Source organism: Nyctereutes procyonoides, unplaced genomic scaffold, assembly GCF_905146905.1.
Source record: "Nyctereutes procyonoides isolate TBG_1078 unplaced genomic scaffold, NYPRO_anot_genome, whole genome shotgun sequence".
NCBI lineage: Eukaryota > Metazoa > Chordata > Mammalia > Carnivora > Canidae > Nyctereutes > Nyctereutes procyonoides.
Genome location: NW_026575047.1, coordinates 41,489,644 through 42,643,076, shown reverse-complemented (window position 1 = coordinate 42,643,076; position 1,153,433 = coordinate 41,489,644). Strand labels below are relative to the sequence as shown.

The window sequence follows — 1,153,433 nt, the reverse complement described above, 5'->3', positions numbered from 1 at the left end:
CTATAATCTAATCGATAGTCTTTATTCAAAGACACAAGACCCACTTGTGTCTTCCATATCATAAGGAAAGTATTTTCACAGTTCAGGAGCCAGTCAGGGATCACACATTGCATTTAGTTGTCATGTGTATTTGTCTCTTTAAAGATTTATTTAAGTTGTCTTTTATTTGATAGTGGCCTTTGATTTTACTTAGTTTTTCCTTTTCTTGCTATTGTGAGTCAGCGGCTTGCAGTTGAAAGGTTTTCTACTCCTGAGAATCATAGTTATTTCTTAAATGGCTAGTGGGTCTGGTGATGGAAAATATATAAATTCACACAAACCCAAATCTGCCAGTTTCTAGTTGTGTGACCTGGGGAACATGAAAATGTTGATTAGGGGCAGCCTGGGTGGCTCAGTGGTTTAGCACCGCCTTCAGCCCAGGGTGTGATCCGACAGACCAGGGATCGAGTCCCATGTTGGGCTCCCTGCATGGAGCCTGCTCCTCCCTCTGCCTGTGTCTCTGCCTCTCTCTGTCTCTCTCATGAATAAACAAATAAAATCTTTAAAAAAAATGTTGATCAGAATCTGAGTCTTGGAAAGTCAAGACGAAGATTAGTGAGATAATGTTCAATAAATCCACCACAAGGTCTAACAAACAAAACTCTATATGTAATTTCCCTTATCCACAGAGGGAATTTTTTTATATTAAGAATATCCAGAGTATTCAAAATACTGGAGATGTCTTCTCATTTTCTTAGATTTGAACCCCAAAGTGGTTTAATGAAATAAACTTTTAAAGACAGTTCATTATATCAACTTTTTCAAACATTGTGAACACCCAAAAGATCCTTAGAGTTTTCTTCTAACTAAAGGTGTAATTTTTTAAAAAGATTTTATTTATTTATGAGAGAGAGCATGAGCAGGGGGAGGGGCAGAGGGAGAGGGAGAAGCAGACTGCCTCCTGAGCAGGGAGCACGATTCAGGGCTCCATCCCAGGACCCCGGGATCATGACTTGAGCCGAAAACTGATGCTTAACGGACTGAGCCACCCAGGAGGCCCCTAAAGGTTTAAGTTTGATCTAGTTGTAGATTCACATCAATTATGTCATAATATAGAGAGACCTCATGTACCCTTTATCCACACTCCCCCATTAGTAACATCTTGTAATTCTAGTACAACATCATGGCTAGGTTTTTGACATTGACACAGTTGAGACACAGAATATTTCTGTCAAAGGTCCTTCCTGTTCTTTTATAACCACACCACTTTCTTCCCATCCTCATCCATTCCTTAACCTCTGCCAACCATGAATCTGTTCTCCATTTCTAGAATTTTGTCGTCTCAAAATGTCATATAAATAGAACCACACAATGTGTAACCTTTGGAATTCCTTTTCTCATGCAGCATAATTCCCCAGAGATTCGTGATGCATGCATCAATAGCTTGTTCCTTGTTGATTGCTGAGTAATATTCTATGGAACAGCTATACTACATTACAGAAATCATTCCTTATTTGAGTATAGTTAACACACAATTACATTAGTCTCAGGTGTACAGTGTAGTGATTCAACATTTCTTTGCATTATGCTATGCTCACCACAAGTGTAGCATATACTCTGTTACCCTACAAAATAATATATAATATCATTGATTATATTCCCTATGCTGTTCCTTCTACTCCTGTGACTTTATGTCCTACTCCCCTTCACTACCTATTTTGTCCATCCCTCTAACCCCTTCCCTCTGGCAAATATCAGTTTGTTCTCTATATATATGGGTCTGATTCTGCTTTTTCTTTGTTCTATTTATTTGTTTTGCCTTTTAGATTCCACAGATGAGTGAAATCATATGGTATTCCTCTTTTTAAGTCTGACTTATTTCACTTAGCATAATATCCTCTAGATCCATTCATATTCTTACAAAAGGCAAAATCCCATCCTTTTTTATGGCTGCATAATATTCTGGGGTGTGTATATACCATGTCTTCTTTATCCATTCATCTATTGATAGATGCTTAGGTTGCTTCTGATATACCACTCTCATTAGCTTTCTTGTTAGAGCTTAGCTTACTTGAGTTTTATTTAGTTGGCACACATTAAGACAACACATTTTGGGGCACCTGCGTGGCTCAGTGGTTGAGCATCTGCCTTTACTCAGGGCATGACCCCACGGTCCCGAGATTGAGTCCTACATCAGGCTCCCCGCAGGGAGCCTGCTTCTCCCTCTGCCCGTGTCTCTGCCTCTCTCTGTCTCTCATAAATACATAAAAAAAGTCTTCAAAAAAAGAAAAAGACAACAAATTTCTTCAGCCCAGAACATAGTTATATAGATCTGTGTTTCCACCACAAGTGCCACACTTGAGAGCAGAAATTCTTTTTTTAAAAAAATATTTTATTTGTAAGTAATCTCTATACCCAATGCAGTGCTCAAACCCACAACTCTGTGACCAAGATTTGTACGCTCCAGTGACTGAGCAAGCCAGGTGCCGCCACAAAAAATTCTTTTTAAAAACCTTCTTCACAGTAAAGATCAGAAGTTCTACAGTTTTATTATTTTCAAGTAATGAGATAATTAAAAATAAAAGCAATTCTCAAGAAATAATATTGTTGAAATGTTAAAAACTTCAACAGCTGTTGAGATAGTATTCTGGAGTAGCATGTCTAACAATAGGAAATGTTGTGCATACTTTTTTTTTCAAAATTCCTGATTCTGTAAAATTAAGAAAAACAAAACCAGGAATAATCAACTGGCAAATTCCATAAATCTATCTTAGGTTTTGCATTTATTTGCACTTATATGTTGGACTTCCCTCAGATAGAATGTCAAGATTTAAGAAAGGCACCAACAACCGCAAGTATAAGTGGCTATAAAGGAAGCTGTGATTGGCAGATGAATGTGGGACCGTGAATGAAATATGGCCCAGTTTTAGACTTATTATAATAATACATGATGTAAAAAAGTTATGCCACTGTAAAATATTTAGCACTGAAGTGAATAAATGAAATATTTATAAGTAGACATTTGACTCTTCCTTCCACATTCCTAGAAAGTTTGCATATTCAAATTGACCCCCCAACTTTTTAAAATAATATATTCTCATTAGGAAAATAAGAGATCTCTCTATTTAGCTGACAGGGAAGGCTTCTCTCCTCTGCTTTGGGAAGGAATTTACATACTTCCTCTATGGCCATTTAACTTCCAATACAGCAGAGGCAGTGTGTAACAGAAATGAATGTAGAAACAAGGCAGCAAGCAGGTTGGGAGCAGTTTTGTATTAGAACTTCCCTGAACAGAAATACAAATCAAAACCACAATGAGATACCACCTCACACCGGTGAGAATGGGGAAAATTAACAAGTCAGGAAACCACAAACGTTGGAGAGGATGTGGAGAAAGGGGAACCCTCCTGCACTGTTGGTGGGAATGTGAACTGGTGCAGCCACTCTGGAAAACTGTGTGGAGGTTCCTCAAAGAGTTAAAAATAGACCTGGCCTACGACCCAGCAATTGCACTGCTGGGGATTTACCCCAAAGATACAGATGCACTGAAACGCCGGGACACCTGCACCCCGATATTTATAGCAGCAACGTCCACAATAGCCAAACTGTGGAAGGAGCCTCGGTGTCCATCGAAAGATGAATGGATAAAGAAGCTGTGGTCTATGTATACAATGGAATATTACTCAGCCATTAGAAACGACAAATACCCACCATTTGCTTCAACGTGGATGGAACTGGAGGGTATTATGCTGAATGAAGTAAGTCAATGGGCGAGGGACAAACATTATATGGTCTCATTCATTTGGGGAATATAAAAAATAGTGAAAGGGAATAAAGGGGAAAGGAGAAAAAATGAGTGGGAAATATCAGAAAGGGAGACAGAACATGAGAGACTGCTAACTCTGGGAAACGAGCTAGGGGTGATGGAAGGGGAGGTGGGCGGGGGGTGGGGGTGACTGGGTGACGGGTACTGAGGGGGGTACTTGATGGGATGAGCACTGGGTGTTATTCTATATGTTGGCAAATTGAACACCAATAAAAAATAAATTTATAAAAAAAAAGAACTTCCCTGAACACCTTGAGCTTGCAATTTTTAAAGGATATCCTGAGTTGATTTGCATGAAGGTAATTTGACTTTAGTTTGCTATGCATTCAAACCTCAGGCATAGGTAAGCTATGTTTTTTTTTTCCTCATTAGGATTCTAATGATGGAATTTATTTTCTTTATTAGTGTTTATTTCTGAATGTTAGTTCCGATGCTGCTTGCACCCAGGAAATACTGGAGCCACTGACAGCATGGGCTTTGGCTTTGCCACTAATTAAATCAGTGGCCCTGGGTAACTGACAGTCTTTCTGATCATCAAATTTTCTCATTTGTAAGAGTGAAGGTAACAGGATCCTCCTCTGGTGGATACATGGCAGGTGTGTCCTAGGCTTCGGCAGACGGAGTTGGCAGGGATTATTCACCTGCCCTCTGCCTGCTGACCTCTGGGCTCCACCCTGTGCTCCTGTCCAGCCATCCTTCCTGCTGAAGCCTGCTCACTGGCAGGTGGAGAAAGGCCTTGCATTTCTCACTATCAGTTCTTTCCCAGAGTTCCCGGCAGTGTGTGTGTGTGTGTGTGTGTGTGTGTGTGTGTGTGTGTACACGCATGCGTGCTTCTAGTGGCCAAGTTCTTTCCTGAGAGCCCAGCCTTCTTCACCGAGGGTGCAGGTGGGGGCAGTGAGGCTTTGGCCAGCCTCTCGCTGTTCCTGACCTGTCCACTCCAGCTTTCTGGCCGTGCTCTCAGCCACACATCTGGTGCACGTGGGCTGATTTTTCCTTTGAACCTCAAGGTCAAACCTCACCAAGGGGGATTCCCAGCCTAGCAGATGATCTGTATATATCTGAACCCCTAAAATGTGAGACAGGCTCAAATATTTTTTCACAGGGGGCCAGAATTCCAAGTTTATCGAGGTCGATGGCTGCACAGTGGCTGGGTGTCCAATATTCAGTGACTGTTCTCAGCTGGCCTCTCGGGGGCAGTATTGCCTGCCTCCTCCTTTCGACCCAGGTCCCGGGTGCTGATTGCACTGGCCAAGCACATGGCCTTCAAGCACCTGCAGTTGCTACAGGATGACCACCCTGCTCACGCAGGTGAGAGCTGCTGTGATGAACTGTTTTCCTTCTTTCGCCTGCATGGCAACCACAGATGGGCCATGCCTTCCTCCGACGGAGCCGGCGAGCCTGTCCCTCAGAGAACGTCTCAGCGGTTAGCGTCTTTGGCCTTAGGCATTTTCAGCCTTTTGTTGTGTTTTTTGTGTTTGGTATAAGTTATCCCTACATTTAGCTTTACGTTGCTGGAGAGAAGGGATGCATTTTTATCCTTCTTTGATTCATCACCATCTCTGCTAGCCAACAGCTCCCCCAGCCCCAAACACTAGGTCTGGAACAGGGTCTCAGTGTGTGTTTGCTGATGATGGGGTGACGGTAGCAAAAGCAGTGATGTAGAAACAGGAAGTGAGACCCAGGGGCTCTGTGCCTGGTGACTCCTGGGTGTGCCATGCCTCTTCCTCGCCCTGCAGCAGGGCCTTCTGTCCCGACCTATTCCCCAACTTTATTCCTTATCCTTCTCTCAAATGGAGATGGCACTAACTCTCTTTATCTCACTGCCCACAGTTTGAGAAGGACACACTTTCCCTACAACCTCCTGAGGGGCTGATGGCTTAAAAGAACAGGCAAACATAGCACTTAGGGTTTGAAGACCCAAGAGGCGACGTGGCATCCCTTTGGAAACCCTTCTGCTTCAGGGGTAACCATGCTTATGGGAGGCATGGGACTTCTCTGGATCACTAACGGTGCCTGATGCCCCTCGGGATCCACACAGCTGCTAATGATAATGGGTCTCAGTACACTGCCCTAAACCTGGAGCTTTTGGTCATGGTCCTTTTTTTAAAAGGTTTTATTTTATTTTTTAAAGATTTATTTATTTATTTATTTATTTATTTATTTATTTATTTGAGAGACAGAGAGAGAGAGAGAGGGAGAAAGAGAGAGAGAGAGAGAGAATACAAACATGAGTGGAAGGGAGCAGAAGGAGAGAGAGAGGAAATCTCCAGTAGATTCCCCACTGAGCTCGGAGCCTGACGCAGGGCTTGATCCAATGACCTTGAGATCACGATCTGAGCTGAAATCAAGAGTCGGATGTCTAACCAACTGAGCCATCCAGGTGCTTTCTAAAGATTTTATTTCTTAAGTAATCTCTACATGCAACGTGGGGCTTGAACTCACAATCCTGAGATCAAGAGTCGTGTGTTCCACTGACTGAGCCAGGTAGGCACCCCAAGGTCATGGTTCTTTGACCTTGCATTTACGTACTCCTTTGTGATTTTGAGAATGCTCTCAGATCTCTTCTTCTCTTAGATGTTATATGGGCTGCTGTGGCAGCTGGGGCATTTGACCCAGAGATTTGCCTGGAGTCATGGAGCTGGCTAATGGAGGAAGCAGGGTGAGAATGAGTGCCTTCTTCTGTGCTCCTTCTTCTCAATTTCACTGCCTTCTCAGAAATGTACACTTGGGGCAGGAGGACAGAATGAGTGCCTTGGTCATCCTAGTGGTGCCTTGTCTTGCCCCTGTCACCTACAGGAGTGACACTTTATCATTCTGTGCCTTCTAAGCTGACTTCTGTTACACAAGTGGTCCACAGACCAGCATCAGCAGCACCCCCTGCAGTGTGCTAGAGATGCAGAATCTTGGCCCCATCACATGTCTACATCAGACTCCAGTGCCCTGGCCCTCATTGTGCTCACTCTTCTCAGAGTGCTGTCATTCTGTCATAAGAATTGTGTGGTCAGAGCTGGCCTGTGGAGTGAACAGTCATCCTGGTGTGCCTGTCAATGCATCGAGGAGCTCCCCCTTCTCAGGCACTCAGTGATCAATGTGGGGATGCCTAGGTGGGCAGCCCCATGCTTTGAGCTCAGGGGTTAGATCCCCTGCATGATAAACCTCAGAAGGGCCTCATTAGGACCTAAGGGCACCATGCCAGACACTCAGCTGAAAGCCTAGTCATTCCCCCTAATGCAAGAGAAAGAAGCCCACTTTATTAATAGCATAAATCCAAGAGCAGTCTCATCTTCAGATTTAACTCCCAAGCACCAAAAGCCTGAGTATTCATAAAAACACTCTCAAGATGTGCCAGGAGGGATGCCTGGGTGGCTGAGCAGTTAAGCACCTGCCTTCGGCTTAGGGTGTGATCCTGAGGTCCCGGGATGGAGTCCTTTGTCAAACTCCCTGCATGGAGCCTGCTTCTCCCTCTGCCTGTGTTTCTGCCTCTCTCTCTCTCTCTCTCTGTCTGTCTCTCTCTCTCTCTCTGTCCCTCATGAATAAATAAATAAAATCTTAAAAAAAAAAGATGTTCCAGGAGCCCCTGGACCCTTGGGGACACCTCCTGTAAGCACATATGAGCCCATGAGTGGAGAGCATTGTCTTAGAGGGAATGATGCTAGCTTGAACCTAATGGAATTCAGCATAATGTAAAATTCATGCCAAGGGATGGCAAATGAAAGACAGCCTATTAGTCCAGCTTATTCAAGGCAGCTAGAACTTCTAAGGAGACTGGGGTAGCCTGTGAATATTCTTCATGCCGATTGGAACTGTTTTCAGGGCTCTGCTGGACAGGGGCAGGACCAGATGGAAAGTTCAAAATTCCCTTTGGAGTCACAAGAGTTGTGCCTGGCCAGGGGCTACAGGCTTATGTGTTGGCCACCTCCTGGCTGGGGCGGTGGGTTGGGGTGTGCCCAGCCTAGTGAGGTGTGCCCTTACCCTTGTCCCCTGTCTGGACAACTGGATAGTAGCCCTTCAGGAAATGCACCAGTGAGTCTGTCCTCAGTGATCTTCCCAACAGCTGGTTGAGGAAGCACTCTGCTCACAAATGGGCAGAAGCAGGATCTATGCAGACAAGTATCTATATATGTATATTCTATCACGCTTTCTTTATCCATTCATCTGTTGTGTGACACTTAGGTTGTTTCCATACCTTGGCTATTGTGAATAAAGCTGCAAAGAGCATGGGAATACAGATATCTCTTTGAGATCCTGATTTCATTCCCTTTGGATAAATACCCAGAAGTAGGATTGCTGGATCATAGGATAGTTCTAACTCTTTGAATTTTTAATTCTTCACAAGGCTGTTCTAAGGACTATGTGAATTAGTGTGTGCAGTGTTCCTAGACGGGTGTCAGGAGAGTAGTCAAAACATGGTGGCTGTGACAGGCACCAATGATCCCTACCCCTTAGCATTCACACCCGTGTAAAATTCCCTCTCCTTGAGTATGACCTAGGCTTTAAAAATCTTTTAAAGAGATTTTTTAAGAGCAGTTTTAAGTTCACAGCAAAATTAAGGGGAAGCTACAGAGATTTCCATAGATTCTCTGTCCTTAGACATGCATGGAACTCCCCCCTATCAATAGCCTCCACCAAAGTAGTACATTTATTACAACAGATAAACTTACAGTGATACATCATAATCACCCTGAATCTGTAGTTCATAGTAGGGTTGACTCTTGGGTGTTGGGCATTCTATGGATTTGAATAAATGTGTAATGATATTTATCAACTATTATAGTATCATACAAGGTGTTTTCACTGTCTTAAAAATCCCATGTGCTCCACCTATTCATCCCTCCTTCTCCCCTAACCCTTGGCCACCAGTGGTCTTTTTAATGTCTCCATAGTTCTGCCTTTTTCCAGAATGTCATGTAATTAGAATCTACAGTATGTAGCCTTTCAGATCGACTGTTTTCACTTAGTAAGAGGCACTTGAATTTTCTCCATGTCTTTGCATGGCTTGATAGTCCATTTCTTTTAGTGCTAAATAATATTCCCATTGTTTGGGTGTATCATAGTCTTTTTTTCTAAACCAATTCACCTCCTGAAGGACATCTTGGTTGCTTTCAAGCTTTGGCGATTGTGAATAAAGCTGCTGTAAACATCGATGTGCAGGTTTTTGTGTAGACAAACATTTTGGACTCCTTTGGGTAAATACCGAAAAGCGTGATCGTAGGGTAGGAGTATATTTAGTTTTGTAAGAAACCATCAAATTGTCTTCTACTGTGGAGGTACCGTTATACATTCCCATCAGTAATGAATGAGAGTTCCTGCCACTTCACATCCTGGCCAGCACTGGTATTGTCAGCATGCTGGATGTTGGCTGTTTTAACAGGTATATAGTGGTATCTCTTGTTTTCGTGACTTCCTTTTAATAAACAGATTACTACACAAGTGATGGGATGCCTTTTCTGTGACTAGGTTACAAAAGACTGGGACTTCTATCTTGTTAGCATTTTCTCTCAGGCTCACTCTGATGAAGCCAGCAGCCACATTGTGAGTGGTCCAGAGAGGTCCACCTGGCAAGGAACAGAAGAGGGTCTCCAGGCAACCACCAGTGAAGAACTGAGGACCTCAGTCCAACAGTGTGAGAACAATGAATCCTGCCAACAATCACTTGAGTGAGCTTGGACCTAGGTCCACCCTATAGCCAAGCCCAGATATCTTCACTGCAGCCTGGGAGAGACCCAGACTCCGAGGATCCAGCTAAGTCACACTTGGATTCCTGACCCACAGGAACTGTAAGGTAACATTTTTTTTTTAAAGACTGGAATAGGGACACCTGGGTGGCCCAGTTGGTTAAGTATCCTCTTGCTTTAGGCTCAGGTCGTGATCTCAGGGTCCGGGGATCGAGCCTTGTGCTGGGCTCCATGGTCAGCACAGAGTTTCTCTCCCTCTCCTGCTGCTCCTTCTGCTTGGGCTCTCTCTTTCTTTGGAACAAACAAATAAATAAATCATAAAAAAAAAAGAAATTAAGCAGGTAACTTTGAATAAAAATGCTGAGTTCTGGGCTTCAGTGAAGAAGATTCTGATTCAGTTGATTAAAGGTCAGGTCAGGAACCCGGATTTAAAAAAACTGCCTATAATATTTCTGACAATCCTCCTGGGGTGGGAACTACTGGTTTAGGTGATGTTTATACTATTTAGCGAACATGCACATTTCCTGAGGTGTTTGCCTAACATTAAACCCATCATTTTTATTCCTGGCTGCTCATTATGATCACCAAGGGAGATTTAAAAAAAAATACTGTTACCTGAACCCCCCATCCCCAGAACAATTAAGTCAGAATCTCCGCGGTGGGATGGGCTCTGGCACTAATATTTTTAAGAGCTCCCCAGTTGAATCTAATGTGCAGCTAAGGTTGAGAACCTTTATGTTAAATCTTTAAAGAACAAATAGAATTTTCTCATGACCTGCATTTGGAGGCTGTGTTTGATTACTGTCTGTGTTTCAGTCTTTCATAGAGCGAATTTGTTAAAAATGTAAGTTTTCCAATATAGTCTGATCAATGCAAACCTATTGGATCTATATCTTCCTTTGTTTCATTTTTTAAAAAGATTTTATTTTTTTATTCATGAGAGACACACAGAGAGAGGCAGAGACACAGGCAGAGGGAGGAGCAGGCTCCATACAGGAAGCTTGATGTGGGACTTGATCCTTAGACTCCAGGATCACGCCCTGAGCCAAAGACAGACACTCAACCGCTGAGCCACCCAGGCATCCCTGTATCTTCCTTTGATCTGAGTGGTAGACTTCTGTATGTGGTTGAAGGTAGCTCTAGCTTAAAAAAAATTTTTTTTTGGCAGCTTCATTAATCTGTTTTTCCATTTGGTTTTGAAAGAATTCAATCTCTAGGTCTTCACCTTAATTGCTGCCGAAATGGTTTCCTCCATCAGGTATTTTTGCTGGTGATCATGTTAGTGCCTGTGGTCAGGGATAGAGCAGGCCTGGTCCCTGGAGAGGTGGTGGGGTGACCTTTCAGGGCAGGTGAATAACAAAGGGTTTGATCCATTGGCCTGAAATCTCAGCTAGATTTCAGCCCCACTCATCCCTCAGCCACATGGCCCTGTTTGGGGCGTTAATTGTACAGCCCCAAGTAACAAGGGTGAGGCCCATGGGAACCACATGGACTGGAAGAGTAGAGAGTCGTTCCCCAAAGGAAAATTAAGGTGGCATTACCCAAAGATGGAACATGGATGTTGGGTGGCAAAACCAGTGCTACTCTTAGACCTGGACAATAGGAGCCCCTCCTCCAGGTCTCAGCTTTAGAAAGCCCTCCTCAGGGGCACCTATGTGGCTCAGTGAGTTGGGTGTCTGCCTTTGGCTTGAGTGGTGATTCTGGGGTCCTAGGATCAAGCCTGCATCTCCCTCTTCCTCTGCTCTTTCTCTCTTATGCTGTCTCAAATAAATAAATAAAATCTTAAAAAAAAAAAAAAAGGGACAGCCCTGATGGCTCAGCAGTTTGGCGCTGCCTTTGGCCCGGGGTATGATCCTGGCGACCCAGGATCAAGTCCCACATCGGGCTCCTTGCATAGAGCCTGCTTCTCCTTTTGCCTGCATCTCTGCCTCTCTCTCTCTCTCTGGGTGTCTGTCATGAATAAATAAATAAATAAAAAATCTAAAAAAAAAAAAAAAAAAAAAAAAGGAAGGCCCTTCTCAGGTCCTGCTGCAGGGTTGGGGCTAAGAGACGGTGCCCATCCATGCCAGTGCCGCACTACTCTGTGCCTGATATCGCCTATCTGGTGGCTTGAGGCCACTTTCAGGGCCCATGTACGCCTCTTCCCTGGGCCCAACTCATGAGGGTAGACTGTACTTCCAGTGTGCATACCGTAGGCTTTGTGGGATTGTCTAGGGGTGACATGTGGTAGATGGTATAGATGGAACTTGGACATGTGGGCTGAGGTATCCACATGCATTACCTGTATGTAAGGCCCTTGGAGGTATTGGGGCAGAGCTGGGCTGTTAAGAGCAGGACCGGGCTGGATACTGAGTGCCAAGGGACTGAGGTGCAGGAGTTCTCCCCAGGCTGCCATATTCCAGGAAAGAATCCTAATGAGTCTAAGGATTTGAAAGTCAAACCAGGCCTTGCAGGTCAATGTGAAGAGCTATTTGTCAAGCCAGGAGACTAGAACACATCGTTTGATGGTTTGTTAGCTTGATTTCTAGCTTTTATATATATATATATATATATATATATATATATATATATATATATGGTAGGTAGGCCCTCATTTGGACTCTTGACTCAGGTACCACACACATGAGGGATGAGCTTAGGCAAAACCTACAAATGGATCCCAAAGATGTCCATGCAGAAGGAACCCAAGGGAAGGTATCTTGAGTGTGAGGTTAAGGTGAAGAATAGGACTCATGTAGATGATGGGTAGGTTCTTGGATAATTCAAGGCCCTCTATCTAATAAAATCTCCTGGAAGGACCCTTGGCAACCGATCCTGCCAGAACCCTACAGTTTCATAGGAGTGTTGCTGACTGGGCTCCGAAGGACCACAGAGATGGCCAAATGTTTCTATCCTTGCCATAAGGCAGTATCATTCCTATCTTCACTTTTGTCTTCACATGGCTGTCTTCCCTTGGTGTGTCTCTCTGTGAGTCCCTTTCTCTCTTGAGGACACTCTCACTGGATTTGGGACTTAGTTTAACTCAGTATTATCTCATCTTGATCCTCACCTGCACTGCATCAGCGAGGACTCTATACCTAAACAAGGTCACTTTCCAAGATTCCATGTGGATGACCATTTTTGGGGGGCACTGATCTACCCATTATGGACTGTGAAGTGCCTTTAGGAAAACTTCCCTGCATGTTCTTAGAGATAGCCTCAGCCTTGGAAATGCTTGTGTCAACTCTAAGGTTGGTGTAGGGGGTGTGTAGGATGGAGTAGGGGGAAATGTCAGGTAGACATTTTACTGACTGTCAGCGACGTGCTAGGTGCTTGCCAGATGTTTGTGGTGTTTAATTCTTAAAACAATGGTTCTCAAAGTAGGACCAAGACCAGCTGTATCAGCATTACGTGGGAACTTGTTAGAAATTTGAACTGCATATTCCCAGACCACCTGAGACCCAGAGAGTAAAAAATCTGTGGGGATGGGGTCCAGCATTCTGTGTTTTAACCCCCAGGTCTTCTGGTGGTTGCTCACATTTGAGAAGTACCACCTGAAAATATCCTTAATCCTTAAAACAACTCTTTGTGATATTATTACCATGTTGGTGAAGAACCCTCAGGAAAGTGACATGTCCAAGCTGCCCTAAGCAATAAGTGGCCCTGCAAACCCAAAATGCTCACCCAAGTAAGCCCATCCTCAAAGTTCTCAGAGCTTGTGCCACATCTATCCTGCATGCAAAGAAAATCCAGAATCTATTTTTATTTCCAGCTGCTTCTAACATTCTCTTTATTCTGGCAAGCAGTCTACCCCCTTCTGATAGCCTCTCAATCAGGGGGAAGCTTCCCAGACCTGCTTTTAAGTTTTGTCTGTGAATTAGAGAGTTTTGAAAAGGCAGTACCAAAGTGTCCAGTCTCATTTTCGGTAGTCTTCGTGAATAAGAAAACAATGCCAACAAGTCAATATTGCGTGCAAATGGCAGTAAAATTCCCCTAAATGGCTCCCTGGCTCCAGTTGTGTAGAATAAAATCAATAGAAAGTTCTGTTAGGTTTAGTAATTTTAAAGGCAAAAGATGCTGTGCATCCAGGCGACCCCCCCCCTGGAGGATAGAGGCTATGCTTCTCTGTTACTCACTGTGGAGGGAAGTTAACAAAAGCGCTTAAACCTTTAACCTCCAGTGTGTTAACCATCAGGCAGTGGAGGGCAGCTCATTAGCATCTGGTGACCTTGAATGTGTATCTTCCACCCTCACTGAGACTCAGGGATCCACGAGATGGCAGTAGCCACTAGAGCATTGCACCCATAGTCCCTGCTGCATCTGGAGTTTCAAAAAAAAAAAAAATCTGCAATCTGAGACCATGAAGGATCATTCATCCTGGTCCTGTCCTTGTCCTTCTAGAACTGTGCATGTCAGAATCAATGTGAGCCAGCTGCTCATAAAGCTGTTAGGGAAAGGAGCTCCCCAAATCCCGTGCGTTTAATCAATGGATTAATCACATTATTTACTTATTTCCCATCCTCCCAGATTTTTTTCTGAAAAATTCAAGCCTAAAGGCAAGCTGGAAGATGAATTCACCTGCTTACCCTTCCCTCTGACCCATTGGTTGTTAACATTAAACCATGTTTACTTTATTTCTCTTTCTCCCTTTTTTGGGAGGAAATGTGTGAAAATGAGTTGCAGACGTCCTGACACTTCACCCCCCAGTCATTCAACATTACTGAGAAGACCTTTTTCTACATAAGTGCAACATCATTATCACATTCCCAAAGCTTAGCACTGATGCATTAATATTATGTGACATGCAATCCTTACCGAAATTGCCGCAGTAGTCCCAGTGATGTTCTTTATAGGGATTTCCAATCCGTCCTCCAGAGTCCATTTGAGAACCATAAACTGCATCTAGTGGTTTTTTCTCTTCAGTCACTTTTCCTTTTTCCCCTCCTTCCCCTCCCCAGCCACCTTCTCCTTCTTCTAGAGCTGCCCTTCTTTTTGGGGAGGATTTTCTTTCGGAACTTGACATTTCTTTTCTTTCTTTCTTTCTTTTTTTTTTTTTTTAAGATTTTATTTGTTTATTTGACAGGGAGAGAGAGAGAGAGAGAGCGCACAGCCTGATGTGGGGCTCAATCTTAGGACCCCAGAACCTGAGCCGAAGGCAGATGCTTAACTGACTGAGCTACGCAGGTGCCCCTAGGACTTGACATTTCTTAACAGCGCAGTTCACTTGTTTTGTGGAATGCCCAGCACTCTGGATTAGTCTTATTGTTTCTGTATGATTCCACCAAAGTTAACTATCTGGGCAAGAATTTTGCCTTGCCTGGGTGGTCTGGTGTCCATCCTGCTGTGGCAGCTCAGGTGGCACATGGTGTCATGCGGTCACGGTACTGGTGGTGCTAAGTTGGCACACCTGGCTAAAGTACAGAACCTTATGCAGACCACTCATTCTGAGACTTGGGCCATCTTGGACTGTGGACTGACTTTCCCTAGGCCCTTCTCTCCCCACCACAGTCAGGGGGTGTTCTGACAGTGTCAATCACATCAGGACATTCCATTGCCTGAAGTCCACCTGTTGCTTCCCATCATGTCCAGGGTCAATTCCAGATGCCCTGCCATGGCCTTCATGTCCTGTACCATCTGGCCTGTGTTTCCCCTTCTGACCTTGTTTTGGGCCGGTCTCCCTTGCCCACTGTGCTCCAGCTACCTGGACCTCTTTCTGTGTTTTCCAAACACCAAACTATGCACTTCTGGTTCCCTCTGCCCTCCATGCTCTGGCATGGCTGGCTCCTTCTAATCATTTAGGTATCTGTTCGAACGTCATGTTTCCACTCCTGTCTCCACCCCACCCCGTTTCTTGTTCTCTTTGTCTATGAAGCTGTGGTCACCATCTGAAATGAAGTTTACTATTCTTTCACTTCTAGGTTATTGTTTGCCCCATCCCACAGGCCACATGCCTGCGTTGTTTGGTTCACCATTGCATCAGTCAGCACGCCAGAATAAAACCTGGTGCATACTAAGTGCTCAGTAAATGTTTGCAAGTGAAGGAGAGAATCAATGGAGTCAACTCAATGCCATACTGGGACATGGTTTTAGATTCTTAGATGGAAAAATAGCCTGCCCACAGGTGGCTCCTGGTTTGGCAGGGACGACTTACATATATGAAGACAGCTGGACTCTAATATGGATGCTCTGGGCATACAGAGGAGAGGGGGGCTGACTACCCTCTGAGGAAGGGGAGGTTTTCCACCAGGGGTAACCGTAGAACTCTCTCATTCATATGCTGTGGCACAGATTTTCCTTAAAATGATGTGGTGGTGCTGTTGGATCATGTCCCGGGAGGCAGAAGACCCAACTTCTGGGTCGGAGCTGTGTGACCTCAGAGCAGACACTTAACCCCTCTGGGTCTCATTTCTCTCATTTGTAAATGTAAATGAGACTAAGTTGTACTCTTTGTGAGCACGTGACATTAGACAAACCTCTTCCCTTTGTGCCTCACTCACCTCATCTGTAAAATGGGAGTAATGACACCCGTCTCACGCAGTTGCTATAAGGAGCCATGTGATGGTAAAGTGACCAAACTCAGCCAACCGTACAACATACTCTTCCAACATTAAGGGGTTGTTCTTCTTGAGGGACAGTTCTTTTTTTTTTTTTTAATTTCTTTTTATTGGAGTTCAATTTGCCAACATATATAGCATAACACCCAGTGCTCATCCCATCAAGCGCCCCCCTCAGTGCCCGTCACCCAGTCACCTCAACCCCCTGCCTACTTCCCTTTCCACCACCCCTTCTTCATTTCCCAGAGTTAGGAGTCTCTCATGTTCTGTCACCCTCTCTGATATTTCCCACTCATTTTCTCTCCTTTCCTTGAGGGGCAGTTCTTCGGGAGCATGGACATGCCAGATTGTCTGGCTCTTCAGAACTTTCTTTCTGCAGCTGCCCCAGCAAGAAAAACTAGTCTTTTTGTCCAAAATCCTTTCCTGGAAGTCTTGGCACTTTGAGCTGAAGGGTCATTAAAAGACCAGATGGCAAAAAAACATTTTAGGTTACTGTTTCCAGAAGCTCTGTGGTTCAGTTAGAAGCCCTGGGGCCCTGGGAGTGCCCGGCAGAAATGAAGATCAATAATGCCACTGGCAATCAATGCATCTGGTGCTCTTCACCTCTGCAGTCCCTGCTGCTTCCTGGCACAGCTGCCCACCTGCTGCTCCGGAGGCGAGGAGCAGAAGCAAGGCTTGGACCTATCACACGGTACCACGACAACTGCTGTGCGTGTGTCCCCTGGCTATCCACCAACCAGTTGTGGGGCAGGGGGGTGCCAGGGGCCCATGGAGGGGCCAAGGGGGATGGCAGGGGGGCCTGCGCAGGTGTGGGAGGGCCTGGGAGGGGAACAGAGTGGCAGCTTCCCCTTCCATCCTCTCTCCCTCCTTCCTTCCCTCTTCTCTTTTTATGGAGACATAACTCACATTGGATAAAATCCACCCTTTAAAAGTGTACAGTTCAATGGTTTTTAGTAATTCACAGGTGGTGCGACCATCACCGCTATTTAATGTCACAAATGGAAACCCTGTTTCCGGGGATCCCTGGATGGCTCAGCGGTTTAGCACCTGCCTTCGGCCCCGGGGTGTGGTCCGGGAGTCCCGAGATTGAGTCCCCCGTCGGGCTCCCTGCATGGAGCCTGCTGCTCCCTCTGCCTGTGTCTCTGCCTCTCTCTTTCTCTGTGTCTCTCATGAATAAATAAATAAAATCTTAAAAAAAAAAAAAAGGAAACCCTGTTTCCATTTGGCAGCTACTCTCCATTCCCAACCACCCCTCCATGGGTTTGCCTATCCTGGACATTTCATCTAAGTGGAATCGTGTGATGTTTGCCCTTTGCACCTGGCTTCTTTCACTCCGCATGATGTTCTGAGACTCATCTCTATATATGGTAGCAGGTGCTAGAGTTTCCTTCCTTTTCCAGGCTGGATGCTAATCCGTGACATGGATGCACCACCTTCTGTTGATACACTCACTGGCTGAGGGACGTTTGTGTCGCCTCCCCTCCTGGCTGTTGTGGATAGTGCTGCTATGAGCACTCGTGCGAATTTTAGTGAAAACACGTGCCTTCATTTCTCTTGGGGTTACACCCAGGAGTGGAACCGCTGGCTTCTCTTCTGCCACCCCCAGGGTTCTCCTGTAGCGGTGTAAAGGCGTGTGAGGGGTAAGGGGGCATTGGGACCCTCTGACTCATGAGTTCTGCAGGCAAAGGCGAGGTAGATATTCAACAGACACCTTTCCTGTTCTGCTTTGGCACACAGCTGTGTTTTCCCGCCTCTCTGAACTTGGGTCCAGCCACGGGGCTTTGTTCCAGCTGGTCACAAACCCCATTTTTAGGCGCTCTTTGCCCCTCTCCTCCTGAGTCTGCCTGAGGACCCAGAGGATGATTCAGCCTTAAGGGGGGCCAAGCTACCCCACTGACGGGCCCGTGTGTCTGTGCAACTGGGCCCCTCTGCCAGCCCACATTTCTTTGCCATACAAGCAACCAACACACAAACAGTAGTAGTACCCCAAGACACTGAACTTTGGGGGCTATTTTTGACTCCAGGTCTGTCCTGCCTAGGTTCCCTATGTAAGAACGAACCTTCTGCTCATTCCACGGGGGTAGTTTCTGCCCAGGGCTTCCCCTTGGATTTGGTGTCATCCACTTAGGTGACCCGCTGTCCTGTTTATACCTGAGACTGAGGGGTTTCCTGGGATTTGGGACTTTTGGTTTTGAAACTGGGATGCTCCCAGGCAAACCTGGGCTCTAGCCCGTCTCAGATCTGGGACACAGGCTGGACCCCACTGCCTTTGGCATATCAGGAAGGAATGCCACGTCTGGCACAGGTAAAGTTCGGGGAAGCTGAGGCATACCCATGAGGTATTTGCCCTCCCTGGACGAGAGCTGGGATTCCGTCTACACTCTCCTGGTGCTGGGAGAAAGGGGAGGTGCCCTTGGAACCTCCGCCAGGGTGCTCATGGTGGGGGCATTGCTGTTCTATGGTGACCCTTTCGATGTGCTAAGTGAGGTTTGCTGTGAGGAGCAAGGAGGCCAATCAATGTTTGGCAAATGAATTAAATCCAGGATGGGGAATGATAGAGTGGCTGGCACGTCAGGCTGGAGAGCTCGAGAGAAGGAGAGAAGACAGAGATGGAGGCAGGATGGGAAACAGGTGGACAGGAAAGGAGCAAGTTCAGATCTGTGTCTGTGAACATGTCCCACCTGTCTGGGTGTTGCTCTTGTGTGCTGCGTGGCATACCCGTGGGCCAGGGGTTGTGCTCTCATTCGTGCTGTGCATGCAGTTTGAGACTTCTGCTGTGTTCCTAGGTTGGCTTTTGTTTCTAGTGCTTGAGGTTTTCCAGTGACCACTTGCCTGCAAGACCCAGAGGACACCTGTGCTGGTGCTTTAAGCACATGGATTTCTACCTGTCACTGGGTGGTTAGAGCTCCATGGGGATGCACAGCAATGACAGGCATGATTCCTGTATGCATGGTGCACACCGCTGCATCCCAGACCTCAGCTTCCACTCCAAACTCAGGGAGCCTTCTCATTGGTCCCTGGTGACAGGAAAACCTGGAGAGCGGAATGGATCTGTACCGTCCAGCAGCACCATTGGAAAACAACCTCAGGCTTCTCTGTTTGTAAGCCAATGGCACTGTCTTTGGAAATGAAAGATAGCTTCTCATTTGGCTCTATTGTAAGCTAGAAAATAAGCAAATTAAAGCACTCATTAAGGTCCTCCAGTGATAGAGACAGGCTGTCCCACTGGTCATTCACCATTACGAATGAATAAGTCTATCAATAGGGTTGGATATTAGGCTTGGGTTTCTTTCTCTAAGTGCAAAAGGTTCCCCTCCCATCCTCCACCGGATCATGAAATATAAATGCCCATTTCTTTCCAATCCAGTCAGCATAAGAGACCTCCAGGGGAGAGACTCACTGCTCTCATGATGGAGGATTTTCTGCAGCTGAATCTTTTCAAAGTTGTTTCCACATAGCTGGCAGGGAGAGACACTGCAGCTTGTGACACAGAGCTGGGGTTCTGCTGGGAGACAGGGCTCCTCAGTGGCGTGGGCTGGTGGGGGCAGGGACCAGCCCTGCCCGGGGTCTGGGGTACAAGGAGACAAAGGTAATGCTGATTACTACCGGGTATGTGCCAGCAACTGTGCCAAACACTTCAAATGCCTTATTTCATTTGAGTTCTTCTGGCAGCCCTGTGGGGGCAATTTACAAACACAGAAACTGAGACTCAGAAAATGAAGTATCTTGCCCCAAAATACAGATGTGAGATTCAAACCCAGTTCTATCTGGTCCCAAATCCCAGCTTTGGAACTCTTGACTGCTATCCCAGTCTCCCTCCCAGCTGTGGGGTGCTGGATGCCTGGAAGGGATGCTTTCTAGAAGCAGACCAGTGAGGAAGCATAAAGCTGGGATTGGTTTGGGAAGGGGATAAAGATAAAGAAGAGCAGCCCAGAGAGTGGGGCCAGACACAGGGCCAGACACAGATGACCTAGGGAGCAGGGCTCTGTTTTGAGTGTTTATTGTTTGGGAGCCCCGGTGAATGACAGGGTGCAAGAAACAGTGGAGAACACTGTGTGGGTGAGGCAAAGTGTTCAAGCACCAGCTGACAGTGGGGACTGGGAACTCTGGCCAGGAAACCAGGGCAGAAGCTTGCTTGAATGGACTTCTCAACAGGACAGGGCTTATTAAAGCTGAGAACCAAGGCTCCGTGAGATGCCAGGGCTTCACCTCTCCCAGACACTGGGTTTGTGACTGTGTTCCAGGTAATATCCAATTATCCTCACTCCCCTGATAAGGCAAGGCAGGGCTAAGTGACTGAAAACAGTGTTGGTTTTCTTTCCAGTGTATAGAGAGCCAGGATTTCTGACCTTTGGCAAGCTCTGCAGCTCTTTGCCATAATGATGTTCTCCTTTATTCTTCTGTGTGGAGCGCATGGCCACATTGTGAGCTTGGATCCATAAACGTGATTGGAGACTGAGCTGATAATGCACATCAATTGTATGACCTTGAGTAAGTCACTCTCCCATAAGGTGTAGTTATAGAAATTGATAAGATGATTCTAAAATGTATACAAAAAAGCAAAAGACTGGAATGATCAAAACAATTTTGAAAAAAAAAACCCAACCCAACAACAACACAAAAACAAAGTTGGAGAACTCTCACTAACTGATTCTGAGGCATACTATAAAGCCACAATATTTAGACCATATGGTATTGGAAAAAGGATAGACACATAGATCAATGGGATAGAATAGAGTCCAGAAATAGACTGCACATGTATGGTCAATTGATTTCAACAAAGATGTCAGTGCTGTTTGATGGAGAAAGGATGATCTTTTCAACAAATGATGCTGGAATGATTGGCTATCTCTATGCATAAAAAATTAAAATAAAAACATTGGACCATACTTTGCACCTTATGCAAAACTTAACTCAAAATGGATCATAGGCTAATATTATAAAACGTCTAGAAGAAAACTTGAGAGAACATGTTTGTGAGAGACTTCTTTTAGAGGACACAAAAAGCACGAGCTATGAAAGGAGAAAAATGATAAATTGGACTTCATCAAGTGAATAGCTTATGGTCTTCAAAAGGTACTGTATAAGGAAATGAAAATGCAAGACAGTCTTGGAGAAAATATTTGCAAAACACATATCTGATAAAGGACTAAGATCCTGATATTAGATATTAGCTTTCTGAATAAAGAACCGGAATAAAGAAACTTTGCAATTCAATAATAAGGAAGCAAATAAACCAATTAAAAAATAGGCAAATAACTTGAGCAGACACTTCATCAAGGAGGATATATGGATAGACAGTAAGCACATGAAAAGATACTCATTAACAGGGTAATTATTAACAGGGTAATATTAACAGAGGTAATATAACTCTCACTAATATATACCACCCCATACTTAGGAAAGGGGCTACCCATCCTCAGCCCCTGCCCATCTGGCAATACCCATGTTGGCAGCAACATGGAGCTGGACTTTTCAAATGCTGCTGTTAGGAATGCAAAGTGCAACAATCACTCTGGAAAATAGTCTGGCAGTTTTTTTAATAAAGTTAAATACATTTATTTTACAACCCAGTGATCCCACCTGGAGGCATTTACCCAAGGGAAATGAAAATATTCACCCACACAAAAACCTGTATGCAAGTGTTTGGAGTGCCTTTATTAATTATCATCCCCAAAAGGAAACAACCTAATTATCTATCCACTGGAATGGGTAAAACAACAACAACCCTAACAAGAAAAACATAGCGAATCCATACCGTGGGATTCTGCTCATCAATAAATAGGAACATACTACTAGTACACGCAACAACATGGATGAATCTCAAAGGTGTGATGCTAGATGAAAGAAGCCAGACTCAAAAGGCTGCCTATTGTGACTCCATCCCTATGGCATCCTAGAGAAGGCAAATCTACAGGGATCGTTGCGAGGCGCTGGGTGTAGGGGATGGGAATTGACTACAAAACAAACCTGAGGAAACTTTTGGGGATTGTGGCAATGTTCTGTGAATTGATTGTGGTGGTGGTGACATGACAGAGCATCCACCAAAATTTATAGAACTATATAGGTATACATTAAAAAGCCTGGATTTTACTGTGTAGGATAAGCCTGACTCAAAAAATTAATAATTTTCATGAAATTGCAGTTTTTGTAGGTCAAAAAGCAATCAACTTCATGTGGTCTAACATATAATGTGATGAGTCCCACTAGGGTGGTCCCACTAGCGGGAAGGTTCACAGGAGCTCACGTAGATGAGAGTGCTTTGCAGCCCGTAGTCTAAGGATGACTCTGGAGCTATCCAGCTGGAAGGGAGGGAGTTCCCTGTTCATCAGAGTCAGAGGGAAATGCTGCTCAGGGCTTTGACTTCCCCAGAACCGGGTCTGGTCATGGAAACACATCTTCTAGTCCTTTCTCCTAAATCAGGTCCCTCTGCTGGAGGAGACCGGCTCACACTGGAGCTGAGGCGTGACTGAATCCTAGATAACACCGTTCCCTTGGGACTCCAAGCTTCACATCCTGGTATCCTTTTGTCTGCTGGCCGCCTTGGCTGCCAGTGGCATCACATAGACGTTTTCTCTGAGCTGACAAGTAAAAAGCCAATAATTCTCTGTCAGGCTGAGGCTCCTCTCATAGCAGATCATTGAACGGTCATTTCAAAAGGGTAAAGAATAGAAACCATCCTTAAAGCTCCCCTGACAGGAGAGATTTAAGAATACAGAAGGGTATTATTGGACTGTACCATTATTGGATGAACATTCAGTGACAGGCATTACACGGCTGGTGATAAAATCACTAATATCGTCATGCTTTACCTCCTCGTGGATTTGATTCTTCCATTGCAGACAAAATCCCCATCGAGAACTGTTTCCTTTCAGGAGAGAAGGCAGCTGCAGAGAGTACACTTTTGTCTTCACAAAACTAGGTCCACTTTTGAACTACCTGCTTCAACACTGATAAAGAGAGAAGTTGTTTTATTTCCCTTGAAGGCCTTCTGCTTCAAGCTCAAGTTAGCTAGATTTGCAGCATTCTCTGACCCCCCACTGAAACCAGGCTAGCCGCTGACACCTCCAGCAGAAACCTCATATAAGGCCAAGAACAGGCCTAGCCCTCGAAACTCTCCCCATCTTGTTTTTAAAATTTTATTTATTTATTTTTAGTATATGTGCTGCCAAAGCGAGCACTCCCCATCTTTAAGGAATCTTTCTTTCCAGTCTCATGAGAGTATCTGAGGGATGTGGTCTCAGGAAATAGAAGAGACATCTCTGTTTGTGGAGAGCATCTGTTTAATCATATTTTAGGGAAAAATTGAGGAAAAGAGGGCATTTGCTCATTGCTTTTCCTTTCTACAGCTTCCATCAATTTTCTGTGAGGGATCTAGGACGTGAACTGATACATTATAGTTCTTATTCCACCGACCTGAAGATTTCTCAAGGGTCTTATTTATCTCTGCATGTCCAGCATGTATCACAGTCCTTGGGATGTAGGAGGGAGAGGGTAGGAAATTAGTATTTATTGGACACCTACTATATACGCAGTCCCGTGGGAGATACTTTATGCATGCAGGTGTGTAAATATACATCTATCGGTTGGCTGTTTCCCCAGTGATGCTGTATAAGAAGCCATTCCAAAATTCAGTAGCTTAAAAGGCCTCAACCATTTAAAATTGCTCATATTGCGTAGGGTTTCGCTGATCTAAGCTGAGCAGAGCTGGGTTTGGTTGGGTGGTTTTTCTTCTCAGTGTAGGTCTGCAAGTTTGCCAGGGCTCCAGTCATTGGGGCAGCTCTGCTTCATGTGTCCCACCCTCCTGAAACCAGCCATTTAACCAAGGCATGCTCTTCTCTTGCCTAGGGCAGAAGTACAAGAGAACAAGTGGAAAAACGCAAGAGAACAAGTGGAAAAACGCAAGAGAACAAGTGGAAAAACGCAAGGCCTCTCGTGGCTCATGCTTGGAACTGGTACAGTGTCATGCCTACCTCATCCAGTCAGTCAACGCAAATGACGTGGCGAAACCCAAAGTCAAGGGGTGGGAAAGAGGTGGTGGACAGGGAGGCGCAGCTCCAAAGTCACAGGGCACAGTGTGAGGGAGAGGTGAAGACCAGCAATGCAATCTACACAATATGTTTAATCCGGACAGCAAAGCTATGTGCTAGATCTTGTGTTATTCCCATTTTCCTGATGAGGAGATGGAGGTGAAGGGAGACCAGACCCAGCTTTGGAAGCTAGTTTCCTTTCTGGCATACTATGTTCTCTCTGCCTAGTATTTCCTGGCACTCAAGGAATACATGGGTTAATGAATGAAAAATCCACAAGTCCAGCTGAAAGCGAAAACAACCAAGGATCTTTTATACCTAAGTAAATTCTAGTTTGTCTGCAGTCATCCTCATGTGGTTATCCTGGTTCTGTGTAATTCCCATGTCCTGGTGTTGTTCAGACTTGAACCGGCTAAGCTGTATTAGGTCCGTGGCCACGCCCTGCTCTGTCTGGAGCAATCAGACAAGAAGGCACACAGTGATCAGGGACCTCTGATGCAGGAGGGAACTTTCATACATGCTCTTTTTGCCAGAATGACTGTTTGCTGGAGGATCCTGGTATGGCAATTTCAAGCCTTCCCTGGATGAATTTCTTAATCAAAATTAATTATGTCCAACGTAAAGAAATGTTTCCTTCTAGGTTAGTTGCCAAGTTCTCCCATCACTTTCACTGACCCGGACTGTCATGTAGTTGTGTCTGTCAGTGCTGACTCATTTTGTGTATAGGTGGCAAAGTGTGAAGGAAGAAAGTCGAAACATCTCCTGGTGGCCTCTGGTTGTGTTCTCACTGAAGAAGAGCTGTCAAGATCTGAGGAGGAGACTTTGAAGAGAAACAGAGCCAGCTGGCCAGAGCAGTGTTGGCGATTCAGGAGTGACATTCTCTCTGAGTCATTGGGAGCTCCTTGAGGCACCCTGTGGGAGTCTGTGTTTGCCAGATGCAGACATTGTGCTTTCTTTTCAGCAAAGTTGTTTCTCTGCCTTCATGGGGGCCACCAGAAGGCTGTTCTCAGTGTAGGTGCCACAGGACAGCCAGCTGAGCCTCACGGTCACATGGCAGCTCTTAAAACTCCAATAGAAGCACCTGGAAGGCAGAGGATGGAGGTTCCTCATGGAGGGCCCTGTTTGGTGACTTCCAGGGTGTCCCACTACAGCCACTGCCAAATTTTTCAATGACCTTCTGACATCTCCACCAGATCCCAAGCAAATCATTGTGTCCTCTCTTCTGTGCTTGTCCAAATTCCTGTGAATTTAGTGGCCTGCAGTATTTCTGAGGTCCTTAAGTGGATGCTTTGTTTCTTATGAAGGGACGATGGTGGGACCAACATTTAGCAGATGAACAAGATGCTTGTTTGGGGGTGAGAGATGAAATGTGGTTTTGGAAAAATTCCTGAGCATCTTTGAAAATGTTGTTGGGGACACCTGGGTATCTCAGTTGGCTAAGCATCTGCCTTTGGCTCAGATCATGATCTTGGGGTCCTGGGATCAAGCTCCTTGTAGGGGGGTGGTCCAGGCTCAGCAGGGTGTCTGCTTCATCCTCTCTCTCTGCCCCACCCCCACCATTTGTGCTCTCTCTCTCTCTCTCAAAGAAATAAAAATGAGATCTTAAAATAAAAAGAAAATGTTGTTGGATGAACATCAAGCGTCTTTATATGTTTATACTCCACTGCTGCTTGTAATAATCCCTCAGAAACTGCAGGTGACATTGGCCTTCTAGTGATATCTTTTCACCCCAGATATAGTTCCTATAGGATTATTTGCATGTACTGACATCTTTGTCGGAGTTTGTGGGTGACATCTTTCTGGAGGTGGACAAACATGGTTTTATTTCATTTCTAGAGCTGGCTTACTGGCATGAAGGAGGGGGATGAGGAAGGCAGGAGGGAAGGGTAAAAGGAAGCAGGGCCTTCTGAGCACAGATCAGATGTTTGACACCTTTATGTCTATTATCCTATTTTATTCTCCTAATAAATCTTTGGACTAGATTGCTTTGATCCCATTTTGCAGATATAGAAACTGAGCCATCGACTGAGCTAGCCAATCATCTGGTGAGAACAAGAGTGAGGATTCCAATCCTAGTCTTTCTGAATTCAAACCCAGTTGATGTTTGCTCCGCCCTGTGGAGCACCTTTGCTCCTGGAACGTTTTTCTCCATTTCATCATGGAAACATCCGCAGCCCCGCCGCCTCTCCTTTGGGCCAAATGGCTGTGGCTTTCTTTCCACCTCATCTATGCTTTTCAGTATTCCATTCCTTATCTGAGCATTTCCCCCGGAGTTAGCTTTGGCCTTTGAATACAGGAAAATTGTGATTTTTCACTGCAGGTGGCCAGGGGATGTTCTTAACTAGCATCTTCCCAGCCCCTGAAATGGTTCCCCTGGCTGCTCCCAGCCCTCTATTAGCAAAATTAAAATGATACTGTATAGCTCATGGGCTGTAATGGGGCCATGCATGGTGATTTAATCCATGCTGAGGAGCTCTGGCCTTCCAGAGCTTTCTATCTGAGGCAGCATGGATCCTGAAGCACAGGCCACAAGTACATGACTAATCAAAAGACTGAACAAAAACACTCGATAAATAAAACCTTTCTGCCATATTCAGGAGAAGGAACTGAATGGAGTTTATTCTGGAAATAAGATCCCAATGCTGGCATTCACACAGCCCTTTATTTCGGGGGGAGGATAACATGACAAAACAAAAATTTTTCTTAGAGAGCATGTATTTAGTTCCTTTTGCAAGCCAGCTTTTTCCATAGTAATTGCATCCATAAGAGTCCCTAAGCCAGCTTTCAGCGAGGGACAAGGTGGCCTCAGCCTTCTCTCACCCTTCTGCCATGGGTTAGCTTTATGGCTTACACTATGCGTCCACCTGTTTTGAGTAGACACCACCTCTGTCCCTTCCTCCCTCTATCTTCCTTCCACTATGCCTTTCTTACCTTAGTGGGAAAATGCGCTGGGGGGAGGTTGATGTTGTTCTGTAAGTGAGTGGGAGCCATCAAAGATTTGTGGGCATGAGACTGACTCTATCACTAAGAAACCAGAGGACCTGGGGGTGGTGGGTTGGGGTGGCAGACAGCAAGGGGCTGAATGGGGGGGGGGACATGGCTCATGGCTCTATTGTGACAGTTGAGGGAAGGAGAGTGAGTGTCCTATGCTGGGGCACTGGGAGTGGAAAGTAGATCAGAGTTACAGAGCTCCTCTCCTTCTGGGATCCCTAGGCCCCCAGCTAGTGGAAGGGAAGCCAGCCTTTACAGTAAGGACAGCTAGAATTCAGCTTCCATATAAAGCTGTCAGCTGCCTTGGAAAGGCCCCACAGATGAGAGGTGTATAATTCTGAGACAACACAGAAGTCTCAGGAAGGAGGTTTTGGTCTCAGACTCAGAAAGGTGAGAAAATAACCCAAAGTTTTATAAATGAAAGAAGAGATCTCAGAGTTAGATTAAGAAAATGGGACAAGGAGGCATGCTTAAGTTTCTTCAAAGGATGGTGTGGACAGGAGGAGGGCTGTGTGCTCCAGTGGATCAGAACTCCATCCCATTTCTCTGTCTTTCTGTTTTAGTTGACACTGGAGTTACCAGGAAGAAAGAAAATATTTTACTTAGAAAAATATCCTGCTTGGTATAGAAGATGAGATGTCGAGGGCAGACCTTACACTGAGTTAAGAAACAAGCTTCTCTGCATTATAAAGAAGCAGGTAGGTGAGGAGGCAGGGCAGAAGGAAGCCAGGGAGGGAGGTGAGAAGGGGGAGCATCTCAGGGCACTATGGTAGGTTCTGGGGCTTTTAAGAAGGGGGGTAATATTACTCAATTCAAAATGATTTACATTTCTGTGGTATAGTCCCTTTCCTCCAAAACCTTTGGAAAGTTTGCTACCTCCAAAATCCAATGGCAAGTTTTCTTTTTTTCTCTTCTTTTTTTCTTTTCTCTCTCCTCTCCTTTCCTCTTCATTTCTTTTCTTTTCTTTTTAACATGAAACCACCAAGTGTGCTGGATCCTTCACCCAGATTGATGTTATGGGGCAGGGGGACTCAACATACAACATACAAGGGTGAGTGAGGTTATCCTTCTGTTGATCTGATTCTCCTATAGGAACCTGAACCTAGAAGAAATCCTGAGATGGTAAAAGTTCGTCGGAACACCCAGAAATCTTGGGGGAGGATTCTGGGATTTTCACAGATCAGAGAATGAAATTCTAGCTGGTCAGGCCTGCTCCTGGATGAGGGCAGAGAGACCCCAGCTACTGGATGAATTATATATCTCGGCTTGTCTCTTTTTGTCTGCGGCCTAGCTTACTTGAATAGGGTACACTAATTTGAAGTAGTCATTTATGAAATGCACTGACCTCTGATCAGCTCAGATTCCTAAACTTGGGAATCCCAGGGCTGGGATTCTGGAACTGGTTGCTGTGGGCACCTACCTAGGTTGGTTGGTTGGAACAGCAACAAGTACTGCTGGATAGAGCCAACCTTCTGGGTCCTCCTTCCAAGCTGTAATCGGAACGCCTTTTCTGAGATCCTTCCAAACTCCCTCCTTCTAAAATGCACAAGCTGTACCTCAATCAATGTTGCTCAGATTTCACTATGCTTCAGAATCACTTGGATGCCTCTTTAAAACCCTTTGCCAAGACCCATCCTCAGAGGTCCAGGACTGGACCTTTGCCAGTTTGCATTTCTAACAAATTCTCAGGGGAGGCTGCTGCTGCTGGTATGGGAACAACACTTTGGGAATTGTTATCCTAGATGAGCTTTTCTCAAAGTTTAATGTGCATGAAGTTATCTGGGGATCTTGTTAAAATGCAGATTCTGATTCGGGAGGGGGGGTGTCTGGGGCAGAGCCTAAGAATTGCATTTTAGAGGATGCTGATGCTTCCTATGAGGACTACCGTTTGGCTAGCATTGCCCTACACCATGCTGCTTTTAGCCTTTGACTGGTTGGAGGTTCAGTGCTTTCTGACCCGCTGGGAATAAGTACTGCCATCCCAGGCTGCTACTCTTAACTGCTTTGTAGGGGTCTGGTTGTCTCCTCTTCCTTGAGCCTCTGCAGTTTGCTGCTCAGTCTGCCTCACCCTGTGTCCCCACTAGTTGCTGAGTTGCCTAGTCAGCTGTGGGAACACCTGTTCATCCCAATTGCAGTGCTGTAGGGACAGTTAAGCCTTGTCAGGCTCCGGCTCTCATTGGTGGCTGGGGATGAGGGCCTGCTTTGCCCTCACCATGCTGGCAGTGGCCTTCTGAAGGGCCAGCTGTTCCTTTGCCCTTGAGACCAGCTTCACTTGGCTCTCTCCTGGCTTCCCCACTGTCCCTGGATGCTCCTGAATGACTCCATAGTCTGACACGGACCCGCCACAATCTGCATAGGTGGTGGCTCTGGAGAAAGGGCAGGAGGATTTGGGAGGTTGTTCAAGATGAGGAGGCATTGAAAAGATGGATGTACTGGGGAGAAAGAAAGAGAGATGGGAGTTCATATCTGCAGGATTGCAATTAAAAAAACCACATCAGCTTAATCTGCAGCATGATGGATTTAGGGCAAGTTTCTTGTAGGATGGGATAGTCAGAAGGAAAATGGTCTGGGATTCAGGAGACCCAGAGTTCTAGTACTTATTCTTTTTTTTTTTCTTCTAGTACTTATTCTGATGCTAGTCAGGAACCACCCTACCACTGGCCCTAGACCTCAGTGTTCTCATTTATAAAAAGAGAGGGTTGGATTAAACTCCCTTTGAGGTACCATGTGTCTCAAAGAGTCACTTATTATTAGATTGATTATAAGGGAGCCTGGGGAAAGCCTTAGGCTTTGGAACTGGAAAGCCCTGACTTTAATTCCTTGCTTCTTCTCCTCGACAGCTGGGAGGCATTGGACACATCTCAGCCACTTTGGGTTATTTCTTCATCAGTGAGGATTACATGATACAACAAATTTAAAAAAACCCTGAGGGGGATCCCTGGGTGGCGCAGCGGTTTAGCGCCTGCCTTTGGCCCAGGGCGCGATCCTGGAGATCGAATCCCACGTCGGGCTCCCGGTGCATGGAGCCTGCTTCTCCCTCTGCCTATGTCTCTGCCTCTCTCTCTCTCTCTCTGTCTGACTATCATAAATAAATAAAAATTAAAAAAAATAACAACAACAACAACAAAAAAAACCCTGATGAAAGGAGAAAAAATGAGTGGGAAATATCAGAAAGGGAGACAGAACATGGAAGACTCCTAACTCTGGGAAACGAACTAGGGGTGGTGGAACGGGAGGTGGGCGGGGGGTGGTGGTGACTGGGTGATGGCCACTGAGGTGGGCATTTGACGGAATGAGCACTGGGTGTTATTCTATATGTTGGCAAATTGAACACCAAAAAAAAATTATAAAAAAAACCAAACAACCCTGAAATAGTTGCATGTTCATAGTGAGCAGGCACTCAGGAAACAGATGCTACTATTATGATAATCATTAAAAACCAGGACCACTATACTCTATTTATTTGGGCTAGACATAAATGCTCAAAAGTGTATTACCTTTTCTTTTTTAAAGTAGAAATCATTTCAATTCTGCGCTTCCCACACCAGCTCCTGATGTAGTCTGTGCCCACTGCACTCAGCCTCCAAAACCCTGGAACAAGAGGGCAACAACAATCAAAACAGCATGTTGCCATACTTAGTAGTTTTAGAGAATTATTTAATACTAAATTGCAACAAAACGGACCAAAACATAACCTGCGCCAACAGCCCCCATGGGCCCTATAAACCCAAGGAAATGTTTGAGAGCAGGGTAGACGCATGGGACAAAATGATTTTCTGTTCTCTTTCTTTGAAGATGGGTGTCCTGGGATGCTGTACTGATGGGTGCTCCCCTTATGGTCCTTGATTTAAAGAAGGATGTTCTAGAGGCTTACTATTCCAACCCCCTGAAGACGGTAGGACATCCTGAATGTGACTGGTATGTCTGTTGATAGCCTGGTGGTTTGTTTACATTATTCTTCTTTAGGGCCTCTAGGAGTCAGGGTGTCTGGTTGCAAGCAACAGAAACAGAATCTAGCTCATTGGGATGGCTATCTGGAGCTTACAGGTGCAAGTAGAAGGCTGGAGGTCAGAGCTAGCAGGCAAGGGGAATCCAGGTGCTTCTGCATGGATGAATCAGTTTGGAGGAGCCCACATGCTTCAGATTTCTTATCTCTTAAGGAAACAAGCCTGGAACTTCCAGAGTTGTGCTCTCAGGCCCAGATCCCAAATATAACATCCTCCTCCTCTCCTTCCCACCTCCCCCACTGCTGGCAGCTGGTCAGCAGCTGGCAAGAGGTATAGTGACACATCTGAGGGAAGGTCAGCCCCTCTAGGACCCCCATGCCCAGCAGTTACTTTATGTAGTAGATAGAAGAATATCCATGTGGCTCCAATGTTCAATATCCAGCCCAATGGACGATGTTGCCTTCAATATCAATCTCCAGGGATTGGGTAGTCAAACCGCTGAGCCACTAGAGCTGCCAGGATTGGGTAGTTAATTTCCTATTACACCTGGTGTTACTGTTCAGTCATTCCCTGCTCAGTATATTTGGTTTTTATGAATACATGCTTGTTATCACAGTGTGTCTACAAATAATCACCTCTATGCTATATGATAAGCTGTGGATCTGCATTAGCCAAACAACTGCATCTACTTCCAAATCACTTCCATGGTGTGCTACATATTTCTGAATCTAACCAGGGAAAGACAGCCCTGCTCTCTCCTGTGCCTTCTTTCCCAATTATATGCTGAAACGGGCATAACAGTATCTACATGGTGAGTTTGCCACATTAGGTTGTATTATATATACATAGCTCCTGACACATAGGAATAGTATAAAAGGCAAGGATTATAACTAATTTTTCTTGCATGTCTTTTCTCCACCCCCAATATGGTAATCAGTGACTAAGCCTTTGTTGGCTCATATCAAAAGTTTTTTTTTAAAGATTTTATTTATTTATTCATGAGAGACACACAGAGAGAGAGGAACAGACACAGGCAGAGGAAGAAGCAGGCTCCATGCAGAGAGCCAGACGTGGGACTCAACCCTGGGTCTCCAGGATCACACCCTGGGCCGAAGGTGGCACTAAACCGCTGAGCCACCCAGGCTGCCCCATATCAAAAGTTTTAAGGCAGGAGGAGGAGAAGGGAAGGGCGGCTGTGTGGCTCTGCCCTTAGATCTCCCCATAGTAAAGAGCTAAATTATAGTAAGCACCCCCCATCCCCTCCCTCCACTGTTTGTCCACATACTCCTAATTCTGACTCAGGAGTGATGTGGAATTATTATTTTTTTAATGATTATGCATTATTTGATGTGAAAATGATAAAGTAGATGTTATTTATAACAAAGCTCTAATAATTTCTTTCTTTCCATGTATCACTGCTCAAGACACAAGACACAAAGTCCCAGAAGAGAGTGGGAAGGGAACAGAGAGAGAGAGAGAGAAAGAGAGAGAGTTTAATTTGTCTGGGTTTGATGATATGCCTAACCCTTCAGCTAGGGGAGAGAATGTCGCTCTGGTTTACAGTTGTACCAAGCAAATTAGGGCAAGTTGATTTTCATAAAAGGAAATTGGGTCGCAGTTGCCAGAACTACAGAGTAGATGCAGTGGGGGTGGTGCAAAGCCCTGATCTCCATTCCAAGGTTCTGAGCAACTACTTCTGTAAAAAAATAAAGCCCAGTAAACAAACTACTTCATAGCAGCAGCTACAATTTGAACGAAAAAGGTATGAAATAGTATAATTTAATCATTTTGTCTCTCTTTCACACATACACACACACGCACGCACAGAGACATATAACTAGGTGTAGAGTATTTTATATGGACATGGTTCATTAAAGTTACCCATTATTGACAGACATCCATCTCTTGATATACTTTGAGGCTTCCACACTCCTGCCTCCTCCCTCCTACTCACAGTCTGAGTCACCCAAGTTTGTCCATCTTCTACTGTATCAAGAGATAGGTTCTATGCTATGTTCTGACACCAACAAGGACTCCAGGGATAAGTCTGAGTGGCCCTTGTCCTCAGGGAATCCCAAATCTAAGAAGAGAGACCAACATGTGAGTGGGTAAATTTCAGATGGCCTGTGGCCTTGAGGATGCCAGGCTTTGGATTTGCAGGTGTAGCCTGTGCCAGAACTCCAGGGGCTCTGGCTCCAGGGTGTGTGCCTGTGGCACTTACTGTACTCAGTTCTACGGGATTCCTGGGGCTTTTCTCATGCCCTGTATTCATGGCCTCCCTTTGGAATCCTGTGTTTTATTTGCATGAACCCAGTGTCAATGGGCTGGGCCCAATTCAGTGCCTTGAGGCTGCTCTGGGCAGTGGCAAAGTGCCGCTCAGCTCCCTGGGTACCTGTCCGCTGGTCAGCTCCTTCCCAACATGCAGTTGGGTTTGGCAGGAGGAAGGCAGTGCATTCCTTAACCCATTCCCTCTTTCCTCCTCCAAGTCCCTTTTGCAATAGGACTCTAGAAGTCCAGCTTCCTATCCCAGCTTCTCAGGAAAGTGTTCCCTTTCCTTGGGAGTGGGCATTTTCTTTGGTCACTGAGCACTTCTTGGTGCCCATCAGTTGATCTGAGACCCATATAGGAAGCTCCAAAGGGCATCTTGATCACCATTCAGTGTTAAAAGGCACACATTAGCCATGACCACCTCTTTCCATCTACCCTTTTTGGAGAGAGGCCAGCCAGAGGAATGTGAGAGAGATTTTATTTAATTTCATTTATATTCATCCTCAAGCCTCCCAGGCAGTGGAATTGACTCCTCTACTCTTAGATTGGGTGCAGGAAGATGATACAAGTTTGAAAAATTTGGGGAAGTATCTTCTAGAGCTCTGTTTTGATCTTGTCCTCTTAGTCAATAGCCTTTACACTTTTTCTCTGCCCTAGGGGATAAACCTTCCTCCAGCGTTCCAGGCCCTATGTGGGAAGTGGGACATCTATCCAGTCACACCTCCTGCTGTCCAGTCCCCTCCCATCCTCTGTTTTAGCCATACTGGGCTACCCTCTGTTCCCCCAGACACTTCTGGTTTGCCCATGTTGTGCTCTCTCTCAGAATGCCTTGCTCCTTTGTTTTCACCTCTTCAGATCCTCATTTCTGGCATCACTTCTGTCAGGAAGCCTTCCCAGTTTCCGAGTTGGGAGTGAATCGCTCCTTTGTCCTCTCTCAGAGCACTTATGTGTGGTTTGCTCTTGCTCTTTCCACTCTAACTTTCATTCTGAATAATTTGCACATTTCCTCACTACATCCCATTTCTTCTTTCAGTTATCAGTCACTCAAGACAAAAAAAAAAAAGTCTAGGGGGCACTCAGAACTCCCCTCTGCATAACTGCATGTCTCTCATCAATCAGCAATTCTCTCTTTTTTTTTTTTTTAGTTTTTATTTTTTTATTCATGAGAGACACACACACACAGAGAGGCAGAGACACAGGCAGAGGGAGAAGCAGGCTTCCTGCAGGGAGCCTGACGTGGGACTCGATCCCGGAACTCCAGGATCACGCCCTGGGCCTAAGGCAGGCGCTCAACCACTGAACCACCCAGGGATCCCCTCAATCAGCAGTTCTGCTGATTTTACCTGCTAAATATTTCTTGCACCCATCCCTTCTTCTTTCTTGTAGTTATCAGCTCAGTGGTTGGGCCTCTATCACTGCTCACAGAGGTCATACAACAGCCCTCCCACGGGGTTCCTTGCTGGGGTCTGCTGGGCAAAAATCCATCCTCCTCACGGGGCTGGTGGGTTTGTTTCTCTCCCTTTTAGTCCAACAACTCCTCAGTAGAAATCATATCATTTTTACTAGGAAATGGTGCATAATAGATGCTTAAAAAACACGGAGGGAATGAGGGATGAATAAGTAATGTCGCTGGGGGAGGCACCAAATCACCTTGGTTGGGAGGATGTTACATAATCATGGGTCCTTGACTCGAATAAGATTCCATCTTCTCTCTCCAAACACACTTTATTCATCTTAAAATGACAGTGATGCATTTATTTCTAAGATCCAATCAACCCAACTTCCCTGCCAATTCACTTACATTTGTCTCATAATTAAGCAAACACCTCAAATTGTAGTGATTAGGGGGCACTTTGCAAGAGATGTCTTCCCTTATTAAAAAAATACTTTTCTGTTTATTTCAGCTTGCTCCCAGGCCAGCCAAACATTCATTTTCTTTCAAAGCAGACGTGGGCTATTGCCAAGTAGGAAGAATGCCACCAGAAAACTTTCTAATCTGGTGTGTGGTTCTGTCCTCCTTCATCACCTGCTCGGGTCTTTCGGACTTCGTGATTCAGAATCAAGTTAAAGATTGTCTGGAAAAATCTGCTTTGACATAAAAATTAATAAAAGAAAAGGAAGCTACAAATTATCTAATTCAAGGGGTGAGTGCACATGGCTTCCTCCTTTAAAGACTATGGAAAGTGGAAATCTAAAGTGTTAATTCAATGAAATTACAATAATGATTATGCCAGGAAATTTCTGCCTGTGTAATGGTTGGGAAAATGTGCTCAGACAACAGATGAAGTAGCCATCAACTGCTCCTCCTCCCAAACTCTTCCTGAATTCGAATATTCTCTTACTCCCAGAATTATATTCATGCTGGTCAATTCAATCAGGATAACATGATCAGTGCATCATCAACAAGTCTCATTGAGCTTTGGTAAGTTTATACCAGGTTCCTTTGCCTATCAGAATTAAGTAAATATATATATTTTTAAAGATTTTATTTATTCATGAAAGACACACACACACACACACACACACACACACAGAGAGAGAGAGAGAGAGAGAGAGAGAGAGAGAGGAGAGAGGCAGAGACACAGGCAGAGGGAGAAGCAGGCTCCATGTAGGGAGCCTGATGTGGGACTTGATTCTGGGACCCCAGGATCACACCCTGGGCTGAAGGCAGGTGCTCAACCGCTGAGCCACCTGGGCTGCCCAAGTAAATATAATATTAATAATGGCAGGGACTTCTTAAATTCCTCCTGCTTGTGTATTTCCAATTTCCTTATGGAAAATCTCTACTTCAAGGCCATCAAATTCCAAGTCCTAATGTCATAATTTTCCTGGAAAACAGAACCTCTTACATGGGATCCCATTTCATTCTGTGGTACTTCTTAGTGAGGTAGGACCCAGCCGGGGGTAAGCAGCACTGCGGTGAGTGGATTGGCCTGTTGATTAGGGTAAAGCCTTGGGAACGTAATTGAGGGGCATTTGGACAAAGGGAGTTGAGCTATGTGAACTGAACTGTGTGAGCAGAGCTGTGTGGGACAGAATAACATGGTGGACCAGGGGCCAGATGATAAGTTATTACTGGGAAATGCATGAATATGATATGTGGGGATGACCCTTGAGAAGGTGAAATATCTACGTGTGTATTCTTTTGTAAGCACTAGTGTTTACCTTCTGTCCCCTTAGCCATAGTAGCTCTAGCTTCTGTGTCTTTCACCATCTTAAGGATGAGTATGTCATGGTAGATATTGGGAAATCAATATGACCCCATCAATATGACCCCATCCCAGGTGGAATGTGTGGAGCAATGGAGGACCAGTTAGGTCAAATGAGATGATTGAAGAAACCAGTGATTTTGACCAGGAAGGTGGAACCATGGAGCCAGAATGTTGGAGGTGGGGAAGCCGGAGGACAGTGTCAGGGATCTGTTTTTCAAGAGGGTTGAAGTCTGAAAGAAACTGAGGTCAGGGTGATGTCCAGGTTTGGAAAATGCCTGAGCATGTGGTTTCTGGTGGTCAGGAGGTAAGAGTGTGGCCAGGGAGCTAAGGTTTCCTACAAGAATAGGCGGGGTTGCCTATCCAGAGATGCCGTGTTTTGGAGTGGGTTTCACCAGCATTTCCTTATAACAATGGTGAAAGAATCAATGCTGATAAGTTCCTCAATAAATTGGAGTAGATTCAAGATGATTTCTTTACAAAAACGTATTGACTTACATTTTGGTGTACTTTCTTGAGTAGAAGAAAAATGATCAGGGGTACAGACAGCACACCAGGAGCCGCCAGGCCTATCCCACATATGCTACTACCCACAAGGAAAAACCTTCTGTTAATACTTTCAAAATAAAATATTTTGCAGCAGTTTACTTCCACAAAAAAAACATTTTTATGGGTGTTCATCAAGAATCGAGGAGCATGCTATATTTGTAAATAACAAGTGTCAGGTGTATTGCTGAAGGGAAAAGGTTGATAACTGCCAATTTCATGTCTTGAGCTGTGGCATGGGGGAGGCAGATCGGGAGGGCGTGGGGAGCAGGTGCTTCTTGCTGCTTTTGGGTTTCATGATCTTGGAGTTCAGCAGTGGCAGATATCTGGCTCATGGACCAGTTGGGAATGTCAACTGCTGCGCCATTGTCTTCTCTTCCAGAGCATAAATCTCTCGTGCTTTAACTCTTCTCTTCAGTACCATCTAAAATGGTCTCTGCTGCTCCTTAGCTTCTCAGTATCCTGGTCAGGGTGACGTTTGGAGCCTGGCCAGCCCCTCTGTGGTAGTGTCTCTCCCGGAAGTTGCTCCACAGGTCACTCCACCTATCTTCCTCAACTGTCCCTGGCATCCCAGTGCTTCCTATGCTGGAAAATTTGAGTAGAACACAGGAAAGGAGAACCTTCACCAGGCGTATATCTGATTTCCCACCCCTTTTGCTCCATCTGCCTGGGTCCCTGAGCAAGTGGCTTACTATTTGATGTCTCTATTTCTTCTTCAATGACAGGAAGTGACACAATTAACAGAATGTCAGGAACTCTGATTCCTCTGCTACAAAGCTCTCCCACTATGCCCCACCTACAATTCTAATAAAATACTGATAACTATTTATTACACACATGTATGTGTTCATTGGAGAAATTTTAGAAATGCAGAGGAGCACAGGGAATAAAATGGAAAGCCACTGCACGTAGCATCTGTTTGTGTATCTCTCATTGTTTCTACATTTAACTCTTGGCTTAGCCTGACTTCTGTCCTCTTTGGCCTATCTCCCTCTGTGCCCTGGAGGCTGGTGACACCATGGAAGGCTGAGTAGTAATCATGCTGGGGGTTGGAAAAACTGGCATTAGAATCAGACCAGCTGATGCGCAATTTCAAGGTGGCCTACCTGAGCCTTGACGACAGGATGTTTCTTTTCTTCTTTTTTTCTTTTCTTTTCTTTTCTTTTCTTTTCTTTTCTTTTCTTTTCTTTCTTTTCTTTTCTTTTCTTTTCTCTTTTCTTTTCTTTCTTTTCTTTTATTTCTCTTCTTTTCTTTTTCCTTTCCTTTTCTTTTTTCTTTCTTTCTTTCTTTCTTTTTCTTTTTCTCTTTCTTTTTTTTTTTTTTTTAGGATTTTGTTTATTTATTTGAGAGAGAGCACACAGGTGGAGGGAGAAACAGACTCCTCACTGAGCAGGGAGCCCGATGTGGGACTCAATCCCAGGACCCTGAGATCATGACCTGAGCCAAAGGCAGACACTTAACTGACTGAGCCACCTAGATGCTCTGAGGTTGACGTTTTTAAGTGTCTTTTACTCATTTGTAAAATGGATACGAGAGACCTTCCTTGAAGCCTGTTGAGGAGTTTACTGTATGGCCTGCTACACAGTAATAACCAAATAGATGTTTGCTCTGAATAAGGTCTGACTCAAGCTTTCTCTTCCTCAGGTACCTTTTTCTAATCTGGTCCACACTGACCACCCAATGACCTTACAGAATTATTGTGTGGTTTATATTTGGTTTCTCACCTAGTCCTGCATCCTTTATCCTGGCCTGTCCAAGGAAACTCCCTCAGCTATGGACCCTGCCTCTATTTCTTTTGTTTTCTCCAGGACAACCACACAAAATGCTTTCCAACAATATTTTTGGAACAATAAAACATTAACACTGATTAGATGTTATGGAACTTGTCCTAGAGCTCACCAAAATGTGGTGACATTGTCCTTCGCAGGCCACACCTCTGTGCTGGCCACCATACAGACACTTTAGGACACCCAGGGACTCTTGAGGTTTGGGATTGGCTGCCTGCACTGTCCCAATCACCCAGGGCTCTCTCCCTCCCAGCCAGTTGGTGTCTGCATCCTTTTGACTCGTGGTGAATTTGAGAATGGCTATCCAGAGGCTCAGGAGTGGAGATGCTGCCCTCAGAGAGGCCTGGAAGAGAAGTGACTTTGGAGTGAAGTCTGTGAGTTTGTTTGCTATCTGTCACTCCCCATGGCTGTGGAAGGGAACGACAGTGGGTACTTTCAATCACTGTTCCCAGTGCTGTGATAATAGCGGTACTGGAGGATGGGGGGAATCTTTCCCCATGAGCTCTTATCTTTGGAGAATCACTCCAAATACATGTAAGGAGAGAAAGTTCTATTTATTATCCCTGCCATAATAAAAAAATTCTAACTACCATTTGTATAGAGAGTGTCTCTTTTGGGGCTGATGCAGGAAAACCACACCCTCTTGACCCTCCTGGGGTGTGGGGGGAACAGGGAAGAGGCTCCAGCAGGAGTAACTACAAAGCTCCTTTGTCATGAATTCTGCCAGCCATCCTTCTCATCACAAAGTGAGGCAGGCAAGGTGTCTGGGCTGGCATGTGAGGGGAGGCTTTGCACCTGCATTCTGCAGCCCTGGTCTGTGCTCCACATTTACTTCGCATCAGATAAACCTCCCATTAACCACCTGCTTAAGGATCAAAATCTCACTGTGGACTCCCTCCATGTGGTGTGTTGTTGGGTGTCTAGGCAGAATGTGACCCTAGGCTCTTCCAAGCAGCAGGCTGCCTGTTCTGTTCCGATCTTGTTCTCTGACAGCCTGGTTCTGTCCCACTCTCCCCAGAAGGCCAGGGTGTGCCATCCAATTGCTGGCATCTCGTTCTAGCTCATCAGATTGGCTCTGTCTGCAGGTCTGTCTATCACCCTCTGTTGCCGTGTGGAACCTGGAGTTCTCCAAATGCCTGCAGTGCAGCTGTCACCAAAGTATTTTCAACCCTGCTCAGTGTGTACCCAAAATCCAGGGAGGGAAGCTTCACAGAAACATTTGAAGGAACCAGAATGCAAATGGAATTATTGACATTTGAGGTGGGGGTGGCAATATCTTTGCTCAGGATCTGAGCAGAACAGAACCCTAGGACACAAATGGATTATGGGTAATTTGGTTGTGCAGAGGCCCCTCCAGTTTTGTGACATTATAAGTCAAATTCAGAATGAGAACGGGAAGGGGCAGGCCAAGTGGGTAGGAATTTGCTGTTTATTAGAAGGAAATTCAGAGTCATGGAAGTGAAAGGAGTGTTCTCAGATCACAGTGGCCTCGCTCCCTCAGATGTGACGGGGAAGGGGATGGTGAAGCTGGAAGGCTGTGAAGGGCCAGGGGATGGGCAGGCCAGAGAGGACTCAAGACTTGGTGTTATGAATAGAAGTGGGCTCTAAGGCCCTGACACTAATTCTAGGTCCATCCACTGGAGGGTGTGAGGCCACCTGCTTACATATGTACTGGTAGGGCTTGACTCAGAAAGCTGTGTTTTCTGGGTCCATTATTAGAGGTGGCTCCTGGCCACTATATTAGCTCAAGGCTATGAGACAGGTGCCAGTCATCTTTGTACAATGTTCTATTTATACTTAACAACACTTCAGCTCTCCTTGGTGCCCCTTTCAAGGTTTTAATGATCCCATTAGATAAGACATTCATTTCTTTTTCCCCTCACTTTCATCTGAATCGCTGGGTTTCCTTGTCCATGGAGAATGGTTATGGTGTGAATGTTTGTGTCTTTTGCTGGAATGCACTGCTATTGGATACTTGGTGAGGGATGTGAGGGGTGGATTCTGTTCCCTCAATATATTTTTTTTTAATAAATTAATTTTTATTGGTGTTCAATTTACCAACATACAGAATAACACCCAGTGCTCATCCCGTCAAGTGTCCCCCTCCGTGCCCGTCACCCATTCACCCCCACCCCCCGCCCTCCTCCCCTTCCACCACCCCTAGTTCGTTTCCCAGAGTTAGAAGTCTTTATGTTCTGTCTCCCTTTCTGATATCTCCCACACATTTCTTCTCCCTTCCCTTATATTCCCCTTCACTATTATTCATATTCCCCAAATGAGTGAGAACATACACTGTTTGTCCTTCTCCGATTGACTTACTTCACTCAGCATAATACGTGGATGGAACTGGAGGGTATTATGTTCCCTCAATATTTTGCAAGAGCTGTGTTAGTGTTAACAGAGCAAAGGAAGTCCTGGAGAAGTGCTTTCAAGGGGCGCTTATATAAAGACACCCCGAGGATTCTGACGTGTCCTGCTGAGCAAGGCGGTCTCCTCACTGAATTACAGAGCGGCAGTGAGCCACTGTCACTGGTGGATGAGCAGAAGAACACAGCTGGGAACTATTGTTAGCCACCTCAAGGTTAATGGGGGTTAAAGGTCATCCACGCATCACTCCAGGTGCCTCCAGAACATCCTGCCCTTGTATCCACCCCTCACTGTGTTTTTAGAGGTTAAAGAGTGAATGGGCTCTAGTGACCCACATGAACATGAAGGCCCAGGTGAGGATCTGTCAGGACATACTTTTGCTTTGAGAACAGTAGCAAGTCTTTGACTGAGGTCACAGGTGTCTTGAGGTGTCAGTTCCTCCCTCTCCAGTAATTAAACATTATTTTCCACATGTCTTGTACATTTTTGCATAATCCCTATAACGTAGGGGCAGGCATAATTTTGTATATTCTCTATAAAATGTGTGGAGATACAATTAATCTTACTTTCTCTATAGTGAGGCGGAGACTCAGAGCAGGAGAGTCACCTCTTTCAAGTTACACATTTCATTGCCGGTGGAGTCTGGGGCATTAGTTCCCATTTCCTGATTCCAAGTTACACGCTGTTTTTTGCTAGACTCGAAGTATTAAAGAATCCAGACTCTTTGGAAGTAATGAGGGATTCCATAAATAGCCTTAGCGGTGCTTAATGATTTGAAAGACCAAAGGAACTGAAGCCAAGGAAGATTGAGAGAGGTGAACTATTTCACTGTATAAATTTCCATTAACTTGGTTAATAATAATTGATGCCACATTTGTACATTTCTATATATTAATTAAAAACACTTGAGATTTGATACAGGGTCAGAAATGACACATTGAATTGTCTCTCCGATTGTACTAATCCCAAATGAGAATCCCATTGTGACCATGATTTTGTAGAATTGATTAGATGAAAAGAAATGCACTCAAGTGTCAAAGGCTATGTTAGGAAGGGTTGCTAATGAGCTAGACCCCTCAGAGCTGCCTGACTGCGTGCACAGTAGGTGCTCAATGAGTGCTGATGGTTGGCTGAATTGATCAAGTTTTCAGTTAGCCTTCCATCCCAGGGAGTGTGGTGCTTTAATGTGTCAGCTAAAATGACATTCCAAACATATATCAGCTTATAAACCTAAAGATGCGTTTGGAAAATTTTCTTTTTTTTTTTAAAATATTTTATTTTTTTATTTATTTTTTTTATAAATTAATTTTTATTGGTGTTCAATTTACCAACATACAGAATAACACCCAGTGCTCATCCCGTCAAGTGTCCCCCTCCGTGCCCGTCACCCATTCACACAGAACATAAAGACTTCTAACTCTGGGAAATGAACTAGGGGTGGTGGAAGGGGAGGAGGGCGGGGGGTGGGGGTGGAAAATTTTCAAACCTACAAAAGGTAAAGAGACGAGTATAGTAAACTCCAAGGTATTGTTTTCCAGATTCAATGCTTATCGATATTCTGCTATCTTTGTTTATTGATTACACACACACACAGACACACACACACACAGATGGGAGGAAAGAGAGAGAGAGAGAAAGAGAGGGAGAGAGTTTCTTTCTGGCTGGGGTACTATAAAAGAAACTCCAAACATCATATCATTCATCTGTGAATACATCCGTATTTATCTCCAATAGACAATGATTTTTAGAAAATATATAGCCACAATATCATCATCAGAGCAAAGTCACAATCTTCCTTAATATTATAGAATACCTCTTTCATGCTTAATGTTCCATGATTGTCTCAAAATGCTGTTCTTTTCATTAGATTCTTCAAATTAGATTTCTAGTGATGTCCACACTGCATTGAGTTGATCCAGCTTTTTTAAATATCTCTTTCAATCTATGATAGTTTCCCCTTCCCTCTCAAGGAAAAGAGGGGACGCCTGGGTGGCTCATCATGGATTGAGTGTCTGCTTTGGCTCAGGGCGTGATCCCGGGTCCAGGGATTGAGTCCTTCATTGGGGTCCCTGCAGGAAGCCTGCTTCTCCCTCTCCCTGTGTCTCTGCCTTTCTCTCTGTGTCTCTCATGAATAAATAAATAAAATCTTTAAAAAAATAATAAAGGAAAAGAGACTGATCAGATTCAAGTACTTTTTTCTTCTTTTTGAAAAACACTTCATAGATAAAATTATGCACTTTCCTTAGCTCACAATATTTGGACAGAATTCTATATTTCTTAAGGATGCAGTTATTCCAGGTCCTGATCCTTGAACAAAGGATAACATGAACAATGTTTGGGGAGAATGACATGGAGCTGTGGTCCTTTACCACACATCAGGAGTCAGACTCCTGCAAATCACAGCCATCCAGGACACCACCGCTGCGTAATGAACACAGGCTTCCGAATGCTGGACCTAACTGTCATCAACTCCCTCAGGAAGGATTTTAAAGCAGAGCAAGGCTCCAATTCAGGGCCCATTTTCTCTTGCTTTACACACAACTCTAAGAAGCTTCATTTTATTTTGGCAACCCACAGGAAATACGAAACAAAATTGGAAGGAGCAGGTGGTCTGGAAATATGAAAAGGGATGGATGACAGCAGCATGATCCAGAAGAAAAAAGAAGAAAAATGAAAAGCAAAAGCAATGAGAGAAGGCACAGTATCCAGGATAAACTAATAGAGAAGCCAAGAAACTTCCTCTTCCTCTTAGGGATACATCATGTTTGCCTATTTACTAGCACTGTCTAATTTATTATCACATAAACCATAGGACAGAGGTAGTATCATGTTTTTTTTTCTTAAGGTTATTTATTTATTTATTTATTTATTTATTTATTTATTTATTTATTTATTTATTTATTTATTTATGAGAGAAAGCATGTGAGCAGAGGAGGGGCAGAGGGAGAGGGAGAGAGAATGAGAGAGGATCCTCGAGCAGACTTCCTCCTGAGATTGGAGCCAATTTCAGGGCTCTATCCCAGGACCCATGAGATCATGATGTGAGCCAAAACCAAGAGTCAGACACTCAACCGACTGAGCCACCCAGGCAGCCAGGTTCATGTTCTGTATTTTAGAGATTAAAAAAAAAAAAAACATTAAGAAATGTTCCTGAAGTCACCCAGTTGGGAAGGAAATCCCCAGGAACATTGTCTCATTGCCCCACGATCTAGTACTGGTTATGCCTAGGCGTGGGTGTGACCCAGGGTGAAGGATAAGCAGGACCCTGCAACTCTTGGTTAAATAGCCAAGAAACCACACAGCACATTTTGGAAATTGACTGACTTCCACACAAAATAGGAAAAATAAAAAGTTTGTAATCTCAGCCTCAAATTTCTAGAAAATTTATATACATTGAAGTACAGGTATACATGTTTGGAACTCCAAGAAATTTTACAAACCAGAAACACAGAGATGTTACAGCAGTAGTTAAATTAATGGATTGATTTATCTTGAAGTGTTATAGGGTAACTTCATGATAATATTGATGTTGCTTATTCTCTCCATCAGTCTAGATTTTTTTCCTGTGGTTTCCCAGAATTTTCAGTGAGGCATTTGACTGCCAGAGTGAGCGAGCTCTACTCAAGAATCTAATTTTCTTTCCTTTCTCCTCCGTAACTCAAGATCGGATCAGCTAGGACTCGGTTTCCCCATCCTATCCTACAGATGACAGTAACTAGTAAAGAAATGATGTGTGCATTTGTCTCTTCCTGAAAAAAAAAAAAAAAGAACCTGATGGCAGCCCTTAGAGTGGATAAATTCTACATGATGAATGTCTTACCCAATTCTCCCTGAGCATTAGGGATTTGGGGAAGGTAAATGCTTCATCATCAGAAATGATATTTGGAAGTCACCCCATATTACCTAAGACTTAGTCTTCTGGAAGCCACCTGAAAGTCAGGAAATAGAGCATTCAAGTTAAAAGTCACCATCAGGTGCAGCCAGTACAATCTGGGGCAGTTTCTTGAGGGACAAATTACCTTGCACAATTCATTAAGTCCTTAGGACTTTGGTAAATAATTTTTTTTTTGAGAGAGAGGGAGAGAGAGAGAGAGAGAGAGAGAGAGAGAGAGAGAGAGCAAGCCAGCGAGCAGGGAGGAGGGGCAGAGGGAGAGGGAGAGGGAGACTCTAAGGTAGGCTCCATGCTTAGTGCAGAGCTCGACTCAGGGCTTGATCTCAAGACCCTGAGATCACGACCTGAGCTGAATCCAAAATTCAGATGCTCTACTGACTGAGCCACCCAGGCATCCTGGTAAATAACTTTTGGTGCTTATAGTGCTGACTCTGAATAAGCAAGCAATGTTAAATATGGATACAGTTAATATAAAAAACTTTTGCTACTTAAAGAAATTATCTTCAGCTCTCCAGAAAACTTAACTACCCAGCAATGATTCATATCCTGACCATTCCAACTAACCCAAGTTTTATTCTACTGCACTTTTGGAAGAAAGCATCTTTTGTTCCACTGGCAGAGAGAAGTCTGGACCACATGAACTAGTCTCACCTGGCATGACATTTCTTCTGTGCTCTCAACAATTTCACAGCATATTGATTCTTTCATTTCAATCTCAGACACATCAGTTAATTAGCTAATCTGGGTTTTGATTCACACGTACTAAACACCATCTTTTTTGAGCATACAGAAACCCCCTTGTGTGAAGTAAATGGCATTATATCCAAAAGAATGGTGTTAGATTGTCTTTTACTTTGGAAGAAAAGGAGGTAATTAGTTTGATATATATTTTTTTCATTGGTGAATGTTAATGCCATTTTCACTGCTGAAGGAAAGGTGAATGGCTGTGCCCAGTCACTGCTTCTGGTTTTTGTGGCTCTGACATTATATGAAAGGAGTTTGGGGAAATGAAATGGAATAGAAGGGCCTCAGTTGAATATGTGGATAAGTAGCGTTCTTAATACTTCAACAAAATCTCAAAGACTTTGCAATTCATATAGCTTTTCTGAAAGGCTGCCAAGAGGGATATTTTCAATAGATTGGTGGAATGAGGAATTAAATGTAGATTATTCTGGAAAAGATTGGAATTTAATATAACATTTGAACAGGTTAAATTTATATCAATAAAATACTAGGCGGAGAATGGGACTGTTTAATTTCCAGCACACAGAAGACGCGTAACATTTCTAGAAAGGATGAACACAGCGGAGGCTTCTGTTGAAGGCTTCTCTGTTCATTTTCAAAAGCAGCCTGGGAAATTGCTGCCATTCTTTGGGATTCAAGACACTGGCAATGCTGTGGTCAGATGTGATGGATTACGCAGCCAATTTGCTTGAAGTTTGTGGTTCATTAATCCAGCTCTTTGAAATTCAAAGAACTGAGGTGATGTCATTTGGAATGAACATCACAGAAAATTAATGGGGTTCCTTGGTCAGAAGTGAGAATGAAGATAATGTGACAGGGGGAGAGGGGGAAGGGATTGGTATTAACTAATGGCTGAGAAGTGGGAAGCCTGGCTTCCAAAGGGAAAGCCTGTTTAGCCATTCAGAGGGCCTCCCAGCCCCACCATGTAGGCTCTGAGAGGACCCCTCTTTATGGGGCAGCCTTGCCAGGAATAAGAATACACAAAGTGTTGCATATACAAGTGGTTCCCCAGACTTCAGTAACAGTAGAAGCAGTTAAAAGTTTTAGTCACCCTAATTCAAATCAGCAGATCTGATTGGTTCCCCCTGTCTCCAACCCCTCAGGGCCACCATTCCATCCGGGTCTCGATGGCAGGGCTGGGTTGGACTGGATTGAGACCAGTGGAAGTCCTGCTCATCAGGGTGGCATGCTGACACTGGATACTTCCCTGATGGACCAGGCCTGAGACCTAGTGGCAGAAGGGAGACTGAATCACTGCCAAAGAGGCGGGCTGGGAAAGTGGGCTAAGAGGAGGTCTCTGGAAAGATCCAATGAAATAAGTCATTGGGAGAAGAATGGCCCTTTAAGGAGCTTTCTTTCTGCCAAGCTGGGTGCTAGGCGCTGTCAGAGTTCATTGGATCATTACAGCAGCTGTCTGTGCTAACAGTAGAAATACAGCCCTGGGGCAAAGTGATTGCTCAATAATTTTTTTTTTTTAATAAAAGCAAAAAAAAAAAAATCCCAAATCTGCAACATCCCCCACCAAAAAACCCACAACCCCCAAAACAAAAACAAAAAACCTCAAATCCAAACCCAAACCAAAAAAAAAAAAAAAAAAAAAAACCCAAACAAAAAACCCCAAACTGTTCAGCTGGATGATCATAATTGTCCTTTTTCAAGTGAGGACAAGATTCAGAGACTTATTTGGATAGCAAGAAAGTTCTGTTCTTTGTAAACTGCAAAAATGCTCTTCAAATGTTAACTTTCTTTAGTGTATAATGGAATAAGCCCATTTCCTTAAAGTCTTTGCTTCTGGAAGTGCCTGGGACATTGTAGCAATTCAATACTTATTTGTTGATTGAATGACTCATTGACCATCGGGCAAGAGGGCTGATGGTACCTTAATAGGACTGCTCTCTCACAGAAAGGGAGATGAGGATTTACACACATAGACACAACCCACTGTGCAGGAAAACTGAAGTTAGTTATTTATTAAAAGAGGCAATATGAAAGTTTTCAGAATTATTTTCCCCTTGGAAATCTTAACTTTGGCTTAGACCCCTCAAAAACTCCATTAGGACCCAAAATGTACTAGTATTTTTATTGGGTAACAATATAATCTGAAACAGTGAAATATTTTCTGTTTGACAGGGCAGATGGTCGTTCTATTTCATATTAATAGTCAAATCTAATGTGGATAGTAGTTTTTGTTGCCTATGTGTTTATTAACATTTGAGTGCGATTTGAACTTGATAGCATGTTTTATTGCTTCCTCGAACGGTAACTGCTCTTTCACTTTAAATACATTTCTGATATTACACATATATTTCAAGACATAATAAAAGTAAATTTATATAAAAAAATCCAAACAGCTTTATGCATTCTTATTTCTAGCCCTTACTTCCACTTAGAGTCTGAGAGACTCTGACGTAGCCACTAAATGTTGGTCGATGAATTGCAGCTTTTAGAATCCAGGAAGAGTGAGCTTTAAAAGAGACTTCAGGACTCTGGGCTGTTTGTTCTCTCCTGGCACTATCTTTCTCCAGGTGGAGAAAACCCATTGTTTTTTCTGACCGTGTTGGGCTTCCAGTTACTGACTGGAGCAGGGATAGGATAGAATTTAACTCTAGGTAAGAAGGCTCTGTGTGTTTTCCACAGGCTAAAAACCAACAAGCCAACAAACCAATCTTTATCATGGAAAGTTTTGCCCAATACAAAATGTAGAGAGAATAGAATTATGGACTTCCCCCTTCATAGTGGATCGTGTCTATGTGTGGGATCTGACAATTATCATAGTTTTGCTCATCTTTTTACCTCTTTCTCCCATTTATTTATTTTGCAATCCCATATCATTTCACCTGCAAATAGTTCAGTATCAATCACCTTTAAGGACTTTTTAAAAACCACCTTGCTCAATTATCACACCCAAAACAATGAACAGTGATTCCCTTAATATCATCTACTATGCTGTTCATATTAAAATTTTCATGATTATTTTAAAGGTGTTCTTTGTGGTTAGTTTGTTTAAATCAGGATCCAATTACTGAATGTTTTTTCCTTAAGCGTAGCTACCTCCTGGGGCTCCCTCAGGTGTCTTTAGAACTAAGATATTAAGGCAAACTTGGCCTCTAAGACAGTAGGGCTCAATTTATTAGGGCTGAGGGGATGGAGAGTTAGCAAGGCAGGACTAACCTGGCCTCTTAGGCTGGATTGGGTGGGAGAGGGCAACCACATGGATCAGCTACAATTCTAAAGGGGCAGAGAAGTCTCATTCCTAATTCTAGAAGTGGTCTGTGCCAGGTCATTTTATCCTGTAGCCACAAAGACAGCAGTGGAGTTTTTTGGAGCCTGGTGGGAAATATCAGCCATGCCAGGAGATTGAGCTTAAGAAGGCAGCAAAACATCAGGTCTTGTGGGTTGGGGAGGGTGGTCCCAGCACCCCAGCCATTTAGTATTTGTGGGAGGTAGGGTAGAAGACAGGGAATGAAACAGAAGGAAATGGAATGGAGACAGTGGATTTATTACTCATGTCAGAAAGAATAAAGAAAATGACTGGTTCAACAGCTCTTCTAGGACACTAGGTATCAAGTATGTTTGGAAAACAAGATTATTTGGCTCACATGGTAGGAGACCAACGGTGGGATCTGGCCATTAGATCCCAGTTCTGGAAACATAACTTTCTTTCAAGTCCTGCTGAGTGAGAGAAGTAGGAAGGAAGTAATCTATGCATACCCCTGAGATTGACCTGGAACCATGTGCAAACTTCAGGGGATGGGGTTCTGATTGACCAGCTTGGTAGAAGAGAGCACTCAGATGGAGTGGACTTCAGGTGTTATTTGGTACACAAATACATATCTCAAACGATATATTCCTAATCTGAAAGAATTAGATCTTGTCTCAGATTCATCGACATTCTTTGTCCATATTACTGATGGTATAAATAATACAACTGAACTTAGAAATAATGAAAACCATATTTGGATAGTATTTCATAGATCTCAACATATTTTAACAAACATTATTCCATTATTTCTTCCATCTTCATAAAAGCATTGTCCATTCAAAATTGCTCATTATTTACTGAGCTCTTACTATACGTCGGAATCTGTGCTGGGTGCTTTTTTTTTTTTTTTTTTAAAGACTAGGTTATCTCTATACCCAACATGGCGCTTGAACCCACCATTCCAATATCACAAGCCATATGCTCTACTGATTGAGCCAGCCAGGTACCCCTGTGCTGTGTGCTTTTGTATCTTGTGTGGTCCTCTCTACCTATCCCGTCCTTAACAAATTTTGTCTCTAAAATCCCTTACTTGTTCCATTGAACAGGGTTTACCTAAGAATCAGAATAAATATATAATTTATTTTCTACTGGGAATTGGCTTGCATTTTGGGCCCAGGCTAAACATCCGCCCCATGCCATTTAGTCTAATGCTAGAGCTTGAAGCCCCAGGCAGGTGGTCAGAAAGGAAAGAACACAAGTTGGCTGGACCCACTGTGCATAAGCTGGAATCCCATAAAGACAAACTGAATCCCTTGTCTATTCTTGTTGTTACTAACCTTGAGGATGAGGGTATCCTGCAGGATCCAGAGTACTTCTTCGTATGGAGCCTAAAACACACATACCTGGCCCAGCAATCAGAGAAATGGAAGAAAAATTCAGGGGGAGAAGAGAGCAATTGCCAGGTCAAAGGGGCAAGTCAGCAAATCAGCAACAAGGTTAAATGCTACAATTTCAAGGGCTACAAAATCCCACCTCCAGAGAGAATCTCTCTTGGAGACCATGCTAATAAGAAACACACAGGTGAAGGGAATTCTGGGAAATATAGTTCAACCTAACCAAGTGGGCATGGAGCAGTCACACCTGTTCTGCACAAGATGGTTGGGTGTGTGAGGGCAGGGAGTGGGGTTTGACCTGCAAGGAGGGTTGATTTGCAGCATACAGAGAGAAGATGAGGTAAACAGACCTTAGTGACCACACTAAATCTGCTACTACAGTAGGGGCTTCATGTTGTAGGCTCACTTTCCTGATATATTCTGCTAAATTTTGAATGAAATGGGATAGCATGTCCTAGACTTGAATGATTAGTGGGAAAACATGGAGTACTGGCCTACTTAAGCTGAAGGGTCATTTATTCATTCAGCTGTGTGGAGTGACTCTGTTGTTCTGCATCTCAAGGGACCATCTAGCTTACATGGAGGAACAACTGAATCCTTTGGCATCCCAGTTGTAAGCGGCTAATTTTCATACACCCCTTATCCCAGCAGACCTGTACCTGGCAGACTGTTTGCCTCAGCCAGGTGGGCATCCTGCCTGTCAGGACATGCAGAAAATGTCTTCCTTAACAAACGTGGTCTCAGGCAAAACATAACTAGGCCAGCTTAGCTCTTACATATTTAGAATCAAACCCCAACAACTTGGACCTCGGGCGATATGCGTTTTGGGAATCTATCACTATGCACCCTGCAGAGGGAGGAGTAGGAACTGTCTTGGCTGGTCCAAAAGTATGTGGCATTAACAGTTACTGACAGTCCCTCATCTGTGCGAGTTGGCATAGGCTACATGGAGCCACCTCTGCAATTAAGAACAAAGACTAAATGTCCTGGTGGGTGACAAATCCTGAGGACACGTGCAGGGATGTTTGAATCAGCTGAACCTATTACTTGGTCCGGGAAGCAAATCCACTGTGCTGTACCTTTAGGCCAATGGCAGCTCTGAGCACCTGGAACAAGATTATAGGCCTGTCAAATCGCCTGTGCCTGGAACTCTGATATCAGTGCAATCCCTGGGAATTTCTTGCCATTAATAATCTCTGTTCTTTGATCTTTGCTTAATGGAAAAGAAAGCTTTATGTATTCACTGGAGAGGCCACAATCCCAGGCTATGAAGTGGAGCTCAGGCAGGCAGACTCCAAGGACAGCACCAAACCTATCTAGGGCTGCTAATTAGTATATTCCTCTCTGCTAGCAGGCTTTCAACTCCAGCAAAGGGCAGGTGACCAGTTTCTAGGCTTTTCCCAAAAATCAACCTAGATAACTTTATCTAATGTCTCTCTGTCTCAGTCACAGAGGAAGGCAGGGGTGACTTTTAGAAGTTAAGATTTGTGGTTCAGCCCCTGAAAAATAGGCTGAGTTCTGGTGCTCAGGAGGGGGAAGCTCCAGAAACCTATGTGGTTCTGGGGAGAGCCAAGATTTTATCTTTTAAAAAAATGGATTTCCTTTCCTGAGAGAATTTAGTGAGTTCTTCTATGCATGATCTCTGAACTAATCAGCTATGGCCCTGGGCTCCTAGAATTGCATTGAGGTGTGGGGATGTCTGAGACAATGAGTTGTTTTTGGATCATTTGGGTAGCGGAGCTCTTCCAGTTCCCTGAAGTCAGCTTCTGTGAAGTCAGAGACAGATGACCCAGCTTGAGGATTTCCTGATCTTTTAGACACTTTACTGCTGAGAAATCCCACCTCCCCACCGCTCAAAGATATCCCAAACCATCATGACCCAATGAGTCAGATCTACTCTAAAAAAGTGTGTATGTATGTGATAATCTGAACTTTCCTTTCCCCTTTCCCTCGTGAGCAGGGAAGTTAGGACCTGAGTGTGTGGCATGGTGATTTTAAGACCTATAGAGCATGTTCAAAAAGGAACACAATGGAATGTGTTCAGAGTAATGCATTTGGGTGCATTTCTTTGCCTTTTCATCTTGCCAGACCTGGAAATTCTATATGGAATACGCTTTCAAAATGTGTTTTTTTAAGCCCACCCAGCAGAGGGCTTTCGCAGAGGAACCCTTGACTGTAGATCAGAAATGCACTCCTCTCCTATTCCTTAATAACAGACGGTGTGTCTTTCACTCTATCTTTCTCTGTGGTCCAGACTTGATCTGCTCTTTCTGATGTCTGTCCTGTGCATTTCTCCCACTTATGGATTTGCTACTCCTGTCTCTACCCTGATGATTCTGAGTCCTGCCATTTTCCTTTGAGACCAAGATAGAACAGTGGCTCTTATTTTGGGGGAAACCCATTTCTTCCCTCCCTCCATCTACTTCCTTCCTTCCTTCCTTCCTTCCTTCCTTCCTTCCTTCCTTCCTTCCTTCCATCCACCTCTTCTGAATGCTAAGATCTGTGCCAACTATGGGGATTCAAAGTCAGATATGACATGGTCTGTACTTTGAGGATCTCATAATGTTTTAGGGTTGATATTTATATTTTGTTTAACAGCTTGCTATATGCATCTAGTCATGTGATTCTCTACTTACTTTGTATATTTAAACTACATCACTAAATACTAAATCCCCATGAGCAGAGACTATAATTTTGCATGCTCACAGTGCCTGCCTCAGTGGTACAGGTGAGCTTCTGCATCTATAAAATGGAGATAAAACAATCTACTTACTGGTCCTGTGGTGAACTTTAAGGAGCATGATGTCTCTAAGTGTGCAGCCTAGTGCCTGGCCCAGAGTAGGTCTCAAAATGGTAGTAGCTATTATGGTCTGTGATTAGAGCAGCTCAGTAAATACTTTTGTAACTCATTTGAAATGTGTTGGCTTGACAGATGGGCAGAGACAGGAGGTGAAATTCAAGCCCATTGACTTGTTAGCAGAGCAGATCCAAAATAGGGTAACAGACAGAACAGAGATATCCTAATGCTGCCTTTGTTATGCTACAAGTTGGAGCACTTATGCAAAATTGACTTCTCAGGAGAGCATGGAGAACTATGACATTTACTGCCTGTCGACAGCAGGCTCACCCTGAAGCCAGGTTTACTGAGATGATCATACACATTCTGATGCATGCAAGACTTGCATTGTTGTCAGCAATAGTAGTGCTGGAGGAACCCATACACAGGTAGATCTTTCTTACTCACAGCCTGCATTAGTTTCCCAGGGCTACCAGAACAAGGGGCCATGGATGAGGTGGCTTCAACAGTAGAGATGTGTTATCCCACAGTACTGGAGGTTGCAAATCCAAAACCAAGGTGTCATCAGGATTGGTTACCTCTGAACCTGTGGCAGAAGGATCTGTTCCAGGACTCTCTCCTTGGCTTGTCAATGGCTGTGTTCTCCTACTTTTTCTTCGTGTTGTCTTCCTTGTAGGTCTCCCTGTCCAAATTTCCCCTTGTTATAAGGACGCCAGTCAAACTGGGCCCTCATGACCTCATATTAACATGATTACCTTGCTCAAATTCCTATGTCCAAATAAGGACATATTTTGAGATACCAAAGGTGAGGATTTCAACAAATGAATTTTGGAGGTGGTAGAGGGGGGAGACACAATTCAGCCATGTTACAGACCATGATGAGCTGTAATTTCCCATCTTATAGAGAAAGGGAAGAGGGGCCCAGATTGCCTTGGGGTGAGGCGGAAGATCAGGACTAGGAACAGACTTCAATTCCTACTATACTTGTAGGTCAGTGGGCTCCAGCAAAATGGAGGTATGTGAAGAAGCTCTGAGGGCTCAGAGTTAGTGTCTCCAAAATGGACTCGGAGTTGTTAGTATTTATTCTGCCCAGGTGGTGTGCTTGATTCTCAGGTAACATCTCAAGTGGACATGTTATTCAATTTCAATCTGAACAACCCTTTTAGGGTGGTGATAAAGCTTATGGTCATGGTTACAACCACCACCATCACCACCACCTACATCTGGCTGGTGATTTGTAATTCTCCCAACCTGTTCATGTGCATTATTACCACTTTTCATCCTTACAGCAACCCTGTAAGTGTTCAGGTTTATAAACTTTCATCAAAGCCCTTGGGGCCAGATGTATCCCAGAATTGAGAGCTCTGCAGACTTGAGAAGAACAACCACAGTGCTGTCCTGTGTGCAACAGAACAGTCCTTGTGGGATCTGGGACAGCATTTGAAATCAAACAGCAGAACATAGAAATATTCACACCAAATTGGGTTAATAAAGATCACTAAGAGTCTCTTATCCATTTGGGTCAGATTCTGTGGTTGACAAGTTTTGAAAGACTCAGTTTTCAGAGCTTCATGAATTTCAGTGAGTTTCTGGGTATCACAGACCTGTTGCTATTATGGTCTTTCCAGTTGAACAAGTGGAGTTCTACCCTGCAGAGATGAGCCAGGCTGGAGCTTGAGGAAGAAGCCCAAAGATCTCTGGCAGAGCTCTGTGGGAAGGATGGTTGTGATGGCTGTGATGTCTGCTGCGTGTGTAGTGAGAATGGAACCAGCCGAGGAGGTGGCAGGGCCGGGAGGATTGGGCTGGGCTTTGTGGGACTTGAAGCTTGTAAGATTTTGAAGGTGCTCTTGTAAAGGAGAGTACAGAATGACAGATGTAAAATTAGGTACAAAATGAATTTTTCTTTTTTTCTCTTCCTTTTCTTTGAGAGAGAGAGAGAGAGAGAAAGAGAGAGAGCGCACACACTTGAGTCGAGGTGGGAGGCAGAGGCAGAAGGAGAGAGAAAATCTTAAGCAGTCTCCACACCCAGCTCAGAGCCTGACAGGAAGCTCAATCCTGGGACCCTGAGATGATGATCTGAGCTGAAATCAAGAGTAGGATGCTTAACCAACTAAACCACCCAACCCCCCCCCCCCAATGAGTTTTTCTTTAGGATGAGGAATCACAACAGATTATAAACTTTAAAAAGCTACCAAATCAATTGGAGGTGGGAGTGTGTGTGAGGGGGTTTATGGGAAATTTGTGTGCTCTCTGTTCAATTTTTCTGTGGACCTAAAATTGGAAAAAAATAGTCTATTAATAAAAAAAGCTGCTGAATAGCTTAGACATCACACAATCTAGAAAGGGAACATGATTTTTTTTTTAGTAATTACCTACACACACACGTCTGTAATGTTTCTCTTCCTACCAGTCTTGGCCTTGTATACTTTGTTTTCCTCTTCATATGACAATGATTTTGGAATATTTTTATAGAGAGGCCATAAAATGATATAGAAAGATGATTCAGTCTTCCCTGCAGCAAGGCTGATCCAACTAGCTTTTCATTATTGAGAGCTTAGAAACACATTCTTTTCAACTTTGTAATTCTTTGTTGATAATATCATGCCAATTTTTAATATTGTTGACAAGTTTGAGATCCTTTGCCAAGCTTCTTCCAAATATGTTCCTTTTTTTTAGCCACAGGGACAATCTAACTGGGGAGAGAAGATCTGGTGAGCCCACTGCAAGTGAGATTTCCAAGGGGCCTAATGTGTGCTGGACAGAGGAGCTACTTATACCTTGTCTGCTTCTCACCGTAATGGTGATGTAGTGTGTCACCCCACTCTAGGACCAGCACTGCCATGGCTCCCACACCAATCCTGAGGTAGGAAGAGTTTTTTTAGCCCTGCCTTCCTGGTTCTCATTTGGTTTCTAGACCTATAGTTTGGCCATCTGGGCCTCGGTTTGACTCAGAAACTGTGCCTAGCATTTCAGCTCTTAGAAGGCAGACCCTGGCTGGCTCCTAAGCCTTCCGCTCTCCCTGGCTCCCTCCTGGATGACCTTTTTGTAGAGGGTACTCTGAGCTGCCTGTTTGAATTTCTGAGCATTTCTGAATTTCTGCCTCTTAATGTGAGCTCCTTGATGGCAGAGGCATGTATTTTGTGACCCTATGTTTGTAATGCCAGCAACCAGAATAGTATCTGGCATAGAATTGGTACTTGGAAAATTTAGGGGGTATGAAGGCAGGAATGAGACACAGAGAGCTGGGCTGGCTTGATTGCCAAAGGGCATCTGGGATCTCTCTGAGCAATAGGTCTAGATGTTTCTGAATGTGGCAGAGGGTAGGGTGTGTGGGGCATCTCTGTATTATCCTGCTAGGGCTGCCATAAGGAAGTGCTACAAACTGGGCAGCTTACATAGTAGAAAATTACTGTTTCAATGTTCTGGAGGCTAGAGGTCAGAAATCAAGGTATCAGCAAGGCCATGCTCCCTCTGAAACCTACAGGGAACCCTTCTTTGCCTCTTCCTACTTCCGGTAGTTTTCTGATAGTTAAATGAGTCACGCCAATCCTCTGTCTTCAAATGGTACTCTCCCTGTGCCTCTTGATATTATCTTCCCTCTGTGTGTGTCTGTGTCCAAATTTCCTCTTCTTGAAAGAAAGTCTGTCACAGTGTCTTAGGAACAACTTTAAGTACCTCATCTTAACTTGCCTAAATCAGCAAAGGACCTGTCTCCAAATTAGGTCATATCCTGAGTTTCTGAGGGTTAAGATTTCAATGTGCCTTTTTTTTTTCAACCCATAACACCCCCCCATCCCCTCAAACTTTTCCTGGATGCTTTGGACACTTCCATGGCATTCATAGGATGGAGTGGAGATGGGATGTTCTCCTGGGCAGGAGAGCAAGAACTCTGGGAGGAGTTTCTCAGCATCAGCTGGGACGTGGGTTAGTCCCTGTTCAATGAAGGGAAAAGAGAAAGAAAAGAAGAGAGAGAGAGAGAATGCATGAATGAACACATTCTGCAGCACGCCATCCTGTGGACATATCTATGTGGCTTCATCATGGACAAGCAGTCTGAGGAATTTGCCTGGACAGATTGTTTCTGGATGCTTTGGATATGTTGCTGGCAGACCAAACTCTCCTAATGCATACAACTGGGAGCCAGACAGACCTGGCTCCACTATTTTCTCATTATGGAATGTAGGTCAAGTTGCTCAATCTCCAAGAACCTCAGATTTCCCATGTTGGAATGAGAATAGTAATAACAATTGTAGAGAATTGTTAAGCATAAATACGGTAATGTGCATGATGCATGCAGCTCTGGGCAAGCAGTACGTCAATGCCCAATAATGATGAGCAGTTTGTTGTCATCACCTGGGCTTTGTCTCTTCCATGGCTTCCCTACCCTTGCTTGTTACTCTGGTTCTGGTTCCTTCCACACTCTCCCTTCCTTCCATCTGTAGTTTATCAGGCTGTGCCAGCCACTCCCAGAAATAGGGTAACAGGTCCACAGCCCAAGTTAGGCAGGAAGCCTTGCTTCTGGGCCTGATCTTCAAGTGGCTCTGTGGACTAAAGCATGCATCTTCCTTTTCCCCTTAGTGTCCTCATTTGTGAAGTGTAAAGGTTGTTAGTCTAGTCAGGACATATATTTTGTGTCTCTATGAATACAGATGGTATGAGTTATTATTAATACTTTATTATTAATACATTATTATTAATAATGAGTATTATTCTAGTGTAGGACAGTATTTTTATTTTTTGTCATACTGTGCTGACATCGTATGAAGACCCATAGAATGAAGAGCAATACAAGAAATCAAGGATTATAATTCAGATGGCATTCTCATCAGTCAAAATTGGAAAGTTTTAAGTCATATTAAAAAATTTTAAAAAAGAAATCATGGATTATAGCATGCCCCAGAGGAAAAGGAACAAAGTGCCTGAGACTCTGCTTATGTTTCATGCACTTTGCTGTATGCTTCATGTACAATATCCTATCACATACACCCCAGACCCTCAAAAGGAAGGAGCTAAGACTCCCATTTTACAGGAAAGGAAACTGAGGTCTCCAGAAATTACATTAACTCACTGGAGGTCTCAACATTATATAGTTTCATTCATTTGAGGAATATAAAAAATAGTGAAAGGGAATAAAGGGGAAAGGAGAGAAAATGAGTGGGAAATATCAGTGAGGGAGACAGAACATGGGAGACTCCTAACTCTGGGAAATGAGCAAGGGGCGGTGGAAAGGGAGGTGGGCGGGGGGTGGGGGTAACTGGGTGACAGACACTGAGGGGGGCACTTGACGGGATGAGCAATGGGTATTATGCTATATGTTGGCAAATTGAGCTCCAATAAAAAAATATACAAAAAAAACCTCACTGGGGGTCTCAGTGCTGGTGAGTGGGAAAGCCCTCTCATCTCAGAAAGCCCTCTCAGAAAGCCCTCAAATTCAAAAAAATTTGAATGTAGGGGTGACTGACATTCAGTTCCCTCGGAAAGGAAGCTGGACTCCAGAAGGACAGTACCAGTCTCGTGCTCACCACAGGCAGAGGTGGGAGCTGTCTTGGGCTTGAGCAGTGGTCTGCGGGGAATAAGTTCTTAGGAAAGCAACAGACCAAGAGTAGGGATGCGCAGACCCTCTGGCCTGCCAAGCTCCTCTGCATGAGAAAACAAGCTTTTAAGAGGATAATGAACTCAGCCTCTAAGGGAAGTTAGCAGGCAGCTGTTGGAAAATGTTCCCGTGCAGATTTAGTGTCAGCTTCAGCGCCCCTCACAGCCTGTTTCTGCTGGCGAGGGAATGGCCTCACACTAAGGAAGGCATATTTGTCTCCCCTCAGCCCTGAACCCTGGGAGTAATCATGGCCATCCTGTGAGCTTCCCAGGCTCATTTTCCTTCAAGTATTTATACGAAACAGGTGCTTTTTACTTATGAACTCTTTCTCTCAAAAGGATATTAAAATGGAACCTGGCACCTCAATTGGCGTTCCAAGGCAACCAAGGCCAACTCTTCAAATATTGCAAAGTCAGATGCTACAAGACTTATGAAAGAGATGGTTGAAAACTGGTTTTGGAACCTTAAGTCCTTACTCACTGGGGGGTCTGAAAAAGGGGTATAAAGACAGGATATAAAAAGTTGGAAAAGAAGAGAGAGGTGATCAGAATTTCTTTGGAGAGAGCTTTGCACTGATTTTTTTTACTCTTGATGGCAGAGGACCAGGGGATACTTTCTTTCTGATCCCAAACCTATTGAGAAGGATGTTAATGGGAATTCTCAAAGATCTTGGCAAGCATCCCCTAGTGCTTGAAAGCCACAGTGGTCTGATATCTATCTCAAATTGGGGAATCTACAGAGCAAAAGTGTGTGGCTGAAGCTGTCTGCAGGTGACTCGTTGAACAGAAGGATGCCTTTGGAAAGTCATTGCATCCCTACTGACTAAGGTCAAATGGGAGTATTTCCTGTGGGTTGGAGAAAGAGAAAAAGCCAATAAGGGGTTGTTACCCCAAGTAGGGGAGATGATAGCTCAGAAGAAAAAGGCTGAAGCTGTACCATGGCATGCCCACAAGTCATCAGAGAAATTATAAGGAATCAGCCAAAGAGATGCATTTGCTCACATCAAGGGCACTGAAGCAACTGTAGACAAGACCTTTATAATAATTCAGACTTGGGTAGAGCTTATCAAGGGCTGAATGTTCAAGCACTCATTTAACTCTGAACAACTTTATGAAACAGAATTATCATCTCCGTTTTACAGATGAAGAAACGAAGGCACAGAGAAGTCAAGTGACTTGCCCAAGGTTGCACAGGTAGAAAGTGGCTGAGCTCAGATTCAAATCCAGGCAATCTGGCTCAGGTGTTCACCCTTGTAATCAATGCACCGAATGATCAATGCAATCTTCCAGTAGTAATGAAATTGTCACACAGTTCTATGTGTGTGTGTGTGGGTGGGGTGCGAATGTTCAGTTCCTCACCCTAGAACCCTATGAAGAAGGGTGGGATCCTGGGTAAACTGATCCTGGTCCCACTTGTCTCTCAGAAGCAGTGCATGGAGCCCCTAACTTGCCTCCACTTGCCAACACCTCCTATATTGTCTGTACGTTTTCCTCAAGATGTGCTCCAGGGACATTATCACCCCTTCTCCAGGCCAACTCTAAGCTCAGGTGTCTGCAGAAGCTGGCACAAGTCTCAGACACTCCTCATAGGCCCCTCCACCCACCGGATAAAGGAGCATCTCTGCAAGTCTAGTATCAGAGAGAGCCTCCGGGAATTCTGTAGTTTCCTAAGGGAGAAGCTACAGGTTTAAATGTAATGCTTTTTGTTTCCAAAGTCAGCTGGGTAGGCTCTTAGGATTTTTAAATAAATCCTTTCTCCTCCTCTACTGGCTTTGAGCGCTCTGTAGCCTGAGATAGGAGACAGCTCTGGAAGAGGCGGAATGCTGTACCTGGACTGGGATGATCTAGGGGCATCCTGAGCTCTGGACCTGGGAGACTAAGCTGCTCAAGTACAGGCAGAAATGTCCCCTGATCCCCTCCCCACCATGTGATGTCTGCTAGAGGCCCTTTGACAAAGGAAGTCCTAATAAAAACATTTTTTAAAAAAGATTTCATTTATTTATTCATGAGAGACACACAGAGAGGTCTATCTATCTATCTATCTATCTATCTATCTATCTATCTATCATCTATTTATCATCTATCTACCTTAGACTTTGCAAGATGCCCAGCAGAGAAAGAGAGAATTTAAAGTCACCAGTGACCCTTGAGGTTGTAATCCAACCACCTGATTAATAAGGTAGAAAACTGAGGCCCAGAGGTGTCAAGTGATTTGTCCAACATCACACAGCCAGGCAGCGTCACTGGGGATGGTCCAGTCTCCTGCCTCCTTAAAGTGCACTGTTCCTCCCCACTCGCCTCAGATTCTGTTTCTGCATATGTGTTTGGGGGAGGTTCTAGGCACTTCTGTGTTGCTTCCATCAGCCTCTGTTCTAAGAGTAGGAGACTGTAGGGCAGAATGGTTAAGGGACCTGGGCATACAATGGGAACTTAACAGGTCTTTCTAACTCCAGAGTCAGAGCTCTTCACGGGACACACAAGCTTCCACCTGGCGTGCCAGCTCCGATTGCCTGGTAGCATCTGCCTGGAGTGCTTGGTGTCTCGGCTGACTTGAAGGGGGACTTCAGTCTCTGTGACCCTGTTTGCCCAACTCCTAGCAGGAAGCCCTTTAGGGTTCTCAATGGAGAGTCCATACCGTTTTCTGGAGCCTTAGCTGCTTGGTGGGTTCTGGATTCCAACTTTATTCCTTTGAAGTTCTTTTTTTTTTTTTTTTAAAGATTTTATTTATTTATTCATGAGAATACACAGAGAGGAGAGAGAAAGAGAGAGGCAGAGACACAGGCAGAGAGAGAAGCAGGCTCCATGCTGGGAGCCTGACATGGGACTCAATCCCGAGTCTCCAGGATCAGGCCCTGGGCTAAAGGCAGCGCTAAACTGCTGAGCCACCTGGGCTGCCCTCCTTTGAAGTTCTTAAGACATCTAAATTTTGTTCAGCTTTTTGGCCACTGGTGATTGTATTGGAAATGGCAAATGTCACCAGGGGAGAATCAGTGTCAAATGATGACTCACCCTTGTTTCCTCTTCACTCTGCACTCTTGTATCAAGTCCTTGCTTCCTTGGCAGTTCTCTGATGCCTTCAAACAGATATTTTAAGTATCTTTTATTTTTCTAGTTGCTTCAGCAGGAGGGGCAGTCCGCCACAAGCGAATCCACCCTTACCAGAAGAACACCCCATTCCCTACATTAGGATGTAAAGAAACTGAACCTGGAAGTTCAATGCTGATTGAGTTATTTGAGAAATTGGCCTCCCCCCACCAGAAGCTCCTCCCTGAACCAGGCTATACCTCTGAAGCTTCTCCACCCTTCAGCTGGGTCACACTGGCAGTTCGGTGATGGAGGTTGAGATAGCCAGTGTCTTTACCGAAGGACGATAGGCACCTCTAGTGTTGGGCCCTCTAGCCCAGCAAAGTTGGGTGACTTTTGCAAAGCAGCCTCCAGGCAGAGCTGGCTGTCTAAAAGAGAAATCGCATCTCCTATCATGACGCTGTAGATCCCTGGCTCATAGCAAGGGCTCGATGGCCACAGGGAGGCTCAAATAAAACCCCTTAGGTGGCACTTCGACAGTTTGATCAGGAGGGCTGGACTCTGAGCAGATCTGAGGATGATAAATATCTGCCCCCATCTTTCCTCCATCACCCTGCCAAGTCTTTGAAGAATAATCTAAGAAGGGCTATGGCTAGCTGTGGGCCGTGCTTCTTCTCAAACAGTTTAATCTAAATGGTCGGAATAGGTAATGATGTATAAAAGGAATGAAATGCTGACAAAAATGGACCTGTTTGCAAAGTGCTTATACAGTATTTATGACCTAGATACATCATTTAGCACTGTATTTGGAAATTGATGGATGCTTTAGCCATACCCAGTGCTCCCCCCATTAGGAGCTGGTGACAGGTACAGAAGGCCCAGGCTTCACTTGGGCCACTTCTCTGAGACTGGCCAAGGGCAAAAGCCTGCCAGCTTGTAGCCCTCACTTGTCCTTCTTATGACCTTGTCTTTGTAATTCTGCATCTTCTCCTCCTTCCCTTTCAGCTCATGAGGCATTCATGGTGCATCCACTATAGGAAAACATCGGAGGAAGGCAAGCTGTTAAGGTATTATGTGGGCATAGCAAAGTGTGCCAGGGTACAGATCACAGCCAGGCAATGGGCAGCAGGAGGAAGGCCATGGTCATTGTAGAAGTCAGACCACCCTGGGGGGAAGCCCAGCTCTGTGAATCTCCTGTCCTTGGCCTGTCGTGTAACCTCTGAGTCTCTTCATCATCCGTTAAAAGAGGACCATTATGCCTATGCAGCAACTTTGCTTTGAGAAGGAAGTAAGACAGGGCCCATGAAGGGTAATACATCCACATCCTGGCTACTCTGTTTCTCCACCTTTTCATCATTAAAGACCTTGCCCAAGATCACACAGCTGGTATGTGTGACTGTACTGGGAGGCAAACCAGGCAGCCAGTTCCTCCTTGGCATGGCTGTTTTTGCCTGGGGCCTGGCTTAGCCCCACCATTTACCTGTGAGACTACCACCATCATGCATAATAAACTCCATCCCAAGGTATAGCACAGGGCATTTGTTTTTTAAAGATTTATTTATTCATGAGAGACTCAGAGAGAGAGAGAGAGGCAGAGACACTGGCAGAGGGAGAAGCAGGCTCCCTGTAGGGAGCCCGAAGCACGGGACATTTTGACCTTGAAGGCATCCCACTCCCAACATGGCTCCTTTGCAGGAAATCTTAGGCTACTTCCCGGCAAAAACCTGTCTTCTGTGTTCTCTCACTGTATGGTCTCTTGCTACGACCCTTACCTCAGGCCTCTGGTTTTATAGCCTTCTCTTCTCACTCCCACCAACAATTCAGGGTCCCGCAGTCCTGTGACACAGGTGAGATCTTCCTGTCATCTCCATGAGGCTAGGAGAGTTTAATTTACTTGCTCACACCTAGTTAATGAGAAGTAGAACAAGGTTTTAATCCCAGAACTTCTGCTCAAAATACTCCATTCCGTGTTGTCGTTTCATGGTCATTTCTGCCTGGATTCTGCAGCACCAAGGTCCAGTAGGCTTCCTTAAGTGTGATGCTGCCAGAATTTAGCAGCATTTTTGGATCTCTGTGTTGAGAAGGGCTCTGAGGCTGCCTTTAGACCCAAATGGAGTGAGCATACTGATTGATTAGGGATGTATGCTAAGTGGGGAGGAGGAGCATGCATTGGCTGTTTCTGAATTTCTAAATCATCTGTTAGGTAACATAATGTGCAAGCATCTAGTACAGGGCCTGAGATGTAGTAGAAGCTCAGAAAATGTTTGTGAAATATTAGTAGATACAGAGGATTTTTTTTTTCCTGTGGGAAAAGAGTAGTGAAATGTACCGACTTAAATGTTCCTTTAAAATACCCACCTCCTCTTTTGGATTAGATGGAGTTCGGAGCTGATTTTGGAGATGGAAATACCGGACTTAGGCAGAGGGTAGGGGTCCAACATTGTGGGTGAGGTGGTGTCATGCAAAGAATTGAGACTTTGAAGCCAGCATCTCTGGGTTTGAAATGCCTCTCTGTCATGTGGTAGCTGTGTGACCTGAAGCAAATCGCTCAATGGTTATAAACCTCAATTTTGGCATCTGTAAGGTGGAGATAGTAATGGTACTTATCAAATAGATTTGTTGAGTAGATTAAATGATATAATGTATATAAAAGTGACATAGAGGAAGTGTTTCATAGATATATTGTCATTAAGAAAGCATTCCTTTTTTTTTTTGAAAGAAAGCATTCCTGACATACAGAACATGTTCCATTGAAGTCAACTATTAATAGCACAACACATAAAACTCCCAGAAGGTATTCAAAATTTTTTCCTTTCCTCCTACTGCGAGGAACCAGGCAAGACATTTCCCTCTTCTGCCCCAGATCCTCCATCTACAAAGTGGAATCTGCTGGCATCATTTTTGGGTCTGTGGGAGGGGAATGCCATGGAGACATTTGTAAAGCTTACAGTTACCCGGAAGACAAGGGCAAGGAAAAGATCTCTTCTCTTCTCATGTCACGATCCTCTTCTTCCAGTGAAAAAGCACTTAGAGATGGCACCCATTATAGGGGGAGCGAGAGGGTGTGCCCCTGCCCTGGGGTTTGTCTGAAACAGTGGCAGAAGTGCCACCAATGTCTATAGCTAAGACCTCTTGGTCTAGCCTAGCATTCTCATCTTCTGCTGATCAACTTGTAGTCTGTACAGGATTGTGCTGTGGGCAGAACAGAAAGTCTAGGAGAGGTGGATGGGGCATTAAGAAAGGTGACTTGATTTACTGGATTCAGAGTCTTTCAGGAAATGTCTGGAGAGTTTGAAAAATTTTAAAGACTAATGGACTAAAAAAATACCCAGAAGACTGGAGAACATTGTCTTGTTAACCTTCTCTGCTTGAAGGGGCTCATAATTATTTTATTTCCCTGCGACTCTGGCTTTTTTTTTTTTAGTTCTTATCTGGAATTGGATTTGTTTTGAGAAGCATGGGGTTGGTGTTGGAAAACATAAGTCTAATTAGCCATCTAGCTGTGGGTTCAAATCGTAATGCTCTCACTCTCTTGGTCCAATTAGTTATGCCTTCTCTGGTCTAATCTGTAAAGTGGGACAGTGATCCTTCCCTTAGAGCTTATTAGTGAGAAGAAAACAAAAGATTGACTGGAAAGCATGTATCACAGAGTGCAGTCCAGGGCAGGAGAGGGGGCTGTGATTGACATTACTGCCTAATCAGAGTTTCCAGGCAGAGAGGGAAGAGGTCTCGTTTAGGACTCAGAAGATAGGATCTCAGGCTGGAGGAGCTCAGAAGTCACCAACCTCCTGATGCCTTGTTTCCTATGAAGGTAATAATACCACTTTGCCAAGTTGTTGTGAAATCAACAAAGTAATAGATGAAAAAAATGCATGGTTAACTATAAAGCATTATCTCAGAAGATGATTTTTTTTTAGGGGGTCAGGTGTATTAAGGAATAATTCACATGTGATAAAATTCACCTTTTTTTTTTTTAAAGTGTATGCCTGGATAAGTTTTGATAAATACCTGTAGTGGTATAACCATGACCATGGTCAAGATATAAAACAGTTCCATCCATTGCTCCAAAAAAAAATTCCCTTATGCACCTAAGGTATAAGGTGGTTGGTGGGTAGTAAGGTGGGTAGTAAATCCCACCGCCTCCGCTTAGCCCTTGCCACCTACTGATTGGCTCTCTGGCCGTATTGTTTTGCATTTTGTAGTATGTTGTATAAATGGGATCATGAAATAGTCTTGTGTCTGGTTTAACACTATGCTTTTAAGCTTCACCCACAGGGTTGTATGTATCAATATCTTGTTTCTTTTTATTTATCGAGTGGTTTCCCACTGTGTCCTGCAGGAAATGGAATCATGTCCCCCCCCCCACAACTGGCTGTAAGCCCCAGTATGATAGTATATGGGGATGGAGTCGTTGGAAGATAATCAGGTTCACATGAGGTCTCAAGGGGGGGGGGCTCTCTTTATGGGATTAGTGCTCTTATCAGAAGGGACCCCAGAGAGTGCTCTCTCTCTGCCTCGGCCATGTGTAGACTTAGTGAGAAGGCAGCTATCTGTAATGCAGGAAGAGAGCTCTCATTAGAACCCGAGCATGCTGGGACCCTGATCTTGGATTTCCAGCCCCCAGAACTGTGAAAAAATAAATTTCTGTTGTTTAAGCCATCCAGTCTGTGGTATTTTGCTACAGCAGCCTGAGCTAAGACATATGGATAGACATTTTTAAAAAAATAAATTATGGTATATTTCAAATATTTACATTTCTCATTAATTCCTTTAACACATACCAAAATATTTTATTATAAATGTGCTGTTCACAAGATAATCACAACATTTAAAAACAAGAATTTGGAGCTCTGCATTGCAAGATGTAGCATTTCAAGTGCTGCTGCTGCCTAGACATCTGGGAGACTTACAGGGCCCCCAAACCCTCACCAGATATGGCCTTCATACAGCTGGGAACGGGTCCTGCCCAGTCACTACCCCGACCACCTGGTCAGGTGCTTCCTGCAGCATCCTCAGCTCGATGGTTTCATGTCCCTGCCAACTCAAGGAGTTGTTCAAACAAACCATTCATATTCTCCCGTAAGAACCAATGGTCACCTCACCCTCTTGACCCTGCAAAGCCTGCCAGTCATAGCTCATGGTCATTCACTCTGCTCCTGAGTGCCACACCCATATGGCCCTGAATGGTGCTGTTGTCCTCCTCATCTGAATTGTGAGTATGTGTGACTCAGAAGCTGCTGCGAATCTCCAGTGTCGGGTGTTGAGTGTTTGATCATCTTGTATTATGTAGTGCTGGGGATCCTTCTTTATACCAGTAAAGTCATAAGAGTGCATTGCAGATTTGGTGATTTAGTGACAGGATTGTAAAGTTAACATCTTCCCTGTCACCTTTCTTCCATATTTTGCTGTGGCTCTGTTATGCTGTATGTGGTCCCACTTGCAGGGAAGGTTAAAAAAGGATTATATTGTGGGCTTCTTGAATAAGGTACCCATAGAAATGATCCCAGGAAGTGGTTGTTTTGAACTATTTTATATCCCTTCCTTTTCCTGAGATCTATAAAACCCCTGGCTCAGGATTAGCCAGAGGCTGGGACAATCTCTCCTGAAGGAGGAGGAGAAAGGTCTTCATGATGAAAGAATATTACGGATGGAGAGAAACTTGTCCATTCTCCACTCAATACTAGGATATGATTCCAACCTGGCTTTGCTTTTTCCAGCCCAGTGGTCTTCTTAGCAAATCAAGGTCCTTGTTAATCCAGAGAGTGCATCCCATGAGCAAGGAAGTGTTTACTCGAAACACCTGCTTGAAATTCTCCTCATTTATCTGTTCCTCACTTCCAGCTCTGGATTGGCCTCCACGAGCATCTTAGTTCCTGTATTAGTCAGGGTTCTCCAGAGAAATACAGTCAATAGCAGGTATATAGATACAGAGAGAGAAAGAGAGAAAGAGAGAGAGGAGAGGGAGAGAGGAGAGAAAGAGAGGGGGGAGGGAAGAGAGAGAGAGAGATTTTAAGGAACTGGTTTCCATGATTATGGAGGCTGTCAACTCCGAAATCTACAGACTATGCCATGGCGCTGGAGATCTGTGGAAGAGCCAGTGTTGCAGCTCAATCCAAAGTCTATCTGCTACAGAATTCCTTCTTGTTCAGAAGACATCAGGCTTTGTTCTGTTCTGGCCTTCAACTGATTGGATCAGGCCCACCTATGTTATGGAGGACAATCTGCTATACTTAAAGGCCATTGATTCAAATGTTAATGTCATTAAAAAAAAAACCCTCATAGAAACATCCAGAATAATAGTTGACCATATTATGGTCATATGGTACCATAGTCTAGCCAGGGTAATTCATATGATTAACTATCATAGTCCTCACAGTGAGTGCTGGACATGGCCAGAGGAGGTCACACCACAGGGCTGTCCAGATTCACTTTATTTTATTAATTAACTACTTAACTTATTTATTATGGATTCACACCAAATACAAAATCGTCAAATGGACCCCCCATGTCTCGAGAGGGATAGAGACTTTCCTTGGGCTGTCTGTGCTCCCTCCTCCACTGCTACTCTTCCCTGATGTGCCCACTTTGCATGTCCCTGAGGACACACACAGGCTCAGATATGAACTGTGCCCACCTAAGTGCTCACTTGTATTTGGACCAACCCTCACTCCTTCTGTCAGCCCCTCTGTCTCCTCCATCATGAACCCCTCTTTGCACACTATTCTTTCCCGAGGATTTCCCATCTTACAGTAGCCTCACTAGACACTCATCCTCTAGCTGTGCTGCATTTCTCTGCTCTCAGCATAACCAAACTTCTTGAGAAGTTTCTCCACTCATGCAGTCCTCACTCATCAACAGATTCACGCTGGTTTCTGCCTTTGCCCTACCACTCCCCACCCAGACTTCCCCTGACAGAGTCTCTGGCCGCCCCATTTCCATAGGAAGTGCCCTCCCCTTAGCATCCTGCTTGCTCATACTCATTCTCCCCTCCTTGATTCTCGTTCTCCTAGATTTTGAAATATTTTTTTTCCTACATCACTGGCTGCTTCTCCTGTCACCCTTACTGTCTTTCCTGCCTGACCTCCAAAGTTTGGGGCTTTCTTGAGGCTGGAGGCCACACCTCCTCTTCCCTCCCTTAACTCTTTCTTAGGGAGTATCATCTCTCTCTCCAGACTTAAACATCACCATTCAAACCAAGATTCTCAAAAGTGTATTTCCAGACAGGCCTCTGTCCTGAGCTCCTGACCCACATCTCAAACTGACCTCTTGCTATTTTTCACTCACAGTTCCTGTATCTCATACCACAGACCTGCTATGTCCACATCATATTTCTGTAAAGCCCATCCCCATGCTCTCTGGCCCTAACTCTGTCAATGGCATGACCACCTGTGCAGTAATCTGAGTCACAGATATATAGGATGCTGTGATTTGTCATGTTTCCTCATTACAGCCCACCCTCAAGTTTGTCACATGGCTCAATTCCATCCATTTCACCCTGATTTCTGTATCCCACTGATCTAGTCCAAGAAAATCTTCTCTGGAGGAGTTCTGCAAAGCCACTGCTCTGCTCACTTCCACTCCTACCTACCCTCCTACAATCCATGTCTAACACAGCAAGAATATGGTTTTGGATATGTATATATGATCATGTCATTCTTCTGCCAAGACATTTCAGTGGCTTCCTATTGCATTTATAATGAAATTCAAATCACTGAACGCAGCCTGCCTGCTGGTCCTAATCTACTCCTCCTTGTCCTCCTGGCCTTTTCTCCCTATGCTCCAACCACACTGGCCTTGGTTTTAGCTTGGGAACACAACACCCAAACCCTTTCCTAGCTCAGATTTTCTTTTCTTTCCTTTTTAAAGATTCTATTTATTTATTCATGAGAGACACACAGAGAGAGGTACAGACATAGAGGGAGAAGCAGACTCCCCGTGGGGAGCCTGATGTGGGACTCAATCCCAGGACCCTGGGATCATGCCCTGAGCCAAAGGCAGATGCTCAACCACTGACAGCTCAGATTTTCTCATGATCCCCCTTATCCTCTCTTTCTTCTGGAAGATTCCATCTTCCATTCTTCAAATGGGTGACTCCTCATACTGTAAGTCTCAGCTTAATTTTCATCTCTGCCCGTGTCTATCCAAAAAAGGACCTACCTCTCATGTTCCTCCCTCTAAACCCCTACATTATTTCTATCACAATTTTGTAATTCTTTATATACTTCCTTGGATCCAAGTCCTCCACTGTAACAGAGCTGAGAGAGGAGGGCTCAGCTTATGCTGCTTCTCTGTGTACTCCTAACATCCAGCACAGTTGGTTGCTCACATGTCCTGTCCGCAAGAAGTGTGCCATCCAGGGTAGCACTGGGACAAGGGAGGATTTGGTGGGAAGTTTTTTATTTTTTTTTCTGGGCTCTGTCCTGATGGCTGTGTGATCTTGGACAAACCACTCCTCTTTCTCAGCCTCAACTTCCAAGTGTATGGCAGACACATACCTAATATTCTGCAGAACTGAGCAAATCATGGCAGAGACAAATTGTTGAAGTGGAGAGAGGCCTGTTTTTAATCTCATTGACCCTCCTAGAATAATAGCATCTGCAAAGATGATGCACTCCCTGCCCAGATGCTACAGATAATCTCAGACACTGTATGGCTGTATCCCCAGCACTCCCCACTGTGTACACAGAGAACCCTCTCTTACTATTGTTGTAAATTACCAAGATGATCTTTGGGATCTTCTGGGGCTGGTGGACACACAAAGACTAGTGGTAGTCTACATTATCCCTGGGGGGAATCAGTAGGTTGCCCTTGCCAGGATTCTGGGCCTTATATTCAAATGGGCCAGGCTGCTCATATTTGTTACAACACCTCTCTTAAATCATCATTAATCACAAAGCACATAAAGCCCATGGAAAGTTTTAGGGGCAAGAGACAGGAAAAGCTGGAAGGACAGAAAATTATACCGTTGCTTAGAGAAATGGAAGGATACTCTTCAGAAGTCTCTGTGAGCGAGAATTAAGAATCAGGGAGAAAAGAATTTTGAATGTGAGAGCAGATGATTTTAATTGAACCCCTTTCTTTAGATATTCTTATTTCTGCTAGAGCTTATCATGCTCAAACAAGATGTTAAGCACGTTCTTTAAAGTTCATATAAGAGCTAAGCTTCCTTTTCCATTTTTTTTGGGGGGTGCCATTCAGAATGAATGGGGTTAAGGAGAGAAGGGATTGAAAGAGTGGGAAAGTGAAGTGTGCTTGCTGGAAAAAAAGTGGGATCATGGATTAGCCACAAACATTTTCCCAGAGAAACCCAGCCTGAATTTAAAAATGGGGGCATAACTATGTTATATAACAGGATTCCTCTAAATCTGCCTTCCTCTGCTAAATGGGAGATTCTGTCCTCAAATTCTGGTCAAGGGGTCATAGGAGTACTGGGGTGTACACATGTGCCTGGGGAAGTTGTTTGCTTGATTCGTTCCCTGCGCATGCACTCTAGAGGGAGGCACCTTGTCACTTCTCTCACCAAAAGAGGTCTCTCTGCTGCAGATTCTCACAGAGGAGGAAAAGAAATCACCCCCTTGCTGTTCTCACCCCGTTATGGCAGTCCTTGAGCGCTGTGACTGGGCCTCTGTGAGGGGCTGGGCCCCAGGACCTCGGGAGTGGCCACGTCCAGGGAATGTTTCCCATCTTTTCTCTTTCTTTGCCCCTTTTTCAGCCCTTATGCCAGCTGACTCTCCTTCCTAAGAGGTCCTCCAGCCCTTGAGGCAGGTCTGGAGATGCTTCCTTCATTGCTGCGGGGACCTGCCAGCTTCTTTTGGAAGCTGAGGCAAACATGGCTTCAGGTCAAGCTATGCCACCTCTCCCAGTGACACTTGTTTTTCTATCGCATCCATTCTAAGCCTCTCAAGCTTTACTGAGCAAAGAGCAACCATGCAGGTGTCCAGCAGGGCAGCCGTCGCTGTGGTTACCATAGCCAGAGCTTCTGTGCTCACAGGCTGGCTGTGAAGCAAGTCTGGAGGGCAAAGGTTGCCAGGACCTGGAAGAGCACCTTTCCCTTCCTCTCCAGGGATGCTCATGGGCTGGGTGAACCTCAAAGAAGAGGAAGGACATGGGAAGAAGGAAAGAAAAGTTTTCACATAACATTGAAAAGACTGGCAAGCACTTCAAGGTCACCCCTTGCTTTCTGGATGCCCACGGCCGAGTAGCACCGACTTTCCAAATCCATCTGTTCTCTAGGTCAGGCCCACAGGGAACCCTGGGAGAGTGGAGACAGGGCCTTTCATGTCATAGGGGTGTTGCTGAGCTGGGTGACTGTCCTCCAGGAGAAAAGCGGGATGTTTTCCCTTGTGCACACTGCCCTACAAGGTCTCCCCACAGTCAGTGTCCCTCTCCTGCCTGTGGGTTATCATAACTACTTCCCAGCCTGGCCTGCAGATCTGCAGTATTTGGCTCACCTCACCTCTCCAGGGTTCTTCTCTGGACACTCACTGCACACATGGTATCTGCAAAGCTGTCCTGCTCATCCCCACCTCGGTTCCCTTTATAATTACCCTGTTGCTCTTCCCTCATAGAATGCATCCCTTTCTCCTACCCCCATCAAAATCCTACTCATTCAGCAGGCTCTCCAACTTAAGAGCTGCCATCTAAGCATGCCTCTGCACAGCCAAAAGTAGCATCTTTTGTGTCTGTGTCTTCCCATAGCAACCTGTCCTCTTGCCAGGGAAAACCTGTTTCCCATATGTCATACTTATTAGTTAATGTCTCATCTTATATTTTCATTGTAAAGCCCTCAGAAGTGAGTACTGATCTTACTCATATTTTTGCAGAATACCTTTTACATTGTGCTGCTCATAGTGTGCACTTAAAACATGCCTATTTGGTTGAAATGTTTGCCCCAGGCTGTGAAGCTACAGTGAATAATGAACTGGCAGGCTGGACCATGGAGTGTACCTGAAAGAGCATCAGCCTGAGTGGTGGCCAATTGGGGTGGAGACTTCCATTCTGGGAGCAATTCAGACAGTGTCACGCAATGAATCTGTTTTGTCAAAGTCACACGGTGTTAAGCTTTGATCCAATCCATAAAAACAAATGAACAAACAAACAAACAAACAAACAAAACAGAACACAGAGAGGGAGGTAAAAGAAACATTTGAGAAATGCTTCAATCATTGATAAGAGTGTTTGGGTTGTGAACATTGAAGTCCCCAATAGGATTGAATGCTCATCATTCATTCGTCCATAAGTATGCGCTGGACTAATGTTTGATGAGCACCTACTATGTGCTGTGCCCTCCACATGACGTATGTGGGGGTGAGTGCGGTAGGCATAGATCCTGATCTCATAGGGTACACACAGTAGCATTTAGGTTGTCCTAGGTAGTTGTTGCCTTTGGGCACAGAGAGACGGTTGCAAGTTCCAGCCCCCTTGGGCCCTCATTGACTGGAGGCTGCAGGAGAAGGGAGAGATGAGTTAACCTATGATTTCACCAGTGTGGTAAGATCTGGGAGAAAAGCAAGACCAATTCAAGGAAGGGTGCCAGGGAGCAGAAGTGTGCCCAGACTGTAAAGGGTCAGGGAGATGCTCCTAGAACTTGAAGGATTGGGGGGCATGCCTGGGGCTTGACATCAAGGGAGCCTGCAGCCCGAGGAGTGGGGAAAGGAAACACAGATGTGGCTTGCCAGTCAGAGAGGCCTGGGTCCAGATCTGAGCTCTGTGAATACTGTTAGCCATGATTATTATTTTGATCAACCATAGTGTGCTAGAGAGCAGGAGCCAGCAGGGCACATCTGGGGGGATTCAGCTCAGTGTGGTCAGGGTGAAGAGTCTAAAGGGTTGGAACTTGAAGTGTTCCTGGAGAAATTTAGAGCAGCCAGTGTAATATCCTGCTTTTCTAACATTTCATGGCATTGGCATCAGTGTTCTTGGCCACATTGCTTTCTGTAGCATTAGCAGCAATGCTGGGCAAGGGTCGCAAGGGCTAAGGACCTAGACCTGAGAACCCCTGGAGTCCCTGAGCTCCCAGTAGCTGTGACCTCCCAGGCCTTGGTGGAGGCATCTGTGAAAACACACCTCACATCCTCCCCCTTTATTCTGGGTCATGAGGGAGCAGAAGTGATCTTCCCTTGGTATGCCATTATTACTTTTCAGAGCCTGGTTCTAAAGGCCATACTTGGCGGTAACCCTGAAAACACGGCATTGCTCTTCTGCTGTTTTGTCTTAGCTGTCTCCTGGCTTTTATTCCAAATTAATTTTGAGGGGGTCTGGGCCAGTATAGCCAACCCACAGCTCCTCTTTTCTGCATGTCTGAAATCTCTTTGGGCCATTTGTTCACTGGGGAGAGGCATGGTGGTATTGGGGTGTCATTGTCAGTAAACCCCAAATGAAGGAGATGAGACATTTGAGAGTTCAGGGAGGGGTCAGGGATGGAAGTTCCTCATGGAGTTCGTGAGGAAATGGGGGCTATTTGGTCCTAGTAATGTCACAAAGTGTTACACATTTAGACTTTCCATAGCTGTCCAAAGGAGGCTGGGCTCATGATGATTTCTTTGTGGTTAAAGCATAGTGAATGTGTTGGCCTAGTGTTTATTTTTTTTGTAGGCTTTCTCTGTCCCTTCTTTCCTCTGAATGGAAGCAGCCCAAATCTCCTCAACCAGTGCCTGGTTCCTTCAGGCTCACAGGTCTACCTGCTGGGTCCACCTGAGCATAGCCAGGTGAATCATCACATCAGCACACAGGTGAATCACCTGGAGGAACCTCAAGTCAGGGTTGAAAATTTATTGAAGAGCAATGAGGTTGGATGAAAAATGAGGATGAAATTGCTCAGGCCATTTTTTTCTGCTTGTTTTTGCCTGAAGATGCCCAGGCCATCCATCATGGCTGTCTGCCTCTGGTTATTTCTGAAGGGTGATTCTTGGGGGTAGTTGGTCTCAGAAGGAGTCCTGCTCAAGCCTAACAGAGCATTTAGCCATTCATTAGATGTGGGGAGTGGAAATCAATGCATCTCCTGACCTTGCACATCGCCGTGGCTCAGTCTTGACCATTTATATTTAAAGCTAAGTATTTGAAATGGGTACAAGGGTAACCCCTCAACCAGTACCAGAGAGAAAAAGCAGGCTTGTCTTACTTTAATGAACCCAGCATGCAAGTCACTGTTTTTAAAGCTATCAATCTTGGTACCCAGAAAGGTAAGGGACATTTTGGCCTCCTCACTCACCTATTTGTGGTGGCCACAGCTGGGAATGAGGACTGAGGAGCCCAGTTTCTGGTAAGAGGCCTCTCACAGTTGGCCAGGACCAATGCCCAGCTGAGGGAGGGGCAGAATGAGTAGCTGTCCCAGTTTGCGTGGGTCTGAGGGGGTTGGTGGTAGATGAGACTCTCAGGGATAAAACCAGGGATGTCTCAGGCAAACTGGGTTAACGTGGTCACCCCAAGGGACTTGTATTTCCTCATCAGCTCCAGGGTGATGGGACACATTGCTTGGCCAAACTGGGAGGCCTCCCTTTGAGGGTGTGGGGAGTGCTTTGCCATGGAGTATGGTTAGACTCAACCCAGTTTTCCCCAGCAAGTTGTTTATTTCTCATCATTAAAATATTTTGGTTTGTTTATGGCATCGATGTTTTGGAATGCTTCTATGGGCATCCTTTTTGATTTCTTCATCTGTTTGTATGGTTTCTGTTGATGAGATGTACCCCTGGCTGCTTCTAAATACGATTCCTCATTGTTTTCCCCATTTGAACAGATGGTGGACCTCTGTGCCCTGTTCACCATAAGTCAGGCTATTTCTCACTTTATCTCCACTGACCTCCAGGCCTCCACCGAGAAGAACATCTATTTAAGTCTTAAAGATAAAAAGATTTCCTTAATTAATTTTCCTTGCCTTCCAGAGGGAAAGGGGGTATAGAGAGAAAAGCAACTGGGGGAGGGGATGAGGAAGAAAAATGAGACCAAGGTCTTCTGAGGAGTGTGCACAGGGCACCCGGCAGCGGGTGGGAAGCACATACATGGGAGCTTTTGGGAGACAGAGCCCCAATTCATGTCATAAGGCTGTTTGGACAGCCTTTCTTTGCTCCAATTCCCTTCCTCCCTCCCTCCCTCCCTTCCTTCCTTCCTTCCTTCCTTCCTTCCTTCCTTCCTTCCTTCCTTCTCCCTCCCTTCCTTCCTTCTCCCTCCCTTCCTTTCTTCTTTGAAAAGCTTTTAACTTCGACATACTTCCTCTGTCTTCCTTTCCTTCCGTTTGTCAGTTGTGAGTATTTTGGTTCGACTCAAGGGAAACAGACAGCTGGTGCAGCCTTCATTGCTTCAGTAACACCAGGGTGTTTATGCTCACACTTTCCATGTGATGAGTGGAGTGGGTGTGAAGGAAAGCAGCTCAGTGCTTTGAGCCTTCGCGGGTGAGTGGGGAATGGGCCATGTGGGAATGGCCAAGTTCAACTTCAAGGTCATATTGGTGAGCCCTAGGGAGGTGTGAGTGGTGAACAGTGTGTTAAGGGAAGGGAGGGCATGGGAATCATTTTACATCTGGCATTATGCCAGATGGCTAGTTTGTAGGGAGCCTGGCCACCATGATTTTGTAGGTGGTAATGGGTTAAAAAGGACAGTAATGATTTTTGGGGGAACTTCCAAAAATGATGAAGTAAATTATGAAATTCACTCACCTCAGCAGCAAATTGAGACCTGGCCTCTCCCTCTAACTATTCTGAGGACTTCTTATGACCCCAGAGCAGTATTTTCAACCTTGGCTACACACTGGAATTGCTTGGGAGCTCAAACAACTCCTGATATACAGAGCCTACCCCTGGAGATTTTTATATATTTGGCAGAGGCTGAGGCCCATGCACTGGGATATTTAAAAGCTCTCCAGGTGACTGCAATGTGCAGCAAAATTGAAGAACTACTGTCTCAAAGCATGGCTGGGGAGCCACAGCAGTTAGCATCACCTGGAAACTTGTTAGAAATGCAGATCACAAACCCCACCCCAGACAAATCAGAATCTATGTTTTTTTTTAATAATAAATTTATTTTTTATTGGTGTTCAACTTACCAACATACAGAATAACACCCAGTGCTCATCCCGTCAAGTGCCCCGCTCAGTGCCCATCACCCATTCACCCCCACCCCCCGTCCTCCTCCCCTTCCATCACCTCCAGTTCGTTTCCCAGAGTTAGGGAGTCTTTATGTTCTGTCTCCCTTTCTGATATTTCCCACACATTTCTTCTCCCTCAGAATCTATGTTTTATTAAGATCCCCAGGTGGTTCATGAGCACAGTAAAGACTGAGAAGCTTGTGTCAGATACTGTGTCCCTAGGCAGGTGAGACTGGCCAGCAGCTTTGCTGCGCTATTACACTAGTTATACAATAGCTTTGCTGTTATATTAGTTAAAAGCTATGGAGTGGTTAAAAGCATGTTTTTTTAAGGCTAGCTGTACCTGAATTCAAACCTTTGCTCTTCTGTTTATTAGTTGTGAGGTACTGGGCAAGACAGTAACCTCTTGGTACTTTGGTCTTCTTATCTGTAAAATGGGGACAAAATATATAGCTGTCTCACAGGGTGGCTATGAAGTGCTCTCTACGGGGCCTGGTACATAGCAAGGACTGTGTGTTAGCTACCACCAATACTGTGAAGATGTGATGATTTCATTGTTAAGACTGAAGGTTGTTTTTTTTTTTGTTTTGTTTTGTTTTAATTAAATTTAAGTTCCCTATACAGTGAGGTGGATGGGAGAGGAGGTCAATTTTGGTTTAACAATAACAAAATTTTGTTTTGGTTTTCTTTGTTTTTTGAAAGACTTTATTTATTTATTCATGAGAGACACAGAGACACAGGCAGAGGGAGAAGCAAGCTCCATGCAGAGAGCCCGATGTGGGGCTCAATCCCAGGATCCCAGGATCCCAGGATCATGCCCTGGGCTGAAGGCAGGTGCTAAACTGCTGAGTCACCCAGGGATTCCCTTGTTTTGGTTTTCTGATCAACCCTCCTAAGGAATTTCTAGCAAGGATTATCCAAGATAAAAATGCAACTCTTTCTTCTTCCTGATGGTTTCAGAGAGGGATTCTGGGAACTGAGTATTGGAATATCAGAGACAAATAACCTCCTTTGAGCTGTCCAGGTTATAGCCCCTTGTTGAACCCATTACCCCATCCCCAGGGCCAGCCGGTCTGCTTCTGGGAAGCTGCAGACATGCTTCTACTATATGGGAGCAGGCCCGGAGCCAGTTCTTGGCCCAATAAAAAAATGCAATCCTCAGCAGAGGCTGGCCTCAATGACTCACTGCTCTAAAGAGTATAATTCATGTATCTAGATGAGAGGCTCGTATATTTGCTGGACACTATTGCAATGGTGGAGTGTTACTGACAGCCAATCAGGACCATTAGTCAAAAGTATGACCTCAATTCCACCCAATCAGACTATTCCCAGAAGAGCTAAACCTTCCACAGATTTCCTGTTATTTGTAACTCACTCAGAAGACGTGGGTCAGGGACTCAGAACAACCTGCTGGGGACTCTAGTTTCCTTTGCTTTATAAACAGGGACATAAATGTTGGGAAAAGGGTTTTTGCAATGTGGGGTCAGGAGATACTACTTGAAAAAAAAAAAGATTTTGTGGTTGCATAAGTTGAGGGCTGCTGCTTATGACATCCTTCTCATGAAGACCAAGCATGCAATTAGCATATTATAGACTTGAAGGCATCATGCTATTATGAAAACTCTGCTGCTTTGTCTTACTCAAATTTTTATAAGGATGCGTGCTATGGATTCATAGTTTTGAATAATGTCTATTGAACATCTGGCTAAACTAGTGTTTCACAGGACAAATTTTGGGACCTGCATAGAGAATTCTGATTCTGCAGCAGTAATGCTTTCTGCTCTTTATCTTGCGTTCAATCAACCAATCAATCATTTGATTTAACTCTGGGTTCTGGGGCCACTTTGCAGGGCATCATTAAGAAAGGCTTTTCTGAGGAGGTTGCATTTAAGTGAAACTTGAAGGGTGAGAAGAAGCCAGCCTTCTGAAGAGCCATGGAGGGAGCACTGTAGCTGGAGGGAGTGAGTGAGAAAGACAATGGCATATACATAGAATTAGAATATGCAGGGCCTTCTGGGCTGTAGTAAAATGCTTGGCTTTCCTCCCCTCCCCACCCGGTGTGCTGAAAATCCACTGAAGCATTTCCAGCAAGAGTGCAACATAACCTGATTAATTTTAGAAATATATAACCTTCCCTACTGAATAGAAAATGGTCAATAAAGCAACAAACTAAAAAGGAGTGGGACAGATTATATTCTCCATATATGGCTGCAAACAATAACTCCCTTCCCCCATGTTCTTTTAGAACCTTCAAAGATTCTATCAAGAGAAGAAGTCTGAAGAAAAAGAAAAGAGAAATCTGATTGCAGTCTTCTGGACCCTGAGCAGGTTGTGACTTGCTCATAATTAATACAATGCAGTGGAAGAAGTCTGACTCCCTTTCCCCCAAGGCTGCCATGCTGTGGGGGGAGCCAAAACACATGGAGAGGCTCTTCTTAGATGATTCTAGCTTCTAGCCATCAAGATACCCTCAGCCTTAGCATGGACCCAGTTGAGCCCCAGTCCTCAGGGAACAGAGACAGGTGCTGTGCCCTTTCCAAATTCCTGATTGACAGAATTATGAGCAAGTTAAAGTGGTTGGTCTCAGCAACTGAGTGTTGGGATAATTTGTTATGCAGTGGAATAGGGAACAAAGGCAGGAGGCTGTTGTGGTTTGGGCAAGAGAAGGTAATGTCTTAAATTTAGAATTGTCAGATCCCATCAGCTGTGGATCACACAAGGAACACAGCTGTATTACCAAAAAAGTTAGATTTATTACTTGCTGCAGCAAGGGAGCCTGTATACCATGGGAAACCATAATGCACTCAGAAGTACTCCATAGGGAAGCGATACTTAGAAAGTTAATCATAGATGCCCTTAACAGAAATTGACCAGAATTTTATTTGGGAAGCTGCTGTCACAGTGAGAAAACTTACCTTTTGAAAAAAAATTTAAAAATTTTTTTAATTTAATTTTTTTAAAAAGTAAACTACACACAACATAGCACTTGAACTCAAGACCCCAAGATCAAGAGTCACATGCTGTACTGACTGAGCCAGCCAGGTGCCCTAAGAGATCTTATATTTAGAACTCATGAGTCTGTTTGCAGGTTAGTCTGTCTCCAAGATCAGTATGCCTGATCTTACCTGTAAGATATGAGTCTGAAGAAACTAGTGCTAAAAGGGGTTGTGCTTTACATATTCTAGGACACACGACCGTGGCTTGGTGTAGTACAGAGTATCTGTTGGTGAATCAGGGTATATTTTGCAAGTTGTGACTTCTGTTTTAATTCTAAATTCTCCTCAACAGCTTTGCTGCCAGCTGTTCATTTGAAAAGTGAGATTGTGATTATGTTTTTTTTTTTTTTTAAAAAAGACTCCTGATCTTTAAGAGATCCAAACGGAAATATTGACAGTACAAATCAGCAGTTTTTCAAATGTTTTGGTCTCAGAACATGTATCTACTTAAAAATTATTGAAGACCCCAAAGGACATTTTTAATGCGAGTTTAGCCATTGATGTTTACTATGATGGAAATTAAACCTTCAAAAAATGGGGAATCCCTGGGTGGCTCGGTGGTTTAACACCTGTCTTCAGCCCAGGGCATGATCCTGGAGTCCCGGGATCAAGTCCCACGTCAGGTTCCCTGTATGGAGCCTGCTTCTCCCTCTGCCTGTGTCTCTGCCCGCCCCCGCCCCCGCTCTGTCTCTCATGAATAAATAAATAAAATCTTAAAAAAAAATAAACCTTCAAAAATGTAAAATATTTAATTAATAGCATTTGTTTATATGTATTTATTTGTAACACAAGTGTCATTTTTGTGAAAAATAACTATTGCAAAAGTTAGCAAGAGGAATGCCATTGTTTTACATTTTTGCAAATCTCTTTGATATTCTGGCTTAACTAAAGAAGATGGTTGGGTTTCTCATTTCTGCTTCCGAATTTAGTCTGTTGCAATGTGTTGATTTGGTTGGAGCATATGAAAAAAATTTGACCTCAAACAAGTACATAGTTGGTAAAGGCAAGGGTATTTTAAGATAGCTAGATAGATTTATTTATTTATTTATTTATTTATTTATTTATTTATTTAAAAGAGAGATTGAGAGAGAGAAAGAGAGAAATGCAATGGGAAGGGGCAGAAGGAGAGAATCTTTAAGCAGACTCCTCACTGAGCATGGAGTAGACACGGGGCTTGATCTCACGACCCTGAGATCCCAACCTGAGATCATGACCTGGGCTGAAACCAAGAATCAGTCGCATAACCAACTGTGTCATCGAGGTGCCCCAAGGCAGGACTATTTTAATAGACTTCAGATTGTTGTGGGTATTCTTTGACATTATATCAAAAGTGTTAGCTTTTATTTGTAATCATCTCAATGAACTTTTTGTATTCTATTACAATCCACTTGTCTGTCTTGTACTTTAAAATAGGTCTTTGCCCATGTGCGATTTTATATTATTATTGTTCACTGGTCATTTGTAAATACCAGTTTACTGGATGTGCAGGTCTTCTAAATGTTGGCACATTTCATTATATAATATTTTAAAAATCCCATATATTAATATGTTGGTCTACTGATCTGAAAGTTGTCAGACTCATGGTGGCAGATACAATTTTTCCAAAGTCCTAATTTTTGTTTTAAAAGTTGAATGTTATCATTGACAACAAGTGCTGTCAGTTGTTTTTCTTGAAATGACAAATTTACCTTATTCACATCTGAGAAAAATTGTGTTAAATACCTGAGTCTATATAACCAGAGTTTGTCCATCAGTCCAAATTTTGAGTAGAAATGGTGTTCTATTTAAAAAAGTGGCTAGTTTAGCTGGTCATGGGAACATTTGTGCAACTGCTTTTCTTGAGGCAACTATTACACTTTGGTGTATAGAATAAGGACTTCATGAGTATATACTTCTATGTTGTAGCACACCATATAAAACAGATGTAAACTCAAAAGTTGAGGTTTAGGGCAGCCCCCGTGGCCCAGCGGTTTGGCGCCACCTTCAGCCCACGGTTTGATCCTGGAGACCTGGGATCGAGTCCCACCTCAGGCTCCCTGCATGGAGACTGCTTCTCTCCCTCTCTCCCTCTCCCTCTGCCTGTGTCTCTCTGCCTCTCTCTCTCTCTGTCTCTCTCTCTCTCTCTCTGTCATGAATAAATAAATAAAAGCTTTAATTTTTTTTTAAAAGTTGAGGTTTAATAAAATTATTACTACTTCTTCAAGGACCTCTTAAACACAACTGGTGTTTATTTTAATGTGAGTGAGTGGCAGTCAAGAAAGCAATGCTGCCATGATTCATGTTAGGGCACCAGCAGTTTGCTTACTTAAACCTTCTGCACCATTAAGTAAATAATGTCTTAGCATGATAATAAAAATAGATTTTGTGGGACCCAAGGAATTTAACAAAAATCCCCTACCCCTGGACAAGCAGAGTAGGACTAACTCCATTTTGTGCTACACTCACCATCTCCTATATAACCCCCACATGACCTGCTTATTGTTTAAGGCACTCCCCCACCCTAGTCAAGCTGCTGAGCACACCTTACCAGAAACTGGCTCATATAGGAATGTGAAACCCCTAACCGCCTAAGAATGTAAACGCCGCCTTTCTTTAATTTTTTTAAAATTTATTTATGATAGTCACAAAGACAGAGAGAGGCAGAGGGAGAAGCAGGCTCCATGCACCGGAAGCCCGATGTGGGATTCGATCCCGGGTCTCCAGGATCGCACCCTGGGCCAAAGGCAGGCGCCAAACCGCTGCGCCACCCAGGGATCCCCTAAACGCCGCCTTTCGCCTGCCAAACCTGCACGCCAATTCTGACCAGAGTGATAGGCTAGTTCAAACGGTCACTATAGGGTAAATTGTAATTCAATTGGCCACCTGTGTGTGGACTGACATGACTATGCAACTTTCTGTGTGTGTTACAATCTCATTGGCCACTGGCCCCTATAAAACTGCTGCCTCTTAACCTCAGGGTCCAAGTCCCTGCTCTGCAGTGTTGGGTATACTTGGATCCAAGCCCAAGCTTGCAAATAAACCCTTGTGCACTTGCATCGGTGTCAGCTCCTTGGTGGTTTCTCGGATACGCAATCTTGGGCACAACAATTTGATGTTGAAGTTTCTCTAAAATGGTCTTAGAGACTCCCAGGAGTCCATGGACCACACTTTGAGAGGGAGGAAGGGGATGGCACAATAGAGGAAATGAGTGGCCATGAGTTGAAAATTTTGAAGTTGGGTCATAGGTACAAGGGGGTTCACTATACTATTCTGTTCACTTTTGTACATTTTTGAACTTTTTCATAATAAGATGTTGAAATTGAAAGATTGAATCCTAGGACTCTAGTTTTAGTATCTGGATGAACAGGAGTGTTGCTACTGATGGGGAAGGCTAGGAGAGCAGGGGCAGGTTTGGATGGGGGAATTCCATAATTCTGTTGAGGACGTATTACATTTGAGGCACCAGTGGTGGAATATCCACTTCAGATATGTGTGTCTGGAGCCCAGACTCTCTAGCATGTAGCCAGTATTTTAAGCCATGAGACCAGCTCTTAGGGTGAGAGTGAGGAGAGAAGGGAAGGCCCAGTTGGGCAACCTCCTTCATGCTTTGACTTTGCCCATTGGGCTTTGGCTGATTGTCTCCAACTCTGAGAGACACATAGGCCTTCCTTAGCTCTGAGGACTTGGCACTGCCCCTTGGAATTCAACCTCATCCTCTGATGTTCTGATAATCTCTGGGATTAGAGAGCATTAGGAGAGTAGGGGAGGAACAGGCAGCTTTTGGATTTCCTTGGAAAGCTTCAAGCAGATCTTATCCCCTCCCTTTCTGTTATGATGGGAGTTAGCAGGAGGGGTGAGATCCCAAGAGAGTCAATTCACAGAGACTCTTTCAATCTAATTTGGACTAGTGTCTGTAAACTCTGCCTTTTAAGATATTAGCTGGAGCTGTTAAGAGTTTAGACATTGTCATGTTTGAGCCTATTTTGGTGGTGAAGAATTTAACCTCTGGAATTCAATCAACCTGGATTCAAGTCCCTGCTGCTCCCCCTTACTGATCACGTGACCTGGGGCGAATTGCTAAAGTCCTCCAAGTCCTAATTCCCTCAAGTCTACAATGAGGAGTGAAGAAAGGACCTCTTCATTGGGTTGGAGGGAGGAATAATGAGACAATGCATTCAAAAGTTTTCTCACTCAGCAAGTATTCCACTAACCTTGGTTTGTTTTCCCACATTTATCCTTGCTCCTCCCTTGGGTGGACTTGATGTCAAGCCACTGCTTCCATCTTGATGTAAGAGGGAATAAGGAGGGGAAACAGTGACTCATGCAGGTGACCAGTTGGCTTTAGGAGTGGCTGTTTTTATTGGTCTTGGATCTTCCTTACCACTCTTTCAGCCAGGAGTTCCCAGATCCAGCTCTAAATTACTTATCAAAGATGAAAACCAGATCCTTCTGGAACCAACTGAGGATCTTCTATCTAGAGCATTTAGGAAGACCTAGTGCCCTGAAGAGCCTCACTGCTGTCCAGGGACAGGATGAATGAGGTGAGGCAGTGTTTGCTGCTCCCTACCTTGTCCAATTTTGCAGAGCTGTCATGCTGATCACAGCCCTGCAATGTCCCAGCTCCTGCATAATGTTGGAACCGACTTTACAGGGACTACCTCATGCTCCACCCGTATTCCTCATTGTTTGGTCACTACCATTAAAAATTTGCACTTGAGGATAACTGGATATTTGTCTGATAGGTACTGGAGAGACCTGTACCAATCGGTACCACAGTGGTCTCTTGTCCTAGCATCTTGGGATCACTTGCTGTGTATTGTGGGTTTTGTCTGATGCAAAATCTGTTACTTCACATCTGCTGATTGCTGCCCATCAACAGGGATATCCTTAAGGCTTATTTTCCAGGCATAAGTTTTGGGGCTGGCCTGATCCCAGGCAGCACAGCAGGGAGTGGCCAGATAATCCAGGAAGGAATCAAAGAAATAGCTGTTTTGGTAGCTGTATTTGGTCAGACAGGGAAGATGTAAAGATAACTGCTGTTCAAGCTCTCCTGGGGTGACTTTCTCCTAACTGAACGTCTCCAAGTTACCCTTTTAATTTATTTGATTTCATCAACACTTAGTATATATCTCCCCATGTCTATTTGTATTTGCTAAGAAACTATGACAGGCGCTGACATAAATACCGAGAATACGGTATTTTTATCTTAAAAAAAAAAGATTTTATTTATTTATTTGAGAGAGAGAGAGAGAGAGAGACACCATGACAGGGGGAGGGGCAGAGCGAGAGGGAGAGGCAGACTCCCTGCTGAGTGGGGGGCCTGGCATGGGGCTCCATCCCAGGGCCCTAAGATCATGACCTGTGCTGAAGGCAGACGTTTAACTGACTGAACCACCCAGGTGCCCCTGAAGAGGCATTCCTTAGAGATGGGGTCTGCATGGCTGAGAGAGCAGTAACAAAACCATAAAAATGCAAGTTGGCCCTGCTTCCCATAGCCCTTTAAATACTGAGGCCGGAGTGGTGGAACAGCTCCAAGTAGTGAAACCAAGTAGTATGTGAAGAGCAGGAATGCTGGTGGGCATGGCTCCAGCTGGCTGCCCTGAGGGAACTATATTTACACCAGTACTCACAAGGCGAGCTCTGCAGCATCATGGGACAGGATGACTGCAGAGCCTGTGGGGAGTGACTGAGGTCGCCGGTCCTTGGCTGGGTTTGCATAGAGGAGCATTTGTGCACTGCTCTGTCCAGCCACCAGCCATCTGCAGGAAAGGTGGACTCGGAGTGTATGCTCAGCCTCTAGGTCCAAGGATGGAAGTGAGTGCAGTCACCAGTATTCTGTGTCTAGGAAGACTGATGAAGCTGCTGGAATCTTCCCGAATACCATGCTGTGTTAATTTCAGACTGCCTGTGGCTTAGAATTGCACAGCCCAGGGATGAGAGAGGTGATTAAACGTGTCTCCTCTCACTGCCTACACGCAGGCATAGAGGATGGGGTAGAGGCTATCCGTGTCCTCCTGAAATCCATGGGTGCAGTCAGGCTGGAGGGGGGAATGCTAGGGATGGCTCCTCTGGCCAGCAGGGATGGTGAAGATGATCCATTCAGCAGCTGAAGGATTGGTTCAACACCAGCCAGCAGGCAAGACCCTGGCATTACAACCTATGGGAGCCTAATCCCAGAGGCTCAATTACTCCCAGCCCTGTCTGCCTCAGTGCAGAAAACCATCTGCAAGCTCTTTCTCATTCCTATGGTGCTGAGCACGGTATTTGATACATAGTGAATATGCAACATTAAAAAAAATAAACAATATTTAGTGCTCACCGTGCACCAGGACCTGTGGTTGGCACATGGTATCCTTAGTCTCTTTTAAAGACACAGCCATCCTGGCAAGTAAGTATTATTACCCTATTCTACAGAGGAGGAAGCAGAGGCTTCCAGAGATTAAATATGTTTTCATAATCGTGACACTGTTGAATTTTACCGGAGCCATGTGATCCTGAAAAATAGTGAAGATTCAAGAAATCCCCCTTGCCTTATTGTCTCTAATTTACTGTCAGATCCAGTTACCTCTTCCTGTTCTTCCTGTTTCCCCAGGTCTGGTTTTTCCTAGCCTGGTTCATTCCATTTTTTTTTAAGATTTTATTTATTCATTTGAGAGAGAGAGAGAGAGAGAAAGTAAGCAGGAGCAGGGGGCAGGGGCAGAGGGAGAAGGAGAAGCAGATTCCCCACTGAGTGGGGAGACTAACAAGGGGCTAGATCCCAGGAACCTGAGATCATGACCTGAGCAGAAGGCAGATGCTTAACCAACTGAGCCACCCAGGTGCCCCTCATTCTATCTGGTAAAAGAAAAGCTCCTTTCTCCCCTACCCTTGAAATACTTGTAGATCTCTTGGTTGGAATGTTCTCTCAATTGCAATAGTCTCTTTTCTGCTTTAAAATAATCCTTTCAAATAAAGGCTCACCTTATCTAAATCCAGGGTTGTTTTTCATTTGGTGATAGCTAACATTTATTGAGTACTATTTTAGAATCATTCATGTCCTAAACACTTAATGGTCCTACCTCATTTAAATCTTAAAGCTATGTGCTAGTCTCCTACTGTCACTGAACATTAGAGATGAAGGCTAGAGCCCACAGTGCTTCATCAGGGATTTTAGAGCCAAAGCCAGTCTGGCTTTTCTATTTTACTCATCGTGTCTGATGATCACCCACAGTGCATTCTTGGTCTGAAGATCAAATGATGGCAAAGATCTTAACTTGGTGATTTTGGTAATTATATTATTGCTCTGTGGGAGAATATCCTTTTGTATAAGAAAATGCAACACAAAAAAATTTAGAGGTGATGGGGTTTCCAATCAAATGGTTCAGGAAAAAACTCTGCTTATAACTTTTCCATAAGTTTGTGGTTGTTTCCAAATAAAAAAATTATTTTTTGAGATTTTATTTTTTTATTTGAGAGAGAGCGAGAGAGAGAGAGTGAGCAAGAAAGAGCAAGAAAGAGCATGAGTGGTGGGGGAGAGGAAGAAACAGACTCCCCAGTGAGCAGGGATCCCGACCTCAGGCCTCCATCCCAGAGATCATGACCTGAGCTGAAGGCAGATGCTTAACCAACTGACCCACTCAGGTGCCTCCCAAATTAAAAATTATTTAAGAAACACGAAATCCTTTATGTAGGGTATCTGGCACAGGACTGGGAGTGAAAAAGAGGACTCCTTTAGCTTTTACCTTCATTTATATCTTGCACATAGAGCTCTTCTTCATGCATGGTGTTCATCGTTTCCCCTCTTTGCTTAGACTTCCACCATGGCTCACTCGAACTAAGCTCAAACTCCTCAGGCTACTTTTGAAAGCTGCTCCATAACCATTCCTCAATCTGTCCCACTAGTGTTTTCTCAACCTATGTGCCTTAGATATCCTTGGTCATCTCCATGTTGCTACTGCTGCTTCTTTCAATCTTAATGTACCCTGGTGGTTTAGTGGTTAGGATTCAGCACTCTTAATTTGCCTTCCTGGAAAGCCCTCTCCATTCAGCCTCTTTGGTCAGAAGTTTCTGCCCTCTAAGACTGTTCCACTTCCACCCTCTTCTGGAAGTCTTCTATGCTTGGGTGACTGCATCATGGTTGGGTGCTAATGTTTTACTGCCAGAACCTTTGGGCAGACATTTAATCATTTACTCTGGTCTCTGGGCATTTTATCCTTCATATGAATTGTTACCCTTTCCGGGACCTGATCTACAAGACTACTGAACCTAGGACCCAGAGCTACTAGAGTATAAACTCTATAAAGGCTTGGAGTTTTGTTTGTCTTCTCACTGATGAAACTCAGAGCCTAGAATACTGGCACTAACTAGATGTTCAATGAATGTATATGAATTTTGCATGATTGTCATATGCCTCATTATGTACCAACAGTATGGAGCATAGTGATCTGTTCAGGAAATGCATGTTGAACAAGTCAATGGATGGATTGGATTGGCAAGCATGAGCATCACCAGCTATCATAGATGGTTTACTGTCTCTGATGTAGGAAAGCGGGATGAATGATCAGTAACCACATTTGTTTGGTAGCACTGGAATATTGACTGTGAAGTTCTTGCAGGAAGGGCAGTAGAGTCTGTGGCTGAGGATGACAGCCCTCTCTGCAGTATTTATGGGTCTCTCACATCCCCGCCCTGGCAAAGCTCTTTCCAAGTCATTTGTACATGATTAATTTCCTCTCCTTGGATAAGGTGTTATCTGGCCTTAGTGGTGGCCTGCCTGATGAGATATCTATTTGACACGGCTATGGGAGGTGAAAGGATATGCAGACAAACCTTGCAGGTCTATCAGTTTTCCCCAGGGCCAAGGTCAAGACAAAATGACTTTAATACTAGAATCTGACAGGGAGCCCTGACAAATTGTCAAAAAGGCATCTTTGTGGAGAATGGCAGACTGATTAAGTGCAGGTGGACTGAAGGGATAGGAATTTGTATTTTTGAGCATCTACTAGATCAAGTGCTATGATACACCCTTCACATACATTCTGTTGTAAATGTTATGAGCTAACAATGAGTTTTGGGTCATGTGTCCCTTGAGGCGAGGCATTAGGTCCATGCTCACTGTCCCCACCTCCCCACCTCCCAGTATCTTGTCTCTTCACTCCAATCAGACTTTGTCCCCAACACTCCCTTAAGTAGTTTTGATCTAACTTGGCAAGGTGAATCTCCTTCCACATGTGACTCTTTTTCTCAGTGGCATTGGACCAGCTGACAACTTCCTCCTTGAAACCCTTTTTTCCTATGCTTCTGTGACTGTCATGTGCTTCTCTCCCTACCTCACCTGGCATTCCTTCTCAGTCTGTGTAGAATCTTCCTTTTCTTTCCACCTAAAGGATAAATGTGGGAATTCCCTTGGGCCCTACATTCTCTCCTCAGGGGACCTTACCAAGTCCCATTTGTTTATTGATGACTCCCAAATTTACCCCTTCTACCCAGATGTATGCCTTGGGTACTGGACTTACATGTCAATTGTCTACCGGACATTTCTACTTGGGTGTTAAATTGCCATCTAACACTCAACTTGGCCAAAATGGAAGTATCGATTTCTACCTTATATCTGATACCCCACTAATTGAGAGTTAAAAGTGGGTTCAATCAGCTTTTACCCACTTCTCTTCTTCCCTTCTTTTCACTCAGTTCAGTGGAATGCATGATACACTTCAGAATCCTGAAATCAGAAGTGGTTTGGAGATTCACTACTCAAACACCTTCGGAGAGCTGGACAAGGTCAACGATGGGGTCAAGGTCTTACAGTTAATTAACTGCAGAACCGAGACTGGGTTTTCTGACTGGTTTTCATTGTACTAAGGCTTTTCATTTTCTCCTTTGAGCATCTGAATTTGAGGAAAACAATGCCCGTGGCTGTTTACTTTGTTCATTGGCCTTCCAGACTTATGCACTGGTTTCTCGCTGGCCCTGACAATGGCTAAACCCGGCCTTATTCTGTAGAATCCCATAGTCTAGATTACAGATGGTAAATACAAACACGTGTGCAGCCACTCCTGAGCTAGTGCCCTTGGCAGACATCGTTAATCGATTATGATACTTTATCCTGCTGAGCCCTAATGTGACCTCAGATCTTCACAACAGAGTGCTCCAGGCAGCTATGATCAATTGATCAGAGATAACGTTCAGGATAAGTCTTACTTGTTACTGATTGCCTGAATCTTTTCCTCTGTGCAATTTCAAATTCTATCCATTCCTGTCTGGTCTCATTCCACGCCCCACCCCACCCCCACCCTCCACTCTGAATCTGTCTTTGGAGGCTAGGTAATTTGATCCAGGATGTCAGAGAGTGCTAGTGAGATATTATACTTTAGCAGTAACACCTGGAAATGATGCTGATCCAAAGACATAACATTCTAACGGTAAAAACACGAGGGCCTGGGGTAAGCAATCTGTATCTCTCCAGTTACGCCAGGAGAACAAATGGCTTTTGAGTCCGAGTTCAATTCCAAGCAATTTACCAGCAGTGTGACTTTGGATGAGTTGCTTAATCTCTCTGAGCCTTACTTTCTTTCTCTACTGAATGTAATAGCTGACATAAACTATCATGGTTGCTCTGCATAATTAAGGCTTAGATCCCAAAACAATTTATCCTAGGGAAGTCATTATCTTCCCCAAATTCTTCCTAAGTTGTCAGGGAGGTTTGAGGCTGTATGTGGCCGAGACATTATGATGCCTTAGAAAGAGCACAGCTTTGGAACAGGACAGACCTGTGTTTGGTCTTGCATCTGCCACTGACCGCTTGTATAATGACCTTGGGTAAATGACTCAGTCTCTCTGAGGTTCCATCAGATCTAAGTGTCCTTAAAAGTTTTTAGTGCATAGTGGCTGGCAGGTAGTAGATGCACACCAATGAATGAATGAATGGATGAATGAATAAAAATAAATAATAAATCCAACGAATATTACTGAGCGTCTCCTATGTGTCAGGGATGGTGTTGGTGACAGGGCAATAAATGCAGCAGGTAGAGAGAGATCCTGTCTTCAGGGAATAATGATAATGCTGATAATGATGATTTTGTGACTCTTTCTCCCAGGCTGACACAGAACTCTTGCCGTACTCTGGACTCCAAGCTTTCCCTTTGAGCTACATCCCTGGGTAGGTACCACACCAGGACAAAAAGAGTGTGATTTCTGCCACTTTGCTGCAGAATGGTTTTGGAGAAATTTGCCCCGATGTCCTAGTGCTGGACTGGAGTCGGGCTGCAGAGGTCCTGCCCTGGTCTGACAAAAGACATCTACAGGGGAGGCTATGTTATATCTGTGCCCAGCTTTGGCCGTACCCTGGCTCCCACAGAGGCACATGGCAATGAGACTTTCTGCCAACTTGAAAACCATCCAAGCAAAAAAGCAGAACTTCCCAGGAATGGCTGTAATTTCTTGATGGGGAGTTTAATTCTGTGGCGACAGTGTAAGCTTCTGTGGAACAAATATCATGTCAATGCTATTTAATAATATGGTAACCACTGACCATTTAATTACACGGTAATTGTCACTTAGTGGCTGGATAATTGCATAGTAAGTACCATCTAATTTCAGGGTAAAGGGTAAATACATGATTATTTCAGGCTCCTTAGGCACAGTATAGGTCACTCAGGAATTAAGTTTGGATTGACTAAGTATAAATTACCTAGAAATCTGTTTTCGGGTGATTACTCCTGTCATCTTTCCCCGACAAAGTCCCTAACGATTACCATACAATTAAAGAGAGATTTCAAGGTTTGGGGCCTCAGGAACTTTAAAGGGACACTGCTTCATTTATCATCAATCATTGCCTGCTATGAAAGAGACATTGCTTGGTTTGGGAGACATGGAGAGAGGGGCTTACTGTTCTCTTCTTTTTCAACTGTCAGCAGATTTTTCTTCATGCGATGTAGGCAACTCAACACTTGGTGCTAACACTTGGGACAAGTGATGCCACAAGATGTGACTCTAATATCTGTCTGCATTGTTGCTTGTCTTGAGCCCGGGGTGGGAGGAGGGCTGTCTCAACTGTGGGCTAAACGGTTAACTGCCTCCAAAGATATGCACACATCTTAATTCCCTGAATGTGGCCTTAGTTGGACAAAGGGTCTTGTAGATGTAATTAAATTAAGGGCCCAATGTCAAGATTGTCTTGGATTATCTAGGTGGAGCTTAAATCCAATGACAAGTGTCCTTCGAAGAGACATACAGAGGAGATTAAGACGAGGGCAGGCAGAGGCAGACGTCAGAGTGATGTGACACCAGTGCCACCAGGGGCTGGAAGATGCAAAGAATGGAACGTCCCCTGCAGCCTCTGGAGGGAGCAGGGCCCTGCTGACGCCTTGATTTCAGAAAGGATCGATTTCTGTTATTTTAAGCCACCCAGCTTGTATTAATTTCTTATGGCAGGAAATGAATACGGTCTCCAAGGGGCTGTGGGGCAGCAGGAGCTCCTGGCCTTGTTTCTCTCTGGTGCTAGTCTGGCTGGAGCTGGCAAACAGCCTGAGAGTGATGAAAAGACATTTGAACAACCCCAGTCTCATCTCTTGTGGTGAACAAGCAACCCTCCTCATGAAGATCACAGAGTGGGGATGCTTCAGCTCTCAGCCCATGGCCCCAGGCAGGAACCAGGGCCTGCCACAAGGTCTGTAAGAGGCCTCCTGTAACCTGGGATGTCCGTGGGAAGGGACTTTACAAAATGCCCAAATGCCCTGAGTTCAGATGTAATCACAGTGATCTATTTCCTTCTTTCTGTTTGTGTTGGTCATTGCTGGCTATTCCATCCTGTGGCAAAAATTAAAACTTGGGCTTTGGAATCAGATACATAGGGCTTTAAACCCTGGTTCTATACTTAGTCATTGGACCAGTGACTTAGCTTCTCTGATTCTCAGTTTCTCCACCTTCCAGTCTGGAATAATAATAAAACTTAGGCTGTAGGGTGTTGGTTTAATGAGATAATATATATAAAATAAGGAGTGGGGAGTTTGTGCTCAAGTGGAGCTCTGAGATGTGAAATAAGCATTTCTCATGTTATTGTGAGTTCTCCTCGGACATTTGTAAATGGCTGCATCACACACACCATCAGATAGATGTGGCAGAGACAAAAGTGATGTTGGCAGTCACATTGCCTCCCCAGAGACCCTTAATGAGTTTCCTGCTAATTGCCCTGCCTGCCACCCCACCTCTGAGCCTCCCCGGCTGCCCCTCCTCTCTACCTGGGCTACCTTCTCTCTCCCCCACCCCCACAATGAGCTCCTAGGTTTGGGGACACATAGAAATCAGCTATCCCAGCATATACACTTTAGGTACCTTGGGCACTCAGGTTTAGACAAACAAGTGCTTGGAGGTGGAGAAGAAAGCCCCAAAATGGCCCCTCTGAGATTGCACCTAGCTTTATGATCCTATAAGATGGAGCTATCCAGCCAATAGGAGGATTAACCAATAAAGGATTTAAAAGACCCTCACTAAATAAAAATAACACAAACCATTCTCCAGAAGGCCTCCTGAGTCCTCATTGAGTTTAAGTGCTGCAAGCGAAGTTGGGTTTATTTTTATAGATTTTGAGTCATTTGCTCCGGTATCTGTCCTCATTCTTGTAAGACTATGCTCTGCTCAGTTACACCTGGCATTTTGCATACTTGCCTCCATCTCTCCTGTGGGCCGTGAGAAAGACATCATTACCAAGGGCTGGTGGTAGCTAGGGGGGTGTCCACTGTGACCCAGCAGTTTACCTTACAGTCAGGGAGGGTGCCTTGGGGTATAGTCAGAGAAAAAGAGTATTTCCTAAAAGAAAATTAAACAACAAAAGTTTCCTTAATTGGGTTTTTCTACCACACATGCACCTTGCTAAGATTTTCTCGTATACTGTCTTATTTAATGATTACAACATATTCATGCCACTGCTCTTGTCCACATTTTTCTAGGCCATGTGAAGCCCAGAGAGGTCCCTTGACCCAGCTAAGGGCCACATGGATAATAAATGGAGGGACTGGGATTGAGGCCCACTGGGCAAGTGGAGGGGTAGGTGAGGAGTCACTCCAGCCCCAGGATGCAGCTCTTTTGGAGTGACGCATTAAATGGTTATCTACATTAGTGCACTGAGAAACCCAAAATTGTCCTGAGGGGTGGGCAGTGTCTCACCTTCACTTCTCTTTTGTCCAAGAGTTATCAGAATCTTGATGGAGGGAAATATGGTTCTATATCAGGAGGCTTGCCCGAGGTTATGCACTTGATCATCCTTCAGATCACTAGACTGGGCACCATAATTGTCCAATGAATCAGATTCCCCCAGGGCAGGGCCCAGACACCTGTATCTTTTTAAAGGTGATCCCTAGGTGATCCTGATGCATCTAGTATGTGGACTAGCATTTAGGAATCACAGCCTAAAATATTATAGGTTTTGTCTCTGGATTAAGCCTCATCATTAGAGAGCTATAAACCAGTTGGCATCCTTTTTGAAAATCACAGCTTTTGCCAGGCTGCATGGTCATTGGCTAAAAATGAAGGATATTATAAGATATAGCCCTACATGAGTCAGAACTAAACAGTGTGTTTATGGGATGAAGGATATTGCTGAGGATATAATTCAGTAATCAGACAAGTCTCTTAATTAACTTTCTCTTAAGCTTCAGTACCAGAAATAGCTTTGCTTCTCCTGATAACTGTTCTTCCTCCATGTGGAAATTGTGTTAGGTAACTGATTTGGTCTTTCTTTCTCTTTCCCTTCCTTCCTTCCTCTCTTCCTTCCTTCCTTCCTTCCTTCCTTCCTTCCTTCCTTCCTTCCTTCCTTCCTTCCTTCCTTCCTTCCCTCCCTCCCTCCCTCCCTTCTTTCCTTCTTTCCTCCCTCCCTCCCTCCCTTCCTCCCTCCCTCCCTCCCTTCCTTCCTCTCTTTCCTTCATTCCTTCCCTTCCCTTCCCCTCCCCTTCCCCTCCCCTTCCCTCCCCTCCCCTCCCCTCCCCTCCCCTTCCTTTCCTTTCCTTTCCTTTCCTTTCCTTTCCTTTCCTTTCCTTTCCTTTCCTTTCCTTTCCTTTCCTTTCCTTTCCTTTCCTTTCCTTTCCTTTCCTTTCCTTCCCTTCCCTTCCCTTCCCTTCCCTTCCCTTCCCTTCCCTTCCCTTCCCTCCCCTCCCCTCCCCTCCCCTCCCCTCCCCTCCCTTTCCTTTCCTTTCCTTTCCTTTCCTTTCCTTTCCTTTCCTTTCCTTTCCTTTCCTTTCCTTTCCTTTCCTTTCCTTCCCTTCCCTTCCCTTCCCTTCCCTTCCCTTCCTGAAAGGCAGACTGCCACATCCAGTGCCTCATTTGGATGTATGTGGAGTCTTGGAAGCTTGACCAACCTACGTTTTTCTACAAATGGACCCTGAGAGCTTGTTTGGAGGTTCCAGCAGGGGAGTGCAGCTACCCTTGATCAGAAACAGTTCTTTATTGGGGAAGGTTGTCCTCTTCTCCCAAGTGGACAGCTGCAGGAAGGTCACACATAGGGTGGTGAAGGAGATAGGAGACTCCTGCCTAGCCAGCCAGATCAGCCACATCAACCCTGGTGATCAATGGGGTGACAGATATTGCAGCCAAATGGCCCTAGAGCCTTCGTTTCTTTCTTTAAATTTGTCACTAGGAAGCCCAGAACAAAATTTATATCCCTGTAGCAAACTATGAAGAATCTTAGATGTTTTGTTCCTAACTTTACTTCTGGATTTTTAAAATTCTATCTTTCCTTCTGTTTTTAACATTCCCACAGTTGCCTTATCAAACATACCATTAAAAAATCTGTATGATGTTGTTATTGAGTCATAAGATAGAGATTTCTTTCACACTTTCATTTTTCAGAAATGGAAATAAGACCTACAATTAATGTATGCATTGCATGTGATAGTATGATAGTTTCCCAGGGCTACCACGAAAAAGGACCCCAAACTGGGTGGCTTAAAACAACAGAAATTTGTTGTCTCATAGTTTTGGAGCCTACAAGCCTGAAATCGAGGTGTTGGTAGGACCATTTTCTCTCTGACCGCTCTGAGGAGAACCTTCCTTGTCTCTAGCATGTGGCCATTTGTTGGACATCCTTTGTATTTCTTGCCTTGCAGATAGATGCATCTCTCCAGTCACATGGCTGTCTTCTCCCTGTGTCTTCACATTGTCTTCCCTCTGTATGTATCTGTCTTTGAGTTTAAATGTCCCTTTTTTTTGAGAAGCACACCAGTCATATTGGATTAGGACTCACCCTGATGACCTCAATTTGATTACTGCTGTAAAGACCCTTCCCCCCCCCCCCCCCCCCGATAAGGTACTGGAGAATAGGACTTCAGCATGTCTTCTTTGAAGGGACACAATTTAACCCATAACAGTATTGCTTTTCCTCTTCATTTTCCCTCTTGATCTTTTCTTGAGGATTTTCCTAATGGTCATTTGGTAGGAAGACACTGTTGAGTGTTGATATATATATTTTTCAAATGTGTCTAATTGCCCTGATGTTTCCTGGTCCCAATAGCCTGAATAATTAGTTAATAATTGACTGTACATAATACTCTTTTTAACTCTGCCATTAATATCAGATCAATTCATGAACATTAGCATCCTCTAAGGGCAAGAAACATCCCTTTCTTGTCTCCCTTTTATCTATAGGGGTCATTTTTCTTTCCAGAGGAGGAGGTTGAATCATTACAGTAGGACTTTGTTTCTGTGTGATCTCTGTTCCATATTTTCCCCATAAACCTATGCCCCTTCCACACTGCCCTAGAGCAATGAATACTATAGCAAGAAAACTTGTTTGAAGGAGCAAGTTCCCACCACCCAGTGTCTCAAGGGTCTTAGAGTAATGGGGGAAGAGCTTCCAGGTAATAATAGTACTCAAGACTTCTATTTCCCACTAACATCAGGGAAGTCTGAACTACCCACCCACAGCTAGAAATGGTACCTGTAGGACTCTTTCATAGGGTTTTCTCTAGGTTGTTGGCAAGAGCCTCCATCTTTGGTTGCTTCAGCATTTGCATGGGACAAGACAGAGCAAAGCCCTACTGTTACTTAGATGTTAGGAGCAATATAGAAACAGAACCGTCAGTAAATGCTGCTCTGGCTCTGGTATGAGCAAGTGGCTGGTCCATCACAGATTGTCATAGTTCAATAATGATCTTGGACTGGCATGGGCATAGAAATGGAGTAGGAATGATGAAGCCAAGAGACTAAAAAGCAGTAGTAAAGTCAGACCAGAGGGCCAGCACAGAAGAGCTCCTTAAGCTACTGCTGGTGGAATTTCATCAATACCTCAGAGAGGGGGAGGGGCATTTAATGCCAAACCCACACCCATAAGGTAATGATCATTTTTACGTCAATCACTGTAAGAGTTACCAGTTTAATAAATGGTATACTACTAATACTATTAATCCTAAAAAGATGAGCAACATAGCACGAGAAGCATCCTTTTGAATACTGCTAAGAGGAGGTACTTAAAGTGAGGGATCTTCCTTATGTAATCATAGCCTTGGTCTTTGAGGTGTGCATAGCAGGGGAGCATCCACCCTGCATACTGCTAGCTCTGCATTCCACTGAACACTTCTGAGGCTTCCACATCTGTCACTCCACCAAAACAGTTATCACAGAGGTCACCTGAGTGTCCCTGGTGTTGGAAATCATCCTTTCAACCTTCTCTGTGGTCTTCCTCTTTTGTTACCTCCTAGCAGCAATGAATGTCCTTGAAATTTTCTCTTCCTTTACCTCCCGTGACACTCTTGTGTCTCCTCCATGTCTGTTGCAGGCTCATCCTTACTTTACTGGGTTGTTAAATGTTGGGATAATTCAAAAACCAGGCACTATTTTCTGCAGCTGCTATTTATGTGCCAGTCATCATGTGGTGAGTTGCTGGGTACACTGTATTTAAAGAGCTGGGGATGGGGCAGCCTGAGATATTTCTGAGTTTTCAGAGGAAGTGATCAGTGACTGCTGATATTGCTCTGATTCTGGGATGCCCTCCTGAGACTTAAACTCTTGTCAACTACCATCTTGCCTATTCTTGGAGGAAGAAGTGTCCCGAGATCGATGTTGAACCCAAAAGCAATAGCACAAGGAGAGGCAGTGCATCCATATCAGAGGTTGGAAAGAAATCAAATGGGTTAAATGCTTGGAGATCATCCAGAAAGGAAGATGCAACAAAATCACCAATTATTCTTGCTGTTCTTCTAGTTATTATCTGTGTTAGTCTGCTTGAGCTGATAGATCAAAATACCAAAAACCGAGCAGCTTCAATATTTATCTTCTCACAGCCCTGGAGGCTGGGACATCCAAGGTCAAGGTGTTAGCAGATTCAGGTCCAGAGAGGGCTTGTTGACAGCCACCTTCTTACTGTGTGCTTCCATGGCCTTTCCCTGGTGTGTATGTATGGAGAGAGAAATCTCTCTTTCCCTTCTTATTAGGAACTAATCCCATCATGAGGGGCCCCTCCTCATGACCTCATCTGATCCTAATCACCTCCCAAAGGCCCCACTTCCAAATACCATAATTTAGGAGGTTAGGGCTTCAACATAAGAATTTTGGTGTGTGTGGTGGGGGGAACAAACACTCATTCCATAACATTATGCTTCCAATGTTGTTTGCTTGGTGACATCTTTAGATCATCACTGTAAAGCACCAATTATTACTCAGGACCATTTTTACAACGAATGGGCAGGTCCTTTGGTTTTTAACTAGGCTGAAGAGCCAGACAAGAAATTGAGTTGCTTGAAATTTCAAGCTCCCCACCCTGCATGTTTTATGATGCTAAATAAAAGTTGCCTTCATTGCTTGCTGCAGTATATAAACAAGTGTCAGCCATCTTAGCGAAGAGGCGTCATTTGATTTAATTGCAAATTAAAAAACATAAACCACCTTAAACGTGGAGCTAATGCTGCATCAAATCAATACAATAATTGCACCAGGGCAATTGAGAGGCACAAGGAGTTTGCACACCTTGCATACTAAAAGAAGCCAGCCATTAGGGGAGTTGGCAAGTTCTAGTGAATGGTGAGTGATCATGGTGAGGTGCACTGACTGGCTTTTTCTTTGAGGGTGGACCAGACAGGCTGATTTCTTCATTGTGTGTGGCAACACAAAGGAGGGGCTTTGTCCTTGAAAAATAATTAATAGTTCTTTTAGTGGGTTGGGTTGGACAAGTTCTCGCAGTTTCATAGTTCGGGGAAGAAAGGAATGTTCTCGGGTGTGGAGTGTTGATTGTCTCGGGATCCAGCAATTATTTCTTTATAGACCTGACATATTGTGGCAGCTAAATTATGCCAGTGGAATATGTCTGATTGACAGACCCCACGTCAGTTGTGCTTTGTGAGCCATTCAGGTAACACTGGCACTTTCTTTAGCTCTGGAACAGACAACAGGCACTGGCAGTCTCCACTCCAAGGGGGCTTTTGTTCCTTTAAAGTGGTCTTCAGCCTTATTCCAGGGATGACCTGGGATTAAAGGTGGGTGGATCGGGTCATCCTCCTTTGTCATGGGGCTTGAAGGATACAGAGAAGGCCTCCTGTCCCAAATAGCTCTCTTCTATCATCCTGCCACACTCTTGAAATAACTTCCATAGACACACATTCCTCTGAGTGTCTGAAGTGCCAGTTAAAATGCAATTGCCCCTGGGAAGGATGAACAAATTAAACAATTGACAGCTATTAATTCTGCAATGTCAAGTTGATTCAAGAGGAAACATCCTCTGTGCTCCCATGAGATATTCATGAAATAATGCCTGATAATGTGTCTCGATAAGTTTACCAAATTAACCAGTCACCCAGCAAGAAGTTGAGGGAATGAGACATAGCATGAGTACATACTGCATGGTTTTTTAGTTGTCTACTCCCTGGCTCTCTGATCTTCCTTGCCTGGGGGGGGGGGGGGGGAATGTGCTCTCTCTACAGCCTTGCCCTCTCCAGCAGGTGCTAAGGTGTGTGTGCTTGTGGAGCCTGGCTGGGTCTCCATTCCCCAGAGCCTTAAGCATCTTCCTTAGGTCCCCCCCCCCCCACTCCCATGTAACCCACAAGCAAGGTAGGCCTGTGGCACTATACGTCATTCCTCTTCCTTCTTGGAGCCTTACTTCTGCTCTCAGCACACATGGAAATACCAACAATTGTCTAACTAACTTTTATCATTCTCTCTCTTTGAAGGCCAGCCCCTGTTCTTGTATTCCCAGCTGTGATTAGCATCTGAACCCCAAATGAAGAGATCTCTGCCTGGCTGCACACCATCAGCTTCTGACATGCTTCTCTCCCCACACCAGATGGGAACCTTCTATTGAGTTCCTCGTTAGTCTAGGTGGAGCCAAACTGGTCAGAAGCCTTTGAAACCTATTATTATTATTATTAACATTTTGATTTTTTTTGTAATTTGTTTATATGGTATGTAATTCAAAAGGCACAGAGAGATAAACAGTGAAAAGTATGTCTCTTTTTGTCTTCTGTCCCAGTTGCCCAGTTTCTATTTTAGAGGCAACTACCATTATAACTTTTTAATATATCCTTTTGGAAATATTACACATATATATGTGTGTATGTATGTGCATACAAACATATATTTGTATATATGTAGTTTCTCTTTCCCACCATGAGAGTTATAAAAGAATATTATTCTGATCTTGCTTTTTCTGGAGTCATTTATTTATTCATTTATTCATTTTTAAATAGACTTTATGTTTTAGAGTAGTTTTACTTTCATGACAAAAATTGAGAGAAGGGTACAGAGATTTCCATTTATATTTCCCTGCACCTACCACCCACACATAGACAGCCTCTCCCATGATCAAAACCTCCCATCAGACAAAAAAAAGTTTTTAAAAAAGATTTTATTTATTTAATTATTTGAGAGAGGGAGGAGGGGCAGAGGGGGAGGGAGAAGAAGAGGGAAAGAATCCCTAGCAGACTCTGTGCTGAGTGGAAAACTGGACATGGGGCTTAATCCCACAACCCTGAGATCATGACCTGAGCCAAAACCAAGAGTTGGATGTGTAACTGACTGAGCCACTCAGCACCCCAGGGGGCATGTTTGCTATGATTGATGAGCCTACAATGACATGTCATCACACGCAAAGTCTGTAGTTCACATGGTTCACTCTTGGTATTGTACATTCTATGGGTTCAGACAAATGTGTGATAACATGGATCCATTGTTATAGGATCACACCGAGTATTTTCATTGCCCTGAAAATCCTCTGTGCCCCACTTGCTCATTCTTCCTTTTCTGACTGCTGTTTTTTCCTTATAATTGTATCTTGGAGATCATTCCATATCAGCATACAAAGAGCTGCCTCATTATTTTTAATGACTGCGTAATATTTCATTACATGGATGTACCATAAAGCATAGGCTGTTTTCAATCTGTTGTTTTAGTAAACAATCCTGGAATGAATATCCCTTTCATGCTTCATTTGGCACATAGAACAGATGTTTAGCATAAATATCTAGAAGTAGAATTACCATCCAAAGAGCATAGACATTTTTAACTTTTAATTGAAATGTTACCAAATTGTCCTCTGAATCTTATGGCTTTTAATGCTGTGTACATCAAGCCCATTCATTTCCAGGCCAGATTCACATCCAGGTCATTTCTCAGACCCATTCCCTGCCTTTTTTCCATTTGGGCTCTGATTGCAGTATACTTGTGGCTAGATCTGTGGTTCAGCAGGCAGACAATTTGTATCTGATTCAGGGACAAAATTTTCCCCAAAGTAGGAAAGAGATCAAGAGGGAAGGTGGGAAGGCATAGGGGGAGAAGAAAGAGGTAACTAACGTGCACTGAACATCTACCAGGAGATTTCTCTGTGGATCTTGCCTGAGCCATGTGAAGTAGGTCACTGCCCTGTTTTCCTTCAGTCAAAGAAGCTGAGGTTCAGAGAGGTTGGTTAAGTTTGCCAACGTAACTCAACTACTATTATAGTTTGAACTGTGTCTCCTCGAAAACATCTACTGAAGCTCTAACCTTCCTCTCTCCAATGTTTCAGAATGTGACCCTCTTTAAAAATAGGGTTGCTGTAGATATAATTAGTTAAGGTGAGGTCATACTGGAGTGAAGTAGGCCATAAATCCAGTAGGAAGGATGCCCCTTTGAGAAGAGACAGACTTGGACAGAGACACAGACACAGAGGGAAGGCAGCCACATGAAGTGAAGAGATTGGAGTTAGGCTGCCCCCCTACCAAGGGGCTCCTGAGGCTACCAGCAGCATGGAGAAGGCATGGGAGGATCCTTCCCTCGAGTCTCTGGAGGAAGCACAGCCCTGCCAACACCTTGATTTCAGCACTCCAGCCTCCAGAACTGGGAGAGAATGAATATCTGTCATTTAAGCTACCTAGTCCATCGCATTTTGTTAGGGTAGGCCCAGCAAACAAATACAACTAGCAACTGGCAAAGCCAGAAATCCAACCCAAGACTGGTTGAATGTAAATCCCAAGCTCACTCAACTCTGTCACTGGATGATTCCTGCCCACGAAGTTTCACTGGGCTCTGAGGTCAAGGCCTTCCTTACAATCGTGCCCATCCTTCCTCCATGACTCATGTGTGGAAGAAGAGATTGGAAACCAAGGTCCCATTCTGGCCATTTGGTGGCTCCTCGGCCTCATGGCCGGCATACTTCATGTGGGCTCTGGAATAGTGGGAAGCTACTCTTTCAAATTCCCCTGTGGTCAGGACAGGGCTCCCAATAAACAAATCCACCTGCTATGGGATGGCGTCAGGATTATCAAACTTAATCCAGGCATTGCTAATATGATATGAGAGGAACGAATGGGCCCCCATTCCTACCGCCTGTCCATCAAGGGGAGGCTGTGCCCTTTATAGACTGGCCTTGGTACTGGCAAGGCTGTTTTGTTACTGTTTACAGCGTTGCCAGTGGAAGAAAACAATCCCTGACTTCCATGTTTCCGCGGCAACGGGAGGATGTAGTCTGATTTCTGCCAGCATGCCTCTGTCCCCTGGCCTCAGGAACAGTGTGGGACCTTTGCGGGGCAGAGGTGGAACTTAGCTGAAGAGGGGGCCTCACAGAGGGGAAGGGCAGGACCAGACAGAGAAGGACAGAGAAACCGACTTCCGAAGTCCCAGCTCCTGATTTCCACTGGCATAGTTTATTGGCATATCAGAGATCTCCCCCAGCTTTTGAAGGAAGAGAATATGGCAAGTCTCAGAAAGCAGGATCTGGGTTGGAGGCACCTGGAGCAGTGTTTGCAAGGCTTTCCATAGGAGCGCAAGAAGAAAATAATAGAACGTTGAATTAGAGTTTTATCTTATCTCTTTAAAATTTTTACTTTTCGTATTTGCTTTACAAAGTTTGTAACATGTTAATAAATTCAGACATGCAGAAAATAAACAAAGAAATGATACATTGGGGTGGCATACTCAAATTTTGAAAGCTGAGAAAGGTATATGAGCAGAGAAATTTGGAGACATCGTTTTAGAAGATCACGTCAGGGCCCTTCCCCCCTCTGCCACCAGTCCAATTCTCTGTCCACTGACCCTGAAACTTAGCTTTTGGGTTTTGATTCATGGGCTGTCCATCTGGCCTCAGTGCTGTACACATATGTGTGTAACAGAAGGCCTGGCTTTGGTGGCAGAGATTTAAAAGCGCACATCTTGCCTCAGCTGCATGCTAGCTGTGGGACTTACAGAAAGTTCCCTATTCATTTCTCTGAGCCTCAGTTTTCTCCTCTGAAAAATAGGAGTAACAATTTTTCCCTTTGTAATGTTGGTTGGAGGCTTAACAAACACAAAGTGTTTATAGTGCTTGGTGTTGTCAAGTAGGGGCTCAAAAAGTATTATGATTATTATTATTCTTAGCATTATGGTTATTTATCTGATCATTTAATGGTGCAAATTCTACTTGATCCTTAAAGACACTTGACGGATCTTCAAGGATACTCTGAGATATTCTCCTGACTTGTGTTCTCTCTGTTCTAAAGATTTTATTTTATTTTTTTATTTATTCATGAGAGAGACAGAGAGACAGAGAATCTTGTGCCTGGTCTAGGGGATTGTTGATGGTTCTCAGGTGCAGAGGCTTGAGTTAATCCTATTCCCCAGTTAGCAGCCCATTATTACCTTTGACCCTTCCAATGCCCTTTGCTTATATTCCTTTACTTTCTCCCCCTTACCCCTTTTCCCAACTATCATCTCCCATAGGTGCTCACGTTTATGTGTTTGAAATATGCTTAAACATGCATTAGTGGTACTTGTTAATTTACATAATTTTGTTAATATTGCTGATTCACATAAAACAGTATTATGCTAAAATGTCTAATTTTCTTTCTTACATTTTGTCCTCATAAAACACTGTTTGTAAACTCTATCCACACTGCTATATATATACATCTAATTGGGTGTTTCTAAATGCTATAGGCAACTTCTTAATACACATTTGCTATATTTCCTGTATTGAATGCCCTGGTGATAGACACAGACTTTGCTTCTAGCTCCTTGCTTCTGCAGTGCCATGAGGAGCTTCTTTGTCCTGACGGACAAAGATCTGTGAGAATCGTAAAGATGGGATATGTCCCTTAGGGTCTGTGTGATTCTTTCTCTGAGATATAGACCCAGGAATGGGATTACTGGGTTATAGGGTAGGGACATACTCAGCAGAGCTGGGAACAGGGTGTGTTGCCCAAGGACACACAGTTTAAGGTGGCATTTAGTCTGTGGGTCATGCTTGTTCAGAGATGTAGGAAAGTCTCCTTGTCTGTTTTCCAGAATGGCTGATCTCATCATCTGTGCATGAGGCTCACTCAGTCACCACATCTTTGCCAGCACTAGGTGTTATCCACCTTTCTAATTTTTGCCAGTAGGATGGGAATACAGTGGCATTTCATCATTGTTTCATCTCCTGATTTTTATTCTTTTATAAAGGGTCTCTGCTGGTCTGGGCAGACTGTGGGCACCTGTTAAATGAGTGTAGGATGGCTTTGATGGAATATTCAGGGTGATTCTAACAGATCTATGATGCAATTATAGCCAACACAAGGTAGAACTGTATGTTTCCATTCGCACTGATGATTTTATCATTGATATACTTTCTGAACTGCACAGAAATGTATATTTCAGAATGTCAGTTCATCATCGTGGTGATTAAAGCCTTCATGTATTTGCTTTCAAATAGTAGTAGTGATGACAACAACAAAACCAAAACCACCAGCCAACCCTTCCATAGCACTTTTTTTTTTTAATGAGAAAGGCTCTGTACTAAGCCTTAAAAATACTTTAGCTTTTTAATTTTTTTTGGATTTAAAATTTTTTTTTTATTTATTTAAGAGTTTATATATTTATTCATGGGAGACATACATAGAGAGGCAGAGACATAGGCAGAGGGAGAAGCAGGTTCCTTGCAGAGAGCCTGATGCAGGGCTCAATCCTAGGACCCCGGGATCCTGCCCTGAGCCAAAGGGAGATGCTCAACCACCGAGCCACCCAGGTGCCCCTACTTTAGCTTTTTCAATGCTTGTGACAATTTTATAGAGATATGACAGTGAAACTAAGACACAGAGAATTTAAAACTTCTTTAAGATCATACAGCTTATAAATGGTAGAGTAAGGAAAAATTCAGTCACTTGTCTGGGTGCTCAGATAATTATCTGGATTGGAACACGTTGGAATTTCAACTTTATGAACATAGGCGTAGGGAGCGATTATCTTGATCTGTGAAGACCATAAGTAATTCTTTTGTAGCAGAGTGAGAGCCAATCAAAGTGTAGCAGATACAACCCAATAGCACTTTCTCATACTATATAAGGCTGACTTACCTAGTAGCCTTACCAAATTCCAAATATTTTTGGAATATTTGTCCCAAATATTCTGACTTACCTAGTAGCCTTACCAAATTCCAAATATTTTTGACTGAGAAAGCAACATGTGTATTTTGGGATCAAAAGTTATCATAGCAATCATCTGACATGGAGGTATGTGAGACATCAGAAACAGGGATCATACCTGATACTGCTCCAATGTTTCTCCTTCCCATTAGCTCAAAATGGCCTTTCCTCTTGAGAGTGTTCCTATCTTTGCAGCAGTGACCAGGGTCTTTAATGATGAATTTAAGACCTCAGTGTTCTCTAAAATCATTCTCCAGTTGAACTTTTTGATGATGGTGACATAAAAAAGTTTGATGCTAAACAGATGGGTCAGAGGTAAAGTCTGACCTTAGATTTATTTTGTTTGGCTTGAATAGTGTTTTGTATGCTAGGAATTTCCCACTAAGATCTGGATTTCCAGCTTCCTTTGAAAAATTAAAAGGGCTGGCAATTTGGGTTTATATCCCTCTGTCTGAAGATAAATGGAAACAATTTTGTTAGGTGGCTTCTACTTTCTTAAGTCCCCACCAAACCCCTTTATTGTTACTTTTACTTTTTTATAGAGAGAGGGGACAGGGAAAGGGGGAGAGACAGAGGAGAGCGTGAGAGAGAACCTTAAGTATGTTCCATGTCCAGTGGGGAGCCTGATGCAGTTTGATCTCATGAGTCTGAGATCATGACCTGAGCTGAAACCAAGAGTTGAATGCTTAACTGACTAAGCCACCCAGGCGCCCTACATTTGTATTTCTAACCTTTGTTTTAAGGGATATTTTGAGGATAGGAATTAGGAACTTCTTTGGAAGTTAGTGAGCCCCTCATCCCTCAAATAGGTTGGATATGGACAGCAGGGCTATCTTTGTCAGCTTGGGCTGCTATAACAAAAATAGGATAGACTGGGGGGCTTATAAACAGCAGGAATTTATTTCTCATGGTTCTGGAGGCTGGAAGTTTAAGACCAGGATGCCAGCATGGTTGGGTTCTGGTGAAGGCTCTCTTCTGAATTGTAGACTGCTGACTCCCTGTTATACCTTTACATGACAGAGAGCAGAACTGGGAAGCAGGTGCTCTCGTGACTCTTAGAAGGGCACTAATTCTGTTCAGGGGGCTCCACATTCATGACTTTATTCCAAAGACCCTACCTCCTCATACCATCATGCTGAGGATAAGGGTTTCAGTATAAGAATTTTGGGGTGACACAATGGGGAGCATGGGAACGTCATGAGGATGTGGGGTAGTTGAAGCATGACCTGGATGAAGTGAGGAAAAGGTGGAGGATTCTTCCCAGTGAAGCTTCTTGAAACTTATCCTGCATTAGATCAAGGAGGGGGATTTTGCATGAAGTTGTCTTCTGATGAGAGTGGTGAAGGAGAAGGCTGACCCTGAGGGAAAGTTTGAACTCAGGGCTAGAGGTGGGAAGGGGAGTCTCGTTAGGAGGAGATAATGTGGTTTCCCGGTTTGGAGGGAAACAAGATTCTGCTCTTTGATGTTGCAAAGGGCCCAGTGTATGACTCCTCCACCATGCCCCTCCCAGCACTCAGTGTCACGTCTCTTTAGTAAGTTGAAAGAGAGGAGTTGCCTCCTCTGACTGGCCTCCTTAGAGCCATGAGCAGTTTACTCTCGGGCACACTTGAATAAGTAATATTCCTGGCTGTGGTGTTCACGGAGGTTCTTCTCTAAGTTTTATTGTGCTGTGTTAGACTCTCAAAAATGATTATGTACTGAGAGCCCCAAGACGTTTTCTTTGGAGATGCCACAGTTCCACTCAGGACTTTCCTGTGACCAGCAAGTCACAGCAATGCATGCACATCAAGAGCCATATTTATTACTGTAGCTGGTGACTCCTTCATGATCCTCACAGGGCTCCACCTTAGAAGCCAGTGGGCTATCTTAGTTTAGAGACTAGACAAAATCTTTTCAGATGAAATTTTGCCAGTAGAAAATTATATCTTGGCTCAGGCCAATGGTCCTTTTGGAACCTGACCGAATCAGGTACAACCCAGCTTTACATCGCATCTCCTTATTAGTACATTTTCATGATTCCTTACCAAAGAAACTTTGTGTTTTGATGGCATTTTGTAATTTGTGGGTGAAGTAGTGGTTTCTGGTATCATATTGCAGCTGCAAGGTCTTTTGTTTAAATCCACTGGACTGGGACATTCATTACCCTGAAACACATAAGGGAGGACTTTTACCATCCAGCTCTGTGTCTCTGGGCAAGCAACGTCATTCACTCTGCCTACAATTTCCTCCTCTGCTCTACATCAGGGTGTCTTCTATTTGTCCTTCAAAAGTCAGCCTTGGTGTCTTATGGTCTATAAAACTTCCTGACCCTCTAGTGCTCCCCACCTCCACTCCTGTGTTCCTTTAGAACCAAGTGCTTTTCTCTAATTTTGCATTTATTAAGTTAATTGTCTAAGTGCCTCCCCAATCCACCTGTAAGCCCCTGAGGGTGGGACTCTGGTCCTTTCACTAAGGATTTTCTTGACCAGGTCCCCTCCCACCTCTACCTCCCCCTGCCTAGGTCAGATGCTTCTTCTCCATCTTCCTTAAGTGATCAGAATAATCTATTTGTCTCCATTCAGATGCACCTCTTTTGTTTCTTTGTATCTGAGCACCTCATGGACGTCCTAATGCTTGACACATTGAAGGTAGGTGACAGGCTCATCCTAGTTTGCCTGAGACTTTCTGGGTTTTATTTTTTTATTTTATTTTATTTATTATTTATTATTTATTTATTTATTTATTTATTTATTTATTTTACTTTCTGGGTTTTAAAATGGAAAGTGTCACAATTGCATTCCTGAATATATACCTAAAAAACCCAAAATCTTATACTTAAACAAATACATGTACACCTATGTTAGTAGTGGCATTATTCACAACAGTCAAAAATCAAAAACAGATCAAATGCTCATCAACTAATGGATGGCTAAACAAAATGTGGTATAACCTCACACCAGTGAGAATGGGGAAAATTAACAAGGCAGGAAACAACAAATGTTGGAGAGGATGCGGAGAAAAGGGAACACTCTTACACTGTTGGTGGAATGTGAACTGGTGCAGCCACTCTGGAAAACTGTGTGGAGGTTCCTCAAAGAGTTAAAAATAGACCTGCCCTACGACCCAGCAATTGCACTGTTGGAGATTTACCCCAAAGATTCAGATGCAATGAAATGCCGGGACACCTGCACCCCAATGTTTCTAGCAGCCATGTCCACAATAGCCAAACTGTGGAAGGAGCCTCGGTGTCCATCGAAAGATGAATGGATAAAGAAGATGTGGTTTATGTATACAATGGAATATTACTCAGCCATTAGAAACGACAAATACCCACCATTTGCTTCAACGTGGATGGAACTGGAGGGTGTTATGCTGAGTGAAGTAAGTCAATCGGAGAAGGACAAACAGTGTATGTTCTCATTCATTTGGGGAATATGAATAATAGTGAAAGGGAATATAAGGGAAGGGAGAAGAAATGTCTGGGAAATATCAGAAAGGGAGACAGAACATAAAGACTCCTAACTCTGGGAAATGAACTAGGGGTGGTGGAAGGGGAGGAGGGCGGGGGGTGGGGGTGAATGGGTGACGGGCACTGAGGGGGACACTTGACAGGATGAGCACTGGGTGTTATTCTGTATGTTGGCAAATTGAACACCAATAAAAATTAATTTATTAAAAAAATGTGGTATAGCCGATGGACTATTATTCAGCCATAAAAGGAACAAAGTTCTAATAATTGCTACAATGTAGACAAAACTCAAAAAACATAATACAAAAAAAAAACATTATGCTAAGTCAAAGAGGCCATACATAAAATGTCACATTTTGTATGATTCCATTTATGTGAAATGTCTAGAACTGGCAAATCCAGAGTCAGAACACAGGTCGATAGTTGTGGGGGGCTGGGAGGAAGGGGAGAACCAGCTTAATGGGTACATACAGGGTTTCCTTTTGAGGTGATGAGAATATTTTGGAACTGGATGGAAGTGGTGGTTGCACAACATTGTGAATACACTAGAGGCCCTTGAAATGTTCACTTTAAAATGGTTAATTTTATGTTATGTGAACCTCATCTCAGAAAACAAGAGGTCTTATGAACTGGGATGGTTCTATGCTTATTTCTTGAAAAAGAGATGGAGAGAGCAAGGGAATGCTGCTTCCAGTTGAAGAAGTCAAACCCAAGACTTTTCAAAGGTTTTTAAAGTAGAATCTTTAGCAGGGGTGGACAGCCATGCTGCCCTGGGTTCCCCAAAGGAAAGCTGTAACCTACTTCCTGGCACTTCCTGGATCCCGAGATGCCTCAAATCTCCTTTCACTCATGGCCCTAGTATGGAGAAAGCTCCGTTTGGTTTCCCACAGCCCATTCTAGTAGCTTAGATCTTGAAAGATGGACTTTAGAGAATTATAAAGGGGGAATATAAATCAGGAGAACTAGAGGGCTTTATAGGGCATAGACTGCTGATCTTTTCATAGTCACCTTCCTGGGGCAGGTGTGAAGGCTTATGTTGGCTCCATGTTTTCCCAGATAAACATGAATATGCCCCAGAAATTTCTTTTTTTAGAAGATTTTATTTATTTGTGTGTGTGTGAGAGAGAGAGCAAGCAAACAAGCAGACAAACAGTGGGGAGGGGCAGAGGGAGAAGCAGACACCTTGCTGAGCAAGGAGCCTTATGCAGAACTCCATCCCAAGGACCTGAGTCGAAGGCAGACTTTTTTTTTTTTTTAAAGATTTTATTTATTGATGAAAAAGAGAGAGAGAGAGAGAGAGAGAGAGAGAGAGAGAGAGAGAGAGAGGCAGAGACACAGGCAGAAGGAGAAGCAGGCTCCATGCAGGGACCCCGATGCAGGACTCAATCCCGGGTCTCCAGGATCACAACCCAGGCCGAAGGTGGTGCTAAACCGCTGGGCCACCGAGGCTGCCCTGAAGGCAGACTCTTAACCAACTGAGCCACCCAGGTGCCTCACCCCAGAAATTTCTAACACTTAATCCTATAAAATCAGAATAAGTGCATTAGAAAAGTTTCTTTTTTCTTCTTTCAGGCTGGATTTCCCCCACCTGTAGGAAGCATGACTCTGATGAAGACCTCCAAGGGATGTGTGGGGAGATGGATGGGGATGGATGGCTCTTCTGACCTCTTTGAGACACCCCTCCTCCACACCCAGGAAGTTCTGGGGGAGGAACTCCAGGCTCTCTTGAGGAGGTTTTTCTTTATAGCATTTTTTTTTTCCCTTGGTAGATTGACTGGGAATGACAGGTGAGGACCCTGGAGTGAAAAACACGTGAGTGTGGTGATTTTGGAGGGAAGCTGGTCTGCAGAGTCTGGGGCCTTGGGAATTGGGATGACTCCTGCCTGTGTGGGGGACTGTCTGGGTTTCCCGCTCATGGTAAAGTCACAGGAATTGAGGCTTCTCTGCCCTTGAGGCTGAGTGAGTGCTGGCCTCTGTCTGCCTTGTTAGATACCTGCCTGCCCAGCTGTGCACATCAGAGGGTGGGCCATGTCTTCATCACTCTCAGGGTACTATGGCAGCTCTGAGTCAGCCCCTGTGAGCAGAGTAGGGGAAGACAAAAGTGTGTGCCAAGATGGAATTTGTAAAACATCCAGAACTGAAATACACAGGCTGGAAAAAATGTCAGCAAACCTTACGAACATGTGTATTAGTTTTCAGTGGCCGAAGTAACAAATCACCAAAAAGTTGGTGGCTTAAAACAACAGAAATTTATTCTCTCATAGTTCTGGAGGCCAGAGGTTCAAAAGCAAGATGCCAGCAGGGCCATGCTCTCCCTGAAGAATCTAGCGGAGAATCCATTTCTGTGTCTTCAGCTTCTGGTGGCTCCTGGCACTCTCTGGTGTTTCTTGGCTTGTGGATGTGTAATTCCAGTATCTTCCTTCATTGCCACAGGGCTGGCTTTCTTCTCTATGTGTCCTTCCTTCCTTCCTTCCTTTTTTTTTTTTAAATGAGGACAGCAATCCTTGGATTAGGGCCCGTCCTAATCCAGTATGACCTCATCTAAATTAATTATATCTGCAAAGACTCTATTTTCAAACCAGGTCACATTCCAAGGTTCTGGGTGGCCATAAATTCTGGAGAGATGCTACTCAACCAACTATTCTATGAAAAGAGATTTAGTAGGTATAAGAGAAAAATACTTTCTGGTACCAAAAAAGTATAATTTGCCAGCTAAGAAATTCAATAGATAAATGGAACAGGAAGATGTCGACCTGAATTAGTGGCCAGGGAGACAAAGAGGAAGAAATAAGTGGAACAGAGCAAAAATTCAAAGAAGGAATTCTCATGGGATGAGATAAGCATCTAGAAGGATGGATCTAGGAGTCCAATGTCAGTTTCACAAAGCGAAAGAGGAACAGGAGGAGGCGAATTAGCAATGAAACAAATAACAGAAAGAGAAAACATTTCTTAAGTGGAAGCAAATTCTTTGAATCTTCAAATTGGGAGATTATGCCGAGCTCCAGACGAGATTTTGTGGAATTGAGACAGACTCATGCATAATCTGGGAAAATCCTGCTAAACTTCAAGGATAAAGAAAATCTTACTGGCTAAGAGACAGAAGAATTCAGCCTGAGGACTATTTTCTCATACATTTTCAATTTCTCTATTGATTGGTTTGCTAAGCCATTTGTTGTTATTTGACTTTCCATGTTTCCCTGACATGTTTGCAAGTTCTTGATAGTCAGGATGATGTTTTATTCATATTTCTATCTGTCTTAACATCTGGCCATCTAAAAAATTGATGCATAAGACCAGAGAACTAGGACAGCCTAAAATTCAATTTACAATAGTCCAAGACGCACATGGGCAGCATTGCACAACCACCTGTACTACAGATGGGGCTGGTGGCTCCATACTTCTGCAATGCCCTCAGGGGAGACTCAGTTTTGGTTCAAGAAGGTCTGAGGCTTGTGTGAATCTTAGGGTCGGGATGGTGACAGAAGGGAAGAAAGTCCTGTAGAGCTGAGTGGGGCCAGGGAAACCGACCTATCATCCCCCAGTCTGCTGAAGACTGACTCAGAGATGAATATCACTGCGAGATACAGTGTCATCCTCAGGCTTTACTCCTAAAGTCAAGGCCCAAGAACAGGGTCCAGCCTCAGGAAGAGGGATTTTCAAGGGCTAGGCAGGAATGATCAGTTTTCAAGCCTCCAAGGTATGACCCAGCTGTTGATTTATGGAGAAGCTAGTCAGGAAATGGGAACAAGCCCAGGCACAGGGATGGGGTAGAAAGGGTAAAAAGGCAGGGATGGAAAAGACTAGTTGGGCTGGCAGAGTAGGTGCCAAAGTTCATGCCAGTTTGGGGCAGGGCTTTGGGAGTCAGACAGACCTCTGTTTGACCCCCAGCTGCTCTACTCATCGGCTGTACATTATTGGACAAGTGCTGACACTCTCCAAGAATTGTGGTAAGGATAAAAATCTTGAATAAATAAAATACAAAAATAAATCAAAGTGTTGGTACAGTTATAAGTATATAGCAAGGACTTAGTACACGGTATTGGCTTATTATTAGTGTTTGTTTCTTTTTCTTAAAAAAAGATTTTGTTTGTTTATTTATTTATTTATTTATTTATTTATTTATTTATTTATGAGAGCACAAGAGGGAGAGGAGGAGCAGAGGTAGAGGGAGAGAGAGGGAAAAGAATCTCAAGGAGACTCAGCAATGAGCATGGAGCCCAATGCTGGGCTTGATCTTATGACCTTGAGATCATGACCTGAGCCAAAATCAAAAGTTGAATGTTTATCTGACTGAGCCATCCAGGCACCCCTCCTTTTTTTTTTTTTTTTTTTTTGATAATGACAAGGCCATTTCTAGATCGCATATCTGGTGGGCTGAGAGGGCTTCTGTATCCTCTGTCCCAGCTGGGCTGACTCAGGATGGTCTGGGGTTTAGTGATTTCTGCTGTTTGGGAGGGAATGGGGTTTTGGCAGAGTCTGACAACTGCACGCTGCTCTGAAGATGCCCTCGTTGGGCCACACCTCAGAGTAGATATGAAAGCTGGAATCCCCGCTCTTCTTTTTGGCTGTTTATTTTGAAATCATGACACTGGTCATCATCATCTCCTAAGCTTGTTCCCTGAAGGGCTTTGCAAACTGTCCTTTCATCATCTTTCCTTTTGAAGAAAATAACCTCCAAGCTCACAAGGGATGTGTCAATGTGCATGTTTCTTTTCCCCTATGCAAACATGAAGAATGCCAGGTACCACTGTTAGCTTCCTTCCTCCCTTTCTCCCACCCTCCCTTCTTTCCTTCCTTCTCTTAATTCCATATATTCATTTAATAAATGCTGAATTTTTGCCTAGTGAAGTACACTGAAATTTTTGTATGAGACTCTGAGATGAGTAATATGTGATCTTTACTCTCAAGGTAGTCACTGATTACTAGGGGAAGATTAAAAACATGCAGAAAGAAAGTGATGATTGATGATGATGATGATAGATGGATAAATAAGTAGAAAGACTATGAGATGTATGAGATGTTGCTGAGAGATGCCAGAGGCAGGAGCAATCCTTTGTCTCTAATTAGAATCCAGGAGCTCTGACTATAATGATACCTGAAATATGCTTGTTGGTCTAGAGATCAGGCTCTTACTCTTATACACTGTACAAGGTCCTAAATTCAAGGCCTTGTGAGATCAAGTACTTGCCCAAGAAAACATCACTTGCAAGGAGCTGAAGTGGGATTCTCACCCAGGGTCATGTCACTTCTCTCCTAAAAACTTTTTAATGATGTTGCTTCACACTCCAAATAGAAGTGAAATTCTTCTCCCTTGCCTGCAAGGTCCTATCTGGCTGGGTCCCTCTCAAATCTCATGTGCTCCCAGATACCCTCACCTCCCTACAGTTTCTCAGACCCCTGAACTTGTCTGTATCTTAAGCCTTTGTACCCTGTGTTCCCTTCCCTTGCTTTTCCTTCTTGTAGGTCTCAGCTTAAAGCTCCTTTTCAGAGAGGCCTTTGTGGGATACCTGAGTTTCTTTGTTACACTCTTCTGTTTAGACCCTATTTTATTTTCATTCTGTCTCCTCTATCATCTCTGGATATTTTCTCTCACTACCTCCTGGTAGAATGGCAGCCTCACATACACCATAGGTAGGATAGTCCTAGCTCATGGGATTCTCAATGATGAGATGTCAGTTGAGGGAAAAAAATAAATTTCAGGTCCTAGAATTGGATATGAAGGGCATTTAAGAATGGACAAAGACAGAGAGACAGAGACCGAGACACAGGGAAAAAGAATTCATCAGGAAGATCCAATCTGACCAGACTATACGATGGATATGCTAGTGGCAGAGATTGAAAGGTACATCTGGAATAAGGGGCCACCTCTACTTCTCTGTGAGCCTGAGCCTCAAATGTCAGGTTAAAGAGTTTACACTTGATTTGCTAAAGTGCAGTTTTGGCAGGGGAATTAAGCTTGTGAGAATGAGCTTTATGTAATTTTGGCATGGGGGTAATTGCTACCAGTGGTTTAAAAATATCTTATGAATCTTGAATGGAAGGGCCATTTTCCCTTTTTTAGACATTTTCATGGGCCATGCACAATTCCCTTCTCTTGATGGAAGAGGCAGGGCAAAGGGAAGGCCAAGCCTGTATGGTCCTACACGACAGAACATGTGTGATGGGACAATATACTGCTCCTCCATGGTGCCCTGGCCAGAATTTAAGTATGGAAAACCATCCTTCAGAGAGGGCACCCAAGTTTGACCTGGTTGTCCAAACCAGGAGGGAAGGGATCTAGAGTTTAATTAATGGGAATTAAAGTCAAGATCTGCCATGAGGAAGAGACCAAGATTACTCCTGGGGGACATGGCACAACAGGGAATTATATTGACTCTGGGGTACCTGCCAGTTTTGATAAAGAAGGAACCATAATTCATGGGGAGGGGCAAGAGGGCTTTCCTAGGAGTGAGGCTGGCATTACCTCTAGAAAGAGTCTTTCTTCCCACTCTGATGTGTCTATAATTCTTCCAGGCTGCAGCAGAAAGATGGTGGCTCTGGCTTTGGAATGAATTTCCCCTAAATCAGTGTTTCTCAGACATTCCCATCAAAGGTGCCACCACCTTGGATGAACCCAATGGAGTTCGCCGCAAGCATGAAATTTCTGTGAGCATTTTTATGTTTTTTATTTATTTTTAAAATTGTTATGTTTTATTTGAACACTGTGTGAGTTTGCATTTATATTCATATCTAACATCAAATAATACTTTATCATCAGGTAAAAAACATATAATTTTTTTGTTGTTGTTTAAAGATTTATTTCTTCATTTTGGGGGGGAAGGGCAAAGGAAGAAGAAGAATCTCAAACAGACTCCCCACTGAGTGCAGAGCCTGACACAGGGCTGGATCTCGTAACCCTAGGATCATGACCTAAGCTGAAACCAAGAGTGGGATGCTTAACTAATGGAGCCACCCAGAAGCCCCAGAAGATGTCTTTTTTTCCTAACCAAATCATTGAATAAAATGGATTTTCCCAGAAAATATGCTCTGCATTACGTGGAGGCTTTGTACAAGTCCACGTTCCACGGGGAGAGGTGATGTGAGCAGCAAGATCCCTCCAAGCAGCTGTTAGCTACAGAGGTCCACAGAGCTGGGGGATTTCATGTTGCTAGGACTTGGCCATTGTGTCCACTAACCGACCGGAACTCTTCCCAGATGGAGACGGCTCATTTCCTGGGAGTGGAGAGTGTGAAATGGCAGTGGGAGAAACTGTGGACTAGGTTGGCTCTTGTCAGCATCTTTGTTTATGAGCCTAGTTGGGGCTGGCAGATGCCTCACATTAGCATTATTCAGACATTAGGAGATTCTAATTGGAGACTAACATGTGTCCTCATCACAGTTGACCTTATTCACGGCGTAGCTGACATCCGAATGTCAAATTTGCATCAGTGAATTCTCTCCTCTAATAACCACTTTAATATGTAAATAAGTGCTTTGCAGCAGAGAAAAATATACGTGATATTCAGATGATTGCTTGAAAGACACAACTTCCTTCTTTACGCAGAGGTGGAAGGACTGGTAGGTTCTTCCCTGTGATTGTGAGATGTTGGCCAAAGGACTGAGCCAGAAAGAAACACACTTTATCCTAAATCAGCAGATAGGTAGAGAGTTCTCACTTTGGCAACGTACTTGGCAATGTGCTGAGGGGGACCAAGATGAGGAAGACAGGTTCTGTCCCCAGAACACCTGAAGCTGTTACAAAGTGGGATATGAAAGTGCACAAATCAGTACCTTTCATATCCTTATGATAGGATAAATCACAAGGGAGAAACACAAGTGACAATACTTTGCCACTTTCTCATTTGGAGTCAGGGTGGGGGGCATCTGAAAAGGTGTTGTGTTATTAGGGGTGTGGTTAGCTCCCAAACCCAGCAAGCCCCATGGCTGTGACTAAAATGGACAACCTGGAATCATCTTATGCCATGAGAAGTCTTGGGTAGGTAGTCTAGGGCAGGTGCAGTGACTCAGCAGGGCCTCAAGGTCTTTCTAGTTTTTCCATTTCACCAGCCTTAGTGTGAAAGCCTTAGTATTATGCTGGCTGCCTAATGGGTACAAAATGGCTGCTTCATCTTCAAGGCATCAAGTCTGCTTCCTAGGCAGTAAGAAGGAAGTGGGAAGAGCAAAGGGGTTAAAAGACCTTCTTTTCAAGAAGCTTTTCTCCTCCTCCTCCTTCTTTCTTTTTAAACCCGGAAAAGAAGCCTTTCTCAGCACACTTACCACTATATCCAAAATGGCCAGCTGCAGTTCAAAGGCACACAAGGAGGAGAGAATTATGGACAAGAGTTCAGACAAACAGTGGTGTCCACCGCAGGTACATTGGAGAAGAAAATCATGGCATCATTTTCTTTGGTACAGGTAGAGATTTTGACAGATATGTATGTATGTGTAGGGGGAGGGATTAGTATGAGGGAGGATGGAACAACACAATGGATAATTAATAAAGAATCTGGGAGAGCTAGGGGTGGAACAGATATCACAGCATAAGCCAGTGACTTTGCAGTGTCTTTGGGGAAGAGAAGGAAGCAGGATTGTTCTCCACTGTGTGTTGGTGAGGGGAGAGGAGATGTGTGCAGATGGGCTGTGGAGCTGGTTCAGAGCACCCTGATACAGCCTGACCTGATGGCACCACAAGCAGGGCTGAGGATCTAGAATCCCCTTGTTTGGAGATATGGATGGGGCTTGTCTAGTCTGTGTGCACAGTAACCGGGTTCCCACAGGACTGCTACACTGAGTAGAGAAACAAAAGTCCCACCAATATCCATCTTGTATATCTGCATTACTAATGAAATGGGGCAGAGATGAACAAACAGCATTAAGATAATTACTCATACAGATAATGTTGTTGATTAGGGCAAGTTGACTGCTAGCGTGTTCAGTTATTTGTTTAGCATTGCTTCCTGAGTGCCTACCAAATGACTGGCACTGGGCTTGGTGCTAAATTAGTGCTACCTGAGGCAGGTCTCTGCCTGCCAACGGCTGTCATTCTGGAAGGGAAGACAATACAGAATTAGTGAGCACTCTGGGCAGCATAGGAAGATATCCCCAAATGGGTGGTTCAGACACATTCTGAACATGGCAGTTCAGAAAATTGGGTCACTGTGTCGGTTGGCACAGTAAGGAAGGCCTCATGGAGGAGGTGATATTTAATCTGTGGATCTTGAAAAGATGGTAGAATATGGATGGAAAGTGAGGAGAAAGGGAGCATTCTGGGGCTGGGAAGAGGCAGGGAAGGAGGTGATGTAGGGCAGGGCCATTACCCCATGTAAGAGAGTGAGAGGGACTGGTCTAGCCTATGCTGGGGAGGGCTGGATGAGATAATGTGGGCGTGGAACATGGAGTCAGCTCTTGAAGGAAAGAGGAACATGCTGAAACGATGGCCCTGGCTTGAACACTGGCCCTACTAACCACCAACCACTAGTGTGCCCTTGACAAGATAGCTCAGAAGCATCAGTAAAATGGAAGCAATAAGACTGATGTAGGGGGTAGAGAGGCACGGTCAATTGTGGCAGTGTTTTAAAATAAGAGCTGGTGTTCTGGGGTCAAAGAGATCAAGTTTTAATCCTGGTAAGTACGTGACCTTGGGCAAATAATCCAATTCCTCTGAGCCTTTGTGTCCTCGTTTATAAAATGGGGATATTAATGCATGTTTATACATTGCAATAGTTTCACTTGTCAGGGTTCTGAAAGGTTTTGAAAATCACAGGAATGTATTCTAGGGCATTAAGCCTAAGAGGAGTTTGGTAAAGAATATTCAGTAGTGCCTGGATTTCTCAGGAGGACCAGAGAGTCAGGGTTGGAAGGCATGTAGGCTGCAGTGGGGGTTGCCTTACTCTGCTGGCTTGCTCCAGAGCAGACACCCCTGAGACTGCTGCTGGGCTGGACACTGCAGCTCACCCTGCCAGTTTGGCCCTGGATACCATCACCAGCATCGCTGTCCCTGGATAGGGATGTCCCCTTTGCCACTCTTGCCACATAGGTTTTCATATTGTACTTGCTGTCTTGGGCTGCTGACTTCCCAAAGGAAATCTTGTGGATGTCTCTGACTGGCAGAGATTGGGTCACATGCCTGTGATCTAGTTGTACTAGAGGCTGGAAAGCTGAGTTCTGCTCCTCCAGCTTGGGGAGGAGAGTTCTCAAAAGGTGGGGAAGTCCCTGAACATAGAAAAGAAAGGTACTTGAAGGTACCTTGTGCCCTCCAAGGTAGCTCACTAGGGTCCGATGAGTATGAAATGATTCAGTGCACATCAAGCACTTAGCATGGTGCCTGCACAGTAAGCAAGCAGTAAGTGCTATAGCTGCTAGTATTACTGATTATTAATAGCAAGTGTGGAGTTGCTGAGGAGAAGCATGCAGGACATGTGGCTTTAAGAGCAGAGGCTGGAGGAACCTGGGTAGCTCAGCCGGTTAAGTGTTTGCCTTTGGCTCAGGGCATGATCCTGGAGTTCTGGGATCCAGCCACGCATAGGGCTCCCTGCTCAGTGGTTAGTCTGCTTCTCCCTTTGCCTCTGACCCTCCCCTCTGCTTGGGCTTTCTCTATCTCTCTGTCTCTCTCTCAAATTAATAAATAAAATATCTTTTAAAAAAAGAAGGAGCAGAGGCTGAGCGGTCAACCAAGGAGCCATGGATCCAGCATAGCCCATGTATAGAAGCTTTTTAGTCTGATGTAGTTCCACTTGAATATTTTTGCTTTCACTACTAATGCTTTTGGAGTCTGATTAAAAAAAAACATGGCCAAGACCTATGCCAAAGAACTTAACACTTATCTTGTTTTATGGTTTTAGGTCTTATGTTCAACTTTTTAATTAATTTTGAGTTAATCTTTGTATATGATGTAAGATACTTGTCAAGAGACTTGTCCATGGCTCAGCAGCACATGGGAACCAAACTTGTCTTGGGAGTACCCCACCCCCCCATTTAGTAATTTTAATTTATTAAATTATAGTGAGAAATGTGACTACTTTGTTTGTCTCTCTCTTGATGGACCAGATCATTACACGGACCTGTCCCTTTGGGCAAAGTCCACTGAAACTGTCTGAATCAGAAGTTTGTGTGAGGAGCAAGAACTCAAGAGCCTGCAGTGTGGGCATGGCCCATTAAATCAGACAGTGGGGATTCAGGGGTATCCTGAGCTGGACCTGTTTCATACCTGACCAACAAAACCCCTGGACCAGCGATGTACTGGTAGATGATTCGGAAAGGAAGACCTGATTTGTGACATTTGCCAATTTCCATAGTGTAAATACTGCCACCACGGCTAATTTCAAGCTACCAACTTGAAGTGATATCATTGAACACAGTTGGGTAAAGCACCCAGTATGCTTTCCTGAGCCAGCAGAAGCTGGTTCTAGCATATGACTCACCTGGGTAGATCTGGGGTTGACTTTGCCGAAGGTGGCTTCCTGAAATTTCACTTTTTCTTCTTTTTAAGTTACACTTTTCTCCCCCTCTAATTGCAAAATGCCTTTTATAATACATTGGAATTAAGAGAGACAAAAAAAGAGAAAGAAAAGAAAACTCGATAGAGTAAACCACGACTTACAATTTAAATTTTTTCTTTTGCAGTATTTTTTTTCTCTTTTGACTCGCATCATATAAAATTGATGACATTCAACCGTTTTGACCTATAAAAGAAGGAAATTTTATATATGATTCAACATAATGCATTTCACATTGTATATAAAGTTTTATGGCCTACTCTGCGTATACTGTTAGATCATAAACATTTCTCCATGTCATTAAATTTTCTTTGAAGGCATGGTTTTTAACGGTTGTCTTCTAGTAAATTGGATGTATGACCATAATTTATTTAACCATTTATATCATTGGAGAATATTTAAATTTTTTTTCCTCCTCTCTTTTTTTCTCTTCCCTTCCCCCACCTCTTTTTTTGCTATTATAAGTAATGCTGATATAAACATTCTTGTAACACGAATTTTTGTGTTTATCTCTAATTATATCCTTAGGATACAAACTTAGAAGAGGAATTATTTAGAAGAGGGTCAAAGGGTTTGAGCAATTATAAAAATCTTGATACATTAATGCCCACTTTCCCCCAAATGTATTAATTTATCATCTAAGTAGCCATACATGAAAGTGCAGGTTTCATTGCAAAGTTGTGGCCAATGAATATTGCCTTTTATTTTATTTTTATCTTTCCCAAGTGCATTGGAGAAAAGTGGTAGCTAGAGTAAGTTTATTTCACAACGGAAAGATTTGCAGCAATGAAGAGAGAGAAGAAATAAAGGGAGGTTTTTGTCTGAACCTCTGTTCTGACCATCTGCCTTCAACTTCTATGATTATTTCAAAAAGATGGGACAGAGGCCAAGTCATAGACCGGTGGCCTAAAGCCATTTAGTGCCATCTCTCCACCCACAACCCTCTCTTTACCCACCCACCTTCCATGACCTTTACTGCCAACAGTATGTCAGCGGGTGGCTCTAATAGGTGAGTAAGCCTGTGGCCAGATGGCTGCTCATTTTTTATTTTTGTCATGATTGAGCTGAATTACTATCATTTGGTGTAGGTGACTCAGATATGCAATCATAACACATTGTCAGGAGCAGAAAGAACTGGTGTGGGTGGCTTGTCAAGCCTTGGGCATAGGGCCCTGTCATGTTGCTGCAGCTTGCTTGTTTTCATTTATTTCCAACTTCGATACATGACTTCTAGCATTGCCAGACCTGGCTTTTAACTTCCCCCGGTGTGTCAGTGGGGAGGGTGAGGAGGGGCGGGAGGAAAGGCAGGCCGAACAGGAGGAATGGAACAGGAATGTCATTATGGGTTGGCAGGAAGAGAGTGAGAATATGGTTGGGGGTGGAGGGAGGAATAGCAATGAGATACTAATTCCTCCAGTTTGATGCCACTTGTCGAAGCTGGAAAGTCCAAGTGAATACATGGGAGCATGGTATTGTCTTTATTCTCCTACCAATGAGGAATACCAACAGCTGACTGTGCATTTAAGCCCTACAGGGGTAGGACTCTGAGCTGTTAGGATGAAAGGGGTCATCCAAACCAGATTTTCCAACTACTGACTGAGTGGTCCATGGACCCACAAGAGGAATTTTTCTTGTTTTGCAATGGCCACCCTAGCTTGTGTCTTCTGTTCTCCAGTCTCTGGTAGAGAACAGCGGGTGCTTACTGCTTCATGTCATAATCTGGGTGGGGAGCATCTGGCTAGACCTTGCTGTGGTGAGATGTCTGAGATTTGCACTGGTTGGCAGTCAATCATACTGGGCAATACGAGATGCACTGGCTGGGTAGGGTTAGGGAGTGTCTCCATAAACTGAGCATCATAGTCACCTTATATGGTTTCTGTGAGGATTAAGGTAGCATACTTCTTTAAAATCTTTTGGAAATAAGACCTGAATACATATGCGTTTCATGTGATTTTTTTTATTGTGGAGATAACATAAAACTTACCATCTTAATAATTTTTAAGCATGTAGCTTAGTGGCATTAAGCACATTCATATTGATGTGCAGCCATCACCACCATCCATCTCCAGAACTTTCTCATCTTCCCAAACTGAAACTCTGTCCCCAAGAAACACTGATTCCCCACTGCTCCCTAGCCCCTGGTAAACTCTTTTTTTACCTTCTATCTCTACAAATTTGGCCATTCGCGGCAGTTCATATAAATGGGATCATATAATGTTTGTCCTTTTGTGCCTGGTTTATTTCATTTAGTGGAACGTTTTCAAGATCATCCACATTGAGTAGGTATCAGCATTTCTTTCCTTTTTAAGGGTTGAATAGTCCACTGTGTGTGTGTGTGTGTGTGTGTGTATTCAACCCTTAAAGAGTTCTGTTTTCTGTTGATCTATCCATCCATCCATGAACATTTGGATTGTTTCCATCTTTTAATTGTGGTGAATAATGCTTGTATGAACATGGATGTACAAATAACTATTTTAGTTTCTACTTTCAAATCTATTGTATATACCTAGAAGTCGAATTGCTGAATCATATGGCAATTACATGTTTATAAATACATATGTTTTGAAAATGAGATTATAGGGCAGTGTCTTTGTTCAAGCTGCTCTAACAAAAATTCCATAGATTGGGTGGCTTTCCAACAACGAAGTTCATTTCTCACAGTTCTAGAAGCCGGGAAGCCCAAGATCAGGGCACCAGCAGATTCAGTGTCTGGTAAAAGCCCACTTCCTGGTTTATATATGGCTGTCTTTTTGCTGTATGCTCACATGGTGACAGGGAAAGGAGGCTTTCTGGGGTCTCTTTTGTAAAGATACTAATTCCATTCATAAAGGCTCCACTCTTATGACATAATCACCTCCCAAAGGCCTAATCTCCAAATACTGTTACATTGGGGATTAGCTTTCAATGTATGAATTGGGCAGGGGGCATAAACATTCCGTTTATGGTAGGAAGTGAAACTATTCTGTATGATGCTATGATGGAGGATACATGACATTAAACCTTTGTTCAGACTCACGGAATAGACAACTAAAGAGTGAGCTCTAATGTAAACTGTGGACTTTAGTTATTAATAATGTTTATTTGGTAAGATCCAGACAATGTCACTGCTCATTGACCTATGAGTTGGATCGAGGCAATCATCCTCAAAGGATCCTCACCGCCTACCTGTCCTTGGAATGTGCATTTTACTTGCCTCCCCACTCCAGAAACTGCCCCAAGAATGTAGCCTTGAGTGGAGGATGTGGTGCTGAGCTCATCTGGATGGTATATGTAACTGAACACAGTTAAGACCTTCTTATAAACTTTTTAAGATTTGGTGAGTGGGTGCAGAGATGGTGTCTTGATGCTGCCCAAGACAAGCCATGTGTGTAAGTCCCCTTGCTTATTAAACCCGCCACCTTCCAATCTGGAGTGGTTGCTTTTTTTCTTCAATCTCTCCCTGATTTTTAAGTATGGGGATCTGTTTCAGATTTCACCTGGAAACTTGCAAACCAACAATATCTTAGTATTGGCTCCTTAATTGTGACAATTGTGACAAACCAAAGCAAGATATTGACATTAGAGGAGATTGTGAAAGGGGGTGGGGTGGGAGCTGGAGTATATGGAAATTTTTTGTACTTCGGGCTCAACTCTTCTGTAAACCTAAAACCGCTGTAAAAATAAAGTTTACCAATTAGAGAGAGAGAGAGAACATGGAAGAGTGAGTACATCACGGAACACTTCACTGAGTAATTCCTACATAAATGCTCCTCCTCTTCCTTCACTTTCTTTGGCAATCACTACTTTGGCCACTACACATTATGGACATTGCCCTCTTGGAAAGGCACACCAGGGACAAGATAGTTCTCTCACTCACCATTCCCTTGGGATCCACTCTCTGGTACCCAATGCTTTGTCTTTGTACATTGCTCCAAGAATCCAATCTTCCTCCTTATTTCTGAAGACTTCTGTGAACTCTCTTACTCTTGTTCATGTCACACAGAAGAAGAGCTTTGCTCATTAGGGATAATGACATGGAGCTCTAGAAAACTCTGGTGACCAGAGCACACTCAGGACTGGTTGCTGTCTCCAGAGCACCTGGTGGGTGTCTGTTTTGCAGGAGACATTTTCCAGCGAGCAGCATTGTTACTGAGAGAGATCACTGTGGAACCTCCTAGGTCTCCTGCTTTCATCAGGAAGAAATCAAAATGATTTATTATGGTTTCTTTTTTTTGTGTGTTCAAGATTTTACTTATTAATTCATGAGAGACACAGAGAGGGAGGCAGAGACATAGGCAGAGGGAGAAGCAGACTCCCAATGGGGAGCCTGTTGTGGGACTTGTTCCCAGGACCCTGAGATCATGACCAGAGCCAAAGGAAGATGCTCAGCCACTGAGCCACCCAGGTGCCCTGATTTGTTATGCTTTTAAAAAAATATTTTATTTATTTATTCATGAGAGACACACATAGAGAGAGGCAAAGACACAGAGAGAGGGAGAAGCAGGCTCCATGCAGGGAGCCTGACATGGGACTCGATCCTGGGTCTCCAGGATCAGGCCCCAGCTGCCCTTTATTATGCTTTCTAAGTCTCCATTTGGGACTTCTAGATACATGGTGCCAGTTTGTCTGCTACAAGACACAGATAGTCTGTATAAAACAAAACAAAATAAAAATAAAGAAAGAGAAGGGAAGCCCCCTGGTGTCATAAAGGGTAAAGGGGTTGGAGTCAGAATGGTAGAGATCTTACTGCTGGTGGCTCCTGGGGTTTTTGACTGGATAGAGGCTTTGTGTCCTCAAGACTGAGATTCTGCTATCTATGCAGTCATAACAGACCTGGCTGAGGGCAAGTAAAAGCAGGAAGGAAATAGCTAGCAGCCACCTACCTTTCATAAAGCCCAGAGCCTCAAAGAGCTGATGAGTCTCAGGGAATAGAAAACTCTTCCCACCTGAGCAAAGGTTCTTGAAGGAAAATTAAAACTTCAGATCTGCATCCAAACTGTGTGTGGGGTCCAAATTCACTGAAGGGCAAGGGATTTATATAAAAGTGGTCCAGACTGTTGAAGGTCCAGGAGCCTAACAAAAGCAAACCCCAAGCTACTCTGTAATGATGTTTTACAACCCAGAGCACACCAAAATCCTATAGCATATACAATACTTGCTGAAAACAAGCTAATACAACCATAATAAAACAAAACAAAATAGAAGCAAACTAACAACCAAGAGGAACAGTCTGCTGAAACAACAAACAAAAATTAGTACGTCAAGACATGAAAATGATAGAATAAGCTGAAAAAAAAATCCCCAACTCTGTAAAATAGGTATGTTTGAAAAAATAAGCAGGAAAAAATAAGGAGCAACAGGGAGAAGAGAATCATAGTAAAATAGCAGGACTATCTACCTATTTTCCGCACAGATTGAACACTTTGAGACAAGGGATCATCTTATTTCATTCACTCTGTGCTCCCAGAGCCTGAGACCCAGTAAGACTCAATGGATGTTGGCTGAAGAAATGGCTTTCTCATCTCTGCCTTTGGAGGAGAGAGGCTGAGCACAGCTGACATGTGTGTGCAGCCTGTGCCTTTCTATTCTCTGTGTGCCAAGGTAGAAGTAGCAAGTGGTCTGTAGGGAATAATTCCAGAGTCTCCTATCTTTTCCTTCAGTGCTTTAAGGGTATTAGCCACTGAATCCAGCAAAAGCCCATTTTGTAAGCTGGCACAAGGGTGAAACAAAGTAAAAGTAACTTTCCATTCAGAATGACCATTGGTACCAGAAAGTTTGATTTTTTTCCCCCAAAAGGCTATGAAAAAGAACTGTGTAGAACACCATGCCCATATGTGCACAGAGTTTCCTGCTGTTCAGATAATCCTGTGGGCAGCCTGGTGAGGTGGGGAAGACCTTGAACTTATACCAGAAACCTTGAGTTCAAGTTATGTCCCAACTATTGTTAGCCTAGTCTTTGTGGTACTCTTGAAACTTTTCTGAGCTTCAGCTTATATCTTTGAATGGGATGGATAAGACATGGCCCCTTGACCCATCAGGACTGCTGGGAAGCTGAAATAATGGAGTGAGAATATTTTATAAAAGTTGAAGGGCAATGTAATATAAGGGAGGCTGATCCCTGACATAGAGGAAAATGCTTCATGCGGTAGCATGAAGATGGGAGGTGAGAGTGCTATGGTTTGTAGGGAGGAGGTAACATGTGGCAGGATTAGAAGGAAAACAAAGTGGGGAAGGGGGAGAAAAAACATTATTGGCAGAGGGAAAAGCACAAACAAAGGTGTAGAGAAAAAAGCTCATGGCCACTTCGGAAAGAAGACCAGTGGGGTTGGACAATATTCTGTTCATCCTGGCTGCCTCCCTGAAGTCTGTGCCATGGAACTTTCTAGGTTTTGTCCCTATAAGCTGTTGATGAATGACAGTACCTCACCTATCCCCACCCCACCGTCTGCTCCATACTCTGTGCCCCTGCCCACTCAGCCTTTTTGGTACTAAGCTCTCTTTGACCTCACATCAATCCTTGCTCTGTCATCTTCTGCCATTAAATTCAGATATCTCCAGCACTGGGGCTATGTATCTCTCCTTTCAACATTATCTCCTCTCTCCCAGGGGTCCCCAAGCCTTCTATATCTAGCTCTTTTTATGATCCTCTTCCCCATTCATTCTCTTTTTCTCAGCTACCATTTTATTTTAAATGAGAGGCGAACTGATATTAAACAAGGTTAATTTCATAGCCAATCAGCAGAACACATGTGACAAGTATCTGTGAAAACAAGCATCTCAGGAAAGTGAAATCAGGCTCAGCAAAGGATTTCCTAATGTCAGGCTTGGAAGCATTAAATCTGGAAGGAGACAGATAATGGAATCAAACTAACACAAGAACAAGGTCCTAAATGAGTCAGCCATTCAACATGTTTTCTTACTCATCAGGCATACTGTTGGAGGTAGAGGGACACACTGAAATGTCTAAGATATGGTCCTTGCCAGAAAAATGTTCTAATTTATTTTAGAGAGATAAGAGGAAATTAGAAACGAAATAGAAAGAGCAAACAGCCAACACTAGACAGTTTATTAACTTCCCTTTCACATGCTTGACTCTGAGCTAAAGAGAGATTATTTTCTTCAACCTTGCTGTTGAGCTTTGTTCAGGGATGGAGTGGTGAATATGTTGTGGGTTGTGTTGAAAGCATGGAGTCAACTGATGACATTCCATATGGTGCTCAGAATGTCTGGACAAAGAGGGGGACTGGGTTTGCCATGACTGGAGGATTTGGCTTCTTTGGAATTTGGAGGGTAGATTCTTACCAACATCTGTGGGGACATACTTACAGTGATGGAACTTGGAACTTCAAGAGCCTATGAAAATATCTGGTATATCCTCCCACTTAAGGATGGAATCCCTTCCATGGTAAGCCTCTCAGGAAAACAGAACAGCTCAGGAGATGAAACATGGGGTTTTTTGAGTCACATGGATCTGGTCCAGTTCTAGTTCTTTTACTTATTAGCTGTGACTATGGTTGGTTTGCTAAAATTTTCTAAGCCGGGATTCTTGAGTTGATCAAAAGGATTGTTTGCAAGTAACAGAAAATCCCACTGGAATGGGTTTGCATGGTATTTTTGTCTGACATTAAATGTGTGGCTTTCTTCTATACCAATAAACAATTCTCCAATCTCTGACACCAGCTGGGTGTCCAACAATTCAGGTCAACTCTAACACTATGGGGAATTTGTACAGACACCACAGGTTAGGGTTCCACAAGACCATCCTACTTCATTTGCCTGTTGCAAGTCCTGGAGGTGATCTGTGCTTCTGACTGACCAGCTATAAATCCAAAGGTTCCCACAGTTTCCCTTCACAGGTTCAATAATTTGCTAGAATGATTCACAGAATTCAGGAAAGCACTTTACTTACTACTACCAGTTCATTACAAAGGATACAGCTCAGGAACGCCATGTGGAAGAGCTGCAGTGTGCATGACTGCGTGTGCATGGATGTGTGCCCGTGTGTGTATGTGTGTGTGCATGTGCATGATTTCCACACCCTCTCCAGGTGGGTCACCCTCTCAACAATTCAACGTGTTCACTAACTTGGAGCTCTCTAAATCTAGTTATTCAAGAGTTTTTATAGAACTTGTTCTCCAGCCACGTTCTCCTCCCCAGGAAGTCTTTCTGGTGAGCAGCTCCATCCTGAGGCTATCCAGGTGCTCCACCCTAAATCATCCATTAGCAAAAACTCTGGTGTGACCCAAAGGGGCTGGTATAAATAGCAAAAGACACTCCTACCACTCTAGAAATGCCAAGGATTTTGGGGACTCTGTGCCAGGAACCAGAGACAAAGACCAAATATATGTATTTTTATTATACCACAGGGTTTCGTTATGATCAGAGGTTTCAGGAATTTTTGTCTTGTGTAATGGAAATACTCAGTGTTCCTTCTACCTGTAGACATGGCTGGTTTGGGAGTTCACTTCCCTCCATCGCTTAGGCTCATCCTCCCTTTGTGGTGGCTACATTCTCTTGTAAGCTCTCTACAAGAGAAAGAAACCAGGTGGCTGGCAGCCTGAGACTTTTCTTTTAGAGCTTAGCAACCTCTACATCGGAAAACATCTCTTTCCCATAATTTCGGCAAAAGAGTCTCAGAGTTCCTCTTTTTTTCTGGACAGGCCACACGTTCATCCCTGAGCTAACCATGCGGCCAGATGGGCTCTCCCCACAAAATACAAGAAACAAGAGTGGGGGATGAGTGGTTCCTTGAAAGAAAGAGGAGCTTCTGTCACCAGAAGGAAGGGACAGGGTGGCTGGCAGGAGTTAGTTATCCAGTTCTTTGCCTTATCTTCCAATCACCTCTTCCCATGGATCATCAGTTTGCTCCAATGTCTCTTCTGCCATAATCTGCACCCCAAGGCCTTCTCCAGCATGCAGGGCATGTGCTCTCTTGAGTCTTTGTCCAGCTGTGTGTGCTAGAACCTTCAGCAGTTCCCTCAGGGAGAGGAAACCAGAGTTTAATCAAGGTTCCCATTGGACAAAGTTTCTCCACCTTTCCCCCCCCTAGACGTAAAGTATCCATTCCTCATCCTGGTTCTACCCTGAGAATTTACAGAATGCAATATTCCTCCCTAGCCCATATTATCTCACTACTTCATGTGTTTTTTATTCGAGCCCGTATTTCATTTGAAAATGTCAAAACACTGCCCACACACGGCCAGCGCCCAGCCAAGAAGATAGAGTCACTTGATAAGGCCTGCCAAATGGGGTTCAGTGCTTATCTGATCATGAATCACGAAAGCTTTTTGGACAGATGGTGTAATCATATCTGAGAATAATGACCTTTCAAGAGCGATGCTAATTGGATCACATGGCATGAGAGTTTCACATCTGTCACATGAGTGCTCACACATGGCAGAAACTAAGTTTCCTTAAACTTTGGTTTGTTTCTATTTCCAGGAGTGGTTATAGCTTACTTTGCTGTGTTCAGTAAATACTTGCAGCATGCTAACTACATCGATTCACTCCCTCCCTCGCTCATTCATTCATTCATTCACCCCTCCTGCACATATCTTCTTACTTCCTCCTATGCGCCAGACAGTGTTCAACATGTTTTCACTCTGTGAAGCTTTCTTTCCAGTTAGGGGAAGATGAGTAACAATTAAGTAGACCAATAAATAAATAAATTGAATGCAAGAACGAGAAATACTATGAAGATGACCAATGGGGGAATCATGAGTGAGTGTGTGTGTGTGCACGTGCGTGTCTGTACACGTGTGTGTACAGGAGATGGACTTGGGAAAGCTAATGGGGACTCAGTGGTGACATTTCTGCTCATGTATGAATGATGAGAGGGACCATGTGGTGACTTGGCGACAAGGGTGCCTGGAAGAGAGAACAGAGGACAGTAAATGCAACAAGTCCTGAGCTCTGAGTGACCTTGGTTTGTTTAAATATCAAGAAGGGCAGTGTGGCTATTACCTAGGGAGGGGGGGCCAGAGAAAGTGGTCAGACATATAGTATAGGACCCTAGTAAGGAGATTGGGTTTTATTTTCTTAAAACCTGATATAGGCTGATGCTATTCCACTTAATGTGTAGTAACTCATGTAACCTTCTTGAAAATTAGATGAGATGGGTACAATTATTAACCTCATTTACAGAGCAGGAAATTGAAGCAGAGGGCAGGAAGTTTAGACTTGAACTGAGATCCAAATCCAGCCCTTGGATCTGGAGCTGTGCTCTCGGCCACATCAGTAGAATGGAAGCCACTATGTGGTTTAAAGCCAGGATGACATATCCACCTTACGTTTTGCAAAGGTCTCTCTGGCTGCGTTGGATTACAGAGGAACAAGAATAAAGCAAGAACCAGAGTGAGGAGGCTGCTATACTGATGCAGGAGACAACTGGCTTTGTTGAGGGCTATAGCCCTAGAGAAAGAAGTGGAGAGATTTGGGGTGTGTTTTTGGCGTCATGACTTCAGATGGATTGGTTGTGTCTTGTGACAGAGAAATTAAGTATGACTCAGATTCCAGAGAATGCAGTTCAGTCTCTATATTCACAGTTACTGTCGAACAGTCCAGAAAAATGCATGTTTGTTATTTATTTTGAGGGACTAATTTGGTGGCGGTCTTGGCTTATTCATCCATGCAATCATGGGAATGAATTTATGCCACAGAGAGAGGGGTACGTCGTCATCAGGGAGGGCTTGGGGTAGAAACACGCATGTTTATTTTCCTTGATCCTTCCCCCTAGGATTCTGGATTTACAAATATAGAGTGAGGTCATGTTTTATTTCCTCTTCCTCCACTCTGACCCAGGGAAAGTGCTTGAGGCTCCATTAGAGTCTTAGCCACAGCCCAAGCTGGCAGAAGCCTGATGGCTTTATTCTCTGGATGTCCTGAGCTCACAGTCTCCTGAACATGCCAGGCTGCTCGCCCTTCCAGCCCTCCTGCCCATGTGTTTCCTTTTACCTAAGTTCTCCCTCCTCTGCTGTCCGCTCTCCTCCTCACCCTTCAGATTTCCACTGAGCCCCTGACCCTGTGAGGGGCCTTCCCTGACACTTCCCAGCAAAATAGCCCCAAGTTCTGCTCCCATCCTATTTTTCCACTTTACTTTAGATGTTACTCTATGCTAGCAATTATCATGGTGAATGCTAACATCCCACTAGACTGCAAACTTCTCAAGAGTTGGACATGTGTGTGTGATTGTGTTTGTGTGTGCACACATGCCTGTGTGTGTGGATTTGTGTGCATGTTTGTGTGGCTGTTTTTATATGTGTGTCTATGTGAGTATATATGTGTGTGAGCATATATGCTCGTGTCTGTGTGACTGTACATATGTGTTTGTGAGTGTGTCTGTATGAATGTGTGTGTCTGTGCTAGTGTATATGTGTGTGTCTGTGTGAGGGTATAAGTGTGTTTGCGTCTATGTACGTGTGTGTGAGTGTGCGTTGTGCCAGTGCACGTGCATAGGTGTATTTCATCTGGGTATCCCCGCGAGTGGCAGAGTATCTGTCATACACGAGCAGCGACTGCAAAAGGAGGTTTTAACTTTTAAGCAAAGAAGTCAAGGAAGAGTCGTGAAGAAAGAGAGAAGGAGCCTGGGCCATCCAAGTGGTGCCTCAGTCCCTGTAACGGGAGTGAGGACCATTCCCCGCGCCCTTGGCTCCCAGGTAGGGAGGCGTGTGGGAAATCAGAGCAAAGACAGTAACTCGGATGGATCTGGCTCTTCCTCACCAAAATCCCTTGGCACACTGGCAGGTCAGGCTGTGTGGACCTTGCTTCCATCACGGCTCGTGGTGAACAGGCTTTCCAGTTGAAATGTTCAATCATTTTTCTTCTGTTATTTTTCCTCCCGTGGGCAAATTTACCTTCACACAATAATTACCTTATTCAGATTCTTTGAAAATGTCATTGAGTTTGATAGCTTCTCCAGTTGGATTTGCCCTCGTAGGCAGACGGGAAGGCTATGACAGTATTTACATTTCATTATGCAGAGTGGCCAGCACAGAGGAAAATGGGGAAAAAGACGTAGGCTTGGAGAGATGGTTACTTGGTTACTTGGAAAAAAAAGCAATAGTTTTGAAGAACAGAAAAAATAAGAGAGCCATCAGTTACATCATGAAATAGATAATTTTGTGTTTTCAAATGCATTCTTCTTTTTAGCCATCTTTAGTTCACTCATTCATTCATCATTTTCCTCACCAGATTTTCATGATGTGTAGCCCACATGCTGCAGGAAAAAGGACCTACGAGACTGTACCATGTATAAGGTCTGCACTGCTGAGAAGAAGGGGGAGTGTGCCCACTGGCAGCTCCCTCACACATTAAAAGGTCAAGGCTTTCTTTTACACCTTCCAGGGTTTGGCCTATAATTCCTGGGGAAGAGGAGTCCATGACCCTCAGCCAGAGAAGATGGAGCCTGAGACCCAGAGGAGAAGGAAGGAGGACCTTGGGGTCAGGAGTCAAACTTCATGCGGGACATCTGGAAGGGTAACCAATGACATGCATCTGTAAGAGGCCACCGCATTTATCCCACAAAATATTCAGGATCATAGGAGGTCATGATATTTATACAGGGCAGTAAAACGAACAGTATCTACCTAGGAGTCACAGTGTCTGTCCAAGGGAATAGAATATATAACATTCAGATTCTATTTACTGGGTGAGATACTTTTCACTTCTAGAATAGGTGATGTGAAGGAGGCTGGCACCCCAGCTTCCTGTCTCCTCATTTAGGAGGGACTGGGAGCCTGGAGCTGGATGTTCTGAAGTTACAGAGGAACTGATTTCCTTGCCAAGATGCTCCCCCACTGTAGGGGTGTCAAAGGTAACTTAAAAAGTGTGATCTCAGGCAGCCTGGGTAGCTCAGCGGTTTAGTGCCACCTTCAGCCCCGGGCGTGATCCTGGAGACCTGGGATCAAGTCCCACATCGGGCTCCCTGCATGGAGCCTGCTTCTCCCTCTGCCTGTGTCTCTGCCTCTCTCTCTCTCTCTTTGTCGCTCATGAATGAATAAATAAAATCTTTAAAAAAAAGTGTGGTCTCTGCCTCTGGGTGTTCCTTGTCTGGTGGGGAGGCCTACTAGCAAATGGATTATTTCTATGAAGACTGGGAAAGTGTGGTAGCAGGGACAGAAATCACCCCATGATGGGAGGGTTCAGGAGAAATAATTTGCTTTGGCTGAGGGTATTGGGGTGTTTGCATGGGGGAGGTGACACTGAGCTGTGTTCTGTGGATGAGTAAGTTTTTCCCGTGCAACAGGAAGGCTTACTGAAGGGAAAAGGCACTCCTGAGGGAACAATAGCATGTGGCTGGGCAGAGCATCATCTCTGGGGTTGACATGCAGAGGACCCACAAGATGTTGGAGTGAGGGATCTATGAAAAGCAGTGGGAGATGAGGCTGAAAGAGGCAGGGAGGACTCTGGAGGTCACGCTGGGGGGTTGGGATTTATCCCCCAATCACACTAGTGAAACTGAACATCCCTTTGGCTTCTCCGTCTCCTTCCCACTTTAGTGTCAGGTAACTGTGGGGCATAACGCCCGAGGCTGTAGCCTTCTGTAGCAGTTTTCTGGGACCAGTACCACAAACTTGGTGGCTTTCTTACTGTCTCATGGTCCGGAAACCAGAAGCTTGGGATGTGGTTGGGAATCTGTTCTATACTTTTCTCTTAGCTTCTAGCAGTTTTCTGGCAATCTTTGGCATTCCTTGGCTTGTAGAAGCATTACCTCAATCTCTGCCTTCATGTTCAAGGGCCATTCTTTCTGTGGGTGCCCCCTTTTTATAAGGATAGCAGTGACATTGGATCAGCACTTGCCCTAATGACCTCATCTTAATTAGTTATATTTGTAATGACCCCCCATTCTGAGATACTGGGGTTATGACAACAGCACGAGGAGTTTTGGGGGACATAATTCAGCCCACAACACCTTCTTAGCATGAAGGGCTCAGGGAGGAGGACAAGGAAGGTGGAGACAATAAAGTTGAATGTGGTGTGTGAGTGTCCAGCTGGCCATACTGAGAGTTTTCAAAGATGTTCTACAAAAAGTTTTCAGCTCTTCTTTTTTTTTTAATTTTTATTTATTTATGATAGTCACACACACACACACACACACACAGAGAGAGAGAGAGAGAGAGAGAGAGAGAGGCAGAGACATAGGCAGAGGGAGAACCAGGCTCCATGCACCGGGAGCCTGACGTGGGATTCGATCCCGGGTCTCCAGGATCACGCCCTGGGCCAAAGGCAGGCGCCAAACCACTGTGCCACCCAGGGATCCCGTTTTCAGATCTTCTTAAGCCTGTCCTCCAACCAGGTCCAAGGCTCCGTGTCGCTACGAGAAATCACTAGATTGCTTCTATATCTACTTTCAAGGTGTCATCTCAGAGTAACTAGTTACCTTAAGATTTTTTGCCAGATCTCTTGAAGAAAAAGACCAAGGGGTGTTTTTTCAGTGACTCTAGGGCTCCCCCAAAGTAGAATATCTAGCTAGGAAATACTGTATCATTTATTCTCTGCTGTATTCTCACCCCTGTCTTCCAGAGGTAGACCTTCTGACATGGTGGGAAAGATGATGCTGAGGATTCGAGCTGGATATGCTGGCCAGACAGAGCATAGGAGACAGCCTTGACTTGAGAGTGACAGTGTTTGTGTCTCTTAGCCTAGGTTACTTCTGGTAAGAAATGGGGAGAAATTTAAAAGCGGGCCCCAAAGCATTTCAATTCTCCAAGTACCCCAATTGTACAAATCTCCTTCTGAGCACCTATCACAAGCTCAACAACCAGAGGGACAAGGAATCACATGGGAGATGGGCATGGAGGCCCAACAGAGCCTCTCACCTGCAGTGTCCCAGAATCCAAGTGTAGATTTCAGAGCTCCATTCAAGCCCGCTCGCAGCTCGGATGCTGACTCATGGGATTTCAGCGCTAACGTGAGCGTGGTCAGGAAGATAGGACTGATTATTGGTGGCCGCTGTGCTGTCTGGATTTCAGAGGCTGGAGGGCCAAGTTCCTGACTCAGAGGTGGTCTGGATGTTCATGACATGGAGGGCAGGCAATGGCATTAGGTTTTTGGCATTTCACTGGACTCAGCCCTCAGTGATCATGATAGAGGCTGTTTTCACATCAGGCTGGAACTGCAGCTTATATTCTGAGTTTTACTTCTTGACACTTAGCTTCTGGTCTGTTTATTTCTGTGTGAGCTAACTGATGTCCTTCAATAATTCCCTTTTCTGCTCAAACTGGCTCAAGTGTGCTCTATTGATGACTAAAAACCATGACAGGGCCACTGTGTATTTAAGAGATGTTTGTGCTAAAAATATGTTCAAAAGGGAGGACAAAGGGAGGGAGAGAGGAAAGAGACTAACTAATGGATTGAGAATCTGGAGGCTCTGGTGGTAGAACTGAACAGTGACTCTGGACAAGTTGTTTCTCATTTCTCATCGCTAGAGAATCCATTGTATTATGGTTAGGGGCTTTAAAAATTATTATTATTTCATTATTTGAGCACATTTTAAAAAGGTCTTTTCTGGTTTCAACAACCTTTGAACTATCAAAATTTGATAGTTCAATTTTTTGCATGACATTTACGTTTTTAGTCTATTTTTGCCATCAAAATAGTTGAATAAAGGAAGATTTAGATGGGACCACTGTCACTGATTTGAATCAATCTAAGAAAAAAAAAAAAGACCAATATGCTTTCTTCTTTCTCCAGGACATTAGAGGCAGCTTCCCCTGTCCCCACCACAGACCCGAGGCTCAGGGAAGCCGGCAGCGCTACAGTAGGCAGCTTTGCCCGAGCTCCCCATCCCTGGAGAAGGCTTCTCTTCAGCTAGCAAGCTCCGCACCACGAAGCAGCACATTCCTGTCTTTCACTGTGTGATATAAAAGTCCATGAAATGAAAATATAAAGGAGACATTTATCAAAATCCTCAGTATGGTTAAATCGGTGAACTGTACACCAGCACATTTATTCTTATTAAGCATTACAATGGCAGACACCAATGATTGTTGCTGTATCAGCCCGGCGGGCCCAGCTCCATTAAGGTGGGGAGACACCTAAACAAAGTTTCCCCAGAGAAGATAACACAGCCTGACCCCCTTGGTGGCGCAGGGTGTGAATCAAGATGGTGGGCTCTCAGCTTACTTTCTCTCTGTCTGAATGGAGGTACTGTCTTCCAGGCTGTGGATGCAAAACCCTGTTTCAGGCACAGAGGAGGCCAGGGGCGTTGGCAGCCTTGTCTGTCATGAGAAACTTTTCCACATTTCCAAATTCTTCTCCCAACCAGAAAAGAAAGCAGTGGTAAGGCTACAGCTGGGATTCCAGCTGTCATGGTTGGTTTTCTGTGTCAGCTTGGCTAATGCTTCCCAGTTGTTTGGTCAGACGCAAGTGTGATGTTGCTGTGAGGGTATTTTTAAGATATGAGTGACATTTAAATCGGTAGACTTTGAATAAGACAGATTATCCTTCCTGATGTGGTGGGGCCTCATCCAATCACTTGGAGGCCGGAAGAGCAAAGACTGAAGTTTCCCAAATAGGCAGGAACTCTCAAAACTGCAACATAGAAACCTGGCCTAAGTTTCCAGCCGGTTGCCCCGTGGAAATACAGACTCAAGATGGCAACATAAACTCTTCCTTGAATTTCCAGCCTGCCCTACAGATTTCAGACTTGCCAGCCCCCAGTCTCCTGAGCTGGTTCCTTAAAATCTCTTTCTCTCTCTCTCTCTCTCTCTCTCTCTCTCTCTCTCTCGCCAATCTGTGTCTATCTATGCTTGATCTATATTTACCTAGCTCCTGTTGGTTCTGTTTCTTCAGAAAACCCTTCTAATGAATATATCAGTCCTGTGTAACTCCCCCCGCCCTGGCCCCCTGCACTCATGGTGTTTTCTCTGTATTGTCCGTTTCTTCACCTATAAAATGAGGATGAGGTAATGTCCCATTAAGCCCACTAAGAGTTTTTGAAAGTCTGCTTCCATCACCTTCTGTGTTAGGATCTCTTCCCAGGCTGCAGTCTTCCAGTAATGCAAATGCCTGGGCCCCTTCTCAGAGTCTAGGTCAGCAGACTCACGGTGGGCATTGGGCATTCAATATTTAAAATGTGAGGAAAGTAGAAGACCAGTTTGGTAAATAACATTAGATTTCCTTCCCATCCCAGAACAGTGTTATAAACTGTTAACCTTCACCATGTCACACACCAGTGTAGACACATGGAACCTTCACACCTTCCTCTGCATCTTGCCTGCAGAGAGGCAGTGCTTTGCTGGGTCTATGGGACCCTGCCTAGATGTCTCATGTCTCCATTTTGGTGTCCATCGCCTCTAACGTTACCATCTAACTGCTCTTCTCTGTTTGGCTGAAAACTTTTTCAAAGTTGAGCATCACATCTTTGTGTCCCTCATGACCCAGCATGGTGCCAGACACATACAATTCAATAAATTTTTTGCTGAATTTAAATTGCAAAGCAAGCCTCCCTGTTGCACAGTTTCCACTCTCACCGAGCAACCTTTTGATAATTTTACTTCCCCGGTTGCTGCCATGGATGGAGCAAAATGCATGTTCCGACAGATGTGAATGTCTGCGCCACATGACAGCACATTCATTTTTAGTGGTGAATTAATAAATTGGAGTCTTGGTTTACACATACAAAGTTTGTTGAATAAATGGCTTGCTTGTGGTCATAGCTCAATTATCCAAATACAGATGATCCTCCCAGCCTATTATTTGCAGACCCGATTTTTATTTATTTTCTTGAATTGGCTCTTTTTCATCCCTGACTAATTTCCTCTCTCCTCCCTTCCATGGGTAATTGAAAGCTGGCACTGTATGTGGCCTCGTCAGAAAGGTAATTTTCTATAGCACTGATGTGGTGTCATTATTAAGGTCCCTGATGGTTTGGGCTCAAATCTAGGGTGGAATCTACCAGATGTTGGTATGCTGGGTCCCAGCCCCATCCCTGATCTACCTAGGTTGCTGTGGCAAAATCTAGCTTGGGATAGTGTCTGTGTGAGTGCAGTCAGGAAGGTAGGGCCCTCACTTCTTGATTGGAAGATGGGTGATGAAGACAGAGTCACGCTGGCTTATATAAATAGACACTGATCTTTCTTACATTTATGTTTGAGACAGATGGCCATCTCATGTATTTTGCTCTTTGGAGCAGCTCTGACCATGGACATTTGCATTCTAGCCCAGTTGTATAAAGCAGGCCCTCTTTGGTAGCTGTTGAAGGCCACAGGCCCCTGTGCAGAGGACTTTTCCATGGAAGAACCCTGGCAGCAATTCAGGATAGCCTGAGCTCCCCTCAGCTAGGGATCAGTGGGTGCGGGTCCCAGCTCTACCTTCATTGCTATGTGCCCAGAGAAACAGGCAATCTCTGCCTCTTGTTGATGACTTTGCTCTGGAGCTGGGATTTGCCACATGGTCTCTGTGGGCTGAAATTTAAGGATGGGGCATCTGTTGAAGGGAAAAGTGAGACCGGATTGGCTGAATAGACTGTTGTGGGCCTCTAAACCTACCTTCCACCGAACTATCACCTCATTTGGAAACCTCTTTCCTTGTCCCTGATTCTATCCTCCACAGAGTCCTGCAACAGTCATGAGATTCTGTAGAAGACTGGAGTTCTCTTCTTGCCCTTCCTGCTCCACATCATCATGTAATGCTAGAGAGCTTTCTCCTGGGTCCAGGCTATGACCCTTCTATGGCCATTAGGGTGGATCCCTGCACCACCTGCTTCTGTCGCTGTGCCTCCCCCTGCCATGTTTCTACCACCTGCAGACACACTGCGGGGGTGGGGGGCTGCAGTGGTAATGAGCCCGCCTCCCAGCCTACCTCCCTGTGCCTCAGGTTTTCACACGGCTCCCACCCTGAGGAGTTATTGATCTTGTGCTGAAGAGGGAAGGGTAACTGGAACTACAGCAGCCAGCTTCGATGGCTTGTTTAAGACCACGTGATGAATTGATAGCACAGCTGCACTGCAGACAGAGCAACCCCTCTAATCCTCTGTGTTTTCTTTCTGAACGTCTGATATGGGGAGGTGGGATGGGGGTCCTGAGGCCTGGAGCAGCCCAGGGCGGGTCCCTTCAGCAGCTGACAGGGGGCTCTGTGTCCTGTGGGAGTCTGAGAAGGCAGCAGGGCCAAGAGGAATCAAGAAGAGCAGATACAAATTGAAACCCAGAGGCGGGAGCAGGGGCGTGGATGTGGGCTGAGGCTGGCCTGGAGCATGGATGTACCCCGAGCTGGGTGGTGACAGGGACCAGTTCCGGGACATAGGAGGGTGAGTGGAACAGAAGAGGGCCTGCTAGGAAGCCACCTGTACACTGGGCTGGGTAGTGACTGTGCCAATCCACTATGAAGATTACAGGTGGCTCTTCCGGGCCCTCATCTCTCAGACCCTAGCCAGGTCACCTCTTCCAAGAAGCTCTCTGTCTCTTCCTGGCCCCATGGCAATGGAAGAGAAATAACCACAAGAAACATTGGATCACTGATCCTCCATCAGGGTGCTTTATAATATACAGATATCTGGGCCCGGTCCACATGTCTTGAATTATGCTTTTCAGAGGATGGGCCCAGGGATACATATTTTTTAAAAAGCTTCCGAGGGAATGCTCATCTATCTCTTCAAAGGGGCTTAACTATTATGCATCATAGTACTTTTACAGCTTACCTAAAAGTCCACAGACACACTCTCACCTGTTCTGGGGTTACTTTGGTTTGGCAGACAACCAGTATCAGTCCCTTACTTACTTTTTATCGCTCATAGTACTCTTTCACAAACAGTACTAGGGGAAGAGCAAGAACTCTGGAGATATTTAATAATGTGCACAATGTTGGGGAATTGAAGGCCACAGTAAATACACATGAGCACACAGATGTTTGCATGTGATTCATTACACAGGAAAGAAGCATGTGCTGCAGGAAAATGACTAAGTGCCAAAGAGAATGAAAAAGAAACCAGAACCTACCTACATCCACTCTCTACCTACATTCACCCTCAGAGGCTGCCAGTTCCAGGTGTGTGCACAAGTCTAAAAGTGGCTTTAGATCCATATGGGGTCATGCTATGTATGCTCTTTTATAATCACTGTGTTTTGAAATTTAACAACAGATCAGAAGCAGATTAGGTTCTCTTAAAAATATTTACATAGCATTAGGTCCTAAGCAGGGATTTCATTAGAAAATCATTATCAAAAATATCTCAAAGATGAGATGTGCAAATCTAAGATTAGAAATTTGGGGTGCCCCCAGTATATATATGACAGGTATATACATCAACACACATCCTCAAAACATACCGTTACAAATTAAGTATTTAATTTGGACACAGAGATCATATGTGCTTTACTATTTTCACTGTATCACTTTTCTGCTCAACTCTTTTTTATAATTTGGTGATTTGTTAATAATCATAACAAACCTCTCTCAAAGATGGTGCCTTAAAATGACGATTCATCATTTCTCATGGTTCTTTGGATCAGCAACTGCCAGACGGTTCTTCCACTGAACTCACCTGTAGGAGTCTCAGATTTAGCAAGTAAAAGAATACAGGATATCCAGTTAAATGTGAACCTCAGATGAACAGCAATTAATTTTTAGTGTAAGCACATCCACATGATATTTGAGAGATAATAATGCTAAAAGTTATTCCTTTCACTATTGTTTTGTGTTTCAGCTGGCTCCCCACTCACCTGACATCACTCATTCTGTGGCTGGAGGGACCTGGTCCCCCTCCAGGTGGCTGCTCACTCTCCTCTAAGCTGGATGGGACTTCTTTAGATGGTAGGCTCAGGGCAACATTTCAAAAGGGCAAAGGTGGAAGCATTGGAGGTCATATAAGGTCACTTTGTTTTCATTCTAGTGGTCAAACAAGTCACAGGCCAGCCTGTGTTCAACAGATGGGAATGAGGCTCTAACTTCTATTTGGAGGAATAGCAAGGTGACATTGCAAAGAGCCCTGGATCTGGTGTGGGAGGAATTCTTGCAACCCTTTGTGCAAACAGAGAATCAATATCCTTCTCATTGAAAGGATAGCATTGAAAACATGGCCTTTTTATTCTACTGTGCCATGATTGTTTGCCACAGTCCACATTTGATATTTAGATTTGTTGCCAAGAACAGGAATTTTTGTGTATTTCTCCAATTTTCTTGCATACCTTTTTTTCCATTTAAGAGTTAGAAATCACTGCCTTGGTTCAGAGCCCAGCTTCAGGACTTACTAGCTGTGTGTCTGGGGGAAAATCATTTGGCATCTTTGAGGCTCAGTTTTCTCATCTGCAGAATGCAGACACAACTATGACTCACCTCCTGTCTTACTGGAATGATTAAATTGATACTGAATGTAAAACAACCAATAACTATTTGTCATGATTAAAGTAAATTCCTAGAAGTGGAATTTCTAGGTTAAGAGGTGAGGAGATAGTTCACACTTTTGCTATCTATAAATAAGTGAAAGGAATCATGTTTTGGATTAAGGAAAACAAGTCCAAACTATAGACTAGTAGATGAGAATAAGATTTTAGACCGCGAGGAGTCAGTCGAATACTACGATGACTTATTTGTTTTGTTTTGTTTTAAAGTAGGCTCTAGGCTCAGCATGGAGCCTAGTGCAGGGATCAAACTCAGGACCTTGAGATCAAGACCTGAGCTGAAATCAAGAGTCCAATGCATAACTGACTGAGCCACTCAGGCTCCCCTGCCTTGTTTTTTAAAAATACTATTTCCCTGGAACACAGCTATGCCCTTCAACTAACGCATCATCTACCAGTTCTTTTGTACTACAAAGGCAGAGTTGAGTAGCTGCTGCAGAGACCTACTGCCCCACAGAGCTGAAAATATTTACCATCTCACCCTTTACAGTCAGTTCTCCCACCTCTGGTTTGGAGTAGGAGAAGCCTGGGCATAAACCTGCACGCTGCCATGTACCCTCTGTGTGGTGGCAGGCTTGCATGTGTGTGCACATGTGTGTATAATCAGAGGGGGGAGGGTGTCATCCTACCTGAGTATACTCTTAATAGTACTATTGACATGACGTGCTGAGTGATGCTGAAAAATGCCAGAGGAAGCTGTGTGGAAGCCTGGCTGTGGGAAATATGTAAAATATGTTGCCACAGGTGGGAGCTTTCCCAATGTGCCCGCTCACCCAATAACCAGACATACTGGCCCTGTTTGTGTGGCCTGATTTCTCCCAGCAGACAGCCCTGGCCCTTCCCACTCCTGATGCTGGAACTTTCTTTGCTCCTCACACCTCTGTGAAATTGGGTTTGTGTTCTGCATTCTTTTGACCAGAGTACCATCATGTGCTCTTCAGGCCATGGACCCTGGCAAGAGTACCCGTTAGGTCTCAAGCACTACACCCTAGGCTGGACATTGATTACCTCAGGAGCTCTGTTTTCATCCTTACACCAATGCGCTGAGGTAGGTCTTGTTTCCTTGACTTTATAGACTCAGAAACTTAGGCTCAGAAAGGTCGTATACCTTTCTCAAAGCCACACAACAATTAAGGACTTGAGCTGGGGTTGATCTATGTGACTCCAAAAACTTGTTCTTTCTATTGCACTCAAGAACTGATAGTCTAGTAGAAAAGACACCATGGTACAAACACTGTAATTAAAGTCCTGATGAGATATATTCCATATAAAAGGTAGATAAATGCTAGAAGAGTCCAGAAGAATAAAGGGGAATCTTATTAGATCAAAACATTTGATTTTGATTGGAATTCCATATGCCTAAGATAAGAAAATATGTTTTCTTCCAAATCTGTCTGGTGTGGGGTCTTGGGTAAAATTTATATATATATGGATGGAACCAGGTATATTGGGTCAACATTTGGGAGGTAAATGATAATATTCACTGAAGAAAACAAGTTGACTTTGGGTGATGTAATAAGGAGGCCCTGCTCTCAGAGGACCCTCTGTTGAAGGGGGTGATTTAAGGGAGAGGTCCAGCATGGGCCCCAGAAAATGTTTAAGGCAGACACATCATCATCTCTGTCCTGCTCTGTCTCTTGGTTCCCATCACCTGGTTTCCACTGCATTTGCTGATGATGCAGCCAGTTGAGGTGTCAGAATTAGGGTACACTGTCTCTGCCAGTCCAATCCTCTGCACGGTCCATTTAAGGGAATAATTGTCATTCTTCACTCTCTCCACTGAGGTCTTGAGAAGCAGGGAAGAGTAAGTCAACAGTGTGGATAGATGTTAACCATGTGTCTGTGGACAGTATTTCCCAACCTCCACACCTGCCAGCTGAGACCTCCAGGAATCACGTCTCTAATCAGATGAGAACCACTGAGATGTTTCTCACAGAAGCATCATGATGGAGCAAGGAAACACACATGTTCATGCACCAGCCCAGGATGTGTTATATCGAACAGCTTAGGAAGAGCCCATGGAGCAAAGGAAAGAATGCGCACACCAACTGAATGTCTCCATGAATTGCTGAGCCCACTTTATGCATTTCATTTTCAAAATATGGTCCTCTGCTTGGATGTTTAAGCTTGAACTAAATGAGATCAAAGACCATTGAATTCAGCCTCAGATAGTCTGACTTCATTGGTCAGGGAAGGAACCTGGCAATGGTGTTCTTAAAATGTACTGCTGGTGCTTCTGACATACTAGTGGGACTGGGAATCACTGGGATGTAATCCAATCTGAGTTCCTTACTTTGCAGGTGAAGAAACTGAGGGCTGGAGAAAGGCTATCATTGGGAATCCACCTGCATTAAAAAAAATGCAGAAAATCTGCTCAGCTACCTCTGGTGGCTTCTTTCATTGTGGGTTCCTTGCTCCTCCTTCCTCCACATGTGCAGGGAGAGAGAAGTTGAACGTGAAACCATAGTCAAGACCAAACATCAACCCCTTCCCTGGACTCCTGTGACCCTGTGACTCCCTCTTCCTCACTTTCTGTTTCCCAAGTGACTTGGGTCCCACTTTTGTTTTAATTGATAAAATGTCCCTTCTGGAATGTCATGTCTGTTTTTCCTGCTCATTCTCCTGGAAGCAAATGGGAAAGATTTATGGCTCCTTGTAAAACCCCAGCCTTGTTTAGAAATTGCTTGTGATTGATTAAGTAATAAAAATGCTTTTAAGACAGGGAGGTAAATCTCCCTGCTAATTGCCCTGTGCTTTACATTAGAACCTTGTTACTCTGCCTGACGCTCTCCCAGGCTGGACAACTTTGTAATTTCCATCACCCTGAAAAGTCACATTGGAATCATTGTCTGCAGCTTTTTTCCAGGACTGAGACTGTTAAAAGATACAGACAGATAATTAATGGGCCAATAAACACAAGCAGCAAAGCATTTGAAACAAGAGAGCAAATCCCTTCTTCCTTCTGAGTGTGAGTTCTGGTGTTCATCTGTATGTGCAGATGGGAGCCAAGCCCTCATGGAAGAAGGGTGGTCCAGATGGGAGATGGAAAGAGTTTCTCAGCCTCCACCTGCCCTTCCCATCTTTATAGCACAACAGCCTGGGTACCCTAAAATATGGAAGGATGATGAGTCAGACTCACTGGCTTCTAGCCAGGAGGGGATGAAACTTGCATCCTAGGGGAAGAACACATTCCCTGACAGGGGGACAGACAGACAGGACACAGGGAGTGTCTGGTGTGGGGTCTAGTGAGCCTGGATTAGATGGTTGGGCATCTGGGATCTGAAGGAATACAACAATGCAGCCATCACCAAATTCAGCCTCAGTCTCCATCAACAGAGTCGTTGTACTCTTAGACAGCCCTCTACAGTTTTCAAAACTTTTGAAGCCCACAAGAATGGCATGTGATACTTAAACAGCTGATCATGTCCCTCTTCTGATAGTTGTCTCTGTCCCCCATGGACACGAGCAGTTTCCAATCAGTCTGGGAGGCCAGGGAAAAGTTTCATAGTGGAAGCAAGAAACAGGCTCCCAGGGAAGGTATGGTATAATAAGAAAGATATTAGCTCTTTGTCCCTAGTTTCTAGCATCAAGCTCCTAAATCCTTGGAAGGTTTTGAGTGATGAGGGTGATGTGATGGGTTCCTAGACAGCTTCAGGATGGGGGCTGGTAGTCAGAAATAGTAAGCTTTGATTAAGAGTTTGGAACTTTTAGCTCTACCTCCCAACTTCCTAGAAGGGTAAAGGGGCTGGAGATTAAGCTCATCAACAATAGCCAATAATTTACTCAATCATGCCTATGTAATGAAACCTTAATAAAACCTTCTAAACAGTAGGTTCAGAGAGCTTCTGAGTTGGAGAACAAATCCATGTGCTGGGAGAGTAGCATACCCTAACTCCAGGAAGACAGAGTTTCCTGTACTTGGGACCCTTCCAGACCTTGTTCTATATACTTCTTCATCTGGCTGTTAATTCATATGCTTTATAACAAACAGATAATATTAAGTAAGTGCTTTCCAGAGTTTTGTGAACTACTCAAGGAAACTCTCCAACCTGAAAAGGGAGGTTGTGGGAACCCCCAGATTTTGTAACCAAGTCAGAAAGAAGTGTGGGTAGCCTGGGGATCTGATATTTGTGGCTGGCATCTGATGTAGATGTACGCTTGTGGGACTGAGCCCTCAGACCTGTAGAGTCTGCATTAACTACAGGTAGTTATGTCCAAATTGAGGATACCAACCAATTCTGGCTGGTGTGAGAGAAAAATCTCCACACATTTGGTGTCAGAAGTGTGAGTATAAACACCTGACAAGGGTTTCTGAATGTGAAGGAAGAATTATTCAAGAGACATTTTTGACTACCTCTACCTACCACCTTTTAGTAGTAGCAGGTTTGGCAGGTATATTTGTGTCAGGGGAGATCTGATTATCCAGCATATTCTGCATGGCACAGGTATGAATGATAGCAAGTGACTGAAAAAATAAGGCAAATTTGTGATTCATCCACCAATGAACTCAGGAGATCCCTGAGTGCTCAAAAATGATTTAGAAAATGATGTGTGGTTTTAAGTATTTTTCTAGAGAAGGTATACTTCTTTCAACAAAGTTTGAAGGAATTAGTAATTCAAATATAATTAAAAGAAAAATCCTTAAGTTGTGTTAGAACTATTAGAAAGGTGGAAGGAGAATTAGTTCTGACTCAGGGAGTCTTGATGGGCTTCCCTGAGGAAATGACATTTGAACTTGGCCTTGGAGGGAGCATGAGTTGTCCAGGACTCAAAGAAGGGGATTGTAGGTAAAGGTATCTTATGTGCCAAGTTCAGAGTTCTGGAAAATTATTACTTAACTGCAGACCAGAGAGAAAGGATATTGGGACAGAGAGCACCAATGAGAATGCACCTGGAAAAGTAGGCTTGGGTCTCATCACTAGGGGATGGAGTTTAGGCCTGACCCATAAGTCCCCGGACACTAACTGTCCCTTGTGTCCAGTGCATCAGTGTTCTGTTTGGAGCAATGTCATGACCAGCTCAGAGAGGTGAAGAGTGGCATCAGTTGAGTTCAGTTGTCACTGAGCTCAGGGGGCAAATCTGTTTAGTGGACAATGATAACCAGAGGACTGAGCATGATAAAAAGAATACCCTACCTCAAATACACAGGTTAGCCAGCTATTCTTAAAGTTACTTAGGACTTCCCTAGGACTTTCTGTCACTCTGAGTACCAGATTTTCTGGACTGGCTTCAGTGGAAAGTCTCTCGGCTCTAACAAGTTACTGTGGAAAAACTGTTTCCTGGGGGAGAGTTTCAGATTTTGGCCTTGGCCATTTGGAAACTTTTCACCTGTCTTAAAGATAATATGTGGGGCAAATGACAGGGACAGATCGTGAATATGAATATGTCATTATGCTTTGGTCACAGCATTGTTGAACTATTCATTTTTTTTATGCGTTGGAGGCACCCAAGCTTTAAATTACTAAAGAGAGATGTTAGCTTTGAAGAGATGACTTCATTCAACTCTTGGCTTCCTCAGCATCCCCGAGAAGAGGAGATAAAAAAGCCATAGGTCCTAAAGCCCTCCACATGGTAACAGGACAGCGAAGAGAATACTCTTTGAAGGCAGGGTCCTAGTTTTACAACTGCTGCTTCTTGGGTTATGCCTCAGGTCCTGTCATGAAGCAACTCTGCTCAGAGTCAGTCTCAGGATGAGTGAAAGCCTTCAAGCTCATGTGATAGTAGCAAATAGATGATAGGAAGCTCCCTATTGCCTCTGGCTACTGCTGATAGGCCAGATCTGCTGATCTGGCTCTCCTGAAGTCTTAGACAGGGTTTTCAGTTCTCTCCTGGCAGCAGGCCAACTCATCACCACTCTGTATCCTGTGGAAGGGAGAAACTGGGGAGACCCACATAGATAGAAGGTCCCTGCCCTTCAAGGCCTAGCCGTCTATATTACCAAGTCCCACAGAGTGACAAATTCTGGTCTAATAAAAGAAGTAGCTAACCATTACTGAGCATAGTCCAGGAATTACTGTGCTGAATGTCTGATTATTAGTGGGATTATCTCATTGAATCTTCCCAACTGCCTTGTGGACTAGCACTATAGGTACCCCTATTTTATTGACAAGAAAATTGAAGATTAGAGAGGAGGAGAATCAACTGCCCAAAATTCCACAGCCAGTTAATAGTGGACTCCCGATCCAAACCCAAGCCACCTGGCTTCAGAGGCATACTCTTAGCCACTGTGTGGTACGGCTGCCAAGGTCCATGGTTAGCTGACCTCAGTCCTGTAGGCATCCTTGTACACATGGCAGGGTGGGTGAAAAGACTCCCAGATGGCTCTTGTTCTAAAAATAAACTGGATATAGAATAGGTACATCTGAGAGGTCTGAGTTGATGCAAGCATACTGGAAGTATATCACAACTCATGGAAGGATGTTCTAAACAGCAACCAGGTAAGGTGCCAGGCTCCTATCCAGATGGCCTGAGACACGGAGGCTGCTCAGCAGGTTATTTCCAGATCTTGCTCCTGGTTGGAGAGAAAGCAGTCAATTGGTTGACCCTAAAAAAAAAAAAAATTGGTTGACCCTTCTGGGGTGGATAGCACTATAGATAGCCAAATGAGTCTGGGAGCAACATAGCTTGTCTTTGTTGAGGTTGTTCTCATGTGGAGGGCAGTTACTTCCTCTCTTTGTTCATCTTTCCAGAATGCCAAGTAGAAGCAAAGATTACTATATGCCTCACTAGACACATATACCAGTAACAACAACCATTATCATATCAAGGAACTTACAGAAGTCTCCTTTGTTGGCCTGAGTGGGCTTGTAGGAGCTCCTCCTTCCTCCAGATGGGGTCTGGCAGCAGAGCTGTGGCATTGAGTAAAGGTGGTCCAATGGAATGTAAACTAATAGAAGAACCTTTGTAACTCAGCATGTCCTCTGAGGATCCACTTACTCAAACTACCTTTGGGGCTGGCCCAAACGTTAGCCTTTCCCACGGCTCCGGAGTCTTCCCTGGGAAAGACCTCATACTTCTTCCTTCTGAGTTATGTCTTATGGTATTCAGTTGTTAATTAGGAAGTAAATACACTTCTCAAAAGTGTTGACTTATAAAAGTTGAAAAGAAACATCATTTCTAATGGAAAGTGAAATAGGTCAACTACTTTCTATTCCTCTTACAATGTGCAAAAGATTAGTCTAGAAAAGTGTTTATGCAGGTTGAATAATTTACAGCAAATATTTTAATCATTTCTTTTGGTAAATGGTGATCTCTTGAAGGTGTTTAAGTAGGGAAATAATATAATCATATTTGTGAATTCTTGTTCAACAACTGAGGGTTATAATTAATGCTCTCTGCTTGGTTGTGATATTCTTAAGGATAAGGAACAAAGCCCTGTTTTTGTATCCCTAGCACCTGGCAAGCAAGTGCCCCATACTTATTGCTATTCAGCAAATCTTGAATGAATGAAAGAGTGTGCAGGAAAGTCTGGAAGTGCAGGCAGGAATGAGGTTGGAGTTGAAGGTTGTGAATTGAAAGCTGGAAGGGACTAGAGCCAGGGGAAGAAGCCAAAGGAACTCAAACATAAGCAGGGGGTGGGTATGAATTATACAAGTGGGTTTTGGAAAGGGGAAAAGAATGAGTGGATGTAGGACATATCATGCAAGCAAGGTGGGCACTTATTTCTATGCTTTTGAGGGGGCCTATGATGTAGAGCAGTGCTATCCAATAGAACTTTCTATAATGATGGAAATGCTCTATATTTACATTGTCCAATATGGTAGCCATTAGCCATATGTGGCTATTCAGCACTTGAAATGTGGTAAACGTGACTGAGGAACTGAATTTTTAGTTTGGGAAATTTGTAATTAAATTTAAATAGCCACACGAGGCTAGTAGCTACCATATTGGTATACTCTATTATCTCCAAATCACAGAAATGGTTTTGTGGGTCCAGGAAAAAGATGGGAGAGAAATTGAAGACAAGTATAGCAGCAAGAAATTTTACAGTGAAATCTCAGGTTTGGGCTGTTTATTGTAGGGGCAAAGTTGGTGGGAAACAAATAAAATTACAGAATCCCAAAGATTGTCTCTCTCATATCCTTGACATATTAGCTGACTTGCAGCTGGAGTCATTTAGCCATTAGTTTTATGGTAAAAAAATGCAATAAAGTGTCTCTATGTTTCTTTGGCATCCCTCCTGGTCCAGGTGAAGATGCTATCTGTTTCCTTTTTCTATCCTTCATGCAGAGGTATGTGGATGAGGTATTACTAGGAGGGATAATCTAATTCCAGCTAAATCTAGCTGGGCTTTTCATGAACACTTACAGAAAATTAACCCGAATTTGCTCTGGCGGGTGGGAGGTTTTTAGTTTGCTGGCATCATGTGCTTGTAATAAAAGTGCTCTTTTTAATAAAAATCAATGGCAACTCTAAATATACAGTAAATGTTGTAACATTAATAAAACATACTATGCATTAAATCCAACTTTACTATACAACGTGCTCTATTTACAGCTTTCATTTCAGGCCTGATCATGCTTCCAGTGGTGAGTGAAATGGCCTCAAACAGCTGTGAGATGGTGTGGAATGAACACAGACATAGGGTAAATAAAACTCACATGAAACCTGAAGGTTCTTTTTCAGCAGTGAGAACAGCCCTGGGTGACTAAGGGTGGATGTATGGTCTGCAGCCATTTGCACTGTGTCATACAGCCTTCCTCCCTCCCTCTCTCTGCCTCTCTTCCTCCCTGCTCTCTCTTTTTCATTCTTATGTACAGAACTTGAGCAACACAAAAGAGATTAAAAGCATCTCCTGCTATCTAAGGGGCTTACCAGATGATTATGGAGATAAAAATGAACTATATACATGACAAAGTTCTTCACTGATTCCCTGATATTTAAAGGAGATAGATTTCTGATTCATCATATGTGCTATTTCTTCCAAATGAATGCTCCCCCTTTCCTTCTCCACCTAGAAGGCTCTTACTCATCCTTCAAAACCCAAATCAATTGTCATCTCCTCTGTGAAGACTTCCTTGAGCCCCCAGGCAGAGTCCATGACTACATTGTTTGTGCTCTCATCATACTATTTTTTTTCTATTTCCCAATTATAGTGATTATCACACACACACACACACACTGTAGTGAAATTCCTTGTCATCATTTTTGTGACTCCCACTGTGAGACCTCCCAGGGAAGGGACTTTGATATGCAGATTTCTGCATCTTCAGTGTCTTTCACTTTGCCTAGCTTGTGGAAAGTTGCATGACAAACATTTCTTTCAAGTGAATTTGGTGGCATATGTAAGGCTATGTTAATACAGCTGCCCTAAGAGCTGCAGAATTCGAAAGGGTGTGGGTCATTCTGTCTGCTTAGATAACTAAGGACTTGTAAATGTCTTCACCACTCAGAGAGGTAGGTCTCTGTCAGCCAAGCTCCTTCTGTCTTATGGCTTCATCGTCTTTAACATCTGGCTTCCAAGGTCACTAGGCTTGACTTTCTCCAGCTGGCAGAGGGAAAGAACCTGGAGGGTGCAAGGTGGTGATGGGGGAAGGCAGATGGAAGAGAGACGTGCGTACCCACCTGTCTACAACTCAGGCATGGGACCACACCTAATTGCAAGAAAGGCTGGGAAACAGTTGAGTGAGGTGCCCAGAGGAAGAAGTCTGGCACTCACATAGCCAGTTTGAAGAGATAGGCGGGGCCTCAAATCTCTCCCCCTCATTTATGATGCCCAGACACATTGACTTGCCTGATTTCCTTTGTGACAAGCAAATTCCCTCTTTATGTGAGCTGTTCCCTCTGCCCAGAATCTTCTTTCCCTGGTGTCCTTGATCAATCTGGAGCAGTTTACACTGCTCTCTCACCACTTCCCCTCTTGGATGTTTTGTAGCACTCAGTACTCACTGCAGTTATATTGTCACTTACCTCCTATAGTTTACAAGTTCTGTGAAAGCACCGCCCCTTCTTGCAATAGACCAATGGCTGCTTCTGGTTGCATCCTGAGGGCCAACCCCTGGGACCAGAGCTCATCAGGTTCCTCTGGCCACCAACATGATAATCCCATTCTCCTTCACATTGATGAATCCCAAAGAAGATTCTTCCATATTTTCTACCAGTTTTAAAAACAATTGGCATGGAAGGCACCTGGGTGGCTGAGTTGGTTGAGCATCTGACTTTTGATTTTGGCTCATGTCATGATCTCAGGGTCAAGAGACAGAGCCCTAGGTGGGACTCCAGGCTCAGTGGGGAGCTTGAGGATTCTCTCTCTCCTTCTGCCCTTCTCCCTGCTCACACTCTCTCTCTAAAAACAAAACAAACCCCAAACCAACAAAAAAACCCAATTGGCATAGTTGTGGATAAGGCAGTTATGATGTCTTAGGATCAGCCCCACCTTATATACTAACTCAAGACATGATACGTTCTAAAAAGTGAACTCTAGTAAGCTCTGTCCCCCAAAAGTCAAAATGAAATTTAGGAAGATGACTCTGGAGCCCAGTTACTTTCTGGTGTATGTGACCTTGGGAAACTACTTTCGTGGAGTCTGTTTTCTATAAAATGGGTCTGACAGCACAGAGCAGAGCACATATGGAAAGCAGAGGGACCAAGCCTGACATAGAGTAGGAACTCAGTGTGTACCCCCTCTCATGTCTCTTCCACTTTATTCTTTCTTTTCCTTTTTTTTCCTCTCTTGTGCTTTTTTTTTTTTAATAGTGAGGGTCTTGCATGAAGATCTAGCAATCTGTCTTCATCTGCCTCTCTCTCCCTGTCAGAGTTCGCAGCCCTCTTTCCACCTATAAGACTTTTCCAGGGCTTGTTGACCTCCGTTGTTTACTGAATTTCCAGGACAGACTGACTTTCCTGAGTGACCATGTGACGGCAAATTTCTAGTACATGTAGTTAATAGGTTAATCAATGTCAGGGGACCCAGCTTGGCCCATATTCGGAATATAATAATGACTTGTGCTTTAATTGGTTTTCCCTCACTTGGGGGCCATGGGAATACAATTTCCTCAAATTCTCAGTAGGAGCTATGGTTAGAGTAACCACTGAAGTCTGCTTCTGTCAGACTGTATGTGAAAAGGTCCTTCTAGGACAAAACACAGATCTCTGTTCTTTCCCACAAATGGGAGCACCAAGGAAGCTGCCCACCTGTCTGCTAAGGTACCAAATCCAGCCCCTAGAGAGAATCTTTCAACTGAATCATTAATAGCCAAGTCTGATCCGTGAGTTAGGCAGCTATGACAATGTGGCTCTTTTGGAAATGCAAATATGGTATGGACAGGAGGACAAAAAAAATAGTCTAAAAAATCTAATTAGCTTGCTTTCAGTGAGTAGTATAAAAGGCGCTCATCTACAGCACTCTGGGGAATGACATGAAGGTTTCAACACTCTCTGGGTTCCATCAAGTGATTGAAAGGGACAGAAACGTGAGTACAGTTTCTTGGGTGAGCACCTTGAGGTGATGTCTTTGTTTGCCTTTATGTCCCAGGCAATGTCTCATAAGAGATGCCTCACAGACATTTAATGAAATAAAATAAAAAATTCCTAGGACTTTTAACTAAGATCAGAATATAGTTGGGTAGCCTATTAACTACATGCTTCTCTCCACCCTATGGCTTGGTTTGTGCTGAAATCTCTTCTTTTTCTGTATTGATTGTACCTATATTTATATTATCTGAGAGAGACAGAGAGGGAGAAAGAGAGAGGGTGGAGAGAACTCACGCTTTCTTTTCATCTTGTTTTGTTTTTAAGTATGTACTAGAAGGATCCCACCTGACCAGGCACTTTTACTAACACTGCTCTTTTTATTCTCATTTAAGATGTGAAAAACTGGGCCTAGAGAGGTTGAGATATATGTCAAGTTCACACAGCCCCGCCTGTATTGAAACCATGTCTACCTCCTCTAAAATTGATGCTTCTCCCCTACCCCCCAACTAAGTCCATAATAGGTCCAGGTGAGGTCAGCAGGAAATGAGGGATGAAATAGGGCACCAAGGGGGATCCCTGGGTGGCTCAGCGGTTAAGCATCTGCCTTCAGCCCAGGGTGTGATCGTGGGGACCTGGCATAGAGTCCCACGTCAGGCTCCCTGCATGGAGCCTGCTTCTCCCTCTGCCTGTGTCTCTGCTTCTGTCTCTCTCTGTGTGTGTCTCTCATGAATAAATAAATAAAAATCTTAAAAAAAAAAAGAAATAGGACACCAAAAGCATGGATATTGCATGCCTGCTGGCCTGAGGAGTTATGGAAACTCTCCTGGGGCTGTCCCGCTCAAGCTGTTATCTCTCTATTCTCTGCTTTCCTCTGGCAGCCTCAGTGACTCATAGTAGAGGTTATGTGATGGGAGGTGCAGGAGGACTTTGAAATCCCCACGTAGGAAAGGATGGACCTGATGATCGTTTCCCTCACACTTAGAGACCCAGGTCTTGGGAGGCAAATGTTTTTCTCAATCCCAGAGAGAATGTAATTCTATTGTGATGAGGGAGGTCAGAGGTTTAGATTCCTCTCTCTTGGGCGATTGCTCAGAAGTGGTGATGATAGCAATACATAGAAGACAAATTGTAGATTTTTACTGCCTCTGGCCATGGTATCCCTGGGCAGCTGGAGAAGAGAGAGCCCCCTTCTGCTATCGTGAGTTCCTCCAAACCTCTCCACCAGACGTCTGACAGTCCTTGGCCATTGTACCTCATGCCACCTGCAAGGATCATTTTTGCTACTCCCTCAACTTTCTTGGGGCCATTAAAGCAGCATCAGACCTGCACCATCTTTGGCTTTCTGGGCCTGAAATGTGATATTTTTAGAACAACGGATCTTGTGGAGGACCCAGTGTGTCTCACAATGGACTGGAGTCAGGTGAGCCTGGGTTGGAATCCAATCTGGGGCATGTTTTATGATGATCTGAGATTTCTGGGCATTAGCATCCTCATCTGGGAAATGGGGAGAATGAGTCCCACCCAGCAGAGTTGTGCCATCAGATATCTTCCATGTAAAACTTATATGAACATGCTATGCCCTTGGGCAATATGATTGTTTCCAAAAAATGAAAAGTGCAGGCTCTGAGGTCTGACAGAGTGGTGTCAGATTCTGAATCTGTTACTGACCAGTGTGCAAGCTTGAGTGAGAGTTTCAACCTTTCTGATTCTGTAATTTGGTAATAACTAGTGATCCATCCATTATGACACCTTCTAGGGTCTGTGTGAATATTAAACAAAATAATATATCAGAGGAGGGGTTAGCATAGAACTTAGTATAACAAAGGAGTTAATAAATGTTAATTTATTATACTGTTAAATATTGATATTGTTACTGTTGCATATGTTAAGTACTACTGTAATGGTTCTGTGCTGTGCTGCCCAGACTCTGCCAGGATCCAGGCTCCTCACTCTACACCTTCCCTAGGCGATGTCTGGTCATGCCGGCCTGCCTTCTGCAAGAGTCCTATTAGGTTGGTATAGCCAGAATGCCCCTCAGCCCTCATGCTTCCTCTGAGCAATTTCCTCCAATGTGCTGCTTGGCAATAAGTTCCTACTTTTCCTTGTTGAGTAAGGAGCTGGGATCTCTTTCTCTCCCCCTGCTACAAAACCCCGAATGGAGCGTCCCCTCTCCCCTTACATAAAATCTGTCTGTGGTTAGTTAGTTAACAAGTGTCATGAATAATTTTTTTCTTTAGGAGTGCTGTTCTCTAGAGCACTTGCAATAGGCCTCCTGATGAAAATCTCAGCATCTCAGTCTTTGTTTTTCTACGACTTATTCCATTCAATATTTGAATCTTCCCTCATGAAACTGGGAGCTCTCTCCATCTTCTCCAAGCCCCAAACTACTTTGCAGACAGTTCTAATAATTAGAAAGTTTCTAAAAATAATATCCAACAATTATGTAGCTTTTTATTCTTACAAAGTATTACTATATATCTTATTACTCCTGAGCCCTACAAAACCTTGGGAAGGCAAATCTTATTAATATCCCCATTTTACAGAAGAACAACTCCAGAAAAATCAAAGAAATTAACTAAATTGCTCAAGATTACTTAAGGGATTACAATTAGAAACATATACAATCAAATGATCAAATTGGCTTCCTAAATTTTTTGCTAATACATGTTTTAAAAAACAGTTGGAAGAGATTCTAGTCTTCTTGCCACTGCTGCCACCATTCCTAATTCTTTCAAGTGGATCACTGCACATTTTTAAGTCATCTCTTTGGCCTTACGAGATAATGTGAATGTAGGGAATCTTACTTAGAAATGGAGGAAACAGGATTCAACCTCTGGCTGAACCCCTTAACTTTGGAGATATTGGGCACTTATATCATGCCATCTGTTTTTTTAATTTCCGCACATGTCCTATATTGGGGGTCATACCATAAGCAGAAAATCCACCTGGCATGTGACAATTCTTTAGTGAATTCAAGATCCCCTGTGCCTTCTTTTCTCCATGTTGAGCTCCCCAGGCCTCTCCACTGTTCTTCATGAGCTATGTGTGATATTGTGATTGATAATAATAGCAACAACAAAAATATATATCTTCACCTCTATTTCTGACACAGAGCTCCTAAAATCCTTGGAATTTCCAGGTCATGAGAGTCATAAAGGTATCTTCTATTTTATTAATGAGGTGACTTTTGGACTGCACCTGAGGCTGGGGCCTGTTTCCCAGGAGAACCCATCATGTGATTGAGGGTTGGAAATGTCAATCTCACCCCATGACTTCCAGGGAGGGAAGGAAGGCTGGAGATGGAATCAACAGCCAATAGCCAATGATTTAATCAACCATTCCCATGGAATGCAGTCTCTATAAAAACCCAAAAGGACAAGGTTTAGAAAACTTCTGGGTTGATGAATATTTGGGGATTCAGGAAGAGGGGCATGTTTAAAGACTATGGAAGCACAATTTTATTTCCTTATACCTCATGAAAGTTATATCCTCTCATAATAAACTGATGATCTAGTAAGTACAATGTTTGTCTGAGTTTTGTGAGCCACTCTAGCAAATAAATCAAACCCAAGGAGGTGGTCTTTGGGTTTGATTCTAAACTCCAAACATTTCTAAACTCCAAACAATTATGAACCCCCCTCCACTAAAGTCCCAAAATAAATATGAACAGTTTGGTCAGATGCACAGGTAACAACCAGACTTACAATTGGCATCTGATGACGGGGACAGTCTTGTGGGATTGAGTCCCTAATCTGTGGGATCTGACGCTCTCTCCAGGTAGATAGTGACTTGAATTGTGGGACACACAGTTGGTGTTTGGGATTTCTCTACTGGTGCAGGGACCTCGCTCCCACCCTACGTTGGAATTGGAATCAGAATCATACTGTGGTTATGTGTTCACATATTATACTGGGTCCACTTAACCAGATGGGCTCCTGTTTGTTAATAATGCTCTTAAAAATGGCCCTAGAATTTAAGATAGTCCAGATGTGACCTGACCAGTGTGGAGCAGTTTAACTGAAGCTCAGTGACCTCCAAATCACCACAATCCAGGTTTAATGTCTGGTCACATAACTTCATAGGTCTCTTAAGTGTTTAAGCATTCCACTCAACCAGGAGAAACAAGGCTTATGCAAGAGTGTGTCTCTTCTTTATTATCTCTCTTAAAGTTTATGCGTTCAAATATGGTCTGGTTATGAGTTAACAACACAAGAACAATCAATACCAGACTCTGAAAAGGAGAACTCACAACATGTCTATAAAAGTGAAATTAGCATCATAAAACAATTATGGATTCAAGTTTTGTTTTTGTTTTTGTTTTGTTTTGTTTTGTTTTGTTTTTGCCTTGGCAAAGGGTATGATTATCTTTGTGCTCCTAAATTAAAATTGCAATGCTTTCAAAATCGATGTTACCTTTTTGGAGGGGCGTGTGCAAAATTCTACCATTATTTGGATCCAGCTGCACTAGTTGGTTCCATGTGTGAGAAGACGATAACAAGAGCAAACAAGTGTTCAGGACTTACCATGTGCCAACAATTGTGCAGAGCATGTGACAAGATATTTTCTTATTTTATTCTCACAACAACCCAGAGGAGGAAGGTACAGTTACTGAGTAGATTGCCCCAGATCACACAGCTTTTAGGAGGGAATGCAAGGATGTGAGACCCAACAGCAAACTTTCTCAATAATAAGATGGGTGCTTGCTCTTTCCCTGACTATTGGCTGAGCCTGTGACCTTTGATCCAGTTGGTTGTGAACTTGAGCAGTGAACAAAGACATTCTAAATTTTTAGTTCCCTAAAACTTACACTCTCAGCAGAAAAGCCTGGAGGAGAATCCTGGCTCAGGGACTTAATTTGGTCCTCCCCACAATTTCCCCATACCTTTCTACTTCCTGTCTGAGATACATTCTAAACTCCAAACAATTATGAACTCTCTTCCACTAATGTCTCAAAATAAACATTATTAGAGGTTTTAAAAAATTATAAGAAGAGAAGAGGGAGGCAAACTGAGGAAAATGCAATCTAACTTTATAAGAGTAATTTAGCACTTCATTTAAAAATTTTCTTTCGAGGCACAAGTTCAAAAAATCTAGTTGGAGGTTCAATCTTTTGTAAGGGAAAATGTCAGGGCTATCGGTTTTTAATATCCTATATATTACCTAAATAAGGTAAGAATAAGACCAGTTCTGTAAGCTGCTTTTAGGGATGTGGCCGGGCAGACTGTGAGTGAGATATGAAGTGATTCTTTGTGAAGTACATTTTCAAACATCTTTTATAAACGCCTGTCATGGCTTCAATGGGCTTGTCAATTGTAAGTGTTTCCAATGTCATCCTTGTGGGAGATGCCTTTTTACTATCCTGTGGCACTAATGGAGAACCATTTTGAGGGTGTCTTTCCCACACATTGACAACTTGGCTTAAGGAGGAAAGGCCAGAAACCATTTAAAGTTGTTGACATAGTTCTTTTTATGGAAGCAATAATACTTGCTCTTGAAATGTCATTGCATATGGTTCCCTATATGCAATAATTATACATTTAGTACCTGCATAGTTGAGGGCTTCTAGAGTGAAAGTCTCTACAGCACCTCCTTCTCTTGGCTTTGGCTTACTTCTGTTTTCTGAATGTTCAGGTAGCTATCTTCCTCCTTGTTGGCCACTTTTCTGTGAAGTGTGAGTAGGTGAGTGAGAGTTCACCTTTTCAAGGCAGAAAAGCATGTTATCCTTTTGGGTTATTGAGGTCCCCTGTTCCCTGTGATTATTGGTGTCTCCTTGTGAGAAAGCAGAATATGTCCTTATTTCCAAAGGAGATTTGAGATGAAGTGAGGTAAGATTTGAGTGAGGTGAAGGCAGAGGGCACAGAATAAATTTCAGAGGGTGGAGAGAACTGGAAACTTGTTCCTAAAATTCTGGTGGGTCTCAGTATGACTGCGAAAAATGGTGACACCCTGTCTCCACCAAGAGACTGATTTTTCCCACTCCATCTGCTTATTTCTGTGATGACAATGACTGGGAACATATGGCCCTCTGGTCCCCTCTGCAGCCATGTGGATGGCATGTAAGTACTTGATGTCCTACCCTAAACTTACTGTGTGTGGACTGTGGATCATGACTATCTGGATTCAAACACCATCCTCTAGTTCCTTGTTGTGTTATTTCAGGACAGTTAACTTCTTTGTGCCTTAACTTGCTCATTTGCAGACTAATAATGATGAGGATGACAGGTTTCATGTTAGGAAGTCCTAAGCAAGCAGTATAGTGATGTCAAACAGACCAGAATTTGAATTTTATCTTTGCCAATTACCAATTTTGTGATCTTGGACATATTTGACCTGTAAAATGGGTGTGTTAACAATAATAATAAGTATCTGATCCACAGGACATGGGGTGACAATTGATAAAGGTGGTTAATATATATGCTCTATACTTAGGAGAGTACCTGGCATAGAAATACTCAATATATGCCAGTTTTATTTAACAATGAATATAATTGTTGTTTTAGTTAAAATTTTTTTAAAAAAATCTAAGAGCATGTCAGTGGCATGCAATTTGACACCAGGAAATTTTTTCAAGACTCTGGGAACTCAGTGATGGCCCCACTAAGCTCAGGTGAACATGAGAGCAACTGCAGGTCCAGGTCCATAGGCAATGACCTGGAAAGCAGGAAGGGGAGGGCAGGCTATTGTTAAGGACAAGAGCAATCTTTGCTCAAGGGTGCAGCCTGCCTGCAAATAGGCCACCTTGTGTGCACCACATGTAGGCTGCTGAAAACCCTAGGCATCCCTGCCCTCCCCCTCACAGTTCCATGTTGAAACAGGCCACGTGGATCCCAAGGGGCATGCTCACAAGTCCCACTGGCTCCCTGTAGGGGCTTGAGGCCTGAGTCAACACACAGATTTGACACAAACAGGAGGTAAAGAAAGGGAGCTTCAGCTCCCCTCCCAGGGCTGCAGTTGGCGCTAAAGAGCCTTACCAGGGTCTAGGGAGAGAGAGAGAGTGTGGGTGAGAGTGACATCACCTTGTCTTACATTTATAATATGGCACTATCTTTCCAGGAGGAATGGATTAATAATTTACATAAGGCATTTAATTAAAAATGTGTCATCACCTCATTAATGTCTTCTCTGAGGATGCATCATTATTCTCTTTTGTTAATAGATTTGAATGTGAGTGTGTGCCCCGGCTTGCTGGCCTGCCTGCCCACAGTGGCAGGTGCCGAAGGAGGGTTGTGGGAGGTGGGGGGCTGCCTTCATGGTGGCCTTACAGATTCTGCTTCAAGGTGTCAAGGAAGACAACCTTTCCCTCCACTGTCCCTCTTGTTTTTTCCGGGGACGCTGCCCTCTGCGGGGGGAGGGGGGGTTGACCCTGCCCGGTGGTGGGGAGCCAGGGTCTAGCCACCCCCAGAAGGTTGTGGTCCTCTGGGGCAGCTCCTCTCTCCGAGGAGATCACGGGAGGATGTGACGTTTCCTTTAAATGTAAGTTACAAGGAAGCAGAAAGGAACACAGAGGGGCCCCAGAAGAAGGACAATGAATTATTCATCTCCTAGTCTGGCTGGGGGGGGGGGGGGTGTTTCACAGCGCCTTCCCTTCCCGTCCTGAAAGGCAGCCAATGAGAAAGGCACCTTATTCACTGGTTGAATTACCGCATCTGAATGGCTGGAGGATCCATTTCAAAGCGGCACTTAGAATTGGCCTATTAAAAAGGCAGCCCGGATTTGTTTCAGAAGCTACACTGGAAATGAATGAGGGCTCTTCCATCTCTGCTGCCTATTAAAAAAAGCTTCACTTCTCAGAGAGCAACTATTTTAATTAAATCAATAATTATGTTTTATTGAATTCAATGCTCTTCAGCAAAAACCAGCACAGAGCCTCTCCGCCTTTTGAAAACTTAATTTAGGCCAACAGCGGGCTGGGGGAAGGAGGGTAGGAAGGTAGGGGGAGAAAATTGCAGAGGGAATTGGGTATTTAATGACACCTGTTAGACTGTCCTCCCGCCCCCTTCCCAGCCTTGAGAGAGTCACCAGTGGGAGTCCAGCTTCAGTTGGAAACAGGTACATTTTTCTTTGGGGTGGGGTGCAGTGGAGAGATGCTATTAAACCCAGGCTTTCCGTGTCCATTTTTATTCTGGTTCCATCACACCTTCATTGCCCCCAGGCAACTGGCAGAGATGTCCTTCTGTTGGTCGTTTCTGACTGCCTCCAGCTGGCTGCTCCTCAGATGATAGTGGATAGAGCCTTTGGTCCTTCTTTTTATAAGCCACATGCTTAGATTAGATTATGAGTGATTGCCGTGACTTCCTAATTGGTGTTCTGGCTCTGCTCTGGGGTCTCCCTCAATTTCAGAGTCTCAAATTGAAACTGTCTGGTCCAGTCACTTTCCTCCTTGGGTAGCTACCTCTTGCTCATGTGCATAATTCTGGCCAGACAGGTAACATGAGTGAATGGATGAGTGAGTGAGTAAGCTGGAGGTGGTGGGGACTGTGATAAACTGGTGGCTGGTATTCCTTGACCTCAAATCTGTGGCTAGAGCTTGGCTCCAACCAATTGCTGGCACATAGAAACAGAGCCTCTCATCTCCAGGTATTTTGACTTTTTGTCTCAATAAAACTTGGCAGTCCTGCCTTTGCTGTGCCATCTGTCAAGTTTTAAATATTGGCTACAGTGGTAAATAAAATAATTTGTTCAAAATACTTATTATGCCCTTTTACTAGGCCCAGCTTGCAGAAGAAATTATCTTAACCAGCCCTTTGGGACCCAAGGCTTTGTTATATGGCACGTTTTGGCCAATGAAATAGAGGTGGGATTGATGTGTACCACCGCTGAACAGAAGCTTTAAGAGCCATGGCATGGTTCTGCTATCATTCTTTTCCCTCTGCTCCAAGAATGCACATCCCAGACAGGGTTGCCCCCTCAGCCTCTGTGTCAGCATAAATAGACCCTGTGAGGCAGAGCTGGGATCACCCCTCAACTGACCCAAATGTAACCAAGAAAGAAAGTGCTATTTGTTTTTTGTTTTGTTTTGCTTTTTTTTTTTTTAAAGATTTTATTCATTTATTCATGAGAGACACACAGAGAAAGGCAGAGATATAGGTGTGGAGGCCGAGAAAATTAAGGCCATTCCATTTTAAGTTCAGCATTAGCACAAGTACCGCCATCCCAGGCCCCTGTGAATAAGAACTGAAATTTACATTACTTCAGTTACAGGAAAAAAAAAAAAAAAAACACAGCTTACAGCTTAACGCCCTAGAAAGCCCATATTAGAATGAGAACAGAGCCCAAGCCAGGGGCAGGAAGCCCCATATCAGAATGAGAACAGAGCTCAATGCCCTTGAAAGCCCCATATTAGAATGTAAACAGAACTTGAGGAATTCCTCCACCCCTTCTGGAGGTCCCCTAGACCTGCGCATAAAACTAAGCTGAAACCCACCTCGGGGTCCAAGTCCCTGCTCCGCTGTGTCGGGTAGACTTGGACCCAAGCTCGAGCTTGTAAATAAACCCTCCTGTGTTTGCATCGGTGTCGGCTCCTTGGTGTCGGCTCCTTGGTGGTTTCTCCGATATGTAATCTTGGGCACAACAATAGGCAGAGAGAGAAGCAGACTCCCTGTGGGGAGCCCAGTGTGGGACTCTCCCTAGACTTGGGGTCATGTCCTGAGCTGAAGGCAGACACTCTACTGCTGAGCCACCCAGGCATCATGAAACTGCAATTTGTTGAAAGCCCCTAAGATTATGGGTTATCCAATGCTGTATCGAAGCTGATACATTTACCAATTAAAATATTATTTTGGAAACATCATGGAAACCATAAATCTATGGGTTGTCACTTTTAAACTTGTGTTCTGCAGAACAATCTAATTTTCTTTTCCCAACATGTGAGGACCCTTCCTAGCTGTACAGGCTCACCTGCCTTGACCAGGGCTCTGCACTAGTCATATCACACTCCTATAAGTCACCATGCACAGGGGATGCTTTGCATATGGCTGTACATTTTGTATTTCTGTCTGGAATGTCCACCTTCTCCTCTTCAACTAAATCCTTGCCCTTAAGGTGCAGCTTGAGATCCACCCTCTTTGAATCAACTTCCTTGCCCTTATACCTCCCTACCTCTGGCAGGATTAGTTTCCCTTTCCACATACGTTCAGATTTTGCTCTTTTATAATCCTTATGACCCTTTATTGTAACTATTGGTTTATTTGTCTGTCTTCCCCCACTGGAACTGTGAGTTCCTTGATGGTAGGGTCTGTGCTAGTCTTGTTTACTGCTGTCACTCAAATCAATGTTAAGTGAATGAATGAAAGTTTTCTTAAGAAGCAGAAAATGGACCAGTGTACCTTTCAGGGCTCTAACCATAATTGTATAATTTCTGAATATGATAGTACAAAATCCTCAAAAGAAATCTGAGATGTTCATAAGCATTCCAAGAATAAAACTTTATGTCAACTTCAGACACAATTTAGGAAGGAGAACAACATTTAACTGAAATGTGATGTGGAAGTACACTAAGAGTTTGAAATACACAGGTCAAGATAACATGACCCTATGCCCTTTCAGAGGTTCACATAAAGAATCATGACGAATAAGGGTACCTGGGTGGCTCAATTGGTTAAGTGTCTGACTCTTGGTTTCTGCTCAGGTCAGGATCTCAGCATCCTAGGATCAAGCCCCACAGTAGGCTTCATGCTTACCACATTGTCTGCTTGGGGTTTCTCAATCTCTCTCTCTCTCTCTCTCTCTCTCTCTCTCCCTTCCCCTGCTCACTCACACATGCTCTCATCCTTCTCTCAAATAAATCTTAAAAAAATTGTGATGAATAGATCTCACAGGTGGGAAATATCTTAACTCCATAAATTACTTTTCAGAAGAAAAATAAGGTTAGCTAGCAACTAGTGAGGCAGAAAGAAAAATAAAAATAAAAAAATAATTTAAGTTTAAGAGCACATAAGTTTAAGCCACTTCCCAAATTAGTTGGCTCTTCTTGGCTTCCAAGCTCAACTCCCAAGTAGCTCTCTTTAGGCAGGTGGAATCATTCATGGCCTGATAAAGTCTACCACTTCCAATATCTTCAGTAAGTAGAGCTGGTTCTGGAGAGAGATGGGCAGATGTGTGTAGGAACCATGCATTCCCTAGGGAGTAAAGGGAATACTATATATGACTCTTCTCTTTGGAGGTTCTATAATACTAAAATGTCTTAAGATTTTTTTTTTAAATTTTTATTTATTTATGATAGTCACACACAGAGAGAGAGAGAGAGAGGGGCAGAGACACAGGCAGAGGGAGAAGCAGGCTCCATGCACCGGGAGCCCGACATGGGATTCGATCCGAGGTCTCCAGGATCACGCCCTGGGCCAAAGGCAGGCGCTAAACCGCTGCGCCACCCAGGGATCCCGTCTTAAGATATTTTGACTTAAGAAAGTTTCTATAGACATTATTGGAAGAAAAAGACACAGAGTCCTCTTAGTTCATCTTCTCATGAAGGGATAGGGTTCTGGGCTGGTGGTTCTTGTTGGGCTGGCAAGACTGGGGACCTCAAAACGACCCATAGTGCTACTTTCCTGACTTGAGCCTCTCGGAGTCATAGAACCTCCCCCGGGAGTGCTCCCCATTAAAGCACTCTCGAACCTACCACCTGGCTCTGCTGTCTTTAATTTTCTCCGAGGATCATTAAAAGAAAACCTAACAGTTCTCAATACCAGGGCCTAGACACTTATTCTAGAAGGATAGGTCACTTAAGGGTGACCACTGGTGATATCTGGATCTAGCCACTGTGATGGAGTGATATTCTGAGCTCAATGGCTGAAACATAATTTAAAAAGCTGTGAATTAAAAAAGCTGTAATCTTGGACATACAAGTCTGAGACTATTATGGTCTCTGGAAGGACCCAAGGACATCATTGCAAAGGTGGATAAGAGCTCATCTTCCGGAGATCCCTGGGTGGCTCAGTGGTTTAGCTCTTACCTTTGGCCCAGGGCGTGATCCTGGTGTCCCAGGATCGAGTCCCACGGCGGGTTCCCGACATGGAGCCTGCTTCTCCCTCCTCCTGTGTCTCTGCCTCTCTCTATATATATATGTCTCTCATAAATAAATAAGTTTTAAAAAAAATGAGCTCATCTTCCTGGAAGGAACAGTTTTCAAAAGTAGCACTGTTCAGAAACTGTAGAAAAAATGAACATCCAAAGTGATGCCACCCAATCCACCTTCTAGTGGATTGATCATTGACTACATCTTCCCTCCACCTGGCATTTGGAATGAGGACTGAGTAAACTCTCTGTACTGACAAAACTGCCTAGTTTCTTAGATGTTTCTTTTTTTTTTTTAAAAAAAGATTTTATTTATTTATTCATGAGAGACACATAGAGAGAGAGAGAGAGAGAGGCAGAGACAGAGGCAGAGGGAAAAGCAGGGAGCCCGATGTGGGACTCGATCCCAGGACTCCAGGATCACGACCTGAGGTAAAGGCAGATGCTCAACTGCTGAGCCACCCAGGCATCCCTAGTCTCTTAGATGTTTCATATTTCATAGACAGTAGCATGGTGTGTCTTAAGAGATTGCTTTTCTTGTTAATATTATTTGCCAGACATGATTCCAGATACTTTATATGTCATCCTTATCACAGTCCTTTAAGGGAGGTGCCCTCATCACTCGTATTTAACAGATGAGGAACTGGAAGTACAGAGAGGTTAAGTGACTTGCCCAAGTCACATAGCTGGTAAGTTTTTTGCATCAGCCTTCAAATCTATAACAGATTGGAGTTAGACATTAAAACATTAACTGGGAAAATAGAAGCTACCACATCTGTCCCTGAAACTGATGAAAAGGGTTTTGTGGTTTGCATTAGGTGTGAAATGCAATTTCATAATTCATTTTGATTCAATGCAATTCAACAAGCAAACTTGTACTGAGCAACATCTCTTTTTCAGTTGTTCTGCTAACTGGGGGGGATTCAAAGAACAAACTTCATCTTTCCCCAAGGAGTTTTTGGCTAAAAGCCATTCTGTGCTCTGTCTCTGTTCAGACAGCAACCTAAAACTGGTAGGGAAACTGCACTTTTTAAAGGAAAATTGTACCAACCAAACCAAACCAACCAACCAACCAACCAACCAACCAAACAAACAAACAAAAAAACACCCAAACAAAAAAGCACCTCCTATTGTGCGTAGGAAGACAAATCTCAAGTCTGCTGCTCCAGGGCACCTGCATGAAAGGAAACATCTGACAAGGTGGCACCAGCCACCCCTGCAAGGAAGCACTCCACAGGGATGTGTTTAAAAGCTCCTTTCATTAAGGTGTTTTCAAACTGTGACCACTGGTGAGAGCTCTCCTATGGCTCAGAAGCCTCCCTTGATGCTAAGTGGGTGCTTAGGAAAATCTAACTGATTTGCTGTCTTTATAGAGTATTGTGCATGTGGGTGTCATCGTCCCTTTGGGTTGCTATACAGAATACCAGAGACTGGATGGCTCATAAAAAACAGAAATGCATTTCTCACACTTCTGGAGACTGGGAAGCCCAAGATTGAGGCAACCAGCCCATTAAGTGTCTGTGAAGACCCTTCCTCATTTATAGATGGATGTCTTCTTGCTATGTGTCCCTACCTGATTGGAGAGGGTAAGGGAGCTCTCTCTTATACGGGCACTAATCCCAGTTATGAGAGCTCTACTCTCATAACCTATTCACCTCCCAAAGACCCCACCTCCTAATACTATCACTTTGGGGATTAGGTCTCAACATATGAATTCTCTGGGGGATATGAACATGCAGTCTATAGCATGTGGGTATATACCCCATATACATGTGGGTATATGTATGAGAGAGATTGAGACAGAGACCTATCTTCCCCAGGCAGCACCCTCTCATGGGCAGCCAGAGGAAACCATAGAACTTAGTTTCCTTGAGTAGTGCCTGTTTGGGGAGGGAGAGTTCAATTTAATAGAGCAGAGGTTTGCAAGTTTTTCATTAAAGGACCAGAGAGCGAAAATTTTAGGCTTTGCAGGCCTTATAGCCTCTGTTGCAACTACTGAGCTCTGCCTTCATAGTATGAAAGCAGCCATAGACAATATGTAAATGAGTGAGCATGACTGTGTTCCAATAAAACTTTAATCTGTGGGCCAGATTTTGCCCTTAAGCCATGGTTTGCTGACTACTTTAGATCCTTCAGCTCCAGACCTATCAGGACTAGGGGAAAGGAAGGAAGGATCTAAAACTTGATGTGGTGCTGACTCACAGAGAGTGACAGTGGGAAGGTCCCTATGATGTAGAGGGCCAGGGTAGATTTCTTGAATGCCTGGAATTCACCAGATTCAGGAAAGTGAAGGTATCATTTGCTTTGGTGCATGGGCTTTGGACTGAGTTAGTGCAGGTATGGTTATATAAACAACTTTTTACTTTGGAATAATTTTAGATTCACAGAGAGGTTGCAAAGACAATAGAGTTCCCATATACCTCTCACCCATTTTCCCTTAATGTTAATATCTTTTTTTACATTTTATTTTTTATTTGATAAATTTGACAGGTTACATTTTATAAATTTAAGGTATACAGGATATTACTTTGGTATATTTATATACTGTAATATGATTGCATTGAAGCAATAATTATCACATCACATCATTATACAACAATATTATTGTCTACGTTCATTATGCTGTGCATTAGATCTCTCACGCTGATTTAGTACTCATTTGTACCCTTAAACACGATCAGTCCCACATCCCCCCATCTTTTAATAACCACTAATTTTACTGTTTTTTTTCTTTCAGGTTTGACTTTTTCAGATTCCACAGGTAAGTGTTATAGTACTTGTCTTTCTCTGTTTGACTTACTTCCATTAAAATAATGGGTTTAAAGTCCATTCGTGTTGCAAATGGCAGGATATTCTCCTAAGAGTGAATAATGCTCCATTGTTTATATGTATCACATCTCAAAAAATTTTTTTTAGTATGCTGTGCTCACCACAAATGGGACATCTGTCGCCACACAACGCTATTACAAGATCATTGACTATGTTCCCTATGCTGTATCTTTTATTCCCATGACTTATTTATTCCATACCCAAAAGCCTATATCTCCTACCCCCCCCTTCACTCATTTTACTCAGCCCTCACACCTCTTCCCTCTAGCAACTGTTTGTTCTCTATATTTGTAGGTCTAATTTTGCTTTTTGTTGGTTTATTCCTTTGTTTTTTAGATATCATATATGAAATCGTATGGTATTTGTGTTTCTCAGTCTGACCTATTTCTCTTAGCATAATACCCTATAGGTCCATTCATGTCATCGTAAATGGCACAATCTCATTTTTTTAGGGCTAGCTAATAGTCCATTATATGTGTATCCCCCACATCTTCCTCACCTACTCATCTATCAATGACCATTTAAGCTGCTTTCATATCTTGGCTGTTGTAAACAATTCTGCATTAAACTTAGAGGTGCATATGTCTTTTGTAATTAGTGTTTCTGTTTTCTTTGGTGTACCTTATCTTTTTTACCCATTCATCCATTGACGGGCATTGGGTTGTTTCCATATTTTGGCTATTGTGAATAATGCTGCAATACACATAGGAGTGCAGATATCTCATCAAAATCCTAGTATTTCCTTCGGGTATATACCCAGAGGTGGAATTACTTACCATATGGTAATTCTATTTTTTTATCTTTAGGAAGTTCCATATTGTTTTCTATAGTGGTTGGACTGACATTCCCACCAACAGTTTAAATGGATCCCCCTTTTACCATATCCTTGCCAGCATCTTCTGTCTCTTGTCTTGTTGATGATAGCCATTCTAACAGGTGCATGTGGTGATATCTCATTGTGTTTTTGATTTGCATTTCCTTCATGATGAGTTATATTGAGTACTTTTTCATGTGTCTGTTGGACATTTGGATGTCCTCTTTGGGAAAATGTCTATTTAGTTCATTTGCCTATATTTTAAATCAGAAATTTTTACTGGCATTATTAAGTTGTATTAGTTCATTATGTATTTTGGATATTAACTCTTTATGTGATATATGGTTTGCAAAACTTTTCTTCCATTCTGTAGGCTGTTGTTTCATTTTGTTACCTGCTTTTTTGTTGTGCAGAGGCTTTTGAGTTTAATGTTGTCAGTTTGTTGATTTTTGCTTTTGTTGTTGGCACTTTTGGTGTCATGTTAAAAAAATCATTGCCAAGACAATTTTTTTTTTTTTGGTTTGTTTGAAAGAGAATGTGAGTGCAAAGAGGGGCAGAGGGAGAAGGAGAGAAAGAATCTCAAGCAGATTCCACATTCAGCATGGAGCCTGATAGGATGCTTGATCCCACAACTCTGAGATCATGACCTGAGCTGAAATCAAGAGTCAGGTGCTCAATCTACTGAACCAACCAGGCTCCCCACGTTGCCAAGGTAAATACTGATGAGCTTCTTCCCTGTGTTTTCTTATAGGAATTTTAAGGTTTCTGGTATTATCGTTAAGTCTTTGATCCATGTCAAGTTAATTTTTGTAAGTGATGTAGATAGGGGTCCAATTTCATTGTTCTGTCTGTGTTTCTTTGTTTTTTTCTTAATGTTAGTATTTTACATTATCTTGGTATATTTGTTAAATCTAAGAAACCTATATTTGTGATACACTATGATATAATACAAGAATATATGTTTGGTTTTCATCTTTAGTTTCTGGCACACAGCTGCTAAGACCCTTAGAATTTCTTGTGTGATAGGAATTTTTTTTGTAGTTCATAACAAATCCCCTTATGACCACACCAGAGTTAATGCTAATGAGGTGGTTCTTGGTAGTAGTGATCTGGGCTTGATAGCTTTAATATGGGGCCTGGTTGCCAGAGAAACCAAGCATGTGATTAGAGCATTAGTGTTTTCAGCCCCTCCCAACTTCTGTGGAAGGAAGGGCTAGAGATTGAGTTTAATCACCAATGGTCAATGACTTAATCATGCCTATGTTACATAGCTTTGATAAAAACTCCTGAACAAGGTTAGGAGAGCTTCTGGATTGGTAAAAAAAACATCAGTGTGCTGGGAGAGCAGTTCACTTGAAGAGGGCATGGAAGCTTTGTGCCACACTCTCTCCCCTTCTCCAATACCTTGCCCTGTGCATCTCTTCCATTTGGTTGTGCCTGAGTTGTATCCTTTATAATAAATTGGTAATTATAAGTAAAGTGATTTCCTAACTTCTGTTAGTCATTCTGTTGAATTATCAAACTTGAGGAGGGTGTCGTGGAAACCTCAAATTTGTAGCAAGTTGGCAGGATCTTAAGAGGCTGTCAGTGTGGGTAGGCTGGGCTCCTCCTTTAGACATCTGACATCTTGCAGCTGACATTTGAAGTGGGAGCAGTCTTTTAGGACTGAGTCTTGAACCTGTGAGGTCTGTCCTAACTCTGGGCAGTATCAGAATTGAATTAAATCAATGACACCCGTTTGGTATTGGGGAATTCGCTGTATTTAGAGAAAGCAAACACAATTACTATTAACAAAATTACAGACTTTATTTAGATTTCACTTGGGACTGCATTTTCCAGAATGATTTGCAGCCAGGTCTAGTCATGTCAGAGCCAATGGTGAGGGGCAGACATGAAGTGTGTATACCCTCCATTGGGAAGCTCTCTTGTCTTTTCTCACCTGCAGACTGGCTGTAGAGGACTCTAAAGCCCTACGGGCTAGTAGCACTTGGGCTTCTAAATCATACATCAAGGAGAGACACCTGTCAATTGGGAACTACTGCACTGGATTATTACATTGAGCAAGAAATAAACTTCTACTGTGTTAAGCCCATCTCATTTGTAGCAGCTGCTAGGAATCCTTTAATGAATAATTCCTCTAGCAGTGACTGGGGGAATCTTGACAACCAAAAGGGTGGTGCTGGTGTAGAAGGGTAGTTGGGAGAAACCAGTGGTGTTCAAACACATCCTCATTACAGTTCATTGATCACTTATGATGCTTAGAGCATTGTACCATGTATTAAAAAGCAAAACAAAATCTAACAAGATAACAAGCAACTCCCTATATGGTTACTTGTGTAGCCTTCTCCTGTTTACAGAATGCTTTCTTAGTCATCATTCTCATCTGACCTTGAAAAAATCTTTTGAGGCTGCCAGAGTCAGGAAGGCTCATCTTTAATGATGCAGCATTTGGAAGACCAATTGAATGGGCTGATATAAAATAACACATAATTTGGCCCTTTTATTTTAACTCAGAGCACATGAATATACACTCACCAACATTTTGCTGTGGTCTTTTATGTGAGTGTGGATCTACTAATTGGGGATGTACATTGTTTTCCATACACAAGCTTCATGCATAATGCATCAGCTACAATGTCTAGGGTTAGTTTCTTCAAAGTGAAATCAAAATGTAAAATACTTTCAAGGCATCAGAAGCTTAGAATTCTTCTAGAAGTTATAATCTACCCCAATCATTTATGATTGTTTCATTCCAACCTAATTAGATGACAATGAAAAAAACTCCACTTTATTGAGATATGATTGACATGGGAAAAGCTGTGCATATTTAATGTATACAACTCAGTAAGTTTGGGAATGAGTATACATCTGTGAAATCATCACCATGATCTAGGCCATAACACACCTGTCATCTCCCTAAGTTTCCCTTGCCATCATTATTATTATTACTTTTTTGTGTGTGTCAAGGACACTTAATATAAGACCTACCTTATTAATAAATTTTAAGTATACAATACAGTGTTATTAGCTATAGGCATAATGCTGTATAGTAGATCTCTAGATATTATTTATCTTGCATCACTGAAGTTTTATACCTTCAATCAGAACCTCCCTCTCTCCAGACATTGGCAATGACTATTTTTTTCTCTGCTCCCATGACTTTGACTATTTTAGATTCCACATGTATGTGAGATTATAAAATATATTTATGTGTCTGGCTTATTTCACTTACATCATGTCTTCAAGAATCATTCATATTGTTGCAAATGTCACAATTTCTTTTTAAAGGCTGAGTAATATTCTATTGTGTATATATAGAGCATTTTTTTTTCTTTGTATATTTTTTATTGGAGTTCGATTTGCCAAAATATAGTATAACACCCAGTACTTATCCCACCAAGTGTCCCCCTCAGTGCCTATCACCCAGTCACCCCAACCCCTGCCTACCTCCCCTTGTACTACCCCTTGTTCATTTCCCAGATTTAAGAGTCTCTCATGTTCTGTCATTCTCTCTGATTTTTCCCACTCATTTTCTCTCCTTTCCCCTCTAATCCCTTTCCTTATTTTTTATGTTCCCCATATGAATGAACCATACAACGTTTGTCCTTCTCCAACTGAACTTCACTCGGCATAATACCCTCCAGTTCCATCCACGTTGAAGCAAATGATGGGTATTCATAATTTCTAATGGCTGAGTAATATTCCATTGTATATATAGATGCTTAGTCTTGATCCATAAATCTCTCAATGGACTCCGAGGCTCCTTCCACAGTTTGGCTATTGTGGACATTGCTGCTATAAACATTAGGGTGCGGGTGTCCTGCCATTTCACTGCATCTGTATCTTTGGGGTAAATCCCCAGCTGTGCAATTGCTGGGTCATAGGGCAGGTCTATTTTTAACTCTTTGAGGAACCTCCACACAGTTTTCCAGAGTGGCTGCACCAGTTCACAGTCCCACCAACAGTGCAAGAAGGTTCCCCTTTCTCCACATCCTCTCCAACATTTGTTGTTTCCTGTCTTGTTAATTTTCCCCATTCTCACTGGTGTGAGGTGGTATCTCATTGTGGTTTTGATTTGTATTTCCCTGATGGCAAGTGATGCAGAGCATTTTCTCATGTGCATGTTAGCCATGTCTATGTCTTCCTCTGTGAGATTTCTCTTCATGTCTTTTGCCCATTTCATGATTGGATTGTTTGTTTCTTTGCTGTTGAGTTTAATAAGTTCTTTATATATCTTGGATACTAGCCCTTTATCTGATACGTCATTTGCAAATATCTTCTCCCATTCTGTAGGTTGTCTTTTAGTTTTTTTGACTGTTTATTTTGCTGTGCAGAAGCTTTTTATCTTAAGTCCCAATAGTTCATTTTTGCTTTTTTTCCCTTGCCTTCGCTGATGTATCTTGCAAGAAGTTGCTGTGGCCAAGTTCAAAAACGGTGTTGCCTATGTTCTCCTCTAGGATTTTGATGGAATCTTGTCTCACATTTAGATCTTTCATCCATTTTGAGTTTATCTTTGTGTATGGTGTAAGAAAGTAAGTGATCCAGTTTCATTCTTCTGCTCGTGGCTGTCCAATTTTCCCAGCACCATTTATTGAAGATACTGTCCTTTTTCCAATGGATAGTATTTTCTGCTTTGTTGAATATTAGTTGACCATAGAGTTGAGGGCCCATTTCTGGGTCCTCTATTCTGTTTCATTAATCTATATGTCTGTTTTTGTGCCAGCACCACACTGTCTTGATGATCACAGCTTTGTAGTATAGCCTGAAATCTGGCATTGTGATGCCCCCAGCTCTTGTTTTCTTTTTTAATATTCCCCTGGCTATTCAGGGTCTTTTCTGATTCCACACAAACCTTACTTAAGATTATTTGTTCTAACTTTATGAAGAAATTCCATGGTATTTTGATAGGGATTGCATTGAATGTGCAAATTGCCCTGGGTAGCATAGACATTTTCACAATATTAATTCTTCCAATCCATGAGCATGGGGTATTTTTCCATCTCTTTGTGTCTTCCTCACTTTCTTTCAGAAGTGTTCTGTAGTCTTTAAGGTATAGACCCTTTACCTCTTTGGTTAGGTTTATTTTTATTCTATTTTTATTTCTATTCTATATTTCTATTCTATCTAAGTATCTTATGCTTTTGGGTGCAATTGTAAATGGGATTGACTCCTTAATTTCTCTTTCTCCAATCTCATTGTTAGTGTATAGAAATGCCACTGATTCCTGAGCATTGATTTTGTATCCTGCCACACTGCCAAATTGCTGTATGAGTTCTAGCAATCTTGGGTGGAGTCTTTTGGGCTTTCTATGTAAAATATCATGTCATCTGTGAAGAGGGAGAGATTTACTTTTTCTTTCCCAATTTGAATACATTTTATTTCCTTTTGTTGTCTTATTGCTGAGGCTAGGACTTCTTGTACTATGTTGAATAGCAGTGGTGAGAGTGGACATCCCTGTCATGTTCCTGATCTTAGGGGAAAGGCTGTCAGTGTTTCCCCCATTGAGAATGGTGTTTGTGGGCTTTTCGTGGATGGCTTTTAAGATACTGAGGAATGTTCCCTCTATCCCTACACTCTGAAGAGTTTTGATCAGGAATGGATGCTATATTTTGTCAAATGCTTTCTCTGCATCTATTGAGAGGTTCATATGGTTCTTGTTTTTTCTCTTGTTGATGTGATCTATCACGTTGATTGATTTACGAGTGTTGGACCAACCTTGCATCACTGAGATAAATCCCACTTGGTCATGGTGAATAATCTTCTTAATGTACTGTTGGATCCTATTGGCTAGTATTGAGAATTTTTGCATCTGTGTTCATCAGGGATATTGGTCTATAATTCTCCTTTTTGGTGGGGTCTTTGGTTTTGGAAGTAAGGTGATGTTGACCTCATAGAATGACTATGGAAGTATTCCATCCCTTTCTATTCTTCAGAACAGCTTTAGTAGAATAGGTATTATTTCTTCTTTAAATGTTTGATAGAATTCCTCTGGGAAGCCATCTGGCCTTGGACTTTTATGTCTTGGGAGGTTTTTGATGACTGCTTCAGTTTCCTCCCTGGTTATTGTCCTGTTCAGGTTTTCTATTTCTCCCTGTTCCAGTTTTGGTAATTTGTGGTTTTCCAGAAATGCATCCATTTCTTCTAGATTGCCTAATTTATTGGCGTATAGCCATTCATAATATGTTTTTTTATAATAAATTTCTTTTTTATTGGTGTTCAATTTGCCAACATACAGAATAACACCCAGTGCTCATCCCGTCAAGTGCCCCCCTCAGTGCCCGTAACCCATTCACCCCCACCCCCCGCCCTCCTCCCCTTCCACCACCCCTAGTTCGTTTCCCAGAGTTAGGAGTCTTTATGTTCTGTCTCCCTTTCTGATATTTCCCACACATTTCTTCTCCCTTCCCTTCTATTCCCTTTCACTATTATTTATATTCCCCAAATGAATGAGAACATATAATGTTTGTCTTTCTCCGATTGACTTACTTCACTCAGCGTAATACCCTCCAGTTCCATCCACGTTGAAGCAAATGGCGGGTATTTGTCATTTCTAATGGCTGAGTAATATTCCATTGTATACATAAACCGCATCTTCTTTGTCCATTCATCTTTTGATGGACACCGAGGCTCCTTCATAATATGTTTTTAAAATATTGGTTGTGACCTCTCCTCTTTCATTCACTATTTTATTAATTAGAGTCTTTTCTCTTTTCTTTTTAATAAGGCTGGCTAATGGTTTATCTATCTTATTAATTCTTTCAAAGAACCAACTCCTGGTTTTGTTTATCTGTTCCACAGTTCTTCTGGTCTCTATTTCATTGGGTTCTGCTCGAATCTTTATTAATTATCTTCTTCTGCTGGGTGTAGGTTTTATTTGCTGTTCTTTCTCCAGCTCCTTTAGGTGCAAGGTTAGCTTTTGTATTTGAAATTTTTTTCCAATTTTTTGAGGGATGCTTGTATTGTGATGTATTTATTTCCCTCTTGGGACTGCTTTTGCTGTATCCCAAAGATTTTGAACTGTCGTATCTTCATTTTCATTAGTTTCCATGAATCTTTTTTAATTCTTCTCTAATTTCCTGGTTGACCCATTCATCTTTTACTAGGATGCTCTTTAACCTCCATGTATTTGAGTTTCTTCCAAATTTCTTCTTGTGATTGAGTTCTAGTTTCAAAGCATTGTGGTCTGAAAATATGCAGGGTATGATCGCAATCTTTTGGTATTGGTTAAGACCTGATTTGTGACCCAGTATGTGGTCTATTCTGGAGAAAGTCCCATGTGTACTTGTATTCAGTTGCATTCAGATGCAAAGTTCTGTATATATCTGTGAAATCCATCTGGTCCAGTATTTTATTTAAAGCTCTTGTTTCTTTGGAGATGTGCTTAGAATATCTGTCATTTGCAGAAAGTGCCATGTTGAAGTCTCCTACTATTAGTGTGTTGCTATCTAAGTATGTCTTTACTTTGATTATTAATTGATTGACATACCTGGTAGCTCCCACATTAGGGGTATAAATATTCATGATTGTTAGGTCTTCTTGTTGGATAGACCCTTTAAGTATGATATAGTGTCCCTCTTCATCTCTTATTATAGTCTTCGGGATAAGCTTTAATTTATCTCATATGAGGATTGCTACCCCAGCTTTCTTTTGAGGACCATTTGAATTGTAAATGGTTCCCCAACTTTTCATTTTCAGGCTGTAGGTGTCCTTAGGTCTAAAATGAATCTCTTGTAGACAGCAAATAGATAGGTCTTGCTTTTTTATCCATTCCAAAACCCTGTGTCTTTTGATGATATCACTTAGCCCATTCACATTCAGAGTAACTATTGAAAGATGTGAATATAGCGTCATAGTAATACCTATTCAGTCCCTGTTTTTGTGGATTATTTCTTTGGGCTTCCTCTTCCTTTTACGGGGTCCCCCTTAATATTTCTTGCACAGCTGGTTTGGTGGTCACATATTCTTTCAGTCACTGCCTACCTTGGAAGCTCTTTATCTCTCCTTCTATTCTGAATGAGAGCCCTGCTGGATACAGTATTCTTGGCTGCATGTTCTTCTCATTTAGGACCCTGAATATATCCTGCCAGGCCTTTCTGGCCTGCCAGGTCTCTGTGAAGAGGTCTGCTGTTAATCTAATATTTCTCCCCATATAAATTAAGAATCTGTTTTCTCTCACTGCTTTAAGGATTTTCTTTTTATCTTTGGGATTTGCAAGCTTCACTATTAAATGTTGAGGTGTTGAACGGTTTTTATTGATTTTGGGGGAGGGGACCTCTCTATCTCCTGGATCTGAATGCCTGTTTCCCTCCCCAAATTAGGGTAGTTCTCAGCTATGATTTGTTCAAATACGCTTTCTGGCCCTCTGTCCCTCTCAGCAGTGCTTTCTGGAACCCCAATTATATGTAGATTCTTCCTTCTGAGGCTATCATTTATTTCCCTTAACCTTTCTTCATGGTCTTTTAATTTTCTTTTTTCCTCAGCTTCCTTCCTTGCCATCAACTTGTCTTCTATGTTACTCACTCTTTCTTCCACCTCATTAATCCTCATCATTAGGACCTCCAGTTTGGATTGCATCTCATTTAATTGATTTTTAATTTCGGCCTGATTAGATCTAAATTCTGCAGTCATGAAGTCTCTTGAATCCTTTATGCCTTTTTCCAGAGCCATCAGTAGCTTTATAATTGTGCGTCTGAATTGGCTTTCTGACGTTGAATTGTAATCCATATTCTGTAACTCTGTGGAAGAGAGTACTTTTTCTGATTCTTTCTTTTGTGGTGAGTTCTTCCTTCTAGTCATTTTGTTCAGTACAGAGTGGCTGTATGACTCAAGAATATCAACCACAACCTAAGTAAATTTCACCTTGGATGATCTGATGAGGTCAGAAACCAGAAAATGAAAACAAAGATCAGAACAAAATAAAGGAAAAAGACCCCTTAAGTGAAAAACAAATTTTAATACAAAGTAGTAAGAAATAAAAGGCCAAGAATCCCAAAGAAGAAGAAAAAAAAAAGAAAAAAGAGAGAAGAAAACAAAAGTAAAGAGGAAAAAAAAAAGAAAAAAGAGAAGAAAAAAGAGGGGGACTGGAGATGGTGGTAGTGACAAAGTTGTAGTGGAGGGAGAATGTAGTCTACCTGAGGGGTCCTAGGGGGTGATCCACTTGGTTCTGAGTATATTAAGTTCTGTATGTTAGAAGATGCTCTGTCCCAAATTTATATAAACCAGCAATACTTGTAGAAAGCCCCACCATTAACCACCAAAACATAAATGAGATAAAAGAGGGCAGCAGAATGGGAATGAAGAGAGAATATAATCTCACAGAATGAACCAGCATGGTGTACCACTTGGTTCTGGGTGCATGCTGGTCCTGTTTTAGAAGGATTAACTTCCACCATTGTAGAACAAAATGAGGCAGAGAAAACAAAAAACAAGACAACAACAAAAAACATATCTTGTATATCTCCCAAAATTAAATTGAGTATGTTGAAGGGAATCTAGAAGTGGAAAAATATATCTAAGACATGTAATTGTAGAAATATGAAAGTCAAAAAGGAAGAAACTTAAAAATGAAGAGGTGGTAAAATATTGTAGTTAGGGTGGGAAAAGAGAAAAAAATATCGGAAATTTTTAGTCTGATATAAAAACGAGTTGTACTGGAAAAAGGGAGAAAAAAAGGAAAGGACGGGTACCCTCTAGTTCTATATACTATAATCTCTCAACTTCCCCTGGAGCTTTCCAGCACTGCTTGGTCAAGAACTTGCTCTTCCCCTGTCCTTCCAGCTGGTCTTCTGGGGGAGGGGTCTGCTGTGCTGATTCTCAGGTGTGTGCACCTGGGGGAGCTGCCCCGCCCCCTGCCAGTTTGGGCTCAGTGGAAGCTGTTTACCCCCTGAGACCTCTGTCCCCTGGCGGCCCCGCCTCCCTCAGGCAGGAGGTGAAATGAGGAACAACAACACTGATGGTGGCCAGGTCTCCAGCTCTGGAGTCAGCTCCCGCAGTAATTAATGCAGTCTCCCAGTCTGCACTGGCCTGGATGCTCCTGGGGCAGGGAGCACTGATGCACAGCTTGGGGGTAACCCTCGACAGGAGAGTCCTCACTGTCCTGGGCCCTCCCCGCCTCCGCCTGTCCCGGGGGTAGTGCAGGATCTGGGCTGTGTTCCCCGGCACCCTGGGATACGGAGCCTGTGCTGCTGGAATTGCGCTCCCTGGGCTGCAGCTCCCGAAGGCAGCAAGGGGAAGATACCTCCTTCCAGGGGCACCCCCCCCCCCCCCGATCCACCGGCTTCTCCCAGATGCCCCGCCGCATCCGAGTTCCAGCCCTTTACCGAGATGGGCCCACAGTCTGTGGTGCGCTCTCCCCTGGGTGCATCTCCTCTATTAGTGACTCTGGGAGACTGGAGGCTTCACTGCCCCTACTGTGGTTCTGCCCGAGTTCCCGGCTAAGCGCTTTCCCCTAGACCATATATTTTTTTTTAGACCATATTTTTAAAATATATTTATCCATCAATGGACATTTAGGTTGCTTCCATATTTTGGCTATTGTAGATAATGCTGTAATGAACATGGGAGTGTGGGTTTGTTGTTTCTTTTCTTTTTTGTTTTTTTGAGATCTTGATTTCTATTTCTTTGGATAAATACTCAGAAGTAGGATTGCTGGATCACAAGATATTTCCATTTTTAATCTTTTGAGAAACATCCATACTGTTTTCCATGATGGCTATACCATTTTATGTTCTGAACAGCAATTTTTAAGGTACATTGCCTTTGCCCTGATTTTCATAAATATTCAACTTACTTTCCACAGAAATAAAATCTTTTTGCACTTATATTTCATTAGCTTAGATAATATTTAATAAAATTACATAGTTGGCAATAATCGGCCAACCAGGTTTATGAACAAATGTGGCTGGCATTTGGTGAAAACAACAGTGTGAGGACATATTGTCTGTGTGATTCAGTGGGACGGTGAGCTCAGTCTGGATGTTTCACAGAAGAAATAGAGAACATCAGCTAGTTTAATAAGTGATTATTAGACCTTCCAGCCTTAGCAGTGGCTAACCCTTAAGATGCCTTTTTCTTGGCCATACTGCACCCTACCATGTGCAAGTCTTGATGAATGAGTCCCAGGTAGGATTTCAGCCCCCATACCCTCCATCAGTTAAAAAAAATCCTTATGTAGAACAGAATCTGAACATTCTTTTGTGGTGGTCCAGTCTATTTTACCAGTAAAATTTAGATATTGCCCTGGATGACAACACCTGAAGTGACTATCCCAAATTACTAAGTTATCAATTGGGGAAACTGGGACTTAGTCCTAAGCCTTCAGCATCTAATCCAGAGTGGGCTGAACACCTGGTCCAGGTATATGGAAAGACATCTTGTCTTGTTTTGATTATAAGACAAGAGCCTTTCCAGTCTTATTCTAGCATTTAATATACCTGGTCAAGCCATGCACATGGCTGCTCCTAAGACTTCACCCACATGGTGTTCTCACCGAATAGGACCTCAACCTCTGTACTTGTTCTTCAAAGACCTGCTCTATCCCTCCTACGCACTAAACTCCCTTTCTTTTCAGGTATCTTATTGCTGCAGTGGTTTTCAACTATACTTTTGTGTTGAAATTTTAAAAATTCCCATGTGGGGTGCCTGTGGCTCAGTTGGTTAAAGCGTCTGCCTTCAGCTCAGCTCATGATATCAGGGTCCTGGGATAAAGCCCTGTGTCTGGCTCTGTACTCAGCAGGGAGTCTGTTTCTCACTCTGTCTCTGCCCCTCCTCCCACTCCTACTCTCTGCTCTCTCAAATAATAAAATCTTAAAAAAAATCCCCATGCCACAGTTTCATGCACAACCAACCTAATCAGAATTTCTATATATGAGACCCCAGCATCATCCAGGTGATTCAAATGTGCAGCCAAGTTTGAAGACGACTGAATTAGAAGGGTCTGAATTACACAATCCACCTCCTGATTGTGTCCTCTTATGAATAGGTAATTAACTATTCCATCTTTGTATACTTTATCATGCCAACAAGATAACTCAGAGACTGTAACCAGGTGTTTACTTTTCCTGCTCATGAGAGATTCTTAATTTCTATTTGTTGGATGATGTTTAATTGGATTTGGGGAGAGCCTCTGTTCCCAGGAGGAACTCTGTTGCATACTCTCTAATGACAGAGGCACTGGCACAGCCAAGAGATGGCATGGTGAATCTGGTAAGTGGAGTTCAGCTCTCTGGCTCCAAACTATATCAATGTACAGCTTTGAAATATGGTTGTAGGAGTCTGTGAGTAGATAGCTCATTTAGAGAAGAGTGACCAAACACTCCATCATTATCCACTCCTTTGACTGCAATGGCAGCTTGTGGTCTACAGAATGAGGTTCAGACTTATTCCTCTGGCCTTTGTGATCTGTGTTCCAGCCTTCCTTACCCAAAGTATCACCTTACACCCTAGGCTAGTGTTATTTTTTCCCTTAAGATTTATCTATTTATTCATGAGAGGGAGAGAGAGAGAGAGGCAGAGACAGGTAGAGTGAGAAGCAGGCTCCCCTCACGGAGCCTGATGTGGTACTCGATCCTGGATCCTGGGATCACGACCCAAGCCGAAGGCAGGTGCCCAACTGCTGAGCCATCCAGGTGTCCTTGGCTAGTGTTATAAATACATAATGGTTCTCTTTCTCCAGACCCCTTCCTCTGCACTTTCTATAATTCCCTGGTTTCTTTAGCATTCTGTTAATCTCTTCTATTGAATTATTTGTCAAATCCTTTATGTGTTACTTCTATGCCAGGGAGCCTTCCTATTTTCTCCCTGCCACACTCTCTACCCAAAGAATCTGTACACAGCATGATTTTGTTCCCAACAAATGTATGGCTACTTGCACCAAAAATGTTATTGTGGTTAATGAACATTTTTTAACATTGTGGTTAATATGATTTGCTCCTTTGAGAGAGACAAAGTTGAGGAGCAAAAGGTGGTGTATAGACAAAAGAAGCAACTGTCTTGGTTCCTGATAGCTTTCAAATTTTCAGTTCTAGCATCCACCCAGCCATCTACCCATGTACCCCTTGAACAAACATGGACTGAGTATTTACTCTAGACCAGGCTCTGTTGAAGGCATTGGTAAGATAACAAATGCAAGTGATGGATTTTTGTCTTCATGATGATCTTACATTCTAATGGGGCAGGCTGTCAATAAATGAAGTTGTCAGGTGTTGGTAAGTACTATGGAGAAGATTTGAGCTAAGTAAGGGTGATTATGAGTCTTGGAACAGGCGCTGTTTTTTAGAGGGTGGCCAGGGGAGGCCTCTCTAGCAGGATATTTGAACAGAGACCTGAATAAAATAAGGAAGCAAATGATGAGGATTTCTGGGCAGAGGCAGGGGCAGTGTTCCAGGCAGCTGGAACAGCAAGAACAGCAAGTGCAAAAGCCCAAAGGTGGGATGGTTGGTGGTGTTTTCACAGAATGCCAAGAGGACATTTGGGGCTAGAGCAGAGTGGGCAGCTAGGAAGTGATGGAATTGATGACAGACAGGTGAGCAGGGGGTGGCTTGGAGGCTATTTCAAGGGCTTTGGCTTTTACTCAGAGTAAAATGGGGAGCCACTGAAAGGACATCATCTGATTTTGGCTTAAAAGGATCACTTGAACTGTTGTGTGGAGGATAAATTGTAGGTGGAGAGGAGCAGGAGCAGGGTGGCCATGGCCATTGTGCAAGCTCGAGGCAATTGTGACTGCAGTGGGGGGCCAAGGTGGTAGCAGTAGAGGGGGAGAGAGAGAGTTAGGTTCTTTGTCTTTTGAGATGGTGAAGACAGATCTGCCAGTTGTTTGAATTAAAAGTCTTTGGAGAGGACTCTGGAGAGCTGAGGCTTCGGGGTGAGAATCAGGAGACTTGCTTCATCCAAATAAGTGGGCAATGCCTGTTTGAGATCTAAGGGCAAGAGATTTGAAGGGAGTCGGACCAGCTGGGTATGTGAGTCTGGAGCATCCCTGGCTCTTCCCTTTCTCTCATGTGCACCTCTAATTCACAGGAAATCTGCTTTAGCCCTTCCAGTGGGGTTTCACTTCCCTCAGAGTAAAAGTCAAAGTCCATGGGGGCCTTCCATGCTTTGGCCTCCCTGCCTCTGACCTCCTCCCCTGGACCCTCCCCTTGCTCACTGCTCTGCATCATGCTGGTCTGCCCTGCCGCTGGCCTCTGCTTCTGCCAGTCCACTGCCTGGAATGCTCCTTCCCTGAATCAGTAAGGCTTACTCTCTCTTCCAAGACCTTGTTGAAATAAGACCTTCTGGGTGAGGCTTTCCAGCACCATTGTGTGTAACATCACCACACTGCTGTCCTTGTTCCTCTCATTCTTCCTTCCCTGATGCTTGGTCTCCTTCCTCCTTCTCTCCTCCTAGGCATTTTGTTTATTATCTGTTTCCTCCCATAAGAATATAAGCTCCGAGAGGTCAGGAATTTTGTCTCTATAGCTCACTGCTGTATCTCCAATGCCTGACATACTGTAGATCCCGAATAAAAATTCATTGAATGAATAAATGCCCACTTACACTTCTCACCTTTGGTGCTTGCAACATACTTCCATATTTTCATAACAAATTCCTCTTTACCTAGACTAAGTGGGTTTTTGTTTCTTGCAACAGAATGACGTCCGTCTTACAAAGAGTCCTTCTTTCTCCTTGGGTGCATCCAAAGCACTCCTAGCTCTGCTAGAGCACCTGGTACATTCTGTATCAGAACAGGCTTGTCCTTTACCTGTCTCCCTACAAGACTGCAAATGCATCAACCTTGAGGACTCCATGTAAGCCCAGCATAGTGCCTATGCCATACCGTGAGCAGCAATAATTGATAGAATGAAATAATTTGTAAAATTTTTTTAAAGATTTTATTTATTTATTTATTTATTTATTTATTTATTTATTTATTTATTTAGAGCATGAGCAGGGATGATGGGTGGAGGCAGAGGGAGAAGCAGACTCCCTGCTGAGTGGAGAGCTCCATGCAGGGCTCAATCCCAGGACCCTGAGATTATGACCTGAGCCACGCAGCTGCCCCTAAAACAATTGTAAACAAAATATATCTCCCTTTCCTGCTGAAAGGTGAGACAAATCATTAAAGAAAAATATCTACCAAAAATATTCATCAAAGCTAGATCACGTAGTTGTATCTTAGGACATATTTGCTTGGCAGATAGAAAGCTGAATTTGTCCTTAATGGGTACACCTCACAGGAGGGGTGCGCAGCTACTGGGGGGGAATATTTTGCTAAAATGGAACAAAAGAGAAGCAATCATACTTACATGTAAGGAACCATTCTAAAGGCTTTAAATAATCCTCACAACCCTAGGGGGTGGGTATTAATGTCATGGCAGTTCTATAGATGAGAAAACCAAGTCTCAGAGAAGGAAAGTAAGTGGCTCCAGGCTATACAGCTAGTTAGGCCAGTAAGCAGAGAACCAGGACTGAACTAAGATAGTCTGGCTCCAGGGCCTACTCTCTAAGGAAACCAGCAAATCTGGGGTGTGGGGGTGGGGGCAGTGCACCATCAGACTAATATTCCATGAGGGCAGGAGTCCCACAGTTGGTAGAATGGAGAAAGGAAGAAAACAACCTTGATCCCTCATGGCATTGTTCTCCCTCATACAGAAGTGACCTCTGACACCCCCTGCTTCCTCCCACCCCCCACACTCCTGGCAGAACTTGCCACCTGTAGCAAGGATGGCCTGGCAGGTGGGCCATGTTTTCAGAGTTAACTGTTGAACCAATTTTTAACTGTGTTACACAGATCTGGAGGTGCCTTCAGTTGTTGTGCTTCAAATTCCCCATTCTTGCTGCTCCATAAACCTTCTATGCCCTTTTACATCACTTCTTGGGTATCTGTGGGCCTGTCCCCACATCCCATGGGTCTGTATGCCAGGCATAGCACTCACACCCAGAAACCTGGGTATGTACTTTCCCTGTGGGGCCTAGCTTGGTTTCTTTTCTGGGCAGATACTGGGAGGGCTAACTGGATTTTTTTTTCTCTTCTGCATGCTTGTTCTTCTGCCCTGCAAGGTGGTGGTGGGGTACCACTGAGGCAAGACCTTCCTGAAAGCAACTAATTCATCTATAGGTGTTTTCGGAGCACCAAATGCTTCTTCATCACTCTGTGACGTGCTACAGGGAGGAAGTCAGGAATATCAGACTCACATCTCTCTTTTAAGCAGTCACACATTTCCTAGGAAGAGGCTGCTGTATGGAAAACAATTATTGGGTAAGGTGACTGTGTGTAATGAATTACTAAATTGCACAGCAATGCTATACAGTGGTGGAGGTCAGAAAGTGAACAAATCAGAATGGCTTGGAGAAAATCACAGAATGACATAGTTGGAGGAGGCTTGGAATAGCATCTTTGTTGTCCCAAGGGGAAAAAAGAAGTGCAGAGAACCCAAGCCACTCACTGGAGACAAAACAGCAAAGGGCTAGTAGAGCTGGTATGGGGTGCTGGTGCTCCAAGGCTTGGGCTGAATGCTCTTCTCACATGACCTAGCTCTGTTTCTCAGGGAGACCATGGGCAAGTGAGGAAGTTGAAGAGAGCTGCTGGCTGCAAGGAGTTGATAATCAGGGGATGTTTGCAGGGGAGAGGACACGGTCAAGGAAGGACTAGCAAGAACAAAGATGAAGAGGAGAGGAAAGGAAAATGCATTCAGGAGGAAGGTAGGAGCCTAGCAACCCATTCTTGGTTGAGTCCTGATGCTTAGAGGCTGTGATGGTGGGTCCTGCCTGGCCATTAAAGTATTGTCACTAACCAAGCAAGCATTTTAACACCTCAGAGTGTCCTTATGGGCAGTAAAGCTACTGAGGTGTGAAGACACGTACATCAGAGACATTGGATGAATAATTTCACAAGGAAGGCAATGAAAGTCCCGTTATGGGCATCATTTAATCCCTCCATCTGGAGAGCAGGTTTTGACAGGCTTAATAGAAGCTCTCCCAAGAGTTCTTGCTCCTCCAGGGGATGTGAGGAGCATCTGGGAGTCCACAGAGCTGACTGCCTCCTTAGTGTGGTTCCTAAGCATATTTATGCACCTGTAGCTGATCTGGGGAGACAAAATGTGCTGACCTTGTTTCCTGAATATCGTGCTCTGCTTCTTACTGATTTGATTTGATAGGATAATATCACACATTGTTATGGATCTTCGGAGAGGCTGGGGGAGATGCTAAAAGTGTTGGGATGGGAATTGGGAGAAAGGGTTTTTGGCCCTACCATAGACCAGCTGGGTGACCTGTGGCCAATGATTTAACCTCTTTGGGCCTCAGGAAGTCCAGATGAGATTATCTCTAAGGTGTCTTTTGATTCTAATAGTCGACAAACCTAAGAAGACAATAGTATAAAAGAAAAAGAGTATACACACCAGTCAGATGGGCTGGGTTCACAATTAGAGCTCTGAGCCTAATTAGCTGTGTGCCCTTGGGAATGTTACTTAACTGCTCTGAGCCTCAGCTTTTCATATATAAAATAAAGTGTTTAGAATAATGCCAGACACATATATGCATTTAATAAAGGGTGGTCCCTCCTATATCTAGCAATGTAAGGAAGCCAGCTAACCTTCACTTAAAAGTTAAGTCTTCCCACCTCACTCAATTTCTACCTTTCTTCTATATGCATTTCCCGAGCATCTCTCTTCCAGTTCCTGAGTTAGGTACTGGAGATGTACAAGTGAAGGAGCTTTTTATCTTGATGAAGTCCCAATAGTTCATTTTTGGTTTTGTTTCCCTTGCCTTCATTGATGTATCTTGCAAGAAGTTGCTGTGGCCAAGTTCAAAAAGGGTGTTGCCTGTGTTCTCCTCTAGGATTTTGATGAATTCTTGTCTCACATTTAGATCTTTCATCCATTTTGAGTTTATCTTTGTGTATGGTGTAAGAGAGTGGTCCAGTTTCATTCTTCTGCACGTGGCTGTCTCCAGCACCATTTATTGAAGAGACTGTCCTTTTTCCAGTGGATAGTCTTTCCTGCTTGTCGAATATTAGTTGACCATAGAGTTGAGGGATCATTTCTGGGTTCTCTATTCTGTTCCATTGATCTATGTGTCTGTTTTTGTGCCAGTACCACACTGTCTTGATGACCACAGCTTTGTAGTAGAACTTTGTACTACTAGTGCTACTTTGTAGTACAACCTGAAATCCAGCACTGTGATGCTCCCAGCTCTGGTTTTCTTTTTCAATATTCTCCTGGCTATTCGGGGTCTTTTCTGATTCCACACAAATCTTAAGATTATTTGTTCCAACTCTCTGAAGAAATTCCATGATATTTTGATAGGGATTGCAAGATAAAAAGCTTCTGCACAGCAAAAGAAACAGTCAACAAAACTCAAAGACAACCTACAGAATGGGAGAAGATATTTGCAAATGACATATCAGATAAAGAGCTAGTATCCAAGATATATAAAGAACTTATTAAACTCAACAGCAAAGAAACAAACAATCCAATCATGAAATGGGCAAAAGACATGAAGATAAATCTCACAGAGGAAGACATAGACATGGCCAACATGCACATGAGAAAATGCTCTGCATCACTTGCCATCAGGGAAATACAAATCAAAACCACAATGAGATACCACCTCACACCAGTGAGAATGGTGAAAATTAACAAGACAGGAAACAACAAATGTTGGAGAGGATGTGGAAAAAGGGGAACCCTCTTACACTATTGGTGGGAATGTGAACTGGTGCAGCCACTCTGGAAAACTGTGTGGAGGTTCCTCAAAGAGTTAAAAATAGACCTGCCCTACGACCCAGCAATTGCACTGCTGGGGATTTATCCCAAAGATACAGATGCAGTGAAATGCTGGAACACCTGCACCCCAAAGTTTATAGCAGCAATGTCTACGATAGACAAATTGTGGAAGGAGCCTCGATGTCTATCGAAAGATGAATAGAAAAGAAGATGTGGTCTATGTATTCAATGGATATTCCTCAGCCATCAGAAATGACAAATACCCACCATTTGCTTTGATGTGGATGGAACTGGAGGGTATTATGCTGAGTGAAGTAAGTCAATCAGAGGACAAACATTATATGGTCTTATTCATTTGGGGAATATAAAAAATAGTGAAAGGGAAAGGAGAGAAAGTGAGTGAAAATATCAGTGAGGGTGACAGAACATGAGAGACTCCTAACTCTGGGAAATGAACAAAGGGTAGTGGAAAAGGAGGTGGGCAGGGGATTGGGGTGACTGGGTGATGGGCACTGAGGGGGGCACTTGACGGGATGAGCACTGGGTTTTATGCTATATGTTGGCAAATCAAACTCCAATAAAAAATATACAAAAAAACAAAAGATATACAGGTGAGTGTGATCTGGTCCGGGAAGCTAAGTGTGATGTATTCTGGTATGGAAGAGTGTGGCAAATTGCAGGCATACCTCACAGATATTGTGAGTTCAGTTCCACAGTTCCATACCACAATAAAGCAAGTCAAATGAATTTTTTGGTTTCTCAGTGCATATAAAAGTTACGGTTGAACTATATTGCAGCTTATTAAGTGTGCAATAGTATTAGGTCTAAAAACACCAATGTACATACCTTAATTAAAAAATACTTTATTGCTAAAAAATGCTAATGATCATCTGAGCTTTCAGCTAGTTGTAATCACTGGTCAAAGATCATCATAAAAAATATAATAACAAAGAAAAAGTTTGACATATTGCAAGAAGTACCAAAAAGTGACACAGAGACACAGTGAACAAATACTGTTGGAGAAATGATGTCGACAGACTTGCTTAATGCAGGGTTGCCACGTACCTTCAATTTATATAAAAAAAATTACATAATATATGTGAAGCACAATAAAACAAAGCACAATAAGACAACATCCGCTGTGTATAATGGAGGCAAGGCAGACTTCCAAACCTGCGTAAGGGAGACAGAGATCCTTTCCCAAAGGAGGCCTTGGAGGATTCTTTTTTTTTTAAGGTTTTATTTATTTATTCATGAGAGACACAGAGAGAGAGATAGAGACACAGGCAGAGGGAGAAGCAGGCTCCATGCAGGGAGCCCGATGTGGGACTTGATCCCAGGACCCCAGGATCACGACCACCTGAGCCCAAGTCAGATGCTTAGCCACGGAGACACCCAGGTGCCCCGCCTCTGGGGATTCTTTATGCAGGAGTCAGATTTGTGGCTGGTTCCTGGATGGAACTTTGTAGAAGCAGGAGTGGGAGCAAGTGGGGGCACTTGTGATGTGGCTTGGGGCAAGGGGCTGGGGAGTGAGCACAGGCATGCTTTACTGAGCTAGAGTCTTTGCAGGGAGAGCTTGACAAGGGCAGGCTGTGGTTAGGACCGTTACCTTCATAAGGCTCCATTAAATTGAGCTTATTTCCCAGGGAGGACAACAGGGCTGCATGGGTATTGATTAAATGATCAGCCTGGGCAGCCCAGGTGGGGCTACACGGGTCCCTGGAATGCTGAGCCTGCCCCTGGCAGCGGAGTCCGATCTGGTTTCGAAAATACCTGCCATTCCCCACAGGACATTTTAGGGCCTTGCAGAACTAGTCTGTTTGGCCCTGGCCGCCCTGCAGCGCCTTGAGCTCTTGGAGAGGTGAACTGATGGGTGTGTGTCCTGACCAAAGGTCAGCGGGCATTGTAACAAACTGGTAACCCTACCCAGGCCAAAGTGACAGAACCTGAGCCGAGGGCTGAGCCAGCCCTTTCCCTTTGGTGTGACATTTGAGCCACTGACTCCCTGTTAAGTAGTAGTAACCTAAGAAACCAGAAGGGGCCACCTGGTCCAAGCTCCAGAGTGTTTACTTTCCACTGGTGGCAGCCTGGACCTTCGTTGACAGTCTGCCCTGCGTCAGGGTTGTGTCCTGGGAGCTGCTTTTTTCCTTCTGTTTAAGTCCTTTCTCAGTGACTTACGCTGGGGTGGGGCAGTCCCAGTGTTTTGGGGGAGGCATTCATCGGGAGGGTTAATGGGCTGGGATTTTCCCTTTACAAATACGCTTGGTCACCTACTTGGATACAAAATGGTAGATGAAAGGGAGGTGAAGTCATTGCCTTAAAGCAGACCCCATTCTGCTCATTTGCCTCCAAGTGATTGCCATTTTAAACCAGGAAAATAATTTTATTTGATCTATGGGAAGCACTCCGTCTCCTCCTCCTCTTCCTTTTTATTTATTTATTTTTCATGAAAAGAGGTGAGTTTCCTCCAGGATGGAATGTATTTGCTTCATCTGTGCTTAGGGGTGGCAGTTTTCATGTTCCCGTGTTCCAGAGTAGAAGGTCACTGGGAGGGGCTGGGAGGATGCCGTACCTGGAGCTGGAAGCCACGCGGACTAAAAGGTCCCCTTCTTGGCGGTGGGGATTTGCACTCTGAAGGGGGACTGTGGATCTCTCCCAGGGCAGCGGTTCTTATTTTCCTCTGAAAATTCATGCTGCAGGAATTGATCGTTTCTCACAGCTTTCCTGACAGGTAAAATTGTCGCCAGAAAGAGAATAAAGAGACAATGCAAAATAGCTCCTCTAAGTTGCCTTTAATTGGCTCTTAAAGTCATTTTCCTGAGATGGATTAATCACATCAAGACACAGTGTGCTAGCACAGCTCATAAAACCTGTTTTTCCCGATCATTTTCCAAGGTGAGGTGATATTCTGTGCATCTCTTGGTCCTCATGTAAGGTCCTGTTATTAGATTTTATAAGGGCCAGCTGATGGGACACACCCACACAGGTTTTCCCTCTCAATGCCCAGTGGACAGGTGTGGCCCGAATCCCAGAGGCAGCTTTTCTTTCCGTCTTAAGGTGCATATTAAATTCTTTCTGCTAGACTCCCAAGCCACTGTTCTAGCAGCCCTGGCAGGGGGTTAGAGATATTATGCAAAGTCTTATTCTGGGTTCAGCAGAGCTAACCGTTACAATTCTATTTCTTATTCGAAGAAGCTTCTATGTGGGTATTGATCCCTGCACTGGCTTCCATTTTGCCATTGAGGGAGTATCCCAAGTGTAACTGATCCCACCCCCTTCTCCAAAGTTAGTGAATTTGAAGAAATCCATTGGACGTGGCAGGTCTTTTAATTTTTGTTTTAAAGCTCTGTTACTTGGGAGAGAACACCATGGAGGCTCAGCTTCCATGAAGAATTTAAGGCTGAAATCAAATAAAAACTTGCACAAGTTAATCTTAAACACTTAATGGTATGCAAATTTGAGTTCCTATTCATGTAAATCACTGTAATGAGAATTGGTTTCAACCAGCCAGATCAGATTTTGCAGTTTTTCTCTTCTTGTTTCCTTATTTTTCGGTGTAAGTGATGTGCAGGCATGTGAGCAGTTTCCGTGGGATTTCTGTGTGTGTGGGGGATACTGAGAGAGGGAAGGGAAACAAGTAGGGCAGACAGAAGGCCAGCTGGGCTGGGTGGTCTTTTCATGGCCTTGGCTTCCTCCACAAGGCTTTAGTTTAATCCTCTTCAGGGAGTCAACATAATGGCGAGGAGTGCTGGGGCTGGAGTCAGTCAGGCTGTGGCTGTGTGACATGGGGCTGTGGCTTCTTGCTGGCTGTCTCATGGAGGCTGTCCATCATTTTTTGCCACGTGGGCTTTTTCAACGTGCCACTTACTTTATCACGCCAACATGGGGAGCCTCTACAACCAGTCTGCTAGCAAAGTGGAGTCGTAGAGTGTAATGCAATCACAAGAGTGACATCTTATTACTTTTGTCATTTTTTTAAAATTGGTTGGAAGCAGGTCCTAGGTCCAGCTCACACTCAAGGGGAGGAGATTCCACAAAGGTGTGAATGCCAGGAGATAGGGATTGTTGGTGGTCATGGTGGTGGTGGGGGGGACACCTTAGAGATTATCCATCATGCCATTCCTTATGAACACACTACGAAGTGTCCTAAAAATGGTTAAATAATGTCACCCTTCAAGTCACCTTGGAAGGAGATCAAGAGTAATTCCCAGGTTAAGAGGGGTTGGTCCTCCTTACCTTTCAAATATTCCTGCCTGTTTCAGGCATTTCAAACTGCTCTAAAATGAGCTGATATCTTCTGTTACTACAAGTTGATAGGAGAGGGATGTCTTAAATTTCAAATGCTTCTCAGAGTCTAGTCATGATTGAATTTAGTTATCCCAACTGGGTCGCCACAGTCATCATGGCAAACTTCAGACCATTGGTTGTTTGCATGGAAAAGAAGATCAGTTAGGAAAAAGAAAAAAATCCCACAGGATGAGGGATTGGGTAAAAACTAAGAAGGGAAACAAGGGGCTTTGTCATTTCCATGGATCTTGCTCCCTAAAGTGTTTCAGCTCTAAACTATTGCATGTACAGATGGCTCAGCAAAAGCATTGGTCATAATGTCTCAGAAGGAAAATCCAGAGTCTTCTGTATGTTTATGAAGTACTGCATATTCCAAAATAGTTCCATCAGAAGTTGTTAATCAGTTGTTTAATTGATAAAGAGGGCCTCCTATTGTGATGAACTTCTTAGACCCTGACCCTGAAAGATGAGAGAAGGGATAGGGAGAGGTCTTCTGGATCTCAAAAGACTTCCTTCATCCCCTGGATGATGTCTCAGATTTCAGTTGTCTCTTAGTAAACTGTAAATTCTCCTGGTGGAGCATTATATCATGTTTTGTGAGTCATTCATGGTCTAGTATGAATGAGGGAAATGGGAAATGAATTCGCCATATCCTTCACTGCATGTAGAGTGATAGAAGAAATCTAAACATGAAATGAACTTCACTTATATTCCTCCTCTGCTTACAATATTTCAGTGGGCTCCCATTCCACATTATGGAAAATAAAACTATTTTATTTGGCCTGAGTTAACTCAATAGCTTCATTGTGGATGCTCTATTACTTGTACATTAACCTCTTGTCATATAAAATACCCCAATCTCTCTTACATAGGTTTGCTTTTCACTCTTCTGCCTAGAATGCCTCTCTGTTGTCTTCAGCTTGGACACCTGCTGAGGTCTAGTGCCAGGATCATATTCTGGGGGAACTTTCCCCAACTTCTCTGGGCAATAGAAGTTGCTTTCTTCTGAGGGCCCTCATACTACAGCTGCCATGGTCTTTTCACATCAGAAAGGATTATACACAAATCAATCTCTTCCACTACCTTAAGAGCATTTTGAGGGCAGGAACAGTATGTTTTTCACCTTAATCTCTGTGATACTATCCTGGGGCTGACAATAATAATTACTAACATCTATTAAACATTTATTATGTATCAGACAGTAGGCTACACATTTTAAATGCATTATTCATTCAAGTGAAAATAACCCTTTGTGTTATTATCCCTGTTTTAGTGAAGGGGAGACTGAGGTATAGAGAATTTATAACTTGTTAAAAATCCTGCGACCTTAACTGGCAGATCCTAGATATGAATCTAAGTTGTCCAATTCCAGAGATTTTGCTCTTAGCTATGTATGGTATTATGCATTCTACCCAGTATAGGGCTAGGATTAATACATGTTTGTGAAATGAATGACTGAATGAATGTGTCACAAGTTGGAGCATGGCCTTGGCCTCATAGCCCCTCCCCAGTGAAGCCATGCCCCTGTCCAGTTTGGCATTTGGTTCTTGTAGTCCTGGCTTGCAGTCTACCCAGCCTTCATTGAAGCAAAGGGAAGCATCTGGACTGGTGGCCTTGATGGCTGATATCTCTATTTCTCCCCTGCCCCACTCTGGGCAGCCTGACCTTAGGAGCCCTTGGTTCCAGCTTGTTTGTGACCTGATACTTCAGCTTTGGGGCCCAGGAGCCATGAGCCTCTGGGCTGGCTCAGCCTCAAGGGCCTGATGTACATTCCACACCTGTCAGCACTCCAGGTCTGGCCACTGATGGGACCAGGCTGGGCGGGAGGGTGCAGATTATCTTGGCTCTTCCTGAAGAACTTTACCAGGTGTCCATGGTAACAAAGTCTCAAGTAGATGCTGAGCAGAAAGTTGGCCCTCTGCCTCATGGGGCCAAGGATACAGTGACCTTTGAGCAGCCACTCGCTGACAAGGCTGGGAATACCAGCATGGAGCTAGCCCAAAGATGAGCATTCCCCTTTCACTGGAGGCTACTGGAACTCAATATTTTCTGCCAACTACTGTATGCCTGGCATTGTTTTGGGTGTTATAAACATAGAGGGCTCCCTTGGTCCTTGAAAGACATTGAAACTAATGACAACGGTGTCCACATAAATGAATTACTGTAACATATTATTATCAGTACTATGTTATATATACAGGTACTTTGGAGAGATTGAAAAAGGAGTTTTTAATTCTGCCAGCCAACAGAGAGGTGTTAGGGTATGCTGCCAAAAGAAGACATGGTTATGGGTAAAATAAAGTGAGTACAACTCCTACAGAGTGGCAGGCACACAATAGTGTAAGCACAGTGCCAATGATATCAGATAGTATTATCAATAGCAACAGCAATAGAATTCTTAGATCTAGAAGAATGGGTAAGTCATCTAAAGGCATAGAGATCAAAAAAGGGCTGAAGAAGAGAAAATGTTATTCTCTAGGAATCAATTTAGAAAAAAGATTTTAAAAAGCAGCTAAGCTTTCAATTTGAGAAATTGGGAAGTCACTTTTAGCTCAGGAGATTTGGTTGTAGTGTCAGTTGGATACGACAATCTGTGTGCATTGGCATACCTTTCTCCCCATTTTTATAATTAGTAAATGCAGAAAAATGGACTGTGTTATACAGGTATCCTTCTAATAGCAGAATCCACAATATTCACAATATCTCGATCCCAGTGTCTTGCAATCAATAAAACACTACTAGACATGTATTGAAAAGGAAAAAAAATCTATTTCATAGACAAGAGAAAAAAACCAATAGAAAATAACTCTGAGATATGGGAATGAACAGATTAAGACTTTAAAACATCTATTTTAAATGCACTTGAGAACTTAAAGACAAATATGATCACAATGAATAAACAGATGGGCAATACTAATAGAGACATGTAAAGTACAAAAAAGGATCCAATAGGTATTGTATAATTAAATATTAAAAATGAAACTACTCAAAGTTAAAAAATAAAGGCAGGCAAGTGAACTTGGGAAATTAATAAGAACTATCTATTCTGAAGAACAGATTTAAAAAGCCTTGAAAAAACCCCAACAGAACTTCAGGAATCAGTGTTTCCATATCAAGTGATCTAACATATATGCAGTTGTAGCCCAAGAAGGAGAGAGTAGAAAGATTGGGGAAGAAACAATATTTGAAAATATTGGAAGTACTAATGATGTCCAAAATTTGGTGGAAAGCACAAACTTAACAGATCCAAGGAACTCACTGAACTCAAGCAGGATACACACAACAAGCCAATATGTAGGTATTACATAGTAAATCTGCTAAAAGTCAAAGAAAGAAAAAAATCTTCGAAGCAGCCAAAAAAAAAAAAAAAGACACAATATATACTGAGAACATTTATACATATGGTCACTAACTTCTCTGTAAAAAGAGTGGAAGCAAGGAGATGGCAGAAAATATCTTTTAAAAAAGCTGTCAACCCAGAATCCCAGAATTCTGTATCCTTCAGAAATGATGGCAAATGAGTAATTTCCAAATAAACAAATATTGAGGAAATTTGTTGCCAGGAGGTCACAATTTGAAAAATGCTGAAGAATTTTTTTTTCAAGCAGAAGGAAAGTGATTCCTGATAGAATATCATATCTACAGGAAGAAATTACAAGCTCTGGGAATGGTCAGTGGGTAAATATAAAAGATTATATAATTTTCTTCTCATAATTTTTAAAATGCATATATGACTGTATTAAGCAAAATCAATATTGTGTGGGTTTATAACAAACATTGAATAAAGTACTATATATTACAACAATATCAAAAAATTGGCAGAGGAAGGCAACTGGAACTATTCTGTTGCTTGGTTATTTTTTAAAAAGATTTTATTTATTTATTCATGAGAGACACAGAGAGAAAGAGAGAAAGGCAGAGATATAGGCAGAGGGAGAAGCAGGATCCATGCAGGGAGTCCAATGTGGGACTCAATCTCAGGATCCTGGGATCATGATCTGAGCTGAAGGCAGATGCTCAACCACTGACCCACCCAGGTGCCCCTGTTGCTTGGTTATTGTATTTTACATGAGGTGGTGCTATGTACACTCCTAGACTGAAAAGTCAAGGAAACATAATGTAATATTTGAAGCACATGCTAAAATATAATGCATAAAGGTACAGCTGAAAAGCCAATAGCAGATGTGAAATGGGATAATAAAAAAATTGATTAATTCAAAAGAAGGCAGAAAGGGAGGAAGAGAGGAACTAAAAACAAATGAGAAAAATAGAAAAATAATGAGAAAATGAAAGACCTAAAACCAATCATATTAATACTTACATTTAATGTAAATAAACTGAACACTCCAATTAAAACGTAGAGATCATCAGACTGGATACAAAAGCAAGACTCCACTATTCTTTGTACAAAAAATGACTTCAGTGTAAAGTAAAGATGCTTTGAAAGTAAAGGATGAGAAAACATACACCATTCTTTATTAGGCAGACTACTTCTCTCCACTTTATTGAAGTCTTTTTTCTGAGGTTTTCGCCTTGTTCTTTTGTTTGGAACATATTTCCTTGCTTCCTCATTTTGCCTGAGTCTCTGTGTTTGTTTCTATGCATTAGGCAAAACAACTACCTTATCCCAATGTTGAAGGAGTGGCCTTGCGTAGGTGGTGAACCTCATTGTTCAACCTTTTTTTTTAAATTTTTATTTATTTATGATAGTCACACACACACACACACACACACAGACAGAGAGAGAGAGAGAGAGAGAGAGGCAGAGGGAGAAGCAAGCTCCATGCACCAGGAGCCCGACGTGGGATTCGATCCTGGGTCTCCAGGATCACGCCCTGGGCCAAAGGCAGGCGCTAAACCGCTGCGCCACCCAGGGATCCCTTATTGTTCAACCTTGTACTTGGTTGTCTATTGAACCTTTTTGATTGTCTAAGCAGCCTGATTTATTCTTGACAGGTCCCCATGCCAAGACCTGTCAGTGTTCCAAGGGAAGGAATATCAGTCAGCACCTAGTTTCAGGTTGATTAGCAGCCAGGCCCTCAGGTAGCCGCTTTCAAAGTATGCAAATATATACAATCCTGTGGGGTTGCAATCGTAAACCCTGCTGGCCTCCAGACCAGGAGAGTTGAAGGTATCCCCTGAGTAACAGTTGCAAAGATCATGGCTCCAGATGGGTGTCTAAGCTGTTTTTCAAGGGAGAGGGGGCAGCAAATTGGAGCAAGGCCAGGGGAGAGTGCAAGGAGGGTGTCTCCCTGCCTACATTTCCTGAAAACCCTTCTGTACAACTCTAGATATGTGGCCAGCCTGACACCTATCCTTTGGACTGGGGCTCCAGGACAAGTAAATAGGCCTTTTTCACAGCAAGACTGAGGACGTGTTTCAGTCTACTGTCTGTGCAGTGCTCTGGTTGTGCAGCCTACCAACAATTGTCCTTTCTATTGTTCTAGCCCCACGGAGTCTAGGAATGCCAGCCTCCCAGGCCACCAGGGCCAGGAAATCAAGGAGGGTTTCCTGTGTGGACTATGAGTGTCTTCTTGTGTTAGCGATGCGTTGGGAGAGCATGGTGGGCATGGCATGTCCACTGGCTTTAGCAAGGCAGCAGGAGAATGCCTTGACTGTGCATGCCCACTGACTTCAGTGATGCAGTGAGAGAATGCTATGTCTGTACGTGCCCACCAGCTCCAGCAAGATGGGGAGAATGCTATGATTGCTCCTACTCTCTGGACCTACCTAGCAAGGCAGCAGGAGTGTGTGGTTGAACCACACAAGCCTGCTTGCTTCAGCAAAGCATTGAGAGAGTGCTGTGTCTACACATGCCTGCCTGTGCTAGCAGGGTAAAGAGAGAATGCAAAGAGGGTGCTTGACAGCGTTTCTGTCTCTGGATACAGTCTCAGTTGTCCTTTTCCTCTCTAGCAGATGCTTTAATATGAATGAATCTCCATCACATATGCTCTTGGTGCATTCCAAACTGCTGCTTTTGCATCGGGCTCCAGGGGTGAGTGAGACCACACGAGTCCTTTAGGAGTATGTCAGTACCCTATGGCCCTTTGGGTCCCTTGGATCTCAGTCTTGTTGGTTTTGTAAGCCAGACATTTTGGGGGCTTGTCTCTCCAGTGAAAGTTGCAATGGTTAGGGTGCCTGGTGGGGAGGCATGAACTCCTTACTCCTCAGGAGAAAGTCTAGAATGGTGAGATCCCTCCCCTATTGTGTCACCACACCAGGAGAGGTGTTTTGGGAAGACCATGTCTCTGCCTCTCTAGCCCATCTCCATGTGGTCCTTTTATCCTTTGTTGTGGTGGAACAGTTCAATTAGTTTCTAATTCTTTTTCAGAGGGAATTGTTACATGTGTAGCCTCATATTTGGTGTGTCTGTGAGAGAGGGTGAGTTCAGGATCGTCCTGTGACTGACCTAGGGACAGTCTTGATTTTGGTGTTGCCTGAAGATGTTCTCTCTGCCCCATTCTATTGTGTCCTGTGTTGCTCTTGTCGCTGGGTCTGGTGGTGGCTGAGATGGCTATGCTGTTTCAGACCCCTTGCCTTTTTTTTTTTTTAAGATTTTATTTTATTTTATTTTTGAGAGAGAGAGAGAGAGAGAGAGAGAGAGAGAGAGAGAGAGAGAGAGAACCAGAGTGGGGAGGGGCAGGGATAGGAAGAGGGAGAAGCAGACTCCTTACTGAGCCTGGAGCCCTATGAGGGACTTGATCCCAGGACTCTGGATCATGACCTGAGCTGAAGGCAGGCTCTTAACCAAGTGTCTGAGTCAGGCAGATGCCCCCAAACTCCTCCCCTTTAAGCACGAAGTTAGTCCCTGTTCAAAGGGCAAAACACCAGTGTTCCATGGCCACATTTCCTGCAGGTTTGGCTCACAGTGGGGCCCTATCCATGGCAGGTGGGGCTATGGCTCCTTGTCCCTGCAACCAGAATGACATCGCCCTTTACTCTGTCTGGTATCTCAGGCAGCTGTGGCGGCAGTAGAGTTGGTGCCTTGTGGTTAAGGGAGTTCATTTCAGAGACACTTTGGATTGATGATAACTCACAACAGTTTTCCTCACTGGGCAGAAATAGGGCTGTCAAGTTGCTTCCTCTACCCAGAACCCTTTAATTTATAGCAAGGGGCCAGGGCATCATTGCTCAGTAATTTCCCATCTGTGCCTCACCTCACATCAGTCACTTCCACATATAATTGCTCATTTAATCCTCCCACCAGTTATTTGAGGCAGGTTATTACTGAATCTGTAACAACAGTAATACTAATCACAGGGGCATCAATACCAACTGCATATGTTGAGTGCCTCCGGGGTGGGTCACTGTGCTAAGAACATTGTGTTACTCCAGTTAATTCTCCCAGCAGCCCTACAAGGTGGCATTCTCATCCCCCTGTGAACAGATGAGAAATCTGAGGCACAGAGAGTGTAGGTAACTTTCCCAAAGTCATATAGCTAATAAGGAAGGGGACAAAAGTTTGGGCCCAGGTGGTTGATGTTGAAAGAGAAAAGAGGCTTGTCAGAAGAACTGGTCCCAGGTACTGTGGAAGAGGAAGTCTCTGTTATCACACCTCCTTTTCTACTGGAGGCACCTGCATTCATGGGCATCTGTCACCGTATCACTTCCAGGCCAGTTAAGGCTTCTGGAGGCTGCTTTCCCGTCCTCACTGTAGGGAATGCAGGGACCTGCATTCCTGCTCCCTGCACCCTTCTCTGTTTCCAGGGAAGAGTCTGCATTTCTCACAAGTGAATATAAATCCATTGAGAATCCTTCCAGAGGTTTGGTGCCTTCAGCCTCTCTTCTCCTTGGACAGTACAGGCCAAGGGGGTCGATGGATCCAGGAGTAAATCCCTTTGCAACTTCCTTATGTAATATAATCCTAGTTTTCTCATCTGGAAATAGAAATGATGTCTGCCTCAGAGAGCTAATACAAGGATTAAATTGGGTAATGTCCCCCAAATAGCAGCTCCTGTCCCCAGATTTCCTTCTACTCTTCTGCTTCCCTCTTCCCTTAGGAATCTCATACATTAGGAGAAGTGAAAGAAATCTTTGGAGAGACAAGAGGGGTAGTTTACCAACTCTGATATTGTGTTATCAAGGCAGTCTTCTTCTGATTGGCAGAAGGCCATGGAGCACGTGTGCATCTGTGTGTGCATGGGCCAGTGTGTATGCACTTTTGTGTGCTGGAGATGGGACAGAGAAGAAAACCCCAGGAAAGAAAAAAATGAGGAAAACCAGGACAGAAAATGGGAACCTTGAGGACAGTAAAATTATATGCAAGTCACCATTGTGGATAGACTGGTCACATGTGTGTACTTGGGTAAATCTTTATACTAATCAGCTTAAAACATATCTGAGGAAAGGGGGAACTAGCTATTATTTGAGTGAGATTTGGTCTCACTATCAGATTAGGAAGAAGATTATCTGAGCTAAGTATTAAGAATCATGGAGAAATGTGATCCTTCCATACTTCTGGCTATTAACCCCCATCCCTCCAGATTTTTGCCATATCTGGATGCCATGCATACTATTCAACACTGACTCATTTTTAAAGTTTAAATTTCATCATGAGGGTTAATTCCTGAGAAAACATAGTTTTATTATGTTAATTCGGTTTTTTTTTGTAATGTAGGTTGAAATATAAATTGTCTATTAAAATTTAAACTATCTAAGTTCCACCAATATTATCCCATGTTCCACCAGTGAGAGTAGGACACATTCCAGAGAGCCTGTGACCTGGGGCTGGTGAGCCCCTATCTTTTGCCTCATCTCAGCAAATTTGCTGAATGTACAGTCTGTCAAAGACACTCCAGTCCTGGAATTCCCCTCTGCAACCTTTAGACCAACTGTTCTTTCAATCCCTGTTGGGTACCCCCAGGGTTGTGAATAGCCCCATGTGGCAGCCATAGAGGCTCAGGACAGTTCTGTGCCTGTCCCAGATTGGACTCCTTGAAGCTCTGCTCCTTGCTCCTGCTTCTCACTTTTAGAATCTATTCCTCCTTACATCCTTTCCAGATTTAGGGACAGCTGTCACGTGCCTCTAGAGGCTGAGCAGCAATGAGCAGGATGGGCTCTCTTCTGTTGTGGTTATGACACTTTTATTAGTGATGTCTGTAAAAATAATACATTGCTTTCATTGATGGACACTTCTCTGAGCAAGGAGTTGTGCTGAGCCCTGCATAGGTGGGACCTCTGTTCAGCCTTATGGCCATCCTGGTTACTGATGCAGTTTGTTCCCACTTTAAGGGCAATGACGTTAGATTGAAAAAATACTTCAGGATACAGGCCATGCTAAAAATTCATACTGGTCTTATCTCTGTCTAAACCTCTAAACCCCCAAGTTTTTTCTCTATCAACACTGTTTAGCCAAGTCTACACACCTTATTTTTGCACAGTTGGTGTTGGGGGCTCAGGGGAAGGAGCTTCCATTTGGTTCTGTTATATTTCACTCTGTAGGATCTGCTCCATCACATGAGACTGCTGAAATCTTTTTGGATCCCAGCTATATCATATGACATGTTTCTATCTTTCTCAACTAAGTGTCATCAGAAAATTTGATGAGCATACAGCCTTTATTTTCATCCTAGTCATTGATAAAAATGTTGAATAGGAAAGAGCTAGGGGACTGAATTCTCTGGATGATGTTATACATCAGTGTCAGTTTATTACCACTCTTTGCGTAGTGGCATTATGGTAGCTATTAAGTCATCCTAATTGTCCAGGTCTGCACATATTTCTCCATCTTATCAATGAGATACTATGAGAATTTTGAGGATGAGAGGGAAGATGTGCAACAGTTAGCCTTGCCCAAAGAAAGGCCTGGCTCTTGCCCAGCTCCTGAATGGTAATCTCTAAGACCTTGGAATGTCCTGGCTTGATAAGAGTGTTTTTGTTTACCTGGAGGCCTTGGGTCATGCTAGATAGTCTATATCAACAATATGATTTAGGTGGGGACCTTGGACCACATGGTATTAGCTTGACTTCTGGAGGAGCTAAGATCAGCCATGTCTACATGACCAACCCCAGTAAAAACCCTGGACTGCAAGGCTTGGGTGAGCTTTCCTGGTTGACCATGCTCTGGGCATGTTGTAATGTAGTTGGTAGGACAAACAGGCAGCATCTGTGTGATTCCTCTGGGGGAGGACAACCGGAAGCTCATGCCTGGTCTTTCCTGAACCCTGCCCTATGTACTTCTTCCCTTTGCTGATTTTAGTCTGCATCCCTCCATGATAATAAACATGTAATGGAGTACAATGCTCTTCTAAGTTCTAGAAGTCCTTTTAGGGAATCATTGAACCTGAGGGTAATCTGGAGGACCCCTGAATTGCAACCAGAATCTCTAGACCGTATGAATGTGTTTTTCTTTGAAGCCAGAGGATTGAGTTCTAGCTAGGCTGCTGCTTGGGTCTGCTTGTAGGTTCCCTAAATGCCTCCTTCAAAACATAAAAAGAGAAGTTAGTAGGAGGCCTTTCACTTCTGCACAGAGCAGCCTCCTCCCTGGCCAACCCCCGGGCCTGAGCTTCCCCTGTTGGTTGCCCCATGTGGATTAATGGGCACTCATTTCAAACTACTGTAGGTGAGATGTTTATTATATTATCCAAGCTTGGGTCTCAGCTTGTGTCTTTTAGAAAATTCTTTGCTGGGCAGCCCGGGTGGCTCAGCGGTTTAGCACCACGTTCAGCCTAGGGCCTGATCCTGGAGACCCGGATCGAGTCCCATTGTCGGGCTCCCTGCGTGGAGCCTGCTTCTCCCTCTGCCTGTGTCTCTGCCTCTCTCTCTCTCTGTGTGTGTGTCTCATGAATAAATAAATAAAATCTTAAAAAAAGAGAATTCTTTGCTAAAATTCAAATGTTAATGGGAAATCATACACTAAGCTATTATTACCCATTCAAATTCAGATTAAATTAATCAGTTCACATATAGAACTGGACTCTCCTTAAGATGGATTCCAGAAAATGGAAGTTTGATACAGGCACTGCTGGGGCTTTTCCATCCAGTTTGAGAGTGAAGTTTTTGCTGAGGGGAGGATGGTGGAAGCCAGGTTGATGAAGTCCCCACAGGGGAAGTGTGAGTGTTGGGAGACCAAAGGAGGAGTGTGTTGAAGCAGACTGATGGAAAGCAGAAAGCAAGCTAGGGGCAAGCCTTAATTTAGTTAGAAAATCAAAGGACACAAACCAGAACTTTATTCCTAGTTTGGCATCCATAAGGGCAAGTGGATGATGATTTTTTAGAGGGTGGACCTTTGTCAGGGGTGATGGGGAAGTGGACCCAAGCTGGGCATGTGGCACAGGTATGACTCCAGAGAAAGAGGGGGTGATCATGGGGGTGATTCCTTTCTATATAGGGTTTTTACCTCAGTCTGTGCTACACAATTCCAGCGAGCTGAACCAAGACACCCTTTCAAATGGGGACAATTTTTGGGGTATCTGTGTGGCTCAGCAGTTGAGTGTCTGTCTTTGGCTCAGGTCATGATCCTGGGGTCCTGGGATCAAGTCCTGCATTGGGCTCCCTGCAGGGAGCCTGCTTCTCCCTCTGGCTATGTCTCTGCCTCTCTGTGTCTCTCATGAATAAATAAATAAAATATTTGAAAAAAACAAATGGGGACAATTTTACGCGAATGCTAACTAACGTAAGAGAGTATGACTACCCTCAGTTATATCATCAGAAGTCATTTTTATAAAATCTTACCATGAGGCTAGTTTTTATTTAAACTTTTCAAGATATATATTGGGAAGTTTTATTCCCCCCACCTCTCCCTTTTCTTTATCCTGTAGTCAAGGAGCATTGAGTAATCTACTCTTAAGATAATTAAATGGAACCCAGGAGGATCATAGATCATGTGCCCTGAAAAGCTCCACCCCTCATAGAAGGTGGAAATCCTTAGGAGTCTTCTTTCCTTCCCTTCTATCATTGAAGTGGTAAGAAGTGTAAGGAGACAAGAGGGGATCAATCACCACCACAGCCTAAGTAAACGTGAGATGTTATAATCAGTTCCTGGCATGAAGTCTTCACATTTAAAGCCATTAAGAGTGGAAGTTTCTGGAGGGCAGAAACCACACAAATTTGTCCTTGAACTTGAGGGCTCGGCCAGGCCTGGCATTGAGGAGGGAGTGACTAAGATGCTGCCTGACTCTTGTCTCAGGCCTTTGGGACATTGAGGCCAAGGGTGGGATCAAGAAATGCAAACTCTCTTTCCTCCCTCACCACAACGTGCTTGGGCAGCTGCCAGTTGGATGACTTGACACTCATGAAGGCTCCCCCAACTCTGCATGGGGTGTTGGCTGGGAGCCGAGGCCTTTCTGTCTAGCTGTGCTCTCAAACAGTCATGAAACTCAGTGAGCTCACTCTCCAATTTCACACACTTAAGTTGTGCTGGGAATCTGCTGGGCCCAGTTGTGGAGTTAAAAATTGTCAGACATCACACACACAGGCTGCTCCTGGCAATGTAATCAATATGGTCCAAATCAATACAGTCAATCCCCAGCTGGGAATCCTCTGGGGATCTTGCAACAATGCAGATTCTGATTCAGGAGCTCTGGGGTGGGGTCCAGCAAGCTCCCTGGTGATGCCCCCAACCATGCTCTGAGAAGCTGGCACCTAACGGACACTTAGGGGTTGACATAGGGAGGAGGACTAGGTGACCATGTCGCCACTAGAATCCTTCTCACAAGCTCAAGTGGAAGGCACAGAAAGATAATGGATCCTATATCAGTCTAGAGGAGACTCAGCCAGGGCAGGTTCATGGAGCTCCATTACCTGGATCACCGTGTTTCCAGCAGCAAGAGGCAGAGTGGTGTCACAGTTAGTGCCTGTGCTTTGGTGCCAGCTTGCCTCTTTGAGAGCTGTTCTTATGGCTTCACATCTCCATGTCTCAGTTTTGTCATTTGTAAAACAAAGATGGAGTGAAAATAGGGTGAAAGTTAACAGGTTACATAAGGGACGCTGCTTGTAGAAGATGTCCCATGAAGTTATTTTCCCTCTTACTCGGAGCTCCAGTCCCTGAGCCTGGGACCTCAGGGGGCCCTGGGCTTCTGTGCCCTGCCCGCACGGTTGTGCAAGCACTCTCGGGTCTCCTGTTACCCGGGAGCCGGCAACAGACCAAAATAAATGGAGGGGACAGGCGGGGAGGGCCGAGTGAGCCTCTGCAGGGAGTCTGACCAGGTCAGCTGGGAATGCCTGTCAGCCATCCAGGGTGGCTCCTGCGTGGGCCTGGAGGTGGGTGAGTGACTCATGCTGGTGCCCTCTCCACCCCCGCGCCCAAATGCTCAGCCTTCCCTGGGCTGGGGCTCACCTAATCCCCACAGTGGGAGTCGGGGGGCCTTTGCGCCTGAGCTGAGGTCTAGGGTTGCACCACGGTGACTTCACACGCAGCAGCATGTGTGGCTGAGCCTCCGTGCAGCAGCCTCCTGCGAGGTGGGCAGCGAGGTCAGCCTGGCAGCCGTTGCCTCTCTCTAGCCCCGATCTGGCCGCAGGCAGCTGGTTCCCTGGGACCCGAGGAGGGGATGGCGGAACAAGAAGCCAGTGGGCTGCAGGTCCTGCTGCGCACGCTTCAGGTAGGAAGAGGTGGAGGGGATTGGGGCCTGGCAGGCTCAGGCTTGCTGGCCAGCCTGCTCGGGACTGTGCTCCCGCGGTCCCCTCTGGCACCAGTAGCTGGTTTGCCAACCAGCGGGAGCACAGGAGCCAGCAGCAGCTCTCACCTTGAGGCTGACCTAAGTGATGCTATGGTCTTTAAATATTAACTACAACGATGTCGATGAGTGTGCTCTGCTTAAATTATTGAACCTGGTGAGATTAGAGGCCTGGGCTGAAAGATCCGGGTTTGCTAGAGATGGGAAAGATGGAAAAAAATGTCTGTGTGGCAGATGAACACTTGGCAGGAGACCTGCTGGGAGTGCCTAGAACAGCCTGGGAGGAAAAGAGTACTAGCAGGGGAGAGGACTCCTCTGGGTTTCTCCTGCTACATGGCTATTGCAGGGTGCCCAGAGAGGGGTCCGCATCAGGACTGCCTAAGGATGTGTGCTAAGTATGCATCTTTCCAGGTGGAATGTGTCCAGAATGGTTGGGAATCACCAGGGTCAGCAGCCTGGTAATCTGCCTCTTCCTGGGGGATCCTGTTCATTACTGACTTTGAGAATTCTTATCCTAGAATGGTAGTCTGCAAAGTAGTCTACACCCTAGAATCACCTGCAGAGTGTTAAAAAAAATGGTGGCACCTAGGATCTATTCACCAAAATTTGGATTCAACTGGTCTGGGGAGCAGCCTGAGCATTGAAGTTTGAAAACTTCTTGGGTGGGCTCAGTGCACAGTTAGGGCCTGGAACCACCAGTCTAAGGTTTGGGTAGATGCTTGCACTTAATCCGATTGTAGGAATGCCAGGCTCACGGAGGTGGAAGAGGTCTTTTGCTACAGGTTTCTAGACCTGAACGGGTCTCACGAGAGGATGGGCTTCAGGGATCCTGTGACTCCACCCTCTGATTTAAAATGTAGATGTTTTGTACTGACGGTTCATCTTACCCTGCTATGAAAAGCTGACTTAGTTTTCCTCTAACTCTTTTTTTTTTTTTTTTTTAATTTTTTATTTTTTATAAATTAATTTTTATTGGTGTTCAATTTACCAACATACAGAATAACACCCAGTGCTCATCCCGTCAAGTGTCCCCCTCCGTGCCCGTCACCCATTCACCCCCACCCCCCGCCCTCCTCCCCTTCCACCACCCCTAGTTCATTTCCCAGAGTTAGAAGTCTTTATGTTCTGTGTCCCTTTCTGATATCTCCCACACATTTCTTCTCCCTTCCCTTATATTCCCCTTCACTATTATTCATATTCCCCAAATGAGTGAGAACATACACTGTTTGTCCTTCTCCGATTGACTTACTTCACTCAGCATAATACCCTCCAGTTCCATCCACGTTGAAGCAAATGGTGGGTATTTGTTGTTTCTAATGGCTGAGTAATATTCCATTGTATACATAAACCACATCTTCTTTATCCATTCATCTTTCGATGGGCACCGAGGCTCCTTCCACAGTTTGGCTATTGTGGACATGGCTGCTAGAAACATCGGGGTGCAGGTGCCCCGGCGTTTCATTGCATCTGAATCTTCGGGGTAAATCCCTAACAGTGCAATTGCTGGGTCGTAGGGCAGGTCTATTTTTAATTCTTTGAGGAACCTCCACACAGTTTTCCAGAGTGGCTGCACCAGTTCACATTCCCACCAACAGTGTAAGAGGGTTCCCTTTTCTCCGCATCCTCTCCAACATTTGTTGTTTCCTGCCTTATTAATTTTCCCCATTCTCACTGGTGTGAGGTGGTATCTCATTGTGGTTTTGATTTGTATTTCCCTGATGGCAAGTGATGCAGAGCATTTTCTCATGTGCATGTTGGCCATGTCTATGTCTTCCTCTGTGAGATTTCTCTTCATGTCTTTTGCCCATTTCATGATTGGATTGTTTGTTTCTTTGGTGTTGAGTTTAATAAGTTCTTTATAGATTTTGGAAACTAGCCCTTTATCTGATATGTTATTTGCAAATATCTTCTCCCATTCTGTAGGTTGTCTTTGAGTTTTGTTGACTGTATCCTTTGCTGTGCAAAAGCTTCTTATCTTGATGAAGTCCCAATAGTTCATTTTTGCTTTTGTTTCTTTTGTTTTCGTGGATGTATCTTGCAAGAAGTTACTGTGGCCAAGTTCAAAAAGGGTGTTGCCTGTGTTCTCCTCTAGGATTTTGATGGAGTCTTGTCTCACATTTAAATCTTTCATCCATTTTGAGTTTATCTTTGTGTATGGTGCAAGAGAGTGGTCTAGTTTCATTCTTCTGCATGTGGATGACCAATTTTCCCAGCACCATTTATTGAAGAGACTGTCTTTCTTCCAGTGGATCGTCTTTCCTCCTTTGTCGAATATTAGTTGACCATAAAGTTCAGGGTCCATTTCTGGATTCTCTATTCTGTTCCATTGGTCTATGTGTCTGTTTTTGTGCCAGTACCACACTGTCTTGATGACCACAGCTTTGTAGTACAACCTGAAATCTGGCATTGTGATGCCCCCAGCTATGGTTTTCTTTTTTAAAATTCCCCTGGCTATTCGGGGTCTTTTCTGATTCCACACAAATCTTAAAATAATTTGTTCTAAGTCTCTGAAAAAAGTCCATGGTATTTTGATAGGGATTGCATTGAACGTGTAAATTGCCCTGGGTAGCATTGACATTTTCACAATATTAATTCTGCCAATCCATGAGCATGGAATATTTTTCCATCTCTTTGTGTCTTCCTCAATTTCTTTCAGAAGTGTTCTATAGTTTTTAGGGTATAGATCCTTTACCTCTTTGGTTAGGTTTATTCCTAGGTATCTTATGCTTTTGGGTGCAATTGTAAATGGGATTGACTCCTTAATTTCTCTTTCTTCAGTCTCATTGTTAGTGTATAGGAATGCCATTGATTTCTGGGCATTGATTTTGTATCCTGCCACGCTACCAAATTGCTGTATGAGTTCTAGCAATCTTGGGGTGGAGGCTTTTGGGTTTTCTATGTAGAGTATCATGTCATCAGCGAAGAGGGAGAGTTTGACTTCTTCTTTGCCAATTTGAATGCCTTTAATGTCTTTTTGTTGTCTGATTGCTGAGGCTAGGACTTCCAATACTATGTTGAATAGCAGTGGTGAGAGTGGACATCCCTGTCTGGTTCCTGATCTTAGGGGAAAGGCTCCCAGTGCTTCCCCATTGAGAATGATATTTGCTGTGGGCTTTTCGTAGATGGCTTTTAAGATATCGAGGAAAGTTCCCTCTATCCCTACACTCTGAAGGGTTTTGATCAGGAATGGATGCTGTATTTTGTCAAATGCTTTCTCTGCATCTAATGAGAGGATCATATGGTTCTTGGTTTTTCTCTTGCTGATATGATGAATCACATTGATTGTTTTACGAGTGTTGAACCAGCCTTGCATCCCGGGGATAAATCCTACTTGGTCATGGTGAATAATTTTCTTAATGTGTTGTTGGATCCTATTGGCTAGTATCTTGTTGAGAATTTTTGCATCCATGTTCATCAGGGATATTGGTCTGTAATTCTCCTTTTTGGTGGGGTCTTTGTCTGGTTTTGGAATTAAGGTGATGCTGGCCTCATAGAATGAGTTTGGAAGTACTCCATCTCTTTCTATCTTTCCAAACAGCTTTAGTAGAATAGGTATGATTTCTTCTTTAAACGTTTGATAGAATTCCCCTGGGAAGCCATCTGGCCCTGGACTCTTGTGTCTTGGGAGGTTTTTGATGACTGCTTCAATTTCCTCCCTGGTTATTGGCCTGTTCAGGTTTTCTATTTCTTCCTGCTCCAGTTTTGGTAGTTTGTGGCTTTCCAGGAATGCGTCCATTTCTTCTAGATTGCCTAATTTATTGGCGTAGAGCTGTTCATAATATGTTTTTAAAATCGTTTGTATTTCCTTGGTGTTGGTAGTGATCTCTCCTTTCTCATTCATGATTTTATTAATTTGAGTCTTCTCTCTCTTCTTTTTAATAAGGTTGGCTAATGGTTTATCTATCTTATTAATTCTTTCAAAGAACCAACTCCTGGTTCTATTGATCTGTTCCACAGTTCTTCTGGTCTCAATTTCATTGAGTTCTGCTCGAATTTTAATTAACTCTCTTCTTCTGCTGGGCGTCGGGTCGATTTGCTGCTTCTTCTCTAGCTCCTTTATGTGTAAGGTTAGCTTTTGTATTTGAGTTCTTTCCAGTTTTTGAATGGATGCTTGTATTGCGATGTATTTCCCCCTCAGGACTGCTTTTGCTGCATCCCAAAGATTTTGAACAGTTGTATCTTCATTCTCATTAGTTTCCATGAATCTTTTTAATTCTTCCTTAATTTCCTGGTTGACCCTTTTATCTTTTAGCAGGATGGTCCTTAACCTCCATGTGTTTGAGGTCCTTCCAAACTTCTTCTTGTGATTGAGTTCTAATTTCAAGGCGTTATGGTCTGAGAATATGCAGGGGACGATCCCAATCTTTTGGTATCGGTTCAGACCCGATTTGTGACCCAGTATGTGGTCTATTCTGGAAAAAGTTCCATGTGCACTTGAGAAGAATGTGTATTCAGTTGAGTTTGGATGTAAAGTTCTGTAGATATCTGTGAAATCTATCTGGTCCAGTGTATCATTTAAAGCTCTCGTTTCTTTGGAGATGTTGTGTTTAGAAGACCTATCAAGGGTAGAGAGAGCTAGATTGAAGTCACCAAGTATAAGTGTATTATTATCTAAGTATTTCTTTACTTTGGTTAATAATTCGTTTAAGTATTTGGCAGCTCCCACATTCGGGGCATATATATTGAGGATTGTTAAGTCCTCTTGTTGGATAGATCCTTTAAGTATGATATAGTGTCCCTCTTCGTCTCTCACTACTGTCTTCGGAGTGAATTTTAGTTTATCTGATACAAGGATGGCTACCCCTGCTTTCTTTTGAGAACCATTTGAATGGTAAATGGTTCTCCAACCTTTTATTTTCAGGTTGTAGGTGTCCTTCTGTCTAAAATGAGTCTCTTGTAGACAGCAAATAGATGGGTCCTGCTTTTTTATCCAGTCTGAAACCCTGCGCCTTTTGATGGGGTCATTAAGCCCGTTCACGTTCAGAGTTACTATTGACAGATATGAGTTTAGTGTCATCATGATATCTATTTAGTCCTTGTTTTTGTGGATTGTTCCACTGAACTTCTTCTTAAAGGGGAATTTTAAGAGTCCCCCTTAAAATTTCTTGCAGAGCTGGTTTGGAGGTCACATATTCTTTCAGTTCCTGCCTGTCTTGGAAGCTCTTTATCTCTCCTTCCATTTTGAATGAGAGCCTTGCTGGATAAAGTATTCTTGGTTGCATGTTCTTCTCATTTAGGACCCTGAATATATCCTGCCAGCCCTTTCTGGCCTGCCAGGTCTCTGTGGAGAGGTCTGCTGTTACCCTAATATTCCTCCCCATGAAAGTCAGGGACTTCTTGTCTCTTGCTGCTTTAAGGATCTTCTCTTTATCTTTGGAATTTGCAAGCTTCACTATTAGATGTCGAGGTGTTGAACGGTTTTTATTGATTTTAGGGGGGATCTCTCTATTTCCTGGATCTGAATGCCTGTTTCCCTTCCCAGATTGGGAAAGTTTTCAGCTAGGATTTGTTCAAATACATATTCTGGCCCTCTGTCCCTTTCGGCGCCCTCGGGAACCCCAATTAAACGTAGATTTTTCTTCCTTAGAGTGTCATTTATTTCCCTTAATCTGTCTTCATGGTTCTTTAATTGTTTATCTCTTTTTTCCTCAGTTTCCCTCTTTGCCATTAACTTGTCTTCTATGTCACTCACTCGTTCTTCCACCTCGTTAACCCTCGTCGTTAGGACTTCTAGTTTGGATTGCATCTCATTCAGTTGATTTTTAATTTCTGCCTGATTGGATCTAAATTCTGCAGTCATGAAGTCTCGTGAGTCCTTAATGCTTTTTTCTAGAGCCACCAGTAGCTGTATAATAGTGCTTCTGAATTGGCTTTCTGACATTGAATTGTAATCCAGATTTTGTAGCTCTGTGGGAGAGAGGGCTGTTTCTGATTCTTTCTTTTGAGGTGAGGTTTTCCTTCTAGTCATTTTGCTCAGTGCGGAGTGGCCAAAAACAAGTTGTATTGGGAAAATGAGAGAAAAGAGAGAGAAGGAAAGAAAAGAGAAAAAGAAAAAAGAAAAAGAAAAGAAAAAGGAAAGAAGAGAAGAAAAAGGGAAAGAAAAAGAAAGAAAGGTGAAAAAAAAAAGGGGGGTGGGGGAAGCAATCAGAAATCAAAAAGAAAAGAAAAAAGAAAAGAAAAAAAAAAACACGGGGGAGTATTTCTGTAGAGTTTAAGTCCCTTGACTTCCCCTGGAACTGGTCCGTCCAGCTGGTCTTCTGGGGGAGGGGCCTGCTGTGCTGATTTTCAGGTGTTAGCACTTGGGGGAGCTGCTCTGCCCCGGCCTGCTGCAGGGCTCAGCGGGGGTTGTTTACCCCGTGAGGTCTCAGGAGGATCAGCCGCAGTTGCTATGGCAACTCTGGAAGCCTGGATTCAGCCTCCGCAGGAACTACGGGGCTCGGGGCTCTCGGCAGGGCCTGGAGGCTCCGGGGCGGGGCCGCTGATCTGCTCAGCTCGGGGCAGGAGCGTCCTTGCTGTCCTGGGCCCTCCCGGCCTCTGCCTGTCCCGGGGGGAGGCCGGATCCTGGGCTGTGTCCCGGCGCCCTGTGCTCCCGGGCCTGTGTTGTTGGATTTGCGCTCCCGCCCCGCAGCTCCCTCCCTGGAGCCGCTCCCGCTCCCGAGCTCCTCCGAACTGCTCCGGTGCGCGCTGCAGCCCTTAGGGAGCTCGGCGCACTCTCCTGCGCTCGCAGGTGTCTGTTAGTGTCCCCGGGAGCCCGAGGGCATCCCTGCCCTCCTGGGTCCTGCTCCAACTCCCTGCGAGCCCCTTGCCGCCCGCCCGGGAAGGTTGGTGCAGCTCCTGCTCCTCCGGGACGGGGCTCTCCTGTCCTGGGGACACTCGCCCCGGCCTCAGCCCGGCTCCTCGCGGGGCCCCTCCCCCTCGGAGGCCTTTTGTTTCTTTATTTCTTTTTCCCCGTCTTCCTACCTTGATAGAAGCGTGAACTCCTCTCACTGTAGCATTCCAGCTGGTCTCTCTTTAAATCTCAGGCCGAATTCGTAGATTTTCAGGATGGTTTGAAGGTTATCTAGGTAATTTGTTGGGGACAGGTGATTTGGGGACCCTACTCCTCCGCCATCTTGCCCCTCCTCCCCAGTTTTCCTCTAATTCTTAAGGAAATCTGTATCCCTTAAAAATTTAAGAACCAATAATTCCAGCCTTCCAGTGGACAAAGAAACTGAGTCTCTAAAGTGAAATCGCTTCCCCAAGGTCAAGAAACTACTTGGTAGAGAAACTGGGATGCACACCAAAAAACTTCTAAATCTGGTTGACTTAGTGTCTTTTGACTCATTCTACCTGATGCATAAAAGGAAAGAATGCATCTGGGTTGGAAGTGTTGGGGGTGGGAGTGGACTTCAAGATAAATTTGCAGTTGGGCTGGAAGTCGCTGCAGGTTCAGCTCAGTCTCCTGTATTCCCACCAGTGGGGATTTATAATTGATATTTAGAATGATCGCTCCAGGGCAATGCAAGATTCTCAATCATCAAAGTAAGATTTAATTATGTTCAATATACTCTGCTTTAGTCCCCAATTAACCAGAACATTAAAATAACCGGAACATGCTTCCCTTGTGCGCTTCAGTGATCAGAATCTAGTTGTAGAATTGAATTGGGTTCCTGGCCCAGCCCTCTCCAAGTGCCTCCATGAGCCCTGTTCCAGTCTTGGCAGTGGACATCAGAACTCTGACATACTTTTAAAAAAAAGACAACTCAGAGAAGATATTCTGTGGAATGATGTTTTATTATAATAAAACCCTTGAGAGCTGCTGAGTTTCTGGGAAAAATTTTGCTGAAATTCTTTTGATTAGGGTATCCCAAAGTTCTTACTAATTCAAGTCAATCCCTCCTTCCTTCCGTACAAAGCTGATAGAAGGCTTTGTATTGCTTCTCAAACCTCTGAGGAAGGCAGTGGTTATGTGTGAGCAGGATGTGAGCTAAGTAGGAGTTCCTTGTCTTTCAGGAGCACCCCAGAACATTGATAAGGGAAGGGAGAGAGAAGGAAAACAGACAAACAGACAAAGCAAGCACAAGGATGACAGATGTCTCCATGACATATAATAGTAGAAATTCTCATCCCAGAACATCACCACTTCTGCCTCTTTGGGGCACAATATCAAAACAGGTCAGGTCATGAAGAAAGAATCCGTTTCTGCACACCACCTTTTGTTGTACAAATGGAAGCAGAGGAAGTGATTTTTTCTACCTCAGTTTAAACATAGCTTACTTCTGTCCTGAAAGTATGAGACTCAGATTTTTACCCAGACATTGTCCAAGTCCCTGACTCACAGCTTGGGTTTGAGACAGAAAATCAGACTGAGTCTCGGGGGCCTGGGTGAGGGAAAGGCAGCCCACAGCGCAGGTGTGTGTGTGAGAGAGAACTGGATCCTGTCCCCATTTCTGGCACTTACAGCTGTATGTCCTTAGGCAAGTCCTTCAACCTCTCTGGGCCTTCATTTCTATATCTGTAAAAGGGGGACAATAATACGTTCCTTAGTGCCTTGTGCTAGGATTAAGAGAATCCATTTGACAAGCATTTGTAAACTATAAATAACTGTTCAAACAAGTGTATTTTTTCTGATTTCCCTCGTTGAGTACACAGTGGAAAAGCTAGGAACACTTGGCTACACTGTTCATCAACCTGCCCTGCTTTGTTTCCTGGGTGGACTCCAATATACTTGGAAAAAAGGAAGGGGTCTCATTCTGTCCCGCTCTCATCTCTCCATGTGGTTTGAGCTAATGGGGAAGATGGGGAGCTGCCAGGATAGCAGGATGTGGGCTCCAGGCCAGCTCTGATGCCGTGAGTCCTCACCCAGCGGCGTCCCACAACATGCCAATTAAGTCCCTTATCAACACATGAAAAATGTATCATTATTCGGTCAGCTCTGGCACACTGTGAGCCTTGATGGGGGCATAGCTTTGCTGTTTGCATTTATCCTTTATTATTTTATGTTCTAGATGCTCACACTGAATCCTAGGTCTGCGTCTTTGCCAAAATGTGCGTAGTGAACTCCTTTTCTCAACCTGGGCTCCAGGAACATTATCTATTATGGATTGTGAATCAGGCTGCAGGATGTGAAGCTTCCTGCCTCGAGTTAGCATTAAGCTTAGATAACAGAAAACCCAAAAGGGACAACTTCACCTTTTCCCTTGGCCTTCTTTCTCCAAGGATTATTTCCAAGAAAACAACAGGTGATTTTAGCCCCTGGGCTGCAAGGAGGGGTTGGGTAAAAAAATGGTGATTGATATGTTTCATTCACAATGCTTGGGAGTTTTATTTCCAAAACATCTGCTTGAAAATTTCCTTTCTAGAATTCTCCATGGAGGACATGGGACTATCCATCTATTGAACATCCATAGGGCCAGGTGGAGCGGAAACTGAGTCTTCCCCCTGGATATAAACAGAAAAGTTTGGACAAATCAAGAGGAGAATTTTCCTTTTAGGTAGCAAGTACTGTGTAGACTTTCTAGAGATCACAGAAATTCTCGCTTTTGGGGAGTTTGAGACTGAGGGATTTGCAGAGCCCTACTTCAGCTGCAACATGAACGTGAAAACAAACTCATGTCTGTTTTAATTTCAAGCATCAGCAGAAGCAAAGAAAAAGAAAAATCCCATAAGGACAAGCGCCAAGTGAGAAAGGGACAAAGTTGGCAAGAATTAGCATCTGTCAGTGTCTGAGGAATGATTTGGTGCCAGTCAAACCGAAGAATGAAGGGGATGGTGGCATATAGGCATATGCTGAGCTAGAAGTGGGGAGAAGCCTTTATCTGGTGTTGTTTTTCAAGAACCTCTTGCTTTTACACTCCTTAAGTTCTTTGGAATTGGAGATTGGAAAGAATGAACATTTATGAAGGGTCTACTCTATGCCAAGTTTTCACATTCATTTCTTATTACTTATTACTCATTCTTTATTATTTCGAGGGCACTACCTTGGCCTGATGGAACCCAGGTTGGGGGGTATGGATTCTCTCTGAAAGAGGATGGCTTATGTAGAACTAAACTCTTCCATATCTTCTTGGTTATTTGGATAAATAACTATTGATAAAGGAAGATATACTTTTGATTTGGGTCACTTGGATATTTTCAATATCCATCCCTCTGTGCATCTCTCCCACCTTCACTCCCTCTCTTTCTCCATCCATCCATCCATCCATCATCCATCCATCCAAAGCTTTCTATGTGCTAGAGAAGATCCAGAGAAGACTGTTTGGTAAGATGGTGTTTTAAGAAGAGAGGGTCTTTGGATTTTGTCTCAGTCACTCAAAACTGTGGTGACCTGGGACAAACTATTCAACTTTTCTTTACTGAATTTTTTTCATCTGTAAAGTGAGAATTATAGTACTGACTCATGGGCTTATTATATGTTTAGAGAAAAATGCATGTAAAAAGGAAGCACGGTGGTATGTGCCTGATAAATAGCAATTACTGTAATTAAACACAGTCCTTGCTGTCATGAAAATGCAATGTTCAAGTGAAAAGATAGGATAAAAAGATTTGTAGAGCAAGTTTACATGTGATGAATGCCATGGTAAAGGTAAACATCAAAAGAAAATTCTATGGAAGTTGGGAGAAGAAACTCCTCCTGGCTGGAAGTGCAGGGAAAGCCTCAGAAAATGGGTCTATTTTCAGGAGGGGATGGTGTGGTTCTCAGAAAAGGGAGAGTGCCCAGTGATCTTCCCCACGTGGAAGAGAATTCAGGACTTGCCATGGTACTGAGTTTGATTAAAAATGAAAGTTCATGAAGGGGAATAAAAGAGATAGAAATAGGAGTTTGCCTAAATGCTAAAAATCTTGAGTGCAAGCTTCAGATCCAACTATGTCCTTGGGAATGAGTGCCTATCCCTAAATGTGGGTGTTGGGGACCACAGGACAGTCAGCCAAGGCAACTGGGGGGTCTTTTGACATGATCACATCACTGCTTTTTCTTGTCAAGTAATGTGACATGTTCCTCCCAACCTCCTCGTCTCTGACTTGCCTTCTGTTCCTGGTTTTCTTCCTACCCCTGCCTCCAGCCTCCACAACCAACCTGCAGACCTTTCCTGTCACTTTTCTCAACCCTGTATGTCACCCCAAACTGAGTATCTCCCTATTCCTAATCCCACCCCAGGGGGAAATCCTGGGATGAACTGAGGCTCAGGGATAGGGGGTGGAAAACTGTTTTAAACAATTTCTCAATTTCTCTCCCTCCCCGTCCCCTGTTTTTTTTTTTTTTTTTTTTGATTTGGAAGAACTTTATTTGAGTGTTCAAATGCTCTTATGTGAAAGCAGCTCTGATAAGATGGCTATATTCAACAACCAGTGTTGAGTTGAAAAGTCCTATCCTCTATAAAAATACTGATTTGAAAGGGCATGTGCACCCTGATGTTTATAGCGGCATTATCAACAATAGCCAAATTATGGCAAGAGCCCAAATATCCATTAACAGATGAATGATAAAGAAGATCCAGTATATACATATTTACAATGAAATATTACCCGGCCATAAAAAAGAATGAAGTCCTGCCATTACAATGACATGGATGGAGCTAGCGTGTATTATACTAAGTGAAAGAAGTTAGAGTAAGATAAATACCATATGATTTTACTCATATGTGGAATTTTTAAAAAAGATTTAAAAAATTTATTCATGAGAGACAGAGAGAGAGAGAGGCAGAGACATAGGCAGAGGGAGAAGCAGGCTCCCTGCGGGGAACCTGATGCAGGACTCAATCCCGGGACCATAGGGTCACGACCTGAACCAAAGGAAGATGCTCAGCCACTAAGCCACCCAGGTGCCCTCATATATGGAATTTAAGAAACAAAACAGATGAACATAGGGGAAGGAAAAAAAAAAGAGAGAGGGAGAGAGGCATACCATAAGAGATTCTTAACTATAGAGAACAAACTGAGGTTTGATGAAGGAGGTAGGTGGGGAATGGGCTAGATGGATGATGGGCATTAAGGAGGACACTTAATGTAATGAGCCCTGGGTGTTGTATGTGAGTGATGAATCACTAAATTCTACTCCTGAAACCAATATCATACTATATGTTAACTAACTAGAATTTAAATAAAAACTCAAAACTAACAAAATAAATGGGACAGTTTAAAATCAAGTCACACAGAAATAAATGTGTCAGGGTAGCCTGGGTGGCTCAGCGGCTTAGCGCCGCCTTCAGTCCAGGGCGTGATCCTGGAGTCCTGGGATTGAGTCCCACGTCAGGCTCCCTGCATGGAGCCTGCTTCTCCCTCTGCCTGTGTCTCTGCCTCTCTCTCTCTCTCTCTCTCTCTGTCTCTCATGAATAAATAAATAAAACCTTAAAAAAAAAGAAAGAAAATGTGTCTTTTTTTATTCATGAGAGACACACACACAGAGAGAGAGAGGCAGAGACACAGGCAGAGGGAGAAGAAGGCTCCTCGCAGGGAGCCTGATGTGGGACTTGATCCCAGATCCTGGGATCACACTCTGAGCTGAAAGGCAGATGCTCAACCACTGAGCCACCCAGGCGTCCCTAAAATGTTTCTGATTTAAAAGAAAGAAAGAAAGAAAGAAAGAAAGAAAGAAAGAAAGAAAGAAAGAAAGAAAGAAAGAAAGAAAAGAAAGAAAGAAAGAAAGAAAGAAGAAAGAAAAGTCCAATCTTCACTTGGGAATTTTTTTTTTTATAAATTAATTTTTATTGGTGTTCAATTTACCAACATACAGAATAACACCCAGTGCTTGGGAATTGAGAGTAGTTGGCATTTCCATCCCCTGAGCCCAGATTCTGTACCTGACTGCCTCCTTGAACACCTATGTCAATAGGGCAGGAGATGACGGACAGAGGACAGCATTGCCTTGAGGTGTAATTGGAAATCTGGCATTACTGGTGACGTGTTGAAGTAAATGGCCAACAGAGAGACCTACGCCCACAGTAGGAATCCGTAACCTGGAAACATTTACTCCATAATCTACTCAGTTACTAAAACTAGAACTTTTTTTTTTATTGTGGTAAAATACACTTAACATGAAATTTACCATTTTAGTCATTTCTAAGTGTTGAGATCAGTGGCATTAAGCACTTTCACATTGTTGTATAACCATCACCACCATCCATCTCCATCCATTTCAAGTCCCCAAACTGAAACTTGGTACCCATTAAACACTAATTTCCCCCAGCCCCTGGCCATTACCATTTTATTTTTCTTTCTCTGTGAATTTGACTATTCCAGGTTCTTCATTTGAATGGAATCACATAGTACTTGTCCTTTTGTGTATGGCTTATTTCACCTAGTATGATGTTTTCAAATGAAACCACTCTTATGAAAGCTGAACAGTCTCAATCTGAGCCCTGGGAGTTGGGGAAGTATGTAACCAAGGAGGGGAAGTTGGTCTGCCTTACCAATTACTTTATCTGTAAGAGAAGAGTAGGCAGCTATGACTCAGGCAGGCTGGTGGCTTCTTCATTTTTCAGAAACGGGCACATGGAAATGCATCTTCTCGGGTATGACCTCCAGATCCTTTGGCTAAACCCAAAATGAAGGAAGTTGAGGATTTGTGGGATCTGTACGTTTTCACGGAGTGAGTATCACTTCAAAGTGATAGATCTCCATATCAGGCTCTCATTAGAGAAAAGGGTGTGTAGGATGAAGGAGAGATTAATAGCAGAGATTCTGGGAATGAAAGAATAAAGGGAACTTAGGACATGGAAGCAAACAGAACGCTGCAGAGTTTGTGCTCAATACGTATTTTTTCTTTCTCTCTTTGTCCCCTCACTCCTTGTCCCCCTCCCTTCTATCTTCTTTCCTCCTTTCTCTCCCTCCTTTTTTTACTCCCTGCTTTCTTTCCTTTTTTATTTTTATTGATTTATTTTTCTTTCCTTTTAAAATAAATGTTTGTAAATTGAATCCATTCACATAACTAGAACCCAGATGAAATAATGGTGAACTCTCAGCATCCCAGAATATGTCTCCTCCTCTTCAGTCACTGCTCCCCAGGGAGCCCTCCCCTCTCTTCCTGTGCTCGAGCTCATGCATTCTCTCTCTCTCTCTCTCTCTCTCTCTCGCAAATAAAATAAATAATTCCTTTTTAAAAAAGCTTTAAAATTCAACGTTTATTAAAAAAACAAAGGCCATAGTGTGACTGAACACACAAGCTAGCTGCTAGCCTGGTTTCTAACACCACAGATTAGTCCTGCATGCTCTGTACTTCATAAAAATAGAACCCTGCAGCCAATCCTCCTTTGTGTCTGGCTCCTTTGACAGCCCTGTGAGCTTCCTCCACATTGCAGATTGCTCACATTCTTATTGCTATAGAGTATTAATTACATTGTGTAAATATATCACGATTTATTTGTCCTTTATAGAGTTGATGGTGTTTGGGGTAGCTTCCTTATTTGGGTTCTAACAAACATTGCTGCTGCGAACATTCCAGTACATGTTTTTGTGAGACTAGGTATGCACGTCTTTTGGGTATACATCCAGGAGCAGAATTGGGGCGTCACAGGGCACACATGTGGTCATTTTAGTAGGTAATGACACTTTTCAAAAATGGGAGTCCCCCAAAAAACACCTATCAGGCACAAAAATCCAATTAGTTTGCAAGAGTTCTGGACCTCCACACCCTTGCTCAAACGTGCTCAATCCATATTTGTAGCTGGAGGTGGCTTGAGATGCTTTGGATGGAGGAACTTTGTCAGATTCATGGTCTATGTATTTGGTTCTTCCCATGTGGTCCCTCTCATAGTAATAGTTAAAATAATAACTAACATTTATTGAGCAGTTGGGAGATAGGTAGTAACCTATCTTCTTAGGGTTTTAAAGCTCTAAAGCAGAAGATTGGAGATGTTGACAAGTTTTCCACTGTCACAAAGAGAGGGAGTGGCATCGCTGGGATTTGAGCTGTGGGACTCTGGCATAGGTGGTATTGACTGGTGTCAATTGCCAGGTGTATGGACTCTCTGAAGAAAAAGAAGGGCATCCAGAAGATTCTGAACAGTTTATCCCAGGTGACAAATATCTGCTGGGAAAATGAAGACACCTCCCATCCACATGGCATATCCAGGGTGGATGGCAACTGTTCTCCATAGGCTGGCAGGACTGGCCAGAGGCCAAAGAATAAGTGCCTAGAGCAGGGGTCAGCAAACTCTGTCAAGGGCCTGATAGCATTTTGTTTTTAGGTTTTGTGGACCATAGGATCTCTGTCACAACTACTCAATCCTGCTGCTGTAGTTGTAGATGATATGCATGGCTATGTGCCAGTCAATCCTTATATATGAAAACAGGCAAAGGGTTGGATTTGGCCAGTGGGCAGTGGTTTGCAAACCCCTGATCTGGAAGCCTTTCAGCACAAGCCTGGTATGAGAGTGGGAGGTAGGGTGGAGAGAGAGGATGGTGCAGTAGGGGCCTATTGCAGCCGCAAAATACCACGGGGGAGTTCCCCTCCTCTTCCATGAGTGTCCTGCTTGACAGCCCGGCTGCCCTTCTTGCCAAGGCAAAAGATTGAATGATGCTCTGGATGTTAGAGTTCTCCTGGGGGCATATCTTACAGAACCTGAAATGCACAGTTCAGAAGCTATGTCTCGAGTCATTTCTGCTGCTGTTGCCTTCACTTCCGTAGGTATCAGTGGAGACTATGATTGTGTCTATCAGTGCTCTGGGAGTGGGCTTTCAAGGTCATTTCAGCAGCATTAATCAGTGTAACAGGTGGCTGTTCTGTCATTGTGGCTTGCATCCAACAGTACTACTGACATAAGATATGGTCTAACTAACACTTCTCAAACCAGGTTCTATAGGACACCAGTTTCCCTGGGATGCCAATAGGTGTTCCACTTGCAGAGGGTCTTAGTGGTAGATGGATTTGAACTGTCACGATAAATTTACTAGAGTTCTTTATGGAAAGGTCATTAATCTTTTAAAATCTTTTCAAATGTTTATGCTGTTCAGCTCTCAGTTTAAAATGTCTTTTACTCATAGAGCCACCTCTATGAGTCACAAGTTCCCTCTCTCTAATTTGCCTCTGCCTAGAACTTATATTCCCTGATACTTCTTTGTGTCCTCCTTCTTCCATCAGGGTAGGAATCTCATTTTTCTTGTTCACTCTTTATCTCCTAAAGCGCTATCTAAATCACAGTAGGTGCCCAATAAATGTTTGTTAATTGAATAATAAAAGGTCCATGGTATATTAAGTTGGGGATATGGTATAGAGCATTTCCAAGCCATCTTGGGGATGGGATAATTTTTATGGCAAAACCCTGTTAGTATCTCACTGGATATTAGGGAGCCATGGAACATATTTGGGAAATGACAGTTATAGGACATTGCTACCCTAATCATTGCTGGTCCATGAAGGTTGAATTTCTCCTGATCTGGAAACTGACCTCTGGCATGTTGGAACTATTCTGATCTGCGTGGTTGAAGGTTAGTTCTATTGGAGACCTAGGGCCATTCCTCTGTTTAGTGAATTCCATTAGCTGATGACTTTGCCACCTGTCTACAGGTCTTGAGTAGATATGAATTCTGGTCCTTGATTGGAAGAGAGAATATAAGCAACAGATGTGGAGGTTTAGAAAAAGTTTCTTCCTAGAGGTCAAGAGAGCTATTCTGCTTCCTACCAGGATGCCATGTGGCGATAAAGATGGCATTAGCCTCAGGTTTCACATGAAAGACAAGGTCAGATTTCACAGTTGTGGTATCAGATGAAACTTTCCCTAGGGAACTTGGGGAGAAGGGAGCATCTCCAATAAATGTCAGTAATGAATTCTCTCTCCACTGTTCCAAAAAAAAAAAAAACAAAAACAAAAAAAAAAAAAAAACAAAACCCACCAAACCTAAGTGGTATTAACATCTCTAATCTTTGGATTCCACCAATCAGTGCAATTCAAAGCCCTGCATCTCTGAATCCTAATCATCCTTATCCTATCCCTCTAAAGACTTGAATTAATCTAAGCTCCTATGACAATGCACATATCTTTCACTTTTCATAGTAGGAAGAGGCTATAAGCAAATCCCCTTTTCTCCTTGACTTTCATTATTAAATCATAAAGCACATATTATGCATCCTCATATATACTGACATATATCATATATATAAAAATATATTCTAAGGGCGCCTGCGTGGCTTAATCAGTTAAGTGTCTGCATTTGGCTCTGGTCATGATCCTGGGGTCTTGGGATCCAGCCCTGCATTGATTGGGCTTGCTGCTCGAGTGGGGAGTCTGCTTCTCCTTCTCCTCCCTCCTTGTGCTCTCTCTTGCTCTGTTGCTCTCTCTCTCAAATAAATAAACAAAATCTTTAAATAAAATATATTCTAAAAGAAGAAGATTCCCCAAATGATAGCTAAAATTTTGGCTAAGATGATGATATGAAGGAAAATTGATATTGAAATTGAAGGAGTGTTTTGGTTGTGAGCCACTGACATTTTTTGAGCTCTTCCTACATGCCAGGAATTATTCTTTTTTTTTTTTTTTTTGCCAGGAATTATTCTAAGCATTTTTCGTGTATTTTTTTCATGTAGCCTCACAACACTTCTATATGGTCACTACAATTATTATCCTCATTTTACAGATGAAGAAAATAAGGCACTTTCTTCCTATAAGTAGTAGAATTAGGATTCAAACCCAGGCACAGCCTGGCTCTAGATTGCTATTACTCATCACTGTTGCTCATCAAGCTACAGCATCTCTTTTCCTTTTATCTGTCCTGTTACCACTAAACAATTTTTCCTGATTTAAAGAAGTAATACAATGAGGGGGCTGGCGGAATGAATGATGTAATTGAAGGCGATTAAGATGTATAAACTCCCAGTTATAAAATAAATGAGTCCTGTAGATGAAAGGTACAGCATAGGAAATAAAGTCAATGATAGTGTAATACTGTTGTATGGTGACAGGTGATCACTACACTTAATGTCATGAGCATTGAGTAATGTATAGAATAGCTGAATCACTATGTTTTATACCTGAAACTAATGTAACATTGTATGTCAACTATACTTTAATAATAAAAAATGAAAAAATAATGCAAGCTTATTATTATAAAAATGTAATTAATATACAGATATAAATTATAGGGAGTAATCCTGCTCCCAAAGATAACCACACAAGGATCTTCTATTTTTTTAGATGGTTGCATACATGTAGCAGTATGTATAGTTCTATAAGTATGTACCTAGGTCTTTACCATTTTAACACACTATTGTTTAACTTGCTTTTCCAATAATCAGTGTGATCAGATATCTTTCAAGCCAGCACATAAAGACTTAGCTCAATATTTTGTGGTAATTATAGAGTAGTTTATTTAGTATGTGGATGTACCATAATTTAAATAAATATAAGTTCATTTTCTTTCAGGGTTTCACTTGAATTTGACTTTATGATTTTTATTTTTTGATGTTAGAAATGTTACATTTCAATAGTCAACTTTACCAAACTTTTCTTTCATGGATTATTATTATTAGTATTTTTGCATACAGTGTTATATTAGTTTCAGGTGTACGATATAGTAACTCAACACATCACTTGGTGCTCATCACAAGTGCACTCTTTAATTTTCATGGATTCTTTTTGACCATAAGACCTTTTTTTCCCCATGATCTCACTCTTATACTTTATGATGTTTAAATTTAACTCTGTACCCTTCTCTTTTTCTTAAGTCTTGCTGCTTTCATAGAGCTCCTCTGCAATACCACACTTTACCAGTATGTGGCAAAACAGTTAAATTTATAGTCTTCACATTTCTTTCCTGGAAGATCCCAGTTCTGTAGCGTCCAATAGAGCTCTGCTTGATAATATTTGGAAGCTTTACATGTGACATAAAAGTTTATTTAAAATGAACTTAAAAAGGTTTCTTGGCTGCATTTCAGGAGGCCAGGGTTGATTTTGGATGCTGCCACTGATTTGCTGTTTGACTTGAATCCCCTGGGCCAGCATCCTCTATATTTTGATAGTTTTCAGACTTCAGTGCTAGGAGATTTTCCCAGCAATATCATCTGCTTCCTTCGTATATTATGACTCTCTTGTTATGGTTCATTCATTTATTGAACAACTCTCTTGTGCCAGAGGCTATACTAGGTAATAGGTGGCAAGGTTCTCAGAATATTATCAACCAGGCACTATCCTATTGAAAGTCTTCCAAATGCTAATGGCTGATGTCAGGAAGAATGAGATCCAGAATTCTGTGGTCACACCTGTCCTCCTCTGCTCCATGGACCATTATATTCTGTGGTGACTGGCCGAGAACTCATTATTATCATTACTCTGAGTCTCTGGGGGGAGATCAGAAGACTCAGCAGCTGTAACATGTTCAGCTATACCTATACACCTTTGCTAATTCATACATGGTCTTTTTTTTTTTAAATTAAAGGGCAATGATTCTCCATCTTTCAATTCTCTTAAATTATCTGTTCTCTGCTTTATTATAAATATAGATGTTCTTTATCTATTCAACAAACATGGGCCCTGGGAATCCCAAAATTAATATGACATGGGCCTTGTCCTCCCAGAATTCACTGTGTGAAGAGGAATCAGATATACATCTGAGAATCTCCTGAAAGTTGCAGACTCTTTCCCTAGATAAGCATGTGCATACACTTAAACCAAGCATTTAAATCTTAGGGGATTCGCCTCCACTTTGAATAAGAATCTATGCCATGTGATTGCTTGGATTGACATATGAACAAATTATTATAATGCAATATTTTAACTGAAGAGATAACAACATATCCAGTATATTTTTGGAAAAAGGGGAATCTCAAACAAACTCTAACCTTTGGTGAACTTTTGCTCCTGAGTAATAGATTAGATAATTCAGAACAACTCTTGCACTGGACCCAATTTAAAAGTGTGGATAAAATAGGAATACTTTTTCTAAAGAACACTAATATTCTAATAAGATAATGAACATTTAATAGACTGAGGTCAGGAGAGATGGAAAACCCAGACAGATGAGCAAAACTCTGGCTCTTCCATCTTGGGAGACATTTATTGTTTTGGAAGGTGTGTTTGGAAAGATTATTTATATGTATGTTCTGTGGCTTTGCACATCTAGAAGAACAAGAGTTAAGATGTAGGACTTGCCCAGAATGGGGACCCAGGCAAACTATTCCCTGCTTTTGAGCTGATACCTGAAGGTCTGTTTTATAAAAGTAAAGGTGAACTACATATAAGCTAATCTTCACACTGAGCCATTCTTTACCTTATCTTGGGGGCTTAGAAATATCTTCAGAATTGGACAGGTGGTCTCAGATCTCTAGAGCCCCCTAGGTGCCTGAAAGTACAAATTAAGATCTCATTAGTGGAAGAAAGTGTCATATGAGTCCTTACATAAATTCTACCAATAATTTGAAAACTAGGAACAAAAGGAAATAAATAAGTATAAGTAAATACCAGCAGAAATAACACGGCAGAATTAGACCTTTCATTGCTCCAGAGACTGAAATTACCAGACCCAGAATGTAAGGGAGCTCTGGTTACTATGTTCAAAGAGATTAAGGTCAAGTGTAAAAAATTTGGCAGTGGAACTATAAGCCATGGAAGTGATATGGAAGATTTGAAGAGGAACCAAATAGAAGTTCTTGAACTGAAAAATAATATAAAACCAAAATTAAGAACTCAATTAAACCTGGATTGAGTTTAACTGAAGATTAGACTTGGCTGAAGAAAGAAGTGAAAATCAGGTCATTAGAAATGATCCAGAAAGACAAAAGGTCAAAAGGATTGAACGTACAGAAGGGCAGATAAGAGCCATAGAGGATAGAATGGGAAGGTCTAACTTAAATCTAGTTGAAGTTATGGTAGGGCAAGATAGAATGAGGCAGCAATATTTAAAGGGAGCATGATAGAGTCCCCAACCTCCTTGAAAACAGACACAGGAGGAGGGGCAAGACGGCGGAAGAGCAGGGTCCCCAAATCGCCTCTCCCCACCAAATTACCTAGATAACCTTCAAATCATCCTGAAAATCTACGAATTCGGCCTGAGATGTAAAGAGAGACCAGCTGGAACGCTACAGTGAGAAGAGTCCGCGCTTCTATCAAGGTAGGAAGACGGGGAAAAAGAGATAAAGGAACAAAAGGCCTCCGAGGGGGAGGGGCCCCGCGAGGAGCCGGGCTGAGGCCGGGGCGAGGGTCCCCAGGACAGGAGAGCCCCGTCCCGGAGGAGCAGGAGCTGCACCAACCTTCCCGGGGGAAAGGGGCTCGCAGGGAGTTGGAGCAGGACCCAGGAGGGCGGGGATGCCCTCGGGCTCCCGGGGACACTAACAGGCACCTGCGCGCAGGAGAGTGCTCCGAGCTCCCTAAGGGCTGCAGCGCGCACGGCGGGGCCGGAGCAGGTCGGAGGGGCTCGGGCGGCGGCTCCAGGGAGGGGGCTGCGGGGCGGGAGCGCGAATCCACCAGCGCAGGCCCCGGAGCACAGGGCGCCGGGACACAGCCCAGGATCCCGCCTCCCCCGGGACAGGCAGAGGCCGGGAGGGCCCAGGACAGCGAGGACGCTCCTGCCCCGAGCTGAGCAGATCAGCGGCCCCGCCCCGGAGCCTCCAGGCCCTGCGGACGGAGAGCCCCGTAGTTCCTGCGGGGGCTGAATCCAGGCTTCCAGAGTTGCCATAACCACTGCGGCTGTTCATCCTGGGGCCCCACGGGGTAAACAACCCCCGCTGAGCCCTGCACCAGGCAGGGGCAGAGCAGCTCCCCCAAGTGCTAACACCTGAAAATCAGCACAGCAGGCCCCTCCCCCAGAAGACCAGCTGGACGGACCAGTGATACTCCCCCGTGTTCCAATACAACTTGTTTCTGGCCACTCTGCACTGAGCAAAATGACTAGAAGGAAAACCTCACCTCAAAAGAAAGAATCAGAAACAGCCCTCTCTCCCACAGAGTTACAAAATCTGGATTACACTTCAATGTCAGAAAGCCAATTCAGAAGCACTATTCTACAGCTACTGGTGGCTCTAGAAAAAAGCATTAAGGACTCACGAGACTTCATGACTGCAGAATTTAGATCCAATCAGGCAGAAATTAAAAATCAATTGCATGAGATGCAATCCAAACTAGAAGTCCTAACGACGAGGGTTAACGAGGTGGAAGAACGAGTGAGTGACATAGAAGACAAGTTAATGGCAAAGAGGGAAACTGAGGAAAAAAGAGACAATCAATTAAGGGACCATGAAGACAGATTAAGGCAAATAAATGACAGTCTGAGGAAGAAAAACCTACGTTTAATTGGGGTTCCCGAGGGCGCCGAAAGGGACAGAGGGCCAGAATATGTATTTGAACAAATCCTAGCTGAAAACTTTCCCAATCTGGGAAGGGAAACAGGCATTCAGATCCAGGAAATAGAGAGATCCCCCCCTAAAATCAATAAAAACCGTTCAACACCTCGACATCTAATAGTGAAGCTTGCAAATTCCAAAGATAAAGAGAAGATCCTTAAAGCAGCAAGAGACAAGAAGTCCCTGACTTTCATGGGGAGGAATATTAGGGTAACAGCAGACCTCTCCACAGAGACGTGGCAGGCCAGAAAGGGCTGGCAGGATATATTCAGGGTCCTAAATGAGAAGAACATGCAACCAAGAATACTTTATCCAGCAAGGCTCTCATTCAAAATGGAAGGAGAGATAAAGAGCTTCCAAGACAGGCAGGAACTGAAAGAATATGTGACCTCCAAACCAGCTCTGCAAGAAATTTTAAGGGGTACTCTTAAAACTCCCCTTTAAGAAGAAGTTCAAGTAACTCTGAACGTGAATGGACTTAATGACCCCATCAAAAGGCGCAGAGTTTCAGACTGGATAAAAAAACAGGACCCATCTATTTGCTGTCTACAAGAGACTCATTTTAGACAGAAGGACACCTACAACCTGAAAATAAAAGGTTGGAGAACCATTTACCATTCAAATGGTTCTCAAAATATACCCTAAAAACTACAGAACACTTCTGAAAGAAATTGAGGAAGACACAAAGAGATGGAAAAATATTCCATGCTCATGGATTGGCAGAATTAATATTGTGAAAATGTCAATGTTACCCAGGGCAATTTACACGTATAATGCAATCCCTATCAAAATACCATGGGCTTTCTTCAGAGACTTAGAACAAGTTATTTTAAGATTTGTGTGGAATCAGAAAAGACCCCGAACAGCCAGGGGAATTTTAAAAAAGAAAACCATATCTGGGGGCATCACAATGCCAGATTTCAGGTTGTACTACAAAGCTGTGGTCATCAAGACAGTGTGGTACTGGCACAAAAACAGACACATAGATCAATGGAACAGAACAGAGAACCCAGAAGTGGACCCTGAACTTTATGGTCAACTAATATACGATAAAGGAGGAAAGACGATCCACTGGAAGAAAGACAGTCTCTTCAATAAATGGTGCTGGGAAAATTGGACATCCACATGCAGAAGAATGAAACTGGACCACTCTCTTGCACCATACACAAAGATAAACTCAAAATAGATGAAAGATCTAAATGTGAGACAAGATTCCATCAAAATCCCAGAGGAGAACTCAGGCAACACCCTTTTTGAACTTGGCCACAGTAACCGGAGAAAGACAAACAGTGTATGTTCTCATTCATTTGGGGAATATGAATAATAGTGAAAGGGAATATAAGGGAAGGGAGAAGAAATGTGTGAGAAATATCAGAAAGGGAGACAGAACATAAAGACTTCTAACTCTGGGAAATGAACTAGGGGTGGTGGAGGGGGAGGAGGGCGGGGGGTGGGGGTGAATGGGTGACGGGCACTGAGGGGGACACTTGACAGGATGAGCACTGGGTGTTATTCTGTATGTTGGTAAATTGAACACCAATAAAAATTAATTTATAAAAAAAAAAAAAAGAAAACAGACACAGTAGCTTACGCAAGTCTGTGTTCCCTGAAATACTTAGCAGTACTTGATTGTTGAATTTGTCCGGTTTCCTCACCTGTCAGGTTTCCTCCTCTATTTCATTTTATATTTTTGGACTCATGTCAGAAGTTCTGTTACAATAGTATATCTTTAAAATAATATTAGGAACATATTGTCTAATGTAGATATACATTCAAATATCCAAATCTCTGTGTTTGCATTTGCCACTTGAAAATGTAGAACTTAATCTACAACTGACATTGTGGATGTAGTTTAAACTCTTGTTTGCAATCAGATGATTCATTTCTGACCAAAAAAAATCTCCTCAAACTCATATATGTTACTTATTATCACACTTCACTTGGTTTCTTGCTGTTGAAGCTTTTTAGCATATTTTGGCAATGAACTATAAAATTCTAATCTGGTCAACTAAAATATTCTATTTACTTGCTTTGGCTCTGGTCTCTTTAATGATATGATATTCTGATAAGTAACTTTATGTTTTCCTTTAAAAATAGGAAACAAAAAAAAATAGGAAACACGATGTTTTATAAACTCCCTGGGAAATAGATTTGAAGACAGAGATTTGCATGCAAGAAAGTTTCCTGGGGAGTGCCTAAGGTCCACACACAGAGGAATGAAGGAAGCAGGATTGGACAGAGGGACAAGCTGAACCTGCAATGTCGTCACAGTAAACTGATCCCACAGGGAGTTCTGGAACTCGGAAAGTCCTTTAGTAATTGCCCTGTTCTTCAGAGGGTAGGTGAGCCTTTAAGTCTCTTCCCCTACACCAGGGACCAGTTGTTGGACAAAGGCTGCTTCCATATATGGGACATGTCCTTAGAGACTCTCTTTACCTGACAGCAATTCCCAGAGGAGGATGCAGGTAATAGGTCCCAGTGAGTAAGTTTCCTTCTAGCAGGGGGGAGATGTGCCTCAGTCCTAAAGGGGAGACCTAGGAAGCACACTGGCAGCATTCACAATACATGATGACCCATGAGACTGGGCATCAGGAGACCTGAAATTGAATCCTGCCTCTGCTGCTGATTGACTATATGATCTGGACAAGGCATAGAACCCTTTAGGTCACAGTTTCTCATCTTTAAAACAAGGAGTGGGAAATAAAATCTTTAAAAAAAAGAAGGAATGAGAATGAGGTCAGTTTTTTCTCAACTTTAGTCATTTGTGTGCCACTTTCATACTTCTTTTTTCATACTTTTAGGTCAGCCATACTATGATTCAGTACTATCGTTTATGTAACATGATTTCTTTCCAGTAAATTTATTCATTTTAACTTAATTTCACTGAAGGTGGCTTTTTACATGCAGCCATAAATATAACAACAGCACTTAGCACAAATAGGAAATAGCCACAAAAATAATTTTAATATAAATATCACAATGCTGTTAAAGTCAGGTAGGCACTGTTGCCCATGGAGTCTCTGAGCCTGGAGCCTGTCTTTTCTAAAAAGATAAGCAACTATTGGAGAGAGATTGGAAATACATTAATAGCTAAGACTTTAGCAGATATTTCTCAAAATAAGAGTATACACTTTACCAAGGAGAAACATTTTTCTCTATGTGATTCAGTGATATTTAATGCTATGTTTCCTGTGGCACCAAATCTAGGTCATATATTCTCAGTAGGAAGTTTCTGACCTTTCAAGAAAATCCTGGATTAGATAGTCTATAGGGTAAAAGTATGTGATTCCATGATTTTCTCCTTGCACAAGAGTAGTGTTGGGGAGAAGACACATATGAGTTATACTTTTTTAAGGTCATACATTTATTATACTGAGTACCAGCCAGAAGATGGAGGGATTAAATTTCTTGGTTAGGGTTCCTAATATTATGCACACACCGTATCTGAAATGTAGCTGAGGTGATAAGTAGTGAGAATCTAGCACTTCAATTCTTCCAGTCCCAAAAGAGCATTTTGTAGAAGGTGGACACCCTCTCCTTGAGTAACCTAGCACAGTCCTACCTGGTGCCCCTGCTTCCCCTTCTCAAGAGTGGCTGATCCAAAGTAGCAGCTATATGATGCTCTTATCCTAAAAGCATGAGTTTCTCATTCAGATGTCTTTTCCCTGCTGAACAAGGATTAGCCAATTTATCCTGGGACATTTAGGCTTTCTTAGGAGGAACCTAGAAAATTCTCCTTCTTGTGATCTTTCTGGAAGATATCAGATGCTGCACTGAGCTGCCCCAACCTGCTGTCCTGCTTTCAGTCTTCTCTCACTTCTTCACATACTGGTCATACTCGAGTGCAGCCTTGAGTCTTCTCTAGAATTTCAGCTGTAGGGGTGCCTGGGTGGCTCAGTTGGTTAAGCATCTGCCTTTGGCTCAGGTCATGATCCTGGGGTCCTAGAACTGAGCCCCAAGCTGGGCTCCCTGCTCAATGGGGAGTCTGCTTTTCCCTTCTTCTCTGCCCTTCTCCTTTCTCATGCTCACTGTCTCTCTCTCAAATAAACAAATAAAATCTAGAATTTCAGCTGTATTCTAAGTTTCATTAGGGTCGCTGTTCCTGATTCTTTGTTTAGCTATTGGTAACAGATGCTTTATCCCAGTCTTGGCATGCCCTACTGAATTTACCTAAACTAGCCCACCATGGGTGACTAGAATTTGATGTCAGTATCAAGTTACACCCATAAGAAAATTAGGAAAATTATCATCCTTGAGGCTAGTAAAGGTACACCCCTCATTCAGGTAAATCTACTTTCTGAAAATCCCTAAGGAATTGAGACCATGAGGCCTCTTTGCTTCTATCATAGAACCAATTTTTGTCATTGTATAAATAATGATGATAATGGCGACTATCAACCTAATAGTAGAGGACGAAGAAAGTGAGAATGAGGAGAAGAAGGTACAGGAAGAGGAAACCAGGAGAGAAAGAGAAGGGGGAGAGCTTTATTGAGCACCCCTGACTGTCTTTGAATACAGACACCTCTGTGTGATGAATTGATCCCTCGAGTTTTAGAACTCAGGTGCAATTGAGCAAAAATAAGTGTCTCTTATTCCCTTCTAGACCAATCCAATTTAAGTAATTTTTATGGCTTTCTCTCTGTCTCTTGGAATATAGTCAGTCCTCAGGCCTGATTAAACAAATTTGTGAATGTGAGTTAGTTTTATATGTATGGTTTTATTGGGTGTGACTTACAAGTCACATGGAATATGTGAAGTTACTCTGGTCCTTACAGAATGACCTGCCAACTCAGCCCTCCGTTTCTTCAAATCTCATCTGAGAATCACTTTTCTCTTTACCTCCAAATGTCATGCTCCCCATGTTCTTATTTAATTCTGAAAATGGCACAGAGACAAAATTTATATGGATTATAATGTGCAAATAAATGTGTGTTCAGTCTGATGTGTGGGTGACTTCTCTGGTGTATTGTAACCTAGTGTTCTGTTTTATTTTTCTGGTGCTTGGATATACAGAGAACAAGATGGTTCAATATTCATGAATGTGGTGCTTACATTACATGTACTTGATCTTTGTAAGATTTGGTTCATTGAATTGTTTTTAGGAAAGGTACATTCCCCATTGCTCAGGACAAAAATGCATTGGAAGCACTCAAAGTACTCAAAGTAATTTTCATGCATGGTATGCTGGGGGTCATGAAGATGGAAGGCTGATATGATGCAGAAGATCTTTTGACCTATCTAGAGCCCTAATCAAAGCCAGGAAGCCTCAATTTGGGATAATACATGTCTTTTCACTCAGTCCCACTGGTTGCCAATCAGGATAGTTTAGCCCCCGCGGGGACAATGGCAATGTCTGGGGACAACTTTAGTTGTCATAATTGTTAGGATGCTGCTGGCTAAACATCCTATAATGCTTAGTATCCTTATGCTACTAAATGTTGTGTCCTACAATGCACAGAATCCTGCCCCCTGCCGCCCCAATAAAGAATTACTCAGCTTAAAATGTCAATTGCACCGAGATTAAAGTCATGCTCTCTATTCAATCAACCCTTTATTTTTTTTTTTTACTAATCTAGGCTGAAATTTAACATGGCATAACACCAGAGAGCACAGTGTAATTTTGTTTAAATAATACTTTCTCCGAGAAAGATGGTGATGTTGTACTTGCTAATTCTTGGAGTTGCTCATAGAAGAATCAGGCCAGTGAATCTCAGGATACTTTGTCTCCAGAGCCATCTCCTCCTCACTCCCCTCTGGCAATGTACTGTTGATCCCTGAGAACCAATTGGCAGTAATCAATGTGATATGCTTTGATGCATTCCGGAGGCTGGAAGAATTGTTGAACCTTTGAATGACACATGCCTGGAGGCAAAGAGTAATATAATTCACAAAGGAAAGAAGGAGGCCAATTAGAGTTGATTAGAAATAGAACACTCTGTGGGAAATATTCGAAGCCCAAAATCATTCAAAGATAGGGGCTTGCCAAAAAGCAAAGATGGACATGGTGCCCTATGGTTTACAAGTGCCCACGACAGCACGGGACACTGTGAAATAGGAGAATTTTATAAACACTGGTCCTCCGTGATTTCTCTCCTGTTCTTTTGTCTTCTGCAGCATGATGAAAAATGGAAGAGTTTAATTTTGATCTGTAGTGACCAAACAGTGGAATTAACTTCAGAAAGAGCTGAATTTCAATCTTAGTTCCATACATACAAACTATGGGCTGTTAGGCACATGACCTAACTTCTTTAAATCTTGGCTTTCTCACCTCCCAGATGGGGAACATGATACGTACCTGTTGTGAAGAAGAAAGGAGAGTGTGCATGCTAGTGCAGTCTTGGCACACACTAGATGCTTGTTGATAGTCACCTGCTTCTTTTTCCCTGCAGCTAGAACAGTGCCAACTCTTGCCATCCTACCAAAATGTTGAGCTTCTCAGAAGTGCTTTCTTGGAAGTCTTTTGGATGTGCATCAGAGTGCAAGCCATGCTCTTGAATTTTCAGTTGGGGCAGGAGGATGGCTTACTACACTTGCTTTATCACTCACCCTTAACCAGCATTTTCTCCACTATCATTGGTAGCAGGGCAAGTAGGGGGGAGATGGAAGGAGGGAGGATGGCAAACACTTGCTTCCAGTCTCTTCCCTGGGCTAGAAAACAGAAACCTCTAGAACAGGCCAGCATCTGTTTTGTCCTCTCAAGCATTTCTCAAAACTTTAGGCATTCACAGAGGTTCCAATTCCAGTGGCTTGTATAGGAGCATCCCACTTTTTGTAACTTGGTTCTCTGGAAGTTCAGTTCTCTTGAAACATAACTGAGAACCAAGACCAGTTAATGCATAGAAGAACCCAAAGTAGTATCATGCTATAAAGCTCAAACATGGTATTAGGAGAACCCCATGCTACCATAATCAGAGCTGCCTTATTCTTATTTTACATGCAATTAAACAGCTTTTCAGACTTTCAAGCCAATTCTCTCACTGGGACCAATGGGTTAAAGGTTAAAAGGAAAGACACTAAAGGTAACTCTTTTGACAAAAGCAAAAAAGTGGCAACTCTGTGTCCCAGCAGATACTTAACTTCACACATTGACAATAGTAATAATTAATTTTCATTACTATAAGCATATACCCTTATCAAGAAAGCTGAAATGATTTTGAGTGTCTCTTGCTTAGAAGGGAATGGGACATTTCAAAATGTTGTTCATATATATCTGTGTGTCAATATAGCTACATATATTTCTCTATATATGCCTCTAATACACATGATGAAATAAAATAAAATAGGGATGAAAAAAAGTGAAAAGGGATTATATATCCACTACAAGTCCTTGCTGTACTTAGTAGGTCCTTGTTAAATGTTTCTATTAATATAAAACATCGTGATACGATAATAAGGGGCAGACCCAGGTTTTGTAGGGCCTGAAGCTTATACATCTGTTGGATCACTCTTTAAGAAAAAGAATATGAAATTACAAATATAAAATTAAATATGAATGGGAATATTTATTTAGAATAGTAAGCCTTTACAAAGTAATGCTTTATAAAAAGCTGCCAAATACCATAAGCATCATAAAATCCAGCAAAATAACATATTTTTAAAAATTGACTTCCTGGCATTTATTTATAATTCTTTTATCAAAAGTTTTTTGGCTGAATATTCTTTGATTGCCCTAGTCACATGGCATTTTACAATTCTGTTTCCTAAAGGGAATAAGGGTAATTTAACTTGTTCTCTAGCATGGTTGATCAAAATTTATTTTTTACTATTGATAATTAAAGAAAATTTTCCTTCAGCTTCACAGTTTGTTTTTGGGTCATGCTAGGTAAAACTTTTAGGATTATTGTCAAGTTTGAGAAAACCTCTGACATGTTACTTTTACTTGTAAGTTTTTTTCCTTTTTTCAAGGATTTATTTTTTTATTTTAGAGAGAGAGAGAGAGAGAGCACAAGTGCAAAGGGCAGAGGAAGAGGGAGAGAGAATCCCAAGTAGACTGACACTTGATTTCAGTGTCAAGCCCCACACTGGGGCTTGATTTCATGACTCTAAAATCAGGGCCTGAGCCGAAACCATGAGTCAGACACTTAACCAACAGCACCACCCAGGCACCCCAAAGAGCTATAAGTTTTGAAAGAATATTCTGTAGACCATAATCTGGCTCTGTACAATTGCACGCCTTGTTTCTTCTACAGTCCCACATCTGGGCTGGATGCTGTAAGAAATGTTCTCATGATGATAGGACCTTCATGTCATGATGCTGGTGAATGTGCATAGGTAGGAACACTCCCAGAAGGCATTGCTGTGCCCGGATGGCTAGCAGTAATTTAACTAGAAACAAAGGTTGCTACTGTAAATCATAGAAGTAAATCTGGCTGAACTTTGGCTAACTGGTCCTTAAGTCCAATGGCACTCAATATGTGGACCAAGTTACTTGTAGGAAGTCAAAGAGGAAAGAAACAGGGGTCTTAATTGTGGTTAAAATAGCTTCCTCTGCAAATTATACAAAAACATAAGACCGTGTAAATACATAGCCAGGTCCCCTCTCAGGTCTTGAAAGGGTCCCATGCACACGGAGGCTTTGGAGCTCAAACTCCATATGATTCATGGTTCTCCCATCTACACTGATGATAGAAAATAGCACCAAGAAGAGAGGAGAATTTGTGGATACAGCCACCAGTTTGCTAGGGAACTAGCTGTGTGACCTTGGATAAAATCACTTCACCTTGGACCTTGATTTCCCATTACCAAAGTGACAAGTGTGAATGCAGTGATGTACAAGGTTCCAGATAGCCATAGGACTGAGTGCCCCAAGAATGGTTTCTGAGCAAGTCCAGCAGAGTCAGGGAGACTGGGGTTGAGCAAGAAGAAAGAGTTACTGCCTTAAGGACTATCCCTCCTTCCCTCTCTCCCCTAGCAGAGGTTTGCTCAGCAAACAAGCCCCACGTTTTCCCAGCACAACAGAACTATGAAAACTCTGCACCACTGAGTATTGCTACAATTACTGACTGTGACAGGCCTATCTTTTATTTTCCTGGGAGCAAAATGGAAGGAGTGAGCTGTCTGAGTTACTTACCCGGGTGTTCCTCTCTGAAAACCATCAGGGCCAGAGAATTGTCTTAGAAACAGTAAGGCTCGGGCCAATTTCCCTGGCTGGTCCCAAGCAACTCTTGTTTGTGAGTTGCCTAGAAGTCAGGTCAGACTAATTTTGAGGAGGATTCCAGTGCCTCCTCTCTTCACCTCTTGGCTTTTCATTTCTCTCCTTTGATGGGTGGACTGGGAGTGGGAGAAAGGTGGGTGGCGGCTAGTCTTGCCTGGGCATTAATTACTTTGTACATTTGATATGAGAACTCATTTTTTAAAAACTGAAACTCATTCCAATTTTATCCAGCTTGACCATAAACAAAACTCCTCTCCCAAGATTATTTTTTAACAAACCTTCTATGAATTTTTTTTATATCCATTCAATTTTTGTCCTTTTCTCATTCTGGAACAACCAGTCATTTTACTTTCCTAACCTACTTTTCTTATCTTACATAGGTGTTTCCTTTCACCCTCATGATTTCTAAGGAGTTTTAATTACATATATTGATTAGAATCCTTAATCCCTTATTCCCAGTGAAATCTATGAAGTTAGGTTGTGGACTGTCTGGTATGCTAGCATCCTGGGGATTGCCAAACATGGAACTATGTCTTATTATTTCTAGAACTATATTCTTCCTTGTAGTAAATTTTTCAGTGTGGCACCAAACATGTTTACTGATAGACCCAAATATGCATAGTTCCTCTGTAAAAGGAAGCCCATAGTAGACAATCCTGTGCTCGGTAATTAATGCTTCAATGTTTTATCTTATTTGGAAATGATCTAGATATTCAATGAATATCCATTATTTAACTCATCTCACCAAAACTTGGTTTCCAGTGACCAAAAAGAATTTGGAAAGTGTTTTTTAAGCAGATGTACCATAAAACATAATCATTGTTGAAAAGATCATTTATAAAGTTTTTATCTTATATCTATTTGATTTACTAGTTCTTCCCAGTTATGTTTAGATCCTTCATAAAAGTTCCATGAGATATTAAACAGCGAACCATCATCTTGTTATCTTTTTTTTAAAGTCTATTTTTTTTAACCTCTACACCCAAAGTAGGGCAGGAACTCACAACTCCAAGATCAAGAATCAAATGCTCCTCTGAGCCAGCCAGACACTTCTTAAGTTAACTGTCTTGCTGAAACATTCTGTAAGAGAGAAAACATCTTTTTGGAGTTTTTTTAAAAAAATATTTATTTATTTATTTATTTGAGAAAGAGAGAGAGCACATGAGACAGAGCCCAAGCAAGGGTGGTGTATGTGTGTGTGGGGGGGGGAGGCATAGGGGGGAGCAGGGAGCCGATGTGTGACTTATCCTAGGGCCCTTAGATCAGGACCTGAGCTGAAGGCAGATGCTTAATCAACTGAGCCAACCAGTCACCTCTTTTTTTGACTTTTAGTAAACCTAGGTAGAATAAAAATATTATGTTTCATTCTGATAACCCCAAAGACATGCCTCTTTTAATGAAACCAACAAACTTAAGCTAGCTTTTATTTACCAAAGATTTTCCTAGATCACATGAATTTATAAAACATTGAGGTTAGTTTCTACATTTCTGGCAGTATACTTGATTTGTATAATGCTTGTTTGTCTTTAAGCCAATTAAATTGATCTCTTTACAAATTAATTTTGGCAATACCATCCGAAGGTAGAAAAAGAACCACACATCTATAACATACGTAAAAGACAGATGCAGAGATCTTAGAGTTTTCATTAAAAAATTTTAGCCATGAGACAGGTAGAATAATGCACAACCCACCAGTTTATAAAAGAACAGTTGGACCAGATTGTGTTTTTGGCAGATGGTATAAATTAAGGTTATCTGCTCAGATGGGTAAAGTTTTTACCGATATTTGTAAAAGAGATTTTTAAGATTTTTCATAGACCATCTTTTCAAAATAGTCTTTCCTTTTTTTCCCCTTCCCTTCTTCTGATCAGAATTACCTTGGCTCCCAGAAAAGACCAGGTAGGATATACTTACATCACAAAAGGCACAGAGAAAGAAGGCAAGCTCCATCAGAGGGGACTTTTGTTCACTAAATCCAGATTTTTTGTAATATCTGCAAGCCTTTTGAAGTGAATAGTAAGGTTTTGAGATTGCTAAAAAGGGTAGGTGGGCTTTGTATTGTTTCTAGAGCCTCATTGCTGTTCTTGTAACCTCCCCCCCCCCCCCCGCCCCAAACTGGTAAAACAAATATGGTTGTTTTTAATTCTACCAAGAACTGGTTTGCAATTTGAATGATATCAGGAAGCTGACCCAGCCATCCAATTGTATTTTCTGTATTTTATATCAGGGAGAAGATCTTCAACTAGGATGGAGATTGAAAGATTCCTATGTTCTAGATCTAGAATTGTCTATTTTTGGAATGTTTAGTAACTCTTCCACAAAGGCTTCAGAATATTTTTCTTTCCCTTTGAATACATAGCTTCATCTTAGCTTAGGGGAGAAGCCTAAAAATAAGTTCCTGTCTGACTCTGAATATCAGCTTCCAATATGGCCAACCTCTGACCCTAGAGCTACCTAAAACAAAACAAAACAAAGCAAAACAAACAACCCACAAATCTTTTTGAATGTCTTATCAGGTTTCAGCTGGGACAAATAGTAAATATTCCTGGCAGTACTGAACACCTCTTTGGGTGCAAGGGGCATCCATAAAGAGGATGCAAAAGATACTACCCTCCCAAGCCTAGAAGGATTCCCAAAGATAACCAAAAGAAAAACAGATTTAAACAATTCTCCTGAGAGTGAGGAACAGTTCGTAGGACCCTAGCCCCCTACCTGGTGCAACCCACATTTCTGTGCAGCCATATTTTGGGGGCCCCCAACCTAAAGTTTCCCAAGTCCAGTTCTGAGGACACAAAAGGAGATGAACAGAAGGCTCTATCCCTGGGAGACAATGGATCAACAATCAGTAGGTCCCCAAAAGCAAATCCACAGCCACAATTAAAGATCTAAATGTTACAAATGTTTTTTGCATGCCAATTTATATTTGAGTGAGGAAGGGGCAACATGAAATTTTATCTTCCTCTTTCAACTAGATACCACAGACAGAGATACCTGGACAGCAGGTGTCCTAGCAGGTCTCATCCTGGTCACCAGAGACTGTAGAAGAGGGAAAAGAATTTTCCCTCTGTCCTTTATGGTGCATGCTCAGCTGAGACCACATTTTTTTTTTTCCAGGACACTTTATAAATGAATATGCTTATCTAGGTTAAAAGTTCTCCTCTGAGGCCAATGTAATTCAACATTATCTTTGGTAAGCGTAACTTGCTTGTTAAGCCATAAGACAAAATTGTATTCAGCTGAGGCCTTACGCTCAGGCTAGTATAGCCTAAGTCAGACCTGGCCCTTCCCCAGACCCAGTCTGTTTTCTTGATTGGACTTGGTCCAATTTTTCGGTCGCACCCAGTCTGACTATAGCCAGTTTCTGGACCCAGTCCAGAAAAAGAAATGCTCCAATAAAGTCTGAAAGCACATAATGCAAAAGCTGCAGAACTAAAGTCGGCTAGGGACCCACTGACCACCAGGGACAGCAAGAAAGCAGTGAGCTCAAGGCGCTCAGGAGGTACCTTCCTCTGGTTTCTCATTGCTCCTGGGGGTCATCAGGGGCCTCCTTCAGTTCCCTTTTCTGACAGACAGAACTGTGAAAAGATTACTGAGGGATATGAAACATTTTAAGAGTTCATTTGAGCAAGAATTGATTAAATCCAACCGTCTCCAAGTTGGCAGGCAGAAAGGAGTCCTGAAGAGCTAGACAAAATGGAAGACTTTTTTTTCCTTAAGATTTTATTTATTTATTTGAGGGAGAGAGAGAGAACGCAGGAGGAGGGGCAGAGGGAGAGGGAAAAGCAGACTCCCTGTTGAGCAGGCAGCCTGACATGGGGGCTCCATTCCAGGACCCTGAGATCATGATCTGAGCCAAAAGCAGACTTTTAACTGACTGAGCTACCCAGGTGCCCCTCAGTCTGATTTATTTCACTTAGCATGATACCCTTTAAGTTCATCCATGTTATTGAGAATAGCAAGATTTCATTCTTCTTTATGGCTGAGTCATATCCCATTGTGTATATATACCACATCTTTATCTATTGATGCACACTCGGGTTGCTTCCATAGTTTGGCTATCGTAAATAATGCTGCAATACACATAGGGGTGCTATTGTTTTGTTTTTAAGAAGTTACATTTTGAAGACTGTGGAAGAGTTTCTTAGAAAATCAAGTAGAAGACACTTGTAGAAGAGCAAAAGGCATGTGTTGAATTGTCCCAGGCAGAGACTGCCAATGTATAGAAAGGCTGTGGACAATGCATGGGTGTTTGTATCATTCCAGATTTTGTTCTATGCATTTTCCCATATGAATGCATGTTTAAGCAAAACAAGTCAGACACACTATAAATGCATTTTGTACATTTAATAACATGAATATATTTTTGCATTAATAAAAGTGTTCTACAACAATATTGTTATTGATGATTAAATATCATTCCATTGTATTATGGCAGTTTATTTAATGTTAGACGTTTACAGTGTTTTCAGTTTCTAACTAAATGTTTGTCTCCATCTCTTGGGAATAATTGCAATGGAATTGTTGGGTCAAAGGGTCTATAAATTTTAAAGGCTTTTGATTAAGTATTTCTAAATTGCCCATCCAGAAAAGTTGTAGCAATTGAAGCTCTCTTCAGCAGTGTAGAAGAATGCCCATTTCCTCTCACCCTCACTCGGGCTAGATTTTATCATACTTTTAAATCTTTGCCCATTTGAGAGGGGAAGATGATAATTTGTTTTAATTTGCATTTTTTGATTACTAATGTGATTGAGCATTTTTATAAGCCTATTAGCCATTTGCATTTCTGCTTTTGTAAACTGCCACTTTATTTCTTTCAAGCAAGAGAATCTTTTGCTTCAGGAAACTCTCCCCTTGATAGTAAGATCAGATTTATAAAATGCTATCTTTTGTTTTCACACTTACACACCTCCTACTGGAAACATGAGAAGACAGTCTAATAGGAGGACATGGTGTGCCTTTAGCAACTGGTGAGTTCATCAGCTATGGGGCAGAATTTAGGCTTTTTGCCTTAACTGTTAGCTCTAGTCTCAGAGTTGCCTCTGATGACCACTGTTCATGACTATATAGGAACTTTACATCTCTTTATAGGGGTAACTGAAAGCTACTTTATAGTCTAGATATTTGAGTATCTATGTCAAGTAGATGTAGTATAGCTTATAATATGTAGTTTATATTATGCAGTTTCTGTTATGTTATATTACAAAGTTATACTATCAAATTGATAACAGGGCATTACCCTGCCCTGGTTTTAAGCTTCTGAAAGGTTAGAAAGGTTTCTTCTTTACCTTTTAATGTCCTGCCACACCTAACACAGTGGCTTGTCCATTGCAGGTGCTCTCTAATACAGGGCGAATGAATGGATAATGACACTTCCTAATAGTGCCATTTTTTTATTAGTCATTTTATTTTTTTATAAGCTGTTTTTTTGAATATGGTCAGCCATAAAGTAAAATTGATTCGCTAAAGTCTGAACCCTACTCTACATCTGTAATAACAAGGTTTTTAGAGATTGAAACCCAGACATAGCCCAGCAGTACCATTTTAATTCTAGCAGATCTTGAGTTTTCTAGTCCTTCTTCAACTTGCCAGGTGGTCTTAGAAAAATGGCTCAATTTCATGGTGCTTCTCTTTCTCCATGCCCAAAAGGAAAAATGGTAATATTTGTTTATAAGGTCCTGTGTGTTATATTGGTTCTTTGAAAATGCTGAAAATTACTATATTGCTAAAAAAAAACACCCCACAATAATTAAGAGTATTCTATACAGAGGTCATTAACTACATTCGAAATAAAATGTGTGAGTTACCACTGACATTTCAAGGACTATATTGTCTAATAACTGAGCCTTGACAAATTGAAATTATTTATAAACTTGGCTGAAATGGGAATCCAATACTGTTTTTAGTTTTGTTGAACAATTCAATTAAGGAACTCTTTATATATAACATTTATGCCATTTTTCCACTTGAAATATTACAATGATGTTACATCTGAAATCTGAAACGGGTTATTTTGACAATGGTTTTATGTGTTCAGCCTTGGACTTAGTGGGGAAGAGGTGGGAAGTAAGTGCACACTCTGCTATAGTGGAGGTCCAGAAAAAAGAGTTTGGAGGTGCCATTTCCAATGGAGCTTGTGGGAAGTGGCCTCAGTTCTCTACCATAGTCTGCTTGTGTGGGCTCACTTTGCAGGAGTCTTTTTCTCTAGATGATCCAGTGGGATTCCTGGAGTTCTACTTTTGTAAAAAGCAGTAGGAACTTAGCTCCTTATGGCTTGAATGTTGATTTGACCCCTGATATGACGATATATCTTACTTTCACAATGAGAGTTCTTTCCATCAGCTTGACCTCTAAAACAAAGAGAAGGTTGGGGTGCTTTTCTTTTCATTGATGTTGTGTTTAGTTTTATGTATCTAAATGTTGTCTAAGCTGCAGACCTTGTGGCTTAGGGATTCCATCTACTGGTGTATAGCCAGTAAGGTAACTCTGTGCTAGCAGAGCTGGGTGCAAATGACAACTCATCTCTTACTTGCCCACTTCAGAATTGTTTGTGTGCTAATTTATTCGGTCACCCATGAATATCAATGCTGGGGTCCTTCGAGGGGTCCCTTTCTCACTTGGAAACCAGTTAGAGTGGCCTGAGTTTTCAATGAATTTGGGTCATTGATTGAGCTCCATGATACTCTAATGTGAAAGGACAAATTGCTGCAGCTTTTTTTCCTCACTGTTTACCATTGGGTTATGGGTAAATACCTGCTGGGAACATGGAATGAGGGGAATGAGGAGGATCTGAGCTAATGTCTTGGCTACTGCTACCTCAAAATGACAAATGAAGCTACTTTTGTTTTCCTGAAAATATCTTTCTTGAATGATGCTGAAGGCATTCTCTAGCTGGTTTGGACATCCATCTTACTGCTTATCCCATGATCCAGATGAGTATGTTGAGGTCATAGTGGCGGACTGAGTCTGTGAAGGTGTAATTTTAACAGTGGCATCCCCTCCATCCTACTGTAGATGTGCCTATTAAACACACTGCCACTAGGTTGTGCTAGAGTATAAACAGAGTGCTGTTGTGCATTTGCTGGTAAATCCTCACTCTATTGGCTATTTCCTTCATTCTTTCACACATACATGAAATTTCTTCTCTTCTCTGTGGCTTGGAAGAATATATGAGAAACATCATTGTGATCATTGTTCTTTGAGATGAAGGACATTTGGGCGACTCTTTTGTGATTTTGTAAAGACCTGAGGTAGTATATGCTCAGAATTATTTACCCTTATGCCTGGATACCACTCAGTTGTGTCCCAACATCTGGTGCCTCGGGGTGAGGATGTCTGCTTCTCCTCAACTTTCTTACTAGATCCTCATTTTCTGCTTATTTTATAACATGGGAAAGCTCAAGACTCTCTTGGGTTCTTCTATCATTTTTTGGTCTCAGTATCACCTCCCTAGATCATCTTAATCACATACTATCTTTATGTCATTGCTGTCCCCCACAATATCTCTAGCCTTGACCTTTTCCAGAAAAATCCAGACTCAATCTAGGATGATCAAACTCCCAGCTTCTGGGACAGTCCCAAATTGTACTCATTATCCCATTATAATTATTAGTAACACCCCATTTCTCTCTCAATATGTCCTGGTTATGTCATTCTACACATAGGTCTCTGCCAATTTGGCGTCTTCACTTGAATATATCCTAGACATCCCAATTACTGGGTCTGAAACTAAGTCCTTAATTCTTTAATCCAATTCCTTTATTTCTTCCAAGTTAATGACATCCACATCCACCAGTGGCTTAAGCCAGTTATCTAGTACTTTTCCTTGATTATTTGATTTCTCTGATCCAATCAATCAATAAACTCTACAGGCTCTGCATTCAAAATATATCTCAGATCCATTCAATTCTATCTCCTCCACTATAATTCTAGTCCAAGACACAATCCTCTCCTACATGGATAGATCTTAAAATCCATTCTCCATATAATAATTAGGTTAGCATTTAAATCAGATCATGTCACTTTCTTGCCTGAAATCCTCTTACAAGAAAGAAGGTAAATAAATACTTGGGAAAATAATAGAACTTATTATGCCACTAAAACAAGCAAGGAACCTAGAATTATTGAGCGTCATTGTGCTAAGTTGTTTGCATTTGTTCTCTCATTTAATTTAAGCTTCATCTTATCTCTGTTTCGTACGTATCATTCCAGTTTATTCCAGCTAAGGTGAAGCAAAACAAAACACTAACCAACAAACAAGAAAAATTTGTTTCAGAAAGAATGAAAATGTCACACAGCTAGTATGTGTTAAAACTGGATTTGAATCTTAGTTCTCTTAAGGACTAAAGCTCAAAGGTCATCTGTTTTTTCCAATCACTTTGTTAGCTACCAGTCACCTTTCTTCATTTGGCCCCAGGAATACTTGCACTGAGGTTTTTGTGTTACTTGTTTGGGCCTTTTGCCTAATGATTTATCAACTGTCATCACCAAAATGTTGTTGAAGGTTTTTCCTGGGGGACTGTATTGATTAAGATTAGAATTGACTATGGATAATGAAAAGGTAAAAAAATAAAAATAAAAATCACTGCTTTATTTTTATTCTTTCTCATGTAAAGACATCTGAAGATGAGTAGTCCTGAGCTGTTATGGGGCCCCATGCTCATGGTTCTGGCTTTTTTTCTGCTTTAACAGTACAATGCATAGTTGCCTTCCTTAAGGTCACCCTATGTTCCAAGATGGCAGCTGGAAAGTTCTACTAAAATTGATACTGGTTCAAAGGAAGATAGGGAGAAATGAGTAGTTTGGTGACTGACTTCTGACTTAGTTTTCTTTAATTTCTCATTATTTGAGGGTTTTTTTTTTCTTCCCAGTGAGAGTATGAATGTATAAAGAATATTCTCTCTCTCATCAATCAATCAATCAATCAATCAATCAATCAATCTTTTTAAAAAAGCACATGCTACTCCTTGTTTCAGCTCAGATTGTGATCTCAGTGTCATGAGATTGAGTGCTGTGTTAGGCTCTGTGCTCAGCAGCATGTCTGCTTGAGATTCTCTTTCTCTCCTTCTCCCTCTAACCCTTCCCCCACTCAAATGTACTCTCTCTTTCTCTTCTTGATGGGTGGCTCCATCAATTAAGGGTCCAACTCTTGATTTCAACTCAGGTCCTGATATCAGAGTTGTTAGATCAAAACTTGAGTTGGTCTCTGTGCTCTGTGTGGAGTCTACCTGAGATTCTCTCTCTACTTTTCCCTCTGCCCCTTCCCCCACTCGCATGTATGCACATGCATCCACTCTCTCTCTAATTAATAAATAAAATATTTTTATTAAGAATAAAGTATGGATTAAGGTTGATTTGCCATCTGATTGACCTGTCTATAATTACCAGTTTTCTCAGTGACTAACTGTGATGTTCGGCCCGTTGTGTAACTCTTATAAGTGAGATACTTTACATAGTCATCTTATTTAACTCTCACTGAAGCTCCCAGAATGGATATAACCAAGGTTCAGAATGTGTTAGTGAATGTCAAATAATGTACAATATGCAGTGATTAGGAGTTCATGTAGCATATGGGATGTTTAAAACTCTTATTTAGGGCAGCCCCAGTGGCCTAGCAGTTTAGCGCTGTGTTCAGCCTGGGGTGTGATCCTGAAGACCCAGGATCGAGTCCTGCATCGGGCTCCCTTCATGGAGCCTGCTTCTCCCTCTGCCTGTGTCTCTGCCTCTCTCTCTCTCTCGGTGTCTGTCATGAATAAATAAATAAAATCTGTAAAAAATAAAACTCTTATTTACCTTATTTTAATCCAAAGTTTTCCTCCTGACAATCAAATAGGGCCTTTCATCCTTCATTATTTTCTTTATTGAGGTCTTTGCAGGAAAAAACACAAAACAAGCTTAATGTTATCAGAGATGATAAGAGAATATCATAGGGCTTTAAAAATATATATGTTTGAAGTGTAACCCTATGGACTTCTGATTTTGGAGGTCTGGATGTGTTTGAAAATCTGTAGACTAAAGAATTGATGTAACATCATGAGTGGGACTCTGGCGCAAAAATAATAGCTTTTTCCATAAATGCTCTGCTAGTCTTAATTTGGTACCTTTTTAAAAAAGATTTTATTTATTTATTCATGAGAGACACACACAGAGAGAGGCAGAGATATAGACAGAGGGAGAAGCAGGCTCCCTGTGGGGAGCCTGATGTGGTACTCGATCCCTGAACCCGGGATCACTCCCTGAACTGAAGGCAGATGCTCAACCACTGAGCCACCCAGGCATCCCAATTTGGTATCTTCTTCTTGGGTAGAAAAGTCTGCCTCTTCCAGGGTTTGTGCTATCATATTAAACAGCCATCTCTGAAGTTCTTCTCTCACTGACACTGTTCCCACTCTCCTGGGGAGTGTAAATATAGTTTTTCTTCTCAGATCCTTCTTCAGAAATTCACTCTTTTAGGAGACAGTTCTCACCTTTCCTGGGTGGGCTTGGTTTCATTTATATAGGTACTGCATAGGCTCTGGAAGAGTAGTTCTCATTCAAGATCCTGGGGACCACTGGTTCACTTTGCTCTTTTTTGCCTTTGCTTTTCTCCAGGGCTAAGGCTGGCAGGGGAGAATGAGAAGGAAAGTATCAAGACTCCAAATTGGCCGACTGGATTTCAAAGAACAAAAATAATATTCAAGGCATCTCTCTCCTCTTTGTTGACAAAAGGCTATCTTTGCAGGAACTCTATGGTACCATGTACACTGTTGGCCCTATGCAAATTAGCACCAAAGACAACATTATAATTATGCTTCTAAACAAGGGAAGCAAGAAGATGCATCTTAAATACCCTTTATTTGGTTGCTCTAGGGGCACCTTTGTAAGTTCAGTGTTGGTGAGCAGGTGCAGAGGTTAAAAATACACTCAACAAAATCGAGAACCTGGTACCTTGCTGTCTGTCCCATCTGTCATGAGAGTGAATGCCTTCCTGGAAGCATGGACATTAAGGGAGATGATGTGGGCAGGACATAGAATTCCTCTTCTCCTGGATTCTGTTCCCAGTATAGTAAAGCAAGGATAAGGACTGTCTAAAGCTGGGGAACAGGAGAAACTAGAAAGCAGATTTGTACTAATAACCAATAATGAGCCTCTCAATTTCTTATATGCTTAAAGTGTTAAGCATTTGTGTTAGGGAAGGTGTACTCACAATACTAGTGACTACCATTTTAGCATCTACTATTTACTATGCAGACTACCAGGTACTTTGTAGTCATGATTTCTAGTTTTCACAACAAAATTGTGGGGGAAAGTGTTGTAAAACTATGGGTATCTCTGAGAGGGCATACAAAGGAGCATAAAGTATTAAGTGGGAAAACCAAGATCCAAACCCATAGGGTCTGAAATCTTTGCTGCTTTCTCTAGGTGGTACTTCACTGTTGGCTTCATTAGGGCTCATTTGGTTGCAGGTAATTTAAGTCCACTTTTGGATCCCATCAAACCTTGCTTAAAACACACTTTGAGTTTAATAAAATCCACTTAAATTCAACTCCAGTTTACACATAAGAGGGAATTAAGTGTAGAGATACAGAGGTTTCTCACCAAACCCTCAAGTGAGTCTGCCTCTCCTGAATGAACTAGAACCAGCACTTAGTTCCAGGCAGTACTTAGAAAGTTCCCTGTTTTTGCTTTTCTGTACACTTCAGCTCACTCTTCTTTCTCACTGTCGATGGGCTTCTCCTGGCTCTTTCTCCATATACTTCAACATACTGTCAACAGTTCTGGAGTTTAATGTTATATGGTCAGGGCCCCAGAGTGAGATACCATCTTCTACAGTCTTGAAAATAGATTAATTGACCAAGTTTGAGGGAGCCACCTACCCCTGGACCAATAATTTGAGGCCAGTTGGGATGTTAAAGCTGTAAAAGTAGGATTTGTACCCACAGTTGCCAGGAATGAAAAAGAAAGAGCAATTATCAGAAAAGTTTGGAGTCTATGTGTATATGTGTGCACATTTGCATATGTATCTGCATGTCAAAAGCAGGCAGACAAAACTTGTTCAGGACATCTGTGCAGATTCAGGTGTCTCCTGATTGTGATGATTCTGGTGAGTGCATAGTTTACCAATATCATGTTGAATTTTGTTCCTAATGATGGCTTGCCACGGGGAAAGGTGGAGGGAGCTGGGTGGTGGCTAAAGGAAGGCCAGAAAAGAGAAGAATTTGCCTAACATGTTCTCAGCGTCAATTCTAGACATCTGTGAACTATAAATAAGCCAATTAGTTGGCATTCATTAATTTACTCATTCATTCATTCATTCATTCATTCATTCCATAACTCATTTTCCATTCGACATACTGAGCAGGAGAAACAGCCTTAAATACAAACGCTACCTCTTGTCTATAGGATAAAAATCTAAACACTTCATCAAGGCCTACTTTTGTGGATCATATTTCACTTTTCCTTATGCATACTTGCAGGCCTAGTACAAGTTGCAATGCCTTTTCACCTTGCTTATTTGATAAATGAGCATCAGTTGGCTTTAAGGCAAAGTTCCTAACTCTCTTCCTAACTTCTCTGAAACACTCCCCTCCATCCCCCAAAGGTAAGTGATGTTCCACCCACAGTATTCTTCAGGTCTGTCTTCAGTACTTCACCAACCTGTGGGGTATCTGCATGCCAGTAAGGAGGAGGTATCCCCTCCTGGAGATACTTTATTGTTAGATGCTGGAAGGTTGTTGCAGCAAGTATGCAAAGCTGAGCTGACCATGACAGTAGACATGCCCCTTCTGGAGCCACGAAACTGAGTACAAACTGCATGACAGGATACAGTGGCCATAAACCACTTTCACTATGCAATAGGCTGTATCAATCTGTTTGCATGTCTGTCTCCACCATTGCGTCATGGGCACAATTTATATCTTGCTAATTGTGTATGCCTTGTGCCTAGCAGAACTGTTGGCACATTGTGGGTTCTCAATACATTTGTTGAGTTGATGCAAAAATGAGTAAAACATAGGCATGACTGGCTATAAGTCAAGAGTATTAAATGCTGTAGAGACAGCTCCTCAGTAGAGGTATAGGCCCTGCCCCCCAAGGGTATTGGAAGTTTTTGGCTCATGTATTTCTTACCACACATTTCATTGGCTTAGATCCTATTTTACTTTTGGCATTTTTTTTTAATTACAGAAGAGATCTATGGCTATTTCAGAAAAATTAGGAAATTGGATAAGCAAAAATAATTTGTAATCCCTCCTCCTCAGGAATAACAACTGTTCACATCTGTTTCCCCAGATATTTTTCTATGCAAAACATATACATTGGTGCAGGTGATTTTTAAAACCGATTTAATCATTCCCCTTTAATAGAGATTAGGCAAATATGTAAATTTGTAAATTACAAAGAAATAGTCTCGTCTAACCATAACCTTCCTTGTAATTAGAGTTTCAAACAGTGGGATAAAGCTGCTTGGGGAGATGCTGGAATCCCTGGATATATTTCTTAAAAAAATGAGAAAATTCCTCCTTTGCATATTGTAGGGATGATTCATGCCTCTGATGATAGCTGGATTAGAGAATTTCTAGAGTCTGAGATTCTGATCGATTAGGAGAATTCTCTTGGATTCCAAGGGGAACACATTTTTATAAAAGTGCCTGCTGTGTTGAGAGCTGGGATGTGTAGCATTCTGCAGCCTGTCTTAACCAGCCAAAAGCCCAAAGGCAGCCCCTCAGAGGTTAGTCTTTGAACACTTAGGCTTACTTACACTTTTTCAGGTCGACAGAGCAGTTTTGGTTCTTCAATGTGTCCAATGATGCCTAATGTATTCATTGTGTAATTAGCATTAAATTAGTTATAGGATAAGATGAAACAAATTTGGCATTTTGAAAAGGGGGACTTTCATACCAGGCCAAACTTGAGGGAAAGAAAGCCAAAGAACATTTCAACTCAAAAAGCAATTTACTTTGCAAAAGGAAGTTGGAAAATTATAGCCCATCATACCTAATTACTGCACACATTTGCGTTTGAATGCAAGCTCTCCCTCCAAGGAGCTGTCTCCACAATCCTTCCACTTCACCTCTCAGCAGCCAGAATTCACTGCTGATGGCAAAACAGTCATCGAAGCAACATGATATTGTCCATTTCCTGACAGGGTCGCAGGAGGTACTGACAGATTGAGTGTTGTAGAAAGTCCTGTTCCAAGCAAAGTAATGGGCATGTGATTACGAAAAAGAGGATGGAGGAGAATATAGATATTCCCATGAAAGCTAAATGAACTGAATGTGTTTCTACTTCAAATGTTGAGGATTTAAAGAATATAGGTAGATACTCTTTCCTCCATGAGATGGAGCTTAATTACACTCCTGCTCCAGTGTAGGCTACCCTTTGTGATTTGCTGCCAAAAAACAGAATATGAAAAGGAAGCAATAGTAACTTCACACTGGGGGGAAACTAGCAAATGCCACTTTACCCAAGTGAACCAAGTGATGACCTCATCAGTGATGTTATCATCCGTGATATCATCTGGGTATCATGCACTTTGATAGAGAGATAGGAAGGGTACTCTTTTTCTGAAGACCCATAACCCTTAGTCTAACAGCTAAATGCAATATAGTATCTGGGATGATAACTTGGAACAGAATGAAGATATTAGTGGGAAAACTGGTGAAATCCAAGAAAGTGTAGAGTTTAGTTAATAATAACGTACCAACGTCAATGTCTTAGTTTTGACAAATGTGCCATGCTACTGTAAGTTGTTAACAATGGGAAACTAGGGTGACAAGTATCTTTGCAACTTTTCTGTCAATCTAAAATTACTCTAAATTTAAAAGTTTCCTTAAAAATCTCAAGGATTTGCTTTTTCTCTGTGAACATTTCTCTGCCATCCCATTAGTGGACTTGGTTTATGCTTCTGATTCTGACCTGTCAGATGGTTTTAAAGAAATCAGTATGTTCCTCATGAAGATTACCTATGCTCCCAATTATATGACTCAAACGCCTGACTTTTGAGTTGTGTTTCTGAAAAGTAAAAGTTTAGAGGGAGCATTCATCATTAGCTGCTTGACAATCAACCATATAGAGACTCCGAAAACCAGAAGAGGCTCATAATGCTGTACCTAATTGTATATAAAGTCATTTACAACAGCCTGTGTAGTGGCATGACATAATTGTAATCAACCTAGGTAAAACAGGCGCAAACATGGTTGATGTTAAAATGGTAGACTCTATTTTGTACAGGAATGAGTAAAAAGGGTTTAGAACTAATTTGGCCAAATACCCTTCCCAAGTGCAACAATGCCTCTGCAGCATCTCTGACAATTGAAGGCTCTCTGCTTTTGTATATCCAGCCAACTCACATCTGCCTGAAGAAAGAGAACTTTGATTTTCAATTATGGTGAACCTAGTACTTTATTCATGTGATTGGTTGACCTCCTTCAAGAAGTGGGAGCCAAAACTTGACAGAGTCAGTCGTGGGGTGCCTGGGTGGCCCAGTCAGTTAAGTGGTTAACTCTTGATTTCAGCTCAGATCATGATCTCAAGGTTGTGAGATCGAGCCCTGGGTCAGGGAATCGTGGTGGGGTATTAGCAAGGAAGGTGGATGAGTAGGTAGAGCGAAAGCTGGACAAAACACACTTCCACCCGAGCGAGGAAGAGAGATTCTTTTATTTGTTTTGTGCTGTTTGTAAAAAAGACATTGTCATAGCACATTTACTTTCTATTAGGTTTGTTGTTGAGGTTTCACACAATGATTTGCTGGAGTGTGAATGGGAGTTCACATTTGTTATTTGGGAATACGAGGGGTTTTGTTTAGGAACGGAGGAAGATGAATTACGGGAGTGGACGAGTTGGTTAGGGTGGGACATTTTGTTTGCGGAGGCTCAATTGAGTGTGCGGGACAGATGAAGAGCGGTACGTCGCTGCTGATTCTCTCCCTTTCTTTTCTCTCATGACCAATGTTATTCGTGTTGACTTGTTCGTAGTTTTTAGGGGCTTGTTGGGGGGGGGAAGGGGAGGGGAGGGGGGGGGGGTTGGAGGCGTGTTAAGTTAATGTAGGGGGGAATTAGGGGGGGTTGATAAAGAAGAATTGGGAGGTTGGGTGGTAGGTGGTGCACACTTTGCTTAGGGTTGTTTATTTTGTTGGATGTGGGCCTGGTTGTGGTTTGGTTTGTGTGTTGGTCATGGGGAGGGAGGGATAGAGGTGTGTGGATGGATTTTAAGCTACCTATGACTGTAATTCTTGATGATTTTCAACCAGTAATTTTCAGTTCCCCCTCTTCAAATGATTCACTCACTACTGGATCTCTGTGTTGGTGTCTCAACCCAAACAATCATGTTTCTCAGATTCATCAAAAGGATAACAATCCAAAGCAACTTTCATCACTATGACATTTGCTTGGTGATTTAACATAAATCTGAATTCCAGAAAGGAAATTGAAACAAATTAGCACCCCTTAAGTGGGAGCATTGAATGAAGAGTTTGTAGAGTATCTCTTTAGTTTTTGGATTCTGCTCTATAGTTAGAGAAGAGTCACCTATGTCCTCTTTGTGGGTTATGTGATCCTACACAGCTGCAGGCACTTTTTTGGCTATTAAAATTGTGACTTAACTGGCTAATTGCCAAACATTCAGGACTTGGTTGCTGAATCTTTAAATAGACTATTTCCCCCCCACTGTCCCACTATTATCTCTGGCCCTTGAAGACTTGATCCATAGTGGAACTACCACCTCCATCCTGTGAAGCTTTTTTTTTTTTTAATTACCTTGCCCATTTATATAACCTCTCAACCCTCATTGATTTTATAACAGCCTGCTGACATTGATATTCTGGAATCTTCTGGGGTTTTTTGGGCATGTACTATGAAAAAGACAAAATACTATCTATTTGTGTTCAGTGTGATCTTCATCTAAAAACTGTTTACTCTCTTTTGCTCTCCCTGTGCTTCATGAAATATAGTCTGGGTGCTTGAAGAACCTGGTAGGAAGTCATCAACAAGAAGAATTCACTTCAAAGCAGGCACAGCGTCCTTGGTGGGGTTTTGAGGTGACATTTGTTAAGTCTTTATGACTTCGGTATTGGATGCTTACATTCTAAAGAGGCATCCAGGATATTCATAAATAGATGGTAGAGTCTGTGTTAATTTGAGGATGAATTAGACAGAAGTTCCTCATTGGTGAGGGATGAACCTTCTCTGAAAAATTGTTTTGCAAAATACTGTTACATGCTACCTAATGATGATTAATTTTTGAACACTTTCATCTACTAAAGAAGAGATCAACAGAACCTGTAATAGAGATACAGATAAAAGATATATTATTAACCAAGGGTCTTTGGTCTTTGAATGATCTGGTTTTGAAGTTATAGGACATTTGGAAAGATGAATAAGATGACTAATTTGTTTCCAAACTGCTTTCTGTTTAGCACTTGTATTGTGATTATAATTAATATAATAAATCTTGCAACAAATTCTTGTTGTGGCTGGCCACATAGCATTGAAGTTCTTGGATATATTTGGTTGGAAATATTTTGCTTTGAAGATAAGAATTACTGGAATGGCAATCATGATTGAGTTTCCTCAGAGGTGCTTAGTATGGACCAGCTGGTTCAGCAGTGTCATGACAGGGTTCTAAATGCTTCTGATTTGTACCTCGTGAGATGAAGCATGCTATCCAAAGGTGATGAGTAATTTCTTTTCATAGCAACTTAAAGCTGAGTATTTACAAGTGTTCTTCTGAGATGCTTACCAGCAATTTGGCTTTCAAACAAGGGAATTACTATAAGAATTCTTAGACCTTAACTATAGCTGTAGGTGTTGATGACTACGTTTATATAAGTCACTCAGAAGCAGAAAGGCTTTGTGTTTTCAACCTTGGCCATAGATTGTATGATATACTCACTACCTTTTGTTACTGTTTGAATTTTTTCATATATAATATTGTGCTTATCATTGAAGTTAAAGGCTTGGTTCCTCCTAAAAGGTTTAATAGCTGCCAGAGTAAATCTTTCATGGATGGGGTGGGTTCTCATACAGAAAAAAAGAATTTGGAAAATTGTCTTAGATAGCAGGCTAGTAAATCCAGTGTCCCCTGATCTTATTTACTTTGGCCTATAGTTTGATGACTCCAGACATAATTTAGGGTAACCCCAGGTAGCAAGGGAAAGATGGTATCCACTAGAAGGAAATTTACCAAAGGCAGGTGGGAAATAATACCTCTTGGGAAACCCTTAGTGGAAGAAAAGGAAATTATTCAATGTTAGAACCAAACTAGCTGTCTACCAAACCTATTTTCTTTTCTTATAGCACAACAGATGGGGTCATGGGTAAATTTTATGTCCTGGTTATATAATTTACTATTTAATTAGCTTGGGAGGGAAAGTGAATCCCCAGGAGCAGACAATCATTCTCTGATCTACAGCAGCCTTTCTCCAGAATGTGATCTCTCAACTTCTGCCCCTAACCCAATCTTAAGATATTTGGGCTTTATTTTATTAATGGAAGCAAGAAGTTTCTATATAGTTTATGCTAACTCATCCATATGACTTTTCCTTATTTCTTTCTTTTTAAACCAAAAGAGCTCATTTACTAGATCTAGGGAAGCAATTTATACTTACGTAGCAGAATAAAGGGAACGGGGGCATACAACAATTAGGTTTAATAATCTTACCATAACCAAACATTAGTCAAGAAAATAGTGCTTAGACTGAGATATCTGTGAGAACTACGACCTTGCTGACTTGTTTACAATTCCATCCCTACTCCCTGCCATGGACTACCCACTGAGTAATACTATCCAGTTATATTAACTCAGTGCTTTCAATAACTGAGTCTTTCATGGACAGATCATGGAGACTATTGGAAATAAAATAAAGAAGAATCTAGTCTGTACCTTCTAGAATGTGTTGGGTATTCTCCTTTGGTAAAACAGAACCGGCCATCACAGAGGAAGGATGAACTAATAATCCTCCAAAAGTAGATGTAATGTCTCATGCCAGACCAAAGCCACACCCTTAATTTAATTATTGGTTGTTGATTTTTTTTCAAGCAGTTGAGTAGGTGGTAGAGATAACTATAGAATGAAATATGCTACATTCAATGAATTATTACTTAATTCTGTGTGTTGGTATATGTGTGTGTATCTGGTTGATCATATCTAAAAATCTACTGCTAGTTATGAGTGAAAGTAGAAAGTATGAAATTGTCTGAAAGAAGTAGTTTGTGGGATGACCAAAAGGATTCAGGCCCAAGAATATCTCCTTGACTTGGCTTTCATGGATCCCTGAAACAAAGAGTACTTTATTTTTTAATTTATGTCATTATCCTCATCAGATATCTTGGGAGGTTTACCATTTAACATAGGTATTAGTCATTAATGTATTAGTATAGTGGTTCTCATCCAGTGCCAGTAATGTCTATAGTCATTCTTGATTGTCACAAGTTGGGGTAGATGGGTTATACACTGGCATCCGTTGGGTAGAAATCAGGGATACTGCTAAACATCTTATAATGCATGAGATAGCACCCCCACTCCAACTACACAAATAATTATCTGGCCCTGAATATCAACAGTACTGAGGTACAGATGTTGGTCAGTAGCCTGAGTATAAACTAAGTCATTGACAGATTCTCTTCAGAAGAGAGCCGAGTGGAGGTTTTATGAGAGAGTGGGCAAAATAGACAGAAAGGCATTGATAGGAAATTGGGAGGTTGGAAGCTGAATGCTGGAATAGTTTCATGCCTCAGAGGCTACTGGCCAACATCTGTGAACTGAAAGAAAAATAATTACTCCTTCCTGGGAAATATGCTGAATGTAGGCTGTCATTTTAGAATGGCATAGTGTTACTTTAATTTAATAAACGTCAGAATAGGTCACTTGGGGGTAAGAAGAAGGTTCACTGACCTGAAGGCAATACTGGCCTCTTTTACATATCTCTCATTCTATTCTGGATCCCAGGGGAGACTTTAAGGGGAGCTTCATGCCCTACCTTAGATCTCTGAGGGTATACCTCAGAGACTCAAGTTTCAAGCAGATGAACACACACCACCATTCTCTCTCTCATTCCTCTTTTCAGAGTCTGACCCACTAAACAGCCACCACTGAACCTACAATACCAAAAGTAGAAATTTGGTCCCTTAGCATGAGGACGTTCTACTGACCCCAGTCTGACGTCATTGAATGCCACAGGGTCATGGAACTAGAAGAGGCTGGAGAAGTTATTGCTTTTGATTCTCTTAGTTAAATCATGAGGAAGCAAGTAGGGGGAAGAGAGGGAAGTTATATGTATAAAATCATAAAGGAAAGATTGGGTTTGAACCAGATTCACTGAGTCCAAGTCTCATGTTTTTGTTTTTTTTTTTTTACTTGATCATGTTGTCTTTAGCAAAAAAGCATTAAGAGAGAAGCTGAGTCAAAGCTTTGTGATACTTTGCAGTTTAAATGGTTGGTCTAGATCCTTGTTTTTGTTTTTTGCTGTTATGCATTTCAAATTCAATTTTTAAAAATAAAATTTTCAGTGCTTTTTGTTGATAGTTTTTAAAAAGATTTATTATTTTAGAGATGGAGAGAGAGAGAGAAAGAGAGAGAGAGTAAGAATATGAGCCAGGGGTATGGAGGCAGAAGGAGAGGGAGAGAGAATCTCCAGCAGACTCTGTTGAGTGCAGAGGGTCAATCTGGGTCAAACTCATGACTTTGAGATCATGACCTGAGTCAAAACCAAGAGTTGGATGCTAAATTAACTGTGCCACCCAGGTGGCCCCATTAGTAGGTTTTTGAGATTGGCTTGCATTTCACTTACTATTTCTGTATAAAAAATTACCCTAATCTCAGTGGCTCAAAACAATCATTTTCTTTTTCTCACAGTTTGGAAAGAACTTAGCAGGGCAGCTCTTACTTGGTGTCTCTTGTATGATGACATTGGAATTTGGCTGGGGCTGCAATTATCTGAAGGTTCAACCAGTCTGGACATCCAAGATTGTTCATTCTCATGGTTCACAGCTGATTCCAAGTGATCCCGTGTTTTGTTGAGAGCTTAATTGGGGCTGTCCACCACTACACCATATGGGTCTTTCCATACTGGCTGGGCTTCCTTACAGCATGGCTGCCTTAGAGTAGTCAGTGCTCTCACATGAGAGCTCAGGGGTGGCTCAGGGGTCCAGATGTCACTATGCCAGTGGCCTGGGCATGAACTGGGTTGGTTTTTATGACTCCACATAGGTAATTAGATCTACAGTCTACATTCTATTTAGTAAGAAGAGGGTCAAGGATATGATTCCATCTCTTGGTGGTGGGTGTGACAAAGCATTTGCAGACATGTTTGAAAATTGTCAGTTTGCTTTCTAGAATCAAAGAGTTTTCACTAAAGAAATATTACTTTATTTACTTTAGCATGTCTTTTTTTTTTCTTTTTGGCAAACTTACTAGCTTTCAAAACTCAATTCAGAAAAAATGAGAAAAAGTTACTCTTGTACAAATTGTTCAACCTTAGTCTTTCCCTCAGTGTAGTAGGGAGAATATTACCTAAATTGTAAGATGGTTTTGAAGATTAAGCAGCAAATGGTATTTGAAACAAAGTGGACACTCAACAGTTATAGTATTGTTGGCTCTATGGGTTGCCAGTTTGTACCCTGATGCCTATGTCTTGACTCTCAAACTGTATAGAATATCTCTGAAAACCTGCTCTTCCAGAGTGGGCTGGGGAAGGCTATTACCTGCTAGATTAGGAAATACCCACATGGTGGAACAAGGCCATGAGGTAACAAGGCTTCCTGAAAATGGGAGATACCATAAGCAGAGTCAAAATTTTCTTGCTTCATAATTGTGCTTTAGACCAGCTTGCTTGGAAAAGGACATCTTCTTGGTGTTTTTGGAAACTGACTGATCTGGTGTCTGTGCAGAGGCAGGGCTGAGCCTCCCTGTCTTTGGATGTTCTTAATCTTTTATGTATGTTTTGGAGTTTGATGGGGTCAGAGATTAAGGAAGTAAGTGGCAGCTGCTAGTTGAACAGGAAAGCAGCCACTCACTTCCTCAATGTTGGTGCTGAACCTTGGGTTGCAGGCACCTGCAAGTATTATTTTCTTGCTGTGTTTAGATCCATTCAGAAAAACTGAACACTATTTGGCACTTCTTTTCAGTAATCTTGAATTATAACCTGCAAGTTTCATGCTGTAATTTGTCAACTGTGCTTTGGAGTGACTTCACAGCCTTCCTAGACATAGAGATGGAGTCTGCTTTCCAATGAGTGTCATTTAAAAGGAATCAGAGAACTTTTCAGGGCTGTGATGCTGTTGATTGCTGTCATTATTATTATGACTCAAAGTCTTAACCATTTACCGGATGGTAACAAATGTAACAGGATTCCAAACAATTTTTGCCCAGAGGACACACCCTTAGCCTCTTCATGTTTTGTTTTTCACTCCTCACCCCCTGCCAGTTATGAGTATTCTGCTCATTTGGAACCGTTGTGAAGAGGGTGAGAAATTGATCAAGGAAGATGCATCTCAATGGTTCTTTGGATCTAATTTTATTCATTCACCTTTTGTTGGGCATGATCATGGTGCATATTTATTTACCAGTGGTTTATTGAGCAATTTGTTGTGACCAATGGAAAGGGCTAAGCATTTCCTATACATTATGGTACTTCTAACCCAATTGTACCCATGAGCTAGGTACAAGGATTAGTTCAAAAGTGTGGGCAAGAAAATTAAGTCTTACAGAGGCTATGGTAATGTAAGTTTATCTGAATTAAAAATATAATGCTTTGGGGGCACCTGGGTGGCTCAGTTGGTTAAGCATCTGCCTTCGGCTTAGGTCATGATCTCAGTCAGGGTTCTGGGATTGAGTTCTGCATCAGGCTGCCTGCTCAGCCAGGAGTCTGCTTCTCCCTCTCCCTCTGCTCTTTCCCCTGCTTGTGCTCTCTCTCTCTTTCAAATAAATAAATAAGTGAACCTTTTAAAAAAGTATAATGCTTTTATAACTGGTATGAAGTCTGTCCAACTGGTGCTGATAGAGGAAGGGAAAAGACTTCTAGGACTCTGGCCACCCATGGGAATACAGTGTGCAAGCATGTGTGAATGTGTGTAGGAAGGAGCTAGGGGTAAGAGATGAAGGCTGAAACAGGCGTATTTGGTAAATATACTTATTCTAAGGTGATAAAAAAAAGTACATCCTTCTAAACTCCCCTCCCCTTTCCTTACCCTAACCTCATTGCCCTTCGTTATGTCCCTTACTTTTGCCATGCTTCTGCCAGCCAGAAGACTCTGTACACTACTCTTTTTTTTTTTTTTGCTTTATTTCAACCCAAGCCTTCTTTCCTCTCATCTTTGCCTAGTTAACTCTTGCTTATTCTCCAGTTCTTGGTCTTAGTGTGACTTCTTAAGGGAATCTTTTTGTGACTCATGTGAAATAAGCCTATTTTATGGTCACATGCAGTATAAAACCTGGACACTTATCCTGGTTGCAACCTTACATCCCTCTGAGTGACTATTTAGATAATACCTGCTGCTCTTACTAGCCTGGGGGCTCCACGAGGACAGGGATTGTGCATATTTGTGCTACCCATTGTGTTTCTGGAGCCTAACACAGTGCCTGATGCACAGTAAATATCAGCAATGTCTGCCACATGAGTGAAAAATGGACCACATTCTATACTACCTCACGCTGGATTGTGGATACCCTCTTACCTAAGAGGAAGATCAAAAATTTTCTTAAAGATTAATTGTATAAGACTCAATATATGACTGGGACATTTGTCAAATTCTGGGGTCTGAGAACTATGAGAAAAGATCCCAGTGAGACTCTTCATTCTCAAGGTTCTATTTAAGACACTCTAGCCAGGAAACATTACCCACCATTTTGTTTTATTGTGTTTTACTTTATCTTGTAACATTGTGTTATAAAACCATGTCACCCATCCTCCAGCTTCCTTAATTATAGCAAACTTCTTTTTTATATGCCCCACTATTTCCACCCTAGTCTCCATAATACTGAAACAAATCTCATTTCATTTCATTCATAGACATTTTGGTTTGGACTTCTAAAACCCCTCTCTCTTTTGAGCCCATTTCAGAGCCAACAGGAAGTTTTACCTTCTACCTAAATATATTTCTAATAATGATGCACCTTCTTCCTATTTCCCCTTGTGTGTAGACAGAGAACTGCCTGTCACCACTTTTGGTGTTATAACCGCTTTTTGGTAATTGCAGTTTGTGATTAGCACTCGGTCATTCAGTACCAACTCCAAATTTAATAATACCTTTAGTTAATCAATGGACCATCACTAGTGAGTGTTCACACTGCATGACTGGAAGAACAAATTTATTTTTGGCAATATGGTTTTCTTGGGCTATGAGCTGTGTCCTGTGCTCCTGGCTCATGAGTTTGGAAGAGATTTTGTCTTATTCTTTAGAGATCAAGAATTAGAATTTCACAGCCTTGTTCTTTCAATCTGTGGGAAGATAATAGCAGAATAGTTAGTACTCTGTTTCTGTGATATCAGGAGTGCTATGCAAAATGGGGTGAGGTTGGACAGTTTTTCCCCTGTCACTTCATCCCATCACAAAGGCATTTGATCACCTGACATCATCACAAAAGGAAGGGTAAGTATGGAACAATAAGAGGTTTTGTCTGTGTGAGAGAGAGAGACCATGGCCATATAAGTTCTATTATAGTATATTGTTATAATTATTCTATTTTATTGTTAGTTATTGTTGTTAACCTCTTATGGTGCTAATTTATAAATTAAACTCAATCAGAAGTATAGAAAGGCACATAGCATATACAGGATTCGCATACATAGGATTCATACTATCCCTGGTTTCAGGTACCCTCTGGAGATCTTGTAACGTATCTTCTGCTGATAAGGGGCAACTACTAAGTTTGCTTGTTCAGTTGCAGATAAAAAAATTGAGCTGTGTACCTTGTTAACTTCTGTAACGATGTTCTCACTGGAAGATACTTTGAGGTGAATCCAGCCATCAAAGAGAAAAGGACAGTGAGACTTGGAAGATTGCACAGTAAGTTTCCATTCTATAGTTGTCTGAGAGTCTACTCTGGGCAAGGTCCCACACTAGGATCTGAGGGTACCAAGGGAAACAGGACAAAATGCTTGCTCTGGAGGAGCCCATGGACTACAGGGAGTGTGGACGATTAAAAAATGGTTATAACTTCTTTACTACTCCTCCAATTCAGAAGTGGAGCCTAATTCTATCCACTCGAATCTGGGCTAGGAACACTGACTCAACAGACCAGCAGAATGCAATAGAGGTGATGGTTGTACATTTGAGGCTTCCTCCAGTCCTCTTGGAATCCTTGTTCGGGGGGAAGCCAGTTGCCATGTAAAAAGTCCAAGTACCTTATGACCATCACGCTGGAAAGAATACATGTAGATGCTCTGGTCAACAGTCGATGGTAAGCCTAGTTCTCCAGCCTGCCAAAGTGACACCATCCCTGCCAAGGTGTCAGACATGCAAGTGACACCATCAGAGAACTTTCAGACTAGCCAGCCCATCTACCAGCTGAGTGTCACCAGTGACTTTAGTTGGCACCGTGGACAGTAGAAGAATCTCCTAGGCAAGTTCTGCCCGAATTCCCTACCCACAAGATCCAGAGATATAATAAAAAGGCTGTTGTTTTAAGCCATTAAATTTTGGCACAGTTTGTTACCCCACACTAGACAATCAGAACAGGGAGATAAGAAAATAACCAGGATCTAGTAAGAATTCTCAGAAAGTTATATACAAAGTGGGTTGTGGGAAAACAAATGTGAACAATTTTCAGAGAGGCCAGGCACCACACTGTACTATGTTGAGATGCACCAATCACATTGTAATCTTTGTGAATGGCACCCCCTGGAGTTGTGCAGTGCCCAGTGTGAGCAGACATGTGGCGGTTTTGGATAATGAGTGCTGGGAAGGCAGCTTAGCTGGGACTATCATATAGAAAGGGTATTTGAGGTTGGAATTGAAATAAAAGCAGGTTTCATGGGCTAAGCCAGAGTGGGGAGAACTTGTCCTCCAGCAGTGGCAGCAATGTGGGAAAATTTTGAAGTCACAGGTACCCATGATGGACTTGGGGCATGGTCACTGGTCTTGTATTGTTGGGAGGCTTCATGCTAGCATGAACGGTGTGGCTGCAGGTAAGCCTCCAAGGGCTGTGTGATGTGAAGGGTCTTAATTACATACTATCATGAGGAGTCAGGAGGAGGAAAGCAACTGGGAGCCACAGGTGACTTCAAAGCAAGAGAGCAACAAATGAGTAAGAGTATTTGAGAAGATTGCTGTTCAAAACCCCACGGACTGTGAAAGACACTGTTTGTTCTTCCAACTGCCTGCCTCTCCCTAAAAGCTCCCTCCAGTTTTTATAGGAAAGTCTTAAACAACAGGGGATTACTCAATGATTCATTTAAAGGAATCATTAAAAGAAAATTGAGGCACATCACATCCTGCTTTCTTTAATTGCTCATTTATTATTACAGTGGGTGAGATAATAGCTTTGTGTTATTCTTCTAAATAGTGTAAAATATTTGTTGGTAAATATAGCAGTGCATAAATTAATGCCAGCTGAGATTTGGTATAGCACTATTTTCTCCACTGATAGCCATAATTTTTATTTAAAGAAAAACAGCATTGTGCTGATTCATTCTGGCTCAGGGCTGAGTGAGAGCATTATGAATGCAACTTCTGTATGATGATACTGTCTCTTAGTTTCTGTAGTTTCCACTGGCCTTATAGTGGTTTGCAAAATTAATTTCTTTCCTGTTTATTAAGGCCATAATGCTTGCAAAGAGGGCACGTAGAGGTGTGAAATTTTCTTCTTTTCTCCATCACATCAGATTTCAGTAACAAGCTACCTAAATAACAGTGGCTTTTATAAGTGAGGCTATTTATTATTTCACTTATCTGAAAGTCCACAGGTAGGTGGTTCCATATAGTTGATTCAGTGGCTTCACAGTGTCAACAATGACCCAGGATCATGTCCTTATACAACAGCATCAAAAACAGGAAAGAATTTTTTTTTGCCTTGTTTTGTTTTTAATGTTTTCTCTCTTTTTTTAAATCATGGGAAAAAATCTTTTTTTTTTTTTTAAATCTCAGCAGATGTTTATTTAGGTTTTCTTATCCAGATCTGGGCTTAGACCTCTAAATCAATCACATGAAATGGAGAAAAGCTCAGAGGAGATGCACCAAGCCCCCTTGCCTGGGCAGGGGAGAGTATGGTATGCATACTTCATCAGCACACTGCTACAAATGGGGTTTTCTTGGAAGCAATTACAGAGGGATGTCTCATGCATGTGCAGCCAAGTGTGTTGGCCACAGGTCAAACCAATTTAGGGGTGGTGATTTAATGCATTCTGTATGCCCAGCTCTCTATCCCTGCTGGCAGATACAATAGAAGCATATAGAACAATGCTTGTTCTTAGGGAGTTTTAGTGGGCATTGTAATAAAGCAGGCAATTCTTAAGCTTGAGATATTAATTCAACACAATATATGGATGATCTATTATACCTTTGGAGATGGGATTCAGAAATGAAAAAGACCTAGTTCTTGCCCACAGGAATTCACAATTCCCTTCACCATCTGCTTCATTCAATCTGGTCATATGGAAGCAGTTTCATCCCCCAATGTCACCACTCTCTGTCATGCTTTCCTTTGAGCACACGGGGCTGCAACATAGCTGGAAACCTCCTCTCCCACCCCTTTCTCCCTCGTTTCTCAGAGTAGTCACTCATGGACCTGTCTAGGTTAGTGCTCCTTCCCTGAATCCTTGTAGCATCTTACCTGTGTCATGATCCTTACCATCCTAGATCCTGATTATGTGCCAGGCCTGGAGCCCTGTGAAGGCAGATTGTGTTTTGATCAATTTGCATCCTTAGCCTGGTGCCTGGAACATAGATGGTTTTCAGTGAACGTTTGTGGGATGAGTGCATGAATAATTGAATGAAAGGAAATTAAATCTGGATCTTTTATTCCTCTTCAATAAGTTTCTACTGTATTAGTGTTTCTCTTTTCCTCTTTTTTTTTTCATGTCCCCATTTCCTCTCTTATGTTCCTTTCCTTAGCTCCTCATTCATAATGAATCCAGCATTTCACAAGTTATACAATATTGTACAACCCGGCTTTTACCTTTTATACCTCTCCCTCTTCTCAGAAAGAAGACCAATTTGGGGTTTTGGAGGTGGATCCAGAACTATTAGTGCTGATCAGGAACATCATTCCCAGGGACTCTGTTCCTTACCCTGAGCCACCTTTGGGTCCACTTTCAAAGGGCTGCAGTCCCGCTGTGATATTGTGATTTATAATAAGAAATACATATATACATTTTTAAGATTTTGTTTTTAAGTAATCTCTACACCCAACATGGGGCTTGAACTCACAACCCCAAGATCAAGAGTCTCATGATGAACCAACTGAGCCAGCCAGGTGCCCTCCTAGTTTTTAAAAAATTCATACAAGTCAACCTCAAAAAGGACAGTATTCAGAGAATTTCTAGCTTAGTGATATAAAAATTAATAAAAGTAAACCTTGTTTAGAATGCAGTGGAGGGGCCAGCATGGGGAGCTCTCATGCCCCACCACTTGTCAGTTGCAGACCCAGGAGAAAGAGACTTGCTTCCAAAGTAGATAGACATTACCACTTTACTATTCCAGCAGGAGGAAGAAAATTTCCCTTCTTGCCTTAACAGCCCAGCTATTGGGAGACTGTCACAACTTAGCCAATGAAAAGTCACTATAGTTTGAACTCCCAGTTTACTCCAGTGGACTTTTTGTTTATGGCAGCCCTGTCCAACTACCCTCTTCTTCGTTCTTGGGACATCCCTGTAGTTCTGTAGCAAGGTAGTTGTTCCGGGTTGCAGTTCTCTCCTATTCCCAAACAAACCCAGTTTTGCTGGTAAAATAACTGGCAGTTTTATTTTTAAAGTTAACAGTGAACATGTGGAGATGCTCTGGGAGAGCTTGGAAGCTCCCAGCCTTTTCTCCATACCTAGCCCGGCGCATCTCTTCCATCTGGCTCTTCCTGAGTTAGAACATATATATATATATATATATATATTTTAACAAACTGGTAACCTAGTAAGTAAAATGTTTCTCTGAGTTCTGTGAGCTGCTCTAGTAAGTTAGCGGCACCTGAGGAGAGAATCTTTAATTTATAGCTAGTTTAAGTACATTTGACCCTGAATTAATGTGGCACTCAGTCAAAAATCCTTGTATAACTTTTGTCTCCCCCTGAACTTAACTAATAAATAGCCTATGGTTGACTGGAAGCCTTACTGATAACATAAATAGTCGATTAATGCTTATTTTGTGTGTTGCATATATTTATGTGCTGTATTCTTAAAGTGAGGTAGAGGAAAGAATGCTATTAAAATCATAAGGAAGAGAAAATGGGACAAATGGGAAAAAATTCCACATGTAAGTGCATCTGTACGGCTCAGACTTGTGTTGTTCTAAGGCCGGCTGTATAACTGACAGCCTGGACTTTGAGGCTAGAGTCTGAAGCATGGGACAGTGTTGTAGGTCTGAATCCTTAGCCCCTGCAATCTGATGCTGTCTCTGAGTAGGTAGTATCTGAATTGAGTTTAATCGTAGGACACACAGCTGGCATCCAGAGCATGGTCTTTTGACATAAGGACTCCCCACCTCACCCCTGCCCAGTTCTCAACCAAACACACATTGGAATTTGTGCCAGAATCAAAGACCAGCAAACTCCCCAGAATGATGGCTGAGTTGGTGCACTGCTTCCTGGTTTGTGTTCACAGATCTGGGGAGACTAAGAAGAGGCAAGGAGCCCTGACATTGTGCACATGTATGGATGACATTTGCTGGAGGGTGGCACTCACCTGGTGGGAGACATCAGCGAGTGCCTTTTGAACTGCCCTCCTTAGAGCAGAGTGGCCAGTGGCGATGTCAGAGCAGAGCCAAGTCTTTTTCCTGGGGAGGTGTAGATACCAGGTCCCTAAGGATCCCCAAGTGTCTCATCACACCTGGAATAGGAGTTAAAGAGCTAAATTTTGCTATTTTGCTCATTATGGCTTAAAAAATATTTTATTTATTTATTTGAGAGAGAGAGAGAAGGAGGGAGTGCTCGAGCAGTGGGGGAGAGTTAGAGGGAGAAGCAGGCTCCGCACTGAGCAGGGAGCCCGACATGGGGCTCGATCCCTGGACCCTGGGATCTTGACCTGAGCTGAAGGCAGATGCTTCACCAACTGAGCCACCCAGGTGCCCCTTACTCATTATGTATATTTTTTACATTGATTTTGATTTTCAATGCTATATAATAGCATTGAAATATTATTTGTCTTGATAACTGCATTTTAAAATTAAAATTTTGTGCCCAAGCTAGTGCCTCACTTGCCTCGCCCTAGTCCTGGTCTTGGCTGGGGTTTTGAAGTGTGAGTTACTAGAAGATATTAAGCTCAGGTTTGGAGAAAGTGTAAGCACCACTCTGCCTTGGGGTATGATACTGGACTTCAAGGCTCCTTTCTGGTTCAGTTTGGTTGCATTCTGAAAAACACTACACACTTTCCTTGGAACAGCCCCTGTCCCAGGTGCTGGGAATACAGATAAACACATATCTTGGTCCTTCCTCTAAAGATTAATATCTAGTGGGAGTAGGGTGGGAAGCATGCCAGTACCATGTGGTGGGTGTGCTGCCAGAGGTAGCTCAAGTGACGTGGAAAATAAAGAGATCCCAAACCCAGCTTTCAGGTGTCTGAGGGGGGGTCACAATCCTACAGGAATTCACTGGTACACTTGAAGGATGAGCTGGTATTGAGCAGGCCTCAGGAAGAGGGAACAGTGTGATCAGATACAGAGGCAAGAACTTACATGGTAGAGCAGGAAATGATAAGTAGTTCCACATTGCTGAAGGATATACTTTGGGCAGAGGTGTAGTCATGAATAATAAAGCTGGAGAGGTAAGTGGGATAAGACCATGAGGAGCTTTGGAAACCCTATTAAGGAGCTTTGACTTTATCTTACATGTAAGGGGGGAGTTATTGAGGTCTTTGAAGCAGATGGGGAACAGGAGATCTACTAATATGAAGATTAAAGCTTTGCCTTAAATAACCTACCTGAAAAAATAGCATATAGGGTTTCCTTTTCTCTATATCCTTGCCAACATTTGTTCTTTCTGGGCTTTTTGATAAAAGCCATTGTTATAGGTGTGAAGTGATCTCTCCTTGTGTTTTGATTTGTATTTCCCTGATGATGAGTGATGTTGAGCATCTTTTCATGTACATATCAACCATCTGTATGTCTTCTTTGGAAAAATATCTATTCAGGTCTTTTGTCCATTTTAATATTGGATTATTTGTTTTTCTGCTATTAAGTTGTATTAATTTTTTACATATATTTTGGATATCAGTCACCTATCAGATATTTGCTTTGTGAATATCTTCTCTCATGCTGCCTTTTCAATTTATTGATTTTTTGCTGTGCAGAAGCTCTTTACTGTACTGTCAGTTGTTTATTTTAGGTTTTGTTGCCTGTGCTGCTTCTGGTGTCTTACCCAACAAATTGTTGCCAAAACTCATGTCAGGGATTTTTTTTTTCATGCATGTTTTTCTTTTCTAGGGGTTTATAGGTTCAGGTCTTACATTTAAATCTTTGTTTCAAGTTCATTTTCTTGAGTTGTATAATATAGCACTTCTAGGTATATATACAACAGAATTGAAATCAGAATCTTGGAGAGATATTTGCATACCCATGTTCACTGTAGCATGCTTGACAATAGTCATGAAAACAAACAAAACTCCATCAACAGAGGAATGGATAAAGAACACACACACACACACACACACAGAGGAATATTACTCAGCTATGACAAAGAAGGGAATCCTGCTATTTGCAACAACATAGATGGATCTTGAGAGCATCATGCTACCTGAGATAAGTCAAGCAGAGGAAGACATATACTGTAGGATTATCGCTTATGTGTGGAATATGAAAAAGCTGAATTTGTAAAGCAGAGAGTAGAATGGTGGTTAACAGGCCTGGGAATTGGGAAGATGGTATTTAAGTGTACAAACTTTCAACAAGCAGATAAATAAATTATTGAGATTGAAAAGAAAAGGAAAAGAAAAAAAAGTGCAAAGAGTTTTAGTAACCTGGCCTGGGCTATACATTGGGTCATGTCAGGGGTCTTGAACCAGTTCTCCCTTTGGAACCTCAGTGTTGTCTTCTCTATAACAGAGGGGAGAGTATCAAGCATTGCAAGCATCCCCTAGAACATCTACCTGATGACATTTGGTGCTACCTCAGGTTTCTCTTGAGAAAATAAGAATTCATCCTTACTACTCAGGGAAGTCTTTCCCTCAGAACACTGAAGCAGATTTCTGTTTCTGCTCTCTGCCCCGTGTTTCAAACAAATCTCAGCCTGCTGGCATAAATGACAAAGCCGGCAAAGCTCCTTCTCACTTGGTGCCTCTGCGTAAAGTATAGCATAGCATGCTTCTTTTTTTATTCTTTTTAATTCTTTATTCTTTTTGTCTTCTGTTTAAGAAACACATTTTTCTTTTTTTTGAAATTTTAATCGCAGTATAGTTAACATATGGTGTTATATTAGTTTCAGGTATGTGCCATAGGGATTCAACACTTCTGTTACTCATTGCTCATCATGATAAGTATGCTCTTCATCCGCATCACCTGTTTCCCCCCTCCTCCCATCTCTCTGCCCTCTGGTGACCGGTTTGTTCTCTAGAGGTGAAAGTCTGCTTTTTGGTTGGTCTCTCTCTTTTTTCCCCTCTGTTTGTTCTGTTTCTTAAATTCCACATAGGAGTGATGTTCGTTGCTTATTCTTTCATCCTCATGCTGTTACTACAAAATGGGTCCCCCAAAAGGGGTCCTGGAGGCTAAATATAGAGACAGAGCCCTTGGGACCCTTATTTCTGTGTCTCCTCCATTAAAAGAATACCCTTTCAAACATTTCTCAGTGCCAGAAGTCTTTCTCAAGGGAAGGGAGCACAGCTCTGCTGTGTCCACAGGCGTCCCTGATCACACCACTTCTCTCCTTTTGCATTCCTTCGTAAAGATGGCTGTCTGTGTTTTCATTGCAGAGCTCCTCTGACAAGCAGTCCATCCTGACCATACTCCAGGTTCTTGGAGATCTGCTTTCAGTCGGTGAGTAAGAGGAGGCGGGGGCATGTGGCTGTGGTGTGTCCCAGAAACTGTATGGCCTCATGGTGGGGGTTGGGTTGCTCCAGCTCCAGCTTTCTGTCAGAGACAGACTCACCAGCCCATATTTCTCATTGAGGTTAATAAGACCCAGAGTAAAGTGAGCTGTTTGTACTTCAGGTTTAGTCAAGGTTCTTCAGGCTTGTCACCCACTCTATAGTGACCCAAACTTAGGAGGAAATTTGGCTATGGCTGGTTATTCTATGCTATTTCTACCTGCATCTTCACATGGTATCCTACTCATCTATGGTGATCCCAAAATCCTCCAGTGGCTGTCGTCGGAGAGAGATAGCTCTCATGACCCTATCCCTTCCCCTTCCTCTATTCCCCCTCCATTGGCCCATTTAGAGAGCCAGGTATTGGCAACTTCCTAACATGTCTAGTGCAGATGGGAATATGAGGCAGGAACTGGTCTTGGCAGTGTGGTGAGCTATTACGTTTGCAGAGAAAAGATGACAGTTCGCTACACTGGAATCAGCTAGTTAATTGAGGCATGCCTCTGCTAGCTCACTTCAGTGTGAGGGTCCTGGAAATATACCTCCTTGGACATTTGAACATTTGCTCATTTCTGCATATGGCAGCCACATCGCATTAGGAATAAATATGAACACCAAACAGATAATACCAAAGTGAATGTTCCTCCTAAGCCACCGGGCCTCTGGTTATAGTTACCAGGAGAAAGGGTCCTGGCATACTGAGGTTCTCCCACAGGCTCTGCCGCCCTCAAATGTCAGGATGGCTTCTCTGCAGCCTTCTGAGTGCAGTACCCTCTGTAGGTGAAGCCACTTGTCTTCTGGGATGGTGCCTCCTTCAATTTGTCTAGAGATGCCTGGAACTTGTAATGAAACCTTGGAATTCTCCCTCTGATATAGGTGCTGATTACTACTCCTTTACTAGAGGATGTTCTTGTTCATTGGGATGAAAAAACCAGAGGGTCTTTTTTGCTGATAATGTCCCACCCTGTTGGCCACCTTGTTAGATCAACTGTGGCAGTGTGTGGAGAATCACTGGGGTCTCCTTCCTTTTTTTTTTATATGATTTTTAAAAATCTTTTATTTATTTATGATAGGCACACAGTGAGAGAGAGAGAGGCAGAGACACAGGCAGAGGGAGAAGCAGGCTCCATGCACCGGGAGCCCAATGTGGGATTCGATCCTGGGTCTCCAGGATCGCGCCCTGGGCCAAAGGCAGGCACCAAACCGCTGCGCCACCCAGGGATCTGGGGTCTCCTTCCAAGTTGAAATGAAATCATTGCTTTTGAGCTTGTCCTGGGGCAAGGTGGGGGAGGTCCCTGCTTGCCACTATTCTTGGGTGGGAAGATCAATATACCTTATTGTAGCTCCAGGCCCTTTTCAAAACTCCTGACATGGATGATTGGATGTCTGTTTCTTAAAGAAGCACTCTAGCCAGTTCCATAAAATTGCTATACCATCAATCAGTTATTCTAGATAAACTATCATCCCAATTCTGGTTACAGAGGATTCAAGCCTATACCAGAGGGGTACTGATATTCCCTCTTCCATTAAGGATATGATTCTAGGTAAGCCTCCATGCATATTTATATACCCACATACACAAGTACACATACGTGCACTGAGACTCAACAGGTTCTCAGGAAAAGTGGATTCTGTTCATTTCAGCTGTTGCAGATGAACACACCTGGGCTCTTAAAGATGCCGTTATTTTTCCATTTTGTAATCCTTTAACCTAAAAGCACAGATTTACACAAGCTGCTTCAGAAACCACACAATTTTGGTTTCTGAGGCCAATAAACTTGCTCTGTCTCTGTCTGTGAAGTCTGCTTTCTGCTCTAGGAAATGAGGATGATTATTTGGGGTCTTGCTCTCCTCTGCTCTCTCTCTCAGGCACAGACCGAAGGATTCGCTACATGGTCAGTAAGGGTGGCAGTGAGGCCCTTCTGCAGACTCTGGTGGACACAGCGAGGACAGCTTCTCCAGACTATGACATCCTCCTACCCCTCTTCCGACTGCTGGCCAAAGTTGGCCTACGAGGTACCCACACCCCTTAGACCTGAAGATGGCTGAAAAGGCACTTGTGGGGTTATTATCATGAGAGCCATTTGGGAGATTCTTTTGGGGAAGTGCAGGGAGGTCCTAGATGCTTTGGTGCTGGTGTCAAGACCAGCCCCATAGGAAAGATCATTTTATTGTCCTGGATGTCAGCAAATCCCAGGTACAGTGCTAGGGCAGGGCCCTGAGTGGGCATGGGCTACATGGGGCATGGAGCATATGGAAGACCAAGGGGAGATACTCCCAGGCAGTTCTGAATCCCTTCAACAACAAACAGAATATTTCTACAAGAAGCATCTTGTGTGGAAGTTTGTTATATAAGTGCCTGAGTTTCCTGGGGCTGCCATAATGAATGATCACAAACTGGGTGGCTCAAAACAGCAGAAGTTTATTCTCTCACAGTTCTGGAGGCCGGAAAGTCTGAAATGAGGGTGTTGGCAGGGTTGGTTCCTTCTGGAGGCTGTGAAGGAGAATCTGTTCCTTGCCCCTCTGCTAGCTTCTGTGTTTCCAGCCAACCTTGGGTGTTTCTTGGCTTGTACACATACTGCTTCAATTTCTACCTGCATCTTCACATGGTATCCTACTCTGTGTCCTCTCCTTCTTACAAGGACACTGGTCCCTGGATTTAGGGCCCATGCAAATCTATGTGACCTCATCTCAACCAGTTAAATCTGCAAAGACCCTACTTCCAAATAAGATAATATTCTGAGGTTCCAGGTGGACATGAATATTGGGGGGTGAATTTTCAGCCTATTACTATAAGTCACATGGAAGCAGAGCTTCCCTAGTAAAAGGGAAGATGGGGACCTAGACTGTTTCCACTTATGCTTCATAACTATTCTTTTTCCTCAGAGAAGACCTAGAAACACCTTCCTAAAACCATAGAACTTCCTGGGGTGGTTGGTTGGCTCTGTCGATTAAGTGGTCATGATCCCAGGGTCCTGGGATCAGGCCCTACGTTGGGCTCCCTGCTCAGTGGGGAGCCTGCTTCTGTTTTTCCCTCTGCAGCTCCCTGTGCTTGTGCTCTCTCCCTCTCTCAAATAAATAAATACAATCTTAAAAAAAAACCTTAGAACTTCTTGGCATGCAGTTTAAAAAGTCTGAGCACTCAGGATTCATGTAACCCTTGCAAACTCATCATAACAGTTAAGCTCCAATTGTGCACAGTCTCATCTAAGTCATAGTGGAGGAGCTCAGGTGCTGTGAAGTGTGGACCTGTCTTCTTCCATGCAGGCAGTAGCATCTAAGGGTGCAAGGGCTCAGGGACACTCTGACCTTGCATTGTCTGGATCTCTGCTTTGAGTCCATTTAACACTCCACAAATAATGACTAAGACCCCAGCATTAACACACCTGTGTGGCGCATTCTAGACCAAACCAATACAACTCATTCATTGAATATTCAGGAGGTGTTTACTACATGCCTCCTGGGGTTGGGCACTGTGCTAGGCCTTGGAAACATTTGTGACCAACAAGGATTAGGGGCCCACTCTCATGGAATTTACATTCAAGTGGGGAAGGGCAGAAAGTGAATAATTCACTAGGTAATAGCAGAGGATGATAATTAGCTAGTAGCTGTGAAGAATAAAAAAAGGGTGATGTTCCTCCAAGATGGTGTGGCCAAGGAGAAGGTGAGATTTGAACCAACACTTGAAGGATGAAAAGAAGTCAGCAAAGCAAAGAGTGGCCAAGTGAACTTTAGAAAAAATCAAAAGACACCATGTCTACCCTGGTAGTAGACAGTATAGACTGAGAAAGCCAAATCCAAGCTTCTGCTCCGGCCCTGACACTAATGAGCTGTGTGCCCTTGGGCAACTTACTTACCTTTTCTGAACCCTTGGTCCTTCATATACAAAACAGAGTTATCAGTACTTAATTGTAGGGTTGCTGTAAGGATTAAGTGAGGTGGTATGTCACCTGTTTAGTATGTGGGGCCAGAGGCCTGACAAACAAGAGTCATGAAGTTTCTTTCATAGGAGAGAGGGAGAGATGAGGGGTGTACCAGGACCCTGATTTCCAAGCTATGGACCTGGATATCACTAGTGGCATTATTATATCACCACAGCCTCTGCCATCACCAGATTGTAGCCCTCACTATTGCCATGCAGGCTGTGGGGGCTGACTCAAACAGAACAGAAATGAAGTTGGCTGCTCAGGAATGGAGCCTGATAAATGCTTCTGTTCTGGTGAAGGGGATGGGTCATATTCGTTCGGTCACCATCTCTTTCCTGGTGTCTTTTGGTCTAGAGGTGGATAGTGGTAAACCAGGTTTAGGATATTGTCTCTGTTTTACTCATTTCTACCTGCAATGAGCCTGATAGTGATTAAGGGAATTACAGATAGAATTTTGCTCTTACATATGTTCGAATGTATATCTTTGAAAAGAGACATTTTCCTATATCACCCCCATACCACTATTACAAATCTAAGAAAATTAACAATGCATGTATAATTTATACTCATTTCAGTTTCTCCGAATGTTTCCCAATGGAGCAATACCAGATGTGTTCAAAGAAGGATCCAATCAAGTTCCACACATTGCATTTGAATGTTATGTACCTTAAGTATCTTATATTCCAGAACTGCTTTAAAGGGAGAAATTTATACCCTACTAAACTGTAGTTCATGTTTGAGAACAACCAGAAACATGCTTCCATACAGGGTGTATGAGTCATACAACCCAGAAGGCCTTGTGTAAATATTACTTGAGGAATGAATAGGCCCTATATATACCCTGCCTTAGCTCTTCTGAGCCATGTGGTTCCAATGGGGACATACTTAGTAGCATTTTCTGCTAGATACAAAAAATTGCATTGGTTATGATCATTCTCTTGCCTCTACCATCTTTGCTTTCCCATTCCTCATGTATTGTGCAGCCTTCAGAATTAATGTGAAATGCAGCTAAGATGGATTGACTTGTGTTCCTAGATAAAAAGTTTGGACAGAAGGCACTGGAATTGGAAGCACTTGATGTGACATTGATTCTGGCCAGGAAAAACCTGTCCCATAGCCAGAACCTCCTTCACTGTCTCTGGGCCCTGCGTGTGTTCGCTGCTAGTGGTAAGTGACTCGAACTGTGGCTCTCTGGGTAGCTTCCAGACTTGGGCTGGGACACCTAGAAACCATTTAGGGTGTGGAGTTGGAAGGAAGGTATAGGTGGAGGATATATATTGTTCCAATAATATAAATAAGCCATGAGGGGTCTCATGTTCTAGAAGCTATAGAGGTAAGAAGTTCTTTCTTTGTCTTTTCCTCAGCCAGGTTGAACTCTCGAGCTCATTCCTCTAGTGAGATGTTGGAATTGTTTACCCTTCGGAACCACACATTATGGTATTCTGGCCTCCTCTATTAATTACTACTACAGGTTGAAAAAGACCTATGGCAGGAGAGAACTTTGGGCTTTATTCAGGCCATATCATATTCAAGGCATAGAGCAATGTCAAGAATGATCTTCACATCACAGATCTCCCCACAATGTCCCTAAAGTTTCCTGTTGATCACAGCATCCTTTACCAAAACATCCTTTACCTTGTTTGATCTCCCAGTGCTTCTCAACACAGTCCTTCAAGTAACTAGATGCCTCATAGTATACAGGTTCATACATATTTGCTGTCTCCTGATTTAGATTAATTCAGATTATCATAACAATCCTTTATTCAGATTTACCATTTTATAGCCAAGAAGAGGAAAATGAAGCTTGGAAGAGAGAAGTAATTGCTTGAGTTTATACAGACAAGTTTGGGGCTGAGTTTCTAACTCCAAAACTCATGTTTACTCTCCATATGGGGACACTTCCTATGAACAGATTAGATTCTGTATCTCCCATCTCACGTAGAATGAGCACAGACTTTATTTCTCTTTTCGGAGCCCCTTTCCTGCACAATGAAAGTGATGTAATGTTCTCTAGAGGAAAGAACATGGCTTAGAACCAGGAAGACCTGGCTTTGAACTTGATTTCATTTCTTGGGAGTCCTGTGGCATGGGCACATAGTGTGTTTACCTCAGTTTCTAACTTTGTAAAATTATACTGGTAATATGAGCTCCTAGACTTAGATGAGATAAGTGAGATGATGTTCATGGATGTTTGTCACATGGTAGCTGCTCAATTAGTCCTTTGAAATAATAGGAATAGCACTCATAAGAGGAATGAGGAGGTGACTTTTCCCCCTAACTATCCTCAGAACTACTAAGATAGTTAGCGGGGTCATATTTCATTGGTTATTTCCATTAATAATAATGGAGGACCCATAAAGAGAAAGTATGTTCAAGAAAGCATGAGATAGGTCCTTGACTCCATGTTCAGAACCTCTCCCCACACTCATATATGTTGACCAGAAAACCCGAGAAATTTTGGGAGAGGCTGACAAGGTCTGTATAAACCCATCTTTAATTAAGGAAAACCCAAGTGAGGAGCTGTGGCTTTATGTAAAGGACAACTCTCATTAACAAGCAGCCAGAGGGTGTGCCACCCCCATCCAGGGCTTGTCAGCAGTGTAAGATTTGAAGTATCTCATTTTAGTTTCCTAAAGAATAATTAGGCTGAATAATTTACCTTTCTTATTATATATATATAATATATATATATATATATATATATATATATATATATATATATATATATATTGGTTATAAAGATCTGGAATTCCTTTTAGCAAGGATCTCTAAAAAATGTTGGGATTTGCCTGCAGATATGAGGAGGTGGCCATTTGTCTCATATTCTAAGGCTACATTTATTGTATCAATGAATTATTTCATAAGATATTTTAAAAATTGTGCTACCACTCTCTATACATTGACTTCACTGATGAGAGGCAAACAGAGTTCATGAAGCCTGTGGATTGATTGCTATCTCTTTGGTGAATTGTTAGCCAGTATTGAATGTTCCAGAAAGCTTTCTAAACAGCCTCTATCTGTGGAAGGAGTTGGCTGGAGCCATAATGGGTCTGCCACAGCCAATGAACCCTTCGGCAGCTCTCTCCTGGCCAGTGGGGATGTTGATGGAGCTGCCAGAGGTCTGACCCTGGGCAGGAAGCCAGCAAGGAAGAACTCAGGTTGGGGAGGGTTTCTTATTGTTTCAGTCTTTCAGTTCCAAGTCTAAAGTCTTCCATGTTACAATCTGTGTTTCTAAAACTATATCCTCCCTAACTCTACTTAATACTAGAATTTTGCTGAATGATTTGCCAAGAGAGTGCTCCAGCATGTTTTCCCAGTTTAGAAATAAAGGACTGAGTTAGTAGCCATGAGAGTGGAAGATTGATGGGCAGGAGTAGGATGCCAAATCTCTGAATTTTGATTCAGACAGTTACTGCCTGTACCAACCTCAGGAGGGACATATGCACAGAGGATGTTCCAGGAACACACAGTCTCTGTAATCACTAAGACATCAGCCTCCTGTCTCTCTCTGGTGGACTGTATTGGGATGAACTATATTCGAGCCCTCAGATTTCCACATATCCTTCTTTCCTGAGGCTTGGAGCAAGCCAGGATAAGCCTTCCTTGTGTCTCTCTCTTTTTTGCCCCCATGAACCCCTTGTTACCACTCATATTTCCTAGAACAAGGCTGGCCCAAAGCACAAGGTACTCCTAGGGCTCAGTTTCAGCACCCCATTGTGGTGGAGGAAAGAGATAAGAGAGTCACATGATAGAAAATCTTGTCTTTCCTTCTTTCACTGAAATTTCTGCCCCCTCCCAAACTAATTTCATTTTGTCTCTGTAGCTTCTCTTATTTTTTGACATGATCAGAACTCTTCCTAAAGTAAGCTGATGGAGTGGGGGAACTGGGGATGCTGCAGAGGGGCCAAGGCATCATTGGAGATGAGTGTGATACCCAGAGTTTTTGGGTCCAAAATACAGATTGGAAGCCCCTGGCTGACCAGATATCCTTGTCTATTATTTTCCATCATTCAGATCTATGGCTCTTTTTTAAAAAAATAACCATCCAGTTAGGCAAAAAAGGCAAAAATTTCCCAGGCTAGTGATCTCTGATGAGGAAGAATTGATTCTTCCCTTGACATGCTAATAGATGGGGGCACAGTTAAGTCTTAGACTCAGTCATTGGAGATCCAGCTACAAAAGTTGTAGGGGAACTTGGAACCAGGGTACAAAAGAAAGGGGGTTGCCTTCTTTATTAGCTTGCCCCTTACAGTTTAAAGGAGTCAGCCCAAGTTGGACTGAACCTTAACCCATCCACCTATGACTTTTCTCCATTGTGAAGTCTCTCCCAATAGCAGAATGTGTCTAAGGAAGTATTTCATAGGATACTGGCAGTGTATATATGTGGGTATGCTCCTATGTGTACATGAGTGTATGTGTGCATGAGTGTATGTATCATGTGGGAAGTTGATAGTGAGTGAAACCACTTGAATTGATACCCAAAGACCTCCTTTCAGAAAAATCTTCTGCTTGGCACTTGCCTTAACTATTCTGAGTAAGAATACAATGGAGAAGTACGTTGAGCCATCAGGAATGAAACACATAATTTCATGGCTTGGGTCCCCTTTGAGAAGATAGTTTGAAAAGATAATGGATGCTTTGCACATGATCTTTGATTCCAAGCCAAGGATGAAAAACCCATAAAGTTTCTCTGCTTTTAAGTGGCCTGTGGCAAGGAAGATGGTGGAACTCCCCTATCTTTCTGGCCTACTCTGTAATGCTGAAAATAATTCTGATTCAGATGACTCAATGACTATTGTGATTTTATCTTTCTCAGTTACCACGGGAGCCATGCTGGGAATAAATGGAGCAATGGAACTGCTTTTCAAGGTTATCACCCCTTATACGCAGAAGCACACACGAATAATCAGGTACAGGGCACTTCTGTAGTGCTTTTCCCCTCTTTCTAATAGATGCAGAGATGGAGAAAGCCTCATGTATGTTCTCCTGATGCTTCCAGTTGAGTTGAGTGATGACTCTCCCTTGGAGATATGGTAAAATAACTATCCTATTTCAATGAGCATCTCCCCTGTCCCAGGCATCATTTCCCCTAATCCTCATGGTGACCCTGAAGGGGAATATTATTACCCTCATTTCAGATGAGGAAACCATGAGGAGAGAGCCTTATCCAAGGTCACAATCCTAAGAAATGGCAGAGCTGGGATTTGAACTCAGATTTTCCTGACTTAAAAGCCCATCTTTTTTTTTTTTTCCCAAAGTCTTCAGGTAATTCAGCCCTTTTACTCATAGCAATTCTACATAGTTCTCGTGGCCCTTAAAAGATAGTCTAGAGATGACAGGCTGAGGTGACGCTCCTCAGGGCATCTCTAGAAGCCAGCCAGTTAAATTTCTGGTATGAGATCCAGGCCTCAGCGTAGTCCATCATGGCTGCATGCTGCCTTTGAGATGTACTTTTATGATTGGAAAATGAAACTCAGCCACTCTCTCTAGCCCTGCTTGCTGCAATGGTGTGAATCACAAACTTAAACAGAGAGAAATGGTTAGACATGAGGAGATATTGGGAACCATTAAGATCCATCATTTATGGGAGTGACTCAGCGAGGACCTTGAAAGAATATTAGAAAGAATTCAGCCAATTTCTGAGATATATGGGGTCATTTGGCAAAGTAGCATTTCCATGCCCAGCCATGAGATTTTTCTGCATCTCAGCATCCATCTTAGACTCTTGTTCCAGCTGACTATTTTCTCTTGGGTCACCACTGTAATGTCATTATCATCCATCCTTACCTGTGGCTCTCCATGCCAGCAATTCCTAGAGTGAAATACATTCTATTTCAGTTAAAAAATTTCCTCTTCAAATATATTGAGAAGTACCGGATTCAACAAAGTTATGCAGATTGCTTTACGGTGAGACTTCTCTGAGCCATTGTACAGCCTGAACATGTCCAGGATATCCAGGATGGGTCTATAGTACACCGTGTTCCAAACCTGATTTGGTCAGGGAACTGGTCTTATATGAAGACTATCTTTTTTGGGGGGAGTCAGTATTCTATGTTCCTCACTTTAGAAACCTCTGGAGAGCAAGTGTACTGCAGGTGGGAGTCAATCTAATTCTACCAAGGCATTCTCAGCTAATAATACAGGACTTCAGAGTCACCAACTCAGTGACAAAAAAAAAAAAAAAAAAAAAAAGATGAGCACTGTATTGTGCTTTAATTCCTCTTAAACTTCCATTTGTGTCCATTCAGATATGTATGATTCAGATTTGCATGATGTTTATTGGTGTGGGTGGGTGGACCTTCGTTGCGGATACCTGCAGTCTCAACACGTCCTTTGGTCATCAGCCCATGAACTTGTATCTTTCTACTCAAGTGACAAGACCTCCTCTAATCTGGCAGTGTTTCCATTTGTCTGTTTGGCAGCTCGGGAGTATGTGGTTGCCTCCCTGTCACTAAGTGAAAATCTGTGTGTTGTCTGCTGGGCCCATCCATATAGAAGTCTCACCCAGTTATCCCTTCTTGCCTTGTGGGTGCCATGCTCTTTGGAAGGCTGCCTAGAGAAGGCTCTAGGAAGTCTTCCCAGCCAAACTTGGTACTAGACTATTCCCTTCTGGGGCACTGATAGCTTTCATTATCTTCCTGTCTCAGGCTGAGCTGGGGCACAGTAAGCAGCAGTGCATAAAAGTCCCTTTCTTAGAGACTTATGTCAAGTTGCTCTGTCTCTTGCTCTTCTGCTGCAAAGCAAGTTGAATTCGGGCACAGATCTGATCAAGGTACCATGGGAAAAACCAGGGGTCCATGGGGGTTTGCAATGACAAAAAGAACCTTTCAGGGATCTCAGGCTGATTTCTGCATTTCTGGTCTGTTTGATAAATTTTGAGCATGATGATTTTCCCTTCTTGAGCCAAATGCCCAATTCAAACCAATCCTCCACAGAGAAGTTATCTTCACCAACTACTACCATATGGATAGCATGGTCATGGCATTCTTTATGTGCCCTGCTCTGAGCTCTTAGCAGGTGTTTATGCCATCTGATTCTTTCTTCTTCTCTGTGAGGTAGGTGCTATTACTGTTCCCAATTTTACAGGGAAAAAAATGGAAGCTGAAAGAAGTTAAGTGATTTGCTGGGATTTAAGTGGAAGAGCTGGGATTTAAACCCTGTCTGATACATGAGCTTTAGCTCTTAAAGCACCACTGGAGTGTCTTACACAGTTTATTTCCAGCACTTTATTTCGAAACCACCATATGTAAGACGACCATAAGCACTTAAAGTTTGTTTAAATTTTTGTTGCCGTCTAAATGGCTCATACTCGTGGAACAATTTGCTTAATGATAGGGGAGTCTTTCTCCTCCGTACAATGGCTATTTTCTCTCAAAGGCTAAATAAATGTCTGCTCCTTGCATGTTTGGATTCTTTCCCACAGCTGCCTTGTTTTCTACCTTACTCCTAGCCCCCCTCCCATCATCCAGGTAAGGACAAAGGCACTGAAATCTGAAGAGCAGCATTGTAGCCCTCTTTCTAGTGGATTCCCTGGCAACTCATTTAACCTTTCTTCACTGAGCTTTCACATTCCTCAAAGTGTGAATGTCAAGTCCTACCTCCTGGGTTTGTTGTGGGCATTAAGAAATAATGTGTAAAAATCTCGTGAGCTTTGATGTGCCATAATACTGTTAGCTGTTATTAATACAAATACTACTGGCTGCTTGTCTGGCTGCTTCAGATCCAGCAGCAGAGCCAGAGGAGAGAATGCTGATGAGACATTTCTGCCATTCTCACCTTCTCCCTTGAACTCCATCCCCACAAATAGTAACTAAGATGTACCCAAATGAGTTGTTTCAACTCCACCTGGATGCCAGAACCTGTGATTTGAAGGGGTCTCCCAGGAAGGGGATGCAGTACCCATATCAGAGGACGTGAATAGCCCTCTGAATATCATCCTCCAAACACTAGCAAGCTGTGGAAGGGTGGTTCTCAGATGCCTTTGTGGGAGCAGATGCCCAGTGCCATCACTTTGACTCCTCCCTGCCCTGGAGATTAAACCTGCTCTACTTCTCCAGCACAAACCTAAAATTAGTTGTGCAGCTGTCCTCCAGTGAAGCCCCGTCTCCATATAGTACTCAGGGTGAGATTTATGACAGAAGCACTAACCGCAGGCCTTCTAGAGAGAAGGGCCATGCAGAGCAGTGCCACTAACCCTCTGTGGTCCTCTGCCAGTTTTCACTCCCAGGATGGTGGTGCTTCCTGGCCTTCCTCACTTCCTAAATGCCCACCATGCTGGCATAGTTTTCCTGCCATGTATTTGGCTTGTACCTGTTCTCTCATGACCATCACCCCAGCTGGAGCAATGTTCACTCCTACAGCCCTCTACCTGGTTTTCCCTGACTTCAGAGCAATGAAGAACCTGTCCCAGCCTCCACTCTATCCTTTGGTTCCTTCTCTCATCCTTCTTTCCAGCCTACCGCTCTTTCCCCACTTGTGGCATGCCCCAAAGGCTGCCGGAGCTCCCTCCTCAGCACCTCCCTTGTCCTGGAATGGCACTGCTGCCTCACTGAAGGATAAAGCTTCACCCCATCACGGTGGCAGAGGTGATGGAGTGATCGACCTAGGCCTCTCTTCAGCCCAGGCTGCTTTTTCAACCGTTCATCAGCATTCAAACCCCAATTAAACCCCAGTTCACAGAGCCGTCTGGCGGATGTGGGTCCTGAAGCCCAGATGCGGGCGGCCCTGCAAGGGGCTGGCCTCATGGCCTGCCTTCCTCTCTCTTGCTGCAGGAACACCAAGGCCCTCCCCACTGCCACTGACCCCCCTGGTGCTGCAGGGAGGGTCGCCCGGCTGCTTACCCGCCTGCTCATCTGTTAAGTGGCTTTGGGATGGTGGTTGCCCCTCTGTGATGTTTGCTGAGCGTACCTGCAATGTTTTAGGCTGGACAAAAGCAGGACTGACTTAGATGCATCTGCAGGGTAGATGAGCAGACACAGAGGTGCCATAGGGAGGCTCCCGCCCTGCCCCTCACATAGTCCTTCCCTCTGCTCCACCCAAAGACAAGGCCCCCAAGTCTGTATAGGGCCTGGGGAGGACTTCCAGAAGGGGTCAGGCTCTTAGACGCCCTCCTTAAGAACTCTCGAACTCTGCACTGAGGTGTGGGGAACAGTTTTCGGTGGGCGTAGAGATGTTGGTGTCATTTGATGTGCTGGTCCTCTGTTCTGATATCACAGTAGAAGAAAAAAAAATCCCACTTTATGGCATCTGGTCCAGCTTACCAGACAGAAGGCATTTTCTCCCTCAATGCTTCTCTAGTATTTTGTTCATACTTTTCATAACATTTACCGGATTTAACTCTGTACTACGTTGGCCTGTGTGCCTTCTCTCTAAATTCTAAACTTCCTAAAGGTAGAAATCAAATTACTTTATCTTGCTGTTCTCCATGGGGCCCATCCAAGTGCCTGGACTATGAGAGGCTCTTAGTTCAATTTAAAAAAATTTCTTCAACTAAAGAAATGTTTTTGTGAATCACCTATCTAATGATGATTAAAAGCCAACATTTAGTGAGTGTACATTATAGCAGACACTTTATATTTATGAGCTCATTCTTCCTTGATCCCATGCTGGCTCCACATCATGGTTCCATCATGTCTAAACATGCCTGGAACATGACGTGGCAGGCCTCTGAGAACACCATCATGTGAGGGTCTAAGGTGCCTTCCGGGAAATTACTCCTTCTAGGAGAGAGAGTGAGAGGCAGAGGCCATGTGCTTGAAAGAGCACAATATCATTCACAACAGGGAAGGAAACACTTGTGAGTCTTCTCTCTCTTCCTTACAGCTGTCTGGGGAACTGACCTAGCCTGGCAGAAGGGAAAGAGCTGAGTTTGGGTGTCTGCAAAGGGCAGCATTCACTTTAAAACTTTGCTTAGTTTTTGAGTAGGCTTCCAGGATTTGGTCTGATGATTGATTCAGCTGAGGATTTAGAATTTATGGGGGAGCTTTTTATAGCAATGGGAGGGTAGAAATGACACCGGGCCAGGGTGAGCTGTGGACAAGTTTGTTTATCTGTACCAAAGCTGTCTTTGCACTGTTCACATTCACTAAGTAGGAAAATTTATTGAGGTGAAGAAGGATTGCTTGTCTGTGACTGAATCATCTTGTGACCTTAAGAAGGGTATGTCTGTTCCTGAAGCAGACACCTTCTGCTAGGAGCTGTGCCTCCTGTGTTCCTTCATTTCCAGAAAGGACTTGAGGGTTTTTCTAATAATAATGGCCATTTCCACTGCTCATCCACTTGACCATTTCCAAAGCATGGTCACATCCCCTCTGATCCTATTGGATTGTCACACCATAATATTTAACCCAAGCTTTAAACCCGAGTTACCAGCTGCTATCATCAGTATACCACCCAGGTCTTTAAACTCTACCACCTTGTCTTCCCACAAAGACATCAGCTTCAATCAGAAATGAGTTGAGTCTTCTTAAACTTCGTTGTAGTCCCTGATCATTGAACCACAGTTTGGAAAAGGAGACTCAGGACTCTCCACAGGCTGGTTGGTTCCTTCATTCCTTACCTTCAGTTTTTCGGAGCTTTCCCAAGAACACGGGAGGTCAGGAAGTGTCTCATTTGGGACCATGCTGGTCTCACTCTCACAGAGGACAGAATCTCCAATATTCCTACCCCTCTGAGTGTCCTCTCAGATTTTCACTCAGGGTTCTCATGCTATGATTTATACGCTTTAGACTCAGGGGTTCCTGGGCACCTGGGTTGCCATGGGGCTCAAGGGGTTTGAAGGCTGTTTGTACTACCTGTGCTCAGACGCCTTGCTGACAGAAGGAGATGGACGTATGGGTCTTTGACAAGCCTCATAAGCAAATTCTTCTGCTTATCCTCCTGTTGTCCATCCCACTAGCTCCCTCAGCTCAGAATACTTTTGGGTGATCTTTTCCCATCAAAGGCCCGATCTCAAGGCATCTCTGGCATTTGAGCTTTGCCTAAGTGCAGGATTACTGGGCGTTGCTTCATTGGCAGTCCTTTATGGTGATTTCATCTTCAATTTATGAGCTATAAAAAATGTCCTGCTCCTCTTTTTCCTCCCCTGCAAATCACTGTGTTTTCCCAGTGCCAGGCCTTCTGGGCTTTCTCCAACCATCACACCATTCCACTTTATCTGACAGATGAGTGGGGACTCAACCAAAGCTAATGGGTTCCCTGAGATTATGAGCGATTGGGTGACTCAGCTACTTTGTCACCAAGACAAAGAAGCAAATTTCCCTGTTTCTCAAAATAGCTTCTGAATTTCTCCCTGGGTGTTCATTTCCTCCTACCTCCCCATTAATGGCTTTGTGACTTTTGCTACTCTCCACTCAATATAATTAGGCTCCATGGTCTCCAGGGCATGGGCTCACATTAGGGGTTCAGAAGCTGTATGCTCCAGATCACTTGGACTCAAATACCTTGGAACAGGAACAAAAAAAGTTCCACCCAGGTCTCACAAGTGCTGATATTGGGAGTGTGCAACATGGTCTCAACTTACTGACAGAGTGATTAGTACATTTGCCACCTGACTCCAAGCCTGTAGCCAATGGTGGATGAATAGTTTCCTACATGTATTAAGCCTTGGCAACTAGGTTTGTTGGTTTAAATCCCCTTCAGCTTCATGGGAAGCCAACGATTACTCCCTGATTAGAGCCCGTCATAGATATTCAAGTCATAGGATCTAAAGTTGGAAGGTCTTTAAGGGTCTTCTGGTTCAACTCCTTCATTTTAAGAGAGGTCACTGAAACCCAGAGAGTTTGAACTAAGCCTTCTGTCCTAGTTTCAGGATGCTATTCACTTCTCTAAAATGCTCTACTACCCAATGCAAATTAAACATGCCCTAAACTAGGACTTTTAACATTTATTCAACAAGATTCTATGGTCTGTCTTGGTGCTGGGCTGGGGTTTTGAAAACAACGGAAGGTGGACCCTGTTCTCAAGTCTTTGATAGTAGAGCAACAATAACAATGCAGTCTGGTAGCAACATTCTGATCCAGTTCTGGGCTTATAAAATGGGTCAGCTTCCTGTTGTGTGGAAATGTTCTTATAATGTCTTTATCCAGAAATTCCCTTAGAGCTAATCCCTGTGCCTCAGGAGGCCCTGCATGTTGGAGGGCCTTCCTTGAAATAAATAAAGTACTGCCCTGGTGCTTGAGATGGGCTTGGGTTGGCAGTGGCATCCAGACAGGCCTCTTAGTCTCTGTTCTCTGCTCTCTGACGCTGCTACCTGAGTGAGGTGGACCACATACCTTGAGGAGGAGGACCTCTGAAACAGAGATATAAGGGGTTGTCCCGAGATTCCATGGCCAGTCCTTCATTAAAGTAGGATGGCTTGGTAAGCAGATGACTCCTGATATCTGGTATGGTATTTCTTCCTTAGCATGGCATGAGACAGAAAGTTATTGACTTGCTGACTTTGGGTGCATCCGATCATATAGAAAGAGGTTCAGGAAAAAACAAAATAAAAATTATTGGACCCTACCTATCCTGGGATGACACTATATATGCCACTTCACCCTGGTGAAGCTCTCTGTAGAAACTCCATTTCTATCTTTATCTATCTGTACTGTCTGTACCTCTCCATTGATTTGCTTCCATTATTTCTCTGGAGACTAAAGGCAGCCTCTTAGGAACTTTTGCTTTCCATAAAGTTGATCTTTCAGCCCAGCCTGACTCAGCAAGGAGCTTTTTCAAAGAAGTTTGTATATTCCTATAAATCATACCCTCCCCAAAATATTGCAACTGCCTACAAATATGTGGGAGAGGAGATTTGAGGAACTGGAGGGAGGTATGAAAAGACCCTACCAAGAGAGACTTGTGACCTTCATCCTTCACTTTGAAGAAAGTGATATTTCTAATAGGCCATTACCAAATTCTTTAGGGATTGATTCCACACTCAGACATCACAAATGATAAAACACACAGGGGAAGGAAACACACTCTAATTTTCCTGTGGGGCTGTGAGTGGGTGCCGTGCCTGAAGATGTGCTTCCTTAGCAGTGACAAGCCAACTCAATTAGCTGGAAAAAAAGGGGTCAAACAGCAAGCCATTATGCAGACGCACAGTCATCTAAAGCTAGCTGCTTTTAAGGATTTAGACAGAGGTTGCGGGATGGGAACAGATCAGAGGCTTTCTAAGTTCATTTGTAGTGTTATTTTAATATTTGAGCATGTAATCATTAATAACATTCAACATAGCCAATGAGAGAAATGGCTAGAAAACAATAGACTACTATTTAAAAGAAGTGAATTATTATAAGGTGGGTTTATTTTTATTTTTTATTTTTTCATGCTGTAGAATCTGTAATTAAGTATAAAGACTTCCAATCATGTCACCTAGGGTCCATTTTACCCACTGCTCTGTTTGGCTGCCAGTCTCTTGTCTCTTTCCTCAGCAATGGTGAGGCGGATACCCTTTCCACAGGGAAGAGAAATCCATGGCTTGTTGCCTCTGCGAATAATAAAAATGTTGGAGAGTCAGGTGGCAAAGCTGTTGCCATTGGCATCTTTCACATGAACTACATCAAAAGAACCAGGGTGTCTCTCTTGGTTGGTGATCACACCAATTCTTCCCAGATTGGCACCTCCTGTCACCATACACAGATTACCAGTATCAAACTTGATGAAACCCATAATATTTCCAGTCTCCAAATCAATCTGAATGGTGTCATTCACCTTGATGAGGGGATCAGGATAGCAGATGGTGCAAGCATCATGAGTCACCAGATGAGGGATTCCTTTTGTTCCCACAAAGATCTTTCTCACTTTGCACAACTTATACTTGGCCTCCTCAGGTGTAATCCGATGAACAGCAAAGTGACCCTTGGTGTCATAAATTAGACAGAAATTCTCCCCAGTCTTGTCAATGCTGATGACATCCATAAAACCAGCAGGGTAGGTGATATCAGTTTGGACCTTGCCATCAATCTTAATAAAACGCTGCATACAGATCTTCTTTACTTCATCCTCTGTTAGGGCATACTTAAGTCTGTTCCTTAGGAAAATGATGAGAGGAAGACATTCTCTCAGCTTATGGGGGCCAGTAGATGGGCGAGGAACAAACACACCAATCAGTTTATCCAGAATCCAGTGCTTTGGAGCTGCTACATGCTTCAGATGCTTTTTGGGACCACAAGCCATGGCTGCGCTAGGCACAAAAAGAGCATAAGGTAGGTTTAAATTTCCCTCAGTTGGTACACATAAGTATTTAATAAATGCCAGCTAAATGAATGAACACTGTTATTTTAGTTTGTCTGAGTTGCCCTCTTTTAACCATTTATTCATTCAGTATGTGTTTTGGGGCATTTATTAACAGCAAAGGGGTATGAGTTTTGAGATTAAAATAAATAATCCTTGACCTCAAGTAGCTTACAGAAACATGCACACATGAGTTTGTGAACCAATATGACAAACCAACGGCAGAATCTTTGAAGAAGGAAGATCTTAGTCTACCCAGGACTGGCAAGGAGAAATTCACTGAGAAGGCAGCTTTTGATTTGAAAGAGGGAAGGAATTGCCAGGATGTTAAAATTATCAGAGGGGAGCCTTCCAGATAGAGGCAGAAGCAAGTGCAAAGACCAAAAAAAGAAAAAAAAGAAGAAGAAAGAAAAACCCATGAAGAGAATGGTAGGTCCATATAAGGCTGGAGTATTTGGCAAAAAAGTAAGGTCAGGGAGCTCACCCAAATGGATTTGGAACACTCTAATATCTTGCTAGACAATAAAAGTATGGGGATATATAATTCACAAAGAGGAAATAGAAAAACTAATAAACTCATAAAAATATTCAACTTGCCAATAATCAGAAAACACAATTTAGATCAAGACATCAATTTCACAAATCAAAGTAGCAAATATTTTGAGAAATGATAGTGGTGAGGATTCAATAAAATGGGCACTAATATATGCTGCTAGGAATGTAGGTTGAGAAAACCTTCATGAGAATGATGGGGGTGATGTATTCAATAAGTTTTTTAAAGTTTCTATTCCTTAACTCAATTTTTTAAGTTCTTGAAATCTATCCAAAAGAATCTTTGGAAAAGGTAGATGAGACTTGTGCCCAAAAATATCAATCATAGTATTACTTATAATTGGAAATACAACCAGAGAAAGTCTGATAACAGGGAATGATGTACAGTAAAAGTGATATAGTTATACATCATAATATTATGCATTATGGCAACATAAAAATAGATTAGGAATGATTTATGCCAATGGTAATAGCTTATGATAAAATATTGACTAGAAAAAGTGAGGTTCAAAATTCAGTATGATCCCAGTTACACACACAACTTCTGCTTTAGGCAAATATGGAAGAACCGGGGACAGATTTATCTTCCCACATGAAAAAAATAGCCACAGTAAAATATATAAAACAGTGTTTAAAAGATACTAGACATCAGGAAATGAAGGACAGTGATCCCTGAAAGATAAACTCTTAAATTACCATGGTTAATGACTTAAAAAGTTTCCAGGTTGCAGTACAGAGCTGGAGACCCCAGATACAGCCTATCGATGGCCTGAAATTGATGGGACAGAGTTGAGGAGAGGGCTGAGATTCTGGAGACATCAAGGTGCCCAGAATTCACAGAATAGGGTTCTGGAAGGAGGAAAGCTTCACGGAGAGAAAGGGAACTCTGAAGAACTTCAGAGGTTCTCCTTTAAGAATTCATCTGGTTGAATTGAACAGTATGTACTTATGGGGCAAATACCCAAAGCTAGGGAAAGACCACCTGAAAGGAATAGAGGGAGCAATGCCTGGTGTTTACAGAGGACTGAATATGATGTTTGGTTCTACAAATAAGACTGGAAAAAACCTCATGATTTGTAGGGTATTGGGTAGAACACACAGAAGAGTCTTGCGTCAGTAGTGGGGGGTAGTAACCTCTAAACTGAACACTGCTCTGGGCCTATTACACTTTAAAAGCAAGAAATGAAAAGATAAAACTGTGTCTAAAAAAACTTCATCTCAGGATAAATCTTCAGAATATTTATAGGGGCACAAAACTAATTAGCCCTTAGCAAAGTGCAAGTCACCATGTCTAGAACCCAATGAAAATGATCAGACATTAAAAAGTTATTCTAAATATATTCCATATGTTCAAAGTTTAAAGATGTGGAAGGTTATTTAAAAAGACACAAATTGAACTTCTAGAGAGACGAAAGCTACAGGTGCAAGGGATAAATACACTGGATTGAATTAAGTCAAATTAGATCTGGGAGAAGAAAAGATGAGTGAATTTGAAGACATAGAAACAGAAAATATCCAAAATGAAACACAGAGAAAAAAAAATTAAAAAAAAAAAACACAAAAAGAGAGCACCAATGAATCATAGGACAATTTCAAACAGCCTAATATATGTATAATTGGAGTTTCTGGAAAGAGAAGAGTAAAATGGAGATAGAAAAAAATATTTGAAGAAATAATGGTTTATATTTCCTAAATTTGATGAAAGTTATAAAGTCAGAGATCCAAGAAGCTTAATATACCAAAAGCACGAGAAACATGACTACTCTAAGACAAATCATAATCAAATTGCTCAAAAGTGATGATAAAGAAAAAAGTCTTAAAAGCAGCTAGAAATAAAAAGATACATGTTATGCACATAGGAAGAAAGCTAAGAATCAACAAATTTCCCTTTGGAAACAGTACAAGTGAAAAAATAGTGGAGCTTCATCTTTAAAGGATGGAATTGCATATGCCATTAAAATATCTTTGAAAAATGCAAATGGAATAAAAACTTTTCAAACCTACAAAAGGAAAAAGAATTAATTGGTAGTTGACAGGAAATTTCTCCATTTCAGGAATTGTGAAAAGAAAGCCTCATTCATAAAGTAAATGGTACTGGGTAAAAAGACATATTTACTCAATGGACTGAAATACTGGAAATTGTAATATATGAGTAGACAGATTTGATTTTTAGTTTATTATTTTAATCTCTTTAAAAGATAGTTAGGGGTGCCTGGGTTACTCAGTCAGTTAAACGTCTGACTCTTGGTTTTGGTTCAGGTCATGATCTCAGGATCATGGGATCAAGCCTCATGTCAGGCTCCACACTCAGCAAGGCATCTTCTTGAGATTCTCTCTCCATCTCCCCTGCCTTGCACCACTGCTCACACCACTTGCTCTCTCACTCTCTCTGAAATAAGTAAATACAATCCTAAAAAAAGATAGTAACTGTTTCAGTAAAAAGAATCACAATATAGTCTGCAGTTTACATTCCATGTAAAGTTTAAATGTGTAACTCCAAGAGCACAAGGTCAGGATGAGAGAAGTGCAAGTATTTTATTGCAATGGTCTTATATGTGAATTGGTATAATAACACTCAAAGGTAGACTGTGATCAGTAAAAAATGAATGCTAAAGCAAACACTAAAATAATAAAGGGTTATAGCTAAGACAGCAAAGATGATAATATGGAGTAAAAATATTCAATTTAATCCAAAAGAAAGATGGAAGAAGAAAAGATGATCAAGGAACAAGTGTTACATACAATGAATAGCAATATCACACATCAATAAGGTGTAAATGGTTTAAATATCCCAGTTGAAGAATAAAGGCAGTCATACTGATAAGTAAGCAAGACTCATCTGTATGCTGCATACAAGAAACACACTTTAATATGAAGACACAAGTAAGTTAAAAGTAAAGGGATGTTAAAGATATACCAAGTTAATACTAAACAAAATAAAGTTAAAGTACCTTTACTAATAATCAGATTAAGTGAATTTCAGAACAAAAAATACTGCCAGGAATAAAGTAATTTCATGATGATAAAGGGTCAATTTATCAAGAGGACTTGAAAACGTTAAACATTTATGCACCTAATAATAGCACCTCAATATAAAGGAAGTAAGCACTGATACAACTGAGGGGAGAAATACATACATCCATAATTACAGTTGGAAAGTTTAATAACTCTCTCAATAATTGACAGAATGAGTAGAGGGAAACTCACTAAGGATAGGAAAATCTGAATAACACTATCAACCAATGTGACATAACTGATATTCATAGAATACCTATCAACAGCAGAATATAGATTCTTTTCAAGTGCTCACGGAACTTTTACAAAGATAGACAATATTATGGGCCATAATACCAGTCACAATGTTTCTAAGAATTCAAGTGATATAAGGTGTGTTTCTGACCATGATGCAATTAAATTAGAAATCAATGAGAAAGGTCTTTTGAGGAGTGCCCAAATATTGGAAATTAACACATTTCTAACAAAACCAATGAGTTAAAGAAAAATCAAAAGAGAAAGTAGAAAATGTTTTGAACCAAATGAAATACAGAATTTTAAAATCTTTGGGATGCCACATGTTTGGTAGAAATTTATATAATCACAGACACATGTTAGAAAAGAAGAAAGGCCATCTAATCAATGCCCTGAGATTCCACCTTTAGAAACCTTTAGGAAAATGTCAATATCTGAAGTAAGTAAAAAGAAAAAAGGAAATAAGAAAGATAAGAATAGGAATCAGTGAAATGCTAAAAGAAAAATAAAGAGAAAAAGTAATTTAATCAAAAGCTGATTCTTTGAGATAATACAGTTGCTAAAATCCCTATTCCAACTGCTCAGGAAAAAAGTGAGAGAAGACACAAATCACCATTACTGGGCATGAGAGAGGAGATTGCTACAAGTTATATAGTAATGAAAAGAATAATAAGGGAATATTACAGATGACTTCATGCCAATAAACTTGACAAGTTGCATTAAATGAAATGCAAAATTTCCTTGACAAACTACCAAAGTGCACTCAAGAAGAAACAGATGACCTAAATAGCCCTGTATTCATTAGAAGAATTGAATGCATGGTTAAAATCACCCCCACAATGAAAATTCCAGGTTCAGATGGCTTCGCTAGTGAAGCTTACCAACATTTAAAGAATAAATATTAGCAATTCCATATAAACTGTTCCAGAAAATTAAAGAGGGAATATTTTCCAACTTATTCTGTGAGGCTAGCATTACCCTGATGCCAAAAGCAGGCAAAGGTATTACAAGGAAGGAAAACTACTAACCAGTATCTCTTATGAATAGAGATGCAAATACCCTCAATACAAGTTTATAAAATTGATATCAACAGTGTATAAAAAGATTAAGACCAATTGAGATTTATTCCAGGAATGCAAGATTGATTTAACATGAAGGAATCATTGCATATAATTTACTATATAAGAAACTAAAAAACCAGCAACATATGGTTATCTCGATAGACATAGAAAAAAGCATTTGACAAAATTCAACACCATTTCCTCATAAGAATTCAACAAAATTAGAAGTAGAAAGGAACTATCTCAATAAATTACACCTGTGAAAATCATTAGGCAACATCATACTTAAATGATGAAAGACAATACTTTCCTCCTAGTATCAGAAGCAAGACCAGAATGTCCACTTTCTCCACTTCTGTTTTACATTGTTTTGGAGATTCTAGTTAGGGCAATGAGACAAGAAAAAAAATAGGGACATCCAGATGGGTAAGGAGAAAGTATAATTCTTTATTAGCAGATAATGTGATTGTCTATATAGAAATTCTGATGGAATCTACACACATACACAAAATACCAGAACTATTAATTGAGTTTACCAAAGTTTCTAGATGCAAAAATCAATACACAAAAAATAAATTTTATTTCTGTATAGTGAAACAAAGCATTGCAAACTAAAATTTTTGAAATACAGTTTACAATAGCTTCAAAAATATGAAATACTTAGGAATAAATCTTACAAAAGATGTTAAAGATCTATACACTGCAAACTAAAAAACATTCCTGAATCAAATTTATTAAGACCTAAATAAGTAGAGTTAATGGGTTGGAAGACTCAATATTGTTAAAGATATCAATTTTTCTTAAATTTATTTATAGATTGATTGCATTCCCAGTCAAAATTGTGAGGAATTTTTTGTTTGTAGAAACTGATAAATTGATTCCAGAATTCACATGGAAATGCAATGGACCTAGATAGCCAGCACAATTTAGAAAACTTGGAGGACTAACCACAATATATTTCAAGATTTATTATAAAGCTACAGTAATCAAGGCAGTGTACTATTGATATAAAGACTTACAAATAGATTAATAAAACAATAGTTCAGAAGTAAACCTGCACATATAGGGAAAATTGATTTTTGTCATAGACAAATTCCATAGAGAAACAATGGTCTATTCAATGTATAGGCCTTGAAAAACTTGATGTCCATATGCAAATATGAATTTCAGCTTATACTTTACACTATAAGATAAAAAGGATAATAGCTCTAATCTTGCAACCTACAGCTATAAAATTTCTAGAAGATATCAGGGGGAAACGTTGTGACCTTTTGGCTAGGCAGAAATTCTTTAGATGCAACATGAAAAGCACAATCTGTAAAGTAACAAATGGGCAAACTGGACTTCATCAACATTAAAAACTTCTACACTCTAGAAGTACTATTAAGGAGCTCCTGGGTGGCTCAGTAGGTTGTGTCTGTGCCTTTGGCTCAGGTCATGATCCCAGGGTCCTGAGATTAAGCCTTGAGTCGGACTCCCTGCTCACAGGGGAGTCTGTTTCTCCCCTCCCTCTGTCCCTTCACTGCCCTTACCCTGCTTGTGCAGTCTCTCTCTCTCAAATAAATAAGATCTTTTTAAAAAAATGTACATTAAGAGAATGAAGAAAGAGGCCCTAGACTAGGAGACAATATTTGTCAGTCATAAATACCACAAAGGAGTTTTATCTTGTATATATAAAGAAAGCCCAAAATTCAATAATAAAATGAACAATCTAATTTAAAAACAGTGAAAAGATTTGAACAGATATGCATCAAAAAAATCATCACCATGATCAAGTGGGATTTATTGCTGGAGCACAAGGATGATTCAGTATTTGCAAATCAATCAACATGATATTTCACATCAATAACAGAAAGGTTAAGCATATGATCATTTCAAAATACCAAGAGCGGAAAAAGCATTTGACAAAGTACAACATTCATTCATAATAAAAACCCTCTGATGGGCACTGAGGGAGGCACTTGACAGGATGAGCACTGGGTGTTATACTATATGTTGGCAAATCAAAGTCCAATAAAAAATATACAAAAATAATAAAAACCCTCAACAATGTGGGTTTAGAGGGAACATACCTCAACATAATAAAGACTCTTTATGAAAAACCCATAGCTGACATCATACTCAGTAGGGAAAAATTGAGAGCTTTTCCCTTAAGATTAGGAGCAAGACAAAGATGTCCACTCTCACCACTTTTATTCAGCGTAGTACTGGAAGTCCTAGCCATAGCAATCAAACAACACAAAGAAATAAAAGGCATACAAATTGATAAGGAAGAAGTAAAACTCACTATTTGCAGATGACATGATAATATATATATAAAAAATGAAAGATTCCATCATAAAACTGCTGGAACTGATAAAAAAATTCAGTAAAGTCACAGGATACAAAATCAATGTAAAGAAATACAGAAATCTGTTGCATTTCTATACATCAAAAATGAAGCAGCAGAAAGGGAAATTAAGAAAACAATCCCAGTTACAATCGCATCATAAGTAATTAGATACCTAGGAATAAACCTAACCAAAGAGGTGAAAGACCTGTACTCTGAAAACCATAAAACACTGGTGAAAAAAATTGAAGATGACACAAAGAAATGGAAAGGCATGTTATGCTTATGGATTGGAATACTACCCAAAGCAATTTACACATTTAACACAGTGCCTGTCAAAATACCATCAGCCTTTAGAACAAACAATCCTAAAATTTATATCGAACTACAAAAGACCCTGAATACTCAAAACAGTTTTGTAAAAGAAAAGGAAGGTTGGAGGCATCATAGTTCTGGACTTCAGCTTATATTGCAAAGCTGTAGTAATCAAAACAGTGTATTACTGGCACAAAAATAGACATAGATCAATGGAACAAAACAGAATAGAAAGCCCAGAAATAAACCCACAAATTTATGGTAAATTAATCTTCAACAAAGTAGGAAAGAATGTTCAATGGGAAAAAGTATATTCAACAAATGGTGTTGGGAAAACTAGATAACAACATGCAAAAGAATGAAACTGGACCTCTTTCTTACACCATACACAAAAATAATTTCAGAATGTATTAAAGACCTAAATGTGAGACCTGAAAGCATAAAAATCCTAGAGGAGAATGCAGGCAATAATTTCTTTCACATAGGCCATAGCAACTTCTTTCTAGTTATGATTCCTGAGGCAAGGGAAACAAAAGCAAAAATAAATTATTGGGACCTCATCAAAATAAAAGGCTTCTGCACAGCAAAGGAATCAACAAAATTAAAAGGCAACTCACTGGATGGGAAAAGATATTTGCACAGGACACATCTGATAAAGGGTTAGTATCTAGAATATATAAAGAACTGATACAACTCAACACCCCCCAAATGAATAATCCAATTAAAAATGGGCAGAAGACATGAATAGATATTTCTCCAAAGAAGACATGCAGATGGCCAACAGACACATGGGAAGATGCTCATTATTATTTGCTATCAGGGAAATGCAAATCAAAAATAAACTACAATGAGATTTCACCTCATGCCTGTCAGAATGGCTAGTCAACAACCCAAGAAACACATGTTGGTAAGGATGCAGAGAAATGGGAACCCTCTTGCACCGTTGGTGGGAATGCAAACTTGGGCAGCCACTGTGGAAGACAGTATGGAGGTTCCTCAAAAAGTTAATAAAAAGACTACCTTATGATCCAGCAATCACACTCCTGGGATATTTATCCAAAGAATACCAAAACACTAATTCAAAGGGATACATGCACCTCTATGCTTATTGCAGCATTATTTATAATAGCCAAATTATGGAGGCAGTCCAGGTGTTTATTGATGGATGAGTAAAGAAGATGTGTGTGTGTGTATATATATATATACAAAAAAAGGATATATACACAGAAAGGATAAGAAATATATATATGTGTGTGTGTGTATATATATATATATCCTGCTATATATATATATATATATATATATATATATATATATATACACACACACACACACACACACTGGAATATTATTCAGTCATAAGAAAGAATGAAATCTTGCCATTTGCAATGACAGATGGAACCAGAGAACATAATGCTAAGTGAAATAAGTCAGAGAAAGAAAATGCCATATGATTTCAATTATATGAGGAATTTAAGAAAAACAAATGAGCAAAGGGAAACAGAGAGAGAGAGAAAGAGAAAGAGAGAGAGAGAGAGAGAAAGAGACAAATTAAGAAACAGACTCTTAACTCTAGATAATAAACTGATGGTGACCAGAGGGGAGGGGGTGAGGGGATGGGAGAACTAGGTGATGGGGATTAAGGAGTGATCTTGTCCTGAGGAGCACCAGTTGTTGTATGCAAATGTTGAATCACTATATCGTACTTCTGAAACTAATGTCACACTGTATGTTAAGTAACTGGAATTAAAATAAAACCTTAAAAAAATTTGAACAGATATGTCACCAAAGAAGATATACAGGCGAATATGCACATATAAACATAAAATATGAGCAACATTAAAATTCACTAGGGAAATGCATATTAAACCCACTATATGATATCATTATACACCCATTTATAATGATTAAAATAAAAAAGATTGACCATCACAAAGGTAGGTAAAGGTGTGAAAGAATAGAATTCAGACATTATACTGATGGAAGTGCAAAAATGGTATAATCACTTTGGAAAACAGTTTCCAGTTTCTTAAAAATTGAACATAACATCTAAAAATATGTCTATTCTTTTTCTGGATATTTACCCAATAGAAATGATAGTATATATCTTTACAAAGTATAGTAACCCAAACCCAGAAACAATAATAATTTCCACCAGCTGGTGAGTAGATAAAATGTGATATCTTAGTCATGGAAGATTACTCAGCAATAAAATGAATGAATTAATTAATAGATTTTATTAATTTATTTGAGAGAGAGAGAGAGAACAGAGGGAGAGAAAGAGATGCAGACTTCCTGATGAGCAGGGAGCATGATGTGGGGCTCAATTCCAGGACCCTGAGACCATGACCTGAGCCAAAGGCAGATGCTCAACAGACTGAGCCACCCAGGCACCCCAACTCTTTTTTTAAGAAAAGATAGATTTATCTATCTATCTATCTATCTATCTATCTATCTATCTATCTATCTATCTATCAATCTATCATCTATCGTCAGTGAGCGCAGTAGAGGGGGCACAGGGAGAGGGAAAGAGAATCTCAAGTAGATTCCATGCTCGGCATGGAGCCTGATGTGGGGGCCCCACATCAGCCCCACACAGGGCTCCATCTCACAACCCTGAGATCATGACCTGGGCCGAAACCAAGGGTTGGGTAATTGACTGAACCACACAGGCACTCCAAGGAACAAACTCTTGATATATGCTATAACATGAAAAGATCTCAAAGTAATTGTATTGATTGAAAGAAGCCAGATAAAAAAAAAATGTGTGCTACATGATTCCATTTATATAAAATTCTAGCAAATGCAAAATAAACTACACTGATAGAAAGCAGATGAGTGGCTATAGAGAGACAGGGGTTGGAAGTAAAGGAAAGATGAGAGGGAGGGATTACCCAGAAGTATGAGGAAACTTTTGGGGGTTTGACCTTGTTCATTATTTTAATGGTGGTGATACTTCAAAAGTATATACATATGTAAAATCTTATCAAATTGTACCCTTTATGTGTGTATAGTTTATTGTATGCCAATTATATCTCCATACATCAGTCAAAAAATCCCCCCCCCAATGTTCTTTTTACATGGAAAATATATGCAGTAAAATATTTAAAGAACACCAATAACTAGTTGCTATCTTGGGACTGTAAATTAACTTTAAAAGCTTTAAGGTATTAAGGTATTACCTTTATAATTATGAAATTAAAGCTAAATAAAAATAGTTGTGGTGATGTCTAGTCCACCAAATATTTTATTTGATTATCTGGCTATAGATACTTGCATTGAAACTAAAAACACCATCATTGGTCTTTGGATTGGTCACTTATTCATTCTTTCGCAAAGGAATTGAAAAGGAGTTTTGACCTAGGAGGAGGACTTAGCCTACCTGTGTCAGGTTTGGAGGATGGAGGGAACAAAACAGAGGTTGGCTTTCTGGGCACAGAGAAAAACATTAGGGAATTCACAGAAGCACAAAACAGACTGGTGGGTGGGTGAACAAGTAGTTGGATATTAATATAGGTAAAGTTTGAGATGAATGGTAATAGGAGAGAAAGGTGAACCAATCTGGGATCTTTTTTCTACATCTTCTCTTTCACTCTGGCTTCCTCTTCCCTCCTCCTTCCTTTCACCCCTTAGTTTTTTGTTTTGTTTTTGTTTGGTTTTTTGTTTTTGCATTCTGGGGAAATTCTTTGTTTTCAATTTTTTAATTCAAATTCTTTGTTTTCAACTTTTTTTAATTCAAGTTTTTGCTGTCTGCAGTCTGGTATTCCCTGCTTCCAAGAAAGTTTCAAATGTATTTATTTATTTTAAAAGATTTTATGTAGTCATTTGACAGAGAGAGACAAAGCACAAGCAGAGGGAGTGGCAGGCAAAGGGAGAGAGAGAGAAGCAGACTCTCTGCTGAGCTCGGAGCCCCATGCAGGGCTTAATCCCAGGATCCTGGGGTCATGACCAGAGCTGAAAGGAGATGCTTAACTGACTGAGCCACCCAGGTGCCCCAAGTTTCAAATTTATAATCATGTATTTCACATATATATTCAGTTCTTTATATTTTTAGACTTATGGCTTCATGGCAGTTTGCTCTAGGGTTATAGGCACAGATGCCATCGAGGATATTCTTAAGAACAGACATCAGGTATTTTAGAATTCATTTCACTTTTCTGACTATATTTACTGTGTATCACAGAGGGGAAACCCTCGAATATTAAGAAAACTGATTATCTTCTCCTTTTGAAGTGAAGAATAGTTTTCTTTGTTAGTTTTCAGCTTTACAGAGACACTTGTGTTCCCTCCCGCATTAGTTTGTAATCAATAACAGTTGAACTGGATTATGTTGGAGTTTGGTATAGGTTTCTTCTTTCTTTCTTTCTTTCTTTTCTTTCTTTCTTTCTTTCTTTCTTTCTTTCTTTCTTTCTTTCTTTCTTTCTTTCTTTCTTCTTTCTCTTTCTTTCTTTCTTTCTTTCTCTCTCTTTCTTTCTTTTCTTTTCTTTTCTTTTCTTTTCTTTTCTTTTCTTTTCTTTTCTTTTCTTTCTTTTCTTTTCTTTTCTTTTCTTTTCTTTTCTTTTCTTTTCTTTTCTTTTCTTTTCTTTTCTTTTCTTTTCTTTTCTTTTCTTTTCTTTTCTTTTCTTTTCTTTTCTTTCATCTGACCCTGAAGATCCTGCTATGGAATATTTCCCTGAAGATCCTGCTATGGAATATTTCACCTATATTCCATAGCAGGATCTTCAGGGTCAGATGAAAGAAAGAAAGAAAGAAAGAAAGAAAGAAAGAAAGAAAGAAAGAAAGAAAGAAAGAAAGAAAGAAAGAAACCCTAGTAGTTACTATTTTGCCAGTTTCAAAACCTGGCAATCTAAAGAAACCATGTAATGGAACAGGCACATAGCCATAGCAACAGATTTTGCTTTTTTATTTCAGTATTGCTGAGATGGTATGTTCCATCCCTGCTCACTCATCAGTGTGACATCAAGAGTTGTTGACCTTGGGGGCTTCTCAAATGTAGGTGTGCTAAGAGGAAGATGACCACGCTTGGGCTTGTCTGAAAGATTTGCATGTTGCTTTCATAGTGAGTGCTCATTTCTCTGGGATGAAGGTGTTGCTCCAAGAGTTTACTAATGTCCATGTCCATTGTCTTCTGGTGCCCTTTGGGATGGTCTCATTCCTGTTTTTAGGACTGCTACCATTTTTTGCAGTTTAAATATTTCTAAAATACTTTTAAAAGAGTGAAACAATTTTAGGCTATAGCAATAAGTTTTAAATTTCTATAGAATCTTTAAATGTTTTGTGCAGAAGGGAAAGTAGAGAGTACTTATTCCCATACCCTCACTTGATAAATATGCTGAGTCAAAAATAGGTGATTTCCTATAATTTACACAGGTAATGGGTAGAAGAGGTCAGGTACGATTTCAGTTCTCCTGGTGTGAATATCCAAGTCTACTTTCACCACATGGTGCTGCCATGCAATGACTGCCTTTTCCTCAATATTTAAAAGCAGAAATGATTAAGTAACTAGAATAAATAAATAAAACGTGTAGGGGACAGTTTTACTAGGGCTGGAGGGCTCTTAAAAGAAAAGAGGCAGCCTCATGTCTTGGTTTCTTGGAGGTGGAAATGATTTGTTTTTGAAAATGGCCCACCCTCATCATGGAAATCATCATCACATATAATAAAATCCCATTTTATGTGACATGCTTCAGGCCAAATAAATCCCCCCAACATGCTTCTCAGTTAATATCAAGGCCTGCCAATTATATGATTCTGTTATGGAGTTAAATAATACAGTGGCAGAGTTATAATAATAATGGGTAAGAAGGAAAGTGGGGAATGATCAAGCAGTAGCCATGGAGGAAAGAAATGTTTCTGAAACAAGATCAAGAATCCAGGACACCAAGATCTGAAAGGCAGTTCCAGGTGGCAGAGACCCACTAATCCTGAGTACATGGGTAGCCCGCTGCCATCTCTTGGTAGCCATAGGTATTACAGCTCCAAATCACCTCATCTACGAGCGGGCATACATTTCTTAAGATTTTGGAAATATATAAAGTGTTATATATAATGAGAAGAATTCATTTTTATACAGATGTTGTTTCCAAGACACTCAGAGGATATATATTTAAAAGAAACTCATATTTTATTTTTCTTATGTTGTTTGGAGAACCCACAGATTGCCTTTCTGGATTTTGTTTGTGATAGGGATAAAGATTCACCCCAAGTAATATCCTCGTAGTACGCTTTTCTGATCGGAGTTGCTGGCAAAGGCTGAAATGAGTTCATTAAACCGTTTAAGTCAATATGATTCCCTTGTTCAAAGCAGAAGTTTAACAGTATATTTCAGAAGCCAATTCTTGAATGGCTTTTGATTTTCCTTGGAATTCTATACATATTCTATTTTTGTATTTTAAAAGGGTAAACAACTCAAAAAAGAAGTTATAAAATAATTTCTGATTTCTTAAAGGAGGGTTTCTAGAATACAAAAAAATACTTTTCTCTCAGGTTCAGCTTTTGTCCCTGAAAATTACCTTTAAGGAGTGCCTAGTTGGTGGGACTTTGTGACTACCATTGGTTTATGGGAGTCCAGGCCTTAGATCACTGAATTTACTCAGAAACTGGTATGGTTGACATGCCTTAGGATGGGTTGGAAAATATCATGCATTGCAGCATAAATCTCAATTTCACATCATGATCAGTAAAAGGAAAAATGGGGGAAATTAATGATAGTGTAAAGATTGCTCTATTTTGCAAGGGGCTCCAGAACTTGCAGCCCACCACATTGAGTGTGGGGCTCCATTTGACAAATGTTTGCTTGTCAAAATGTTTCCTGTGGGAGTGGCATTATAACCTGAAAAGCCAGTCTGACGTGGAACCCTGTGGCCTCCATAGGGGTCTCTCTCTCCCAAGTAAATCCCACAGAGGGTACCATTACCATAGGCTTTGAAGAATTTGATTCATCTACATTAATAAAAAATGGAACACTAACTGGGAACCTAATATGTTCCCAGGCATTTTGATGTACATTATCTTTATTTAAGTTCCATGGATTCACTGTGAAGTTGGCTTTTATGTCCCTAATCGACAAAAGAGGAAACAGAGTCTCAGAGCTGTTTGGTAAACATGTCATACTGGAATGAAGATTCAAGTCATAGTATGTGACTCTAAATTCCAATTTTTTTTTTCATCAGACAGTACATACTGGTTTTAAATTCATTTAACACCCCAAGGCTATGCTTATTTCCATCTATAAATTTGAGGATCCCCAGCCTATTACTGATACTAATACATCTAATAGAGCTAAAGAACTTCATCTGCATCTACCTTTTGGGTTGTAAGCAAAACCATTCAAATTTCTGTACACTTGCCTATCCCTATGAAAACCAACATACACTGACATCCACAGATCAGTTAACAAAGTCTTAGATAAGATTATTAATAAGAAAGGATATGGCAGAAGGAAATACATTGCTTTCCATTTACAAAATCTGACTTCTTTACAAAGTATTTATTTATTATTTTATTTTTTTAAATATTTATTTATTTATTTATGATAGACATATATAGAGAGAGGCAGAGAGAACACAGGAGGAGGGAGAAGCAGGCTCCATGCCGGGAGCATGACTCAGGACTCCATCCCGGGACTCCAGGATCACACCCTGGGCCAAAGGCAGGCGCCAAACCGCTGAGCCACCCAGGGATCCCCAGCATTTCTTTTTTTAAGACGGAAGTTCTCCATTCCCTTCTCCAAATAAATTCTTACATGGGGCTTCACAACACAACCCAGATAGGAGCAGCCCCATAGGAAGTGACTGCAGATCTAGGGTTTTGCCTTCACTTGGCACCCTAAAATTTTCTTCCCCATTACATGCTCCAGGGCTCCAGTACTTGAGAGAACATATATCCTAATAGCCCCCGAAACTGTTGAAAATAACTTTGGGTCGATAGTCATGGATTTGGATTCAAGAGTTGGCTCTTCTTCTTTCTATGCCTTTAAGCAAGTTGCATGACTTTGTTGAGTCTAAGTTTGTAAACTTTAAGAATGGGTATGATAGTACTTTATTCCATGCAGCCGTTGAGAGATTTAAATGGGATAAGGTACATAAGAGACATTGGGTAGAGCATAATGAGCTTCAATAAAGAATGGTACCTGTCACTGTCCATTCTTAGTCTCTCCCAAGTCCTACTCTAAAACTACCAGGTTAGAGGCAGGACACGTGACTAAACCTGTTCAAGTGTATTACCCTCAAGGTGTATCCAGCCCTATCCTTTGGTTTACAGTGCAGCTGTCTGCATTGCCATTTGGATTCACCACCTCCCATAAGCATTGGTTCAAAGAGATACTATGTTTCAGATTGCTTCCTTACTCTGTCACTTCAAGCATTCATTCCTTCCTTTAAAAAGGAGATATTCGTGATGCTGTGTTTTTTTTTTTTTTTTTTTTTTTGGCGAGACAGCAATTGGAACAGGATGTCTAACTCTGCTGCTCCAGAATCATTATTAAGATGATAAAGAAATAGACAATTAAGAGAAAATGTTGCATCAGGATTGCAAATGAAGGAAGGGTGTCTTCCACATGCTAGGAAGCTTCAAGGTGTTTCCACTAGATCTAGTACAGAAGGGTCCAGGCTGAGGAAAAAAGATGGGGCCCCCTTACCATCCCCATTCTCAGCAAAACTACCTTCATCCACTAATGGAGCAGAGCTGCCAAAATGAAAGCAGACAAGTGAAGATAAAAAATTAATGGTGGAATTTTAAAATCATACAATACAGAAATAGAGAAGTAGAATGGATTGGTAGTATGTAAATTTATGTTAATTTACTCATTTTTTTATAGTGGGGGGGTCAGTGATTACTTTTTAAGTCTCTTAAAAGTTTCCAATTTTCTTTCAAAAAGCAAGATTTAATAAATATATCCTGTAATTTTACTCTCCAGAGATAACTTCTTTGAACAATTCCATGTAAATCCTTTTGAATCTTTTTACACATACATTAATCTGCATACATTTGTAATATATATCATACTTTTTATTTTACAAAAATATGGTTATCCTGAAACAATTGCTCTTCTGTTGCACTTTTTATTTAATGATACATCATGAATGCTTTCTGAATTAAGTCATAAACATCTCTTGCCATCTTTTTTCTTTTTTTTAATTGAGGTAAAATTCATAGAATGTAAAAGTAATCATTTTAAAGTTTATGATTCCTGGGAATTTAGTCATTCACAATGTTTTGTAACCACCACTTCTGGGTAGTTGTAAAACATTTTCATCACCCTGAAAGGAAACCCTGTACCCCTTAAGCAATTACTGTCCCTTTGTCCTAACCTGCTCCCCACCCCAGCCCCTTGCCACCACTAATCTCCTTTCTGTAATTAAGGATTTACCTATTCTGAGTGTTTCATATAAATAGAATCATATAATATGTGACCTTTGGTGTCTATCTTTTTTACTAAGGAAAAAAATATATTTTAAAGATTTCATCTTTTCATGAGAGACAGAGGCAGAGACATAGGCAGCGGGAGAAGAAGGCTCCCTGTGAAGAGCCTGATGCAGGACTCGATCCCAGGACCCTGGGATCATGCCCTAAGCCAAAGGCAGACATTCAACCACTGAGCCACCCAGGCATCCCATTAAGCAAAATATTTTTAAGACTCATTGATAGTGTAGGATGTATCACTATTTAGTTCCTTTTTTTGGACAAATAATATTCCATTTTATGAATATAGAACATTCTGTGTATCCTTTCATCAGTTGATGGACATTTGGGTTGTTTTTACCTTTTGCATATTGTGAATAGTGCTGCTATGAACACGTATATATGTATTTGAGTATCTGTCTTCACTTCTTTTGAGATCTACCTAGCAATGGTATTGCTAGATTGTAAAATCATTCTATGTTTAACTTTTTAAGGAACCACTAAATGTTCCCACAGCAACATTTTTTATTCCCACAAGTAATGTATTGAAGATTCCCAAACTTCACTTTTGAAAGTCGTTATTATACCCATCTTCTATATGAAGTGGTATGTCTTTGAGATTTTTATTTGCATTTCCTTAATGACAAATGACATGAGTATCTTTTGATTTGCTTATTGACTATTTATAATCTTCTTTGGAGAAAGGTCTACTCAAGTCCTTTACATATTCTTTAATTGGGTTGTTTGTCCTTTTGTTGCCTATTTTGCCAGTCTTCTCAAATATATGCATAATATTCAGTGATGGACTCCACCCAACTTTTGTTCCAGGGTAAAATCAAGGCATTGTTGCCATAAAAAGGCGTAGACATTGGGCAGAAAAATCAACAATTGCTCACCATATTAAGGAGATACATAAGGCAAGATTCTTTGAGGACCCCTAGGGGAAGTTTCCTGTAATCTTGAAGAGCATTAACTCTATATCCCAAACTCATCAGTTTTACCAAATAGTTTTCTTTCCTGGCCAGGAAGTCATTGTAAATTACTTCTAGGTAGAAGTAGATGGAGTGAGGAAACTAAATTCCTAGAGTTTATCAACCAAAGGATGATTAGAAGCTCAAAATTCTTGCCATGTGTTACTATATACTCTTGCCCATGTGAAATGAACTGTCAGATTTTTTTTAAAAATTATTTATTTATTTTAGAGAGCAAATTAGCAGGAGGAAGGAAAGGGGAAGGCACAGAGAGAGAATCCCAAGCAGACTCTGTGCTGAGCATGGAGCCCACTGTGGGACTCAATCCCATGATCCTGAAATCATGATCCCAACCAAAACTAAGAGTCAGACATCCAACTGACTGAGTCACTCAGGTGTCCCTGTCACCAGATTTCTAGCAAATTCCAAAAAAAAGAGTGACCAACCATCCTAGTGTGACTGTGGCAGTCTCAGTTTTTGCATTGAATACCTTGTGTTCTGGAAAACTCCTCCATGAGATGTGAAAGCTTCTGATGAGAGATCTGGAAAGTTGAAGAGAAAGTGCAAAACTCAAATGGCACACCCAAAATAGGGGCTGAAAGTAATAGTATCATTAATGTCAAGTGGATATGGCATAGATGGATAAATGGATACATTCTGTGGTCATCATTGTTGCTTCTGACTATTGCTGCTAATGCCAGCATGACCCAGGTATTATTGAAAATGAAAGCTAGGGGCACTTGGGTGGCTCAGTTGGTTAAATGTCCAACTCTTGATTTCATCTCAAGGCATGATCTCATTGTCCTGAAATCAAGTCTCAGGTTGAGCTCTGCACTGGGCATGGAGCCTGCTTGAGATTCTCTCCTGCTCCCTCTGCCCCTCTTCCCTGCCTCTCTTAAAAATAGGAAAGGAAAGGAAAGGAAAAAGGAAAGGAAAGGAAAGGAAAGGAAAGGAAAAGAAAGGAAAGGAAAGGAAAGGAAAGGAAAGAAAAGAAAAGCAAAGAAAGCTAAAAGACTGTGTAAATTTAATGGCAGACAGAAGGACACATACAACTAGATTAGGGAGGTAAATAACCAAAGCCAAGCATACTGCACAATATGCAGAAAAGAATTTGAGATTGTGCATGCTGGAGAAGGAGATGAGAAATCACATATGGACAATGAATCTTGTAAGTCTGGAATGAGACAGATACTTCTAAGTCAACTTAAAGGTTTTTCATCTCCCAAAAGACACTAATGCTTAGATGCAAATAGTGCCCTCTGAATTGGCTTGAGCATACTGTTTGAATAAATACACATTATTCTATTATTTTCTTGAATGTTCTGTGAAACTGGGTAAAGTTGCATTTTCTGATTTTGATGTTGCAGTTAAAATATTCTGTGGTTGAACAAAAGGGGAGTTTGGTATTGATATGTTGGCCTTCCCATTCAAAAAGTACAGAAACAATAAACATTTTGAATTTATAGAGATGAACATTCTATATGATGGCAAATCTTGACACATGGTTGCTGGCTATGAGAAAGGGTTTAAAATGTCAGCCAGCTATAAAATATTTTCAAATGTGAGATAAGAAGACTCTCTTTCTCTAATTTGGAAATACCTTCAGGATGAAAATGGAGAAAAGGATTACTTTAAAACAGATTTATATGCTGTTTCTCCAAAGCTGTTTGGTGATCTTGGAAGAGATATAAGGAGCTTAGAAAAGGATGAATTGACTGCACTTGAATTGTTTTAGGTTGTGACAAATACTTATGAAAAAAAAATAGAGACACATTTCTTTTAGAAATAAGACTGCTTCAGAATTTTAAAAAATGTCAATATAAAGGGCAGCCAAATTAAATAGGACTTTCTCAATTTCTTTAGAAAAATTGTAACTTACTTGGAATCCACCTTTGATTTCACAACTTCAAAATACTTCTGTGCTTTAAAACAATTTTCCCTGAGAGAGGTTTAATTTTGAAGTATTTCAAAACTATGGACAATTTATTTTTTATTTTTTAAAGATTTTATTTATTTATTTGAGAGAGAGAGATTGAGAGAGAAAGAGATGATGAGCAGGAGGGAAGGGGAGAAGGAGAAGCAGACTCCCTGCTGAGCAGGGTGTGCAACGTGGGGCTCAATTCTAGGTAGGACCCTGGGATCATGACTTCAGCCAAAGGCAGATGCTTAACTGACTGAGCTGAGCTACCCAAGCACCCAAAACAATGGACATTTTAGATTGGAAATCTATTCAATGAATTTAAAGATGCAAAGACCTGATGGAGAGACAACTGGTCTACCACAATAAGCCAGTAGATATGATGTGGATGGACATTTTTTAAAGAAGTTTTATGTACTTATTTTAGAGAAAGAGAGAAAGAGCAAGTGAGCTTACATACATGGGTGAACTTGCAAGTGGGGGTAGGGACAAAGGGAATCTTCAAGCAGACTCTCCACTGCGTGCAAAGCCTGAGATAGGGTTTGATCTCAGGACTTATGAGGTCATGACCTGAGCCAAAACCAAGAATTGAGCACTTAACTGACTGAGTCATCCAGGTGACCCATGGATGGACATTTTTATAGAATGGGAAACAAATCCCTATAAGTGTAAAATACTGGTGTTGCCAATGAATAAAGTCTTAAGTATTCCATGCTCACATACCTTTGTGGAGATGATATTTAGCTTGACGTCATCAAAACCAGAAACAGTGTAATGTGGATTTGATGACAGAGCTGCAAGACAAAATGAATTGTATATTGGGTTGTATTCAGTTTCACTACTACCAAAAGAAAGGAAGGATGTCCTAAAGATTGCAGGCAGTTCAGAGAAATAATATTAGAGAAGGATTTAGAAGGATTACAGCTATTCTATTGTATCATGAGGTCAAAAGAAATAGGTTATTATTACTTTTTATTGAATATGGATAATATGTTTAATTAGTCCTATTATATATGTTTGCTCTTTAAAAATATTATATTCGTATATCTAAAGAATACATATTAACATAGCATAATATATATATATAGCATAACTGTAACATACAATAGAGTTTTAAAGGATTTAAAGAATTGCTCTATTAGAAGGCAGAAAGAAATATTATGAAAATATTATTATACTTTACACACTGTTTAGACCTATTAATTACTGCTAATTACCACTTTCTTATTTTTATTTAAATATTTGCATTTATGTAAAATTCTTATAATTTCAAATGAACTTCTACTCTATATTTCTATATTATTAAAGTAATAACACATGTGTATGATTATTGTGTATTATATTATTATGATTTTGTTAGTTTGGTATGGGTTTGGTTTTCTAAAAAGTTGGTGATTCTACGTAGATAAATGCCTTATAATCAGCTCCAGCCCCACCTGGATGCCCTCCCCCTCTTCCCACAGGATGCATGAAAGCAGATATAACTTATTCAGGCCTATAAACACTGATCTAACTTACAATACTCAGTCTTCCAACTAAAAATTTGAAGGGGAGCTAATCAGATATCAAATAATGTGGGAATGGACTAATGGGTAATTCAACTACCTCTAAATGGAGCAAATATACAAAAGGACTGTTCTAGTTAATGTGGAAAGTAATAGCATGGAGGAATACCATCTAAAAGAAGCAAGAAGTCAGGCATAAAAAGAAAATCCAGAAGAATCTAAGGTCAAGAAAAAATGACCTAAGCAAATGAAAATTTCTTCTTTTTCTCTTAATTTTTATTTAAATTAAATTAGCCAACATAAAGTAATCATTAGTTTCAGATGCAGTGTTCAGTATTTACCAGTTGCATATAACACCCAGTGCTCATCAAATGAAAATTTCTAACAGCTGCTTTGTGTAGAATTATTTATTTGATTTTTTTTAATTTTAAAAGATTTTATCTATTTATTCATGAGAGACACACACACACACACAGAGGCAGAGACATAGATAATGGGAGAAGCAGGCCCCCCATGGGAAGCCCCATATGGGACTCCATCCCAGGACCCTAGGATCAGGCCCCTGAGTGGAAGGCAGATGCTCAGCCACTGAGCCACCTAGGGTCCCAATGAAGAACAATTTAAAGAGAACATGAATTCAAGGACTCAAGGGCTCAAAGTTCCTTAAACAACAGAATGAGCTGAGAAGGAATATTGCAGAAGAAGAAAAAAAAATGAGTATAAATTCTTTTTTAAATGAAATGAGCAGAATAGGAATGAAAAAGAAACAGCAGAAAAGTGAATTCATGACTTAGAGCAAAGACTTGAAATGATAACCCTGGATACAGATAAAATATCAAAAAAATTAATGTAATTAGAATGACAATAGATAAAGGTAAGAAGTGATTTTTTTAAAATAAAGATTTAATTCATCTATTCATGAGAGACACAGAGACACAGGCAGAGGGAGAAGCAGGCTCCATGCAGGGAGCCAGATGTGGGACTTGATCCTGGAACTCCAGGATCACACCCTGAGCTGAAGGCAGACACTTAACCACTGGGATACCCAGGCATCCCAAGAGGTGATGTTTTTAACTAAGAGTCGTTGGTGTTCCTGAAGTGCAGAGTAAAAAGAACACAATAGTTGTAAATGACAGAAAACCCTACCATTTTTCAATTTTATCTGAATGTATAACCATGCACTTGTATTTCTATCATTTATAAATGCAAATACCTTGAGGAAAGTACAGAAAAAAGGGAAATAGAAAAAGTCATTAGGTGACTTCTCTGTTCAACTTCCTGTCCCTCCCCCCAACAAAATCAGAAGTACACATACAAACAGAAAATTTAAAAAAATGTTTTCATAAGTAAAACTCTAAATACATTGTTAAGATCTAATGATGTATATAAAGTACAAGATAACTTCTTGAAAAATATAAAAACAACAGATTAACTTTTAAAGCAGTAGAGAAAAAAAATGAAGCAAAGAAATTTTTGTTGATCAAATAAAAGGTATGAAAATTAAAAAGAATAAAGGAGAAAGAATGCACTGTAAATGAAAAACACAAAATAAGATGGCAGAAGGCCAAACTTAAACACAGCACAGCACATATGAATAAATTCACCAATTGCAACAGAGATTAAAAGTCAGCTATTTGATATTTATAGGAGACATTCTGAAAGCAGAATGACACCAGAAACCTGAAAATAAAGACATGAAAACAGATAATCAAGAAAATTCTACTTATGAGTACAGCAGTCGTGGTATCAACAACCAGGGCAAACAAATAAAAAATGAAAAAGAAAAAAAATGAAGATGAAGAACTTGTTGGCCATTTTTATGTCTTCTTTGAGAATTGCTGATTCAGGTCCTTTGCCCACTTTTTAATTAGATGGCTTATTGTGGTTATTGTTGTTCTTTTTGTTTTGCTGTTGAGTTATAGGAATTCCTTTATATTTTGCTTATTAATCCCCTTATCAGGCATATGGTTTGCAAATATCTTCTCCCATTCCATAGATTTGTCTTTTCACTTTGTTGATGCTTTCCTTTGCTATTCAGAAGCTTTTTAGTTTGATGCAATCTCATTTGTCTATTTTTGCTTTTGTTGTCTGTGCTTTTGGTATCATGACTAAAAGGTCATTGCCAAGACAAATGTCAAGAGTTTTCTCTAGGTTTTCTTCTAGTAGTTTCATATTTTTAGGTCTTACATTTAAGTCTTAAATCCATTTTAAGTTGACTTTGTATATGGTGTGAGATAAGAGTCCAATTTCATTCTTCTGGATGTTGATATCCAGTCTTTCCAACACCACTTATTTTTTAAAATTAAAAAAAATTAAGATTTTATTTATTACACACACACACACACACACACGCACATACACCAAGCACAAGCAGAGGAGTGGCAGAGGGAGAGGGAGAAGCAGGCTCCCAACCTAGCAGAGAGACCAATGTGGGGCTGGATCCCAGGATCCTGAGATCCTGACCTAAGCAGAAGGCAGATCCTTAGCAGACTGAGCCACCCGGACATCCCCCACAACACCACTTATCGAAGAGACTTCCCTCTCCCATTATGTGTTCTTGGCACCCTGGTAGAAGATCAGTTGACTATAAGTGGTGAATGGGTTTGTGAAAAGGTGCTCAATATCACTAATCATTGGAGAAATGCAAAGCAAAACCACAATGAGATATAAATTTGGTGATGTTTTGAGGAATAAGATGAGTAACTCGAATATTGATTGCTTTACCACTTACCAAAAAATAACCAGTTAGAAAGTAATATTGGAGAAAGAGATTTAATTCTAAAGTGTAATTTAGTAAACCCTCAGATCTGCTGTAGCCATCTACAGTCATCATCAGCAATGACGATATGCCTATTGTGGGACAGAATGAGCCTCATTCTGGGTTCAGGATATTGTTGCACAGCATTTCCAGGAGAGTTTTCCCAACATCTCTGCCTTCAGTGCTCCTTCTTCTTTAATACAGTGGCTCAGTCTTTTTTTCTGGATTTGTTAATACATTCGATCTATTTACAGTCAAATATTGCTGGACTAAACTCTTGTCTCAGCTCTGAACTTTTCTGTGTTACATTTAAAGTTTATTTATCTATGTTGGGAAATCTTACCTGTACCTAATATTGGGAGGTAATCTTTTAAATTTATAATAAAATATAAGTATTGTTAATTTATAGTTTTAAAATACCCAATAAAATATTTTACTCTATAATTTATAAATATATAATAAGGCATTTTGTTATATACTTATCCACATATAAAATATATTACATACATTTATCTATTCTAAATAAATCATGTGTAAAATACATAATAAAATAAATTGTATAAATTTAATTTTAAAATTGGAGCAATAATGATATGTGCACTTACTGATATGTAAGCACATACATATGCCTTTTATCTATTCATTGTAAAAAAATGACAATATGAGTTTTGGTGAGGATGTGGTCAAACAGGTCTCTTCATATACAGCAACTGTCAGTGTGAATTAAAAGCTATAAAAGAGTTTAATTCCTTTAACTTAGATATTCCATTTTCAGAATTCTTAAAAGAATGATCAGAGATTTGGGGCACCTGGGTGGCTCAGTTGCTTAAGCATCTGACTTCAGCTCAGGTCATAGTCTCAGGGTCCTGGAATTGAGCCCGCATCAGGCTCCCTCTTCAGCAGGGAGTCTAGTTCTCCCTTTGCCCTTCTCTGCTTGTGCTCTCTCTCTCTCTCTCTCTCTCTCTCTCTCACATGCTCTCTCTCTCTCTCAAATAAATAAATAAATAAATAAAATCTTCAACAAAATTTAAAAAAAAGAACTATCAGAGATTTATTGATATTGAAACAACATTGTTTCTAATAATAAAAGGTTAGAAATGACTTAAAAATTGAACTGTAAAGTATTGATGAGGGGATAATGGCATATACATAACATCAAATATTATGTGGCCATTAAAAATCACATTTCAGGAAAATGCTGAAAGTACACTATCAGGTGAAAATGTGATATGGGTTATAAAATAGTGCATTTAGTGTGATCAATAGTACATATACATCTGGTTTAGCAGTCTGTTAGTTCACCTATCCATTCCATCTTATTTATTTATTTATTTGTTTGTTTGTTTGTTTATTTATTTATTTATGGTGAAAAAATTTAGCTTTAGAATCAGTCAGCTGGACTCATTTTAGATGATCTCCATTTTGTTGGCAACATCTAAAGCATCATAGTTAGAAGCCTGATCAGGGTGTTAACCTTGGCCCTGTCAATGTCCTACAGCTTCTTCAGAGCCTCTTTGATCTGATGTGTACCAGCCTTAACATCCACAATGGATGCAAGTGTGTTATTGTCTTCTGTGTTCTTCACAGCTGACTTAGTGGTTGGGGGACTTGATGGTAGCATGGTGGTCAGACTTGCTTCTCCTAGGGGCACTCTTCCAAGGATATTTGGGCTGCCCTCAGAGCTGTAGTGACTTGGACTGTTAGAAGGCATGTGACCTGCAGATCTTTTTTTCTCTGGCTGTGGATGCTTTTTTGCACCACTTGCTTTGGCCTTGGCTTTGAGAAGGGCAGGGTTTCCCTTCTTTGTTTTCAGTGCTACCTTTGTAAAAAGCACACTTCTCTATTGAGAACAGACATGAAAAATATCAAAAATAGATTTATTTTATACTTGTTTCACATTTTCTTTTGCTAAAAATATTTAAAGATTAGAAAAAAACCTAATTTGTTTTTTTGAAAGATAATGTGCTTAATTATGAGCACATACATAGTATCACCTTGATTTATTTGTAAATTTGATCACACCAGCTACTGTGATGGTTGTCCAAGAAACCTTTGGGAACCCCTTTCACCCCAGATGGGACTACATTCCCTGGCTCTATTTAGAGATGTCATTGAGAGGCAGATGAACTGTCCCTTACTGTTGCCCAGTTTCCCCAAAGCATTCCTTTTCCAACAGAGGAGATGACCAGATGTACTAGTAGATTTGGTAGAGTGTAAGCACAGAAACAGGTGCCAAGGAATACCATCATAGGAAGAGGACAGTGATCCATTAAATGAAGATTGCTTCATTCCACTGGAGTTCAGCACGTTTCAAAAGAGCCCTCTAACCATTTGTTTTAAATTAGAAGGTGGCAGATGGAAGGTGTCATTCTGGCTCCTCATGGCTCTTTCTGATCTTGACTCTATAGTTCACTTGAGATGGAACCACCTCTTTATTCTGAGTAATTTTCCCTTAATAATGGTAAACAAGAGGTGCTCAGGACTTGCATGCAGGCACAGAGCAGGTAGCTGGCTCTGCAAGTCTCATTTGGGGCTTGAAAACCTTGACAACATAGAGAAGTAGTTGGATATCAGAACAAGGCGCCGTGCTTCTTCAGATGGTGGAGAAATCCAACATGTGAGGAACAGTGCCTGAAATTTCCTCTCAGGGTAAGTAAAAATTTTAGCCAGAATTTGAAGCTTGTTGAAGACCTATTAATGTAGGAGTATTTTCTGTATTTATTCCAAACATCCCCCCATCATAAACACATAGCTCGTTGCACTAAACAGTCACACTAATTGGAAATGACAGAACCCTTCTGGCTAGCCCATCAGGCAAAGGGGGGGACATTATAGAGAGAAACTGGGGTCTGTTTGCAGTCCTCTATCTGGAGAGGAGATGGCCTTGGGGGAAGATCTTTACAGGGTAACACATTCTCCTGTAAGGACTTTAGTCCTGACACTGGGTCTTGACATTCCCATTTTTTATTCCTTCCTTTCACTCCTACTCACATCCTGTTGGAACAGGTCCTTTGGTTCCTAACCTGCTCTGGGGTTTGCTTTTAAGTGCAAAGCAGAAGTACATCTGCACTTTCTCAGCAAACTCATCATTTGGGTTGCTTCATAATTAGATTTTTCAAAAACCTCTCTCCTCATATATCAATTATTCCACTCCCTTAATCATCTTTCTCAGTTTTCTCCATGATCCTACTCATTTGTCAAACTGTCTGAGTCTGCGCTGCCGCATTAAAAAAAAGAGTGATGCATACTAATAGTGTGCAATGTGCAATGTCTACTTGGCTGTCGTCTTGGGATTTTTCTCCCACGTTTTTCCTTCTGCTCCCCACGTGCCTTGCCAGATTACAGCATTGTTTCAGTATCTGAAGAAGTAGGTTGTTCAGTTTAATGTACTTTTAGATTTCTGTGATGGTGGTTTTAGAAGTAAAGTGTTCCGGAAATCAATGCTCTCTGTGTCTATGTCCCTGTATATATAGATCTAACTTTCTGAAACATCAACCAGTTTTACAATTAATTAACCCATGATAACCTTGATGATAACTCAAGAGACAAGATGAATTATGGAATGAATTCCTGATCTCACGGTGAATAGTTAGTATAAGAGGAAGATCTACCAGTTCTGGGCACAGAGCAACTAACCCTCCATTGCAAAGGGAGTGCCAGAGGGCCCTCCCCCCAAGTTCTGCTATGTGATTTAATCATGGTCCCAACCCCATCAAAATATCCACAAAAGAAAAAAGTACCATGTTTTAGGCAACAAACACATATAAGGAAAGATAATATATTTCCATAATTTGTCATGTTGGGCTTTCTGCAGAACCTGATACAAATATACTGTCTTTGACATGTTCTCTCCTACTTGTAGACATTATTTTATGATGAGCATATATTTATTCTTTATTACAGTCACTAAACATGAGTGATTCACTTCTTCAATTGATCTATAAGAGTTTTTAAATGCCTTATTCACTGATAGATTCATTCTTTTATTCCACAGTTATTAAGAGTTTACTACAAGCTGGGTACTATCTAGGCACTGGGGACAGGATGGTAAGTAGAAATAGATATGGTCTCTGTCCTGATGGGTCTTATAAATTAATAGGGAAGACATATTAATCATAACATCCCACAAATACTAGTAAAATCACAGTAATGATAACTGGTGTCTGCAAAGTACCGTGGTGAATGGCTTGTGACTAGGATGTTTTGGATTTCTGATTTGGATTGGCTAGGATGTTGTGAATTTGCTTGTGGTGATCCTGGACCAAACAAGACACCATGCATAGAAATGCTTTCCTCTGTGACAGATCTGAAGGTGAGGTCATGTTGCATTGCCTATTTTTCATAGGGTTTGGTAGTTCTAATTTGTATTTACTACATACTTAACATTGTTTCATTCATCAGACTCATCAGATAATGAGTCCTAAATGTAATGTCTCCACTAGAATGATGCCTAGAAATTTTAAATATATATATTAATAATTAGATATATACCAAATATATATTCAATATACATATAGTATTTATATATAGTATTACATAGACAGATCCTGGAAAATCTGAAAATCATCTGGCTTGCTGGGATTCCATGTCCTTTGGATCAAAGTGAAATTTGACTCCAAACCTGGTAGGAAATTAGGTATGTTTTTCCTCCCAGCATTCACCAACAAATGTCTGCATGGTACGTTTTCCTGAAGACTTGGGACCGAAGAGAATTGTGATGATGATTAAACCCCAGGGAAGCATAGCCAAAAAGCTACAAAAAAAACCAAAAAACCAAAACCAAAAAAGAAAAAACATGGACATTCCAGGTTTAAAAAGTCCCTCAAGCATTTCCTTTCTTCCTTAGGGATTTTTTGCTGCTCACCTCTTCAGTTCAGTTTCTTTCATTTTCCCACATTGCTCAGTTCAACCCTGCTATGCCCTGGGAGTGTCTTTCAACAATTCTTTTCTTTTGTTGAAGATAATAGGATTTACTGAAGAAAACATAAAAGGATCCCATTAGCAAATAAATGTGGGGAACTCTGGTTCAAATAATAGGATTTTTTAAACAGAGTTTTCAGTCTTTAGTGCACAAATATATGTTGTAAATTTATAAGAAAGTGTTTTTTTTTAAGAAAGTGTTTTTTAAAAATCTTTAAAAAGAGCCATTTTAAGTATTTCTTAGAAATCGTATCAATTATGGTGACTTTGGCTATGCAAAGCACAAACTCTGACTTATAGTGATCTGAGCAACAAGGAATTTTGTTGTTTTATGTGACCGGAAGTTCAGCTATAGGATAGTCTATCCTGTGGCTCAGTGACAACATGAAGGGGTGAGGTTTTTCCCTTCTTTGCCTCTGCCACATTCATTTTTTAAAAAGATTTTATTTATTTATTTGAGACAGAGAGAGAGAGAGAGAGTGAGAAAGCATGAGCAAGGGGAGAGGCAGAGGCAGAGGGAGAAGCAGACTCCCTGCTGAGCAGGGATCCCAATGTGTGCCTTGATCCTGGGACCTGGGATTATGACCTGAGCCAAAGGCAGACCCTTAACCAACTGAGCCACCTGGGCACCCCGCCTCTGCCATATTCAGTGTTGAGTTTATACTCAGATCGGTAGCAGGATGGCTGAAGCAGGTACAGGTCTCAAATTTAGGATTGCAGTATCCTTAAGAAGAGGACTGACCATTTTTTCCTAGGGCTTTTTCTTAGGAGATAAGAGACTTGTTTCAGAATCCCCCAGTAGACTATCTCTCACATGTCTTTGGCTAGAATTGGGTCTTAGCATTATTGCTAAGCTAATCCATAGCAAGTAGGATGGATGAGCCCTCCCTTAAGCACCTGGCTACATAAGGGATAAGTAGATACCTGCACAAAATTGAGGTTCCACTTGGAAGGAAATAAATGCTGGGCAGGCTGCTAATAATGTACATTAAAGATACATTGACTGAATTGTTCACCTCCTGAAATTTATATGTCGAAGCAGTAACCCTAATGCAACTGACTGTATTTGGGGATAGGGTCTCTAGGAAGTAATTAAGGTTAAGTGAGGTCATTAGGGTAGGGCTCTAATAGATAAGAATAGTAGCTTTATAAGAAGGGAAGAGAGAAATAGAGAAAGGGAGTGAATATACCTGATAAAAGCCAGCTGAAGGCAATGTAAGAAGGCAGCCATCTGCAAGCCAGGAATAACCCTCTCACCAGAAACCAGCCCTACTGGACCTTGGTCTCAGACTTCTAGTCTCCAGACCTGATAGAAAATAAATTTCTGTTCTTTAAACCATCCAGTCTATGGCATTTTGTTATGGCAGCCCTAGCTGACTAATACACACATGAGTATAATAGGAAATTAAATTAGTACAATTTCTAGAAAAATTATAAAATGCTCCTTTTTCAATACTAGTGCCATTCCCTAGAGATTGCTGCTAAATACAGTTTATAGTATACTTTCTTAGTCTTTTTAATCCTTACTAAATGTCCCCATATGTTCACATGTACATACATGCATATATCATTGTACACACATGCTTTTTTCTTGTTTATTTTTTTAACATTGACATTCTACTTATTGTTCTGCAAATTGTTTATTTTCACTCAGTAAAAATATATAACCCTACCTTGTTCCTTATAAGAGTTGTATATATATGTAGATGTATTATAATTTCTTCAGCTATCTCAGTATGGAAGGACATTGTATCAAGGGACTCCCCCACTTACTTGAACATGGAACATCTGCTGGAATTTGTATTCAGCACAATAGCCTTTTGGACCTGCTGATTGTAGCATTACAGGTTCCTTCTCTGTCTGTTCCTAAAAGAAGACTTACCTTCTTTGAGGCTCTCATGACATTTGACCATGGCAGAATGTAGTTGGCTGATAGTACCCAAAGGGCAAAATGATGCAGAGCATGAATGAATGACCATGTGCTGGATAGTCATCATCTGATTCCATGAAAAGTTCTAGTTTCCCATTACTTTAGGGGACCAAGCACTTTGTTCTTTCATGTCTGATACTGTACTGTTATGGACATTATTCCTTAGCAGCTGACTTATTTTCTCTTGGATGAACTTTTCTATATGCTGCATGGCTCGAATAGCATAAATCTGACTAATGAATTTATAGGCAGGGTTTGGGCAACATAAAAGATTCTGCCCCCCCTAAAAATGGCTTAAACATTTTCCTGTTGTTTGCAAGGAAAATTATTTCTCATGATTTATGTTGCTTGAACCTCATTTTATTTCTCAACAAACATTCGGCAAATGTAGGAAATCCACCCTAGAAAGGCATTTGATCTTTAAACCCATTTAGTCCCATCAATTGGGGTGATTAAAATAAACATGGGTGATTATAACATGCCTGAGAGTTGACACAACCTCCTGGTTTGCAAAAGCCAAGATATTGTTGAATTTATCATAGACAAAGATGACCTTCATTTGGGAATTAGATTGGTTTCCAACAGAAAGATTATTCTGTAAATCCAGTTCCCATATGAATGCTGTTCATTGTTTTACACACATCTCTGTTTGTTGACTCCATTGTGGGAAGGTCCAGATAGAGCATTTTGGAAGGTTTGTCTAACAATTTAGGTTTTCATTTCTTCATTTTTAAAACCTCATTTGGCTTGGGCTTATTTTAAGTGTTGGCACATAGAAATCAGAGCAAAGAAAAAGAAACTGAGTCCTTAAATTGATGGATCAGAGATTAAAAAAAAATTTTTTTTTAAATGAACTTTCTCTCAGGATACCTGGATGGCACAGTTGAATAAGTGTTTGACTCTTGGTTTCTGCACTGGTCATGATCTCAGGGTCCTAAGACTGAGCACCGAGTTGGGCTCTGAGGTCTGCAGAGGTGGTTTGGGATTCTCTCTCCCTCTCTCCCTCTGTCCTTCCCCACGACCTCTCTCTCAAATAAATAAATCTTTTTTAAAAAATGAAACTTCTCTCTTGATTTCAAAAAATTAGACAAAAAATGTCTTTCCCAAGTCCACTCAATCCTTTGTACCTCATTTTTCATCTATGGTGACTTTCTAGGCAAGGGTGATTTACAAATTGCCCAGACAGCAGACCCTAGAGGGGGAGATACTCCCCAGACTTCATTGTTTAAAGATGTTAATTTTATAACACTTTTTAGTTCTATCATATTCTTCTGCTAGACTAATAGCCACCAATATTTCCATTCATTTTCATCATGGTGTTGCCACAAAGAATCAGGAATTCTTTTTTAAAAATTTTTCTATCATTTTTATTTTTTAAAATTTAAATTAAATTTGCCAACATATAGTATAACACCCAGTGCTCATCACATCACATGTCCTTCTTAATGCCCATCATCCAGTTACCCCCTCCCCTCACCCACCTCCCTTTCTTTAAATTGGAAAAGAATATAGTCTTATTTACATTCCCATCCAAACACTTTCATGTATTACAAGTGCATGGCATATAATAATGGTGGAAAAAGTATAATTATATAGCTACTAGTGTACTAATACTCAAAAATATATCATGTATATATTCAATTGTATAGCCTGTGTGAATACCAAATATAGTAAAATGTGTATCTATTATTATCATCACACGTAGCTAATGCAATTTTATTTATTTATTTTATTATTTTTTAAAGATTTTATTTATTTATTTGAGAGACAGAATGTGTGGGAGGAGGGGCATTAGGAAAGCAGACTCCCTGCTGAGCATGGAGCCAGACGAGGGGCTCAATCCCAGGACCCTGAGATCACGACCTGAGCTGAAGTCAGATGAGCCACCCTGGTGCCCCTTGGCTGATGGGTTTTTTTTTTTTTTTTGGCTGATGGGGTTTTAATAATACATAGGAATAGTCCAGTCTACAGGTGTCCTAGAACTACTATAGACTTGCCTATGGGTCAACCAAGATCTAGGAAAAGTTAAGGAATTCTGTACAGGATACTATATTTTCCAAACCTTTTCCTCTCTTCTCCAGAGACAAGGGTCACCCAGAAAATATTACCCTTAAGTAGAGGGAGAGTTTCTTGTGTTCTCATATTCAGGAAGGCTACCGTGGGCAGGATGTTGATTAAAGATGTTATTTGACTCTCATTATTCTAGTCTTTAATCTGGATGTAACTAATAAGCACATACATTCGCCTACCGCCCATATCTGAGATGTTTGATCATCGAGTAGGAGCTGCTTTAATAGAACATAACTTTAAGAAATCTTTCAGTTCACAAAGATGAATCTATCACATAACTCTGTGCCTCAGGGGATGATAGACCATGTTCTTCTCAACATGCAGAAAATGCTTGTTGTTAAGCTTCATTAAGAAAGTACTGTCCAGGGATCAGGTGATGGCATCTAGTCTTCATCTCCACTCTCTTGGTGTACATCCGGCACCACCAAAGATACCTCATGGCTGGGGGGTGGGGAAGGGAGAGCACTGGAGAGATGCAGTGTTACAGATTGTTAGAGAATATCAAGATTCCTATCTGCAAATGCAGAATGTGTCCAGCTTTCAGGACACCTTGGTAATTTTGGGCGTCTTTTTCATTGCTGAAATGCATTTATGTGGTTCTTCCTTCTTTCCTTTCTTATTCTTTAAGTGGCTCTATGCCCAGTGTGGAGCCCAGCATGTGTGTTGAACTCATGATTTTGAGATCAAGACCTGAGCTGAGATCCAGAATCTGACACCTAACCGACTGAGCCACACAGACGTCCCTCTGCTTTTGTTTCTTTTTCTTTTTTAAAGATTTTATTTATTTATTCATGAGAGACACAGAGAGAAGGCAGAAGACACAGGAGAAGTGGGCTGCATGCCTGATATGGGACTCCATCCTGGAACTCCGGGATCACACCCTGAGCCAAAGGCAGACGCTGAACCACTGAGCCACCCAGGTGTCCCCTTCTGCTTTTGTTTCTTAATCAATTTTTTAGAAGAAAGTCATTGTGCTGTAGAACCAGCAACATACTTGGAATCAGAAGACCTGGTTTTCAATATCTGCTATGAGAAAGTTTGTTAATCTCTCCAATTTCAGTTTCTTCTTAGTAAAATGGTACAATCGCAGATCTGTTGTAAAAGATTTGAAGTGAGTAAGTAAGGGCTTGGCATGGGGCCTCCCACACTGAATACTCAGTGGATCCCAGTAACTACCAATCCACTTTCAAAACAGGGAAGAACCATCTGTTATGTTGAGGGTAACATTTTAATATTCTTAACATAGCAAAGATTCAAAGTTTTTATTCCTTACCATATTTTTGAGAACCCAAGTAAAGAGACTGACCCATTGTACTGGAAAAATTGTTCTCTACCCCACATATTTGGAAGCTGTGGGGAACTTTCATTCAGATAACATCCATGGAGACCTACCACATGCAAAGCATTGGTGCTAAGTGCTGCAAGAGTTACCAGGGCACATCCTTTCCCTACAGAGGATTAAGATTATGTAAGCATCTTAGGCAAGGGCATAAATGACTGTTTAACAATCACTTCAAAAGGATCCAAGAGGCTGAGGGGAATATGAAAAGTGGGGAAATGTTTTGTGATACAGATCTGTGTTTGCCAATCCAGACACAACACATTCTCAAGAGTCTGAGAGGTTCACACAGTAAAAAAAAAAAAAGTGCTTATACTTGAAAGTCACAGTGTACCACTCACCTGAGATATATACAATACTTATCTTTTAAGAGATAGCTTAGTGTTGAAAATATTTTCATAAGACTAGTTTCTTCAGATATTGATTTCAGAACTGGCAATCTGAATTTTGTTCCCCCTTATAAGGTTTTTGTGTATTACTCGGGAATAAGAAACTGTTGTTGGGGCTCTTGGGTGGCACAGTCAGCTAAATGTCTGACTCTTGGTTTTGGTTCTCAGGATCCTGAGATGGAGTCCCTGTGCTCAGCAGGGAGTCTGCTTACAATTCTTTTTCCCTCTCCCTCTGCCCCTACCCCCTCTCTCACACACTCTCTTTCCCCCTAAAAATAAATAAATAATTCCTAAAAAAAAAAAAAAAAAAGGAAGAAAAAGAAAGAAACTTGTTTCAGATGAGAGTGGATGGTTGGATTGAATTTTGACCTGTGGCTTTTCTGGCTTTCTGATTGAGAGATGGACCCCACGTGGTGCTTCAGTCTCCTCTGCTGTAGCTTCCTTTTCTGTTTCATGTGTCAGTAGACTTTCTATTTCTTGTCTTCCAAAATTTATTAAAACCTTTGGTTGGCTGATGACTTGCCCCTCCTATCACCTCCATTGCTATGGAATTATTTTTGTTTCTATTTCCACAATGAAGTCAGTGGAGTTCGGGGAGGAGGGAGAGTGAATTCATGTTATCAGTTTACTTTGAATGAAAAGCCCATATCTCTTGTGCTACCTTTCCATTCATCCCTCTGTCCATCTACCCACCCATCCATCCTATTAGCAAAGACTTGTTTATGGTACAGTAGATGTGAATAATTCAATAATTCCAAATGAAATAGAAACAAAACTATAAACAGAACAAAAATTTCTTCACCTTGCAATCTTGATGAAGATTGAAGGCTGAGGCTATGGCAGATGAGGGGTCTGAGAAAATATCCAAGCTCTCTAGAGGGAGTCTGAAACAAAGCAGGTGGGCTCCACTGGTAGATCTGGCAGCTTTACTATGGGCTTTATGAAAAGCTTGTTGACTTACCTGGAGGAATCCTGGTGCCATACCCCCCTTCTCCAGAGCTGAGCAACCTGCCCAGGACCACCCCCACCTTACCCCTTGCCCTCCTCCCACCATTCCAACTCACTTCTAGCATTCTTTTTTTTTTTTTAAAAAAAAAACTCTCTTTGTAAGACTTACTTTATGTGGTTTCTAGAGATAATGTGGGGTGCATTTAAGTTGAGCAGAAGACTTTTTCAACCTCTTCACTTATTATTTACACACCAAACCTGTATTTAAAAATTACTATGGAGCTAGCACTATGACAAGTGTTCGGACTTTAAAGATCATAATACAGTTTCTGTCCTCCAAGAGCTTCTAGCCAAATGTAGAGTTAAATATACAAATAGATGATGTTCATGTTACTGTAAAAATGCTGTAGTAAGAGAAAGTGTGATGGGAACTCAGAGAAAGAGCTTTATGGAGGCTGGAACTTGATCTGGATGTTGGGAGATGGGTAGGAGTTTGCTAGATAGGAGAAGACAAAGGGATAGAATGGGAGGGTTGCGTGTTCAAACCTGTGGAAAAATGCTAGACCATGAAATATGGAGAGGAATTTCAAGTAGCATTACAAGTCTTGAGTTCTCTGGGGTATTATTACTCATGTTGGATTTGTTGGCAATAAACCCAGTCCTTTAAAGAAGTAGAATTGCCCCTATCACTTGAGTTTAATTTTTAAATTTTTATTTCTTAAAGATTTATTTGAGAGAGAGAGAGCCAGTATGGGGGGGGAGGGCAGAGGGAGACACAGAGAGAATCTCGAGCAGACTCCCTGCTGACCACAGAGCCCAAAGTGGGGCTCGACCCTATGACTTTGTGATCATGACCTGAGCTGAAATCAAGAGCCAGCCACCCAACCAACTGAACCACTCAGGCACCCCTATCATCTGAGTTTTAATGAAGACCCTGATTTATAGAAGAGAAATACTCCAAGGATGTTGAGAATCATAGGCATCAATCCTGTCAGTCAAGAAATGAGCACCAAGTCACAGTGAGTCTTTGACAGACATAAATGAATAAGGACCTCTGCTATCTGAACCTCAGACTCTAGTTTAGAAAACAGTCTCTGAGAACTCATGGATCTCCTTTTACTTTTTAAATTTTATTTTAATTTTTTTAAAAAAGGTTTTCATTTTTATTGATTTGAGAGAGAGAGTAAGCGTGTACAGTGTGGGGTGGGGCAGAGGCAGGAGAGAGAGAAGCAGACTCCTCGCTGAGTAGGGAGGCCAACATGGGGCTTGAACCCAGGACCCCAAGATCACGATCTGAGCCAAAAGCAAATACTTCACTGACTGAGCCACCCAGGTGCCACTCATAGATCTCCTTTTAGGTGATAGTCCTTAACTTTAATGCAGAGAGAAGGATGTTTATGAGATCTTTGTTTGGAGGTCCAGCGATTGTGGTATGAGTAGGAGGCATCACCGAGAGTTCTGAACATTTGGCCTGAAAGAAAGATGGCCCAGGAGTACTCCCCTCAGCCAAGTCTACTAAGTGCCCACTGCTAGGGTCTGTGTTGTGCAAGTGTGATAGGGAGACCAGCAGCATCGGCAGCACCTGAGAAGTTGTTACAAGTGTACTTTCTAAGTCCTCAGCCTGGACCTCCTTAGTCAGAAATTCTGGGGGTGTGGCCCAATGCCCTGTTTGAACAAGCCCTTCAGAGGATTTCGATGCTCACTCCGGTTGGGGAATCACTGGCTGGGTGATGGGGGAACTTTACTGGTGCTATTCCTATGTCCTGCCAAGGAGGGAGCACTTTGCAGGCCTTTGCTTACTCTCTACCCCTTCTTTCCTAAAAGACTTAAGTGGTTTTTTGAAGAGAGATGACTCATCATCAGATCCAATGACAACTTTTTTTTTGTAGTAAAATGCACATAACATATAATTTACCATTTTAACCACTTTTGAGTGTACAATTCAGTGGCCTTAATTATATTCCCAATGTCGTGCAACCATTACCACTGCCTGTTGCTAAAAGTTTCTCATTATCCTAAAGAAAACTAATCATTAAGGAATAGCTCCCATTCCCCTCCCTCCACCCTAAGATTGCTTTGAATCTGCTTATGAGTTTTCCCATAATAGGTAGCTCATATAAATGGAAAGAATCATATATTTGACTTTTTGTGAATGACCACCTTTTGACGTGCTGGTTGTATTGATGCTGGGGGTGCTAAATCTTGGTACCAAGCCTGGCCCCTGCCCCCATTATATCTCAACAAACGGGCCATAATGGTCAGACTTGTCTTTGTTCTGTCCTTTATTTTTTATTTATTTTTAAACATTTTATCTATTTAATCATGAAACACACAGAGAAAAGTGTGTCTGTATATAGGCAGAAGGAGAAGTAGGCTCCCTGCAGGGAGCCCAATGCAGGACTGTATCCCAGGGTCCTAGGATCATGACCTGAGCCAAAGGCAGACACTCAACCACTGAACCAGCTAGGTGTCCCTGTTCTGTCCTTTAGATCAGATACATTTTATGCATTCATGAAGTCAGGGACTATCTCTTGGGTACCTGCTCTGTGCTCTGAAGTGAGAGGGATCTCATCTTTCCTTTTGTGCATCCAGATATTTCTAGAGTGGATAGTGTTGCATGAACTTGAATTAATATGTGGCATCGCAACTATTCTACTATGGCAATATAGCAAATATTCTGTAACATTTTATTTTGCATATATGTGCATAATTATATACTGTACTCATTATACATTTATGTATGTATTACAGTATAGGATTATAGTCACACATCCATGTATATTTTACTTTATGAATAATTTAAGAAAGCTCAAGGGTAATATTTGCTTTAAGTGTTAACTTGACAGTTATACACCCATGTAGAGAAAGATTCCCCTGTGTGTGAGAGCTTATTGGAATCCCCATCCTTCCCCTTACCCCTCAGACATTAGTCTTCTTCGTCTTGGCCTTGGGGAGTCTCAAAAGCTTTTGTCTGAGTCCTTGATCCTGATTCTCTTGCTCCTGGATTTGGAAGTACTTCAAAACCATTTCTGCTTTGCAGAACTGCTGCTTCAGACAGATCAGGGGAGGTGGGGTCCTCGCAGCACTGATTGCAGTGCTATGCTCCTGACTCCCTGGTGCAAGCAGTAGCCAACCCTCTGTCACATTCCCTGTTGTACGTTACTAACCAAACTGGTCTGAGGTCTGGGTTTCAATTTCTCTTATATAAAAATTTTCCATTATGGATAATGGCTCCCACAAGCTGTCTTTGGCAGCATCTGGATAGAGATAGGGGGTGGGGCTTGTTTTTCTTCTTTTTTTTAATCCCCCTGCAGAGAAAGAGGGACAGGTTCCACGCTGGGCATAGGATGGGCTCAACTTTTGTACTATGTGTTCCTGGTTTTTCTTTTCTTTCATGATGCAGAGGCCATCTTGTTTTGCATTTCTATTTTGTCATCTCTCCCTTGAAAATGGTGATTAGCAAGATCCATTTGCCAGCCATTTTCCTTGGTAACCCGGCGTGTGTGTGTGTGTGTGTGTGTGTGTGTGTGTGTGTGTGTGCACGCGCATGCGTGCTTTTATCCATCTGCTATTCCCTCTCAAGCCAGGCAGGTGGCCGAGACTGTACCAGATGGCGTTCTGGGCGCCTGTGCTCTGCAAGCAACATATTCTCTCCCTTATAAATGTCCTCCTGCTTTATCCACGTGTTATTAACTAACTCCCCTGCCCCCCCACCACTCTCTATTTCTGCTGCTACACCCCCTTATCCCATGTGACCGGCTCTAAAGAGGCTTTAGCGTTAAATTATTAGGCCTGCGTCCTCCTTTCTTTCTGACCAGTTTCTTCCATCTTTTTGAACGCTTGCCAGGCCCAGTGTTGGGGTTAAGTGCCCAGATGTTGGGGTCGGACCGACTCAAGGCTAAATTCCAGCATTGTTGCTTTCTAACATTACTTCAGACAGGTTAATGTGCCTTGATTAGTTCCTTCATCTTTAAAATAAGGATCGTTATGAGGAATAACAGCTGTTACTTCTCATGTAAGTTGTCAAGAGATCCTGTTAGCTCTAAATTCAAAATATATCCATGCTCCTCTTGAGAAGGTCACTCTGGTTGTATGCTGAAGGACAATTTGAAGGAGACCTAGAGTGTATATGGATGCCCTGGTTTTGGGTTTAGAGCAGTACTTAAGTGACAGCAGAAATTTAAGTAAATTTTATTTATTTAAATCTTTTTTTTTTAATTTTTTTTATTATTTATTTATGATAGTCACAGAGAGAGAGAGTCACAGGCAGAGGGAGAAGCAGGCTCCATGCACCGGGAGCCTGATGTGGGATTCGATCCCGGGTCTCCGGGATCGCGCCCTGGGCCAAAGGCAGGCGCCAAACCGCTGCGCCACCCAGGGATCCCTTTATTTAAATCTTTAAAAAAGTTTTTCAACGATGTTTTTTACTTTTCAGCATAAAACCTTTGTTCTCTTTTGTTAAATTTTTTACTGAGAATTTTATCCTTTTTGCTGCCATTGTAAGTGACATTGCTTTTTTAAAATTTTCTTTTCTGAACTACTCATTGCTAGTATACAAAATACAATTGAATTTTTAAAAAATTATTTAAATTCAACTTAGTTAACCTATAGTGTATTATTAGTTTCAAGGGTAGAGTTTAGGTTTTCATCAGTTGCATCCAATAGCCAGTGCTCATCACATCACGTGTCCTCCTTCGCGCCCATACCCAGTTACCCCATCCTCCAACCCCTTCCCTCCAGTAACCCTCAGTTTGTTTCCTAGAGTTTAGAGTCTCTTATAGTTTGACTCCCTCTCTGTTTCTATCTTATTTTATTTTCCCTCCCATTCCCCTATCTTCATGTCTATTGTTTCTTAGGTTCCACATGAGTGAAATCATATGGTATTTGTCTTCCTCTGACTGACTTAATTTACTTAGCATAATACCCTTTAGGTCCATCCACATCATTGCAAATGGCAAGATTTCATTATTTTTGATGTCTGAGTAATATTCCATGCTATTTACTTTTGTACATTGATTTTTTTAATAAATTTATTTTTTATTGGTGTTCAATTTGCCAACATATAGAATAACACCCAGTGCTCATCCTGTCAAGTGCCCACCTCAGTGCCTGTCACCCAGTCATAGATTTTTTATCATAGTCACATTGCAGAACTTGTTCTAATAGATCTTTGGTGGATTCCTTAAAACTGTGTATACATACATACACACACACACAAACTGTGTATACAAAACCAAGCCATCTGTAAATAGATATAGTTCTACTTCCTCTTTTCCAGTCTGTATGCCAGTCATTCATTCATTCCTAAATGCCCTGGCTAGAACCTCCAGTATGATGTTGAACAGAGATAGGGAATGAGGATGGCCACCCTAATCTTGCTTCTGATCGTAGGTGGAAAAACATTCAATCTTTATATGTATATCATGTTAGCTGTGAGTTTTAAGCAGATCCCTTTATTAGGTGTGGAAAGTTCTTGTTTATCTCTAGTGTGGTAAGTGTTTTCATCATGAAAACATGATGGATTTTATCAAAAGCTTTTTCTATGTCTGTTGAGACAATAATGTGGTTTTTATCCTTTATTCTGTTATGGTGGATTATTACATTGATTGATTTTCAGATGTTAAAGCAATCCTGCATTCCTGGGATAAATCCCACTTGACCATGGTATGCAATCCTCTTTGTTGCTGTATTTGGTTTGCATCATGTAGCTTTCTACTGGTTGCTCTTATGGTCTGTCTCTGGTTTCTACTCTTGCTTCCCTAGAGTCCTTTTTCATTTACTTTTAAAAAATAGAGTGGCCAGAGAAACTCTAAAACATGTTCGATCATTTGCTCAGAATCCTTAGGGAATGATTTGCTTGGAGGAAAAAACCTTTGCTGTGCTTTCCAGGCCTTGCGTGAATGGTCTCTATTCCTCACCTTGGCTCCAGCTCCTCTCTCTCACCCTCTCTGGCTCCAGCAGCTGCATCCAACTTGCCCTTTCTTGAACAAATCAGCCTGTTGTCATTCAGAGCATCTGCACAGGCTGCCATCTGCTATTTGTATGGCAACTCCTTTTCCTCCTTTCATGTCTTTGTTCAGAGATGTTGCCTTTTCCAGGAGGCCTATGTTAGAGAATCTCTTTGCTTTTACCTATTCTGGCATATCTGATCTCTTTACCCTGTTTTTACCTTTTTTGTTCTTCTCTTAGCATTTATCACATTTTAGAATATGAATTTAATGGGTTATTAAAAAATATTTTTGTCTTTCAACTTTTTTTTCATGCTAACTCAATCCTTTCAAGTGCATAAAATCTTTACTTTATCAATTTATCCCAGTACATAATAGGTGCTCAATAAATATCTGTTGGATGAATGAATACAGTATATAAAGCTCCAAGGCCAGAGCCTAATTTTGGAAAAAGTTCAATGAACATTTGATGGTGTTCTGTATTCAAATACTATTAAATGGTGGGGGTAGAATAATGCAAAAGGAAAGTTTCCTGGTTTTTTTGGAGTTTGCAGACTGGAAGAGAGACAGACATTAATAAAATAATCATATAACAGAGCAAATAACCATGAATTGAATTGTTCAATGAGAAAAGGGGGTGAAAAAGGATAAACACACCAGTAAAGGACCTGGGCTTAGACTGTCAGTCCAGGAAGACTTTCCTGAGGAGGTGATAGCTAGATTAGGATTTGAAGGATGAAGTATGAGCTACAGGTGAAGGATGAAGGATGGTCTAGGGAATTTTAGGCTGTGGCATTAGCAAGGACAAAGGATAAGCAATAGGATTGTGTTCCAAGGCTTTGCAAAGAGCGAAAGGGGCAGAAATATGGATAGTAAGAGAAGGTGATGTGAGACAAGGGTGGGTAGAGGGGTGGCAGCAGCCAGACTTGGTAGATCCTCCTGGACCATGTTTCAGATTTGGATTTTTAGCCAAGAGCAAGATTGGGTGTGGGGTAGCAATGTGAGGGTGCCCTAACCAGATATTCTTGAGAAGATCACTCTGGTTGCAGCTTGAAGAACAATTTGAAAGGAGCCTAGAACAGATATGGTTAGATTTGTTCTGGGGCTATGGCAGTAGTAGGGGAGGGATATTCAGGTGATTTTCATTTACTCCATTTTTTATGCTTAACTATATTTTCTAATATGTCTAAAATGATCATGTAGCTCATTTGCATTTATTATGCAGGAAATTAAACTGTAAATTTCAACCAAGGGCTAATAACTCTAGAAACTTTAGAAATTACACTTTTCAGTGAGGTCCCAGACCTCCATGCACTTGCACTAGGGTGGAAACAGCAGAGATCAGAAGGAATGGACAAGAGTATTCTAGACATTCAAATGGGGGAGTCTGAGAGTGTGCCCAGATGTACGTGATAAGGACAGACTAGGTGAGGAGGATGCCATGTTTGGTTTCTCAGAAACCATTCTTTAGAAAGGGGAGGACTGGGGAAGGTCATATCTTGATAAGGAGAATATTAGGATCCTGGTATCTGAATGCTAAAAATTGCAAGAAGTTTTGTGTGGTGTGTAGAACTGAAGATACTCTCCACCCCATGATCCCCACCTCCTGGTATTTAAGCTTTTGTATATTCTGATCCCATTGAGTGTAAGTGAGACCTGGGACTTGCTTCTAATCAATTGAATATGACAAAGTGAGGGCATGTTTGTCCTATGATTATGTTATATTATATAAGACTCTGTCTTGTTTACATACTCACTGTGGTAACTTTCCCTTTTGATGAAGAAAGTAGTCATGTTGGGGAAGCCCACATTGCAAGGAGCAGTGAGCAGCCTCTAGGAATTGCAGGTAGCCTCAAGAAACTGATAATCATCTTCAGCCAACAGACAGCAAGATACCAGGGCCTTAGTGCTACTGCAACAATGAAATGGTACTGTCAATAGCTTGTCTGAGTGGGGAAGCAGACCCTTCCCCACCAGCACCTTTAGCTGCAGACTCAGCCCTGGCTGAGTTTCCATCTGACTGCATAAACAGAGACCTTAGCTAAGCCATGGATTTTTGTTCCATGGAAACTGTAAGATAATAGATGAGTGCTATTTGAAGCTGCTAAGTTTGTGGTAATTTATTATACAACAATGTAGATAAACAATGGCAGGGGGCAGTTTCTAGATCTAGGTCATCTGAATCATAGAATATTTTACTTTCAAGAGATAATTTGGTCATTTTGTTTCTCCATGTACTGGAGATGGGGACTCATTTTTCTCCAGTGACCTCTCCTGACTGGCAGATGACAACCCAGCAGGCTAACCATCTGCAAACATATAAGAGATGAACCTTTGCTTCCACAGTTCTTTCAGTGATGCCATTCAAGTTCACATTATGTTTCAGGAACCATGGCAGATTTTAATTTAATTTTACTTAATTTAATCTCTGCTTTTTCATTTATTCTTGGAGTAGAAGTAACTGAGTATTATTATCTTACTCATTTAGACTTTGGGTGCTTAAAGTTTTGCTTTTTTTTTTTTTTTTGTATGTATAGACAAAGCAGTTAACCTCATTTGTGATAGGTTTCACAATCTTAGTTCCACCAGGAGAGCAGGAGAGAAGCATAGAGACATGCTCATTCCGTGGACCAGAACTCCAGACATTTGCCCACCAAACAGACCAAAAATAGAGACACTGTGTGACGTTCACATGAGCGACTTGGTGCCTGGATCCTGGCACCCTGTGGGAGATCAAATACTTTATATTTGTCCATCAGTTCATTAGTTGACTCCAGGCATTTGTTCTTGTTCAGATGATACTATACATTAGACAACATTTTTATAAGCTTTTTTTTAAGGGAAAACATTTATATTGCATTCTCAATATACACGCATGTGTGTATGTGCATTGAAAGAAAAGTTTTTCCAATCACAGCTGACCTTCGCTATAGGAAACAACTCTGATATAGTCTATTCCTGCTGATACAGTTTCATTAACAAGTTAGGCAAAACCTATTAAATTGATTTTACTATCAACTACTAGGTCACAACTTGAAGTCTGAGAAATACTTGTGCCTAGAAAATCTAGAGAACTTTTGACTCCAAACAGAACCCCCTCATCTGCTCCCCTCCTCCCTCCTTGACTTCATATTCTCTGAGACTTTTCGTGGAGATGCTTTGGGGGCTACCTTTATTCACTTCTTGATTGCATTTCCTCACAGATATTACCTGTTCCTGTGGCTTCAGTGATCATTATTACTATAGTGACTCATGAATATATATCTCCAAGTCCAGATTTCTCTAGAATTCTGTATCTATGCTTGTAGCATCACTCTGAAAAGTTCTGTGTAGCTCTATCCCCATCAGCCTGAGCTCATCATGTCCCAAATCAAAATGATTATCTTCTCTAAACACCTCAGTTTCTCTCCTTAGTTGATTAATGGCTTTCTTGTTCTCCCATTTACCCTGACTAAACATTTCAGGCCACCACCAACTGTGCCCTTTACTCTGACTTTTACAACTAGCCTATCACCAAATCTTGTGAATTCTTTGCTTACAACCTTCATCTCACTTTTCCATTCTTGTCACCATACCTCTTTATATATATAAAAAAGTGCCTTATTACCTATGGACTTGAATCTGATCTCTTTAGAATATTGGGTTATGGTCTCAAACCTTATGTTTATCATTGTCCTAATCATACCCCACACTACACTATGTGGTGATCCCCAATTAGAAGCTGAAAAGAAAGAAATATTTTCTCATTACTTAAGAATAAGCCTCATCTCTTTGACTCCTACTACGCTTACCATGTGTTTCTTGCCATTTAATGTGACTGTTTGGATTCATAGTTATTTGCTATGTTATCACACTATTAGGTATTTTCTAGAGGGTTTGGATCTGGGAATTGCATTGAATCTTCTTTATGACATTAAAGAGTAACCAAGCCATACCAATGCCACCTCTAAGCCAATTATTCTCCAACATCCACATGCATATGAGTGATCTGTTGGCATAAAAGTTCAGATTCAGCAGGACAGGAAGGGGGCTTAAGAGTTGACATTTCTGCTTGGCTCCATTTGAAGCTGCTGGTGGGAGCCCCATGCTATGAGTAGCAAGGCTCCAAGTTTCCATTAAACCCATCTTTCTCCATTCCCCTCCACACTACCCTTTTGTCTGGAGCCCTTGTTACCTCAAATCCTCCTGACTGGTCTGCCTGCCCCTCCCCACCTCTAGTGTGTCCCTCGTAAAACTATTATTTAATGGAACATTAGCTCTGTGACAAACTCCCCAAAACAAACCTGCCGTGCAAATCAAAAATGCAAGGTCACCTGATAGACCTGGATCAAGGACGAGCCTGGGTACTTTGCTTGGAATACCCTCATTCTTTCTTTTCATGCTTCCTTCTCTACTAACCCTCTTAATGTGGCTATTCTATTTCCCCTCATGCCCCCAGGACTGATTTTCCTTTTGCACCAGCCCAGGCCCTATGCACTGTGGCTCCTAGATTTGGCACACTGTCTTGGGGTTTCCAGTAACACCTTCGATGTGTTTTTTCTTGAATCCATGGTTGCCAGATTAGGTGGGGTTATGAAAGAGAGGGGCTGAAGAAGCCAAAAGGTGATTCAAAGCAAACATGATTGGGAAGGATAAATGAAATGGTGACAGTTAGCTTCACCTTTTTGATGACTGCCCTGTGGTTGTGCTAGTCTCTATGAGAGGGGTTATCCTGGCTGTGGGTTTGCACTAGGGCTTATGAGTTCCAGGCTGCTCCTTCTGCAAGTCTCCTCTGTTGGTTGTGGGAAGCCATAGATCTCAAGTGCTAGATTTTTATTTAATTTTAGTTTAACTTAACTTCTTATTTTTATTTTTATTGCTGGCTCTATCGCCTAATGTTAGATAATATATTGCAAAGAAAAGTGTCTTTCATCAACCAGGGAGAGGCCAGGGCAGGGCCAGTGAGGGAGCCTCAGAAGAATAACAGGTGTACAGAAGGCAGAGGTGGGAAGTGAGGTTCCTGGGTGGGGGTCCCACTCTGTTTACACGTCTGTAATCTTGGAAGGGTGACCCAGCCTCTTTGACTTGTTCTCTTTGACCTTGGGGGGGTGACCCAACCTTTTTGACCTTGAGGATTGGGGGCGTATGTTGGAGAACAAATCACTCTCTAACAGGCCTTGAGGATAAACTACTAGGACCATGTAGAATACTCCTTTTCTTAAAACAAAAACAGAAACAGAGATAAACAGGATCACACCATCATGTCCTTCATGATACCTTGAAGTTCTCCTCCATCCAGTAAGTGGGTCTTTGCATGACATTCAATGGCTCAAGGCCTAGGCTGAAGGGTCGCTAAGACATGGGTCAAAGGCATTTTCATCCTTATCTGTCTCCCATTGCTGCAAAGGTCGTGAAATTCTTCCATGGAAGAAAACAATGAATTTGGAAGAAAAATCATGACATAACCATTCTCTACCTCCCTAAGGAACCAGCATGGCTTTCCAATGTGTGAATGTTTTCCTGTGTATCCCCAGGGGCATGAAGGTTTTAAGGAGTTTACACTGCAATGCTGCATTCACTCAGCCTCCATGTCCCACCCCCTCCCAGCCCATCCTCCAGAGTTCCCAGGATTCTCAATTATAAACCAAGAGATGGACAAGAGCTCTGGCAGGGATGAGTAACAGAAATATAAGGAGCATAGTATAAGGAAGGTAGTGGAAGGTGGGAGGCAAGATGGGGAGGGGGGAGATAATTTCAGCAACAGTGGGACTCCTGTGACCCATTTTCAAGACAGACACTTTGCTTGGAGCAATTCTGCATTTATGCCTCTTTAATAGTCAGTGGTGCAATCAATAGAATGCCTGCTCTCTGATTAATAATGGGGCTGTTAGGTGGCAGCAATGAGCCTGCTGGCTTTGGGATCCATGGGCTGACAAAAAGACCATTGAATATTGACTTTTACTTTTCTTTCTCTTTCCCCAGGGCAGCCACTGAAGTTCTGGCAGCATTGCTGAAATCCAGTAAGCACCTCTTTTGAAAAGTGGTTATTTCTTTCCCCTATGAGTTCAGTGAAAGATGTTCTCTGTAGCTCCATGTCTCATTTTCAACCTGGAAGGCAATAAAGCCATTCCTGGGTCTTTGCAGGTGAAGTGGAGAATGTTATGGATGTTCCACGCCCAAGGCTGCAAAGACAGAGTTGATGTCTGTCCATGAGGCCATGCCTATACATAATGCCATCAGAACAGTCTTCTGCAGACCTGAGGAACTCTCCAGTTCCTTCTAACAAAGACCAGTGGGCCATTAAGCATTGTTGGAATAAAGTCCCATTTCCAGTAAGATTGTCTTATAGAAGAAAAGGTGATGGCACCAGGCAGGTGGGAAGTAGGACTCTTACCTTTGGTTCTGACACCAGTTCATGAATCTGTGTTCTCAGGCAGGTGGGGTGTTGGAAATCATTTGGACAGTGTAGATTCTAATAACAAATTTATATTAAAAAGTTGGCTCTCTTCTCAGTTTCTTGAGTGATTGCAAAAGAATAGCTCTGGGGGTCTGAATAATTTGAGGATTTTTTTTTTTTTTTTTTTTTGCCTAGTAGCTCTGGTCTAATTACATTGGAAGTCAATTTCGTGTGTGCAATATAATAGAAAACACCATGTGCTTAAGAACGAAGAAGTCTTTGCGTAATGTTTTTATTTTTTTCCCTCCTTACCTCTTCATCTATTTTAATTTGGCACCTTGGAAACCACTTCCTTCGATTGTGATATTTGTTTCTCTATAGGGAGCCTGAGGCCTGTGGGTAATAGGTGAACTTTAATAAAACTTACAAATAAATAAAAATAAAAACACCCTTTCCCCCCAACCGTGTATCTCTGTCAACTATAAGCACAGAAAAAGAGCTATATCACTGTAGCACTTTCCTGTTGTAGGCTGAAGAAAAAAAAGAAATGAAATCTCAACTTCATTTGTTCAACTGGAACTTGCTACAATACACAGGACCTGTCCTGCAGGTGGAATGAAGATATTTAGCACAGGTTGGAAGACTGAAGAATGAGAGGTCATAGCCCTTGAGATAGGCATAAGGGGAAGTATTACCTGCAGGTTATGGACAGGTTAAGACAGAACTCACCTCAGGTTTGGCATCTTGGTTCTTGCTATTTACCTGCCCACCCTGACACTCCTGGTGATAAGACCAGGTGTTTGGTGCCCGAAGAATTCTGGGATGCAGGAAGTAAGGGAATTGAGAGGGGCTGGGTGAGCCAGTCTGTGAATACAGTGCCTTGGGAAAGTGGCTTTCTCCTGTGTCCCCTAGCCCAGTCTAGGTGGTAGAGGCCTTTATGTCTCTCGGATAGAGAAGAGAGCCCTTAAAGTGGAAAAAGACTGATCTCCTTTTCTACACACGCGCGCGCGCACACACACACACACACGCACACATACACCTCAGCCTGTAGGCTTAGAGTCAAGTGTCCAAGTGTTCTGATACACAATGGACCTACCATGTGTAGAAATTTGAAAGCAGGGGTACCCTAGGTGGCTGTCGGTGAAGTGTCTGCCTTTGGCTCAGGTCATGATCCCAGGGTCCTGGGATTGAGCTCTGCATCAGGCTCTCTGCTCAGTGGGGAGCCTGCTTCTCCCTCTCCCTCTGCCTGCCACTCTCCCTGCTTGTTCTCTCTCTCTGTCAAATAAACAAATAAAAATATTCAAAAAAAAAAAAAAAACCAACCAAAGAAATCTGAAAGCAGGCACATGCCCATTATCAACTATTTCCATATGAAGCACCAGGCATGGACCTAGGGAAAACCAAAAAGCAGTGAAAGTACTAATTCAGGCTCAGGTTTTCAACACACTGGCTGTCCTTAGCAAACTGAGCATGCTGTGGGAGAGGATCAACTTTGATAGTTTCTCACTTCTACTTTGCCTTCAGAGCTCAATTCAGACCTTTCCTCTGAAAAAACTTTCCCTGGGGCACCTGGGTGGCTCAGTCAGTTATGAGGCTGACTCTGGATTTCAGCTCAAGTCATGATCTCAGGGTCCTAAGACTGAGCCCCAGGTTGGGGTATCTGCTCAAAAGATTATCTGCTTGATTATCTATCTCCCTCTCACTGTGCCCCTCCCACTGCCCGCACTTTCTTTCTCTCTAAAATAAGTAAATAAATCTTAAAAAAAAAAAAAAAAAAGAAAAAGAACACCAACTTTCCCTGCCTTCCAAGACTGGGTTGGAGGACTTCCTCTAAGTTCCCAGAGGCTCTCCCATCTCAGCATCATGTCCACTGTGGTGGAATCACTCATGTCCATCTCTGCCAGGTGATGGCAAACTTTTGCAGGCATGGGTCACCTTTTAGATTAATTATTTGCATCAGTACAATGAAAAGCTTGATATAAATTTGTGGACTAAACATTAAAATGAATGGATGATTTCTAAATGAATATATATGAATGAATAAAACAAATGAAAGATACTTTCATGTATAAAAATGGCAGTACTGCCTTCTACTACCTAAACCCAACAACACACACATAAAACAAACGATCTTAACATTTGTGGTTTTGATCTCTATTTAACTATACTAATAGACAGTTAGGGAACTGAAAACTTGCTGTCCTCCACATATAAAACAGGTTTTATTGTCATATTAAAAGGGTGCGTGGTGTTATATATTAATCCTGCTTAGTTGTCCATAAACTTTTGTCTGGATCTTAGGTTCTTTATAACATCAGAGAGTTGGATGAGAGCTTCCCCAATGTTCTCTCTACCACTGAATACTCCATGTTAATTATATCAGGGTTTCCAAAATTTGGCATTCTTACAATGTTGGACTGGATATTTCTTAGTTGTTGAGGACTGTTCTGTGCATTTCAAAATGTTTAGCAGCATCTCTCACCTTGACTCACCAGATGTCAGTAGCACTCCCAGTTATAATGAACAAAATTGTCTCTAGACAGCACCAAATGTGCCCTGGGAGGTCAAAATGGCCTCCCATTGAAAATCACTGATGTAGATTTGACCAAATACATGAGTTGAAGACCTTTCCAGGTTTCAGATGACCTCTCTCCAAATAGCTGATTGGTATGTCATAGAAATAGTCTTCTTTCATAACTGATCTTAAATTCCCCAGTTTTTGTGTCATTCCTGTGGATTTAAAAGAAGGAAAAATACCGATGGCAGAAAGTCACTTCTAGATATGCAGAAATTACTTGGGAGGTAACAGGTTTTTTTCTTTTTCTTTTATTTATTCATGAGAGGCAGAGACATAGGCAGAGGCAGAAGCAGGCTCCTCGCAGGGAGACGAGATGTGGGACTTGATCCCAAGGACCCCAAGATCATGCCCTGAGCCAAAGGCAGACACTCAACCACCTGGTCAACTACCCAGGTGTCCCATGAGGGAACAGGCTCGAAAGATCTAGAGGATCTTAGAACAAGGAGGGCAAATAGGTTCCATTACAAGTGCCAACTCCCATGTGTGGATGGAAGGATTCTGAGATCATATTTGAGCTCAGCAGGAAAGGTATTTAAATAACAAAGTTTGTCATGACTTTGGGGAGGAGTAGTAACAGAACACCAGGTAGTCACCATCTTTGTTCCACCAGCCTAACCAAAGTATCCCATGGCATGGAGGGTCTGGCTAAGGATGGTACGGCTCCATTTGGGCTGGGGTTGCTATGGGGCAGGTGAGTGTCACAGAATACTCTAGTTGCTTTGTATGGTCATTATGCATAGTTAAGACCTGACATGGAATGCCTGTCAATTTGGATCCCAAGTGAGTTTGTTTTCAGCTGAATCTAAATTCAAGAAGTTCGTTTCTGCCTAAAATTCAAACCCTTACTGTCTGGCACGGGTATCTGGGAATGTTTGTGTGAACATCATGTGAACCTTGTTCTTAGAGGCATAATCTTTTTGGCCAGTGATTAGTGTGGTCTTGATGCTTGTTGGTCATATATAAGTAGGCATGGTAATATATCTCTGAATTGCTTCACAAAGGAAGAGCGCTCTTCAGTCAAAATAAAGCTGGGAGGACTTATCTACTACCTTGGGGGTAGTCAGTGCTTCTGTGGTGATAAACTTGGGTGAGCTTGGGAATTTGAGGCTGATAAGATCCTCTCTGTACCTAATGGGTACAGAGACTGGCTGGAGGCAATGCCTACCAGTATCAGGGAAAGCAGGACCAAGGACCTGGGAGCCTGCCCACCTTAGCAACAAAAAGAGAGGGAAGGAGCATCTGGGTTGCAGAGGACAATTTTATGTCACTCAGCTCTCTGCTCTCTGTTCCATCCAGTAGCTACTACATGAGAAGCCAGTGTAGGATAGGTGGATGGCAGGAGATGGAAATGCACTGGAAGACATCTCTTGTCTCTGTCCATTCCTGAGTGACAGTAGGCAAAATAAGCTTGGACATCCTAGACTTGTATTACAATTTAGGATGCCAAAAATGAAAAAAAAAAAAAAAAGCATTGCCCATTCAAGGGTCCTTTGTATAGGTGCAGGGGCTAGGACTGACTAATCCAAATCCCATTCCTTTCATGGCATCTGTTACCCTGCTCTGCTCACACGTGCACAAACCCTACTTCAATTTCCCCGTACTGAAAATGTTGCCCTTGTATGTGTTCGCCTACACAAAACCACTTAGCTTTTCATTACCAAAACTTAATAAAGCTTTGATTAAGAAATAGTGCTTCTATTACAGGCAATTTTTTCCCCCTAATAAACCCAAGCAACATATTGTCCTTTGTCTCTCTCCATCTTGTGCGTTGCCTACAGTCTGTCTTTCCCTCTGCCGGGACCTCTACCTATCCCTGTAACTCTGTCTGTGTTTCTTTTTTCCTCACCCTCTTCTTTTCTGTCTGCTCCCCTCCTCCCCCTACCCCCCCACCCCACCTCTCCCTCTTTCTTTTCATTTCTTAACACCTCTTCCATGAGCATTAGGTATCAATGCAGGTTTGAAAAATTGCGGCCCTGGAAGTAGCACTTGAATGAGCGTGTGGCAACGGCATCCAGCCTGATTTGTACTGGCTCCAGTGATGAATCTTCAAATAATGTCTTGGTATTAACCTTGCTGCCCAGATTTAAAGGTCACATAACTACAACAAGGAATCACCTGCAACACCTTCTGGTTTAGGCCCTAAATCTTAATAAGAAGTTGTTGGTTTTACTTCAGACTACTCTCCAACTTAAGAATTAACATTTAGAGGAGTCTAGAAGTTTGCAGAAGGACGGACCTGGGGAAGGTGCTGATCATAGGGAAGTAAGTTAATAAAGGAAGAGGGGAGACAAGATAGAGGGAGGTAGAGATGCAAGCAAGCTAATGGGAGGTTTGGCAGGAAGATGAGACTTGTCACTGGTCTTCCTTATTAATGCTTTGGCTGGCTGGCTCCTGGAGTGGGTCATCATCCTGTTGTTTTGGGTGTGTAGGAGGGCCTTCTTGTGCCCAAAGCCTCGATCCTGTAGAGACACCCTCATGTTCTCAGCGATGTCTACTGTGTCCTGGCTGTCAGGAAAGCAGTGATGGGAGGGCATGATAGCCAGACAGTTGCTTTCCTGCAAGATGTCAAAGAATGAACCATTTTGGGGATGTACCCACCTGAAGCTTTTGTAGGACTTGTAGGAGCTCTGAAAAGGTCTCAGAATGACAATCTATGTTTTAGGATGGTTGGTATTGTGATTCCTGTGATCTTATGATGATACACAAGTAGCAGTGAGTCAGGGCAGCCTTCGTGTATAATCTGTGTTTCCGTAGGGCCTGTCCTCCTGGCTTCGGGGGCTCCGACCTGCCTTGACAGTATTTTGCCCACATGGTATAGCTTCCTCTTCTGTTGCCAGGTGAGGGCCATGGAGTCAGACAATCAGAGCTGGAAAAAACCTTTGAGGTTGCTTAGTGCAATGATATTCAATTTTTATTTTATTTTTTATTTTTAGTAGAGAACTCTGAGCTCTGTCTGTCCACCTCTGACTGATTTCCTCCCAAGATGGCCTCACAGACTCATTCACAAAAATATAGGGCCCCTAAGAACCTAGAAATTATTGATCTTTAAAAAAATTGAAATACACTTGACATATAACATTGTATAAATGTAATGCATGATGATTTGAAACATTTATGTATTATAATTGTCATTATAGCAATAATTTGCACCTCTATCATGCTGCATAATTATCAATTCTTTTTAGTGGTTGAAATGATTAAAATCAAATCTAACAAGTTTGGTGATTATAATACAATGTTGTTGTCTATACCCCAGGAAACTATTGGTATTACCCAACCCCTTCATCTCCTCATTTTCACACGGGAAAACCGACCACCAGAGAGAGAGAACGACCCTACCCAGATCTCTGAGACTTTGAAAGTTTCCTGTCCAGATGACACTGGCTCTTTCTTCAGGTCTCAGCACAAATACCTCTGTCTGGGATTCTTCTGAATATTACCCAGCCCCTCCTCTGCCCAGCATTATATTCCCTACTAAACCTTTTATAAAGCCTTATATTTATACTTGTAAGAACTAACCATACTATAATCAGTGATTCCTGTATCTTTGCAGATGTGTATGTGCATATGTATTTTTTCCTACTGGGTATATACAGCTCCTTGAGAGCTGGGGTCCCTACCATATTCCCCATACTTTGAAGTGGGTTGTGCCCAGAGCTGCTGCTAACCCATGAATGTTGATAAGGGAAGAATTCCAATTTCTTGCTTTAAGTCTCATACATTTATTTTCAACATACCTTAATGAAGAGGTCAGCCCAATTTCTGTCCCTGGAAAGAACCAAATTGTGGTGTGATTATAGACTCAATGGCTCTTCTTCCACCATATCTTTTGGAGAGGCATGCGGTATATTTCTGTGATGAACCAAAAATCTGCTTCAAGTAATATTGATAGATTTTTGCATTTGTCACACTGGGATGGACTGCTGCAATCGACTTTGTATGAATGCAGAATAACAAGCTACATCCATCACACTGCTGGATTGAAATGACAACACGGAGAGCTCCAGTTTATTGAGTTCTCAGTGTGTCAACCACTGTATATACATTTAGCCTATCAAGGAGATGTTATAATCCCCATTTTACAGGTGTTAAGAACTGAAGTTGGGAAAGCTTACACAATGCACACCGTTTGTGAGCTGCAGAGCTTACTGCCAGTTTCTAGATGCCTGGGATCTGAGCCCTGTGCATTCCAAGAAGAGAATAATGAGGATGGGCTAATTTAGCTCAAGGAAGATAAGACCAAAAGATGAAAGGAAGTCATATAAATACTTATAAGTATCCAAAGGATTTTTTTGGGGGGGGGGGAGATTTTTTTTTTTTTTCAGGAGATCTGCCTTGTCATTGAGAAAAGAGCAGTACGTGGTCCATCCCATATAAGCATCAGCATGGGACCTGGTAAGAGGTGCCCAGCACAACAGCATGGCTGTGAAGGGGCCAGAGTCTCTGCTGTGAGGCTGAGCATCAAGGCAAATCTAATGAATGATGGGGTGAGGGAGAGGAAGGGAACTGAGACAGGAAGAATCAGACTCCCATTACGTCATGCTATGTTCATCTTGAACATTACCCCACCCCCCCTTGGCTCAAAGTTCAGATATACCTGCAAAATATTTTTGTCTTTTGCACAAGTACAGAAATATTTTTAAGGTTTAAGCTGGAAGGATATTACCTGTCCCTCTAGCTCCCCTTCCCTGCCCCTTGGTCAGACTCCTCTGGAGCTGGGTGGGCAGACAGGGCCTGGCCCCTTGGCGGCATGTGTAATGTGTAGTTCCTCTTTCTGCCATGTGGTGGTGCTCTTCTTTTAGTTATCGTGGTCGCAGCGATGGAATATTTATTTTCAGTGAGTAATTTGTTTATCAGGAGGTTATTTTAATCTAATTTTGGCCATATTTGCTATTCCACACTATCTGTACTTCCCAGCGTTAGCAGCTTGCATGTCTTGAAGGAAATTAGCTGAAGATGGTCTCAGAGGCATTTGCTCAGCCATTATTTAAGGGAGTTGGGAGGAGGCAGGGTGAGTGGAGCCCTGGGTTGGAAAAGCCTCTGGAATTTGTTGCATCCCCAGTGATGTGAGCATGATTGAACAGGACTTATGGAGGGCGGGGAGCATCCCCAGCAGCTTTTTTGAGGGCTGCCTCTGGTGAGCAGCAGCAAATCTTGCAGTTATATTTCCCCATCTCCTTCACGCCCTCTGACAACCTGGATCTTGCTTTTGCCGCCAAGGCCAAAGGCACCACTTGAGGGAAATGCCTGTCTGTCTTCCCAAGGTCCACAGGCATCCCCCATCCAGTTAATAATATGTTTCTTGAACTGTTTACCGCCGCCCCTCTAGGACATAGGAAGCAGGGTGGGGTATGGGAAGAGAATTACTGTTTATTAGAATACCTTCAAGGAATAGTGATCAGACTATTGAATACAGAGCGCTGACACTTGCCAGGCACATTACATGTCCATTTTACGTACAAGGAAGGTAGAGTGAGGGAGGTTCATTAATTTTCCTAAGGTCCCAAAAAAGGTAAGTAGAGGGCTACGCTTTGAATTAAGTTATGACTGCCTCCAAAGCAGAAAATCTTCCTTTCAAAATCTTCCTTCCACCCTTCACACAAAGCTGGGGAAACCCGGACTCTGCTTGCTGATGGCCTGTGTGCTCTTAAATTACTTCTTCATCGTTGCATTTGACTTTAGGTTGGCTTTGCAAAAATGGGAGGCCTCCATAAGATGTGTCGTTTGGGAACTCCTTAGTAGAAGACCGCTTTAAAAAAATAATAATAAAATAAGGAAATGATGCATCTAAAGCAGATAAAATGAAAGCAGAAGTGGGAAATCCCATTGAAGGATGACCTGGTCTCTCCCTTGCTCCTCCTCTTTCCCTGGTTTGCTTTATTTTTTTACTTCTATGTTTATTATTGAAGTATAGCTGACCTACACCGTTATCTTGGTTTCAGGTATACAACATAGTGATTCTAGAGTTCTGCCCGTCATGCAATGCTCACCACGATAAGGGCAGGCACCGTCTGTCACCATACAAAGTTATTATAGTACTATTGATGATATTCCTCACACTCTACTTTTTATCCCCATAACTTATTGTATAAGTCCCTTCAGGGGCTCTTGATTGACTCTGAGAAACTTCCATGGAAGTTCTTTGGGGCTTAATGGAATCAAATTTGAAACATCTGAAATAAATATTCACAGGACACTCTCAGAGCTCAGTCTGTTGTCTGAGATTGTGGATTAAAGATGTGTGGACACGTCCTTCGGGGGTCTGAAAAGTGTGTTCGTTTTTATTATGCGGTGGTTATAAGGAAGGGCTAGTGAAGTGTGACTCAGGGAAAGATCCAAAATGTTGTGTATTCATTATTGAGCCCTGGTTGAGGAACTTTAAGGTCTCTTGGGACTAAGAGACTTAATTAAACAATTGAACCAAGTCTAATTAAATGGGGAGTTTCAGCATCCAGTGGAGATTATGATGGTTGGTAGTATGGGCAGGATGGTGAACCATCCTCTCAAGATGGCCAGCATCTTTAAAAGGGACCCACACTTCTCTAACAGAGCTGTGGATGGTGGTGTTGAGTTTTTCCTGCTCTACACAAAAGTTCTGGCTACATAAAATATTGTTATGATAAAATTGTAACCAGTCCTGATTCTTAAGTCCGTGGATGATACTGTCTTTTAACCAGGTGGTCCTGTACTTTGGTAGTAACGTAAGACTAGTTCTATATCCAGGGCTTTGCCTCTGACTTGATTATCTGCCTGTAGGTTGGGCCATGGTGTTCCTTTGCCAACGGTGTGAATACCCCTTGAGGGATGCTCAGGGTCATGTATGCAGGGTGTGTGTTTACTAAAAGCTCAAACCTCTTACTGTCTGCAAGGATAAGACATGGTGGAGAATAGTGTTTGCTTAGTGGTCTCAAAGTTGACTCTTACGAGATTGCGGGTTCCAATCAGAGCCTCTCTAGATGTATTCCTCAGTGACCATGCTGGAACCACTTCACCTGTAAAGCAGGAAACATGAAACCCTCCAAGGAGAACCGGTAAGATTTAAACAAGGTGACATATGTGTAGTGGGAGTATAATGCTAGATCTTAGTAAATCTCTATAAAGATCATCTCTCACTTTCCTATCACCACCATTTGGAAAACCCTGGGAGTTTCAGGACTGGTCAGATAAGGGCATAAAGCTTGTTGCAATGTAAATTCATCTCCTTAGATCTCCCTGAGTGTTGAATGATACCCATTTGTTTTTAGCCTCCGTGTTCCCTCTAGAGGAGTAAGTACATTGTTGAATGCAGCAGATCTGGCCCATTCAGTTGACCCATATACCCTCATTTTGTTTCCATTCTAGGGAATCAGGGGTTAATATCTAGGATTGCTGAGCTCTAACTTAGTTTTGAGAACGTGTATCATCCTGGCGTAATGAATGACTGGCTATGGACTGACATAGATAAAGTATTGCAGAGATTTAAAGAGATAGACAAAAAGATAAACATTTCCCCACCCTGTGGATGCACAGGAGCTTCTTCATCACATTCAAGATTGACTATACAATTATTTGTTTATGTCGAGGTGTGAGTCAGGTGTTTCTTACAGAAGTCTGATATTAGCAGTTTACCAAGCACCTTTTCAAGTATGATCCCATTAAACTTCACAGTAGTCTGGCAAGACAGGTAAATATTTAACTGTTGTGGTGCAGTGGTTCTCAACCAGAGTGGTATTGTCCCAGAGGGGACATTGTGCAAGGTCCAAAGGCAGTTTTGGTGGCCACACCTGGGGAGTGAGGGTGCTCCTGGCACCTAGTGGGCTGAGGCTAGGGTGCTGCTGAACATTGTACAGTACACAGGATAGTGATCCTCTCCCCAGGAAATAATAATATCCAGCCCCTGAAAACATTCCGGCCCAACGTAGTTGATGCACTTGCTCAAGATGGTGTGACAGGTACTTGATATATTGGGACTAAAATCCGTACTTTCACTACCAGAGGGTTTCAATCCCGCCCCCCCCCTTCTAAAAAGAAATATAAGTTTGCCTAAACAAAATCCTTTGCAGAGCCATTGCATGTGCACAGATGACAGTGAGGCTGCTCTGGCAGCAGCTGGGGATAGTTAGAGACACTGGTTAGCCTCTCTCCTAGCCCCTGCCCCAATCTCAGGGGCCCACAGATGGCAGCCACTGCTCCCCACACAGTGTGACCCAGAGAACACCAGGGCCCTCCTGCATCCCCAGCCTTCCAGATTTCCCTGCAGCCATTGCTGTTTTGGGGGTGGGGGTGGGAGAGGTGTTGGAACCAGGGAGCACAACGCTCTGGTCCTGTGATTTTATTGTAATGTACTGCTGTATGCCCTATAGCCAGAGGGCAGCCAGCCAGGAGCAAGGAGGCACATGCTCCCCACCTTTCTCCAGTGCCCCTCCAGGCCCAGAGGCATACTGCAGCATGAACCAGTTGGCATATGATATTTGCAGCACTTAGTAGGTGTGTTTCCTGCAGTCTGTGCTGCTTGTCTGTCCTGGGTCAGAAGCGGGGGACACGACTGACAGACTAGTATCATACAGATCAATTGATAGAAAAAGGCAGTAGGGGAAGGTCTTGGCTTTCTCCTTAGCAGGTATAAATCCTGCCTCTCTTCTTCAAATGTCATCATCTGATCAGTTGATAGTGGAAAGACAGTGAAGCAGGAAGGTTTTCTCCAGGGACCCAGAAAGGACAGTAGCTTGTCTTGGGGCTTTAGCAATTACTTCTTTCCCCACTGAAGTCTAGACTCAACATAAAACTTTGGATGGGTAGGAAAACTGGAAAAATTTAGGTCTGGGCAAAGATGATCATCCCTCAGGACTTTCTTGCAGAGATACCACAAATAAGTAACCAAAAGGAGAGTGAGGGAAAAATCTCTGTGCATATCCCTCCACTTTTGCAAAACCTGCCATGATGGATGTCAGTGTGGGGGGAGGTCATGCATTCTGACCCCTGCCTTCCTTTTCGATAATCTCCTCCTGCTCTCAACTTTTTCACCTGGCTTTAGCTGAAGACTTTTTGTACTTACCAACTTTGGGCTTTTCCCCTTGGTTGTGCTCTCAAGATTTCTAGAATTTTCTACCACCAGATCTCTGTTTCCCGATTCTTTCCTATGATTTAAGTTTAGTACTAATATTTTCTCCTCAAAGGGTCTTCCCTGAGCACTCAGTCTAAAATAGTTGCCCCCCTACTCACTGTATCATTGCTATTTGAAGAATTTTTTAAAGATTTATTTATTTATTCTAGAGAGAGAGACAGGGAGTGAGTGAAGTGTGCATATATAAGCCAGGGGATGGACAAAGGGAAAGAGGAGAGAGAGAGAGAGAGAAAGAAAGAGAGAGGGAGTCTCAAGCAGACTTCCCACTGAGTGAGGAGTCCCACATGGAACTCGAACTCATGAGTTTGAGATCATGACCTGAGCTGAAACCAAGAGTCAGATGCCTAAAAGACTGAGCCTCGCAGGCACCCCCTCTACCACTGCTGCTTTATTAGCACTGTAGCACTTGTCACTATCTGAAATTTTCTATTTTTTTTCTCTGTGTGTGTGCCTACTTGGATCTGTGGCTCTCCAGCTCTGGCATGGGCAATAAGCCCCTTAACAGCAGAGACATGGTCCATTTCATCTCCCGCTGTAGTACCCCAGTGCCTACAAAAGTGCCTGGCACATCCTGGCACGTGGGGTAGTTGCTAAGAGTTTGTTGAATGAATTCATGGTGGTGCCTTGGGTTTTGGGTGAATGAGCGTGGATTTAGTTGGCAGTTTACTGCATACCTCACCACCACAGGATCTGGCTTTCAGGACAAAGTGCCTCTGCATATTTGTGTATGCACAGCAAACCTCTCAAGTGATAAGCCCTAGCTGGGAACGAACTCATTTCAGAGAATTTTCAAGCTAACAATATTGAAAAATTAATCATATTTCCTCAACTTTAACATGTCATTGACTGCAAGATGCGCCACTTTGTATGTGCCATGGAGTGAAAAAACGCTGCCAGTTATAATTGAAACACTGTCATTGGTTAAGAAGCACTTAATTTTGGAAATACATATGAAAGAATGTATGCCATAGCATTGATAAAGTTTGATATGCGATTGATCTGTCATGTGGGATGCCAAGTACTGAAGTGGAGGAGCTTGTCAGTGGTGGTGATCCCTCCTCCTCTAGTGTTGCAGCCTGATGCCCTGCCTGAGCTCTGGTTCCCACCATGGGCTCACAGGAGAGGCAGATGTGGCATCTCAGGATTTCCTTGGAGTGGAAGAGTGCTTATGGTTTGAGAATAGCTCTGTGGAGAGGTATTAAAAGGAACTGGTGATTGGAAAAAAAAAAGAAATAGAAGACTATAGATTTAAAATGGCTATGAAGACATTCTCTAGTGCTTCCCAGCCACTATTTCTGGGGCTCAGGAAAAGCATCCTTCATGGTTTTGAGGGTGATCCATGGGAAAACAAGCTTTGCTTGAGACTGAAATGTGCTTGACAGTCAAGTTTCCTGAAATGCATCTATTCTACAAGGAGAAAAAAATATACCTGTAATTCAATATCATTATTCTTATTTGGGCTAATGATAATAGAGTATAATTTCCATGATCCGTGACATTAAAATTAGTTATGTCTCAGTACATGCATTGCGGCTCCTCCTTTGTGAGGAAACCACATGCTGCAGCTGCCAGGGGAGGAGCTGGGGTGGGGGTACAGCTGACTGACCGCGCTCATGTCTGGGCCTAACTTCTGGGCTGGGCTCCCGGAGTCACTGGCTGAGTGACAGGAAGACTCTCAAACGCCTCCTCTTGTGACCTGAAGACCTATGGGCCACTTCCTGGGGCCTTTAAATCTTGTCAAGTCTCCTATTAAAAATCAACTCTCTCCATAATGTCAGGGCCTGGGAGGGAACAGAGGAGATGGAGAGACAGTTTGGGTGGAGGGGCTGAGCTGTGGTTAAATCAGCTGAAAGCCATTCTCCTCAAGCACTCAGGGTTCAGGTGTTCACTGGCTTTATCTCCAGTAGCTTTTCAGAAACTTTCCTCAAGAATTTGGCTATTCTGGTGATAGGTAAAAGGTTTCTTCTGGGTGTGAAAAGTGTAAACTATCACCACTTCATCATCAAAAGCTTTGGGAGTAATGGTATGGGACATCGGCTTTGGAGGCAGATGGAGAGTCCCATCAGAATCACGGACAGGCCATTTGTGAGCATCTAAGGGCATCAATAAGTTGTCTGACTTCTCTCAGCCTTCTGTGCCTTCATCTGCAACAAGAAAATAATGCTTATCTCAAAGCATTTCCATGAGATTAATGAGATAATCATTTAAAGTGATTAGCCCAGTACTGAGCACATAGGAAACATTCAGTAAATAAATACTCTGTAACTGGTGTTTTAATGGCAAAGTAGACAGCTCGTTGTTCATATGATATGATTTATAAGTCTTGGTAAAAGGCTGCTTTGTCCAGAAGTATCTTCTAAATTGACTCCCTGAAAAGACCACTAAAGTAATCTGCTGCAAAGGCAAGTGTATAATTGTTTAGTGTGGTTGATGTCACCAGTACCTCGATGTAATAATATCTCCCAAGGCAGACTTCTCAGGTGGTTATTATAGAATGGGTATGTTTGTGTCCAAAGTGGGTCTTTCAGTGTAGAGTCCTGATTGAGATCAGGCAATATTTGTGATGTCATTACTCAGGGTTGGGGCACACAGTACAGAGAGGATTTGGAATCAAAACTTGAAGAGTAAATGGGAGTTTGATCAGCCCAGTTGAGTTGTCTTCTGCTCTGAGAAGGAGCCACTGCCCTGAAAAGGACTAGCTGAATTGTCAATAGTTTGTATGAATGGATTTTCATTAAGTTCTTGAAACGAATGATAAGGCTGTTTAATTTCCCTGGGCAAGAATTTATTGATATGGTAATGTCATAGTATGTTGTGTGGCTGAAGACGATTTCTGGTCTCAAGAGTGATGGGAGCATGGAATCCCTGTGCTCATTCTTCCTCATATGTGCCTTATCCAAAGCAAGGGTGAAATATTAACCACTTGAACATTATCAATCAAGAGGATCTTAGAATGCTAACCAGTCCTCTAGAAAAGCTTAAGTATCAGGGGACCCAGCTGAGGTAACTTTTGCCTGAGAGAGGAACAATAAGGGTCTACACTATGGACTTTTCCATATGGACCTCTGGGATAAAGTGAGGTGTGATCCTCAGTGTGTCTATATCGGGATGCCTAAGGACAGATGGGCAGCAATGTAAAACCGGTGGATATTTTGAGATGAGAAGTCAGTCACATTACTTGGAAATTGAAGAAACTTGATAAATTTTATTTATTCAGAAGGTTTTCCTTGGGCAATTGCCACTGGTAAAAGAAAGATATGTAAAGTTTGATGTCATCCTTATGGAGAAGGGAATTGTCATTTACTGAGCACATGCTTTATGCCAGGTGCTATGCTATGCATTCATTCCCTATAATAGACTTGTAAGGCTAATGTTGTAATTAATCTTTTTTCATCTTGCCTTAGTGTTTGCAGAAGATGGAAATATAGTTCAGGCTGGCTAATCAGCTTAAAGAAGGTTATACAGCTAGCAACTGGTAGAGCCGAAATTCAAACCAACAGCTCTGTGATCCTGGAATTCCTGCTCTTGAATGAGGCTGCCAAAAAGACTATGTTCCTATCCTGAGGCTTTAGCACTTTGTTGTCCATAACAATAGAGGGCAAGTTGGGATAATAAATAGATTTTGCTTATCATGTTGATAATGAGTCATGAAAGGCTATCAAATGCTAATTATGAGCCAGGGATCAAGCTATCAACTTTATGTGTATTATCTCATTTAATTTTCTCGACAACTCCCAAGGAAGGGATGTTATTAGTTTTGTCATTCAGATAAAGACTTAGTGATAGAACAGTGAGCTGACATGTTCAAGGCCATGCAGTTAGAACAGTGGAGTTCCTGACCAGGTACAAGGAGTCCCAAAAGGCAGCTGACAGCAGGCCCAGTGAGGCCATGCAGGATGCATACACAACCACAGGAAAGATGTGTTTAAGAGTCTACACTAATTTGTCCGTCTCATTTGAGAGCCGTGGCTGTTAAGTTGTTTGGCTCATTGCTCTGCTGCAGGTTTCCATATGGCCTCTATGAAGTCATCACTTCACCCTAAATGGGCTGATGAAATCTCCAGATATGGAAAATAAAGAGCAGAGATGAAATTTCCTTTGGTTTTGCCAAAGGGCAGTGGCAGAGGAGTGGGCTGCTAGTAGGGATAATAATCTGGTTCAGGGAGCATTTCTTCACCAGCCTGTCATGAGGCTGAATATTTCCCAGGAGAAATTCCATCTTTGAGTCTTGAAGGTGTGTAGACTTTCCTCTTTAAAAGACAAACATCTTAGGGGGTGCAGTCAGTTAAGCATCTGCCTTCAGGTCAGGTCATGATTTCAGAGTCCTGGGTTGGAGCCCCATGTTGGGGGCTCCCTGCTGAGCTGGGAGCCTGCTTCTCCCTCTTCCTCTGCTGCTCCCACTGCTTGTGTTTTTTCTCTGTTAAATAAATAAATAAAATCTTAAAAAAAAAGACAAACATCTTTATAGAGGTGGTCAGGACCTCAAGTGCCTTCAGGGGGTAGGCAGGTAATTCACTTTTGAAGGGGAGGGGAGAAGACAGAAAAAAGGTGAGTTGGTTGCTATGGCAACCTGGGGACTATTGGCCCTGCCCACAGGCATTTACGACCTGACACAATCAACAGTCTATGGACCTCCAGCCTGAAGGTAACATTTTTTACCCCTCCTGATTATCAGAGCTCATTGTAGCGTATCTGGGGAATATGAACTACAGAAAAGCCTAAGTCAAATGTAAAAAGTCTAAAGCAAATCGAATCCTCACTCTCCTCCCCCTCCATAAGTACTAGTGGTATCTTGGCCTATTCCCTTCTACTTATTTATTATTTTTTTTCTTTTTACCTGAGTGTAAAAATCTGCTGCATAATATTATAGGATATTACTTGGTCACATTTCAGACTGATCATTAGCTACAAAGGAGACCTCACTCTGGAGGATATAATCTGGAGAGGCAGAGGCAGTAGAATATAAGAGGATGAATGGTGGGAAGGTCAAAGTTGAGTTCATGAATTTGCCAAAGGAAAGCTGACCAGAGAACACATTGGGCAAGATGGAGATTGGGCACTGAGAGTGCCATTGAGATGGGGTGGGAGTATGGGGTGAGATGTTTGTTGTGCCCAAGATTGCAAATCTGAGAAGCCACCGAGGAGCAGACACCGATGCAAACGAGGGTTTATTTACAAGCTCGAGCTTGGGTCCAAGTATACCCGACACAGTGGAGCAGGGACTTGGACCCAGAGGTGGGTTTCAGCTTAGTTTTAAGGACTGGTCTAGGGGACCTCCAGAAGGGGTGGAGGAATTCCTCAAGTTCTGTTTACATTTTGATATGGGGTCTTCAAGGGCATTGAGCTCTGTTCTTATTCTAATAGGGGCTTCTCGCCACTGGCTTGGGCTCTGTTCTCATTCTAATAGGGGCTTCCTGCCCTTGGCTTGGGCTCTGTTTTTATTCTAATATGGGGCTTTCTAGGACGATAAACTGTAAGCTGTTTTCTTCCTGTAACTGAAGTAAGGTAGAGTTCAGCTCTTATTCACAGGAGCCTGGGATGGCTGTACTTGTGATAATGCTGAACTTAAAGTGAATGGCCTTAATTTTCTCGGCCTCCACAATGTTGAGCTCAGAGCTCCTCTCTGTCCACCCTGGCTCCATCCTTCTACTGGTTAAGATGAACCAATCTACTTGGGGAAAAGTTAAAAAAAATTAAGGAGCAGGAATTTTTTCCAAGAAAATCTTAGGAGGAATCCCTTTATATATAAACAGACTTAAGTGCCGCTGATTTGTTTTGAAGAGGGGAAGAGGGCTGGGGAACCTGGAGTCCTCTCCTGCCCCAAATCCTGAGCTCACCCAGGAGAAACATTTTCTCCTAGATATTTGGCCAGGTGCTGATCCCTCTCAAATCTTCTAGAACTCCTGCACATCACTGATCTCGGTGACCCTCATTTCATTCTTTGGCTCTCCTCCACATTTGCTCTTCCTCAGTTTGCTGAATCTCCTTTTGTCCGGTTTTAGAGGCATATTGACTTTTGCAAAACTGCAAGCCAGTCTCAGGGAAAGATTGACTGGTGTAGAGTTGGCGGGGAAGGAGGTATAGCGATTTTTAGATGTTAGTAAACATGGCAGCTTGTTGAGGATTAACAGGAAATCATGAATAAAATCATTAGGATTTGATAAAAGATTTTTCTCTGAGACAATTAAAGATTTTTTTTTCCCTTTATGCCCCCCTCCCCCAAGAAGAGTAGGGGATGAAGGTCATTAAGATAATACGTTATTAGTCTCCTACCCTTAAAATAGATAAAAGACCTGAAGTCCTTAACCTCTCCCTGCCCATGGGGCCTCTGTGTACTGTTTTTGCCATTCTGGAATCTTTCCAGGAGGCAATACTCTAATACCTCCTACTTAATCCCCATTTTCTTTTAAAAATCAGATATTGGATAGGCTGGAACCTCATTTAGGCAGTAAAGAACTCTGGTGCTTTGTAGCTGAGACCAACCAAGGAGAGAAATATTTTTGATGCAAAAGAATAATTCAGTAAAGGAGGTAATGAAGGAGATTTAAACCTTCCACAAACACATCAGTGGGCAAATAAAGCTCATCACTCTCAGTTCAGGATCATGGCTGAATGAAATGTTGTAAAAGTGAAAACAAAACAGAACTGTACAAATGGGTCAAAAATCTCAGTGGGGCTCAGCCAAGCCTGACAATTTAGAATTTGACAAACTCGCAGAAAAAAAAAAAAAAATTCCTTTAATATGAGAAAACCCCTCCGGAATAAAGTGCCGAATTTTTATGTTATTTTTTTCACTTATGTGCACTTACATGGTCTTAGGGAAAAATCTGACTTTGAGCTGAAATTTTGCTTCTCCAATTACAGCTCAGGGGATCTCTCTCACACACACACTCGGCCAGGGGCCTATATTGTCTCATAAGCCAGTGTGAATGGTTTGGATAATGGAGAAATGCAGCAGTGAGTGCAGAGCTGCAAGATTTGGGCATTCGTACTAAGAGTCAGCCGGTTATGGTAATGCAGTGCACTTTGCTCGTAGGAGCAGGGGTGACCAACCACCTGCTGGATAGATCTGGGCTGGGACACATTTGTCCATGACACTGGTAGCCCAAGGAGGTTAAGCTGGAAAGGGCATATGCTAACTGTTAAGAGAAGTATTTTGGACTATTCTTCCCTCTGTGTTTCCTCAATGAGAATTTAAAGCATACCCTGGAAGAATCAGGACATCGTGCCCTTATTCTATAGGGTGTGTCTCATGGGAGGTCTCCACCAGGATCCTCTCAGTTTTGAAAGAAAAATTGTGGAACTGAAGTTGTGAAGGGAAAAATAAAAGCCCTCTCTTATGTTTCCACATCAGATGGAAGAAAGCTCCAGACCACATGCCTGCTGGCTGGTCTTCCACCATCTGAACATTGTGCCTGGTTACTCCTACCACAGAGAGTCCATCCTCTTGTTGGATAGCCTTGACTATGAGGAATTCCTTTCTTGGGCTGAGTCAGACCTTGATTATCCATAAGCTGCTTCCGTGCTCCCTAGGATAAACACGCGAAAAATCTGTGTTTTGGCTATCATGTCCCATTCAGTGTCTTCTTTCCAAACTAAGTCTTGTAATTTACTCAACGCAGTGATGATACCCTAAGTCTGCTAAGATTTAGGGAAGAGGAATGGAAATCTGGTGGAAATGTCTCTCTCTGTCTCTGTCTCTCTCTCTCTCTTCATTCTTTCACCCTCCCCCATGTTATTATATTTTTTTTCTGAACTTTTTAAGAATATATTACAGACATTCACATTCTCCAGTTGTGAGTTTCCTAAACAAAGGATTTTCTCTTACATAAGCGCAAGTTACCACAATTTAATATATGTCGATGTAATACTGTTAATTTATAGACCTTGTTCAAATTTTACTGACTGCCTCACTAATGCCCTGTAGTAGCAAAGGACAAAAATTGTTTTCTGGCTCAGGATCTAAGTTATAATCCTGTATTGTACTTACATGTTATATAAATTCTTTAGCTCTCTCTTCTCCCCTCCCCTCCCTTCTTTTTTTTTTTTTTTTTTTTTGCCTTTCATGACCTTGACATTTTTGAAGAGTATTGATCAGGTGATTGGTAACATGCCCCTCATTTGGGGTTTGCTGATTTTCCTCATGGTTAAATTCAGGCTATGCATTTTGGGCAGGAATGCCATAGAAGTGATGCTGTGTTTTTCTCAGTGCAACACACACAGTGATGTTCACTTTGATCACTTGATTAAGGTGACATCTGCCAGTTTTCCCCAATGGAAAGTTATTCTTAGTCCCTTTAGAATGAGTATCTTGAGGGAGGTACACTGGGGCATCCTCAGGCAGGTGTGGCCAGGAGAGCCTGTGACTGACATCACCGTCTTCCATTGGTTTCAGAGTCTAACAGCCGCAGGGCTGTGAACAGAGGCTACGTCACCAGCTTGCTCAAACTGCATCAGGACTGGCATCGCCATGACGCTGCCAACGCCTATGTGCTGATCCGCCGGGCACTCCTGCTCTGCCTCAAGCATATTGCCAACCTCCGGTCTGGCAGGGAGGCTTTCCTGGCAGCCCAGGGCATGGAGATCCTCTTCAGCACCACAGAGGTAATTAACCCTGGGATTACCTCTGCAGTTGGATGACACCTGGGTGGTTCCTGATGAACAGAGCTGCATAAACCTCAATACCTTTCATGCTGCCTGCTATAGGCAGAGGTTCTGGATTCAAAGCCTCATTCATTTGTTCACTCATGCACTGATGGAGTTATTTAGTCAATATGTGTTTATTGGTTACACACTGTGTGGTGCAGTGGTTAAGAGTGTTCAAATCCCAGCTCTGGCACTTGTAGTTGTGAAACTTTAGAGAAGTCACCTGAACCCTCTGGGCCTCAAGTTTCTTCTTTTTTTTTCTTTCAAGAGGAAAATAAATAAAATCTAGTTTGCTGCATGGCCTAAATACGTTGATGTATAAATGTCTTGTATTTAATGGAGTGCTTGTGATGACTTGGCTGCCTTATGAGTGTGGGCAGTTACTAGAATAATTAGCACTGTGGAATCTAGAGGTGAATATGACAGGCAAGACCCCTGATCTTATGGGGCAAACATTCTAGTGGGAGAGTCAGACACCAAGGAAGCAAAGAATTCAATGAGAAAGATAATTTCATATTGCTCTGTGACATCAATCAAATCAGGCCATCCATGGTGATTCCCATAGGTGGAGGGAGAACGTGTTCTGCTGGAGAGGTCAAGTCTTCTCTGAGCAGGTGACACCTAAGCTGAGACCTGAATTATTGAAAAAGCTGGTCACGCCAAGTTCAGGAGGAACAGCATCCCAGGCAAGGGCTGTTACTTCTCTCCACCCCAATGGAATATGTCATCTATGGTTTCCCAGATTTCAACCCTAGCAACAAATTCCTTAGTTGCATTTGATTAGCACTAATTTAAACATGATAGTGTGAGGCTATGTACACCCTCTCTACAGAGGATGTGAACGCTTCCCAAATATCCATCAGCTACTCATTCCCTTCTCCTGGGGGGCCGCGGCAACCATGCTTCACGTGCATCATGCTCCCCACTGTCTTCACATTAGCTCATCTCTACACCCCCTTCCTCATTCTCCTTGCTCTTCTCTGGACACCCTACACTTTTTCTCTACCTGTGTACATCCAAGGCAATGAAACAGCCAATGAAAGTGCTGTTTTCCAACCGTGGTATCTGTAGACTTTTCCTATTAAAAAACCCAGCATTTCCCCAAACCTTCTTCTCATCTGAAAAGTGACATAGCACTGGGTTGCACACCAACATCTAATTTTATGTCTGCTCTCACCTGTGGGTTTCTCTCCATCACTACAGCTTTCAGAGCCTCTCAGTCATGAAAGAGCTGTGCTAAACATTCTGCTTCTCTGGATGAAGCAGTGCTTTGCATTTTTCCAAGCTTTACCATACTTTGTAACTTGTATCCCCCCAGATCTCTAGTGAGACACCCCCTCAACTGCTGATGCCTGCTCATGCCCCCGACGCTGGCTCGTGCACTCCAGCCAGTTCCTCCACCCTCTATCCTCTTTGCTGTTTCTCTGCTCTATGTTAGGAGGAATTAAAAGGGCAAAAAAGGAAAAAGACAGTGATTCCAGAAGTACATATCTGTGAGAGGGAGAAGGTGGAGAAAGTAGAAGTGAAGCATAGGCATGAAATGGCCTATGAGCCTAGAAGCAGAATATATATAAAATCTATCTATCTATCTATCTATCTATCTATCTATCTATCTATCTCTCTCATGTTTGGTGTTTCTCCTGGTCCCGTAGACTAATGTCTGTGTCCCCTAAATCCATATGCTGAAACATACTGCCCAAAGTGATGATATGGGGAAGTAGGGCCTTTGGGAGGAGATTAGCTTATGAGGGTGCAGCCCCCATGAATGGGATGTGTGCCTTTACAAAGAGAGGCCCCAGAGAACTCCCTGGTCATTGCTCCATGAGAGGATATGGTGAGAATATGGTTATCTGTGAACCAGGAAGCAGGTTCTCACCAGACAGGGAACCTGTTGGTACCTTGAACCTGGACCTCCAGCCTCCAGAACTGTGAGAAACAAATGTGTGTTGTTTATTAGCCACTTATTGATCTTTGGTTGATCTTAATCTGTAATGTTAGTCCTCATAAACCATAACTACAACTACTACAGTTTGAGTGAGTTCTCAGTCTTCCTAGGGAATTGTCACAGCCCAGAGGGGTGTGAGGAACCTCCCCATATGAGTCTCCTGAGGCTGCCATAACAAAGCACCACAAACTGAAGAGATTTATTCACTCTCAGTCCTGGAGGTGAGAAGTCCAAAATCAAGGTGGTGGCAGGGCTGGTTCCCTTGAGGCCATGAGGGAGAACCTGCTCCAGGCTCTCTCATGGATTCTGCTGGTCACAGCAGGCTGGTGACCTCTGGCCTATCGAAACATCCCCTCATGTCTGCCTCCATATTCACAGGCTGTTCTCTCTGTGTGCATGTCTGTATCCAAATGTCCCTTTTTTATAAGGACACCAGTCATGTGGCACTAGGGTCCACTCTAATGGCCTCATTTTATTTTTTTCCTTTTATCTTTAAAAAAAAGTTTTTATTGAAATTCCAGTGAGTTAATAACATACAGTGTAATATTAATTTCAGGTGTGCAATATAGGGATTCAGAACTTCTGTACAATACCCAGTGTTCATCACAAGTGCCCTCCCTCATCCCCATCACCTATCCCCCCACCCACCACTCACTTCCCCTCTGGTGACCCTGCAGGGTGATCTCTGCAGTTAGGAGTCTGGTTCTGCAAGGAGGATTTTATTTTATTTTATTTTATTTATTTTATTTTATCTTATTTTATTAATTACTTTATTTAGAGAGAGAGAGAATGTGAGCAGGGGGAGGGTCAGAGAGAGAGAGGGAGAGAGCAAATCTCAAGCAGACTCCATGCTCAGTGTGGAGTCCAACATAGGGCTTGATCCTACAACCCTGAGATCATGACCTGAACTGAAATCAAGATTTGGATGCTTAACCGTCTGAGCCACACAGGTGCCCCTGCAGGCAGGATTCTAAAAGCAGTTTCTCAGTAGGTCAGTGGAAACCTCAACTATTCAGTAAACAAATTTACACCAAGCTCCCAACCTCTGGTTCCTGCTAAAAGTGGACACAGGATATGAGCAGAGGCCGGACTTGCACTGTGTGTCAGCTGTTCTAGCCTATGGAGCCTCCAGCATTTGGGCTGGATGATGTGAGCACAGCACCACAGCACCTGGACTGGTTTGAGCTGCCCATCAGTCAGACTGGTCCCTCTTCTGACAGAGAAGGCACTGGAGTCCTTGGATGACCAACTAGGGAACCTTGGATCCAGTGATGTCATTTTGGTGCTATTTGCAAATTTTAATGATGACGATGCTGATGATGCCAAAATTAGTGAAAGATGAGGGGAAATAAAAGAATCAGGAGGAAGAGGAGAGAGGAGAGGCGAGAGGAGGAGGAGGAGGAGAGGGAGGATAAAGATGAGGAAAAAGAGGAGGGAAGAACTTTCTAGACCATGAAGAGAAATGCAGATTTTATTTCTATCAGGTTTGGAGCAGAAGAATGACCTGATATAATTTATGCTTTTTTAAAATTGTGATAAAATTTGTGCAACATAAAGTTGGCCATCTTTGCCATTTTAAAGTGTACAGTTTGATAGTATTAAGTACATCCACCCTGTTGCATAACCAATCTCTAGACCTCTTTTCATCTTGCAAAACTGAAACTCTATACCCATTAAACTGACTTATGACCTTAAAGGACCATTCTGGCTGCCATTTGGGCAGGAGAGTATCTGAGGGCAAAGGAGGGAGGAGAGAAGGGTTGGAGGGCAAGGTGGGGGTTAGCCCGCGGGCGCTTGGGCAGAGACGCTGAGTTGGGAGAACTGGAAGTTAAGCCTGGGATTCCTGGACTTTCCCATTAAAGTGTCTTATTTTCTTATTGTAATGGTCATTACCTGGGCTCTGTACTGAGTAGCAGTGGCCTTCTAGGATCTCCTTTTGGATTCTTAGGTGATTTTAGGAGCTTAGTGATGCCTGCTGACATCTTGCTAGCAAACACTTACTGAGTGCTTAGTATTGGGCATGCATTTTGCCTATTTTAACTCTAATTCACACATATCCTTATGAGAGAGGTTCTGTTAATATCTCTGTTGTATAGATGAGGAAACCACAGCACAGAGAGGTGTAGCAACTTGCCAGGGTTATACTGTTAGTGATCATCAGCCTAAGACTTGAAATCAGGTGATCTTGCTCCAGGATCTGAGAAGTGTGCTATACAGTAGTCTCCTCTCTCCAGGGCAGTACATTCCAAGACCCACAGGAGATATCTGAGACTGCAGATAGTACTAAACCCATATACACTATGTTTTTTTTATTATGCATTAATGCCTATGATAAAGTTTAATTTATAAATTAGGCACAGCAAGATTACCAACAACAACAATATAAAATAGAACAATTACAACAATATCATATTATAAAAATTATGTGAATGTGGGCCCTCCATCTTGAAATATCTTATTATGCTAAACTCACCCTTTTTTTTGTGATGATATGAGATAATAAAATGCCTACGTGATGAGATGAAGTGAGGCACCAAGATGTAGCATTAGGTGATAGACCTTCTGGTGATACTTCAGAAGGAGGATCATCAGCTTCCAAACTGTGGTTGACCTTGGGTAACTGAAATCTGGGAAAAGCAAAACCGCCAATAAAGAGGAGTTACTTTCTTCTCACTTGCCAATGTATCATGGAAGTAGTGTATTTGTTATTTCAAAGCTAATTCAAAGATGTTAACTGTGAATTGCATATGTTAAGCACTGTCATATTTCATTATCTTTTCCAAGTAGCAGGTGTATTAATGGAAGTGATGGGAAAAGTGAGCCAAAAATTTTCACCTTTGCCCCCAATTCTGAGACATGTGTTCACAGGGATCCTATTTCTTTGGGTCTTGTCATCTTTGGTACACAGAACAAGTGCCAACTCTGCAATAGCAAGAGGCTGAGAGTGAGCACCCCCTTATATTTTTGTATCCTGAGTGCTTCCCTTGTGTCACCTTCGTCCTGGCCTTGCCATAGTATCTATCTGTTAACACTAGGGAAATGTTGCCAGATGGGTCTAGGCATTTCTATTATTTGGAAGCAAAGATCATTTTAAAGTTCCTAAGTGTTTTCCACAGACTGTGTCTACTACAGTGTTTACTACCAACTTAATTTAGGTAGTAATTCACTATAACCCTAGTGCCTTGGTTTCTGTTGATTTTAATATCCCCTCTATCCTTCCAATTCATAGTGTGGCCCAACCTATCAGGACAGGTGCACTTGCCTCCATCCTTCCTCACACTTTGCCCCTGTACCATCTTAAGCAGAGTGAAACACATTATTGTCACATTCATCAGTAATGATACTGGTGGCAATCACAGACATAATTGGCTTCTAAAATGCTGGTAATTTTGACTGAGTTCCCTGGCTTGTCCTTGGCTCTGTACCTCCTAAGAATGAGCTCAGAACATGACCCATGATGAGACATCTATTTCCCTTCTCCTCCTCCCCCATGCTCAGGTATCACTTTTTCCAATACTAATACTTTTCCCTAAGCACTATAAATCACTGGGCCAGTCCCAGAGGTGAAGGACTGATTCATTTCCCATGGAGAATGTTTCCTGCTGTTGGTCAGGACACCTCCTGGGTAACATTTGAGCACACATAGGGAAAATAACATTTTTTTAAATAATTTTTTTAAAGATTTTATTTATTTATACAGACAGAGACAGAGGCAGAGACATAGGCAGAGGGAGAAGCAGGTTCCATGCAGAGAGCCCGATGTGGGACTTGATCCTGGGACTCCAGGATCATGCCCTGAGCGGAAGGGCTACCCATGCATCCCAGCATTCTTGATTATGTTAAAACATTCCTGATTTGAATGTTGGGCTTACTTTAAAACAATATGTTTTGAAATCATTTGGATATTTGAATTCATGGCTAAAAGTTTATTTAATTTTTTCTCCTTTGTGTGTGTGTGTGTGTGTGTGTGTGTGTGTATAGCTGCTTGCATATAATGACCTGGAGATACCATAGCAAGGCATCATCACAGACAGTCACCCTCTCCTGTGGCAGGTGCTGAACATCCTCTATATCTACTACTATGTCTTGTGGCCTTAGAGGTCACTTGGAACCCCTTAGGAACATCAAATTGGAAGCTTACACTTGTCAACTTTCTGTACGAAGTCAGTAGACAAAGCATTTGCTAGGAGTCTGAAGAAAATGACTTAGTTTTTGCCAAGGAGTTACTGAACTACTCCCAACGCTCCCTCTCAATTTAGTAAACTTGTTTTTGCATTTTTCAAAGTGTCTGAAAAGAAGGGTCTTGTCAGGTTCCATCAGTATCAAAATGTTACATCTGCAAACCCAATTTTCCTTTGCTTTGGGTAGGTACCAAGAGGGATCAACACTGTGGACTCTGAGAAGAGGCATGTTATTTAATTTAGGTACTTGGGATTCACTTTGTCTTTTTTTCTGATTTCATATTTTATCTTTCCTTTTTGGTTTTCTATTCAGATAATAGCTGAAAGGAAAAAGTAAGACTTCCATCAATTCGGCTACTCATTCTCTAATTTAAGCGATAATTCACAATGACACTTGGATGACTGAAGGAAGATGCTCACCTCCTCTTCCCCTGGACAATGTCTTGCCTTAGCCACAGAATCCTCTGGAAAACTTTTAAATTTCCTTTCAGACTAAATTCCTTCCAATCACCTATGAGCTGTGAAAAAGAGAAAAAAATGCAGATTATACACCGGGCCAAAGAAGATTCTATATTAGACAAAAGGGATGTTCCAATTAGACATTCTACGTTAAGGATCTTTACCATCCATGTGTGTAATTCATTACCTGAAACACTGATCTAACAAGGGGACCCTGTGTAAGGTGTCAGTGTCTGATACGGTCTTTTCTTTGTTCAGAACTGCTTGGATGACAATGACTTGGAGCCTGTCGTCTCCATCATAATTCAGATCTTGAGGCAGTGCTACCCAAAGAGTACACTTCCCTTGGTTACAGCTACCAGTGCTTATACCTTCTCTGTCCCTGGGAGCATCCCTTCTGAAACTCCATGTGTTCTAACCGAAGGTAAATTCAGTGGGTAACTATGAGCTTTATGATGAGTTTTGCATGTTGGCAATATTTCAGAGTGATGTGGATGAAAGTAGAAAACAATGCTTTTACAGGCTAACCGTAAATGTCCAATAAGCTAATTAGAGAAATGTATGAAAAAGCAAGCTTTTCATATAAAGAATGAACAAATACTAAGCTCACATATTTTGTTCTTAATTATTAACTGTTGCCATTTACCTGGTGGCTATTGAATGCCTGTATAGTCATCTCAACTAATTTTTAAAAATGTATTCACAGTCCCATGATTGAGGCTCTCTACTGTACTGACTGGTTCTGGAATTAATTTGCCTTAAGGATGAACTTGAAATAAAACTTTTGCTATTTACAACCCCATGCTAGTCATATTAAATGCTTGAAAGTATGGTTATTCAATCTCTGTGAAGATTTTGGTGTCAAAAGAAAGATTCTAATGCTTTTCAACTCTGCCCTCCTTTCACAGAACAGATTTTCCACAGGCATTGTCTTGCCACATGGCACTGGATGCTTTCTATGGTGTCTTGTTGTAAATAAGCCCTGTCTTATCAAAATTAGAGAGTCAGTCAAGGTGCTAAATTATAGTGAATTTTGCCTGTGATTTCTAGACTTTGACAATGTTTGCATAGATAGTCATAAATTGGGTGGGGCAATCCAGAATGGTATTCATGTGCTGTTTTATTCTGTATTCGATGTGGGGAAATTTAGACTTCATGATATAGTGCTCCCCATACCTATATGTATATGATTTGCATGTACCAGTAAGTATTAAAGCATGTTGGGAGATTGTGCACTTCATAATGAGCCCCTATTTATGACAAAAAAGGAGTGTTAGCCACTGTATGGTGAGAATCCAAATCCAAGGCATGGAGGAAACCTCATCCATTTTATTCCTTTTTCTGCACCCAGAGGATTTTGAAGATGATGCTGATGAAGAAGTGGATAAAGATTCAGACTCTGAAGATGTAAAAGAGCAGGTAGGTACACCAGCCCTCACTTCCAGTGATCTCCACATTCACATCTTCTGGAGGGAAATGTGGTTCTCTATGCCTAGTGAGAGCAGTGTAAATTGTAAGGACACACTTGTACTTCCAATCCAGTGCCTGGTAGACAGTGGTGTTCAACCATTGTTGATTTGCATCCTGGTAGGTCCAGAACAATGTCTTGTAGAGTCAGAGGCCATCCATTACCAAGGCACTAATATTCTGTCAGGATGAGCTTTCTAGAGACCCTTGGTAGTTCAGATTGCTATGTATAATTAGTGCGAATGACATTTGGGCAAAGACACCATGAAAACCTTTCCTGGGAAGGTTTTCTGGTAGATCTCACCTATTTTCACAAGTCACTCTCCTTGTCTACCCACTCTTCTCAGGAGCCTGTGTTGTATGCTTCTATTTACCTCCAAATCTATGTGAATCGTGCTCACTTGAGGTGCATAATGTATACCCTGGCTAGCAGGAGAGTGGTGCCCTTTGGTCTCTATCCCAAAATACCCATGATATATAGAGTGGAGGTTAGCAAAATTTCTGTAAAAGATCAGACTGTAATTAGTTTAGGATTTATGGACCTAGTCTCTGTCACAATTACTCAACTTTGTTGTTACAGCATAGAAGCAACTATGGGTAATAAGTAAATGGTAGGGCATGGCTATGTGTTGGTAAAACTCTCATTGACAAGAAACAGGCAATGGGACATAGTTTACTGACTGCATTTCTAGAAAAGGAAGTCTAAATCTGAGTACTCTTGTCATTTTGACTGGATAATTCTTTGCTGGGGGGGGGATATCCTATGCATCGTGGGGTATTTAGCAGCATCCCCTGGCTTCTACTCACTAGATGCCAGTAGCACCTTCCTCTTGGTTCCCACCATCTACCCAGGTCATGAACCCAAAATGTCTCCAGGAATTGCCAAATGTCCTTGGGTGGGGTGGGGGGGGGCAATATATTACTGCTCTAGAATAATGATAATGTATCTATGAGTTCTATTTCTGTTTCTGTTAGTGGACATGGACATGGACCAGCCCCTTCAAATTATAGTCCCTTATTTTTGTCATCTGTAAAATAAGACTGAGAAGTAAATGCTACTTTTTATAACCTTCTTGGATATAAAACCTGAATTAAAAAAAAATCTATCATCTATTTTTTTTTACCTATCATCATCTATCCATCCATCTATCCACCCATCCATCCACCTGCCTCCCCTTTTCCTTCCCTCCCTTCTATTTTTCTTCCCTGCCCTCCTCCCTACCTACCTATCTAAAGAGAAAGAGACTTCCTGAGTTCTCCCTCATAAGATGGTGGCAGCAGACTCATAGAGGCTATTGCTCAGCCCTCTCAGTCTCTAGGTTAAGACTGCTATTGACCCTCCAGTGTTCTCAGGATTTGTTGATAAATGGAATCATTTCTGAAGTCATCAGTAGCAAATTGGATCTTTGCTGTGGCTTGGCAGCACAGGCCGATTGAGTACTCACTGAATTATTTGAATAATACTGTGCTGTGGTGATCGTTCATCAATGCCACTTTCCCCTACCCTCTTACTTGCTCTTTGATAACTGAATGTCTGATGCAAGAGTGTCAATCACCTCCTATATCTGATGTTCAAGGACAAGCTGCATGCCAGTGCCTGACTTCATGCAGCATGGGATGGAGAGCATTCACACAGTCTCCTTTTTCCCTGTGCTGCAGATGATGGTGGGTTGGGGTGGAGTGAAACCAAAACAAATAAACAAATCCAGCTGGGAAAGAAGCACAAGACAAATTGTTCAGGGCCTGGAAATTATTCGTCAAAGCCTTCAAGCCAAGAAGAAGATGAGAAGTCAGTGTATGAGCATGAGTTATAGAGAAATGGGGCACATCAGAATCACGGCTTGATTCTGGGGTATTGCAAAAGAGCAAGGGAACCAGCACTCCAGCAAACTGATTTTTCCTTTGTGAACCCAGAAGCATTTGCTGTAAGAAATGTGGGCAAGAAGCCAGGAATATTTGTTTCTGGTTATAGATCTGATCCAGGCCGTTAACTGATGGCCTTTTCATTTGAAAAATCTTAGTTAATAATTGGGATCAGCTGTTTAGAAAGAAGGATGAAAAGGAACTTTTTGTCTGTAAAGGGTCTTAAGAATGGAAAGTTGGGCGCCTTTCTTTGAAAACTCAGTGTCAACATAAGAGAGAAACTTACAAGAAGTACAGATCAGATGTTGGCCATGGCTATATATATACAAAATTTATATTATATATATATTATTACATATATTTATTTATTTATTCTTCATGAACACAACCATTAGATATGGACAAACTCTGAAGAAGAGGATAACAGAATGAATTCAAGTTCTCCTTTCCTTTGTTCCCTCTTTTTCTTCCTTTTTAGTTTTTTGTTTCTTTCAGGTACTTTCTTGGCCATGATACATGTGGGAGGCAGCAGGCTAAATTCCTGGGGATGGTGATATGATGCAAAAGCAAACAAAACACAGATTTTTATCTTCAAAGGATTTTCAGTCTAATGAACTTGGCGATTGTCCCTACCAGAGTTCAAATCACCATCTTCCAAAGGGTGGTGAGCTTAAGTGTAAGACTGGAGAGAGTCAACAACATCTAAAGGGTCTTACTATAGGAAGAAGGGCCAGAAATCATGATCTGGATTAGATGGGTACCAGAATCCTAAATGACGAAGCCTATGTGGGTTGCTGTGAGGATGCAGAAGCAGGCACATCCCTGAATAAGTATAAATGGTATTTATAAGCAATACAGAAAGAGGGAAGAACCCACCTTAGTGCCTAGAGATTCAGAGACCAAGATACAGAACTTTGGGGACCAGAAATGGTCTCTGTTACAACTACTCCACTTTGCTGTCATACTGAGAAACCGATCACAGACAATACATAAAGGAATGGGTGTGGTTGTGTTCCAATAAAACTTTATTTGCAAAAACAAAAGTAGGTTATAGTTAGTCAACTCTTGCTGTAAAGCTAAGTAGGTTACCTAGCCACATGTAGAATGCATTAGGCTGCAGCTCATGGGCTAGCTGATGCTCCTCACTCCAGACACACCAACCTTACTTGCTGGTGGGGAGACTCTTCTCAGTAGCCTGACTGTGTTTTCATTGGTACCACTCTGGGGCATAGCTCAGGCTGCAGCCAAGAGGGTGGGAGCAAGCAGGAACTGATAGATAGAACTGCAAAGGACAAGACCGATGGGATCTCTAGAACCAGGTGAAGGAGTTTAGATCTGGTGTGCACTGTATCTGAAAATACCATGAAATCAACCTTATGAAGTCTATTTCTCTTTTAATTTAAAGTTTGGAGGAAAATTCCAGAAGATGAACAAAATGTTGCATTTTCTTTCCTCCTCATACCCTGGTTGATAATACAAACATTTATTGTCCATATTTATTGGACTTAAAGAAGACTAATCCAGGCCTTCAGAATCACCAGGTTTTTCCTTAACTAAGCAAATATTCTCCTAATACACAAGTAGGTTTTTCTCTCCTACTTCATTAGGGAAACTGGGTCCAAGAGAGACATGGAAAGATGAGAAGACTGGACTGGTTGATTCCTGGTGTTCTTTCTTTGAAGACTTTATAATCTCTGGAAAATAAGAGGTGTTGGGAGGAGAATCACCCTCACCATTAAACTGTCATGAAATGATGATCTAGAAACAAAAATAAAGGCTCTGTGATTATTCAGCCCAATGAAGAAAAGACCCATAGTGACAGGGTGAATGTAAATGTACAAAGAGGTAAAGGACAGCAAGAAGTGACAAACCCCTCCCCAGGTCTGGGAGGCTCTGCCTAAGTCCTCCTTCTTGGATGTTGACTCCTGTGATCATCCTCCTATTCTCTGAGCTGCAGCTATTTTCTTACTGGAAGCCAACATCTACTGCTCTTCCCCACTGTTCTGGTTAAAATGTCACCTCCTCAGCAAGGTGGTCTCAGGTCACCCAATCTAAACAACTTCCACACTGCCTCCCCATCTCATTGACAATCCCACTGCCCCCCTCAGTATTTCTATGGCATTTTCACCACTGGAAAAGACTTTCTTCATTTGTTTTCTGTCTTCCTTCTCTCACTAGAAGACAGATCCCATGGGAACATCTACCTTTGTCTGTTCCATTATTACTAACTCTTCAATACCCAAAATGGCAGGTGCTTGTTAAGTGTTTTTGAGAATACTGAGGGGCCGATATGGGAAGGGGGATAGAAGAATAGATACAGTGATTACAATTATGTTGATGGTGGTGGTGGCAAGATAGAGAATTCTTTCATGTTGCGTTTTACTAATTTTATATAAATTAGTTATTTACAGCGAGGGCTGATAAATCCTGAGATGGATGCTGAGAAAAGTTGTATACCTTCTTTCTTTTCATTCACAAAATACAACCCAACCTCTTAAATTCTCCTTTGCAAAGGCTAGCAGTATAATTTGGAGTCAAGGAAACCATGTCCCATGATTCTGAAAAATCACATATGTAGCTTATATATATATATTTGGATATCCCATTGTAGGATGATGACTTGGAAACAGACGTGAACAAGCTGACGTCCAAACCTGGTCTTGACCGACCCGAAGAGGAACTGATGCAGTATGAGGCAATGTGTGTTGAGCTCTCCTGCAACTTCGAGGTATGGCATATGCCGTGGTTCTGCTCCATGGTGATGCATGATGGGTTCTTTGCAGAACTGGAGAGGCCAAGCAGGAGGTCTCCAGATGGAGAGCATTGCTCATCATTAGCAATCTGCTTCTGGGGTCTTTCTGAGAGAGAGAAGCAGAAGGCTAAGCAAAATGTGAAAAAGGTGGCTGGACTGGATGCTTGCAAGGCTCCTATAGTTGGACACCTGGCCCCTAGATGGAAGCAGGATAATGGTACACATCACCACCTATTGACAAAGTGTCTTGCCCTCACATCCTGAAAAAGCAATGAAAATTCTTGTTCCCCTGTTTCACTATTCAGTGAAAATCAAATTCTTGTTCCCATGAACAGTGGCTTTCTGAGAGTGGCTAGTCCAATTTCTGGGATTTTGTTAGTAGAAACAAATGAGAACCTTACACCTGGTGATATAGTGGCTAGTTGCTGCTCCTACTACTATTGCTGTTGTCAGGATTTTAGACCTGACTTTGGATATCTATTATTTTCTTAGGATTCTTAATATATCATGAATTTGCCCACATTTAAGGGTACCAGCTAAATCCCATGTAGAAGGGAGGCAATATATTCTATTTTACTTCAAAAGGCCGAAGGGGACCAGAAGGTAAAAATTTCAGGGAAGGAAATTTCAGTTCAGTGTAAGGAAGCCTTTAAAAAACAAATCAAAAACAAAAACATTCAGAATGATCTTCAAATGAAAGACATTGCCTTGGGGTGTAATGAAAACCCTGTAAATGAGTTTGTTCAAGCAGGCTGTAACTTTTTGGGGTGTTCCAGAGGGCATTTGTGTGCTATATAGAATAGTACTAGACCCACCCAATGCACCTTCCACACGTGAGTTTCTATGATTCTACCATTTATTTGATTCTTGAAACTTTGCCTTTTCTTGTCTGACCTTAGAAAAAGCTTCCTAATTCACAGGATTTATGCATAACTCTGTGCCCAGAAAGTGAGGTCAGGGGTCAAGTTGTATTTTCTACCAGGGAGGCAACACTGACATATTCTTTTCCATTTTAAACCTGAAGGAACTTGAGTCTAAACCTGGAGATGATTTGCACTTTGAAGAGACTCAGGATGTCAAGCACTCCCACATTCCGACTGTGACCTCTCCAAAGCAGCATTGTTTGAATAAGGACCAAAGTTCCTGGAGGCAGGAAAGCCAAGACATGGTCCAGACTTCCCTTCTGAGCATGGTGAAGATGGGGAGGTCCACCATGCATCCAGCCTCCAAAAAAGGCCCTGGGATGAACGCATACCAAAACATGCAATCAAGTGGTCTTGGGATAGATTCTTCTGGCAAAAAAATTCCTGACATTCAAGTTTCCCTCAAACAGGATGCTTGGGATATAGACATGATTTCCTGCCCATCGATAAGTGCCTCCTTTTCCAATTCTGCTAGGCCTACAGAAACTGCTGAAGTAGTAGATAAACTTCTGCAGACACATCCCAAGCACCTCCCCTTCCATGACCCCCATCTTTATATGGCCAAATCCAGAAGAACCAGATCTGTGGCTAACTTCAAGATGATGGCATTTCCAGACTTCTGGGGTCACTGTCCACCTCCCTCTGCCCAGTCAATGCTGGAACGCAAACGTGGAGTCCAAAGGTGATTTGGAAGCCATATTTTTTCTCTTCTTCAATATTTTTATAGGTGAAATGGTTTGTACATAGAGTTCTGCTATCTCAGGAAAGTGAGAATCCATCAGGAACATGTTAAAATCCTTTGGGAAACTTTTGCCAAATGCAGAAGCTTGCCTCCTTACACCTGACATGTCAGAACCAAATGTGGGATAGTGGTAGGTGTGTGTTGCCAGAAGAAGAACCCCTTTATGATTCTAATGCAACCCTGTATCCCATAACACATTACAGATCATAACAGGGAAAGATAACCTGGTTTCTCCAAATATTGGAATCATTTCTCAAAGGAAGGTTCTCAGCAAAAATAAGTGTGGATTATTTGGGATTGCTCTTTTTTTTTTTTTTCAATTCATAGTGAATTGGTATCTGGTTTCTTGCTAATGAATGGAGGTGGTGGACCCCTATCTCACAGTCCCAACATTATAAAATCTGACTTGGTTGCTTTACCACTGAAGATTTTAAGGAAAATATACATTCTCCAGGATAGAAACTTTGGGTGATGGGTTATTCCCAGAATGATGGAAAGAAAGCTTTGCCTTGGGATCAACATAGTGAGATTCAAATAAAAATTGCTAAAGCCAAGGAAGAATGAATTCCCCTGGAAAACAAACAAACAAAGCATTGAGTATGCATGCACTAATTCAGTGGAGCAAAGTGTGCATACCAGAAAGTTTCATTAACTTATTTTCCATTTAATCAGTAAATTGAGAGTGGATCCCAAGAGCTGCTCCCCTTGGGCTTCTGCTGACATCTCTGACCTTACAAGTTCCTGAGAGACATGGCCCAGAGGCTGGCCCAGCCATACTTCCCCACATTAACAGAACATTTTCCCCTTGAGTCCAGGCCTCATGTCTACCTCCCTTCCCTTCTCCCACTCTACCCAAAACACATGGGTTGGAAATTCAAGGAGGGACTCTGAAAGATCCCTTGGGGCTTCCTTCTGACCTTTTACTTATATCTCCTGAATATGGGTGCTTCTCAGACAGAGGATTGACCTTAGTTTTCTGGAGATGACACAACCCAAGGCATATAAATGACCCAGGAGTTCAGAGGCTTCCTGAATCCTACCAGGCCTTGAGGATGATAACAGTCAGCAATCCTAGTCTCCCTCAAAACTGTCTCAGTGCAAAGGATCCCTTACTCTCACTTCCAGAAACCTTTGGAGTCCATTAGTCCAAATGCTCTTGAAACAAATTCTCCTTCAAGTCAGAATTCCTCCAACTAAAACCTGGCCTCACTCTTCCTACATTCCTACTGCTCAGTGTAGTTTCATTTTTTGATAAAGGAAAAAAAAAAGGAGGGAGAGCCAGTACCTTTTCCACTTTTTATTCCCCAGGTTGGGGCATTTTTTATTTTTTCTCTCATCATTCTCTGATGACTCCCAAAGCCCTTCCCAGATCACCATAGGATGAATGGGGTAAGGAGTTAGGGTCAACTGTTAACATGTTTCCAATTTTCCTTTCCAGGATCAAGATATTTGAGGATGTCCAAAGGCTTATCCAGCCATGTGATGTTATAAATAAAGTTGTCTTCAGTTTAGATGAGCCTTGGTAGGTGGTCTTGAGCATCAGTGGAATGTGGAAGATGGGGGTGGAGTATGGAATATCCTCTTAATGACATAAGAATAAGAATGTTTTATGTTAGTAATCCAACCCTTCTCTCAAAAACATGATGAGAATTCATGTTGAAGATCTGTAAGAAAAAGCTTATCTCAAAGAAATGTCAGGCTATGCCCAAGAATAGCAGTAATGCATGTGTTCACATGTTTCCCATTTCATTACAGGTCTTTGCAAGACACTGCTTCCGACTGTTTGCAGTTTTCCTCCGAGTTTGAGTCAGGAAATCTTCGCAAAGCCATCCAAGTGCGTGAGTAAGTAAGGAAGGCACAAAGGTAGCTCCTGGCAGCTTAGGAGAGCTCAGCTCCTCCTCCTGTGCCCCTCTCCTCTCTATTCTCTGTACAGCAGTCTCACATTGGTCATTTGAAATCAGGCATGGTGGGAGTGTTTATACCCTGAGAACTGGCAAACACTACAAATGAAGGTTTTCTTCTCTGAGTCCGTTGTTAAACATTTACCAGCACACCACTAGGGGACCACTAGCTGATGCCACGGCAAGGTGGCAACTAGAGGTTAATGTTGTGGGTGCACCTATATTCCAAATAATGGCTCCATACTTGGGTGTGGGAGTCCTTTGACTGGGACGTTTGTACTTATGTTGATGTCAGGGCTGGTTCTGTTGATGCAGCAGGGTATATGAGGTCCCCTGGTCCTGTACCTTTTCATGTCTGTTGCTCCCATAGCTGTGTATGGAGTCAGCAAGAACACTGGGCTCCCCCTGGAGAGATGTGTTATTCTTCATTCAAGGGCATGTACAGTGCCATGCCTCTCTGCCAGAATCTCTCAATGACCTCTTGTTAATAAAAAAGTATTTCACAGGAAAGGAAAGTCTTAGGCTGTACAAACTAAAAAAGGAGAGGAAAAACAAAAATTTCTAGTGCAGAAGAGACTGCTATGTTATAATTCTTTCCTTTTACCAGTGTGGACTATATTTCTCATATGCCAAAAATCAGGATTTGTAATCCATCTTATACATGTGAACTCCTGAAGACAGTGATCCAGAACAATTAATGGTGTGGTGGCCACAGACTCTGGAAGCAGAATGCCAGGGTAACCTCATCCCATTCCCACCAAAAGACTTTGAGAAATCACCTGACTATACTCCAGACCTTTTTTTCCTTACCCAGATAATGGATACAGTGATAGCACCTATATCATAGTTTTTTTGTTTTTTTTGTTTTGTTTTTTTAAGGAGAGTTAGCTAAAAACATATCATGCTCTTAGAATAGTACCTGACACATGGTAAGCACTCAGTCGACATTAACTTGTCTTCAGGGATGCATATTCTCCATAACTAGAGCACAGAACTTCATAGGTCAGCCTGTTTTATATCTATCTGAGGAGTCATTTTTGAATTTTTCTTTTCTTGGGTGGGGGGTGTACACGAGCAGTGATCCTTTTTCATTTTTAAAAAAATTTATTTCAGTGTGCCAACATATAGTACATCATTCATTTCAGATGTAGTGTTCAATAATTTATCAGTTGCATGTGATACCCAGTGCTTATCACATCATGTGCCCTCCTTCATGCCCATCACCCAGTTACCCCATCCTCTCACTTCCTTCCCCTCCATCAGTTTGTTTCTTATAGTTAAGAGTCTCTCATATTTTTTCTCCCTCTCTGATGATGTCATTTATTTGTTTTGTACATGAAATATTTCAAGGAAGCCTGACATATAAAACAAATACAAGTTGAACCACATGGGCTGAAGATGGGAAAGGCAGTTACATTAAGATTCTTTCTCAGCCGCCTTCTTTTTCTGTTGCCAGATCAGCTTCTACTTCTTGCCATGGCGACTGCTCTTATTACTCTTTCTTTCCTCTATATCATGTTTAAGGGATCCGGGAGAGAAAACCTAATCAGGAGTCTCCTTGGAGGACAGTGGTTTGCCCAAGATGTGCCTGCACCACTGGTCTTGCTCTGGTCTCTCTCTCCACATATCTACTTTTGGCCAGAGTGTAGAATCCTAAACCCATTAGTTAAAGTCAGGGTAACAGAGTCAGATGACAGAAAACAAACCTAATTTTAAGTAAGGAGTTTTTATAGCCAGTTTTTGGAGAGGATGGTGGGCATAGCAGACAGTGTGATGGCCATAGTCTTTCTGGATTTGTCCTTATGAGCATCATTCAGTGGATTATGCTTCATTTATTGTATGTTGGGCTCAATGTTTCAAATGGAATGCTTAGAGTAACAGTGTGAGCAGTGGGCCTCCATCAGGTAGCTCTACTCTGCTCTGACATGCCTTCTGCAAAGCTCCACTCTTCCACAAATCTCACTGGAGGGGTCCAGCGTGGCAGAGTGTGAACAGATCAGGGCAAAAACATGACCCTTTTAGAGGAGGAACTCAAAGACATGCCAAGGGGATGGAGCAATAATATTTTTGAAAATTTAATATACTGATAATAATGTTGAAATCCAAACTGCATTGTTAATTTTGTTGCTACAGCTCAAAAAAACTGATTAGCTTTGCAGATAGTAACTGAGAGCAGTCCCACCAAGAGTCTCCTGGGGCAGTGGAAATGTCCTGTACCTTGATCTGGATCAAACAGGAGTATCCAGATGAATTTATTTAAATTCACTGAGCTGTCCACTTAAAATGCATGAAAATTAAATCAATTAAAAAGTTACAGAATGAACACACAACTCTAGCATTGCCAGCCTAGTTCATATTTGTTGTTTTGCTGGGGGTTTACATATACTATACCACTTAATTTTTACAAATAGCACTGCAAGTTTAGACTCTATTTCCATTTTCCATATGAGGAGACTGATTCTCAAAAGTAATGTGTGCATTAAATAGTAATGGCCTACCCAACCAGATGTGATTGAATTTTCTCTGGAAACACTCACATCTGCACACTCACATTTTTCTCTCTGGAGAGAGAATTCATCACAGTTTAATAAAAACATATACTGTGTTTGTGTAACTGATTCTCCTAACACCAAGAACCTGCTTCCATCTCCCCAAATTTCTATAGCTTGTGTGTCCAATATTGTGAGATGAGCACAATCACTGTAATTTACCAGCCAACTGACATGCTAGGTCTTAGATCTGTCATCCGGAACCTGAGAGGTATAGATTCTCAGTTTTGGAACCTGCCTGAAAGACTTGTGGCCCTCCAATTTTGCTTCTGACATTGCAGGAGGGAATATGACTTGCTGGTCAACACTGATGTGAATAGCAGCCAGCACCAGCAGTGGTTCTACTTCAAGGTGAGCGGCATGAGAGCTGCCGTCCCTTACCGCTTCAACATCATCAACTGTGAGAAGCCCAACAGCCAGTTTAATTACGGTATGAGCTCTTGGGCTAACACCCAAGATCTTCTAGATCTTTTAGAAGTTCTAGAAGTTAGATCTTCTAGCTAACACCAGGAATGGTGCTCCTCTGTGATTGCTTGGCTTATTACCCAAAGTCCTGTTTGAGTGTGAAGTTGGACTGAATGCTTTGGTTGCCATGTGTGGCAAGATGGTGGCCAACCTGTGGCAAACTGCCACCACTGAAGGCAAGCTGGAAGTCCTCCCTCTGTTGCAGAATGTTAATATCATGCATGCCATAGCATTACTTCCTGCTTCCTGATTACCCTGCCCTACCTTGAACTTTTTGAGGTCCATGAGAACCTCTCATTCAGTCTTTCTCTTCATCTCCTAAATCCTACAGTAGCAAGGATATTGATCTATTTGTCCCAGAAAGGAAAAAAAAAAAACAAAACCAATTGGATGACATTGATTTACACTCTAAGAAAATATGGGGAAAGTTAAAATTCTCCTGAATCCCTGTGGCCATTTTGGAAGAGAATTTTGAGGGACAAATGGACTGGCAGCTACATTTATTTTGAATATTTCCAAGAATGGAAAATTCTGCATGTTATTGCTGAACTGTATACTAATTTATTGAGTGGCTTTGAGTAAGGAATGAATATTCCCATATCTCTAGGTCTGAGCACAGGGTACTGACTCTATTTTACACTGACTAAATAGACACTTACTAATGTAGAAAGAGAAAATATGAACCGTGACTCTTGCATTTGTTCCGTGTGGCTGTTGTAACAAATTGTCACAAAGTTGGTGGCTTAAAACAAGACAGATGTACTCTCTTAAAGTTCTAGAGTCTACAAGTCCAAAATCAGTTTCACTGGGCTACAGCCAAAGTGCTGGAAGGGCTATGCTCCCTCTGGAATATCTAGGGGATTTTCTCTTTGGTTTTTGTTTTCCAGCATTGAGAGCTTTGGTCCTTGCATCTCTTGGTTCATAGTCCCTTCCTCTGTCTTCAAAGCTGGCAGTGTAGTATCTCCCAATCTCCCTCTGCTTCAGTCACATTGCTTTTCCCTCTGCCTCTCTCTTATAAGAAGGTATGTGATTGCATTTAGGGGCCCACCAGGATAATCTCTCCATCTCAAAATCCTTAATCATATCAATGAAATCCTTTTGCCATCTAAGGCACCATTCACAGGTTCCAGGGATTAGGACCTGGATACTTGGAGGGCTATGATTCAGCTCATGAAAGCTCTCTTTCCCTTTTCTCTTTCCCCAGAAATTAATACTTTTTTTTTTTAAGGTGTGGAGTATAGGGGCACAGAGAGAGGGAAAAAGAATCTCGGGCAGACCCCCACTGAGTGTGAAGCTCAGTGCAGGGCCCAATCTCATCTCACGACCCTGAGATCATGACTGGAGCCAAAATCAAGAGTCCTGACGCTTTACTGACTGAGCCACCCAGATGTCCCCCCCTCCCCCCAGTGATTAATCCTGCCTTTGTTCTGTGCAGGGATGCAGCCAACTCTGTATTCTGTGAAGGAGGCTCTTCTTGGCAGACCCACCTGGATACGGATGGGCTATGAAATCTGTTATTACAAGTAAGTTAGAGTGTTGCTTGCTTCCTTTTCTCTGATCTTTCATTCTTTCTCAATTTCCTACTCTTCTATGTTGGTCTTAAAAACCTCAGCCATCTGTCCCTGTCCCAGTGACAAATGCTCTGTCCTTCAGAAGTGCAAGCATGTTAAATGGCACCTACAGTAGAACCCAAGAAATTTTTCAATTTTTGGAGAAGTGACCTATCCTCATGTAAACACATCAAAACCCTTAGACCTTGTTGTTGGATATTAGAGCTTGTACAGATGCAACCGGTGATTAATTCATCAGGCCTCCATTTTTACCTCTTTCTATGTATCTCAGGAAACAAAAAATCTGAGATGTTCTGGTCTATTCTTACTCATCCTGTGCTTCAGTTTTCCAAAGTAGATGGGAGTGGATATGTGACAGGTACACTTAAGCAACTGTTCCTCCACAGCAAAATGAGGTTTTGGAAAAAATAAAATAGGGAGCCTTTCTAGAATTCACGTTCAATCCTTGATCAGTAGCCAGTTTCATCAATTTATTCTGTGAAGTTGTAATGAAATTTAAATTATCCATATCTTTTGATAAAAAAAATGGATTCTCAACCCACGAATTGTTCATTTGTATATTTTCTTTTGATGTAAAATAAAATACAAATTCATAAGAAAGAAAAAGGATTGGAATTGTTAGGACAAGCAGGAAATATGTAATTAATTATTAGCTCATTGCTAGTTTTCTATCAAAACTGATAGGCTAGCACTTGTTTTATTGGATAAAGCAAGTTGTATCACCTTCTGATATTACAAGAGGGCCCTAAAAAAGTATTATCATACATTCTAGAGTTTATAATTGTTATTATGATTAAAAAGAGAGAGAATATAGTCTCTCATGCCTTTTGGCTTTTGAGACTGAGTACAGGAGCACTGATAGAGCAACACAATTCCTGACCTTTCCTATCTATCAGACACAAAGGCAAAAACCACCATAGAGATAAGTATGGTCTAAAAACAGATCTGGGCTGACTTATAGTTTGTAATAAAAGAGATGGCAGTCTTCAGTCCTTGATGTATTAGGATATGGACCTGAGTGGTATTTTCATTATATTCTTTAGAACAATAGCAAAGTATAATTTTGTTGGTTTCCCATTCACTTTTATGGCAATTACTCTCTGGCCTCCATATCTAGAAACTCTCAGAATCTTTTCACATTCTAAAGAGATTTAGACTAAAAATCATCTCAAAGTGGTAGAAGCCAACAACTGCATGGAAAAATAATGAAAGCCTAAATTTGAACCTTGGTATGTCCTGTGAACATAGTCACCCTAAAAAAACGTGAAAGACCTGGCTTGCTGCCTGCTTGGATCTGGAGTTTAGTAAGAAATTGGACAAACACAACACTCAGTATTTTCTCCCAGGGGAGTACAACTCTCCCTGGAGGCTGTTCATCTGGGAGGTAGGGAGTAAGGATCAGCCTTGAGGAGAAGAAACATCTGCCAAAAAGGGAGGGAAGAAAGAAGCCCCTCATCCAAAAACAGAGCCTTGGCCTGAGGAAAGCCAAAGTTAATGTTAATAGCTGTTAGACTCATTAACAAGACAATTGTTTTGTGATTAAAGAGCAACAGAGGGGTAACATGAAAACCATGAATGTGTAATGTAATTCATTTTTCATATTGCAGTCATGAATACAACAGAGATGAATGGATAAGATTGCTACATTGTAACGTAGTTTGTTTTACAATTACTCACCACATTGTGTTAACATATTTCCAATAATGTGATTTAACAACAGGATAGATGTGTGTCTCTATTAAACTATAGCTCAGGACATTTCTCCCTACTATAGAATGCCTTAGATTATATAACATATTTTTCCCCATTTACCCATTACAGTCTTTGAGTTGATCTATTCTAGAAGATGTGTTTGCTTCATCCCTGCCTTTATTCTCTCCAGCATATTAATTTGAGAGAACTTTATCTCCCCATTTCTCTGTCTCCAGCATGTCATCAGAAACTCAGAAGTTGTATTTCTATTGTGCTATTAACTTCCCAGATTTAGTGCCATGTTCTAAAGGGGGTGCCAGGGTGCTCATTGTGCCTGAGTACGTATACATACACAGAAGGGAAGATGAGGAAAAACACTCAGAGAAATGGGATATCCATTTCCTTCAATGAGACAACAGTAGTGATTGGTTATGGATATGGGTTGACAGCCTTGTGAGTCTGATCGTCATCAGTTAGAAAGTGGTCTCCTTCCTGTTTTAATAAAATATACTCATGCATGTAATTCTAATATAGATTTGTTCATAAATTGTTTTAATCATTACATATGCATTATTATACTAATATATACGTTGGATGACATGCAAAAAGTTAAAATTATACATGCTGAAAAAAGATGGAACAAATAATGATTGTAAATACCTACCCAGTGGTTATGTCTTTATTCTATTGATAACTCAGGACATTCTGTATCCTTAGGGTCTCCCATGAAAAATACAGTTGTTGATAGCCTTTTGTGTAATTCTGAAAGATTTTGGTTAGTCTACCAGATCTTGTTAGTCTACCAGATATTGTTTTTATACAATAAGAGTCTTTGAGAAAGAGGAAGTGTGAAAAGTAGAAGATAGGCCACGTCCCTTCTTCCATTTTTGGGGGTCCTTGGTGCTTGAAATTTGATGTTATCATCAATCTATGGCTTCTAAGCAGAATTAAAAAACAACAGCCAATAGTCTATATTGTGAAGTTTAGTTTAATTTAGGAAATATAATCTGTAAATCCACTAAAGTAGGCTTCTGCAAACTTAACTACCTTGCCAGAAGTTAAAAGCAAAAGAATGAGGGAGGTGTGGATCTCTTCCCATACAGCAATCGATATTCAACTTCCTGACACATGAAAACCAGAGATGTAAAATGTAATGTGTTGTTCATATTCCAGCTCTGGAAAATAGCAGAGAAGAATGGTTAAGATTGCTCTACTGCACTTTCCTTTATAGTTATGTATCACATCAGGTTGACTTGGATGGCATGACACAGTGGTGTCAATCCTCCTATTAAACCTTAAGACCACTGAATTTCTTTCTTAGTACTTAGATCATAATATGCTCAAGGAAAAATTCTAGTATTTTCACCTTTGAACAGTTGTTCCAGTTGTCCATCTTGCCCCTCCCCCAGAACCCCCTCTCTTCCTCCATCCCATCCCCCTTTCCCACCCACCTGTGGACCAGTAGGCCAGAAGGCAAAAGAGATCTTTGGAAGGGAAGCACATAAACGAGTAGACTCATTTTTCCATGCCTCTCATAAGAGTAAGCAAGGGCAGTTTCTGTTTCTGCTTTATTTACTTCCCTGCGGCCTGCGTCTCCCTCTAACGTACACAGCCTCACACCTTTTCAAATCCTTTCCCAGCTCTGGCCCAAAGTAATTTTGCTGCTGAAGGGCAGAGGGAGGGAAGCTGCACGCTCAGAGTGGCCATGTAATACACAACGGCTGATCTCTTCTGACATTTATCTCCGCTCGTGAGAGGAGATGGAACAGCTCACTCATGAAGATGAATGTCATACACGAGCTCTGCCATCATGCATCCTTCCGAGGGATCTCAGGAGGGAGATTTGGCGTTGTATAGAATATTAGTAACGCTGCAGACACAGGGAAGCCCGGTGGCGTGGCTGCTCTGCCTTATTAGACCCTGTTAAGTGAAATGATGCACCCTTGTTAAACAGAGCCGGGTCATTATAATATTATCTACTTCACTCTCTATCTTGGCATTTGCTTATTTCATGCACCCACAGGAAAAAAAAAATTTCCTAGCATATTTTTAAGTGCAAATGGAAATAGATTGAGTTCATAACTATGCATTTGTGTACTTAGCTACTTGCTTAATTGAAGGCTTTATGATTATAAAAGTACAGATCATTCCTAAGACAAATGATTCAGGGAATGGAAAAGTGAAGGGGAGGGAGCCTTTTAACTGGAAGCGCTGCCCCTATCCAACCCTGGGTCATCTTTGACCCAACATGACCTGTCCAGGATCCAGCAAATCTGAGAATGCACTTGATCTTCACCAGGCTCTTTATCCATTTAGAAGAGCAGATCAAGAAGAGAAAGTTCTTAGAATCAAATATCTACCACTCATCAGTGGTGTGGCCTTGGGCAGATTATTCCAATCTCGACCTCTGATTTCCTCATCTGTAAAATGAAGACAATAATGGAATAATGAAATAAGGAAAAGCAGGTATAAAATGGAGTGCAGTGTCTAGTACATAGTAGATGTTCAGTGAATGTCAGCAATTATCCATAACCAGTAGAAACTTCTTAGTGGCACAAATGATGTAAAGAATCAGTGAAATGTTTCATTTTCACGAGCTGTCATCTATTTCATGTTATATTCCTTCTGTTACTTTAAACTTTAAATTTATAAGCAGCCCTGATTTATGGAGACCAAAACTTTGCATTTGTACTTGCTGCATTGGGCCAAAAGACTTCTCATCTTCTTATGGATTTCCAAGAGACAGGTGAGACAGTAAAAGAAATCTTGGTTTTGGAGTAAGCCCTTTTGTGAGGTTGAGTCCTGCTTGCTATGCTTTCTTTGTAGAATTGCTCAAGATGCTTCATGTCTATGATCCTCAATTTCCCCATCTGTGGAGTGTGTACAGTAATACCTAACCTTAAAAAGATATCAGTAGGATTAGAGGTGGAATTCTTTAGATGTTCTAATTACTATTCCTGTAGTCTTATAGGTCCATTTATTCTACGACTTTAACTGAACAGCTGCTAAGTCCAGCTACTGTACCAAGCATGAATACACATAGAAAAATAAGCATAATCCTTGTCGTAAAAGGGTTAGCAGTGAGGTAGGGACAGAGTGTAGTAACAACTATGCCAAAGAACAAATATCAGAGAAGGCTTCCTGGAAGAGGAAACTTTTGGGTTGAGGCTTGAAGGAAGAAGGAACTGTCTGAATGGAGGAAAAGGAAAAAGTTTTCAGTACAAAGGAGGAACATGAGAACCACTTAAAATATAAAGAGATGAATGTTACCGCCTTGCAAACATCCCTCAGAATTCTCACATCATAATTAGGGAAACAAAATAACTTGTTATTATAATATAACTTTATTGTGGACAAATTGAATTGTTGCAAGTCAAGGGTTTTACTTTAAGGATTTATTGAACTTTCCATTTTGAAGAAGGTGATCTTGGCAAAGTGTCCCTGAAGAGGAAGGTTTTGGCTATTGGTAGAGTCATCTGGATTTTCCTGCATGGCCCCCAGGAGACTCCATTGGGGAAGCTTAATGTTTGCTTTAGGCTTAGCTGGAGTTTTGGCCTCAGACTAGGATTGTAATGAAATCTTCTTTAGCAGAAACTCATCATAAATGAGGTGATATTCATTTTTTTTTCTCAAATCCCAGCAGTCCACAACCATCCTGGGGAGGGCTAGCTAATCAGTGAGCAGCTTTTAGTCTTTCCCACAAGATTCTTGCCTACAAAGCTATAGTGTGTGTGTGTGTGTGTGTGTGTGTGTGTGTGTGTGTGTGTATTGGGGTTGTGAGAAGGTGGACTTCATACAGCCAAAACCGCCATTCAAATTCTTAACATTTCCCTTAAATCACTAGAACGTGGATCCATAGAAGTTCAAAAGCTAAGAATCCTCTTATTTTACTTCTCTTTCCATTTCCCTGTAGCTGATTCTTCCCTGGAGTCCAGGTTTGATCTGAATGGTAGAAAGAGCATCAGGATGGGGATTTCACATTCTTGCTTTCTCTTCATTTCTCACTCATTCTGATGGCTGGTGGGGTAAGGCTGAATTTGCTGATGGGAAATGTCCCCATAATGTTACTTTGGTGTACTTAATGGTATAGTGGGAAGTGTCAAAGGAGAGCACCCCCACAGGCCCCCAGGGAAATCTTTTATACCTGAGGAAAGATGAGGACTCTGTGTCCACTCTGTGGGTGAAGAACTTGGTGATGCAGAGGCACTAGGTATATGTTTCCACCTGCCTTTACCTTCATGACTATGCATACATGGGATGTGCACATGTGTGTGCTCCCACGTGTATGTTTACAGGTGAAGTGCTCTTGCACACTTTGATTGGTTCTCAACGTCTTGACCATTTTGACTGGCTCATTTTATTTCACTTGAGTCATCATTGTAGAGTAGTATAATTGCCCAGTACCTGTTGAGGTAGGTGTAAACTGGATGAGCATTTGTAATGGAGCCTTTTATGAGTGAAATCAGAAATAGAATAAAAGGTAGAGCAGATGTGGCTTGCATGCTTTCTGAGCTGCCATCTGTTTCTTTACATACTGTCTAATAACCAGAGCCTTAGCTCTAAAGAAAGTATGGAACTTTGGGGAAATATGGAGAAAGTAGACCCAATTAGGTATCAAAAGCCAGATGGCACTATGGGTGAAGATGCCTTTTTGAAGTTTCTAGCACTGGAGTCACAAAGGAAATGGGTCCTATTAATGTGATCTAAAAAGTGACAGGGAGAATCACTTGGGGCTTACATTGTTAGGGGGTATCCCTCTCTCCCTAGAATGACCAGGTCCCCACGGTGCTGTGTTGGCAGTAGCTGAGGCAGGGGAAATGTGTCAGACCATAGTTTGTAGGACTGCCATTCCTAGCTTTATTAATATTGAAAAACCACAAAACCACAAGAAACAAGACAGTTTTTTTCTGTTTCTTCCTTTGTTGCTTGCCTGATTTTTTTGTTTGTTTGTTTGTTTGGTTGGTTGGTTTTTGCTTTGGTGGGGGGGTGGCATGTACCAGGTCGCAAAAGGCAGAAAAGAATAATCTGTATTTTTTACATTTTGTAAGAACAGAGATTCATTACCTGCTATTTCTTCCCTCTCCCCCAGCCTTTCCCCCCAATAAAACCCCAAAACACCACAAACAAGTAAGCTAGCATTGTAAATGTTCAAAGGTGGAATTACATCTTTTGGTGTCCGCGTGTATTTTGCATCATAATGCAGTCTTGATGATAACATTTTTCAGGAAAGCCTGCACAGCTGCCACGGCATTGACAGGCAAGGCACGGGCATAACTGGCAGCGTGTGGGGAAAATATTGCTCGGAATGTACTTCTGGGTGCAATTTACTTTGATACTGTTCTCTGAAGTATCAAAATTGGTTCTTCATCTTTGACAAAGGAAAATGTGCACTCTGAAGCTATAAGAAGCTGAACCACATTTGGGGTGACAAATGTATTCCTTTGAGAAGCAAGTATTGTATAGTGGAAAGAACAAAGGCTTTGCAGAATGACAGGTCTGGGTTCGAGTCCCATACTGGCCATGTTTTTTAGCCTTATAACCTTTGACAAATTAATTTTTCTGAGTTTTTGTTCCTTTACCCACACAATGGGTTGTTGCAATGATAACATAAGGTGACATGGGTTAAGTGTCAACTTGGAAATCAATATGCAGTAGTAGTGATTACTAACAAAGCCACTTGACAGGCAGAAGGGAAAGGAAGATTTCACGGTGTCTGGGGAGAGGCAGGGGCTGGGGGAAGCTACATTTGGGTAATAAAGTATATGTCTGCAATTGCATCTTAGGTTACACAGAATTATTCACGTGTCTGACTGGTTTCTAGCTCAGTGACTCTGTAGGCTTCATGCACAGACACAGCAAAGAGAGGCTCATAGTATGTACGCCACAGTTAGGAGACAGGTGGACCTGGGGCACCTGGGTGGCTCAGTCACTTGAACATTTGACTCTTGAGTTCAGTTCGTGATCTCAGGGTCATGGAATTGAGCTCTGCATCAGAGCCTAGCATGGAGCCTGCTTGAGATTCTCTCTCTCCCTCTTCCCCTTCCCCCTGCTTGCATGTGCTCTCTTTCTCTCTCTCTCTCTCTCTCTCTCTCTCTCTCTCTCTCTCTCTCACACACACACACACACACACACACACACACGGAGACAGATGGACCTGCCTAAATGTTACTAGTTTGGCTCATGACCTGACAGTTTCCCTGTTTTCTAAATTTCACCCACATAGAGTTTCAGATGAAGGTCATTTTGCTGGTGTATATAACATGGCGGGTTTAGAGCATATGGGACCTCTCTCTCATTCTCCATTCTCCTTTCTCTTTTAGAAATCATTATCGCCAGAGTGCAGCCATTGCAGGGGGAGCATCCGAGAAGTGTTTTTACACCCTCACCTTTGTGGTCACCTTTCCGCACAGTGAGGATGCCTGCTACCTGGCCTACCACTATCCATACACCTACACAGCCCTCATGGTAATGTCCTCTGGACAGTGTCATCACCCTGGCCAGGCTGAATGGGCTCTTCGGGGCTTCCCTGGAAACAGCCAGGAGACCCTGACATCCTGGTGGGGAACTGTGGCCTTCCTAAGGGAGCCAGGCTTTGCTATTACCAATGTGGTAGCTTTCTGTGGGTGCGAGCTGCTTCTGTGGACAGAGCAGGGTCATGACCAGGGGTGTTCTGAAGGCCCAAGTGGCATGCAGTGCTCTGCATTGGCAGGTTAAGTGGAGGAGAAGGTGGAACCATTTTGTAGGGGCTCCGTCTTTAAGTAGCAGGGCATGACCAGGGGTGTTCTGAAGGCCCAAGTGGCATGCAGTGCTCTGCATTGGCAGGTTAAGTGGAGGAGAAGGTGGAACCATTTTGTAGGGGCTCTGTCTTTAAGTAGCCCTCAAGCTTAAACATGAAGTCATGAGATTGGAGTGAGATTCTGTAGTTGAAATGGCGGTAAAAATCGAAGGTCAGCCAAGAGGCAGATTTGAAGTGCATTGCCCCATTGAGGGAGTGAATCAGAAGCCCATGAGCAGGCATCCACTTCAGCTTTTCTCAGCATTGTTTCTCATGGCCTCAGATGGAAGGTGCTAGAAGGATCCAGGGTGTGCTAGAGGAGTGGAATAAGTAAACACTGAACCACTGCAAACAAGGGCCTCAGTCTATTCTGGAGAAGGGTATGGAGTCAGCCAGTCCAAGCCTGAAGTTAGCATTCTGGTGTTCTCTCAGGCTCTGCAAATGCCTCACTGGATGAATTTGAGCAAACTGATTACACCGTGCAGTTCCCTGTCATTTGGAAAAGTTGGCAAACTATCCCTTTCCTCCTAGCTATTTCATGACTATCCTGAGGATGAATGAGCTAGAAGTATCTTCTGTAAAGCACTGTCATCCTCTGTGTTAATGCAAAATGTTATTAGCATATTTATAATAATATGCGCTATATGTGTGAGTGTCTCTCTCACTTAGCCCAAAGGATGAACATCTTCATTGTAAGTCTGTGATAAGGAGTGGGAAAAGGTAATAACCAAGAATGTCCCTTGCCTTCAAAAGGAATATTCAGGTATAAATGAAAGTTTTTCTCCATTGAGAAGGCATATCTGAAACCACTTGGCTAACTGCTTCAGGAAAGTACATCTGCCCCACTCCCCATATGCTGTCTTGCCTAAAGAGAGGTGTTTTTTTTTTTTTAACTTCTTTCCAGATTGCAAAAGATACACAACTAGTATTATTTGTGTATCACAGTTAGAAATCTCAAAAAGTTAATCCAACAAATGTGCATCATGAGCTATGCCATAAAACATGCTTTTTGCCTCTAGGGACCTAGAGCAGGCAAGATTCATGATCCCCTTCAACAGCTGCCTTTATTGTCTTGCTCGAGAAGCACCACATGTGGAAAGTCAACTGGGGAAGGGAAACTCCTCTTTGTGTGTGTATTTTGCCTTTCCACTGGGGGAAGGATCCATGGGTCCAGGACTCTGTTCTTTTCACTTGTTGGAATATCTTAGACACTGATGTGATTCTCAGTGGTAGTAAGTATAAAACTTTAGAGCTCAGAGGGGTTAGGGAAACTGATTTACCCTCATCATTTACAGATGCAAACACTGGGGACTAGAACCTTGCATCTAGCTAGTGGCCAAGCAGGGAACAGAGCACCAGCCTTTGAAGTACCACCCTTTCTACTCTTCTGTAGAAAAAAATTCAGAAGAAGTTCTGCTCTGGGATCAGAGCAGTGTTCTTGCCTGCTGTGATATACAGTAGCTACTATAGCTGCAGTCTACTCTTATAGGTACCTGTAGCATCAAGTTACATGATTGTATAATGTCTGATTAGGTTGGGTTCAAGTCATCAACCCATGGTTTTTATCTGTAACACTGAGTGCCATGGATGTGGTTCAGCAGGATAGTGTTGTTCTCCAAACACAGTCCCATTCTTATCCTGGGATGCTTTGCCAGGTTCTTGTGAAGTGCCTACAAGCAGTTTCAAAGTCTGAAACTTAAAGAAAGAAGCCAGATGAAGTCAAGCCCTGGCTGAAAAAGTTTCAGACTTTGAAACAACTTGCAGGCACCCTGCAAGAATCAATCAGTGCATCCAGAGGTATGAATGGGATTGTGTTTGGCTCCCTCTCTGTGCTTATCTTATTTTTTTTCCATTCCCCTGTGCTCATCTGTTCTGTTTCTTAAATTCCAGCTATGAGTGAAATCTTACAGTATTTGTCTTTCTCTGACTGACTTATTTCACTTAGCATCATATCCTCTAGCTCCATTCACATTGTTGCAAATGGCAAGATTTCATTCTTTTTGATGGCCAAGTAATATTCCACTGTATATTCTTAACTCTAGGAAACAAACTGACAGTGGCTGGATGGGAGGTGGGTCTGGGGAAGGGTAAATAGGTGATGGGCATTAAGGAGGCTATGTGATGTAATGAGGACTAGGTGTTACATGCAACTGATGAATCACTAAATTTACCCCTGAAACTAATAATATACTATAGGTTAAATTTAATTTAGATAAACAATTAAAGCAAAGAAAAGAATGAGGTTGTCTTTGGGGAACACTATCCAGCTGAACCATCCATATCTGTGGCACTCAGTATTACGGATAAACACCACAGGTGGATGACTTCAGCCAACTATCAGAGATTATACAACCACAGAGCTTGGTGGCTGACTGCATGTGCCTCTAAAATAGTGGGCCAAAGTTGTCATAGCTACTGTCTATCACAGCTTATGCCTCTGGGATCCACTTACCTTTTGTGCTCTTGTCAGACCACAGCGTCTGAAATTTCCAATCAACAAAGAACTTGGGAGTCAGTAGAGTCAGTGTGTGGGTGGATAATTTTGCCTTGAGGAGGGACAAAAAATATGAGAAAAGAGGTGTCTCCTCCCCTCTGAGTTCCCTGGTATCCACAAGAGGGAGGGAGAGATCTGGTGAATCAATGCTTATTGCCTCTTTACTTAGTTTGTTGAGTAGGAATCTCTTCCCACCAAGGAAATTCGAGTTAATGAAAAAGAGACAAAGGACAAGGAATATGTTTTTGTTTCTCCTAAATGAGCAGAACAGACATTTGTTACTTGAAAATGAAAGATGTATATAGTCCGTTTTGGATTTTACGTTTCCAGTGATGCATAGTCTTTGTTCTTTCTATGTTTAAGACTATAATTGCCTCTATGACTTCTCTTAAAAATCTCTTCCATCCTGGATGCAATGAGTACATTCCATTGTACACACTACTTCTTTTTATTTTTGGACATGTCCTAAGGAGAAGCAGTTTTTCTTCCAACAGATCAGTGATAAAATAAATGTGAATGATACCCCAAGGGCAGAATTAACTGCATGTTACTTGGAGGGTGATGTTGAGGGGTGGAAAATACATTTCTATGTGGAATTCACAATTTGTAAATCTCCTATAATATGGATTATGTTTAATAATTACAGACACTTTTATAGTGGAGGACATGTGGATTGGATGTTTTTCAATGTGAATACAATTTTGCAACTTAAAAATTTTATTATTCTCTTATAATCAGAGAATTAGCATTTAGTTCTTTCAAATTGATATCTTCCAGATGCTTGCCAGGAACTCTGTTGGATAATTGTCCAAATTATAGTATTGAAATAAAGCAAAAAGAAAGAAATATAATATTATTATAATTATGAAGCAAGCAAATGGAATTCTATTTTAACCATCCATATCAAACTGTCAATAATTGCAATGATGGTTCAAGTGTTAGCAATATTTGTTTAAAGTCTTTGGATTATATTGTGGATTGTCCCTACATGGCCAGTAGTAAAGGTTGAAAAAGGGGCCCCAAGAAAGTTTCTAATGGACATTTTAGAGGGCAAGGAAGTAGGGTCTTGCTGGGAACTTATAATTGTATGAGTTGGCAAGAGATAAGAAAAGTGGTCATAAGTAGGGTCCATATGTTAGTGGAACATAAAGCTCTGAAAGTTGGAGCAGGATTTCTCAGCAGACATACATACGTATGGTGGCAGGTACACCCACCATTATCTTCAGAGATGAAATGGAGTGTAGTGTAGGGAAAGAAAAAAGGGATGGGAGAAGGAAAGAAAAGAGAAAATTAGAATGTCATTTGTGTGGTCTTTTAGAAGGGCTCAGCATACATATAAAAATGTTCACTATATGGGTTGTTATGAAAAGTAAATTACATGATACATGGAAAGTGTTAGCCAAGTGTATTCATGTAGTGATTGATACTAGATGGTAAGCATCAGAGAATTTATTCTCTCTTTTTTTTTTAAAAGATTTATTTATTTTTGAGAGAGAGAGAGAGGCAGAGACACAGGCAGAGAGAGAAGCAGGGTCCTCGCAGGGAGCCCGATGTGGGACTCGATCCCCAGACCCGGGGTCACGACCTGAGCTGAAGACAGACACCCAACCGCTGAGCCACCTAGGCGTCCCTATTCTCTTTTTTATAATGATGTGCGATCATTTTCTCCATTGAGCTGATGGGAACATATTCATTCTGTAACTTATAATAAAATTAAAATCATGTAAAAAGTCTGAATAAAGGACTGAAAGAAATAAATACAAGGGCTACTGACGGTTGTCTTAGGGTGGCTGATGAAAATAATTTTTTTACTCTCTTTTCCAAGTTGTCAGTGATATAACTTCATTTATTTTTAATGTAAAAAGGATAGTAACATCATCTTTTCTTTCTAATCAGCAAATCGAAGAGCAGATACCTGGAGATGAATAATTTCTCACCCTTCTTAAAGTTAAGTCTGTTTAATATAGGGAGAGTGAGACTAGCAGACTGGGGTAGTTTGAGAGAGCCCATTAGAACATGCTGGCAGCATGCTCCATGGCTTTTATTTAGCTGATAGGTGCCATTTGTTCTTCTCTTGTGATGAGAAGGCTTCCAGTCTCCGATGAGTGTATTCAAGTGACAGCTGAGGAATAGAAATAAAATAGGCCATCTCCTTAGGGGTGAGCTTTCTTCTGAATTAAGGTGACAGAGAATATAGCAGCTTAGGATATAACAGTGATAAACAAATGATTTTAAGTGCAGGTGCTTCTCACTTTATCAATAGCCATTGGTGGGGTAACCTGCTGAGTTCAAGTGAAATCTTTTCTGGAAGTTTTAAGGTAGTAGTTGATAGAGGAGAAAGGGGGCAGCAGGCTCCTGTGGAGAAGTGCTCATAGGCTGCAGCCTCCTTATCAGCCTGGCATCTTTCCTGGAGAGGTAGGATTTTCTTTTAAGAAGACAGTCTCCTTTCCCTTCTATTCCCTTTCACTATTATTTTTATTCCGCAAATGAATGAGACCATATCATGTTTGTCCTTCTCCAATTGACTTATTTCACTCAGCATAATACCCTCCAGTTCCATCCACATCGAAGCAAATGGTGGGTATTTGTCATTTCCAATGGCTGAGTAATATTCCATTGTATACATAAACCACATCTTCTTTATCCATTCGTCTTTCGATGGACACCGAGGCTCCTTCCACAGTTTGGCTATAGTGGACATTGCTGCTATAAACATCGGGGTGCAGGTGTCCCGGCGTTTCATTGCATCTGCATCTTTGAGGTAAATCCCCAGCAGTGCATTTGCTGGGTCGTAGGGCAGGTCTATTTTTAACTCTTTGAGGAACCTCCACACAGTTTTCCAGAGTGGCTGCACCAGAAAGGGAGACAGAACATGAAGACTCCTAACTCTGGGAAACGAACTAGGGGTGATGGAAGGGGAGGAGGGCAGGGGGGGTGGGGGTGAATGAGTGATGGGCACTGAGGGGGGCACTTGACGGGATGAGCACTGGGTATTATTCTGTATGTTGGCAAATTGAACACCAATAAAAAATAAATTTATTATTAAAAAATAAAATTAAAATAGATTAATGTCAAAAAAAAAAGAAGAAGAACAAGAAGAAGAAGACAGTCTCCCTGGGGTTCCCATAATGCCTTGAACTCATTCCCATTTTTATGGTAAAAATCCTGCCCCTGTGGCTTCTATGGAGCTGTGGTTATACTTGGTTATTGGCATGTGCATTCAGAAGCCTGCTCCTCTTGTCATTTATCCCAGCAATGCCCAATTACACGTGGCCTTGCTAGACCCGAGATGGAGATGGAGCATTCACCTCAAAACTGTTTTCCAGAGGACAACAAAGATTCATTTCTGCAAAAAAGGAAATCCCACAGAAGTTTATCATTGGTTTACTTCTGGAAGTCTTCTGTATGTCTGGAGCCAGGATAATGCCCTAAGGATGGAGGTGTTGCATATTTGGTAGCAGGTGGAGCAGGGCAGTGATTTTGTTGAAGAGTGTAGGGAGGTAGTTGGCATGAACAAGTGCAGTTTACAGAAATGAAATGAATATGATAGGCATTTATTGGGTTGTAATATTATTAATCATAAAAATATATTAATTGAAAATTTTAACAGAGAATTCATAGTAGAAGAAAACTTTGAAACTTTGCTTCCTCCCACATTTGCTGCTGGGGGGCATGTTTTCTTGTTTAGTTGAGTAGAGTTGATGCACAATGTTACATTCGTTTCAGGTGTGTGACACAGTGATTGGACATCTCTGCATGTTATGAGGTGCACACCACTAATGTAGCTGCCATCTGTAAGGTAGTGCTGTTTGAAGGACAATGTTCATGGCCACGATGAGGCTTTTGTTTTCTTTCTTTTGACTTTTTTCTCTTGTACTTAATTATGTTTGATGACTTATGCAGTAGACTGAATCTGCTTTCTACATATGATTTATAAAAGCTAGGTTTTATTTTTTATTTTTTTGATTTGCCATCAGACACCAAAGAGTTATGGCCTATTTGTAACCTTGTGACATCACAAAATGATGGCCAGTGCTTCTGTTAAGAAGGCTCGCACAGCTCCCACCCATCCCATAAGGGACCTTGTAGCCATAAAGAAATGTCAAATGAATGATTCTGATGGCAAAAAAAAAAAAAAAAAAAGAAAAAATCCCCATAGAAACAATTCAGCAAAGATTGCATTTTCCAAAGCATATTCTATAGCATTCCAGTATCCTGAGATCTTTAAAGAAAAGGAGTGTAACGGTCGTATAAATTCATGAAGCACTGTGTGCTAGTTTTTCTTCTAGGCTCATGGTGCATATTGGCGAATTGAAGAATCTGAAAAGCTCTGTAGCCATGAAAGCAGTTTCATTTTCTTTAACTCACCATGTTCCCAGTGCTGTGGCTGTGAATTTCCCGCCCCTTCACCTCCCTGTCCACACCCCAGCACTTAGTAACGTCCTACAGAATATATTTAGGGAAGATGCTGTGGAAGAGAATCGTGTTTTCCCAGTTTGGGCGCCTGGAATCTTGAGAATATCATGAAGCAAGGGTCACTCAGTCTGGATTTCAGTAATAAGTAATATAGGGAGCATCTTTCACCCAGAAACTTAGGAAAGTGATTAAAATAATTTGTTTACAATCACAGAGTCCTACCTAAATTCATGACTGTTTTTGTTCCTTTAACTAAGGTTCTGAAATTCCCCTTTTACCAGGGATGGCAGCGACATAGCTGACAGCCTGAAAGGGACATTTCCATACTTATCCTTGGCCATCTTTCCCAGGAGACCAGATGTATACTCCTTCTACCAGGACTTTAATTACACTGATTTAATATTGACTTTTTCTTTTCATACATGAATTTCTTCCATGAGCTTCCCTCAGGAGGATATTTTTCTGTTCTGTAATGTTTTGATTTTTGCTGTATTTCAAATCATTTTTACATATGCTTAATTTCATTTAATTGTTGCCAGATAATGTAGTTTATACAATTTTTACTTCTTGGGGGAAAACTTAGGAGATTTTTAAAAAGCCTTGTATATGATTAATTTTTGTTACAGTTTCATGGATATCTGAGAAAAAATGTTTTCTGTAAAGATAAAGTTTGACATTTATCTATAAAAGCAATATTGTTCAAACATTCTATATCATTGTTTTTGTGCAGCTGATTTATTCAACACTTTATTAGAGTCTCCCACTCTTTGTACCATTCCCCCCCTTTTGCCGTTTCTATGTTGTATATTTCAATCTATGTTATTTGATTCTTAAGATTTATGGGTTTTATATATTCATTGTGAATTGTGCCCTTTATCAAAATAAGATTTTTAAATCCTATTTAATGTACTTGGTCTTAAATATGACTTTGTCATATATTACGATTGCTATGCCTACTTTAATTTATGTTTGCTTATCCTTTAAGTTTCAATATTTCTGTCCTAAAATATTTTAGTGGAGGCAAACAAAATAGATAATTTAGGAGTGCTTTTCATACACATTATATTTCCTTTCTCTCAAAGTACTTCTTATATACAATATGCAATGTGATTTAAAAAAACGAATCTGAATGTTTTCATCATTTAATAAGATTGTTTAATATATTTATACTTATAACAATTTTTTATGTTACTTCTGTCATTTTGATTTTATGCTATTTTCCATGCTTCTTTTCTTTTCTTTCTGTCTCCCTTCCTCCTTCCCTCCCTTCCTTACTTCCTCCCTCCCTCCCTTACTCCCTCCCTCACTTCCTTCCTTCCTCTCTCGCTTCCTTTCTTCCTCCTTCACTTCTTTCCTCCCTCCCTCTGTTCCTTCCTCCCTTCCTTTGTTCCTTCCTTTGTTCCGTCTTCCTTCCTTCCTTCCTTCCTTCCTTCCTTCCTTCCTTCCTTCCTTCCTTCCTTCCTTCCTTCCTCTCTTTCTTATGCAACATGGACCAACCACATTTTCTTTGATTTTTTTCCCCTTCGTGTTTATAAGTCTACTTGCATTTCCCTTTTTATTCTTAAAAAAAAAAAAAGTATTTGAGCCTATATTTCTCTATCAGTAATATCACCTAACATTGAGTGTTTCCTATATGATAGGCACTTTTCACACACAGTATATGGCTAAATTATAGCAAGCACTGAATTGGGTGAGTATTTTTATATCCCTTTGAAAGATAAGAAAACTGAATCACAAAGAGGCTAAGTACAGAATTTACATACCTTTTCTAGAATCCACAGCCCAAATTTGAATCAAGGCAGTTTGACGCAAGAGCCTACCCTCTTAGTCATCTTGATATATTGCCTTTCTGTTCTCAAAGATTATATAATATCACTATGTCTATATAAATTTAAAAAGTTCTTGTTTTGTTTTACTTTATTCTTCTCCTACACATCTCTTTTTAAAAAGATTTATTTATTTATTTAAGAGAGGGAGGGGGAGAAATTGAGAGAGAGAGAGAGAGAGAGAGAGAGAGAGAGAGAGAATATGAATGTGCTCAGGGTGGGGCAGAGGGAAAAGGAGGGAGAAACTCAAGCGGACTCTGTGTTGAGCTCAGAGATCGATGCAGGGCTCCATCCTGTGACTGTAAGATCAGAACCTAAGCAGAAACCAAGAGTCAGATCCCTAACAGATACTGTGCCACCCAGGTATCCCTGCATCTCTCTCTCCTTTTAAAACTTTTAAAATTTAAATTCGATTTAATTAATGTACAGTGTATAATTAGTTTTAGAGGTAGAATTCATTGATTTATCAGTGCTCATTACATCACATGGCCTCCCTAATGCCCATCACCCAATTATCCCATCCTCCCCTCTCTCTCCCCTCCAACAATGCTGTGTGTTTCCTATAGTTAAGAGTCTCCTATGATTTGGCTCCCTCTGTTTTCATCTTATTTTATTTTTCCTTCCCTTCCCCCATGTTAATCTGTTTTGTTTCTTAGATTCCACATATCAGTGAAATCATACAGTATTTGTCTTTCTCTTGCTTACTTTTATTTAGTACAATACCCTCAAGTTCTATCCATGCCATTGCAAATGGCAGGGTTTCTTTTTATTGGCTGAGTAATATTCCAGTGTGTGTGTGTGTGTGTGTGTGTGTGTGTGTGTGTGTACTACATCTTCTCTATCCATTTATCTATTGATAGACATCTGGGCTCTTTCCATAGTTTGGCTATTGTGGATGTTGCTGCTATAAACATTAGGGTGCAGGTGCCCCTTCAAATCACTGTATTTGTATCCTTTGGACAAATACCTAGTAGTGTAATTGCTGAGTTGTAGGGTAGCTCTATTTTTAACTTTTTAGGAACCTCCATACTGTTTTTCAGAATAGCTGCACCAGTTTGCATTCCCACCAGCAGTGTAAGAGGGTTCCCCTTTTCCTGCATTCTCACCATCTGTTGTCTTCTTTGTTGTTAATTTTAGACATTCTGACCGGTAACTGCACATTTCTTTTTAATTTCATTTTAGAACTGGATGACGATATTATGATTTGATAATCTTTATTTTTCTCCCTACATAAGTATTTTTTATAGTGGCACTATTATATTTCTATATTATATTTTTGTTATGTTCATATTATATTTAAATTTGCTTTATATACTATATTATTATTTTATATTTGTATATTTGTATTTTATGTTTGTATTATGTAGTAACCATGTTTTCAATAGTCATGTTGACTCAAACCTTGTTTAACTGGACTATCCAATTATATTGTTTCTTAGTTTGATTTTGGGGTAGCTGAAGTATGTCTTCAAGTTATTATTTTCAGTAAAAATAAGGTCATGTGTTTTCTGAGCTCTTGCCCATCTGAGCATGTATGCCACATGTGTTTGTGAGCAAGTACTTGGCTAGTTCCAGGTTAACCAGTGAATCAAGGCAGTGAGAGCAATCTTTTCTACTTTCAAACACTAAGCATACTCCTTTTTCTCTGGCATCTAGTATTGCAGAAGGAAGTATGACTCACATATGACTTTTTTGTGTGTACATATATGTATATGTGTAGGTTTATCTACACACACAAACACATATACTTACTTTTTAAAAATAATCCTAATTGTACAGTACAACCCCCTATTATGCTCAATAAGGACAGTGGTGCTGATTTTAGTTAGATTGGCAAACACACACTAGACTTTCCCAGGGAAAAATTTACTCATCCCCAAGAAAGGATATAGGGCAAGAAATCAGCAAAGGGCTTAGTGAAGATCTCTGGGCTCCCAGGCATGGATCCTTTTGCCCCAGTCACACTTGACTAAGGAAGTGTGTGATCATGAGAGATGAACCTAACCCTAGCCTAGGAATGCCATCAGCCCTGGGTTTTCTTCTACTTTCATACCTAGCTGGTTACATAGGCCTTTTTCTTTCTTTCTTTTTTTAAAGATTTTATTTATTTATTCGTGAGAGACACAGAGAGAGACAGAGAGAGGCAGAGAGAGGCAGAGACACAGACAGAGGGAGAAGCAGGGTCCATGCAGGGAACCTGACATGGGACTTGATCCCACGTTTCCAGGATCACGCCTTGGCTGAAGGTGGCACTAAACTTCTGAGCCACCCAGGCTGCCCTACATAGGCCTTAAATTAAGTGTGTTTGTGCATATATACTTAGTTAGTCACCTTATCTTCTCAGAGGTGTGAGACTACCTTCCAATCTCCCATGCAGTGAATCTCAATGATATCTGATACTCACTGCTCAATGAACAATCACAAGAATGAAGTACAAAGGTTTGGTTTGGTACATGGGTATCAGTTGAATTCTCCTCTTAAATCCGGGATAGACACAGTCCTTCTAATTCTGTTACCTAGTATTGTGTCAAATGCTGATTCAGAAATATCACCAGAGCAACCTGTTTCTAAGACAGATGTTAATTTTTTTGCTTACCTTGGTGTGTTGGGCAGAACAATGTCCCTCCCCCCCACACCAATGATGTTCATATCTTAATCCCTGGAACTTGTGAAGATATTCCTTTACATGGTACAAGAGATTTTGCAGATGTGATCAAGTTAAGGGTCTTGAGATGGAGAGTTTCTCCTGTTTGGAAATCACAAGATCCTTAAACAAGAAAGAATAAGACAGAAGAGTCAGGATCAGAGGAGGAGATGTAACTGTGGAAGCAGAGGTGGGATTGATGGGATTGCTGGCATTGGGGATGGAGGAAGGCACCATGAGGCAAGGAATGCAAGTGACTTCTAGGTGCTGGTAAAGGCAAGGGAATAAATTATCCTCTGGAGCCCCAAGAGGGAGTGCAGCTTTTCTAACACCTGGACTTTTGCCCAGTAAGGCCCATTTTGGACTTTGGACCTCCAGAAACATAAAACAATTAATCTGTGTTGCCTCTGTCCACTAAATTTGTGGTAATTTGTTATAACAGTGAAAGTAAACTAATATACCTGCAAGGAAGAATGTGACAGAGACTTGATACTACCTCAAAGAGGGAAGGGAGAAGGTAAGATATTTATTAAATCTTTAAAGTCTTGTTTAAGAGAATGTATTTTTTAATGTGGGGGCTTGATTAGCATTGGGTAAAGATGATGATACAGTGGTTTAAGATTGAGGGATACTGTAAGACAAAAATCTTGAGGAGAGGAGCTCTAAAGGTCTTGGATCAAAGAGTCAGTTGTAGCTTTCTGTTGAAGAGTTGATGAGATGTTCTTGGAACTAACAATAAATTTATTTGTGATTTATATTTTTCTAGGCAAGAGTTACCTAGACTAGTATAGTTATGTTGAGACACAGAATAATAAAGTCAGTAGGCCATGTGGGGGTAGATGATTTGGGGTTTCAATTGTAAAGAGTATATAACTCAGGGTCAAATTTTCAGATATCCCTGAGGCTAGAAGAAAGTTTACAGAGAATGATCTGGTAATATTTTCTTTCCTTGGGATTTTTTTTCTTTCTCCTTGCAACTCAGATATTTTAATAGAGTACAAGTAGGTTTTAGTCTACTTTTACCCAATTGCTAGGATTTTTACTTAGTTTAGAAAATTCTTTTTCTTGTTTACTTGTATATTACTTTTCTGTTACTGCTGGAACAAATTATCACAAACTTAATGGCTCAAACAATAATCTTTTGTTTTGTTTTGTTTTATAGCTCTTTAAGTTAGAAGTTCGACATGGGTCATACTGGGACAAATTCAAGGTATTGGGGCCACATTCCTTCTGGAGACTATTGGAGAAGAATCCATTTTCTTGCCTTTTCCAGTTTTTAGAGGAAACCATGTTCCTTGACTTTTGACCTGCTTCCTTTGTCTTCAAAGCCAACAATGGCAGCCTGAGTCCTTCTCATGCTACCATCTCTTGTTCTCTGCAGATGGGACAAGTTCCCTGATTTTAAGCACTTGTGATTAGATTGGCCCCAGCTGAATAATGTGGTATAACTTCCCCATCTCAAGCTGACCTTAATCCTAAATATATCCACAAAGCCACTTTTGCCATGGAAGGTAACATATTTATGAGTTTGGAAGATTAGGGCATGGATCTTTGGGGGAGCCCTTAGTCTGCTGACCACTTTCATAGTAAGTCCTTTCTGCATGTAAGCACATCCTTTATTTTTTGAAGGCACTGCTCCCTTTTCAATGATATGTCTTATGAATATTTTATATATATTTTCATAGGATTCATGTTTATTTTATTTATCTAGGAGGCATGTTATTTGTCAAAAAAACAAGGTGGGCAGTTTCTCCTTGGCCATAATACCTTCTTGATTATGGTGAAAACTTTAGCTCCTCAGCAGGAAGGATAAGTTTTGTACACTAATGTTCTTGTGCTGGAGGGGGAAGCTTCTCTCTCTGGTTACTGAGGTGACTATGTCACTGTTGTCAGGGTATGCAGTATGGGTGGGAGGAACTCTCTTAATCTCTTTTTCTGATCAATCCCACTGCTCAAACTAGAGAAAATATAGTTGGAGGTCTTAAAGATTGTTGAGTCTTAGTTTCAATGACTATCCCATTTCTGTATCTTTCTGTGCTTTAAATGAGTGAATGGGAAGGTAGGGTAGAGAAAATAATCACTACTAGTTCACTGTTCTCTTCACCTAGCATCCCACCTGGATCAGTGCTTTGTATTATCCTTTAATGTGCTTACAACACTCTTTATATTGCTTGGTTCTAAAGTGATATGGGCTGCTGAAGCTCTCTGTCTCATGTTCCCAAGTGTCCTGGTTGTGCTCTCTCTTCATGGCCACATCCTTTATATCCCTCTGTGATGGGAAACATGCTGTACGCCCTGCCTTCTTTGTTTCAGTGCCACTCGAAAACAGATATTCTATTGTGAAGATGTGCAAAAATTGTGTTTCCTGTTCAGCCTCCCTGAACTTCTCCTAGCAAATAGGAATAGCCCTGTGGTTAATCACTTAATGCCCAATATCAGGTACACTAGGTGAACAAAAGTATGCCTAACCTATAAGGAGATAAATGAAGATAAGCTCTGTTGCTATTTTCTATTGTTATTGTCAAAAGATTTCATGAATAATAATCACTTCTGTTTCATCTCTGCTCCAGACTCACCTTGACATCCTGGAAAAAAGTGTGAACCCCAAGCAAATCTACTTCCGCCAGGAGGTTCTCTGCCAGACGTTGGGAGGGAATTCGTGTCCATTGGTGACCATCACAGCCATGCCTGAGTCCAGTAGCTCTGACCATCTAGAGCAGTTCCGTGAGTAAAAAATGACAATGCTCTTTAAAGATCTGGTGGTCATGGGGGGTCCTCACAGCCTTGGATGATCCCTGTCCTGTTGAGGTCAGAAGCTTCACAAAAGGTTGGGGAGTGGTCTGTCGTTTTAGAAATGTACTTCCCACTCTTGGTACAATGCAAAGGGTAAATATTAACATTGCCCTTTTGGTAAAGGGAGAAAAAATAAATTGCAAACTGTCAGGGAGAGGAAGACTTTTTGTAAATGAGAACAGTATACTAGCGGCAGTCACTTCCTCTCCTAAAACAGAACCAAGACTGGAGTCACATTTTTCAGTCAGGGCCTCTTCTGCCATGCTCATTGCTGTTATACTGCTCCCAAGGTCAGACAAGGGCTGGAAAGGAAGAAAGTTGAATTTTGGAGCCCTGGATGAAGAATCTGCTTGAGATTGAATACCATTTGGATTTGAAGGGCTGACAATGTGGAGGAGGCTCTAGCCAAGAACTGTCAAACCAAACCAACACACACACACACACACACACACACGTACCCCTGAAATGTTAGAGCCCTGAACATTAGTGTGACTTACCTGTAACCAATTAGCCTTTAAAGTTGGCTTTTGACATATTTTAGGCAAAACTAAACAGAATGAAGGCTGTTTTGCAATACAGAAAAGTTTGTGAGATGAAAAAAAAGACTGGGGAGTAAAAATCTGGCTAATTTATCCCCAGAAGATGCAGCCATATCTGCTGAAGTGCTAACCACTTTCAGGTGACTCTTTGGTGGATAGGAAATGTAATTTCTCATACCCCATCAGCATCTGACAATGGATGCTTAACAACCTGGCTAATCAACAACTGATTATCCCATCTGAATTAATGAGGCCCTAAAATACTTTAATGAATAATAAGGGATTTTCCAAAAATTCTCTTACGTGTTTCATGAATTTAAGAGCAATTTCTTTAACAGTCACGGAGTCCTCTGCTTGCACATGAGCAGTTCTTGGAAGTTAGAGACGGCAATCCTTCCAGCACGACCTTCACTGGATGATTATTTATGTAAGAAAGTAGATCGGTGTAAGCCTGTGGTCTGAAGCTTTAGTTTCTAAATAGGAACTAGGAAAGAACCCAACATATAATTATGGGATGGAGCTGCCTCTGCTTTCACATTTTTGGGTACGCTGACACTGGTGCTTTTGTTGGTGTCATAACTAGAAAGATCATTCCTACTTTAAGGAGAGGACTTAAAACATGGTAAAGATCCTTAAATAATTTGGCACTCTGAAATAGTTCAGTTAATAAAAAAAGAAATCTTAGCATACCCTTATGTGAATCACAGGAGTCTGGTTTCTGTCTACTAACATAAGATTAGTAATCATAAATGTGTGCTCTTATGAGTTTTCTCTCTTAAACGTGTGCTGAGGGGGGCTTGGGTGGCTCAGCTGGTTGAACAGCTGGCTCTTGGTTTGGGTTCAGGTCATGATCTCAGGGTGCTGGGATGGAGCCCTGCATTGCGCTCCATGCTCAGCAGGGAGTCTGCTTGGGGATTCTCAATCTCCTTCTCCCTCTGCCCCTCCCCCTTCTCTTTCTCCTCTTTCTCTCTCTCTCTCAAATTAGTAGATAAATATTTTTCTAAAAGTACTGATATGTCAGCTGTTGTTTATCTCAAGAAGTGTTCTGGGTTGCCTAGGTGGTTCAGTTGTTAAGCCTCTGCTTTTTGCTTAAGTCATGATCCCAGCATTCTGGGATGTAGCACTGTATTGGGCTGCCAGCTCAGCAGGAAATATGCTTCTCCCTCTCCCCTCCCCTTGCTGTGTTTTCTCTCTCTCTCTCTCTCTCTCTCTCTCTCACTCGCTCCCTCTCTCTCTCTCTCTCTCAAATAAATAAATATAATATTTTTTTTTAAAAAGGAGGAATATCCTGGAAAGATGTGGGGAGGACCCAGATGATGGTGTCATGAATGCTGTTCATTCTCCTTGAGGCACAGTAGACTTGCAAGTGACAATCTTTGAGCTGGACCCAGAGGAAATTGGAGCTCTGTGCCACAAAAGAGGATGAATGAGAGCCCTTCTACATAGGTGTGCCAAATACACAATGGTACACGTCCCATGCTTAGAAGGGCCGTGCACTTTGCTTCAATTCTTAAAAACTTTTTCCACAAGAAGCCCTACATTTTCATTTTGCAAAGGGCCCTGCAAGTTGTGTAATTGGAATTAATCTGAGGTCACACAGGTAAATATGACAAAGGCTGGTGCCCTGACTGCACTACCCTCCTCCTCTGCCAAGTCATGCTAGAGGAGTGGCAACTTACCTTGCTAGAACACTGAAAGTCTTATTTGTATGCACCGTGCAGCTGCTCCGTATTGGTATCTTTCTTTGTAATGGTGATTGAAGTCATCCATTTTACAGTTGAGGTAAGTGGATGTTCAGAGAATTAACTACCCTCCCTAGTTCGTGGTGGCTCCTGGTTGGTGTCTGATTTTGTTATTCTGATTTGAGAGTCCATACACACAAAGGATGTCCTAACACAGTCATTTGAACAGGTGTTCATATTCCGCTCAGAACCAGAACTTTCCTTCCTCCCTACTTCATGTCCTGACATTATTAGAAGCTAGCTTCGTTGTTAATGTTGTTGAAGCAGTTCACACTAAGTTGACTACAAATAAACATATTATCCTCTTCCTGCTCACAGTGAATTTTATTTTTCCTTTCCTAACCCAGTGGAAACCTTTTCATGGAGGCTGTTTCTGATATTGTGACAGGAAGACAGAGGGGAAGAGAAGATTCAGACCCCACACGTCCCAGTACAGAGCTGAGATTGAGGAGCTGGGCTGTAGGGCTGGGGACATAATCTCAGACTATAGGCTCTAGATACTGGGCTACAGAATAAACAAGTTCCTCAGCAAGGTAAGATACATATATCTAAACTTTTAGGATGGAAAAAAGTAGCAAATGAGCCAGGAGCTCAAGACTCTCCTGCAGGCAGGCCTCTTTCCAGGTGAGCTCCAATTGTCTCCCCGGCTTCCTCCCTCCCAGGACCAGGCCCATGTCATTCTACAGTGTGTTTTGCTGTGATTTGGGTAGTTTCTGGTGCAGCTGCCACTCAGACTTCATACAGAGCTATTTGTGCACCAAAGACTTTCTTTCCATGGTGTAGGATTATCACTTCTTTCTGATTTTAGAAACCCAAGAAATAACAGCGTGGCTCTGGGGCCCAGGGAGAAGACCTTGCTCAAGGCTGGTTCCCGTAGAGGTTGGACTGAAAATCCCAGACCTAGAGGTTACTGAGGATAATTTATTGATTACTTTTATTCCTTCCTGGGACCTGGGCTCCAGAGAGTCTCCAAGAAGGATTAATTTGGCTTGCTTTATTTTTCAAAAGCATTTTTTTTAAACAGATATTTTCCTGGAAACATTTAGCTTTATTTTCTTGATAAATATATTTTCAGCTCAGTGGTAGCCCAGTTTCCCTGGTGCATCTTTTACGGCTGTCTGGAGAAATGAGGACCAGTGCCTCCTCTGGGTGCTCCCAGGGGAAAATACTCACTTCACACCTCAGAGCCAAAATGCTGGCAGAGCTCCAAGAGCAAAGTCACTCTCTGCCCTTTTCAGCGGGACAGTGAACAGGGAAGTTGTCTGAGAAATTGTCCCTGAGATCATTACGGAGGAGACAGGCTTGAAGTGAAATGGATGATAAAAGGAACCGTTACAAAAGGACAAACAGCTTATTCTAGCTTCAGGATCTTAGTGGATGAGGCCCTGGAGAATTAGCAGGTCAAGGCCTGCTACCTGGTAGGATTCCAGATGTCAGAGGAGCCCTGGACATTTGGGATTTGTAGAGCAGAATGTTGAGTGAGGAGTGAACAGCATCCAAAAGAATACTGCAGAGGCTCCACCAGGTTGGAGCAGAGGGTATCACCTGAGCAGGTCTGGGGACAGGTTTGGCAGGTGAGATGGATCCAGGAAGTTGTTTTAAATGCTTTCTGAGACTAGGCTCCCTCTGCTAATGGTGTTCCGGCATAATTACACTTATCATGGTTAGATCCTTCATACATTGTATATTAATAGGTACTTTGATTAACAGATGCTTTGAATATGCAACTTCAAAATAGAGAGTAGAGAAGTCATATTTTCTAAAGTTTATGTACTTTTCATGGATCGTATGTGTGTGTGTAGTCTTCTTTTGGGATTTGCACTGAAGGTCATTACTTACTCAAATCCTAGTGGAAGTGAGTGAGAAACCCAGAGAGGAGAATGGTCCTGTGTCTCTGAGGCTCGGCCATTTCCCCAACCAGGCTGGCTTTCTGCTTCTTGCAGAAGGGCTGCCTCTATTGTCACAGACCTTCCTATGTTCATCATAATCTCTATTTTGCAAATGGCTGAGTCAAAGCTTGCTTTAGGTGAATAAGCTGCCGGAGGCCACCAGGGTGGTAAGTGGTGGCTCAGGGAGGAGACCCCAGGCCACTAGCCCACAGTTCCAAGGTGGCCCTGTCCTTCAGAATCTGCCCTCGGGTCGCCTGGGTGCCTTTGGCTCAGGTCAGGATCCCAGAGTCCTGGGACTGAGTCCTGCATCGGGCTCCTTGCAGGGAGCCTGCTTTTCCCTCTGCCTATGTCTCTGCCCCTCTCTCAGTGAATTATTATTCTCATGAATAATTAAAAGTGCAATCTTAAAAAAAAAATAATCCGCCGTACCTTGGAGATTCCTCAGAAAGGTGCACAAACAGGACACACTGATTCTTAAAGACTGCTATCATTTTGTTTACTTTTCCATTTTTTCCACATTTCCCCCATGACCTCATTTTCTAAATTACCATTTCAACCCAGAGAAAGTTGGGTCCCTTTTTAATTTGTGGAGCTGTGTCTCTAGTTGGGGAGCTATGTCTCTGTGATGGATGCTTCATCTTTTTTCAGGAGCTTTATTGCCAAATTCCTCCCTCTTTTGGACATTGATGTATTCAGATTCTCTAACAATATTGTCTTGGGGCACCTGGATGGCTCAGTTAGTTGAGTGTCTGATTCTTGCTTTAGTCTCAGGTCTTGATCTCGGGCTTGTGGGACTGAGCCTGGTGTTGGGCTCCAAGCTCAGCAGGAAGTCTGCTTGAGATTCCTTCTCCCTCCCCTGGCCCTCCTTCCCCCTGCCCTCCCCCTCTTCCTTTCAAATCTCTCATCATCTCCCTCTGCCCCTACTTCTCTTATGCTCTCTCTCTAAAAAAAAAAAAAAAAAAAAAAAAAAATCAAATAAAAAAAAATAAGATTGTCTCGACTGTTCTCACAAGTTAGCTGAGAAGAATTTTCTGTGGGGAAAAATGGCATTCTCTTGTTAGAAACTCTCATTCTTGAAGCAACTCGTCACTGACTGACTCACTGACTCCTGAGAAGTCAGGAAACAACAAAGGTGGATGGGAGGGGGTGGACCTGCTATTTTTGCAACTGGAGACACCTCCACCCTACAGTTATAACCAAAAAGAGCAGAGCGTAACCTTTGTAGTCTCTGGAGGTGAGATCATCTCCCTCCACCGCCGCGGCCTCCTCTGGCTCACACACTGTTCTTTCCGGGGGGCCTGAAGTAGGGGAGGCCAGAAGCTGCATTTGTAGTCCTTAAAGAATACCTTTCTCTTTTTCTTTTTCTTAAAAATATTCTCACAAAAGCAATGTTCTATTCAGCCTGCCATTATGCTAAAAGCTTTTCCTTGGAAGACAATAGCTGTTCACAGAAAAAAGATTTACACGGGGTCCCGAGGGTATAATGAGCTACCACATGGCACCTGCCTCGGGTTGGGAATTGTCACTTGTAAGTGGTTTTAAATTAGAACAGAGTGGAAAAATACACAGTTACAGAATTCCCCTTTTGGCTTCTTTGCAAATCATTTTGCATCCTCTCTGGCCTTTGTCTCTTTCCGAGACACCTAATCAGGTATGAAGAACAGAGCTTTCTGCTGAGGAGAGCAAGAAGGGACAGAAGTGGTCCAAGGAAACAGAAACTCAAGTGAAATGAAAACCTCTCCCTCCCAGAATTTTGTTTTTTTTGTCCCATGCCCCCTAACTCCTACAAAGACATGTGGGGCCAAGTATTACTAAGAGATCATTGAATTTTAGACCTTAAAAATCCATAAAGACCATTGAGTCTAGATTTCTCATTTGCTAGTGAGGGACTGAAGCTCAGGACTTGGCCTGATCTATCTAAGGAAACTCGCTGGCTGATGACAGCAGACATGGCCTTAGGCCTTAGACTTCTCATCTCCTGGTGAAATCCTCTTCTCCTTTTCTGTAAAGCGTTGCTTCTGGCAAATAGTAGAACTAACAAATGAACTACAAGAACATAAAGACTTCTCTGTGGATATCTTTTAAAAAAAGGAGTTAGAAGAGAAAAAGTGAACTGGACCCTTCCCTTGTCTTGGGATTTCCATCTCTTCAGGCAACCAGGACTAAGAACGATGGAAGATGTTAGGAATATGAAGGTAAATATTATTTAATCCTTGTCATTGAGACTCTTATGATCTATGTTTGAGGTAGGGAAGGTGTGTGTGTATGGTGTTGTGTAACTCATGTTAATGGGATGTTGTGATATACAGCAAGTTACACCAGAAGAGGGGGATGAACATGGTTCATTGCAAGCAGACAAATTCTACCTGCATGGTGGAATCACAGAGGGACTTACACCCACAAGAGTGGGCTGTATAAATCCCATGTGTATGGTGGTCTTATATTGACACCGCTATCAAAGAAACATCAGTCAGAAACCCCAAAACCATTTGAAAAACTATTTGTATCTCTCTTGAGAAGACATGATAGGGGAAATATTTAAAACATAGTCAAACCACCTTAAATTTTTCATCATCTTTCTTACAGATATCAAGCTGTACATCCAAAAATATCTCAGTAACCCCCCCCTTTTCAATTCAAACCCTCAAAATTGTAGGACATTTTGACTGATTGAATATCTCCTTTCTGCTTCCCATTTTTATCTTGACAGTCCAAGGAAAGGAAGGCTACAAATCCTTTCTCCTTCCAAGGCTGGTTGGAAGGAGTAGGAAAGAGTGTAAAACCTTACAGTTGAATAGCTTTGCTTATGCCCTACCACATGTAAGTACTTTGGTCTTACAAAGTTTTTACATATTATTTGGCCCTGATGGTTTCCTTGTAAGATGAGGAAAAGAATAATTATTATGTCCATTGTATAATGATAAAGCTGAGGTTCAGTGTCATTTGGTCTGTATCTTGAAGTCAGATTGCCATGGGCAGAGAAATGAGGGAGTTTCTTATTTATTTATTTATCTATCTATCTATCTATCTATCTATCTATCATCTATCTATCTATCTATGAAAATGTGTGTAGGGAGGAGGGGCAGAGAGAGTCTCAAAAAGACTCCACACTGAGCACAGAGCTCAACATGGGGTTAGATCTCATGACCCTGAGATCAGGACCTGAACCGAAACCAAGAGTCAGAACTTAACCAACTGCACTACCTAGGACCCGGGTGGAGTGTCTTTTCAAGTAGAAAAAAATAGCATTCTCAGAGGCAGGGAGGCTGGGACATGATGCTGTGAAAATCTCAGGACACCAGGTCTACAGGACAATGGATTGATTATGGGATCAGATGATAGGTGAGAAAGGTAGTTAGGGCTGAGCGGTAAAGGCCCTTAATTTTCATGTTAGGAAGTGTGTCTGGAAGGCAATGATGGGCTAATAGGATATTACTAAAAGCAGAGAAATGACAAAATCAGATTCATTTTAGATGATAATTTTGTGGCAGTAATGTGGAGGGAAGTCAGAGTGAGGTGACATGGAACCTGGCATTCAGACTCCCTGGGGATAGGGGGGAGTTGGGCGGGTCTAATGTGGGCTCTGCTGTTTATTAGCTTTATGGCCTTGAAAAGGGTGCTCAAACACTCTATGCCTTGGTTTTCCCATTTATAAATTATGAGTAATTAACAGTACTTTCTTCATGGGGCAATCTGAAGATTATAAAGGGTTTAGAACAGTGCCTGGCACATAGTGCATACTCCAGAAATAATAGCAGTTGTTAGTCCCCCAGATAGGTGATGAGGTTTCCAAGGAAGATAAGTCTAGAGAAATGGGAGGGAAGGGCCTAAATTTATAAGATATGCCTAAGTTAGAAGTGAGAGGTCTTGGTGATTTGTTGGGAGTAGGGATAAAGGGCACAGAGTTGAACTATTTCTACTCTGGGTATGGGTGCACAGTTTATTGCCAACAAAGGCACATGAGAGCAAGGCTGCCATGGAGGGATAATGAGTTAAGTTTTAGAAATTTTCACTTTCAGAGGCCTGCAAATTATGTAAGAACTTGGCTTAGAGGCACCTGGGTGCCTCAGTGGTTGAGTGTCTGCCTTTGGCTTGGATTGTGGTCCTGGGGTCTTGGGATCGAGTCCCACATCAGGCTCCCTAGAGAGAGCCTACTTCTCCCTCTGCCTATGTCTCTGCCTCTCTCTCTGTGTGTCTCATGAATAAATAAATTAAATATAAAAAAAAAGGAACTTGGCTAAACATAATTTTAAAGCCAATATGCTGTAAAATATAATCTGTTTCAGAGGAACTAAAACAAATTTTGTATTACCTAAATAATTTTATCAATTAGTAGGGATACTGAAAGTTGACTCTATGTGGTTACTATAGCAGAAACATGTAATACATCCCATCAAAATCCATCACAGAATATTCTATTCTATAAGTATACTCACGAGATAGAATTTATCTCTTTCAAGGGAATTAACTCTTTATGGAGTATTTACATATGACTAATTGTTCCATATAACAGCTCTGCGAGGTAAAGAAAACAAAGGATTGTATTCGTTATGCTCATTTTCGGATGATAAAATTGAGGGCCTAGAAAGTCATATGATGAGTGATAGAGCTCTGATTTATCCCCAAACTGTGTGAATCTTAATCCCTGTATTCTGCTACTTTCAGTTGTGTGATAATGGGAGAAAATCCTTTACTTTCAAGATAAAAGTTCTGATATGTAATAGTAATTGTTTGTATTACAACTCATATGGTTTAGGGGTTTCCAAATGTATGAGTACATATGTCGTCATATGAACATTAAGAACCCTTCTGGTTTGAGTAAAATCTCAATTTTGCTGCCTCTGCAAGACTCTTTCTCATTCATATCTTGCCCCTCAGTCACTCAAAATCCTTCAACTACACTAATCTTTCTATTCCTTGAACACGGCAACCTAACAGCCTCCCCTGGGCCTTTGTGTATGCTGTTCCCATTGAATAGAACATGTTCTCTCTATAGCTTGACATCTTTGATTTCCTCTTGGTATGTATTATTTATGTATTATCTACCTTGCTGGATCACCATATTGAAAGTTACTCCTCCATCTAGAGCCCTTTTATCATGTGACCCAATCTGTTCTCTTCATGGCACTGTTGGCTCCATGAAAATACAGAACGTATGCTGTATTTTGTCACCATGGTTTCTCTAGGAACTTAGAGACCCTGCACAAAAGAGTTGCATACTAAATATTTATTGAACAAATCAATAAAATCCTGGCATTGTTACCACCCACAATGTAGGGTCTTTGAACTCTCTTGAGAAGTTACCTCTTTGCTAGCTGTTTCTTGGAGATACACAAGGGTAGTCTCAAATTTGCTTATAAAACAGCCATTGGCTACAGTTGATCCTTATGGGTTAATTCATTCTCCGTGATGCTTGGGCTTCTCTTGGCTTCCCATTATTCTTGCTGCCATGAAGGGACCCTTGCAATGTCATGGCTGGGTTTCCAGAGAGTTGGATTCAGACCTCTGTGCCTCAACATTGCTTGGCACAAAGTCTTCCCAAGTTTCCTGTGATATCTCCTTCTTCACTGGCTGGTCAGGGACCAGATAGCAACCACATCCTATTATCCAGATACTTTTCTCTCTCTCTTGTGCTTAAGGCACAAAAACTAATCTAAACTTCTCTTTTGGGATCCCTGGGTGGCGCAGCGGTTTAGCGCCTGCCTGTGGCCCAGGGCGCGATCCTGGAGACCCGGGATCGAATCCCACATCAGGCTCCCGGTGCATGGAGCCTGCTTCTCCCTCTGCCTATGTCTCTGCCTCTCTCTCTCTCTCTCTCTCTGACTATCATAAATAAATAAAAATAAAAAAAAAATAAACTTCTCCTTTGTCCTTCAGACCTAAATGCAAAGGTTTTCATATCTATCAACACATGCTCTGAAAGGTGGCTTATCACTAACCCACCAGCTCCAAAAATAGTCAAACTCAGACTGCCAGACTATGCTAACCAGATGATACTCTGGTACATATATTTTATGGAAACCTTACAACAAGAGCATGAATGTGTTATTAAAATTCTCATTAAAATATATGGTTTTTAATATAACAAAAACAGTGAAATTTATTTTATGGATATTTATATATGATAAAAAGTATAAAATCATTATGAAAAAGGATACCAGATTCAAGACAGTGATACTGTCTAAAGATGGAGTAAGCAGAAGGAGAAAGGGAAATGGTTTTTAAATCTATTTGGGAAGTTTGTATTTTTCTTGGGAGGGGGAGTCTATATTTCTTTTTCATTTTTAAAGATTTATTTTTTTATTTTTTAAAAGATGTTATTTATTTTAGAGAGAGAGAGAGTATGAGCAGGGAGAGAGGCAGAGGGAGAGGGAGAGACTCTGAAGCAGACTCTGTGCTGAGTATGGAGCCCAATGTGGGATCCATCTCATGACCCTTAGATCATGCCCTGAGCAGAAACAAAGGGTCAGTTGCTTAACCAACTGAGCTGCTCAAGTGCCCTGGAAATTTGTATTTCTTAAAGAAAAACAGTTGTAAGGAAAATCTGCCAAACTGTCACTTTCAAACCTGTATGGGTGTCTGTCATATAATTTTTTTAGCATCTCCAACTATATTTATATTTTCTTTTTAAAATTTAAAAGTTAAATTAAAAAGTGCCAACATGTCATTCTTGTTGAGTAAGTTTGGTAAATTAGAGTAAAATGTGAAAATAACCTCATATTTCTCTTGTTACTTCTCTTGAAGCAATTGCTGCTGACAGTCTTATGTTTATTTTTCACTACACACACACACACACACACACAGAGGAATTCATAAATACTGAGTCTTGAAATTTAGATAAAATGGACTTACCTTAATTAGCTTTCTGACAATTCTGTGCTGTGGAAGTCCAAAACTCTTCCCCAAGAATTCTGAAATTGACAACCTCACCAAATTCTATGCCATCACTTTCAACTCCCACAAAAAATACAGCAGGTTATTTTCCTCCATAGCTCCATCGGCAATGGATTTATCAATCTTCTGCATTTTCCTATTAAAAACAACAACAGGGATCCCTGGGTGGCGCAGCGGTTTAGCGCCTGCCTTTGGCCCAGGGCGCGATCCTGGAGATCGAATCCCACGTCGGGCTCCCGGTGCATGGAGCCTGCTTCTCCCTCCGCCTGTGTCTCTGCCTCTCTCTCTCTCTCTCTCTCTCGTTCTCTCTCTCTCTGTGTGACTATCATAAATAAATAAAAATTAAAAAAAAATTAAAAAAAAAAAACAACAAAAATCCTTCCCTCCACATACCATTTCAAAGTTATTTCAGTTTGAATTTCTTTGAGCGTAACTCAAGTAGTCCATACTTCTAAGCGTTTGTCATTTATATCTATTTAAATTTTTTAATTGAGTGTAATTGGCACACATTAGTTTTAGGTGTACAACATACAGATCTGACAAGTTTTTTTTCTGTTATATTATTATATAGTTTGTCTTTTTCTGAATTTTGTATTTAGGGCTGTTTGCATATTAGGTATATTCTTTTTTGTTGAATAGTAATTCATTCATTTAGTAAATATTACTGAGTATTGACCTTGTTCTAAGCATTGAGGATAGAGTATTTGGTAGATATGTTCTTTTAGTCTGTCACTTCTTTTTAAATTAGCTTTTGTGCTTAGTTTTCACGGAGTCTACTATAACAATATTTTTCTTTATATTTGTGAGCACAATGTGTTTGGGAAAATCTTCCCATTTTAAAGAGGGTTGGAAATAAGACCCAGTGCATTAAAGTGACTTGTGCATGGTTGCATAGCTAACCAATACAGAGCCAGAAATTGGAATCTGTCTTCTATAATGAGACAAAGTGCTTTATTTTTGATGTAATACTTTTGATGTAAAGTGTAAAAAGAATTCATATAACATACGGGTCTACATTAAAGAATAATAATAAGGTATAGTATTGAACACCCATGTATATACCATTCAGTTTAAGAAACATAATGTCCATAATTTTACTCTCCTGTAACTCCTTCTCCAATGGCTCCCCACCATTTCTGCCTTAGAGTAACTACTATTCTGAACTGTGCATTAAATGGTCTCTTGTTTCTCCTTGTATTTTTAAATCACATTTTTGCATCTCCCTAAATAGTGTAGTGTTGAGTTTTCCTACATAGAACTTTACCAATACAACATATACTGTGGTTGACTTATTGTGTTAAACATACTTGAGTTTGAACCACATTGGTATGTTTGAGTTGGTACAGAGTCATTCATTTCTAGTAGCTATATAATACTCCTATATAAGAATTTAGGATCAATCTATCCGTTTTACTGTTTGTGGCTAATTGGAATGTTCCCAGGTTGTGTTTTTCTATTACAGAGCTGCTATGAGTATATTACAATGTGCATGGCTCCTAATGCAGGGGTAATTGTTTTCTATGATATACATAATTATAATGACAGGATCATAGGGTATCCTTTTGTTCAACTTGGTAATGCCAGTGTTCTCTAGAATGGTTGCACCAGTTTGTACTCCCACTATCAGTGTTTGAACATGCTTATAGTGTCAGATCTTCCTCCAAACTTTGTATTGTCTAACTTTAATTTTATCAATCTACTCATGTTAAACAGTATCACATTGTGATTTTAATAAGCATTTCCTTCGTAACTGATGACATTAAGCATCTTTTTTTTTATATTTAGGGGCCATTTTTATTTTATTTTCTTAAAACCTATTTTATCTCAATTCTGTGAAATGACACTTTTTCTACTAGCCCCTGGCAACGAACTCCATATAGGTGGACTAGTGGTGTTTTGGCCTGTCTTTTTTTGCTTAACATAATGCTCATGAGATTAATTCATATTGTTTGCACATATCAGTAGCTCATTCCTTTTTTTTTTTCCTGAGTATTATTTTGTTGAATGGATGTGCTATGGTTTGTCTATTCATCCACCTGTAGGTGGACAGGTGGGTTGTTTCCACCCTGGTTATTACAGATAAAGCTGATCTTAGCACATGCAAGTCTTTCTGTGGACATATATTTTTATTTATATCAGGTATAAAAATTCAGTGCACATTTAAATTTCTAAGAAATTTCCCAATTTTTACAAAGTGGCTTTTCTTCCAATATGTGGCATTCCTATTAGCATTGTATGAGAGTCCCAGTTGCTTAATATCCTTGCCAGTACTTTGTATTTTTATTTCCAAAATTTTGCCATTCTGGAAGGTATGAAATAGCATTTCAGTGTAGTTGACTTTGTATTTCCTTAGCAATTAATTATTTTTTTTAGAGTATATGTTAAAAATTTTGCACATTTTCTTAGAGGATTGTTTGATTGTTTGCCTTATTATTGAGTTAGAATTCTTTATTCTGGATACAGACTCTTCATCAGATATCTATTTTGCAAATATTTTTTCCCAACCTTTGACTTGATTTTAATTTTCTTATGAGTGTCTCCTAAAGAATGAGAATTAAAAAATTTGATGACATTCAACTGCCATTTTTTTTTTAAAGTTTAGGGTTAGTGCTTTATATATTCTAGATAAATATTTACTTGACCCAGTGGTTCTTGACTGGGGATATTTTTGCCCTTCAGGAGAAAATTGGTCTTGTCTGTAGACATTTTTGATTGTCACAACTGGGGAGATTTCTATTGTCATCTAGAGTGTAGAGGTCAGAGATGCTAGTGAACATCCTATCATGCACAGAACAGTCCCTCACAACCTACCCCAAAAGGTTAATAGTGCTGAACTTAAGAAAAAATTGCCTAAACCAAGGTCACAACATTTTTATTCTAAAGTTTTAAAGTAGGGGCATCTGGGTGGCTCAATGGTTGAGCATCTTCCTTCAGCTCAGGTCATGATTGCAGGATCCTGGTACTGAGTCCCAGATCAGGCTCCCCATGGGGAGCCTGTTTCTCCCTCTGCCTATGTCTCTGCCTCTTTCTCTGTATCTCTCATGAATAAAAAAATAAAATCTTTAAAAATATATAGTTTTAAAGTAGTTTTAAGTTTGACATTTAAGTATATATCAAGATGATTTTAGCATATACTATGAGACATAGATCGAGAATTGAGGTTCTTCCTCTTTAAGAAAGCTTACTGAAAATTTTGGAATTTGAGAGGAATTGAAATCTTAACAATATTATGTTTTCCTATCCGTTAACTTGGTGTATCTCTGCATTTACTTAGGCCTTCTTTAATTTCTTTCTTTAATGTTAATGTGGTATTTAGTATAAGCTTATCACATATATTTTTTTAGGTTTCCTTTTATTGAAATATCTTTTTTTTTTTTTTAAAAAAAAAGATTTATTTATTTGTTTGAGAGAGAGAGAGAGAAGCAGAGGGAACAGGAGGGGGAAACTTAAACAGACTCTGTGCTGAGTGTGGTGCTTGATGCTGGGGGGTCAATCTCACAACCTGAGCTGAAACCAAGAGTCAGACCATTAACCAAATGCACCACCTGGGTACCCCTTCTTAACAATATCTTTATATGGTTTTGGTATCAGGGTAATACCAGCTTCAGAAAGTTAGTTGGGAGGTGTTTTTATATTGCGGTAGTCTGGATAAGACCTTTCCTCTCCCCAAGATATTCATATCCTAATCCCTGGAACCTGTGAATGATACCTTATATGGCAAAGACTTTGCAGATAGGATTAAATTAAGGGTCTCTAGATGAGGAAACTATACTGGATTATCTGGGTGAGGTCTAAAAGCCATCACAATCATGTTTGTAAGTGAGGGACAGAAGAAGGTTGCAGATAGAGAGATCATGGGGGAGAAGGAGAGGCACAAAAAAAGATGTTCTAATACTATTTTTGAAGACAGAGGAAAGGGTCAGGATTTCAGGAATAAAAGGGATGAAGCTCTAGCTGCTAGTAAAGACAAAAAAATGGATTCTTTCTGAGAGCCTCCTGGAGGAGCATCATCCTGGTAATGCCTTGATTTTGGCTTACTGAAAACATTTCATACTTTTGAACTTTGAAACTCCATAAGAAAATTAATTTGTGTTGTTTTAAGCCACCAAATTTGTGGTCTTTTGATATAGCAGTCATAAGAAATGAATGCATATTATCTCTCTTATTTTTGCCCTTTTGGGTCTATTTTGTTTCTTTATTTTAGATCCAGTTGTCATCTGCAATTTTTCCTTCTTTCTGAAGAACTTTAATATTTCTTGTATTATTGGCAGATCTGCAGGCAATAACTTTTGAGCTTTTATTTTTACAAAAGAAGGTTTTATGTTTCCTTTTATTTTGAAAGGTTTCTTTCCCTCCCTGAGTTTGGAATTCTAGGTTGACAGTCCCCCCCCCACCCCGCCCCTTTCAGCATGTTAAAAATGTTGCTTTAATGTCTTCTGGCTCCATAGTTGCTGGCAAGTACTATGCTATAATTCTTATCTTTGCTTCTCTCTTTACAGCGCTTTATTTTTTCTCTGGATGTCCTCAAGATTTTCTCATTATCTTTGATTCTCATCAGGTTGGCTATGACCTAAATAGGTATAATGTATATAGGTATGTGTCTATCATATATGTCACTTCAAAGTTCTTTGAGCTACTTATATCTGTGATTTCATTAACTCTTGAAAAATTCCAGCCTGTATCTCTTCGGATATGTATTCTGCTTCATTCTCTCTTCCCATGCTGGGACTCTGATTATGCATATGTTAGACCCAACTGTATTGTGTCCCACAGTTCTTGAATGCTTTGTTCTGTTTTTTTTTTTTTTTCTCTTTCATTCTTTCCCCCACTGCTTGTTTAGTTTTGCACAATTTTATTGACCTTTCTTTAAATTCACTGATTATTTCATTATCTATCCAGGCTTCAATATGCCCACCACGAGCATTAATATCTGACATAATTTTTAAAAATTTATGGAATTTCCACTTGACTCTTTTCTTTAAAAAATGTATTTATTTATTTTTGAGAAACAGAGAGAACACACATGTAAGCTGAACCTGGGTAAGGGCAGAAGGAGGGAGAAAGAGACGGAGAGAGAGAGAAAAAAAATCTTCAAGCAGCCTCCCTGCGAGGCTTGAACTCCAACCCTGAGATCATGACCTGAGCTAACACCAAGAGTCGGATGCTTAACTGGCTGAGCCACCGAGGTGTCACTTGACTCTTTTATGTTTTCTTTATAGTTTGCTTTTCCCTGCTAAAATTACCCTTCTGGTCATTTATATGAGATCCTTTAACATATTAATCATATTTCTTTGAAAGTCCCCATTTAATAATTTCAGCATTGAAATCTTCCCTGAGCCTCTTGCTGCTTTTTTTCTTGATAGTATTTTTTTTAATTGAATGGCATTCAGTAGGTATGGAAGAAGAGTAGAGAATGAGACTGATACTATTTATACTCAGTAATGGATCTGCCTCTTTCTGTAAATATGGAGTGCCGTGGGTCTGGTCAGGAGTGGGTTTTATTCTTCTCATTACTGTTAAGTATGCTCCAGGCTTCCATTCCTCCCATGGTGGTTGCTATCGTCATGTAAGTAGCATAGAGCCTACTAGGGTGGGGGCAGTGGCAGTATTCAGTGTTACTGCCCTACCCAGAGCCTTCACCAGCTTGTCTGCATTACAGAGGACCTAAGGCTTCACACTCTGTCTCCTCCCTAAGGGACAGAAAACTGTTGCATCTCCCCCTATCTCAGAAACACGAGGTACTAGGCTGGCTCCTAAAGGAGAGAGGGGCTGCTCCTCTCATAGCAATTTAAGATTTTGCTTTATAGGAGAGGATCCAAAGAAGCAGGTGGTATTTTTCCTGTCCATCAGCAGCAGCTGACCTTCTGCTTGCCTGTGCCACTCTCAGTGTGTTGGGGGCTCTTCTTATTTTCCTGCTCTACTACTGATCCAAAGAGAAGAGTTTGTAAGTAAGTGTGAATTCCCCTTGTATAGGATTGATTCTAGTGGATACACTATCCCATATATGGCTTTCAGGAATTTCTCAAGATTTTTCTTTCTAATTAAGCAGCTCCCTTCTTTCTTCTGTGCTCCAATAAAGGTGAAAAGTTTGTGTGTCTATCCTTGTAGGACTTACCACCATGGCATTCAGTTCACTTGTATGCTCTATTACTTTAACTTCTGATAGGCTCACAGAAAGTTATAACGAATGGATTATTTAGCCTTTTTTTTTAATATATATATATATATCAGTAGGATAGAAGCAGCATTCTCCAGTGGCTTTTTACGTGTTTTCTTGAGAAGGTTGTTTAAAGTAGTCTTTTATTCTTCTATTAGTGGGTCTCCTCATCCTTGGGCTCTCCACTGAACATCTTCCTCTATATTAACTATTTACTTTCAATTATTAGATTTTTCACTTCTAGAAATTTATCTCTACATCAGTGTTTCTGCTTTTATAGCCTTATTCCTTGCTCATATCTCAAATTTATTTTATTTCCTGAAATGTTCAGCGTAGTTGTTTATGTAGTTTCCATAAATTTAGTATCTCAAATGTCCATTATTCTCACTCTCCTTTCCCTTGCCTCTCACTCATAGGGCTTTGTTTCCTAGTTTGTTCTGTGATTTTTGACAGTAAGCCACTCAACATTAGTTAGAATTTTATCTGTGGAAAATCTTCAAGGCTTGAATTGAGGCTGTTTAATTTAAGAAAGCATTCATACTGGCTTCTGCTAGTCATCTGAGGAGGCTAGCAAACTGATAAGACTGCATTACTTGCATCAGATTTTAGGGGGGCACATATAGATGTAGATCATGCATTCAAATATATGTGAAAATTTGCTTATAGGTGTATACCCATAGGGAAAACTTGAGATAACACGCTGTTCTTATTCTCCCCTTCTGTGAATTGAGAGTGAAGACCTTTGGGGTCCCAGCATTATGTAAGAATCTCCTCTTGGATACCCCACCATGAATGAGCTCTATACTTCACTTTCCCTAGTCTCCTGCAGCCTTCAAAAGCAGAACGTCAAGGTCTCCAAGGCTTGGTAGAAACCCTCCAGGAGAAAGCATGCTTTGATGTTTCCTTACTTTACAAGGTTTTCTTTTCTTTTCTCCTCCTCCTCCTCCTCTTCTTCTTCTTCTTCTTCTTCTTCTTCTTCTTCTTCTTCTTCTTCTTTCTTCTTTTCTTCTTCTTCTTCTTTCTTCTTCTTTCTTCTTCTTTTCTTCTTTCTTCTTTCTTCTTTTTCTGTCTCACTTTGTTCTTGGCATCTACAGATTTTTACTTTCCAGAATGGATCAGCAATGCATTAAAAGTTACTTTTGAAACAAATATTTTATTTTAGCATTTTGGTTGTTTTGTTCAAAGGATTGATCAGAATATTTAGTCTATTATCTGCTAGAAATGGAGATTCTCACTCCTTGATCTTTCCACTTTACATACTACTTATTTCTATTAGAAAAGAAAATGAGAGTCTATTTTTTGTTTACTATAATGCATAATATGAATTTGAAAGTCTGTGAATCTGAAATAGCATATCTGCTCTTCTATATTTAGAATTGACATTACTCCTGTTGAAAGAATATTCTTCCATTCTGACTCTTGGAACACTTTTTTTTTTCTAGCAAAAAGTAAGAATTTTAGTGAAGTATTTTGGAAATTCTGAATTTAGAATGCAATGAAGGGATCAGGTTTTCTCCAGTGCTTTTTATTTTCTTTGATATTCTGACTATCATTAGAAAAGTGTTTGTTTTGTTTTGTTGCCTTTAAGATGACTGATTTACCTACAGGCACCTCTTCTGTCTGAATTTAGCCATCCATACCCAACATCAACACCAGAAACCTCAAAATGATGTGTTATTTAATCTCTTCCTGTTGTTTTGCTCTGTGAGGATTGCTTGAGGGAACTCTAGCAGTGGGAGGGACTTTTTGTTCCCTTGCAGCTGGTAGAGAGTCTTCTGGTTCCCCAAAGTGAGGTATCTAAATTGTAACTTGCAGGGCAGGTGTACTTACTATGATTGGGACAGTGAATGATTCTCAGCATTGCTGATCAATGCTCCCCATGCTCTCAAAAAGCCAGGAGAGAGAAAGAGGGAATAGAACCTGGAGATGGATTCTAACTGTTCTTCGGTAATTAATGTTTAGGAACCTATTTGGATCCTTTATTCCACTCTGGCAGAAGCCAATGATGAGTATTATGTCAGCAGGAACTCCCTGTCACTCCAGAACAAAACATGCGCAGTCACCCTGCAAGCCTGATTTACAGAATGCTGAGAGTATAATATTCTCCCTTTCTTCTTAGAAAACAGAGTCTGAATTTAGGTGGAGGAAAACTGATGCCATTGATACATTTTCCAATTTGTTCATCATGGCTTTCTATATATCCAAACAAAGTTGTAAAAAAGGAAGTAGTTTGGCCAGACAGGCTTGTATAAGCATAAGCCTCTTGAGGCCATAGCTGAGAGATCACTCCGCTATTTCCAGTCACAGGAGACATTCAGGAGCATGGCTGAGTCACCGGGCATATTAACTGCCCCAAATGTGATAATTAAAATGTATGCCCATAGCCACCTTAGTAATGATCTTGTGATAGAGTTCTCCCCTCAAGCTGGTGTGTGCAGTGTTGCCTTTCCCCGGCAACAGATGAGTGCATTAAGAGCTCTCACGCCACAACTCAGAGGGAATCAGCAATGCCCCCATGTTCTACGTGTACCTTCCCTGCAGCTGATTTTCTGTGGCTCATTGAACGTTGAGGCCAGGTGGCAGCTGTGGATTCTGACATTCCAGATTTTTACAGGGCAAGGGCATCCTCAACGCATAGTGATGTGCATCTGGGTTGGAAGTGGCTATTCACAAAACTGACAGGGTAAAGCCCTAATTAGAAAGACCAGCAGGGCTCCCTGTATCCCGGATGCTTCAACAGAGCTGTCACTGTCTCCCCTCAGGCAGGATCACTGGGGTGGAACACTGAGCAAAAAACATTTTGTTCAATGTTCAACATAAATAACTCCCATCATTAGCAAAGTGACAAGTGAAAGGAGGACCTGCATGTCAAAAGACAAGGATGTATGCATTGTGTTTGTGATGAGTGATTCTGAAAACTTTCAGCTGCTGGGGAAGCAGCTTTCAGCTTCTGGAAGATGTTTAGTGGAAACTCTTGCAGTAGAATGTGTAGGCCCCCTATGGTTTTCAGTTGATTGAAGCTTAGTTTGAGCTTTTGAAACCACTAGAATAGGAAAGGGGTGGGGGTGGGGCAAATGAATTCAAATCACATTTCATCTCAATATTTTTCAGGGGTTTTTCATTTTTTAGAAGTTCAGTGTTTTGGTCTTTAAAATGGAGCATTGTAAGCAACTGCCTTTGTTTAGGTATGTAATCTAGCCTTCTTTATTAAGATTCTGAACTCTTTGGGAAAAAACAAGAATTCATATATACCAAATTGTGCTCTCAGCACATTTGTGCAAACAGCATTTATTTTTATAATCCAAAAGAAATGTAGCCAGATCAGATGTTTGTTTCTTAGGTTGTTATGAAAACCAAGAATCTTTATTTTAAATTTCTTTTCAATCAATAACAATTCCTAATTCACAAGGAAGGAAAGTGGAATAGAAACTGTCCATTATTTGAAGGAAGCTGTGATGTAATGATTCGGTGGGCAACTTACATAGTTTAATTAAGCATTCTGATTAAATCAATATGTATCTAAAAGTTCGCCTGGCAATCAGCTTAATCTCATTAAATGTTGTTCAGGCCCCAATAATTGATTAATAATACATTATCGTTTATGAATTATTGACTTCAAGTTATTATAATTATGCCTGCTTTGTTCACAACACCTGCTGCCACATGTTAATTATGAAATGCTCTAGCACTTTTCTTGGAATAACTTTAGAGATAAAGCTGATAGGGTTTTTAATGAAGTAAGATTATCTTTAGTTCAGAGCTGGTCAGAATGAGCAAAGCTTTCTCAACTCTGTATTATTTAATAAAAGGGAACAGGCATTTGACTTTTAAGACTCAAGGCTGTAAGAATTAAAATACAGAGCTGGAGGGCACTATGCCAGAGTTGGATGTTGAGCGTTACTAAATGAGGCAGGTGACATAAGAACCATAAGCTGGTGGATTCTGCTTACTGAGCAAGACAGCGCCAAACCAATTCGGAGTAGAGTGTCCCCTGAAAGAGATGTGTGCTACCATTGTCACTTTCCCTCACTGGGGGAAAAGGTAGGTCCTCAGAGAGGGAAATAAAATAGGCAACATGCAAGATGATCTTTATGCCCGGGGCGGGGGGGTCATCTTGCACAACTCTTCGGAACTTCTAACATCAAAGAAACATACTAGTCAGTCACCACTGGGTTTGACATTGGAGACAACCTTCTTTTTCCACTGAGATCATACCAAAAAGTTAGTCTAAGAGATGACACCTGTTTTGTGCCACTAACTGAATCAGACAATGGATATATAGATATCTTTCCTGTCTCTCTGGAGTTTAGTGCATCTGTCTTTGAGGTTTATGTGCCCAAAGGTATTTGGGGATCCTGGTGAAAAAATTGGACCTCTGTTGGTTAGGGATGAGAATCATTGGGGATATTTAGGAAAATGACTTTTAGAGGCTCAGGAAGAGGAGTTATTCCATCTAAAACAGATAAGTTTTTTACATGTTATTTCCCATTCTCACTCCATTTGGTTACTTTTTTTTCTATTTGGTTATTCTTGCCAGTTAGTAAAATCTTGCTTCAGAGACCATGCCTGATGTCAGCTGCACCAGATAAGTCAAGATAAGAGTAGTTGGGAATGAGTCCATACTTGAGGTCAAGCATAAAAAGGAGGGGATAGTGACCCCAAGGCCAACCTGGTTATGGCAGCACAGTGGATTCACATTTCATGCTGAAGGGGAGAGTGAAATTTGGGGGTCAAGAGCCAGTTTGGAGAAGTTCCCTTGTCCCTTCCTACATTGTGAGTCTCCTTCCAAAGCCCTTGGACTGGATTTTGTTGGAGACACCCTGGGAGGTATCATCATCACCACCTCTGGTTCTTCACAGTGAGGGAGCTTTTCACTCCAAGAAGAATAAGATCTCCTGCTAGAAAAGCCACTGGCTTCCCTGAGAGATTGCATCTTCAGTGGGACAACATTTTGATCTCCAACAACTGGCCCAGAAACCATCAGAGTAAGAAATAAGATATAATCTTTAAGCTCCATCTTTGTGTGTGTGTGTGTGAATTCCATAAAAACTGCATGTTTTCAAGGATAGAAGACATTTTTGACAGAGTTAGAGATAAAGCTTGGTTTGTCATCAGACTTGGGTTAGAATCCTGGATTCTCTTCATGGATTTTGAAGAGTGGCTTAAACTCTCTCTGAGCTTCAGCTTCCTCTGTAAAGTGGGAGTATCATCATCCTCATAAGACTGTGCTGAGGATTGGTGTGATACGGTCGATTTTCCTAACAGGATGTCTAAAAGAGGGTCCTCATTAAATGTTCACATAAACATTCTCTTTCTGTCCACCTTGTCTTTTATAAACTGGTGCAATTGTTTGTTTTATTTGGTGCCATTTTCACACCCCAGTTAATCCACAACCTTCTGAATTGAGGAATGCAGGGTGAGAAGCAGGATGCCCAAAGGTAACGTCAAGAGCTACAGCTCACACGTGGGTGTTAGAGTCATTCTGATCTGCACACAAATTTGGGCTTTCCCTCATGGTGACTAGGTAGGCTGCTGTAAAAACAATGATCACTGGGCAACCTCTGGACTAAACCAGTCTCAGCTTCTTCATCTGTGAAGTGACGTCAGGAATATTTTTCTCCCGTGTCTTTGGCAAAGTTTAAAAAATTTGGTGCATATAAAGCACCATGCAAGGTACATAGTAGGTGCTCTGTAAAAATTAGTACTCTACCCCTCTCTTACTCATTTTGTATGGGCACCCAACAGCTAGTACTTGTCTCCAAAGTGACATTGGTCAAAGAGGAGAACATAACATTTCCTGTTTGTAAGCTCAGATAGTACCTGTGGGCAGGATGTAGCAAGAATTCCAAAACATCCTGTCTCAAATAGCCTAAAGCTCCCAAGGAGGGATGGGGAAGGGGAGTGGGGGGATGGAGGGGTGGGGGAAGACTATTTTCGATACACCAAGTTAAGGGATACCTTAGGTCAGAGACTAAAGCATTGTCTTATTCATGTTGTCCAAATGAACACAAATGTATCCAATTTTAGCACAAACAATGAATTTCCTTGTATCCTTTACCCCTTTCCTTATACCTGGCTTATCTGCCATGGGTCCACCCATGGTGCTTGAAAGGGTTTCATTATATTAGTGGAGAGAGTTTAGGCAAAACTATAGGGAGATGTGTCCTAATGATGCTAAGATTGTGTGAAAACAATCTCTCAGTAGAGTCAACTGATGTTTCTGAGCTAAAATAAATTTCGATTCACCATTGAAGTGAAGAGATCCTTCAGAGACCTCACACACTTGGTTCTCTCCTTCTCTCTGTCTCTGTCTCTGTCTCTCTCTCACACACACACACACACACACACACACACACACACACACACACTGTTATGCTAAATTAGTGCATGCATCCATGCTGTGGGTGTATAGGCACTGACAGTAAACATAGGGATGAAGAGAGGCTCTGAAACCTGACTGCCCTGGTTCTCTTGTTAGGCTGGCCACTTTGATTGGAGTGTCTGTTAGAGTTTGGCCTTAGAGGAGGTGATCCTGCTTTGGAGGCTTTGGGAATTGGTGGGTCCCTTGACTTTCTGCAGGCTGATATGCTCTTCCTATCTGACTGAATTGTATCTATAAGTTGAGAGCCTATTCCTGGAAAAGAGGTAATGGGTGAGAAGATATGGAAATGACATCATCACATTTTCCATCTCATCCTGATTCCCCGATTTGTATCTTTCTTTACTGTGTTGGTAGATCCAGTCTGAGCTCTACCTTGTAAGACTCAATTTAGTCAAGTCATTGTGTGTCTCCATTTGCGATCTTAGTTGAAAATGAGTCCCGATCTCTACCTTCCCATTCTTTCCTCCAAGGGATGAAGATCCTTGCCAGAACAAAGCAGTCTTGAGAGAAGGTCTCTCAGGTAGGATGATGGTAGAAACTTGCAATGGGACTTTCAGGTCTGTGAGCTGTCCTGTAGACAAAGAGAAGACCTCAGTCTCCCCCACAGCCAACCTGCAAACTTCGCTGTTGCCATATTCAATCACAACACATATAAACATGCACTTTGGTACTTCCTGCCTCTCATCTCTTTCCCATGTCCCTTCATCTCAAGTCTTTCTTTCCAAGAGATGTACATGAATTCAGGCTCTCAGTACTTGGCTTAAAGGAAGTCTCCACAAAGGCTTTTGGAAAAAAAGAAAAGGAAAACAATATCCTTTCCACACAGACTTCCTTGGTAATAAAGAGCAAGGGAGGAATAAATAAAGAAGCAATGAGAAAGAAAAATCATTTCCAAACCACGTCGGAGAAATTAGGGGTGGAAATTAGCAATCCTTGTGAGTAGTATTTGTTTCCTTCCAGGCATTATTAGTGATGAATCTGCACACTCTCTCAGGATGATGAACTATGAGCAAGATGAGGAAATTAAAACTCCCAGTGGTTGAGGAACTTGGCAGGTCCATGGAGCACAATATGGGCTAGCTTTGAGAGAAAGACTGAGTTAGTATTCATAATGAAATAGGGCAGAGACTGACATACTCTCTCTATAAAGGATCAGATAGTAAAGACTTTAGGCTTTGTGGGCCAGATGGTCTTTGCCTCAACTATCCAGCTTTGACTTTGTGAAGCAAAAGCAGCTATAGCCAATACATACACTAATGGCCACAGTTGTATTCCAATAAAATTTTATTAAAACATGAGGTGGACTGGATTCGTTTCAAGAAATTCTTTTTTTGGGATCCCTGGGTGGCCCAGCGGTTTGGCGCCTGCCTTTGGCCCAGGGCGCGATTCTGGAGACCCCAGATCGAATCCAAGGTCGGGCTCCCGGTGCATGGAGCCTGCTTCTCCATCTGCCTATGTCTCTGCCTCTCTCTCTCTCTCTGTGACTATCATAAATAAAAAAATAAATAAATAAATAAAAATTAAAAAAAATTTTATTTATTTATTCATGAGAGACACAGAAAGAGAGAGGCAGAGACACCGGCAGAGGGAGAAGCAGGCTCCATGCAGGAAGCCTGATGTGGGACTTGATCCTGGGACTCCAGGATCATGCCCTGCGCCGAAGGCAGGCGCTAAACCACTGAGCCACCCGGGCTACCCCTTCTTTGATTTTTTAATTAATGGAGTCATGCTGTAGTGCTCTCTTTTGACATTCATCTTTTACTTAAGTGTTTTGTGATTCATTCACATCGATGTGTGTAGTTTTTGATTAAACCTGGGGCCCAAAGACTACTGGGGCCAGACCTATAGTCACATAGTGCTAGATAGAGAAACTTGCTGCAGCAGGAGAGAATGGAGAATCATTTTGAAAGGGAAGTTGTAGGAGGGTATTTATAGAGTTTGGAGGCTGGAGTTGGTCATAGATTATGTTGGCAGGGTTTGGTCAGAATCGGTAAACCATGATACTGGAGTAGTCAGAGATTGTAGCTTTAGAACATGAGTTCACATAAAGATTCTGTTAGATCACTTTGTATATGGTTTTTCCTTGGAATATCTGGACCCAGATAAACTGGTAGGAAAAGATTTTGAGCTAATATGATCAATAACACACATCATGGCTCAGCTGGCCTCAGCTTATCTTTCTTGTGAGTGAGGGTGCCTTCTGCAAGTTGTGGTTCCTTTGTTTCTTTTTTTTTTCTTGGTCAAGTTATAATTTATTTATTTCCGTGCCTTAGCTTTTATTTCTCATGTTTTTAATACATTAGCTTAGATTTTCAGAACAATCTTTGGTAGAAATGGTGACGGTGAGTATTTTTGTATTATTCTGGATCTTAAAAAAAATGCTTTCAACATTTCATCATTAAGTATGACATTTACTGAAGCAGTGTGTGTGTGTGTGTGTGTGTGTGTGAATGTGTGTATTTCATTTATGAGGTTAAGAAAGTGCCTTTCTGTTCCTCATTTGCCAAAAGATTTTTAATAGGAATAGATGTTGAGTTGTATTAGATGCTTCATTCCACATCTATTGTGATTATCAGAAAATTTTTCCCTTTTAATCTGTTATTGAGATAAATCACATTAATTGATTTTCTAATATTAAACTAAACCTGCAATCCTGGGATAAACCCATTTGTCATAACATATTATCTTTTTTATATATTGCTTGATTAAATTTGCTCTTATTTTGTTTAGAATTTCCATATACGTCCATGGCTACAAGAGGCTTGTAATTTTCCTCTCCTTTGTTGTCCTTGTTTTTGGTATCTAGGCTATGCTTGTCCCTTAAAGTGAGATGAGGGCATATTGTTATTTTTTGTTTCTTTTTGTTTTTTCCTGTTCTCTGGAAGATTTCATGTAACATTAAAATGATATCATTCCCACACATCTGGGGAGAATAATCCTCTAGATTTCCTCTATATTATGATGCTTTCTTTCTTTTTTTTTTTTTTAATTTTTTTATTTATTTATGATAGTCACACAGACAGAGAGAGAGAGAGGCAGAGACACAGGCAGAGGGAGAAGCAGGCTCCATGCACCGGGAGCCCGACATGGGATTCGATCCTGGGTCTCCAGGATCGCGCCCTGGGCCAAAGACAGGCGCTAAACCGCTGCGCCACCCAGGGATCCCTATTATGATGCTTTCTTATGAGAAATTTGTAACCAATGATTCAGTTCCTTTATTAATTCAATAATTTGTTTTGGCTTCCTTATTTCTTCTTGATACAAGCTGGGTAAGTTGTCTTTTCTTTCCCTGTATCTATTTAATCTAAATTTTAAAAATTGCTGGCATAACTGTGATCATATGGTCTTTTATTTAATCTGTTTAAAAGTTTCCATTTGTGTAGTTATGTCTTTATTTTTATTGTTAACATCGTTTATATCATATTCTTTATGCTTTTATAAATACCAAATGCTTTTACAAGCATTTAAGGCAATCTATTTCCTTTTAAAGACCACTTAAACTCTATACTACTGGCCTTTCTATGTGTTTTTTTTTTCCTTTTCTATTAGTGCTAAACTTTTTCTAATATCCATTATTATTCATTTTTTGACTCATGAATTGCTTGTTTCGCATTTTCATATATAGGGAGTTTATTTATTTATTTGATACAGATATTAAATTAACTTTATTATGAATAGAGGATGCCATCTACCTGTAACTCTATCTTTAACAATTCTTGGGACTGTCTTTATGGCCTGGTATATTGAGTGAGTTTTATAAATATCTGCATGAAAGTAATGTGTATACTTCAACATTATACTATATGAAGTATAATGTATATACTTCAACTATATATAATATGCACTATTATATATATGTATGTGTGTATATATATCAAACATATATTTATGTATTTGAATCTCCTATATCTTGAATAACTTCTCTTTTGATTGACCTATAAAATTTAAGAGAATTGTGCTAAGATTTCCCATTGCAGTGATTGAGTTGTTAATTTTCCCTTGTTTAGGGAAATTTTAACAAATGAAGCAAAATTTCTTAAAATATTGCTTTACCTATTTTTGAGGCTATGTTGTTAGTTGCATATAAATTTTTAATTGTATCTTCCTTTGAAGTATCAGCTTTGTTGCAGTGGTGTCCTATTAATTTCCACACCTTGGCCAGACATTGAATTCTTCTATCTCCTGGGCCATGTGTAGTTGTAAAAAATTCAGGTTCTTTAAGTGTTGGCAGGAAACTCTTAGGGTCAGAAATGGCTTCAACACTCACTTATTCCCCCAGTTTTCTGGTGTCACTTCACTTTGTAGCACAGCATATTTCCTTTCTCAGTCCAGTGTGGTGATGTTTTGCATTTTATCCACCATTTCTCTTGCTTCTGTGGAGAGGTTTAATGAAGCTGTCCTATCTACCACATTGCCAGAAATGGAAGCCTGACAAATATTTGTCATGTTTTCTTATCAGAGTGATTGTGGGAATCAATAAAGTAATGTGTGCCAGATAGCTTTAGGAGTGATCAAGTATTTGAGTTTTCCATAGTGATATAAACACCTGGATAACATTAGTAATTGATGTAAAACATGTCAAGTAGACTTCATGCTTGGAAAAAAACATCAGCTCAATTACTATATTGTAAACTGACTGTATGAGCCTTAATATTGCCTATCATTATGTTAAAAAGTCATCTGGTAAAGCTCCATCCACTGTTAGGAAAGGGGATCATTTGGTTGGCAGGTGAGGCTAAGAGTACTTGACCAGAGACAAGGTCATTAGAAGTTAAATAACTGTAAGTGCAAAGCCCTGCAGAGACCTTTGTGCTAAATATGTTTGGGTGTCCAGGTTTAATAGTGATGCCCTTCATCCAGGTGTAAAAAATTAATCTCCAAAAGGTGAATGCCTCTGACTCTACCTTGCTTGGCAGCCTCTGTGTTCAACACTGCCAGTGTGACCTCTGAAACTATTCCTTTTATTTGACTGAGGTCATGGACTGTTGGTGTTCAGTTTTACATAGAACTTTGCAAACTTAATGGACTTACCATTGACCTCTCTTCATGGTGTTTCTCCTTTTCTCTTTGTAGCCTGACATGTCTTGCTTTTGGAAGGGGTATAATTTATCAGGTATTAACCAATATGTTGCACTGTTGTACACCTTAGCACCCCAAGTAATGGATGGTGGGCGATGTGTACAGAGAAGATTGTCTAATAATTTCTACAGGGAGATGTTTCAAGTGTTATTAAAAAAATGGAATCACAGCATGTCTCATTCAGTCATTCATTTGCTAATTGAAAAATCATTATAAAATTCATATTTAATTTTCAGGACTGGGCTAGGTATTATGGATACAGTGATGATAAAGACATAGTCCTTGTCCTTAAGCAATAATGTTTTTGTAAGAGGAAACACACAAACAAATAGTATGCTTAAGTGTTGTAAGCATTACCATATAAGCTTATAGCAAATTAAAGGCATTATATAATGGGAGGAGTTGAAAGCGGTACTTGGGAAGGAAGGGAGAAAATCAGGTGAGATTTGGGAGAGGTAATGATGCTAGCACTAAGGTGTGGAATGGGTTTAGGCATTCTCCAGTATAGTGGAGTGGACAAAGGGCCTTCTGTAGGCTGAGTGACAATAATGAGCCAAAGTCCAGTGGTGTGAGGCAGCCATGAACGTCTTACAGCCTGCATTCATTCATTCATTTATTCATTCAATTTAACCAATTTATATTGGGCATCTGTTAGATGCCAGGGACTGTACTGAGTATTAAATATATGGATATGGTCTCTGACCTCTTGGAGCTTTCAGACTGGGGGAGGGGGCAGTTAATAAGCCAGTAAACAAATAAGTAAATAGTCACAGGATAATAGCCCTGAAGAAAATAAGTAGGTTGAAGTGATAAAAAGTAAGGTGGTAGTGGTAATTCCATTAGACAAGGATGCCTCTTTGAAGAGACAACATTTAGGCCAATGCCATAACAGCAAAGATGTGCTATATGAGAAGGGAGAAGGTGTGATGGAGTGTGGGGAGAAGGTTAGAGGTTATAGGCAGAGGGAATGGTCTGTGAGAAGCTGGGTAGCAGGAATGAATTCAGTGTGTTCCAGGAATGAAAAGGAAGCAAGGGTGAATGGAGCCAAGTGGGCAAGGGGAAAGGTGGCTATACATGACATTGGCAGGTGGGCAGGTGACAGACCTTGGAGGCACAGTAGACCAGGTTAAGCGGTAGTTTGGATGCTATTCTGCAGTCAGTCTGGAGGCTTTAAAGAGTTTTGATTTTTTTAAAAATGTTGTTGACAACTAGAATTTTAGAAATGTTACTCTGCCATCAGTAGGTAGAGATTTATCATCAGGATAAATGGAAAGACTAGACCAGAGAGAGAGAGAGACAGGGAGTGGTTTTTGTAAGCACATGAATAGGAAATAACTAGTATAAATGGGAAGTAGAGAGGAAGAAACACATGAGAAATGTTTAGGTACAGAAAGAGGAGGGATTGCAGATGACATCCATGGATGGATAGATGGTGGTACCATTTTTTCAAACCTCAAAATTGAGCAGGAGTTAGTTTTCAGGGAAGGGCAACTGAATTACTATCATATGGGTAACCTTTGAAGTCCTGAGAGTAAGAGGGAGGAGAATAGCATTCAGTAGAACTGCAGATCTATTTGAAACTTATTAGAGCAGTCAGGGCTTGAATTAGGGACGAACACGAGGTTTGGCGGGGCCCCTTCTCTTCTGTGATTTGATAACCTACCTGGTGGTGAATCAAACCCCACACCTGAGGAGTCATCATCTTTGCTGACAGCTTGGCATTGTTGTGCCATGGAGTTGGTCAGCCCACTAGGCCCATCTCAACCTGCGCAGCCATTTCTCAACCCCCCTGGGCAAGAGGAGCACACATCAGTTAATGACTCTTTTCTTAGTATCTCATGGTTTGTTTTATCAGGCAAAACACTGGACTAAGTGGAAATGTAGGGTGATCTTTTTCTGTTTTTTTTTTTTTTTTTTTTTTTACAGATCTCACAGAGTGGGGTAGTGTGAGGGATGGAAGGGGTGGGGATGTTAGTGTTTTATCTGGTTTAGTTGCTCCCTTGTATCTAGATGGAAACACCTTATAGACATTGAAAAGATGGTGTCTCATAGGAATGATCCTTTACTTCAAATATTACTTCTTAATTACTTTCAGTTTTCTCCTGAATCTGCTATAGTCAGGCTCTCAAAGGCAGTACTCCACTTGTTCCCTGAGAAAATTCTAGCCCTTTCCTCATAAAAAGGAAGTTCCATTCCCTTGCATTCTCCTGAACCTTCCAAATTTAGGCTTCAGATAGGTGCTAATGAGCTTTCCTTAGGTCTCAGTGAGAAAAGCTCAGCTCTGGTTGCATGAGTGAAGATGGTTGGATGCTCTGATTTTTACTAGTTATCTTTTTCAATAAAAGCTATAGTTAATTTCCTTTTATTTTGCCAGGACAATATAGATCATTCTCATATAAGCAATGGATACTCTTTCACTTAAGAAAATATTTTCCTGCCTCCTTGTGAAATAAGAAATGCACAATTGTCAAGCTATACTAGCTATGAGTATCTCTTTCTTAGCTATCTTGGGTGAGTCAAAAACAGCTCCATTGAATTCTTTTTTATTTACATGTTTTCTTCCAAGTAGAAGGGAGAGGGATATAGAGAATGGCTTTTGGCTTATTTTCCAATGTAAATAAAGTTGTCAAATACTACAGTGAGGCCAAGAAACTTGAGGATGCAAAAGAAGAGGAGATTCATTTCCTTTTTTAAAAATATTTTATTTATTTATTCATGAGAGACACGGAGATAGAGAGAGGCAGAGACACAGACAGAAGGAGAAGCAGGCTCCATGCAGGAAGCCCAATGTGGGACTTGATCCTGGGACTCCGGGATCATGCCCTGAGCCAAAGGCAGACAGAAGCTCAACAGCTGAGCCACTCAGGTGTCCCAGTAGATTTATTTCCATACTTTGGGAAGGTTGGTTGGTGGGAAAAAGACAGTAGATATAATCTTCTTTTGAGAAACTTGATTGTAAAGAGGAGAACATTAGGGCAGTAATTAGAGAAGATTTAGGATTGAGAGAGATATATATTGGTCTTTGCTGTTGATTTTTTTTTTTTTTGCTTGTTTTATGGAGACATATGGGAAAGCTTCTAAAACTTTAGGCCAGAACAGAAGCCAGTTTTGAAATAAAAGAGATTGAATACACAGCCCAAACTGGGAATGACTGATGATGAAATATTCCAAAGAAGCTAGGAGAAAATTAGATTAGGTTAATCATGAACAATTCATGAACAATTGAATAGGAACCTCTTGCCTTGAGACTGAAGAGAAGAAGGTGGGTTTTAGATACAAAGACAAGTTTATGGATATGGGAATAAGCAAGTCATACAAGGTCACTCCTGACAATCTTGACTTTCTCATGGTGTATCATGAGGTCATTCAATGATGGTGGGTAGGGTGGGAGAATAATTTGAGGGTTAAAGTAGAAAATGTCATTGAAGGGAATAGGAGAAATAACTGACCAGTGACAGAGATGGGTGATGGAGAGGGGCTTAAGGACCAGTGATAAGGGAGACCATGGATTTATGTGGTTCCAATCTATGTGGATGGAGGCTTTTCCCCAGCAGTGCCCAGCAGGACTGGTGAAGGTGAGAAAGTCAATGGATGGACTGACCCAATATTGAAGGTGTGTAGGACAAGGAAATGGAAAGACTGGGGATTAAAATAAGACTTCATTCATAAACTTTTGTTTTATGGAGTTAGAGTCAACTAAGATAAATTTGTGATACTCCATACACTAGATAACAGTTTTCTCTGAATGTGTGATAGCTACACATGTTGTCCTTTTACTAAGGAAGCTGAAGGTCACGACACCTCTGACTCACTTTCTGATAATAAATTTTATTCTTTGGATGCAGATATTCTGGTCCTAATGCAAATGCCACCGGAAATTAGTTTAGTTTTGCTTATTCATTTCGAGGAGGGATGGAAGCTACAGAGGAGAAGATAAATCTTAGGCATATATGCCAGCAGAAGTGTTTGTATACTTAGTGTTTGCTTATGTTTTTCCTTTAGGCATCAGCTGCTTTTTCTGTACATGTACCTTTGTGAGCATATGGCATTTTGAGGTGAGTCATAGAAAAAATTCAGCTGAGTCTGTTAATTGCCAAAAGAGACAGGTATAAAACCCAGAAAGCAGCCAGTATGTATCTACAAATGAACCTGAGGCAGGTGTGACTTGCCTAATTACTTGCTGATGGAAAAAGCACACCTATTCTAATTTATTTATACTCTAGTCATGATATGAGGAGTCTCAGCAACTGTCAGATGGGGCGTGCTGTGGTCTGTCCCCTGAGTAGCTTCAAGCAGTGTGTTTTAAAGGAAAGAGAGATATGGCTAAGAATCCTGGCTTTAAAGTTCTGTGGACTTCATATTTACATGAACTTAAGCTAGTCTTTGTTTTAAAGCCCTAGTTTTTCTGTTTCTTAAAAATGAGACCTATAATCTTCCTCACTTCCTCCTATAGTTCCTATAGTACTTCTAGCACCTAAATATGGGAGATTGAGTTGATGTTTATCATTCTCCCACAAGAAGAACAAAGCAATGGGGTTGAAATATCACAATTTAACAATCATAAGTACGTAGAAAGAGAGGGAAAGATAAAACAAGTATGGTTATGTATTAGGGCTTGGGGGAATCTAGGTGACGTACACAAGAATCCTTTGAACTATTTTTGCAACTCTTCTGTAAATCCGACAGTATTTCAAAGTAAAACTTAAAAAAAAAAAAAGTAATCACAATTTAAAAAGAAAACACACCAGCCTAAAAGAAGGGAAAAATGCCTGTGTGCTGGAGGTAAAGAAGAAACATTCAACTTGTCTGGTGGTCTTGAGGGAGATGTATGGATGTGAGACTAGAACCACGTTACAGATGGAGACTCATGACGATAGGCAATGTGCCGTGCGTTTGTGCCCCGTATACACAGGATGTGAGGCTGGCTGGAATGTCCCCTCATTGATGGTTTAAGTAAAAGGACCCCTCCTCCTGCCAGCTTAGAGAAGTGAAAAGAAAGATTCTGTCTGCCCAGAGCTCAGATCAGGAAGAAAAATGTCTTGTGAAAGACAACAAATCTCAGATATCTGCCACAAATGTATAACAGCAACTTGGCATGAAGGAAATGAATAAATTAAAGACAGGTCCTGCTGGAACTCATTTTGTACCCAGAAAATAGGTACTGCAGAACCAGTCTCTGGCAATACTTTCATAGCACACCTGACCTCTATTGCTGCAGGCACACTGATGATAAAAATGTATATAGCCCATACCAGGAAATGATACACCATGAAGGAAAAGTGAAAGACACAATAATCAGGAATATTAGCCCCTAAAGAACTTCAGGGGATAGAATAATCTGAAAGAGGCTTCAAATTATTCACATTTAAAATGATGGGTAAAATGGAAGAGGAAGGAGCAATCATAAAGGTAGACCAGGAAGTTATGAAAATCAAAAGGTATATCTAAGAAAATAAAGCAAATTCACCTTTTAGAAATATGAAAGATCATATCCATTGAAATTAAAACCACAATAGACAAATGAAACAGCAGTTTAGACATAGTAAAAGAATTGAAGAAAACCAAAACATAATTTGAACTCATAACCTGGGATACATGACCTCAAGCCTCAGCCTAGGTTGCATGATGTCGAGGAAGAGGTGGACACCAAGAAAGAGGCTGAGACCCCTGAGTGATGTGAGGGGGAGGGTCTAAGTAGATACAGAAAGTGAATGGAAGGTGTGAAGAGGCAATGTTCTATTAGACATTGGTGGATAATCTTCTAGAATTATGAAAGAACGAAATCCTTAAGTAGAGGATAAAGAATAATTTTGCAGTTGGACACACTAAAGTGAAATGGCAGGGCACTCAATATCAAGGGGAATTCTTAAAAGCAACCAAAGGGAAGAATACCCAAAATGATACAGCACTTGATAATTGTTTTTCAAATTTCAAAAATAAGATGACGTGTTACTGTAAGAAATTTAGAGAAAACTACAGAGGGAAAGGGCAAGAAAAAAAAGAAGAGAGAGAGAGAGAGAAGCAAATGTAAGAAAAGAAAAGGGCATCTAAGTGGCTCAGTCAGGTGAGTGTCTGGCTCTTGATTTCAGCTCAGGTCATGATCTTGGGGTCATGAAATCAAGACCTGAGTTGGACTCTGCACTAGGCACAGAGTCTGCTTGTCTTTCTCCCTCTACTCTTCCCATTATTCTCTCTCTCTTTTTCATAAATAAATACATAAATGAATGAATGAATGAGTGAATAAATAAATAAAATATTTTTAAAAAGGAAATAAAAGAAACGAATAGTAGTAGGGGTACTAATTAGAGGAAGAGCCACAGAACTTAGATCCCGGGAGCCTGTCTACCCTGAGTCTGTCACTGTGGGAATTTAACAAAGTTCCTTAACTTCTCTGATTAAGAACATGTGAAGGAGGGGCACCTGGATGGCTCAGTCGATTAAGTGCTAGACTCTTGATTTTGGCTCAGGTCATGATCTCAGGGCTGTGAGATGGAGTCCCAAGTAGGCCCTATGCTGGGGACGGAGCATGCTTAAGATTCTCGTTCTCCCTCTGCCCCACCCCTCACTCTCTCCCCCTCTAAAACATGTGCACAGGATATTTCTGTGCAGAATTGTCTTTGTTTTGACAAGCCTCAACCCTAAGCCATCAACTCATCCTACATAGTGCTTGTTCTTTTCCCCCACAGAACCAAGTGTGTTTGAGTTGTGATATTGTTGAGGTAGGAAAGCATGCAATCAGCCTGCCGAGTGGTGGGGAGAAAGGGTGGTGGAGAAATCCAGTAGTCTAGGAAGGGGCCAGAAGCAGCCTCCACCCTCTGCTTCTGAGCACTCCAGGGTTAGGGTCCTACTGAGCTTTGACATCAGCAGAAAGACTTGCACAGAGCAAAGCGGCCCAGCTGATCTCCCAAACTTAAGACTCTTGCTCCATCTATCCCAGGATCTTTCCTCAGAGCTGTATTTTGCCCTGTTGAGGTTGGGTTCTACCTCTGGAAGTCTCAGACATGCTGCTAATCATTAGTCTCTGTAACTACAAGAGATGCCCCTGAGGTTTTGCCAACTCAAGTAGAACAGAATATAAACTTATTATGGAGCATAAAACATGAGAGAATCAAACTGAAACAAGTTCAGAAAATAAATTGCATTTAGAGCTAAATGAATAATCTTCTCCCCTTCTTGGGCTGGCTAGAAGAAGGCATTTGTCTGGAATAACAACTGTTGCATGCGAGGGGACGTCTAAATATGCTGTTAGCACTCAGTGGTCTGGCATCAGCATGAAGAGAAGCGGGGTGTGTAATTAGTGCAGGGTTGCTGGATTGGCTAGATGCTTTCTAGTTCTGATTTATATCAAGATGGTGACAGAAGGCAAGATTCTACTCTGCCCATTGACAGGACCCTTGCAGATGGATGAAAACCTGTCCTTCTAAAGCCCCTTGGGGCAGAGACTTAATGGGGGCTTTTCAGGGTGAACAACAGATAGGCTACTGCCCTAAGAAAGTGAACAACAGATAGGCTACTGCCCTAAGAGAAAGACAGATGAAAGAGACCTAAGGCAGGCTCCTATTTTTAACTCATAATCTTCGAAAGCCCTTAACCTAAGCAAGAGTCACCCTGCCACTTGCCTCTCCAGTATGAATAGTCTTGGAGTGCAGGGAAAGGGCCTACATACAGGGGCCATATACTCAGTGACTAGGATGTTGGGAGGCACTCTCAAGGGCTGACTGTCAGGGAAGGGGGATAAGAATTATCATTATTATCATTACTCTCAATAGTGAAGCATTTTATAGAGATATTAAATAATTAATTTAGAAATCCTGGGAGTTCTTGTGTTTCTGATGACTCTGTGTTCCTTTTCTCTGCTCGTTTCTATAGTAACTTGTACAGATTTACACTAGTGAAACTTTCATAAGCTGGGTTGCTGTCTGCCTCTCCTGTGGTATTTTGTGTACATGCCTGGATGTTTGCAAAAAATACACAGACCTATTCACCTATGTTTTGCAAGAATCTAGTGTGCTGCCTTGCACTCTCAGGAGATATTTGTATGTTTGTTTAAGGAAGGAAAGAAAAAGTCTTCCCCTGCCGCCTAGGTTTCTTTCTTCTTGCTTTTAAGATTATTTTTTTCCTTCAGTTTTTAGAAGTTTGACTATGAAGTGTCTTGCTGTGGAGTTTTTTTTTTTTTTTTTTTTTTGGTTTATCCTGTTTGGAGTTAGCTGAAATTTGTAGGTTACTCTTTATTGTCAAAATTAGGAAGTTTCAACCATTATTGTGTCTAATTTTTTTCAGTTGTATATTCTTTTTCCTCTAACTCTGGGATTCCAATTATAGGATTATTAGGTCTTTTATTATTGTCCCAAAGTATTTGAGGATCTGTCCATTTTTTTCCAGTGTATTTTCTCTAGGCTGATCAAATTTGGGCAATTTCTGCTGTTCTTTGACCCAGTTCACTGAGTTCTCCCTGTGTCCCCTCCATTCTGCTGTTTAGCCCGTCCATTAATTATTTTTATTTTGCTGATCATAATTTTTGCAGTTTCAGGTCTAAAATTTCTATTTGATTCTTCTCTATATATTCCTGTTTGCTGATGCCTTTGTTGTTGTTGTTCACGTTTGTTCATAATTGCTCACTAAAGCCCTTGTATGATGGCTGCTTTAACCGTCTTTGCATAAAATCCTCCTATCTCTGTTTTTTTTGGTGATTGCATCTATCGATTGACCTCTTTTTAGACAGTCTTTCTGTTTTTTTTTTTTGTATGATGAGTGATTTTTAACTGAAACCCAGACATTTTGAGATATAAGACTGTGGATCTTATTTAAACCTTTGTTTTAGTGGGTGTAATGGGTTGAATAATGAGTCTACCTGGAATACTCATGTCTACTTGGAACCTCAAGTTGTGACCTGATTTGAGAATAAGGTCTTTGCAGATATAATTATTTAACAGCCTTGAGATAAAATCATAGTGGATTTGGGGTAGGCCCTAAATCCGATAACTGGTGTCCTTATCAATAGAGGAGAAGTTACACAGAAAAAAAGCCATGGGAAGACAGAACTGGGCATTAGAATCATGTTGTCATAAGCCATGAACACCTGGAGCCACCAGAAGCTGGAAGAGGCGAAGAAGGGTTATCTCCTAGAGCCTTCATAGTGAATATGGCCCTGCTGGTAACTTGGTTTGACATTTTTTTAAAAGTTCTATTTTTTTAAAAAATTAACTCAGTATAGTTAACATACAGTTTTATAATATTTTCAGGTGTACAATAGAGTGATTCAACACTTCCATACAATGCTCAGTGCTCATCACAAGTGCCCTCCTTTGTCCCCATCAGCTGTTTCCCCCACCCCCCACCCACTTCCTTGGTGGTCACTATCTGTTTGTTCTCTATAATTAGGAGATTGTTTCTTGGTTTCTCTCTCTCTCTTTTTGATTTCTTTGCTCATTTATTTTGTTTCCTAAATTCCACATAGGAGTGAGATCATATGGTATTTGTCTTTCTCTGACTTATTTTGCTTAGCATAATACTCTCTAGATCCATCCATGGTGCTGCAAATGGCAAGATTTCATTCTTTTTATGGCTGAGTAATATTCCATGGCTTCACATTTCCAGCGAAAAAAATTTGCTTTTTTTTTAAAGATTTTATTTATTTATTCATGAGAGACAGAGAGAGAGAGAGAGAGAGAGAGAGAGAGAGAGAGAGGCACAAACACAAGCAGAGGGAGAAGCAGGCTCCATGCAGGGAGCCTGATGTGGGACTCGATCCCGGGTCTCCAGGATCACACCCCGGGCTGAAGGTGGCACTAAACCACTGAGCCACCCGGGCTGCCCTGTTTTTCTCTCTTTCTTTTTTTTTTTTTTTTAGATTTATTTATTTTTTGAGAGAGAAGAAAAATAAGTGGGAGGGGCAGAGAGAGAGAGGACCTTAGGGCAGAGCTTGGTCTCACGACCCTGAGATCAAGACCTGAGCCAAAACCAATACGCTTGGATGCTTAACTGACTGTGCCACCCAGGCACTCCAAATTCCTGTTTTTTTTTAAGCCATCAAAATTGTGGCAATTTTTTATGGTCGTTTTAGGAAACAAGGTAAAAAGCCTTCCTCTGGCACTACTCTGGCAGGGGGAGGGGTGAGATGCCACTTTGTAACTGCCAGATGAGTGTAGAAGTCCTGGGTTTCTGCTTCCTTTTTTGGCCTCCAAGGGGAGAAGCCCTCTGCATTATTACAGATTGGGGGTAGGAATTCTGATTCTATACTAGGTTTCCACTGATACCATCTGGCAGGTGGGGGGTCCAGGGTGCCTCTTTACTGCTCCCCACATGACCTCTTCTGATAGCATGCAGAAGGTAGCCTCATTACTACTGGGCAGTGGTAAGAGTCCTGAGTTTATCAGGTATCTTCTGACACCATCCTGGCAGGGCAGGAGCAGGTGCCTCATTGCTGCTGGGGTGGGAGGGGAAGTCAGATTCCTGTGGGATCTCCCCAACATCATGGGTTCCCTATCTCACCTTGTCTGACACACCACTGCAGGCAGAAGAGGCATAGAGTTGGGGTGTATCCTTGGAGTCTATCCAGGACATTTGCTGGTGTGGATGGGGTCTCAGTTTTTTTCCTGTGGTATTTGGCTGGAGTAGAGTGATTATTATCTAAAAATTTTCTGGTTCACTGGACTGCCCTTTTCCTGACCCCGTGACTAGACAAAGCAGGCTTTTGTTAGTCTATTTTGTTCATGCCTGGTGAGACTCTGGGTTGCTGATTTGTTTGGCTCCAGGTTTGGGAAGCGTAAGGCAAAGGAAAACCCAGGGACCTTCTCCCTATGTCATTCCTTGGGTCCTGGGGTCCCTAGATAGTATGCTTTCTTGTCTCCTTTTGTCAGTCACTGCCTTCTGTTTGTTTCATCCATCACTACTAGAGATTTTAGTTGCACTTAGTATAAGAAATAGGGAAAGACAGATCTACTGTATATCCCCCAAAGTCAAAGTCCTTCAGTGCCTTTTTAATATTCTTCATACCTTTATTCTTGCTAGGTTGTAGAATTTACATTCTATGCCCTTTCTTGGTGAGTATCATCCTCGGCCCTACAGAGATCTAGGGAATCCTGTGAGATCAGCCCTTTAATTATGAGCCCATAGACTAATCAAGTCCCCAGATTTAGAAGGGCCATGAACCTTAATGTAATTTTGGTCAGAAATTTTCTTCGTCCTTTGCCTTTACTTGTGAATTAGCCACTTGAGTCATTGCTTTAAGAAGGAAGGAAAATGGATAGTAATTCACTTTTTTAATAAAGAGAGCCTTCATTTTATAATTTTCTGAACCATAGAGTTCTCAAAAAAGCTAGTCCTTTCAGTGTGAATAAAATTCTATTCAGCTTACATGAATATTTTCATGAACACAGATTTAACAATCAACAATTACTTATTGAAACCTGGTTTGTGAAAGGCAGTGGGCCTGGACCCTTCTCCTCCACACTTTTCTCCTATTAAGAAAAGCTACTACCTTAAGATATCTCCTTTCCCAATTTTTTGCTCATCTTGTTATCTAATATACTTGCTTTACTGCCCCTTTTCTGTCTGCCAAACACCCACTGTGTTCTTGAGTATGATTTAAGCTTTCCTAGGATGAGCAGCATTGGGGAAATACCTGAATTCTGGTCATTCTTTATACCCTATACATAGCTGTTGAATTAGGAATTCAGTTATGTTCCTTGACTTGTATACATTGCTTTTCTCACAAATATTATATACTATGTTAGACTCAGGACCATGTTTCTTATTTCTTTCCTAACTTTGGGAATGATTTAAAAAAAATTTCAGTCCCAATAATTAGTGGTGAAATGAATTAATGAATGACATCAAGAGAATCTGGCATAGGGAATGGTAATGCAGACTAAATGAGAATTATGGTTTTATTCCATTAGACTGTGTCTGCTTATCCACCCAATGAACAGATAGAGGCCTGCTCTGTGTTAGGTCTCTTACTAACCATGGTAGAGATTTCAAAAATAAATAAGAGACAGAGTGATATGGTGGTTAGGAACTTGAATTTCAGAGTCAGAAAGAGTTGAGTTTAGATCTCTGATCTGTCTCATGCTAGCCATGTCACTTTGTGAAATTTAGTTTACCTGAGCTTTGATTTTTTTTCATCTATATGTGTGTTATGATGAGTAAATGACATAACAAATATACAGAATACCTGGCATAAGGAGGTACTTAATTTATGTTGGTTATTAACAAATCATTCTTCCTGTCTCAAAGGAGTTTTTATTATGGTAGAGAAGAAAATATTCTTCTTTTCAAAGTAATTAGAACATTTTTAGAATTTACCCCAAGAACCACATTTTGTGAATTCAGAGAATGCTTACTTCAAACTGACAGTGGGCTGTGTGGCTTAGATTTAGTGTACTGCTGCACACCAGTCTGATTGGGGGGCACAGAAAAATGGTCTTCACTAAATTGGAAGGGGAAATGGGGGTCAAGAATAAAGGTGGGCTTTAAGAATTTTCTTGGTGTGCTGGACATTTTTAAATTACCCCCTCTCCAGCACCCTAGATTTAGTCTCTAGCCCTGGAGAGTAACTTTATGAATTGACAGGCTGATCTTTATGATTTATGCCAATGAGGTCATTATCTGGAATGGCTTTGCTTTGATTGGGCCAATGGAAGATAACACAAGAGATTGGAGAAGGGAAGAGTGAGAGCAAAATATTTGTGCTCTCAGCTTCTTCCTTGGCTGCATGTCTCCTCTGAAGGTAGCAACTCCTGCCAGACACCCATGGTCATACTACTATCCTTTCTACGTGTCAGTAATGGCTCCTTCCCTTGCATGTCCAGGCCTGCTGCTGGTCACAGGATCCTGTACCATCCTTTACTAATTCCCTCAGTTTCTTGTGCTGTTTCATGCCAACGCCCTAAGTGATGTCCTGATCTTGAAATTATTCTCCCTTTTGCATCTCCCACAGGATGGCTGCCTCATGGTGGATTAATCTAAACACTATTGAAGTCATTTTTGAGCTTAGAAAACATGGATTAAAAGGGCCTTGATGGATTTTCATGGAAGAACGAAAGATGAGAAGAGGAAGGGAAAGTTGGAGAACTTTTTTGTCTTCAAATACATTCACCAGGGAAATTTGTACCAACTTTTTCAGTGCCAATGGGTTCTTAACCTTCTTCTCTTACAGAGAAATACATCTCTTTCTCTAGAATGTGACCAGCAGGGCCTGCAGTTGCTGCTGCTTGCAGAGCTTTTAATCACCTGTGTGAACGTCTGATAGGGCTGTGAAATATGGCCCCTGAAGGCCTCTGAACTGCCTTTTTCCTTCCTCAAATGGTGAATAATCATTGAACCGCTCCACAGTTTCTGATATGAAGCTCAAATCAAGCCATGAAAAAACCCATATTTCATAAGGTAGCATATTTTTGGTTCCTGGCAGTAAATTTTCCTCACTCTCACCGTGCTGTGGGACACATTTGGAAAGGTCAGTTTGGCACTGTGTAAATTAACCAGAGGACCACTGGAGTTGAATGAAATCTATTGTAAATGTGTATTGATGGGCAGAGCAATGGGGCGAGGGGCCTGGCTTCTGTGCCAGGGTGATTTGGACAAAAAAGCAGAATTGTACCTCGAGACTTAGAATCACTGTTATTGTCATGCTGAGTAATCACTGGAGTGGCATGATGAGACAGTGGCAGGAAGACTTTTTTCCAAAGCTTCCTTTGGGAGGTGAGTATTGTACTTCTGCCAAGGATTGAACTGGTAGCTTGGTGTCATGTGGCCATATCACCCCAAGTGTGAGCTTTGCTGCCATGTTGCACAAATCCAGAGGGCACCATTCCTGTTATCATCCATTTGAAGGGATCCCCCTGGTTTTGTGCAGCCTATAGGCTATACATCCACTGTAGGGTGGACCTGAGTTTGTAACACTGTGGGTCCAGAAGGGGCATCATAGTCCAGTGGCTAAGAGTGAGGGCTCTGAGGTCCAACAGACCTGGATGGAAACCAGATCTTTAACTTGGGAGCTATATGGTCTAGAGCATGTCTTTTACATTTTCTGAACTTCAAGGTCTTCACTTTAGGACTAGTGATAACAACACCTCTATGTGTGGTCTTGATGAAATCAGATAATGCAAGAAAGGCACTTTGCTCAGCATGATAAACCATTCCATAATGTTAGCTATTATTGCTCTCATTATTTGAGATGTAGGCCCCTCCTGGAGCCCCTTACCCAAAGATGGCTGGAAGTGACAGTGATTAACAGATGAACACAGAAGGGAACCCTGTTCTGAATCCTTAGTCCGTGCTTGACTCCTTTTCCTTCCTCAGTCATGAAACATCATTGGTGAGCACAGAGGAGCATATATTTTCTACAATTAATAACTTAACTAGCCCATTCATCCATTTCTTCAAAGAATAGTAATTGAGTACTTCCTCTTTCTCAACATCCTCTTAGGTTCTAGAGAGCAGCAGTGAACAGAGAAGACCATAAACACATCATGTCCAGAGCTCTTTACGCAGCCTCTGCTGTGTGCTTGAGCAGTGTATTCACTGTCTTCCACATCTCTGCTTTCATTTGGCCTGCAGAGAACCAGCTGATGAGGGGGGAGAGGGGGACGAGGAAGGAGAAAAGAAGGAGGGAGGGTGAGGGGAGCACTTATTGAAGCCTTGTCCTGGGTAGTAAACTAGAACTGTTATTCAAGGCCTTAATTGCTCCATGGAGAGACAGCTGCCCATAAGTGACCCCATTAGTAGTTACCTCCTCAATTTGTGACACTAACAGTTGATCAATTAGCAAAAATTTATTGCATACCTACTAGGTACCAGGCAGTGTGCTAGGCAGAGGGAATACTGTGGTGAATACATCAGAAATGTAGTTTAATGCATACAGACATTGAAGAGGATGTGAAAGTAACTTCTTTAGTGATAGGAAATGTGCCAAGCAGTAGAGAATACCAGGGGACTTATACTAGGGAGGAGCAGTCAAAGGAGGCTCTTCTAAGGAAGTGCTATGGAACCTGAGACTTGAAGATGCCTAGGAGTACAGGTGAAGGGCAGAGAAGGTGAAGGGCAGGTGAAGGGAGAGAAACTTCTGAAATCTCTAACCATTCCTGAAAGAATAAAGATAGAGGGCTATTTTTCAAAGCCACCCTTTCCCATTCAAGGTCTGGCATGGATCCTGATGATTGGTTGGCTCAACAAATATTTGTCAAATGACAGAATGAATGGATGGAAAAATTATTGAGTGAATGAATGCACAAATGAAAAAAATCCTATAGGAGAAAAAAACCTAGAAGATTCTCGGGATTAGGGTAATTGGGATCTCAAGACATTGAGGGGAGGAAATTATTCACTATCTTTACTCCTTGGTCCTCTTCTTGATGCTTTTTGCCTACTATCATATCTCTCTTCAATGCTTCCTCTCCTTATCACTGGATATGAATATCTCCTTTTAAAAGGCACTCAACTGGGGCAGGTTGTGATCTCATTCTCTATGATCCAATGAAAAGCAGCATCTCTGACTTGACATTCTTGCATATTGAAGAGGAGGAAGCAGAAACTTCTGAAAAATGGACTTCCTTAAATTAGTCATGGATCACCAGCCCACAGCCCAAGCTTCTTGTGTAAATGACACCACTATTGGAATCCTTGAGAATCAATGTTAGTGATGTGTCATATAGTGAGAGTCTGCCTCTGGGTCCAAGTACTGGCTGGCTTGTGTTGCTTTATTAATTGTAGGCCAAGTTGGAAGGCAATGAAAAATTACCCTACTTGGTACCTCGTTTACACAATATGGATCCTGGTGGAGCTTTGAGGGCCTTATTAATAATAGTATCTGATGCTTTATTGGACATGTGGTGCCCAATTACAGGATTTGACAGTAGAAGGTATATATTAATGACTTATTAGGGTAGACCTGGCTGGCAATTGATCACTAATGAGGCAGACTTGCTTGCATCTAGGCAAAATAAGATTTTGAACTCTTTTAGCTAGCCCTACATGAATACCTTAGGAGAAGTGATCTACTAAATGTGTGGTAAATATTTAATGGAGAACATTTTACAGCACCCATTTGCCTTTTTTTTTTTTTTTTTTTTTTTTTAGGATAACTAGGTGGTTCCTGGAAAGTGTCAGTTGGCAGTTGCTTTTGGTGTTCAAAATTCTTGATGTGCAGGATTGCCACACATTAATTTCAGTCATTTCTAGCTTTATCCTGCTATCCATGGCAACAGAAGTAGGTCCTAGTAACAGAGTATTTTCCTGGGACAAGTGAGTGACTGGCAAGCCTTGTATTGGGTTCACAGAGACAAAGCATAGTTTATTCATTTTTCTCAAGTGTCACAAAAAATGAACTATTTCAAACTATGACTGTGATTGCCACTGATGTGTCAGTGAAAGATTTTCCTTCCTTTTAGACCCTAAATTAAATAAATGTGGGCTTTACTAAAGATGTTGCATGTAGGTTTTCTAGAAAAATTCTCTGAATCTCTGAATCTGTTTTACAAATTTTGAATTTCCATCTGGCCCTTTTCCTTTTTATATTAATGAATTTCACCTAATTGAGTCAGATGTCACAGATGACACGTGTTCATTCTGAATTTGAACTTCAGGTCCCCAAGAAGGCATTTTCTCAGTAACACTTAGCAAAATGGTATCTATCAAATCGCTAGTGCAGTTAGAATTAAATCGCTCTATCAGCTGCCATTGTCACGCAACTTAACTTTAAAAAAAGTAATTCTCCTCAAGACTTCATAATGCCTTTTACACTCTTTTTCTACTGAATGAATTTCACAAACTCTTGAAAGAGAAAAGATGAAAAAAAAGAAAGAGAAAAGATGAGGTGAGAGCCATTCTTCACAAAGTGACAGAGGAAGTGAACCCATTATGTACCCCTTCCTTTCCAATCCACCCCTGCCTGCCTTTCACCTGCCAGCTGGGATTGGATGCGTTCCACAGCACCTTTCCTGCTGATGCTAGCCTGCAGAGCTTTAAGAGAGTAAGGTACTGACAGGAAAATGGGAGAAGAAGGGAGGAAGGAGAAAGAAAGGTACTGTCAGGAAGTGGGAGAAAGGGAGGAAAAGGGAGAAAAAGAGAGGCAGAGAAGATAAAATAAGAGGAGGAAAAAAGTAGAGGAAAGACATAGCAATGAAGGTGGAAGAGAAATCAAAAGTGAGGAACAACTGAGAGACGCTAGAGAATCCAAGGTCTTGACCACCACCTACTTTGTTAAAGCCTTGACTGAATAGTGAACTTGCATTGATTTTTCCCTTTTCTGATTTCTGTTGAGCAGTGGTCCTCAATGACAGGTGATGATTTCTACCACCTAGAGGACATTTGGCAAAACCTGGAGATATTTCCAATTGCCAATTGTGTGTGTGTGTGTGTGTGTGTGTATGTGTGTGTATGTGTGTGTTGGGGAGTGTTATAGTGGTAGAGCATGGGTGTGCTGGGTTAATAGTGTTTGATAAAATTCATGTCATGCCCACTCAGAACCTGTGAATATGACCTTATTGGAAATAAGGCCTTTTCAGATGTAACTGACTTACAGTGAGCTCATACTTTCTTAGAGTGGGCCCTAATTCAATAACTGGTATCCTTATAAAAAGAGGGAAATTTGGGTACAGACACAGACACAGACACAGAGGAGAGGAAAGCCACATGAAGACAGATACGTAAACTGAAGATAGGCTACCATGAGCCAGGCAACACAGATTGCTGGGAACCGCCAAGTGCTGGAAGACGCAAGGAAGAACTCTGCCCTAGAAACTTTGGAGGGAGCATGGCCTGCTGACACCTTGATTTCAGACTCTAGCATCCAGACTAAATTCCTATTGCTTTAGGCCACCTAGTCTGTGGCACTTAGTGATAGCAGCCATAGGGATGCAGCTGGATACCCTACAGCGTACACGCTAGCCCACAACAACAATGAATTATATGACCCCAATTGTTAATGATGTTCAGAGAAACTGCTGGAGAGCTTAGGGTTGTAGCTCTCATTTAACACTTTATTACATATGTTTTGAGGCAGCCTCTATGTTTGCCAGGTTTTTTTTTTTTTTTTTTTTTTTTACCTGATTCCTGTGTGTTAATTTAACTTTTTGCATTTTGTGTGTCCACATAGCAACTAAATTGCTAACTCTTAGATGGCAGGCAGCACATATTTGCTTTCTTGTTTCCTTTACAGCTAATTGATATGCATTTAGTAGGAGCTTGATAAATGCTTCTTGGACAAATGAACACAAATTGTCAGCACATGATCTACTTACAGTGGCAACTTTCCCTGTTTATGTCAATAGAACACATTCTGAGGATTGAGGTTGTACTTTCCCAAGTTGTGATCGATGTTCCTAAAGCTGGAGAATCCAAATGGACCTGTCAGCTCAGCAAGGAAGGCCTAATGTGGATAAGAGGTAGAGGAGGCATGGTCTAATGGAAGGAGATCTGGAGTAGAAGGCAGGAGAAGGGCTGAATTTCTAACTCTTTGGGAATCTTATGTTCTCTCTGAGCATAAATTTTCCCATCCAGAAAATAAGGATAGATATACTTAGTATATAGAGTTGTTAGGGTCAAGCAGGCTACAAGATAAAGAGTGTGGCAAAGGTACTAAGTAAATATTTTATTTTTTATCCATGGAAAAGCTGGGACAAGCATCTTTTCCTGTTTTAGGAAAGCGTCACAGCCAGGAGGTATAAATAGATGCATGGTGAAGCTGTGAATTTTGCCTGGAAAGACGGAAAAAATGGAAGAGGAAGTAATACATAGCATTGAGTACTTCCTATGTGCCAGGCATGTTTTCTATTTTCTCGTTTAATTGTTAGGACAACCCACTGAGGTAGTTATTGCTATTCTTACTTTGGAACAAGGGATCTAAAGATCACAAAATAGTGACAGACTTGGGTTTGATTTTTATGCCCATGATGTTTCAACTGTGCATGCTGCCTGTCAAGCTTCTGTGAAAGGTTCTGAGTGGTTGTTCAGTGAGTTAAAGAAAAGTGATGGGCCCATAGAGTGCTGAAACAAAGATAGCATATGGAAATAATATCGCACGAGCCTGTGCTTATAAGCTGTTGTCTGTTTGTGCAGACAACATTTCTAGCCTACTCTTGCCAGACCATATTTCTGGGCTTTTTTTTTTTTTTCTAATAGTAGAAGTAAGTTAGTGCTGCCCACCACTTGGTCTCCAGCATGTAAGGTCATACCAGCAGTATGTTAGGCGTAGGTTAAGAGTATTGTTAATGGCCATGGGAGAGAGCGAATGATGGGCCATGATCTCAGGAGTTCCAGAGGGCTTTTCCATGGAAAAAATGGCTCTCAGAGTCAAGGCATGACAAGGATAAGATCTGGGGAAAAAATATAGGGTATTAAGTGGCAATCCAGAAGATCCCAAACTGTCTAGTTATGCTCATATTATTTATATGCTCATTTATACCCTTGCAGCTTCTCTGAAAATGTCCATGTCCTGGTGCACCATGTCCTGAAAGAAAAAACTATGTGGATCCATGAGCAAGTTTTTAGCAGAATATTTCATAGAGTAAAAATAAACAAGTGCATTTAAGTGATATCCAAGTGAATAATTTTTGTTTATTTTATTAGTTGACTTGCACTGCCACAACAAAATACCAACAATTGAGTGGCTTAAACAACAGATATTTATTTTCTCACTATTCTGAAGGCTAGAAGTTCTTGATCTAGGTGCTCATAAACTCACTTTCTGATGAGGGCACTCTGCCTCCTGGCTTGTAGGATGACCACCCTTTCCTATGTCCACACATGGCCTTTCCTCTGTGCTCCTGCTGTCTCTTCCTCTTCTTACAAGGACACCAGTACTATTGTATTAGAGCCCTACCCTAATGGCCTCATTTAAACCTTAATTATCTTCCTAAATGCCCTTTCTCCAAATACGGTCAAATTGATGATTAGGGCTCCAACATATGAATGGTAGGGGTGGGGGGGCAATTTAGTTTGTAACAGCCATGTTGACTCACAGCCTTCTATGAATGGATAGAACATGTCTTTCAGGGTGTGGGTATCTACAGACAAGATACAAAAGGAAACTGGATGTCCAAATAGCCAACGAAAGGTAAGAGTGGGAGATAATTTGTCTCACCATCTCCCTTCTATCCCCTATTTCCAGTCCATGAGAGTTTACCTCACAAGGTAGTAAATGCTCCTCCAGATCCTGGTCACTCTGGTGACTCTGAGATGTCACTACCTACACCTTCATTGAGGGGCTTCATCCCAGTTCAGAAGTGGTTGGAAAAATCAGAAACCCTAGGTTTGTTGCCATCTGAGGCCGTTAGAGGCCATCTGAGAAGGAGGGCCTTCCAGGGCAAGTGACTGAAACTTCTAACATGAGTGGAAGACTCAAAGAATACCCTTCATGTGTGTTTGGTCAAACTAGAGAGAAAGATAGTATAAATATCTTTCTGATGTCACCATTCATGCAGAAGTAAGTGGTCTCAGATGAAACAAAGGGGTGGTGAAGAATCTCTAAGCTATTTTTCCCAAGTGGAAATGTGCATAGAGATATATGTTTTGCATTTGGCACTTTTGGATATAAACTTTTTGATTACAAGGTCACAGTAAGTTGACCTTTTTTCCTCTAGGGATCAAATGTCTGCTCCTATAGAAACTTTGGGAAAGGAATTCACTTTTTCTCCCCCAAAGATTTATTTCTTTTCTTGAGAGACAGAGAGAGAGAGAGAGAGAGAATGGGGAAGGGGGAGAAGGGGCAAAGGGAGAGAGAGAAGCAGACTCCCTGCTGAGCATGGCCCTGATGTGGGACCAGATTTCCCAACCTGGAGATCATGACCTGAGCCAAAATTCAGTCAGATGCTAAACCAACTGAGCCACCCAGGGACCCCAAAAGGAAATCACTTTTAAAAATCTTCAATGATGGTCATTATAAGATGAGCTGATCCTCACCAGCCCTTTAAGAAGTATGCAAATGTAAGGCTCAATATTCACACATGATCAGATTGACAGATGTCACCTGAACTTAGTAATAAAAGCTGGGGCCTTAAAGGCAATGTTTAGAGCATCATGTATGTCAGGAGTGACTTTCCACCTTCAGTGCTACCATTGGTGCTACTGGTACTCTATCTATGGTCAACGAAGACCATGCTTCCTCTGCACATGGGCTACCAACATAAAATTTCTGGGTACCAGATCTGGTGTAACTAAGAAGAATATACTCAAGTCAGTTATGTGAATATAATAATGATTTTACCTTTCCTTAATTCTGTTCTCATATACCAAAATTATCCACTTGGATCATTTGAATACACTTGCTTATTTTTTCTATGAAATGTTCTGCAGAAAACGTGCCCATGCATCCATATATTTTTCCCATTAGGACATGGCCCACCATGCCATGGACATTTTCACAGAGCAATATTCTCATTGCTTCATATATTTTTCTTGTCTTAAACACTTTTATTCTTACCTACCACTCTATTTTCTTGACTTCAGGGTAAGACAAACCTCTTAAGTTCTAAAGAAAATGACCTAGTAGTCATAAGAGATCATGCATTGGGCTGTGTTCTATAAATATGGCAGAAAACATGCAAAGTTGTTGTTTTAATGATTAAAAAAAGAAATGTTAACAATCTTCTCTTAGGGAATATGTCATCTTTTTATGAAGCATCTGTTGTAGTGGATGCCAGTTGAGAGAAATTCAGTGAGGAGAAAAGAGTTGCCCACAAAGGGTCAGATGAGATTTTCAATTATGCTGAACTAACAGTATATTTTCTATTGTAGCTCTTACATCGTGCTTTGCAGAATAGCTGAGTGGGGGGAAGTCAGTTGGTTTGGCAGCGGGCTATTTGAAAATATTAAGGCTGCTGCCAGGAAGAGAGTTAAGATAGAGTTTCATGAAGCTCTATTTGTGAAATTAAATTGGCCAGGATCAGGACAGTCTTGCAGCTTCAATCTGGTTGCATGCCTGTAAACAATGGCCATCAGTACAAAGTGATGTTTTTAACTGTGGGGACGTATCTAATGGGCTGCCATTGAGGCCAGCTCCAGGTCAAGCTTCATTTACTAATGAAAGAATAGTGGACTGGGGAGAACATTAATGAAATCCATCATGATTACAAAGTGGAAGACCCTGCCTTGCAGGAGAACAAAATAAATGTCATTCTTCTTTCTTCACATTTAGAAAGCTTTGCCAAAAATTTTGCAATGCATGTGATTTTATGATAAAATAATTTGAAGGATAAGAGAATTAATGAATGTGCCAGAGAAATGCAGGTATAAGAGAGGTTTATTTTGGAAACTACAAGACATATCTTTTGGATGAGAGCCACTGGAATTCAATTTTGAGTGGGAGGGAGAAATGCATATATATAGCCACAGAGGAAAGATTTGATAGCAAAAATATCCAATCCAGATTTTTAGGGCACTATGGAAATAAAATTAGGAAAAAAGGACCAGATGCCCCAACAAACACCTGACAGATGAGAGTCATATGAGAACCAGGCCACAGAGTTTTTTGGGCAATGAAAAACTTACTGCAGTGTTAGTTGTTATGACAAAATTGATTTGATGTACCCTAGACAAAGCAGCTGCTTTTTTCCTTCATGCATGTGTCAAGACAGAGTGTACTGACTATATCACAGGATGATACTTTAATTCCAGAGATTGTGGCTCCATGGAGGACATTAATGAAGCTGATGATCTGCACTTAACCTCTGTAAGGAGGCAGACGCTGCATGGCATGACTACCATGACTTCCGCATGCTAGAGCAGGGGGTATGCCCAGACCTGGCATATGGAGCAACAGAATTTGTTTCTTATTCCAGAAGCTGGTCCCTGAGGGACATTCAAGTAGATGGAGAATAATGTAATTACTCTAAGATGTAGGTTAGGTAGACAAAAGTAAGAAGGAGTTTCATTTGATGAATTGGAAAAATATGGGGGGAGCCCGGGGAGGGCTATATAGTCATCCAAGTGACAACATGATGATGCTGAGGCATTATACAGTTTGAGATTGTATCCCTGATAGTAGATGAAATGCAAAGACAAGTTTTTCACCTCTGTATGAGAGGGACCAGTGGTCACAGTGCACTCATGGTTGTGGCATAGTCCTTTGGTCTTTGCCATGTGTGAAATGGTTCAGAAACTGAATGGGGTGGAGGAAAAGTCATCAGTGGATAACCAATGGCTAAAAAAAGTTAAGTGGATTTACAAATGCAAAAGATGATAACAAAGAGGAGAGACATATTAAAGTGATGTGCATAGTTCTGGATAACCAGCTAATATTCCTGAAATGTCAGTTGGCAGTTTAGTATAAAAAGGAATTTAGATGATATATTCATGGTGGTAGGCCAGATAACAGATCCTCGAAGATGTCCTTGCCTTAATCCCTTGATCCTGAGAATAGGTTACTTTACATGTCAAAGGAATCCTGCAGATATAATTAAAGTTATGGACCTTAATATAGGGAGGTTGCCGTGGTTTAGTAAAGTGGGCCCAATCTATTCACACAAGCCCTTAAAAACAGAGAACTTTCTGTGGCTGCAATCAGAAGCAGTAGAAAAGGATGCAGAAGTCATGTGATAGAAGAGGAAGCCAAGAAGACTGGAAGCATGGAAAGAAACCTGATGTACTGTTGCTAATTCTGAAGATGGAGGGAGGAACATAATGGGGCTCAAGATAACAGCTAGCAAGGGGATAGGGCCCTTAGCCCGAAAACAACAAGGGACAGACTTCTGCCAGCAGCTTGGATGAGCTTAGAAGTGGATTCTCCCCCCAAGCCTCCAAATAAGAGCTCTGGATAGGTGACACCTTGATTTCTCTCTGGTGATGACTTTGTTGAGTTTCTAGCCTATGGAACTGTGTGAAAGATATTGCTTTTGTTTTAGGCCTCTAAGCTTGTGGTAACTTTTTTACAGCAATAGAGAAATAATACATTCTCATATCTATGTTTATACAGATATATGCATCATTTAAAAAAATATGTGTGCATACACAGTATCTCAGAAAAAGTGCCATGCACTACATAACAAGCTGGAATAAATAGAGCACATGGGTGTATATAGCCTTACAGTAAGGTGCTTCTGGAATTCCTATTGAGGTTGGACTGGGAGCATGATGCACTTTGACCTTCTTAATGGTCTTCAATGATTAATTAAGGAGAAATCCTCCATGCGTGAGATTCTCATAGCATCTACTTTTGAGAGCTGATGGCTCACAAAAATTTTCAGAAATTCAAACCCAGCTTCAGCCTTCACTCACAACTTTGTGAAATTTGATAAACCTTCCAGCCAGTATGTATGTGTATATAGTGTTTATGTATGCAGGTATATAACTCTCTTTCCAAAATAGTTTCTAATGCATTAAAAATAGAACTGGAAATTAGCCTTTTAGAAACAGTGAGATCTTCATTTCCTGTGGATTGGGGCATAGCAGGTGAAGGAGGGATTTGGTTTCTATCACCATTGAGCCTGTTCTTTCCCATGGTGACATCTCTTGCAGGTTTTCCTTATTTGTGATTCCCTGTGTTTTGAAAGTTCACCCATGAGTTTATGCAGAGAAACAGCTCCTGCTTATTTCTTCTCAAATATTCTGATCATAAGAATTTAATGAAATGTTCATGGGAGTGACTCATCTGCTTGCGTGTTTCCTCTTCAGCACCAGCCTGGATGGACAGCCCCCCTAGGTGGCAGGGCAGCTTGTGTGGACTCCTTCTGTCATCAGCAGAGCTGTCTTTTGTGTTATAAATCCAAGGGTGGCTACTGAAAAATGCTAATTTATGATAAGGGAGAGCTAGATTGACAGGAAGCACAACAGCAGAGGGAGAGGTTGTTTGGTGAGGCTGGGAAGGGGAAAAAGAGAATGGAAGTGAGAAATACAGACACTAATTGGGAATAAAACCAAAGAGGTTAAAATAGAAATTTTTTGGAGTTAACCCAGAAAGAGGCTTGGGTAGAAAAATCTTGGGAAAAAAAACATGTAGAGTTATATCTCAGAAAAAAGAAAAAGCATGTTTCTCTTAATCAGATAATAGAGAAATGGGGGGGGGGGAATAGGTAGTTCAGGGAGTCCAATACTTTTCAGGAAGATCATTAATGTCCAAATCTTGGCATGACCCTTGTTTTTCTGAAGATGCGGGATAATAAGAAGCCAGCCTGCTGGCTCTAATTTATAATAGAGGTAGAACTAGAAGCTGAGTCCAAATTACTCTTAGGGTGAACCAGATGGACTCAGCATAGGTCCTATGCTGTGTCTCATATTTTGATGATTTGCAGGCTACAGCTTCCATAAATGAAGGCTTTTTTTTTTTTTTTTTTTTTTTAAGCAAGAGTTAGGGCTTTACCCAAAGGCAGATGAGGAAATGTTCCTTGGGCATTATCTCTGGCATTTTGTTTTGCAGCCTTTTCCGTGGAGCATGATAGAGAAGTAAGGTGGTATAGATTCTCACTTTACATTTGAGGTAGCCAAGTCCCAGATGAGTACTATGAATGTCCAGCATCACACAGCGATATCCATACCAGCTGATCCAACATTCTCCATTTGTTTGAGTCCTAAAATCTAATTCTGTGCTCATACTTCCTAAAGATAACCATGTTTCCTATTTTTCTGTGAACAAACATTGAGACCATCAATGAGCTTTTTCATAGGTAAGGGAACATTGAGGACTCTTCAGGTAGCTTCTCTTTTCTTTCTTTTTTTCCCCCTCAACAGTGAAACTTTATTCTTTAATTTTTTATTTCAAGTTTTTATTTAAATTATAGTTAGTTAACATATAGTGTGATATTGGTTTCAGAGTAGAATTTAGTGGTTCATCACTTACATATAACATCCAGTACTCATCATGGTGCCCTCATTAGTACTCATTATCCATTTAGCCCATCCTCCCAACCCACCTCCCCTCCAGCAGCCCTCACTTTCTTCTCTATAGTTAAGTCTCTTATGATTTGCCTCCATTTCCTTTTTTCTTTCTTCGCCCATGTTCATCTGTTCTGTTTCTTAAATTCCACAAATGAGTGAAATCATATACGGTATTTGTCTTTCTATATTTTGCTTAAGCATAATATACTCTGGCTCCATCCATGTCATTGCAAATGGCAAATGGCAAGATTTCATTCTTTTTGATGGCTGAGAATATCACATCTTCTCCATCCATTCATCAGTCACGGACATTTGGGCTTTTGCCATATTTTAAGTATTGTTGATAATACTGCTATAAACATTGGAATGCATGTACAAAGACTCAGGGAGTATTTTAGCTGCAACCAGGCAACTAAGCTGGGACATGATTGTTATCTTGAAATATTTGTTAGGAAGCCATGTAAAAGATGGCTTTCCCTGTGTTTTGAAAGTTCACCCATGAGTTTATGCAGAGAAACAGCTCCTGCTTATTTCTAAATTCCTGCAGTTCCAGCAGGTAGATGCAGGATTGAGGTGTAATAGCTACTGAAAAGCAGATTTCAGCCTAGGATAAAGAACTTCCTTGATTTGAACAGTCCAGAAATGAAATTCTCTAATTTATGTGTTAATAAATTTTTGTCTCCTGAAGTAATTAAGTCAACGATGACTGATTGTTTGCTAGGGATTCTGTACAGAGAATTCTAGAACTGGCATGAGAGTGGAGTGGTGCTTGATAACTCAGATCTTGAAATTCATTATTTCCCTCAAAATTAAAACTATTCCACCTGAACTTCCTTCCATTTTCTTTTTTTCCTTTTTTTTCTTCTTCAAATTTACTCTTGATTTCTATTCTCCATCTAAGCTTCTGTTCTTATATAGGGTGAAAAAGGATCTTTTGGTTAACAAAGTCCATCTTACCTTTCTGGGCTCAGTTCTCTCTTTTCCCATTTTCTTTTTGATGTGATCATTGATTTATGTCATTTTCTTCAATTTTCTGCCTTCTTCTCCAGTGACACCTTTTTTTTTGTGTTAACATCCATGACTTCTTTACCCTAAAAAATGATATTCCTGTAGTTGTGCCATCTCTCACATTTCCATTCTGAACCTTTCCATGAAGCAATAATATGCTTACATTTGGTGCCTCTACTTCACAACTCAGGTTCACCCCTTAAACTCATGCTGTATGCCTCTTATCTAGTCATTCTGCTCAGTGGTGTGTATGTATGTATATTGTTCCAATATACCTTTTCAACTTTATGGGCTTTTAAAAATTTATCAAAATAATTAAAAAGTTTCTTTGTCCTAATTGCCAAACCCAGCAGCATCTTCTCAATCTTTGTCCTCTTAATATTCTTCACAATCCCTTGGTACAAGTGATGCATTCTTTCACCTTCTGGAAGCCCTCTCTGCCCTTGAAGTCTATGACAGAATTATGCTGATTCTTTTTCTATTCCCTCCTCCCATTTTCTAATTGCAGACTCCCCAGAGAAAGTTTTCACTCATATTGTCTCTCTGTTTTTTACCTCTCAGCTCTCAGCTTTGTTATATGTTAACTCAGGTTCAACCGTAGACCTATATGCAAATGGCTCTAAAATTCATTAACTTAAGCCCTGACCTCTCTTCCAAATTACTGACTCATATTTCTAAATGCCTGCTGGAGTGTTCTCTTTGGTTCCCGTAAGTATCTCAGAGCCAGCATGGTGAAACCAAATTTATACCACTTCCTCCACCCCCTAATTAGCTCTTTATGCTCATTCTTTAATTGCTGTCTGTGAAGCCACCATAAATTCAAGCTATCAGTTCCCAGACTTTGCAATCAGAGGTGAGTCCTTCTACTTCTCACTCCATAATCCATGCCCTGACCTATCTATCCTACCTATGATTCCTTTCAAGTGAGTGTCTTCCTTTTGCATTCCCACCACCTCTGCTTTAGTGTGGACCTGGTTATCTATCTATCTGTCACCCAAACCTTTGCAGTATCTTCACCCATAATCTCCACACCTTCAGTCTCTGTCCTTTCCAATCATAACCTACATCCTTCAGAATTATCATGTTCCTCTTCAAACACCAGCATTGACTTTTTCTCACTGGCAAAATTCACTGCAGTCTGAAATTCCAAGTTATCCACAATGTAGGACCCTATTTCATGTTTCTTAACCATGGCTACTAATAGCTATTTATAATAGCTAACATATAAGAGTGCTTACTCTGGGCTAAGCATTGTGTCAAGTGATTGTAATAACTCTATGGAGTAGTACTATGATTATAATTTAAGTAACTTGCCATTGGTCACAGAGCTTTTGTAAGCATTTGATCCTAGGTGAGGTAATTCCAGAACTTTCAGCTGTTCTGATGTCCTTTGGGTTATTGCCTACTTGTATCACATGCAACTTTAAATTTTAATGCATCTGCCATTGATTCTGTCTCACCTCCTTCTGATTGAAATATTTTTCTATGGATTTTGTATTAGAAAATATCTTTTCACCTAAGGACTCTTTACTCATTCCTGCCCCCTATTGGAAATTCCACATTATTTACTTTGTACTTTTGTATACAAAAAGTATAAAAGTATAAATTTTTTAAAAAATTTTATAGTAATATGTTTCCCTCAGCTTCTTAACTATGATATTTATTATCTCTGTAAAGGCAGGGACTGTTTGTCAGTCACCATTTTTTGATTCTTTAGGACAAAGTAGAATTTTCATTTAAATTGAATTGATGTGGTGCATTAACTAGATATCAGATCAAATCTTGTCCTAATTCAGTGCACTGCCCCTTTCATGCTTTTATGATTACTACATTTAGCACTAGTGTTTAGACAACCTGAATTAGGCTCATTAATTTATATGTCATATATATATATATATATATATATATATATATTTGATTTCTTTACATATACAACAATAACATACATATACATATCATATGTTTATATATATATATATATTCATATATATAGTGTTTTTGTACACTTCAAGAACTGCCCTCCCAAGTGAGGGCAGATGAGTGATAATACTTGAAACATGGGTCACACTGATGTCCAAATGGCAGGAAACATTTTTAAAAAACCAGACTAAATAAATAAACAAACAAACAAACAAACAAGACAAATGATAATACTTGAAACACGGGTCACATTTATGTCCAAATGGATGGAAACATTTTTTTAAAAGATATAATTAATCTAATTTTGATCTCCTATATCAGACATCTAAGCTGGAGATTGATCAAAACTACTTAAGTTGGCACATATAGGTCTGAACTTTTTGACAGAGGAGCTCATTTTGAAGAGCTAATATTGAGTCCTTTGAATCCTTCTGACCCCAAAAGTTTGAGTGGGGAAAGGTAGCAACGTCAATGTGATAAGCACTTGGCTTCTTGCTGTAGATCTGTGTCTCAGTTGCCCAAGATGGAGGGATGTGATGATCTCAGCAACTGTTTGCAAGAATGAATTGAAATTGACCACTTGGCAGCCCTGTTTCAGAGAACAGGTAATGGAATTTTGCCTCTCATATGTGAAACTCACGCTTGCAATCTCTCTCTACACCCATTTTCCTCTTTGCTGAGCTGTCTGAGATTATTCATATTTCATATTTTTTTCTTTATTCCTTTTTCTCACTCATCCCTTTGATTTTCTCTCAATCACACCTGTTATTTGTCAGTTCTGCTTTCTAAGAGACTTTAAGTTTGTTTGGTGTGTGATGAATAAGTTTTTTTTTAATGTTTTGTGACAGAACATTTCTGGAGTAAAGAAGTGATAAATATCAAATCAAGTGGAGGCCAGAAATTTAATTTTCCCTATCAGGACCAATCTGTGCTTCGTTTTATCCTGACAAAAATTGATATTTTATCCCTGTGATAATGGAAGACTCTGATTGCAGTGCCTTTTCATAATTTTTTTTTTAAAAAGAAGAAGAAGAAAACACCTTTTTCTTTCCCCAGAGAAGTTCAAATCAAAGCCAAGCACATTCCATGCACAATTGTGAAGAAAGTCACCTTATATTCCTTCAGCCCTTTGTGTCCCATAGCCTGGCAGCAAGTATTTCCATAAAGTTGCTCAGGTTCTTGATTTAATGTGTTGCTTTCAGGTTTTATCTCTGGTTTTCTTCCAGAAATTTATCTAGCCATGGCAGAGACACAGCCTCCCTCACTTTCTCCATCCAGCTCCATTTCATAAATTAAGGAGGACTTGAGAAGTCCAAGATTATGTCTCAGGACTGGCCTTTTCAGTTAACTCATTAGAACTTGGGTAAGAATGGAGTGCAACAAATCGGTGCTTATTCAATACACACTCACATGCCTCAGTCAGACATCATTCCAAGGGCTCTTTAAATATTAACTCATTTAAAGATCATAACAATGCTATGATATCCATCCCATTTTTTTAAAAAGATTTATTTATTTATTTTAGAGAGAAAGAGGAACAGAACCAGTTGAGAGGGGCAGAAGGAGAGGGAGAGAGAGAGAGGGTCTCCAGCAAACTCCTTGCTGAGCATGGAGCCCAATGCAGGGCTCAATCCCAGAAGCCTAAGATGATTACCTGAGCCAAAACCAAGAGTTAGATGCTTAAACAACTGTGCCACCCAGGCACCCTTGTCCATCCCATTTTTATAACCATTGTCAGAGGAGGAAACTGAGGCACATAAAAGGTAATTAACATGACTAAAGTTGCCAGCAGGTAGTGAAGCCAGGGTTCAGATGTGGCAGGGTGCCAGGATCCATGCTTAATCACTGGTCTGTATTGCCTCCACATTAAATTGTTCTACTGGCTTTGCCTGTACGTTAGTATCATCTGCTTTTCACAGATGCTTTTCTGGCTCTTCCTTGTTGAATCTCTGGACTACAGTAGAAGAATGTTGAAAATCACATTCCTTCACAATGTCCAAACTAGTTATGCCAGAAGCATTCAGGAAATGTTCAGATTCCCAAATCCTAGAATGACTTCTGCCTGAGAGATGCAATCTCAGCTCTGTCAGAAAGTAGCTGCATGGTTTTGGGGAAAACAGCTACTCAATTGTCTTATTCACCGGTGACGCTGGGTTAAGAAATTGCTTCTCTTCTCATAGTAAGGTATTAGAATCCCAAACTTGGTTTACTGTGTATTCTTTGGGACACCCAGGCTGTGTGGACAATGCTTAGAAATCTATCTCAGATGCCGAACCTATCTTCTTGGTGGACTGGAATTAGATTAAAAAGTGTTCCCAAGTCTGCTTTGTAGAACTTGCTAGTAGTCTGACTGCTCTAGTTCAGTAGTATATTAGGGTATTCTTTATGTCCTTTTGACAGCCTCTTTTATGATGTAAAGATATATGTGATAAAATATTCCATGAGGAAAAAGAGATGAAGGCCTTATGCAATCATTTGAGACTAAATTAGTGGGAGGCTCAGAAGTCCTTTGGGGGAAGCCATTAATAAGTTGGCTTTTAATTTACTAATTTGGACAAAATGCACAATATGAAGCATGGACCTGAAACAGAGCACCTTGAATGGGTACTTGTCATAGTGCTTCTTGTGTGATAATCACACAGGTCTGAGACTTATAGCCTATAGCTGATGCTATGCCCCCAGTAGCATTTTTCAAGGACTCCCACCCAGATAAATCATGTATTGATAGGTTTGATCATCTTGAGTAGGATCTATTAAGAGAAAATGTGTTCTTAAGTCTAAATGCTTCTCATTTCTGATTATTGTGTCATATTCTTGTAGATCTAAGTGTCATTGTGCTGGAAATTATAGACCAATGTGGCCTATGGATGGGTTCATTCATATTTGAGTGCATTTAAATTATATTCATTTAATGTGTATATATATGTGAATATGTGCCTTTTAAATTTCACATCATTCTATGAAAATCTGAGCATTAGTTAAGAATGTATTTGGAACCAAATAAGAAAACCCAATTCAAACTGGCTTTAGCAAAATGAAAATGTATGGGCTCATGTAATTCACAAGTTCAAGAAACAGGAATCTTTAGGCATGGTTTTATCCAAGGACTGAACAATACCATGAGGACTTGGCCTTTTGCCTTAGTCCCTCAGCCATGTTCCTCTCTTTATGGGATTCATTTTAGGCAGGCCATTTCTACTAAGTAAACTTCCTTCAGCCCCTGATTTACATGCTGATAATTAGCAATTCCAGTGTCAAAGGAAAACATCTTTCTGAGTGGATCAAGTACAAATCCTAGAATTACTTTTTGGTGGACTGATTTAGATGCTAGTTTTTATCCCATCACTCTGGAGATGCAGGGTGATGATATAAAATGTGCAAGTGTCTATGTCTGCAACCCAGGGGAGAAATCATACTCACCTGAACTATGTGGACTGAAAGTGAGTAAGCAATAGTTCACCAAAGAAAATCAAGTTTCTATTCCATTAACAGAAGAAAAAAAATGGATGAGGAGGGGCAGGCAAAACCAATATGTGTCATCCAGAGGATGTGATGTCAAGCCCCTTCCTTCCATATTCACAAGCAATATTGAAGAAAAAGGCATTTGGTATACTTTTCTCCTGCTCTAAATATATGGCATTGATTAAAATATAAAAATGAAAAAGAAAAGAATATAGGCTCAAAAATAAGTGTGGACCACAAATGGATCAGAAATTCAAACACTGAGCAGACCTTAAGTCAGTGGCTGTTTGGGCTCTGAGGACAGAAGGAGATAGTAGGCTATTTCTGCTAAAGTTGCTCCATGTGCATTGAGGACCTAGAGTCAGGCTCTCACTTGATGTCAGAGGCTGAAGCTGGGCTCTACCCACCTCCCACAAAGGAAAACACACCAAAAAGAAAATGTCTACTGACCTAGTGTTTGGGGATTTGGCTTTTCAGGATTCTGTTGGTCTAGGGAACCAGGATAGATATGCCAACAGAAATAGCACTGAGGTGTAATGGTTCTAATGTCACATTGGGTGAAGAATCCTCAAATGCTTCTGGGCTGGGGATCTCAAGGTCTTAGGGAAGGGGAGGGAAATAGAACCACTAGACAGGTGGTATCTAGTGAGAAGAGAGGGAGGAAGAAAGAGAAAAAACATAAACAAGAGAAACAAAGCACTCTCAAAGTGAACTTAGGAGTCAAAATCCCAAAATATGTGGTAAGAAAGATAGCCAATAAAATCAAGAATAACACTACAAATTCACTTCAAGTGATATAAAATATATGAAAATTTCATATTGACTTTAAAGGTACTACATTTAGGTTGCACAGAGTGATAAACAGAGAAATAAGGCCAATTAAGGATAGAATACACAAAACAAAAATAAGCAGAAATGAAACCAGAAAAGGCAGGTGTGAGAGATAACTAGTTAGAAAACTTACAAATGAAAAAAAAAACATATATAGCTCATTAAAAAAAGGTCAGTGGGATCAATTCAATTCTAGACACAGGTGAAGAGAGAATTAATGAATTGGAAGAAATTTACTCAGATAGTAGCACAAAGAGAGAAGGAGATAAAGTATGTCTTGGAAAGAACAGAGGCATAGAGGATATGTTGAGGGGCCCCAACATACGTCTAATAGGACATTGAGAAAAGAATGAGAGAGTGATGGGGAAATAATATTTGAAGAAATAATAGCTTAGAATAATGTAGAAGGATCTGGGTCTTTCAAAAGTGCATTTACATACCAAACAGGAGAAATAGAGATAAACCCACACCAGAAATATCATGTTTAAACAGGAGAACAACAAGAGAGGAAAACATTTTAAAAAACTGTCCAAGGGAAAAAAGACAGATGGCTTTCAAAGCAAGTAGACTGAAAGAAACTGATTGGCAACAAGATGCAATGTTTTAAAAGAGAATGAAGTGAAAGACAAATACCATATGATCTCACTCATATATAGAATTTAAAAAAGAAAACCGATGAACATATGGAGGGGGAAAAGAAAAAAAAGAGAGAGGGAAATAACCCACAAGAGACTATAAATGATAGAGAACAAACTGAGGATTGCTGGAGGCAGGTGGGATGGGGATGGGCTGGAGGGATGATGGGTGTTAAGGAGGGCACTTGTGATGAGCCCTGGGAGCTGAATATAAGTGATGAATCACTGAATTCTATTCCTGAGACCAATATTGCACTGTATGTTAACTAACAAAATTTAGATAAAGAAAACAAACAAAAAATAAAACACAAAATAAAAAAGTAAAAGAATGAAGTAAATAAAAATTTTTAATCATGAAAGATGAAGAGAATTTAGCACAGGACCCTCAATGAGAGGTACTCTAAATGTACCTTAGAAAAAATAGTGAACAAAAGACAGAAGATGTAGTACATGAGAAAATATGGTGTTTGTAGACATTGATATATTTTATAAGAAAACTACAGTAAGGATTGGCTATAAAAACTACTTTATTGTTTATTATGATAAAGCAAACTCTAGACAGTAATAACGAGATGGAAGACAGTATTTTATGGGTACTTAAGATATGTTAAAATTCCTGTCATGCTTGGGGGGAGGGAATACATTGTGAATAACTTTAAATTTTGTCCCAAAGACTTATAGTATGATATAGTATAAATATAATCACTAAAAACACAGATATAAAAACCCATAATTTTGAAACTACTACAGAAAGAAAAGAGAGTAGAATAGTTAAACTCCATTAAGCTAAGCCTCGCCTGGAAAGTAGAGGCTTTTTTTAAAAAAGATGTAAACACAAAATAAGTGGGTTGAAATGAGTTTGTAAGTGTATCAATCATACCAATAAGTACAATTGGATTAAAGTTAGCTAATTTTGACTGCAGTTATCAGATTGATAAAAATGAAATTTATTTTCATCTTGCTAACAAGAGGCCTCCTTAAGATGAACCTCAGAGGAAGTTTGAAAAAATAAACCAAAAGCAAGCTTGCAGAGTAACTTTAGTATCAGACGGGAGAGAATTTAGGAAAAAAATATGAATAGGAATAAAAGGGGCTAATATATAAGAATATAACACAATAAATACTATGTTCCTACCAACAAAGCAAAACCAGTTAGCATTACAAAGAGACATGGATCAGTCTATGCAGTGGATAATTTCAACAAATATGTCTCATTGATATACATTTAATTCTGCCCCCAACAAGTAGATTTACAAATCTAATCATATTCTAGGTCACAAAAATAGAATTCTCAGGCAGTTGCAAGGAACCTATAACAAACAGACCAGGTTTCATGAGCAGAAGGGAATTTAACTCCCTATCAATCATAAAAATATTTAGAAACTTAATCCATCAAGAAGATGACCTTGGAACTTGAAAATGTCTTGAACTGAAGAATAGTGAAAGTACTACATATCAAAATGTGTGAGGTATAGCTAAAATGATAATTAGAATAATTGTTCTGACCATTAAACTGCTATCGGACACCCTGAGTGATATTCCCCTGTGGCCTGGGGAGGAGATTTACTCTGTAGCTCCCAGTAGGCCTCATGAATCTGGTACATTCCATTTCTCAGACTTCTTTTCAACTTTCCACTATTTCTATTCTTTAAGGGTACATGCCAACTACCCAGAATATGCCTTGAGGTCCCCAACCTGAATTGATTTATGCTCCTTTGTGTCTAGCTCCTACTCTCATGGCACATCTCAGCCTGCCTTAGTGTAAATGATCAGTGACCTTGCCTGATACAACTCTCCTCTTCTCACCAGCTATAAGGTCAATGTGAGAAGAGATTATGTCACTTCCACCCATGCCTGTATCAGCAGCCTGCACTCAGTGGGTGGACCCACAGTAATGTTCACAGACTTAGGCTGAGCACCAGATTGATCGTGGAAGGAACCTCTATATGTAATCGTCCCTCTATATGTATGCATCGTCCCTCTATATGTAAAGGCTGTTGAGTCTGTTGGTCTGAAATTCAGAGTAGAGGTCAAGGCTGGAGACATGGCCTTGAGAGTCACTAGCATTCAGATGGTATTTAATGCCTAGGAATTGGATAACATTGTGTTAGCACTGACTTTATAGGCAGAGAAGAAAGCCTGAGGAATGGCAGTGTGGTGCAGTGGGGATTAGGAGGGCGGCAAGAAAGGCTGATGGGATCCACTGAAAAGGGGGCAGGAAAATGAGGAGCATGGGTGTCTATAAACCTAGAGAAGATTGTGTTTTAAGAATTGGAGATTTGTGCCAGATGTAGTTGAGGGTAAGGAACAATGAGACCTAAGGGAAGTCCACTAGAATAAAAATAGTGTCACTGTGGTCCTTAGCGAGATCAGTTTCAAGGAAGTGGTATGGTAAGACACTAAATTGGAGTGAGCTGTCTGCATGACCTTGTGCATGAAGTCCACTCAACCTGGAGTGTCTTGTCCTCCACCCTTGAGATCTGGCTCTCAGTAGCTCATTCCCTAAGTGTACTTTATTTATATTAGATACTTGTATTTTATATATGTATGTGTGTGTATATATATATATTTGTGTACATATATATGTATAGTCTTTATTACATTACATATATGTGATATATATCTGATACATACAACATGAAATTTTGAAACTGGTCCCATATCCCTTTCAAATGGCACACAGCCTAAAGGATCATTTTCTTTATGAATATATCCCCTCAACTCCCATCGGTTTAACTCCTTGTGGTTTAGTCCTTGCATCCCGGGGAAAAACCTTGTTGTTACTCTGCTTGAAATTCTCTAGGTTGAATTTTTGCATGCAATGTGCTTTGGCAGTGTGTGCCTCTTTAAATGTGATTGATTACTTCTCCCAAATAGGCCTCAGCACCCTTCCAACATTTGGGAGTTCTGCTCCCATGGGCAGAGAAAATAACCTTGACATGCTGGCACGTGAGCAGTGACAAATCAGAAATGGTCCAGAATGAGGCGGGGGTGGGCTTGATCTGGAAGGTGAGGACCAGTGGTTTGTCTGTATGAATGGTGTCAGGAAACCCTCTATGTCAGAGATGAGATACAGGACTTAGCAGAAGGAGAAGGGCTGCAGACAGGCAAGTAGACAGGAAGGAGCCCAGGGATTGCAATCTGTAGAACCCAAGTTCAGGCTAGAAGACCAGGCACAAAAACTCCAGACCCAGATGGAGATCCTGAGTATCACATGGTCAGGAGCCTTTTGTAAATGATGTTTGTTAATCAAGGAAAAGTCATAGGCAAGGAACAGCCTGACATGGGAAGATCAGAAGCTGCTAGGTGTCATAGGGGTGACATGGGTTTAAGGTCTCTCATGCTGTTTACCAGAAGTCTGTCCATGAGCATAGTTAACATCTGTCAGCACTTTATTTTACATCAAGTGGAGCCAGTCAAATCCCTTTGTTTTATTATGGTGAGAATTAAGTGGAATTTGGTGTGCAAAGTGCTTACTAATGGGCTTTCTGCATAGAAACTCTGAGTATCTGTTAGTTACCTCCCTCCTGCCCTGGGCACAGTGCTCTGGCTGGAGCTGCAGGAATGGAATTTGACTCGTCATCAGAAGTTTCCATGGGAGTTCCTATGGGTCTCCTTTCGGAGCCTGACTTGCTTTCAGGTTTGGACAGAAACTAAAACCCAGGGTGGTTACTTAACTTGGTGAAGGTCCTAGTAGTTGTTAGAAGCAAAGCCAGAAATATCACTGAGATTTCTCTAAATTCTAACCCGTAGGCATCTCCAGTTAAGCATGTAAATAGTTACTGATATCAATTGGAATTTGGGGTGAAATAAGATTTGTATCTTGGTGAGGAGACTTCTGGTGATTTATTACAGAACCTAGGAAGATAAGTATAATTTTATGTTTCATGGATACATTTTAATGGATGCCCTAGGGGCCTGCATATTTGACTTTAATGCTTGTGTTTATCTAAATATCATAAAAGTAATAGTAAGAACATATGAGAAGATGATGTGATCCAAGCGGCATCTTCTTTAGGGCATGCAATTCATTTTGCTCACATACTGGTGGTGATCAATTGTTGTGATTTATCCATTTTTCCATCCTGGTCCCTATGGCAATGACAACAATGATTCAGCTATAGAATGGAGTGAGCCAGGCTTTTTGTCTTAAACCTGTAAGATGGTATCTCCATTCACAGCCATGCTTCACTCATCTGTCCAATCAGAGGAGACCTTCAGAGTCCTTGCCTTTCCTTCCAGTTCCTGCCTAGCTCCTCTGTCAGGATGCCACCAGTTATGGTATTGGTTTGCCAGTCACCTCCCTTCCCCAGAGGGCAAGGAAAGATGGAAGGAAAAAGCAGACCATTCTGGATTAGTAGGTGGTAATTTTAATAAGCAAGAGACCTTACTTATAAGGTTTGTCTTGGGCAGCTGCAAGATGAGTCCATCTCCATATCTGCCTGCCAGAACCTTAAAAGTCTATACTATAGAGGCGGTAATGGAGTTCAGTCATGTATACCATCTAGATGATTTTAACAACCATCTCTTAAGACTCAACCCTTAAAAGAGTTCCCACTGTGGGAATGGTGGGTGAAACATACATTCCAAGGAAAGGGGAGGGAGGGAGGAACTTTGGATTATCCCAGTGCAGCTTGAGGATCAATTGGTGGTCCTGTCCTCTTGATTTCCTCCTCCAACTCCTGAGTATACTTCCTATGGCACTATCCATTTGAAACATAGCAGAACTTAGCTAAGAATATAGGCTTGGGAGCAAGACTGCCTGAGTTGGAATCCAGCCTCTATCACTTGCTTTCATCTGACCTTGGGCTAGTCATATAATAACTGAGTCTCAGTTTTCCAATCTGTGAAATGCTGATCACAAAAGCACCCTCATGATGAACTGTTTTGAGGATACTGTGTGTTTAAACAAATGCTTAGTCAAGGTTGGACACATAGTAAATTCTCCTTAATCTGTTATTATTATCTGGTCCTAAAGCTACTGATTCTTGGCTTCTCTTCATGGACTCTGCCACACACACATCCCCACACTCTATTCAACCATTTGGAATTCAACCCTTGATCTTGCCTTTTGGCGAAATCCAAGGCAGCTTGTCTAAGTTGTGGGAAGATCACAGCTGGGCATGAGTTTTTCTTGGGAGTTGCAAGACTTATGATAATGATTTATAGTATGATCTTGAGCTCCTTGGACTCCACTGTTCCTTAGGCCATGTTGCTCTCTCACAAATACATCTGTAGTGCCTTGCATAGTGCCTGATGCACAGAGAACACCTATAGTAAGTATGTGCCAGCCACAAGAATGAGTACATATGTGTCGTTGTTCAGGGAAGAACTACATTCTCTTATGTAGCCTTGAGCTGGCCCTAACACAGGGTACTTACCATTCTGGTTTCTTCTGTGTGTTGCTTTCCTACTTTATAGTTTACTATGTGACAGGAAAGGGTAGAAGCCCTAAGAAGATGGGCCGTGGATGAAGGGGAAGTGGAAGCATATCATAATCAACAAGAGAATGTGCTAATTTTGGCCCAGGTCAATGGCAAGGTGAGGCACGTGTTGGAAAACAAGAGGGGATTCCTATCTGACTTATGCATATTCCCAGAGTCTGAGGAAGACAGGTAGTTGTACTATTTGGAGCAAGGTGGTGGGTCCTGCATTAGGTTGAATCTGAGCAGGTGTTTACCAAAGGTGGCCTGTGGCTATGCGTGTAGATGAGAACAGAATTTTGCTAGAGAGGTACCAACATCTTAGCTGGGGATATGGGATGTGTTTTAAGCATGAGTGCTGAGCTAGGGACTCAAGGAGACAAAGGAGAAGGAGGGCTGGTGCCAGAATCAGGGAGGATTATAAGCAGGATGAAAAGTGGGTCAGTACTAGATGAAAGTTGCTGCCTAGGGTTAGAGAAACATTTAAGTCTAAGGCAACAAGCCTCACAAATCTGTCCTCACTTCTGATACCACCTGCAAGTTTGGGGACTTTCCAAAACCACCCTCAGTTTGGATAATTTGTTGGAGGACTCAAAGAACTCGCTGAAAGTCACTTACTTTTAGTTATAGTTTATCACAAGGAAGGAATACAGGTTGGAACCAGCCAAAGGAAGAGACATAGGGATCAGGGTCCAGGAAAGGTCCAAATGCAGGGACCCTGCTTGTCTTCTCCCTGTAGAGTCATGGACAGTACTTCCTCCCTGCCATGATGTGTCACAGCACACATGAAGTATTGCCAACCAGAGAGGCTTCCCAGAGCTGTTGGCGTCCAGAGTTTTTAATGGGGCTTGATCACACACTGCGCATGTGGCTGACCTATAATATCCAGTTCCCCTGGAGGTCAGAAGTGATACAGCCTGGCCCAAAGCCCCTTCATAAATCACACTGTTAAACCATCAGGTGGGAAAAGTCCTCAGACCAACAAAGACACTCCCAGCAGGAAGGACATTCCAGAAGCTTAGGGATCACCTCCACATGGCCCAGGGAAAAGATTAGATTTTGCTTTGGGTACAATTAATTCTTCATGGCTATTAAGTGTTGGGTTGTCCTTCTCTGAAATTACCCTGTGGATAGTGACACAGGAGGAGAAGCAGATCATAAGGGCTATACAGCCTAGACCATATTACTTGTGACCTGCTTTTTGTGGGAAAACAGACAGTGTGGCTTGGTCCTTATGATTAAGAGCTATGCTGGCTGAGCCTCATAGGGCAGAACCCACTAAAATCCAGCTGTAACCTTTGCTTTGCTATCTAAGAAACTTGATTATATCTATTTATCTGGGCAGATTGGATTACATGGACCACAGTCACAGGGAACAGGTTTTAAAAACCACAATCACATGTACTAATTTGTAATTAAGTACACACTCTCACATACGTGTGAATACCTTTACTAAGAACTAGAGGAGATCATCCCCACATGGGGCCCCAGTGCTAGTGATTCATCCACTCAGGAAACCCATTCATTCCCTGGGAGGTGCTTGGTCAGCACAGAATTGGAGCAAAGGGAGCTGGGTATTAGATAGTGGTCTCCACAGTCAGATGGACTGGCATTGCCCGCCTAGCAGCATTTTTGGTCTAAATAACTGTACCAGACTCCTAAGATGAGAGCACAATTTCTCCTGGTCAGTGCTGACAAGTCCTGATTTTCCAACTGTCCGTTTTCATTATTTCTTACCAGGTCCCAAAGGCTTCTCTCATTACATTATTTTATATTACAATTTACAAGCTTATTTTATATAAGTGACATTTCAGAGTAACTGGTTCCCGGCATGTTAATCTCCCTGATGAGCCAGCTCTAAATCACCACATGGAGTGGGTTAATACTGCTTTCATCCAGCGGGGGGCTGCCATGCTCACCAGTTCCAGGGAGCCAGACTGCCCCCAGATTCCAGGACATGGTGGGTGGGGATCTGGAGGCCAACTTTGAGCCCTCTGTTCTCACCCTCCACGAGTGCTTTGTATAATTGCCTGGGGAGAATAGTCACGTTCAGGAGATGCATCCTCCGCTAAACTCTTTCCCCACGGTAGAATAGAGACCATGAAAAAGTAATGGTAGGACAAAAATAGATGGTTATTTCTCGGTGGGAAATTTAAATTTTCATGTAATATACAGGCATTACATACCTAGGCTTTATGCTTCACTTTGCCTATAAGCAGACTTTGCTTCTACATAGGGCTCACACCATAGTGTGTACATATGTATGTATAATATAAATCCATAATGCTCTACATAATACAGCAAAGAAACAGTGGGGCAAATTTTAGAGTTTAAAATACAACATCATCATCTTTTTAGAGCCAGAGTCATTTTAATGTGCTGTCTGCCTCACTCAGGCAAACTTTAAAATAATATCATATTTCACAAAACCCTATTAAACTGTCACATAAATTCTCCTTATTTCCTTTTCCCGTCAATGCTGATTACCATGGAAGATATTTCTGTGTCAGTGGAAATTCTTTCCTTTCCCATCAGCCTCCCTCTCATGCCTTTGGCTTTTGGGGGGTCTGTCTCCAGGGAAGAGTCTCCTAGGGAATCTCTTTGTGTCTCTGGAACAGAGGGAAATGCAGCCGGTCTGCCTAGCCCATTGACCAGTGCTGGTTTTCAAGTAAGCTCTGAGCAGCTTAAGCTTCCAGCTTTAATTGTCACAACACAATGAGGTGAGATTATTATTATTATTTTCATTTGACAACCAGAGAAATTGAGGCTGGCTATAAATAGTTTACACAGGCTCAAGGCACTGTGAAGTGGCAGTTGCAGGACTAGGGGGTAGGGTGACCAATTGTCCTGGTTTGCCTAGGCCCAAGGAAGGTTCCACTGGACATGGGACTTTCAGTGATGAAACTGGGACAGTCCTGGCTGTCACGATAGATGGTCACCTGAGTTTAGATCATAGTCCATTTGACTGGTTGAAACCCCTTGATCTTAACCATTATGGACACAGCCTCACCTTCACAAAGCAAAATATTATATAATATATTACAAATTCATACAGCAATACTCTCTATTCCCATCTGTCTATATTGGGTTTTCAACAAAAATTTTTAAAATCAAATTTGAATGGTTTTCATTCAAACTAGATGTCACTCTAATAATTTATTCACTCATTCATTCAATTTACTATAGTCTGAATAATAACAATTCTCCTTAATTGATAATTATAAAAATTAATTAATTACATTATTGAATAATTAATTTATACCTTATACTTAGCAAAATGCACTGTCATGCTTAATTTGGACAATAATCCCAAGAGATGGGTACTATTTTTTTCCAACTTCATTGGGATACAATTGACATCTAACATTGTGTGAAGTTTAAGGCATATAATGTGGTGATTTGTTACACATACATATCTTGAGAAATGATCACCACAAAAAGGTCCATGAATGCAACCGTCGTACCATACTACTTTTTTTGCCAGTTTTGCAAGTAAGGCCTTGAAGCTCAGAAAATTTAAGTGATTCACCATGAAGAGCATGCAGAATGGGGATTCTAACCCACTGGATTGCGGGCCAATTCAGGGCATCCTGGGGCACCACTTAGCTGCTTGACTGCGCAGAACTTCAGAGCTGTCTTCAAGTACAGTTTTCCTTGTGTCCCTGTGTCTCTCTTCAAAATATAATTGCAGGAATTCTAACTTTTTAAAAAGATTCATAGCAAGAGGCTTCAAACTTGAGAGCTCTCAAAATAAGTTTAAATGATGACTTGATATTTAAAATATCCATTTACATGTAATCTGCAAGACCCACCTCTGATGCAGTCTCATGGCATGGTTTAGGGGATTATTTTAAACCAAGGCACTAGTGGGATGTCATTTGGCTTGTATTAAATGGCTTTCTGGGCACCTTTAAATCTATATACTGTGCAGGAAAAACTGATGACCAAAGATTCTCATCTGATAGAATCGTTACACTTTGAGCCCACAGTCCCTTCTTCCCATCCATCTATATGTGTCTCTTTCTGTTTCTTTGAGCATTTGTCCTTCTCTCTCTCTAAGCCCCAAAAGAGGGATGCCTGGGTGGCTCAGCGGTTGAGCATCTGCCTTTGGCTCAGGGTATAATCCTGGAGTCCCAGGATCCAGTCCCACATTGGGATTCCTGCATGGAGCCTGCTTCTCCCTCTGCGTGTGTCTCTGCCTCTCTCTCTCTCTCTCTCTCTCTGTGTCTCTCATGAGTGAATAAATAAAATCTTAAGAAAAAAAAAAGAAGAAAAGAAGCATTTCTTTACCTTCCTCTTAATGTATACATCCATCCACACATGTGCATGATTTAGACATCTTTTTTTATTAAGCTCCAGCTTTCCAGCTATGTTCTTGTAAAGCCACTCATCCCCATATGGATCTGCTTCAGAGCCATCATTCAGTGGCTACACAGTGGAACTTTCCAAAGTGTTGCTTTTAGTGCCTGCCTGATACTCAGACGGGGTGATATTCCTCTCATTTGTCTTTTATTTTTTCTAATCCATATATTTTTTATTTTATTTTTCCCCTTTTCCTTCCTTTACTTTTTATTTTTTTAAATAATAAATTTATTTTTTATTGGTGTTCAATTTGCCAACATACAGAATAATACCCAGTGCTCATCCCATCAAGTGCCCCCCTCATTTTTAATGAAATTTGTGTATATAAGCATGCATGTGTGTATTTTTGTATGTGTGTATGTGTGTGTGTGTGTGTGTGTGTGTGCAGGTGGCATGTGTATACCAGTCACACAGCTAATTCTTCATTCCTGGGAAAATAAAGTTAAATATATATATATATATATATATATATATATATATATATATATATATATACTCAGAGCCATCTTTTTGGGACCAAGGCATGTTTAAGAGTTGGAGGCCCCATCATATGTCACACTGAACACAATAAAATGTGCTCACATCCCACATCAAGTATTTTTTTTTTTTTACTGAATTTGAAACAATTTCCCTTGATTTTATAACTATTTGGCTATGGCTGATAATTTGTAATTGGCCATGATTCCTTAGCCAACACAGTATGTAATCAGGAATTCCTGGGAGGTACAAAAATCTTACCTAGAAATTATTTTCAAAGATGTTAAAATTTTTATGAATACTGAATCTCACAATTAATGAAGTTGAAATAATATTCTATGGTTTGGACAATTAAACATTTATTTCAATTTATTAGTTTCATTTTATATTTAGGGGCCAGTATACACATTTTTTCAGATCCCAGATGCTTTTCTGAATTTTACAAAGCTCCAGGCACTGTGGGCCACCTTGAGGTATGTTCCAGCTAGAGGCAGATAACCAAAGTGAGAAGCATAGGCATGATGGTCTCAAAGCACTCAGGTTGGGGTAAAAATATGTGCCAGCTGGCATAAGAGCACAGGTTCAGGAGTATTTAATTCAGACTCCGAAGGAGGTAAAAGGGAGCTTACTCTGAAATGAGTGACATTTGACCTGAACTTGAAGTCCAATGGAGCTGTCTGGCAGAGACAGCACAAGAGGGCAGGCATTACAGCAGCAGGGAGAGCCCATGCAAAGATACGCAGCAGAGTAGGGCGCATGGAAACAGATGGGGGCTGACTGTCCTCATGTGTGTAGGGGGAGTGCCGTGCAATGGGGACTAGGGCTGAGCATCCCTGCACTGGTAAAGCACATCATGAAGGGCCTTGTGCCCCAATAACTATGCCCTTAATTTTATCCTAAGGGCAGTTGGCGGTGGTGGTGGGGGGGGTGTCACTGAATACTTTGAATCAACAGAGATGGAGATGGAAATATCTGAAAAAGTATTTGGGTGGGAGAAATGAGAGGCTTGGTAATTCTCTGCGTGTGGAGTCTGGTGAGATCTTCCTATTTCCAGCAGAGTTGACTAGATGGTTCACCATCACTACCTCGGGCTGCACAGGGCAGCGGCGAGACCCAGAGACAGTTGGGTTCAATGCCAAGTGCAGGGGCTGTGTGCCGGCTGCTGCCCATGCCATAAGGAGGGTTTCCAAAAGGCAGAAGGAAACCTGAAGTTGGGGACCAGAAATAAGTCTTTAATGTTGATGGGAGCCCAGTTTGGAAGTAGCAAAAGACTTTGTATGCTGATCTCAATTTCTCATTTTCTGGCCTAAATGTGTCACTAATATCCTCTGTCAGGCTCTCTGACCAGACCAACTCTGCACACACTCTGTTGATTCCACACATCCTAAGAGCTCTTGGCCTGCCAGCGGCTCTTTCTTCTTGCCCAGTCATCTGTGAATATACCTAATTCAGAAGGTGAATACATTTAAATGGCTTAAACATAAAAGGCAGGTTGCCAAGCGACTGGGAATCTGGAATAGCCTTGTCAGGCTACGTAAGGAAGAACTGGCAGGTCACCACTATCGGCATTTGGATTGGAACAGCAGCGACGATAACCCTTTTTCTCTTTCTTTCTTATTTCTTCCCTCGCTCCCTCCATCTGCCTCTTACAGGAAACGAGCAGCTCAGCCTTAATTTTAAAATTAATTTCAAAATGTCATAATTCCATTGCATTCCATGTACCCATAACAGTTCATGGTTCTGTATGCAGAGTAACTAGGCAGCAAGGTTATTTGCCTACTCCGGCGTCCCCCCCACCTTCCCTAAACACCGGCAGCCTCCCCACACAACCTGGGCCACACCTTTACTCGATTGCAAAAGTAAAAATTTCCATGGCGCAAAGCACATTACACAACTATTGAAATTTCCTGGCACGGTTGCAGGTTTAAACAGTTCTGCTCCATTGTCAGGTGGTGACATATGTTTTGGGCTTAAGACTCTTAAATTTTCTCCTCCTACCTTATTGGTCCTTATGACTCAGGCCCGTAATTTATTCGTTGTGTGGTTTTTGCTTGGTGGTTTATCTGCTGTCTTAAATAGCTGGAGCTGGAAAGAGTGTGGGGGAAGCCAAGATTCCTGAAAGACACTGTGCTGATGAGGGCAGGCTCTCAAGTTTATTAATTTATAATTTAAAGAGAATTGTGCTATTTGGCTATTTAAAGATGTCCAATCACATGAGAGAGCATGTTTCCCCTGCACAAGGCTTGCTTATCTGTTCCTTCCCTTCTTCATGGGTGTGTGTTAACATCCTGCCCCGGCAGCCCACGGTAACCCCACAGGGGCAGAAACTTTGCTTCTGGAGGAAACTCCGTCTGTCTTTGGAACCTAGAGCCTGCTCCCTCAGGTACTTTGGATTCTTCTCCCGTTCAAATATGTTCAGGCGAATAGTGGGAAAGAACAAAGCAAGAGACCCGTTGTATGTGACCTGGGCGCAGAGTGATTCATTAGAATATTTCAAAGTTTTCTGAGCAAAGCCTATAACTCTTTCATTTCTTTCTTGAAGATTCATAGGTTTCGGTGACTTATATTATTCCTAAACCAAGTAATACAGCTAAATGTAATAGAGCTAGTATAACAAGGTGGGATGTGTCGGCTGAGTCTTCATGGAGCATGAAAGGGTCTCCTTCCCTCTCATGCTGGTTATTTATATTTCTCAAGCATACTGTGATGTATGCTCTGCTGAGATCGTGGCCAGGCCCGGAGTTCTGGCCAGAGATTGCTATGTCTTTTCAAAACCTCCATTTAGAAATAACTGGTTGTGATTTGGCCCCACGCTGAGTGGTCTGTAGGTGACAGAGTCCTCCTGGGACCTCCTGAGCTTGAGGGAGTTAGTTAATGCCCTCCTCTGGGCAGCATTCATTTGACTAGGGAGTTCGGGGGCAGAGGAGCCAGTGCCCAGGATCCCACAGATCCCAGGCAGAATTGCAAACATCCCTAACTCAGATCAGCTGATGCATTGGGGTGGGGTGGGGAGGGGGGGGAGAGTGCAGCAGCATCTGTCTGCAATTTTCCTGATGCGATTACACACTTCTCCCAAGTGACTGTCATTTCTGTGTGTAGTAAATTCCTCAAACCCAATCCAAATACTCTATTATCATACTGTATATATTATGTATCATTATGGCACAGATGTATTATTTTTTATTTCCAGCATATTATAATATAACAAAATCTCCTGAAAAATCTGTACGGTTTGACGCAGATGAGGAAATGCAGATGAATTTTCTCACATTTATTCAGAGTCTAAAATTATTATCTCAGCCTCGATTATACCACTTCCTCTTGGTTATCTGAAAATTGCCCAGGAATAGATTTCTTGATTTTCTCTTCATTTATACCCATTATCCAAACCTACTTTTTTTTAAAATATATATATATATATATATATGAGTTCGGAGACAGAAGGGTACCAAGTAAGACGGCAAGATTGCCCTTTGCAAAGAAATATGAGTTTATAATATATCAAAATTGATTTGTTTCATGAGAAAGGAGGCAATGGAGCAGAATGTTTTGTTTGGGGAGAAAAAGCCTTATTCTTTTATTCATTTCCTCGCTACCTCAACGATATTCCTTTGGAGTTTAATATACTTCTACCATTAGGTATGGTGAAGGGTTTCCGTTGAGAGAGTCAATAGAAGATCTAGGGCTGTCTTATTTAGGTTAGTAGTCATGAGCCACATGAGGCTGTTGAGCAGTTATATGTGATTAGTCCGAATTGATACGTGCTGAAATTGTAAAATACATCCCAGACTTCTGATGACTTAATATCCCAAAATGTAAAATATCCCACTAACCATTTTTGTATTGATTATACACCAAAATGGTGATATTTTGGATCTATTGGATTAAATACAATTTATTATTAAAATTAATTTCATATTTTTATTTTATAAAAATGTAGCTAATATAATACATGGAATTTCACACAGCATTTCTGTGGCTTGTGTTATGTTTCTGTTGGACAGGGAGAACTTTGCTGCTCTGAGTGTGGTCTTTGGACCAGCCATGTTGGCACCCTCCCAGGAGCTTAGTGGAAATGCAAGATCTCAGTCCCCATTCCACAGTTACTGAAACAGAATCTGTTTTTTCACAAGATTTCTGAAGGATTTACAGGCACCATCCAGTTGGAGATACATTGCCCTAGATGAGAGAAGTTTCCAGAAGGCCAAAATTCTTTCACTCTCAATAAATAACGATTTCCCTTGGGAAATTGGGAGTTCTTTGAGGATAGATTCTCAGTCTAGAATCCCTTGGTATACCCAGTGTTTGATACTATGTTTGGGACACAAAGAATACTCAATAAATGTTGAATAAAAGAATGGGTGCATCATCCTGCCTATTACTTCATGGATGGAAACTTTCACAATGGTCACAGGAAGTGAAAGAATCGATGGGTGATCCCTATTGAAGGCTAATAATTTAAAGTAATGTCTTTTTACGGCATCCTTTTGGTATCTGAAACCCAGAGCAAGGTGTCATTGTTAGATGTAAAGAACCCAACTGGCCTCCCTGTCTGGACTTTGGAAACCTCATTCTGACTGTGGTATGGAAAAGTATCTTCACTGGAGCAAAAGTATAAATTAGATCCTGATACTGCCCTACTCAAGGCCTCCATGATTTTCCATCACAAGTAAACAGTCTTTCTGTGTAAGATATGCATAATCTGGCTCTTGTCCAGATCACACACTCTGTTTCAGCCCCGATTAACTGTGTGTCTTGAGCTGGCTGAGTTTCTTCCACCCAAGGGGGTCATACTTAGTCATACTTAGGTGTCCGCTCTTTAGAGAGCCCTTTCTTGATCATCCTTTCTAAAATGATAACTCCATCCCTCCTCTGGATTTTCTATTCTTTCCCCTCTGCTTGATTTATTTTTTTCATAGTACTTATGTGGTGTTATTTTTTGCTTTCCCCACTAGAAGGCAAGCTGCTGACAGCTAGGACTTTGACTCTCACTGGTGTAGTGCCAAGTCCCCATTATAATGCCCAGTGTTTTTTAAGAGCACAATAAAACTTATTGAATGAATGAATGAATTTGGGGGGAAAAAACCCAAATGAATTAATATGTTGTGACATAATTGGGAATGGAGGGGCTAATGACAGGAGCTTATTACAGTGGATTACACCCATCTACTCAGCAAACATCTTCTGAAATGTACACAGCTTTAGAAAGAGAGAAAAAAAAGGTTTGGGAACTAGAAGGAATAGCTCAGGCAACAATGCAGAGCCAAGAGAGGGAAAGGACATACTGTTTTGGGAAATAGCATGAAGCAGAGGGAAGAATACTTGGTTCAGGAGTGATGGGAAACAAGACCAGACAGGCTGACTGAGGCCTGCTGGTGGGGGCTCTCAGTGAGGATCCTGTGAGGAGCGGAGACTCCAGTACAGTTTATGATTGTGGAAGGTGATGCAGTCAGATTTGAAGTTTCTATTTGTTTTTAGCTCACTGGGGTTGCTGTGTGGCTAGAACAGTTGGTGAGGAGGAGGTGCCTGCCTGCCGTGAAGAAGCAGGAGGGATGGATGATGGAGCAAGGACAAATGAGGGAGGGTAGGGCTTGGGAGGTCCTGGGCATGAGTGGGGAACTCGTACTTTAAAGTTTCCCTCCTGCTGAGTGTGGGATTTGGAATTTGTGAAGAAGTTTAAGGAAGTTCAGGAAAAGATTCATGGGCTGCTAATGGCAAGATTGTGACCCTCCAATCAATTTCTATAGGTCATCAAGCGTGAAGAGCCTGTGATCTGCCTTTGCTCCATGGCTTCCTCCTTACTGTTCCAAGATTCCTCAGTGGGGCATACAGGCCATGAGCATCTTCTCTCCCCTCTCTGTCAGCACACACGCCGCTTCTTCTTGGTGAAAACTAAGAAATCTTTTCACAGAAAGAAGTCACAGCTGCTCAAGCTGTGTGTCATTCATTTGGGGGTATGGAGGTCACACCTCAGGCTTTGAGAGGAAGGCAGGGAGCAAAACTGGAAGGGGCAAGATCTTATCCACTTCTTGCCACTGGAGGAATCTGCAGTCTGGTCAATTTCTTATTCTGATGGCAAATGGCCAGGAAGACTGTAGCTCAAGAGTTTGCTAAGGAGGTCACATGAGCAGATAGACCCTGCTCCTCTGGGAAGGATCATGTCCCATTCCCAGGGGCAGCAAGAGAGATCCAGCCCAACTTGGCTGTTCTGAAGCCAGTTATTAGCAGTGATTACCTGCACTCTTTTTTTGCACTGCCTTCTGACTTCTAACCACTTCACCGCTTATTAGTACTTGCATCTGAATACTGGAAGAAGTGAAAAAAGAGATGAAGCTTCACGTAATTTTGCTTCTTGTTAGGAGCTCTATTAAAATAATACAGGAGGATATAATAGAACCAGAGGGGATTGAATCCATTGGCTAAAATGTTTTATTTTTATCTACCATATTTCATTTGCCGGTGATAATCACTGAATTTAGTGCTGCAAAGACCTAAGAAAGCCTTATTTTATAGGTCAGGAACCGAGATTTCAAAAGAGTTTAATTTTCCCAAATCCATTTAATCAGTACAAGACAGAATCCAGTTGCCTGGTTCATAATTTGTGTGATACTTGATTGCTCCTCAGTGTATCATCATGTATTGTCTCAATAGGATTCATTTCAGCCTTCCTCTGAAGTACACACACAGAACAATGCATGGTCAAATGAAAAGAACATTGGATTTTGATTCAGAGCACCCCAGTTTTTTTTTCTTGCTTTCTCTCTTTCCTAGCCTTATAAACAACAAGAGAATAATGCCTCTCCTCCTACTTCACAGATTTACTGTGAGGACCAAAGAAATAATGGAGGTGAAGATACCTTCTCAGCTGCAGGGTTCTCTCCCAATGCCATCCTTGTGTTTCCATATGATCCCACACTTTTAAAAAGCCCCAATTCTTTATTCATCTGTCAGAGATCCAGCTGTTATGATAACATTGAATAGAATTAAAAGGTTCTTTTAGTTCATATTGTTGAGGAAATTCTAAGAAATTAGAAATGTATGAGGAATAAGTGATGCAACCTTTGAAGAAAAGGAAATGCTTCATTATTTGCAGAGGTTAGGATTGTCTACTGCTAATTTCAACATGATCAATGTTTCAAAAAAAAGATTATAATAAGTTTTAAGAACTTGAAAATTCCTATGAAAACATTCTCCCTTCTGTTGGAAACCATGTAAAGAGAATGTGTGTAGCAGAAAACAAAAGCATGCATTCCTGCTTCTGCAAAATGAGGAGACAAACTTCTCAGTACTTGTTAGGGCTGTTAAAGGAGCCAAAGTCTTGCAGAATCCTGGTGGAAGGAACATGGAAAGAAATGGAAAACAGAGTTTAGCATCAGGAGTGTCATGTTCCTGTACTCAGCAGATATACTTTTGAGAACTGAAGATGAGATGAATTCATTTTCAGACAAATGGAGGAACCTCAGAAAGTAAGAGTACGCAATTCTAGCAGACCCATGCTAGAAGCAATACTAACAGGTGATTTTTCAGGCAGAGGGAAAATGAAACAAAGATGCTGGAAGGGGAGAAGCATAATTAAAAAGGGCAAATATACAATTTAATTGATATTAACACCATGTAAGTGTTTTGTGAATTTTAAGATGTATAATGGGATTTAAAGTAGATTATATCATATGATGATAAAGCAGAGGTGCGTATTATAATCCCTAAGGTAACTAATTAAAGAATAAAAGACATGTAAGTATCACATTAGTGGTAAAGAAAAAAGGGACAATGTGAAAAAAACATGCAATCAATTCAAATGAAGACAAGATAGGACAGGAAATAGATCATATAATAGTTAAGGTGAACAGAAAACAAATAATAAAATGACAGTGTTAGTATATCATTAATTTCATCAAGTGTAAATAGACTAAATATTAACAATTAAAATAAAATAATGCTAGATCAAATAAAACACAATATCCAACTACATGGTACTTCCAAGAAATAAACACCTAACTAAAAATTATAGAAAGTTTGAAGGTAAAGGGATGAGAAAAGATACATGTTGTAAAAACTAACCAGAAGACATCCAGTCTATATGAATACAGACAAATGAGAAGCTAAGGCAAAATGCTTTAAGAGAAATAGAGAGATACCTTATAACAATAAAAAAATTCAGTTAGGACAATGAGATGACTCTAAACCTAGTTTCAGCTAATAGAAGAGCTTTAAAACAATTAACAACATTCTAAGGAGAAACGGATAAATCTGAAATCAATCTTTAGAAACTTGTGACATACCTGTTTAGTAACTCATAGTATAAGGACACATAATACCAAGCAAGAATATAGAAAATATGAATAACATGACTAACAAATCTGATATAATTGGTGTATATGGAACATAGCACCCAACAACATTCTTTTAAACACCTGGGTGATGTTTTTAAAATTTTATCACATGCTAAGCTAATGATCTAAATATCATTTCAGGTTCTTTTTAAAAGAACAAAAATATGAAAGGCAAAGAAAGTGGAAGGAAGGATAAATAAAAATTATAAGCAGAAATTAATGAAAGAGAAATGATTTTACATTTTTGGAAAAAATTAAAATGTTATACCCTTTTTGAGAATTATTAAGGAAAAAAATCTCTCTGTATCAGAAATAAAAATAAGAGACCATTATACATAACTGATAAATTATGGAACACTACATCTGAAACTAATATAATTGCTAATTGAATTTTTTTAAAGAGATCATTACTAGATATTCTTAGATATAATGAGGGATTTATACCAATAAATTTGAAAGTATAGTTTTCAATGCAAAATTACAGAAAAGTATAGCTACCAAATGGACATAAGAGGGAATAGAAAGTCTCAACAGTTGGGTTTTTATTACACAATTTGAATATGTTTTAAAATAATTTGAGGGCGCCTAGGTGACTCAATCTTTGAGCATCGGACTCTTGATTTCAGCTCAGGCCATGATCTCAAGGTCCTGGGATTGAGCCCCACCCTGGGCTCTGTGCTGAACAGAGAGTCTGCTTCTTTCCCTCTCCCTCTACCCCTCCTCACCACTCACATGCACACACTCTCTTTCTAAAATAAATAAGTCTTTAAAAATAAAATAAAATAATTTGGATTTGTTACTATATAAATTAGATTGTTATTCAAGTCTTCTGAGAAGGAAAATTCTAGGTTCAGATAGCATCTCCAGGAAATTTTACCATAAATTTAAGGAAGAAATATTTCCAAGTTTCAAAAATCTTACACAGAAAAGAAAAAGAGATAATGGTTTCTGACTCATTCTAACCTTGATAACTAAGCCTGACCATGACATTATAAGAAAAAAATTCCTTACAGGTCCATCTGTCCCATGGGACATAGATACAAAAATTCTAAAGAAATACTGAAGGGACACTGGGTGGCTCAGTGGTTAAGGTCTGCCTTCAGCCCAGAGCATGATCCTGGAGTCCCGGGATCGAGTCCCACATCGGTCTCCCTGCATGGAGCCTGCTTCTCCCTCTGCCATTCTCTCTCTCTCATGAATAAATAAAACTTTTTAAAAAGAGAAATAGTGAAAGGGAATAAAAGGGAAAGGAGAAAAATGAGTGGTAAATATCAGAAAGGGAGACAGAACATGAGAGACTCCTAACTCTGGGAAACAAACTAGGGGGTGGTGGAAGGGGAGGTGGGCAGGGGGTGGGGGTGACTGGGTGACAGGGACTGAGTGGGGGGTACTTGATGGGATGAGCACTGGGTGTTATTTTATATGTTGGCAAATTGAACACCAATAAAAAATAAATTTATAAAAAAATAAATAAAAAAGAAATAACTGAATCCAGAATTATATTAAAGGATAATATAATCAAATTGATTATATTTTGAGAATGTCAGGTTGAAAATACCACCCAGTTGAAAAAAAAATGCCTTCAGGTTTGGAGAGGAAAAATAAAATTGTTGTTTTTTTTTCAGAGGATAAGATTGAATATGTAGAAAATGCTAAAGGATATTATGGTAGGGAAAATGTGATTCTCAACCTTTACATCATATCATAATCCAAAATTAACTTGAAACACCTTATGTAAACATATCTGAATGTTAAACTTAGACTAACTCTTGCAGAAGAAAATTATTGTCACAATGAGTCAGGCAAAGATTTTTTAGTAAATCACAAAATATCCAAATTACAAAAGAAAAAAGTGCATACATTTGGTTTTACTAAATAAGAAACTTGTACTTCAAAATACATGGTCCAGAAAATGAAAAGGTAATCCAAATACTTGAAGAAGAATATACTGAACGTGCATCTGCCAGAGGATAACATTTAGAAGATAACAAGAACCCTTCACACTCAATAATAAGACAATCTGATTTTAAAATGGGCAAAAGATTCAACCAAGTACTTCACTTAAGAAGGTATGGAAGTAGTTAAAAAACAACGCACAGTCCTCAACATCATTAGTCTTCAGGGAAATGCATATTGAAACAACAATTAGGCACTACATCCCCATTAAAAATTAATGGCTAAAATTAAAAAGCCTGACAATGTTAAGGGTTGATCAGGCAGAATGGTATAGACTCTGGGAAACAGTTTGGCAGCCCCTTGTAATAACCTACTATAATATTAACCTTATCATAATATGCACAAATTCTATAGGTAGGTATTCACTCCAAAGAAGAGCATGTATGCAAATTATTAAAATAGCTTTATTCATAGTAGACTTATTAAACTAGAAATAGCTCAAATGCTTAAACCAATGTTTGATTGAATTGAGTTGATAAAACAATGGCGGCATATCCATTGCTTTGTGGCACACTGGAATATAAATCCATGGCCAAAAGGAACAGATTATTGATACATACATACAACAATGTGGATGACTCCCAAAAGCATTATGCTAAGCAAAAGAAGGCAGACAGGAAAGTTGTATGCTGTATGAATCAATTCTTATGAAATTCCAGAGCAGACAACACTACTGAGATGAAAAGCAGATCACTGGTTACCATAGGCTAGGGATGGGTAAGGGAGTTGTCTGCAAAACAGAATGAGGGGGATTTTTGTGATGGTAATAATGCTCTATATTATGATCACAGTGGTTTTACAGTACTGAATACATTTGTCAAAATTCACTGAATTGTAAAATTAAAATTGGTGAAATTTATTGAATGTAAATTATGCTATAAATAAAGCTAATTAAAAAAGTGATGGAACACACAGTGCAGAAAATGTACATAGTATATTACCTTTGGTGGGAAACAGTATATTTTAAAATGTGTAAAGATTTTTCACCACACCTGTTTTCAGATTTTCTCTTTTTTTCAGAATCTACTTTCATTGACAATTTATCCCATGTCTGTTTCCTCGCCTCCTTCCTTACCCATCAATCAAGTTATTTTTTTTTTTTAAGATTTTATTTGTTTATTTGAGACAGAAAGAGTGTGAGTGAGCAGGAGTGGGGGTGTGGGGGGGAGGAGCAGGCCCCTCCTGCCCCATCTGAGCGCAGCCCGTCCCCCACCCCTGACGTGGGGCTTGGGGCTCGGGGCTCCATCCCAGGACCCTGAAATCAGGATCTGAGCTGAAGTCAGATACTTAACCAACTGAGCCACCTAGAGACCCCAATCAAGTTGTTTTTATCTACATTCTTCCAGAGTAAAGGGCAAGGTAACCTTCCTGGACTTTGGAAATCAGACTGCTCTTTTGGCCATTTCTCCCACCTCTTAAGCCCAGTATCTGAGTCTTCAGCTCCAGTGAGAATTGCTCTCTGATCACACCCCTGCATAAGGATTTTCCATGGGACTTTCACAACTTGCAAGATGGTTTTCAATCTCCTTAACAATGGTTCTAAAGGTCTACAGATATAGGTGCAAACCACATTATGGCTTCACTCCATTTTACCTTCCGTGTAACTTAGAGCTTCAGCCACATCAAAGCACTTTACTCTTCTTCAGGTGTTATGTGCTCTATGACCTCATTATTTTGCAAAGTGCTTTTACTTACCCTTTTACTGTCATCTCCTTCCTTTCTTTTCTTCATCTGGTGAACTCTCACTAGACAAACCAGATCCAATGTTACCTCTTCTGTGAAAATCCATTTCTTTCCTCTTTCTCCTCTGTGGTTTACTATTTGAAAATATTTTGCCTTTGGGAGAGTTGGCATATGATCATTATATTCTGAAGAGGAGAACATTCTAGATAGGGATATAGTGGATGTAAAAATTGCCAAGCTGACCTCCACCCAGAGATGTGTCCTATGTATAGATAGATACTTTAAATGAATGTTACAACTACACACAAATGGGATCCACTGTAATGCAGCTCTCTTGCCTGTGTTTTGTCACCCATCGTTGTGTCACAGATATCTTCTAGTGTCAACAGAAAGATCTAGGTGCCATTTTAGTGCTTGCAAAGTATTCTGTTTATGAATCCTTTTCTTAACTAGTTTCTATGGGTGCACATTTAAGTCATTTCCAGTCGATCTCATCATTATAAATAATGCTGTAATGAGCATTCCACTATGCTTTGAAAATGTCTTGACAAATGACCCTGATCACACTGGATCATAATTATCTGTGTGCCTGTCTTTCCCACTAGACTATTATTAGTTCCCTGAAGGCAAAAACCACTATTTCTCTTAGAATCTCCAGAACCTTGCAGAGTGCCAGTAGGAGTTTAATAAATGTTGTTGAAAGAAAAAAAAAAAAAGAATAACTGGATGGCTGTTTATATAGTTGGGTACACACGAGTATCATCACACATGTCTTCAGTTCTTACTTAGTTTTTCGTTGGCTGTGAGCCTGATATCTCTTAGGCATTATATAATCCCCTACTTGTTTCTAACTTCTTTTTACAGATGTTATTACCACTGACATAAATTCAATACTGAGCTTTAAGAATCAGCATATTGCCAAACCATGACTCCCCTATAGAGTTTGGTGACCTCCGGAATAGATTTTATAAATTACAGAGAAAAAAAGTACAGATACCTGATACTCTTTGCCCTACCCTAAGCAGAAATGAGTTTTTAAAACTGAAATTGTCAATAGCAAGAAAAAAACACATGGTATGTGTGTCACATACTATTTACAGCTGTTGTCTATTATGGGTTCTCTGGAGCACCATTTGCTGCTGCAACTGAATGGTCTCATAAGTTTAACTCACCAATACAACTGTAAAATTGTCTTAAATCACAGAGGGAACAGAGAAAAATCAACTAGAAATGGCTAACATGCTGCTTATGTCTTCATGGGAACCCACAGTTTTCCCGGTTTGCTTCATCAGGATGTTTAGAACAGCCTGTTAGGTCTTGTGGTGTATTACAATTTAGCAGATTATCAACCTGACCCTCAAGAAAAGGAACATTGTGCACATCTCTTTGCAAGGCTGCATTTGCTTTATTGATTAACGCACTGAATTGCACTGGGTAGCAGGCAATGGGAGCCAACGGGCCCAGACAATGAGGGTGTTCAGTTGGTATTGGAAATTTACAAGAGCTTAAGCTATTTTTTATTTCTTCTTGCTGGGCTGGGAGTACTTACTATTGTTGTTCCATATGCTGTAAACGCACTTAGTTCAAAGATCACAAAGAGAGTGGTATGGAATTATAGAACTGAAAATAGTCTGCTGATTGGGTATGAATTCATCAAGCCTCTTTCTCCGCAAGCTTTTTATTGGAGTGCCAATACAACTTGCTTTGGAAAGAGTGAGATGTGATTGTGAGCAAATGATAGAGTGGGCAAGTTGGCCTTCAGTTAGGTTCAGCTCTGCTCAGCTAGCTGACTGAATATCACTTTTCCTCCTCAATATGCCTATTTAGTAAGTTCCAGTTAGCAAATCATTAGTCTTACACTGCAGGACACCCAATCCAGTACTCAGTTTCATCAGAAACTTCCATAACTCATTTTATAGAAAATGGTGGGACTGGAATGTGAACTCTGGAAATATGGCTTCAAAAGTTGTTCTTTATTCAATAGGCCATATTATCTCTGATTCAGCAAATGTATGATCTACAATAATGTCAAAATGATTTTATAAAGCACAGACTTTGGAATGCCTTTCTTCCACTGAAAAATCATCATGGATTCTCTACCTTTTTTAAAAAAACTTTTATTTATTTTATTTGAGAGAGAGAACACTCTTGAGAGCACATGTGTGAATTGAGGGAGGGGCACAGGAAGAGGGAGAGAATCTCAAGTAAACTCTGTGCTGAGAGCATATCCTTTCTCCTCCAGAATTGGGTCTGGTACTCAGAAAGAAAGGGAGAAGGTCTAGTGGGCAGACAGCCAGCAGTTTGTGCCATATGTGTATGTATAGTATATGCATACATATATATTATGTATGTGATGTCATAAGCAAACATTTATGCTTTTATTGGTAACCAATGATTCTTTAATAGGCCCCATCACAGCATATCAGTGAGACACTGACTCCATGATTGAGAACTTCTGATCTATGGAATAAAGTCCAAAACCCTAAACAAAATATATTAGGAAGAATTTACTAGTTTGACACCAGCCTTCTCTTCTAAATCCACATTCCATAATCCTCAGTCCTTTGTTTCAGCCTTGTGGCTTCCTTTGGTCTTCAAAGTTCCAATTTTTACTCCTCTGTCATAGAAGATGCTTTTTCACCTTCTCCCCTGTAGAATTCTATTCATTCTGCCAGACTCAGATCCAATAGCATCACAGCTCTGGAAACATCCTTACCTCTCTCAGATCTGTCTTTGGCACTTTATATACACTTCCATTAACTCCCTTGTCATTATTTGCTTGTGCATTTGTCACTACCAGCAAAGGCTATGGCCTCTTACAGAACAAGGACTATAATTTATTTGACTTTTTATATCCTATGGCTCCTGCAGGTCCTGGAATATGCTCAAGGCACCTGTTTAGGGAAAACCAACCAAATATTATCTCCAATATATAAATGAGCTACGAGGGGCTGACATGACATTTCTCTCACCATAATAAAAATGTACCCATCTCTGCTCCTTGAATTGAGATCTTGGTGGTTGCCAACAGACAGCGGGGTTTTTTTTTTTTTTTTTGTCTTAGTGGATGATAATAGTAATACAATTCACCATTACCTGTTCTTTAGCTCTGTTACTAAGAGTTATTCAATTGTATATTTCTTTGCACAGTTTGTTTCCTCAAAAAGTCTACTGTTTAAGGGAAGAAAAGCCATATTTAACTCATAGTGATTTGAATGAGATGGAAAGAAAGGACTAGTTTAGCTTTTAGGCTGCTTGGTGGCTGGGGTATTTATACTTGGCAAATGTTTAGTTCTTGTCATTCAGGTGGGTTTAGAAGCCATAAGGAATTGGGTGAGGATACAAAAGGAAAAGAGAGTCAGATAACACATACACACACACACACACACACATATAATTGGACATGAGGTTAGAGGACATGTGGTGAACTTCTGATATGATGCCCCATCTTCCTCCCTCCTTCCCCAAATGTACAGAGGAGAGACACCATTAATCAATCCAAACACACTTTTCACCTGAGCCAAGATGTGGTCTTAGAATACATCTCAACATTACGATGGTCCAGATGTTTTCTATCAACAAAGGAAGGAAGACAAGCCCATCTTTCTGTCATCAATGCATTCTCCATAAGGTCTCTTCAGATCGATATTCTCCCTGTGATTGGGCAGAGTGTTCTCCTGATTCTTTTTGCAAGACTGAGATTCCAGGTGCTTCACTCTGGTCAAATCTTTCTTAGTGTTTGAGTTAAGTGTCCTACAGACATAAAGTTCTCAGCCCAAGTTCTGCCCTTGAATCCCATTTCTGATGAGGAATGAGAGGGACCATCCTACCTACAGACATCACAATAAAGATGGGAGAAACTAAAAAGTAGTGAATGGCAAGCCATATACCAAGTGCCTTATTTATATCTTTCTATTTTTATAAAATCCACACAAGATAAGTATCATTGTCCCCATTTTACAGATGAGAAATTAGCCTTGCAGAAATTAAATTATTCACCTAAGATCTTACAACTGATAAGTAGGAAGATAAGGTTCTGTTTCAGATTTATGGCACACAGCATCATGCCATCAGATTCTGGAAAGTTAATTGTTCCATTGGTGGTCTTGATAAAATCTACTTCTTGGCTTCTTTTCATGCTGCTAAATACTTATGCTTTTGGTAACAGTCTTGAGATTTCCTTTTATACTTTCTTGAGTCTTGCAGACTATGGAGGCATATGGAAGAATGGATAAGTGTAGATCAGGTGTGTAAAGGAAACAATCAACCTATTTTGGACTTTATGCCAGTCAGGTATAAGTCTGACTCCTGGAAGATTATCTTGTTGGAAATGGAAAGTGTATTTAGGTTTAATTTCTTGTGTTCTTTTTTCGGCAGGTCAGCGTCCATACCAAGTGATCACTGCTCGAGTGCACCCAGGAGAGAGCAACTCTAGCTGGGTGATGAAGGGGGCCTTGGAGTTCCTGGTCAGCAGTGACCCTGTGGCTAGGCTCCTAAGGGAAAACTTCATTTTCAAGATCATCCCCATGCTCAATCCAGACGGTGTCATCAATGGCAAGTATGTCAGGCACCCAGCTCCATTGGGTCCTCATTTACATCACCATTGTAACACTTTTTGTTGCTCAGTGGGTATGGTTGGAGAGGCTTTGGTTCTCCAGGAGGAGTAAATTCTCTTGGGCTTCTGTTAATTGGTACAATAACAACATACTCTACATACACATGATGTTATGTCAGTTTTTTTTATTTTGTTTTGTTTTGAATAGAAAGGCATAAACTCATAGGCAATTAATTCCAGAAGGATCCTTAGAAATAATCTGGTGTAACAGTCTTTTTTTTGTTTTTTTAAAGGGGAAAATTAGTGTCTATGATAATCAAGTGATTTGCCTAGGTCACATGGTAGGTGAGTGGCAAAGTCAGAACTCAAATTCTGATATCTCTGCAGTGAAGATCAGTACTTTTATTTAGTTACTAATACTTACTGCAGAGAAATATTTATTCTGAGTTGTATTTTACTGAGGTCTACAATATACAGCTCCAATCAGGGTATCATCTCATCTGAATGGGATGGCTGGCATTGTTGAAAATGGCTGTGAAATGGCTGGAGCATCATAGTTGGATGAAGGAGAGATGGGACGGGTTGTGCCTCTCCTCACTGGGTTCCTGCATGTTTTCAGAACACATAATGGGAACAAGGAAGTCCAGTGTCTGATGACATTTGTTGGAAGGAATCAGCATTTTTAGACTTTGTGAACTGAAGCCTAGATACCAGAGCAGGTCCCCAAGGTGACATGGCTGGTGGATGGAGGTGGTAGATTAATGATTACAAATTCTCAAGCCTTGTGGAAAGAAACTAAAGGCTCTCCCTGTGGTCATCGAGGATTCTTCTCACTATAGGCGTGGGCATTTGGTATCCTATGGGAAAAATAGAACAGAAGATAAATTTAAAAATTGAAAGAAAAATAATTTCAGAGGCTATAAATGGAAAAGAACTTACAATTTAAAATGTTGGTATTAAAGAAACAAAGCTACAAGTTAGAAAACTGAGAAAATAGAGCAATATCAAAAGGTAAAATGAGATAAAAATGAGAATTATTAAAAAACATTAAAAAAAGAAAACAAAAGTGTCAAAGAGATAAAATTTAAAATGTCTTCAACTAAATAAGAGACTGTTTTAAGAAAGATAAAATAGCAATTAATTTCTTTAAGAAAAAAATGAAAAACATGTTAAACAGCTGAGAATAGACTAGCTTCAAAGGATAAGCACAAAAAGGAATTTTGATAAGTTAAAAAAGTTAGAAATATAAAGACGATAAAATATAAAAAGAGGATCAGAATACATTCCAAATGATAAAATATATTAAACTATGCCAAAATGCAAGTCAAAGTTATAAACTTTAAAAATAAAGTTTCAATAAATACCAAAAAAAAAAAAAAAAAAAAAAGGCAAACAAGTAAGGAATTCATGTGTTCCTAGCAAGTTTCCTGGTTTTGTAGCTCCCAGATACCCTTGTTTTTGGTAGAGATTTTTGATGGGCAGAGAGCAGGACCCTTCATCTTTGCCTGTGGTGACTGGTTGGTCTTCAAGCATGTGCAAGGAATAGGAGGCCAAGTCTCTCAGTTGGAAGCATTAATTAGGCCTCTGGCAGCAATTAGCCTTCTTAGATCCCAATCTGGACAAAGCTCTAGAGCAGTGTTGCCTCCCGGGCCAGCAGAACTCAACGGGCTCCTGCCATGTGCTATATTGGCTTGTGAGAATAGGTCTAGGACATTAATGAGTGACTCCTCCCTACCTGAGGCTCCCAGGATTTCACTAGCAAGATCAGCCTAAATGGATGGAAAACAGCTCTGCAAGCCATCTTGAGGGACATGATCCTGTTTCAGCATGTTCTAATCCAAGTTGGCTCTTTTCTGAAGTTTCTCTTGCCATTGAATTGTCGAGGGACTGGTTGAGAATGGAAAGAGTACTAGGTTTAGAGTTATAACTCTAGTTTGGAATCTGGCTCTTCCCCTGACCTACTCAGTTTTCCCTTCTGTTGGAAGAGTAAGGGAATATGCTCCCTATTGACCTGTCTGGGAAAATGTCTCCTAAGTCCAAGGCAATATTCAAGCTCTGAGATAAGTATTGTAGTTTCTTCCATGACAGCTGCTCACACCTCCAAATCAGGGGCTTGATCCAGGTCTTTGGTTGAAAGGTTAATGTGGTCTCAGTCACGGAGCATCCTCCTGGCCTGGACACAGTCATTTTCAGCTCACAGCTGGTTGTTTTGGACTCCCTAATGGCAGGCCAGCTTCTTGTCAGTGACACTGCCATTCATCATCATTACTATTATTTATTATGACTCAAATTACTCCTTTTTTTATATAGCATCTTTCATCATGGAGCTCAAGGCACATCATAGGTCACTTGGATCAGTCAAACAATATTGGCTGAAAGAGACCTGGAAACCATAGTGTTATTTTGCTGATAGGAATTCCACAGGTTGTAGCACATCGTTTTCAAAAGACTCCAGACTACAACAGATGCATAGCAACTCACAGTAAAAGCCCCTAAAAGTCTCAGCTCATGAACCCTTCATAGAACCTACCAGACATATAGTTCATCTAACTTCTGCTTGAACTTTTCCTGTGATTGACATTCCATTTCACGGCATTACCATTCTGTTGTGCATAACTAGGTGGATTTGTGTTTTTCTGTGCTTTGATTTTTGTCCTGTGAACGTCAAACATTTTATGCAATCTTACCTTGGGATACCCCAGGGATAAAATTGAATTCCCATTTTACATGCCTTAACTTCCCCATCTGAAGTCCTCTCTGAGTTTAATGTAGTTCCCCTAAACATTGCTTATGTGATATTGTTTCGGATGTCCTGATCTTCATCGATTTTCTCTGGGCACATTTTTACTAAAAGATTTCTTAAAGGTATGACATACTCTCTGTGTGGTCTGAACCACAAAGAAGCAGTCTTTGCATAAAGACTGGAGAGTGTAAACCTGACTTTGGCACTTAACTTACTAGACTGTACTTTCAGAAATAATCATGGGCCCCTGTGGAGTTTGCAAGAATGTGTAAAAGTAGAGTAGTTTCCTTTTGTGGTGATGGTAATGGAGCCTCTGAGGATGGCTGAGAGGTTTTGATAATGATGGTCAGAGAAAAAGCCAGGATTTTCTATATAATGGGTCTTGCCAAGCCAAAGACCTCTTAGCAACACAGGTCTGTAACAGGAAAACAAACTACAAAGATGATTTCCAAAAGAAACAGTCTACCATCTTGCCAGCCTGGTTATTTATATAGAATTGGGCTGAGTTCTAAGGAATCCAGGAGGCTCATTGACTCATCACTCTTTGCTACCTGGGGTAAAGACCAGGGGTCAACAAGTTGGGTCAGGGCAGAAGTGACAATGGTGAGTTGTTCAGAGTGTGAAGTGGGGAGAAGCAGGTAATCGCAGAACATGCAAAATGTTGGCATGGTGTGTAAGTGAGGGGGATGAAGAGATCTAGCATGGTTTCCAATTTTTGGACTTTTGTTGTTGGGTAGAATGTAGTGACAAAATAATTTTTATGAAGTCAACACACAGCCCAACATCTTATTCACAGGAGAATCAGAGTATATTGATTCTTAGTATATATACAACTCTACAAACTTGATTTTCTTTTTCCAAGGCCATTGTGGAACAGAAATAAACAACAATAAAGAGCAGAGGGCATACTATAAGTAAACACACAAAGGTATTAAGAAGTAATAGCTGAATGCTCTAGGGGAAACAAATGAAACTATAAAAATCAGATAAAAAATCTTGACAATTTAAAGTATCTGGAACCATTTAAAGTTAGTGCCAATATTCCTTTACTCCACTGTGGGTTGTAAAGGCTTTATTTTACAACAATAAGAGAACTCACAGATTTTATATATAAAAAAATCATTCTGCACCTTTTATGGGCTAAGAAAGAACCTTTTTTAAATACAGATTTTCTTATGTAATTATAACTATGGCCCCCTAAATGCAGGTCTTCTATTTAATTTCTAGATGTAAAAACTTGAATATGCAGGGGTGAAATCTTGGGTCCAGTTTAAGAAGCTGGTATTACAGAGAGGCAGGACCAAGACTTCTGTCTGTGCTATTCCACTTTTCTCTAGGGATTTAAGGGCATTAGAATAAAAGTTAAAAATGTTCTAGTTAGGAGGATTCATGTATGTATTTAGTCCTGGTCCTTCAAATGTTAAGGAAACTGAAACCAAAGAGGCAAAAATGAGTTATTCCGGATCAGAAAGTTAGATAAAGGCAGAAATGGCATGAGAAATGGTCTAGATAATTGAAACACATGCACATAAACAAACCTGTGCCCAAAGTTATATGGCTTGTTTGTGACAGAGCTGGGATTTGAACCCACTCTGTCTATCTCCAAAGCCCATGCTCATTTTGGTCTACCAGCCCTTCCCAAACTTGGATGGGGATGTGAATAGAGCCTCAGCCCACTGACTGCAATCATCAGGTGGTCTCTGAAATTAATCTTGTTGGCTTGGATCTTCATACCTAGTGTGCCTGGGACAAACCAAGACACAGCCTCACAGCCTTCTGTGATTGGGGCTCAGGATGAACGGATTGATTCACCCTCAGTCTTCCTTCGAGGGATCCAAATTTCCAGCTTGGCTTTGGCCTTGACACTGACTTGTCCTGCCAACCTTCTCCATTGGAGAATATGTCCTTTCTTGTCACTGCCAGCTTTTGGCTATCGGCAACATCCAGTTAATTTTCAATATTTTTTTGTCATGGAGCTTCCATTCCCTTGCCCATTCAGTAGCAGGCTATTCAGGATCACAGAGGGCTGATGATTATCCTCATTGGGCTGATTTCAGGTTCGGCAGGGCCATGTCTCTTTCTGTTTTGATATGCTCAGAGCTTCCCTCTGATATGACTGCAACTCTAACCTTTTAATTTATTTCAAGTCTCTTCAATATAATAACACATAGGGCAGTGGTTGGTTCTCAGACTTTTGGATCTCATGGATCAGTTACATTTGAATAAAAATAGGCCATCATAAGTATGTAACTTTATTATTATTGTTTTTTGTTTTTTTCAATTTGCACAAGGAAGAATGGAAGATACTCTCTGAGCTCCCAGATAACAGACTGGTGAGGAATTCCACATTGGATGTTGCTTGGGCTGCCTCCCAACCTGCACACAATCATACAATTAACCCGGAGGTTTGTGTGCTGCATTGTTAGATCATGGCAGATCAAGACATACTTGCTATTTGTATTATGATACATGGTGCAACTGTCCATGAAAGTTCCCTGTCAGTAAGAACAGTATAGTCACTGACCGGATAAGTGATTCCTATTGTCAAGCATCCTGAAAAGAAGCAGGTCCTGGAACCAGAGAGATGCCTGAAAAAAATGGGCCTTTAAGAAAGAGAGATAACTCAACTGGGCTTGAAATTGTAGAGACTCTGGTCTAATCAGAGGTCATAGAGGAAAGATGGCATGTACCATTTGGAGGAATCCAGAAGAAGCAATCGACCCCTTAAGTGGCTCCTTGAGAATGAGAACAGCTATACCTATAATTAGTTCCAAATTTTCTGTGATTAGTTATGTTCTATCATTTATGCTTTAGTAAAGTGTTAACAAGTCTTTCCATCTTGTCTCAGCTATGCTATTGAGACTTAAAGAAAATGTCTATGTCCAAGACTGGTGAAGGGGATAAGTGGCCATCATACTTAAACAACTTCCTAGGAGGACAGTAAATAAGAAATACAATAGCTATGTTTTCAGAGTTATACTCAGCAAAATTGGGACATCAGAAAAATAGCTTTATTGTTTTGTAATTATAAAATTGATCCATAATACACCAAGATATTAGATGTTTCTAAAGATGAGATTTGGTTCTCACAGGTTCACACAAATTTTTAAATTTAAAAATTTAAAAAGGTATGCAAAAGAAGCCAAGAGATTAATAATTTCAGAGGCATGTCCCACCTACAAGGGTGAGGCAAGGAGGAGGAAGCTGTGGAGTCACCAGAACCCAGGGGCTGGTGTGTGTGTGGGGGGAGTGGTTTGGTTGCTCTACATAGAGATTGGTATTGGAACTCTAGAGAAGGGAGTCTGACCTGGCCAGGGTTTCAGTGGCCCAGGGGGCACAGCTGAGAGGGTGGAAGAGTGTAGAAAGACCTATGTCTGAATGCCAAAGGGACGTATCTGCCCACCCACATCACTTGTGAGGGGGCAATGATACTGGTACCTTGCAGCCTAGGAGGCGGGGCTTGACCCAGTTGTCTGCTGCTGCTCTATTCTTATTAACTGGAATGGAAACGCAGAGAGGGTGTCCTGTTCTTTCTCCCCCTACCTTTCTCTCTCCCTCAAGTGCCTCCTGTTGGCAGAGCCTAACAGGAGGCCAACTGGCAAGAGAGTGTGAGCTTTGTTAGCTACAGTGTGACAGGGCAGAGAGCTCAGAGGCGATTGGTGAGGAAGCAAGCACAAAGCCTCCATTAACTGAGCTCTGGACATGAACTAGCATCGGGTTGATTACTGTATACAGGTGACTTCTTTGTTTAAAAAAAAATAAAATGGTTTCCAATGGCGGCAAACAAACAAAAATCATCATGGCAGAAAATACCAGTGTAGAGAAGAAGCTGAGGGAAGAAATTAAAAAGCACCCAAATTCAAAGCTACTGCAGTACATGACCCCAAGGGACATTGTTCATATTATAATCTATGGTAATTACGTAGTCCTTCTAGAATTTGGTAACATGGAGGCCCTTCCTGAATCCAGCTGCCCAGACATAAATACTATTGTCAAGTTGGAAAAGATTTATTAGCCATTTGTTTTTAACCTGACAGCCAGGTCAATTATTTCTTTAAATTATCTATCTATCTATCTATCTATCTATCTATCTATCATCTATCTATCTATCTATCTATCTATCATCTATTTTAAGATTATACATTTTGTGGTATAGTTTATAAACTAACAACATCTTCCTATGGCAAAGAATACAAATAGCATTATACGTTTTTAAAGTCTCTATGTCATAGTATTCATTGGCCTGTAATTAATCTAAACAATTCTCTGTTATAAACAGCAGACAGGAATATTCTTGTTATTCTCTTAGTGAATTTCTCTGGCTGTTTCCTTAAGATAAATTCTTAAAGAAGTCTGTTGAGTTGATATTATGCATATTTTATATCTGATATGTATTATTGCCAGATTATTTAGAAAATGTGCAAATATAGATTCCTACCATCAATGGGTGAAAGTACTTGATCCCCATACCTTTGTCAACACTGCACTGTATGAATCTTTTAATTTTTTTGGTCAATATGATTTTAATTTTTTATACTTATGAGAAAAATTTTACTCCCATTTTGAAGATAAAAAGAACACTGGGGCAAAAGATTGGATAAAATACACAAGGTCAGCCACACAGCTGATGTCAAAGTCAGAGATGAAACTCAGGTTGGTCCAGTTGCAAAGCTCATGGACTTCCCACTTGGCTGTGAGCTCCACTCATGTCCAAGCTCCCAGGTAGTCATCTTAGCAACTTGCCTCTTGAAATTTTTAGCGTAGAGTCTGAGAGGTGATAAGTGCTTCATAGATGTTTATTAAGTCTAATTCTGGGTGCACCTGGCATTTCTAAAGGTTTTTAAGGTGTGGAACTCCACATAAATCATTCAAGAGCAGAGCAAGGGCTCTAAGAGGCTTTGAACCACTTCTATTAGGAACGAACTGTTGAATATATATTTAGTTAAACTGGAGTACTTAAGTATCAGTGTACTACCCATAATGTTTTATTATAGGTTATATTGCAAGGGGGAATTTGTATCCTACCCATTTGTAGGGTAGTTCCTGTTGAGCCTGTGGGCCCCATAATTACTTGGCCTTCTCCTTTTCTTCTCATTGTCTTTCTTATCATTCATTGTCTTAAACAAAGGACTGAAGACACATTGGGGAGGCTGGTTTATTGTCCAGGCAGTCTCCAAAAGACTAGAGTTTAATAAGTATGGAGCCTCTGGATCCTCCCAAGCTGGGAGGGTTTATGCCCTTAGATCTCCTGTTGGGTCACAATTCACTCCCTTATGGACCCGCTGTCCATATTTGGCTTCCAAAGCATTGATTTTCAGTGTGCCTATGGGTGTGAGTGCTGCAGTGTTTCCTGAAAAGCAAGGGAAATAGAGCAGAGATTCTCTATCCAGGAGAGGAGGGGCAGGGAAAAGCAGGGGGACCAGTAAAAGCAGAGAGAGACTCGCTATCACATGGGCACCCCCCCCCCAGTTGGTCTGTCTGTCTGCTTCAGCAAGGCACTGTGTCCCTGTCTCTGAAGGCTTAGATGACCACAAGCTGAAGAAGCTTTCTGGAGGACGTTTTCCAAGCTGTGTGGCCTTGGGAAAGCTGAGTTATGGAGTCCACCATTTGTATAGTCTGTACAAATGATGCTGATGGTCATGATGACATACCATGATGTGATGTGAGAGAAATACTCCCCTTTAAACTCTCATTCCAGAGTTTCAGCTCCAAATTCTCCCTCCAATGAGGCCAGGGGAATCTGAAGTTGCTGCTGTGGAATCTCCATGTGTAATGTTTGCTGGCCAGAGATCATATTTCTTAGCAAGTAAAGTTTGTTCTGTACTAATCATCCACCTCTCACTGTGGAGCTGGCAAAGGAAGGTAAACTTGCTATCATGTACTTTTAAAATTTAGACCATTTTTGCAAGTTTGTACTGCTTGGGACAGAGCAGAATTATCAGTGGTTGGCTATTTTTGTTCTATTTGTTTTAAGGAAAATGAAAATGTCTTGGACATGGATCAAAGGTTGGCTATTTGGATGGAAATGTCAATCTGGGTCTGCTTCTACCCTATTTGTGCAGCTCTGTATTAAGGATCCCTGGGGAGAGGTGGGCAAAGGGTGTTTAATCTTTTTCTCTTTGCTTTGCTTTCCTTATATTTGAAAATAGGGGAAAATGTTATTCTGATCCAGAGGGATTATCTGGTCTGAGGAACTTTGATTTTCTCCGTTAACTTCCTGCCTTCACCAGAAAAAAAGGAGGTCTAAGTCCATTTTTTCTCTAAGTCCATTTTGGATGCTGAGATATCCTCCTAGATACAGAAAGGGAACATTTATAGGAGTATTCTAATCTCACAGATTTTTTTTTACAACTTTATAAAATGAAAGGCAGTTACACATTAAATTTTTTTTAAAGATGTAGAAGTAACTTTTTGATTTGAGTTCTTTCCTTGCAAATGTCTGTAATTTTGAAATCATGCTCTACAGGGATTTTCTGGTCATCCAAGATTCTCCCTCTAGGATATGGAAGGAGGTAGAGAGATCCATGAAGAACATGGCATTTGACACAGTTGTCCAAACCTCTGAGCATACACCACAGAGCAGCATGGGTTACAAGACCACACTGAGGGTCCTGGTTCTGGACGGACATGTGGCACACTGAATCTTGCAGATGAACTTGTTCACAGAGATAAAAATGAAAATTACTTGCTCTGGGAACTCTTAAGGTCTTACTGCTAAGTCATTTGCATAGTTGGAAATGATGCATCATCCTAGGGGCAGGGAGTTGTGGGAGAGCCTTCCTAGGGGCTTCCTTGCATGCACCCATTCCTATGTACAGAGAGGGAGTCAGGAAGCTTGAGTACTCCATTTGCCTTCCTCAGATATTGCAGTTCTGAGCAAATATTACTATTTATTATTCCTAAATTTAGGGTTATTAATTATATCAGCATAAACCTAATTTATGCGATCATAAACAGCAATAATAAATGCTGCCAAATGCTAATACCCAGCTCTTGCCAACTCTGCCTGTAGTTGATGGGTTTCCACCCCCACCCCTCACTTCCCAGAAGCATTAAATAAAATGATTCAATGTTGTAGAAGCATTGATCAAGTTGGGGCTGAGACTCTTGGGGAAATGTGCTTGTTTGTTAAATGCTTTGCTCCCTTATTGGCCGGGCAACTTCTGATCCCTGTCTGGCTCCGGTGTTTCTTCAATCCTTCCCTGGAGGAAGAAACAGGGGCATGATACAGGCAGGAAGGGAGGTAGATGAACATCTATTCTTCTTTTTCAACTTCCCCTTTAGACTTCTCTCTTCTTGGCGTCCCCTGCCTAACACTTTCTTTCAACATACACTTAGAAGTCTTTATAAAGCAAACCCTTGGGTATAATATAGATGTGTTATTTCTCAATTCCCATCACATCTACCATGTACTTAGTGATGTATGTTGCATGGCTCCCTGAAATACATGAGAGTCTGTATCTGGAGAATAGGAAGCACAACCCTAACCACCCCCACCAATAGTGATGTTGCTTCTCCTTTTGCCATTTATTATTGGGGTGCTCTGCTTTTGCAAAGGAAATGGAGAGTCAGTGCCCTTGTTATCAGAGTCATAAATAAGATCTCATTGCCTTTCTCAAAGGAAACAATTTGTGCTTTTCCTTCTTTTGCTGAATCTTTCTTTCCTTCTTTTTTTTAAAATAAATTTATTTTTTATTCGCGTTCAATTTGCCAACATACAGCATAACACCCAGTGCTCATCCCGTCAAGTGCCCACCTCAGTGCCCGCCATCCATTTTTTTTTTTCCTTCATCTGGGGTCATTGTGATCATGATTCAGTACAAGGAATTCCTACTGGACAATCAGAAGGCACAGGCTTGGGATGCCTGGGTGGCTCAGTGGTTGAGCATCTGCCGTTGGCTCAGGACATGATCCTGGAATCCCAGGATCGAGTCCCACATCAGGCTTCAAGCATGGAGCCCTCTTCTCCCTGTGTCTCTGTCTCTGCTTCTCTCTTTCTGTGTCTCTCATGAATAAGTAAATAAAATCTAAAAAAAAAAAAAAAGAAGGCCCAGGCTTTGGTCAGAATTAGCTTCTTTCCAGCCATGTGGCTTTGGACAAATCACTTAACCTCTCCACTCCTGTTTCTTCAACTTATTAAGAGGTTGATAAGCCCAAGTCCTAACCACAACATCTCACTTGATTAGAATCGTGATCAAATACTGTAGTACTTTGAAACTGTTAAGCACTGTCTGAAAGTACAAGTAAAGGTTCCTCTGATTGCATTCCTCTGATTGATGCCTGAATTTCAACTGTGGGCCATGTAAAGCTCTTCTCAATAGCTGAAACAAGCAGGCTTAATGATCTTCCTGCTTCCATCTCTCAGTTTCTCAAAGAGATCCAAGATAAGGTATGGCAATGGGATAGAAATTCTGCAGAAGGAGGGACAACATCAAAGATGAAAAAGGTGAAAAAGACTCCTTTATTTTATATATAATATATGTAATTTTATATATCATAATATATAGTATATAGAATATTTATCTTACCTTATATAATATATACATATATTTTAAATGTATATATAATTATATATTTCACTAAAGGCTTGCTTGTCCTTGTGATTTGAAAATTATGGAGAAGGTGTAGACCTGAATAAATTTTATAAAATATATAGCAGTAGAGAAAACTTGGAATTGGAGGAATTCAGCCAATGCCTTTTTCCGTCCGCATGCTTACTCTTTTTTATTTTATTTTTTTATTTTTTAAGATTTATTTATTCTACAGAGAGGGAAAGGGTGGGCATGAGTTGGGGGAGGGATAGAGAGAGCAAATCCTTAAACAGTCTCCCCAACTGATCTCAGAGCCCTGTGTGGCTAGAAAGAGGGTTTGGGGGGGGTGGTGGCAGGGCTCAGACTCACAACCCATGAGATCATGATCTGATCAGAAACCAAGAGTTAGATGCTTAACAGACTGAGCTACCCAGGCACCCCTCATCATGCTTGCTCTTAAAATAGATTTAACTGTCCCATTGGAATGGACAAAAACCTGGCTTCTTGCCTTTCAGAAGTCAGCCTGCAATCCGCTTCGGGCCATCTCCCATAGCGTTTCAGGGTGTCTGTCATGAGCAGTGTCTGTGGTTGGTGGAACCTGTCTTCTTCTCAGCCTGGGGACGGTCTCCTGAGTGTACCCAGCCTGAGCATCACAGCCTTGTGGCCCCACCAATCTATCCCTGGGAGCCCTGGTTCCTAGGAAAGTGCGCCCCATCAGTAACCAGAGGGAACTGCACCTGTCAGGCTGCCCTGGGAAATTGCCTGGGGCCTCCTGCTCTCTAGCTCTGGGTCCTTCAGCCAGCAGGCCAGCATTTATAAACAGGAAAGTCAAAGGCAGCACATAAGCCTCAGTAATGTGGAGCCACCCTCCCTGGCCTGACTTCCAGGGTGTCTTTTCCTCGGTTATTTATCTCTCTGAGCCACCTAGCCCTTTTGAATTATTAGCCTTATTCCTACATTGCCCTGCTTCCTTCTTGCAAATATGCTCCTATACATCTTCACTCCGTAGGAAACACTTTCTTTTCTATTTACAGCTTCTCTCTGCTCCCTCCTCCTCCCCCTGGCCCAGTAACAGCCAGGAGATAAATAAGAAACATAACTCTTTTTGGCTAATATTTTTTCTTACTCTGCACAGTAATATATATAATAACAAGAAAACAAATCTTATTACTAAAGTGATTACAATAAATAAAAAATAACTGAGAGTGGAGCCTAAGGAAGGGGGCATGTCAGGGGAGTGATTGCCAACCGGATTTTAAAAATTTAATTTACTAGTGCCAGTCTCACCACTCTGTTGATGCCTCCCTTAGGAGATTGTGTCTAATTAGAGAGGGTTGTTATTGCTCTTTGAATACACCCACCCCTAGTTGACTTATACTTGAGCCTTTAAAGGGGAATTCTGGCCCGAGGAATCCCTTGAGCAATTTCCTTGTCAGTGGCCCCATGCTGGGAACAGCACCATTTAGCATGTTACATTGTATCATCATCAAAGCTTGGGAATTGCAAAGAATTACTTGGCATGCTTCCCTCTAACTGTAAATAACCCTTTCCCTAACCATTGTGATTCTGAATAGAGGTGGAGATGCATTCCCCCAGTCAAACATGCTGGTGCTGACCAGTTCTTAGAGTTAAAATGTTTCTCCTTGTAGCCAGTCTGATTTCATCTGAAAGCAATTTATGTCCACTTGTTCTTACATGGTCCACAGTAGAAATGGGAACAGTTATTTTTCTTCATTAAGTCTGATTATCATCCTATTTATGAGAGCCATCTTTCCAAGTCCTTTTGAGAAGCTCCTTATTGGAGTTCACTTCTCCTCTTTAACCTAAATCATGTATGGTCCACAGTTAGTTTCCACACGTGGTATTTTTTGACTATAATTGTCGCTGTGTGGTTTCCAAGTGAGGCTTGAGTGTGGAAGGCAGATTGGGCATGGGTGTGACAGCGTAGCCATGCTTCTTGGCATCATGTCAGCATCATCCCAACCCCAGATACACTTATTAATTCATTATGTGGGCATGTGCTCTACTAGCTTATTCTGGCTGATTGGTCTTAGTCATCTACACATTTGAAATCTAGGACAAATGCACTGTTTAAACAGATGTCACTCCTCCTCTTCCAACCATCACCATCACCACCATCTCCACGATCACAACCAACATCAATGACAAGAACATGGCCAGTATTACTTGAACACTTAACATGTGCTTGAAAAGGTTGAAGATTTTACACACATTACCTCTTTTAGTTCTCATGATAACTCTCTGTTATACATACCAATATGACTATTCAGGAGGAAACTAATATTTTCAGGGCAAAATAAATGTCTAAGGGCATACAGATAGTAACTGGGTAAAGAGGATATTGAATTGCTGTGTGGTGTGTGTGTATGTGTGTGTGTGCATGATTTTAGAATCCGCCAACTCAACCATTATGTTATACAGGAAATCAGAGGTTAGTAGAATCCTATAATATTAACATTGGAAGGGCTCTTGCAGTTCAAAAATCCAGACCCAGCCCCTCTCTATAGAAAAGAAAAAAAAAATGCCCAGTAATCTTCAGTAGGTTTTTTAAATTCTTTTTTTAATGGATTTTATTAATTTATTCATGAGAGACAGAGAGAGAGAGAGAGAGAGAGAGAGACAGAAACACAGGCAGAGGGAGAAACAGGCTTCATGCAGGGAGCCCGGTGTGGGACTCGATCCCAGGATCCCAGGATCACACTCTGAGCTGAAGGCAGACGCTCAACCACTGAGCCACCCAGGTGTCCCGGTTTTTAAATTTTTACAATGTTAGAGCTGAATTGAGAAGCCAGCCCTAAAAATCCCCTTCTCCCTCACTGAATGGCCATTGAATGGAAAGATAACATATCTGCAAACTATGCAGGTGTTACAAATAAACTTCTGCATGAAGGCAAAGGTAAGTGCTTTCTTGAGATGGAGAGTGTGAAGTCCTGCACCAATAAAAGGAGTGAATACAAAGTAGTTAGGAACACTTCAGCCCAGTCTGTCTGAGATGGCTTCTCAGAAGCAATCAGACATCAAAGAGTTTAAAAAGGGGAGGCAGAAGGCTGTTGGAAGGATGATGAAGATCTTTCTAGGCTAGCGTTTCCCAAACTAATTCTGAGGGACACTAGCAGATTGGTACTAATAGATGTTTCATTAAAAAAAAAAGAAGAAGAAGAAGAAAAGAGAAAGAAAGAAAGAAAGAAAGAAAGAAAGAAAGAAAGAAAGAAAAAGAAAGAGAAAGAAAAGAAAAAATGCTGTTATTGGAAACCACATTTCAGATTTCGTATAAATAGATTTCTTTATTGCATGACTTACCAGTTGTGTTGAAATATTAACATGCCTGGAGACTGTCTCATAGGGGATGGAATTTGTGACATTTATTGAATTTACTTGAACAGAGTCACATTTGTTGACGCATACCTAGGATATCTAGAGGATTATTAGTGATCCTTCAACTTGGGAAATATTCCTCCAGGCTATTAACTGAGATGCAGACATAAAATGAAGCCTACTTACAAAGAAGCACATTAGCATTGTGGCTAAGAGCATGAATTCTGGAGCTGGATTGCCTGGATTTACCACTGATTAGCTGTGTGACCTTGGACAGGCACCTGGCGTGGCTTGGGTTATCTGGGAAACCAACTCTGAAATGGAGATTTGCTGCAGAAGGCTTATTGTAGCGTGTCCTTGGGAATGAGGGAAGCTGGATCAGGCATAGCGAAGAGTTGAATTGTGACACAGTTATTACAGAGGCCTCCAATGACCAGTGAGGAATTTTGCAGCTGGGATGGCCTTCAGTGACCTAGATTAAAGCAAGTAGCCTGAGCCTGTCCTTTGTGTGTCCCACTAGTGAGCAATCACCAAATGTGTGCCATCTCCAGAGAAGGGGTGCAAATTTATGCAAGAAAGTCCCTTCATCTGAGGACAATTTTTTTTTAAGATTTTATTTATTTGAGAGAGAAAGAGCACAAGTAAAGGGAGAAAGGGGAAAAGGGAGAGGGAAAAGTAGACTCTCTATTGATCAGGGAGCCTGATTCAGGGCTCAATCCCAGGACCCCAGGATTATGATGTGAGTTGAAGGCAGTCACTTAACCGACTAAACCACCCAGATGCTCCTGAGGACAATTCTTAAGGGAGGTACTCAGCTGTGAGCCTCAGCAGCCAACAGCAGCTGAGGAATGAGTTATTTGCCTTATTTTCCTCATTTGTAAAATGGGAATAGCAATAGTATCTTAATAAGGTCATTGTGAATGAAAGAATTATTATACAGTGTGCCTGATATTTACTAATGCCTTATAAGTATTACAAAAAGATTGTATTTTTTTTAAAGATTTTATTTATTTATTCATGAGAGACATAGAGAGGCAGAAACACAGGCAGAGGGAGAAGCAGGCTCCATGCAGGGAGCCTGATGCAGGACTCGGTCCCCGGTCTCCAGGATCATGCCCTGAGCCAAAGGCAGGACTAAACCGCTGACCCACCCGGGCTGCCCTACAAAAAGATTTTTAAAAATCAGATAACTACTTAAGATAAATACTAGCTGTTTACCATGGACCTCACAATTATATTTAGCCAGTAAAAACTGAAAGAACAAAGAGAATATATTTTTTTTACTTCTAGTGAATTAAAAACAATTTTAGTGCCTGTATGCAACCATAGACTCACACCAATGGGCCCCTTCATAGCTTCCTTAGGCTGGGACAAGGGGGCTTCTACTGCATCCTTTGGTGTGTGCTTTCCGCAATAATGTAATTACCTGATGAGAGCAGACCACTCCTTCAGAAGGCAGTCCCTCAGATAGCCTATATATTTGGTTAAAAAAAAATCCAAACCGGGCCAAGATGTGAATTGAATAGAGATTGCTAAATATTGATCAGTGCCTACAAAGTTGATTGTGATGTCGCCCCTATCTAAAAGGAACTGTATGCATGGAAGAAATGGCCCCTCCTACAATTATGTCAGGAGATTTGATGTTAGATGAACTGAGATCTTTTTTAAGTGCAGTGGTAAGTGAAAATGTCCAGATCCTGGGCTATATTTTCCATTGTCAGGGCAAAGAATTCTAGTGTTTGTGAATCCTGATTGGGCTGGGCCTCTCTCCAGAGGGAGACTGCAGCATATCAATGCCCATCATTTGTAGTAGTAATTCTGGAAATTCAGACAGCAAGACTCCCTTCAACAGTAATCAAGGACATAGAAGTCCATCTGATCTAATATGGGGAAGAACTTTTTTTTAAATCTAATTCAACATCTAGCTATTAATCTAGTCATCTTGACACTGAATTACTGGATGTTCTAACTCAGTGGATTTGGCCACTGAGAGATTTAGTTTATAATGCATGTAATGCAATGGATACCCTCTGAAAAACAACTTCTTCTCCTAGGGTAGGTCATTAAAGGCATTACATAGTATAAAATAGATTACATATCTAGAAGAGTATTCAGAATCATTTGATTCAGCCCAATATTTCATTGCATAGAAAAAGAAATAGGCTTGGAGTTTCAATGCTCCTTATAAAAGTTTACCCAGTATCCTAGCATAGATGACATCAAGGCAAAAGACAATTGAATTTCCAATCTACTGATATTTCCATGAATGTAATTTCTTTGGGAGGGACATTTAAAAAAAAAAAACGATTTACTTATTTATTCATGAGAGACACAGACTGAGAGAGGCAGAGGGAGAAGCAGGCTCTCCACAGAAAGCCCAGTGCGGGACTCGATCCCAGATCCCGGGATCATGACCTGACTGAAGGCAGGCACCCAACCACTGAGCCACCCAGGCATCCCTGGGATGGATTTTTTATCCTTAATGGGTTATTCCACAGAGGAAGATAGTGTGAGTTATTGATGAATGTATTTCTGTGACGTGGTCATAAAACCATGGAATCTTAGGGAATCTTAGCACTTAGTTCAACTTCCCATCCTGTGCTTGAATCCCTTATGGCATTTCTGCCATATATCCAGACAGTCCGTGCTATAATGTGTCTATAGTGTGTGACCTTATTTTCTCTTGGGAGAACTTATTCCATCATTGATAGTCCTATTGGGAAGTCATTTCTTGAACTATGCTAAAATGGCTCTCCTTGGAACTTCTACCCTTGATGCCATATAGAATAAGTTGAAACATTCCTCCTTGGACCTTTGCATAATTGAAGACTGCCTTTACATTACTCCCGTGAGTCTTCCTTTCTTCCAGGTAAATATCTAGTTTCTTGTACTTCTTTTGTGATGTGTTTCTGGACTCTCCCACTGCCTTGATTACTCTCTGAACTAACTTCCTTATTAATTCAATAAAAGTTCATTGGACATCTGGTAAGAGACGTTTGTAAACCTGTGGATATAATGATGAACACAGCAAGCTATTCAGTGTAGAGGTAGAAATAGTTTAAAAACAGTACACTATAGTCTTAGAAGTGATCTGATGGCCGTTAACTATACAGATGCCCAGAGGAAGGGTGCCTCACTTAACCCCGGCATCTGCATTGAGAGCTGAAGGAAGAGTTAGCCAGGAGCAAAGCATACGTGAGACAGTAGAGGTAAGGAGGTGTGAGAGCTTTCTACACAAGAAACTAGCATCCAGGTGTCTGGGAAGATGAGATTCCCAGATGATCACCATTATCATTCTGAAAATCCAGCTGCTATTCATGAAGCCTGCAGCATGAAGCATGAAGCTCTTTTGATGGCCTAATCATATTGCTAACTCATTTTCCATTTGGTGGCCAGTAACATCCCCAAGTCCTTTTTTATAATAATTGCCTTCGAATGAATGTTTCCGGCTGCTTCACTGTGTAGTTGACCTGGTAGGACCAAGTGCTTGAACTACACTTATCCCAATTTTATCTGATTGGATTTCATCCTTATGAGACCACTTTGGATCTTGACTCTGCCATCCATTTCATTTGGCTACCTCCTCATGTAATGCAGCCTTCAGTGCTGACAAGAATTTCTACAATCTTTTTCCCATGTCATTGATACATTTGTTGAACTTGAGTGAACCAAGGACAATATGCTAGAATACATATCACCAAAGACATAGATGCATTTAATTATGATCATTCAGCCACTTTCTAATCTGTTTTACTACTGCCTTTGAACCTATATTTCTTTATATAACATGCAAGGATATCTTGGGAGATTCTTGCAAATTCCTCACTGAAGGCCTGTTAAACTTTGTCTCCTTATCTAATAACCTGTCAAAGTGTGAAATGAAGTTGGGCTGGCACAGCTGGAAGGATTCACGACATTCTTGGTGATAAGTGCTGGTTTCTATGATTCTGCTTCCTTTTCCAGGAGGCCCCAAATTCCACCCCCTTCGTAGTTCCAGAATTTTGCTAAAGATCAGTGTCAAGTTCATGATTTCACTGCCTTTTCTCTTTTTCAAAAATGGAGAGGTATTTGCCCATCTCCAGTCTTGTTATTCAGAATTCTCTGTAGATCACTGACCTTGCCTCTGGCTAAAGGTGGGCTTAGCCAGAGCCCTTGAAAAGTGAAGAGAGGGCCTGAGTTCCTGATTTGGGGTGACTCAGACTTCCTAGGGGCACCTCTCATACTTGGGAGTTTGCAATTCTGAGTCTTCCCTGTCTTCAGAACAGACCGTTCACCACGGTTGTCAGGGTGATTTAGTCTGGAGACATGAGAACTGCAACTCTCTTGCCCTTAGCTCGAGGAACTGATGTGATACATAATGGCTCAAAATCATTGTGGCTTCAGGTAGTTTAATCTAGAAAATTCCTATTTTACTTCCGTTGACTCAATGCTCTTTTGTACCAACAGAGTTCCCTCCTGGATATGATTAGATCATAGATTAATAAAGATTGTCTGAGTAACTTTTGATACTATGATATATTATGAAAAATATGTCCTGTGTATTTTAGGCACTTCCTAACGTGAAAATGTTTTCCACATGTGGTAAGCTTGAAGGAATAAATAACAAGATTCCTATTAATATAACTTGGGAAGCAACTTAGAGTTAATGATTCTTGCACAGTGTGAAAGACTTTTTCCACAAAAGTGTTTCCATCTTCAACTAAAATTCTGGTAATTTATTTCTGATTTTCAAATACAGTTGATCATCAGAATGTAATGAGGAACTTTCTAAAAGCATAGAATCCAAGGTCTGATTTCTGATTCAGGAGGGAGAGATGGGGCCTATGAGTTTGTATTTTTAACATACCAGATAATTCTGAAAATAGGCCAATTGTATGCTATTTGTCTGTGGAATTTTTCTGACTGTCATGCTGTCAGGGGATTATAGAGAAAGGTTGTAAGCACGGGCATGTGTATGTGTGTGCATGTGTGTTTGTGTGTGAGAGAGAGAAAGGTAATAATACACATGAAGAGAACTCACCAAGAGAAGCAGGAAGAAGCCATCTCTATGTGAGAGGCAGTGAACTCTTTTTTCAAGCTTCTTAGAAATGGGTTTCTCCACATTTCTGTTCTGCGCTAGAACATATGTAGCAGAACACATGTAGTAAAAAAAAAAAAAAAAAGGAACCAACATAGAAATAAAACTAGGTAAGACTCTGTACTTGGAGTTTGAACAGTGAGGCTTTGTAAACAGAAGGACCAAGAATTCTCTGAGACTGATGGATTGATGTCAGAGCCCTCCTATAAGGGGATATCCATTTTGCCACAGGCAGAGGCAGGGCAAAATCAGCATGGGGTATAGAAAAGCTTAGTAGACAGCCTAAAACCAACTTCAGGTTCACCAAAAAGGGGATTCCAACAGATCCAGGGCAAAGAAAGTCTTGGCCAGATTTCACATGTTCCTTTGTAAAGCAGTATGGAAGGTCATCCTAATTAGAGAATTATATCATTGTTTATAGTGTAAACTTAAATGGATGGTATGTAAAATATATCATATATATCACCCATTTGCCTAAGTGAACCCAAAAGTCAACGGCATGTGGTTCCATAGTGTGAATTCACTCACCTATGCAAAACATTGTCTACATTCCTTTGGTCCTAATTAAAAGTGTTCCTTCAGGTAATATCCACCTCAGCCAGCTAGAACAAGTTGACAACTGGAGCCTTCAATGTAGTGACCAGAGTGAACAGTGGAAATGAGCTATGCATCCACTAAATACAGCCAAAGGGGGGCTGCTCTGCTCTTGAAAATGCAATACGGTATAAAAGCACACATTGGTTGAAATCCTTGTAGAGCCTGTACTAAAGTTGTCCGAGTGGGTCTTCTCAACTCCTTCTTTGATTCTGTGTTGCTGTATACTTTGTATTTATTTTATTGAGTTTGGATCAAGTGGTGATCATTTAAAGAAAGAAATTAATTCATGTTTTCTTTGTCACTGAATTACTCTGTTTCTGACCCAATGGACAAGTCATTACGAGGAGAGACACTGCATAGAAATATTTTTCATGGGAGGAAGGAAGAAGAGGAACATTTCATGGAATGAAATTATAAAAGCTTCATTTTGTAAGGGCGATGACAAATGTGCTAGACCTTTTTGTAACATCCATAACCAAGAAACAGAAATTGCATAGGGATGAATATTAGTGTCTTTCATAAGATATTTTAGTACATACTGGATGCCATTAATTAGGCAATATTTCTGTGAGTTTGAAACTAGGACATCTCCAGAGTCCTAAATGACATTTCCAACTTTATGCTGCCATTCAGTGTCTTTTATGTTGTTTTATTTTTTTAGTCTGTTGTGTTTAGACCTATAATTTATCATACAGTAGTCTAATTTGATACTCAGTTTAAGAAAAACACCCATTAGCATTTAGCAAGAGTGACCATTCCTATGGTTTTGATAATTTATACCAGTTTTCACAGGGCAGTTTATATCTGGTTTCCCAGTATAATTAGTCAGTATATATCCTTTTATTCTCAAAAGTATGGATGATATGTTATGTGGTCATATTAAAAGGAGTTAACAGAGACTCAGCTTATGAGAATTTAACTGCAGCATTAGCAGTTTCTTTGTTTGTTCAGACTTATTCTTTGAGAAGGTGTGTCTTCTCCAAGAATTGAAACTCCTAGGGATCCTGGGTGGCTCAGTAGTTGAGTGTCTGCCTTTGGCTCAGGTTGTGATCCTGGAGTCCTGGGGTCAAGTCCTGCATTGGGCCCCAAAGGGACCCTGCTTCTCCCTCTGCCTGTTTCTCTGCCTCTCTCTCTCTCTCTCTCTCTCTCTCTCTCTCTCTGTCTTTCATGAATAAGTAAATAAAATTTAAAATAAAAAAAATAGAATTGAAACTCTTGCTCCAGAACTTCTCTCAGGACCCAAACATGGTAAACGTATCATAGCAATAGTTGGCAAAGTGTGGAGATTAACACCTTCTCCATTTTCCTTTCTTATTCTTGACCTTATAGAGAGATGTAACACAAAATAGAGGCAGGGGGGCTACCTGAAATCCTTTCTTGCCTCGTGATTAAATAGCTCTGCCCTTTGAGGGGCTCACATTCTCAGCTATCATTGAAAGAGAAAAATACACTGAGAGACTCATCTTCCAGGAGTTCTTGATTGCTCAGTGTGTTCCAGAGGAGATGGTCTCTTTGAGAACAATGTGGTGGACTGAGCAGACATAGGAGGGAAAGTAGAGCTGCTGACTTCAGAGAGGGTTATGGAAACAAGCAATGTTCTTTCTCTTCCAAAGGCATTGCAAAGGGTACCCGTTCCCTGGGTGGCTAGATCTCGAGAGCCTTAGGTCTGGAAGAGAAAACAAGGTGGTTTCTCTGTTGAGAGGTTCCTCTCTTACTCTGGGACCCTGGGAATACAGATAGGCAGCTGCACCTCCCAAGTAGTGGCTTAAAACTTGTCAAATGTAGGAGCTTTGCCTTTGCCTTCCTCCAGGGAAGGCCTTGTGGCCAAGCTATGTGGGATAGGTCATTCTACCCCATCAGAATTTTAAAAAGAAAGAAAGAAAAACACCAACCTCTAAAACTCCACCTTTGCAACCTATGTATGATGAATAGAAAAGAATAGGAAAGATTTTTCTTTGAAAGTTAAAGTTTAAAAAAAATGTATTGAGCATAATAGACTGTCAACCACACTATCAAACTTAAAATTATAGCAGGCACAGCAGACTCACGATGTAAATTTGACAGATAGGGCAACAGCCAAGTGTTGCACAAATGCTGTTTGGGATCATACCTTCAATTCATCTCTAAAGATCAACATGAAAGGTCTACTCTCCCGGATACTCATGGCCCTATAATTTCAGGCTCTGTTCTCACCATGTGGGTGAATACAACCTTGAACCATGTCAACATTTTTCATTTTATTTCAAGCAAATGAATTCCTCACAGGACATGTTGTGTGTGCAATCAGGCATCCTTCTTATCATGGCCTTTGAGCTTTGTTGCTTATAATACCAAGATAGCCAGAGACATAAATAAAAAGGAACAAAAGAAAACCCGTGTTGCAACAAACAGGAATAATATATTTGATGAATATTCTTTACTCTTGCCCACATACTGGCCTGGGGTTCAGTTAGTACGTTAGATTTCGATAACCAGAGTTGGGGCTGTTCTTCTGGGAGATCCTTACAACGGAATCTGGTTTATTTCAATTCTAGCATTTTGTGCTTGGAAATAGAGTGTTGGCTTTGACTTATCCAATCTTTGAGTTCCGAAGCACTGCAAACTAAAGCATACTGTTATTGTTATTGTATATTGTATATTGTGAGAGTACTTACAAAATGCAAGTCATTATTTCAGTGTATACGTTTCAGCTGTGATATATAGGATTTTCGTGACACAGGATTTTCTCAGCACCCCAAAGCAGAATTCAGTGATTGAAGTTATATATCTATGTATGTGTGTGTATATCTATATATCTTTTTTTTTTTCCCGCCAAGTGCTAGACACTGCTCTAGGTGTCAGGGAAGCAGAAACATAATCTTGTCTTAAAAACCACATGGTCAAGCTGGAGAGGCAGACCCAGAAGGGCTAATTATCACATGCCATAATACAGGTTTTAATGGATGCATCAATAAATTGTGGAAGCAAAGAAGAGGCACATAGATTACTAATTTTGCTTTGGAGGAACACCAGACTATCACTGTTTATAGGTGGTAATTAGGGTTTTAAGCTGGACTTTCAAAGAATAAGGACTTCATAAGATTTGTGAGGAAGATTGGATTATAGTTTAACTCTGTATTACATATTTTTAAAAAAAGGATTCTTAATGTGGGTGTTTGCTATGTGACAAGAACAGTGTCAGGTGCTTAATATTACAAAAGCCTATTTAGTTCTCATGACAACTCTATCTATGGGAGAGGTGATATTAAAATCCCTTATGCAGGTGAGGAAACTGACACTCAGAGAGGTTAAGTAACTTACTCAAGGTCACACAGCTCCCAAGTGGTGGAGCTGGGAATTGAATCTGGTCTGTCTGACTGCAGAGTTCTAGTGCAAAATGACAGTTCTGCCATGAAGTCAGAGATGTTTCAACTCAACATGCACACATTATCAGCATTTTATCAGGACGTTTTTGCTTATAAACAGTGGTCTTATTAATTACCTAACAATGTTTGAAACCCCACTAGAGGGCAGCCCCAGTGGCTCAGTGGTTTAGCACTGCCTTCAGCCTGGGGTGTGATCCTGGAGACCCAGGATTGAGTCCCGCATCGGGCTCCCTGCATGGAGCCTGCTTCTCCTTCTGCCTCTCTCTCTCTCTCTCTCTCTCTCTCTCTCTCTCTCTCTCTCTCTATCTCTCATGAATAAATAAATAAAATCTTAAAAAAAAAAAAAGAAACCCCACTAGGAAACTGCTTTCCAGAACTGAGGCTGACACCATGTCAGGGGAGCATAGTACCTGACTTGCTGGGGCTCTCCATTTCTGGGTCAGTTTTGCTACTAGAGTGATCTTGGAAAAGTTGTCTACAGTCAGATGGCCCTGTCTCCTCATCTGTAAAATGACTGTAAGGATAAAATATTTAGCAAGGTTAAAGGAATGGATGTATAAGGATGGCTTAGCACAGTGCCTGGCCCATGATGAGGGATTCATGAAGGCATTGATTATTATATAGCTTTCTAAATAATTTGCAATCTACCAGTTCCCAGGATCCCAACCTTTGCAGTAAAGCCATCCTCAAAGTTTGCTTTGGCCTCAGTACTAGAAAGTACAAGAACTACATGTGAAACCTCTCCATAACTCAGACTGACCTTCATCCTAATTAGTCTTAGTTAATATGATTCTCTTTCACTTTATTACTAATTCTGGGTGTTTATGCAGTGTCTGACAAGCCATAGGACTCCACATTCATTTTAAAATGTTAATGCTTACCTAATAGACAGAATCAGCTTGGGGGCTAAACTGTGATAATTATATTAGAACCCTGCTATGGTGCTGGCAAGGGTGACCTCCCTCTTCATCTTCCTGGGACCTACCTTCCATGACATCTTCAGCTGAGACTCCTGGTTGCCCTGACTTGAGTCGGGCAGTTTTGTTTTGTTTTTGTTTTTCTGTTTGTTTTGTTTTGTTTTTGCTTTTCTGTTTTGTTATTATTTGTTTATTTATTTATTTATTTATTTATTTATTTATTTATTTATTTATCTATTTATTTATTTTAGAGAGAGGGCAAGTGAGTGGGAGAGGGGCAGAGGGAAAGAATCTCAAGTAGACTCCCCGCTGAGGGTGGAGCCCTACACCGGGTTTGATCTCACCACCCTGAGATCATGACCTGAGCTGAAATCAAGAGCTGATACTGAACAGACTGAACCCCCCAGACATCCTGAGGCAGTTTTAAATAACCTCAAATGCTTCCTGTCTCTCCAGAAGATCTGAAGATGCCAGGGTGTCAGGGCTGATCCAGGAGAGTTCTGAATTTCCCATCCCACCAGCCAACGTGGAACCTTAGGAGTCACCTCTTATCCTCCCCTCCGTCCCCTAAGTTGGGGTCCTCAGTGCTTCTTGGCTCTCAAGTTTACAGAATGACTTTTTAGCTTTGTGCTTTAGGATTTTGTTTGTCCAGGACCCAATTCAGGGGCTTGCCCACACATTCAACTTTCCAACAAATGACTAGGGAAATGCCAAATTGCATTTACTATAAACCAATGTTAATATGTTATTAGCTAAAGTCCACACTTTATTCAGACATCCTTAGCTTTTACCTAATACTTTTATTTTATTTTATTTTATTTTATTTATTTTATTTTTATTTATTTTTTTTTTTGTCCTAGGACCCCATCCCTGACACCACATGGCTTTTAGTTCTCATGCTGCCTTAGACTCTACTTGGCTGTCAGTTTCTTGGGCTTCCTTTGGAGTACTGTTCCCTATTTCATAGAATGCCTTTTAACTGGGATTTGCCTGATGTCTCTCTCATGATTAGACTAGGGCTTTGGGTTTTAGGGAAGAAGATCACAGAGGTACAGAGCCATTTGCATCACACTGTATAAAATACATGCAGTCAATGTGCCCTATCACTAGTGCCATGGACCTGGCCGAGTGGGTATTTGTCAAGTTTCTCCTCTGTATAGTTACTGCCCCCCTGCCCTTCCTGTTTCTATACTGTACTCTTTTTGACCAGCCTTTTTCACTTAAATACCATCAAGTAACCACAAAGGATGGCAGAGATAAAGAGGAGCTTTAGATGAAAGCCTGGAGGGGTTGGGAGATGAAAAGCCTGAGGCTATTTGGTTTTGGGTTTAATTTTCTTCTGGATCCAATGGCAGGAAAAATGGACATAATTTTAATTTGAGAATAGTGAGGAGAGGGCCCCAGGTGTGGAGGCCGAGAAAAATTAAGGCCATCCCATCTAAAGTTTAGCATTAGCACAAGTACAGCCATCTTAGGCCTCTGTGAATAAGAGCTGAACTTAATGGGAAAAACTGCAGAATGTCCTCAATGTCCTCGGCAGGTAATCCCATATCAGAAAGACAACAGAGCTCAGAATTGCCCTGGGCAGAGAATCCCATATCAGAAGGACAACAGAGCCCACCCAGTGGTAGAAAGTCCCATATTAGAATGAGAACAGAGCTCAATGCCCTTAAGCCCCATATCAGAATATAAACAGAACTTGAGAAATTCCTCCACCCGTTCTGAAAATCCCCTAGACCAGCCTATAAAAAACCCAGCTGTAACCCACTTCAGGGTCCAAGTCCCTGCTCCGCTGTGTCGGGTAGACTTGGACCCAAGCTCGAGCTTGTAAATAAAATCCTCCTGTGTTTGCATCGGTGTCGGCTCCTTGGTGGTTTCTCGGATTCGCAATCTTGGGCACAACACCAGGCAGGGGATTGCAGGCTGGTATGTTGGCACAGGGATATGATAGGCCACACTCATTGGAATGATCCCTGTCTCCCTACTTCTTCTGCTGCATACCGGACAGCTGCTAGGGTCCATGCTAGAGGATAGTCCTGCTGATCACATCGGAGCCAGCTTTGCCCTTGACTAGGTGCTAGGAACACAGTGGCCAGGGGTGGCCCTGCTGTGGATTAAGCCAGGGGAAGGCTGGCAGGCACCAGCTAAAGCTAATGGTCAGTACCCTGGTAGGATGGGGAGGAGTGACCTGGCTGGCCTTGGAGAGATGAGGATTCTTTTTTTTTTTTTTTAATTTTTTTTTTTATTGGAGTTCAATTTGCCAACATATAGCATAACACCCAGTGCTCATCCCACCAAGTGCCCCCTCATTGCCCATCACCCAGTCACCCCAACCCCTGCCCACTTCCCCTTCCACTACCCCTTGTTCATTTCCCAGAGTTAGGTGTCTCTCATGTTTTGTCACCCTCACTGATAAGGGATGAGGATTCTGAGTGAATTCCTTAAGTCAGTGTATATAGCAAGAGTGAATTTCAGGGAAACACTGAGTGGAATACGGCCAGTAAAGAAGCCAGTCGCTACAAAATCCTCCCTTGATGCCCAGTGATGCCCAGATCAGCAACTCTGAGTGTGATTGGAGAGAGAAGTTTCATTATTGGAACATCTATGTTTTTGGCTGGGTAAGGGTATGTCCTGGGAGAACTCTGGTCATTGGCAGAGTGCCCAGGGAGGGCACCCCTCAGCATAAGCTGCCAGCGACAACACCCATGCAGACTCCAAGTGTCAGCCTTTCTCTATTAGGTATGATGAATCCATTAATGTCTACACTAGGACCATCCAGAAATTGATATTGAGTAAAGGAGGAGGCAGTGGGGATATACACAGTATCTTTCTTGGGCCACTCTCTTCCTTCTTCTTTTTCTGCCATCTAGAATTTATCCCTGCAGTCCCTTTCCCCTAGGAGCAATGGTTTACCAAAACATTAACTATAGGACCCAGTTTGTAAGGTTTTCCTGACTGTATCCTAGCATCTGAAGAGGGGCAGGTGCAAGGAATTCTGATTGATGCAGATAGTGGAGCGATCCACAGGCATCTTGAGACCAGTATCTCAAACCCAACCAATCTACCTGAAATATTTGATCACCCACTTCCCTAGCCATTTTAGCTTTTAAACATAATGGAATCCAGGTAGTTACTTGACCAAATTAACCTTTCTGATGACTGTGCTGACCATCTGGGGGTAATCACCACCATGTAACCAGTTGTTCACATAAGCAGAGTTTTATGAGTCTCACTTCCTTTGACCTTTATTCTAACTGCCCAGTTACCTGACAACATGTGTCTAAAAAGGGAAAAAGTCCACTTGCTTTGCACTGAATTCAATAATATCTGACCTTGCTCCTTGGCTATAGAGTATATTGTTTAGATCATGAAATTGATGAGGTGAAGAGAAGGGATGCTGGGAGGAAAATAGAATGAGCAGGAGCAGAGGAAAGGCCTCTCTGTGCAGTTTGCTTACATTTGAATTAACTGATGCTAATTTATTTACTTATTATATTTATGGGATGCGCCCATTGCTTATTAGCCCCTGGGTACATTTTAAGAGGATCGTAAAAAGAGACACTCCTTGTCATTATGGCTAATTAACATTCAAATTGACTAACTAACTAACATTTAAGCGCTAAGAATAAAATCGGTCATGGGCCAGTCAACATTTTCATCAAATGTCCTTAAATAGAATCCATGAGTTGGATACCCCTACCCACCCCCACCCCCACCCCGCACCCCCGCCTCATCTACTTTTCTACCTGCTGCCAAAAGATTCAGCACCGGAGAGTGTATGAATCAGTCAGGCGAGCTGTGTTGTTACTCGTGTGACATTTGATACCCGGTGTGTTTCTGGGCTCACACCAGGTAGTGGGCACAGCCTGATTGACTGGACACAGCCTCCTTCTCAGAGTGGTTTATAGTCCAGCTGTAACTGATACAGAAGAAACACACAGATAACATTCAGAGTTTATATGTCCTATTGTTTGGGATTCGTTTTGCTCACAGCCACAGCAATTACTGAAGCTTATAAATTAGGAGGTGCATCCAATAGTAAGTTTTCTTGATTGCATATATATGCGGAAAGATCCTTGAGCTCCTGTAAATCCATTCAGTTGAAACCTATGCAGGATGGGGAGAAAAACAGGCCACCTCAGATGGTTCTTCTCATCATTTCTAGGAGGAGGGGAAGAGACAAGACAGGAAACGCATTTTGTAGTCATTTACCTACCCACATAAATCTGTCCGTAAACACAGAGGAGTTCCACGTGACAAATATGTCCATATTAAATGTTTTTATCCCTTGTCCCATTTATGTTCTTGATTTTTTTCCTCCTCTACTTTAGCTCTGAGTTGAGATTATGTTTAATATGCTGAAGGAAACTGGGGAAGTCTGAGACCAGGCAGGGGGATGATAAACTGTGAGAGTTGGAGGTTTTCCAGTAAGTATGATGGGGAGGCTTATTCTTGCCAGGGAAGGCCTGGGCTGGATTTGGACCTCAGTTTCCCCATCTGTATGACAGGACATCTGGCTCAGCTGATTCTGAGAGCTCATTCCACTGCACTCCAGTGAGCTTTGAATTCCTTAGTGAACTTTTTTCTGAACATCCTGCAGATGTGGCTCCGGCTGGCAGTTGAAAGAAACCGTTGAGTCTGTGTGAGGATGCAGATGTGTGGTGAAAATACTCGAAGACTGAGGGTCTAACCAGCTGAAACAACCTGAAGCAGTATTTTCTTTCTTTCTCTTTCTTTCTTCTTCTTTCTTTCTTTCTTCTTCTTTCTTCCTTCCTTCCTTCCTTTCTTTCTTTCTTTCTTTCTTTCTTTCGAAGCAGTATTTTCACTTTAATCAGACTTTGGATAAATTTCTCATTTCTAATGAATCCGAAGTTTTAAGCCATGAAAGGTGCCCCATTGAGGCTAATTTTTCAAGAATCGTTTCCATGTAAATTAGCTCAGACCACAGGACAGAGTTATGGCACTGTGTCATTTTGCTAAGATGCAGTGCACTTTTATAGAGTTTGGAACATTTGTGGTTAATTTTCAGGCTGGTCATGAACCTAGTGCACTAGTGGTCAACAAAGTAGACTCTGGAACCAAAACTCTGAAATTCCCAGACTGGCTGGTAACCAGGGACATGTTAGTTAACTCTCTGAGGGTCACATTCCTTACCAGTGGAATAGGTAATAAAGCCTATTGGGTAAATGAGATAACCAGATAAAGTGCTTAACCCCCTGCCTGGCATATAATAAGTGCTCAGTAAACTGTACATTATTAGTATTAGAGTTAATGTCAATATTCCAACAGTACAATAATAATTATTAATGACTGTATTGGCTTCTTATTGGCTTCTTATTTTAGCTAAAATTTATTCTTACCATGAGTCATCAGAGTCTCAGAAGGCATTTATTTTTTATTTTTATTTTAATATTTATTTATTTGTTTGTTTGTTTGTTTATTTATGAGAGAGAATGAGAGAATGCACAAAGGGGCAAGAAGGAGGGAGAGGGACAAACAGACTCTGTACTGAGCATGAGCCCAACCTAAGGCTCTATGTCAGGACCCTGAGATCATGACCTGAGCTGAGATTATGATCTGAATCAAAATCAAGGGTCAGAAGCTCAACCAACTGAGCCTCCCAGGAGTGCCTCAGGAGACACTGCAATTTGGTTTCTTCCCCTTTCAGTACTTTGAGTGTCCTCTTACGTTGACTATAATGTAAACTTCTTGGCTTTTTCTTCTTTCTCTTTCCCTTTTGCTGGTCCATCTTTTACTAAACTCCCTAATTCCGAGCCTTGCATGCATAGAGAGAATTGCTGACTTACTCCTCTATGTGGTGGTAGGGAGAGTGTGTGTGTGAGGGTCTAGTGGTATCCTACTGAGTCTAAGATAGTGGAGGTTCCATCTCTTGCTACGAGCTATGCATCTCTAGTGGCAGATAGGATGGAGGAGAAAGGGGAAGGCTGCAACAGGTGATAAACCAAAGAAGAGATTCAAAATAAGTAGCTAAAAATGGATAAATATGGGGAAAAGTAAAGTCAAGATAAGGGACGAAATAGATGTTAAATGGGACAAGTGTGTCTATTGGGTGTGGGGGAGCAAGTTTGTTGCTGACAGGGATGGCCTTGTCTGGGATGAGCTGCATGTGCAAGGAGAGTTTGGAGGCCAGGAAATCCTAGCTCAGTTCCATCCATTCAGTGGACAGTTGCAATGTTCCCACAATGTGACCAGCATTGTGCTAAGCATTGTATAAGAGTGACAAATACCAGAGGCATGACCTTTGCTGTAATGATAGATACACTATCAAGTCAATGGGAAGCATTATATTAGTAATAATATAATAATAATATAGTTGACAACTGTGATCTCAAAATTATTATTTTACAACAAAGCAGAACATCAGCTGTTACTAAGGAGTAGGTATCCAAAGTTAATGACTTCCAGTGACTCGGTTAAGGAGAGATTGAGGAAGGAATGTACGAACAGTGTTCAGAGAGAGTGCCTGAGGACCTACTTATGGTTCTGGAACATAACTGTAGGGGAATAAAGAATAAGCGCTGAAGTGAGCACTTCTAATCTTTTTGAGGCTCCACCAAAGTAAAACAAATCTGCCTCGTCGAATCTGGAAATAACGTCATCTAACACAGTGGTCTGAACAAGGTTTTTGTGTGTCTAGCAAATGAGTCTGAACTTCTCAGAATGTTTCTTCTGAAACCATCTTTATGACCAGCCTTCCCTCTCAAATGTTCAATATAGCTAAGTTACTGTCACTAGAGAAGGTGCCTCTCAACACATCCTCGTTTTCATAATTTTATAAATTAGCTCAATATGACGACACTAAGGGTATGTATTAAGGTATGTTCAGAAAGGTTAAATGAGAAACATTGATAATAAATACTGTTATTGAGTAAAGAATTCTAAGGATCTTGATGCTTTGACCTAAACTCTCCTCCTCAAGCCCTGGTATTTATAGAAATAATATTGGCTTTTTTTGGAGCACTAGGCCAGTGATCTGCTACTGCCTTTCCCCAGCACAGACAGGAAAGAGGGCTGTAAATCAGATACAGCCAGCACAGCTCCTGCTCCAGGGCTTCATTGTGTTATCATTATGAGACATTTATTGAGCACCATAATTTCAAGACAGAGTGAGATGCAGTCCCTTCTCCACAGTCCAGTGCCTTCATAGAACCACCTTATCTTGTCCTTTCAAATTCTTTTTCTTCCACTGTTCACATAATTGTCCTAACTGAACTGGGTCCTGCTGCTTATCTGGTACAATCTCACCTGATCCTAATCCTGCCAGGTGACTAATGTGACTGCCCATTTTACAAGATAGTCAACAACTCCATTTAGTACTGATTAAACACTTTCAGGTGGATGTTAGGGGTCAGATGATAAAAAGTTGAAAAAAGGGCAAATTTTACTTCTAAGGACTCCCAACGTCTTCATTTCCTTCCTCCTATCTTCCCGTTCTTGTCATGAGCAGCTGTGCAGAGTGAAGGGTAAAAGCATGAGCTTGAGCCATCTGAGGTCAAATCCCTCCCAATTGCCAACCAGGTTATCACCGGACATGATCCAGCCGGGTCTCAGCAAAATGCTCAATATAGCTAAGTTTTTATTTTTCTTATCTCATCTCCCAGTACTCTCTAACCAGGAAGTTGTTTTGTCCTTCTCTCTACTTTTTAAATACCATTCACTTTGTTAAGAATGACCTCCTTGTTACCTCCCTTGTCTCAAAATCATCCAGGGTGACCAGATTTAGCTAGTAAAAAATACAGGGCACCCAGTTAAATTTGAAAATTTTAATTTTATATTTTTTAAAGATTTATTTGAGAGAGAGAGAGAGAGAGAGAGAGCATGTGCATGTTGGGGGAGGGGCAGAGAGAAGAAAAGAGAGATTCTTAAGCAGACTCTCTGCTGAGCTTAGAGACGTGGGGCTTGATCTCACAACGCCATGATGAGGGGCTTGATGTAGGGCTTGATCTCACAACCCCATGATCATGACCTTAGGTGAAATCAAGAGTCCAGTAGATAACTGATTAACCCACCCAGGTACCCCAAATTTGAATTTTAAATAAACAACAGGTAGTGTTTTTTAAGGATCAATATGTCCAATGAAATATTTATGGGATATGCTACTTCTAAAATTTATCTGATTATCGAATTTAAAATACACATTTATCTGAGAGTCCGTATTTTATCCAGTAACTCCCTCTCTCACTCCCTTTTGCCTACCAAACATTATGTATTACAGAAAGCCTCGTGTGGAAGTGGCAAACTCAAATGTCTGTCGTGGCTAGGACGATGATGCAAACAAAGGGTTTGAAAAGATGCTGGGGAGGCTAACGTAACCCAGAAGTGCACACGATACAGCAACATCTCACCTCCAGTTGGTTGTTTCTACATGCGAATGGATGTGGGACTCATGGTGCTAATTTTTAAGCGTATTTGGAAATTTAAAAAAATAAATGTTGTGCCATCTGCCACTATTTAAGTGTTAGTAACTAGTGTAGTGTTTAAAAAAGTATTTGTAGGTCACTAATGCAAAAACTCTGGCTGGGTAAATTTTTTTTCCCATGCAGACTTTCTGACAGCTCATACTGGAGATGGTGTCTCTTTCAGCTGACCTCCATGAGTAGCCCCATTCTGATGGCCCAGTATTTATGGCCCTGGATAGTAGATCTTGCTGTTTTCCAAGAAGACTATCAATATCAAGATACTGGGGATGCTGTTCATCTCTAATTTCTAGGGCTTCACGTGTAATGCATTATGGGTTGAAAGGATGAATGAATGAGTCATGACATCAATGAATAAATAAATTCTAGCTGAGCTGGGTTCAACTAAGATTATCAACAAAGCCAAGAATAAAAGTAAGAAAAGGGCAACATTGAGCAAGGCTCAGAAAGCTACAGGTTTGTAAATTATAACCAGGCACAGACAACTTGATTCCATTATGATGTGGCTCTGTGTCATCTACATTCTTTAGGCATTGTGAAATGAATGAATGCCTCCTCTCTGCAACAGCTGCATTCCATAGACCTCATTCACTCAAACAGTCCATGACAGAGAGGTTGTATAAACAGAAGCATACCCAATTTACTTTGGGAGGGTCTTAATGTCCCTGCACATGGTTCAAGTGAAAACGCCACTGAGGCACTGAAGAGGCCTCTAGCAGGTGTCCTAGCTAGCTTTATCTGTGGAGTTTCAGCAGTAAATCTTGCTCTGGAAAGAAATTAATTTTAAGTTCCTCAATATTAATAGAAGCATTAAGGACTGGTATAATAAAAGTTTATTGACTAATTTTCCACTGTAATTTGTCTGTGATTCCTGTGCAGCCATATTATATTTTTATGAAATGGAAACACTGTGGCTCATAGGCTGCATAATAATGACAGTAAAAGAGCTAAAGATACTTTGAAAATCATTCATTGGTATCTGAGGCATTTTGGGTGAGAAAACTTAATACTATTTTCATGGGGGATGCATAGAGTAATTTACAAAAAAAAAAAAAAAAAAAAATCATGAGGGAATCTACCCAACCAGGGAAATGCTAAAAAGCCCATAATACACTCATGATTGGTTCATCTATTATTTGGTTATAGTCAAATGTAGACATCTTTGTAAAAGTTTCTAGTTCATCAAAAAAGGAGAAGTTGAGAGTTTGATCAAGAATGTGTCATTATGGGATCCCTGGGTGGTGCAGCGGTTTAGCGCCTGCCTTTGGCCCAGGGCGCGATCCTGGAGACCCAGGATCGAATCCCACGTCGGGCTCCCGGTGCATGGAGCCTGCTTCTCCCTCTGCCTGTGTCTCTGCCTCTCTCTCTCTCTCTCTCTCTCTCTCTCTCTCTGTGACTATCATAAAGAAATAAAAATTAAAAAAAAAAAAGAATCTGTCATTATGGGGGTAGGGGGTGAGTGGCTCAGTTGGTTAAGCATCTGACTCTTAATTTCGGCTCAGGTCGTGATCTCAGGGTCATGAGATGGAGCTATGTCAGCTCTACATTCAGCGGGGAGTCTGCTTCTCTCTCTCTCTCCCTCTCTCTCTCTCTTCTCCCTCTGGCCCTCTCCCTGCTCATACACATACTCTTTCTCTCAAAAAAAATTTTTTTAAAGAATCTGTCATCATGGCCTATATTGACATGTGTGATTGTTTCACCTTGCCATGTGATGGAGATAATACTACTAATAATGATACCAGGACCCATAATAGTGAATGAAAGTTAACCACTTATTTTATTTTAGTCACTGTGTGTAGTATTTTATAGATACTATCTCATTTATTCCTGACAACCAACCTCTAAATTCAATTTTCTTATTAGACAAGGAAGCAGGTCCAGTATTTGGCTCCAGCATGCACAAGGTGGTGAATGACCTCATTGATACTCTAACTCAGGATGAAGTGCTTACTCTCCATGAGCTTAATATGACCACCTACTCAAACTCCATAAAGTGAACACAATGGGTATGGGGCCAGGGAGCAGCAATCACACCCCAAAACACTCTCATAAGGAAGTGGAACCGAGGATGACTGTCAGAGTAAAGTACTTTTCTTGAGGACACGAGATGCCAAGAGTTAAGTAGAATACCCATTAGAGTCAGAAACAACATGGAGAAGCATCATAGTCAAACACAGTGGTGAACATAGTCAGTAGAGTCAGAGTCTTACATTAGTGTGGGAGTCTGATATAGATGAAGTAAAGCCCTAACCTATATAGTTAGAAACATAGTTGATGAGCAAGGCCAGAAACCATCTGACCACAAGGCCTCAAGGAAGATGGCCTGCTTAAATCGAGCAGATGAAGGCTTACCAGCACAGACCTGTTTTGTAAAGGGCTGTGTGGTCACTGTGCTGTGTGATTGGTGATCTCATTAAGTAGTTCTAAGAGTGATGGCTGCTCATATAACAAATTGGATGGCTGGATATGATTGCCATTGATCACTGAAGACTCCTTTAAACTGGTGAAGTCCAAATTTGACTTTTTAAATTTCATATTGACTCAGTATTTTGCTTTGGAGCTCCAACCTTCAATATCTCATGCCATGGAAAGGAAAAAAAAAATCCAACAGCTCTCTCTGATTCCTGCTCAAATAAGTTTTATGGCCTTTTGAGGAGAGATGAGCACATAGAGTGGACTGCTTCTAATGGCCAGTTCCTTTTTTTTTTTTTTTTTTAAGATTTTATTTATTTAGTTGAGAGTGAGAAAGAGAGAGCACAAGTGGGTGGAGTAGCAGAGGGAGAAGGAGAAACAGACTGCCTGCTGAACAGGGAGACTGACGTGGAGCTGAATCCTAGGACCCTGGTAGCATTACCTGAGCCGAAGGCAGATATACTTCACTGAATGAGCCACCTGGGCTCCCCTCTAATGGCCAGTTCTGTTTAACAAATGACCTTGAGAACTGTAGAAGATGAAATGACAGTGGGTATGCCAATACTATAGCTATGTTTCTAGAAGACTGCCCAGGTATTTATGCCAACAGGCCCATGTCAGGGCACTACCATACCCCATAAAAGGTCTAAATGACTGAATGACAGTGTTCATTCACACTTGTATTATAGGGACATTGTGTCTGTGTCACTGGTTGAAGTTAAGCAGTTTCCCTTCCCCAGAACCTACCCGTGGCAATTGTTCAATCAAAAGATAAGTTTACTGGATTGAATGTAATCATGGTAGAATCGGTGAGGGGAGCTAAGCCAGCTTCTTCCACCTGTGGTGATGGCAGTGAGCCAGTAGAGAGATAAGCCCAGCAGGACCAATCCAGCAGCCCAGTGTCCAGTTGAGTGCTCAGGGATGGGGGTGGGATCAGTCTTTGGAGAAGGCAGGATCAGAAGAGATTAAGGATAGGATCAGGTCATGCTCTGAAGAGCTCTAAATATCGAAAGGAGTCAAAAGGAAAACAGTCCCCTAGGAGCAGGGAAGATAGTAACACAACAGAGTAGGACAGTAGGAGCCTAGTAGTCTCATGAACTGAGAAGGGAACAAAACCTGATTTAAGACAACTATTTGCATGGATCCAGAAGGCTGTGCTTGGTCTTCACTGGGTATCAGCCATGTGGTGGGTAGTGCTCATCTGGACTTAAAATAAGCATGTAGTTAGGCCATAAAACACACACTCTCTCTTTGAATATGTAGGAGCAGATTGAGAGTGGAATAGATGATATTCCCCACCCCTAAATATACCTAGGGCCCCATTGTCATATAAAGAGCTATTGGGATATAATGTAATGGAATGAGCTTGACTTTCAGAATCAGTGCTGCTATCAAATGCTAGTTTCATTCCTTGCTACCTGTATCAACTTATATATCCTGATTAGACCCCACTTCCTCATTTGTAAAAGGAATCTAATCCTAACTACTTCATAGTGGTTTTCTAAAAAAATAATTGATAACTTCAAGCACAGACCCTGACCCAAAGTATATTTTCAACATTGCTACTAATAATAATAATGACAGAGGATAATTTTAGATCTTTCCTTGTTGGTAGCCACTTTCTCTTCTTTCATCCAGTCCACTATTATGGCTGTAGAAAATGGGCCCCACTGAATGTCACTTTGGGAAGGAAAAGGATGTAACAGAGAGAAAACCAATTATAGAAAAGAAACAAAGTAAGAAGCCCATCTCTTATAACTCTGGTAGGTTACAGGAAGGAAAAGAGAGGCGGACAAGAAAGCAAGTGGTTAGACATAACCAGTGGAAGCATCCTGGCTTCCACTCTCAGGGCTTAAGATTTTTTGGGGGGAAATGTGTTAGAGAGGGGTGAAGAGGAAGCAGGAGAGATTGACTTCTCTGTTCAGAAATCTAGATGACAAAGCAGAGTTGTGAGATGGCTGTGTAGGCAGATCCCCCAGCAAAGCGAGGTAGCTACAGAAAAGTAAAAGTGGTGGGCTAGCGTAGGGAGTGCATTACCACCCTCTCTGGATACCCCTACCCCACAAAGGTATCCTCTCTGGATACCCTGGCCTGTGCACCTCTCCCCAGATGCTGAGTTGGCTATAACAAGAAACGTTGTTTCTTTCTCCTGAAAGTTGCCCTCAGGCAGACAGATCCCCAAGCCAGGGAGGCTTAGTAAATCGTCTCTCCATTCCTCCTCTGTGGCCCTTGGCTAATGACTACTGTGCAAGGTGTGCAGGCTTCCAGCTGGGATTCATGACCATCAGTGGTGCAATCTGTGGACTCCAGCTCCCCTGTGAGGTCACATGAATCTAAGTGTCCAGATGAGACCACATTTTAGCTAGCTCTTTATTTTGCTCTCTCTGACTTCCCTTCCCCCTATTTTCCAAAGACTTCCCCACCCCAGTAAGTCAGTTGGATAAGAATCCTTGCCTCAGGCTCTGCTTTTAGAAAACCGTAGCAAAGATAAGCAGTGGTTAGTGAGAGAGAGAATAGGATTAGTCTTCCCTTATCTCCCTGAGTTTCTGTGAGGTAGGGTAGGAAAAGATCTGGAAATTTCCACATGATTCTCAAGGAATGGAAAGTTCTGGGATATCTAACTGGAGAGCTTGCTGGAAGGATCAATTACAATAAGGGTAAACAGAACTTGGTGCAAAAGTCTACCTGGGGACAGGCTATATGGCTCAATGCCTGAATGGGAGTCCCAAGCACAGAGAACCAAGGTGACAATTAGGATCTTTGAGAACATTGTGCAGCGAAAGAGAGCGCAAGAGGATCACCTGGAAAGTCAAGCATTAGGAAAGAGAAGGGTGCCTAGGCTAGCACCATGCTTTATAGATGCCATCAGCCCACGCCTATGGGTCAACCTAGTCCTATGTAGCCCATGAACTAGATCAAGGCCAGAGGGTCCTTTCTCCCTGTGCCTTCATGGTCCCCCTATAACCAGATGCCTTCTTGGGAAAATGAAAGGGGATGAAGAGAGCTGTAATAGAGAATTAAATTCTGAACTGGCTGTCCGTCCCCCCTCCCTACCCCCCCCCCCGCCCAACAGAGTTGTTCTAAACGTAAAATGACAATTTAAATCAGAAGAAAACTGAGATACCCCAATTTGCAAACATAAGATTTTTCTTATTTCGTGGGACAGGAAGATGTCTTCTTAGGAGAAAAGAAAGCTACATGTCTGAGCTGGAGTGTTAGCACATTTGTGGTTCTACTCCCTGGGTGTCATTACTGCTATGGGCATCATCCTATCTGCTTCCCATGGGAGTGAATATGCATTGCCTCAAAAGCCTGGGAGGTCAAGAACAATCATATTGCTACTCTGCTTGACTCGAAGCCCCTCCCTCTGGGGAGACATGACCTCCTGGCAAGCTGACAGGAGTAGCCAAGTTCGCCATGGGGATCTAGAGAGAAAAGCAACCACAAAGTGTGTGCAGTTGTGATAGCCTTTGGTGCTTACAAAGATGTGACTTGTTACCATGGTGATACTTTTGGGACAAGTGGGTTATAAGAGGAAATATCTCAGAACTCTTTTGCTTTAGCCAAAGCAGGAACAACCCTCAATGAAGCCTCAGTCAGGGGAACTTCCTTTCTGGCTGATGCAGTAACTCCCTCCTTCAGGGACACAGCAGGGCACTCCCGTGTCAATTTGGATTTATAGATCTTCACTACTGAACTCTCCTCATTGTCAAGCATGGCAGACACCGTACTCCATAGAAAATGAGAAGAGCCTGCCAGGGAGTGCAGTAATATACTGCAGCCTGCATTTACTGCGCCCTCTCTAGACCTACCTTCCCTTTGTCTTCTAACCTGGAGGACGATTGATTCTGGGGTCGATTTTCCCCCTTACCTGGGCTCAGATGAGTTTGCTCATTCATTTCTCAGGAAGAGGAGCCCACTGAAACAAATAAATAAGGTGGAAAGGGAAGAAAACTCAGCATCCCAAACCCCTCCATTGAGCTGTGACTCAGGAATTACAGCACATTGTATTAAACCATTTCTTCTTGATGCATTGGGGCTGCGGAAAAGCCGACAGTGACATATGGGGAAGGCCCTGTTAGCAGGATTGGGGCTGTCATGTGATAAATGACACAATATGTCAAAGAACATCTGTTATCCATCATGCCTCTTTCCTTGGAACACTTGGAATGAAGAGAGAAAGAGAGAGAGAGAGAGAGAGAGAGAGAGAACACAAAGTGATGGGGGACGGGAGGCGGGGTGCAAATTAAGAGAAAGAAAGACAAGAAGATGGGAAAAGAACTTTCTGATCCTCAAAGAGCACAAGTGATTCCAGAAGACGAGTTAGCCCCAGAGAGTCCCTCTGGCAAACTGCCACTCTCCCTGTCCCCTTCATCTCTCTCCCTTTATTTTATTTTTTAAAAATTTAACTGGTTGGGATTGAGTGTATGAAACTGTCACACCAGCAGATGAGAGATTGGGCTGGGTGGCACAGTTGTGCTGGTCCTTTCCTTCTCTAGACACACCACTCTGGAACTGCATTGGATCTCTCCAGAGCCGGATAGACTCAATTAAGCATTCTGCAACTTCATTGGCACAACGGGCTAGATTAGAATTGTCTGATTGAATGCTGAGAAGCCAATGTTTGACAGCAGGTTTTGGGCCAGGAGGGAACTTCCATTTTGGGTTTCCTAGCATTTCACCTCTCTAACATTCCTATCATGGTAATGCAAATGGCCTATCTTCCCTAGCCAGATGAAAGTTTCTGATAATATTGTGGCATCAGAAGAAACTTCCATTTGTTTTGGATTTTTCCTTTGTGAAATTATCTATGAAACTTTTCAATGATGGGGCTGGGGCACCAAGGAAGATAAATGGATTTTATACTCCCTTCAAAGATGCAACTGCTCATCATATTATCTGAGAGAATAAATCTGTATTAGTGAGTCCAGTAGATGAGAACTAGACATCCCTGGAGCTCCTGTGCTTTTATTTTAGATGAAATTGTCGGCAGAAATGCTTATTGAAAATAATTACACTTTCATATTTACAGAGTCACTTTCCTTGGCACTCATATTTCTTTCTAAGTATTACTTTATATCTTTTTAATATATATTTGAATTACTTTACTGTGTTATAGACGGCAAGAAAGGCACAGGCAGTATGTAGTGAGATGCTTTGATGCCCTCACCTGGGATCATCTGGGGACTTTCTATAAAATGCAGGTCCCAGACTGCAGAACAAGATTCTGATTTGGAAATTTTGAAAGAAGGCCCATAAATCTGAATTTTTAAAGGTTTATCTAGTTAATACTGATGATCACTATAGTGAACATATTGGTTGTATCCTGAACATCAATTTTTCCCTTCTCGTGCTACTAGTACCCAAATTTCCCTCTCTGTATTTAGCCTGGCCACTTCTCCACAGTGTAGTTAGTTTGTGAGTTAGACCCACTCTCATTCCACTCAGGCCAATGTGAAAGAATGCATCCTAAGTCCTGGAGCTACTACCAAAGACTCTTCTCTGAAGGCAGTAGGTAGAGATGTGAACCTGAAATTGCAATGGACATTTTATTTGTTATTGCTGGGGAAAGCCTTGTGCTACTGGGGGCTACTGTGTATAGCCCAGGGATGAAGCCAACACTGTGGAAAGCAGGGTGGAGACAAAGAGAGAAACTTGAGTCGATTGAGCTTTTGATCAGGTTTGTCTGACTTGAAACCTGTCTAGATGTTTCAGTAACGTTGGCCAAAATGTTTAAGCCAGTATGAGTTGGATTTTAAATCACTCAAAACCAAAAGAGTACTACCTAACACAAATTGCCAAATGTAGCAAACTCTGCTCTAACAGGTAGAGAATCCAAAATAACATCAACTACATACTTGACTCTAGTGATACCCATTAAGTACTTGCTGGGGCCAAGCACTGTTTAGGGACCAGGGTGGAATCTCAAGAGTTGTGAACCCCAACTCTTATCTTCAAGGAGCTAAGGAAAGAGAAGAGCATATGCCTTAGAAGAGAGCTAATGATATAAGACAACACAAAGCTGTCGAAAGAGAGGTACAATCCCTGAGTACAAGGATATTGGAGGAAGATCTCTCTAGGAGCCAGTGAGATCAAAGCTACATTTGACCTTGTTTCTCTTGGCTGACTCCCAGAGACCATCCAGCAGTCCTTATTTACTAAAACATGTGCCTGTCTCCTTTCTTGGACTATTCTTGGGTGACTACTATTACCAAAGAGAAACATTCTATAAGACGTGATCCCTGAAATGTTTCTGGCCTCACCTCCTCATACTTTCCCTGACCCTCCCATTCTGCTTCTGCTAGGCTGGACTCCTTGCTCTTTTTTGGGACACAATATGTACAGCCCAGACTCATCGCCTTTGCACTGGCTGTTCCTTCTGGCCGGAATGCTCTTCACACTAATATCTACATGCTCTGCTCAGCTCAGCTGTCACCTTACTAGTGAGGCTTTCCCAAATCAACTGATACCACAAAGCACTGCCTCACACAGAACTTTCTATCTGCTTCGTTGCTTCCATAGCACTCAGCACCATCTGACATTAGATGTTCCTTAGTGTACGTATTATGAGTTCTCCCTCTCTCTATGGTAGATATTTCCATGAAGGTAAGGACTTTGTCTTGTCCACTGCTCTATCTCCAGCTTCTAGAATGGTGGCTAGCACAGTGCCCAGGTACTCAGTTACTATTTGTTAATTGAATGAATACGTGTTAAAGGCATGGGAAGATGTAAGAGTACACAAAGCATACAAAGTGACTGTGTTGAGTATTCTGTTCATACCAGCCATCCACACTTCCCTTTCTACATAAGCAGACAGACACCTAAGTTAAATAGAGATGCACGTTCCTGAATCTTCAAATCCAATACAGGCATAATGGTATTAATAATACAAAATGCAATATGTCTGGCATCACCTGGTGAAAGACATTGGGAATGGAGAGGAGAAGGCCTAAGGATTTCTCCCCACAGCAATCTCAAACCCTTCTTAATAATATTTTGGTAGCTCGATAGAGACATTTTATCCCAGAAAGCATCCAACATTTATCCAGGATTGCTTGAATTTACTACTGCAGTTACCAGCAAAAAGCTGTCGGGTTTTAGACTTTTCTCATCCATAAGAAGCTGGTCAATTTATTTTATTAGAATCTTTTCCAGTGCCTGACCCTAAAATAACTGATTTCATTGTTTACATTCTTAGTGACAAGCTAATCAAGAGGTCTCATCAGCTAGTTTGAAGCTTCTATATGTCTGAGCAAAGCCTAGTACCAGCAATCACAACCTCCCAGCCCAACCCATTGAAAAAAGAATTTTTGTCTAGTATCTTTGAACATCTTACGGGGGCACCTGGGTGGCTCAGTGGTTGAGCATCTGCCTTTGGCTCACGTTGTGATCCTGGAGTCCTAGGATCCAGTCCCACATCAGGTTCCCCACAGGGAGCCTGTTTCTCCCTCTGCCTATGTCTCTGTTTCTCTCTCTGTGTCTCTCATGAATAAATAAATAAAATCTTAAAAAAAATCTTATTGGTCTTGTGAAACAAAATTAATTACATTGTTAAATTAATTGGGAAACAATTAATTAAAATAATTCTATACATTTTGTAGAGCTTCTATTTCTACCCTCTGCTCCATGTTGTTAGTTGATGGGTGCAACTTGTCTGTTTTAGGATAGTTTATTTTTTTATTTTTTACTCTGTTATTTTCCTCAGTTTCTCTCACCCATCTAGGTGTTCTTTTTTTTTTTTTTTTTTTTTTTTTTGCTGGCTTTCTTTACTCAGTGCTAAAGGCTTTTTGTGATCTCCAAGTCTATGGGGGAAAACCGTAGACAGTTCCCTTACAGGTGCTCACAAAGAAAGGATTGTGAAGGCTTCTGAGAGTTCTATGTCTGCCTGCATCAGAAATATTTCAGCCTTGTCACTGACAGTTCTACCCATTAAAATATCAATCGGAGTGTTGGTAAGAATGCAGAGCAATGGGAATCCTCCTGCCCTGCTGGTGGGAGTGTAATAAGGTACAGCCAGCTTGGAAAACCTTTTTTGATGTTTCTTTAAATTAAAAAAAAAATACACTTATCACATATTTTAGTAATCCCCATTCTAGGTATTTACCCAAGAGAAATGAAAACATATGTCCACATGATTGTTTATAGCAGCTCTATTCATAATCACCCCAAACTGGAAACAACTCAAATGCTTATCAGCAGATGAATGGATAATCAACTGAGGCATAGGCATACAATAGAATAGTATTTAGGAACCATGTGCTGATACATGCTGTAACGTGAATGAACCTCAAAAAGATACTTAGTGAGGGAAGTCAGGCACAAAGGACTACATACTGTGTGGTTCTATATTATGAAATTATTGAAAAGGCAAAGCTAATTGAAAGCAAAAGAAAGTGGATTGATGGTTGCCTGGGGGCAGGGGTTGGGACTGGGGACTACTAAATACAAAAGAGAATGAAGAAACCTTTTGAGGCATTGGAAATGCTCCATATCTGATTGTGGTGGTGATTGCATGGATGTATACACTTGGAAAAGCACACCAAATTGTACCCTTCAAATGGCTGCATGTTAGTGTATGGAAATCAAACCTCAATAGCATTAGTTTAAAATAAAAACAAACAAAATTAAAACAAAATGAATGTATGTTTAAGCATTAAGAACTCATCCAAGTTCTTCACCTGCTAAGCCCTTTGTCCAAAAAAGGACTCCTGTCTCTTCAAAACTCTAATGACTCTAATGACCATTTACCCATCAAGAGAGTCTTGAAACATTTTATTAAATTATTATAAGGAAGCAAGCTCTGAATTTGAGATCTGGGTGTGCTGGCTTCTCCCTGTGGGATCTCAGGAATAGTAACTAATGATGAAGGCAATGAAAATGATGGTTATTTATGGATTGCTTGAAATGCCTCACATTTGTATTGCTTTCCTTCATTGCATCAAGTACGTAGCATAGTGCCTGGTGCATAACAGACCCACCATAAGTATTTAGTGAATAAAAGGACAAGTCTTCTAATAATGTTATAAATTTCTCATCATTTTATAGATAAGGAAACTGAGGTCAGAGAGGTTAAGTGACTTTTCTAAAATCTCTGAGCTAATAGTTGACAAAGCCAGGTGCAAGTCCAGGCCTCTTGCATTTGGTTTTCCATTAATTTAAAATTTGATTTAATACAAGGCATACTACTTCCAAATTGGTTGCTCTTGTGTAAAATTGTTATTATATCTAAGTCATATTCCTTTGTTGATGTTCAAACAATTTAAAATATATGAACAATCTTTGTAAGCCCTAAAGCTTTGTTGAAATATAAGAAATAAGCAATATGGTTAAGTGTAGAATTTTGCATTCTTTTTAACTATCATAGTGCTAACATTTGTTGAGTGCTTACAATTATAGCACAGACTGTTTCAAGTGCTGTATAGCATATACAGCCACTCAGTTCATATGAGTCAGGTGGCATCATCATTATCTTTATTTTATAGGTGAGAAAACCAAGGTTCATGTAGGTTTTTCCCAACCAGAGAAGTAGTAAGTGACAGAGCCGGAATTTGAATCTGAATAGTCTGTATTCAGATATGATCATTACTGTATACTTGGCCATCCATCCATCAATGCTCTGTCCATCTACCCACCCATTTATCCATCCATCCTGTCTGCCCATTTATCCATACACCCATCCATCTATCACTCTAGCCATCTGTCCAGCATCTGTCCACTTATCCATCCGTTTTCCCATTCATTCCCATTTCCAGAATAACAGTTTTCAGCATTTTTCTTTTATATGTATTTGGTAGACAATGTTCATTCAGTGATACTGTCCCATTATTGTTACTCATACTGGTTGACTGTATAGACTAACAGGCTACAAGTTATGCAGATTTCTGGTTATCAGTTGAAATGTCATCCTTTTTCTTATTCAGAATGGAAACTGATGCTCTAGGTTAGATCAACAACAAAAACAAATGAACAAACAAAATGATGGCCCAGCTTAACTTTTATTATTGCCAGCCTGGTGGGGTAAATTTAACATTAGTAATTCACCTCACTTTATCTAGATAATGCCTTCTTAAATAGAAGAAAGACAAAGATCTAACTCCTGTGGAAAACCATCCTGCCTAGTCCTTCCACGATGATTTTTTTCTCCTTCTATTTAAAATCCATCTATTGGCCAAATCTATTATGGAATAGCCACATTTTGATTCTTCAGTTGAATGGCTAAAGGGCTCATGCACAGCAGTTCATTACATTCTTCCTGAGGACCATTCTTTCAGCTGGGCACAGCAGGTGATGATGCTTTTCAGAGAAACTGAGGAGAACCTTTAACCTCAGAAGGGAAGACCTCAAAGGGCCCGAGTAGTTTATTCTTCAGATAGGCACCCATGTCTGAAGGCTGGATCTCACACTTGGGATAAGAATCCCAGATGAGAATAAGTTTTTGGAAGAGGTCTGGTCAAAGCCACAGCATGATTAGGATGTTTCAGTAAGGAAACTGCGGTTAAGGATGCCTCCAGAGTAAATAAAATTTAATATATTTCATGACAGTTTTGATGCTTCAACCTAAGAAAGGAATAGTTGCATTTTTTATGCATTGTCAGCATTACCTGATTGGTTATATAAGACACCATATCTACTAGTGCCTTCCCGTTCAATCTTTATTACTTGTGCTGTTGTGGTGAGTGAGGTGGAATAGCCAACATTTGAACATCTCAGAAAAAAGAGCTCTGCAGATGGATATATTTATTAGCTATTCATTCAAAAAATAAATATATACAGAGAGGGGGAAAGTACAATATGTTTTGTCTAGTTAGTAAACTAAATGGGGGAAAAATCCCTTTCATCATAGAGCCTAGCCAAAGTTAATTTTCCCCCTTGGAAAACTATGCAAAGATGCAGAATAAAATCTCTCTCTTTCTCTATCTCTATTATCTCTATTATTATTTTTCAATTTATTTTTACCTAAGTAAGTAGGTAAAAATAAATAGGCAAAAGTAACTCCTTCCTCAAAGGCTAACCACCAAAATAATTACTTGTTCTGCTAGATGTGCAATAAACTTTGATCTTTTGTGGATATGCACAGAGGTCTCTTTATTTGTAGCTGGACTATAGGGGTGACACGTTAAAATTTTTGACCCGATCATGTGAAGGGGAGGGTTATTCAACAGGTTCATGGCAGTCTCCTTAAGATCCCACTGAGGAAAATTCTAATAACTGAAAACTCTGCTTTCCCGAAGAGGGCAGGGGACCCAAGGAAGACTCAACATGAGGTGGACCATTATAAAATGTTGTCTTACCTTATTCAGGAGAATTCTAGATTCAGGAAAGTATGATGAGAGTATCTTATGTCTAAGGGCAGGTGTCCCTAATATGCTTCAAATTTCATATCTTGTAGGAAGATTTAAGATCCATCTTGAAGCCAAACAAGATTAGCAGCATTCCAGGGAATAGTTGCAGGATGTGTCTGCCTAATAGTTATATTATGCAGGATTATGCAGGTTTGTTGGCTTAAAGGGTGTCAAGGGATGATATAAATTACCCACTTTTGAAAAATTCAAAATAAAGGTTTACTTTCTGCCAGTAGAAGAAAGGATGTTAGATATACATATTACAGCCATCAATTCTCCTAATTCCTGTGAGGGCCTGTGATAAGGGAGGATCCTAGATTCTTCCCTGTGAGATGCTCTGCCTCTTTGCTCTATCAATGCCTTCAGTCATAGAAGTACAGTAATCTCTTCTTATCTATGGTTTTACTTTTGGTATCAGTGACCCATGGCCACCTGCAACCTGGAAGCAGATGAACCTCCTGACCTATTGTCAGAAAGTTGGTAGTAGCCTAACACTGCGTCCTTCACTCATGTCATTCACCTCACTTCGTCTCCTCACACAGGTATTTTTTCATCTTACATCCTCACAAGAAGGGTGAGTACAGAACAGTAAAATATTTTGAGAGAGATATACCACATTCACATTACTTTTATTATAGTATGTTGTTATAATTGTTCTATTTTATTATTAGTAATGTTGTTAATCTCTTACCATGCTTAGTTTATAAATTAAACTTTATCATAAGTATATATGTAAAGGAAAAAGTGGATACATAGGGTTTGTACTATCTGTGGTTTCAGGCATGCAATGGGGATTTTGGAATGTATCCCTACAGATAAAGGGAACTGCTATCGTCTGGTATAAGGGAAACATTGGTGGAATAAAAGTGGCAAGAATGAGGGGTACCTAGGTGGCTCAGTCAGTTGAGTGGCAGGCTTTGGATTTTGACTCAATCATGATCTCAGGGCCCTGGGATCAAGCCCTGTGTCAGGCTCCATACTCAGCCTAAGGATTCTCTTTCTCCCTTTGCCCCTACCCTCAGTCATGTTTTCTCTCTCCCTCTCTTTAGAAATAAATCAATATTTTTTAAAAAGTGACAAGAATGAGAATTGAATAAGGAGAAAAGATCATCCTGCTTTCCTTGTGGGAAGGGAAATTGACTACCCCCTTGTAATACCACTTTTAAAAATGACTTAAACCCAATAACCAAGCTCAGAGACTGGATGAAATGAAGCCAACTAATGTAATCAGTTAGTAATCCAAAGAAATGTGAAAGATAAACCCAGTTTTCCCCAACATTCAGAGGGTGGATTTCTCTAAAGGAAAAAATGATGACTTTGAGAAGTGAACTACAAAATAAAAATCATAGGCATAATTAACTCCATTCATTGAAACATAATATTGTAATTAACATAGTCCATATTATGTGAATTATATTATGCTGTATTATAATGATTTGCATACATGTATCAGAAACTGAGCTCTCCATTTGCACCAGTTTCCTAATTTATATTTCTCCCAATAACTATATGTGAGTGATCGTCTTATTGTCCAAATTATGAGATGAGAACATTGAGACAGAGAGAGGTTATATAGCTTACCCAAGAGTGCACCACCACTATGTGCCTGGTGTGGGTTGATTATCTTAGATTGCTGGTTGTTTGGAGAATTTTTAGGTTTATTATAGACTATCATTTGTTTCAGTATTATGAGAAGGAACATGAAATTGGAAAGCAAACAGATGGGAAATGGCAGCTGATTTGTAGTAGAGTCAAATAGATATATCAACGTCCCACTGAGCACCACTCAGACAAAGCCTTTATGAATTCATTATGTTTTACACAATTAATCATGAACTTATAACTGTTCTCACCTTTTTAGCCTTAAAAGCTTAGTAAAATTTCATCCATATCTTCAAGTGAACTACTGCTCCTCAGTATGCTTGTTCACAAATTATCATTTGACTTGAGAAAATTGGGATTTTCTGCTTCTCTCTGGCTTATACAGTAGTCACCCCTTGTTTATCTGCAGTTTTGCTTTCCATGGTTTCAATTACCCATGGTCAACTGCGTCTCAAAAATATTAAATGGAAGATTCCAGAAAGAAGGATGCCTGGGTAGCTCAGGGGTTGAGTGTCTGCCTTTGGCTCAGGCATGATCCTTGGGTCCTGGGATCGAGTCCCACATCCGGCTTCCTGCAGGGAGCTTGCTTATTCCTCTACCTATGTCTCTGCCTCTCTCTTTGTGTCTCTCATGAATAAATAAATAAAATATTTAAAAAAAGAAAATTCCAGAAAGAAACATTTCCTAAGTTTCAAATTAGGTGCCATTCTGAATAGCATGATGAAATCTTGGACTGTCCTACCTTGTCCTGCCTGAGACATGACTCATCCATTTGTCCAGCATATCCACACTGTGTACACTACCAGCCCACTAGTTACATATCATAGGTACGTATGTCTAGGAGAAAACATAATATAAATAAAGTTCAGTACTATCTACAGTTCAGGCATCAGTGGGGGTCTTGGAATGTATTCCCTGCAGATAAGGGAAGAAGATAATGACATCTAATAAAACTAAAATAATACAAAAATATAATGAATCCTACTGAATAAAATGTAATTAATACTACTGTATTTATTTATTTTGGCATGTAGCTTTTGCCTTTTTAACCTATAGATATATAATAATAATGGGCTCTCTCTGTATAATAGACACCCTCTAATTGTGTCCACCTCAAGGACATAGTCTCAAGAATAGATGTATTGTTATTTTCACAGAAGGTTCACATTTTTGAGCTTGCTGCCAATTTGGTAAGATGAATAAGAATTGCACCATTCTTGCTCTTCTGAGATTTCTCTGGCCTCATTTCGCTTTGACCAAGGAGCACACACTCAAATACACGAGGGAAACAGAAGGTATGGTCAGTGCAAGTGTTCATTTGTCCCCAAGATGTATTCTCCATAGTCTAACTTGCCTAAAAATATGTAGCAATAAAAATCTTCATTCACTATTTTTATGTCAAACACCACAAATAAATTTTTCAATTCTCACTGTCATACTTAGTTAAGGTAAGAAGAAAGATGTGGGAATATAAATTTGAGACTTTATGAAATTTTGCCTAATTTAAGCCCTTATTCTTTTATATAATTTTACTTCCTTAGGAAACAATCCTTATATTAGAATCAGCTTACATAGCTGCAGTGCCTAGTGACTTGCTACCTGTTGGAAACCCTAGAGCATTTCAGAATGAGGAGACAATTTTGTGTCAAGGTTTGAGCATAGATTGATGACAAAAGCTTCCTGCTCCTGTGGAAGGTACAGAGTTCAAAAGTTGTACGATTTATGAATCAAGGCTGGATAGACTCAGAAATAGAGCAGATTTACCAGACACTCAGTTCAATTTGGTCTCCTGATCTTGGGTGTCACTTTTCTTTTTGTTGGGTGTCACTTGTAGCTGTGTAGACATGAAGAGGCCAATTATATATTAAAAACCATAAATAGGTGTTTGTTGAACATAGAGCTTCCCAGAGGCCTCCTCATGGAGACTGGAATCCAAAGGGTCTGGGATGTCATTATTAGCCTGTTTAACAAATACCCTAAGACATCCTTATCAACTGAGAATTTTGAGATATTCTGCTGAGGGAAGGAAAATGTGGCCCAGCAGAATTAATTGGACATTCATGCAACTTTCCCTTGCAACTTCTTCCGAATTTCCTGAGTCTTTACTGCTTTTTTGTAACATTGACGTTTCAACTCAGCCTGTCTTTCCTAGGCTCCCAGAATCTTCTTGAGCTTTTTGCCTGTTTACCACTCTGTCTCTTGATCACAGCCACTTGCTATTTCTACTCCTAACCTTGAATTTATTTTTGTCGTTTTGACCCACATGAGAGATTTGGTAGTTTATTGCCAAACCATTTCTAGCCCAAGAGGTTAAAGAATGGTATGATCCTTTTTTCTTGTTTGTTTGTATTTGGATAAATACACAAAGCAAATGTATTTTGGGTTAGAGGACCTCAACCTTGAGTGGGCTCTTCTGGGGAGCTTTATTAATCATACCCTCTTTCCCACCATGATTCTGATGTGGGGTGTGGCCTGAGTGTCACAGTTGTTAAAGGCTGCAGGTGCCTCTAATGTGTCTCCTGATTGAGACCCACTGCTCTAAGATGTCCTGCAACCACTGAACTTGTCCATAGGGAAGTGGAACTGGATTTGTAACAAACTGCTTCAACAGCAGAAAATGCTGAGCCATCTTTGAAGGGCTCAACCAAAGGAGCATATTGCTACCCAAACTCTCTTTTCTAGAAGAGAAGAAATTCCAATGAACCCCTTTTATGCCCAGCCACTATTTTCCCCAAACCCCTATCTGAGAGGAACATGTTAAAATATCTGGTATTTACATAGCACTTGTCTCTCTGGAGTGCACATACCATGTAGATTTTTTTAAGATCTCATTAATCTTCACAGATTTTTTTATTTAAGATTTCACGGGAGTATCACACCAATATATAAATGTTGAAAACACTATTTTAAAAATATATATAAGCGCCATGATTTTCTAACTTAATATTTACATCCTATAGCTGTTCATATATATACATACATATATACATATATGTATATAGAAAACACATAAAATTATATGACATACATAAAACACAAATGCCCCAATTGTGCTTGCATTTGTCAGTAGTTCTTTTCTAAGCCTTTTTTTTACTCTTAGTAAAAAACAGTGCCCTGTTTTTCCTTTCTCTTTCCCTTTGCAAAAATGTTCATCTCTCTTTATTGCTGGAATTCCCATGGCTACACTTTTAGTGAGTTCATTCATGGTGTTTGCTGATTTCTCCTACGCTCATGTTGGGAGTTGAGCCCACAGTCAGACTGTGGGAGGGTCCGTTGCTTGAGATCTTCCCATACAGTGCCTCCCACCCTACTCAGTCCATACAAATCTTTGCTGTCTGGTATTGGTTTTCTGTAGTCAATTTCCTATAAACTCTGAGTTGCTCCCTCAGCTGAGCAATAAATAATGGTAGCTCTAATTGCCAGCATCTGTTTCATTTTTTCCCGAGATTTATTTTATCTATCTATTATCTATCTATCATCTATCATCTATCTATCTATCTATCTATCTATCTATCTATCTATCTATCAATCTATCATCTATCTATCTAATGAAGCATGAGCAGAGGAAGGGGCAAAGGGAAAGAGAGAGAGAGAATCTTAAACAGACTCCACACAGGGCATGGAGCCCAATGAGGAGCCACCCAAGTGCTCCTAAAGTGATGTTCTTATTGACACTGCCAAACCTCCATGTTTCAGCCCCAGCTTTAACTCTTTCTTAAGATCATTTCTGACTCTTGTGGAGATATTCCATGACTTGTTTCCCTGTTTTCTCATTTCCACTATTTATACCCCCTTTACAGACATTCCTTTATTTCCTTTGCTAGCATTTTTCTCTCCCCTGGACTATAAACTCTTGAGGGAAGGAATGTGACTTAAATCATTGTATTCCTATTGCCAGATACACAAAATGCCATTAAAGCATGGGGCCAGGCAGGGAACTTGCTACCTACGTATACTTGGATGATTCACACTGAACCCTTGACTGGAAACTTCATGTGAGTTTCTTCACTTGCTATATTGTAAGAAAGCACTAGATAAGGCATACAGGGCCTTTTGACCTCTTCCTAACTGCTCTTAAAGTGGACCTTTACATAAACATTGCAAGGTCTGATTTTCAGAAGGGAAATGTGGAAACACTGTTCATTGCAAAGTTTTGGCATGCTGAGGCTCAGATCACTGAGTTTGTCTAGAGAATAAGCAGCTGAGTGTGTAGTTTCTCAGACTCCACCACCAGAATCTGCACCTCAGATGCGTGGCTCCCTGACTTTGGTTCAGGTGAATTCCAGGGACAGGTCACATTCCCCACAGAGGGTCTTTAAATCATCTGTGATGGGCATCACTACAGGTTTGCTTGTTGTTACTCCTCTGGGGAGAGAATCATTACATGGGTCTGGTAAAGAGTCCTAAGTGATCTTACCATCTGCCCTCACTGGGCCTTTAGGAGCAGAGTGTCCATTCTGAAGGGATCTGAATTAGGCTGAATCTGTCATTAGTAAGATTCCTCTCCCTGTTTCTTCCAAATTGCATGCTCGTGTTTATGGCAGCTCCCTTCATCACCAAAGAATAGTGAGCAAGGCTTGTGAATTCTTTAGCTAATAATTAAGTGATCATGGCATTAAAAAGAGTGCTGTGCACAGTAGGTATAAGAGGACCATGGAGGATTTAGGAGAAACAAATGATCAGTCTTGAAACTGAATGGGAACAGGGCAGAATATGGAGGAAATATATCAAGGGTGATATAATGCATTGGAAAATGACCCCCAACCCCCTGCCAAGAGATATATGTGTATCTGTGATTGTGAAGCTGTGGTTGTGATCTTGTTTGGAAAGAGGGTCTTTGCAGATATAATTAAATTCATGATTTCAAGATGACATATCATCCTTGATTATCTGAGTGGGCCCTAAATCCAATGACAAGGGTCCTTATAAGAAACAGAAGAGAAGATGCACAAAAATGAAGGCCATGGGAAGATGGAGGCAGAGATTGCAGGGAGGAGCCACAGGCCAATGTCTAGAGTTTCCAGAAGCCAGAAGAGTCAAGGAGTCTCCCCTAGGGCCTCCCTTAGAGCATGCCACTCTGCCCACCTTGATATCAGACTTGTGGCCTCCAGAACTGTGACAGAATAAATTTCCATTGTTTTAAGTCACTAGGTTTGTGATGATTTGTTCTGATGGCTACAGGAAATGAGTATAAGTAACTAGAATATATATTGAGGAGGCAGGGTGGCAAGGTTCATGGGTTTTCGTGAATAAAAACCTTGGTTGAAATGTAGTTTCTCATACTACTTATTAGTTTACATAGTCTTTGGCAAAAATATTCTCTCTGATATCTGATTGAATAGTCCATTGATAGATTCATTCATTAATTTATCATTTACTCAGTAATTTATTCAATACATACATAATGACTTCCTTCTATGCTCTAGCCACTGTGTAAGGCATTGTGGGAAGTAGATGCATTTCGTGACATTAAACACTTTTACATTTAGTGAAAAGAGACCAGCTATTATAGTGTTTGTTGCATTCTCTTATATCTGATTATAAATATCCTAATTGAGAAAATGCTAATTGGAGAACATTTAGAAAATATAGACAGGCAAAAATAAAGTAAAAACAGCCTATTATTCTAACCCCATGGGATTAATCACAGTAAACATTTTAATAGATTTCCTTCCACCCATATTTGTTAAAAGCTTTTATTTATTTCAGAGGGAGAGAAAGAGCACACACATAAGTGGGGGGAGGGGCAGGGAGAGAAGCAGACTCCCCACTGAGCAGAGAGCCCAAGTGGGGCTCAATCTCAGGACTCTGGGCTCATGACCTGAGCCGAAGGCAGACAATTAACCAACTGAGCCACCCATGCACCCGTCTTCCACCCTTTTTATATACAATTGTCTTTAATGCACATTTGAGTAGCCTATCCTACTTTAATATAACATTGGGTATCTCTCCATAAGGTGAAATATTACTTTAAAATATCATTACAATGGCTTTACAAAGTCTTTTCTAGAGAATACTGTTCTCTGATTGAATAGCATCTAGATTTCACCTAAATTTCTTATGTGCACAAATATACATTTGTGCTCTGGGAGTTTTTCTCTAGGAGCCCAAAGAAGCGGTATCTGACCCAGCTTGGGAGGCATCCAGGAAAAACTGAATGTGATAATGAGAGTGAAGTCCACCTCACAAGGCCATTCCAAGTATCCAGTGAAGTAATCTAGACAAAAACTTCTTGTTTGGTGCTTAGGAGGATTTCTCTCTCTCCCAATTCCCCCCATTGCACGTGCTCTTTCCCCCGTCTCTATCATCTGCTTTGATTTTCAATAAATAAAAATTAAAGTTATAAAAACACAAAAACCAAAATTGCTTGTAGTTTCACTTCTGTGAGATAAGCACAGTTAATATTTTGATGGATAAATTTTCATAATTTTGCATATGTATAGTTTTGCTTGCTACTTTTTCCTTTTTTACTAAAAAAAATAATGTAACTCTACTTTATGTTAATATGCTTTTCCCTCATATCAAAAGCTCTTCTGAGATGCCATTTTAAATGACTGCATCATAAGTATTTTGTTACAAGGATGGAAAATAATTTATCTGCCACTATGCTATCAATAGAGTTTTAGTTACTTCTGTGAATGCAGTTGTTATCAATCTTTGCCCACACTGTTGATTACAACCTCAGAATTAATTCCCATAATGGAATTGCTGGGTTGATTCTCTTAACATTTTTCTTGCTTTTAATAATTTGTACCAAATTGCCCTTGGAGAATTGTCCTGACTTGCACCTCTGCTTAAAGTATGTAAGAATGCTCATGTTCAGAATGTCTTTTCTAAAGGCCATAAGGAAAATATTAAGGCAGGAATAGTTATGTGATGGTGAGTAGTCTAGTTGAGTTGAAGCCTAGAAAGAATATGAAGGACTTTGAGCAATGTGCTAAGAATTTTGACCCTTATTCTAATGGCAAAAGTATGACTTGGGTGTTTTTGTTTTATTTCTGCCATTAAATTCTGATGACTATTTTCAGTGGGTAGGATTTATCAGTCCAAAGGGAGGCAGTATTATAAAAAAGAAGAGGAAGAAAAAAAAAGAGTGAAATATTTTCAGGGAAATGGAAATTGAACATAACAGATGAAGGTCAGAGAAAGAGCAAAGAAAAAGTCATTCTCCTTTCTTAGTCTTTTGACATTCAGAATTTCTTTTAAAAAATATTTTATTTATTTATTTGAGAAAGAGAGAGAGTACATGAGTGGGGAGGTGGAGGGAGAGGGTGGAGCAGACTCCCCCCTGAGAAGGGAGCCCAACAGGGGGCTTGATCCTAAGACCCTGAGATCATAACCTTGAGCCTAAGGCAAATGCTTAAGCTACTGAGCCACCTGGATGCCCCTAACATACGAGACTTCTTGATGTTTTGTGACAATAATGATAACCACCATATATTGAGTATTATATGCTAGGTGCTTTGTGAATCTTTTATTGAATGTCCATAACAATTTGGGTTGATGTTTTAAGCCACGTTTTATGGATAAGGAAGCCAAAGACTAGTCAGGTTATGTACCTTGTTCAAGATCATGCAATTTGTAAATTATAGGGCTGGGAATAAAACTTACATCAGTTGCTTCCAGATCCCATGTTCTACTACTGCCCTACACTGGACATACAGGACTTCATGAGCAGGACTTTTTTGGTTTCATCATTAACTTTTATCTGTGAGACCAAGGGCGTAGTGGGCTTGGGTTGACATATGCCATGGATGCCCAGCAGAGTTACCTGCCTCGCACATTATTTTCTGCAAATTCTGTCAGACCAACGTCTTAAAACTAGAAGAACTTCAGTGGTCATCTTGTTCAGCGTCTGCTCTACTGAAGGCCTCATTCACATCTAAGATCAGTATTTTCTGCTTCAAAACCTATACTGTATTACACTTGAAAGACTCACTTAAGTTGTGTTTGCTTCTAGAGAGGTTAACCACTGAGTAGAAAAAGTGATGTATAGATAGTGCTAGAGAGAAGTCCAAGAGTCGGCTGTGTTGTTTTCAGCTTTATCCATCTTTCACAGCTTAGGAACTCTCGTGCTAAGGAGAAAGAAGAAATGTATTCCTGACCCATAACTGTGATGAGTTAACCTACTTTGGTAATATATTTATAATCCCTTTGAGCTCCTTGGAGGAAAGATGCAATATGAATATAAAATAATAACAGAGCCAACCTTCAAGCATTTTCTGAATGCCCAGGTGTGGTTTGAGGCTTAATGAATTTGTGTTAGTAAAATATTCTGAGATCCCAGTTGAAGGGAGCTAGAGAACACAAATGGTTATTAATTATTATTATTGTCGATTGCTGCCCAGAGTCATGGAGATTGATGGTCTCTGCCATTTTTTATCCCCAGGAGTGTAGCTACAGGTGCCAGTCCAGTGTGTAATAAATGTCTAATCCCTTAGAAGGATTAACTCTACAGTGGTTTAAAAAATACAAATTGTCCATAATCTATTCTGAATAAACTGCTCTGTCACCCTCCTATTCCATCTAGTGACTCTTGGTATCTCTAATGAAAATAAACTGCACTAAAATCCTGCCTGGACTCTTTGTGTTTTACGTGGGGTAGCACTGCAAAGAAACTTCACTGATTTGTATATATATGTATTATCAGAAGAGGAAAAAGTGGAAGTGGTTTTACTTTATCTGTGGCATATTTTGCCTACACTGTGTCATACTGGCTAGCCCTTGCCACCAAGAACAGGTATACTACAGTCATCCTCTACCAGGCTTTTTATCAATTACTGTATTTTAAATGGTCTTAAGTATTCCAACAGCAGCTTCAGAAGCCAAGCCAAAATATGCTCTCTCGGTTTCACGCTTGTCCCAAGGAGGCAGGAGGGAAAGTTGGTGGCTGTTTAACTCTGCCCCCAATCACTGTCTATTGTCATTGGATGAGAAACACAATGGAGAGATTTGGGCAGATGGAATGGTTCAACTACATCTCAAAAGTGATTACAGAAAAGTTTCATTGGTTTTTCAGATACAAACATTTAGCTGTTAAAATAAACAAACTTCTGCATCCCTACAATTATTGCTTGCCAATGCAGATGTAGCTCAAATGAATCCCCGCTCATCTTGAATGCAGTGTTGATGTCTCCAAATGAAGCTTTTTGCTATTTTAGCCAGAGAGGGAGCCGCTGGTATTCAGCTGAATGATCTTGTGACAACGTCCTCCCTGTTTTCCAATGAAGTTTGAAGGACATTTCCAATCAGGTTAATGAGGACCTGCTGATTCCGGGCTGAAATGGTTTGTTTACAACCCTCCACTTGTCTATCCCTGAAAAGCCATTCTCTTTTATCTGCCAGCCAATCACAGCCTGCCAGTGTAACATCTGGCTTGAGCAGCTGCCAAGAGAGGAAGCACACTTTCTGTCCCCTCCAGCTAGTAGCAAGTGTGTGTAATTGAGAACCTGTAATTGCAAGAATGCACAGACCTATGCAGAAATTGTGAGGAGGAGCTGAGACAGGAGACAAGGAAGCGGGGTGGGGGCAGCTTTTGTAGGACTTTCAAAGTTGTAAGAACCACACAGTGTAGGGCAGTGATTCAATTTCATCTGTGTGTCTGTAGAGAAATTCTTGTAACGCGTGCCTGACAACGCCCATGCCACTTTTTAATTAGATAAAAGTAACACGAAAGAAACAAGACAGAAAGGAAAGAAAGGAAACAAACAACAAAACTTAATATTTTTTCATTCTGAAAATGTGAGGGATCGTTTATGAATCTGAGAAGTATTGTTTCAATTTTATGACTAAGTCTGTCCTGAGTCCAAATTTATTCTTTACGGAGGCACATGGCAGGTTAGGACAGAACTTGGTTTGTTGCTTCCACCTTTCCATGCGAGCTCACTTCCCCTGGCACCCTGAAATGTTATTACTCGAGAAGAAAATTCATTTAAAAATGACAGTCTAGGGGCAATGACAGTCGGTTAAGCATCTGCCTTTGGCTCAGTTCATGATCTCAGGGTCCTGGGATAGAGCCCTGCATCAGGCTCTCTGCTTAGCGGGGAGCCTGCTTCTCCCTCTCCCTCTGTCTGCCTCTCTGCCTACTTGTGCTCTCTCTCTGTCAAATTAAAAAAATACATTTTAAAAAAATAAAGAGGACAATCTATTAGTGATTTATTCCTTATCTTCTCAAGAAATTCCCAAGCTTTTCTCCCCTCTCTTGGGATCTGTTTCCTCTCTATGACTGTGCTTCTCAACCAGGGTAGTTGCTATAAAGTTGTTCCGAGAACATTTTCAAAGCCATGGGTGAAGGTAGGTAAGGAGCACTGAAGGTAACTGAAAAAGTCTGAGAAGTTTCCTAGAGTTTTCCAGTTTGCCTTACTTTCTCTGTGTCCCCACCTCACTTAGGACCTCTGTCTTTGTGAATTTCCACCTGCTATTGGCTTGTAAAGTGGTAAAGCAACCAATTTTGAAGCGTGATCTCTCTCCCAAAGAGAAGAGCAGGATACATGGGAAGCTGAGTGCAAAGCAATGGGCAAAATGGACTGTGCCAAGTGTTCTGAACAAAACATCTTGAGCAAGGTGTTGGCTGATGATCCTGTCAAACTGTTGATTGGACCTGATAACAGCATGCTCAGTACAAGCACAAGAAAATAAAATTATTCTATAAAATTGAAATTATAGTTAGCATTTCATAATGCATTGTTTTTAATACAGCTGTTACAGGGAGTGTTAGGTCTGGTTATCCAACAAAGATTTACTGAATGCCAGGGACTTGGATCAAGGATATAATGTGAGCAAGACAGACATAGTTTCCATGCAAACTTAAGTAAGTGTTCTGAGTCAACAGTGATGATTTCTGATGGAGAATAACTTATCTCCCGACATGAACTGACATGAGAAGGATGACAGGGAAGCAGTGATGGTATGTACAGGGGCAGTCCAGTCTGATGGAATAGCATGTTCAAAGACCCTGTGATGGGAAGAGAATGTGGTATGTTTGAAAGACTACAGAAGGCAAGAATGGTCCCCAAGAAGCAGGTGCCTTAGGTTGAGTTCCCTGGTGTAGCAGCATCTGAGAGAGAAATCTGTGGGCGGGAAGTTTACTGCTGAATGTGCTCAGGATCGACACCCAAAGAATGGGCAGAGGGCAGAACGGGCTACAAGGCAGTAGCAACAGAAGCCTCATTTGGTTCCTTAGATTGTTGTGCAGCTGAAGCTCTTAAGAGCTCCGAGGCTAGGGGGCAAAATCTGTCCATTCCCACACAGAAGATCTTGTAGGTCACCCCCAGGGAGGGGATGTGACCAAGGCTACCCTCCCCCCAAGACACACATAGATTTGGGGGCTGAAAGAAGTAATTCTCAGAGAAAAACTCAGCTTAGAGCTGTACAGGCTTTTTTGGGAAAGGTTTACTTGTTGTGAATTCTGGATAAAGGCACCTCTCTGCAATCCTCAATCTACATCTTTGATGCTCTTGTAAAACTACCTGGAGTGGTTATTGAATTCTCTATGATAAACGCAGAAGATGAATTAATTTTGAATGGATGAATCTGCACCTGGAATGAAAATTAAATACACTTTAATATGTATCAAGAACTGGCAAATGGTGGCCCACGGGCTAAATCTGACCCACTCCCTGTATCTGCAAGTCACTCTTTTTGTAAAATCTTTCCTAACTCACCCCACTTCCTCTGTCCCCCACTGAGGTAAAAGTCATTTTTCCGTACTTGCGCCTTTTAATCACATCAACATACTTGCTGTCACATTTTATTATGATCATGTATAACTTTGCCTCGTTGGCAAGGTGGTGAGATATGCAGATATGGTCTCTGTCCATTCAGCTCTGGAACCCGAGTACCCAGCACAGTCCATTTCCCACAGAAGACATTAGAGACAGTGGTTTGAGAGATAAATGTAGCAAATATACTTGTTTCGAGGAAAGAACCTGAGGATGGCTGTGAGAATACCATTTAACGTTATTCAGAATCTTTTATTATAACTGTTTCCTCAAGGTTATCCCTATCAGTAAGACAATTAATTAATTAAGTCAACACAATTAATATCCATGTGTCTTTTGGATTCAAAGTCTCTTTCTCCCTCCTTATGCCTCTCTGCTTATAGAGACCTCAGTCTCAGCTATGCCTGTCTCTATTTACCCTACTCTTACCAATGCTTTTATTCCCCTTGGATCTCTGCCTGCTGGTTCCTGGTGACCTTTGACAATATCTTTACCTAGTGGCCCAGTTCCCAGCTGGAGTCGTAAATGCCAATTCTTCCTATATAGCTTTCCATATTCTTCTCTTTGCATAGCCTGCTAGAGGTTTATCTTCATGTCATATTAGTCCATAGGACTGTTCACCCCTTTCATGGAATGGGCCAGGATCAGTAGTCATGCAGCGCTCTGTGGTTTAAACACTCTGCTAGCCCTTGGGCCTGCCAGCTCTGCCTTGCTCTGATCTGCAGTCTTCTCTGACCTTCCAGACCTGGCACCAGAAGGCATTTTGTAATCAGAAGTGAAGGAGAGGAGAGGTCACATCGCTAGGGGATGGCTACGTGGTGCAGTATTTTTCGACACAAATTCAGTCCACCTGAAATTGTCTCCCTTCCTATTCCAGCTCTTTGCTTGAAAACAGAGTTTCCTTCCTCCAAAGACAAGCCCCATGACAGAAGAAGGGAAGCCCCAACCCTGGGGTGCTGCCAGCGCAGTTGACTTTACTGCTAGTAAGCAGCATGATGGTGGAAATAATAATTAAAAGTGATGTGGCATTATAGGCTCATCACGAACATTTTGTACTATGTTGGATAAATGCAGAATATGCATCTCCTAGAGATACTTTTTAGAAATCCAGATGTCTTGGTGATAAAATGAGCTCAGAATTTGTAAAGAAAAGGCTCCCCGTTTTTAAAAAATGGCTTCAATCCAAGGAGAGCTGAAGGCTCAGTTGGCAAGGAGACATAGTGTCAGATAGCAAGGCTAATGCATTTGGGGTAGCCCCTCAATCTCATCTATAAAGGACCCAACTGCAGGATTAATATTATTTTTCCTACAGTTGTCCAAGGACTTATCCAACAACACTACTCCCAAAGCTGAATGTTGTGTTTATTCCTTCTCTAAGCAGCCAAACTTACTTATTTGAAATTAAGTCTCTGAATTGGTGACCCCTGGGAAGTGGCGAAAACCAGAAGCCAGCCCAATGGCATGGCATGTGTTGGCCTGAATAATCGAGAACACTGGTTTGCAGCATGCATCTGTTTCATATAAAGAGTTCTCAAAAGTGTCTGGATGAGTTTCAAGTCCCCTCCTTTGCCTTCTTGTACATGAGTGGGTTTCACCTGGTTGAAGCAAAGAATGACAACACTAAACATCTTTAATCCTGAACTTTTTTGTTCACTCCTCAATTTGGTTTCCGGTCATATTGGCCCACAATTTTAGTTGTGGTGTTTCAGCTAAACAACAGCTGGGAATTGACAGCCAGCCAGCTGCAGGCTGCTAGAGCAAACACTTGAGCTCCTAAATGTATAAAAATGATAAAATGACTAGACATATAGGTTTCTAATTGCAGCCAGGATTCTGCAGCTGGGAAGTCACCAGAAGATATATATTCTGTGTGTAATCCAGCAATCATGTGCTCCACCCCAACTGAAAAGCACTTCCCTTTCCGCCATCCCCAAGATTGCTGCCAAACTCTGAAGTCCATTCCCAGCCTTCAAATGATGTTCACTTCTTATTAAAGAGCTGACCCAGCTCTAGACTTGTAAATCCAGCCAAAGATTGAGCTAGGGAGATAGATCAGTTGAAGTTTGAGAGGGACATGATGATAAGGTAGGTAATGTCAGAAATAAGACTCAGGTGTGGGCCTCAGATGAGATATGTGGGGGTCACAAAGGCAGCCCCCCAATCCAGCATCACCTGAACAATATCCGCAAGATGCAGAGCCTCTTGCTTCCTCTCCTTAACCTTCCAGCACTCCTCCGCCCTCCCCTCCTTCCCTCCTCTCTTTTCCTCTGTTTCTCTTATCTCACGATGCATGTCCTCCTTCCTTCATACAACTCTACAACTCATCATCCTTCTCTGCTGGGCCTGTTCCAACAATAGGGGTGTCGGGGGATGTTCATCTGACTTGAACGTCTCTCCCAAGCACTGGGAGGGCTTTCTTCTTCCTTTGTAGCAGAAATTTCCCTAACATCAAATATTCATCCTTTGTTTCTCTTATATAGTTAATCTTCTAAGCATTTGTTCTTGATTTGGGGGGAAAGACATACCCAAACTTTTGTAGTTAGTTTTCTTCTGTTTGAAATTTGGCTTGCAAGACAGTCATTTCACAGTGGATTTAAAAAGCTGAGCACTTTCTTTGTTCTCTCATTCCCTGGAGCACTGATCTTCAGCCTGTTGGACTAACTAGTCTTAATAGCCTACGGGCTGGCAGGGCAGGGGGAGGAGACTGTGTGACAAAGGAGACCTAGAAAGAACAGTACCTCTGGGACAGTGGAAAGCATTATCTGGCTATGTCATTGGGCCCATGGCACTACACTGCCCTGGCTTTTTGCTCTTTTGTGCTAGAACAAAAAATCCTTAATGAGAGGGGCCTTTTTTTTTTTTTTCTCCCAGGGTCAAGCCCAGAATCTGACATCTGACATACATGTAAAAATAATGCTTATCAATGAACAGTGAATGAATGAACTCTACTCAAATCTGGCTGGATCTGTTTGTGCTAATAGTAATGCCCTACATTTTTAAGATTTTCCAAAACATTTCCACATATATCATTTTACTTGATGTGACTATTAGTGAGTTGTCATTTTTTTCTACACTTTCATGAATGAGCCAGAAAGCATAAAATTAAGCAAGTATTTTGAAGCAGAGAATTTGACCAGAAGGAGCAATGGCACAGGTGATCCAGATATATCACATACTGCATGTGGTTTAGGTCAGAGTCAGCAAATCATAGCCTGTGGGCCAAATCTAGTCTGCAGGTCATCTTTATAAATAAGTTTTATCAGAACACAGCCATGCTCATTCATTCCATAATGTCTGTGGTTGTTTTCTCTCTACAATGGCAGAGTTGAATAATTCTAAGTGACGGTCAGCACCAAAAGGCCAAAATATTTACTATTAGGTCCTTGACAGAAAAGATGTGTTGACCTTTAGTCTAGATTTTACTAACAACAGGTGCATGGGTCATCATAGAATTTAGGCTAGGTAAAGAAACATAAGTATATTCACAATTAACACTTGGTTGCATTTCCTTCTATCTTTCTTCCTGCACAGGTTAAATTGGGTTTTTAAAAAATATTAACAGTTAGGGGCACCTCGGTGGCTCAGTCAGTTAAGCATCTGTCTTCATTCGGCTCAGGTCATGGTCTCAGGATCCTGGGATCCAGTCCTGCACTGGGCTCCCTACTCAGCGGGGAGTCTGCTTCTCCCTATCCTTCTCCACCCTACTCACTCTCTCTTGCTCTCTCTCTCTCAAATAAATAATTAAAAAAAAAAAAGAATGTAGGGAAATCCTATCCACCTTTGGAGCTCCTCTTGATTGTTGGGTGGTATTTTCTGATCAATGATCTTTGTAATACACTTAAAAAAAAAAAAGTTTAGAGAGGAAGCATGGGGAAAGTAAATAAAAAAACACCATGAAAAGAACCCCTTCAGTCAACATATGGGTGAAGGCACACTGGAGTACTTAGGGTTTTTTACTCCAGTTAGTTGTGATATCTTAAAAAGCTTAACAAGAGGTACTCCTGAGGGCCCATTGTTCTATAAGGCATCTGTGACATGGGGCTGAGACATGCTGGCCTCCCTCCTTATCTCATACTTTCTGTTATCTTTACACTTGAGAAGGCCCTCCAGATGCAGTAATTAGGTCTGGGTGCTTTTCATCATCTGTGGAGTGGGTGCAGACTGCCTTTGCTCTGAGAACTTAATTTTTTTCCCCAAAGGATTCCTGAGTAAAGTGAACATATGGGACCTTTCACACCTGTAGGAATTTTAGCAGTTTCCTCTGATGAATCCATTTGTAACCCTCTGCTCAGTTATACCAAAGGGTTCCTTTTCTTCTTCTTCTTTTTCAATATTTTTTTTTTTTCAATCTCTGAAAAGCTTTTGCCTTTCACAGGGCCAGGATGTCATAAGATATCATGAGATATCTGGTTAGCTGCAGGGACATTTTTGCATTTGGATGATTTTTAATTTTGATAAGTTGGGAGGGATTTTTCTACAGGCTGATCCTTTTAATTTATCTGCATGATAATACCAGTGTTCTAGAAGAAGTCCAATTCCAGGATTTGCTGTTTGCCTCTTTATCTTGCTGACTGTCATTTAGCCTTATGGTTTTATCAGTGAGTTATAGATAAGGCAACTGATAGCAAACTGGTTAAATGACTTCAAGATTAGATTGAAATCCTGCAGGTAAAAAGAGTATTGAAATATCCTGTTTTCATGGAGGCATCTGCTGTGCTATGGTACCATAGACTTTGGGACTAGAAGATCAGGGTTTGAGCCACATCTCTATCACTTGGAAGGTCCAGGACTGTGGTTAATTTGCTCTGTAACTTCCCTGAGCCTCAGTTTCCTCTTCTGTGAGATCTGAATGATCACAATATCATCACCCTCACTGAATTCAACTCTATTCTATTCATGTTGACAGAATTCTCCTGAGCATATACTTTTTCTAGGCTCTTTGTCTAACACTGTGCTTATAAAAAATATATATTTTTTTCTCCTTCAAAGTTTACACTGTACTGAGGGGTTAGATACAGAGAAAGATGGGTTTCATTATGATTTGGTACAGATTCTGTGGAATAAGATGTGGGTTGTATAGGGATATAGGGGTCTGGTTGTCCAGGGAAACCTCTTTCGAGACATGATACCTGAACAGTGATGGGATTAGTGTCATTAAGCTAAGAAGAGGAGTATTTGGGGGAGGAAAGAGCTTGAGGGAAGGACATTGAGAGGTGTTTAGAAGATAGACTGATAGAATGTGAGTGACAAGAGTGAGAAACCCAGGATGACTTGAACATGCCAAAAGACAATGGCATCACTTATAGGGCAGAATGAGCTTTTGTCAGGGGGAGTCTCATGGCCCCTCAAGAGCCAGAAAAAGAGTGCCTTGAGCCCACCTTCCTTACTTGTGGAAGTTTTAAAGTCTTTTGCTATTTCCAAGATTTCATGAGGCTTAAGTTCTCAGGATCTCCTGAGTCTGTACACAGTCTTCTGTAATGCTGTGGGTTTCTACAAAATATTTATCCATGTGTGAAATGGTTCCCTTCACTTATTCCTGAAAATCACTTAGAGAAACATTCCTGAACATTGTAGACTTGACACAAGGGCTTGTGGACAGATGGTGGTCATGATGGGTACCAAGAAACAAAGCTTTCCAGATTATTTCCTTTACAGGCCTGTGCTCTAAACCCTTTGGTCTTTGTCCTCTCTTGCATTTGGCCTAAGAGGAATCATTGACTCCTCTCTTCACTCTTTCGTTCATACTCTGTTGTTGTCTCCTCCTCTTCCCTCTTTCTCTGGAGCCACAAATCACTCACCAAATCTCCTCACTTTCAGAGTGCTTGTTCCTTATTCTCTGAACCCTCTGGATCTTGTCACCTTGAGACAGGAGGTAAGTGGGGGAAGCATCACCTTTATTCTGTTTATCGAGTATTTCCTTCTGAGGATAGTTCAGGTTCTGGGATAGTACATGTCTCTGGGACATCAAGTTTACTCTATGGTTTTACTCCTCTTAGGAGATACTTCATAGAAACAGTAATTTTGTAGGTCATCCTATCCTTTCTTTATGTTCATATTTAAAGAAAGATGATTGTTGAGTATTAATTTCCCTTTCACTGGCTGTTCCCATGTTGATTTTATAGGTTCTATAGGATAATGTCTTAGTTTTGGTCTGAGGAGCTCAGTTATCCTACTGGGCTGTCCTAGTGAGGTTGAGACTGGGTCTAATACTCAGGCTAGGTAGTCACACAATGAAAAAAAATCCCAGTTCCATTGCTACAGACTGTACCTTCATTCTACTAGCTGCCTCAAAGGTCTATGCCATTGCTCACAAAGTTAAACAGGTATGAATGACCCTGAAAAATCTATCACCACCATGGGAATGTCAGCCTACTCATATATCAGTACATTCATTGGCCATGAAAATCTTTCTTTAGCTAGCACTAGGGTTTTTGCCTGATTTTTATGACTGGGATAAAAGGGCCAGGACTCTTTTAGTTGTAACAAAAACTCAGGAAAACTAGCTTAAGTGAAAAAGAGAATCAGTGCTCATTTATCAGAAAAATACAAGGGGACGATGGACTTCTTCTCTTCTCTATATTCCTCACTCTAAACCTATCCTTTCTCTCTTGCCTGGTTAGGCTTCCCAGATGATAAGAAAGATGATCACCAGAAGCCTCAACTATTCATAACCTTTCAGTACTCACGGTTTCTGGATAGGGTTCCTCTTCCATGCCAATTTTAGCAGCAGTCCTGGGGAAGGCTTTGATTGGCACAGTTTGAGTCATGTGCAGATCCAAGAACCATTGAGTGGGAGTAAAGGAATGTGGCATTCTGATTGGCCAGATCTGGCTCATGTGTTCAGCCTTGGAGCTAAACATGAAAGAGCCTCTCCTAAAGCATCTTTACTGTCCTCATCAGTTAATACTTTTATTTAAAACTATCCTTCCTTCCTTACACACAGTCTTTTACTTGGGAACACTAATCTTTGAAAAATGAATCTTAAAAATCCCCATTTTATACAGGTATATCAGGAGCCATTATAAATCATGTGTTGTTTTGTTTATAAAATAATTCACACATACTGTAATACACAGAGAATAATCTGAGAACACACTTAAAACTAATGTTAATACTTGACAAATTGTAACACTTTTACATATTTGCTTCAGGGTTTTATTTTTAAACAAAGAAAATATTGGAGATAAGGTTTGAAGCCTCCTTGAATCCATTCAAAATCCAATTTCCATCCTTTCCTCTCAAAGATTACAACTGTACTGACCTGGTGTCAGTCATTCATATCTTTCTCTCTATCTATCCATCTTTCTATCTGCTTCTGCTTTTGAATTTTCTCTTTCCTTTTTTATGTCAATTTTCTATGCCCATATATGACTTAGAATGTTTTTATGGAAAATGTTCTCCATTAATTAAATTCTCCATTAATTAAAGATAAACACACATAAACTCACCACCACCACCACCACCACCCAGAAAAATACTCTAAAATTTAAAAAACAAACAAACCCTTAAATGCGACTTTTTCCTAGGTTGATCTATCAGCTTTTGTGAGATATTTGTTAAAAACAAAAACAAAAAAAAAACAAAACAAAAGACTCCCACAATGATTGTGATCTTGTTGGTTTCTGATTGTAATTATTTTTGCTTTTGTGTTTTGAAGTGATGTTGCTAGAGGTATACATATTCATGGTTTTTGAGAGTTTTTTAGTGCATTGTTCCTTTGAGGGTTATATTTTGTCTCTATTCTCATTAATGATTTTGCTGTGAATAATTTTTTCATGTAGTAGTAATTGTTAGAGGTTTATTACTCATTTTTATCTTATACTGTATTTGCTGATCCTCTCTCTTTTCCTATTTTATTATTTTTTATTCTTTTTTTATGTGTGTATTCTGTTTGTCTTCTTTCTTTGGACTTACTCCTTTTTTTCCTTTTCGATCCTTGATTTGAAGAAATTCATTTTATGATATTTATCATTTACCATATAAATTTGATAAGCATTACTTCTTATATTTCTACCTATTTTATAATTTCCAACATTATTTCTTTAAATCCATGGACTGATTAGATTCTTCTTTTAAGTGTCGGTGGTAGTCTCTGCTGGGGGTAGAGGTGGTTATTATTATTAAAATAATTGTTTTTATAAACTTTGAGGTAGTGCTTAATTTCTATTCTATTGTGATCAGGGAACCTGGACTATACAGGAATAGTTCTTTAACATTTATTTAATCTTTATGAAACATATGGTACCTGACAAATTTTTACAAGTGTTTACTATATGGTATAAACATGGACATATTCTCTGTTGGGGCAGAATTATTTAAATTTTTATCTTGTTTTATCTTTTATGTTTTTTTCTATCTGACTTGTCAGTTTCTAAAGGGAGTTTATTAAAAAATATCCCAATATTATTTGTTCTTGGTAATATTTTATCTTGTCTCATGTTTTTATCTTAAATTCAATTCCCTTCAATACTAGTATAACTAAGTCAGATAGGCTAGAGTAAAATAGGAAGTCTGGGGCAGGCTGAGGGCCACTCTGTAGAGTAGACAAGCTGGTTGACTTAGTTCTGAATGTGGAGCAAAAGGAGGCAGACAGCCCTGACTGCCTGCAGGGCTTTCAGGGGACTTGATTGGTGGGTGGGAGCACAGGCTCCAGAGTGGGCACCTTGCTCATAAAGATTGCATCATGAACCCTTCAGGGTAGAACCCTCACCCAAAGTATCAGACCCTGTAGCTAAGCCCTATAATCCTACCCTTTCCTTTCGTCAGATGGTAGAGAACACAGATGAGACACATAGCATTAATAATGGGGCCCCTTAGGACTTCTGTTTCCACATCCTCAAGCTGACCACACCCACTCAAACCACTGGTCTCACCCACCACGTGCAGCGTCACTGCCTGCCTCCATTTTCTGGTCAACTCAGTGCTAGCTTCCTCAAGCCGGCAGTCAGGTTGGTGCCCTTCCTGTGTCTCCACCTCTCCACACTTGGCGTTGCTTCTCTGACCAGCCATGGAAGCCAGCAGTATGGGGCCTTCACTGTACCTGAACTCACCTGGCTGGTCTATGATGCCAAGAACATGATGTCTGGTAGTTCATGTTCATGTCCTGGCACAAGGCCTTCCTCATCTGTTGCACAGATAAGGACATGGACCAGATGGAGTTCACTGAAGCTGAGAGTGGTAAGAATGATCTTGTCTCCTAGTACTGGTGGTACCAGGATGCCACTACAGAAGAAGGGGTCTAAGGCAGAGCACCATTACCTCAGGCTTCTCAGCTCCTCAGCCTTCTTCCTCAATTGCCTCTTTCCTGTCCCTCAGAATTTTCATTTTCCGCCTCTTTTTTTGTTTTTGTTTATTTCCTTTTTTGAGTGGGGGAGGTCATCCTAGGAAAGTGCCTGACATATAGTAGGCATTCAATAAATATTTGTTGTTTGTTAAATGTCTCCTCTCTTTCATCCTGGGAAACCTAGATTTCTGCACTTCTGGGTGATCCTCTATTTCCTTTTGGTATCCACTTCTGCAATTTGTCCATTTGATATTTCCCTTTGTTCTTAAGAGAATTCTCTGGGAAGCCAGATGTCAACAGATCCCATTTAGAACCATGTGGTGAAAATCTAGTAGATGGCCACCACCCTAAGCCCATGTGGTAGCCCAGGGAAAAGGAAACCAAGCTACCTCATAGCACATAGAAGTATCTATAAGAGATCACTAGGCTTTTCCATTCTAGAGCAGTTTTGGAGAGGGGGATTCAAGCTAATGAAGTCGTAATTTCCAGGTATTTCTCTGCTCTTCTCTCAGCTTCAGCAATCATATTAACAGTATTATCTCCGTTTTTAGTCTCCTTATAAGCTCTGTTCCAAGCTGTTTCCTTTGCAAAGGTCTGCCTCTCTCTGCCTAGTGAGATCCTTCCCTCTCCTACTTTATCTCCTTCACATATTGGGTTCGTTCCTTTTCCCCTGGCCAGAGAAGGAGACCAAGAGGGAGAAGAGAGACTAGTCTGGAAAGTCCCATCCCCACCTTTTCTTAACGAAAACCCAGACCTGCTGGCATATATGGAAAGGTGTGTACTGCCATCTAAATATTTGAGTCATTTCTCCAGAGAGGGGACTAGGAGACCCTTTGTCTTTTGGCAACGTTTTTTCTCTTCTCTTCCTTTTGCTATTCCCTTTCCCCTTCCACCCATGGTTTTATCCCGTCCTACACTTCAAACTTACGTTTTGTGTTGAACTAGCTTTTTTTCCCCTTCATATTGAAATTGTGACATTGCACCAAGGGCCAAAAATAAGAGAATTGAAAAAAAATAAAGTTAATTAAGTTCTGTAAAATAGCTAAAGTTATTCAGTATCTCTGCACTTTCCCACATGAGCTGAGGACTTGAAAAAACCTACCCATTAAACACTGTTTCTCACCTTCTTTAATGTTGTTTTTAACTTTAATTTCACTTACTTGAAGCAAAGAAAGTCAGTAATTTTATATTCTGCAGTTACATAAATTTACCCACTTGCATCTCACTGCCACTCTGAGTGCTGTTTTTGGTCCTTCCTAAGGTACATCCTGTAGTAGTTTTTTCAGCACTGCTTTATGAGAAGGAAACTCTAAACTTCATTGCATGTCTGAAAATATCTTTATTTCATCTCACTTGAATGATTTTTCATCCTGATATAAAATTCCAATTTGACAACTAAGAATTGTTAAACTGGACAATCAACACTTTGAATTTTTTTTCTCTTTAGTCTTCAGGTATTTATTATTAATGGTGTTAAATCTACACACAACATAATTGACATTTATTTGAAAGGAATTTGTCTTTTCTATTTGATAGTTTTCAAGAACATTTCTCTCAACTTTCACTGTAGTGTGTCCTCTTATTTTCAGTATGGTGTTTCACCCTGTGAGTTTTGTACAGTTCCATCATTTGAGAATAAATCTTCAGTCTTCTGACATGAAGGGGAAGGAAAGGTTGCTTAGTCATATAATGTGGGGGATGGGATCAAGGGTCTGATTGCTCTTCATACACACTTTCAACCAATATTATGTTTGGAAATTTTCTGTATGTCTCATAGTCAGAGGCACCATTTGCACCCATTTTCTGATCTCTTTCTCTGTAAATTGGCTTGCTTCCTTTTGGTATATATAAATTTGAGGGATCTCTGATCTGCTAATTCAGATAGCACTAGACCATCTGCTTTCAATCTCTCGATATTTAGATATTTCTTGTCTGTTGTCATGTCTTCTATTTTCTGTGTGTTTGGAGATTTATGAATATTATAAAAATCCTTTACAGTAATTTTGGAGGGGGGTTCCTAGAGATATAATGGATGAGTGCATATATTCAATCTTCAGTGTTTAAATAAAAATCCTTGCCATTAAGATTTTACAGACATTGGAAATTCTATTAACAGAAGATAGAGTCCTTCATTTCATAATTAGAAATATCCCAGGGAGACATAGCACATTAACTTATAATTATAAATGGCTGTTATGCTTCCCTCTTTATAATTGACCCCCGATTCAGAATTAATTGCTTCCACATCCCTATTATATCTCCTTCACATATTTACAGTTTTTGGTTGGCAGGTCTCAATAACTAGACTGTGAACTAGTTGGGATTATGTTCAAGGCACTTTTGCACTTGAGTATCTTTGGTTGCAATCATAGTGCTTGGTGCAGAGGGTGCTTCATAAATGCTTCTTCAATAAAATTGAATAATTTAGAATCAGAATTAGCACAAAACTTTCATCTATGACAAGAGTGTTTCTCACCCATTGGTGAGAAATTTCAACCAGATGTTCACTGTGTTCCCAGATTTTTCTCCCAGATTTGCCGCATGATTTGACTGATCATTGGGTTTGGCAATTGGCATTGTGAAGAGATTAAAACCTCAAGTAATGATAAAATAGCACTATTACTTTATGTTTGTATAATTCTTTTATTGTCTTAAGATGTTTCTGTACTCATGTTTTTTTAATCCTCATATATACCTGTAATATCAGAGAATTGCAAGGTGTATTTCATTTTGTTTTTGTGTATTCTTTTGAAGAATATAAGATAGTAGTGGGGATAATTATCATAGATTTGGGGAGATAGAAGAGTATTTCCTTCTTTAATATCATTTTCTATAAAACTCTGAGAAGCAAAGGGTAAAGAGATCTCTGTTTATTCTTTTTATACATACAAAATAAAGTTCCTGTTTAGTACAAATGGTTAGACACAATTTTAAGTATAGATACTCTTGCCCACAATAGCTGACAACCAACAGAAGTCAGCAAAAGGATTAGTGACCATTTCTACCTAGAGTAAGAAGAGTTGCCATTGTTAATTCTGAATATGGTCTATTCTATTCCAAAAGAAACAAGAGGCCTGGGGATTGTGGCTGGACTGTGGTTCCAGGAGAGAGAAATGGTATGGGTTTAGGAATGGTTAGGGATGTGACTAGACACTCTGGACAAAGTGAAATGAAATCATGGAAGCTCAGATTACACAAGGAAGTGTTTTCAAAACTGAGGGAAAGATCCTAGAGCAAGATTGCCTGGTAAGAGCTTTGAAGGGTGCTGATCCAGACTAAAAAGAAATATACATTGAATAGGTTTATTTATTGTGGAAGAAACAAAGAATGCAATCTCTACTAATTGATATTTATAGTTCAGTTCTCAACTATGTTCACAGAATGAATGTGTGTGAGTGTGTGTGTTTGTGTGTGTGTGTGTGTGTGTGTGTGTGTGTAAACTCTGAGCCCAACATGGGCCTCAAACTCATGACTCCAAGATCAAGAGTTGCATGCTGTACCAACTGAGCCAGCCACGTGCCCCACGGAATGAGGTTTAGAACTTCAATTTAGCTAATAAGAAGTTGTGAGTTTTTAAATGCATCGAAGGAAGCTAAAGTGGTAAATAAATCATTCTGCCATCTTAAACTGTCTACAAGGTGTTCAGTGAAAGTAGTGACCTGGTTAGCAGCCAGGAGACCCAAGTTTCAAGTCTGCAGATGAAACATTCAATTGTTATGTAAATGGTGGGGAATAGGGGAATACTCCTTCCTCTTCAGAAGGATCAAATTAATTAACATCATATCATAGCATCAGGGATGTCGTCTACTAATACCTAGCAGCTTTTCAGGTGTGACTCCCTTGGTTATCTGAAGAGCTTGTCAGTCTCCACTCTGAGCTATTTTTATGTTAGCTGTGAGAAAGTCAAGTAACTGCAGCATCTGTGGCCGTGCTGACTCACCAGACAAAATGAACAACTGGAACCACTATTTTCTTCTCCCGAAGAATACAGAGATAAACATCATATAGGTGAAATTTCAGAGCTTTGTGGTGTCTGCTGATGGAAATGCCTTTCACACAGCCAGGTTTGTGGAGGGAGGCTTTGTCTCGGTCTCAAGGCTTGCTGATGACCATTACTTTACAGAGAACTTACCACTACCTTGTTCTTGACTTTAGAATGAAGGTTGGAGATTCACAGGATGTGAAAGAAAGTTGAGGACAAGGGCACCCAGGGTGGCTCAATGGGTTGGGAATCTGCCTTCAGCTCAGGTCATGATCTCAGGGCCCTGGGATCAAACCCCATGCCAGGCTCCCTGCTCTGTGAGGAGTTTGCTTCTCCCTTTCCATCTGCCTCTGCCTCTTCCCCTCTGCTCATTCTCTGGTTTTCTCTTTCAAATAAATACATAAAATCTTAGAAAAGAAAAGAAAGAAAAGAAAAAAAGAGAAAAGAAAGAAAAGAAAAGAAAAGAAAAGAAAAGAAAAGAAAAGAAAAAGAAAATTGAGGACAAGTCAAAACACCTGATATAGTTTAAGCAAGACCCTTAATAAACAAGTAGAATCAAGATATGGAAAATTAGTTACTAACATAAGTATATTCAGTATGTTAGATGTGTTTCAATTTATTATTGCTATGATTTGGTAAATGCAAAAAAATTTTGGAAAGCAAGCTATATAGCTTCCGAATTTCTAACATTATTTATAAGGTTCCTTTACATTTCATTTCCAAGTAAATCATTAATGAATAGGAAATTTGAAATATAAAAAAAGAAATCTGAAGATAGGCTATTCCAAGTGTCAGTATGTAAATAGGTAGATATATGCTGATAGAGTAAAACCTCAGTAATTAGGGAGCTAATTGACAGAGTATCTGCAATATGTAATGCATTTTTTCACAATTTTGGTAATTGCATTTTAAAATTGAATGTAATTCACATACCATGTAATTTAGCCATTTCAAGTGTGTAATTAAGTGGGTTTTAATGTAGTCTCAAAGTGGGGGTGCCTCAGTCCATTGAGTGTCTGGCTTTGGCTCAGGTCATGATCTCAGGGTCCTGGGGTTGAGCCCCATGTCAAGCTTCAAGTTCAGCAGGGAGTCTGCTTCTACCTCTCCCTCTGCCCTTCCCCCTTCTCCTGTTCTCTTTCTTTCTCTCAAATAAATATATAAAATCTTGTAAAAATATATATTCACCAAGTGGTAAAACGATCACCACTACCTTTTTTCAGTACATCTTCATTATCCCAATAGAAATGTTATACCCATTAATAGTCACTCCCAATTCTGTCGTCCTCACAGTCCCTGGGAATCACTAATGTATTTTGTCTCTATGAATTTGCCTGTTCTGGAAATTTTACAAAAACAGTTCCATATAACATGTTGTTCTTTATATCTGGCTTCTTTCACTAAGCATAGTGTTTTCAAAGTTCATCCTATTTTCGTGTTTTAGTACTTCACTTCATATGACTTAATAATATTCCATTGAATGGATATACCACATTTGTTTATCTGTTCATCAGTTGATAGACATTTGGCTACTTTTTTGGTTGCTATGAGTAATGCTTCTGTGAACATCCGTGTACAAGATTTTATGTGAACATACATTTTTCAGTTCTCTTGGATCCCTAGGAGTGGAACTACTGGGCCATATGGGTACTCTATCCTTGACATTTTAAGGAACTGCAAAACTACTCCCAAATAGCTGAACTATTTTGTATTCCATTAGAATGTATAAGAATTTCATTGTATCCACATTCTCTAAAAGTTTCTGTTTTATTTTAGCCATTCTAGTGTGAAATGATATTTTATTGTGGTTTTGATTTGCATTTACCTAATGATGTTGGTTATCTTTTCATGTGCTTGTTGGTCATCTGCATGTCTTTTTTGGAGAAGTATTCAAATTATTTTCCCAGTCTTTAATTGGGTTATTTGTCTTATCAGATATATCATTCATAAATATATTCTCCCATTCTGTGGGATTTTTATTTTCTTGACGGTGTCATTTGATGCCCAAAAGTTTTTAATTTTGATGAAATCCAATTATTTACTTTTTTCTTTTGTCACTTGGTGCCAAATCTATGAAACCATTGCTTAATCCAAGGTCACAAAGATGCAATTGTGTTTCTTTCTAGGAATTTTATAATTTTACTCCTAATATTTAGGCTGCTGATTCATTCAGAATTAATTTTTATATGTGATTTGAAGTGAAAATCCAAATTCATTCTTTTACATGTGGATATTAAGTTTTCCTAGCAGCATTTATTGAAAAGATGCTTCTTTCCTCATTGAATTGTCTTGGCACCTTTACAGTAAATCAACTTACCCAAAATATGACAGTTAATTTCTGGACACTCAGTTTTATTTCTAGTGAGCTATGTGTCTACTTTTATGCTAGTTCCATACTTTTCTAATAACTATCTTTGTAGTAGATTTTAAAATTTGGAAATATGAGTTTTTCAACTTTGTTTTCCTTTTTCAAGATTATTTGGCCTATTCTGTGTCCCATGTATTGCCATAAGAATTTTAAGTTCAGGTCATTGGATTAAAAAAAAAAGTCAGCTGAAATATTGATAGAGATTGTGTTCAATTTTTGGATCAATCTCGGAAGTATTGCCATTTTAACAATATTAAGTCTTTGAATTTATGAACGGGATATCTTTCCATTTATTTAAGTATTCTTTAAATTTTTGTAGTACAAGTCTTGCATTTCCCAGGAAATTTGGAATTGATTCCAAAGTATTTTATTCTTTTTGATGCTATTATAAATGGAATTATTTTTTAATTTTATTTTCAAGTTGTTTATTGCTAATATACAGAAACATAGTTGATATTTGCACTTTGATCTTGTATCCTACATTATATATAATATATATATATAATATATATATATATATGTATTAGCTCTAATATTTTTTGGTAGGTTCTTGGGAATTTTCTATATACTCATTACATCACCCGCCAATAAGGATAGTTTTACTTCTTGCTTTCCACTCTGGACACTTTTTATTTCATTTTCTTGCCTGATTTTTCTGACTAGCATACCCAGTACAATGTTTAGGACATGTAGTGAGAGCAGATATTCTTGGTTCATTCCAGTTCCTAGAGGGAAGCTTTCAACCTTTCACCATTATATGTAATGATAACTGTGGGTTTTTCATAGATATCCTTTGTTAGGTTCAAGAATTTCCCTTCTATTCTTAGTTTATGTCTTCATATTTTCTATTACAAAAAGGTTTGTAAAATGGTTTCTTGTGTGTACTGAATGATAATGTGTGTTTCTGTCCTTTATTAATATGTTATATTACATTGATTTTCAACATGCATTGATTTTCATGTTGAACAGACTTTCCAATTCTAGAATAAATCCCACTTGCTTGTGAACAACATGTATAATCATTTTCATTGTTGAATTTGATTTGGCAGTTATTTTGTGGAAGATATTAAGATCTACATTTGTAGAGGATATTGATCTTTAGTTTTCTTTTCTGTGTTATCTTTGGTTTTGATATCAGTGTAATACTAGGCTCACAGAATGAGTAGGAAAGTGTTTTTTCTCCTTTTATGTTTTGAAAGAGTTTGTGAAACATTGATTTTAATTCTTTAAAAGTTGAGTAGCATTTATCAAGGAAGTCATATGGTTCTGGGCTTTCTTCTGTGAAAACTTTTTTTTTTTTCTGGGAAAAAACAGATTCTCTGTTTCTCTATGAATCTTATATAGTAGTTTGTGTCTTTTTCATATATTTACTTCCTTTTCCTTTAAAGATTCTATCTATCCATCTATCATCTATCTATCTGTCTATCTATCTATCTATCTATCTATCTATCTATCTATCTATCATCTATCTACCTGTCTGAGAGAGAGATAGAGTGATAGAGAAGGAGCAAGCATGGGGAGGGGCAGAGGGGATCTCAAGTTTCCTCTGAGCTGAGTGCAGAGCCCCATACAGGGCTCAATCTCAAGACCCTGAGATCATGACCTGAGCCGAAATCATGAGTTGGATGCTTAACTAACTGGGACACCAGGCACCCTGACTTCCTTTAGATTTTCTAATTTGTTGGTGTACAATTGTTCATGGCATTTTCTTTTAAACCTTTTAACTTCTATAAGGTTTATACTGTTCTCTCTTTCATTCCTTATTTTAATCATCTGCATCTTTTATTTTGTCAGTTTAACTGAAAGTTTATAAATTTTCCAAGAACCAGTTTTTACTTCGTTGAGTTTTCTATTGTTTTTCTATTCTTTATTTCTGTTTTAATTTTTATTTTTTCATCCTTCTACTTGGTTTGGGTTTAATTTCCTTTTTTTAAAATTTTCTTAAGGTGGAAGTTAGGTTGTTGATTTGAGGTTTTTCCTTTTTTTAATATAGCCACTTTTAACTATATATTTTCCTCTAAGCACTGCTTTTGCTTTGTCCCATACTTTTGATACATTGTATTTTCTTTGCATTGCTCTGAAAGATTTTTCTAATTTCCCTTGTGATTTCTATTTGACCCAGTGATTATTTAGTGGTGCACTGTTTATTTTTTACACATTTTGAATTTCTCAAGTTTCTCTTTGTTATTGATTTCTAATTTCCTTGGCTTTGGGTCACAGAAATTACCTTGTGTGATTTAAATCTTTTACATTTATTGAGACTTTTTTTTTTTTTCCCTGATGTGAAAAGGTGCTCTTACTAAATAGCATGGGGACAGAATTGGGCAGAAAGAGCTGCACTGGGACTGTGAGGAGGGACTGATTATATACTTTCATTTAGTGGGGGTTAGGATAATGTCAGTCTCTAAGGAAACTGAAAGAAAAGTTTCCAGGACATTGAGGGTCTAGCCATTGTTAAGAAATTGCTGCTTTATGATCTATTAAGTGATCCATCTTGGAGTATACTCCATGTTCACTAGAGAAGATTGTACATTTTGCTGTTATTGTACTAAATGGTCAATAGTTGTGTTAGTCTAATTGGTTTAGAGTGCTATGCAACTCTTTTCATGTTTATCTTCTATATAGTTGTCCTATTAATTACTGGAAGTGAGGAATTGAAATCTCCAACTATTATGGTTGAATTGTCTGTTTCCCACTTTGTTTCTGTCAGTTTTGACTTCATAGATTTTAGCTTTCTATGACTGGTACATATATGTTGACAGTTGTTATATCTTCTTGATGAACTGATTATTTTTTTTAAAGATTTTATTTATTTATTCATGAGAATACTCAGAGAGGAGAGAGAGAGGCAGAGACACAGGCAGAGGGAGAAGCAGGCTCCATGCAGGGAGCCTGACGTGGGACTCGATCCTGGGTCTCCAGGATCACACCCCGGGCTGCAGGCGGCGCTAAACCGCTGAGCCACCAGGGCTGCTGATGAACTGATTATTTACTGTTTTATAATAACCTTTTTTTTTTTTTTGCCTTATATAAAACTCCTTTTGACTTAAAGCCTATTTTGTCTGATACTAGTATAGCTACTCAATCTCTCTTATACTTGTTGTTTGAATGGTATATTTTTCCATCGTTTTACTTTAACCTATTGTGTCTTTGAATATAAAGTTATGTTTCGTACTGACAGCTTATAGTTGCAAATTTTATTATTTAAAAATCCATTCTGTTCATCTCTATCTTTAGATTGATTTAATTAATTCACATTAAATGTAATTATTGATCAGGATGATTTATATCTGCCATTTTGTTATTTGTTTCCTATACTTCTATGTCCATTTTTGTTATTCTTCCATTCCTCCATTACTGCCACCTTTTGCATTAAATAAATATTATCTAGTATGACATTTAAGTTAATCTGTCTCTATATAATTCTTTTCTAAGAATTTTCCTTGGGGATTACTATTAATATGTTTATTTATAACAATCCAGATCAGATTATTGCAATAGTATACAAAAAATGTGTTCTTATATAGCTTCATTTCCTCTTCCTTCCTTTATGCTATCATACAAATTACACCTTTATACAATGTATGTACATCAACACAATTTATAACTATTACTTAGGAAGCTAATTTTTAAATAAGATAGGAGAAAAAGTTACAATAAAATATGGTTATATTATCTTTTATATTTACCTATGTAGTTACCTTTATCAGTGTTTTTGTTTTCATGTATATTCTCATTATTATCTAATATGCTTTCATTTCAGCTTGAAAGTCTTCCGAAGACTTTCTAAAGGATTTAGAATGTTTTGTAGGACAGATTAGTTAGCAGTGAATTCTCTGTTTTTGTTTATCTGGAATCTTCTTATTTTTCCTTCATTTCTTAAAGGACTGTTTTGCTAGACATGAATCTTGGTTGATGGTCTTATTTCAGTGCTTTAAATATGTTCTCTTATGATCTTCTAGCCTCCAGTGCTTCTAATGAGAAATCAGTTTTTAATCTTATTGTGGATCTCTTGTACAAGATCAGTCACTTCTCTATTGGTATTTTCAAATTTTTTTTTGTCTTTAACGTTTTGATTACAGTGTGTTTAATTATGGACTCTGAGTCATTTGTCCATTCTGAGTCATTTGTCCTGAGTTTGATGACTTTCTTGCATGTGTAGATTAATGCTTTCCATCAAATTTAGGAAGTTTTGGTCATTATTTCTTCAACTATTTTTTTCTGTTTGTCTTTCTCCTTCATCTTTTTCTGTGACTCCCATTAAGTGCATTTTGGTATACTTGATGGTGTCCTAATGAAATCTGAGGCTATTTATGATTTTTTTTTTCTATCTGTTCCTAAGACTGGGTAATCCCAATTGAATTATTTTCAAGTTCATTGGCTATTTCATTTGTCTGCTCAGATCTTCTGTTGAGCATCTCTAGTGAATTTGTCATTTTAGTCATCATATTTTTCAACTCCACAATTTCTACTTGGTTCTTTTATGTAATTTTAACCTCTTTATTTATAGTATCTATCCATGGAGATATGTTTTTCACAATTTCCTTTATTCATGCCTGGTTTTCTTTAGTTCTTTGAACATATTTACAATAGCAGATTTAAATCTTTGTTAGTAAGTCCAATATCTGAGCTTTCACAGGGACAGTTTCTATTTACTGTTTTATTTCCTATGTATGGGATATATATATATATATATATATATATATATATATATATAACAAATCAAACTTTTATTCTGAGGAACTGGCTATACAATATCTAAATAATAATAATAATAATAATAATAATAATAATAACATGGAGGAAGCAAACTATTACTTCCTTCCACCCAGCATATATGTGTATGTATGTGAGAGAGAGAGAGAGAGTTGGGGACAGAAGGTTGGCAGATGTGTGACAGCATTAAGGTGCAGGATGAGGAGAGCCAGATCCAGGGGGCTGGGAGCCATTACTTTTTGGAGTCCTGGGAGCTGGAGGGAGGCTATCCCAGCTTCCTGTTTCCCCCCTCACAGAGCACTGCCCCCAAGCAGCGAGGGGGCTGAGGATGGGGGTGAAGCTGGGGAAGGATGGGAGGTGGGGGCCCCCTTTGCCCTCCCCTGTAGGGGGAAGAGAGACCACGATGTACTTCTGGACACTGCCAGGACCAGAGGACGCAGTGCTGGGGGGAGCAGTGGTGGATATATATATAATATCATAACTTTTTGGCTGGAAAGTAGACACTTTAAATTGCATAGTGTTACAATTCAGTAAATTAGGTCCTTCCCATCTACCAGAGTTTGCTGTTTGTTTTGTAACTTTGTTGAATTAATTCCATAAAGTCTTTATTGTTTGTCATGTGTGGCCATTGAAGTTTCTGCTTTGCTAGCTTCATGATCAATTTAATTATTAGATGGAGATTTTCTTAGTTGCCTGGAACTGATAAGTAACATAGACCCTGCTGGCAAGCATATGGACCTATTGAGGGCATGCCTTCAACACTCAGTCAGGCAGTTTACAACGCTGCCTTAGTCTTCCTGCTTGTTCAGAGCTTCAAGTTTAGTCAGAGGTGAGAACCCACAGTCTTCTCAGGTCTTTCTTGAGCACAGGTATACACACAGGTCTAGGTATGTACATAATCCTATGCATTTATATTCCCAGGAATAGATGAGAGCTTTTCAAATCCACCTATGAACATTTCTTTCCTCAGCTTTTAGTTTTAAATTTTGTGGTTAGTCCATTGTTGGCCAACTGTTCTACTGCCTCAGGTATCTATGATGTTCAACAATTGCCTCTGATTGTTTTTGACAAATGCTCCTGGGAAAAAGGCTGTTTCCACTTGGCAAGCTCTCATAGGTAAAATAAAGACCAGTCCTTCTGATTCCTTTTGCTTATAATCAGGGGACAGAGCTAACACTCATGCAGTGGCTTTTCAACAAAACAACCTTATTGAAGAGTCTTGACACAACTTGTAAGACATCACTAATTAGATTTCACTTGCCATCTGCTGCACTATCCTTGTCAGAGACCAGTGAAATGTAAATTTAGAACAGATGACAGAGTGAAAGGAGAAAACAACACCTTCCTGATAATTGTGGTTACCCAATCTGTATCCTGGGGAAGGGAGGGGGCAATAGTATCTAAAGGATTGCTTCTTGTTTTAGGATAAAAGGGTTGGTTGGCATTGAATGAATAAATGTGTATATTTTATTTCTTAATCTTTTTGAGATTTTTTTCACTTTAGAGGAGTGAGGAAGGAGGAAAGCAGACTTCATCTTATAGAGGAGAATTTTCCTATGAAATATAACTTTGACAATTATTTTCTTTGATGAAGAGATGTAAAAGTTATATTAAGTATGTTTAGATTAAGTGTGTATTTTAGTTTAAAATACACAGGAGATCAAAGATATTTTTTTTTCTGGTCCATAAGACCTAGCTAGAAGCATGTTTTAATTTCTCATATTGCTGAGATGGCTCCCTGAATAAAATAATGGAACCAGGCTACTAGTGATAAATCTGTTTGATTTTATTCTGGATCTTGGTGGAAATAAACTAAGGTATCTAGTATTTTTGAGAGAACTAGACCCTTGAAGAAGATTGAACTTCTTCATCAGTAAAAAGATAAGGATCTGATCATTTTAAGGTGGAGCCATTCATATTATACCCAAGCTCAATCATACCCATTCTGAAATATACTCAGACCATACAAATATGCTTCCCAGGAACTAAAGATAGGAGAATTCATTCATTTTTTCATTCATTCATTCATTTGCTCATTCTTTTATTCATTCACTACTATCAATAAAGTGCCTGTCATGTACCAGCATTGTTCTTGGTGCTGAGGATATGATAGTTGAGCAAAAACAGATAAATTTCATGTCATCACTCAACCTATCTTCTAGTGGGAAGGTAGACTGTCATTTAGAATGAGATAGGAGGCCACTGGTGGGGTTTGAGCAGAGAGATAACAAGAGTCTCAGGCTATTGTATGCAGAATACATGAGGAGGAAGGGGGTTGGCATTGTCAAAAACAGAGGTAGTTAGGCTTTTGCAGTGGTGTAGATAAGAGGTGATTATTTCTTGGGCAGGGTGGTGGTGGTGAAGGTGGTGACCTGTACTTGATGTCTGTATCTATTTTGAGAGCAGAATATGTAAGGTTGGCTAGTGAATGGGGTGAGGAGTATGAAATAAGGAGGCACTGAAGATGGAAGGTGAGTAGAAGATACTTGGTTGTGGTCAGAGCAACCAAAGGAATGGAGGAGCCATTCTAGTTACTAGAATAGAGAGAAGATAGTTTGTACTACCTCTTTGTTTATGAAACCTAACAAGTCGTTCCTTTGCTTTTTTTAACACTGTGGAATTGTGTGTGTGTGTGTGTGTGTGTGTGTGTGTGTGTGTGTGTGAGAAAGAGAGAGAGAGAGAGAGAGAGAGAGAGAGAGAGTGGTGGGGGAGAAGTTCAGTTGAAGATTGCAAATGGGCTGCAGAGGAAGTGGATAAGATTGAAGCCAGTACAAAATCTTTCCTGCATGGAAATGGTATGGACTATGTCAACAGAGAAGGAAGACAACAAATGAGGAAAAAGAAGTTATTAGAAGATTGCATTTTGAATAAAGAAATTTCCAGGGGATCCCTGGGTAGCTCAGCGGTTTAGCGCCTGCCTTTGGCCCAGGCTCAATCCTGGAGTCTCGGGATCGAGTCCCATGTCGGGCTCCCTGCATGGAGCCTGCTTCTCCCTCTACCTGTGTCTCTGCCTCTCTCTCTCTCTATGTCTATCATGAATAAATAAATAAATCTTTAAAAAAAAAATAAAGAAATTTCCAGACTTTTTCCAGGCCACTGATGTTCAATTTGGTGAAAGACCTGAGTTCAACTTTTTTTTTTTTTTTTAAGATTTTATCTTTATCTATATATTCATGAGAGACACACACAGAGAGAGGCAGGGACACAGGCAGAGGGAAAAGCAGGCTTCACGTAGGGAGCTCGACGTGCAACTCGATCCTGGGTCTCCAGGATCACACCCCGGGCCAAGGGCCATGCCAAACCACTAAGCCACCAGGGCTGCCCTTTTTTTTTTTTTTTTTTTCAATTTCTTGCCTGTAAAGTCTAACAAAGGATAGTTACACCTGGTGTGTTCTATGTAGTCCCTTCAGACATGAAATGGAAGCTATTTTGAGGATGAAGTGATAAATACAGCTTTTCTTCCTCTTATTTTAATTTTCCTCGTATGCTTTACTGAAAGTCTCAAAAAAGGAAAAAAGCCCTATATTGATGGTCTAATTTGTCTCTAAGCTTTTATATAACAAGTGGTTATGGAGAGTCATTAAATATAGGCCATGAGGTTAAGGATTGCAGCAGATTCAATAAACATACAAATTAGTTTTTCCTCCAATGATTTATAATCTAAATATGTAGTTTACTCGAGTGAAAGCTCAGAACAGTATTTGGTGGTGATGTAAACATGAATGGTATGAAGAACTGCTTTTAAACATCCAAACATTTATTGATCATGAATTACGTACTACTCATTTTGCTAAGTATCTTCCATGTGTTACATCACTTAATTCTAAGGAAAAAAAGAAACAAAATCCAGTGGGTTAGATACTAATAATATTACCCTCAGGTAGAGGTTGAGAGGCAGGATTATTTCTCATCTTATATTGAGGAGTCTTACATTCAGTAAAGTAAGTTATTTGGCCAAATTTACGTAGCAAGTGGTAAGAACCAGACTTGAACACACAGTCTGATTTTGGGGACTAAAACCCATAAACTTTTCACCATTTTGTTTTCCTAAGGGATTTCAGAAGTTGGAGAAATTGCTATGAACTGACATTGAAGTAGTCAAATAAAGTCTCATGGAGGGGCAGGGCTTGGGAAGTTTTCTGAAAGAAGGTAGACTAAGAAAAAGAAAGAGAATAATCAGATTTCAGACATGGTTCCATGAGCAGTTGAGAGGATTTAATGGGTTGGCAAGCACAAACTGTTGTGGGAACAACGGGGAAATCTGGCTTGCTTGTCATCCTGGGTTTTCATTGGGCAGTAATAAGAGGTTAAGTTGGATTAGTGAGCTGAGACCAATTTGTAGAAGATCTTGAATGCCAGCCAAAGTGGTTTACACGTCCTCTAGCAATGGGAAGCCATTGAAAGAACTTGGATATCATTTTGGAATTATGTCAAACTGGGAGAGAAACATTATAAGAGCTAAGAGATGAGAAAGCCAATGGGGAGGCCATGGCTGCAGTTCAGGTATGAGGTGATAAATCATGGACAATTTTTCTTCTTGTGAATTTGAGTTTCAAAAAATAAAACTGTATATCCCACCTCCCTCTGCTCCTCTCCCCTTCTCTCTCTCTCTCTCTCTCTCTTTCTTTCTCTTTTCTTTTGAAACTCTTTTCTAGAAGTATGGATTTTTAAAGGAGAAAATCACCTTGGATAGAGATCATGTGTCCTAATCTTTTTTTTCTTTCTTTAACATGACTCTGAGCCAAACAAAATTAAAAAACTTGCCTAAGATCGCATGGTAACAAGTGTCAAAGCCAAGACTAAAATTAAATTTGTTTTCTGACTTTCTCTTCAGCACTGTAAGTGTTATCATTCCTGTCTCCACTTTCTTTTGCCAGAACTTCAAGGAAAAGGAACTCCAGAGCTCCCAGATAATTTTCTCCATTTTTTTTTAACCCAGGATGGGATTGGTGATCCTGTTGCTTTTAGGGGATAAGGTTAATGTTTCATAGCTACTGAAACCCCCTGATTTGTAAGAAGTCATTTTTTAAGGATTTTATTTATTCATGCATGAAAGACACACAGAGAGAGGCAGAGACATAGGGCAGAGGGAGAAGGAGGCTCCTTGCGGGAAGCCTGATGTGGGATGCCATCCCAAAACCCTAGGATCACAACCTGAGTTGAAGGCAGACACTCAACCACTAAGCCACCCAGGTGTCTCAAGAAGTCATGATTTACAAGGAATACATATTTGGTCATTCAGTTGACCAAAATATGTTTTTTCATATGTATTTGGTTTTTATAGGCTTTATTTTTTTAATTTTTATTTATTTATGATAGTCACACAGAGAGAGAGAGAGAGAGAGAGAGGCAGAGACATAGGCAGAGGGAGAAGCAGGCTCCATGCACTGGGAGCCCAACGTGGGATTCGATCCCGGGTCTCCAGGATCGCGCCCTGGGCCAAAGGCAGGCGCCAAACCGCTGCGCCACCCAGGGATCCCCTGTATTTGGTTTTTGTCTAGAGTTCTTGGCTCCTACAACCCTGAGAATTTCCTGTGATAAGGGCTATCCTTGTATATCTTGTTATGTTAATGAAGGTGACTTGTGGACCCCATTCAGTGGCAGGGACTGGTTGCCAAGAGAACCAACTATGTGATGAGAGGGTTGGAGTTTTCAGTCTTCTCTCCAGACCTCAGCAAAGGGGAGAAGAGCTGAAGTTTGAATCACCTAATGGTCAATGACATAGTCAATTATGACTCTGTGGTTAAACCTCCATAGAGACCCAAAAGGGTTAGCAGAGCTTCCAGGTGGGTGAGCAGGTGGCTACTGGAGAGGGTGGTGTGTTGGAGAGGGCATGGAATCTCCATACCCTTTCTCCATACCTTACATCTGGCTGTCTATCATATCCTTAATAAACTGGTAAACACAAGTGTTGTTCTGAGTTCTGCAAACCCCTGTAGCAAATAATCAAGCCTAAGGAGGAGGTCACTGGAACCTCCAGTTTGTAACTGGTAGATCAGAAGCACAAGTAAGCCTGGGGCTCACAGCTGGCATCTGTAGTGGGGGTGAGGGCAGTCACCCTTAACCCATGTGGAATCTGATTCTGTCTCTGGCTAGTGTCAGAAGTGTCAGAATTGAGGTGAATTCTCAGATGCCTTGCTGGTCTTATGAGAAATGCTTGGTGTTTTGTCTGGGGGGAAATACTCCCATCCCTACCCTCCACCCCAGGTAAGAATTAGGTCCAGGAACCCATGAAGACCAATCAGCAGAAATTATTTTTTTTCATCTGTGTTCCTTGCCTCAAGAGACTCATCTGGATTTTATTATACACCAGAGTTAAACACACTGACATCCTCTAGAGAAAACAGAGAATCACCTTTCTTGCTACCCCTCCTAGTTAGCAGGGAAGGAAGGAGTTGTTACTCTCTAGAGATCCCTTTTGGCTTGATGAACTCACTGGGGAGATGTAAATGCATGGCTTGCTTTCTGGTCCATAAGGAAAAATGACCTTAATGTGAAATGAGTCTCTGAAGCGTAGAAAAAGAGAAGTAAAGAGCTATGAATTCTTTCCATTCAAGAAGAGAAACATGGAGTGCTATTTAATCTCCTGGTCCACAAAAGATCCCTAATTTCTGAGCTTCTTTAGAAGGTCTCAGCTATAAACTTATTTTTAAAAAATATTTGATTTATTTATTCATGAGAGACACACAGAGAGAGAGAGAGGCAGAGACACAGGCAGAGGGAGAAGCTCCCCTAGGGAGCCAATAAGGAATTTGATCCTGGAATCTGAGGATCACACCCTGAGGGGGAAGGCAGATGCTCAACTATTGAGGCACCCAGGCATCCCTAAGCTATAAACTTTTTCATCAACTCTTGCATTGGGAAAGGGGAATGAAACTTCCACAGCAATTTTATAAAACTATAAAAAAACAAAAAAACAAAAACAAAACACACACAACACAAAAAACGACAAACTTTAATTTTTTCAGTGTTAATGGTTTTGAGTTTTACATGGAATTTTTTCATCAAAGGTTTCTCCCTGGGGCAGCCTGGGTGGCTCAGCGGTTTAGCACGGCCTTCAGCCCACGGTGTGATCCTAGAGACCCTGGATCAAGTCCCATGTTAGGCTGCCTGCATGGAGCCTGCTTCTCCCTCTGCCTGTGTCTCTACCTCCCTCCCTCTCTCTCTCTGTCTCTCATGAATAAATAAATAAAAATCTTAAAAAAAAAAAAAGTTTCTCCCTAACAAGGAAAGTACAGTGACTTTTAATCCAAAGCAGACAGCAGCAGTACAGAGGCCCCTGCCAAGGCAGAGATGATAGGAAAAATCAATATCCCATAATTAAATCTGTTGAATTGACAGTAAAAAAAAAAAAAAAAAAGAAAAAAGTCACAGTTTTAATTTAGATATTGGCTGCCCAGAGAAGAAATATTCTGACAGTAGTAAAATGGGGATTTGGGTTTCATTTATTCCTTAGATAATGATGAATAGTTGCCTACCACATGCTGGTCACTGTGCTGAATTGGTGCTAAGAAATTAGCAGAACAAGATGTACATGGATGTCTGCCTCGTGCTGCCCCTTGATGATAATCCCCAGACTGTACATTCCTAGTAGGGCTGGGTAACTTTTGTATTCCTCAGGAGAAGAGTGACACATATAGATGTGATAATAAATATTTGATGAATTAATGAATATGTTTTTATACAATACTTTTGTCTTTTAAATATAACTTTATATCTTACTCTAACTTGTAAAGTAGGCAGTATCCATCCATCCTCATTTTCTTGGCTGCTTTGTCAGGAAATGAGTGTTCAGTTTTTCTTCAAAGGGGACACCTGCGTGGCTCAGTGGTTGAGCATCTGCCTTCCGCTCAGGTTGTGATCCTGAGGTCCTGGGATTGTGTGCTGCATCGGGCTCCTGGCATGGAGCCTGCTTCTCCCTCTGCCTGTGTCTCTGCCTCTCTCTCTCTCTCTCTCTCTCTCTCTCTGTCTCTCAGGAATAAATAAAAAATAAAGTCTTAAAATTTTTTTTCAAAGGATTTTTTTTTTCTTTTTTAACATTATGGAGATTATCATTAGTTCTTGGTTTTTAAATTTTTTCTTTTATAATTTCCCATTCTGACAACTTTTTGCAAAGATTATTAGTGGATTTAAAAACCTCAGAAATTAAAGAAATAATTCTTACTTACATCTGTTAAGTAATATGATGTGGTCCAAAATGTCATCCAGCAGTAATAGGTAAATTCAAGTGACTATTGGCTGGCTGGCCTCAGAACTGCTGGTAGAGCCTAAGATCTTATTGTTGACTTGCATGTGTTTGGCAAATTCTTCACAGATAGTTGTTGGTCTCAAGACAAAACTTTAGAAACCTCAACCTTAGTATAAACTGTGTCAGTGGGAGTGATACCTGTGTTTATTGAATCAGTTGTATATGGGATCAAATGCTGTGTAGAAATGTGAATTAACTGATTATATATTTTTGATTTAAACAACTGATATTGTGGGGGCTCAGTCTATTTGCCAAGCTGGCCTACCCCTTACTCCCTTACTCTGGTCTGATTTCATTTTTATAAAATTCTTTTAAAGATTTTATCTATCTATCTATCTATCTATCTATCTATCTATCTATCTATCTATCTATCTACTTACATAGAAAGCATGCATGCGTGTGCAGCGAGTGGGGGGAGGGGCAGAGGGAGAAGGAGAGAATCTCAAGCCGACTCCGCACTGAACTGAAACCAAGAGTCAGATGCTTAACCAACTGAGCCACGCAGGCACCCCTAATCTAGCCTGATTTCAACTGAACTTGTCCTTACTTTGTTATCTTTTGAATTGTTCCATTGGGTGTTTGAATGGTATTATGAAATCAGACTTGTCAAAATAACCCAGAGAAAACCCGTTTTCATCTTAACTCTGTTGGTGTTCAAATGAAAACATGCAAGCAACTAATATGATAGCTGGGAAAATGGGGTAAGGGGCAGGTGTATCCAGACTTTTGGAGATGGTGCTGCTCCAGGTGAGATGCTAGAGGTTCTCAATAGCATGTGTTTTAGGTTCCTGAAATTGTGAGCAATACCGTCCTTTGTAAAATACATGATTTCTTTATAAGTGTTAATTTTCTTCCTTTCCCCAGTGTATAGTAGAAAACACTGCTTCTCACACTAAGGTGCACACAGATTCTCTGGGGTCTTGTTAAGATGCAGATTCTGGGGTGGGACCCACATTTCTGCATATCTAACAAGCTTGCCGGTTGGTCCCCATACTTTGAGAAACAAGGGCATAAAGACTAATTGGTTTAGATTTGGACTAACCTAAATCCAGTGTCAACTCTGGTAACTTGCTTAACGACATTGACGTTTGAACCCACGTCAGTTCTTCTGGTCCATCTTTTAAAGACTTCAAGTTTTCCTCTACATGTGCTCTGGGGTGGTCAGCCATTTAGTGATATATTGCTGGGTGTTAGAGGTATTGAGGCACACCTGGGCTTGGTCACTTTCGTTCCCTGATCTCTAGATGTTGACTTTCTGAGCACTTTGCATGACAAAAAAAATATATATATATATGTATACACACACACACACACACACACACCCTGGCCATGCTAACCTGTCCTTGGTAACCCTAATGGCCTGTATCTTTACAAGCAACCCTGGTCTTCAGATGAAGAAGTTGACATTGGTTTTCCCTTTTTCTCTATCCAAGCAGTGTGTATTTAGAAAGCTCTGGGTGCAATGTCTGGCTAATAGTACCCCATGCTGTTCCGTCTTATTCCTGAAGCTTCCGTGCGTCTCTTTACCTTTATAAATATTCTTCTCCTGCATCATGCTGCCTCCTGTTACTAGGATGTGCAGTGAATAGTGAAGATGTTTGCTAAATCTCAAATACACGGCTTTTTTTAGACTTCAGAGCTGGCTGTGTCTGGGGACACTAAAATGATCAAGCCGGGCATCATTCATTCAGTCTGATGGGCCCCATTTCTCCATTTATCCAGTCACAGATGGATGGGAGATTTTTACATCATTTTATTATTTTACCGAAGCTTGATGGATTCTCTTTTAGGAAGTTACTTGCTTCTCCTTCTCTCTCTGACTTTCTTTGTTTTAGGGATCCTGGTAGTTCAGGGTCTGCTTGTCAAGACCCTTAGTTATATTACCTGTTTCCCAGTTGCTGGCCAGGGTAATTCCTATTCTTAGCAGATAGGAAAATATGCAATTAATGTTAAATAAATGAATTCTAATGACATCATTTCCCTTTAGGTTGTCTGGCTTTTGAAGCCTGGGTCTCATGTAGTTGCTCCTGTATTCAGTGACCTCTTAGGACTGGCACTGCTGATTCATTGTTTAGTAGTTTCAGCTGAGATGCTTTTGTTTGGCTATTTTCAGGAGATCAGAGGCTTTTTTGTATATTTTTTCCCCCAAGAAAAGAAATACATCCTACCAAAAACCACAGGTTTACCAGTCAGAGGTAAAAATAGGTAGGCTGGCGGGAAGATACATACGTCCCACCTAAAATGTTCAAAGTGAATGTGAAAGAGGCCAAATTCTGGCCTGCATTCTACTTTGGGAACACCTTTTAGAATTTGAGGTCTACCTTTATTTATTTCATTTTACTATTTTAAAAAATATTTTATTTATTTGACAGAGTCAGGATGAGAGAGAGAAAGAGAGAGCGTGCATACACAAGCAGGGGCAGGCAGAAGCAGAGGGAGAGGGAGAAGCAGGCTCACCACTGAGCAGAGAGCCAGGTGATGGACAAAATGGGGCTCGATCCCAGGACCCTGTGATCATGACCTGAGCTGCAGGCAGACGCTTAACTAACTGAACTAACTGAGCCACCTCGGCACCCTGAGATCTAGCTTTTGGGGGCCTAACTTCCCTGGTTTACCAGGGACTAAAGGGTTCCCTGGGATGTAGGATTTTTAAGCTAAAACTGCAACATACCTGGACAAACCAGATGGTTGGTCCCCCAAGATCCTGCATACTCAGTGCATATAAGCATTTTCTTAGACTGTAGTGAAATAAAGCTTTAAAACAGCAAACACTAGCTGGATCAAATAGCTTCACCTATTAAAACTAAAAAGAATTTTTTTTTTCCTATGTAAGTTTGTAGTTTTCAATGGAGAAAAAAGTAGCAATGCTCACTATTTTATTCTTATAAGCAAAGCAGGACTTTAAACTCTATTTGAGGGATGACCCCTTTTCAGAAATTAGAGACACTGAATTTATTGCCAGCCAGTCATAGCTGTCCATCTGCTAATTCTCTCCACATAGAGGGAGCAGCTGTCATTTCAGAAATGCTACAGTAGATAATAAGATTGGGTACGTTTCATCTTCAAATGCTTAAAACAAATCTCTGGGAAGAACAGCAGCAGTTTCTCTGACTGCATGAATCTCTGATATTATTAACACAAAATGCCAAATGGATTTGGAGATTGGAAGGAAATGGATTTGCTTTAAAAGGAAAAGCACTCAAGTTACGTGTAGTACATATTGTGATAATCTGCAATTGCATAGGTATAGGAACTGCTGGAGCAATAGGCATACATAGAGATACTCTCCAAATCATTGCCATGCAGAGCCCTGAATACAAAACAAAAATATGGGCTTCCAAATCCATACAACCTATGGGTATGAAGGGAATGCATCACTGTCTCCAACCGCAAAACAAAATTTACCTGACACTAACAGGTTCTTCAGTCTTACGTGGGTCCAATTTCTCCAAATCCACGTAATTAGATAATCTTAGGTGCCATCTGCCAATCCCCTCTGCACTATTTAACATCCCAAAGTCCAATTTACATAGTTATTCCCTCATACTTTTTTCTTAGATGAATTCTTTTCTTTTTAGTCTTGTTGCTTTCACCTTTAAGTCTGCTCAAGTGGTAATTGAAACTGATCACAGCCTTTTGTTTGGGATTCCTAACCAAAGTATCCCTTCCAATAAACCTGCATATAGCTCCTTCATTATTCTTCATAATGAAAAAAAATAAGATGAGGAGAGGAATCAATAAACATAGTCCAAGTACTTCTCTGCATCCCTGAGCATTATAGAAAGGGATGAAGATGTACATTCAGACATAGATGGGGATGTTCACATGGATATAGGTATGGACATAACAGAGACATAGGTAGAAATACAGTTATATAGATATTTCTCTAGAAGACGTTATTTTATTTGATCCTCAAAATGATTCAGGGAAGCAGGTTATGCATAGCTATATCTTTTTTTTGCTTGTGAAAATATTAACTCTGAAAGAGCATCCCAAATCCCATATCTGGTGACAGAACTGAGAGTTGGGAGTGGGTCTTCTTAACCTAAACTCAGGGCTTATTCTGATTGCGACATAAACTTCACTTTTTCTATTTTTGAAACTTGTAATCTAGAATGATAGTTTTGCTATGTGGTGACCTATAAGCTTTTCCCCATTGTCTCTGTACTTGGTCTCCACAGAGCATATAGAAAGAGAGAGGTGACATGGAATTGATGGCTACTGGACATATATAATACTTGCATTTTCATTTATACAAATAGAAATGCTTTTAGGGATCTTGACTGATTTCATCACTTTCAATGTTACCAAGAAAAAACAAAACAAAACAAACAAATCTCCAGTGTTGATGAGAATCCAGGTCAAGGCAAGGAGAGTCACAGAGCAGTTAGTGTCCTGAGGCTCTGGGATGATATGCCTTCAAGTATCTTGATTTGAGAAAAGAAATTCATTTAAACACAGCAAATGTGCTCTGAAGCAAGTCTGGGATGCCTGCATCTTTCTGTTCCTATCAATATTAAAGATCTCCTTTATATTTTACCTCCATCCCTGGTCGCCAGGCAGAACAGATAAACCCTATTTCTAGATGTCGTTGCTATTAAAAAGAGAAAGGGAGGAAAAAATAGCGAGAAAAGAACAAAAAAAAGTCAGAGAAGAAGATGAAAAAACCTACCATTTCTCAAGTCAAAATATTTTAATGGTGAGATCGGGATAAATGATTAATCTAAAGATTTTTGGTTTCCAGCGAGCTGTAAGAGGAGGCTGACAAGCAGCAGGCAACTAATATTTAAAGATAATTTCAGAAACATGAAGATGAGAAAGTGGTGAAAGAGGGAGGCTGAACCTCTTTCCTTCCATCTCCAAGATTTATTGAAAATAGTGATTTTTTAAAAAGCACAGAAAATGTATCTGATTCTATAATTAAATGCTAGTGCACTTATTCATTCCAAATTATTTAATGAATACCAATTCTGACAGTTATTAAAGTTTTGATGGTAATAAAGTGATTGTTCCTGCCCCCAGGAGGCTCACAGTCCAAGGAAAGAGAGGTAAAAATAACTAAATAGCTGTAAAACTCTACCCAAAGTGGTTTTATGAGGACTCTGATTAATGGGACCTCTGGAAACTTGCAACAAATAGGAGCAGAATGTAATGGCCTGGGGATCAGGAAAATTTTCCCTGAAAGTTGCATAATTGGAAAGGGATGAAGCTGTGGGGAGTCCTGGCAAAGGGACAGCAGACACAGTTGCTCAGAGGGATCTGTGACTCTTTGATGAAGCTAGAGTAAGGACAACAGGAGATGTGGGGTGGGGGTGGCAGAAGGTTGATGGGGATGCTAGACTGCTACCCCTCAATTGGTGGCATCTCTCTTGTTAGGGATCTTGAGTAAACAGCATCTTAGCAGGACTGCTGGGGGCCTCCCCTGAGCATGGGCTGTACTTGGTCATCTCTGAGTATCTCTTTTTGGATGACTTTAACCTGAGAGCTCAGCGTCTCAGCTTCCCTCTGAATTGCAGGCAGCACTGTTCTAACCAGCTGCGTCAACCAGCTGCGTCAACTTTGTAAAGTAACTTGATACTTTCAGATGTGAACATCTCCATTTCCCACATGAGGGGATGGATGACGCTGAGCTCATTTCTAGCGCCAGTATTCCATGATGATATCTTTGAAAAAGGTACTCTGATTCTTTGGGTAAATGTCAAGTGTTCTCTGTCATCTGTATGGATAGAAAGGAAGCATGGTGATAGGAGAAAGAGCCTTATGCTTTTTCAGAGGAAAATAGACCTGGATGTAAAGCCCAGTTCTTATTTATGCGATCTTGGGCCATTTATATAATATTTTTAAGCTTCAATCTCTTCATTGGGATGGAATACTTATCCACCTGGCAGAGTTATTGGGCCAGCTGGAAATAGTGTATATAACACACCCAGCATGACAGTTTGAGCTCAACTTAATTATTTGTAGAATTGAAGGTCCCAGAGCCCAGAGAAATTTATCAAATTCATTCTCTGCGGATGCATATAATGGGGAACTACGTTTCCCAAACTTTGTCTTAAAACTGTGATAACCCAATATCAAGTCAAACATGGCTTCCAGTTCTTTTTGGGGCTGTGAATAATCACAACACTTTGGGAGCTTAAATGACAGATCTGCAGCTTTCTGGACATCTGCAATTGATGCCAACTGGGCAGAAGTCAGAGGGACGTTGGATTCATTAGTTTGTTTGTCTTGTCGAGCTTTATTTTCCCATGTTATTTTCATCTCAACAAGTATTTATTTGCTCCTTGTTTGTTCTTGCAGTCACAGATGCTCACTGAAAGGGGAGGATTTGAACAGACAATGGCTCTCTCCCAGTGCTCATCTCCAGCCAACAATCTACCATGCCAAAGGACTCCTGTACTACCTGAGTAGAGTTGGCCGAAGTCCCAGGGTGAGTCACTTCCTTCTGCTTCCACATTCTTGGCTGGTTCCTTCCATCTTTCACGAGGCAGCTTACTTTCTGTCAAGGAAATAAACCCAGATACAAGCCAAAGACCTATGTGTGACAAGCTTTAATGGGGGATGTCTTCATTTCCTAAGGCGGCCATAACAAAATGCCACAGACTGGGTAGCTTAAAACAACAGAAATACATTCTCTAACTTTTCTGGAAGCTAGACATCTAAGATCAAGGTGTCAGTAGGCCATGATGTCTCTGAAGGCTCTAAGAAAAACCCTCCATTGCCTGTCCCTAACTTCTACTGTTACTGGGAGTCCTCGGTATCCCTTGGCTTGTGGCAGCCAACCTCAAATTTCTGCCTCTATCTTCATATGACCATTGTGTGTGTGTGTGTGTGTGTGTGTGTGTGTGTGTACAGATTTCCCTCTTCTCCTAAGAACAGCACTCATTGGATTAGGGTGACCTAATTAGGGCCTACCATTGTGAGTATGGCCTCATCTTAATTTCATTTCATTTTCGAAGACCTGTCTCCAAATAAGGTCAGGTCACATTCACAGAAGCTAAGAATTAAAGCTTTGATATATATATTATTTTTTATTTTTTGGAGGGGGGAGACACAACTTAACCCACAATGGGGGAAAACCATTGGTTCAGTAACCATTGATAAAAGCTGTGCAAATGTTGTATTTTATCCCATTTTCTACATCTTTATTACATCTTTATTTTTTTGGTTTTTAAGTTATTGGTCAAAAAAGAATATATATAAAGTAGTGATTGGAAGAAATCCTTTAGATGTTCATATTCATGTTCAACTAGAACTTATTCAGTTCCAAATATGATTCTGGCACTGTTCTAGGTACTTTATTCCCAAGCCTATACCAGTTGTACAATTGAAGGAAAACAGATGATGTACAGTCCAGCACTCGACATTACTCCAATTACTTCCACTTATGACTTTTTATTTCATAATTTTTTACTTCCATACTTCAAATTTTGAATTTTGATCTTTTCCTAGGCAAGCAACATGTGGTACTTTCCTCTCTTGTGATACTGGGCAGTGGCAGCAAGCCATAGCTCCCAGCTAGCCAGACATTCAAGAGGATAAACAACCCATACATATACCACAATTCTGTACCCATACGACCATTCTGTTTTTCACTGCCAGTATAGTATTCAATAAATTATATGAGATTTTCAGAACTTTATTATAAAATAGGCCTTGTGTTAGATGATTTCGCCCAATTAGGTGTTCTGAGCATTTGTAGGGTAGGTAAGGCTAAGCTATGATCTTTGGTAGGTTAAGTGTATTAAATACATTTTCAATGTGTGATATTTTCAATTTATGGTGGATAACAGGATGTAATCTCATCATCAATTGATGAAGGTCTTCACTTGAAACCAGAGGCCTAAGGTCAAGATAAGGACAGAAGCAATGGTAGCCAAGTTCACTGTATAAAAACAATAATTTATGGACTACAAACTGTGAACATACCCTCTTCAAAAGTATGGAGGGACATATGCCTAAATTTAGAGAGTTTACCAAACCTAAGACACTTAGAATAGTGTGCAGAAGCTCACAGATAGGCCAAACAATAACCTCTACCATTAACCACTTTTTGAACATATATGATTAAAACAGTGGCACATTCCTTGAATATCTATTGAAATATTAGATGAATATCTAGTATGGAATCTTATTGAAATCTCAAAAAGATTATGGGGTCAGGTGGTTTTCCTGACATCACCAGGCAGTATTTGCATTCAGTTCTTTCCTGTTTTTCACCCTGCAACTTAATCTATCTTTATCATTTACTCTGAGAGAGGATATTGGGATCCCCAAGACAATCCTTAGTTTCACTGATTCCTTAGAAGGACAAACAGAACTCAGAATAGCTGCATTGCTCATAATTATAGTTTGTTACAGTGGAAGGATACAGATTAAAATCAGCAAAGATAAAGGCTGCATAGGGCAGGATCCAGGAGGAACAGGTATAGGTCTCCAGGTGTCTGGTCCCAGTGGAAATGCATGGACAGTGCTTAATTCAGCAGTGATGTGTGATAATATGAAAGGTACTGCCAACAGGGAGGCTCATCTGAGCTTTGGGTCCAGTGTTTTTATTGGGGCTCCATTATGGTTATGGTGCCCCACATGGCTGATCTTAGTTACCGTCTCCAGCCCCTGTAGAGTTCAAACTGACATTTAAAGGCCCAAGACCCCCACCATAGATCACATTGTCAACATCAACCATCTGACATGACCTAAGGCCCCAGGTAAAAAAAGAAAGACATTTTTATCTAGCAGACTATTGCAAGAGTGTCCAGGTGATCTCCCAGGAGCCAATCACCTAGAACCAGACCTTTCTTTGGAAATTGCAGGGTTTGAGTCAATACTTTACTGAAAAGAGAACAAAGAATATCCTTTTCCTTTAAGAATCCTTGTTCTACACTGGTCAAATGTGCAATACTTTCATCTAATCCCCACTTCCTCCACCTAAGGAGACACTGCAATCTATGCTGTCTGCCCTCTAGAAGCAAGCTCATAGCCTGAATAGCAGAACACCAATCTTATGGTCAAAGCCTGAAAAGAATGTGTTCTTTGAGAAAAATCCTTAGCCTCTAAGAAGAGAGACTTATAGGGAAAGAGGTCCTTACTTGATATACATTTAAATATACACGCATTCAACCCATAATGAACAGGATTCCTCCCTGACAACCTCTAATTGAAGAGCAGAACATTTATTTTAAAGCGTGACAGGTGAATGCCGTGTTTAAAAAATATAAATAAACATTAATTAACTGTAAACATGACAGCTACAGACTTGTTTCCTGCTGGGACCATCTGAGAGGTGGGTGAGAAACAGCTGAGTACTAAATGCTATTCACAGTGTTACAAAACTCTCTAATGGGCTCAACATCACCTTTTAGTTACCTGTGAGGCTGTATTTAACCAGCCGCCTGCTGAGAGCAGAAGCACTGCCACTCATTCTGTGCTCAGGCTTGTCCTGTATGGAGAAGCTTTTCATGGTGTCCAGATTGCCTCTTGGCCTACATGGTTGCAGATTAACTGTGACTTTGTCCAGCCTCCAGCGCTTATGGAAATATTAACTGAAGCATCAGGAAGCTACTTTCTGATGGCTAGGAGATTTAACCTGTTCCAGTTAATACTCAGGCATTTGCCTATTGGTGGGTAGAATAATATGAACTCCCAGAACCAATGAGAATGTGAGATAGTGAGAGAACAGTATCCTGATAATGCTGAGGATTGCTATAGACCAGACAAATCATTCAGTTTGTAAGCAATATGGCAATATTTACATACTGTTTCATCTATCTATCCTCCATCCATCAATCCATCCATCATATACCCATTCACCAATCCATCCACCCACCCAGCCATCCATCCATCCATACGTACATCCATACATCCAACCATCCACTTTTTCATTCACTCATCTATCCATCTAACCATCCATCTATCCATCATATACCTATTCACCAATCTATCTACCCATCCAGCCTTTCATCCACCTATCCATCTGGGCAGTCATCCATGTGTCCATTCTTCCACACCAATTGTGTATAAATCACTGGAAAAGAAAAATATGGTCCTTTTTTTGGGGGGTAGTCTATAGTTTACTTTGTTAGAAAGTGCAGTCATGTCTGCAAAGAAATCAAGTAGTACAAGATGGTAAAAGCTGTAACAAAAGTTCTTATGAGTTGTTTTAGGAACACAAATAAGGGGTTGAGTCATCTTCTTTCAAGGTTATGGAAAAACTAGAAATGAAAGATGCTACTTGAGCTGCACTTGAAGGATTAATAAGAGTTTTTCTTGGTTTCTATTACAGTAAAGTAGAGAAAAATATTCTTTCGTCAAAGGGTCTACAGGCCTGTCTGTGATCCCTTAGATCTTCTTCCTTGTGAAACCAGCGAGTTTTCTATACTTGGGGTAGTTGCAAGGAACAAAGAAAGGGAAGTTTCTTATTAACTGGTGGCATAGACTCATTTGATGTGACACTGACATTACAGTGTCTTTCCCATTTTCTTGACCCCTTATTTTCTATCTCTAATTTGTTAGAGGGTCAGGAAATCCATTCCAAATATTGGATCCAAAGCCCAGAAATATAGTATTTGCATACTCATACATTGGAATACTGTTCAGCAAAAAATAAACAATAAAAAAAACCAACAGTAATGAACTACATGGATGAATTTCAGAAGCATGTTGAGTGACATAGGCTAGACACTAGAGAGTACACACTCTGTGTTTCTACTTATGTAAGGTTCAAGATCAAGGAATCAGCACAGTGGTTGCCTCAGAAAGGAGTTTAATAATAGAGGCCAGAAGGGAAATTTTGAAGCTATTTGAAATGTTCTATATCTCTATTAAAGAATCACTTACATAAAACCCATTTATTAAAAATTCATTTGAGGTCTGTACATGTCGCTATAGTACATATTTATCTAAATACGGAAAATTAAAGATAAACAAATCAAAGCATACAGGGATTTGAAATACTACTAGGGGACAAGGGGACCTGCCCCAAATGAGACTGACCAGCCCACAGGCATGCAATTTAAGCCAAGGAACAGTGCATAGCAGACTAGGAAGGCTATAGTATAAGATCTATTTATCAGCCCGAAAGGTCCGGCATGCAAGCAGAGAAGCCCAAAGAACAGACAGGCTTCACCACTGCCAGCCTAGTAGGAGGCACTGAATGTTCTCTTTGTGGAGCTCTCCACAAGGGCCAGGGCCACAGCTAAGGGGAGGGAGGAAAGCTCTCAGGCTTCTGCAGGCTCCCAGGAAGCTAGGCCAACAGCCTCTTCTAGGCTGTTGTGTTGCAGCTGGCCTGACCATTGTACCCCTGCAAAGAATCTAGGCTTTGGAATTAGGAGAGGTATCCATTCTTCTCCTCTTGGCTCTCACTATCAGAGTGTGTGCTGGTAAAGGGATTTCACAGCTCTTTGAAGAGCTGATGGATTTCCATTTACAACTTATACAAACTAGGCCGCCTTCTGCCAAGGGACAGGGTGGGCATATTTTGGTTTTATCTTTCTCTGGGGCCCAGTGGAACAGAATTTTTAGCTACTTAAATGATTTTCCTGGTCTTATTCTGTCCCTCTAGCATATGTTTTTAGTTAATCAGTTTCTTTTAAAAGACACAAAAGGAGAGAGCAGGAAGGGATGGCATGTCTCTTTCTAAAACCTTGTCCTCGGGGCAAGGAGATACACTATACACACTATTTATTTCCATTTTATTCCTCAGAAGTGGCAGAAGGACAAGTGTTATTTTTCATGATTTTCATGGATTCATGCTAAGTTACTGCATCTAGAAAGGATTCATGCTAAGTTACTGCATCTAGAATTCTCCTTTTTTCATGTGTAAGGGTATGATAGGTAAAAAATAAATCCTACTGCCATAGTTGAGGGATGGGGACAGAATGTTCATGGAGGTCCTGGGTGAAAATAATTTATATTTGATTCCATATTATTTTATTTAAAAATTTTCCCACACTATTAGAAAACATTTTAAACCGTGCTTCTCTAACATACCAGAAACCATGTTTTATAGGTATTTTTATAGACATAAGTAGTCTACATCTAAGTGAGTTGCTAAAGTGTCTTGAATAAATTTATGTTGAAAGGCAGATAATTTTTCCTCTTTCTCCCTTGCAAGTATCTCTAATGTACCTGTTGTGTGTATCACAAGGGTGGAAATCTGGGTTTTTCTATATGCCACCGGGAGGGGCAATCAGAGTTTTCAAAAAAGTTTGAGCCAATTCCCTATTTTTCTTTCTTTCTTTTTTTGGGGGGGAGCAGGGAGGTGGAGTAAAGCTAGGAGATGGAGTACAGAGGACAGTAGGAGGGTAGTTGCCTAAATCAATGTGAAGGTGCCTCTGTCTAGAGCTGGTAGGATGGAGAGGAGGCAAGAAATACGTGGAGACAGGACCAGATGGACTAATTTTACCATAAGACTGTTATCTGTGAGGGAGAGCCACAGGTAAAAGTTTGAAAGGAAGACACCATGGACCTGTGCTTCATCTGCTCAATACATATGCTTGAGGAGGGCTGGTTGGTGAGTGGAGCAAGGCAGCAAGGTCATGGCCAATGGGATTGGACACCTCAACGTTCTAGTCCTAGAAAGTGGGGGTTACCAACTCTAAAACACAGTCCAGCCTAGGCATCCAAGACAACTGACAGTCCCTGAAGATAGGAATGCAAATCAGGAAACTGAGGCAAGCCTCAGTTACTTACATGGAGTAGGTAAGCATGGTGGTGGGTCAGCATTTGCACCCACCTTCTGGGTTTATCTAGACAACCTGGACATCCACCATAGGTCAAAAAGATTAGTTTAGACTCTACCTTTTGAAGAAGATGGGTTTCCCAATAACTTATCTATCCCAATTGGGGCTGACACACAAAATGGTAGATTAATACCTTGAGAACCTTGGGAACTGTAACTGAATGAGATGGATGGCAGGGGCCCTACCCAGGCTGACAGATCACTGGGACGTTGGCCAAAGGTGGTACCCACGTTGGTGCTTCTCCCCTTTAAAACTGGGGAAAAGGAACAGTTTTAACTCCTGAGAAACCTGTCAAGAACTCACTATACAAATGTCCTCTCAGGGCGTTAAGCTCATTGCTCACCGGGGGGCAAGCCAGCCAGAGACAGGGAGTAAAAATTAGCCAAGGTGAGAGTTCAAGATAAGCCCAGGAGCTCAGTCTTAATTTTGCTAACTGAAAATCTTGTCATACTGCTCTTCATCACTAGTATATCCCACGATTTAAACTTTTTTATTGTGGAAAATCTTTGGAGCCAGATGGATCAGAGTCTGAGATAAAACATTGTTTTTTTTAATGGTGGTCATGGGCGAGCCATTTAACATCCTTTAACTTTGCAGAAGTTGAGCTTCCTCTGAAAATTTGGATGATATCCTCCTGGTCAGACTTTTATACTGATTGCAGATGTGTGTCAAATCTTAGCAGTGTGACTGGCACCTACCAGGTAGTCTAGTAAATAGCAGATATTAAATTTATCATTACTAATCAGAAGGGCGCTATGTCCAAAACAGAGCCACATATTAGACTGTATGTTTTGTGTTAATTTTCATGGGCAATCTTAATGTAATTCAACCATCTTGGAAATAAGGACATTGTAATACATAACACTGGGATGTCAGGAAATGTCCTCCAGCATTTTATAACATGTAATAAATGGTCCTGCTCTGGACAGTCTCATCGCTGGTTAGTTATTGAAGCTTCTGCTGAGTTTCAGGTGAAATAATCACCGCACATTAGCCATTGGAGAGGGCCCAACTGATTTGTAAGTACAGGCTGCTTTTCCTAAGGCCATGTTGGAACTTTAGCCCGTAATGGCCCAGTTTAAGTAAAAGCGTATCCCTTTAGGAAAGGGAATATCGCATAAAATCCCCTTTCAGGTAGTTGTAGGAATAAATTCTACCCAGGCCCCCCATGGTTCACCTCAGCCATGACTGGATGTTGCTCTCCCTCAGATGAGATACTAAGGAGAGAGCATGACTGCCAGTAACAAATCTGGAAAATTTGGTCTTGCAAATGGGGCTCTTGGAGGACAATTGAATATGCCATCAATATTATTTCCCTCATAGAGATGTTTGTTCCACTCAGAAGCTTGGGCTGAATGCCGCCCACAAAATATTGTGTGCAAGTCAGAATCTCCAGGGCTTTAGTGAGCCTTACTTGGTTTAATTAGAAGCATTGCTGTTTTGGGTTTCCATCACATATCCCAGAATGTGCCTTCTCACGGCTCAGCCTCACCTTCATTTTCCTGTGGCAGTGGCATAAATAATGCAGAGGTCTCACTGCTGGGAAGCAGGAACAGGACCCAGATGTCAGGAATGGAAAACACAGCAGCTTAAATCCGTCAGAGCAGAGCAGTAAACACAATCAGGGATGGGTGAGCTGTGAGGAGCAGGGAAACAACCGGTGGGGGGTGTGCATTTGAGATGGGGCTTAACCTCTTGCATAAGGGGCCAAATTAGCTTATGGAGGAACAGGAATGGGACCAAGGAATAGAGGCGAAAGGGGAGGAGGGCATTTTAGGAGCATAGTAATGTGGTCCCGAATCATCTCTTTGTTGAGCAAGAGATGATGGAACTGACGACTGAATGAATTAAATTAACCTTGCAATTTAGCTCAGACAAGAATTCACTGGAAAAGGTACTGGGGAGATGCAGAAGAATCTGATTTCAAAATTGTAATCCAATCAACACCATATACTTTGCCGATGAAGGAAGCGAGACAGGGGAGTCAGTTTAGCCCAGGGCAAGCAGGTTCAGAACTAACCACTCCAGCCCAAATAAAACACAATTTAAGGAGATGAAACCTCCAAATCTTCATCTCTGCCTATATTCTTTGCCTTGGGGAAAAGCAGAGTCATATTGCCTGTTCACTTAATCCAGAAATCCAGGTGGTATCTTTAACCTCTTCCTCATTTGGCCTCTAGATCCATTTCATCTCCAACTCCTGTAGATTTTACTTCCTACCGCTTTCACCCAACATCCTTTCTGTCTCTTAATGTCCTTCCTTAAGCTCCATGCTTCTGCTGCATTAGCTAGGCCCTTGTCATCTCTTGGGCCTGGTGTCAGTCCTCCAGTCTACTTCTAGCATTCCTGTCCTGGCAACCTAACCGCGTTGTTTCTCCTGCCTCAAACACTTTAATGGCTCCTTTACCACCTTCAGGAGAAATGTCCAAACATTCCAGAGTGGTGTGCAAGGATATCACTGATCTGCCTGCTGCCCACATGAAGATATTAATGTCCATTCTCCTTTCCTTTTATCCTTCAGTCATATTCCAAATGCTTGCAGCTCCTCAGATTCTTGGCGCTTTCTTCCTTATTCCATTGGCTTGGACAGCTCTCACTCAGTAGGACTCAACCTAAGATACCCCACCACTCCAGAGAATCCTAGGACCACTACATTGTATATCCTCAACAGTACCATTTATTTGGAGTGCACAGTGGGAATGATGCTCCTGGACTCATGCAATATGTCCCCTTATTTGACTTCTTAGAGACCCTGTACTTACCTCTACTTCTACCCTCCTCTCACTGCAATATGATTTTCTTTTTACTCATGGGATCATCCCAACAAAACACCTCCTGGAAGAGGCAATACAGAATTTTTAAAAGTGTTTTAAAATATGTATTCTGGATTGAACATACTGGGGTTCAAATATTTACTTGCATACTTAAGAGCAGTGCAAACCTGGGCATACCTTGATGAGTTACTTATTTTATATGAAATTCCATTTTCTTGGCTGCAAAAATGGGGATAATGGTAGCCCTTGCTTCATCATGAGATACTTTAGATTAAGTTTTTAGCTCATTGTCTGAAGCATCCTAAATCTTCAGTAAAGTAACTATTGTTTTAGTAAGCACAATGCCATATTATATTAAAATTTTAATTTCTTCTGCCACAAAGCAGATATCTAGTAAATACTTGCTGAATCAATCAGTGAATAAGCAAGATACGACCATAGGTTAGTCTGTGGATATTAGAGTGCCATCACTGGGCACACTTCCTACTTACCTGGCACAGAATTTTTTTGAAAGGAAGCATTACATCTTCCCCATAGGAAAGAAAAAGCTCCCTCAACAGAAATAACTTGATCATTTGTCTTGTAATTGCCCCCTATAATTTAGAGGAATACATGTGTCTTATAATTAACAAGCATTTATTTTTAGGAATGTTATTTGAGCAAAAACCAGGACAATGTCGGCACCTCCTCTATTGTGGATCTCCAGAGGCCACTAGAAGTCCCAGGGCTAAGCAGTGCTCATTCCCACAGGTGAATAGGTCTATACTTTGTCATTTATCTCAGCTTCCAGAGTCTGTAAGGATCAGAAAAAAAAAAAAAAAGAAAGAAAACTCTTTTTTTCAGTTGAATTCAGTATTTAAGGGGCGGCTGTCACCACGAAGGCAAAGCTTCTGGCTTTATTGAGAAATCTGTTGCTAAGACACAGCCTTAATTTGTTTGCACACTTTTCATAAGAATGGTGGGTGTTTAATTCACAGAGAGACACTGAGGTGTAATAGATAAAGGTTAGTGGCAAATTCATGATGGCAGAGGATTAAACCTCCAACATTTCTATTGGTTCCTTTAGGCTAAAGACTTCCAGAGCATGGGCTTAGGTCCAAAGTATCAGCATCACCAAGGACTTGCTAGAAATGTAAATTCCCGGGGCCTACCCCAGACTTACTTGAATTGCAGAATTGCTGCGGAGTGGTTTATAATCTGTACTGTGGCACATCTCCCACGTTATTCCAGCACTCAGTAACATGTAAGATCCACTGCTCTAAACTCTTGACAGGACGGAGTGGTTTTCAACCCTCAATACACATTCGAATCACCTGGAAAACTTAAAAAAAAAAAAATCCCACAGCTCTGGCATCACTGCAGACCAATTAAATACAAATTTCTGGAGGTGGGCTTCAGGCATTGATATTTTTATAATCTCCTCAGGAGATTTTAGTGCACAGACAAGATGGAGAAACACTGGCCTAGGGGGTTTATTTGTTGGAAATAACAGAGTCTTGGTCAATATAACCCAAGCAATAAGATAGTAAATTTTGAAGGAAAGAAGTCCTATAATCTTACAGGAACTAGAAAGTACCAGAAGCCCGAACCATTATCTTCCCATCTCTCATTTTTCTCTTTCTACACCCACATTTTCTGTTTTCTGTTTTTCTCTATACATCTGCTTGATTACCCCACTCTTTGAGGAACAAGTACTCTGCTCTTTCACTGTTTCTGTGTTTTCATTCTGTGTCTTGTATGTGGTTTGACATGTCATTGGACTGACTCCCTCCTCCCAAATCTGCTTATCATTTTAGCTCTGGCACTCACAGCTCAGTGATGTCTAGAATCTGGGCAGATTTATTTCTCTCATAAGACTTCAACTTGAAACAAGAATAAAGGATTCCATTTAAAAAATAAAAATAGTTTCTTATTTTATTGGAGAGAAGAAATATTTAAGAAATACTTTTCTGCTAACAAGGAATTTACAATGTAATTTAAAGACACTCTCACCCCCAGTGTAGTAGTAGCTATCCATTATTGACAATTAGGAGAAAGAGGGAGAGGACAAGAAGGTGAACATACAGAACAATTTCAAGTCCATAAGTCCTTAAACATCTCATACATACTTGGTCTGTCCAAAAACCTGCCTTCTGGCTCTCAATCAAGTCAGTACTCCGTGTCCTGCAATAACCTTTCTCCTGAAAATCAGTCCTGTTACCACTGATTCTTCCTTACTTCCATGGCCCACCAACAAAGCAACATAACTTAGCAGCTCTAACCTGCCACCAGAGAGTTAGTCTTCATTTTCTCCTATTGTGACTGGACAGACCATTAACTAACTCACTGTCCCTTTAGTTTTCTTTGACATGTGTGTTTGTTTAGGGCTCCAGCCATGCACCCCAAGTGTCCTGGGATGCCATCCCTGCTGTCAACAGCTTCCTATTAATTCAGTGAACTTTAGGGTTTTATTACATACCAAAAAAGTCACCATCTAGTCTAACTTCTCAAACAACAACATCATTGATAGCCATTCATCTGGCTTCTACTGAAACATTTATAGAGAATGGAAGTTTTTAGAAGTGTGCCACAGCATAGCTCTAACCATAGAGTTATTTCTTGCCAGCAATAGATACTCAATAGCTGTTGAATTTAATATAGAGCTGGAATCTATGTCCACATTATCCTTCCTTTTGCCTTCCTGTGCTTTCTGAAGTGATAGCAAGTTATTTATTCAGGTTCCAACTGGAAGAATTTGGAAATTTGTGAGACTCATATCAAGACTCCTTTGAGCCTTCTTTTTTTCGGGGACAAACATCTCCAGTATCTTTAGCTGTTCTTTGTTTACAAACATTCCCATTTTTCTTGGTTTTCTGGTTTTCTCGTTCCTCTTTATTGAGGTGCCCTGGCTTGTTCTAAAACGCCACACTCAGAAATGAAAAACACTATATTAGATATAAATTAGCCAGTATGAGGTACATTGAATGGATTGTTCTCTTAATATATGGCCACTTTACTTCTCCAGAAGCAATTTATGATTAAATTAATTTTTTGGCATCTGCAGCCTCTGATTTATCCTGAGCAAATTGCCATTGAAAACCTGTGGATCTCTCATTCAAAATCTACTTCTTAGCTAACTGTGTCTATCCTACTTGGGCCACTGCTTGAATCTAATTGTAGGACAGTACATTTATTTCAATTTAAGTATTTCTGTTCTTTTTGCCACTTATAATTTCCACTCTTATTTACTCTATCACTTATCTCAATTCTGCATCATTATTAAATTTGACAAACACCTTCAATTGCCTACTCTGTGTTCTCAACTTAATATGCAAAGGCTACATTTCTAGAGACTAAGGAACCAATGTGAAGGCATACGTCTTTAAAATATTAGGATTTCTGTCTCTTTTTGAAACACACAATGTGTAGGTATCCTCTTTTAATTTTAAGTACACAGATCACAGCTCCACAGCTTGATAAACTGCCACAAAATGCACACACCGTGTAACCACCAACCAAATCAGGAAAAAGAACATGACCAGCAACTCAGAAATACCAAACAATAATACCCACCCCCCCCAAATAAAAACTACCCTAATTTATGCCAATGCATTAGTTTTGCCTCTTTCTGAAAATCATATAAAAGATATCCTTGGATGTACTCTAGTGTCTAGCTTGCTTGTTTATTCTCAGTGTTGGACAATATTGTGTCAAATGATTTTACCACAATTAATCCATTGTACTGTTCACAGTTTTAAGCTAGTAAAAGTAGTGCTACAATGTACCTTTTTGATATCTTCTGGTCCTTGGTATATGCATTTCTGTCCGGAGGGTTCTAGAATATGTGTATATTCAGCTTTAGAAGACATTCCCAAATTGTTTGCAAAGGAATGAATGGTATCAATTTATTGTCCACAAACTGGGTTCAAGTGTTTTACTTCTTCCATACCGTGGTCACTGCTTGGTGGTCTTTATCGTTATGATATCAGCATCCTCATAACCACTTAGATGCAGTGGCATCTCACTGAGGTACGTAAATTATATTTTCTTGATATTATTGAGGTTGAGTACACTTTTATTTGTTTAATAGCCATTCAGACATTCTCTTTTGTGAAATGTCAATTGAAGATTTTTGCCCATTTAAAAAAATTGGGTTGTGCTCGCTTAGGCAGCACATATACTAAAAAAATTGGGTTGTCTCTCTTTTTCTTGTTGGGTACAGAAATATATAGCTGTGCACTATATATATGTGTGTGTGTATATATATGTACATATACATATATATGTTTGATATATGTATTACAAATAGATTATTTCACTCTTTGGTTTGCCTTTTCATATTCTTCATAATGTCTTTGGATGAGCTGAAGTTCTCAATGGACTATGTCTAATTTTTCTGAAAGACTTATTTATTTAAGAGAGAGTGAGGGAAAGTATGAGTGTGAGAAGGGAGGGGGAAACACAGAATCTCAAGCAGATTCTGTGCTGAGCATGGAGCCCAAAGCGGGGTTGGATCTCACAAACCTGAGACCATGAGCTGAGCTGAAATCAAGCGTCAGATGCTTAACTGACTGAGTCACCCTAGCACCCCGACTATATCTAATTTTTAAGTATTTTTTTAAAGTATTTTCATTTATGTGTTTTTCTTGTTTGTGTCCTCTAAAAACTCCATTCTAACTCTAAGGTCATACAGAATAGCCTATGTTGTTACGCCCAGGTAGCTTTATAATTTTATCTTTCATATTATGATTTACCATCTGTGTGGAATTTGTGTTTTAACATATTATGAGGGAGGGATATACATTTATTTTTTTCTATCTTTTTTACATGGGGCAGTAAGTCTTCCAAGACCATTTTTTCCCTACAGCACCAGAGTATCAACTTTGTCACAAATTAAGTGACTATATGTGAGAGTCTTTTTCTGAAATATCTATTTTCCTCCATTGATTGATTTATGTATTCTTTTATCAGTAATACTATGTATGAAATACTGTAACTTCAAAACAAGTTTTGATATCTCTAAATAATTTGTCCAGTATTCTCATTCTTTGTCAAGACTGCCTCAGTCATTCTTGGCTGTTTGTACTTCTGGTTTGGCTTGGGATCAGTTTGTGAGTTTCCACAAAATAAAAACAAAACAAAATGAAACACCCTCTGTGTCTTTGATACTGCATTGAATCTAGGTAGATAAATTAGCTGAGAATTAAAAATTTTCATTTTTCTCAATAATGTGTCCTGCACATCTTTAAAGTTCTTATGAGATTAATGATTTTCTGCTATTTTAAATCCTATTTTTAAATTCAGATTTTTATTTGTATACTGATAGTGTATATAAATGGACTTGACTTTTAGGTATTGACCTTCTAACCTGTGATTTTGTATGTACCCACAGATGTTTGATATTCTATGTTTCACAACATTTATGTAGGAAAATACAGTGTTATTTACTCCTTTCAAATCTTGTACCTTTTAATTTTTCTCTTGCATTTATTTTTTTATTTTCTCAATTATATGATCAAAAGCAATTGATAGCACCAGGTCTCTTTCTGATTTCAGTAAGGAAACACAATATTTCATTAAATTATACTACAGTATATAGGACACTCACAGTGTCTGCCCAATATTATTTCAGAATTGTTATGGACAAGTGACTACTGTGTCCATCCTACTCCATCTCTTTCAACCATGAGTGTTTTATTGGGAGTAATGTTTCCTCATTCTGCCAGTGTATGTAGGTGAGTAGAAGGCAGAAGATTGGCTTTTTTAGTTCATAGATCAGGAAGAGGCACATATGAGGTCTGGAAACCATCACGGAAGTTTGGACTGAGGGTCTGATACTGTGTTAGGATGGGTGTTCAGGGAAGCTTCCTTGGGAGGGAGATGAGTATAGTTTAAATGTGGAAGATTAAGATTAAGAACACAGCTTATTGTAGCAGTTAGCTTTTGCTGGATATCAAACAACCTCAAAACTTGGTGGCTTAAACAAAAACTATGCATTATTTCTAATGATACTGTGTGAAAATCATCCAGGTAAACTGGGCAGGTCTTTGGGTCTGAGCCAGATGGATTCATTCACAGGTCTAGGGTTGGCTTTACCAATACAACTCTTACCAAGATTACCAATGATCCACATATGACTGGTTCTGCTAAGTAAACAGTATCTATCTGAGAAAGTTGACACTTGAGACTTTTAAGAAACCAATAGACATGACTGGATTTTTTTTTTCTCCTTTGTTTGATCATTGTAGGTCTTCTGTGATTTCCATGGCCACTCTCAAAAAAAGAATGTTTTCCTTTATGGCTGTAGCATCAAGGAGACTTTGTGGCAAGCAGAGTCTACTGTGGGCACATCAACTATCTCAGAAGACATCACCTATAGGGTAAGGCACTGGGGAGAATGACTCAAGACATTTGTGTCCATATTCTTGCCTTTGAGACACACACTCCACCCTTTTTTCCCCTAAATAAGCATTTTGATTATTTTAACTATAGGATTATAATGTAAGCAGGTTGGAAGCATATGTAATCTCTCTATATTTTTTGATGAATAATGACTGTATTACCTGGTTACTCTGTTTTGTTTTCTATATGATATGATATAGTGCAAAGGGCATAAGAATTGGAGACAGGAAACCTCATTTTAATGCCTGGTTTTACAATTATTAACTGTACACCTAGGAGTCCTTAACATCACCTCTCTGAACCATCATTTGTCACCTGTGAAATGAGGAAGATAAAAATACTGCTTCTGTTTCATGTTTATGAGAGCAACAAAATGATATTGAATATGAAAGGATTTTATATAACTATGAAGGAATGAAAAAATGTAAAGCAGACCATCTGCATCCCTCTGTATAAGCATGCTCTAAAAAGCAGAGCAGTGATCCACTGAAACTAATTTTGTTTTTTCCTGGGTTCCAGTGGTTAGAGCTCAGCTATACCCCCACTGAACCAAAAACAAAGTTAAGGATGGGTAAAGAAGGATGGACTATTCCTGTCTGGATAAAAGGAATCAGGAAGAAGTAGATGAGGCAACGTTGTCCAAACACAAAATAAAAACTGGCCTTTATTTCAAATGTATAAAGAAAATGAAGAAAAACTATTGAATTGGAAAAATCTACAGTTCTCCAGTGTCCTTCTCCTTTACTTTCACACAGAACACTTTACTTCTGATACTTCTGGTCAGCAGATATGTGGGAGTTTCACCCCACCAAGCACTTCTGAGCTTGGTTTCCTACAATTTAACTCAATCCTCACACTGTCTATCCAGAGACAGTATCACATCCCACAACTTAAGGACTCAGTCCCACAAAACTGCTTCTACTTTTGATGCTTGACACAAGTAGGTGGTCCCATATTACCCACAACTTCTGTCCGGCTTACCTGTATATTGGAAGGTCCCATGACCTACCCCCCTGCCTTGGATTCAATTATATTTGCTAGAATGGCTCAGAGAACTCAGGGAAACACTTACTTATATTTACCAGTTTATTAAAGTGTATGATAAAGGATGCAGATGAACAGCCAGATAAGAAATACATAGGGTCAAGACTGGGAGGGTCCCAAGTAGAGGAGCTTCTGTCCCTGTGGAGTCAGGGCTGAGTATAATCCTCCTGGCATGTGGATGTGTTCACCAACTTGGAAGCTTTCTGAAACCCATACTATTGAGATTTTCTGGCAACTTCATGTAACTGTGAACAATTATTAATTCTTTTCCAGTCCTTCTCCCCCACTTCTAGAGAAATGGGGATAGTCTAATCTAGGAGGCCACTTGGAATCACCTCATTAGACAAAAGATGCTCCTAATGTTCTTATCAGTTAGGAATTTACAAAGGTTTTAGGACCCGCATGTCAGGGACTGAGGATGAAGGACAAATCTGTATTTCCTACTATAAATTACAATATCACAATTATTATGGTACCTACCCCTTCCAAATCCTTTATTATTCTAGATATATGAATTTACTATGTGTGCAATAGCTTCATTCTCTGGGTTAACAAGTACAAAAAGGTATAAACATCCACTGAACTACTATTGCACCTAGAAATACCTTCCCTACTCCGTTAGCTTTTCCTCATTCCCTTCCTCCATGTCCTCCAGAAACATGGCTGCTGCCAATCAGTAGAGGGTCCCCCAAGGCTATTAGAGCAGAACTAACAAGTTATCTTCAGCGTCTTATTTACCCCAAGATCCTACCACACTAATGAGGATTTTGATACAGAATTAGAATCTGAAAGAGAGGGAGGGAGGGAGGGAGGGAGGGCAGGAGGGAGGGAGGGAGGAAGGAAGGAAGGAATGAAGGAAAGAGGGAAATTAATTCTGGCACTGAAAAGTACCACAACCAAGGTGAAAGTTTCACTAGATGAGGTCATTAGCAGATCTGCAATGGCAGGAGAATCAGTCATTACACTTGAAGGTCAATCCAAAATTATTAAACTTAAATAACAGAGAAACAAACTTTGATAAAAAGGTCAACAGCCTTAGACACCTATAAGATAGCATCCAATGTGATACTGAATAGATAATTAGTCAAAAAGGTATAATGAATGTAAGTGAATGTGTATACCCCAAAATATGTAGGTGAAAGTTGACAGCAATGAAGGAAGAACTTTAAAAATTCAGTCATAATAGTTGGATATTGTATTTTATTTTATTTTTTTAATGAAGTTCAATTTGCCAACTATAGTATAACACCCAGTATTCATCCTGTCAAGTGCCCTCCTCAGTGCCCATCGCCTAATCACCCCATCCCCCTGCCCGCCTCCCCTTCTACTACCCCTTGTTCGTTTCCCAGAGTTAGGAGTCTCTCATGTTTTGTCACCCTCTCTAATTTTTCCTACTCATTTTCCCTCCTTTCCCCTATAATCTCTTTCACTATTTCTTATATTTCCCGTATGAGTGAAACCATATAGTGATTGTCCTCCGATTGACTTACTTCACTCAGCATAATACCCTCCAGTTCCATCCACATCCGAGCAAATGGTGGGTATTCATCCTTTCTAATGGCTGAATAGTATTCTATTGTATATATAGACCATATCTTCTTTATCCATTCATCTGTCAGTGGACATCGAGGATCCTTCCACAGTTTGGCTATTGTGGACATTGCTGCTATAAACATTGGGGTGCAGGTGTCCCAGCATTTCACTGTATCTGTATCTTTAGGGTAAATCTCCAGTAGTGCAATTGCTGGGTCGTAGGGTAGCTGTATTTCTAACTCTTTGAGGAACCTCTACACAGTTTTTCAGAGTGGCCATTTCACATTTCCACCAACAGTGCAAGAGGGTTCCCCTTTCTCCACATCCTCTCCAACATTTGCTGTTTCCTGTCTTGTTAATTTTCCCCATTCTCCCTGGTGTGAGGTGGTATCTCATTGTAGTTTTGATTTGTATTTCCCTGATGGCAAGTGATGCGGAGAATTTTTATTAAGATTTTATTTATTTATTCATGAGAGATAGAGAGGTAGAGACACAGGAAGAGGGAGAAGCAGGCTCCATGCAGGGAGCCCGATGTGGGACTCAATCCTTGGTCTCAAGGATCAGGCCCTGGGCCAAAGGCAAAGGCGCAACACTGAGCCACCCAGGCAACCCGATGCGGAGATTTTTATGTGCTTATTGGCTGTATGTATATTTTCTCTGGTGAAATTTCTGTTCATGTCTTTTGTCCATTTCATGATTGGATCTTTAATTTAATTAATTAATTAATTAATTAATTAATTAATTAATTTATGATAGTCACACACACACAGAGAGGCAGAGACATAGGCAGAGGGAGAAGCAGGCTCCATGCACCGGGAGCCTGACGTGGGACTCGATCCCGGGTCTCCAGGACCGTGCCCTGGGCCAAAGGCAGGCGCCAAACTGCTGCGCCACCCAGGGATCCCCGTCATGATTGGATTATTTGTTTCTTGGGTGTTGAGTTCAATAAGTTGTTTAGTTGGGTATTTTAATATTGTTCTCTCAGTAAGTAATAGAACAACCAAAAAAAAAAAAAATAGTAACTAGAGGAGTCCTGAATGGTTCTGTTGGTTAAGCGTCTGCCTTCCACTCAGATCATGATGCCAGGGTCCTAGGATCAAGCCCCACATCAGGCTCCCTGTTCAGTGGGGAGCCTGCTTCTCCTTCTCCTTCTGTTCTTTCTCACTATCTCTGTCTCTCTCAAATAAACAAATAAAATCTTTTTTTTAAAGAAAAAGAAAAATTATTAACTAGAGAATACCTGACCTGATTGATACATAGGTAACAATTCTCAAAGCAGAAAAATACACATTGTTCTTGAGTCCACATCAAAATTATCCTAGGTAGACCATATGCTAGGCTATAAAATAAGTCTCAGTTTTAAAAGATGAAGACCAGTAGTTATATTTACCAGTTATATTTATTTACCATGAGAGAATTAAATTGTAAATCACCTTTTGTAAGATTCTAGGAGATGTCTGAATATTCCAAAATAACATATTCCAAAATAATTCATGGACCTAAGAAGAAATCAGATGGGAAACTAGCAAATGTCCTAAACTGAATAAAAATAAAAATATATAGTATATCAAAATGTATGGTATACAGCTAAAATAGTGCTTAGAGAAAAGTTGTAGTTTTGAATGCTTCTGTTAGAAAAGTGGAAAGATCTAGGGTGCCTGGGTGACTCAGATGGCTAAGCATCTGCCTTGGGCTCAGTTCATGATCTCCATGAGATCTCCTGGGACCAAGCCACATGTCAGGTTCCTGGCTCAGTAGGGAGTCTGTGAGTCTGCTTACCTTCTCCCTCTGCCCCTCCCCTCTGCTCCTATGTGCTCTCTCTCCCTCTCTCTCTCTCAAATGAATAAATAAAGTCTTTTAAAGAAAAGAAAGGTGGAAGATCTAAAGTTAGCAATCTAAATTTTTACCTCTGCAATCAAGAAAAAGATGACCAAATTAAACTCAAGGCATGTAGAAGAAAAAAAGAAAGAAAAAAAAAAGCCAAACTGAAAATCAATGAAATAGAAAACATACAAAGAGTGAGAATCCTGGATACATGTTTGGTTTCTAGAATGATCAACAAAATGATAACCCTTCAGTTAGACTAATAAAAGAAAGACACAAGTTACCAAAATCTGAAATGAAAGGAGGCATCACAATAGACATTCCAAATGTGAAAGAATATTATTGACAACCATATACCAACAAATGGACAAATCCTTAGGAGGATGCAAATTACCAAGACTCACTTAAGAAGGCATGTAAAATCTGATAAGGCCTATTTTGAGTAAATAAATTATATTACTAGTTTAAAATCTCCCACAAATAAAATATGGCCCCGATGGGTGAATTCTATCAAACTCTTAAGAAATAATTAGTACTAATTGTAAACAAATTGTTTTTTAAAAATAGAGGAAAAACACTTCCCAATTCATTTATGTGAGCTGTACTATTCTGATACCAAAGCCAGAAAAGACATCACAAGAAAAGAAAACCAAAATGTCGCAAGCATCTATCTGAAAATCCTTTACAACATATTAACAAGTCAAATGCAGCAGCATATAAAAATTATCATTCACTGTAACAATGTGGAGTTCATCTCATGAATGCAAGGTTGGCTTAACTTAAAAAAATAAAATGCCATTCTACTACTTGTAAATAAGCAAATGGAAAAGCTACATAATTATCTCAATAGATGTGGAAAAGAATCATTTGACAAAATTGAACATCTCTTCAAAATAAAATCTCACAATGAACTAGGAACAGAAAGGGAATTCTTCAACCTCAAGTGGAGCATTTAGAGAAAAGTCCTATAGTTACCATCATGCTCAATGGTGAAATACAAAACACTTTTTCTAGAAGATCCAGAATAAGGCAAGAATATTTGCTTTCACAATTTTTATTCAACAGTTTACTGTGTATTCTAGTTAGTATAATAAGACAAGAAGACTAGTAAAGAGCAGTATATGGGGGGCACCTGGGTGGCTCAGGGCTTGAGTGTCTGCCTTTGGCTCACATTGTGATCCCAGGGTCCTGGAATCAAGTCCCATATCAGGATCCCTGCAGGGAGCCTGCTTCTCCCTCTGCCTGTCTCTGCCTCTCTGTGTCTGTCATGAATAAATAAATAAAATCTTAAAAAATAAATAAGTATATTGGAAAAAATCAAAACTATCTTTATTCACAGGGATAGTATTTTATGTATAATATCCTAAGAAATTTACAAAATAAACTACTAGAGTTAATATGTAAGTTTAAGAAGGTAGCAAAATGCATGATCAATTATCAGACTCATGTTATTTCTATACAGTAGCAATGAATAATCCAGAAATGAAATTAGGGGAAAAATCCATTTGCACTAGTTTCAAAAAGATGAAAAGTCAATTAGAAATAAATTGAATAAAAATGCGCTATGTGTACACTGAAAATCACAAAACATTGTTGAGAGGAATTAAAGGTGACCTGGACAAATGGAGAAATATACCAAGTCCCTGGATTGGAACACTCAATGATTTTGAGATGACTATTTTCTCTAAATATTCCTATAGAGTCAATACAATTCCTATCAAAATATCAGCAGGCTTTTTTGTTGACATTGATCATTAGATTTATGTGGAAATGCTAAAGGAACCAGAATAGCCAAAGAAACTACATAAGAGAAGAAGAAAGCTGGAGTATTTACCTTACATGATTTGAAAACTTTACATGATTTCAAAACTATAAGGCTACAGTAATTATGAATCTCTGGTATTGGCATAAGGATAGACCTATAGATTTATAGACTAGAATAGAGGCAAAAGAAATAAATAGTCACACATTTATGGTCAATTTATTCTTGACAACAATGCCAAGGCAATTCAGTAAAGAAGAGGAAGGACAGTCTATCCAACAAATAATGCTGAAACGATTTGATAACCACGTGGCAAAATAAGAATTTAGATATTTACTTAATACCATACACAAAATTTAACTTAAAATAGATAATAAACCTAAATTTAAGGACTAACCTATAAAACTTATAGAATGCCACCTATTAGAAAATCTTTATATTTTGTCTGCTTTGATTAGTCAAAGCTATCTTAGGTAGAACCCCCTAAAAAAGAAAAAGTTGAGGGGTGCCTTGGTGGCTCAGTTGGTTAAGCATGTGTCTTCAGCTCAGATCATGATCACTGTGTCCTGGGAATAAGTCCTGCATCAGGCTTCCTGCTCAGTGGGGGGGTCTGCTTCTTATTCTCTCTGTCTCTGTCTTTCGCTTCCCCCTCCCCATCACTCATTCTCTTTTTCTCAAATAGATGAATGAATTGCGTGAATGAATGAATGAATGAGTAAATGAATGAATGAATAAAATCTTTTAAAAAAAGAATAGGTTGATAAATTGGGCTTTATCAAACATATAGAGTTTTACTCTTCAAAAGTCCCTATTAAGAAACTAGAAGATGAACCATAGACTGGGAAAAATATTTGCAAATCATGTTTCTAATAATAGACTTATATCCAGAATATGTAAATTTTTACAAGTCAAAAATAAGAAAAAACACTTAAAAAGCAAAAGTTATGATTGAACACCTCAACAAAGACAATGTATACATAGTTAATATAAACAATATCTTTATTCATCAAGTAATTGCAAATTAAAACCATAATGGGATAGCACTACACAATCACTAGAATGAACATAATAAAAAAGACTAGAAATATCCAGCATTGGGGAAGGGTGTGTTTAGAAACCAGAACCATCACTTGTCATTGGTAGAAATGTAAAAGGGAAAACACTTTGTTTCTTCAAAGTGAAGCATACTTTTAATGCACAATCCAACAATGCCATTCCTCTGTATCCACCCAAGAGAAGCAAAGACCTACATCCACAAAAAGACTTGTACATAAATGCCCCTAGCAGCATTATTACACGGTATCTGAAACTGGAAACAATGCAAACAAGTCCACCAACTTGTGAATTAATAAACACATAGACTCTTCATATTCAAACAATGCAAACAGGTCCACCAGCTTCTGAATGGATAAATATGGATTCTTCATATTCATACAAAGGAAACTCAGCTAGCAATAAGAAGGAACTAACTACTGATACATCTAACAATGTAAACTTAAAAAGAAGTCAGAGGAAAACAAAAAATGTAAGGTTTAATTTATATGACATTTCTTATAAAGGCAAAAATTATAGTTAAGAAGCAGATAGGGGTTGCCTAGGGTAGGATGGACCAGAATTGAGCATGAGAGACATGTTTGTATGGTGATGAAAGTGTTTGAAAACTGGATTGTTGGTAATGGCTGCAAAACTAAATATATTTCTTTTTTAAAAAAAAAACTAAATATATTTCTTAAAAATCATCAAACTGTTCACTTAACTCAATAGAACTGATATACATATTTTTTAAAAGTAAACATTTATTGATTAACTGCCATGTGCCAAGCACTGTGCTAGGTAGTTACATAACAAAACTGAACAAAGCATGGACTTCTAAGAAATAACAGTTGGAGAGAGAGGTAGATTATCAGAAACTTAAAAGGACAGAATAATAAATACAAGAATGGGAATACTAGGAGGTAAGACAGAAGGGATTGATTAACTCTCTATTGGTGCATAGTTGAGTGGATGATCCCAGCTGGCTTCAGTGGACAAGGTTTTGAAGGGCAGATATGGATAAGCAGTGTTAGGATATTTCTTGAAAAAGAAATCAAATATCACAATTTTTTTTAAGATTTAATTTATTTATTTAAGAGAGAGAGAGAGTACACAGAGGGAGAGAGAGGAAGAGGGAGAAGCCGACTCCTCCTGAGCAGGGAACTCAATGTCGGGGCTCAATGTAGGGCTTGATCCTAGGACCCCAGGATCATAACCTGAGCTGAAGACAGACACTTAACCAAATGAGCCAACCAGGCACTCCTCACAAATGATTTTTAATCAAGTTTGATTTCAAGAGAAATCTGAAGAAATAGAATGACATGAATTCTGTGACAAAACTTGAGCCTTTAACCATTAGTTGTGGATCACAGTGAATTGAGAAGTGGATTGAAATCAGTTCTTCAGCACCTCTCCTTGGGGAGCATCTCTTGTTAATGACATTTCCTGGCATTGATCTTCTTCATAAATTTCCAGTTGTGAGCAGTTGCAAAGATAACACCTGTGGGTACTACTTACACAGTGACGAGCATGTGCCAGGCACTGTTCAAAGCACCTATGTACATTCATTCTTTTAATCATCCCAACTACTGTGTATTCTTGAATAGTGTGTAGCAATAAGATATACTTAACTGATGTTTGTGGAGTGAATAGCATCCCATTTTACACATGAGGGAAGGGAGATGCAGAGATGAGCTAAAATGTCTAAAGGTCCCATAGATAGCAAGAGCTGGCATGGGGACCTGGTGACTCAGCACCAGAGCTGACCTCAGATTCTGACCTCAGTGGTCTTCTAAAGTGTGTGCTCTATGAGATTGAAACTAAACCGTGAGTCAACTGCTCTGCAGTTCAAAATGAAAGAGGCAGTCAACCCTGGAATGAACCATTTTTGGGTGCTTGGTAAACAGGGGATTATCTCAGTGACAAGAAGGGAAATATATAATGCAAAGAGAGGTATTAAAAACTTCTTCCCATCTTGGAAGTTTGAATATTTGAGCAGAGTCACTCCCCCTGCCCTTCTAAACCTTCACCCATGAGCAAAATCCACTCTGAAGAGCACAATAACAACACTGTATATTTACTGAGGGTCCCAATTGCTTTACCCCATTACTCAGGGTAGGGACTATTCTTACCCCTCTTTCAATGATGACAAAAATGAGTTAGCAGAGTTAAATGACCTGTTCAAGTCAAACCACAGAGTGTGAATCCAGGATTCATAGTGTTGACCCCTGGTCCCAACCATGCCCTTGCCACATGCTTAATTCAGAGAAAACAGAAGACATCTGAGTTCTGTAGGATTGATCATGAGGAACCAGAGCCGCAGAAATGACCTCTCTCTAGAAATGGCTCTGAGCTAGGAGCTGTCTGGTGAGTTCATGGCTTATCTTTGAGAGTTATATTTTCTGTGAATTTGGGAAACCATACAGGGCTTGGAAGAGTCAGCAGAAAGTAGATGAATTGAAATGCAACTCAGGCTTCTACAGTGTGCCTCAAAATCAGAATTAAGGAATCAGGGTCATCCCTTCGCCTGTCAGCTGAGACTGCTCTTGACCCAACTGTTCCTGGACGAAGGCATTCAGTGTCTATGAGGATGCAGAAGACTCATTCTTAGGGCTGCTTCATATGTAGTCTTTTAATCCCTGCCAGGTCTGTGTTGAGACCATGCTAAATGCCAGATCCTGAGCCACGCTCTGTATGTACATTATGTCATTCCTTCCTGTGTTCCTTTACATACCCATGGGGTATAATACCTATTGAAGAAGTAGTTTTTGCAATGACTAAACTAAGCTCATATGCTCTAATTAGAGCATTAGAGTTGACATTCTGGATTTGTCCTTACTAGCTCTGTGACCATTGAAAAGATACCTGTTTGGCCTCTGTATTATGAGATAACAGAACTTACTTCAAAGACTTGTGATGATTAAAAAGAGCAAATGCATGTAAAATACATGGTAAGTGTTCAGTGAAAAGGTATCTATTATAATTTTCAAGTTTTGGAAACCTAGATTAAGGGCACAGAGCAAGTGGTAGGGAAAGAGTGGAATGTCCCAAGTTTTTTTCCATCCAAGATGGGAAATCCCTGAAAGCATTGAAACAAGGCTCTAGTGGATCAATTCATATGTAAAGTTCATCTATTTCTTATTCATTTACAAAACAGAACAAGACAATCTCCAACTATTATAGCTATAATTACCTTCATTTCTCACTCTGACATAGATCAATTTGTGTGAAATAAAAAGAGAAATGGAATCAGGACTTTATTATCAATGCTGTAGTAGTTTGGGAGTCCATTATTTAATGAATGGAAAACTGTTGCTGTGGATGTGTAGGAGAGATACTCCAACTGCATCCTGTAAAGCCCACATTCTCCAGGCTCCAATGAAGGGATCATAGTTTGTAGAGCTTTCTGAGATACCTAGTATTAAATTGAATATGTGGTCATTTGTGCAGGGATGGTATGAGCTAAGAAAATCAGGTTCACTTAGGTAAGAAAGGAGAGACCATTTAAATAATATCCAATTAGACTTTTTACAGCAAGATAAAACATTGATAAATTAAAACTATTTCCAGGGTGCGTGGGTGGCTTAGTTGGATAAGTGTTTGTCTTCAGCTAGGTCATGATCTTGGGTCCCTTGTGGGTCTTCTTGCTCAGCAGGGAGTCAGCTTCTCCTTCTCCCTCTGCCCCTCCCCTTTGCTCCTGCTCTCTCTCTCTAATAAATAAACAAATAAAATCTTTTTAAAAATGTAAAACTATTTTCAAGTATCTTAATCACTCTAGTTGCTACTATCTATCTATCTATCTATGTATCTATCACTATCTATCTATCTATCTATCTATCTATCTATCTATCATCTATCTACCTATCTATATCATCTATCATCTACACACACTATATGTGTTACAAATAGCATACATATACATATATTATATTTATGTCTATTTAAGCAGTTCCCTAAGGGTCTGTGCTAGCAGATTCTATTTATTTCAGCAAATAATTATGGAGTGCACTCTATGTGCTGCACAGCTTTGTGTGCAGAGATTTTCCTGTGAATGAGACACAGACCTGCCCTTATGGAACCTCTGGGCTGCAGAGGAGATAGAAAATAAACAGCTAATTACATGAACATTAATTTTACTGTAATTGTGATGAACACTTGAAGGAGAAAAATGGGGTGAAGGGATCACAGGCAAAGAGGGACAAAGTGGATAGATGAAATCAATTATGGGGGCAATTGTGGAAACTCAAGCAAGGACATTAGCAGCTTATTTCCCTTGTTCAGATGATGCTAATAGGTCTGCAGACTATGTGGAAACTTAAAGATCGTACTAAATCATATGAATAATTATGTGAACATATACATATATCATAGGTAATTTATAATACAATTAATAATTGTATTAATCTTTATGTTAATATAATTAAGTTATATTCAGCATGGGGACAGTAAGAACCCAGGGATATTAAGATATTTGCTCAATGTTATAGAAATTAACAAAATTGCATTTCCCTAAAAATAATTTCTTAATTCATATTCTCATTTTGCTGCTCTATTTTCTCCCCACAGCTTGTCCAAAAGCCTGAACTTTTACTGTTTGTTATCTAATGTACATAATTTTATATTATGTGCTAGTTTATGGATATTCTGTTGGCAGTGAAGTAGAGAACCCGTTTTTGCTAATGTCACAGAAGTGACAGTATTTCCACTAACCCAAGGACCTGGCATACTATCAATTCTTGAGTCATTGTCCTTGGTTGAGGGAGGTCCGATGACTAGAAGCCCCCTTTCTGTCAATTAGAGAGTGGCAAAGATCTACAGATGTTTTCTAAATATAGATTAAGTGGTCTCACATAAGTTTTTCTACTCTAGGAAATGGTGGGATAGGAGAACCCAGAGAGGGGGTCACTTGGGTGGCCTAGTCAGTTGAGTGTCTGACTCTTGGTTTCGGCTCAGGTCCTGCCCGGCTCTGTGCTCAGTGCAGAGTTTGCTGGAAATTATCTCCCTCTTCCTCTGCTCTTCCCCCTGCTCACACACATGCTCTCTGTCCCTAACATAAATAAACAAAATAGTAGCTGGATAGCTACTCTTTTTTTATTAAAAAAAAAAAAAAAGGCACCCAGAGAGGATGTATTTTTAGTTTTGTAACTGGTCCAGCCTCAGATTTATGTATCACAAGATGGGACTGGGAAGTTCATTTTGGCAATCATACTCTTTTAGAAAACATTATATGCCACCTTTCATGATCATCAATGACTTGTATATCTTAGAAGGATAAGTGAATAGTTCTTAGTCTAACTTTGACCTAGAAAACCATGAGATTGGGTGAAGTCACTCTGTAAATTTCAGTCCTTGTGAAATCTGTGGCTTTCCATCGAGTTCAATACAGTGATGTATGAGGCTGAATGTATGTAGGGGCAACATCAGTCCACAGTGATGCCGAAACACGGCACTGAAAAATTATGGTCTTTGGAGTTGGTGGTTAGCATTTGGATCTCATTCTAGCCTCTTTGTAGTGGGACTTATTCTATTTCATTCTTACTTTTCTAAGCCTCAGTTTCCTCATGTAAGGCCAAACAATGACAAACCCATAGTATCCATTTCTTAGGATTGATGTAAGATTTGCAGTAGTATATATTAAGTGTTTTATATGTTAAGATGCTTAATAAATGTTGAGATGTTATATTTTTATGATGCATATCCCCAGCTCATCATAGTTTTATTTATTTAACTTTTTTTGTAGACTCTTCCCAAAATCCTTGATAAGCTAGCCCCAGCATTCACGATGAGCAGCTGCAGCTTTCTTGTGGAGAAATCACGAGCCTCCACTGCCCGGGTGGTGGTATGGAGAGAGATGGGGGTGTCTAGAAGCTACACCATGGAGAGCAGCTACTGTGGTTGCAACCAGGGGCCCTATCAGGTATGTGAGGCTCCAGCATAAGCATACTTTCTGACTAGCAGTGATATACTATAATTGGGGTGGGGGGGTAGTAGCTATCAAAGACCATTCATTTTTTCTTTCTCTCCTGAAAGTGGAAGAAGTCTCCACGTAGTCTGGCCCACAACCTGATCTTGCAGAACTAGTTCAATGATCGCCTTCACTGGCAGCACAGTCTGTGTTGATCCTGCAAGCAATTTGTACGTGCCTGCTGATTTGGTTTCTTAGTCATCTGTCCTGGCCATAAAGTGGCAGGGAGCCTCCCTCAGACATGCACCCCTAGCTCTTATGGAACCTCTGCCTGGCCCTGTTATGTGCATGGGGATCTCTTGTTACCTTTTACACCAGGCCACTAGTTCCCCTTGCATCATCAAGGTTGTAGGTTGGCACACACATACTGTCCTTTACATCTGTGTATTGTACGCCTCTATCTTATGTGCTTATCTAAATCACCAGCCCTCTGTTACCCTGCTGTCACCAGAGTACACAGAAGTGAGTACATGACATGCATCTGGGACTCAGGCTTTAGTGTCAAGGGAAAGGCTCATATAAATCACATTCTTCTTACAGCTATATTAACTGCATGAGCAGCTGGATAGCTACTCTAGCAGGCTACTCTAGCTGTTTTTCCCACTCCCCCACTAGAGGACTATAAATAAGGAACATTGTGACAGTGCCATGGTAATAGATTCTTTTACATTTGTTAGGCAAGCTGACAGACTTCCATTCAACCCCAAGGATACCTGGACCTTACCAGCATTAAAGCTCATTATGTTGGCTTTGATATTCTCCTGGAACAGCCAGGAAGCACTTGGCATCTACATGGTCCTGTGTTTGTGAAAATCTGTTAGCTATCAAAGGGAGTATAGGGAGTGACAGCTGATGAATATTATCTAACTTCCTACCTGGCCAAAGATACACAGGGCTATCGAACCATTGGTTGTGACCTATTATTTTTGTTAAATAACCATTTAGTCTAAACAATTGCTCAAAATAAATGTTCTGTTATAGAATTAATCAATTATTAGATTGAATTCATCCATTTTACCCACACGAATGTCAATGCAGAATAAGAAGAGATCATTCATTGATGGTGCATGGAATTAAGCACAAAAGACCTCACTTTTTCACTGATTAGTGGTGCTGCAAGCCACATACTGCTTTGAACCTGTGTGTCATGTTATCAGATACTGATAATCCTAAATATTCCATTCCTCCCCACTATATAAGAGTTTTGTAAAGGCCAAAAGAGAATGCAGATAGGAATGTAGTTGGAAGTTATATCATCAGGAATATGTTCAGTTTCTTGGCATTCAAAGCCCATAGGATTGGGAAAAATAAGCTTGGAAAATTGTGACTCTAAAGCCTTATGGATATAGGGGCCAATCGCTTGTTTAAAGGACAGCATGTATCCTTCACAGATCAATTGGATTGGTGACTTTCATTTATTTGTTTCTCCAAACACCAGTTCGGGCTAACAGCTTCCAGTCAGATAAGTATCATTGCCATTCACTATAAGTTAACTAGAAACTCAAAGTCCTCCAGAGTTGTTTGAAAACTAAATGACTCATAGGTTCAGGCCCCTACCAACCCTCCATCTTCCTTGTAACAAACACAGAGCTGTTACGAATGAGGGAGAATGAAAGAAGCTTGCCCAACGGGATGGCTTTCACATATCAGCTCAGCATTTGCCCTGTGAAATTGTCCATGTGGCCTTTGAATGAGGTCTTTGTAAGAAAAGATGGAGAAGGAATTGGCTAGAGAAAGCCCTAATGGTGCCAAGCCTGGTTTTGCTTTAACAATCCCATTCTCTATATGAAACACCTCTCTGAGTGGATTGGTTTTCTCTTTCCTTTTTTCTGTCCTTACAAACATTGTTGAGTAACTGAGCAGAATTGCAGACAGTGAGTAAGAAGATGGTGAATAATTTTACATATGGGGAGGGGAGCACCCCAGGGAAAGGAAGCCAGCCCAGAGTTGGGTGTTTTGGCGATTTTTGTTTGAGGTGTATAATGAAGTCCATGAGGTATAAAGCAGTATAGAAATTTCCATCCTGAACATATTGCAAATGATTTCTGTACATTGAGACTTAGTCCCAATTGAGTCTTGAGGTTATTATTCTAAGGTCATCTTTCCATTTTTTGTTTAGCATTACCATTTATCCAAAAGATGGAGGATACTTAAATACACCCACGAGGGGCATTCCTTCCTTCCTTCATAAGAATATAAATATTTTTGCAGTTTCTCTGGTTAACGCGGCTTTAAAGTAGTTCCAATCATTTCTCTCCCAGCACACTAAGAATCTGATTTGTTAGTATTGAAATGAAATATCATTTCTTACAGTGACATTTATGTTGGAACTGCATTAAAGAATATAAGCTATTACCTGCAAATAATTATTATTAATACGATATTTTCTCTTCTATTTTCCAGTCCATAGTTGGCTAATTTAAAAAAAAATCTCGCTTTATTTTCTTTGGAATATAGTCTCTACTGCTAGGTTATACAGTTAGATCCATAATTTGTGTCTAATATGGAAGTCCCACCCGCTGAGAGATTTACTTTACCTTTTAGGAACTGGCCCAAAGCTATTGAGGCTGTTGAAGGGAAAAGCCAAAATGGAATTATGCAGCCTCTTGGGACTCATTCTTTTAGAAGCGTCCAGTCTATGTGGGTAGCTGTGTGCTTCACACTGATTGCTACCTGGAGTCACATACATGGTGTGTTTGCACATACAAAAGTATATGACTGGGCCACATGGGCTGCTTGTGGCTTAGGAGGGCAATGTGAACACTCTCACCCAAGCAGCTGTCCACATGCTCGTTGGCAATGCTGCTGACTTGTGGGCGGAGTGGGTCTTAGTCAGAGGAAGAAGATGGATGACTCAAGGGAGGTCTAAGGTCTTAACTGATACATAAATCCCCATAACTGCACACTGCCTCCATGGACCCTCCAGCAATTCATCTGCTCCATCACCAACCGAGTGGTTTTTCAGTAACCCAAACCTATTCAACTCACGGTATTGTCCATAATCCTTCATTGTGTCTAGAGAAATCCTGGCTCCTTATCATGACAGGCAACCTTTTACAATCTCCTTCATTTTTTGAATGCTCAATACCTTGTTTAGCATAGAATACATGTTGAATCCATATGATGACTGACAAAGGAATGGGTAAATAAACAAATGGATGACAATTTCCGTGTGGAGTTAGATGATGATCCTCTCTGTCCGAAATGGATCATTAGAAAAAGAGGAGGAATTGCCATGGTACAAATGTGATTAGAAACCACTTTTAAGTGGAGAGTTTTAGAGACATTGCAATGAGTAATAATGGAAAATGTGTGGGTAAGAGAGGGAAGTGTACAAACATGCAATGAGGAGAACTTTCAGATCTATCGTTATCTACATGATTTGAGAGCACCCAGAGTAACGAGATTCTAGTCCAGGTCACTGTCATGTGGCCACATTCTCATAATAAATTATGTTTGGACAGAAGTATTTCTATTTGTGCACAGGGAAGATGTTGGAGTGAGCCTGCCAGATCTCTTTTCAGGACCAGGATGCTCATTTCCCAGCTGCTCCAGCTGTGTCCATCACCAGACATTGTCTATAGCTGATGGAAGTGGCCTTGACTAAAGCTATGACTCCTTCACGTGAGCATCATGCATCCAAAGGTGGTTCTAACGGATGTACTAAGGTCAGGCCTCCTAGCGCAATAGAGAATACTCCACAGGGCCATTCCAGATCCAGAACTCCCGTAGGATTGCCTGGGGTCTCTGTCACAACTATACTGTGGTTCAGCTTCCTTTTCTGCCCACTTCTGCTTTTTTCACCATTCACAGGTGTTACACTAGTGAGTGCTCCCCAAAAATCTATCTGCAGAGCAACCTATACCTGTATTTCAAAAAGGTCTCGGATTAGGAAACAGGCGTTGGAACTAAGTGCTTAGCTATCGAAGATGGTTTGGTAGGGATGAATTTCATACAGGAAACCTTACTTGGCTTTCAGGGCTCCCAGTGTCCTCTTCTTCATACTTTGCATCTTTAGCTGTTTAGGGAAGTGACCCCACACAGAATTGGAGACCACAGCTCAGGGCAGGGCCTCTTGCACTGCTGTTCTCCTGTTCCCTCCAGAAGGGAGGTTGGGTGTATTAATTTCCTGAGGCTGCCATCCCAAATAACCATAATTTGGCGGCTTAAAATCACACAAATGTATTCTTTCACAGTGCTGGAGGCCAGAAGCCTGAAATCAGGGTGCCGACTATGGTATGTTCTTTCTAAAGGCTCCAGGGGAGATTGTCCCATGCCTTTATCTTAGCTTCTGGTGTTTCTTGGCTCATAGATACATCACTCCTTTGTCCACCTTTGTCACTGCATGGCTTTTTCCACTTGTATCCCATTATCTTTGTGACCTCTTTCCTTCACTTAAAATGATTATTTGTTTCCTATTTTTGTTTATTTTTTATTGAAGTATCATTGACACACAATGTTCCATTAGTCCTAGGTGTATTTTATAGTGATTTGACAACTCTGTGTATTAGTGGTATTTCCTCTTCTTACAAAGATACCAGTCCTAGTGCATGTAAGGCCCACCATACTCTACTGTGATCTCACCTTAACCAATGACACCTATAGCAACCCTATCTCCAGATCAGGTCACATCCTGAGGTTGTGAGAAGGACATGAATTTTTGGGGAACATCATTCAACCTAGTACACTGGTTCAGGCAAGGAGGTATAGAACACACAGATCCAAGAACCAAGAATAAGTTTTTTTCTTTTTTTTTAAAGATTTATTTATTTATTTGAGAGAAAGAGATGGAGGGGCAGAGGGAGAGAGAGAATCCTCAAGAAGACTGCCCACTGAGCACAGAGCACAGAGCCCAATGTGAGACTTACTGTGTGTTAAGCCTTTTTTCACATATTAAAATATGCCATCTTTGCTACTACATGCCAAAACATTCTAAAGTTGATTTTACCATCTTCCTCCTCCTCATCATCATCATTATTTTTCAAGTGGAGACACTTGGAGAGGCTAAATAACTTGCTCAATGTCACGCAGCTAATATGTTTTAGAACTAGGATTTGAACCCAGGTAAATATGATACTGGAATCTTTGCTTTTACCCCCATTCTTTCTGCCTAGTAGGATGCCATTGGTGAAAGTAACCCTGGGCTTTGGAAACAGGAGACCTAGTTTCTGCTTTTGGCTGTCATTAAATAGATTTGCAGCAACACATTTATTATTTATAATTGGAATACATAATTAGAATGAAGAAATGGGCAGGGCCTCTGCTAAAATCATGCTTGGGAAAAGTTGCCTTTGTGGGTACCTAAGGAGCTTATGGATCACCTAGACCAGAGTGACCGGACTTGAAACCCCAGCAAATCTTCTGTGGCACATTCTGGGTATATTTTTCTAGAAAGAATGTATTGTGCTTTTAGGACCAATTAGCTAATTGTTCTATCCTTCACATTCCTCCACCTTCCTTCATACTACTATGAGCTATTTTCTTTTTTTTTTTTTTTTTTAACCTTTCCAGAGTAAACAAAGAGGAATTGGAGGGATGTGATACCCATGTAGTGGTAGCTTCTATCAGGAGGGAAAATTGGGGTAGAGAAGCTAGTCTTCAATAAAACATCAAATTAAGTTTGCATTAAGTTGCTTTCTACACCTACTTCACTTCCTGGTGACTTCTCTCCTTGTCCCATTAGCGAATGAGCACTCTTAAGAGCTCCTTGGACTTGCATGGCCTTTATTTGAGGACACCTCTCTTCCCCAAGTGTCCTAAGCCACAGAATTGCCACTCACCCAGGGTATACACATATATTCTTTCTCTCTCTACCACACACACACACACGTGTGTGTGTGTGTAAATATATCACACATACAGTCACGGTACTACAGACGTATCAGCGGTTCTGAATGATGGCTTCATATGAGAAACATAGCTTATTGTTTAGTGTGGGCATTTGTGCCCATGGAGGGCACTGCATTTAGCAGTCATGACCTTGAGACAGTTACCTGTCCTCTGTGACTTTTGGTTGTAAAAGTGATGTTCCTCACAGTTTCTACATGTGGAAATGTTGTAAAGACTGAATGAACTACTGCCTATAAAACATTTAGCCCTATTTTCACACTAAACATTCAATGCCTTTTATTGTTGGTCCTATTATTAATTGTATGTCAGAATATTTAATGGTGGTTTTCTTTTTAATTTTTAAACACAGATGCCTTATTCATACCTTCTTAATTAGAACTATTGAGATTGGAGATCAGGCCTCTGTGATTTTATTCACTTTAATAGGAATCCAGGATTGAGGATCATAGATTTTAGCTTTTATAGGGATGATATCCATATACCAATATTTATAGATTCAGTTATATCAAAGCCATTTCTGTGTGTATTATCTTGACATTTCCTGTACTGTCTACTCTCTAGTCTACAATCTTCCTACACAATCTAACCCATATTATAGCCAATTCATATGTGAGGCCCTAAAAAGAGAGAAGGAGAATTGTGAACCTGAGTATAAGAGAAGGGGAAAGAAGGAATAAAGAGTGGAGGTTAGGACAGGAAACAGATTTGAATTCCTCCAAAGTTGCTGAATATAAAATCCTACTCTAATTATGAGCACAAGTCAAGAATATATTTTGGATCACTGTTCCCTTGGAACCCATTTTTTTTGTCCTATGGGCAACGTCATATGAGGATATGAGTTTTTCTAACCTCTGAATGTAAGTAGGGGGTAGGGAATCTCTTCATTTCAATAATGTAATCTGAGGAATACTATTTCTCAAACTTTAGTGTGCATAGAAATTACCTAAGGGTCTTATATGATTCAGGTTTCTGAACCATGTCTCCATGTGATCTGGGGTATGGCCCAGAAATTTGCATTTTATCAAGCGCTCTTGAAGGTTCAGATTCTGGTGACCCAGGGGCCAGTCAATGAGAAATGGGGTAGTTTGCTAGTTTTTGCAGTTTCTGTTCACTTGCTCCTGATCTCCTGTGGGCTATAGATAATTTTCTATGGCTTTTGTCATGAAGTCATAAAGTCTCAAATTCACTGCTTCCCCCAGCCTGTGTGTGTGTGTGTGTGTGTGTGTGTGTGTGTGTGTTTCATCAGTGCTTTTAGGCTATTGGCTTAGCTCTCCTAGGAGAGTTGTATTTAAAAACTGCCTATATCCCAATGAGAGTTTTAAAATATTTTTGGTTTTGTTTGTTTGTTTTTCTAGCTCCTGGGACATCTCCAGGTCAAGATTTCTTAAATTGCTTATGGAACAAAAGAGTATAGGAAGATATAATTACATACAAAATTGTTTGTTGGCCTATGTGTACATTTTTCTGGGAAAGAGAATCAATAGTTTTTCAGACATTATTAAAAGAGTGGATGACCCCCAAAATAATGAAGAGCTCATGCCTTGGTTTACTACATCCAAAATCGCTAGAAAGCCCTTTACAGCTTCCTAGTTTCTGCTCTTAAATTAGCTCTACGAGTGCTTGACTTAACTCTGAAAATCAGACTGAGTCTGTCACTTGCTGACTACTTCTGCCTACTTATCAATGAGCACAGGAACAAATGATGTATCTTATTAAGTATATAGTGGAGTTACTTCCATCTAAATTTTGAGTGATTATGTAGGACACTAATATTTTTTAAAAAAATATTTTATTTATTCATGAGAGACACAGAGAGAGAGGAAGACAGAGATATAGGCAGAGGGAGAAGCAGGTTCCTTGAGGGGAGCCCGATGTGGGACTCTGGATCACACCCTGAGCTGAAGGCAGATGCTCAACCACTGAGCCACCCAAGGTGTGTAGGACACTAATCTTTTAGAATGATGCTGCTCACAGGTGGTGGTTCTGCTGAGAAAGTAGCATCCACTTTACCTGGGGTTGGTTAGAAAAGCAGAATCTTCGGCCTCATGGACCACATCAAGATCTACATTTTAACAAGATCCTTAGTGACCCATGTCCCTCAGAAAGTCTGAGAAGCACTGATTTAGAGCACTCTTGGTCAGCAGAGAGGTGAGGAAGGATTAGGGATCAGGAAAGGGAAGTTGGGGAGTTCTGCTTTCCTATTGAGGCAAGAACATTGTTCCCAGAATTTTTGTGAGCTAGAATGAGATGTTGTGTGTGAATGTGATTAAAAAATTGGAAGTGACCCTCAATATGAGACATTATGTTGATCTGTGTCAAGATTTTAATTCTAGATTGGTGTTTTGTTGTTTCTGCCACCATTGCTCCCTACACCTCTATGCTCTAACCTCATCCACTCTAGGGCTTTGAAAAGAGAAGGACAATTTTCCAAAAGCCTATTTGGTTATCAAATTGCCACTCATTCCTTTGTAAATACAAATATGAGACACAGACCTAATGTATCATTTTAGTATGAGTCACTATTTGAACCATTCACATCAGTACCCTTTCTTTCTTAACTGATTCAACAAGTGTTGCCTTGGTGTTCTTTTTTTTTTTTTTTTTTAAAAAAAAAAACTCTTTGTATATGATCTCAAAGCACATTATGAGCCATTTATTAACTCACTGGAGGCTTAATGATGTAGTGAAATATTGTCTCATTCTGTAGCCCTCAATTCTGTAGTGTATGTCAGCATTATAGTAGAATATTAAAAGGAATTAAATAAAAATCAAGAGGCAGAGATGCTAATAAGATTGCCAGCAGGAGCCTTTCCTGGGATTACTAATGCCCTGGGAGCTATGAATTTTAAATGCCTATTGTAGAAAATGGTTCATTGTATCAAAAATAAGGACAGAATCTGGCCCTTGGGATAGTCCAATGAGCCTCAAATGACCTCTGATCCTTTAAAAATAATTTGGCTTCAAAGGACCAAGAAGAAGAAAAGATGGTTTATCTCTGTAAATCTCACTCTCCCTATGTGATCAATGTAAGTGCAATCAACCAAATACCCTAAAGGAAAGGATATAAAACCAAAGAAAGGATTAATTTAATCCAGGGTTTTATGTAGCTTGTATCACAGGGGGAAAGGACCAGCTGAACCTGAGATACATTTCTTTAGTTCTTGCTGTGTGACTGAGTTTCTTAGAGTAGCGTCTCCCAACACAGGAGCTGAGAAAGACAAAGTCCCACTCATGAGAGTTATCCACGGAATATTTTCTCTATGAATTAGAGTGGACCCCAGACCCTCCTTGACTGTGAAGGGCTCCATTCCTCCAGCCAATTTTTCAGTATTATCTGACAGGTCTCCAATGGAATGGACTCAAATTTTTCTGTTTTTTAAAACTAAGCAGTAATTCTCTTTATGCGCCTGTATTCCCTGAATGTAAATGAGGACAATTTAGAATATTTTGGACCATTAGATATTTTTTATATAAGTTGATGCCTGTTTTATTGATTAGTTAACATATTTATTAGGTATTTACTTTGCTTTTAAACTGAAGTTTGTGAGTGGGGATATTTACAGAAAACTCAAAACACTTAGTGAAGGCCAGGCACATGGTCAATTCATCTTCATTCATTCTTTCTTTCATTTATCATTCAATAAACATTAAAAAAAATCCAGACAATATGTTAGGTGCCAAGAATATGACAAAGTGGAATTGACAGCTTCCTACTCTCTCAGGGTTTATAGTCCAGCCAGAAAGGCAGTTAATTAAGTCAGCAATAACAGCAGAGTGTAATATGAAAACAACTGGGTGCTGTAATAGCACACAGAAGGAGATAATTTAGGGCTTTGCTAACTGTTGGTTGAGTTGAATATGAATTATCCACAAGTTATTTTTTGTGTGTGAAATTGGAAGAGGTAACTCACCTGGCAAAGTAAAAGATACTTGTTTGAAAGTTGGGTAGGGTTAAGGAGTGCTTGAGTTTTCTTTCATCCTAGCTTGCTTTCATGCTACTTCTGGCTCATTACATATTTCTAAATCTCACCCTGGAATTCCACACCAGGGGTGTGCCTTATGCTGAATCTGAGTACACTGGAGCAGGCGAGGGCATTATCCTATTCCTTCCTCCTGCATGCCCTCCTTAGGAACACACAGAAACCTACTGTAGGCATTTCTATGGAGCTTATGGTTAACCACACCTCCTCAAAGGCAAACACACAATTGGAAAGATCAGAAATGTTTCAAAATCTTACTTAGACTGGTATTGAGTAATGACATTTAAATGATAAAAATCTTGATTATTTTATGGAATGAATTTCTGTCTATATGCCCCTGAGTATTTCTGAACACAACAAAAATCGCAGGAATAAAATACCCTTTGCTTAGTGGTTTATATCTCATAAAACAGGTGGGTTTGTTCAGCTATGTGGCATGTGTCTGGATAAGGCTGTATGTAGAACTATTTCCTGGAGGAGGTGTTGAGAAGGAAGAAGGACTTACCTGCCTGTTACACATGCCCCCTTTGTGTCTCCCATTAGTCAAAGTGTGTCCCCAGAGAGGTAAACTCACATGTTCACATTGCCATCACTGGGCCCCTTTTGCAACCATTCATCTAAGTCCAGAAATGGTGGGAGAAGGCAGAAACTTAGGATGTGAGTCTGGTTGACCTGGCTCTATAATAGCAATGAAGGAAATCCTCCTAGGAATGCAGCTGGTCAGCCCCAATGTGTGGAAGTGTGAGGGCCCAAGCAAAATCAGTGGCACCCAAGGCAAAGCTCACTACTGGGAATCCAGGAGCTGATGTCACCAAGGGAATGTGAGGAGGCATCTAAGATATGTTCTATACAATTACCAGAAAAATATTACACATAATAGATAGATGATAGATAGATAGATAGATTTTATTTATTTATTTGACAGAAAGAGAGCATAAGGAGGGGGAAGAGCAGGCAGAGATCTTCTGCCAAAGTGAGATCTTCTGCAAAGTATCAAAAGAGGAACTTCATATGGATAATTGGGAAGTCCTATATTTGGTTAAAACAAAAAGAAATCACTTAAGGGCAAGACGGTTTATAGAAAAATATTCGGAGGTTTTACTTACTGGTAATGTAATATGATTAAAATGTGAAGTACATTGCAAATGTGAATGGGTGATATTGGACTATGTTAAGATGATCATAATTGATTAGAATTAGAAGGCTGATATTCCACCTTTTGTGTAATTGCACAGAGAAAAATGTGTTTTGTCAACAATAGGACTCAATTTTGAGAATTATGTTAGGAGTATGCAGTGGTTAGTAAAAAGAGCCATCCTAAGGAGGATGGAATTTATTTTCAAAGATAGTAGATATTCATAAATATAATTAAAAGAGAGACATAATAGGATCCTATCTATCTTTTAACAGATGTGTGTTGAAGGGGACAGGGAGACCAGTCAGAGGGCTGCTGTAAGTCCATGGTTGGAAGAGGGCAGAGACTTTGGAAGAAAGTGAGAGAGATAGACACATTCAAGAGAGATTCAGGAGGTAGAACTGATTGGCACTGGTAAAAGGCTGGATGAGGTGGTGAGAGATGGAGAAGTAAGAACAATTCAGGTAACTCCCAGGTGTCGGGACTGAGTGCAAGATAGGAAATATAAGGGAAATCATCCTATGCGCAGGTATGAGAGAGGAAGGCTGATCATATGTATCAGGAAGTGCAATACAGGCAGGGAAACTGACTACTTCCTTGGATGTTACAGAAGACACTAGACAAGCAGAGTTTGGCTTAATAGATAAACTCTATGGCCAGTTTGCTCTGTGGAATTCTTGATTCTATGATCAGAACATTAATGTGAGAGAATATGAAGTTGCTGCATTATCCTTATGAGAGACTTTCAAACATACATTCATTACTGCTTTAACACAACTAACCTATCCTCTTCACAACCCCATTTAAATTCTCAAGTTTATTCCATTTATGCACTCCAAGATACTTATTAGAGGTTTTCTTATTGCTACTAAATTCCTAATGCTATCTTGACTGAAGAAAGGGGCTCTGGGTCAAACTTGACTATATATATATATATATATATATATATATATATAATCTTAACTATACACAAACATACTGTAAATTTATATATATGTGTTATAATACGTATTATATGTATATAAAATATATGTAATATTCCTAATCATAATATAGGAAAATCAAGGGAAAAATGAAAGCAGCATGACCCGAAATATATATACATATGTCCACCATTGATTTTGTGGTTTGATGTTTCTCTCTAGACTTTAACCATATACGCATCCTTTATAGAACCATCATCCACCAGTACCTATATTTGTAGATTATTCATTTAAATTTATTTGATTCTTCATTTTATAATCAAAGAATATTTTTGATAAGAATAAAAAAAATAATTGTTATAAGAGATTTCCATATTTCTATGAAGACTCCATGCTTTTAACAATTGCATTTCCCCCCAGCACTACATTTATCAAACTGCAATTTACTTAAGATTATTAGTTAGGTTTCTTCTAAACTTTTGGCTGTTTTAGGGAAACTTTAAGAAGAAGTTATTTATGTATAGTTTTCCCCACTAACAGACCAACTCTAACATAGGTTAGAATTCCAAAGGGGAATTGTTAGGTTAAAGTATTTTTAAAAACATTATGAAACTTGTTCTTATAAAATATCGTTCACCCAATTGAGACTGGATTTGTCTTTGACCCCTTGCTCATAGTCAGTGTTGAGAAGTCAAATTTCACTTGGGCTTTTTAGTTTAACCATATACACTTAGCACCCATAGGCTAAATTAGTGGGCAATTCAGTATAGGAAGGAAGACAGCATAGAAATGGAATAGCTACTTTTATTTTAAATATTTTTCTCAAATTCTGGCATCTTTTAATTTTGATAGGTTCCTTCTTCCCCACCAAATCAGCTAATGGCAAGATCTGTGTCAATATTTCTTATAAGTTTTTTTATGTGATATATTGTCATAGAAAGGAATTCAGGGGTTTGTCAATTTATTTTTTAGCTTTTGTGAAATGGTATCCTAAAAGAAACCATTGAAACAACCATCAGGTTGACTTGCAAATTGGATCATCATTTTATCATTCATTTAGAATGTCATTTACCACTGACAGTCATTGCCAATTACCATAACAAATCAATTTTTGTGTCCTATATTCCTTAAGGCACTCCTCAGTCACCCACGAATGGGTTGAATACAGCTGTTCACAATCAACCCCATAATATGACCTAGAACTAAAACCTTCCTCTCCCCTAAATCTCCCTGATAGCGATACTTCCTCACTGGATCAACACTGGCACAGAGATAAGACCTTTGTAATTTCAGCTGCTAAACATTAAAGAGATTACCAAGGAAGGCTTTCTTCTAGGAAATGGAACCCAGAAGACTTCTCTTCTTTAAGGATTCAGGATATAAATTTAATTTGGATTGCCAGGTTCATATGTAATGATTATGGATATATGTTGGCATGAGACGTTAAAAGGATTATTGAAGGAAGGACGATCTCTGTAGCTCAGACTTTTTTCAACTTTGGCTTTGCTATCATTTGGGGGCAATTCTTTGTTGTGGTGACTGTACTGTGCATTATAGAATATTTATGGCATCCCTGGCCTTGACCCATCACATGCCAGTAATGCCTCTCTAGTCATGAAAACCAAAATGTATCCATTGTCAGTTGTCCCCCTGTGGGTCAGAACCACCATTACTGAGAACCATGACTTACTGCAGATGCTTTGTTTCTCAAGTCTCTTCTTTGAGTCTTGGTTTTCCAATCTGAAAAATCAAAAGATTGAATTGGATGATATCCAAATTATTTTCCAATCACATAGGTATTGGGACATGCCTGAGCCAGTGAAATGGACTTCATGTCTATATGATATTCCAAACTATAGACTTTTGTGATTCCTCAAGTTAAACAATAACAACGTTTTGAAAATGTTTTCAAAGAAACACCATGGTGTTGTCAGCTGAGGAATGTAAATAAAATGAACTACTGTTTTCTCTAAGGAAAAAAAAAATCTTAGCAGACAGGACTGGAAATTTTATTTGTGCCAATGCCCTAAAGTTTTAAGATTGGAAGCAATCTGGAGTATGATGGAGTTGGAAGATAGGAGAAAAGTGGCCAAAACTAAGAATGAAATAGGAGTGAAGGAAAAACTAATAGGCTTCAAGTCTGAAAATACACACATTGCTTTTTTTTTTTTTAAAAAAAAAAAAAAAAAGCATAATATTATCAAGTGGGAAGAGAAAAAAGAAGTCCCAGAACTGATTTCGGAAAAAGACATGTTGCATTGAGAGGCTTATTCTTTCATCATTTGGTTACTTACTTACGTTTCACAAAGACTAGAGACTAGGTGTGAAATCCATCAGTTGATTTCAGAGTAGATGGGAAGGAATAATTGATGAATCAAGATCCTGGTGAGAAGTAGAAGCTCTGAGGTTCTACAATAGTTGTGAAGATGGGTGGAACTGTAAAGAAGGTGACAAAGAATAGCAAGCCATGCTCCACATTCCACAGCCATCACCCTGGAAAGGACTTTTGTGATGCTCAGTGACTGTTCAGACACATAGGCTTGTCAACATATCCTGTCCACTGATTAAACCAATGAATTTGGGTCCAACTTCACGGGCAAGAACATTTGCATCTGAGAGAAAATTCCTGATGAAATTGAATGAGAAAGAGAGGAAAGAATACTAAATCCCTGTCTTTTGTTTTTTTTTTTCTCTCTCTCTCCCCTAAACCTGTACTTCTAAGTCATCCAAGCAGGGCAACTTCCAAGAGTCATACAGTATGAATGACATACAGACTATGAATGACAGCAAGTAATGTCATTTAAGTGCTTGACTTCATAACTCATCATACTTGTTAGAGCTCTTATTTTTGCATGTGTTAGATTAACTGTCAATATAAACCCATAAGGTAGTTGCAATCTCTTAGGATAAGGGAAATTGGGCAGAGAATAGTTAGGTACAAGTCCAAAGTCACATGGAGAGTAAGTTGAAAGAGCTGGGATCTGAAGACAAACAGACTCACTCATGGAGTCTTTGCTCTTGACTGCTATCTCCCCCTTTTTAAAGCTTTTATTTATTTATTCATGAGAGACACAGAGAGAAAGGCAGAGACATAGGCAGAAGGAGAAGCAGCGGGATGTTTGGGTGGCTCAGCAGTTAAACATCTGCCTTCAGCTCAGGGTGTGATCCCTGAGTCCCAGGATCGAGTCCCACATTGGGCTCCTGACATGGAGCCTGCTTCTCTCCCTGCCTGTTTCTCTGCCTCTGTCTCTCAATCTCTCTCTCTCTCTCTCTCTCTCTCTCTCCATGAATAAATAAATAATTTTTAAAAAAAAAAGAAAAGGAGAAGCAACCTCCCCATGGGGAACCTGATGAGGAACTCGATACCATGACCCTGGGATCACAACCTGAACCAAAGGCAGATGCTCAACCACTGAGCCACCCAGGTGCCCTTTGACTGCTCTCTCATACCACTTCACTGAGCATGTTCCAGCATGGTCTTGCATCATCCTAATCACCACCTTATGAGTAGTTATTGTTTTTATCTTTTTCCCACAGATTAGGAAACCTATACAATAGAGGTTGAATCACTTGCCCAAGATCATGTAGGAACAAAGTAAGGAGTCAGGGATTCAAACTTAGTTGATTAACCCTCAGCCTTTGCTCTGACCTCTGGAGGAGCTACGGGGCTTGTCAAAAGCAACTTTGTTGTGTGGTAAATATCATCAGAATCACACATAGCTCCTAGGTATCATACTGTCCTTGTTTAGAGAAGGAAGATATGACATTTGGTTGCTTGGAAGGGAATACCCAAAAAGGCTTCATGGAGGGGGTGATATTGGCTAGGGCTTGGGGAAATGGACTTAATTTTATGGGCAGAGATTGTGGGGAGAGCATTCTCAGAGGAAAAAACAGCATATGCAAATGCTTAGAGGCTGAGTGGTATATGATGTCATTTAGCTGGTCATGGTGTGTGTGTGTGGGGGGGGGGCTAGGGCAGTAAGAAGGGTGTACCCTGAAACAGAAATGCTATGTTTTTCCTGAAGATTTTCTTGAAAGGATAGCAATTCAGAGAACTCAGATCTCAGAAAAAAAAAAGTTTGGGTTACAAAGAGATAAGGGCATACTGGTCAAAGCCATTACTGATGGACAGCCTCAGAAAGTGACCAGGCACAGTGAAGAGGCTGCCATGGGGACCTGTGCAGAAATGACCCAGCAGTGCCTAGGCTGGGTTACCTTCCAAAGTGGGGGCCATTGAGATAAAGATTCTGAAATGAGAGTCACGGCCTCTAGTAGGAAGCTTCTAACTTCAAAAGGTCCTGAGGACTCATTAGAAGGCCAGAGTTATCTTTAGCCATAATCCTTTTTCTGAAACAAAAGATTGTTATGTACAACATTTATATGGAAAGTGTTACTAATCACTAATATATATGTTCTGGGCACCATTTCCAGTGATTCTAAATATTAACTCATGTAAAGTTATCAATAATGTTTATGTTTAATTGCCATAATTAGTAAGGTACATTTAGGGATACAAATAAAGTTTATGAAGAGAATTTTAATAGAATATCATGATATTTGAAATCAGAGTAAGCCTGGGGTGACTACTCACCTGACAGGATATATAATCCATCCCTCAGTGAAGATGAGTAAAGAATCTAAGGTTTAGGGGCCTTGTTCTCTTCAAGGTGTTATCAAAGATTCTGATATAGTTGGTCTCCAGTCACCACTGTGGGAAGAGGATTCAGCCAATAGGATTCCTGGCAGTCCCAACAAAGGGACATGCCCCAGGAGAAGAAAATTGACAACAGTAGCTATAGAGGACCCTAAACCTTAGATGAACTCAGTTTTGACAATTTTGGCTGATTGCTGCAGAAGTTATGACTTGGCTTGCTGGGCTTATGTGGATCAGAGTTCTATTGTCATATATGGTCTTGCCATTGTCTGTTTATTCAATCTCTTGGGCTTCTCTTAGGTCATTCTTTTGCTTGTGAGAGATTGACTAATTCAGAGAAGGCTCAAGTTCCATATCTTCACTCCTCAGGGATTGTCACCATCATCAAATATATTTTGAGATCTTCTTGACCTTTTTCTTATTGCATCGTCATGGTGATGAGCTGTTGAGAGAGCATCTGTGCAGAAGCATGGATGGAATGGAATGGATGAGAGTTGTTACCACTCTGAGAAAAACAACAGTAAACAGTTCCTGTAATATGCTTTGGACCCAAGAGCCCCAACTGGCAAGAGCACAAATCCCAGAAGCTGTGGGGATCAATTCTATAAATCTAAGCAGACTTTAACTTAGTCTGAGGTGTAGACTATTCTACCTTGACTGTTTGATCCAGTGCAAAAAAAAGCATTAACAATGATACAAATGCCACCATGACTAGCCCACAAGAAATGTAGAGCAATGTGACTGTACATTACTATTCGTGTCAGGTGAGACTGATCTGTATTCCACCAAGGCAGAGATAGTATCCTTAATGACTTCTGCCAGAGTTAATGATAAGTTTTTTATAGTTTTTTTATTTTTATGTGTATCCTCCCACTGTTTGGAATACTGCTCCGATCTGATAAACAATGGGTCATCTTAAGACATGGCAGCATCTGTACTAAGATATTATATTGAGGTGACTTATAGATGTGTTTATGGCACTTAAATATAAAAATTCAACTGAGATTTTGTTGTTCATTAGTTAGTAAAACTATGGGACATTGTTGAATGTCAATATGGGGCTGAATTTGGTATCAACAAGAACTGTGTCAATGAAGCAGACAACCTTGAGAATGTGGTGGGCAGCTTGCTATTAAATGCTTTCAATGCTTTTTTTTTTTAGGGTGATTATATTTTATTGCTGCTTTGTTTAGTATATATTTTTCTCAATGGGGAAAAAAGTCTAGGTGAAAAAATTATCTAACAAGAATAGTAGTTTACATAACACGTAAATTGCTGCTAAAAGAAAAACATGTAAAAAACCGATTTTTAATGTAAAATATCACATAACTTCAAAAAACTTACCTCAATGTTCTAGCATGTACTATAAGTCAACTTTCTAAATAGGATTACAGTCCTTTATTATAAGTCCCTAGTGGTCCTATGGTATACATCTAAAAAAAATGCTACTACAAAATGTTTCTGTTCTTTTTGTTTCTGCCTATTGTGTACTTAAGCTATAGATAATTTTTGAATAAAAAGCCTACATAGGTATAAATGCAATAGGTAACTGATCCTGCTTGCTGATGTCCTTCTCACATTCCTCCATTGCAGGAATGTCTTTGGGATAGTGTGTAATAGCCTAACTTTGAATGGGAGGCTGAAACAGATGAGCTTTAATGCCTCTTTCAATGCTAAGAGTCTATGACTCAGAATGATTCTTGAGAGATGCTGATTAGTGACTGACTGGTATAAGAAAAAGGAAATGAAAAAAAAAGAAAAAGGGAAGGACTTATTTTAGGATAATCACATGGAGTAAATAGAGAGTGGTTTCACATTGAACTGACTTTTGCTTAGTTTCTGAGCTAGAGTTATAAGGGAGATTTACTAGGCCTTATGTTGTTTCTCTGCCATACAAATATTCTATACTCATACATTCTTCCCCTAATAATTTGGTGTATTTTCTATTTAAAGACTGTGAATCAAGTAACCAAAAATGTTTCCATTTTTATTTTAGCTGATATGAAACCCAGTAGCAACCCAGTTAAACATTTTAACTGGGTAGGTTCAGATTATATGCTTCTCTATATATGCTTTTCTTTCTGGTCTCAATCTTCTATTGTAAACGACATTGTCTTGGCTTTTTATTTTTATGTTTGGAATTTACTCTTTTTTTTTGTATTTTTTTTTAGTTGAAGTTTGATTTGCCAACATATGGTACAACACCCAGTGCTCATCCCATCAAGTACCCTCCTCAGTGCCCATCACCCAATTACCCTATCCCTCCGCCCGCCTCCTCTTCCACTACCCTTTGTTTCCCAGAGTTAGGAGTTTGTCACCCACTCTAATTTTTCCCACTCATTTTCTCTCCTTTCCCTTATAATCCCTTTCACTATCTCTTATACATTCTTCTAAGTACCTCAGATTCTTTGTGAAATGAGATGGAATATGGATGAATGGATGAATAAGTGGATGTATACAGAATGACTTGGCAAATTCGTGTTCCTTTCAGTGTCAGTAAGTAGTGATGTGATCATATTCCATGATGATCTAGTAAGTTATCAACCTCTATAATTGCCAGCAATTTCCTCTATTACCCAATATCCAAGTATTTTTCCCTAGATAGGTTCCTGTTGTGATAACCATCAGCCTGAATTCATTACTGATTCTGAATAATGGTGATAAACAGTGGAATCTAAATGGTTAATAGCAATTTGGTTGACAATGTTCTAGGCTTTGCTTTGCTTATTGTTATAAGTGGTCAGTAGAGGCTAGATACATGTGAAAAGGTGTGCCTCACAATACAGGTCCCAGGTTGAAAGTAAAACTTATGAAAATATCTGCTGAATTATATATATGGGGCAGCCTGGGTGGCTCAGTCTTTTAGCACCGCCTTCAGCCCAGAGCATGATCCTGGGGACCCAGAATCGAGTCCTGCATCGGGTTCCCTGCATGGAGCCTGCTTCTCCCTCTGCCTGTGTCTCTGCCTCTCTCTCTCTCTCTCTCTCTCTCTCTCTCTCTGTGTGTGTATCACATGAATAAAAAATAAAATCTTTGAATTATATATATGAGCTGCTTACAATGACTATACTTTGGGTCCCAAAATGCTGGCACACTTGGTCTATCACTTTTGTTAGAGTTAAGATTAAATTACTTATACAGTGGTAAAAAGTGATTGCTTCTAATTATTACTGATCTGAGAATGTCTAGAATGTTGTGTTCAGTTCTGAGTCCCATCTTTGGGGAAGGACGCTACGAAACTGAAAAGGATTCAGAGGCAGTTAACAAATTGGTAGGGAGTTTTGAAAGCGTGTCCCGTCACCTGCTAGAACCCTGAATGCTAGCAGGGTTGATATATTTACTTCTTTCAAATATCAGACTTGAATTTGTCCACTGTCCACTAAACTTTATACATAAATGTAGTCTTCCAGAACTACAAATACCCCTCTACATGTGGCATATGGTCATTGTACTAAAATGTACTTCATGAAGTGCCCAGAAGATTCCAAAAGGTCTTGTGAAATGTCTGTATGTTGTGGTTCCAGCTTACTGCCATGTGACAACCTATCTGTCAAGAAAGACCCCTTTGTACACAGCCCCTAGACTATATTCTGGGGCAAGTCATCTCCTGGAAGTGGGGTGGATTCCATCTGTCACTTAGTCTGCTTTTTGTTTTCTTGCTGATGGCATTTTAGATGAATAGATTAGGAGGGATGCTCGCATCCCGGGACTCGGTTCCTAGGATAGGGAGCTGAATTGAAAAGAGCCTGGGTAAGGAACACTGCTTCTCTATTTCTGACTTTCACCCCCCAAGCAACTCTGGAATCTACCTTTATGCTAACCAGTATTATAATGAGAGAATGTGAAAGGGAGACAAAATCAAGCTGACTTGCTCTTTCAATGACAAAATCCCAAGGAATTTTACAGTCTTAAATATTCTGGACACCCCTGCCGTAGAACAGAGAGGAGGACGTCTCTAGCAGTATTCCCTGGGCTCTGATACTCTCCAAAGGCCCAGAGCCTGCTGGACTTCATTTGTAAATTCTGCAGACTTCTCCTTTTGTGAAACTCGACTAGATATTAAAATACCTTAAGTAGTGGTAACTGAAACCATTTCTTCCCATCTGTTTATTTGAATTAATCTTCAGGTAGACTCCATGGAGCAAACAGCCTGGAAGGGAAGGCCCATTGTCAGAGGAGATGGGGACCAGGTCCACTCGCTGACAGTCACTTGGTTAAAGGAGGAAGTTATATAGATTTGATTAAAAATGAACAAATTCTTCTAGAGACAGCCAGCACTCAGCCAAGGGCTATCAAATCTTTGAGCTAGGTATTGTGAAAATAGCTGGGCAATACACTGATTTGTTTTTAGTACGTTTACCTTCCTATGTAGGCATTGCTTATGCTAATAATATAAGCAGTTTGCATTTCCTGAAATTTGCATTTCTTGAATTAGAATTGAGGGCTTCAAAATGTGAAGTACATTGGATAAAAATTTGGCCGTGAAGTTAGGCATCGATCATGCTTTAGTTTGGGCACAGGTGGGTTAATTCAATGAATGAATAAATTAATGATCTTATTAAAGGTTGTTAAAAATATGTTTAAGATGCTTTCTGTCTTTGGAAAGATAGACAACTTTCTACCCAGATAATTAGGAAGAAATTTTGCACTGTGGGAACACAAGGCATTCTAACCAGGGTTTTAAGCAGAATCTTCTGTAATAACATATTCCATTTAATATCAGTTTTAATTTCCCAAAGCCTTCTACATTCAGCATATCATTTTATTTTGAGGTGATTTAGGCAAATTATCATTATTATTCCATTCAGTAGATAAGGAAATGGAGACAGGCAGGGTAAATAATGTATTTAGACTCACACAGTTGGTTAATAAATGGATTGAGCTACATAGTCTTTCCACTTTCCACCTTGCCACTCAAGATTCATGAGTAATCTCCACTCCACTTTAAGCCACCAAAGCTGACTATGTCTTGATTCTTTCTTCCTCTCCCTCCTTCCAACCCTCCTTCCTTCTTTTCTTTTTCCCCTTCCTCTCTCTGTCTCTCCCTTCTTTGCTTTCTGTTTTCCTTTTTTTGAAACACAATGACATTAATAGACAGTGTCATCTCCTTGTCTGAAGAATCCTCGAGACTTATAAACCCTCTTCACCCCTCCCTTCTCATGCTGAATGGCAGTATGGCTACTTAGTGTGTACTTTACATTCTAAATGTATCTATTTGGCTTTGAATACCAAATTCTCAAACACACACTACACTAACTGCAAACTCTGAGCTTTACATTCTTAATTCATCAAACGGGCTATGATGGGAGCAGGGATTGTATAAAAGCAACTCCTCATAGAATTCTTCTGAGAATTAAACTTGATTATTATGTGAAGTGCTTAGCACAAGTCCTAGCACATTTGGAGATGTGGGGATTCAATAAATGGTAGCTGTTGCTACCGAGTTGTTATGCTCACCAAGCAACAATGAAGTAGAAATTAAAGAAAAAAAAAGACAAATATCCATCCCCATTTCAAAGAATGGGAATAGAGTCACAGAATGTAAAGCACTGATTTGAGATCAAGCTAGGTATTGTATCAATTGGTTTAGGGCCACTTCTGGCCAAATCCCAGTCGGTGTTCACATCTTCCTTGCATATGAAAACATTTGTAATGGGTTGAAAAATGTACAGCTAGCAGGAAATGTGTGAGTGATCTAGTTACCATTATGTTTGTGAAATCATAATCAGGATTTACGGGGAACGAGTAGCCACTATTTTATCAGCAAGATGGGAAATTATTTAAAGATTGGGACTTGACTGGAGAAATGTCTTCAGAATTTGAAAGTAAGAATGCAAAAATTAAATGTATTAGTAGGAAGAAAAGAAATAATATCCTAGGGGAAAGAGACTTTAGTCAGCATTTTGGTCTCTTGGAGTCAGTTTCAAAAGTATTCCTTCTAAGTGGAATTGCAGGGTCTCTGCTCCTCCAGCACTGGACCAGGGGAGCCCTTCTTCACAATCATGACACATCTTAAATCAAGCTTCTTACTCTGGCTGTTGACACATTTTTGGGTGTGGACTGGTCTTGTAATTGGAGATGAAGCCTCATGCCAGATGGTTCAATTACAGTTCAGTGAAAAGCAATGACAGGATGGAAGCATGATAGGTCAACATCCAATTGGAATGCGGGGCAATTTCTAGCACCACTCAAGCAAGATAAGCTGGTTTCAGCTTATTCTCAGTACTGGAAGATCTTTTACTCCTCAACATCCAACCATTCCTGCCACACCTTTCTCCACATTGCTCTGTAGACTTCCTTGACTATTTCCTTCCAAATACAGGTTTCCTAAGTTACAGCATAAACCTTCCTTTCTTTTCTCTTTCTTTCTTTTTTTGTTTTTTTTAGATTTATTTATTTATTTGAGAGAGAGAGAGAATGGGGAGGAGGGGCAGAGCAAAAGAATCTCCAGCAGTCTCCCCACTGAGTAGGGAGCCTGACTCCCGGGCTCAATCTCACCACCCTAAGATCATAACCCGAGCTGAAACCCAAGAGTCAGATGCTCAACCAACTGAACCACCCAGGTGCCACTGCACCTAAAACTTCCCTTCTAAAAGACTCAATACCTGATGTTTGTTTTAGTATCCCACTATGTACATGTTAATTATAATTTTAAAATGTAGTTGGAATTGATTTAGTAATAGGATCTAAAATCCATTTCAGATTTCTCCTAAATGATGTTCTCATTTCCCCCACTGCCTCCAGAATCTGGGCACTTGGCTGAAAGCTTAGTGTAATATTGTAATGATGCATGCTTCCTCTCTTCCTTAGCCCCAACTTTCTCATACCCATCCATTTTGCTTCCAAGATGGGCATTCTGCCTAAGAATGGGATCAAGCTGGTGTATTCTCTACCAGAAAAAGGAATCATTTTCAGAGAGAATCATTGAATCAACTCTCTCAGAAGAGGAGCCTGACCCCTTCTCTCTCTTTCCACCCCCTCCATCTGGAAGAAAAGAGAAACAGAGAGATTTGGGAGTTGCCAAAGTTTAATTACTTCTCCTAAAAGTGCCAAAAAAAATGTGAAAGCTTATACTTTAGTGGAAGGAACCCAAAGGGCCCTACGGACATTTGTAGCAGTCTGTTTGCCATTTGTTTTTTTCTCTTTTCTTTAGCCCCTGAGTAGCAAATTTCCATTTTTCCTTTCCAAGAAGAATGCGGACAGATTGTCCCTTAGAGACTTCAAAAGGGTGTTTCAGATTCTGCCACCAGAGACAGAACCTTTGAGCTATCCTCAAATACTTCTGCACTCAGAGTCATACAACCTGATCCTTTGGGAGAACATTTGCTTACACCTCTAGCTCATCATGTCAACCATCTAGTCATCACATTATATGAAAATCACATCCATTTTTAACTAACCCATCTAGGTCCACCTCAGCAGTTGTTAAAGTAGGTGATTTTTAATTCTTACGTGGGAAGGAGGTAATAAACACTTAACAAAAAAGCAAATAAAAAAAACAAACAAACAAAAGAAGCAAATAGAATTTTTTAAAAATATATAATTTGCAAGTTTAGGCAATTAAATAGCAATTGGCATTATCATTAAACACAGTTATCAAGTATTTACCATATGTCAAGTCCACACATTTTATGTGTCTTATACTTATTTCTCACATCAAACCTCTGAAAAGATAATATTCTCACTTAATAGATTCAAAGAAAGCCATGTTTTCAGTGAAATTGAGACTTGGCCAGTGTAACCCAGCTAAGAAAGAGCAGTGCCCAAATTTAAATCAGTGTTTTCTGATTCCAAGGCTAGATAATATCATTTATGTTTCCACTAACTCAATGACACAGAGACTGATCAAGCTTGCTATTCCCTGTACTTTATTTATATTCCTTTTCTCTCTATGTGGCTTATTTCCTTTGTGTTTTACCTTTTGCAATTCCTGTACCCTTGGGTTGTAACATTATCACCCCAAAGGAAGAGGAAGCAAAATGATCTCTGTTACTAGATTGGGAGGGTAAATGATTGAACCCATTAATTAAAATTATGTATAAATAATCAGTGAATTGCAATGATCGATGTTTTCTACCTTTCACATCAAGGAGTCAAAACTGGTAGCATACAGATAAAAGTTTATTTCAAAGAACAAATTTGGTTGTTGAAGATAGTAATCAGCATTACTTGAAAGAAATAAAGCTAATGTTCTTTCAGCTTTTAGCAATAAACCTTTTATTACAAAGTAAAGAGAAGTCCTTTTCATTACAAATGAAACATTGTAAGATTTCTGTCTTATTGGTAACTCTTTAAAGAGTTTAGGAGAATCTCACATCTCTGAGTTTTCTGTGACATCAGCATGATTTACTTCTTGATTTCTTATGTCTCTTTCTATACATCTCATTCTTTGCACAAATCTTTGCAGAAGCTAAAAAGTGATCCTTTAATTCAATGCAGGCACTAAGCATTAACTTCTTCACTGGGGTAAATGTTTACGGAGGATGATGACACAACTGGGGACTGGAAGCCAGTGGGCTATTTTAAATCCTTTTTCCTTTTCAAATCTTTGATGTACCTGGTCTCTTCTTAAGATCACATGGTCTATAGAAATTGCCCTTCGAAGTTAAGACATTGATTTTGCCAGTCCAGTGTTAGTCTCTAGTTGAAACGAGGTTTTAATTTATAGAATGTGTCAAGAAGTGGATATTAGTGAGCTGGGCTCAGAAGTTGTGTGTGTGTGCGTGCGTGCGTGTGTGTGTGTGTGTGTGTATTGCCTGGTATTAGGGAGATAGCATGAATAGTAAGAGAAAAGAAGAAAGAAGTCTGGGTGACAGAAGTTTTCTAATTACTGAATTAGTCACTTTGTGTTTTAAAGATGAAGGTTTAAGGTTTGATTCCCTCTGTTCTTCTTAAGCATGAAGGCACATTTGGAGGAGTGGCAGTAGCCCTTCTAGTAACTCCTCAGAAACAGAGCTACATAATAAACTTGTCAATGAGACTCAGCAATGCTGGAGTTTCTGTGAATTAGTTTGGATAAAATATTCAGTAAAGACCTAGATGGCCAACATTCTCTTCATCTAATTAAGACCTGGGGGAAGGAGTATGAAGAGGCTGTTTTTTAGTGTCTCACATGTTTTAGACACCTACTGATCGCTGAATGACTCCCTTTTAAATACCATTTGACTGGTTTTGTCCTTAAATCTTGTTGAGGATAAAGTGAGAATAAAACAGTGTTTTGAGACCAGACTCAGAAGCAGCCCTTGATTCCTTTCTAATCTCCATGAAATTAGCTTGTTTTGTATTCCTTTAAATTAATACATTTTTTAGGTTTACAAAAAAGTTGAGCAGAAAGTAGAGTTCCCATATACCCTCTCCCCTTACCCCCTAGGGATTATTGTTAACCAATTATTATTGTTAGTAACTAGTTATTATTAATAATATTAACATCATTATTAACTAAAGCCTAGAGTTTATGCTAGAGTTTATTCTTTTTTTTTTTTTTAAGATTTATTTATTTGAGAGAGAGGATGTGGGTGAGTGGGGAGAGGGCAGAGGGAGAGAATTTCAAGCAGAATCCCCGTACTTGGCAGGATCCCACCACCCATGAGATCACAACCGGATCCCAAACCAAGAGTCTGACGCTGAAAGGACTGAACCACCCAGGAAGCCCAGAGTTCATTTTTATGTTGTACGTTCTGTGAGTTTGGATCCATTACATTGATATAGTGCAACATTACATTATCATACACAGTAGTTCCACTGCCCTGAGAACTCTCTGTGCTTGGCCTATTCATCCCTCCTTCCCCCTAAATCCTTGGAGACTACTGATCTTTTCACTGTCTCCATGGTTTTGCCTTTTCCAGGATATCATATAATTGTATTCTTACAGGATATAGCCTTTTCAGATTGACTTCTTTCAGTTAGAAGTCTTTTCATAGCTTCGACAGCACATTTCTTTTTAGCACTGAATAATATTCCATCATCTGGATGTACCATAATTTACTATCTATCCCCTCCTGAAGGATGTTTTATTTGCTTCCAGGTGTTTTAGCAATTATGGGTAAAGCTGCCATACACATCCATGGACAGGTATCTTTTGTGGACATAAGTCTTCTACTCCTTTAGGTAAATACCAGGGAGTATGATGTCTGGATTGTAGAGAAGAAGTCTGTTTAGTTTTGTGACAATGCAAAACTGCCTTTAAGAGTAGTAGTACAATTTTATGTTCCTCCAGGAATAAATGAGAGTTCCTATTGCTTCATATTCTCACCAGCAGTTGGTGTTGTCAGTGCTTTGAACTTTGATCATTCTGTAAGATATGGAATGGAATCTTGTTGTTGATTGCAATCTCCTAATGCCATAGGATGTGGAACATCTCTTCATATGCCTACTTGACATCTGTATATCTTCTTTGGTGAGGCATTCTGATCTTTTGCCCTTTTAAAACCCGGGTTGTTTATTTTCTTACTGTTGAGTTTGAAGTTGTGCTTTGCTTTTGATTTCTTATGTCTCACTGCTATTACGCAGATTTCATGTTTCTCAAACTGGAGTAAGCAAAATTGAGGAAGTGCATGGATATATTGTCAGAGGTTTACAAATCATTATGTTATTTGAGATTATGTCTGTAAACTATAAGAGAATCATGTACTCGATAACCAAGAGCTATCATCCACATTCTATACCTGCATTTCCATTGGTATTTACAATTTAACACCAATGACACAATGGTGACATACTTTATTTTTAATGCATTACTTTTAAAACCAAAGTCAATAGAATCCTGCTAATTTGTGGATATATTATTTGGAATCCAGGAGGATTTTATCCCTTTACTCAGTGGTGAGAAACACCAGAAATATCACTGCATGTCTTTGATCTCAAACTGTAATAATGTGAGGGGAAGATTTTCTTTGTCTTGGCCAGAGACAGGCTTGGGCTAGAACCAAAGCAGGCAAGAGGGCCAGCTTCCTTTCCCACTGATTCACTTCTCAATCTCAGAATTTTAAATCAGGAGCATATAAGACCAAGGAAAATGCTTGCCCAAATATAGCCTTGTCTTTTTTCCTATTCACAAGACTCTATACCTAGATATGTAGCTCAAACTGTATAGTTTCATAACTTCTCATGGAGAAATAAAATGCTTGGTTCTTGAGAAGAGCAAATAAGGCCTTGAACTACGTTTCTTGAGAGTCCACTATGGATGATGGGAGGCTGAACTGTAGGATTCACATCTGGGACCTGGCGGTACCCGAGTAGGTGCTGGTAGCAAACCAGAAAGCCAACTGCCCATTGGAAAAGGCAATGGCTTTTCAGGTCAGTTAGTTGTCGCATGCCAGAATGTGGGCCCAAGTCAAAACTGACTTTTCAGAGAAAGCTTAAAATCTGATTTTAATGGGACATCTCCTAAATTCCAAATATTGGCAATGAATTCGTATCTTTTTGAAAACTCTGTGAGCTTAATAAAGTGTATCTGTGGATGAGATCTGGCCTACTACTGTGAGACCTCCGCTTGGTCACTTCTGCTTTGTATGGATTCACATTGGTGGGGATTTGCTGATGAGACATTACACTTGATAAACACAAGGTGGCCATATGGAAAATCACACATGAAGCATCCTGTTTGATTTTGTAAGAACATTTCTTCTTATTATTATTTCTTTTTTTCTGAGAGAGAGAGAGAGAGAGAGAGAGAGAGAGAGACAGAGAGAGAGAGATTGTGGGGGGAGATAGGGGCAGAGGCAGAGGAGAGAGAGAGACTCTTAAGCAGCCTCAACTCAGTGCAGGGCTCAATCTTATGGCCATAAGATCATGACCTGAGCAAAAATCAAGAGTCAGTTTCTTAACCAACTGAGCCACTCAAGTATCCCACAAACACATTACTTTATTACATTCAATGGTATTTACACCAAAACATCTTGGTCAGCTCTTGAGACTATGCAATGTCACACTCCCTTTCTGTATGCTGCCTCATACAACTCATGCATCTCACCTGGAGAGATAAACATTTGTGAAGGAGTTGCTATCTTTACCTAGGTAAAGATCAGTAGAACTGGCCTTGCTTTCATGGATTACTAGATCCTAGGCTCTGCAAAGCAGTCCCTGATGGAATGGATATGTCTGTAGGGAAGGCAGGATGGAGGAGGGTCTCAGGGCAGAAATCCCAGGAAGCAGAAGTTACTGGGTTAGAGGCCCAAGGGTCAGCCATCAAATGATGTTGATCTCTGAAGCCCAGTGGAAGATCAACATGACTATGTGAAAAACACTGCCCTGGCCAGAGGGGTCTGGCGACACATATTTTATTTATATGTAAGTAGCTGTGGAAAGGAATATGGATACCTGTGGGGTAGGGTATGTGGACTTCTAGTAGTTGATTTGTGTTGACTTATTCTTGGGCTTAATACTGCCTATATGCACCCAGGTCACAGAATTCAGCCAAACACCCCCAAATATGCAAAGCTCATTCACATGAAAAGCTTCTTGTTTGAAAAATTCCTTTTATTCTAATAAATGACTTGGCATAGTAAATGAGGATCATCTGAGAATCATCACCACAATAGCCACATAAACAAAGCATTCTTGAACAAAGCATTCTCTCAAAAAGACTGCAGGAGGAGGATATTTAAGTGACTTACTATTGTAGAAAAAAAAAAAAAAAAGCAAACCCAGCAAAACCCACAAAATAACCACCAGAGCACCTAGTGGAGATCAAAACAACTCATCCACTCCCCCCCTACTACTTACTTAGGCCAACAATATGCCAGTGTTTGCATTTCACAAAGTCTATCTCAAATTTCCATTTTAACTTTAATTCTACCAATTTTATAGATGAGATCAAGCATTGGTGAACATGTCACTTGCACAAGTTGACACAGCAAATAAGTGACAGATCTATAAATCAACAAAGATTGTGTGTACCCCTTCCCTCCTCCAGCAGCACACAGAAACTTTAATGTTCCTTTGGGTACAAACATTTAACTCAGTTAGATGCCTGGATTAATAAGCAGATGATCTCTCCTTTCCATAGCGTAGCCCGCTTAGCTAAAGACATTTATTGCATCTCTGTGGCCATGAGAGAAGTATAAAGAGATCTGTGGGTATGAAAAGTGGAGGTCACTGGACTTCACCAGCACCCTGCCGTTGGGTTACCCCTCTGTAAAAACCAGCCCAGTACAACTGCCAGGAATGATGACAACATCATCAACCCACTGGTTCTTTGGTCCACATGGCACTACACCAAAGTTTCAGATGAAGCAACATGGAAGGCTTGAAGAAAAATGGAGAAGTTTCACAGGTAGCAGATTGGCTGAAATGTCTTCCTTGGCTCTTAGTTGTGAAGACATTTTCTTGGATGAGAATGAGGCACATGCCATGGTCAGAGCTCAGAAAATATGCCTATGCTGCCCCAGAGAGAAATAGATAAACTAATGAAGTTCCCTAAATGTACTAAATAATGTAGTTCTTTAAACTTAAGTCTTTTCACGTGGAACCCTGGACTTTTTCCTCTGGCTGTCAGTTGGTGTTTAAAATAGGAAACACACAAATCTGGTTTCTAAACCATTTCCAGCAAATCTGTGAGGTGGGGGAAAAATAAAGGATCTCTGATTTAGACTTCGCAAGTAAAGCTCCACTTCACAGTCTTTTGAGATATGACTTCTTGAAGCACATTTTATTTCTTCCTCCCTTTCCCTCCATTTTCTTGCTTTTTGCCTTTCATTAAATGTTTGTAGTGATCATTACACAGATAGGCACTGTCCTGTGCTCCAGACCAGTGGTTCTCAAAGTGTGATCCCTGGACCTGAAGCATCAGCATCACCTGGGAACTTGTTAGAAATGTAGATTCCTAGGCCCACTCCATAGCTATTGAATCCTAAATGGAGGGGTGGGGCCTAGCCTCCCATGTATGTGAACAAGGCCCCCAGGTAATGCTGCACACTGTGGTTTGAGAATAGCTACTAGTCAGGACTACAAAATTAAATGGGGCTGGTATCTGCCCTTAGTAGCTTACAATTTGGTAATGGAAGCACCATGAACATTATTGGTATATGATAAATGATATGTACAGGCAGGTGTGAAGTACATGGGAGAAAGAAGGACAACAAAATCAAAATCAGCGGGTCAGAAGAACTTCTCATGACACTTTTATAGTCACTCTTTTTTTTTATTGTCCAAAGATTGTCCCTTATATATTTACATATTTGTGATAATGTGGTCCCTCCTAAATTAGCAGATACCCCAACCATTGCTCATTTCTAACTCTAGACCAGGAGAAAATCCTAACTTTTTCAACACAGAGGGTACAAACATGCCTTCAGTGCTTTTATGTATTTGGAAGCCATTTAATTTTTGTAGGGTATAGGATTTAAACCCAACCAAAAATCACAAGGGGGTTAGAAAGGGGAATGTTTGGGATCCCTGGGTGGCGCAGCGGTTTGGCGCCTGCCTTTGGCCCAGGGCGTGATCCTGGAGACCCGGGATCGAATCCCACGTCGGGCTCCCGGTGCATGGAGCCTGCTTCTCCCCTTTGCCTGTGTCTCTGCCTCTCTCTCTCTTACTGTGTGCCTATCATAAATAAATAAAAAAATTTAAAAAAAAAAAAAAAAAAAAAAAAGAAAGGGGAATGTTTACCGATATGGGGATCAAAGAGTTAATCTCAGACGCTACAAGGTATCAGTACAAGGTAGATGGGATGTGGAAATCTTTACTGATTTGTGGCAGCCTTTTCTGCCAAGGTGTGCTTCTCCCCACCCCCACCCCATAATATAATCAGAAAGCCAATTTACATTTATGTGGGACTTTTATTATCATTCTGTTATTTTTAAAGCATGGTATTCAGCAGTCTACAAAGGCCAGAAAAGTGGTTCTCATTAAGAGAGCAAGCCCATTTGTAAGATATCCAGAAAGCAGCAGCTATGTGACAAAGGCTCAGAGGCCGATGTTTACTGTAAACTGAGAGTGAGTCAACAGAATGACAAGATGCCAAGAAAGTTAATGTGATCTTGAGCCGCATTCATAAGTGGCTGGTATTCAAAAACAGGGGCATGCTGGTAGTGCTCTCTTCTGCCAGGGTCAGAACACACCTGGAGTACTGCATTCTGTTTTGAGCCTTGTTATCGAGAGTAATTTAACAAATAAACCCCAAATTTAAAATCCATAGCAGGCTTCTTGAGGCTTCGCCTGCTATAGCTGAGGGAAAGGGAGAAAGGGCATCATCAGTTGGAGGTTGAATCTTAAAGGTGTTCTCTCTCTCTCTCTCAAAGTGGTATGGGGCAGAAGGGGGAGAATGGAAGAGATTATGCTTTTTCCTAGAAGGAAAGTGCATCCCAGCCTGGGCCTTTGAATATGCAAACGGAGCCCCTAGAACGGAGTCTGAGAGAAGAAACTAAAATAGTTTTTTTTTTAATAAATTAATTTTTATTGGTGTTCAATTTACCAACATACAGAATAACACCCAGTGTTCATCCCGTCAAGTGTCCCCCTCCGTGCCCGTCACCCACTCACCCCCACCCCCCGCCCTCCTCCCCTTCCACCACCCCTAGTTCGTTTCCCAGAGTTAGGAGTCTTTATGTTCTGTCTCCCTTTCTGATATCTCCCACACATTTCTTCTCCCTTCCCTTATATTCCCCTTCACTATTATTCATATTCCCCAAATGAATGAGAACATACACTGTTTCTAAAATAGTTTTTGCTCAAGTGTCTCTCCTAGAGGTCTCCCTTGATTTTCTGATTTTAAAGAGCATCTCCCTCACTCCACCTCTCTACCAACTGTTTTCTTCTTTGTGAGGTACAGCGCGAATTGACACCATGGGGTGTATCTATTTGTTTCCTCTTGGTCTCCACTGGGCAGGGACTTGCTTGTTGCATTCATTGTATGTTTCCTCCTAAAGCAGTTTTTGACACAGTCAGTTCTCAGCATTTATTGAAAAAAGAGTGAAGAGCAGAAGGGAACCATGTTTTTTCTCCCTGTGAACAGGGAGAGAGGTAAGAGAATGAGAGGGATGAGCACAAAGAACCGGGTGAATCTCTCTCTGTAAATCAAGGAAACGTGATGTGTACCATGGTTACACTGTTGTCAGGAGGAGAATCAAAGAACAGTCTTAATATGAACAGCCAGGTACAAGGACACAGGAAAAGCAGGAATCAGAATCAGAGGTGACTGGAGATAAAACCTTTGAGAACCACGGCATGATGACAGCAAACAATGTCTTATGGATTTGGAGGCCATTGTAGATGAATCTAGCAGGGCAATGAGGCTCTAGTTGACATCTGGACAGCTGGAGCGTACGTGAACACAATGACTGGCCTATTCAGAAGACTCAGAGCTGCATTGGTGGGATGAGTAGCAGGAAGACAGAATAGACTTGCTTTTAATTACTCAAAGCCTGTTGTGTGGAAGAGAGATTACAATTGTCCTCTTGTTTGCAAGAGTTAGGACAAGGCAATAGGGGAGGATATTGCTGGCAACCAGCCTTCAGAGGAAAGGAAGTAAGAACTTCTTAAGAGAACCTAGCTTCCCAACAAAGGAGTGTTATTTTTCAGGAGTAAGTTTCCTAACTGAAAGATGTGTGTAAACATTGGTTAGAATCCTGCTACTCGGGGATCCCTGGGTGGCGCAGCGGTTTAGCGCCTGCCTTTGGCCCAGGTCGCGATCCTGGAGACTCGGGATCGAATCCCACGTCGGGCTCCCGGTGCATGGAGCCTGCTTCTCCCTCTGCCTGTGTCTCTGCCTCTCTCTCTCTCTCTCTGTGACTATCATAAATAAATAAAAATTAAAAAAAAAATCCTGCTACTCAAAGTGGGGTCCATAAATCAACAGCATCTCCACTATGTGGGGAGCTGAATAGACACGCCGAATTTTAGGTCCCACCCCAGACATGCTAAGTCAAAATATGTGTCATAGGAAAATCCCCAGATGATTCTGATACATATTAAACTTTGAGAGGCCTTGAGTGAAATACTCTAATGCTGGGGGTGTTATCAAAGGCAATTCAAATCATTAGTGGATGTGTGGATTCCCTTCTGTCTCCTGGGTTTGAGGGGAGCTAATGTGCTATTGTAAATGGGGTAGGGAAAGCACTGATCATTCTGAGTTGTTGATTTTAATCAGAATATAACTTAAGAATGGCATAAGTAAGTGCACCTCAGAGCTAGTTACCTGGCTCCAGTAGGAAGATTTTGTCTTCACCTTAATTAAGAACTTACTGTAATCTGCCAGGTACTAGGAATAAATGAAAATGGGTAATATATGCATTGACCTCTATGCATTAGAGTACAGTACACTCTACCCCCAGCGACTGAAATCATCTACTGACCCTGGGGCCCTGCCCTTTACTTCTGCATGAATTTATCTCATCACTGTCAGTTTCCCTTAACACCACTCCTTTCTTAATTCTTGATAATATTACTGTATACATAGATGATGCCTCCAATATCCTGGATTACTCACTCTATCTTGTTCTTTTTTATTTTCCATACTACTTAGCACCTTTGGATATTTTAAGAATCATTTTCTTATTTGATCTATGTACTGTCTGCCTTTCTTTCACTAGAATGTTTATTTGTTTCAACAGTTCAGATATTTTTGTCTATGTATAGTCTGATGGAGTTCTGGTAAAAAAAGTTCACAGGGCAGGGTGGGTGGTGGGATAGTGAAGAGGAGCCTTGATTTTTTTGTGTTTGCTGATTTCTGGGGTGCAAATAACTCCCATCATGGCTGATTTCAAACTACTACTGTGACATCACTGAATGTGGCTTCAGGACAAGTTATGCACAGTCAACTCCTATGAGCTGGTCTGGGCAGGCATTATAATACAGTAGCTCCCTAGCTTGTAGAATAATGCCAACAAATAAGCACTCAAAAAATATTTTATAACTTTAATTAATGAAGGGATGGAGTGGGGAAATAGATGCCATGTGTTCTTGTAAAAATAATATGAGAATGCTTTGAGAGCAAATAGTTAATTATGCCTGCAAATACCTACTAGGGCTTCTTTCTGGAGGTGACAGCCCAGCTGCATGTGGAGTTGACCAGGTTGTGAAGATATATCATAGGGAATGGGTGAGGTAGTTCTGAGATGAAAGAAAATTGGAGCTGTGAGAGTTGATGGCATGGCAGTGTGTATAAAACAATTATGACATCAAGAGTGGGGGTTTCAGGAGATTATGTCAATGTTTTAGGATTATAATGTCAAATATCTTGAATGACATGTGAAGCAGCATGCTGAAGGTCATGGGGAGCCATTGAGGAAATCTAAGGCCATGAATAACATTAGCAGGTTTACCTTCTGAAAAGTTCTCTCTGCCAAAAATGTGGGAGACTAACTGTAGCATTAAAGGTAGAACAGAGGGCCAGGGAAATAAAAAACAGGAGTTACTAACTAAAAATCAGTTTAGAAAAAGATGTGACAAGGGGCTGTGTAAGACCAGAGTCGTAGGAATCAAGATTTGGAAGCACATTTGAGAGCTATTTAAGAGTAGATTTGACACAGGGGATGTTCAGTGAGACATGGGGTATGAGGAAAGAAGGTAAGATAATTAAGAAGTTCACAGCTTGGCATGATTTGATGGTTACTGTAGCTTTCACTGAAATAGACAACATAAATTACATGAACAGATGTAGAGGATATGACAAGAGCACTACTTGTGATATATTGAGCATAAGAAGGCCACACACTATCCAGGTGGAGATGACAGAACACTGACCCTAAATGGTGAAGACAATGGACATTCCACGGCCTTTGAAACAATCCTGTCTGGATCTAACAGGGCACCTGGGACTGTGGTTAACATCTGGACAGCTGGAGCTAGTGATAAGACACTGACTGGCACCCTAAGAGGATTCAAACCCCAGAGATAGAAATCTGAGCTTAATGTTGAGAGGTCAAAGCAAAGGAAGAGTCATCAACACATAGATTAAAGTCATGGGAGCATCAACACATAGATTAAAGTCATGGAGCAGAGGACACTCAAGGAGAGATATTTATTAAGGAAAGGTGAAGAAGGATTAACATTCCTAGGATACATGTGCATGTAAAGGGGTAACTATCAGCCAAAGAAAAATAGTTCAACGAGAAAGGAAGAGAAAATACTCCCAGGGATGTGGAAGATAGTCCGCAGAAGAGTTTTAGGAGCTAGGAATAGGGAGAATAAGTCAAGTAGAGTATCAGTCACTACAATGCAGTAGATGATGGTGGGAAACTGGTCATTGGATTGAGCTGGAGGTGATTGTGACAGAAGTTTCTCTAGAGGTAGGAACCACACAAATTGCAGAGGGCTGAGTGACAAGTTGGAGATGAGACAAAGGTGAGCAAGCAGAAGACACTTTTGACAATGACGGTGGCTGGACAAATACAAAGCAAAGGAAGAGTCATCAACACATAGATTAAAAGCCATGGGAGCATCAACACATAGAATTCAATAGCCCTTGTCTAGTTTTGTTATTGATCAGATTTGGTGCTGACCCTGGCAAAGCTATATCCAATGTTTATATGACATCAAAGTGTTTCCCCACATTCATAGAATTGGGGATATTATTACAGTTGACTTTATAGTCAGACAAAATATTCAGTCGATTAATGAATTTTTACCATTCACTTGTCAGTTTGTCACATTAGGCATTTACATTGTCCATCTCTATCCCATTTCCCTATTCCTTTATAAATTATACTTAAAGTTGTTTTAAGAATTAAAATCTAAAGAGCTAGTTGTGTATCTTCAGTTCAAAGTTAAGTTTTGTGAAAAAAAGATCTTTGCCACTTGGTCTATTACTTCTGCCTCTTTGGGCACCAGGAATAATTGCTTACTGGTAAGAAAGAAGTTGTGTCATGACATTTTACTGTTCATAAACACTAGAATCACCTCCCATTTAAGCATTGCTTCCCTTACTCTCTGTCTGCCCAAATGTGAGAATCATCTCTGTGCCTTTTTCCTTGGCAAGCTACCTTTGGCCTGCCCTCACCTTTGATCTGTGAGTTTTAATTGCATTCCATAAGGGGTCCTGTTTTTACACAATTTATTGACCCTTTGACGGGAATTTGGGCTAGTATCATTTGACAGAATTGATGTTTCCTGCAGTCTGACAGCTGTTTGGATTTCAAGGTCGATAGCTGAGAACAATATTCCTGTGACCTCTGAGAGCCACTGTTTTCTTTTGCTTTGAGGACTAGACACACAAGAGGTTTGAGAGAACTGTCCAAACTGGCTATGATGCCTCTGACTAAAATTTAAAAAGGCTTTTATATTAATAATATGAAATTTTCTCGAAGAGAGTTGAGGATGAGAAACAGATCTACTAATTAATTGTACATGTGTAGATATCCTGTAATTTAAAGGCTGACAATTGGAGCTACAAGTACACTGTTAATTTTTGGTATGATAATGTGAATATGGAATCATCAAAATCGATCCTAGACTTATATTAAGTGAAATTGTACAAAATTGCTATTCTTCTAGATTGAAAATTGTTGATAACCCAACTGAATGTGAGAGAAAAACAGAGAAATAGGCAGAGACAGCATATTGTCTCAAAATGCAAGTACTTGGCAACAAAACCCTGATAGTGAAGTGTTGTTTGGCATTTTGAAAACAAAATATGTTATTGCTCTTGGATCAATGATTGTATGCTATTAGTGGAACTAAATGTTTATTGAGGACTTCCTATTGGCCAAAAATTTTAAGTGTTTTATTTAATCGTAATATTTCTGCATAGTAGCCTTTTTTATCCCCATTCTTAAGCTAAAGCTCAAAGAGAGGGGACAAGTATCATAAAGCACAAAATTGAATGGGGCTCACCACTGCAGTATGCTTCCACCTAAGACTTAAAAATTTCTTAGGCATATTTTGGAAAACAGAAGTCTTGATGGAATATCCCACGAGGAAGCAGATTATGAACTACAAAATTACTCTTAAATTGTAAGTGGTACAGGAGGCTAATTTTGATGCCAGAGAAGATAATTTAAATAAACAAAAGGCCAAAAAATAATTTTAGCATAGTTTTGCCTTTCACCAGTTTTGGTTAAGAACAGCAAATTTCCTTGTACCATGGTTTTCTCATTTGTAAACTGTTGGGATTAGGCTAAGATGATTTAAAAGACCTGTCCCACTCTACATATGGTTCATTAAATGTGTGGTGACACAGACAGGCCTATTGAGGTAATAAAGTAGGCGGAACTAGAACATCTATCTCCAGGTTTGGTGCCAGGACCACTCTCATCAGACTCACTTGGGGCCTTCATTAAAAAATAGAGATTTCTGGGCTCCAACTTTCTACTGTATGAGAATTTGTAGGGTAGAATCAGGGAATCTGTATTTTAAATAACTTTTCCAAAAGCCTAGGATTTAGTAAGTGTTGTATAAATGAACATTCACACTGTAATATGAATACCACTGATAACTAAGTTCTTAGACATGTAACGTTTGAGAATCACTAAACCAGAGGTGTGGTGTAAAGAAGACATACCTGTGTATTTATTTGTTACTGACTTCTCATGCCTTACTCTGGGAGACAATGGAAAGTGGATCATATCTTGATCTATTGCAGTATATGGTAGAGAGTTTGGAGTCTATTCTAAGAGCCCTAATTTTGCTCTTCATGGATCCTGCTCCATCTGGTATTTCTTTATTTCCCTGGACCTCTGACATTTACCCTTTCCCTTGGGCTACAAGTCCTACTGTTATTTTATAATCTCCCATTCCTTCAGAACAGAGAACAAATGTAGGCATTAAGTGTCATTAGAGACCATTTAGGTCTTGAAAGGTTAAAAAAAATCTGACTTTTGGTGCCAGAAAGTTTTGTGGACTGTTCTGTAATTAGGGCCCCCAGAGATCTATGGTCAGAAGGAGCACTGATCTAGTTCAAACCTCTTCATTCATTCACTTATTTATTCAAAAGTTAAACTATATATATTGAGTGCCTGCTAGGATCAAAGCACCATGCCAGACCCAGGAGATAGAACCAGTTATAGCATCAAGCCCATAATAGGTAATGCAATCTTTTTATTATTAACTTTTCAAAAATTTTATTTGTTTATTTATTTATTATTGAAGTAGAGTTGACACACAATGTTCCATTAGTTTCAAGTGTACAACGTAGTGATTCAGGAAGTCTGTATGCTATGCTATGCTCACCACAAGTGGAGCTACCGCATGTCACCATACAACACTATTAGAATATGATTGGCTATATTCCCTGTGCTGTACCTTTTATCCCCATGACTTATTAATTCTGTAACTGGGAGCCTGTACCTCCAAATCCCCTTCACCCATATTCCACAATCCCAATCCCTTTTCTTATTCCCCCCAATTCCTTTTCTTAATATACCTTTTCCAACAGACATAACACCTAACTCCACCAAGTCTGCAATGTCCTCAGTTTATAAATGACACAACTGTACTTGGCATTTGGCCTAATAAAATGGGTTGCCTACAAATGGAAGAGCCTCTTCAGATCTAACTCCTGACTTCCGCTTCTTCCCTTTTTCCATGCTCCTCTCTCTTTCTCTCTCTTAATATCCTAAAGTGAAATGAAAAGTTCAGTGGAAAATGGTTAAGTCCAAATTTCATTAGCTTCTGATACCACTGTTCCTTGGGGGGAAAAATCACATTTTGGGGTGACCCTTTTAGTTAATTCACAGCCAGAAGAAAATCACCCTGAGTATCTTTTCAATTTCTAGGTATATGCTGCTGGTAAGCATGGTCCTGTAGGGTGGGTGGAGCTATGGAGGTGAATGGAGGCAGAACATGGCTCTCATCCTTCTGACCTCTGATTCCAAGATCCCAGTCTTCTGAGGCCGGTGGAAGGAAGCCAGACAAGTACTGGAATACAGATGCAACATCTAGATTTGGCTTTATGTAGTATATGACTATGCTTTTGAAAGAGCCAAAAAGGCCATTTCAGGCAGCAGATGCCACCTACGCAAAGGGACCGAGATATGTGTACACATGCAGAGAAAATGGGCCAACTCGATCTGTACATGGTCTGCTCCTGGATAGTTCTGTAGAGAGTGAAGTCACATTTCTTCTATCAGAACCCAGTCTCTCCTGATGAAGGGTTTTCCAGACTCACCAATATTAGCCACATAACGATTCTTCCGGATAGGCTGGGTCACAACTGACCTCATAGAGTGTTTTTATTAAAACAGTATGGTCTCCAGTAATATCACTTATTTTTGAGTTTCCCAGATGGAGAAGTACACCAAATTGATGGTGTCAGGTACAATTCCCATAAATAGAAGATGAAAAGAAAGATCTGTGAGGTCATATCCAGTCTGTCTCTTGAGGATCAAGGCGGGAGGATTCCGGGATGAATTTATTTGCTAGCACTCTGTCCAGTGCAGACTTACATGTTTACATTTATATAGCACCTTTTCTCAAAGGAAATGACTTCACTTGTGCAATGGCGAAAGGTCACTGGAAATCTGCGTTACATGGAGATGTAATAAAGTTCAGCCTGTCAGGAAGTTTGCACTGAGCCTTAGTGAACACTCCTCTGTGGGTTGCTCCTGACCCCCCCACTTGCCTGCTTGCCCCTGTGCAATGCTCCAGGCTCTTCCCCACTTGCCTCCATATTGGCCTCCCTTACCTCCTCCCTGGAAGCTCTCAGCGCTTCCCCAGTGACCTTAATTATCACCTCATCAAGTGTACACATTGAGTGCTTTTAATCTGTCCCCAGAAATCAATCCATCCTCTGCATGCATGGCTTTCCTTTAACCCCTTCCTCGGGTTCCTGCCCTGCTCTGGTGCATTTCCACCTTTGGGTTTGAAGGCACTCGGAAATAACCTATCCTCTCGTTAGAGCCTCATAAAAAGGGACTTTGCAACCTGTCAGCTCTGTGAGTTTTCCAGCTCTGAAAATGAACTTGGAAGTGATATTACTGCTCTCTCTCTCTCTCTCTTTTTCTCCTACTATAGCATGGCCGTCTAAATCCAACTCCCCTCCTACATGTCTCTTTTCAGGCCTCCTTTTCTTTTTTTTTTTCTTTTTTTCTTTTTTTTTTTTTCAGGCCTCCTTTTCAAGTTTGCTCTGTGCTTTGAATATTTCCCTTCAAAGGGAGCGGCTGCTCTTTCCCCTCCAGTGAAATCTCTCTTTATTATTTTCTGCTCTCGTCTCTTTTGCTCCGAAGTTCCTCGGCAAGCCTCTTCTTTCTTTCCCAGCATTTGCAACCCTTTCAATTTGGAATCACTGGAGACTTTCCTTAGTGTGAGGTCTCCTTTTGCATGTTGGGCATGAATATAGATGATAATATGACCAAAGGTAACAACCATGCTTGCAGATTTCATTTGGTTACGGGGCTCTGCTTTTAAATCTTAATGCATTGTTATAACGTGTCAAGCAAGCATGGCCTCCTTGCTGTAGAATTCAGAGGAGTCACCTGGGATGGTGGGATGAGTGCAGGATTTGGATGCGGCAGATCCATGTTCAAGTGCTTGCTGTGCCACTTACCACCCAGGATTTTGTATTAGCTAAATAAGTTACAAATGGGCATGAATTGGGTGGCTTAAAACAACAGAAATGTATTCTCTTGCAGTTCTTGAGGCTGCAAATCCATAACTCCTTCCTACTTTTTGCGAGTTGTGAACAGCCCGTGGCCTTCCTTGGCTTGTAGACACCTCTCTCCTGGCTCAACCTTCATCTTCACATGGCCGTCTTCTCTGTGTGTTTGTGTCCTTTCCTTTTCTTATAAGGACACCAATCATTGGACTTAGAGCCCACCTCAAATCCAGTACAGTGTCATCTTGAGATCTTTAACTTAATTACATCTGAAAAGATCCTATTTCCAAATAAGTTTATATTTAAAAATACCGGGGGTTAGGACTTTGAACATATCTTATTAAGGGACACATTCAGCCCATTGTAACCTTAGTCAAACTATTCTGTCTCAGCCTGTTTCCTCAACTATAAAATAGCAATAATATTGCCAACCAGCATGGTTTTTGAGGGAAATAAATCACAAAATATTTGGAAAGCCCTTGGCATGATGCTGAGCATATAGTAGGTGATAAGTAAATATTATCCCCCTTTCCAAAATTCTTATTATAGAGGGCCCCTGACTTATGATGGTTTGACTTAAGATGTGTGAAAGCAAGATGCATTTAGTAGAAACTTTACTTAGAATTTTGAAGCTTGATCTTCTTCTGGGCTAGCGATATGCAGTAAGATCCTCTCCTCTGATGTTAGACAGTGGCATCATGAGTTTGAACAGCTGATATACTGATAACCATTCTGTAACCATGCAACCATTCTGTTTTCACTTGTATTAGTGTTCAATAAATCGCATGTGATGTTTAGCACTTTATTATAAAATAGGATCTGTGTTAGATGATTTTGCCCAGCTACAGGCTAATGTAAGTGCTCTAAATATGTTAAGGTAGGCAAGGTGAAGCTATGATGTTAAGTTAGGTGTATTAAATGCATTTTCAGCTTACGATGGGTTTATTGGTATGTCACCCCATTTTAAATTAGGAATGTCTGTACTCCTTTGGTATTCCACTTAAGAAAATGGATGTGATCTTATTTTACAGACTGGAAAATTAATTTTCACAGATATAGTGTTATCTTACTATATAAAATTAGTAAATAAGCTTTCCTTTTAATAATTCATCTGCAAGACAGAGTTGGAAATTTGGGCAGGAAGGGTTTCAGACAAAAGCCAAGCAGGCTGAATCCTTTCAGTCAATTAATATTTATTGAGTACTTACCATGTAACTAAACATTGATTAAAAAAAAGACAAGAGTCCAGTCCTCGTGGAGAGATAGATAACATATAATAACAGAGTAAATGTGTAATATAATTCCAGGTAGCTCTAAGTAAAACAGAGAAAAATACAATGGAAAGTGGAGGGAACAGTGAGCTTTGAAAAAGTAACATTTAAGGCAAGTTTTGAATGAAGTGAAAGGTCATCTATGCAAGAGGTCATCTATGCAAGAATGTATGCACATTCTAGCAGAGAAAACAAAGTGCCACAAAGTCCTGTGGCAGATGGAAGGAAAAACAGGACAGCCAGGATGGGGACATGGGGTAGAATTTAGAGAAGGCAGAAGGTAGATCATATAGAACTTGGTAAGCCAGGGTTGATACTGGACATGTCATAGGTGCCAGGTAAGATCTGTGACCAGCAGAGCATTGTGTCCAAGGGTGACAGCTACTATAAGTTACAGTATGGAAAGGTAGCATGGACTGAGTCATCTAGGTTACATTGAACTTGGCTCTTCTTTTCCAAATCTGGTCTTTCACTGCTGGCATACTCTTTGCCTCCTCTCCAAACTGTCTCAAATCATGAGACTATCACCATCTCCAGATGCTTGTTCTTGCTCCCTTTCTAGTTTATTCTATTTTATATTTTCATTATCTGATAGAAATAGATGGTAATATTCCAAGACACTTCTGGAAATGAACATATGCCAAAAGATGCATTCAGTCTGTCAATTCCTCCAGTACAAGTGACATAATGGTGCTTTTATAAATAATTTCATAAAATTACAAATCCTGTTAAGTGAGTTTACTTACGCTGACAGCTGTAGCTGTCTGTTCACCTGAAGCTACATTCTGTTTTGCACTTTACCTAGAAGTCCTAGTTAGATTTAATTTCATTTCAGTCTTGTGCTACTGAACTCACTTATTTAATAATAAAAAAATTCTCACAGAATAAAAGCAAACATGAAAAGGCAAAATTGGAATTAGGGGTCTTTCCAGAAGAGAAGGAAAAGATATTGTGAACACTTGGGGGAAGGAGATAGAGTGAAAAAAAAACACTGTTGAACAGAAGGAGGGCAGGTCACAGAAAGCTCAAACATCCATGAATAGCATCATCTTTCTCTGGTAGAAAGAATTTCACTCTATCGGCACTCACTCAAAACCCTATCTTCTAAACTTCTCTGCTTCTCTGGGAAGACACCGACAGGTAAGACTCCTTGTTCCTGCTGCGGGAGACTCACTATAGAGCCATAACAAGTCAAGTTCAAATTTTAAAAGAATGAGATTAATTTATATTGATTAAGATTTGTTGAACACTTACAGTATACGGCACGCATGATGGGTTGGGTAGGGTGCTGTGAAGAGGAAGATAGGGCCCTCTGGAGGAATTTAGTGTTGATTCAGAGTCATTTCCTGTGGCCTTCAGCTCTGGTTCTTTTTATTTCCTCTCTCAGGGCTATTCTGGATTCACTAAGGCCAAAAAGGCTACACATAAATCTAATGGAGGTGGAAGATGAGTGGGGCTGGGCAGAGGAGGAATAGGGAGTGTGAGCTGAAGCCAAGAGGCCCCAATGCTACACAAAGTCAGGGGAGCAGCTCTCACTTCTCCTGCACCTGTCTCCTGCAGTCTTTGTTTTACTAAGCAGTGCTCTGCTGTGATGAGCCAACCTGGCCACAGGGTGTCACAACTGCCCCAGAGACTCCCTGACGCACTCAGGCGAGGTCTGAGAGGTCAGACACAGCAGACTTCTGCCTACATTGCAAAGTGAGACAGCCAAGAGGATACCGAAATCACCCAGAAGGTCACCATTGCTGGAGACTTGCTGGAATGCCCCCCAAATTGCTCCTCTGGCTTTTTGAGGCTCTTTGTGTAATAGGATGCAAGTGCTGGCTTGCCCCCTGAGTGGTGAGGGCTGGGGACAGTCTTGGCCTACTCAGGATTAGCTTTCTTCTAGGCCTTCAGTTTACCACTGGAAAGATTTGCCTCATTTATCTGGACAAGGACCTGGCAGAGAGTCAAAACATAGTGATTTTGATACTAGCTTGGCTTCTTTCAAGCTGGTGACCAAAGGAGTGGGCCTTGGTTTCTTTATCTGTAAAATAAAAGCAAAACTTCAACTCCAGTTTTATGACCTGTTATTTTGCTAGACATTTCAATTTTATTGTCTTATTTGGCTTTGACACCCTCCAAAGTAGAAAGAATTCATCTCTTTTTATAGGCACAGAAACTCAATGTCTGAAAGACTGACCAAGGTCACCCAGTATAGACATTTTCATCCATATCTTCCTGAATTAATTGTATCATAATCCAGATGTTAACTTACAAACCATACACCAACCCCTTGTGAGTCCTAAGAACTAAATTTAAGACCTGATGAGGTAAAAGGCACAGAAACTATATTTGAATTAGACTCCATGAAAGGAAAATTCTGGATCTTTGGGATGGAAGCTAAATCTGATTTGTGAATCAAATGTTAAGAACAAAACAGAATCGTTGGTGATGTAAGGGAGAAACAGAAGAAGGCAAACAAATTTCAATTACATTTAACCAATATTTAATGATTTTCTCCCTTGAGAAAATTACTGGTTTGGACAACAAAAGACATGCAGCTAGTGATAATCTGGCTACACCAAAATCCAAATGTAAAAGAGAATAACAAAGAGCAGGGAAAGAACATTCAAAGAACTCATGGAAAACATTGGGAAGGAAACCAACCATATCCCATTGGTCAGACTAGGGCAGCACCATGGACAAGGTGTTATTTCAGTTGGATCTCAAAGAAAAGTAGGATGTCAACAGGTAATAATACAAAGATGAACTAACTGAAAGAAACGCATAAACAGAAGTGAAAAAAAAAGAAGGTTGCATTTGGAAATATTTTATTGGTGGTCTTTCTTATTGAAATGATAGAGCACATAGGGGAGAAAGACCTGGAGAAGTCATTTGAAATCATAGTTGACAGCCTTCTTTAAAGTCAGTTTTGACCTTGGTGGACATGGAGGAACCAATCAGAGGTTTTTTTTTTTTTTTTTTTTTTTTTAATTCAAGATTCATCCATCCATTTTAGAAAGAGAGCACAAGTGGGAGGAGCAGAGGGAGGAGAGAGAATTCCAAGCAGAGTCCCTAAGGAGTGCAGAACCTGACATGGGACTCAATCTCATGACCCTGAGATCATAACCTGAGTTGAAATCAAGCTGGATGCTTAAGCACTGCAGCCCACAATGAGAGATTTGAAGCAAGCTAGTGCTATATTTTTTACGAAGGTGACTTTTTCTATTTTATTGTGTTGGGTGGGTTCTGGAGACAGATGGGAAGGGCCAGATAAGTGGTTGGTGAAACAGTGTTTGTAAGAGATAACAAAGACCCAAACTAACCTGGTGGCAGTGGGAGTGAAAACAAGGAGATGCTAGAGACACATGGCCTGAATGTGAGGACTTGGCTGCTGATTAATTTAGGACTGGGGGTATTGGAGGAAAGGTGAAGGACTGGCTGAGGTTTTGAGCTTTAGTGGAAAATGGTGGTGCCATTAAGAGGCAGCAAAATCAGGAGGCTGGAAGTTTTGAGAAGACTAACAGGAGGAAGTATATAAAGAGAAAAGAAATTGGATACAAATGAAGTACTAAGGAGGACTTATATGATGGAATGAATGGGGGAAGGTAAAGCTAATGGAAACACTGAGTAACCACCAGCTAAGGGACACAGTTACTAAAGGAGAGAATCTTGGGGTGCCTAGGTGGCTCAGTTGGTTAATCATCTGCTTTTGACTTGGATCATGACCTCAGGGTCCTGGTATCGAGACCCCTGTCAGGGACCCTGCTTCTCCCTCTCCTCCCTGGTTATGCTCTCTCACTATCTCTGTCACACACACACTCTCTCTTTCAAATAAATAAATAATAAATAAATAAACAAACAAACAAACAAAATCTTTTAAAAACCCACAAAAAACAATACGAGAGAGCCCTTTCAAGGAGCAAATTTAGTAGGGTCAGATGCCTCTGGGATTAGGGAAGACTGGGTGCACTCATGACAAAATCACTGTTGGCCCTTTGAGTGTTGTTCATCGTCATCATCATCCTCTTTGCACACAGAACTCTGTTTATCAGTGCCTTTGGATGCATAGAATTCAATGCAGTGTTCCACCCATTGAATGCGTTCAGTGCAGATTTGCTGAATGGAAAAAAGGAGAACACAGACAGTGCTGTTTAGAAAGCTATAAGCCTGGAAGCAAAGTTGTTAAAGAGGGAGTGGCTTCTGAGCAAAATCTGGCAATGAGCATTCTCTGTCTTTCCAAATAGTTCTGAAGGGTGAGATGGAAGACAGCTCTGGTCTGATGCAGTCTTTCTCAAACTTGACAACGGATCACCTGTGGGCTTGTCATGTGGACTGCTGGGTTTCTGGTTCAATAGGTATGGGATGAGGCCACCCCCCAAATGTTCACTCTAATAAGTTTCAGTCTAACAAGTCTCCCCGTACCCAAATTTTCATTCTAACATGCTGCTGATCTAGTGGCCACACTTTAAGAAACACTGAGCTACTGAAAAGATCCCTGGATCTTTTAGAAAATGTAAATGGAATCCCAACCCTTTCTCTTCTTTGCTCTTTGACTTCAGCCATCTCTCTGTGCCTCTTTCCTTGTATGCAAGATAAGGCTATGATCCATACCATGAGGTATAGACAGGAGCTTTAAAGTGAGCCCTACCTCACAATATTGAGCTGAACTCATTATAATGAACACATTAGCTGAACTCAAATTAAAAAATTTTTTTAATAAGACAGAGACTTTGTTGAGCTTGAGGAGGTAACATAGAGGAGACATATAGTTTTGTGTTGCTTATTTAAGAAATGGGGAGATCTGTCCGTGTTTGTGGACAATAGATTTAGTCTGAATCAACTGATCTTTGTGAAATAACATATGATTTCAGAGCTGACTATGTGAGCAGGACATGTGAGCCTAAAAGCCAGCTTTATCATCTTCCTTGAACAGAGTAGCACCCAAACCACACACATTTAGAAGGAGAAAAATAAAATGAAGCACCCTTTGAATCATACATAGATGCAAAATTTGCTTTCAATAAAAATGGAGATGAGGCTGGAGCCAGATAACCATCAGCTTGGTCCAAGGTACAAAGGTTTAATTTTTTATGTTCACATTTAGTCATTTTTATGATACCGGCTTCCCAGCTCATTTCTGAATAAATCCATGCAGCATTGAAACAAATGCCAAAGAAACAGAAAAACCCCTCTCAGAATTTCCCGTCCATATTTATAGTGAGTTGACAGATACTGCATTTTCTTCCTTCCAGGCTTTAATCAATTCATGGCTAAAAGGAAAAAAAGAGAGAGAGAGAGAAAGAAAACAGATGAAGAACAATTTGTATGGGGCTTCTGGTCATTATCCTTCTGTTATAACTCTTATTAGTGGAACAAATTAGCATTACATTAATAAATACAAGCAGAGAGGATGCAACAACCAATGTAGATGCTTATTGCAGTTGCAGATACATTGCTACCATTTGCTTGCTAAATCTTGCATCTTTAATTTTTCAATTTAGTGCTTTGATGATACTAGAAATTTCTCTTTATATAAGATCCTCCTTCTATGTGGTCAGGATGTAGGTCATAGAGTGAGAAGAGGTAGCTCTATGTCTGTCCAGCTCCTTGTGTATAAGGAATATATTGTGCCTTGCTTGCATGCGTTGGGCATTATGAATCCAGATTCTTTATATTCTTGTTACCCTCTTGGCCATTGGCAGGACTATAGCCCAAGCGCTGCCAAACGGAACCAGCCTGACTCAGGACAGTCTGTGGAACTCAGCTCTGATGAATCTTGTCACTGAATAACCAGGAAATTCTGAATGACACCATGGATTAAAATGGGGACTGAGCAAAGCAAAGGCTTTCTGGACTCCATCTCAGACTTAGAGGAAGGGAACTAGGGGCAAGGTGCCTATGTGACCAAGAGGCATGCTGTGCTTCTCAAACATTAATCTACATACAAACCACTTAGGAATTTACTAAGAAATATATCTGATTCCACAAGCTCTAGATGCTAGTGGTCCAAGAACCATATTTGGAGTCACTCTGACATTCCCTCCTCTTGCCCTGGCCAGTGATGAACCTCAGCTTTTTCAATGTAACTCTGTCATCTGTGATAAGAGCAACTTCAGCTTTGCTCAGATAGCCACATAGCTTTTCTTTCAGAGTGAAAGAAAATTAATCAGCAAGGTTGAAATCATACAGGGAAAACCTCTTGATTTTTTTTTTCAGGATATAGAGGCAAGGGAGAACATAAAGTAGTAATATTGTGCAGTGATAACAGTGGAGTTAGCTTGTTCCCTCTAACTCTAGTTATTAGTTTTCAGAAATGGCTTACTCATGTCACAGGTTCCTAGGAAGAGGGGAGGGGGTGGTAGGTCTCGATATGGGGAGAAGAAAAGTAGTCACATTTACTGAGGATTCTTTGTGCTCTGCTTAACAAATATTTTTGGCTTTAATCTTAGCAACAGACTCGACAGGTCGGTAACATCATATATCAAAGATAAAGGACTTCAGGGGGGCTTAGAGAGATCTGGAGAGATTGAATGACTTGCCTAGAGCCAAGTTCACTGGAAGACCTACAGTCCATGTTCCTTTATTTATAAAAAATGCTATTTCTGACTTACTGATTCCTTGAGACCTACAGTTTAATTTGAGTCTAATATCTTTTATTTATCTCTTATATCATTTCCCATGAGCTATGTATGGTAGCCTGAGTACCAGAACCTCCTGGAAAGATAAACACATGTTCCTCATGGCATGATGGAATGTTTCCTGGTCTCACAAGAGTCCCCAGGGAGATGTACAAAAAGGATGTTGGGGGAAACCAGAGAGTCCAGGAGCCTCTTCCAGCCCCTACCCCCTACATCCTGGATCTCTTTCTTTCTGAGCTGCTGTCCTTCCACAGAGCTGATAGCCTCCTCTACTGCCTCTGCCTCCACCCCATGTTGCTCCTTCTTTTGCTAAGGGTTTCCAGAAACTAGTGGACCTCCGTTGTTCCCTTTGGGTTCCCTGCTTTTTTAGTGGTGTTGAATGTTAACTGGGTTTTGAACTATATAGTTGCTACTGATGACTAAGGGAGGAAGTTGTGTGGCCCACATAATCCATTCAAATCCATCAGATTTTTCTCCCAGATGTCAAGATACCTGACGTCCATCCTTACAGCCAGGGCAATCACCAAGTCTCATCATATTTGTTTGCACAAGGGCTACCTCAACTAGCCTGTGATATTCTTCAGTTGAGGTCATCTAGAAATAAAGAAATCTGAACAAGTGTATTACTTACTACTGCTTTTCAGGTGCATGTATCACAGATATTAGGGATGACTTCCATCAGCATCATTTTGTTTTCATAGTTAATTTGCAAACAAGATTTTGCTAATGCTGTTACTGATTTCTTATCCTGTCATCATGGAGATTGTTTTGCTTCAAACTAACCATCATTTGCTCACTTGCATTGTTCAATTATTAACCAGTAAGACCACAAAACAAAACAAAAAAACAAAAAAGCCCTATTTGAAGACAACATGGATGAGCAACTTTCTAGATTTGCAGAACATTGGTAAACTTGGTGGTAGGTAGACATAATCAAGTCTTTATATGATAAGTAAAAATAAATCTATACAGACACATTGTTGTAAAATATCAGAACAATGAAGACAAAGAAAATATCCTGAAGACAACTGGGGAGAAAATGTAGATTATGCAAACACCATTTAGTATTTGTAAAGAAGAGGTACAAATCTAAGAAAGAAAAGCTGGTTTGATGGATTTTCTTCAGAGAGTTGGAGCAAATTATTTTAAGATTTGTGTGGAATCAGAAAAGACCCCAAATAGCCAGGGGAATTTTAAAAAAGAAAACCATAGCTGGGGGCATCACAATGCCAGATTTCAGGTTGTACTACAAAGCTGTGGTCATCAAGACAGTGTGGTACTGGCACAAAAACAGACACAGATCAATGGAACAGAATAGAGAATCCAGAAGTGGACCCTCAACTTTATGGTCAACTAATATTCGATAAAGGAGGAAAGACTATCCACTGGAAGAAAGACAGTCTCTTCAATAAATGGCGCTGGGAAAATTGGACATCCACATGCAGAAGAATGAAACTAGACCACTCTCTTGCACCATACACAAAGATAAACTCAAAATGGATGAAAGATCTAAATGTGAGACAAGATTCCATCAAAATCCTAGAGGAGAACACAGGCAACACCCTTTTTGAACTCGGCCACAGAAACTTCTTGCAAGATACATCCACAAAAGCAAAAGAAACAAAAGCAAAAATGAGCTATTGGGACTTCATCAAAATAAGAAGCTTTTGCACAGCAAAGGATACAGTCAACAAAACTAAAAGACAACCTACAGAATGGGAGAAGATATTTGCAAATGACCTATCAGATAAAGGGCTAGTTTCCGAGATCTATAAAGAACTTATTAAACTCAACAGCAAAGAAACAAACAATCCAATCATGAAATGGGCAAGAGACATGAAGAGAAATCTCACAGAGGAAGACATAGACATGGCCAACAAGCACATGAGAAAATGCTCCGCATCACTTGCCATCAGGGAAATAAAATCAAAACCACAATGAGATACCACCTCACACCAGTGAGAATGGGGAAAATTAACAAGGCAGGAAACCACAAATGTTGGAGAGGATGTGGACAAAGGGGAACCCTCTTGCACTGTTGGTGGGAACGTGAACTGGTGCAGCCACTCTGGAAAACTGTGTGGAGGTTCCTCAAAGAGTTAAAAATAGATCTGCCCTACGACCCAGCAATTGCACTGCTGGGGATTTACCCCAAAGATACAGATGCAGTGAAACGGCGGGACACCTGCACCCCGATGTTTCTAGCAGCAATGTCCACAATAGCCAAACTGTGGAAGGAGCCTCGGTGTCCATCGAAAGATGAGTGAATAAAGAAGATGTGGTTTATGTATACAATGGAATATTCATCAGCCATTAGAAATGACAAATACCCACCATTTGCTTCGATGTGGATGGAACTGGAGGGTGTTATGCTGAGTGAAATAAGTCAATCGGAGAAGGACAAACATTATACGGTCTCATTCATTTGGGGAATATAAAATATAGTGAAAAGGAATAAAGGGGAAAGGAGAAAAAAAGTGGGAAATATCAGAAAGGGAGACAGAACATGAGAGACTGCTAACTCTGGGAAACAAACTAGGGGTGGTGGAAGGGGAGGTGGGCGGGGGGTTGGGGGTGACTGGGTGATGGGCACTGAGGGGGCACTTGACAGGATGAGCACTGGATATTATTCTATATGTTGACAAATTGAACACCAATAAAAAAATAATAAATTTATTTAAAAAAAAGAAAAGCTGGTTTGTGTAACAATAAGTTGATGGAACTTGGATGAATCATCACTTTCTATGGCTTCCTATGCATACATTAATTATTGCCTATACTGTTAAGATATGTCAGATTATATATGTTGGCAAATTGAATTTAAATAATAAAAAGGGAAAAAATTAAATTAAAATTTAGAAGATATGTCAGATTAGGTTGTGTTCGTACCATGAATTATTATTTATGTAATATGGTCCCATACTTCCAATTTAAAAGTGCCTTGGTTATGAAACATGGTAGACTATGACATCTGACATCATGGACCACGTTTTAGGAATGTTCATATACCAGGATGTGCTTAGCAGAATGCAGTGCATGTAGTGAGCTCCCAACACAGAAACACTGCTGAAAGAATATTAGAATCCTTGATCGTCTGGTCTTTTAGATAGGTACTCCATGCCAAGTGGGATGAATTAACTCCAGGAGAGTAAAAAGGACCATTCTGTGACGTCTTGGAGGAAAATCTTAGAACTTCTTTCTTGTTTTTAAAACATATTTTTAGTCAATGTTTTATAGCATTGTAGCATATATACAGTATGCTACATTTGTACTGTACTCTATGTATATGAGTTTATAAATAATCCAGCACATATAACATATAACATGGGGTGAATACCCAAATGCTAATAGGTATGCAAAAATCTAAACTATTTGGAATGCAAATCAATACCACTATGAGATATTACTTCACACTCATTAAGTTGACTAAAATAAAAGAGACAGACAATAGCAAATGTTGACACGGATGTGGAAAAATTGGAGCCCTTATATGCTGCTGGTGAGGATGAAAAATGGTGCAGCCACTTTGGAAAACAATCTGGCAATCCTTTAAATTGTTAAAAATAGAGTTACCATATGGCCCCACAATTCCACCCCTGTGTATATATGCAAAGGAAATGAAAACATATGTCCACACAAAAACTTGTACATAGATATCCATAGCAGCATTATTCATAAGAGCCAAGAAGTAGAAACAACCCAAAAGCCCAACAACCAATTTGGGTGATGAGAGTATTCCAGACTTAGATAGTGGTGAGGGTTGTATGACTCTGTGAATAAACTAAAAACACTTGATTGCACACTTTCAAGGGTGAATTTTGTGATATGTGAATTATATCTCAATAGAACTGTTATTAAAAAGAGAAAAAGAAGAAAAAAACTCACTTGAACACCACTGCTTTAGACAAACATACAAATTGGCTGAAGCTAAGATCTTTGAGAAGACCATAAGAATAAAAATGTTTGATTCAAATTTACATTAAGTGGCCAAATCTCCACCCCCCTTTTTAAGTAGAGTAAACTTTATGAGATTGTTGTTCTTTAAATCATCCTCATAAGCATTGGTTTCACAAGAGATGGCATGTTCCATTTTGTGTGTCTTCATGGTGGTCTAAAAGGTAGCCCACTGGATGTATATTGAAGAATTAGAACATACTGTGTAAAGTAATAAAATTGTTCTCTGAATTAGAAGGAAAGCAATTTTATCAAGCTTGTAATATCTTTTTCTTTAAGGATTGTGAAGAAGGGAAATTATATTTTCTTCTACTTAAGGCTAAAAACCCAGAGTTTACCCATAATTTCATTTCTTGCCCTGTTTTTGGATGACAGGGTATATGGCTTTTCCCCCCTCATTTCTGAGTAATCATCAAAGGCAAAATACTACTGCTTAAATTGTTACTCAGGCTGCTACAGAGGTAACTTGGAGGAACAATAGCTAGATGGCATCAGTTGAAGGCTAATGTAAGTGATCCAGCCAACTACTGGGTGTTCTTGCTATAGTGGTCATTTAAAGATCCAGCTGTGTTTGACAGTTACCCTGAGTTCGTACCTTGAGAAAAGTTGCTCTATAAGATTATGGTGCTGGGAGTAAATATGGCTTTTGTGGAGACTTCCCCTGAATTTGGGGGATCCTTTTAAAAATTTAAAAATAGTTATTAAGATGAATAGAATGACAAAAGATATAACAAATCATACAGGCAGAAATGTTGCCAAATATTTTTCTTTTAAAGATATTATTTTTATTTATTTATTCATGAGAGACAGAGAGAGAGAGGCAGAGACACAGGCAGAGGAGAAGCAGGCTCCATACAGGGAGCCCGATGTGGGACTTGATCCTGGGACTCCAGGATCTCATCCTGGGCCAAAAGCAGGTGCTCAACCGCTGGGCCACCTAGGTGTCCCTCTGCCAAATCTTGCCAGCATGAAATCTAAACACACACACACACACACACACACACACACACACACACACACAAAACCCTCATTTCAAATATTGTATCCCCTCTCCTTCCCTCCCATCAGTGCCAGGAGCTGTAAGATGTGTGTGGAACACAATACAATTACTCCTGTCCATGACTTTTCTGTCACATGACTAGGTGAGTCAGCACAGTTGGAAACGGGGGAATTATTGGAAGCTCTCTTCATATTGGGATGATAGTAATGACTTATCTACACATGGCATTCACAATGATCTTCATATATGGGTACCATGAACCAGAAATTAGATATACCCCAACACTTAAGACTCCTGAGTGTGATGCCCCAAATGCCATGGCACCATACATAACAGGAAACAGGGGAATGGGTAGCAATATTAAAGAGGAGGGAGAAGCAGTGTTAGCTTATTGCTATTAAAGTACTCACTTATGTAAATTTTACAATAACAGGGCCCTGGAAGGAGCTTGTTGTTGGGGGATCCTAAAGTGTCAGCTTCTTTGGCTCCATGGTAAATATGTGTCCACTGACCTCCTTTCCTGAGAGATATTTTATAGCTGTCCATTCAAATCAATCTACTTCCCCCATTATTTCATCTGGCATAATGATCTTGTAGGACATTTTGGAACGTTCCAATTCAAGACAGAGGGAATACAGAAGGAGAGACAACACAAGAAAAGTATTCTTTAATTTATCAACATATATTTTCCTAGTATATTCCCCACTTTAAAGAAAAATTCCTATTACCTGGACAGAGATGCAAACTTCCTTTCTATTCATAAATAAAGTACATTAAAACAAACCAAAAGCAAATCTTTTGTAGTGTCCTCCCTGTTGGGAGTATATTAGATTGCTGAGTCATTATGAGTTAGAAATTTTAAATCTTATCATATTGGCTTATATCCCATGTAACCATCACTGCTATATATCCAGAAAGTCAGGAAAATATCACATTCTTTAATATATTTAACCAAAACACCATGAAGCCATCTCTAAAGACTCATAAGACACAATTAAGTTGTCCTATCCACTCGATACATATTTATTAATGCCAATTACATGTAGGGCTGTGTGTGTTGGACCTAAGATAGATTTAGAGATTTATAAGACACAGACCCGGTCCTCAGGAGCTCATAAATTTTTTAGACAGAATGAAGCATGCACACAAGTAACTATAATAAAATGCTGGGTAACAGGTAGGTAAGAAGAAGTGTAAAAATTCAGAAGAGGGAGAGTATCATCCAGTTGTTCATTGGAAGATAGAGAAAGTTGAACAAAATATATGTGATTCCTGCCCTCCTCGGGTTTGCAAGGAAGATATGCATTAAATAACTGAACACACTCATGAATATATAATTACAAATTGTGATGTATTATAAAAAAAGAAATTTGGGGAGGCAATGAAATAGGGCCCTGATTAAGATTGAAAGTTCATAAGGTCTGAGAAGGTTACATGTCAGAGAGAGCCAAGTACTGAATATGAGTGACTTAGGTAGATGGGCTAGAATGGTCTAGACAGAGAGATACAGAAGTGTGAAAGGTTCTAAGGCTGGTTCTAATGTTCTAAGCTTGGTGGGTTAAGGAACTGAAAGAAGGTGAATGTGGTGAGTTATAGGGAGGGGTGAGTGTGGCATGAGGGAATTTGTAAAAGAGGGGCAGAAGTTAACCCCTGAAGGAACTTACAGGCATGTTAATTCTGCACTATGGGAATTCTTTGGAGATATAGAGACTATTACTCTTGCATGATGTAGAGTATGGCTTGGAAACAAGTGCCTATAAGAGGTTGCTAGTGCCATCCAGGGGAGAGGCTATGGTGACGTGAACTAGGGCAGAAGCAACATAGGAGAAAAGGAATCCAATTGTGCAAGTAGAGTCAACAATGCCTAGATATGAATTGGGTGGGGGGAGTGGAAGATAAGAACGATTCTAGACGTTTCTTGTTATATTATAATCTTAAATCTGTAACGAGACTGTAAGCTCTTGGAGGCAGTGGACATGTTTTCTGCTTTATTCATGCTCCCTAGAACATTAAGATTGTAGAAGGCAGTTAAGAAATATTGGTTTGAAATGTGTTGTACTGGGTAGAAAATCTAGTTTCCTGAGCCTCACCTCCTCTGGGTTCTCTTGTTCTCTTTCCATTACTGTAGATTTGCTTCCTGATCAGAACTTGGAGGAAGAACAGGTAAAGAATATCTTTCATGCCTTGCACTTCAAGGCTACTTGATGATTTCTTTCATCTTAGCACGGGCTAGAGATCTCTAACTATTCCTGCTCTTTTGGTGGCCACTCTGAAAGGACTGTCAACGTAGTAGCCATAGGTGGCCCCACTTAGATATAATGTATTCTGTTTTAAAGAGTTCCCAGAGGCAGGCGACCTGAAAAGTGTCCAGATATGCCTCTTGCACATTCCCATGCATATTTCTGTCGCAGAAAACAGTGTGGGATCTGGCACTTTTCAATGATCTTCAAAGGAAGCGATGCTCTGGTTTTCCACTGCCATCTGCATCTCCCAGCCTGTGGCGGGATTAGGAGGGCCGTAGTCAAGCCTCCATCATTCTGTTTCTCCATCTTGTGGGGAAGCAGCTGTGGGTAATGAGCTCTGAGGGCAAAGTGCTTGCTCTGACAGGTACTTAGTGAAAGCAGTGTTTTCCTCCCCCTTAGAGACCCATTTCAGCCTTACACGTGTTCTTTAGGCCCTGATTCACTGTCTAAGCAATCCGAATGCAAGAATTGAATTAGGGAGAGGGTCAGGTTGATTTGGAAGCATAATAAGAAGCTTCTGGGAGAAAGAGCAAAAGGAAAGACAAGGTCAATATATGATTGGATTAGCCATCTTGATGAGTAACAAAGTACTGCCAAACTTAGAGGTTTAAAATAACACCTATCACCTCAGTGGGAGCATCAGAGTCTGGGCACGGCATTCCCGGGCCCTCCGTTCCGGGGGTCTGTCCTCAGCTGCAGTGTGTCGGCTGGTCTGGGGTCATCACAAGAGCAACTTGGAAAGGGGACACTTCTAAGCTCACTCAGCGGGGCTTGGTGGGACTCTGTTCCCCAATGGCTGTTGGCTGGAGGCTCCTCACCAGGTGGGCCTCTTGCTTCACTGAGTTCCAGCTTCATCCACCTGTGTAAATGAGAAGACTCTAGAGACAGAGGAAGCAAGGCGGGAGTCACAGCCTTCCGGAACCACATTCATAGAATTGTCATCTCACCGTCTTTGCTGTATTTGGTGGACTAGGGCCAGTCATTAGTTCCAGCTCTCACTTAAGAACAGGACCTCACACAGAGGCACACATACAGGAGTTGGAGATCACTGAGGGTCATTCCAGAAGTCTGCCTGCCCCAGTGACCTTGAATTAGATTTAGTCATAGATATTAAAACTGTCATGACCCAGGGAAGGAAGAGAAAGAGTCTCTTTGGTAAGGACCTGCTCTTCACTATAGAAAGGACTCTAAAGTTTTACTCCCTTACTGAGTTCTGATTTAGGCTCAGATTACTGCAGTGGTCAGAGAAACAATCTGGTAGCCAAAAGTGGTTTCTCACTGATTTATTTACTGTTCTTTCTCAGATGTCTTGGAGGACTCACATCTTCTGCAGGATACCATCTCTTCTGAAAAATCCCCTCTTACTGCTTGCCCCCGCCCCTCCTACCCACTTAACTCATCCACTACTCTGAAATTGCTGTCTTCCTATCTTCCCCAAACAATTCCCCCCAATCTCTTGTCCTTTCTCCTCATTCTGGATTACAAAAGTCCAGAGAAGAGACCCAGCTGCAGCCCAGAAATGGTCCAGCAGTCACTGAACCCTTTGTGGAGAGTGGAGGAGGGGAATATGAATCATACGCAAAACAAGGTCTCTTTAGCAGGCATGAGAGGACAAAAACTGGAAACCCATATATATTATGATTTCTCATCATTTAACATTTATTCAGGTGAAGGTTTTATCTCTCTAACCAGAGTGCAAGCTCCTTGAAAGCATACTCTTATCTTCTACCTTCTTGTCTTCCCCCATAGCCAGCATTGGGCCAAGATGAGCTGAGTGGGTGCATTTGTGCTGGACTGCGACATTTTTTTCCATGGAACTGAGTAACTGAAAGAGATTACATGTCTGGAAGTGCTATGTAAATTGTAACACTCTATATACATGTCACAGTTACCATTGTTGCTATCACCACCAGCCTCCTTCTCCTCTAGCACGTCTTTTAGGCACTATCTGAAAAATAAGTCCTTTCCTAGATAAATGCTCTATCTAGACCTTCAGAATTTAAGCTCAGCAAAAGAAACAAATCCCTTTCGAAGATACATGGATGCATCCATTTTTTGCTTTAAAATTCAGGACTATAAATATTATAGAATGGGAATATCACATATTGTGTCATTCATGTTTCCAAATTTATCTTTTTCTGATTATGAAAGCAATCAGATTTATTGTATAGAATTTAGAAATGACAGGAGAGGGACGCCAGGGTGGCCCAGTGGTTGGGTTCCTGCCTTTGGCTCAGGGCGTGATCCTGGAGACCCGGGATCGAGTCCCTGCATGCTGCCTGCTTCTCCCTCTGCCTGTGACTCTGCCTCTCTCTCTGTGTCTCTCATGAATAAATAAATAAAATCTTAAAAAAAAAGAAATGACAGGAGAATGTAAAATAGAATAAACCATTGTTAACATTTCAGAATTTATCTTTCCAGCCTTTTATATAAATATATATACAAGTATATATACATGTATGTACACAGTTGTACACATAAATACATGTATACATGTGTATGTGTATATATGCATACTTACATATATGTAATACATGCATACTGAGGTATCTGTGTGCATAGTTATTTATGTAAGTATTTTGCCTTGCTGAATTAATAGGTTATCATAACCACTTTCTACATTATTAAATATGCTTGAAAATATTATTTGTGACACAATATTTCCATTCAAATATAAGTGATTACATGTTTTATCACTTTTTCTACTCTTTGGAGATTTCAGTTTCTACCGCTTTCCTACTTACAAATAATGTTCCAGTTATTATTTAGTAAGAAGCTGTTGTCTGCAATGCTAGTCATTTCCTTTGGAGTCTTGAGAGTTGAATTACTAGATCAATGTTATGACCTTTTAACGTATTTTTGCAAATTTGGCAAAACAGGCTTCTGGAACGAATTTACCAGGTTACATTCTTCCAAGAGTCTAGAATATTGCCTCTCTTCTCACCATCAACTGCATCGAATAACATCATTTTAAAATTTCTGCTGATTTGATAGAAGTATGTTTGCATTTTGTTTTAATGGTATTTTTTAATCACTCAGGTTGATTTTTTTCACCATATGTTTTTAAGCTTTTTGTGTCTATTTTTTTGTGAATGGTTTGTTCATCACTTTTGCTAACTTGACTTTGAATGGATCTTAATGTTCTTCTTAACTGATAAAGTTTCTTTAATAGCTTATTTTAACCTTGTGAGTATTATATTATGATCACTTTTAAGCTGTTTCCCTTCAAGATTTTGTATATGATGTTTTTGGCATCTAAATAAATTAATTTCTCCTGTAGAGTTAATCTACCAGATTCAACTATTTTTTCAAAATTATTATCACTTATTTACTTTTGCCTTAAAATATTTTTGTATACATAAGAATGTATAAAATATATACAGATGTGTAAAATATATGCATATAGTTTGAAGAACAATGATAAAATGAACACTCTCCTTTCCACCACTTAAGAAAAGGAAGCATGCCAGCACTTGCCTTCTCACCACGTGTCCTACCTAATCACACCACTGTCCCCCATTCCCCAAGGTAACCACTCTCTTGATTCTTATGATCATTTCCTTTCTCTTCTTTGTAACTTTGCAAGTATGTGTGTGTTTCCAATCAATACGTTGTTTTATTTTTCTCAGATTTGAACCTTATATAAATGTAACCACACTGATTTTTTTCTGTCACTTACTCTTTTCATTCAACAATATGTAGTTCTAAATTGCTCATGTTGATACATGTCAGTATAATTATTGCTCTCTGCAGTATAGTGAATATGCCACCGTTTATCTATTCATTATACTCTTAATGGATATTTGAGTTGTTTTCAAGGGTTTTGTTGTTGTTTTGCAATTACAGACAATATTGCTTTGAACATTCTTGTACATGACATGTCTCCTGTTGCAAATTTGCAAAAATGTCTCTAGGGAATATAATGAGGAGCCAAACCATTGAGTTCTAGGATATGAATATGTTCAGTTTTGCTGGATGAACACCAAAGTGTATTCTAAGTTGTTATTCTAGCTTTCTTTTCCCTTAGCCATAGAAGAAGTACCTACTTCTTTTCTTAGACAATGCTTAGGATTTCTGTTTTTGAAGTTTGATTTTAGGGTGGATATGAAATAGGTAATTATAATTATAATTTTTCTGATTAGTAAATGGGCTAAAGCACATTCCACATGGTTAGGGGTTGTTCATATTTCCACTTAGAAATGGTCAATTTTTTTGCTCATTTTTTCTGTTTTTTTTTTTTTTGTAAATATTTTTCTAATTGAATCATAGGTGCTCTTTATTTTTATTCTAATTCTTTTGTCATTGTAAGTGTTGTAAATATATGCTTCCTATTTATGGCTTGACTTTTAACTCTTTATGATGTATTTTGATTAATGAAATGAAATTTTTGATTTTACATAGATCAATCCTTTCCTTTAGGATCTATTCTTTCTGTGCCTTATTTTTAAAAGTCTTTTGTTACCTTCTGAAGGGAAAAGTTCCATTTCCTCTACACACTGGATACTACACTTTAGTACCAGATGTGTGGGTGTTCCCCCCCCACACTGACCAATTAATTCTCTGATACAAGCTTAGGGTCATACAATTCAACTCAGTTCTGAACTATCTACTTGGAGTTAGTGTCAGACCTCACAGGTTAGGGGCTCAGTCCCATTAAGTTCCACCACGTCAAACTTGCTAATCACAAGTTTGGACCTCCAGCATTTCTGACTCACTGGATATAAATCAGTGGTTCCCATAACCCCCATTTATAGCTAATTTGCTAAGATGGTTCACAGAGCTCAGGGAAATACATCTATTCGTTTGTTAAATAACAAAGCATATGATAAGAGATAGAAATGAACAGCCAGATGAAGAGGCACATAGAGCAAAGTCTAGAAGGGTCTTGCCCCCATTGATTTGGGGTGTATCATCTTCCTGGCCCGTAGATGTGTTCACCAACTAAATAAGAAATTTAAGGAGCATTCAGTTTTTGTCTTTAAAATTATCGTGGTATTATTTTTGAACATTTTACTTATTGTCATGAAATATCATATTAATGTGTTACTAAAATTAAAAACCACCTTTGTAGTCCTAGCATAAATCTTGTTTAGCCATACTAAATTACTCTTGACATCATTTTGAATTCTATTTGTTCTTATTCTATTTAAGATTTTGTGTTCTACGTTAGCAATTCCCTTTTGCTTTCTTTAAGCAGTTTGATAATTATAATTGTACTATCTTCTCCAGAAGTGTTGAGGGATTACTGTCTTTTTCTGTGCTTTAGAAGAATGACTTGACTTTTTATATTAAAACAGGTAAATTAAGTCTCACTTAAAAAAATGTGTTCATGTGCTTATCTACTGGGATGGTAAAGAGATTGGGTGGTTTATGAGGGTGTTTGATTCAGTGGTCATTTGACACCAGTAACTTGGGGTCTTTTGACATCTCATTCTGCCTTCTGGGGTGGCAGACTTTGCAGGCTGACTCCCTGCCTGGGGGCAAAATGACTGCAGCATTTTCAGGGATCACATATCTGTGGTACTTTGTTCAAAAGGAGAAAGAGGTCTGGTTTCTATAAAGTCCCATGAGATGGAGGTAGCTTCTTTTGAGAAGTCCATTGAAAATCTGCTCTTATGTTTCACTGTGTTGAATTGAGTCATCTGTACTTTCTGGCCATGCAAATGCCATGAATTGATGATGGGCTTATGGATGGGTCACCCAATCCAGTTATGATAATAAAGGAACTGTTGCCTGGATTTGTTGAAACAATGGAAGAGCCTTAGCCTGGAAATACTGGTAGGAAAACTTCGCAGCACTTTTGACAGCAAGGGAGGGATAGATAAGTTGTTGGAGAGATAACCTCAATATTCACTAAAAAGAGTCCTTTAGTAATTAAAGGCATCTACCTTTAAAACCATTTAGGCTTTCAGTATGTTTTGGATATATTTTGCTTATTGATTTATTTAGGTTTCCCATGACTTATGAGTTTATTTAGATTTAAATTTAAATCTATTCCAAGGGTATCATCCATTTTGTCCTGATTTCAAATATGTTGGCCGATGTTTTGTATGGTGTTCTTATAGTTTTAATTTCCTATGTGTCCCTGTATCTATTCTCATATCCTTGATTTTCTTTGCCAATAATAATAATAGCATTGAGAGCTTAGTTTGGGTTAGGTACTGTGGAAAGAGCGTTACGCATCTTATTTCTAATTCATCTCTTTTTCTTAATTAGACATAAGGTTTTTTACAATGTTTGGTTTTTACCTTCTTTTTAAGAATCAGTTCTTAGATTCACTTATTTCTGCTGGTTCTCAAATTTTTCAATAATTAATTTTTGCTGCACTTCATAATTTCCTCCTGTTTTCCTTGAGGCTGCTTTTATATTCTTTTTCTAAATTCTTGATAGTTAAAAAATTATTATTTAATAACAAAGTATTAAGGACCTGAATTTATGTATGCTTATATTTATTATGTAGACTTATAATATTCTCATTTAAGATAGTTTCTAAGTACTTTACTACTTATTATGCTTTCAGTCTTTAACTCAATAGACTCATAAAATACCAGCTTTCAATTTCTATGGTTAGGGCTTTGTAAAGTTATTTTTGAAATTTCTACTCTTACTGAATCTTAAACAAATAATGTTGGTCTATACAATGTCTAATTTGGGGAACTCACTGCAGATTTGTGTCCCAATAAAACAAATTTTTAAAAGACAATTCCTTTCAGGCTTAAAAAGAAAGAATAATGTTTTAGTTTGTGCTATATAAAATTCAACAAATGTCTACTCACACACTTCTGTTAATTATGTTAGTCCAATCATTGATATCCATATATATTTTTTACTTTATCCATTATACAGTGAACATAAGGAATTAAAGGAACTCCAATTATATTTCTTTCAATTTCTTAATTTTATTTTGACAAATAATCACTTAATTAAATAAAATTGATTTCCTAAGTAATATGTGAACACACACTTACATGATTAGTATGTGGGTCAAGAGTTAGAATATTGATAGTTCAGTCTCATGTTTCTTTCTAGTCACTAACCCCTACACATCCCTGAGATTCCTAATTCTAACAGCAGGAGTAAGTTTTGTCTGTTTTTGTAATGTCTCATATCTGGCATCTTTCACTCAGCACTATATATGTGAGATTGTTCATATGTATTGTGTGGAATATTCTATAAAACCACTGGCCTGAGTACTAAAAAAATTAATATCACAAAACATCAGAAAAACAAGCAGCAAACAAAATACTAAAGAACTATTCCTTTTTTTTTTTCCTAAAGAACTATTCTAAAGGTTAATAAGAAGCTAGGGTGACCTAACGTATGATTGAATTGGAGAAATTTGCATGCAAACTGTTTATTAGTTAAGATTATTTTATCAGTGTTAAACGTCTTGAGTGTGCAAAGGTCTTGTCATATAGAAGAATGTCTATTTGTTCTTTGGCAATGACATGATGATATATTTAGGAATCAAATAGGTACTTTATATACTTTATATAGGGTCTGTAAGGTACTTTAAAATAGCTTAGTAAAAGTAATATACACACATACACGTGTGTGGGTGTGTGTGTAGAAATATATATAGCAAGGAAATGTGGTGTAATATTAAACACTGATGAAGGATATATTGGTGTCCATGAACATTATTCTTTCAACTTTTCCATGGAGTTGGATTTATCAAAACTTAAAAAAAATAAACATGTCTTGTGAGTTAATCCTAACTTTTAAAATCTGAGAAAAGCCTTTCTGTTGTGACTCCATTTAGCAGGTGGGGAAAATGAGTTTCAGAGGAGTTGGTTAAACTGCCCAGAGCATGGCCATGATGAGACTGTGACCCAGACCTTCTGACTGTCTTCTATGCTCCTTCCACAGAAGCCACAAGAATCTTGTTGACTGACAGGTTCAGGAAGCTGAGAGCTAGAAGACATCATGGAAGTTGATAGTAGATAGTGATCATAGGGGTCAGTGAATCAGATACTATAGTCTTAGAAATAATGTTAAGAGGTAAAGTATTTGGTCTGAATTCACGCAATAAATGAGGGATGTCAAAGCATGCATTACAGTCTTGGTTTTCTGACTTTTAGGTCAAAATTATTTTCACTGCACCATCAAAAATTTGAAAATTTTTGTGGAAAGATTTCTGGGCCAGGAAACATTAGGATAATAGAGTTTTTAAAAAGTACCTTAGGCCAGTACCGACTCAGCGGTTTAGTGCCGCCTTCAGTCCAGGGTGTGATCCTAGAGACCCAGAATCGAGTCGCACGTAGGGCTCCCTGCATGGAGCCTGCTTCTCCCTCTGCCTGTGTCTCTGCCCCCCCCCTCCTCTCTGTGTATTCTCATGAATAAATAAATAAAATCTTAAAAAAAAAGTACCTTAAATTCCTCACCTTCCTTTTCAGGTTATGTTTGACCTCTGATCACCTGTCAACCAGGCCTTATTTATTGGTTGAGTTGGGAACATTTTGTATTTCTCCTCTGAATGTGCAACATCCTTGCTAAGTTGGGAGGGAATCTTGTCATGTAGTAGAATTTCTGGATGCTCATTTCCCTGTCTTACATCCATCCACTTTGCTGAATCATTTACTTTTTCCCCTTTGACAGAGTTTCCATGCTGTCAGTCAAATATGCATCAGGGCAAAAGGGAATTATCATGGTGTTAAGCATTATGGGTAATTCCATGTATATAGTTCTGCCGAGAGCCATGCTCACTTGCCTGGTGGCAGTAAAAACTCCAAACGGAAGGCTTCCTTATGTCTGGTTTTGTTCATTTCAGTTTAGTGGCTATTAGAGGGCTTTTTGGAAATAGGTATATTGGACCCTTGACAGTTCTCTTGAACTTGAGAGCACTATCCAGTCTTGTTTATCCTCTTCTCATAGAGAAGGTTTTGTTTTCAGTTTCCTTGTTTCCATTAACCACACCTTTCTGTTTGCTTTTCTCTGGCCCCCAGCCTTCTCTGAGAGGAAAGGGATGTTTCTGGTGTTCCTTCCCACACCTCAGCTCTGACACCTGAGTTTGGGTTAGTTGGTTTTGTTTCTTTTTAAGATAATGAAAGACCTTCCACAACAGTATACTCTGCCTCACTGAAGAGAGATTTCCCATAGGATCCAGTGTAATATGATAGGAACAGCTCTGGACTGGGAATCAGGGGCTCCTGTTGTCCATTTTGCCATGAGTTGGTGCAATGGGCCGAAATACATCATTTTGCATATTTCACATGTGCTTGATAGGTGGTGAGAAATTAGATTTTTACTTGTTTGTTCTTACAATAAAAATACATTCCAAAAGATGTATTTTTTAAAAAATCAATGCTTACTTATCCAGGAGGAGTTGTGGGTTTTTTTGTTGCTTCATTTAAAACAAAGCATCATCACAATCCCTTATACTAATATGACTTTATGTATTGGAACACATAGCTTTGGTGCCTTCTCTGACTTGATCTTCTTCAGCTCACATAACCCAAGCTAGCACTTTTAAAAGATAACAACTAAAGTTCAATAAGGTAATTGATTTATCTAATATTAAGTCTAGTATCTGATTGAGCTAGAAGTAAAACTAAGAGTTTAAAATTCTTAAATTTAATAGATCACTTTTTACCATATAGGTGACAAAATGATGCATTAAAAGATAATTCTAAAGTAGGAAATATTTAACACATAAAAAATTAAAAATAATATTACCCATGTCTTGTATTTGTTAATTTCCTAAGTATATTGATCACCTATTATATATCAACCATTGTTTGTAGGGCCAAGACCATACATCTATGAACAAAACAGAAATTATTATTCTTGTGCAGCTAACATTGTAATTTATACAATTTTCAACATACATTTTATATTATATACATGAATATATTAATGCATGTAATAGAATCATATAGATTTTAGAAGTGGTAAATATTATTAAAATAGTTGAGGGAAAGAAGCTTTGAGATTACCTAGAGTGGAGTGTAGGGATTTATCACTGAGAATGTAACATTTTGGTGATGATTTGACGATGTAAAAGAGTGGCTCATGGAGATATGTGATAGAAGAATATTCCAGAAAGAAGAGTCAGTGCAATGTGCGGGCATGTCTGGCATTTCTGAGGAATCATATAGTGGCTAGTGTGGCTTGAACATTCTAAGTAGTGAGTTTAGTAGTAGGAAGTAGTCAGGGAGTTGGCCAAGGGCTGTATCATGTCATGTATATTAGGCTATGATAAAGACTGGTTTTTTTCCCGAGAACAATGAGAGGCCAGTGACATTGATTTGACTTACACTCTTGTTGCTTTTTTGAGACAAATGTTTGGGGTATTGGAGGGAGGGTAGGAAGGAATGGGCAAGCAGAGAGACTATACAGGAGACTATTGCAGTTGTCCCAGTAAGAGCTAATGATGTTTTGTCCAGGGTGCTAGACCTGAAAATGGTGAGAATCAGATTCTAGATATATATTGAAGATAGAGCCAACAGGATTTTGTGATGGATTGGATGTGGCAAGTGAGGGGAAGGACAAGAATTATAAAAGACTCCTAGAGGTTTGTTTTTGCCTGAACCACTACAGGGATGGAGGCATCGAGTTGCCTCAGTTGAAATGAGGAAAACTGTGAACTTGACCACTATGGACTAGGTGGGGCATTATAAACAATTCAGTTTTGTCAATATTTAGTTTGAGATTTCTATTAGATATCTAAGAAGTAATGTCAACTAGGTAGTTGGATCACGAGCCAGAAGAAGAGAGGTCTGGACTGGACATATATATTGGACTTAGTAATTGAGAATTGAAGTAGAAAATTTACAGACAAGACTGAGGAATGAGTCAGGAAGAAAACCAAAGGATGAACCAGGAGTATTATGTTCTGGAAGCCCAGTGAGAAATATTCCGTCTTTGCCAAATAAGGTTGGGTAGGTGAGGAATAATAGCCATTGAGCTTCATAAAATGCAGGCTATTGATGACTTTGGCCTGACAAGTTTTGATAGAGTGATGGGTGTGAGACAATAAAATATAAATTTAAGTTTTATTGCAAAAGGGAACAGAGAAATGGGACTGTGGTTGGTGCCTTTTTAAAAAAGGTGATTATCAAGAAAACTTCTTTTTCTTAAGATGGAGTAATGGTATCATTTTGTATGCTGATAGAAATAGTCTAGTAATGGAGTAAAAAACAGTGATGTAGAAGAGACAGGAATTGCTGTATGGATGTCCTTGAGTGGGGATGAGGAGAGGAAATCTAATGCAGACTTGGAGAGATGAGCCTTTGACAAGTTTATAGATAGTTTATTCATGGCAACATGAGGAAGGCAGTATGTATAAAAATACGTTCAACACCATGGGGGTAATAACAAAATAAGTATGAAAGAAATTTAACATCTTTTATAAACCAGCATCATTGTGGGATTCTGGGGAACTCATAGATAAATTGCAGCCATTCCAAAGTACCAAAGTTTAGTGTACCCTTTTCTTCAAGAAACAGGTTAAGCATCCTATTTCTTGCTTCTCTTTGGCCTGCATGAGATTATCTGAAAATAAGAGCAAAATGAAAAGGCATTACTTTAAAAGAAGCAAAGAAAAAAATACCTGAATTTAAAAACTATAAGGCAAGGTGCCTATGAAGTTCAGATCTGTGGCATACATACTTATGGATGCTGAATATAGGTGCTTGTATAACTTTCTGTAGCCTACAGCTTTACCATGCTGCTCTCTGCCAAGGACAAATCCCAGATAACTCTTGATTTGGGGATTTCATTGGCTTCGCAGTTCATTGACAGAGCAGTGGTTCTTGAAAAACCCTGCAGTTAGTGAAACCCCTAGCACTTCTTGGTTCAAATCTTCAAATTGGCTTGATTCTAAGACAGGAATTCTGATACTCTTCTCTCATGCGTCTTCAAGACTTCCTTTCTAACGTTTTCTCTGTCCCTCCAATATACAACTCAATTAAGTTGTTCTCAACTTTTAATGAGCATAAAATCATCATGATAAAAAATACTTCTTACCATACCACAGCCTCAGGGTTCTCAATTTGGTGGATCTGGTAAGGCCCAGGATTATTCATTTTTAACCAGTATCATCCCGCAGCTTTGATGTGGGCACTGAGTGCATCCCATTTTGAGAAGTTGCATGGAGGCTTTCATGGGTCTTGACAATCTCCAGTTCAACTGTACTCTAATTACTTGGAACAGTTTCATTGTGTGACATAGTTGAACAAATGGATAATCTTCACTATCTTTCTCCAATAAGATAAAAGAGAAATCTCTGCCAAAATAGTACCTTGGACACCTGTGCTTAAACCCAAGTGCACTTTCAGTTTAAATGTTATTTGGTAATCAAAAGATTGGCAGGAAATTCTTAGGGGCAAAGCAGTTCCCCCTCATCTCTTGTTCAACTCGAGCAATATAGGGGGCTTGTGACATGACTTCCATTTAGTGGAAAAGGGAACAAAACCAATGCTTATTTTTGTGGTTTCTTACAGAAAAGTACACAGATATCTGTCTCTTAATTTCTTTGTTGTTGTTGAAGATCTGAAGATAAGAACTAGGCTTTAATGTTGGAAGACAGGAAAAAGAAAAAACACAACACTTTTTTTCCTGGCTACTGGAGGTTTTTATCCTTCGTGGCTTAAAACTTCTAGAAAGATGTCCCAGGATCAATATAAACACACCAATATGTGCTTTAAGTGCTTCATATTTCACAGCTATGTGAAATTCCCACCTCAGGCTGTAGATGGGTACATTTGTTGGGGTAAGACTTCCCTGAAACTAGTGCTCCACTGACTATTCATTTGCTTTCCTTTCTTAAAAGTCTGCCAATTTCAATTGCTGGGAGCTCATTCTGAGACTCATTTTGATGGAATTAAGTGAATTATAATCATCGTGTTTGAAGTTTTCTCTTTGAATTTTGTGAATAATTTCATTACATAGCGCTAACATGCGCATGCTCGTGTGCACACACGCGCGCGCACGCGCGCGCACACACACACACACACACACTTTAGTTTGTGTAAAGCAGTGATCTAAACAGGGGGAAATATGTGCCTCCCCCAACCTTGCCAAGGACATATGGCCATATCCACAGACATTTGGGGTTGTTATGACTAGGTGGGGGTATTATTGGCATTGAGCAGGAAGAGGCCAGATATGTTGCTAACCATCCTGTGATGCATAGGATGGTCTCCACACACAAAATTTTCCTGCCCAAATGTCAGTAATGCTGAGGTCAAGAATTCTTGGTGTAGAGTTTACAATGAGTTTATCCATGAGAATGTATATTCATTTTATTTTCATGAAAAGCTAATTCACCTATCAACCAACTGACATATTGCCAAGCAGCCTTTTTGCATTGCCCTCTCATAATCCCCTCAATTGAAAAGCAAGATGAGTTAAATCAGCACAAATATCCCAGGGGATCATGATTTACAAACAAGGAATAGTTCTGGCTTGGCAGACTCCCTCCACATCTATTCAGTGACGTTATCTTAAATTATAGTCCATACACTGTGAGTTTTAGTGTCTGCTCATTTCCCCCTTCCCTGCCACCCTGAGTGTTGGGAGTAGACTTCTGCTCAAATACTGTAATACCACAAAGCCCCCTTCTGCCACCAAATTATTCAAGGCATAGCAGGACTTTTGTATTCAGGCAAATAAACACGCTACTAATAATCCAATTAAACCTTTACAGAATTGGATATAAACCATAGCAAAGAGCAATGCACAATCTATAACTGCTTGCTTCTTTTTTATAAACCCCACACTTGAGCCCTGAAAGCAACACAAATCATAGTTAATAAAAGCACCAAGGTTTTACCCTTATTGTTCCTAATGGGTTGATTCACCCTACCTGTACCACACCTCCGGTGACCACAGGCTGTCTTAGCTCCCAGGTGGAAGAAATACAAGCCAACATATAGAATACAGGAGATGAGGAACTCATTTCATACACATCTTTAATTATGATAACTTTCCCCTTTGGTGCTCAGTAGCTGCAGACAAATAAGTGCCATCACCTTTGGCTGTAACTAGCCCTTGTCTCATGCTCACAGAAACAGAGCACAAAACAAAACTAAATTCTGGAGCTCATTTTTTCCCCTCAGCTGTGTTTCCCCACTCTTACTTTATGAGGGAGCTGCAATTAGTCTATGCTGTAAATGAAAACAGATTAGAACTGATGAATGTGAGTTGTTTAATAAACAGCTTGCCCCAAAGCAGAGATAAGAGGAGACCACAGTTTGAATGTTGGTCCTTTCATAGGAAAAGCTCCATCTTTAGCAGAATGATAGTCAAAACAACATGTCATTCTGCACCGCTGTCTCATATATGTCTGGGGGCCAAGCAGGTGACATAAATGAGTGAAACCAAAAGGATAAGTGGACAATGTGGTAAGGGATCTTTGGTCATCTAGACATATGCCTTGCTTACTGTGCCCATCCCTCTCCCAAAGGCTCTGCCTAATTGCTGGCGAGTTGAAATGTATTTTCAGGTCTTCTCATTTTTCAAAGATATATGATAGCTATTTTAACATAAAATCTTCCAATTTTTATGACATATTGTGTAATTCTGTTTAGAAAAAACTGTGTGGGGGTCATCTGAGTGGCTCAGTTGGTTGAGCATCTGACTCTTGATTTCCACTCAGGTCATGATCTCAGCGTTCAGCGGTTGAGCCTTGCGTTGGGCTCTGCAGTGGGTGTGGAGCCTGCTTAAGATTGTCTCTCCCTTCTCCCTCTGCCCTTCCCCCAACTCATGCTTACACTCTCATAAATAAATAAATAAATAAATAAATAAATAAATAAATAAATAAATAAATAAATAAATATCTTTAATAAAAAAAGAAAGAAATTGCATGGCTCAAACAACAAAACTAAAATATACTGTGGCCTGGATACAGCTGTTGGCCACCAAACTGGGCCCCACGCTTGCCCATGGTCTTGTATTCAGTTTATCTCCCTTGAAAATAACTAATTTATGATGTTCCTTAGTCACAGGACCCTGATCAAGGCTGTGTAGAGCACATCATTGTGTTTTTTCACTCTCACAGCAGGACCCACATACACTTCTAGTAGGTGGCCAGTGATGGGAGTCAGGATAGCCTGTTGGCAACCTCTTTGAAGCCTTCTTCTCTGAGTGTCACTAACGCTCTCCTTTGAAAAGGGCTGTGGTCATTGATCTCCCAGCCCCCTTCAAGCTAAAGTTTTCCTGATGACCTGGCTCTGCCAAGTCAGCCAGCCATGGAGAAACAAAAATTACACATAGCTTTCCCTTGACTAAAGATGCCAGTAACCATCAAAATCAGACAAAAGCTTCAAATAGCTGTAGGCACCAAGAGATTGCCACTCTGGAATGTCTCTTGATCTGATTTTGCTGTATTGGAATGAAACATCTTCTCAAATGCTCCTATTTTTCAGAGCAGCATTACAGTAAGCAGTTGAGGATAGCTTGTGTTGATCAAAATTCATGCCCACAGCCTGCCAGGAAAGGTCATGCATTCATCCATAAGGGAAGGTACAGGAAGGGTGGCAAGGGAGAGCTTATTGGATCAACTGGCATTGTCATTCCAGATGCATCCAATGGGACAAGTCTGGAGCTGATCTCAATCTCTGGAAAGGCATTCTTCCCTGGGAAGATTATTAGCAAGGAGGTACAGGTGTTCAGGGAATGCAAACAAGTCTTCTCATTTCTCTTTGAATTGTGAACACATATTAGCAACCTGTTCTCCTACTGTTCCCCAACATTTGGAGCGCAAATGAGTACACAGTTGGAAGACAGAAATTGGACTAGCCAATTAACTACCAATATATGGAATGATGTCTTCATTAGTAAGTATTTGATGGAAATATATAAAGAATGTTTAAGTTTCTCCAAACTAACACTGAGAAGTAGATAATCAATATTTTCCTTTCCTTTTGTCTCCTCCCCTTGCCCCCATCTCTCCTAAATAGTTGTTAAAAATCTTCTGTCAAGCACAATTCTGGGGACAACTAACTTCTAGGAGGGGGTTCCTTTACCATCAAGTTCATATGTGTTGATAAAAAGAGTACACACCATTTGGAAAATTAAAAATGTCACTTGGGTGTTGTTAGATGCTCAATCAATGTTGCTGTTGCTGTTGCATTATTATAATTATTGTTCCTTTGGATACAGGAAATCATTGATAACTTGTAGAGGTCAAGAAATGCATCAAGAAGGTATTCAATTTGGATAGTTAGGAGAAGAGGTAGTTCGTTGAGAGTTGGGGCTGGATTGAAGTAAACATGATGAGGACTGTGTTGCTGTGGGCTTAGGAATACTGTGGCCACAGCAGGAGATTCTTATAGATGTAGTGTGGTGATGGACAACTCAAATAATAGGCACGTTCTTTTACCTTCCTGAGCATCTGTAAAATGAGGATAGTGATGGTTACCTTCATTGAGCCGTTATGTATTATACAATATATTATAAATTATATATCATACATATATCTTACATATTATTATATTATAATGTATCTTACATATCATGTTACATACTGCAAATACAACTAAGTAAAATAAATGGAATAACACACTGGGTGTGAAACATGGTGCCTGGCCCTTTATTAAACTCTTAATTTAATAGATGAAGTCATGGAGGTCTTTGCTTGATGAGTTTGGGTATGTTTCAGCCAGTCTTTGGCAACAGAAGTATGATTTCTAGGAAGCCTCCATTCTATATTAAATACTTATCAACTGCTTTCAGCCATTTTACAATTGGGAGAAGATAAAGATCTGTGTATGACATTAAATTTTACTTTAATAATTTGAACTTTCTATTAATTTGAGTATGACCAGCATTTTTAGAAAGAAAGAGTAGGCTAACAAAGCTAATAGTGTTTAAAAAGTGCATAGATAACATCCTGGAGCTTTATGAGGTATTGTTTACATTATTTAGGAGAACAATTTCACCATTAATGCGCTGTTAAATAGTTCTAAAGGAAATGCTTCCTTGCCACTCACTGAAATCCTAATTATGAATGACTCTTGGCTCTTCATTGAAGGGAGCATCTAGTGGACCTCTACACAGCCAGACTTTGATAGTACATTTGTAAGTCCTTTATGCACCAAGAAAGTAATAAAGTATATCTCAAAACATGCCATGTTTTGAATTGACTGACCATTGATCTCTGTAGCCTGGTTTTCCTGTTATTCTGTTCATAAATCTACAAACTTTCAAATTCAGTACAAACAAGTGCATGTTGGTTGGGGACCTCCTCACGACCCTCTGTCCTGAGGAATGGGACTCTGATCTCACTCCACTTTTATATGAATTTCACAATGCTTAGGGACTCCTGGACTTTCTCCATCCTTTCTTTCCCTTACTGCAGCTCCTGTGGAGTCCTTTCCCTACCCTGAACCTGGAGCCCCATGTTCTCCACTGTTTACCAGGAGAGAATGCTAGAAATAGGAAATGAGGTGGAAAGCTCAAGTGGGCTTTTGTAATGTAAGCCTAAGTGTCCTGCCTTTATATTTCTAGTATTAAAATGTTTTCTGGCTCTTTTGCCTCCTTAGTGAATATCAGAATGGTCCTTTCACTCACAAAAGCCTTACTTCTAGGAAAGACTTGGACAGAGGTGGGGGGATGCCTCTTCTCCACACGAGGTTAGAAACACAAGTCAACTGAAATTAGCTTTTATGTCACAGACTTTTTGTTTTTTAAAGAATTTACTTATTTATTTGGGAGGGAGAGAGAAAGAAAAATCTCCAGTAGACTCCCTGCTGAATGAGGAACCCAACTCAGGGCTTGATCCCATGACCCTGAGATCATGACCTGAGCCTAAATCAAAGGTTGGATGCTCAACTGACTGAGCCACCCAGATGCCTCATGTCACAGACGTTTGTTTTCTTCTCTCTCTCCATGAAATCCTGTTTTCTTTACCCATGCTTCCACCCACTCTCCCAGCTCTCTATCCTATCTCAGCCATGTTGGTTTCCTGCCCTTGAACTTTCATCTCTTGAAGATCACCTGGTTCCTCTCCTACCAACTGTTGCTGCATTGGTGACCCTCATCCTCCTCATTTATCAGTTTGATTTTTTTTTTTTTTTTTTTTTTTTTTGCTAATATGCTCAATGCTCCTTCCTAGTCACTTCATTAAGCCCTAAGCAGCCTTTCCTCTGGTCCCTGAGAAGTAATTCAAGAAAGGGAATCTGAAAGAGGACACAGACAACTACTACACAAGCCCCAAAGGCCAAGAGTCCCTCTGACCAATTGCTCTTTTTTTGGGCCCCAGTAATACTTCCTGCTTCTTGACACAAGCTTTTCTCATGATAGTTTCTGATTAGAATTCTGAAACAGCTTTCTCTGATGGTATTAGTGGGAAACCAGGCTGTCAACTTATTTATACCCAGCCTCAGGGCAGAACTACCGTGCATGTGTAAAGCTATTGAGATGCAGAAAATATGGGGTGTGTGTGTGTGTGTGTGTGTGTGTGTGTGTATATATATATATATATATATATATATATATATATATACACACATCAACTAGAGGTGACGTTTAGAGTGGAAATCCATTGCCCCATGGGTTGGAAAAGTGACTAACAGTAGGATATAAAAATGCCAGAGAAAGACTTGGTGTTATGGCTAAATGCAGGTCACTTTTTCAAATTTGTGGTTAATAACTTTCTCCAGGAATGCTCTGTGCTGTCTGGGGAATCACAGTATCTATCCTCTGTGTGGACTCATTCATCCTGAACTTGTTCCGTCTGAACTTGAGGTAGCCTGGTCTCACATCATAGGAAAGGACACATCGTCTTTGTTGAGTCTCCTCGTTCTGGGATGGATAAAATGGCCCAGTAGCCTGGGGCATACCAAAAAGGAAAATAGGGAATAAGGGCCTCTGGCAAAAGCAGCTATGATGACATCCTGGCTGGAAGCATCCTGAGTACAGGGTCAGGGGTCCTGCTTAATAAGGGTTCAAAAATAATCTTATCTTAATCTCCTCTCAACTTCCTTTTTTGGATTACTTAGGATTAAACTGTATCTATATATCTGTATCTGTCATCTGTTCAAATGTAGAGGCATAGGACAGGCTGCCCCAAGATGGGCCACTTGGGCATAAAGATTATTTTGAGTTAAAAGTAATCAAAACCCAGTAGATGCAGGAAAAGCTCTCTGCCTCCCCCTCCACTGCCTACATTTACATTGGAAAGGAGAGCCTGGAATAGGGAGAGACCTATTAACGAGACTCCTCTTTACCTATGGAACTTACTTGCGTAATAGGGCAACCTTGTTTTTTCCAAATATCCCTTTTCAACTTTTTGCTAATAAGCTTTTTTTCCCTCTGTAGCCTCAGACTCTACCCCTCCTTAGCTCATATAAGCTTCATGTTGCCTCACTATCTTTGGAATTTCCATATCTATGTGGATTTCTCTTATGTAAATCTATTACATTGGCTTCAGGTGAATTTGTCTCTAAGTCCAGCTATAAAAGGATCATAAGGAAGACAAAGGTTTTCCTCCAAGACAGACACATCTATGCTTCCATCCATCTATGTGTAGATAAATTATGTATGTATATGTCTAGTTTGTAAATGTCTATAGTATATATGTCTATAGTATATTTTATTTATAAAATGAGACAACCTGACCGGCATAATTATCTGGGCTGTGTTAGATTCCCTTTTACATATTCTCAGAGTATCTGCATTTTTTTATCACAGCATTTTAAAAATTATGATAAAGCAATTATTAATGTAACTGCTCTACACCAAGTTTCATGAGGGAGCAGAGTTGTGTCCTCAGCCTAAGAACAATGTAGCAATGTTTGTCATTTGGAAGGAATTTGCTGTATATTTTTTAAAGAATGCCTCGAAAATGTCAATGTTTGTTAAGTCTGAGTATGAATGAGTCCTATTAGGGTTTTTGTTTTGTTTTGTTTCTGTGATTAATGGACTCTGACATCCCTGTTGGTCTCTTTGATTCTGGACTAAATACTACAATTCAATAATACCCCAGATGATATATCACTAATTATTGCTATCTCATTTTTTTTTTCCACAGCTACCTCACAAAATGAAAGCAAGAGTCCTATTTTACAGCCGTAACTCTTGAGACCTCCTGGACTTTGATTCTAGCCAGTATTCCTTATTTGTAGACTGACTCTTACTTGAAAACATAGGTTTTGACTTTTCCCAAGATTGTCTGATCCAAAGCTTATGCAGAGGTATAGATATAGAAACTCCACAGACAGAACCCTAGGCTGGCATACATTTCTGATGCCTGCCCCATCACCCCTGCTAATAATCTAGTAATCACTTGGCCATGTGTTTGGAGTTTCATTTTTAAAAATATTTATTTATTAACTTGAGAAAAACACAGAGGGAATATAAACAGGGGGAGGGGCAGAGGCAGAGGGAGAGGGAGAAGCAGACTCCCCCCAAGTGGAGAGCCCAATGCTGGCCTGATCCCAGAACCCTGAGATTATGGCCTAGCCAAAGTCAGACACCCAACTGACTGAGCCACCCAGGGGCCCCTAGGGTTTGATTTTTAACAGAGTGGTCATAGGAACACCATAGGAGCATAGGTGGCTCAGTTGGTTGTGTCTGCCTTTGGCTCAGGTCATGATCTTAGGATCCTGGGATGGAGCCCCATGTAGGACTCCCTGCTGAGCAGGGAGTCTGCTTCTCCTTCTCCCTGCTCTTCCCCCTGGCTCATGCTCTCTCTCTCTCTCAAATAAATAAATTAAATTTTTTTTTAAAAAATGTGGTCATAGGAGCACTAAAGAGAACAGCTCTCCATGTGTGCAGCACAAGGTGAATCATGGAATGTTAGAACTGGGAAGAGCATTGCAATTGGCTATTGGACCTCACTTCCATCTGTATCTTACAGACATGGTAAATGAAGTGTGGAGAGATCATAGACATACACAAAACTGCACACAAGTTGTTTTTATCCCCCCTTCCCTTGTACATGAAATTTTTGATAATAGGTTCTCTTATTGTTATGTAACAGAATTTTGATTGAGACTTCTAGTTTTGGAGTTTGCAGCTAGTAGATTATAGTAAGAGTCATGAAAACACTCCATATTAAAAAAAAAAAAAAACCACCAAAGAACAAACAAACAGAAAACTCAATGGGCAGATACTTTCCCAGAATTTACTAAGGGAGTCAGTTTTGAGCCTACTGCTCCTCACCCTACCCCAAAATACAGGAAGAGAGATTGGTGGGGCAGCATCATCAACAGCATCATGCAAGACCAGGCTCAAGGTGAGAATGCTTCCTGCTTCCTCTGTCCTCAGAAGCTGAGTTAGCTAAGAGCTCCAAAATAGTTGGTGGTAGAAACTGGAGATTGCTGCAAGAGAGAAAGGTCCACCTTTCTTGATGTACACCTTGCTAAGATGTAGATCCTATAGATCTAACCTACACTTAGGAAGCTGGGAGCCGAGGTCTGGAGAGTTGTTGGATGCTAGTCTGGCAGAGGAATTATACCACCACCCTCATCCTCCTTTATACCTCTCTCCATAGAGAGCCTCTGTCTTGACCTCTAATTCATACGCTGTTAGAAATCTCCCATTTGAGTGCAGAGTTGCATGTTATATAGTTAGTACCCTTTCACAGAAGATTGCTGTTGGTTCATTGCCTATTTTTTCCCTTATTATTTTTGCAGTATCTATCTGGGAAGGGGAAACTTTAGGTTACAGACTTTCCAGTTAAAGTCTAAGTTAAAGTCCAGTTAAAGCCTAAGGCTGTGCCTATACTGACAATAAATATCTCTATAATGTGGGATTGGACCCTAAGTAACCTGCCATAGTAACCACTAATAGTGTATGGAAGACCTAAGAATAAACAAATAATTGAGTGAATGAATGGATGGATGGATGGATGAATGACCCCTAAAAGGAACACATCAGGGAAGAACCTGATACTTAAACTGACCACAAAGATCTATGTACTGTTGTTATACCACCTGGATTCAGAGCCAGCCAATTTGGGGTTCTAATCCCAGTCTGCTACTTCCCATCTGGATGATCCTTGACCAGATATGTGATTGCTCTATGCCCTAGTCTTCTCAGCAGTGAAATGGAAATGTTAACATCATCCTTTACAGGGTTCTGATGAGAATTGGAGATGATGTCTAGAAGGTTCTTAGCAAAATAGCTGATAGAAAATGTTCAAAAGGAGCCTCCCTGTTTATTCAGCAAACACCGATCAATGTCTAATCAATCCTAGGTCTGAGTGAGGGGAAACAGGCATAGATATATTCATAGTGCAAAACCTGCTTCCTCAAGAGGGGCACAATTTATCTGAGTGAAGAAAGAAAAAACAAATGGGCCTACCTAGGGAACTTAATTTGTAAACTAAGGAAAAAATAAGTCTTTCCTTTTAGAGTGATCAAAATTCTCTATGTTATCATTGTGTGCATGCTTTAATATGTAACATTTGCAACTATATTTGTCCACACAGTTATCATCTTTTTAAAAAAAAGGAAGTCAGCCCAGGACACCTGGGTGTCTCAGTGGTTAAACATCTGCCTTTGGCTCAGGGAGGGATCCTGGGTTCCTGGGATTTTTTTTTTTAATTTTTATTTATTTATTCATGATAGTCACAGAGAGAGAGAGACGCAGAGACACAGGTAGAGGGAGAAGCAGGCTCCATGCACCGGGAGCCCGACGTGGGATTCGATCCCGGGTCTCCAGGATCGCGCCCTGGGCCAAAGGCAGATGCTAAACCGCTGCGTCACCCAGGGATCCCTGGGTTCCTGGGATTGAGTCCCACATCGGGCTCCCCACAGGGAGCCTGCTTTTTACTCTGCTTATGTCTCTGTCTCTCTCTCTGTGTCTCTCATGAATAAATAAATAAATAAAATCTTTAAAAAAAGGAAGTCAGCCCTTTATTATATGAAATAAAGTGAGTAAAAAGAGAATTAAAATGAGCTACATCTATAAGTGACTTCTTGGGTCCTGGGTTTTTAGCACAAGGGTTTTATCAATGGTTAGAGGCACAGTTGTTAGAGATGAATAATTGTTAGCTAAATTACCTTGAATAACATTAGAATCTTGCATTCTGATCCATTTGATCAGAGACTATGGCTCTCCATATAGTCAGTTACTACAATGTTTTATAAATAAATTTGTGTAAGAGAAAGGGAAAATCAGTGCAAAGCCTTTAACTCTTATACAGGAAATCCAAAATATTAGAGTGGACCCATAGTGTAATTTAGTGTCAAAATTACCACTGAAATTCCCAAGTATATGTGCTGCCAAATACTACATGGTAAATTGATTGGTTGATTGTACCATGCAGAAGACAAAGGGGGATGTCTTTGAAAACAGAAAGAAGGTAGGGTTTTTTAATTAAGAAAATTCCCTGCCTCATTTATTCCTAATCCTTCTTTGCCTGCTCCCCACCCTCAAAAAGATCATAGAAAACTTGAAGATTTCCAGATTCCTGATACTTTTTCCAGAATTTACCTGTTATCTGTCCCATTTCTTTCTTTATTTTTTTTTAAGCTTTTATTTATTTATTCATGAGAGACAGGCAGAGGGAGAAACAGGCTTCCTGAGAGGAGCCTGATGCAGAACTCGATCCCAGGACCCCAGGATCCGACCTGAGCCAAAGGTAGACGCTCAGCCACTGAAACACCTAGGCCCCCGACTGTCCCATTTCTTCAAGGCGCAAATCTCCAGTGAATGGCCAGGTGGCATTAACTCATGAGTAAGCTGTGTACGACTTGGTGCTATTTTATTAATGGATATTATCTTAAGGGTTACTAATAAGAGGCCTCTGAGCATTGGCAGATTGGCGGAGGGGATGATTTGAAGCAGGGAGACCTTTGGTCTCCTGAAAATCAGACCCTGTCGAAATCCAGGCATCTGAAGGTCAGGTGCTGCCATCTGAACCTGCAGGGGGATCTGGTGCACCTTGAGCCGGTGCCTGGGTTCTCCCTCTCTGTGCTGCATCAGCTGCCTTCTATGTGGGACTCCAGCAGCATGCTCACTCCTGTCTTCTGCTACCGGCTGCTGCCGCTGCCGCATCTTGAACTTTAAAGTCTCTTTCACTGATAGTTCATCCCCATTCTTTTGCCAACAACGGGCTCTAACCTGAACACTCCCCCTTATGTAAGAAATGAGACAGCCAAAGGAGGCTGGAGGCAGGAAGGGAGAAGACAGGACTGATTGGAAAGAGTTCCATTAAAAAATAAAACATTTCTCCCCTTTTGAAGTGAACAAATCCTGCTAATACATATCCCGCTTGCTGAGGTTTCCAGCTGTTTCCTCCTGAGCACTCCGGTATCAAAGCCGCATGGGCCTCTGCTGGGACTGTTTGCTCTGTTGCCAGAGCAATTACAGCCTGACAGTGCTCAGCTCTGCTACTGTTTTTATTACTATTATTATTACTTCTCTGCTCATGGATTCTGAAGGCCTCCCTACACAGAAGCAAACCCTGGGGAATCACAAAGCCACAGGCACACTGTTGGCAGTCACCGCCCGGCTGCTCTTGGATTGATATGGATTTAGCATGTTCCCTTTATCTGGTAAGCAGAACCAGGGGTGTTTAGACTTACACCCACAGGAAAGAGAGGGTTCCCTGCAGAAAATGTCAGCCTACTACTCTAGGCAGTGAGCAGGGTAGAGGGAGAGTAGCCTCTTCATTTTTACCTGAAAAGATCTGCATGTGTCACTCTTCCCTGCATCTGGGCTGAGAGGCATATTCAAGACCACACTGTTTGGGACCTAGACTTGCAGTTCTGGATTTTGTCAATGCTTTGCACACAGCAAAAGTAATTTTCTTAAATACATTTATGCAGAACATTTCTTACATTGTCACTGTATGTACATTTTAAAGTGCAACATTTATACATGTCCTATCACATGCCAACTCCCAAATCTATTTGCAATTTGATAGGCGTGATTTGCTGGAAAACACAGCCAAGTTTTAGGATTCAGACATAATCTCCGCCCCCCCTAATGTTAATTGTATCAATCAGTGCTGTCAATAAAATTTTCTTACTGATTTCTTTAGTTCAAACATTTTAAAATTAATCATTATTTCTTAATTTACTTATCAACTCAATATGAAAATTTTATGCAGCAATCTCATTGCTTTTAAGTCCTGAATGATGATTTTCCTCTCCATTTGGTCAGGCCTCATTTGCTGACTGAATATAAAGTTGTTATATTGCTTTTGGTCAGATATTATCTTTTGGATCATAACATTCAACTCCTAGCCACACATAAATCGACAGGCCCTAATGGATCTTAGCCCCTCTTCCTGTGTATATTTGTTTTTTTGCTTCTCTGTCCCTCTCCAAAGTACTCAGTCAAGCAAAGCTTGAAGGGAAATAATAAAAGTATCAAAGAAGCAGTGTTAGTGAGTAGAAATGCTTAGAACTTGAATGTCTATAGAGGCTAGGCAGGTCAAATAAATGCAGGGGTTAGGGTGGTGTAAAACGGTATGTGTTTAACTGCTTGCATTGCTACACCTGCTTTGTTAGATCACCTTTACAATACTGTGCAGCAGCACGAAAAGTGGCTGAAAACATATGTCTACAGGTACATAAGCGTCAAAGTGCAGCTAAAGCCAGAACAATTATTCTTCCTCTGAACATCCAAAAGGTTTCCCATTTTAGTGTATGTCCTGCATTTCCTAACAGATTGTAAGATCCATGAGGACTGCTGTCTTCTTCTATCTCTTTCAATGGTCCTCTAAATGCCCACCCTGCACTCTGAAATTGTACCCTATGCCATGTACACTGAGATAAAGAGATATAGAAATGATGGTGGTCTCTTGGAGGTGGCAGACACAGAAGTCCCCTTTGAGCATTGGAACCGTGCTTTTTCCTTTCCAGTGCCTAGCACAGGGTCATGTACATACAGAGAGCTAAATAAATATCAATTAAATGAGTAAGTATAGACTCTTATAATTATTTGCTGGTGAGGATAATGCTGACTAGGCCTACTTGCCAACATTCAGAAAACTCTAATTCTTTACAAAGCCAAGGACACTCCTAGAAGTTCCCACACATGAATGCACATGCTATTTGAGAACAGTTATCAGATATTCATGGATCCCTATTGGTTGGTGAAACCTAATTAGAAATCTCTAGGCTGGAACAAGCAGATAGTCCCCAGACAAATTGGTCTAGGGTTTTGGAAAATGGTGGTGGTAATGGTGATGGTGATACTGTCAGGGTGCAGGGGCTCCCCAAGAAGTCACTCTGGTCCTCCTGGACTACCACGTGGCTCTGTCTCACTCTTTGACCAGTTTGATTAATCAAATGAAGCTTTCTTTTGGGGTGATTTTCTCTTTTTTCTGCTCAAGCTCAGTATTGTCTTTCTTTAATTCAATTTCTTCTTTCCATTAAAATGTTATATACTACGAATATGATTCTCCTATCTCACCCTGTTCAATAACTTGACTTCCATTGATGGATGAAAGCTCTAGCATCCCTTGAATATCATGGTCCATACTTTGCCCCTCTATGTCTAATCTACATTAAACTGACCAGGTTATATTGGAGGAAAACAGAGGTTTAAGTTGGAAGAAAGAGAATGAAAACCAAGCAAAATCAAGTGGCATTTATATATGCATGCATACATGTATTTATATGTCTATGTGTGTGTATTTTAATCTGAACAGATTCTATTATGCCTTGCGTGTAATACTGCATGTGAGAAAAACTGCTTGAAATTCACATTTATGGAGCATCTACCCTGCACCTCTGCACAGGGCATGTGCACATTGTATCTAATTTAATATCCATGAAAGCATTTAAGCAATAGGTTCTATTTTTCTGTCTTAAGAATGAAGACCCTGGGTTTGGTGAGATTGTACAACTTGAATGTAGTCATTTGGATAGGACATAGTAGAGTTGAGATTCATATTCCAGAGAGCTGAATTCCAAAATATTCTCCTTGCCCAAGTCCAAGCAGAGGTCTTACTAGGCCTTATGCAAAGTAACTGAGCTGTAAGCTGCTAATGCTTCTGTTGCTACAAAGAGATAAGGAGCTTGTACGAGAATGCAAAGGAACACAATCACAGTGCTTCCTCCCTTGACAAGAGCAGCTGAACCCAAAACATGTGCTTAATAACATGAGTGACTCACATTTGGACTGAAGCCCCCTGTTTGATCACTGATGAATGTTCACGAACAATTCACAGGCAAACACTAATCTGTGCAAACACAGGCAAACAATTCACAGGCAAACACTAATATGATGCATCGAGAAGTGCAGACTTGAATATCATTACATTGCTTTTACCTTGCAAAAGCTCCTAGACATCTAGCACGATCAGTGTGGGCATGTGTGGCGGGCACTCTCCTAGGAGCCACTGTGGGTATGGGAGATCTGGGAGCTACAGCTTCACATTAGTGTCATACCACCTTTTTGTGAGGTTGGTTTCATTTGTGTCTTACCCTCCTCATCTGACAAGGTGACTACACTTGGATAGGCTGGTGTAGAGCATGAAGTCCTGGGTAAGGGTTAGGGTTGGTATTCCACCACTGTACATCATTATGGCCATGCCAATTGTTAGTGTATTAAAACACTTCCACACCTGTGAACTCATGCCCACTGCTCATGTCCACCAAGCGAAGCCTCCCACCTGCCCCTTCACTATCCTGTCCTCACTTGCTCCTCTGCCGTGTCCCCCAGTACCTTGTCAGGATTCAGAAACTAAAGGATTAAAATCTGACAAAGTACAACTCTGCTCCATTGCTACGTCCAGCATCTGTTCCCATTGGTCATTGTCACTTTTAGATTAGTTTCATAAAATGTGGTGTATGAGCAGAGGCACACGTACCTTCCTCTTTTCTTCCCAATCTGTAGCACTAGAAGGAAAATTCAAAATTAGGTCTGAGAAAACCCATAGTGACCAGGGCTAGAGAGATTGTTCCTGCTAGTCATCAACAAGATGGACTATGGGGAGTTTCAGAAGCCAGGGACAGAGCTGCAGGTCAAAGGGCCAGGGAATATCAGTACAAGGGACAGTGGGTGGCAATAGTGAAGGAGGATGATGACCTACTTTTGCCCAAGACTGGGCCTGTCCATGTCCCTGGGGCCATATTGAGTGAGCCTTCTGGTAAGAAAAAGGAATGGGGAATTTAAAAAGCAGGACATACAGGACCATATAACCTATATGAAAACATGATCTCCAAATGTCCAAAAGCTTTTATTAAATAAACATGTGAAGTTTAAAGCCATAGACATTCAATTAGTGTCAGGGGAACATTTATTATAACCCTGGTTCTACTGTACTTAGCTACATAAACTAGTGTAAGGCATTGCCAATTTATGCTTCTATAAAAGAAGGTTAAGTTTGCTTAAGCTCAAATTTTAGGATGCCTAGGATACAGGCTCTGCTTCACATATACTCTCATATGCATGGCCTAGAAAGACAGGGAAAGGCAATCACAGAGGACTTCACTCTCTGCTGTGTCATTCATGGCTTAAGCGCAAATTCACCAATAAAAGACACAGAGAAGGTCCAGCATAGAAATAAAGGACACATTTGAAACCCATCCCACACATTCAGGCCTGCTGTTCTAGTGAATATAGGGCCTTTTTGCAGTTACTAGGGAAGCAGTTGTCAGTAATGGGTAGGAACCCCGGGCTGGAGGGACTTTGTGTGGAGGAATCCCTCAGATGGCAGAGCCACCAGCATGCCTGGTGATTGATTGTGTCCTCAACGTGAAGGCATTAGAGTCCATTTGATAGGTTTGGTAAGCAGGGGAGGTGAGGAGCCTTCTGCCAGCCCTCTTGCTTTCCTCCCTGCCTGCCTTTTGGACTTTACAGATCTGAGGGCTGGACTGGCTCTAACTTCTCTGCCAGGTGCATGTTAAGGCAAAGGATGTACCAAGGTAATTTGTTCACAGCCTCTTCAAACTTGTTTAAAACTCTAAAAGTCCCTGCCTCTAACTCACACTGGCACTTTGTAAAGATTCTGAGAATGTTTCCAGGGAATAGATTTCTTATTGCAGGATGTTCACCCCAAAAGGAAAATAGGCACAGGCCCAGTGACCCAGAGAAATTAAGAGGGGGTGTAGAGGATGCCAGGTAGTGCGTGTGAAGGAAGAAGCAGGTACTCAAGAAACTGAAACGTGCTTTCCTCTTTGCCTTTTGTTTTATTAAATGTTTAATCTAAAATATTTTGTTCAAATATTTAATTTAACTCACAATATATAAAAGTGAGTTTGAATTTAATTTTACTTATAAATTTAAAATCACACAGTATCTAAAATAACATATTAACTCAGATACACTACAGTTTCCAGGCTTACACACGTTGCTTAAGGAAGTATGAACAGCAAAAGCAATTACATATTTCTCATGATTAAAAATAAAATAAGGAAAACAAAGAACACATACACCCCCACCATGCATTTCTAACTGCTGTGAATATTTTAGTATGTATCAGTCATTTAAACATTTTTTAAATAAAATTGAGATCATAATGGATATACTCTAGTCAATCTACTACAATTTCATGCTATTCCATGAATATATCCCCATGATGTTTCCTATTCAAAACACACCATGATCTTAATATTCCAAGACAGGAATACACTGAAGTATGACTTGTAATAGACTGCCACACATTTAGGTTTGTTTTTTTTTCTGTTGTTCATCTTATGATTGTTTTCTTAAGATAAATTTTTGGAATTTGAATTGTTAGCTCTATCTAAGAGCTAAACTTTCCTAAGACTTTTGAAATATATTTCCTAATTATCCTTTGGAAATAGTACAGTGATAAGACCTTCCATCAATAACAGACTATGATAGTGTCTGTTTCCAGGCCCGTACCAGCAGAACACGATGATTTGGGGAGTAAGAGGTAAATTTGAGTCAAAAAGCAAATTATGGTATTTCATTGTTCTATTAATTTGTATTTTATATCATGTTATTTGTTTCCTTTATTGCAATTACATTTATTTTGTTACTTCTTTTTTAGCTTAGTTTGTGATATTTCAGACTATGCAGATATATTTACATTTTATTTATTCAATCATTTCTTTTTTCCTGTATGGTTTCTTCTTTGAGGATATGCATTTGAAGACCTTCTCCTGACCTAGAGATAATAGAACATTTGAACATATGTTTTATTCTTCCTCTAATCATTCAAGTTTTTAAGCATTTAATCCTTTCATCAAAATGGAATAATTTTCATGTCTATGGTAGATTTTACCCTAGAATACTAACCAACCATTTTTATTTTATTCCCATCACAATCCATTTGCTGGTTATTTGAAAGGCACCTATATCATCTGCAACCCTGTGCACATTTCACAGGGTTTGGCACTTTCCTTATTTTCTTGATCTGTCTGCCATGTCTTGCATTAATACCATAGCATTTAATTATTGTTAGGTGTAAAAGATCTTCCCGTTATTATTTTTTTACTCTTCATCCCCAAATTATTCTTAGCTGCTTTTGCCGTGTATTCTTCTAGAATGGAATTAATTTGCCAAGTCTGAAAATCCCCATTGGTGTTTTGATTTCTTATGCTTTTATAGGCTAATATAAGGAGAATTGATAACATGTGGTATTGCATTATCAGAATTCAGCATAGTACTTTATTTGTTTAAATTTTCCTTGTTATCTCTTGGTGAAGTCCTGGGATTTATCAGACAACCCTTGGGGTATTTATTATTAATTCTATTCCTAGATATTTTATAGTTGTGTTGCTATTGTGAATGGGATTTTTACTACACTTAATAATTTATTTTGCTGGTTTATAGAAAGAAAATTGATTTTTGGATATTTAATTTGTAACCTGTCTACTTACTCGATTCTTGCCTTATATGTAATAGATTTTCTGTTTCAGTTGATTCCTTTGGTTTGTTTTAGTACATAATCAGTCTTCAAATAATGATAATGTGATTCCTTCTTCCTAATATGTATGACTCATTTTTTCTTATCTTATTGAATTGTTTGGAACCTGCCAAAAATAATAAATAACAGTAGTGCGAGCAGGCCATAGTTTTGGTCATAGTTTTATGAAGGACTGTGTATATCAAGCATGGTTTGGGCTGCTGGTTTATTTAAGTATTTGCTATTGTTAGTGGTGATAATAAAAATACTTGTATAATTTGCAGTGGGCCACGTGCTGATATAAATTTTTATGTATAAAAAATCACTGAATTATCTCAGCAGCTCCATGGGATGGGTATTATTATTTTTTTTCCTATAATACAGATGGGAAAATTGAGACAATAATAAGTCAAATGACTTCTCCAAGATCATACAGTTAGCAAGTGGCAGCACTGGAATTGAGATACTAGTGATCTAGGCCTCACCCTGCTGTGCTGCCCCCTCAGCCTAGAAAGAGTTCTTGTGGGCTTAGATACTTGTATCAGAAATGGATGCATCCATCCAGAAGTTTTTGGTTTTTACTCTTGCCTTTTGATCTAACACAGGTGTTAGTAGGTTTCCTAACGATGTCATCTCCTTGCCATTCGTAGAAAAACACTCTCTAGATCATACTGCATAATTATTTTTATATATTTCTATTTCTGAACATAAACAACCTTTTCTTTAATTGGGTTATTTCTATATGTGGATATATGTATTACATGTAGATTTATGTAGATATATGTAGATATAATCAGCATATAGCATTATATTAGTTTCAGGTGTACAAAACGGTATATATTCGCTATATGTATATATTGTGAAATGATCACAATAAGTCTCGTTAGCATCCATCACCACATATAGTTACAAATTTTTTTCTTCGGAGGGGAACTTTTAAGATCTACTCTCTTAGTAACTTTCAAATGTACAATACGTTTGAAATTAGCATATTAATATATTGACTATAGTCACCATGCTGAACATTACATGACTTATTTTATAACTAGAAATTTGTACCTTTTGACCACTTTTACCCATTGTCCCATCCCCCACCCCTCTGCCTCTAAAAACCATCAATCTATTCTCTGTAAATATTCTCTGTATATTCCTTCCTTTTTATAGCTGAGTAAGATTCCATCACACACACACACACACACACACACACATACACACACCTTTATCCATTCATTCACTGATAGACACTTAGATTGTTTCCATGTGTTGGGTATTGTAAATAATAGGTTTATGCTAATATTTATAAGACATGACACTTTTATTTATCTATATGTGGTTTGCATTTAATTCCTTCTCTTCTTTGGGTTTATCTTCTTGATGCCCTCACACAGAAACAACATTCTTGAGGCACAACTTTTTCCCCTCAATTCTGTACATGTTGCATCATTATCTTTGATATTTAAGAGTGAATAAATTTTAGGTCATTTAATTTTGATTATTTATTGGGTTCCCAATCCTTTATTTTGTTTCTTTTTATTAATTATATCTCATATATTTGGTGAACCTGTTTGATCTGCAGACTCAGATTTTTTTTTAAAAGATTTTATTTATTTATGAGAGAGGGTAAGCAGGGGGAGGGGCAAAGGGAGAAGGAGAGGCAGACTCCCCACTGAGCAGGGAGACCTACATGGGGCGGAATTCTGGGACCTCAGGATCATAACCTGGACCAAAGGCACTTAACTGAGTGATCCACCCAGGTACCCCAGTTTTTTAAAAACACAGAATAGTCCTTCCTTCCTTTTCCCCATCCCCTTTCCCTTCTTTTTTCTTCTTGGCTTCTGTAGTGATTGCCAAACTTGTCTAAGTTTGAAATTCAAAAGGAGAGTAGATTACTTTTCCTTAATCTGCTCTAAAATTCTAATTTATATATATACATATATGTATATATATATACATATATATATATATATATGTCATTATTTTAACCTATTTTTTCCCTTGAGATATTGGAAAATTTCTCGAGGGTGTCTGCTATGTAATGGATTTTATTTTCTGCATCGAACAGTAATGTTAACTCTTTCCATTTAGCTTTTAATTTAGAGATTATATCTTCCATCTCAATAGTATGGTTACTAGTTACATCTGTGCTCCTGTCATATCTTTTGCTGTACTTTTACCAATGCAATCTACTCTTGATCCTTTATGAGAATATAAACAAGAAATTTCTCAGATTTTTCTCATTCCTTCCAGTAAATATTTTTCATAAAAAGACATTCGTTTGGTGTTTCAGAGTGCCCCCTTTTAACGACAGCATTTGTACATAACTGTAACATTTTCCCTCTGTATATGCTTAGAGGGTATTCAATGATGCTCAATTTTATAAAAAGAGATAGGCTTTGCCAGGAGTAGTTGTAGATCTTTGGATTTACATCTTTATGATGACTTGTCACCGAACCAGTGACATCATAATGTGTGAAGGGAGGATGCCTTGCTGTCTTAGCCTTGGCTTTGGGTACAGCAGACAAAAAAGGAAAAGTCTTCATTCATAATTTCTAAACACAAACCCTCCTTTAAGTAGATTTAGGTTCAAAATTTAAATGTATGCTATGGCCCTAAAGTCTTGAAGCCAAAGCTTCAGCCTATAGTGGTCCCTGATGCGTAGTCCCCAAGTACCTAGGGGAGGCAAACACAAATTATCTCTGGAGCAAAGAACATTAAAACCAATACACAGAGAATTTATTAAACTTCAAAAAAATGTGAATTTAGAATTTTGAAAGATCATGAAGTATTTAGGCAGGTAAACCTACAGCATTGACATTAAACAGGAAGTCAAATGATATATGCCCACAAAGGCTGTATATATAGTAATAATCATGGAGAGAATATAAAATAGCTACATTTATAGTATTTCAGAGACAGTTTTTGAGATGAATGAGTCAAAGAGCAGATTCAGGAAAGCTGGAGAGCAAATTATTAAAATGGAACATTGATATGAAAAGATATTCAGAATTTATTACAGTGATAGAGAGAAATAAAAAATATGGAAGTAAAGGTAAGAGATATGGAGAACAGAGTAAAAATAAATAAGGTTAATAGGAGTGTTAAGCTTATCTTTGATGAGGAGTGGAGGAAAGGCAACACCCAGAGAGATGGTGGCTTACATTTTTCTAAAACTGATGAGAGCCACCAATCTGTAGTGCCAATAAATTATATATAAAAGAAATAAAAATAAATCTAAATCTTCTTCCGAATATAAAAGATCCAGAAAAGACCTGGCAACCTCCTGAAAGGAATTCTCATTTATTAGCATGCTACAGCTTTCTAAACAGTTTCTGGTATGCGGATGTTCTCTTGATAACATCTCTCCTCCAAATTTTTCTGTTTTATTGGCAAATCACAGCAGTAATGTCTGAAAGTGTGTATGTGGGATTGAGGGTGGCCACCTCTGCTTTTATTGCCAAATCATCACCAGAAATCATATCATTACATGCTTTGTTTTTGCTTCCCCCCCACACTTATCATTAAATCATAAGCATTTTCCGTATTGTTAAATGGCTGTTATAATTTTAATGGCTTTATTATAACTCATCAAATTTATTCCATTATAATTTCCTTAGACATTTCTTCCTTACTATATATTCAGCATTTTATTTCCTTCAAATTTTGATTACTATATATAACTTTGACATAATATATATTTTATGCATATAGCTTCACTTTTATTTTGAATCAGTCCCTCAGGAAAAGTTTTAGAAGTGGTATTGCCATGTCAAATGTCATTGCATTTTGATAGTGCCAGCTTTTATCATAAGAGTCAGCACTGTGTATTAAAATTTGAATATGTATTAAAATTTGCACCATTTGCAGGGTGCAAGAGGCATTTTTATTTAAATAATAGAATATTTTTCTATGCTTGGTTATTGATTGCTTTTCTTCTTTTGGTCATCAATTGCAAGTGCCTATACTTTTTAAACATTCTTTGTGGACCTTATGTTTGCCTTGGGTAATTTTCTGTAGTAATATAACTATTATTCCCATATCTATGATATTTAAAAATTGTGTGATGATGAAGGTAGTGGCGAATTTTGGAGTCAAATATACATGAGAATTCAACAGTCTGGCTCATCTACGACTCATTACTAATACTGTTCTCTCTTTCCTATCTCTTTTAAAGTGGTTGGACAAGCTAAAATATTCAGTTACCAGATCATTGTAAAGCTGGAGTTGGCTCTATTACACAGCTCTGGCCAATAAAATATTAGCAAGGGTATGTTGGTGCTTCCTTTCCCCATTTTTCTTTCTCCTTCCTTGAATGAGGATGTGCTGGCTGCAGCTACAGCAGCCATATTGCAATCATGATGAGAAAACCAGAATGACAGACACAGTAGTCCTGATTTTTTAAGGACACTGAAATAATGCCACAAACTTTGTAGCTCCCAACTTATTATTCATGAAAAATAAAATTCCATTTCTGGTTAAGCCACCTTAGTCAGACTTTCTGTGACTGGCTATGGGGAGAAAAATCCTGATTAACACATTTAAGCTGGAAGGAGAGGAGAGTGGGGTCTCTATTTTAGTAAGACTCACTTTTAAATTAGACCAAAGCCAGCTTTATTTATAAACTTGTTACTGTGAGCCCATAACTGACCAACCTAGGTATTAGAATTTCTAAATTTTGTCTACCTGTTTTCTGGATCATATCCAGAAATGTGAATGCATTTCCCGAAGCAAAACTAAAATAAATTATTTAAATCTTCATGACATTTGACAGTGGGAAACATAATTGAAAAACATTCATATACTTTATACCCAAAGAAGTGAAGTTCCACTTGACAAATACGATATGTATCCAAGAGACAATATATTCATGCCTCTCCATATCCATCCATGTAGAGTGTAGAGCTATTGGATCCATTTATCATATATTGAGGATAAACTATATAATAGGCTATTTGCTCCATGCTAGAGATGTAAAAAAGCAAATACTACTCAGTCTTTGCCTTTGAGGATTTAATTTCCAGACTGGGTATGGGAGATGAGAGGAGACTATCCATCTAAACAAATATTTTTGATGTTTTGTGAGAATAAAAAGAGTAGAGTAATAAAGAGAAATTCACAGTGAAGAGCAAAATGGAATAAGTAATTTGCTCAAGATCCTACAGTCAATAAATGGTACAAGTTCCTTTAATCAAGGTCTTCCGGACAAGTCTTTTTTATGATACCAATTGCTGCCTGAAATAAATGGACCAGTATTTGAGATATGGAAATATTTTTGTATTATAAGAATGCTATCATGTTGGCCATTGTTTATAGATATTGATTTATGCGATAGTGTCACCCCTGACCTATCAATATGGCTCATGCAATGAAATTTGTTTCCCCCAGGGATTTGTCCTTTTTTTGACCTGTTATGTGTTCTGCCATATTCTGGGGCTACGCATATGTATCAGGCAACTTGCCTGCCATGAGGGGCAAGATTTTGTTCATATTCTCCTTGTCTACTCTTTATTGCCACCAGTGAGGTAGCTTATTGAAGAGGAGGGCATGGCCTTTGCTTCGTAACTTCCCACCCAACTGGTCATTCTAGAATGAAGAAAAGCAGCCAGGAAAACAGGATGCAGGGGAAGAATTAGACCTTCGAACTTTAGCTCATGGAAAGAGACTGATATTTTTCTCTCTCTTTAAATAGTGATCTTTTCTATTGACTTAAGAAAAATAACTTGTTAAACATCTGTCTTCCCCTCCCACTGCTGTTGTTTACAGAGGAGCAGACTTCTCTTAACTCTGAAGCAAAATCTCCTTTCTTTAGGAAAACAGGTGTCCAAACATACAGGAAATCAAATTTTCAAACAGCTGAAATAGGCTTTCTACTTTCCTTTATCCTTCTACCTAGAGATTCTTTTGTGAGGCTGATGATTTCCCAGTTTAGTTTTGTTTTCCCTCATGATGCTTAGGACCAATATTTTTTTAATTTTTACTATCACATCTCTGTTCTTTGTATCACTACTATTTGGATATGAAAATCTATTTAAAATTAATATTCAAATATTGTTACTTTTTCATTTAAATGAAATATATTTATAAACAGAAAGAACTCAAGAGCACATTGAATTCTGAATTCTAGGAATAAGGAAGGAGAAGTTGAGCTGATATTGACAAGCATTGTGTGTATCCTGGAATATCACTACATGCTTAATTATGTGGATGGAAGAATTATGATCTCATTTTTCAGATAAGAAGATTAGGACTAATAGAGTTCATTCATTAAGTCCAAGATCATGCAATCAGAAAATGGCCAAGTCAGAATTCAAATCCTATTTCTATCTAATTTCAAAAACCACACACTTTGTACTTTATCATGTAATGGAGTCCTTCCTAGTCTTTGTATAGCCCTTTGTTGAAGAATCAACTCATGACTCACTTACTATTCTCTCTTACTGTGAGGTCATGGATGAAGTATCAGCTCCATTGGTTTAAGTCTTCCTCTCTAGGTAATGGATGAAATAGCAACATCTGCCTCATAAGACTACTAAGTATTCATTGGGTTAAGGCATATAAGAGGGTTCAGAATAGTATCTGACACCTAATAAATGCTCAATAAAATTGTTAATTTTTATTATACACTACTTGATGGATAATAGCACAGAGTACATATCAGGGCTTTGGTATCATGTATTGTCTCAGTACAGATGGAATAACAAATGCTGGTGTTATTGCTCTTAAGTTTGGGTATTTATGTATGAAAGATCTTCCATATTCTTGTCCACTTGTTGACAAATTTATGAGAGAGAAAGGGCATCTCTTAGTACAATCATTCATAGTCTTTTGTTTCAACGGTGGAACACTTCTTAAAAATACAGATGCATTGGTGTTCCAACTGAAGTGGGAAAAGTAACTCCTGGAACTCCATCTACCCCTCTGCCCTTTAGGACCCCTGCCAGCTCATTACTGTCTTAGGGGTCCTACTGGGAAACCCTGAATGACACAGAATGCGGACTGAGAACCACCAAACCAGAAAGCACCCAACAAAGCACATTGGACAGTGACGGATAGATGCTATTAATTCTCAATTTCTGTGTTCAGAAGTCCTTCCTCTATCTCAAATTGTCTTCACTCAGTTTCCATTATGTAGCCTCTGTTGATGGTTTTATTTACCTGGCAGGGCCTACAGTTTGGTACCAGTGAACTGGAGGAGATGGGAGCCATGTTCTGCTTGGGTCTACTCATCTTGGAACTCAAGTCTGTAAGCTGCAGCCATCAGCTCCTAACCCATGCAGCAACTCTCCTGCATGCTGATGAAGAGGCTCTGGACCACCACCTCCAGCGGTAAGATGCTTACAGGGGTGTGGGAGAAGTTTGGACCTCAGTATTCCCATCAGACACATCTTGGAAGTGAGAGTCAGGTGGTCCTACAGGTCTTTGACAACGAGAAAATATGGAGGAGCCACCAACTAAAGGTAGGGGCAGTAGTGCTCTGCTGGCGCCAGAACTGGAACATCCTCACTTCTCGCTGAACATAGGGGATGCTGCCTACTTGTGCACATAAATGCATATATAAAGCTACATGTATCTATAAACATGCATTTTTAATACATTTTGCTTATGGTAAGGAAGATGCAGCTTAGCAATACACATGCACTTCTACCTATGCTTGTGCTTGCCAGGAATGTGTTTATAAGTATACAGGTATCATTTTGAAGCCATTACTCAGCAAAAAAAGGCAATCTCATTGCCAATAACCAGGAACTTGGGGACAAGAAATATTTTACTCTACCCATTCTTAAATAGCACTGTTCCTTCTCAGATCATGAGAAGAACCACCTAAAGATGATTAATACATTGGCCTAGAGACCCTGACTCACAGCCATGGCAGAGAAATGATAGATCTCTGAGAACTGTGAGGATCATTAATGAGTCAAGAGAAGGAGAACCATTATTCAAATAAGCTCTTTTGATACCCTTTACTATAGACAGATATTTTAGACTTGACCAAAACAGAGTCAGAGGACAAGAAAGGAAGATATAATGGGCATGTGAGAGAAGAGAAGACCAAGAGAAGTCAGAGGAGTCAAAGAAGATTAAATCATTGCCCATACTTTGAGCCAGGGAATGGGTGGGGTGTTGAGCTGTTTGCGGAGGAAGTGCCTGCTGGCAAACCAGGAAGCACCTCATTATGCCCTTCAGGTCCAAAGGCAGAAAGAAAGCCATTAATACTGGGGCCATTTTATTTCTAGCTTATTTTCATTAAATTTCCTCCTGCCACTGTTAGGCTGTATTTCCAGTGTGACTTCTCACCAAATGGCCAGTCAAGCCTAGAAAGATCTAGCAGCATAAATTAATTTTGCTTTGGAAGGCACTGGTTTCTCTGAGACTTAATTACCTAAATGCAGTAATTAACTTGCTCAATCACACTGTGCTATAGATCATAGACTATGGAGACCTAAGTAAATCTGGACCTCTTTCTTCCCTAGAGACACTGCCCCGATTTCTTTGTTTTGACATCATCACTACTGCCATCCGTCCCTACTCCCTTCAATACTGCTCTGCGCCCCCAGGCTTGGTGCATTTGGCACCACTGTGGCGTTTCAGCCTCTCCCGCTGACAGCAAGTGCTTCCATCTGCCAGGATATATATTTCAACTTGTCTTTTCATCTTTTCCTTTGCTAAGCTATCTTGGGTGCAGGCATGCCTGCATTTTCTTTCTTTCTTTCCTTTCCCTCCACCCTCTTCTGTGCTGCTCATTGAGGGAAGATTGAGCAGAGTTGGCATTGCTTGCTTTCCCTGAATTGATTGCGCCCGTCTGTTTGATCCAATGCAGTGAGGATTAGTTGCCTGTAAACTGGAACAAGAAGAAATCTATCAAAGAAGTGCCTCTTCTAATTCAAATCTAAAGAATTCGGTGTCGAGTTCCAAATACAATGGCTGCTATGTGGGTTATCATAAGAAGAACGGCATTACCCACTCCTCCATGCTATCCCACACTCCTGATTATTAATTTTTCAGTTGCAACCAGCCCATGCGTACTGAAGCTTGGTTACCTCCATGACCTCTGACCCTTTTTAGCTTGGTTTAGCTTCTTAAGGGCAGGATACCTACACATAGGATGTGATTCATGGGTATGGTTTAAATAGATTTGAATTAAATTCAAGAGGCACAGAGTTTGGGGATGAATGACAGAATGAAATTTGTCTGTTTCACCTAAACATTTGTATCTTAATCCACCTTTCTATTTATCAAGGCAGATGACCAAAATGGATTGTGGTTCCTGCCCAAAGGACCCTAAAACTGCCTGATTGAGAGGAATATCACCTTGAAAATATCTTGACTCAGAAAATATTCCAGCCAATAAGTGTATATCCATTAAAGAATGGTGGAGGGGAACTTAATACAATAAAATTTATTGGTTTACAATCAGCAACAGGCTGTTTGAGTCCCCTTTAATTAGTTCCTGATGAATAGGCTCAGTCATGAGATATAATAATCAGCAGAGCGGAGCAAATCCTAGGGATTTAGTTAGCAACAGGGTTCTTCCTTTAACACAAGGGTATAACTACTGCTTGTCAACACTACTCTCCATACCTTTCAAGAGGAGAACTCTGCCACCCTCCTGCCCACCTGACTTTCCCCTGGGTGTGCTCTATACAACAGGGTTATATACTTCAGCAAGATTTTTTCTAAGTTGCACAGAAGAAAGTACTAGGAAAAAAAAAAGGTGGGTTTTTACCTAAAACTCACTCTTAGAGAAATGTGATGACATGGTATTTTGAATCTCTTTGGCCGCATGTAAAGTGTTCACCCCTGGGAGTGATGTGCTGGGAAGACAAACTATGGCTATGTTCCATGAACACCGTGTTTTTTGACAATAGGTTTCATGCTTCATTTACCATAAAAACAATTAGAGTGTAGTCAACATCCACGGAGCAACTTAACCATTTTTCATGAGCAGAGAAAGAGCAGAAATGGTGGATGTTTGCCCAGTGACTGAAGCTTAAAATGAAGTAGAGTACAGGCGCTCTTTGTTTTGGTTTGTCTTTTCCAGTTCTCTTCTTCCCAGTTGCTCATTTAAGAAATGTCTGCAGACTGGAGAAGGCGGCTTTTGATCTTCCTTCCTCCTTTTTCTCGATCTTATCCCCGGAAATAATTGCTCACACGCTGCAGGAATGCTAAGCTGTTTCTTCCAGAGGCGTCATTTATCCGTTCTGACAGGTCTTTTGCAAAGTCATTTCCCAGTTTTGCTGAGTCAGCCCCTACTCTTTTTCATTTGTATCCCTCCTTTGCCGCTGAGCTCCCCTATCTCCGCTTGTCCCTCCATTAATAACAGAGAGAACTCAGAATTTCTGAGTTGTGCCTGGTGATATAGCTTAGTATCTGGTTTATTCTTCCAAACTGTAGCCCTGGGGGCATGAACCTGGGCTCCCCTGAGCCTCAGGACAAGTTCATTGGGTCATCTCTTTAGTTTGATGAGGCAAGACAGAAAAAAAAAAAAATCTGTCCTAGACTGTAGAAAACATTATTATATCTCAATAATTAAAAGATCCTTGATATTTACCTAAAAATAGTTTTGCCTTTCTGAATTATATGATATTTTGAATTATATGAAATTGACACATTAAATTTAAAGGATATTAACTTGTATTTTGGAAAGCACACACAAAAACACCATATTCCTGTCTTTAATAGAGAACCATTGCCAACATTTTGGTGAAATTAGATTATATTTTTCACCTATGAATAAACAAATATATAATACCTTTAGTGACAATGTGTGGAAGTTCCCTTTTCTGTAACTTTGTAAACACCATTTTATCTCTTTTAAAATAGAGTTTATTTCTAAAAGCAGTTTTAGCTTCACAGTAAAACTGAGAGGAAAGTACATATTTCCTGTCTATACCCTGCCCCAGACATACGCAGCTTCTCCTATTATCAACATCTCCCACTGAAGTGGTGCATCTGTGACAATTGATGTACTGACATTGACACACCATTATCATCCAAAGCCCATAGTTTATCTTGGGGTTCACTCTTGCTGGTGTATATTCTGTGGGTTTGGACAAGTGTATAATGACATGTATCTATGATTATAGTTTCGTACAGAGTAGTTCCAATGCCTTAAGAATCCTCTGTGCTTTGCCTATTCCCTCCCCATGAGCCCCTGGCAGCCACTGATCTTTTAACTGTGTCCATGGTTTTATCTTTTCCAGAAAGTCATATAATTGGAACCATACAGTATGCAGCCTTTTTATATGGCTTCTTTCTCTTACAAATATGCATTTATGTTTCCTTCATGTCTTTCCATGACTCGATAACTCATTTCCTTTTAGCACTGAAAAATATTCCATTGTCTGGGTGATTCACAGTTTATGTATCCATTCAGCCACTGAAGGACATGTTGGCTGCCTCTAAGTTTTGGCAATTATGAATAAAGCTGCTATAAACATCCATATACAGGTTTTGTGTGGACAGAAGTTTTCAGCTCCTTTGGGTAAACACCAAAGAGTGTGATTGCTGGATCGTATGGTAAGAGCATGCTTCATTTTGTAAGAAATCACCAAATGGCTTTCCAAAGTGATTGCACTTTTTTGCCTTCCAGCAGCACTGAAATGAGGGTTCATACTGCTTCAGATCCTCACCAACTTTGGGCTTTGCCAGTATCCTGAGTCCTGGATTTTGCCAGTATCCTGGATTTTGGCCATTCATATAGATGTCTAATGACATTTCTTTGTTTTGATTTGCATTTTCCTGTTGATGTACCATGTGGAACATCGTTTCATGTGCTTATTTTTGAGTTGTATGTCTGTCTTTAGTGAGGTGTCTTTAAGGTCACTGGCCCATTTTTTAATCAGGTTGTTTTCTTATTGTTGAATTTTAAGAGCTCTTTGTATATTTTGAGTCTTTTCTCAAATGTGTCTTTTTCAAATATTTTCTCCGAATCTGTGGCTTGTCTTCTCCCTGTCTTTGCAGTGTCCTTCCCAAAGCAGAAATCTTAATTTTAATGAAGTGTAACTCATCAGTTATTCCTTTCATGGATCATGCCAATGGTGTTGTGTCTGAAGAGTGATCATCAAACCCAAGCTCAACTAGATTTTCTCTTACATGTCTTCTAGACACACTCACTGCTTTTGCATTACAATTTTTGCCAATTTTAGGTGAAAATGGGGTGTGGTTTTAATTTAATGTTATATTTTCTGATATAGATAAAATACTTCTATATCATTTCTTTTTAAAATAAATTTCCTGGGCATGTCTTTTGTTCTTTATTTCTTTCAGCACCATGTTTCTTCCTTTCTTATATTTATATTTAAATCTAACTTAAATTTCTTTGTTAAAGATGTTCAACCATCTCTTTGTCATGGATATTGCAAATACTCTCCCATTTACCTTTCACATTTTGTCTTGTAGTTGATTGACTAGATTTTTTTTTTACATATTATGATATGTGTATCAGTTTTTTTTCTTTGACACTTTTAGCTTTGATAACTTACCTGCTTCAATCTAGTAACAATTCATAATTACTTGAATTCAAGTAATTCAAATAATTATCCAAATAATAATTCATTGAAAAAATGTGTTATATACTGAGGTAGATACTTTTATAATGAGTCAATTTACATATTATAATTTCTAGTTTTTGCTATTGAATAATTTTCTATTTCTAAATTGTTCACCACTTGCCCTAGTAATTATTAAATAATCTATCTTTCAACATTAGTTAGTAATATCAGTTTATTTACAGTATTTACATGTGCATGTACCTAGGTATATTTTTTGATATTATATTCTTTTCTGTTAATCTGTATGCCAGGAACATGTAGTTTTTAATATGGTAGCTGTGCAACTTAAATATATAATGTTACAAGCACCACCTCATTAATATTTGTTTTAAAAATGTGCTTCACTATTTTCCCTTCCTTGTGTTTTTCACTGATAAGCCCTATAATGAGTTGTTAACTGCCAAAAATGAAACCACTGGGATTTCAACTCAAACTGCATTAAAATTATAGATTTTTTGGTCTATTGACTATTTGCCCATATTGCTTTTTCCATATCTGATATTTTCTTTCACTTATTTAGATCTTCTTTGATGTTCACCAAGAAAGTATTGTAGGGGTTCTTTTTGTACCCTTCCATGAAATTCCTGGGTATATCATAAACTTTTACTCTTAATATCTTAAATATTCATGTTATTCTTAAAAGAGTCTTTTCCCCATACTTTTTTAAGTGGCTGTCATCATGATATAAGAAAATTCTGATTATCTATATATTTATTTAATTTCACTAAACTCTGCAGTTATACCTAAAAGAGTTTCCATGTATTTTTCTGTTTTTCTGGATAGGTCATAGTGTCATTTATAAATTTTGGTAATTAGCTTTATTCAGTTTTTATTCTTACCCATAATCTTGGCTAGAGTTTTGAGAACATTATTTAAGGATTGTGATTCTATGGATATCTTTGCTGTGAACCTAACTTCAAAATGAGAATGATGGTATTTGAACATTAAGTAAAATGTCTGTTTTTTTTGGTTATTTTGTTTTTCTGCTTGAGGGAGAAAGACAGCAGGAGCTGGGGGGAGGGACAGAAGGAGAGGGAGAAGCAGACTCCCCACTGTGTAGGGAGCTAGACTATGTGGGGCTCATTCTCAGAACCCTGAGATCATAACCTGAATCAAAGGCAGGCATTTAACTGACTGAACCACCCAGGTGCCCCATCCATTGTTTTGATATTAATATCTGATGTCTTCTTCATAAGTTAGATTTTATCTTATTAATTTAAAACATCAGGAATGGATGATGGATTTTATCAATTTTTTGGTAGCTAGAAAAATGATTATTACTGTGAATTAATAAAGTCTTAAATTATGTTAATAGATTCTCTAATATTCATCCATCCTTAAAAATCAAAGGAAACTGCATTTGGCTATGATCTAAAATATTATTTTATCATAGATATTGATGTTATTTGTTGTGAATTGAGGAGTTCTGTGCCTGCATTTGTAAGTGAGTAAAATCTGTGCTTGGTGTATATTGTTCTATCATGTGGAACACTTTACATTTCCTAGGATTTATCCTTGAACATATACATCTTGAACATACACAAATTGCCTATAAAACTGTTTGCTTCCCATTTGTTTGAAACAGAGATATTATTTTTCCACTTCTCTTTTCCCATATAAGAAGTGTCTGTGACATTTAGATTGCCATATAGTCATATTCAAATCATTTTAAAATTCAATTTTGTTTAATTACTTGCAATTGCTCATTTCTACCCATTCTATACAATCCTGTCCCCATTATTTTTTTCTTTGTGTTGATTCATCTCACATTTTTGCTAGAGCATACCTTAAGAAAAAAGCTGTGTGTGTGTGTGTGTGTGTGTGTAAAGTAAATCAGGGGTATATTTTTGGTACATTCATATATGTGAATCTCTCTCTCCTTGACACAGGAATTCCACCAGGCCTGCCTGGAGAGTTCGCTACAACAGTGTGGACATACTCTACTGTTCAGTCCTGCAGGCCTCAGCCTGACTGTTCTTCTTCTGCATACACCCTGATTTTCCTGCTGTAGTAGTTGTACTGGTTTCCCTTGTTCATTACCACCAACATCCTTTTTCTACCAAATCCAAAATATTCTTACTTTATGTTTAGATACTTTGGGTTGATTTCAAATTTGAACCTTTTGTCCCCTTCTGATGTGCCTGTCAGTTACCAGGAAGCAGTGGTTCCATACCCCATCTTTGTTTATGTCTGGAGTGTTTGATATTCACTTCCTGATTCTGCATCTGTCTTTTCCTCTCCCCTCACACTTTTCTTCTTCATTCCCATTCACAAAATTCTGGAGGCTGTTTGTCCTCACACATTTACTGTTCTGCAGCACAGACTCTCCTCTCTATGGATAATGTGTCTTGATTTCTGTTATTTTACATTTAGGTTCATTGCTCCTGTTCCCTTATCTCTCATCAGTTTCTTTTCTTCCTATTTGTGGTATGGCCAGTTCTTGTTCTATTCGAATGTGTAATTTTTTCATTTAATTTTTCTTTTTTTTTTTAGATTTTTATTCATTCAATTTTTCATAGATGCCATTTTTTCTTGAAATTTCCTGAAAACTTCACAGCAACCAAGTCAGGCTTCCATTTCTGGTGGCCAGTCATTCCCCAAAGTGTGCATCTCACTGCCAGGTGATGGTTGATGGAGGCGTCCCTCTCCTTGTACATTGCACAACATTTCACCCTCAGGGTTGTTAGGATTCTTTCCTCCTCTTATTTCAACTTCTAGTTCATCATGTTTTGTTTACTCATCTTTAAATCATGAGAGCTCTGTCAAGACTCACAATTGCACAATAATCCAGGCTTTGGATGTTCTTTAAACTCTTGTGTAGTCTAACTAGGTGCAGATAGTTCTTCTTTTTGAAATGACTTGATTTAGATAGTGCTTTTTCTTTAAGAATTCATGGTATTTTGGCTCTTATCTGAGAGTATAGATTTTGGAATGATTGCATTAGGGAAATTAAGAGGAAGAGGAGTATTCATGCATCTCTGGACATGCTCTGACTTTCTCAAGATAATCACTTAATATTTTCTGAGTAAATATATGAATTAATTGAGTTCATATTTTAGAATCCTATTGGAGAAAATTAATGACAGTTATGATATGATATACTTTCCTAAGCAATTTACTGTATAATCTCATTTAAGCATTAAATAATGCCTAACAAAGTAGGCATTATTATCTCCATGTGCTGATGAACACATTGTGACTTAGAAAGACCCTGTGGCTTTCCTAAAATGGCAGAGTTGGTAAATTGTAGAGGTAGGATTTGAACCAGGCAGTCTTGTTAAAGAATCAGTACTCTTAATCACTAAGACATCCTGTCTCCCATAGATAATGATGGTGAACACATAATAAACATTCACTCTTTTCACTACAGCACTATACGTTTTGCATGCATCCCTCTTGCCTTGTTTTATCTCTTAAACTGGGGGTTGGCAGACTTTCTGTAAAGAGACAGAAACTGTTTTAGGTTTTGTGGACCATATGGTCTCTTGTAACTGCTCAGCTCTGCCGTGGTAGCACAAAAGTAGCCATAGACAATATGTAAATACATGGAGGTGGCTATATTTCACTAAAATTTTATTTACAAAAATAAGCAATGGACTGGATTTTTCTGACTGATCCATAGTTCGCCAACTCTTGCTTTCAACAGTTCTTTGAGATATATGTGATCATTATCAGCCCTATACAGATGAAGAAACCAGAACTCAGAAAAGCCATATAACTTGCCTTTCCTGGAGCTAGTAAGAAGATTATAGGTAGAACCAGGTAATATTTATGACTATGCATCCTTGATGTTTAATGACTACAAATACTAAGCTCATGGGCCTTTACGATGGTCAGTGAATGGCACCTCTTCTCTCATGAATTCCAAATCAAGTAAGAAATAGAACACAGGAGCTAGTCAGGTTGAAATAAAACAGGACTGCTTTATTACTGGTAATGAATTAGAGAGCATGGCCCCACCAGAATTGAACTTCCTAACCCAGAACTATAAGGTTAGGGTCTGCCTTGCTAAGCTTATCATAGGGAGGGGCAGTGGGTGCATCTTAAGTCAGGTCCTGCAGGAAGAGAATGAACACTGGGACCACAGGATGCTCAAGCTCACTCAGCATCTCCCCTAGACCACCAGTTTCATGTGATTCTCTTGCAAGAATGGATATGGACAGAAAATGGAGTACCAGTGTCAATTGGCCAAAATGGTAACTCTGTAAATAAGGACAGTTGTTCCCCCAACGGTACCATTGCATCAAACAAAGGATAGAGGCTCAGTGCTTCAGATTGCTAATTGAACTCTATTTCTATCAATTCTAATTATTGTTACATTGAAATTTTGATAATATCGTTTTTCTCTTGTCTTCTGTTACCCTATCTGTATTCAGATTTTTAAAAAAGTAGCCCATGATATCTAATATATGAGAATTCTATAGTTGCAGGCAAAGAAATGCCCAATGATTACAAGGAGGGCACTGTTGGAATGGGACCTGGCCTGGGGATCTTTTGAGACTGTGAATTTTACGTGTTCCTTTCAAACAGTAAATGGTTCCCTGATGGGTCAAAAAAAAAAAAACTGAAGTAACCAGGAAGAAATGCTAATCATAGCTTGGGAAAACACACAAAACAAAAACAAAAAACACAATTCAAATATTTGAATTCAAATATTTTTGTTATGCTTTTATGCTCATTCTTCTACATAATTAAATAAAATAATTAAAAAATGAATGTTAGTGTGTCTATGAGGAAAGAGATTTAATAATAAAATATATCTATCTGTAGACTGTTTTATTTTCCTCTGGAGAGGAATTTGGCAGTTTATAAGATGGTCCATAAAAACCTCCCATTTAATCATATATTTCCAACTTGAATATCCCTCAAGAAAATAAACTTAACAGAAAACAATATTTAATATGTAGATACCTATAGCAATGATACTTATATCCCCCAGTAAATTTAAACAACCCAAATTCTTAGTAGTACTAAGAAAAAAAAAACATTGTTGATTAATGTTCTAGAATAGTATGAAACTATGAACATAATTAGTATGTTAATGTATATATAGGATGACAATAATAGCAAACATTCGTTAGAGCCTTACCATGAATTAGTTGCTGTGCAAAGCATTTTATAACTATTATGTCAATCAGATAAATAATCCTATGTGATGGATGCTATTATTAGCATCCCCTTTGCAAACAAAGAAATTAAGTTTTATGGAGGTTAAGAGGTTTGCCAAATGTCATGAATCTTAAAAGACTGCTGGCTTTTGAAGCCAATCTGTCTACCTCCCAGAGTTGGGGCCATTAAGTGTATAATCTAAATCTAGTGTAACATTATTAGTTTCTTCAATTGTATACTCCCCAGAAATATGTGTTGGGTGCACGTATGCCTGTGTGTGTTTGTAAGTTTTAAAATCTGAATGACTTGAGTCATTTTGTCTCAAAAATACCCCTTGATTGTTTTAATACTATTCAGGGAAATCAGCACATGTCATCATAGGTGGAATGCACCGAAAACCAGGGAGAAAAGAATTCAAAAGAGAAAGATGAAAGAGATTGCAGAGAGGAGTCAAAGTGCATTTTCTTCATATTGCATTTGCTATTTGCAAAATGTTACCACCTAATAACAACCATGGAAGCTAACCTAAAAGAAATCCTATTTTACGAGTGAATCCATGGGAGTCCAGGGAGTCTAAGTGACTCGGTAGGTGTAGTTAAGTGATTTACCTATTGCCAGTCAACACTGGGGATATCGTTCGCCTATGCCTCAGGCTCAACCAAATGAACAGCTGGTCTCTTGCCTATGAATCTATAAATACCTGAAAATAAAATAGGCTACTAGTCCCTGGAAAGGATTTCAGTCAGGAAACTTGCTCTTCCTACTCTCTATGTCAACTTCAGACTCTGCAATTCTTGTCTTTGTTGTTAATTCTAAAAATGGAAGGCAAATAAAACCTGTGAAGTTTTCCCAAATAGGAGAGGCTGTTTTTACTTAAGAAGGCTGCAAATAGCCTGGCATGGGTAGCTTAAGTTGATTCAATAGCTTTTCATTAGTTTTTAGAGTAGTTGCTAGTTCTGTTTATTCTTGATATTGACTCTCTGTTATATAACCCCAGGACCTCCCTGTGACCCTTACAAGGATGTAGCCTGTTAGTGTTGGGGTTCAAGATCACTTCACCTGTAAGAGTTAGTTTACCAGCTATAAACTGGTAGGGGAAAAACAATCTATGGATTCAATAAAGGTGAAGGAGAGGAGGAAAGAAAAGCAGGAGGGAGGAAGGAAAGGAAGCTGCACCACAGGAGAAGAGATGAAGGTCATGATATTCAAACCTGGATATCCTTAAGTGGATAAAAAGATTCATAGGAAGTTTACATTTTTGGTTTGTAAGATCTTGAGCTTAAAGAATTCTGATGCTGAAGAAAGAAGGCTGCTTTTAAGTATCTGAGACCATTTCTGTGTTTGGCCTGATTTATTTATCCTGGCCAGGTTTCCAATTCCCCTGTCTTAGGAGGGGACCAAGTAAAGAAGCCTGGGCACATCCGCTATACCCAAGATGAAAGAGTCTATCATGGGTTCTGCTGTCCCACAAGTTTCCACGAAGCCCCACTTTCATGCCCAGCATAGTTTTCCTTAAGGACACATGGCTTTGATTCCAGGTAGCTCAGTTCTAGGTCAGTGTATTGCTGCTGACAGCTGGCTCTGTGATTCTGGGGAGGTGGCTTATCTTGTTTATTCTCAGGTTTCTTAACTTCCAACTTAAAGATCTTTGAATTTCTTTTAGATCTGATATCCTATGTTCATTTTCAAGGCAGTTGCCATTGAAATCCTCCCATTCCAACATGAGTAGCAAGGTTGCAACCCCAAATTCAAGACATAAAAGGCAAGGCAGTCGAATTATGCTAAATGGCACAAAGCTGATACTTGATTGAATGAAAATTAAATTTTATCTTGATGCCTACTGGATAGATAATAAAGGGACAGAGCTTAACCATAGATGGGCACCTGAAACAAGACAAAAATAATGATAAGAAAAAGAGACAGGAAAATGAAAACAAAAGAGGTAAGTTCAGAAGGAGATGTTATCAATTTGGAGGGAAATTACATGGTGGGAAAGGATGTCCCACCAGCCACCCAACATCAAACTAGAATTGGGTGCAAGATGACCCTTTAAAAGGGGGCCTTAAATATTCTTAACAGGAATCACAACATGTACTGTTTTCTGTTCTTAGACGTAGATGATTCAGGTGAAAGGGGTCATGACTCACTTCTGCCTGGTCACTTTAATCCCTGATACAAAGTTTGTCCAACCCAGACCTCAACTATATCCTAGGAAAGCAAAAAGTCTCTTCAGTGATGTGATAACTCATCGCAGACTTACTAATTCTGTTTATGGTGAGAGATGAGTCTATTGGAAAATGGAGGTAATGTAGCAGGAGCCAAGATGGCCCCAGGGCAGTGGGAATGGAAACTAAATTAGATCCAATGTATGTATGATAACTTGGTGTTCATTATTTTGTTGTGTGGTTTAGAAACCAGGAGGCTGACTAGTTCCCCTGTGCTTTGCCAGTGTGTGACAAAATAAATACAGCGAAGAGTGGGAATAGTGCTAATAGAATAGCATATGCCTGGGAATGTGATAAGGATTTGATATGCCTTATCTTAAATAAGGCAAGCCCTAGGAAACCATTAGTAGCAGTGGTAGTAGTAGTAGTAGTACGAGGAGGAGGAGGAGGAGGAGGAGGAGTGGTAGTGATCTTATAGATGAATAAATGGAGGCTTAAGACATTGTACATCTGATAAAGGCCAACCCACTACTATGTAACTGATCCACAATTCAAACACAGGTGACTGAATCCAAATTTGTTCTTTTCTTTCTGAGATGCATTGCAATTATTATCAAAGAAACCTATAAAGCAACCTCTAACACAAAGGGGGAAAACAGGCCATGGAATTTGATCTGTATAAATCAGTGTTCTTAACCAAAGAGCTGGCTCCTGTAAGTTCATTGCCAACATCACAGCATCTCCATGGTAGGGAAACATACATGTGATAAGTCTCAACTTTCTCAACATTTCACCCACTAAATATTCAAAGCCAGGAAGGAAAACCAGCTGTCCCATCTTTGTTGTTGTTCATATATTTAATTACATGAGGATAACCTAGAGAAAGTCAAGGAATTTCTCCTTATTCTAAACAAAGGATGTACAATGAGTTTTCAGATCAGCCAAATCAGTGATTGAAGGTTTGCCTTGGAGAAGTTTTGCCTTAGAGGTTTGCCTTGAACTACATTTTGGAAAGAGGACTTGGAGAAGTTGAATGGTCTCTGCTTCCTATCAGTGAAGCACCCACAACATAGGGGTGATTGACAGTCCAGTTTCAGCTTAGTTTAAGCACTCAGCATTAGTACAAGGGAAAACAGACACCAGGGAATTGAGCATACTCATCCAAAAAGCCATTTATGGAATCACTGATAATAATAAACAATGTTTATTGATTGCTTAGCATATGCCAAACACTATTTTAAGTTATTATCCATACCAAAATTTTAAATCTCCATGAATAGTCCTAAGAGGTAAATATTATTTTACCCTCATTTTGTAGAGATGATCCTGAGGCACAGAAAGTTTAAATAACTTGCCCAAAGTTACCTGTAACTGATGGTGCTAAGACCAGCATGTTTAACCACTGTACCAGTTTCAACAATAGCAGTTGTTTTGTAAAATCTAATATCTTATTTCCAACTGGTTCCTACCGGTATCTGTACTTGTTCAGCTTATCAAGAAAACAAGATGCATGTGATAAATTCCAAATCTGAATGTCATGTAAAGGGAATGAGAGGGTTATTAAGTAATTGGAAAGGCTAGGATATAAAGGCAAAGACTCTGTGGCCAGATAACTTTCAGTAGCAAAGTTAGGGGTTTTCAAGAGCACACCCAGAAGCTGCTGAGAATCTCAAAAACTTCCAGGACATGCCTTCTGTCTGCAGGGTCTGCCGGACTGCTTCCAAAGAAACTGCCCTCACCTACCTCGGTGGCCTGTGGCCAAAAAGATGGTGGCTGTCTAAGTCTTGCCTGAATGCTGACACAAAACCCTCCCTCTGCTGTCTCCACATCCTTCTACTGCCAATTCTCCCCCCCTCCCCCAGGAATAATGGCCTCTCCTCCTCTGCTTACAAATCTGCTAAATAGACTGGTAGAGTCTAACTCAAAACCTTGAAGAACCAGACAGAAATGATAGAATTAATACATAGCTGTACTAAGTGATAGTTCTTAGTATAATCAGGAGTGACTTCAAAAAACTGTGGCCTACAGATCGAGGAATCTATGGCTTCAAAGCAGAAGTATGACTGCCATCAGAATAAAACATTAAGCTAAATTAATTTCACAAGTTCCCATGGGGGAGAACGGTGGTAATTCTTAAATATGCACTTTTTTTGTTGAGTTCCCAGTGTTGCATCATGATTACAAGTCATTTTAATTTGTGTAGTTCTTCACTATTTTCAAGTGTTCTATTTCTGTTTGTAACAATTGTGTGAGAGACCATCGGTGGGAACTGGAATGGTGAGAGGGTAACAGAAGTGTACACCTAGGCAGCCAGGTCCACAAAGTCACCTCTTGGGATTTGTGACAGCTGTCTCAGATAGAGATCCTCTACATCCAGGAGGATAGTTGTTACTAACACCAACGGCAATTCAGTTTGTGTCTTCCCCACATCCTTCCTCTAACTTTTGTTAGCAGCAGAAATAAGTATAGGGTCAGTGACATTAAATTTCTAAAAGAAGTTAGAATTTATAAGACCAATGCAAAGAGGAACAAAACTTTCTAGTTATATTTTATACATAAATTCAGCTAAAGGAAGGTACAACTCTTGGTGTGGCAGGTAATTGATGCTTGAGGAGGGAGGTCTTTGTGACCCATGGTGTGCTCCTTTCTTCACTGCATAAATAATGGTGTTTATAAGGAAAAAATGTGGTATTTAGACCAAGAAGGAAGAAGAGGAAGAAGAGGAGGAGGAAAGGAAGGGAGTAGGCAGAGGAGGTAGGGGAGAAGAAAAAGGAGAAGAGAATCAAACTTGCCAAGAAGGAAAAGATATCCAAGATGGGTGAGGGAATTTAAATAAATAAATAAATATATATATATATATATATATATATATATATATATATACACACACATATATAGATATTTGTGCAATATATATATTTAAATACTATTTATTTATATAATTTTATATTTACATATATTTAAATTCCAAAACCCTGAACTCATTTAGACTAATATACATAATATAGTAATTATATTAATATAGCAATTATATTACTATGACAGTTAATTAATATAATATACATATTCCTTAATATACACATGTATATATTTGTATTATATGTACATGTATATGTATGCATAAATGTATGTATGTATGTATATACTCATTTAGAGTATATGCTACTCTAATAAATAAGTTCAGAGTTTCTGGATTAGCTAAATTAAAATACAATTCTGAAATTATATGCAAAGTAGATCCTCTAACTCCTGTCCAAGATCTTTGAGGAGACCTGTTTGCACACCAAAGTTAGACAAATACCCTTTCACTGCTCAAAACTGAGAAAGAGATACAGTCTTTTCAATATAGACAAATGAGTGTGATGGAGATATCAGGAAAGTACAGGTTGTATTATTGAGAAAGGCTTATTAAATCTTAGAAAATGAACTGGGCATGTCTAGGAACTACCATGTATTCCTTATGAAAGAAAATGCTCAAACATTTGATTTCATTATAGCTTTATTGAGGTATAATTGATGTACAAGAACCTGTACATATTTAAAATTTGTAATTTGATGTGTTTTGGCATATAAAAATATCTTCATGAAACCATCACCACAACAAAAATTATAATACTCCCATCATTCCTCATACTGTCCTTGAATCCCTTTATAATCCATCCATTACTTGATGACCACTGATTTGCTTTCTGTCTCTAAAAATTAATCTGTATTTTAAAATGTTATATAAATGGAATTATACAATAGGTAATCTTTTCCCCCTTTGACTTTTTTCAGTCAGTGTAATGATTTTCAGATTTATACATGTTCTAATCTGATTTTATTTTATTTTTATATGGTTACTAGCCAGTAGTTCAAAGAAATATAGAAATCATTTACCTGGACTTCAAACTAGATATTCTGTTTCTTTAACAGTCTGTGATGGATCAGTCCTAACTTAAAATTTTTTCACTAGCTGTTTCCTCTGCCCCTTATGCACTTCCTACAGATCTTGCATAGTTGGTTCCTCTTTGACATTCAAGCCTCAGTTTAAATGTCATAATCTCAGCTTAAATTTCACCACCATCTCAGCAGTATTTTCCATGACCACTTTGCCTGAAGTAGCATTCCTAGTCACTACTATACTACCACGACACCTTTAATTTAGTATTATCTGTCTCTCCCAGCTGGAATGTACAATTCGTGAGCAAAGGAACTTTATTCATCTTCTTTAAGCTGTATTCTTAGCACCTAGAACAATGCCTGAGGCATAGGAGGTAATCAATAAATAAATGAACAAATAAATCTTTTCCAAGCCTTTCGACTTATGTTTATGGGAAATATGGAGACCTATGAGCTAAATAATAGCATAATTCAAGGACATTGTTATTAGTTGAAGGAATATATTCAGAGTATGCTGATTAATGGGTATTTTTCAACCTGAATAGGAATTTATATTCATGGCTTTGCCTTAAGTCATGTCCTATTCCACAATTTTATTCATTAAAAAAATAGAGCACTTAGCTCTATTTATAGAAACAATGATTATTCCTTTCTGAATGATATTTGGACTGAGAAGGAGAGAGAGGATGATGAGGAGGAAAGGGGGAGAGAAGGAGAAGGAGAATAGAATCAAACTTACCAAGAAGGAACAGATGTCAAAAATGAAAAAGAGAATTTAAAAGGATACATATTACTTTAAATACATATTGTAAATCTTAAAATTGGTGCTCCACAATATATTTACAGATCAAAATGATTGATAGCACTCAAACTATGAAACTAGATAAGGTTAAATGCTGTTCAAAGACCACCCAACCAAGGACACACCCCCTTTGAAGAGAACACAGTTGTCCATGTGGGGTTGTTACAGACAGTGAGCTTAATAAGGCTCAATGTGCTAAACCTGTCAAAGCAACAACACAGTGGCTTTGGTAGAAGTATAAAATTCAGAATTAGATTGAGAAGTGTTTCCTTTTGCTTTGCCCTCGTCAACACAAAACCTAGAGTATTATAGTTTTGAGCCTCAAAATGGAAATGAGTTCAGTAGATTGCATATACAATGATGTGAAGAGTGATATAAAAGAGTAGTGCATATAATAAATGGTAGAAGGAATGTTAACTGTCTTCAAATAGTTCCCTAACAAAAAGAAATTAAAGCTAGTGTTTGTTTGATCTGAAGCAGGGAACTAATATCCATTAATATCTGACACTACCTGGTTTGTTCAGGAGAACTGTCTGACGGTCAGAGATTCCCAAAGATAGAATGAGGTCTCACTGACTTCAGGCACATAGAGTATTTAGAAAATGCTTTATAGAACAGACTTAAGTATGTGAATTGCTGGGGCACCTGGGTGGCTCAGTGGTTGAGCATCTGCCTTTGACTCAGGTCATGATCTCAGGGTCCTGGGATCGAGTCCTGCATCAGGGTTCCCACAGGCAGCCTGCTTTTTCCCTTGCCCATGTCTCTGCCTCTCTGTGTCTCTCATGAATAAATAAATAAAATCTTAAAAAAAAGAATGTGAACTGCTGCTTAGATGATAGCATAATTAGAATATAATGCCAATTCTGAGATATAAATTAAAATGTATAATTGTATGAATAAAGAAACCCACTCATTTGTATTTAATTCTTTTGGAGTGGGATTTATTTAACCTTTTTAAATAGCTGAAACCCTGAATTCTTCCCTAAATTCCTTATTGATACAGGTACCCCACTGTATAGATAGGTTTGAAATATGGCTGCTTGTCAAGGACTAGAGATTTGTTTGACAGTTTATTTTGCACCATTAGGTGGACAGAGTGTGCATGTGTTTGCTTGATTGTTTTAAGCCACAGAAGAGTAGTTTGTAGCAGAGTGTAGGGAGGGTATGTGGAAGACTTTGGTATATGGAGATCTTAATCACCACAGAAAATTATTCTTCGTTCCTCAATTTTCATTCAATTGGGTGGTTTTGTGTAGGTGCTTGCTGAGAAAGTACTGTCCAGTAGCACAGGTGCTGAATTGTAGGGCTCTCAAAGGGAAGTTTTCTTAGCAATCTCATTAGTAAAATGAAACTGCAGGCGATAAGGTAAGCTTGCTCAATTTATTTACTTAGGCATTCTATTTTTGAAAATTGTATTATTATCCAGGGAAAAGCATTATCTATTTCTGTATCTCTCTTTTATATAGACATTTATTGCAAATTGTAAGAAGTACAAAACATAGTAATCCATATTAAGTTGTAGGTTGCATTTTTTTTTCTAGACAATTTTCTCTATTAACAAGAAGTGGAGACAAAGGAAGAACAAAGACATATTTGTTACGTGAGGTGGAAGCAAAACTGTTTCTAAATAATACTGATATGTGGTGGATTCCTGGAGGTACTGAGAGCTCCTTATAAGGCAAATGAACATTTCAGCTAAAGTTTGCAAGCAAAACACAAGGATAATTACAAAATATTCCTTTTGTCCCTCAGCAGACTGCAGGGGGCAAGAGTGAGCTTGTGTGAACACCAAGAGCCTAGATTTCCCTGGGTGCTATCTTCTCGCATGTGTTTTTAAATCTTCTAAGTTGTGATTATTATTTTTCAGCACTGAATTAGTGAATCATTTTACATAGTGCCATTATGTAAAATAAAATGATACTTTGTTTCTCTGCATTGACCAATTACTGGGTGGAGAAAATTAGGCTTCTAAAAGACACATGTGTGCATAGTTTGGCAGATTACAGGAAAGCCTTATAAAATGCTCACAGATGTTTGATGCAAAAGAGAGAAAATGCCAGGAACAAGGAGCAAATTGAGGTGGGTTTCAGACATAATAACAATCTATTGAAGTAAAAGCTAAGGAAACATAAGATCATAGACATGAAATCCCTTTAAAAGATCTATAATCATAGAGTTTTACTATATAAAATCTATTTTCTCCTTTCCTTCCCCCCTGTTGCCCGAGGCTATTGTAGAACATATTGAGGAACATTATTGCTAATCCTTAATAGATAGTACCTTAAGTATGAACACACAAATAAAGAATTTTGTTATTCAAGAGTTTAAGTATCATAACTGTAATCTCCTTCTCACCTCAAAAAGCAATTAGACAGGGATCCCTGGGTGGCTCAGTGGTTTAGCGCCTGCCTTTGGCCCAGGGCACGATCCTGGAGTTCCGGGATGGAGTCCCACATTGGGCTCCCTGCATGGAGCCTGCTTCTCCCTCCTCCTGTGTCTCTGCCTCTCTCTCCGTCTATAATAAATAGATAAATAAATAAATAAATAAATAAATAAATAAATAAATAAATAAATAAATCTTAAAAAAAATGGCAGTTGGACAGCCTGCCCCTCTCTTGGTACGAGGTTTCTTAAACTTGACTACAGCCCCAGCAGAAGAAGTAAGGGTTGTGAAACTCACCTCTGTTGAGTGCCAGGATTGTTCTTGAATCAATGTGTTAGCAGTAAACAGCTGGCACATGGCCTAGGAGTAATTGAGGAGATTTCAATGAAGAGACTATTCACAAAGGCAAGACTAAGGTAGCCAATAAAGGATGGGGAGGCACTCTGGGCAGAGCAGTAGTGGGAAAGATAATATCATTTCATGAGGCAGAGTGGTAGAACCACTGGATCTCCATATGGAAGATTTGCCCTAACCTGTGAGAGCTGTATCTGCAGAAGAAGAGCTGTGCTTTGGAAACTGGCTCAGACAGAGTGGAGGAATCAGTACCACTTTGCTTTCTCTTACTAACTCCTGGTCTCTAGATAATGCCAGTTTGTCTGAACCCAATCGGTAGCCCAAAATAAGGAATCTTGGTCAATACAATTCATAGGATCAGTTTTCTAGAACACAAAGTAGGATGAAGAAAAATGAAGAGCAGTTCTGGAGGGGGGGTGGCATGGAGAAAATATAGCACATTCTACACTTTAGCTTATCTATTCTTTAAAATATAGATAAGTATATTGAGGTTCAAAGTGGTTAAAGAATTTTCCCAAAATTTTTAAAAGATCTTATTTATTTATTCATAAGAGACACAGAGAGGGAGAGGCAGAGACACAGGCAGAGGGAGAAGCAGGCTCCATGCAGGCAGGCTGACGTGGGACTCAATCCTGGGACTCTGGGATCACGCCCTGAGCTGAAGGCAGACACTCAACCACTGAGCCACCAGGGATCCCAAATTCCCCAAATTTAAATAAAGATTTGTTTGACTTCACACTTCCTGTTCTTTCCCCTGTACAATGCTGCTACTTCCCCCGCTCCCAGGGTTTTCAATGATGATCTTTGAGGGAAGATAACCTATATAAAGAGAAAAATATATTCTTATGTTACCTCTCCTCCTTATTGACATTTATTTCGTATATAGTACTGATCATAATTTTCAACAAGAGACTGACAGAAGTAATTTATCAGAACTTCCTAAACAAGAAAGCTCAGTCTTATTGTTCTTTATCCTGCCCTTTATCCATTGCCGTTAGTTTCTATGGGATGTCTAAAATAAGCAAGAGGAATTTGAGCCAAGGATTCTGGGCAAGCCCTGAAATGCCATTCTGGGAACTTATGCCATTAGTGAAATGATCTGAAGGCACATTGTGAAGGTTGTAGACGGTTAGACCAGTGCCGACAAATTATAGATTTATTGAATATATTTGTGTTCTTGTATATATAATTTAGATTTCTGTGGGTTCCTTTTAGTAAAATGAGACAGAATCACCATTTTAAGGCTTTATGAGAAGACTGTAAAGCTTTCTTTTAAAATAATAAAGTTGAGGAGGTCAAAAAATGGAATCGTTAAAAGTCAAATGTTAAGTATTGCCAATCTCAGGTAACATACCTATCATTTTTTTTTTACTTTAATTTTTTAAATTTGAGCCTTACCAAAAGATTTGCACAAATATCCATATATCTTCATTGAGATTCTTCAAATGTTATTTTTTTTTATTGCATTTGCTTTCTCTCTCACACACACATGTACACACACACACCTGGGCATACACTATTAATTTTTTCTGAGCTATTGTAGAATAAATTGCAGTTATGCAACCTTACCCTTAAATATGTAAATATGCATTTCCTAAAAACAAGAGCATTCCTATAATAATCACAGTGTAATTATACAAAATCAATGATAGTTGATACTGTAAAAAATAATCTGCAGATCTTAGGCAAAATTTTAATGTTTTCAGTAGTGCCCTTTATAGCAGAAGGACAAAAAAATCTTGGGCAAAGGATCCAAGTCAGAATCATAACTTTCATGTAGTTGTCAAATCTCCCGGGTCTTCTCTAATCTAGAACAGTTCCTTTATGTTGCTTTCTGTCTTATGACCTTTACATTTTTAAAAAAGATTTCAGGCCAGTTATTTTGGAAAATGTCTCTCAATCTGGGTTTGCCTGATGTCTTCACATGATTAAATTTAGGTTATGTACTTTTGGCAAGAATATCACAAAAATGATGTTTCGTCTTTCTCAGTGCTTCCAATCAAGAGGAAGGTGATGCGTATTTGTCCCATTACTGGCGGTTGTTAACCTTGATCACTTGTTTGAGGTGATACCTGCCAAGTTTCTTATGAAGTCACTATTTTCCTTTTCAATTAAAAATATCATATGGGAAGATTCCCTGAGACTATAGAAGTGTCTCATTTTTCATCAAGCATTTACTCACTAGTTTTAGCATCTATTGATGTATTTCTGCCTGAAATAATTATCATGGTAGAGCTGAATGGTTATTTTCCAATTCCATTATGCCGTCCACATTTATTAGTTGGCACTCTGTTGTAAGGAAGAGCTATTCCTTCCCATTTACTCATTCATTAATTCATTCATTCATTCATCTACCTCTCTGTGGATTCAGGGATTACTATTTTTTTCAATGAGTTATAATAAATATTAATTACGATTATTACTTATTTATTTTTAAAGATTTATTTATTTATTTTAGAGAGAGAGACTTGAATGGGGGAGGGGCAGAGGGAGAGAATCTCAAGCAGACTTCCCCCTGACTGCAGAGCCTGACTCTGTGTTCAATCTTATCACCCATGAGATCTTGATCTGAGCCAAAACCAAGAGTGTGGCACTTAACCAACTGAGCCACCCAGGCACTCCTCATTATTTATTTTGATGCTCAAATTGTCCAAAATTGGATAGTGTGGATACCTTCACAATGGCTCCTGTATCCTTTTGACATATTCTATCATTGTTTGAGCTTGTCTTTGTGTTAGGGCACAGCGGTATATTCTAAGTTTGTCTTGTACTTTCCCTGATTCATCTCTGGAATCACCCATTTTTCCAAGAATCCCTGGTCTTTTTTGTGGAAATGATATTTAAAAACTAAGATCTAGGTGTTAGGTGTACATATTACTTTTTTAGCAATTTGGCCCAATACACACACACCTACAAGTCTTGAAGTGGTCTTTCTGTTGACAAGGAATAATTTAAGCAACATATAGAGCCTTTAGGAAAGATGTAAGCATTTGGCATTAACACTCTTGAAGTTATAATCAGAAACTGTAGTTTTTAGCTGAGGAAAATGAGGACAAAGATAAAACAAATGATAAACCAAGGGTACAGGCAAGGATTTTTGCTGCCTTGACATTCCATTCTCTTACCACAAGTACTCCTTCTTTCCTTCTCTCATGCCTCATTGTTACCAGATAAATTTCTGTATTTGGGTTTATTACCAAGAAACATGATATCACTTAATGTCACCAAACTTCAGATTCAAATTTACATTAAATCAATGTATCCAGGTGAAGACATTAGTATTTAAGATGGTGCGTATCAGCCTTCACATACAGTCCTCTGAGAGCCAAGCAGAAACTGCAGGTTAGGAATCATGTGGGAAGCTAGGAGTCTAAGGGACTACCCCACCCCCCAACAGGGGAATAAGGTATTGGAAGAGCTGCTCCACAACTGGCCCCATGCTCATTCCCCAATGAATTCCAGGTGTGTATTAACACTTTAGCTTTGTTAAGAAGGTGTCAGGCTCTCATGATTTGCATTCCATTACCCCCAATGCTTTTTAATTTTGTGCCTGCTTTGAAAAGCAAATGATGACATTCTGCTGGGAGAATTTCAGGCCTCATACTCTTTATAAAGCAAAGAAGTAGAGTAATCATTGCTGAGAAGGGGGAAAAAGAAGATATGTTTTTCATATTTGGTGCTTTGATAGAGTGCTGTGTGTGTGTGTGTGTGTGTGTGTGTGTGTTGGGAGATTGTATTGGGAAGAAGAGGTGAAGGGTAGAGAAATAAATCATGATTTTGATTCTGTGTGCTCATATTATTGAACTAAGAATTGTGGAAATTCTGAAAATCCTTCTAAATAGGATAGGAATACACTTTTGCTGTTATAAATGACCAAGTAGAATTCTGTTGAGTATGTGCTAAGTAAGACACATGTTGGAACCTGGGTAAACTGATATTAGATTGTGAAAACAGCAAGAGCCTTAGACATATGTATTCTTACTTCCTTCCCATTCTTCTCATTTTTTGGTCTACCACAACAACTGATCACCAAATGATAGTATCATCCCTTCCTACAACTAGCTCATATTAAACAAATTCAAATATCAAAGTCTATTGGCAAAAGATATAGAAATGAATAAAGTGAGGAATTTTTTTATTTTGAAAATTGAAATTATAGCAGCTCAATTGATTAAGCATCTGCTTTTCACTCAGCTCATGATGTCAGGGTCCTGGGATTGAGCCCCACTTAGGGAATCCCTGCTTCCATCAGGGAGTCTGCTTTTCCCTCTGCCCTTCCCCCGGTTCTTTCTTGCTCTCTCTCTCTCTCTCTCTCTCTCTCAAATAAATATTTTTTAAAAGAAAATTATGGTAAATAAGCTAGGACAGATATAAAATTAATACAATAAACAAAGGTATTAACAAGCCATATGATTATTCATATAATCACTAATCTTTAAGGATAGAATAGTAAAAATATATTTACTTCTGTCAAGCCTATCAGAATGGAACTATAGGTAGACAGGATTTGTCTTCCTGTTTTGTTCAGTGTTGTGTAGCAGATCTCTTGAATAGTTCTGCACAAATAGCAGATGCTCAATAAATATCAAAAGGATAGGGGAATGAAGGTGTTTAAATGTTTTAATTGTCCTTTCCTTTGTCCTGCCTATTCTGCTGGGGTGATCACATCAAAGCCCATGACTTGGACTATGATCTCTGTGCTTAAAAATCTTCTTTTGAAGAAGTGAGTGTAGATGGAAAAAATGTTATTTAAGGACTGAGTCCAACTTTTAAAGGGCTGAGAGATAAGGAGAAATTACCAAAGTAGAGTGAGAATTTGTGGCCAGGACTTTAGGGGAAAAGCAGGTGATTGTCATGTCCTAAGAGCCAAGAGAAGGAGGTGTTTCAAGGAGAAACATCAGATGGTTCTTGTCAGCTGAGTAGAGTGGTGACAGTGGATTAGCATTTGTAACCACAGATGTGCTTTGTTGGTAAGGCAGCCCTACGACAAGTGGTAATAGCATTTTTGTTTCTTTTGTTGTATTTTTAAATGCATAGATGGGTAGATGATAGATAAACAGGATTGGATAAATAATAAATAAATAAATACTGGTTCTGCTTCCAGGGAGCATAGCATGGTGGCAAGAACTTGAACCTTAAAGTCAGGTGACCTGAGTTTAACCTTGGCTTTTTTTAATGGTTGATTTTAGATGAGTTTTTTATGCTAAGTCTCAATTTCCTTATCCGTACAATGGAAATAATAATAGTACCTTATTCATAAAGTTGCACAGGGGATTAGAGGATAAAATGTATTCACAGGGCTTAGAATAGTGCTGTATAGTAAGCTCTCAGTGTCTAATATTCTATGTGTTTTCCTCACTTGCTGAATATGGGTAATGAAGGTTCCAGACTTATTGAGTTATTGTGAAAATCAAAATAGATTGTCCATGTTCTGTGTTCTGTGCATGGTAAGCTCTCCATACATGTGGATTGAAATCCTGTTAAATGTGTTCATCATTTGGTTTGAATTAAATGACCAGCCGTTTAGTTTATCCCTCAGTTGAACACTGCTCATGGTTAGAGGGATGTAAGCATTACACAGCTTTAAATTGTTTTATTCTGAGTCATATATTGTTTGATTTACACTCAGAACATTCTATTGGTTGAAGATAGGAAGCATAAGGAGCACTGATGTGTATGCATTTTCACTGGATCTTTAAGATGCATTTATCTGATCAAAATTCTCATAGAGCACATCAAGGTGTCTCCAGTGCTCTGAAAACCAATGTTAAAAAGAGAAAATCTAGTGGTGATTATATCCAATTTGATTTTCATTTGGGGGAAATAAACACTATCCTCACAAACAACATGTTATATGTGAAGTGTTTGCAAATAGAATGCTGAAACCATCTCTTTTATCTCATCTTTTAGAAACAGATTAAAAAATAAATAAACAAAATGTTTTCTAAGTACAAAATACAATAATTCCACACATTAGGTCTGCAAAGCCATGTTTAATTTCATGGTTTAATTTCAATCTGAAATTAAGTATTAAATAATTCACATTAGTTATTAAATGGAAAAAGTAAAATTTGTCTATATGGTTTGTGAATTTCCTTGAAGGTATGATAAATTAACTTTCTATTATGATGTATCATACTTCACTGAGCAAATATAAAATATTACTTTTACCTCAATCTACTTTTTACTGCCACAATAACAAGTTGCAAAATATTTTGGAAAGTCTAGAGAATTTTACAAAATTGTATATGATCATGAAATGAGTTCAGGAAGAAAAAAAAGGCTGGGAAAAGTCTTATTTAGTCAATAATCAGAGTGGCAGAACTTATATTCTTAGGGCTGAGCTGTTGTTAATTTAAGGGGGGGGTTAGAATATAAACCTTTTGAGTTTGATTATCATTCGTGTTTATAATAATCACTGCTTATGATAATCACTGCTAATACCCTCCCTTCTTCACCCCATGCTCATCTCCTAGAGAACATCCTCTTCAGAAAAGTCTTAAGTTTGTTCTGTAAAACTTACTATAATATGCTATTAATCACAGTTTATTAAGACTCATAATTTATTCTACAATGAAGGGCCATAAAAACTTCAACATATGGTCCCATAGACAGTTAACATGCTTGCCACCCACCCCTACCTGGCATCCAAATACCAGGCCTTTCTCCTTGTGAGATGAACTCATCTCATTGCTCCAAATTCTTCTGGTATATTTGATTATAGTCTATCTCTGAGGATTTCACACAGTAAGTATATTCAGTAGAAGCATTCCAACAAGCCCAAATTCAAATCCAGGCACTTGCACTAATTTGTTGTGGGACATTAGAAAAAACTACTTAGTTTACTCTACTTTTCTTACCCTCAGTTAGTTGATCTGTAAAATTATATATTTTCCTATGGAGAGTAAAAAAAGGGAATAAGAATTAAAAATGTAGTCAAGGATAAATGAGTAGAAACAAAATAGAAGGACCTTGCATGCGACAGTGATGACAATAGGGCATGAACCAAGAACTATGACTAGCTCAACCTTCTCTCTCAAAGCTGCAAATCTCCATGTGCCCAGCTAACTGTCTTTACTAGCTATCTGCTACAGCCAAGCAGGGCACTTCACACACTAGGTACCTGACATACAGAGGTTCCTTTTTCTCCTTCCCACTCCATCTTTCTGCTCACATTACATCACCTTTGTATCTGTGCAGAACACAGATCCACTCCCACCAGTGAATTGAAATATGAAAATAGAAACAAATACAGATACACAGTGAGCTACTTTTTTCTCAGTAGCGATATGGGAGTAATTCCTGCTTAATCAGTTGGCAACATCTCCAGAAGTATTACTTTGCAATCAAGCAAAGAGGAAAGAATATGCTTCCATGAAACCACATAGTTCTGTTCTCCCTTTTCTACCCATTTTATATAGAGCAATCATTAAACAAAGCACACACACATCACACACAGCCCCATAAGCTGTAAACATGATTCACTGTAGAAATGCAACATTCCTTTTTTCCCATAATTTCGTAAAGAGATGAAACAAAGTGAATGGAATTTATAGGAACCTCATTAATGAAAGGAAAAGCCCCAAAATTCAATGACTATCTCTTTTCTGGACTTTTTGAATAAAATGTTGGGGCAACATTGAATAAGGACCATGTTGAACTTCTTCCATGACAAAGACTGCCAGAAAGAAGCACGTGAGATCCTTTGAGAATTTTTTTTTGGAAATAGAAGCTGAAATTGAGGGGTTTTTTTGTCTTTAATGCAGATGAGGAGCTAGGTATGTGTTTTGAAGAACCATCCTTTATTAGACCATAAATGACTCTTTCTTTGGAAATTGAAGTTGGAGGAGGAAGGTGAATAGATGAAGAGGGGAGGCACTGATGCAACATTGGCCAAGATTCCTGGAACCACGCAGCCTCAACGTTTTGACCTTCCATTTAATTTGTCTTTTGTTTTAATTTTCCTTTCCCAGTTAGTAGCTACATATTGCCAGTTTCCCTTTTTAATATTCTCCATGCTAATCCTTTTAGTGGCATGGCCACTGATTGTATAGACTGTTGTGGATTGAATTGTGTCCCCTGCCTCAAATTCATATATTGAAGTCTTAACCTCCCATGTGATTGTATTTGGAGATGGAGGCATTAAGGAAGTCATTAAGGTTAACTGTTCATAAGGGTAGAGTCTTGATATGATAGGATTAATGTTCCTCTACAAAGGAACACCAAAGAACTTGCTCTCTATCATATGCAAATACCTAGGAAAGGCCATGTGACGACACATGGAAAGGCAGATGTCTGCAAACCAGAAAGGGAGCCCTCATCAGAAGGCGAGCCCTGGTGGACCATGATCTTGAACTTTCAGACCTCTAAAACTGTGAGAAAATAAATTTCTGTTGTTTAAGCCATCTGGTCTATGATATTTGCTATGGCAGTCAGAGCAAAGGCAGAGATTAATTATAATATTCGAGAATCAGAGTTATTTTATATTGTGCCAGGTTCAAATAAATCCTCAAAAAAGCCTATGGGTGAGGTTTTATTACAGATGAGGACTTTATTTTCTAAGAAGTTATTTTCTTCAAGCACTCAGAGCTAAAGAGGAGAGAACTAGGATTTGAGCCCTTCTCTATTTTAAAAGTATTTCTTCCATGCTAGCGCTGATATTTTCACCCAAGGCTAGGCGCTTCTTGTTTAGATTCCCAGCGTCTCCCTATAGCTCTCCAGTACCCTTGTTAATTTTGTAAATTCGGGGATCCCTGGGTGGCGCAGCGGTTTGGCGCCTGCCTTTAGCCCAGGGCGCGATCCTGGAGACCCGGGATCGAATCCCACGTCAGGCTCCCGGTGGATGGAGCCTGCTTCTCCCTCTGCCTGTGTCTCTGCCTCTCTCTCTCTCTCTCTGTGTCTCTGTGTGACTATCATAAATAAATAAAGAAAAAAATATTTTAAAAAAAATTTTGTAAATTCATCAAGTCTTAGAGTATAAATTTTGTTACCTGGCCTTCACCACTCAAGCTCATTTAATGCACCTCTAAGGGGTGGCAGGAAAAGCTTCAAATCCTTAACCTGTCTTTAAAGATGTGTTCAAAAACTAAGTCCACTTCAAATGTGTTTGTGCTTTTAAACTCATATGCCCACTTCCAAATTCAGCACACACTACCAAGAATATAGCACATTTAATATTGTTTTTTTGATCTTATCTATAGCATTCCCTCTCCTGGAAAACACTTTTTCATCTATACACAAAAATTCTATTCATCATCTGGGGCTAAACTCAGTCCAAAAATTTGTATAAAATTTTCCCTATGTCAATCTGTATCAATCCTCTGCTTGGAACTCTTCCAGTTTGAGTTTTTTTTGTTTGTTTGTTTAGTGTGTGTTTTGTAATGTATTGCTTTTTTACTATCAGGTCACATATTCTTCTCTAGTTTATGAGGATTTCCTTTCTACCACCACCACCCCCCTATAAAAAAGGAGAAAGAAAACAGAAAATTCCTTGAATGCATGGTTCAAATATCTAACAAACCGACCTACAAATCTACTAAACAAGAAGTAGTTACTGATCATTTACTATGATCTAGGCTTCTTGAAAACTAAAACGACATTGGATGAGAATGTACAGTAGACCATCTTATCCATGGTTTTTCTTTTTGTGGTTTCAGTTACCCTCACTCAACCTCAGTTTGAAAGCAGATGGTCCTCCTTCTGATATCTCATCAGAAGTTTAGTAGTAGCCTATTGCTAGGTCACAACGCTTCTGTCATTCACCTCATTTCATCTAATCATGTAGATACTCTATCATCTCACATTGTCACAGAAGAAGGGTGAGTGCAGCACAATAAGATATTTTGAGAGAGAGACAGAGACCATATTCACCTATATTTTATTATACTATATTGTTATAATTGTTCTATTTTATTATTGTTAATCTCTTACTGTGCCTAATTTTTAAATTATACTTTATTCATAAGTAAGTACATATAGGGAAAAAAACATATAGGGTTTGGTACTATTCATGGTTTCAGGTGTCCACTGGGGATCCCCTGCAGATAAGGAGTGACTACGATATTCTTCTTTAGTATTTCATACCTAAGCCCAGTGCTTCAAAGACGCAAAGGCACTCAATAAATGGTAGATCAATTTATTGAATGCATGATGGTTTTACCTCCATGTGCTCAAAAAAGGCAAAGACTATCCAACCACAGTCTCATCTTTGGTTACCACTAGTACTGGCAAGGGATTATGAATGGACTAGCTGTCTAATGCCTAGGAAAGCAGCATGGTGTCATGGAAATCATATGGACTGAACTTGAATTTTGTCTACATCCACTTCCTCATTTTATTCCCATGGGAAGTTACTTGACTTTCTCAGGCACAGTCTCCCTATATAAAGCTCCCATCATAGAACTTGGCTCACAGCAAATGCTAAAGAATCTCCTGATAGCTATTTGTGTCCATTGAAAATAACTATGTAAGAGAATCTAGTTACTCCTTCACCCATTCTCTATGTCTGTTGTTGTTCCAACCTTTCCCTGCTTCAAAGATGACAAATAGTCATAACTGGTTTTAAAACATAGCCAGATTACTGGCCTAGCTTTGAATGGGGACAAAGAGAAAACAACAACAACAACCTGGAGGCAATGTACTATAGCAAAGGTTTTTGTGAATAGAAATGTTGTGTACAATCACTTTCCTCATATTCACCTTCCCTTATAGGAGCAATGTATTTGGTCAACTTAAAGAGAAAATATGAGTCAGCCAATCCTACGGATGTGTTATAGTGCTTGGAAAGGATACAATTAGATAGAATACCCAATATCGATGGATTTCATCTTGGGGTGATGCACCTGATAAGAGAATTCATTGTTTCACACCTACTTTTAAGAATGAATTTGCAGGTATAATGAATGAATGAAAAACTGAAAATGTCATCCCATTATATTTTTTAATAAAGAATGAAGGACTGGACCAAGGTAGTTCTGTTATTTCCAATGGGAGGATAATTTGAGTTGATACTTAAGACTCTGTTCAGCGTTACATTTGGAAAAGTACAATTTAATTGGTGCTAGACTGCATAGATTTGTAAAGATAAATCATGTCAAACACATTTAATTACTTTTTAAAATTAAATTGCCATTGCAATAGTTAGAAGAAGAAACAAGAAATTCAATACAACTGAGTTTTTTTTGAAGCCACCTGGCAACATTCCTTATCAGTGTTGAGCATACGGAAGCATAGGGATCAGTTTCAGGTAGGTTTATCAGCAAATAGTCAAGTGGCAAAAGACAATGGGTAAAGGGGTTTGAAGATCTAGAAAGAATCATAGCAATTCTTTAGAATGGCTGAAAAAGCACCTAATGCCAGAGATGGAGAGCTTCAGAGGCACACGGATTTGAGGTCGCATATTGGCACTGTCAATTACTGGCTTTGTGACAAGTCACAACCTTTCTGAACTTCAATTTTCTCATCTCTAAAATAAAGATCATAATAGTTACCTTCCAGGGCTCTTGAGAAGAGCAAATTGGATGGTTTTTACAGAGTGCAGCTCAGGGCCCAACATAGAGCAGGTATCCATGTGATGTTTCCCATGTAGTTCTAGACCTCTTATGACCAGATGACTTCTCCTAATCACACAGGACTCTAGGATGTTTGATGAGGGCACTGCTTCAATATCCAGTTGAGACTGGATAATATTAAGGTACAAGCTCTGCTGTGTCCTTGAGCCCTTGGCACCTTATATATGTTTCAAGTATTTTTACCTTTCTGTAAATACCTGTTTAAGAGATCAGCATGGAGGAGCCCAGCTTGGTTCTTTGGAAACAAGAAACTCGAGAAACTTGAAAATGTTTACCAGAGCCCTAAGAGATAAAAGCTCCAAAAGAATCAATGAGAGCTTTTTAGGAAATGACTTCTGGAGTACTCTGTGTTCTGTGGTGAGATATGGTAAGAGGCCTCATGTATCTACCCTACCACACCCCTGTTAATAATTCTCTGCATAGTTTTCCTCTGTCAAATGCTTTTCTCATTTACTTCCTGTGTGCTTACTTGTTCTCTACATCCTGTCCCAGGAATGTAGGTAGACTCTATATGAATAAGATTTTTCCTGTCTTGCTTATTGCTCCATGAGTTATAAGCCCTTAGCGTACCTACTCCACTTAGAGTTGCTTGTCCATTGCAAGCACCCAAATAAAGACTTTCTAAATGAATTAATAGCTGATGGAATAGAACAGAAGTCAGCAAACTATGGCCCACCTGTCAATCCTACAAGCCATCTGCTTTGAACAGCCTACAAAAAAACATAGCTATCTTCATTCATTTATATATTTCTTAGGGCTGCTTTTCTATTAGTGGCAGAATGTGTGGCCTGGTAAACCACAAAGTCTAGATTTTTATTATCCAGGACTTTAGAGAAAAATATTGTGCATATCTGGTTTAGAAGATAGAGAGCAGGGCAGCCTGCGTGGCTCAGCAGTTTAGCGCCGCCTTCAGCCCAGGGCCAGATCCTGGAGACCCGGGATGGAGTTCTACATTAGGCTCCCTGCATGGAGCCTGCTTCTCCCTCTGCCTGTGTCTCTGCCTCTCTCTCTCCCTTTCTGTGTGTCTGTGTGTCATGAAAAAAATAAATAAAATCTTAAAAAAAGAAGAGAGAGAGCAATTATGCGATGTCCTCAACATCATCATCATTGTCAACAGTGACATCAACATAGCAACTCTCTAGGAACAGGACATTTTAGGTCCTTTTATTTGGTCCCTTCACAGCCTTTGCAAGGTGGATCTTATTTCCTCTGTCTTGCAAATGAGAAAAATGACACTCAGAGAAGCCACTTCTGCAAGGGCCTGGAGCCCAGTGTCTGAGCTCAAATTCACCCTCCCTCACATCAACCTGTCTCCAAAAGCCTTTGATCTTTATACTATTCTGAGCTACTAATATTTTTCCATGGGCATTTAAAAAATTTTCAGTGTCTCCATTTCCTTCTCTTTCATGGGTTTAGGGTCAAACTAATTTAAAACATCACACAACACAAAACAAAAATAAACAAGAGTACCATGGACTGGTTTTGTGAAGTTTGGTTGCCATGAATCATTACTTTCTCTTTATTATGCTGCTTTCTTGCTTTGCTTGTTTTTTAATAGAAGGAATTACATAGGTGATGTGCACATTTTTTATACTTACCACTGGCATTAAAATAGAGGTAATGTTAAGAAACCAAGATAGAACCATTTCACAGGATAAACTCTAAGAGATTAGGCAAATGGGCTTCAAAGTGGAATATGAAATTTAATGTGGTAAGTGATGCACTTGGGTAGAAATAATGCCCAGGCTAAGTACAATTTAAATGGTGCTTAATTAGTTCATATGACAGAGAAGAAAGATCCTCATGTACTCAGAGAATGAACATTTACATCTTGGGTTCAGTGTGCAGCAGTGAAGGGGAGAGCTAATGTGCTGTCAGCTTGTGTTCAGAGGGCTATTCGGTTAGTCCTGGGATGCTGGGCCTTTTGTAAGGCACTGATTAGAACACACCAAGGCGTCTGGTCCAATTCGGGACTCATTAGGTAAGAAAAGAGAAGGGAAGTGTATTTCCAGGAACTAGAAATGACTGCCAAGAGTTCGAGGACTGTTTCATAGTGAAGCTACCGGAAACAGCCAGAGCTGAAGCTGCGCCTCCTGAACAAAAACCCTGAGGACGAAGTGGGGGTGGGACCTCCTCTTTTCTAGCCACATCCCAGGTTTCAGCCCTGCACTCATGAGTTTGGTTACTTCTGTGTGACCAGATTCTAACAGAAACTAACCTCCCATGCACAGAGGGTGTGCATTATAGTCCATTATACAGAAAGTATGATTATGCCCAAGTATCCATCTCTCTGCTACAGTCAACTTGTTGATGTCAATGTCTTTATCTTATTTCAGTGTGCATAACGGGTGCCTACACTTCCTTCATGCTATAGAATCTTGGTTTTTGCCCTTTGCTTTCTCCTTTTCTTCCTTCTAAGGAGGGAGGAAGGCTAAGTATAGCTACATCATTAATTATGAAAGAGACCAGGGAAGGACAAAGATAGAAAATTCAGGCAGTGTGTTTATAGAGTTTTGTTGGAGGTAGAATGTTGGGGGTGGAGGGGCAGAACCACTAGGATGAGAAGGAAATGTTATGAAGCCTTGAGCAGATTTTGAGTAGGGCCTTGTGAATTTCTCAAATATATAAATGCCTGTGCTCAGTAACTTTTTGCTTCACTATGGCTGTTGAGCTGCATTTCTTTAAATATGATCCCACTCTTGGTCTGGATTGCATGGATTATTAGAACTGTAAGCCTCGCAGTGGTGTGTATCCCCAGTGTCCAGTATAGGACTAGGCAAGGTGTGGAAATTAAAGGATGCTTTGAATAAATGAATGAATAAGAGGAAGGGCAGGGTAATGCTAAGTGCAGGAGACCTGATGGAAGACAGAACTGGGCTCCAGTACTCTCCCTGGTCTGTGAGGCCAGCAAAATAAATTAGCTGGTGAAGCCTAAGGCTCCTCCTTCAGGGTGCATAAGTCACCAGGACATGATTCAGGAGCTCATTCAGCCCAATAACAAGAGACAAAGCTAAGGTGAATGGGATAGACAATGAATTTCCTTTCCTTTTCTTTTTTCTTTTTTCTTTTCTTTTCTTGTATGGAATTATTAAAATAAATCCACTAGAATTAAATTAATCATGGAAGAACTATAAAGTAGACACAGAGTAGTAGAGAGTTTATTCATTAGTAAACATTTGCTTTGGTTCAGCATACAGTTATCAGAGCACATTATACCACATATGTTCACGTATGTTTTTTCCCTTGAGCACACACAAAAAAGCTGAAAATGCAGGCAACAGGAAAGGATAACCTATGTCAACAGCTGAATTTTTACTCTTTCTATTCAAGAAATGTATATTAAACACTGGTGAGTAGGCACAGGAGTTATAAATATGGCCTTGACTGCAGAGGCTCATATAATGTTGGGGAGGGGGTGTGGGTAAACACAGAATTAATTATGAGACAATGATGAGCCCAAGAGATACAACCCATGTGCCACTGAGTTTCAGAGGAGGGTAAAGACATAGTTCATTGGTGACAGGGATAAAGGAGTTCAAGGCTTGGGTGAAATTGAATCAGACCCCAAAGTATATTTGAATGCCAGTGGCCTGAAATCAGTGGGGAGAAGCAGTGTATGCAGAAAACAAGATGAGAAGCAGAGGACAGAGTCAAAGCCATAATGCAGGTAAATTATCTGTGAGAGGTAAGACTGGAAGATAAGAGTTAAAATGGGTTAAGTTCTGTAGAATCTGGGGCCATGCTGCTGTATGAAGCCATCTGTGTGTATGGATAACAAGGGGCCTTGAAGTGAATAGAAATGATGGGTCTGGCTAGGTGTGAGCAATAGGGAATGGTAAGGTCTGTAAGAAACTGCAACTACTAAGATTCAAACATTTGAAAAAACATTGCTTGCAGACCCCAGATGCCTATTTTAATCATTTGGAGCTCTCATAGTGATCAGTTTTCAGTGTCTTCTGCTGTAGACCAAGGTCAAGACCACAAGTCAGCAACCCTCTGAAAGTCAGTACAGATTGCACAAAAGAGAAAACACCACTTACTGACAGTTTTGAGGTTCATTGCCTCCACAGTCTACTAAGACATAAAGGATCCTGTCCAGGGAAACAAGCAGGAACCACTAAGTGAGGGACCCCACAGGATGCCCTGCTTCAGCTTCCTCTTCTGATGTTCCCTAGCAGGCATGCATTCAGCCTGCCCTCCAACTGTGTTAAGCTGTGTTCTCGATACCTGAAACTTTTGGATTATTGAAATTTAGGATCACCCAAATAAAGTTAAGTACTTTAATGATCTTCCCTATGGCCTTGCCTCCACACCAACCTCCAGGCATCCATACTCCCCACAGCACCTCTGCTTGTCCAGACCAGTGAACTTCATCTGCTTTTAGGAAAGATGTATGACATTGACCTGACCCAGCAAGTTGACTTGATTTAAGCGCACAAGGCCCAATGCTTAGAATGGAGTTCTTCCACTAGTTCTGAAATCAGATAATGGCCGGGTGGTGGTGGTGGGGTTAATCTACATCCCACACAGTGAATTAGTGGTGGAGATCTATGTACTTTTATTGTTGCTGCTCATTACTTGTATAATGGCAACTACCCTTATTGCACACAGCACAGAGGAGCCACAAGGGGAACTGCTCTGATGGACTACCATCACAGCCTGTTCTCCTCTCAGAGAGACAATCTGGGGTCTCCTTATAGAAGGATTTATACCTGAGTATCTCATGCCAAGAAATGGGAATTTGCAGTTTTTATTTTTAGTTTTTTAAACATTTTATTTATGTATTCATGAGAGACAGAGAGAGAGAGAGAGAGAGAGAGAGAGAGGCAGAGACATAGGCAGAGAGAGAAGCAGGCTCCATGCAGGGAACCCAATGTGTGACTCCATCCCAGCACTCCAGGATCACACCTTGAGCCGAAGGCAAATACTCAACCACTGAGCCACCCAGATATCCCAAATATTTTATTTGTTTCTTTGAGAGAAAGCGAGGGAGGGAACGGTGGGGGAGAGAGAGAGGGAGAGAAAGAGAGAGAATGAGCGGGGGAGGGGCAGAGGGAAAAGCGGGTTCCCCACTGAGCAGGAAACCCAATGCAGGGCTCGACCCCAAGACCCTGGGATCATGACCAGAGCTGAAGGCAGACGTTTAACCAACTGAGCCACCTGAACACCCCTGCAGTTTTTAAACTCATGATTTATTTTTACTTCTCTTCTTCTAGTCTTCAGGAACCAGGATAGTTACTGGTTGGTGTGGAACTGATCATTAGGAATGAAAGCCATACTAATTTTATTCTCTGGATTCTTTGGGAGAGAGGATAGCATCTGTTTTATTTGCAAGGTTTTATGATTGAGAACAAATGGCAGTAGAAATTTCTGAGAACAGAAAGGAAGAGGAGAGGAAGCACAGGTAAAGGTATATTCGATGAGTGTTCAATGATCAGCCTGTGAGTCTTTAAATAGGAAAGAAATCACTTATTTTTCCTCTTGCATCTTAGTTTGCTAGCCTGTTGGTAACAATAATAATCTAGGCTTTGAAAAAAATCAGAGAGGGAGGTAAACTATGAGCGACTCTTAACTCTGGGAAACAAACTGGGGGTTGCTGAAGGGGAGATGGGGGGGACGGGGTAACTGGGTGATGGGCATTAAAAAGGGCACAGGATGCGATGAATACTGGGTGTTATATGCAACCGGTTAATTATTGAACACTATATCTGAAACTAATGATATACTCTATGTTGGCTAATTGCTTTTAAATTAAAAAAAAATCTAGGATTTGAAGCATCTGCTACTTAATATACACCTTAAGAGTGATTTTTATTTTTCTTCTGAAATACATGCTTTTAAAATATTTTTTCCAGTGTTGATGTCCACAACCCATGAGAGTTCCTCTCCTCACCATGGTATAAATGGGACAGACAGTGGCATCTCCTCTCTATGGATCTGTCAGGAAATTCCCCTCTGTTTCTAGAACCTCTCTGCCATTCCCATTTCAGGTCTCTCTCAGGAGTCTTGCATTATGAAGTTACTATAAAGACTACCAAACACACAGCCCAGTCCATTTTTTCCAGTTGGCATTGCTGCAAAGGAGAAACTCAAAGGGCTGTTCACGTGTGGTGGTGTCCCATGGAACGCTTCAGTTTATGGTTGTAGATCAACATCTGTGCCAGAACTACATAGGGCTCATACCACCACCATTTCGTGTGATATTCTACTCAGTCTGATTCATAGCTATGTTGAATATATCATTGCTTATATTTTCTCTAGCTTAGAAGATCACAGAGAGATTAAAGATATATAAACAACCAATCAAGACTTGGAAAAGTTTCAGTTATGCAAGGATCAATAATTTATTGACATCTCTTCTATGACATAGGGGCCTATAGTTAACCATATTATGCACTTCTAAAAATGTGTTAAGAGATAGATCTCATGCTATTATTACAAACAAAACAAAAAGCAAAAGGGTATGAGGAAACTTCTGGAAGTGATGAATATGTTTATTACCATGATTGTGCTGTTGGTTTCATGGGTATATGCGTATGTCCAAACTCATCAAATTGTATAAATTAAATATGTGCTGTTTTTATATATCAATTTTACCCCAATAAAGTTGTAAAGAGAAAAGAAAGAGGCAAGCAGATAGAACTGATGGCAGAAGTAAATATCCATGGATATTCCCAGAAAATATACAGCTTTTGGATTATGAGTAGGAAGGACCTTCAGATATGAAGGAATCAATAAATTCGATCCAGGAGATCTTAATTTGGATCTCAACCACCTCAAAGTCAGTATGGCATTACTCAGAATAGGTGCATACACCAAATTCATTTTCATTTTCCAATTGTTATATTTTACTTAAAGCTTCAATGGGAATCCAGGTCAGAGGGCCTGGGTTGTAATCCTAGTTTTACCATTTACTAGGTATGTGATTTGGGATGAATTGTTTTTTTCCTGTGCTTCAGGGTGTTTTGTTTTGTTTTGTGTTTATGTATAAGACAGATAATAATATAACCTAATTCAAAGAATATTTTGTGAAATAAGCAATGTGAAGTGCTTTAGGCAATTTCTTGACATACGGCAAGGGCTCAAATATTAATCATTAGTATTATGGCAAGATGGAAAGGTGTCCACGTGACAGAGTGGTTCAGAGGGGAATACTGAAGAAATCGCAAGGGAAGAGCAGGGTAAAATTCGAGACAAAACATGAGAACCGAGGAGCAATGGGAAGGCGCGGTGGGGTAGCATTTAATAATAAGAAATACTAGTTTCTATTCTATAACCTCCATTTATGCAAATAAAGTTAATATGTCAAGGCCAAAACGGTGAGCTAATATGGGCATTGTGGATCTTGACAAATTCTTCTGTATAATGTACTAAACCCAGGGGAGATTGTGCTATCCAAGGGATTTATAAGCTAAGCAAAGGAGCACCCTTGGATCCAGCAAAAAAGGACTCTGAGACCAAATGCTATGATTTTATGGTGATTATAAACATAATGAGGACATGTGATTCCTCAATAAGCCTTATGTATCCCTTCATTTTGAGGTTCTTAACCTGTCTTGTAGACTTTTCCCAGAACCTTTCCATTTCACTAACTGACCAATTGTCCCAGACAGCGGAAGTGGCCTCTGCCAATATTGGCGAACAAAGGCCTGGCTCCTTGGGAAGCATATATGAGCTTCATCCAATTAGTCTGTGCCTTGGGGATCTTATTCCTCTTCCAGAATGCCCCCCACTCTCTCTGGAGAAATGAGGTTGCAGTATCACAACCACCTTAAAAAACCACAGATTTGGGAAAATTGAAAACCCAAGAAGACACTCAACTGTCTGTGTGCCAACAGTTTAGATGGGACCCTAGCATTGAAGTAAGGTAGAGAGCAATTGAGCTAGAAACCATCCTGTGGTCATGTAGGACAAGTAAATAGTATAGCTTCACTGGAGGGTGGTCAGAAGAACAGACTGTGCCCCAAACCAGGGAAAGATGAGGTAAGAGAGGAGGAAACACCTGACTAGCTAAAGTAGTGGAGAAAAAACAGTGCTTGAAAAATGGGAGGTGAAGTTAATGGTTGGAGAAGGGGCATGGAGCCACAGAACCCCAGGAGGCCGAGATGAAAGATTTTTTTCTGTGTAAATTGTATTTTGTAAATCTGTCTTCTGAACAGGAAGACAAATGAAGTAAGCCTTAGACAGGGGAAAAGCAAGAGGCCAATCATGATCCCATCAAAGTAACCATCAACCTTGTCCCCCTTAAATCTAAGCATTTCTGAATAAAGAGTACTAGAATCCCTGCATCTGGCAATCTTAAAAGACTTTTGTTTCTAGGCTAATGGCTGAATGGCATAAAGGATCTGTCCTCCCCAAAACTTCTTACCAGCAGTTTTCATCTTCTTCCCAAAGAGAGAGGGAGGAAAAAGTAGATGGTAATAACCTCCTGGAAAACCTAACCAATATTTACTGGGTGACAAAACAAATATAATGGAAAAATCTGTAAGCAGATGACAATAGAGCAATAATGATCCACAAGCCAAACCTCAAGTCTGTGAGGGAGAAATCACATCCCACTCACTTGACAGCCTTTTCTTTGCCCAATCTAATGACAAGAACAGTGGCGTGGGGAAGTCAAAACCAGCTAGATAGGAAACAACTCTTTTTAAGACCTTATAAATATAGTCCTAGTTCTCTGCTACCCTCCAAGCACTTGACATACATTAAGTTATTTTTTAAAGATTTTATTTATTTATTCACAAGAGATATATAGAGAGATCTATAGATGTATAGATAATTCACAGAGACAGAGGCAGAGGGAGAAGCAGGCTCCATGCAGGGTGCCCGATGTGGGACTCCATCCAGGAACTGCAGGACCACACCCTGAGTTGAAGGCAGACGCTCAACTGCTGAGCCACCCAGGCGCCCCGACATATATTAATATCCGCCCTTGAATAGGCATGCATGCTAAACATGGGATAGGGGAAAATCCACTAAATAAATAAATAAATAAATAAATAAATAAATAAATAAATAAATAAATAGCAAAGCATCCTTACAATGCTGGTTGACATTTATCATGGGGAGTAAAGTCCCCTCTGCTTCCTGTCAAACTTATCTCTCTAAGAGATAAATTTCCCAGTTGTGAACCTTTTCTTTCTGACTGTTAGGAGTCATTCAGTCAGCCAACCCTCCCTTCCCTTCCTTTCCCCTTCCTCCCTTCATTTCCTTTTTATCTTCACTGGAGATAACAAGATGTGATGGGAGACACATGAATTCTGAGGTTAGCAGATGTCAGTTTGACTACTAGTGCTGAAATCTATTACTTGAGTGAACTTGGACGTGGTCATCAGTCTTTCTAGTTTTAGATATACTACCCCTGAGATGGCAGCAGGAATATCCACCTAGCAAGGCATCAGTATCAGGATAATGGGTGTCAAATGTTTGACACAAACCAGTGCCCACCTGGTTGCCACAATACCACTTTCCAGCCTCCCTGGTCACTGATTCTCAAGTTTCTTTGCTGACTTATCCTCTAGCTTTCTCATTCGACCTATAAATGTTGGGCTGCCTTAAGGAGGTAATCTTAGCTCTTGGCTTCTGCTTATCTACATTCTATCCTTAAAGGATCCTATTATGTTCAAATGCCAAATATATACAGATTATGGCCAAATTAAGATCTCTAGCCCTGACTCCTCCCCAAAACCCCCAACTTACATGTCCAATCACCTTTGTGAACACTTCCCTTGGATGACTCAGATTTAGCCTGACCAGTGGTGATAAAGACCTTTCTGTTCACCTGTCAATCTTGTACCTCTTCCTCCTTACTTTTTTTAGTTGGATAACTAACCAGTGTCTACCTAGTTATCAGACTCAAAACCAGAGAGTCATGTTTTTTTTCTTCTCTCTTTCTGTTTCCTTTCTGTTATTTCTATCTGGAAAATATATCTTCAATGAACATGTTTATTTTTACCGCCACAACTGTAGATTGTATTAATGTTCTTAGGTATTCATTATCTCCTTTTTCTGTAAAGGAATGACTAAAACCATTCTTTGCCCTGAAACTTACAGGACATCCTATGAGGAGACATCACATCCTTGCTCAAGATCCCATGTGTGATGCGTGATCATAGACATAAATTGGTTTTTTTTTCAGTAAGTTTTTTTTTATTTATTTATGATAGTTACACACACAGAGAGAGAGAGAGAGAGAGGCAGAGACATAGGCAGAGGGAGAAGCAGGCTCCATGCACCGGGAGCCCGATGTGGGATTCGATCCTGGGTCTCCAGGATCGCGCCCTGGGCCAAAGGCAGGCGCCAAACCTCTGCGCCACCCAGGGATCCCCATAGACATAAATTGTGACTGGTTTCCCAGCTGGTTGTCTTTGCTCTGGTCAGGCCTGCAGTGGGCAAAAGTTATTTATAACTCTGGGCTTTGCCAGACAAGTGTGATGGAGGGAAAGACAGTAAAATGTTGAAAACATATGTTAGGAGTGATTATAATGATGGTCCATGGAATATAAGCTTGATGAGAAAAGAAGTGAGACTGTGGAAGAGGTGAGAGGCATGGAAGAGTGGTAGGTCCAATGGAATGGATTTGTTTAGTTAGTTAGCTAATTAGTTAGTTAGCTAATTAGTTATTTAGGACTACAACAATGAAAGGAGGAAGGTGGTTTTACCCATTGGTGAGAAACACACGAGGACACTTCTCTCTGTGCCTTGGCATGGTTAAGAATGTATGTGGAATGAGCACTGTGTGTTATTCTGTATGTTGGCAAATTGAACACCAATAAAAAATAAATTTATTATTTAAAAAACAACGACACAGTACTCATAAAAAAAAAAGAATGTATGTGGAGAGGGATGCCTGGGTGGCTCAAGGGTTGAGCGTCTGCCTTCTGCTCAGGGTGTGCTCCTGGGGTCCTAGGATCAAGTCCTGCACTGGGCTCCCCACGGAGAGTCTGCTTCTCCTTCTGTCTATATCCTGCCTCTCTCTCTGTGCCTCTCCTAAATAAATAAAACCTTAAAAAATGCAGAAAAAAAGACATGAAAATGTAGACCACATTTTCTCTCCCTTATGTATTGTGTTGAGTTAAAAAGAAGGAAGAGGAAGAGTCAGGACTGGGAATTATGAGTATGCCAATAATAATGGCAGTAAGTCAACAGATATAGCATTGATGAGCCAGTGGCTCAGAGGGTTGGATTTGCCCCATCCAAATGTTTACCAAGTGGAAAATGAAAAACATGAGAAGGTGTGAGGCATCCTGCCATATTCAGGGATCTTTTCACCACAAAGGTGACACACATTAAGACTGGAGAAGACTCTAATGACCCTGAGACTGGTCGAATTTATGAATTCTTCTAAATATCAGCTGAACTATCAAGTAGTAACTTATGGACTGGCAAAGACTGTGTTGCTCCAAAGGAGGTGGCTTGGGAAGGAGACATCATTTTATTTTACTTTAATTTTTAAAAGATTTTATTTATTTGAGAGAGAGAGAGAGAGAGAGTGAAAAAGAGAGACCACAAGCCAGGGGAGGGGCAAAAGGGAGGGAGAAACAGACTCCCCATGGCACAGGGAGCCTGACATGCTCCCTGTCAACAGGGATGGAGGACTCTGGGATCATGACCTGAGCCAAAGTTGGATGCTTAATTGGAAAAGCCACCCAGGAATTCCAAGGATATGTCATTTAAAAAAAAAATGTTTAGCCATCAGTTTAACTCCTGGGTCAGTAGTAGCTCTGAAAATAAACTCTCAGTTAAAGAGAAAGATCTTAATTGGATAAGAGAAGCATGGGGTTAGAAGTTCTCCAAAATCTTGTTTTCATTCCCCATAACAAAGAAACAAATTGTTTTTAGATACATTATCTCTACAAACGAAGATGTAAAGAAAGGTCATCAGAGCCAAGTGCAACTAAGGCTAAAAAATTAAAAAAAAACAAAATAATTTATCTAATAATAATGAGTTATTTCCATGAGGCAGGAGCTTGTTTCTGATTTCCCAGTTTAGAGACACTAGGAGCACTTGATTGATATGCTCAGAGAATCACCGATTGTCAGGCTATGGCCTTGCAGATCTATCCTCCTATTTTTTAAATGAGAAAACTGAGGTCCAGAGAGGTTCAGTGGCTGGGCTAGAGTTATCTGGCAACTTTACTGGGTAACATCAGTTATTTTTTAAAAAGATTTTTATTTATTTATTCATGAGAGACAGAGAGAGAGAGGGAGAGTCAGAGACATAGGCAGAGGGAGAAGCAGGTTCCCTGCAGAGAGCCCGATGAGAGACTCCATCCTAGGACCCCAGGGATCACGACCTGAGCTGAAGGCAAATGCTCAACCCCTGCACCATCTAGGCATCCCAGGACAGGCACACTTAGAGTAAAGATTCCTGGATATATAATTAGCTCCTACACAGACTCACTTTATATGCAAAGCTTTGTAATAGGCAAGCTCCCCAGTTTCCGAGCATGAAAATAAAATACAGCAACTTTGTGTGTGTGTGTGTGTGTGTGTGTGTGTGTGTGTGTGTGTGTTTGGATTTGGCCTCAAAATGTCTGCTGAAGCTGGACAAAATGACTGTGATGACTGTGTTTTTGGTTCCAAGAGTATCATGCAAAGGCAAGTAGATGCGTCTCTCCTTTCCATGAAACCACAGTTGGGACAGTTTGTCATGGTCTGACGGAGTTACTGAGCTGGAAAGAATGTTCCTATTTTATAGATGTTGTAAGTGAGGCCTAGAAAAGCTAAGGAGCTGCATGGAGTTACATAGAAATAAATAATGCTGGGGAACACCGGGCCTTTGGCTTTCTACTTTTGTGTTCTGTTCATCCTATCATGGGGCATTATTCAACTATAAGCAAACTGGAGCTGACAAAAGTAATTCTGCTCCATTTGCATGAGTAGCTTAACTCCAACTCAGTTCCATCTGCAAGTCAACATGGCTCCTTTTGGCGGCTTATAAGTGCCAAGGGTTAGGTTAGGAAGGTGCATTCAGGGCCAGCAACCAGACAGATGCCGCCACAAGCATCAGTAGAGTTTACCTTCTTGCTTTTGGCCTCTACCTACTTGCTCAGGTATGTGGAGCCATATTAGCCTGATTCTAGATTGAAGAGAATTCCATGTGTCTCTTGACTTACTGTAGTCCTCACTGTGTCAAAATTCAGAGAGAAATTGGGTAAACTCCACTCATTTTCCGGAAGAACCTAACTTACCCAATTCAGATTTAGTTTGCATTAAGAAATAGATTCATGTAGCCACAGAATGTAAGTTCCATGTGGGCAGGGATTTTGTGTATTTTGTTCTCTGATGTATCCACAGAGCTTAGTTCAGTGCATACCAGAGTATGAGAGCACAATATTTGCCAATCAAATAAACTAATGCGATAAAACTCTACTTTTCTTAGTGTTTATCATCTGCTATTTAACTTGTACTTATTTCTTCCAACATAGTCTCCTGGCAGTTCTTTGAGAACCGGTCTCTCTGTCTTGGTTAATTACTAGAATAATCTAAGTGATAAAGAGAATAATGATGATTCTCAATCCAATATTAGATTATTAACTATAGAGTAACTCAAATGGTTTTGTAACCGTTTCCTGAAATCTTCACTTTCTAACTGCCCTTAAACTTTAGAACATTTTATTTTTGGTCCACAGATTTTTTTTCTTTATCATCCCTGTCTCATTTCAAATACAGTTCAGGGTCTGTTGCTATTAACATTCCCATAGTTAAATTCATATGTCACCACTTACTCATTTGGTAGCTTTGGCCATGTTTTTTCATGGTTCTGTACATAAAATTATTCATGTGTCATTTGGCAATAATATGTTATCACAAACAGTTTAGTAAGAATATTTTTTAAAGATTTTATTTATTTATTTTAGAGAGAGAGCAAATGAGCATGATTGAGAAGGAGAGAGAAAAGCAGGCTCCCCAAGAACAGGAAGCCCAAGTGAGGATTCGATCCCAGGATTCTGGGATCATGACCTCAGTTGAAGGCAAATGCTTAACCAAATGAGCCACCCAGATGCCCCAGTTTAGTAAGGATTAAATAAGAATGCATTGGAGTGGACTTTAAAAGTGGTGAAGATAATGCAAATTTAAGAGTGTATAATTACTAATCTCATGCAAAAGCAAAAATGTTCAGAATTTTATTTTTATGTTTTAGTTTTTAAAATTTTCTTTGAAGTCTAGTTATTTATATTAGAGAGAGAGAGAGAGAGAGAGAGAGAGAGAGAGAGAGAGAACATACATGGAAGGGGTAGAGGGAGAGGGAAAGAGAATCTCAGGTAGACCGCACTGAGCTTGGAGCCTAATATCAGGACCTGAGCCAAAAACCCCAAGTCAGAGACTATGACACCCAGGTGCCCCTTTATTTTTATATAAACAAACTAGGAGCCAAGAAGAAAAAAGATACATGATTGTATGCCCCCAAATTATTGAATTACGTTTTGGCCTTTCTGGATTGATCCTGAGCTCAGTTGGGCTTTTCCTATGCAGACTGACCTAGAATAAAGGTTCATGTGCCTGAAGCCCTCTCTCAGGAATAGAAGCGTGGGTAGCGGGGAGACTGAATCTCTTACTCTGACATCCACATCAAACCCTCTCAGTTCCTAAGGCTGGAGATTTCCTCACTGTTGAAAGTAGCAGATGCCACCAGGGATCCTTGAATCATGCTGTGATCTTTCTGCCTCTTTAAATTGTCACCAGCAATAAATATTCTGCAGTGAGATTTGAGCTGATGGTGTAGGCAATGATTTGCAAAATAGTGAAGGCTCTAGTTTTGTTTTTCTGGGGTTCTATCAGATCCTGCAGGGTTAGCAAGAAGGGAATCTTACTGATTTTCATTCCTCCTGAAATGCTAACAGGTAAAACTTGAAAGTGAGCAAGAAGTGAAGATATAGAGGAAACAGGTATTATTTTCACATAGGAAATTTTCTCACGCCAGACTGACTTTCAAGTTTCAGGGGAAGTCATTGGCCTGAGGTATCCCAGAGTAAACTGTGTTTTCTGGATGCCTTCAAAGTAAAGATTTCTTGTGGGGAAGATAGTAGATTTGGAAGCCAGAGATTTGGAAAGGCAGTAGTCTCCAGGACAGTAGTTTAGCCATTGGGTGAGGATAAGGAAAAATCCCAGCCCAGGACCATTTTATTTCTAGTCCATTCTTCCTTCCCACACTTTCTCAAAGTGGCATTTCTCAAGGGCATGGGTCGGCAGCCACTCTGCTTTGGCTGGTTATCACATGAAGATTAAGAGAAAAATTTGTGTAACAGTCTTATGAGACAGGTCTTATTATTATCCCCATTTTACAGATGCAACTACAGAGGCACAGCAAGGTTAACTGCCATGTCCAAGACCATGTAGCTGGTAAATGGTAGGGTCAAACTTTGAATGCAAGCAGTGGGGCTCCATAGTCTGCATAATCTAGTTTCTTCAAATAGATGATAGGGGTGTGTGCATGTATGTGTGTGTGCATGTGTGTGATTTTATCCAGGTTTATAGTTGCTCTCAGTAAGAGGGTGTTCTGATATAATTTCCTTTGTCAAGCTGAAGTTAGAAATTTCCCAGTACCTCCTCTCTGATCCTGGTTCTCCAACATTCCTGTTCATGCTCTGAATCTCCCTGTATTTCTGCTATGTATTCCTAGCATTTAGGAACTTAGGTTTCAGTCCCTTGCTCTTAGAGACCATGATTGAGGGGCGCCTGGGTGGCTCAGTTGGTTGAGCGTCTGACTCTTGATTTTGGCTCAGGTCATGATCTCAGGATCATGGGATTGAGCCCCATGTCGGGCTCCATGCTCAGTGGGGAGTCTGCTGGAGATTCTCTGTCCCTCTTCCTTACCCCCACTCACATGCTCTCTCTCTAAAAAGAAAAAAGAAGAGAAACCATGATTGATATAAACTATTACAGAGATTAGGAAGAGAGGTAGTACTCTTTTGAAAATTAAGTTGTCAAATACAGGGTATATGGCAAGTAGTTCATCTTTCTGATTTTTGGAGACAGAATAGTGGAATGCTTAATAAAACAGATTCTGGAGGCATCTGGGTGGCATAGTTGATTAAGAGCCTGGCTCTTGGTTTGGGCTCAGGTCATGTTCTCAGGGTGGTGAGATCAAGCCCTGCATCAGGCTCCACTATAAGCAAGGAGTCTGCTTGAGATTCTCTCTTCTTCTCTTCCTGCCTCTCCCATTCATGTTCATTCTCTCTCGTTCTGTAAAATAAAACAAAACAAATCTTAAAAATGTACACACACACACACACACAAAAAAAAAAAAAAAACAGATTCTGTGGCTGGACTGCTTGGAATGGAGGATGTGATTCCAGGCTCTGTCATGTACTAGCCATGTGCCTTAGGCAAGTCAGGTGATGCCTCTGATATCTGTGTCTCTTTTCTCCTCTTAACACAGAAAAATGATAGTAGTCATAGGTTTCCTGTGAGCAGTGAAATTCAGTGACTATTTCTGTGAGAAGTTCGGTTACTATTTAGAATAATGCCCAATGCTTAGTAATCACAATATTAGCCTTGACGGCTATTATTTAAAGCCTGAGAATTGTCTTGGAAATCTAACTAACATGTATTGACTGACTGTTTACTATGGAGACGACATAGTGCTAATCATTTTATAGGAACTCACAACAATCTTGCAGAGGGCTGTCATTAGCCAATTTTATAAATGAAGAAGCCAATACCCAAAAGGTCAAAGGTCTTTCCTAGAATCTCATAAGCAGATATGAGCAAGGTTAGCATTTCTATCTGGTTTATCTGTTTCTAATTGCCAGCCTTTTCCCCCGTCTACATCTGTGTGATCTGTTTTGGGGAGAGGAGAAGTCATCTGCCTGAGGCACATGTATCTAGAAGACTCCCCATTCATACACGTATTGCTGATGAGACAGGCAGTTCTTCCCATCATTCTATAACTAAACTTCTTCCACCTACCATAGGTCTGTGACATTTTCAGTGACCTCTGGCATGGATTTGATACCCCCTGAGGTCTTGGTAAGAAGGAAAGTGGCCTTTATTGAAGCCATACTTTTTACTGGACATTGCTTTAAGCAACTTGCATTTGTTTTTCCAGTGTTTATGCTATCAGTGACCTTGGGACAAACAGGGAGCTATATTCATGTTTGACCCAAGAAACTTAGGTTCTCAGAAGTCATGAAACTTTCTCAAAGTCACACAACTATCTAAAGCATAGTCAGGATTGAAAACTAGGCCTGTGTGACTCTAAAGTGTATATTTCTGATGTAATATGACCATAAGCAAGCTTCTCAAATAAGAAAGATGGCTAGAACGGTAATGAAATCATAATTCAAGTTGTAGGGAGGAGTATGGCATAATGGGTTTCATGCAGTTTATGGCAGGGAGTGACAAGGAGATCTGTGGTCAGAAAAGATGTAGAGACGAGCAGCTGTTGTAGGGACAGCAGTGATGAGTAAGATGATTTAAGTAAAGAGAGGTGTGGACCATGCCTAGGATCTTCAAGGGAAGGAGGCTGAGGGATGGGAGGATTGGATGCCATTGGTTTGCAGAAGTGACAACTTGATGCTGGCTCAGAGTCAAGCCAGCTACTTTCCATGCTATGGAGACAGTGTCCCTAATGGTCCATTTGCTTCCCTGTTACAACAAAGCAGTGAAGTCACTTTAGGAAACACACTGGCTCCCTCCCTGATGGGGCCTGATAACTCCCTCTTGCTACTTCTGTTTTTAGATTGATCTTCTGTAGACAGAAAAGAAAATGGAAGAACAAGACTTTCCTCTTGTTTCTGCCATTATTTCCTGAATGAGCTGATGAGGAACATGCTCTAGAATGGGTGAGGAAAAACTGCAGGGGACCTACGAGAAAGCATAGTAGCTCCCCTCCCAGGCTCAGGATGTGTTTTATCCAGGTTTGCCTTTTCTTTTGTGCTCACACTTCAAGATGTTTATAGGCATCACATTCAGTGTGAAATACGGATATTGTTCCTTGGCTTATAATTATATCAAACTGTTTCACATGGCTTACACACACACACACACACACACACACACATTGATGCTGAGTGGGCAGATTTAAAGGGAAAATGCACACTTATATGTTAAAAATCATTAGGACAATATTATATAGAGACATATATATGCAATGAATGTATACATGCAATCTCTTTTCCTACTCTTACCATACTTTTACTACTGTTAATATCTTCTAGTTTTATTCCTTTAGAAGTAGAGATAAATTTTATATGAATGTGTGCATATACATATGTAAATATTCCTTTTTATAAAGCATTTATATGTATACTTTGTGTATTTGCCTCTTTGGGTCTTTCCTGAGTTTCAAATTTTTTTTGAGATTAAAGTTTTAAAAATGTGTAAAAGTGCTTGGTGCAAATGTGCTACATTTTATTAACAGTGAAGGGATTGGCCTATAGCTGGGTGGGGTGTAATTAGTCCATGAACAATGGCAGAGCCACCCTGTCTGACAGGTAAGGCAGCTAGAATTTCAACAGTGTAGGGATGATAGGTGACCCAAAACTTTCTCATCATTCTTCTATTTCCTTTTTCATTATGCAGCAAGTATTTATGGAGTTGCTGGTAGTATGTGCTTGGTGTAGTGCTTGGCAATGGATACAGAGATTACTGTCGTGAGATCCCTAACCCTGAAGAGCTCAGTCTAGTGGGGGAGATAGACAACAATTATCCACAAATAAAATGTATTGAATACCAATATCATGCTACTCTGCTTAGTTCATTTATACTGTCTCCTAGTTAATACCCTTAAAAACTTTCTTTTTTTAATTTTTTTTAATTTATTTACGATAGTCATACAGAGAGAGAGAGAGGCAGAGACACAGGCAGAGGGAGAAGCAGGCTCCATGCACCGGGAGCCCGACGTGGGATTCGATCCCGGGTCTCCAGGATCGCGCCCTGGGCCAAAGGCAGGCGCCAAACCGCTGCGCCACCCAGGGATCCCCTTAAAAACTTTCTGAGTGGACCCTACTATCAAATTTTTACAGAAAGGGAAACAGACTTTAACAATAGCTTCCCCAATGCCCAATATCACTGGAATTTGAGGCCATGTCCATGTGAAGTCAGAGATACTATCGTTCCTCATGTCATTAAGCCATCTGGCACTTCCAATGACCTCATCGATTATTTCTCAATATTCTTGTAAAATTGTGCACCATCTCTATGGGCCATAAGTATGTACCATGTGTGCATGTTGGTAAGTGTGAACAGGCCTATAATACTTACATGTGGCTACTAGATTTGTTGATGGGATTCCTTGAACTCCCTCCAACCACTTAGCTCTTTATTATGTCTAAACTCCTAGCCCAAGAATGCACTGTGTTTGATGATTGGTCATTTCTGGTATATGTATATTTGATTCTCAGAATGCCAAGTGTCTGGAGTCTAACATGATAGTTTAAGATGCCTCCCTCTTATAGCTCCTTGTTCATGATATTTATTGGGCATTTATATGCCTCTTCTGTGCTGCATGCTATGTGTAGGAGACTCTGTGCTTACTACATATGCCTTGTTTTCAAAGAGCTGATATTCTCCTGGAGAAGACAGACACATGCAAAATAAGACTCAAGACACGGCGTGAGTAATGTGGGAGTAGGAAACAGTGGACTCTGTTAACCGCTGTGGGAAGGTGGATGGGGAAAGTAGCAGGGCCTTGCAAAGCTTCATAGAGGAGATGACCTTTGCTCTGGGCTTGATCAAGTGAACAGGACTTTACTGAGTAGAGAAACAGCAGGTGCCATTTCCAGGCAAAGGGAACATCACTTTTGTCGAACTTAAAGCAATAATAATTGGTGACTTGTTGCAGGTGCTTCAAATACATTATTGCTAGTTATCACAACAGCCTTGCAAAGTAAATTTTTTTTTCATCACTATTTTAAAGATGAGAAAACTGAGGTTTCAAAAGAGTAGTAAAGTGAGCATGAGACCTCGGCTTCCGAGAGAATGAGCCAGAATCAGGAGCCAAGCTGCTCCCGCTCTAACGACAGTGCACTGGCAGAGCTGGGCTTTCTGACTTTCTTCTCCCTTTTCCTTTCCCTTTCTTTCCTTTTCTTCCATTCTCTGTCTTTCCTTTCATGTCCTTTCCTTTGTTTTCTTTTTTTATTTTGAATATAGTTGACACACAATGTTACCTTAGTTTCAGGTGTACCACATAGATATTTGACAAGTCTATATGCTATGCTGTGCTCACTGCAGATGTGCTACCATCTGCCACCACACAACACTACTCCAATACTACTGACTATATTCCCTATGCTGTACCTTTTATCCTTGTAACTTGTTCATCCCATATCTCTGGAAGCCTGTACCTCCCACTCCCCTTCACCTATGTTGCCCAGTCACCTTCCCCTGCCACCTCCCCAGAGCTGCAGCAGGCTCTGTTTCAGATTAAACCTGAGGGAATGAACACAACTCAGCATTAAGTGGGGCTTCAAATGGTTACGGTCGTGCTGACAGATGCTCTCCTCCTTTTACACTTCACCATTAGGCAAATATCATTCCACTCTTAACTATGTATGTCTCTGCTCGCCAGAGCCGTATTTGGCATGCATCATTGTCCAAGATATGTCCCTGTCAATGGAGTGTTGTCACATGTGTTGAGAAATGGAGTTTGAAGACAAAGGACTTTGGGAAACCTGCGTTATGTAAGAAAAGCACGTATCTCTACTGCGGACCTTCTCAGAGTCTATAATATACTAGTGTGCATCATGAAGCACCAGAACTTAGAAGTTGCAGGCAGGTAATTTGATCATGAAGTCCCTCCTTCTTAACTTTTAAAGAAATTCCCCACAAGATCGATCAGATTAGTGTTCCTTGGGGAGAAGAGATTAGAAATGTCAGAGTAACAGGTGAGCAGTCTCCAAAAGACTCAGGTTCAAATTCCAGCTCTGCCACTAACTTGCTGTATCATTTCCTATAGGTAACACTACCGATCGTTAGGAAAAGAGATTCACCTTTGCACTTAGAAAGTGCCAGAAATGGTGATTATTATAATTATTGTGTTTATCATTATCCCTTGAAAACCCTAATCCACTTGGGATAAGGGACTACAGAGAGATCATTTTCATTTCTCTTGAACTATTCACCTAGAAAGTAAGATGACAGGGAGGGCTGGACACCTCAACGGTTATATGGCGCTAAGTTTCTAAAGACCCTCTCCCTACAGCAGGATGGCCTAATGAATAATTGAGCCCTGCTATGAAGGAAAAGGTTTATGGTTTTCTGATACTGTATGTGTTTGCAGCTGACTAGTTCTGATAACACTCTTAAATAACCCCTTTCACCTTTAAAGCCTAATACATTCGCCTCCTGTTTACTGTTCCAGGAGTTCTATTGCTATAAAAATAGCCTAGCTTTAAAAAGGCAATACAATTAAAAAAAAAAAAAGAATAAAAGTGTCCTGGTTAGAGCCTTAGCAATTCAGAGAATAGAAGCCCTGCCAGTGTGTTTCACTATGGTCCAGCTCAGTCTTCTATCAGTGAAAAGCTGGGTAGTTTTGTCTCTTTCATTTTAAAATATAAAGAGTAAAATTCTGTCTATCTTCCATAGTTGGATTGCTCCAGACCTTCCAGATGTGAGAGCTCATGCTGAATCTTATTAGCTGACTGACCATTAAATGCTCTGAGCTTTCACATATGTAAATTTAAGAAGTTACTATAAAAAAGTTACTACAGCCTGCCCACCCAGAAAGCCCTATGATTCTGTATAAAAGTGTTCCTAGGCATAAACCACACCTTTGGCTTCTCTTCCTCTGAAGATCTGATAGAAGAAATGAAATTGGAAGTTCTGCTGACTTTTGAGCAGATTCAAGGTGATGCCAAATTGTCCTCGATTTTAAGGAGATTGCTATCTAATTGGGGACATAAGGCTGAGAGACAAAACAATCAGTCACTGAGAAGTGGAGGGGTAATGACATCATACCTATAACAAGTGCTTGTAGGAGACTAGCAGGCAGAGAGAGACTACATTTATTCAGGAATGGCTTCATGGGGAGGTAGATGGAGATCTGGGTGAGTGTTGGGTAGATCAAGAAAAAGAAGGCACTCCATTCAAGGTCCTTTCATTTGCAAGGAACGGAAGGTGATTTAGGGTGTACCAAGTGAAAAAAAAAAAAAACAAGTTTTAGTATAAGGATAAAGTAATTTGGCTAATTCCAGATAGTAAAGGAAACTCAACTAAATTTTAGGCAAATAGAAACGGAGAAATAAAACAAGTCAGAGGTGTTACCATCTCTAGCTCTCAGAGGACCCAGAGTTACCTATTTATAGATCCTCAAGAATTCCTGTTCAACTTCTTTCCTCTTGAAAGACACGCTGCTTATTCTTTCTCTTGTCTGGGGATCCACCTAAATAGCAGCTTAAGCTTTCCATTTGTAAAGTTACTCTCCATGTGGGCAGAGCCCTACACATCAACTTGCCACAAAACAGCCTGAGTTAGGGGCCCACGGTGGACTAGTCAGCCATTCCCAGGGATGAGGAGGGTCACAGAGTATACAGAACTTTTTGTTCCAGGGTCTGGAGGAAGGAAATGGTCCCCTAATGAGGAAGATGAAGGACACTGCTAGTGCAAAATGTCATGCCATGTTAGGGAAAATGGGAGGCAGAAACTAAGCTTGTGACCAAAATGCCCAGTTGGAGTGGCCAGCGGTCTAAAGCAAAAATCAAAAGAAAGAATTCAACCAGAGTAGGCATGACTTTGAAAGTCAAGGAAATGATGAATGATTAGAAAGTGCTGAAAAGGTAAATAAATAGCACAGTGAATTGTTGACCATAATGACAAGGACAATGTTTAAGCCTTGAAGTGTGATAAGACATCAAAGTTCTGCCTGTTGATGGAGCCTTTTAAATTTCAGATCATCAGGCAATCCAGCAGGAATGTGAAGGGAACTTTATATGCTGTTCTAATTGAACTTCATGAAAAGAATTTGATTCTTTATTGAATTTTGAAACACTACAGCTTAATGGAAAAGAGGCCAGGATCAAGCTTCAAATCTGGTTTCAGTGTTTGCTAGCAGGCGTTTTATTTAACTTCTCCCTGCTTTAGTTATTTAATCAATGAAAACAGAGAGGCAATGAGTACATCTAAGAGTTGTTTTGAGGGTTAGGGCAGTGTGCTTGGTATAGTGTTCAGATATATGGTAGTAGATGTTTGTAAAGGGTAATTTCTTTCCCTCCTAATTTTCTTTAGATCTAGGTCTATCTTAATTCTCCTTATCTACTGGAAATTCTTTTTTAAAGATTTATTTATTTATTGAGAGATAAAGAGAGAGAATGAGTGGGAGTGTTACAGGTAAAGGGAGAGAGAGAAAGCTCCAGCAGACTCCCTGCTGAGTGCAACACCTGACTTGGGGCTCAGTCTCACCACCCTGAGATCATGACCTGAGCCAAAACCAAGAGTCAGATGCTTAACTGACTGAGCTACCCAGGAGACCCTGGGATTTTTTTTTTTTTTTAATTTTTGACTGTGGGTGGTTTAAAACCCACATCAGGTGGAACATGAAGAAAAGGAAGGTGGGGAGGAAAGTCTCTTTGGGGGAGGAAGGGCAGAGAAGCTAACATTGACAGACCCAGTAGCAAGGCACTCAGTCATCCATGCTCCCTGACCACATGGGCATCCCTCTCATTGGACAGAAATAAAGAGAGCTAACCCAGATTGCAAAGCACCAACTATGTCAGAACTCCGTTCCTCGAGGATTTCCGTTTTGGACTCTTTATGAGCCCTTGCAAATGGAATTAGACGCATGGCTTTCTTAGGCACCTCAAAAGGGAAGATTGATTAAAATTAGTTACAGATGGAACAATTCCTGCTGCTTTTTGGAGTCCTCTGTGAAGAACTAAATGGCAAAATGACTAGACTTTGTCTACCCACACTTTTGCAAACTTACTTTCACAGTCATGACTCTGGTAATCCGACATTATACTTGTTCATCAATGATGTTTTCATAGCTTGTTGTTCCCATGAGATCTGATTATGGGATGCAGGGAAGGAAGGGGAACACCTGCCCCTCATCTTTGGCTTGTCCTGAGGTCTGCCAATGTCTCCTGCCTGTCCAAGTCCTGTTCCTCTGTGTCATTCCCTGAGCTGTGTCTTTCTTAGTGTTTGCCCAGATTGTCACAAAGAGGGAGCTGGACCCTGATGCCTGAGATATTAGCAATGTCATAGAAAAGAAACCCTTCCCTGCAGTACTCTCCTTCCTTTGATAGATAGAATCACAGTAAACACAAGTCTCCTTATGCAGATTAAATGGTCCCCACTGCTTTCTCTGCTTTGGTCTGTTAGACACCAAATTAAATTCTGCATTGGAAAGAGTCAGAAGCCTACAGGTAGCTTTATTTGGCAAATAATGAGGGAACCAAACTAAAAATCAGCATACTTTGATGCTTTGTTATATGGACAAATTCTCTGGTAATAGTAGCACATACAATTTATTTGAAGATTTTTTTTAACTTTATTTCATAGCAGCTAGTCTTAAATTGTGGCTAGACCAGGACTCAGTAATTATTCACTGGATGAATGGGTGCATTTCGAAGACGCCCAAGGACTTTGCCATGGAGCTATTAAAGGCGTGAACATGTTAGCAACTGAAGATACTCACACTCCAGTTGTATTCAGTTAAAAAAACCAACAAACATTTCCTTACATTGTATATATTCCAACAGCTTTATTTGTGGTATGATCTTCATACCATAAAATTTACCCATTTGCTGGGTCAGTTGGTACCAACTGATATCATTGATATTGCATTTATTCTAGACCCAACTCTTGTTCTAGCGAAGGGAAGGAAGAGTGACTGAATCTTAACCTAAGGAGGTTAAAGGTTATCCTCGAAGCTGTGACTATGCTAGGATCCCAGAAAACATTGAATTCTTGGAAGCTCACCTAGTGGTCTCAGAACCTACTGGGTTGCCTGCCTCCTTAGAAGGCTGAGTGTCTGGTAGAGGAGCTTTCCCTCCTGGCAGGTTATGAGACAAAGGAATAGCTGTGGCCATAATGCCCTACACCTGCATACATCCTAGACTTCTCACCTGAGTAACCCAATGGATCCCAATACGGATCGTGTTCAGAGTGCAGATTCCTGAGCTCTACCTCCCCAAAATTCTTGGTTCAGGAGGGCTGTCTTTTAAGCAAGCCCCTAAGGGCATTCTGATGTAGCTAGTTCCTAAAGATATTCTGAGAGACTCTGGACAAACTTACAGCAACATCAGAATGGTGATAGGTTGGAAATGTTAATATCATTGCTCTGAGCCATTCGAGTGTTATCCTGCCTAACACGGCCCTTCTAGTACATCTAATCAAACACATACACATACTCAGTTTATCTTTGGCCAGAAGGAAAGGCAATCTAATATAGATGAGTAAGAAAAAGTAGTTTAGAAGTCAAATATGTATAATTTCCTTGTGAAAGTGACTTTTAGAACAATGCCACATCTTGTTTAAATATAGATATCCACCCTTGAAAATGTTAGCTGAGCCTAGGTCCCTGCTGGGAAATGAATGGAACGGGGAATTCAAGCCTAGTCTGAAACACAAAAACATCTCCAATGACTAATGGTCTCTAGCCACCTTAGTTAAGGCAGGGCTTCCTATTGACAGGAATAATTAGCTTTGGAAATAAAAGTTGAAATAGAAACCAAGCACACTAGCTGACGAGCCTGCTTTGCATATTTATTTGTTCTGCTAGGTCCTTGCATTGTGCTTTCTGCTCAGGAATAAATTGGCTTTTATTGTTTGTCCCTGCCTCCCCCATTCTCACAGAGCCCCTGCCGTGCCAAGAGAGATATGAAAAAAGGCCAAGTGATCTGCTATTGAAGCTGGAAGAAATATCTCCCTTCCAGTGACCTTCCTAGATAATGAGAAGATATGGTTTTCTAATATAAAGGGAATAAATCAAGAGATCTTTCAGAGAGCTGGGGCAATAACAGTAGAGCCCAAGACCATCATTCCAGAGGCAAAGGGCAGAGGAACTTTTCTGTATAGATCAGCATCAGACTAAGATGAGATGGAAGACATTCACCTGCATGGGGGGAGGGGTGAAGACAGATCCCCGCCCCCTATTCCTCCCCTCCCCCCCCCACACCCCCTCCTCCACTACCACAACCACATTCTGAGCCCTGGAATTAATCTGGGAGAAATTGGTACCTTCACAGGTTGTTTCACTGGCTGGTTGTTTTCTGTTGATTGAGTTAATACAGTTCTGAGAGGTGGGCTGTTTGTCTTTATCTTTAGCTCTTTTTAATTTTTTGCTATGAATTCTGTGCTAGACACAGGTGCCAAATCAGTGTCATTTTGAAGGCTTCTGTTGATCCACAAAGCAGCTCTACCCTGCTCCTGGTCTTCATCAGCAACCACTGATCTCTCTGCCGAAGCACCTGATGGGGATGGGGCTAAAAGTGGGGCCACCAAGTGTCAATGGCCACCATGTAGACCATTGGGTCAAAACAAGTTCATGGGGCATGCCCTCACTCCACACAATTGCTGCTTGCCTGATTCATTTGTTGTTTATGTAACATCATAATACACCAAGGAGAACAAAGAGGGGAAGTATGTTTAATTTAGGGAATGGTATCAATATCTGGTATATGAAGAATAATCAATTATACAGATAATTGTGATAAAAGTAGCTGTTGCTTGCTGAGATCTGTGTCGGACATTGTGTCATGACTTTCTTAAATATATCAACCTTTAAGGAGGCGTAACATTAGCCCCATTTTACAGATGGGGATGCGGAGGCTCTGTAAGTTTAAGTGATTTGCTCTCAGTCACATGTGTGGAAAATATTAAGTGAAATATATATACATGTTTTTTAGGACTACTTGACTCCAAAACCCATACTTTTAAAAAATCATGCTTCTATGCCACAAGAAAGGATATCCATGTGGCACTCAATAAAGGAGCTATGAGGAATTGGGAGCTAGCTCTTGGAGGAAGTTCAGTCTTTTCTGGACCTTGGGTAGGAGCCAGACATTTGGACTCAAATCTTAGTCCAGGTGAGACTGCATAGAGAACTTAGCATATAGAACACCATGTGGTGCATGTCAGATTTCAGAAATCACACTAGGACATGCCCCCCTCCCACATTTTATCTATAGGAAACAGACCTACAGAGGGACATGGGGTGTCCATGGCTGACACAAAGCTGTCACTCAGGCCTGTGGTCTTTTAAACCCTTTCCTTCTACCGGTAACTAATCATTTTCTATTTGGGGCCATTGACACATCTCATGTAATATCCATTTGGGTCATCTCTCCTATAGGACCTATAGAACCCAAGCTACTTTGTCTCATCAAGCCAGCCACCAGCATGGGATTGGGGACAGGAGCCCACAGTCCGTGCCTGGGCACCAGATGCATCTCCTTATTTCTTCATTCCCAGATGCACTGATGTTTCTTTCTTGATTAGAGTACAGGGGTCCCATTCCTTGCTATTGTGTTCAGAAGCCAGAGCAGAGTAGAGCAGTGACCATTTTGGTGCTGGTTGGGGCTTCACTCAGTACTTTGCCCTGGAGTTAAGACCTTTTCTCTGCCTCTTTTCTCTCTTCCCTGAAGTCTGTTCTCTATGCTGTAGCCAAAGAGAGCTTTAAAAAACACACCAGGGATCCCTGGGTGGCGCAGGGGTTTAGTGCCTGCTTTTGTCCCAGGACACGATCCTGGAGACCCCGGATCGAATCCCACGTCGGGCTCCCGGTGCATGGAGCCTACTTCTCCCTCTGCCTATGTCTCTGCCTCTGTCTCTCTCTTTCTCTCTCTCTCTCTCTGTGACTATCATAAATAAATAAAAAAAATTAAAAAAGAAACACACCAGCACACAATTCACCCCTATTGAAAAGATAGAGTTGGATCCTCCTGGATGTCCTTCTTATTTTAAAATTTTTAAAAATTTTTTGAAGCTATTTTTAAAATTCCAGTTGGTTACTCTACCTGTAATATTAGTTACAGGTGATGCAACACTTCTGTAAAACATCCAGTGCTCATCACAACAAGTGCACTCCTTCATCCCCATTACCTATTTCTCCTCACCCCCCACCCACCTCCCTGTTGGTAACCAGCAATTTGTTCTCTATGGTTAACAGTCTCTTTCTTGGTTTGTCTCTCTCCTTTCTTTTTCTCCCCCTTTGCGCATTTGCTTTGTTTCTTAAATTCCACCTATGAGTGAAATCGTGATGGTATTTGGCTTTTTCTGACCAACTTATTTCACTTAGCATTATACTCTCTAACTCCATCCATGTCATTACAAATGGCCAGATTTCGTTCCATTTTTATGACAAATATTTCATTGCATATGTGTACCATCTCTTTTTTATCCATTCATCAGTCGATGGATATTTGGGCTCTTTCCATAATTTGTCTATTGTTGATAATTGCATGTCCTTCTTAACATGACTGACACAAGGTTCTGCAGGATATGGTCTGTTCTATAATTGCCATCCGTATTGAAATGGTTTTATTTTCTCAAGCATGATGTAATTTCTTTTGCTGTAGAGTATTTAAACTTGCTATTCCTACTCTAGGGAACCTTCTTTTCAAGTCTGGTGAAGTTCTACTTATTCACTTCTCTCAAGAAGCTCACTCTGGATCCCTTATTATGTGCTCAAAACACATTTTTACATATATTCCATCTCTCACACTTACCACCCTGTATTGCAGTTCCCTGAATGTGCAAATCAGTCTCCACCTGTGGACTATGAGTCCCATGAGGCTAGGAACTGTGTTTTTCTGATTCACCATTATATCCCCAGCAATTAGCACCAGCCAGCCCCCAAGCAGGTATCAAATAAATATTTGTTAGATGAGGAAGTGCTTAATGGATGTTTGGTAAACAGATCTTCCCTTTTCTGCAGCAAACTTTATGCTAACCATGAGCCTAGTGCTGCTGGTAATAATGGAGAGGAAAGCCAATATTAGGACTCCTCAAGGAGTCTTTTGATAGAAATGCATATCTACACAACTACATAAACTCACATATTATGGAAAATTCTGATTAAGTTCTTCATGAAAATATTACAACAGACTCTATTACACAGTGGCCTCAACTTTTTCCAATCATAGATTGACATCGTTTAGCAGTCATGGGGTGGATGAGGTCGCATGAAAATAAAATGCTCAGTATCTCAGCAATTAAGTGGTGTGCTTATTAGCATGATGGAAATAGAAAATAGGAACAGCCCAGTGTGTCAGCCTTCAGGGCCTCCCCAGGCATTCCCAGTCCAGGGCTCTAGAGGGTGGTTTTTCCCCCTTTCCCCTTTTAGGAGTGGGGGTGCCAAATACAGGCCATGCTTTCCTGCTGCTTTCAGTTGGAGTCCACAGTCAAACACGGAAGCATTTTCCAGCTTAAGATAATATTTGTTAGATCCATTATGAAAAATATTTAAAAGAAAACAATAGTGCCCATGTCCTCATTTTCCAGAAAGTTTGCTGATAACATTTTATAAATTAAAACATTACATACACTTAGTTAGAAAATGGGAATGATATAAAAAAATTCAGTATACAAAAATTATAAAATGTATGAAATTGCAACACAGTGGTGCCTGGGTGGCTCACTTGGTTAAGTGGCCAACTCTTGACCTCAGCTCAGGTCTCTGTCTCAGAGTTATGAGTTCTAGCACCGTGCTGGGCTCCGTACTGGATGAGGAACCTACTTTTAAAAAAATTAAAATATACAAAAAGTGTAAAAGCATAAAAGATATGAAACAAGTCTTCTTGCTAAAGGTAATGATTCTTAATATTCTCTTAAGATACCTCACAGAAAAAATTTTGTCAAATAACTCTGTGTGTGTAATTACCATTAATACAAAAAGGAATTGTACTATGGACAATTACTTTTTTTATTGAACTATGAATCTTGGTAATTCCTCTATAACAACACACAGGGAATGACCATCTTTTTTTTTTTTAAGATTTTATTTATTTATTCATGAGAGACACATAGAGAGAGGCAGAGACACAGGCAGAGGGAGAAGCAGGTTCCCTGTGGAAGCCCAATGCAAGACTCTATCCCAGGACCTGGGGATCATGCGTTGAGCTGAAGGCAGACACTCAACCACTAAGCCACCTAGGCATCCCAGGGAATGACCTTCTTATCAGCTGTATAATATTCTGTTTTATAGCTGTAACATCATTTATTTTGCTAGCCCCTGGTGCTGTACCTTTGGATTATTGTCCAATAGTATTTTTTTTTGCATTGTTGTTTTTGCTTTGAAAAACAATGTTGGCAAGAACATTCATTGGCATTTTCCTTCTAGTGTAACTCCACAATAAATATTAAGCAGTGAGCTTGCTGGTAAGGCATATGACCATTTTATATTTTGTGAGATTTTGTTCAGTTATTCTCTGTGTCACATTGATCAGTGTAGGGACAGAGCCATTTCCAGCAGACACCCCAGCAATATTAAATGCCCATTAATCTGATAGGTGAAAAACTGTATCTCATGTTTTTATTTAAATTTCTTCTTTATAAGTGAGATTGCACATCTTTTCTTGTTTATTAGTATGCATATATCTTGGATGTTGCACTAAAATCAGCTAAAAACAATAACGTTTTTGAAAAAGCAAATCATAAATAGAGACAAGATTACACAGAGGACAGTAAGATCCTTTTAGAGAAAAATGTATTTTAATCACAGGTCCCAGAATTTTAGAATCGCTCATTCAACATTAAAGGAGTGATACTCTATTTATAAACCACCCTAACATCCTTCCCTAAATTGTTCGTTAATGATCTTTTCCAGGCAGCACTTTATTACCGTGGTTTACTTTGTTACATATATGGAATAAATTAACTTTCACCTTATGCTGTTTTGTGAATCACATTCCTGCCCGTGGCCCATCTTAGTGAGAAGTCAATGTACCGTAGGCAGACATTCTGGAACCTCCACTAATCTCTTCATATGCGGCGTCACCATCACAGAGACCAAAAGGCTAAATGAAGCCTTCAGAGAGTGTAGCAATTATGCCATTAGCTCAGAGCACTGCTCCCCCACCTTATCTGTTCCGATTTTCCTGGTTTTCTGTTTATACATCTTTCCATTCTTTTTGGGAACCAGCATTTGTAGCCTGTGGATTTGTGGTGTGCTGAGTGCTGAAGCAAAAACAGATGTGTTTCTGAAATAGGTCTTAATCCATCCAGGTTTTGGGGACAAAGTCATTCATGTTTTATCTGGTACAGAGGGATTTCCAGGCACTTCCCCAGATAATGAGTTTGATTCAGATGATGTGGTGACAGCAGAAGCAGGCAGATTATTTCCCTGTTGTCACCACCTTGAAGGATCCTATGTTCTAAGGACAATATGTGAGCTCAGTACATCAGCCCTGTTCCTCCTCACCACCCCCATACCATTTCCAGGGCTCAGAGACCAGGCAGAAAGACACCCTGTGCCTTCTTCGTTGTTTTAGATATATTTTTAAGACTGATATGAAGGGTGACAGCCTTACCCCACCCTCCATGAAACAGATACATTGGGAATTATATTTTCAGGGAAGGAAACAAGGTGAAGCCAGACTCTGTGGCCCAACCCCTTTGTGTTTTATGAAGACTGGTTATATTTGTCCTATTTTTTCGATGAGTAAAATTTCTGACCCAAACATCAAGGACATATGATTAGATAAGGGGAGAGTGAATTAGCAGAATTAATGTACCAGAGTATCGCAATATTCACGCACAAAATTTTGTGATATTCACATATAAAATCTCCTGAGTACAGAATAACCAATCTGTGTTTCCTTCCTTCCTCCCTCCTTGTCTCCCTCTCTTCCTCTCTCTCATCTTTCCTTCAATCCTTTCAAAATCAAGACACTGTTTATAAGACACTATTTTATCTGTTCCTTCCTGACAACTTCTTCCTATTCAAATCACTCTGATTCATGACCTTGTTGCCCTTCTGTATAAATCAGTTAAGAGCAGAGAGACTAAATGCATTTAGAGGATGTGTATCTCTGGTATATAGATAATACTTTATGCATATTATTGTATGGGATGGCCTCAACATGGCCCTGAGTAGCTCTGGCACAAGACTCTTCCTGCTGAGGCTCCATTCAAGGAGTCTGGCCAGCAGTGAGGCACTAGATAAATGTTCAGGTCAGCTCCAAGGAGTTGCATTTTCTACAGACTTGCTTGGGGACACAAAAGAGTAATCCAAGGCAGGAATCAAGGGCATCTTTCTAATTGTAGATCATATCTACTCTACTAAGACCACACTAAGAAGAGACTCTCTGGCCAGCACTCAGCCTATGAAGCATAAGTCTGTCCCTCCTTAAAAGCAGATGTCCCTGTATTTTGATGTCTCTGGGGAGCCCATGTGTTCTCTGTAGTGAACCCGGAACTTCAGAGCAGGGGCTGAGAGCCTTCCACACCTCCTGTGCCCTAGAGAATCAGACCTTAGTCTGGTTTCAACAAAGTCATGTTGAGAACCTGGTTCTCTCCCTAGGCTAGGACCACAGCCACTTGGGTCCAACACCAGGGAAGCCTAAATCGTGGAAACTACATCACCAGCTTTGTGTCAGTGGATGAACAGTGTCTGTCCCACTAAATTATAATGATGCATTGAAATTTCATTAGTTGTCTGGTGTGAGAACTCTAAATATCATATAATGTTTCATGTTGGTGCAGATTTAAAGGCTATTATTTTTAAAATTAAGTTAACAGCTTGAAGGGAACATTTATCTTTAAAAAGGGATTTGTGTTACCCCAAGTCTGAGAAACACAGCCTTAATTAATACTCTCATCCATTCCCCCTCCCACCATCACCACCACCACAGGTGTCTGTCTTGCTTGCCTAGCTAGATGACAAGATTCCTGCGGGCAGATGCCATGACTTGTATGAGTTTTGAAATCCCAAGCTATTGAAGAACCTTAGTGATGTTCAGATGACATCATCTGGGTTTTTTCCTTTGCTCTGTGCTTCTTCAGAGATTGAGGGAGCTGTGTGTGAGTGGCAGGAAGTGGGCACACATATAAACTCTGTTGTGTCTGTTCTTGGGTTCACGGGACTCCTGGCCCCATTGGTCCTTGGCAGTGCTTCCTGCATGGCTTTGATGGGCATGCCCCTGCCATTGAATGTGTGCTCTGCACACCCCCAAGCACCAGCCAGCCTCTACCCCCGTGTCATCTTTGACTGCGGCTGTGCTATTTTATTGCTGATGATAGCACTAATACCTATGCATAAAGTTCTTTGTTTCCCTCCTTTTATCCTTTTGTATTTCTCTGCAGCACCACTAACCTTTTAGCTTTCATGATTTCCCAAGCTGGAGAGGAAACCCAGTCTGTCCTTCCATTTAATACTCTCTACCATTTCTCTCCCCCATTCCGTCTCCTGAGCATCCCTCTTTTCCTTCTGTAGCCTTTTGATTTCATTGTCTCCCCTTAGCACATTTGGAGCCTCACTAGCCAAAGAGAAGAGGGGACATGTGACACCAAGTTTGAGATTTATCAGAAACCTTTCATTGAAAAAAGATGGGAGATGCATACTCTTGTCTGAGGGACACCAGATGGAGAAAATGTGTATATATATTGATGGACTTTTCCATTGGTGTCTGCTCTATGAAAAAGACAAAAGTAGAGAAAGAAAGGAGGAAGAAAGATACAGGAAGACAAAAATGAAAGTGAATATGGGTGACCTAAGGCTTTGGCTGCCTCCCTAGGAAATACAGAAGAAGCCAGTTCATCTTGTCTCTGTTCAAAATTAGAATGAAAAGGTTCAGTACCCTATGGAATGGAAAGTGCAGAAAATTCAATCCTATGTTTCACTTCAGATCCAGGTTATTGTCACTGCTAAGTAGCAGAGAAACCAGAAGCACTGAGAGTCTATGAGAGGGTGAGACTTTCCTTTTGGGTTTGGGATGTGCAAAAAAGTATAGGGAAGTGGCACAGAAAATATTAAAACCCCAGAACAAATTCAGTGGCCTGTCTTCTCCAAAGGGCAGTGGGCACTGATGCTGTTTCTTGAAGACCTTTTATGTTTTTAGCGATGAAGTGGCATTGGTTTTAGATTGACCTCAAAGTCCCCCTCTTCCAGGTATGGGTATCCCCTGCCTTTCACAAGTTGACATTTCACCAATTTGCTTTTACCAAAGACCTACATTAGCACCCGTTTTTGCTTACTGAAAGAAATCCAAACAGGATTTTTGCTTTTGAAAAAAAAAAAAAAAAGCAAACAGTGAAAATAGGAGGTCAAGATTGGTTTCACAGTGAGCTGTTAAAGGAGCAGCATGCACCTGTGGCCCCATATAGTCCCTTCCCCACAACTATACTCTCAGCATCTCCTTATCAAGTTGAGAGATCTTTGAACTGTGTCTGTGAGCATCTGTGCTTTATCTTACTTTATTTTGTTCATCCCTTAGCAACATGTGTCCTAAAGTATCAGAAAAGCCTAAGAGAGAGAGGTTATTTTGGGGGGCCTGGGAATTGTCAAAATTTTTTTCATATAAATTAACGGCAATTGCTTCTTAGCTTTTCACTATTTTGGTTTATGAAAGATTTTGTAGGGAAGTCCTCCTTTTGCGTTAGTGGGGGAAACCTGTATTCTTCTTTGATTGACTACCCACCCTCTGTACACCTTGCTGCTATCTTATCCCTTTATCTTACTTTGGTGTGCATGTCAACTTCTTCTTTTGTGTCTCTGTTTCTTTATGTGCTTTCCTGCCTGGCTCTTGAAGGTCGACACTGAATACTTTGATTTTTGCTTGTATTTAGTTCTTGTCTCTCCCCAGCTGCTGCTTGACTTGTTATACACATGGGCTTTCTCACTCCTAACTGACTTCTTTCCAACACAGAAATTCTTTCTTCACCCTTACTAAGGGAGGGGAAAGCATCCTGGGGAAGAAGGACCCATCGGGGCAATTGGCCAGTCCTGACACACATGGGCTTGTTTCCTGAGACCTGGCCCCTTAAAAAGGACATCCACTAAAATGACAATGAAAGAAAGTGGCCAGAGGCTGAGATTTAACCACGCTCCTTATGCAAGAACCCGGATGCCTTGGGTGCTGTGCCATCTTTTTCAATTAGGAGCAACACATCCTCAGGGGAATCTGAGAATATATATAGTGATGGTGCTGGGTGTCAATTTTAAGTTTCATGATGAATGGAGTGGAAGGGGTATTAGTAGCATTTAGTGCCTGGGATCAGGAATGAATGACAAATATGCAGAAAAGACCTACACGAGATATGTCCCCCACAGATTTCCTTCAGTGTCCCATTAAAAAAAATAACAAGACCATAGGGCCCTTTTCTCACAGATTTCCTGGGCTCCAGGCAAGATTTGCTCCAAAGACTTCAAATCTCTTTTTTGGAATTCATTTATTCATGCATGTAATTTCTAGAGGAATCACTATGTGTTGGGCACTGGGAATATGGTAGTTGGTAAGTCAGAGAAAGCCCCCACCCTTATAGACTCAGGGCCAGGTGAGACCTATAAGCCAGGGAGTAACACGTGTGCCAACCTGGAGGTGACAGATCCTGAGGTTGCAGGAAAAGAGACCTGTTGAATATGGCTGCATTTGGGAGGGTAGGCAGAAGGTAAGAGAGTTATTAACACCAGGGAGGTAGGCTGAGCCCATCTTATAAATAATGGTAAGGAGTTTAGACTTTATTAAGAGGCTGCTTGGAAGCCACTTAAGTGTTTTAAGCAAGAAAATTGGTTATTCAGATAGCTCTGGCCATAGTTTGGTCCAAGGTGAGTTGACCAAATTTGAATCTAGTTAGCATGTCTTTTTTTTTTTCCCTGTCCTCCAATCATTCCAATTGTAAGTAATGATGCAGCAGCCGCTTCCCAGAGAGTGCCATATCTTGAATTTTGAAAATTGTTCATTAGGCAGAGAATTTATGGACAACTATTAACAGTATAGATTCACCCGCCCTGCATTTATAAATTCCTATAATATTTGGATGTCTAGGCAAGCTTATTCATGATTAACCTCTAGGGCTGCTTTCTGAAACTGCATAGAGAAAGCTTGGTCCTCTTGTGGAAACTTGATGCTGCTATTCTTGCTAAAGCTAAGTAGTCAGAGTTCCTCCACATTCTCTCATTTTCATCTTACAGCATGATTACAGGTAGGATGAGTGGGTAATATTGGTATTCTGGTTCTCACAGATGAGGAAATGGATCACTTCCTTAGCTATCAACTTTAATGTTCTGCTGTGAACTAGAAGAGTGACCTAATTTTTACTGAGCAACTGCTCAAGTAAAAAGTACTTTCCACTGCCATTCCTTTTGATCCCTTAAATGACACTTTGGGGAAGGATTTATTAACTCTGATTTTACAAAAGAGAAAGCTAAGGCTCAGTGGGGTTAAGTGACTTGACCAAGGTTCACAGAGCTCTGGAATATCCTTGGAGAACAGAAAAAAAAGAAATGGATATGTTTGGTTTAAATGGCAAATGGTCTTGTCGTGGCTCTGTCCTCCAAATCCCTCAGGCTTTCCTTTTTATTTTTCTCCCTCTCATTCTTGTATCTGGACCATTATGATTCTAAGCTGATTTAGAGTTTCTGGTCTTAAACTGTAAGTGTTTCTGCCACCTATGACTTCTTCCTCTTTGACCAGAGAGTAGGAAGAAATAAATGTAGATCTGAATTTCAGAAACCCAGATTCTCTTCCTGACTCTGATCTTGAAATGTAGAATGAGTGATTGTGGGCATTTCATGATGGAGGTTTACATGGTCCCATCACTGATGCAGAGATTAACATTCTTCCTCTTTACTTAAAGTAAGGGGAGATCATGAAACAAGCAATCATTAAGGCTTCTGAAATTCTGTGTATTTATTTTGACTCCCAAGTCAGTATCCCCATGGCCTCCCACTGTTCTTATAGTTAAAACTAAGAACTATACTATGGCCTCCAAAGCTCATCCTGGTCCATGCTCCTGCATCCGCACCGTCCCCCCCCCCCCCAACTCCATCTGGTATCCTAAGACCCTTTATTTTTCATGCTCCATCCCTACTGGCATTTTTGTTTGTTTGTTTGTTTCTCAGATACCTAACTCTCTCCTGGTATAAGAACCTTAACTAGTTTCTTTTTTCCTGGGAACCTCTTACCATCCCTCTAGTTAATGTCTTCTCATTTTCTTCTCTCAATTACAGAAGGGTTTCTTAGCTCCTAGAATAGTTCAGACTATTGATCCCAGAGTACCATATATCATTCCTCTAGAATGGTAGTTCTAGTTACTTGCATTCTTTGTTGTAATTATTGATTAATGTATAGCACATACAACTGGGTTAGAAGTTCATGATAAAGACCAAGTTTGCTTCTGTACACCACTGTGATCTCTGACTCCAGCAATGACAGATGCTTAATGAGCATCTGTTGCAAGTTTGACTGAGTGCTTTGGGTTACATTATGGGTGATTCAGTTGCCCTTGGAATGGTTCTGATCCCAGTGACAAGGATCCATTTCTGTTAGAATTTAAGCTAATACTAGGGCACCTGGGGCGCCTCGTCAGTTAAGTATCTGACTCTTGATTTTGGCTCAGGTCATGATCTCAGGATGGTGAGATCAAGCTCCTGGGGTTGGGTCCACACTCAGCAAGGAGTCCACTTGAGGATTCTCTCTCTCTCTCTCTTTCTCTCTGTAATTCCCCTACTCATGTGAAAGCTCTTTCTAAAATAAATAAATCAATCTTTAAAACAAAAAGAATTTAAACTACTACAATGTGAGACTAGATAAAGAACATGATCAGGTTTGACATAGATTTCTGTGACTTGAAGGCATTTTGAATTGTATCTTCGTATGGAACTGTGTTCCTATGCAGATCAGCTCAGAACTCTGCATTTCATCCAAAATATTAGAGGACTCATGATAATTTCAGAAATCCTAAATACTCTGGGGTTAATTTGTGCTTATTACAGTCAGTTGGCCAGTGGAAGGTGAACATCACAGAGGAAAGCATGCAGGGGATTGTGTACTATCTGGCTATAAGCCAGGTTTTAGCATCAGACTTCTTCAGATCAAATACTACTTAGTAGCATGTGACCTTGTGTAAATTGTTTAATTCCCCTCTGTTTCCTCACTTGTAAAATTAGAAATAGTAATAGCAACTTGCATCTAGGATTGATTAAGTCTAAAACAAAATCATCTTTGCAAAGTATATAGATAGTATAGTACCAGGCATCAAATAAGTGTCCAATATATGTTAGATCTTATATAATTAAGGAGTTAATGCATATTATTAAATTATTAAGGAATTAACAAATACTAATTAATTTCTTTTGGCTTCCTTCCAAAAATCACAGACCCCATCTCCTTTTGCAACATTTGCTTTAGAAAGCCATGATTTTAGATGCCATCAAGACACTCTTTGAAAATACTGATATAGAATCTCAGAAGATAGTTAAATCTTTGACAAAACCAGCAAGTAGATTTTGTTAGGGAGGGGAAAATCCTGAAGACTCCACATTCTTTTGGAAGATCTTCACATGATCCTAATTTCTCTTTGCTCACAATGGGAACTTTTTTTATCATCACTTTTAAAAACCACAGTGACCATGTTATGTATGGGTATTCAAAGTAACCTTATAACCTTTCCTAAAGGAGTAAAGGCAGGCACTGTGACATTTGGAAAAATGAGGTGTGCAGTTTATTTTTAGACGGACTGAAATAGCAACAGCAGTTCCATTTATAGGAACTGTAGAAACCTTCCCCTATGTCTGGGACAAGGTAATGACTTCTATGAAGTAATGACTTTGCCATCATAAACTTTATCCCGCTGATGATTACCTACCTCTTTAGTGGTCTCTGTATTATGCTATTCTGTCTTTTTAGTATTAAGAAAATGAGGCCCCGGTTGTTCTTTACATTTTATCATTTCTTTCTTCTTGGGCTGGAAGAAAATGAGAATCAGGGGCAGACTACCTCTCATGACTAAATTGTCTCTGGCTAATAAAACTGCAGGAACTGTACGTTAGGGTGTCTTCCATAAATCAACCTTAGGGAGAATTAGGTGCTGAGAGATGGAGGGACGATGTTTAATCATCACTTGTAGGAAATCATTAGCTGCATCCCCTCATTCCGCTACTTGCCCATTTGTCATTCCCCAATCACTAGTTTTCCCCCAGACCATTAACATTTCTCAATGACTTTCTAAATGCGGAGAAAAACCACAGAAGGGGTGAAGGATGGGGGGACATTATAGAAACACACAACTGAGAGATATCTCTGCTGCTGTGAATGTAAATGGACCAATGTAAGAACAAAATGATGAATAACTCAGCCAGCCAGATGCTGCTGTGAGAGCTAAAGGAGCTTTTGCCTCCTGTTCTACTCTTCCCTCTGCAAAAATAAATAACCTGGTCTCCACCTAGATATCCTTTCCTCAGCAATGTGGAAGACAGCTCTGTCTTTTCTTTGTTATCATAACCCCATGATGGACAAGGAACATGGGGAGGTTGAGTGCTTCATGGAGGAGAGCCAACTTCAGGAAATTAATTGGATTTTCCCAAGTTTGCTTCCCCATCCTAGAGAGGGAGAGGCACAATTGAAGATGCTGTAAGGTCTACAAATGAGGGAAGCAGGAAGTTCAATAAAATTGAGCTAGTACATAGACTAAACAGGTTGGTGGACACCTTTAAAAAGTTGATCCAATAATGATGGGTGAACACATAGCTCTGTTCAGTGATTTTCAGAAGGGAAGAATATTCTAGCCTTATCTCCTACTCCTGGAATACACTTTTTAATGCTAATGCATGTATACAAAGTAATTTAGGGCTTTTTTTTCTTAGATAAGTACCCCAGGTCTTTGCCTCTGATTACTTACCCAATTAATTTTGATCATGGATCTTAGAAGCACTCAGTTCCCATTTACTGTCTTCCAGGAAAGACTAGAAAGTCAGTATTAAGAAGAATGCATTCACTGAGGACTGACTATAAGTCAGGTACTAGAATAAGTAACCTGACATACATTAAAAGAGTTGATCTGTACAACCATACTACAAAATAACGATTAATATCTGAATTTTCTTGGTGAAAAAACTGATGTTAGTGGTGATTTTCTTAAGTTCATGCAGCTTAGACAGAGAAGACCCAAATTCTTTGGGGCCTGCGAATTATACAATTTGAGGAACCCCTTAGGAAGGAAATTAATACAAATTTAGATAGAGGGCTGCGTGAGGAGTCTGCAAGTGAGGAGCCCTGTAGATATAGCTTCACCAGCTCCATGGCACATGGGCTTCCATTCACCTTGTTCTTGGAGGCTCCAGTCTGATGCAAGGTTTCTTTATTTGTTTGTTTGAGTTTAAGTAGCCTCCACATCCAGTGTGGAGCCCAATGCAGGGATTGAACTCAGGACCCTGAGATCAAGACCTGAGCTGAGATCAAGAGTTGAATACCTAACTCATTGAGCCACCCAGGTGCACACACACACACCCTGCCTCCCCACCCCCAATCAATCTGAGGTCTTAACTATGGTGATTTTCTGCATATAGAAAAGACGAGTGTCCTAACAATTCAAATCCAAGTGTCGGATAGTAAAGAGTGATTTCAATCACTAGGGAGTAGTCTCTAAGGAGGAGATTTTTGGAAGCTTAGGGAAGAGAGGAAACTAGTCCTGGAGATGTCTCCCTGGCTTGGGAATCTTTACCAGCCATCATCAAAATCAAAGATCAAGCCATGACTGGCAGGCACAGGACAACTCCACAGGGGCACTAAGTCTATTGAGAAGGAACAGAAATGGGAGTCAGAGGGTCTAACTTCTACTCTGGAACTATCAAGACTGGGCCATCTGACTTTAGGGAAGTTAAATTTATTTCCTCAGAGAGTTTTACTGTAGCTTTGGGATTCTATGATTCTGACACAAAGAATGAATTAACTTTCACATATATTTGCTGTTCCTTCTTGTTGAATATTTATGGAAGAGTTGAGTATGTTTTAAAGTGAATGCATCTAAGCGAAGTGCAGGAGTGGAGAGAGGGGAAAGGTTATTTTGTTTAGGATGGGTAGAGTCAGAAACAGAGTGCAATGAAAAAAAAACCACGGTGCTAAAAATAGAGTTCAATGTCTAATCACATAAAATCTAGGGTTGCATAATAGTGTGTAAATGAAAAGCTAGGTTACTGAGTAGCAGAAAATGGGAGCAATAATTGATCATATCAATGTTTGAATTTGCATTAGCGTGGTGCATTTTTGTCCTGTATTACACTTTCTTGCCTGCATTCCATCGATAACAGCAGGAACAGTTAACTCTACCAATAATAACTCTACAGATATTTATTGGCTGTGAGATTTGCATTTTATGTGTATGGACACCTAGGAGGCAAGTCACTCAGGCAATCTCCCAAATATTTTCCCATAAGAAAAATGTTCTGATTATTTGCAGATTCTCAAGATACATCACTAAAGAACTATTTAACTCACAAAGTGTCTGAGAATTTTTTATCCTCAATAAATAGCATCAGAAAATGTCACTAATGTTGATAGTTTATACTCAACAAATTAGAAAAAAATATATATAAATTATGTTTGTTTTCATAAAAAATATGTGTTTAAGTCTGGATGAGGAAAAAACGAAGTGATGGAATTCTAAGATCAGTTTCTGGGAGATGTCTAGGACTTGAGACATTGCGTCCCTGAATCTTTACCATTATTTTACTTATAAGTCTATAACATGTTTTTGCTGTTGATGGATGCAACTCTCACCTCTGCTCCCCAGGATTATTGTCACTGTCAGGAGATAGATAAGAAATGAAAAAGTGAAGGATGAATATCTTCCATGAGTAGGAAATGAGCAGATAGAAAGGCTGGGTGAGTATGTGTGGAAAGCTCATCTGATAGAGAAAAGCAGAGGGAAAACAGAAGATGGCATGCTTGTACATGGCGTGATCTCTGTGAGGAGCAAGAAAGTGGATTGGCTTGGAATCCTGGTCCAACTGTCACTTCTTGGGAATATTAAGTCGTATAATGCACTTGCTTCCAGAAATAACCAACAGGTAAGATAGGAGAGAGATAAAAGCAGAAAAAAGCGTGATAATATAGACTGTTATATGGGTAAATACAGGACAATAAAATATGAGCTGTTTATGGATACAACCATATGTAGTAAAAGTTTTAAAATTTTGACAAGGTAGAAACATTCTGTTGTCAGGTAGAGTTACCAGAGAGGCAAGGTAGGGATAGGATGTGGGCATTGGCCGAAGTATTTAACTGAATTTGTTCTGTGTGTGTGTGTGTGTGTGTGTGTGTGTGTGTGTGTATGTGTTTAAGAGGGATGTGAGACAAATACCTAAAATGTTAGCATGTGTTAGATCTATAAAATGGTTATAAGGGTACCTGTTATAAGTCCTCCTTACTCCTTTGTATATTTAAGTAATTTTTTATGATAAAATTTTAAAAATAAAATTAGTGCATTGTTTATAATCTCTAGCAATTCTGGTAATAGTGTTGTATATTTGATAGTCTACTCTATAAAGACTGTCATTTTTTAAAAAAGACTTTACTTTCCAACATAAATTTCTTATTGTTGCTTTGCCTCAGTGACTGAGGTCATTAGGAAGTCATAAATGTCTAACCCATTTCTGGCCATGATTTTTTTTTTTTTTTAAGATCTTGCAGGTGAATGTTAAATGACTTGTTAATGTTAATTTGGGCCTTCTTTGAGCTAGGTGGGTTTAGATTATACAGAAAACACCTGATTAATCTCTGCTCTAATGAACCTATTTCCAGACAATGATAAAGAGCACTGAGCCTCTCTAATCAGTTGCACCAGGATGCCTTTGATTCCCCAAGAGAGGTGTTTCCATTGCAGGTGGGAAGATGGGAAGATGGCGGGCTAGTGTTCTTGGAAGAAACCAAAGGGATGAGAAACTTGGGAAGGCACCCAGGGTTTATCTCATGACTGGAATGAACTTTAACTAGTTCTACCCTATATCATGATGCCAAACTACATTAGGATTGCATGTGTGGTTTTCTACATTTGAAGGTGATACAGATCCAGACACAGGAACATGCTTGACTCCTATTTTTCCAATAGTTGAGATTTTCTGAATTTAGTTCCCTTGCATTATTCCCTTTACAATAAATCATTTTTTTAAACAAATAATCATTATTTTCCAAATAAGTACCATGTGCTACCACAGACACTGGGGACACAGAAATACACTCTACCCAGATACTTTCATCAAGGCCCTCACAGATTAGTGAGACAGAGAAGCAGGCTATAGACAACTGCAATCCCAACTGGTAATCTCTGCTGCTACAGATGCTCAGTGAAGTAGAGTAGGGTAGGAAGGGTACCTGATAGGAAACATGCTGGAGAGAGTAGAAGCAATTGGCTAACTGAAAAAGATGAAGAAACGTGTCTCTAAAAATTTTGAACTAATAGAATATATAGAAATATATGTAAGAAGAGAATTTTTAAGATTTTATTTATTTATTTATTTATTTATTTATTTATTTAGAGAGAAAGAGCATGCACTAGCAGGAAGGGGGGCAGAGAGAGAGAGAGAGGGTGAAGCAGACTCTCTACTGAACAGGGAGCCAAATAGGGGGCTTGATCCCAGAATCCTGAAATCATGACCTGAGTCACAGATAGATGCTTAACCAACTGCGCCATCCAGGCACCCCAAGATTTAAGAACAAAAGATTTTATTTATTTATTTGAGATAGGAGGGGTGGGAGGAAGAGAGAGAAAATCTGAATCAGACTACATGCTGAGGGGCTCAATTTAATGACCATGAGATCATGACCTAAGCTGAAACCAAGAGCCGGATACTTAACCAATTGAGCCACCCAGGTGCCCCAGAAGAGATTACTATAAGAATTGGCTTATGCAATTACAGAGATTAAGAAGTCCCACCATGTGAATCTGAAGTCCAGTGATCCAGGAAAGCTGTTGGTACAAAATTCAGTATGAGTCCAAAGGCCTCTGAATAAGGAGTGCCAGTGTCTGAGGCAAGAGGAGATGGACATCCTGGCTGAAGCAAAAAGCATAGATTCCCCCTTCCTCTGCCTTTTTGTTCTGTTCATGCCCTTAAAGGATTAGGTGAGGGAGCTCTACTGATTGTAACTCTAATCTCTTCCAAAAACCCTCTCATAAGATACACTGAGAAATGATGTTTTACAGGCTCTCAGGGTATCCCTTAGCCCAGTCAAAATTAACCAACACAAACAGCATATTCCACATGGTAGGGACAGTACTTTCAGAACCCTGGAGCCCAAGGGGCTAAGGTATGACAGGAACAACCTAATCACAGACCATACTCATGGCATGCTGTTGAAGTATTCTGAGGTGGTGACTAGACTTCTGTTTTAAAAATAAAACCCCTCTCATACCCGTGTATATACCACCTTCTTGGGGGATGGGTTTGAAGATAGAAAGGTATCTGTGGCTGGGAAATAACTTATAGCAAGATAGAGAAAAAAATTAACCAAAATTACAGGGATCTGAGTTGACACTCTGACTCCCTGTTGTTTTCAGTAGAATGAGCTAGAAAGAGTCTCTAGGCTGTTTTTAACAAAAGAAGAACTGAAGCCAACTTAGGGGCAATTATTTGCTTTAAAATATTTTAGCTCTTTAATACCAGGCTTGTTGTAATATCTCACAATTACAGAATTATGTATGTTCACTGAGCTCTCACAACAACTCAAAGAGATAGGTGGCAGTTATCTTCTCATTTTACAGATAAAGCACAGAGAGGTTAAGTAATTTGCTCAGGGTCACACAGTCAGCCAGTAAGTGTAGCCAGGAGTTGAACCCTGGCATTCTGGCTCCAGAGTCCCTACTTTCACTCCCATGCTATACCTACCACCTCCTAGAGTAAAACCATTTCATGTTTCCGTATATAAAGCCATTCCACTGTTTTGGCTTGTTTGATTGTTTGCATGTTATTTAGAATTTGTTTTCTTTAGACCAGATACTGGTCTTCTTATAAAGATGGTATAACCTGAGGATTTTATAACTCTGTGTCCTAGACAAGTTAATAATTGATGTTGTCATTAAGCTCATTGATAATGAAATTATTTCATTCAACATTTTTATTTCATCCTAGACTCATCAATTATAAGAAATACAAAATTTATATGAAAAGATAGATGGTCATATAAAATTGTTTCTAATATAGGAGAAAAAGTCATAATGATTTATATTTCAGTGCAGAGATTCCCTTATTCATCCATCCATCCATTCATTTGTCAAATATTTATTGAGTGTTAATTATATCCTGGATGCTGTTCATGTACAAGGGATATAAAGTCAAAATGACATGGTCCCAACCCTTAAAGATCTCCCAGTCAGTTGGGTCCTAATCAAATTCCTATTTCTGCTGCTGTCTGTAATGGGAGAGACAGGACAATGGGAATAAGGAAGCCCAGAGCACAGAAGCTCTTATTTTTTTATTTCATTAAGCCAAAATTATGAAATCAAATGATCAGAGAATTTTTTTTCAAGAAAAAAATGTGTTTTTTTTTTTTTTAAAGAGAAATCTTGGCAAAAGAATCTCAACAGATACATACACATACGACTCATTCTGCTCTGAGAATCTACAAAACAGTCTCTACCAAGCCACTTTTTAAAATCTGGCTTGGTGGAGTAGAGGACAGAACTATAGCTTTGACATAAGGATTCTGGGTAAGTTAGTGAAAAAGATTATACTAAAATTTAAGCAAGACATTTGTGTTGTATTAAATAGTAATACATAGTAATACTTAAGAATTGATAACACAGTATCCAGTTGTGTCTAATGCTTACTCGCTTTGAACTATTATTTAAAGAATTATCCATATTTTAAAAACAGAACTAGCCAAATAAGTGAAGTTTAGATTTTGACAATTTTTTTAAGATTTATTTATTTATTCATGAGAGACATACACAGAGAGGCAGAGATATAGGCAGAGGGAGAAGCAGGCTCCATGCAGGGAGCCCAATGTGGGACTTGATCCTGGGACTCCAGGATCACACCCTGATCCAAAGGCAGATGCTCAATCCCTGAGTCACCCAGGCATCCCCAATTTTTTTTAAAGAATGAAATTCTACACGGAGATGAATCCTAAAAGTCTGAGTAAATAGATGCCCCCAAATTAGCCTGTGCTCCTCCAGGGTAGCAGCAATGCAGACTTTCTGGTGATGCATCTGTGAATACAGCAATGCAGACTTTCTGGTGATGCATCTGTGAATACTGGGATGCAGGCTATTGGCCTTTGTCTTGTGGTGTTTTAATCTAAAATAAGTGAAGCTAAGCTGGGGAAAGAGAGCTTTTTTCGTCTCTTTGGTTGTTTGTATTCTTCTTACTATAAGAACTTTAACATGCTTTTTATTATTATTAGATCCCCTAGTAATAAATGCAGAGATTTATTTACTCAAAGCATGGTTTTAATTTTAGGAGATAGCAAATATTCCAGAGGCAAACAGATACAGGATCCATATCTTAAACTGAGGGAAAGGATGTAGTATTTATTGGGCTCCAAACAGTTTTTTGTTTGTTTCAGGTGTAGAATTTAGTGGCTCATCACTTACATATAACACCTGATGCTCATCACAAGTGCCTTCCTGAGTACCCATCTTCCATCTACCCCATCCCCCATCCACCTCCCTCCATAAGCCTCAGCTTGTTCTCTATTTTTAAGAGTCTTTTATGGCTTGCCTCCCTCTCTCCAAACAGTTCTATATTCATTATGTCACTTGACTTACAGTTCTCAATGACTTCGCGTGGATTTATTAATATTCCCATTCTAGAGTTGAGAAAATTAAGCCTTGCTTCTGAGGTTTTCCCCAGGATTACAGTATATTAGAGTAAGAATAGAAGTTTTAAAATCAGATTTTTTTAAAAGATTTTATTTATTTGAGTGAAAGAGCGTGTGCACGTGCAAGCAGCAGGAAAGGCAGAGGGAGAAGGAGAAGCAGACTCCCTGCTGAGCCAGTGCCTGATTTGGGTCTTGATCCCAGGACCCTGAAATCCTGACCTGAGCTGAGGTTGAACTTAGCCGACTGAGCCACCCAGGTGCCCCTAAAGTCATATTTTCTGATGCCATGGCTGGTGCTGTTCCTTATTCTTGATATCCTCACTGTAACAAATGCCATATCCCTCTGGTGACATAAGATGGGAAATTGAGAAGTCAGGCAAACTTGCATTCTCTTCAAATGTGAGATTTTGCAGAACTCAATCCAAGGGTCAGAATGATACAGATATCTCCTTCCTCTCACCATAGAGGATTTGCTTATATTCTAGAGTGAAAATGGGATTTATTCCTCCCTCTCCCAACTCCTTCCTCCCTCCCCACTTCCCTCTCCTTCTGTCTCCCTGCCTCTCAAGATGGGCAGCCCACCAGCAGCTCTCCTTCCAGGCCCCTCTATTGTAATATACCTGGGGCACCTGCAGGAGTCCTCATTGCATCTGGGGAATGGGCCCTGGGAACTGATGTAACATGCTGTTCTGGTAGCTGCTTTTGTCGTGAGTAATACACTGTCTTTATCTCTGACCCAGAGGTCTCATGTTATCTGGCAAGTACATTACAATCTCATACCCTTCACAGTGCCTGACATAACACCATGTTTTAAATGTTTAATCTCTTCAGCCATTCATTCATCCAGCAGCTTTCTTATAGAGTACCTCTTGCTCATGAGAGACTCTTCTAAGCCCTTGGGAGACAGCTGTAAATTGCATAGAAGCAACTCCTGACTCGCTGGGGCTTAATGTTGTAGGGGATGAGAAAAAAAGTAAAGAAGTCAAAAAACTAATTTGTAGCTGGTGATAACTTCCGTGAAGACAATCTTAGCAGTGCAATATGGTAAAGAGTGAGTCAATGCGAAGCAGAGTCCATTTTAGACTGACAGTCAGACATGGCCTCTCTGGATGGGTGACATAACTAAAATAGAATGGTGGTTCTTACATGGTATTGATTTTGCTCACCTATCCCCACCCCAGCAGGGATTTGCAATGTCTGGACACATTTGATTGTCATGACTGGAGAAGGTGGGATTACTACCTGCGTGTGCTGGGCAGAGGCCAAAGATGCTGCTAAACGTCGCACAATTCACAAGACTCTCTCCCACAACAGGGAATTATCTGATCCAAAATGTCGATAGTGCTGAGATTTAGAGACTCTGTGATAGGGTAATAGGGCGGCATCCGAAGTAAGAAATACACTGAGATCGCACAGGGGGAGGGGTTAATAACTCACTGGAGAATGGCAGGGTTGGTCGCAGAGGCTCAAACTGAAGAACCCAGCCTTGAGCTAAAACTTACATGATAATAAGCAGTTTTCCGAGTAGATGTGGTGGCACTGTGGGAACAGGCTCTCTCAACAGCGGGGACACACGGCATTCTTTTCCTGCCAGAGCATTTCTCAACCCCCCAGAATATGAGGGACCACTTGAGACAGGACATGTGAATAGTTGGAGTGAGCCTAGGACTTGTAATCTCTTGAAACCTTTGAAAGCACTTGATCTGCTGAGCACTGTGGGTGTGTGTTTGTGCAGAGCACCAACCATGTTCAGACATCCCTGTGCTGAGAACAGGGGGGCAGACTGACCATATCTTCTCAAACCTGTTTTCTGTTCCACTTGGGCACAGAGCTAAATTAGCTGCTCCAGCCATATTATCTGGTAGATGTAGCCATGTGACTGAGTGTGGCCATAGACTGTGGGCAGGAGTGAGCTGTCTACCTCCAGGCACTGCTCATAAAGTCTCCCATGTATGGCCCTCACTCCCTTTCTCCACACCGGCTGGGAGCAGAGGACTGTAAGGTCCTGAGGTTGGAGGTTCCACAGATGGAAGGAGGCTAGACTCTGAATCACTGGGTGAAAGACCATGCCCTGGACTTCACTTGAGCAAAAACTAAATTTTTATGGTATTAAGTCACTGGATTTCAGGGTTTATCTGTTCTAGGAGAAGAGCTACCATAATTAATCCAGTAGTGCTAGGTACTTAAGGTACATTATCCCTAATCCTTTCAGTGACCTTGCAATATGGGTGTTATTTTCAGTATTTTAACATAAGGAAGAAGAGCCCGATGTGATTAAGTTACCTACGTAGTAAGTGGAGAGAATCAGGAGCCAAATGCATGCTCTTTTCAATATACTAAATAGTTCTGCATTTTTTCCTCTACCAGAGCTAGCTTTGAGTGACTCTGGATAACTTTTCCAAGGAAAAACTTCTCTACAGAGATTGGCATCCTTCTCTGTTCTTCTGGTTTAGAGGAAGAGCAACTAGCTTTCCTCCCAGTCTCTATGCCTGATTTAGTATATCAACACAGCATCCTCATTGCTTAAAATATTTGACCCAGGATAAGAGGTGACATGGTCGTTAAATAGAAACTGCTCTGGCAGGAATTGAATGTTGCTTGTCAAACACTCACAAATGGATGAAAACAAAATCTTCACAAATGGGGTTGCTTGAAATTTTCCTTAACCTTTTTTTTTCTTCGGTGAACTGAGAATATACACAAAGCAAAGAACCTTCTGCCTCTCACAGCTGCTGAAAGTTGTGTGTTACTTCCCAGAGACTTTTTTGGCCTCCAAGGCTGCTAGAAGGGGAAGTCAGCAGTAGCCAGAGACACTAAAGGAAATGAGTGTTCACACGTACCAGCCCTGGGAGTTCCTAGCAGCTCTTGTGTAGTTGGGGCTAGGGTGGGCAGCATGGATATCTTCAAAGTGCTACCTCTGAAAAGCAAAAGGAAGACTAGTGTGGGTGGGTCTCCCAAGTGTGAGAAATGAGGCAGGGGAGACATTGAGGATGTGGGTTCTTAGTCTGTATGGCACCTTTGGGAAACCACTTCCTCTACTTTTGGCCTTGGAATTAAGTTGCGGGTGAGTACCACCCTCTACTTCTAGGATTGAGAATCAGATCCAGACTTGACCCCTCACCTCTTTCCATCCCGATCTTCCACCATGGCCCTAGCCCCAGTGACTGCTAAGGCATGGGCATATTATCTACACAGCATTATCAGGACTTGTCCCTAAGATGTCTCTGATGCATTCATGGGAAACATCTGATTATGGACATATTTAACTGTCTTGGCCAGTGGTTTGTCAGGTATACTCCTTAAGAAGAACCTGTCTAAGAGTACAGCCTCACAGAAGAAAGCAATTTTAGAAGATTAAAAAAAAAAAGTAAAACCCATCTAAATAATGTTGTTTAGCCCTAGATATAGTCATAAATAAGGTCAATCAAATGCTTTAAGGTTTCAGTTTTAGGGGGCGCCTGGGTGGCTCAGTTGGTTAAGTATCTGACTCTTGATTTTGGCTCCAGTCATGATCTCAGAGTTGTGAGATGAAACCCCACACTGGGCTCCCAGCTCAGCAGGGAGTCTTTTTGAGATTCTTGTCTTTTCCCTCTGCCCCTCTAGTTCATACTGTCTCCTTCTCTTTTGAATAAATTAATCTTTAGGGAAAAAATGATTTTAGTCTTGGGAGATATGCATTCCTGTGCTCTAAATTAGTTTTAGTTGGACTGTTCTCATTTGCAACCCAAAGGATCACATATACTACAGATTCTTCTAGGCCAGGATGAGGATTTAGACCTATTCCCCAGCAGCAATGAGAAGTTACTGAAAGATTTAAGCAAGGGAGAGACATGCTCAAATTTGTGCTTCAAAGAGATGATACCAGCTGCACTATGGAGGACATAGTTCAGAGGGCCAGAAATAGTGTGGGTGAACTCAGTAGGAGTGGATTATGGTAATGGAGATAAGAGACGTTGGTAGTCTGGATTTGAGTTGGAGCTCAGAGTAGAGAAAATAGCACAGGTGGAAGAGATAATTTAGGGCATAAAATTTAATGAATGTATTAATGAATCAAGTATGAAAAAGAAGGAGAGAACTGTTAAGAGTCACTCCTAAGTTTCTGGCTTGGGAAAGTGGTTGAACTGGAGAGTTGTTAAGGAAAAGCAGAGCAATCTGTAAGAATAACAAATTTGGAGGGAATATAGAGATAATGAATTTTATGTTTGAATATATTATGTTTGTGCTGTTTTTGCTATATTCATATGGAAATTTCAATTAGGCAGCTGGAAAGTTGGGCCTGAGTTTCAGGAAAGAGCTCTGGACAGGGGGTATATATTTGCATGTCATTTGTGCATTGATGGTAACTTAATTCATGGGCTTGCTTAAGATCATGGAGTGAAAGGTTAAATGTGAGTAGAGAAGATGCCTCGGGGCATCTTCCGGGGCTGGGCCTCAGGCATTCATCCGGTCCAATATTTAATGTCTAAGTAGAAAAGAGTGAATCTATAATTGAAGACAGAGGAAGGGCAACCAGAGAGGTAGGAAATCAAGGAGGCCACTGTGTCAACCAAGGCAGGAGAAATGTGCTTGTGGATTTTGTGGTCAGCTTTGCTGATTGCTGCTGACAGGTCTAATAAGCTGAAAACTGAAAAATGCTAATCAAATTTAGCAACACGCATGCCATTGGTGACCTTGCTTCAATATTGTGATCAGAACGCAAGTCAGATGGAGTGGGTAGAGGAGGGAGGAAATGCAGATAGGTTCTCATAAACCACACTTTGAAGCCAGTAAACCATTCACATGCAAAAATGAACCAGCAGCAGCTAGATGCATACCTGACAAATTGAAGTTGGAGGTAAGATCTGCCTAGATTTCTCAGAGCACATTTATGCTTGGCTCTTTGTCCACTATTCAGTTATGGTCACGCAAGTTATTTGATATATACTCTTTATTAGGTTCTGAGTTAGTTCTGAGAGTTGAACAAGACTTGGTACTTGGGTTTGAGGAACTGATCATCTAGATGGTGAGACAGCCTTGTAAAAACAGTATTCTAATTCAACATGGTAGTGCAATGAAGGAATACAGAGGAAATGTTTCTGAGAGGAGCAGCAAAGGCCTCCTGAAGGATATGACAACTGAACCAAGTCTTGAAGGATATCAAGTGTTATAGGATTTCAGTTTATCTCTGTAGAATTGTAACAGTTCCATACATGGATCCATCCATAGGAAAAAAAAATGGGCATCAATACAATTAGCATTCATGCACCTAATGGAATAAATGTACAGAAAACCAGAAGGCAGTTTACTTATACTGGTTATATGGTCTAATCAGCACTAGTTGGCTCTGCACCTGCTGAAAAAGGAAAAGGCAGAGCTGTTAGGTGTGTATCGAAAATAATCTCTCCTGAACTTCTTATCTCCATGGGGTTTCAGAATGAAATATATCAGCACCGCAGGGGAGCCTCTGACAAATGGGAACCTATATAACAAGCCACGGAAAATGAATAGGTTGGCTCTAAGAGGGACCACACACTCACAGAAATCTATTCTCAGAGATGTGGGTGTTGGTGGGACCCAATGACCCACATTCAGGAATATTTGTCTATTAATTAGGGCAGGTGGTTCCATCCCAGAAGGCTATGCCTAGCAACTGTAACCAAGATCATCTGCAACTTCAGTCTTGTGAAAGAACTCCAAGTGTGATAAATTGAAGTGGCGTGCACAGAAGCAAGAGGGCTCTGAACCTGAGCCCAGTGCTCTACCTGTGGCCCTGTTTTCTTCACCTAGATGAGTAGTTTTGACAGCCCAATAGATCCCCAAAACAGAATCACTCTCTCCCCAGAAATTTAAACTCTGTATGGCCTTTTCATCTGGCATAAGAAAGCCAGCAATGGATGGTTTCAAATAAGGATGTGAAAACAATGTGTGAATGTCATTACAGGATGGATGGGACATGGAATAGATACGATGTTCTGCATATACTATTGGCTTGTCTTTTGTTTTTGCCTCATTCACTAAGCAGATATTTATTTAGCATTTTTCTTAGACTATGGGTACAGTATTGCATAAGACAAAGGACATCAACTAGGTCATTTCAGTGCCGTGAGATAATTACCACAATAGGGAGACTTAGGTTAGGAAGCTGTTAAGCATAGGGTGCCTGAGGAAGAGGTAGGTAATCTAATGTCTGAAGAGTCATGGAAAAAAAAAAAAGAGTCATGGAAGGCTGACAGGGGGAGGTAAAATGTAAGAAACCCTAAGATTTATGTTGAGGAAAAAGGAGGGGATGGAGTTGCATGCAGTGATGATAGGTATCAAGGCTAGGAAACATGAATGAGACATATTTGTTGAATGGCTAGTGGCTTAGAACTTGAAGGGCCAAGAGAAAAGTATAAGAAATGAAATGTAGAGGTGAGTAGGGGCTGGATCTGCTAGCGTCTCAAATGCCATGCTAAGGTGTTCTGATGTTACTCTTTAGGTAACTATAGAAGAGTTTTCACTGGAAAGGAGGTATGCTCATATTTGAACTTTGGAAACTATTTATTAATTCATTTATATTCAGAAAATACTTCTTGAGCATCTATCATATGTCAGATACTGCTGAGTACTGGAAATACAGTGGTATTCAAAGTGGACAGCATCCCTGCCCTTGGAGAGCTTAAAAGTGACACAGACATTATACAGATGATTTAAAGGGTCAGTGGGATATCAGTGTGGAGCACAGAGAGAAGGAGGCATGGGGGCAGGAGCAGGGGCAGGTCAGCTTCAAGTCCTGTGGCATTGAACCAGAGAGATGGTGGTGGCTTAGACCAAGGCAGAGAGCTGGTATGAATGCATTGATTCCAGGGATGGAAGAGAAGTAGAGGTCATAAGACACTGACATGAGATATATGAAGACAGGGGCAAAAAGCAACTGGGATCTTTTGGTGACCATGAATATCTCTTGATGAAATGATGTGGTAGGGCTCAGTCTGCTCTATGAAGAAAAAGGAACGCACTCAAACTTCGCAAATCAGTTGGTGCATCCACGAATTGTATCCTGCGGTGGTAAGATATGATGTACAAATCCAAGGCTGCATTCTCAATATCTCATACTTTCAGCAGAAGATCACTTAGCATAGCTAGTTTCTGAGCAGCTAAGTACATGAGAAAGGCTAAGTACAGGGTAATATGCAAAAGTCTACTCAAAGGTCATATTGCAGTTGTAGATTCTTATATTTTTAAGTCATGCCAGGAGAATTTTTTCCTAAGATATTGCTATATTTTATATTAAAAATTTAATTATGAATATGGTGAACCAAATGTGCAGAAAATAATATGACACCTATGTAGCCATCACTCATATTTTAAAAAGTGAACTTCACATCGTATTTGCTTCAGGTATCTTAAACAATTAAAGCATAATCAAATCATTGTTGCTCTCTCTTCATCATCCTGAACATCTCAGAGGAAGCTTTTGCTGTAAGTCATTGAGTGTCATTGCATAGCCTGCATTTGGTACCCATATATGTATCCACAGGCAACTCATTTTTTAGAAACTTATAGAAATCCTATGACGCCTGATCATTTTCCATCTTGTCTTCATTGAAAATGTTGCTCTTGAGATTTCCTCATGTGAATAAAACTAGATTCAGTTAATTCATCCTATAATCATATATATCCCTTTTGCAAGAAAAGTTAGAGTTTATAGATCGATTTCCCTTGTTGAAAGATAGTAACTTTCTCTCCAGGGTTCCTCTGTGTTAGCTATTGTAGCTGTCTGTATCTTCTTCAAAACCTGGTGATATCCGTGTAGTCACTTTTTGACAGTCTGGAAAGTGAAGTTAGATCTTATTATTGTTGTAGTATCCACTTTTCTCATTATGATTGAGGTTGAAGTTTTTTTCTCACATTTTATTACTTATTTGAGGTTTCTCAGCAGTCACCCATCAATAGGCTTTATTCATTTGTTGTTTTGCTTTCTTTTTTTTAGATTTTATTTATTTTTTGAGAGAGAGAGAGAGATTGCATGAGTGTGTGCGTGTACAACTGGGGGGGAGCAGCAGAGGGAGAGGGAGAAGCAGGCTCTCCGCAGAGCAGGACCCTGATGTAGGGCTCGATCCCAGGACACTGGGATAGTGACCTGAGCAGATGGCAGATGCTTAACCAGCTGAGCCACCCAAGTGCCCCATTGTTTTTCTTTCTGTTATATTCATTTTCTAATTGGTTTGTCAAAATATGTTTTATACGGTTCAGGGGTTGCAATTTTCTTCACCTAGTCTGTGACTTTCTCCTTTTTCATTTTTCTGTTTTTTTTTTCTTCATGGCAAAAAATTGTTTTTTGTTTGTTTGTTTAATTTAATAGGCATTGTAAGTATGGATTTTCTCCTTTAGGATTTATGTTTTTTTTGTACTGCTTGAGAAAGTTTTGCCTAATCCTACACAATCAAGCCTTTTTTCCTCTATTTTTTTCTTCTAAATATTTTATGGGACTTCTTCTTATAGTTAGGTATTTGATCCATCTGAAATTTATTTTTACACGTAGGCAGGGATAGGTTTTCATTTTGTCTTTTACCTTTTGGACAATACATTAGTAGTCTGCACGATCACCAAAGTCTCTATAATGCCACCTCTATCATGCAAGTTCTCGTATATACAAAGGTCTGTTTCTTCGTTTTGTAACCTCGGACTGTTCATTCCTGCACAGGTACCACCTGATTAAAATATTAACATTTTAACTAATATTGCTACTATTAATAATATTTATAATTATTTGTAAATTAAAGATATTATATACTTAAATTAAAATAAGATATTCCTAATACCAACCCACACTCATCCTGTGTCTCCCCCTTCTCCCTCCCTCTCATCAAAGTTGCCTTTTCCATGTATTTTTTTTCCTTTTTCAAGATTATCTTAACCATTATTTCATTTTTCAGTTTCTACCAGAAATTTTACAATCTAGTTGTCAAGGTTCACAAAAAAGTCCTGGTGGAAATCTGACTGCAATCACATTGAATTTGCAGAATAATTTTTGGACCGTTGGGATCCTTATGAAATTGACAGCTGCCATCCATGTTAGATTTATCTGTTTTCATTTATAGGATTTCTTTTTAGTCTTTTTGTAAAATCCTACATTCTGGACACAAAGGTTTTGTACTTAAAATTTTTATTTGGAATATGTTTGGTCTTGAAAATAAGTCGATTTGAATTTGACAACAAGCATGTCACCTCCTCTCTACTTCATTTCTTTTAATTTTTATTGACATAACACATAGATATAGATAAGTGGACAAATCATAACTGGAAAGCTTGGTTACAAAGTGGTCGTGATTAAGAAACTGTCAAAGAGAACATGCACTTCCCAGAAGTCTCCTCATATCCTTTTGATTCATTGCCTCCCCTAGAGATCTTTTACTATCCTATTTATCAAACATCATAGTACAGTTTGCCTTTTAAAGAATGTTATGTAAATAGAATCATATACTATGCATTCTTTCTGGTTTGACTTTTTTGTTTTTATTCAACATGGGGTTTTTAGAATTCATCCATATTTTTGCATAAAGTTGTAGTTTATTTTCACTACTGCATAATGTTCTATTGTGTGCACATTATTTATACATTTATTTATCTATGGAATCTTTGATGGGCATTCAGGTAGTTCCTAGTGGGGAGCCATTATGAACATTATTGTCTGTCTTTCAATGAATATATGCATGCAATTATTTGGGTATAAACTTAGGTGTAGAATCACTGAGTCACAGGGTATATGTATATTCAGATTATAGTGGGTACTTCTAAAAAGGTTTTGGCACTATCTAGAGGATTCTGGAGCTCTATGATACCAATTGTTGGTTTTGTCTGTTTCTTTCATTGATTATTTCTAAAGAGAGATTAGTGATATCTCATTATAGCTTAATTTGCATATTTTCAGAGGACTAATTAGAGTGTTTCATTTTTATATTTTATTAGCCATTTGAGTGTCCTCATTTGTGGAGAGACTGTTCAAATTTTTATTTATTGTTCTTTTGAGTTGGTTGTATTTTTTTGATTGATTTGAAGAAGTGTGTATTTGGGCGTGCACACACTCACACGCACACACCACTTTTTACTCCCTTACCAGTATATTTTGATAAATAGGCATTCTTAATCTAATATAATATCAATATCACTTAGCACTTTTTCCTATATGACTAGCACTGTTTATGTCCTATTTAAAAAATCTTTACCTATCCCAATGTCATGAAACCTTCTACGATCTTACTTTTATTATCTTACTTCCATATGTAGGTTTATGATCTATGTCTAGTTATCTTTTGTAAATAGTATGATTTAGGAGTGAAGATATGTTTTCTTTCCATTTGGATATCCAGTTGACACAATGCCATTTGTTGAAAAGACCGTTTTTGCCCTTACTGCATTGAAGTGTCACTTTTGTCATAAATCAGAAGACCATGTATATTAGAAACTATTGTTGGACTCTATTCTGTTCCACTGACCTGTTTGCCTATCATTAGGTCTTAATTATCATAGCTTTGTAACAGGGCCTTGATACCTTGTTGGATGTGTCCTTCAATTTTGTTTTTCTTTTTCAAGATTACTTTGCCTATTCTTGGACATTTGCAATATCATAGGAAGATTTAGAATTAACTTATAAATTTTCACAAAAGTACATTCTGGGAGAGAATTTGCAGCCTGACAACATGAAATCTTTCATTCTAATAGTAAAGAGTATTTTTCCAATTAATTAGGTCTCTTTTAACTTCCCTCAATAATTATTAAATTTTTTCATTTCAGAAATCTTGTATAACTTTCATTAACTTAATTTATTCACAGATATTTGACATTTTATGATAACTAGCATCTCTTAAAAGTTACATCTTTGTTTTAATGCTGCATTATGTTTCCTATCTCTTTTAAATAACATAAAGCTGTTTTTTTTCATGCTTACCATTTCTGTCTTTACTGACAAGCTTAGTTCATTTACATTGCTGATGTGTGTTAATATGTTTTCTCTCACCTATTTTGAATTGTCTACACATCACGTTTTGTTTTTACTTTTATCTCCATATTTTCTGTCTTCTGTGGGATTGATCAATTTTACCTATTTCAGTTTCCTCCTTACTGTTTTGGAACATACACATTATGCTTTTATTCTTTTATTGGTTTCCCTTAATATTTCAACATAACACCCCCTTTGTGGGAGTTGATATGAGAATTTAGTACCAATAATGAGGCGATGTATTCTGAGTGCATGGCCCATGATATGTGCTCAAAAATGGTAATTATCGTTATGAGTATTCCTGCCTGAATTTTAAAGATATTATCAAGATACAAAATTCATCATCTTCCCTTACTTCCTCTCATTGTATATCTCTCTGGATCACTCTGTATATCTTTGTAAGGCTGGATATCAAACCTATGGTAACCAAAGGACTTTGATATCTGAGTTATCATAAAAACAAAATTGAGTTGCTAAAAGCACCAAGAATCTCTACAGAATGGCTTCCAAAGATAGTATGAGTCTAGGGTAGTAGAATCTTTACTTGAGGCTTTTGAGCCTATAGAAGCTGATCCATGTTTTTTCCAGCTGGTCTAAATGTGACTTGTAAAAAGTTGATTAGTGATCTACAGGAGATAATCAGAGTGTCACTGTACTGACCTTTGGGGGTTTCTGCTCCCCAAAAGTTTCTAATTGGGATGCTTTCATTTATTAACAAAATTGTGCCTTTTTATGTTCATAAATAGTTTCTCCTGGCTGTTCAAAATTCCTCTTTCTTTTTTTTAAGATTTTATTTATTTGAGAGAAAGAGAACTTATTTATTTATTCGAGAGAGAGAGAGAGCAGTGAGATGTGCAGAGAGACAAGCCGACTCCCTGCTGAGCAGAGAGCACAACACAGGGCTTGATCCCAGGACCCCGAGATCATCACCTGAGCCAAAGGCAGATGCTTAACCGACTGAGCCACCCAGGCTCCTCTGTTCATAATCTCTTTCAATCATAATTCATAGTCTCTAGCTCCAAGGCACAGTTATAGATTCTTGGTTTATAGTCCTTTCACCTGCAAAACTTCTAACTGTAATGTCATCAACTCACACTACCATTCATGTGAGTATTAGCCCTGACATAATTTGGGAACACACTAACAAAGAGCCTCGATTCATTTCAAAATCTTTATTATTTTTTGTTCTTGTTATTTGAGGATTACTTAACAATAATACTTGTATACCTTTCAGATGTCTGTCTGACTCATTATTACATTCAATGCTCCCTGGTATATATGATTTCTCATTCCAAGATACTACTTTTCTCTGCAAAGGCAGACAGGACAATTCAGGTGTAACCTCTATAGGGGAAACAGTAAAGAGTAAAATCTTACTTTAAAAAAATGTATCTGAAATACTATCTGTCCATGTTGATCGTATTTGGGGAATTGGAAGCAAGATCTAGAAACAATTTCCTTCTTTGGTATGGGCCTTTGGAAGATATGACTATACTGGTGTCTAGAAACTAGTTTGTGAATGAGGTTAATCTCTGATCGTAATTCCAACATTTGCATTAATTTCTACTTCAAGTTGACATTAATTTGAGTATATCAAGCAGATCCAGGGTTAACCAAGAGGGGAATAGGTGAAAGTGGGGAAAGAATAAAATAAAAACCATTTAGCCCATTTATAGAAAGCATTTCTATAAATGTGGAGATCATCTGGAACTTTGCTTCACAGTGATGAAGCAGATATCTCATTCTTATGAAGGTCAGCAATGAAATGTTTTAAGATTTAAGGACAGTGGGTATATCTTTACTAAATTTGCCAGAAGCCCCAAAGTTAACTGCTTTCCATGTGAGCTTTTGCTTGAAGTGAAATTAGTTTCCACTTGCAGTAACCAAACTCTTTGGCCACTTTTTGCTTGTTTGTTTCTTTTAAGTGATGCTCCATCTCTCCAGTGGCATGCGTAATTAGTTAAAAGCCTGAGAAAAAAACAGCTGGATCTCTGGGGAATTCATATCCATGAAATTGCTTCATTCTTTCCAAATTGCTTATGTTTTCCAGTTGTTTCAAGGAAGTTCTTCAACAAAATGAAATTGTTATTTTAATCATTACCCCCCAGCCCCCCTCCATACACACACCATTTCCTCGCTGCTACCTTCCTTCATGTTAACCCATTTGAATGTATGCACATTCTCCCCCCAGGAGTCCTAAGACTAAGCTCTGATCCTCTGTTCACTCTTCTTTCTCCTCTTCTTCAAAGGCATGTGCCTGTTTTGTGTTCAGGGTGATGAGCTACTAAAGAGTTTCCTAATGTTTGAAGCTCTCTAGAAATAAATTACATCCTTTGAAACAAACTTTTCCATTTATTTTTACCTTCTCTTTTCCTTTTGGGAGAGAAATAGCCTTCCTTTCCTTCACAGCATCGCGAATGGGAAAAGTATGTTATCTACGTGCACAAGACTGTCTTGCATCCACAGCAGCCAGTCTCTGTTTCCAAGGTGCAATACTCCTGACTACCAGTTTTCTCCACATCTGTGCTTTTATGTTTCATTAGAAGGGATATGGAGAAATGTTGATCCAAAGATACAGAGTTTCAGTTATGCAGGGTGAGTAAGATCTGGACATCCAGTGTATAGTATGGTGACCACTGTGAATAATGCAGCATTTCATACTGGAAATTTCCCAAGACAATAGATTTGAAGTGTCCTAACCGTGCACAAACAATGGTAAGCATGAGAGGTGGTAGATATGCACATTAGCTGGATTGAGGTCACCATTTCACAATGTACAGATGTGCCAAAACATCACATTGTATACTTTTAATACATGCAATTATTATTTGTCAATTGTACCTCAATAAAGCTGTTTTTTTTTAAATTAAAAAAGTTTTAAAAATACACTAGAAGAACCCACTGTAAATGTCTATGGGGCTCTGACCCACTCACTAAGAAAATTACATTTCTGGGCTTGGGCAGGGACACCACTGGAGTAGAGAGATGAGAGCATAAATTTTGAGGTCTGAGTGACATGAGTTTAGATCCCTGATCCAATATTTGCTTGCTGTGCACCTTTGCACAATCTCTGAACCTCAGCTCCCCATTTGTAACTTGTGAATAATAATAATACTTGCCATAAAAGAATGTTAATTTTAAATGAGATAACTTATATAAAGCATTTAGGACAGAGCTGGCACATTATAAGCTCCTAATGCCATGTTAAATATTAATAATGATATTAATAATGTTGTGGCATACAGAGTACTATTCCCCACAGAGGCAACCTACTGATGGAATTCAGGAAAAATATAGCCAGAAAGTTAATTTGCTTTGTGAACTGGTCGACTGCAAACAGGAGATGTGGTTATGCAAATTCCAGAAATAATAGCGAACATTTATTTCAGCTTGCCAGTGTATATTCACTGCCCCAATGGTTTTCAAATCTTACTGTGAATAAAAATCCCCAGGAAGTTTGTTACAAATGCAGAAGCCTAGGTTCCATCCTTATAGGTTTTAGTTTGGTTGCCCTGGAAGTAAGAATTCTGCTTTTTAGGAAGTACCGTATGTGTTTGCATTGACTACATTACAAATGACCCGAGTCTAGTTTCAAAGGTAACTTGACTTCTGGTGCTTTAGAGAATTAATTCATCCTTGAAGTCAGATCAGTCAGCCTGCTTGGCCTATAGAATATTCTAGAACAATGGTCTTCACTAAATCTGGACTGAATTCCTTCAAGGCATTTGAATCCTTCCAGTATTCAGCTCGTTGGTCAATGAAGTCTGACATCATTGGAACAAGAAGTCTTTGTACTATCATTTCAACGTTTCTGTTTCTGTAGGTCTAAAGTTATCCCCAAAGAAAAAGGTTATTTAAAAAATTAGTTTATAAATTCTTATTTTCCCAAGTGTCTTTTAAACTCCTGGTATTCCAAGTAATAGTAATAATTATCACCATAGATTCAGAGGAAGATTGCATTTTGGGGGTGAGGTCCCATAATACAAGTGAACTGGTGTTCTTGCAGAGGGACCATCCATTCATAAGGGGGCACTATTAGCCCTTTCATGTCTCTGATGCCCTAGGAAGAGGAGGAAGGTGAACCAGGGCCTGACTGTAAAGAAGTGTGCTCAGGCAGCTCAGGGGATTAGCTGAATGGGAGGTGGAGGGAGAGAATCTGGAGGAAGTGTGGCTCAGGTCAGTGTTTTGTAGATAAGCAGAATCCCTAAGGTACCTTGCTGATTCAAAGGTCTGGGGTAGGGGCCAGTAGTGATTATGATGAGTGGCCAAGTTTGGGAACCACAGATACCAGTAAAGAATTAGAAACTAGAACATCACAAGTTGGGGTATTCAGATAATTGGACCCCAGGGGAACCAGGAACACAGCTGTGGGGTAAGAGAGTTTTTCCCAGTGTAGCCCGGAGGGCAGGAGCTAGTGTGTCATTGCAGAAACTCAGGCAGGAGAGCCAAGGCTATAGCAGAGGCAGATAGTATCTGTGACCTGAGGTGGGAAATTATTTTAGTGTTCTTGGCTAGCACCAGTGCTGCAGGATCGGAACTATAGGGGATTATTAGATAGTTTGTGCACAGACACCACCAGGTAAATAGTTGTGAAAGGGTTTGCTTTCTCTCCAGAGGCTTTGCACTCTCCTGAATTTTTTCAATGAGTTATTACTGGTTTCTGAGACTTACCTTTGTGTCAAAGCCTTGGTTCTGCAGGCTCATGATTGTCAGAGACTCTGAATTGTAGGAAGAGAGTATGACCAGATGTGGCTTGCACCAAGCTGTCACACAGACTTGTCCTCTTCTGGACATGTTTTCATGAAGGGAACAGTATGTCCACACTGGTGCTGGGAAAAGGGCAGAGTCAGCCAAGTGTCAAAGTCTCTTGGTTCCAATCCAGAACCACTCTACCAGGGGACAACAGATGCAGAGGACAACGGGTATAGCAATTTTTAATAAAATATTTAGGGCATATAAAATATATAGACAAATATAAGAGGTACACATTTTACTTACTATCAAGCTTAAACAATAAAATATCACAAATAAAGTGGTTGTCCTCTCTATACCTGTGTCATAATACATTTTCCTCTTTATAACCTAAGGTAGCCACTATTTTGAATTCAGCTTTTAACATTCCAAGGCCTCTCTTATATCTTTACTATTTCTGTATGTATCCATAAACTATATTTATATGATTTTTTATCACGTTTTAACTTTTATATAACTGCTGTCATGCTTATGTATTCTTCTGCTACTTTCTTTTTTAATTTAATGAATGTTTTTGAAAATTATGCATGTTAATATATGTAGGTATACCCCTTTGATTTAATTCTCTTGTAGTATAAATACATCACAATTTATCCACTTGTTATTAAATACTGTGCTGCACTGAACTCTCTTGCATATATCTCCTGTGCCCTTGTATAATTGTTCCTCTAAGAATGAAGCTTGCTTGGGCTATAATGTGTGTGCATCTTCTAGATATTGCCATCTTGCTCTCCAAGGCTTGTACCAATTTACACTTCTACCAGCAGTGTATGAGTTCTCCAAGCTCTTTGTCAATAGTTGGTATGGGTTGGCTTTTTCATTTCCATTAATCTAATATTTAATTGGTATAATCTGATTGTGATTTTACCTTATATTTTCCTGCTTACTATTGAGGTTGGGCTGTTTAGGTTTTCTCTTTCAGGAATTTTCTGTTAATATGTTATACCTATTTCACCTCTGATTTTTTTTCTTTTTTTAAATGTTGATGTCAAGGAGTCCTTTACATAAGCTGGACACTAATCTGAGTTGTTAAATTGCATTAAAAATACGTCTCAGGCTGTGGGATATCTATTGGGGAGGGGGACATCTTTTTGAAAGTGAAAGATCAAGTAAGAGAAGACTATAAACATACATTTAACCTGAAAAATAGGAGGTGTGAGAATGGGAAATACCAATGGGTTGCTTAAGTCCTAAGAGGGATAGGATCAAGATCAAGAAGTTATGGAATTTGAGGCAGTGGTTCTTCTCTTGGAAGAATCTTCATGCTTTCTTTGGTCTCTTGCCTGTGGGCTCAGGGTGCACCATTGTTACAGAACCAAATATGAATCAAGGGAAAAATAAGTAGCTCAGTTGTTCTATTTTTTTCAGCACTCAATGAACATGCATTATGCACCAGTCTTATGCACCAGGTCATTCATGTTATATACACACTATATATAGTGTGTGCATATGACACAGACCTTGACCTTCAGGAACTCTCAGTGTTGTCAGAGGACTTATCTCTAAAGAAGCCATTGCATGATGATGCGACAAGAGCCTTAAGAGAGCTGAGGACAGGATAATATTGGAGTCATTGATTTCCTTATTCATTTTTTTAAATACTTATTGAACATCTACTATGGGGACAGGAATATGGCAGTGAACAAGAGAGATAAGAACTCCAGGAGCACATATTATAAAGATGTCAGATGACTGATAAACTCATAGCAAATAAAGTTACTGCCATGAATAAATAATTAATAAAAAGTTCATCAGTAAGATAATTCAGGCAATGATAAATGACACAGTGGACATATTTTAAAAAGGATAATGCAATGGCAAGTGTTGAGAAGTGGGTTTTTATGGTTGTCATGTCCAGACAAGGCTTCTCTTAGGACCCCATGTTTGAGTTGAGATGTATCGGATTAGAAAGATTTAGCCACATGACTTCTGGGAGGACAATATTCCACACACACAAAAAAAGACAAGTGCAAATCTGCAAGGCAAGAATGAGCTTAGTCTTCAGGGATAAACAGAAATCACAGATAAGAGAGAGATGGAATCTACTGATGGGGATGGGGGGCGGCTTTGAGATTGAAGGCAGGTTTTGAAGCAGAGCTCATATTAGGCAAATCTAGAAGGATGGAAACTAAAGAACATTCTAGCTAGAAGAAATAATTTGAACAGAGATTAGGAGAATAAATACACTGTACAAACTCAAAGCTTCAGCATCCAAATCCATTAATCTATGTAATTACTGAGTCAGATGCCAAGTCCTGGACTTAGTGCAATTACCTGCACTCTTGTGTCTCCTAATCTAGAGTGCTGAAACTTCTATAGGTTCAATCTTTAGACAAAAGCCATCAACTAATCTAACAAGGGGAGATTTTTCTCCCAGTGATGTGAATGTAACAGAATTCAGATTCTGATTTTTAACGAGGGGAAAGAGGATTCGGTAGGGACCACCTAAAGCAAGTTTCTACCAAATTCCCATCATTGAAGCTTCTACTTGGGCTTTGGTAATCGCTGCCGGTGACATTTACTTTGCCAGTTATGTCATGTAGGTTTCTAGATGATTTCACTGCTGGGGACAAGCAGTTGAATACAAATGGCCCAGGCTTCATTGTCTCAGAATGTTGAGGGGGAGCAAGCCATGGAACTTTAAATTGTACCTCCTGGTCAATGACCTGGGTCTGTGAAGAACTGTAGTCCAGCCCCTCCCCCCTGATTCTCCAGAGTGCCCATCTCAGTGGCTCTCAACATCATTCACTCTAAACGGTAGTTTTAAACATGCGTGTGTTTCAGCAGTCTTCGTAAGCTGTAGAAAACTCCCTTTGCTTTTGAAAGAATAGAAATATTCACTTGACCTGCTAAATGCTGCTTGATGATAGGGGACATAGGCTATCTCTTCCTTCCCAGGAGCTAGCTCTGGAAAGTCTTTTCAAATCACTTTATGGCTCTTAGTTCTGCTTAAATAACTCCAATCATTTGAATAGTCTCTGGTGATGAAAATAGTCACTGAGAGACTCAGAGACACCACACCTCTTAATCAGAAACATAGCATCATTCCTGATTTTCACTCACTTCCTTTTTCTTTTATCAGATTTCTTTAAGTTAGGGCTTATTTAAAAAGAGTGTTTTGTTATTGTGATTTTTAGTACACACTGATGCACTCTCACCCTTTAATTCTTTTCCCAGTGATGCACAATCTTCTAAAGAAGGTACCAGGAGCTGAATTTTGCACTTGGTAATCATTTCCTAATCACAAAGTTCACCTACATTTAATGGGGGGGACAGCACTGTGTTTCTCCAGAGGAAAGATACTATAGATGTTATCCCATCAAGGCATTTGGGTGAATCTGGCAACTTCAAGAAAGGAGTTCACAGGGTGTATTGATTTCATTAGCAGAATAGAAGAGAGACACACATACATATGCAGATGGAGAGCTCTATTTTGCAAAGACTGCATTTCTCTAGTCTCTGTCTTCTAAGACTATCTTGGGGCTTGGTGGACAGCCCTGGGGCAAACTTGCAACTTAAGCCTTATTTCTAGAATATTGAGTCATAAGAGATGATCATTTGAACTCTAATTTCTTTTGAGATCCTGTTATATCTAAGTATATCTGTGGGAAATGGTTTCCATTGAAATAGCAGTAAGGGAAGGTAGCCTGAAATCAGCAACAGAGCCTAGGAATTTACAGTCTGCTCTTGTGATTGCTCCCTCTTCATCTGATGTGGTTAAAAGTCTCTCTTGCTGTAAAGATCCAATATGCCTTCAATTTAATTCAATAAGCACTTGGGAAATGTGTAACAGTTCCAATGTAGTAGCAGCCCCTGTAACATACTGCATGGCTTCTGTAACCCATAGGAAGCAATTTTATGAAAGAAGTTGTAATAAGTCCCAAACACTAAACAAAAACAGCATAGGTAAATTGCAAAATCCATACATAAAATAACCAAATAATCCATGCTGCAGGGTGACAAGAAGGAGAAAGGATGATCTTTATCAGAATTTTCAGATGATCAGTAATCATCAAGAGAGAAGTAGCATTAGAGTATGGGGAATATTTGGAATCATATAAAAAGACCCAGCCTTTAGTTTGAGATCTTAGTCTGGAAAAGCATAAAATGGAAATGACCTTCTGTTGAGGGTGAACCTGTCTAATCTGCTGCCATTACTGGATGTCACTTTAGTGAGCCACTGAGGTCTGAAGATGGGGTCCTGACAAGGCTGAAGCTAAAATTTCTGAATAGGTTAGCACCAAATGTGGAGAATATATGAATCCCACCCCTTCCCTTTGAGTAAGCATTTAAACTCCCTAAAATTTACTTTTTTAAAAAAAGTCAGGGATGTTCCTAGTTAATATGATTACTTTGAGAGTCAAAGTAAGTAATTCATGCTAAACACCTCACCCACAGCAGTGGCTCAGTAAACACTAGCTAGTGTTCGGTAGGAAGGCTAAAAACAATAGTCTTGGCCGTTTTCAAGGCAGTATTCTTTAGAATAAAGTCAAGTGGAAATTTGAATAAGGTATGTTTCCTGCCTTCATAGTGCTATCCCACAGAACTACTGTCACTGAAGATCTCCTGGGTAACTCCATTTCTCATCTAAGTCTTTAGTCGAGCCAGCAGTCATTGTATTTTTCCTGATTTTTGCCATAATATTAGCTGGATTCCAAAACTACCTTTCCTAGTTTCATACAAGCTTAACATAATTCTTTGCCCCAATCCATACCTGATTTTATATGACTAACATTCTGTGACTCTCCCTCTAACTCCAGTGCCCACATATATTCTGAAATAGGCCTGCTCTAACTTTTGAGTAGTAGCTACATTTATCACCTACTCCCTGAGCACAATACCAGAGGGGCCTTTACCTTTACTCTGCATCAGAATTGCAGTGGGTTTTGTTCAATTCTTTTTCTTTTCCAGTCCATTTCCTCTTTTCATATTCTGATTTGATTGATCTGAGTAGATTTTGGAATACTGTTTATTATCAATGAGTACCCAGGTGATTCTGATGTAACTTGTCCATTAGCTAGAATTTGGGAGGCATTATTCTGGATTGAAAATTGTCCTGAGGTTTGGAGAAATAATATGAAGATGCCAAGCCAGGTATGAACAAGGTTTGTTCAGTTTGGGGTAGGAGGGTGCTATCAAGGAATGGCTGATAAGATTTTTGTTGGGAGTACCACAAATTGTGTATAGAATGTGGATCCAGATTATGAAGAAATTTATTGGAGAGAATAAAGCAGTTAAACAGGACTTGTGATCATTACCTACCATGCCTAGATTTGTCAGAGCTAGGTCTTTGCAATATGTCTCATAAAATATAACAATACCCAGAGATCATAAGACAAAAATTTAGAAAGTCAAAGATGTATTTCCATGTTTCTTAGTATATTTTTAATTCCAGTATAACTAATGTAAAGTGTTATATTAGTTTCAGATGTACATGACTCAACAATGCTATACATTATGATTCTTAGTAATGTTATCAATAAAAATAGGGATATTCATCCCTTCTATTGCCAGACCAGCCCCATTTCTTATGTACCTTAAAGCCACAGAAGTATTTTCACTTTTGTGTCACTTTATGCCCTACTGAAACTGATGGTATCCATACTTAAATTTTTTTATTAAACTCTATCCCTAAGGGATTGAAAATAGTCCATAGAATTTACCATTCCTTATATTATTTTTAATAGTAATAAAATGTTCATAATAAAACATGTATTCTGTGAGTTAGAGAAGCATTGTAGACTGTTATTCATGCATGTACCTCTTCACAGCACACATACTTTATTCAGATATAAGAAATCTGAGATGCAGAATGGATTAAACTGACTAAAAGAGCATTGAGGAGGACTGATATAAGGGTAGACCTATAGATCAATGGGATAGAATTAAAAGTCCAGATATAAACCCTACATTTATAGTCAATTGATTTTCAACAAGGATGCCAAGCCCATTCAATGAGCAAGGAATGATCTTTTCAAGAAATGACGTTGGGACAAATAGACATCCACATGGTAAAAAAGGAAATTGGATCCCTGCCTCACATCATTAAAAAATTAGTGTGAAATGGATCACAAACCTAATGCAAGAGCTAAACTTGTAAAATCCTAGAAGAAAGCACAGATGTAAATCTCCATGATTTTAGATTTGGCAACAGTTTCTTAACTATGACGCCAAAAGTACAAATGACAAAAGGAAAAATAGATAAATTAGACTTTATCAAAATTAAAAGCATTTCTGCATTAAAGAACACTATCAAGAAAATAAAAAGAGGGGATCCCTGGGTGGCGCAGCGGTTTGGCGCATGCCTTTGGCCCAGGGCGCGATCCTGGAGACCCGGGATCGAGTCCCACGTCAGGCTCCCAGTGCATGGAGCCTGCTTCTCCCTCTGCCTGTGTCTCTGCCTCTCTGTCTCTCTCTGTGTGACTATCATGAATAAATAAATAAAATCTTAAAAAAAAATACAATCCAGTTTAAAAAATGGACAAAGGACTCAAATAGACATCTCTCCAAAGATATACAAATGGCCACAGGTACAGAAAAAGATGCTCAGAGTCATTAGTCATCAGAGAAATGCAAATAAAACCACAATGAGATACCATTTTACACTCAGGAGGATTCCTACAATTAAAAACACTGAAAGTAATAAGTACTGGTGAAGTTATGGAGAAATTGGAACCTTTACATCTTGTTGGCATGAATGTAAAACAGTGTATCCACTGTAGAAAGAAGGTTGCTGTTTCCTTAAAATTGTTAAACATAAAATAACCATATTACACAGCAATTGTACTTGACATATACCCAAAGAATTAAAGCACATGCCCAAATAAAAACATGTATATGAATGCTCATCACAGTACTATTCACAATAGCCAAGCAGAGAAAACAACCCAATTTGTCCATCAATTGATGAATAGATAAACTGTGGTATATTTGCACAAATGAATATTTTTCTGCCATAATGAGTGATAAAGGACTGAAATGTGCTACAATAATATGGAGAAACCTTAAAAACATATGATAAGTGAAAAAAGTCAGATTGTTTCCCAAAGATTATTCAACCAGAAAAAATTTATTACACTTATAACAACCACATAAATTAATAAAATCTCATTGTCTGCCTAAAAAGAGATTTGCAGCTTCATCTGTGCATGTGTTTTTTTTTTTTTTTAAATTACTGGGCAGCCTACTTAAAAATACCAATTATAATAAACTTCTAGTTCTTCATTCAAAAAAAAAAAAAAGAAGAAGAAAGGAAAAGAAAAGAAAGAAGTCAGTTGCAAAAGACCACTTCTTGTATGATTCCATTTTTACTAAATGTCTGAAATAGGCAAGCAGATGAGTGATTGCCAGGTTTCTGTGAGGAAGAGGGACGGGGGCAGGGGTGTCTACTTAATGGGGTTCGTTTTTTGGTGAGATCCTGAAATTAGATGGTGATAATGATTGTACAACATAGTGAATGTGCTAAAAACCACTTAATGGTATACTTTGAAGTGGTTAAAGTGGTGAATTTTATGTTATGTGACTTTTACCTCAGTGGAGACAAAAAAAAGCATGTGGGGTCTTAAGTTTACTAATTCCACATTGGTGCTCTTATCCCCAGCTCTGTATTCAGTGAGTTTCTGAAACTGGACAGCCTTTGGATCTATATACCTGAGGATTTTCCATGTAGCAGAAAATATTTTGCTCATCCCCAGTGTAGCTGGGTGGGGATAGTCTTTTGATCCTGGATACAGAGATGTGCACAGGCAATTGAACAGCTAGTTTGTGTGTGTGTGTGTGTGTGTGTGTGTGTGTGTGTTTTAATTAAAAAAAATTTTTTTTTGAACAACTAGTTTTGAGGAGAGAGCCCCAAAGTGGACATTATGAGTTGTGTCATCACATCACAGAAAGCTCCTAATGAGAGGGCTACCTGTGGACTGGCATCTGCCAAAGAGCAAGAAAATTACCAAAGGAAGAAAAATGGTAGACTCCACACCCTGGGGACACTCAATCAGCTTCAGGACCTAGGGCTGAGGGCCATCTGCTAAAGATCAGCTGAAGAAGATGGCTATCAAAAGATGAAATTTCCTCTCCATAGCTCTGACAGCTGCAGGATCCAGCTTAGGCACTTCAGCTGGAATCCTCAGCTTCAATTGTCAGATCATTAATTCCCATTGATTACCTGCTCTTGCCAGGATCCCCGGGTGGTAAGAAGGAGAAATGGGGGAAAGACAAATCATTGTGGGGGAGAAGGTTGATTGGCTGAGCCCTGTTGTGATGTCTGACAGCCAATCTTTTATGAAACTTTCTGGGCTTTGGGACCAGGACTGGAATTTTGTGGAGCACTCAGAAATGCTCATCCTTGAAATAAAGGCTTCCTGAACATTCCCTGGGGCTTCTATTACCTGGGCTAGGGAGAATGACTTTGCAAGTACTTGTTGGAGATTTAGCTCCAGGGTAATGTTCAGGAGCTCAGATTTCCCATTGGAATGGCACTGTCTCCCTCCATGCACTTCCAGCACAGACATCAGACCAATAAGCAGCCTGTATGCCTTTTGGTCTTATAGCCCAAAGGGAAGATCACTGGCACATAGGAAGGAAGTGATACACTACTTTTCTGAAGATAATGGCCTTCAGTGTCACACTTATGGAAGTGTCATGCATCTACCTTGTGCCCAGGCCCATGCAGTAGCCTTCTGCTATGTGTTCAACAACTAAATTTTCACATCAAACCTATGAAGCATTCATTGGTTTTCTTATCTTCAAGTCAAGATGCATATATTCAGGTTCAAAAGAATGAAATGATTTGCCCAAGGTCATACATAAAAGCAAAGCAGCATTCTCTTCTTTCTTACCCAAAAGGCCACATTCATTCCACCTCACATTGGGGAAAGCGAAGAGACAGTTTGTCTGACTGGACATTTGGTCTGTCAGGAAAGTAATTGTCATCAGACTTTGAATGTAATGCACTCTATCCTTTCATGTCTGTCATAAAGGATCGTCTCTAAGCCCCAAAAGCATACTAGTGAACTCTCTGAAACCTGAAGTAGTTGATCTCAATCTATCCTTTGACATCAACTAAGTGCAGAGGTCAAAGATGAAAACAGTATTGCTTGCCTCTCATGTGTCACCGGCCAAAGGGCCTCTGGCTACATGCAACTCATACCTAAGACATGATAAGAATCTTTAAAAATGACCAAAGATTTAGCTATGGCTTCAGAGCTTTAAAGTCATTCTGGTTCCTACCACTTAGCAGCTAATGCAACACCGAGAGGCTTTGTTTCATTTTAGAGCTCAAGGGCAAAATCCAGTCCTCTGTTTTTTGTTTTTTTGTTTTTTTGTAAATAAAGTTTTATTGGAATATAGCCACACCCACTCAGTTACAAATTGCTTAAGGCTGCTTCTGTGCTACAAGGCTTTGTTGAGTAGAAGCATCAGAGACTGTATGATCCACAAAGCTTAAAATATTTACTACTTGGTCCTGTAAAGAAGAAGTTTTATGGTTCAGGAGGGAAGGGCTCTCTTGTGCTTTCTCACTATGAAGTGTAACTCCTAGTGTCACTGAAAGTGAATTGTGCAGAGCTGAGTTAGCTGTGATGCCCTTGAGAAGCAGTATATAGAACACAGACTCTGGAAATCAGAAAATCCCAAGTTCATATTGAAACAACTTTCTGGCTGTGAAGTCATTCAGCTACTCTGAACTTCTTCATCTGTGAAGTACACGTGATAATCTTACCTTGCAGGACTATTTAAAGATTAAATTGGATGAGGTATTTGTATCACCTAGCCAAGTGCCTGGTATATAGTAGGTCTCATTAGGTGTTATTTTCTGTATGACTCTCCAAAGACTGCATTTCCACATCGTGAAGCTCTCAGTTAACGCAGGCGTTTTGGAGGTATACACACACCAGCTCTTACTATCCCTGGGCCATTCTAGGATGGCAGGTTGCTTTTTTTTACATCCAGTAATGCATGGCCTGCAGGAGGTTGAGTGTCTTGAAGCCCTATGAATGGAATGGAAAACCGGAGTCATTTCAAAAAAGTAGCAGAACTGTCTCTTCTTTCCTTCCCCTCATTTGTCTTTCTCTTGCCAGAGACCTGTTATCCTGCAAGCATCTCAACCTGCCCACTCTGATGAATAAAAAATGCACCAGTCAGTTGCTAATTGCTGATAGCTCCCTCCCTATTGATCTCTCCTTTGGCTCAACCATCTCATGTTACTGAGTGAGCCTTCCAACTAATCACAATTGAGTTGGGTCAGGACAGAGAGGCCCCATTTAAATATTTCTGGAGCAGTGTCTTCAGGGAACACACACACACACACACACACATGAGTACAGATGCATGTTATGAGATGACAAGCTTCACATCATATTTAAACAGAGGGACAGGAAGGATCATTAGGAAGATGGATCAGGACAAAATCTGGACCAACCTGTAATGGAAAGAAGGGGGCCACTTGGATGTGAGGCAAAGCTTCTTTTATGATATGGCCTTGTTATCAAATTATGTTCTGCTAATGTAACAGTCAAGTTTTCAGTTTAAGCAGAAAGAGATTTATTAGGGGCAATTGTTGTTATACAGAATTTCTTGGGTGCTACCCAGCCATAAGCAGTGCAGCCAGGAGAAATGCCCAGCTACTCAATGAAACTGTTCCAACCAAAATCCTGAGGCTATCACTGCGGTCCTTTGGTAGCCACTAGATTGCCAACCAAAAAATCAAACTGCTGCAATTTCTGCAGGAAAACAACAACATCTTCAACCAGAGGCTTGCTTAAAGAGCCAGGTAACCACTGGTTGCCATATCTTCTTCTACCTTCAAAGTCCTGAGTAAGAGTGTCTGCTTGGTGGAAGCCAGGATACCCCTAGAATCCTGACTATAAGGGAGACTGGAAAATTTAGACTTTAACTTTCCAACATTTAAGTGAACTGGAATGCATGCCACAAGGGTATTGGAATAGAGTGCAGTAAATGCATCTATGATGTCTGTAAAACCTGAATTATATTTTAAAGACTGCGTAAACAAATTACATGGGATTCTGAAGCAGCCTTTTTTGTTATCCCAGGAGTATTTTTCAATCCCTGGACATTCTTAGAAATTTGAATCAAGAGGATCCTGCTTTCCTTTGTGACTAAGATTAGTTACCACCTAACTAATTGGGCCACTGAATGGACAATTACTCTGTAATGGCAAAACCTTTGCATGCCATACTTTAGACCTATAACAACTGTATGAGATAAATGTTATTTATTTCACTTTAGCCCTTGGAAAACTATAGGATAAACAACTTGTCTTGTTTACACCATATATATGGTAGGTAGTATGTCTAGATATCCAAGATGTGCCCTTAGATCACCAGGTGGAGGAGCTTAGGATCTCGTACTTATTTGAGAATTGGAAGAAACAACAGTTAGGGGATATTCCATGGTTATTGTTGGTGGTTTCTTGCTTGTTGTTTGTTCTTTTTGTTACTGTCATTTTAAGTGAAACTCCTTGAATAGGAAGATTCTAGGAGTTATGAGGAGTTAGGGAAAAAAGCTCATTTGCTTGGCAATCTTTGGGATCCTGACCAAAAGTTAAATAAATAAATAAATAGATAGATAGATAGATAGATAGATAGATAAATAAATAAATAAATAAATAAATAAATAAATGTATCCAGGGCAAGTCTTCCTTTTAGGAACATGTTTCTTTTTATACCATAGTGTTTTACTAGCACTCCACGTCTGGATAGTAGCCAGGTTGTCAATTCAGATTCCTATCTTGTTTGAAAGTCATCCCTGGTTCCTTTTGTTTGCATTTGAATGTAATTACAGCTTTCAAAGGCCTCTTGCTATGGCAGAAGTCCTAGACAGTGTCCCCATATAAATAAACTTATCTCTGATATCTTCAAAAATGCATGAACACTGTGGTGCCTGGGTGGCTCAGTCATTTAAGTGTCTGCCTTTGACTCAGGTCCCAATCCTAGGATTCTGAGTTTGAGCCCTTTGTCAGCTTCCCCACTCAGTGAGGAATCTGCTTTTCCCTCCGCCCCTCCCCTTAACTCATGCCCCTTTTCCCTTTCTTTCAAATAAATAAAATCTTAAAAAAAAAAATGCAAAGAACACCTGGGTGGCTTAGTGGTTGAGTGTCTGCCTTCAACTCAAGTCATGATCTTGGGGTCCTGGGGTCAAGGCCTGCATCAGGTTCCCAACAGGGAGACTGCTTCTCCCTCTGCCTATGTCTCTGCCTCTCTCTGTGTGTCTCTCATGAATAAATAAAATCTTTTAAAAAATAAAAAGCAAAAGAAATGCATGACCACATAGAAATGGCTAGTCTGAAGGGTAAGCAAAAGAGATGGGTATTAAGAGATAAATCTACACTTAAGCATTGGTACAAAAGATAGCTTCTTTTTAAATCAAGCTAATTCATGTACCCAGTTATCCACAAACACTGATTTCTTAATACTCTCTCTTGTTTTCAGAGTAGCTCATCAGATTAAAAAAAAAAAAAAATGGCCTCCAATGTTGTGATTCAATTAGTTAAATTCTAGAATTCTTGCTCTAGGGGAATCCTGCAGGCTCCAGGCAGTTGGGGAAATGGCATAAGTACTCTGACCTTCACTTCTATTTTTTGTTGACTTTGAACAAGAAAATGAAACCCCAACATCTTCATCTTGAATCTATAAGCCATTTTGAAATTCTTAGCTGAAAAGTGCTAGGGAATTGCATATAAAACTAATTATTACCTTGTAATGAAATGGTTCTGCAAATTACTGCTTAATAATACTTGAAGTCATCAAAAAGTTCAAAGATTAATTACCATGTAACTGGCAGTGTTTGGATCAGAAAATTAAGGTTCCAGTGAAGAACAGAAAAATATCCACATAATTAGCCAGGTATAATGCAACTTAATACATTCAGGAATATAGGCTTCTCAAAATAGCAGAATTCTTTTGAGAACATTGAGTAATTTTTCATTATTCTCACTTCTCATAATATTGGAGACAATATCATGCTTGTTTACTAATTTATATCTAATGGACACTTACTCTTTAGCAAACACCTGCATCACCATGAAATAATTGGAATGATATAATTTCATAGGATATTATTGTTTCTGTCATGGGTTCTGGAAATTAATAGGCACATATTCTTTTGGGACATTTTTATGGACCGTAGGTGGCAAAAATGTATGCTGCAGGGCTATAAAATGTTTGAAGGCATGTAAAGAGACTCTTAAGTGTACTGCACCATTTGAATCAAGGAGTTTTAAGTTTATCTTTCTATCCTTTCTATATCCTTGCAAAAAGACACTCTTGAAGACAAGCAATTAGACTGGGTCAGCATGTCCCTTCTGAGCTTCTAGGACGGGGAGAAAGCTGAAATCTGGAACCCAAGTACATTCCTTCCATAAGCATATTTGGTATTCGACACTCCACCTCATGTATTTCCAACTACACCATCCTCACTCTACATACCTCATTTGAAAGTTTGGCTTAGGAAACTGGCCTCTTATGTTTTTAGGGGATTTTTTTAAAAGTGAGACATAATTTAAAAATTGAATTTGGCAAGCCGTGCCAGGTTCAAGCAGGAGCCATATGCTAGCAACCACCATCTGGCAAGTTCGTTTCAGAACACTTTTGGCATGCTGTCTACCCCATCTGAAAATGTTTGCTCTACAGTTACCTGGCTGACTGTAAAAAAAAGAAGGTCACTTACAAAGAGAGAAGTGGAATATAAGGGAATGGAGGGAGCAAGACTGACCAGAAAGAGAGAACTAAATCACCTGATTTGAGGACAATACCTTTTATTTTATTTTATTTTATTTTATTTTATTTTATTTTATTTTATTTTAAATCAGAAGCAGCAGTTGCTGAATTAGGTTGTAGCAGTTGACATTTCATGGGGTCAGATAAGTATTGACTAAAGAATAGTATTGGGGAAATTTTTTTGAAAAGTAAATTTCCCCAGCAAAGGGTCATTGAGTGTGAAATTGAGGTCTCTTGGTACACACTTGCCTTCAGCCAAAAAAAACAAAACAGAATGAAGCTGGAACTTCTATGTGTGATGCCTCTTTGAGACTCATCCTCAAAGTGACCCTCATGTTCACCATCACTCAGCCTCAAACACTACTTCCTACTGGAGCAGCAACCATCCTGACTCTCTTAGTTCTCTTCAGTTCCTTTTCTAAATTCTATTTGGGGGCAAAACTCTTGCTTGAAAAATGTTAGGGAGAAGCAGAAAAGAACTAAATGTGTGTGTGTGTGTGTGTGTGTGTATGTGCATGTTTTCCTTAGCTTCAACCCATTCAGCCTTTCCCCTTATTTATTAACCATATACAAAAGCCTATCAGGACACCTGGCTGGCTCAGTGGTTGAGTGTCTGCCTTCGGCTCAGCTCATGATCCCGGGGTCCTGGGATTGAGTCCCGCATCGGGGTCCCTGCAGGGAGCCTGCTTCTCCCTCCCCTTATGTCTCTGCCCCTCTCTCCATGTCTTTCATGAATAAATACATACAATCTTCAAAAAATGCTTACAAAGGCCTATCATAACCCTCACAAATTAACTCATACTCTGCTCTTCTGAATCTGCTACCATATCGCTGTATGATGAGCTGCTTTGAGTTCGTCTGATTGCCTACAGACGCTAGTCCCTATGCACATTACATCATGCTTCATTTTCTTTTGTAATATATTCCCTTGGAAAAACTCTCATAATGAAAGATACCACATTGCTAAGAACATCTTCTGACCTATATCTGTACCCATCTCTCTATGTATTTACTTATCTGTCTAGATTATTTTTAGCTTGCATCATGGAGGTCTCCATATCACAGCAGGGATTTAAAGTGTCTACCAATACATGTTACCTGAAGACTTGATGATTTATGATTAAAGCACTTGATGTATGCTTGGGTGGCAGGGGAGGGGAGCAAGAAACAATATGTACAAAAACCATTGCTGTTATTACATGTACCCTCTGGAGAAAGCTATGAGGAACCTGGAATCCTAGCCACTGGAAGGGGATGAGACTTGAAATCTGGTCAATTTACATTAAGGATGAGAAATGCTTAAGTCCAGCCAACAACTCATGGATGCTATTAAGGCTTGGAAGAATTAAATTTTATTTAGTGTGGAGATTAAACAACTCTCTTGACAGTAGGAATATGCCCTAAAAACATTTTTGGTGATAGTAGAGGGATATAAGTTTGTCCAGTACTTTGTTGTGGTTATGGAGGGATTCTAAATTTATGAGTCTCCGTGAATCGTTCTACATACAGAACCAGTGGGCAGAACTTGTTTTTTTCATATTAAACTCACCAGCTCTCAACCTACTTTTTTAGACTTGGGACTACTATTCCCATTCTCAAATGAATCAGAATCTTTTCTAACGAGGTTTTCAAATCCTTTAATGTCCAATAAATAGAAACTTGTGGTGACAGAGTTGAATCTACTAATTTGCCAGTGCATTCCCAATTTCTAACACAGAGCCTGGCACTTGACAAGGCCTCAACGAATATCTCCTTCTTGATGTGCTTGTGTTGAGCAAATGTCCAAGCTCAAATCCACCTCTATAGTATCTATTCCTTATATTACAAAGTAGAACCATGTTTCGGTGGTAAAGAACCCAATCTGGTAATATAATTTTACCTACTTTATCTTAAGCCTAACATATGCTTAACACTAAATACGTCAACTTAGCACATGAAAACAAATCAAAAGATTTCATTTCTTTATTTAAAGTAGCAACAAGGAATATACATACTATTGTTCCTGGCTTCAAGGTGCTTGTCATCTAATGGGAGAAACAGATAAATAACAGATCATCTCAATCATTTAATAAATGATGACTTAATATAATTCATGGAACTATCACACATAAAGGGAGAGTGAGAGATAAATATAAGCATTTGTGGCCAAACAGACATGGGTTTAAAGTGTATATCAGTCACTCACTAATTATTATACTTTGCACTTTTCCCTTAACGTTTCTATGCTCCAGTTTCTTCATCTATAAAATGATATAATAAAGGACTTAGCATAGGACTATTGTAAGGTTTTGGATACAAGATGTGTAAGAAGCGTAACATAGTGCTCAACCACTTATGAGGATTGTCGTTAACTGTTCCTCCAACATCAGGGAATGTTTTCCTAGGGAAGTGAATTTTCTTTTGTTTTTGTTTTGTAGGAAACCCCAGCCAAATGAAGGAACAATACCATGAGGAGGAATTTAGATCTGTTCAACATAGTAAAATCATATGCAGCACTGATTATATGTATACATCTATATATGAATGAATATTTGTTTATCCTGCTTCATTTTGGAAAAGATTAGAAGCAACTCTGGCACCTCATGGTGATCCATTTGAACAGTGTCAGGTCATTGGCTTCTCTCCTTTGAGTTTCCCCTGATCTTTTGGCTACTTGGAATTTTTTAATCAATATGGCAAATTATTTCTGCTTTTTGATAAGGAGCTAGTTTATCCTCAGAGTCTTAAGGAAAAGAGAATGGGAAGGGCAATGCCCTGATTCTTAACTAGGGGTGATTGTGCCCTCCAAGAGACACTTGACAATATTAATGGAGCATTTAGGGTTGTCACAGACAAGAAGAGAGGATGATACTACTGGCATCCAGTGAGCAGAGGCCAGGGATGGCTGCTAAACATTTGGCAATACACAGTATAGTCCCAACAGCAAAATCTGCCCCAACATGCCAGCTGTGTTACAGTTAAGGAATGCTATCATAGGGAAAGAGAGAATGGTCTAGTGTTTGTAATAAATCTGTCACTCAATGGTTTGTTGAGGACATCTCAGGGAAAGAGACGCTAAAGAAACCTACTTTGAAGAAAGTGATACTAACCTTGGGCTAGAAGACAAAGGGGTTTAGACAAAAAGAAGGGACTGAAAAATCAGCACTGTGAATTTTTATGTAATTGTGTAACTTTTATTTTTTATTTATTTATTTTTTAAAGATTTTATTTATTTATTCATGAGAGACAGAGAGAGAGAGAGAGAGGCAGAGACGCAGGCAGAGGGAGAAGCAGGCTCCATGCAGGGAGCCTGATGTGGAACTTGATCCTGGGTCTGCAGGATCATGCCCTGGATTGAAGGCAGTCCTAAATCGCCGAGCCACCAGGGCTGCCCTAATTGTGTAATTTTTAAACTAATAAGAAATATTAAGGGATTGAAAAGAATCACAATTTCCAAAGGGAGTCATTTCAGTAGTTATACTAGTGAATGTGAGACAGGGGAAGAAGACAGACATCCGTTGAGTGAATGTTTTCTGACAAGCTTTATGTATATCTCATATTAATTATTATAAAAAAACAACCTCAGGTAAGTAGCTTTATTTGCCATTGTAAAGTTGATCTCACAAACATTGAATTGGCAAATGATAGGATCAGAACTTAATACAGAATTTTCTGACACATTTCTAACTCATCATATTTTCCCCTTTGCTGGTTTTCTGTATTGTGCCAATGATGAAGGCAGGAAGAAAAGCAAAAGCCCAAATGAAAAATAACAACAACCATAAGAACAACAAATCTGTCCCCAGGAAAGATACAAAACTGAAGGAAATGAAGCCAAATGTGCACACTGTGCCTGTGTCCTGATTGCAGTTTGATGTGATCCTAAACTGGAAGATAAGCAGTGCCAGTTCTCTAGGCTCTGGCCCAAGACACACCTCAAACAACCTGGGCCATGCTGTTCTCTCTCACATAGAAATAGCTAGATCGCTGTTCCTGGGGAAAGCATAATAGGGGTCCTGTAGGGAAGCATAAAAGAGTGGGGTGGAGAACAAGGTCCTCAGGTTTTACCTCTACATGGAAGGAAAGTTCTAGAAGATCTTAATATCCAAAAGCCAAAACTAGTTTAGAAGAATTATTTTCCAAGCTTACTATTCATAGAGAAAAGAAATATTAGCAGCCAGAAACCATAGAATATGAGCCAAAGTCTCAGAGCTAAAGCAGGAACAGTTTAGATTAGCCAGTAAGGGAAATGTTGTTGAGACAGCGCCATTGGGGAGTGAGCAGGATCCCATGGGAAGGGACTTAGGGACTCCCAGCGCCAAGCTTCTAGAGCACATTAGATAAAATGATTGCAAAGGACTCCAATGGTCTTTTCTGGCCCCAGGAGATAATTGGTTAGCTGAGCAGAGCTGTCTCACCCATGGGCCAATGATAAATTATAACAATCCATTATTTTTGTTTAAAAAAGGGAAAAAGAAGGTGGCTTTTCTTTTCCCCTCTTTCTCAAAATGAATTTTATGTCTGTAAGGAGCACCAGGCAAATAGACCCTAGAGACTAAAGTTTTCTATTAGCTCACATAATATTGACTTCACTGAGCAAAAACAGTGCACGTCCTCTGTAAATTTTCCCAGCATCCCTCAAAACTTACTTCAAAAGCTCAATTTCTCTGCCCACCCTACAACCCACATAAGACCCTTACTTGATATAGAAAAGTTTCCTTAGTGCAGGGGGCCACTCAGCATCTGACCCTCTCTGCTGAGCCTGCCAACAAGGGAGCTATTTAAAATGTGTAGGGCTCTGTTATGTGGACATGTGCTCATTAGGATGTAGGCTGGCAACGTGTAGCATAGAAGATAAGATCAGGAATTGCTTGGAATGATTTTTAGCTGTTATGAAGACATAAAAGGACTAATATGGTCCCTTGGGGTTGGAGGGACATGCTTGTTGATTTTCTCACTATTCTCCAAAATGCCTACCTGCCTCCTGGAATGTTCAATGGAAAGAAGCATGTTCCTCTAAATGAAATATTGGTTTTGCTCTAAATGCACAAAAAAGATATTGAAAGTTGGTTTTCCATAATCAACTACAGTATACTGAGCTATTTATAACCCAATTACAATCCCTAAAAGTCCATTTGCACTATATTTGTCCACCTACTTGATAGGTGTATAGCAGCAGAAAAAAATCAAAACAACCTATAATGCTGGACTTAGGGCTCAGTAGCATCTCAGTCTCTGGAACACATCACTATAGTCTACACTGACCTCAAGGATCGCCTTTCCCAGAGAGTTCTTCCTGCCAAGAACTCATCAGAGCTCAAGGCCCAATATATTCATACCTTGGCTGTCCTGATTGGGGACTCTTTGGAGATAAGGTATTGGAAGGAAGGGTGGAGCACCTCTAGAAACATGAAGATTTATTCCAGGGACTTGGAACCAGCTGTGACATTTGGTATTCTGTGATTCACAAGATGGAAATGTAGTCATACTCTAGGTCAGTATCGTCAAACTGGAAGCCAGAGAGATGTCCACCACTCCAGATGGACCCAATAAGATCAATCTTAAGCAGAGAAGAAAGGCACAAGACTCTAAACAAGAAGAGGAAACGTGACCTGACAGAGAAACATTGGGGAGTGATTTCACTTGAGTTGCTAAGCAGAACTGAAGCTTCCCAAAGGAGAATCAAGTTGTTAATGTCTTATAAAATTCATGTTCTGGGCCGGGAAATCCCAAGAGATGTACCTCATTACTTTTACGTGCTATGATGGGTGATAATTAAAGACAGGGACTCTAGAGCTGGCTGTGTCCAAATTCTGGTTTTAATATTAGTTATGCAATGTTAGGCAAGTTACATAACTTCTCAGCGCTCCCTTTCCTTATTTCTAAAACAGGAATAACAGCACCTACCTTAGAGCATTGTTGTGAGGATGAACTGAGTTAATTTATATATAAAAGCATTTGTGACCATGCTGATGCATAGAAAGTAATGTATAAGGGCTCGTTATTGTTGTGTTGCTATACTATATTTATTATACTATTCATAATTTATATAATATATAACTAATTATATATTATATTCAATTATGTTATATTTTATAACATATAAAAAATATAATTAATAATTATTATTACACATAACAATGGATTATGTTCTATTATATTGTGATATGTTATATTCTATATGCTACATAACATACCATATATCATATATATTCTTTATTGGTAATTACATCTGCGTTGAAGCTCTGAGGATAAATTTACGTCCACTTTTTACTCAAAATTTGTAGATACTTTCTAAATTTTCTGAAAAATGTTTCATGTAATCTGGCTCAAAACTAGCTCCGACATGTACTAACTGTAGGAACTTGCCAGGCCTCCTTTAAGTCCCAGTTTACTGAACTTGGAAATAAGATCCAGGGAGGATTTAAATAAGATGGAGCAAAGTGGCCCAGCCAGTGTGCTCTGTATGAATTACAACGGGGCCAAAGAGTGAGCGCTTTAGCCTTGCAAATGGACAGCAGAATCTAGGAAAATAGGAGCACTTGGCTGGTTGTCTCTGACAACTTTTCTTTTATCTTAGTGTGTCCTACATATATTATCATTTTCTCTGAGTTCATAATAGAAAGCCTGAGAAAGATATGGCATGTGAGGCATTGAGTATATAGTAGGCCTGGTATATAGTAGGAATGCCAAAAATGTTGTCTTGTAGGCAGGCTGATGGCAGTGATGAGGTCGAAGGAGGAAGAGGAAAACAACTGTCTTTGCTGTAGTTACTTGTTTCTAGAGAAGTGGAGTTAGAAACTCCCATGATTTCAGTGCTTCAAGCCTAGAGCCCACACAGTCTGACAGTGTTGTCTATGTACCTTGGAAATCCTGGGTATTGTGAAAAAAGTGTTGACCTTGAAACCATGAACAGTAGGATGACTATCTGTTCCAATATGGCTGGAATGAGAAGGATTCCAGGATGTGGGATTTTCAGTGTTTTCAAGTGAATCCCCACTTTGAATATGGGAGTTGGACTTTCTGAATCACATTTTCCAATTGTCACATGGGAAAAATAAAGCCTAACTTGTAGAATTAAAAAAAGAAAAAGATTTGGGATCCCTGGGTGGCACAGCGATTTGGCGCCTGCCTTTGGCCCAGGGCGCGATCCTGGAGACCCGGGATCGAATTCCACGTCGGGCTCCCGGTGCATGGAGCCTGCTTCTCCCTCTGCCTGTGTCTCTGCCTCTCTCTCTTTCTCTCTCTGTGACTATCATAAATAAATAAATAAATAAATAAATAAATAAATAAATAAATAAATATTTTATTAATTTATTTTTGAGAAAAGGAGAGAGACACAGAGAGAGAATAGGGAGTTAGAGGCAGAGGGAGAGAGTCCCAAGCAGACTCCCTGCTGAACCCAGAGTCCAACCCAGACCAGAGTTTGATCTCATACCCTAAGATCATAACCAGACCTGAAACCAAGAGTTAGACACTTTACTGACTGCTCCACCTAGGTGCCCTTAGAAATCTTATTATCAAATAAGAAAGTCTATATAAAGTACTTGGGACAGGGTAGAAGTAAAAGAAATGGGGGACAGAACATGTCCTCACCCTACCCCCACCCAGGTAGTGGCATCAGAGTGTGAATATAGGCTCCACAATTTGGTGGTTGCATAAAATTGGGCAATCCATGGAAATTTTCAGAATATTAGTTTTAACATCAATGAAATGGTAATAATAATGCTGACATAGATGAGTTAGAATAGGATTCAGTGAAAAAGGAGAATTACTCCAAGGAAGGAATTAGTAGGCAGGTTTTCCCTTCTTGACTTCCTCCCTTCTTTTCTTTCTTCCAGTGGATTTTCAGTTCATAAATTTTATACGAAATGACCATTCTGAGAAATAAGTGTTCCAAACACTGTTTGACCCATGGTATCCTCTACATTTCTCAGTTGAGAGAATTCTGGGAGTGGTACTTCCCCATGTTACCTATGCCCTTCCCCTGGAGAAGATGGCGCACAGGTATAAAACATCCATCAGGAACACTGAGCAGCTGGCCAAAATTTGAATAACATGGCACTAACTTGATGTAGCTGAAGAGTTCTGGTTTCTAAGTCCCACTGGTCTTCTTTCATCCTTAAAATGCCCCTCAGGACCTGAATGGGGAATATAAAAATGGGTATAAACCTCTTCTACATCTGCTAGGATGAAAAACTAATGGTTTATATTTAATTTTATGATCTTTCCTTTTCCCTCCCTTCTTCCCCTCTCCTCCCTTCCCTTCCCTCCTTCCATCTTTCTTTCCTCCCCCTTCTTCCTTCTTTTTAACTTTTCCATTTTTTTTTAGTTTCTTCCATTCTCATATGAATCATTTTCTTTACCCCTCTTAATTCTTCTTTGACTTAATTTTAGTTATCTTGATCCTTTCTTTATCAGCAGTAATCGTGGATGGATTTTATTTTTCTTTGGATAACTCATTCAGTCATATACTTAATAAATATTTATTAGTCATCTTCAATTGGTCTGGACACTCTGTGAGATGCTAATAAAGAGGACAAAGGTACAATCTCACAGTTTCTTTAATGAATCACTCTTCTGTATTCAAAAAATTATATGTGAATACATAAAAAAAGGAGAGGCTTGTCACATACATTGTCTCATTTTATTCTCACTCATGTAAGGATTAGGGAAAATAATTAACTTGCCTAAGGTCACTATCTAGAAAGTGATAAGATTCATGATTCAATCCAAGATATTTCACTAAAGCACAATAGTTCGTTCTAATTTGGGTGAGCAGTGAAATAATTCATGTTGGTCTTCTCATTTTTCTTCTTTTAGAAAGGGTTACTTGAAAGTTTTTACTACTGAGATCTTCCATGGACAAAATATCAGCTCAAGAGAGTTTTACTTTGGTGATTCCTTCTATCCAAAACAGTCCCTATCATCATAATTTCAAGTTTAATACTTTTATAAGCTACCTCACACACAACTACATATTCTGAACCTTTCCATAGACAGGATTCATTTTTATCCCCCTATCCAACTCCGTCTGGTAGTTGTCTCATTCCCTTATATACTTATTCTATGAAGCTAGCTAATTTGCTACACTAACTCTAACTTATGAGCAGCTGTTAATGTCAATACTACTTCATTTTGGCTAGAATGCTCTAAGTACCAAACTTTATCCCACTAAAATAGTGGCCGAGAAAGTCAGGCAGTCTGTGTGAATTACAGAGGGAACATGTGGGCTTGGGGAACTTCTAGTCATAGCTAGATCATTTTCTAAAGACCTTAAGGTCTATTTGACTTAAATGAACAGAATTTAACAGGGTCAATAATCTATAGTCATTGGGTAGACCACAACATTTCAATGTAATATTGAGATTCAGGCTACCCAGGAAAGACTGGAAAAAATTCTAAATGGACAAATAGCTAAGAATCTGGCTTTTTTTCTTCTGTGTGTGTGTGTGTGTGTGTGTGTGTGTGTGTGTGTGTGTGTCATGTTGTTTGGACAATGTTTTGTTGGATTATTAGATTTTTAACAAGGTAAATAAATTATTACCTCCATGCCTGGAATGGAAATATTGAGTTTCAGGTTTGTTGTGTTGTTGTTTTTTTTCCAGTCTATTAAAATAGCACAGTTGTTTAACCTCAGGTTCATAACATCTTGAAACAAGAGATTTGGCAGACCTGCTGTGTATGTATCAAACGAGTTCAAAAGCAGGAAGGTTTTGTGGAAAACACCAGTTCTCCTTCCCTTAGGACTAAGTATATTTTCAGTTCTGCTGCAATGGGTGAGAAAGAGAAAGAGAAGCACACGACACTGCCATGCAGTCTTATAAGCTTCTTAGGCATTTAACTCATCACTGTTTCTTGTGAGTGAGAAGGTACTTTCTTATCTGTTATTTAGCTCCAGAAAAAACAATAGTTTTCTCACCTGTTTCCAACACACATAGCCTATGGAGAATGACCATTTCACCCTTGAGACTCAAAGGCATGAGATTGCCCATCTTTCTCCCGTGTGCCTTGTCATACAGCTTCTGTCTTGCAGTCTTTCTTTAAACCCTATTAATCAGCACCTCTGAAAGCCCCCATTACTGAGAATATTTAAAGAGTGACAGGATAATACACTAGGAAATATACTGTGCGGAATATTATAGTCCTGGCAGGCCTAAATTACCTCAAGTCATATCAGTCTCTTGTGTTACTTTGATTAATTAGCCCCATTTCTCAGAATCCTTAAGAGTCCAGATCTCTCTCTGTAAAGCTTCTGAGTGACCAGTTCAGAGAAGGTTTTTTAATTTTTTTCCCTCACTGGTGCCCTGTCTTTGCTGTAGGAGTGTCCTTACTCTCAAACTCCAGCTCTTGTTTCTAAGTATTCATTTGACCAACAAATATGATTACAGTTTGGTATGTGCTAGGCACAGTGCACAAGGCTGATGAAGATCAAGCTGTGTGATACTTGAATATTATCACTCAAGTAGCTCTCAGTCTGGAAGGAGAAGTTGATCAGAAAAGGTGTCCCTTGGAATACACAGAGTATAAAAAGTTTAACTTGGCCTACAGTACAAGAGGAGACAATGCATAAACTGAATCTCAAGGAATTGATTATTGCTTGCAGATGGGTCAAAGAAGGTCATTATAAGGAAGGGGGATGATTATGTGAAAATTTATGGCTAATTCTTGGAATGAAGTAATTCAATATATCCAGAGTTTGAGGGTCGGGTGGAGTGGTGGCAAAGGATAAGAATCAAGATCAGCTAAAGAAATGTTACGTATAATAAATGAAGGAACTTGGTCTTTGTCCTATGGGTAGTGGGGAACCATTGAAAATGTTTTAGCAGAGGGATCCCTGGGTGGCGCAGTGATTTAGCGCCTGCCTTTGGCCCAGGGTGCAATCCTGGAGACCCTGGATCGAATCCCACGTCGGGCTCCCTGAATGGAGCCTGCTTCTCCCTCTGCCTATGTCTCTGCCTCTCTCTCTCTCTCTCTCTCTCTCTCTCTCTCTCATGACTATCATAAATAAATAAAATTAAAAAAAAGAAAATGTTTTAGCAGAGGTGAGTGTTAAAAAGATCACTCTGGTGGAATAAAGGATAGAACTCAAAGGGGAACAAAAGGTGGGAGAGAACAATATGAGAAAATTATAAAGTCATGGGATTTGGGGCCACCAATGTGACTGTGGTTCTTTTGCAGATAGATTTCTCTCTCATGGCCCTAACATTTTCTTTCAACTGAAAGAAAATAGGTAAACCAACTCTCTGTGATAGATCAATGTATTCCAATGTGTTCTAACAGGCTTTCTTTGCTTTTCCAAGCCTTAAATAAAAAATTCTCCAAAGTCCCGTTCTGATTTAAATATAGTTGAATATTTAAATCTGTAACACTTCTGTCAGTCAATGATTATGGGATATTCTTAGTCTCCTATGATTTTAGAGGGATCAGTCCCAAATTTCAAGGTGTTGGAAATACCTATTGGAAGCACAATAGCAAAAAGAAAGTTATAAGTCAATATAAGATGTGGCAATACTTTTGAGTGAGTCTTTTTAAACTGACAGAATAATACCTGCCATTGAATTTGGAAGGAGTTATAAAACACACAGAGTTTAAGTTCCTGATTTAGAGTCATTTCCATTTCTAACATGTATACGAATTCATATTAATTGGCTTTACCAATGTCAAGCTGCTTACCCACTCCAGGGCTCATTTCTTCAACTTTGAAGAGCAAGGGGGAAATAGCTATATTTGCCCCTTTTTCAGATCACTCAACATATGGAAAAATACTTTGTGAACTTTAATGTACTCTCAGAATAGATTTTGATTATAATGTCTAAGGGCAAGTAGCTAATTAGTGACAGAGCCAAGATTAAAACCCAGATCGCCTAACTTCCAGCCTATCCATATGATTTGTTCACTTTTATATTTAATTTTTTTATATATACCTCACTCGGTTTCCAAGAGAATTTAGCCCACGTGGTTTCTTTTCCCACAGCAAACTAAACTAACTTTGTCATATCATAGACACACACACACACACACACACACACAAACCATATTCTCTTCCTAATTCTGACCACGGTTTGGTACTTGGAGCAATTCAGTGAGTCAGTGGGCTGATATTTACCAGAAGAATCTATAAAGAAAAAAAGATTTGTTAAGCTGCTGGGGGGGGGGGTTGTTGGTTGGTTGGTGGATTGGTTTTAATGACCAATAGAATTCTCAGATTTGCTTTGGCCTTAGAATCACCTGTAGAGTTCTTTTAAAAAGTTTTGGTGTCCAAGCCCCACCAAGGACCTTTGAATTTAGAATATCCTGGATTTCATAGAGTGGTTAAATCTAAGTACATGGATTTAGCTAACTAGCCAGATGTGATTACTGTATGTGTGTGAGCCAGACACTTGGTACCTGTGGTATATAAATTCATGGCATATAAATTCATGCAACACAATTGATCTGCATGTGTTACTATATCCTCTGACTTACCCCATCGCCACTTCTTCCTATACTGTGAACAACAGGCAAACCCATTAGGATCCATGGTTATGGTACAAGTCCAGATGTTAGGATAGATATACAGATGAATAAATACAGTTGCTGCCCATAAGGCACTCTGGGGGTATATAGGGTGCTTAAGTAAATCTAATAAGAATGTAATGTTTGGAGTGATGTGCATATGTTGAAGTCCTGAAGTATTCAAGAGCAAGGAGTACTTTGTTAGAAAAGGGGGTAGGAAGAAAGAAGCTTTACAGGGGAGACTAACCCTGGGCAAGATTTGAAGGATGAATGGGAATTTTCCAAACAGAAAAAAGTGAGTTAATCCAGAGAACAGGTAGCTGGTATGAGAAGGTAGAAGGAAGGAAAACATTCTTGGAAGAGGTGGAAGCATGTATAAGGAGTCACAAACAGCCTTGAACATTTGGGACTTTTACATAGACAGGATCAATGACGAGTAATGTTTGAGGTGATGGGACGCCTCAGTGGATGAGGATAGAGAGACCAGCAGGGCTAATCGAAAAAGGCCTTAGATTTAGATGCCATGCTTGATGCTTTGCTCTGCTATTCTCAATACATAGCATGGCTCTTCATTCTCATTTTTCTAATGAGATAATATATATATTATATATATAAAAATAAATATGTAATATATACATATTATATATTTAATATACAATATTAGATAATAAAATACATGATACATAATATATTATGTATATTATATAATACAATAAATACATATTTAATATAAATATAATATGTATAAATTAAACCCAACTAAGGAGCTATTACTAATAACATTTCTGAGCCAGCATAGATGTTCTTTTTTTTAAAAAAAAGGTTTTATTTAATTATTCATGAGAGACATACAGAGAGAGGCAGAGACCTAGGCAGAGGAAGAGGCAGGCTCCCTGTGGAAAGCCTGATGTGGGACTTGATCTCAGGACTCCAGGATCATGCTCTGAGCCAAGACAGATGCTTAACCACTGAGTGACCCAGTCATCCCCAGAAGATATGTCTTGATGCAAGTGATTCTATCTGTTTCCTTTTTAGTAAAAAGAAGCACTGATGTTTTTTGGAACCCGTGTCCACTATCTGCTGTTATCCAATGCAGGTTACCACAGAAGACCCTTCTCCCAATGCCCGCTATGCTCTCCATTCCTCCCATGCCAGCCTACAGAGCTTCTAGAATCCTCATCTGGCTCTCATTTCTTGTGGGTGGCAGAATCTTTGTTCTGAGGATAACCATTGATATTGAAACAAGCTTTCAGCCAGTCACTAGATAAGAGGGAACAACATTCTGGATAGAGAGAGGGCTTGCAGTGAAGAGGCAGAGGTTTCAGGGCTAGTCAAATCACAGGAGATTCAGGACTGAGCTCTAGTAACAGAGAACATTAGTGATCTAAGTTGAGATATGAACATCATCAACCCACCCCTATGAACCACCCACCTGCTATAGGAGGTAAGGAGAAACACTGCTTCCTTTTCCACCTATGATTGGTCCTGGGCCTTGACTGGGAATGAACGGATGACAGACTTAGGACTGTGGAGCTGAATCCAGATGCCCATATCACCTACTAATTGCCGTCACCTGACTGACCTGGGAAGACTGAAGTTGTAGACTGATTGAAAGCATAGGGTGACCAGGTGGGGACTGAACACACAAAGGAAAGTCAAGATAAATATTGACCACTAATGTGCTACAGATATGAACAAGTGCTCACCTGTGGAAGTGTGCAGATTATAGAAATAATCTCTCTGAAACTCACAAGGGACAGTTCCTCATATTCTAGGAGGTAAGAGGAGAGTGGAAGAGGAGAAAGTATTACTTAGAGTAGGAGTTAGGACCCTGGTATCTGGATGATCTGGTTAAAATCTGATTCTTGTTATCACTGGTGAACCTGTATCTCAATAGGGCAAAGACTGTATCTGTCTTAGTCATCCTGATATCTCAACACCCACCATGGAAAACAATACATTTTTACTGATTTATTTAAAAAATTGATTCTTGGGGATTTTAAGAATACCTTTGAACTTTCTTTTCCTCCTCTAATAAATGTAAGTAGAAGTACCTACCACATTCTGGTGAAGATTACCTAATTGAGTATATGAAAGCCCCTACCACAGTGCCAACCTCATAGTAATTTGCAAACAGATGTTGGCTGGCTTCTTTCTTTCACCTTCTTGGGTCTCTGTGTAATTTACATTGAGTAGCGAGAATCAGACTGTTGGTTATATTGCAGTTGACCACTGTTGTATCTCCTGGGAAGGAATTATGGGACAGTATAATATATTTTGTGTACCAGTAAATAACTGGCATTTATTTGTGAGGTAATTGACTGAGAAACTGCCTTATACTTTGAGCTTCCCACAGTAATGATCTCAGTACCTTGCACTCAACAGTGATTCAAGAATTTTTTATTGATTGGATAATTTAAGAGATATTTGCAACTTTTACTCTTTTAATGTTAGAATTGGGAATACTCAAGTCAATGAGGTTGCAAGTATGAGGTGAGTTGGGCTAAATCAGTGAACAGGAATTAATAGTACCCACTCCCAATTTCTAGCATGGTTGTTGGTATTTTTATGGCACACCATTCTAAGATTTTCCTTCTACCTGCAAGGATTTGAAGGATGGGGGCAGAATCTGTGCATAGGAGATTAAAGAGACCAATCATTTTTGCAAAATGTTCATGTTTAGAAAGTCATGAAAATTTAAGATGTCAGTCAGGATCACCCCATCGGTGATAATTGAAAGTTACTAGGAGCTATTGAAGCAAAGGAGGCACCTAATTGCACTTTTAGGGAGACTTGTTACAGCAAAGAGGAAAGATTAGTGAGGAATTTAGTGAAAGATGCTTTGGTCAAGTGAAGCCTGAGGAAGGAAAATCACATTTGTCATTTATGTTTGGACCTATTGAGTCAGAGCTGTTGGTAGCAGGAGTAGGAGGTATATATTTCAAGTGCTGGTGAGTACTTTCCCGTTTCGGCCAGACTTAAGGGACAGGTAGGTACACAGTAAGAAGGTAGGGCAGGAGGATGACTATGAGGTGTTAGTCAAAGCCATAGAAAAGATGAGTTCTTCCAGAGGAATTAAAGAGAGGACACATTATGAAAGCCTGAGAATTGGGGAACTCCCACCAATAGGAGAGAAAGGAAAACTCGCTGTGTGGTAGCAGATAGGATTGAGAGGTCTTATTCACAAAGGTGAAAGGACCAAGAAAGCCTTCTATCATATCCCAGAACTCAAGACAAAGAGGAAGTCAAGAAGGAGGGGTGGCCAGCTGGGATACACAGCAGAATTGTCAAGAGCATGGAGACCAAGGAAACACATTTACACCCAGCCAGTTTCTTTCAATGCCAAGATCCTTTAATGCCATTGTGACTTTCATAAAGGCAGCTCAGTTGACAAGTGACACTGATGTCAAAGAAATATCAGGGAGATTAGTTAAAAGGAAATGAAAGCACAGGCATAGAGCATTCATCTGGAAGTTTGGCCATGAAGGGAAGGAGACAAGCAAAAGTAGTGAGTAGAGCCATTTAAATGATTTTTAAATCATTTCAAGATTAGGAGAAAAACAACATATTTGAAGCCGATTCAGTTGAGGGGGAAAATCTGGAGATATTAAGATTGAGAACTATAGTAAGGAAGCAAAAATCCCTCAGGCAGGGAGGAGACCACAGAGGAGATCCCTGAGATCAATGGCCAGAGGAAAAGAGGTAAGTGGGTATAAATGAAAATCATGTTATTTTACTTCAGAAAATGCTTCACAGCTTACAGGATCTATCAGTGCAATTTTTCTTTTAAATATTTTTCCTTAGGTCATTAAATCTTCACAGTGTCTCTGTTAAGGTAAGCATTATTATTTCCATTTCGCATTGTCTAAGTGAAGCCTTAGATAAGATAAATGAATTCATCAATACCCCATACCTGGAGAGTGGTAGAATTAGGCCAACATTTCAGACATCCTAGTCTTAAGATAGTAGGCAAGGGCCTAGCCTTCACCATGCTCATCACACATCTGCACTTATGCTAGAGTATAAATCAAACCCATCATTGATACTATTGGGTGGCCTCAAACTGTTAAATAAGGTGTGTGTGTGTGTGTGTGTGTGTGTGTGTGTGTACTTGTGTGTGTGCACGTTCACTGGGAATGTTACGGGTTGAATTATGTCTTCAAAAGACATGTTGAAGCCCTAACCCTTGCTACCTGTGAATATAAATTTATTTGGACGTAGGCTCTTTGCAGATGCAATTAAGATGTAAGTTAAATGAGGTCATAGTGGAGTAGAGTAGGCCCTTAATCTAACATAACTGGTGTTCTTTTAAGAGGAGAAGCACAGAGACAGACACACAGAAATGACAGTCATGTAATGATGGAGGCTGACACTGGAATAAGCCAAGGATTGCCAGCAAACACCAGATACTTCAAGGTGCAAGGAAGTACTCTTCCCTGCAGGTTTCTGAGGGAGCATGGCCCTGCTGGCATCTTGATTTCAGACTTCTGGCCTCCAGAACTGTAAGACAATAAATTGACATTGTTTTAAGTTGCTAGTTTATGATTCTTTGTTATGACAGCCTTAAGAAACTAACACAGAGGGATATCATTTAGATAGTTTATGAAAACCTGAACAGAAAAGAGAAGGTGTGAATGACCAAAATGGGACGTAAGTGTAAGAGCTCACAAAGGAGTAAAGATAGCCCTCGAGTAACTGTTTTCAATGGACCAAGGCTGGTCGTATAGTACTGTAGCTAAGCACAATAATTTTGGAACCAGACACAAACAGGTTCAAATAGCTGCCTGCCTCTATTTAGCTGGGAGGCACTGCAACTGTTATTTAAAGTTTTTAAGGCCGCTTACTTATTTCCAAAATGGATGTAATAATTCTCACACTATGGAATTATTTTGAAGATTAAATGGCATGAGACATGTAAAATGTGCACCACAGTACCTTTTAGTGTTCGATAAATTTAGGTGAGTTGGTAGTGGTTGTAATAGTTAGAGTTGTTGTTTATGTCGTTCCCGTATATGCCTTTTTCTAGCAGCATTTTTGTCCAGAGATACAGACAGTAGAAACAGAGAATGATGAGGGTAGAATCCAACAGTGAAGTAACTTGTTTTACATTAAAGATACCATAGCACTATGGATAGTGGTATTATTCCTAGTAGAGGTCAGACTTTGGAGAAAGATGAAGAGGAAGAGGAACTGTAGCTTTGGATTGCTATGTTCCAGACATCTTCCAGGTGCTTTGCATGTATTAGAATGTGAAATGTAATAGAGAAGATAACATTGACTTTCCGAATCCAAGACTGAGAATGAATTCAGTTGATACAAAGGGCAAGGTTTTGGTCTCAGGTAGGAAAACTAAAGGTAATTCTAGGTAACAAAGAGGAGATGGAGGGCAAGGCCAAGTGTAAAAAAATAATGATGAAGACAGGGCACTCTAAACGAATCCTTTGTGTAACAAAGCAGTATATTATGTAGATGGATTCTTTTCCCTGTTACGTGATGGCTGTGGAAGCCAGTAGATGGCATAAATATCAAGTATGTTGTTAGTATTAATGATTTTATTGAGCATTCACTATTTTTCCTCTTGCAGTATTAAGCATATTATGAGCATGATTTAAGATAATTCTTAAATCAACCCTCAGTGCAAGGGTTTCACTCCTCTAAGATGCTGCCTTAGATTTGCCCAGCTTCACTAATTTCCAGATCTCTTGGCTACTTGTTCCAGGCCAATTGTCTCTGCAGTAACTAACTTTGCCAGGGTTTCAACAACCACAGGGCACATCCCACTAGCACCTTAACACATACCTGTGCTGCTCACCTTTTGCCTCTCATCCCAGAGAGTCCTGATAATCCTTGAGATGTGCAGTGCCACAAGACCCTGGTCAGTCTATGTGTGCATCCTCCTGAAGTATAGGAGATTTAATGCCATACAGGATGAATGTATAACCAATGGGGACTTGGAGTCAGTGAGTATATTTGTCTCTCTTCCTCTTTCTGTATTTATTTTCCTATGATGCAATAGCTTAGATATAAGAATCTCCCAAGTTAGAGAAATTATGTGCTCTTGATCACAAGTAGTGCCCACCATAGTGACACATCCTCATTTGCTATCTATTTTTCTTTGTTCCATTAACTTTTCCATCCCTCTACTCTTGTTCTTCTGATACTTCTCTTTCCAGTAAACAACTGAGGCATAAGCATTTACCTTTCTGGAGAACCGAGGCTAAGATAATGACAGCAGGATGAGATGGTTATCAATTGTACAGAGGCACTACTGCCTCTGTGGCCTTCATTTGTGCAAAATTGGAATGAAATTTAGGTAGAAGATGAAGCATTGGCTCTGTGGAGGCTGTGGTGATGGAGACAAATGGACACAATGACCATTGTAAGGATTGTAGAGTAGTATGGCTTCTGTTAGTAACACTGGTGGCCTTGACAACAGATCATGACAGGCTCAGGGCAGTCTACTGCTAGCTTAAGTCATGCCGGGCATGCCTTTGAAACAAACTCTCATCTACTGTAACCATAAATCTCATAGTACTGAAAATCAGGTACAGAATCCACTATAAGGATAAAAGAGCTGCAAATAAACCTATTTGCCTTCAAACACAGAAATTTTCTTTGAAAATTAAGCCCTGGATGAAAGATGAATGGAACACTGAAAGCTGGGATGTGGACATTTGGCTGGACATGTCTGAGAATCCTTAAGCCGGATTCTTCAGGCCAGGAGAATTAACTCTCTTTCCACATACTGTAGGAGAATAGCCTATTTGTACCCAAAAGCTCTCAATCTCTCTATCTGAAGAAGAAATTTTGCAAGACAGTGCTTATACCTCTCAAAATCGCCCCTCTAGTCCTCTGTTCCTCCCAGGCCAATAGTCTGGATTAGGTTTTAGCACAGCTCAGTTAGGAAAGCGTAGCCTTGCTCCAGGACAATATAAATTAACCTGAAAGCATTTGTAGGCCCTTGCCAATGCGTTTGAGTAAGAACTGGGGAAGACTGTACAGGCATGCATCTTGAGGAGGTAAGACCGGGGTTGGGAAAGACAAATTAAAGACTGGGCATAGGAGAATGTTTTGACACAGGAGCACTCACTTCAGACTCTGAGTTTAACATTCTGTCAAAGACACCTAGAACAGATTTTAATAGACCATATCAATAAGCTAAAGAAGAATAATCATACGATCGGACACAAATGATGCAGAAAACACATCTGGCACAATCCAACATCCATTCATGATAAAAACTTTCAAAAAGTGAGGAATGCAAAATAATTATTTCACCTTCATAAAGGGCATCTATGAAAACCTCAGAGCTAATATCATATCTACTAACAAAAAACCAAAATGCTTCCCTCCCAAGATTGGGAATGAAGCAAAGATGTCTGCTGTTACCACTGCTATTTCACATAGGATTGGAAGCTAGAGAATGCACAATACGGCAAGAAAAGAAAATAAAAGACATATAGATTAGAAAGAAGGAAAATTGTCCCTATTTTCAGATTACATGATTGTCTAGAAATTATCCATACATAATCTACCCTCCAGAAAAACCCCTCCAACAACTAATAACTAGGATCGGCAAGATTGCAGAACATAAGGTTAACAGGCAAAATCAATCACATTTCTGTATACTAACACTGGATATGCTGAAACAGAAATTAAGACCACAGCACAGTTTATAATTGCTGCAAAGAAACTAAATAAAACACCTTGGCAGATACTTAACAAAACATGGACAAGATCTGTATGGTGAAAATTACAAAATGCTATGGCAGAAATCAAAGATGTAAGTAAATGGAACGACATAGCGTGTGCATGAATTGAAAGACAATTCTGATTATAAAGATGAAAACACTCCCCAAATTGATCTACAGACTTAATGAAATCCCTATCAAAATACCAGCAAGGTTTTTCAGTAGATATTGAAAAGCTTATTGTAAAATTCATTTGGAAAGGCACAGGTAGCTGAAACAATCTTGATGAAAAGAGTAAAATGGGAGGAATCACGCTACACATTAAGACTCAGCTACAATAATAAAGACAGTTTGATCTTGGCAGAGGGATAGATGCATAGATCAATGGAACAGAACCCAGGAGTAGTCCCCATAAATATGCTTAACTGATTTTGACAAGGTGCAAAGGCAATGCAAAGGAGGAAACCTTTTGAATAAGTGATACTGGAGCAATTGGCCATACATAGACAATAAAATGAAACCTAACCTATACCACAACCCTACCCAAAAATTAACTGAATTTTTAGAATTGATGCCAAAAGCATGATCTATTAAAGGAAAAACTGATGAATTAGACTTCATAGAAATTACAAATTTTGTTCTGTCAAGGACTATGCGAAGGGGATGAAAGTGCAAGCCACAAGCCGGAATAAAATATGTGCAAACCACATAGCTGAGAAAAAAGACCTTACATATAGATTATATAAAGAATGCTCACAACTCATCAGTAGAAAACAAACTATGCAAGTAGGTATTTGGCAGATGTGAAAGCACACTTTAGGGAAGGGGATGTATAGATATATAGATGACAAGTAAGCACAGGAAACTGTTCAACATCATTAGCCCTCAGGGAACTGCAAAAGGAAAAGACAACAACTGACCAAACAAAAACCCACAGTGGGATATCTCTGCATCCTGATGGCTCAGGTAAAAAAAAAAATAAAATAAAATAAAAAAAAGTAACAATACCAGTACCGATGAGGATGCACAGAAACTGGGTTACTCATTCATTGTTAGTAGGAATGTAAAATACAGATAGATACACACATATATGCATAGATGATAGATAGATGATAGTTAAATAAATAAGTGATAGATGATAGAGATAGATACATATATACATAGATGCATAGATGATAAATGGATAATAGATTATAGATACATAGATGATAGGTACATACATATATACATAAATTATAGATAATGGATGATAGTTACATAGATGAGAGATAGATGATAGATAGATAGATAGATAGATAGATAGATAGATAGATAGATGATAGATAGATAATAGGTAGGTGATAGATGATTACTAGATAGATTGAGGTAGATTCATATGCAGCAGTAAGTAATAATATAGCGATATCTCATGTACACTTAACTCAGTTTCCCCCAGTGGTAACTTCTCAGAAAAAAATAGTTCAATATCAGAGAATATTCACTTTGATACAATTCACTGATTTCCTCAGCTTTCTCTAGTTTTATTTGTATTGATATGTGTGTGTGCACGTGTGCACAAAAGAAAAATAAAAACCTGCAGACTAGCTCCTTAGAGCTTCAACACATCTAAGTCCTACATGAATGAGAGAGATGCCTTTGAAGAATATTGAGGATGGAATCCGAGGACTCAGAGCAGTGAAAATATGAGCATGAATACCTTAGTATCTCAGAGGACATTGCTTTCATTAAGTCAGTGGTTCTCAAACTTGATCTTATATCAGAATCTCTAGGAGAGCTTGTGAAACATCACTTCCTGGGACCCATCCCAAAGTCTGATGAAGTATGCCCTGATATTTAAGGTTATAAAATTTGCGTTTCTAAAAAGCTCCTAGATGATGCTAATGTTAGTTTGGAGGTGATAGGAAATGTGCGGGGGAGGAGTGCCTGGGTGGCTCAGTCTGTCAAGCATCTGCATTTGGTTCAGGTCATGATCCCAGGGTCCTGAGATCAAGCCCCACATCTGGCTCCCTGCTCAGCAGGGGGTCTGCTTCTCCTGCTCCCCCCTACCCTCCCCACCCCACTTGTACTCTCTCTCCAACAAATAAGTAAAAAATCTTAAAAAAAAAAAAAAAGGAAAGAAAGAAGAAAGAAAGACATGCACCAGGGAGGGGGCAGCAGAATCTTTGAGAAATTAATAATGACTGTCCTCTGTAGGCCAGGTTTGACAGTGGGAAAGATTAACATAAAATTAGCTACCTGGGGATCCCTGGGTGACTCAGCGGTTTAGCACCTGCCTTGGGACCAGGGTGTGATCCTGGAGTCCCTGGATCAAGTCCCACATAGAGCTCCCTGCATGGAGCCTGCTTCTCCATCTGCCTGTGTCTCTGCCTCTATCTCTCCCTCTGTATTTCTTATGAATAAATAAATAAATAAATAAATAAATAAATAAATAAATAATCTTAAAAAAATTAGCTGCCTGGCCTCAGTGGCAAGATGCCAGAATGACTGAAACTGGGTGGCAGCACTTGACCATCAGAGACAAAGATGGTGAGGTGCACCTGCTGTAATTGCTGTAATGGGTAGGAAGGCTGCAGTGGCCAGTAGGGTGCCTTGGCCTATAGTGATTTATAGCAGTAGCTGAAAGGATCAGGATGCCTTTTGACTTAAAGAGAAGTTCCTTCTCACGACTCAGGGCTCTTCAGTGCTATTGCAAGTAAATGTGGTGAAGATTAGTGTGATCCTTTCCAGAGGGACCTGTGCCAGGGTGCTCTGCATACAAAGACTAGGGAATGCCCCAAATTTTGAGGATTATTAGAGGGGGCTTCTAACACTAACACCAGGAGACCCACAATGCTTTCACAATCCTCCAGTTAGAGTTGAAATACAGGAAAGCCAGATGTTACATGGAATTTGACCCAAGTCATAGTGGTCTAATGGATACCTGAACCTGGCCTGTAGTTCTTTCTCTGGTTCTTGAATGTATAATTGACATGGACTTAATGTGTAGTAACCCAAATTTGTTACTTGATATGGAGAGCAAGGGACGCTATGTTAAGAAGAGCTAAGTGCAAGCTCCTGAACTTGCCTTTGATCACTATGAGGAGCTACATTTGTCCAAGACAATGTGGGGAAGGTGGAGCAATGTCTGGGTCCTAAGGGATTCAGTGGGGCATCTCAGTACTTCTGTACCCAGAGAGACACAAAGAAATGTCTATATAACCATAGCGTCCCAGCAATGGCAAAAGAAGCAGGAGTTCATACCCTTTACTGATGAAGGTATGGGTCATTCCACCAGGCAAACAACCCAGACCAGCTCAAGTCCTGGTCAGGTGTATGGGAAATCATGAAAGGAAGATAGAGAAGAGAGATCTTGAGTGCCATGGTCTTAGTATCAGCTGCGGTTCCAGGGAATTTAATTTGCTTTATGAGCACTCTTGCCTTAGGTCTTCACAGGGATGAGCTGCCACCAGCTTAATGGAGCTCTAGGAAGGGTTGAATATTTACCTACCCTCTCAGGGATGTGATTAGTATCTGCTCATAAAGATGGAGGTATACCCTGTGTTTTGAGAGGCTGGTATGATAAAAGGGCATACACGAATCCAAGTGTTTCAAGGGAGGAACAAACCAGACAGCTATTAGGTACTACCCCAGGTCATTTCAGCTTCCTCTTCCTGGAGGCTTTTTGTTTTGCCCAGCTGCCATGAGGCAGCCAGTTCTGTGTGGGCTATGATTCACCTCAAAAGGACACAACCCAATGCTCCTTGCATGATGCCCATGCCAGGCTGCTCTTTCCCTTTACCCTGGAGCTTCCCTCTTGACACTAGGCATAAGATGCCATGAACCTATGCACCAGCCAGGTATGCACAACTCAGAAGTGTGGGGCAGTTAATTCCCTTTGGGAAAAACCTATGGAATTTGGGATCCAGAGGACAAATTCTTCTTTCCTTCTCTATGGACTGTCTTGACAAGAAATACTTCTTATGAGTACCCAGAAGACAATTCCACTATATTGAGCAATCATGTAGGCTTGTGACCAAGAAAAGACCACCTCAATGAGGTGCCTCCATATTGGCTCTTCCCTTCCCTGATTCACTCCCCCTTTTCCTGAATTTTGGTTCCCTGGTACTGTACTTTCTGGTTAGTTAGCAGCCTCAGTCTCTTCCTTCTGGGTAATATAGGATAAGACAGGCATATACTATTTTATCTTCATTTTATAGGCAAGAAACAGGCATAAAGAAGTTACTCAACTTCTAAGGGTCACATATCTAGGTTCTTTACACTTAGGTCCTCCTGACGCACAATCCAGATCTTAATTAATATGTTTAATAGAAGACAAACACGATTTAGTTGCTAAAGACATCTAGAATGGTTAAAATTTTTTTTATAGCTTCAGCAGTAACAGTTTGAATAAAAGTTCTGGACTATAAATGATCAGGAGAGGTGAAATGATGGTTAATCAGTGAGATTAAATGCGAGGCCAGTGCCTTCCCAGGTGGAGTAGACCAATGTAGCAAAAGTATTCTGTAATATGGACAGATGAGGCAAAAGCATTCTGCAAGAGAAATGGAAGGTGTCTTCCTTTGTTAAGCAGATTTTTAAAAAGTAAGGATTGATGAGATTGGGAGGAAAGAGAGGAAAGGAAATAATTTAGGAATAATTATAGGACAAAGAGATTTCCCTAATATATTGATAGGTGAAATATACGGCAAGGGTGCGAACTGGAAGTTGATAAGAAATGGGATATGAAGGACTAAAGTGAGAAATCTGGACAGGGTTTAGAGGTGTGGGGTATTAACTTACAAGGAGGCAGGTGTATAGTGGATATCAGGAGCTGAACCTGATTCCCTGCACAGACATATATAGTATCCAGTTTCAATCTGGATCATATCAAGAGAAGTCCACACTTTCTCACACAGGCATGTGGACCAGACTATATTTATTTATTTTTTAAATTATCTTTTTGAGAGAGAAAGGGAGAGAGAGCAAGTATCTTAAGCAAACTCCAGTGGGTAGCCCAGTAAGGAGCCTGACACGGGGCTCAATCTTAAGACCCTGATATTGTGACCTGAGCTGAGATCAAGAGTCGGATACTTAATGACTGAGTCACCCAGGTGATCCAATTTCTTTTATTCTGCTGTTTATGGGAAAAATCACCTTTATACTCTTAAACACTGACAGGCAGGAGTTCAATTTTGTACTGCTTTGTGAAGTTTGTCTGTTAAAAAAAAATCTACAAAGTGGTACCAGATTAGAAGTATATTCACTGACTAAAATACTGAGGACTGTGTTCTGAAATCCAATAGCTAATCTGTCCAATAAGCCATGTTGGTTGACCCTTAAAATAGAATCTGATGAAATCTGAAGGGTTTGTATAGAAGGTTAGTGATTTAAGAGTTAAGATAAAAGAAGGATCCATTCCTAGCAGACCCAGTCCTTGGTCCGTGTAGTAGAATTAACTTTTTCAAAGGTAGTAGGGCTTACAGTGCCAATTTCCACCAAGATCTAAATTCAAAATACACTGTAGGAACAGATGAAAGGAGTTCTTCAGGCCAAGAGTTTCCTAACTTGTCCCCCTGTTAGCACTGTCCTTCAACCCCTCCAAGAATTTGTGTTTACATCCCAATAAGAACTGTCCTTTAAGGTGAGATATGGTGAGATTATGCTATCTTTTCCTTCAAACCATGAAATGCCTTCTCTTCCTGTTAAAAATGCAATGAAACATTAACACCTAGCCTCAAGGCACACCTGGCTCCAAATATCACATCATATTTGGTATTCTCTATCTCACTGCAGCTCCAACCATACCAGCGTTTCTTTTTTCTTAACTGAAGTCTTTTGCAGGAGATTTACCATCATCAGTCTCAGCTGAAAGGGTCCATCTCAGAGGAGCCTTCTTCAGCTTCCCAAACTATAGTAGTAGCTATTCATATACATTTGTTTAATATCACATTGTTTTATTTTCTTTATAGAGTAATTTTTTGTTACCTGAAATTATCTTGTTTATGTCTTCATCTGTTCTGTCTGCTTCTTATTATGAGAATATGATCTCCAAAAGAGCAGGAACCATTTCTGTCTCACCATTACATCCCTAGATGTAATCCCTAGAAAAGTGCTTGGAACAGATGGCCACACATACCCTAGTGCCTAAATAAATGCTGCTGAGTGAATGAGGAAGAACAAATGAATGAAGCTAAGTATGCTTGGTGCATTTTCCAGTTCGTCCACTACCAGGATTCCTGAATTGATTACTGCTTTTATTCCAAGCTGGTCTAGGAGTGTTAGCTCTCAGAAGAAAATGCCATTTAGCATAAAATGACCATCGTGTCCCTCAAAAAATTAAGAAAGCTATTTTATGTGGGTCATTTATTTAATTTATTATTTTGCTTTGCATGTTATCTTAGTTACTACTGTGTATATGGAGCAAGGGTTAGCAAACTACAACGTCCCAGCCATACTTGACCCCCCCCCCCATCTGTTTTTTGTAGAAAAGCTATACTGGAGCACAGCCCACAGTCGTTTCTTTATATATTTTCTTTTCTTTTTTTTTTTCTTTCTTTCTTTATATATTTTCTATGCCTATTTTTGAACCATAACAGCAGAGCTGAGAATATTTCCTATCTGGTCCTTTACAGAAAAAGTTAGCCTACCCTTGATACAAAGCAATATATATACAAAGATAGAAGGTGTGTGAGAAAAAGACCTGCAAAACATCAGGGAAAAACTGAGAGCACTGACTAATGTTGGCTTTGGGTAAAATCCAGGAATGTTAATAGTGATCAAACTAGAAGTACATCCTCAAAATGGTCTTGGATTAAAGCCTGAGGCAGATGCCTACATTTAGGTTGTTAGGTCAGAAATCAAGTATACAGGATGAAGACCAAGCTCCCCTTTCAGGCTAGTACTGCATCTTCCTATTAAGAAATGTGTTGCTCTTCTCTGATTCATACCAACCCCTCATTCCTACCTTTGTCAGTGTCTCCTCTTCATGCAATCTGGAATGTAAAGAATGCTGCCATCTTCATGATGAATGGTTTCCTCCATTGAATTGCAGTTACAGGTTTTTGTTTTGTTTTGTTTTGTTTTGTTTTCAGTTACAGGTTTTAATCAGTTCATTATTCCACCTAGTTTTTGGGTTCTGACAGTTATGTTGCAGAAACTAATTGAATTGGTTTTACCTCAAGGCATTCCCACAAGATCTTACCTTGCCATTTGGGGATTTTTTTTTTTTTTTTTTTTGTCTGATTGACCAACTGAGCCCTACTTTCCCTGTTCCAGCCTAAAACAAAAAGTCTTACTTTCATATTCCCCCTTTGAAACATTTCACATTCTTTTACTACTTTAAAAAGGAATGCTTATCTAAAAACAAAACAAACAAACAAACAAAAAAACCCACTCACCTACAATATAGTATACACTGAGCTTCTTATATAAGAGACTTTAGAGTGGTTACAAAGTAAACTCTTATTCTCTTCCTTAAGCTCTCTTTGGAAAAATTAGAAAAGTATGGAAGTGCTGGATTAATTCTTTTTGACTCTTTGCTCTTTCAGGTGCTACAAATTTCAGCCTATGCAAAGAGATACAGCCCAGAGATAATGTTTAGTTGGCTGTCCATGGTAGTATTATCATAGGATGGACTATGACTAACTAGGTCCTCAGGTTTTTGGGTGCCTCTCACAGGATTGACTCACACAAAATTCCCAAGTTTTCATCTGATAAAGAAATAAAAGTGTGAATTTATCAAGTCAATATGAGAGATATAATAGCCAAGGCGACCAGAATAATTTTCTTTCGTTGGTCAGTACATTATCTTCCTGTAGGAAGTGCTGCATGAGAAGCCAAACTATAGCCAGAAGATTGTTTGGTGAGTGTAATATTCAAGCAGATGCTGGTGAGATTAGACAGTTGACAGTAGATACCCAGTGGCATCCATACTATTTAGGAGCTGCACTTTCAAAAGACAACAAAACCCCATTGTGGGTCAAAGCAATTTATCCTCTGAATAGTCCTGGATGAATATCTCTAGTATTGGCCTCTACAGAGCTGATTTTCTACATACATTTTATTGAAACATTCTTACTTCAGATATTGTCAGATAATCAATTACTCCATTAAAGTCCACTCTTTCTGCTTTCTGCCATAAGAATGCTCATCCTCTGAAGGCTATGTCACTATTTCTGATTTGATCTGTTGCATGCTAAATTTATCAGTTCAATTCATAAAGTTTCAGAGTATCTCACTGTGGTCTCTATGTACTATCAGTAGATAGCAGATGTCCTCACCCTTTGCACTACTGACATTTTAGGCTGGGTAATATTTAGTTGTGAGAACAAAAACTTTCCCAGACATTGCTAAATCTTTCTTGGGACCTAAATCATTCCTGGTTGAAAACCACTGGTATAGAGGATAGAAGAGTACAAGGGAGAAAATCTCAAGAATCTAGGGAAAGAGCTTTCAAACCAGTCAAGTCAGATTCTAGCTTCACATTATTAACCGTCCTACTTTGATTCCTCTGAGGTTCCCCTTATGATAATCAAACTGTTTATGAAAAGCAAATCCCAACTCAGACTTCTTTCCACAAAATTACTTATTATGCTTAAGTATCTTTCCAACTCACAATTTTCTTGTATCTCGTTGGGCAGAAAGTTTACAGTACCTAAGGAGAGAATTTTGCTCAGTTATACAGAGCATCATATTTTTACTGAGAGAGAAAAATATTTCATAATATGAGAGATGTACAGTATCTATCAAAGCCCATAAGTGACTGAACCCTGAAACCTAAGCAATATGCATTTCAATTCCCTTTCGTTAGAAAGCTGACTCATGGAGCTTGAGATAGAAGAGATCTTCTGGTTCAACAACTTCATTTTCAAATAAGGAAAATAAATCTCAGAGGAGTGAATTGATGTGCTTCAAAACAGTACTAAAAAGAGGGATTTGAACTGGAGTTTTCTGACACCAAGTGGTGTGGTTTTATACTATGTAATTCCAGACTTACACATAAAGGTTTCAAAGGCATCAGTGGACCTCATGTCCTACTGTGAGGAGCATGCCAGGAGCGACCCTTTGCTGATAGGGATACCAACCTCAGAAAACTCTTTCAAGGTTAAAAAAAAAAAAAAAAACACTTGCATCATCCTAAGAGGCTCCTCGCCTCTTCTCAACAAAGCAAATTATGAGCAACTCCTTGGAAGAAATTTACCTTCCGCTTATTTGGTAACCACTGCTAATAACTAAAATACTCTAATTTGGAAAAAAAATGTGTGTAGATGATATATTAGGGGTTCTACTTCAAGCAAAATAGATATGATTATTCATACATTACTTATAGGTCTTCTACTCCCCATCCCATAACCATACCTGGTAATGCTTTTGTAATACATTCCAGTATATTGCTTCTGCCCCAGGGCCAATGATATGGCTATATCTGGTATGAGCATAGAGTATATCATGTTTGGATCAGGACCTTAAATATTTCTGGTCCAACTATCCAGTGGTATCATCTTAGAGCATGAAGAATTCCTCACTTACCAACTTACTGAATTTCACTCCCACCATTAAAGAACTATTTTTTTCTGGTTTCTGGCTTTGTAACTTGCTAAAATGAGAACTATTTCATGCTAATGTCCCTAGTCCATGAAGTTTAAGTTCCTAAAAACTATATCCCAAGAGGCTCCACTCAAATGCATGGGCTAGCCTTAGAAATAGTATGCCATGCTAATTTCCATCCTCTATTTTTAAATCTATCTCCCTGTCCTTCCTGCCATCATATTTGAGTCATATAAGTCCCTGCCTTTTTTGTTTCTTTAGGTCATGCCCAACCCTGCTAGTTCTCCAGAGCTACAAACCAAAGTCTCCCCCATAGAAGATGTACTTTATTTTCACTGCAATTCACAAACAGCAGTCCAAAGCCCTTTACTGCCCGCAACTCCGGAAAAAAGGTTTCCTTTGAAAATAAGACTACAAGATCATTTTTCCCCCAAAATCATTTAAACTTTTTCTTTTCTATCAATTGAAAAGTCCTAGGACAAGCCCGGTGCTGCTTATACTTAGGGAAAAGGGGACAACCTGGATGAGGGATGGTACTTGCCAGCCTTAAGCTCCTGGGCAACTGCTCTGCATTTCTGTGGCTGCCCTCTTTTAATGAGAAGGAAGAGGGCAGGGCAATTGACCAGACAAAATGTAGTTATTACTAAGCAGATCATTCAGTATTAGTTAACTTCCAGAAAGATTTTTCTTTTGGCAAAACTGAGAGAACAGAAGGACTGTAAGGGGTGAGGGCAGAAAAGGAAACTAATGCAGTAGGTAGAGAATTCTATGTGGAAAAATGCAAGCCCAGTAGGCACATACTGAATGAAGGTAAGAACTCCAGAAAATGCTTTTCTGTGCTATTAATGTCTTCTAGGGTCTATGATAGCTTTTTATAAAATGCATTTTTAAAATTTATTATTTAAATTTTATTTTTAACCAATCTGTCTCTGAAACTTAGTATTTCCAGCATACATAGCAGGATTTGGGCCCTAGGGTAAGACATATCAGGTACCAGCTCCAGCCCTGGTTAGAGATGACACTTGAATAAGTTCCTCAGTTGTTGTGGGACTCCATTTTCTCATCTATAAAGTGGAATAAATAGATTAACAGAGCCTGACTCATATCAGGTCCTCAAGAAGGACAAGGAAGGTGGATGAATGGATATGTGGGTGGGTAGAAGAACCTGAAACTCTGGGTCTGTCAGGAGACTAAACATAATGTGAATTCTTATTTAAAGGAAACAGCTTTATTTTGTTAGCTTTCATCGACAGTGCAAAAGAATTAAGTGTACATTCTTCAGGAAGGGCAGGAGACCTCAGCCATCGATATTGAAGAAAGTACAACTTCACCTGCCTTGAGTGTTTTTGCTTTTAGGAAGTGGGAGGCTTTTATTGAAGTGGTGGCACAAGAATTGCCTCAGAACTTTGTTCTGGGCTTCAAGCTCCTCAAATAGATCAATTTTTCTCTAATGAACCAAACCTTTGAAACTTGCTCTGTGATATTGCAGATACCTCTGCCCAAGCTCTGTGGCCAGGCAGAGCCCAAACTAGCCACAGGGCTGGTCTTCCATTTCCATCTCAATATAATTAGAAGGTGTTCTTTCTCTGAGTCAGAAACCAGCTGGCAGAAGAAATGGTACAGGCACACCCCACAGGGTACTTTGAAGGAATGGGCAATCTAACTGTTGATGACGGGGCCACAGGAGCTCATTATTATGTAGGCAAATACTCTTCTCTACAGTAAAAAAGGTAAGGGGTTATGCTTCATGCTGATGAACTGATTATTTGGCTCATTCCAATTAGTACTGGATCCAAATGGAATAATGTATTTTTCCTTAATTCTTCCAATTATCCAAGTACTCTATGGGAGATACATTCTTTCCTTCCAACTGGAGGCTTGGTGATTAGCATGGCAATTCTGTAGGAGGTGTAGCCATCTTTGCCAGCATGCAATTGCCCATCAGGCTGGATGATTAAAGAGGGGCCATACGCTCTCTCCCTTGCTTCCTTAATGACCTAGACAGTGAATCCCATCTGAAAAAATGCTTGCAAGCCTCTCAGTGTGTGTAATTGCACCCAAGATAGGGCTTAGGACTCCTGTAAACAGTTCAGATATCACACCTTGGGTCAGTGAGGGCACCATGATTGGAAAGGAGCTAGAGAGAGGGATCTGGGGACAGTTTTCCAAGTAAAGAGCAACAAGTATTGACTGTATGCCTGACTCAAAGCCACAGATGAGTAAGCAATAATAGCATCTTTAATGGGCAACAATAACAAAGAAGCCAGTTGCCTAAAGAGCATACATCTGTATCCACCACAGCCTGATGCTTCTGATAGGGCTTTCCAGAGGAGAAGAACACGGGATCAGGAAAGCTTCTCTCAGTCCTCCCAGCTTGAGGATCCTGCTGTGGAGAGGATGACAGATGTTGTAACAGCAAGAACAGAATAGATTGAATGCAGGCACCGTGGGGCTGGGCTATTGATTGATTGATTGATTGATTTAGATAATGATTTAAATGGTGAAGGGTCAGAATTCTAAGGCAAAAGGAGTAAGGCACTTGTGAGAGGTGGGGTTTGAAGAGTTTCCATGGTAAGGATATTTGATGAGCATTTAGCCCTGGAAAATTAACCAAACCAGAAATCAACCAACCAACCAACGAGCTAGGGTTTTTGTTCTCTTTTTTTGTGAAGTTATCCACAGGTGAACTTACCTGGGATAGAGGTACCTAAAACATTATCCTCCAGACAAGGGAATAAAGCAAGCTAGAATGATTAAATGCTTACTTTTCTGTTTTCAACCCTAATCACTTGACTGAATTAAAGTCTTCTAACTTAACTCTATGGTGGGAATCCTGACCTCAAGAATCTTATACTAAAGTGTTTGTTTTTTTACAGTTTTATTGAGGTATAAATTTCATCCATGGTGAGTGTGAAAGTCAATAATTTTTAGTAAAGGTTCATAATTGAGCAATCACCACCACAATCCAGGTTATAATATTACCATCATCCCAAATTTCCTGATGCAGTACCAAGAATCAATCCTAGTATCCCTCCCCTAACACTCACCCCAGAAAACCACCAATCTTTCTTTTTCTAGAGGTATTTTTCCCCTGGACATTTCATATAAATAGTATCATATAATACGTAATCTGACATCTGGCTTTTTTCACTTAGCATAGTGTCTTTGAGACTCATATGTCTTGTAGCATATGTCAATAGTTTGTTCCTTTTTTTATGGCTGAATAGTGTTCTGTTGTATGGATATACCTACCACCTTTGGTTTTTCATGCACCAGTTCATAGACACTGAAATTGTTTCCAGTTTGTGAATATCATATATAATGCTGCCATGAACATCCATCCACAGTCTGTGTGGACATATGTTTCAATTCCATTAGAAGTGTAATTGCTGGGTTATATGGTAAGAGTATATTTAACCTTTAAGTCACTGACAAAGTTTTAAAAGTGGCTATATCATTTTACAATCCCATAAGCAGCACATGAGGGTTACAGTTTCCCTCCATCCTTGCCAATAATTGTAAGTGCCTATCTTTATTATGGGTATTCTAGTGAGTGTGTAGTAGTATCTCACTGGTTCTGATGTGCATTTCGCTAATGATATGAGCATCTTTTCTTTTCTTTTTAAAAAGATTTTATTTATTCATGAGAGACAAAGAGAGAGAGGCAGAGCCATAGGCAGGCTTCCCTCAGGGAGCCTGATGTGGAACTTGATCACAGAACTCCAGGATCATGCCCTGAGCTGAAAGGAGAGCTTAACCACTGAGCCATCCTGGCATCCCATGAGCATCTTTTCTTATGCATGTTAGCCCTTTGTACATCTTCTTGCTGAAATATTTATTCAAATATTTAGCCCATTTCATAATTATATTTTTGTCTACTTATTAATGAGTTGTAAGAGTTCTTTATATATTCTAATAGAAATCCCTTATCAGATGTATAGTTTGCAAATGTTATTTCTTATTTTCTTATTTTCTTTTTTATTTTCACTGTTTTCTGAACTACAAATATTTTTAAAGTTTAATTTTATTATTTTACATTATTTTACTTTTAATATTTTATATCATTATGTAAGTTTACTTAGGATTTTAGAGTCAATTGTGTTTAATCTGTATCATTATGGAAGTATGCACTATCTTGATTGCTATATATATAGATTTATAGTAGGTTTTAAAAATAAAGTCCTCCAACTTTGTTCTTTATTATAATAGTTTTGGTTATTCTGGGTCCTATACATTTTAAAATCAGTTTGTCAATTTCCACAAAATGTCTGTTGGGATTTTGATACAGATCGATTTGAATCTGTATATCAATTTGGGGAGAATCACCATCTTTATAATATTGAATCTTCTACTCCATGAATATGGAATGTCTCCCCATCTATTAATACTTTCTTTCATCTCAGCAATGTTTTGTAGTTTTAAGTGTATGAGTTTTTGCCACATGTTGAATGTATTTTTTTCATTTATATATATATATTATATATATATATGAAATATATCCTGTAACCTTGCTAAACTCATTTATTAGTTCTAGAAGGGTTTGTGTGTGTGTTGCTTCTTCCCTTCCAATCTGGATGTCTATTTAAAATCCCTTATTTGTAAGAATCTCCAGTATAATGCTGAGTAGAAGTGCAGAATGCAGGCATCTTGATCTTTATGAGGCATTGATTCTTTCACCAATAAATATGATGTTATTTGTGAGATTTTTCATAAGAACCCCTTATCAGATTAAGGAAGTTAGTTTTCTTCTATTCCTAATTTAAGAGTTTTATAATTGATGAGTGTTAGATTTTGTCAAATCTCTTTGTATGCAGCAATTGAGATGATTAAGCTGCCCTCTACAATATATACTGTTCACAATATATTGTGCACTATAACGCATTTTATTATACTGTTTATCACATTCGTTAAGATGTGAATATTCAATCAGCTTTACATTGTTAAGATCAATCTCAGTCATGGAGTATACTCTTTTTTTATATTTTGCTGGATTTTGTTTGGTGATACTGTGTTATACCTTTTATGTTAATGTTCATGAAGAATGTTGGTCTGTAGTTTTTATATTGTTTATCCTTTGCAATCTTTTTCTCTGGCTTTGGTATCATAGTAATACCAGCCTCATACAATGTGTTGGGTAATGTTTTCTCCTCCTCTATTATCTGAAAGACTGTGTGAAAGATCAATATTATTTTAATCTTTTTTTGTTAGAACACCAGTGAAGCCATCTGGATTTCAGTTTTTCTTGGTAGGAAATTTTTTGATCACTAATTTAATTTCCTTACTTGTTATAGGTCTACTTAGAATTTTAATTTCTTCTTGAGTCAGTTTTAGTAAATTTTGTCTTTGTAAAAATCTCTTCATTTCATTTAAATTGTGGTATCTTTGTTCCCTTAAATAATACCTTTCCATTTTTAAGGCTTTTATTCCTGATTTTGGTAATTTGTTCTATTTCTTGTCAGTATAAATATTTGTAAATATTGTGGATCTTTGCAAAGAACAAAATTTGGCACCTGTTGAGGGAAGTCATTGGGAGTTCGTGACCACCAAGTTGACTCATGAGATGGACCCACCAAGTTGACTCATGAGATGGACCCTGGTGATTGGAGACTCCTCACCCCCTTTCCAATCCTTGGAATTTGCATTTTGCTTGCTGTCCCTGCTCCTAGAAGTTGCTGCAAGGATATAGCCTTCAAATAGTGTTTTAGTGTTGAGACCATCTGAGTGGCATTCATGGATGAGCCCAGTGAAGGTCTCTATATAAAATTTTGATTGTGGCATGCAGGTGCAGAGATATACCCATTTGGCAGCTGCCCCAAACAAGCCTCTTAAGTAAGTTCTCTTGCTCATTAAATGTGCCATCTACCAATCTGGAGTGGCCTGCCTCTTTCTTTGGTCTTTCCCTGCTCTCTCTGTATGATAACTGTTTTAAATTGCACACAGGAAGCTTCTGAGGAAGTTGCAAATTAACAGCATCACTGATTTTTTCTATTGTTTTGTTGTTGTTTTCTATTTTATTAATTTCCACCAGAATATTATTATTATTATTTACTTTCTTCTGCTTGATTACATTTTAGTCTGTTCACATTTTTCTAGTCTGTTATGGTTTAAGGTATTTAAGACTTGTCTGATTTTCATATATAGTTATTTGAAGGTATAAATTCCTTCTAATCACTGATTTAGCTGGATCCTATAAATTTGGATATATTATGTTTTATTTTCAAGCAATTCAAAATATTTTTAAAGTTTTTGTGATTTGTTTAACTATGAGTTATTTAGATATGAGGGTTTTTTTTCTTTTAAAAATACTTACTTACTTATTTATTTATTTATTTATTTATTTATTTATTTATTTGAGAGAGAGAGAGAGAGAAAGAGAGAGTGAGCACATGAGCTGGAGAGGCAGAGAAAGAGGGAGAGTAAATCTGAAGCAGATTCCACACTGAGTGGGGAGCCCGATGTGGGTTCAATCTCATGACCTTGCGATCACATCCTGAGCTGAAACCAAGAATCAGCCACTTAACTGTGCCATCCAGGTGCCCCTAGATATTAAGTTTCCAAATATGTGGGGCATTCTCTCCCTCTTGTTTTATTTCTGTTTTAATTTTGCTTTGGTCAGAGAACATATTATGAGTTATTTAAACTCTTTTAAATTTACTGAAACTTATTCAGTCGTCTAGCGTATGATCTTCCCTAAAGAATGTACTCTAAAAATGAATGTCCATTTTGCAATATTAAGTGAAAGGTGCTGTATATGTCAATCATATCAAGTTAGTAAACAGCACTATTTAGGTATTCTATAGTCTTTCTCATTTTCTGTTAGTTGTTCTGCCCATTATTGGGAATGGAGCATTTTTGTCTTCAAATATTGTTGTACTAAAAATTTATATATTCACCCTTGTCATTTTTCATTTGTTTTGGAGATTTGTTGTTAAGTGTGTGTACATTTGTAATTATTGTATCTTTTCAGTGAATTGATCATCAACATCATGTAATATCCTTCATTGCTTACAGTGATCTTTTTAAAAAAGATTTTATTTATTTAAGAGAGAGAGTGTGTGCAATCGGGGGGAGGGGCAGAGGGAGAGGAAGTCCCAGACTTCCTGCTGAGCAGGGATTCCCCGATGTGGGTCTTGATCTCAGGACCCTGAGATCATAACTTGAGCCAAAAGCAGATGCTTAACCAACTGAGCCACCCAGGCACCCCTATAGTGATCTCTTTTAAAACAATGTACTTGATATTAATATAATCATTCCAGCTCTCTTATAGTTATGTTTACATGGTATATCTTTTTCCATCTTTTTAATTTCACCTCATTTGTGTCTTTGAATTTAAGTGTGCCTCCTGTAGAGAAGATATATTTGGACTGTGATTTTTAAATTTAGTCTAACAATTTCTGCCGTTTTATGGGAATACATGGTCCATTCACATTTAATGTAATTACTGTCAGATTACAATTACATCTACCATTTTCCTTTTTATGTTCTATAAGTTTCTGGGTTTTTTTTTGTTCCTTTATTGCTCCTATGATGCCTTTATTTTTGTAAAATAGAGTCTTAAATCATATCATTTTAATTCCTTTGTTGGTTTTCTTACTATTTTATGTTATTTTTCTAGGGGTTTCTTTAAGGATTATAATGTGTACTATAACTTATGACAACCTACTTTAGACTGATAGTAAATTAATACTTTTCTTGTCCTCTTTATTTTTTATGTGGATTTGAGTTACCATCTGGTGTCATTTTGTTTCAGCTTATATAAACTTAAATAAAACATCTTAAAGTATTTTTCTTATGCCATGTCAGCTACAAAATAACTCAGCCTTTGGCAATTTCTTTATTTTGTCTTCATTCTGAAGGATAGTTTTTCAGGATACAAAATTATTGTTGACAATTTTTGTTTTGGCTTGTTTTTTTGCTTTCATTGATTTGAGTATGTCACTCCATTGCATTCTGACTTCTATTGTTTCTGATGATAAGTCAACTATTGGTTTTATTCTCTGTGCCCTGTATATAAGAACATGTTTTCCTTGTCTTTGGCTATGAACACTTTGAGTACAATGTGTCTAATGGATCTTACTTGGAACTTTTTGAGCTTCTTTGGTTTGTGGATTATCTTGTTCATCAAATTTGGGAAGTTTTTGTTCACTAGTCTTTCAAATATTTTATCTGACATTTCTCTGTCTTCTCTTCTCCTGGGACTCCATTGATGTTTGTTTTGATGCCCTCTGAGTTCCAGGCCTTTATTCATCATAACCCTTTCTTCTCTATTCTTCTCAGTGGATAATTTTTATTTATCTATCTTTAAATTTACTGATTCCTTCTTCTGACATCTCAATTCTGCTATTGTTTTCCTCCAGTGAAATTTTCATTTTCGTTATATTTTTTGACAGGCAAAAGGATTTATTTATGTAGACAAAGTGGTTTACAATGATTTGTAAACAGTCAACAATAATTAATGAGGCTATACTAGATAAAATGGACTTTTTCCATATCTTACTGTGTTGCTCTGGCCTGTGTGCATCTCTGGTTTTGCTGAATATCCAGAGTTAGCAGACACTTTTGCCAATACTACAAGATGAAGTAGTCCTTCTTTGCTTTCTGTGTAGAAGGCTTGAGTCCTTAACAAAGCTATGCATGCTTCTATGGCAAAGTCTATAGTGTACTGCAGAAAAAAATGACATTGTAGCTATAGTTATTTTCTATTTTTTGGAGGAAATTACTACAAGATTAGTAACTTGAATTGACACTCATTTTTGCAGTACCTATCATGCACATAATGTATGAAGACAGAGTCACACAGTGATACATGGATAACTTAAATTCTCTGGTTTACTTTGCTCATATGCACAGCTTTCTGGTCAGCTGGGTATAAATGGAAGTTAGCAAGGCCCATTATTGCTGTGTCATTTTTCAGATTTCTCTGCTAAATTTCTTTTTTTTATGCTATATATATTATGCCACAATTTTATTATTTTTTTAATTTTTATTTATTTATGATAGTCAGAGAGAGAGAGATAGAGGCAGAGACATAGGCAGAGGGAGAAACAGGCTCCATGCACGGGGAGCCTGACGTGGGATTCGATCCTGGGTCTCCAGGATCGTGCCCTGGGCCAAAGGCAGGCGCCAAACCGCTGCGCCACCCAGGGATCCCAGATTTCTCTGCTAAATTTCTGACTACTATGCCACTTTATTGCTTAGCCCAACCTGGTCTGCATCTTAGATAAACTGAGCAGCTGGTCTTTCATTCATTTGTGGCAGAACTAGCTATGATTACCAACAATTCTGCTAGTATAGGGTATTGTTTTTCCCATTTGCTTAAAATAAGGTCAACCCTCTCCATCAATGAAACTTCTAATTTTCACAGACTAGCCCACTCTGGTAGAACTATCATGTCAATGAATGAGGAGGAGGGGATGGGAGTGGCCCAAAGCAACAATGCCACAGACTTCCAATTGTTTAGTTTTTTCATGAATAACTGTTTCCCAACCTCATATATGTGTATAGTTGATTTCTAAAGCCCCAACATGTTTTATTTATCTTTTAAAAATATTTTTTCCAGTTTTATAGCTGATTTTGGGGAGAGGATTTGCTGAGCTATAAACTCTGCCATGTTGGAATTTCTGTCTCAAAAAAATTATTTTTGAAAGAAGGAATAAATGAATCAATAAGAAAAGAATATAGCTATCATAGTTCCCCCATTAAAAATTAAGATATGGCATTCCATGCTCATCGTTTTTATTATATATCAAGCCTCCTCATGATCTTAATATTTATCTTTGATTGCTAACACCTCTTTAAATATGTGGTCCCTAGACCTGGATGAACTTTTGTAAGCATCTCTTACTCATTTAAATACTTATAATTTATCCCTGTAAGACAGATTTCCTGAGGATCTATCTTTGCATATTAAATAGATTTGTATCTTTGTATATTAAACAATAAAAGTTGATCTTTCCAATAAACTTTGTTTAGGTTCAGACTGAGGGTCCACGGTAGGAAAGTAGTGAGAAAAACCACTAAGGAAAATTGCCATGGAAAAAAATTGGGGTGGTATCATAACTGTCTTTATCCTTTGAACTTTGATGGTGGCAATAGAAATAGCCATAGGAATAAAAGCTGACTGTAGTAGTATTAATAAAAACCAACACTTCTTGAGAGCTTTTCATATTTAAGGCACCATTTTAGGTGCTTTACAGGTTAGTTATTATCCTTTAATCTTTGCAACCCCACTGATGACAAAACCAAAATCAGCTGGAATAAAGAACCAGGCCAAAATTGCAGAGCTGGCAAATGGCTGAGCTAGAGTTTTAGTGTGGATACTCTGGATCCAGAGCTGGGCACTTATTGAATATGCAGTGCTGCTCATTACCCAGTGAGGGGAGTTTTCTCACTGGAAGCTAATCTGGGAATGCCTTGTCTTACCATTGCCAGTTCTAGAGGAGATTGAGGGAAGATTACTGGTGTAGAACTTTAAGTGAGTCCAATTTACAACACATTTTAGTGTTGTGTGGTTCCAGCTCATGCAAATATCTCTGCTTTACCTCAAAAAAATTGCAAGTCCCTAGGAAAAGTCCCTAAGAAACAGGCCCTCTGGCTGCTGAAGCAGCCAGGCTGCTGTGCACATTGGAAATACCTCCTGCATAATAAGTAGCCATCCCCTCCACTAGAACAATTGCACACAAATCAGGATGGGAACGGGGAATTCAAATCAGAATTGCTGGCAGCCACTGAATCTGAGGGCATTAGATAAGTGGAACAAGAGGTTGTGAAAATAAGGTGATACTTTCCAACGTTTTTCTTTTGGCCAATCTTATGCAAACCACAGGAAAGAACCAGAATATCAAGTTGCATGAGAATAATGTTCCTGAAATCCTGATATATCTTATAACAGATGAAAATGGAATCATGTCTGGAATGGAGAAAGCTCTGCCCAATTTCATTCCCAAGTTCCGAAAATGATAGAAATGGCACAGGTTATGCCAGGCTCAGCCTCTATGACCCCCTGAGGCCATTTCTATTAGCCTGTGAAGCCAAATCCTCATCCCAGGAGAGCAAGGCTTCTCCAGCCTCGGCAGCATTCTGCTTGCCATGGAAACGGAGTGGATAAGGCCTGTCCATAATATGCTTTAATTTTAATGGGAGGTTTATAGAAGGATCTGTTCTTTTTAATCGTGTTATGGTTTTGAAAATAAAGAAGGATTTGCTACTCTTCCCACTGCTTCTTCAGCCAATCATTTTGGCCAAGGAGACTTCAACACTATTGCTTTGTGGTTTCCATAGTGCAAGCTTATCCACCTAAGTGCTGATGGGATACTCCATCTCTCTCAATTCAGTTATGTTCAATGGGAATAAGAAGATGTTGTTCAGCTATTTCCCAACTATAAAACACCTATTTAGTACCAGCTAAGATGTACTGATAACTGGATTCAAAAGGGCAGTCGTGTTCAGGGCTTGGGAAATAGAAAGATGTTACCGTGCTTGCTGCCTTAGGCTATGGACATTACTTATTCATTCCCTCATTCATTATTTTATTAAATAGTGTCTGCACATGGCATGGATTAAATGCAGAGGAATTGCCAATATGCAGAGGACACATGCATTGTCTTACTTGACTTCTCCATCTCTTCCCTGTCACTCCACTCTCTTCCACATCATAGGACATTAGTGTTCACTCCCTCGTCCTATATTTCACTCATGTCTCCATCTATCACATGTCCCTTTTGTGAATAGAACTTCACTGAGTTTAATCAAAGAAACAAATATGCATTTGCTCACCTACCCCAGGTATCCCACCTGCCATGTCTTCTCTTTCTGTTTGCACCCATTTCAGATTATTTTTTCTCCATAAAACCCACTTCTCTCCCCTTTCTGTCATTTCCCTTGTAATCTACCACAATTTTTATTAATGCAGAGGAAGAATAATTGTTGGTATGCTTACTTAAATTCTCTCTGGTTATTTCCCTTAACTACAAAATGAGAATGATAAAGAATAGCTGATATGTTTTTGACAGGCTTAAATGACATAATATTAGTGAAGTGCTTAAAATAATACATACCCCATGGCAAACACTCATTCACTACTCTTCATATCATGGGATCATTACGAACACTTTTTAAAAAACTACATAACACTTTTCTCCTGGTAACCAAAAACATCAATAATAATATACATTGGTATTAATTAGATGCCATGTGAAGCACTTTATCTCATTAATTATTTCCATGTCTATTTTACTGATAAGGAAACTGGGCTGTCTAAAATTCATAATTGTTCTTTGTCATCACCTCTAAAATGCGTTTGGATGGGGTTTTTGATCAACTGTTGAATGGATGAGATTTATAAGGTACTTTAGACAATCTGATTAAAGGTGAGTGATGTCACAAATCACAACAGTGAAGGGGTCACCCACTCTTATCCCTTCTAAATGCTTTCCTGATAACATCACCCTCATCTACTATTTTGGGAAAGAGGGCAACAGATGGGAGGAAGGAGAACAGGTATAAAGTGCAGAGAGAAAATTAGAAGCTAGACATGTGGGTTCTCTTATTCCTGAGGTTATGAATCACCAAGATTTGGGACAGGTGGTGATCCTGCCTCCCAGCTAAGTCTACCATAACTAGTGCATTCTGCCCACCTGACTCTGTAAGAATGGGCCATGGTTGACTGATGGGAATGAACAGTGAAGACAGGCCTATCTCACAGTCAAGGACAAGACATTGCTGCTCTTCCCTAGGCATCGAGAACTAGAAATGTGATTGAAATGAGAAGATACATATCGAACCTGTTCATTGAGTGAAACTTTCTGTCTTCCTAGAATCTTCTGAAAACTTCTTTAAAAGAGGATATTTTTTGGACCAAATCCACCAGGCTTAGCTCCACCTGATTCATGGATTCCCCCAAGTTTTTCTATCCTTAGGGTCTCTTGAGTGGTAACTGGCTTGATTTAAAAAAAAAAAAAAAGAGTCTGGGTCCAGGTAGGGACAGGAGAAGGAAAGAAAGGCAGGGCATCACCTTGAGCTTGGTCAGGAAAGCGTGGGAATGGTGAGTAGTGGGGTCTGTGACAAGCATTCATGTATGGGAGATGCCAGAACCATTCCAGAAGAACAGCAGGGGTGGCCAACAGAGATTTGGGTTTAATATAGAAGACAGACGGTGGTATGCTCAGGCTCATTCTAGTGAATGGTTTGCCTACAGCAGAGGTAGGTAATATTTCTTATTATTAAGTTCTGAAAAGGCTGCCATGTCTATCCTGCTCAAAATGGCACTGCCTCTACTACAGTGAAGCAACTCCATATACATTCATTGAGTGGATGAATTGATGGCCAACCCTTTACTGAGAGTATCTTAAAGCACCTCATGAATTCTTCTACTACCTAGAAGCTTTTTTCTGATCCATGTTCAGCTTTCATATATGGTGCAGATCATGTGACTGGAAGAACACTTAGCTGTTCTGCTTATACCCTTGTTGCATTGGCATTGGTTATAATACTCTTCCTACACACTGCCTCAGGGCTTGTGTAACTGCAGCAGATAAAACATCTAAGATCAACATCTAGTGGGTTATAGGAAGTGCCCATTATACCATTCCATAAGCCCTTTTTCGGGAAGGTGAATGAAGTGGGGGAGTTATGGAGTAGATCCCTTATAAGGCATCTTACTGAGAAGGTTTGAAGCCATGGTTCTCAGCCGGAGCTGTACATTAGAGTCACCTGGGGGAACTTCTAACATGCACAGATGCCCACATTTCAACCCTGTACCAATTAAGTCGGAATCTCTGGGTGTGTGGCTCAGGCTAGTCTTTTTTAAGCTCCCCAGATGGATCATATTGTAGTCAGAGTTACAAGCCAATGAGTTGTGGTTCTCTTACTTTGCTGCAGTCAGAGTCACATGGGGTGGTTACAAAAACCTCAAAGCTCAGGCCCACACTCCATACCATTTAAATAAAATTCTCTGGGGTGGGGCCCAGGTATCAGCAGTTTTGCAACTCCCCCAGATGATCCCAGTGAGCAGTCAAGTTTAAAAATGGACAGTTTAGAAAAAAAAAAAAGGGACAGTTTAGGAGAAAGTAAGGATGTATATGTCCTTGGTATGCTGAAACTGTTATTTGCTAGTTGAATGCCAATTAAATGCACTGATTTGGGGCTTTGACCGAAACTACATTATATGCCTTTTGCTCATACAAGGTTCAGCCTTGACACGGATAAGCATTAGTGGTTAAGGAAGCAGCAGAAAGCTAATTACTTTATTTTTTATATCATTATTCTTAGGCATCAGAAATAAATAAAATGAGCTGTTGTTGCCTCAGTTCTGATCCTCATAGCGATCTTGAGAGGTAGATAATATTATTCCAATTTTAAAGATGAAAAAACTTACATGTAAAGAAATTAAGGCACTTGTCCCAGGTTACCTAGGGCATAAGTGCTGGAATCGGGATCTGGACCATAGTATAATGACACCAAAGCCCATACTCTGATTACTACACTTGGCTGCCTTTATTTTTTTAGGAGCGGATTGAAGAATAATTTGCATATAAAGTTCACCTGTTTTAAGTGTACAATGATTTCTAGAAAACTTACAAAATTCTGCAACCATCACCACATCTAGTTTTAAAACATTTCCATCATCCCTAAAAGAACACTTGTGCCCATTTACTTGACTGGCTTTTAAAGAACATTGGGCTAGAAATCAGAAAAGCTGGGTTTTACTCACAAGGTTATCATTTACCTAATCCTCTGACCTTGAGGAGTCCTTTAAACTCTCTGGGTCTCAGTTTTTTAAATTAGTCACTTAGAGATGGTAATTCCTGCCATAGGATAAAAGTCAAATAAAACATTGCATAGAGAATTGCTTGGTAGCTAAGAAGAGCTCAGAAAGTAGAAAGGCTGCATTTTTTTTAATATGCTGAAAACCATTTTGCACCTTTCAAGTGCTTTCAATCTGAAACTGAACTCAGAGTTGCAATAACACAAGGCGAGCTGTTTCTCCCTCCTCCCTGTTTTTCTCTTCCACGAACACCCTCACCCCCTTGAGGGCTGTCTCACAGCCCTCCTTTGGGTGTCTGAAACCTGCACTAGTCATCGGATCTGGTGACAATGTGCATCCCTTGTGAGCACCAGTGGAGCACAGAGCTCCGCTTGCATTCTTGGGGGCCGTAGCTGTCCCTGGCAGAAGCCTGTGGTACCCATATGCTCCTGTAATGACTAGCTGTCAGGGAGATGCATGGCATCCTTTAGGAGGAGAATAAAAACAGATGAGGTAGATGGCAATGTTTCTCTGGCCCTGTAATTAGCACTCTGATGGGTGAAGAGGAGCCCAACGAGAAGTGTTACATCACAGCGGCTGGGGAATAAGGCCAAAGGTTTATGATATTCATCTAGGTCCCAAATCAACAGTCAGCATTGCTTGAGCTCAGCATCTAACCTTTTATTTCCATTTTTTAAACCCTTTGCCTGAGCTGGTTTTCTACTTTCACATAGCTTAGACTGTGAACATCCTGAGGGCGTATTGTCTTTAGCCTTATGCTTTATTCTAGATACCAGCATTGATAAATGTTCACTGAAATATAAATGGAGCTTCAATATTCATTCAGTTTGATTACATGCCATTTTTTCTCCGTCTTGCCGTATTTGGGACTTGCCTTTCCTATAGCTATAACACCTAGAAATTCACACTTTCCACTTGGCATCTCAAAGATCTTTATCACTGCTTTTTGATAACTCCAATGATGTTTTACTTAATTGTGATTTGTCACCCCCTTATAAACTGGGTCCATGTTTAATGACCCATCTAGCACACAGAGAAGATAAGAATCTTCTGCAGGCAGAGGAAGAGATAATGGGGATGCTTAGCTCCCTAACTCTTCTGGAAAGTTCAATGGAGAAGGTTTGCATATAATATATCATTCAGCCCCAGAATGCGACGACATTTCTAAGGGTGCCCAGAGCTTCTGCTATAGCACTGAGACCAGGCACCCATGTGAGAGATGTGGGACTTCCCCCTTCTGAGCTTCAGACAGATTTCAGTATCTCCAGCCACAATGAGAAGCAGGAATAGACAGCTGCACAGAGAAAGGCAATGGTGATATAAATACATGTTTAATTGCACATCAATTACAATTACTTACTAGGCTGCATTTATTTAAAGGCAGTGTAATTAGAGCAAAAACCTTGATTTAATCATAACCTTATCAAACACAGATCCCATCATCTTCCTGTGCTTGCGCAGTCTGTGTTTCCCTCTGTGCCACTTGCTAAGGGGAGGGGTGATGGCAGTGCCCATTTGGGACAGGAAGGAGGCCCTTGCCAAGAATTCTTCTCATCTGGGACACTTGCTCAGAAGCTGCTGAGTAGTTCATCCTGTCTCTTCTCTAGCAGCTCATGATGAGAAAGCCTGATTAGCTAGAATGACTTATTGAAAATTTATCTCATCCCTGATGGCAGGCTTCATAACCCAGGAGCCTGAGATTAGTAAGGACATTACATAGGTTCAGCCTCCAGAGATAAATTACTCCCTGGAATGTACCCTCTCACGGCCCCTAGATCTGATTTCTCATCAACAGTGATGGGCCCTGACTTGACATTGCTACATAGAGGTGGACAGCAGGCAAGCTGACTGTCTCTCACACTTAGCTCTAGGCTATGTCTTTGTCCACCTACCTCTCTCTTTCATTATTTCTTGGCTTTTCTGTACATGGCTCCCTGGAGGCTGAGATGCTATCTCTGACTTTTCTGAAGAATCTATTCTTCCTGTGAGTGTGTTTAGAAGCAGTGATCTGTTGTACCCCAGGGGACTGGGGTCCTTTCTTCAATGACCTTCTCTATGGTCCCTGGGAGAAAAAGTGGAAACAAACTCTTATCTCCATTTTACGGATTGGAAAGTGGCAGTCTAGATCCCAAAGACAACTCTGACAAAAGCAGACACTAACAAAAATAGGCAAATGTCTGACTTTTTGCTCTTGGCTAATTTGCCCCTTCATGCAGTAATTTCCTACTTTTTCAGCTCAACAGAAAATAGGCACATTTCTGGAATGCTGGTGTTAGTAAATCAAGTGTATTGAGCACCCACTCTGCATCAGATGCTACTTCTCTGCTGCTTTTCTCAGCAGAATGAAAGGTGGCCACCACTGTTACTTCTATTCTGCATATGAAAAAAGAGGTTAACCGCCTGGCTTGAGATCCTGGAGATAGAAATGCATTGACCACTTCTGTTTGTGGAATGCAAGCTTAGAGAAGATACTGCTTTGTACCTTTTAAGTATTTTGTATCATCTTATTTTTACAATTCTGGACTAGGCGCTGTTATCCACACTTTGCAAATGAAGAAAATAAGCTCTGAAAAGTGAAGCCAATGGCATAAATGTTTCATGATTAGAGAGTGATGAAGCCAAGTTTTGACCCAAACTCCCAAATGTTCTCCTCTATGCCCACTTGTCCTCTTCCAGTGGCCCCAGTTGCCAGCAGGTGGCACCGTAAACCATCCAGCTGCACAATCCAGAAACCCAGGCACCATGCTGGAAACTTTTGTCAGCTGTCACATTGTATCTATTACCAATTCCTGTCCATTTCATATTCTTAATATCTCTTGAATGTATCTCCCTTCCTCTTCCACTCCTGACCACCATGCTAGTCCAAACCACCATAATCTTTTATTCGAACTCCTGCGAAACTGGGCATCTTGTTTCTACTATTTATTCCACCCAGACCATTTCCTGTGTATCAACCAGAGTTAACTTTAAAAAATGCAAGTGGGGTCATATCACTCTTCTGCTGAAAGCCCTCCAACAGCTTCCCACACTTCTCATGATAGAGGCTGTAATCCATTTTATGATCATTGTTTCTCTTCAATATGAGATCCCTACCTATCTCTCTACCCTCTTCTAATGCTAATATCCTTACCTCCTTACTCCAGCCATTTGGCCTCCTTTCATTTCCTCTCACATGTTCTCTCCCCAAATACAAGCTCCTCAGGTATGATCTCCTCTAGTTGGACTTACCATCAACTCTCCTTACCTTCCTCTGCCTAGTTAACTGTTCCCCATCTTTGAATCTCAACTTAAGAGTGGCCTCTTTAAGGAGGTCTTTCCTGACCTGTCCAGATAAATCAGAACCTCCCGTGGCACATATACATACACATCCACTATTCATTATGTATTCACGTGACTAGTTCATTTATACTTGACTCCCCACTGGACTCCGAGATGTAACAGGACAGGGACTGTGTTCATATCATCAGGGTCTCCCTGGCAGCCAGTATGGCAGCTCACATCTAGAAGGTTCTCAATAAGTGTTGATTGAAATAATGAGTGAATATGCTCAAATCAGTCTAGAATCCATAATCCATTTCTTCATTTTATTTCTATCTGGCTTCTTCTTTATTCCAAACTTTTTTACTGCATCCCACAGCCAGGTCTCTTCTTTCGCAAATGTTTTTTTGGCACTGTAGTCCTGGGCTCTTGCCTTTAATATGAGCCCAAGCCAGAAGTTTTCTTTCCTTCCAGAATAGTCTTTCCAGTTCTCTTTCTTTCATTCTGGCCAAATAACACCTTGTAGCCACTCTACACATGCTGGGATCCCCAGATACCACTTTGGCAAAGATTATATAAGCCCATGCTGGTGATATAATATCTATAGCACAGATTTCAACATAGCCTCCCAGGAGGGAGATATGTTGTTCAGTGGTAGATGAGGGTATCACAAAGAAAAAAATGCAAAAACTCAGAATGAAAATGGAGAAATAATTGCTCAGAAAGAAATATTGCAGAAAAGTATGGAAGAAAAGTGAAGAAAAGAATTGAAAAATGAGACTTAACACAGCCTTTTAAGATTGAATGGGATGAGGCCCGGGAGGACATTTTGGGAAAAAGTTTACCAGCCAGAGCCATTTGGCTCCTTTAAGGCTGTGCCAGGCACTTAAGGCCCACATCCTGAGGCCAGAGATAAATGCAAAACTGATGCTGACCTCAAGGAGTTCTCAGTACCACGCCTGCTGGCATGCAAGTGAATGCACGTGCATATGTGTGCATTCCTGAATAAGAGAAAGGGAGACTAAGCTGCAATATGGTAGTAATAATCACTCTTTCACCTACTCACTAAACATTCATTGACAGCCTACTATGAACAGGACACTGATGTAGGCACTCTGTCTCTTTAGATAAATAAGGAGACATGGAGAGTCTCTGAGAGTTTATGTTCTAGATGGGAGTGGGGGGTAGTATCAGGAAGAGATAAAATATCAAACATGAATAAGATCTATGGCCTACAGGAAGGTGGAGAGTGCATTGGACAACAGGAATTTGGGTAGAGTGGGGGGTCTGAGTGACTGGGAAGGGAGTGTGTGTGTGTGTGTGTGTGTGTGTGTGTGTGTGTGTGAAATAAAGTAGTCATGATCAGTCAGAAAGATACCTCATGCCTGACACAGACCTATGTGTCTCCCTGCCCAGCACACGATGAGTTCTCAATGTGCTGTCACCATCATTATATTAACCATCACAACTACAGTGAACTCCCTTCATTCCTCTTTTGCAAGAGAAATTATTAGGAATATGATTTTCCTCTTTCCCTCCTGATATATTTTTTTTTCTTCTATTTCATACTAGCTGAGAAGTGAGAAAGAGTTAAATGCAGTCATAAAGCATAGAGGCTGTTCATTAGGGTCTGATTTATAAATGTTTTACACTGCCACTCAGGCATGTTGGCACTACAGGATTACAAATTATGCTTTGGTACCTGGTTCTGCAGCAGGGGTTGCTGTTCAACAACCAAGCCCAGGGAGCTTGGTTTTTGGTAGGCTCCACCATCACTGATATTTCTTTTCCTCTGAGTGTCTGCATATGTATGCAAGTGTAGACATACATGTATCTTGATGAACGCAATCTTCTGTGCTTTGGAACATGTGAATAGTCCTGCCACCTGCTATAGGTAAATCTGTGCTGTGAGTGTGTCCCTTGTGGGTAGGAGGAAATAATGAGGTGAAGGAGGTTGATTAACAGCTATTTGATTACCTCTTCCATGGCATTTGGCTGTTCCTGTCCCTCTGGCCCAGCCCATTCAGGAAGACAGTGGGAGGTAGGAAGCTGCATCAATCTATTTCCTGTTCTAATGGAAGTCAGTGGAATTCCAAGATAATGGGGTTTCTTAAGATTAGAAGTTGGTGGTGGGGGGGAGTCATTTATTTTATTTCATGGATGGAAGGGGACTTATCAAGCAACCCCATCTTCCTCCAAGCCCCCAGGCATTCCTGAAGTCTGCTTACCTAAATTCTTCCTGGGGGATTCTGATCCCCATTTGCTGTTCAGTTTCATTTAAAAGCATTTATTATGTACCAATGCTAGGCAAAAACACACTTTCTGGGGGTTCTGGGAGCAGGATATGAAAGTAAGCTAAAAACCTGATATCTGCACTCAGAAAGCTTGAAATCTAGCAGCTGCTAATGCTAATGATTGATCTGGATTGTGCTCACCATTCAATGTACCACGGACTGTCTCAAGAACATACTATCACATTAATTCCCATGACCCTGTGGGTTAGGTAATATTATTAACTACATTAAACTTGTACCTAAAATGAAGCTTAAAAAGGTTTAGTAACTAGCTCAACCCATAAGAGGGCTTTGGAGACTGAATATCAGGGTTCATACCTTGGCTTACACTGTTAATATCAATGTTACTTAAGTAACTATCAAGTTACTTAAACTTCTGTTACTGATTTTCCCCATCCACACAATTGGAGTAGCAAAGTATCTGGCTTACAAGGTTGTTGTAAGAATCAAAGAAAATAATATATATTAAATGATTACTATTGGGTGTTGGCATGTAGCAAGCACACCACAAATGTTGTGTTTCTCAGGATAGCTTCATCAATGTCCTGAATCTGCCATCAGGATTCCTCAGAAGAGACCAATGGTGTTTGAAATGGCCAACTCTAGACTTTACATATTTATTTGCATTTGTGAGTTAACTGCCAGGTTTAGCCACATGGTCAAACCAGCTAGATAGTCATTAGATATCACAAGACAATAATATAATGTAATTCTGGAGATAACAATAGCTGATAGCATTAAAGTCAAATCTACAGAGCCAGGGGCCCCTGTGTGGCTCAGTCGGTTAAGCATTGTACCTTCAGCTCAGGTCATGATCTTGGGGCCCTGAGATTGAGCCCCTAGGACTCCTTGCTCAACAGGGAGTCTGCTTCTCCCTCCCCCTCTTTCCCTCCCTCTGCTCTTGTGCTGTCTCTTACTCACACTCTCTTTCTCAAATAAATAAATAAAATCTTAAAAAAGTATCTACAGAGCCAGACACTGTTTTAGGTGCTGAGGATTTGGCAATAAATAATTTATTTGGCACTTTGGGTTCAGAAAAATGAGGAATAGAATCTTGCTTGCCTGCCCCTCCTAGTTGTGTGTTCCTATACAAATTACCAACCTTTATGACAATCAGTTTTCTCATTTTATGAAATTGGAATAACAACAGCATATACCTCATTGAATTATTTGGAGCTTAAGTGAGTTGAAAAATACAAACAATAGTCCCTGCACAGAGTAAGTTCTTAGCAAATGTTATTTATGTAAAGGTTGCAAGAAAGTCTATTTCACAGAGAACCGGCATTTATAGACAGAGCTGGTAATTTATAACGTACCCTCTACAAAAATGGTAAGATTAGTATTATTAATCGGGTCCTACAGATGAGGAAACTTAAATAGTTTATGGCAGTAGTCCAAAGTGACAGAGCAGTCAAATTGGGTCCTCGGTTTGAACTCACCTCTCCATAATCTAAATGTATTTCCCCACCATGTTGGCCACAAGCATTAGGCAATTGTCACCGGTTGCACTGACAACATGCATACATGTGAACAGTCATGGAAGGGTCAGAAGAAGAAGGGAGTAGAAGAGGTGGATGTGGGAAATACACTGCATAGAATGCCTCATTCTTTAGGAGAGATGTGATCTATAGAAACAAATGTTGTTGCTGGTTGATGTGGGGAGAAATGGAATGGACAGATATATATGATTTGCCAAAAGGTTTTCTGTCAGTGGACTCAGAAATCAAAGAGGAGCCCATGCTGCCACCTGGCTACAGGTGAATTGCTGTAGCCACTAGTTAGAGAAGTGGAAACAATTAGAGAGAGAGATTCTGTGCATATAAATAGAAAGAGTGTGCAGATATATGGGTGCTGTGTGGTGATAGGTAATGTGAGAGATGAATACGGGAGCTGGAAAGGCATATAGAGACTCTGGATAAATGATTCCTATAAATAAGTATTGCTCATAGATATTTTGGATGCTTCTCTATTTATGAACATTTGACATTCACCCCTAAGGAATTGCATATTTCCTCATCAAAAGGAAAAGCAACCGTGAAGCCAGTGACTGGATGTCTGATTAGAGCTTTAAACATTTACATCATGTTAGCTGCCGCAACCACTACTCAGGCTCTCGCTCTAAGCTTTTGGGGTTTAACAGATGTCTCACATGTGACATGTCCAGGAAGCCATAGTAATCACTGCTGGCGATAGCTTCCTCCAATTGCTGAGGTCAGTTTTCTTCTAAAAAAAAAAATCCTAATTTTCTCTTCCTGTAATAAGTAAGAGAAGTCACCATCCCTTAGTGAAGGCAAAGCTATTCATGCTATTTATTAGCCATGATGCCCCCTATAGGTGACAAGCTTTTTGCATTTTATTTATTTTTTAAAGAATTTATTTATTTATTATTTATTTATTTATTATTTTGAGAGAGAGAATGTGCAGGTGAGGGAGGGGCAAAGAGAGGAAGAGAGAAAACCTCAAGCAGACTCCAGCTCAGCATGGAGCTCCTCTCAGGGCTCCATCTTATGACCCTGAGATCATGACCTGAGGTGAGATTGAGAGTTGGATACTTAACCAACTGAGCCACCCAGGCATCCCACTTTTTGCATTTTAAATTTCAGAAAGCTCTGTATGAATCACAAGCATGGCACAATAATAATCTTAGGAATATGATTATCTGTATGCAATGAGTTGTAAAGGAAAACACATAGGCTTGAAATCAAATGGACCAGAAACTCACTGTGTGATACCAAACAATTTTGTTCCATAACTCTCTTTTTTCTATTTTAAAAGGTGGATAACAGTAACTGTTTCAAAAAATTAAGTATAAACATAACCTACTTAGCCAGGACTTGGTATGTAGTAGGGTTTCAACACAAGGTAATCGTTATAATTACTCACAATAGTCAGAGCAGCAAAACACTGTTTATCCTCATGGCAGGCATCTTGGTGTGCAGAGTTTGTCTCACTATTTAGGTGACATAGCTTTGCATGAACATAGGAAGCAAAGGATCCCCAAAAGAGCTGCCATAAGTTCTTTCATCTTTAGTGGTATATAGGAAGAAAAGTCTACTTGCTCTGTATCCTGGTTCATTTGCAAAAATAACCAAGCCCAGAGGGACACCTGAATCTATGGTTATGAGTTGTGGTAGTTAAATACTGAACAGTACATTGATTTTTAGATTTTTTTCCACTAACTTGCTTTGACTCATGGAAAAATATCTTGAGGCCTTCAGTTTTCTCATCTGTGAAGGGTCAAAGAAGGAAGGAAGGAAAGAAGGAAGGAAGGAAGGAAGGAAGGAAGGAAGGAAGGAAGGAAGGAAGGAAACATGGAAGGGAGGGATGGAGGTAGGATAACTATAATAGTCAACATGTATTGAAAGTAGACTGTACTCAGAAACCATTCTAAGTGCTTTCTGCAATAGTTCATATCATACAATCAACAATCCTATGACTTTAAGGAACTTTTACTGCCCTACTTTGTAGATGAGAAAATGAGTATATAAAGAGTTTAAGTAACTTGGCCTGGTAATTGGTATAAGCTAAGAGTAAATGCTAGACCGTCGTATGCAGGGCTTTCTTTTATACCATACTGGTAGAGGATACTACTATACTACATGCTTTTATACTAAGCTACCTCCACCAAATCAGGATATTGAACTCATTAAAGCCCTCAGTTACCCTTTAACTCCAAATGCCATAATCCTTTTATGACTATTTCATGGCAAGAGGACATCAGGAAATTACCAGTCACTGACATGCACTTAGTGGAGCATTGACGAGCCCATGTTCAATGAATTTACCCAGTGGGCAGTTGACAAGAGTTGCATTGGACACTCAACAGTGCAGCAAATCACTCTAGATTTCATACCACCATGATATGAATATCTAGAATTTAAATTTGAGTATTCTGCATCAGCCAATTCTAGTGGTTGGAATATGGTGTAGCAAAAAACAACCAAAAATCTCTCCATATTTTGATTTTTCATAGCACCTAGAATCTGAAATGATTACATTTGTTTACTTGCTTATTTCCTTTCTCCCCTTTGCCACCACATGGGCATATTTGTTCTCCCTGGAGTAGGTATCCTGTTTACTTGTTCATTCTAGAATCCCCAGCACCCATAACAGAGCTCATGCACTATGGGAATTACGTAAATAGCTGTTGAGTGAACAGTGAGTGAACACAACAATGATAAACCCTAGTATAACACTCTACATCATCTCCCTGAAGCTTAGAAAATGCTGGCAGATATAATATTCCATTTGATATTCATCAACAGCCCCATGAGAGCTAAAATTACTCTCCTCATTTTACAGAAGAGGAATCAGAGCATCAAAGAGGTTATTTGAATTATCCAAAGGCATACAACATGTAAGTCTCCAATCTCTTTGACTCAAAGCCCCACACTTTGTATTTTGCCACATTGCAAATGAAACTATGATAGCATTTTGAAGGTACCACTTCACGAAGCATTTCACAAACATAGGCCCTTGATATAATTGGATCAGTAAGTGAATATAGAACCAATTTCTACCTTCTCAGTTCCTTGATGACCCTAAAGAAAATATAGAATGTACATTCAGTACACCTAAGAGATAAACCTCATGCTCCTAGATATAGTCACTGCACTCTCTTCCCAAAGCAAAGCCTTAGCTTCATCGATGAAAGTCTCAGCCACAGTGTGCCATACTCAGCAAAGTGCTCTACTGTTTCCATCTCTACCTCCCTTTCTTTTGTACCCCATCTGAAGAAATCAGAGTCTGCTGTTAGCCTGCTCAGGTTCAAACTCTAGCTCCCCCTCTTTATTTCTGTGAAGATTTGGGGTGAGATATTTAACCTCCTTATGCTTCAGACCTTCACAGAGTTGTGGGACGATTAACTATATGACTATATATGAAGCGCTTAGTTCTACACCTGGCATGTGACCAAGAGTTTGGTCATCATTATTTTCATTGTTATTAGTGTTCTATCATCCAGATGACCTTGCCTCAGGCATCTTCCCCACCCCCCGGGGTCACACTGTGAGAAACAGCTCGTCCTTGTCTGTCATCCTCTTTACCTTCCTTCTAATTCTCATAGTTAGAGAATAAACTATAAAACCACAGTTTCCTTTCATTATAGCCCTAAATATAAGAACGAGATCATTTGCTTTCTCATAGCCAGGATATGACTCAATATAAACATTCCATTGAAAGAATTAGAAGTCATCTTGTCAAAAGAAGGACAATATAGCTTTTTAAAAAATATTTTTAAAAATTGTATTTATCTTATTTTAGAGAGAGAGAGAGTGCACTTGTCCATGTGCAAGCCAGGGATGGGGGGCAGGGGAAGAGGAAGAGAGAGAAACTCTTAAGCAGGCTCCATACCCAGCACAGAGCCTGACTCAGGGCTTGATCTCACAACCCTGAGATCATGACCTGAGCTGAAATCAAGATTCAGGTGATTAACTGAATGAACTACCCAGGTGCCCCTAGATTTTTTTAAAAATAGTGATCAGGATCACGGCCTATCTATCACTTCCTCATTGTGCTGTTCCTGACTAGTCTGTTGAACCTCAGTCTCAAATGCCATCCCCTGGTGGCCTGAGCAATGCTTACCTCATATCAGTATGGCATTGATCCCACATTTGAAGGCAGCATGTAAGTTGGGCTCCTGTTTCTGCAGACAAAACCAGGTGGTGAGGGGCAAGGGGATGGTGGCTAATCCACTTCCTCTTTTCAGCAAATAATCATTGAGTTACTATTTGCCAAAGAAGGCACTACGCTAAACTCTGGTAAATCAACAACAAATAGAATGCCATGTCTGAACTCAAACAACTCATTGGAGAAAAGGTTGTATTATAGAGAAACACTACACAGAGCCACACAAGGCAAAAGTTCCGTAATAGAACCACACTTTGTCTACCATGTGCCCATGAAACATGGGCTGCAGAAATTAGGAAAGTTTCTCAGAGAAGACAATATCATAAGAGAATTTGGAAGAATGGATAGAAACGGGATACCTGGGTGGCTCAGTCGGCTGGGCATCTGCCTTCAGCTCAGGTCATGATCCCAGGGCCCTGGGATCCAGCCCTGTGTCAGGCTCCCTGCTCAGAGGGAAAGTCTGCTTCTCCTTCTCTATCTGCCTCTCTCCCTGCTTATGCTCTCTCTTGCTCATTCTCTCTCAAATAAATAAATTAAATAAATTTTAAAAAAAAGTTACACAAAGTGAGTACTAGACCTCCTGTCTGATGAAGGCATGAGTTGCAAAAGCATGAGGTGAGAGCACAGCACCCTTGACAGATATTGACCATACCAGTGTGGCTGTGGCATGGAGGGTGCAGGGAATGTGAGGGGATAGATAAGTAATGTCATAAAAACACTCACATCTCATGCTCCAGGGATTTAGGTTTTATCTATGTCTTAGGAGTGGGTAAATTCTATTGCTAATCATAAATGACTATGATCATTATATAATTAATTAAGATTTTCTCAGCCCTCAATCTTCCTTTGCCCGTATTGGTCACAGTCTGGATGATACCAGTATGACACTTCCTTCTAGACCACGCTGAAAGTGCTGGCACTTCAATTTGCTCTTGCCCAGAGCTGGCAGGATGCTAACTCTACATTTTACAAATCAACTCTCCCACTAGGTAGGTGAGAATAACTTTCTGAATTTTGTGGTATGTATTTCAACTTACTGGCCTCCTCGGGAATGTGGGATTCTGTATGTGGCAAAAGTAAAAACAGTAGTTAACAAAATAAATGTAAATGCCAAATTACATTTGGTACTTTAAATTTTATTTTCAATAATGGGTTTTGATATTTTAGTGAAGGGACATAGTGTTATACTTAAAATGGGACCATCCCATGTGAACAAAGCTATGAGGGGATGCCATCCTTTGTACCTCTGAAAACCAAGAGAACAATAAGATGGCAATATGTAGGTGGGCCAGGCGGGGCTTTGGTGCTAGATATTTTAGGTTCAGTTGTATTCTTTATGGCATCATACAAGAATAAATGAAAAACATTCATGTCTTCCTCTGTGAGATTTCTCATTCATGTCTTTTGCCCATTTCATGATTGATTGTTCGGTTTCTTTGGTGTTTGAGTTTATTTAAGTTCTTTATAGATTTTGGGGAAAACTAGCCTTTTTGATTATGTTATTTGCAAATATCTTCTCCATTTTGTAGGTTGTCTGTGAGTTTTTGTTGGACTGTATCCTTGCTGTGAAAAGCTTCTTATCTTGATGAAGTCCAATAGTTCATTTTGCTTTTGTTTCTTTTGTTTTCGTGGTGTTTCTTGCAGAAGTTTACTGTGGCCAAGTTCAAAAAAAAGGGTGTTGCTGTGTTTCTCCTCTAGGAATTTTGATGGTGTCTTGTCTCCATTTAAATCTTTCATTCCATTTTGAGTTTATCTTTGTGTATGTGCAAGAGAGTGGTTAGTTATTCTTCTGCAGGTGGGTGACCATTTTCCCAGCACCATTTATTGAAGAGACTGTCTTTCTTCCAGTGGATCGTCTTTCTCCTTTGTCGGATTATTAGTTGACCATAAGATCAGGGTCCATTTCTGGATTTCTATTCGTGTTCCATTGGTCTATGTGTCTGTTTTTGTGCCCTGTACCCTGCACATGAGAAAAAATGCTCGCATCACTTGCATCAGGGAAATACAAATTCAAAAACCACATGAGATACCACCTCACACAGTGAGAGGGGAAAATTAACAAGGCAGGAACAACAAATGTTGGAGAGGATGCGGAGACAAGGGGAACCCTCTTACACTGTTTGGTGGGAATGTGAATGGTGCAGCTCACTCTGAAAACTGTGTGGAGGTTCTCAAAGAATTAAAAATAGACCTGCCTACGACCAGCAATTGCATGTTAGGGATTTACCCCGAAGATCAGATGCAATGAAACGCCGGGGCACTGCACCCCGATGTTTTAGCAGCAGGTCACAATAGCCTAACTGTGGAAGGAGCTCGGTGCCCATCGACAAGATGAATGGATAAAGAGATGGGTTTTATGTATACAATGGGGAATATTACTCAGCCATAGATCAACAACAAATTACCTACCATTTGCTTCACGTGGATGGAACTGCGGGTATTATGCTGGTGAAGTAAGTCAATCGGAGAAGGACAAACAGTGTATGTTTCATTATTTGGGAATATGAATAATCGTGAAGGGGAATATAAGGGAAGGGAGAAGTAAGTGTGGGATAGCAGAAAGGACACAGACATAAGACTTCTAACTCTGGGAAATGTGAACTAGGGGTGGTGGAAGGGGTGGAGGGCGGGGGGGGTGGGGGTGCAATGGCGTCGACGGGCACGGAGGGGGACACTTGAGGGTTGAGCATGGTGTTCTTCGGTATGTTGGTACATTGAACACCAATAAAAATTAATTTATAAAAAAAATAAATGAATCATTCAAAAGAAACAAGGATATACATTGATGTAAAAACCAAGGAGACTAAATTAGTAGATGTAATTTAAAGCAGAGGAAATAGGTAAGATTGAATTTAAAGACTTGAGACACTACTCTATCCCTAAGATCCAAATTTCTAAGCTTTGTTGTGAATGCCAAATATACAATGAATCTATACCCTTTTGTGATAGGAAAAAAGGGAAATCATAGCCATCACAGAATGATGAGCACATATCTTGGTGTTTCATTAGTGTCTGGATCTGGATCATGTTGTGGGGCACTATCCAAGGGATGTGCAATGGTGTATCTTCTATAATTTGTCAGAATGATGAATTGTCAATGTGGTTCATCCAGTATATGATCAAAAGGGGAAGTCAGAATGTGACACCAGATGAAGTTAAGGAATACCAGGCATCAGGGGAGCTGGAAAAAAATAATCCCTCCTACACACACACTCAGAGAGAGAGGGAGAGAGAGAGAGAGAGAGAGAGAGGCAAGAAGCAAAGGAACAGGCAGAGAAATGGAGTGTAGATGCTTTTGTTCAATGGGCCAGAAGAGAAGCTTCAAGCACTGTGAGGTCACCAGAGAGTACTGATATGTGTTAACAACTTCATGGTACAAGATTCTCATGTAACTGACCAAGCCACACAAGACTGCAACCTTTAGGGTCTTTTCCAGATGAGAAGTCTTATTTGTACAGCAATTTAGCAAGCCTTTTATGACCTTTCTTCATAGCCCTCAGCCCAGGGAATTTTTGCAGATTTTGTAGCTAAAAACCATGGAAGAAGAATCCAGTCCCCCCAAAGGATGGTACATATTCAACACTCACAGAATTCTAAGTACTTTAATATCTAGTTGGCATTAATGCTTAAGAAATACAGATATGTGAAGGAATCATGAAGAAATTGTTTTAAGGAAAGATGACTACCTAGAACCATATTAAATTGATTCTCACTCACCCTGGGAGTTCATTAAAAAGAGAAGAGCTTTAGTCTGTGACTTTACACTGGCTGGTTTGTATCTGGGCTGATATCCAACAAAACTGCTAAAAAGCAGGGCCTGTGAACCATTAGAAGGTATGGGTGGGGCGACACAAACTAATGGAGTGGTAACAGAAATCAGATGTTGAGAAAATTAAAAGCAATCTCAAAGTAGGAAGAAGAATAGAAAAAAAGTACTAATTAAAGAACCATGCTTTTAATCGAGGATAATGAAAGAAAGTGGCATGCTCACCTTGGCCCACAATTTAGGACATTCCAAATGCAAAGCCTTTAAATCATGCAGTTTCAAGGACCAAGCAAAGGCATCATTTTGAAATAATTTTTAGAGCATTTGTATCTTAGCTGTCAGCTGCCTTGGTGGCAGGGTGATAAATGCCTTTGAATTTGAGTTAAGCAGACTAAAGTCTATGAATCTTTACTTGAATGACTGCTGGACTCTCTTAACGGTCTATGCCTGCACTCCTCACCGGAGACACAGGGGTGTGCCAGTGGAAACAGCAGAAGGGGGCTGGGGATTGGGGCACACCTGTGCAAAAGCTACCCATTCCCTCTTCCCAGCAGTGTGATGAGCAGCCTTTAAGCCATGGTGGTGTTGCTGAACCTACTTATCATGGAGATCCCAGCATTTTGTCTCTCCTCCTCCCTGCTCTGCACCCCTGACCATCCTTGGACAGGTAATTGTGGCCATTTTCTCAGTTTTAGTTTCCTTCTTTAGAGATTAATTTGTAGGGACGCCTGAGTGGCTCAGCAGTTGAGCACCTGCCTTTGGCTCAGGGTGTGATCACAGATTCCCGGGTTTGAGTCCCACATTGGGCTCCTTACATGGAGCCTGCTTCTCCCTCTGCCTGTCTCTCATGAATAAATAAATAAAATCTTTAAAAAATTAAAAAGAAATTGATTTGTAGACATTTTAGCCCAAGATGTGATAAAGGCGAATGAGACACTGCGTGGCACAACAATCCTGGAGAAGAATGTGGAGCATGGTCCAAAAATCACGAGAGGCGTTCTTTCATAGGATGTCTGTTTAAAATCTGTATGTCTGATACGTAGGTAGATAGAACATACAGTAGAAAAGAAGGCTCTTTCAGACTTTGCCTTCCAAACAAATACTTCTAATAACAACAATGACCTCTAAAACCCCAACTATCATAAACGCTGATGAGCATTGCTCTGTACCAGGCACTTTGCACACATGAACTCAGTTGGCGAATGCCTCACCTCAAGAAGCTCTTGGTATCTTTCCCACCTCTACAGCCATTATTAAATGGATTCCCCATTTTCACAGGGAGTTCATGAAGGAGAGACCAGCATCATTTTTTTGACTTGACAGTCCTTGATTGCTTATCTGGGCTTGTATCCAACAGAGCTGGAAAACAGGCCATCCCACTGCCCACAGGCTTATGATGTGTAGCATATAAGCATGCCCCCTTCTACCTGGCTCATCCCCTCCTATCCTGACTGAAGTACTTCTGTGTCCCCCTATCCTATCAGACAGATAACTTTGATTTTTTTAAGTGATTCATGTTTATAATTGAACATCATCATCTTGAATTGTCTTAAGATATTCTACAGAAACGGAAGGGAAAGGGAATCAACTTAAAGGCCATTATATTCAATACTTTTTAAAAACTAAGTGCAATCCTCTTGTTCCGCTTTATTTTTTGCCCTCAGTTTGCTAGGAAGAAATCTGAGGCTTAGAGAAGTTAAGTCACATGTTAAAGGTTAAATAGGTAGTGAGTCACAGAGCCAGGATTTAAACTTTTCCATGATCTCTTTAAGCCTCAAAAAGGACATTTAAAAGAATCCATAGGCTATATGTAGCTGTGGTAAGAAGGAAGTAGAACATATCTGCCAAAACAAAAAACAACAACAAAAAAAAAAAAAAGAAAAGAAAAGAAAAACATCCAGACACACAATCCCTTTGGCATTTAAGCATTGTTATATGAGAACACAAGGATAGAAGATGTACACATGCTTACATGAGCAGGAATATTCTTGGGAGTCTTGGTATTTATTTCAGACCTATTTCAAATAGATATATGGAAAGCAAGAAAGTAGAGGAGGCAAAAAAAAGTATCTGATGAACAAGTGAATGGGAAAAACCATAAGAAATAAAGATGCAGTGTAATTGCAGCCCGATTCCTTCTGGAGTACACTGGCATGCTGGTGCTGTCTGTTCTATAAGGAATACATCAGATGTACTGAGATTACTGTTTCATCAAGATGATATTGGATCTGATCTTTCAGTTTGGCCAGTTGGCTGTAGAAATGACATTGGAAGTTTCCAAACAATTTTGTAGCTAGAATGAATATCTAAAATATGTATACCCTTGGTTGCCTTGACAGAGGGAAGGAATGAGAAGGTTGTCTTTGGAACCCAGTAGCCAGTTGGCTAGGTAGAATGATTTATATCTTGCCATACCTAGTAGCTCATGTGATGCTTTGTAGTTAGAATCATTCCATTAATCATACAAACTTCCTTTGCTGGCTTAACCAAGAAGCCAGCTCAAGAAACCAAACCAGGAAAAGCCATTGTCATATTGCTTTTGTTTTTTTCCCAGTGACCTGTGAATAAGAACCTGGGATGGAGAATAAGTGTCACCTGTAACTGGGATCCCTATCTTGCAAGTTGGGCCAGGCCTTCAAAGGGAAGGTTCATCTGCTGAGACATTCAAGGGGACCAGGTGTAACCCCAGCCTGTAAATAGGATGCCTATTCTGTTAAGAAGTCCAGCTACTAGAATGTTGTTCATTCATAAAACAAGCCTACATGGACTCCTTGGCTCACCATAACTAGTGGTATTATTCAATCTGTAGACTAAACAAACTGATTCGCCCCACTTCTTTCTTCCTTCCCAAAGGCTGCCTGGAAAGAGGCAACCATGCCTGTGGTGTAGCTCTTCAGGGACTCCTAAATTTTTACCTACCATCCTACTTCTTCACCTGTTTCCTAAACTTTGAGGTCTTTAACTTCTTCAGTGCCTTCTGCTTAGGGCAGCTTCTCCTTTCTTGGTGGGAGGATGCCTTGCTCCACCTTCAGATTTACTCTGGTATTCTACTTGGACTCTTGGGTGCTCTTTGCCTTTGTGCTTTTCGAAGTAACATCGAGCTTTGACCTTCTTCCATATCTAATGACCCAGCTCCCACAACTCTCCTCAATTTGAAGTCCAGAACCACTTCCTGTTCCAAAAGAAAATCTGAACACATATACTTTGTCTTTCTGCATCATTCCTCAAATGGAAAAATGATTGGTCAGATTGTTTATTTGAATGATTGCCACATGATACATTTAGCTTCAAAATACTCAACAATTACAATTATTAAGTACTTCGGGTACATATGTTTTCATGTCTTATACTATTCATCAACCTGTGATTTTCATGTCCCCATTTCCTCATCCAGATGAGAAAATAGGGGAAGTGATGTCAAAATGGATTTCTCACATTCATATCGATCAACAGAGGTATATCTAGAATGCAAACGAAGAGCAGATTTCAAAGCTCTCATGTAGTCTCAAGCACACTCAGATGCTCTATCAAGGCAACCACAATAATTAGATTGCGGGGACAGAAGGCTTGCTTGCTGGAATCACAAACAGTGCCTGTGAATTCCCGCCAGGTCCCCTTGCACATCTCTTCTAAGTAGATTTTTTGAAGTCAAGAAGGGAAACATTCCGATTCCCCTTACTTTCAGATGGCAAACCTGAGACACAAACTGGCCTGATATGACCAAAACTGGTCAAATGGAGAACTAAAAAGAACAGCTCCAGGTTTTGAATCCTCAGCCAATAGGACCGAGTAGGTCAGATTTTCCTCATTTGTGAACTAATGCAGTGGACTCTGCTGCTAATGGTGTTGTAAGCCTGTTTATTATTATTGCAGACAAAGTAACAAAAAATATGTAGAAAGTGCTTCCTTGGCCATCTCCAAATCTATAACAATATGATTAGCAAATCTTGTTGATTTAATTTTCAATACTCACTCGGCAGTTCAATAGGCAGATCTAGTTCTATATACTCAGCCCCGTGTGATATATTCATTCTCAAACATGCAAATATTATACACCTCATCTCATTTCCCCTCTACATACAGTCAGCCTTTGGCCGCAGTGTCTACCAGACGGTCGGCTTCCTAATTAGGAAGGGATCTGGCATTTGTCTTTGTGACTACACTGTGTAAGCTCCAATTTGCTGCCAAACCTTGGGTCTCCACAGGTGGGAACAGAAGAAAAAAGAATTTTGCACCGGTTTCCTTTCAAACATAAAGTTTTCATCTCTGCAGGAGCAATTAATTTTCCCTGTTTAAAATGACAGAGAAAATGCTTATCTCTTGCTTTTCATTCTAAGAGCTGGCGGATACAGTGTGGGAGCAAAGGCCTATTGGTCTTTCCTGTTTCCCTGCTGAGCCAGATGAGTTGATTTCTAAACAAAATTCTCAGGATTCTGTAAAGGAGTTAGTAATCTGGCTAATTACTATGAAGTGCCAGATGATATTAATAATGAGAATGAAAATTTTAAGAATCAATTTTTATTCAATGGTTTTAAAGATGTTTGAAAAGCTCTGTAGTCTTCATAATTTCTGCTTTTCCTCCTTTTTTATCTATGTTAATTTTTTTTGCCCCCATCATAGTAAAAACTATAAGGTACTATAGAATAGTACTCAAGACACAGTCTTTAAGATCTCATAGCAATTGTAGCTATGTAACAACCAGCAGTGGACTTGGAAGCAGAGCCCTGGGTTCAAGACATATGGCTCTATCTCCTATTACTCATGTGAATGGTTTGCCCTCTCTGTTACCAATCTGTAGGATGGGAACAACATTTCCCCTAACAATCTGACAGATACCTGATGAAGGTCAAGTCAATTAAAACCATGGGAGTTCTTTGTTAATTGCAAAGCCCAGTATACCTGTATGTGTTATTCCCTATAAAATGATGTGAAATGCCTTTCTGGAAGGTGACTCTTTTTTCCAGTACTTCCCAATTCTTTCCACAGAGACTGGTAACAGTCTCAGGAGTTACTCAAATATGAGAAAAAATAATTTTTAAAAATGTAGACAGTAAAGTTTTTGGAAAAAGTCATGATGCCATGTCTGTCAACTTCAATTTCCTTATGTGCAAAAGTAAGTAAAATGCCTTACTTAAAATACAGTCCTAGGATTATCGTGAATTATATATACATGTATATTTATATGTATGCACTAATATATACATATATGTATGAATTAATATATAATAATATATAATATATACATACATAGGTGGGTATGTTATATAAACACCCCCAGATCCAGCTCCAACCTCACCCCCAGCCCCAGCCCCAGCTCCAGCCCCAGCCCCAGATCCAGCTCCAACTCCAGCCCCAGCCCCAGCCCCAGCCCCAGCCCCAGCCCCAGCCCTAGCCCCAGCTCCAGCTCCAGCCCCAGCTCCAGCCCCAACCACAGCCCCAGCCCCAGCCCCAGCTCTAGCCCTAGCCCCAGCTCCAACTCCAGCCCCAGCCACAGCCACAGCCACAGCCACAGCCACAGCTCCAACTTAGGCACAGGTCCTGGGCCAGGTCCACGGCCAGAGCCAGTGGCATCCCCAGCATCAACCACAGCTCCAGCTCCAGTGCTAGATCCATCCTTGCCCAGTGCCACCTATCACCTCTCTGGAGAGGAAGCAATGGTTTTTCTTCTACGTGTTTCATGATTTCTCTATTTATTCATAAACATTTAGATTCAATAAAAGTTAACCTTTTATTCCATCAAGCTGTACCATGGAGGCATATACATACATACATAGATGTGTATATATTATATACACATATATAATTATATATATGTTTTATATATAAATGCTTTGGGGCCAGAAACCAACACAAAATAAGTACTAAATTAATGTTAGTTTCTTCTGATACTGTCCACTCGATCTGTTTTGAGGAAAGCCTCTGGTTCTTTTTGAGGTTCCATCAGAGTGGATATATGGGCTCCCTACTATAGGAACCCAGAAACACTAACTGCCACTTGAGTACCGGATGGGAAAGGATCTGGAAAACTCAAATGTGGGACAACCCATATGGAGGAGAAGAAGTAGGGGTATTCTTTGCCTCTCTCACTGATCTAGTGTTAAACTTTAGAGCATAGTTTTTTCAAATAATTTTTAATGCAAAGCATATTATTTATGAAGTACATTTTATGCAGTAACCCCATATACATAAACATGCACACATACAATCAAAGATAAACTTTTTGATTTTACTGTTGGTATGATATGCTACTTCCTGGTATATTCATCCTATGATCTTTTTTTTTTTTTTTTAGATTTATTTATTTATGATAGACATAGAGAGAGAGAGGCAGAGACACAGGAGGAGGGAGAAGCAGGCTCCATGCCGGGAGCCCGACGCGGTACTCGATCCCAGGACTCCAGGATCGTGCCCTGGGCCAAAGGCAGGCACTAAACTGCTGAGCCACCCAGGGATCCCTCATCCTATGATCTTTAAATATAAGATTTTATTATACCCTATCTGGTAGCAATCCAACAGTTTAAAAATGCTTCTTTAGAGGGTCTCCAAACATGGCATTCAACACCACAACTTCATTTTTCCTTTCTAAGATGTCCCTATCCGATAAGTAACAAAGCCAACTGTTATTATTTTGCAAATAGAAATTGAAAATAGAGAGGTCATAAACCAGGACTGTGACTTTTGAGGAGATAAAAAATAAAGAACAGAAAAAAATACATACTGGAGCCCCTGGGTGGCTCAGTCGGTTAAGCTTCTGCCTTCAGCTCAGGTCATGATCCTGGGGTCCTGGGATTGAGCCCCAAATCGGGTTCCCTGTTCAGCAGGAAATCTGCTTCTCTCTCTGCCTGCCACTCTGCCTCTCTCTCTCTTTCTCTCTCTCTCATTCTCTGTCAAATAAATAAAATCCTTAAAAAAAAAAAAAGAAAAAAGAAAAAATACATACCTTGTTCTTTCTTGGACTTTTTGTTATTGACTCCTAGAGAAAAAGTCCTACAATTTTCTTCCACCTAAATGCCAAGAATCTTTTAATAGCAATGAAAGTGTGAAATCAATCTTGGGCCTCCCCACACTCTGCTCAGGGCACCCACTTCATCAGGCTCTGCCACTGCCACCATAAATAACATCTAGGTCTCATAAACATGCCTGCTGCATGGGACAAGCCCAGAGCAACATCACATCTCTGTATCCAGATTGTGGGTGACAAATGTGCCTGTTTCCCTTAGACACACAGCATGTTCTTTGCCACAATTTAATTGAATTTTTTCATTAAAAGAATTTTTTTTTAATGGAAGAAGATTCCATAGAAGAAGAGGGGATGAGTTTGTAATTGGGATTAGCATTGAGCCTCATGGCTTTCTCTTTAGTGTCTGACTTACATCTGTTCAAGTCAGTTTGTTTTATTAATGCTCACTGGCCTAAAGCTACTGCCATGATGTTAAAGATGCAATGTTAGCACAGCACTGACATATAGATTTGTTTCCTATGAGAAAGAAATTAACGATTGCATAAGATATTGAACTCCTGGCTTTCCTCCAACTTTCTGGCCTCTCTGTTCAAAGGCTGGATTAAAGATGGAGGTTAGCAAGGGATTCCCAAGGGGGTTACCATTAAGAATGGGGTAGAGATCATGAAAATCTAGGCTGGAGGATCCAGGATGAAATATCACCTTACCTCAACATGAGATTTGACTTCCTGTCCATCGCTCATCCTCCACCAGCTGGCAATTTGTATGGACCATGAGGCAATTTTTAAAGAAAGAAACAAAGTGGTCCCTTGACTCCTGAATCATCCTAGCAGCTTTGTCAGACAGAATATAGGATTTTATTTACCTTAAGTACTGGGGCCCTTCTGTAACCAAGTGTAAAAGAGAATATAACCAACTCTAGTTTGATCCAGGCCAGCATTTGCACTCAAGACAACAAAAGGTGGAACATTCAGATTCAGTTTCTAGCGAGCTGCCATCTTGGATTCAAGTCACACAACCAGGAGGTACATGTAAGCAGATGGGGACAATGAGGGAGTCAGGACTCAACCACAGGGGAAGGCACTATGGAGGATACATGGAAAGATCACATCCTAGTGACCTGGTCTATGGTTCAAGGTAGGACTCCAGGCCCAACAAGGAATCAGGTGGCTCATGGAAGCCAGGTGTAATCAGTAGCCTTGAAGTGATGCTACTGTGGGTTCCCAGAGCTACATTCAGGTTGAGTGCTCTGGATGTAAGAAAACTGATTTCTCTGAGATCCTCCTTTCTTATGGGAGAGAGTCTCTCCTGGGAATAGTTGTCACTGGTTTTGGGTCAGGGAGAGATTAAGCGTGTAGCTGACTAGCCCGGAGCTGCTATCACATACCAGCATGTGTGCTTTGGGCTCACTGGTTTCCTCATTTATAAAATGGAATAATGACACCTATTTCTAGGATTGTTGAAAGGTTTGAATGAGTAGCTGCAGGCTAATCATGTGGCATAGTGCCTGGCACAATGATAACAATCCCAAGAGTGATATAATGTTTATTGTCATTATTAATATTAATTTTCCATTCCTTGGGTATGAAAGAGCATTCGTGGACTAATTCTCTCCACTTATCTCACTCATTGGGCTTTAAGAAAATCTTCCCATATCCCTATGATACAGGGTGCATGGGTCATCTACCAAATCTCAAACTTTTATCTGCTCAAATGTATTAAAAAAAAACATAACTAATCTCTTCCTCTCCTCCTTGTGTTTACCGAGGGCTCGTCTACCTTAGTGGGCTTTAGTCGTCCTAGTTGCTACTCAACAGTGGATTAGCTAAGGAAATCTGAGTTACAAGCCCTGTGAATGAACAGGCATGGCTGACTCCCAATAAAATTTTATTTACAAAATTAGGCAGTGGGCTATAGTTTGAGGATATCTGTTCTAGAGAAGAGCATTCTTCTCTCCACAAGGCCTTACCTCCTTTTCCCTGGGCCTCTTACTCGTGGCCCAGTGCTGTGTCTCTTTCCACTTCTCTTTCCTTCCCTTATCTTTCAATCTTCTGATATTCCTTCTGTACTTCTCTCTTTGATTTCCTCTTCTATGTCCTCAGTCTCTTTTCTCTGTATCTCTTAGTCTAAAGTACTTGTTCACCATATTGTAATATAATCCCTCCACCTCAGATCTGCCTACTACTAGACTTGCCTAAAGCTCTATGGTTGAGTGTTTGTAAACTTTTCTGCAGTGCCCTATACATACCAAGTGCTCCATAAATTTTAGTTTAAATTGAGATATTTTAATCATTTTTTCTGGAATCTCTATACCTGGTCTTCCACCCAACAACCTCCACAGCAGCTGTTTTTCAGAAGCACCTCATCACCACCATGTTTGGGCTTGTCAGCATCAGGGATGAGGTGCAGCCTCTGGGATGGGATGCTCTGAGTCCCAGGCCCTATCTGAAGAGCACTGTGCTGCTCCAGTCCATATAGCATGACTGGTCATAACAGGTGAACAAAGAAGCCCTGACAGGAGCTGGGATAAGACACACAGGGAGCAAGAGTCTTTCTGGGAGAGTCCCAGGGACAGGAAGCCATCCACAGGGCTCAGCTCAGGAGGGAAGCATTCAGCCCAAAAGACTATGGCCCAGCAGGAGGCAGCTTCCTCTCTATATCCCCACCCCATTTCTCCTGCCTTGGCTCCTCATCCCTTCTAGGAGAAGGGCTCCTTCCTTCTGTTTTGCAGAATGACTCACATTCAATTATTCCCATCTTGTTGGCCTGACCCCTATCAAGGTAGAGCTAAGAAAGGTGTCTGACTTCCCAAGCCCTGGAGAAAGCACTCCTCCAGTTGTTAAAGAGCTGCTCAGGAGACATCTGGTCACCTACCTCATATGATCTGTTTGGGAAAAGACCATACCTGCTGAGTGTGCAGTCTTGGAAGCCTGCTATAATTTTGGCTCCAGAGAAGGTAGAGTCGAGCTTGGCCTAAGGCCAACTTGTTCCTCATCTCATAGGTAAGACATTTCCTCCCCCCACTTCTTCTTGGCTCCTTGCTAATTTCACTGATGCACAAAGCATCCATTTTTAATCTAGCCAAATCAATTACAAATGTTACAGATTGTAATTACCCAAGGAATCCTGAAAACTAATTAATACGCAATCTGCACAATAAATTACCCCTTTCCTTTGGCTTTATATTCCAAAAAACTCTTCTGAGGAGGCAGATAAAGAGTGTGGCTCAGCCCTGCCATTGTGAAGCTGCTCTTTATTTACCTGTACTGTGTGTTTTGGGGTGTTTGTCAGAGGTGGCCATGGGGTCAGCTCTGGGCAGCAGCCACATCACTTTTTACTACTTTGGTGGAAGTTAAAAGGTTATCATGAACCCTGTGCTGTCATCCCACCACAAGGAGAAGCTTTGATTTACTTGGGAAAAATCTCGGGGGAGGCAATGGAAAGCAAACAGAGCAGGGGAATTTTAGAAAGGAAAGCAGAGTGCCATGTTTCTCTTGGCCCTGGCAGTAATCAGAGCCTCCTTCAGTGAGAGGGTCTGTCAGAGAAGAAACTCAGATGCAGACTTGGGAAATTTGTGTTTTTCTTTCTTTCTTTCTTTCTTTCTTTCTTTCTTTCTTTCTTTCTTTCTTTCTTTTCTTTCTTTCTTCTTTTTCTTCTTTCTTTCTTTCTTTCTTTCTTTTTTTTTTTTTTTACAATAACAACAGAACAAGGAATCTTTAAGTCTGCTGAATTTCAGCTTTAGGTACCATTAAAGGCTTTCCTTGACTGAAGGGAAATAGTAATGCAGATTCTAGAATTTTATCAATAATAAAAAATAGGAAATCAGCCCATTTACAGAACCTATAGGCTTAAAGTTGAGGACACCTTTGCCTAGGACTGTCATCCTCCATTCATGGAGGTGTTATTCGGAACAGTTAATATAATTATCAGGACAAAAGAAGAAACTGGGAAGCAAAGTTGTAAACATTCCAAGCATGAAATCAGAGGATGGAGAAATTTAGAAGCAATTTCATGTGTCAAGAGGGCCAAGGATGGCTAACAAAAGGAAAAATGTTCTTTGAATCTGAACAATAATGAGAACGTTCCTATTCAGGATATCCTGGAAGTGGTAACGGTGGTGTGTGTTTCTATGTGCACAGTTGTGGTATGTTTGTGACTAAATATGTGCATGTGTGTGGGTGAGTATGGATTTGAATTTTGGGTAAGTATGTGTGCAATTGTATCTACATGAGTGTAGGCACAAGTGGGTGACCATGCACATGTGCAGATGTGCATATGCATGTGTGCATTATGGGTGTAGATGGTGTGTACATGTGTGTACATGTGGGTGTGAATATAGGTGGGAGTGTGTGTGAACCTAAGTGTGTGCAAATGTGCATTTGTGTGTGTATGTGTGCATATGTGTGGGTGTGTGTGAATATATGAATTTGCATGTATGTAGGTGGACATGGGAGTCTGCATACATGTAGCATGTGTATGTGCATAAGTGCATGTGTATATATGTTTTTGTGTGTGTGTGTGTGTGTGTGTGTGTGTATAGGGAGCACTGACACACACTAGGTCAGATCAGACCCTCATCACTGCTCTAGCCTCCACTCCAGGTTGTCTACACAGATGCATGTTTCCCATTGCAACTGCACATTGCACTGGCCGCCTCCCCGACTAGGCAGTAGGCAGGGCAGAGCAGGGGAGAGACTGTGTTCTTCCCCCACACCCAGCAGCTGGCCCTGAGCCTGGCTACTGGTAGGCACTCGTTACACATGTGCCAAGTGGAGAAACTGCATATCATACAGATGACAATGGGGGATGTGAGGCATGTCGGGCAGGCAGACTCATCTTACTCCTTCCTCATCACATGTGCTAAGTTCAATTTTGCGGCTTTGGGAGTCTGGGTTTCGTTGCCTTCTCCCCCCCTCTTTTTTTTGCATGTTTGTTTTTTAAAACAGAAATATATATATTCTTGAATTAACATGGAATCAAACATGAAATAGAGAATAATTCCTATAGGAATAAGAAGAAAATATTTTTAAAAATAGTGCTTTGTGTGGGAAGAAACTTTAGCTCATATAAACATTATCAGTTTCTTTTCCTGAAAATCTCAGTTATCCTGATGATGTCTGCCTTTCTCCCTCCTCATGTCCACCGGGTTAGCTTTTAGTTTGGTTTGCAGATGATTCGGGAGCCTATCAACCTCTTCTTTAAACAATACTTTTCTGAAGACAGCCATTCTTTCTTGCCAGTGTCATTGCAATAACATTCCAACTTTTCCCATTCTATTTCCCCTTCTCCATACTACTCACCTTGCCAAGGTAACCTTTCAACGGAAAGATCTTAACTATATTAAGTTCAAATATCGCTAGTGTTTGGATCTCTCTTGATCTCAAGAAAATGCCATTTTTTTTTACAGCTCAACTAGATACCACCATGTTGCTTGCAAGTCTGTGGTGGCATCCGATGACAACATCTTAATATTATTTTGAGGAGACATTGCTAAAACAGAGGAGACTCTGTTTCTTGATCACTTTATCAGAACTACATATTCCAGAGTGGTATTTCAGAACCTTATTTCCCATAGATGCTATTTACTGGATAACAGAGAACAGAGAATAACAGCAGGGCTAACAGAAATGCAGTGTTCAAAGCAAATAATAAAACATGTCAATGCTTACATTTAATGCCTCCCTATGTTATCAGTTAAACTGTACCCTTTCTGACGTCAGTACGTGATTTCTCTCACTATGGAATTGTCACAACCTCCGTGCTAGTCTTGATGCTCCTAATTATTAGGTGAATGACCTTTGGCAAGTCCCCTAGCCTGTTTGAGCTTCATTTTTCTTTTTCTTTTTTTTTTTTTAAAGCATCATTCTTTTTTTTTTTTAATTTATTTATGATAGCTACAGAGAGAGAGAGAGAGAGAGAGGGAGAGACACAGGCAGAGGGAGAAGCAGGCTCCATGCACCGGGAGCCCGACGTGGGATTCGATCCCGGGTCTCCAGGATCGCGCCCTGGGCCAAAGGCAGGCACCAAACCGCTGCGCCACCCAGGGATCCCGAGCTTCATTTTTCTTATATGAGAATTAGGCATATAAATAGCACTTAACTCATTGGGCTTTTCTGAAAATTAAATGAATAGTGTATATAAAGTGTTAAATATGATGAATAGCAACCTACTGAATCCTCTACGAAGCTGGGCTGCTCTTGCTCTTCTGGATCAATGCAAGGTCAACTCTATTAGGATCAGACTTCTCTTGGTCCCTTGTGATACTTCTATAGCTACATGGCAAAACTCCAGGGGGCAGTTTCTCTAAGTCTACCTAAGTCTGAGAGGAAGGGGAGACCGTTCTATAAATTCTCATGTATTTAATAAGGTCTTACCCCCTCTTAAAAAAAAAAAAAAAAACTTAACCTATTCCTTATGAAAATGTTACATTTTTCTTATTCTCATATGACTTAATGTGGAGAAATTTTAGGTAGATTTTCTAAATTTGAGCTATTATTGCCAGGGATGTGAATTCCAAAATGAATCTAGTCAAGGTGCTAAGTTGCTTTGTAGTTAATAATTCTTGCTTCATTTTGTGAGAAAATATTGGTATTACACTAAGTTTTTAAATAGCACATATAATTATACCCTCATTAATGATGTCAAATATTATTATTTAATACATTGCTCCAATTAATTATGTTTTTAAAATTAAACAGCTAATCTCTAACAAGTTATATTTAAATAATTATGCCTAATGCTAATGGGATAAAGAGTGTACTCCAGCATTTTCTTTATAAACACAAAATAAGATGACCTATAAAATGAAGTCTGACTTCTTTTCCTTGGCTAACCAGCCCCTTAGCTTCTGCCCTATTCCCTCAGTTTTGTTTCCAACACCCCAAAGGGTTTATGCGTCATGACACTGGGCCTTTATATGTGTTACTCTTCACCCTGGGGAGTCCTATCATCCCTTCACCTGGATGGAACTCACATGTTCCACCCCAAGAGAAAGCCATCATGCCTCTCTCTGATAGATTTACTTCTTCCACACCCTGAGCTCCCAGGGTGCATTCCCTTCTTCTCTACCTTCTCTACTAGAACATTCTATGAATAACAGTGTAGTGGACCTCTGTACATCTGACCCCGTCAAGCCCAACTCCACTCCTAGGGTCTTCTGTATTCACTTCCCAAATAATAGCTCCCAGTATGTGGGAAGTGGATTAAAGGTTGTTCCTCCTCTACCTTTTATTTTCTAAATTAATGAATACATACATGAATAATAGAAAATCTCTAGACAATCATTGCATGAATGAATGGATTAAATTAGTAACTCTAAGATACTAGATATCTAGCTTTCAAGTACAGTAGATGTGTTTTACTGTGTTTCTTATCATTATTGCTATGTTAATCAGTAATTAGAAAGTGAAAAGACTACCTGATAAAGCTACCAGATGAAGGTAAAAATCTATGTAACAATGCCATTTTAACTTACTTTTTTTTTATTTTTTATTTTTTTATTTTAACTTACATCAAAGAGGCTTTTGGGATGCCTGTGTGGCTCAGTGGTTGAGCATCTGCTTTTGGCTCATGTTGTGATCCTCCGGTCCTGGGATTGAGTCCTGCATTGGGCTCCCCATGGGGAGCCTGCTTCTCTGCCTCTCTCTCTGTGTGTCTCTCATGAGAAATTAATAAAAAATCTTTTTAAAAAAGAGGCTTTTGAACAAAAGGTATAATAATAAAAAACATAGTTTATAGGTAACCTGCAAAATAACTTTACATCTATATAATCTGCCTTTTGTTACAATTCTGTTACCACAGTATCATGGCTTTGTTAAATGCTATTTATTTACTCCTGCCTTAGGCCAAATTTCTATGACATATGATATACATCAAATTACATTTTATTTTGAAAAATCGCATAATATATTTTATTATGATATTTAAAACTATCATAGCCCTTCCTACAGCGATTTTATTTTGTGACTTCTTGTGACAAACTTTTTCTTGGCTTGCTTCTGACAGGACATGTCCTACGTCCCGTCATGGTTATGATCATAGAGGCTGTCTTCTACTGAGCTAATGATTTGAGATTCCAAAATAGGCCGTATTTGTCACTTAACATTACAACTTTTTTTCATTAACCCAATTCAAGCTGTGCCTAGTGAACTGCTCAGATCAAAATGCTTTCCTGAAGGTCAACAGTCATGTTTAGGGTAAGATTGATTCTATCAGTTGATACTACCCTATTGAATTCCCTTAGAATTGCATGTGGCATAAATTAAAATTGACTTGTTAGGGTTAGGGCAACCTCCTTCTGAAGGTACTAACAGCTTTCTCTCACACACCTTGTGAAAATCCTTGATTTCTTAGCAGTCTGCTTGTACAACATGGGAGTCTATTGTAAACAATGTATGTGTTTTAAAATTTATATAATGTACAGAGTGGCAATCCTTTTTGCCATAAAGAAAATAGAAGATAAATAGCCAATATCGTATAATATCTGTTAACTTATCTGCTTCATATTTGTTCCACTTATCCTGTAATTCCTCCCACTGATGCTTATGGCACTGGCACCCATGACCACTCCACTTGATCATCACGTAACTTCATTTTCAGGAAACATATGTGTGGTCAAAATGATAACCTACAGATAACTGCAAATGTACTACTTTTAACCAACGCAGAATCAGACATCCACAAACTGGTGTTTTTCACCCCAGACTTGATGGTAGGTAATAGCATATATGGTTCTGTGTTCAGAAACCAATAGCTCTGTTTTTTTTCCCCTACAACGGAGATCAGAATTCATTGCTCTGTAAACTCCTTGGAATCCCTGGGTGTTTCAGAAGGCAGGGAGATTTGATTGTGTTCTTACAACAAAAAGGCCTGTGTAAAGAATTCTTTTAGGCTGTAACAATAGCAACACAAAATCCTTTTATCTGAAACCTGAGAGCCTGATAGAAACATAGAATTTGGGAGACAGCTCCCAAGATAACAAAATAGAGTCTTTAAATAGCAGTGCCGATTCTGTTTTCCCATGTAGACTCTCCACCTTCCACCCCATCCAGCAAATTTTGAACTTCTAGCCATGTCTACTTTTTTCATTTTAACTGTAAACACGATTCCAGTCCGTATATTCCTAGGGCAGAAAACACAAATATTTGCCTATGGCAAGCAAACTGGTATCTCATGTAAAAACATCAACTAAGTTGAATTTTAGCAAATGATCTTGTGAAGAAGTGGCCCATTCTAGCACTGTCACTTCTGCAGTTTCAAAATTTAAAGTATGAAGTCTCTTAAACACTTCCCTGCTTCAATATTTGTGGCAGGCCAGTGGAAATCACAAGAGGCATAGGACTATTCCTAATCTGGAGGTAGAGTGCATTTTTCTTGTGTTAGGGAAGGGAATTTTTTCTGCCATTCTTTAATTGGTATTTATTTTGAGCATTTTCTGTGTATAAAGCAAGGAGTAAGAACTACAAAACTACACATTAATCTGAAACACATCTTTTACCTCTAAGGGGGAAAGTACAGTGAATAAGACAAATAAGTAATTATTTCTAGAGTGTATAATCATGGACTCTCTATCGAGTAAATAACATTTAGGGTTGATCTTCAGACAGATGAGGGTTTCCATTATCAGTGGTGAGAAGGAGAGCGTTGCAGGTAGAGTCCACGTGAGCCAAGTCAGAGAAAAAGCAAAGCCTCACACGGATTTGTGGAGAGATGAGAGACCAACTTTAATGGAGGCATTATATAGGAGAATATACTTTGAAAAGTGGGATAAAGAAATAAGCAGAGATCATATTGCAGGAGCTCCTTTTCCCCCAAGTATGTAATATCAAGTCTCTATAATAGAAGTATTGATACAAACCCAAACTCTATTAACTTAAGGGGTGGAGAAAGCAGCCAAGGTTTTCTGAGAGCTCACAAAGTACCCACTGTGAAAGGTCATTGCTTACAGTATGTGTTTAAGATATTGATACTAAGTAAAAAAACAACATACTGTTTATATAGAGACTGCTTCATAAAAGTAATTTACTAAAACAAACAGAAATAATAGGATACATATATGGACATATACGTATGTCTATATGTCTATCTGTATCATTATATCTATCTATCTAGGTTCTTACTTTAAAACATTTCCATCATTTGAACCATAAATCTCAGGTTATTTAACTGAAATATATTTGAAGTATAACACCATGTAAATTTAAGGTATACAACGTGAGTCTGCTACATTTATATACTGTAATATCATTGAAACACCTTCTTTACTACTAGCCTACCTAACCACTTAAAGCCACCTGTGAGTTCCAACTGCACACTCGCCAGTGCTTTTTGTTCAGCTAAGACTCATTTCTCCAGAATTGCTTAAGTGTCTCCCTCAAGCTGTGTCCCGCTGTGTTCTCATATGAGGCTCCCAGTTCCTAATAGGTACATGCATTCTGACTTGAGAGAGGAGGCGATGTTTGTAGAAACAGGAATACCACCTAAATCAAAGCTGTACAAGTCCTATAATACAGTCCCTTCGGAGAAGAGTTTCTGACGATGTGCTTCAGAACTGCTATTCCCTTTCCTTCTAATTCCCTGAAATTTTTCCAGCACCCACCACAGATTCTTCCTGTTACAGATGACACCATTTGGAGTCAGGTATCTCACAAGATACTGTGGGGTTTATGAAGCTCTTTATAATACGAAAAGACTTCTACAAATCTCCAATTAAGGTACTATGATTGGGGGAATATATATAAAAAAAAAAAAACGAACAGGTAAAGAAAACATGTCCCCCCAACCCCGGCTAAAGGGATCTGGGCACAGAAGCATAGATTCACAATGATGTGGGGAACCCTCAGCAAGCTGTTAATTTCCCATCCATTTATTCTATACCCTCTGGTGAAGAATGGAGTGGAAATGAAACAAAGAAAAGGAATTTAAGGATACCGTCTCTCACCCCTCCTGCCTCTGGTACATGCCAAGGATGGGAAAAAGAGAGGGTGCATCCTTGTGAAAATCTCAAGGTTTTGGAAAGCTGGTTCTTTATCCTTAAGCTCAAGGAGTCCATAACTTTATTCCTGGGACCAGCGGGGGAAAGGAGCAACATGGACTGTGGCCCATTTTGTCACCTCCGATTTTATCAGATGGTCATTCTCATTACCACCCATGCTTACTAGCCACATGCATGTGTCTGATTGTATCAGAAGTGACCTCAGCCAGAATTATACCTGGGCTTGTAGGTGTCAACAATCTGAGGAGAGAAGATGGTAATCAAAGATGATCCAAATACAAAACGGAACTTTCTGGGGACAGAAGAAAGTGGAGTGATTCTAAACCTCAGCAAAAATGGGATTTCCTCAGTGACCTCCATGGAGACATCAATTGGTCTTGGACTTTGTCATCTGTTTCCTTACCCTTAATTTCCTTAAATGTGCTCATGGCCTCAAACTGCTTTAAAACTAGTATTCACTGTCTGTACCACCAGCACTATTATTTGCATGTCTTTTGTGAGCCATTATGAGTCAAAACTGTTCACCAGAACATAAAATCATGTCAGAAAGAGAAAAATGTGGAGGAGTTTAAAAATGAGCACTTTCTGGAATAAGGGAAGGGCAGAATGACATGCTGCTTTCATTGGCTAAGAGCAATAGATGGTGTGGGTTCCCACTGTGAGACCAACAATATATAAACATGTATAACATTAAGAGTTCTATAGCAAATAAGTGCAGAGAGGTACTTAAGGAAATACGCCTGTAAAATTGTGAGTCAAACATAAATGCCCAGATTACCTTTTAACTTTTCAAAGGATCAAAACCTATATCCGCATTTTTAAATTTCTTAATTTGTTTTGTTTTTGCTGAGAAATCACCCCAGACCTTTTCCATCACATACTTCATCCTTGAAATATTGTTTCTTTTTATTTCTGATAACCAGGTTTATTTCTTTGTGGTTTTGAAGCATGTAAGAAAAGGAAAGTCCTTCTAACGTAATATTGGGATGGTGATACCTCTTAGCAGAGAAAGTTGGGACCAACCCAAAATTACACTGAAATCTAATTGATTTCAGCAAATGTGTACTTCTCTCAGATATTCTGACTTTTTTCCAGACAATGAAAAAGTGATCTTTTGCAAGATTTTGAAATGATGACTGTTACAGTGTTACAGTGTAATTGAGTGAGACACCACTACAGTTTGATTGTTTGGTGCCACTGTAGAGTGGTTTTTTGGGTTTTGTTTTGAATCATTGAAACTTACATCATACCATGCATTGCACTGCTCAAGGGAATGTAGCAAATGGCAAACTATTTCAGCTTGCCCCAGTATGTTGTAGCTTTTTAGCAGTTACCCACAAATATTCAATAGGATGTATTTAGAGCTGTTCCATGAGAAAATACGATGAGAACTGGTGCAAAGCAGATATGAGAGTGGGTATCTTTTGAACAGTGTGACAATAGAGCCTGAGCAATACCATCATCATTCATTTCTAAAGTGACAAACTGACTTGCTCATGATACCTCTAGTCAATTGGCATCGGCTCATCATGCTCCTGAATTGGATACCTATATGGGTTAGGTTTTATAAAAGATTTCTTATTTGTTCATTCATGAGAGACACAAAGAGAGAGGCAGAGATACAGGCAGAGGAAAAAACAGGCTTCCTGTGGGGAGCCGGATGTGGGACTCGATCCCAGGACCCAGGATCATGACCTGAGCCAAAGGCAGATGCTCAACCAAGTGCCCCCCCTATATGGGTTAGTTAATTTCTCTAAGTCCTTTAGTGACAGAGTGTGGCCAACCACACACCCCAGACACCAACTCTGTCTACCAGGTGAATTTCTAAAGCGGAAGACTGAGTAAAATATGATTTGGCTCAGTGGTACTTCATTGACTGTTCTAGATGAATAATTTAAAGTTCATATCTGAAACCTCAGTGGAGCCCTCAAAAATCTTCTGTCATACAGATTTTTCAGCTCTTGATTATTCTCCACGGTGAGCCAGCACCTTACATATGTTTTTGCTTTTGTTTTGTTTTTCCAAGCCACTTAGGTCAACTCATTTATCACAGAAGTTATGAGAACTTAGGGAGAGAAAGCTCTTGCTGACAAACTGGTTTCCCAAATACCTCACACACCATCTTCATTTCCCTCCCCCCCTTTCTGTGTGTGTGTGTGTGTGTGTGTGTGTATTTCTGTCCCTGCTTTTGTTTTCGTTCTTTTCTTACTAATGCACTTTCATCCTTTTTTATTCTGTATTCCTATTTTTGTGAAGAATTTGGACCACATCACCCGCATGGACTCACTTGTTCATTAAGAAGCAGGAGATTTAGAGGTGCTTGGATTGCTTAGTCAGTTGAATGTCTGACTCTTGATTTCAGCTTAGGTCATGGATCTCGGGGTCATGAGATCAGGCCCTGGATTGGGCTCCGCACTCAGCATGGACTATACTTGTGATTCTCTCTCTCCCTCTCTCTGTCTCTCCCCTGGTTCATGCTCTTTCTTTATCAAATAAATTAATATTTTTTAAAAATGAAGTAGGACACTTATTGCTATGAATTTTTGATGAGAATGGCATTGGACTTTTTCTAGACCTCTAGACCACTTGATAGAGCCCATGACTTTGATCTTGGCTGAATTAATGTCTCCTCCCATCTCTTCCTCAAGCCAAGTAGATTTTATACATCAATATTTGTTGATTGAATTGAGGGACACAGAAACCCTTGCTCTTATCTAATTATACATCTTATATGCCATGTGTAGCTTTAAGATATTAAGAACATTTTCTAAATACCCAAGATCTCTCTTTTCCCAACTATAAAATCATAAATATCACCCCATAGATGTGTATATTTGTTTGCATTTTAAATGAAATGAAGTAAATGCAAATCATTTGGCATACAGTAGGTGATTAGCAGTGCTATTTTTTCCCCTTTACCAAAGGTGTCTGGTGATTTTCTCTGTATACAGGAAATTCTCCATTACTGGGGTTTGTTTTCATAAACAAAATCAACTGCCCCTTCCCAGGAAAATAATAAATTATATCCTTCTTCGTAAAAGTGTTGAATCAGTGACAGACTTTGTGATGGTGTGAAGAACTTGGCAAATGGGAAACTCTAGGGAATCCCGCTAATTGTTCTGGGTGATGATGGATGGTGAGATATTCATAGTGGGCATGATCAGTATCTTTGCATGTTTATGTGTTATCTATTGGGCTGCTGCTGCCTCTCAGATAGGGCACAGAATTCACACAGCTCTGCTCCTGCAGAAAGTAAACAGAGGGTCCAGTATGAAAAGTACAGTGTGAACAGCATGTCCAAATATTCCCCTGGGACACATCCTCCCAGGGAATTTGGTTGCATTTTCTCCTCTCCAAAAGCCAAAGTGCAGCAGATGCATTTTGAAGAGGCATTTGGTGGGCTCAGCTTTTTCAGGAGGGAGATGGGTGATAGTCTGGGGAGAACATGTAGGGTAAGTACAAGTGTCTGGAATTTTAAAAGTGTTCTCTTGCTGCTCAGTAGGTGGCTGCCTCTTGAGGTCTGGCATTCACCCAAGTCTTTAGCATTACCTCAGCATTTAAAGAGAAAACAAGTGAAAAGAGACTCCACAAAGCTGCATTTTAAACAGCATCAACATCAAGGAATGCCACAGGCTGGATTTGGTTCACCCTGTTAGCATGCAGAATTATTTTGCACTATAGAAAGCTGTCTTTTCCCAACCAAGAAAACAAACAAAACAAAAAAGGCAGAACTAATTAAGATCGTCATATCTCAATAAATATGCAAATACAAAATCAAAACAAAGAAATTCTATCTATCACATCATAAATTTGCAAATTGCTGTACTGGGCTGGCTTGGAAGAATTGTGAGGGATAGAGACTTAATAGCTTTGCTTAGAAACTGTTTGCCAGCTGCATTTATTGGGTTTATATGTGAGGATGAAGATGATGAACTTGCCAGTATAAAAAATATTTTCATGCTTTATCTGCAAACACTATGGAGAGGGAAGAGGAATAAAAATTCAGTAGAGGTTTTGTGCTATGAAATTTGCTTCCCCTTATATCATTTCAAGAAGAAAGCTAGTGGGATGCCCATTTTATAGATGAAGACAGTGAAGCTCAGAGAAAGTAAATTTCCAGTTTCTCACTGGGTATTTGGAACCAAGATTCAAACCTTCAATCACTTGAGTGACTCCAAGTTTGGGTTTTGTTTCTGGTTTGTATTTTTCCTCCTGTACCACGGGATTCTCCAACACCACCCAAAGCGACTTTTGAATGTGTCTCTAAGCTATCAAAGCATCCAGGCGGAAAGGAAGAAGTAAAATCACTTTTCAGGTGTTTTCTCCATACACTTCCCGCATCTGGATATTGAGGAGCACCCTACCACTGGAAACAGTTTGATTTCTGCATAAATTTAGTTCCTTTCATTTATATTTAATGTAAGTTGTATATGATGGGTCCTTCTTATTGAATTCATCAGTTGTAGAAAATAAGAGAGAGAAGGAACTAAATAGCTGAATCTGTAAGCTGCAGAGAGAGCAGGTCCAGCTTCACTTGAGAAACTCAAGCCTGCTCTCTGCCACGTAGAACGTTGGTTGCCCTTAGCAGGTTCTCCCTGGACACCAGAGCTTTATTTACTGTACTGGGCTAACATTGGGGTGAGGCTGTTTGGGAGGGTGGGAAATTGCCTGGAACAACAAACAGCTAGGGAGATGGGGCCAGTCTGGCACTGATGAGGTTTTCCTCATTGCCTTGGGGATGAGGACAATGCAACTAGTAGTCTGGCAACTAGCCAAGGGTCAACACACGTGGAATCACTTATTAACACTGACAGTGATATTAGATAGTAACACATGTCAGAGAGACGAGTCCTGCTACATGCTTGAGCAAGTGAAAGAAAGGAGAGAAGCCACTGTTCTTGCTCAAGATTTCAAAGAGGAGGTGGGATGCAAACTTTGCCTTTGAGTTGGGGTAGATGGGCAGAGATGTCAAGGACAATTTTACTGCATTTGACTCAATGTGAGCAATTCTGTTCAAAGGAAATGAGATAATGGACTGAGTGGCGGCAGGATATATATAGCGATCCTGACTGACCCCTTGCCAGGGACACCTGCCACCAGCAGTTTATCTTCTCTATCCATCCCATTTCTATCCTTTCTCCTCCCTGCCTTTGCTCCCTCCCTTCTTTCCCTCTTTCTTTTTCTCTTTACCTTCTTTCCTGTTGTCTTTTTTTTTTTACATTTTCTCCCTTCTTCTCCCCAGCCTTTCTCTTATCTTTTGTATTAAAAACATTTTAGTATCATTTTTTTCTCACTAAAACAATAATTTTATGGCCTGTGCATATATTATATGTATATAATATAATATTAGAAACCATGGAACCCATGGAAGTTTGCTCACTCAGGGCACTCCAAGGCCAGGCTGGGCAGTGGCAAACATCAGGTCTGCCCATATTCTCTTGGTTATTGATTATTTTAACTCACTCTATTCTTACTGTCCAAGTGCAACTACAGTCAGACTGTAGGATATTTCTCATATTACCCCATGTTTAGCAATTTTTTTCTACAAAATTATTTCTTGAGATCTTGAGATCTTATTTCTTCCTTATGAGTTCAATTTCCTTCTTGTAGAAGTACACACATTAGCGGTTCTTTCAGGGATGGTCCATGTATGGGAGAATTTATTTATTTTATCCTTGTTCACGAAAAATAAAGTCATATTTGTTTGTTTTAGTATGGAATTGCAGCTTGGGGGATCCCTGGGTGGCGCAGCGGTTTGGCACCTGCCTTTGGCCCAGGGCGCGATCCTGGAGACCCGGGATCGAATCCCACGTCGGGCTCCCGGTGCATGGAGCCTGCTTCTCCCTCTGCCTGTGTCTCTGCCTCTCTCTCTCTCTCTCTCTCTCTCTCTCTCTCTCTCTCTCTCCCTCTCTGTATGACTATCATAAATAAATAATAAATAAAAAAATTAAAAAAAAAAGAAATGGATTTCATAAGTTTAAAAAAAAAAGGAATTGCAGCTTGGGGCTTGTTTTCTCTTGGCATTTTCAAGGCGCTAACTCACTGTTTTGTTTTTTGGCTAGGTGTAACATTTCTATTAGTTTTTAAAACTTTTAAAATCATTTTTTTAGGTTTTTAGGGTTTTTTTAGTTTGGGTTTTTTTAATATTTTAAGTTTAGATTTATAGAAAGTTTTTTTTTTATTTTTATTTATTTTTTAGTTTTTAGTTTTAGGTTTATAGGAAAGTTGCCAGGATATGACAGGGAGTTCCCTTTACCTAGTTCCCCCTATTTATTTGTTTTGTGTATGTGTGTGTTTTAATGGGAAATATATTGTTCTAAGTGTCATTCACTTAAGGGTAAGCTGTTTTTTCTTTCCTGATTTCTCTGATTGGCCTTTTTTTTATAAAAGATTTTTTTTTAATTTAATTATTTGACAGAGAGAGAAAACATACAAGCAGGGGGAGCAGCAGAGGGAGAAGGAGAAGCAGACTCTCCGCTGAGCAGGGAACCTGATGTGGGGCAGGATCCTAAAACCCTGGGATCATAACTTGAGCCAAAGGCAGACATTTAACTGACTGAGCCACCCAGGTGCCCCTGAATGGCCCTTTTTTTAATTGATGCTGATCTGGTGTGTATAATTATGGACTTCCTTTGTTGCCTAGATTTTCCTGCATTCCAGAGTATTTCTTCAATTTGAGAACTACCAATCCCCCCCATTATCTTTTTGAAGATTGCCCCTTATCAATTTAACCTAAAAATCCCCTATATACATCTACCTTCTTATCTATGAATTCTCTGTTTAACTGTGTCTTTTGTGCTGTTGAACCACTCCATTGAGCTGATGATTGCACTTTTCTTTTTTTCTTTTAGAGATAATCTGTTCAGCTTCTGAATTCACCTATTTTTTTCTTCAAAAAGGTCTTATTCTTTCATTATGTTTCTGGAATTTATTCTAATCCCCTAATCATTTTAAACATCCTTATTCTATTGTCTCTTCCAGATTGTCATATTATTTCAGGTTGTGGGATGTCGGTTTTTGCTGCCGTTTTGTTCTTGGTGAATTATTTTCTCATATGATCCACAATTTGTTTTTGTGGGTACATCTTCAGCAGGATGTATCCTTCACCTCCTCCATGGGAATTCCATAGACCCTGGGTTTTGAAAGAATACCTACGTGGTAGTTTTATGCTTATTTCTGATTAGGGTCTTAGGATTTCACCAACTAGAATCACACTGTTTATACTCACAGTACAATTTTGGGGTTCCAAATCATCTGTATCATCTGTTGTTTCCCATTTCTGCAATAAACTTTCTAATTATTACATTGTTAACATTACTTTCCTAAATTTAAGCCTCTATTTCCTGTTTTTATTTTTGAGCTGATTGTATTATCTATTGACTCATGCTGTAAATGATCAAAGTTTCCAATTTGCATTTCCTTTGGACTCACACATTATTTGTATTAGTTATAACATTGTTTTTACATTGGCAAGATTTATAACATTTATATTCTATTTTATAAACATCAATTCCAGATTAGCCTTACATATTTAACATATATCTATGCTCATCTACAGTTTTCTGACCATGGCTTTCCCATTTCTGAGATCTTTATTCTGTTCCATCTTTGAGTTGCTTAGATTTTCTCGCATAAAATCCTCCCTTAGCCTCAGCCTGTACCTTTCTAAGGAAAACAATTAGCTTTCTATTTCTTGAGGTCTTGTATGTTTGCTAATGTCTTTCTTTTGCAAAATCTCTTGATATTTTATAAAATACAAAATCAAAAACGTCCCTAGTGGTTGAGTTGGTTTTGTACTTTGGTCTTACCTATGTGGATAGATATCTAGGCTCTCTGGCCTATTTTGTTGATACGTGTCTATCACTCTGCCAGAACCATACAGTCTTGATAACTGTAGCTATAGAACATGTCTTGAAATTGAGTGGAGTGATTCCTCCCTCCTACCTTATTTTTGTTTTCAAAATTGTTTTAGCTATTTCTAGTTCCTTAGCCTTTCCACATGAATTTTAGCATAACCTTACCGAGATCAACAAGAGTATTTTTGGAGTTTTGATAAGAATCATGTTAAATTTGTCTACCAATTTGGGGAAAATCACCATCTTTACAATGTTGAATCTTCTAACCCCTGTATGGTTTTCCATTTATTGAAATCTTGGATTTCTGTCATTAGTTTTTTACATTTCTTAGTATACGAGTCTGGTATATGGTTTGTTCTATTAACATGTAGGTGTTTCATTATTATTTAGTGATTATAAAAGTTTAGTGATTTTAATATGTTCATTTTTACTAACTGAGGTGTAATTGACTTATATGTTGATCTTGTTACCTATGATTTCATTGGCCTCACTTATAGTTCTAGGAGTTATTTTTTGTTTATTTGGTTTTTGTTTTTGTATATTCCCAAAATAGAGATGGTTTCATTTCTTGCTTTCTCATATACTTTCCCATATATATGCTTTTATATTCATTCCCTGCCTCACTCTGCTGGCTACAGCTTCTAGTACTGTGTTGAATGGCAATGATGACAGTAGAAATCATTGACTTGTTCCTGATCACAGGGAAAAGCATTCAGTTTTTCACCATTAAGTACACTATTAGCTGTAGGTTTTCATACACATTTTTTATCAAGGCCAGGAAGTCTTTCCTTTATGATTATCTTTTCTGAGAATTTTTCTTTTTAATGGGTGTTGAATTTGATCAAGTGCATTTTCTGCATAAATTTATGTGATCATGTGATTTTTCTTCATTAGCCTGTTAGTATATGGCTTCTATTAATTGTTTTTAAATATTGAGCCAGTCTTAAATCCCTGGAATTAACTCCATTTGGTCAGGGTGTAGAATTCTTTTTTTTTTTTTTTTTTTTTTTTTTGTAATGCTGAACTCAATTTGTTAATAGTTTGTTAAGGATTTATATTCATGGGGGATATTGGTCTGTAGTTTTCTTTCCTTCTTCTTACTGTCTTTGTCTAGTTATAGTCTCAGGGTAGTACTTGACTCATGAAATGAATAGGAAGTATTCTCTCTCCTTTCATTTTCTGGAAAAGATTGTGTAGAACTGGTGTTAATTCTTTTTTTAATCATGTTGTAGAATTCTCCAGTGAATGGCCCTAGAGATTTCTTCTTCAAGAGTTTAAATTATAAATTTAAATTTCTTAATAGTTACAGAACTATTCAAATGATCTGTTTCATATTAAGTGAATTGTTGTAGTTTTTACTTTTTTAAGGAATTGGTCCATACTATCTAAGTTGTCAATTTTATGTGCGTAGAGTTTTTTGTAGTACCCCCTGATCATTTCAATGCCTGCAGAGTCTGTAGTGATAGTCTTGTTTCACTACTGATGTGGTAGTTAATGCCTTCTTTCTTTTTTCTTTGTTAGGCTTGTTAGAGGCCAATCAATTTTATAGATTTTTTTTTTCAAATAGCTCTTTTTTTTCATTGATTTTTCTCTATTGTTCTTCTGTTTCAATTACATTGGTTTCTGTTTCTTTATTATTTCCTTCCTTTTTTCTACATGCTTTTGAGTTTATTTTTGGTTGTATGTTTCTACTTCTTTTTTTTTTAATTTTTATTTATTTATGATAGTCACACACAGAAAGAGAGAGAGAGGCAGAGACACAGGCAGAGGGAGAAGCAGGCTCCATGCACCGGGAGCCTGACGTGGGACTCGATCCCGGATCTCCAGGATCGCGCCCTGGGCCCAAGGCAGGCGCTAAACCGCTGCGCCCCCCAGGGATCCCCTGGTTGTATGTTTCTACTTCTTAAGGTAACAGCTTTGATGTTTGATTTTAGACTTTTCTAAGATAAGCATTTACCGTTATCAATTTCCGTCTCACCTTGGCTCTATCTATGCCCTACAGATTTTGATAGGTTATATTTGCATTTTTGTTCAATTCGATGTCTTTTTTTCTTTACCTTGAAATATCCTATTTGACCTGAATTATTTAGAAGTGTAGTTGCTTACTTTCCAACTGCTTAGGAACTTTTCTTTTGCATTTCCGTTTTTGATTTCTAGCTTGATTCCACTGTGGTCAGAGAATACACTCTGTACAATTTTTCCCCTTTTCAATTTATGGAGCTTTATGTATGGCTGAGGATATGGTCTCTCTTGATATATATTACACGTGCATCAGAGAGGAATATGTATTCTGTTGTTTAGGGCTGAAGTATTTTATTAATGTCAATTATATCTTGTGGTTGATAGTGTTGCTGATTTTCTGTCTAGTTGTTTAATCAACTATTCAGAAAGGAATGTTGAATTCTTGAGCTATAGTTATAGATTTGTTTAATTCTCCTTTCAGATGTTTCATGGTTTGCTTTACATATTTATGCAGTTCTGTTTGGTGCATATACATGCAAGAGTGCTATGACTTCTTGATGTATGGACATTTTTATCATCATACATCTCTGTGTCTCTGGTTATTTCCTTTACTCTGATAGCTACATTAACTAATATTAACATAGCCATTCTTCCTTTTTTTTTTTAAATCAGTGTTTGCATGGAATATCTTTTCCATCCTTTCACTTTCATCTACCTATTTTATTATATTTTCAGTGAGTTATAGACAGCATACAGTTTGATCATGCTTTTTAATCCACTCTGAGAATCTCTCTTAATTGGTGTATTTAGACAATTTACATTTAATGTTATTGGTACATTAGAGCTGAGCCTTCCATTTATCGTTTTTCCATTTGTTCTTTCTCTTTTTTATCTGTTTTCTTTCTTCTGTTTTCTGTAAGTGGATATTTTCTAGAATTCCATTTTGATTTATCTATAGGATCTTGAGTATATCTCTATAATATTTTTAGTTCTGTAGATATTGCATTATATACATATAACTTATTGCAATCAACTGGTGTCACATTTTTACCAATTCAAGCAAACTATAGAAAACTTGAGTGCCTGTATCTTCCTTTGTTTTCCATTTATCATGTAAGTATCTTAAATGTTTACATAATACAAGGAGAACCATGTCATATGACTTTATAATGTTGGCTTCAACTATCAAACATAATTGTAATAATTCAAGAGGAAAGGGAAAATCTATTTTATTTACCCATATTTTTACTCTTTTGTTATTCTTTCTTTCTTCCTTATGTTCCAAAATTTCTTCTGTTATTATTTTATTTCTGTTTAGAGTATTCCCTTTAGCCATTCTTACAGAGTGGGACAAATTCTCAAATTTGGCAATAAATTCTCAAAACCTTAGTTCCTATAAGAATGCCTTTAATTTTCCCTTCATTATTGGAGGATGTTTATTTTTTGATTTCTGAATTCTAGCCTGATAGTTATTGTCTCTCAACCGTGAAGAAAGAGTGTACCATTTTCTCCTAGCCTCTATCGTTTCTAAGGAGAATACTGCTATCATTCAAATTATATTTTCCCTATAGTGTCATTCCCCTAAAGTTTCTCTCTTACTGGTTTCAAGATTTAATGTGTCATTGGTTTTCAGAAGGTTGGCAGCAACCTGTCTTGGTGTGGGTTTCTCTGGGTTTATCTGTTTGGGTTTTTCTCAGCTTCTTGTACTTGTATGTTTATGTCTTTTGCTAAGTTTAAGAAGTTTTCAACCATGACTTTAAATACTTTTTCAGATTTTCGTCTTTTGAGACTGATGGAATGAATGTTAGATCTTTTGTTATGTTGCCACAGGGTCTTGATGTCCTGCTCATTGGTTTAGTTTATTTTCACTCTGTTGAGTGAAATTGTTTTATTATCAAACCCACTGAATCTTTTCTCTGTCTCTTCCATTATGTTGCTGAGCCCATCTGCTGAATTTTTTGTTTATTCATTTATTTTTATTACTCACTTTTCAACTTTCCATCTGATTCTCTTTATGTCTTACATTTATTTGCCACATTTTACATTTCTGTTATTGTATACTTCTCACTTGTAAAATTTCATTTGGTTTTTCATTATACTCCATATATATATAAATATATATATATAAATGATATATACCCCGTATATAAATAATATAATATATAATATATATATTTCCTTTGCTGAGATTTTTCTATTTCTTTACTGAGCCATTCTATTTCTTTTCACATGTGTTTGTAATTTTCAATAGAACACTTGCATGTCTGCTTTAAAATTCTCATTAGATAATTCTAACTTCTCTGTCATGTTGGTATTTGTATCTATTGATAGTCCTGATTGTTGGTGTGGTGAATTATTTTATACTGAAATCTGGACATTTGGGGTATTATTCTATGAGACTAAGGTCTTATTTAAGCCTAATTTGAACTTGTCTCTTCTGACACCACTCAGACAGGAGAAGAAGGAACCTTATTATTTTCAACCATGACTTTGAATACTTTTTCAAATTTCAGGTGGAGGTGAAAGTCTAGGTTCTCTGTTTAAAGACATTGACACCCTGGGTATGAGGGTTCTTTGTTACTGCTGGGCAATGGGGAGTGTTTCAGTACCCCCTCCCCCAGACTTCCACCAGACTTTCTCTGGGTTGAAGGGACAGGAGGGCCTTGCTGCTACTCTCCATTGGCACTGGTAAGGGTCAGTCTTGTTACCAACAGTTGTATATGGAAGTTCAGGCTCCCCCATGACCTCCAGTGGTATTGAGGGGTAAGGGACCTCACTTTTGTACACTAGGAATAAAAGTTACAGCTTTCTATTCAACCTTCTCTAATACCTTATTCCTGGGGAAAAGAAAGGGCTTGTGGCACCTTTTACAGTCTAGTGAGAGTATAAGTCTAGGCTCTCTGCTTCTCATGGTGGGGTAGGGTTGGGACCACTGGTTTATCTGTGGTTTTTGGCTGGAGTAGAGCTAATGTAGTTTAAACTCTTCTTTCTTGCTAGGCTGCCTCTTTCTTTATCATTTGGCTAGAGAGAACTAGCTCTTGCTGGGCTGTTTTTGTCCACACCTGTTAGCATTTCCAGGTTGTCAGCTTGTCTAACTCCAAGTCTGGGATATAAGAAGCAAAGAGAAATGTCAGGGAGTTTACCACCATGTTGTCCTTTAGTCCCAAAACCATATCTTGTCTGCTTCCTTTCCTCCATATGTCATCCACATTTCAGTCTTATGTTTTATTTTATATAAAATATCCAGTATAATTTATGAGGAAAAAATATAAATACTTCTCTGTCTATACAGAAGTGGAAATCCCTCAATATGTAATTTGATTTTCTAAGTTATTAGAATACTTGTACTTTATTTGGAAAAATAAGTAAGAGACATAATCACACTTTTTTGGCATTTTCACAGATACATTAAATATAAATGTAAATGTATATTTACATGTATAAATTAAATATAAATTTACATATATACACATCTCTATATAAATAAATGTAACATAATATATAATTTAATACTTTATTATACCTTGTATACTATAAAAATCTGTTTATTTTATATTATATATATATATCAGTGACAAAGGAAACTATATTTGTTGAAATCAAGAAAATGCACTAATGTGAGCATTTGGGCTTAATTCACATATAAAACCTTTGAAAAAGAAATCAAGAAAAAGTAATTCCCCTAAAGATGGTCCAAAATGATATGTATGTATTTTTCTACATACATTCTTGTTATATGTTCAACTTGGCAACCTTTTGTTGTACATCTACTATATTCTTAGCACATTCTAGACTTTCTATAGAATAATATACAATTAGGCAGAGGCTTGGGCCTTATTCACAATAGAATTGTAAACGTTAAGAAGGAACAGAACAAACTAAGTGAATATGTGAAGATTAACATTTAAAGGAAGAAAGTTTCAAAGAGATGGAGCTTTCAAAAGAATCATTTGGTGGAAATTAAGATGAGCTTTTAAAAATGATATATCTTATCTGGTTGAATGCTGAGGGATTGGAAAATCATTTCAGATAGGGGAAATCGGTTACTTGAATAAAGATTTGGAAAAACATGTAGTCTGATATGTTTGGATGATCACAGCCAGAACAGCCTGATGATTTGATTGTGGTGGGAAAGATCCAGGTCCCTGAGTGATTAGAGCAGACTCTGCAGTGGAGGAAAGACAGGCGCTCATTAGGGAAAGATGGACCTTGTTGTTCACTCTTGGACTCCTGCCAACTGGACCCCTTAGGGAGCATTCCATCTCTCAATACCCACATTGCATTAATAAGCAAGGAAGAGTCATTGCAATCTCCTAAATCTGGAAGTGGCATAATAAGAATGATGCTTTAGAGAAGTTATTAGCAGTGCCAATTTGAATGGTTTTGCTATAGTTATAACCCAGGTGTGAAGCAACAAAGCTCAATGCCTGCTCTCCTTCAACACCATGTTTCACCCTCTTCTTTCATATCTACACTACAACAGTGGAATTAAAATTTATTGATTGCCTTTACTTTGCAAAGCACTCTGCTAGATAGCATCTGTGTACTTTCTCATTTAGTATGCACAATAGCTCTTGAGGTATCATTATTGCCATTCTAGGAGGCTGAGGGGTTTTCCAAGGTCTCAGAGCCAGGATTTAAGCTCAGGCTCTTGACATTGCAAAGAATGTCATCTCGGTCCCTAGTATGGTGATGGCTGAGTCACAGGCAATCAGTTATTGCTGACTTGAGCTCATGTTATAGTTAGGCAGTTCTTACCTTCCTTTACTCAACTGCTTTATCACCCACAATTCAGCTTGTAAAATATGATAACAAATTAATGCTGTGGTACTGTGTAAACAAGATTTGTATTTCTTCCCCTTCCTCTTCATTCAGGCAATGTCCCACCAGACCTTCAGTTTAGGGTACCGAGGGCCTGGAGAGCATGGAAGCTGTTCCCATCAGTCAGTAGACAATTACAGAACTGGACTCTGATTCATTTCTGGAGCTAACAAGTAACCATGGCGCTGATTACCCATTTTCATTGTTTATGGCGAGGCAGGTGGATGAACAGCTCTGCCTGATTTATGAAGTGCTTGCCTTCTATAAATCACAGAGTAGAAACCCAGCACGCTGTTAATCCTAATTGGTTAAGTCCTAAGTAGGGAGTGATTAGAAAGTCTTCAGGAAAGAAGGTACCTTATGCAAATGAGATAGATATGAGGTTCCTTGGGAAGAAATATCCCCAGCTCTCAATATGTGGCCAAAGTGTGTTGTCCATTCCTACTGCTCCCTTCTACCTCTTGCTGGTATACCCCTGCTGATCTTCCATTTGTAAATAAACTAACATAAAAGGGAGAAAAAGAAAATGATGGGAAGCACAAACAGTAGAAAAAGAATGCTGTTTTCCCACTTTCTCTCTCCTTTATTAATTTCAACCTAGATTACTTGTCTAATTCTAATAAACCACTCATCATAATGAATGAGAGCTATGCAATGACTCACAGTGCTATGAGTTACAGTGGGACAGACTAGGGCTTTTGGTCTTAGCTACCCGAATTCCAATTCCACCCTTCTCTGGACAGAGTTGATGTGACATTCTCTGATACTCAGTGACACCTTCTCTGAGAATTTCACTTTGAGCCAAAAAGATTCTGAAGATCTTAAATACATTAGGTTGTCCACCTCTTCTGATTGGAAATCTTTTTTTTTAAGATTTTATTTATTTATTCATGAGAGACACACAGAGAGAGAGAGGAGAGACACAGGCAGAGAAGAAGCAGGCTCCATGCAGGGAGACTGATGTGGGACTCTATCCTGGGTCTCCAGGATCATGCCCTGGGCTGAAGGAGGCGCTATACAGCTGAGCCACCCGGGCTGCCTGGAAATCTGATTGGAATTAGAAATGCAAACTCTTCTGGCAAAGGAAAAGGGAATCTCGAAGATTTTATGTGATTTCCCTCCAACATCTCAAAATAATGATTGAGGACCCAAGGACTGTGTATGGGACACATTTAAAGGAGCAGGGGCTGTTGAGATGCAGACTCAGGGATGATAACTTTTCTTCCCCCTTTCTCATTGATTATAAATGCTCTTTCCTTTGGGTAACTTCTCTTTTTATTTCCTTCTCCTTTTCCCCCACCTCCCTCTCTCTGTTCCCCCCCTTCTGTATTTTTTCATCCCTTTTTCCTTCCCTCCCTTCCTCTCCTTCCTCTCTTTTTCTATTTCTGTGGGAACCCACAGCAGATGCAGCAGCAGCAGCAGTGTGACCTCAGAGCTGGATGATGAGCCCCCCTGCATGGAGGAGATTGATTACATTACAGACAGCAGCTCAGACCCAGAAGGGAGCTTCTCTGAGCTGGACCGGCAGATCCAGGAGTGTGCTTTCAACAAGGACGAGGGAGGGGAAGAAGAAGAGGGGCCAGGCCGGGGAAGAAAAACCACCCCTTAGCCCTGAGGTTTACAGCGAGTTCCATGTCTCTCACCATTGGACTAGCTATTATGCTGCCTCTTCACCATCAGACATGTACAGCGTTGGTGCAAAGAGCCAGCCCATGTGAGCTCAGCGACCTAATTCCAGATTTTGTTCTAGTTTCACTAGGCATAGAAACTGACTATGTTATAATTATACCTTTTACATACATATTTAGGTGGCCTTTGGGAGCCGATGCAAGCTGCATTATGCTAGGATGGGCTACTCTCAGGATTACCATGGATCCTCTCAACACTATTTTGAGCTCTTCTCCATTCCTATGCTAGAAACTGGAGCAGACTGAAAGTAGGAGTTGGGCTTCTTTTTGGCTTCCCAGCCAAATTTCTATATGGTTGTCTAAGTTGTTCTATATATGTATATGAGTGTTGTCTCCTATTGTTGTCTTCCTACTATAGTATCTGAGCTCCTCATCACAAATCATGAGTCCCACTGAGACTTCTGAGGGTCCTAGCAGGGTCTTCAGTTGCTGAATTATTGGACATGAAAGGCTGTCCAACTAATAATTTATGAGCATCATGCTTGGTCTGTTTTAGCAGTATATATTTTACAGGTCCAGTATAATCCAGGAGCTGTCCTAGATTCTAAGGGAAAAGGCACAATACTGAATAAGACATGGCCATTGGTCTTCACAAACTTTAAAATCCTATGAATTCAGGCCACTAACCATAATGCTGGAAGGTAGCAAGTCATAGTGGAAAAATCATTCATTTTAGACTCAGACGGATGTGGCTCATATCCTGGATCTGGCAGTCAGTTGTTATGAGAACTAAAGCAACTAATTAATTTTCCCCAAACCTTGGTTTTCTTATGCATACAGTGGAGATGGACTTTATCTATATTATAAAGTTATCATGAGGATGAAATGAGATAGTATATAAAAGTATACAGATTGGCACATGGTAGACACTCAGTAACGTTGGCTTATATTCCCCCATAACGCAAGTAAATCATTCTGTATAAGCATTCCCACAGTTACAGAAGACATTACCTGAAGTCACATGGTTGGAAAGTACTCCCTCCTCCTGGAGGGAATCTGGGAAGGAGGTTTCATAGGTGCAGAGTGTAGGAGGTTGGAATATCATAAAATCAGTGAAATGGAGCAAGGCCCTTCATCATGCAGAAGCAAATAGCTTAGAGATTTAGATGATCTCTAAGTGTACAGGACCTATGCAGAAAGGATGAAAAGGGGTGTGGAATTCAGATACTAAATGAGAGATAAGATAGAGAAAATATGGTAGGTCGAATTTATGTTAGTCCAGATGCCATATATATTTAGTTATGATTAGGTTTGGCTATGAGAGATGGAGAATACAAAATTGCAGTACCTTTATAAAATGGAATTCTGTTTATCTTTTATGTAGATTCCAGATACAGGCAGGCCAGAACTGGTATCATCAATACATGGTGTCTGGCACCCAGCTTCCATGGTCTTCTAGCTGTGCTGCATGTTGCTTCTATTCTTAGTCTAAGATAGTTGCTGAAGCATCAGCCTTTGCATCTACATCCCAGTCAGCAATAAGAAGGAGAGAAAAAGAACACATTCTCTATATTTTAAAAAGTTATACTTTACACTTCTCCTTAATCTCACCATCTAACAAGTTGTCTTATGGACATAGGTAGCTACAAGAGAGATTGGAAAATGTAGTCTATTTGAGTTGGGCATAGGGAGAAGGGACTAATGCATCCTGGAGATCAAATATTGCCAAATACTTTTTCTTGATTAATCAATCACCACCAAGAGATTTTCGAGACAATAACTTCAGAAAAAAACTCACAACAACCCTCTAGACCAGCAGAAAGCCATACAGTAAAACTTTGCCATAACTTATCCCGGAGACATAGTAGAAAGGCAGGTAGGCTATGGTTTGAGAAGCTGATATTATTATTATTTATTATTATTATTACTGCTACTACTATTATTATTGATGATCCTTTCTTTTTCCAACTCCCTTCCAAATTTCCTTGCTACAGTTCAGAAACTACATGTCCATTCTTAGTGTTATGACACTCAGATGTCTGAAACGTATATAAGAGGTTTAAGGGAAATAGCAAAGTCACTGCATTTAAAGATCAGATAACAGCAGGTTTTAACTTCTCTGATTAACCTATCCACTCTTAAATAGAGGATAGCATAATGTTTCTGTTCTCCCCATGCTTGCAAGGGTCGAGAAGATAGTTGTGTTGAAAATATAAATGTTGAGAGGGACAGAAATAATACTGACTCATCATCACCACTTTGTGTTTCAGCTCAAATTGGTTTATGGGATGAGTTTCTGGTCATCTAACATGTTTCTGAGGGCAAGTGACCAGGACATATAAATGTATATGTAGCAGGTTCAGGAAAAACCAGGAACATGGAACATATGATTCATCTGTGTAACAAACATATCTTAAGCATCTATTACGTGTCATGTACTTTACAATGCTCTAAAGATACAGAGAAAAGGACCCACTCTGTTGGCAATCTGCTCACAGTTCAGTGGGAAATATGAGCAGTAAGCATTTTAATACAGAGGCATGTGTCTTTGTGGAACTCTGCAGAAGATAATCTAAGGGGGCAGCATTGGTGGGAAATGTCTACCAAGAGATGATAATTGAGATGATTCTTGAAGGATGTACAAGAGTTTTCAGGTAGAATGATTTTGCGCAAAAGCCCTGTGGTAGAGTTAGAGCTTGGAATAAAATGATTAGTGTGACTGGTTTAAAAGATATGTTTGTATGTGGAGATGGAAGGGGAGCGGCAAGAGATGAAACTGAGAAGATTGGCATCATCCTGATCAAACAACACTTGACGTGCTTTGATGGAAAGCTCAGTGTTTATTCTGAACGTGCTGATGAAGACAATCTTCAGAAGAAGCATGCCTAGGAATGATGTCTGCAGGCATGCATCAGAACCATGGCCCTGCCTGCTTGTGCCTGACTGACTGGATAGCCTGCTACAGTGGTAATTCAATAGTATGAGGACCCTAGGTGTGACATTATATATTTGAAGATCAGCAGGTTTGCAGTGAGGTTAGAGAAAATGAGTGCAGTTTGGGGTCATGTTGAATATTGGGGGCCTATGATAGGTCCATCTGGAAAGGACTCCTAGAAGCCAGAGGTACATAAGTAGAAGGAGAGGTATGTCCAGTGAGTTAGGGACTGGTGAAAGTCTTGAGCAACTAAGCACAGATACCAGTAAGCTGAGAAGTTTGCCCGGAAGGAACAGAGGAGTTGGAAAGAGCTGACTCCCCTCCCTTCCTGCTGAGACCGAAGGCCATTCTTGTCCTATTTCACCGAGTTTCAGTCTGGAGGAAGACAAAGTTTACTGGCCAGTCAATTCCAGATAGTCATAGGAGTGGGTCTTCCAGCCTGGCTAGACATGTCTCTTGCTGGCCCAACCACTATAGTGAATTGTTCTGAATACCCTGTTCTACCAAACTCAAAGCCAAACAAGATTATTCAAGGTTCCCAGGGAGTGATAGGCTCCAATGGGAAGCAGATGTAGTTCAAAGTGTGCAGAAGGAGATGAGAATCCGAAGAAGTGATGCTGGGGCCAGACCATGGGCACAGGTGTCCCGTACTAGCTGTTTACCCAGTGCTCTGCCTGAGATGGGGGTCAGCAGTGGGGCTGCAGTTTCCTGGGATAGCTTTGGGCACTTTTTGGATGGACAATCATGGGTAACTGGCCTTTTATGCCTTTAGGATAGTCCCATTAGGGGTAGGGAAGTACAAGCCTTCTTGTGATCCCCTAAGGATCATACTTCCAGGATTCCCTAAGGGTGGGATCTTCTGGCTGTTTTTGACACTTCCCTGTGGCAAAAGACTTTTTAGCTCTATACTTCCTAGAGGAAAAAGATCCCTGCACAACCTGGCCCCAATCTTCTTTACTGACTCAGGTTCTGCCATTACCCAATCTCTTCAGTTTGCCATGGATATAGCTTTGTTTTATCTCATCGCACATATGCATGTGTGTGAGCACGCATAGTCGCACACACACACACATGCACACGCCACCTCTCAAGTCGCATAGTTCCCTAAATACCTACTTTGATTTTTCAAACCTTTTCACATTTTTCCTCTGTCTCTGATGAGCATCTCCCATTACATTATTTGAGGGTTTCAAGACTCAGTTCAAATATCACTTTCCTTCTTTAAGACCCTTCCTAATCTCCTAATCAGCCACGCCAAGTTCTATAAGCTCTCTTCTCTGTCCCTGATGCACTGTGTAGACACCCCATGTAAAGCATGCTTTCTAGTTACAATTTTGTTTCTGTGTTCTTTACAGCCCTACCCCCACCCTCACTAGCCAGCAGATGGAGAATTCTAAGAAGCTTGCGCCTGATATTATCTTGTTACCTGTCCCTGCATCTAGCATACTTCTTGACACGCTGGCAGCAGTCAAAATATATCTTCCTTCTGACCTCAAACCTGAGCATCCAACGTCTCAGTGAGATCCCATAGATTCCCCTTCAATTCCTTCATTTCCCATCTCAAAGCAGAGTTTGTGCTATGGAAAAGGTAACTAATTTCACTAAAAGGACATCCAGCACATGCACACCTCAGCCCCTCAAGCTGATGGTTGCCATGTGCAGCAAACTTAAGAAGGAGCAGGGTGGCCTTGCCCTTGACTATATTGTGCGAATGTTTAGCTGGAACAGAGAGAATAGGGGAGCAGAATCTCCTAGAGTTGCCAGAGGTTGCAATATTCAGACAGGTGATCTGCACCAGACTCACTTTGATAGGAACTGCCACATGGCTCCATGCGCCTTGTGCCAACTTGGCTGCTTGGGTATTTCTTGTAGTCCTATCACTGAGAATTCAAGCATTCCATCCGTTGGCTATAGTTTCTTCTAGGCCTCCAGAAAAAGGATTTGGAGTCACAAAGCACATTTGAAAATAACCTACTTCTTGAGTTACAGGGTCACATTGAGGGATGTCAACACAAGGAAGGTCACATTACACCCCTAAGAGAAGTTCTCATGCATGGCTTTTATTTCCCAGCCTGGACAACTGAACTGTAGAGTTGATTTCATATTCCAAGAGGAGCCTCTGGTCTCTGCCAAGAGAAGGAGCTTCCATGAAATTGCCTGACATAAGTCATCCTTGTTAGAGACCCAGGACAGTGGCCAGCATGGTGGGTCTGAACATTTGCATTAGAGTGATAGATTCCTTTTACCCTGCTGGTACAACCCGCTCCAGTCTCCTAACAGCTTCAGTCTTGGAACGACACAGAGTCAGTAGCTTGGGTATTCACCATGAGAGCTTTATTTTGGGCAAAAATAATTCATTAGGTCTGGATCCTGCTGCTGTCTTCCCAACAGATGTCCTCTTTTGTTCATGTTGCAGTTTGGCTTCATGAGTGCCCAACTGATTCTTGATAAAAAAGTGTTGTTTAGAAAAAAGAAAGTGGCAAAAAAGACACTTTAGGATAAAAATGGATTGTATTACAGCCTTTCGGTGCCTAATGATAAAAGAAGACAATTGTATATAACTTAAAATCATCTATTGTGCACATTCCAACCCAATGGAAATGAAATTGAGCTTGAGTTCCCTACCATACACACACACACACACACACACACACACACACAATATAAGTGCAGGACTTTAAGCAAGAAAACAGAGCAAGTGAGGGAAAGTTTATGATCAGACCCATGATCATAAAAGTAGGGGCAGTTAGATGGTGCTTTCACCCCACACTGCCACACAAAAATTGAGATGGAAGGCCTTGGGGCAGGAGGTGGGGTCTTCTGATCAGCATAAGGCCTAAACTGGCCTCCTAGCATGTGCATATTTTGAGCCTGCGTAGGTCATGAGAAAAAATGGATCCAGTCCCTCTTTGAAAGAGAATGCATACTTGTGGGAGAATTACCAAATAAACCACATTTGGGGTTCATGACAAGATAGAACAGAGCAATGGATGATTGCCTACAGCAAACTGGTTATTCTGATTAGGAGCTTCCGATCTTTTCTAGGGCCAAGAAGGGTTAAAAAGATTTCTTGAGCAGTAGACAAGTATTCCCACCACCACCACACCACCACCACCCCGCCCCTGACAAAATACTACTACTAATAATTAAGCACAGTTGGTGGAGCAACCCAGTTGAGGTGTCTGAGTGTGACTTTATTCTTGGCGGGTCAGAATAAGAAGTGGTATTGAGGTCAGTTCTGTGACAAGCTGTGGATAAAGTAGGGATACAAAGAGATTGACAGCCCTGTCAGCCAGATTATGGATGTTAAATGCATGGACATTTTTGGACATTTTGGACAGAATCCTATCAACTGGTCTGCACTCCCACTTCAGTCTGAAAAGGAAGTTATTTTAGAAGGTATTAAGGGAGAAAAAACCTATCTGTGATTCCCACTCTGCTCATACTCATTTAAGCTCTCACTAGCACTCCCTGTGATAGATGGGCATCATTACTGCCATTTCAAAGTGCGGCTCGGCTGTATTTTTCGCAGGTGATGGGGCTGGAATCTGCTCCCAGAAAAGTTCTGATTTCCCCCTACGCTACAGTTAACATGTGCTGAACATGAATACACATGTCTAAGGCCATTGCATGTATTGTCATGTTATGCTTGGCAACCTAACCCGGGGAGGTAAGCCCTCTTATTATACCTCCTTTGACAGGTGAGGATGCTACAGTGTAAGAAGGCAAGCACTTGCCTATGATGATAAGTAGTAGGATCATGGTTTCAACCCAGGCAGCCTGATATATGAGTCTGTACTCCAAGGAAAAGTGGTCTCCTTAAAGACCTCTAAGGAAGTCACAGAATAATTCTCCATCTCCACCAAGCCTCTCTCCAAGTTCCTAACTTGATCACCTTTACAGGAATCTGTGTTGTCTTGTTTTTTGTGTGTGCCCAATGCACATTCCAATGTCTGAGCAAGGCCAACACTCAAACATTCACTAAACACATGAATACACGAGTCTTGTCAAGCCTTGCTCTTACGTTTGGTGAATGCACCTGCCCATTTCTCATTCTTGGTTCATTTCTCGCCTGGGTTACAGCTAGTGTCCTCACCTCTCTCATCACCGGAGATTTTGCCTCCTTTCCAGCCCTTTCTTCACTATGCAGCCAGATGAATCTTGGCATGAACATTTGTTTCTATTTCTGCTGCTTACAACCATTCAGTGGTCTCTCGGGGTCCCAAGGATAAAATGCAAATGGAATTCTGCACTTGAGCCCTTGGGGATCCAGCCACTGGCAAACATTCTGGTATCCTGTCTTAATACAAGCCCCCATTGAGGTCATAAAAAAAATCACTTTTCATTTCCAGAAAGCACTTTACTCTCTTGGTTTCTCTGTTCCCACCTCTGTGTCAAATTCTATTCATCATATGCTAAATGTGTCCTCCTCCATGTAGTCTTCCCTTATCTGACTCTGAGTTCCATAGAGCCTGTAGAAACCGTGTCATAACTTCTGTTGCATGGGTTACCTATGGGTTTTTCTGCCCTCCCTGCCCTCCAGACTTCGCATTTTTTTTGGAGAGGAGAGATGATATTGTTCACTGCTATATCCTGAGGGCCTAGCATTGTGCCCAAGACATGGAGGGCCTTCATAAATATGTGTTGAGTGATTGAGATCTTAATTTCCATTCCAAAGGTCTCCTGAGAATAACCTCGTCCTTGTTGCCTCAGTAACCTATTAAACATGAATAGCAGAGCTGCAGAAAAGTAGGACACGCCTGTGTCCAGCACGCTCCGAGCAGCAAGGAAGCATCCAGGAAAAATCTTCTTCAGTCCCTGGTCCGTGATGCCTCCTGCTCTGTTATTTTCCAGAAGCAAGCTTTCTTTTTTTTCCTCCAAATGGCCTGTAGAGGTCAGAAAAGGGCCTTGGTTTCAGATCAGGGGCTGTCCTCTGCCTCCATTAGCATTCACCCCGGGTGTCTACAATTAAGCAAACCTAGGCGCTGCACATAGGAACGGAAATGCATTGACTTTAATAAAACAGAGTGTAAAACAACTTTAGATTGACTCCGGCCTTGTTTATTCTTGCACACTTGTAATTCTGGTTCGGTATATCCCAGTCAAAGAGACCATTGTCCTGGGAACTGAAGCTTGTCCCTTCTTCACTGCTACTGCAGCCTGTCTGAGGAGGCAAGCAGCACCAGCTTGCTGCTCCTGACTCACAGCAAAAATGTTTTTGTATTTCTTAAGGAAAAACAATAACAAATAGAAGGGCCTGTGAGCACGATGAGAGGCGCTCCTACTGTGGTTCTAGCCTTTTGGTTTTTGTTACTGTTTTTTTTCCCCCCATGAATATGAGTACATTCAGAGTCCAGGGAAAAAAAAAAAATGTGAATAATAAAAATGGAGCAGGCACTCTGGTGGCCACCCTTCATGAAATTTAGGAACTCATGACTTTGTTCCAGAAATTATTTTCTATTGCATGGGCAAGTGCATTGGTTGGGAACTTAGGAGTGCATAGTTTGAGGTCTGGCTCTGCAACTTTAATGTGCCATTGGGCGGGAGGGCCCTTCATTTCTCTGGGTCTCAGTTTCTCCTTTCGAGAGCTGGACCAAATGAAATGTGCGGTCACCTCTCTCACACACACTGACTGTGGCTGTGCGGGCCTGTAGAGAAGGCTGCTGGCCGTGGGCTGGCCATGCATGAAGGGGCCACACGACGTGGGCTCACACTGGCGCTCTGTCCGTCTGGGGCCCGAGGCCAGGCGCACACAATGATCTTTTCAGAGCCCAGGCCGATGCCGTTGAGACGCTGCCAATGCCCAGCAGAATAAAAGCTTCCGAAATCAGAGCTAAAAATAAATAATGAAACCAAGCGACAAACATAAACAGGAAGACCTGAAAGTGGGGGAATCGGGGCGAATTGAGTCAGCAGAGCTGGGGGTGCGATAGGGAGCAATGAAATTCTCTCTCTTGGGTGAGCATTGCCTGGCTTGGTGGCTGTGCAGTGGCAAGCACCCCGGGAAGTGGCAGCATCACCACCCCAGGGAGAGGACTCATGGAGAGCAGAGATGTGGCTGGCTCCCTGCAAGCTCGTTTCCTCTCTGCTCCAAGCTGACCCACCCACTCGTCACCCACTCTTTGTTGGCTGCTCCAAAAGAGCTCTTTAACAGTCCTGTCCTGTCGCCCAACCCTCTGCTGGGGCCCTGGCCAGCTGCTCTCATCCACCTTGTCCCCCAGCATTTGGGGGTCAGCTTCCTCTTTGTGCACACTCAGGATTTCAGTGCAAATGACATTGGGATCTGATAACTTGGGCAAGAGGTAACAAGAAGGGTGGGCAGGGAAAGGGAGCTAGTAGACATTAAGTGTATTCTGCTTGCTGCCCACGGAGCCGGGTACCTCACGTGATAGTCCAGGGACCGGGGAGCAACTGAGGGGCAGGCCTCCTGTGAACTCCACCCCTGCATGTCTGCCCACCCTTCATAGCTCTCCCTCCACTTTGCCAAGGGTGGAGAGCTGGAGCAGGAGGAAGTGGTAGTGAGTCAGCTCAGTGAGCTTGGAGATATGCAGGTTGGCTGTCCTTGGGGTCGAGGAGCCGCTTGCTGTCAGATGGTGACAGAGATTGGGGGCACACATGCTGCCTCAAAAGGAGAGGGAAGAAGTGAGAGGGAGGGGGCTTCCCAGGGAGGCCAGAGGCAGAATCCAAGGAGAATTCAGGCCTTCTGAGAAAACCTGACTCATAAAATTACAAATAACCAGTTATGTTCAAGTAATTTCTTGTTCTGTAGGATCTAATTTCAGGCCATCCATATACCCTTAAACCTTTTATAAAAGCCAGGGAGCCTGGGCGGCTCAGTCGGTTAAGCACTAGATTCTTGGTTTCAGCTCAGGTCATGATTTCAGGGTCCAGGGTCTGGCTCTGGGCTCAGGGAGCATCTGCTTCAGATTCTCTCCCTCTGCCCCTTCCCCCTGTGCTCACCTGCTCTCTCTTTCTCTCTCTCTCTCTCTCTCTCAAAAAATAAACCATTTTTTAAAAAAATGTCAATAAAAGTTGACTTCCCGGGGATGCCTGGGTGGCTCAGTTGAGCACGTGCCTTAGGCTCAGGGCATGTTCCCAGAGTCCTCAGATCAAGTCCCGCATCGGGGTCCCTGCATGGAGCTTGCTTCTCCCTCTGCCTGTGTCTCTGTCTCTCTCTGTGTGTGTCTCTCATGAATAGATAAAATATTTAAAAAAAAATTGACTTCCCCAGAGAGTGATGTTCTAGTGATATTCTGAGTAAATGGAAGATAAGCTTGTTCATTTTAGATTAAAACAAAAACATAAAACTATGGGTAGAAGTTGTCAGAGAATTCAACAGACATGGGGAATCTGAAAATTCATTTCTAGGGCATTAATACTCCCCACACTATAGCTTGGAAGCTTCAGCCATTTTATTTGGATGTGAAAATGATGAAAATAATAATGATAGCTATAATCACCAAGTTACCAGGAGTTACCCAGTACCAATTCTTAGGCTGAGGGTTTATTATTCACCAAATCCCTGTGAGGTTAAGTGACTCTCATTGTCCTCATTTTGTAGAGGTACACAGTAATGTGTCCAAAGTAAGCAGCTAGGAGAGAAGCTAAGTTAGGCTCTAAGTTGAGCTCATTTTCTCTGTGGTATAATACTCCCTCAAAGGAAATGATTCTTAGTGGATCATTTGCTAGCAGCTTCTTCCTTTCTATCTTCCTTCTTTTCTCCCTCCCTCTCTTCCCTTCCCATCATTCCCTCCTTCCTTCCCTCCCTCTCTTCCTTCCTTCTTCCCCTCTCCTCTCCTCCCCTCCCCTCTCCTCTCCTCTCCCCTCCCCTCCCCTCCTCTCTCCCCTCCTCTTCTTCCCTTCCCTTCCCTTCCCTTCCCTTCCCTTCCCTTTCCTTCCCTTCCTTTCCTTGTTTCTTTTCCTTTCTTCTTTCCTTTTATTTTCCTTTTCTTGAGGGAAACTTGCCTTCATGCTTCCTTCTTCAGATTTAACTAGCAGTGAATCTGTAATTTTCAGCATCTTATTTTCAAATAAGATATTTTCGTTAAGACCTACTCTTTCCCCATATACCTATTAATCTTAATTTTGCTCAGCCTGCTTCCCATATTTCTAGATGAAAATGCTGCGTGACTTTTAAAAGGGATCTCCCAATGGGTTGATGGTGGTGGATGGTAATGTGCATGTGAAATTCGTGAAGCACATTCTATGTCTTCCCAAGCAAACGTCAAAAGCAGTGTTTTAAAAGATAAATAACGTGAATTTCAACAGGTTAAGGGACCATCAGAGAGGAATATGGCCTCATCCCAAAAAAATCAGGTTTGGATTAGGATAAGGAAGGACTTTCCTCATGATGTTTGCTGTGTGTCAGGAAATAATTTTTCAGATCTCCATCTATTATGTCCACAAATGTTCTGGATAATATGAGATGATATTTCTGTTACAGTTCTATTTTGCAGCCACTCTGGAGTAAGGGGGCTTACGATTCACTTCAACATTACAAATCTAGGAACATCATGCAACCATTAAATAGTTTCAAGAGATATTCAGTTTATTTGCTCAGGATCTCTGATCTCTGAAACCTAAACTATCAGTACTTCTCAGCTTCACTTAATTGCTGTTTACCAATGCTCCAATGCTCAAGGAAGCCAGCCACAACCATAAGGCCACCCAACAATGAGCAACAGGACAAACTTGCCCTCTTCTGTTGGAAGTGGATTTCCATATCATGTGGCTTTAAGTCAGTGACATTCCACAAAGACAATTTACCTGAGCCATGCTGCTCTTCTTCTGAATATTTTTGCTGTTTATTGCTGGTTAGTTGTTTTTTGTTTTGTTTTGTTCTCATCGGATATGTCTATATGATAACAGGACCAGAGACGTTTAACATTTAAAAAAAAAAAAAAAAGTAAGAGAAATCAGGACCTCGAAAGGTAGAAGGAAGTCAAATCTTGGGATTGTCCATCATTAACTGCCTACTCCCTTTGATAATATGCACACACAACTTCTTAAGGAAAAATTCTTATATGGATCAAGAACAAAATGGAGCATTCAAGGACACTGGTTTGGTGACGACTGCAGAGAATAGAATTTTTGTGGTAAGAAGGAGATTATAAATAGAAGTAACTGAGGCAACCTCTCTCATGATGCTTTATAAATGGTGTCATAAGACCTTATGTGAGATAGTATGGTAAAGATGGTATGGGGGGATGTCTCCAGCTTACAAAGCACCCTCACTGGTGGAAGAACATTGGATCAGACTGGGACAAGGTAGAAGAAGTGGGTTGGGGCTGCCTTCCCCATCCAGCTATGGGCCTTGAGAGAAAAGGGCCATCCCACGGGTGATATCAGTAATTGTACCGTTATTTTATATTGCTGCAAAACCAACCATCACAAATTTATCAGTGTAAATCAACATCCATTTATTATCTCACAGTTCTGCAGTCAGAAGTATGGGAGAAATATACTGGGTTCTCTGTTCCAGGTGGCTCAGTGCTGAAAAACCCAAGTGTCAGCCAGCCTGAGATCTTACCTGGAGGCTCAGGAAAAGAGTCTACTTCTGAACTTGGTCATGAGGTTGGCTGAATTCAGTTCCTGTGATTGTAGCACTGAGCTTCCTGTGTCCATGCTGGTTATTAGCTGGGGGCTGTTTGTTCTCAGCCCTTGCTCCTTAGCAGGTGGTACCTAAAAGCCAGCAATAGTATGTTGGGCCCCCTTCATGCTTTTGCTCTTTGATCTCTTCTGCTGCTTCCAGCTGGAGGAAACTCTCTGCCTTTAAAAGCCTGGTGTGATTAAATTAGGCTCACCCTGATAACCTTTCTCTTGTCTTATGATACAACATAATCATAACAGTAAAATCTCACCATATTCAGGGGTTCCAGCTATGATTAAAAGGAGATGGGAAGGGGGTGCCTGGGTGGCTCAGTTGATTAAGCGTCCCATTCTTGATTTCTGCTCAGTCGTGGTCTCAGGGTCAAGGTTGAGCCCTGAGTGGGGCTTTGCACTCAGCAAGGAGCCTCCTTGAAATTCTCTCTCCCTCTTCTCCTCTCCTGCTTGCATGTGTGCACTCTCCCTCTAAAATAAATAAATCTTAAAAATATTTAAAAATAAAAAGGGGTGAGAATTATGTAAGGGCGAGATTCACTGGGGTTCATTTTTATAATTCTGCTCACCACAAATAGTAATATTAGCAAATATGTTATAAGATTTTCTACATGTCAGGAAGAGTATAAACATTTTACATACATTAACTCATTGAATTTTACAGCAACTTTATGAGGTAGGTACTATTAATGTCTCCACTTTACAATAGAGCAAACCAAGGCACAGGATGTTGGTATAGTATATACAACTAGGATGGGGTTGAGCTGACATTTGAACCCGAGTAATATGGCTCAAAGTTTATGCTAGATTTCTTAACCAAGCTCCATGGATCTATCTAAAAAGTATGCTTTCGGTTTAGCGCTGCTTTCAGCCCAGGGTGTGATCCTGGAGACCCGGGATCGAGTCCCACATCGGGCTCCCTGCATGGAGCCTGCTTCTCCCTCTGCCTCTCTCTCTATGTGGGTCTCTCATGAATAAAAATTATGCTTTCTTAGACGTGGTTTTTTCCTATTTTCATCCAAGCTTGAGTGTGAAGGTGAGACCCAGAATTATTTAGTGGGGCAGGACAGGATACAAGTGGAAGGTGGCACAGCATTCATGGTTTAAATGGCCCATGGCCTGGGCATTAATCAAGGTTTACATATGACAGGCCTGCTTCTGGACTTCCCTTCTTGTAGTCAAAGTCTTAGCTGATTTTAGAGTCTATATTTTCCTGAGTGCTCCCTCCCTGTGTATCCTTCACGAGCAGTAGATCCACAATGACTGCTCAGGTGTTCGAGGTACAGTGAGGTCTTCATATAACAGACTTCCTAGCCCCACTTCCTAGGGCTCTCCTTCCCCCCTAAGTTTAGTCTGTGTTTTACAAGTCCTGAGGTCCATATGGAAAAGTTACTTAATATACTGGTGCTTACTCTATATGGGCTTATATGATAGTGTCTGTGCTTAGTTACAGAGGAGAAACTGAGGTTATGTTATGATTTTTCAATCTTCCCCTGACTGGGTGACATTTTGACCTAGACATGAGCTGAAGAAGAATCCTCCAAGATGCAACTACTTTAGAATCAGAAATTAACAGGGAATAAGGCTAATAGAATATAAAACAAAGCTTATTAATAGAAACAAAGCTTATTTTTATAATAGAATTTTATTTCAAAATGCCTTCCTACAATAACTAGTAGTAGTAACATTGGAAATTCTCCAGTAATATCACAATGAAAGAATATAGTTCACATAACAAGAGGCAGAACATGAAAGCAAAACCAAGAAATGTTCAAAAGTGGAAAACCAAACAGAAGGCAGAAGACTGACAGCAATGAATAATTGTAGTTGTAATTGTAAATGTTATAAATTATACCCTTGATATAGAATATCAACTATGATCAAAAAGGGAATCTAAAACTCTTTTTCATTCATTATATTAAAAGATTCTATAAACCGATTCATAATAAAACAACTCAGAGAGGAAAAGAAGTCATTGATAAAGATGTCCAGGGAGTCATTACAAGAAGAAGAGTCGCAGATGCAAAAACCAAATCTCAGAATGAACCACAGACAGGGCTTTGGTCATGATGAAGAGGAGTCATTTTCAATCCCAAAGCACATGAAATAACGAGATAGAAAGTTTTATAGGTCCTAGGTTTGTTCCCCTGAGGAAGGAGAGGCATAACAGCTCTGAAACCTTTCACAAGTGGGAAGAAACCTGACAAGTAGTGAAGAAACCAAGGAGAAGAAGGAACCAGACCCAGATGGTTCATAGGTTTCCCAGATGACTTGACTTCACCTCCTGGCACCGGGTATTCTCCATGTGCATAACGTGAGTCATAACATTTCCCTACACTGTGGCTCTGATACTTCAGCCACATAGAAATCACCCAGATGGCTTGTTGAGACACAGAGTCTTGAGCCACAATCTTGGTAGTTCTGTCAGCAAGTCTATGATGGGGGGCAATCCTCTGCATTTCTAACAAGTTCCCAGGTCATGTTGATGCTCCTGGTTTAGGGAACATGTTTTAAGAACCACTGTCCCAACAGACATGGTTTGTGATCATGGGACATAGGAACATCAGGTCCCTTCAAGATATTTATTATAATACTAATAGTTAGGAAACTTTCCCTAATATCAATCCTCAATAGTTTCTTCTAATCCAGTGCCAAAGCTCTGTCTTGTATTGTGGAGCATGTAAAGAACTTTACTATGTTGCACAGATAGACGCTCATGCCATCTTGTGCCTTGTTCTTACGTGGGCTAAGTTGCTGTCCACCAAATAGGTGCTGAGAGGATCCTTATCATTGATGGGAGCTTTTCTTCTTTTCTTGAGAGGAGAGTCAGCTGTCACTGGACCAGGGAGAATAGAAGAACTCTAACCTCTAGGAATGAAAACATTAACACCTGCTTCTCCTGTCCTCTTTTCCTTCCATTTTCCTTCTTTACTTTCTCTCTACCCTACTTTTTTCTCAGGCTTCTCTCCTGTTGTCTAGTCTTCCTTCATGTTCTTCTCTTTAGAAGGTTTGTTTGTCTTTCCCCCATCTTCTCATTTTTCCCTGCAGAAGTTAATGTGGATGAGTTCACCATGGTCTGCCTTGCCAACATCCATCTCCATGACTATTTCCCTTTACTTTGTCCTCCATACATAAATGTTTTCTGAACAAAATGACAAAATGAGTGTGATTAGTTATGGTCCTAGAAACTTGTCTAGACATTGATCCTTTCAGACCAAGCAAGATGTTTGCCAGTTATAATGACATTTTCTGAATAGCTTAGACATCTGCTATGTCCAAAACCTCTTTCTTAGAGACTCGGTATGCATGGATTGCTATATTTGTGCTCAATGACATCATGATGACCCTAAAAACAATGGATTTGACTCCTGATCCAAAGGGACTCTGTTAGTTTGTAGGCATTCCTTAGGACTTAGGAATTCCTAGGACTTACTTGGTGTGAAGGCTCCATCTAGCACCAACAAGAGTGCCCTCTACTGGGTGGTGACTTTCCAAACTAATCAAATTTTTGTTTATTGAAGAGTTTGACTTTAAGACACATGCAGAAAAAAAAAAAAAAGACACGTGCAGAATAATTATACAAAAGCTTACTAACAATAGAAGTAGAGGTAAAGAGGGGTGCCTGGCTCAGCCGGTTAAGTGTCTGCCTTTGGCTCAGATCATGATACCAGGAGTCTGGGCTTCCAGCTCAGCGGGGAGCCTGCTTCTCCTTCTCTCTCTGCCATCTACCCTCCCCCCTGCAACTTTTGCTCTCTAGTTCTATCTAGCTCTCTGTCAAGTAAATAAATAAAATCTTTAAAAAAAAATAAGTAGAGGTAAAAAATCATCATGTCACCAAACAATAGTTTGAAGGAATGGATGTCACGGGACAGTCACAAGAATTTTAGTGCTTCATCAGGGCAGCAGTTGGGCCTTTAGAACTGCTGCCAAAACCTGAATAAGGTTTTGAGCTCTAGGTAACCTGGTTGTATATTATTACAGCAAACTGTGTGAGATAAACTAATTATATCTATTTCTTATGATTCAAGCAACTTAATGTATAAATAATAAGAAAAGTCATTTTAGATAAGATTAGGCAAAAGGCTACAATAAATAGATGAAAGATCAATATTATAATCCAGAGCTGATAATCACTATTGGTAGCAGCTGCTGGAAAAAAAAATCTCATGTATAAACGTACTAGAAATTATTTTTCATATGTCTACCTGCCTATCAGAGACGTCTAGGGCAGCCACTCCTCTCAAAGAAACCAGTGGAAATATGAACCTAGATTGCATTATTGGGTATTACATGACCCTACCTTCTCATTGACATCCTTAGACCAAAGGTGACTTACAAATTCAAGAACAGCAAATATGGTCACACACACACACACACACACACACACACACACACACACACGGCAGTTTATATGCTTTGTTCTATGTAAGTTATACCTCAGGAAATAAGAAAAAATATAAAAGGCAAAAAAAATGAAGTAGGTCAGTCAGATCCCTACATGAGCCTTTTAAACCAAGAGTATTGAGATGATGATTTCAATAGCTCAGGGAACAGAGATTTTGAAAAGTCACAAGGCAAAATTGAGACTGCAGAGGATGCTATGCAAACTCAAGGTAGAAGGAAGTTGATCCCTTGTGTTGGCAGAGGGAGAGAGATGGAGAGCAGAGGAACAGGGAGAGGCAAAGACAGAAAAAGTGTGTAATTCATGTGGGAAGATGAGGGAAGACCTGGTCCAAGGCACATTTTGTTTGTACAAAGATTTTTCTAGCCCAGTCTCAGTCTGGGTTGAGAAAACCCAGAAAACCAATAAATCTGGTTTTCTTGAGGTTCAGAGATGTAAAGCCGCCTACCTGAGATTACTCAGCTAATACAGAAGGGAGCAACTATTCAGCTAATATAGAAGGGCTGGCTGGTTTGCTCCACTGCATCTGTCCATGACATGGCACCATGTTATAGAATCTTACAAATGTGGAAGAAGTCTTAACGACAAGTGTATTCTATCAATCAATTTTTGTGTGTGTGCCTGCATGAACTACAGCCTTCTTTTTGACAATTTAGAAAGTGCCTTTCTATCTCTTCCATTCAGTCTCCTTTAAACACAGAGTTTCCAGCAATGAAATATTTCATTGGAATGGCTGAACATAACATTTCACTTATATTTTACCTGTTTATTTTTATAATAGGAGTTTGCTGGATGTTCATTTTACCTGTGTTAGTTTATGAGTTATTTACAATTTTTCCCAATGTCTGCCATTCCCTCCTGTCCATTCCACCATTCACTTATGCTCTTTCTTATTTAATTTTTATTTAATTTTTAAAAAGATTTTATTTATTTATTCATGAGAGACAGAGGCAGAGACATAGGCAGAGGGAGAAGGAGGTTCCCCACAGGGAGCCCCATGTGGGACTCCATCCCAGGACTCCAGGATCATGACCTGAGCCGAAGGTAGATACTCAACCACTAATCCACTCATGTGCCCCTCCTATTTAATTTTTATTTACCTCTCTTCAGTCTCCTCAGAGCAGGTCTTGACCATTTTCTTAATAGGAAAGTATCTTACGTAAATAGTGGTAGTAGGGAAACATGATCTAACATTTTTTTTTTTTTTTGAGTGGGGAAGATCATATGTTGAGATACTTCATTAAGGTCTACCCTTTGTTGCTCTGGACAAAAAGAATATAAATATTATAATCAAAAGAGTTTTACACTTCTTTTTCACAGGTCTCTGGGCAATATGCAAAATGGGATAGTTGAGTGTATAATCCTGGCAATTGATCACATTCTTCAAATACCAGCTCTGAGGACTGACTCCAACCATGAATTTTTACCATCTCTGCTTGCATGGCCCCCATCTTAGGGAGAGGTATCTAAGTAACATCAATGCCCTGAGGTGAAAGGTTCCTAGCCTAAAAAGTCACAAATTATATGAGAACAGTGTGCAGAGATTCCTTTCAGAAAACCAGCTCAACACCCAAGAGTTCCTAAAATCTCAGAACTTCTTGGCATTATCAATCAGCTTGCTGAACTTCAATGGAATCAGGCTTTCCAGAAAGCCAGCATTCAACTTTGAATAAAAGTGGTTAACTCCCAATTATAGTCATCTTTATGGTCATCAGCATTTATCCTTGGTATTCAACTGAAGTTCTATGTACCATATTTATAGATAAATAGGACATGACCTCTGGGCTGTTTAAACCAGGAGACACGTTTTCCTTGAGATCAGCCACATACCTTTCTCCAATTTCATAAACACTCTTTAGCTGGCTAATATCTGGTAAGGTATTTGTGATTTGGCTATCTTGAATCTGAATGATCTATGTCCTACCCTTTTTTCTTATCAAGTTTGCTTTTCCAAGGAACCATGCTATAAAACTTGTATTTCCCTTGATCCAAATTCTGATAAAAAGGGAAAAAATAAATAAGAAAGAGTAATATAGCCAATGGTTCCCTCCTCCTCATCCCACAGAGTTCAGTACAGACATTACTAGGAAGGAAATTAAGAGACCTGGGTTTTTGTCTCAGTTTAATCACTGATAACCAGACTTAACTACTTCTTAAGTTAACTTAAGTAGTTAAGTCTCTGAAAAGCCTTCTAGGATGAAAAAAACACTGTCTTGCCTTCCATTTGGGACAACAAAGAACAGATGAAATGATGCATGTGGCATTATATTTATCATATAATATAAGTATCAGAGTTCAGTCCAATAAGGGAGGAGGAGAGGAGGATGGATGCCAATGAGAGGAGAAGGTCCATTGGGTTGGGGGCACTATTTTAAGAGCCTTGTTTATTTTCTAATTGCCAGAAAGCAAGGGAGGACTTTGGAATGCTTCGTTAGAAGTGATCATTTTAGTTTGACCCCTTTTAATAACAAATATTTTCTCTTGCTATAGACAGATCTCTTCAGTAAATAAGCAGTTATTATGCTACAATTTTTGGGATATGAGTAAAAGGGAGCATGTGTGTCTTCCATGATATCAAAATAGTATTAGCTTTCCATTTCAAGATTTTGGGATCTAAGAAATAAAACGATAATAGCAGAAATACCCAGCAATTGTTTTGATAAACTTCCACATAAAAAAAAGTGTTAAAGTCTTGAATTGAAAATTACACCAACAAGGGGCACCTGGGTGGCTCAATCAGGTAGACATTGGACTCTTTGGTTTCCGCTTAGGTCATCATCTTAGGGTTGTGAGATTGAGCCCTGGGTGGAGTTTCGAGCTCAGCCCAAGTCTGCTAGAGATTCTTTCCCCTCACTCTCTCTCTCCATCTGCTTCCCCACCCCTGCTCATACTCCTATCATGCTCTCTCTCTCTAAAATACATAAATAAAATCTTTTTCTTAAAGAAAAATAAAGCAAAAAAATGAATAGTCCTGTTTTTGATGTTGTTTTGTTGTTTTCTCTCCATGCTGACGTGCCTTTTTCATTTTACACATTTTGAAACTTTAAAGTACTTATGTGTGGTCGGGGGTGGGGGAGGACTTTGGGTGGGAACACATTGAATTCTACTGAGAGACATTTTCCTGGAGTTATTTGCTTCTTAAAACAAGCCAATACCATCATTTATAACCATAACCCTGAAGGCATCATAGTTGCCTAAATACATAAACAAAATGAAACGTGCAATTTGCAGGATCTTTAGCTGAGTACTTTAAAAATCTGGAATAGTTTGGGGGAAGACATACAAGCAGTAAAAAAAAAAAATCATATGTGATGCTATCTAGCAATGTTTATTAAATGCCTATTTGTGGTTGTGGTTGGTGTTCTAAAGGACAAGATAAATGTAATTGTGTAATTATAGAATTATAAACCTGGAAGGGACTTCAAATGTATCTTATGTAGCTTGAAAACTTTACTGATAGAGGAAGTGAGGCTGAAATAAGTTGAATTCTAAGGTCAATTGGCAGAGAAAGAGGACTCAAGTTTCCCCAGACCACAGTTTCTGTCGAAACACCCCTCAAGAATGCTTTTAGATCAGTTGCTGTTAATGTATTATGTACGGTTAGTTCCTTAACATGCACATAAACAACTGAGTGATTTTCTTTTTTTTTTAAGATTTTATTTATTTATTCATGAAAAAGATAGAGAGAGAGAGAGAGAGAGAGAGAGAGAGAGAGAGAGGCAGAGACACAGGCAGAGGGAGAAGCAGGCTCCCCACAAGGAGCCTGATGCGACATCTGATCCTGGGCCCTGGGATCAGACCCTGAGCCAAGGCAGATGCTCAACCGCTGAACCACCCAGGCGTCCCTAACTGAGTGATTTTCTAAAGGTGGCATTACAACAAGAATCCACCTGATAATTAACTTTAGGATCCGTCAACACTTGTGAATTTGGGGAGGAGACATTCAGCCATACTTTGGGTCACTTGATTAATGCCGACAGACCAGATCTTTCAGGTTCTAAAATGGGTTGCTGATGGACAGGGAACTGATCTGAGTTGCTGTGAAAAGGGTGCATGGGGACTCTTCCCTTCCCTTCTGGTTGCATAGATTTGCCTGGGAGTGGAGGCCAGACAATTGTTAGGAAGGAGAATTGCTGGGAATAAATCAAATCACCAGTCTTTAGAGGAAAACAATCAATTAGGTCACATGTAGTCAACCCCATGAGACAAGGGCAGGATTGGTCTTCATGGGCTGGACCTGAGGGTTGTATTTTCCTCCAGAATTGCTTTGCAATGACATCAACTATGGCACACTCCCCATTCTCCTGCTCCACTGTTTACCATATAATGGCCCATTAGGAAGGTTTTGCTGAAGGCAGAAATTAACCTTTTGGAGAAATTTCATCCTATTAAGTCTAGTTACATGAATCCAGACTGATTTTCTTTCTGATGGGAAGATTTTCTTAGCCAGTATTTAAGAGCTCAGAAAAACATTCTGGTTTTGACTGTCTGTGAGAGCCTTCCTGGTGGAGACAGAATTGTTAGTCAGTTACGGTCTCCATGGTGATTTTTTTAAGGCAAAGTTTGAATCAATCGTCTAAACATGGAGGCATAATTTGTGAACACAATTGAATGAATAATACTAGAATTATCAACAATACAGCATTACCTTTAATTTTGGTATTTGAGACTTTACACAGACTAACTCCTACCTGGCCTTCAAAATGGTCCCTAAACATGACTATAAGAGCCTCCCCTCTTCAAGCATAATGTTCTAGCTGCCTGCTTGCACTTTCCTTCACTCTATCCACTTCCCATGTATCAGGTCCTGAGCCCTTTCCTCAGACCGTCTCCTTGTAATCCCTAGTATTTTATACAATTCAGATAATGTAGGCTCCCTTGCCCTAGGAACCACTACATTGGAAACGATTCCTATTCGGATATCAGAAGACCTTAGTTAGAGCCCTGTCAAAAGCAAAGCTCTGTGGCTTTATTTCAGTTTCCTAATCTTTCTGTTTCTCCATCTAAAAACTGAGCAAATTGGGCAAGATCATTTCCAATGTCTACAGATTCCACGATGAATCTCAGTTATAGAAACAAAAATGAGACAGTCATTAGACGGCACTGTTTTCCTGCTCTATATTTTTAATAGAGTGTTTTCTGTCCATTATCTGTTCCAATTTGTGTTCAAAGGTCAGAATTATGAAATGCAGCTAAAAGCTGCTGTCAGCTAGTGAAAGGAAGTGAGTTCACCTCTCCAAGGAGACTCATGCTCTGATAAACCTTTGGAATGTGTCTGCAGGCTGGGAGTGCTGTGACCAAATGTTTCCAATGGCTAAATAGAGGCATCAAATGATTTCTTCTTTATTATCTGTCTTTAAGAGTCTAGAAAGCTGTTCAAACAAGAAAAAAGCCTAACAGCTCTTTGTTGGCCAAAGACTAAGTAATGCTTTGGGGGGGTCATCCATTTAGGACCATAGACCATTTGAGGAAATGAACCAAGGACAGGGAAAATGAAGCTCCTGGTATTTTCTGTATTTTTGTATTTTGTTTTCCTATGTTCTTTCCTTCTGTGACTTTTCTTCACCATTGTAAACTGTGCATAAGTAACAAGGAAGTAACGAAAGAAGCAAACTACCCGCAAAGCCCTTGGTATGTGTTCCTTCAAGTAACTACTGTGTGATAGCTACAAGTTGGGGGGGGGGTCAATATAGTATAGGGGTTAAGATTATAGCCCCTGGAACCAGTTAGTATAGTACTTAAAGTGGTGCCTGTCTTATACTTTGCACACAATATATGTTAGCTTTAATGGCATTGCTAGTGGTTGTTGCTGGTACATGCTGGGTACCAGATACAAAGTGAGGAGAATAATGAGGTTTCTGCCTTCCTAGACAACCCAGATAAACCCTACATACATTAATAAATATTTTTAAAATACCATGTTTGAGAAAATTGTGGCTAGGAGAATAACGTGTACTCCAATATTCTGCACCGTTCTCTTAGATACATCCCAGCACATCTCCTGAGCTGGTGTTATAATAAATTGGACAAACACAGGGTTTAAGTTAAAATGTACAAGGCATAGAATAAATTTACACTGCAGCCCAGGTCACATTGGTCTTGGCCTATTTTACAGTCCCCCAGGCTGGAAAGAATTTCTTGTTATTATGGGCATGAAAATGAACTCAGCTGTTTTTTTCCTGGACTCCTCTCCCTTCCCACACTTCCAGACCCTTCCATCCTATCTTCTTGTCCACTGAGGCCCCTCCTCATGTCCTGTGTGATGCCTGAAATCAATCAGAGGGTTGTTTGGTGTTATATAAGTCCCTTGGCAAAGATAGGCGGGCGCCGTGTGTCACTACAGGGGTGGACGTGGTTGTACATGTGACATTAAATTAATTGTATGCTTGGATCTGCTGGCTGTGCCGTAAGACAGAATATCAGCTAAGCTAAAGGGATGGCTCAGGAGAAGCTGGAGAGGGAGGGCAAATTCTAGCTGATGGGACACATTTCCTGGCTTCCATCATAAGGATGACAGGACAGCAAAGAGACTGATGTCCTCCAGGACCGGGCTGGGATGCAGCGCCTCCTGCCTTCATGTGTCCATCTTCACTGTGGCCACACCACCCAGCAGGGCTGCAGGGTTGTTTCTCCCTAGAACGCATTTCTCAGTTTCCATCAACAGCTCTGGGAGGAAAGAGTTTATGGAAACATCAAGAGTCAGTGTTAGTGCCTAGCCAGTGTCAGCTCTGACTAAACATGAAATCTTGTCCCTGTCATGCTGTGGGACATCTGAGAGCCACACTGAGATGGCAAAGCAGAGGAACTTAAGGTGATGATTTATGTGGGGCTTTAAAGGGCAGTTATGATTAGAAATATGACTGTAAAAACCACATTTCAATGTTCCAGATTCATTCCCCTTGGTGACTTCCATGTCACATCTGCTTAGTTTACAAATATAAACAAAAGATTCCCCACTGCAGCTGTGGGAAGCTCAGAAAGAGACTTGAACAAAAAGAGCATCACATCCTGTCCCTTTGGCCTTTGAAGGGCCCTGGCCACCAGCTCAGAGGTGGCAGGGGAGGTGACAGATGTGTGTGACAGCCCTCAGGTTTCTGCCATGCTGATTTCTCTAGAGCATCTCAGCCACCCTCACTAGAGCCTGGCTCTGTCAGTAGGGGCTTCTAAACCGACAAGAGTAATTTCCAAAGTGTAAACAGAGCAAGCTGTTAAAAAAAGAAAGAAAGAAATGATTAAAAAAAATAAAAAGGAGAGCTCTTACAGGCTCTCACTGTGTGCCAGGCATCGATCAGGCTGCAGAAATTCTAGATCTATGTATTCTCGTGGCAAACTGGCCCTTACCGGTACGTTCTGACAAGTCCTCTAATCTAGACATCTGATCCAGATGGACATCAAGTCCAGACACAGCACCACACTGTGTGCCAGGCTATGTGCTGGTGCTTTCACATCAGTACAGGAGGAATGTAACAAGACTATTGACCTTTTTCATTCAACCTGTGAAGTTATCACATGCCAGCTGCTACCTGTTGCAAAGCTCTAAGGTGACTCATTCCTTCTACTGCCTGGATCCTGCATACAATGTCAAAACGTGCAGGGACCTCAAAGACAAATTGCAAGATGCAAGATAATAGAGCTAAGAGAAGCAGAGGAGGGTCCTATGCGTTAAAATAATCAAGAGGTGTGGCCAATACAGTCCATTGCCCACTCAGTATTTAGTCTCCCAGGATTCTTTGCTCTGAGAATCTCTACTTTTTTGGGAATGGAGCAATGTGCCCACCCAAAGCATGGTTGTTCGGAGACAATCCTGATAAACCTGATTCTCTATTTTCCAGCATCTATGAGAAGACTTGCAACCTAGATCTAGGCAATAAAATCTAAGTGGAAGTCTATTGGGAAGAGGGTGGGAAGCCGTGAGCCATGAAAACATTTTCTTTTCTGATTACAGGAAATAAATATGGCTTCCAACACCTCTTCCTCCTTCCAGAGTTTTCCTGTCTTGTGTATAGATACGATGGCTGGAGCTGCAGCAGCCTTTCTATGACCAATAGTGAAGGCCACAGAAATGGCAGAGATGCTGGAACTAATATGGCTAAGTTAAAAAAAAAATGACAGTAGTCATTGCCTACCACTCTTGTTATTATGGGAGAAAAATAAAACCTTGTTCTTTAAAGCCTCTGTAATCAGAATTTCTAATTCAGACAGCTAAACATGTTTCTAAATGATAAAAAGTGGGGGGCTGTTCCATTTCTCTAGAGGGAGACTCAGTATTGCAAGCACCTAGCCCTGAGTGCTTAACAGAACTGAGACTGACTCAAATGAATATCGCCATGTGGGCATTTGGGCAAAGCAAGAGATGAGATCTTGACGTGGCAGGTGGAGTTCTCAGGATGGCTGGAGACCAATGTTGAAATACCAAAATGCCTATGAGGGATACTTCGGCCATCTAAGTCAGGGCATGTAAAAAGACTGGCCCTGGTAGAGGTGAACAGACCCAAGGAAGAAGGCTGGACTTATCTGCCAACTGGATGTTATTTTTCTGGGGAACTGTATTGACACAAAACAAAACAAAACAAAACCTGTCTTCCCTCAAGGCCCTACAGCATGCATCATTTTCATGCCCTAGGGGAGCTCTAGCGTTGCCTTGCTGTAAACAGCCACATTCCCAGTGCCACCCCTGCCACTCTCTAGCCATCTGACACATGCTTCTTGCCACTCCTGACACTCACATTCTCCTGCTAGGATCACTGCATGGCTTGTCTTTGACTTTCTGTCTCCCCAAGCTTCATATGGTGTTTTCCTGAAGATGTGCTGCCTCAGTGCTTTGGTTAAGCAAGTATCTTTTACATCAGTGCTCCTTTTCCTGAGCTTTCACTGGTCACTTGAGTGGGAAACAAACCAGAGGTCAGAATAAGGAAGAAAGCCAGACAAATACACTGGTTATTTGGTGTGAATCCCGATTGCAATGGGAAGAGGGTGTAGTAGAACATTTCAAGTGGGTGGCTTTGGATTTAGTCTTTCTTGCTTTGAAATGCATTTTGTCTTAGAGAAACTTACTCAACCTTTCAACTCCTTACTTTGTTCATCTGTTTGGGGATAATAATAATATAGAACTGGCAGGGTTGTTGTTTTAGCTGAGGGGATTCATCAAAGCAATGTGAATAGTGCCTGAGACATAGTAAGTCTCCAAGAAACCTAACCTATTTGAGTGATGAGGAGATCATTTTATCAATAAATATTTATTAAGTACTGTCTATATTGCTGGATTCCTGAAATACAATGCTGACTGCTAAGCTTTGATCCCCACCTTCAGGGGTCTTACAAGATAATGTAATTTAAAGTCAGTAGCTAAGACCCTCTCTGGTGTTACAAATGCTATGCTACTTAATAAAAAACAGGGTTCTGGATAACATATAACCTACCTGCAGAGAAGACTGGGAAACAGGTACAATCACAAGACATACTTTGGGAGCACAAATTCTCTTTGCCATGGTAAGTCCATTTGGTCACTAAATATCCTGATTCTCTCTTCCCTTAGGTATGAAATATACTGACCTTCCCACGGGACACAATCCAAGTTCAACCCCAGTCAGTGCTCTGGTCCAATCAGAAGAAAGAAACCACATAGTGATTTGACCAGGGAAACTTTAATATAAAGAACTACTATCTATAATAGAAGTTTAGAGTAATCAGGGATTAGCAAGTTAGAAGTCAAGAGAACTATAAAGCATATAGGGACAGCAGATAGAAGGAGCAGTCACATCTGTAGGGCTGAGATAGCATCCCCAAGGAAGAGTCTTATCCAGTGTCCACTCCCCCCTCCCTAGCATCCAGAGCTGAGATTCAGCCTGAGTGGGGATGCCATTGTGTGACTCCGCGAAGGCAGAGAAGCCACGGTGATGTCATACCGGGAGGATTTGCTAGGAATCTACCCTCTGGAACTTGCTGGAAAAGTTCCCTCTAGGAAATCTATTCTCAAAGAGGCATCTCACAGGTGGGTGCTCTACTAAGAAACACTCACAGAGAGGATGCCAAGCAAGCTGCTGGCTGCCAGGAGCTACTGGCCTCCATGCACTGCAGGAGCCTGACCATGGTGAAGCCTCACACACCATAGGAGTGTGCCCAGGGAACACACTAGAAGCAAGGAACAAATCCTTTTCCCTCCTAGAATCTCATGAGCAGCATTGATGCAGCTGGCATAGAGTAAATAGTTAAGAGTCCAGATTCGTTTTTACCAGTCGCAAAGTTTGGATTTGGAGCTCAGAGGCAGTGGGTTGATAAGTGGCACAAGCATCCAACACAAACCAAAAGATACACAGAATTCTCTCCATTAGGCAGAAGGGTTGGCTCTGAGTCCAGGGAATTGTAAACTAAGATGTTACTTACCTTCCTCATGCCAGTAAGCATGCCTGGCATATCTTAAGAGACATAGGTTTTAGAGTGTTATTTTACTTTTCATATTTGCCCTTACTCCTCCCTCTCAACTTGATTAAAACCAACTCTCAGATTCAATTTGGCCTTCGCTCCAAATCACTCTATCTTACTGAGAGGTTATTCTGGACATTTGTCATTCAAGGAATCTTCTAGTACCTCCTCTTATGTTTGGACTTCAGAAGCAATTAGAGCTTCCAACCATACAAGACCCCAAATTTCCAGGCTCTTTCTATTTCATTCCAGTTCATTTCTGCTTGTAAATAGGCTGATTCTTTATTGAGCCCACCTCTTTCTTGTAATACCTTCCTAAATCCAGAGTAGTAGCTAGCATATCAGTAATAACGGTTCTCACTGTTTTCATTGTTAGACATGGTTCCTCTTTTTATCCTCCAGTCCCAGGCTCTTCCTAGCTCACTGCTCTACCATATCCGATGTCACATACACGAGGTTGATGTAATGTCAGTGCATCCTTTGGGGGGCCAGTTTTTACTTTGGTCAGGGTAATTAATGTTGGCTATGGCAGCACACCCTCCCTAAAACCTCAGCGGCTTGACAGAATAGATTATTTCTCATTTAATCCAAGTCTGGTATAAAGCAAACAGCCGGCTTGTATCTTCAAGCTACACTTCTGGGACACACTACATTCAATATCAACATGGTAGGAGAGAAGAAAACAGTGTGTCAAAAAGGGCTTCTCAAAATAAAGAGAGGGCAAGTATGTTCTAACATGAAGGATCAGCATGTGCAGAGAAAGCATGATGCCACTTTGGAAATATACAAGGGACTAACTCAAAATCTCTCTTCATGACGAAGAGATGTATCCCAAGATATCATTAGATTGGACTTCTCTTTCTCAGGGCTTTGGAAATGTTGAAGTCACATGGAGATCATGGCAGGACTGAAATATGAAGCCACAGGGATGCATTATTTGAAAGCTTCCAATAATATGTACCTATGTATGTAATCAGAATATTTTTTTAAGATTTTATTTATTTATTTGACAGAGAGAGAAAGAGCACAAGCACGGGGAGCTGCAAAGGGAGAGAGAGAGAAACAGGCTCCTCGCTGAGCAGGGAGCCTGACATGGGACTCGATCCCAGGACCCTGGGATCATGACCTGAGCCAAAGGCAGACACTTAACCAACTGAGCCACCCAGGTGCCCCTGTGATCAGAATATTTTTTAATGTCTTCATTTTCGGAGATGAATGTATGTTTCACATTACTTAGGAAATAGGTATAATTTCTAATGGACTCACCAATCCTGCTTTCAGGATTTGTTCTAACGGCAATTATTATGAACCACTAAATAGGGTGATGTATAAGTTATTGACCAAACTCACACTTTTGTGAGTGAAAGGTGCTCCATAAATGTTTACACTGGGACAAAAGTGTAACCTGGTTCTGTCCTAGACCAACAGGGATTATGGCATCATGAAATTTCTATGTTAGCATCATGAAATGTGTCACATCACCATTTATAGTGTAAAAGTAAGTAAATAAGAGTAACAAACAAATAAACAGGTATTAAATTTCTCACATAAAGTGATGACATTATAAGAAGCTGATAAAGTGATGTTATAAATAAAATATGTAGTACCATGGAAAGGGTTCACGACATATCAAGATGTGAAAAAAATAGTTTAAAAATCTATTTTCAGGGACACCTGGGTAGCTCAGTCGTTTAAAGGCCTTAGGCTCAGGTCACTATCCCAGAGTCCTGGGACTGAGCCCCACATTGGGATCCCTGCTTAGTGAGGAGCCTGCTTCTCCCTCTTTCATTGCAGCTCTCCTTGCTTGTGCTCTGTTGCTCTCTCAAATACGTAAAATCTTTAAAAAATTATTTTTCTATTCAGAGCATGGGGAAAAAATAATGAAAAACTGCCACAGTTTATTAAGTGTTTAATTCAAATGGATGAGTGGCAGAATGATATATACGTGTATATGTATTCATACATATATAAAATATATTTTTCTTTTATACATCAAATACACATATTTCTTCTTTTTTTTTGTTTTTTACTTATCATATTCTCTAGCTTGATTCATTCTTACCAGTCAGCAGTCAAGAGAGTCTGCACTTTAAAAAGTTATGTTTGGATCTCACCAACGTTTTTACAAGTGGATTCAGCTGAAGGGCAGCTCAGAGTCAAAGAATAATAATTCTTCCCAAATGTATAGCACTTTCACGTTAAAGTGCTTTCATATGCATTACCTGATTTGATCTACTCAGCAGGAGACAGGCATTATAATTCTCATTTTACAGTTTCAGAACCAGAATTTCTGAAAGATTAACTTAATTGCCCAAAGTCAAACAGATATTTTGAGGCAAAAATTGGAATTATAACTCACATCTCCCAACTCTGAGTTCAAATTTCTTTGAAAAGGAGCCTGTTAGGATCTTTCTGGGTAGCTAGTTGTGACCCCAAATTTTATTATGGACAATGCTAAGGGGCCACTCTTTATTTGGTGGGAAAGGACCTCTTGAAAATCTGTCTTCAAACAAGTGATGTCTTTAGCAGACTTGCTCTGGCCTGATGAAAAGAAAGTTAAAACACTGAAATTAATAAAAATTTAAACTCCATTCTCATGATCTGAATATTTCAGTGAATTTTAGAGATATAACATCGAATATTTTCTTTTTTCTTCATCAAATTTATTATTTATTATTCAGTCCTCGGGAACTTCTTGAGGATATGAGCAATACTCTCTACAGGACTCAAATTTAGCCAGGGGATACTGAATTAATCAGCTATAAACACGGAGATCTCCCATTGCTGTTTCTTTGGAAATTAAATGCTAAATTTGAGAAAGGTGATAGGGTGAAGTTAATGGGGTAAATCCCTAATATATGTTTTCCTTTGCTTACTCCAATGAATAGGAACTGCCCGGTTCCTGTTGACCATGCATTTTGTTGAGTTTGAGCAATCACTTAACTTCATATTTTAGTAATTGCTTTGAGTAATCAGAGAACCGACGAATAGCCACTCACATCCATATAATTTCTCGTTCTGAAACCTGACAACATTGTCTTACAGACCAGTCTCAGTTTATATTGTTAATGTTTAATATTTACTATGCCTTAAAAATTGACATCAGATATACAATCTATTATTTTCAGATTTTTTGTCAGATAATTCACAGTTTATGTTATTCTGAGACTCAGTCATTTGTAGATTAGTTGCAGAAATCAAAAGTGGTTATCTGGCCATGTATTCAGGTAGGAAGGAAGAGGTCTTGGTGAGCTAATTCCAGGGAAGACTTTTTAAATTGATTTATTTTAATTTTTTTGACATTTTCTTGTAATTTCATTTGCAGGTGGTAAACAAATAATAGATTAATAATTAATAATAGATTTTGTTTTACAACCTCAAAGGAAGGAAATGTGGATGCAGTAGTCAAAAGGGTGTAGATACTGAGTAGGATCCATAGTTCAAGTCCTAGTTTCACCATTTAGCAGCTGAATGACCTAGGACAAGTTAATTTTAATGTTTCTTATTTTATTTCCTCCTCTAGAAAATATCTAACATGCAGGATGGTGAGGATTATATGAAATAACATACACAGAATGTCTGACAAAAAGTAGGTATGTATTTTTCCCTCTTTATGTTTTATGTTAAAAATATAGTATTTGATTTGCTATATCTGATGATAATGGGCTTTAGGGGAAATCTGTAATTATCTAGTTTAGCCTAAATTTTTCTCTTTATGAGCCACTTACATGATTTTTCCCATTAGCATGATGTTAATTTTGACATTTGCCTCAAAGGATGAAATAAAGTCTTTTAGTTCCACAACTTGGTGGAATACACTAGTGTGAAAATAACCAGAGTGACAGTAACAAGAAGAGAATTAAGTTTCATGAGAATGAGCATGTGTCATGACACTGTAGCATGTTAAGGTGGGGGAAATAAGAGGTTGACTTAGATCAAACAACACAAAATAGAAACCCACAGGATATGATTTAAATTACTAAAGAGATTAAATAAATGAATAAAGATGTAGAAAACATGAAGGTAAGTAGAGAACAATACTTTTAAATGGCATATTTGAAAACAGAATATAGAATTTCAAAAAATCAAATATAGTTATTCAAATTAAAATTTAAATAGACATTTAGAAGAAAAATCTAGACATAGCTGAATCAAGAGATGGTAACTAAGAAAATAGATCTAAGGACTGTAATATCAGAAGGAAAAATACATGAAAACTATGGAAGATAGCTTAAAACCGCAAAAAGTTGGCATTCATATCACTCATGAAATGTGTCTGTTCTTTAACTGCTCTACTGACACATATAGGGTTACGTTTCCTGGTACTTTATGCATGGGTTGGTTTGCATGATGTGCTCTGGCCAATGAGTAACAAGTGGGTATTTCTTCTCAAGCAAACATGTAATTCTTAGAGTATTCTTTTCTCTCTAAATGGTAACAAGTTTCCTTAGCTTGTGACTCTGAGTAACTACAATGAGCAGAGTATCTTTGATGAATCTAAAATTAACATCTAACATGAGAAAGAAATACATGAGCTACTTCTTGGATGGTTTGGACCACTGATATTTTGAGAACATTTGTTACACCAATGTAATTTAGGCTATGGATTAGCAAACTGAGACCTAAGGGCCTGTCACCCCTTTTTGTAAATAAAATGTCATTGGAACACAGCTAAACTCATTCATTTAGGTGATATCTATCTCTTGTGTGCTGTGGCAGCAGAGTTGAAAAGTTGTGACAGGTATTTTATTATATGGTGCACAAAGCCTAAAATATCTGTCCCTTTAAGAAAATGTTTGCTGACCTAGCCTAAACTCTCTGGTAAAAATATGGAGAGAACAAAAATTAGCAAATATCATGTACAAGTCTTAACTAATGATAATTTAGAAGAAAAGGCAAAGAAATATCAGAGATATAAAGTCTTAACTAATGATAATTTAGAAGAAAAGGCAAAGAAATATCAGAGATATAAAAGCAGAGTATTTTCATAGATTAAAAATTAAAAATATGATAATCCATTAAGAATTATGTTTCCCCCCCAAAAAAAAATTGTTTCCCTTAAGATAAAGTTGGTCTTAGCAGACCAATACTGGTTCCTGCTGGAAAAACTTAGAAAGTCAAGATGAAATTTAAATATATAAATATGTAAATAAATATATGTGTATATAAATATATAGACACATACTTGCATATATATACACTTCCCCCATGTGCAAATATATATATAATATATATCTATTAATTTTTTAAGGCATTAGATGCTTGCCAAGAAAACAAGACTCAAAGGGCCAAAAGAGCTAGAATCCAGGAAAAAGAGAATCATAGACAGAAATGCCCAATTCTGTAACAGCTTCATCCTACAAGGGTTTTGCAAATTTCTGGTGACAAGTCAGGCAGAAGACCACTGTTAAGACATAAAGAAACTGAGGAATATTTTAGAACATATAGGAATAGAGAAAGCAAATGTATTTTGAACCGTCAAATAACCCAGGACCTGGGTAGCCATGATTCTATTGAGGAAGTAGACTCAGAGTAGTAATGAGTAACGCCAACATTTTGTTGGTGTCCCCAAGAGGAATTTTCAGTGTGAAAATGTATGATGGTAAATAGCTGTTAAAAAAAAAAAAAAAGCCAAAAGAACATCTTATAACCATCCCTAAGAACTGGTGGACTGAATACCAGGATACCAGGGGTGGGTGAGACCAATAATAACAGTCATGATACTTGCAAAAGAATTAAATAACCTCCTTCTCTGATTAATTTTATCTGTTGCTACTCAATCTGCCTTATAAGGGAGAAGTCTATGCTGGAGAATGATAGACCATGCATAACCTTTCAAATTTATCATGCATGAAAAAAATTTGTCATACATGACATCTAGCTTTCAACCAAAAATGTACAAGAAAAGTAGTATAAAACAGGAGGAAAAAAATGAAAACAAATAATATAGTAGCTGGAGGCCTCTGGGCGGCTCAATAGTTGAGTGTCTGCCTTCGGCTCAGGTCATGATCTAGGGTCCTGGGATCAAGTTCTGCAAAAGGCTCCCCTGAAGGGAGCCTGCTTCTCACTCTGCCTGTTTCTGTCTCTCTCTCTATGTCTCTCATCAATAAATAAATACAATCTTTTTTAAAACTTTAAAAAATAATAATACAGTAGCTGTACAATAAAGTGCTAATTATGGTGCTTTAAATGATTCAGATACTCCAATTAAAAGGCAAAAAACATAAAATCAAAGTAAAAGAAAACACATATAATGCTTACAAGTCTTACTTTTTAAATATGAGAGTATCAAAAATTTCAAGTTAATGAATAAACAACATTCTCGGCAAACACTAATCAAAGGAAAATTGGCTTAAATATATTAATAAATTAGACTCTAAGTGGCACCTGGGTGGCTCAGTCTGTTAAGCATCCAACTTTTCATTTTGGCTTAGGTCGTGATCTCAGGGTTGTAAGATCCAGCCCTGTATCTGCTTCTCCCTCTCCCTCTGTTCCTTCTCCCACTCGCTTGCTCACTCTCTTCACTCTATCTCAAATGAATAAATAAGTAAATTAAATATTTTTAAAAAGTTAGACTCTAAGACAAAAGTATTGTCAGAGAAAATGAGGAAGATTATATAATAACAGAAAGGTTAATCTACCAAGATCATATAAAAATTGTAATTATTTATGTGTCTAATGATATTGTCTTGAAATACATATAATAAAAATAGAAAGACTAAAGTGAGAAATAGGGATCCTTGGGTGGCTCAGCGGTTTAGCTCCTGCCTTTGGCCCCGGGGGCCTGATCCTGGAGTTTCAGGGTCGAGTCCCACATCAGGCTCACTGCATGGGGTCTGCTTTGCCCTCTGCCTGTGTCTCCACCTCTCCTCTCCTCCTCTCCTCTCTCTCTCTCTCTCTCTCTCTCTCTCTCTCCTTCTCTCTCTCATGAATAAATAAATAGAATCTTAAAAAAATAAAGTGAGAAATAGAAAATTACCCAATAGTAGTAGGAGATGTATTAATATCTGACAGAACAAGTCAACAAAAGCCCAGCAAGCATATGGCCAATCAAAACAACATTTATAAACCTGAGTTAATAGACACACACAGATCTCTACCCCCAGGGATAAGAAAATGCATTTTTTTTCAATTGGACATAGGACATTTATCAAAAATACTCATATACTGGGCTTTAAAGCAAGCTTAGCAAATTTCAAAGTAATGTTGTATTCAGACTAAGTTTTCTGTTCACAGTGGAATCAAGCTATAAATCAATAACAAAAAAGCAAATTCTCAGCTCTTCAGAAAATAAGGTTATTTCCAAATAAGCCAGGGATCAAAAGAATCACACTGGAAATTAGAAAATATTTTGAACTAAATAATAAAAATACACCTTATTAAAACAGGTGTGATAAACTTAAATCTGTTTAGAGGAGAAATAACCTTAATTAAATACACTAAAGAAAGAAATCCTCAAAACCCAATAACCTATGTTTTTATCTCAAGAAGATAAGGAAAGAAGAGTAAATTAACCCTACATTAAGTTAAAATAAGGAAATAATAGAAACAAGACACATTAGTAGAATCAAAACCAAATATACAACAGAAAAAATGAATAAAATCAAGTTTAGTTTTGTGAAAAGACTAGTTAGATTTATAGAATTCTATTAAGACTTTCAATTAAAAAATACTATCAGGAATAATAAAAGAGGTACCATAGTAGATTTTAGAAATAGGAAGAGGAGGAGGAGGCAAAGGAAGAGGAGGAGGGCAGGGAATAATTATAATCACATTTACGAAAATAAATTTGAAAATGTAACTAAAATTGGTAAATTTCTAGGAAAAAAAAAACACAATTTACCCAAATTAACACCAAGAGAAATTCTCTAATTGCAAACCATTTAACTATTAATAAAGTTGAATATGAATGCTATAAACTATTCACAAGACATTTCTAAGGTAAATAGTTTCTCTGGTGAATTTGTACAAATGTAAAAGAAAAAGCATGAAACTTACTGACACATATTCTTTCAGAAAACATTAAGCAAAAAGAATCAGTTCCTAAACAGCTTCAAGAGGCCAGCATAATTTGCTTCCAAAATCTTACAAAGATGATATGATAAAGAAAATTATACATTCTTATGCATGCATGCACACAGTAATGCCTCATGCAAGTTTAGGTTTATTCTGAGACTGTATATGTTGTTTAACCTTTGAAAATCAATTAATTTTTGTATCATACTGAGTAAAGAGAAAAATGACAAACCAATCTCAATAGAAATATTTGAGAAAATTCAACACCTACTGATGACAATAACAACAAAATCCTCCTACTAATCTATAATTACACAGTAAATTCCATCATCTGATAAACAGTATCTAAAAAAGAACCTGTAGCAAATATACTTGATGGTAAAATCCAAAAAGCTTCCCCCAGAGACTGAGAGTCAGAAAAGAAAGCCTGCTACCATCACTCTTGAAGCTACTTGAATGTGATAAGGCCAAAGAAAACAATTTAAAGCATAAGGAATGGAAGGTGATATCACAACGTCTATTTACATTTGACACAATTGTTTATGTAACTTTCAAAATATACAAAATATTAAAACTAATAAGTAAATTTATTAAGGTTGCTTGATATAAGGCTATTATAAAACACCAGTTGTATATCTATATACCAGTAACAGATAAAAAGGAAATAAAAGGTTAATAATGACACATTTTATATTAGAATAAAAAACATCAAATACTTAGTAATAATTTTGACATTCTAAAAAAAGACTCTCAAGAGTCCTACTCTGAAAACCTACAAAACATATTGAAAAATATTGAAGAAGGATTAAACAAATTGAATCATAAATTATATATATATATATATATATATATATATATATATATAATATGGCTATGGAAAATTAAGAGTTTTTAGAAATAGACCAATGGAACAGAATAAAGAGATCATAGTCATAGGTTCATTTGATATGAGCCAAGATGACACTAGAGTAGACTAGGGAGAGGATGATAATTTTAATAAATGATGCTGAATTAACTGATATCCATACATTAAAAAAATTGGACTTTGATCTCACATTAAGCACTAACATCAATTTCAAGTATATTGTACATCTAAATGTAAAAGGCAAAACAATAAAGCTCTTTAAAGAAAACATAGTAGAATGAATTAGTGGCCTTGGGGTAGGACAAAAAAGCAGTAACCAAAAGGGAAATCTATTAATAAATTAAACTCAATTAAAATTAAGGAATTGTATTTATGAGAAGAAATCATTCGAGAGTAAAAGGAAAGCCAGAGTAGAAGATGTTTGCAATAGAAAGATCAAATAAAGGATGCATGCAGAATATTCAAAAAGAACTTCAAATAATTAATAACAGGAAAATAGCTAATCCAATTAAAATTGGACAAAAGACTTGAACAGACAATTCACAAAAGAGGACATGAAAATGTACTGTGTACTCAACATCATTTACCATCAGAGAAATGTAAATAAAAACCACAGTGTAATAGCACCACACATATACTGAGAAAATAGAAAGGAATGTCTGTATCAAGCAGAGTTGAGAGTGAAGTGTGGTGAGGGAAGCATCTCAGGTGCAAAATATGAGAAGGTGCTGACTCTTAAATTTGATCAAGTGCACAGTCCTGCACAAATCTGAAAGTAAGTGCATCCATAAATTTTGTGCTGTAGGCAACTAAATCTTAAGGAGAAACCCTATTAGGTCTGTTTAGGAACTGATTCTTTTTGCTTAATGTTCATGCAAGTGGCCACAGTGCAGAACTCAATGAGAGTGAGCACTTTCTTCAATTTTCTGCCCTAGTTGCTTCCCTCCACTCACAGCCCTGATGTTGACTATTGGTAAGGACAAAAGCTGTGTAGTGCTAATTGACATAACCATCTTAATAAACTTCTTAGCATATTTAGTAAAGACGTATATCCACATACCCTATGATACAGCTATTCTACTCTTTGTTATTAGACTCAAGAGAAATAAATACACGTTTGTCAAAAGTCAAGTATGAGAATGCTCGTGACAGCAAAATTCCAAAAATAGCTCCTAAAGAACACAATTCTAATGTCAACCAAAAGAAGAATCTGTAAGTACATTTAGGTATAATAATAAAATGGCATATTATAAAGCAATGAGAGTGAACAATGTGCAATTATACATAACAGATCATCTCACAAATAAAATTTTGAATTGAAAGCCAATGAACAAAAAGCGATCATATTAATGGATTTATAATTATTGTATTTTATTTTAAAGATTTATTTATTTATTTATTTATTTATATTTATTTATTTATGAGAGAGAAAGCAAGTGAGCATGGGGTGGAGGAGCAGAGGGAGAGAGAGAAAGAAACCCAAGCCAACCCCATGTTGAGCCCAACGTGGGACTTGATCCCATGACCCATGAGATCACTATCCTGAGATCATGACCTGAGCCAAAACCAAGAGTCATAGGCTTAACTGACTGTGCCACCCAGGTGTCCAGATTTATAATAATTCTAGGAGAAGATAAAACTTATCTATGGGACTAGAAGGCAGAAAAGTAGAGTTGGTGAAAAGTGGTTACAGAGAAGAGGAACTTCCAAAATGCCAATAATGTCACACTTCTTGATTTGAAACTTCTGAAAATTGTGGAAATGTATTCACCTATGCATTTATTATTTGGGCAAATTCTGTCTGTTGCTCCTTGCAAGTCTTTCAATTTTGTCTTCCTATATTTTGAAACTCTATAATGAAGTGCATAAAAGTGTAGGATTGGCATATCCTTACAGTCTTTTTATCATTATGAAATGACACCATATATTTATGGAACTATTCTTTGCTCTGAAATTAAAATAGACACTCTTGTTTTCTTTCGATGATCAGTGCTAATTTGGTATATCTTTCCCTATCCTTTTACTTTCAGCCTATTTGCTTCTTTGTATTTAAAGTCTGTTTTTTGCAGGCAGGATATATTAAGGTTTTGATAAGTTTTCCAACCTAGCAATCTCTGCTTTTTAATTGATTGAATATCATTATGAGTGATGATTTACATTTAATGTAGATATTGATAGGGTTGTGTTTTAAACTACCACCTTACTTTTTTTTCTATCTCTCATTTGTTGTTTATTCCACTTTTCCTTGGATTAAAGATTATTTATGTTTTTATTCTATCTCATTTTTGCATATTAATCAATTATATCTAATATCAACTTATTACTTATTAGTTTTATTATTTTAGTAATGCTTCAGGGTTTATATGTCTTAACAGAGTCAAAGCTCAACTATTTAAGTTCCTATATGGTACAACAATCTCACAAAAATATACTCCTATTTTTCTTCTCTTGGTCTTTTATGCTATTGCTGTCATATAATTACTGCTTCATTTGTTGTAAATCTTGCAATCCTGTTACTATCTTTGCTTATAGATTTATACAAATTTTGTACAAAAATTTTACTTCAATAAAAAGCTCACTAAAAATGACAAAATTTCAATATCATGATTTAATATCTAAACTTAAAATAATTTTGTTAAATATCCATTGAGCTTATGTTTAAAAAAAAATCCTAAACACAATTAGCAAATACTTACAAATGAATCATAGGATCATGATGAATATCCTACAGTTTAAAATGAATAGATTCTTAAAAAAAAAAACAGTCTATAAAAGGAAAATCTATAATTCTAACTACCTTTAGCAGAAAACAAATAAGTTCAGAAACAAAGAAACTCATGTTTTAATTCAACAAGTGAGAAATAGAAATAAGTATACCCAAATCAAGAAGCAGAAATAAATGGAAAACAAAATAGGGGAAGATAAGGAAAGAAAAAATTAAAATGTGAAAACAAAACTACATGTTGGTTTCTAAGATAGACAAACCTCTGACAAACATGATTTTTAAAAAGAGAGATGAAAATAAATACTGACTGTAATATAGATATAACGTCAAAATTAACAGGTTTATACAGTATTGAAAAGGTACATGAAATACACATAATTAAGTGCATAAAATTATACAAATGAGTTAATTTCTCAAAATATATGAACCACTAGACTTGATGAAAAAATTAGCCAATTAGACTATATTTTTTAATGTATTGAAATGGAATTCCAAACCTTTGCTCAAAACCTTTTACACGCACACAAAAGTAAAACATTTGAAATTCAGAAACTTTGTGTTTTTGTGGGCATGGAGAAATAAGTATTCTCATGTACTAGTGGTGGAAGTAAGACCTGAAGCCACGGTTTTAGAAAACAAAGAGAGTCATAGAAAGATTTTGTGGAATTAGCTCACATGATTTTGGGGGTAGCAAGGCTGATATTTATAGGGCAAGCCAGCAGGCTTGACATTCAGATGAAAGTTGAATCCAGAAGTGGAGAGTTAGGCAGATTTCTGTATGGCAGTCTAGAGGCATAATTCTTTCTTTTCTTTCTTCTCAGTCTTTGCTTTTTAACTGATTGAATGAGGCCTACCCACATCCACATTTTGAAGGCTAATCTGCTTTACCTAAAGCCAGCTGATTTTCTTTTTTTTCTTTTTTTCCCCTTTCCTTTCCTTTTCTTTTCTTAAATACAGTTGACACACAGTGTGACGTTACTTTCAGGTGTACAACATAATGATTTGACAAGTCTCTATATTATGCTATGCTCAGCACAAATGTAGGCACCATCTGTCACCAAACAACACTATTACAATACCACTGACTATATTCCCTGTGCTATACTTTTTATTTCCTTGACTTATTCATTTCATAACAGGAAACCTGTACCTCCCATTCCCCTTTGTCCGTTTTGCCCATCCCCCATCCCCCTCCCTTCTGGCAACCAGCAGTTTGTTCTTTGTATTTACAGGTTTACTTCTGCTTTTCATTTGTTTGTTTATTCTTTTTTTTCCTTTTCTTTTCTTTTTTTTTTTTTTAGATTCCATACTGTAGTCACCCTTTTTGGTGTTTATCTTTGTCTGACTTATTTCACTTAGAATAATACACCCTAGGTCCAAAAAAAAAAAAAATACACCCTAGGTCCATCCATGTTGTCACAAATGGCAAGATCTCATTCTTTTTTTATGGCTGGGTAGTAGTCAATTGCTTATACATATATGCCACATATTCTTTATCTATTCATCTGTGGATGGGCACTTGGGTTGCTTCCATATCTTGGCTTTTGCAAATAATGCTGTAATAAACAGATAGGCACATAGGTCTTTTCAAATTAGTGTTTTTGTTTTCTTTGGGTAAATACCCAGTAATGGAATTACTAGGTTGTATGATGTTTACATTTTTAAATTTTTTTTAAGGAGCCTTCATACTGTTTTCCACAGTGACTGTACCAATTTACATTCTCACCAACTGTATGCAAGAGTTTCTTTTTCTCCACATCATTACCAAAAATTATTTCTTGTCTTTTTGGTACTAGCCTCCTGACAGGTGTGAGGTGATACCTCATTGTAGTTTTGATTTGCATTGCTCTGATGATTAGTGATGTTGAGCACCTTTTTCATGTGTCTATTGGCCATCTGTATGTCTTAGTGGGAAAATGTGGGTATTTTTCATGTTGAGTTAAGTTCTTTATATATTTTGGCTCTTAACCTTTGTTAAAAAATTGTATTTAAATTCTAGTTAGTTAACATATAGTATAATATTAGTTTTAAGAGTACGGTTTAGTGATTCATCTCTTACATACAACACCCAGTGCTCAACACAAGTGCCCTCCTTAATACCCATCACCCATTGAGTATTTTGGCTATTAACCTTTTACTGCATATATCATTGGCAAATATCCTCTCCCATTACTGGGTTTCCTTTTCATTTTGCTGATGGTTTTCTTTCCTGTGCATAAACTTTTTTATTTTTTGGTATAGTCCCAAAAGTTTATTTTTGCTTTTGTTTCCCTTGCTTGAAGAGACATATCTAAAAAGTGTTGCTGAGGCCAATGCCAAAGAGATTACTGCCTATGCTTTCTTCGAGGAGTTGTATGATTTCAGGTCTCACCTTTAAGTTTTCAATGGATTTTGAGTTTATTTTTGTATATGGTGTAATAAAGTGCTCCAATTTCATTCTTTTGCCTGGAGCTGTCCAGTTTTCCCAACATCATTTTTTAAGACTATTTTTTTCCATTGTACAATTCTTAAATCCTTTGTCATAGATAAAGCCAACTGATTTTAAATATTAGTTACATCTAAAAAATACCTTTATAAAATACTTTTATACATTTACACTAATATTTGACCAAACAACTAATCACCATTGTCTAGCCGAGTTAATACATAAAATTAACCATCACATATGCCAAAATGAATTACTATTTAGCAATCATGAGTAATGAATTACGTTTTCTTTTTTTAAAAAATATTTTATTTATTTATTCATGAGAGACAGAGAGAGAGGGGCAGAGGGAGAAGCCAGTTCCAAGACTCCATACAGGGAGCCCGACATGGGACTTGATTCTGGGTCCCCAGGATCAGGCCCTGGACGAAGGCAGCGCTAAACTGCTGAGCCACATGGGCTGCCTGAATTACATTTTCAAACAAACGATATCTCAAAATTATTAGTAAAATAAATAAGAAACTGGATGAGATGACTATTAATGTAAGTTAAATACATGCATCTTACAGTACCATTCATACATACAAACATATGCATGCATGCATAGATCTTTTGAGAAAAGTGGATGTCTAGGTGGGAGTGTGCAAAGGTGATGGAGCACAAAAAGAAAAATAAATGACATGAACCATAACCAGACACCAACCAGGTATCTTGCATGATCTGATGAGGAGAGCCTCCATTCATTAGTAACAGAGGAGCATGATTAAGTCAGTTTTATGCATGTGACATGGAGAAGCAAGTGTGCTATCTTAATTCACCACTCACAGGTTAAATTATTTTTAGAGTTCATATTAAATATCCTATGGCACTTTGAGATTGAAGGACATTTACTGAACCTAGTAAGTGTACCTACTAAAATCCTACAGAAAATGTCATTCTTTATGATTGAGATTGGCCATCACTCCTGTCATCACATGGTAGTGAAGGGCACAATACTACCCCACAACAAAAAAAGAAATACAGCATGTAATGATTGGAAGAAAGTTTAGAATTCCTCATTATTATTAGATGATAGATGTATGCCTATAAAGAAAAATGTAGGGGAATCTAAAAAAAAAATATTTAGATAGACTGGAAGAGTTCAATAAGATTGCTGAGTTAATTGTTTTAAGTGATTTTTGTGCCTAACATGGGGCTCAAACTAAGGATCTCAAGATAAAGAGCCACACACTCCACCAACTGAGCCTGCTAGGTGTCCTATTAATATATGAAACAATATAAAATACCAGTATGTAAAATTAATCACATGCCTACATAGCATCAACAAACAATAACATATAATTTTAAAAATTGCAGCAAAAAGAAATCAGGTTCAAAAGACCAAAATAAACATAGATCTATACCACACTAAATAGGAAGAATCAATCTAATAAAACTGTCAATTGTTGCCATATTAATCGATTAGCTAAATGCAAATTAATTAAAATCTTAAAAGGGTTTTTCTTGAGAAACTAATTCTAAAATCTATACAAATGAATAAAAAACCAAGCACATTCAGTGTACTTCTGGAAAAAAAGCAAAGGTTAAAAGGCAGTGGGGTGGGGGATACTTAAAACTCCAAATAAGTCTTATGCCAAATGTCTCATCGTATTACTTAGTCACGTCAGAGTTTCCCAGCATTGGTACTGTTGACATTTAGATAGACCCAAGCATTCTTTGTTGTAAGGAACTGTTCTCTGCATTGTAGGATGTTTAGCAACGTCCTTGGCTTCTACTTCTACAGTTGTGGCAATCAAAGATGTCTGCAGACATTGCCAAATGTCCTCTTCTGGGAAAATTGCCCTGGTTGAGCACCACTGAGTTAAAATAATTAAAATCATTTGATATTGGCATAAGTATAGACAAATAGACTCATTACAAAGAGGAAAGAAATAAGAACCATATATACATGGGAATCTGGCATATATAGTAATGCTATTACAAATTGAAGGGGAACTCTTCAACAGAGGATTCTATAATAATTAGCTATTTATGGAGAATGATAAGTCAAATAGAACTCTTATAGCACACACAAAATAAATCTCTGATTAATTAATGAACCAAGTGTGAAGATCTGAATGTAAAATTAAGGCAGTATACAACTTTTTACCAGCAATTTCATTTGTATCAATCAATCCTAGAAAAACTTCACACATATATTCGAGGAGATATTTAAGAAGATATTTACTGTGGCATAGTTTTATTGGCAAAAGCATGCAATGCAAATAATTTTACTATCCCTCACTTTATTTTTAGTCTGATGGAATGCTATGTATCTGTTTAAATGAATTAAACATTTCTCTAAAGAAGACATACAAATGGCCGAAAAAATGAAAAACTGCTCAGCATCACCTGGCATCAGGGAAATATGATCAAAATTACAATGAGATACCACCTCATACCTGTCAGAATGGCTAAAATTAAGAACTCAAGAAATAACAGATGTTGATGAGGACATGGAGAAAGGGAAACCCTCTTTCACTGCTGGTGAGAATGCAAACTGGTGCAGCCACTCTGGAAAACAGTATGGAAGTTCCTCAAAAAGTTAAAAATAGAGCTACCCTATGACCCAACAATTAGACTACTAGGTATTTATCCAAGGGATATAAACATAGTGTTTCAAAGAGGGCACCTGCACCCCAATGTTCACAGCAGCAATGTCCAAAAGAGCCAAAATATGGAAAAAGCTCAGATATCCATTGACAGAGGGATGAATAAAGATGTATATATAGTGAATATTACTCAGCTGTCAAAAAGAATGAAATCTTGCCATTTGCAACAATGTAGATAGAACTAGAGGATATTATGCTAAACAAAATAAGTCAAAGAAAGATAATACCATATGATTTTACTCATATGAAATTTAAGAAACAAAACAGATGAATATAGGGGAAGGGAAGGAAAATAAAATAAGATGAAAATAGAGAGGGAGGCAAACCATAGGAGACTTTTAACTCTAGGAAACAAACAGGGTTGCTGGAGGGGAGTCTGTTGGGTGGATGAGGTAACTGGGTGATGGGTATTAAGGCGATCATTTGATGTAATGAGCACTGGGAGTTACATGAAACTGATGAATCACTAAAGTCTACCCCTGAAACTAATAATACAGTTTATGTTAACTAAATTGAACTTAAATAAAGAAGTTTAAAAAACTAAAAAAATTTTAAAAATTTAAAAAAAATAAATGAATCAGCTGTATCTAAAACTAGCAGCATGAGTAAACCTTAAAATACAATACTAAGAGAAGGAAGCAAGTTGCAAAGCAATACTTACAGTAATATATCATATATTTAAAAAGTGAAAACACTAAAAACAATATTTTATAGTAGCCTACAAATGGATTAAATAAATAGAAGCCCACGAGCAAAAATTTTATCTTTCTGAGAAGCAGGAGAGGACAGAGGGATAATATAAGATGTTAATTACAGATTTAAATAAATTGTTTTTTGAAAAGTTTTGACAGCAATGTGGCATAATTTCAATATTAATGTTTGAGCATCAAAGGTAAAAATATGCTTTTTATATTTCTATGTGTGAAAAATGTGTTCATAATAAAAATATAAGGTATCCTTGGTTATGACTATGTGCCATTGATTAAAGGTATTTTTATTGTCAGGAGATAAAATTAAATCTCCTATAAATATAAAAATACTATTAAGATGATTGGTTTAGGGATGCCTGAGTGGCTCAGTGATTGAGCATCTGCCTTTGGTGCAGGACATGATCCTGGAGTTCCGGGATCGAGTCCCTGCAGGGAGCCTGCTTCTCCCTCTGCCTAGGTCTCTGCCTCTCTCTGTGACTCTCATGAATAAATAAAATCTTTAAAAGGAGAAAAAAAAAAAAAGAGGAGTGGTTCACAGGCCAATTGTAACAGCAATGCAGGCTTTTTATTTGCATTCCTTCCCTATAAAAGCATCCCTGCCTGAGAGATAGGGTGCTGAGTGGTTTTCCCAGCAAAGGTTGTACATTCCTGCATGTGGACTGGCAAAACATATGGATAGATATTCTCTTCCCTGCTCAGGAGGTCATCATTACCACCTACACCCTCAGAGCCTTCTTCTGTTTTGTTTTGTGGTTTTCCAGCGGGGAAGGATTAATATTTAAGTTATACAGGGGCACCTGGGGGGCTCAGCCGCTTCAGTGTCCGACTCTTGATTTGGGCTCTTCATGATCTTGGGGTCATGGGATCGAGTCCCGCCTCAGGGTCCTCACCCAGTGTGGAACCTGCTTGAGATTTTTCTCTCTCCCTCTGCCCCTCCCCTATCATTCTCTCTCCCTCTCTAAAAAAAAAAAAAAGAGAGAGAGAGAGAGAGAGAGAGAGAGAGAAAGAAAAGAAAAACTCAAGCTCTACATTATACAGTTAACTAACTGATGAGTCAACGTGATTTTTCTTCCCTGTTTATTAATGAGCCTTCTCTCTCCTCTTCTCCCATCTTCACTCTATATTTCTTTTACTCACCTCAACACATTCATCTCTATTGTCATTTGCTTGGATGTCCTTTCACCGGGCTTATCTTTCTCTTCCAAAGCCAAAATAATGATGCACATTATTCTTATCCGGGTCTCTCCTTACTTCTCTATTTCCAGAACAGATTTGGCCTAACCAGAGGATCATTGATTAGATGTTTACAAAGCACACTAGATCTTTATTGCCCTGTTCATTTGTCTTATTCAGGGGAAATAAGATTAGGTCTACTTTAATTGTGTCATTTCTAAGGATATACAAGAACTCTTTTAAAGTTTGGGAGAAACACAGAGTGGATAATGTTTCAAAATATGTTTTTTAAAAATAATTCAATAGTAGGCTTCCTACCTCTTTAACCTTTGTATGTACAATTGAAAACAAGCAAAACAAAATAAAAGCCCAGGATATGATTTATCTCGCTCTCCGTGTAGTCTGATTGACTCAATATCTTCTTAGTCAGTAAGGAGATGCAGGTGCAGGATTAGAGTGGATGTCTCCCATTTGTGTCTTTATTCAGGCACCTCTTTCAAATCTCACATCCACTCAAGGTTTTGCCACTTTGATTATCATAACTTTTCTTTCCTTATATCGCTCACCCAGTCAGGTCTCTTAGCCCTAGGCAATCCCATAGCAGTGGCAAGTGTGAATTATTTGAGTGAGATGAACGAAATCTACCACTCTCTTCAGAAGCGAGAGGTGCTTTACTTCCATAAGATGCAAATCAGATTGTTGTTTTTTTTTTTTTTTGACACAAGAGGTAGTCATTGTCATGACCTCTGGGAAAGAACCAATCTGTTCACCTAGGATTTAAGTTTCCTTTCTCACTCTCAGAAGCAAAAAGCAGCCAAAGAAGATCTATACTACAGCTCTACCAAAGGATTCCTAAAAATTGGTCAGTATAATGTCTACTCTATCACCATGGTGAGCATGGTAGCCCGAATCCAGCTTTTCTGTAGACTGCAGCAGAGGTAGTTGAATGACCACGGCCATTCAGAAGGACCTGATAGTGCAGTAACCAGAAAGCCCAAAGGTCAGGGTAAATCATCATTTGCTTCATTTCTCCCCATAAAACACTGAACAAACCTCTGGTGATGTGTCAGAGAGTCCTTATTTGCAGTCATATGATGATACCATTTTCTATTGCAAATTGCAAATTCAATTCTCAAATTCAATTATCCTGGAGACAGCCAACCAATAAGCTCAGCAGTGTTTGAAAAGAAGAACAAGTAGTACAGGTTTTTAAACACATACATAAATACAAAACTGTTAACTATAAACCCCAGCAAAATTGAAAATGGGCAGTGTGTAGCCCTGGACTGGGGTAGGAAATAAGGAAAGAAGTTTTGGTGGTTAGACATAAGACAGAATCTGGATTTATGTGTTTTCTGGAACAGGAATCCAAAATGATCCTTCATGAGGGACACTTTTTTTTTTTTTTCTTAATGGCCAGTGAAACCCTGGGAAACTGGATAATCCAACCTCTCCTAGAGATTCATAAAAGCTTTTAGCATCTCTAAGATTCAAAAAATCCTTCAAGAAATCTTTCTTTACTTTATTTGGCATTTCCCATATTTGTTTAATCATAAAGCATTTTTTCTTAAGAAGCTGTTTTGGCAGTTGTCAGAGCTTGTTTATCACACAGCTCACTTTGGGAAACAATGACATAAATAGATTTCAAGTTATGGAGGACATCCCATTAAAGATAAAACTCACATTTCAAGATATTTTCTTCCCATGAAAAGCCACAGACATTTACAAGACATGTTTGAGGCAGGCCTATTTAGGACTTTGCTATTCAACGTGAGGTTCTTGCAACAGCAACATTGGCATCACCACTGAGCCTGTTAGAAACGCTGAATTCTGGTCCTGCCCCAGAGATATGGAGTCAGAATCTTGCATCATCTGTAAGATCCCTCAGGTGATTCTTTCGCACAAAAAGTGTAAGGAAGACTATTTTAGGAGACTCATACTTTCTAGAGCATATGCATTTCATGCCTTTCTGCATGCAAACTGGACAATACAAACTAGAATTATATATAATTATATAATTAAGGTTAATGACATTTGTCTTTTAGAATTTGAACACTGAAACAATTTTATAGGAGAATAACAATTATATTAAAATATAATGTAAACCACGAGAAGGTGACCAGTTTCAATGAACATTTATGAACATTAGATCTGGATCAAAATAACTGGATCAGCATATATCGTAAAATCAGGAGAATGGCATAACACACAGACAAAATCAGGCAAAAGCTGCAGCTCCCACCTGATTAGGACTTACCACAATTTCCTTGTGAGAAGGAAAAAGCATTTGGCCACACACATGCACTCTGGTTATATTGACAAATTATATGCACAATCCTCATTTCATTCATACTTTTCTAAAAGAAGCACGTGTCAGGTTTAGAAATATTCTCATTATTTAAAAATATCTATCTTAACATTTATTTATTTGCACATTTACTGCTTTATTAATTCATTTCAGGAGTATTTTCATTGGATTTAGCACCATCCTCAGATCAGTAAGACATAAACTTTCCCATGAGAGGCTCAGAATCTTGTTTATTAGATGGATTAGAATTAATCCACCATGTTTGAACGCATGCACATTTCTAGGTTACAGCAAAGAGTTCCAAAACTAGAAGACATACATGACAAATGTTAGGTATGTTCCAGAGTATGATTAAGGATCTGGAAAAAATCCTCATGTCATCATTTATCTGTGTATTCTTACATCACTTAGAAGTAGTGGAGAGTTACTGTAGAATATAGTTAGAAGGTAGAGTAAGATTCTCTTTCTTCCAAGTCTCTGTGTTAGTCCTTTTTACTCTTTCCTTCCTTACTGTACTACTGTTCAATGATTTTTCTGAACAATGGTTCTTTGAAGATAGTAGCTTCCCAGTGGATGGCTGATTCTTCGTCGCACTACCTAGTACAAGGCTGATCTCAGAGTTCATACTTGTAAAGCTCAAGATAAGAGATCTTGGAGAAAGACTATGAGTGATTCAGTGGTAAAACACTGGCATGATTTAGGAAGAGAAAACCAGCTTTGCAGGCAATCAAGGTAATGGAATATCTGGGCCTGGAAATTTATTGTGTGTTCAATGCGTGTGTGTGGTTGTGTGTGTGTGTGTGTGTGTGTGTGTGTGTTTGCGTGTCCTAGATTTTGGTTTAGTGGCTGCTCCCTAGACTGAGGGTAACCAAAATATAAGAAGAAGAAAATTTAATAAAGCTTAACTGGTGATTTCTGTGTTAGTTAAAGATAAGGTATTCTTATTTATAAAAAGGAGAATGGTATGATAATATTTGTTAGGATTTAGAGAAAGATAAGATTTAAATCTATATCAAGAGGGCCCAAAGTTGAGGCACCTGGCTGGCTCAGTAGGGAGAGCATGTGACTCCTAATCTCAGGATTATAAATTCAAGCCCCATATTGGGTGTAGAGATTACTTAAGAATAAAATCCTTAGGGGCACCTGGGTGGCTCAGTGGTTGAGTGTCTGCCTTTAGCTCAGGGTGTGATCCTGGGGTCCTGGGATCGAGTCCCACATTGGGCTCCCTGCATGGAGCCTGCTTCTCCCTCTGCCTGTGTCTCTGCCTCTCTCTCTCCGTGTGTGTGTGTGTCTCATGAATAAATAAATAAAATCTAAAAAAAAGAATAAAGTCTTAAAAAAAAAGGATGGTCCAAAATATGCAGAAAAAGGTGTTAGGAACAGAGGAGAGACTGTGTCAATAACTACACTGAGAGATGATAAGGATATGAAACAAGAAATGTTCCATGGAGACAAAGTAGCAAGGTGGATATGGAGCATAGTATTTAAGTACACTGGACATAACTGGCCTTACAGACATAGTGAGTAATTTCTGCTGGAGCAGAAATACAGGGAAGTGTTTACAAATATCAGATGGCAATAATGGTGTATAGGAGACAGTTCTTAAGACTTTTGGGGATAGAGAGCAAACTACTTTGTCACATTTGTCTTCAGAGCTTGGCATGACTTCCTTACTTCTGGAAAACCAAGAGACACTGACATAACCCAAAGAAAAGGAGACAGGAGACCAATTGTTTTGCCTTCTTGAACTAAACTGAAATTCATGATAGAGAAGCACAAGGGTTCTCAGTTTTCCTTGTGCATATTGTGACTGATTTTACTGGAGCAGGAGGAAATCGACAGTTGGGAAGACCAGGAATAAAGATTAAACTTTTGGTATAAGAAATGTCGGCATTACAAATCCCTGGAACAACAGCATGATTGATAGGATAGATGGAAGGGGAAAGATGTAGTAAATAAAGAGGAGTAGAAAGAACAAGGAGAAAGACAAAAGGGAAAGGAGGAAAGGGGGGAATAAGAAGAAATGGGAGGCTCCCATCATCTGTGAAGCCAGCCCAAGAAACCATAATGGAAGTTTCTTTTTTAAAGAACAAATGCACTACCTCTTGCCTCTCAGCTTCATCCCTTTCTTTTCTGTGTGCTGCAAATCCTCCCATTCTTCATCTCTGAATATGCAAACCCCCTGACTACTTCCTTCCTGTAAGACATCAAAGATCAAATAAAAATTGCTACTTCCTTGGAGCTGAGCAATTGAGCCCTATCCTGGAAATATGGGGTCAATTGAGCTTGGCTGAATATGTTTTGAAAGAAATGAGGGCATGCTCTTCATCTAAATAAAACAATCCTGATTGTCTCGCTAATTTGGACCTTCTCTGGTGTGGACCTAGTTCTTCTAATGGGACCTACCATTGGGAACCTATGAACACCAACATGAGGAAGGTTACTCTTCTATACAAGGTGTCGGTAGTAATACTGAAAAGATTTTCTTAGGCAAATTGTTTACAAGGTCACCTGCAACCAAGTGAAAGCATTATAATAGAAGTTGTGTTCATCAAAGTTGACATAAATGCTATATCCTGACTCACTTTTTCTACTGACCCAGGTGTGTGGATGAGGGCTGTACTATTTAAGTGAATAGGACAAAGCAGAAGATATTTATTGACTGACTCTGTAAGAAAGGTAAAAGAAAAAAAAAGGTAAAAGAAAAAATAGAAATTGCTAGTATCGTAGAATCTAGTGTGTTACGAAGAAAGTAAAATGTATGGTCTTTCTTTTTAAGTGCCTAACTTTATGACTCAAATGACTTAGGTTATTAGGCTTCCATCTTAGTTCAGAGAAGACAAATATCTGGAATCATGTCAGCCCCCTCTCTTTGCACTCATTAGTCAATTGAACTAACTTATAGTTTTCCATTCATCTTCGATAATACCTCAGAATCATCCTTAACACAGCATGTCATAAAGCCTCTGTCAATAGATGATTATTACTCTTAAAACCCTACTTACTAACTCTATCATAAATTATTTATCTAAGGAAAGGAGGAGAAAGAAATTTCACAGTTCTAATAGTTGGCATCCTTGAAATAGGCTGAGTTGGCTCAACATGTGTCAAAGTGTTAAAATTCGGGCATGAGGTGGTGACATCTTCTGGTGTAGCTCCAGATTAAGACTTAGACTTCATCCAGGCTTAGGTGATGAATGGTCTATTGGAAATAAATGTACATATTTCATTTAATGCATTTTATTTACTAACATTATTAAATGTATAATCTCTGATTTGAAATAGGGAGTCTTGTGCATTGTACTTTTACCATATGGATATAATTGTCAAGGCCACCCTCACATTATGGATACATCAAACTTTTTGGCTGCATGCCATTAAATATTTGAATTATAAAACTTATTTGTGTTTGCCTTATTGTATGATCATTGCACATTTGTGTATTTGTTTGCTTCCCTTTTTCCTATAAGGAAAGAATGCACTGATCATGCTAATGTGAATATTCTATCTACAAAAGTTAGATTTCTCACATGTATTTTACATTAATATATACAGCTCTTATTCTTTTAACTCTCTTAAAATTTAATTTTGCATAGCTCTATAAGTAATTTCCCTGATTATTCTTCTTTCATTCTTCTTCTTCTTCTTTTTTTTTTTTTTTTTTTTTTCCTGAGGATGTTTAGATCCAGGGTCTCAATAAACTACTTCCAAAACCAACTTCCTGGACCAGCCATCTGTTCCTTTCATTATAAATCTAGGCATAAGCAGTATAGCTGAGTGGTTAAGAGCAAGAAATTTGTATCAGACAAATTAGATTTTGCAATTTTCTGGCTCTATGACCTCCGGTGAACTTCAAAATCTCTCCTCGGCTCAGTTTTGGTGTTTGGGAAATGGTGATAATAGTGTATTAACAATGCTGTAAGCTTTAGTAAGATCAAATGAAATGATAAAGAGATGTGCTTAGCAGTCCCATTAGTTAGCACTCAGTGAGTATTAGCTATTGTCATTATTCTTTCTTTATAACTTCAGTGGCATTAAATTACCACGTGGAAAACACGGTGATACGTGAGCAGCATTAGGTCCAAAATGATTTTATGCCCATGATGCCTAAACTTACTTTTGTGACTTAACCTAACTATTGTTAGTTGTTATACCATTAATAGCTGAAGCTTCTTGATGGTGAGAAATCTATTTTACATATAATTACTTAAAAGGACATTTTAACTACGGTAGCAATTTCACCTGACTTCATGCCATATCTAAGTCACTCAGTGTCAGAAAGCCTACATACTCTTCAGGGAGCTGTTCTTCCCAAGATTCCTCATGTCAGGTTGTCCTAGCACCATCAGGAAAAATCACAGGTTGGCTATCAATCATCCGAAAGCATTTATCAGGTACCTGAAAGAGCATAATGCTATGCTAACTACAGTATGCAAAGGGAATTACACAGATGTAACCCCAGAATCCAGTATCTTTATCTTAAACAAAGCACTTCTCCAGGGAGAAGAGAGTGTCTTTGCATAGAATGGGAGGGGGTGTGTTGTGATGAAAAGAGTATTCACTCAAATGTCAAGAAATGGAACCTGCCCAGGGTGATACTTCAGCAGTTCACTTTATACCTCTGAATCTGTGGGTTTTTTTTTTTTTTTCATTGAAAAGTAGCATTATAAAATCCACGTACTTCCCAGGGTTCTTAATGCTTTGAAAGCATCTGTAATGTGTCATAAATAGGGAGAAATTCCTTTCCCACAAATAAGAAAAACAGTAATAATAATAATAATAATAATAACAATAATAATAATAATATGATCAGAATAGAGAAGACATGAGAGATAATAGATAATTATATGTTTGTTTCTTTTTCTTTTCTTTTCTTTTTTTTTTTTTTTGAATTTCAATTTGAGCCAGATGGAAAACAGAATCTCAAGCAAGTTAGTTGGGGGTAGGCGTAGAAAGCACTCATTACTCCATGTTGGTTAGTGGTGACAATCCAGTGAGTTGAAAACAGAAATCCTAATTTTGGATTTTTTTTATTCCTTAAGCAGAGATCTGAAACATAAGGGTTGTTTTTTGTTGTTGCTGTTTTGTTTTTTGTTTTGTTTTGTTTTGAGGGAAAAGGCCATTTTTCATGGTGTTAGGGAGTTTTGGGAAGGGAATAAGAAGTCTTAAAAAGTGGTTCTTGGAGCTCTTCAGGTAGCAGCATTTTTTACCAGTTCTGAGGCTCTAGTGACTGGACCTCGTGTATACGCCCCACCCTTTTAACAGAAGCAGTAGTGGCTTCCCACCACTCTTAATATACAAACTCAGTCTATCTTGTTTTACAACTTGAAACCCCATCTCCACACATCCCCATTGTTTTCCATCCTCAACAGCACCACTTCTGCAATTTTTCTAATGCACCATACTCCTTCCTGCCATAAAAAAGGAGTATTGCAATCATTCCCTTCTGTCTGAGACCATCTTTCTTGACCTCTTTGCTTAGTAAACCTGCCCTCAGGCAGTAGCCTCAGTTAAATGTCACTTTCTCAGGAAACCATCCTCTGCATCTCCACACCAAATTGGATCCCTGTGGTAAGTCCTCCAAAGCACCCGGTCAGTTCTTTTCCTTTATGGCCCAAGTGTTTAAAATTAAGGAAATTTCTGCATTGTTATTTGGCCAGATACACAATAGCCTGCAAGCCCCAAGCCAGAGGCAGTGTTACTTGGTACCGTAAGTCCCTAATAAAAGGTCTGCAGCTGTTCACTAATAATTGCTAAACGTATTAATGAATAACTTAGTGAAAAAAACAAAAACAAAAAAAATGAATAGCTTAGTGAATAAGCAAAGAAACCACACACTTTAAAATTGTAAAATACAATTATTGTTATATTAGTTATGTGTAATCAATGTAGAAAATTTCTAAAATATAAAATTATAAACAGGACAAAAATATTTCTATCATATGAGATCAATAACTTATAATTTTACTCATTTATTATTTACTTATCACTTATTAACTTATTACTAAAGTATGTTATTTAAGTTATTATAATCCTTCCAATCATATATTAACACAGATGTTTTATATATTTATATGTATACATATATATATAATTGGATTATTGGGCATTCATTGTTCATAAGCCTTTTTTTTTATAACTTAGTGATACCATGAAAATTTTTCAAAATCATCCAACACTCCTCACCAGAATCAGTTCTAATAGTTAACTAGTTTCGTGGCTTTTTGTCAAGTATCTCAGTTTATTTAACTAATAGCTTATTGTTGGCATTTACATTAGTTTAAATATCTTATAGTAACCAGTGGAATAATCAGTTGTTTTGCTAATTTTCTCATGCCCTTCTCTTAGGGTAAATTTCTAAATATGGATTTAGGTAGTCTAATATTTTGATGCATATTACCAAATTGTTTTAAAGGGAAAATGATTCCAAAGGTCTCTCACACTAGGGAAATGTAAGAATATCTAGTCACACTGATCTCAAGAATATTATTTCTATTCTCTCATTAAATCCTTTTAAGTTCATAGACATAATCTGTATTTTGTATTACTTTGTATCTCTTGATTACCAAGAGTGTTGAATTTATACATAAACACATCCATGCATGCATATTTATACACAATGCATATTTACCATTTACAAACATCTTATTTTGTTCATGTTATATCTTTTGAATTTTGTATATATATCACACATATTTACCATTTTCTGAATACTATATTTTGTGCATATCTGTTGCTTTTATTTCCTGAGATGTTTATCTTCTTTTCTTGAAGATGCATAATATCTATACATATATTTTAATGATCTTACACTACATTTGAAGCGTGTTATATTTTCTCAACTGGTTGATGCCTTTTAATTTGGGTTTACTGATTTGCTATATGGCAATAAACATTTTGATGCATTGATAGTTACATCTTCTTTCATTGTTTCCTTCCATTATTTATAGGGAGTATGTGCATCCTTTACATCTTAATAAAGATTTCATATTTCTTTTGCTGTAAATTTCAAAGTAATTTTTTCCTATATTTTTCCAAAGAAATTTCCAGTTGTTAATGCCAACAGGCTGGGTCCAAGGACCCAGAGAAGGTCCCAGAGCATGAGATAAAAGGGTCCCTGGCTGCACCCAGGATAGAAATGACAAGTGAGCCAGCAGGAGGTAAAAGAATTTCTTGAAGGTATAGAGAGAAAGCAGGTATAGACAGTGTGTCTAAGAGGCTCAGAAAGGAGAGGAAGGAGTTTCATCTTTGTTTGGGGTCTGGGAGTTTTATTGAAGATTGTGATCTAGTGTACACATCCAATAAGGCATCCCGGAACCAAATAGATGAAAATGAGGGTCCAGGTGTTATTTCTTGAAGCCGGGGGATCTTGGTGTTGAGGGATCTAGTGCTGGTGGTGTTGGATATGTAGATGGTAGCTTCCTCCAGCCATTCTTGCCTGGTCCTAACTTAGATGTTATCTATTCTAGAGAAATCATCCCCTGTCCCTTACAAGGAGGACAAACACTATTTGCATTCTGAGGCATGTGTAAAGTGGGAGTACAGGTCCTAGCAAGAATAGAAGCAGGAAAAAGAGCAAAAAGCAGATTTTTATGGAGTCCTTCAGTTTCCCTATTTCAATAGCAAAAGCTCGTTTTTTGTTCTTGATATGCCATTTTTTAATCTTTTTTTAAAAGATTTTATTTATTTATTCATAGAGACAGAGAGAGAGAGAGAGAGACAGAGACACAGGCAGAGGGAGAAGCATCATACAGAGAGCCTGACGTGGGACTCGATCCAGGGTCTCCAGGATCACGCCCTGGGCTGCAGGCGGTGCTAAACTGCTGTGCCATGGGGGCTGCCCTTGATATGCCATTTTTAACATACAATTATTTTAAAAAATTTATTATTTAAGTATAGTTGATATATAATGTTATATTAGCTTCACGTGCACAACATAACAATTCAACAATTTTATACATTTTGTAATGTTCACAACAATTTCTACATGTATTTGATCAGTCCTAAAAGTAGAAGACAGGTCAAATTTAGCAATGGGAATTGAGACAAGCTTTTGGGAGATGCCTATGAGCTGCAGCCTGATTTGAGGGTTTAAGGACTAAGTCCAGTCTTAGAGCAAAGTAATCCAAAAAGTACTCCCTTAGAAGAATGGTGGTAACTCAGAAAAGTTACCTACTTGGAACCAAGATATGGATCAGAACAGAAACCAAATTCCAAGAATGGATCCCAGCTGGAGGAACAGACATGTGGTCCCTGAATCTTCTATGATCACAACAGCATCCTTAAGATAGAGCTGAGGCTCAGGCTACAAGGGAAATAATACAACAATTATTTTGGATCACTGTTTGCTGGGCACCTAAAATAACAAATACCAGTAAGACCTCTTAGGCTGGCAGGAGCACCATGCTTCTTCATGCTTCCAGTCTTCAACCTGTTTTCTTCTTAGAGACAAATCTGAACTTGCATAGACCAATGGGCCCAATAAGGGGGACCCCACAAGAAGTAGAGAATTGAGGCAGAAGGCTAACAGAAATAATCTAATGATCTCTTACTTTCACATTCACACAAAAATTGTGTCTGTGCGGAGCATTCTAGAATTGATGCAGGCAGAAAAACTTTATCCTCTTCATTGACATGAAACACTGACTTAGTAAAATCCTACTTGTAGTGCTTGATGTTACTTTCATCTAATTTGCCATTAAAACCAACAGTTTCTGTGAGTTTTGCCCGTTTGTCCTTGAACTATTAAAATACTGAGACATATCCATCTGAGCAATTAAAATATAAACTAAAGAATAGGCCTCCCTTTAAGAAAAACCCACTTTGGTAATATGGAAAATGCCGGGCAGTGTTAAAAATGCAAACACAAATAAAATACAGATGTGCCTCACTTCTAACAGGATAATAGGTGTATCAACACTTGTGAAGCACATACATTTCCCCAAGTACCCTCAAACTACAAAGTCATCTTACTATATTAATATATGAGGCAATTATGGAGTAATTGTGTATTCAGGATTATTTGCAAACACACAGTTAAGTGAGCCAATAACTAAAAGTGACATAGAGGCAGCTTGTTGGAGAACTTTAAAACAATCTTGCAGTGAAGGATCCTCTGCCTTCATCTTACCCACATCTCTCTCCTCCCATGCCATCAGAGATTGTCACTGAGGGATTTTTGCTGGGATCCAAGAGACTCTTTTTTTTTTAACAGCTGAGAGTAATTTTTCATTTACTTTCCCTTTTGTCTCCCCTAATATGCATATCCTCAAATACCGCTCAAAAAATTGTTGGGATCAAAGACCTGGAAGAGATTTCTTAAAAGTAAGAAACCTTTATTATGTTAACTGTCTTTACATCCGCTCCTTGAATTTTTTACCTTCCTGGAGCTGCTCAACTCAATAATAAGATCCAAGTCTTAAACCAGAAGTGGTATTTTACCAATATCCTTTGAGGAATTGTTTGGTACAAGAATTTAACCACCTGTTTAAAAGGGGCTGCCAGGAGTTACAGAGCTGCATGCTGATTGCCTTTTTTTCTCTGTTGTTGTGATTTTAAACTATATTTAATGGGCCATTTGAAGGGGGACTTTTGCCACCTGGGGGAACATTCTTGAAAACTACACTGGTTGCTGGGCATATGAATAGCAAAGTCAGTTTTACACTGCAGAGAAGCTGCAAAAATTGTGAGGGAAATGACCCAGAAAATCCAACTAAGGCAGGTTCCCCCTGAAGTCTAAATCTCTGACAATATTTACTAAGCAACTTACATGTCTCCTCTGGGATCACAAACTTCTTTCCTAAATTGTAAAATGAAACAGATACAGGGTGACCTGTTGAAGAAACATGACTCTTTTCTTTCTTTCATATGCAGAGATCTCCATCTCACCACCCACATATAACATTGACATCCTGTGAGTCACAGTGGCCTGTATTGTGTATTTTTATTAAACATTTTGTGTCCTCACTCATCCCCTTTGTTATTTTATTTTATCTTGCTTTTTTATTAATGTTATTTTATTTTGTTTTTTTAAAGATTTTATTTATTTATTCATGAGAGACACAGAGAGGCAGAGACACAGGCAGAGGGAGAAGCAGGCTCCCTGCAGGGAGCCCAATGCAGGACTTGATCCCAGGATTCTGGGATCCTGCCCTGAGCAGAAGGCAGATACTCAACCAAATGAGCCACCTAGGCGTCCCTTAATATTATTTTAAGATACAAAATTAAGGAGGTGCCTGAGTGGCTCAGTCCATTGGGCATCTGACTTGATTTGGGCTCAGGTCATGATCTCAGGGTAGTGAGACTGTGAGCCTCAGAGGCAAGCCTGGCTCTGCATTCAGCAGGGAGTCTGCTTATCCCTCTCCCTCTGCTCTTTCCCCTGCTCTCTCCCTCTCTCATAAATAAATAAGTAAGTAAATAAATATCTAAAAAAACCACCAAAACCCCACAACTCTATAAAGATGATAATTTTTTTCTGATGCACATTACAGCTTTATTTAATTATTAAATATTATAAATAACCCTTCAGAAAAACCTTTTATGCAAATATGCATTCTCCATTTCTTTTTGAGTATTTACTTACAAAGGAAGGGTCCTTTTTGAATTTCTTTGTTCATTTCTACCTAGCTTTCTTCTGCATTTCCCTTCAACATTTCCTTTAAATATATCCACAGTTTTTCAAAGCAAGTAACATGTAAGTTAGATTCAAAAGCAAATAAACCTTTGTCCACTCATCTTACTAGCTCCTTCAAATATATTCCACAATATTAATTACTCACCCAGAACACATGAATATTTTAAACTACTAATGTCTTTTAACTGTACTTTTCAGAAATATTTTATCAATTTTCATTCTCTGAAGGTACACTGGAAAATGTCATTCTTACTGCACTCTGTGCAATAATACCATCTTTGTTTTTTCACATTCGCCTGCTTGATGGACAGAAAAACTGCCATTTTGCTTAATTTGCAGTTTCTTAGCTAATTATAAGAAATGTTTGTAGGGGCACCTGGGTGGCTCAGTTGGTTAAGCATCTGCCTTTGGCTCAGGTCATGATCCCAGGATCCTGGGATTGAGCCCCACATCGGGCTTCCTGCTCAGCAGGGAGCCTGTTTCTCCCTCTCCCTTGTCAGCACCCCCTGCTTGTGCTCTCTCTCTCAAATAAATAAATAAATAAAATCTAAGTATTTGAAGTAAGCTTTATTTTTTAAAAAAAAAATGTTGGTATGTATTTTAGCTCTTTGTGTCTATTTTCTGAGTATTTTGTTCATGAACTTTGTCCATGTATCTTGTTATCAGTTTCTTTGCTAGGACATGTAAGTGTTCTTTACATAGTTATAGTATAAACTTCTGTCATGGATTTTGATCCTGTGTTACTAGGCACATGGGTGTAGGATATTTATGACACGTTTTGTGTAGCTGCACTTTGTGAACCTGAAATGATTGTCTTTAATTGATTCCACAGCTTTTTACTTGAATCCCCTTATGCTATTCCTGCATCTTAAGAAGACCAGTTTCTGTGTCCAGGAAAACTGAAATTGTCTTGGGACACAACAGGATCCATTACCATTCTAAATCATTAGTCCCATTGAGCTACTGGAACTGAATTGAGTCAGGAGAAATAGAGTTTTATCATATCACAAGAAGGCTGCTTCCTGGGACCAGACAACTGCCCACATCTTCTATTTCCTTCATAATGAACACTCGTATAGTGAATGCTCAGCTTAAGAAGTAATTATCACTAAAAGATTGAAGGCGCCTGTGTACCTCGTGCTAATTGCATTCTTAATTTCCTCCCCAACTAGGAAACCTACTGTCCTCATATTATCACTAAGTTTATCATTGCTAAGAATTTCTTCATAATTACATGGCTATATAAACCTAAACAATATTCAGGATAGTTTGAAACTTTTAATATATATTAATGTAATGTATAATATATATTAAAAGGTATTAATACAATATGTTAAGAGATGTGGTATAGATTCATAAGTATAGGGACACCTAGGTGGCTCAGTGATTGAGCATCTGCCTTTGGCTCAGGTCGTGATCCCAGAATCCTGGGATTGAGTCCCATATTGGGCTCCCTGCATGGAGCCTGCTTCTCCCTCTGCCTGTGTCTCTGCCTCTGTGTGTTTCTTATGAATAAATAAATAAATAATAAAATCTTAGATTCATAAGTATAGAGCAATATTTTCACCCAACACTATGATTTGAAATTTGCCCATATTAATACTTATTTTACTGTACTATCATATTCCACTGTAAGTATAATGCTGATGGACATTTAGCTTGTTTTTCTCTTCCTCCTTCTCTACTTCCTTCTCCTCCTCCTCCTCCTCTTCTTCTTCACTGTTATGAACATTGCTGATAGGAACATTTATACTTATCTTTGAGTACCTGTAGGAGAGCTCCTCTAGACCAGAATATACCTCTTTTTCAGCTTGACTTAAAATTTGCTTTTCAAGGTGGTTTTACCCAATTTAAATTCACATCCCTCATCAGAATGTATTATCAAACCTTTTTATTAGTTATGTGCTGGTTGTGATCATAGGTGTCTTATGATGGTTTTAATTTGCATTTCCATGACTATTATTGAATGGAGCCTCTTTTTATATGTATATTCACCTTCATATTTCCTCCTTGTTGAATTGCCTTCTCATAGATCTTGCCCAACTTTTATCGGATTGTTTATCTTTTCTTATTGATTTGCAGGAATTTTTAATATAGTCGGTATATTAATATTTGTCAGTTACATGCATGGCACTATCATCTCCCAGACCACAACTGAATTATTTTTTATGAAATATTTCATCCATACAAAGTACAGATATGATGTACATATAGAAGGCTTAAAATATAATACAATAAAGACCCTGGTCCCCTGTACCGAATACACATTGTATCACCTGATAATAAAAATATCACCAATGTCTTTGATGCCCTCTGGATGCCCTTTACTCTTTCCTTAGTTAACCACACTTTTGAATTTTTAAATTCAACTCCATTAAGATATAGTTACATACAATAAAATGCACGCAAATTTAAGTGTACTGTTCTTTAATATGTATATATGCCCATAATCAAGATGCAGAGCGTGTTCATTACCCCCATATGTTCCCATGTGCTCTTTTGCAAGTAATACCTGTCTCCTAACCCCATGCCCCAAATAACCAAAATAAGCTGGGGGAGATTATTCTTGAGTGCTCTAGAATTTCATATAAATATAATCTTAGTTTATATTTATATATTTGGTGTCTCTGGCTTCTTTTGCACAGCATGATATTTTTGAGATTTATCCATGTTGTTTCATGTATAAGGAAGCAGTTCCTTTTTAGTTCTGAGATGCATTTCATCATATACCACAATTTGCATACCCACTCTCCTGTTGATGGGCAGTTGTTTCTATTATTTTAGTTATTATTAATATAGCTACTATAAATATGTACAAGTATGAGCATATACTTTGTGCAGGTTTATGCTTTTATTTCTATTGGAAGTAAATAGAGAGAAAAAATTGTTGGGTCATATGTAAAACTTACTGCACATATTTGTTGTATGCAAGTCTATGTTTAACTCCTAACATTTTTTAAGTGTTTGTACTATGTTACCTTCACACCAGAAACGCATGAATGCTTCCATTAATCTATACCCATTAGGTAGATTTAATTTCTTTTCTTTTTTTTATTGTAGCTACTGTGATTTTAATTTGCATTCCTTGAGGACTAGTGGAGCTGAGCATCTTTCCTTGTGCTTAGTGGTCCATTCATATATCTTCTTTATAAGGTGTCTATCTTTTGTCCTTTTTTTGTTCAACTTAGGTTGTGTATTTATTATTGAGTTAAGATATTCTTCATATATTCTAGATACAAGAGTTCTGTATATATATATATATAAATATAATATGGCATATATATTACATATAATACATCTATGTTTCCAATGTATATTCTGATATACGTTAGAAAATTTTTACCAGTCAGTGACATGCCTTTTCATTTTCTTAATGATGTCATTTTATCAAACTTTTTGAAGTAAAATCTATATACGATTATATACAATTACAGCATCCATTTAAAATGCATATGTGATGAGATTTGACAGATGAATACACCCATTAAACTACCACCACCATAAATATATAGACCATTTCCATCACCTTAAAAATTTTCTTTTCCCTTGCCAATCCATCCTTGCTTCCAATCCAGACTGATCACAAGCAACTGCTGATCTGCCTTCTGTCAAAATAGGTTAGTTTGAATCTTTTCAGATTTTATATAAATGAAAACATACAGTTTTTATATCTGATCCTTTCACTCAGCATCATGATTCACCCATAGAGATTCATCTAGTTGTTACCCGTCTTAGCAGTTTACTACTTTTATTGTGAAATAGTATTCCATTGGATATATTATGGCACATTGTGTTCATCCATTCTCTAGTAGATGGGTATTTGGATCACATCTTGTTTTTGTTTATTGTCAGTAAAATCATTAGAAACATTCATGTGCAAGTCTTTTTGTGAGCATCTATTTTCATTCTTCTTGAGTAAGTATCTAGGAATGGAACGGTGGGTTCATATGGTAGGTTTGTTGAACTCATGTATTCAGTTGTTTGTGTTCTTATTTGGGTTTGTAAGAATTTTTCTATGTATTTTGGATATAATTCTTTATCAGATATGTGTTTGACCAATATTTTCTCTTATTCTATGGCTCACCTTTAGTTTTTCTGGTGGTATCTTTCCAAGAAGAAAAGTTTTTAATCTAAATGCAGTCCAGCTTAATCTCTTTTTTACGGTTAATGCTGTTGACACTGTTAAGTGTTTCTTCCAAGATTTCTATCTATAAGTTCTACAGTTTTCACTTTGATATTTAGTCATATGTTTCATTGTGAATGCATACTGCATGTAGTATGACGTAACTGTTCAGGCTCACTTTTTTTCTATATGAATATCAATTGTTTCAGCACTATTTGCTAAAAAACAAAAACGAAACCACTTTCATTTCCTCTATTACCTAGGTACATTTTATGAGAATCAGTTGACCATATGTGTTTGATTCTATTTCTGAACTCCCCATTCTGTTCCATTGATCTCTGTATTTATACTTTTATAAATACCATAGACTGGGACTAGGCTAGACAAAGAGACAGGAAATAAATGGGAATTCCAGCAACAAACACCAACAAAACCTTCTCAGCTTTACAAGAGAATGCCTACTATTTTCCAAAGTGTTTTCACCAATTTACATTCACACAAGTGAATAAGGTGACCTAATTAATGTTTCATATGCATACAGACTCTTAGTAGCATGTCCTTTTTATTTCTATTTTTATTTCTTAAAAGGTTTGTTTATTTGAGAGTGAGCCAGCAGCAGTGTGGGGAGGGACAGAGGGAGAGGGAGAGAAAGCCTCCAGCAGACTCCCTGCTGAACAGGGAGCCCAGGGCAAAGCTGGGGCTGGATCCCAGGACCCTGAGATCATGACCTGAGCCGAAATTAAGAGTCAGATGCTCAACTGACTGAGCCACCCAGGCACCCCGTGTCTGCTTTTTAAAGTCATTTTCTTTTCCAACATAGTTCATGCAAACTTGTATCTCTTTGTGGTTTTATTTGTTGGTTAAAAAAAAAAAACACCAATGCTTAGCTGGTAATTTTTTTTTTTTTTTTTTTTTTTTGCTTATTCTGGAATCTTATTTGCCTTTGAAATATCTGCTCATATCTAATCAAGGCTGCAATGGCATTAAATTGTATAGATTAATTTGGAGAGAATTAAGTTTTTATAATATTGAATAAACCTATTAAAAATCATGTACTTTTCCTTCCTTAATGCCATTAAATAAAGATTTATCATTTTCTCCATGTATCTTTGTTTTTAAAGTTATCCTAAGGTTATTAAGTTTCTAATATTTTGCAAGTGGTGTGTTAAAATTACAGGTTGTGGGGCACCTGGGTGATTCAGTTGGTTAAGCGTCTGCCTCGGGCTTAGGTTATGATCCCAGGGTCATGGGATCAAGTCCTAGCCCTGCATTGGGCTCCCTGCTCAGTGAGGAGCCTGCTTCTCCCTCTCCCTTTGCCCCTGTCCCCACTCATGCATTCTCTCTCTCTCTCTCTCTCTCTCTCACTCAAATAAATAAATAAAATATTTTAAGAAAATTTAAAATTACAATTTGGATTGTGTATTAAGGGTATATAAGACTTCACTTTATTTTTTTATTTGTCTTATATCTAGAAACCCAGCTATCCTTTTTAAATTTTTTTATTTTGTACTTCTTAAATTCTTAATTTTAGTAAATTAACTGTCAATTCCCATGCTTCTTTTATATATGTGTTAATATTCTCCCTTATGATCAGTATTTATATGCTTAATTTTTTTTCTTACTTTACTGGTAAAGACTTCCAATTGAATATTGAATAAAAGTGGTGATTGGTATTTTTTTTTGTTTCTGATTTAAAAACAGTTCTTCTAAGTGTTTATTGTAAAGTCTAATGAGTTTTTGTTTGTATTCTGTTTTTGGCTGTGTGGGGTAAGGAAGGGTAGAATTGGGGGGAGTTGTGTGGGTGGGGATGGTTGGTGTTTGGTGAGGCGTTGGGAGTGGATTTGGTGGGAAAAGGAATGGGTTGTGTGCTGTTTGTGGGGGAAAAGGGGGTTTGGTAGTAGGAAGACTTTTAGAGGGTTAGGGGGACGTAATGGTTTGGATTGGGGGTTGGGGAGCGATGGATGATTGGTGGAGAGGTGGGGATGGTGAGGGGGATGGGTGTGTGCGTGGGTCGGGGGTTTGTGTGTGGGTTGGTTAGTTTTGTAGGTGGTGATGGTGTCTTGGTTTTGACGGATGGTTTTTATGTTTTATTAAATTTTTATGCAATTAGTTATTTTTTTTAAGTTGACTTTGGGCATTGTTTTGTTTTTAATTTTCTCTAAATACTTGGTTGTGTGGTGTTGGGATAAGGATGGAATTAGGCTTGCTGGCTTGTGTTATCATTTTGCATAGGTACATGTTGATGATAGTCATGTGATTGGTTTGGGTATATAAGTGCAGGATATTTGGTTTTATGTAATGATCTTTGATCATGGGTGTGATCTTGAGGTTGGTTTGTACGGAGGACGGGAGGCCTGTGCAGGGCCCACAACTCCTGGATTGGTGCCATCAAAAGGGTGGAAAATTTTAGACTGTTTCTGGGGTGGTTGTGGGATTCATTTCTGTCTTTTGGTTGGTTTAATAAATTGTAGCGCATGGTGGTTAGGTGGGTGGTGGTTGTTTTGGAATAGTGATAATAATAAATTTCATTAGTTTATTCATAGATTAGATGAAAAAGTATGTAAAATGATATATTTGGCATATATATAGGAAGAATCTTTCCAGGGCCATAGGGAACATGCATATAGTGGAAAGACCCATGCTACTGTAACATAAGAGATCTGTTGAGTGTTTGTGGAATTGTGAGCTGCATAGTTTCTGATTTATTGGTTGTGGTGTTGTGATAGTCGCATGATGTTTGGGTTTTATTTTTTGGTAGTTGATTTAGATGGCTTAAAGTATTGTGTTGGTACGGTTCATTTGGTCTGGATCTTTGGCTGGGGTGTGTAGATGGGGTATTGTTTTTATACTAGAGACTTTGAGCATGACTTAATCTTTAATAGAATACTCCAGCTCCTTTGTGCAAGAGAGAATACAAGAGGTCAGAGGTACAAGCAAGCAGGCAGATAGGAGGCTGATAGAAAACTCCAGATGACAGGAGAAGGTGGGTTAGATGAATAAGAAACGTTTCAATTCTGTGCATATACTTAATATCCATAATAATAGCAAATACTTGGGGCACCTGGGTGGCTCAGTGGTTGAGCATCTGCCTTTGGCTCAGGTTGTGACTTCCGGAGTCCTGGGATAGAGTCCTGTACCAGGCTCCCTGCATAGAGCTTGCTTCTCCCTCTGCCTATGTATCTGCCTCTCTCTGTGTGTGTGTCTTTTGTGAATAAATAAATAAAATCTTAGAAAAATAGCAAATACTTATATGACACTCGTTGCCAGGTATTCTTTTAAGGATATGTAAATACATACTCACTGCATTTCACTCGTATGACAACCTCAGAAGGTAACTACTACATTACTCTTATTTCAGATTAAGAAACTGAGGTACAGGGACGCCTGGGTGGCTCAGCAGTTGAGTGTATGCCTTTGGCTCAGGGCATGATCCCAGAGTCTCGGGATCGAGTCCCACATCGGGCTCCCCATAGGGAAGCTGTTTCTCCCTCTGCCTATGTCTCTGCCTCTCTCTGTGTGTCTCTCATAAATAAATAAATAAAATCCTCTTTAGAAAAGGAAATGAGGGCAGCCTGGGTGGCTCAGCTGTTTAGCACCACCTTCAGTGCAGGGCATGATCCTGGAGACCCAGGATGGGGTCCCACGTCCGGCTCCCTGCATGGAGCCTGCTTCTCCCTCTGCCTGTGTCTCTCTGCATCTCTCTCTCCCTGTGTCTCTCATGATTTTTTTTTCTCTCATGATTAAATAAATAAAATCTTTAAAAAATAAAATAAAATTTAAAAAGGAAATTAAATATCTGTATGTATTTTAAAAGGGTCCAGGGATAGATTGGAGACCCAGAAACAAAAAAACAAGGTCTATTTCCAGAGATGGCACTGAGGAAGAGTCCAAGGCCACAAGGAGCAAGGGTATGGAGGTTCCTTGACGTCTGAGAACTTGGTAGGGGGAGGTTTATAGCTGCCTGAGATCCCACTGGGGAGGGCAGAAGAGGCTTTAATTGTTTATGATTCTAGGATGTGTTGCTTGGGATGGAAATCTCCACTCTTGGAAAGAATACAAGAAGATTCCCTATTGAAGCCAATGGATGAGGAGTAGGGTTATATAATGTATTCTTTTGTTACTGTTAGTCACTATTACATTTTAAAAGGGATACCTAATTTCCTTGAGTCTGGAGAGCCACAGTAAACTTTTCTATAATAGACACAAGGTAGACAAAGAAGTAGGACTGGGATTCTTACTGTATTCTCCTGCTGTGTTCACCCTGAATGATCATTATTTAAAATGAAAGCTGAATCTGAATGTTCTTGGTTGAATGAGAGAAAAGTCTTTCTTTCCTCTTCCTCCTCCTACTTTTTCTTCTTCAAATAAAGCTCTGTGCATTGTTAGTGTGATGGCACAGAAGACCAAGTGTTATTCCTTGCAGAAAACTGTCAATCACGTGGCTCTGAAAGTCCCTCAGCATCCTAGCTGCTTACACATGCGTGGTCATTTCCTTCCATTTTCCCAAGAGTGAAGTTCTCCAGATCCTTTCTTGTTCATTTCAGATTTATCTTTAGTTTTTTTTCTAAAGCATTTTCAAAAGGGTTAGGAAATCCCTAAGTTTTAGGGATTAAGATTTTAGAGTTTAGGGTTTTAGAGTTTAAGAGAAAACAAAAGAACAGCAAGTTCAGAAGAAAATATTTTATGTATATGAAATGTACACCTGTATGAAATGAATGTGCATGTGTATGAAAATATTATAAGTATATACACAAACATATATACATATTTGCATACATGTATGCCTATAATATGTACATGTGTTATATTGAAATATACTAAAGGTGTGAATACACATACACATATGCATATATTTATATTATATATTTGTATTATATGATGTACATTTATAATGCATATAATTATATGCAATATTACATGTTTTACATTATTATATGCAATCTAGTATATAATGCAATATATAATATATATAAAGGTAGAGGTTTTATCAAATTCCTAAACAGCATATATTAGGTAGCTGTATCTCTCATGTTGGTACATGCTTATGACTTAGGAAACTTGGAGAAATTGGTTGGTAGGCTGAAAAATAAAGTCTAAGTGGTCTGCAAGGACTAGGTCAGATTGTGGAATGGACAAACCCAAGCATTAGCGCTCCAGCTGAACAAAATTATAAATATTTATGGAAATAGGTTATGGATAGAGAACTATATTAGGGGCTTTGGGGATAAATAATGTTATAAATAAATGGCCTCTGATTTGTAGTTCACAATAATATTAGCAAGGAAATACACACGTATAACGACAGACAAAGGCAGGGTAGGGCACATTCCCATGAGAATGATCTGATCGAAAAGATGTAATTTCAGAGGAAGGAAAAACGACCCTTCACTGAGAGACAAGGTAGGACTTTGAGAAGGACTAGGATTTGAATTTCAAGGTGAATGCTGCATATATTTTATAAAGACGGAGTGATGAGGATGAGTGCCTATTTAGATCTGCATCAATTCTCCTCTTTTCACTCACAACTTTGTCTATGTATGGTCTCCCCATACATTCTAGTCAGGATCAATCTTTCAGTAATCATCAAGGACATCCAGAATCCTAATCTCAGCTTTACTTACTCCAGAGTCTCAGAATTAAATCTTAACTGAAAAGATCCTATTAGCTGGGTAGAGGCCAAGACTGTCAACTTTGTTTCTCCCTGCATCTTCTCTCTACCAGGTACAAATTACACAATTAACAAATTTTTGGTTAATGCAAGAACAGATGCCCATTCAAGTTGAAATCTTCTGAATTTCACACCCTTATCCCCCAGCAAACCACAAGTTTCACTTATTGTGCTGAATACAGAACTGGGTGTATTATTAGATTTATTTCCCAGTGACCAGCAATCTGCTACAACCAGTGTCCTTTATGAAATTCTAGCTCATTGGACAGATGCTGCCACTGCACTTTACTTGTCACTTCCTTCATCTAGGGTGTGTCTTTATGAATGGCCAGATTACCATGGGGACAGGGCTGCTGCCTGCCTGAGTGTGAACATTCCTTGCCTTCTTTTGTGCTCTATGTGGTGATTTTCACTGTCATCCCTAATTCTAAGCCTGTTCAATATCAACAACAGCCTGAACCGTGTCTAAACTGCTAAATAATGTACAGTGGCTGTCTGACACATTTCAGGACAACTTCTGTTCCTGGCTTGGTTTTTCAAATCTGTTATTATCAAGTCATGGTTTCCTTCCCGGCGATCATTCCAAATGGAAGGAATGGCTTAAGTAGTGCAAAGAGGCATGAACACTCAAAAGTGTTCCAAGCATAGCAAGTGAGTAGAACAATTTAAATAGAGCAGTTGTCCTCAACCCAGTAAGGACAAACACCCTTTCTAATGATAAGTATTTGTCATTTTTTTATTAGCCTGGAATGAAAACCAAAGGTGATAGAACATTCTGCACAGTTTCAAATGATCAACATTATGCCCCAAATGTAATGTAAAGAAGTATACTAAATGGGTCTTAATTAGAAATGTGGGGGAAAAGTGGCGGGGGAGAGGGCTGGTGCACCTGGATGGCTCAATGAGTTAAGCATTTGACTCTTCACTCAGCTCAGGTCTTGGTCGTGAGATCGAGCCCCTCATTAGGCTCCACACTGGGCATGAAGCCCCACTGAAAGAAAGAGAAAGAAAGAAAGAAGAGAGGAAGGAAGGAAGGAAGGAAGGAAGGAAGGAAGGAAGGAAGAAAAGAAAAATATGAATGATCACAGTTCACTGGCTACAAATGTTCCTAAGTAGCCAGATCTCTTATTTTCTTTCCTCTGAGTCACAGTTTATTCCTAAGATGTTTTGTATAGCAACTCGTATTTTCCTTTTAGATCAATATTTCAAGTCTTTATTGAGCATCAACCATGAGCAGAGGCTATAACATTAGTATGGAATTCCTCCACATGGCAGGTGAGGAAAGCAACAGGTTAACCAAATTTTCCTAAGCCTTGTTTTTGGGAGGCAACAGAACAAAGTTTCAAAAGCAAACTTGCCTGTTAACTTCCATAGCCAGCAGGAGAGCTGCTGCAGCAGGAGAGCAGTGGCTGCTGTAGTTACTTCAATGGAGCCATGACCAGGAATCTCTAGGAACAAAGGTATTCTGTTACTTTCTAATCTGGGTGTTGGTGGCATGGGTATGGTCAAGCCAGGTAAATTCAGGGAGCTTTACAGATATGTACTGTGTGCACTTTACGCATGGCACTCATCAAGGAAAATTTGGGAAGAAAAAGAAAAAGCATGTTTTGGTGGTAAGGCAGTTTTATGTTTATGTTTGGCCAGGCATTTGGATAGACTTTATGACGTATTTCTTTTAATCAATATTACAATCCGATGAGGTAGATATTATGTTTCTCTTTAAAAATAAATATGCTGGGCAGCCTGGGTGGCTCAGCAGTTTAAGCGCTGCCTTTGGCCCAAGGCGTGATCCCGGAGACCCAGGATTGAGTCCCACATCGGACTCTCTGGATGGAGCCTGCTTCTCCCTCTGCCTGTGTCTCTGCCTCTCTCTCCCTCTGTGTCTCTCATGAGCAAATAAATAAAAATCTTTAAAAAAATAAAATAAAATAAAAATAAGGATATTGAGGCATATAGATATTAACCTGCCTGCTGCCAAACAGACCCAACATTGTCCCAGTGAAGCTCCTAAGGTGGGAGCACTATAGGAGACACAAATATGTGCTTAAAACAGCAGCAGCAGGAACAACAACAAAAACAAAACTTCAAACATTCTAAATATGATTTCCACTTCAATGTTCTACATGTGATTTCCACAAGGACAGAACAGAGAGGAGAAAATGCATGAAGAACATAATAGAAGAAATTTCCACTGACCTGAACGACTGCATGTTGCCAGTAATGTCTCTGACTGCATTAATTGTACTCTGCTACAGTAGTCAGTGTTCCTTTTCAAATTATAACTATTTTTCCTCCTGGGTTTGAATTGTGTGTGTGTGGTACCATGCTTTCTTCCACAGGGGTGGACTGTCTCACCTGTTGAGGGCTGCTCAGTCATTTACATATATTCATAAATAAGAATCTGCCTTGGTCAGTCTTGGTAGCAGGACATTTTCTCAAGCTCCCAGGTTCTGTTTATATGGCATCACTGCCTATCATCTTGAGATTATTCTGAATTCTAATGGGGGAAAAAAAACATTTTTTAAAGATTCTCTTCTTCACTGGGGAAAAAAATCACTTTTTAAAGATTCTCTTCTTCACCTGCATGTGTTAGCAATTTCCTCAGCTTCTGTTTATCATCCCTTATGCTCTTTCCATCAGCTTTCCATCTTTTATGAATGTTACAATGGCCACGTGGGCTGATGGCATCCATCCTGGCTTTCCAGCCCCTGCCAATGATTACGTATTGATTAATTTGTTAACATATCCAATTTGTTATTAAATTGTATACATACAGAAGAATTCCTATGTCATAAGAGTATAAACTTGATTACTTTTTAGAAAGAATATACTTGTATAACCAGTTAAGAAAAGACACTTATCAGGGATCCCTGGGTGGCTCAGCGGTTTAGTGCCTGCCTTTGGCCCAGGGTGCGATCCTGGGGTCCCGGAATCGAGTCCTGTGTCGGGCTCCTGGCATGGAACCTGCTTCTCTCTCTCCTCCTGTGTCTCTGCCTCTCTCTCTCTGTCTCTCTCTATCATAAATAAATAAATAAATCTTTAAAAAAAAAGACACTTGTCAGATATCTCAGAAATCTGGAAAAAAAAAAAAAAAGAAATCTGCGTTCGGTGCCCATATCATCAGTAGCCCTCGCCCTGTCCGTGGCTCCACTTCTTAACACCATATTAGTTTTCCCAGTTTTAATGCTTTATATAAGTAGGTCCCTATACTATATGTTTTGTATCTGATTTCATTTCCTTCAGCCTCATATTTGGAGATCCACCCATGAGGTTGCATGCATCTACTTCAATGGTTCTCATTGTTGCATTCAATATCAACATGAGACAATTCTCCATTTATCTATGATTTTGCTGTTGCTGAACATTCAGCCTGTGTTCAGTTTGAGATGATTATGATTGGGGCTGCTATGAACTTACTATTACATGCCTTTCTGCAAACACATGTGTGAGTTTCTTTTAGGCATATGCCTAGGAGTGGAATTGCTGGATTTCATTTCTTTTATTAAATACATGCTATCATTTCAATAGGTCTTAGAATAGAGGAAAAATAAATACACTGGATCAGTCTGCCATTTTTTTATTTGAAAGCCTAATGCATGATTTTGACTGATAAGAATAATTTAAAACCCAATACTAATGATATTGCTGACACTTTTTTGACTTTAACATAAACCGGAATGAAGAAACTTTGAGTTCAATACTATTAAAAAAGGAAAAATCTATAAACACTGAATATTTCTTTTTATTCCTTCTTAATACTTCCGTGTGTATATAGCTTTCAGCATTATTTAAGAAAGGCATGTACAGAAAATATCCATTATTAAACTTGTTTTTCTAAAATCCTGATCTTATCATCTCTATAGAGCTGTAGTTGAAAACAAAAAGAAAGAAAAAATGAGTTCCACAGCTGATTTTTTTTCTTGCTTGCTGTTTTGATTCGTATTTGTTCAATTATGCATCTCTGAATGAACCTAGCCCCTCATCTTCTAACCTTCTTCTGAACTTAAATGATTTGTATGTGGTGTAATCATATTTCCTGGTCCCACAGTACTCCAGAGTCTAACTGTGCATGCCTGTCTCTCATTTCCATACATTGTATCTCAGAGAAAACCAAATGCATGGCCAGATTCCCTAATTAGTCACCAGATCCCCGTGGCCTCCCAGCAGTGTCCTCTTGTCCCTAAATTCTTTCAGTGTTGTGGATTTTTTTTTTCTATCTCTCCCCTAAGTATCCTCTCCTTCAATTTCCCCTGCCCCTAAGGAGCAGGCTTCAACATTTGTTTGTATATCAAAATAATTGAGGGCTAAATTAATTCTCAGCTTCAATTTATCAAGTTCCTTTTCAATTGTTGTAGCTTGTCCCCCTTCTTCATCTATCCCCCCCCACCCTCCGCCGATTCCAGACTTTGGCAATTAGCAGAGGTTTTGAAAACAGAAAGTGCACAATAGGTATTGATTGATCAGTTGATAGATTGTGTCCTCCAGGCCTGGAGTCTCTGATTTTATGATTGATTGACTTGCTGGATTTTCTTTTCCATGGGTTCCCTATATCTGGTTATTAAATTACACACAGAGCCTTTGAGAGTATTTGTAAAGTCCAGTCTGTTAATATCTCTGCTCCTTTTGTAAAAGAGGCTTAATGAAAGAAAGAATATAAAGTCTTTACAGTGAGTTATTTAAATGACAGGAAAACATATTTCATGTCTTTTTATATACTAAACACCCACTATATTGGCCAAGACATAGCAGAAGCTAAAGTTTAGGGGACCATATGATTGTGAAGTATGTTGTGAAGCGTCAAGATGGTCCCTAATGGTCTCCACCTCCTGGTATGTATGCCCTGTGTGATCCCCTCCTCTTGAGCATAGGCCAACCTAGTGACTTGCTTTTAAGTAATGGAATATACCAAAAGCGGTGGGATCTCAACTTAGTGACTGGTTGTGAGCGATTATAAGTTCCATATTGCTAGCAGATTCTCTTGACTGACTGCCTCCCATGCTACTGTTAATAAAGCAAATTGCCATCCTGAAGAGTCAAGGAATTAAGAGCAACCTCTAGCAGCCATGTAGGAACTAAGGCCTTCAGTCCATAGCCCTTGAAGAACTGAATTCTGCCAACAACCACATCAGCCTGGGAATGAATTCTTCCCTTGTTGTGCCTTTAGATGAGCTTCTACACCAGACCAATACTTTAACTGTAGCCTCTGGGAGACTCTGAAATAGAGGATCCTAATAAGTCATGCCCAGACTCTGATCCACAGCAAGTACGGGATAATAAGTGAGCATTGTTTTAAGCCATCAAGTTTGTTATGATATGTTACATCGATAGATAATTAATAAAGAAAGATCACGTTTGTGGAGTGCCATCTCTAGACTGGATACTGGAAGAGAGCTGTCTGATGTTGAGAACCTCTTTTTGTCTTAACAACCATTCTGCAAAGTATGGCTTTGGCTGGTATGCAGGCATGACTTTAAAATTTCAAAGATATAGAAAAAAATATTTCAGAAATATTAGCCCAACCTGCCCAAAACCACACAGAGCTAAGATTCCAAAACCTGGACTAGATCTTGTGGAAGTGGGAATAGGAGAAAAGGAAAGAGCCAACTGTGAGTCCTGGTTTCATGTGTCAGCAATTAGATAGGGTTAACCTAGGTGACTGTGACCCCCAGTACAAGAAAAGATTAAATAATATAAAGGGGCTAAGTTGTGATCTATAGAAATAATACTCTTAGGAAAGGTAGAAAATCAGTTCAAACTCTCCAGTATTGGATAAGAATCAGTTGACAAATGAAGTTACAAAAAGAATTCAAAAAACAGCCACAGAGATGGTATCTCTTTTTTAAAAAGAAAACTAGTGCAGAGAATTTTTTTTGGTAGTCACTTTAAATGTGTAGCAAATTTTTTTTCCAGGAAGGCAATGTTTTACTTTGCTACAAGGTCCTTAGGTTAGCTAGAAAATATATATAACAATAATGCAGCTGAAATGCTACACATTTGTAATGAAACTAACAAAATGTCAGACTCTAGAAATGATACATATTAGACAACAACAACAGAATAAACCCCAATAAGATAGAAAAAATAAATTGCTTAACTAAATTATTTCCTCAAGAAAAGTCAGCTTTAGCGGAAAATTTGTGGGGATTCTGGGATTTTGCAAGAGCTTTAAAAATTGCTACCACTAGATATATATCGTTACTTCTAATTTCTTTACAAAGCAATGTACTTTTTCTTGATACAAATGTATTGCTGGTGCTATTCTCTTTCATAACAAGCATGACTAGGGATACAGAGAATGAGGTATTTTGTTTAGAGATAACTAGATAAGAAGCTGGAAGGGAGTGTGCAAATAAGAAAGGAATCAGGCAAATAGCTGGGCACCAAAATAATATAATAAAAATAAAATGTTTGCTGGCAAAAGAATTGGCTCAGTTAGATGTGTTGGTAATCCATCCCAGGAGAGAATGGGAATGCTGACCTGACAAATTACCTCCTGTATATGCTTCATCAATTCCTGGACTCAGATTTCTCATCTTAAAACTTAGATTATAATGTTTGTATCTACATTAAATGGCCTAAGGTAGATGATGATTCCTTCTGGCAGGCCTGCATGTAGTAGTCTCGGAATAATGTTTGTTGAATCTGAAACTGAATCTGTGTTACCTTCATAAAAGGAAAGAATAGACATCATAAAGAAAAACATTTGGATTATCACCTTCCCATGATAGATTTCTTTGGTGAAGGTGAAGGAAGAGAGCTAGGAAAGGGAAAAGAAAAGATCGAAAGAGGCAAAGCCTAGAATATGTGGCAGAGGCTACCTAGATGCCTAACCAGATGCATTTCCTCTTCCTCTAAAGGCAGATAAGCTATGAGACCCCCCGTTGCAGGTAAGAGAGACCATATGAGCTGTTCTGGTCAATGGATAGTGAGTTAAAGTAATTTATTGTTCACAGTTAAGCGACAGAAGTGGTATCTGTATCTACGTGGGCCCTCCCCCTGTGCTCCATCCCTCCCACCTGCCAGCTGGGTTATGCAGGGAAACCCTGAACCCTGTTTTGAAGAAGACCTATTGGGTAATACGAGCCTGAATCATGGAATGGTTGCATGGAGCAGAGGTCCACTCCCATATTGTGTCCACTGGGCTAGATGTGAGTGAAAAAGAAACCTTTAGTGTGTTGATCCATTCAGTAGGAAATTGTAACTGTACTTCCTATTATTTACAAATAGAGCATAAATGGGAGAGAAAGGGGAGCATTATGTAACCAACAGCTGAATTTAAATATGTTTAGGAAGTAAAAGTCTAGGTTCAAAGAACACGAATTCCTAGGTAATTTCTTATGTCAGAGAAATATTCCCCTTAGATTCCTGCCAGTGGTCAATTTCTCCTGTCCATTTAAAATTATTGTATTTACAGCATAATTCTGCATGTGTAGCCATTAGATATGAAGGGGTACCAGCATGCTGCCCAACCTGCTTGCACTCTGATGGGCTCCCAAAGCTGGTAAGGCACCCCTCCACTGGAGAGAAATTTATTTTGTAGCAAAGTGCAAGAATGTAATTTTTGTGATATTTGCTTAGTTAAGAATTTAAACTTGCAACATTGGCTCAGCCACTTGTTTAAGGTAATAAAAGTTGCTTCTGTTGGAGATATAATATTCAGAATACCCATTGTGTATATTTTTCCAATTAATTGGACTTTAATTACTTTGCAGAAAATCTATAAAAGAGTCATCAAAGTTTTCAAGATGAGAACAAGCTGGTACATACTCCATTTACCTTCCATAGAGCTATCTTACTATGAAACTTAAAAAAATTAAAAAAATAAACAATAGCCAATTTAATTTTCTTCTGTTGAGGTTTATAAAAGACCCAATAGAGGATACTATCTCTAATTTTTTAAAAAGATTGTATTTATTTATTCATGAGAGACCACAGAGAGAGAGAGAGAGAGAGAGAGAGAGAGAGGCAGAGACACAGGCAGAGGGAGAAGCAGGCTCCATGCAGGGAGCCCGACGTGGGACTTGGCCCCAGGACCCCAGGATCACACCCTGGGCCAAAGGTAGGTGCTAAACCACTGAGCCGCCCAGGGATCCCCTATCTCTAATTTTTAATAGACATAGCTATATTTAGAAATATAAATGCTGAGAAGGAGAACAGGCTCAAGAATGCTATTTTAAACCAAGGTGACCCTTTATATTAATCTCTTACAGTGCCTTTGTATATACTTGTGTACACATATATATATATATTTTTTTTACACACACACACACCACACACACACACACACACACACACACACACACCCTTGTATAATTGCATCAGTATTCAGCCCAAGCAAGGTAAGAAATTCCTACTAAGGATGTAGTAACATAAAACTAATTTCTTGATTTTTCTCACATCTATATCAATTATTTTTCTGGAGTCCTTACTTCCCATTGGATGGGGCAATAAAAATGATTATACAGGTAAAAAATGTTTCATAAAATGTATTCAGCTTCAATTACTAAATATATGTGTGTGTGTGTGTGTGTGTGTGTGTGTATTCAGTAAAGCAGAAGGTAGAGATACACCATTGAATTAGACATGATGGCTTGGTTTGAAGGAAATTGTTACAGTCAGATGGTAAGAAGGACTTAGTTACTTGATGCCCAAAGGAAGGATGTGGAATTTAGAAGAAAGGGAAGTAGTGCTGAACAGGAGCTGGGCTGTATCCTGCTATTTCCTCTGTTATAATATTACTGTTAAAATAGGGAGGAGCCACTTTTAAATCCCATCCTAAACATGTCCAATGTGGTCAATGAAAAATATTATTTTTGGCATTTGCAGCAGAAAAGTAGACCAGATGGGGAGCTAGAAGCTAAATAAAAAATGAAACCTGAAATTAAAAACACGTCAAAATCCATCAGTTCAGTGTGGCTGAAATATATTCTTACCTAGAGGGAACCGATTGCCCTTGAGGGCGTCTCAAATCTCTCCAGCCCTGCACTTTGATGCTTTACGATTCTGAGCTGGGCGATAATTGGCTGAATATTTTGCTACTGATTTGGAATTTCTCATCTTCAACCCAGTCCTGTATGCTGTTGCCACAATGTTTATTTTCTGACCAGGACCACTTACACCTACTTCATGATAGTGTTGGGTACTTTCCTATAGCCTGAATTAGTTTAATAGTTCAGACAATGGATTTCCAAGTAATTGCAATGGCTTCACTCCATGATACGTCTCTCAGGGCACTCTTGGAAATTAAATGTTACTTCTCAACAGTTATTTGCTTACTTCATCCCCATTTTATTAAATAATCATAAAAGCCCTTTTGAATTTAAATATGCATGCTCTGTTATCTGAAAGGTTTGGCAAGATGAAGAGGCTGGGTGAAACTAAGCCAATGCCATGCTCTCTTTGCTCTCTCTCTCTGGATGTTCCACTGGCATTGTGTTCTCCCTAAGTCTTGGGCTTTATGAAGCTTACTGCTCTGTGCCCACTGGGGTCCTGCATTCTTTACAACAACTGTAGCAGAAATCCCTGCTGTTTAGAAGTGGCTTGAACCTTCCAACAACATTGAAAATACTTCAACCTCTTTACAGCAGAGGAGTGAGTTGAATATTCTTTTGTGTTGGAGGAATTTTCCACAAGATTTCTGAGGATTTATTCCGATTGAAAAATAGGCAGCGTCCTAAGACACATGCAGGTGATCTTGTAGGAATGATTACATACTTTATCTGGGTCCAGTTGATAAGAAGGGCTTGCCCTTCCTTGGAGTGCTTCCTTTCTAGAGGAACGTATGAGATCACCCACCTGTAGAATTTGGAGAGAGAGGTGTTGCTTTCATTTGAAGAATTTCACTCAATGAGATATTAAGCAACTTGTTCCAGTTCAACAAAATAGAGTTCTGTCAAATTCCCATTTCAAATATTCCAGAGCTGTATGGAGTAGTAGAGAAGGCTTTAGCTTTGGACATTGACACAGTCGATTTGAGTTCTGGGAATACCCCTTACTAGCTGTATGACCATCCACAGAATAGCATGTGAGCTTCAGCTCTTAAAGAAGGAATACAGTCTGTCTTTCAGGGGTTGTTGTTAGTCCTATAAAAAATGCCTTTAGTCTACCACAAATATAATATATACTAATAAATAATAAATCCTATAATTATCAGTTTTATCATTATTGTTTCCAAAAGGCTGCTTGCTTTAAGACTGGCACTTATGATATGAGTCATGATAGAACCCAGAAATTATGCTTAGAAAACTTTAAGTATAAAACTTATACATGAAATTCACCTGACTGCATGATATGGTAGTTTTTTGTTCATCAAAAGTACCATATACAGATCTGATGATTTCATAAAGAAAGGTTACATGTATGAGCTAATGGAAAAGACAGAATTTGCGTTTTCATCCTAATTTCCCCTGTCTGGCTCTATTGTGTGATCTTCGGCAAGTAAGTACATTTTTCCATCTCCTTGGGGAGGGAGAGCAGAGGGCTTTATCTGCAATATCAAGGCTATATCTGTGTAAATTATTTCCAAGAGACGAGTGAGAGTGACTGCAATATTGTCCCTCAAGTACTTGGCATTCCTTGGAAGAAAACATGATGTAATTGGACTTTAATAACTTGGATGAAAATGTATCCTAGGGCCATAAAATGTTTCCTTACAACATTAGATCTAGGCGAGTTATTATGATTACCTCCTAAGAAGTGTTCGGATTAACGGATATGTGATTATAAAGTCCATTACAAAGGCAGAATCAGAAGAAGGAAAAGATACAGAAAAGTACCCTGATATTTCAATGCTTCACACCCCTGGACATTTTAGGCAGAGAAGTTATTTTATCATTTGTATTGCCAGGCTCAGTGGGGGGAGTAGATAAATGAGGAGGCCTGTCCTGAAAATCATTTCCACCTTCATACTTCCTTTGTATCACAGGCTGCTTACAGGAACTTCCTTCTATCACAGGGTGTAGGTAAGAGCAATGATATGAAAGTCAAAACATTTGGGTGTACGAGTTCTGCCTCCAGCAAGTATGTGATTCATACAACATCCATTCAGCAAATTCTGAGTACCTTCTGTGGGAGGTGTTATACATATACAAACATAAATACATGATTCTTGATCTCAGTTAAAAACAGTCTAGTGGAGGAGACCAGATGTTTTGTGCAAATACACTCTTTACAGATTCCTGAAGCATTTTATGGCTGTTTCCCACTGCTGATTATTCCTAGTCAGTTATGCTAAACTTATCCCCACCACTCCGTTATTATTGATGGATTCAGGGATGGATGTGGGTCTCAGCCAGTGTGGGGTATTAAAACACTAGAAGTGACTTTCTAGAGATTTCTAGTAGGAAAAAAAGAAACCAAAAGAAAAAAAAGAAACCCAAAATGAAACTCTTTCCCTAGAAAGAGTTTGGCTGATCTTAAAAGAACATGTAATACCCATTAGTGAAAAGATGATGCTAGACTAAAGATGATGTTAAAGCTGCTTATAGCAGAGCAGAGAGAGAGAGAGAGAGAGAAACTGCCCCAAACAACATAATTAAGCAACTAGTTGAATCTTGCTCTGCATTTGGACCTCATGTTATATGAGTTAATAAATGACTTTATTGCTTAAGCCAGCCCAAGCTAAATGTTCACTTACTTGCAGCCAAAAGCATTCTAACTAAATACGGGTTTAATTTAGTGCTTTTCATGGCCCCTGTCATGACAGTCCCCTCAAATTCTTTTTTAAGGCACAGACTCTCAGGGCACCTGGGTGGCTCAGTTGGTTAAGCATCCAACTCTTGATTTTGGCTCAGATTGTGATCTCAGTGTGGTGAGATCAAGCCCCATACTGGGCTTCACACTCACCAGGGAGTCTGCTTTAGATTCTCCCTCTCCCTCTGCCCCTCCCCTTTGCTTATTTTCTCTTTCTCTGTGTCAAATAAATAAATATTAAAAAGAGAGAGAGAGATACACACAGACTCTCAGATGATGTATATGGAGAATCAGAACCTCTGATCCACATGTACCAAAATGAAGCCCATAGATCAGGGTTTTTAAGAAGCATCCTAGGTGATTCTTATGGTCAGCAAAATTTGAGATGATTCTTCTGCTTGCTATAGAAGAGGCAAGAATTAAGCGCAGGCAAAGCGATCCACTAAGCCTGGAGGAGTTACAAATTGGCTTCTCAAAGGGATATTTGATCTGTGCCTTGAAGAATGAATGGGGGCTTGCCAGGCTGAGAAGAGATGGAAAGATGGTCCCAGCAAAGGGAAGTTCAAAAACTCCTTATCACTGTGGTCTTGGTTGCCTCATTTATAAAATAAAGACATCAGAAAAGCATGCCCCCTTTTCTTCTAATGCCCTCTGTGTTGATGATAACTTCAGAAACCAGGCAGCTTTAATGTTGTTTGCCACTCGATCCACCTCAAAAATGTTCAGTGTAGTCACTTGTGGAATTTTCTTCATGACAACTTTTCTACTGGAAAAATAGAAATATTTGGTAAGCTTTACTCTAATACAGCTATCATACAGGTGGAGACTATCTTATCCACTTTTGTATTCATGTGGCCTTTCAGAGGACCTGGCCCACATACACTCAAATATACTTGCTGCTTAACTGAATTGAATTAATTATATTCAATTGTTCAATTTCATATAGACCCTTTAAAGATTCATTTCATATGTAAAGTGAATAATAATTTAATTATAGTGATGATACTATCAATTACATAAATATTTGGACTTTGCTTAACCACCTCATTTTTTTTTAAATCACCCCATCATTCAGCACATATTTATAGAACATTTTCTAGGTGTCACATACTATTCTGGGCACTGAGAATAAAGCAGTAAACAAAACACAAAAATTCATATCTCTATAGGCTTACATTCTGGTGGAAGAGTAGAGACATCATTTCTATTTCTAACCTAAATTCAGGCATAGTTATCTATAATTCATAGAAGAGGAAAACTTCAAAGAATTTCATATCTTTATGAGGTCACTCATTCTGTCAAACTTGTGGTAGAAACCAGAAGTTACGTGACTTCCAGCACAGCGATGAGCATACCATTGCTTCACAGAGACTGTGAAACACTTAATGAGACTCTCTGCATATGAGCAAGTATTTAATTTCTTTCCATGTGTCAGGCTCCTCCTAGATCTCTGAGAATATATTTAAAACCCATAAGATATAGTATTTGTCTTAAAGAAACGGTTCCTTCCTTTTCTCTGCACCCCTCACCTACTATGCCTCCCTGGGTAAGAAAACATAAGCACACACAAGTTTCACAAAAACAGACTCCACTTACCTGGGTCAAAGTTCCTAGAAGTCAAAGCAAAGGGAGGGCAGGCCAACACTCAGGAAGTTGTAGTAACTAAATAAAGGAAACTGTTGTAAAGTCACTTGATTTAGGCTATTTTCTATTCATGCCTTAAAAATATCTTTTTCTAGGGCTGTGGCGTATTTGAGACAGGACTTCTTTTTTTAGTTCAAAGAACCACAGTGGTTTTCACAACATTGGGGGCTAATATCCTTTACACAGTACAGAAACAATTGATTTATCCAGAGATTACTTTCGAGGAGCATCTACAAATGAAACATAGACCCAAACTAAGGTCTATCTGAGCAGCTAGAAGAGAAGTCCTGAATTCACGCATGTTCTGATATGCTAGTGCTTTACTCTTTGCACTGTCCTTAGATCCTCTTCCCAGGAGCTTTACAACCCCAATAATGATTAAGTGGCAACAATCATGAGAATAGTAAGGACACCTACCCCCCTGGGAGTACTTATTCACACACAACACCTTATTCCATCTTTCCACCAATCCTATAAAGTGAGTGTAAGTATTATGCCCATTTTTAAATGAAGGAACTGAAATTTTAGAGTTTAATTTATTTTTCAGTGTCAAAAAGGTAACCAGTAGGGAAATAAGAATTTTAATGTCTTTATATATCTATCTGTCTCTAAAATATAATCTTTGCCTTCAATGATCTGATTTCCTAACCCACGGTAGCTAATAAATGGAAAGAGGTGGAAACAAGGCAGATAAATAGAGAAAGAATTTATAAAAGAAAAATGCACAGGAGCTCTGAACATATTAGTCTAGTGGCTTGCAACCTTCTACCCTTCCCTGGCTTCTAGGATAGGACATTAATTAAGATATATAAAGAAAATTCTGAGTCATGAAGTGAAAGTAGAATTCCACTGAATCCTTTGGTCTAAGGTAAACAGAAGAGATGTCTGCATTTTCAAAACATTTCTACATAAATTATTAAAATTGAGTTTAGGCACTTAAAATTCACTAAACTTTATTTTTTAATTTTTTTCACTAAACTTTAGATACATGAACTATTTGCTTGCATTGAACAGCTCACTTATAGCTGTTAATATTGCTAATATTGCCTTTATGTCTCTGCTGACTATCCCTACCATTTTTAGCACAATAACAAGGATTTAGAAATCTTATGGTAGACGTGTACACAATGTTAACCAGCCGAGTAGACAAAAATAATAAAGAAGAGCTGATTCTATCATCAAGATTTGTACCAAACTGAACTTTGGAATTCAGTGTTCAAACAGTCACTGGTTTGAAGAACCAAATTACTGGATATTATTTTTACTTCCACTGAGGCAACATGAACAGAGAAGTATTTCTTACTATTTTTTACTAATAAAGATAGATGTTCTTGCTTATCCTTCACTGTATTTAAAAGTCTGCGTGTAAAGAAAGATTATATTACTAATAAGACCACTGATATTAAGCATGTAAGAATAATCAAAGTCTGGGCACCTGGGTGGCCAGTTGGTTCAGCATCCGACTCCTAATTTTTTTTTAAAGATCTTATTTATTTATTCATGGGAGACACAGAAACATAGGCAGAGGGAGAAGCAGGCTCCCCTCAGGTCATGATCCCCAGAATCCTGGGATCATGACCTGAGACAAAGGCAGACACTCAACTACTGAGCTACCCAGGCACCATCTGACTCTCGATTTTGACTCAGGTCATGATCTGATGGTCATGAGATTGAGCCCCACATTGTGTTCCACACTCAGCAGGGAATCTGCTTGAGATTCTTTCCCTCTGCCCCTCTTCCTGCTTGCACAGTTTAAATAAATAAATAAATAAATATTAAAAAAAAATCAAGGTCATTATGGCAAATACCCAAGAAAAGAACAGAGAGAGCAGTGCTGTTGTAGGAAGCCCAGCAAAATTATTCCTGGTGGTTTATGAATATGAATGAAGCTGCTTTGAACCCCTCTTTTTCACCTTATTTTCAATAAGTTTATTTGTGTACTGTCATTATTAACTATATTCAGTGAATTGATCAATTTACTACCTTCTCATGAAAAATAAATATATTTTTCCCTTGGAAAGCCCCCCCCCAATATCTTCACTGAGTATATTTTTCCCAACTACCAGTGTACTCAATGTGTTTTACTCTGCTTGCCACTCCCCACAACCCCCCCCCCCCCCCCCGGCACAGCCTCTCATGCTCATACAAACACATCTTCACTGGTTAGAAACCTTTCATCCTTATGACATGCTACTGCCAAGATGAGGAATGGCAGAGAATAGAGTCACAGGGTTTTGTTTTTCAATGCAACCAACGCTACTTCCAAGAAGAATGACACTGATTTGCTCTCGACTGAAGGCAAATATTTGCTATTATTAAAAAAAAAGGGATTTTTCATTTTCAAGCTAACATATTTGCCTACTTCTTTGATTTCCACTACAACACCTTGGGCTTTCTGTAAGCCAGAACAAATTCAACTTTCTCTTATATTTTTATGTGTCATCTCTGTGTATTAAAGGAAGTAACTTTCCAAACATTTCCTGATATTTTGCCTCATTAGCCTCTCAGTATATTTTTTAACCAACATCTGTGATCCTCTGATGTAACCGTAATTGCAAAGTAGGGGATTAGTCAGTGAGAAGATTGGAGAAAGGAGATGTATTAATAAGATAGATTTTTCTTACAGAAAAATATACATTTTCACCAAAGAGGAATACATTGCTCACTCCTTGTACTAAGACAACAGAACAGCCTTAACTGCAAATAAAAATTTCTGTCTTTATTTCAAATCACATTATGTTTTTAACATGGGCAAACAAATGGATTTTTATTATTTACTGTATTTTTTTAAAGATTGATTTATTTATTTGAGAAAGAGAGAAAGCATAGGCTAGTAAGTGTGGGGAGGCACAGGGAGTGAGAGAGAATCTCAAGCAGACTCCCTGCTGAGCGGGGAGCCCAATGCAAGGCTCCATCTCACAATCCATGACATCATGACCTGAGCTAAAACCAACAGTCTGTCACTCAACCAGCTGAGCCACCCAGGTTCCCTGTATTTACTGTATTTTTTGCCTCTAAGTTTCTTTACTAAAGTTATTTTCCTTTCCAATATCTTCAATTTTTATTGTACTGATTTTAGCATGTTTTTTTAAAAATATTTATTTAAGAGAGAGAGAAAATGAAAGAGAGCATGAGCAGGGGGGAGAGGGAGAAGCAGGCTCCCCACTGAGTAGGGAGACCATTGTGGGGCTCAATCCCAGGACCTAGGGATCATGACCCAAGCTGAAGGCAGACAATTAACCAACTGAGCTACTCAGGCACCCCAGCATATTTGTTACAATGTTTTGACTTAATTTGTTATTGCTGCTATTGTTTTGTTGCTTTGCTTTGTTTGGCCAGAGTGGAAGTTGAGAATTGATTGACATTTCATCTGACAAATAGTCCTGGCAAGTCCAGGGCATTTACCTAATTAATCAAAGATATCCCATTCCATGCCATGCATGCTTTGCACATGTCTACACATGACGTTTGAAAAAGAACAATCCAAAACATTTTATCTCTAAGTCAGAAGATGATTTTTCAGATCAAGTTGGTCTTCTTTGGAAGAAACTTACTTTTCCCAGTAGTCAAAAGAGATTTCATGGGACGCCTGGGTGGCTCAGTGGTTGAGTGTCTGCCTTCAATTCAGGGCATGATCCCAGAGTCTGGGGATAGAGTCCCACATCGGGCTCCCTGCATGGAGCCTGCTTCTCCCTCTGCCTAGGTCTCTGCCTCTGTGTATGTGTGCCTCTCATTAATAAATAAATAAAATCTTTAAAAAAAAAAGACTTCACAATTAGACATCATCCTTCAGACTATTTGTCTCTCAATTGAAAACAGAAATATAGAAGACAACCCTGCAGTTGGAGATTTCTGTACCTTCCATGTCTCTAAGCAAAATATTATCTGAAACAGAGAAGAGAATGTGGCTTATCAGGGATCATACATAACCTTATTATTAAAATCAGCCCAACTGCACTTAAAGAAAATCACCATGTATTTTTGGCTGCGTTCCTCAGAAGCAGAGTCTGAGATGAGGATTCACTTGCTGGTGATTTTTTAGAGTAGTGTCGCCAAGATAAACTAGTAAAAGATTGGGGAGGAAGGACTAGGGTCAGGCCAATCCTGTGGGGAGCTCTGGAATGTAGTTTGCACCTCATAGTTTGTCAAAACTCAAAGCACAAGAGCTGGGGTTTCTTAATCATGTAAAAGTCAGCTATTGGCTATAAACTGCTCAAGAAGCATGGGAGTTCCTAAGCATCCAGAGGGAAATGGCTTGGTAGCCAAAAGGAATTTATATAAAGAGGTAGTGTCTGTTAGAAGCAAAGAGCACAGAAAGTTGAATGATTCACAGATGATGAATGATAAAGGGTATCTGAGGGGAACTCGAAGGAGCATTGACAGTATTTGCTATGCAATGTCTATTTCCAGAAATATTTGCACCTATTTTGTATGCTGTTCATTCAGTGTCAAAATGTACTATGAATCTAGTTCAGAGATGCCGCATAGAAATAGAAGGTGAGCCGGGGCACCTGGGTGGCTCAGTGGTTGAGTGTCTGCCTTTGGCTCAGGGTGTGATCCCAGGACCCTGGGATTGAGTCCTGCATCAGGCTCCTGGCAGGGAGCCTGTTTCTTACTCTGTCTATGTCTCTGCCTCTCTCTGTGTGTCTCTCATGAATAAATAAATAAAATCTAAAAAAAAAAAATGTGAGCTAAGATGGCCAACAGGTACATGAAAAAGGCTCAACATCACTACTTATGAGGAAAATGTAAATCATAACCATGATGAGACATTTCCTCACATGTTAGAATGGCTACTAACAAAAAGACAAGAAATAACCAGTGTTGGCAAGCATGTGAAGAAAAGGGAATCCTTGTGCACTGTTGGTGGGAATGTAAATTGGTACAGCTACTATGGAAAATAGCATGGCGTTTCCTCAAAAAATTAAAAATAAAACTACCTGAAGATCCAACAATTACACTTTTAGATATTTAGTCAAGAAAAACAAAAACACTAATTCAAAAAGATGTTCACCTCCATGTTCATTGCAGCATTATTTACAATAGCCAAGATAGGGAAGCAACCAAAGTATCTGTTGATGGATGAATGGATAAAGAAAATGGCTGTGCATACACAAACACACACATACACAGAGAAATATTATTCAGCCATAAAAAGGAAATCTTGACACTTATGAAAACATGGAGGGATCTTGAGGGCATTATGCTGAGTGAGATAAATCAGACAGAGAAAGACAAATGCTATATGATTTCATTTACATGTGGAATCTATAAAAAAAGAAGGAAAAAAAGAATAGATAGAGAACAGATTGGTGGTTGCCAGAGGCAGGGATAGGAGGTGGATGAAATGGATGAAGGGAGTCAAAAGGCACAAACTTCCAATTATAATAGAAATAATCACTGGAAGTAATGTATAGCATGGTGAGTATAGTTAATAATAATTATTGCACACTGGAAAGTTTCTAGGAGAGTAAATCTTCACGTATTTTCATCACAAGTAAAATAAAAATTTTAAATATGTACGATAATATGTTAAGTAGGCTATATTAACTAGGCTTATTGTTGTGATCATTTCTCAATGTATACAAATATCAAATTGTTTTGCTATATACTTGAAACTAATACAATGTTACTTGTCAATTATAACTTAATTAAAAATAATTAGGCTGAGAAAAAAATTTTAAGAGAAATAGAACATGAACTAAATATGTAATCTATAATTTTCAAGCAGCTTCAGTGAAGAAAATAAAAATAGATAAAATTAATTTTAACAATGTTTTATTTTAGGCAATATATCAGCATGTAGTTGATATATATTAATAAGATGGTTTGTGTTATGTGTCTGTAATTAATTGGCCTTCAAAATCAAATATGTATTTTGTGCTTATTGTACATCTCATTTTAGACCAGTTTCATTTAAAGTGTTCAATAGCTGCATGTGACTAGGGGCTACTGCACTGAACAGTGTAAATCTAACAGGTTTCTTGAGCTAATACATTGGGCTTTTACTGAAGTAAAATCAGAAAAAAAAATTTAACCTGGAAATAAATTGTTCTACAATATACTATAAATAATATTGTCTAAGGGAAAACAGTACAATTCTTGAATCATCTTTTTAAAAAAATACTCCACCTCCTTCCACAAGGGGGCCCCCTATGGCTACCTTTGTACAATATGACTGTCCAATTGGACATCATTGATTGGATCCTGATAATTTGGCTCAAATTGGCCCAACTCTATTCACTTTCCTGAGCATAACCTGTTTCCCAATGGCTAGCCAAATCTTGTTTCCAGCACCTCTTGAGGCGTGGCTTCTTTTTTGCCCTTGGGTTTGTTGAAATAAGACTATAACCTTTTTAAAAAAAAATCCTTTATTTTTACTCTGTTGCTTGCAACCCAAGTAATCTTAACTAGAATGAAAAGTGTTATCCAAGTGCAGAGACACTGTGAATGTCCCTGGCTCAAGTCAAAGACCATTGAATCTTGCCCATACTGGACTGGGTAGACAATAGACCATGAAATGATGTTCACGTTCACTGTCTTGAGATCCAGACCAATAGGTCTCATTAATAAGCTTTAGAGGATGTGGTTACAAAATGTGAGAATGTCATATCATTGTGTATAATTCTTCCTTGGAAACCCCAGATAGGTACAGCAGGACAAAGAAACAGGGTCAACCTAGCAGGAAAGAGATTACAAAAGTGCATTTATAACCCTGTTAGCCTACAGTTTGTTGTCAACTCCGAAGCCAGGAAGGTTATTTTAAAATCTACATCAGATCATGTCACTTTCTTCCTAAAAATATTCAGATGGTCTGAATCACTCTGAGTAAGAGGCAAAATCCTTGAATTGATCCACAGAGCCCCATCGGAGCTCACTTTTAAGTACTCTCTGACCCATTTCTTGTTACTATTCTCTTTACTCATTCCACACTGGATCCTTCACTGTGGCTCAAATATGCCCTCCATGCTTCCACATTGGGTCCTTTGCACTGAACCCTCTTTCTGAACCAGTCTTACTTCTTCCCTCACCTTCTTTAACGCATTCCTCAAATGTCACTTCTTAATTAGGCCGACCCTGACCATTTTCTTAAAATTATCACACGTTCTCATTGGAAGCACTGCCTAAATCCTCTTAGCCTACTCTTCTATTCTTTTTAACTAATATACCACATAATATGTGCATTTATTTCGTTTATTGTTTATTTGTATATTCTTCCACCATAAAAACCCTAACCCTGACTTCCAAGAGGCCAGGAATTTTGTTTTCACTGATCTATAGCAACAAGTATACATTGATGTATACTTGAACTTTGTGTTATATGTATTAGGAATTTATTCTATATTTGTTGAATGAATAAATAATGAACACATGCTGCCAAAATTAAGTATTTGAGAATAAAAACAAAAAAATTAATTGGGAACATTGCCATATTTCAGGGGCTAAATTATTGTTTAGTCTCCTTTCTACTGCTAAGATTGGCACACTGATTGTGAAAATGAGGAGTTATTTAAATTAGAATAGATATCTCTATCAGGAACTAGAGATAATTCAAAACAGCATGGTTACAACTCCCTTCAGACAGCTCCACCTGACTTTGACCATTGAGTTTGTGGAAGTCCAAGTCAATTTCTGTTTCAAAGTCAATTCAATAAGCAGAACAGAAATGCAGTAGAGATTTCCTTCCCTATTTTGCCTCTGCTTCTTTCTTGGTGTCTACCAGTGATATCCATGAAACAAACAACAAATATGTAAAAACAGAGATAATGTCAGCAAACATGGGGGAGTAGGCAATTCTACAGCCCATTTTACCAACAAAACAGAAAATTAAAGCAGAATTATCAGAATTAACTTTGTCAGAAATCTGGAAAAAAAGTTTTCAAAAGTTTACAGCAACCAAATGGTAGGAAGCTATGTTATATATTTACTTGCCCTTGCTTTATTCATTCCACAGCTTGGTGGTTGTCTTAAAGACAGTAGCTCATTTTCTCAGTGTGTTGCCTGAGTCCCTGATCTGGAAGGAGCAGAACAGACCTTGTTTGCAAAAGATTGTATTTGCCTGTTCTCATCTGCCTTGGGACTGCCTAAAGGGCTTAGCCTTTGTTTCCTCTCTTCAGGAACTCACTTCCTCAAAAACATCATAAAGACAACAAACAAACTACAGTCCCTTATGTCAAAAGACTGTGTCTGAGGCATTCAATAGGACACTAGGGACTCTGGGAACAAAAGCTTGGAAGAAGATTCTTTCAGAAATCAGGTCACCAAAAAAGTACATGTGCATACCGGAGAATTTAGAGAGCCAGGCATATGGCCAGGGCAGGCTCCACGCTCAAGAAAGATGAATGAGAGAACCCTAAGCTTTCACCTCCAGGCTAATCTCAAGGTTCACAGCGAGGAAGACTTGAAGGCTAAGGCAGAGCTGTAAGTGACCTGGCTAAGTGTTGGAAGCTCTAGCACATAGCCAATGTGAAAAGACTAGAATAAGTTTATTATCATTGTTATTGTTGCCATCATCATCAGTATTATCTGTGTTTCTTTTTTGTTTTCCCATTCTTTCTCCATTTTTTGTGGGGGCAGGAGCTTGGCATTCAAGGAAAGATCTGTCAAAAAACTAGCTGACCACTATCTATTCTGTTAACAGAGATTTCTGAGGCCATACATGATAAAGGTACTATACTTGATAAAGAGTCAGTAAAGTCATTGGAAAAACAGCTAGAGTCTGCAGCAAGTGATGCAAAGTGGAGCATCTCCTTGCCATAGCTACCATGCTATAATATTCAAAAATGTTTACTTCTAACTAAAAAAAAAAGTACACAGCATGCAAAGAAACAAGAAAATATGTCTCTTCACAGAAGAATTTTATAGAAACTATCCTTGGGAACGCATAGACATTTGACTTGCTAACGGAAGATTTTAGATCAACTGTTTCAAATATGCTTAAATTGCTAAAGGAAATCATGGACAAAGAGCTCAAGAACACCAGGAGGATCATGTATAAACAAACAGAAAATATCAACAAAGGGATAGGAATTTTAAAAAGAAACCAAACAGAAATCCTAGAGCTGAAGATTTTATAACTAAAATGAAAAACTCACTAGGGCTATTTTTGAGTTAATTGTTATTTATGTATCAATTTGGGCTGAAGGATAACCAGAGAGTTACTAAAATATTTCTGGTTCTAAAAGGATGTTTCCAGAAGAGATTAGCATTTGAATTCCCAGAACGAATAAGGATGGTCTTTACCAATGCTGATGGGCATCATTCAGAAGGAAGGGCAAATTTGCTGTCTTTGCTGGAGCTGGGACATCCATCTTTTCCTTCCCTTAGACATCAGCACTCCTGTTTCTCAGACCTTATACCATTACTCCCACACCATTTCTTTAACTTCTTGGTACTTATCCAAGAGAAATGAAAACATGATCATAATGAGACTTACTTACACATGAATACTCATAGGAACTTTATTCACAATAGGAAAACAAACTTTAAAGGAAACCATTTAAATGTACATCGGCAGGTGCATAGATAAACAAAATGTGGGATATATATATACACACACACACACAATGGAATGCTACTTAACAATATAAAGAAATTAACTATCAATACATGAAAGAATCTCAAATGCTTATGGTGTTGAGTAATCCAGACACCATCAAGTACATTCTGTATAATATCATTTATATGAAATTCTATTACAAGCAATACTAATCCATAAGGGGTATGAAAGATCAGTAGTTACCTGGATCTTGGAACTATGGGAGGTGGGAAGGATTGGAAGAGAACTGGAGGGGGGGGGTAACATTTTGTGCAAAAGTGCTGGAAATATTCTTTATCTTAATTGCGTTGGTGGTTAATTCCATGTATACATTTGTTGAACCTTATCAAACTGCACACACAGAAGTTTATCATATGCAAAATATACTTCAATGAAGTGGATTAAAAGATATAAGGAAAATTAGACATAGAAGAACTTTTGAAATAATGAATTTTCTTTTGCTCAAGTCAACTAAACTCAGGTCTCATGGACTTATAAGACCTGGGGATAGAAGATTAAAAGACAAAAAAAAAAAAAAAAACTGAACTGCAATTAAGAAAATTAGAGTACGATTCAGTAGCATCTCTTAGAATCTTTAAGCTATGATGTAGAAGATTTTGTAGCCCATGTGACAGACACCTTTACCCAAGGGAGGAGAAGGATTTACTTCCTAATCAAGGCACTAGCTAGAACACGTTAAAGCATGTTAAAAGTCATAGTGGAACTGGCAGACTGATCAGACAGGAAATAAGCCAACTTCTCCTATTAGACAGGAGAAAGATTGTATAAGGAGACTGCGGTGATGTGTTTGTAATCTACTATGTTGGTTGCTCTTGGGTCATTCTCTCCCTTTGAATCTGAGCTGGACTTGTGTGACTTGCTTAACTAATAGAGTGCAGTAGAAGTGATTCTGGTTAATTTCTGTGACTGAGCCTCAAGAGTTAGTTATACAGCTTTTATCTCTACTTCTATCTCTACTGTTCCCTTTTGGAAACCAGCTATTATGTAAAAAGTGTGGTTATTCTGAAACCACCATGCTCTGAGGAAACCCAGTCTATCCATGGAGAGAGGGAGGAGCCATGGGAAGGACCCCAGGGGATAGAAGACTCACGTGGAATAGCGGAAATGACAAGCTGAACTCTGTGCATCCTGACCCACAGAGTTATGGGGGGGGGGAAGTGCTGTTTTAAGTTACCATGTTTTGGGGCTCTTTGTTATGCAGTCATAATAATTACCTAAAACTGAAATTGGTACCTTAAAATGGTGGCACACCATAACAAATATCTAATATATGTGATTTGGGGACTGAGTGGCAAATAGGTACCCGAAGGGGAAAATGACAATAGCTTGTCATTGAAGGCTAGAAAGAAACTGGAAAAATTGCAATTGGAGGCTGGAGGTAAAGTAATTCACATAATGATAGCAACAAGACATTTGGCAACACTGTCACCTTTGGTAACCTGGAAGATAGACAATTTAGTCAATGAATTTGTGCACCTCGCTGAGATTTCCAGGCTGGGTGTTCAAAGTGTCAACGCCTCTTTCTAGCCATGTTTGATAATAGACGAACAGAGGCAGGTGAACTAAAGAATAAACTGTTCCTTTTTTTCTCTGTGTGTGTAGAATCTAAAAATAAAATCAAATCTGAACTTACTAGTTTGGAAAATAGAACTGTTTTTCACTCCTAGCTTCTCCAGTCAGAAAGAGAGTCTCGAAGCAAGAAACGGTCTCAGAGCTTGGATCAAATCCAGGGTTCCTCAGTAAAAGATGGCCTTGAGGTCAGATCAAATCAAGAATGCAGGTGTAGGGCAGCCTGGGTGGTTCAGTGATTTAGCGCTGCCTTTGGCCCAGGGTGTGATCCTGGAGTCCCAGGATCGAGTCCCATGTCAGGCTCCCTGCATGGAGCCTGCTTCTCTCCCTGCCTGTGTCTCTGCCTCTCTCTCTCTCTTTCTCTCTCTCTCTCTCTCTCTCGGATAAATAAATTTAAATATCTATATTTTAAAAAAAGAATGCAGGTGTAAATCCTTTATTAAGACTTCAGAAAGATTTAATATGGTGTCTTGTAGGCTAAACTAGACAGCAGGACCTCTAAGAATCTTAAGAACATGGTATCACTGTAACCCAAGGTAGTATATGGCTCGTCTGGAGGATTTGTGAGGGTGTGGCTTTTGTCTGATGTAGTAAACACTGACACAATTCATAGAAAATCTGCAGAGTTTTTAATATAATTCAATTGATGGAGATACTACCAGCTTAGACTAAAACAGAGAGGGATAGTTCTAAAAGATGACAGGCTTTAGGGTACCTGGCCGTCTATATACTGGAAACATACTGAGAAGACACTTAACTACAAACATAGGCTAAGTCATCTTTAAGAGGGAGAATAGAAGATGCTACAGAAGGCAAGACCAGCACCTTATCCACCTCTAGTTCTGACCCTGTTCTGGAATCAGGCTCAGCCTGTGACTTGCTTTAGCAAAACAGAATGTGTTGGAAGTGATGCTATGCCAGTCCCAGGCTTAAACCTTATAAATGCTTGGAAGCTACTGTTTTGTGCTCTTGGGAACTTGGAGTCTCCATGCAACAAGTTTCCATCATGCTGTTTCTGAGAGCTCATGGAAAGACAAAGTGAAGAGTCTGCATGGAGTGGGAGAGGCTCTGAGGCCACAAAGCAAAGATGCCCAGCCATGCCAGCTTCCCAGCTGAGCCCAGCTCCCAACTGACCTGCCAGTCGAAAGCAATCACAGGAGTGACAACTGGCAGGACCAGATGAGCCCAGCCTACAAATTATAATCATGGGCAAATAAAATGGTGGTTGTTTTAAGTCCCTGAGTTTTAGGGCATTTGTTAGAAAGCAAGAGATAACCAGGACAAAAATTATCCTTGTCTGTTTTGGATGCTCTGATGACTTAAGCAGCTGACATAAATCATCATAGGAAGGGGCAAAGAGCAGAAAAGCACAGAGGAGAGCAGCTGGTAGCCAAAACAAACAAACAAACAAACAAACAAACAAACAAAACATATCTATGAGGTTTTCTTGCAGATTCCCAGAGATAGACAGGCTAGAGGTTTGGATACTCAGAGTGGATGGAGGCAGAGAAAGAAATATTATTTTGTAATGAAGTAACTTTTTATTACCAATCTGGTTTGGTCTGGGACAAAGAGACTCTTCATCTGATAGTGTTATATAAATGTAAGTTAGTGTTATTTAACGTATGGCAATAGAAAAAACGTTCTGACAGGTCAGGAGTCTGATGGATTTCACCCAGCAGAGAGCACTGTAGTGCTTGGCCTCTGCACAGTTCCATTGCAGATTTAGCAAAAAAAGCAAGGACCCAGCTTGCTCTATATCAAATGTCTCGCACATAAATCTGGCTATATGGATGTAGGCGCTAGGACCCCTGAGCTAACATAAGCATAACGTAGGCATCTTGCAAAGGCATTGGAGACCACTTCTCCCCTGCTAGGATTGTATGTCTGGGTCTAGCAGCAATGTGCAAATTATGGGACCTGGGGAGCCTCAACAGTAAGTGAATGCAAATGAATGGGGCCTCCCAGGAAATACAAATACGAGCTCATTATTTTGTTTTTCAATACAGAAAGGAACACACTTTGAAATGGCAGTTTCAGGCAAGAATAAAATAATAGTAATAATAAAGAGAGCTCTGCCTAAGTCAATTTTCTACAAGTGGCAAAGTCTGATAGGTGCTCACAAGGTAAAGGAACAACAACCTGCCTTAAACACAGTGACTTCCAGAGAACTTGTCATGAAGCTATCAGCACTGGGCCTTTTACCATCAGCATTTCTCCAGCATATTCATCCTATGAGGGGGTGGGAGTGGGGGGCACAACTGAATTGCTTATGAGGCCTTCACAAAATGTATTGTTAAGACATGAGGCATATACGAAGTGATGTAAAAATGTTCCATTTTAAACATTTTCAAATTGGCCAATTTCCTTGATCTTTAAAAATATTTGCAAAGTACTGTGGTGATGGAAACATTTTGCTATCTTTAAAATGCATAGACCAGATTCATCTTGGAGATTGGCTGTGCTATTAGAATATTTTATGGATGCCATTTCTGCAAGCCTACTGGTACTTGGAGAACTTAAGAAATAGTGCCAAGGAGTGTTTGCTGGGTTGGCTTGGCTATTTAGGTCGCTCATCTGGGCTTCTTGCTCCAGGGGGTTCTAGTTCATAGAAGACCCTGCTGAGCTGAGACTTCTTATAAGATCTCTATTCCTCTGTTCAAAAGTCACCTTTCTCAATTTAAGTCAACCACTCTATCTAAAACCTGTCCCTTAACCCCTTGCATTTCCTGATCCCCCTTATCCTGCTCTGTTTAAAAAGAAATCAATGAATTATTTATGTTAACTACAGATGGATGCAAGTTCTATAAAAGCAGAGGTCTTGTTTTGTTTTTTTCTACTGAAGTATTCACGAGTCTAGCACAGTGCCTGCAGCTCAATAAACATGTGTGCAATAAATAGATAAAATGCATCTTTGGTAAGGCACTCTGTTTCTCCAGTATATAAATCTCATCTCAATGGGAATGGTTATTCTAGGTTTCAGGACCTATAACCAATATAATCAAAAACGGTTCCATGCAAATCTAGTTTGTGTTGGGTGTGACCTGAGGATGGTTCACTTTTTTATATAATCCCAATGACTGGTGATATTAGGAGATTTCAGTTTGATTTTCAATATAGAATTTTTCTTCAAGGATGTCCAAACTCTTAGTTTACACAGCATGTACCTGCATAATAGGATTGAACCAGTATGACTCATTCGCGCATTTGTTAGATATACATTATATTTAAGAGCCTACTGTTCATCAGATACTGGGTTCAGCTTGTGGATGCAGAAATGAATCAATTGTCAGCATGTGTCCTCAAGGAGCTCACAGTCTGGTACAAGACAGAGATGAGAACATTTATACAACAGTGCTATAGAATTTAGCTTTTGCTACAAAAGAGGCAGGAGCAGAATGCTGACAGAGCACAGAGAAGAGAGCCTGATGCAGAAGAAGTGATAAATGAACTGGTTCTTGGAGGAAGAACTGGAATTATCCAGGTAGTTTGGGTGATGAAGGAGGGGAGACCAGAGAAAAAGCATTCTGGGCAGAGCATACCCCATGGGAAAGGGAACACGGTAGTCGAGGAAAATTGGAAGTTTGGAGTGGCAAAAATGTTTTGTGGGCTACTGGATAGTTTGATTAAACTCAGTTCTTGAAAAAGGCTTCTCTGACTCTGGTCAAAGAAATGACATAGCTTCTCAGACTCTCAAATAACTCACCTTATATGGACACAGCATCTTTGGATGCAATATGCCTAGATGTGATGTTTACATGTATGTATGTTTTTTTTAAATAAATTAATTTTTATTGGTGTTCAATTTACCAACATACAGAATAACACCCAGTGCTCATCCCGTCAAGTGTCCCCCTCAGTGCCCATCACCCATTCACTCCCCCCATCCCCGCCCTCCTCCCCCTCCACCACCCCTAGTTCATTTCCCAGAGTTAGAAGTCTTTATGTTCTGTCTCCCTTTCTGATATTTCCCAGACATTTCTTCTCCCTTCCCTTATATTCCCTTTCACTATTATTCATATTCCCCAAATGAATGAGAACATACACTGTTTGTCCTTCTCCGATTGACTTACTTCACTCAGCATAATACCCTCCAGTTCCATCCACGTTGAAGCAAATGGTGGGTATTTGTCGTTTCTAATGGCTGAGGAATATTCCATTGTATACATAGACCACATCTTCTTTATCCATTCATCCTTCGATGGGCACCGAGGCTCCTTCCACAGTTTGGCTATTGTGGACATGGCTGCTAGAAACATCGGGGTGCAGGTGTCCCGGCGTTTCATTGCATCTGAATCTTTGGGGTAAATCCCTAACAGTGCAATTGCTGGGTCATAGGGCAGGTCTATTTTTAACTCTTTGAGGAACCTCCACACAGTTTTCCAGAGTGGCTGCACCAGTTCACACTCCCACCAACAGTGCAAGAGGGTTCCCCTTTCTCCACATCCTCTCCAACATTTGTTGTTTCCTGCCTTGTTAATTTTCCCCATTCTCACTGGTGTGAGGTGGTATCTCATTGTGGTCTTGACCTGCATTTCCCTGATGGCAAGTGATGCGGAGCATTTTCTCATGTGCTTGTTGGCCATGTCTATGTCTTCCTCTGTGAGATTTCTCTTCATGTCTTTTGCCCATTTCATGATTGGATTGTTTGTTTCTTTGCTGTTGAGTTTAATAAGTTCTTCATAGATTTTGGAAACTAGTCCTTTATCTGATATGTTATTTGCAAATATCTTCTCCCATTCTGTAGGTTGTCTTTGAGTTTTGTTGAGTGTATCCTTTGCTGTGTAAAAGCTTCTTATCTTGATGAAGTCCCAATAGTTCATTTTTGCTTTTGTTTCTTTTGCTTTCGTGGATGTATCTTGCAAGAAGTTACTGTGGCCAAGTTCAAAAAGGGTGTTGCCTGTGTTCTCCTCTAGGATTTTGATGGAATCTTGTCTCACATTTAGATCTTTCATCCATTTTGAGTTTATCTTTGTGTATGGTGCAAGAGAGTGGTCCAGCCTCACTCTTCTGCATGTGGATGTTCAATCCTCCCAGCACCATCCATTGAAGAGACTGTCTTTCCTCCAGTGGATCGTCCCTCCTCCTCCATCGAATATTAGTTGACCATAAAGTTCAGGGTCCACTTCTGGGTTCTCCACTCTGCTCCACTGATCCATGTGTCTGTTTTTGTGCCAGTACCACACTGTCCTGATGACCACAGCCCTGTAGTACAACCTGAAATCTGGCACTGCAATGCCCCCAGATATGGTCCTCTTTTTTAAAATTCCCCTGGCCATTCGGGGCCCCCTCCGATTCCACACAAATCTTAAAACAATTTGCTCCAAGTCTCTGAGGAAAGTCCATGGTATTCTGACAGGGACCGCATTATACGTGTAAATTGCCCTGGGCAACATGGACATTCCCACAACATTAATTCTGCCAATCCATGAGCATGGAACATTCTTCCATCTCCCTGTGTTCTCCTCAATTCCCCTCAGAAGCGCTCTATAGTCCCTAGGGTATATTTTGAGAACCATTTGAATGGTAAATGGCTCTCCAACCTTTTATTTTCAGGTTGTAGGTGTCCTTCTGTCTAAAATGAGTCTCTTGTAGACAGCAAATAGATGGGTCCTGCTTTTTTATCCAGTCTTTTTGATGGGGTCATTAAGCCCGTTCACGTTCAGATTTACTATTGACAGAAATGAGTTTAGTGTCATCATGATATCTATTTAGTCCTTGTTTTTGTGGATTGTTCCACTGGACTTCTTCTTAAAGGGGAATTTTAAGAGTCCACCTTAAAATTTCTTGCAGAGCTGGTTTGGAGGTCACATATTCTTTCAGTTCCTGCCTGTCTTGGAAGCTCTTTATCTCTCCTTCCATTTTGATTGAGAGCCTTGCTGGATAAAGTATTCTTGGTTGCATGTTCTTCTCATTTAGGACCCTGAATATATCCTGCCAGCCCTTTCTGGCCTGCCAGGTCTCTGTGGAGAGGTCTGCTGTTACCCTAATATTCCTCCCCATGAAAGTCAGGGACTTCTTGTCTCTTGCTGTTTTAAGGATCTTCTCTTTATCTTTGGAATTTGCAAGTTTCACTATGAGATGTCGAGGTGTTGAACGGTTTTTATTGATTTTAGGGGGGGATCTCTCTATTTCCTGGATCTGAATGCCTGTTTCCCTTCCCAGATTGGGAAAGTTTTCAGCTAGGATTTGTTCAAATACATATTCTGGCCCTCTGTCCCTTTCGGCGCCCCCGGGAACCCCAATTAAACGTAGGTTTTCTTCCTTAGGCTGTCATTTATTTCCCTTAATCTGTCTTCATGGTCTTTTAATTGTCTGTCTCTTTTTTCCTCAGTTTCCCTCTTTGCCATTAACTTGTCTTCTATGTCACTCACTCGTTCTTCCACCTCGTTGACCCTCGTCATTAGGACTTCTAGTTTGGATTGCATCTCATTCAACTGATTTTTAATTTCTGCCTGATTGGATCTAAATTCTGCAGTCATGAAGTCTCTTGAGTCCTTTATGCTTTTTTCTAGAGCCACCAGTAGCTGTATAATAGTGCTTCTGAATTGGCTTTCTGACATTGAATTGTAATCCAGATTTTGTAACTCTGTGGGAAAGAGGGCTGTTTCTGATTCTTTCTTTTGAGGTGAGGTTTTCCTTCTCGTCATTTTGCTCAGTGCAGAGTGGCCAAAAACAAGTTGTATTGGGAAAAGGAGAGAAAGAGAGAGAAGGAAAGAAAAGAGAAAAGGAAAAAAGAAAAAGAAAGGGAAAAAAAAGAGAAGAAAAAGAGAAAGAAAAAGAAAGAAAGGTGAAAAAAAGGGGGGTGGGGGAAGCAATCAGAAATCAAAAAGAAAAGAAAAAAGAAAACAAACAAACAAACAAACAAAAAAACACACGGGGGAGTATTTTCTGAATCTGTAGACTTTAAGTCCCTTGACTTCCCCTGGAACTGGTCCGTCTAGCTGGTCTTCTGGGGGAGGGGCCTGCTGTGCTGATTTTCAGGTGTTAAATCTTGGGGGAGCTGCTCTGCCCCTGCCTGGTGCAGGGCCCAGTGGGGGTTGTTTACCCCCTGAGGCCCCAGGAGGAACAACCCCAGTGGCGGGGCCAGCTCTGGAGCCCTGGTTTCAGCTCCCACAGTAACTACGGGGCTCTCCGTCTGCAGGGCCTGGAGGCTCCGGGGCGGGGCCGCTGATCTGCTCAGCTCCGGGCAGGAGCGTCCTTGCTGTCCTGGGCCCTCCCAGCCGTGTTTTTTTTTTTTTAATCCACGTTGCTCTATGTTCTCAGTTTGATAGGTACCCATGCATTTCACCATGTTTAAAAATGATAGCAATAAGTGAAAACACCTAGAACAAGCCCATTGGCAAGCTTCCTGTTAACAGATCTATAATTTGTACAGAAACACACACACATACACATATTTAAGAAAAGCTGAGTTGGTTAAGTCTTTTGCCCAATGTAAGGACTGGGAGCAGTTGGTATCTCAATGAAGATGATGCAAAAGGTGATTTAGTTGCAGTTTCTTCCACTATAGCTATTACCAGGGCTCTCTGATTTGACCTGGATGGCTAGAAGATTAAATGCCTTTCTTTCATATTTCCAAATGCACCATCTTACTATTCACTGGAAATGCTCCAGAGTTTGCAAAGGTTGTGCCCTCTACCAGGAATATTCTTCCCCCTGACATCCACATGTATTTCTCCCTCACCTGCTTTGAATCATGACTCAAATGTCACCTTTTCAATGATGTTTCCTTGAGCACTCTACTTACAATTGCAATTTCTCCCCATACCCATGTTCCCACCACCTCCTCTCCCCAGTGCCACAGCATTTGGGAGTGCCACACAACCAAAATTGAATTTTTTGAATTGAATTTTTCCCACAGTGGGGGTTTTCAAATCAGATGTTTGCAGTCTTGTATCAGGACCTGCTGAAGAAGAGAGGAGGAGGTTTAGCAGACAGAGTCTAGTTTACCAGCACCTATTTTAATTTAGTTCTTTTTAATGGGCTTTATATTCTTGGACTCAGTGGAATATGTCACTTAGGGAGTTTTGGGCTTTACAAAGTTAGAAAATATCTGGTAGATAAGAAAGCTCACAGGACTAAATCTAGGAAAGTCAGATTCCAGGGCTACATCTCCTACAGACAAGCTGCTTGGGAACTTACCAATGTCTTGCCCCTACTTTGTACCTGCAAGATGGTGGCCAAAATAATGGTGTATTGGTTCTATTCAAATAGATTTATTCTGTGATCTGAATAGCTCAATATACTCCCTGCTGAAGCAGGACAAAGAAGTGGTTGCTCATGAAGATTGTAATCAACACGAGACAGAGGCAACAGCAAGAGCTGACATTAGGTGTGAGGAGATGCATTTGTAAATCAAAAGGTGGTGGGACCAAGGGCCAAAACGTAAGTAGATGGAAATAGGAAACAGGATGAATGCCAAAAGGTGAGAAGAAAGGTCAGTTATGGCTACTCGGAAACAAATATAAGGATTCTTGGAATTGAAGGGAGGAATGTGGAATCTGGTTTTGCGGTGATTAATCTGGTGAGGACTCGGGTTAAGTTATGTTCTGTAGCCAAGGCCCTGTTTTGAAACTCACCCCACAAATGTACCCTCCCATACTATGAATCTTCAGGAAATAGGGGCCATTTTGCTCTTGTGTTTTCACTATCAAAAGTAAGAGCAGCCTCTGGCGCAGTTTCAAAGGAAATTGGATATCTTCAGACACACCCATAGGATTCCTGATAGCAGCTGTCATGGGCATCCTATTCCTAGTCCGAGCTCATCATGATGAACATGAGCCTCTCTTACTGAAAGGTCAAAAGGGAAATCAATCCAGAGAGTAACTTGAAACAGTATAGACTTTCCCCATATTTGTGATGTGTTGAAAAATATTCACGTCTATCAGCCTCTGCTAAGCTCCATTTCCCTCCCTGTGATTACTTATTTCGAAGGACTAAAAAAGACGCCGCCCTTGTCAGAACGATTTTATCCTTATGATAGCACATTACTAATTCTGGCCCAAATGCTGTGATTCTTAAAAGTTCTTTGATTTATAGTTTACCTTTGCATTGAGGGAAATAAAATTGGTCACTTTAAAAAAAAAACAAAAAAACAAATGGTACCTTATAGGACTCCATTTAGAGCTAACCTCCAAATTCAGAAGCTGATTTAAAACAAAACAAAACAAAACAAAAACACCTAAGTCTCCTCCTAAGTTTCTAAATTTAGATTTAGATTTAGATACTAGAATAGTAAGTTGAATCTCTGACTTCCCAGATTATATCATATTTGAAACAATTTTTAGGACTGGAAACATGACTATGTTAAAAACCATAATAGTAGTTGGGTAAGAACTGTCATCCTAATAATAGCAAAGAAGATGAAATATTATAAGAAATGAGACTCAGTACTTCAATAGCAACAGCAACAACAAAAAAAGGTCATTATAGAATGTTTACAAAATATGTACTTACTTTGAAATTGGGGGAAAAAAGATAAAACAGCCTGCGAAATAGCTCGAGGATGAAAGACAAAGCAATTTGTCCAGCTACAGTCCTAAATATTAATGCCAATTAGAATAATAAACACATATGAAAACTTCAAGAAGGCAGAAAAATCTGTTTTTGGAAGCACACTCATTAATTATTGAAGTAGGAAAATGAAAATTAACTCTTCAAATGATAACTCCTTCCATTCTCCCCCTCCAAAAAAAAGTGGGGAGATATGATAAATTACAAAGATAACATCTGAGATTAATATATTAGAAAACCAAGAAAATTAAAAAGATAAATAAATGTAAGAACCAGGTTTTTTTGTTTGTTTGTTTGTTGTTGTTTTTTTTTTTTTAGTAAACTCTAATAATAATCAAATTTCTTAAAAAAGTAATTAAGCAAATATCAGGAAGTTGAAAATAAGAAATATATATACCACCAAGGGGGCACAGATATGGAAGAGATAAAAAATTTAAAGATTAATACAATTATATAGATAACATTGAGAAATCTATACAAAATGGAGTATGGTATATGCTTTGTCTCAAAACAGAAGAGGTCTGATAATAAATATATTAAAAGGGAAGAAATTCAACACATTATGAACCTTCCCCGAGGCTCTGAGTACAAAGTCAAGTTTGATGAAAATAAAAAAAAAGAACAGATAATTTCCATGCCCTCTAAACTTTTCTCTATTGTGGAAAGCAGAATCTTTCTTCTCGATTAAATCTGTAAATTAGGTGCAATTTTCATACTAAATCATGAAGATGACTCAAGAAAATCTAGAAACTTTTTTAAGAACAGAAATATATTAATAAACTAAATCAACATACTAAGATAATAACATAAAATTAAATAAAGTTTATACAGGAACGTGAGACTATCTAACCTAAGAGATATATTAATGTAATGTATCACTTTAATAAGCAGAGAAAATATTAATAGACGTTAAGAATAATTGGAAGAAAATCTCTATTTCTTTCCATTCAAGAACATTAAAAGAAAAGCTTTGAGCAAATTGCAGATCAAAAAATACTAATTCTACCTGACGAATATTTCAAAACCAGTAGCTAATATCAATGATTAAATCATGGAAAATGTTATCATATGCATACTGTAATAAATGATATGTAATATTTTATTATATATTCTTTCCATAAAATATATCTTTAAACTTATCATCATACTATATTCAAATTTTCCTGAAAGTTCCAACCAATAAAATAGAAAAATGAAAGAAATAAGAGTATTATTTAGAAAAGGAGAGATTTTTAGAAATAATGATATTGAGAAGCTAGGGGGGCACCTGGGTGGCTTGGTTGGTTAAATATCTGCCTTCAGCTCAGGTTGTGATCCTGGGGTCCTGGGATGGAGTCCTGCATCTAACTGCCTGCTCAACAGGGAGCCTGCTTCTCCCCTTGCCCTACCCCTGTTCATGTGCACGCATACACACACACTCAACCTCTCACCTGCTCTCTCCCAAAATAAATAAATAAAGTCTTTTTAAGTTTTTTGAGAATTTAATAGTTGGATTACCTACAAAGCAGATATGTAAAAGTAAATAATTTTCCTACATAGCAACAATAACAAGTCAAATCACCAGGCACTTAAAATCAACTGTGCACACACACACACACACATACACAGAGACACTTTAGAAACAGACCAATTGAACCTGAAAGCAAAATGAATTATTCAAGTAATAGAAAGGACCTTTAAATATTTTTTTATCAGAGGGATTAAAAAAGAAATTATCGAAAAATATTATTTAATATGCTGCAAAAAGTAGTAATCAGAGAAAACAAAACTGTATCATTTATGTAAAAGTTAATTTGGAATATGAATGAAAGTATTTTTGTTAAAAGTCTAGAAATTTTGGCAAGAGAAAGACGATGAAACAAAGCTAAGAGTAAGGATTAACCAGGAGCGCAACAAGCATTTAATAGGAGTTTATAAGAAAGAAATTTAAAGAAGGGCATCTGGGTGGCTCAGTTGGTTGAGCATCTGCCTTGGGCTTAGGTCATGATCTTAAGGTTCTGGGATGGAGTCCCGCATCAGGCTCTCCACTCAGTGGGGAATCTGCTTGTCCCTCTCCCTCTGCCCCTCTCCACTTCATGAACACTTGCACTCTTTCTCTCTCAAGCAAACAAACAAACGAACAAACAAAATCTTTTAAAAAAGAAAGTAAATATGAATGGAGGATATAATCAGTAATCTGAAGGAATGTTACTAGAATTTAAGAACAATGGAGTTTTCATATTGTAAGAACCCAAGTATCAAGTCAGATGAATGAAAGAAACCACATCTATGCAAAAAAATGAAGAAAAGAGGGCTTCCAAAGTGTCAGAGAGTAATAAAGAAACAAACAAAAAGTAAAACAAAATAAAACAGTGTTCCCCACAAAGGAAAATAAAAGAAGTCAAAGACTTCAGCCCCTTGTTCAGCAATACTCTACACCAGAAAACAATGAAGTAATGTTTTCAAAGTTTTGAGGGAGAATAACTTTGTACTTAGAATTCTAATTCTACATCTATCAAAGTATGTCAAGTGTGAAGACAAATTTAAACTAAGGTTGAATGCTTAAAAACTGGAAAAAGTTATTTCCTGTGTACTTCTTCTCAGGGAAAAATATCTTAAAGTAATGCTCAGCCAATGAGAAAAGAACCTAGAAAGAATGAGAACAAACCAAACTTGGAATCAAATCACAATGTGGTTACATCACAAGTACATCACAAGACTTCAAATACAAAGCAGGCTTAGAAAAAAAATATGGCCCAACCTAAAAGAGGAAATACAATGGCCCTGAAAATATGTTCCTAATAAGAAAGTGGATTTTATTTTAAAAGTAGTTTGAAGAAGTCGAATGACCAATGAAGATGGCACTTTTTATCTGCAAAGTACCACTACCACCACAACAAAAAGAACCAAACAAAATATCTGGAGAAAAAAGCTGTCTATGAATACCATAAACCAAGTGCACAAAACAAAACATCCAACCTGAGATGCAGAAGAGTTTGGAAAGATCGGTGAAGTTCTTATGCCATAGAAATTTATTAATATACAAGCACCAAAAAGAATATTATTCTTTTAAAATATTTTTAAGACATTTAGTAGGACACACTTTCACACTTAATGTTACTCTATGCCTTTTTTTTTCTGTACATGCCTCACTCCAAGTTCTTTTTAGAATTTTTTTAGAATGCTGTCTAAAATATCATTTCACATTTTTAGTGAGCTCACAATAGAATAATGTGTTAATTGGGTGAGAATTTTTACTTGAAAATATTCATCCTCACCTCTTGGGACTTTAGAATGTCTCTCAATCTATTCTAATTTTTGTTTCATTTTCTTTCTTTCTTTCTTTCTTTCTTTCTTTCTTTCTTTCTTTCTTTCTTTCTTTCCTTCCTTCCTTCCTTCTTTTTTCTTTCTTTCTTTCTTTCTTTCTTTCTTTCTTTCTTTCTTTCTTTCTTTCTTTCTTTCTCTTTCTTTCTTTCTTTCTTTCTTTCTTTCTTTCTTTCTTTCTTTCTTCTTCTTCTTCTTTCTTTCTTTCCTTCCTTTTTCTTTCTCTCTCCCTTGACAGAGAAAGAGCACAAGCAGGGAGAGCAGCAGAGGGAGAGGGAGAAGTAGGATCTCCACTGAGCAGGGAGCCTGACATGGGCCTCCATCCCAGGACTCTGGGATCATGACTCGAGTCCAAGGCAGATGCTTAACTAACAGCCACCCAGGTTCCCCTATTCTACCTTTCCTTGATCTCAAAAAGTAGAAACTAAATATCTTCACAGGCAAAAACAATACATTAACACCTGATTGCTTTTGAAATTAATCACATTCTCAGGAAAAACACTACTTCATTATATACTTTTTAATTTTATTTACCATAATCTTGTTGAGGACTTTGGCACCTGTGTTCATGAGGAGTCGTGCTTGGCTAAGTTTCTTTTCTTGTAATGTCTTTGTCTGATTTTTGGTATTATGGTGATAATGGCAAAATAACTCAAGTTGAGAGGCTTCTTCATCTCTTTATTTTCTGGAGGAGTTTGTATATACCTGGTATTAATCCTTACTTAAATGTTTGGTATAGTTTGCCAATGAAGCTATCTGGAACTGGCACGTTTGCTGTTGAAATTTTTAATTTCAAATTCAATTTATTTAATAGACATTGGGCTATTCAGACAACCACCTCATCATGTATGAGAGTTAGGTAGTATATACATATTTGAAGGAATTGATTTATTTCATCTAAGTTGTCAAATGTATGGATATCTTAGTTCATCTGAGCTGCTATACCAAAACACCACACACTGGGCAGCTTATAAATAATGGAAATCTATGTCTCACAGTTACAGAGGCAGTAGGTCTGGGATCAGCGTGCCACCAATGTTGGGTGAAGCCTCTTTGCCAGCCTGCAGACTACTGACTTCTCGCTGTGTCCTCACACAGTGGGAGGAGCAAAAGATCTCTCTGAAATCCATTTATCAGTGTTGCATCCTCATGATTTAAGCAACTCCCAAAGGCTGCACCTACTAACACAATCACCTTTGTGGGTTAAGATTTCAACATTTGAATTTGGGAGGCAGTAAACACAAACATTCAGACCATAGCGATGGGCACAAATAACATAATGCTATTCCTTTATTATTCATTGAATGCCTATAACCTCTGTAATGATGTTGCTTTATTCCATTCCTGATGTTTTTAATTTGTGTCTTCACTATTTTTGTCTTAGTCTGGCTTGAGGTGTAATCTAATGCCTAGATTTTTGGAAAGAATCAGCTTTTGGTTTCATTTATTTTCTTTCTCATTTTTCTGTTTCTGTTTCTTTTTCCAGCTTTATTGAGATATAATGGACATATTGCATATTTTTAAGATGTACAACCTGTTGATCGGATACACTTACCTATTCCAAAATGATCACCAACATAGCTTTAGGTAACACCTCCATTCTGTCACATAATTACTGCTTCATTTTTTTGTGGTGAGAATACTTAAGGTCTCTCTTAGGAACTTTCTTTTTTTTCAAATTTTTTTAAAGATTTATTTATGATAGACAGAGAGAGAGAGGCAGAGACACAGGAGGAGGGAGAAGCAGGCTCCATGCTGGGAGCCCGATGCAGGACCCGATGAGGGACCCAAATGCGGGACCCGATGCGGGACCCGATCCCGGGACTCCAGGACCGCGCCCTGGGCTAAAGCAGGCGCTAAACCTCTGAGCCACCCAGGGATCCCCTCTTAGGAACTTTCAAGTATATAATACAGCTCTATTAGCAATAATCACCATCCTATACATTAGATCCCCAGAGCTTTTTATAAATAGAAATTTGTACCCTTTGGATCAATATACCATTTACCTCCATCTCCCAGCCCCTGGTAACCACAACTCTGCTATGTTTCTTTGAGTTCAGCTTTTTAGATCGCATATACAAGTGACTATCATCCAGTCTTTATTTTTCTCTGTCTGACATTTCACTTAGAATATCTGCCCTGAAGTTTCTTCCAAGTTGTCATAAATGGCAGGATTTCCTTTTATCTCATGGCTGAAAATTATACAATAATAATATGTATAATATATTATGTAAATTATACATAATATTATATATGCACATAAGTGTATATATTACATATATATCACAATCTTGATCCATTCAATTGCTCACCAACACGTGGCTTATTTCCATATCTTGGGCTATTGTGAATAATGCTGCAATAAACATGGAGATGTAGATATATCTCTTTCAGATCCTGTTTTCATTTCCTTTTGTTATATACACAGAAGTGGGATTGCTGGGTCTATATGGTAGTTCAATTTTTAATTTTTTGGAGGAATCTCCATACTGTTTTCCCATGGTGGCTGCACAAATTTATATTCTCATCAACAGTATGTAATGGTTTCCTTTTCTTCACATCCCCACCACCACTTGTTAGCTCTTGTCTTTTTGATTATAGACATTCTAACAGGGGTGAGGTCATATCTCATTGAGGTTTTGATTTGCATTTCCCTGATGATGAGTGATGCCAAGCATCTTTTCATGTACCCATTGGCCATTTATGTCATTTTGGGAAAAAATGTGTAGTCGGTTCCTCTGACCATTTTTAATCAGATTGTTTTTGTACTATTGAGTTGTATGAGTCCTTTATATATTTTTTTGATCTTAACCTCTTGTCAGGTATAGGATTTGCAAGTATTTTTCTCATTGTGTAGGGTGCATTTTCATTTTGTTGATTGTTTCTTTCACTGTGCAAAATATTTTTAATTTTATGTTGTCCCACTTGTTGATTTTTGCTTTTATTGCCTGTGCTTTCAATGTCCTATCCAGAAAATTGTCGCCACGACAAATATCAAGGAGATTTTCCCTTATGTTTTCTTCTAATAGTTTTAGAGTTTCATGTCTTATTTGTAAGGCTTTAATCCATTTCAAGTTAATTTTTGTGTGGAATGTAGGACAGAGGGCCAATTTAATTCTTTTGTGTATAGTTATCCAAATTTTCCAACACTAGTTATTGAAGAGCTATCCTTTCTCCATTGAGTATCTGTGGCTTCATTGTCGAATATTATTGACCATATATGCAAGGGTTTATTTCTGAGCTCTTGATTCTGTTCCATTTGTGTAGATATCTATGCCAGTAACATGCTGTTTTGATTACTATAACTTTGTAATATAGTTTGAAATCAGGTAGTATGATGTCTTTAGTTTTGTCCTCCCTTAGGATTGCTTTAGCTTTCTGGGGTCTTTTGTGGCTCCACACAAATTTTGGGCAGTTTTTTTTTTCTATTTCTGTAAAGTCTGCCATTAAAATGTTAATAGGGATTACATTAAATCTATAGATGGTTTTGGGTAGTATGGATATTACAATATTAATTTTCTCAATTCATGAAATCAGAATATCTATTTGTGTGCTCTACTGTTTTCTTCATTCTATTTCCCTCATTTTAATTGTTCTTCTTTTTCCACTTTATTCATATGGAAGCTGAGCTAATTTCTTTGAAAATTTTATTCTTTTCTCATATAAGATTTATGTTATAAACTGTCCTCTTAGCACTGCTTTTAGATGCATCCCATACATTTTGATATGCTGTGTTTTTATTTTTCAAAATATCTACTAATTTCACTAGAGTGATTTCCATTTTGATCCATGGGGAGTTTAGTTGTGAATGTTTAATTTCTAAATATTTAGAATTTTCTAGATAATTTTCTACTATTGATTTCTAGTTTAATTCTTTATGGTCCAAGAACATACTTTGCATTATGTCAATTCATTTAAAGGTCTTAAGTTTGTTTTTTGACCTTGGGTATGGTTCATTATGGTAAGAGTTCCATGTGCACATGAAATGTGTGAACAATCTACTATTATTGATAAAAGCATTCTGAGTAGATGATTGTCTGTTCCCTTCTTTCAGAGTAATGAGTTTTCACTGGTATCCTAAGAACAATGCAATAAACTTTAAGATTTTTGTTCCATAAGAAACAAAACATAACAGGAGAGAGGTGAGTTTTCACCCTTTCCTGTAGTCCTTTTCCCTTGCTTTCTCTGATGGTTTCAAGAAAAAGTGTAAATTTTCAGAATGCCCAAATATATTGCTGTTGTTTTTGCAAGGGCAGGGATACTTTCAAGCTTTCTGCATTCTAAGCCAAAGCTGGGAAATGTGTGTGTGTGTGTGTGTGTGTGTGTACATATATTTGGATAATGATAATAACTAAAACTTTTGATGAAGCCATAGTAAAACAATGTTCTTAATAAATTCAAATAATATAAGAAAAATAAATTCACTTGGACTTGCTTGAATTAGAAGCTGTATACAGTTGTTGAATTTCATAGCAGTTTTTTAGTATATGCAATAAACAAACTACTAAATGTTTGTGATGAAACCAGTACTGAATTAAGATGTGAACATGATGGTAATACTTTCTCTTTGCTGTCTGTCACCAATTAGATTTTAGAAATACCTGAGCCTTTGAAACACTATTTGGGAAATGATGGAACATTGCTTATGATCCTTTTAATATTTTTTTTCCTTTTAGTATTTTTAAAAAATGAATATTTCTCTCAGTTTTGGTTGTACTTTTTGCAAATCTAGTTGGAAATCTTGAAACAAAGCATTCAACAAATGAAATGGTAAAATAGGCTGCAGATTACACTCTTCATTAAATGTATCTGTTGGAAACAAAGTTTGAAAAAGAAAAGACATGGAGAGGTATGTACAAAAGTAATGTAGTGTTTAACAGCAAGATAAAAATAAAAAGAGACAAGGGACGCCTGGGGGGCTCAGCAGTTGAGTGTCTGCCTTCGGCCCAGGCCATGATCCTGGAGTCCCGGGATCGAGTCCCACATTGGGTTCCCTTCATGAAGCCTGCTTCTCCCTCTGCTTATGTTTCTGCCTCTCTATCTCTCTGTGTCTCTCATGAATAAGTACATAAAATCTTTAAAGAAAAAAAGAGAGACAAAAATTCTACCTCTGCACATAACACCATTTTTAAATCCAAAACCTGCCACAGAATTGGATAACCTATTTGACAAACATACATATTAAGGCTAAATATTTATACATTTAAATATGATAAAAATAAAAGTTAGAATATTTAACTTTTAGAAAATTATTTTCAGGGTGCCTGGGTGGCTCAGTTAAGCATCTGCCTTTGGCCTGGGATTGAATTCCACATCGGGCTCCCTGCTCCATGGGAAGTCTGCTTCTCCCTCTGCCTCTCTTCTCTCTCTCATGAATAAATAAATAAAATCTTAAAAAAAAAAAAAAAAGAAAATTCTCTTCAGAGCTCAACAGGTACATCAGTTATCTATGGATAAAATATTTTCTAAATTAAAGTATTTTGTTTTTTTCAATTTATGGGTAAAATTTTAAACTTAGGTTTATCTCTACTATTGGCAGAGGAATAAGGTATGTTATACGTTTACGAAAGATTGACAATAATTTGCCTTCAATACAATTAAAGAATTCCTTTTAATCTTTAAGAAAAAGACAACTAATAAAAGAATAGGCATAAAAATATGCCACCAACAAAAATATGCAACTATTACACCCCACCAGAAAATCTAAAACTGAAAACACCAAAATTTGTTAAGAATGCAGAGCAAGGGAGGCCTGGGTGGCTCAGCGGTTTAGCACCTGCCTTTGGCCCAGGGCGCGATCCTGGAGTCCCAGGATCGAGTCCCACATCGGGCTCCTGGCATGGAGCCTGCTTCTCCCTCTGCCTCTCTCTCTCTCTATGTCTATCATGAATAAATGAATAAAATCTTAAAAAAAAAAAAGAATGCAGAGCAATTGGAATTCTCGTAAATAAGAACACGTGAACACTCTATGAAATTGGAATTCCACTCCTATTTGTATAACCAAAAGAAATGTGTTTGTAAGTTCACCAAAAAACATGCAATAAAATGTCTATAGCACCACTCTTCATAGTTGCTTGAAACTGAAAAATACCATAATGTGGAACAGAAAACTTATGATCTATATAAACAATGGAATTATAGACAAGAAATGAAATGAACTGCAACTATTCTCTGAAACATGATGAAATCTTACAAATATAATGTTCACTAAAAAAGCCAGATATGAACAACTAGATTCTCTAAATGTCATTTATATAAAGTACACAAGGAGGCCAAACTAATTCATGGTGTTAGAAAGCAAGTTAGTGATGTCTTTTGGTGAGAATGAGTATAATCAAGCAGTAGAACAGGATAGGGGCTGAGGTTAATGGTTTGGAGTAAGGGCAATCTTCCCTTTTAAACTGGACCTGGTTGCCGATCAAACTTTACAATTGTTATATTTACACTTCTTCATATGTATTTTACATAAAAATATACCCTCAAAGGCCAAAAACATCCTAAGTAAATTGAATAAAAAGAGCTCAAGTAGCATAACAGATTTAATGTTAAATTTATACAGTTGGATTTTGAAATATCTCCACTTACAGGGACATATTTTGGTGGAACTTCTATTTTTAAATTAGATACATTTATTTTATACTAGTTTGGAGTAACATCAAAATTGTATGATTTCATAGTACTACAATTGGCAATAATCAGTGGATTATTTTGTTTTATGAAGATATTTGTCAAAGAGGAGCCTTGGTGGTACAGTCTGTTAAATGTCCAACTCTTGGTTTCAGCTCAGGTCATGAGATTGAGCCTCATGTGGGGCTCCACACTCAACACGGAGTCTGCGTCAGATTCTCTCTCCCTCTCCCTCTACCCTTCCCACTCATTTTCCCTCTTTCTCTAAAATAAAAAAATCTTCCAAAAAATAAAGATTTTTGTCAGAAAAAGGAAAAATTTTGGATACATAGAGAAGAGTAGATTTAAGATAGTGATAATTTCAAGTTTATTAATCATAAAGTACACTTTGAGATCAATTTAAAAAAATTTAAAAACATAAAAAATTCTTCAGAAAAATGTCATTTACTCTGTACTATAAACAGAAATACCTGTCTTTCTGTTTAAGTAATTGTGTTAAATTGGTTAAAGAAATTTATTAAATATTTATATTAAAATATGTATTCTGTTTATGTTATATTCTAACAGTCCAAAACAAGACCATTTTTCCAATTTTGTCTCCTTTTACACAGATATTTATTATTTTTCTTTTTAGGTATAATTTAATTTTTGAAACTGATTTTTGAAGAGAATTGTCTTAGAGTTTCACCAATATAATAATAACAAAATGTTGATCAATACATAAATATTTCATAGCTATACATCTGCCATTTAATGATAATTTATATGTCCACCCTGTGGACGCAGAAACTCAGCAGATAAAATTTTAAATCTCCCCCAAACGAATAAAGCATTTCCACTCAAAATTACAAAGGTTTTATCATGGAACTGGAAAAACATATTCTAAAATGTGCCTCAAAGAACAAAAGCCCTGAAATAATCAAGTTAATTGAGAAAAAAAAGGGAGACTTGTCATAATAAATACCAAGAATTATTATAAGCTATAGTAACTAAGACAATTAGTCTTGATTCAAAGATAAAAAAAAATAGAACATGAACAAAGTAGGATTTTAGAAACAAACCTAAAATATCTATAGAATGTTGATACCTGACGGAAGTGCTATTCCATATTAGGAATGAAAGCACACACTCTGTAATTAGCTGTGCTGTGGCAAACAATTATCTTTGTAGAAAAAAAAAATCCTATCTCTATAAACGAAACTATTTTCATATGGAATATTGATCTCAAAGTGAGCAGCCAAGCTTTAAACTTTAAAATGAAAGTACAGAAAAAAATACCTTTTTACCAAAATTGCCTACAGACCATAAGAGAATAGCTTGATTAGTATTATAACAAAGAAATTAAAACTTCAGTTAACAAAAATAGTGAAGACATTGCATATAATCTGAAACTATATCACTACACTATTGCATAGGACCAGTAAAGATTTAGAATACCAGTTATATGAAGGATCCCTAAAATAAGTTAAATAAACACAAACAATCTAATAAAAATATAGGCCCAAATTTTAACATTTTAGAAGAGCAAACCTGAATGACCAGTTAATATAAGAAAAAAAAAAAAAAAGAGGGGCTTTGGGGTGGCTCAGTCAGTTAAGCATTGGACTCTTGATTTCAGCTCAAGTCATGATTTCAGGGTCATAAGATCAAGCCCTGCATGGGACTCCCCAGTCAGTGTGAAGCCTGGTTGAGTCTTGTCCTCCCTCTCCTACCCTTCCCCCACTAGTGCACAAGTGTGCTCTCTCTCTCAACTTCTGTCTCTCTCTCAAATAAATACTTAAATCTTTAAGAAAAAAATATTGAGTTTCACTAGTGGTGAAAAAATTGCAAATCAGTGCTATAAGTTTCTACTGCATATCCATAAAATTGGCAAAAATTTTAAAACCTGATAACACCAAGTATTGGCAAACATGTTGAACAACATGAACTCATGTACACTGCGACAGAGTTTTAACTGGTACAACACTTTGGAGAGACATTAGCAGTATTTAGTAAAACTGAAATTGCATGCACAGTTAAATCAGCAATTCTAGTCTCAGGCATATATATATATATTTATCGGAGACATTCTCACATATGTACTTGAGAAAGCATGGGTTAGAATATTTACTTCAGCCTCATGAGTAAATGTGAAATATTAGAAAAAAACACAAAAAAATATTCATTTAAGAAATTGATAACCATATCATGTTATACTATGGGCTACTACATGGAAATTATAAATTGAACTAGATTTACGTATTTCTCTATAGATAAATTTCAAAACTGTAATTTAAAGGGAGGAAATGCAAGTCTCAGAAACATGATTTTCTATAAAACTTATAAATACACTTTATTGTACAATATGATATTTAGAGATACATATATATTTATTAAGGATGGAAAAGAGCATAGAAGTAATGAACATAAAAACCAGGAAAATTATTATCTTTGCTAAGACTGGAGGTACAGGATGCAAGGGGGAGAAATATATCAGCATCTGATAAATATTTTAATTTTTTTAAACTTTGAGATGTTTCCAAGGTTGTCATCTATGTACCATTTTATCTATCTATAATACTTCAAAAAATAGAAAGTGATTCATGTTATTCAAAGTATACTGATAGAATTTAAAAGCCAATATGTATAGTATGACCCAATTTCTTCTGCATATTGATGAATATCTATGCATAAGTGTTGATAACTGCAGTAGGACACATGAGAGAATGAAGCAGGAGCTATTACCTTGATTCAAGTCAGGTGAAAAGATGGGTGATTTTAATCTTTATTTTTCTTTCTGTAGAGTTATTTTTCTGTATTTAGGCATATGATCTCTTATAGTTAGGGGGAAGGGGCTATGGTGTCAAAACAAACATTATTTGAATAAAAAGGCTTTTAGAATGGAGATTAAGTCCCAGGAAAGTCTGGCCTCTGGCTGCTTTGTTCCCTGCCTTTTTCTTAGGAGAGAGCAGCACTCATCCCCAAACTGTATGAGGTTGCTAGGGGGAAGATGAATGAACTAACAACAGAAATCCTTCATTAAGCATCAATGAAGTCATTAGGACACAATTTAACCAGCACAGATTGAAAACCTTGGCTTTAAAGAAAAAAAAAAGTATACCCTCAGGCACCTTTGCCCTCTAGTGAAGTCCAACAGACAAAAATGACGTTGGTTGTACTGAAGTTTTGGGAGGCTCCAAATGTTTTCATTAGAGACGACCCTCAAATCAGGCTTTTAGTTCCCCAAATTAATAGATTTATTAGTAAGTATTAATACATTTTAGTGACAATTTGTGATTGTATAGTCCATATGCTTCCTAATCCAGGCTTGAAAAATTTGCTCTAGCACAAGAAGACATGTGGGTAAGACTTTCTTTCATCCAGCTGCAACTATACTGCATCCACCAATGCCAAGATCTCAGATATGTGAACAATAGACACTTGTAGAGTTCAACACTAATTGCCAAGGAATTCTTATGTTTGCATTTTGTTACATCAAAGGGAATCTAGGAGGGGATGCCTGGGTGGCTCAGTCCATTAAGCATCTGACTCTTGATCTCAGCTCAAACCTTGATCTCAGGGTCATGAGTTCCAGCCCCGTGTTAGGCTCCATGCTAGGCATAGTGCTTACTTAAAAAAAAAAAAAAAAATTAAAAAAATGAACCTGGGAGATATATGGAGTAAGTGAGTTAGTCGCTGATCTGGCTTAAAAACCTGCCTGAATTCTATGATGGCTATGATGGACTAACACACAGGTCAGACCTGCCCAAGAGAAAGCTAGGAGAGCCAGGTAACACGTATTTAAAAAAACAAAAACAAAAACAAAAAAATCAATCAACAAAAGAAACCACCTCTGTGTGACAAGGCAGCCAGGATACGAATTGCCAAAGTCTCAAAGGGAAGGTGTTGAGGTGAGTTTAATATTTTCCTCTAACTTTTCAGCCCAGTGACTTACTGATTCCCTTCCAAGATATGTGGAGAGTCTGAGAAACAAGAACAGCTGCTCCAAAGCAGAGAAGCTGAGCAGAACTTTCAGCGGTCTTACAGGGATGCGAGGAAGAAATGAGAGTTCATGGGTCTTATTTGTTGAGTGCCCAAGATCCCACATAGAAGGAAGAAGGCATAAGCAAGAACTGCTCTTCCCCTTCATACATTCTCTGGTGTGTACCTTGTGCTGGCTGCGAGGTGGAGAAGCCCAATAGAAAGGAGATGCTAAGGGATAGAGGGTCTGAGAAGCTCCATGCCATGAGTGAGATAGACATCATAGTCCAGAGCACTTCAAGGTGATGGAGCCCTGGGAACCACTCTTCGAGTAAACAAGGACCCTGAAAAGCTCACAGAGTCAGCTGGACTATCTCTTGCAAAACTAAAAATCAGCCTCAAATTTTGCTCTGTCCCAGATTGGTGGTCAGCTACTAATCTCACTACAAATCGCAACCTGAAGTATTCAAGAAAATAAGAAGAATCTGAAATAAGAGAATAACATCCAGAGACTCTACATACAAAGTACATAGCATCTTTGTATATTGAGCATCTGTTATTCTGTTAAAAATTATGGGAATTCCAAGAAAACGGCCAAGAGAAGAAATAAACGATTATAAACATATCCATAGCTGACATAGTTGTTGAAGTTGTGAGACACAGACTTTAAATAAATTTTAACATGTTTATTTTTTATATTTTTTAAAATAACTCTTTATATGACCAGATGGAAAATTTCACTAGAAATCATGTATACAATATATATTCTGTACATATGATAAAGATAAATATATAGAAATCATATATGTTATATATCATATATGTTCTGTTATATATATATATATATATATATATATATATATATATATATATATATATGAAATATTAGAATTAAAAGTCTCCATACCACAGGGGCACCTGGGTGGCTCAGTAGATGAGCATCTGCCTTTGGCTCAGGTCATGATCCTGGGGTCCTAAGATGGAGTCCCACATCAGGCTCCCTGCAGAGAGCCTGCTCTCTCTGTCTATGTCTCTGCCTCTTTCTCTCTGTGTCTCTCATGAATAAATACATAAAATCTTTAAAAAATAGTTGATTCTATACTCATCCCTTTCCTTGTCTTCCAGTTCTTTTGTTTTTCTTACCTTCCTTGAGGAAACCAGGCCAATTGGGTCCTGACTGAGGAACCCCGAAAGGCTGACAGATGGCCTGGCAGGTGGCAGTAGAGAGTAAGGAGATGAGGAGGGGTGGGGAGTGGTATTTGGGAACTGGAAATGAAAAGACAGACTGGGCCTAGGCAGCAACTGGGGCTGGTAAGGCTGGAGCCTGCTTCTCCCTCTGCCTATGTCTCTGTTTCTCCCTCTATGTCTATGTCTCTCATGAATAAATAAAAATCTTAATTAATCAATCAATCAAGTAATTAATATTCTGACCTGAGAGTTTTTGAATAAACAAGAACTCACTGAAACTAATGAAGGATAGTTAAATATGTGGCACTGTGAGCGCAGGTCCAGGAGCATGGAAGGGCAGGAAAAATGTGTAAATGATCACAGATGTTCCAATGAAGTAGAAACTTGGAGGCAGGAATTGATGGAGGTGGAGCTAGGAAGGCAGGAGAAGATAAACATGTGGAGAGACTCTAATACTCAGAATTGTGGCTTATATGCAGTAGAAAATGGGAAACATTGTAGAGTTATGGGGGTATTTGGAGGGTGGGGAGCCCCCAGTGATGGTGTTTTACAAAGTTAGTGCTGTCCCTGCAAGTGAATGGATAAAGAAAGTGGAAAGTTCCAGGTAGGAGGAGCTGAGAGATGAAAGGAGGGGTCGCAGGCATGGATTCTGTTTACATTTTAAACTGTTGGACATCTTGGGTCACTCAACGGTTTAGCACTGCCTTCAGCCCAAGGCCTGATCCTGGAGACCTGGGATCGAGTCCCACGTTGGGCTCCCTGCATGGAGCCTGTTTGTGTCTTTGCCTCTTTCTCTCTCTCTTTATGTCTCTCATGAATAAATAAATAAAATCTTACAAACAAACAAAACTGTGGCTAAAGGAATGTGGTAAGTTTCACAGCAAAATGTAAATGTTTTTAATCCTGACAATTCAAAAATCAACCCGTAACTTAACAACATTTGGTGTTACATATGGAGAGAGGTTAGGGGAAAGAGTCATAATATTCAGGTCCTCATTTTTTATTTGATACTATATGAAATTGATAGATTAGTAAGGATATTTGCATATATATTATGGCATTTAAAGTTAGAAAGTTAGGAAGGCAATGATACAAGAAATAGAGTCTCTAAATATTACAAAGTATGAAAACTAAAACCAAAATCCTATAAAGTGAGAGAAAATGCCAACCACAGAGCAAATGACAGACACCAGAAGAAGCATTAAGAACAAATGAAATAGCATATATGACAGAATTCAGAACAAAAATATCTGTCATAGCAACAAATGTCAATGGAATAAACTAAGCCATTGAAGGAAAAAGACTCAGATTATATCAAAAAAATAAAACCTAACTACATGCTATCTATATGAGACATATCTAAACTGGACTCAGCAGGGTTGAAAGTGACATGGAGACTAAAATCACACCAGGGACACACAAACAAAACATAAATCGGAGGCTGCAAAATTAACATCAAAGTTAAATTCAAGACACAAACATAAATGACAAAAGTGCTTTATCATAATAAAGGGCAGAAACACATAGGAGATCAAATGCTCTTGAGTCTTCATGCTCCAAATAACAAAACAATTAAGAAGTGTAACCAAGAATTGTAGGCAATAAAAGGGAAAAAGAAAATAGAAAAGTGTTAACTAGTGGAGTTCAACCGTTCTCTCCTCCCCTGACTGATCCCCTAGATTCATTTTAAAAGTTACCCGAAGAGTTTAAAGTGTAATTTAAAAGGTAAACCCAATAGAAGGCCATCTCTTGTATTGTACAATGGAAGACAATGTCTTTCCAAGTATCTATGGAGTGTTTACAGATTGACCACCTATTAGGAATAAAAAATTCCTAGCCAATCCTTAAGTGAAAATAATGTGGATCACATTCCTGAATAATTTGTATGAAAACTACTAAAGTAATTCTCAAAATAGCAAAATTTTAAAAAGGACCCAGAAATGCAAAGAATATCTCTACTGTGTTAAAAAAGAAATTGAAAGGTACAAACTTCCAGTTATAAGATGAATGAGTCCTGGGGATGCAGGGCACAGCACAGCAACTGGCATTTACAATCTTGAATCGTATACTTGGCAGTTGCTCTGAAAATAGAGCTTTAATGTTCTCACCATCACAAGGACAACAACAAAATGGTTAATTATGTGAGGGGAGGTTTGCGGTGGTAAGCATTTCACCATATATTCACTTATCAAGGCATCACATTGTACATCTCAAACCTACAGTATGGTATATGGATTATATTGTAAAAAAGCCAGAAAAAAATATAAATTTAAAAATGAAAATGTTTTACTCAGATGTCATTACCATGGTAAATAAGCAAGAAAAATGGATATACAATTTGGAAATAAGGAAGTGACAGAAGGAATTTCACAAAAAAAAAAAAAGAAAGAAAGAAAGAAAGAAAGAAAGAAAGAAAGAAAGAAAAAAGAAAATGAGGAAAGAAGTGCAAATTTGAGGTCTGGGGGACTCGCTGCTCTGCAGCAGACAGAATCAGTGAGATTAGGAGGCTCCCCTGAGAGCTCTGTTGGCACTACAGGGTTATGCTTTTTGCCATCTGAGGCAGAGGGGGGGAACTCCCTTGAGACTGTTGCTGATACAATAAGAGAGACCTGAGTGAGTAGCTCCACATCACCTTCATATTGCTGGGAGAAACCTGAACCACTGTCATCTCAAGAACCCCAAACTACCAAGGAAGCAGTAGGGGCTTACGCAAGAAAGTGGTTCCATAATAACTCCATTCTTATCTACCTCACCACCTTCAAGGGTCCAATTGTCCCTGGTGGTTCATTATAGCTAGGATTTTCTTTTCTTTCTTATATTCCTTGGATATATTCTAGTCTGATTCAATTCCCTCCACAAGACCCACTCCAAACCCTTCTACTGTATTTTCTGTATGTTCCCACCTGATACTGCAATGTACTCGATCATGTATGATGTACTCACCACCATCTTGCCTTAATTAAAAACCCGCTGTCATGGGAGGACATTGATTCCTCTGTCACCATCTTGATATTTAACACCGGCCAAGACAAAGACAGGACTGACACCTCTCCTGGACTACACACTTTAGAGGGCCCCACATAACAACATGAACAATATGTTTGTTATGGAACACATGGAGGATTCTTTCACTTGGGATTCAGCACTCAGATGTATGCGCCCTAGCTCTAAACATCCACTCTCATGACTAACATGATTGGAGCCCCAGAGAAATGATGCTCTGAGTGTCTGGTCTTGTATTTTTGAAACAGAAGTCAGCTACATCAAGAATGCTGTTTGTGATCATGGTATCTCCCCTGCCAGGTAAGTACCCTTTTTGAACTTGGCCACAGTAACCGGAGAAGGACAAACAGTGTATGTTCTCATTCATTTGGGGAATATGAATAATAGCGAAAGGGAATATAAGGGAAGGGAGAAGAAATGTGTGAGAAATATCAGAAAGGGAGACAGAACATAAAGACTTCTAACTCTGGGAAATGAACTAGGGGTGGTGGAGGGGGAGGAGGGTGGGGGGTGGGGGTGAATGGGTGACGGGCACTGGGGGGTACACTTGACGGGATGAGCACTGGGTGTTATTCTGTATGTTGGTAAATTGAACACCAATAAAAATTAATTTATTAAAAAAAAAAAAAAAAAAGAATGCTGTTTGTGGGCTGGGCCACCACATATGTCAGAGATGGACACCATCTCAGAGTCTAGGGAGCTTTCGAGAAGTACAAATTTAAGAAAGAAAAGACAAATTCATTTTTCAGATCCTTTTTTTCTCATTATAGCAAACAAAATTTTGCAAAACAAGATTTTAATTTCCTATTGGTCTTGAGTGTTCATTTTCATGTCCTGTCTTTCTTTTCCCCTCTTCCTTCCCCTACTCTACACTAATCTTTTCTTCCACCTTCCAAACTGAGCTTTGAGTGCCTAGTTTCCCAATACAGAAGCCTGACAGCCACCTTGTTGCCTTCCCTAACCTCAGTTCCTCACCTCGAATCTAGCAGCAAAGTCTCTCTTTAGCATTTCCGTGATATTTCTGCTGTAATTTTATGTCTCTTCTTATACCGCCATCTTCCTCTAAACACTGTTTCTCTCCAGGATTCCTCCAACTGATTCTTACCTCTGTTCTCCTGACCCAGCTCTGTCTATCCCATTCTCCAGACCTGATCTTAGTCAGTAGACAGAGATCTCCCCTAAATAAAGTTAAAAAACAATCTCCTTAATAATATTGAGCCAAACGCCATAAATAAATTACTAAATGGGATTCTATGACACATTAAGAGATTAATGTGTAGTAACAGAAAGGAATGGATATTACAACATTAGGCATTGTATCTAACTTATTAATGACCATCTCCATATAGACCAAAAATACTATTGATAAAATGAAGCACTTATTTCTGATCAAAGTTATATTTTTATTATGTTGTCAATACCTTGCAAAAAGCAGCACATCTGAATTTCTTTAATGTAAGTAGATATAAATGCATGATATTTTATTTATATGTATTTTATTTATGCATAAATGCATGCTTATATATTCTTTAAATACATACACACAGATGCACATACATTATTTATATCATTGAATAGATACGATTTTAGGCTTATTTATCAGTGTATACATTTTTGCTTGTTTCTTTCTTCTTCCCTCCTCTTCAAAACTTATCCTCTGTACCAAGTAAGCCACATCATCAACTTAGCACATGTACTTTCTAATTTATTATGTAATTACTATGTAATTACATGCAAACATATATGTCTATACACACACACATATATATACATATACAAAAATCCGCATACAAAAAAGAGGTTGTGTATGAGCTCTAACATTTAACAAAAAATATTTGCTATAATATACAGAATTTTTCACATATTGCTTTTCTTTCTCAACAGAGTACCTAGTGTGAATCCTTCCATATCAACATGTAGAGCCTTAGGGCATTTCATTTCTGGCAAATATTCTATGGTATGGATATATCATAATATATTTTATACCTATAATTGGAATTCACATTATCTCCTCATTTTGTCACTGCAAACAGCGCACTATAAGATAGCTGTATGCAATTGTAATAGATTGAGTGACCTGGAAAACAAAGTCTGAGTGCCTGAGAATTGCTGCAGGAGGCTTATTGGGGCCTGCTCTCAGGAACAATATCTGTTGGTGAAAAGTGAGGTTTGGGCAAAAGGAGAGGTTGCATGGCAGAGCAGTTATATCAGAGGCCTCAAGGAATTTGGGTAGCTCTGACATTGGGTGGTTGCTCAAAGTCATACCAATTGAGGCACAGCTTTGTACCTCCAGAGCAAATGCTGCTTCCAGGGAAGAGGTGCCCTTGGATGGATGCAACAGCTGTCTTTGGATGATGATAATTCCTGGAGAGTAACTTCCCTGGGAGTTATTGCAGAGCTTTGTCTTGTATCATTTTACCTAATCTGGAGCTATGTTGCCCAGAATTCCCTTCCCTGGTTGCTCCAGTTTAGTGTAGAATATACAAAAGGGCTGTGTGGGATTTGGAAGGCCAAAGTAAAGGTGTAGCCATTTTGCTATGTCTGAAAGTCCGCAGGCCACCAGCCATGGGTAACTTGCACACATTTTTTGTTAATCTTCTAGCTGACATGATTGGTGGGTGCGTGGACCCATAATCCCTCCCTCCACATCTGTTCCTGTAGTTTCTCTGAGTCCTGGGCCAAGTGAGCATGTAGGTCCATGATGAAGGGCACCAGCTTCTCCTGCAGATCCTACATGATTGTGGTTGGAGCTGGTGAGAGACTTGTTCGTGTTTTAGCACTGCAGCACATCCTCCCAGGTGAGACATGCTCTTTCTCCATTCCATGGCCAGCTTTTCTTCCTGATTGCTGATCTGCTGACCTCTAGTGCCTTCAGGACCAATACCAGATGCCAGTAGCAAATGCCTCCACCACCTCCTACGATTATGTCAATTCTAATCTCTATAATATGCTCCCTACCTGTTTTTGTAAATAAAGTTTTATTGGGACACAGCTACACCCATTCATTTACATATTATCTATGGCTGCTTTCACTCTGCAAGAGCAGAGCTAAGTAGCTATAACAGGTTGTATGGCCCATAAAGCTGAAAACTTTTACAATTTGACCCTTTACAAGCAAAGGTGGCTGATACTGTTCTTGATCATAAAAATCTTGAGGACAAGCTCATTACTATTTCCTCTCATCATACTCAGCACTTAAGTCATAGATGTTGCTTAAAAATAATTTTTTGTATTAGCAGATTAACAGAGGGAATAATCTTTCAATTCTGTGTTAAGCTTAGATTATCAAAATTTTATCTGTTTATATGTGTTTCCTTGACTATTTTTTAGTGGAAAATGGGGTGGGGAGTAATTCTGGGCAGCAAAAATAAAATGCATAAAGGGTGAGGTTGAGATACAAAGAAAAGACAAAATAAAAAGGATTATAATAAGGACAAGAAGTGTGGCAGGATACATCATGGGGTCTGGGAGAGGGGCAATACTAGTAAAATCTTTGCAGATCAAAAATCTGGAGTTTTTTTCTGTTCCCAATTCTTAGAATAGTCTCCACTCCTTTTCCCTCGCAGAATTAAGCCCTATAATTTCTTATTTCCAAATATGTAGAAACTCTTCACTTGTCTTCATTCCCAATTCCATTACTTTCTTGCTTTAAACCACCGTGTACATTTCTTGGTTCTACACTAGACTCCTAATTGGACTCTGTTATCACTATTAGTCAGGATGTTTTTGAGTGCAAATAAGCAAAAATCCAAATCTAACTGGCTGAGGGATAAAGATAATCTGTTGTATGACTTAATTAGAATTCTAGCAACAGTTCAGACTGCTCATGATTGTATTGGAAATCTAGGTCTCTATCTCTGCAATTCTTTCATATTGCTCTCCTCTGTGATGGCTCTTGTCCTTAGGCAGGCTGTCCTCCTGGTGCAGCAACCCACATCTCAGCTTTCCTAGTTTGCAATCATGGAGAAAGAAGATACCTTGTTCACCGAATATGGATGAAAAATCATGGGGCTTTAAATCAGTTGAACCAACCTGAGCCAATTATCCTGGCAAGAGGGCTAAGATCACATTGCATGACTTCTCATTTTCAGTTTGGCAGAGGTGCTTAAAAATAGGGTTGCAGTTGTCCTTGAAATTGACAGTGTTTCCAAATCTCCTGGAGGACTTGTGAAAACACAGATCACTGGGTCCCTCTCTCAATATATGATCTTAGTCAGTTTGGGGCAACACCTGGAATTCTGAATTTCTTATAAATTCGCAGGTAATATTGATGCTGCTGGTGTATGCTTTGTGAGCAAGTGATCTGGAGAAAAATGCCTTGGAAAATCCTTTCCAAAGTCATAGGGGCTGGGACACATGTAGAGCACCACTTATGTCAGAGAAAGCATAAATAGACTGTTAGGTACCATTTAATCTTCATTTTGCAGATATGGAGTCTTGAATTCTGAGAAGATTGACTGGGGCTGAGTTACACGACTCACTGAGCTGCATGACTGTTAAGTCTTGACATGGACCTTTAATTCTTTCAGCTGGGCAACTTTTAGCTGTGAAATTTTCCTCAAAGTCCCAGGTCTAAGGAAAGAAGGGAATTCCTTAACACCTCTGGAAATATGTGCTAGGGGTATTACAGCTCCATTTGGCCCCACACTCTTGGAAAGCTGAGTCTAAGGATGGACTTAAGAAGTACAAGGAACTAAGAAAGTATTCAGTCCATTTGTCCTTGTGCCACAAGCTTCTATTCTCAAGATGATCTCACAGACCTGGAGACCAATATTAATAATACCAAAAGTTAGCACTGACGGTAGGTTAAAAATGGTAAAAATCAATGCCACACTGTACTGGCCCTTGCTGATGTTATTAAGAAGTCCAAGGGGGGTTTTGAATCAAGAGAAGCTTAAAATTAGGGCAGAACCTCACTGAGTGAAGTGCTAACTAAAGGAAATCTGTCCCTCTGGCCCCAATACCCTCTGCAGGTGATAAATGAAAGGACATTTCACCTGACTCACCACGTCGCCATGGCTTCCTCTGAGGTCACAAAAGTGACATCTTTTTATATCATTTTTTTTAATTAGATGGTGGCTTCTACTTATGTCAGTTAGCATGGACTTCCATAACAAAATACCACAGGCTGGGGGATCCCTTGGTGGCTCAGCGGTTTAGCACCTGCCTTTGGCCCAGGGCACGATCCTGGAGTCCCGGGATCAAGTCCTGCGTCGGGCTCCCGCCATGGAGCCTGCTTCTCCCTCTGCCTGTGTCTCTGCCCCTCTCTTTCTCTATGTCTATCATGAATAAATAAAAAAATAAAAAATAAATCTTAAAAAAAATAAAAAGAATTTAAAAAAATACCACAGGCTGGGTGGCTTTAACATTACAAATTTACATCTCACAGTTAGGGAGGCTGCAAATCCAAGATCAAGGTGTCAGCAAGGTAGGTTTTGTTCTGATGCCTCTTCTCTTTGTAGCAGCACCATTTTGTGTGTCCTCAAGTTGCCTTTCTTCTGTGCATGTGGGCAGAGAAATCTCTATCTCTACAGTGTCTCTTCTGATTAGGGTAGTAATCTCATTATGAGACTCCACTTTCATGACCCCATTGAACCCTAATTACCTCACAAATACCATTTGTCTCCAAGTACCTTCACAATGGAGGCAAGGGCTTCAGTATGCATATTTGAGGGGACACATTCAGTCCCTAACACTGGCCCTTGATTTAATTAGGCAACAATGCTTCTTCCCCTTTAAAAATAGAATAAGAGGGGGAAAAAAAAAACGAGCTAAGAAAGAAAATTCTATGTGGGCAAAGAAAATAGAATTGGCTCTCTGGCTTTGCTCAGTTAAAAAGATTCCAGGATGGATATCTGTGATTATGGGCAGCTATTAGCACTGGATGGAAAAGCTTTTCAAAACCTCTTCTGCAACTCAGACCAGATAGTCTTCTCCCTCCTTTTACAGGTAGAGGACAGAAGTAGAAGGTGGAAGGTGATGCATGCCCCTTGGAGAACAAGCCTGAAAAAAGCCCCCTCCCCTGGCTGTCAGGCTGGCAGCTCTGTTGTCCCAGGGACTAGGAACTGTGAATTATAGACTCCCAGCTTCCCAGGCTTAGAGGCCCCCATGGACTTCTCTCTTGTTGCTTTCTGATTATTTCATATCCCTGTAAAACAAACCTGAGTTCAGAAGCCCTTGCTGTGAAGGGAGAGAAACAAACAGGTGACTACACAACTGCACACAAGTGCTGGGTGCAGAAGCAATGCCTTTCACCAAAGAGCTTGAACCCAAAGGCATTTCTGAGCCACAATCAGGCTTGACTCTGGGTAGAAGAACACATAGGTACCATTTTATCATGTCCAAAAGCAAATCCTGGCACATCCTCAGACTTGATTTGAGGAGCAACACAATAAACTTAGAATTAGAATGACCTCCCACTTTACAAATGAAGGTATTTGAATTGCATAGTGTGAATTGAATTGCCTTGTATTCCTATGAGGGCATTGTTGGGTTAGAAGACTGTGGACCTCAGAGATCATTAATAGAGGAAAGGGTTGTTGGAGGTGTGGTTTGAGAAAGGAAAGGTGACTGTGCCCAACACACACACACACACACACACACACACACACACACGCAGGCACATGCACATATATACCATACACTGCTGCCAGACTAGTCTTGTCAAAATAGAAATTTGAGCATGTCACTCAGACAAGCAACGAGGTAACAAAGACTCTAAAACACGAACAGTACAATTCAGGCACTACTGGAGCTGTGTGATGTTGGGCAAATCACACTCTTCCCTAGACTTTTGTTATATGACAAAGCACTTAAACTACATGTTGCCAGAACAGCGAACATTTACCGTATTCCAGGCACTATGCTAGCTAGAGCCACTTTAATTATATTATCTCTTTTAGTTCTTACAGAAAAACTTAGTGATTAGGCATATCATTATGGGTTTTGTTTTGGTTTGGTTTTTTTTTTCAGATAAGGAATCCCAGGCCAGGGGAGTAAATTACTTGTTCAATATTGCATTGCTAGTGAGTGGAGAAGTAGTATAGGAACAAAAGTCTGCATGCTTCCAGCTGTTTGTGCAGTATTCACTCATTTAACTAAATTGTTACTGCATATACTTGCTTTGTCCCAGACACTGTCCTAGATATGAGATACAAAAAGCTGCATGGGCTTGCCCTACAGAATTTACCATTGAAGTGGGGCAAGAGTTATTAATGAGTAAGACTATACTTGCAAAATAACAGTTCTTCTAAGTGTTGTGAAGGATGAGTTCTTGGTGATATGAAAAAATATGACAGAAGTTTAGCTTGCCATGGAAAGGTTCTGCAAGTAGTGATATTTGAGATAAAATTTGATCCCTGGCTAGGAGTTAGCCAACTCAATGGGGGTGGGAATGAGCATTCTAGCTGGAGGAAATAACATGTGCAAAGACCCTGTTCTTGAAGAAACCACAGAAGAAAAATGAGGCCATATTATATTGCCTTTCAGATCATGCTAAGAATTTGGGGATGATGCAGAAGAAGATGATGATGATAATGCTGATAAATGACTTAAGTATTGGATTGAGGTATGGTAGTGCCACGAACAGATTTTCATTTTGAATTATAAATCCAGCTACAAAGCAAGTCTCTTGCTTTGTAGAGGGACACAAAACTAAAGCTTAATTCAGTATCCCAAGCAAAGCTGATAGTTGTTGGTACCAGGTCAGTGGCTATGCAGATGAGATCATGCATATATATGCTACTTCTATGAGGTGGCATCTGTTTCCTTGGATCTGGATTCATCTCAGAACTTACTTTGACTTGGATTTGGCATTATAATACTTCTGAGACTGTGTCTCGAGAGGTCCTACACATTTGACTTTCTCTCCCTTCTAATGCTTGCAAGCTGGTCTTACCTACTGGAGGATAAAAAGACCACACTGGAAAGAAAACCCAGGCAATCCACCAAGCAGCCAGCACTAACTTCCAAACGCATACATTAGAATGTTTTAGATGATTAAAAAAAAAAATAGAATGTTTTAGATGTTTCAGAGTCCTGGCTTCCTTGACTGAATAACTGCAGTAAACCACAAGAGGAACCTCTCAATTAACCCCACATCTGTAAGAAATAACACATTGCTGATCTAGCCTCATATTGCAATGGTTTTTTATGCCCTAATGGATAACTAAAATGGTAGGGCTGGAGATAAGATAGGCTTTGGCCATACTGAGTTTGAGGGACCTCTGAGATATCCAAGGTAGGAAATGGAAGATTCGAAATATCACAACTGGGTTTCTTGCACAATTAATGGATTGTGCTGCATTCACTCATAGGTAAGATTGAGATGTCGAGCTTATTTGTCAAAAAGACTGTTGAGTATAGTTTTCAAGTCAGAATTGGAGATTAAACATTGGAGTCATCAGCCTATAGACATTATATGAAGTAAGGGATGCAGATGAGAATGCAGGGAGGTGATATAACAGTGATTTCACCAGCCTCTGAGCTGCCTGGACTAGAGACCCAGCACCACTTATTAAGTAGTATGTGGTCTTGGGCATGATCACATTTTGTCTGAACTCTCCAATAGGGTTACTGTGGATGTTACATCAGCTAAGTATTTAGGTGTTTGGAACAGGTGAGCCACATGTTTGCTAACTCTTTTAAAAGATGGAGCAAAGAACACCTGAGTGGCTCAGTGGTTGAGCATTTGCCTTTGGCTCAGGTCATGATCCCGAGGTCCTGGGGTTGAGTCCTATATCAGGCTCCCCACAGGGAGCCAACTTCTCCCTCTGCCTATGTCTCTGCTTTTCTCTCTGTATCTCTCATGAGTAAATAAATAAAAAAAAAAGAGAGAAAGAAATCCAATTTATTTGTTTTCTCTTTTGTCATTTGTGATTTTGAACTTCTATCTAAGAAACTATTTTTCCCAATTCAAAATCATGGGACTTACCCTTATGTTCTCTTTGAAGAATTTCTTAGGTTTAGCTTTTACCTTTAGGTCTTCAATCCACTTTGAGAGAATTTTTGTATATGGTGTGAGGAAGAGGTCCAAACCTCTTGTATATGGTTATCCAGTTGACACAGCAGTATTTATTGGAAAGATCATTCTTCTCCTCATTTAATTATCTTGGCACACTTGTTGAAAGATGATTGATCATAAACATAATATTTATTTCTGGAATTCCAATTATACTTACTAATCTATCAGCTTATTCTTCGGCTAGTATGATTAGTATGATTAGTAGTGTGATTATTTTAGTTTGCAGTTAAATATTGAAATTGTGAATTGGAACTTTCAATTTTGTTCTTCTATTTCAAGATTGATTTGGCTATTTTAAGTCCCTTGCATTTCCATATGAATTTTATGATCAGCTTGTCAATTCTAAGGAAAAGAGGCCAGGTGGAATACTGATATGAATTCATCAATCTGGAGATCAGTTTGGGTATTATTGACATTTTAACAACATTCAGTCTTTGCGTCTATGGCAAGGGGTGTCTTTCTTTTAGGTCTTTAATTTTTAACAATGTTTTATAGTTTTCAGTTACTTTTCTTACATTTCTTCAGTTAAATTTATTCCTAAGTATTTATGAGTTTTGATACTATTATAAATATAATTGTTTTTAAATTTCATCTTAAGATTATTTATTACTAAAGTATAGGAATTTGTATTGATAGTTTATCCTGTAATCTTGCTGAACTCATTTGATACTTCTCATTGTGTTTCTGTAGACTTTCACTTATTTTATTATTTTCAAAAGATTTTATTTATTTATTTATTTATTTATTTATTTATTTATTTATTTATTTATTTAAGAGAGCGAGACCAGAAGCAGCAAGGAGGGGCAGAGGAATAGGGAGAAGCAGACTCCTTGCTGAGCTGGGAACCAGTCATGGGACCCATACCCAGGACCCTGGGATTGTAACCTGAGCCAAATACAGAGCTTAACTGTCTGAGCCACCCAGGTGCCCCTCTGTGGACTTTTATATACCAGATCTAGTCATCCATAAATAGTGGTAATTTTATTTATTTTTTTCCCCCTGCAATCTGGATGCCTTATATTTTCTTTTTCTTGTTTAATCACTGTGGCAAGAACCTTCAGTACAATGTGGAATAGGAGTGGTGAAGCATGATTTCTTTACTTTGTTTCCAGGCTTAGATAGAAAGCATCCAGTTTCTCTCCATAAGGAGAATGTAATTGTGGGTTGTTCCTAGATGGCTTTTATCAGCCCAAGGTGCCTCTCTTTAGTTCCCAGTTTGTTGACTGTTTTTATCATGAAATGATACTGAATTTTGTAATGTAACTTTTTCTCCATCTATTGAGATGATCATGTAGTTTTTGCCTTTATTATTAGCATAATGTATTACTTTAATTACTTTAATTGATTTTCCTGTGTTAACCCAACCTTATAATCCTAGGGTAAATATCACTTGGTCATAGTATATAATCCTTTTAATATGTTGCTGGATTCATTTTGCTAGTATTTGTTGAGGATTTGGGGGTTCATATTCATAAGGTATATTTATCTGTAGTTTTCCTTTCTTGTGATAACTTTGTCTGGTTCTGGTTTCAGGATAATACTGACCTCCTAGTATGATTTGGGAGCAAGGATCTATTACCATTCCATGTCTTATTAGCAAATATCCCCTTGAGTTCCAGTTTTCCTTTTACAGAATGAAATCCCATGCTTCTTCACATATGCAGGTGTAGATTTTCATAGCCCTTGTTCAGTACAATCTCTCGCTATTAATCCCCCTCTGCAAAAAAAAACAGCTTCTGTCTTGGATTGTTCTGCCCTCTTGCTAGTTTCCTATACTATTCTCTGCGCCAGCTCATCACACATTGCTTCCAAGATGTCCCATGGACATGTGTCCTGGGAAGATTGGTTTAAGGAGAGGACCATTCTCAAGGTCTCTAACTCTTCTTACCTTAGGCTGATCCAGACCAAACACAGAGAACATAGGAAACACCAAAGGTCAGAGTAAGGAATGTCTGTGGCTGTCCTGGTTTATGGAATAGTCAAATGTAGTTAACCTAGAGTTTTATTGAGAAATATACAATGATATGGAATAGAGCTGATCAGACAGGAAGAAAAGAAAGGAACCAGGATACACCTCTCCAGTTGAGGAACTAGAGAAAAAATTATTAGTGCTTTCCAAGTCAGTTAGGATGGAGTTAGTTTGGAGGGGAGATGTATTCCAACCCTAAGCAGCTATCTTTAATGTTAAGTAAAACCATCTCCAGCCAGGGGGACCAAATCACAGAGAAACTACATAGGTATAAGGGCAAGAACAGGTTCCAGGCTAGTTAGGATCTAGCATCTGAGATTAATGGTTCAGGTTTTGGCCCATTAGACTACATCCAAATGAAAGCATTAAAAATCCAGAGTATACCCTCTTCAAAATGAATTGCTTTCCTGACTACTTCCACTTAAGCATTTGATGAGAAATATCCTCACCTGTCTATGCCCTAGAAGTAACTTCTCTGACACATCCTCAACTAAGCCCCTCATTTTTAGAACTAAGATTTTTGTTTTGTTTTTTTAAATTATGTCTTGTGTCCTCTCTCCACCCCCCTGTTTCTCAATGTACTTGCTATTTATTGTTTGTCTCTAGGTAATGGGGATATGAGAAAAGAAGAAAACAACATGTTTTAAGAGGCTTTGGATCTGCTTTTGACCGGGATCTCCTTTGTAGTCTTGAGATAGAATGTGCTGTTACACAGGAATCTCTTTCTTTCTTTCTTTCTTTCTTTCTTTCTTTCTTTCTTTCTTTCTTTCTTTCTTTCTTTCTTTCTTTCTTTCTTTCTTTCTTTCTTTCTTTCTTTTTCTTTCTTCTTTCTTTCTTTCTTCTTTTCTTTCTTTCTCTTTCTTTCTTTCTTTTTCTTTCTTTCTTTTCCTTCCTTCCTTCCTTCCTTCCTTCCTTCCTTCCTTCCTTCTTTTCTTTTAAAGATTTCATTTATTTATTTATGAGAGACACACAAAGAGAGAGAGAGAGAGAGAGGCAGAGACATAGGCAGAGGGAGAAGCAGACTCCCTGCAGGGAGCCTGTTGTGGGACTCAATCCCAGGACCCCAGGATCACAACCTGAGCTTAAGGCAGACACTCAACCACTGAGCCACCCAGGAATCCCACATAGGAATTTCTTAATCATCTTAATAAGGGTTTCTGAAGTTCAGAACCAACGCAAGCATCCTATTATTTGTCATTTCTAGGAAATCACAGGATAAAACACAATTAGAAGATCCTTAGCTCTAAACTAGTATTGTTAATGCCATCTACATTTTGATCTTTCTGTTTCTATGTGTATAATAATGTACCAGATCAGGGTTTCTAAAAATGTCATATGAGCAACAGAAAACCAAATTGGACACTCTAGGGGATCCATTTGAATCTCCTGAGAAGCTAAGGGACCCACAACCTCAAGAAATGAAGAGTTGAAATACAGGCTATCTGGCCTGTTACTTGACTGAGGCGAAGGATGAACCTAGGTGAAAAATAAAATGGTGAGGGAAATTTTAAATCCACTATTAATAAGACAAAAAATAGACATTGGGCTTTTAAAGTTTAATTAAGACCTTGGCAAAGAGCTGTTATTTTATATAGTAGATAAAGAAAAATTAAGTAGAAATTGTTAGCCATAAAATCGGTATGTCTAAATGATATTTATGGACTTTTCTAATTTATTAAATCATTTCTACTTAATTTCAAGCAAAATGAAAGATGAGAGGGATCTGTGGGTGAGAAGAAGAAACAGTGTTGTTTCCTGGTAATTCTCATCATTACTTATTCTTGTCTCTTCAGGAATTAAGCTGCAAAAGTAGGGCAGAACCAGTAAAATGTACGAAAGCAATGTGGAATTTTTGAGGTATGTTCCTATGAATACAATACTTTAAAGTGTAGGAGAGATTAAAATCCTTTCAACAAGCCACAGCTGGACAGGAGGAACATAAGGGGGTCAGAGTTACTAATTTTTTGAGCGTCTCCAAATTTCTCTCATTATGTAGACATCGGATCTGAAGAAAGTTCTAAAATGTTGACTAGACACAGTGACAATGCATAAGACCTGGGCCATGAGGCATCAGGCTGACAACTGAAAGGAAGAGCGAGAAAAGGGTGGGAAGGTGAGGCATGGGGTTAGCACGTGGTGAGGCTCCACAAAGTGGTGGTAGAAGGAGCAAATTCTGTTGTCAGCCTGCCTGGGTTTGAATCTCGGCTCTCCCTGCTCACTTTGTAGCTTTGGGAAATTCTCTCAAGCTCTCTACTCTCCATTTCTTTATGCAATGTGCGTAATAGTAGTATGTAGCTCAGAAGATTAAGTTGCAGGAAGAACATGTTGAGTTATTCTCTGAATGTTAGAAATCATTATGAAGATGATTGGGGGAAGACTAATAACTGTGTTGCCCAGAGGAGATGACCTACGGCTCATTCTGAATTGTACTGATACAGAAGGTTTGGTTTTGTTCCTTTTTTCTTATTAGTCTCTAAGGAGTGGGAATACTCAGTGATACTGGAATTTTGGTTCTAGACACTGTTTCTTATGTAAATTTAGTCCTCAGATAGCAGCTGATTGGATGAAGTCTAGACTCCAGAGAGAAGGGACTGGGATTGCCAAGGGTTTGAAATACTTTCAAGGCCCCAGCCAAGTGGTTTGAGATTCCAGGAAGAGCTCCCATCCCATCAGGAAAGGCAGACAGCAAATCAGGAAATTAAGTCTTGCTGGCTGGCTTACTATGGGGACAAGAAGAAAAGAATAAGGACAGTGGGAGCAACTTTAGCTTATTAGATATTAAGTGGACTTCAACTGACCCTCGAGTGGCCTAGTATTACTATGTGCCTACCAGAGCATGCAGGTTATTGTTTTGCTGTTTCTGTAGAATTCCTACTTGATAGGTCATTATGTTTTATGTCATGTCACCCATACCTGCCATAGCTGACAAGACCACGGATGGGCATCATACCTAAAGGCAGAAATCTACAGTCTGGCCAGGGGCCCAGACAGTTCCAGAAAAGTTTCCCAGCAACAATCACACTGTCAGCTCTAAGATGTGACAGCTGACTTATTAACAGAAAGACATGGTTGGGAATTCAAATGTACTCAACAAGGGAAACAAAAAGAAGTATAGTAACCAGAGATGCATATCTTATGGACAAATTGAGGTATAATAACTATATGACAACAAAATATAGTAACAATATTTTGTAACCCCTGCATGATCAGTATAATTATACATTATGTTCAGTATACTGTGCCTCGATAGTGTGAAAAAAAGCATAATAGATGTTAAAAAGATCTAAATTTGAAGGACTTGAGAAAATCTTTTGAAGATTACAAAAATGTACACTGAGGGGCACCTGGGTAGCTCAGTTGTTTAAACGTCTACCTTCAGCTAAGGTCATGATCCCAGAGTCTTGGGATCAAGTCCTGCATCAGGCTCCCTGCCTGGCAGGAAGACTGCTTCTCCATCTCCCTCTGCCTACCACTCCATCTGCTTGTGTTCTCTCTCTCGGTCAAATAAATAAATAAAATCTTAAAAAAATATGTACACTGAGCTCTGTAAAACTTAACTAGATAATACATTCTTTGGTCTTTCTGGATGGTTAAGATTTAGTTGTTATTGAAACTAGTGACTGACAAAATAAATGCATGATTTTCAGTGCATCCCTTTTCTGAGTGTTTCAGACCCATGAATTTATTAGGAAGCCAAAATAGATCTACAAATTTTATAATCACAAATGTATAGATTATTAGTCAAATATAGACCTATAAATTTTATAATCACAAAGCTAAAGATTGTTAGAACTAGGAGGGAAGGGGAAGTGACATTATTAAGACTCTTGTCTTACCAGGTCACATGCTAAGAGATTTTCCTATCATTTATTTATTTATGTATTTATTTAAAGATTTTATTTATTTATTTAAGAAAGACTGCATGTGTGAGCATGAGTGGATAACAGAGGGAGAGCAAGAAACAGACTTCCCATTGAGCAGGGAACCCAACATGGGGCTTAATCACAGGATCCCGACATCATGACCTGAGCTGAAGGCAGATGCTTAACTGACTGAACCACCCAGGTGCCCCTAGGGATTTTTCTATTTATATTTAAATATTCTCAATATTCACATGTGCTGGGCATCAGTATTCCTGTTTCATAGAGGGGGAAACTGAAGCCCTGGCTCATATATTCTAGCTACCTATTGCTGCTGAGCAAATCATCTGAAATTTAGTGGTCTAAAACAATTCTAAGATCCTTCATGGCTTTGTGAGATGACTTGACTCAACTGGATGGTTCTTGTTCAATCCTTCTAATACTTAGGGCGAAAGTCATCTGAAAAACTTTTTGAGCTGGACATCCAAGATGGCACATTTTTAGTTTTTGTGTTACTTGAGATGGATTGATCAGCAAGGGCCTGGTTGAGCATCTCTCTTTCTCTCCATGCGATCTTCCATATAGTGAGGATGGGCTTCCTCAAAGCATGGAAGCATGAGGTTTGTCATAGTCTTTATTTGGTGGCTGACATCCTCTAGATAGGGCAGTAAGCAGCCCAAGAGGTCCTATTCTGGCTCTCAGCAGTCTGAGATGGTCACCTCTTCTGGTAAAGTTGTTCACTAGGACTAGCTCAAATGCAAGGAGAGGGAATTTGACACCACTTGTCATTGGAAGGAATGTCAAAGGATCTCTGACAATCTAGAAAATTATACCATGGCAACCCAGTTAGTATGAAAACTGAATTTTGATATACCATACACTGGCATCATTTTATCACATTTTAGGTAATTGAACCCTAGAGGATGTCTTATTTTGCTGAAGTAGCTGAGATGCAGATGGTTAAATGTAATCAAATTCATAACATTTTCTAGGAACTTTCCCACATATAAGCCTGCCCAGTATTGATCTGTTCAAAACTAAGAAGCCTCCTCTAGGAAGGAGATGGGAACACAACCGATTTCAAACAACTCAACATAAAGCATTATGAAAAATCTTCCAGAGAGCCCTTCAGAGCAGGTTGGACATGCAGGAATCTGTAGGCACTAAAACCTAATAGCCACACCAGGACAAAAAGCCTCATCCCTTCCTGGATAAGCACCAGGTGACTGAGGCTGAGGACAGAGAGGCAAAAATCCCAGAGAGGTGTTCATGTCACACATCTGGGATGTTTACACATTGGGGTGGAAACTCCTAGTGCTCGTAGTAGCGGAAAGCTGTGCTGGATTTCTCATGCTTCTATCTGCAGAGAACCATGAAAAAAAAATCTCCACTGATCTATGAATATCAATAGGAAACCCAACAGTGGTGTAGTAGTGCTGTGATCCAAAAGAGGAGAGAGAAAAGTATCCCCATAATTTTAGTGCTTAACATACATAACAGGTCACACCTGGGTGGGTTTGGAAGGTGCCAAGAGTGGTGAGTGGGAAAGATCCCCTAGAGAATGGGGAGAAAAAAATGTTATCAGCTTTTTTTTTTTTCCAATGGTGATAATGAGAAATTAGACTAGAAATCATTGTAAAAAAGCTATCCCTACAAAACTGTTTTATATAAAAAATAATGAGAACAGAACTAATTTAGTTAGCTAATTATCACATGCATTTCACATCAGCCCACAAGCAACCAGAAACCATTAGCAGTACACCCCGCCGTTCTCATCAAGCAGGGGATTAATGGGAACAAACCTGGAATTGGCTTTTGCAGAAATGAATCCACCATCTTCAAAAGGTAATAATCGCCATGGGCCTCCCCTCATGATCTGCACTACACAGTGAGGTCCTCCCTGGAGCTTTGGGGAGCATGCAAATCCTCATCTTTGCCTTTCCGTGGTTGCCCTCACCCCAGAGTGCTGGAGGTACAAGATACAGCTTTTTCACCAATAACCCTAGTGCTTAATTCCTCCTATTAGTGATAAGACAGATTTCCATGATGGTCTAGGAACCTACAGATCGCATTGGTCTGTTCTCCTCAAGAAATGAGATTTGGAGGAATTTTTCCCTCTGTGTACATCCGCAGACAGTTCATGTCATTTTCACCTTTGCTTACAAGGCAAACCTTAAGTTTTATTCATTTCATCATTCGATCATTCAAGGAGTCCCTGTTATCGGATTTAAGGCACATATTGTATTAAGCAATGAGAAAGGAGAAAGAAATAATTCCAGGATTTAATGTGCTCATGTCATGATGTGGAAGAAAAAGAAGATAAACTATAATTCTAGCACTGTTTGGTGCATTAGGACATTAGGACACGTCTTTTGTATCCAAACTCTCTGGACAGGAGGTGGATGATGGGAGGGGTTGGTGGCCGGTGATCTGAGTATTGAAGAATACAAAGACTTAAACAAGATGCTAATTTGAGCAGTTCTAGACAGAGGACACACAGCATGGACAAAACATAGATATAAAAAAAATTTTTTTTCTAGTCTTTTGCATGGTTGGATATAGGATGCCTATAGAGAAGTTGCAGGTAAAACAAAGCTATCATCTTGTACTCAAAGTGTGGTGCGTGGACCATTCCAGCCAGCAGCCCCTGTGAGCTTCTTAGACATACTGAATCTCAGGCTTCATCCCAGACCTGCTGAATCCAAATTTTCATTTTGTAAGACCTCCAGTTGGCTTGCCTGCATGCTAAGTTTGAGCAGCCCTGAACTAGGGCACAGAATAGCTGACAGATTGGAAAAGAAAAGATGAAAATAAAAACAGTTTCCAGTCTTAGACAGACACAAATCTACCAGGAAGTAAGAGGTTGAACAATTGAACTGCATCTGAAGATCCTTATATTCTCCTTATTTCTCTGTCCTCTGCAACAGAGATTATGCCTAACAGCTCATAGTAAGATTGTCATGGTTTTAGATGAGTTTTCCCACTCATTATTTTCCTCATTGATTAAGGTAGGTAGCAAAGCATTATTTGACTAGTGTGTTTTCATTCCTATCAATTATTTTAAAACTCATGGCTCTTCTCCATTCAAAACAGACTCCAAAAGATCTACTGCCTCGGGTTAGAGTTGTTAAAGTCAACTTCAGAAAATAAAGGAGTTAATTCTAGGCTTTTGAGTTTCAAGATGAATTTGAAGGGGAATACTTTGGGAATTGGAAAACATAAACTTTTATCTTCAAAATCCTAAACCACAAATAATTGGGGGCATAAAACTCAGGCTATCAGTGATGGATCACAAAGAGATAAGAAGCCAGACAACTTTGCTCCCACATGAGGTAGAAAGCCCATGGAAAAGAAAGCCAGGAGACCAAAGGGGGAACTTAGTGGTTCACGAGTCCTGCATGAGGAACCCTGTATCCTGGATTCTGGACTGAGACCTAGTACCCCACTGGTTTGAGGGAGAGAAGACCTGGGCTTTGCCTCTGGGTTGCTTCAGATTTCCAGGAGTATCTCATGATAAGGGAAAGCTCTTGGTGTCCCTGAGCACAGAGGGGCATTAGGATGAGTAGGATGCTCCCTGTGATTCCAGGAAGAGGTGATGACAACATGGATGGAGAAGGCAGTGAACACGAAGAGGTCTTCTTGCCAGTTTCCAGAATGAGAAACAGCCATCTACAGAGACTGGTGATAGGATCCTATTTTACTGCCATTCCCAGCTAAGCTTGTTATCTAATGACTGTTCCCCCACAATAAAGGAGACACAACCCAGGTGATAAGATGACTCCTAAATCTATTGAGTTTAAATGTTTGTGTCTGTCAAAATGGGGACTTAAAATAGACATTAAAACCTACTTTAGACAAAGAAGATACTCCTTTTTACCATTCTCTGTGTGTGATATGGACAAGTCATACCTGTTGCAGACACTAGTGGCTCAGGATCAGAACAAGTTAAGGAGCGCACATGACGTGATGAGCACTGGGTGTTATATGCAACTGATGAATTATTGAACAGTACGTCTGAAATTAACAATGTACTATATGTTGGCTAATTGAATTTAAATTAAAAAAAAAAACACAGTCTCAGCCCTGCCACACACGTCTGTGACCAGCCTACCAGCCAAGCAGACCTATATGATAAGGAACATTCACATAGAAAGCTCATTCCCATAGTTTATCCAGCAATTTGGGGCCAGCTAATTGTAACTATATCCATTTTTCTCTGACTTAGGAAAGAACATAGAAAGACAGAAAAGTTATGCTCTTAAGTGATGCTCTTAGGATAACCTTGGATCTTCTCCACTTTATAAATTCCTTCAATCATATAAGGCAAAACTTTAAGTACGTCTTATTAGTAAAAAGCACTGGTGGACACACCCCAAAATCAATAAGCATGCATATATATTAGAACATTAAAATGGGACCCACTGGGCCAGAGGGGATATTGATTTGATATTCAGATAGGACCAGGCAATGTCTTACCTAGCATCCTCACAGAGCTAATTTTCCTGGCCTCAAAATGCTGCCTATCCTCTAGGAAGAAAAGGAAGAGGGAGTGTTAACATCCTGATGTGTCACCAAGTGAAAGACTGTAGTGATGGTGTAGTGAAAACCTTTGAACATGAGATCTAGATTGCTCTTGGTTTGATGGTTAATTTGATTCCTTTTACTTGCTATGTGACCTTGAGCAAGCAATCTATTTTTTTTTTCTGAATTTCAGTTTTTGGATCTGTAAAATGGAGTTGCTGTGCAATATAACATGTGGAAGTGATTGGAACAAATAGATTTTCAGCAAATGTAAGAGCCTTCCTCCATTATTGTGTAATTAGCATTAAATTTTTGTACTTTTACAAACCAATACATAAAAAACTAGCCAATATCCTTCTCTTTCTCTTCCTCTCTCTCTCTCTTTCTCACTCAATGTCTGATCCTTACTTCTTAAGGGATTGAAGTTCACTGGAGCAAAAAGTGCTTAATTGCCCCAGACTTTGGCCTGGTAGACATCCATCCATCCATCTATCCATGTATCCATCCAACAAAGACACTTTCTAAGTGCCTATTTTGTTCTTAAAATTTGGCATGAATAAAAAAACATAGTATTTTGTGTTCATTTTAGTGGAAGGCAACTGAAAGTAACCAAAAACCTAGTAGGTAAATTAACCTTAGAATGTACTGGAATGCAATAATTACTGCAGAAATTAAAAAATTAAATAAAATAAGTTGATCAGGGTAGGCCTCAGCGAGAGGACTTGAAGGAGGTTAGGAAGTTTTCCATGTGGACATCTGAAGGAAAAATACCATGGATGGGGGAGAGGCACTGTGTTTTAATCCACTTGGGCTGCTATAACAAAATACCAGACGAGGTAGCTTATGAGAGCAGACATTTAGTTCTCATGGTTTTAGAGCCTGGAAGTCCAAGATACAGGTAACAGTATGATCAGATGAGTGCTCTCTTCTTGGCTTCAGTCTTGTCATTATGTCTCACATGGAGGAAGGGCTAGGGGTCCTTCTGGAGCCTCTTCTTTAAGGCACAGATCTCATTCATGAGGGCCCCACTTCCTCATACCATCAGTTTGGGGCATTCAGATTTCAACTTATGGATTTTGAGGGAACACAAATATTCAGACCACAGCACACTGTAAACGCCCCTGGATAGAATAAAGATGCCTGACATGTTCCAGGGACCAGCAAGGAGGCCAGGGCGGCTGGAGCCAATGAGCAGAGGGACAGTGTAGGAGATGATGTCAGAAGGAGGAGGAGGCACAGAGAAACTGACTACCTGGTTGCTTCCCAGGATCAGGGGGCATCTTGCCCTAGGCTTTTCTCTTCCTGGGGAAGTGAAGAGAAACACTCTGATGAGAGACACTGCTCCTATGTACATGCACCAGGAGCCTGGAGACCAAAGATCTCAGCTGGGAAATGACGGAGTCTCTTTCCCTTGCCCTGCAGTGGGATCTGAGAGGTCCATACCTCAGGGGAGGGCAGCGGGACTTGTGAGCCTCTGACATCTTCCTTGGAACCCTTCTGTACTGAGCCTCTACCTATGTGGGACCCACATCTGGGATCTAACGAACTGGGACTCCTTCAAGGAGCAGTCCTTGGGGTATAAAGGAGGAAAGAAGGAAGTGATGACTTGCATGGCATCTCAGATCATTACACTCATGGCTGTAAGTCCTGGGAAGTCCACTTAACCCACCCACACCTTACTTACCCTGTGCAATGAGAAATTAGATCAGTAATGTCCATGACTCCTTCCAACCCAGAGTCTCTCTGTTCATCTCTATATTGTGTGACATGACTTGTCACCTGGTTTTCACATTCTGAGCTAAAGCATGGCAACTGTAATGGGCTGAATTATAGCCCCCAAAAATGTATATATTGAAGTCCTAATCCCTAGGACCTCAGAATGTGACCATATTTGGAAATCCATAAAGAAGTGATTGTTACAGTGAAGTCATGGGGGCAGGCCTTCATCCAATATGACTGGTATTACTTTAGGAAGAGAAAATTTAGAGATAGGTACAGACAGAAGGAAGACCATATGAAGACACAGGGAGGAGACAGCCAGCTACAAAACGAGAAGAGAGATATGAGGAGAACCAGCCCTGTGGACACTTTGATCTTGGACTCCTGGCCTCCAGAATCATGGGAAAAGTTTCTGTTGTTTAAGCCATTCTCTCTGTGGCATGCTGTTATGGCGGCCCGAGCAAACTAACATAGCAACTACTTAATGGCATCAAAACCATGCCCACAAAATCAGACACAGTCTTGGAGCATATCAGGAATAGGGAGGAAAGAATGAGCCCAGGAAAAGAGAATCAATTTCTTCTTGTCTGGGGTAGCCCAGCTATGTTCTGGTCAGCTCTTGACTCAGAATCATATATATATATATATATATATATATATATATATATATATATATATATACTTCCGCTGATTTTGGACTCTGGTGCCCAATTAATCTCTCCATACTGCATGAACTAACAAACCTGTAAAAAGTGTTCTCACCTCTGAGCCCCTACCACTGTGTTCCTCTTCCCTTCCTGTGTTTGCACATCTGTTCCGGACTTAGCTCATTTTTCTGCATCCATGATAGCATGCCCCTTGTTACCCTGCCCTTTTTTGTTTCCTGTCACTGGATCCTAATCATTTTCTGCTTAGGGGCTGGTGACTAACTAGGGTGGCCCTCTAATACATACTTGAGATAACCAAAGTATTTTTATACCAGGACCCTCTGAAGATGTAACAAAGCCTATGAGCTGTCTTTTTCTTGTAAAGAATAGAAAGGCTAGACAATATTTTAAAATAGTCATGGAACATACAACAGTACTGTAACAACAGCAGTATTATATAAAAAGAAGAAAATCATAAGTTCTCAATTCCATAGCAACTTAATTATTCATTTTCCATATATTCTGTACATAAATATTTTATACTTGTAATCATAGAATATATATAATTTTATACTCTGTTTTTTCTCACTTATATCACAGTGGAGATGTTTTTCCTTATTTCACTGTAATCTTAATTATTACTTTTAGTCATTTCAACACTACATATAAAGAAATGTACCTTGTCTTAAATATTTTGTTGGACATTCAGTCTGTTTAAAAATTCTTGGCTATTTTGAATAATGCTGAAATGAACATTTTTATGAAAATGGTGTTTTTCATCTTTGGGAACAACTTCTACAGGAAATGGCCAAGTCAAAAAAATCTGAGCATTTTTATAATTTTAAAAGTATATCAAATCTTCAAAGGACCCTGCCAATTTACATTGCCTGTAGCAATGTATAATGCATCGCTTTTACTACAACCTCATCTGAAATTGGCATTATTGGTATTTCTCATTTTTTAGCAAAAGTGAAATGCGACCTTATTTTTATTTTGATCCTAATTCCTCAATCTGAATGTTGTATTTTAGACCTCTTCTAATTTTGAGTTTATATTCATATTGGGAGGTAAGTAAAGTCATGGTGAGAGAAATGAATATTCAGTACCCACTATCTGCCAGTTTACTAGGGATTTTAGAATTGCTCCCTTTTGATCTTTGTAATAAACTGTCATTATTTCACAGATGAGTCACCTGAGACTTTGTGTGGTTAAGAAATTGTCCAGAGTCACAAGTCTAGTGGGTCAAGGAGCTGAATTAAAACTCAGAGCTGTCTCCGGGCGTGAACTGACTGATAAAGTTAGAAAATTGATTACACACATCAAAGCATTTGTGCATAAGTTCGAATGAGGCCAGAAGCTGAAAATGATCTGTGAGCAGTTAAAATGCAATATCTGGGCTTCGGACTCAGAGATTCAGATACAGTGAATCTGGGGTGTGGCCTGGAAATCTGCATCTTTAACTAACAGCCCAGATGATTCTCATCATCAGGCAAGATGAGCAGTTGACTTTTGGCAGTGATTTTCAACCTAAGCTCAGAGACTCACCTGCAGTGCTTTATAAAATCTACAGACACTCCAGACCCTCTGAATGGAATCTCCTGCAGTGGAGCTCCAAACTATGTTGTCTTACCAGGCTCTCGAGCCCATTTTTACAAAGCAGCCACACAGGGCTCTTCGGTGGCCTCTGTAAAGTTCTGAACAAGGATCTCACCGCTGTTGCCTTTTGGATCTAAGCCACAGGATCTTGTATTAAATGAAGGTCTTTTAAAGGTGTCTTTAGTTAATTAAATAGAAGCTTCTGGAATGAGGTGCCAGAAGGATCTGATCCACCCTGTAACTGAATCAGCTTTCCTTTTTAGAATCTTCCTAAAGATCACTATAAGAGCTTTGAAGATCTTTGAAAACCTATAATTTATCACATCTCTTAGATACACTCATGCAACTTAGTTCCTATATATGTTAAAATTATATTTCTTCCTTGCTGCCAAAAAACACAATGTCTGCTCTCATGATAAGGCATGTTTCTAAAATCACCTTCCTTTTAGATATCCAGTAATTGTAATATGCACACTTTGGATGAAGAGTCGAAGATAAGGATTTAACTCGGATTAATAGGATAATTACTGTGTGACAAATGAATGCCAAATAATGTGAGGAACTGCTTTGTAAGGGAGTTCTTGGTTTGACAAAGGTTTGTTTTTGAGTATGCAGCCTGAATTTAGAACTGCAGAAATATTTCCCAGGCTTTGGATGAAATTTATATTTAAACATACAATACAACCTCGTCATTTTCTTGGATATTTTTAAGAGTCGAGTTTGAACTCTGTAGTGGAGTCATTCTTTTTTTTTTTTTTTAAGATTTTATTTATTTACTCATGAGAGAGAGAGAGAGAGAGGCAGAGACACAAGCAGAGGGAGAAGCAGGCTCCCCACAGAGAGCCCAGTGTGGGACTCGATCCCAGGACCCCAGGATCACGACTTGAGCCGAAGGCAGATGCTCAACCACTGAGCCACCCAGGTGCTTCTGCAGTGGAATCTCTCTATCTTCCCGCAGGTTCTGCTGGGGTGACTGAGTTTTCACCTCAACATTGTTATCCCTAAGTGCATCTCCTGAAAATGAAGAGACAGAGCTTCTAATGCACAGGTAGGCATTAGAAGCATCTTGCCTCCAAAGCTCACACCTGTGTTCACCAGGGCATCCATCTCACTCCATGAGATGGCTTATGTGTTTCTTGTCCCTGTGACAGACAGGGTTAGCTCCATCCACTGCAAGGGCTGTGCATTCATATTTGGGTAATGATTACAATATATCTTCAACTAAGAGTTTTGAACCATCATGATGTCACAGGTACCGTGTCAATATCTACCAGACACATTTCAGAGAAAAGGGAAATGTAATGAAGATAATGAAGAAACTTGCCAAAGTTTCAAGGAATGGTAAGTGGCAGGCCTGGGATTCTAACTCTGAATTGCCTGATGCCAAAGCCTGAGGTGTCCTGCCCCTGTTTTGGTGTCACCACTATCTAACTCCAGCAGGGACTTTGTATGTACTAAGTATTGATCACACTGAGTAAAGGGCTAATATTTATGGAAGGTCGATCCTTTGTTGGATATTGTGCTCCATTCTTCACAGATACAATCAGCCCCCAGCATGGATCCACCACACTTATGTACCTTTGTGTGGGGGCTTGCCTGTAGAGTTGGTGGACACACCTGAGGATGGGCACAGGAGAGACTGGCTCTGCCCACATGGGACTAACTGCTTTTCAGTGAAACTCAAGGCTTTTATTCTTTGAATTACTAATTCCTTTTTCTTTCTTCTTTCCCAACCTGCCCATTCTCCTTTATTTTATGGTGGGCCTATCTTCCATACACATCTACCCCTGCCCCCACTGAGTACTACCCGAGTCCTAAGTACATGGGAAATAGGTAATGGGCACCTACCAGGTGCTTTATAGTAAACACTACTCTCATTCACAGCCCTGCCTTGTTGTCCTGCATCTACTATGCACCACTCTGGGTTCCTTTCCCACCACTGAACTCATGGGTGTTAGGGCTCACACACTGTGCTGCCTGAGATCACAGCTCCCTTTCATCTCATGATCTCATGAGCTCAGAAAAGTTTTGAGCCCATTTGTACCTCAGTTTCCTCATTTTTACAAATGGGATAATAACAACAGTACCCGCTTCACCAGTCTAGGGGGGAGTTAAAAATGAATAATGAACTTAAAATAGTCCTTGGCCTCATACTAAGAACTTCCTGTGACCCACTCTAATGTTCTTCTCTTAGCATCCCTCAATTCTGGATGCCCGCCATGCTGCGTCCTCTGCCATTCCTCTCTGCTCCCTTTCCTAACTCATTTCTCGAGGTTGTCTTCAATTTCCTTTTTAATTCTCTTGCTTGCCTCTGTTTATGCTTCCTGTTAGTTATACATGAGACCACACAGGGTTGTATTTATAGGTATGTGTGCTTATATATACAGTCATCAGACCAGTGGAAAAGTGAAAGGTTCAGTCAATTTCATGGCTTGTTTTTTAACAAAATGGATTGATTTGGAGGCTGACTTAATAGAATCAGTGACATGTAGACACTGTTTCCTAAGAAATTATAGTTTCACCCAAGTGAATTTGTTTGTAATTGTGTGTGTGTGTATGCTATAAGACTGCTGTCTGCCCATATCCAAACAAAGGCTAGGTCTGCTGAGTCCTGAATGAATTTCCTTGGGAAAGATATTCAACTTCTTGAAGCTTTGCCTGTCATATCTGAACAGGGATAATTGGATCTCCTTCATAATTGTATATGGGGAAATACTTTATTGATATAACAGATTTAATGGAATTGGAGTGAAATACTAAGAAGAGGTTTTATAATTTGTTTATTTCCACCTTGTCACTGTGGATTCTAAGCAGGGATCTGTAGAAATTATCACCTTTTTTCAACAGTGAATGTCTCCATTCGTGTGTGTATGCGAGTGTGTATTCTTTCACATTTCTTGTATACAGGATTTTATGCCACATTTCTGGAAAAACCTATGTAGTTTGAAATACTGAATGCATATCATGAGTCATGGGGAAGATGTTCGAACACATAAAACACACAGCATTCACACCAAATATTCTGCAATTCAGTAGTTGGTGACACTATTGATAATGGAATGTTAAAGAAGATGACACACAGAAAAGAAAGCAAGGGAGGTCCCTTTTGTGGCCTCTTTAATGTATCATGGACTGATTGGATCATTTAGATAGTAGGAAAGCATCAAATTCAGAAAAAACTGGAGAAGATACTCTAATATTGGACAAAACTCCTTGTATAATAAACCTTTCTGAAATTTTGCCATTCTAAAGCAAGAGGACCCATGGATTGATATCCTGAGTCTAAAAATGTTCGAAAAATCTTGCAATTTTGACCAATCCATGCATCCTGTATATTGCCTAATGGTCTGTGGCTGCAAGGATGGGAAGTCTCTCTGAGACTGATAATAAAATGAAATTATATGTAAGCTTAGTTTGTTCACTGAACCACCTGAGCATCTTAGCCCACTTAGGTTAGCATTTCAAGTCCCATTCCTCTTGCTCTGATGCAGGTGATCCCTATCACCTGACAGGTGAGTCTCCCTTACCAGACATCTGCTCTGAGTCTGTAATTCCTCCTACATTACATGGAAGAAATAAGGGGCGGGGGGCAGAGAGTAGAGACAGGGAAAGTTAAGACTAAAGGAGAAAAAAGCCTGGAAGACACTAATATTTATGGAGTGTTTGACATGTAACAGGCATCCACGCCAGGCACTTTATATGACTAACTTCGTTTATCTTCACAGTAACTAGGTACTATTATTCGCATTCTCAGAGAAGAACTCACATAAATTAACTGACTTCATTGAAGCCAGAAGTGATGAGTGTGTTCCCTCACTTTGTACTCATGACTAGTACTCTTCCAGTTTTACCTTATTCAGCACTGGCCACAGCATGTCACACAGGTAACCTCAGATAGGTTGGAGCCAAGGCACATTGGAGCTATGGATTGGAATTCAAATGTATACAAAATCATCTACCAGCTTTACTTACTACCAATCCCTACTGCATTGAAATAGTTTTTTTTTGTTGCATTAGCTAACGTTGTCATTACCAGGAAAAGTTCCTAAGATCATGGTTGTCTTGATGTCCTGGGTCAAACTACCAATGCCTCTCAAACTCACATCACTTCTGGGAAGAATGTGGGCAAACCCCAGGGGAGATGGGAAGATTTTGGCATCAGTTCTTGGGTTATTTGGTTTATTTTACATGACATAATATTTACCCAGTTCCAAATCTTTTCCCCAAATCTGTTCATGCTCGTACATTTTTTAAAAGAAGGCAGCCACTATTCTGAAGACACTTGTTATTTGGTGGCACAAAAATTTTGAGGATCATGGCAATGTATTATTCGTTTATTCATGTTAACACATTACCACAACACAGGGCTTAACACATTTTTAAGGTAGACTAGTTGTTAATGAACAGAAGCAATATCATGGTGACACTCATGTGGTACATTGTGTAGAACCATCCCTTATATTTTGGAATGTGGATTCAACTCCCCTTGCAGCTGGGCCAGCCTCCCACCTGGTCCCTTTGCTGACAAGTGGGATTGAATGAGAACCATTGTTGTGTTTCATAATCTCTGACCCGTCTGATATTCATTCCAGCATTGACTCAGCCATTCAGACACTCTTTCACACACTCACCAATAGACACTCAGTGCCTATTGTGTCAACAATTCTGTTTTGCACAAAGTTCCACCCTGAATTAAGAAAGAGGGGTTGATACAAATTACAAATGACACACCATGCTGATGAAAACACTTATTGACACCAATAAACTGTTCATTCTTGCTCAAATGTTGATTCATTTAGAGTTTACAAATACTGAGATGTGCAGACACTCTCTCAGATGTTTCTAATCGGTATTAGCATGCAGAGGAATGAACTCAAAGTCTGAAATACTGAGAGAGAAATCTACAGCTTTCTGTGTGGAATATTTAGTTACTTTAAATCTCTCCTGTTCCCTTACTTACAATTCTAAAATTCGGAAAACAGAAAAGTACAAAGGTTTAAAAAAACCTATTATTCCAACATTCTGAAATAACCACTTTTAATATTTTGGTCCTAACCTTTTTAATCTTTCTTGTAGAAAAATTTAAATTTATGTATAAATGTATACATAACATACAGATAGAAATTTACACATATTTTCTACCCCCAAAAATCACTTCATGCACAATATTTTATAATCATATATTCACTTAGCAAGTATATTATGAGCATTTTCCATTACAGTGAATATTCTTCAGTAATATTGTTTTCAATAGCAGCATGTCCTTTGTGTGAGTATTGTGTGAGTATACCATAGTTTACTTAAACAATACTACTGTTGAGTAGTAGATTTGTTTCTGAATTTTTTTATTTGTGGATTATGCAGTTATATCAGTCAGCTATTGTTAAAGTAATGATGGGTAACAAACCACAACAGAATTCAGTGGCTTAAAATAAAAATCTCTATATTCATACATCTGCTGGTTGGCCATGGCACCTCTGTGATCCAGAATATTCTCCACATGAGTGAACTGTGAACCACCTTTCTTGAACTGTTAGGCTGATGGGGGCATGCAATTTCCATTGCAATAGCAGAGGCAAGCTCCACTTTGCTAGCACATCCCAAACCCTTGTTGACATTAAGTCTGTCTATCAACATTGTTCAAAGCAAATCACATCTGCAAGCTTAAAGCACACTCCACCTGTATTAAGAGAAACTGCAAGAGAACATACAGTGAACATTCCTGTATATGTATGTGAAATGTTGTTTCTTTAAGGTTATCTTCTGAAAGTAAGATTGGACAATATACTTTACTTGTCTACATACATGCACATAATCTGCTCACAATGTATGCATTAATTATAGAAATCTGTTATATACTTAAGCTCCTTTCTCTCTAAGGAGTTTATAATGCCATCTCAAGATTGCTTATATTTATTGCCCTGTTTTTCATCTGCTGCTTGTTGCTACATCTCAGGTACCATCTTTCCTCCAGCTTTCCCAGTTTATGATCTCAGGTGATCTTACCTTTCTTCTTTGATGAACATCAGCACTATTATTTGTGACCCATGCTTGATATTTGTCCTTTTGCACCAAGCAAGGTGATCTTGTGGGAAGATATTGCCAGCATACCCTCTCCTGCCTGAACTGACAGGCCTTCCTACTTTCCAGCCTAACCTGAGCTGGGAGAAAGATCAGTCTTAGGCCAGTGATTTCATTTATGAGAAGTTGTTTTCCCTTCTTTAATAAGATTTGGCTCCCTTGATTCTTTTCTATCAAGTATTGTTTTAAGCTGATTTTACATTTATTAAATGTGAAAGAATTAAAAAAAAAAAAAACAGCAATGCCTGAGCCCTACTTCCCCAACTTTTATTTAGTTGATTTTGAGTGCACTTGAAACAAATATCCTATAGAAATTCCCCCATAAAGTTTTAGGATGTAGACAGTGAGAATTATTTAAGAATTACACCACACACACACACACACATTCTCTAGATGTTCTTTTCTACATTTTTTCTTTTTTTTGTTTAGTCCCCCCCCCCCCCGGGAGAAGAGAAAGACCTGCCTATTGTTAACTACAACACTAGATTTATTGTAAGAACATTTCTCAAGGAGAACTTATGATATGAAAATTGCTCCCTGAGACTTCTAGTTTCAGCTCTGACATATAAAGAGCTTGGAACTCGTCATTCCCATACTTCTAACAAGAAAAAGCTGGAAAAACTGAAAAGCAATGACTTTTCTTAGACCTCTCAGAGAACTGAGGTTATAGGATAAACTACTACCCTGAAATCTTGGGAGACAGCCAAACCCAGAGAGACAGAGCCTCTGAAATCTGCTTGCTTGAAACAGAAGCCATTGGAATCACGAACTGGTAGGAATAATGTGCAGAACAGTTAATACAGCTGGCCTAATATTGCTAGCCTTAGAAAGACCTGCCTTCAACATTGGTCTTTGGCTGGTGTCTGGGAACTTTCATTTTATAAGGGTTTTCACATTTTCAGAGCCTACAATAGTGCCCACTGTGCTTAAACTGTTGGTATAAACCACTTGGTTTATGCTGACACTGTTTCCCTTCTGGGAGACTGAAACTTTGATATGTGCTAGGCAGAGGGTGACCCCAATACAAACTTTTGGCATAGAGTCTCTAATGAGCTTCCCCTAGATGCAGTATTTATTATGCATTGTGACACTCATTGTGTAGGAATTAAGAACAGCCTGTGTGCCTTCTCTGGGAGAGTACTCTGAGAAGCTTGTGCCTGGTTTCTTCCAGACTTCAGCCAAACATTTTTTCCTTTTGATAATTTTGCTTTGTATCATTTGTCTACAGTAAATCATACCTGTATGATTACATGCTAAGTCTTATGAGTACTTCTGCTAAATTATTGAACCTGAGGTCGTCATGGGGACTCCCAACAGAGATACTTAAGTAGCAAATTTGATGAACTGCAGGAGAGTGGGTATGGACAAGCATGAGGGTGAGAAAATCCTAAAGGCCATTTTCTTAAAGGGAGCGCTCCCATATATTCAAGGACCTTATCTCCAGATGCCCAACCCAGTTCTTGTGTGGAGTTTTGAGAAAGATCCTTTCCTCGTTCTACAGAGAAATGGGAAGAGTAAACATTGTGAAATATACTCAGAATTTTATATAGCAAAAATCCCATTCCCCAGGGGAAGTCTTTGCCAAAGACTTATACCAGGAAGATAATTCCCTCTATTCCTGTCCCCTTCAGTGTTCCTGTCTCACTTAAGAGGAAAACATATTCAATAGGAGTCAGAGTTTCAAAGAAATGGATTGAGAATATTGCATCTAAGGAAGGAATTTGAGATCTGGGGGAAAAACAAAACAAAACAGAAAGCTACGCCACTAAAGAGACAATTGTGGAGAACACAGCCCTGAGACATAAACCCACTAAAAGACTGTGACTTAACAGGAAGATTACACAATGCTTCCCCTCCACCCACACTGACCACTACCACAAAAGGGTTACATTGTAAACACAGTGGATTATAGCTGAAACAAGTGCAAAACACAGACTTTAAGGAGAAGTACTGAGGGGAACCCAAAGTCTGCAGGAAATAAAAACAAGGATACCATAGGAATTGAAACTCTTTTACCTACAGTTATAGCAAATATTAAACACAGCCCTTCTTATAACCAATTTAATAAAAATCCTCACATTAAAGACTTATCTCACTTATCTGATACAATATGACTAGCTTTTAACAAAAAATTATAACCTATACCTAAAGGCAGCAATGCAGTCTAGAGAGACAACTCAATCACCAGAACCAGACTCAGATATAAAACAACATTAAATTTATCAGCCAAGGAATTTTGGATGACTATGATTAAAATTTTAAAGTTACTAATGGAAATTAAAAGTAGATATTATGAAAGAACAAATAGGTAACATAGAGAGAAAAAAAGGAATGCAAAAAAAGGAATCGAAAGAAAATTCTATAAATCAGAAACATGGTCAGGAATGAAAAAAACCTTTGAAGATCTCATCAGTAGATTAGAAATGACTAAGAAAAGAATCAGAGCTTAATATTAGTGAACAGTAGCTCCTCAAACTGAGATGCAGAGAAAATGAATGAAGACAAAAACAGACATTTCAAGAACTCCAGAAAAATTTCTATAGATGTAACATATGTGTAACTGGAATGCAAGAAGGCAAACAGAGAGAATGGAGTTTTAGAGTAATAATAGCTGAGAACTTTCCAGAATTAATAAAATGCACCAAACCAAAGATCCAAGAGGCTCAGAAAATACTAAGTAGGATAAATATATGCACACCTAGGTTTATGATATTTAATATGCGGTAAAAATAGTATTGAAAAGGAAGAAGAAATGAAGGTTTTACTCAGACAAGTAAAAATTGATCAAATTCTTCATGAGTAGACCTTCTCAGCAAGAAGTGTTAAAAGGCAGTTTTTAGTCAGAGAGACCATGATATAGGTCAAGAACTTGAATCTCCATAAAGAAAGGAAGAACATAATAGAAGGAAGGGATGAAAGAAAAAACTTTTATTTTTATTATTTGCAATTAATCTAAAAGACTAATGTTTAAAGTAATAATTATAGTAATATATTGGGTGAGTAGAGTATATAATTTATGGATAATGGAAGTGAATGACAACAGTGTTGCAAGGAATAAAGGGTGGATTTGAGAATAACATGTTCTAAAGTACCTGCAGTACACCTGAAGCAATATAAAATGCCATCTAAAGTAGATTTGTATTAGTTGTAAATGTACACTGCAAACTCTGGAGTAACTACTAAGTTTTTAAAATGTTAAGACAATTGATCTGCTAAGTAAGAAGATTCACTGGAATCACATAAAGTGCTCATTTAAAACCATATAGGGGATCCCTGGATGGCTCAGTGGTTTGGCGACTGTCTTCCACCCAGGGCGTGATCCTGGAGTCCTGGGATCTGGTCCCATATCGGGCTCCCTGCGTGGAGACTGCTTCTCCCTCTGCCTGTGTCTCTGCCTCTCTCTTTCTCTCTTTCTCTCTCTCTCTGTCTCTCATGATGAATAAACAGGATCTTTAAAAAAAATTTAAAAAAAACAGATAAATCATAAAAAGAGAGAGAAAAAAGAAAAAAAGGACAAAGGCACAAATAGAAAACAGTCAAAAACAAGTATATCAATAATCACCTTAAGTGTGAATAGCATAAATACACCAATTTAAAGGCCAAAATTTGTCACAATGAATAAAATTGAAACACAACTCTATGTTGACTACCAATAACCCACATTAAAAACAAAGAGCTATATAAGTTAGAAGTAAAGGAATGAGAAAACATGTACCATGCGAACAAGTAGCTGTATTAATTTCAGACAAAGCTAACTCTAGAACAAGGAAGATTACTAGGGATAAATAGAGGACACTGTATAATGAAAAAGGAATCAATTCTCCAAGAAGTCATAATAATGTTGAAAATACATGCACCTAATAACAAAACTTATAAGTACATGAGACAAAAACTGATAAAACTGACAATTAGATAAATTCACTTTTTATAGTTAGAGACTTCAACACAGTTCTACCAGTAATTGATATATTAACCAGGAAGAAAATCAGCAAAGATAAAGATGATCTGAACAGCACTATCAATTAACTTGATCTAAGTGTCATTTATAGAACAGTCCATCCAACAAAACCAGAATATACATTCTTTTAAGCTCACCTAGAACATTCACCAAAATAAACCACAGTCAGGACTATAAGGCACAACATGACAAATGCAAAAAAATAGAAATCATGTAAAATATGTTCTCAGACCACAATGAATTAAACTACAAATCAGTTAACAGAAAACAAGCCAGAAAAGTATCAAATATTTGGAAATTAGACAATGCACTTCTAAATAATGAATGGATCAAAAAAAGAGTCTCAAAAAATTAGAATATATTTCACTGAATGAAAACTAAAATCCAGTTTATCAATATTGGTGAGATGCATCAAAAGTAGTGCTTACAGAGGAATTTGTAGTATCAAATGCATGCATTAGAAAAAAAAGGAAGATATAAAATCAGTAACAAAATCAATCTGCTTCTTTAGGAAACTATAAAGAGAAGAAAAATTTAATACTAATACAAGCAGGAAAAAAAAGAAAGAAGAAAAATTATAGCAGTTATCAATGAAATTTAAAATAGGAAAATAATAGAGAAAATCAATGAAACTAAAGATATTTTTCAAAAAAATCAATAAAATTGATAACATCAGTTTGGGTTAAACAATGAAGAAAGAAAAGAGACACAAATTACCAATATCATAAATGAAAAACATATCATAAATACTAGTCCGATAGACATTGTACCAACATTTAGGGGAGAAGTAATACAATTCTTAATGATTACTTTCAACAAATAAAATCAGAGAAAAAAATTCCTAACTCATTCTACTAAGGCAGCATTACTCTAATACCAAAACCAGATAAAGATATTAGGAGAAAAAAATCCTGTAGATATATCTTTCATAAACATAGATACAAATATCCTCAAAAAATATTAGCAAGCCAAATCCAACAATGTCTGAAAGAACTATGCACCATGATGACATGGGATTTATTCCAGGTGTGCAAAATCTTTTCAATAACAGGTCCTAGAACAATTGGGTGTTCATATGTAAACAAAACAAAACAAGAAATCCAGAATCCAGATATAAACCTTACAACTTAAAAAAATAATTGAGAATAGATCATTGACTGAAATGTAAAATGCAAAAATGCAAAAAAACAGTAAAAATTGTATAAAAATAAAATATAGGAGAAATTAGACATGGTGTTTCATGCTACATTTTCTTTTTTACATTTTTATTTATGATAGTCGCACAGAGAGAGAGAGAGAGAGAGAGAGAGAGAGAGGCAGAGACACAGGCAGAAGCAGGCTTCATGCACCGGGGGCCTGACGTGGGATTCGATCCCGGGTTTCCAAGACCGCGCCCTGGGCCAAAGGCAGGCGCTAAACCGCTGCGCCACCCAGGGATCCCCTCATGCTACATTTTCAAATACAAGATAAATAACACAACTCATGAGAGCACTAAGGTGGACCTTACTGAAATTGTAAACTACTCTGAGACACTGTGAAGGAACAGAAAAGGCAGGTACCCATGTATGAAAAGACAAGAGGTAACAAAGGCTGATGAGGATGTGGATAAGAGGGGAACTGTGTGCACTGTCAGTGTGACTGTGAACTGGTACTGCCACTATGGGAAACAATATGGAGTATCCTCAAAAAATTAAACGTAGGAACACCTAGAGATCCAGCGATCTCACTTCTTGGAATGTATCCAAAGTAAATGAAAACACTAACTGGAAAAGATACCTGCATTCTCATGTTCATAGTGGAGTTTTTTTACAATTTCCAAGACATGGAAACAATCTAAGCGCCTATGGACAGAGGAATGGATAAAGAAGTTGTGGTATATATTTATAGTTTAGTATTATTCAGTCATAAAATAGAAGAGAATCCTGCCATTTGTGGCAAAAATTTTCAACAGATCTTGAGGGCATTAGCTAAGTGAAATAAATCAGGGAAAGACAATTATGGTATGATCTCATTCATATAGAAAATCTAAAACAAATAAAACCAAAACCACACATAAAAAAATCAACTCATAGAAAGAGATCAGATATGTGGTTTCCAGAGGTGGGAGTTGGGGGGAGGGGGATTTGAAGGAAGGAGATCAAAGGTACAATTTTCTAGTTATAAGTAAATACTGAGGAGTTAATGTACAGCATGGTGGCTACAGTTAACATTGCTATATGGTATATGCAGAAGTTGTTAAGAGTAAATCCTAAGAGCTCTCATCACAAGGAAATTTTTTTCCCTTTCTTTATTTTATCTACATTAGTTGACAGATGCTAACTAAACTTACTACAACAATAATTTTACAATATATATGTCAAACCATTATGCTGTACACCTTAAACTTACACAATGGTATATGTCAATTATAGCTCACTAAAACTGGCGGGGAAAGACAGGCACAGGCTGGGAGAAAATATTTGCAAAAGACCTATCTGATAAAGGACTTATATCCAACATACACCCCCCCAAAAAAAATCCCCCAAAACCTCCTAAAACTTATTATAAGAAAAGAAAACATTTCAATTAAAAATAAGCAAGAGATTTGACTGGATACCTCAGCAAAGAAAATGTGCAGATGGCAAATAAACATATGAAAAACTGCTCAACATTGTCACCGAGGAAACACAAAAACATTAAGATTCTACTTCTTACCTAATAGAATGGCTATAATTCAATTAGAATACCAACTACTGGAGAGAATACAGAGCAACAGGAACTCTTAAATCATTGTTGTTGGAATGCAAAATATACAGTTACTTGGAAGACAGTTTGGAACTTTTCTCATAAAGCTAAAGCATGGTATTACAATACAATCCAGCAATTGTGAACACAGGTATTTGATCAATTGATTTGAAAACTTATATTCATAAAACTGTACAAAAATGTTTATCGAAGTCTTATTCATAATGACCAAAAGCTGTAAGTAATCAAAATGTCCTTCAGGGGTACCTGTGTGGCTCAGTGGGTTGAGCATCCAACTGTCAGTTTCTCAGCTCATGTCATGATCTCAAGTTCCTGGGATGGAGCCCCTAGTGGGGCCTCATGTTCAGTGGGGATTCTGCTTGGGAATCCACTCGCCCTCTCCCTCTGCCCCTCTCCTTCCACTTACTCGCACTCTCTCTCTCAAATAAGTAAATTTTTATTTTTTTATTTTTTATTTTTTTTTCAAATAAGTAAATCTTTAAAAAATGGATAATTAAATTGTGGTGAATCATAGAATGGAATATTGTTCAATAATATGAAGGCAGGAGCTTTCAACCCAGGAATACACAGATGAACAAAAACAAGGTTGAACTTTAAATGTATGTTACTGAGTGAAGGAAGCCAGTCTGAAAAGGTTACATATTTTATGATTGCAATTATATGACATGGGTAAAAGTTAAAACTACAAGGATGTATTTACCATCCTTAGTAGCAAGGAATGCAGCACAAGGAGTGAATATTAATGCATGCAAAAATAAAAGGATATGGAGGAGCGTTGGGGGATCCAAGCATGGAAAGCAGACAGTGACAACATAATCTGACTATTACACATATATGAAACAACCTCTCTGAAAAGTTCAGGAAAACGTGTTGACCTAAGTCACTTTAGAAATGAGTGGAGTCTGTAAGACTAAAAACAAAAGGATATGCCCATAGCAATTCACTCTAATTGATAAAAATATATCTCATGGAAATATAGATTAATATTTCTAAAAGCATTAAAGATATATATTGACATTAATCAATTTAAACAATGACTGTCAAATGGTAGGAAGCATGTTTCTCACTATTAGAGAGTGGTAGGTTATAGATAAATAAGGAGATGAGCCTGGAGTGACCCTTGGGAATATGTCACAGTTGGAGGCACCCATATGAATTCATATCTAGCCCACAGATAAATATGGTCATATATAGAAATATTTGCAGGTAGATGCATATATACAGGTGTGTATATATACACACACACCTAGATTTCCTTGCTTTAACAACCAGAAAGCCTAGAAGCAACGACAGCCTCATAGTGACAAGCACTTAGCACCTAGATATTGGTTTCTAATGCCATTTTCCATCCCACAATACAAAATAAACGTACAAGTCTACATTGATATAAATAAATGATTGAATAAATAGATATACGATTAAATAAAGTGAATAGACAAATCTTCCATGTGGAAGAATTTCTTTTTGTTTTTTTTTAATGTGGAAGAATTTCAAAGAATTCGGTGGCTACTCCACCTTCAAGGAAATAAAATAAAATTACTCCCTCATTCTCTAAGTGTAGAATGTGCACAGTGATTTCCTTTGAGTGAATACAGTACAGAAAGTGGTAAAATAGAATAACTTTACAGTGGAGAAAGTTCAGGAATCCTACCTCAGCCAGGCGGTCAAGGTTAACATATCAGGGATAAGTCACGTGGATAGGAAATAGCCCTGACATAAGATGGATGCGGTCCTTCTTCCTCGAAACATGTAACCTCCACCTACAAAAACATCAGCTGCATCCTAAAAGACATATTCTACAAAATATCTAACCATGAATCCTTAAAATTGTCAAGGTCTTCAGAAACAAAGGAATGTCTAAGGAACTGTCACAGTCAAGAAGGGCTTAGGGACAAATGCTAACATTTCTCATGGTATTTTAGATGAACAGAAATAGGACATTAGGTTAAAATGAACGTGAGTAAATATGGACTTTCATTAATTTATTTACAAAAACGCTTTCAACCAACAGTCATGCATTATAGCTTCTATTCATTTTTATTTAGTTGTATCATCAGCTGTGACTTAACTTCAGGCCAGACCTCTACTGCTCCCTTCAAGTACTGGAAATAGACAGCCTGTACTTGGTTTTAAGGGCCTTTCCCTAACACTAGTTACTGTACAAAAAACCAAGCTCTCTCGGCCTGCCATTCTCCAGGATGACTTGATTTGATGCCCCCATGGAAACCAGAGTTCACTCCAACCCGAAGAAAAACGCCAGCATCGGCTTCCACAACAGTCATGTTGAAAACAACATTGTTTCTGACAGATATCTAGGATTTGAACTGAGCTTGAACTTGACTATAGAAAGCAGGCATACCTGCTCCAGGAAGCAGCATTTCTTTTTTAGAATTTTTAATTTATGAGTTTAAACTAGTTTCCCACTCTGTGTCTGAAGCCTCACCTCTCTGCTATGCAGTTTAATCCCACACTGGGCAATTAATCCCTCTTTCAGGCAGCATTTAAAAGCAAACAATTCATTCTGTAAGTGATATTGTGTTGCTTGGGATATTAATACAAATCTAAAAAGCTTCTATTTATTGTCTTACTTAGGAAATCCAATCACTCACCCAACAAATATTAATTAAGCATCTACTATATTCAAAGCATTCCACTTCCTAAGAGACTAGGACATTATGGGCTGAGATTACCAGGAAAAAACTTCTTTGAAGGCCTCCAGAATGCTGTTAAGTAGAACCAGTAGAAGAGGACACACCAGGAAGACTTAATGAAAAAGACACGTTGGCAAAATAGGGCAAGCATTTCAGAGGATGGAAATTAGTACTCTCTGCTCTGAGTACAGGGACAGGGGAGGGAGGTAAGGAGAGGGAGACACATCACAAAGATCGTGTCCTTTGTGGCAAAGCAAAAGAGCGTATGTTTTATTTGGTAGGCAACGAGGAACCACTGATTACCATGATCAGATTGATAATTAAGAAATTAAATGGTAATTAAGAAAAATCATTCTGACATCAGTGTGGAAGATGGATGCAAAGAGAATTCGAGGGGACCAAACCTACAATCTAATGAACTAAAACAGATGATGAGCTGTGGGACCAGAACAGAGGAAACGTGTATGGGAGACACAAGGTAATTAAAGATGACGTTTCAAGCCTGGATGATTGGGTTGGCTGTGTTACCATTACCAGAGATAAGGAGATGAAGAAGACTGAGCTTGCAGAGGAGAGAACAGGAGCAGAATTTCTGCAGTGAGGTCCTGAGCCTGACATCTCAATGATCACCCTTCTGAAATAATTCTTCCCCAATTAATTTTCAACTGAATAATAATAGCTAAGTTACAAAATAGGTGACTAGGTCTATTTGCAATTAGTGATTATGACCAATAGTGAGATTCATATCACTGAATATGTCCCTTGCCACTAAAGGAACTCATTCCTCTGAGCTCAGGAACAGGCATTGGTTCTTCAAACCACTAGTTAGTAAGGTGTCCAAGAGGTACTCCTCTGTCTCCACACTTCCTACTACAAAGCTCCAATTCCAAATGAGGGTCAGTCCCTTGAAGACAGGAAGCATGCCCTGTTATTTTTCCTAAAGATATGTAAAGGGGAATGAGATGAAAAGCGAAGAGCTCTTTACTTTTCTGATGCTCCTTGATCAGCCACTGATATGGTAGGAGGTTGCCTCTCATGCATCCTTCCACCACAGTCCCCCATGTGGACCTAATGACAAAGGAGACTGTGAAGAGATCCCCAGGGATTTGGAGGTGTAGACAAAGAGGCTTGCAGGAAGCCTGGCAGCTTTTTTTTTTTAAGTTTATGTTTTAACTTTTCTGTTTATGCTTTATTTCTAGAATTGTGAATTTTTGTCTTCTGTTTCATATCTGTGTTTACTCTGATACAAAAGTGATTTGTTCATTTCTATTATTGGTGTAAATTTATACTATTGGAAGATGTGCCATGCTAACTCAATGGCTTTGAATACTCACAGCAGATCCCTATGTCCCTCTGGGGGTACTCATATCCCTGTATGATAAGTATCAGTAGCATATTTTTTTCTCCCAGAAGCAGGCACTGTGTTAACATGTACCAAGCTCATCCTAATGACAAGTGGGAATTCAAAAGCCAGCTGGAACTATAAATGCTGAACCTCTAAAAGGAATTGAGGCATGAAGGTCCTCCACCATGATCAGCTCTTCTTCACATTCTGGCAGAGGGAAATACCAACCAAGGCCTTTGGAGACTGAATGGTCAATCTTGAAATAATCAAAGCCTAGCTGCTTGGAACAAGGGAGCGAAACTTTTCCTAATGCCATTAACATTTCCCTCCATCCAAATATGAAAAATGGGCCCATTTATTATTTATCATCTTTCTATCTGATATTTCACCTGCTGCCAACACAGCTAAACCCAGCCAAGCTCCCCCCATGGCAGACCCAGAGGCAGATGATCCCAGCAAAGCAGAATCATCACACCCAGGGAACCAGATGGGTGACCTTTCTCTCTCCTGCTCTCCAGACTTGAGAACAGACAGTCAAAATCTCTAGGTGGCTCAGATCTTTGCTTCTATAAATTAAAATGTATATTTTCCAACCGATGATGGTCTGTTTCTCAAAAACATCGATCTCATGTTCGTCAAACACCATCTTTCATGCATTATGCCAAAGCAGCCAGTTTTTCTCTTTTCTGAAATCCCTAACATGATGCCCCCTCCCTCTTTGCCGACCTCCACTCAAAATAACATGGTGTGAACTCTTTCCATTGCTTTTTTTTTCTTCTCGTGTATAGCCATGTGTTTGAAGTTAAGATATTGTCACATCTCACATTTTAAATATCATGAGGATAGGCCAATTCTATGATATTTTAAGTGCCCTCATTACGAAACATATGGCTGGAGGGGTGGGGATAGGAAGGTGGGGAAAGAAATATGGCAAATGCAGTATTTTCCCAAGGGGGGTGGTGGGGAACATGACCTGCAAGATGCAAGAATCTCTGTGCACCACCACTGAAATACCATCTGTTTGCATTCAAATTATCATCTTGAAATTATGACTTTTTTTTCATATGCCATAATGTATAGGATTCAAGGGCCAAAACACATCATAGTGTTTGCAACCAAATGATCCAGTTGCTGTCAAAGCTGTGGCAATTTAAAAAATAGAAAAGAAAAACAAGACAATGTTACATTTGTGGTGTTTTTACTTCTTTTCAAAATAGAGGCATTGTTATAACAGGCAGTGATAGGGATAGTCATTAACCACAGCATTTATTGGTTAATTCCTTCACTCATGTATGCTTTCATCCATTTGGCAGTCACTTCATGCATGTTATGCACCACACGCGATGTGGAAAGATGGGGATTCAGAGGTGAAAGTGCCTTTGTCATCAGGTGATCAGAAGCCAGAGTGAGAAGCTAGTAAGCAGACTGTTGAAATATGAATGAAAACGTCAATTGTAGAATTTAACAGAGGTGTGACTGGAGTACCCACATTTTTGGGGCAAGAGTGCCATTACCCACTAAGAGAGACCTCTTCTTGAAGGAGCCTTCTTCTAAGCTGATTTAAATATTAAGTGGGATTTATCCATGGAAGTGGATGTTGACCTTTCCAGGCTTTGGAACTAGAACATGCAAAGACATAGAAGTGTCAGTGAGCATTGGTTACAGAGAATTCATTCTGGCTGGAACATACAGAGGCAGAAATGCAAGATATGCAGATAGAGACAGTGGTTGGAACAACTCCTATAAGAGCCCAATTTGATTAAAGTCCAACAAGGACTTTAACAGCGAATGCCTGGATTTCTGCTAGGACAATAAACTGTCTTTGATTGGAATAATATCTTGTCTAAACACTTAGTATACAAACCACTGCAAGAGCCTCAAAGAATCAGACAAAGCTACTTTAAGTACAATATGGAGAACAAGTGTATTTGTCACCCTGACGAGGGTGAGGAAGAGTAGAGAATGGAGAGGAAGAAGTGGAAGAAGTGGAAGGGTCAGTGGATGGAGGACAAGGGACTTCAAGAACAAAGGGTCAAGAGAGGAGCTCCAAGTATCAGCCAGAATGGAGGGACTCTCCGAGGAAAAGACCAAGTCATGCACCATTGTTTGCACTTAGCTTTGGGGAACTATGGTCCCTCCATGCCCCTACTCATGTCGACTTGCCCTTCAGTTCCTTTACAAAGTCTTCTGCAGTCTTGTGTATTTTTATGGTGAGTTTGATCTTCTTTTGGGAAAGTTACCAAGGCCTGACATTTCTTTTTTTCTTTTTTTTTTTTTAAAGATTTTATTTATTTATTCATGAGAGACACAAAGAGAGAGAGAGAGGCAGAGACACAGGCAGAGGGAGAAGCAGGCTCCATGCAGGGAGCTTGACATGGGACTCGATCCTGGGTCTCCAGGATCAGGCCCTGGGCCAAGGCGGCACTAAACCGCTGAGCCACCCAGGCTGCCCGACATTTCTTTTCTAAACCAATATAATGTATTGAAGAAGTCACAGGTAAGAGAGCAAGTAGGATCTAATATAAGCTTTTCAGAAATTAAAAAAAAAAAATCATGGAATGGATTTGAATCCATTCCACAGAATCCATAAACAAAGGTTTCAAGTCAGCCTCCTAGATCCTTAGGTATAAGAAGGCATCCCTCGTTGACATTTAGGCCACATCAGCAGAGCTTTAACTGTAATAACCATAGTTAGGAATAAACATATGAGGGAGATCTGGTCCCTTTACTACATACAGAATTTATAGTCAAATCAAGGAGATAGTCACATACTTAAAAGAGCAACGAGGTCACTTTGAACCAGATACCAGCATTCATCTGTAGCAGGGCCACCTGACCATTATCTCTGACACCTTGAGAACTATCTGGGAATCATAAAATAAGGTACTGGCCTTTAGACTTTGGACAGTGATCATTGCAAGCTAGGAAAATAACCACCAGCAGATGAGAAGTTTCCATATTCCTGGACTACTTTTGACTATCCTCCCTTGCCACTCACGTATTTTTTTTCTCTTTCATATTATACTTCAAGACATAGAAGAGCCCTGTGGATATATGCCTCTTGGAACCCTCAGTGTTATTCTCTGTGTCCCCAGAAGTTGGCTAAAATATAAATTATCATGTATTTTTAGAGTCTAAAAAATATTGGTTGAATTAATAAGTGCATGCATGAGTTTCTGTGGATTGATGAATAGCATATTTTTCAAAGAAACTGCCCAAGATCTATTTCTCAGTGAAACATATATTTTTAGCAGATTAAGGAATCTGAGTAATTTCCAATACTTCTGCATGAGTAACATACTAATATTCAAATTTAAAAGGATATGATCAGAGAATATACTGATAAAACAGAGAGCTGATATTCATCAGAACTTATATTTGGCCAGTGCTTGTTTTTAGGCATTTCACAATTCATTATTTCATGTATTCCTTACTACACGACCAAGGGAAATGATCTCATTTCCCTTTTTCAGTCAGTGAGGACACTGAGGCCTACTGATAATCACCTCTGGGATTCATACGTAGGTCCTTTGATTCTTTCCCAGGACTCATAGCCTCATAGGCTAGAGAGTAAGCAGAGTTTTGATTTACTCTCTGATGCGACCCTAGGCAAGTCATTTCCCTAATAATACTAACTTTCCCTAATCATACTGACCCTCCCTACTCCCCCATCTCTGTATCCCTCCTCCTGGGTACATGCTACTACTTAATCTCCCCATCAGACACAATCTGGCTTGCAAGACCAACCTTTACTGCAGGCATAAGAGTCAGGGCAGTCTGATTTAATACTCAGCAAGGTCTTTAGCGCTTTATCACCATTTATTTCATCAGACATTTTTCTTAACGCATACTATTTGCCAGGCACTATTGTAGGTTTGAGAGACAGATCAGTAACTAACACTGGAGTCCTGTACTTCAGATCCATTCTGATGCTGGGCAACGAGTGTCTCCCGAGTAAGAGGAAGTGGGGTGTAGTGGGGACAACTTGGAATTCAGTTATGACTCCCAAGTTCAAATTCTGTTTCTATCACCTACAATCAGGTGGGACAATGGGCAAGTCACTTTAAATCTCTGAGTTTCCATCTGCAAAATGTGAGTTCCCAGTAGTGTAATAGGCAACAAGTGAAATAGCCTTGTCAGGATGTCTGGCCAATGGCCAATGTGACATAGGTGCATACAGTAGCTGGCAATGCCAGTATCTCTTTTCTTGGTGGCCAAAAATCCATTTGTTTCCTTTGAATGTTAGCAATTTTTTAAAAGATTTATTTATTTGAGAGACAGAGTAGGAGATAAGGAGAGACAAACTTAACCAGACTCCACACTAAGCATGGAGCCCAACACGGGGCTCGATCTTGTGACTCTAAGATCACCACCTGAGCTGATACCAAGAGTCAGATGCTTAACCAGCTGAGCCACACAGACACCCCTAAGTGCCAGCCTTTTTATATCTGTTGTTTGGCAGGATGGCCCCCAGGTTTTCCTATTTTCTTTCTTGCCTCTCTATCTAACTGATTCTCCATTCAGCATGAGAGAGATGTTTCAAAAATATGAACTTCATCATGTCAATCTTTTGATAAAAGTTCTTCAGTAATTCCCCATTTTCTTAGAATAAAATTTAAACAGCTCATCATGGCCAGTGCTTGCATCCCCTCCTGCCCCTCCTACATCATCCCTGACCGCCTCTTCTGCTGGCACTCCTTCTAGCCCCTCTTGTCTTGTTGCTGTTGCTCAGAATGCCCACTTCATTTCCACCTTAGGGTCTTTTACATCCCTTTGCCTTCCTTCAGTTATACTATCCCCACCCTCACCCTCCAGATCTCTGCCTAATAACTTTTTGTTATTAGCAAAAATACTATCTTACTCACAGAGCCACTCCCTCATCACACAATCTATAGTGAAGGGGAATATAAGGGAAGGGAGAAGAAATGTGTGGGAGATATCAGAAAGGGACACAGAACATAAAGACTCCTAACTCTGGGAAATGAACTAGGGGTGGTAGAAGGGGAGGAGGGCGGGGGGTGGGGGTGAATGGGTGACGGGCACGGAGGGGGACACTTGACGGGATGAGCACTGGGTGTTATTCTGTATGTTGGTAAATTGAACACCAATAAAAATTAATTTATAAAAAAAAAAATGCCCCCCATCCTGGGGCACCTGGGTGGCTCAGTGGTTGAGCATCTGCCTTTGGCTCAGGTCATGATCCTGGAGGCCTGGGATCAAGTCCCACATCAGGCTCCCTGCATGGAGCCTGTTTCTCCTTCTGTCTACATCTCTGCCTCTCTCTGTGTGTCTCTCATGAATAAATAAAGAGATCTTTAAAAAAAAAAAAAAAACCTATCCCGAGTCACCATCACATTTTGTGGTATCTAAAATTATTTATTTATTTGTTGATGTATGTTCTGCACCCCTCCCCCCTAAGCAACACACACACATAAGCTGTGTAGGAATGTAAACAATGAGATGCATCTATTTGATTCATTGCTGCATCCCCAGCATCTGGAACAGTATTCAGTACATAGTTCGTCTTCAACAGATACTTGGTGAATGAATGCATAAAGGAAGCTCCTCATTTTGCATACCTGGCCCAGCTGCTGGGCAAGACTTCATATTAGCTTGTCTAAATTTAGTACAAACTGAACTTTAACTCTCTAGAAAGAGACATCACTAAGCTAGTTAAAAGGAGTAGGGAGCTATAACTGTCTACAAAAAACACCCATAAGCAATGCACTTTTCTTACTAAAAGGAGCCCATTTAGGGGATGTGGGTAGCTGTTTCATAAGGACACGTGGGTAGGTGGGCTGATTATAGAGGTCATTCTCTATAAGCAAGTTTCTAAAAAGGTAGGCGAGATGTTCACTTGTGATTGCGCATTGCCATCTATCTTCCTTCTCCTCTCATCCCTCTCTCCTAGGCACAGATTTGGAGATGCCTGGGCTGTCATCCCATCACCAACAAATTGCTTCTATCACCTCCCCCTCATTGCCCTTCATTCCTCTCAGCATAATTACCATCTTACTAATAAGTCAAATGAGTGGGTACAGTGAAGTGGGCAGCTCCATTTGGCTGCCTCACTGAGCACTGGCATGGGGTGAATGAGAAATTTGGATAATGGGGCTGCTGCTGCCCCCAGCGCTCCAAGGGAAGCCTGCTAATGGGTTTTCTCTTCAGTGGCTGTTGCTTACAGGGACGGCACAGGGAACCAGCTGAAAGGAGGCAGAGCCATGGCCCCATCTTGGTCCCCAAGCTGTGCCACATTTGTCATAGCAGTGATTCCTCAATCACCACAAAGAGGAGACAGCCAGATCCTTCTAGGAATGGATTCACCCCACTCCCTGCTGCTTCCCCCACCCCCACCCCCAAGCCCAAGCCCAAGCCCAAGCCCAAGCCCATTACTTTCAGACATGATTCTGAGTGAATCCTACCCGTCCTGACATCTGTGCTGCCCTACAATCCACACTCTCCCAATGAGCTTACCAGTCAGCAACTCCCACCTGGCAAATCCTGACTCCAGGCCAGATGAAGGATTCTGGGGCAGGAAGGCAGCAGCACACTTAGGGACCTTTCCTCCTCCAGGCAGGCGAGCCAGGCATCAAGGCGACTGCGCAGACCACAAGACTTTAAAGGAACAGGAAATCTGCAGTAATGTATGCGATTTTGTTAACACATTAGCATGAACATTTCAGCAGCACATAAAGAGTGCCAACTGCTTAAAATGCAATACTGGGGCTATTGGTGTAGTGTTTCTTAATTTCATTTTAAACTCAGTAGAGTGTAGGTGATGATAAAGAAAGGGTGGAGCCTGAGTGTTAAGGATGTATGTAGCCTTATTCCTGCTCAGTGCAGAAAAATGCCTGATGAAATCACTGTGTCAGGAATAATGCCAATGCTTGGGCACCAACTCGACCTTAATATACAAGGATGCACTTTCTTTTTTCCCTCATCCACACAACAGAGCTCCACCTGGCATATTTAGGGGGACATGGCAGAAAGGAAAGGAACACCATCTCATCCTACGAATTATTCCTGGGTACACTTTTAAAATATTAATCTATATCAGATTATTAATCACTAGGAAGGCAGCAAGGGCTACTGCCCACACAGAACTCATCTTTTATCACTCAAATCTCAGAATACGAAAAGAGCTGATAAAAAATTACTATTGGAGAACCATCTAAGATCCTTTCACCTTATCACCTTGTCCTTTCCTCCCTGGGACCAGCAGGGCCTGAATGAACACCCTCCCTTCCTCTAGTGTACAAAATAAAGGAAAAGAACGTGGAATTCTTCAAACACAGTCAGGCCTCCCTGATTTGAAATGAGGGTGTGAAGGTTAGTGCAGATGAGTGGAGAGCTCAAATTCAGCATATTTTTTAAAGGAGGGGAGGGGCAGAGGAGGAGGTAGAGGCTCCACACCCAGCATGGAGCCTGACCTGAGGCTCAATCTCCTGACCCCAAGATCATGACCTGAACTGAAATCAAGATTTGGATGCCCAATTGACTAAGCCATGTAGGTGACCCAAATTCAGAATATCCTTAAAGAAATCCATGGATACCTCTTTTAAGTACATGCAAGTATGAGAGAAGATTCCAAAGTGAAGTGAACATTGCTAAAAGAGTCACTCAGAAGAAGATCCGGGAAGATATTGAGGAAGCAAGGCCTATCCATGTCTCTTGCTTCAATTTTTCAAACACTGTGAATTCTTGAATTTTATTGATTGCACCTTGACCACCTTTGGGACACATCCCACTTTGAACTAAAACAGAGATGATGTAACATGTTAGCTACATAGGCAATTGGGTATTGGATAGTTTAATTCTGTCAGCACTAATAATTCTTTCAAAACAAGTTATGTAATCTTGTGGGTTTTGCCTTTAGAAGCCTGCACTCAGCTGGCAGTTCAGAGAATGCTTTCAGTTTAGGTCAACTCTGTGTTTCTGGAATCATAATCCCTAAGACCCCAAATAAATATTTCTCATTGCTTTACAGTCTCCTTGGTTGATACAAGTAATATACAATTACAGCTGATGAAGTGTTGTCCAAAAGGAGGCCAGTGTGGACCAGGTAAATATCATTTTGAGAAGCTTATTGTTTGTACATCAATGGCTGATGACAATTTGGCTATAGGAAAGTGCCTTTGAAAATGCTTTCCTTATATAATTTTTCATCCATTCTTCTGGTCTTCCAGGTTTGACATTATAATGAACTTTGACTTCTCCATTTCAATTTTATTACTTTTTTTTTTTTTGCCAATTTTTCTTTAGTAGGAATTACCATTAGCTGAGTTACTATGATGGGCCAGGTGGCTATTATTTGAAATGTTGATCTTCACTGCAAAGTAGATTATTTTAGGCCCACTTAGCAGATGGGAAAGTTAAAATTTAGAGAGATTAAGTGGGTTTGTTTTAGGACACAAATTCCATTAAAAATCAATAATGTAAACTCACTATCATACCGCTCTCTATCTACCTTTGATAGAATTGCTGGATTATAGATCAGAGCTATCCTGAACCAGATGTAATATATCAGTATTTTATTAGGCATCTGTTGTGGACTGAATGTTTGTGTCCTCCCAAACTTCATACGTGGAAACCTAGTCCTCAGTGTGATAGTATTTGGAAGTGGGGCCTCTGGGAGGTCATGAGGATAGAGCCCTCATGAATGGGATAAATGCCCTTTTAGAGGAGGTCAGAGGGCTAGCTCTCTCTCTTTCTGCCATATGATGATACAATGAGAAGTCAATAATCTGCAAGCCAAAGAGAGTTCTCACCCCAACTGATCATTCTAGCACCCTGATCTCAAGACTGCTGGCCTCTAGAACTGTGAGAAGTAAATATCTGTAGTTGGTAAGCCACTAAGTCCATGGCACTTGGTACAGTAGCCCAAACTAGTTGAGTATTTGTTAAACATTCCTATTAAAAGTTATAGAAAATATGGGCTCAAATATTAATTAAGCTAAACTGACCCTTATTATAAATTACCACTGGAAGACCCTCTCTTAAGTAAATAGATAAATCATGTCCACGACATTCCAATAATATTGGAACAAATATTGATTCCAATATTATTGACATTCCAAGGAGTATCTCCTTTCTGATCACTGCTGTTCAATCTCAGGATGCTCATGTCCAAGGCTACCTTTGCAATGATGCGACCAAAGACTGATAACTAATGGATGGGTTTTACCTTGCCAGAACATCATTCTTTAGTCATGACATTGGCCTACCCCTAAGCAACAGGGTTTTGTTTTGTTTTGTTTTTTTCTTAACTTGGAAAAGAACACATATGGCTAAATCAACCTGTGCATGACACAGAAGTGGAAAGGAGAGTTAAAAAGGAATAATAATAATAATGATTAATAATAATAATAAAGTTCTAAAAGCTGCACTAATGGACTGAACAAAACATGATGAAATTTAACAGGCACAAATATAAATTTAAAAATAAAAATTGCCAACAACTGTACACATGAATAGTTGGTGGGGGGAAGGGAACTTATCAATAACACATGTGAAAAAGACAAAAGAGTTTTAATTGCCTTTGAGCTCAGTATGGGTCAACTATGTGATGTGGTTGCCAAAATACTAATGTAGTCTTAGGCAACAAGAACAGAAATAGAAACAACTTTTTAGAACAAAGGGCAATCACCTCACTCCTTTCTGAGCCAGGAGGCCACACCTGCAGTGTTGGGTTAGGTTCTGTGGAGCACTCAAGTAGTGGAGGGACCTGGATCCATGTTGTATGGAGAATGATTGAAGGAATTCACAGTCAGGATGGAAAAAAAGCCATGATAGGTGTCTTAAAATATCCAAAGGACTGCTGCATAGATGGAGAAATGAAGTTCTCCTCTGTGATTATATACACAGGAAATAGAAGGGAGTCTGGGATCAATATAAAGGGGATGCTTTTTACAACTTGGAATGTTATAAAATGGAACAAGCTGCACTTAGAAAAAATGAGTTGTCATTCAACAAATTAAGCAGATGCTAGATGATCACCCAGAGAGCTTTTTAGAGGAGTTTTATCTTCAGTGAATTAAGGTTGGATAAGGTGAACTGCAGCATGAGAATGAGTTGTCATTATGTCACAGCCCTTACAACTTACACACTGTTGGTCAATCATGAATCATTTGGTACATTTTTCTGTGATTTCTTCCTGTCTCCCCAATTAAAGTGGAAGCTCTCTGAAAGCCAGGGATGGTATCCTTATCAAGTGCTTCTCCTCCCTTGATCTTTGTTCCTTCTACTATGGCACCAAGATAAACCCATAATAAATATGTACTGGTTGACAGCTTGCTTTATTAATTAATATAGCTAGTATCTTCCCTATCGAAGGATAAAGGCATGCCCCAATCCAACCTATGTTATGATTGCACCATTTCATTCAAGTTAATATTCTATGATTTTGGCAAGCCACTGTTTGTTCATCTCATATAAAAGCACAAAGGTTCTATCTAAAGATATCCAGTTCTAAATAGTATTGACATTCTGGAAAATCTCCCTATGGTGGAATGTTCTCCTCGTGAAAGAAAGAGATGGGATTTCCAAGGTCCCCTTCAATTCTCTCATTCTATGAATCTAGTCACATGGACTGCTTTAGGAGTTTTGATTATTTTGTCACTTTCGTATATTTCCTTCATCTCTCACCTTCTCTATGTCTTCAATGACTTTGACAGTATCAGCACTGAGCCATGGATGTTAGTATCACATTCTGAACATAGCATCTCAAGAACTCTTAAAGATTAAATATGTAGAGAATTATAAATATTTGAAATAACCTGGGGCTGCTGTATGTACTGTCTTTAAACAGATTTTTTGATCTAGTATCTTTTATTTGCCTGCTTATGTACTGGCCTCCCCCTCCCCCCTCTTTTAGAGCTTCAGAAACTTAGCAGGTTTTAAGAATAGCAAAAGGCCCTGCAGACAATCAAAACATCCTAAGTCCCTGTCCTCTATACCTGTTGAAGATTGAAGAAAAGGCAGAGATACTCACAATCTCTGATACCACAACAGACTACAATACTAAGATTTGCTTTTGTGAATACAGAAAGTTCTCAACAGTTAACTATTGAAATGTTCAAGCTCTGGTTTTAGATGCACTATTTACTCCCTTTAGGAAAGATGAATAGCCTTGTTGGCAATCATTTCCAAGACAATGACCCCGCGTTCCACAAATATTTATTCTAAGTCTTTTTCGAACATCTATCTCCAGTTCTTGATCTGTTGAAATCAAAATTTTGTCATTGTAGCTCTGCCAGAAATATAATTCAAATAGGCACAGATCACTTATTAAAATATCTCTGCTTTCCTTCTTTGTTTGCTTTCTTCCCTCTTATTTCTGCCCTCCCAGCCTTTCTTTCCTCTTTCTTCACTGTACTTCCCGAAAAAATCCTTTAGGGAGCTTACAAAAAGGTACAGAGAAAAGGTGAAATTGAAATTAAGACAGAAGGGGATCCCTGGGTGGCGCAGCGGTTTGGCGCCTGCCTTTGGCCCAGGGCGCGATCCTGGAGACCCGGGATCGAATCCCACGTTGGGCTCCCGGTGCATGGAGCCTGCTTCTCCCTCTGCCTATGTCTCTGCCTCTCTCTCTTTCTCTCTCTGTGACTATCATAAATAAATAAAAATTAAAAAAAAAAGAAATTAAGAAAGAAGTTAAAGCAAAAGGAAAAGTTAGATGAGCATGGCATAGAGATAAAGATACAAAATATGTAGCAAATGTCTACTACTCTATCTGAGGTGTTGCCCTGTGTTTTATAATAGCAAGGAAAGGAAAAAATGGGAAATCATGTATATTAACATGTCTCTGAAATAAACAAACCTGTTGATTGGAGCATGACTACTCCTAGTACTGAGACCAGAGAGAATAAAGAAAATCTCATGGGTTTCTGCAGACATGGTTCTCAATATGATATTTACAAAAAGACAACAATAACTTTGGTTGGAGCATTTCTTTTGATATTCCTCAAAGTAACCATTGGTCATGATGCCAAATGGCCCTCTTTTGAAGGTACTGTGAGTGGTAGAGATGGGTGATGGGGAAAGAAGGGGTGGAAAGGAGAGAAAGTCACAGTGTTTCCATCACTTTCCAGCTTAACCGAACAATGGGTTTTCGAAAACTAGAGAACTGGGCCAGCTGTAATGTCTTTCAGACAACACTCTAGAAACTGAAGAACCCAAACTCTTTCATAAATCCAAAGCAGCTCTTGGTAATTGCTGATGCTCATGGATTGGAAGTTATAATACTTGATGAGTCCCAAAATAATTGAGGTTTCCTATTTCCAGCAAAATCCCATCCTAAACATTAAACAGTCAAGTTTGGATTAAGGTAAGCAATTTGTCTATCAGTTATATCACATGCAGCATTTCTAATATATAAACAACCATTCAAGGTAAGTTTCATGTAGAAATGGGGATATGAGAATTACATCTCAGTAACTTGTCTAAACTTACACAGTATAAGTAGAGTCCAGAATTCAAACCCACATTTCACTGACTGTGAAAGTGGCTGCTCAGTTGTCCCTGATGAGGATTCACCTTGGCTAACTCCCTGCCGAATGCTTATTAAATGTCTGGATTTTTTTTTAAACTGTCATTGTCTGTTCAGATATTTGTATGGCTCTCCAAAAGATTTTGTGATTTATTTTGGTCATAAGGCATGAGGGTGATAAAAGAAGATTCATATTCTGTCTCTCTCTCTCTCCTCTTTCTTCCCTTCTCTCTCTCCCTCTTCTTCTCTCTTTTCTCTAACTTTACAAAGTCTGCCATTGCCTTCACAGAACATAACACATTTCCTGCTTTTTTATCCAGCTTCAGAAGATAAATTTTGTCTCTGATACGGTCACGATTTGTGGGATATCATAGGGCTAAGAAAAGCAAATGCTGAATTTGGCCCAAAGCAGAAGGGAACCAGTCATCTCCAGTTTTTTTATTTGTCTGTTCTAAAATGGCCATCGTTTTCCATGCTCAGCATGTTCCAGAAGAAGGTTCTTTGATGTTACTATCAGAATGGGTAGGGTAGAGATCAATAGAAGAACCATACCTGTGACATGACATTCACACTTACCCAGCCTTCCATGTATAGTCCAAAATCTATCTTGCACCAGTGCAAAGAAGTTACAGGGACATTGTCCTGCCATTCCTGCCCTGCACAACACCTGTGTCACTCATCTTTTAAAACTTACTTATAAGTAACTATAAAACTTTATATTTTATAAAATAGCTTCAAAGATGAATGCTTATAAAGACTATAACAATATTGGGACACCTGAGTGACTCAGTTGATTAAGTGTGCCACTCTTGATTTCAGTTCAGGTCATGATCTCAGGGTCCTGAGATGGACCCCTGCCTCAAGCACTTGTGTTGGGCTCTGTGCTCAGTGTGGCATCTGCTGAAGACTCTCTCACCCTCTCTCTCTCTGGCCCTTCCTCGATAAAATAGATAACAAGTCTTAAAAAAAAACAAAACAAAACAAAACATAATAATACCATAGTGGATGTGCAAAATATAGAAAATCAAATGTGGAAATAAGAAATCAAGGAAATCAATTATAATTTCACCTCCATGGCATTACTGTTTACATATTTATGAACATAGTGTAGGCTTTTTTCTGTGTGCATATACGCACTAATACATGCACAAACACACCTATTTGATTTTAAGAGAATTAGAATTTCACTTAATTCATTCCATATAATTGTGTATTATTTTAATTTAATTTTATAAGCATATTACAAGTTTATTGAATTTTTAAGTATGTTTTGAATGCATGTATAATATTCCAACATTGGTTATCCTGTAACTTCTTTAATTATCCCAATATTAGTGCATATTTATGTTTTCAATTTTTCACTCTAAAATAGTGCTATAATGATCATTGTTGCTTTAATACATAAAATTCTGATTCACATTAAATCACTTCTTCATCCCCAAGAAGCAAGCAGTGAAGTCTTGAGTTAACTAGCTCAAGAGAACATGGAAAGAATTTCAATATAAAAAGGAACAACATGTGTAAGCATCCTGTGATAGAAAGGAGGATGGCAAAAAACCACCACCACCACCACAACAACAACAAAAACAAAAACAAAAACAAACCACAACAAACCCTAACACACATAAGGCACCATAAGGCCCTGAGTGCAAAGAAGTCTTTTTTCTCTTTATATAAGGGCATTAATTCCATCATGAGGTCAACACCCTCAGGATCTCATTTAATGCTAACAACTTCCTAGAGGCCTCATTTCCAAATACCATCATATTGGGCACTGGGTCTTCAATGTATGAATTCTGGGAGGACTCAAACATTCAGCCCATAGCAGATACAATCTGAGAAAGGGAACAAAAAGAATACAGGAATCAAGACTGGAAAAACTCTTTAAAAAGCTGAACATTTCCAACAGCCTGCCTTTGTTATTTTGTTTCTCCAATTCCCCTTACTGATTAGCAAATGAAGCCCCAAGGCCAAAGGACTCTCTGTTAGTTCTTGAAAGCAACTAGAAAAAAAAAAAAAAAAAAGTGGGAGCCAAAGAAGGAAAAACTGTGCCCCCAAATGCTTCCAGTGTTGAAACCAAAAACAAACAAACAAACAAACAACAACAACAACAACAAAAATAAACAAATAAATAAAGGGTTAAAAACAGACTGAATTAACTGAACCCAAAGGATTAATTCTGGAATAATTAGGTCCTAGGAAGAAGAGGGAGGTGTGGGTAAATATGCATCCATAGGATGTTTATTGGGTGTGTGTGTCAAGTCTATGAGCTACCTAACAATTGGGCTCTCATTAGGAAGTACAATTATATTTTTTAGTGTGCTTTTAACATTGATTCATTATTTGTTCATTCATTTTTAAATATGTTCATCAAATGCATTCTGTGTCTCAGGCTCTCAGGCATCGAATGCCTATTACTGAACAAAAGCAGATCTGGTCTTTAACTTCATGATTTAGGTTGGTGACATTGTAACTCTTCATTTGAGTCTGTAAGAAAGTACAGGATCCCTGGATCTACCTCAGTACCGCAACTGGAAACACTTTTCTACTTAGTCTCAGATCAGTCACTTTCCTTAGCCTTAGGCACAAAGTATTCCTGAACTAGGTTCCCATCTTCTTGAACGTCTAGCCAGTACAAGGGCTCAAGAAAGGCCAGTTTACATGCATTTTCTTCCCTAATCTCTCCCCATGCTGTCTGAACCCAATAATTCCCCAAAGGTTCAGGTTCCTCACATTCTGTCTCCTCTTCCCGAAGTCATCAGGGCACCTGGGGGCACATTAGTGGCTTCCACAGTTCTTAATCAACTCCTTGCTAAATAAATTAGCACAAAAAACATAGGATATCGAAAACCCAATTATATTTTAGTTACTCTGACCACAGACAAATTGGATTATTTTCAATCCACACTTTAATTGGAAGTAGAAGATAATTTTGTTGTTTCCAGAGCATTTGTTTTACACTGTCCCTCATCTTAACTTTTCTTAGGCTCCTCTCCTCAGGAAGTGATATATCTCTTCACAGACCTACAGGCCTTCCTCCAGTTGAACTCAAACTGACATTTTTATTGCTTCTTTGTGTGTGTTCCTTCCATTTCAAACCACGTCCTTCACATCTCTACCCTAACTAACCTTTGCCCTTCGTTTTGGTATGGAATTTACCTGTGATTTCTTGTTTTCCCATTTCCACAGCTAAGCCCTTAAACTTTACAATGACATATTTAAAATATACAAAATGGCTCTTTTTTATTCAGATTCAAATGATGCCTTAAAGGATACGTTATACCTAAGTAGAAGTGGCTGATGGGGCATTCATTAAAGTCATTATTTTTAAAGTGCTGGGTAAATATCAAGGAAAAACATGACCCAGTAATTTCATTTTAGGATCTACTCCTGAAATACACTGACAAGAATATGAAATATAGAATGCACATAATTATTTATTATAGCACTTTGAATATGTCAAACAATTGAAAACTACTTAAATACCCAAATGGTCACTATAGGGACTAGTAAAATAAGCTATGATGTCTGCACAGAATAGAGTAGTAAGAAATTAGAAAAAAAAAAAAAAAAGATTAAGGGCAGCCCAGGTTGCTCAGTGGTTTAGCGCCGCCTTCAGCCCAGAGCATGATCCTGGAGACCTGGGATCGAGTCCCACATCAGGTTCCCTGCATGGAATCTGCTTCTCCCTCTGCCTGTGTCTCTGCCTCTCTCTCTCTCTCTCTCTCTCTCTCTCTCTGTGTGTGTGTGTGTGTCTCTCATGAATAAATAAATAAATAATCTTTAAAAAAAAGAAAAAAAAGATTAAGAATTTATACATATATAAAATATATATATATAGTATATATATATATATTGAGAGAGAGAAAGATAAAACAGAGACAGGGAGACAATGAAAGAGAAACACACAGAGAGAAAAACAGAGAGATTTATTTATTATTAGGGTTGGTTTACACAATCACAGAGACTGGCAAGTCCAAAATTTATAGGGCAGGCTCAGAGGCTGGAGGCCCAGGCAAGAGTTGATGATACAATCATGAGTCTGAAGATACGCTGCAGACAGAAGTAATTTCTCTCCCAGGGAGCTCCATCTTCTCTCTTGAAGCTTCAACAGAATGGATGAGATCCACTCACATGGAAGTTAACTACAGATTGTACTGATTTAGATGTTAATCACATCCTAAAAAATACCTTCATGCAATTTCTACATTGGTGTTTGACCAAATAACGGGGCAGCATGGTCTAGCCAAGTTGACATAAAATGAGCTATTGACAGATACAAAATACTGAAGAAGCTCAGTTTTACATAATTATAGATATACTTTATATTTATATAAATTTGTGTATAGTTTTTATTTACATATGATATATATACATATATACATATATTCTATCTCTCTCTCTCTGCTTATTTATCTAAAAAACTTCTGTCCTTCTCTCCAGAAAACAATTCATGTGGGAAACGTGACTTAGCTATCTTCAGAAATAGCTCCTTATTGGGGCACCCAGGTGACTCAGTAGGGTAAGCATCAGACTCTTGATTTTGGCTCAGGGTCAGAGTCATGAGATTGAGGCCTGTCTTAGGCTCTGTTTTGGGTGTGGAGTCTGCTTAAGATTACTTCTCTCCCTCTCCCTTTGCTCCTCTCCTCCAAAAAACAAACACATAAAAAACAAAACCCCCTAAACAGTGAGGGGCATTTGTGTCAAGGGAAAGTCTAAGCAGTAAGCAGAGACAGACCATAGAGGACCTTGTAGGCCCTGCTGAAGATTTTCCAGTTTATTCAAACTTGGTGGTAAGTCATTGGAACATTTTTGAGCAGAGAACTGAGATAATAATCTGATTTTCTTGTGAGGGAGGATTCCTTTGGCTGCTGTGCCTGGAAAAGTTACTGCTGGGGGCCCAGGGCAGTGTGTGACAAGTACAGAAACTGGGAACTCCATTAAAGGTCTTCTGTGGTAGTCCAGGGGAGACAAGATTGGGGTTGGCTTTATGTGTTAGCCATAGATTTGGTAAGAATTGATCAAATTCCTAGTATAATTCTCACATAGCTGTGTTTGAAATTGTTAAATGGATTATATAAAGGATGTCAGAGAAAAGAGAAATCAAGGAAGATAATCAGACTTTTGGACTATGAAACTGGGGGAAAGGTGGTGCTATTTAATTACAGGGAGAAGTCTTTGGGAGAAGTGGATTTAGGAAGGAGGTTCTACTTTGGATGTTTGGTTTCAGAAGACTGCAATACATCTAAGTGGAGTTGGGAGTTGAATAAATGAGTCTGAAGTTCAGGGAAGAGGCTAAATCTGAAAAATACAAATTAGGGAGACATCAGGGTGAAGAGGTAAAGGGATTTAGAGACTGAGCACTGAGCACCGGGAGTTGAGGTTCTGGGTACATCTTCTATTTCCACCCTTTTGGGGACACACATGGCCCTGCCGACTCTAACATTGGCCTGGCTATGCTCAGCTACCTTGGATACCATGTGCCCCTCAACTCACACTACAAATCACCAATCCATAGACCTGGACAAAGGGAGGAGGACTAACCTTGTTTTGTTTATTTGTTTAACTTTTTGTCTTCTTGCCCTGTAGCCTGTCTTTTGAATATCTCTATTGTTTCTTTTAGTGGAAAGATGTCCTGCCCCCAATCCCTCCTGCACCACCACCTGCTTGCATGCACTCTCTCTCTAAAACAAAACAAAACACCCAAAAAATCCAAACAAACAAACAAACAAAAAGAAATATCTTCTTAAGTTTGACCTCTGGCTACTGTCTGAAAACTTGACTGGTAAAACAATTTTCTATAGTAAAATAAAGCTGTCCCTGACTAAAAAGGTGGTTCACTGCATCTAGACCAAGCAAACAATATGGTTTATGATTAATACTTGACTTTCTTTTGAGAGTCTGGAATTCTGGCATGTACTAGTCTGTCTACATAACCAAACCCCAATAGAAAGTTTGGGTGCTGAGTAGGCTTCTCTGGGCTTAAATTTTGCACACATGCTTCTACATTTTTGTTCTAAGATTGAGACAAGAGTGAGCTGTGTGTGGAAGGGAGAGAGCATAAAGTCTGCACATGGATTCCTTCAAACTCTACCTTTGCATTTTTCCTTTATGATCTAGGTATACTCTTACTACATTGCTGTAATAACTCTTAGTCATGAGTACGACTACTGGCAGAACACACTGGTTCTTTCCAAAGAATCTCCTAGCACAGAAGTGCTCTTGGGGAGATACAATATATCTATCCTACCAAGAATATTTTTTTCAGTCTAATAATTATTTTTAAATAAACTTTTAATTTTAGAATAGTTTCAGATTTGCAGAGAAGTTTCACATACAGTACAAGCAGGTAACATGTACTCCTCACCCCATTTCCCATATCATTACCATGGTTTGTTTGTCACAACTAAGAAACATTTTATTTGGATTTTACTTGTTTTCCCCTAATATCCTTTTCATGTGCCAGGAATCTATCCAGGATACCACATAACATTTGATTGTCTTTACACATAGTTAACACAACGTAGCCCCCTTTGCTCTGTGACCATTTGTCACACTTTCCTTGTTTTCCTAGAAGTATTTTATTCTTTTTTTCTTTTTAACAGCTTTTGCTTCTGCTAATTATCTCTACTGCTCATTTGCATTCTATTTCATTAATTTCAGTTTTGTAACTTTTATTATACTGTTCTTTTTATTATTTTGTATTTACTCTTTCTTCTTTGCTAGCTGAATAGAATTCTTGGTTCATTATTTTTTATTAAATTAATTTTATTCATTAATTTTAGAAAACAAGAAAGTTTTCTTGTTTTCTAAAATTTGCATTTAAGAATATAAATATTCTTCTCTTTTAAGATCTACCATGTCTGTGCTACATTTGGGTAATTCCTTTTAATTTTGTTTTCCTAATTCAATAATACTTTCTTCAGCTGCATGTAGTCTACGAATACAGGTATAAATAGATGTGGACAACAATAGTCAGATCAGAAAAGGGGTACAAAACAGTAGAGAGGATGGAACAAAAGCTAAATTTGACAATTTTGTCTTTGGAAATGTACAAATGACTTCCTAATTATAACACACAATTAAATCAAAATAAAATAGAAGTGATACTTAAATACTAAAAATAAAATAAAACAAGATTCTAACTATATATAAAGTTGGTGGCTTAAAAAAGTACTACTTGATTCCACAGGCTTTGTGGGATGCATTATAAGGACAAAAAGAACTGCAATCAAACAAAACCGTAACTAGAACAGAGTACTCATATTGTGAGTAATAGTGTTGTTTTGGTTAATGTACATATACATATGTACACATAATATTACAATAAAAAACTAATTATCTAAAATTTGTTCCAGACTAAGATTTTAATGCAAAAGAAAAAAAGAAAAATAACAAAATTAGTTAATACCCTTGATCTTAAATGTGAATTAGAAATATTTTAAAAATGTGTAATTCATTTTATCTTTAGAAGAAGTATTTTAGTTTTGTGTACTGCAATGGTTTCAAACTGTCAGCAATACCCAATAGCAGTAATAACTTTTGGGCTCAAAATCATTAACTCTAAATACTATTTCACACTAAAAGAAACCAATAATTCTCGGTAAAATGACTGATTCCATATCTGAAGCAGGAAATGTATGAAGAAGCATAATATATATTTACCAGAAAACAGAAAAGCTCTCAATGCCTAGTGAGGCTATGGCAACAAAAGTCACCAGCACCGATGTAACCAGGATCTCACTGATAAAAGAAGAAACAATTAGTGTATCAAAAGGAAGCCTGGTTATAATAGATTAGAACTCATCATCTTTGATTTTGACACAAAAATCAATCTCACTAATCACTTTAGGAAACTGTCAAGGCATAAACCCATTATACTAAAAACTGGTAGAAGAGGTGAGGGAAAGGTAGAAGGGGAAAATCAAGCATTTATCCTGCCTCTCCCATACTAGTTATGTTCCAAGATCATTTAAAAGTAGAAGAATGAAGTTCTTTATAGAAGATCCCCACAGCTCATAAGAACAGATTTTTCCACCCCTTAATGTAATAGGATGTCTGGTCAATGATTCTCAATGACTGCTAAACCTAGTAGGCGAAAGGTTAATGGAGAACTTAAAAATGGATGGATTGAATCGATAACCCCTGAACCCTAACATCAGAAAGGAACTATAATAAGATATGAAGTGACTCTTAAAGTTATAAAGTATAGACAAGTATTTATGAAGATTTTTTAAAAATCAAACATGAAAGGGCTCAATTGAGTCTCCATCAAGTCTCAACATTTACAGAGGAAAGTAGAACATGCTTAATGACACCATATGGACAAATATAGAATATGAGAAACATGGCAGAAAAAAGGGGCTGTTTTTTTCCCCAAGTAAATGAGAGAGAGAGGGAGAGAAGGGAACAGAGAAAATAAACTTTCATAGATTAAAAAAAAAATGCTCAAGTCATATCAATCAAATATAATGTGTACACACTGCTTAGATATTGACTTATAAACCAAGAAAAGTAAGTGATGGCACAACTTATGAAACTGAACACTACATTTGGTAGTGTTAGCATAAAGGATTTTCTTTTTCTTATTCTTTCCCTCTTTTATTTTTAATTCTTGATTGAGTACTGGTTTGTGCTTACTTTTTTAAAGCAAAAAACTTTATTTCTGGCAATTGAATGTCAACTAGTTTTAAGAAATGCAGTCTTAAAATTATGAAGTTTCTGAGTTTCTTCTACATATTATCTCCTTGGATCCCCATGAGCAACTAAAGAATTACAAAGGGCAGGGTGTTATTAGCCATTATTTTTCTATTGGCAAAATGAGACTTTAAAATGCAAATGTTTTATCCCAATATCTTCTAGAAATTAGAATAATCAAGATCTCTGGTGACTGGCACTATGCCCTGTTGGTTCACTAACTCAGCTGCCCACATTACACATTAGCAAAAAGCAGAAGGAAATAGTCACAGCTATTAGGATTCTCTAGGCTTTAAATTTTCTTTTTTATCAAATGTGCTTAATTTCACTTAACACATTCAGACAAAACATACAGTGAGAAATGGTCTAAGATCCATGTCCTCTTTTTGCCTTAACCTCTGCTAAATATTAGAAGTTTGACTCCTGGGCACATTTCCTGGACAGACTTAGGACCGAGCAATTCCCAAGTCATTTAAAATTTCAACTCTCTTGACTTTACCACTAACCAAGCAGCATTCAGTGAGCCACCCCAAAGACCAAGTATTTAACATAAGGTACCTAAAGTTTCCCACTGCAAAGAGTAAGGTGTCCTTATGATTGAATGGACACATCAAATTTTACTAACCAGTCTGAATGCCACATAAGCCTTTTCTACTCTGTATGATTCATTTCACATTACTCATTTTTATGCAAAGATAATCCTAAGAGTTCGATGGTAGTCCAACAAAATTTCTAAATATTTCCTCAATTGGAGTATATTTATATTGTTTTCTAAATTCTGTATTATGGACAAGCTTTGCTCCACATTCATGCACATAAGCTTTCCTATGAATTGTGAGCTCATTCTTCAGGATTGCTTTCCAGAAGTAGAATTAATGGATCAAAGGAGTTTTAAGGCTCTTGATTCTTATTACCAAAATGTTCTCCAAAAGCATAGCGAGTTGCATACCTGCCAGCAATGCACCTTCTCAACACCCTCTGCCCCAGCGAGATTCTGCAGACCTCTGAACTTAAGTGGATTTGACTTGCATCTATTCTGGGTTTTTCTTCTGACATGTATCTGGTTTTGCATTTTATGTGAGAAAGGGGGGGAGGGGGAACAAGCTTGAGGTGTTTCCTCCCCTTGAGCTGCCTTTTATGGTCCTTCTCTGTGTAGTCACTTTGCCTAGAAATGGTTTCATTCAACACTTTCCTGTTTTGATGTATGAAGTCACTGAGTCACTCTGCTTTTTAATCTCCTTAATTCTTTTGATCTGCTAGCTGGTTGAAAACAAAAGGAATGAGTAGCTGGCACAGAGGAAGTTCTGTATGTTTCAAATGAAGTTTCCTCTTTGTAAGGCTGAGTGAATACAGGCTTGGCTCCCTCTGCCTCCATTTCGAATCATTCTATGCATGGCAGCGATGGTATCCGGTTCAATGACCAAGCTGTCCAGGCTGTTGGTTAGAATGAGGCTTAGTCCTGAGCCGCTCTTCTGGGCAGTAATTAGAAGGTGCTAATCAGCGAATTGGAACAGTGTGCAAATCAAAGAACAGTTTCCTTTAGAAGGTGGGAGGTTGGTTTTTATTTCCTCCTGCCCTCTTTGAATTTCTAACTCCCTCAGAAGCTCAAACAGGCTTGGTGCTTGTCACACACACACACATAAAGTAACTATTTGTGGTGATGGATGTTAATGAAACTTATCATGGCAATCATTTTTGGGATACATCTATATTTTAAATCATTATGTTGCACGTCTTAAACTTCTACAATGGTGTATGTTAATTGCAGCTCAATAAAACTGGAAAATAATGTTTGGTGCTTTGAAAGAGGGCATAGGACTTAAAAATACAGTGTGGCCCTAAAGATATAGGCCATATTATTAAGCTCCTTTTTTTTTTTTTTTTTTTTTACGATTTTATTCTCTTATTCATAAGAAACACACAGAGAAAGGCAGAGACACAGGCAGAGGGAGAATCAGGCTCCATGCAGGGAACCCCATGCAGGACTCGAATCCTGGACCCCAGGATCACACCCTGAGCTGAAGGCAGATGCTCAACCGCTGAGCCATCCAGACATCCTTTAAGCTCTTAACTTTTTCTCAGTTTGTTTTTTACTGTTTACTAAGATTTTTGAAGACCTGATTGAAAAGTTACAGCAAGGGTATGAGATACTGAGCTTCCCTTGAAGCTGGATCTCTATCAGTCACACATAAACTTTGGGGATTGAGCCACAATATGCATTTGTACATCTACCTTCATTCATTCATGTACATATACCTGATTTCCATTTTATGACAGCACCCTGCTAGGCAAAAATGATTCACAACTAAAAACAATATGATTCTAGTTTCTAAGAATGTCTATTTCAAGGAAATGGCAGGACCATTTCTGGTTAAGCCTAATATAAAACCTTCCAGAGGGACACACAGCTTTGACCCCTGAGACTGTGAAACATAACAAAAAGCAAACAAGCAACACAAAAATGTCCAGCATATTACAAACCACCTTGACAATCTTAACTATATATTTGCTATGCCAATTTTGTGTATTTCATAAAAAAATGCCTTTCCACCATCAGTGAATTTATTTTTAACATACATTTTTTTCTTTTCCTTTCTTCTATTTTGTTCCCATCAGTAGACCAGTAAGAGTCTCAGAATTCTATTTTTTTAAGTGTTACCAAAACATCCAACACAGGTTTAATTTATTACAAAGTGTCCTAAAGCATCAGGACATGGTGATCCAGAGATGGGCCCCCCCAGCTGTGACAAGTGAAAGGTACCATATCTCTTTGTCTCACTCTGGTTGGGTTTGGCCATATCGACCTCTTAGCCTCATTCATTTTTTTTTTTAATTTATTTTTTATTGGTGTTCAATTTGCCAACATATAGATAGAATAACACCCAGTGCTCATCCCATCAAGTGCCCACCTCAATGCCCATCACCCAGTCACCCCCACCCCCCGCCCACCTCCCTTTCTACCACCCCTAGTTCGTTTCCCAGAGTTAGGAGTCTCTCATGTTCTGTCTCCCTTTCTGATATTTCCCACTCATTTTTTCTTCTTTCCCCTTTATTCCCTTTCACTATTTTTTTTTTATATTCCCCAAATGAATGAGACCATATAATGTTTGTCCTTCTCCGACTGACTTATTTCACTCAGCATTATACCCTCCAGTTCCATCCACGTCGAAGCAAATGGTGGGTATTTGTTGTTTCTAATGGCTGAGGAATATTCCATTGTATACATAAACCACATCTTCTTTATCCACTCATCTTTCGATGGACACCAAGGCTCCTCCCACAGTTTGGCTATTGTGGACATTGCTGCTATAAACATCGGGGTGCGGGTGTCCCGGCATTTCACTGCATCTGTATCTTTGGGGTAAATCCGCAGCAGTGCAATTGCTGGGTCGTAGGGAAGGTCTATTTTTAACTCTTTGAGGAACCTCCACACAGTTTTCCAAAGTGGCTGTACCAGTTCACATTCCCACCAACAGTGCAAGAGGGTTCCCCTTTCTCCACATCCTCTCCAACATTTCTGTGGTAGGACACTGGCTGGTAATTGTTGGCCTTGGGAACTGACCAGCAAGAGCATCTTCAGCCATGGAGATCTTTCTCTGTGATACATAGGCCTAGACTTCCCAGAGTTCTCTCCATCCTAGCATTCCAGGGGGTAACGATTTCTGGGTAATCTCTGACTCCCTTATCTACTTTTGCTACCTGCCTGCCCCCTGAACTCTAAGAATATCCACAAAAACAAAGGAATTTTTCCCCTCTTTCCAAAATTACCTATGGTGCAGTTTAGACAGATTGACGGAAATGAATTCCATATGGCACTGACCATTTTTATTCATTACGGTGTCTTCAAGAGTTAACAGGCTCCTGCACAGAGTAGATGTTTAATGGTATTTTTGGAATAAGTAATGAGAAGATGCATTCATAAATTTTCCTGATTAATGTAGAATTTTTAAAAAGTGCACCTACCTTGTTATGTGCAGACCATCAATTTGATGGCACTTTCCATGTTGACAAAGTGGCATCACCAGGTAAGGCACCTACTCCCAGACTCCAGAGTTGGCTTTCCTGTCTCACTTCCATCCATCGAGGCTCCAACAATGTTTGGAAAAACGGCTTCTTTCCATGGAATGGCCTTTTGCCTTGGCTATTCTTAGTCTTTAATGCCTTTTTTAGCTTAAAAAAGGAAATAATAATAAAAATAATTCTTTTTTTAAAGTATAAATAAAACCCAGACTCTCTAGAATAAACATCTCCAGCTGTATTGACTTTCTTTTTGACAAAAATCAAGCTCTCTCTTGACTTTGAACTTTCTTCTCTGTGTTTTCCTGTATTTCTTTTCTGTTTATATGTTTATTTGTTTTTTCATGATTGGCTCCTCTTGTTTATGTGGGTCTCTACTTCACTGTAATCTTTTTTGAGAAACTTACTAGTAGATTGGGGTATCCCTCTGCTACATACCCCTCCTTTCTGACTCCATCTTTTTAAACAGAAATTATCCATATAAATTTTTTCTCTTGTTTACTACTCAGTCCCCAGTGTCTAGCACTATGCCTGACTCATAGAAAAAATTCAATAATTATTTGTCAACTCAATTAACAAAGGGATGAATTTATAAAATACATAAGGTGGCCTGAAATATCCCTCCCTACTTTCAGATTTCCTGACAACCTGATGCACCAGATACTATTAACTTTTCAACTTCAAAGAAGGCTGCCAGGAAGTGCCCAGACTTCAGATTACATGAACTTTGTAAGAAAGGCCCAAAGGTAGTGATCTGAGATAATAGAAAGGAACTTGCTTACTTATAGGCTGAGAGCTTGAGAAGGTACATGAATTGCTGCCCATTTTACCAAATCTGAGAGAGATGATTGGTGAAAAATTGGCTTCATTCAGAAGGCTGCACTGATCAAGATTTACTGACTGCCGTTAGGAGTCTGAAGTGGAAATTCCTGCAAACAATAACAGATTGATAATGAAATATTGATCGGGGATGCACATTGCAGGGCAATTCTATCCATTTCCTCATGGAACCGGCAGGATCCTCAGGCTGGAAGGAGGGTCTGGAGTGGCACCTGTAGCATTTCCCTCCTCCAAGGCTGATAGTGATGCTTATTTGGAGCTGTCTGGAAAGTATGACAATTTCTAACTTTCTTTGGACGCTTAGGATCTCTGTTTCTTCTCTGTTTCTTCTTGTCCTTTCCCTTCTCTCCTTAAATATGGCTTTGAGAATTAGATACTGTGGCCTGGGAAAGGTTTGTGCAAAGCAAACTTTGAAACCAATCAATCAGGCTGGTTCCATGCGTGGTTGTAGAACAGGGATGACTCTGTCAGCCTGCTCAGCCATTATTTACATCAGAGATCACTTCCTCTATTTTCCCTCTCACTCATGCCCACCTGAACCCTGCACACATGGAGCACTTTTGCAGATGGTACTGCCTTTTGGCCAGAGAACTAATCAGACAGCCCTGGTGCTACCAATCTGTTTGCCTTGCCACAGAATGGATAATTTGCAAGCAACAAGAGTCTGGGCTGTCACCAACGATCTCCTTCACTTCTTCATCCTCCTTATTGCTGTCAACACCGGGATATTTGTCATCTGGGGATAGAGAGAAATGCATTTCTTCTCAGACGCCAGTGTGATAAGGAATGAGGTACACTGGCCTTAAGAGCCATGAGATGTGTTGTTGGAACCTGGTGCTCCCTCTTCTAAACTTTGAAACATCACAGTACCATGTGATAGAAAAAGCAAGAATTTCATGGTCCTGGTTTAAATTTCAGTTCTGTCACTTACCATCAGAGACAAGTTTCTTTTCCCCAGGACATAACTATCTTGACTCAAAAATAAAGTTATAATCCCTACATTGCAAGGTTTCTGTAAAAAAGTAAATAAATAAATAAATAAATTAATTAATTAATTAATAGATGTATGGCATATTACTTGGAGCTCTGCATTAAGTCTCCGTTTTGTAATCTGTAAAAGAGGGAATGTCGGCCTACTACAACCTTCTATATGCTACCTGAATGTAGAGGGCTCTTTATTATCTCAGAGAATTACTGAGAGGATTATGTCAGAATACAAACATATGTGCTATGCACTGAGAAGTTGTAGGTGCACAAAATGTAGTGATTGTTTCCCCAGGTGGCTTCTAAAGATGAGAAACTGCCTATGATATTACTGACCTAGACAAAGAGTATCACATTGGTGAAGTGGACCAACCATGGGAATCAAGTTGAAAACCAGCTATGAATTAAACTCGAATCCCCTCTGAGTAGAGAAACCCTGGATACATGACTCATAGGGCTGCACCTCCACAAAGCTCAAAAATGAATGGGCTTGGAGGCATGGTGGATAATAGGACAGGCAGGACAGAAAGGGAGATAGATTCTTAAAAGCTTCATGGGGATGAGGCTAGTTCAATAGAAAGGTTTAGCAGTGCCCATTATTAAATAAAATTAGTTCGAGTCTGAGTTAAGCTGATCCAAGGGCCCCACTTCCTCTGTGGGAAGTATATGCTCTCCTAATTCCCTGAAGTCCATAGGGTTATATTACGAACACACTCTGTACTACAAAGGCTGTTTAAGCACTTCCTAAGCTCTGCCCCCAAATCTTTGACATTTCCATCTAATCTTGACAATTTTGACTTGCTTTTTTTCTGGTAGGATATAACAGATGACAGACAAATATTCCTACTACAATTGCTAGAAGGGGAAAAGGTATACTGAAAAAAAAATTTAAATATGTTAGAGAGCTAGGAAAGCAACACAGACCAGATAAACTAAAATTCAAGAGAGAGAAGAACTCTACCTAGGTGAGCTGAAGATCACCAGCAATATATTTCCCCTGGGCCATTTTCTGATTCCAAATGTAGGCCAGATTGAGATAAAAGGACAACACCAGAAGTAAAGAAACCGGTGAGAGCCTTGGTGCTTGCACAGCACTAGATTAATGGATTGAAACCTAGCTGAGTCTGAAAGCATGGCTTGTTTTCCTCATGGGTAAGTCATTGGATTTTTTTTAAGACCTATTCTTTTTAGAGTAGTTTTAGATTCACAGTAAAATTGAAAGCACAGAGATTCTGTGTACTCCCACACTTGCACAGCCTCCCCCATTATCAGCAACCCCACCAGAGTGGTATATTTGATACAATTGATGAGCCTACACTGACACATCATCACCCAAAGTCCATAGTTTACATTAGGTGTTGTATATTCTATGGGTTTGGATGAATGTACATAAGTTTTTGAATTTTGGTTTGATAGGAGACTGGAAGTCTCATCTGGAAGATTCTCAAATAATAAAATTACCCATAGACACACAGTGTTTTATGTCTCTTTGGGTGGCAGACTGGGACAAACACATGTTCATCTCTTCCTCAAAATGTTTGGAGGTTTGAATATGTGTGGCAGAGGGGTTAAGGAGATAAACTTAAAAATTCCAAGGGCCATAACTTAAATCTTACAACCTTTCATTTCCTAGGAGACATAGACCTGCCATGCCTTTAAGCAGAATTTCAGAGTAACGAGGACCAACTTGAGACAGATCAGATTTTACTAAATCTGCCACTGTGTTTTCATTCAAATCAATCTCTCTTCAAATTGAAATGATCAGTTATTGATCCTTGCCAATAGAGAAAAGAGGAAAACCTCCTTGACAGACAACTACATTGTTTAGGTCCTCTAAAATTCTTTGAATATACAGTGTTTAACATTCAATGAAAAAATATGAGATGGAGAAGAGGCAAAAATGTGACCCATCATAATTAAAATTTTAAAAAGAGATCCAGAGGTCATCTGAAAGTTGTTAGTAGATAAGTGTGGAATAAGTATGATGAAGATGTAGAAGAGTTAGCAGATAAGTGTAAAATAACTATGATGAACATATTAAGATAAAATTCTTCAAAAGATGAAGAATATGAAGCCTATCAACAGAGAATTGTAATTTACACAAAACAAAATTGAATGGATAATATATAACTGAAATATACAATATCTGAAATTAAGAACTCATTGGAAACTCATAGCAAACAACTTCCAAAACTTAGTGATTTAACAACTCTTTATTATTTCTAACAATTGCACAGATCCATTGAGTATGAAGACTTGAGTCAGGCTCAGCTGATCTTGGGGAGGCCATGTCTATGTTTGTAATATGCTGGTGGATTGGTTGGCTGTTGCTCTAGTTTGGGATGGCTTCACATTGATATTTCACCTCTGCTCCTTGTAGCCTCTCAGATTCCAAATGCTATTCCAGAAGTAGCAGAGGTTCAAGACAGAGAGAAGTATGCAAGTCCTTCTGAGATATTGGCTCAAGATTAATACACCATCACTTCTACTGCATTCTATTAAGCAGAACAAGTTAAGGTCAACCCCAATGGAAATGTGGGGAAGCAGATTGAATTTCTCAAAGAGAGAAACTGCAAAATCATACTACAAAAACCATACAAGGGGAGGTTGAGAACCGAAGCCAGGTTTGCATTTAGTCTACCACGGACGAGGTTAATATCTGACTGGACACACCAGAAGGCAGCATCAGTAAACTGGAAGGAGGTCAATTGAAAATATTGAAAGTACAGTACTAGGAAAAAAATTAAAACGAAACAAAAGCAAACAAAACCAGAACAGAGTAAAGAAAGCATATGGGACACACTGAAGAGATGCAAAATATGTGTATTTAAAGTCTCAGATGGGAAGGAAAGAGAAAAAAGAGAGAATGGAGCAGAATAATATTTGAAGAGACAATGACCAAGAATTTTTCAAAGTGATAAAGGTTATCAACACAAACTCAAAAAGATCAACAAACCTCAAGCAAGATAAACAGAAAGAACACCATACTGATGGTATTTTCAATAGTCTGCAACAATTCAATATGCAAATGGAAAAAGTAATGAAACTTGACTCCTACATTATGCAGTACAGAAATTTTAGAATCAAACTTAATATAAATTCTAAATATAGATGCTGAAGAAAACATAGAAGACTGTGTGCTTTAGCAGGGAAAACTTTCTTAAAACAGAAGAAGTGCTTGCCATAAATAAATACATAATTGATTGACCTTCATAAATAAATACATAATTGATTTAACTTCATTAAAAGACACCACCAGGTGTCTGGGTGGCACAGCTGGTTAGGCGCCCAAGTCTTGGTTTCAGCTCAGGTCAGGATCTTGGGGTTGTTAGATCAGGCCTTGCATTGGATTCCACACTTAGCACAGAGTCTGCTTGGGATTCCCTCTCCCTCTCTCCCTTCTCCTCACCTCACCCTACACACACACTCTCTCTCTCTCTCTAAAATAAATAAATCTTTAAAAGAAAAAAAAAAGGACACCCTTAAGAGAGTGAAAAGGTAATCTGTAAACTGGGAGAAGATATTTGCACTGCATATATTTCATGAAAGACATGAATAAAAAAATTCAGAATGATGTAAGAAAAATGACCAAATAAGAAATCCTTTACATGTAACCCCACCTCAACAATAAGTTTTGCATCCATCCATGGACAAAATACCTTCATGGGAGCTTTGGGATCTGTGTAGGAGACTATAAAACCTCAATGCTGTGCAGAAACAAAAAGAGTTATTTTGAGAAAACACACAACCAGGTAGCTGACTCACCAAACTTTGTCCAGACTAGAGGAAGGTAAATAGTTTTGTACCCCTGAGAACTTGGCTACAGTCACCATTTGGTTTGGGGAACAGATCAGCACCATATGCCAAGGGAGCTGGGGGGAGTTGTAGCCACCCATATATTGGGTATTACACATAGGCTTTGTGTCAAACCCTTCACAAGAGATGAAGAAGATCACTATAGAGTGATGAAGAGGTCAATAAATCAAAAATAGATAGCAATTATATACACACGACTATATACACACCCAACATTATACACCTAGATGTTTAAAGCAGATATTAACAGAACTGGAAAGAGAGAGAGAGAGAGAGAGAGAGAGAGCAGTGCAAAAGTAGTGGGGGACTTCAATATTCCACTTTAAACGTTGGATAGAGCATTGATACAGAAAATTAATAAGGATACTGCATACCTGAGTAGTAATACAAAACAAATAGTCTTAATAGACAAACACATTCCATCCTGCAGCATTAAAATACACATTTTTTAGGATCCCTGGGTGGCTCAGCAATTTAGCACCTGACTTTGGCCCAGGGCGTGATCCTGGAGTCCTGAGATCGAGTCCCACATCAGGCTCCCTGCGTGGAGCCTGCTTCTCCCTCTGCCTGTGTCTCTGCCTCTCTCTCTCTCCCTCTCTCTCTCTACCTCTCTGTCCCTCATGTATGAATAAATAAATAAAATCTTAAAAAATAAATAAAATAAAATAAAATACACATTTTTCTTAAGCACACATGGAACATTCTCTATGATGGACCCTATGCTAGGCCAAAAAGCAAACCTTAACATATCTAAAAAGACTGAAATAATATTTAATAAACTTTTCTGATAACAATAGTAAAAACCTAGAAAGCAATAACAGAAGAGCTGAACAATTCACAAATTTGTGGAAATCAAACAACACACTTCTCAACAGCCAATGGGTCAAAGAGCAATCAAAAAGGAAGTCAGAAAATATCTTGAGATCAGAGAAAATAAAAACCCAACACAACAAATCTTATGGGATGCAGCAAAAGCAGTGTTAGGGGGGACTTTTGTAGCTAAAAGCTTACATTAAGAAAAAAGAATTCAAATAAACATACTAACTTTACACCTCAAGGAGTTAAAAAAAGAAACTAAGTTCAAAGTTAACTGAAGGAAGGAGATAACAAATAACAGCAGAAATAAGAGACTAAAAAAAAAGACACATGTAAAAATCAATGAAAATAATATCTATTTTAAGATAAACAAAACTAATAAAACTTCAGCTAGAGAAACCAAGGTAAAAATAGAGAAAGTTCAAACAAAATTATAAATGAAAGAAGAAACATTACATGAGACACCACAGAAATACAACAAATCACGAGACTACTATGAAAACCTAACTACTGAAAAACAAACTTTTGTGATATTGGAAATCAGGCCTATTTTGGGAGTCCAAAGACTGGAGTCTAACTTCATTTTGATATGAAAACCAACTACATGATCTTCAATTATTTCTACTCTATTATTTGAGCCTCAGATTGCCTTCCTATGAAATTCAGAAGTACTTTTTTTCATTTTTCTAAACAGCAGAATTTTTTTCCAAATTATTTTTTAATATAAAATTATGAAACTGAGATCCATTTTGGTTGATAGTTAGATGGTGTTATGGCCTAAACACTGTCCTCCAGTCTCCCATTTCATCCTTCAACTATCCAAAGAATACAGTTGAAAACCCATTGGAACTAGATAACACTGGCATTCGAGGATGAAAGAGAAATCTCAAAGGCATTGACAAGATAGCCTTACTTATCACTTTGAATTTTAGTCAGATTCTGTTTCAGTCACAGTGCTCAGAAGAGGCAATATTATTCCTTTTCATGTTCCCAGAGATCCCTGGTTATAGTGCACCTACTACCTTAAGCTTCACAAGAAACACTGTACAGAAAGAGGAACACTATAATGGAAGGCAAAATTGGTCTTAGAAGTCCTTTTTCCTGTGCTTCCACTTCTTTGCCCTTTCTCTTCTAAAACTTGATACAGCACCACGTTATCACATCCTTGGCTCCCCCATCACAATCCTCTGGGTCACCATGTATACTCTCAAGGATCTAATTGGTGTTGACATATAAAGACTGTATTAATAATGTTAGTTATGACATCAGGAATAATAAGTAAAAATATATAGATAGTATAGTGGAAGGGGCTTTAAAGGCAGTGGTCTTGGACCTTGGCTTTGCTGGGTGGTCTTGACAAAGATAATATAACTCTCTGAGTGACTTTGATCATTTTCAAAATAGGAAAAATAAACGTGTAGAATGCTACATGGAGTAAAGTTAGCATATATGAAGTACTTCGTGTCATATTTTACACATAGCCTGCATTATAAAAATGATAATAGATTGAATTAATTTATACTAACTTGTATAATTAGACAATCTTAAACTTTCCATGGGACTTTTATTTCAGAAAGAATATTGGACTATCTGAGTCATGGTTTTCTGACATATGGTAGAATTGCTTTAATGGGAACTGGGAGTTTGCCAGTAGACCCCTTAATCTTAAAAACACCTCATTTGTGGAGGTTGCTAGGGAAAGGCAATTCATAAATGCCAGATTGTCATCAGACAGCTATTTCAAAAGCTTCAATGAAAGACATGACTCCAGAAGTGAACTTTAAGGGCAACACCAACTTCTGTGATTCCTGTCAATCTATTAATTTTGCCCAAATTATTGTATTATAGTCACATGGTGGTTTAGACTATTCTCACTTGGAGAATTATTCTTCAGGGATTCTTAGAATCCATTACCGATTCCTGCTCCTTAAGACCTAGCAAAGGAGAAGTCATTCAATACAGATTGTATTTCCTTGACCTCATCTTCCCTCTGCCACTGAATGAGCTCAACGAAGCAGCACAAGTTCATGGTTGCACATGACAGGTAACTGGAAACAGACGATTTCAGGCTTATGGCTCTGCAGTAAGAACATGAGCAAATTGAATAATTGTAATTAACCTCGGTTTACATAAAAGTAAATGGTATTAATAGGGTTGTTTCTTTGCCTAGTGTTAATTGTGAAGATTAAATGAATCAGTTCATTGGCATATGATAAAGGCTCACCAAATGTCAGTAATTCTTGAAGAAAGAGAACTGGCCTAAAATCTGGATATAGGGGATATACTATTGATTTTTGACATATCAGATAAGGTTACTCTTTTTCATTTTGATTTCTTTGCCAAGTAAACAAAAAGTGGGGGAGATTTGGATTATATGATCTCAGAGATCCTTTTTATTTTAATTTTAAGATTTTGAATTTATCAAAACCAAAGATATTTCCAATGTTATAGAAAAAATAGTTCTTCGAGGTCTCTGCTCTACTCTCAATTTTTTCAATTGAGATAGGCTTCAAATAAAACTTTAGCGACTGGAAAGTATATATGCTAAATGTGATGCCTGATAAATCAATTTTCTGATCAACAAATATTTCCTTTCCATTCAATACACAAATATGACTTGGGTAGCTAAACCACTTATCTAACAAGTCATAATGTTTGATAAAGAAGGGGATTTAAAGATTATTTCTTGAGAAAGACTGGGTCTTCAATTAGAAAATTGGAACCAAAGATCTTGAAAGATGAGACAGTTGAATGAGTCATAGGGGCAAGTCAAAGGCTTAAAGAAAAAGAGTTGCATCCAGTGCCACTGATAAAACTCTGTAGATGTGTCAGAGACAATGTAGGTAATCTCTGAGAAGTCAAGGAAAATGGGGGTTATGTCAAAAGACTAGAGAAATGGATGACAGGGAAGAAAACTAATATGCAGTAAGGACCTATTGCATGGCAGGTATTTCACATGCTTGATTTCAGAAAAATCCATTTTTAGTAGGAAGAATCTAAAGATCAATGAGACTGTGTGACTTGCCTAACAGAATATAGCTAGTAAGCAGCTGAACTAGAATTTTAACTCAGGCCTGTCTACCTGCACAACCCATGAACTTCCATTAACATCTTATTCATACATTTATGTATTCCTTCCTTCAATCATTCAACAGTGTCAGGCAATGAGATTAAAGTGATGACCCAGGCAGGCACGAACTCAGCGTGCCTGGAGCTTACTGTCTGGTAGAAAGGAAAGCCAAAATCAAATAAATAAATGAGTTTAAACAATTTTTTTAAATAATTTTTTTAAATTTTTATTTATTTATGATAGTCACACACAGAGAGAGAGAGAGAGAGGCAGAGACACAGGCAGAGGGAGAAGCAGGCTCCATGCACCGGGAGCCCGACGTGGGATTCGATCCCGGATCTCCAGGATCGCGCCCTGGGCCAAAGGCAGGCGCTAAACCGCTGCGCCACCCAGGGATCCCGAGTTTAAACAATTATGGTAAATGATACTTTAAAAATAGCTTCTAATTGTAAGTTTATCATGTCATTGATCATTTAATAAATATATTTATAAATAATTACAGCAAATCTACAGAGGGAACAGGCAGGATGTTGAGACCAAGCATAAAAGGTGTTGTGAGCACGATTTGTTTTAAGATGAGAGATCATACCTCTTGGAGGAGGTAAGATCAGTGCCAAAAACTCCAGCATGAGAATGAACCAGTCATGTAAAGGGCGGGGAGAGGAACATACGTACCGCGCCTTCTCAGTCCAAAGCAAGCAAGGCAAGGTCAACTACATCAAAATTCTGCAGTGTGTTATGGTGTGGGTAGCTTAAGAGAATTTACAAAAGATCACATTATACTATCTAGGTCCAGAGGAGCCTGGGTGGCGCAGTGGGGTCAGCCTCTCACTCTTGGTTTCAACTCAGGTCATGATCTCTAGGTGGTGAGATACGGCTGGAGTCAGGCTCCATGCTCAGTGTAGAGTCTGCTTCAGACTTTCCCTGTCTACCTCTGTTCCTTTCCCTGCCTCCATCTCTCTAAAATAAATAAATATCTCTTAAAAAAAAAAAAAAACAAAGAAAATAGCACAAAAAACTACCTAAGTATCCCGATAGAGAGTTGTGCCAAAATCATGTTTTTTTTTCTTTTCTTTGTATGCTTGTTTGTTCATTTTTTCTTATTTTCATTCATTTTTTTTCAGTTTAGTTACTTAGTTGAAAAATGAAAAGAATGCTAAAGCTGTTTTAGCTTTACGAATATACTAGAGGCAATTTATTATGACATACTTGCAAAAAATATGATTGAATTGAGACTATGATGTTATACAATGACTGAACTGGTTAGGCATCCATAGTGAAACATATTGATGGCTCTAGAGGTGGACGAAAGGTTCTCTGGAGCAAAGCGGTGGGATTCAACCTGTTTTGTTGAATGTCTTCATCCAAGTATTGCATGGAAACCCATAAAGTATGTTTCACAAATTACTATCAGATGACTAGATTTCCTCAGTGGCTGGGGCAAGATTCAAAATGTTTTAGAATTGTTACACTCTATGTAAACAAAAATAATAAAAACAAAATGGAAAATAAGAGGATTCCTATAGTCATGTTAAACACAATTGATTTTACAAATGCAGAAGTAGGGTAATCTGGTTGAGGGCAGGTCATGTGAATTCTACAAGTCTGCTTTGTCAGAAGCTTAAGCAAGTCAACTGTGCCATAAGGTGAGGAACTGACACCTTGACTCTCAAGACTCTTGTAGTGGGAACAAGTCAGAGGTATCTACTCCATTGTGCTCAGTTCTGAACACTTCCCTTTAAGAGAGCAATGTGGAGTTTAATAAGTTCTTTTTTTTAATTTTTTTAAAATTTTTTTAAAAATTTTTTTAATAAGTTCTTTATAGATCTTGCATACTAGCCTTTTATCTGATATGTCATTTGCAAATATCTTCTCCCATTCTGTAGGTTGTCTTTTAATTTTGTTGATGGTTTCTTTTGCTGTGCAGAAGCTTTTTATCTTGATTAAGTCCCAGTAACTCATTTTTGCTTTTGTTTCCCTTGCCTTCATAGATGTATCTTGCAAGAAGTTGCCGTGGCCAAGTTCAAAAAGGGTGTTGTTCTCCTCGAGGATTTTGATGGATTCTTGTCTCACATTTAGATCTTTCATCCATTTTGGGTTTATCCTTGTGTATGGTGTAAGAGAATGGTCTAGTTTCATTCTTCTGCATGTGACTGTCCAATTTTCCCAGCACCATTTATTGAAGAAACTATCCTTTTTCCAGTGGATAATCTTTCCTGTTTTGTCAAATATTAGTTGACCATAGAGTTGAGGGCCCATTTCTGGATTCTCTATTCTGTTACATTGATCTATGTGTCTGTTTTTGTGCCAGTACCACACTGTCTTGATGATCACAACTTTGTAGTACAACCTGAAATCTGGCATTGTGATGCCCCCAGCTCTGGTTTTCTTTTTCAATATTCCCCTGGCTATTCGGGGTCTTTTCTGATTCCACACAAATCTTAAGATTATTTGTTCCAACTCTCTGGAGAAAGTCCATGGTATTTTGATAGGGATTGCATTAAATGTGTAAATTGCCCTGGGTAGCATTGACATTTTCACAATATTAACAAACAATCGAATCATGAAATGGGCAAAAGACATGAACAGAAATTTCACAGAGGAAAACATAGACATGGCCAACAAGCACATGAGAAAATGCTCTGCATCACTTGCCATCAGGGAAATACAAATCAAAACCACAATGACATACCACCTCACACCAGTGGGAATGGTGAAAATTAACAAGACAGGAAACAACAAATGTTGGAGAGGACGTGGAGAAATGGGAACCGTCCTGCACTGTTGGTGGGAATGTGAACTGGTACAGCCACTCTGGAAAACTGTGTGGAGGTTCCTCAAAGAGTTAAACATAGATCTGCCCTGTGACCCAGCAATTGCACTGCTGGGGATTTACCCCAAAGATACAGATGCAGTGAAACGCCGGGACACCTGCACCCCAATGTTTATACCAGCAATATCCACAATAGCCAAACTGTGGAAGGAGCCTTGGGGTCATCAAAAGAGGAATGGTAAAGAAGATGTGGTCTATGTATACAATGAAATGTTATTCAGCCATTAGAAATGACAAATACCCATCATTTTCTTCAACATAGATGGAACTGGAGGGTATTATGCTGAGTGAAGTAAGTCAGTCAGAGAAGGACAAACATTATGGTCTCATTCATTTGGGGAATATAAAAGATAGTGAAAGGGAATAAAGGAGAAAGGAGAGAAAATGAATGAAAATATTAGTGAAGGTGACAGAACACAAGAGACTCCTAACTCTGGGAAATGAACAAGAGGTGGTGGAAAGGGAGGTGGGCCAGGAGTTGGGGTGACTGGGTGATGGGCACTGAGTGGGGCACTTGGCGGGATGAGCACTGGGTGTTATCCAATATGTTGGCATATCGAACTCCAATAAAAAAATACTTACAAAAAAAAAAAGGAAGGAATCATAGAGGGAGACAAACCATAAGAGATTCTTAATCACAGGAAACAAACTGAGGGTTGCTGAAGCGGGGGATAAAGGGGTAACTGGGTGATGGGCATTGAGGAGGGGATGTGATTTCATGAGCACTAGGTGTTATATAAGACTGATGAATCACTGAACCCTACCTCTGAAACTAGTAATACACTCTATGTTGATTAATTCAATTTAATTTAAAAAATTAAAATAAAAAATAACCGCAATGTGGAAAAGTTAGAAATGTTCAAGAGCTCAGCTATTCAATTGTATTACTGTCATTTCTGCTTAGGGCCTATGTAGCCTGCTGCTTTTATTATAACATTCTGCCTTCTGAATTTTGTATGTTTGGATCCCTTTTTGGAATGCACACTTAAATGTAAATGAGACTTCCTCAGAGCACTTTTCTAACTGTATTATCAAAAATTAACCACCTAACTAACCACCCCCCACACACATTAGTTATGCTCTAATATGTTATCCAATTTTATTTTCCTCATTTTACATTTACTTGGAATTATCTCCTGTATCTATGGAATTATCACCTGTATTTTGGTGTTTGAAATGAAAGAATTTCTAATTTCCACTAGATATGGAAGGATAAAGGCAGGGTTTGGTTATCTTGTCTTTCTCCCTATGCTACTACAGAGAAGTGCTCAAAATAAATTTGTTTGAAAATGAATCATGTAAAGAACAAGTGAGGAAATTGCTAACTTTAAATTGGACTAAAGCGTTATAGCAGAGTTGCCTGCAAATGTATGAAGAACCATCATGGGAAATAAAGGGAACTGTGGTACAGGAATTACACCAGAGACACACTGAAGATTCGTAAGTAGAATTAAAAAAATTAATTTTTTATTCAAGTATAATTAACATACAGTGTTATATTAGTTTCAGGTGTCCAATGTAGTGATTCAACAATTCTATGCATTTCTCAGTGCTCATCAAGATAAATGTACTCTTAAATCCCCTTTATCTATTTCCCCTATCCTCCACTCACCTCCCCTCTGGCGACCACCAGTTTTTTCTCTGTATTTAAGAATGTTGGGGTTTGTTTGTTTATATGTTTTTACTTTGTTTTGTTTCTTAAATTCTATGTACAAGTGAAATTAAAACAAGAACAACAACACAGAAATAATCTAATTTAAAAAACGGGCAGACAACCTGAATAGACACTTTTCCAAAGAAGACATACAAATGGCCAACAGGCACATGAAAAAATGCTTAGCATCACTAAAAATCAGGCAAATGCAAATCAAAACCACAATGAGATATCACCTTACACCTGTCAGAATGGCTAAAATAAAAAATAAATAAAAAATAAACCATGAGAAATACCAAGTGTTGGCAAGGATGTAGTGAAAAAGGAACATTTGTGCACTGTTGGTGGGAATGCAAATTGGTGTGGACACTGGAATACTGTATGGAGCTTCCTCAGAAAATTAAAAATAGAATTACCATATGATCCAGTAATTCTACTACTGGGCACTTACCCAAAGAAAACACAACCACTAATTTGAAAAGATATATGCACCCCTATGTTTATTGCAGAATTATTTATAATACATAGATGATATAGATAGATACATAGAGAGATAGATAGAATATTACTCAGCCACAAAAAAGAATGAGATCTTGCCATTTGCAACAACACAGATGGACCTAGACAGTTTGATGCTAAGTGAAATAAGTCAGTCAGAGAAAGATAAATACCATATGGTCTCATTTTGACTCAGAATTAGGAAGAGCTTCCTGCAAATTTGGTCTACAACAGTGTAAGCAGCATGAAGTTGTGAGAGTCACATTATATTCAAACAAAGAGAAATTATGTGGTCGTGCATTGGAGAAATCACACAACACAGCCTTGTATAGAAGGAAAGCTGAACTAAAGGATGTTTGAAGTCATATTAGGGGTACCTGGGTGGCTAAGTCAGTTAAGCATCTGCCTTCAGCTCAAGTCATGATCTCAGGGTCATGAGACTGAGCCCCACATTGGGCTCCTGGCTCAGTGAAGAGACTGTTTATCCCTCTCCTTCTGCCCCTTCCCTCTGCTTGTATGCTTTACTTTCCCTCCCTCCCTCTCTCTCTCAAATAAATGAACAAATAAAATCTTTAAAAGAAAATAAATTCACTTTAGTTGGAATTGTTTCTACATCTGTAACATCAGTAAAGATCCAGAGAAGCATTTGCTTTGTTCTGGCATTGAATCAAGCAGGAACTCCAACTCTGGAGGTGAGTTTACAATAAAGCTTAGACCCAAGAAAAGCTCCATTCACCTATAAGTTATATTTATTATTCTCTTATGTTACTAGTTTCACAAGCATACAGGGGAAAAAAAAACACAGAATGGATGAGGAGGGGAGCCTCATTTATAAAAACAGGATTCCAACATTCTGTTGAGCAAAGGCCCTAATTATTAATTAATAAGACAATTTCCCTAAGACATTATTTACCAGATTGGCTGTGTTAATGAGGATGTTTTGCATCTAATTTAGTGCACTGCAGTGAGGATTTTTATCACAAAAAGGACAAACCTTCTCTATATAATCAAAGCTCTTGTTAGCAGCAAACTTCTGGTAAATAATCACTCATTCCTAAATGGAAGCCACATGCAGCAAGCGATCTCTTCCAGGGGAAGGTGAGACTTTCAAGTGTGCATTTAATGTGAGCCACTCCCTCAGAAAATGCTCTGAAGACCCTACAGGTCCATCTTCCAGTGATTTCCAAGGTCTGCATAGCAGAACTCACCACTTGGCAGCCATCAACCTGAACTGACCTGAATGGGCTACTATTTTGTTTGCATACAAATACGATTTTTAGGAGCTTCCAGATCACTCTCAATTGAATATTTCTCCAAGTAACACTCCACAGCACTTGCCCTACTCAGCACTGAAGTCAGGTAACAGTGCCATTATTCTCACTCAAGAGTTTCCAAACAGCAGGGTCTGCCCTGAGGTGTCAATTTCTACCCCCATTTATCTCCAATTAGTTGGCAAGTCACTTGCATTTGACATTAATCTCTCAGCACATGAGGTTTCCAGAACTCAACCTCTTTGGTCTTACTACTTGAGTCCCATAACTAGAGACATGCTCAAGAATGTGAGATTCAAAATCAGTAAATTGGAAGGCTAACTGGAGTTCCTCTTCTCACTTCAACTCACCCGGCTTTGGCCCACGCAAGTATACTTCCTCGAAAATACTTCTTCTTTGGCACAGCTGGGATTGCTCTTTTGCTTTTCCATTCTCTCACTTCACACATTAAGATGATATTTTAAAACTTTATTTTAACAAATGACTTTTCTTTCTTTTCTTGGTTCTAAAACAAAGACTTCTAGAATCTTCTTTTTATTCCCTCTTATCCGAAGTGAAAACTACCACAGTATTACAAGAAACATATATCTTATAACTTCCCTTGGGCATAGGAAATGACTGCTTTGGACAGTAGAGAAGAGAGACAGTGTATGGGCAGGGGTTGGGTTATAAAGTCATATGTATGTGGGTTCAAATTACAGTTCTGCTGCTGTGAGAATGTGGGCAAATTACTTAGCCTCATAAAGCATCAACATTCTCACCTAAAGAGAATGGTAATAATAGGTCTGCCTGGCAACATGGTTGAGGATAGTCCATGAATTAATGAATGTAAAACATGGAGTAATACATGCCCAATACACAGTAAGTACTCAGTAATAACTAGCTGTTATGTTTTTATTATAAATAATGTCATTATAATAACGTTAGCAGCAGAGCAAAGAGGCTGGCATCTATTTCTAGTGTTGTGTGTTGAGGTTGTTGTAAATCCAGAGATCTTGAGACAGCATCCACATTGTCCTTTTCTTGTAATGTCAGCAGTATAGCTAATTTTTGTGGTCTCACTTGGACCAAATCTTTCTACCACGGCTTCCACCTTCTGTCTTTTCCAATTTACCATCTAACTCATTTTTTTTTCAACACTGCTACAACTATTTTCTTTAAGGACCCCATTTGATTGTTTTACTTTTTCATCTGTGATAGCTTCTAAGGTCTTTTCAAATACCATTGGATGCTGCCAGCATAACATTTGGGGTCCTCTAAAGTCTAGCCCCAAATAATTGCCTCCCAACTTCCATTTTAAGGCTAGAGAACCAATATAAAGATGCAACTTAATGTTGGTAGCATAGATAAGAAGCCATGGAGGAAAGGAAGCCTTGTTCTACTTGGGGCTGATAAATTTCTTCTCCCCCTGCTTTCCTCTGTAGGATCAGGACAACTACTAAAAAGGAAAGGAGCACTTCTATTAACATAACTAAACTTCACTTCCTACAAGTTAAAAGTAAACTTAAAAGAGATCCCTACCACTGTTACCCATGTCTATGTCCTAAATATTTCACTTAACAATCACTATGGCATTCCAAAAAAGAATATACATTAATAGCATCATCTTCAGAAAGGCTTTGAAATTTACTACCTGTGACAAAGTTTATCTTCTCCCTCAATGCTGAGTGTCACAGATCTTTTTTCCTACCTACCTATTATATCACAAGTGCCCTGCTTTCTTACTGATCACCGGCAATTCTTGGAAGGGATTTAGGTTTTGCTGACCTATAATAATGATGTGTTAAAGAATTGAGTGAATGTGGTCCTCAGTGCCCAGGTGGCCCCTGGCACTGGGCTAATAAGCACTCCCTTTCTTATTTCCTGAGATGCTGTTCTAATAAACAACAAAGCCTTGCCCAAGTCTGGAGTATCAGAAGATGAGGGACTAGAAGGCTAAGTATAGACAGTGTTTCCTCTGGTAGTATTCTCTCCATTTGACTACTTGGTATGATGCCTTCATTTTAATCAAATGTGTGTCTGTCTGTTGAGAACATCCTATGTACTCTGTATTATACAGGACTGTACTGCCCTGGACAGGACTTCAAGATGAGGTCCTTTTGTGAGGCTTAGTAGAGCCTTCAACGCTACCCTAGGTTTTACTGAGAACATGAAAGTGTCTTCCATCACTAAAATTATAGGAGGAAGCATGGCATCTCCCAGAGTCAAACAGCTTGTTCCCCACCCCCACTAAATTATTTCAGTTATACCCTAAAGACCCATTCCTTCTCTTCCCCAAATACACAGTGAATAGTCACTCATTGTAGAAACAGTGACAAATATTCTGTGAACTGTTTTAGATAAGATGAGTTGGACTTCCACTCATATAGACTAAGAAATGACAGAGGCCAGAAAAGAAGAAGTGTAGATGCAGAGGGACAGGGAAGACAAAATTAAAAGAATAAGATAGACATCCATCTTTGAGGGAAAGAATTTCAAGGACCAGGAACCTGGTTCACTGCAGATGAGTCCCACTTATTGCCCTCCAGGGGAGCTCACTGGCCACCAATCAGTGATGTCATCACTCACAAAATATCCACTTTGAAAGGATGTTCCTCTGTGCCCCTAGACAGTCTATTATTCAGCTGCTAACCACAACCAACTCTTCTGCCAAAGATAAGCAAAAGTATGATAGTCTAGACAAATGGAAGTCCTCACCCACCCAGAAAAATAATGTGGGTCTGAAATACCTTCTTCTGAGGTGGTAACACTAAAGGAAAGCCCAAACTTTACTTTAAAACCAAGACAGATAAGACTGAATGAGCCTAAATCTTTTTGCCCAGCAAGGAGGTTGGAGGAACATATCACCAAGTTACATATAAATTAACTCCACATAACAGTTAATTTTAGCAATAGTATAAGTATCAGTCAATGCCATGGGAAATATTGCTTCAGATAAATCAATCCACCTAGTTTTTAGTGCAGAAAGAGCTTAGATGTCCTGTCGTGTGTGTGCGTATTTGGAGGATGTCTAAGTTTCGGTTTACTTTTCAGCCCCAGGTAACCATGTCTTCTAGAGGCATAGCATGTACTATGATCTCTTCCCACTACCAGGCAATGGAAAACATCCTCCCTGGGTCTTATGTGGAATAGAACCAAAAATCAGATTCATTCTCTTCAACTGAATAGAAACTGATCCATCAGAATTGGATTTATTTATTTTTATTTTATTTTATTTTTAAGAATTGTATTTACATCTTAACTGAAGGCAAGATTGTAAATCACCCTCATGCTCTGTGCAGCTGGGGGGGGCAGGGGGGAGGGGGATGTCTCTGTGATGACTTATGTGCAGACAGAAGAAGTGATACAACTATGGTCATATGTCTTCTCATCCATTTGGGTCCACACCATTCTCTAAAGGCTGCAAATCCTTTCATTGTCATTCATTTGTCCATTGCATTGGGCCACATAAAGGAATAGTTTCTTCTGTCCATTGGACACATGAACAAACTGAGGTACCCAAAGAAGACATTAGTGGTCTGTTTGATCTGTTTTCTAAAGCAAATCAGTGACATAGCTTTATTCCTGAGAATGACTTCACTAAGTTGGTATAAATGGTTGGTCTATAGGTCAACCACAAATACATAATGGAAATTAGAATGGGAAAAACCCCAAGGAAGATAACTCTGCTCACCTCCTGACCCTAAGGAAATAAAGTTTTACTCTACCCATATGAAGTTCAGAGAGGTTAATTGGCTTAGCCAAGGTCACACAGCTATAACGTAGTAAGAAGTAGGATGGGAAACATATTTAGGTTTGTTCTCCTTCTCCTTCAGCTCTCTTTTGACTATTTAAGACAAAAATGGACAGAAATCACTAGTTCTGGCATGTATATCTTCCAATGGGCTATGTGAGAGAACAGGTTGGAGGTATGGCCTAAGAATGAAGGAAATGTAGAGACAAGAACAGAGCAGTAATAAATGCTCTGAAGTGACAAACACTTTGCAATAAGAGCAGGTTAGCATCATCTGAGGAGGAATTTGTTGAAGAAAACAGATAAAATGAGATTATGTTTGAGAATGTACAAGAAAACAGCACAAAAGACAGGCTTTTCGATGAAATTTTATCTTTCACCTTTGTGAGAAGTAGCAGATTCTAGGAGCAACATTACAATGAGAGAAGTGAGTCAGAGAGCTACTGCTGACTGTCATATAATGAACGGAATGTTTCCAAAATGAAGAACAGAAGAATGACATAGAATCCATGTGGACTGAAAATCTCTCTTCTCAGAGTTGGGGTGCTGGTGTTTTCCACCCGGGTGCCCCCCCTACCTTTGTTAAATGCAAGTTCTTGTTAATGGGATAATAAAAATTTCTTATATTCATTATAACACTGTGTGTTTAATAATTTCTTAAATATTTCATTAGAATTATAAAATCTAATGAGGTTGGTGAAAATTTCAATTTTATTAGGAAATGTTCTATTTTATTAGCAAATGTCTGGTCATATAACTAATTAATATAGCAATTAATTTAAAAACTATTTACCAAAAGCCTACTATGTGTCAGGAACTATTACAAGTGGTGAGGACATAGCAGTTGAACAATGCCAGCTAGGTTTCTGCTCTCTCCTTAAGCTCTAGAATAGGAAGAAAACAAATAACCTGTCAATAAATATGTATTTGTGGTGGATTAGCCTGGACTGTGTGGGATTGAAATGTTTCTACAGTGAGTGGCAATCTACCTTCCTGCATTTTTTTATGAACTCCAGTCCTCAATAAACTTGAATCAAATTGTGTTTAATGGCTCAGGATTATTTTTCAGACCTGAGGACCTACCAAGTTTCAGAAAATGGAATCAAGTTGTCAGGTGTTTGGAGAGTAACAATCAGCTTTTTCTTTTCTTTTCTCTTGATTCTCATTTTTTTCCCCATTTTCTTCCTTGCTGTTACCTTCTCCCATATTACTCACTGTTGTTGTCACAAAAGGGCAGTATACTCATCATTTCCCACCTTCTCCCACTACCTTCCTCTTCTCAGCTCCTGTGAATTTGCTCTAGCTTTGGCAACGGATTCAAATTGTGTGCAAAATTAATGTAGTTCAAATGCGGGTGAAAATTATAGAAAGTATAATTTTGAATATGGACTCTATAACATATAGGTTTGATAGGTTTTTGTTTTTATGTTAGATGTTGACAGTGTCCCCAATAAGTGGGAAGTGGGGTTGGGAGAAAAGAAATTGTAAATAACAGGTAATTGTATTATTACTATTATTATTATTATTATTATTATTATTATTATTATTTTAGTGACCTCTCAGGTAAATGGGCATGCATTTGAACTTTTAGTGCTAGCCTGGCAGGCATAACACATAGATTCGAGAAGATACTACACATTGATATAGTGGACAGAACATCAAATTTCAAATAATATAAACCAATCCTAGTTCTTTCTTTGTTACCAAATACTTGAGTGATACTGTGAATGCTGCCTAACTTCTCTGTGCCCACTAGTTAGATCAACACTAAACTGGGTCAGATCATAATTAATTGATCTGCCTTACAAGGTTTCTTGAGAATGAACTGAGGGAATGAGTATGGAAAATGTCTTGAAAAATAAAAAGTACTATATGCATGAATGTGTGCTTGCTGCTAATTATTTTTTAGTCTCTGTCCTAATTTCTTCTGTGATAATCACTAGTAGAAACCAGAATATTAAGGAAGAAAACAGCCAAGTCAAAAACAAAAATTCAGAGCAGTCAAATCAACAAAAAACTAGAAATAATCAGGAAAAAAAAACACTTCACTTCTTGTAAACAAAATGATTATTTGATTGTAAGTGAGTAGCATAAAGCTTGGCATAATTATGCCACTTTTTTTTCAGTACAATATTGAGGTAATTTCAACTCTGCGTTAAATGCCACTGATCAGCATCCTGGACTAGAAACTGGGATACTCGGTCTTTATTTGAACTTTAAAATTAAGTGGCTCTGCATCATTGGACATATGACTTCCCTCATATAGGTCTGATTTTTCTGGGGAATGAAGGGACTGCAATGCCATCCCTCAAATTCTCCCAGTTTTGCTCCTTCCAGATTGTGAAATAAGAGGAGAAGCAAGTTTCTCTTTGCCTGGGACATGGGCCATCTGTTTCAGGAAGACTCTGGGAGTTCTGGGCATGTGTCCAGTTTCCTTGCATGTGGAAAAAGGCACACCATTCACAGGTCAAGGGCTGCTGGAGGACAGGCCCCAAGTCCTGTGTTGTTCAAAGCATCAATGCCTTGACAACCTTTCAGTGTTTATCATTAGCCACTGCAGCAAGGCTTTGATAGCTCTTTCTTCCATGATCTGGGGGTCATTAGTCAATTAGAAGCACAGCAGATAGAATGAGAACAGTCTAGTTGAGGATACACTTGGTTGGGCATCCAAAATGGCTGGCCCTGATGTATCCCAATGGAGGAAGGGGTCACTCCTAATGGTATGTTCACTCTCTTTGGAATAAAGGTAGTATGCAGAAGAAGCACTGATAATAGCCTCATGTTAGACCATTTGGGGGCCATGTATTAGGTACAGCTTCAACCAGGTCTCTAGCTCCTGTCTTCCTTTGTCTTAGATTGCTGTGTATATCTTTTAAAATTGCATTTGAGAAAAACACTCAAGGTTAAAGTATAAGTGATTTAATCTGTAAAATGAACACCATCTAATTTGGGGGCTAATGCCAAGGGGTTGTCATGGCAATAGATGTTCATTAATTTAAAGGATGATCTGGTCCTATCCTTTATCTCCAGATATAATCTCCAGTTCCAGTGGAGATCTCAGATGCCCAAGGTTTTATCAAAGATAGCTTCCTCTATCTAGTTTGTAGGCTACAGCAAGTGCTCACACAAAGAAAAAGTTATGGCCTCCAATAGCCAAGATAGTGAGATCAACATAGGAGCTGTACCCCTCCTGAATCACTGTCTGTCTTTGAGTGACCCCTGGTCATGTCAGGCTTCTGCAAACACTAGCTATTTCAATGCTGATTTGGAGACATGGCTGCACGCAGCAGAGGAATCCAGATACCTGTGTTCCGGGGTCATTGACAACATTAATATATCTTAAGCAGCTCATTTAATTTAATCCCACTGGGCCTTAGTGTCCCTATTTGTGTAATGAAGTTATTGTTTTAGCAATGCAGGATTTAGCACTTTTGCTGCCACTCCAGGCTCTTACAATATGTCAGACATTGCTGTTAGAAGTTAGCATACTTTCACACCTCACACTCCTCAAAACTGTGCTCTGTTTGACTTGCTTAGTCAAACAGAACAGACATGTGAGATACAGCATACTTGAGATCTCTGATCTAGAGGAGGAGTTGCTTTCATAGAAACAAGGGGTTGCTAGAGGCTCTGGTGTGCTAGGAAACATTAGCAACAAACTCTACAGAAGAAAAGTGTGAGGGAGTGCTGATTGATAGCATTTTTCAATTTCCATGGTTTAAATACTCCACTAGAGCCATTTCAAGCTAACAATACAACAGCCAGGTTGCAAAAGTCCTGAAAATTTTGCGAATGGCTCTTGCAAGCCACTACAAACCAGCTCCAATACACTTCTCACCATTGGCTTCCTGGCTGAGGTGTATTAGAATCTACAAACTCAATGAAATTGAATGCAAAAGAGTATATAACCATCTAATTCTTTCTGGGTAGCAGATCTCCAGTTTTCATCGACATTTGATTTATTCATGATCTAAATAAGAATCACCAGCTACTTGATATCTATAGTAGATATGATAATTAATGGCTGGCTCAACTTTCCTTCCAAATACCTGGAAAACATTCCCCTGTAGTTAGGCAAGGCCATGTAACTAGTTCTGGCATTGAGCCACAAGCACAAGTGACATGTCACTTCCCAGCAAAGCTGTCTGGGTCTCTGAGTGATTACATGAAGCAGATAAACAGCCAGCTACATAGAAACCTGCAAAGTATATAGAATAGTAAGAAACAGCTTTATACTATTGAAGACTTATTTATTTGAGAGAAAAAGAGAGGAGCAGGAGTAGAACAGAGGCAGAGGGAGAGACAGAGAATCCTCAAGCAGACTCCCCACTGTGGGGCTCAATCCTAGGATCCTGAGATCATGACCTGAGCCAAAATACATCATATCACACCAATTGCAATCTTAGTGAATGTTACATATAGAATGCCCAAAAGTCAATCAGCTGGGCAGACCTGGCCTCAGATGTAGATGAGAAAGGCAGTTATTTGTGCTTCAATTTTTTGAAAACTTAAGAATTCTCCCTGGGCCCAAATAGCTTCCCAGAGAGTTTATAACACAGCCTGCAGTCCCATCATTAGAATTGTATCACTTGAGCCAAATGAGCACCATGCTTCATATACATTTCCCTGGGAAGGGCGTAAATCAATCATCAGTCATTCCCATCATTATTGGAATAGTGATACTTGAGAGAATTCCTTCCCAGAAGTTGGTGGAGAGCACTGTATTAAAGAATTAGAATTTTTGTGAGAGAAGAGAAATGAGAGAGAGAGAAAAAGTGGCCATTTGGGAGCAAGAACACTGCCTAAGGAAACCACTTTTAACTCCCTCAGCAATGCATGAAGTAGTAAAAGAAGGTACAATTGTCACTGACATTTTACATATGAGGAAAAAGATGGGAGTCAGAGAAACTAAATGTCTTGTCTTAGGTAATACAACTTACAAGTGATGAAGGGTTCATTTAAACCTAGGGTGGTGGTGGTGGAGTTTATTCCAAATAGAGGCTATTTTAATTTATTCTGTTTCTAAAATATAGAAGCAGTTTTCCTCTTCCAGGTTTCTTTTCATCTAGAAGTCATAGACCAAAATGCTCCAGAAGGAAATTCAGAAACAACATGGCTTATAATGGCAAGGACCACATCAAGGCCATGAGGAAGGGCCTGGGGCTGCCTGGCTTGCTAATTTCTATCTGAGGAAAGAATAGAGGACCCATAAATACACAGAGAAAAGGAGTTGTGTGTATGATGTTTGATGTGCAACCATCTGCCCATCCCATTCATGCATTTACCTTTTTCAAGCAACAAATATCTGTGCACTTCCTTTTAGGCCAGACACAACTCTGTCTACAGAGGTGGGGAAAGCAAATCTGCTCTCATGAGTTAACAGTGTGTGGAGGGAATAGAAAAATGATAACTTAATAAACGAACTGCATTCGTGGCAAATGTTGTAAAAGTGAAAACAATGTCTCGTGAAATAATTGTGGTCTTGATCTTCTATAAAATCGTCCACTGCAGAGATGGGGTGAGAGCAGGCGTAAGATCTCTAAAATGTTTCTATAGTCAAAGACAATATGATGTGGCTGATTTCCTCTTGCTGACTTTGCAACAATACCACTGTACCAAACCTTACAAAAACCCGTAGATATAAGGATATAAGCATGAGAATGTAGATAGAACTATGAGAATAAGGTAAAACCAAACTGGTTATAGTGATATGTAGGAGTCCCATAGCAGAGATTCAAAGCCTTGGCCTCTCAGGAGAGATTGCCTTTACGTGTATTACCTTTACCCACATCACCAGAAAAGGCAAAGCAAAGTAGATGACAATAGCTTTCAGGAGTTTGGAATAACTGGCCACAGTGATAGCGTCTGCACTTGTGAACAGCCTAGACAGGAAAACTCAGTAAGATTCTTTCCAAAGAAAGCTAAGAAGGATGAGTTACAAGGGACCAGAAAAATAGGGTAATGATGACCAGGTGCATGTGCTTTGTAATCATTTCCTATTTCCTGCATAACTATGTGACATATTTCTAATTCAACACCAAATATAGCTGAGCGTGAGCCTAATACAAAGAATCAGCCATATTTATATGTTCATGGTTGTGTCACATTATTTAAGGTCTCTATTATGGGCCAAAAATATAAAATAGCACCATTTTTAGACACTGTAAGATTGGGTACTCCTACAACAAAGGAGCCTTGGAAAGCTCATCTAATTCCGTTCATTTTCCAACTCCAAGCAAAGATGAACAGCTGGAAGTTTTCCATTTGGACTCTAATAAAGGCATTTCTCCTGTTTCCCCATAGTGGACTTACCTGGAGCTTCCTGGAATTCTGATTATTCATTCTAAGTAGGCCATGAAGGACAGATTGAAGAGAGGATCTGAAAACCAGAACAAGATTTGAAAGAATGTCAAGGTATTGGATATAGTTGCTATAGTCAGATATACCAGGATTCAAATCCAAGCTTAGCTAATTTCAGTGTGAACTTTGGCCAATTACTTAAACATTATGTCGGTCAGGGATCTAGTTGGGATTCAAATGCCATCTGAATACTTAAGCAGAAGGAATTTAATTCAGGATTTACACAGGTAATGAGAGGGCTTAGTTGTCTAATAGAGGATAGTCAGGCAATCCAGCCCTTAGTAATAGCAGGAAAGCCATCTCTACTTTAGATTAGAGGGAACAGACAGAGGAAGTGCTGATAATACCACTCAGTGACAGGAGAACCCTATAGAAGCTGGCCTCGTGGCGGATCTCTTTGTCAAGAGCTGAAACCAAAGAGATGAAGCCATACAGGTGACTCAGGCAGAAACGGGGATAGAGGGGGCACCTGGGTGGCTTGGTGGTTGAGCATCTGCCTTTGGCTCAGGTAGTGATCTCGCTGTCTTCAGATAGAGTCCCACATCAGGGTCCCCACAGGGAGCCTGTTTCTCCTTCTGTCTATGTCTCTGCTTCTCTCTCTGTCTCTTATGAACAAATGAATATTTTAAAAAAATAAACAGGGGAATAGAATTATCTTTGCCTTCCTTCCCTTAGTCACTACTAAAACCCTCATCAGTGCCAACAAATGGCTAAAACTAGCTAGACAACAGCTGACATGGAAGCCTTGAAAACAAAGCCTGAAGGGGTCAGCTGCCCTGTGATACAGCACTCATTCATTGTGAACAGTTAATCATAAAAGGTTATTATTACAACAATCACTGTTAACAAATATTTGAAGAGTAACCAGTGGTATGCTCACAAATGTTAAACAGCTGACCCTCTGAGAAAAAGCCCTGACTTGTTGGTTCCCATAGTTTGAATACTAGCATCATGGCTAATTTCAAACATCCAGTGTAATGGCATTGAACATAGCATGGAGAAGATTGGCTTATATAAGTGAATATAAGCAAATCGAGCACAGTGCTGAAAGGTGGCATATCAAAAATAGCAAACATCCTTGTATAGTTCCAGGAGAACAGCACCAATACTAACAGATGAAAATTGCAGACAGATAGCTCTGTTTAATTAAAAGTTCTCAGGGCCATCTAAGTGGCTCAGTAGTTCAGTGTCTGCCTTTGCTCAGGTCATAATCCTAGGGTCCTGGGATCAAGTCTTGCATCAGGCTCCCTGCAGGGAGACTGCTTCTCCCTCTGCCTATGTTCCTGCCTCTCTCTGTGTGTCTTTCATGAATAAGTAAGTAAAATCTTTTAAAAAAAATAAAACTCAGATTTAGACTATACCTCCCTTTGAGTCCATAAGTTCCTCATCACTTGGAGCTACATCTCTAGGTAGTTGGTCATTCTTCATAGATACTTTTGAGGAGCTTTACATTACATAATCAATAAACTATGATGGTTCCTAGGTTTGCTCTGTGGAGAAATAATCCTCAACTTCCACCTTGCTCTGGAGCCAAATTTTAATCCTTGGCCCTCAAGAATTCCTCTTCATGTCAATGGGATGACATCAAGCCTTATTACTTGAACTCTCAGTAGGAATTTTTTTTGCATTCATTTGTGATGCAGATGAGATCCTGACATTAACTTGATGCTTCCTCAGACTGTCTTTCCCTCTTTCACTCTCCTTGTCATGCTGTCACTGAACAAAATAAGGACAAGCTGAGCTTCTCATAGCCACTGATGTATGACATGCTTACATTTCTGATTTGCTGACTTCTTTGATTATGTGAAGGTACGCCATTACTAGACCAGTCCATTCTTCTAAGGAGCTCCCTGTAGAGTTCTTGTATCACTCTTGATTTCAACAATTGAGGAGGTGATTTCTTGGGCATATCTTGGCCTGCATCCCTTAATGTGGCACGGACAGGTTGGAGGACATGCTAGAGGTACAATTATAGTTTCTGATTAGGTAAATATTCCAATATCTGGCCAAATATGACTGAGTAAAATATCCTTAGGAAAATGTGCCACAGATGCCTGGGTGGCTCAGTGGTTAAGCATCTGCTTTCAGCTCAGGGAGTGATCCTGGAGTCCCAGGATCAAGTCCCACATCAGGCTTCCTGCATGGAGCCTGCTTCTCCCTTTGCCTGTGTCTCTGCCTCTCTCTGTGTGTCTCTCATGAATAAATAAATAACATAATTTTTAAAGGAAGATGTGCCTCTTTTATTTTCTCTGTTTTACTTATTGTATTGAAATCAATCAAGAGTTCGTCCATTTGCTGATCTGCACTCTGCACTGTTTTTCCGAATTAACTTCTATTTATTGTTAATAATTACAACACTTTTATAAAATACAATATAATGAGCAAACTAGCAAAATAAATATACAAGAAGACCAGGGCAAGTAAGGGGGTCTGAGGGTGTACACTTGCAAAGAAGATGCAATGAAAAAAGGAAGTAGGGTTCATGTGAGCAAAAACCCGGGTAGACTGCTGTAGGGAAGGGACAATGGTCCATGGGCACCTGGACAGTCTCTAAGTAGGTTGGCATTCAGAGCCAGAGCTGACTCTGACAAGAAGTTTAAAAGAAAAAAAAAGGGAGGGGGTTAAGGCATGAATGAGCTGGGAGTAAAAAGAAATAAAGCTACACAGTTTGGGGCGGATGGGTTCTGTTGATGGAGATTGGGGATAAACAGCTCTTCTCCAAGACTGCACTTTTTGTTTACCTCTCTCATCTGGTGTCCTACAAAAAATACTTTGGAATTTTTTCTTTTTATCTCTGCCTTCTCTATCTTCAACTAGATTCCGGATATCTAGAGAGCATACGTTTTGCCTAAAGTTTGTAATCTTAGCCTGACTTGGCTAATGGTAGATAAGTGAGGAGGCTAACAAAATCTCACCATCCTGAAAACCTTGCTCAGGGGAAGCCTTTTCCCACTTCTTGGGTGAGTTCATCCCTCCAGCCTGAAGCTATCAATGTGCTCTGAAATATGTAAAGCTCAGTGCAAGACCTGTGGACATCACAGTGGGAAGGAAGTAATTTCTGTTCCCATAGTGCCTTCAAGATCCAAGTTCCCAGTCTGGTAGATTAGAGGACAATGAAAACTAACATTTGGGGTCAATGGTATTAACATTAAGGCGGCTTAAGTCTGAGGTGTTTCAGGAGCACTAAGGAAAGACAGCTGTGAGGCCACCTAGGAGAATAACTGACTTAATAAAGACCTGAAATATATGTAAAGATTATGAAAAGAGAGGAAACATTATTTTGGTAAAGCCAGTAGATTGTACAAAAGCCAGAAACAAAAAAGAATCAGAGGGGAATTCTATTTCTGGCTAGATGCTGGATTTACCTTCCTATCTAAAACAAGCAAAAATATATGAAGCTGTGGTTTTCAAGTGCTACACTTCAAGCACCCAAATCTACCAATCCCTGGAAAGTGAGAATAAATGAGGTAAGCCCTAGAATTGTCTCAGCTTATGGTATTGAAAGAATTTCAAGGCTACCCACCCCCCAACAGGGAATGAGAAACCAGTGAGAGACGAGTGGACTCCTAATTGCTGAGTCCAGAGAAACCAGTATGGCTACAGTTTTCAAGAAATTATACCAGAGAAGAGAGACACACTGAGAGAGAGAACTTAAAAAATATGCTGAGCATCTCCCTTAAACATCCAGAAGAGTAGTGGTCACCACATGTATATGAAAAACTAGCCAAGGATAGGGAAAAAACCAACACAAACAAGTTAGAGGAAAAATACTCAGTGCTCACTCAGGGCCATAAATAGCTTCTATACCCAAAAGTCCGACTGGAAAGCCTCATAATTAAGTTTGTGTTAAGTAAAATATTCAAAAGGGTCTTGTGTCAGTAGTGGGAAATAATTAGCTTTAGACCAAATAGTGCTCTAGACATGCTTAACAAATTTTAAAAGTAAGATCTAAAAGAATCAAATTATTTCTCAGGAACTTAACTGAATCCTTGATGAAAGTTGAAATATATTTATAGGAATGCAATAATATCTAGCACTCAATAAGATAAATGCATCCAATTAAATGTTAACAAACATAATGCAGGAAAATATGACCCATAATGAGAAGAGAAATCCAACAAAACTAATACAGAACAGACACAAATGTTAAAATTAGCATATAATTTTAGCTATATTCTAAACTAGAGATGAAAACTATAGTGCATACACTGGAAAGGATTTATGGCAGATTAAAAATAAAAAATTGCAGAAGAAAAGCTTAATGAGCTCTCAGGAAACTGTAAGTAATCAAATACATGGATAATTGGAGTCCCCCAAAGAGTGAAGATTATGGGTATTTAAAGAAAGATAGGTGAGATTTTAAAACTTGTTGAAAACTATCAACAGATCCAAGAAGTCCTAAAAAACTGGAAATAGAAAGAAAATAAAGAAAATCACATATACATCCTAGTCAATTTGCTCAAAATCAGTAATAAAGAAGTGCACATGACCAGAGGAAAAAAAAGAGAGAGACAAATTATAAACACAGGAACACAGAGTAGGAGGAGAGATGATTTCTCATCAAAAGCACAGTAGGAGAAAAGATTGTGCGACCACATTTTTAAAGTACTGAAAAAAAAACTAGTCACTCAAGTTTTATACCTAGTGAAAATATATTTCAAAACTAAAGGCAGAATAAAGACTTTTTCAAACATTCCAAAGCTAAAGAAAACCATCTACAATGGACCTACAATATAAAATATGGTAAAGGGATTCTTTCAGGCAGAAAAGAAATGGTACTAAGAGGAAATGAAGAATCATGAACAGAAATTGCTAACTACATGAGTAAATACATGAGATTTTAAAAATTTAAATACTTAAAATAATTGTCTAAACAAAAGTATTAAGAATATAAGAGAAGTTTAACAAATGTACACACATATTCATATGTTTAACTTACATATTATTATTTATATGTATTCAACCTATTCACATTGTGTGTGTGTGTGTGTGTGTGTGTGTGTGTGTGTGTGTGTGTGTAAAATGCTCAACAACAATAACCCCAAGGCTGGGAAGGGAGATAAAAAAAATATGTCATTTTAAGGTTATATTTTTTTAAATTTTTTAAATTTTTATTTATTTATGATAGTCACACAGAGAGAGAGAGAGGCAGAGACACAGGCAGAGGGAGAAGCAGGCTCCATGCACTGGGAGCCCGACGTGGGATTCGATCCCGGGTCTCCAGGATCGCGCCCTGGGCCAAAGGCAGGCGCTAAACCGCTGCACCACCCAGGGATCCCTTAAGGTTATATTATGTTATACATGATGTGGTATAATATTACTTAAAAGTAGACAGTTATAAGTTAAAAATATATCTATATATATATCAAGTAGCATTAATCTAATAAAGAGTTATTATCAGTAAATCAACAATGGAAATAAAATACAATCATAAAAAATACTTAATTCAAAGAAGCCAAACAGAACAAGAAACAAATGCGTCAGGAAACAACAGCAAGATAAAAAATGTATACTTAGCTTTATCAATAATCACATTAAGTGAATGAGATGAACCTTCCAATTAAAAGGCAAAAATTGTCTGATTTGATTTTTTTAAAAATGAATAAACTGGGCAGCCCGGGTGGCTCAGTGGTTTAGTGCTGCGTTTGGCTCAGGGTGTGATCCTAGAGACTGAGGATTGAGTCCCATGGTGGGCTCCCTGCATGGAGCCTGCTTCTCCCTCTGCCTGTGTCTCTGCCTCTCTCTCTCTCTCTCTCTCTCTCTCTCTCTCCCTCTCTCTCTCTCTCATGGATAAATAAATAAAATCTTTTAAAATATTAAAATTAAAAAAAAAGGATAAACTGAATTCTCCTTCAAAGAAAAACAAATATCAGGACACTAATAGGTTAAAAACAAAAGGATGAAAAAAAAGATATATACTCTGCCAAAGCTAGTTAAAAGAAACCTGGAATATGTATATTAAAATGACTTAGAGAAGATTTCATAGCAAAGAATCTACCATGGACGAAAAAGATTATCTCATAATAACAACCATATTAATTCATTGAGAAAACATAATTATCCTAAATGTTTGTAAAACTGCAGGATAAATAGACAAACCTACAATTTATAGTAAAAGATTTCAACATCATTGTCTCAGTAATTATTAAGTGGTAGACTGAAAACTCAGTAAGGATATAGAGGATTTGAATAGCACTATCAACTACCTCAATCAAAGTGACATATATAGGATACTCCACCAAACAACATCAGAACACACATTCCTGTGATGCTAGCATGGAACATTTACGAATTCAGACTCTATTCTAATCCAAGTATAAATACATTAAAATGATTTAATTAATATAAACTACAATAGAATGTAATTAGACATCGTTAATATAAAAAGTTCTGGGAAACAAAATATATTCCTTCCAAATAACCCTTAGACCAGAATTATCCAAAGAGAAAATAGAATATTTTTAACTAAATTAAAATAAAATCACAGTAGTACTTGAAGGAGATTTATAACGCTAAATGGCTTTCATAGAAAATAAGAAAGAATTCAAATCAATTATATCTATTTCTATCTTAGAAAATCAGAAACTATAAATATAGAAACAAGTTAATCACAACTAAGCTTCAGAAATAAAATGTTTAGGGGCACCTGGGTGGCTCAGTGGGTTCAGTGTCCTACTATTGATTTCAGCTCAGGTCATGATCTCTGGTTTGTGAGGTTGGGCTGCACTGGGCTTCATGTGGGACATGGAGCCTGCTTAAGATTCTCTCACCCTCTCTCTCTGTTCCCCATCCAGATCGTGCATGTGTACTCTCTCTCTCTCTAAAAAAAAACAAAAAAAGAAAAAGAAAGAAAGAAAGACAAGAAATAAAATAAAAAGTAGTAAAATGATAAAGAAAATCAATGTAACCAAAAGATATATCTTTTAAAAGGTAAAAAATTGATACAACTATAGCCAGACTGATGAAAAAAAAAAAAAAAAGCAGCAGTATGGATGACAGTAGTGACATCACTGCAGACTCTACAGATATTAGAAGGATGATAAGGTAATATTTTATAATGCTATGAATTAATTTGACAATTTATATGACATGTACAAATTTCATAAAAGACAAACTACTAAGATTCAAGAAGAAATAAATAACGTGAGCACCTCCATATTGGTTACAGAAATTAAATCGGTAGATTAATACATCTCCACTCTCCTCCCTTGCTCCCTCCCTTAAAAGAATACTACAGATTCAGATAGCTTTACTGGTGAAACCAAACATTTAAGGAGGAATTACATCAATGCTCCACAAGGTCTTCTAGGAAATTGAAGAGGAGAAATTCCTTATTAAGCCAACATTTCTTTGATAACCAGGCAAAGACTATTATAATAAAACTACATTATTTGTATTTCTCATATACAAAGATAAAAATTTCTTTAAAAATTAGCAAATCAAATCCAGCAACATATAAAATTAATAATATGTCATACTCAGAATGTAAGCCAGAAAATACAAACATTGATTTAACGTTTGAAAATCAAAGTAATGTGCCATATTAATAAACTAAAAAAGAAAAACAGCATGATTTTCTTAATAAAAGTGGAGGAGGGGAAGCAAATGAGAAAATTTAACATCCATTGGTGATAAAAACTCTCAGAAAAGGAGAGGCAGAAGGCAACTTCCTCAGTACGATAATTTACAATAAAACAAAAGGAAAGAAAACTATACCTAACATATGTAATGGTGAAGGACTGAATGTTTCCGCTAAGATCTGAAGCAAGATAAGGATGCTTGCTTTCACTTGTTCTAGTCAACATTTTAATGAAAGTTCTACATAGTACAATGAAGCAAGAAAAGATAAATAGAATTGTCCAGATTGGAAAGGAAGAAGTAATTTTTTTAATTTTCAAATAACATGATTGCCTATATAGAAAATCTGATAGCACCTACAAAATCACTTCTAGAACTCATGTGAGTTTAGCAATGTTGCAGAATACAGGATCAATATACGTGCATTAGTTGTATTTCTGTGTAAACAAATAACAGGAAATGTAAAAATTTTAAACAGTATTTACAGTGCATTGAAATATGAAATTTTTAGGGATGCATTTGACAATAATGCAGAAGACCTACATACTAAGTATTACAACATATTGCTGAAAGAAATTAAAGAAGCCTAAATAAATTGTGATGTATATACAAAGTTCGTATTCAGTCAATATTGGTAAGAAACCATTCTCCCTAAATCTCCCTAAACTTTCAACACAGTATCAGTTGAAACTGAGTAGACTTTTAAATTTTGAGGTAGTAACTAGCAAGCTTATTTTGAAATTTATGGATATACAAGAGGCTTGCAATAGCCAAGACAACTCTGGAAAAGAACAAATTTGCAGGGATGAAATGGTCTGATTTTAAGACTTCTAAACTATATTAATAAGGGCAATATAGTAATGACATAAAGATGAATTAATGGAACATAAATAAAATTACATATATATGGACAACTAATTTTGAACAAAGTTGCAAGGGAATTCAGTTGAGGGAAGATTATCCTTTTTTACTAAATTGTGCTGGCACAATTGTATATCCATATGCAAAAAATGAACTTCAATTTATACCTCATACTATAGACAAAAATTAACTCAAATGGATCATAAATCTCAAGTAAAAGTCTAAAACCGTGAAACAGAAAAAAAAAATCTTTGTGACCTTGGATTAGGCAAAGATTTCTTAAATAGGGCACAAAAAGCACAATGCATAAAATTTTTAATTTGGTAGATTGTACCTCATTAAAATGAAAAACCTATTCAAAAAATATTGTTAAGAAAAGGGAAGAGAAACCAGACTGGGAGAAAATATTTTCCAAACATCTATCTGATAAAAGCCTTGTATCCAGAACACATAAATGTTGCCTATCACTCAATAATAAGCAATAAGATTTTGGTTTCCTATCACCAGTAAATAAATGGGCAAAACATTTGAAAAGACACTTCACCAAAGAGAGTATTGGAGGCAAAGAAATGTATGTAAAGATGCCCAACATTATTAATAATTACAGAAAATCAAATTAAGTCCATAATGAGAAACTAATCCACTTCTATCAGAAAGACAAATGTTAAAAAGATTGACCATCTCAAGTGTTAACTTGGCAACGAAGTGCAGGAACTAGAAATTTTATATACTCTTGATGAGAAGTGAAATGGTACAACTACATGGAAAACAGTTTGGCAGTTTCTTTAAAAGTTAAACATAAACCTATATACACCTACTATATGATCCAAATATTCCATTCCTAGGTATTAAATCAAGAGAAATGAAAGCATATGTTAGTACAAATACTTGCAGACAAATGCTCATAGCATCTTTATATGTAATATCCCCCAACTAGAAGCAACTGGAGAATGGATTAACAAATTGTGGTATGTCCATACAATAGAATCCTGTCAATAGTAAGAAGGAAAGAAATCCTGATACACGCAATGACATGGATCCCAAATAATAAATCCAAAAATAATTATGCAGTGCAAAAGAGTCAGACAAAGAAATATAATCTCCATGATTCCATTTATATAAGTCTCTAGAAAATTCAAACTAATCTATAGTGACAGCAAGCAGATCGGTACTTGCTCTGTGCTGGCAGAGATACAGGCAGGAGGGAATACAAGGGAGTAAGAGGAAACTTCTGGGATAATTGGTATGTTCACTATTCTGATTGTGGTGATGGTTTCACAGGGGTACATGCATGTCAAAACTTATCAAATTGTACACTTTAAATATGTATATTTTCTTGTATGTCAATTATACCTCAATAAAGCTGGTTAGAAAGACAGAAACAGAGTTGGATGACCTGTAAATCAAGCCACCAAGCATGGCAGGCACACAAACATGATCTATGACGCAGAACAGCAAGGGTTGGCAGGAACTGGGGCAGGAACTGACAGGGCCTTTCAAGCCATGAAAGGAGTTTGTACTCATTACTAAGGACAAAAGGAAGCCTTGGAGCATTTGAAAGTGTGCATGTGTGCATGTGTGTGAGTTTTTTCTGTAAAGTTAATCCACACTATACTTCTCAGTTAATTTTTATCTATCTCTTACCAAAGTTACAAAAGCAAACCAAATACAATAATAAAAATTGTTTATTTTTATATACTTCTTCAGCACTTCTCCAAATACTTGCATCCTAAATGCTCACCACGATCTGCCTGAGTCTTCCTTATTTTGGACCATCCTTAGACCTTCTGATCTCACTATAACGTGCTGATGAAGATTGACATGCTAAACAGGCTTCTCAAATCTTAAGTTATTTACATGGATCTTCCTGGAAGACAGTTTCTTCATAACGCATTTTCTACAGAGACAGCTCTATCAGCTTGGTTTTCCTCTGCCTGCCTTTCTTCCCTCCCCAGTGGAAAGAAGACTATTTAAAATAAAGAATTCTGCCGAGGTCTTAAATCCTAAATTCCATCATTTTGGCATAACCTTGAGCGGATCACAATGTCTTCTTGAAACACAGCTCTCTTACATGTGAGAGAGGCTAATAGCACAGGCATCATAGTGTTGTAGGGAATATAATAAGCTTCGACATATGTAAAGCCCCCAGCAGAGAACCTTCGACATAGTTGAGGTTAATTTCCCCTGGTCTGCTTTTATCTCTTCCCATCCTCCTCTCTCTCAGGAATATTCCCACCAAATGATGAGATCTGACTATCACATTTTGTTCCTCAGTTACAAATTTAGTTGGGTGTAAATCTATGATCCATTCATAAGAAGCATTGTTTCAATTTCAAAAAAATCACACAACACTAAGGCTATCATTATGAGAAAGACAGATTCAAAACTGGCTTGAGTATGAGCCCTGGCCTGGATTTTAATCAACATAGCCAGTGTTTTCAAGTCAGGGCCAAATTCTTGTGACACATAATACAAAATTTATGAACTTACTGAAACTGATTTAGAAACTGATAGAGGATAATGTAACCATACAGAGCTGGTTGCAAAATAACCAGAGGGCAAAATTGAAGTTTTATTAAAATGACCTCAGTCATTTTATCTCATACCTACGCTGGATAAAGAGTCATTTTTGTAGGATCCATAAGCACCCGAGAGCTCCTACCCCCGTTTCTAATGCATGAGGTACCAGAGTTAGAAGAAAGTCATCCCAGGAAATGAGGCTCGTATTGAAATGAATTCAATAAACTTTTATTAAGTGCCTACTCTGTGCCAGGCCCTGGGACAGACAGACATTAAAAGCGCATTCCCTCTCAAAGGGTTCTTAGTGTAATGGAGAAGGGCAAACATGTCAACGGAAAGAAGAGCTAAGACGCATGGTACTGAGAGGTATAAAATAGAGAAAGGCTAGGAAAAGCTTTACTGGAAAAGCAAGCCAGTGTTTACACTCCACAATCAAGTAGATTTCTGACCTCCAGATTCATTCCTTCATTCACTCAGTAAATATTGAGTTTCTTTATATACCAGGCAAAGCTCTAGGCTCTCAGCTGTAGGAGCCTCATTTTTTTCTCGGTCAGATCGACATATTACATATTTACTTTTCTGTCTTCCCCAACGAAACCAAGTTCCTAAAGAACAGAGACTCTCTCTAGATTTTCCAGCAATAAAACACTTAGTTTTTAAATTGTTCAATATTTACTGAAACGATATAAGATCAATTCTTATAAATTGGCTTTGTTAGAAGAGCAAAAGAGAGAATAACAAGGAAGCTTTTGAGATGATGAAAGTAAACTTTCACATTTTCTAAAGGTGCTCTTTGAGTCTCTCCCTATTCTCCCTGCAGGGTGCAGGTGTTCTTCAGTGCCTGTGCTCTTTTACAATGCATGTGACTTTTGCATATCTTCACCATGTAGGCTTCCACCAAACTAACTTGCCAAATAAATTTCAAGTGTACTATTGGAATTGGGGTGGAGGTTGGGAAGAATCTAGTGCTTTATTGGAAGTTTAAAATTGTAATAGCTATATTCACACGTATTTTAAGTTCCCAAGTCAGAAAGATTCCTCACATTGTGAATCTGGCCACTTTGGTAACTCTTTGTACCTCTTGGAATCTGTCACAATAATGAATCATAGGGTGGCTCAGTTGGTTAGGCATACCACTCTTGATTTCAGCTCCAGTCATGATCTCAGGGTTGTGAGATCGAGCCCCATGTCAGGCTCCTCATTTAGTAGGGTGTCTGCTCACTCCTCTCCCTCTCCCCACTTGCACACTTTCTCTTTCTCTCTGAAATAAATAAAATCTTTTAAAAATAACAATAACAATAACAATAATAATAATAATAAATCATGAGAGTGAGAAGAAATGTTAGAGATCTGGTATTCACCAAACTTTCTACTAGTGGCTTTATATACATTTGTTCAATTTTATCACCACAACCCTCTGACATAGAATTTTTTTTGTATCTGTAGATTAGAAAATAGACATCAGTAAAGACCAAAAACTTTGCAAAGTGTCTACATGAGAAAAATTAGGGTTTATCACCAAGTCTGGTTTGCTTCAAAGCCCAAAAGCTTCCACCACTCCATGCAAGGCTCAGAAAGTCCATTTAATCCAATATGATTTGCAATAGAGGTCTGGATTACTACCTCTTCTAACAATCCTCTTTTTTATTTGAGTGTTAAATGACAGAGGAAGAGGCTCCATGTGGACTAAAACTGAGTAAGGCCAATTCCAAGCTTTCTAAACTCCAGGTATTTATGTTCCACCTTCGGGACTTTTTATTACTATTTAATATTTAATTTGCTTTAACTATTTTTTTACTGAAATAAATTTGTTCCAAATGGATATTTTATATCATTACTAGGAGCAGTAGTAGAATAGTGATTAAGAGCACATACTAGGAACACTGAGTGGCTCAATGGTTTGAGCAACTGCCTTTGGCTCAGGTTGTGATCCTGGGGTCCTGGAATCGAGCCCCACATTGGGCTCCCCAGAGGGAAACTGTTTCTTCCTCTACCTATGTCTCTACCTCTCTCTCTGTGTCTCTCATGAATAAATAAATAAAATCTTAAGAAAAAGAGCACATACTAAATTCAAATCCTATCTCCACCATTTATTAGCTGTGTGATCTAAGATAATTTACTGTAGCTTTCTGCCTCAGTTTCCTCATCTGTAAAAGGAAGTGATAGTATCTTCCAACTCATAGAGCTGCCACAGGAATGAAATCAAAACATGGTAAACACAACAGTGCTTTGCAAAGGTTAAATAATGAAGAACTATTAGCCGATTGTTATCACTAGTACAGAAGTAGAAAACCCAAATCATCTATAAACCAAAGGTAACATCAATACTATGAAATCAAGCCATTAGTCTTTAAATCTGGCCACACAGTGCTAATCTTCAAGGCTACAGGCCTCAGGCTTACCCTCTTTTGGCTAAAAGGCAATATTACTAAATGTCCCAGGGTGGTTTAGGACTAGCACCAAACCTGATGATGAAAGGCAATTGAAAGGAAAGTAAATTTCATGATTCATGATTCAGTGGTGTTCAATTTATTGCCTAGGCACCACCTGAAAACTACAGCACTGCCGGCTGGACATGAATCACGTGTTCATAAAGATGTTCATAAAGTGTTTGTTAGGAAGTATGTCAATGCACATTCTTCCTTACTCATCTCTGCTTCTGAGATAAAACTGTCAGTTTCATGTCTCCATCCCAGTAGATTTTGACTACTGCTAGGTCAGTGTTTTGCACTGTATACCCCCTAAAGGTAGAGATGGCATCGTAGACTGACTTTATTCCGTACTTGACCCAGAGCCACATGGGAGGTGGCCCTCATGTAAGGTTGAATAAGTGTTGACGTGGGGAGCAGAGACTCCTTGCCTGACAATAAGAAGGCATCCAAGAGGTCAGGGTCAGTGGGAAGGAGGCCTGTTCTACAGAGAGTCCGATAGTTACAATATACGTACAAACAGAGGCCACTGTCCAACTTAAAATAAGATAATGGGCGTCAGGACACTCGTGCTTCCTGCAAGCACCTGCTTTGTCCAGGAGACCCTGGAAGGAAGCACTGGCTAGAACTGGAAAGGCCTCAGGCCGGGTCTGTCATCAAGTCTGGAATCAACAACAGCTGACATTCCAGGGATCCACAGAGGGTTGGAGAATGGACGGCAAGAAATCCTAGCAACTGGCTCTGGGGAAAAGTGTGAACTTTCTTCTTTTCTCCTTCACTCATTAAATAGAAAACGAACAGGCATCAAAGATATGGAGCACCTACTGTGTGAGTAGCTATTTGCTACCGAGCCAGACAGAAATGTTTGGCAATACTGTCTTGGGGTGCAGCAAGGGATAAGTAACTACATTCAAGATATAAAGTAGAGCATTAATAGAACAATGAAGAGAAGTTATAATGGAGATTTGTGTAACAGAGAAGTAGTTTCCAACCATAGGATCTGTGTCTTTAAGGATGGTAAGATGCACACAATCAAAGCTAGGGGAAAGGACAGAAGAGGCAGAGGAGAGCATGCAAGCCAAGCCGACCTGTGTGGGAAGTAGAAGCCATGTTCTAGGAATGGTGAGTGGCCAAATGAAGTTGCAATCTGACAGGGAGCTTAAAGAAGTGGGTGCATCGGGTTGGGACCAGTTAATGGAGAGTCTTCGAATGACAAGCTAAGGAGTTTCTGGTGCTAAAAGCAAAATCCACTTTCCCTAAACTCTGCTGAAGACTATGAGGTGTGAGATACCAGGGAACTCTCTAGGTTGCCTACGACGACGTGTCATGTTCTTCGCCATTGCCACCAGCTCCAGACACACACTTAATTGCACAGATGCGTTCACTGCGCCCCTCCGTTGTGTACAGCCCATGCACACTCCTGCTTTTGGAGATTATGTGCGCTCCCGCTGGAGAACTGGGAGCCAGATAAAAATTCAAGTGCTAAAATTATTTGGTCGGGTGGGCCAAGGCACTCCTCCCCACAGCCTGAGGGTGGGAGCTCTGGGAAACGAGCAGAGAGGGGGAAGCTGTAAATCTTGGAGCACTCCTGAGATTCCTAGTCACCGCATGGCCAAGCTCACCGCTCCGCAGCTGAACATGGCAGTGCATGTTTTGCCTTCTCCCCTCGTTGCCCAAACCCACATGATGAGCCCTGGGATGAAATGCGCCCTTGCTGGGCAGGGAAGCAGTGGCACAGCTGTGGCCCTCTATTCAGCGAGGTAATGAGGATTCATTTCCATTTTATCACTTCTATCTTGTCTGCTTTTCTCCCTCTGCATTATTTTATCATTACAGTTGAAACTGATTGCCATAACTGAGCAGGCGGCTAAATCCCATCCCTGCATCCTCCCCTCCAGCTCCCCGGAGTCCTTTCCTCTCAACCTTGTCTCTCTTTGCTCAACATCTTTCCCCTGGCCACCTCCCTGCCGTGGTATGTTAACAGGAAAGAAAAACTCATTTGAAACAATTTACGAGGTGACTCAGCAATCTGTGTTCTCCTAACCTCAGGGCAGCAGGGTTCTCTGCAGGGAGACTGCGTCTCCAGTGTGCCCGTCTTTTGAACTACTTTCTGGAGATGCTCCTGTTTTGGGGGATGGGAGAAGAGCAGGGAAGGCCCTGAGAAGCAGCCCCACGCAGGACTGCAGAGAAGGTGCCTGGTGGGGCAAGCCTCAGGTGGTTCTGGAAAGGTGGCAGAGAACAGGGGGGAAGGTGTCGCTATTGTGTGGGGCATCCTCTTGCCACGTTTCATTGTCCGTGAGGGTGGGCTGGACCAACTGACTTCTGGAGGTGCTGTGTATTACAGGATTCTTTCCGAGGACTGAAGCCTGACTTCTCTAACTCCTTTTCTTAGAATTTCTTAAGCCTTGGCTCCAAGTACGCACTGTGACATGGAAGAGGCAGTTGGGGGAGGAAACCTATCATGTGTAAACATGAATGGGTGTATTTAGGAATATCCTCCCTTAGAGAGAGAGAGAGAAGGAGGGAAGGCAAACAAAGGAAGTGAAGAAGTTAAAAAAGTTACGCAGGGTGTCCTCCCTCACCATGGATCTCACTCCCTGGTAGGTATTAAATGCTTGGTAGGTCTGAGATTACAACTCGGATCTTTCTGAGCACAGATAGATGGTCTTTCCATTTGACTGACAGTGCTTGGGTATACTGCAGAATCAGTCCCACCCCAGTTAGTTTAATCTGAAGGGACATTTGCTTGCATTCACTTATTTGTATTAATAAGACTAGGGCTATAAGTTGTTGTTTTGTTTTGTTCTGCAAATCCTACCACATGGTGAAATTTCTAAATTGTAATCTACCTGAAAAATGCTAATTTTCCAACATGGGATACGATGAATGAGTGAAAGGAATTCTATCTTGCCTGGTAAATTTTATTTTATTTTTTTACTTCAATTTTTTGAAAGATTTTTTTATTTAGTCATATGAGAGAGATAGAGCGCATGAGAGCACAAGTGGGGGTGGGTGGGGGGAGGTTCAGAGAGGGAGAGAGAAGCAGACTACCCACTGAGCAGCGAGTCGAGTGCGGGGCTTACCCCGGGACCCTGAGATCATGACCTAAGCCAAAGGCAGATGCTTAACTGACTACACCACCCAGGCGCCCCTGGCTTAGTAAATTTTAGAAATAAATCTTAGAAGTTGGATTTGCTTTTAAATCTCCATGTTTGGCCACTTGAAAAAGGAAGCTTTTTTTTCTACTTTTTAAGAGAAAATGAATCTAGATGGGCACTGTTGGGGCTTAGGATATTTTAGCAGGCATAATTTTTCAGCAGGCCTGACTTTGTGCAATATAAACCTGTTGATCTTTTTGCATCCCCTGCATGGATTAGATCAGACTTCAAGAAACCCTGGAGTGTTGATTTGGATAGAGCAGAACAATGAGTCTGTACCTTCCAAAGCCCAAAGTGCCTTCACTTCTGCTAAAACTTGCCTGGCTTGCTGCCCCTTTATCTTTTCTTCGTTTTCCAGATCTTATTTGTCTTCCCTTAGGGATCTGTCTTACATATGTGTTAAGAAGTATGTAGGTCCTGGATGAGAAATATGCGAAGAAGCCAGCCTTGTTTGCATTCCTGATTCTTCTTGACTACATGACCAGTTTCAGAATCTGCCCTACTGGCTGGACAAACTTGCCTTCTTCATGTCCCACCCTATACTTTTCCAAAGCCTTAGCTTATGCCTCATCAATCCTATGACATTAACCTCCATCAAGCTTAATGGAACTTCCGGACTTACAGTAGTAGATGGAGAGCTTGGCTGTTTTTTTTTTTTCAGCAATCCTTTACTAACCTGCCAAAATAAATATTGGTTGAGTGAATGAAATATGATTGAATGAATGCCGTTTCCTCTGATGTTCCCCTTACCTGAGCCTTTAGGTCCAGTTCCAGATATCACTCTGGGGCCTGAGAATCTTGCCCATTCAGAGTGAATTGGACCCTAGATGACCACTGAATGTGCTCTCTTTGTGTTATGAGAACTTTGAAATTTTGCTCTTCTGTGTTTCCTCTATCTTGGGAGCTTGAGCTTTCAAATGTAGCCTTAGAATGAGAATCCACTTTTCCTTTCTTTTTTTTTTTTTTTTTTTTTTGGTTGGCAGCAAGAAGGCCCCTCAACCCCAGGAAAGGAAGGATTTAATGTTTCTTAACTCTATAAATCTGGCCTCATTCTACTTGAATCACTTGAAACCTGAGTCAGATGTATTTTGTGAAACCACTGAAGGCTGCTGCTCTGGCTCTTAAGCCATCAAGAATAATGCTCAAGGTCCTCAGGGAGGTCAAAGCTCATAGAAGGAGACAAGAGAAGCTCTTGTAAAAGAGGTCTGGGGAGATGGGGATGCAAGGCGGCACAGTCAATTGAGCATCTGGCTCTTGATTTGGGCTCAGGTCCTGATCTCAGGGTCATGAGATCGAGTCTGGTGTTGGGCTCTGAGTCTGGCATTGGGCTCCAATTGGGTTAGGTGCAGAGTCAGCTTGGGTCTCTCTTTTCGTCTTCCTTTACTTTCCCCCTTCTCTCTTTCTCTCTCTCAAATAAGTAAACAAAGCTTTTTAAAAACATAAATAAATAAATAATAAAAGAGGTCTGGGGGCTGAGTAAGAGGAAAGTATTAGCATCCTACAGGCCTGGGTGGCAATCCTGGTTTGGCCACATTTAGGTAAGTGAGATTTGGGGTATGTTATCAAATCTTGTAGAGAATCCAGTCTCATCTGAATGTGGTGACACTAATTCCTTGACCTTAGCCTTGTTGAATGAGGATTAAATGGCTTGCCAGATGAGAAAGTTTCTTTTTTTTTAAGATTTTATTTTATTATTTTTAAAAGATAGATTTATTTATTTATTTATTTATTTATTTATTTATTTTGAGTGGGAGCAGGAAGAGGGGCAGAGGGAGAGGGATAGACAGGATCCTAAGCAACTCCTCACTGAGTACAGAGCCCAATGCAGGGCTCCACCCCATGACCCTGAGATCATGAGCTGAAATCAAGAGTGGGGTTCTTAACAATTGAGCCACTGAGGTGCCACTAAGATTTTAAAGTAATCTCAACACCCAACACAGGCTGGAACTATAACCTGAGATTGAGAGTCGTATGCTTTAATGATTGAGCCAGCCAGGCACCCCAGATGAGAAAGTTTCTAATGTAATGCCTGGCATTCAAGCGATGGACCCTCCTTTCTGATACTCTCAAAGCTGTTATACTGTGTTTTTCCCAACCATAGATACTCTCAAACTCTCTCTGGGTCAAAACTTCAGATATTGAGCTTTCTTTCCTTCAATTCCTTAAAATCCGCATGTCAAAATCATAAACTCTGGCTTCTGTGGTATTCACTCTTCCCCTGGCACTGGCATCCACAGCTCTGCCATTTCGATTGCCATATACCTTTTCAATTAAGGATGTCTATTTAAAAACTCCCTATGCATCTGGCAAGTTCAAGCTTATTGCTCAAAAAGCTCCAAGAAACTTGGCTTAAAGAAAAGGTTCATTTATACTGCTAGCTATGGTAGACCTTTAATCCAAAAGAGCCTGATCCCAAATTCCATATACTAGGATACATGATAACACCATACATCAACTGTAGGATTCCAGTTCCTACTGCCAAATTCCCTGACACATTGCAAATTTTCACAAGTTTTCCATCCCTAGAGAAGATTTCACCTACTGGAAAGCTCAGAGTTGAGCAAGGGTACATGGAATCACACCTCATGCTGTGCTTGCCCGGATATGTCCTGTCTGCTACCTCAACATTGACACTTCAAGAACAGATAACATGGGCTCCCTAATTGGGCCCAAATACCTTGTTGGAACTATTCACCTGTCTTACTCTCCTCTGAGCTCTGGCTGTAGGTCATGACTCTTGTCCTTAACTTTAGGTCTACCCCAGTCCCAACTGGGTTCATATTTACTGGTTATTATGTGTTCTAGACGCAAAGACAGTGCTTCTCAAACTTTATCATGTATTGGAATAACCTGAAGTGCTCATTAAAGCACAGGTTGCTAGATCTGTTCCCAGAGTCTCTAGATCTGCACGTCTGGGGTAGGGTCTGAGAATTTGCTTTTCTAATAATTTCCCTAGGATTGCTGATGCTGCTGGTTCCAGAGCCACCCTTTGAGTACATTTGCTCTAAAATGTATCTGCATATGAAATATATCACTCTTGACAACGCCTCACCCATTTTATTTTTTTAAAAGATTGTATTTGTTTATTTGAGAGAGAGAGGGAGAAAGAGAGCTGGTAGGAGAGAGCAAGCATGACAGTGGGAGGAGGGGCAGGGGGAGAGAGAGAAGCAGGCTCCCTGAAGAGCAGGGAGCCTGATGTAAGACTCCATCCCAGGACCCTGGGATCATGACCTGAACCAAAGGCAAACACTTAACTGACTGAGCCACCCATGTGCACCTCACCCATTATATAATGCTTTTTTTTTTTTGTATTCCAGGTTCTTCTTAGAAGTCAGTTGTTCCAATTGGTTGACTTGGTGATTGCTGTTGTATTGAAAGCTTGAGCCTGGAGGCCGCTACCCAGACATTCACCTCAAGCTTGCAAACCTTTTTTCTCTTGTGTACTTGAAGGGATGAGAAAAAAGATGCACAATTACCTTGAGAATGGAGTCAGGACAGGAATAAAAAAAATAGCGTCTAATATGGTAGTAATGCCACAAAATTTGCCTTTTTACTTCCCTTTTAAAATCAGTATCATAAAAACAAAAACAAAATGAAACGGAGCATACTCAAGAGACTAAGACTGAATCAGAAATGTTTCAGAACAGGAGAAGTTATTCCTCTCCACATTTATGGAGAACAGATTACTTCAAAGATTATTGTTCATGCTGGTTCATTTACACAGCTATGAGGCTAGTGGACGAGAGGTGGGACTATAGAGGCCCAAATGATAAATTGTATGATAATGTTATGGAGATGGATTTGGTTGAGATACAGTCTGAAATAAAAAAGAAGTTTTCAGAAAGATTTCAAGCAGTAAGTGAAAAAAAGTGAAAAAAATTAAATTAAAGGAACTCAATAGAATTAATACAGTAGGAGATTAGAGCAGTAGGTGGATGATAAATGTGATCCAAGAATGCAGGGGAAATAACAAAAAAAAATTAAAAAGGTATAAGAGAAACTAATGGATATAGGACTAAGCAAAATTAAGTAATGAAATAATCTATTTATTATTTTAGTCTATCAGCTCCAAAAGTCAGGGACCATTTGTGTGTCCAATGTTGTTCATCTGACACACGTCATCTAACATACACTTGCTAATTCTTTTTTTTTTGGGGGGGGGGATTTTCAGAATGACAGAAAATAAGGATTTTGTATTAATAAATGATATCTTCAGGAAGAATCCAGAACCAACAAGCAAAAGTGATCCTCAAACACTTATCAAAAGATTCTTACACACACAAAAAAACACACAAAACTACTCTTTCATAATACCAAATTACTGACAAACAAAATAAGATAATTTTAAAGCATTCAAGAGAAATTGTTGTAAAGTAGTTAAGTAGAATTTTTTTTTGGAAAGGAAAAAAGTAAAGCTAATATTAGACTTTTTTTACTTACAACATTGTCAGCTGATAAATATCTACTTAATTTTAAGTGAGAAATTGTTCTTACCCAAGAATGCTGTTGTTCCTAGCTAATGTTTTATTTTCATGCATGATTATGAGAAGAGCCTTGTGTAGATATGTCTAAGAAAAGGTTATCCATTAAAAAAAGCTCGAAGGCTACACCTGCCAGCTGTGGTATGAATCAGAAATAAAATCTTATGATGCACTCTATTCATGATTTTTATTTTTTCCTGTTTTCTAAATCACCAATTTCTACTTTTATCTTTATGAGCACCTTAATCGACTTTTTGAATATATTTTGATATTTTTCTTACTTCTTCATTGAATAGGATTCACTTAATTTTATATGTTTTTAACTTTTCATACATTTTGCTCAGCCCCTCCCTTCTGGCAATTACCAATCTGTTCTCTATGTACTAAGATCTTTATTTCTTTTTCTTTCTCTCTCTCTCTCTCTCTCCTGTTTTTTTTTTTTCACATATAAATGAGATCATATAGTATTCATCTTTCTCTGTGTGACTTATTCCACTTAGTATAATGCTCTCAAGGTCCATCTATGTTGTCACAAATGATAGAATTTCCTTTTCCTCATGGCTGAAAAAATATATATTATATATGTGATATGTATTATTAATGGTATGTTACATTTATAATATTATGTATATTATATATTAAATAATCTTATATTTTCTTTATTCATTCATCTGTCAATGGACATTTGGGTTATTCACATGTCTTAGCCATTGTAAACAATGCTGCAATGAACATGAAGGAGCAAATGTCTTTTTGAGATAGTGATTTTATTTTCTTTTGATAAATACCCAAAAGTAGAATTGATATATCACATAGTAGTTCTATTTGTAATTTTTTGAGGAAACTCTGTACTGTTTTTCATAGTGGCTGCTCCAATCTATATTTCTACCAATGGTGCAAAAAGTTTCCTTTTTCTCCACGTCTTCAACAATACTTGTTATTTATTTTCTTTTTGTTAACAGCCATTCTAACAGATGTGAGCTGACATCTCACTATGGTTTTGATTTGTATTTCTCTGATGATTAGTGATGCTGAGCACCTTTCAGTGTACCTGTTGGCCATCTGTGTGTCTCCTTTGAAAAAAACATCTACAGATACGTTGCCCATTTTAAAAAATCTGATTGCTTTCTATTCGCCTATTGAGTTGTTTGAGTTCTTTATATATTTCGGATATTAACCCCTTATTGGATTTATGATTTGCAAATATTTTCTTCCATTTCATAGATTGTCTTTTCATTTTGTTGATAATTTCTTTTGCTGTCTAAAATCTTTTTAGTTTGAGCTCTACTTGTTTATTATTGCATTTTTCACCTTTGCTTTTGGTGTCAAATCCAAAAAATCATTGCTGAGACTGATGTGTAGGAGCTTACCCTATGTTTTCTTCTGAGTTTTATGGTTTCAAGTCTTATTTTCAAGTCTTTAATTCATTTTGAGTTGTTTTTTTTTATGTATAGTATAAGATAGTGGTCCAGTTTCATTCTTTTCCATGTGGCTGTCCGGTTCTCCCAACACCATTGTCTGAAAAGACTATCTTTCCCTATTGTATATTCTTGGTTTCTTTGCTCTAATTTTTTTAAGATTATTTATTTACTAATGAGGTACACAGAGAAAGAGGCAGAGACAAAGGCAGAGGGAGAAGCAGGCTCCCTATGGGGAGCCCATTGTGGAACTCAATCCCAGGACCCTGGGATCATGACCTGAGCCAAAGGCAGACACTCAACCACTGAGCCACTCGGGTACCCCACTTTGTTCTAAATTAACTGACCATATAAGCATGGATCTATTTCTATTTCATTCCTTTCATCTTTGTGTCTGCTTTTATGCCAACACCATGCTGTTTTGATTACTATAGCGTTGTAATATAGTACGAAATCAGGAAATATAATGCTTCCTTTGTCTTTTCTCAAGATCACTTTGGCCATGTGGGGTCTTCTGTGGTTCCATATAAATTTTAGGATGGTTTGTTCTATTTCTGTGAAAAATACTATTGGAATTTTGATAGGGACTACACTGAATCTGTAGATTGCTTGGGGTAGAGTCGACATTTAACAATATTAATTCTTTCGGTCCATAAGCATGGGATATTTTTCCAATTTATCTATGCCTTTTTCAATTTTTTTTCATCAATGTCTTACACTGTTCAGTGTACAGGTCTTGTGCCTCCTTGGTTAAGCTTATTTCTAGCTATCTTACTCTTTTTGATTCAAGATTCATTTAATTTTAATCACTTTTTTTGTAGTGATGATGGCTTCTGAGGTTATGAATTCATCTTTGTCTGTAGTGTTAATTGAACTCCATAAATTCTGATACGTAGTGGTTTCAAATTGTCATACTGTTAATATTCAATAGCTGTAGCTCTGGATGGCTTATTTATATTGAAGAAATAAGGTAAAACTAATTGAGTATATTTTGTTGTTTATAGCTTTATTTTTAATTGCTATTTTTATTGTGTTCTAAGAATGTTCTGTATTTTTTTTTAAATTAAAGCCATGTTTATAATCTACATATGGACCTTTTTAATAATTTTTAAAGATTGGGTTTATGGCCATGGACTATTCCAGGCTCCCATCCTAATATATTTATGACCAGCACAAAAAGGCTTGATATGTGAAGAATAGAAAGACAAAGAGGTATTGTAAAATCTCCTTGCCTGTAGTGACTCTATTTCTCATTATTGTCTATGAGAAAGTCAACAAACAGCTCCCATATCATTCTGATTAGCATCTCTGAAGGAAAACAGATTTAAGTGCCAATAAAAATGCATTAAGAGGCCTGATTATTTATAAATTCCTAGCATAGATCATTTTTCTTTTCAATGGTCACTACAAAACATTAGTACATGAGGTCACCTTGTTCCCACAAACTGTGCTGGATTTCTCTTTTTTCTTAATTTTATGGGTATTCTGCTTCATCTGATATTCACAGAATAAGTCAACTTAGTAGCATTTTTAGTAATACATAGTCATGTATTTTTTAAAAAAAACTTCTGTAAATTTCAGTAAAGTCTTTAGTTATTAGCTTGTGTGGGGTTTTGCCGGTGGGAACAGAGAAAGGTGGGGAAAATAGAGGGTGGCTACAAGATTTGCTCTCCCTCTTCCAGTCTAAACATCCCTCTCTTGGAGCACTTAGGCATCACATTTTTTACTGGAGTCAAGCCAAAGGGGCATTTGCCAGAAGATGATTTCAAGTCTCCTTCAAAACTCATGACAATAGCACCACCCACCACCATCTCTGCCTAGGTTATCCCTTCTCTTACAGACTCTGTGTCTCTCAAATTTATTCATTGATAGTTTGACTCTATCCACTCCTGTGTTGGCATGATCCCCATTGAAAAGCTTCCTTCCACTTAAAAGGTTGAGGGTTGGCTCTGCTAATGATTTATACTGCCATTTTGGAACAGGACTGCCATAAGCTGTGAAGTTCGTCCCCCCTCATTGAAACAACTCTGCCAGAATAAGTGCTTCCCAATCCTTGTGCTAGGCATGGGATGGGGCTTGAGAAGGCCTAACACTACTTTCAGAACATAGAGGCTCTATTACTTCTTTTGGTTCATTCTTTTTTTTTTTCTAATTTTTCCTATCTAGATTGTCTAAGAAACAGAGAAACTGAATATTTCTTCTATATCTCACCCTTCTCCAAATCTCTTTCAACATTATTCAAATTTGCTTCACAAACTATAAAGTGCTGTAGAATCTCAAGACATTTCTGATAGGACTTTCTAAAGCAGATTAGGGTTGCACAAACATCTACCCAGAATGGAAGCTATAACACAGAGATTAAACAGGTCTTAGTAACTTCCAAAATGTATTAGTCTATCTTTCTACCATATCAAAGCCTACAAAGACAATGTCTCTCTCATGTTAACTTGTTATGATGCCTGCTACCAACACTAGAGGTTTGACCTAGTAATAACATTACTTATGGGAGATGGGAGGTATCTTATAATTGCAGAATATTGGAGATGCAATGGGAAAACTGGTATGCTGTAAAGAAGAAGACTATGATCTGGTATATTCTAGCAAGATTTCTATAATATACAGTCACATACAGGCATAAATAAAATGCCCTAGGCTTGAAGTAAGGCAAAATATTTTAGAGGTAGTATAATATACAAAACAACTTGGAAGTTTGAATACTGGTTATTCTCCATATTCTTCACCCTTAAAGTATGCATAAAAGTACATTCTTAGTGACTATGAAGATTAGAAGTTCATATGTAAATCATCTATACCACTCTCTTGTCTGGAACAAGTCAGATGCCCAATCATGGCAGCTCATGTTATGACTAAATGAACCTGGAAACCTTTGGCATATAAAACAGTATGAGGAGATGAAAACAAACAAACAGAAAAATAAAACAAAAACAATATCTATCATGAGATGGATCTTTGGTCTTATTTTTCCCTTTTAGATATAAGAGCTGTGTTTAGATTGACTTAAAAATCTGGTTAATTAAAGTATAGAGACACATTCTTTTTTCTTTTTCTTAAGATTTATTTATTTATTTGAGAGATAAAGAGAGAGAGCACAAATAGGGAGAAGAGCAGAGGGAGAGGAAGAGAGAATCCTCAAACAGACTCTCTACTGATCATGGAGCCTGAGGCAGGGCTTGATCCCAGGACCCCGAGATCATGACCTGAGCTGAAATCAAGAGTTAGACACTTAACTGACTGAGACACCTAGGTGCTCTACAGACAAATTCTGATGAGAAATCTATGTTTTTTTCCCTCTTAATTCCTAGTCTTTGTCGAGGTATATGCCTCTATTTATGGTCATAGACTACCTGGACTTAACTAGATCCGCAATAGAAACTATAGAAGCAAACTCCATGTATGCACCATGGAGCTCTTCTCTTTTTGCCAAACCAGTATTGCTTTCTCATTCTTAATATCTGTTTACATTTGTTTAATCTTATGTGTGTTTTCATACTTTATATTAATTTTATATTTATTTAATATTAGTTTTATAGTTGAATAATCTTCTTCCTTTCTCATCCCAGGTTGTTCATGTTATGGACAAGAGATTTGCACGTAATACAGTCTCACCAACTGGAGATTTAGAGGTTTCTGGCTTTGTTCATGCATGAGCTCACCAACTAGGCCAAGCCAAAAAGATTCAAAGTATGACTTTTGTCAGAAGTGTCAGAACTGTTGTGAGAATAAGGTAGAAGTCTGTCACTACTGACAGCCATCTTGCTACCCCAAGATAAGGATAGACTGAGAATGGAATTAGCATAGGAGGGAGAAAAAAATGAGCTAAGGGATGGGAAGGATGAAACTGAGTCCTGATGGTATAATTTGAAACTCTGAGTCCAGTCATACTTGATTTTTCATACTTTAATTATTTTTGTCTAAATTGAGTTAAGTTTCTGTCACTTTCAACTAAAAGATACTGACTGACATACAAGGTGGATGCAGGTTTCTTTTAACCTGAAGATTATATACTTTGGGGTGCCCTCTTTAAGAAAAAGAATACAACACTACAAAAAGATAAAGAAGATGTGGTGTATATATATAAATATATAAACATATAAGTATATATATACATATATATATATATACACACACATGGAATATTACTCAGCCATCAGAAAAGACAAATAACCCACCATTTGCTTCAACGTGGATGGAACTAGAGGGTATTATACTGAGTGAAATAAGTCAATTGGAGAAAGACAACCATTATATGGTTTCACTCATACATGGAATATAAGAAATAGTGAAAGGGATTATAAGGAAAAGGAGGGGAACTGAGTGGGGAAAAAATAGAAAGGGAGACCAACCATGAGAGACTCCTAACTCTGGTAAACAAAGGGTTGTGGAAGGGGAGGTGGGTGGGGGGATGGATTAACTGGGTGACAGGCACTGAGGAGGGCATTTGATGGGATAAGCACTGGGTGTTATACTATATGTTGGCAAATTGAATTTAAATTTAAAAAAATGTAAAAAAAATATGATGGAAAGTAATTAGTTAATGAGAATGTGGAAAAAAATCACGGCCAACATAAATTTTAAAGGGCTAACAAATATCACAAATTTTACAAAAGCCAAAAATAAACAATGTTTTTAAATATTAATTATTTATAGAATGTTTTACTTAACAATTTTTTTGGCTGTATACTCTATTTGAATTGTAATGAGATTATTTTTGGTATCATTTTTCTAAAGACAGAGTAAAATACAATTTATATTTCCTCGGCTGGTTGATCAAAATTTATGTTTGTTTTAAAATTTTAGTAGTTCAGATTTTTTTTTTCAGATATACAAACCATTGTTGGTAAGGACATTACTGCCAAAATGTGAATTATTATAAAGTTTGGAAAACCCCCATCAGGATTCTTTTACATAGAAACTGTAGGGTTTTAGAGAATTTCAAGTTATCTTGTATAGTGACTTCTCTTGGATGTTCTTTGAATTGCTGCCACTCTTTTACCATTCTGTCCTCATTATTGTCCATCTCCTAGTTATAATGGCATAATCTGAGCTGTGTATTCCCTTTGTCCATGCCAATATTTCATGTAATATTAACAAGAGTATTATGTTTAATTATTTTTCAGTCCATTCAAATGATTCATTTCTCTTTATTAATTGGACTATCAAGCAATCCTAGGATCTATTTTTGATGAGTTTAAAATATAGCTGGGCAGCCCAGGTGGCTCAGCGGTTTAGTGCTGCCTTCAGCCCAGGGTGTGATCCTGGAGACCTGGCATCGAGTCCCACATTGGGCTCCCTGCATTGAGCCTGCTTCTCCCTCTGCCTGTGTCTCTGCCTCTCTCTCTCTCTGTGTGTGTGTGTGTGTGTGTTTCTCATGAATAAATAAATAAAATCTTTATATATATATATATATATATATGCTATATTATCAGGCATATTCTTGACTCTTAACAAGAGAGAACTTTTGTTTTGACTAAGTGTGGAAAAGAATTTCATCTTCCACTTATAGCTTTATGTATATATTGATTAGAATTTTCCACAGGCTAGCTTCTGGTGTTATTTATATCAGACCTTGTTTCTCCTTCTCTACCACTCATTTAAGTGTTGAAAACATTCGATCATATTACAACATGAGCCTTGACTCCATAACTTTGTGTCACAATACTGGGTGAGCCAACACAGGGAACAAGAGGAGGATCCTGGCAGCTATTCCTAGGCTAAGTGGGCTAGCAATCACCTAGCTATAGACATGACCACAAACCACATAAAACTATTTCATTAAACACAACCTAAATACCAACAATGCCAGCAGCCACTCCAGTGCTATCTAACAGGAAGAATGGAAAGTTTGGTGGTGTGTGTGTGTGTGGGGGGGTGGTTGGAGTGGAGCAAGATGAGAGTCTTGATGGAGTGTGGTTAGAGTAGCTTACCTCTGTAAATCTTGCAAAAATGTATAGCCACGTTAAAACTTTGCAAGTCCTCTCTCAGAGTCTTGGAAGAAGCCCATGTAAAAGTGGGACCTTGAAGCTTATTATTCATTAAGAATTTACCTCTACTGATACAGTATATGATTTGAGGTTCTGGGAAACTATGGAACTGTTAGTTTTCAGTTCTTGGGCCATAGTGACACATTGGAAGCCAGGAACACCATTTATGCTCTACCTCCTCTAAGAACTCAGGAGGAACCCTAAGCAATGACACTCTGAATGTCAACACCTCTGATGTCCTGATTGCCTTCACTGAGTGGCCAGTATGGCTGCTTAAACATTTATGCAATAATCTTTGACTTTCATGTAATCATAATGGATGAAATGTCAGGCTAGGTCAAATCAAAGAGTGCATCAAGCTCTGACTTTGACAGCAGCCCTAAGAGTCAATTTTGGAAAAGCAAGTGACTTTCCTTCTTTTTCAACCTCAAAAGATTAGGTTTTCTTGTGTAATGGTGCCTGAGAACTGCTTATTTTCCTTCCAGATGCTGGATTGTGTTCTTAGGAACTGAGTGACTTACATCCAAAACACTGAAAACTAATGAAAGACCTTGCATAATACAAGATCAATGTGAGTAATAGGGGATTCGAAGGAGCTTTTCCTTAGGTCAAAGTAAGTCGTATGCCAAGAAAGATTTATGCTGATTTAACTAGTGAGGAGAAATCTAGGATTAGATTTTCAATTTGAGAAGTCAACTGGAGCCTGGGGAATTTAATCGGCAACTCTACATGTGCTTCATTGGTTACCAGCAATCTTGAGATCCGTCTGTAATGTGGAAATATGTAGAGTGAGTGAATCTTGATAATTCTCAATTTACCTAATCAGATTATCTCCTTGTCTGAATGCAGACTGACAGGTGGAAGCCAGACCTGTAACTGGGGTGCATTTAGTTGGGGCTCATGTCTTTCCACTGGCATGCCCTCCAAATGGCTCTTTGGAGAAGTTAATGAGCACAGAGCTGAAGGTCTGGAGGTCTGCATCTGGCAAGGCCTAGCATCCGACTTGGCAAAGCTGTGTGGAGGAACGTTGTCAGTGCAATCACCTGTAGCAGAGGCAGAGAAATTTCCATCTGCTCAAGCCTCACTCAGTTCACTGGGGAAGATTATATGATCTTACTTCCTGATCCCAGGTAGACCATTCAGCATTCAGGTGCAAGGCTGCTTCCAGAGATGCTACAGGAGACACGAATCAGAAGGACCCTGGATCCACAGCACACTTTCTTGGCTCAAGGATTCTAACATCTTACCTTGTTCAGCCTTGAATACAAATCAAGTTAGTACAGATGTCGGTATCAGACAGACCCAAGTTCAAATTTTCTAGTAGTGGGAACTTAGGCAAGTTACTTAATCACTATCAGCTTAATTTCTTCCTCTAAAACATGGAATACAAGAAAATCTGTTCTTATTTGTATTGTTCTGAAATATAAGTATGGTTAAAGTGGATGAAAGTGTCCACTACTGGGCTGAGCAGAATGAGATTCAGAGGAAATTTGATCCTGGAATTATGTTACACACATTTATTCATATCGGGGAGATGCTAGGCCTGACTCACTCTCAGGCTGTTCATGACAAACAACCTGTAACCCACTCTCATACTGTGGTGGCATTCAAAGTTTTCTATTTGTGAAAGGTGGGAAGATAGACTCAGGAGGGCTTGATTTGAAGTTTCAACTTGAATCAGGTTCATGAGAGGAGGTTCAGAGATAGCAGAGCCTCTCTTAAACCCAGCAATGATGCCAACGTGGCTGACACATAATAGGATTAGAACCATTTATGATGTTGATAAGATAGGCTACCTGGTAAAATTCATTGTTTGGTCAACTCATTCTGTGTGTTTATACTCCTGAACATTAGTTTTTGTGGAATATCAGTAAAGAAAAACGAGGCCAGTTCTCTGAAATGGGCAAGGGGCACCAGAGGATTTGTTATAAGGAAACATCCCTCTGATGATGGGCCAAGTAGCAAGCCATTTAGTTAGAAAACTCTTCATTTAGGATGAAACACTCTCCAAAGTGAGCTCTATGAAACATTTTGTCTTTTTGTCCCATTCTTTTATTGAGATGAAACCTTAAGATACATTTACTGACAAAAAAATCAGACTGCTCTCACTCGAACTTCATACTTTGTTGTTTCTCCCTAAACTGAATGCAAGTCAGTTCCCTTTGACAAATATTTGCTGAGCTTACATTGTATTCCAGACAATGTGCTAAGAAATAATGGCATGATGATAATCAAGAGATTGACTTTTTACTTGTGGGAATATTCACTTCACATCCAGTTTGCAACAGACACAAATGATTAATTACCATACAATGAGGTAAGTGCCATCGTAGAAGGGGTTTAATAATTTACTAGCAATATTTTTTAAAATGAGGGAGTTTGTGATGCTTCTTTATGGTCGAGTCAGAGAAACTTCCAGAGGTAGTACAATGTTTTCTGTTTCCTTAAAAGGAAGTAAATGTTTGCCATGAGAGTTGGGGAATGGACATTAGTAGGAGTTTGGTGATTGGTAGGATATGAATAAAGAGGAGGAGAAAAATAAGAACAAATTTTTGTGAGTTTTTCTGATGTATGAGGATAAGATGGAGGTGATGGTAATAAAGCCAAGCAAGGCAGTGAGAGAAATGACAAGAGAGATTGGTGCAGGTGAGAGTTCAGTTGGCCCTCAAGAAAGGTACTAGAGCCAAAGATGGACATTTTTGAATGACCTGTAATCATATAATGGATCAAGTCAGGTGTTTTGACCACAGTTTTCTGAGCTAGATAAACTTGTAACTTGAATGCTGGTCTCTCACCTGCTAGACGTGTAACTTGTTAAAATACTAAATTTTAAAGCCTCAGATTAAATAAGAAGGATAATACTATCTTCACTGTTTTGCTGTGAAAATTAAATAAGGCAGTAAACAGAAAATGTGTTGCATCTTAACTGCCACATGACAAGAACTGGTGACCTCAAAGCTATCCTTCAACATAAGATGGCAAAGGGAGGTGCTGCACTGCAGGAGTTCCATAGATGGCCTGCAGGAGGGTCAGTGAAATGTTACGTGCATTTGCATCTGTCTGAGGAGATGGACTGTAGCTTTTATATTATTCTCCAAAGTCTGTCACTCAGAGAAAAGTACTGGTGCAAGAGAGTGCAATGCAAGAAAGAGCAATAAAAAGAGAATATTGAGGGACGTTAACAGTATGGAGGCAGGAGAAAGAACTGGAAAGCTATGAAGATAAAAAGTTGGTTCATAAATACAGCCAGTTCCATTATCATGGGACACAGATATTCCTAAAAGCCACTAAAGGTGAGATCTCTGGGTGGCTCAGCGGATTAGTGCCTGCCTTCGACCCAGGGCAAGATCCTGGAGTCCCAGGATAGAGTCCCACACTAGGATTCCTGCATGAAGCCTGCTTCTCCCTCTGCCTGTGGCTCTGCCTCTCTCTCTCTCTCTCTCTCTCTCTCTGTCTCTCATGAATAAATAAATAAAATCTTAAAAAAACAAAAACAAGCCACTAAATGGTAGGCAGAAATATGGCCCCCATGACCTCACACCCTGGTTTGAATACATCATGTTACATGGAAAAAAAAAATACTTCACAGATGTGATAAAGGTTACTAATCAGTTAACCTTAAAATAGGGAGATTGAATATATTTATACAGAACTGCATGCAGAGCTTTCATTCTAGCTGAGGGCAGAAGAGGAAACTGGGAGATAAAGCAGAAGGGGAAGGCAGAGAGAGAGATTTGAAGCAAAAGAAGGATTTCATGCACTGTTGCTCACTTTGAAGATAGAAGGGACGATGAGTCAAGGCACACAGGCAGGCTTTAGAAGCTGAGAATAGCCCCTGGCCAATAGCCATTAAGGAAATGAGGATCTCAGCCTGACAACCATCCCCAAAGGAATTCTTCCAAAAACTTGAATGAGCCTAGAAGTGGATTCTCCCCCAAGCACTCTGTTTAGAAGCCCAGCTTGAGTTTGGCTTTGTGACACTAAACAGAGAACCTACCTGATCTATGCTATGCATGGACATTTGACTCATAGAAACTATGAGATAATAAATTTGTACCATTTTAAACAGCCATGTTTGAGGTTCTTTATTATAGCAGCAATAGAAAACTAAGACACCAAGCTATGAAAAAATGGTGCAATGAAAATCACAGGGATTAAGGATAAAACACTTGGGGCACCTGAGTGGCTTGGTCAGTTGGGTTTCTGGCTCTTGGTTTCTGCTCAGGTCATGATCTCTTGGTCATGAGATCAAGCCTCCAAGCTCAGTGGGATTTTGCTTGGGATTCTCTCTCTCCCTCTCCATCCCTCCCTCCCTTTGTGCTCTCTCTCTGTCTCTCAAATAAATGAATACAATCTTTTTTTTTTTTAAAGTATATTTCATTCAAAAAGGACATATACCAAAATGAAAAAAAAATAAAGTAGAAATCTAATAAACATGGTAGCATGATTTTACATGGGGGAATGGGTTAACAAATATGGAAGCACTATAATAAATATGGCACCCGCCTTCACCAAGACCTGACATTTGCTTCCGGAATTAGGAGCCAGAGGATTGATTGTAGCTTATTCATTCTTGTGAAGTGATGGAGGGAGGGAGTGTTATCTGAAATTGGACGGAAAATTTAACACCAGATGTGGATAGGTGTGGCTTACAACGCACAGGTGAACTGAGCTCCCTGGTAGATGTTTAAGGGGTGTGTGTGTGTGTATGTGTGTGTGTGTGTGTGTGTGCTATATTCTTACATTATGTGTGTGTGTGTTTTTTCTATATTCTTTTTTTTTTAATTTTTTTTTTTTATTTATGATAGGCACACAGTGAGAGAGAGAGAGAGGCAGAGACATAGGCAGAGGGAGAAGCAGGCTCCATGCACCGGGAGCCTG

At 39.9% G+C, this 1,153,433-nt stretch overlaps 1 protein-coding gene and 1 pseudogene across 1 annotated transcript; one reads left to right on the top strand and one right to left on the bottom strand.

The window, feature by feature from the left end:
• The first annotated feature begins 205,286 nt into the window (after positions 1-205,286).
• AGBL1 (AGBL carboxypeptidase 1) lies at positions 205,287-939,151 on the top strand. Its single transcript, XM_055325935.1, has 23 exons — positions 205,287-205,488; positions 269,980-270,043; positions 271,963-272,109; positions 275,055-275,186; positions 278,836-278,929; positions 335,805-335,842; positions 356,296-356,504; positions 363,390-363,555; positions 364,483-364,550; positions 369,073-369,189; positions 370,238-370,818; positions 372,317-372,400; positions 372,634-372,720; positions 375,610-375,758; positions 377,229-377,316; positions 385,377-385,521; positions 399,782-399,935; positions 488,960-489,140; positions 584,112-584,241; positions 599,553-599,684; positions 612,642-612,818; positions 706,849-707,012; positions 939,085-939,151. The coding sequence occupies exons 1-23, from the start codon at positions 205,438-205,440 to the stop codon at positions 939,119-939,121; spliced, it is 3,195 nt and encodes a 1,064-aa protein (XP_055181910.1). The 5' UTR covers positions 205,287-205,437; the 3' UTR covers positions 939,122-939,151.
• Positions 287,391-288,182, bottom strand: LOC129510081 (40S ribosomal protein S4, X isoform-like; annotated as a pseudogene).
• Positions 939,152-1,153,433: the final 214,282 nt, after the last annotated feature.

Coding starts and splice junctions, on each gene's coding strand:
- AGBL1 (XM_055325935.1), top strand. CDS start 205,438: ATGGCGGAACAAGAAGCCAGTGGGCTGCAGGTCCTGCTGCGCACGCTT. Junction 369,190..370,237: donor AGCTCTCCTGCAACTTCGAG/GTATGGCATATG, acceptor TTAAACCTGAAG/GAACTTGAGTCTAAACCTGG. Junction 377,317..385,376: donor TATGAAATCTGTTATTACAA/GTAAGTTAGAGT, acceptor TTTCTCTTTTAG/AAATCATTATCGCCAGAGTG.